Source organism: Ciconia boyciana, chromosome 22, assembly GCF_034638445.1.
Source record: "Ciconia boyciana chromosome 22, ASM3463844v1, whole genome shotgun sequence".
In the NCBI taxonomy this organism is placed as follows: domain Eukaryota; kingdom Metazoa; phylum Chordata; class Aves; order Ciconiiformes; family Ciconiidae; genus Ciconia; species Ciconia boyciana.
Genome location: NC_132955.1, coordinates 4,470,927 through 5,593,484, shown reverse-complemented (window position 1 = coordinate 5,593,484; position 1,122,558 = coordinate 4,470,927). Strand labels below are relative to the sequence as shown.

Here is a 1,122,558-nt window from a genome sequence, read left to right as displayed (position 1 = left end):
ATCACGGGGGAACTTCTATCGTAGGGGATACCTTAATTTTGGGGGAACCTCCATCGTGAGAGAACCTCCATCGTGGGGAAAACCTTCATCTTGGGGGAACCTCTGTCAGGGAAACCTCCATTGTGGGGGGGACTTTCATGATGGGGGAAACCTCCATCATGAGGAAGCCTTAACTTTGAGGGAACCTCCATCATGGGGAAATCATCCATCATGGTGGGAACCTTCCGCCATGGGGAACCTCCATCATGGGGGAAACCTTCATTGTGGGGCAACCTCTATTGTGGGAGAAACCTGCATTGTAGGGATAACCTTCATTTTGGGAGAACCTCCACCATGGGAAAACCTTCATTGTGGGGGAAACCCCGTCATGGGAGAAACCTCTATCATGGGGGGATCCTCCATTATGGGGGATACGTTCATTTTGAGGGAACCTTCATCATGGGGAAACCCTCCGTCATGGAGAAACCTCCATGGTGGGGCAAACCTCCACTTCGGGGGAACCTCCGTTGTGGGGGAACCCTTCATTGTGGGGGACCCTCCATCACGGTGGGAATCTTCATTTTGGGGGAACCTCCATCATGGGGAAACCTTCATCATGGGGGGGAGCTCCAGGGGGTGTGTGTGTGTGTGTGTGTGCGCGCTTACTTGTGCATACGTGCATACGTGCGTGCGTCCGTGCTCGTGCGTGCTTGTCCATGCACGTGCCTGTGTGTGTGTCCCCATCCCTGCGTGCCCAGACGTGTTCAGGCAGGCGGGTGCGCACCGACACGCAGGCGTCTGCATGCAGCACGGCGCCCACACGTCTGTGCGTGTGCACGCCCCTGCGTGCACACGCGTGTGTGCATGGCTACTCCCTTCACCCCCACACACACCGGGCCCCTGCTTGCCGGGTGTCCCCTGTCCCCGTGGCCCCCCCGGCCCTCCCCCGGCTCGGCAGCGGCCCGCATTTGCTATAAATGGTTCGGCAGCGCCGTGCGGCACAGCCGGCAGCAGCTGGGCCGCATCAGAGCCGGGGGCCCGCGGGGGTGCTGCCGCCCGGGGGGGCTGAGGACGGGCCAGCTCATTACACTGCCCGGGGGCTGGTGGGCGGTGACGCTGACTGGCACACGCGTGTGCGCATGTGTGTGCGTCCCTGCGGGGGGGCTCCGGGGGCACGGCGAGCTCCAGGCACCCCACGCGTGGCCTTGCACACACGTGGCCATCCCATGTGCAGCCCATGTTGTATGGGCTCAACCCCCCCACGCCCCCGGGGTCTTCCCTGCCGCACACACCCATTTGCACATCCGCTCACAAGCACGTCCGTGGCGTGTGTGCCCGCTTCTCGCACGCGTGTGCACACACCCGCACGTTTCTCGTCAAGGGCATATGCTCCCCTCACACGCTTACACACACTCACACACCCCACGCACACACACCCCTTGCACACCCACCCCGCTGCATGCTCACGCGTGCTCCCTTGCACGTGCACCGGCGTGTTCCCCTTTCACACACACTTGCTCTTCATTGCATACAGCTCCCCTTACACACACGGGGTCCCCCTTGCACACACACTGCCCTCTGCACTCCCTTTGCACACACACTCACACTTTCATTCACCCCTCTCGCACACTCAAGTGCCTCCCCCTTGCACGCACGCTCCTGTTGCACACCCCCTTGCACACACGCTCCCCTCGCATGCCCTCTCCTTTGCACACCCCATCTGTGCACACGCGTGTACTCCTCTTGCACCCCCTCCTTGCACAGACGCTCTCCCCCTTGCACCCCCCCTTCGCAGACCCCCACGCACCCTCACTCCCCTTTGCACACCTCCCGCGGGCACACACCCACTCACACCCCTTGCGCACAGACACGCTCCCTTGGGCACGCACCCGCCTTGCACACCTCTCCCTTGCACAAACACACCCTCCCCCTTCCACACCCCCTGTGCACATCCCCCTTGCGCACACACTCCCGCTTCAACACCCCCATTCCACGCCCCCTTGTGCACACCCCCTCCTTGCACCTGCCGTTGCGCACACCCCCGCACACACATGCACTCCCCTTGCACACACTCCCCTCCTTGCACCCCCTTGCACACCCTTGCGCACCCCCTTTGCACACACCCCCTCCTTGCACACCCCTTTCACACACACGCACTCCCTTTGCACACACACTCCCCTCCTTGCACCCTCCCTTGCACACACCCCTTGCACCCCCACCCCCATTACACCCCCTTGCACACACACCCCTCGCACCCCCTTGCACACCCCCTCCCTGCACCCCCTTGCACCCCTCTTGCACACACTCCCCCTTGCACCCCCCTCCTTGCACCCCCCCTTGCACCCCTCTTGCACGCACTCCCCCTCCTTGCACCCCCTCGCACCCCCTCCTTGCACCCCCTTGCACACCCCCTCCCTGCACCCCCTTGCACCCCTCTTGCACACTCCCCCTTGCACCCCTCCCTGCACCCCCCTTGCACCCCCTTGCACACCCCCTCCTTGCACCCCCTTGCACACCCCCTCCCTGCACCCCCTTGCACCCCCTTGCACCCCCTCCTTGCACCCCCTTGCACACCCCCTCCCTGCACCCCCCTTGCACCCCTCTTGCACGCACTCCCCCTCCTTGCACCCCTTTGCACCCCTCTTGCACACACTCCCTCCTTGCACGCCCCTTGCACCCCCTCCTTGCACCCCTTTGCACCCCTCTTGCACGCACTCCCCTCCTTGCACCCCCCGCCCCCCTTGCACCCCCCGCCCCGGGCCGCCCTGCCCCAGCCGGCGCCGCCCGCCCCTAATGGGCTCCAGCTGCACAAACATTCCCCGCGCTCAGCGGCGACGCCGCCTCCGGAGCCGCCCCCCGGATTCCTCCCCCGGCCCCCCCGGCCCCCCCGGCCGGATTCCTCCCCCGGCCCCCCCGGCCGGGCCAGCTGCGCCGGAACCGCGTGGCCGTGGGGCAGCCCCACGGCAGGGCCCCGCGGGGGCGGGGCGGGGCGGGGGCTGCTGGGGGTGGGGGCGGGATGGGGCAGCTCGGGGGGGGGGGGGCTGGGGCGGGAACCGCCTCCACCCGTCCCCTGTTCTCCGGGAGGGATCCTGGGGGGAGGTGGGGCCCCCCGCCCCCCCATCCCGCGGGCTCCAGGCGGCCCTCCGGGATGGCAACGGGGTACCGTGCTCACCCATCCCGTCCATCCGTCCATCCGTCCATCCCACGTGCTCCAGGAGGAATACTGGGGCGGAGGTGGGGTACCGTGCCCACCCATCCCACTTCCATCCATCCCCCGTCATCCAGGAGGGACACCAGGATGGAGAGGGGTCCCATGCTCGCCCATCCCGTGTCCATCCATCCCATGTTCTCCAGGAGGTACGCTAGGATGGAGAGGGCTACCGTGCTCCCCCATCCCGCTCCCACCCTTCCCCAGTTCTCCAGGAGGATGCTGGGATGGAGACGGGGTACTACATCTGCATGTCCCGTGTTCTCAAGGAAGGACGCTGGGAATGAGACAGGGCATCACATCTACTCGTCCCAAGTTCTCCAGGAGGGACGTGGGGATGGCGATGGGGCACCATGCCCGCTCATCCCGTGTCCATCCACCCCCCATTCTCCAGGAGGGTGCTGGCATGGAGAGCCGGCCCCACGTCCTCCACTCCCACACCCTTCAGGCGTGACCCCTGCACGGAGACGGGGTCCCACGTCGCTCAGGCAGGGCGGTGGGACGGAGACGAGTCCCACATCCACCCATCCCACATCATCAGGGCAGGGCGGTGGGATGCAGACAGGATCCTCCATCTGCCTCGGGAAACCCAGCCCTCGTTAGGGACATCCCTAATTGCCCGGCGGGCGCATCCTGCTTTCTGGCAGCTTCGTCTCCTTTAAGAGCGGCGCAGTGAGGAGCCTTATTTAGCCAGCACGGCCGCCTGTCCTCGCTGGCGTCCGGCCAGGGCTCTGCCGGCCTCAGCGAGATCCCGCTCCAGCGCCTGCGGCCAGGGGGGACAACGGGGCTGGGAGCACCCAGGGGGCCCACTCTGTCCACGTCACCCATGGGTGCTGGTCCCCGTGGCCTCGGGTCCCTGCTGGCTTTGTCCTCGTGGAGGTTAAGGCACGTGGAGCTGCGAGCGGGCAGCTGCCTGAGAGTTGGGGACAGCCAACGACGTCCCCAACAAGGCCCTGGGACCTGTCACGCCGTTAAGGCTGACAGAAATGATTGGTGGGGATGTGTGATGCGTCACCACAAGCTGTCCCTTGTCACCTCCCTGCTCCCTGCCACCTCCCTGGCCCTCTGCCACCCCCCCGCATCGCTGCTGGGGACCCCACTGCCCTGAGGGAATTGTCACCCAGAGCTGAGCTGGTGGGACGGGTCCCCATGGAGCAAAGTGGGGGAGCCCCTGGGGGACTCCCAGGGGATGGGACAGCCTGGGGGACAGGGGAGCCTGAGGGCCATGGGGACAGGACTGCCCATGGGACAGTGTCCCCAGGGGACAGGAGAGCCCATGGATATGGGGACAGGAGAGCTTGTGGCCAGGGGATGGGGAGGCCATGGTCCAGGGGACAGGACAGTCAGTGGCCAGGGGAGAGGAGTGACCGTGGCCTGGGGGACAGGAGCACTGGGACAGCCAGTGCTGGGGACATCCCGTGACCTGTCCTTCTCCCAGTGAGACCAGTTCCTTCCTCCAGCACCCCCTCCCCTGCACTGGTTTTGTCCCCAGGGCTGTCTCCTTGCCGGGACAGAGCACAGTGCTATCACCCTATGGCTGACCTAACCATGGCTGCTCCTCCTGGGAATGTCCCTGTCCCCGTCCCCCTCCCCACCAGCGCAAGCCCTGTGAGCCTCCCTGGACACTGGTGTGATGAGTTGTGGGTGCTCTGGGGCAGGACAGGGCAGGGCGGGCGTTTGCCAGGGCGGGAGGGGCCGGGGTGCACTTTAATTGACTTCTGCTGCGTTGGGCAGCTGTGAAAACAGAGCGGGGCTCATTAGGGGACATCAAAGGACCCCCACCACGGCTGGGCGGGGTGACACGGCGGGACCCGTCACCGGCGTTTGCTCCCTCTTCGCTTGGCTTAAAAGAGGAAGAGGAGGATGGGAGTCACCAGCCTGGGAGGGCTGGGGCTCAGCCGTGTGCAGGGAGGAGGTCCCTGTCCCCTGTCCCCTGTCCCCTGTCCCTGGGGTTAGCTGGACCTGGGGAGACCCATTCTCTGGGTTAGCCAGACCGGGGGTGCTCTGTCCCCAAGGTTACCTGGACAGGGGGTGACCCATCCCTGGGGTTAATTGGATTTGGGGTGAACTGTCCCCAGTGTTAGTTGGACCCGGGGTGACCTGTCCCCAGGATGACCCAGACCTGGGGTGACCCGTCCCAAGGGTGACCTGGACCTGTCACCAAGGTTAGCTGGACCAGGGGTGATTCATCCCCAGGGAGATCCATCCTTGGGGTGACCTGTCCCCAGGGTTAGCCTGACCCAGGGTGTCCCATCCCTGGGGTGACAGTCCAGGGGACAGAGGGGGGGCACAGTGACCGTTGCTGGCAGACACCCTCCAGCTCCTTCCCCACTTGGGCTGCAAACGGCCCCGGGAGCCAAAAACCTCCAAAAACCTCCACCCCCCCAAAAAAAGTCCTCTGAAAGGCCCTGGGCTGAGCCACACGGCCACTGCCGGGGCAGGATCCGGCCCAACTCCTCCACTTCCAGCTCCAAATCTCCCCAGACATCGCAGGAGCCCGTGGGGCTGGGGTGGGGGGGACGGACACAGACCCCCAGGTGGGTCCCAGCAGCACCCGTGGGGTGCTCAGCACCCACCGAGCTCAGCTGCTGGGCGCAGCCTCTGTAACCCCGGCTCTGTTTTCCAAAGCCAGGACACCGAAGCCTTTAAAAAAAAATCATCTCCCAGCTCCTGCATTCCTGGGTGGAGAGTTTACATTCCCCCGTCCCCCGGCGATCCGCGCTTCGCCTCCAGAAAACAAAGTGGCCTTGGGTGGGATCTGCCTTTTGGGGAGCGGGACCCTCCGACCGGATAACGAGAACCCGCCGATGGGCAGCACCCCAGGCCAAAGCACCCAGTGCCAGGGCTGGATACGGCCCTGGGATCCCCTATGGAAAGGGTGAACCCACCCATGCGATGGCACCTTTGGGTGCATGGAGTTGAGGGGTGCGGGGGGGGTCCCCCCGTCCCCTTGGCCGAGGCTCATCCTGCCAATGTCACCACCAGCACGGGCTTTCCCCCGGGAGGGAGGCAAAGACATCGGCAGCGATAAAATCAACCCCATTTTAATTCCCGTTTCGAGAGCCACCGAAGGCGGGAGGGGGGTCCCGGGGGGGGTCCTGGCCAGCCCAGCCCGTCCCTCAAACTGCTTCTCCAAACCACGGAGGGGGGGAAAAAACCCTGGATACGTTTCCCCCCTCTTCTCTCCCCCCTTCCAAGTCATCGCTGGAAAATTAAACCGGATCCAAAGAGTTTTTCCTTTCCAAAATGTGCTGGAGAGGCGCTGCCTTAACCCTTTCGGCTCCCGCTTTTCCCTTCCACAGAGTACTGGGATTTTTAAGGGGGTTTTGGGATCATCCCAGGGCTTTGCCGGGGAAAGGGGAACAGCTCAATCTCCCTGCAAACACCCTTTGCTCTCAGAGGATCCAAAAATCCCCTGAAATGATGGAGACGAGAAGTGCTGAGGCATCCCAGGGCCGGCTTTGGGGCGCCCGTGGGGTCAGCGCTTCCCCGGCCAGGTCTCCCTCTCCATTTTGGGAAGAGTGTTTTTTTTAATTTCAATTAAATCCAGCTGATTAAATCCATCCTTCCCCTTCCCCAGCTCCGCGCCAGCCCCCCTCCAGCTGAAACTCCCTGCATCCCATCTCCAGCATCGCCCAAATCCCGACAAGCCAAACCGGAGCCGGGACCCGCTTCTCTCTGGAGACTCGGGATTGGGGGGCCCACGCACAGCCAAAAAACCCGAATCCTATAGAAAATGTGAGCTATTTCCTCCGGGGGGGCACAGGAGAGGCACCCCCCCTCCCACTGCAGATTGAAAAATCCTTATTTGGGGGGTTAAATAGCTATTTTTTCCCCTGCAAAGTGCTTTGTTCCAGCTGGAGGGAGATGCTGGCTCGTCCCCATGGAAGCGGGGGGTCCTGCTCCCGGCCACCCCAGCAGCACCCATGGGGACCCCCCCATTTAATTCTTGATTTTTTGGGGAAAAAAAAGCCCTCAGGAATAAGTTAGCGCTTTGCTTTACTCGTTTGTATTTGCAAAGGACTGCTTAAAAAGTAATTTGGGAGGAAAAGTCTGCAGCCAAGCGGGGAGCGGTGCGGGCAGGGGGCAGGCAGAGCCCCCGGCCCCGGGTGGCCGGGGGGGGGGACACAGCCCCGCCACGGCCCCTTTTGGGAGCGAGCAAAGGGGGGGGATAAAAAAACAACTTTCTTGGGGAGTTTCCGAAAGGAGAGCAAGAAAAATGGGATTTTTATTGGGTTTTTTTTTCGTTTTGCCCCTTTTTTCCAGGGGCGGGCAGGGAGCGGCAAGGAGCGGGCAGGGCTCGGGCAGGGAGCGGCAAGGAGCGGGCAGGGCTCGGGCAGGGAGCGGGCAGGGAGCGGGCAGGGCTCGGGCAGGGAGCGGGCAGGGCTCGGGCAGGGAGCTGGCAGGGCTCGGGCAGGGAGCTGGCAGGGCTCGGGCAGGGAGCGGGCAGGGCTCGGGCCGTTCCCGGAGCCCGGCCGGGGCCCCTCGGCCAACGCCAACGGCCCCGGCGGCTCCGCGGGGAGGGGGAAACCCAACCCGGGCAGCGGAGAGGGAGGGAGGGAGGGAGGGAGGGAGAGAACCCTCTCCCCGTCTCGGCAGGGCTTTTCCCCTTTTCTTCCTTCCTTTTTCTTCTCTTTTTTCTCCTTTTTTCCTCCTTTTTCTCCCTTTCCCCCCTCCTTTTTTTCTCCCCTCTCCTTTTCTCTTTTTTTCCCGCTACTTTTTCTCCTTTTTTTCCCTCTCCTTTTTCTCCTTTTCCTCTCCTTTTTCTTGCTCTCCTTTCTCTTCTTTTTTTTCCCTCTCCTTTTTCCTTTCCTTTTTCTCCTTTTTTTTCCCTCTCCTTTTTCCTTTCCTTTTTCTCCTTTTTTTTCCCTCTTTTTTGTGTTTTAAATAGAAATATATAATTAAATTTACAAATGCTATTTACAGGTTTAATTACAAAAAAAAAAATCAAAGAGAAAGAGAGACACCCCTTTAGACGTTAATAAATCTAAAAATAAAAATATATATAATAAACCCCCCCAAAAAAATTCAAGCCGAAGGGCGGCGGCAGCCGGGCTCGGGGCGGGGGTCACACCGTTGTCTCGCCCTGCTTGCTGTTGGTGAGTCGCGTGTAGAACTTCCTCCACGAGTGCAGGGTTTTACCCGACCATATCCAAAAGCCGGAGGTGATGCCCACGATGAGAGTCATGAGATACTTGATCATGTAGACGGTGAAATCGGGGGTCATGCGGGGGGTGAAGTGGAGCGGGCAGGGGATGGCCAAGCTCTTGCAGTTCTGGCTGATCCAGCTGCGCTCCCAGTGCTCACGGAAAGCCTGCTCGTAGAAATAGCAAGCGATGACGATGGTGGCCGGGACAGTGTAGAGGACGCTGAAGACCCCGATGCGAACCATCAACCGCTCCAGCTTCTCCGTTTTGGTCCCTCCGTGTTTCATGATGGTGCGGATGCGGAAGAGGGAGACGAAGCCGGCCAGAAGGAAGGAGGTACCGATAAAGAGGTAGACGAAGAGCGGGGCCAACACGAAGCCCCGGAGAGGGTCGATGTTGTTGAGGCCCACGAAGCAGACGCCGCTCAGCAGATCCCCGTCAATCTGCCCCATGGCCAGGATGGTGATGGTCTTGACAGCCGGCACGGCCCAGGCGGCCAAGTGGAAGTACTGGGAGTTGGCCTCGATGGCCTCATGGCCCCACTTCATGCCGGCGGCCAAGAACCAGGTGAGGGAGAGGATGACCCACCAGATCGAGCTGGCCATGCTGAAGAAGTAGAGCATCATGAAGAGGATGGTGCAACCTTCCTTCTTGGTGCCCTGTACCACCGTGCGGTAGCCATCCTCCTGGAAACGCTCATTGCAGACCACCCTCTCCTCCAGCATGAAGCCAGCGATGTAGGCCACCGACACCATGGTGTAGCACCCCGAGAGGAAGATGATGGGTCGCTCGGGGTAGCGGAAACGCTGCATGTCCACCAGGTAGGTGGTGACAGTGAAGAAAGTGGAGGCACAACACAAGACGGACCAGATGAGGATCCAGATACGGGCGAAACGGATCTCGTCCTCGTTGAAGAACATGTGGCCGTCAGGACGGGTGGGCTCGCAGGGCGCCGCGCAGTCCTTCTCACCCAAGAACTTGTAGTTGAGGTAGCTGGGCACCTTCAGCGCCCGTGGGCAGTGGAAGGGGTGGTCGAGGGTGGCGTAACGAGGGGCGCCCGGGGTGCCGTGGCCGGCCAACGGCGTGGCACTGGTGAGCAACGCCGGCGAACCGCCGTCTTCCGAATGGTTCTGCCCCACGCAGATCTGCTCGGCACCGTGCCGGGGGAAATTCTCGCAACGCAATCGCTCCGGCCATTGGAAACCGAATTTATTCATGAGGGCTTCGCAGCCCTGGCGCGCCCGCTCGCAGATGGAGCGGCACGGCGGGATGGCCTGCTCCAGCACCGTGCAGACCGGCGCGTACATGGAGCAGAGGAAGAACTTGAGCTCCAACGAGCATTGGACCTTCACCAAGGGGTAGAACTGGTGGACCTCCAACCCCGCGTCCTCCTGGTTGGTGTGACCCAGCAGGTTGGGCATGATGGTCTGGTTGTAGGCGATGTCGGTGCAGAGCGGGATGGAGATGGGTTGGCAGAAGCCGTGGTCGGGGATGGAGATGCCCTTCTCGCCGTGCAGCTGGCTCCGGCACGGCGCCGGCACGCTCAGCCCCACCAGCAGCCAGGCCAGGGCGGGCAGCGCGCTGGGGGGGCCCATGGTGCCCCGAGCTGCTGCGCCCGGATTTACCGTGTCCGGTGCCCAGCCGGCCGGCCGGTCCTCCTGTCTGGATCTGCCGTGCCTGGTGCTGCCTGGGTGGCTCCCGGTGACCGGATTTGCTGTGCCCCGTGCTGGCTGGACGGCTCCCGGTGGCTGGGTACGCTCAGGTCCCGCCCGGAAGGCTCCCGGGGCCCGGAGCGCGTGTGCCCGCTGCCTGGCTGGACGGCTCCCGGTGTCCCCGTCTACCGCGCGCGGCGGGACGGCTCCCGGTGCTCGGACGTGGCGCTGCCGGTGCCCGGACCAGACGCTCCCGCTGCTCCGCAGCGCTGCTCCCGCTGCCCGGACTTGGCGGTCCCGGTGCTCCCGCTGCCCCGACCCGGTGCTCCGCGGCGCAGCTCCCGGTCCCGGTCCCGGAGCCCCGGGCGGGCGGTGGCGCTGGCGGGGTGCCGGGGGTGGGACGCCGGGGGGGGGGAAGCCGGGGGTACCGGGGGCGCCGGGGGAGCGGAGCGGCCGCACCGGCCGCTCCCGCCGCCTTTGTGCGGGGCGGCGCCGCGTCCCCGCCGGGCGGAGCGGCCCCCCCGCGCCCCGCCCCCGCCGGGCCCCGCCCCCCCCGCGCCGCCAATCACATTCAAACGGCGCGGCCGCCCCGCCCCCGCCGCCCCGGGCCCCGCCCCCCGCGCCCTCCCCCGCCCCCGGGGGTCACCGGGCCGGGGAGCGGGGCAGCGTGGGGCCCCCGCCCCTAACTTCTTCCGCGCCGTGCAAACTCCCCCGCGGCGTGGGGTCGGGACGGGGCCACGGCGAAAGCCCTCCCCGCGTCCCCGGCCCCCGGTGTCCCCTGCCCCCGTGTCCCCGGCACCCCCGTGTCCTCTGCACCCCCGGTGTCCCTTTCCCCCCGTGTCCTCTGCACCCCCTCATGTCCCCTGCCCCCAGCCCGTGCCCGCCCACCCGTGGGGCTGCTCCCCTCACCCCCCAGCCTAGGACCCACACCCCCCGCTGACACGCTGCAGCGGGTCCCCCGCTGTCCCCGGGTCCTTTTTAGGGTGCACCGGGGCGGGGTTAGTCCTCGTGGCCCCCTGGCACCCACGCGGGTCCCGGCCACCCCCCGGGAACAGGGACGCCTCGGCCCCGACACCCCTCGGTCCCCGGGTGTCACCCAGGCGATGTCACCGCCCCGTGGGGTGCCCATGGCCACCCTGGGTGCTGCTGAAGCCGGCACCCGCGGCCCCACAAGGCCACGGCACAGCCAGGGGTGTCCCCGACGTCCCCAGATCAGCCGGGGGTGGCGGGGGACATCCCGCGTCCTGTCCCCCACCATGGCCCCACACCTCCCACCCCAACCGTGGCGAAGGGCACCTCTGTCCCCAAAACCGGGGCAGCGGGAGGGAGCCGGGGGGCTGGGACACACCGGGGGGGACACTGGGACACACCGGGGGATCCGGGACACGGCGGGGGGAGTGGTACACATCGAGGGGGGGACCGGGACACACCGGGGGGATCCGGGGCACGCTGGGAGGGGACTGGGACACACCGGGGGGGAACCGGGACACACCGGGGAGGACTGGGACACACCAGGGGGGACAGGGACACACCGGAGACCCTCATCAGGGAAAGAAACTGCGGGCAATCACCCCACATTTTGGCAGCGGGATGGGGGGGGGCTGCCCTTCCCAAAGCAGCATCCCAAGGCAGGGGCAGACGGGGGGGACCCGGCGGGCAGCCCGCCGCCCCCGTCCCGCTCCGTTCTGGGGGGGCGAGGGGCTTTCTGCTGGCTGCTCCTTCCCCTCGCCGCCCTCCCTCCCTTTCTCTCCCTTTCCTGTAACTTAAGCTTTTGTTGTGAGCAGGAGAAACCCGGGCTGCCGTGAAAAGAGGGCCCCACCGCCTTTCAGAGCGTAATTGAAACCATTGCGCGGCTCCTGGCCGAGGGGGAAGGGCAGGGGGGGCTCCAGAAATCAAAGCCCGGGAGGGGGAGGACGGGACACACGATGCGCACCCGCTCCCGCCCCCCCCCGCCCCCCCCGTCAGCTTTCCCGGACGTGCCGGTTGTCACCGCGGCGTTTGGCGGGATGCTGGGGGCTCCCCGCTCCTGCAAAGGGGTCGGGGAGGGGAGGGAGGGGTCCCCGCGGCCCCGGACGAGGCCGGGACCGTGGTCCTGTGGAGCGAACCGGGGTGGGACGGGTGCCAGCGGCCGGGCACCCACCCGTACCCCGGCTGGGCCACCCAGGGATGCGCCCTTTGGGGACCGCGCCGAGCCCTCGGCCGCCATGTGCCGGGGAGGGCGGCTCGGCTCGGCCCGGCCCGGCTCGGCTCGGCTCGGCTCGGCTCGGCTCGGCCCGGCCCGGCCCGGCCCGGCTCGGCTCGGCTCGGTCGGCTTGGCGGCCGCCCAGCGGGTCCCCGGCCGGAGGCGGCCGGCGAAGGCCCTGGCAGGGCGCCGGGCTGCGGGGGCCGGAGCCGAGGCCGGATCCTGGCGAGCGGCTGCCTCCCGGCCCGCTCCCGGCTCCCCGTTTGCAGGCGTGATGCGGGGTGGCCCCTCCGGCCGCGGCTCCCCTCGGCCCCGTGGGTGCAGGGTCTGGCTGGGGTGACCCCCCCCGGTGTCCCCCGCCTCGGTGGCCTTCGCCCCAGCCCCGCCAGCCGGGGCCGGGGACAGAGGGGCTGCAGGGGTGTCTGCACAGCCACGTGGATCTTGGCTTCCTAAAAGCTTCGGATTTTGGCTTCTTTCCGGGGAGGGGCGTGGGGGGAATGTCACTTCCAGAGGGGGTGGCAGGGGCTGTCCCCATGCTCCCCATCCTCCTGGGTGCTGCGGGGTGCTGGTGGCTCAAGACACGGGGTCCCCAGGACCTCTGGGCACCAGGGACACACAGGGACATGGTCCCACCCAGAGCGGGTGCTGAGCCCTCCTGGGGAGGGGGAAACCTGGAGCAGACCTGCCAGCCGGCCCCGCGAGGGACCTCTGGGTGGGCTGGGGGTGTTGGGGACACCCCAGGGAGGCAGCCGGTGGGGTCCCGCCTGCTCAGGGGTGTCCCCTCACAGGGACATGCAGGGTGGCTGGGGCATCCCTTTGGTCCCCTTCGTCCCCGTCACCAGGATCCCACCCCAGGCGCTGCCAGGGGCCTGCTGAGTGGGAGAGAGTCCTGCCCCCTCCCCAGAAACTTCCCTGTGGGGGTCTGGGGTTGGCATCCTGGGCAGAGGGGACTCTGCGAGGACAGGGACCAATCCTGGCACCCAGTGGGAGAGGGTGGGTGCTGCCAGCAGGCCAGGGTGGGCATTACTGGGAGTACGGGGCCAAGCCCAGCTCCCCCCAGGGCTCCCCCTTGTAGCCCCCCAGGAGCTGCTAGGGTGGGGGGACCCAGGAGTCCCGATCCCCCCACTGCTCCGCTCTCACTTCATCCCAGTACAGCACTGGGGGATGCTGGTGGGCACCCGGGGCTGCCAGTCCCCTGCCCGCAGCACCCCGGTGTCCCCAGGTCATCGCCTGCCAGGGGATGGCCCATGGGTGCCACCGCCTCCGGAGAGGCTGATGGCTCCGATGTCCCTGTTGGAGCAGGGCGTGGTCCCCCTGCAGCCCCTCTCCCCGGGACCCCTCCAGTGCCACGGGGTGCCAGGAGGGCCAGGGCCAGGGGACACAGCTGGAAACCCCCCAGGTCCTGCCCCTGGACCCCCGGCAGCACCCCGAGCGGTGCCCACCAGCAGAAGGGGCAGCTCTGGCCCCTCTCTGAGCCACCTCCCCGGGGACAGGAGCCCCGGTGCACACCCGTGGGTGACGCTGGGGCTGGCACTGGCCCTGCACACCGCCCCACGCTTGGGCTGGTGGCCAGCACTGCTCGGGAGGGCAATATTTTGGGGGGGCGGGGGGGGGCTCTGGGAGCACCAGCTCCCACCACCCCCATCCTTTGGGGATGGGCAGGGAGAAGGGCGAAGCAGAAATCGGGGGACGGAGCGGCTGCGCCAGGCGATGCCAGGCAGGACGGGGACCCCCGGGTGTCCCCCGGGAGCTCAGAGGAAGGGCCCCCCCGGCCCCTGCCCTCGGCTTTGTTTCACACTTAAGAGCCTCTAATTAAAACCAGCCACAAAAGCCCTGGCTGGCGGCAGGCTCAAGGTGCCAGCGGAGGACGGGGTCCGTCACCAAGGGAACAGAGAGGGATGCGGGGCCCCTGGCGCGGGCACCGTGGGGCCCCCCCGCACCCCCGTGCGTGAGCAGGCACACGCGTGCACGCACACGTGCGCGCACATGCACACACAGCGCCCGCAGGAGAGGCGAGCGTGGGGACGTGGGAGCAGGGCTGGGGGGTCGGGGGGTGCTGGGGGGTGCCAGCATTGGGGGGTGCTTGTGTGAAAGGTCTGCTGGCACGTGTGTGTGTGTGCGTTCGCACGCCTGTGCCCGGCTGTGTTGCACACACGCTATCCTGTGGGTTAGGGAGGGCAGGAACCAGTGCCTGCTGTTCTCAGGCCTGGTTTGTACTGGTCTAAACTGGTCTAATGGTCTGCAATGGCTCCATGGGGTGGGAGGGGTCCGTGAGCAGCACTGGCCAGGTGGGCTGGGGGGTGAGGCGAGCCCTGGGGTACCCGTGGGGTGAGCCGTGGCATGAGCTGAGCTGTGGGGTGAGCCGTGGGGTGAGGCGAGCCCTGGGGTACCCGTGGGGTGAGCCGTGGGGTGCCTCAGCACCAGGGGCAGCCCTTGCTGCTGGCGTGGCTGCAGCGGGCACCCACGAGGCGCCGGCAGGCACCGGGCACAGCATGTTAGCCAAACCCCGGCACCTGGAGGGTCCCCGGGACGGGACCAGAGGGCTGATGGGCGACCCCGAGAGCGGCTGCGAGGAGCCAGGGGGAACAAGCCCCCACCGAGATGAGGGTCCGGCTGCCCAGACACCCCCCGGGGGCGGTGAAACCCCGATGCCACGGTGCATCCCCAACCTCCACCCAGAGCCGGTGGGGACAAAACCCACCCCGAGCCGGGCTGGCAGGACGCTGGCCCGCGCCGGCTGGGGCGGCGTGCGGGGGAAGCTGGCCTAAGCACACCTTGACCTTCCTGGCAGGGGAGGGATCCCTTCAGCTTGTCCGACATATCTCCTGCCAGCGCCCGGCATTGAAACTGCGGCGAGCTCGCGCGCGGAGGAGCCGGCATGAAAAGGCAGCTTAGGCATCTCCTGCTGCGAGAGATGGATTAGGGGCTTCGGGGAGGGCTGGGGGGACAGCGAGCGGCACAGCCGCCGCGGTGTGCCGGGGCCAGGCTCCGTGCCGGTGGCCGCTGGGCAAGAGCAGGCACGGCTGGGCACGGTGCCGCAGCCACCGTCTCGCTGCATCCCGGTGGGAGAAGGGGGCAGGGGGCCGGGCCCGGCGGGATGCGGGGGGCTCCCCGAAGCGGAGCATGGGAAGCGAGAGGGGCCGTCTCGGCTTGGAGGGGGACGGGCGGGCAGGGGGCTGGGGCACCCAGGGCTGGCAGCCCCGCTCCTCCGCAGGGCCCCGGCCCCCCCCGCGGGTCCCCAAGGCATCCGCCACCCGGGGCTCAGCTGTCGCTGTCAGGAGGACGCGGTATTTTTAGAGCTGCCCGGGGACTGGCAGGTCGAGTGGTGACAATTTTTGCCCGTGGAAGCGGGCGGTGCGAGGCGGGGGTGGCGGGAGGCCTTGCAACCCCGCCAACCCCCCCGGAGTTTCCCCTTTTGCTCTGATTTGGGGTGGGAAAAGTCCCGTTTGTCCCCAGGGGAAGCCCCCGGCGCTGGCAACGGGTCCCCGTGGGGTGTGGGGGGGTCCGGCCATCACGGCTCTGTCCCAGGGCCCCATGCCAGGTCGGGGTCTGCGTTCCCGAGGCGGTGACAGCGATGCCCTGCGTGGGCAGACTGGACTCCTGGGTCCCCTCCTCTGGGACTGGCCCTGGTGTATGGGGTGGGGGCCGATGGCCCCGGTGGCCCCCGTGGTGGGGGTGCCCCGCTGCATGGCTGGCGGGAGGGGATGGGGTGTCCCTGTGGCCATCCCTCCCCGTCCCGGGAACAGCTGTGCCCCCAGCCGATGGCAGGGGGACCCTGCCAGCACGGGCATGTGACAGGAGGTGACAGAGCTGGCTGCTATTTATACCCAGCCCTTGTCAGCGCTGGGTGTGGGGATGCAGGCGAGCCCATGCCATGGGCCCAGGGTGGCCCTCAGGGTCCCCTGGGTGCCTGCCTGTCCCCCAGCACCACCCAAATCCCCCCTGCAGGCTGGGGGGGCTGCAGCGGGGCCGTGAGGCCTGTTCCTGCCTCCACAGTGTCTCACGGCCACTCCAACTGTCCCCAGCCCACCAGGGACACTGAGCTGTCCCTGTAGGACAATGAGCCACCCCTGTGCCCAAAGTTGGCACAGCCCATGCCCAGTAGGGACGTTGAGCTGTCCCTGTGCCCAGGGGGGACACAGAGCTGTCCCTGATGGGGACACTGAACTGTCCCTATGCCTGACGGGGATACTGAACTGTCCCCATGCCTGACGGGGATACTGAGCTGCCCCTGTGCCCAAGGGTGGCATTGAACTGTCCCTGTGCCTGATGGTGGCATTAAGTTGTGCCCAACAAGGACACTGAGCTGTCCCCATGGTCCATGGGGGCACAGAGCTTTGCCCAATGGGGTCATTGAGCTGTCCCCATGCCCGATGGGGACACTGAGCCACCCCTGTGCCCAAAGGGGGCACAGAGCTGTGCCTGACAGGGACACTGAGCTGTCCCTATGCCTAATGGGGACGTTGAGCTGTCCCTGTGCCCAATGGGGACACAGAGCTGTCCCTGATGGGTACATTAAACTGTCCCCATGCCCGATGTGGCTACCGAGCTGCCCCTGTGCCCAAGGCTGGCACTGAACCGTCCCCGTGCCCGACAGTGGTATGAAGTTGTGCCCAACAAGGACACTGAGCACTAAGCTGTCCCCTTGCCCCTCGGGGACACTGAGCTGTCCCCATGCCCAGCCCCTCCAGGCTATGTCCCCCCCACCCCCCAGCCTGGGGACACAGAGCAGGGCAGGTTTGTCCCCCAGCAGGCACAGGTCCCTGTCAGGCATGGGCCCTCGCTGTGGGGAGAAGCCAAAGGGGGCTGTTCCTTCTGGCCCCCCACCAGCTCCCTCCTCCGCGGCAAGCGGCGGAGGCCGGGGGGCTGCAGCCCCCGCACAAAGCTGCTTTACATGAGAAGAGGGGCCCAGGCAGCCGCAGCGCCGGCCTCTGCCTCCCGGCCCCTGGCCCGCAGAAAGGGGCCTCCTTCACTCCCGGTTCCCGGCCTCCCCCTGCTCGCACACGCACTCACACTCGCACCCGTAGGTGCACGTCGCACACGTACACACTCGGGGTCGGGGGTCCCCCGGTCTGGAGACACCGTTCCCCTCGAGCAGCTCGGGCGGAGAAGCCCGAGCCCTCCCAGGGCTGGCCCCCCAAAGCAGGCTCAGTGCCTGCCCCAGCTCCCCGCTGCCACAGCCAGGCTCCGCTCACCCCTGTAGCACCGAGGGAAACTGAGGCAGGAGGTGAGGGGCCTCGGGCAGCACCGAGGAGGTCACCCAGCCCCTGGGTGTGTGTGGGGGCACCCCTCTTTCCCGGCTCAACACCCCTAGGGTGCCAGATCCCCCTTGCCCCAAAATCCAAGCAGGCAGGGCTGGGTGCCCCCCACCCATCAGTGACGATGAGCACTGGTTTTGGGCACCCAGCGGGGCAGGGGTGGGGGGCCATGTCGAGAAGGGGCGTAAGCCACCAGCACACCTGGGCCCTGCTGGGGGAGCTGCCACCCTCCTGGGGAGTGCCGGGTACCCACGCTCCCTGCCCTGGGGCTCATCCGACCCGGCTCGAAACAGCTGCATCTCCCCGCGGGGACACGTCCGGCTCAGCCCCCCCATGGTGGGTGGGGGTCCCACGGTGTGGGTGGGGGTCCCACTGCCCACCTGGGTGGAGCAGGAGCTCCCTCTCGTGGGCACGGCCCTGGTGCTGAGCAGGGCCCAGGGTGCCCACCCGGGACCCACGGGTGGTGTGGCTGCAGGATGCGCGTGTCCCTTTGACTGAGCTGCCCACAGGGCCGCTCCACGCAGCATGGTCAGGCTCCCCGGGCAGGGATCCTGGCTCCACCCTGCCCGCCTGGACCCCTCTGGGTGCTTCAGGTGGACAAGGGGGGGGCAGTCCCCTCCAGAAACACAGCGGTGACTCCTGGAAGGAGAAAGGCTGCTCCCCTCCCTGCCTGTTTCTCCACCCTCCACGAGGCTAAGCTGCAGGGCAGTCCTCAGGGCACAAGGAGCTGCAGGGATGTCAGCAGGGAGAGAGACCACGGCCTGTGGAGCAGAGGCAGAGGCCTGGCAGCTCCGAACTGGCAGCCGCCCCTCACCCAGGCAGGTGGGACCACGGACCTGACGCAGGATGAGACGCGTGACCCCCAGTGCTGAGGTTTTTGCGGCGAGCAGACAGGCATGGTATCAACAGGACTTTCTTAGGGCAACGAGGAGCAAATTTGAGCATGTTCCTGCCCAGCAAAAGCTCTCACACCCACCCTGTGATGCAGAGGTCCCAGCCCTCAACCATGAGGGCCTTCCCAGCACACAGGGCTGACCAGTCCGGGAGAGAGCCAAGATTAGGGGGATTTCCCAAGGGGATTTCTGCAAGGCTGCTGAGGTGGGGCAGCAGGATGAGAGCAGCATCCCTCCTAGCAAGTTAGAGGCAGATGCGTGAGGGACCTCCGCGCGGGAGTTCTGGCAGCGCAACCCCAGCCTGGCACACTGCAGTAACAGATCAAGTCAGCTCTGCTATGAGCTACACCACCTAGAACAAAGCACAACCACCGCTTCGGCCTCCCCTGCATCCGACCCACAGCCTCATTGCGCAGGGCTCGCCGACACAGGCATTCACCTCACCGACAGGTTCGGTGGTGCACACGGAGGCACGGTCTGGTGAACACGCTTCAGACAGGCCCGCTTCCGAACTCCTCTCCTCACCCTGCCTCGACAAGGCGGCAGAGGGCAGCACGCAAGCAGGATCCAGGCAGTGAGGCATCTGGTGAGAGAAAGAAAAGGAATGGAGAGACAGATGGAATCTGGTTTTCCTGCTGTCAGGGATGGCGTAGAGACGGCAACACATGCCGCCATGCTCAGAGACAGCTGGTAACAGCTGTGGTGGTGGATGGAAAAGCAGGGCCTCATCTGCCATGGCCCCTGCACTCAAAGGCCTGTCGGTTGCTGCAAGATGGAGACTGCAGGCATCGCATGGCGCGTGCAGGCCTGGCGCAATGCTCCTTTGCCACCACATACGGGGACCTGGCTACGCTTCTGCAAGCCAGGCACACACCTCCCTGCTCAGGGGTGAAGCAAGGCCCCTGCGGCCTCGCTGAAGGCCTGGCGTGGGAGCAGGGCTACAGGCATGGCTCCGCCTGAACCTGGGCACTACGCTTCACCTCAGGGTTGGCTCCGAGCACGGTGATCTAGCTCAGGCTTTGCGCTGGGCACCATGGCCTACCTCAGGGCTGGCCCTGGGCACCATGGCCTACCTCAGCACTGGCCCCGGGCACCATCACCTGCCTCAGGGCTGGCCCCAGGCCCCCAGGCTAGCTGGGCCGGGGGCCCTTCCCCTACGCCCCTTCCCAGCGCCCCTCAGCCGCCGCTCCGCCCCGGCCCCTCTGAGGAGAGTCTGCGCACGCGCTCCCTCAGCAGCCAGCGTGACCCGCGGCGCACGCCAGGGGGCGGTGGCGACTCCGTGCTACTAATTGGTTCGCACCGCCATCACTCAAGAGGCTGGGGCAGTCTCATTGGTTCGGGCCGGGAGGGCGGGAAGGCTGAAACGGGGCTCGCGCCGGCTCGAGTCCTTGCCGCCTGACGACTCCGCGCATGCGCACTACGGGCCGGGCGGAGGGGAGCCGCCTCCTGCTACAGCGGCTCGCGCCCTCGTCGGTTACCAGGGTGCGCGCGCAGACGGGGAGTGGCGCATGCGTAGTGCGCGCTCCGTTCCAAACGGCAGCGGGTCTCGGGAGCGGACACGACCCGTCGCGGCGGAGGCTTAACGGTGCGGCCGGCGGCGCCTGCCGCCCTCCGCTGCCCCGGCAGCCGCCCGGCCCTGTCAGCGGGCCGACTCTGGCACTGACGCCCCGCCCGGCCCCTGGCAGCGAGCCGCTCCCTCCCCGCGCTGCGCCGCGCCCCGCCCCGCCGCTCCGCTCCGCCCCGCCCGCTGGCGCCGCCGTGAGGGCGTCCCTGCGCCGCGCACGTGACCTGCCCTGCCGCGCATGCGCGGAGCGGCCCGGCGCGGCGGGGGCGGGGCGGGCGCGCTGCCGCGGCGCGGGCGGCGCTGAGAGGAGGCGGCCGGAGCGCGGGGCCGAGCCGGGCCGGGCCGGGCCGAGCCGAGCCGAGCCGAGCGAGGCGGTGGCGGCGGCGCAAAATGGCGGACAGGTTCTCCCGCTTCAACGAGGACAGGGACTTCCAGGTAACGGCTGCGCCGCGGGGGCGGGCGGGCCCCCACTCTGCGCCCGGCGGCCGCGGCCCCCTCAGGCCGGGGCGGGCCGCCCCCCCGCCGGGGCTTTGTGCGCGGGCCCGGCGCTCCGCGGCGGCGGGTAACGACACAAAGGCGCGAGCGCGGGGGGCCGGGGCGGGCTGTCAAGGTGACCCGCGGGAGGGGGCCGGCCCGGGGAGGGAGGCACCGGCCGGCGGTGTCGTAACGGCGGCGGGGGGGAGCGGGCCGGCGGGGCTCCCTCCGCTGAGGTAGCCCTCGCCCGCAGGAGCGCGGGTTTTGGTGGTTTTCCGGTCGCTTTTACGGTCTGTTAGGCCGGAGGCTGGGCGGGAGCGGCAGCCCGGCGGGATGCGGGTCGGGCCGCCGCCTCGCCGCGGGGCTCACCTGCCTGCCGCTGCCCCCCGCTCCCCGGCCGGGCTGCCCCCAGCCGAGCCCCGCACCCCGGCGCAGGCGTCCCCGTCTCTGCGGCTGCCCCCAGCCTGGGCCAGCGACCCCCTTTGTGGGAAACGTGCTTTCTTGGGGGGACAGCAGAAGGAAAGCGCTAATATTTCGACGTAATTAACGCCACTGCTGCTGTTTTAAAGGGGATTTAAATAAACAATGGTGAAATTAACGTTGACTCATTAAGCCTAGACAATGACATTTTGTTTTCTGACTTCAGCCCGAGAGAGTCTCGAGGTTAGAAAGAAAAACAAAAGGAGTGAGAATAAACGCAGCTCGAGAAGAGCCACTGATGAGCTTCTGTGTGTCATTCTTGTTTCGGGAACCCGAAGTTGTAACAGTGCTTTTCACCTAAACTCCTGCCTTTCGTCTAAAGATCTGGGAGGTGTTTTTTATAGTCGCGGAGCTTGTGTAATTCTACTTAATGTAGCATTAAGGTGCAATCTTGAAAACGTTCAGGACATCCAGTAGTAATTCATTTATGTTGTTCCTTCTGGATGTTTTAGGGGCTGCGCGCTTCATAAGTCGTTTTTAAACTCTGTTAGAAACGCACAAGAAAATACATATCGGCGTGGTTGACTGCACCGTTTGCGTTACCTTCTCTGTGGATTGTAGGTATGGCTTCCTAACACAGCCCTAAACACGGGGGCTGGTTTGCATCGTTCATTTCCTTAAATGAAGAAATGAGTCGTAATTAATATTGAAATGGTCTGATTAGGTTTTGAAGTTCCTGTTTCAGGAAGCAGAGCGAGCCTGATCTCGGGTTTGAAAATACATTTCTCATAAGAGTTTGCTTTGGGAGGGGAGGGGAGAGATGGGAAACCCAAAACAAGTCGGGTACTGCAGGATATACCCAAGAAATGGGTAAGCTCTTCAGCCGGGTATTGCACAACTTGTTCACATGTGTGTTTTGCTTGGTGTCCTTGTTCTTGTCCCTTTGTGGGACAAAAAAATAATTGTAGCAGCAAAACCTGTTACTGTGTCACTGCTCTGGTCATGCAGGGAGAATGCGTAGTGATGTCAGGGAGGAAACAGGGCTCCATTACCCGATGCCGAAATCTTAAAAGCTGCCGAGCATGCTCGGAAACAATAACCCAGTCGCAACCCTGTTTTCCCTTGACTTTAAGGAAGGGCACTATTTTTAATTAGGACTGAATCCATGCCAAATATCAGGCTTTCATTGTCTTCCCCACAGACTAGAGTGAAAAATAAAAAGGTAGGGTTTGTTTTTGTAGTAGGGTAACTTCTCTGTTCTTTTCTCCCTGAAAATTTGCCAGTGAGAAGACATTTTATTTTCTGTGTTAAAGCTTCCTTCGAGGGAAAAGGGGAATCGGTCCCCTGGGAAGAACAGTTTGGAGTTGGTTAAGGCTTGCAGAGGACTGAACGTGAAAACGATGAGCTATGAAGGAGCTGATTAGAGGGAGACTGGGCCCAAGTATCTTGGCCAAGGTTGCACTGAATTGGTGGGAACTCAAACGCCTGTGCACGTACCCCTGACAGTTGGTCAGTATAACAATTTTTCTGAAGTATATTGGTGGAAGAAGGCTTTTTGAACCTTATTTTTCCTTCTTCTTCATCAAAATCACTTTCAGAGAAGATTTTTGACTTTTTTCTCTGTATTTAGACAGAGGTCACTTGAGATATAACACTGGTGTGGAATAAAGGAAGTGGCTCGCTATGCTGAGTGTTGCAGGTCCGCTGTGAAAGCTGCGCTGACTGTTGCTAAGCATAGGTAAAAATGCGCCTGCCTTTAGCGTGCAGCTTTTGATCATCTCTATAAAATACTGGTCTCAAAACTACAGCAAAAATAAGACACTCTGTTAGTGTGAAGCCACAAATTTGTATGTAGGCGCCCTTTGTAGGAGTGTTTCTGTTGGTGTTAAGAATTTCGTTTCCATGCAATTTCTAGCAGTTTTAATTTTAAGCTTCAGCAGGTGAAATTTCTGTCCTTTGACAGAGTATGACTACAAATGTGACCCTGTGTTACTGCTAGTCTGTTGAGACCCAAGTAGGCATGACAAAAGGGAGATGGTGCTCTAAAATTACATGGCTTGAAGCAGGGATGGATGCGGCATGGCGAGGGGGAGGGAGGCTGTGGAGATCCCTCGGATTTCATTCTTGAGTGATCTACTTGTGATCTTCTTGATGAAGTAAAAAGACTGTGTAACCGTCTCGAGAGAGGAAGAGAAACAAAAGGTCAGGAGCAAAGTGTATGGGTCAAAGGAACCTTTTAGCTGTTTGGAAGAAAGGCAAATGCCTTGGGATTAGTGATGTGACTCATGGAAGAGAGCCACTGGATGAAAAAAAAGCATTTGAGAGTTCTCTACGGTATCAGCCTTCTTTCTGGAAAGAAACTGGAAAGATTCTGGGTTTGGGAGGATTAGTTTGGCAAGAGTGTGAGTCAAGCATCGATGTGGGCAGGGGAGAGTTGAGGTTAGCAATGCAGGATTAGCACAGGTGATGTTCAGGTTTCTGAGCTTCTGAGGTGCTGGAGAGAAGTGGATTAAAGGTGAGAGCTGCTGAGGGCTGTTCTTCCCTCCCCTGTCCCTGACTAAGGGAAGCTCAGTGCAATCAGGGAAGGCAGGAATGGAAACATACAGCACTGGAGGGGAATGGGTTCGGCAAGGAAAGGACCTAAACCAGCCAAGAAAAAGAAGGTATGAATGGTCTGAAGTGCATAAAAAGGTGATGAGGGGAGAATGATTGAGCAGAGGGATCAACTGAGGATTGGAGAAAAAAGAGGGAGCGGGGGGACCGTCCCATAACTGCAGCCAAACAAATGTGATGGGTACAAAGAAAGCTGCAGAGGGAATGGAGACACGATCATGGGGTTATAAGTAACCCTGTGGAAAAGAGTAGCTAGTATAAGGGTAAGAAAGTCAGATATCCTTAAGGAGAAAGATCGTGGTATGGAGCGGGGGGAGAAAGATTATGTACTTGGAAATTATTCTGAGTCTTCTCTATGGTAGGGTGCAAGGAATCTCAAAGCTAAGGATGGTTTGAAAGTTGAAATTGCCAAAGAAGCAGAAAATAGCATTGGAGGATATCGCCGCAATGAGGTGATGAAGCAGCTTTTTTTTTTTTTATTAGGATTGTCTTGGTTTTGCTGTGCTGTGTAGCTTTAGAAGCTGCACAAAGGGTGTAGACCCTCCTCTCTCTTTGCTGTATGCTCCCAAACTTTAGAAAAGCTCAAGGGAAAGCCCCTGGTTTTGACTGTATTTTGCAGGTGCTGAACTTGAGGGCAGCTCCAGTGAAAGGCGCTGAGCTTTGCTCTGTCCAGTAATACTTGATCTTTCCCTGACCAGGGCAGCACAGCAGTTTGTTCGAGAGACTTTAGGCAGTGAAATGAGTTACTGAAGGAGGAAGGATGTTACTGACCTTCCTTCTCTTTCCTCTCTCTAGGCTCTGAAATGGTAAGTTAAGTCTGCTGGATGGCTTACCCAAATATATCCCAACCTTTTTCCCTTTTCCATTGCTGGAGGGGTTATCTGTGAGTGGGGCCGCTGACAAGTTTAGTCCTTTGGCTAAAAGATCATACTACTTACCTGTCGCAGGGATGTCTGTCACTTGTCTGCCTCTGCCGTCTCCTTGATTGACTGGCTTCCCCACGGCTGAGACAAGCTTGTGAACCATTGTAACTTCAAGTAATCATGAACAATAGCTGTCGACTATGCTAACGGAGTATTTTAAAAGCATTACTGAAAGCTGTGTGAATACATGAGACTGCTGCAATAAGTAAATATATTTTTTAGTGTTATGTTTGTAATTGCAATAATTTTATTCTTTAGATTAACTATACTGAACTCAAAGAATGAATGCTGTGGATGTCTCCATATCGCTGAAACCCAGTGGAGCTCCCAGTTACTCGCAGATGTTAAGAAAATGTTTTCTTGCTATATCTTTCTCCTTTTCATTGTTGAAGCAGAAATATTACGAGCCATATGTGCATATGTGTACAATAATTTCCTCTTCCTATGTACATTGCACTTACTTGCATCATTAGCCAGACGGAACACAAACTGTTCTGTCTCTTGTTTTTTCAGTTTGTTGTATAGTCCGTATGATTGAATAACGCTTCCACCAAGCAGAAATGCCTGGTTTTCTAAATGGGGTTGAAAAATGGCCAGTCTGAACCTCAGTTCTGGTATTCTTGCTTATGCTAAGATGGGCGGGGTTTTCCTCCCCCCAAAGGATTCAAAGAGCTAACCGAGCACATCGCTGTTACTGGCTGGTCTGTGCTTCTAGTCCTGCTGCTTCCAGCAAGTTGAGCTGAGCGCTGATGGCATGGGGATTTTATGCTTTTTAATTGGCAGAATGTCAGGGATAAGTTTTGTTCCCAAGCAGCTTAGGCAGTCCGGCTTACCGGACATCTGGGCCGACAGCGCAGAGTTTTAAAATCTGTACTTCTAATGAGTGCGTGTTGTCAGTGGCTTCAACTTCAATTCATCTCTCAGGTGCTGCCTAAGGCAAACGTATTTGATTTTTATATCCTTCAGCAGGCCATGACTGCTCGTGGGTTGTGTGGCAAAGTAAGTTGGTGGCTTTTCTCTGTGCTGCAAGGAAATGAATAGTATCATTTTCTTTTGCCTAGTTTTACTAATTGGGAGAAGAAAAAATTAATGTGGGGGAATGAGGGAAAGAACAGGATTGGCGTCTCTGCGAAATATGTTATTCTGAGCTTCCAACTGATGCAAGATCCTGGTGTGTGAATTTGCCTTTGACAGGTGTAGTTGAGAGCCGTCCAGCAGGTAGCCCTTCCCATGGCATGTTTTCTTACTTAATCATTAATCTTAGATTTTCTAAAATCTATTAGTATTGTTTGGAGATCCTCATTTATCATTATATTAGGGTTAAATTTCTGGTATAGGCACAGCACAGGAAGGCACTGCTCTTACCTCCTTGGCGAGACATGCTGACCTCTCAGTTGAGCAAAGCAGGAACATCAGAACTGTGACTGATTTTTGCTTGCCTAGGTGAGCAAGGAAGGGAGGAGAAGACTAGGGGAAAACGCATTAAAAAGTAGATGGAATAGTATTGGTTCCATTTTTAGAAGATCACAGGAGAATCTGAACTTCAGTGTGAATTTTCGGAACTCATGTGGTAAGTTAATTTTACATAGACCTTCTTTCCTGTCGTGGTTGTACCTTTCCCAACTCTGTGTTTTGTCAGTTCTCCTCTCTTCTCTTGTGCAGTGATGTTCTCTGTTGCCGTGGTTAACTGGATAGGAAAGGAAGCACTTTATTCTGCAGTCCCACAAACCATGCCTAGGCTATCTCAGCTCCTTCCGAGTCACCCCCTCCAAAACAAAACCAAACCCTCCTAACCAGTCTCCTAACACCCACTACGTGGGGATGTAGAGCTTTAGGAGTTCATCTGATCAAAAAGCACTATTGCAGTACTTGGCCAACATTTCCTCAGTTGACATATGCTTTTTTCCTACCGTACAGTTCTAAACCCATAGTAATTCTTGGTACTTTCTACCTTCAAGCAGTTCTCTGAGCAATTAATTCATTTGAGACTTTAGCCATCCACAGTTTTAAAGCCAGAAGTTGATATTAGGATGTCTGCTTTAAATATCCAGGCATCACCCTTCAATTTCCGTCATTTGACCCAGTTTTGAGTCCAGGAATTAGTGTTTGGCTACAGCCTCTCTTTCTCTTGAAGGCGGCTGGTGATGGTGAACGTTTTCCTTTGTAGATTGTTCTGGTAGTTTGACCACTGAAAGGTGTATTTTCCTTTGTTTTTCTTCTAGATTTTTCTATTTTCAGCTTTTAGCTGTTGTTTCTTGTTATGTCTTTCTTTACTATGGCAAAGCACACATCAGTACACTGCCTCTTCTTATGTGAGGGCATATATAACATTTCTGTCTTAGTCCTAACCTCTTTTGAGAGCCTTAACAGTCTGATCTCTGAATTCTCTTATTGTAGGGCATTTTGCCATTCCTGTTGTGTTGTTATGGCTTTCTGCGTCTTAAATTTTTCCCCATTTGTGACCAGAAGACTTGCATAGAGGATTCTAGAATAGGCTCCATCTGTATAATGTACAGAGAAAAACATCTTTTTTACTACTTTATTCTTATTTGCTGTTCCTTTGTTACACACCCGTGGACTGTATTTTTATCCTTTTTGCTACTGTATTGTGTGAAGAGGTTTTAACTCGGATTTCTCCTGCCTGCTTGCGTGCAGCCGCGTGCTGCGGGTGTGTTTGTACAGGGCTCTGTGAAAACAGACTTCGTGTTAGTGAGTTCAGGCCCCTGTTACACGGGTCAGATTGCTCTGTACAAACACGCTGTCCACACTGTTGCTTACCGTTTGTTGGGCTTCGTGATCTGCAAACTGGGTTGGCAGTTGCTCTACTTCCCCTCTGGTCATTGATAAAAATGTTGAATAGTACAGAGTCTCGTGGAATGAGTTATGAGTTTGAATCCAGTTAACGTGCTCCTGAGTGAGGTTTTCTGCGACATTTTGGTTTAGAAACAATCCTTTATCAAGTCAAACACCGTATTAAGAAAAAAAAAAAAGAAAAAAGGCCATACTACGAAAGCTTGGAAGTTTGTAGTGGTAAGTAAATGATACCCTAGATATTAAATGATTAGCACCCTATCCCATCAGGGTGTTTTCTCTGTCTCTCTTGTTTGAAAGTCCTTGTTAGTCATGAAGACACGGGCGGTGGAAGCTGCAGCATCTTCTGCATTGAGGTATGTTAAGAAATGGCTGAGTGAAAATTGGGTGAGCGAGGCCAATGCTAATACTCTTTGGTACAGTTGCTGGAAGTGTTGAAGAACTCAACAGCATCCCTCGTGTGCTGGAACAGATTTATAGCTGGCGTTGGTAGCAGCAGAAGGAATCTGAAAGACATTAAATTGTTCTTGTTTGGTGCCAAAGTATGCAAAGCATAGCGAAGCAGGGACCTGCCTCTGGCTTCCACTCCTTTTTGTACAAGCTGTTTATCTCTGAACTGTAGAACATGTTTTTAATTGGGCAGCTCTAACTAGGTATTCATATGCACATTTTCCTGTTTTAAAACTCTTGACCTATGAGTAGTCTTGAATGTGTTCAGGCGGGTGTTTTTTCAGTGTTTTTGGACTTAAGAGGTAAAATTTTGCCATCAGAATTAACTTCTACTTTGGTAAACAAAAGGTGCCATCAACTTCTCAACGTGTAATTACAAGGTGGTGCTTTCAAAAGTTGCCAATTTAAATTTGTATCCAAATCTTAAGTGATTGCTTTTGTTGTATTGACTTGAGAGGATTTTCGTCTTAAGTACTCTCAAAATAATTGATGTGTGTATTTGCGCAAAATGAGGTTTCACTGCAGCTTTCACAAGATGTTGACTGTAAATATTAAGCTATTTTGGAGGGTGTGAAGATGTGCAGTGTCTGTACTTACCCGCTTGTATTGCTTATTTACAGGGAAGGGGATGGGAAACTGATTTATAAGGTGCGGAATGCTAGGAAAATGCTGGCTGTTGTTTGTGAGTGCTTTACCTCTGTGTTGCTAGGAAAGGCTAACTGAATATTTTTGCGTCTTTACAGTCAGTACAGGGAACAACAGGAAAAAGGATGATTTTGTTCTGGGAAGCATTAACAAAGGCTTTCTAGGTACCAGTACAAAGTTGCTTTTGTATAGCTTTTTATAGTTTTGAGAAACCACGTGGCCTTTAAAATTATCCAAGAAAGCTTCCAGTGCGAGCAGGGTTGGATGGAGTCATCTTCTAGGTGTGTGTTGGTCTTAAAAATGTGTCTTCTGGGTGGTGCATAATGAATGTTCAAGAAACACTCCTAAGCTACGCTTTCCTGGAGTTGTTTTTGAATTCTCTGGATGGATTTCTAAACATCAACACTGTTGTCTGCACCAGTTCTGTTTTGGAGATCTTCCATCGTATAGAGTCATCAGGTCCTGCTTGGCTTAAAAGGGCAGCATAAATTACTGCCTGAGATTTGTAGTCAGTGTACCTAGGATCTTGTATGGATCTTGCAGAGAAATTATAAACCCGTTAGGTTTTGATTGTGTGTAATAACCACTTGATCAGTTATGGTGAGCTGGATCTGGTTTTAACACTTTCCCTTTCCCACCTGTGTTGGCTGAAGTTTACTGGTGAGGTTAGCAGATGATGTAGTTGATAGAGCCCCACAAATAAACAAAATGAGAGGTAGTACTAGCAGACCTTGTCACTTGTATCTGTTATATTTGATCCTTGCCTGGAGTCGGTTTTTCTCCTCCTGTCTCTGCCCGTGTGTAACCCTATAGCTGTGCTCGGTGGTATGTATCGCCTTCAGGCGGTGTGAGGAGAGGTGGGTCAGTCCAGCTTGGGGCTGCGCAAAACTGGCAGGTTTGGTAACAGCTGACCAAGCCGGAAAGACTTTTAAAAAGAGAACTAGATGCAAAATGCAACACAAAATTAGATGATTGTTGACTGTGGTTTGCTGAAATTCCTAGTCTTTGGGTTGGCAAGAGTCTTGTGCTCTGTCAGGTCCTTGCAGAGTGATTCCTATGTCTGTCTCTCTTGGCCACAGCACTGGTGCTGGACTAGCAACGTTCGTGCAGGTGTCCTGGGTGTGGAGTGCTTGCAAGAGTTGCGCTAGGAGCCATCTTTGGGAAGAGCCGATGGACGTTAAGGTGCCTTGTCCTCCTAAAGGTCTCATAACTGCTCGATCTCCTCCTTTTAAAAAAAAGAAAATTTTAAATTTAATAGGGTATTTGCTTCTGGTATCACTGAGTCTTTTTTTTTTTCCTTGATCCATGAAGGTGCCATATGCGTGCAGGCAGCAAGGATTTTGGAGAGGTGGCATTTGCTCACTTGTGTTCAGATACCGCTTCAGTTTCCTGCGCTCAACTGTTGAGACCTTGCATTTGTGCTGACCCCTCCTGGGACGGCTGCAGGAAATGTCAGCTGTGCTTCCCAGCTGTGGGAGCAGAGACAGGAGGGCACTGGAAAATATTCCGTGATTTGTAGCTAACGCAGTCTGCCGTGGCTTTATTTACACTAGAAAATGGCCTTTTCTGTGGATACTTATTTCTCTTTTTAGATATTCCTAGTGTCTCAGTTGCTGGTTTACAGCCTAATGCCTTCAGAGCTTTCCGGAATGGGGAGTGGGCTTGGTTAAATGTTTTAAAGTGGCACTTGTGGGTAAGAATCCTGAATTTTATGGCTTGACTTAATATTTTGGGGAGTTTTAGGTTTATTGATTTAATTGATGGAGAAGTAGAATATGCACAAGTGGTGTTGATTTGCTTTAGTGTTTTAAAATTCTATTTTCTAAAGTAAATGCAATATAAGGGGTTTTTTGAGTCTTTTCCTGATATTCTATCAGTGTAAAACTAATTTTTGAGTATCTAAGGAGCACACTGTGCTCTTTTCAAGTGCAGTTAAGCAATCATGATCATGCTGTGCTCTTTTTCAGTGCATTTAAGAAATAATGACGGTGAGTATAGTGAGGCTTTTCTGCAAAATTGCTTTCTTTAGGTTGTTATCTGCACGGTCATGGGAACGTGTGTTTCTGTGCACCTTCCTAAGCTGGCCCTGAAGTTCAGTATGGACACAAATAGATTGTTTCTGCTTTGACATCTCAGCAACTGCGTTCTGCATGTTCCCTCCTCAGTCATCACTGGTTTTAGTGCTCCTAGGCATAGGCGTGGGGTTTTATGCTGGAATCTTTTCTTATTTTACTCCGTTCATGCTGTTTAAGGTGTCGTCCCTGTGACTTGTGGAGCAGGCAGCGTTTTCCCCAGGTATTCTTATTCTAGGCTCTTTGTGTCCGACTTCTGTTGGTTTTTGTAACTTACATCATCTTCTTTCATATTAATAACAACGTTCGTGCAACTGAGCTCTCATGTTGAGCAGTAACTGAAAGGACAGCTGAATGAAGATGTTCTGAAAGAAAACCATTGCTTTCACGTCTCCGTTATACCACTCCTTTGTTGTAGTTTTCTCCTGTCTCCGCCTGAGAGCCGTGTTTCAAGGTTTGGCCTAGCTACTGAAATGTAGGCTGCCACATTTACTTTCCTTTTGAAATAATACGTGGATCACTTAGGGCTTAAAAGAAACCACTAGTTCCTGTCAGGAATGTGCACTGTATGGAATGTATTCTGCATGCTGACATCTTAATATCCTCTGTGCTTGGACAGATTGGAAAGAGCAGTCCAGTAATTAATATCCAGGGAGGTCTAATAGCCTTGAAGCAGTTGAAGTGACTCATCATTCTTTCCTCCCTGTTGATGATGCTGTAGGTGACAGAAAATGCAACGCTCAGAAGCTGTTTTTGGATACACCCTTTTGGGGAAGCGAGAGGGAGGGAGAGAGCATATGTTTCTTCTGCCTTGTAGTTGTGAAGATGCTTTGAAAAGAAGGGTGTTGTCCCCCCATCCGTCCGTCCCCAGTAATATCTGTGTGTCCTTAGATGCTTTGTGAGGCATCTTCATGACAAGGTGCCTTGTGTAGGGGAGAGAACTAGTTCTGTGATACTAAACTTACTCTGATACATGGGCTTAAATCAACAATTCATTTCACTTGCATGGAGTCATTTATTGGCAACAGTTCTTGCCACTAAAGATTTTGGGATGCAAGTGTGATTAAGTTCTTACATTTTTTTTTTTAAATTATACTGACTGGGTCTCACTCCTACAATGTTTGGGACCTTACAAGTAAGAAAGAAACAGCAGTACTCTTTCCCCTTAGCTATTTAACTTGACTTGTTTCAGAAAATGCAGTGACTCTGCTATGTCTAATCTTGGACAAAATGGCATTTGTTGGGCCAGAGCTCTGAAGTATTTACAATCCAAATAAGGGAGAATAAGGGTCTAAAATCCTGCATGGAGGCAGCTTTTGTTAGCTGATTTTTCAAATGCCATATTCATAACTCAGTGGTTAAGTGCGTGAGGGCTCCAAGATGTAAGGTTTGGCGAAGAGCTTCGTGCAAAGATCAAACAATGGGAAAGTGGAGGAGAGAGGAGAGGACATGTGACTGTGAGTAACCAAAATGGGTAGTTCGCCAAAGTTCAGATGATCTTACACAAAAAATTACAGGACACAAACATATTGGCTCCTGGAGATGAATGCAACAAGGAGACTAAATGGCGTGCGTGGTGTATAATAAGGAATGTTTAGATGTTGAAGGCTTGTCCTTGCTTCTCATCTAAGTAGTAAATCTATTGAATTTCAGTATGCTTGTAGAGAAGCACCTAGTGTCGGAGCACTTGCTGTAGCACGAAGTAAGAGCAATAAATGATGCTTAAGTGCAAGCCTCTCATCTTACTTGCTCTGCTATTTTAGGATGGAGGTAGCATCTGTAAGAAAGTGATATAAGCAGTGCAACACATCTTGTTTTACAAAGCAGAAGTGAGAGAGCCTGATACAGGCAGCTTTAAAATGGAGGGGCAGAGGATAAGAGGGAGAAGGGCACTGCATTCAGCCCTGAAATCCTTGTCCATGGGAGTAGGTGGAAACTTTGTCATTAGCTAGCAGGGCCAGGATTTTACTGTATCTCTATAATAGTCACACAGGGAAGAAGGTTTGGGAATAGGTTTTGAATAGTGCTGGTTTTAATGCAGCTGTTATTTTATGGCCTGGTATCCATTTTGTAGGGATTGAATTCTTTTCACTTAAAGGTTTCCTCTGAAGAGGGAAGCATCCCTCAAGTCTGCAGAAGACACAGATCAAAATCATATTAAAATGTGGTCTGTGCTTATGGTTCATGTTTGCCAGAAATGTAGTTTATTCTCAACAGATTCAACATTTAGGGTTTAATTAATTGTTAGATTTAAATGTTAAAGTATTTTGTCTTCCTCTGATTCATTGTCTTAAGATACAGCAAAACAGAAATGTTACATGGATCCATTCAATGTGCCAGGTTGAAAGATTGGAAAAGAAGGAAAACAGATGGAATTATCCCCAACTTGTTCCTTAGCCAGCTCCAGGGATGAGGAAGCAAAGGGACAGACTGTGCTGCTTCCAGCCCCACAGAGTCCCGGCTCCAAAAGGCCTGTGATCACCACGATGGCAGACAACATCGCTTTAACAAGCTGTTTGTCATGGCCCTAGAAGTGAGAACCACTTTTCTCCTTGCTAATTAGGCACTGTCGGGCTGAACACGCTCATAAATTTGACCTCAGTATGACTGTTGGATTATTATCTTCCTGCTTTTTTCCAGGGTGAGTTACTTTATGGTGGAAGGAAACTGTTTCCTTTATAATTGGTTTTAAGTATTGATAAATAAAGAACAGTCTCTGTGATGAGCATTGATTTAAGTTCAGTTTGGACACTTTGGTATTCTGATGCCTTAAATTACCAAGCCTGTAGCAGTCAGCTTCCTAACAGAGCGAGCAGTTTGTCAGCATCCCGCCAGGCTCGTTCCCGTGTGCTCGGGTGCCATTTGCATGCCCAGGAGTTCAAGGTGATGGGAACCACCCTGTCTGTTTTGAAAGCTCTAGTATTAGCATTGCGGTTATTTGTAAAAACAAGCAACCCTCCCCACTCCCATTACCAGTAACAGTAAACCCAAAGTAGATACCAGTAACAATAAACCCAAAGTAGATACCAGTAACAATAAACCCAAAGTAGATACCAGTAACAATAAACCCAAAGTAGATACCAGTAACAATAAACCCAAAGTAGATAATAAGCCCCACAATATATAAAGTGGATAATAGTGGGATGACTAGAACTTAGTGATATAAATGGCTTTATCTGCTTTCTGACGTCTTTGTGTTTGTCTGTGACATGGTGAGCATTCAGTCTTTTGCATAGTTTCTGGGAGGAGACATTGTTTTTAAGCACAGAAAAATCACACCGTAAAGCCTCAAACCAGCAAGGCGTGCTTTCAAACTGGAATTGACCCTTGCCTTTGTAAAAACAATTTTAAATGTCTTGGCAGGCAGTGTGCTGAAGGAGATGGTGAGTAGGCAGAAATATTTTGCCAGCTCCAGGTAATTTAGTTGGCGTATTCTGAGCAGGCAGCAAATCACGTTGTGAAATTAGGCAGGGGGAAGTATGTCTTTGTTTTTGCTGAGAGTGTTTCAGGTGTTTATCTAAATGTTATGTGGATTTAATTTTTTATGTATGAAGTTTTAAGTGTTTTTGCTAGCATTCAGCAGTCAACAGTGCAAATTCATGAACAGCATGTGCACTCTTGACTGCTTTTGTTCTCTTGGGCACTGCTTTTTGGGAGGCTGGGCCGTGTCTGCCATTGAGGCAGGTTTTATGTTGTCTTCTCCCTGCTGGGCTCCCTGCCTTCACAGCACACACATGTACAGTCTGTACATCTACACTGTGCCTGTCTCCAAGAATTACTAGCCTTTTTAAGCAGCTCAATGACTGCATGTACATGGTAAGTTTGCCTTCAGCTTGTTCCTTGAAGGCTGTCCAAAAAAAATGGATGGGAGCGGATTGCTGCCTGCAGATTAAGCCCCAAATTTGCTCTGGAGAGGCCGTGGGAAAAAAGACTACTGGGAGCAGAGTGTGGCCTGGGTGAATTATCGCTGTGGACAGCAGATGATGTATAGGCTGGCAGTTGGGGCACCAGCATCAAAGCATGTTCTCTTGGCAACAGGTTTTTGTCAAGATGGTCTCTTGCAGATTTGCATCACTGGGTACGAACACTCGTTCCAGAGGATTTTTGGAGGCTGGTGCCTGGCTTGTAAAATTCCAACAGGCAGTCCGTTACAACTATAATTTGCTCTTTCGCATGCTGGCTTTCATGAAAATTCTTGCAGAAGGAAAAGTTGGTGTTGGTAGAAAGGAGGAGGGTGACAACATGTTTCTCTTGGCAGTGGTGGTAGGTGTTCCTGCTCAAAGTAATTGCGGAGCTGGGATGCAAATAAAAACTGCCAGGTGTTTGGTGTTTGCTGGGCAGCCAGAAGGATTTCAGTGCACTGTGGGGCCTGGGAGAGGACGAGGGGGTGACAGCCGAGGCCGTAGCACCTCCTGGGGTTTTACAGGGCTGTGACGCTGAGCACTGCGCAGGGAATGTAGGAGAGACGGCTGAAACTACCCTCTTCAGTGGCTTTTGTGCTGATCTCAGCTGCAGGCATCTCTCCTGTTTGATTTTGTGTTTGCACCTAGAAAGTCAGATTTTTTCCTTTCCAGGTCTGTGCTAGCGATGGTGGATGTTAGTGCTGCACCATGGACCTATTGAATAGCCAAAAATGGTTCACCATGTTTGCAGTTTCAGGAATTTGAGGTTTCAGAAACCTCTGAAATTACAACAGAGATTTCCCCCTCCCCCCCTCCCCCCTGAAATGGCCATTCACACTGATGGTGTTCCAGCACCAACGGTTATTCTGGAGGACAGAGACTGCCACTTGCCTTCCTAGCTCACAAGCCCTGTATGCTTAATGTCTTGGCAAAAGCATAGAAAGATTGAATTTTGCCATAGCAGATGCTGTAGGAGGGTTGCTGGGCTCTAGTCTCTACTCCAGTGGCTGTCGTTGGTGCGTTGCGCTGTGCTTACGAGGCACGGCTGGATAGGGGAGAGGTTGCCCTGTTCAGAAATCAGCAATCTGGAGGTGTGTATGGTGTACGTTGGTGGAAGCTGGGCACAGTACACCATAATGACAATCCTATTTAATTTTCCCATCTACTTTAATTATTATATGTTGCCAGTATGTGGGACTAAAGATGTTTCATAGGGTTGCTCTGAGAGTGTAAGGAAGCGAGGTGCTTGGGTTTATCATTCTTTGTAGTGTGTTCTTTGCTGTGTGAGTATCTGCAGACTTTATTAGTGCACTTCCCTGTGTATCTCTTGGTCCGTCTCTCCTTCCTCAGATGTGTTCCTCAGCCCTGTAATTTTTTGTGTAGCAGTTTTAGGTACTGTGCTCACAAATGCTTTAAGCTGGTATGTTAGGAATAAGCAGTTCTGTGTGTGCATCCCGGCATTCTTTGTGCCACCATATGTGCTTGTGTGGCTGCATGGTCAGCTGGCTTGGGGGACTGCTCGGGGTTGAAACTAACGGCTTTTTTGCGTGTTGGAGGATCACTTCCACTAATGGTTCACTGTGCAGCTGCCTAGATTCAAGGAAAGGGCTGCTTCAGACCATGAACAAGTACGGTGGGCACAGGGAGAGGTTTCATTTGGTACCACTGAGGGTTTTTGTTGACTTAAGGTGTGTGAAATTACATGTATGCCTCAAACAATTTGGATTTCCTGCTGCAAGGAAAGCCTTACTCTTCTTTAAAAGACAAAAGACAACAAAACAACCCCTTTGTAGTGGTGGTGGGGTCAATTCCTTCTGCTTCTTGTCCTGTGTGGTTTTGAGGCCAGCACTGGTGCTTATGGTCAGCGTTTTCATAGACTTTATAAAGAAAAAAACGAAAGTATTGTTGTCATAAATGTTTGATGTTTTGCCAACTTCCATGGTTTATGATTATCATCAGATTGGCTTAGTTTTTAGAATAATTTTTTTTGTTCTTATAGCCTTTATACTGAATTAAGCCTGTGTTTTATAAGTTTGTTTGTTCTGCTAGCAAAATTATATAAAATATAGTACTGTGTACAAACCTGAATCTTGAAACTAGACTGTTGGAAATGTGTTTTCTGCCGTAGAGCTAACGGTCATCTTCTTTTACAGGGCAATCACTTTGATCAATATGAAGAAGGGCACCTGGAGATAGAGCAAGCGTCTCTAGACAAGCCTATAGAATCGGTAAGATACATACTTATCAGCATCATCAACCCACCAAGAATTAGGCTGTGATCGGATGGTACTTGATGTGAATGCAGTCAAATTTGATAGGAGTGGGCATCTCTGTCAGTACAGGGTTAATTTTTTGTGGTAAATTGCATGCTGAGATTAAGTGGGTCTGGGATTTAATCTTTAAGTAGTTCTCCTAAAACTATAGGCAACTTTAAATTTTAGTTCAATGTGATATTTCAGAAATTATTTAAAACAATACATTCATTCATAGCTATTTATTTTGTTAAGTTTTTATACTTTTGGTTGAAGAATCAGTTTAATTCATATGCGAACCTGATGGAATAGTGTAGTAGAATGTATTTTGGTCCTTTTTTAGTTTATATTTTTGCGAAACTACTGGTGTGTTCAAGAAAAGTTTTAGAATGACATCTGGCATTACGGAAACATGGACGCATTACAGTATTAGTATCGCAGTCCTTCCCCATGAATCTGAAACTGCGCTGTGAATTTCTTTAAAGTATTGCTTTACTTTGCATTAGGTGTGGAGAGTACAGCCATAAGATGGGGAAAACTTAAGTTTTGTTTAGTTTTACCTTTTTAAGCTTGTTGGAGCTTTTAAATTTTTCTCTTTTGCAAAGCATCTTCTGCTAGTCTTAGGCACAATAGCTTGTTCAGCCTAAACTGGACCTAAGTTTGGCACTTAGATTTAGCGAAGTTTCATTTGCAGTTTCAGTACAAGAACAAGAAAACTTGTAGTGAATAATCGAGGGTCACTTAGTGGTGTTCTGATTAAGACTAGATTTTTGTTAAGAACGTGCTTCTCAAGTATTTCTTTTCCCTATTAATAATTTAAGTTCTCTGTCAAAGTTTCTTCACATTAGTCTGCACTTAGAAGAAACTTAGTCTTAGCAAAGGATCAATATATATTTTTCATTCATGTGTAGGTTGGTGTTGTGTGTGTTTGTGTGCGTGTTAGATGTTTACAAAAAATTTACACAACTTGGGGTGTTCGACATTTTTCTTCCGCAGCAGTTGGCCCATATTAGCTAAGCAGCCATGATCTGGTTTGTATTGCACGGTCTGCCTTTTTTAATTTCTTCTCTAGGGTTTCCTTTCCCCCTTCTTATTTCTGTTCTTCTGGTCCAGTGAACACTGCATATAGTACCTACTGTCTTAATGTGCTGGCATGATGCTAGATTTAGGCATGGCAGTAATTGATGACGCATGAGATAATGCTGCAGAGATGGGAATTTGTATTCAATGTTCTCCTGAATACTTCAAACTTACGTTGTGTTATGGGATTTTAATTAAAATGACAAGCTTGTTTCCTTATGTAAATATAATGAGAAAGACTGGTAGCCTACTCCGTGCCACGCTGGAAATCAGCATTTCAAAATAATTCGAATACTACTTACAGACTAGACTGGTTATCTGATTTCTAAAAGTGTTTTCCCAAACAGAAGAATAGAAGTGGTCACAGATTACATCTCTTTGGTGTTCTGAAGGGAGTGATGCCTACAGAAGTATGTAAAATGTGAACAAGTGCACTGGACCTAGCAACATGGGTGCACAGACCCACAGTGCAGCTTGGATCATCTGCAGATGTAATACTTCGTTGCAGTTTGATTAATGTTGAACTGCAACAGAAACATTAAATTCAATTACAGCTTTAATATTTTATTTATTTATATATAACCATCCAAATATCAGGACATTATTAATCTTTACAACTTTTTGGTAGGTGTTAATATGTACAGTTCAGCCTTATGGTTAAATTTGAAAACAGTTTGATGGAGAGGACAAGAGAATGGCTTACCTCTTTGGGAGGAGGAAGAGTTAAAACCGCCAATTGTTCTTACAATTATTCTTTAAAACCCAGTTTGCTTCACTCTTCTTTTGTCTGTAATAAGAACAACAAGCATTTGAGGTGTAAGACCCTTAGCTTGGGACATTAAACTCTTGGAAGGAGGCACAGAACTGAGTAAATGTATGTTCTGCATCATCCCATCAGCTGCGGTCTGTGTTGGAGCACACTTGAGCTGGCTTCATGTGCTAGTCCCAGAATGTAAAAGCTACAGCTGCTGCATGGGGTGTTTTTTTGGTCTCATGAACAAGCCTGGTGTCAGAAACAAACTGGTCACTTTTAAGGTTAATCTTCATATCATCTTCATTAGGTACATTGTTGATTCTTAAAAGAAAATCTGTAGCTGGGAAGCATAAATAATTTTTTCAAGTTTCCTGACACCTGTGAAAATGATTTTGCTTCCACACTATGTGCTGGTTTTGTTTCCACACCTGTGTGCTTTTTAAATTGGCAAATTACACACATTAAAAGAAGGAATGGTTTTCTTGTCAGAGTTTAGTCATGTACCTCTCCTGCAAGATTTTTCACTAGGAAAGAGGTGTTCTGCCTTCTTGTATTTTATGCTGGTTGCTCACCTGGAAGTGGGTAACATCCTTGAACTGAAATTGAGAGGATATATAACTTCCAAATACCACACATCTGAATATTTGCAATATTAACATTTATTCACAAATTGTTTTATAATCCTTAACCAGTTCTCTGTTAGCAATTCAAGTGACCTTTAAAAAGGAATCTGCTCAGAGTAATGAGTAAGAGCCTATGCTTCACATTATGGAAATAGTTTGGATGACAAATGTCTTTGTGTGAGGAAGGGTGTTTGTAACAACAGCAGGTCAAAGCGCTTTCCAGTTAAAAGTTTAAAGTTTGGTTATTCTACAGACTGAAGAGTGGATTAAGTATATTCTCTTAAATATGCTGCTTGCAGCTTCTCACATCTTAGTAATGTGAAAACGCTCTAAAGACTAAAGGTAGCTTGCATTTGGAAATCCCAGGGGGCAGAGGGTTTCGCTTGAAGTATATGTTTGACAATCACCGCTGAAGTGAGATCCATCTCTGCAGCATTATCTGTTGAGAGGTGCTGACTGTACTGCTACAGCATGCAACTCAAAGGTGGCTGGAAAAATAGGTTTGGGAGTCTACAGATCATTACAATGTTGAAACGTGTCCTCAATTAGCGTACTAGTATTTTTGTTCCTGTGGAAATCCTGCTTTGTACAGCTTGTTTAGGCCAAAGATGTCTGGACTGAAACATGCGACTATAACCGAAGTACATTTATGGAGAACAGAGCTGCCACGAGCTAGTGGATGTACGTAGCCTAAACGAGAAGCCAGCTATTTTCCATTACTAAATTGAAGAAAATATTTCATATCAATGGACTCTTCATAGCTGCAAATACTGATATTCCCCACCCCCACGTAACACTTCTTTTTTTGTTGCTCTGGTTTGAAAGATGCTGCACTTACACTGGCTGCTCACGTCAGTGGAACCACTGGTGTCTGCTGTCCTTGAAAAATCAGAGCACTTAACCCTTTTTTAAATTCAAGAAGCTGCATGCATTTGTTTTAAAATATTTTAAGTGCACTGAGTTCAGTTACTCGAATGGGAAGTCACAAAGTATTGCAGCTTTAATAGAATCCAGATTTTCTTCATGTTAATTCCTTATTTCTACTTGTTTACTGAATCTTGTTGCTGTGAATTTATGGTTTTCTTTGTCCCAGCAGTACAGATTGAGTAGGGGATAGCAATATACCCTTAGAGCCTACACGAGACAGCAGCCCTTTCCCCATGCAGGCAGTATGCAGAGTGTCAGGGAGTCGAACCAAGCTGTCGCTGTTGCAGGTTGGAGGCGAGACTGCGTATCACCCACTTATTCTGGAGCTTGTTAGTTTGTCCTTGTCATAACTAACAAATGTCCTTTTCCCCCCCTCTCTCTAATTCTGCTCAGTTACACAAGGAGGTCCTTGAACTACACAAGGTTTCAGGCTTCAGTTGGTAGTTGTTTGACGATCACAGGCTCTTGTAGACGACTGTGCGAGCTGAAGCTGGGTTTTGTCGCACCATATATCTGTACAGATCTGTGGACTCCACTAGTTCCAAAGTGTAATTTGATGAGGCTGCTGATTTGACATTTAGCAGTAGCCATATGTGGACAGCGCTATAAATAATGTGCTTCTTGAAGCTGAATGGTGTAGCATTACTATTTGGCTTTTCTCTCTAGTCTTCATTGTGTCATCTGTAGTGAGCTATAGGTTTTGTTTTGGGAATCTTTTCAACCTCTTGTTTGCATGGGTTCACCCGGTAGCATCCGATCCTTGCTTATAGATTCCTCAATACACAGTCAGCACAGCTTACAATCCACTCAAGAGACGTATGGTTCCTGCCGATGCCGAGAGATGAATGATGTGAACACGACACATGTGGTGGCGTGGGGATCTTACGGAAAACCTGTGTTAGGCAAAACTAGTGTTTTGGTTTATCCGTAATGCAGCTCAATCCACCAACTGCGGATTATATCCCACGTACAACATCATCAAAACCTTTCAGTTCTTGCACACATCTTTTCATTGTATGCATTTTTTTTCTATTGGCCAGGACCTTTGTCAGAAATTTGTGCTGGGGGTATCCTGATATCAGGAATCACTGATACCCGTGGAAAGCATTCAAGGGCATCTTGTCAGGGCACAGGATGGGGAATTGGGGAGGCCAATTTGAGCTGTTGGAGAAGGTCACATTGGATGAGATTTTCCAAAGTAGCTTAGCCAACTCCCATGATGGTTTGGTGAGGTCAAGACCTTTACATTTCCTACACGCTTGTGGAAAAGTTATGCTTAATCTGTGATGCAAAGTTCCCCGTCTGTAAATAGAAACGATCACTGCTGAACAGCTCCGAAGTGGTGAGAGTAATGCCAGGAGGTGTAAATTGTTCCATCAAGAGCCTGCCGAGCTACTTTGTCCTGCACCAAGCATCCCGCAGTCTGGTGTCCAGCGTTCTCTCCATGACCGTTTGCCCAGACAGATAGCGCTGCTGTTGTGAGTAGTTTGGATGGTAAATGAGAGCTCATTTGCTCACTCACACACCTACTGGGAGGCTTATTTTGGCTGCCTCAATAATTTTTATTGTGGCTGTAACACAAGGAGCTCCAAAACGATAGTGTAAGAAAGTGAGGAGGCTTGTGCCAGCTCTCCACTGAGAAACAGGGGGATTTCCTCGTTGGGCTGTTGGTGTTTTTTGTAGATCACTGCAACTATTCCTGTAGGAAAACTGCTACAACATGAGGATAGTTTATTCAAAAGGAACGACAGCTCTTGACATTGACAGGAAGTTTGGTGTAGAAAAAGACGTCTTTTCTATGTGAAAGAGCCCATGCTTTTGCAGAACTTTCACTTAAAAATGCAATTTTAAAAAAAGCTACCAGCTGTTGCAACATTTGCTGCCCCATGTCAAATTTTGGTCCTAATATCCCTGGCTACTCCCCAGGCTGCCAGGCTTTGCAGGATGGCTCTCGTGTGGGAGCCTAGCAAGCCTGGCCTTCCATAATTTAATTTTTAGGGCAGCTTTTATGCTGAAGAGCAGTTCTGCCTGTCTGCTTCTGTGAGAGGTCTGCGATAGTGATTTGAAATGGAGGAAGAAGGTAGAATGTGGCTAGAAATCGTCGTGAGGAGACTAATGACTAGGTCCCAACTCCAATGTTTATATTAAACTCTTAGGGTTGTTTTCCCTGTTCAGTGAAACAGAAGCAGCTCCCTTTCAATTAACTCAGTAATATTTAAAATTAGGAAGTAGTTTCACTGCTTAAGCAAACGAATGGAAATGATCGGGGGGGGGGGAACACCCCCTTCCTGGGAACCAAGGCAGGATAATGTTCAGGCGTAATTCCAATTTATGTCAAACAACTTGCGACCATCCTCTTGAGTGGTTTTGTAAAAGTGGTGCTAATGTGTATAACCCTTCTAAATTTTTCTTTTTTCCCTTTAACATTTGTTTACCCCTTCACTGTGTCAGTCACAACACACCGCTCTTGAATCTCCCAGCTGGTCTTGACTTGTTGAATTTATTTTATGCTTTCACTCTTCTTTAATAAATACATTACTTGCAAGCAGTGAATTGAAAACAAAGCAAAAGAAAAACTACCATTAGTGATTGGACAGTTTCTTACTTTGTGTTACATTTAACTGTTCTTTTGACAGCCCAGTTTTTAAAGCCAGGTTCGTATGGAAATGCTTTCACTCCACTTGCACTGCTTTTGGAAATAGCATACTGCTTCATCTGTCTGTTTATTTTAGTGCATTCATAACACAACACAGTCAGCACAATGTCTCATCTCCACTTAGCAAAAGATTGCAAAGTACTCCTTGTCCTTTTTTTGAAAATGCAGCCATTTTTGTCAGCACCGGCTTTTCAAATCGGATTCAATAATCCCTTGTCAGATACAGTTGCAGTGCTAATGGTAGAACAATTAGTGCGTTATCCACAAAACCTTTGAACTTCGGGCCCCTTTTGCATGAAGGACTGTGCAGTTGTTGTGGCCGTTAGAGAAACGGTCTGCAGCAGATATGTTTGCAGGTAAGTTTTCCTATGCTTCTGAACCGATAGTCTTCTCCATGGTGTTTGTGGTTGGAATCCATATTTGTTCATTTTTCCTTTTTTTTGCATATACTGATTTAAGCTTTTATAACCAGACATTTCCTTACTTCTCCTTTTTTTCTTTTTTTTTTTTTTTAAATGTAGCCCTAATTATGTCCTGGGGGAGAGCCAGTAGTGTGGGAAAGACGTACACTGTTGCCTTGAAAAATATGGCGAGACAAAATGTCTTGCTTTACTGGTATATCAGGAAAAAAAAAATTATACTTGATAGAATGTTTTTGAGGAAAAATGTGTCCATGCAGCCAATATCTTTGGGAAGATTGTGTCTTTCAAGCTGATTCACCAAAGTTCTGCAAACCGTGTGGTCATTTTCTTCAATGTGGAGTGAGTGAAAAAAACACTGCTATTCTGATTTCTGTTGATGACTTAGTTATTTAATTAAAGAAACCTGCAGCATATATATCTTTCTTTTTTTAAGATTCCACGTACCACTCAATGGTACAGATTCACGGCCTGTTATAATTCAGCATATTTGTGATATCTTGAATTGTGGTTTGCCTTATGACAATTAATAATCAACAAACATACCTGATTTTTATTTTTTTATGATTAGAAGGTGAACATGTTCCTAACCAAGAGTCCTTCTTTGAGGAGTTGACAGCTGGTCACTGCTAGTAAACTGGTCAATAAGGGATAAGCTGTCAGCTTTAGGTGGTTACAGGGGTGCTGTTAGCACTCTTGTTCTTTGTTTGGGGGAAGAAATGTTGCATATAAACATAATGAACTCCATGCAGAGCCCTGCTCAGCCCGATTTTCAAAAGCTGACACTTAATTGCTGCGTCAGTACTTTTCCACTTATTCCGAAATAGCTTTTTTTTTTTTTAGGAAGATGAGACATTATGCTTATTGTTTCCCCTACATGCACTAATGGTTCCTTGCTGTTAACTTATTGCTAGGCCTGTTTCATTCTAACATCTTAGTATTTTTGTTAGTTTACATGTGAAATGCATCACCCAGTCTGTGCTTGAGCTCATTTTATTTAATTGATTTTTTTTTTACTAACATCACCGTTTTTTCAGTTTAATATTGGCTGCATGCTAGTTTATATATATATATATACATATATAAAAAAAACCCAATCAAGTCTAGCCTGGATTTTGCTATGATTGTGTTTTGGTTTCTAGTGGTGGGGCAGTCTTGCACTTACAACTTACTCAGTATTATAAAAGCCTGACACACAAACAAAATGACTAAACACATTGTAGATTTTCTTTACAAAAAATCTTAAGTGGTGCTGTCTAGGTGATGGATATGATTGTATAAATAGCTTGATTTTATGCTTTTTACTGTCAATTTTTATTGGTACACTTTATTTTCTCCCACATTGCCTTTTTTTTTTATTATTTTATTTTAAACGTGATGCACAAAAGTTGCCCAGCACACCATCAGAAAGTGACCGTCCCTGATACCCTGTCCCCCTGGAAAAATTCTAGCCAGCAATTTTTGACATTTGTCTTTCCCTTTTATTAGGCATATATTGCCTTTTCAGTAGCATTTTTTTGCATGCATATATATGTAGAAAATCTCTTGCTCATCACATGTTTAAATGTCAGCGGGAAGGGAAGAATATATTATTGGAATATTTTTGGTTTGTTTTCTCTGTTCTGTCTGTCAGGATAATATTGGACACCGCTTACTCCAGAAACATGGGTGGAAGCTGGGCCAGGGATTGGGAAAGTCACTGCAGGGTAAGTCCAGTAGCTTGTGTCTGAAACATTCAACACCAGCTTCAGTCTTTAACAAAATTATTTCTGCTTTTTGTTCCTAGATTAGATTTTCTTTCCATTATTAATATATCCAAACAAATGCACTGTTGAGTTTCATATTTAGCAATTTGCAAGTGGAAGCTGCTGCCTCACTTATTGGTACAGGTTAGACATGATGTGTGTGTGTCGTGTACGTGTAAGAATCACCGTGTTTGGCCTTTTTGGAGGGAGGTGAATTAACTGCCTACTTACTAACAGGTAGTTGTGCAGCTTCTAAAACTATAATGATATTCTGCTGGCTGGATGCTTTGATATTAAAAGAATTAAAAACACAAGCTAGTTACGATGATCTGTGTGCATGTTTCACAGTGGTGTCAGAAGCCATTAGAAGGCGAGTAAAAGGGCCCACTGAAGACTGAAAGTGGTGGCAGAGGTTCTCATGGATGGGAGAGGCTCACCTCTAGTTTCTCCAGAGGGCTTTCACGGGTTTGACTTATTTCTGTTCCCCAGCAGTCTATTTGTCAGGGATTTAGCGAATCTCCTTGAGACGCTGTAGTGCTAGTTGAACCAATGCACCTAGACCTCATGCTGTCTCGAGCCTAAATTCTTCCCATCACACTAAATCCTGTGATTTCAGTTGAGCCAATGCTGCCCAGCGCATGTGGGTGGCTTTAGCCATTCCCCTGACCAGTAGTTCCTGTTCTGCAGAGGTCCTAGCCAAGGTGAAAGCACACAGCCATGTTACATTGAGAAAAACTGAAGGTGGTGCTTCCTATCAGTTACTCCTTATGAACTGCCTGTGTACACGGTGTCTGCCCGTGATACTGGGAGCGAGGTGCTCAGTATTTACAGCAGGCACGAGACTGTGTGCCCAGGCAGTTTCTGTAGAAACCTCTTCAAGTGTTTGAAACTCAAGCACACCCTGAGTTCCTCCGAGTAACTTACTCGTGTTCCCGTACCCTTAGTCTGAAGACCTGGGAGCTTGTAATTGGACTTCCATGGCCCTACAGTGAGCCCATTAGAGAGATAAGTATTTCTGTGCTGTGGAGGACTGTCGAGAGGTAACGAGTTCTCTGAACTCTGGGAATGCATATTAATCTCTTGGACTAAGGCACTCTAACTTCTCAGACAGGACTGCATTGGTGGTTAATGCTTCTTGCTTCCTCTAACATGGTTTCATCTGAAATCCTCTGGTTAATGCATGGCACTCTTACAGTCCTCTCGTGTCCCGTGCTGGTGCCAAAGCTCAGGACGTGGTTGTAGTTGTCACCTCTTGGGCTTCTGCTTTGGCATGGCGTTCACTGGATGTGTAATTTGGTCTGTTTTCTCTTTTGGGTGCCCCATATTGCTCTGTGCGTCACCAATGTGGAAACATGGAGACTTGAAAAAAGCTAAAGCCCTCTCCCAGCCCCAGCCGGATTCAAAAGCACAGCCCTGAGGGGCCCTGTGTCGTGTGGTGTTGCAGGCACTGACGTGATGGAATGAACAGCAGATGACTGTACAGTCTTGAGTTTGAGGCAAGAGGGTGGTTTCACTGTGTCCTGAGGGCAAGAGAACTAGGGCTGCCCGTGGGGTTGATCAGGCATTTGGATTTGGATACTTGTCCAGATTTAGATTTTCTGCATTTCGAAGTATTGAGTCTGTACCATCTCTCTCACGTATTATTGAAGCTCTGGTGGTTTGAACTGTCTGGAAGCTACAGACAAATCGTGGGTATGGGCTGTGAGGGTTTTCCTGTGTCTCCTGCATTTTAATAGAAATGCAGGAGTAAAAATAGCCTGTCTGGTTTAACCCAGGTAGGTGCTGGAACCTCCTAATGTAGGCTTTGGAGAGCGTGCAGGAATTGTATAGTGCCTTTCACCTTCTAGAAGGAAAGCAGCGCCCTGTCCACCTGACAGACAGACAAACAGCCTCTCTGGCCGAGGCGCCGGGGAGGCAGAGGATGTGGAGGAGTGCTGCTGCTCCAGTTCTGCTCAACATAAAGACATCAAGGGTGCTCCCTCTCAGTTACAAGCAGCTAGAGCCTGTGCCTATTGCCTGTGGCACTGATGATGTTCATGTTGGGAGCGTTTAATTCATTATCCAGTGACCTTTTTACATGAATCTTAGATCATCCCAAAATCCAAATATAAACTGCCAGGAAGGAAACATTTGCATCCAATTTTAATCTTATTCTCAGAGTCTAAAGAGTGAAGTCACTTGATGTGCACTGAGAATGGAAGAGCAAAACAAAAAAGTTCTTCCCCTCTTCCACATTCTCTTCTTGCTCAGAAAAGACCAGGAGAGATTTCAAAAGAGATGTAAGAATAGCAAATGCAGAGCATCTCTGTTGTTAACTCTACTTGCTTCATGCTGTGCTTGAGCCTAAAATCTTAAACAGCCTACAGTTAAGAGATACAGCAGAAGTAGAACCACTTCAAGTAGTCTTTAGCTGTGGATATGGTATCTGACCTCCTGCAGAAGGCCTTTGCAACAAACCCTCAAAAACCTAAATTTTGGTTTACATATATGGAATTGGTATTGCATTAATCTTTTTTTCCATTCAGTTGACTTTAATTTAAAAGGAAGTTAATGAGTTCAGTGTGCTTATTTTTATGTAGCTTTTAATTCTAAATGTTAATCTGAACTGGGGCTCCCTCCTTAGTTTTGGTGAATCTAAAAGTTACGCTACATTATACTTGCCAATCATAAATGCTAATTTCTTCTAGTAAGGCCGTTACGTTGTTGTTCAGGAAGAACTTCACGCTGCAGGACCGTACCGTTGTGATGGCTTCCTTCGCGTTAACTACCCACTGTGGATATAATCCAGCGGTGAGAGTGCTGAACTGTTTCTCTGGATGGTAGCTGGAATAGCCTAAAATTCACCCTTGCCAATTGCTGGTGGTAAAAATCTGCTGTTGTAGTACAAAGGCACCCAGTAGACTGGCTCATTCTCTGCAAAATTTCAGAAGCAGAGTAGTTGTACCTACCGGGGCTGCTGCCATGTGGTGTAATTCTTGTTAACCATCGTAGCCGGTGGAAGAGCTGAGCCATTTGGATAAGAAAGCAAGTAATCCATGTCCTTACTGACATAGCTGTCATAAGAGAGCTGTATTCTGCCTGTAACACATCTGCATCTTTTGTTTTATTTTAGATGTGTATTGAGTGGAGTATCAGATAGGGATAGTGCTGTCGTCTCTGACCATGTAAGCGCTAGAATGGTTCGGAGAAGCTCATAATGAATTCAGCAGAGTCATTCCTCTGCTCATCTCTTCTCCTGATGTTTTTCACATTTTTTTCCACAAACAACTTGTGTTATATTTGGAAATGATGCTTCAACTTGTGAACAGCCAATGAATATGAAAAGGAGAAGAGGAGGTTGCCAGTTGACAGGGATCTTTTTTAGTCTGGAAAGTATGGTTTGGGGAACCACTTTTCTATAGCAATTGTGTGATGGTTGTGCTCTAACACATGAGAAAATGGTGATGGTAGACTGTTTTCTTTTTGGAGGGGAACACATGTAATTAATAATCTAGAATTTTGTGGTCTACTGAAAAAGTAAAACTAGCAAAAGATGTGGTTAAAAACGCTGTCTGACCTTCATGTGGAGTCCTGTGCTAAATGAGACTGAGGATTGAGGATAAATCAGAGGAGTTACATAAGAGTCATAAGGGGAAAGAGAGGGCTGAGTGAAATCTTGACTTCAAATACTCTAATGATTTCTCTTGGAATAAGTATTTTATATTAAGTTAAGGTATTATTATGAAAAGCATTGAGAGATTGACATGCAGAAGTGGTATAACTTTAATCATATATTTGAAAACATTTTTATAAGCTCTTCACGTTTTGCCTGTGTTGTCAATTTTTTGACAAGTCTTGTTTAAAAAAAAAAAATTGTGCTGAAAACTTCTGTTTTCTCTTTTGGACTTGTGTGTTTAATATGAGGTAATAGTACTCTAGAGGTATAGGTGCAAGACAAATGCCAGTAGTTTAATCTCATTTAATTAGATCAGGGAAAACTGAACAGAGTAGGTGAATGCTATCCTTAGGAAAGACAAAGGCTATTAACTTGCTTTGCCAGAAAACACAGGAATATGTGACTTCATTTGGTGCACTCAGAAAGAAGATAACATATAGGGGACACAGTGAAACGACCTAGCATTTCAGACTGGCTGATGTTTTAATTTGGCTCTCTTGAATCGGTCATCTAGCTCATTTGAGGAGTCACAGCCAAAGAATTGGATGGCTCCCTGGGATGAGGTCAGGACTACAGCGTGTGTGTGGTGGGGAATGTCTGATAAATCTGGGCAGGGTAGACTTGATAGCTAAAAGCAAGCAGGCGGGCTTTAAGGGGTAGTTAAAGCCCCCATCTCTGATATCGCTGAGCTAATTCACAACCATCCTCCTGTTCTCATGGTTATCCCACTGCTTCCTCTGTTGTGGCAGGGGCTGTGGAGGGAAGGAGGGTGGGCAGCCCTGAAGGGATGGTTTGCTGCAAATAGAGGCCGTTCGGAGAGGGCAGACTGGTCAGTTAGGAAGGTTTGTCTGGTGTTCACTGGTCATACAGAAGGGACTCGCAGGAAGGATTGACCAGCTTTGGTGGAGGACAGGTAGAACTCATACTTGGCTAGTCACCCTGTGAGTAGTGGGTAGTAGCTGTAATTATTTAACACGCTTATCCGGATTTGCCTTTTTAAAGTCCTCTCTTACGGAAATGTGTTTGACTGCAGCCTTGACACTTTAAAAATTGCTCCAACACCTGTACAGAAAGCAGTTAAGTTTCCCTATACCACCAGCCATCTCCCTTCACACGCAGTCTGTAGTGTGTAATTAATTTGATGTTTAAAAGCATTGATTTAATTCATGTTCCCACAGTATTCCCAAGACTGGGATTATCCTGGTCTTTTGTGGTATCTCCAAGAAGTGAATCAGAATCTAGTATTTTGCTATGGCAACAGACAACATGTTTTTGTCACAGCATAGCTACTCTTAAGTATTTATGTTGTTGAATCAAATAGTTTAGATAATACAGAGTTTTCATGTAGAACTGGAATTGAGCCTTGAAACTTTATGTAAGTTTGCTCCTCTGTTGTCTGTAGGGGTCTAAGGCAGCCCTTTCATCACTTGATTATTGTAGTGATGAAAGTGTTACTCAGTGTGAAACAAAGTTAAGTTTCAAGGTAGATGGAAACGCTTTGTGGGGTACTTGTTTGTACTAGTACCTGGGTTATCTCAGTTTTTCAGAAAACAGAAGCAGCAAGTGGCTGTGTTTAGGAACGGGAGGTCCCTTTTGGGGCAGTTACTTGAAGTAGCAGTGGCTTTACTTTGGTCCAAAAGAAATGCCTTCTGTTCCCTGATTCCTATTCCTAGTTAGTATTAACTTCCTTTTTGTTTGCTTATGTTTTTAGCAAAGTTTTGGCATCATTTCAGCATGACTGTTCTGAAAGGCTGGTTGACTCTTCCTGGAGAGCAGCAATACTAATGTGATGCTGCTGTGGAGGAGGCAGGCTGCCTGCAGTCAGAGCCACGCTCAGTGTCATGGGAGCTCTTGGCAGTGCCATGTAAAGCTGAGAACTCCTTCCTGGATGCTGCTTCTCTTCCACTCAGGCTAAAAACAATAAACCCTTTACAAATTGTCAAGACAGTGCTGTTCCTGTTGATCAAGGTGTGCTGCAAACTCACGGTATAAATTGTACTGGTGACACATAGACAGCAGCAGTTACAAGTGTGTATAACAGAACTTTGATTTTATTCTTATCCTTTCACGAGTGTATAAATTATCTAACAAGGTAGCAAAGACAGGTATATCAAATTTGTTAGAAAAATGCTAGAATTCAGTTCCTCTATCTAACTGTATTTTTGCTGCATGATTTTCAATTAAAGCACAAGTGGATTTCTGCTCTGACTTGCAAATTCTGTTATGATAAATATAGTCATCACCCCCCCCCTTCAGTTATACTATGACACAGTTCTTATTTGGCATGTTCTTCACTAAATCTGTTCAGACAAGCTCTGGTTTTCCCTCTTGGTATAAAGGCTGAGTAGAGTGAAAGAACAGAACCATCTGAAAGAAATGCTAGAAGATGTGCAGAGAAGAGGAGAGCCTGCAAGTGAAGAAGTGATCCTGTGGCTATGGCAGGAAATATCCACTCTCTGGCAGCCTCTGTGATAATTTTCATTTCTGAGATCAAGCTCAGTAAGAGTCAGTGTTCCAAGACTGTGTCAGGTGGTCGCAGGTGATGCACACTATGTTTTCTGGATGCCGGTTTCGTTAGACCTGTGGGGAGTAATAAGCGGAGCTTTGACCACTTGAGCAACTGAGATCAGTCGCAAATGTGATCACTTGGCAGCTGCGGCTTGGAGAAATAAGCTCAGGGTTTGAATTGCAGAGGTCTTGAATCCTGGCTCTGTCACCAGTTTGCCAAATGGCTTACAGCTAATATATTAATATATTTTTCCATTTGTTAAATCCTCTGATCTCACAAAGGCAGGCAGAGTAGATGTTTGTCAGGCCTTGAGAACATGGAACATTGAGCATCTGAGAAAAACACCATGAGGAAATGAGGAATATTCTTTCTGGGTTTTGAGGCTTTCTAATAAATACAAGAAAATATGGAAGAGAACGATAAAAATGTTTAACAGTGCCTTTATTCATGAAGTATGGAATGATTTGGCAGTCTTACCCAAGAAATAGATGTGAACACAATCTTATCGTCTTGTATCTTAACATGTCCTCATGGGAACCTGAATTCTGGCATAGACTAACGTTTCCACACTTGTGTTTGCATCATAAATCATTGCAATAGTTTTAAGACTAATATTTTCATGTGAAGTTAGCTTTGAAAAACCTGGGTAATGCGGCTTTGAAAGTTGGCTATCATCACACCAATCTTCGCTACCGTGTCGAAATCCACAAGGCCGCAGACCTAAAGGAAGGGTTTACTTAATGCCTCAGTCTCCTTTGGGGAAAGCAGTTGCCCCCTTGTTCGCTTTCGAATGCGCAAGATCCTTCCTTCGATTACGGGTGATAAGTTTATGGGTTACTTGAGTGTGTGTAGTCAATGAACTCATTATTCTTTCAGTGACACATGTTTATTGTGACAGAGACGTCCTTCTCTTGGCTTAGTATCAGGCTTTATTGCCCTTTGTGTCCTATAATGTTAGAGCAGTTTTATTAAACTGTGAAAGATGTGTGTGTGGGAAGCAAGTAGTCATGGCCATGCACAACCTGCCCCACTCCTGCAGTGTAGCCTTAAATCAGACATGGCTTTTTAGCCCTCTCCACTTACCGAGGTGAAGAAAGACAGCGACTCTTATCTCTGATTTCTGTTCTAGATCAGCCAAGATTTATGTTCTTGCTCGTAACATCTTCCATGTTGTTCTTTAATACCGATCATCATTTGGGTTAGGGAAGTTTTTTGACCCAGATTCCGCTATGTGCCTTCCCTTGCAAGAAGTTCAGGGAGCTCTGCTTGGTTTTCTGCAAGTGTCACCCTTGGCTTGTGTGTCTAAGAAGTTTTGAGCTCCTGTTTGAAGTTTTCCATGGAGCTGGGGTGTTTGCAACTTGTCTTTTGCTTGTCATTTCTCTCCTGTTTAGTAAGGATTAAGTTCACAGTGCAGTTCTTGTGTACTTGGAAAGCAGTTTCTCCTGACTGGGACGTGATGCTTGTCGCTGAGGATGATAGACATTTCAGACTTCGTTTGAATCTCTTGATTGTTTGTGACCCCTTCCAGAAATCTGACATAAACAGGATGAGCTTGCAAATCTAAGTCCCAAAGGAGAGCGGGAGAAAAGGTTGCCCTTGTTTGTTTGTTCGCTTCTTGCAGCAGTCAGAACAAGCGTGATAATGTACCTTCATTTTTAGCCAGCAAGGAGCACCGCAGAGCATGCCAAGGCTTGTTCACCAGTAAAAATTACTGGATTTCCTCATCTCTCCCCTTTTGATGTACTGAATGAGGAGTCTGAATTTTCAGTGTGACAGCTGTTGGGCTAGCAAAACATGCAATAGACCCAGGAAAGTTTTGAGAGCTTGCAAAATCCTAATCTTTGAAAATGAAACTCATCCATGACCACAGTGACTCCTCCCTCTCTCGCATCTGCGCAGAGACAGTGCAGCTGAATGGCGATCAGGTCCTGTATCTGTGATGCATTGCTGTGGGTGTTGATACCTGGCTCCAGGCACCTATTACCTGTCACAGCCTGCAGAGGGGTTTGTACCGCAGGTGGCTAAACAAACTGACCCTTCCCCACCACAGCAAATCCAGTGACATGATCATGAAACTCCCCAGTGCTGCCTTCACACGGCCGTGTTTCTAATCTCTGCAGCAGTCCCTTTGCAAGAGCAATTAAAACCTCCTAGAAGGTTGTCTCTTACTGTGGTTTTGTTCTTGGCTGTAGCATAAAGATAGTGAATAAGTAAAAATCCTCTGTGCTCAATGAGATCACGTCCCATTGTTTGTATCCTCCTGAGACGCTTAGTTCATGAAATTCTCTTCTGATGAAGAGTGTGATATCAATCAGTCCTCTAGGATTATATCCCACAAAGCTTGTACCTGGGAGGAATTTCTATTAAGATGTCAACACAGTGAGCAGGATTAAGACTGTTCTGTTACCTCTCTGGTGCTTACATGCTGTGCATAAGTGATGCACTGAAATATATTTGATTGAATTATGTTAACACATAATTGTGGGGGTACATCTTTTTTTCAATGGGAGCATCCTGTTCTTTCTCTGTCGTTAAACAGACCTTCAGAAACGTCTCTTGTATCTGTTGCAGTGCATGATGCTGCTGGAGGGAGGAGTTCTTCTGAATCTGCTAATTATTGATGAAAACTGTTTTCTGTTTTGACTGTTTAAAAAAAAAGATAAAATGTGCACTAGTGTTGACAACACCAGCGTTTCTAGACGGGCTCAGATGGCAGGTCCATCTGGTGCAGTGTCCCGTTCCGAAGAGCAGAGCAGCGTCTACCCGCTGTGTCCAGAGACGGAGCACGCACCCTGCAGCTGGCAGCCGTGGAACGATAATCCTCCATGTGCAGCATGACTTGGTGTCTGATACTAAAGCCCTGAAGCGTTAGGATTAACTGTTTTCCCAAGATTTGTTAATTTACAGCACTGCTGGCAAAGTATTTGCTCATATCCAATAACTTTGTGCAATTAAAAAGGGGTGAATTTGGAGAAGGCTGCCTGGCCAGTTGCTGCCTGCAGTCTGCCTGCAGTCTGCCTGCAGTCTGCCTCCTCCCACCGCCGGCAGATCTCTGAGCCGGCGCGGGGCTCTGGGAAGGGGGGCGTCTGTCAGGGTGTATTTGGGGGTGAGCAGTTTTTCACAAGGTGGGAGAAAGGTTTCCCCATTTCTTTAGGAAGAGGAAAGCAAAATAAGTATATCCGCTCAGTTTTGAAATCTCATTTCGTCTCTGAATTAAGGAAATAATTACAAACTTAATTCACTTTATGAGATTGGATTTTCTAAGGTGCAACTTGTGTAAGCTGTTTGTTTTTACCATCCTGCTGGAAGTTTATGCTTCGTCCTCTCCATGGAGGTTTTCCCCTTGCATGGAAGTGTTTTATCCAATAACCCTCTCTGCTTTGGGGTTTGTAGCCTGTGTAATGTCACCAGTCTGTAAAGGAAAGAGTTTGTGACCTGGTTCAGAAAGAAAATAAATTTTCTGGGGTGTAGGGGGACAGGGCATGGACACAGCTTTGTGTGTTCTGCATGATTTACTGTATGGGGGGGGTTAGCTATCGATGTGGCAGTGCTTGCAACCCTGCATAGTGGCATGGAGTGTGGGAATTCTTGCCCTTTCTTGAAAGCTCAGTTTCTCCCTTTGAAGTGTGTCAGTGTACCCGAAAAGGGGCAGCAGGAACCCTAAACATGGGAGTCCTGCAATGTCTGAGAACCTCGTTTACATGCTAGTAAAGGTCCTGTTGTCATGCACAGTGGCTCTGGAATAAATTTTCTTGAGGAAGTTCTTTAGAAGGAGAACTTAAAGAGCTTAACTTAAAAAGTCCCATTTTCCCCTTTGGCTGTTCTCCATCTTCCGCCCAGCCTGCTTGGCAGTCAGTGGGGTGAGAGGTGGCCCTCTGGCAACACAGACCCCGCTCCTTTCCCTCAGCTGTAGTGGCTTTCCATGGACATGGAGCGAGGCTCCCACCGCCCAGCGCTTTGCCCGGCAGCGGGTCCTGCTGCCCTGGACAGAGCCGTGGTTTCGGTGGCAGGGATGGGCACTGCTGCCTGTAGCCGTGTTACGTGCTCAGAGTGCTCAGGCTTGGCACTTGTCGGCTGGATGTCACGCTGGGCGGCTGCGCTGGCCGGCTGCTGTGGTATTTCATTCGTAATGAAATAATGATTAAGTTTAAAACAAAGGCATCGCTTTTCGCATTGAATATGCTCCTCTTACCTGAAAACAGAGCTCCTTTTGACCCAAAATATTTGTAATTGCCTTAAGATCCTGATTTGTTTCCTTTTTAAACTGTCTGCTTAAATGTGCCTCAGTGCCTCTTTTAAATTGGGCCGTCACCAGGAGCTCAACCTCTTCCAACACCCAAAAATTTCAGGTTTCAAGCGCAGCTCTGAAAACAAAAAACAACTGCGCAAAGTCTACCCGCTCCCTGATTCCACAGGGCAAAGCATGGTGATGGGGTGGAGGGGTGAGGAAGAAGCCTCATATTATTATTATTTTTTTTAACCCATCCTACCTGCCTACTACAAACGGCCTATTTTCTGCCCCTAATGGTTTCTGCCTAACAAATGGTGTTTCTTTTTTACAGCGTTATGATCCTGGACTTGTTGTGGTGATGGTAAACTTAGCAGTGGTAATTTTTTATTTTCAGACTGAATTACTCCTTTTGTCATCAGTGCACCAATATGTTAGGCTTACTTTCTCTGTTGTAGCCATCATCCTTCTGCTTGGTCTTTCATTTTCCTTTCCTTTCCTTTCTTTATGCACACTTGTCTGATCCTTGTTCATTAAAGGGTATTGCTAAGAAGGGATGTTTCTGTTTGTGTTAGAACTGCCAAAATCAGTTTAAACATAAATTTCTAATACTGTCCAAACTTGATTTTTCCCGAACATGATGGGCACTAGCACTTGCTACTGCAATTTCCAAATAGATTTTGAAAAAAAAAAAAAAACCAAACCAAAAAAAACCCAACCAACAAACTTTGACTGCCTTAGAAGGCAAAAGTACTGATGCATTGTTTGTACACAGGGGTTTACCAGGGCAATGAGGCTGCATCGAAAGATCTCGATTGCTGGAGAAACAAACAAACAAACAAAAACCAAACCAAAAAAAACAAACCCAAAAACCAAACCAAAAAGAAAAAAGCTTGAAAAAAAAGAATATAAATTGCTGGCGGTTGCTGCCAGCCATTCCATTTGGGTTCACCACTTACCAGTAAATCCCTGGCTGAGACGTTATGAAAGTGATATTGCACTTAGGAAGTCATTTTTATAACCTGTCTTTAATTTGGTCCTTTTGCTAAAAATTGCAGTCACTGCTTACTTTATTATACCATTGGGCGTAAGAGAAACATTTTCAAACAGAGAACACTTAAAACACCCAAACGAAAGCTCAATTCAAAATACTATTTTGGATCGGCGTGCTAACTATTTTTGGACTTGGTGGCTATATGCCTGTCAAATTTATGGGCGTATAAACAAAACCATAAAGCGATTAATTAAATTGACTTGTTTCTGAAAGAAAAACACATGCCTCTGTACCTGAGGAGTTAAAAAGACACAAGTCTGACCAGAGTAGGTTCCCTTTGAGGACTCTGTGGAGTCTGAGATCTGCGGACTGTCGCTTTTGCAGAAGTTGGAGAAAGCTGATATTGGAGAAGAGAGAAGCTGATGCCTGTACAGGTTTTCTGAGGCAGTTTTAAAGACTTTAGCCTTTTGCGCATGTGGATGGCAATGGAATATTTTTGGCATGATTAAAACCTGTAGATCTTTTAGCCCAAAGGTATAATATATGTGTATGTGTGTATAACAAAACAGTTGTTTACACCAAAACAAGAGCAATAATAAGGGAAGTAAACATTCTGTTTTTTTACTCAAGGTATGCACCGGATAAGGTAAGTACTTTTTCAGTGGGCTTACATCACAACGAACAGCGCGAGTTGTGATGTAAAAATAAAAATAATAATAATTAAAAAAAAAAGCTGTGGTAGTAAAGTGCTTGTCTGCCCCATTTTGCTTTGTTTGGCTGGTTATGAGTGGATTAAAGATATGTTTTAAAAAAAAAAAAATCTCCAGCATAGTTTGATTAGTTCAAAGTCAATTTTCTTCGCAACTAGTCCTTTTCACAGCTTGCAGATGACACAGCGAGTGCTAGAGCATCTCCGCGGGAGCTGGGGAAGCAGGTGCTTGACCACCTGGCCTGGACCCGGCGGTCGTTTTGGATGAAAGAAGTTTGGCTTCTGTGCCACGCTTCTCGGTCAGCTTTCCTTACTCTTGGGAAGGGACAAAAGTTGGGGGGAGGGAGGCTTCCACATCTTTTACAGGAAAGTCCTAATCAATTATTGATGTGGTAGAGCAGTAAAATGTATTTAATAGCTTTTTCACTTGCATCAGAAGATGAGGAAAATGTATTGCCTGATGTGGAAGCATTGAGGAGAAGGTTCATTTCTCAAGTCCTGTTAACAGCCCTGCCCTAGGACTTGTCATGGTTGAACATTAACCACGAGTATGTTTTACGTGACCAGTTAATGTTCAGAAAATACCATTTATACCACTCAGGGTGCATTTAACTGTAACCGGTTTGGAGCTGAGAAGCAGGTTTGGCTGTAAGCTGTGAGAATGGCTTGTGTTTGGTTCACTGTAGCTTTCTGGTCTCTGCACTCCAAGGCAAGATCTCTAACCACCCAAACCCAATGTGTAAAGCGAGCTGTGGCGACAGAGCGGCTGCTGACTGCCTGTGTGTGTTCCTCTTACAGGGAGGACAGATCCCATCCCTATCGTCGTCAAGTACGATGTCATGGGCATGGGGCGGATGGAAATGGAGGTAAGCTTGCCCACCTCTGGCTCCTGCCCTGCACCCTGTTACTCCTTGCGTGGCTCTCGGGGAGTTGATAGGGAAGAAATTTAAAAGTGAGAATTCGCGCATCAAAGGTAAAGAAAAACTTGCTCTTAAATCAACACAGCAAGAAAACACCTCTCCTCAAAATACATACTCGGTTTACCCATGGATACCTGAGTTCTGAGGCCTGGATGCTATCCAAAATTCCTGGGCTTTGCAATTTCACTTCCGCAAAGCTGAGGCTGCTGCCCGCAGTGGACGGGCCTACTGGGAGCCTCCATGTCGGAAGGATTAATGAACTGTTTTGCCTGTGGGTTACACTGTGGGATGACAAAAGAGGGAAAGTGAAGTACAACATGCAAAGATTCTGTTTCAAACCTCATCTTTTTAAAATTACACATTCTGGCAGTCTCAGTAGTGCAAAGTATTTATGGGACAAATTGCATCTCTCTTCCCCCCCCCCCCCCCTTTTTTTTTTTTTAAATAAAAAAGCTCGACTACGCCGAAGATGCCACTGAGCGGAGGCGTGTACTGGAGGTGGAGAAAGAAGACACTGAGGAGCTGAGGCAGAAATACAAGGTACTGAAATGGGGGCATTAACATCAAAGTTCCCGTGGGCTGAATGGGAGAGGATTTGTTCTGATGGGACAGAGCTCTTCTCGTTGGGCTGCGGTAATGGTAGTAGGAATTAAGTGTTCTTGGTTTTTTGTCATTGTTGAGATTATTTATATTTTAATGAACTGGTTATTCGCTTCCTGGAATTAACCTTGATGTTTGTTTAGCTGCTTAAGAGCTACAGGATAGCAGCAGGGCTTTCTCTGTGTGCTTTGCTCCTGTTCTGGAAAGAACAGTCCTAGGATAAGCAGAACATTTCCTTCCCTAGACCCAGGGCTGCCAAATTTTTCTAGTGAACCTGCCACGTTGTCAATGCAAAATCTGCAGATGCAAATGTTAGATGGGCAGTTATCAGCTGGAAGTGGAGTAGATCTTCTGTTGTTACTGAGCAAGCAGTAAGTAGTGCGTTATGTATTGTCGCATAAATCCTGCTTTCTTTGGAAAGGTACGAATGGTTCCAGTTTTGAGAAATGGATGGGCTGTATCTCTTTGGAAGAATTTCTTAGGCAGCATTAAAAAAAAATATACATATATTCTGTATTTCCATAGGGTTTACAAAACCTGTGGGGTTTTTTGTAAGCCAAAGACTGTTATCTTTTTTAATGATAAAAATGGGCCATCGTGTTGGCATTGAGCATGACATGTTGGAGCATACTTGGATTAGCTGTAACTGAGTTCTCTGTGGAGACATGGTCTTTGCTAGTCCTTTAATCCACTCTTCTGCTTACCAGCCTGTAAAGTACATCAAGTCTTAGGAAAGCCTGCTTGTTTAATTGTCCTGAGATTTGAGAAGTACCGGGGTTGAAGAGGAGCCCTAGACATTAGAATAAAGTGCCATTTTTGCATAAATTTTAATTCTTTGAGGAATAATGGAAAAGTAGTTTCAGTTCCATTAAAATTAAACATAACCATGGCGAATCTGAAATTCCATTTCACCGGTACAACAGTTAATACTGCAGGTGGTTTATTCGGCTACAAAAAATTATAGCCTCCTTTCCTGATTTTTTTTTTCTTAAGTTGGGACCTTGACTTGCTTGGCAAGTGAATTGCTGGTATATTTGTTCATTTAAAAATAAAAGCCATTGTAATTACTTTTAAAGCTAATTATTACTTTGGAGCTGCGCGCAGTTAATGATCTCTTCGGGCACACTTTAAAGTACAAGTGTGCTCTTAAATGGGCTTATGCAGCCGGTGCTGAACAGTTCCTCTATGTCCAGGTGCACCTTCTCCTTGAAGATGTTTCTCCTTTTTGTTGTTTTTAATGTCCTGCTGGGTGGCGTGCTGCTCACCCGCTACAAAGGGAAGGTTTGGCCATGACGTTGGCCGTTCTCGGGCAGCGTGTGGCCGAAAGCCTGGATCCCTTTCTGCAGCAAACCCCCAGCTGCCATGCTGGGCATCTTCAGACAGCAGCTGTCGAGTACAAAGTATTTCTTCGTTTCATAGTGGTTGGTAGGAGCTCTTGTGTGAATTGCATGTAATGATGTTTTGTCTCAGGTCCGCAGTGCGATTTATGGTCAAGTTCGTGGGTTTTGCAATTGTCTTTTCAAATGCAGTTGAATGTGCGCTGCTCTCAGACTGTTTTGTCTTGCTGCCACTATTCAGCACAGACTTTTTTTTTTCAGGAACTCTATGGAGCGGTAGCAGTCTCTCCCAACTCAGATGTGTTTTTATTAGCATGCTTTTATCGCTAGGCTCTTGCATTTCTGTATTAATCTGTGAAAATCTCTGCAAGCCTAATTTTTTTCATTGCTCTGCAGGAGTCCATTATGTAATTGCCAACTGTGGCTGCATCCTGATTAGCCATTCAGTGAGTCTCAAAGGAATTTCAGATAACTCTGCAACCAAGAAGCAAGCAAGAAATGTTCTTTAATTCCCTTCTTTTGTATAGATTCTGATCACTCAAATGGCTGTGTTTTCATTGTTTAGCCACAGGATGCTTTCTGGAAAAAAAAACTACACGCGGCACAGGAAGCTTGTTCAGGGTTTCAGAGGAACCTTAAATGTCATTGTTCTGTGGATCTCACGCTGCTCTGTTTTCCTTTCTTGTCTTCCTGGGGACCTGCTTCAGGCTTAAAGCTCTAGATAGTTTTGCTGATTTTTTTTCTTCTTAACAAGGGCCTCCGGTAATAGATGGAAGCAGGAACTTGAAATAGATTTTATTATTATTATTTAGAAGGTGAACAGTGCTTTAAATTGAAAAAAAAAACCAACAACCTTTTAGCAATAGAATTTTTCAGACACCTCCCCCCCCCCCGCCCCCCCGTGTTGAAATTTTTTACATGAATTTTGCATTATGGAAAAACATGCTCAGCAATATTATTTTAATGTAATTTTGATGTGATAACTGGGAGATAAACCATATTGCCTTGAACAAGATCTTAAATAAAAAGAAAAAAGCTTTCATAGTGTATCTTTTTTAAATGTTTGCTAGCTCCTCTTGCCAATGCAAGGAAATTTCCCATAAGAAGCTTGTATTGAAGACAGAAACTCTTAAACTCTTTAAGTGTGTTTTTCTCAAATGTTAGGCTGTTTTTTCTTATATAATTTCTCTTTATTCCAGTTGAAATGCATATGGTAAATAGCTATATGGGGTATGCTGATGTTAGTACAGCATACTTCTTAATACATTTATAGCTTTTTTTTTTTAGTATGTATCAGCATAAGTGCTTCCATCTTGTTAAAGTAAACCTTCCCCAGCTTGCTTGTAAAGAGTGGCGATGTTTTATTAATTTTGCTGGTGGGATTGCAATTGAAACGACCTGGCTAGAGGAAGAAGTTGCTTAGCCCTGAGATTAGTGTGTCTTGGCATCAGTGTTTCAGAGCCCCCTGCCCCCGGCTGCTGAGCCCTCCCGGGTCTGCATCGACTGTGGCCCTGCCAGGGCTCGCGGAGCAGCGCAGCACTTCCAGGCACTGGGACTTCAAGCCATTAGAGCCACCTGAGGGACTGGGATTTCCACCGAGTCCCGGAGCTTTTTGCCACTGCCAATCCAAAAGCTGCTACTTTTCCATACAGCAAAAGTGGGGAGGACATGACCGTTGCCAATGTAGACACCTCACCTTTTGCTTGGAGGTTGGTTTTGCACCTATACAAATGTTGAATTATGTAAGGAAAAAAAATACTGTCTGCAACCTCTAAGGCGATCTCTCTCCCCCTCTTTTATTAAATGGGAACTACCTGTACCCACTCCCAGTGTAATCACTGTATTTGAGCTCAGCTTAATGGACAGCATTGCTCCTGGGAAGATTTCACTGACTGTAAAATTACAGAGAAGTGAAATAGGCTCAACGGTGTCTGAACTGTGCTTTCCCAGCCGCGGATCTGTGTGCCTCCCTATTGAATTGCAGGCAAACTGAGATCAAGCAGACATCTGTTAGCACTCAAAATGGAGGAAGTATCAGCATTTAAAGTTCTAAGATTCTGTTCCAAAAGCAGTGATCTTCCTTGGTTTGATGCATATTTCGTGCATCTTATGCGAGCAGGCAGCTGCCAGTTTGTTTGTGTTAGCTTGAGGCTTTGAACCTCTCTTTTTATCTCAGACGATCCAGCAGGCTCTCCCCTCGCAGCCGCAACTGCCTTCCTGCCATCAGCACTACATTTTTTTTTTTTTAAGCAGTCTCCTTTTACTGATACCTGTGCTAATGACGAGTTTATGTTCTATGTTAGGAAACTGGGTCAAGGCTAGGTTGGTAGTATTGCAAAGTTATCCTTCAGACCTTTTAATTTGCAAAGACAGGTCAGCTTAATAAATACAATAATCAGTGTATGCTAAGGTTTTCTTAAGGGCTGTTTTTCCTTAAAGGACTAGTTCATCATCTTCCAGTTTGTTTTACAGAAAGTTTAACAGAAGCATTTTTTTGTTAATTTTGCAGGATTATGTTGATAAAGAAAAGGCAATTGCCAAGGCTTTGGAAGACCTCAGAGCAAACTTCTACTGTGAACTCTGTGACAAGCAGTATCAAAAGCATCAAGAGTTTGACAACCACATCAACTCTTATGATCATGCTCACAAGCAGGTAAACAGGTGTTGATAGCACAATTCATCACTTTTATATTCATTGCAGCAGTCTTATTTGTGGTCAATACTTTGAATTTCCCCAGTGTATCTATTTTCCTTATAGGTGTTAGGTATAGGTTTCCTTATAGGGATAGGTGTTTTATGTCACCGATTAAGATTCTTATGCCCACCGTACATTTAAAAAACCCAAAAGAACAAACGAAAAACCCAACTCATCAAGGAGTTCAAGAAGGCACCAAGGGAGCCCAGTTTTGAATGACCCACAGGCAGGAATGGGCTGCTGCTAAACTGGGAACAAGTACAGATGGATATGGATGGCTCCTAGTTTGCATCAGCTTTTAACGTAGTACAACTTTGGAGACTGATGACACGCCACGTGTGCGCATCTTAATACTTTAGTCTGTGTTCTGTCAAGTTATTGAAAACAGACTAGGAAATAATGGGCTATGTAATTGTAAAAAAAAAAGGAGCACTTTCCAAATTCCAGATTCCGAATCTGTGTGGAACTGGCTTCGGTCCCAAGGTAGGGATGTACCTACGTGATACTTCATACTGCACAGTAAATAATAAAAGTTCGTGTGTTAGCCTGATCTATTTCACCATTTGAAGCTGCTAAATGAGATGTAAATGTACAGCAGATAGCAGTGTTGTGCTCATCTAGAGATTAAATTGCTCAAAGGAGGTTTTTTGATATTCCTAGTCATAAATTCTAACAGTACAAACATTAAAATACTGATAACTTCTGGAGGATGTGCTGTAGACTACTAGATCTTGCAAAATAGCAGTGAAGCAACAGCTTAAAAACAAGAATATGGCACTACAGAGTATGATTTTTTTTGTGTATTAAGTATAGGATATGATAGTTCAAAGTAAATTCACTAAGGGAGTCTTAACAGGAAATCTCGCGGCAGGGCAGTTTCTGTTTGAGTACTGTGGTGAATTGTGGTTTAATAGAATTAAGAGCAGAAATTCATTCATTTACTTTGTATTGGGAAAACAGGCTGCTTTGACCGAGCTGGTGGCACAGTTGTGATACCTGATAGCAGTGTACTTCATCTGAAGTTTTCCATCAACTTGGTTGAAACTTGAGTGCAATTACATGCATCTATTTAGGAGGTGGAAGGGCCTGTTTGTGTCGCACTCTTACAGTCTGGTGATGCAGTATGATTATGTCAACTCCTGTTTAAAACCCTTGGGTGATTAATAGGGGGACTGACATGAGGTTGGCAAGGCTGAGAGTTTTTCTAGCATCTAGAGATGCTGTGGAAGAAGAAACAAACCTGTGGAAAGCAACCACCCCTCCTTGATACAGAAGGAGTCATCAGTAAGGGTGCAAGAAGAGTCACCTGAAAGAAAAATGTCTTGGGAACACACAGGGTGGCGTAAGCTTCTCATCGGTAGAAAGAATTCAGGGGTTGCTTGGTATTGCTGATTATTTTTAAAGGAATTGATGTTCTTGGATAATTTGCATCCATTGCAGTAACTTCAGGCAGGCTTTGGAGAAAATGAGCCTTCAAACTCTCGCTGCGTCACCCAGCATTAATTTCCAGTTGCACAGGGATTTAAACAAAGAAGCATCATGCTTTGCTTAAGGAAAAAATTGCTTGTCCAGCGTTATGTCGTGCTGAAATGTGTGTCACCCTGTTGGGTCAGTGTTCAGTAAGTGAACTTGAAACTACCTAGAAATGATGAAGGTAAATTTGCATAAGCAACACTATCTCACTTCTGATGTTCATTATCGCTCAAGATAGGCTCATTTCTAAGTCTATTCTAAATTTTAAGGAAGTTAAAAAAAACAACCAAACAATGCTGTGCTTTTCATAATAGGTTGCACATCGATGTTTCATATTTTGGCTCTTTGGACAAGAAAGCAAGGTTACATAAAGGCTAACAAAATTTTTAGGAAAAACATACAGTTTTCTTAAAAGTAGGCTAATCAGTAGGCTTTCTTGGAAAGAGGAGACATTACGGTATCCTAGATAATTACAGCAAACTGGCTTGGCATATATTATCTGCAGTGTTTTGTCTTCTCAGTGGTAATTCTTGAGGCAACAGTGCTTCATTTTTGCCTTTTTCTTAGCTTGTTGAACAGATTTCCACGGGATCATTTTTGCTTTTAAGTATTTTTAGTTACACATACCCACAACATTGAAGTGTTTGCTTATTCCTTCTGTGGCTCAGTGAGCATTAGGCTGTCCCTGTAAATAGATGTTCCATGCTCAGATCCCTTTCCGCTCCCGAGTTAAAGACACTGTCTTGTATTCCAGGAAGGAACTCAGGATTATTGCGAAACAGGGACGATAGGTAAGTGTATTGATCCCTACCGGATAAATTTTGGACCCACCAACTTGTCAACACCAAACAATTAAAGGGGAGGTTTTATTATTTCCTGACTATACTGGTTTCATACAGCATTCGGATATGTCTGTACCTCAACACCAAGTTTCTAGCCAAAAGGCAGTATTTCTAGATTACCTTAACTGGGAAAATAATCTTCAATTTATTATCACAAACCATTGGCCTGTTTAAGTCATATTTTAAACATTGTTGGAGGTGTGCAATGTTGTTCTCTAGATTTTTTTTAATTAGGTTGATACTTGAAATGGAAAGTACAGATGTTTTAAAGAACAGTAACCCTATCTATTCACCAAATGGTCAGTCCCTCTCAGGGGAAGCTAGAGGACTAAAAGCAACTTGGGTTCATACAGATGGTACTGCAAGAGGAAAAATAAACTCAGTTCCCTTAAAGATCCTTCAGTGAGCAACTGAAAAAGGCTGTAACCATAGATGTCATAACTTTTTGTACCCTGGAAAGCTACTAATATCCTTAATGGCTTTTTTTTTTTAGCTGTGAGATCTTGAGCCTAGCAACTAGAAGGACTGGTAGCTTACGAAGGACTCCCGCCTCTGATGTTGCACAGTCCTGACTATCAACAGAGTAGTAATAATTAACAGACAAATGCAAAAGAAGGCAAATGTAGAAAGGAAACTTCTCCTGCAGCTAGTGAGAAACTTGGGTAGTGAGGCATTTTTGTGCTCTGCTTTCCTGCAGATACGTGATGTCCAGATGCTTGAGAGCTCCCACAGTCCTTGCATACTCTGGACTCAGTGGGAATGTATCCTTAGGGCATTACATCTGGGTGGGCCCTTAATTCGGTTTTGGGTTTTGACATCAAGATAGAATACTTCATGTTAGGTTTGCATGAAGGTGAATGTGGGTCACCTTATCTGGGGTAGTACCCAGTTTGTGTATTCTTATCAAATAAACCTGATCTGTATTGCCCATCACTTAGAGCAGCTTGCAGAAATTGTTACGGTTGGAATTATCTTACGTGTAAGTAATGAGCGTTTACAGTCAGCTTTTACTGTGGGTTTTGGGTTTTTTTATTTCATCCAAGAACTTACTTAGAGAATCTCATATACGGTCACCTCTTTCCTGTTAGCATGCCTGATGAGGGGTTGAGCTCTTTACTGAGTCACTGACCCAACAGAATAAAAACATTCACCTTCTGTATTCAGTGTGAAAAACAAACATGTTCCTGTGTGAACTTTTGCCAGGTTAACTGTGAGAACGCTAACCGGTATTGAAATGCAGTCTTTTATGTGGCTTTAATTTTATTTATTTCTAAATGTGTGGCATTTTGGAGATGTAGATGATTAATTCTGCATAGATTCTCTTTATAAAAGGACAAAGGGAATGTATTTTCCATAAAGAAGTTCTTTGGGAAAGAGGGTGGAACTAAGAGCTGCAACTATAGATCTGCAGTTCTCTTCATGCCCTAATTATCTGGATCTTTTCTTCTAATGCCGACAGGGAGGGATCTGTTAAAGCACAATAAAATTACCAATACAGCCACTGCTGTGGTTGATGAGTACTCTAAATCCAAACCCTGAACTTTCTGGTTTGGGGAGAATTGGACTTGTGCTTTCCAAAAACTTGTATCTTCAAGCACAGCTTGAATGCAGAAGGCTGAAGAGAGAATCTCCAAGATACTTGGTGTTACATGGGAGGCTTTTCTACTCTAGAAATGCTTTACCCTCAAAAAACACCCAGTTTTAGTTGTTCAGCTGCTTGTTTGCTGATGGCAAACACATTTGGAGAAGACCAGTTATACATGGAGAGTGTTCAGTAAATAAGTTTTCAGTGTGCAGGGCCTGGACATTGTGATTACAGGCAATGCTAGCCTCCTGAAGGGCAGGGAGACTTGTGTCGTTGGGTTATCTGTGTTGCGTTAATGCGTGGTATGTTTTCCTAAGTTGAAAATGAGGTGTCAGGGAAGAAATTAAGATGAAATAAAACTGCAGTTGCATGCCATTTCCCCTCTGCTCTTTTCACTTCATTTACGAGCGTGCAAAGAATGCTGATTACCAAAACTAAGCAGGGCTTGTGTTCTCACTTATATAAAATTATAAAGGTTGCCATCCTTTGAGCTCATATTTAGCTAATGGTGTAGTTCAATCCTAGAAGCTTTTGTGGCAAAGAATCGAGCATATGTCACAAGTTCAGAAAGCCAGAAATCTGCTGGCATGTAATGAAAAGTACATTATTATTTTATTTAATAGGGATTGGCAGACAGACTTGAGAACAATAGCAGGGGAGGAGTAGGCTCTAATGGGATTGTGCTGTCACATGAGCTGCCTCCTGTCTCAAGCCAATGCAGAAATCTCGCTGTACGTGGATCCAGTCTATCCCTCTCTCCTGAATATACAGTTTGTGATGAAAGTCTTAGATCTTCAGGTCTCGTAAAGCAGTGTAGCGGAGTGCTTTTTTTTATTCTGAGAATAACATGATCTCTTTCTGCTCTGCAGTTTTAGGCAAAGAATGCCTCTTGAATGGGCCTCGGTTCAGTGAAATTGCGTGGCTTTGTCACCTCAAATTGAGAAAATCCATTTACCGCTGGTCCTGAACCTGAAAAGCAATGCACTCCAGTTTGGTGCTGGGGAGGTCTTACCTCCATACCATCTCACCAGCAAAATCTCATGCATGATTGCCACAGCGTGTGCTGGGTTTTTTCCTCTTACAACAGTTTCTGAATCCTGATCGTCCCCCTTTTATTTAACCACCTTCATGTGTCTGTGATGGGCTCTCTCTAGAGCTTTTAAATGATGCTGGAGTGCAGCTTATTTAAGCTGATTTGAAGAGAATTGTAAGGTAATGGCGTTGTATGCCAATTTGGCCCCTCCTGAGCTATGCAGTGATCGGGAGATAATCCATTACTGTAGCCTCTTTGTGCTGGAGTACTGAGGTAGCTGCAGATTTTATAGGAAACCTGTTCTTTAAGAGCTCGATTTGCACTGCCATTGAAATTTAGAGACTTCTTAGTAATTTTGTTAGAAACAAGGCTGAAAACTTAAAATACTATTCTTTGTTACAAAGCTGAGGTGGGTGGCAGCTATTAATAAAACACAATACCAAGCTGAAGGAAGGCTTGAGGTAGTGAAGTACTGCTTCTAGCATGCAGAAATTTGGACAAACTTTACTTAAGTGCTAGTGATTTGTGTCCTTATTTGCTGGTCACTGGACTTCCTGATGTGGCCCTTCTTACAGCTAAAGTAACAAACTAGCAGAATAATATTCTTGGCTTCATGGTCACTATCATCCTACAGTTTGTAAATGTGTTGCTGCTTAGATAAACCTTCTGCTTCCTCAGAAAACACACTCCCTATGAAGAAAAAATGCTTCCTAATTTTTAAATTCTACAGTAGCATGAAGCTATACGTTTGACTTAATACAGGTTGGTAGCTCTGATCATGTTGAAGAAATTATAGTCTTGCTGAGCACCATGGGAAGACTTAAAAAAGGCTGGTTTCACCCCAAGAAGATGGGTTCCCAGGGCTCCTTTTCCTTAGTTGGTGGAGAGAAGCTCCCTGAGGATGACTGAGTGGCTACGTTAAATTCTTGTTTAAATGTCTTTGCTGTGTTGGGGGGGAAGGGGCAGCTGTGCGACGCCTCCTGCGGCTGTCCAGCCTCTGTGAACACCCACACATATGGTGTGGTCCAAAAAGTAATTTAGATATTAAATTGTTGGGGGATTAGAATAATGAACGCTTGCCTAAGGATTAGAAATTTCTTTAATGTAAGCCTAGCTTAAATATCGATTTAGTTCAAATAGCTTTCTGGGAAGGCTGAGACCTGGAGTATGCTGAAAAGCATTTCATTGCTTCAATACACTCCTTTTACTACTGTGAAATTGTACTTCAGGCTTTTAATTGCTTCACCCCAATTAAGTTTGGGGGAGGAGGGTAGGCATAGCTGTAGTTAACTGGTTATCCACTGTTCTTTGCGTGGATAAATGACTGGATTCAATTATGCACTTGAAACAATGAGCGAGGTAACAGTTACTCTGACAGGATATTTTAAAGAGTTCTGGCTATTTTAAAAGTTCAGTGCTAATCGGCTGCCTGTGAACGTAGCCTTCTGCATCTGTTCCTGTAGTAATTTGTTTTTACAGATGAGCAGTCTGGTCTTCTGTCGTCCCTCCTTCCCCTACCCCAGGTTGCATTTATGTAAGATAATGCAGTCCAGCCAGGTTTCTTGGAACTTGGCTTCTTGTAAACTTGAGAAGTCATTTCTGATGATAGGTGCATCATTTTAGGTCAGTCAAAGATTCTGGGCTATGTTATGTCCCATATTTTACATTCCGAAGGAGATGGCATGGTGCAGCTGTGGAGCTTTTCTATCCTATACTTACCCAGCAAGACCCTTCTTCCTTGTGGCCCCTGTGCAATAAAAAGAAACTCAGCCTTGAGATCTCTCAGTCCTTTGTAAAGTCAGCTTTGTAAAATCAGACCAACTTTTCCCCGATTTGGGGCGTAATAAATTCTCAGCAGTCTTGAAACCATGGTTAGTGGTTTATCATCTTGAAAGGCACAGATATCAGTGTAGCTGGGTGCTGCTGTGTATTGCATATTCTGGAGTTGCAGTGCATCGGGATAGTTCGTTTGCTTCATCACTTCTAATTTGTAAGTGTTGAGAGTGGGAGGTTTGGGGGAGCAGAGACATGCAAAGGTCAGCATTTAAGGAAATGGGCATTTAATTCTGTTTTCATTAGAATTGTCTGTTGTAATGAAGGCAGGATTGCATTGTGGGCAGCTGCATCATTATCAACTGACTTTGAACCCGTTTTATTTCATGGGGAGATGTTTAAGGCCATCTCTGGGGGTGTGGAGGTGGGTTTCTGAGTGCACCATTGCACCTTCCTTTTTAGAGTAAAAGGTCACAGTTCATTTCTGTTGTAAATAGCTGGGTCATATTTTTTTCCAAATGGATGAGTGATCTAGAGACTTGGCATCAAACCCCAGTTAAATAGTTTTGTCAGCTGTTGGTGACTTTAACTTCCTGGAGCATTTTAGATACGCTTTTCAAATCAGCATGAAAAAGCTGATAGCATTGCTTAGTCCGTTATTTTTTTTTCCTCCCTCTTGGAAAAAAATTTACTATTTAACATACACCACAAAACCCTTGAGCCCTTTACTTGTCCTGGTGAAAGTAGCTCTGTTATTCCAGGTGGGATCATTGCTGTGTCTGTGCGTGTATGTGTCTGTGTGTTCCCCCCTTCTGCTCCAGACTCCCTAAGCTTGGTCCCGTAGCTTTGCTGGCTCGCTCAGCTCCTTCTCCATAGAATAGCTTGCAGACACACCGAGAGCCTGTGTAGTAATGCTTGCCTTTTTTTTTCTCTCTTCCACTCTTGTTATATTTTTACTTTCTTTTTTTCTTTGTGATGTGACGTTTTCAGCTGATGTATTGAAAGCAAACCCTTCTAATTTTGGAGTCCAGATCACAAGAGTGAGTTTCTTTCTACTAGTGTCTATAGCTGTATTTTTTTTTGTGTCCTCCCCTCTGATTTTGGTAATGCTCAACCACATTTAGTAAATACGATTAGGTAAGAGAATCCTCTGTCTTGTCAAATCTTCCCCTTTTTCACAAAGCAATGTTCTCTTTACATTGGGCATACCTAATTCCTCTAATTTGAACTTCAGGTTAGTGTTCAGATCCACTGTTTCTGTGTGTACCAGTCTGACTCTGCTCCATTGAAGAGGCAGAGTCAGCCAGCCAGAAGGTGTATTTAGAATTCACCAGTGATTTGTACATCTTGTACAAGGCTTTTTCTGAAGTGACTGCTGCTTTGAGTACCGGTAGTCTTTCAGGCCCTTCATGAAACGCCTGAAAAACATGAAACTTTTTCAAAAGCTGGGTACATGATGCTTTCTGGAATTGGGCCTTTTGAAAGGGTTTCAAATTGTGCACCAAAAAAGAAAAATTAATCCCTTAGGATGGTAGAGGTTTGTCTTTGCTGCTTTCTGTTACTTAAACTTCTGTATAGCACTCTAAAAAAATGCCTTGTGAATTTTCACATGTATTCCAAGGAAAAACAGCACCTCTTTTCCTAGTGCTTTGAGACAGGGACTTTCAAAAATTTTCTGAAGTCTTGGATATTAGATTTCTATTAGAATTGGGTATCTAGATTTCCTTAGCGATTGCTAGGATGTTTAAAGTTCCTTGGGTTTGGGTTTGCTTCCTCACATGATAAGATTTCTGGGGAACTTAGTGTTTCTGCCCTCTAAAATATTAAACCCCAAAAGATCCCACTGCATTTTAGAGCATTTTGTTTCTTGAGAGACCACTTAGAACTACTGTCAGGAAAAAAGTAACTATTTGTGGTGTATGTTGTATTATTTATTTGCTTACTGGAATCATCTGCATGGGATTTTTGGCACCTTCTCCAATGTAATTTGTACATTGCTTTTGTAAGATATAATACCTGGGTAACTCTCTTGCACCAGCTAATCCCTTTCTGTTCTTTGGCCCATGCTATTAAGACTTCTGTCACGCACTGTTTGTCAAGTACATTTGCACCCTGCAAGAGCAGCAAACAGTCTTCCCCCCCCCCCCCCCCTTTTCCTTCCAAAATTTGCTTGTTGCTTTGAAATCAGCTTTATTGTACATGCTAAAGAAAACCAGTAATGTTGACTGGAAATGTATATACAGAGACTTGAAGTCATAGCCAAAAGTGATCAACAGTTGTCTTTTCATTTAGCTACTGGGAGGATGGCAACGTGCTCCATTTTGTTTGTTGAGCTAAGATGCTGTTGCTCCATCCTAGCTCAATAAATGTTACTGGGGAGGGGCTTTACAGCATACTTTCCAGTGCTACAGCAAAGAGATGCTTTCGGACACTTAACCACAAACTGCTTTTATCTAATCCGTTCCTGCTTTCTTTTGCCTCAGAGGTTGAAAGATCTCAAGCAGAGGGAATTTGCTCGCAATGTCTCTTCAAGATCACGTAAAGATGAAAGGAAGCAAGAGAAAGCCCTCCGGCGTCTACACGAACTGGCTGAACAGAGGAGACAGCCTGAATGGTGAGTACAGGTGATCCCTGAGCACCCTTGGAGCGTGTGTGCAAGAGTCCTGCGTGGGACTGTGGCCCTTTGCTGCACTGGCGTTCTTGCTCCAGTAATCCTGCACAAGTTTTGAGGGCAAAGCTTCACGCTTAAGTTTGGCCTCATGTTGTGGTTTTGGTAGGAGTGAACTCACTAAAATAGTAGTCTGGGGCACCCCCAAATTGCTTTATGCAGCAATACTAGTTTTCTTCCGTTGTTTAATATTAAAAAAAATCAAATGGCTGTATAATGCTATTTTAATGCATATTTCTGGATACAAGAGTACTTGAAACAGGTAAAAGATTGTTTGAGATCAAGCATGAAACCAACTGCAGAGGTATACAAATGGCAGTCAGCTGTTTCTTCTATTTTAACTTGTTCATACAGTGCTCCTGGAAGTGGACCCATGTTCAGAACCACCACGGTGGCTGTGGATGAGGAAGGTGGAGATGATGACGATTCTGCAGCCAACAGCAGTTCTTTCATCCAGACGAGTTCTGGCCACGCTACAGAGATGACTATGGACAGAGGTTTCCTAAACACTGGACAAGTCGGTGGCACTGTTATGCCAAGCCAAACGCCCATCCAGACAGCGCAAGCAATTAGCTTTGGCATTAAGAGTACTTCGGGAACTCCACTGCAGAAGATAGGCGTGTCGTTTTCATTTGCCAAGAAGACTCCGGTAAAGCTTGAGACCATAGCTTCTGTTTTCAAGGACCACGTGGAAGAATCAAGTTCTGCAGATGGAGCAAAAGGTGATGAGAGAGGGTCTTCAGATGCAGGGAGCCTGCAGAAATCTGGTGAGGGCGAAAGCACAAATAATTCTGACGGCAAGGCGGAGGAAGATGACCAACATGACAAAGATAGTGGGTCTCTAGCCACTACATTATCTAAACTAAAAAAGATGAGACGAGAAGACGGACCAATGGCAGTTGAACCAGAATACTACCACTATATTCCCCCAGCCCATTGTAAAGTAAAGCCTAATTTTCAATTCCTGCTTTTCATGAAGTCCACCGAACAAATGGAAGCTGAAAATGTGAACAAAAAAACCACGCATGAAGTTAAAAAGGGTAGTTCTCCAAAACCCAAACCCAGCAAGCACACAGAAAAGGCTGCTGAGAGCACGGGGCAGCAGAAGGAGCAGAGTACTACTGAAACTGCAGCTCAGCAGAGCAAAACAGAACTAAAAGAAGTCCCAGAAAATGCAAGTATGCAGGAGAGTAAGCATCTTACAGAGAGCAATCTCCCTGAGCCAGACACTACTAAAGAAGTCGCTCAGCCTGTCCTAGGCTGTAAAGATGTCACTGAAGGACCAAAGCATCCAACAGGACCTTTTTTCCCCGTTTTGAGTAAAGATGAGAGCACGACTCTCCAGTGGCCTTCAGAGCTTCTCATATTTACCAAAGCAGAACCATCTGTTTCGTACAGTTGTAACCCCCTGTATTTTGATTTCAAGCTCTCTCGCAACAAAGATGCTAAAGGTAAAGGAGCAGAGAAATCTAAGGATCCAGGGGGTCTTTGTAAAGAAAACATTCAGAGTACAGACTCTGGTGAGATAAGCAAACCCAAGGAGGCAGAAAGCGCAGCTAACAGTTCTGCTCTAAAAATGGAAAGCAAATCTCTGTCCACCTGTGGCTCCCAGAACAAGCAGGAGTCCAGTTTGACAAGCCTTAGTAAGGGAGAGGGAGAGGACAGTAGTAAAAGCATAACTGGTAAGAATAAATCTGGGAGATCCCATAAACACAAAAAGAAAAAGAAGCACAAAAAGTCCAGCAAACACAAACGTAAACACAAGGAGGAAGCTGATGAGAAGGGCCGAAAAACTGACCTGGGGGAAGAGAAGCCGAAGAAACGGAAAAGACACAGACACAAAAAAGGCAAATCCTCTCTTTCTACTGAATCAGAACGAGCGCTAAAAACCGAACTGTCTGAAGAGTGCAGCCATTTCCAGAAGAAAAAGCGGTTCTCTCAGGAGTCCCAGAGGAAGTCTCTGTCTGCTGAAGAGGGAAGCAGCAGTAAAAAAGAGGATGGTGGTAACTCCTGCCAAGAGCACGGCAGCAAAAAGCACAAGGCTGAGCTGCAGCAGTTACCTGCTTTGAGGAGACAGTGTTCGGCTCCTTCCCTGGCCAGGACCAGCCGCAGGAGCCGGCAGAGCAGCGGGGACTACGACAGCGACGAGGGCTCTCACAGGAAGCACTGCCGGCAGAAATCCCCGTCACAGTACAGCGACGACTATGACTCCGGCAGTGACCACTCCAGGAGCCGCTCCAGGTCGGGGCGGAGGCACTCCTCTCACAGGTCCTATTCGACCAGCTCTGACGCCTCCTCGGACCACAGCCGGTACAGCCGTCGGAGAAGTTACTCGGATGATAGCTACAGCGATTACAGTGACCGGTCAAGGTGCCATTCAAAGCGGTCTCATGACTCGGAGGATGACTCTGACTACAACAGCTCAAATCACAGATCAAAGCGGCGCAAGTACTCCTCTTCTGAAGATGACTACAGCTCGAGTAGGAGCAGGTCGAGGAGTCGAAGCAGGAGCCGAACCCACCCTCGAGGCAGGTCAAGAACAAGGAGCCGGGGCAGAACACACAGTAGCAGCTGCAGCCGCAGTCGAAGCAAGAGGAGAAGCCGAAGCGTAACGGGTCGCAGTTGGAAACGGAGCCGCAGCTATAGCAGGGATCGCAGCCGCAGTACAAGAAGCCACTCGCAGAGGTCTCTCTCGCGAAAGGGCTCTCGAGGCCACGAGAGCCCTGAAGAGAGGAGGTCTGGGAGAAGAGACTTTATCAGGTCCAAAATCTATCGCTCACAGTCTCCTCACTATTTCCAGAGAGGCCGAAGTGAAGGATCGTCACTGAAGAAAGAGGATGGCAAAGGAGAGGATCTGAAAGGATCTGGCTCGCTCTCCCAGAACAGCAGCGGCTCTGGCACAGGGAGGGCCTCGGAAGGTGACTGCAGTCCAGAAGAGAGAAACTCTGTCACTGCAAAACTTCTCCTGGAAAAGATTCAATCCAGGAAGGTTGAGAAGAAGCCCTGCATCACCGACGAGATGCTGGCAGGAGCAAACAAGGTGGGCATAAAGCTCAAAGATCCTCCCCAGGGCTACTTTGGCCCAAAACTTCCTCCTTCCTTAGGCAACAAACCGGTTCTCCCCTTAATTGGGAAACTGCCAACTGTTCGAAAACCAAACGCCAAAAGATATGAAGAGTCTGGCTTGGAGAGGGGCGAGGAGCAAGAACTGTCGGATTCTGAGGATGTTTCCCAAGGCATGGAGGAGGCTCAGTTGGCTGGCCTGGAAGAAGTGGTGATGGTAATTCAGGACAAACCTCTGGATGAGCAGAAACGTGACGAACCTGCTGTGGAAATGCCGTCCATTCCTCTCGAAGCACCGGCACTCCCCGAGTGCTTTGGTTCTGGAGATCTGGTCATGCCGCACAACTTCCTCTCGGATCCGAGCGATGGTGATGGGCTAGAACCTATGGACGGGGGCAACCAGCCTGTCCCAGTAGAAACCAGTATGATGCCCTTAGTTCCAGATGTTGAGCACTTTTCTGGCTACGTGCCTCAGAGCGGGGAGCCGAGCATCGAAGGAGACCGGGAAGGAGGAGAAGACTCCTCTCTAGCACCGCTCGAGAGCCAGCCGATCACTTTTACACCTGAAGAAATGGAGAAATACAGTAAGCTGCAGCAAGCTGCTCAGCAGCACATTCAGCAGCAGCTTCTGGCAAAGCAGGTCAAGGCCTTTCCTGCCTCGGCAGCCCTGGCGCCGGCAGCGCCTGCCCTGCAGCCCATCCACATTCAGCAGCCGGCGGCCGCATCCGCGACCTCCATCACCACTGTGCAGCATGCCATCCTGCAGCACCACGCCGCCGCGGCCGCCGCCGCCATCGGGATTCACCCTCACCCCCATCCCCAGCCTCTCGCTCAGGTTCATCATATACCCCAGCCCCACTTGACGCCTATTTCATTATCCCACTTGACCCACTCGATTATTCCAGGGCACCCTGCTACGTTTCTAGCCAGCCACCCCATCCACATTATTCCGGCGTCAGCTATCCATCCGGGCCCCTTTACTTTTCATCCGGTTCCTCACGCTCTTTATCCAACCCTTCTTGCCCCGAGACCCGCTGCCGCTGCGGCCGCTACAGCGTTACATCTTCACCCTTTGCTGCACCCCATTTTCTCAGGACAGGACTTGCAGCATCCGCCCAGTCACGGCACATGAAGGACAAAATGAAGTAACCTTGGAGGAAGGAGAATATTTTGCATTTTGGGAAGGGGTTGAAGTTGATCCAGCTGGCAGGTGGGGCCTGAGAATTTCCTTTCACTCTTTAGCAGCCAAAGAAGCCAAAGGCTTGAGGGCTGGGCAGCAGCAGGCGGCGGGTCAGTTCGTAAGTGTTGTGTATATCTGCTACCAGGGACTGTCTCGCGTCCCCAACACTTCCGTACACGTAGCAGCACTGTATCCTAGAAGAATCATTTCACATGTAGACCAGCGAGACACTTGGAAAGGCTTTTTTTTCCCTGGATTCTTACACTTGGTCATCTTCCTTCGGCCGCCTTGTATATGATAAATGAGATTTCACACACACTAATAGGTCTCTCAAAATCCTTTTAATGAGGTCATCTAATTAAAATAGTCAGCATGATTGAATCTGGCTTGTAATCAGCGATAAAACATTCAGTAACTGACAGCTGTGGATCCTGGCGAGGAGACCGGTGGAAGGGCAGTGCCACTCTAGTTTTGGCTGGGCCAGTACTAGTTTTCAGGCGTTACAGGAGATTTCTTGGCACCTGATTGCTGCATACTTGGGTTCTTTTTTCTCGGTGTGGGCAGCAAAGGTGGAAGTAAGATCTTATTTTAAAGCCGAAGAGAGGAGCTGCGTGTGTGCTCAGAGCTCCGACCCTTCTCCATCCTGCATTAGCATTCTCCTGCGCGAGGACTGCACCTTGACGCCTTCTGGATATCCTGGACTGGAGAGAGGTCCTCGGTTTGGCTGGTGATTTCAATCTGGGCTTTGACCACTCTTCGCCTGGGGGGGAATATTACTCTGACTTCCATCTTCTGCGGTGTTGGGAAAGAGGCACTCGATTGAGAGAGAGAGAAGAAAAATCCCTTTAGGAATTGAAGCAATACAGAGGACTGGGGAGAGTGGCCGGGGTATGTAAAGTGTATTCTTTCCTCTGTAATACTGATGGTTTCCTTATTAATTTATAGGGTATTTTTTTTTAATGTAAAGAATTGCACTGAACTCTGTAAACAAAGATGCTGCTTTTTGTAGCTCATATAAAAAGGTTACATTTGTAGTATACCGCAATAATATTTTTTACAGCCAGTTCTTTTAGTGGTACTTGTTCTGGTGGCTTTTGTGTAAATATGTTTGCTGTAGGTGAAATAAGACACTTGTAAAGGTTCAACTTTATAGTTTCAGCTAGATGCAAAATGACTAAGCATGTATATTTTATCAAGCTCATGTATTTTTGAAGTTTTTATGTACTATAAAATGTAAAAAAAAAAAATCTTCATTTAGCATTTTGCAGAAGAAAAATGTGAGACTTGGACTAGGTGAGGTGCATGGACGACACCAGTGACTCTAACAGCTAATGAACGGCATCGCGTTGGAGGGCGGCGGTGGCTGCCGCCTTTGCGGAGGGAAGCAGCCCGGGCATGCTGCGCGCTCCTCGTCTTTGCTAAGCAGCTGCTTATAGGAATCGACACTGGAGGCAGTCTCAGGAGTGTCAGGAATTTGGGTTGTCTCCCAGAGTATAAAATACCCCCCCCCCTTTTTTTTTCTTTTTTTTCTCCTGGGTTTGAACCGGTGATTTGCAGGTGCCAGCCCTGCTGTGCAGCGCAGTACAGTCTTCTGGTGAAGGAAGAGCCTTTTAACCGTAACCGTTTGCCATCTTACACGCAGGGAGAGGTGGTTTAGGACTAATCCGTTGAGGCTGTGCCTGCCTGTGATGTTCCATAAGGGGTTGCTCTGTTCTTTCCGGCATTGTCCGCTGGCTGCGGATAGCACTAACTGTGGGAGGCTTCTCCATCCACGAGCTCTTCCCACCGCACCAGGACGAGTTGCTGCTGTCCCCGCTGACCTGGGTATTTCAGGTTCAGGTCCTCTCGTGTTAGAGCGGTTCGGGGGCACCTTGCAGTGCTTTGTAGGGCCTGATTTCAGGGCAGGCAGGCAGACCCGCTCCTGCCTGCCAAACCCGGCAGGAGCAGGCAGCGAGGGGACGCGGAGCACGTGCCGGCTGCCTGGTGTCCCCTTCCCCGTCCTCTCCGAAGCGCAGCACCGAGACCCGGGGGGGTGGAGACTCAAAGGATCGCAAACTGGAGCTTCCTCACTCTTTAAACGAGAAACTTTGCGTTTGAGCAGGTCGGACTGAAACACAACGGTCAAAAAAAGGGACTCAATTTCTCTGTAAATAATTAACAGGATACAGTATTAATGTCTCAATGCTGAGCTTCATTAGCTTCTAGATTCAATATGCGTGTTCTGGCACCCTTCACGCTGCAGTCAGGGGTTTTTTTGACTTCCAGGATAGTGCTAAAAATAATTAACCTATCATTACTTAACAAGCATAAACAGACTGTATTTAACTTTGTCACATAAGATATATATATAAATATATATATATATGCTGTAAAATGAGGGGAAAAAACCTTTCTAATAAACCAATGATTTGTGGAAAAAATGTGTGGTTGGGTGAGATGACTTGGAGCTGCTGCATCTGATCACGATGTAGCCCAGGGCTGTCTTTTTTCCTAAAATAACAGTACTAGATGCCTGGTTCATCAAGTAAAACAACTTTTAATTGGAATACTTTGCTCAGAAGATATTGAGCTGGATACAGAGAAAATGTACTCTTAATTTTTTTTTTAAAGGTGTTATTTTGGGTAGGAGCCCTCAACGCACTGAGCGAGTCCCACAAACTTCTCTCCTGGCACGGTCAACCCACCTGGGCAAACTGTTATTAAAGGTGAAACCAGGCAAGAAACGGTGCTTGTCGGTACTGTGGTGGTTGGATGGGCAGCGTGCCCCGGTGCTGAGCATCTCGGCCGCCCCATCTTTCCGCGCCGCGCTCTCCCTTGTGCCGTTCCTGCAGCCAGCCACAGCAGTTGGGTGTCGGGGCGCTGCATCCAGCCTCCCTGCCCGCCTCCCTGCTGCGCTCGGGGCAGCGGTGGCAGAGCGAGCGCGTGTGCCGCGGCTGTTGCTGGATGCCAGGTCGGCGTGGTTCTGTAGTGTCTCAGACCGAAGGCCCATCCACCCCCCGGGCCCTTCTCTAACAGCAGCTGGTAGCCGAGGGGTGGAGGAGAAGTACCAGCCCCTGCGAGTGGGGATGGTGCCGCCTCTCCGCGCTCTGCCAGCCGCAGCAGTTCATGATGTCGGCTCTTTCAGCCCTCCTGGTGTTTTTTAATTCTCCATCTCCCTCATCAGCAGCTCCTGACCTGGGCTGCAGCGTTGTCCCTCCGCTTGCTTCTGCTGGGAGGTGGCACTAACCCCCAGCAGAAGGCAGAGCGGGCAGCTGGGGCGGGCCTGCTTCTGCCACCACCGTGGTCACCTCTGAAGCTGGTGGTTGAGCAGCTTCTGGCTTGTCTGGGTCTCTGGCCTCGGGGACTGCCCGCCATGCCCCTCTCCATCCCCGGGGCTGCTGCGGCTGCTTTGGTGGTCGCACCCGGCCTTTGCAAGCCTGAATGAGTGTCAGAGGAGGCGATTGCTCGTGGTGAGGAGCACCAGCCTCTGCTTTCTTAACTAAAGGTCCTGATTTGGTTAAAGGAGAAAAATTCAAAGCCCTGAATGTTGCCAGGGTTGGGGTACAGGATGCAACCTGCCTTTGCCTGGGCTGTCCTCTTTTATAGAATCATTAAGGTTGGAAAAGACCTCTAGGATCATCTAGTCCAACCGTCAACCCAACACCCCATGCCCGCTAAACCATGTCCCAAAGCGCCATGTTTACACGTTTTTTGAACTCCTCCAGGGATGGTGCCTCCACCACCTCCCTGGGCAGCCTGTTCCAACGCTTGACCACCCTTCCAGTAAAGAAATTTTTCCTAATATCCAGTCTAAACCTCCCCTGGCGCAACTTGAGGCCATTTCCTCTCGTCCTATCACTTGTGACCTGGGAGAAGAGACCGACCCCACCTCTCCACACCCTCCTGTCAGGCAGCTGTGGAGAGCGATGAGGTCTCCCCTCAGCCTCCTTTTCTCCAGGCTGAACAACCCCAGGTCCCTCAGCCGCTCCCCATCAGCCTTGTGCTCCAGACCCTTCCCCAGCTCCGTTGCCCTTCTCTGGACACGCTCCAGCCCCTCCATGTCTCTCTTGGAGTGAGGGGCCCAACACTGAACACAGCATTCGAGGTGCGGCCTCACCAGTGCCCAGTACCGGGGCATGATCACTGCCCTGGTCCTGCTGGCCACGCTATTGCTGATACAAGCCAGGATGCCGTTGGCTTTCTTGGCCACCTGGGCACACTGCTGGCTCATGTTCAGCCGGCTGCCAACCAGCACCCCCAGGTCCTTCTCTGCTGGGCAGCTTTCCAGCCACTCTTCCCCAACCTGCAGCGTTGCATGGGGTTGCTGTGGCCCAAGTGCAGGACTTTCGGGTGACCCTGGAACTGGTTGGCTGGATGAATGACAACGTGGAAGTGTTGCAAGAAACAGGAAATTAAGTAATTTGATGGAGGAAAGACATATATTTGCATAAAGCGTTCTGGTGTGGGTTTCAGCTGGGTTTGGATGCTCGCTGCTGCCAGCCTGGGAAGAGACCTCCCAAAGAGCAGCAGCTGCCCCTCAGTGCAGACCCCTGTGCGCAGCAAGTTCTGCCAGGGGCATGGAGCTGGGCCCGGCTCAGCTAAACCCCCCCCAGTCTTCAGAGCCCCGGCTCAGCCCCAGCTTTGGGCAAATCCCACCGGTTTCCGATCGCAGCCACTCCACGGCAGCCAAGAGCCCGGAGCTGCCTCCCAGCTGCTCCGAAGGGCGGGTGCAGACCCTGCGCCGGGGGCCGCCTCCCCCTCGGGGGCCGAGGTGCCCCTTGGGCGCTGCTGGGACCACCCCGTGCCCCCCGGGGAGCCCAGACCCCCGTGGCCCCTGCCTCGCTTCCCACCCGCAGCCTCAGCGTGGATTAAAAGGATGAAAACCCCGTTTCCACATGGGGGGCTGGCTCACGGCGAGATGCTCCGGTGCCTCTCCCTGCCGCCGGCTCCGGGTGGGCAAAAGGAGCCCCCGGCAGCTTGAGTGGCCTTAATTAAGCGCGTTTAAATTAACTCCGCAAGTGGGTTAAGCCGAAAGGGACACGTGGCTTCGGCCAAGCAGCTCCCGCGGCCGTCGCCGCAGGGCTGGGCCCCAGCAGCCACCGGAGACCCGACTCGGCGTGCCGGGGCACCTTCTGCTCCGCCGAGGACAAGGAGCCCCCTTGTTCGCTTGGCCGCGGGCTGTGCCCCCGCGCTGGCGCCCGTCCCCTCGCCGGAGCCGTGTCCCTGCAAAGCGCTGGTGCTCGGCAGCTGGGCTGCCCCGGCCCCGCTCCCTCCCCAGGGAGGGTTTTGGGGTGTCCTGGCCCCGGGGAACGGGAGACAGATTGGTGGCCATGTCCAGTACTGGCGGGGCGACAGCGGGGAGCCAGGCGTCCCCCACCCCCTGTCTGCTCCGTCTGGCTGCGGAGGGGACTTTGGGGGGCGACGGATGGGGCCGCCGTGCCCCGCGGCCGTCCCCCCTCCCCGCCGCGTTTCCGCTGGCGGGGCTGCGGCTGCCTGCACCCCGAGATAGGCACCCCGCGGTGCGAGCGGAGGGCTGGCCTCAGCCCCGGCCTCCGGCGGACGGAGGGTGGTGGGCGCAGGCTGTTGGGCCACTTCCCGCCGCGGCAGTGTCCCCCCCAGCCCCTCACCGTGGCCCCCGGGGGCACTGCCGCCTCCCGCCCTGCTCCGCCAGCCGGGCCGGGCACCTCCATCCCCCGGCCGAAAGCAGCGCGCCCCCCCCCCGCACCCCTGTACCCCTTTGGCTCCCTGGCAGGAGCGGCTGTGCGTGCGGGGGGGCCCTTCCGGCGTCCCCCGTCCCCGCCGCGCCGTCCCCAGCTGCGTCCCCCGAGATAAGCAGGGGGAGCGCCAGGACGGGCTGTGCCGGGGCTGCCGGCCGCGTTTCGGGGAGGCGATGGGGGCCACCGCCGGTGCTGCTGCCCTGCTCCGGGCCCTGCTGCTCCTCGGGGGGCTGCGCTCGGCCCCCGCCCTGGGGCTCCTCCAGGACCCCCCCACCGTGTACGAGGGACCCCCCGGCAGCTATTTCGGCTTCGCACTGGATTTCCACACGGCCGAGGGCAGGTAGGCAGACACCAGGGTGCCGGGGCCGGGCACGGCACCCATTCCCCCCACCCCGACGCTGTCTCTGCCCACCCCAGGCCCAGCGTGGTGGTGGGGGCACCCCATGCCAACACCTCCCAGCCCGGCGTGGCTCAGCCTGGCGCCATCTTCCTCTGCTCCTGGCCCCCCGGAGAGACCCCCTGCCACCCCCTCCCCATCGACACTGCGGGTGCGTGGGTGCCATGGGATGATGGGTGGGCGTGGGGGGGCCGCTGGCCCGGCACGCTCCCCCTCTCCCGCTCCCCCAGGGGATGAGACCGAGACCCAAAACACCTTGAAGTTCTACACCTACAAGTCGCACCAGTGGCTGGGGGCGTCCATCACCAGCTGGGACGGCAAACTGGTGGTGGGTGCACCGGGCGGCCGCGTGGGCACCCTGGGGTGGCGGCGAGGTGGGCACCCACCCTGTCCCCGTTCCCGTTCCCGTCCCCGTCCCCAGGCCTGCGCCCCACTGCAGCACTGGAACGTGATGGACATGCAGCACGAGGCTTTCCGCACCCCAACGGGCACCTGCTTTGTGGCTGCCCCCGGACTGCGTCGCGTCGCCTGGTACTCGCCCTGCCGCGATCAGCTCATGGCCAGCGCCTACCACGAGAGCAACTACGGTGAGGGCAGGTGGGTGGGTGGGGGTGGTGGGTGCCCCCCACCCCTGGTGGGTCTGACCCTGCCCTGTGCCCGCAGCCTACGACAAGCGCTACTGCGAGATTGGCTTCAGCGCAGCCGTCACCCCGGTGAGATGGGTGCTTGGGGTGCTTGGGGCTGGCGTGCCCGGGGTGCCCCCGGGGATGCCCGTGGGGATGCCGCTGGGGATGCAGAGTGTGGCCGGGACGGTACCTGGGTGTGGGTGTTGGGTTGGTGATGCCGGGATGGGGATGCCGGGATGGGGATGCTCGGGTGGGGATGCCGGGGTGGGGATGCTGGGGTGGGGGATGTCAGGGTGGGAGATGCCAGGGAGGGGGTGCCCCAGGGCGGATGCTGACGCCAGCTCGTCCCGCAGGATGGCACGCTGGTGCTGGGTGCCCCCGGCGGGTACTACTTCATGGGTGAGTCCTGCCGCCGGGCACTGCCACTCGGGCTGGCCAGTGCTGGGGTCCTCACCTTTGGGTGAGCGCGGCAGGAGGAGGGCACCCGGGATGCGGCACCCCCGTAGGTGCCACCCGCGGCAGCACTGGCAGCCCGGGGCGGGTGCCGGCGGGTGCCTTGTCAGCACTGGCGCCCGCCCCGGTGTCCCGTAGGGCTCCTGTACTCAGTGGAGGTGGACGCCATCCTCACCCGCTTCCACGGCAAGTCCCTGCTGTGGCCGGAGCGCCCGGGGCGTCCCACGGAGGACTCGGTGTCCAGGGACTATGAGGACGCATACCTGGGTGAGCAGTGGGTGTGGGGCAGCCCAGCCCCATAGCCGGCTCGTGCCAGGGCATGGCAGGGGTCACCGGTGCCCGTCTCCCTGCAGGGTACTCGGTGGCTGTGGGCGAGTTCGATGACGATCCCAAAACCAAAGGTACGGCCGGGCGGGTCTGGAGTCAGGGCCACCTGCGGGGGGGGGGGACACAGGCCCTGGGCACCCCTGGGCTCCAGGGTGCCCTCCCCTCCCAAGGGCTCTGGGGCACGGGTTGTGCCAGCTCCGGAGTCCTGTCCATCTCCGTGCCCCCGTGCCCACCGCAGTGCCGGGGGTATCCCCGTGCCCCCGTGCCCACCCCAATGCCACGGCGGGGGCACTCAGGGCTCTCGTCCCCCGCAGAGTACGTGGTGGGGGCCCCCAACAAGAGCAACACGAGGGGCGAGGTGAGTGGTGTCGGGTGCCCGCTGCCCGGCTGTGTGGGGATGCCCGGTGGTGGGGACACCGCTGTGGCCGGGCACCCGGGCACCTTGGGGTGGCACCCCGGGATGGGGATAGGGCTGGGGCCTGACGCTGCTCTGGGCAGGTGGAGATTTTCAGTTTCGGGGTGACCATGCGCCAGCTGCAGGGCATCGCCAGTGAGCAGGTACCCCCCCGCCCTGTGCCGGCACCCACAGCACCCTGCCCCACTGCCCTGACACCCCACAGCACCCTTCCCCTGTGTGCCAGCACCCCCCAGCACCCACAGCACCCTGCCCCACCACCCCATCACCCCCAGTGCCTGTTCCACTGCTCCCCCTTACCCCGCTGCCCCCTTCCAGCACCCCAGGGCTCCCCGGTGCCCACTGCCACCCTGCCCATCGCCCGTCACCCCACAGTACCCAGCTGCACCCCTGGTGCTCCACAGCACCCCTGCGCCCCACCCCATAGCTCCCCAGCACCCCCATCACCCCATCCCAGCACCCAACTGCCCCCCCCCCGACCCCACCACCCCCAGCACCCAGCGCACCCCACGGTGCCCCTGGCACAGCCCCCACCCTCCCCTCACCCTGCCCCTTTCCAGGTGGCATCGTACTTCGGGCACACGGTGGCCGTGGCTGACGTCGATGGGGACGGGTGAGAGCCGGGACTGTCCCCCACCCCCAGCCCCCATGGGGGCACCCTAGGGTGCTGCCCCCTGCGTGACACACCCCTGGGTGCCACCAGTCCCCAAACCTGGGGGCCCTGACCCTGACCCCCGTGCCGGGCGCAGGCGGGACGACGTGCTGGTGGGCGCCCCCCTGTACATGGCCCGGCGCCCCGATGGCCAGCGCAGTGAGGTGGGGCGCCTCTACCTCTACCTCGGGGGGGGGCAGCGGCCCCTTGCCCGGCCCCCCCAGACCCTGACGGGCACCCACCCCTACGGCCGCTTCGCCGCCGCCATCGCCAGCCTCGGGGACCTGGACAAGGACGGCTACGGCGGTAACACCGGCATGGCACGGGGGTGGTGGGGAGGGGGGGCTCTGCCAGGGGACCTGCCACCCCCAACGGCGCCCAACGATCTAAACCATTGGGGAAACCGAGGCAGGAGCACCCGGGCGGGTGGCTGTGCCGGGATGGGGCACCTGGTGGGTGCTTACGTCCCCTGTGTCCCCAGACGTGGCCGTGGGTGCCCCGTTGGGGGGTGACGGTGGCAGCGGGCAGGTCTTCATCTTCCGCGGGCAGAGTGAGGGTTTGATGCCGGTGCCCACCCAGCGCCTCGACAGCCCCTTCCCCGGCCCGGCCGCCTTCGGCTTCGCCCTGCGTGGTGCCACCGACCTGGATGGCAACGGCTACCCGGGTACGGCCCCGCCACATGGCCACCACCGTGCCACCCTAATGCCACCCTGGTGCCACCCACCCCGTCACCGACCCCCTGCTTGTCCCCGCAGATCTGCTGGTGGGGGCTTACGGGGCAGCCAAGGTGGCCGTGTACCGGTGAGTGCCCGTCCCGCCGGCTCTGGTGGCAGCACGGACCGGGGGCTCCCAGCCCGGGTCCCCTGGCACCTCAGCTCTGTCCCCATGTCCCAGGGGACAGCCCGTGGTGGTGGCCCGGACCCAGCTGAGTGTCCCCGATGGGCTGAACCCTGAGCTCCTGGACTGTGTCCTGCCTGGCTCCGGCACCCGTGTCAGCTGGTGAGCCATGTGGTGGGGACACTGCCATGGGGACACTGCCGTGGGGACACCACCAGTGTGGGGACATCACCCCGGGGACAGCAGCAGGTCCCTGAGCACCCCTGGGTGCTGTCCCCCTCGCAGCTTCCCCGTGGTGCTGTGTGTCAGCGTGACGGGCCAGCACATCCCCCAGAGCATCCGTGAGTGCCGGCGTCACCCAGGGGGGACAAGGGGCACCGCCAGGGTGTCACCAGGGGTGTCACCAGTGCCATGCCCCCCTGCCCGCTGTGCCCTGCCAGGCCTCGACGCTGAGCTGCAGCTGGACCGGCTGAAGCCCAAGCTGTCCCGGAGGGTCCTGCTGCTGCAGGGCCACCAGTCGTCCTGGCACGAGGCGCTGACGCTGGCCCCGGGGACACCCCCCCTGTGCCGCAACCTCACCGCCTACCTGCGGGTACGGGACGGTGCCAGCGCGGGCTGGCATGGGTGGGGACAGTGGCATCCCCAGCCCAGGAGACTGGGGGATGGGGACAGTGGCATCTCCAGCCGGCATGGGGACAGGGATGGGGACAGCATCGTCCCCAGCCTGGGAGGCTGGGGGACAGGGATGGGGACAGTGGCATCTCCAGCTGGGATGGGGACAGGGATGGGGACAGCATCGTCCCCAGCCTGGGAGGCTGGGGGACAGGGATGGGGACAGTGGCATCTCCAGCTGGGATGGGGACAGGGATGGGGACAGCATCGTCCCCAGCCCGGGAGGCTGGGGGACAGGGATGGGGACAGTGGCGTCCCCAGCCCGGGTGGGTGGGGGCCCTGGGGCGCGGTGGGTGCGGGGTGCCCACCGGGGTGCTCTGCCCACGGGTGCCCCAGGACGAGGCCGACTTCAAGGACAAGCTGAGCCCGGTCGCCCTGAGCCTGAGCCTGGCGCTGCCCGGGGGGGCCCCGGGGCTGGTGCTCTACGGGGACACCCTGGTGCAGGCGCAGGTAGGAGGGGGACGTGGCTGAGCCGGGGACGTCGTTGCGGTGCCCCGGGGTGGGCACGTCCCATGGCTGGGCCAGGGCACCTGTGGGTGCCCCCACCCCAGGGCACCCGCTGCCACTGCGGTGCTCGGTCCCACAGTCCCCAACCCGTCCCCAGTGTCCCCAACCCCTCCCTGGGACATAGCCCCTTGCCCTCCCTGCTGTCCCCAGTGTCTCTGCAGGCTGTCCCTCCTGCCTGCCCCCCTGTCCCCAGTCAGTCCTCAGGCTGTCCCTCCAGTCCCCCCCACTGTCCCCAGTACCCCTCTGAGATGTGTCCCCTACCCTCCCTCCTGTCCCCAGTTGCTCCCTGCCCCGTTGCTCCCAGTTGCTCCCGTGTTCCCCCTCCTCTGTGCCCACCCTGCTGTCCCCAATCCCTCCCCGGGATGTCCCCCCTGCTCTCCCTGCTCCCTCCTTGGGGTGTCCTCCCAGTACCCCCCACTGTCCCCAATCCCTTCCTTGGATGTCCCCCAGTACCCCACACTGTCCCCAGTCCCTTCCTTGGATGTCCCCCCAGTACCCCACACTGTCCCCAGTCCCTCCCTTGGATGTGCCCCCAGTATGCCCCACTGTCCCCAGTCTCTCCCTGGGTTGTCCCCTTTGTACCCCCGACTGTCCCCAGTCTCCCCCTGGGATCTGCCCCTACCCTCCCTGCTGTCCCCAATACCTCCCCGGAATGTCCCCTCTGTACCTCCCGTTGTCCCCAATGACTCCCCATCCCGCACCCCCACTGTCCCCCTGTCCCCCCCGTCCTCCTCCCCCCAGACCCACATCATACTGGAGGACTGCGGCGAGGACAACCTCTGCGTCCCCGACCTCCACCTGGCCGCTGACACGTGAGCACCCGAGTGGGCGAGGGTGGGTGCCCGGTGTCACCCCGTGGTGCTCAGCCCTGTCCCCGTGTTCCCCCCCAAGGCCCAGCAGGCGCCTGCTCATCGGGGCCGAGGCCGTGCTGCGCCTGCGCGCTGACGCCAGCAACGCGGGCGAAGGCGCCTTCGAGGCCGAGCTGTGGGTGCAGCTGCCCCCCGGCACCCACTACCAGGCGGCCCGCAGCAGCATCCTGGTGGGTGCCTGGCGTGGGGGGGCTCAAACCCTGCCCTTGGTGGCCATCACCCTTCGTGTGGGTCCCCAGGGTGGTTGGTGCATGGGGGGGGGTCCAGGATGTGTCACCCCCCCCGTGTCCCCACCCCGTAGGGGCAGGAGAAGCTGAGCTGCAACCCCAGGAAGGAGAACGGGAGCCACGTGGTGCTCTGCGAGTTGGGCAACCCCATGAAAGCGGGCGCCCGGGTAAGGGGATGTGGGGTGTCCCCCGCTGAGCCCATCACCCTGGCGTCGGGGCTGGGCACGGCCGGTGGTGGTAGGTCACCCGCGCTCCCTCCCACTGCCCCCCCAGATCACCGTGGACATGGAGCTGAGCGTGTCCGGGCTGGAGGACATGGGTGATGCCATCACCTTCCAGCTCCAGCTGCGGAGGTGACACCGTGTCATCCCCCTGTCCCCCGTCCCCTGCCCACTGTTGGGACCCGGGCACCTGGGACTTGGTGGCCTCAGTGTGTCCCCAGACTTACCCCACCGTGTCCCTGCAGCAAGAACAGCCCCAGCCCCACCAACGCGTCGGTGACGGTGACGGTGCCCGTGGAGGCGCAGGCGGCGATGGAGCTGCGAGGGTGAGGGTCTGGGGGGGCACGGGGGGACACTGACGGGAGGACCGGGGGGGCCACAGGGGGACACTGACCCCCGTCTCCTGCCAGCAACTCCCTGCCTGCCACCACGGTGCTGCCCGCGAGCTGGCACACGGTGGAGGGCAGCCGGCGGCTTGAGGACCACGGCATCAAGGTGGAGCACGTCTACCAGGTAGGGTGCTGCACCCATGGGTGCCCAGGGCACTGTCCTCCCCTGTCCCCTCCCCGGTGTCACCTCACTGTCCTCCCGCAGCTCCACAACAAGGGTCCCAGCACCGTCAGCGGGGTCACCCTGCGCCTCGCCATCCCCAGCCAGCTGGGCGGCCGCGTCCTGCTCTACCTGCTGGAGCTGGGCACCGAGGGGGGCATGAGCTGCACCAACCCGCCCGGCCTCAACGCCGAGCAGGTAGGGTGCTGCCTGGGGACCGGCACCCACCCGCTGGGTGCTGCGTGGGTGCCAAGGTGGTGCCCCCCCCCCTTATCTCCTTCCAGCTGGAGATCCCCCGGCCCACGGGCGCAGCACTCCGAAATGGCACCCACCAGCGGGACCGCAGGGAGGTGGAGGAGCCGCCAGGTGCCGGGCTGGAGGAGCCCATCCCCGTGGTGAGCGGGTGCTCCCCAGGGACCTGCAGCCCACGATGGGTGTGGGGGCTGGGGCCGTGCCCACCGGGGCGCCGGGGTGGGTGTCAGGGTGACGCTCGCCGTGTCCCCCCGGGGCGCTGGGGTGGGTGTCAGGGTGACGCCCGCCGTGTCCCGCAGGACTGCAGCAACGCCACGTGCGTGGGCGTCGCCTGCTGGGTGCCCAGCCTGGCCAAGGACCAGCGGGCGCTGGTGAGCGTCCGTGCCCTGCTCTGGATGGACACCCTGCAGCAGGTATTGTCCCCTGTTGGGGACAGGGTGGCACTGTGTCCCCAGGGTGTCCCCCTCATCTCCCCTCCTGCACGGTGGTCCCCAGGGACCTGCAGAGAGCGGCCCTGGGGACGCCCAGTGTGGGGTCATGGGTGCCCCATTGGCTGCCAGCGCCCCTGACGCCGTGTCCCTATGTGTCCCTCATGTGTCCCCACGTGTCCCCATGTCCGTCCCCAGCGGGAGCACCTCCTGAAGCAGTTCCTCATTCAGTCGCGAGCCTGGTTCAACACCTCGGCCATGCCCTACCGCGTCCGGCCCCACGTCCTGCCCGCCGGGGAGGCCACGGTAGGGCTGGCACAGGTGGGGGGATGGACACGGGGACAGGCTGTGATGGCGGCGGTGTCACCCACCTGTCCCTCCGCAGGCTGTCACCGAGGTGGTGCGTGCCAGCCCCGGGGGTGAGGGGGCCGTGCCGGTGTGGTGGGTGGTGCTGGGGGTCCTCGCCGGGCTCCTGCTCCTCACCCTCCTCATCCTCCTCATGTGGAAGGTGAGTGGGCGGGGGGGACACAGGGACACTGGGGACACCGGTGACACCCCCCCATGGTGGTGGGACCCTGATGGCACTGGAGGGACCCATGAAGTGGGAGACCCAGCCCTGGGGGTGAGGGCACAGGGTGGGGGGCAGCACCTGGGGTGATGCCGTGGGGTCCCCTGGGGGTGATGCCGTGGGGTCCCCCGGGGCCGGGCTGTCACCGTGTCCCTCTTCCAGGTGGGTTTCTTTAAAAGGACGCGGCCGCCCACCGAGGAGGACATGCAGGAGCTGGCACCCAACCAGGAGCCGGGGGGTGCCCAGGGCTAGCGGGGTGCCCCGGGGTCTCCCTGCGCTCCCGGCCCATGGCACGTCCCCCATCCCAGCCCCCATGTCCCCTGCACCCTCGGGTGCCAGTGGGGCGCAGCACCCCCATCCCAGCCCCCATGTCCCCAGCACCCCTGGGTGCCCATGGTACACAGCACCCACGTCCCAACTCCCATGGCCCCAGCACCCCTGGGTGCCTGTGGGGTCCAGCACCCCACTGCTGCCCCTGGGCAATAAATCTCTGCCTGGCACCGTGGTGGTTCCCGTGGGGTGACGTGGGGGTGTCCCCTCAGGACCTGTGCCATGGGGGGGCCTGGGGAGGGGACAGGACACATGTGGGGGCGAAGAGGGACAGGAGGTGCCTTTTGGGGACCTCTGGGTGCCTCTTGGGGTGCCCCAGGGGCCTGTGTGCCTCTGCACAGGCCTGGCGGGTGGGTGCTGGGGGCGGAAGGGGCCGGGGGGCAGGGGTGCTGGGGGCAGGAAATGGGGGTCGGGGGTCGGGGGAGGGGCAGGTACCGGGGGGTGCCGGGATGGGGGGAGGTGGGTGTGGAGGCGGTGTTGGGGTGCCAGTGCCGGGGGTCAGTCCCGGGGGCCGGTGCCGGTACCGGGGTCAGTCCCGGGGGCGGGTGCAGTGCTGGGGGTCGGTACCGGGGTGGTTGGTGCCGGGGGGCTCAGTGTCGGGGTGCTGGTGTGGTACTGGGGGTCAGATCCGGGGTGCCGGTGGGGGGCGTTAGGGCCGGGATGCTGCTGTGGTACCGGGGGCCGGTGCCAGAGCCGGGGGGGTTGGTGCCGATGCTGGGTGTCGGTGCTGGTACCGGGGTCAGCCCCGGGGTGCCGGTACCGGTAGTGAGGGTCAGTCCGGGGATGCCGGTGCCGTACCGGGGTCAGTGCTGGTACCGGGGTCAGTCCCGGGATGCCGATGCGGTACCGGGGGTGGGTCCCGGGACGCCGGTGCCGGTACCGAGTTCCGGCCCCGCGGCTCGGGGCGGTCCCGGGGGTGGGTCCGGGGGTCCGGGGCGGTGCCGGGGGTGGGGGCCGGGCCGGGGCGGGGCGGGCGGCCGTGCCCGGCGGCTCCGGCAGGTGGAGCCCGGTCCCCGCGGCGGCGGCGGCGGCGGCGGCGGGGTAACGGAGCGGGCCGGGCCGGGCGGGCCGGGCATGGCGGGGTAACGGCGCGGAGCGACCATGCGGCCCCGCCGCCTCCTGCCGCCGCTGCCGGTGCTGCTGCTGCTGGTGGCCGCGGGCGGGCGGCGGGCGCGGGGCGCGGCGGAGCCGGGAGCGCACGGTGAGAGCGGCCTTTGTGTGGGGGCGGCGGGCGGCGGGGGAGGCGCCCGCCCCCGCCCCGACCCCCGCCCCGACCCCCGCCGGCCCCTCCAGCCCCCCATCCCCGCCGGCCTGACCCCCCTCCCGCCGGGGACGGGCCCCCGTGCCCGCCCCCGGCTGGCCGGCCGTCTGTCCCCGCCCCGGCTGGCCGGCCGGCCGGCGGTCCCCGGCTGTCTGTCTGTCTGTCTGCCCCCCACCCCCTCCCGCGTCTGACCGTCCGTCTCCCCCCTCCCCGGGCGGTTCTGGGCACCGGCGGGCATAGGGTGCTGGGTGGGGGTCCTGGGGAGGGCCTGGGGGCGCAGGAGGGTGGGGGGGGGTCGTGGGCAGTGCCCGGGAGGGCGGCCGGGTGGGTGGGGGTCGTGGACAGAGCTTGGGAGTGCAGGAGGGTGGGGGAGGTCTCAGGCCACGGGGTGCCGGAGGGTGGGTGGGGGTCCTGGGCAGCGCCAGCGGGTGCAACATGATGGGTGGGGGTCGCAGGCCAGGGGGTGAAGGAAGGTGGGTGGGGGCAGAGCTTGAGGGTGCAGGAGGTTGGGTGGGGGTCCCAGGCCTTGGGGTGCAGGAGGGTGGGTGGGGGTCGTGGACACAGCTTGGCGGTGCAGGATGGTGGGTGGGGGTCCTGGGCAGCACCAGGGGATGCAGCACGGTGGGTGGGGGTCCCAGGCCGGGGAGTACAAGAGGGAGGGTGGGTGGGTGGGGGTCCTGAGCGGCACCCGGGGGTGCGGGATGGTGGGGGGCATCCTGGGCGCGGTGCGGCTGTCACCCCATTGCAGGCACCTCTGCCCGCTCCTGGCAGGCAGGGTGGGCCTTGGGGTGCAGCGCTCCACTTCGGGGTCCCCGTGGCTCCCCGTGACCCCCCGCCCACACCCCAAACCCTCCTGGCAGTGCCCCTGTGCCGGGGAAGGCGTGCCCGGGGGTGAGATGGGGGCAGTGGGGTGAGGGGGGTCCCCGACCCTGGCATGGCCGCGGCCCCATCCTGCCCGTGCTGGCTCAGCTATCCAGATGGCGTCACCCGTGCCCGTCCCCGTGGGGTGGCAGCGGTGACGAGGCACAGGGCCGGACGCCTGGGTCCCGCTCCCACCCCAGGGCCTGGCACCCTCCGCCCACCCATCATGGAGCCGTGGGGTCATACTGGGAGGAACTGGGAAGCTGGGGGGCTGCCAGCATGCCCCGTGGTGGCTGTGCCACCGGCTGTGGACCCCTTGGCGATGGTGGGGGGCTTGTGCCCGCGGGGGCAGGGAGTGGGGGGGAGGGGGCCGTACTGCCCGTGCTGGGGGTGGCACCTTGGCCCCCCCCTTCAGAGGACACCAGGGGGTGGCCGTTGGTGCCAGCTGTCCCCCGGCAGCTGTGGGTGGCCGGCATGTGGCCACGGGGACATTCCTGCCCCCCGGGTGCCGGCTGTCCCCGGTATGTGGGGGGACGCCCCCCGTCTCCCCCTCCTGCCCGACCCCCCTGCGCATCGCCAAAGCAGCTGCTGCAAATTCCTCCCCTCGCCCATTGCCACATCTGGGCAACATCTGGGGGGGGGGAGGTTGGGTTGCCCAGTGGCGCGGGGGCTTTTGGGGGGCAGGATGCTGCAAGGGGGGGGACACAGGGTCCCGAAAGCGCCCGGGGCCGCGGGATGAAGGAGGTCGTTGCCAGGGTGACAGCGCCTGAGCCGGGCCTGCTGCCAAGGGCTGCGGGCTCATGCGCAGGATGGTGCCGGCACGGGGAGGGCCGGGGGCACGGGGGGTGTGGGGTCCCCCCCAGCCATCCCCATCCCTGCCCCGCATCGGGGACTGGGGTGGGGACCCGTCCCTGGGCTGCCAGTGAGACCCACTGGGGTGGAGACCCCCTGAACTCGTGACATGTGTGAGCTGCACCCTGAGGGGGAATGGCCCTGCCTGGCCCCTTGCAGGGGATTTTGGGAGGGACACGACTGGGTGCACCCACCCGTGGGGGGACAGCACCCTGGAGCAATAACTCCCCCGGCCACCCGCTTCAGGGGGGCACAGGGTGGGCACAGAGAGGGGCACAGGGATGACGCCCACGCTCCCCAGCACGGTGCCCGCTGTCCCGCTGGGGTGGTGCCCACAGCCCTGCCAGCAAGGTGCCTGCTGCCCCGGGACGGTACCTGTGACCTTGCTGGGGTGGTGCCCGTGAGCCACCAGGGTGGTGGCCACGATCCACCGGGATGGGTCCCACCACCCTGCTGAGATGGGTCCCACCACCCTGCCAGGACGGTGCCCCCCACCCCATCCGCAGGGCATGCTGGGGGCTACCCATCGGCTTGTGGGGTGCCCCGTGCCTGCACCCACACGTCACCCATGTCCCCGCAGAGGTGCTGCTGAAGGTGCAGGTGTACGAGAGCGGGACGCTGGCCCCGCTGGCCCAGGCCACCCTGGAGGTCTTCGGCAACCGCAGCTCGCTGGCAGCCGGCACCACCGACCACGAGGGCACCGGCGTCCTGCCCGTCCCCTACCGCCTGGGCACCTGGGTCCTCGTCACCGCCACCCGCCGCGGCTACGTCACCGCCTCCGTCCCCTGGCGTGTCAACAAGCTGCCACGTGAGTGACCGGGACCCCCGGCCCTTATGGGGGACCCCAATCCCTTACTCGGGGACCCCGAGCCCTTATGGGGTGGCCCAATCCCTTACTGGGGGGCTTTGACTCCTTATGGGGAACCCCAATGCCTTAATGGGGGCTCTGAGCCTTTACTGGGGACCCCAAGCCCTTACTGAGGGTTCTGAATCCTTATGGGGGGCAGAATCCCTCACTGGGGGGGCTCTGAACACTTATGGGGGGCCCTAACCCCTTACTGGGGGCTCTGCGCCCTCATGGGGGACCCCACCCGCTTACGGGGGGGCTCTGAGCCCTTATGGGGTGGCCCAATCCCTTACTGGGGGACTTTGACCCCTTATGGCAGACCCCAGTGCCTTAATGGGGGGGGCTCTGAGCCCTTATTGGGGACTCCAACCCGTTACTGGGGGGGCTCTGAACACTTATGGGGGCCCCAAGCCCTCACCAGGTGGCTCTGAATCCCTATGGGAGACCCCAGTCCCTTACTGGGGGGCTCTGAGACCTCACAGGGGGCCCCAACCCCTTACTGGGGGGCTTTGAGCCCTTATGGGGGGCTCCAATCCCTTACTGGGGGGCTCTGCACCCTCATGGGGGACCCCAACTCTTTACTGGGGGGCTCTGAGCCCTTATGGGGGGCCCTGAGTCTTCACTGTGGGAGTTGGTTCCTTATGGGGGACCCTGATCTCTTACAGGGGCCCTGACCCCTTACTGGGGGAACTGGTCCCTTACTGGGGGCCCCAATCCCTAACAGAGGGGCCCAAGCCCTTAATGGGGTCCCTCATTCCTCCCTTACTTGGGGGGGGCAGGGCTCCAATCTCTTACTGGGGGCCCTTGATCCTTTCCTGGGGACCCCAGTCCTTTCCTGGGACCCCAGTCCCTTATTGGGGACCCCCAGTCCCTTACTGGGACCCCAGCCCCTCCCTGGGGACGCCAAAGGGCTTTTGGGGAGGGGGTCCCTTACAGAGGGGTCTTTGGGGGGAGTCTGGGTCCTTCAGGAGTGGATGGCCATGTCCTGGTGACCCCGAAGTACCCCCATCCCGGCATGGGGGGGAGCCGGGGGGGCACCCTGGGCTGGGCGCCAGCCCTCGTCCCTGGGGCCATTGCGGGGCGGGGTGGGAGCGCGGGGCGGCGTCGATGGGGTCACCTTGCTGGGGGAGTGGGACACGTGGGAGTGCTCAGAGGGGGGGCGTGCAAGCTTGGGGGTGCAGGGATGGGGGTGCGCAGGGACTGGGGGTGCGGGGTGGGTGTGCAAGGATCAGGGCGCAGGGGGGTGTGCAAAGGTAGGAGTGCAGGGGGTGTGCAAGGATCAGGGTGTGCAAGGATCGGGGTGTGCGGGGTTGTGCACGAACTGGGGTGTGCGGGGTTGTGCAAGGACTGGGGTGCATGGGGTGTGCAAGGACTGGGGGTGTGCAAGGGCACGGCGGCACACGGGTTGGGAGGTGGGGGGGTGCAAGGATTGGGGCATGTGGGGTGTGCAAGGATCAGGGTGTGCAAAGATGGGGTGCAGGGGGTGTGCAAGGATCAGGGTGTGCAAGGATGGGGTGGTGCAGGGGGTGTGCAAGGATCGGGGTGCGTAAAGATTAGGGTGCTCGGGCTGCGCAAGGATGGGGTTGTGCAAGGGCTGGGGAGGTGCACGGGCACGCCAGACCTGGGCTGTGCGCAAGGATGGGGGTGTGCAGGGGTGCCCCCACCCTGCCCGCTGCCTGCCACCCCTTGTCCCTCCCCGTCCCCATCCCTGTCCCCATGTCCATCCCCCCCCCTTGCTGCCCTATTCTCCCCCTCCCACCTGCCTCTGATACTGGGCTCTGCTGGGCCCATCACCCCCCTCTCCCCATCAGCACCCACCCTCCCCCTCCTCCCCAGCCCCCCCAACTCGGGGGGCTGGGCAGGTATTGTTGGGGTTCCCCATCACCCCCCCTCCTTGCAGTCTACGCCTCCATCAGCCTCTACCTGCTCCCCGAGCGCCCCGCCACCCTCATCCTCTACGAGGACCTGGTCCAAATCCTCCTGGGATCCCCAGGTGAGCGATGGGGATGGAGAGAGGGGTGACACCACCCCCTCTGGGTGCTGCCACCCACCTCGTCCCCCCCCAGGTGCCCGGGGACAGCCGTGGGCGCAGTTCCCGCGACGGGCAGCCCGCCTGCCCCGCAGCTCCACGTACAGCCAGCTCTCTGCGTCCCTCACCGCCGCCACCGGCCCCAGCCTGGCCCGCGCCTTCCCCGCCTTCCTCGGGGCCGAGCAGGACGGCAGTGGTACGGGGACACCGGGGGGACTTGGGGGACACCCGCCATGAGGTCACCCCTATGCATGTCCCCGTCACTTGTCCCCGCAGCCAATGCCACCTGGCTGGAGCTGGCACCCGTGGCGGCTCTCAGCGTCCATCTCTTCACCGGGAACGGGACGGAGGTGCCGCTGGCCGGCCCCGTCCATCTGTCCGTCCCTTTGGCCCCCGACGCCGGGCCCGTTGTGGCCACCAGTGTGCCGGCCTGGAGGTTTGACCCCAAGAGCGGTGAGTGCTGGTTGGGGGGTGGCGGGGGGGGTGGGCTCCTGCTGGGGATGGTGGTGGCAGGGGTGATGAGTTTGGGGGGTCTCAGCCCGCCTGGGGGGGACGGATGTGTCTCCCTGCAGGGCTGTGGGTGCGTAACGGGACGGGGCTGATCCGTAAGGAAGGCCGGCAGCTCTACTGGACCTTCGTCTCCTCCCAACTGGGATACTGGGCAGCGGCTCTGCCCTCTCCCAGCACAGGTAGGGTGACACCCATGGGCGCCCCCAGCCTGGATCCCCCTGTCCCTGTGGCTCTGGGGACGGGCTGTCCTGGGGGCTGGCAGCACCCCAGGGTGAATGGGGGGACGGGTGGGAGGGGGTGAAGGACACCCATCCCATGGGGTGCTGGTGGGTGCAGCCCCTGGGTGCCCTCGCTGGTGGGGGGGTGCCCGTGCCCTCTCTGACCCCACTGTCCCCCAGGGCTGGTGGCGATGGCGGCGGGCGTGACGGACATCACCACGTACCACACCATCTTCCTGCTCACCATCCTGGGCGCGTTGGCCCTGCTCGTCCTCATCCTCCTCTGCCTCCTCATCTACTACTGCAGGTCAGCACCCCCCGCCCCCCACCCTCGGGGTCCCGACCACGGCTTGGAGGGGGGACAGCGCCTGCCTGGCACCCTTGGGCACCCTGCAGCTGGGTATGGGGGGGGGCAGCACCCGCCTGGCACCTCCTGGCATCCTATAGCTGGGGACACTGCCTGCCGGAACCCTTGGGCGCCCTATAGCTGGCTATGGGGGGGGGCGGAACCAGCATTCCCTGGCACCCCTGGGTACCCTATACCCTGTATAGGACACCCAGGGGTGCCAAGGGGTGGTGGCTATGGGGGGGAGCCAGCACCCCTTGGCACCCCTGGATGTCCTATAGCTGGCTATGGGGTGGATACTGTCTGCCTGGCACCCCCCCAACCATCCTATAGCTCCCTAATGGGGAGAGCCACCACCCCCTGGGACCCCCAGGTGCCCTATAGCTGGCTGGGGGGGGGTGCCACCCTTCTGGCACCCCTGGGCATCCTATAGCCGGCTTTCGGGGGGGGGGTATGCGCCACCTCCCAGCACCCCTGAGCGCCCTATAGCTGCTTTGGCAAGGGGGGGGGCCACCACTCCCCAGCACCCCCAGGTGCCCTATAGCTGGCTTTGCGGGGGGGGCACCACCCCGTGGCACCCACAGGCGCCATGCAGCTGGCTTGGGGGCGGGAGGGGCACCGGTGCCCAGCCCCCCTGGGTGCCCTAGGGCTGGCTTTGGAGGTTGTCCCCCCCCTTCCCCCCCCGCGCCCTGTAGCTGGCTGGAGCCCCCTCCTCCAGCGCCCTGCAGCAGGTGGGGGAGGTGGGTGGGGTGGGGGGGGGCGGGGACCCCCGCCCCCCGTGGGGTGACCCCGCCGTCCCCCGCAGGCGGCGGTGCCTGAAGCCGCGGGCGCAGCACCGCAAGCTGCCGCTGCCGGGGCCGCTGGACGCCGCCCGGCGGGACCAGGCCACCTCGGTGTCCCAGCTGGACCTCCTCTGCGGCGGCAGCCACCTGGAGACGGCGTCCTCGGGGGGGGCCACCGACCCCCCCACCCCCGGGTTGCCCCCCCCCGCCCGTGACCTCCCCGCCGCCCGCCCGGACTTCTTCCAGCCGCCGGCCCCCGCCCAGCTCCGTGCCGGCCCCCGCACCCCCGCCGGCACCCTGGGCCCCCGCCGCCGCCAGCCCCCCGCGCCGGAGGACTACGGGCGCCCCGGGGAAGCCTTCGGCCTCCGGGCCGCCCGCTCGGTGGACGGGCTGCAGCCGCCGGACGAGCATCCCCGGGGGACCCCCGCCTTCCCCCCGGCCCCCTCGCCCCCGCGTTTTCCCGATACGGGCGCAGCCCACCGAGCACCCGCTGCCCGAGCCCCCCCGCCCGCCCTCGCTGGCCCCCCCGGGGCCCCTCCTGCTCTGCGGGCCCCTGGACCGGGGCGGGGGGCCGGAGGATGTCTACCGGGGGGTGATGCCCACCCTCCTCATCCCCGCCCGGTACATGCGCCTGGCCCCCGGCGAGCCGGAGGGCCCCCCCGAAACCGACGGGGGGCCCGGCTCGGCAGCGGCGACGGCCGCCCCCCCGCCCCCCCCGTCCGCCGGGCCGCCATTTGAGGAAGGGGAAAACTGGGGGGGGGCTCGCGCCCCCCAACCGGTCAGCGGCTCGGTGGCCATCCCGGTGCTGCTGGACGGGTCGGCGGTGGCCCAGCTCAACGGGGAGCTGCAGGCGCTGGCGGGGCAGCAGTTACTAGAACTGGGGGGGCCCCCCCCCCCCAGAGCCTGGTTCGTCTCCTTGGACGGCCGCTCCTCCCAGGTCCGGCATTCCTACATCGACCTGCAGGGCGGCGAGAGGGGGCCCGGCCCCGCGCCCCCCCCCCGCCTCCCGCGGGGAGTGGGCGGCGGCGGGGAGGACGGGGGGGCCCGGCCCCCCCTTCCCGCCGCCTCCCCCGAGGACAGCTCGCTGGCCCCCTTGCTGGAGGCGGGGAGCGGGGGGCGGCGGGGGGGGGGCAGCGGCCGCAGCAGCGCCAGCGAAGCCCCCCGCGACTCCCTGACCAGCCCCGAGGAAGAGGCGCTGGCCGAGGCGGGCGAGGGGGGGGACGAGGGGGGCGACCGTAAGAGCCCCTGGCAGAAGCGGGAGGAGCGGCCGCTGATGGTCTTCAACGTCAAGTGAGTGGGGGGGCTTCTGGCCCGGGGGGCGGAGGGGAGCTGCGGGACCCGGGGGGGGGGGCACTGCCACTGCCATCCTGTCCTGCCGCCGTCCCAGCCCACCCCCATCCAGCCACCATCTCATCCCACTGCTGTCATCCAGCCCCCCACCATCCCAACCCATCACCACACCATCCTGTCACCATCCCGTCTGGTCGCTGTCCCAGCCCACCACCATCCCAGCCCACCACCGTCCCGCCCTGCCCCATCCCTCTCCCGTCCCACCACTGTCCCATCCAGCCACCATCCCGTCCCACCACTGTCGTCCTGTCCTGCCACCATCCCGTCCCACCACTGTCGTCCTGTCCTGCCACCATCCCGTCCCACCACTGTCCCCACGCCACCACCCCCTGCCACCCCCCCCCCCCCGTGCCCTGCCAGGGGAGGGGGCAGAGGGACAAGCCCCAGGTCACCTGTGTCCCTGTGTGCTTGGGACCCCCCGGGTACCCTGTGTGTCCCCCGCCCCGCCACCGGGCTCTGCCGCATGGATCCTGCTGCCCTGTCTGTCCCCCCCCGCCATGACATTGCCATTCACCTCCCTGTCTTTCGGGGGGGGGGGGGGGGTGAGAACTGCGTGTCCCCCCCCAGGCCCCGGGGCATGTCCCCGCTTGTGTCCCTGCAGGGTGGGGGGGGCCGGCAGTGCCCCCCGGGCCAGTGGTGCCTCCAAGCTGCCGTAGGAGCCGGGGGGGCTCTGTCCCCCCGCCCAGCCTCATCCCCCCCTTGGCTTTGGATTTTAATCGTGTTTCTAAACGTTTTCTACGTGGCGAGGAAGAAGAGGGGCCAGCGGGGGCTGGGCCGGCGGTGGGGGGGACATGGGGACCCCCCCGGCACCGCCTGCCCCCGGCCGGGCTGGGCAGGGAGCCGCTGCCTGCGCCTGCCTGCGCGTCCCTGCCTGTTCGTTAGATGGCATTAATATATTAAAAAAAAAACAAAAAAAAAAGAACCCCCCGCCTCTGCTTCCTGCCTCAGTTCCCCCCCCCCCCCCAGGAGCCAGGGGTGGGGGCTTGTCCTAGAAACCTTTTATTGGGGTGGCGGCACCCGGGGAGGTTCCTGCGACATCAGAGCAGCACCCTGCGGGGCGCGGGCAGGTCCCAGCGCTGGGGGCTGCACCCCCGGCCCCCCCCGCTGCAGCGGGACCCCCTGGGGCAGCAGTGGCGGCCGTCGGAGCAGCAGGAGCCCTGCGGAGAGATGAGGGGTGAGGAGGAGGTGATGCCACCCAGACCCCCCCCCGGTACCCCCCCCCCACTAACCTGGGCGAAGGGGCAGCACCCCCAGGAGCCCCCCCGGCTCCGGCAGCACCGCTGCCCGCCGCGGCAGGAGCGGGCAGCATCGCAGGGCACGCTGGCACCGGGCTGGGTGCTGGCACCGCGCTGGGTGCCGGCAGCTCGCAGCGGGGCGGGAGGGGGGGTGGGTGCCCGGGGGGGGGGTGCGGGTGCCGGCAGCAGGCGGGGGGGTGCCAGCAGCTTCTCGCAGCTCTGGGCGGCCTCGTTGCAGGTGTAGCCCCAGGGGCAGCAGTGCTGGTCGTCCCTGCAGCAGACGGCCTGGGGGGCGACGCTGGGCTCAACGGGGGACCCAGGCGCCCGGGTGCCATCCTGACACCCCTCCCCCAGGTACCCCCCCCCCAGCCCCGCTCACGCCCAGCAGCAGCCCCAGGGACTGTGCTGGACCCTGTGCCCAAGGTGCCCACAGAGCCCCCGTGGAGGGGGGCAGTGATGGAGCTGGGGGCGTCCATGTCCCTGCGTCCCCCCATGTCCCTGTGTCCCCCAGTCCTGCTTGTCCTCAAACACCCCACAGCCCCGCTCTGCCCCAAAGCCCCCCTCCCATCCCCAACCCCTTGTGCCCTGGAACAGCCCCCCCATGCCCCCTCCAAAGGACCCCCAGACCTGCTCCAGCGGGCAGCACCCCCAGCCGCCCGAGCTCAGCGGGCAGCACGTGCTCCCGTCAGGACAGCTCGTCTTGTTGTCACACTTCACGTCCCCCCCACGGGCCAGCGCCGGGGTCTTCTGCAGCCAGGGCCGGCGGCCCCCCCCCTCCTGCAGGCAGCTGCCCGCAGCCGGGTCGCAGGTGTAGCCCTGGGGACAGCAGTGCACGTGGTCGTCGCAGCAGACGGCCTGGGGGGCGAGAAGGGGGGTCTGAGCCTGGCCCGGCCCTCTGGGGACCCCCAGATCCATGTTGGGGGACCCCCAGGGGACAAACCGTGCCCCCTCCTGCCTGTTCCTGCCCTCCCTTGTCCCCTGTACCCCCCATCCCAGCCTGGCTCTATCCATGCTTGGGGGGGGATACGGGGACCCCTCCATCACTCTTGTCCCCTCACAGTGGGACACACAGAGGTTCCCAAGCATCTTGGTGGCCTCGTGTCCCTTCATCACCTCCCACCCCTGGATCCCCAAACTGGTCCCAGTTAGCAGAGGGGGTCTGGCAGGTGCCCAGCAAAGGGGCTCGGTGTCACCCCCATCCCCATGGGACATCAGGGGCGTGGGAGCCCTGGGCTGGCCACATCCCTCCTGGGGCACATGGGACATTGGCCCTTATCCCTCCCAGGGCACAGGGGACATCTGCCCCATCCTGCAGGGCAGGGGACAGGAGGTGGCAGCGCCCGGCTGAATGTCCCCATGTCCCGCGCTCCAGCCGCTCAGGGTCCCTCAAGCTGTGTCCCCCCACAAGGACACCTCGGGCCCCCCAGGTCTCAGCCCAGCCCAGGCACCCCTGCTCCCCGGGGTGCACCGCCCTGGTCCCCCACCCCGCTGGGGACCCCAGCATGTTCTTGTCCCCATATGGGGACCCCCTGTCCCTGTGGCCAGGGCCCCCCCAAACCTGCTCCAGCGGGCAGCACCCCCAGACCCCCAAGGTCAGCGGGCAGCACGTGCTCCCGTCAGGACAGCTCGTCTCCTCGTCACACTGCACGTCTCCCCCCCGGGCCAGCGCCGGGGTCTTCTGCAGCCAGGGCCGGCGGCCCCCCGCCTCCTGCAGGCAGCTGCCCCCAGCCGGGTCGCAGGTGTAGCCCTGGGGACAGCAGTGCACGTGGTCGTCGCAGCAGACGGCCTGGGGGGCGAGAAGGGGGGTCTGAGCCTGGCCCGGCCCCCCGGGGACCCCCAGATCCACACTGAGGGACCCCCAGGGGACAAACCGTGCCCCCTCCTGCCTGTTCCTGCCCTCCCTTGTCCCCTGCCCTCCCCCACACTGGCCTGGCTCCATCCCATACAGGTGAGGGGGGGGGCATATGGGGACTCCCACCACCCTTGTCATCCCCCAGCCAGACACCCTGACATCCCAGAGCATCCCAGTGGCCTCGCACCCCTTCACCACCTCCCAGCACTGGAGCCCCAAACTGGTCCCAGTTAGCAGAGGGGATCTGAATGGGGGACCAGCAAATGAGCCCAGTGTCACCCTCCCCATCCCATGGCCTATCAGGAGCCCTGGGCCTGGCCTTGTCCCTCCTGGGGGACAGGGGACATCGGTCCTCATTGCACCCAGGGCACAGGGGACATCTGCCCCATCCTGCGGGGCAGGAGACAGGAGGTGGCAGCGCCCGGCTGAATGTCCCCATGTCCTGCGCTCCAGCCGCTCAGGGTCCCTCAAGCTGTGTCCCCCCACAAGGACACCTCGGGCCCCCCAGGTCTCAGCCCAGCCCAGGCACCCCTGCTCCCCGGGGTGCACCGCCCTGGTCCCCCACCCCGCTGGGGACCCCAGCATGTTCTTGTCCCCATATGGGGACCCCCTGTCCCTGTGGCCAGGCCCCCCCAAACCTGCTCCAGCGGGCAGCACCCCCAGCCGCCCGAGCTCAGCGGGCAGCACGTGCTCCCGTCAGGACAGCTCGTCTTGTTGTCACACTTCACGTCCCCCCCACGGGCCAGCGCCGGGGTCTTCTGCAGCCAGGGCCGGCGGCCCCCCCCCTCCTGCAGGCAGCTGCCCGCAGCCGGGTCGCAGGTGTAGCCCTGGGGACAGCAGTGCACGTGGTCGTCGCAGCAGACGGCCTGGGGGGCGAGAAGGGGGGTCTGAGCCTGGCCCGGCCCCCCGGGGACCCCCAGATCCATGTTGGGGGACCCCCAGGGGACAAACCGTGCCCCCTCCTGCCTGTTCCTGCCCTCCCTTGTCCCCTGTACCCCCCATCCCAGCCTGGCTCTATCCATGCTTGGGGGGGGGGGGAGGGATACGGGGACCCCTCCATCACTCTTGTCCCCTCACAGTGGGACACACAGAGGTTCCCAAGCATCTTGGTGGCCTCGTGTCCCTTCATCACCTCCCACCCCTGGATCCCCAAACTGGTCCCAGTTAGCAGAGGGGGTCTGGCAGGTGCCCAGCAAAGGGGCTCGGTGTCACGCCCATCCCCGTGGGACATCAGGGGCGTGGGAGCCCTCCCTGTCCCTCCTGGGGGATGGGGGACACCTGCCCTCATTCCAACCAGGGCACAGGGGGACATCTGCCTGTCCCAGGAGGCAGAGGGGACCCCCGCCCTTGTCCCTCCCAGGGGACAAACCCCCCTGCACCCCCATACCTCCTCCAGCGGGCAGCACCCCCAGGCCCCCGAGCTGAGCCGGCAGCACGTGCTCCCATCGGGGCAGCTCGTCTCCTCGTCACACTTCACATCATGAGCTGGGGACAAGGGGACAGTCAGGAGGCGGCGTCCCCTCCCCGGGCCAGGACAGGGGGGGTGGCCGTCCCCCGGGGGGGGTCCTCACCTTTGGGCAGGGATGCCAGGGGCCGTGCCCAGCCCCATGACGAGGTGCAGGTCGAGCGCTCCAGGTCGCAGGCAGTGCCCTGCGGGCAGCAGTGCTGCCCATCGCTGCAGCACACCGCCTGCCCGGGGGAGAGCCCGCCGTCGGTGCCTGCCGGACCCCAGCCCACCCTGCCCGCCCGGGGGGTCCCAGCGGTGCCACGGACAGGGCGGGCTGCCGGCATGGGGTGCCTGGCACAGGGCGCCTGGCACGGGGTGCTCAGTGCGGGGTGCCTGGGACAGGGTGCCCAGCATGGGGTGCTCGGTATGGCGTGTGGGGATGGGGTGCCCAGCGCAGGGTGCCCAGCATGGGGTGCTTGGAACAGGGTGCCCGGCATGAGGTGCTCAGCATGGGCTGCCCGTACAGGGTGCCCGGTATGGGGCGCATGGCTCGGGGCGCCTGGCATAGAGTGCCCGGCATGGGGTGCTCAGCTCAGGGTACCCAATGTGGGGTGCTCGGGACAGGGTGCCTGGGACGGGGTGCCCAGCATGGGGTACTCAGTATGGGCAGCCAGTACCGGGGGCCCGGTACGGGACAGCTGGCACGGGGTGGCCAGTACGAGGTGCTTGGGACACAGTGCCTGGTACAGGGTGCCCGGTGTGGGCTGCTCGGTGCGGGGTGCCCAGCATGGGGTGCCCAGCGTGGGGTGCTCGGTATGGGCTGCCTGGCATGGGGTGCCCGGTGCGGGGGTCTGGTATGGGACGCCTGGTATGGGTTGGTGGGCGTGGGGTGCCTGACGTAGGGAGCCTGGTACAGGCTGCCCGGCGTGGGGTGCCCGGCGCAGGGTGGCTGGCGTGGGGTGCTTGGTATGAGGTCCCTGGCATGAGGTGCCCGGTGCGGGGTGTCCAGCGCGGGGCCGGCACTCACGTTTTGCAGGGGACAGCAGCCGTACTGCGCCGAGGGCAGCTGGCAGCAGGTAGCACCGTCGGGACACGCCGAGCGGCCGTCGGGGCACAGCACCTGGTGCGGCGTGACTGCGGGAGGACACACACACACACAGCGTCACCGTGCCCCCTCCCCAGCTCCGTGTCCCCTCCGTGGGGACAGCGAGGACACCCCACCACCCAGAGTGGGACACCCCTCACCTGCTGCCGGGGGCTGGCGCTTCCAGGCGGGGAACTTGGTGGCCAGGGGGACATCACCGGCAGGTGACAGGCAGCGCCCGTGGGCCAGGTCGCAGACGGTGGCGTGGGGACAGCAGTGCACCTTGTCGGCACAGCACGAGGCCTGCGGGCGCCGGACCCGCTCGTCACAGCGGTGGCCGCGTGATGACCCCCACCAATGTCCCTATGTCCCCCCCCTGTACCTGGGGCATGGGGCAGCACCCCCAGGCGCCGCTGGCCGTCATGCAGCAGGTGGCATTGTCGGGACACTCAGACTGTCCGTCAGGACAGGGGACAGCACGGGGGCCTGCGGAGAGTGCGGATGGGGTGAGAGACCCCCATGCCCCCCACCCAGGCCCACCCATGTCCCCCCACCCACATGTGACCCCCCCCGTACCTGGGGACGCGATGCAGGATTCACCGTCGGCGCTGCAGTGGGACCCTCGGGGACAGCAGCGGTGGCCGCCAGCACAGAGGACTCCCTGGGGGGAGAGAAGATGGGGGTGGGGGGACTGCGGGGGGGGGGGGGGAACTCCCAAAATGGTGGAGAGAGGGAGGAAACTGAGGCACGGCGGGCAGACTCACCTCTGGCAGAGGGCAGCTGGCTCCGGCGGGGCACGACGAGCCATCCCGGCATGCTGCCGTGCTGCTGGCAGGCAGGACCTGGGGAGGGGGGTACGGGGGGGTTACCCACTGGTGGGGGCACGCCCCCGTGCCCACCCCCCCGACCCTGGGCACTCACTGGGGTGGCAGGGCACGGCTGCCCGTCGGGGCATCGCAGCCAGGCACCGGCTCCGGCCAGGGCCAGCCACAGCGGCAGGAGGGTCCTCATGGCGCTGGGGACACCTGCGGGCAGCGGAGCCCCCCCAGCACCGCCGAGCCTCAGTTTCCCCACTCACCAAGGGGGAGGCAGGCCTCTGCCGCGGCACCGCCCCCCGGCTCTCGCTTCCCCTTTCAGCCGGGTGCCGGGAAGCCCCGGTCCCCCCCTCCTCCCCCTGGGCCCCCCCACCCCAGGATGCCTGGGGGGGCCACCCCAGGGTGCTGGGGGGGCCGCTGTGGTGTCTGGCACCCCAACCGCTGCCCGCAGCACCCCGATAACATCTCCCCGCAGCACAGGAAGCCAGCGCCGCTGTCGGGGGGGGGGCAGCTCCCCCGGCCAGCACCCATGGGTGCTAAGGGCTGCCCCACACCCCCTGCCGACTCCATCGCCCCCCGCACGCCCTGCCGTCCCCACCACCCGCTTCCACAATCACTTTCACTTCCCTTTCCCCACGTGGCGTGACCACACCACCCCCCCCCCGCATCTGTGAGTGTGCGGCCACGTCCCGCGGGTGTGGGACCCACGGGTGTGCTGCCCCCCCCCAGCTCCCACCCGGGGGCGAAACTGAGGCAGGCCCAGGCCCCACAGCCCCCCGGGCAGCCGGGACGTGCCGTGGGGGGGGGTCACCGCCCCCCGGGACCCGATGTGGGAGGGACCCTGTGCTGGGGGCAGGGGGTGGCCCTGACCCCTCGGTGTCACCGCACTGTCCCGCCCCCCACCCCCGGGGTCCCCAGGGCAGGGCTGGGCCCTCCCCACAGCCTCCGCAGGGACACTGACGGCCCGGACCCAGGGCTCCCAGTGCCTCCCAGTGCCCCCAGAACCCCCCATGACTACCAGTGCCTCCCAGTGCCCACCAGTGCCTCCCACCGCGCCCAGAGCGCCCTGTGACTCCCAGTGCCCCCTAGTACGTCCCAGTGCTCCGAGGGACTCCCAGTGCCTCCCAGAACCTCCCAGTGACTCCCAGTGCCTCCCAGTACCTCCCAGTGACTCCCAGTGCGTCCCAGGACCTCCCAGTGCCCCCAGTGACTCCCAGTGCCCCCAGTACCTCCCAGTGCCCCCAGAGCCCCCCGTGACTCCCCGTGCCCCCAGGACCTCCCAGGGAATCCCAGGACCTCCCAGTGCCCCCAGGGAATCCCAGTATTCCCAGTGCCCCCTGTGCCTCCCAGCACCTCCCGGTGCCCCCCGCCCCGGCCCGTACCCGCTCCCGCTCCCGGTACCTGCCCCGCTCCCAGACCCGCCGCCCGGGTCGCGGTACCGGCCCGCCGCAAGCCCCACCCCCAGCCCCCCATTGGCCCCCCGCCCCACTCGCCCCGCTCCCATTGGCCAACTCGGGGAAAGGGGGCGGGGAGCACCGCCCCTCACCCTCACCACTTTCCCCGCCCTCCCGTCACGTGACGCGGGGCCACATGACCGCAGCCCCCCGAGCGTGGGTGCGCTGAGCCGGCCCGGCCTCGGCCCGGTGGCCCCGGGGCCACCCGGAGCGGTGGCACCTCCGCGGCGGGACCCGGAGCCCCTGGCCGGGCACGGGGCCTCGCACCGCGCTGTGCTGAGCCCTGCGGCCCCCGCAGGGCCTCGCTTCTGGGGCGGGCAGACCCCCAACCGCCCCCAAATCCTCCCCAGGCCGCTCCGACCCCCTCCCAATACCTGCCGGCCCCTCCCCACCAAACCCCCCAAGCCCCTGCAACTCCCCCAACCCCTAACCCCCCGAACTCCCAATCCCTCCCAAGCCCATCCAACCCCCTCAAGCCCCTTCAAAGTCCCCCAACCCCTCCAAAGCCCCCAACCTTCCCCACCCCAGGGACCCCGCCAAACCCCCAAGCCCCCCAGTCCCTCCCAACTCCCCTGAGAGCCCCAACCTTCCCACAACCCCCAAACTCCCAGCCCCCAAGCCACCTCCAATCCCCTCACCCCTCCCAAATCCCTGCAACCCCCTTCAGCCCTCCCCAACCCCCCAATGTCCCTGCCAAACCCCAAACCCCCTTCAAACCCCCTCAACCCCCTAAACTCCCACCCCCAGCCCCTCCTAACCCCCCAATGTCCCCCAAGTCCCCCAACCTCCCCAAACCTCCCCTGCCCCCTGCCAAACCCCAAGCCCCCCAAATCCCCTCCAAACCCCCTAAACACCCGTCCAACCCGCCCTTAACTCCCAACCTCCCCCCCCAAGCCCCTCCAAACCCCTCATCCCCCCCCGGGCCCCCCCAAACTCCCCTCTGGAGCCAGAAACCACAGGGCCAGGCCAGACCCAGGGACCCCTATGATGGGAGGGGACATCCCAGGGGTTTATTGGCAACGAGGGGTGCTGGGGTGGGGGGGGTCTCAGATGGCCGACTGCTCCTGCCGGAAGGCCTCGGTGGCCGGTGGCCGGTCGGTCTCGGTGGCCATGGCGGCCTGGCGCAGCACTGCCATGTGCTCCTCGGCGGCCGCCAGCGACCGCTCGACCCAGTGGCGGGCAGCGGGCTGGCAGCAGGCGCTGCGGGTCACCAGCACCAGGTGGCTGACCGACAGCAGCAGCGCAGCCGCCCTGCGGGGACACGGTGGCCTTGTCACCTCCCGCCCTGTGCCGGACAGGGATGGTGGCTTTGCTGCTGGGAGCGTGGCTTGTGCCTCAGTTTCTCCATCTGCAGCACGGGGTGTGGAGGTCATCCCCCATCCTGCTGGGTCACCCCGCAGTGGTTGTCCCCAGCTACATGGCACGGGGCAGCACTGGTGTCCCCCCTGCCCACCCATGGGTGTGCCCCCACCCAGGGAGTGTCCCCGTCCCTCCCGCCGGCGTCACCTCGCATCCAGCAGTTTGGGGTCCAGCGGCGGGTACATGGATCTCACCACGTCGTCCACCCTGCCGGCGGGGATGGCGTTAGCGCTAGGGGACACCGCGGTGACACCCTCCATCACACCCCCAAGAGCCCCAGGACCCCCCCTGTCACCTGGGGCTGATGCGTTTGGCCACCACGATGATGTCACCCAGGCTGGCGGGGGACTTCACGCGGGCACCCGAGCCCATGGTCATGGCCACCAGCTTCTCTGTCAGCGTGTGGCAGATCTGCAGGGGGGGACGGAGACAACGGGAGCGGGGCCAGGGTGGGCGCTTGGTGCCACCATTGCCACCAGTGCCACCGGTACCACCATTGCCACCAGTGCCACTCCCTGGACTCACCTTCAGGATGGCGATGCAGTGGGACACCAGACCCCTGCGGAGAGGGAGGAGAGTGTGAATCCGGGCGGACCCCCCTCCCGCTCGCCCCCCCGCATCCCCCCCACCTGCCTGCCCACACCCCGTGTCCCCCAGACCGCTGGGGACATTCCCACCCAGAGACCAGCTTGAGGACCACCCCTTCTTGGGACTGGCCATGGCTTGGTGACCCCCAAATCTCTGCTACCGGCATCCCATGATGGGGTTGGCACTGCATGGGGGTCCCCAGCAGTGGTGTGGGGGACACAGGGCACGCTGGGGGGACACCACACACTTACGAGGCGTCCTCGACCCAGTCCTCGTTCTCCAGGATGGCCTCGATGTGGGGGTTGGTGATGACCACGTCGTCCAGCTCCAGCTCCGAGGGCTCTGACGGAGTCTCGGTGGTCCCCATCAGGTCCACAATGGGTCTGTTGGGGACATGGGGGACATCCCTGGAGACAGGGCCACCTCCTTGGGCTCCCCCACCCCCCCAACACCCTGACGATGCTGACATGTCCCCAGCATCGTCCCCCTGATGATGGTGGACAGGTCCCCAGCATTGTCCCCAGCATCGTCCCCCTGATGATGGTGGACACGTCCCCAGCATTGTCCCCAGCATCGTCCCCCTGATGATGGTGGACACGTCCCCAGCATTGTCCCCAGCCCATGTGGTTTGGGGTCCCTCCCCGATCCCCCTCCCCCGGTGGGGACGGGGATGATGCCACCCCCGTGGGATCACTCACTTGGTGTCGTAGTGGTGCCGGAGGTCTTTGGGGTGGCAGTACCGCTGCCGGCAGACCACCACCAGCGCCACGAAGGACGCCAGGAAGATGGTGGCCAGCACCCCGATGGCCACGATGACGACCGTCTCCATGGCTGGTCCCCACCGGGGGGGATGGCTCAGGTGTCCGGCGCCATCTCGGCACAGCGGGGTCTGTGGTGATGGGGGGACCGGGGAGGGGTTGGGACCCCCACGGATGCTCCTCCCATTCCCCTCCTGCACCCCAAAATGCCCGGCCAGGACCCCGGGGGTCCTGCTGGAAGCAGTGTCACCCGGGGGGGACCGGGGGAAGGGGTGATGCTGGGGGCGGGGTGGAGCAGGATTCGGCCACGGTATGTGGGGGGCTGCCCCCACCCCACCACCACGGCCACAGTGACAGGGGCAGGAGCTGGGAGCAGGAAAGCGAGGTCTGGGCCGTATGGGGCCGTGGGGACCCCCAGAGCCCTGTCCCTGTGGGGCCATGGGGTTCCCCAGAGCTGGCCAGGACCCCCATGCCACCGTGTGGGACAGACAGGGGGTCCCCAGTGGTGCCCACCCTGGGGTGGGGAGAGGGCCCCATCCCGCCGGGGTGGGGGACACCCAGCTCTGCCCTCCCTACCTGCTGCCAGCCGGGAGCCACTGCCGGGGAGGGACACGGGGACGGTGCCACTTCCGCACCGCCCGTGCAAACACCGCCGGCTCCCGACCTTTACACCCTGACTCATGCCCGGACCCCCCACCGGGGGGGGGTGCCAGACGTGACCCCCAAACCCTCCAGCCCCACTCCCTGGTGCATCCCCCCTCCAACCTTTTATTTCCCCTAAATCCCATTGAGTTTTAAGCCAGGTTTAGTAATTTGGTTTAAATTTCCAGGCCGGGTGCACTTGTCCCCACCCCCCCCACCCCCCCGCAGGGCTGGGGACAGCATGGGACACACACCCACCCACACCCCCACCCCCCACCCCCACCCGGTGGCCCTGTCCCCCTCCCACCCCGTTCCCACCGCGATTAACGCCTTAAGAGGGATTTTGGCCACCAAAGCCGGTTCTGCGCCGTAACCCCTCGGTGCCTGGTCCTGGGGGAGTGGGGGGTGACAGCCCTGGGGGTCCCCACCCCCGGCCCTGGGGGTCCCTGCCCCCGGCTGGGTTGGGGTCGGGTCCTGCCTGTGCAGCGCCGAGCACTGGGGGGTCCTGTGGCAGCAAGGGGAAGGGGGGTCTGGGGGTCCTGCGGGGGGATCGCTGCTGGGGGGTCCAGGAGGGCCCTGTGAGGATCTGGGGGGGTTGCTGCTGGGGGCTCTGGGGGTCCCTGTGAGGCTCGGGGAGGTTGCTGCTGGGGGGTGTCCGGGGGCCCTGAGAGGGGTCGCTGCTGGCGGCTCGACGCGGTCCCTGCTCCTGCACAGCCCCGGTGGCGGGAGGGGGCACGGGACTGACGGGGGTCCCGCAAGGCCCTCGGGGGGTCGCTCCGGGGCCCCAAGGGGAGGGGTCTCTCTGGGGTCCTGCACGGCTCTATGGGGGCATCTGTCCCACGGGTCCCCTACAGCCGCGAGGGGTGGGGGGCGGGCGCTCCCGGGGTCCCAAGGGGCCGGGGGGGATCGCCCCGGGGTCCCCTCCCGCCCCGCCCCGCGGGTCGCGCCCCCCCGCGGCGGGTCCCGGGCGGAGCGGCCCCCGGCCCCCGGCCCCCGGCCCCCGCACCTGGAGCCGCTCCGCGGCGGCCGCGCACAAGATGGAGCCGGGCGGGGGGCGCGGAGCGGGGCCGGCAGCGGGGCCCTGCCCGGCTCTGCCCCGCCCGCCCCGGGCCGGGCCCGCCCCGCGCCGCCCCCGGCCCCCGGCCCGGCCCCGCCCGCCGCCCCGCCCCGGAGGGGCCCGAAGTTTCCCCTTCGTGTCGCAGAGCGGCCCCTCGCGTCCCAAAGTGTCCCCGCGGTGTCCCCTCGTGTCCCAAACTACCACCCCTGCACCCCTGAAGCATCCCCTCGTGTCCCCAAGTACCTCCTTGTGCCCCAACGTCTCCCCACTGCATCCCGAAGGCTCTCCATCGTGACCCCTCGTGTCCCCCTCTGTCCCGAAGTGTCCCCATTACATCCCAAAGTGTCCCCACCGCACCCCAAAGTGCCCTTCCTGTGTCCCCAAGTGTCTCCGCCGCATCCCAAAGTGTCCCTTCTATACCCCAGCCATCCCCCCCGTGTCCTAAACCCCTGTCATACGCTGACCTGCCCCTCTTGTGTCCCAAAGCGTCACCACCGTGTCCCAAGGCATCCTCCTCGTGTCCCTGCCATGCCCTTTAGTGTCCCCATTATGTCCCAAAGCATTTCAGTTGCGTCCCTTACTGTCCCTTTTGCATCCCGTACTCTCCTGGTTGTGTCCCAAATTGTCTCCATCATGCCCAAAGTGACAGGAGCTCACGTCCCACTGGCACCCGCTCCCCACCACATCGCTCTCAGCACCCGTCCCCACTGTCTGCGGTGACACTCGGGGTGACGTGGGGTTTGGCGATGCCAGCCAGGAAAGGTGTCCCAAAGCCCAGGGGACACGGTCACCATGGTGGCCTGCAGTTTCGCCCCTCTGGGGATGCCGAGGTCCCCTCCTCCTCGTGGGGTACAAGGGGCACATCTTGTCCCCAAGGGCCACCAGGAGCCAAGGGGCACTGAGCCCCTGCTGTGCTCCCGGTGTCCCTGGGGATGTCCCCGTGCCCTGCCAGCAACGCCTCGTCCTTGCAGCTGAACGGGCTCTTTATTCGGGAATATGTCGGCAGGCTCGTGCCAGACGCCGGCTCCGGCTGTGGCACAGCCTGGCTTCTCCCTGCCCACCCCGCCGGTGGCACTGTCCCCGCGGGCACCGCCCGGCCACGCACCTCCATCCTCTTACCCAGGGATGCCGGGTCTGTGCCACCGGCGAGCTGGGGACTGCAGGGCTCCACCGTCCCCTCTTGACTGATGGGGACCCCCCCAACCCCCACGCACTCCCTGGGGCTCAACCTCCGCAGATCCGGCCCCAGAGGGAGCGGGTGGCAGAGGAGGATGGGGTGCTCGGGGTGCCCCCAGCTCTGGCACCCGCCCCTTGAGCCGCATCCTGAGAGAGCCGGGCCACCGCGCTGCCCTTCATCAAGCCCACGATTGCCACCACCCACAGTCCAAGGTGACATGTGGCCGAGTCCTTCCCCTGAGACACTGCTTCTTCATGTCCCCCACCGCTGGGCTTGTCCCCATATGTGTCCCCAGGGGGTTTTAGCCGTCGGGGAAGATGTAGCTGTACTGGTTGAGGATGTGCTCCACCACCTGGTTCTGGAAGACCATGTGCATGGCCATGTTCCCCTCCTCGCTCGCAGGCCGCAGCAGCGTGGGGCCGAAGACGATGGCGATGCTCTGCACCGACATGCGGTTCTCCTCCTTGTACTCGATAACCCTGCGGGGACGAGGGATGGCGTCACCTGGAATGTCCCCAAACCCAGGTCTTGTCCCCCTCCCTGCCACCGGGTTGGGTTTGGGGGGAGTGAGACGGGTGTCACCTGCAGAGGTGGCGGAAGAGGACCTTCATGGTGTCGTGGTGGGCGGGCGGGAGGGAGAACACCAGGTCACGGATGCACCGGCCCCGCCTGGTCGGGTCCTGCATCTCTGCAAGGGGGGGGAAGACACGGTGGGGTGCTGGCTCCAGCAGCCAGAGCATCCGTCCCCATCCCCATCCCCGTCCCTGTCCCCGTCCCCATCCCACCCCTATCCCCGTCCCCGTCCCCATCCCCATTCCTGTCCCTATCCCTGTCCCCGTGCCCATCCCCATCCAGTCCCCATCCCCATCCCATCCTATCCCCATCCCCATCCCGTCCCTGTCCCCGTCCCCATCCCTATCCAGTCCCCATCACTGTCCCCATCCCCATCCCATCCCTGTCCCCATCCCCATCCCCATCCCCGTCCCCATCCCCATCCCCGTCCCTGTCCCTGGGCCTCACTGATGGCAGCGATGAACTTGTCGAAGTGGCTGAAGGGGACGAGCGGCTCCGGCAGCTCCCGGAAGAAGAGCTTCAGCGCCCCGGTGACAACATGGATGTCCTCCCAGCGCCCGTCATCCAGGTCCAGGTGCTCATCTGTGGGGCCGGGGCAGCAACTCAGGCAGGTCCCAGAGCCCCGGGGACGCACCAGGGTCCCTGTCCCCTCCCTCCCTGGCCGGAGCCCTCTCACCCTGCCCTTGGCGGGCCATTATATCCCATTTGTCCCCCATTGTCACTGCGGGTGACCTTACCATGCTCCACTTTGTAGCGCAGCTTCTGGATGGTGGCCAGGTTGCCGCTGACCCGGTACAGCCCATCGATGTCGAGACCTGGCAGAGGACGGTGGAGATGGGCGAAAAGCTCCCAGTTAACCACAGCCCACCCTGGGATGTGACACCAGCCACCATCGAGGGAGCTCCAGGTACCCACGTGTCCCCACTGTCCTCTGGGAGATGCCTGCAGCTGGGTGGCACATGGTGACAGCGACCAGCATGGCTTTGCAGGGACGCAGCAGCCAGCTTCCAGGGAAAACCCAACCATCACATTTAGGCTTTACTCAGAGCCGTCCCCACCCCGGTGCCCCTGGGTTGTCCCTGTCCCCAGGCCCCGGGGCGGTACCTCTCCTCTCCACGGTCTGGATGCACTGCAGGACGAAGCGGGGCACTGTCCCCCGCTCCCGCTCGCACAGCGCCGGCAGGGAGCAGCCGAAAACCTGGTCTGGAAAAACCAATGGAGGCTTGAGCATGGCGGGGTGACACTGAAAGGATGCCCGGTGGCAGGTCCGGGGTGGGGGACAGGGCTGGGGACATCGCAGGAGGGCCCATTCCTGTAAGGGGGAGCTGGGGGTGATGGCACATACCCAAGCCCATCACCGTGACACTGGGTCAGGGCTGGGCTTGGTCCCCCAACCCGCTGTCCCAGCTCCATCCCTGGCTGTCCCCACCCACCTCCCAGCCTGGGGACACCCCGAGGGGCTCAGCCCCATCTGGCACCCACCCTTGATGTAGCCCCTCTCGCGCAGGGACTGCAGCGTCGGCCGCCTCTGCAGGAACTTGCGGAGTTTGTTCCGGACTTTGCTGGAGTCGCTCTCGCTGCCGGCGCTGCCCGGTGCCTGCCCGGCCGCTGGTGGGGACGGGGCACAGGTCACCATCGTCCCAAGGGACCGGGGTGCTCCCGCCATGTCCCCCCACCATGGGGAGCTGGGGACTCCATGCAGTGGGCCTCTCCACCCTGCCTGGTGGATGGTTTTGCCGGTGACACCCCGGTGCCCGTCCCTGTGCCAGGATGCCCGAGCTCACCTGCCCTCTTCTCGCCGCTCCCCAGCTTTTCCTGGGAGCTGAATTCAGCCCCGGTCTCGGCATCCTCCTCGCCGGGGAGGTCGGTGCCCTAGGGAAGGGGCAGCGTGAGACCCCTGTGCCCATCCCCAGGGTGGCAGGGCGGGGGGCGGTGGGCAGCAGGCGCCTGCTCACCAGCCTGCCGATGCTGTCGGCGATCGCCTTCTGCCAGGCGGTGATGATCTGCTCCGAGTCGTGCTGGATGAGGAACTCTGAGCCCTCCCGTGTCTTCAGCTGTGGGAGCAGCGGGCGGCGGTCAGGGCAGGGCCCTGGGGCTGCCCGCATTTTGGCCGCGACCACCCGGCTTTGGGGGCCAGGTTATGGCTGAGAACGGCACTCAACTCATTACACCAATGACCCCAATTGTTGCCGTTTGCCGGCAAGCCGGGGTGGCCGGAAACCTCCTCCCTGTGCAAAGCCTGAGTGGAAAAACCCCTCTGGAAGCCAGGATGTCCCGTGGTGACATCTCCGTGCCCATAGGAAAAGGACAGTGGCCGGCAGCACAGTGTGTCCCTTTGCTCCCAGCCTGGGGATGTCCCCCAGTGTCCCCACCACCACCAACCCCAGCACATCCCCTTCACCACTGATGGGATGAACCAGGCAGGTGCTGGCATCGTCACCGCCCTGCGGGCCACGTGTGGACCCTGATGAGTGACCGATGTCCCCCCCACTGTCACCCGGCTCACCTCCAGGACGTGCTTCTTGCTGGACTTGTCCTTGCCGGCCCAGGCGAGGGTGGCCCCGCGCAGCTCCACCGTGTGCTCGGGGGTGGTCAGGGTGCTGGGGTGCCGCTGCGGGAGAAAGGGGACGAGGGTGACACCGCTGGCACCCCCCCGGAGGGGACAGGGACACCGGAGTCCTGCTCTGCAGGGGGGCTGCGGGCTTTCCTCCTCCAGAAAGGCAGGAGTGGCAAATGTCCCCTGTGGGACATCTCTGTCCCCTCCCATGGCATCGGGGTCTCCCTGCAGGACCAGGACATGGTGCTGCTGCCATGGGGGGGGTTTCGTGGCCACCAGCTTGGGGACAGCTGGGGCCTACAGCCACCGTCACCTCGTGGGACATCCCCAGCCCTGCCCGGGGACCCCGGGGGGTCTTCGGCTTTAGGGTCCGTCCTGGCGACAGCACCGTGCCGGAGCGGCGTCACACGGGGAAAGGAGTCCCTTGCAGGCTGCCGGTGGCTGTTCCCGGGGAGGGGACGGTCCCCTGGGGTCTTCACAGGGGAAGAACATCAGACCCTCTTGCTCTCCCCATGCTCTGGGGTTCGGGGCTCTGGGGTTCCCCCTCCATCCAGCCCCTCTCCCCCCCTGCTTTCCAGAAGGGTCCCTCCAGACAGAGCCCTGCACCCCCGTCCAGCAGTGGGGCCAGCACCAGGCTGAGGGTGTGGGTCCGTGCCCTCTCCTTCCCCTGCCACCCTCACTGCAGGGTGTTGCAAGACCCACGGCAGCTTCTGCATCCGGCGGCGGGCGCTGGGCGCTGGGTGCTGGGGGGGGCTGGGTCAGGCGCTGCTTCCTCCCCGCTCGCCCCGACGAGCTCTGTGAGCGCGTCAGGATGCCCCGACACCGGCCCCGGCCCAGCTCCCGCACGGGGGGAGCGCGTGTGTGCGCAGGGAGGTGTGAGCGCACGCGCGCTGGCGTGCAGCGACCCAGCCCGGTGCTGGGAGGGGCCCTTGTGCAGGGTGCTGGGCCTGTCCCATGGGTGCTGGCCCTGTCCTGTGGGTCGTGGCTCCATCCCATGGGTGCTGGCCCCATCCCACAGGTGCTGACCCTGTCCCATGGTTGCTGGCTTCATTCCATGGGTGCTGGCTCCGTCCCACGGCTGCTGGTCCCGTCCCATGGGTGCTTGCCCCATCCTACAGCTGCTGGCCCCACGTCACAGGTGCTGGCCCCATCCTACAGCTGCTGACGCTATCCCATGGGTGCTGGCCCCATCTCATGGGCGCTGGCCCCATCTCATGGGCGCTGGCCCCGTCCCATGGGTGCTGGCCCCATCCTACAGCTGCTGGCCCCATCCTACAGCTTCTGGCCCCATCCCATGGGTGCTGGCCCCATCTCACGGGTGCTGGCCCCGTCCTGTGGGTGCTGGCCCCATCCTACAGCTGCTGGCCCCATCCTACAGCTTCTGGCCCCATCCCATGGGTGCTGGCCCCATCTCACGGGTGCTGGCCCCATCCCATGGGTGCTGGCCCCATCGAGGCCGTTGGGGCTCTTACCAAGGCACCGGCAGCCGAGTGCTTGGAGTCCTTGAAGAAGGTGAGGATCCCCCCCTCCAGCACCGTCCAGGAGGAGCTCCAGTTCTTCCTGGGGAGCAGAGGGGGGGGTCACGCAGGGGGACGGCACAGCCCCTGTTGCCTCCGCCCCCCCGGTGCTCCCTTCTCTGGTGGCGGGGGACACCGGGATGTGCTTACCGGAGCCGCTTCCCTCTGTCCACCGTCTTGGTCCGGTTGAGCACCCCGGCTTTTTCAAGGCTTCTAAACTGGAAGGCAAAGCGCATGTGGGGGTCACGTTTGCCCCCTGCCCTCCCTCGTGCCGGGGTGGGGAAGGGCTGGCTGCCCCTCCCTAGGGTGCTCACCTTCTCCTCCTTAAGCCCCAGCACCGGCGGCACGGTGCTGTGCCAGGCAAAGAGCCCGCTGTCCTGGCTGGAGCCGCTGCTGGCCCGGTCTTGGCGGCCGCCTGCCAGCACCTGGAGGGGAGCGAGTGGGTGATGCCCGAGGTGCCCGTGCCAGACGGGTGCTGGGCTTCGCACCCACTGCACCCCAGAGCCCCTGACCCCTGCTTTTGTGGCCTGTGAGGATGCTCATCCCCTGGCAGACGCCCCTGTCCCCATCTTTGTCCCTATCCCTGTCCCTGTCCTTGTCCCTGTCCGTATCCCATTCCTGTCCCCATCCCTGTCCCTATCCCCATTCCTATCCCTATTCCCATCCCTGTCCCTGTCCCCATCCTCATCCCCGTCCCCATCCCTGTCCCCATCCCCGTCCCCGTACCATGTCAGAGGCAAAGTGCTCGGAGCAGAACACGGCTCCCTCGGGGTGACTGTGCCCATACCAGCCCGGGGGTGAGCCCAGCTCCTCGGGGCACCTCGGAGACAGACAGAGAGGGGCCCCTTGATCATAGGAGCCCATGGGCGAGTAGTCCTCCTCGGGATAACCCTCCAGCTCATCTGGAGACAGGTCGGGATAGTCCGTTTCCGGAGTGGGTGGCTGGAGAGAAGAAGCAGGTCAAGATCTTGTGCTGCACCAAGAGCATCCGCATCCCCAAGCCGTGGTCAGCCCAGGTGGGGGCTGCCCCATCTCCATCATCTCCATCCCCATCTCCATCTCCATCTCCGTCTCCATCTCCATCTCTATCTCCATCTCCATCTCCATCTCCATCCCCATCTCCATCCCCATCTCCATCTCCATCTCCATCCCCATCTCCATCCCCATCTCCATCCCCATCTCCGTCTCCATCTCCATCCCCATCTCCATCTCCATCTCCGTCTCCATCTCCATCTCCATCTCCACCTCCATCTCCATCATCTCCACCTCCATCTCCATTCCTGTCTCCATCTCCACCTCCATCCCTGTCTCCATCCCCGTCTCCATCCCCATCTCCATCTCCACCTCCACCTCCATCTCCATCTCCATCTCCATCTCCATCTCCATCTCCATCTCCGTCTCCGTCTCCATCTCCGTCTCTGTCTCTGTCTCATCTCCATCCCCACCTCCACCTCCATCCCCATCCCTGTCTCCATCTCCATCCCCATCCCCATCCCTGTCTTCATCTTCATCTCCGTCTCCATCTCCATCTCCGTCTCCCACTCATCTCCATCTCCATCCCCATCCTCATCATCCCCGCGCCTCGCTGGGTGCTCACCCTCTGCTCCATGGGACCATACCGCGTCACCCCAGGGTACATATCCCGGGAGCTGCCTCCGTCTCCCACGTGGGGGGGGTCCCACGACGTCTCACCTGTTACCGAATTATAGAAAAAAGCCTGTCCGCTGGCTTCATCCACGTACTGTTCCCACTCGGGAAACTCCGGGCTGTGGGCGAGCGAGGAGGCGGGAGAGGCGACAGGACTCACTCCATCTTCTGCCTGCCCAAAGGGACAATCCCACGTGGTCTCACCCGTCACCGGGTTATAATAAAACAAATGTCCACTGTCCGTATCTGTGTGGGTTTCCCAGTCCGACACGGAGCCGCCGGGCTCCTCCGGGGCCGGGCCGGCAGCTGCAGCTTCTTCCTGCAGCTCCTGGACGTTGAGGTAGATGGGGGCAGGCGGCTCCTCCGGCTCCTTGCGCGCCTGGGGGGGACACGGATGGGTCACTCGGGTGCCGTGGCTGGCGATGGGTGCGGCGAGCCATGGGGCAGGGATGCTGGGGATGGAGCTCCTGGGATGTCCCCGCCATGGTCCCTGGGCTGGCAGATGGGTGAGGGGGCCGAGGAGCCGGAGCCTGCCCTGCCCCAGCTGCTGGGGCATCCCTCCTGCCCGGGCACCCGGCCGGCGCTGCCCTGAGACACCCTCTTGTGCGGGGCAGGAGCTGAGAGCGATGGCCGGGTGGTGGAGGAGGGCACCCACAGCACCCACACACACAGAATCACAGAATCGTTTAGGTTGGAAAAGACCTTTAAGATCATCGAGTCCAACCGTAAACCTAACGCTACCAAGCCCACCACCACACCATGGCCCTAAGCGCCTCATCCAAACGGCTTTTAAATACCTCCAGGGATGGTGCCTCCACCACCTCCCTGGGCAGCCTGTGCCAACGCTTGACCACCCTTCCAGTAAAGAAATTTTTCCTAATATCCAGTCTAAACCTCCCCTGGCGCAACTTGAGGCCATTTCCTCTCGTCTTATCACTTGTGACCTGGGAGAAGAGACCGACCCCACCTCTCCACACCCTCCTGTCAGGCAGCTGTGGAGAGCGATGAGGTCTCCCCTCAGCCTCCTTTTCTCCAGACTAAACAACCCCAGTTCCTCAGCCGCTCCCCATCAGACTTGTGCTCCAGACCCTTCCCCAGCTCCGTTGCCCTTCTCTGGACACGCTCCAGCCCCTCCATGTCTCTCTTGGAGTGAGGGGCCCAACACTGCACACAGCATTCGAGGTGCGGCCTCACCAGTGCCCAGTACCGGGGCATGATCACTGCCCTGGTCCTGCTGGCCACGCTATTGCTGATACAAGCCAGGATGCCGTTGGCTTTCTTGGCCACCTGGGCACACTGCTGGCTCATGTTCAGCCGGCTGCCAACCAGCACCCCCAGGTCCTTCTCTGCTGGGCAGCTTTCCAGCCACTCTTCCCCACCCTGCAGCGTTGTGTGGGGTTGCTGTGGCCCAAGTGCAGGACCTTGCACTTGGCCTTGTTGAACCTCACACACTTGGCCCCAGCCCATCGATCCAGCCTGTCCAGGTCCCTCTGCAGAGCCTTCCTCCCCTCCAGCAGATCAACACTCCCGCACAACTTGGTGTCATCTGCAAAGTGACTGAGGGTCACTCGATCCCCTCGTCCAGATCATTGATAAAGACATTAAACAGGAGTGGCCCCAGCACAGAGCCCCGGGGGACACCGCTTGTGACCAAAAGGACACATTGGGGCAGGGAGCACCCACCTGGCAGTGGGGATAAGAGTCCGGCCTGGGCACACGGAGAGAGTTTGGGCTTGGGGCATCGTGGCCCCCAGCATCAGCACCCGCATCTCCGGTACCCACGTCACCTGCTGTGCCTGCACCCCCGGGACCTGCACCCGGGGCATCGGCATCAGCACCCCAGCACTTGCGCCCACATCGTCAGCACCCACGTCGTCTGCACCCCCACCATTGGCATCAGCACCCCGGCACTTGCACCCACACCACCTGCACCCACACATCAGCACCCTCAGCATCAGCACCCTGCGACATCAACACCCACATCACCTGCACCCCCAGCCTCTGCCCTCATGTTGCCAGCACCCAGACCATCTGCACCTGCACCGCCAGCACCCACGTCACTGGCACCTGCACCCACATCACCAGCACCCAGACCACCAGCACCCGCACCACCAGCACCCACAGCCCCTCCCACCCGCCCCAGCACCCTGACCCACCGGTGAGCAGAGCCGGGCGCTGAGACTGACAGCCCCATCGCCACATCCCAAAATAAGGCCCCGAGCACCCCCGGCGTGGCTGCCTGGCTGCCCCCCGCTGGCCCCGGGGCTGCTGGGGGGACGCACGCGTCCCCTTGGGACCCGGTGGCCCCGGGCGGGTGGCTGCTGGCGGGGAATCCCCTCCTGGCACCCTTTGATCTCCCCAGCTTTACAGCCCCTGAGCCTCCCTCCAACCTCCAACGGCCGCGGGGACAAAGTTTCCCAACGCCGGCCCTGCCCGCCATCCCGGGGTGGGGGGGACAGTGGGTGGAGTGTCCCTGGGGACACCTTGGAGCGGAGGGGGACAGCGGACTGAGTGTCCCAGGGACACCCCATCACCCTCCCCACCACCACCCCCTGACCCCCCCAGCCATGGCGAGTGGGGCCAGAAACCCGGCACGAGAGGCCACCATCACCTCAGGGACAAGGGACATGGGGGTGACGATGGGGGAGCCCCGCCACGGGCCCCCCCCCCAGCACCTCCTTCCCTCCCATGGGTGCATCCCAGGGGTTTCTCTCCCCCCGGGGGGGGCTGGGTGCCCCTCGCCGCTTTGGGACAGGCACCTTGGCACCCGCCAGTGCCCGGTGCCACCTCCGCAGTGCAAACACCCGGGGGACGTTCGGGAGGCAGCTTGGAGGGAGGAGGTGACCCCACAACACCCCCCCACCCCCACCCTGCCTGGGTGCACCCATGGGTGCTGCCTACCTTCCCCAAGTGCAGCAGCCGTGACACCCTGCTACGGGACCGCTGCAGAACACCCGACGCCCGGTCACCCATCTCGGTACGCACTGGGAAGCGGGGGCAGGCGGTGGGGGCACCGGGAGGTTCCGGTAACACCGACGGCGCCCTGTGCCGGGCCCTGCACCGACCGCGCTTCCTGCTGGGGTTCGGGGAGCGGAAGAGCTGCCTCTGAGCCCGGCGCTTGGCCTCAAGGCGGAATTGGCTTTTTTGGGGGTTGTTGTCACCCCGTCAGCTGCCACCCGTCACCCACTCCGGCAAAGCCAAGGCCAACCGAGCAGGAATTGCACCGGGACGATGCCGTGCTGGGGATACAGCTGGCGCTAACTGCGAAAACTCCCCCCAGATTTAGGTTGGCCCATCCGGCATCGTGCCGCTCCACCGGCAACGGCATGGGGACGAGCTTGGGGGGCTGCGTCCCCCCAGCACTGGGTCAGCCCATCCCGGCAGCCAAGGCGGTAGATGCACATGGTGGCTGGGCCAAGGCCGCCACAGCCCCGCTGGTGCCGACGCCGGTTGGTTTTGGCGCGGGTTGGGTTTAGGCAGGGGAAGGGGAAAGCTCCGGCAATGGCCCCGGGGTCGGGGACCACGCTGGGTCTCTCCCGGAGTGGGATCGGTGGCTTTGGGTGGGCAAAGAGCACCGGGAGGTCAATCCGGCACGGCTGGGGTTGCAGGGTGTAAAATGGGGTGTAAAATGGGGTGTAAAACCCAGCCCCCTGCTACCGAGACCCGTTCTCCTCCAGAACCGCCCCCCCCCAGAGAGGGGGACATGAGGGCTCGGGGTGATGCGGGTGCCTGGGGTTAGCCCAAAGAGAAGTTCTGGGTTGGGAGGGGCAACAAGGATGCAGGACCCCCCCCACCATTGCCCTCTCGTCCCACTGCACCCCAGTCAGTGTCGGTGGCAGGTGAGTGGCCGGGGGGCACCCCCCACCCTTGGGTGCCCCCCAACAAGAGGGGTGCAGCAGGGAGCCCCGGGGGGGTGGCTGGGAGGGGCCCCTCACTACTTACTGGCGTGGGGCGAGCGTGGGTTTTGGGGTGGCGGGGCACCTGCCTCAGCCGGGGTGCACCCAGCACCCACCTCCGGCACTGGGTGCTGCGCCCAGGTGAGACACCCGCCCCGGCAGGGAGGAGTTGCTGCGCTTCCCTGTTAACCCCTTTCTGCCTCATCTCAGCCCGGGAACACCGCCGGGATGGGGTGTGGGACCCCCCAAGGACCCCTGGGTGGCACCGAGCCCCCCCAGGGACCGCGGGCATTGCTGGGCTCTGCACCCCCGCGGGACACTGCTGCGGGGGCAGAGCGGGGGGGCTGGGAGAGACCAGGGGTGCCCATGTGGGTGGGGAAACTGAGGCACGGTGCAGGGGGCTGAGCACAGAAGGTTCTCGGGGTGGGTGCCCGGTGGGGGTCGCTCACCCCCCCCGAGGTGGAATTCTTGGCAAACCTGGGGGGGGGGGGTGGCCCACAGGTTTGGGGTCAGCTCGGTGGGGTGAGGCGGGGGGTCCCAGCGGTGGCAGCAGTGCCAGGGAGCCCCTGGGTGTCACCCCACGCCGTGCCGGGGGACGCGGGGTTGTGCCGGGGGGGGACATGGGGCACTGAATCAGCTGGGGGACCCAGGCGTCCTGCCCCCCGCAACATGCTCACCCCCACCCCCCCCACCCCGCGCTGCCTTTGGGGACGGCACCGGGGATGTCACCGTGGATGTCACCGTACCTGAGCCGCGTGGCCGGACCCCAGCCACCTCCTGGCCGCATCCCTGTCCTTGCTGGGGGCGTAGAGGGTCTCGGAGCGGCTCTTGCCGAGCGGGTGAGTGTGTCCTGGGGGGTCCCTGCGCGACCCCGCGGCGGTGGCACCGTGTGGCGCTGGCGTCACCCGTGCCAGGTCATCTAGGGAGTGCGAGGGTCGCACAGGCTCGGCGGGGTGGGGGCTCAGCCCCGGGGGGGCCCGAAAAGAGCTGAGCGCTGGCGGTGAGTCCCTCTGCGGCACCGAGTCCCTCCTGGGCACCGAGTCCCTCCGGGGCACCGAGCATCCTCCGGCCGGTTCCTCCGCCTGGGCAGCACCGACGAACCGATACTCGTAGGCTGGCGGCTGCTGCAGGGTGAGCGTGGCTGGATCCGTCCCGGTGCGCCCCGGCGGCGGGGGGTCAAGCGGGGCTGGGGTGGCGATGGGGGGCAGCTCCTTCACGTACTGGGCAGGGATGTAGAAGGGCCGGGTGTCCCCGCTCCTCTTGACGTGCCACCAGTGGTGGTTGGTTCGTTTCAGCAGGACGTAGCGCTCGTTCGGCTTGATGGAGACCAAGGTCCCGTCCTTGGCTCGGTACTCGAAGCCGTACTCCACCAGCACCAACGCCTCCTCCGCCGGCACTGCCGCCTCCATGGCCGCCCTGGTGCCTCCGCCTGCGGGAGACGGGACGGCGAAGGGGTGACGGCAGCTCCCAACCCCTCTCGGGGTGCGCAGTGATCCCGGGAGAGCCGAGCTGGGGGGTCCCTGCTGAGCCCCAACCCCACGCCGACATCGACCAAACCACCCAAACCTGCCTGAAAGAGCCCCGGGGTCGCCGCCACCGTCCTCGCCCACCGTCCCCGAGCCCCCAAAGCCACCAAGCCCCAAGCCCCTGAGCTCCCAAAGACACCGTGCCCCCAGATCTCACCTCCAGCGGGGCTGGGGTGCAGGCGGGGGCGGTGGGGCGCGCAGCGGGTCCCGCTCGTGCCCGTGCTGGGCTGGTCCCGACTCGCCCCAGTTTCCTGCCAGCGCCTCGTCGAAAGACGGGGTTGGGCTCCACGCCGGCGCTGGGTGCCCGGCCCCCCGGCCAGAGGAGAGGGGCGGTGGGGGCCCGGCCTGTTTCCTCCCCTCGGGGTGGGAGGGAAGGGACTATGGCCGAGGGGACCCACTGCCGCCCGGCCGAGGAAACGGCTCCTCGGGAGGTTCCTGCCGCAGGAAGGGCCCTGCCCCTCGGCTGAGCCGGGATCTGCGCCGCTGCCGGATCCGGCACGGCCTCCCCGGGCAGGGGGATGGGACCCCCACGTAGGGGGGGTCCTGTGGGAGCTGCCCTGGCTTCCCCCCCCCGACCAGGGAGTCCCACTGGGGTCCCAGTGCTGGTGGCTGCACCCCAAACCCTCCTGGGTACCGGGAGTGGGGCGGCGGGGAAAGGGGGGGGGAAAGGAACAACGGGAGATGCTGACAGTGGTGGGGAGCAGATGGGAAGGAAAATGGGGCAGGGAAAATGGGGCAAGGTCCCCCAAACCTGGGGGGACGGAGGACAGGCAGCATCCCGGTCCCCAACCCTCCTCCCACGGAGACACAGCAGCGGGTCGGATGCGGGATTCGGTGCCTGCTGCCGAGAAGCAAACCCTGAAGACGTCTTCACTCATTAAATAAACTTTAATTATTTTTGCATGGGGAGGGGTGAAAGGAAAATAAAATTTATTCTGAGGATTAAAAGCAGCAGGCGGGGAGGAGCAGCCCGGCTCTTCTCTCCCCTCTCTTCCCGGAGGCCACGGTGATGGGTGGGCTCTCCGAGCGGGAGATGCTCGGCGGTCCTGGCGCCCGTGGTCCCCCCGGGGCACGCAAGGTCCCTAAAGGCACATGTGTCACTTTGCTTCCCTCCCTGCGTGGCTGCCGTCACCTCCCCGGAGCAGGCCAGCTTGTGCAAAACCCCCGTGTAAAAAAATACCATTTTTTCAGTATCGAACATCCTAAAAAACTAGAGCTTTAATCGATGTCAGTTATCCACACCCTTGATTGGAAATCCTGATTTACACCCTGGAAAGCCGCTGGGTTTCCACCCAGAGGGCGACTGGGAGCACCCCCAGCAGCACCGGGTTAGTGCCAGGGGACACACACCCCTCCAGTCCCCCTTGCTCAGCCCTGGGTGGGCAGAGGGTCCCTCCGTGGGGCAGAGCACCCACGCCGCATCGCCCAGCACCGCCGGCTCCCTGTGCCCGGGGAAGGGCCGGGCGCGGGATCAGCTCCCGGGCAGGGGGGTCTCTTCTCTGCACTTCCCACCGGCTCCTTCCCCTCGGCGCTAGTCTGGCTGGCCGAGAAGCCAAGGGCAGCGTCGAGGTCAGTCCCCAGGTGCTAAAGGCTTGGCTCCACGCTGGCCTCCGCCTCCAGCTTTCGCTGGTACCTCTGCCGGCGCTCGCAGCGGGGGCACGACTTGGCGCGGGCTTGGCAGTCCCGGTGGAAGACGGTTTTGCATTCGCTGCACCTAGGAGAAACCAAGGGGGAAAAAAACTGAAATACCCCACCCTGTGGGTAACATCAGAGCAAAGACAGAACTTCTCCCCACCAAACCAGACCTGCGGACGCTACCTCGTCTCCGTTTCCTCCAAGCGCTTGCTGAGCAAAGAGCCCCGGCCCCAGCGAGAGCCAGCTCTAGCTCAGGACGAACCCTGCTAGCGGGAGCAGTAACTACTCGAGCAAAAGATCTACCTCCAGCAAGCTCAGAGCAAAAGCAGCAGCTCGCCCGGAAAGAGTATTGCGGGCAGCTGCCAGCACGCTGCTGGGTTTTTGCAGATGAAAGAGGGAGATGTTGAGTGAGGTCTGCACCTCGCTTTCCGAGCGCTGACAGCACAAGAGCAACAAGGCTGAGACACCAAACCCTGCAACGGTGCAGGGCAGCGAGAACCCGGCTGGGGACGCATCGCCGGTGGGGACGCGACGCAGCTCAGTGCCAGAGCGCGGACCCTCTGCTCGCCGGGGCCGGGGTGCAGCCAGGAGACCCCCAGCCCTGACTGCGGGACCCGCACGTGGCAGGGACGCAGCTTGGGGACATCGGAGCCACAGGGAAGGGGATGGGCAGCCAGGATGGCGTTGCCTTTGAGCCGGCCGGCTCCGGGGAGGTCTCGCCAGCGCCCGTCCGGGACCTCCCTGCTCTGGCTCAGCGCCTCGGCAGGAATGTAAACAGCCACAAATGATACCTTGTGCGGGGGCCGGCGGGGAGGAGACACCCGGCTCTGCGAGAGGCGTTCACTACTTATCTTGAGTCAACAGAAGAAAAGTCTGTGCTACGAAGGCTGAGCTCACTTCTTCCCCGGTCGCGATCCCCTGCCTTACCAGTAGCAGCAAAATGCAGCCCATCCACATGCCAGCGGGTCAGCTAGAGTATTTTTTAAATGCCCTCAAGCGCAAATACCTGGTGCACAATCGATGTGTACATACCACCGAATACCTTAATTTCTCAAAGGGCGAGTGGAGAGGGGAGCGGAGAAGCGCACCAGGCGAGGGACCGTGACATATCGCAGCCTGGGCCAAATCCTGCTCCTGACAAGCGGCTGCAAACCCCGAGTTACTCAGGATACGGAAAAGGCTCGAGCACGGATGGACGGGGTGGGGGGTGCTGCCTGGCGCCGTATATTTTCCCACTGGAATATATTTTCACGCGGCTTCTCTGGATTAGCAGCAGTGGCAGCTCCTCCCCGAGCGCGGGGGGATTTGCAAAGCCGGGGGTTGGGTTTTACCCTGCGTGTTTCTGAGCGAGCAGCAGCCGAAAGGCGGCATCTCCCGCCTCCACCTGCCAGAGCAACGGCTGCAGGAAGCGGCCGCCGCTGCTGCGAAAAGAACGTCAAGCGCCCGGCTGGGTTTATTGTTAGGAGGCGTTTCAGACGCATCCTGCAGCGAGTGATGGCGTGACCCCGGCAGCTGGCTGTCCCCGGGGTGGGCAGTGGGGCAGGAAGCCGGGTTGAGCTTGGCGAGGATGTTGGTCGAGCTGCTTTCCTGCTGCACGACCTCCTCCGCCAGGAAAAAAAAAAAAAAAAGAGGTCAACAAACTTCAGAGCCCGGCTTTACAGGACATGAGACCTCCGGGCAGCTGCCAGCGGAGCTCAGCCCCGTGCGCCTGCTCTTTCCAGAGCCTGTACGCTCTTTTTCGAGGGAAAATCAGTCCCCTGGGGATGTTGTCCTCAATAAGAAGCACAATGCTGTCCCTGTGGCAAGGAGGGAGAGTGAGCAATCCTGCTCAGCTGCCCTGGAAATATTTGCAACCACGTAATGCACGGGGTACCCAAGGACCCTGGTCTTGCTGGTGTTTTCTGCAGCTTCTGGATGTTGCTGCTCGCTTTTGGGGACTGCCAGGCAAAGCAGTGCCATGCAGACCATCAGCCTGTTAAACGTCTCCACCACGACTGTAACCAATTCTGAGTTGACCATTACCAAATAACCATTGAGATGTGGATCTCTCTCCACCTACGATGGACCAGGCTCCTGGGCTGGAGGGGTTTGATAGTGATTTCTTTAGAAAACCCTGATGGTGGGGATAAAGACACTCCTTCTAACACATCCATCCGATTTCAACCTCTGAACCACGTGCAGCAGTTGACCCCACTGCTGCGAGCTCTGCAGGCAGGAGCAAAACCCAGATGAAGCCAGTGTCCCCCCCGTCCTGCTGGGAACGTCCCCAGCCTCTCCCCAGCACACCCGGCAGGGCTGCCCACCATTTATCCCCAGATCCTTGTCCGTGTGTCCTTCCTCCCCTCCTTGGTTGCAGAGCGGCGTATGAACAGTCCCACTGCTCCTTTTCCTTCCCTCCTGCAACCCCTGGGAAGGGGCCGCAGTGAATGTGAACGGGAGATGTCTCGGCCAGGTGAGCGAGGCAGGGGCACACAGCACCTTCATCCTCCTCCTCCTGCCCCCGGCCCCTCTGCTGCCCCGGGACCCAGCACCCAGCGACGTTTTTGCAGGCTGACAGCAAGGTGCTGGGTGGCTCTGCATGTTCAATCCGCAAAGCCACGGCGCTTGGTGACATCTCGGCTCTGCGAGAATGGTCCTCTCCCGCCCCAAACAGCCCAGTTTTGGTAGGAAACGCCTTGGAGCTGATGGGTACTGCGAGGACGCATAAACAGCTCAGAGCTCTTTCCAGGCCACCCCGGGGCCGTGCGCCTAGAAAGCAGAGAGCCCCAGAGAGGGACCCAGGGGATGGTCCAGGCTCCTAGGAAAAGCCAGGCCATAAGCTTGGGTGGCCTCGCAGCAGCGGGACGTGACCAAGACGTTGCTCACCTGGTGGTAGTGTCAAACTCGAAGGGAAAAATGATGTCGCTGCTGTTGCAGATCTGGCAGATGAAGCCTCGCTGGGTGCACAGGTCGCAGTTGTAGACGTGATGGGAAGCAAACTGGAGCAGAGACTGCAGGAAGGTCTCAAAGACGCCGTCGGCTATCTGCGGGGCAGAGATACGTCAGGCAGACGTGGAGCCCATCTCCCGTCGGGTTTGCACTGTGCAAAATCCACATTATACCCGTGCTTTGTGCTGCCACGTGAAGACAAAGCTGTCCTCCAAAAACAACCCACGCCCCACGTGCCTGGGTCGCAACAGGACCCCTGAGAGCACCGGCAGCAGCACCCACAACCTGCCAGGACGGGCTCCCGGCTCTGGAGTCGATGCGAAATCCAGCTGCCCGTCACCTCCCACATTACTTGCAACAGACACGAGCTTGCATGGAGGTGCAGTAGCAGCAACGCTGGCTTATAGAGGTGAACACTGATCTTGCATGATCTCCACGGTTCTTGGAGGATACAGGCCTGTGCCAATTATTTTGGCAAATTAAAATAAAGGCAATTATTTGCCTTTAAGCTGATGTGTAAGCTTGCAGAGTGCACGCGATGGATGAGAGCAAGGCAAAAGGAAAATGAAGCTATTTGAAACCTTCTGCTGCTGCTGATGAAGTGCCACGCTCGACAGAAACCCGGATGTTTTCACCAGCAAAACCCCTACGACCACGCAAAGCTCTCACCTGCCTCAGATCAGCGACGCTGTACTTGTGGGGACACTCCAAGAGGTAGTGCCTGTGATCAAGCCTGCAAAGAAGCACAGAGAGGAAGGTGGTAGATGGTTTCCACCACATCTCCAATAGCTTTGGAGCGAGGAGGAGCCTGGGTGATGCAGACTCTTGAAGAAAATCACCGCAAACTTGATTTTTGCATTGTGCCACACATCCCAAATCCTGCCAGTGGAAATCATGTGAGAGCATTTCAAAGGGGGGAAAAAAAAATAAATATCTATTTTCCCAGGTGTTTCCTGTCCAGCCAGAAGCTCCTCAGTCAGGAAGGTGTTTCCTGAGTCACATCTCAACAGCCAACAGAAGGATAACTCCTTACAGCAGATGACGTGGCGCTAAAAACCAGCCCGTGCCTTGGCAGCATCGCTCCCCGCTTCAACGGCGAGTGATGAGGAGGACCAGGAGACCATCGGGGTGCAAAGAGGAGGATGCAGGGGTAACGGCACCCAGAGAGGGACCTCACCGCTTGCTCAGCTCCTTCAGGGCCCCGCTGCGGCACATGATGAGATAATCTCCCAGCAGCTTCAGCTGTTCCCTGCTCCGGTGGATCCGTCCCATCCTCTCCACGTGGTCGTAGAGGCTCTCGTTGACCAGCTTCAGGTCGATCAGCGGCTGGTTACAGATCTGGGTGAGGAACTTCAAAGCCTGCCGGCAAACCTGGGGCAGAGAGAGGCAAGAGGTGGGCAGGCACCGAGGAGCAGCCCAGGAGGCTCGGAGGGAGGTCTAGGGTGGACATCTCCACCTCTGCTGATGGTGGAAATGTTCACGTGGACCTTCAGGAAGCGTGGGCAGATGCAGGAGCGTTTTCCTGCTCCCTGCACCGACCGGGCCCGGACTTACCCCTCGTTTCGTCAGATCCCAGTTGTGGATGAGGCGTGAGGGAATCACCGTCTCCTCGTCCCGGTGGCAGCTGTCGCAGTAGTAGAGACCGGAGAAGGCGCAGAGCTTGGGCTTCGCGAAGGAGAAGCCGATCTGTCTGGAGCAGCCTGCAGGGAGCAGGGACGAGGCAATGAGAGGGAACCTGCGCTGCCCCAAGAGCCCGTTCCCATCGCCACCAGGATGCGGGGGGAAACTTTTGGGAGTGGGGAATGGAGCAAGGAAGGCTTTGGAAGGGTTGGAGATCAGCTAAGGCACTTGTAGGACGTGCAGTGAGAGGTCCTCAGCCCCTTCCCCGTGGATTTAAGACCACGATGGTCCAACAGGAGCTGCTTCACTTTTTCCTCCACAAAAAAGGAGTCTGGACTATCCCTGAACCCACTTTTATCCATCAAGTGCCTCAACTGTTTCGGGTTTTTTTTAGGAAAAGTGAATTCTGGAAACATCCCAGTGGTTTAGGGAAGAACCTAAATCCACCCGCCTGCCCCATCACCTCCTCCCATAGCTTTGCCCCATTTTGCCTTCACTCAGCCCTTCTCTCTCCCGCTGCCGCCGCAGGGTACCAAAACCACGTCTGCAAGGGATGAGGTCGGGGTGGATTAAGCCAAAAAAAGCCTTTATTATAGCAGTGGGTAACCCAGGAGGAACCCAGCTCAGGTCTCGGGGGAAATCTGCAGGGTTTTTATAGTGACTTGAAAAGGGAGCACATCTCATTTGGAGTGGGAAGGCAGGAAAACCCTTCGTGCTATTTTTAATGGGTTCAGTTCTCTAAAATAACTGACGAAGCATAAGCAAGCCTCTGCCATCCTCGGGGAAGGCTTTGCCACCCCATCCTTCACACTTCGGGGTAGCTGGAGCGCATCCCAAAAAAAAAAAATTCATGGAGGTCAGATGTTGCTCTCTGAATTAATTAAAAAAAAAAAGTTTTTATCACTCATTACACCCTGACAGGTAAGGAAACCGCTCCTGTGCCAGGCTCGGGTGTCAGGCTGGGAGGGAGGTGAAAGCAGGGCTGGCAGCCCCCTAAGAGGACCTACGCATAAAAACTGGGAATTTGTCTTTTCAGCTTGCTGCTTCCATCTGTTGGTAGATGGAAGATGCAGAACAGAGCCTGGAGGGGAAGGTAGAGACCAAATAGAATGGAAAAAAAAAATATATATATATAAAAAAAAAGAAGTGAGATTAAAAGAAAAAAAAAAACCTGCTGGAGGGTACAAGAAATAGAATTGAAGCAGGAGAGAAATCTGAAGTTTAATTAACTTACCAAGGTAAAGAGCAAATTATACCTCCCGTGGAGGTCAGCGAGTGTTATCCTATTAAACCAGCATCGCCTCGCGTGCTCAGAGGCGTTAGGGGAAGGTTAAATGAATGTTTTGCAAAATCAGCTTGTCACACCCATCGCAGTATTCGCTCCTGTGCTGCATTACCGGAAAAACAGCATTTGGCCTTGACTATACTTTCCCTGCAAGCTGGGGCCACGAAATGCCCAGGAAGAGAGCCCTGGGCCTCTCGGTCCATCTAAGGTTGCCCTCAAGCCAAGACCCACCACTGTCTAGACCACAAGCATCTTAAACAGGAGCCCAGTAGCAGCCCAGTTGGACCTGTGCTGGGCTGGGCTGGGGATTCAGCGCGGGGGGACTCACGCTGTGCACACAGAGCACCAAAGGTGCCCCTGGTTTGGGACGTGAAACCCCACCGAGGGGCTTTGGCGCTGCCTGGGGTTTGGATGGGGAAACCAGCAGCTGGCCTGCGACAGGCTGGCAGGACGCAGGGCATCTCTAACTTGATGTCACCTCATTAACACAACATCGTCCTCCAAGAGGGAGCTGGGTTTCTTGTTTTTGGACAACCCAACGTATACCTGCACAGATGAAGCTCTGTGAGTCCAGGCCCTTCTCCACGGGGATGGCCACTAGGTATTGCAAGAGGAAGCCGTTTTCCTTCACGATGTTCTTCAGGATGACCTGGGAGTGCCCGTCCAAGCTGCCGCCCAGCGTCAGCGCCTCCTCCGCGCTCTCCAGGCAGGACATGAGCACCCCTCGGACCAGCTCCCTCCACGAGGCCGCTTCTTCTGCGTTCTCAGCCTGCAGCTTCAGGACAGCTTTGGAGGTGATCACCTTGAAGAATGCAGGTCCCCCAAGGCTCGTGTCTGGAAGGATGTCCTGGATCGTCTCTATACCATAACTGTTGCTTAAAATTTTATCGTTGTTTCTGACTTTAAAGCACTTTAAAGTTTCTGGAGACAGGGAAAAAATAAAGGGGACCCAGGTTTTGTCTACCTCCGCGTACAGAACAGCCTCTTTTATTGCATCCAGCTCTGGTTCGTGAGCTGGAGTCCAGTCAAAGCTGTTCCCAGGCACGTCGCCGTACTGGAGGAGAGCAGCGGAGTCGCTCTGGACGGGTTGGCCTTCGCCACCGTCTTCTGGATACTCCAGCGTCTCCCACTCCTCCTCCTCCAGCTGAGGCCGGCATTTCTGCAGCGCCTCGCGGATCCTGTCCAACCAGTCCTCGGCCTCGTCTCGAGAAGGAGCTCGTAGGTAGAGTTTTTTCCCCAGGAAAACCAGCTCGAAACGGCCGTCCGAGTGCGTCAGCGCCAGCGACTCGCACCGCAGCAGGGAATAGCTCTCGACGCAGATGCGGTCCTCATGGTCCAGGAACAGCCGGAGCTCCAGCGGCGACAGCTCGCAGGAAAACTCCTTCCATATCCCCATGGCTCCTCTCCGCTCCAGGCTGCCCAGCTTCAGGAGCCCTCGGAAAGGGTTGGAAAGACCTGGGGCAAAAGCAGATGTCTCAGTTTAACGGAAAAAGGGGAAGCTGGTGGAGAGAGAAGAGCCAATGGGTGGCTCACAGCGAGCAACCAGAGGCATCGCAGCTTTGAGAGCTGGTCCTCGTGGACCGTGGGATGGGGCAGGAGTTTACAGCACCTCGGTCTCCATAATCTGTCTGCATGTGTTTGCGTTTTGAGGCTGAGAACGAGTGGGACAGCATAAAGGAAACGTGTCACGCAGAGTGGGCAGAGACACGGGGACAGAGACACCCACGTACCTCTTCTCCTCCTAAAACGCTTCCCTGCAGAGCTATCGTGGGCTCAGCAATGCCAAGGGAAGCTGCCCCACAGTCTTCTGGAGCTTTTAGCGCTGCCATCAGCTCAGCAGTGGCAAACTGGGCTTCCCAAGCTGCCCATCACCCGAAACAGCCCCCAGTCCCTGAGCACTGCCCAGCGTAGACACCCGACGGAAGCAGGAGAGGGGAGGGCGGCACATACCCATCTGCCTGCGATGCACAACGCTGAAGCCCTTGTGTTCCCGTTCGGGTGACATTTTGGGCTTCCCGCTCTCTGAGGACGGCACCGACAGCCTTTCCAAGTCAAGAGCACTAATGAGCCCCGGGGCCGGACCCTCGCCAGCCCCCTCTGGCCCAAAGCCGTTGGTGTCAGCCGTGCTTTCGCTGCTCTCTCCTGGAGAAGGCCTGTAGAAATCATCTTCTGAGATCCAGCTTTTTCTTTTCTGTTAAAAAAAATATATATATATATAAATTATCAAACTTATTGAACACCCTGTGCTCCTCAAAAGTGATCCCTCCACGAGGGTTGCTCCCGCACAGACTGAAACCCCAGCAGCGATGCTGGCCATGCCCACGTGGATGGCTCCCCTGCTCTCTCTGATCGGGGAATGCTCCATGGGACCGTGTCAGTACCTGACAAATATCGGGATTATATACTGGTGGGATTATAAAGTCCAAAATTGACTGGTTCTCTCCCCCTAAAATCATCGAGGGGCTCAGAGGGAGAGCACATTCCCTGCAGTAACCCCATACAAGATATCTGGTCCTGGAAATATTCCTGATAGAGGGTGAGAAACCAGCCCTGCTGTGGAAGGGTATGAGCTTGCCTGGAGCAGCGGCACCATCCTTGTTCCAGGAAGAACAGAGATGGGGCAAGGTACAGAGATGTCTAGAATGAAATAGAGACCCTCGACTTACAAGCAGATGCTACGAACACCAGGCCTGATCAGTACAGGCAAAAAGTAAGGCAGGGAAGGCAGAGGAAACCTTTGTCTCCGGAAGTCAGGAGGGGATCAGACCCACAAGCAGAAGAAAGCTCGTTAAGCTGAAACAAAACATGGCTGTAACTTCTCCAGGAGTTTTTCTGGCTACGAGAATGGAGCGAGGTTCTGGGACAAGGTCACCGAACACCAGGAGCAAAACGCACCCCGGCTCAGTGCTCCGGCAAAAGGGAGCAGCTTCCCTAGACCCAGCGCATCCCTTCCGGCGCCGCGTCCCACCAGGAACAACCTCTCGACTACCCTGCCCTGCTTTCCAAGAGCCTTTTATTCTGAACAACGAACTAAATGACAGCAGAAGAGCCATCAGCACCCTGCAGCGAGGATCACGGGTAGCTTGTGGTGCAGCTCTCACCATACAGGCAGGCTCGGCTTACTCCCGGACCAGGAGCGCAGGTTGCTCTGTGAGTCATGCGAAAGCAGGGGGGAATTTCCTGTTGACACCGTATGTTATACATAGATTAGGTCAAACTGGCCCAATGCCACGAGGAAGCAGCGGAAACGGGATAACTGGGAGGGAGCTGAAAGGAGCAGGGACCAAAAAGAGAAACTGTTTAGGGGGGTATGAAGTATATCCTAACCTCACCAGGATGGAAACGATGGGAACCAGGATGGAAAAGTCAGTAACAAATTAGACAGAGGACAGGGCTGTTTAAAGAGTTTCCTAAAAGCAAAAGCAAGTGGATCAACTCCTCGGCGGCAGCAGGGGAAATCCACCACTGTTTAAGCTAGCCTAAGCGCCAGGGAATGCCATCCTGCTCTGGGAACAGATGTGTTGTGTGAATATTTTTCCACTGGAAAACCGCGGTTGGTTTCCTGTCCAGTCAAGCCTTTTCCCTCCTCTTATGTGGACTATAAGTGAAGAAAAGTCCCCATGAGAAGCTTGACTCTCAGGTTGTTTTATCAGCTTGCACACAGCCTACGGCCAGATTTGTGCAAGAGATCATCACTCTTCAGATATCGTTAACAAAACCAAAAGCTTCCTGTTGCTGCCGCTCTCGGCAAGGAACGACTGGCAGGCCAGGCAGGGTTTCAAAAGCTCTGGTGCCTCTTTTACCAGGGAGTATCGACTTTGACCCAATTTATCCCAGGGCGGCTGCACGGACACAGCTCCACAGGGTCCAGGAAGGTGCTCATGGAGCGGGGAGCATCGCTCACACCAAACTCGCTGTCGGGAGACTGGAAGCAGCACGGACGATAAGAGTTTGGAGAAACTGGTGCCGACTCAGAAGCTGTCACCAGTTTTATTTTCCTTTTCCACGAGATGTGCTGGTCAGGAAGCATAAAAACAAGGAGATTGATAGCAAGCGAGCTGTAACACCTACCGGACAACCCAGCAGCGGAGAAAGGAGGTATTGGGCCGTCGGGCTGTGGACAGCCTGGCTTGCCTCGCTGCTGCTGACCGTGCCGCTTCTGCTTGTCTCTCCTCCACTCGGACCACCACGCCCCGTGGCCGAGACACCGGCTGGGCCGCTGGCTTGCAGTGCTGCATCGCTGTCCCCATCACTGGTGGCCACTGCGCCGCCCGTCCGCGTGGAGCGTGGGCAGTCGGCGTGGGGAGGTGGTTGCCGGCGGGCTCTGCGGGACGGTGCCGAGGGGACAGGCGATGCGGCGCGGGGGCAGGCAGGCGGCTGCGGGGAGCAGCCCAGCGTGCTGGGGACCAGCCCTCCCTCCGGGGCTTCCAGGCTTGGCTTGGCTTTGCTGAACTCGGACAACACCCTGGAAACAGAAAAGTGACCGCAGCTACGTTAACCAGAACCTATAAAAAACCCTAGTTATTGCAACTTATAACCACCCAAAAAAGGGCTCAGCATCACTGCTCGTCTCCTGCAGGCTGGCAGCACTGTACAGCTGCAAAAAATCCCCGTGGCACCCATCCCGCTAACAGAAAAATGTGTGGTTCGTGCCCTACGGAGCAGCAGTCAACCCCGCTGCAGGCAAGGACCCTGCCTGCGAAGGATGCATTTCCTAACCGCGTCCGTTAACGGGGTTTAATTTCCTTCTGACGGACACCTCGTAAGGGAGGGAGAGCGCCGGGCGCTCCCCACAGCCCCAGCCCCACATACAGCTCCCGGACACAGATCCAGCCACGGACCGTGTGCCAAATTTCAAATGTTTTCATAACTGTTAATGAGTAATTATTAGTGGAGCCTGGCCAGACGAGATGCTGTTCCCATGCCCCTGCTTCGCCACCAGTTAGGTTGAATTAAACCAACCCAAGATTAAAATTCAAAACGACGTCTTTCCATCACGAGTTTATTCCAATCAACGCAGGTTCTTCCAGGATCATCTTAAGATGCAAAATCCCAGAAGCAGGTAATGACGCCATTATCGATGGGGAAGAACAGACTGCAGCTCTAAACCCTCTCCAAGACCCTTATCGGGAAGAGGGTGCCTTCGCCAACCAGCACCCCGAGGCCAGGCTCATCACAGCCAGGTTTAAAAGGTGGCAGGGAAAATATTTACTGATTACTCAGAGCTTACGTAACCCGCTGGAAATCTTTGTGCTGGGTGTTTGGCAGAAATAAATCACGAGGATGACAAACTAACAACCTCCCTCCTCTAAATTATCTGCCAAAGATGCAAATTATAACCCTTTCCTGCGACCAAACTCATTTCTTTCCCCCGCAGAAAGCCCCGGAGCATCCCCCAGCGTACGCCAGGGAGATCTGATGTTCCTGAAACAGGGGAGCGGCATTTTTCTGATGTTTCTGCCCCAATAAAGAGGACAGACACACACTTCAGTGGCCAGAAGCTCATTTGCCACGGCAGCAGGGTCCCTGCGAGCCATGCGGAGCGTTTCTTTTTATCTTTCAGGCTCTTTCCAGGAGGAAAAGAACAGCTTGTTAAAGAAAAACAGGGGAGAAAGCCTTCCTGCCTATGGAGAGAAAATAAATGAGAGCCCAGGAGAGGGTTAAAAATCCCTTTGAAGAGGAGATCTGGGAAAAGACTCACTCTTGCAGCGACCTGTCCAGGTCCTCGGCGGTGGCCGTCCCCAGGTCGGAGTCGCAGGAGAGCGGCTCCTCGCCGCGCTCGGGACTGCGGGCGCAGTGAGCCGGGAGGATGCTGTCGGAGCCCAGGCTGGAGGAGAGCTGGGACGAGCTCGTGGTGTTAAGGCTCAGCGAGGACGATGTGAGCTTGATTTTGCTGCTGGCTTTGCTGATGGGTAGGACGGAGGGTTGAATCTCGATCTCGTCCGACCCCGATGACTGGGAGATCGAACCCAGCGATGCTTTTCTGCGGGGTTCAGATGTCGAGGATGTGAGGGGCTCCAGCAGCTCTGAAACAGGACACAGACCCGACAGGGACAGAGGGGTGACAGTCCACTCATTCAAAACCGCCGATTTATAGGAGAGCTCAAAGGTTAAGGACGTTAAGCCCTGCAAGTAGCTAAGGAGAAACTCGCACTCTTCGGCATCCAAGAGCAGAGCAGTCGCCTGGTAGTATTCAGGCAGCCGGGACTTCTCCCGCAGCAGCAGCTTCAAGTAACACTCCACGAGGCCATCGTTCAAAGCCAGCCTCAGCCAGGCTCGGCAGCGGCCGACGTCCGTATTGATAAAAATGAGTTGTTCCAGCTCTGAGACAATATTTCTGGGGAAAGGGAGAAAAAGAACAGAATAGGACGTGAGTGGCTCTGCTTTCAGTCCATCGCAGGGTGCGGGAGGGGCAGATTCTCCATCAGGAACTGCCCGACCTGCTCTGCTGGGGGGAGTTTAGGAGTTGGGTCAAAAAAGGCTGTGGAAAATCTCTTTCCCCCGTGGAAAACATGGTTTCCCATGGAAAAAAAATTGCTCCTGAACTCCCCAAAGCTAAATATATTGGTAGTAACCCCAGGCATCCCTGGGGTGCCTCTGGGCGCTCCTCCTCTCTTGGCTGGAGGCATCTCCCATCGCCTGCCCTGGACCAAGGATGCAGAGGGGGAAATTCCCACTGTCCCCGCATGCTGGTGGGGCTTGCTCTGGCTGGATACTCCTTGGTGACATCTGCATGTCTAAATCCTAGCTTCAAATTTAAAATCAGCCAAAACACAGTGAAAACTGCTGTGGCAGCCCAAAAAAGAGACCAGGTCAGGCTGAGCTCCTCAAGCAATTTCAGCCTCCTCGCTTCAACCATTCTCCCCCAAAATCCAACAGTGACACCACGCTCCCTAATCCTCCCGGGCCCCAGCTCACGTCAGCGCTGCAGATGCTACAAAAAACAGAGCAAAAGTTTTGTAAGCCTTTTTTTTTTTAATCTGTCTCTCAAGAAAGAAGGCAAAAACCTTCAAAGGTCACAAAAATATCCCCTGTAGCACGTGGAAGAGTTATTTTCATCCGCTCTTTCATAATTTAAGAGTCGGTGATGGAGTTGGATGAAGCTTTCAAAACTATTTGCGTGTGGGCTGTTATTTAGTGGGGGAGGACTCCGCTTAGGGAGTGGCTCAGAAACCCCCCAGCAAATAACGACAGTTTCCCAGGCGAGACCTCCTCAAAGGCCGGATGGGACACGGGGAAACGGAGGCCAACCATCCCCAGCAGATCCAGGTCAGAAGAGAGACCAGACCCCTGCGCTGTGACCACAACCCGCTGCTGCCGTACGCCAGCGTGGTCACTGGGGTCCCCCTGGGGACGCGGGGTCCCCACATACAGCCTGGCACCCAGAAATAAATAAGAAAGGAGCGTGCCCTAAGCTGGCAGCAGCGTTTCATTCCTTAACTGCTTGGGGACATCGGCTCACGCCTAAATGGCACTTGACCCCTGCACACGCCGAGAGGGGCCGTGCTGACAGCACCGGGTGCCCAGCCCGGCATCGCTGGGCATCGCAGGGGCTCTGCTCCCCTCTTTGCATCTCCCAGAGGTCCCGGGCAGCCCCAGACCCCCAGACACCCTGTGAGAGCAGGTCTCCCTCCAACTGAAGGGACTGAGCACGTGGGATGGGGTAGAGACGTATGTTTCCATCGAGCCATCCTCCTGTTCACCATTCCCCGAATTTCGTGGCTTTTGCACCAAAGAGAGGGGATAACCCTGAGCGTGCCAACACCTTTCGGCAGGGCCGGGCACTCACCGATGGGTGATGCTCTTCAGCAGACCCCAGAAGACGGGCTGGGGAAGCGGTCCCCGACCCCCTGTTTTCTTCCCTTTCCCCCCACTCTCTGCCTTTATGTGCTTCGCCTTCAGCCCGTGCACGAAGACAGCTTCCAGGGCGCTGCAGAGGGTGTTCGCGTTCCCGTCATCGCTGGTTACAACGGCATCCGAGGTCACGTACTGCTTCTGCAACGCCTTGATGGCATTCACCAGTTGCTTCTTGATCAGCTGCAAGACAGGAGGTACACGCTTGCATTATGAAAAAATAAGTATTAGGAAAGATTTCCTATAAAAGGGCTCAAAAACTGCAAGGCTCATGCAGAGCAAAGCACCACGCGACTCCTGCTTCATCCACGTGCTTTGCGGTGGCTGTTAGGGAGCACCACGGCTGAACCAGCCAAGCTGCGGACTCACGCTCTTGGCATCACAGTTCATCTGGCTTTTTTTTTTTTTTTTAAAATGAGTAATTTATGCAATCTTAGCTGGTGTTTCGGGGCCCACTGGGTTTCTGGGGTTGCCTTTAGAGCGTGCGGCGCTTCCTCTGCAGACACCAAATTGCTTAAGAGGAAGGAGAAAAAAAGAAATCAGCTCTTTCCAGGCGCTTGCTCGGGGGAAACACATGGATTAAATAAGCATGGGTGATAAACGAGAAACTCGAAGGAGGTAGCCCGTAATAAGGGCTGCAATACCACTTGAACTCGTGCAGATCAGCCCAAGCAGCACGTGACACGCTAACGAGTCCCGCCAGCAGAAATCAAAGCCATCGATCTCACTCTCGGCAGCTCGTCTGTGTTGATTAACCCACGGGCACTGCTGGGGACGGGCCCCCCCAAAAAAGGTGCTTTTGGAAGGACGGCTGGGGTTCAGCTGCTGCCTTCAGAGAGCCTCGGTGGGCTTTGAAGCGGGAACACGGGAATTTTACCTTCCAGCAGCTTTGCTCCCCTCTTTCTCACACCAGTCAAAAAGAAGCAACTTCAGTGAATTTAACAGTTCTGCGCTGGTGGAGAGGATTTTTTTTATTTTTTATTTCCTAACACAGCTGAGCCCAGATGTCTCAATCAACCTTATTTAAAATGAAAGTTGCACTTCCCAGCAGGCGTTTGGCAAACACTGCAAATTCAGCTGGGACTCCATCAAACAATTCACGTTTCGGCATCAATCACGCAGCATTCAAGGCGAACGCTGAATGGCACCAGCCGCTGCGACTGGAGCAGGGAAGATTTTGACTCGAGCCTGGGTTGGCTGCAGAAACCCATATTAGATTTCCAGCGCAGGATATTTTTTTCAGCATCTAAATAAGGTTTCCAGCAGCTGTAGTTCAAGGACAACAGCCGGGGGGAACAGGCACCTTCTCCCTGCCCATATCAGGGGACGCCTCTTGCATCAGGAGCTGCTTCCCAGCTGCCCTGCAGATCTGCCGGCACAAGGAACCCACCTGCAAGCAGCAACCGTGGGCTAACAGGATTAAAGACTGCAAATGATTTTATCTGTCATGCATGAATTAATTCTGCTGTGGGATGAATTAAACGCCCGGTTTTAACCGCTGGGTTTGAACTTTGCTCATTAAACGTGTTTAGACTCCCAAAGCTGGGTAAAGAAGCCCCACATATCCAGAGCGGCAATGCTCCTTCACCCAGGTATCAGGGCTGAGCACCTTCCCCCGCCCCGCGCTGGGTCTTGCCACGAGGGACAAAGCCCAAGGTAGAGTCTGGTGTGATTTAACTCATGGCCACCCTCTTTGCTTTAACCCCCCCACCAGCCAAACCATCAGGGATCCTCTCTGCTGGAAAGCATGAGCCACCCCTCACCTGTATAAACCATCCCCATCCCAGCTAGCAGCACCAACAAGTCCTACCACGTCCCCGCCGGTAACTGGAGTTGCACGGGGATTAACAGGAGCTATCTGGGGAGGCTCAGGGCGTCTGGCTCACCTGTATGGCTTCCTTGGGGTCATCAGTGTGGCTCGAATGCATCTCAGCTGCTGCCGCTCCCCACGCCGGGCGCTGCCTTCACATGTCACCTTTGGGACAAGGAGGAGGAGGAGCACGTCTGAGCACCCATTTGGTTTACATCTAACTCACCTGTCACGCGAAGAGCACCCGGCGTCACGCAAGAGGCATGGATCACGCAGCGAGGCATTTTGCAAGCGCTCACGGCCAGACCGCTGCTGGGCTCAAGCTGGGACCGACCCACAACTGCACCGAAACACGCCACGCTTCCCAGGGGCCAGGAGAGTTTCAGGCAAAACAGAGCTTGGCCAAGAGACTGAGAGAGAGAGTAATTAACCCTTGCAAGAGGGAGTAATTAACCCTAGCAAGCTGCCCACAGGCAGCCCTAAACCTGGGTGAGACACCGGGCCGGTCAAGCCAGCAGCGATGCACGCAGGGCCAGGGACTGCTTCCCCTCTGTTTCTACATCATCTGCGACACCCAGGTGCCAGTAAGGGCATCAAAACAGGCATTTAGCAAGTGAGCCGGGATGACGGCACCCAAAAACCATGTGAATGGCGTTAAGGTGGCCCAGACAGAGGGGTGTCACCCCCTAGAAGACCCTGGGCAGAAGTGACAGCAGCTCATCCCTCCGGTACTTGCCGGAGGAGCGATGCTGCTGCCTAACGCAGCCGGGACAGACCCTCTCAGAGGCGCTCAGGTGCTCGTCCCGATGGCACAGAGCTGTCTGGGAAGCCGGGAAGGAAGGATGGTGGCTCTCCATCAGGTTTACAGTCGCTCTGTTCAGAGGCAGACGTTGGACCGCCCAGGATCTCCCTGCTCCTGGGGGTTGCATACGGCAGGGCTGCTCTGCTGCAGCTGGCTTTGGTGGGAGAGAGAAAAATCAGTGCCCTCCCGCCACGGGAAACCCTGGCAAAACCAGAGCCAAGCAGGCAGCAGCAGCCTCGCTGGGGTCATCCGCAACTGCAGGGTGTCTGCAGACAACAAGGGACCTTTGACTTCTGACTTTTGGCCTCCTGCCCCGTTCTTCAGAGCCGTCTGCCGAAACCGAGCTGTGCCGGGAGGCTCCGTGAGTGAAGCACGCGGCTGTCAGCGAGAGGCCTGCCGCACGGCTGCATCCCCGCTCAAACACAGCATGTCCTGGTGCTGCAAAGGGTCTGAGACATGCTCCAGCACCAGCTACTGCTGTAAAGCTTTCTAAGGATGCGAGAGGTTGGAGAAGAAATGTATTCCCTTGAGTTGCAAGCACTTGCCATCCAGGTAGAGAAGGACAGAGCCCAGCAGTTGACAGCAGGGTCTGGGCATGCCCACGGCAGACAACGGGCTTGGTATGGCATCGATACTTCAGATTTTATTTCTAAGCCAACACAAAAACCCCACAGCTTTTCCCCAAGCGGAGCTGATGGCCTCAACCTGCCCCTCTCCCTGCACTGTGAGCCGTCAGACCAGGGTAGAAGCATGGGTTGCAGACCAGCTCTTACACGGCCACGGCTGGTCCTGAAGGCAGCAGTGGCCCAAATCCAGAGCAGCCCAAATCTGGAGCAGCCTAAACCCGGAGCATCCCAGACCCGGAGCATCCGGTGCCCATACCACACCAGCCAGTCCTGCTCAGAGCAGCAGGTCGAGAGCTCTTTGGGGACAAACCCTGGGTCAATCCTCAGCATTTCCAGAGTTCACAGGCAATTTCATAGAAAAGGAAACTTTTTGCCATGACTTGTCATAAGATTTCCTCTCTTTGGGTTGCAACACAGAAATGGGGGAGCGCAGTGATTACAGGAACGTTAACCTCTGGCTCAGAGGCTCGAGGCACTGCTGCGGGTTTCTGGAGGGAGTGAGGGGACACCTAAGTGACAGCAGCGGTTGATGAGGACCACAGAGAGCCGTCCCCATCTCTGCGCTCCGCGCGGGAGGTTCAGGCAGCACCAGGCTCCTTGAGGCCGGGCAGCCTCTGCCCCTTTCCCCGCCACCTCCTGCATACGCCCTGCCAACAAGCACCGCGTCCCACCCAAGACAAATTCAAGCTGCAAGAGCTGAGGACAGAGACCCAAGGGTGGGAGAAGCAAGCTGTGGGCAGGGGGTGGCATTTCTCATGCCCGGAGAGGCAGCGTAGGTGTTTCAGCTCCAGGACTGCACCCGCTGTCTGTGCTCTTGGTGTCGGCCACCCTGGTGTCCCCAGCCGGTCACAGGGGAGGGGCTGACAGCGGTGTTTTTGCAAAGACCTCATCCAGACTTTACTAAGTCAGTGGTATTCCCCCAAAACATGCGCTCCTTTGCTGGCATCACCTCTCCCAGCGTCTACAGGAGGCGGGACGCGGAGGAGGACACCCGCTGCCTTCACCACGGGCCTCTCCACTCCCACCACAACCAGTCCAACCAGTTTGTTCCAACGCCACTTCTGACGGGACAGCATTTTCCTGAATAACGAGTGCAATGAACCAGCTCCGAGGCGGATTTCACCTAACGCAAATCTTCAGTGAAACATGGGGAAATCGGACCGACAGCCCTGGCGCTGGGCTAGCCGGCTCTAGACTCTAGAAGGAACCGGAGGACACCGAAGCACTTCCAGGCAGATCCTGGAAAGCCACGGCTGTTCCTTGTGATCTTGAAAGGATAAGAGAGGGGACAGATGTGCAAACGCAGAGACAAGCACATCTACAGCAGAAAAAAACCCACATTGTTTCCCAGCAGTCACCACCCCGGAGGCTACGCAGGCAGAGCACGACAGCTCGAGTAAAACAAAGAAAATAAAACAAGTGAGAAACAAAAACAGCCAGCAAGCTGGTGCGGTTAAACCTACCGAGGAAGAGAGTCACCGGCGTGAGAGCAGAGCTGTTTATTTACCAAACTGCTGCAAAACAGCCAAATTCTTTGGGAACAGCTTGTTCCAATCAAGCCTTGTGCCAGGAGAAGCAGAGACCCCGTCCCAGAGCTCGGCTCTTCAGTCTCCCAACAAGCGACGCTCTCCGAATTATAAATAAACAGCAGGTCACCGCTCACACATTGCAAATGGAAAACAACAGCCCACGACGACGGCGTGAACCGGTGACTCAAGGCCTGGACGCAGAGCCAGTCATTTTCCAAGCACGAGTGCTGCGCCAGTCACCCTCTGCCCCAGGGAAATGAGGGCTTTGACGGGACCGTGGGTCCAAGGGCTGGTGTCGGGACAGCCCTCTCCTCCTACACAGCTTCTGCCTTCCACCCAGGGCCCGCGCACACCCAGCCACACTTAAAATACAAGCCGACCCCAAGCAGAGGCAGCTCGGGAGCAGGAAAGTCAGCTGGCACAGCCAGGGGCTTGGGTTGTTGCAGGATAAAACCCCTCGGAAAGAATTCGGCAAGGGTTAGGGCAGGGTTAGAGCCCGGCCCCGGCTCGCAGCAGCAGCAGGACCCTCACGGTCCGACTCCAGCTCCTTCTCCGCGCCCAGCCTGGCACTATTCAGCACCGTCGCGGTTCCCACAGGCATCGCATAAGGGACGGGGACCGACACGCCACCCTCTTCCCCACAGAAACGTCCTCCTTGCAGCTGACAAACCCGACGGGGTCGGAGGAGAGTGGCCACTGACGAACCCCTCCGAATTCCGTCCCCGCGGCACTAGGCAGGACGCCCAGGAGCAGCTGGGGAGGCAAAGCAGCCGCTGAGCTCCCAGCGCTGCCCTCGATGGCGAGACCCTGTTTCTCAAACACTCCAAAAGGAGAATTTCTTTTAGCCCGTTGTCCACTCCTGAACCAGGCTACAATTTGCTGGAGCCGCAGGTAAAGCCGGGGCTGATTTTCCCCAGCGTCACGAAGCGAGTTGTGAAACCCCCAGCGCGTTGCAGCAAGGTGTTCCCGTATTTATACTCCCAATTTTTGAGTCGCTTCGGATTCCCAGTGCCGGAGTTTCCCCGTTGATTCGGTGGCCGGCTGACAGGGCGGGCAGCTCGCATCCCTGGCGGGGGGGACCGGGGGTCGCTGGAAGGAAGGCAACAAGAAACGGGCTCTTTAAACTCTCCATTTTCTGCTGGACACAGGAACTGCCCTCAGCTCATTCGCAACCACGCATTTTAAGTGAGAAAACGTCATTTGTAGAGAACGTAGCGCGCAATCAATGCGGGAGCGCTGTAAGGATCCCGCGCGCGCCGGGATCTCGCAGGGGTGCAGCCTCTCCGGCCGCCGTGGGGGCTGCGGGGACGGACGGGCCGGGAGGGCCGGGGTGTCAGCGCTGGCGGGAGCGGATCGGGGAGCAGACACCGGCAGCCCCCCCGGGGGACCCCGCGGACACCAGCATCGGACCCACGGCGCGGCTGGGGGGGGCACAGGTTCCCCCCCCCCCCGCGCCGCGGGGGAGGCTCCGCGCAGGGCCGAGGCCGCCGGCCGGGCAGCGCAGCCCACGCGTGGGGGCCCTGGCACGGGTCGGCCTGGGGGCCGCGGTGCCAGGCTGCCGGGGGGCTCGCAGCTGCGGGGGGGGGGCGCACGAGTGGATCGGGGCCCTGCCCACCCTCCCTGCCTGGGGAAGGGCCGGCAGCCGCGGGCTGCGGGGGCACCCCTTGCTTGCACCACGCTGCAACCCCTCTCTGCCACCGCCGGCGCCCCGCACCCCGCGTCTGCACCCCCCACCCCGACCCCCAGCGCCCCGCACCCCGTGACACCCCCTCCCCGCTCACCGGCTCCGCGCCTCCGGCCGGGGAACCCGGAAGTGCCGGCCTTGCCGGGAGCGCGCACGCCCCGCCCCTCCTGACGCCAGCGCGCGGCGGGGCGGTGCCGGGGGCGCCGGGCCACGCCCACCCCGGGCACGGGGCGGGGCTGCAGGCGCGCGCAGCCCCGCGCTTACGCGCACGGGCGGGCACGCGCACACAAACACGTGCGCTACGTGTGCCGGCGCACGTGCGCGCACACGGGCACGCGCGCACACGGGCACGCGCACACATATGCACACGCACAGATATGCACGAGCACACATGCACACGCGCGCGCGCATACGTGCAAACGCAGGGCAGGCAGGCGCGCACGGACGCGCACGGGCAGGAGCACAGGCGGCGCACCCGCGGGCGCGCACCCTCAGGGTGGAGCACGCACCCCCAGGGGCGGCTCCGCAGGGGCTGGGGCTCACCCCGGGCTCACCCCGCGGCAGAGCCGCGTCCCCCCCTCGGCTGGTGGCCCTGCCGTTGCCACAACGCGTGCGTGTGCAGGCGTGCACGGGCCCAGACGCGCGCGTGCACGGGCCCAGACGCGCGTGCACGCTTCCCTCCGCTGGCAGGACGCGCTGGCTGAACACCCTGCAAGTTTTAATGGGGGTGGCGGAAGCCCTTCGCCGCCGTCGAACAAACGCGACAACTTTAGACCACCCCCGGGGCGCGCAGCGGCAGCCGGCACCCTCGGCAGCCCCTCGCTCGCTTCCTGCAGGGAAGAGCAGCCCCCGGCCCGCGTGTGCCCCCGTGGGGACGTCCCCTCCCGAGGGGAGCGTGTCCCACGCCTGGAGGGAGGCTGCACGGCTGCGGGCCTCGGCACCCGGTGCTGCGCCCAGCCTGGCCCGCTGCTGCCGGAGCCCTATGAGGGCTCCCCGTCCCTCGCAGCCCTCCTGTTCCCGTCCCGCTGGGATGAGCTTTGGGGTATCCCGAGCACACGGCCGCCCGAAGCATCCTCCTCCATGGAGAGGGACCATTGCTCCGGCTCTTGGTGTGCAGTGGAGCTACCAGGCAGAGGCATCGGGTCTCCGGGTAATTGCATTTCCCTGCCGTCGCAGCTTTTCTGGGGTGCTGTGGGCATCCAGCTGAAATAGCAGCAAGGAAATAGCAGCAAGGAAATAGCAGCAAGGAAATAGCAGCAAGGAAATAGCAGCAAGGAAAGCCTCAGCAGTTCCTACATCAGAACAAGAGGTGAAAAGTAAGCACAGGCATCATCGCCATCCCACTTACTTTAACTCAGACTGGAAAATCTCCTCCTCGTCCGACGTCTCTCCATCGTACAGCTCAGCCATGGATTTTTTATGCTGGGAATCGAGGGGTCGGTACAGGTCTCTAAGCCACTGCGGTTTGGTTTTGCTGAGATCCGAGCCCTGGAAAGCGCCAGGGAAGGGAAGGTTTTGGAGAGGGTGAGAAACAGCCAGCAGTGCAGTTTGCAGGCAGAGGGGAGACCTGGCACGTGCTCTCTGCCCTTACCTGCTCTCTAATGTCGTACTTGTTCGTGCTCCATCCCCGTGGCAGGAGTTTTTGAAAGAACCTGGAAAAAAAAATGAAAAGAAGGATAAAAAGTGGAGGCAGCTGGTGACGGCAGTGATTGGCAGGAAGGTTGCCTGCACCCTGCCCTGCTGGGGAAGCAGCTACTGTAGGTTCAGGCAAGTGGCATTCACAGCGCTGCAAAACATCTGGATTTAGCAGGTTAAAGGGGGAGAAAAAAGGCTTTCGTGCGTCATCACCCCAGAATTCACCGTTCCCAGTCCATAGCAGGGAGGCTTGGCCAGGGAGGGCTGCAGCGGGTGCCAGCACCCTGCCAGGGCTGAAGTCTCTACCTGCTCGGGGCGATGTTTCAGCTGACCCTAAGGAAGATGAGGAGCCCCAGAAGGAAGGGACGGTGCTGGCTGATGTGGCTGGAATGAGTCCTGCTTTAGCCGGGATGTGAAAGGCATCTGGGGAGGACAGGAGCAAACTCTTCAACAGCCTCTGGGGAGCAGGGCAGGGAGAAATAGGGCAGAGCTGTCACCAGAGGAGAGTTTTGCTGGGAACCAGAGCAGACAGGTATTTCCTTGTGGCCGGGCAGCATGGTCGCAGGGATGTGGGACCACATAGGAGCCCAGGGCCAACACATTCACCACATCCAGGCTGTAGCATCACCGGCACGGAAAAGGGCTGCCTGGGTGGCTGGTTGAGATGTGAGCTTACAGCCGTGCCAGTCACTCACACTTTGGGGTCCCTTTTCTGGGCCTCTTAAAAAAGCTACGTGTTTTAATCATAGACTGGTGAGTCTTCGGCAGCCGGCACCCGCGTGGCTGGGGGGCTCGGGGATTAGGTGCTATTCAGAGTACAGACTGTTCGTGGCACAGCAGTGGCATGGTGCAGGGAGTAATTACCATCTCGGGCGTGATTTACCGGTGCTTTGGGGTTGGGAAGCGGCTGCAGGTTTTTGGGAGCAAACCTGGGGAAGGAGAGAGAGAGACTTGTAACATCAGGATTTTCTTGTCATACTCTGTAAAACAAGGGAGGCCAAAAGGTTCTTCCTCCAAGCGAGCCCATTATATACACGTGCAAGTCTGTGCCAGCAGCCACGTTTTTAGAAAGAGCCCATCCTCCCTTCCCAACTCCCCGCTTTTCCCTGCCTCCGGAATGACCTGAACTCCCAGAGCTCTCCTAATCTCAGCAATGTTTATGTCTGCCTTTCTTATCTGCAGTGCTTTGCAGGGTACTCCCCTCCTGTTTTATCCCAGTCTGAAACATGCAGGTAGGCTTTTAAAGAAATAAAAGCTTTGTTTTCTGAGGAGAAGGGCCCCAAAGGGAGGCTGAAACTCTGCGGGCATGCTGGGTCCTCTCCCTGCCTGCCTCTGGCACTGCCCTGACCCACGCGGAGCTGTGGCACCTTGCAGAAGGGCTTGATCTTGGCAAGAGGGAAGGTATCAGGGGAATCGCCGCATGGCTGAAAGCAGTCGGTGCTGGCAGGAGAGCAGAACAGAGTCAGGAGAAGAGCCTAGGAGGTGACTCCATAGGGCTAGGGATTGCGGGATAAAACTCGGGGAAGGGCTGATGGGAGAGGCTGTGATGAGAGGAAGCTGTTAGGAAGGCTGCAAAGCAGAGCTGTGGACAGGTCGTGACAGATGCCAGGACAGGCTCCCCCCCAGCAGGCTGGAACCCATGCTGAGCTGTATGGCGTGGATGCCGCAACAAGCTCCAAGGTTGGAAAAACATCTCCTGTGCTACCCAGCATGTCCACGGGCATCCGCAGCGGCATCCCGGGGCTCATAAACTGTGCGGGGAGGCACCGCCCTGCCCCGTGCACTCCAGCTACAAGGCTTGACTGACAGCTGTCTGTCAAACGAGTTATTGGCTTACCTCGATGAGACAAATCACCATGAGATTAATCATGATGATGACAGACACTGATACCGCTAACAGGAGCCTGTTGCCAGAGGTGTACTCTGGTTTCCACTGGGCGAAAAGGAGAGAAAATCAGGAGGGGAGAGAGGGTTGCTCCTTCCATCCCCCACTGTCCAGAAGGACACATCCAGCCATGCCCAGTATCTCTCCTACCTTCCCTGGGGGTTTCCTGCCCGCCTCCCTGGCCGGTGACATGGCATTGGAAACATTCCTTTCCAGGAGACACTGGCCTGTGAGAGCAGAGGCTCCCTGGTCACCTTGCCTCTCGCCGAGCAGCTTTATGAGCAGCCCCGTCTTCGAGACCATCTTTGCACAGGCCAGCTGGAGCTCGGGCAGGCTGCAGTCCCTCCTCAGGGCTCGCGCCACGTGGGCCATGAACGTCCGCAGGGCTTCGTCTGGGACGAGCAAGCGCAGGTGATGATGGACCTTGGTTTCAAAGAGGTCTCCTTGAACCGATGCGCCATCTGGGCTGTCGGAGCTACCTGGTTTATTGAGGAAACTGGATCCTTCCTTTCGTTGCTTCCAGTGTGTTTCTGCGGTTCGAGGGACGGCTGGTAAATGCCCATGCAGAGAGGAACCCTCTTCTTCAGCCGTGTCCTCTAGCGTGCTGCTTGCAGCGGGGGGGCTGTTGTTAACCAACAGGTCATAGAAAAAATGCTGGTTTGTGTTTAGCCTCTGCTCTGCTTTACTTTCTCTTGGTGTCGGCTCTTCCTCTGGATTCACATTGCCAAATGTCTTGTAGAAAAGCTGATTACTTTCATTCAGATACGGGCTGTCCCCCTGCTTGTGCTTTTTGTAAGTCCAAACATAGTCCTGCCTTGGAGATGGTGCTTCCTCTGCATCTTCTACATCCTCCACATCCTCCATCCCATGAGTTTTCTTGGTCTCTTCCACAGCATCGGAATAATTCTGAATCTTAGAAGTCCCGGACAACTGAGGGGCCTCTGCTGGGGAGCGCGAAAGGGAATGTTTTGAGAGAGGTGTGGATATTTTGTGATGTCTGAGGATGGAGACGTTGTCAGTGGGGTTTAACCTGCCAGCTGCTTCCCAGGGGTTTAATGCTGCCTGGTTCAAACCTGAGGCACGCTGCTTTTGCACCCAGCCTGTGGTTGTCTCTCCCTCCACTGCTGGGACCTCCTGCACCTCGTGCTTCTGCATGGCAGGCGCTGGCAGGGGTGAGATGGTGTTTTTCACAGTCACGATGCTTTTAGCCTTGTGCAGCTGCTTCTTCAGCTCGGCCGCTAGCGCCTTTGCTAGAAAATAGAGTTTCCGTATATCAGTTTCACTGGTCCAGCCCATGTGCTGAATGCCGTGCAGCATCAGCATCAGCTCATTACTGGTTTTGCCTTCCTGCCTAGATAGGTGCTGAGGAGAATATGAATTTGTTCTGGAAATGTGATCATTCGGGTTACTGAGGTCACCATCAGCGCCACTCAGGCTCAGGACAACCGCAAGCGTTACGGTTTCACGGTCTCCGAGCGAAGGCTCCTTGGGCTTGAGGTTCAACACCGTGCTGGCATTCAGTTTTCTGGATTGCACCGGTTCCGTTATTTCTCCTTGCTTCTCTTCCAGAGGATCTGTGCGAGCTGTAAAACACCAAGAGAACAGGTCAGTGACTTGCACATCACGAGAAGCTTTCTGCCAAAATACAGGGTCAAAGGTTTACCCTGAGCAGCAGGCGCTCATTTTTAAGACAAGGGAGTGTGTGAACTGAATGGTGGATGTGTTACAGATGGAAAAAACTTGTTAAATCAATCAGATTATCTCATCGGGGCAGAACAGAGAGATGTTTCTTTTCTGGTGTCTCCCAGGGCTCTGTTTGGATCGGTGGGAAACATCCCAGGGGAATGGGTTTGCTGTCAGAGAGCTTCCCACAGCTCGATACAAGCCAGTGTTGAGTTGCTAAATCACCATAAAGCTTTTAAACTAGGACTGAGCTTGGAAAGCAGAATACCCAAAGATGCGGCGTTTGTCCCTGATCAGTTATCCCAACTAGCCCTTCAGTCAGGAAAACCTGGGATGTTTCACATTAAAATGCCTCTGGGTTGTAGTCTGCAACAATCTGCAGTCAGAGCGAGCCCCCGATAACGGAGAGCTGTTTCTCTGCTGATGGATGCAGCTCCCGTCACCAGGCCTAGAAGAAGTGGAAGAGTGGGGATTTGAGCCAGAGCGATGCTAACCCCAGGAGGGCTCCGCCCCGGCGCGCAGAGGGCACACGCTGAGTCTGCAGAGCTAGGATAAGTCTTCAAGAGTCCTGCACCAAGGCTGCAAACACAACCTTATCTCTACTCCTGCTTTGCACGTAGCTTAATGCCAGAGGCAGGGTGACATGGTCAAGAATATTTACAGATTACAAAGGTATTTAGGCCTTTTTTTCCTGTTAAAATGATAGGAAATTGGACACATAAATACTTTAGAGGTATCTAGCCCTAAATGGCTTACCAGCCTGTTTTCCCTAGACCTGTGGCGAGGTTAGGTTCACTTGTCCACATCCAGTTTGAAAATGAGTTACTTGGGGACATGGAAACCTTACTGTATCTATTTGCAGAAGTCCAGCTTGTCTCTGCTTTGAATGGGATGATATTTACTCTGTGCAAAGATTGAGGAGGACAGTGCATTGCTCACGCTGCACAGGCTAACAAGGGAATAACGATGCTTGGTGTTCACCTAATGCCCTGCAAAGGAGATCGGGGTTACTGTCCTCTCTCCTACACATGGGGAACAGGGCGGCAGAGAGACCAGGCAATTTTCCAAGGTCACTCGGGCAATTTTTGGAACCTGTATATCCCAGACCCCCTCCAATACATCGTGCATTACAGGAGGTTTCTGCAGAGCCTGCCTAGGGGCATCCACGCTTGGTTACGGGTCTTGGTGTTTCCCGTGTGGGTGGCAGGTTTGAGGTGCAGCTCAGCACATGCCACCTTGCCAGAGCAATGCGAACATTGCCAGATCCTTTGGCCGGGTCTATGCTGCGCTAGGGACCCCTCTCGCCACTGAACTGCGACCAGCCAAGGTACGGTGGCAGTGGGAAAGCTCGGGAGGTTGTCAGGGGAAATCTGGGGGGCTTCCGAGCAGACGGTGCCTTCCAGCGCTTGGGAACGGTACTGGGCATGCATGATTTCCTTGGCTAGATGCGCTGTGTGGATTGGAAGCTCATGTGTTTGTTTAGCCCAGCAAGCTATTTCTTCTCAAGATAGTATTTGACACAGAAGATATGTGTAATCACTAGTAACTTTTCAACCCTTGTTTTTTCCAAGTCATGTGCTTGAGGGGGAACTTTTTGTGCCTGTGGCTCAGGGAGCAGAGTCAGAGGCCTCCCAGGTCTCACCTGAGCTGCCTGCACTGGCCTTTGGGCTGATTAAAGGCCTCACATGGATGAAGCTCTTCTAGCTGCGCTCAGCGAGCAGCGTGGAGTCTGCCTAGGTTTAGTGTCCCTGGGACTGGCCAGGGGCCACCGGGCTGAGCTGATGCCATCAAGGTGGCCAGCGCTGCCTGGGAACCCACACAAAATGGGGCCATGCTACAGCATCTCCTAAAGCTAGAGGAAACCGGGCAGATTTGAGGAGTCTACATCATCGAGAAGCTTACTGCACTGGGGAGTGCTGGTGGTGCACAGGTTCTCGCAGTGGAACTTGATGGTCCTGCACGGGGTTTCAGTGGTGTGTTTCTCCTGGCAGAGGCAGCAGGCCATATCACTGGGCAGTTTGCTAAAGATAAGAGGTTACTGGAGAAAAACCCAGCATCTCAATCCATGTCTCCGAGTCCAGCTCAGGTAACACACAGATAACACATCATGGTTTTGCTTGGATTTCTTCTACAGCTCTGGAAAACTTCCCACCCCCCAGTTCCAATGGACAAATATGTTATCCAAATTTGTAAGAGAGGTTTCAGATAGGAGATAGACTTCTCCAGTGGCATCAAAATGTTGATTTTACCTTTGAAAATGGAACCAATCCCAAAATGCAGTTTGAAACAGAAATGCACCCCACCTTGATTTAAGGCTTCCCTTTGAAAAACCTGGAAAATGTCATCTAAAAGGTGAAATTCTGCTTCTTAGCAGGTGGGTTTGGGAGGTTCTCAAAAGTAAATCGCAAACTTTAGGCTTACTGGCGTTATTCTGATTTAGTGGTGAGCTGGTTTGTTTCCCAAGCAGACACCTTGTTTCAGCAATTACGATCCGCTGGCGTCTGGGACCGAGCCCCTGCATACTCACAGCGTTTCCAAGCAGACTGTTGTCAGGAGGAGTGTGAGCAATGTCTGCTGAGTAACTTGTGTTGCACCCAGGTCTCTGAAAGGATTTGAAAAACCATATTAAATTTTCAGGCGGCATTACCAGAACTCTGCTCTGAGAACAAGACCAGATCCCTGATGATTGTGGTGGTGTTTGCAGAAGGATCCACTTCTGCCTAATCAAACAGAAATGATTCAAAACCCTGTCGTCTTCCTGCTTTGACCTGTTCCTAACCACGGGGTCTGAATCAGGAGGGGATCCTGCAGATCTCGTGGGAGACAAATGCAAACAGAAAGGATTCCCTGGCTCCAAACCCTCCTCCTGCTCTCCTGAGATGGCAGCTCCAGTCCTTGAAGGGAGACACTTCTTGCCCAAGAGGATGAATTCACTGTGACCTTGGAAAGAGAGATTATACCAGTGAAAAGAGAAAATTTGCTGAGCAGAAAGCAAAGGGTAGCTGTGGGATAGCGGGGCTGCGAGCAGGACCTCTGCAAAAAGCCTGGACGTCTTCCTCCCTGAGGAGTCACACAGATGTGAGCAGGAGCCATAGGATGCTGTGAATCGTGATCAACACAGGGCACCATCTGCCCTGAGCTGCGTCAAGGCAGCGGGGTGGGATGTGGGGTGTGCAGGAGCCCAGGACTGCTGGCACGAGCGCCCCAAAGACCAGGATCCCACCTTCTCAGCGCTGAAGCAGGAGCGGGGGGCATTCCCAGACCCTTCAGGCCACTCCACAGCCCCAGACCTTGACGTCTTTTGTGTCCCAGCTCCTTAGTTGCTGTGCAGCTGGGGACACACTAGAACTGCTTGGCATTTGCCTTGCTCTGCTGGTGCCAGGGTTATTTGTGCCTCTAGGCTGGAAGAAGAGTGAGATTTGCTACTGGATCTCTGCTTTCCTGACAACATGGCACTTGAGAGAGACAAAGATCTATATTAATCTGGTAAAAATGAGTCAATACTTACAGATATTTGACTGAAGGCAGCTTGAAGAACGATGTGTCACCAATAACGGACAGGGGGTTGTGGCTTAGGATCCTGAAAAAAACAACACACCACTGTGAGTGGGCGATGGGAAGGACATGATCTGTGTGGGTAGGGGCACGTGGGGGTGGCCTGTCCACATGTCCTCTTACGTACATAGACCCATGAGTCTGGAAAGCCAAGATCAGCTGGCCCTATGCAGCAGGCACTGGAGAAATGGGAGATGGTTAAAAGACTTAATGTAGAGTAAAAAAACCCAGGGGTTCCTGAACTGTACGAACACAGCTAAATCAAAGTGAATTTCCACTAGATCATTGCAACGTATTCCTGTGATCAAGGAGTTTTTCCTCTTTGCCAGTCTTCACATTTCTACCCTTTGAATATCAGAGAGGCCCAAAGAGAGTTGTGCCTGTTGGATATGATGCGGAATTACACTGAAATCCCCTCTCCAGGCTCCTCTCCGCTGTGTGAGTGGTGTAAAGAGGTTTATGGTGGGTAAGGATCCAGCACTTTTATGGATGGCAGATGTGGATTTGGCTGAACAATTTTTACTCAAACCTTCCCAAAGAATTTCCTTTCAAGTGGAGAACAAACATAGGAAATTTCAGCCTGAAGATAAAGAATTGGCTCAGTGCTACATGTGTGAGGAAGGGCCTGGGATGAAGGCTAGAGGCAGGAACAGATGCTGATGGGCTGATTCACAAAATATATCAGGTCCTGATTATCTCCAGCTAAAAGAGCAAAAGCCCAGAAGTGCTTCTTCTGGGAAACACAACATCTCTTTCTTTCCTCCTCAGTTCACACCTTCTCTTTGGTTCCCTTGACCAGGACTTTGATGTTATTTTGGAGTGTAACTTTCCATATTTTCTTACATTTCCACTGTCCATAAACCTTTACTCTATTACTGCATCCAGCCAAGCAAAGCCGTGGCCTAGTCCTACGGGAAATGTCGTTCATAATTTACTCTGCCACCTTATTTGGTGTATCACGTGAGAAGTACTGCACTTTTCAGGAGAGCAGGGAGACTGTGGCCTTTTCCTTATGTATATGAACCCTTGGTGGGCAACGCGCCCTGGCTTCCCACTTACTTCAGGTCCAGATGGAAACGGTGATCCTATCCCTGGAAGGGCTTCTTGACAGAACCAACTATGGATTAAGTCACATTTTCTCAAGACACCAAAAGAACAAAGTTTCCTTTTTGTGGATGTTTTTGAGACCCTTTACTTTTAAATGCAAATACGCAAAGTGAAATTTCTGGCTAGAAATCGGGGTCACATCCCATACCCCACATCACCCTGCCTCTTGTCCCCTCCTGCAGCATTTCTTTCTTATCTGTCCCCCTGGGTTCCCACCGCTGCTGTTTGAACTTGATGCTGGTTCAGGGAAGCCACGGAGAAGATAAGCAGGCCAGGAGAAAGTGGCTTTCAAGCTGCAGACTCCTGGTGGACCCTGGATGACATCTATAGCAGGATTCAGTACTTTACAGAGAGCAAATCTGCTCTTCCCCACTGTTAGTCTGGAATCCTGTTCTCATCTACCTCGAGACCTTGCTACACTTACAGCTTCTGTAAAAACTGCATCCCATGCCATGCCTGGAAAGTGCCGTTCCGGATCTGCGTGATGAGATTTCCACCAAGGTTTCTGGGAAAAAAGAAGATCACAGAAATGAATCAGGTCTGTCCTAGAGGAAGCTGGAGTGAAGCAGTATTGATTTGTGGGAAATATGCAAATCCAAGGTAGAATAGGAAGGAAACTGCCGTTTTCTCATTTTTTTTTTAACCTGTCAAGGAGAGGAAATGAAGTGCACATGTGCTTAATCTATTTCTGTTCCAGGATACAGCAAGCCTTCAAGAAATGGCTTCTATTATGGCTGCGCTTGGACAACCATGCTATGATCTCTCATCCTGTTGTGGGTCACCCAGCCATCTGCATTGATCTCTTTAGCTCAGTTGGTCTTTTAGCAGGAGAAATTTAGTCATTGTTCTAAAAATAACAGGAACATTTTCTATCACCAAAAGGGTTATAAATGCAAACAGACTTCATTAAATACACTAGAAAGAAACTTTTATAACTCACATAAGCTGCAAAAAAGGAAGTGGCTCAAAAGCATGTTCCTCAATCGACAGGATTTTATTGCAAGATAAATCCCTGTTAAAATTAGAACACAAAATGTTAATTACATTTGCACTGTCATGTTTACTTTCATTTGCTTTGACACTGGCAGCGTATATGTTACACGGCTCTGATTTCACGCGGTGTTTATATCTGATATTAGCTTGCAGTGGTGTGTAACCTGTGATAACCCTCCTGACCGAGGTGGCTTTCATCTCGGTGATTTTTTTTCTAGCTCTGATCCCACCAGAATTATTTTAGGGCTTGATTTTCCTCTCTGATAACGGAAAAGATTCTTTACACAGGCACAGTTTAGCAGCCAAGGAAGCGTTTGCATGGACCGCACCGATTTGTGACCCTCTGGATGTGCCACAGAGATGCAGCCTGCCTTCCCCTGGTGCCATCGGTGCTTTGCTTGCTGAAGTCAGCCAGAAAAGCCTGAACAGCACATCCTGTTTGAGGGCTCAGGGGTGGGATAACCACATGTGTGACGATAATGGTATTATTCTCCTAATGCCTCCCTCCTACACTATATTTGGTGAAAAAGTTATGTTAAAGGGGCCCTCTTAAAGATGCAAAATCAAGATCATGGAAGTCTGGAAAGGGCACAATGAAGGGGTAACCCAAACTCCACTTTCCTGTACAGCTCTGCTGAGAGATGTGTGTAGACACTCAGCCGCTGTGGGATTCACCTGGCCTAGCTTTAGAAATCAAAAGGTTCATTGTCTCAGCCTGAATCAGCTGCCCGGGCTTGTTCTGCAGCAGAGTGAGAGAGAAATATTTCTGAGGAGTGATTCATCCCCTCCTCAGACAGGTTCCCAAGATCATTTGGGTGAATGGGAAGTGCCTGTTCCTCTTCATGGAAAATAAGAGAGCCTGAACAATTAGCTTAATCCTAGGCAATTATTAGGCATCTAAAATTAGAGGAGATGAATGCACAAGGTTTCCTCTGTGGGAGATGGTCTCTCTCGGAGGATGTTCAGGGAGAGTGTCCGGGAGCGATTGCAGCTCTCGCCTGCGGGGTCTGGACCTCCCAGGGAGGCAGCCGGGCGGTGGGAGGAAGGCCTTTGCACGTGCGATCTCGGAAGTGCTTTGGAGAGTTCAGTTTTCAGCTTTGTGGAGGGGGAGTGTGGCTGGAAGCCTGTTTCTTCCCACCCTGACTCATTTAGCCTGCAACCTCTGCAACATTCTGTAGAACATGCTTTCTGCTTTTAAGTTCTTGGATCCTTCTTTTCTACGATGTAGGGCACACGTACTTACGAAAAAGACACGGGGAGGGGGAACTAGTGTGGGCAGTGGGCCCCAGCACTGGCACTACCTTGTTTTCCACCGTTCCCCAGTGCTGAGACAAGGCTTAGATGCAGCCCGAGGGCTGGCTCACCACAGGAGCAGCTCCAGAAGGGCCAAGACCACCCTGGACTTGGCTCCTTCCACGCCAACGTGCATACTAGAAAATACAAAGCCTCCCTTTTTGTGGGAAAAATACAAGCACGTAAGGGTCACACTCAATAAACGACACTACAAATGCAAATGGTGATGGAGCTGAGATACTTGCAATGATCTACAAATACGAGCAACAGAGATTTTGGGACACTTCTCTGTGTCCTCATTTCAGCTACTCTAATAACAGAGGAGCGGGACCCAAAACATGACCCTATGAGCCAACTCCAAGCCAGGGCTTCCCTTGCTGTCAGCTTTTTCACACAAGTAGTATTTTTATCTTTGACATGAGGTTTGTGTTGAGAAATGAGTGTACCCATGTCTCCTCCGAGGCTCAGGAAATCTGGACTCTGGGCACTAAAGCTCTGAGCCTCCACAGGGGGATTTATTTCTGCCTCTTAGCCTTTAGAATAAGAAAAGAGAGCGTGACAGAGGCCAAGCAGAGGACAGAGAACAGGGCAAGACTTTGCCGTTCTTGTTTCAGACTTCGTTTGCCTGCACTGCACAGGAAACGCCAAAATATGTAAAAAACTGAACTTCAAGGAGACAAAACCCTAACGCTCCTCTGCTCCCTTCCAGACAGTATTAGAGACAGCGAGCTTGTTGCAATTTCATATGACATTGTGTGGACATAGGTGCACATTGGTTTCTCCTCCAAGAAGAGGGGGGACTCAGCTGGATATGGCCCTGAGCAACCTCATTGATTTTTTCATAGAAAAAACCTGTGCTAGCTTTGAGGTTAGCCCTGCTGGGAGCAGGAGGTTGAAGCAGAGATCTTCCAACCTCAGTCCATCTGGGATTTCAGCAGAGGAAGGGGTAGTGCAGGCTTCTCTCCTTCTGCCTGGGATAGCCACCGGGGAGGCTATCCCAAGAGTGACCAGCCATCTAGGGCTCTGCCTTCACCGCAACGGTGGTCTTTCCACCCAAACCCTAGCAAGGCACGCGTGAGTTTTGCCTTGTTCTAGATGGTTCTCACCCCCAAAATGTCGGTCCTCAGATAAATGGAGCCAGAGGCAATCTCCCAGGGTGTGGGAGGTCACTGTTAGCTTGGGGTTGGCTAAAAGTCATCCAATATGTATGTGTGGGAAACGGCAGCAGCCTCCTCCTCTTGGTTAGATTTGGGGAAATGAAAGCTGTAGCGTGCCTCTGTGGGAATCCTCCCACCAGGCACTGCTGCAGCACCAAGACACCCTGCTCTGCTCTGGCTGTAGCCTGAAACCGAGGAGGAATGAAGCACGCTTGCATGGGGTGGGTCGAGCAGCAGGTGTCCAAGGGAGGGTGAGGCAGTAGCCCACTGCGGTGGGCAGGGGACGGTACCTACAGGTGCTTCAGCAGGAGCAGACCCTCCAGCGAACGCCTCTTCACTGCCCGCAGATCGTTGTTCTGGAGGACTCTGGAATGAGACAAATGGACATTGACTGTTACACCAGCTGCTCGCCAGGAGGAAGTGGGATTTTCAGGGGAAAATATCCTGCAGTAGCTTTACTAAAACATCTCTTTGAGTCACTCCAGGGATCATCACCACTCATCGCAGGAGCAGGTACTTGCTCCTGGCCTGGTGAAGCTAACTGTAGCCTGATCATTGATTAAATAGGCACAGGGATGGTTCCCTAGGATGGGAGGGACACAGCTCATGGCGCTCGCCATCCTAGGAAGCCCTGGGGATTCACAGCCCTCCTTGCTGAGCAGCTCAGCTTTGAATTCAGATGGAACCAGTTTGTGCGGGTGCTTGTGCTCATCATACCCTTGGCTCAAAAAACAGATGAAAGGATTGAAAATACCTGAACTCCTGACATTTTAAGTGCTAGAGGATACTTACAAGTACTCGGCCCATGGGTATTCCCTCCATGCTTGTTTTTCGATGGAAGAAATCGAGTTGCCAGTGAAATCTCTGCAAAGAAATGATTGACACTATCACACTCAGGAAAAACCCTTCCCCTGCAAATTTGGCTGCTGAGGTGGAAGCAGAGTTTGCCTGGAGAGGCAACAGCATGGCCACCCTGGCTTCACCCCTTGGCGCTGCAGCATGAGCCCCCCGAAATCAAGATGTCTCCTGCCGGCGACTCTCTCCTAGGTGTCCTGGGAGGGGTTACCAGGAATAAGAAGCTGAGGAGGGGAAGATGGAGGGGGTCTGGCGGGGCAGACCGCCACTGGTACTCACAGGACGGAGAGGGCCCAGTGGCGGGCAGCCGGCGGCACGCCGGCCAGGGCGGCATGGCTGCAGTCCAGCAGCCGCCGTCGGCAGCGGCAGGGGACCGGGCAGACCCCCCCGGGCCACCCTGGGCCAGGGGCTGCCGCCAGCAGCAGGGCCAGCAGGAGGAGCGGGTGGCCGGGCCGGGGCAGGCCCATGGCAGAGCAGGCCTGGCCGGGGTCACCGGGCAACGGGGGGCCGCAGGCCTGGGGCCGGGCGCAGGCCTCGCCGCCGGGCATGGCCGCGGCCCCTCGCCTCACGGCTCGGAGCGGGATCTGGGGCTGCAGGCGTCTCTACCATCAGGAGAACATATACTACAATATAAATACAATCTCTGAGAGATCACCATGGTAGGGGATGTACCGCATCCCACGGCAGGCCCTTCCCTCCCTTCAGTATCCCCCCTTGTGAAATGCTGCATCTTGCTTCCCATTTGGATCTCTCTAAAGTCAGTGTCCAGCCACTGGATCTTGTTTCACCTTCACCTTCCCGGTTGAAAAGCTCACCTGGTATCAGCTGTCTTCTGGATCAAATCACCCCTTTCCTCTCTTTTTTGTTAAATGAAACAGGCCACGCTCCTCTCATTTCACAAGGGATCTCGAATCATTCCTCTGGCTCTTCCCTGAGCGCTCCCATTTTTCAATCATCTTTTTTTCCACAGACAGAGGTCAAAAAATCTGAGCAGGGGTCTGATATCAAATAAGCCTTCCCCCCCCACCACACAGCCTCGTGATTTGGGGAGCTTGATGCCCCTTCCCGTCGCTTGTGCTGCCTCTGAGGTTCATTCATCACACAGAGTTACAAAATTTTACTTAATTTAATGAAAAACCTGTTCAAAATTAGAAAGAATCTTTGCTTTACATCGTGATAATGTCCCAACTACAAGTAGTTGGGGCTCAACCCATGTGGCACAACACATTATTACAAGACTTAGGCTTATTTCTTTAAAAGAAATTTAACTTAGAGAAATACTTTTTTCTGTGCCTGTGCAGACGCGTGTAAGCACCACAGCTACTCCTGCTGGTGAGATGTCTCCTTCTGCCGTCTCCGGCTTTCTCCTGCGCATCAGAGCGAACCTGAGCTGTAGGCTCTTGCAGGGAGGGCTCATTCCTTTTATTTTTCTATAAGTGCTATGCACATCTGTCATGCTGTCTAAATAATAATCATGCAGCTAAGCTGGCTTCCATATATAGCTGACCTGGATAAGTTGACAGGAAAACACTTCTTCTCCAAAAACAGCATACGTTTTTGGGCTTAATTTTAGTAACACTAGGTTTATTGCCCATTTCTTTTGCTGTTACGTATTTGGAGAAAAAGAAAACATTGGATATGACGCACGTGTCATTTCACAGCGTTAGACTTTCATTCCTCATCAAACACTGCAGAACGTTTGGAAACGATGTGAAGACAGAGCTGCACTAATTAGATGGCATCTCCCAGCTAGGGAGCTCATCATCAAAACTGAGATCAGACAAAACTTCATCTTCTTTGAGGTCAAACTGTTCCAAGGACAATTCACTGACCTGGGAAGAGAAATAAAGAGTAAATTTATTTCTCTACAACATATTTTAGCTTCATCCCTCTGCACCTGGAAACAATATATTTTTACCACGTACAAGAGACAGCCTCCCCACAATTTACCAACTCAGGAACATTTCTGTTTTGGAAAGACTGACAGACATCACAAGGCAATGAACCAAAAGGACACCCAGCAGCTCTCCTCCCAAGCAAGTCCTTCCGAATTCCTGTCTGTTCCTCTTCCTATCAGGCTGGAAGGTGCCTTGTGGAGAGAGAGTGCCAAATTACCTCCCACAGACCACCACAAGGGAAGTCAGATGGCAGGGGAGGTGAGGGATGACTCTTCTGGTAAACCAGGGGTTTGAGAAGCAGCAGGCTTTCTGTTTGACTTTACTGCTCACTTCTCTTACGGTCACTGCATGTTAGGTCAGTTCTCTGTGGGTTTAAAAGAAGCCAGATAGAAGGGGCAGTACAGAGGAAAATGCAGAGAAAGAAGACACCAGCAGAAATTTCATCTTCTCAACTGATAAAAAAAAAATCTGGTGGACGTTAGTTACTTCACACACCAAAATACCTATTTTACTGCTGCTTTTCAGTAAGAAAGGCAGATAGTTTTGCCCATGGACACTAGGTGACTCAGTGTCATCAAATGGAATAACGTGTCACAAGGTTCGTTACACGCTTCCTCCAGGCAGACCGCAGGAGGAGTTAGACACTGCGCAGCAAGGTGCTGATGCATCATGTGAGAGCGATGCTTGCTTTCAAAAGACTGCTGTATCCGTGATCTCCCCTGGTAAGTAGCAGTGTTTTCAAACTAAGCGAGATGAAAATCCTCTGCTCGTGACTGTCTGCGTGCAAAGGCTGGCACGCAGAACTCGTCTCACTGAGCACGATGACAGAAGTTTTACCGTTGTACCCGAGGTATTTTTGTTTGATGCATGCTAACAGGTCCCACAATTACCTGCAGGGATTTCACAAAAACTTTTATTTCACCAAAGCTTTTAACAATCATTCCCTCTGGGTAAGGATAAATTTATGAAGTGCATTTCTAGATGGGAAGTTTGATTTATTTAAGAACTTATTAAAAAATAATTTGATTTAACCTACTGTGGCTTCACCAGGATTTTCACTCTCACAGATTTTATGAGAGCAGTCCTGGACACTGTCACATGTGAGACTTGTCAAGCTGTACCATAACCGTCCTGTACCCTAACAGCTCACTTTCCTGTGCCATCTAAAATATACATGCATTTCTGTACAAAGATACCCAAAAAAGTAAGATTTTTAAAAACCTTAGTGTGCTGTACAATTCCAAGACATGATTACTCCCTGGGATTTAAGTCGAGGTAATTGCTGCATAAAAGGAGGATGTCAGAGGCTGTAACAGTTAACAGCTGTATCTCCGATCTCTAGGTGTAACATACAGGTCTTGTGGAAAAGCTGAATATCCACTGGTTTTACCTGAACAAGCCCCTTCAGTTCCTCTTCTGTTAAGGAGTCTGTGAGCTCCTCTTGGGTGGAATTGTACTCCACGGCCACTTTCCCGTTCTCTGAAACAAGTACACAGAATAAATAGCCAGAGACACGGTTAGTTACTACTGTGCGTAATGACAATAAACCTAAACTCCAAATGGGACAATTCTGCTTCGTAATGGCTTTCAGAGCGAGTGGCTGGTTGGTCTGAATGAGCGTGCTTCTTTCTCTGGCCTACCTGCCTGTCTTCTCTGCAGAAAACCAAATGGCTCTTAGTAAATGGAATGGAAACTGAAATTGAGGAAGCAGAAGTCTATGGAGAGGATGGAGCATGTTAATTGCTGGTCTCTGTGTATGTGATGGATCAGAAGGCAGGAAGCACTGCAAAACATCTGACTCCAGAAACCCACCTTTTGAAAGAACACCTTAAACAACCCAGGGGAGGAATCTGGCAGATGAAAGGCCCCTGTCTGTAAAATGAGGATAGCGACACTGACCTGATTCGATCAGGGTCTGTCCTGATAAGCGTAAAAGACTAAAGTACTCAGATACCACATAAACAGGAGTTACCTAAAAGCTCAGAGAGCACAAGACCTGGAACGCAGAGAAGGCAGATCTAGCAGTTCCTGGATAGGCACAGAGCCAGCTTCTGTGATTAAAAAGCCAAAGGAGATAGTAGCCGCAAAGATGCAACACTGAACGCAACAGTGGGGCACGGACCTTTGATGGCACCTGGTTGGCTTGGAACCAGGACAGGAACGTGCAAAGTGCTGCAATTCAGTTCATGTTACCCCTGGAACCAGAACTTCCCCACATCCCTATTCGGCATGCAAATGTAACCTTAAAAAGCTCTCCCTGACAGGGTTTACACTCTTGGAATTTGGAGTTTCAATGACTTATTTATCATAAAAAAATCTGACCTCCTGTCGGATTTTCCTTTCACTCACATAGCTCATAGGGTGGAACCACTCTGTTAAATCATTACAGACCACAACACAAGTTTAATTTTGCCCGAGACCCCCCAGGCCTCAATGAAACGCAAGAAAGGTTCAGAGAAAAAGAATTTGTATCAATTATCATGAAAGTTATAATATCATTAGCCCAAACACCCCAGTGTTTAATACCAAAATAGGCCTTACCTAAGACTACGAGGAGTATCTTCTGAAAGGCGCTAGACAAAGCCTTCCCGACTGCGAGTTTCTGAACTCTTCTTGAGGCTGTGACAAACCGGAGAGGATCTGAACACAACAAGCAGCATGTTACCGATACTAAGATGACACTCTGCATAGGAAGCACACGAGCTGCGTTGTGCTAGGAAACGTAACCAACACAGCTCTATGGATCCGATAAGAAAGCTGCTTATGTTTCAGGAGTCGCCGGCAGCACGGCAGCACCCTCACAGGGGCTTCGTGCGCCAACCCACAGCAGCGCACGATCCTCAGCCCTGTGTCAGGACCCTGCCCAGGGCAGCGGACAGTGCAAAGACCCGCTGGCACCTGAGCTGTGCCACAGACACAGTATGAAGAATCACACGGCATGTTCACACCAGAAGTGGCTGTGATGCAGAATGAATAACGCTGCAGGCAAGAGGGAGAGAACAGAGGGTAGGAAAGCGATACTGGTGTGAAGCAGGGAGGGAAGAGGCATGCTCAGGATCCTTTGCTGCATAGCACAGCAGCTCACAAGGCCCTGCACAGATCCTTGCCTCCAGCTAAACTCAGATACTTTGTCAGACCCACAAACTTTGCAAAAGCAAGATGGACCAGTGTCTGCGACAGCTGCTAAGAGAGACTTCCAGCTGCATCCAAAACGTACCTTCACTGTTTTCTACATCTGCCTCACTGAGGGCAACTCCCCTGGTGCGTACCCCATGGTCGGGCAGCGTCACCTCTACAGCACACAGATATTTCACGGATCGCTTCTCTAATGTCTTCCCCAGGTCCTCATTTTCACCATCAAAGCCAGATACATTCTGCAGCTGTTGGGAAGACCACAGATAATTAATTTTGATTAAATAGGAAGGGGATGTTATGACCACTTGGGCCTGCACAGTGTGTGACTCCAAGGCGTGTGACTCCACGTGGTGGAGGCAGAGCAGGGATGTTTACTGTTTTGACCCTCTTTTAGAAATACCTCATAGTCCCCATCCTCTTGGAGTCTCAGTCATCTCAGACACTTTCAGCACATGAAGACTACTGTCAGGCCCTGGCACTGCTTTAATCACAGCTGTCCCCATTTTTATTAACAGAAGCCAAGCCAGTGCCCTCACTCATAGCAATCTTCTCTGCCCAGGCTTTCAGAACACCCCCATGTGTGGTCCAAAACGCAGCTCCTGTAGCTGTCTGTTATTTGCTGATTTGAGGACAACTCTTCTCATTCCACCAACTGCTCTAATTAAGAATGAGGTTAATTAAGGATGAGGGGAAGGATGATGGATGAATTTAAAGGGTCCCTTACTGTGATGATGCGACTGGACCAGCCGTTAAAGCCAAGGTAGTGGTTGGCCAACTCCTGGCACTTGTTGCTGTTGAGAGCAAGGACTTGTTGCTGAAACCCTTTCTGCCTGGTGCAAACGCAAACCTGTCCAGGAAAGAAGAACCCTGGTTAGCCAGGCTTTGCTTGCAAGATTCCCACTACAGATGCACCATTGATGGCTCTGTGAGAATCATCCGAAGGTAACCTACTCCCTGACCACATGTGTGCTTCTGAGATGTGTTAAATATTTTTTACCCAGGAACGGGCCCTGCAAATTATTCCAGAGGAGGGATGCTGCCATTTTACTGCTTAAAAGCTACCTGGGAGCCAGCGGTGCGGGATGTCACCGCAGTGGTAGCGTCCAGCCAAAAGTTAGTAAACTTTTTGCTCAGGGAGCATCACGGAGATCAACAAGTATTTCATGTGATTCTACCCTGCTGCTGGAGGTCATGGTGCTGAGTCCTGCAAGTTTCACACCTGTGGCTGTTCTGCTTACCTTCAAGGGAGATTTCTGGAACAGCCTTTGCCCATTGCACGTGCGCTGGGCTCTGCTGGCATCTCCACCTGAAAAAAACTTGATGACGGCGTAACAGCCAGGCCCTGCCACAGCAGCACTTCTGTGCACTCGCACCGAGTAGAGTGGCCCAAATTTGGAAAACGCTGAAAACAGGGAATGCTGAGGAAAAACAACAGAAAAAAGGGTCTTTTGAAATATCTATGGGTGCTTTAGGGGCTGAGCAACAGCGACAGAGAGAAGATTACTCACAAGACCTAATTACCTAGAAAACAAGGAAAGTTTTTAGTACTGTTTAATGGCAATAAGCCCTGGAATAAGCAGTGAGACTGAAGATGAGTCTCTCTCCATAAAAATAAGCTCAACCTGGCTGGTCCTCTGGCCCTGACGACGCCTCATCTCCCTTATCAGCCAGCCTCTGCATCAGGAGGAGAGCACGGACAGACATGGGATCTTCTGTCCCCACTGTCATCCTCATCCCAGACTCTCTGCCTTCCTGCTTGTGTGGGCACGCTGTTTTGCCGAAGCTTTCAGGGAAACATTAGCACGACATTTTGCAGGCAGACTAACGGGGTTTTGTTCCAGCTCTTCCACCTTGCGCTGGGCTCCTAGTAGTTTTGCTGCTCAGACCACAAAACCAGCCGTGGCACGGGGGCAGGAATCACCCTGGGGTGGCCCGACAGCCCCTCGGGGTTGCCCTGCACCCAGCATGCCTCAAGGAGACAAGGAAACTAAAAAATGATTAAAAACAAACACACAAAAAAATAAACGGGAGGGATTTAAAAATATATTATTAGCACACAGGTGAAGCCATCAGTACAGATGGGGGGAACTGGGGCCTCAGCTCCAAGGGGGGAGAGGGACCCTGGGGGGATCCCAGGCCCCGCTCCTCGGCCCCGGGGGGGGTCCCGGGCCCCGCTCCCCAGCTCCTGAGGGGGGTCCCGGGCCCCGCTCCTCAGGCCCGGTCCGAGCTCTCGCCTCACCTCCAGGCCCGGCTCCGGCTCCAGCCCCCAGACCAGCAGCGTCTGGGCGCTCCCCGCGGGCACCCGGAACTCCACCACCTCCGCCATGCCGCAGCACCCCGGCTTCCCGCCCCGCCATCGCCCGGCCCCCTGCCCGCCCTCCCGCCTCAGCCGGGCCGCGGCCCTCAGCCCGTCCTGCCCCCGGGTGCAGCCCCGGCCTTCGGTGTGAGGGAAAAGCCCCCCCAGATCCGCCCCCCAGCCCCACACCCGCCCTGCCCCGGCGGCGGCCTGTCCCTCCCGGCCCCCCATGGCGGCCTGTCCCCGCAGCCCCCCCGGGAAGCTAGAGACGTGTCGGCAGGTAGCGGGTTTATTCTCCGATTTTCTTTACAAGGAGCAGGGCAGCCGTGGCCGGCGAGGGGCCAGAGCGGATGGGGAGCCGTCCCCAGCATCAAACGGTGCAGTTTCCCTCTCCGAAGCGCCGGCACTTCATCACCTTCAGGTAGGTCTCCACCTTGTGCAGGTCCTTCTTGAAGCAGGAGAGCAAGCTGTAGTTCTTCAGCAGGGCGTCCTCGTTGCGCAGGTGGATGTTGAATTTGTCGTAGGTGGGTTTGAGGATCTGGGGACCCCGCGGGCTCCGGTCTTCCAGCTCCTGCGAGAGGATGGAGAGGTGCTGGGGGAGGCGGCGGGGGCCTGGGGATGAGCATCCTCCAAGGGGCCCATTGCCATGGGCCCATCTAGCTTGGAGGTTGGGGCTTTTTCCCCCCACCTTAATCATATTTCAAACATACTTTTGGGTTTATGTGCTTACAGGAAGGGTAGTTACACAGGGGTGATGCTACACAAATTGCTGCCAGCAAGAAGGGAGCTGGGCACAAGGCGGCAGGGAGGTAGCAGTGTATCTTTTGGGGTCTTAAAATAAGGGGAAAGTTGCAGGGGCTCTTTGTAGCTACTCTAGCCAAGGAGAGGGAGAACCGGGCAAATAATTATCTTTTCTCCCACTTTCCCAGTGAACAAAGCTCTAACCCAGACCCAAGCCACGTGCATCTGGAGCTGAGATCTGCAGTCTGCCACTCCTCCTGCCCTGCATTGCTCACCAGCTGGCACAGTAAACAGGACAGTTTTGGTTAAGTAAACAGTATCATAAATGGATGAAATGTGATTATTTGTCTAGTTCCTGTGTACCGCTTCCCATTGTCCAAGCACATATCAACTGGAGAGCAAAATCTGGAGATGGTGCCGATACATACACCTACTTACTCCAGCTGAAGTGCCAGGACAGAAGATCTCTGTTTACTCTCAGGGCCTGACTTTGGGTTATTTAGATGCTAGAAGATGTAAATAATTGTCCAGACTCATTTCTCACAGATACAGGTCTCGGAGCTCTATCTACATGGTGAGGCTGGCAGATAAACTCAGTTATAGAGTAAGCATAACTGAAAAGGTGTCCTGGCAGATAATAAGCAGTTTTGTTTAAAATAACAAAGCAAAAATTAAGAGTGACCCTTGAAGAAGATTACTCTCCAGTTCTCAGCTCTCTGGGTGCTGTATTAATGTAAGAGAGAAACACAAGAGCATAGGCTTCCATCTGTACACAGACATATACGGGTTGTTTTTATAAAGTGTTGTGAGTCCTTAAAGCCAGGTTGCAAACCTCACAGAATTTACTCCGCTTTAAAGTATTTTGCATGGAGATGTAGCAGACATTATGTTGCTGTTTGTACAGCAGATTTAAGCAACTGAGTATTCTTTGGTGCTGGGTTTGGACAGACTTTGGGTCTGGCCTGTTGTGATCTTCCTGGTCTGTGCTGCTATCTAAGTGGTTATGGCAGTGCTGTTAACATTTGTTGTGTGTTTTCTTATACTCCCCAGGAATGAAACGTGCAATGGGGTGTCACGATCTCATTGTCTTAAGGTAGGCAAAGTCCGAAGGGTGCCGCTGGTCTTCAGAATGAAAGGTGGGGAGATTTCCCATGGTCTTTGGATCCCATGGAAGACCCTGAGAGCTGAGTTCCCTGTGTCTAGGAGAGCTCTGCTATTCTGTAATCATGCTGCATGCTCCAGCTTACCCTCATCAGAGCTTGGATCCCTTCTTCCAGGTCCTTTAGTTTTTCATACACTCTGTCTGAGGTGCCGAAAACCAGATTGTTTGTGAACACCTTGCTTAGGTATTGCACCGGGGTCAACCAGGACTGGATGAGAACCAGTGAAAACCGAAGCAGCTCCATGTCCTGAAATAAAAAAAAAACAAAACAAAAAACAAGGGTCAAAGCTGTGCAGGTGAGGTATTTGGTAGAGTTACCTGCTCCCTCTGAAGCAGCCTGGAGGTGACCCAGAGATGTGCCACTGCTCCTGCAGCTTCAGCAGGTACAGACAAGTTTGCAAGCTGAGGAGCACCACCCCACCATGTGTCCTGTGCAGACAATAGTCTTTCTCCTCCTTGGGGTGGGAATATGACTTATAGTGTAACCCAGAAGAGTCTTTCTTTCTTCATGCAGGGTTTAAGTAGTAAAAAAGGGAGAGGAGGCGTGATACCTCAGGAAGCACTGAAGTGCTCACAGATGGAAACCCTCTGTTCCCGTAATGAAGCACAGCTGGGCTCTTCAAACAGGTCTGTGCTTGCCCCGGGGAGAGAACTTACCGATTTCTGCTGGGCATCATCCTTCCCTGTGGGAGCAGGGATGGTTTCTGAGTAACAAAATGCTGCCTGGGAATTTTTGTTGGCGTGTCTTTGGTCCTCTGGAATATAGGTGCGTTCCTGTGGAGACATCCCAAATACACTCAGATCTGTTGCCTGTGTACTGGGAGAAGACCACAGACACTTTCCCAAGCTGTCCTAATGGTTACTCTTTGCAAGAAATAAATGTGAGACGTGAGGTGTCTCTGTACAGGGTTGGCAGGTAGGAAGCAGGAGTTCGTATGTTGGCACAGTAGCTACCGGACCTAAAGGTCTTCCTCTCACTAAGCCAAGGTGCTAAATGTGAATGTGAAACACACTTGGACCGGGTTCTCCCAAGGAGTAGATGACCCCCAAGGACAGCTCTTGCCAAAGTGACAGCTCATGCCAGCTCCTGGCAACAGCACTCAGAATCACCGGGGGCCAAAGGTGACCAACACAGGAAAGTCTGGCAAAGTATCTGTGCCATCTCCCACTGCTTTCAGAGCCAGGTTTCTCTTTGAGACAGCTGACCCTGTGCAGTAGGTTTGGATGTGGGCAGCAATGGCCCTGAGGAAGGGACTGTGCAGGATCAGAGGTGGGGGCAGAGACCTGAGAGGAGGAGATGGGGTCCAGGCTGATGGAACATAACCTGTCCTGTCCTATTAAGACCCTTTTGCCTCATCAAGACCTGACAGAGAAGACACCAATAGTTGAAAAGTCTCTGTTTCTAGGAAGTTACACGGTCCTGAAACCATCAAGCTAATGCGGAGGAGATGCCCAGAGACCACGACACTTACGAACTCTTTGTATGTCTCAGCAGCCAGGAGGTGAAGGTGCTGAGCCCTCAGCACAGCATTGGCAAACAGGTTGGAAAGGGGCATGGCCGGGAAGGTGGCAGCTTCCTGCGGCCACTGCAGTCCCAGAGTGATCACAGCAATGAAGAGAGGAGAAAACCATGACCCTGCAGCAAAGCGGAGAGGAAAGGTGTTAGCAGTCCTTTAGTGACTGTGCTGAGGAGCGGGGTGGCACCTGGGAATTAATGCCCAGCCTCTTCTGTCCGTGCTGGCTGAGGGCTCACCTTCCTTGATGTCTTGTTGGACTCTGTGGGTGAGCTTAGCCCTCCCCAAAATCAAATGAAACCCTGTCCCCCTTCACTAGATGTGCCCTTGGGGCTTGCACTGCTCCCAGTGTTATAAGCAGTGTCTTCCTGGCTGAAGAGTCATTGTTGCTCCATGAAAACTAGAATGTGTCCCTATGTTTTTTCCTAACATGCTCATGTTTTTCCGTAGGCCTTGCCCTCATGAGAAGAGCACAGTGCACTCTTCGTTGTGTGAGCAGGCAGGGGATGGTGAGTACCAGGTGAGGGCCTGGGATTACCTCACTTTAGCCTTGGTTTACGTCATGCCGCTGACGTGAAACTGGCAGTCTGCCTTCACTAGGACGAGAGCTGATGACATTACCTGTGCTGTGACCAGCTGCTTTTGCTCTCGGGGACATACCTGTAGAATTTGGTGATCTTTGTCAAGCCTAAAGGTTTTCAGCCCGTGACATCTAACTCACACGAGTGTCTGTCTGTGCTTACAGAGACTACAAAGTTAATCTCAGACAAACACCCTTCAGTGGAGGAATGCCCTGGAGCCTGTAGGACTTGGACATATGCACTAGACATCATCCTGATCCCCGTCTTAAGCTTTGAATATGAGTTTTAATATCCCTGCCAACATTTTTGTTAACAATAACTATTATAACTGTGGCTTGACCTTGTTCATGTTCTCCTTCCTCTCCTTGCCCAGTTTAGGCTAATGACTACCTAAGTTAATGCACGGTTTAAAGTCATACTGTAGGGAAAAGTATTCTTTTTCATTGATTTATAGGTTGCCACATTTTGGTTTAAGGCTGGCGCTGAGTGTGTACAGCCCACCACAGTACCACCCCATCATCATCTCCCGTCACCCTAAGCACGCAGCAGCACTGGCAATCCTTTAAAACTGAAATAAAGAAAAGTACCTGGAGCCATTTCTGCCCGGTGAGTTGCTCAGGTGTTGCTTGACAGTGAATGTTTCCTCCTTTCATCTAGGCTGGTAAAGGTAACTGTTGAGCCACCCCTTATATAGGAGGGGGTCTGTTTAAAATGTATACATGTGTTCATGATCACAACAACATCTCTGTATCTTCGCTGTGCATAAATGCACAAGTGTTCACAATGGTGCTACCTAATTGCAGTCATTTATACATAGATGTAAAGGTTGGGGAGGTTGTTTGCCTAGGGATGAAATCAGTGCTGAATGATTTCGCCATATTCTGTTGTTTATTGCAAATAAAGGTTTTATCATCATTGGAAGACCCATCCCAAATCAGATCAGTGCTTTTACGCAGTGGAATTTGCTGCAGGGGGTCGAAAATCCACCTGATTCTCCTGCCTGCCTCTGTAGCCTTGGGCCACAGTTAGTGGGGCTGACTTAAAGTTTGCGAGACTTTAAGTATCCCCAAATGTCATTATCCCCAAATGACAGGGTGTGACAGCTCGCTCTCAGTTTGGAAGACTTCTGACTTAAAGCAAGTGGGATGTTTTCCCGTTTATTGTTAGCAGGCATAGAGCTGGATGGATGCTGTCAGATGAATCCTATTTCTTCCACTTAATTTCTTTCATGCTACCAAAATTTCAAAAGTTCGGTGAATAGTTTTGGTGAGCTGGTTTGGCATAGGTGTGACGAAGAGCTGTCATACCCAGGGGCTTGTTCCGGTACCAGCCTGCCCACTGCAAATCCAGATGCCAGTGCTCTGGGAGGTTTCTCGCATCCTCAGCTGGACCAGGCTGTGAGAAGATCTGATTATGAGCTGCTGCTTGCTCTTGCCTGAGATGCAAATGTGAAATATCTCTGGGTTAAGCAGAGGGCTGGTGTGGAAAGGAGGGAGAGGAGATGGGGAAGAGGAGAGGTCACAGCACATCTATCCCTGCTTTTGAGCAAAACAAGACAGAACCTGGGATGGGCAACTCTAGGGGGGCTTAAAGGCCTTTTACTCCCCATAAGGCACCAGTTGCCTCAAACCACCCTGTTTTGGTCTTTTGTCCGGGGTTCAGGGACTGCTCCCTGGGCAGGGGTGGTGATTTGGCTTCCCCGGGCCCTGGGTTTGCTGTGCCCCCCCTGTTGTGGCTCTGGTTTCTGAGAGGCAGCATCATCACCAGGGCGGCTGGAGCAGAGGGTGCGAGAGCTGGTTAATAAACATGCCGGGGAGGGCGCGATCTGTTCCGAGAAGCCCCCGGGTGTTTGCTCGCTGGAGACATGGTGATGTTGCAGAGTAAATGTCAGTCCCTAGAGAAGAGGGAACAGTGGGTCCTGCAGCTATCAGGTATCCTGTCACCCAATAGCCAGCAACATCTGGGCGTGTTTTTTTACTCTGGATTGTGTTTAAATATGTCAGTATTTGTCAGAGATGAGCAGAGCAGCAGGCACCCTAGCCCAGCACAGGCTCTGCTGCCTGTTAATGATGATGCTCTACCGCTGCAGCTAGATTGGTACAGCACCTTGCACCCAAGTCCTGCCCATCACTTGCTGCCTCTCTAGCTCTGTTAGTAAAAGCATGGTGCTAAATCAACATTTTTTGTGTTGCAGCCAAGCACGGAGATGCCAGGGTGGTCCAGACTGTGCAGTGCCCCTGCGACTTGGTTTGTCCCCGATCATCTCTGGGCATTAAATGAGGCAGAAGCGTTGTGGAGAAGGCAGTGCGTGACTGTGAAATGCTGGGCTGGGCAAACACATGCCACTGGCAGAATTACAGTTGCATAAGCAGCTCTCAAATATCAGCTTGGCATTTTTCTAGCTTTCAAATTCCTGCATTTGCGCCCCAAAGTAGCGTCTCATAAAGCAGCGTGACACTCTGTAATTTCTAAGTTCCTTTTCTTTTTTGAAAGAGAAAAAAACCCTCAGTTCTCTTCAGGGTGGTCCTGTGTCCACCCGCCTTACCCTGAGCATCACCAGCAGCATCTAAACAAGTGAAGCAACTCTCCTTGCAGGCGCCTGCGCTCCTTGGGTCCCCCTGACCCCCCAGCCTGGGGTGGTTGTGTGGAGAGGACCTTCCCAGGCTGATGGGTGAGCTGCAGCCAGTGAATCCTGACCGAGGAGCCAGCTGCTGGCCCACAGCCCAGGCTCTGCACTTCGGTGGGCAACGACATGGCTGAGAGAGGTTTTAAGTGACGGTTGACTACCTCTGCTAGCTCACTGCTCGGAAGGTAAATATTCCTTTTCAGATCGAATTGAGGGGTTTTATTTACTGGAGCTAGAACTGCGCAGTTTCACTGAACCCCTTTCTGAAGATGAGGCTGATGAGGTCCAGGACTGCACCCCAGTCTGCCTGACCCTCCTGCTGGTGGCAGGGATACAAATCGGGACAAAATACAGAGCCTGGGCTGCATCTACTGAAATATATTTATTTACATTAAATGCATTTTAAATACAAACCTATCTCAGTATAAAATTACAACAAACCCCATCTCTAGGCTCTCTAGAAACTAGTCTAAGCATTTAAAATAAAACACTAACGCTACAGAAATATTTATTTGCTTCTGGCATTTTAAAGGAAGCCAAAGCCCTGGGCTAAGAGTGTAGCCAAGTGCAGAGCAGAACTGGGGTTGCCGAAACTGCTTTTGACATCGGTGGCTTCCTCTCCAGGTGCAAACAGCAGATTCTCCTTATTTTCGTATTATTTGGTTAAGTCAGTTGAGTGAGTTGTTTACACAGAGCTGAGAAAGCGGTTGGGAACTGGGAAGGACGGAAAACTTGCCTTCCTCTTCCATTTCGTAACTGAAAACAAGGGATGGAGGAATGAGCTCTGCTAGTCCTAAAATCTTGGCAAAAGTGGAAGCCGGGAACAGCCAGTTCTCTCACTATGAATACTCCTTTCTTTAATTAATCAATTTTATAACTAAAACATGTTTAAGTAACATTTAGATACATGTCCATGCAACTAATTTGGGGTAGTTTTATTTAACTGGTAAAAATCGACCTTAAAAAGCTGGGTTTTGTGCTATTTAGATTGAATACCAGTTTTCCACGAAGGTGGTTTACTACTAAACAAGAACCATCCTGTTCCGTGCTGAAAAGCCCTGTCTGCTCACGATTTTACCCCCCCTTTTCTGCCGGCTGTTTTGGGAAGCAGAGCGGTCCTGTCTTCTTGGGGCCCAAAATGTCACGAGCCACAGGGGCGCAGGGCACAGGCTCTCCAAGGGAGGACAGACTTTCAGCCCTGCAGTCCTTGTCACCCCCTTGTCCTGCTTGTCCAGCCAAGCCCAAACCCACCGCGCTGTGCTAGCCGTGCCTCTCCGGACCCCGAGCCCTGGTGTTGGGTGCCCAGCCAGCTCCAAGCCCCATCACGCACACAGCTGCTGCTGCCATGCCAAAACAGTTTCTATTAACAAAACCAATTAGCGCCGCTCTGCTCCTCTCCAGATGTTTTTTAGCTACTCTTGTGAGACCAGATGTAGCCGGGAGCGGAGCTCCTGGCCCTGGGCCCTGTTCTCCTGCTTCGGTTCCTGGCGATGGCCTTTGTCTCCCATCCCAAGGCGGCGTCTTGCGACCATGGATGTCCCCCCGTGCATACTCAACGAGAGCTTCCAGGAGAGCCCCACAGCTGCTCTTGGCTTCACATCCCTGCCTGCACTCGGGGCCCTGATGGGGTGAAGTTTGATTTCTAGCTAAGCTGGACCCATGACAAGCTGCTCCTTACTCCCAGGGCATCCCACCGACACTGGCACCAGGGTTATGGGACGCTCCCGGACCAGGCACGGCAGGACAGAGCAGGATGCAAATTTACCCATTACGTTTATTAGGACTTCAAAAAGCAGTTGGACATTTGTGTCCCACGATTTACATCTTTCCCATAGGTTCTGAGGTCGCACGTGTCCCTCACCAAGGGGACGTCCTTGTGACACAGGCCAGCTCTTGCCTGGAGAGGAGCAAGCCTTGTGCAAGACCCTCTGTGCGAGAGCTGTCTCTCCAACTTTTCCTGTAGTCTTTGGGGAGAAAGAGGTGCTTTTGGAGGATCCTCCGTCTCAGACAACTGCCAGCTTGGCCTGCTGGACACGGCCACGGCTTGAGAGCTAAACAGTGGCCCAAAATCCGCTTCTTGTAACACCCACATGGTGCTGCTCACCTCGGCTCCTCCGCCAGTGCTGCAGCGGGGTCTCACAGCCCGGGAGAGTCCTTGCAGCATGGAGAGTGATCGTAACCGGTCCTCTCCTTCCCAGGTGGGGCTGGAGGAGACCCACGACCCACCCTGGTACTTCCATTGCATTAACCATGCAGGAGCTCAGCGCCGTGGCGTGGGGCTGCCCGGGGTTTGGGGCCAGTTTGCTAGTGGGGGGACTGCAGTTGACTCCTAATTTCTACACAGGCTTTAGGGGTTCATCAGCGGGGCAGTAAGAGTGACGGCCGGGGCAGGGCAGCCTTGGTGGGCACAGCCCGGACACGGCAAAGCGAGCACCCAAGGGCAGCAGGACCCGAGCTCCGCGCAGGGCTGCTGGAGGTGGCTTGCAGTCTGGGATCGCAGCCCGGGATCCAGGCGCCTGACAGAGCCATGGTCCAGGGCAGGAGCCGGGGACCCGTCCCCATGGGTGCCGGCAGGGTGCTGGCAGGGAGCCGTGCTGCCGGTGCCGGCCTGGCGGTGGGCACTGGACCCCTCACTCTTCACCCGGGTGCTCCCCAACTGTCCACTTGGCCTTCACGTCCCGGAAAGGAGTGATGTCCTCGTAGGTGGCCATCTGCTCCACCTCCAGGCCCTGCACCAAGAAGAAGGAGGTTGAGACACAGGAGGGGGACCATGGTTCCATCCACAGCACATCCCCTCTTGGGACCCCCGAGTGGGGATCTGTCTCCAGGCTAATCCCCCAGAGATCGGGGCAGCTTCTGAGAGGGGAGAAGATGGAGATAGATGGCCGGATGTGCTCAGAGCTTGGCTTGGTTTTACGAGCAGCTCTTTATGGCTGATGTGCAACAGGCACTTGGGAGGAAGATGTCCTGATGCGCCCTGCAAGGGCTGGTGGTGCCTAGCAGACACCAGCGAGGGCACAACCGGCTATTTCAAGGCTCAGGTTGGTATTGCAGAGGTGCTTCAAAATTAATGCAGCATTACCTCGTAGGTGTGGTCCTCCTCCGGGCTTTCCTTGCCCTCACCCTATGGAAAGCAGAGTCACAGGTTGGGTGTCAGCACCCACCGGGATCCCCATCCCCTGTCCCCATCCCTGTCCCCCGAGGCCAGGTCCCACCGCTTCGGCAGGCAAATCCACGCAGCCCCACACACCGTTTCAGGTGCTTATTTTCCCACTTCAGGTGGCCACGCTCCCGTGCAACAACCCCAAGCCCAGTGCCTGCTCGTCCCCGTCCCTAGCAGAGTCCAGCCTGGGATGCAGGACACCGCTGTGAGCACCACAGCGGCAAAGCTGGGGACATCCTCGCTGCTGGAGATGCCGTCACTTACTTTATCTAGGAAGAGGAGCATGGGGACGCTGATGAAGATGACAAGCAGGATGGACTGGATGATGATGATGGCATCTTTCAGGGTGTTCCTGCTCTGGATCTGCTGGATGTTACTGTGACCTGGGAGCAGCAGCAGAGGGAAAGCCCCAAGTCCCACCTCCGTGCCAGGCTCCCAGGGAACGGGGACGAGCTCCGCATGGCCACAGGTTCGTGTGTCAGCAAGAGCGGATGGGGGACCAGGTGACATACCCTCCCCCTTGGGAGAGACCAGAGCATTGCAAACTGCCCCTGGGGTTGGCATCAGGGACCAGCTCTGGGATGAGACACTTTGGGCAGGACCCACCACTAGCCAGGACAAGGAAAAATCTGATTTATTAGGGGAATGCAGTCCCTGGGATGTGTTTGTGCAGGATGGACATGCCAGGGCAAACCAGGGGAGGTTGTCCTGCTGCGTGGTGGCTGGCGACAAGCAACGAAACCTCTGTGGTGCCATGGAGCATCTACAGCTGTATCTGAAGGGGTCCCACCAGCATGGGGAAGGTGGGTGCGTAGGAGCGTGATGTGGGGTTCACATGGAGGAGGAAAGGGTGAGAGAAGGAGAAAGAGCATCTCCTGGGCTGCACGGAGGATGGGGAGCTCCCACTCACCCATGACTCTGAGCTCTGTCCCACACAAGTGTGGCCGCTTCTTCTCCAGCGTGAGGTTCTTGCTGTCACACACGTAGATGCCGTTGTCCTCGTAGGTGATCCTGAAGATAGTGAAGTTGATGAAGCTGTCTTTCCTCTCGATGCTGTAGTGGGAGGTGTTGCGATCCAGCTCGTAGAGATCATCACTGTCCTCCGCCGTTTTGTACCACTGCACGCTGTGGGGCTCCTGGGAGTAGCAGATGAAGTGGACGGGCATGTTCTTCTTGGCCGCCACGTAGCGTGGGTGCTGCTGCACCGTGGGGCACCTGCTGCCTGCCAGGGGACAAGGGTGGTCATGGCGAGCGAGGACCCGGCACCTGGGGAGCATCAGAAAAAAAGCCGCTCCCACAAGACCCCCCCCACATCTCCCAAATCGAGAGCTTTCCATTTTCACGGATCACACTGCATTTGAGCATGCAGCTTTGTTTTGGTGAATCATCATTGTCTGGGGGTAGAAATCAGAGACTTTTGGTGAAAACATGCTTTTAGTGGAAACGCCAGTTTTCTGTGGGAATGGCTTCACGCGAATACTTTTTTTGCTGCTCCCACCCCTCTCTGTGTACGTCTTGTTAGTCCCAGCTCCAAAATTACAGCTTATGCTGGCACGCACCACGGAGCCTTTGCTAGGACAGGCCCATCTCCCCAGCTGGCTTCTCTCATGCTTCCACATTGTTTGCATTTTGCTGTATTTTGTATTTTTGCCCATGTTTTGGTCCCAGAGCTGGTGAGTTTGAGGGCTTGTTTGGGTTGCAGAGTTCATGCTTAGTATCCCGTGGGTGGGAATGGCACAAGCGCTGTGTGCATGAGCCCAGTGTGTGGTCCCAAGGCACGGCTCGTTCACGCAATACGCTCTGCAAACGCAGAGAAAAAATGTGCGTGCTTAGGAAAGACAAAACGGGTCTGGCTTTGCAGAGGGAGAGCAAGGTGCAGGGGGGGGAAATGCCATGGAGGAGGTCAGAGTCTGGAATCGCCTTTGTGATGGAGAGGGCCTGTGGGCGATGGGACATCTCCAGCTCTGCAGGGAACCGGCACCTTCGTGGCATAGCCAGTGGGGACAGGAGGGACCGTGGGGACACACGTAGGGAAAGAGCCCAGTGGGTCTGAGAGGTTACCTGTGCTGTTCCTGGTGCTGTTCTTGTCTGCTGACATCCCACCTGCAAGACAGGAGAAGGGCCCTGAGATAGTGGCCAAGAGCCCGTGTAGGACAAGCCCATGTAGGACGGCCCACGTGGGATGGCACGTACCGTGGGTCCTTCGTGCCCACTCCATAGGGGATGGAGTGCTTGGGAGCATCAACCAGAACCCCTCTCAGAGGACACGGGGCAGCGCAGATTTGGATACAAACCCTTCTATTTCCATCCCATCTCCTGAATCCTCTCTAAGTTGCTTTCTGGTTGACATCCCAGTAAAACCTGCCTTTGCTATTAACGTCCCCCTAGGCTGGCACCTCTCAGAAAGGCTCCAGACAGACTCACGCCTCTTTATTTACACTCTCCATTTTCTGAATCAACCAGAAACACTTTCCCTGCTGGGGCTTCCCTGGGCCTGGAGCCCCGTGATGGCCAGGGGGGTTCTCAGACCCTGGGACCCCGTGCAGCCCCCCGGGACCGGGGGGGGGATGGAGCTGGGGGACCTGCGATGCAGTGCAGGAAGCGGGATGAGGCGGGAACCCCCCAGCACCCATGGGTGCCCTTGCCCGCAGCTCCAGTGCCCCTGTGCCTCGGTTCCTCTTGCTGCAGCTGGGCAGGAAGCACCAGCCCTGTTTATCGCACCGCTTCAGTGCTCAGCTCTGTCCGCTTGATGAATATTTGCCAGACCCCGCCGTGGGGAAGCTGGCACGGAGGCGGGGGCTGCACAGCCTCCCAGCACGTTGGGGCAGCTGCAAAACTCCCCCCAGAAGAAGAAGAAGGAAGGTTCAATTCCCTAGCCTGAGCTTTGCCCCGAGCCTTGCCACCCTGCTGCAGACCTTCCCGCCCCGAACAGCAGCCTGGCAGGGACCTCCTGGCTCAGCCATGGGCTCCCTTCCCTGCCCCAGAGCCTCTTCCAGGGCCGTGCTGCCCTGTTCACCTCCAGCACCTACAACTCTGCAGGCAAACTCTCGTCTCCAGCCCATTTCTTTTTTTTCTGAGATGGGGAGATGTGCCTTGTCCGGGCTGTGCGCTGGGTACGTGTCCCTGCCACCTGCAGTCCTGCCAGCCAGCCGGGACACAGGGCTTTACTTTCCATGTTTTGTTGGTGTTTCTAAACAAAGACCAGGCTGGTCCCTCACCCTGAAAGCCCTCGCACCCCTCAAAGCCAAGATCTCCATTGCAACCACAGGTGGGCTGAGCTTCCCCTGTCCTCCCTTGAAGCCACCACGAGAGCCAGGATGAAACCCTGCGACCTTGAATCCATGCTGGATTTGGGTGGCCACCCAACAGAAACCCTTTAAATGCCCTTTCTCCTGAGGGCACAAGTTTCCCCAGCTGAGGGTGGGATCTGCTGCAGGTTTTTGTGGGTGTCCCTGCACCAAGCAAGAGGGGTTGGAAGGGACAGGAGCTGTGTCCTGGGTTTAGCTGCTGCTTCTCCATGGGGATGCAAAGGGGAACAGCACAGGCATGTTCACACAGAGCCCACAAATCACCCCCCAAAACCTTTTACCTCTCATTTCTCCTCTGCTCCTGGGCACTGAACCCCACAGAGCAAAGGGATGTGGCTTGGCCGTGGCCTCAGCAATGTGCCGGCCCCATCCTCAGGCCACCAAGAGCAATAAATGGTAAAAAAACCCCAACAACAACAACAACCCTTCTTTCCTGCCACCTGCAACCACAGCCAGGCAAGCTCTGCACCCGCTCAGCACCGGGCTCCTGCCAAAGCCAGCTGGCCGCATGAGAAAGTGTCCCATCTCTGCACCCCTCCCTGCACCCCAATGGGAAGCAAAACCTGAAACCCGAGGCAGGCGTCGAGCCCCGAGCCCCCGCGGGTCCTCCCTGGTGCGCCCGGGGCTGGCTTCTGCACAAAGCAGGACTTAAAGTGGCGAATGCAAAGTTTAAAACGAATGCATTTAAAGCCAGACCTGGGTGAAGTTCCTCGTTGCACGAAGCAAGGGACGCATGCCGGCGCATCACCTGGGTGCACGTTTCTTTGCTCTGAAATGCAAAGCCCGTGTTTTATGCCTACCTGTGACCAGAGCCATCAGCCAGAGGTTCACCTGGAGCACCCAGAGCCTCGTCCAAAGGTCAGCCATCTTTCACTGCAAATGGCAGGGAAACATCCAGTCACCGGCCCTTGCTTCTGCAAAACACAGCGGCCACTCCGACCGGCTCGGCCTCTGTACCTAAAAATGGCAAAGCTGCCGCTACATGAGACGGCCCCTTTCCTGCTCATGTAAATCCTCCTCAACAGGGACTTTCCCCCCGGGGCCGGTTTTGAATGCGGCGCAGACGCTGGGGCGGCTGGTGCCTGCGCCCTGGGCACCGTCCAGCCTCGTGTCTCTGGGCTGTGCTCACCATGGTGGCATTATTTGATGGAGGCGGCCACGACTGGTGTGGGTCTGCAGCAGGACTGGAGATGAGCCCATCTGCAGAGCACTCGGCGATACAAAACCTGGGTTGAGCACAGGGGATGTGCCCAGGGAGCGGACGTGAGCGCTGGCACTGCCCATCCCTGGGGCGTAAAGGGTGGGGGTTACCCCCAGGGTTGCACCCCAGCTCCGCAGCAGCGTGGGCAGATGCACCCCAGTTTAGATCTGCAGGTGAAGGGCAGGGGTTGATGCTGGCCTAGTTGCAAGAGTTGGAGCGGGAACGGGGTGGGAAGAGGGGATGTTTGTGGGGTTTCTCCTCTCTGCTTGTTGTGGGGTGCAGTGGGATCGGTCCCCCAGCTCCCATCCCCTGCATGCCAGAGAGTCCCCGCAGCCGCCTTTCCAGGGAAAGGTGAAATCTAGAAGAGGAGAGAGATGGCCAAAAGGAGGTGTCACCTCCCTGGGTGCCACCGTGCCCGCTCTTTCTCCACACCCTGTCTGCCATGACGGAGACCCTTCTCCGTGAGTGCTTTGGTGACAGCCGCTCCCTGGGGAAGCCCAACATGGCACCCCAAGGTCAGCTCTGTCCCCCTTTGCTCTGACGCAGAAATACGGTTTCCCTCCATGCCGTGCCCTCCGGCTGCTGCGTGTTACCGGCTGCGGGTGAGCACTGAACTGTAACTCCATGTGAAAAACACCTTTGGGTACTTTTGCCAACCGTGTTGGTCCCCAGAGCCCGGGTGTCTCTGCCTGGGGCCTCCACAAACCTTCACCTTCTGCAGGTTTGGTGGGGTTTTTTTTGCCAGTTCTGAGCATCCGGTGGCTGCTGGGAACCAGCCCGAGCCTCACCTTGTATGGAAGGGGACATGGAGCAAGAAAGAGGAGAAATAAAGGTTTCCAGAGAAAGACTGGCCCCAGGAGGGAAAGAGGGATGATGGGAGAGATGCCTTCTCCTGGTAGAGCGATCAGGTCGTGCCATGCACGGCGCTGTACATTAGGGCTGCGCTGCTGAGTCCCTGCTGCCATCTCCCCCGCTCTTGCTGGAAAACACGGCCTGGCCGTGACATCCCAGCGAGGCAAAAGCAACAGGGGATGCCCCTGTGCTCAGCAGGCACCGGAGGGATTTTTATCAAGCCCTGGGGCTGGGGATGGGAGCTGTGGTGAGTGAGGCAGGGATGCTGGACGTGCCTAGGAAAGCCCCATAAGGCAAAACCAGGAGCGGGGCGCACACTAAAGAGGGTTTGCAGTGATGGTGCCACATTTCCCCGCTGCGCTGCCTGAGGCTCCTTGGCACCCTCGAACAGGCACAGACCTGGTCCAGAGGGGCTCAGCCTCCCCTTGAAGTCCCCTGTGCGTGCAGTACCCAGTGGCATTGGGTAGGGAGACCCGATGGTCTCACAGGGAGGGTCCCGTGTCCCCATGTCTCTTCCTCTGGGCCACCCCGGCTCCCCAGCCCACAGGACGTAGCCTGTGGGCAGAGCAGAGCCGCTGCACCCTTCCCCAGCCCATCCCTATTCATCGGGGTTTGGGTTTCACCACTGCCCTTTCCCCCGCCGCGGGAGGACAGGGACGGTGGGTTGTGTCACCTCCTCCCTCCAGCCCCCTGCCTGCACGGTGCCACGATGCTCTCAACTTGAATTACTCCAGCCCTGGGATGAGCCCTTCCAGCGAGAGCGAACACACAGTGGCGAGGCCATGCCGTGGCCCTCGGGGACGTCAGCGGGTCCCGGAGGCGGCTCCTCCTCCAGCCACGCATCGACGCAGAAACCTCCTTCGCCCACCGCTGCCTTCTCCCCACGATGCTGAACTGCTCCTGCGTGACCGGTGGGGCAGGTTTGGCCCCACAGAGCCTGGGGCAGCTTGGGGAGTCTGCACCTCCTCCAAGCCCACCTCTCCTTGGATGAACCCCCAGCAGCATCTCCTATAGCTCCTAGAGCCAGGGCTCGTGGCTGCGAGGCACCAAGGGCTCCAGGGCGCTCGTTCATGAGCAGAGCAGAAGCTCTGAGCTCTGGGCTGTGGTGGAGGTGCCAGGGGGAGGCCAGGGGGTTTCTTGTGGATGGGGCCACCAGGTCCTGCTGAGGATGTCAGGTCCAGCCAAGGCCATGCACAGGAGCTCCCCATATCTGCCCTGGAGCAAAGGGAGGGGGCATTTACCTCTCCCAGGGGCAGGAAAAACACTTTTTCCCCTCTAACACACACCAGCGCATTTGGTATCATAATAATAGACCATTTACAGTTGTTTATTTTAAGAAATGTACAAAGAAAAATGGCTTTAGCTCACACAAATCCTGCTCTTTGGCATTTTCCCCATCACCGACGACACATACGTACAAGCAGCATTGATTGTGAACCACAATCCGGGCTGGAAACCACCGTGCCATGGATGCTTCCCACGCAAACGCCATTTAAAGCAGCTCAGGCTCCTGTTCCAGGGAGCAACACCCTATGCAACATGGAAATGAAAGCACAACGCTACGGGATGAGCTGAGCGGCCCCGGCTCTGCCGCCTGGCCGACAGCACATGGATGCAAGCAAGCTCAGCACCGCTCCTGGCCAGCCTGAACATGGGGCATCCATAATGGCTCAGTGCCAAAATCAGCCCAAGAAAAAAAAATTAATAATAATAATAATAATAATAATAATAATAATACAAAAAGACAGACCCTTTGGCTTCAAGAAGCAGCCCTTGTTTTAACTGGAAGAGGTTTTGGTGCATGTTTGTTTTGATCTCAAGAGGTTATTTTTCCCCTTTTGAAGGCAGAAGGCAGTCCAGAGGTGAGCTCAGGGCCTTTTGCACATTTTTCTTGATTTACTTTCCTTTTGCCCACCTGTGTAAAGAGCAGCAAAACCCTTCCCCCCTGGGAAAACGCTCCTCTGCTGAGAGGTTTCCTGGCTCTGCAGAGACCCCGGCACGTGCCACCGGGCCATCTCCAGAGCCCCAGCCAAGGGAAGGATGCTCTGCCTGAGTATGTTGGGATTTACACCCGGTGGGAGCATTCATTGCCCTAAGGCCCCCGGTGCTCAGTGGCCGATGGGATTTAAGGGACCCTGCTGAAGCGGCTCATTGCAAGGACCATTCAAACACCTGCTCCGATCCCCGGGGATGCGTCTCGTTAATTAACGCTAACCAAGAGTGCCCCAGCGGGATGTTTCCTCTTGCTATGGGATTGAAGAAACCCCAGAGGGTTTTGTTATGGGACTGGGGATTCTTGGAGGAGGTTTTCCAAACCCTACTTTTGTCCATTGCTTTGCTGCCACAAAATCTGGATGAAACGGGAAAACAGAGAAGAAGCATGACTATAAATACTGTTTACATTTGTACCGTAGAGACCTGAATGATTTATGATTTCAATGCATATTCAGAGACCTTTAAAACCTGATATTTAACCCTGAGAACATATCTGCAGATGCTTTGTTTTGGCTATGCAAACAAATCTTTAAGACATAATTGCACTTTCTCTGTATATAACAAAAAAAAATCCATAAAGCTTATTCAAATATTCAAAAGAAAGGTGCTACTTTAAGACATTGGAGATTTTTGTTCACAAAACTTTGTCTTTTCTGTAATTATTCTTAATATTATTTCACTTGGCTCATCTTTCACTGGCTCCTGGGCTGCACTCTGGAAGAGTAATATACAAGAAAATCTCTTAATTGTGAAATAACATTAATAAATAATTACTTTAAGTAAAATGACAGCCATTCTTATTTGTTAATGTCTGAAAAACATCGTTACCATGATGACATCATTTCAGAACTAAAATGTTTCTCTTTCACTAACAATAGATTTCACATTCAATTCTCATAAGAAAAGTATTACTCTCTGCAAGTGCAGTGAGCTGTAAAAACCAGGACCAGTAAGAGATCCTGCTTCGAAAGTTAAGGTGGCTACTTGAAATATCTGAAATTAGCTCAACATCTAAGATCTATTGATCTGTATATGGAAGAGCTCTTGAAAAGGAGATACAAATGAAGTCTTTTCAGGCTGGGCGAGAGATGGAAGCCTCTTTCTGTTATACCAGCGACTCTTTCACAACGCGTTCCTTATCCCATGCTTTTGCTTCGCCACGAGCTTGTCGAGTCTCTGCGCTGGGAACGGGTGCAAGACTAAAGGCAGGGGCTGTCTCCACATCTGTCCCACTGTTCCCATACATCTCGTGCATTTTGGTGGCGATCAGACCTTCCTTCTCGGGAGCGTCCTCTCTCAGGGCATCCTCGTCCTTACTGTGCCTGTACATGTAGGATGCCTGCTTCACCGAGCGCCTCAGGAGGTACCTCCGGAAAGCCCTCTGGATTTTTGTAGCACAGACTTCCTCATGTTTCCTTTTCAGAGTGGTGGTGATGGGTTCATAGGAAACTTTTGAGGGGTTTGCAGCCATGAACTTCTCCTCCATGGTGGCCTTCAAGGCATCCATCTCTCCCGAGTCTCCCAGCACTTCCTTAGTCAGGGCAAAGAGGATATCCAGACAGTGGATTTTGTCCCCAGCAACCATTGGTAGATCCATGGTGATTAGCTTGATCTTGTTTGGCTTGGGAATTTTGAGTGGCTCCTGTAAGGTGTCTACAAAATCAGACAAGGTGCTGTACGCAATGAACTGGGTGGCATCCGGGTCAAACTTCTCCCAAGTTTCATAAAACATTTCAAAATCATCTTCACAGAGGGGTTCACTGCTCTCCTCCGTGGCCACGTTGAAGTTCTCCAGGATGATGGCAATGTACATGTTCACCACGATGAGAAAGGAAATGATGATGTAGCTGCAGAAGAAGAAGATGCCGATGGATGGATTGCCACAGTCCCCTTTTACCGAACTGCCAGGGTTTTCCAGGTCAGGGTCACAGTCGGGGGGGCCGCTGTTCAGGATTGGGCTGAGGAGGCCATCCCATCCAGCCGACGTGGTGATCTGGAAGAGGCAGATGATGCTGTTCCCAAAAGTTTCAAAGTTGAAGATGTCATCGATGCCTGCCTCCTTCTTTACATAGGCGAAGTTGGACATCCCAAAGATGGAGTAGATGAACATGACAAGGAAAAGCAGGAGGCCGATGTTGAACAGGGCAGGCAGGGACATCATCAGAGCAAACAGGAGAGTCCGGATGCCTTTTGCCCCTCGGATCAGCCGGAGGACACGGCCAATCCTTGCCAGCCTGATGACCCTGAAGAGGGTGGGCGATACGAAGTACTTCTCTATGATGTCCGAGAGGACGATACCTGTGAAGGGGTGAAAAAGAGGCGAGTTTGCCATGCTCTACAGCCAACATAGGGAGGTGAGGTGGAGCTACTCCACTTCATCTGCTAGGGTTGGGGAGATAGAGGCAGATGAGGCCACCCCCAATGGCACACAGCGCTCTGATCCGCTGGTGGCAAAGGGAATGTATTCCAAAATATCTCTGAGCACAGACCCAAAGGTTAAATGCTGGCTGCTCTGTTTCAGCAGTGCAGCCATGCAACATGGAGACAAGGGGAACCCAACACCGAGGAGGAGTGGGACAGAATCCCAGCCCCTCACCCTGCCTGCTGGCCTCACATCTGTCTTGTCCTGTTGGCTTGGCCCTGCTCACAGGGTGGGTGTAGGGGGGTGGCCAGTGACAGCTTGCTGGCTGTGGACCAGCCAGACCATTTCCACTGTTTGTCATCCAGTGGGACCCCTGAGGACTCACCTAAGATGGAGAGGATGACCACCACAAAGTCAAAGATGTTCCAGCCAATAGTGAAGTAGTAGTAGCGCAAGGCAAACATTTTGAGCACACACTCTCCGGTGAAGATGACAATGAAGATCAGGTTGATCTTGTAGAGGACAGATGTTTTGAGTTCGCTTTGATCATCTGTTTCAACCATCATGGTCACCATGTTAAGACAAATCAGGATCATGATGGTTATGTCAAACACTTGCTTGGTAACAAAATCAAACACCATCCCTTGAAACTTGTTCTGCCATAAGGGCCATGTGGGTGATGATGGAGAACCAAAGGTGAGGTGGGAACACGGGACAGACACACACAAAACAAAGACACAACAGAAAAAGAAGAAGGAACCATATTTAAAAGAGTGCAGGAAACCTCACGTTTGTGGCCAGTATACAGGTCTCACGGCCCCAAAAGCTATGGGAGGAGGATACCCAGCACCTTGCAGGATGAAACCCACCCGGTAACACCATGGCCCAGAGGTGTGGGCACGGGAGACAGTTGCTTTCTAATTATATCCACAGCTAATGCATCAGGGCAAAAATAAACACACGGGAAAAGGTCTTGCGTGGGTTGGGCTATCAAAACCAAACCCAAGTCACAACTGCGTATGCATTGGCAATGTCCCTTCTAAGAGTGCTGAAAACTGAGCTTTCCCTGAGTAACTCCCTTCGAGAGAGGAGCTGGGAGCTGAGCTAGGAGAAAACCTAAGCCTCGCGAAAGAGATCCCCCCCTTGCTCTTGCCAGCAGACCCAGGGCTGAAGAGCAGATCCAAAGGAGGTTGCCTGATGCGAACCTCTTCTGAAGCCCCAGCTCTTCGCAAGGTCCTGTCTGAAAAGTAGCAACGGGGAGCCAGGATTTAGCAAATGCTCTTCCCTAGACCCTTCTCATTCACTTTGGGACAGTTGGTGGCTTGAAGTGCTCCCTCCCCGTTGCACTCCAGGGTGATTAACCCAACATACCGATGGCCTGGGGATGGGCTTCTGGGGTTTCTTGGAGCCGAGCTTTTTCATGGCATTATAGTATTTCTTCTGCTCTTCCGTCATGAAGATGTCTTTGCCTCCAAAGTATAAAGGGAATCACCACTGTTAGTCTTGGGAACTCGCCTCTTCCTACCAAGCATCTCCATCCATGCTCCTTCCCACCAAGCATCTCCAGCCAAGCTCCTACCAGGCATTGCTTGCTGCACTGACTCAGTGAAACCTGGCTCCTCCCTGCTTGCTCTTTTCTGTGCTGCTTCCCCCAGTTCACAGCACCCACAGGTGCTAACCCCAGCACTGTGGTTTCCTCCTGCAGAGGTTAGATGCTGTCTCCTCTGCAGCGAGTGGGGCACCCCATGCCCTGCTGAGGCTCACCCCCTCCTTGCTGGCCAGATCCTGCTGGGACTGAGGCATCATCTCGGTGTGCTTCAGACCTCGCTCGGCACAAACAATGTGTTACCCACCTTCCACCCTCTCCCCCCTCCGGCAGCCCAGGGGTATTAGTCCTGTGCTGCTCGCCTGAAAGCAGAAGTTGAGTCTCTCCTTGATGCGTGGAAAAATGATGAGAAAGGGTCTCAGGGTGGGAAAAGAAAATAAAAGCGACGGCACAGGTGTACAGCCATGCCTGCCACGGCACAGGCAAGAGAAAACACAGCCTCACTTGCCTCTTCCCTCTGCACCCATAAATGAAATCCTCTATAAATGCTATGGCCAGGACACAAAGCGCTGTTTGTCAGGCTCTCCTTACTTGTTCACTCTGCGGGAAGCCACTGATGGATAACAGCAGTTTGGATTGCAGAGGAACCCTGGAGTCCATCCGAACACTGGGCATGGTGGCCCTGGTCCCCTCGCCCCACAACCATGCTGGTCCCCTCCATCCTGGACCAGCACCCCAGGAGACAACAGTGGCTGCAGGATCCAAAAATACTTATCTTTTTCTTCTGCTGGTTGAAGTTGTCAATGATGACGCCGATGAAGAGGTTTAGGGTGAAGAAGGCACCGAAGATGATGAAGATGACGAAGTAGATGTACATATAGAGGTTGATCTCGTACACTGGCTGCTCTTCAACCTGACCAGGAGAGATGGGAAATGTGAGACTAACCCTCTCCGGAAAGTGTGTCCCCAAGCCCCCAGACGAGGGATCACCGTATCCGGACAGAGCCGTGGGGTGGCTGCTCCAAAGCTTTTGGCAGATGCTGCGCAGGTTGAGAGGTCCCCATGGGAGCAGCCACGGGAAGGGACATCCACGTGACGCCGGCTGGGGGACAAGGATGTGCTGACCCCTGGTCCCACAGCATGGGCTGGGGAATAGGAAAGGATGCCCAGGTGCAGCGATATCAATGAGCAAACGAGTTTCTTCCCCATAATCAGCTTTCCAAGGGCTGAAATATAGCCAGGAGGGCAAAGGAAAAGTGGTTTAATTTGCGCCATGCCAGCACACCGGGGTGGCACAGCCTGTCAGCCTTGGAGAACGCTCATCTCAAGGGGCGTCACTTAGTTCTGCTCTATATTTGACTGGAGACGTCCCAAGGTGTCACAACGTGCTTCCCCCATTTCAAGGGAGGCTCTTGGCGGAAGAGAGTGGATTTGCTCCCAAAACAGCTGTGCCCTGGGTGTTCGGGGAGGCAGGAGCCCGAGCCATTTTCAGAGGGAGCTGGAAGTGGCTCCTCTGCTGAGCGCTGGCAGCTGCAGCCGGGGCGAGCAGAGCAGCTGTTTCTGATGCTAAAAAAAGGCAACGAAAACAATACGTTCAGGCCCATGGGGGGTGTGTGGGGCTGACCCCCCCGGCGGGGCACTGGCAAGTTTGCTCACTTAGAGAAAGGTAGGAAGTCCCTCCTGCTGCGTCAGCTCACGGCAGCGCGTACGCACATGGTCTGGCGTGGGGACGCTTTTTGGGATGGATCACAGTAGAAACAGCCTCTGCATGAAACTCTTCCAAAGGCTTTTTTTTTTTTTTTTTAATAATCCATTTAACCCAAAGGTTAAATGCTGACTGCTCTGTTTTAATAACCCGTTTATTGCTCAAGCCAGGCACTTTCTCTGGGACGGGATAAGCAATCCCAGATGGAAGGGTACATGGAGGGCATCGTCTCATAGCAGGGTGAAGGACGAGGCCTCCGGTGCAGAGCTGCGGAGGCAGAACAGGGATTTCAGACCACGAAGCTGAAGTCGAGGGGAGCGGACTTGGCCTCAGCTGTACCCCGGGTGGGGTGGGAGCCCAGTGTGGGGGCCATGGTGTGGCTGGTGACAATGACATGGGTGGCACAGGGACACAACTGGCTGCCTTTTTGAGGCTGTGCACCTCAGCAGGGGGGACGTTTTGTGGGTTTCTCCACTCTTTTGCCCATGTCCTAGCTGAAGCCATGGGTGGGATGCTGGCAGCCCCCTGGAACAAATGGGCAGAGCCAGAGGGGATGCTGCGGCCGAGGGGTCCATCCCCAGACCGCGCTGAGCTGCACCTCGGCCCCAGGACTCTACTCCCACTCTGCCAGGGGGAACCGACCCGGTGGGATGAGCAATGCTTGGTGCCAGTTGTGAGACATCCCTGCTTGTCCCCTCACCTCGCGCGAGTCCACGGCGGCATACATGATGTCCATCCAGCCTTTGAAGGTCGCCTGCGGGGACAGTGGAGAAGAACAGATTTGCTGGGAGGTATTTGGGGCTAGGGAGGGAGGGGAGGGCGATGGGTGCGTGTTTGGGGTTTAGCTCTGAGCACGCCTGCTCAGCCCAGAGTTACAGCTTCTCCAGGGGAATGGCAGGAGAGGGACCGTAAGTTGAATCCACAAGGAAAATGGCCCAATGCAGACAAGCTCTGTTCTGTGGCTGCGGTTACCAGGGAATTCCCAAAACACTGATGCAAACCAGGCTGGGAAAAGAAGCAATTGACTCTTTTTTTTCCCCGCAAAACAAAGTGCATTTTCCCAACGGCAGAGCTGTGCCAGGCCTGGCTGCTCCTCCCGCTCCCAACCTGTGCCATGTCCGTAGCCCTGACTTCTGTATCGCTGCCTCTGCTCTCTGCTGGATCCCGATCCTGCTGGAGTCGGGGCATACACTGCATCTTTTACAGGCTTTTGCTGCTGATTTGTTAAACAAAAAGCCTGAACATCTTGTTTCCTGAATCTGATGGAACAACAAACCTGAAGAGGAAGCTGAATTTAAAGCTGATTAATCAATTTGGGTTATGCTCTGATTCTGCAACTACCAGTTCCCCTGGATCTGATAGGAGTAACCCCAGCCCACCCAATAATGGAGCCCACACCTATATTTTTATTAAAATTGCGGTGAGCAGTTCCCCTTCTGCTTGCCTGGCTCAGCTGTGGTGGGTTCAGTGGAAGCACGGCTGCGTTCGCCCACTGCCCTGCAGCAGACACACACTGTTTTTCCAATCGTCATCTTCCCCACGCAAAACTCTTGCAGCCTACGACTACAGCAGACTGAACGTTTCAAATGGGTGGGGAGAAAAGAGAGTGCCTCCCCTCCTCACTCCTGCATCCTGTGCTGTGCAGAGGACTTCTCGCAGCTCCAGGCTCGGTGCCACCTATACTCACCTGCAGTGGGTCCCTGGTGACGTTTACCTTCCCCTCCCATCTACCCTATCCCTTTCCTCCTTGGCTCTGCAGGGTTTTTTGTGTTAAATACCAATTTTGGAGCTCAGAAGCAGCCAGGAAGCCCCATCTAGGCATCAGGGCAGCATCTTGCTTCAGCCCTGATGCTATTCACGCTGCCCTGCTACGGCAGTGCACGTCTTGGAGGGATGGCAGCTGTTTTCATTACGTACCACCTGCAGCAAGGAGAGGTATCCCAAGCCCACGTTGTCGAAGTTGACCTTGACGTTGACCCATCTGACCTCGTTGGTGTAGAGGAGGGCCATGCAGTCACTCTTGTTGTTCACCACGCTGATGTCGAAGAGCTCCCCTGAGGTGGTGTTGATGCATCGGTAGTACTTCCCCGCAAAGAGGTTCACCCCCATAATGCTGAATATCAGCCAGAAGATGAGGCAGACCAGCAGGACGTTCATGATGGAGGGGATGGCACCCAGCAAGGCGTTCACCACCACCTGCAAGGGGAAAAAAAAGACCTTGGAGGACCTGGCTAGGGAACCAGGCTAGCAATGATGTAGACCTTCATGTCCCTGTGCCCCAGCCTTACCCTCCTCTGCAGCACCAAGTGGACTCAAACTGGACCAAAGGTACCTTAGCATCAATCCCACTGATCTGGAGGCCCCTAAAAACCAACTGGGATGGGTCCCTGATGTAGGTGACTGCCGAACGGTGCCGCTTGCACGGCCGTGTCAGCGCCAGCAGCACACAGGGGAGGCACCTACCCTCATGCCTTCAAATCTGGACAGGGCACGCAGTGGTCTCAGAGCCCTCAGCGTCCGCAGGGACTTGATGGCTCCTAGCTCGGAGTATCCCAGCCAGTTCGCTGTCAGGCTGATAATGGAAACCTGGAAGGAGCAGCCCAAGGGATTAGCAGCATCTCAGGTGGAAACAATGGAAAGGAAGTGAGCCACATCCCTGCAGCTCCTGCCCATCCCTCTGTCCCCAGCACTCCCTCAGGCCAGTGGCCATCGTCTTGTCTCGGGACAAAGGGACTGGCATCGAGTCCTTGGGTCCCTGGTGACCAGCCGCCTGGAGGATGTCCCTGCCTCTTGGGTATGAGGGTGAGGGTGATGAGGGACTCAGAAATACTGCACAGGTGGAATGGCCTGCTGCGTTACGGAGCACTTGGGACACCCTGCGTCCCTTCACATCTCTGCTGGGGTCTGGTAGAACAGCATGGGCTTGTTCTTGGCTTGAGCATAAAACAGAAAGGGTTTGAAAGGGCTTGTGCAACCAGGGAAAGAAGTGGCCCTTCCTGTGGAGGACCATTATTTTAAGCAATGGTCTGAGTCCTCATTCCACAGCCACCCCATTGTCTTTTAAAATACAACATGGGCTCATTTCCAACAGCCTACTACAATCCCTTAATGCTCCTAAATCCCTTGGCTAATTATGGCTCTAGAGGTGCTCGTCAGACAACACTTACATCGACGATGAGGAAATCCAGCCAGCACCACGCGTTGGTGAAGTACACCTTGAAGCCATAGGCCACCCACTTGAGCAACATCTCAATGACGAAGACGTAGGAGAAGACCTTGTCGGCGTACTCCAGGATGGTTCGTATCACCCTTCGTTGTTCAATGTAGATGTCCTCAAAAGCCTGGAAGAGGCGTGGAGCTACGTGACAGTCATTCTTCCATTAGACCCGCTGCACGGCTCAGTGCAGCCACATCCACGCCTGCATTGTCCCTGCTTTCCTAGGGCTTGGGGCAGCTTGAAAAGTTGAGAGCCTAACTGCAGGTGGCATTTACTGATGCACCTGATCAACATGGGGTCTAACTCTTGTTTGCAAGTTCTTGTTGGCTATGTAGAGCGGTGTTTGTCCTGAAGCAAAGCTTCACTGAAGCAAATCCAGCTGCATCAAATTCCCACCAGTCTGAGCACAAGTCAAAAGCCAAGACACCAACCTGCACCTTTGGATGCCTCGGTAGTTTTGAAAATGCTCTTAGGAGTTTAGGTTACTGCTCTGTCCGTATGGCATGTAAAACATAAACAGTCAGAAGTACGGGCATGGTGACCAGGTGTTGCACAGCTGTTTTAGCACAGCTTTCGATTCCGGCACTAGCTACAGCCTCAGACATCCTCAAACTGCACTTCAGAGTGTGATGCAGACACATATGGTATGTCTGAAAACCAGTTCAGTCCCTCTGTCCTCCTTCCCTCTCTCTTTACCTTCAAACTTGCAGAGAAGTTGGTCTCCCCATTAGCTCTGTGTATTTACAGATGCAGCTGAGCTGCATCCAGCCCAAATACTCAGAGAGGACCAACAAGCTGACACAGAGCTTTTCAATGAGGTTGATTTAAATGGATGCCCAGGTTCTGGGATGGTGCACCAGTCAGCGGCTGGAAGTGCTGAACAGCGAAATAATAACCATGAATTATTCATAAAGCATCTCCTGACAGCCAGTTATGGAGGCAGTGAAATGAGGAACCATCCACATAAAGCTAAATGGATGGTGCAGATAGTTCACGGTTGACATTAAGAGGAGAGGAGGCTGCAGGTGGTTACATCCCATTGAGCCCATGGACCACAGCCCATGATGGATGCTGGGGAGGGCTGTACAGAGGTGACTGTACCGATGCAGGGCTCTTGGAGAGCAAGGGGAGGGTTAGATCCCCTTGCAAAGCTGTACATTGGGCAGACCTGAGCCAAATGGGGTTTTAAATCAAACATCTGCCCAGAGCTGTGTTATTTTGCACAGGGGACAACCAGGTGATGCCCAGAGCCTCCGGCGCTGCTGCCTGGTCCCTGCCCGCGTTCCTGGGCTCCCCCCAAGCTGTGGAGCTGCTGCAGAGCAAATGGGACATGGCGAAAGGTGGGACCTACCAGTGCCCCACTGCTGAGGAGGATCATGAAGACAATGAAGGTCTCGAACCAGTCGTGCTCCACGATGCGGAAGCAGGTTTTCCGGATGTTCCACCATACCTTCCCTCTGTCGCTGGTGATGTCCACATAGAGGCAGGGAAACCTCTTCACACAGGCTGGGGATGGGACAAAGAGCTGTGGGTTACCTCCTGGCCAGGTCGTTTCCACCAACACGACACTATTCATGCTTTTTTTGTCTTTTCAAACCCTCCTAGGTGGAGGCTGGAGCAGATTCCTGCTGGGTTTGAGGGTGTACACGCAAGAGGGGAGCCCCATGGGGACCATGTCCTTGGTAGTACAGGAAGATTTGGAGCTTGGGCTGAGCTAAGTGAGCCTGGGGGTTGTTATGCTGCAAGAATTGGTTGGCAATGGCCCCTCCATACCCACCTCCCCTTCTCCCAAGGTTCCCCTGCCCTGCTCGGTCCCTCACCTTCGGTGAAGCACTCGTCGGGCTCGTTGCTGGCCTCAGCCTCTTCTGCCACCTCCTCCTCCACCGGCAGCGGGGGCTTGTAATCCACGGTGCTGCACAGGGACGACGCATTGTCACTGGAGAGGGGATTCTGCAAAGGGAGAGGAGGATTCAGGCTGGGCTGCCCTGCAGAAGGGATGCTCGTGGGCTACGGCTGCCTCCAGCCATCCTCTGGCTCCTCCTGCCCCCACCAAGGCAGCCAGCTGGTGGGACCCCCTTGCTTGAAGGCTGCTCCGAGTCCCCTTCCTATGAAAACACAGCCCAGAGTGAAGTTGTTCAATTGTCCAGGGCTGCAGACCTTGGAGGATCATTGGTACATGAGCTTGCACAAGCTTTGCTTTTCATCCAGGTTCACAGGAGCAGAAGGTCCCCTGACCCCAGCCTTGGTCCCAGCACAGCAAGTCCATCTCCCATCCACTTGTACCATCACCTCAGGCTGTTTTTCTCTCACCTCCTCCTCTGCATGCCCCCATCCAAGAAACGCTCTGCCAAACACCCTTTGGTACAATTAGACCTGCAGAAACCTGGGCAGCCACCATGGCACTTCTCTCAAATCCTGCTGGCTCGGCTTGTGCCGAAGGGCTTTTAGATTGAGGTTCACCCAAGTTCAAAACCTGCATCCCAAATATCTCTCGCCACCTCCATCCCACGCCACAGCTCAGCTTGGCTGGCTTCCCAGACACCACTCAGCAAGGCCCGGAGGGGCTGATAACAAGAGAAAACCTTGGCAAGCCCCTGGGATTTTTTTCCTCCCTTTTTTTTTTTTGCTTTCTGAGAAGACCTTCTGCAGCACTTGAGGAAAGAGAAAATCCCCAGACCTGCCTGTCCTACCTGGGAGCAGATGATCTTGGAGGGGCATCTCCAATGCAGGATGGCGTTGGCTTGCATGGGAAGGAGATAATCCTTCCCCACGTTTGCTAGTGCTTTCAGTAGTGAATAAGTAGCTACTCCGTCCTCCAACAAGCCAGGGAAGACCCCCTGGGGTAATCTGAGGCACCATCATTGCCTGCAGCTTCAGGGGCCACAGCCACATCAGTAGGAGAAGACATTGCTTTGGGGGACCCTTACAGCCTGGCTACTGTGTGCTGGGGACACGCAGGGCATTGCCTTGAGGAGCAGGACACAGCAGTAGTGGTGGCAGGAGCTGTTGGCTCGTGGCTCTGCAGGAGCAGTGGGGCCACCCTCCGCTGGGGCTGGGGGGAGGACAGGAGGGGCGGGGGGATTAGGAGGCCTCGGCATGGAGCCAGGCAAGTTGCGACCCCAGGGAAGGACACACGGAAACCATCTGCCTTCAGGACAAGTCTTGCAAAGGCACGAGGTGGGGACGAACCAGCGCAGCCACCCCAGAGACTGAGGGAAACGTGCCCAAGAGGCGCTTGGTAGGCTCGTGTGACCGAGGTACTCTGTGTGCTGGTGCTCAGGGCAGGTCCTGTTGGATGGGGACAGGGATAACTGTGCTGGCCCCACTGCACGGTCCCCAAACCCCAGCCCTGGGGGCTCCTGAGCCCCCGCACTCCTGCGACCAGCAGGTTTGCAGGGCAATTTCCATCACACACCTGGTTCGGCACCTCCAGCCTGGCTGGGTGTTTCCACCCAAAGCCAGGGCTTTCCCCATCCTTGCCATTCGGGTGCTGCACACCCAGACTCACGCTGTGACCCCCATAGTTCACAGCCCTTGACGATACTCCTGTGATGCACCACAGCCCAGAGCATCTCAGGAGACATCACCCTGCCCGGCAGGATGGGAGTCCAAGGCAAAAAGCGCCCAGGAAGAGCCCTGAGCCACAGCACTAACTCTTTGCACAGCCACACACCAACACTGCTGCTCCTGTCACCTCCTCGCTGCTTTGCGGTGCAAAAGATAAATCAACCGTAAGATGCAAAAGTGTTTGAGAAGATCAGCCACGCTGCTGCCATCATCCTGCTGCTATCATTTCACCCTGAAAAATTTCTTTGCCTCAGAAAGGAGCTGCTCTGGAAGGGGGAGAGCATTTATCAGCGTTTTCTGAGCAGCCCATCTGGAGAAATCCCCCCAGTCTGCAATCATCACCAGCGGCCTGTCTCCCCAGCGCGAGGCGGTGTGCCGGGCTCTGGCTCCATCTGGAGCTAACCGACGGCATGTGAACACACCAAGCTAGCAGCAATCTTCCCCGAGGACCAGCTCAGGGCTCCCACCGATTAGCACCCGATTTCTAACTACTAGGCAGTCATTTCATGTGATGACCACCAGCCCGTTGCCCACGCTGCCTGTTCAAGCAGGGGCAGGGTCGTTAATGCACCCCCCTGGCTTGCACCTTGGTCAACGTTCGACTGAATTTAGCCACCAAAACCATCAGTGATGATGGGGTGAACTGGCATTTTTAGTGGCCGAGAGATGCTGTTTGCCACCCGCACATGCCGAGTGGCCAGGGATGGCTCTCAAAACCCAAGCTCCGTGCAGGGCGTTGGAGCAGGTGCCATTAGATGTCAGCTGAACACAGCCCCAGAACGCCGGAGCCACGCTGGGACACGTCCATAATTGCACACGGAGGTTTTCCGCCGTCTGCCAGGAAGCCTATCGTGGTGGCAGGGGACTGAGGTCCGTGGGGACCCCGCAGACCAGGCTGGATCTGTCCCCCTGCGGCGGCTGGGTTGGCATTAGCATCGCCTCCGTGCAGCGCGACCGCACGCCCAGCGTGCTATGGTACGGCCTGAGTGTACTGGGGATTAGTGCTACTGGACTGGTCTCATAGTAGGAAAAATTTGGGGGAAAATGCCAACTCTCAGCCCTCCTGCTGGCAACACTAAGGGGAACGACAACAGCAATTCCCCTCGGCCATTCCCTTGACCAAGGTGCTCCAGGCGAGTTTGTCCCTTCTGAGCACAGCTTAGCAGCGTGTTTGCAGTGGGTCACAGCCAGCCACCACCTTTCCTGCCATCTTCCTCCTGCAGCCCCAACTGCTGAAAACACCCTGTTTTCCCAGCTAAAAAAATCAGGGTTGTCCCCTTTTCTTGCACCGTGTCCCAAGCGAAGCCAGGTCCCTGTCACTGCGTGGAGCTGCAAGGAGCCTGCAGATGGGGAGGGAGGCGGATGGCTCAGGGGTTTTGGGAGTCCTGGTTCATTTTCCAGCCCTGCATTGGGCTCCCTGTGCAATCACAGCCAGGCCCTCAGCAGCAGTTGTGATTGCACCCAAACTGCACCACTGCCTTCTGCCCCAGCACACCACCCCGAGCAGGACTAGCTGGGACAGAGCTTCCCAGAGGCTCCTCAGCTCCTGGGCAGGCACATTTGCCATTGATAGTCATGATAAACCCCAGGTCAGAGCTGTTCTATTATTCCTACAAAACCCCTTTCCAGATTGATGCAGTTGCTCCTCTCCACCGCAGCATCCCCAACTGCCCTGCGTTTCCCCAGGACCTCAACGCGACCCCACTGCGAGCAGTAATTTCCCACCAGATTATCACCCTCCTTTCTGTGTCCACTTGGGTCTTCCCAAGTTTCTTGTCTCGCATCTCCTGGTCGTCCTCCCAGAGCACCAAGGCGATCAGTGTCCCACGAGCCCCGACAGTCCTCTCCGCACCTCGACACAGCAATGCTGACATCAGCTGTCTCGTCAGCTTTGGATCCAAAATGCATCGCTTCATGTTCACTTGTGCTAAGCACCTCCATCTGGTTTCATACCCTCCCCGATGATGCTTTCTGAGGCATTAGCAGTGGATCCAATGTTAGTGCCATCAGCAGATTTCCTGGCATCAAATTCCTCTGGAACATCTTTAACCCCAAACTGAGCGCTGTGACCCTTGCGCCAACCCTGTGGTGCAGTGGGTCCCCCTCGTGTTAGCAATAACCCCATAGCCTGACCGAAAACAGGCCAAACCCCTGCTTGGACCCCCCCATCTCCATCTTACACTGGGAAATGCCAGGTTGAAAAACCCCAAGTTTGGCCCATGCCACACATTGTGGAAAAGCTAGAAGTAACCAAAACCAGCATAATTCTTTGGGCAGCACAGCAAGAATGGGTGAATCCCAGTTTTTGGGTTGAAACCCTTTCACCCACCTTTCTTACCTTGGCATCTTCAGTGTCCGACTGGGTGCTCGTCTCCTCGTAGAGGTCAGACTCCTCCGAGGCAATGGGGACTTGCACCGTCAGGTTGGGGTTGTTAATGAAATTCATGTGATCCAGTTCATCCATGAAAAAATGCTCTTTGCCAGTGACTCTGTCCAGGTACTCCGACTTGGGGTCCTGGCCAGTGTCCACGTGGTTTAGCACAGAGTTGTCCCTCTTACTGTGCTCTTGCTCTTCCTCCGGGGCCACCTTCTTCCCCTTCCACAGCCTGCGGAGCAGCATGAGGACAGAGGTCTTTACAAAGTCAATCCCCTTGGTGATCCTGGCAATAGCGATCTGCAAATTGTTCATCTCTCCATCGTCGTCAGACGCTGCCAGGCTATCAGCGCTGAAGGAGCTCAGCAGCAAAGCTAAGAACAGGTTCAGCACCTGGAGGGGACAAAAGCAAATACCAGCGCTGACGTCCGGCACCAACATCGTCCCCGCAGGCTGGAGCGGCAGGGACCAGTCATAGCCGTGGAGAAGACCCTTATGTTAGGCATGTCATGGGACTCCCTCCTCCCATCGCCCAACGCGGGGGACTGCGGAGATGCCAACCCCTTCTCCTGGAGGACATGGACATGGTCCTCCTCACTCCTCCCTGGGCTGCGATGCCCTCAGTGTCACCCCCAGCTGCTTGAGTCCTGCTGATCCATTTGCAAGCGATGCCAGTCATCACTTCAGCCCCCTCAAACCACCTGCCCTGTGGGTCCATCAACATGTCCCTCCCTTCGCTCGCTTGGAGCTCTTGGCCTGGCTGGTCCTCACATGGGACTCCCCAAAGCCTACGGTGCTTCTCCCCACCACCCATAGGGATGCAACACAGCTCCGTCCCTTCTCTTCCCAGGGAGAAAGCTCTGCTTATTGTCCTCCCAGCTGCAAGTCTTCCCCTCCTCTTTGCTGGCTCTGGTAGCTCAGATGTCCAGCGACCTCCTGAGGGTCTCCAACACCCTGGAGCCACGTAGAAGCCTGAGCCACAGCCAAAACCTCATCCCTTTCTACCAGAGACCGCTGTGCTCCACAGAGAGCAGCATTTCATCTCAGCACAAGTCAGTTCATGGGATGCAAATGCAATGCTCTCTAAAGCTCCAAGCATGGGCTCTCTCCTGCTTCCATCAGATCTCTCCTACCATGCCCAAAACATGACTGGACCCCACTGCAGCCTCGCCTGGCATGGGTGGACTCGCTGCGTGCCAGAAACTCAGAGCAGCTCACGAGAAGAGGAGCGGGACAGGCTCTCCCCGGGGTGCGGGAGCATTGGCAGCACCCAGACACGAACTCGCTGCGCAGAGCAGCCGATGGGCGAAGCCCACAGCTGTTGATGTTTGTGTCTTTTTGTGCCAGCAGCGTATCTGAGAAGGGAATTAGCTGCTATTCAAGGTCACTGCTGTTTTCACATGGCTCATACCATATGACTTAAATCGCATCTTTAAATAAATCCCTACTATCCCATCAGTTTAGTAGTTACGTTAAGCACCAATTACAGTTAATAGTTGCTGTTGGCTCTGGTTTTTTTGGACAGGAGTCCGTTACCTTGTCACCCAACTGACTTCCTCCCTTTTCCCTTAATAACCCCAAAGGAAATGCTCAAAGTGTCATTAACAGTAAAGGACGACCGACCGTCGCCTTACTCCTCTGCAGGGGAAGTGGGGAGAAACACACACCTTCCTGCAGTCGGGATGCTTGGGAGGCTGCTCAGAACAGGCTCCAGGACTCGGAAATACCTGAGACATGGCCAGGAGAGCCTGGCAAAGACGATGAAGAGGGCAGAGATGGCTTTGTAGGTGGTTGTGCGCTGTGTTTCTCTACTTAGCTTTAAATGAACCCTGTGCAGCAGCGCAGAGCACAGCGGGAGCTGCAAAGCTTGCCTGGAAAGCTGGGGTGCAGTCTCAGGGAGGGCTACACCTCTGGGAGGGCTGCCTCTGACCCCACCAGCTGAAAATCATGCTGCCCCTGTATCATCTCCAGGAAAGTCTCCTGGAGAGGTGGCTGGGCTGTCCTGCCCCAAAAATTGGCTCCAGAAGAGGAAAGGTTTCCAGAGCCCCTTTTGGGGAGGGTCTCCAGGGAGCCCGAGCTGCGATTCCCGGTCTCTAAGCTCCTGCACTCTCTGCAGACTGTTCTGGAGGTGCTCTTGCTGCCTACCGGTGATTTTCAGCCTGATTCAGCATTGCAATTCAAATGAACGGGTTCCCTCTTGAAAGGTAGTGTTACAAACTGTTGCCGACTGCTGGGTGATGGGCAGCCCGGGGGGACATGGGGCTGCTCCCCACCACGAGGCGATGCCTGCACGTCTGCCCAGCATCACCCAGCACAGACCCCAGGACACCCCAGGGTGAGGTCTGCAGCCAACACGGCTCTCCATGCTGCTGTGGGGCCCAGTTCCAAGCCCCAAATAACCTGGCACGAGCCAGGGAAGCCAAGCAGCGCTCAAATCCCAACTTTCTGCCCTCGAAGTGGGACACTCCAGCTGCCCTACCCCTGACCCGACCCATGGGGTGGTCTGGGTTTCTCCCCGGGGCTGCTCGCACCCCTCTGGAGGGCTGTGCCAGCCCGGGGCTGGAGCAGCCACCCGTGGTGGGGAGGGAGGCGTCAGCAGCTCCCTGGGCAGATAGTTTTTCAAAGCAGATTCCAAAGGGCTTACACAACCCCGGCAAGTAATAGGAGCGATTCGGCAAGCCGCCGCGCTTCCCTCCCCTGCCTTGCTCCTTAAGAAGGGAGAGCAGGGCCCACGCAGCCTGGAAAACAAGCTTCAAAGCCGCCAGCAAGAGGGTTACCAAGTTTAGAAAGGATTTCATGCTCGCCTGGAACTTGCAGACCTGCAGCGCAGGCAGCGAGCAGTTCGGGTTAGCAGGGAGGGCAATGGGCAGGGCAACGGGCAGGGAGGGAGAGTGATGGGGACCCGGGTTCACCAGGACCCAGGGGAAGGACCCCTGTGCTGCAGGGGGGTCGTGCATCCCCGGGATGCCACCGGGACCGCGGTGAGGATGGGGGATGCTGGGGATCTGCAAAAGTCTTCCAGGGGGGTCTGCTCCCAAAGGCACCTGGGAGCAAAGGGCCAGCCCTGGGGTGAGGTGGATATAACACTGCCTCCGTCCCTCATCGCAGGAGGGTGGGAAATGGGGGAGGAAAGCCTGAAAAGGCACGTGGAGAAGAAAGGGCAGCTTGAAGATGAGCCCTCTTTTGTCCCAGAGTTGCTCCTGCATGTGCCTAAAGTTGTTAAATTTTCCATGCCTCGGTTTCCCCTTCTGTTCCTGATCTAGTTTCAGCTGAAGGTCCCTCAGAAATTGCTTTTTACCCTGCTTTAGAGCTGACCACACAGCACATCCCTACCGGGTCAACAGGAGGGAGGTCAAGCCCTTTGCCTGTGCTCCTGTATGGCTCCAACAAGACCATGCCTACAGGCATAGCCCTGTAGAGGAGCTGAGCTGGATGGTATTGGCCAGAGAGCAAGGGGCAGAGGTGTCCCCACCCCACAACACCCTCCGACTTGCCCCCCACTTTTCATTGAGGGTCCACCCCAGCTCTGAGACTCACCACGAGGTTCCCGATGACCATGACCATCATGAAGACAATGAGGCACATGGTCTGGCCAGCCACCTCCATGCAGTCCCACATGGTCTCAATCCACTCCCCACAGAGGATGCGGAAGACGATGAGGAAGGAGTGGAAGAAGTCATTCATGTGCCAGCGGGGCAGCGTGCAGTCGAGGGAGATCTTGCACACGCACTCTATGTAGCTCTTCCCAAAGAGCTGCATCCCCACCACGGCGAAGATGAAGACGATGATGGCCAGCACCAGCGTGAGGTTCCCCAGGGCACCCACCGAGTTACCAATGATCTTGATGAGCATGTTGAGGGTGGGCCAGGACTTGGCGAGCTTGAAAACCCTCAGCTACAAGGAGCAAGGAGACAAGACGTTGATTTGCCTGGGGCCTTCATTGCCACAAGGTGTCAGCAAGGCTGCGAAGCTGGGATTAGACCTTCATGTGGCAGTTTTATTAAGGCAGGAGGGATTAAACACCCAACTGCTTTGCAGAGCGCAGACTCTGACTTTCCTAAATATTTAGCTCGACTGTCAGTGTTATCTTTAACAGGGGACAAGTTGGTGACCACCATAAAGGAGATCAAACAAGCCATTCTCCACCTTGGTGGCAATTGCATCCGAAACCCCCCGGCACAGCTCGTCCCCGGCACGTACCAAGCGGAAGGAGCGGAGCACGGAGAGCCCTTGCACGTTGGCCAGGCCCAGCTCCACCAGGCTCAGGGTGACAATGATGCTGTCAAAGATATTCCAGCCCTGCTGGAAATACTCGTAGGGGTCCAAAGCAATGAGCTTCAGGACCATCTCCGCCGTGAAGATCCCTGTAAAGACCTGTGGGAAACAGCACCCTGTCAGCTTGCTTGAAAGCCAGTGCTTGGCATGGGGTGGGTAGCACCTCTCCTTTTTGGGGTATTCCCAAGGTGTTTCATCCCTCTGGGTTCAGCGCTGGTTGAGAACAAGCTCCCCAGCTGCTGCCCAGTGTGGCTTGTGGATCCAGGCTGGGAATACTGGGGACCGATTGCTACTGGAGAGACTTGGTAAAGGTGCATGTTGGCAGGTGGAAATTAAAAATAAAAGTCTCACTGGCAAAGGGACCCCCTTCAAATGACTGCTGAATCAGAGAGAGTCCCAGCGCTGGGAACTGGGGTGCTACTGGGATGCCCCTGCCCCTACCCGAGCCCTGCGAAAGCTGATCTGGCCTTTACACATTACTTTCTTCCTGGGACTACATCGGTGCTGTGCATTATCACATTACTCTGAGTGGGATCAGCAATGTGACAATTAGCATCCTTGATGCAATTTCATGACACGGCATGTGCAGAGGGGGCCCGGTGACAAATATTGCCCTGGATGTGGATCATGTTGGGATGCACAGGTCCTTGCCCCCACTTTGCAGGGAGACTTCTGCACTGGCATCCCAGGGGATGCTCTCCGACATGCCCCTTTGCATGCCAGCCCACGAACGTCCCCTTTCCTGCTCTTGCCAGCTGATCCCTGCTCTCTTCGCTTACAGCCTGGTTGTCTGTCGGCCTGCAGCAAGATGGGCAGCAGGTGCTGCTGCTTTCATCTCGGGCATAGGCAGGTGATGTGGGGGGAGACTGTGGCTCAGTGGGAGCTGCTTCTCCTGCTCCCATCCCCACCTGGCCCTTCTCCAGCAAATCCCACTGGCCCTGCCGTCTCCCTGCATTGGGGTGTACATGCAGCCAGAAACTGCCACTGGCCCGAAGGAAAAGCTGGACCTGTCTTTGCAGCGTGACCGTGCTTCGAGCAACAGCCAATTAATCCCCTTGTATTTCCTGAATGAAACCAGAGACAAAGCAGCTATGCGCTGAGCGTCATCCTGCCCACCCACGGCTCGGGCACCGGCATGTGTCACTCCAGTGCCTGTGCACAGAGAGGCCCCGGCAGGTGCTGGAGCAGGGCAAGGTGGCGGGAGAGGAGACGGCCAGCTCTTCCATCCCTTAGCTGCATTTCCCAGAGCTACCAGGGCCCTCCTTGACTTGTTCCATGAGCAGATTGCATCCTAGCTGAAAGCCATTTACCCCGAGCTCCTTCAGGAGCAGCCGCAGCTGGTCGCTAAATACACCCATAAAATCAGGACAGCCCAGATTTGCAGTGATTTCACTGTGAAAAGTCCTGATGATGATGATGATGATGATTATTATTATTTAATGCTGCTAGCACTGTTGCCTCGTGGTCCGTGGGTACCTCTTTGCTTCCAGCACCTGAATTGGCCCCTGATCTGCCACGTGGCCACTCAGCATCGCAAGGACGCTGTGGTGTCAGCCAGGGCTGGCAGCAGCTCGTGCCTGGGCTGCATTGCAAAGTAGAAGATGGCTCAGGACAGCTCTGCAAGGCCATGGAGACATTGGCATCGCTGAGACGCACCAAACAAGACAGGAGCTGCAGCAGAAGGAGAGCAGGGGATGATGGATCCCACCCCCATATCACTTCCCTTGATCTGAGCCATCCTGGAGTCCAGCCTATCACAGGGATGCTGTGCTCAGACCCTTGCAGCACTTTCTCAGCAGCTGGGACGTGTTTTCAGGCATGCATGCATGCTGTTCAGGTGACACAATGGCAGCAGAGGGGATCTGCCCACCAGGGTGGATGGTGTGGCTTCTGTGTCTCTAAATGGGGAAGGATGGGACCCCCTACCAGGGTAGCTGCCTACCAGGTTCCCCACGGTCAGCACGTTCTCAAACTGCTCCGTCATGGGGTAATGCTCCATCGCCATGAAGACTGTGTTGAGCACAATGCAGATGGTGATGCCCAGGTCCACGAAGGGATCCATCACCACCAGCTTGACAAACTCCTTCAGCTTCAGCCACAGAGGACAGCAGTTCCAGACCAGGAACATGTGGGCAAATTTGTACCACCAGGACGGGCACTTCTGGTGAGCTTCCTCCAGCTCTGAGGGCAGGAAAGGAAAATGTCATCAGTGTAGGCTTATGCTGTCCTCCCCTGGGTGGGGCAAGTGCTAACCCCCTAGAAGAGACCTCTCCTGAGGTCCTGAACCAGCCCCTAGACCATCTACGAGTTTAATATGGGAGCTAAAAGGAGGAGTCTTCCCACGGCCAGGCACAGTGATATTGCAGACCTTACCCTCCAAACCAGGGATGGAAAGGCAGATCCGTCAGGGGACTGTGGGTCCAAACCTGCTCTCAGCACCTGGGCAGGATCTGAGGTTTCCCTGCCATGCTGAGATTGCAGGGACATCCAAGGGAACTGCTCTGGGGTGGCCAGAGGTTTGGTGCCCATTCTCAGGGAGGACAGGGCTGAGAAACCTGTTATTGCTGAGTCTATGGTACTTTTCGCTGAAGTCGAGACAGCAGCTCTTGGGAAGCCACTCAACAGCTCTCAGTTGACTCTGCAGAGTGCTGTAATCAATTGCAAACCCATTCATTTGCAAGAGATATTGTATTATTGCCTCCAGGCATCATCCTAGCGAGCTGGGATGAAAAGCCTTGCTTGAGCCTCGCTGCGGTGCACTGACCCTGTACAGAGACCCCAGGTCCAGAATCATCCCTTGCATGGGGCTGGAGATTTGGGACAGCTCCTATCACTGATGTGTGCCCAGCACCCCAAGCCCACCAAAGCACAACAGCTGGGCAAAACCAGCTGGCACACACAACCCTCACCCAGGCTGGGGAAGGACATACCTTCCACAGCGTTGGAGATGACACTGATGGCACTCCCCACTCTCTTCTCGAGGCCTGGCCCATCTTGGTTGCCCACAGTGAGGTGGTTGTGGTCTGATTTCTCCGGCTCATTGGTTGGGTTGAACTAGAAGGAGAGGAGGCCGCAGGGGATGAATGCAGAGCACTGCAGGCTATTTAACGCACTTAAAGATAGGGCAGGCAAAAGAAAGGGCATGGTCTGGAGAGACCTGGGGGTGCAACATGGAAACTATAGGTGGGCTGCAGAAAGGCCCGTAGGACCCAACCCACAACGAGCTGGGCACAAGCCTGTCCCTCCACTGGGGTTTATTGGGGTGAGCACCCTCAAGGGACGGCAGAGACAGAGCCGAGCACGTACACCAATCACTGTAGCGGACCGCTCCAGCACGACCTTGGGAACCACTTGCCCGTTGCAGTCCTTTGCCTTGTCCTGGTCGCTGTTCAGGTCCGAGTCGCGCTCCTTCTTGGCCACGCTGCTGGGCAGGGAACCGCTGCTGGACCGCCGGTCCTGCAACTGCAGCAACCCACATCCCCATCACTCGCCTGTCCACAGCCATCGGGAGCTTCCTGCAATCACTGCAGGGCACCAGGCTACGGAGAGGAGCGAATTGAGCCCCAGGACCGTCCTGGGTAGGACTTTGTGACTCCAAAGTCTGCTGCTGCAGGACCTGAGCAGCAAACTCAGATCCTCACGAGCAACAGTGAGGGATAACAATTTGCAGAAGCTAAACAGAAGTTGCAAGCCTTTCCTTTTCACCTGGACATCCCGCTGTACTAAGCTCTGCACAGCAGTATTAGATCTGTTCAAATCTGGTCAGGATGAATAATTCATAAGGACAAAACCATGCAAACCTTCTGATTTCTGTCTTGCAGGAAACTTCTATCTTTGAAACAGGCTTTCATCCCAAATGGGAAAGAAGCAAAATCTTCAAGGCTCTTGCTGAAATGCAATGTCCAGAATTTTTGGACTTGCAGTGAATTTGTGAATGTTTGGGTCAAAATTTAAAATTCTTTTCCAAATGTTGTTTTATTAGGTTTTAATTCGCATATGCAATCGGTTTCTTGGTTTTTTTGTTTGTTTCCGACAGTGGTATTAATATTTGAAGTTTACTACACCCTCTGGTAGCACTAAGGATGCCACAGCGGAGTGGGAACCTCTCTGTTCCCACTGCACATCGCTGAGATGCAACACGGTTTCCACACTCGGTCGCTGGATATTAAATGGATCCGAGTGCCCATTTCTTGTAGGCGCTTTGCCCTCACTGTCAGCCTTATTCTGTCTTCTGCATTTCTCTAGGTGACAATATAGGAGTATCATCCCTTATTTATGCCTTTGGGCAGCTCACTGGTTAATTTGCTCAGGGAACTGGCCACAGCACCAGCTTTACGCCCAGCCCTGGAGTCCCTATCCCTCGGGCAGGGCTTGCTTAGACCCATCCTGCAAACAGCAGCAGCCAGATAAGAGCAAGCCACTTCCTCAGAGGATGTTGTGGCTCAGCACAGATAAGCAATGAGAGATAGAGGCTCTAGAGAGAGGAAAACACTGTTTTGTGTCTCTGTCTACATGCAAGGAAGCTGGTCTTTTGCCCAGACTAACAGTTCATTTTGCAGGGATGTCCCCTGCGGACATTGCTGACATAGACCAAAATGATGATTAGAGATGGAAAATGGCTGGGCTGCAGTATCAGACATCACAGAAGCTTTTGCCAATGTTTTTATAGGCATATTGTGCTGAAAAGAGACTCCCAAGTCCCTAAGGTAACAACCCAGGACTGCCGTGGGGCAAATGTCTCTTGTCTAGGCCGTGCTTTTGCCAAGAAAGGTTGGACTAGGTGATCCTTGAGGTCTCTTCCAACCTTGTATTCATAGAATCATAGAATGCTTTGGGTTGGAAGGGACCTTTACAGGTCATCCAGTCCAACCCCCCTGCAGGAGCAGGGACATCTTCAACCTGATCAGGGTGCTCAGAGCCCCGTCCAACCTGAACTTGAGTGCTTCCAGGGATGGGGCATCCACCACCTCTCTGGGCAACCTGGGCCAGTGCTTCACCACCCTCATTGTAAAAAATTTATTCCTTATATCTAGTCTAAATCTACCCTCTTTTAGTTTAAAACCATTGCTCCTTGTCCTCTCACAACAGGCTGTGCTAAAAAGTCTGTCCCCATCTTTCCTATAGCCCCCCTTTAAGTACTGGAAGGCCACAGTAAGGTCTCCCCGCAGCCTTCTCTTCTCCAGGCTGAACAACCCCAGCTCTCTCAGCCTGTCCTCGCAGCAGAGGTGCTCCAGCCCTCGGGTCATTTCCATGGCCTCCTCTGGACCCGCTCCAACAGCTCCATGTCCTTGTGCTGAGGGCCCCAGAGCTGGACGCAGCACTGCAGGGGGGTCTCACCAGAGCAGAGCAGAGGGGCAGAATCCCCTCCCTCGACTGCTGGCCACGCTGCGGGTGATGCAGCCCAGGATACAGTTGTTGGCTTTTTGGCCAACTTTGTTGGCTCATGTCCAGCTTTTCATCCACCGGTACCCGCGAGTCCTTCTCTGCAGGGCCGCTCTCGATCCCGTCATCCCCCAGCCTGTATTGATATTGGGGATTGCCCCAGCCCAGGTGCAGGACCCTGCACTTGGCCTTGTTGAACCTCATGAGGTTCACATGGCCCCGCTCTTCCAGCCTGTCCGGGTCCCTCTGGATGGCATCCCATCCTTCTGGCGTGTCAGCCGCACCACTCATCCTGGTGTCATCTGCAAACTTGCTGAGGGTCTTCTATGATTCTATGAAATGGGTGGAAATCAGGCAGCTTCAGAGACCACCCGTTTTGACACCAGCTCGTGCGACTGCAAACTCTCTGCAGCATCAGGCATGCATATCTGCCTGTGTGCTGGGGGACAGCAGTGAGGCCGGGCCCTGAGAGCTGTGCCTCGGCTCCTGCAAGGACACCAGGGCTTCCCCAGGTGAGTGCAGGGTCTCTCGAGCCCTCTCTTCTGTTTCCAGTTTTGGCCAAAAGCAACTGGTTTGCTAATGCATTTAGCTTTGCTGCAACTGCCCTGTCTTCCTTGAGTGCTTCTTTTGTACCCTGATCATAATCTGCCCGTGCAGGCTCTCTGCCAGCTTTCCTGCTCTTGATGTGCTGCAGGAAGAGATATTGTTAGTTCTGGTGCCTTTTATGCCTTGTTTCTCACCTCCTCCTTTCAAGCAATACCGCACCGCTGTGCTGCACCTCTCTGCTGCCTCCCAGTGCTCCCTGTGCTGGATTTGGGATGTAGAAATTAAATATTTTCAGCCTTTTTTTTTTCCCCACCCAGGATAGTATCTCAACTTTTTGATTCTGCTGTGACCCCCAAAATAGTTCCTCAATTATTATCTTTGCTTACTGTGGACCAAACGGGGCTTACTCTTGGATTTTACATAAATAGAGGCACCACCACGCTTGTTGCTACCTCCCCTTTTCTCCCCCTGTTCCTAAGGTCCCTCATTTTGGCCTCCACACATTCCACCAACCATCTTCTCTTGCTCCTCCTGATGCTTCTTCAGCTGCTCCATGAGCCGCTGAAATTCCTCTTCCTTCTGCTGTTCCTCCAGCATCGTGGCGTCATTTTGTTCTGCGTAAGCCATGGCCACCACTGCGAGGATGAGGTTGATGAGGTAGAAGGAACCAAGAAATATAACCACCACGAAGAAGATCATGTACGTTTTCCCTGCTGCACGCAGTGTCTGTGGAAAGAGGAGGCATGGGCTGTCACACCACCTCGGCACAATATCGGTTTGGTGACGCTTCCCACGAAAGGTCTTGCACCAGGGCACCCTCCCATTTGTGGTAGGAGTACAATATTTTGCTCCCATCTTCCCAAGGGCTGCTCATTGCCCAGCTGACCTTCCTGCAGTCCATGCACTGGGGTAGGACTTGTGTGAAAGAGCCAGAAGTCGCGGCAAACCCAGCCACGCTGCTCCGTGCTATCTGGTAGCCCAAGGGCTGTAGGGAGACAGGACCAATATTGCTGTGACAGGGGCTGATGTCTCTCAGTCCTCAGCTTCTCAGGTCTCACCCTTGGGCCAAGAGTGGTCCCTTTTCTAACTCTGGATCTGGGCATAATAATTTCCAGAGGACAAGCGTAACCTTTAGACATAGGCTTGCTTTTATCTAAACAGTCTCTGGACCCAGGGTCAGCTGGGATTTTATGGTGTCTGCAACTTCTCCCTAGAGGATGACTCAATGCAGAGGACAAGTGACCTAGCTTTTCCCCCTCACCCTCTCCCTGAGCTCAAGCCAGAGATGTACTACTCTTATAAATCCCTGATTTCCATGATACAGCTGACAGCACTGCTGAAGCACACCTGGACTTTGCCCTGGAAAATACATTGCACTGCTCGGGTTGGGGAACTGGATGGGACCATGCCCCATCTCTGCTGATCCTGGTTAGATCCATAAACCACAGGACGAGGTCCCACAAGTTTCCAGTCAAGTAACTTTTTACCTATCGAGACCAGGGGCAGCATCGAAACAAGAGAAGCATTTGCACAAGGATAAAAATTTGGTGCCTACCAGCTGGAAGAGGTTCTCCCAGAAGTCCTGCGTCATGAGGCGGAAAAGGGCCAGGAAAGCCCAGCTGAAGGTGTCGTAGCTGGTGTAGCCGTAGTTTGGGTTCCTCCCCGCCTTCATGCACTGGTACCCTTCAGGGCACTTCCTACCAAAGGAGCCGTGGGGGCAGCTGGCGTGAGCCCAGGGCGCTGCCCCTCCTGTACCCGCAGCCAAGCGCTCCATCCCTGGAGGTGCTGAGATGCTTCAGCAGACACCCACCCCTCACGCCGACACAGTCGGGATGCCCGGACTGATACCACCTTCCCCAAAGCTGATACAGTCAGGATGCCCGGACTGGTACCCCCCTCCAAGCTGATACAGTCAGGTTTCCCAGACCATTCACCTGCAGAGCCACGTTCCCAGCCCCGATTGTGTCCCATCCCAAGCATCAGTGGGAATGTCCCCTTGTCCCCTCCCGGGGAGCCAGAGGGGACCTCAGCCGCCAGCGTCAGCTGCACTCACCCAGCATCGCTGCTGTTTCCGCAGAGCAGGGCGTCAAGTGCTCCCTCCAGAAAGTAGAAATTGGCTTTGCAGTTGGGGAAAGAGCAAGACATAAGAAAAAATAAATACAAACATTGATTTTCAAATTCTTGGCAGCTCCTCGCTGTCAGGGAAATTCCCTGAACCCCAGCGTCGGGCACTGGGTTATCTGCTCTCTGCTGACTTTGCTATTTGCATTGAACTACTTGGCACTAGCTCAGAGAGCTCATGGCGTTGTTTCACCGACCCAACTAGATGGCTCCCAAGCCCATAAAGAGCTCTGGAAACAGCCAGGTTGGCCAGGGTCAGGCCTCCTGGGAAGGTGGGTTAACACATGGTCAAAGCACCAGGGCTGGTCTGTTTTGCTGGGAAAATGTACAAAATAGCAGGGCATTCCCAGGGAGCACTGAGCACGGGGAACTGCAGGGGTCCCAAAAAAGCCTGGGGAAACTGTCTGTTACTGCTTCACGGCTATCGCCTTCCTCCTGCTGCTCCCATCCCAACCAGCCCCTACCTGGTGGGGAAAGCCACCCTGCTCACAGACCAGGGGTCCTTAAAGCTCCTCCTTAGAGCCTGAGCACAGACCCAGAGCCACAGGAGCTGCCAAGCAGTGCCACCACAGGTCACCTACCCCCAGGGACACATAGGTGAGCACCTGGAGACACCCACCCCAGGACATGGCAGAGCGCAGCTGGACCCCATCCTGGGCATCACCTAGCGCAGCCCTTCCAGGAGCCACACAGGGATTTCTGGAGCTTCCTCAAAGCATCCCCAGCTCTGCTTGGCTTCTTGCCACCAGGCTTTTATTTAATGTACGTGGGCTCATCGAGGAGATGTCCCGCTTGTGAAACTCCAGGCGATATGTTTTTGGCCCGGCCCCAATAGCTGTTAACCTGAATGCATGGCCGCAGGGCCCTGTTGCTATTTGCACTGCACTCATTAGATCCGATATATTGAATTTGCACCCCTACCAAGAAGCCTTCCTGTAATTAATGCCAGAGCTACTTGTACAGTTGGGCAAAGCAACTCAGCCGAGATGTAACCCAACCTTCTGCTGAGCTCTGCCGAGTGCCCTAAATGAGAGGTGAAACATCCCTGTGGAGCATCCTGCCACCGTGCAGCTCTGCCAGGCAGATTTTCTGAGAATTTTACATTTTCATGGAGTTTAAAAACCCAAAACCAAAAAACAAACAAACAACCCACTGCACTTTTTTGGGCCAGACTTGTTTCAAAGAAGTTGTAGGAAAGTAGCAAACTTGGAGACCTGTCCAAGGACCTGTGCTTGATCCCACCTCTCCCTTCTTCCCCTCCTGTTGGCTGTTGCGGTGTTGCATGCTTGCCTGCAATGCTCACTGGATGCAGCGGTACTTGGAGAAGGACCCAGCTATGATGCAGCAGTGAAAGTGGGTAAGAAATGTCATTCCTGCATCCTTCCTTCTGGTTTTCCACCCAAAGTCCCATCTGCTCCTGGAGGGTTTGGTGTCTCTGCTGTGACCAGCCAAATGGAGCAGCTGTTCACCAGTGCCCACCCCGATGGAGAGATTGTGCCCTCACTAGCAAGTGGAAGAGATGGAGACACTGGTTTGTCCAGGCCTTCCCACGGTGAAACCTTTCTGGAGGAGTTTAGCTTGCCCAGGTGGACTGCATTTTCCCTGGCAAGGAGGATTTGATCCCATCTGTCCATCCTATGAGTATGCACAACCCCTGTTTCACCCACCGGCCGCATCTCCCTGCAAAGCACCTTGGCAGGAAGATCCATGCGAGCAAACCATCTTGGTCTGACATGGAGGAAGAGCAAGGAAACTGAGGAGCAAACCAGGGTGATGGGTCAACAGAGAAAGGGATGCACGAGCATTTACCTTCATCGTTGATGTAGGCCTCGAAATCAAAGGTGCTGTTGCTGGTGAAGTTGCTGGTGAAGTTGCCGTAGAGCGTTGCGTTGGCCAATGTGTCATTGTCCAGCCCCAAGTCCCCCAGCAGGGTGTCGTTGAGGGGGGGCCACCGCACGCACTTCTGCCGGAGGTTCCCCATGAAGAGCTGGAGACCAACTAGGGCGAACACGCTCAGGCAGAAGACGGTGAGGATCATGACGTCCGAGAGCTTCTTCACCGACTGGATCAGAGCCCCAACGATCGTCTTCAGCCCTAGGGGGGAGGCGTGACTACTGAGCTAATCGCTCGTTTGCTAATTGTGGAGAACGTGCTATGGCGTTCCCAAAAGGTGCTGGATCTGGTGGGGACATGTGGTATCACCAAGTTCACCCCATGTGTTCAGACCCCCAGCTCTGTGCCCCATGTTGCATCCGAGCTGCCCCTCTGTCCTCACACATTGCTGGGCAGCATAAACCCTTCCCCCAAAACTGTCACCCTTGGACCCGTGCCAGCCAAGCCTCCCCATGGCAACCTTAACCTGGGTATCACAAGCCAAAGCCCACCCCAGCCTGGCAGCCATCAATTCCTTTTGGCTTTATGTTTTCCCCCAATGCCACAATCTGGCCTTTTTTGGCCCAAACCACTAGAGTAGACCACTTTGCTGTGGCACATGGAAAAGCTATTTGCCAGCCCAGCTGGAAGATGCTGAGCACTGCTCTCAGCTCCAGAAAAGCCTCTCTGGTCCAACACCCCCATGTGCTGCTGTCCCAGAGCCCAGCCGGTCCCTGCAGCCTGATGTCTTCAAGCTGGAGAAACCCCAACGTGTCCGAGTGAAGGTGACCAAGCGAGATCTGCATTAAGCATCAGGATTAACTCATCTCTCCCCCCAGCATCGCTGTTTTCTCCACAGAGGAGGCTCTCCCACAGATCCTCGGTGGGCTTTTGACATGGAGGATGTTGTTCCTGTCACCCAAGGTCTACAGGGATGATGGGTGATGCTGGGACATCCTGATGTTGATCTTAAAAGCAGCTCTGAACACAGAGCTTTCTCACGTGGAGGCAATTCTCCGAAGATGCATGATTTTTAACCCTGTCATCATGCCAGTTCCCCCCCTCCCCAAACTATTTAGGTAAAACCCTGTTCTCCAAGGGCTTGTCTATGTTGGGAAACTGCTGAGAACAGCCGTTCTAAACGTGTTTATTTTTGCAACTGCTATTTCTGCAGAGCCTCTTGGGGGGACGTCATTCCAGAAAGAAGCAGCAGCTTACTTTTTGCTAAATGCCATTTTTAGCCTGTTTTACGGAGGCAAAAAACATTCAAATACGAACCCTAAAGATCTGGAAACTGCAGGGACACAAAAATTTATTCACCCCAAGAAATTATCATTTGCAGTTCAATCTGACGCTTCTTCAGGGGGTCTGACCTATCATTTCTGTGAGCTTGCACTAGGTGGTACCAAAGCAGGGTATTGAAATGGCATCAGATTTGGGAAACAGCCATCAGAGGTATTTGATAACGTGCTCCTAACACTGCAGGCTGGATGTTTGGGGTGATGTTAAACACTCGCCATGTGGCTTTTGCACTAATACCCATTAAATATCTCAGCCTTAGAACCTGAGCAGTCTGGGGACAAAACCGTGTTTATGGCTCCGAGGACCAAGCAAAGCGTATCAGTTAATCGAGCCCATAAGCACAACGTGAGCACAAGCCCACTTAAGGCATCTCCAAGGAGCCCTAAAAACACCACATCCATCTCGTCAGGTGCTTTCCCTGGCCAAACAACCGAGTGACCTGACCCAAAAGCTGAATTATGTGGAAAATTATTTATAAGTATCAAATACCTTATTTCTTCTGTTTTCTCTTAGAGCTGTCAAAAGAACAAGGAATTGCTGTGAACTGTGGGAAAACCTGAGCTCAAGGAAGGGGAAGATATGAAGAGAAGACCCCTTCTTTAAGTCCCACCTGGTATCACGGTGATGGTTTTCAAGGCGCGGAGGACGCGGAAGGTCCTGAGAGCAGAGATGTTCCCCAGGTCCACGAACTCGGTAATGTAGCTGCAGGACAGGAGAGGAAAGGACTTCAAGGGATCTGCCAGGCACCCACCCCCCTGTTTCTCAGCCCTCCTCCCCAGGGTCCCCCCCTGGTTGCAGTGTCCAGACCTCCTGTCCTCCCCCATCCCACCAAACTCACGCCATGGAGATGACCATGAAGTCCAGCCAATTCCACGGGTCACGCAGGAATGTGAAGCTGTCGATGCAGAAGCCTCTCGACAGTATCTTGATGAGGGACTCGAAGGTGTATATCCCAGTGAAGGTGTATCTGAAACAGGAACAGTGACTCAGGGGATGCTCACCATGGTCCAAGGGCCAGCTCAGGATGAGGTTTTGTCCACCTCTGCCAGTGGGACCATCTTGGGGAGCTGAGTTTGGGGGCTCATGGTCATGGGCTGCTGGGTTCTTGGGGTGCTTCGGCACTGGGGGAGGATTTTACCTTACCTCGTAAGGCAAGTTGGGATATCTTGAGGTACCAATCCCTTTGGTGACTATTCTGCAACACCTCTGATCCCTGCTGATGTCCCACCACCACTACGCTCTCTGTAAAACCCTGCTGAGACCTGATTGTGCAGAACCACTGCAGAAAATGCTGGATTTTCCCCTTCTCACCTGGGGCTGGTTGTCCATGCTCCTCGGACTGGTGGATCTGCTCAGCCTCTCCAGACTATTGTTATCCCACTGCTGACCCAACCTGACCCAACCTGCTCTGCAATGGTCTCCTGTCACAGGGACCCCACCAGATTTTGGGCAGCTCTGAAACACTCCCACTCTTTGCAATACCTAATGCAGAGCGCGGACATCCCTTCTGAGATCAAGAGGGCCATCAGCACCTCCCAAAGACACCTCTGCTCCTCTGAAGGGTGCCTGGATCCCAACACATCCCTCTCTCAGCCTTGGTCCTGTCCCTCCTGAGGATGGCCCCTATGGCTGGGGGAGGTCATGGGAGGCAGGGACTTACTCCACGTTCTTGGACCATGCTGGGGGGTTGCTCAGCGTCATAAACACGCAGTTAGTTAAAATTGTGATCATGATGAACATGCTGAATAATTTAAAACCTGGTCAAGGAGAAATGCTGTGGCTGTTGCCTGAATTCCCCCCTTCACACGGTTATAAAGCCAAGCACCCCTACTCCTCTTGTCCTGGCTCCCACCTTGGTCCCATGCCCTCACCTGCTCCTCCTGAAGCTCTCTCCCAGCTCCGTCCCGTGCTCACACTTTCCCCTTAGTCCCCCTGTTCCCATGCACGGTCCTGGCCCCTGCCCTCCCTTTCTGTTCCCCTCCCCATCTCCGCGGTGCTGGTTCTGCCTCCCTTCTTGTCCCCTCTGCTCCTTCCTCTCCATCACCCCAGGATACAGCTTTCCCCACTTGTCTGATCCCTCTGCCACAAGCATCCCCTCTTTTTCCTCCTACCTCCTGGCCACCAACCCCTGCTGCCACCAGAGCTCTGCTGGGATCACTTCCCACCCATCCTAGTGCCCCTCTTGCTCTTGGGGTCCTTTCCTGTCTTTCCATCTCTGCTTGTCTCACACCAAAAGCCCCAGCACTGCCCAAGTTGCCTCCTTCCCCGTACCCCAATGTCCTGGTTCCTCTGCCTTCCCTCTCGCAAAGCATCCTTTGAGCTCCCCAATTCACCCACTTCCCAGATGGGACAGGATCCCCTGATGTGTAAACATTTTCCTTTCTTTCCAAGTCTCTCCAGACCTTAGAGACCTTGAACCTCTTCCTAGGGAGCTCCACCACTCAGGTTTCTTCCCTTCTCCAACCAAACTGATTCCTCCCTTCTCCAACCAAGACTGAGCTCTGGGTGCCACCAAGGTGCCCAAGGCCTTCAAGCACCCACTCCTTGGGAAGGGCAAAGCACTGAGATGGCTGGGCAGTGGGTCCTGGCCATGATGGCGGCCAGCCCAGGAGATTTGCTCACCACACCATCATGCAACACTTCTCTCAGCCCTCTCCCAGGGCTGCTTGCACTCTGAGCATCAGGGTTTGACCTGGCAATGGAGCAGCATCACGGAGGGCAAGGATATGAATGGATAAGCACTTTGATGGCTCCTCTGCGGATGGGGTGGAAGGGGCCCAGCAGGTAGAGGGCAGGGGTCGCCGAGAAGCGGAAGATGGACTTCCCTTTGTTGAGGACTATGAATGTCTGTGGAGAAAAGAGAGGAAGGAGATGGGTTAGCCCTTCTGCACACCCCCGAAACACCCACGGATCAAGTGCTGCCATTAGAGGTGAGACCTCTGTGCGTGCTTTGGATCTCCAAAAGCTCAGGACTTTGCCAAGGAACAGATGCTCTGCTTTGGAGGAGAAGCAACCACAGCAGTCTGGGGCTGTGGATCACCACGATGGGCTCAGCTGAGACCCTGGGGCATGGTGGAAAGAGGAGGAGGTCCGTGCTTTGGTCTTTTTCTTGGGACTTACATCTAATGCCAAGTCTACCCGTGGCCTAAGCTCTGCCCTCACCTTCTTATCCTTGTAGAAAGGGTCCAGGTCCTCCAGGGGGGTCCCGATGAGCTCCAGCGGTGGGTCACCATAGATGAGGGGCAGGTTCTTGCCAGCTTCTAGGTCGCTGCTGGGCTTGATCTCCTCTTCCTCGGGCAGCTCCACTTGCTGCCGCTTTACCTTGAGCGCCTCTGCCTCGGCGATGCGCTGCTCAATGGCAGCCAGCGAGGCGGGGGTGAAGGGGCGGAGGTTCTCAGGGCCCGGGATGTGCGGCAGGCCAGCCATCCTCTCATTCTGCTCCCAGGACGCCTGCGCCCAGCCTGCTGGGGAGAGCGGGACTGAGAAGGCAATGCCAGCTGGTGCCGTTTTGGGGCAGTTCTGCTCAGCCCTTGAAACCAGATGATGGCAGCATCTCGGTGGGTTTTTGCAAATGGGTTTATTGCAGAAATACTGAACTTGCAAGAAAGATTATTATGCATGGATTGCTTGCAGATGGAGCACCCTGCGTGCTCCTTCTCCTCCCAGACCCCCGTTCAGCCTCTGATCAAAAAGCACCATCAGGGTGAGCACAATACGGGCTGAGCAGTTGGTGTCCCTGGCACCAGCTGGCTGTCGTCAGACACGCAATTTCACAACCTAGACAGGGTTGTTCAACAAAACAAAACAAAACAAAACAAAACAAAACAAAACACCTTCAGCATCAGTGACACCGCTCCAGCTGTATCCCCTTTGTAATACGCTGCAAGGTTTCGGCAGCTTTCCTCTAAGCGTGGTGCTCAAAGCAAGAGGTTCCTCAGCCAGAGGAGCTCAGTCCTGCGGAGTCAGTGGCCATTTCACAGCACCCGTCCATAGGAAACACGAGTAACCTGCAGTGCCAGATGGCTCTGCTCCCAAGAGGAAGGGGTTAAAATCTTATCTTGAGCTAAAAAGCAAGGCAATAATGGCACTTTCTAATGTTACAGAGATCAGGATGACTCCCCAGACAGGAATAGGATGGGCCATTTGGGAGAGATAAGGGTGGCTCCACTGAGCAGCAGAACAACAAAAAGGGTTGGAGAGAGCAAAATGAGGAGGAGACGGGTGGTTGCACCCAGAGGAACAGGCTGTGGTGCCCTGAGCGAGGCCAAAACGCCTGGCAAAGGCTTCCTAGACACGAGAAAGGTTCTTGCTTTGAGTTACCTTGCCTCAGCTTTGCCTCGGTATATGTTCGACCCATAAACACCAGCTTATGTCAGAGATGAGCCCAATATACCATAACACTTGATCCTGCTTTGCAGGGTTGCTGGGATAGATGCACCTCTGTGCCTCACCCTCCCCAAAATGAGCGTCCCACTGGCACGCTCCAGTGGCACGCCCCACTGGCACGCTCCAAGTGGCAACTCCTCCATGCACCAAAACTTTACATGATGCCGTTGAGCACCTGCCCCCCGAAAAAGCTCAAGGATCAATACTCCTTATAGCCCCAGCCCTGCCATGCTGAGAGCTGGAAACCTTCAGCCCTTTGTAATTAAGGGGAACTGGACATTTATAGCCCTGATGGGAAGAGAGACTCTGGGTGCATAATGGCATCGACACGTTCCTATGGTGATTATAAAACCAAATGGTAAAAGCAACGGCAAAGGGAGGTATTGATTTCAAGCAGCGCAGGGTAACTGCATTTTAGGAACCACTCTATTGCTACTGAATTGAATCTCGGTGTGCAAAATGGATTTTCTTCTGCCAAGGGCAGGCGATCCCCACAGTAGCAGAGTGTGGTAGGGGTATTACTGCTCAGCCCCCATCGCATCCAGCCCCAGGGATGAAGCAGGGACTGGCCCCTGGCTGCAACATCTCTTGGGCAGAGACCACCTTCATCACAGTGTTTGAACAGCCCCTTCGTGGCTCCAGCACCAGGGCTTTGATGCACGTTCAAAATGCAGCTGTTAGAGGGATGGCAGCAGCTTGCTGCGTTTTGGAGCAGGGCAACCTTTAAAAAAAAAATCAAGTGGCAAGAGCACCAATTTTTGTATTTAAACCTGTTTTAGAAGAGGGAGAGTTTTGTCCTTGCTGAATGGGGTTATCTAATAGGATAAACCGAGTCACATCACTGCAAAGTGGAGTCCAGCACTGCCTACAACCCAGCTTATGGCCCACACTGCTGCAAAACAGAGCGCCTGGAGCAGCCACCCCAGAGGGGCACAGCCCCATCTCACCCCAGGCCTGCTGGACCCCAAAGGTGGGACCTCATCAAAGCAAACAAAAAGGGAATTTTTGCCACCACACATCTGTGTGAGGGAACAGTGCCCACGGCAGCGGGTCAGCAGGGTACTACCATTGCTGCTTCTCATCCAGAGTTATTCTGGATTTACAGCCATTTCATGCTCTACTTCAGCAGCTCTGGAAACTTGCCCTTTGCATTCCTTTGATACCAGTGGCCTCAAAGCTCAAGCCAAAAGCACAGGGCTGTGTTTGGCTCTATCACCCCGGGTCCCACCGGGGCTGCACTGATGCACACTCAAGCAGGACCCACAGCACCCATGGGGGGACCAACCCACCGCCTCTCCTGGGAACGCCGAGGACTCACAGCTCGTTGGTCTAGGCAGCCCCAATTTCCCTGGAAATAGGGTTTTGCAAAGCTGTTAGGGCAAGCCTGTGTTATGGGCCATGCCAGCGCTCTGTAGGGCTCCAGCCCCTTCAGCAGCACGCTGCTCTCCAAGGCTTCGGTGCACGGGGCGCTGCATGGCCCACATCTTCCCTGGAGCCTCCCGCTGGGTGCTGCCCCTCCAAACCCCCAGCAATGCCCCGTCCCCGCTCCCTACGCCCAGCCTGCAGTCCCAGCGGAGGTGGCTGTGCCTCCAGCTGCCACCAGCGATCACCGCAGGAGTCAGGTTTCTGCAGCCCCATGACTCTGCTCATTCCTCCCCCAGCAGGAGCGAGCACAGGAGGGAAGCTCAAGCAAGCAGCACCAGCTTTGCTTGCGGCCCGTGCCTCCTCTTCCTCTCCCTGGGCTGAGGCCGTTGTGCCGTGCCACGCCGACCCGGCTGCCGAGGGAGCAGCCCCCGGCAGCCCCAGGCCCGGGGCTTGCAGCACAGGGGGAGATGCTGGGGGTTGGCAGCACTGCCCAAGGCTAAGCAGGGGGTCTTCAAAGGGGATGTTCCCCTGGGCATGGAAATGCTCTGTGGCTTTTTGGGGTCTTTTGCAGCATCTGGTCCTGCTCTGACCCCTTTGCGGCCATCCAGAGATAGTGGGGATGACCCCAGGGAAGAGGATCAGGACTTAAGCCTGTGTCCAGCTCCCACACACTGCAGCCCAGCAGCCATCAGCATCTCTGGTTGATAGCTGCTTCCCAGAAGAGAAGGAGCCAAGAGCCAAACACAGGCTCTGCGGGGGGCTCGGCTCAGCACCCCTCTCTCCCCCAGTGATCCCAGTTCCCACACCAGTGTGTGTGGGATAGACAGCCAGGTCCCACCACCCCGAGTGAAGTGGCTCGCCCTGGGACCAGCCACCCCCAGGCACTGGGACGGGGCGAGCAGCCCCTCTGCTCCCGGCCTGGCACATCCTGGCACATTTATAGCAGCTGCTATAAATAACCAAGATCAAACTCTTTGCGCCTCTGATAGGTAAAAGCATTTTGGGCGCAGCAACAGGTGCTGCCCTGGGCACAGAGCTCCCTCCTGGTCCCACGGCGCTCAGCCCCAGCTCTCCCCACAACCTGGGTCCCCCCAGAGTCCCTTGAAGGCAGACTCTTGCCCCATCAGCTTTCCTGCTAAGAAATCAGTCACTTAAAATGTCTCTACAAAGCTCTGATCTGCTATTTATTGCCTTCTTAAATTTTGGACTCCCAGCTAAGCTGGATAACTCCTTTTTACTGTGACACATTTGAGCTGTTGCTTTTGGACACACTGCCCGTGTCCAACACCTTGGCACGCCATGGATGAGCTTCTCAACCCCCAGTTCAGCATCAGCAATTACCAGCAGGGAACTGGAAGCAGCTCCCTGCTCAGGAGTGCAATGGCCTTCACTTTGACAGAAATTCAGCTTCCTCTCATATTTTTGCTACTCTGAGGCCACACAAATGAATCAGCCTCCAAAATAACAGGAGTGGCTTGGAAGCTACCAGAGATGCTGCGTAATAGGTTCTGTATAATCAGGACAGACAGAAGGGTCCTGTCTGAGACTGCTTGGAGAGCCACCCATCCAGAATTGGCACTTCATCCCTGCACAGAAAATAACCTCCTGCAGGCTGAGGAAGAGGGGGAAGGACTTTCCTGGCTGCTGTGTGCAGACATGTGGCTGTGAGGACACAGGGCGGCTGGGTGTCACCCCCCATCCTGCTGACCCACGCGGGTGCTGGGCTCAGCCCATCACCCACACTGCAGGGCTCTGCTCCTCCCTTCCCAGGGCATTGCTCTGGGAGAGCATCTACAAAGCCAGAGTCCCCCAGCCTGGTAAGCCCAGAGAGATGCACTTGTTCCCCCACCATACTCAGGGCTGGGTTAACAAAGACAGGTATGACTGGGGTGTCTCCGGTGAAGACATGCTGCTCCTGAGAGATCTCAGCGCTACAGATACCTGGGAGGAGACAGCAGTGGGACCCCTGAGTATCTGCAGTGTTGCAGCAAGACCATCAAATATATCTTGAGGAGCTGCCCTTACCCATCTGCAAACCTGCCCTCAAGATTCATCCTCTTAAGAGGAGACACTCTGGGAAGACCCCAGAAGAGGCTCATAGGAACACAAGTCCAAGGCAGAAAACAACCTGAATTGTCATCAGCAAGTGTAAATCAGCTTCACTCACCAAGAAACAGCAGAGCCAGGTGATGCTCAGCCAAGCGATGGCAGTGCACAGCACAGGGGGGATTCCCTGCAGCGGGGATTAGCGTGGAACAAGGAGCTTACGCACCAAAGCCAACAAGCAGCCAGCACCAGGAGAGCTGGTGCCAGGGAGCCCAGAGCTGGCCCACATGCTTGTAGCTACGAGAAGTTAATGCCAGGGGAGATAAGCCAGCACCTCAAGAGCTCTGGAAACCAGACCCTGTTATGCACACAACCCAAACCCATCACAGCACACAGAAAGCACAGTCCTGCAGCACCCCCTTCTTGCTACCTGCACCCCAAATCCTCCTGGGACACACCACTTCCAACCCAACCAGCACCCAGGGGCTGATTGCACACAGGACAGCCCAGCCCTCTCCATCCCTCGCTTATTTATCCCCATAAGGACACGCAGGGTGGGGCAGGATGGTGCAACGAGGACCAGCTGGGACCGAAGGGTTTGGGGATGAGTCACAGCTCAGTGATGGGCTCTCCGTCTCATGCATTCCAAGGGCTGCTGCAAGCACCATCCATCCTCCACGCTGCTGATCCCCGTGGCGGCCGTCTCGCTCGCTCAGGAGGGCCCCGGGGCTGCGCCATGGGTCTCGCTCTCCCAACCCCGCTGCATGTCCCATGAAGCTCCCCATAGCAGGTGCCCTCTGAACCCCTGCACGCGTTAAATAGGTTTTTAAGAAACAAAACCACGTGGGCTAGGAGATCTGCTGCCAGGAGAACATGTATTCGGTTCAAACCCAGCCCAAGGGCACGGACACTCGGTGCGGTCAGGACAGCATTTATATGTCCGTGGAGGACAGGGAGCTTTATGGGGATGATTAAGTACCAGAGTCCTTATCCCCTCTGCATTTCCCACCTCTACACACCCAGCGGTGGGACCGTGGGGGAAAGGAGAAGGAGCAGGGCCAAATCCTGCCACGGCGCCTGGCAGGGCAGGGGGACCCCAAACAGCTCCGAACCCCACTGGGTGCAGGCTGCGACGCAGGAGGCGATGTCGGCCCTGCGCTGCGGCGGCCGTGCCATTCGCTGCTGTGGGTTTCGTTTGAGCTTCAGGATATTTGTGCTTTTTTTTTGGTGATGCTTGAGTGCATGGGGTGACGCGGTGCTTTGTTGTAAAGTCTGATGGTTGTAGAAAAAAAACCTTCCGGCATGGTCCTAGGGACGTCACGGCTTGAAAAAGTCCTAGGGGGTGTTTATTTCCTACCGTATTTTCCCCAAGTTTTGAAAAAAAAAAAGTGGGGAAATTGAAAATATCTAATGTGAAATGTTTTTTTTCTGCCCACAAATAGCATGGGGGGGGAGAGATTGGCTTTAAGTCAGGCACATCGGTGATTTAATGGCATGTCAAGCAGGGCCTGGAGCTGCATTAGCGTTTACGAGATTATATGAGTTTCTAGCAGTTACTAGGATAAACACCCTTCAGTTGCGCCAGACAAAATTAGCCATTTTATAAACAAGTTTATGTCCCTTTCTGTAACATGATAATGTGCTATTTAGGAGTCTGATGTTTCCTATCCCCAGATATATTGTCGTCCCTTAATGCTCTGCTGTAACTACATTACCAAGACTATCTGGAAAGATATGCGGAGTCTCCAAAATTTTCTTCTGCAAACAAATGCCTCCTCCAACGCTGCTGTGGGATGCCGGATCCCCACCACCGCGGCGGTTCTGAGCCCACCGTAAACTCGCTGTGTTTTTAAGCTGCCCTTTTTTAAAGGGAGCTGGTGCTAAGTTTTCAGGAAAAGTAAATAACACCATTAAAAAATTGAGAGAGTCACCCCAATCCTTTTCCCCGCTCTATTTTCAAATAGCAGTGGGCTCAGAAGACTTAGAAAGCGAGAAAAAAATTAATTCTTCATTTTCCAGCATTATCCTTTGAATTGCTGAGTTTCTTAAGTGCTCGGCTGGGAAATCCCATGGGCTGCGTGGCTCAAACACCAGCCTCTCCCCTGCCAAGCCCAGTGAGCACCAGTGGCTCCGTTAATGACACATCCCCCGTGTCGACTCCTGTCACCACTGTGGTTTTTTACCCTCCTCTCGGTGTATTTTGTTCCTTTGCCTGAAGCGTGGCCCAAGCCAACTGCCGCAGCAGGAACGCGGGATGCTTCCAAGCAGCACCTGCCACCCCGGGATCCTGCCTGCAATTGCTGCCTGCACTTTGCCCGATGCCAAGCAAAAGGGATGGTCTGTTGAAAGCCCTTGGAAAACAATGCCAGAGCAAGCCCAGCGCTGGTGGATGCCTTCGCCCAGCCAGACCAAGGGGACTGAGATGCTGCTGCAGCAAGTTCATGTTCTTCACGTGCCATCATGGTCCCCCAGGTTGGTCCAGGCCAGCCAAGGTCACTCTAAAGCAGCAAGAGCAGTGCCGGTATAGCTGCATGGGCCAAATATAAAAGCGTATACTTGATTTTAAGCACCAGTTGAGGTCTTTGCTGAATGAGATCAATGCTGTGGGAATGATGCTGCTCCACTGCTTTCTGCCTGTTGGACACTGCCATTCTCGGGCAGACCAAGGGGAGGTCTCCGAACGCTCTCCAGCACCTTTCCTGGCAGCAGCCAACCCAGCCCCTGCCTTGCGATGCACTTTGGGACAAGGACACCTGCGAGCTGAGGGCTGTGCCGGTGCTCGGGGGATTTACATGGAGGAGGAGAAGGATGTGATGCACAATCCCGTGTTTTACGGCACATTGCAGCAGCACCTTCAGCGGGGCCCCAGCCACGATGGGTGCTCTGCATCTGCCAAAGAAGGTGCTGTTCCCTTCCCCAGCTCCTTGCAAAGATGCGGCCGAGCCCGTGCCACCGCTGGCTTCCTTTGGAGAGCCAAATCCTTAATGCTGGACATGCTGAGGGGGCACCAGCCTCCCCCTGGGACATAAACCACTAACCCCCCAAAACCACGTGCCCTGCAGGGGTGCCTCCACTCCTGCAACTGGCATCATAAGTGGCATGGAAATTAATTTCATACAATTCACTGATTGTTATTGACCTGAATTTACTCGAATGCCAGCACTGCAATGCCCGTTTGCCCGCAGCCCTACCAAGGGTACCTTGATGTGCTTGAAGGAGGGGGTGGCATACATAGGTTGGAAGCTGTGAAGTCCTCAGATACTCTCCTGGGCCACAGATGGAAATAGGAGGTTGCAACACCCTGCAGCAACGCGCTAACCCCCTCCTGCCAGGAGCCGGGGGATGCAGCGGGGGGAACCACCCCGTCCCTGCTGCCTTTCCGTCCCGCTGTCCCTACTGACCCCCGGGAGGGGATCGCTGGAAGGGGACATCGGGCGGATCACTGCTTGGGTTTATTTTGGGGGGGGTTTGGCTGCGGTGGAGGCTCGGGCAGGTGGGGAAGGGTTAAAGCAGGGACCCTGCGCTCGCCCACTGCCCACTGCCTGCACTCGGGTGTCATCCAACGCTCCAGCTCCTCCCTGCCAGCAGCTCTCATGTCAGGCTTGGAAAAGATCTGAGCGGTGCTGCGAAGGCAGCGAGGGGACAACGTGGGGGAAGGGAGGGCGGCGTGGGGCCGTAACGACCTGCTACCCCCCACGGGGTCCCCCAGACTCGGGGGGTCATGGGGGGCAGCGATGCAGCCACCTCCAGGGGATGCCAGGAGAGACACGGCCCCACCGGCTCCCATAGCGATCACCAGTGAGCAGCGCTGGGAGCAGGTCCCAGACCTGATGCTCCCATGGGATTTGCAATATCGTGGTCCCTGCAGCGTCCTGGGGCTGGAGGATGCCCATTTTCCCAGGCTCTGTACCCCGATACCCCGTACCAGACCCCGTGCAAACCAGGACCAACACGGAACACCTGCGGCCATCACAGACCTCCCCATGCCCAGCTCCGGGCACTGAGCCCCACACCTCAGCTCTTGCCCTCCACCTCTCAAGGGATCTCATTCAAATCCACTCAGATCTGGATAACGGCGACTCGAAGATGAGATGTTTGCAAGGGCTGTATAAATAACCAAGGAGGGAGGCAGCTGGACAGACAGACAGGCACAGAGGCTGAGCGCCCTTCCCGGCATCTCCGGAGCTATAGCTGGGATCTTTGCCCTCATAACTCCCCAGAGCATCCACCACATTCTCCCCCTTCCTCCCCTCCATATAAATGACCTTATTAGTCCAACCTGCTGAACACAGAAACGATGCTGACGGCTCGCCATTACCTGCTGCCGCTCGCTCTCCTGCCCCCAAATCCAGCAAGTTTCCCTGAGTGAAGACGGAGCTGCCCGAGCAGCTCCATGGGGCCCTTTTGCCCTGAATGATGCTCACCCTTATGCACACACCAGAAAATAGAAAATGCTATTTACATATTAGCAGAGCCAATTCAAGGCAGGACTCTGTGTTCTTTAACCAGTTCCCATAAATGTGCCCTTTTCCCCCCCGAACCGTTATAACCTCAGGCACTTTCTTAGCAAGGACTAGAGGAGGCAGCTCCAGCGCTCACAGCGTCAATCCATCAGCTACATGTGCAGGATCTCTCCCGTGTAAGGGGACCGATGGGGGTGTCCCGCTGTCCCCAGGGTTTTATGGACTCGTTGCCCCTCGTTGATACCTGCTGTTAAATCTTTCGCAGTGCATTTGCTTGCTGCATGCCCAGGCTGATCCCTTGCACCTCTATCAGCAGCGGTGTGGGCAGGGGAGGAAATGCTTGCGCCTATCTGCAAACTTCACTCTGCAACTCAGCACCGGCTCTGGGGAGCGAGAGAGCAGCAGTGCAGGATCTGGCCAAGAGGGCTGGCTGCTGTTGCCAGGGATGGGGGGACCAGGGCAGCCGATTGTCTCTGGAGAGACCCCGAAATGGCACTGGGGGTGCACAGCGGTCCCTGCACGTGCAGCAAGTGATGGGAGCTTTGCACAGCCCCGTGCACCCACTGCAGGCAGGGTCCCGTGGCCAGGTCAGAGCTGGAGGGGGGGGATTCAGCACACAAAAAATGAACCAAATCCCACCCTGGCACTGCCTGTTTCTCTGCTGCCCATGGGGGGATCCAAGCCCTCAACCCCACATTGGGCTCACCCTGCCGCCCCAGCGCCCCGAAGCCGTTGGCTGTGTGCGCGCACCCCGCAGCCCCCGTGTGCGGAGGGGGGAATGACGGCCTCCCACCTCCGTCCCCCCCGTCACCGCTGTTTCGGCACGGCAGAGGGGTCCCACCTCCTCCCCACCCCCCCGTGGGGGTCCCTCCCCGCTCCCTGCGAGGGACAGGGGCTCTGCGGGGACAGGCGCCTTCCCGAAAGGAGACACTGCGAAGCACCCTGCAGACCTTTCCTGCAACCTTGGCTTGGCCAAGCCGAGGTTTATATTTAGATCTCCAGGAGGAGAAGCCAGGAGAAAGGCGACTTGTGACTTTTAAGCCCTGCCTGTAGCTCCCTTCCTCCGGGCAGGAAGGTGGCTCAGAAACCGGTTGCCCGTCACATCCCCTGCTGTCCCCTCTCATCCTGGTGGCAGGTCCGTGGCCACCGAGGGTCTGGTGGCTGCTGGCACCCTCGCCCCCACGCCCTGCCTGTGCCTTTGTGGGGACTTTCACCCCCTGCCCCGGGCTTTTTTCCATGCAGGGGGGTCTAGCAGGTGCCTGCAGCCTTAAACACCACCCCAGCGACCGCGGGGGCCGTCCTGCTCCCATCGACCTCTGGTGCTCGGACAGTGAAGCCGCTGGCATTGCTTGCACTGCTCTGGGCACAGTGAGAATGACAAACCTGGGGACATCCAAGACCCCGTAGACCCTGCCCGGTGGCCTGGCATCAGCCCAGGGCTGAACCCAGTACTTACTGTTTGGTGGAGAGAGTAAAATCCCAAGGAGAGACCTTTTAGGGCCAGAATTTCCCTCTCCTTCGACTCCTGGAGGCTTTGGCTCAGCGAGTGCCTGTTGGCAGAGCAGCTGCTGCTGCTGTCAGATGGTCATGAGTGAAACCTGAGGACATGCGGGGTCCTTCAGGTAGCCTCGGCCCCGTCTCAGCTGTGGCATTCGTCCCCCGCCGCGCCAATCATGGGGCTGGCGGCGCCTGCAGCCCCCGCGGCCGCATCTCCCAGCGCTCCCGGGGTCCTGCGTGCGCGGACCCCCCCTGCACCGCCGCCACCCTGGCCATGCCCGGAGCCGGGGACACCGGCCACCCGGGGCGGTCACAGTGGCGGAGCAGGGTGTCCCAGAGGTTGAGGTGGCTTCGGGCCGGCTTTGGCACCAAATGGGACGTGGGGAGGTGGAGGGGAGGTGGGAAGGGACCCTGGCCAGCACCTCCCTGTCTACCTCTCCCAGAAGTGACATGCAATTGGAAAGAGCAGCGGGACAACTGCGAGGGTGGTGGTGGGGAGTCGGTGCCAACCCCGCTGCCAACGTTGTCTCCGAGCCGGTGGCTCTTTGGGAGTGTTATTCCCGTCGTGCAGCACCCAGCACCGGCCACGGCTCCTCCTCTTGCTTGCAAGTGAGGGGCGGCTGTCATTTCTGCTTCATTCCCCCCATGCCCATCCTCTGCTGCTGCCTAATTTTGCACCAGCACCGTGTTTCTTTGCATGCCAGGAGCATCCGATGGCCGGGACGGTCAGCAGCCGTGCGGGGTCACCCCACTTCGACACCAGCACGCCTCGCCCTGTGTCCCTTGCCACACACCCTGCCCGAGGGGACCCCAGTTGGTCTGAGCCAGACCAGGGTGGCATGGGATGGTGCAAAAGGGAGGCTTGCCATGTGGTTGTCTCCCCTCTTGTCCTTCCTGACGGAGCCTTTGGGTGCTCTTTGCATGCCCAGGTAGTTGCAGGGTGCATAGGGTGCACAGAGAGCACCCGGCGTTGGGAAGAGAGCGCGGAGAGGTGCCCAGCTTGCAGGGCTCACCCCTTTTGGGGTGCATAGGGCTGCGCTGGGGGTGGACCAACCACCCCAGCACCCAGCCTGGTCAGAGGGGACTCATCATGTCTCCAACACAGCCGGCTCTGTGCAACTCTTCTGCTGCTCGTCTGGTCCCAAAATACCCTGTAGCAACTTTCCCATGCTGGCATGGGCTTTATTCGAGCTAAAGCACCTGCCCCCAGCCTGGCATCCCTTGCTGGCGTGTTCCATGACAATTCGCCTTTCCCTGCCTCCAGCCCCTCACCCGTGGGGCTCCTTATGCTCACTGGCATCCCATGCAATCAATAAAAACAGGGCCAAGACTGTAGACCTGAGCACCCAGGGAGCTGGGAAGTGAAGTTCTTTGGTTCGATTCTGCTTTTCACTCAATAATTTTCCTTTTCTGTTCAAGACGGTGTAAATATGGCAGCCCAGGAGACCGGGATCAGCTCTGGAGGGAGAGGTTGTGCAGTGTGGGACAGAGGATTAGCTCCGCGCGGGAGATGCCGAAAGTGGGCTTTGGGAAGCATAAATTTGATTTCTTCAATTAAAAACCAGCCCCAGGGCTCTTTCTGCTGACTTGGAGCCCAGGCTGGGCTCAGAGCGGCTAAAGCCAAGGGAAGGAGGGAGTGAAGAGCCCCACGTTAGCTCCCAGGGGATTGCTACAACCAGGACAGGGAGTGCCGGGAGCCCATCAGGAGCTCAACAGCAAAGCAACATCCCGTACCCGCGGGCAAAGAGCATCCCCCATGCATCCAACCGTCAGTGGTTTTGGCTGGCGAGGAGGGCAGGGACAGGGACGTCCTCCCACTGTGGCTGTGGGAACTTTCCACTTGCTCTGTTGGCCACAGCAGGAAATTCAGGGGATGCTCGGCAGGTCCCATCAGCTGCCAGCTGCCCCAAACCCAGCCTTGTCAGAGCCAGGAAGTCTGTACAAGCTGCACTGGTCTTTTTTTGCTTTGCATATGGCCTAGAGCAAACCTGGGGTGAGGCACATGAGGGTGGAAACCCCAGGATGTGGCTCCTGCCCTTCTGGAAGCCGGGGGCACCCCGGGGTGCCCAGCTGGGCACTGGGCAGGCACAAGGGCACAGCTCTGCCTGCAAAACCAGCTAAATCCCAACCGGAATGGGAGCTTGGGGTACCCAGGGGTACTCGTAACACTCATTTGTGAGCAAAACCCATGCCCTTGGGGTGACAGGGTGGGATAAGGGCAATGCTTGGCACAGCCTGTGGGACCCTGGGGTGTTTGAGGTGCCTTGGCTTGCACCTTCCCCCGAACCTGCTGGTGCTGGGTGCACCCTTACCCTTGCCCCGCCGTGGGGCTGGCTGCATCCGTGGGGGCTCTGTGGGGCCAAGCGCAGGCAGGAGCTGGGCAGAGTCAGAGCTGCCTGTGCTGGGCAGGGTGGAAACAAGCTGCACCAGCGAGCCGGGGCGCGGGGAAGGGGCATTCGCAGGGTGAACTCACCGAGCCGCAGAGCCGGGCACATCCTGGAGCAGGGGTGAGGGAGCGGGTGCAGGCACTGGCATTGGGGGCACCCTCGGCACCCAAGCAGGGTGGCCTGGCGGCCCCGGAGGAGCAGGGCATGCAGGCAGGGAAACAAGCAACAGGCAAAGGCACAGCTCTCCCAGCCCTGAGCCTTATTCCCATCCCCATCGCTGATTAACCCTCACCTGGCCAGGACTGCCGAGCGGGACCCTGGGGGGTCCCAGCTCTCGCTGACGCCTTGGGACACGTGTGGGGCTGGGCGCACGCTCCCCCACAGCGGCATGGCCCCTTACCTTACTCCCTGGGTGCTCTCAGGGCCCTGGGCAGAGTCATTGGGTGCTGGCACCCAGGGCCAGCAGCCGGCAGCCCCCGGGCCATGCTGGGGTCCCTCCACGCCGGCTGAGCCTGTGTCCAGGGCGGTCTGTGCAGGGACGCTGTGCGCTCCAGGGCTGACACCCCAGGGCTGACACCCCGGCTCTGATGTCAGTGCCTGCGGCGGTGCTGCGGGGCCGCAGTGCCACCCACCGGCTCCGGGCAAAACACCCCCCTTCTCCCGGACACCCCTCTGCCCCAGGGCAGGACAAGGGACCCCCAGAGCGAGGTGAGCGATGGGGACGCCAGGCTACTGTGGCACCCCGGGCCATGCCGGAGGGGAGATGGGGAGGAGACCGGGCCCTGCTGTGCCTGGGCTCAGCTGTCCCGAATACGCAGCTGTAGGGCATGGTCCATGCTAGAGATAGAGCTAACTCTTTGGGAAACCTTTCCTCCAGACTGAAAGCAACGCAAAGCCCCCGCGGCGGTGGCACATCAGCCCTCCTGCACCCATGGTGGGCTCCTGGCTTTGCGGGCTCTGACATGCACCGGGGAGACCACAGGGTCGATGCCCAGCAAACCCCAGTGGGCCATTTGGGGTGCAGGTTTAGCACCCAGAAAGGCCCATTTGCAGCTGAAAATACATGCAAAACCCAGTGGTTTTCAAAGCTTTATGGCAACCGTGATATTCCCACTGAGCATCCCCAGCCCTGGTCCATTCTGCTGCTGCTTCTCACATCCCTGCCAAAACAGCATCTTCCTCGCTAATGATGGAGAGAGCTGTTTATTCACCTGTGGTCTCTTTGCGGCTGCAGGCAGGCATTTATTTGACAGCTGCCATGCTCCTCTGGAGGTTCCTGGCTGGCAACGCAGGATGTTGCTGGTCCAAGGGGTTGTTTAACGGAACATCTTCCATCTCACCTCAAATCAAGTCTGGGGCTCTGTTTCCCTCTCAGTGCCTCTTTGTGAGACCAGACGGGATCTCTGGAAATCCTGCAGTCTGGAAAGGGGCCAACAAGAGGGTTTTATGTAAGGAAGGACATGTGGCTACATGGAGAAACTACAACCCAGGAAGTGTGAGAAGCTCTGCTGAGATCGAGCGGCTCGGGTCTTGGGAACACGGTGCAGCCAGGAGGTTTGGGGAAAGGGCATTCGAGGCCTTTCTTGGTCCTGGAGAAAGCGTTTGCCAAGGCAGGAGCTCAGCCCAGGGAGGGTGAAGGATGGGCGAACGGGGCCAGGCTGCGGCATGGTGGTGGCAGCTCCATCCCGGAGGGGACATGGCACCCCAGCACCTCTGGGACAGCCCGTGATGCACCCACCTTGCGCTCTTCCTCACCTTCCTCCTCCATCTCATCTCCGTGGCCGTGCTCAGAGCCTGGCTGCTTCACCATGCAGGGAAAAAGATATTTCTCCCCCAGGGAATATTTCCAGGCATTACAGACATTGGCAGGGTTTGCACCCTCTAGCAAGCCTGGTACCAACTTATCTGGCTTTGTAGAGCAAACCAAGCCTCTGAAAAGCAATGCTGGATTTCAGAACAAGATTTTATTGGCAAAAACCTCACTAGTTCCAGGCAAATGAGTCCCCAGTAAAGACGGGTGAGCCCCACTGCTTGCAAACCATCCTGTCCCTCCTGTGCAAAGCCCCTGGGAGAGCTGCAGAGCCCCTCCAAGCTGGCATGGCAAGGGTGATGGACCGTCTTCCCCGGCACCAAGAGCAGCTGAAGCAACAGGCACGGGAGAAGGGGAAACATTTTGGAAATCGGGAGGATCTGAGTCATGAGACCATCGGGGGGCTCACGTAGAGAGCTCTGGGTTTTTGTCTGTCTCTGTATTTGCTTCTTCCACTCCCAGAATGGCTCCTGGGGGCTGTGTCTAGGGATCTTCCCATAAGGGAAACAATTTTGCAAACCAAGAAAGGAGGGAAAAATAGCCAGCAGTAAATTCCTTCAGCATTGGGGCCACTTCAGTTTTCAGTCCAGTGCCAAACGAAAAATGCCAGATGTCCTTTGTGAAATGATATTTGTGTTTCCTACCCAGTCCCGGGGCAGAAAAGGTGGAGAAGCTCTCTTGCCTTTGCCTAAAACACTGACCGAACTGTGAAGAGAGCTTTGGGCAGGCAAGACACCATCACAGGGATCCATGAGAGGCACCAGCACCTGAGCAGGCAGAGCCTTTCCCAACGGCCATTCACACCACCCTCTGAGGATGCCAGACCCAGAACCTACAAAATCCTTTTTATTTTGTTTCTGGGAGTGTAGCCATGGAGCTGCACCTCCACCACCATCCTTGAGGAGGTATTTCTCCCCACATGCTGTCCTTGTCATGCCGTGAAGTCTTGGGTCACCAGGTTGAAGACATTGCTCTCCATGGACAACTGCCACTTGCCCCAGTTCCTCTTGATCTCAGCCTGGACCTGAACCGACACCATGGACCGGCGCTGGCACCCAGGGGCACCCGCCAGCACCCGCCAGCACCCGGTGGAGGGGCAGGAGCTGCACCTGGGGCCCGACAAGGGATTTGGGGTGCAAGGGGGTGGGGACCCCATGCGTGTCTGCATGCCCACGTGTGCACACATGCATGGTTGTGTGCGTGCAGGGCTCATTGGGGTGCACCCTGCGGGGTGTCTGTATGACCACGTTTGTGGCTGTGGTGCCCAGGGGATTGGTGTGGGGGGGACACTCACCTCCCCATTCAGGAAGCAGTAGAGCAGAGCCACCAGGAACCCCTGGAAAGGACAGAAAGGGCAAATTTCACCTGAGGAAAGGGGCTGGACCCCTCTGTGTTCATCTGCTGCCTGCATGTAGCACCCTCCCACACCTCTGATCCCATCCCACAGGCAGCAGGTGTAGGGGATCAGTGCAGATTCACAAGACCACAATCCTTGTGCTTTGCCCCTGGTGTTTGAGGGGTGGCTGGGACATCGTCCTCTCCCAAAAGAGTGCAAAGCCCCAGCAGCACATCCCAGGGTCGCCTGGTGTGATCTTGGGATGGGACAGGATGGGTGCATGGGGATTTTGCCTGCCCATCTCTGCCAGTCTGTACCTGGTAGGAGCCGAGGACCAGCTCGAAGTACAGCCGGGCGTCCACGCCAATGTGCTCAGGGAAGAGCGCGAACACCACATAGTGTACTCCGAAGAGAGGGATGAGGAGCAGCGTGGACTTCGTCAGCCTCCTGCGGAGAGTGGTGGCATGAGCAGGGGCCTGGGTGCAGGCGATGGTCCTGCTGCCCTGCGAGACAATCCCTTCCCAAGAGCTTGGTCTTAACCCAAAATAGGTTTTCCATGAAAGGCAGGTCTTGGAGGCTCCAAGGATGGTCCTCCTCTGTGCTCAGCCAGGGAAGGGTCCCTGCTGCCCTGGGACCCCCAGAAACCAGGGTGAGGGGAGCTCCCCCTTGCCCGAGCTAGACCTTACATGTACTGCTGCTTGTAGTTTTTGCTGATGTCTGGGGACCGGATCTTCTGCGCTAACATCCTGGTGACATTGAGGAAGATTAGGAAGTTCACCTGCCACAGGAAACCATGTCTCAGGCTCTGCACAGACCCCTGGTTGGGTCCCCCTGCCCATTATGGGACCCCCGGCTCTGGGGCCGGGATGCTCAGGGGACATACATACTCACAAATATGGCCAGGAGGATGGGAGCCTTGATCACCCACCAGTAGAGACTGGTGTGGTCGTCCCAGCACCTATGGGAGAGGAGAAATGGCTCTACCACCCACTTGCACCCTTTTAGCCCAAGTGTTGCCCCGCCCCCCCCCCCGCGGCCCCCTGCCCCATTTGCACAGCACCTCTTGCAATGGGGCCCCACCGTAGCATGGGCCCCACCAGAAGATAGAAATAGCTGTAAAATAAAGTGCTGCCCCACTTCTCCCCTCCTGAGACTCCCATGCAAGAGGTTCATCTCCCACAGCTTGCATGGGGGACGTGTGGCTGAGCTGGCCTGGAGAAAGAAGGGGGGTGGCTGCTCTTACCCATGGTTGTCATACTGCAGCCTGGTGACCACCCAGACGCAGACTGTCAGCATGGGGACACCTGCAAGGACAGGACCCAGGCAGGGATGCGGAGTCGCCCCAGGAGTCTGGGGAGCCCCTGTACCTCCCCTCCATCCCTTGTCCCCCAAAACAGGAGTTTAGGCCAGGTCTGGGGCCCTGGAGGTGGCAGGAAGGTGACAGCCTTTCCCCCTTCTCCAGGTTTTAAAAGGAGATGGTGCCCACTGATGGTGATGTGTCTGTCTGTGTGTCACCTCCTGGCCACCCTCCTGCCCCCCGTGTGCTCTTACATCTAACCTGGGCACCCAGGACAGGCGTTTCCAGCCCCAGATGGATGTGGGAAGAGGGAAGGACCTCTCTCTGTCCCATCCTGACCACGTTCAGGATGGGTCGGCAGCAGATGCTGCTGCAAAGGCTCTTTGGTGATTTTGCACACATGCCACGAGGCCGTGCTGCCCAACCAGTTCCAGGGGCTGGCAGGAGCTGGTGGGTGCCCCACCGAGCACGAGGCCATGCAGAGAGGTGCTGGGGTGGGGGGACATGCCGAGAGCAGCCATGTGGACCATCGTGCCTGTGGACCTCTGGCCAGGTGGGTCTCAGGGCAGGCAATGCCCGAAAGCGGTGCCTACCCCTGGTCTCTGTCAATGGGACCTTGCTGGAGGGGCTGATGTGCCGGGGGACCCCGCACTCACCCCAGCCAATGAGGATGTACCACCAGATGTACCTCTTGTCGGAGGTGAAGGTGAGCAGCAGCAGGGTCTGCAGGTACATGCCCTCTACCAGCAGCCAGTAGAAGTTGGCCAGGACCGAGTACTGGAAGAAGGCGATGGCTGCTTTGCAGTTCACCTGCGAGGATGAGGAGGGGGAAGGCTCAGGAGTGCTGGTTGGCATCAGACCCTGTCCTGGGGGCACAGGGGATGGTCAGCCTCCCCATCCTTCCACTCGAGGAGACCTGTGATGGCCTTTCAGTGCAGCCCCAGGGATGCTGCACTGGTTCCGCACGTCACCTGTGGCATTTTCTGCTCTGCCTGCGCAACATGGGCAGATGACCGCAGGCTGTTATTGTAGGACCTTTAGAAACCTGTGTCTGTGGTGTCCACAGTGTTGTATCTGGGCTGCACGTAGGGGTTTCTGTTTCTATTGACAACCCCAAATCTGCGCATCCAGCAGTGCAAGGTCTGTTTGCGTGTACGTGGTGCTGCTGGGGTTGTGCAGAGCTTTAGCCCTGCTGGGAGACTGTCTGAGACCAGGGAGAGCTTTGAGGGCAGGACACGTTCTCTGCAGACAGGGCCCATACAGAGATGCTGTCGTGAACCTCCCGAAGTCCATCCAAGCCAGCCTTTCCTCCCCAGGTTCACAGCCTCTCTCTCTTCTTTGCAGTGCTAAATCCACTGCAAATCCGCCTAGACCCCTCCAGATCAGCACATGGTGCCCTCTCCTGCACCATGCCCGGTTTGGGACTTGGCGCCTTACCGTTGACATTGTGCAGTGGTCGATGGACTCGTCTGAGAAGAGGACAGTGTCCTTGATGATCACAGCAGCCCCGCGCAGTATGAAGGAGGTGAAGAAGTGGATGTGGATAGAGTTCCTGGTGCAATGCAGCTTCCTACGGGAGGAAGAGATGTGCTGTGCCCGGGGAGGAGCAGAGAGAGCAGACGGGCAGAGAAGCTTCTCCTTCAGGAGACACTTCCCTGGCTGGACCCCAGCCCAGGGACCCTGTGTTGGCGGTGGTCAAGCACAAAGCCCTGGAGAAGGTTTTCCTGCTCTGAAATCGTGAAGGACAGGGTTGTGCTGTGCTCGAGCCTGCTGCCCGGGGACAAGGTCTGCTGGGGAACATCCTCCAGCCACCTCCAGAGAGCATAATTCTGCAGCACAGCGAGGTCTGAAAAAAACAAAGCTTGAAAGGGCAACCTGAGGGTTTAAAGTCTGTGTGTCAGCAGGAAAGGACAATGCTGCAGTTCATCTCATGCCTCCCTGGTTATCTGTGTTGGCAGGGATGGAGCCCGGCTGCTCTGGGAGGGGAGAGACTGAGAGCAGCCATCCCCTGCTGATGATTTACCCTGCTTTTCCTCCTTAGTGCCGAGCCCTACCTGAAGCAGGAGAAGATGCCGATGGCCAAGAACAGGGCTGCCAGGGACGTGGAGTAGCCGCAGGTATAAAGTACCTTCATGGTGACAAAATAGCCTTTCTGGAAGGGAAAGCACCAGCGGAGTGAGACAGCATGGGCTGGGAGGTGCTGGTCTGCGATGGGCAGGGAGGTTGCAGGGTGATGCCCCAGCCCTTGCCCAGGCTGGGCTTGTGCCCGGCCAAGCTCAGATCCCTCCAGGCAGCCCAGCAGCAAGGATGAGGCCAACGAGCTATCCCTGAGAGCATCTTCAAAGGCATGGGTCAATGTGGGGTAGGGTGATGGTAGGGAGGGTGCCCCACGGCCCCCGGGGGACCCACTTGCCTTGGCCTCGGTGTCGTTATTACTGCCAATGGCCTCCAGCTCGCAGGCGTTGTAGTAGGGAGGGCTGGGGAAGCTCCATCCCGCCTCGGTGCAGTTCCTCTGGATCAGTGCTGCAGCGACAAGAAGGGACCTCACGAGAGCCAGGGGCATCGCCTCTGCATCAGCACCCCCAAAATGTCTAGCCTGGGGATCGCACCCTGCTCTCTGGGATGGAGGCTAAATCCCAGCACCAGCATCCTGGCTGTGACAGCAGCATGGTACCCGAATGGCCTGGCTGCCCCATCCCTCCCATCCGGATCACATCTCTGCCCTCCGGTGCTGTGCCTGGAGGTGCCAGGGCATCTTAGGGCAGGATGTGAAAGCAAGCATGAATGCCCATGCTGGGAGGGAATTAAGGCTAAAAAGGGGCTTTTTCATCCTGTGAGGGATCCATCAAGCCTCTCCTGAGCTGTTTCTGCCCTAAAGCAAGCATTTACCAACCCTCCATCGCCTTTTCAATTATGCCATGCCGAGGAAGTGCTTGGATGCCGTGAGGGCCGGTCGGGTGCTCTGCTTCACACTCTGCTGCCTCCAAGATGGATGGAGGCAGCGGCTCCCCCAGCAGCGGTGCCTGCACCGGGAGAGCCCCTGGCCTTGAAATAATCATGATCTTACACTGCATTTTTCACCTCTGTGGCTTGGAGTGGTATCGAGTAGGTCAGGAGCATTAGGCTGGCGTGTGGATGGGGAAAGGAGGGCACCAAGCAGCTAGGGGACTGTTCTGGTGTCACCCACTTGAAGGATGAGGTCCCCAGGTGCTCTACCCAGAGGGGATGCTTGGTACTGGGTGATGAAAAGGTCTGGGGACTCTCCTAGCATGGCAGCACCCTGCATCTCTGCTTTTGCCTGTCCCCTGCTTGAATTGCAATATACGCCAAACTTTTGAGTGGGGCAGGAGCTGTGGGACCAGAGGGGAAGGGTGGGGTGGCCCAAGGATCCCAGGCAGGCAGGGGTGGGTGCAGCTCAGCCCTTGGTCCCAGGGAATCAGCGGTCTGGGCCGGATTCAGAGCACTGCACCTTTCGACTTCTTGAAGATGTGGAGGATGTTGGGGCAGGCAACGGCTCGGGACTGGCCGACGGGCACGGCGGACCAGCAGCTCACTCCATCCCACTCAGTCAGGCAGCCTGGGGAGGGACAGGACGGTTAGTGCTGCCGGGAAGGGACATGCTGTGGGGACACACACAGCCCCCTGCTCTCCAGGCACAGCCTGCAGCAGGCACGGCCGTGCGGCTGTAACGGGAGAGCGGAGAGCGGCCAGCCGTCACCCGATCTACAGGGCCATGCTGTACCCCCTCAGGAATTAGGAACATCCCGGCTCCAGTTCTGGGAACGACCTCCCCTGGCGCTGAGATCTCCTTTTAGCCCTGTGGCGAGACAGGACCTGGTATTTCCTGGGGCTACATCAGACCCAGAGCTCCTGTGGGGAGACCCCGGGGCACGAGGGTGCGGGAAAGGCTGGGACTTTCCTGGTGGCATCTAAAATAGTGCAGGTTTATGCTGGATTTCTGCACCCAGCTGGCTCAGCTCGGGATGTCTGTCCAGCCCGAAGGAGGAGGACACGACAAAGCACCACAAGACTTGTTGGAGAACAATTAGCTTAAACATGTTTTGCTTCTCTCTCTAGCACTAAGTTCATTTTTAAATGACTCTCCAATTGCCTTGGAAACAAGCATGGCCGAGCAGACACGGCGCCTTGAAGAATTAGCACTGCAGCACACTGGGATGAGACATAGACATCACACTTCCAGGACAGCTCTCCTCCTTGCACATGTACATTATTAACCTTGTAGATATACATTATTAACCTGGAGCCACATCTATTCCCAGCCAGGGAATGTGGACTCAGACAAGTCTAATTAGTTTTCTCTGATTTCAGCAAAGCGGTCTGTAGGTATCTGGCCAGGCTTGGCGGGATTTGCAGGGCTGTCATTACAATGCCAAGGTACGTCTTAATTTTTGTTCTGGAGGACAGGTGAACTGAGCACAGCTATGGGGACCAGTGCTGAGAGCGGTTCCTTCGTTTCTTGGGGTCTGAGCAAAATATCTGGATGTCTCTATATGGCAGAGCTGTCCTGCTGTATAAATGCATCTCTTGCTGTATGGACAAGCTCTTCCAGCATGGTGAATGCTGTGGGACCACCCGGCCGGGAGCCAGAGGAGCAGCCTATGGCACAGGGATTGAGCTGGGATTCACGCAGCTCTGCAGTGCAGTCCCAGGGAATAAAGTCATCCCTCCATTCGGATGGGGAGAAAAGGTTTAAGTCCAAGTCCCCTTCCCACTCTGTTTCCCTTTCCTGGGCTGCTGCAGCATCTAAAAAAATGACATTTCTTAGAGCTGTGCAGAATTGGAAGAACTCTCCCATGGAGAAGAGGTGATGGAGGCAACTTCTGGGGGGGACATGAGCAAAGGAACTGGCAACGTGTCTCATTGCCCACCTCACAGGCATTGCCCACCTTGAAGGCATACATACGCCTTCGGTGTCCCCGCACTGTTAGTCCCCAGGGGCCACCACGTCCTCTCACTGTCCCCTCTCCCTGGGCTCCCAGCTGGTGTAGCCCAGCAGCCTGAGGTGTTTGGTTTGGATTGACCCAAAGCAATATGTTTTATTCCAATTTTCCCAGCAAAGGGCTGAAACATCCCTGAGATCAACATTATCCTCGTGACGTTGTCCTTGACATGGCCGAAAAGAGCATTTTTTCCATCAAAATGCAGTTTGATGGGAAGTTCCTGCTCAGCATTTCTACTGGTTAATTATACTCAGACCTTCCAGGGCTGCCTCCCTATTTCTTGCTGCTCTAACTGGTATCTGGAGACCTCCAAAATAGATCATTTGAGCCTCACCAGCAGGTTATTTCTTCCCAGCTATTTCAGAGCAGTAAATGCTGCGAGCGCCAGAGCAGACTTTGAAGTGAAAGCACTGCAAACACGATCTCTAACCAGTTTTCGGGCCCCACGGTGGGCTCCCCAGCAGGATGCTGAAGCGTGAAGTCACTGTCCTGTTCCTTCACGCTTATATTGCCACCACGTCCAGGGCATCTGAGCCTTCCTCTCCATCATCACTTACTGCAGGACACTCCCCATGCTGGCACAAGCAAGTAAGGGGGAAGGGATAAATTCAGTTCAGGTGGGCAGTGGAGGCAGCAGTCAAGCAGGAAACCTGGGATTAAATACTGATTTTAATTACGCATTCATGCTTCTTGGTTATTTTCCTATAGTGAGATTCCTTCCCCCTGGCTGGCATGATCTGGGTTGCAAAATGGATCTTTTCCAATCAACTTGGCTTTCCTCTGCTAAGCTGGATGATATATCTCTGCACAGTTACTTAAGCAATTATGCACCTTAACATGCATTTATTGAGATGCTTCATTTTTACATTTGTATTAGATGAAACCCATTGAATGACGCATTTCTTATTCACTAGGTGATAATTTTTCCCCAGAATTTGAGCCAAGCTGCTTTTGGATGGAAATTGAAATGCAAGTTAAAAAAAATGTACAAAAGCAGCACTTTAAAACTGTTTTTCACTTAGTTAATTGGTTTAAAAGTCCCAGATATGTAAAAATTAAGTTGCTCAAAACATGTTTAGCATTAAAACTAACTGAATTAGGAAGGCAAGAAGGCATGAAGTGGTGACACGCACTGTGCGACACTCGTGTTGATGGCCAGGGCTCTGTATCACCCATGCCCGCAGCCCTGCCTGGCCCTGGAGCATCGGTGCAGGGAGGATGGGAGTGGGGCAGGAGGCTCTGCTTGGGGCATGGACATCATTGCCAGATGCCATCAATCTGGGGGGACTCAGCCTCTGCGGTTGTTCCCTGGCTGCACCCTCGTACCCCCTGGCTGCACTCTCAGCCCCCCTCTCTCCCTGCAGCAGCATTTTTCGGGGCTCTCCAGGGATGCTCCTTAGCCTTTGCCTCGGCGCTGCTCTCCATTTTCCTGAAAATACCTGCTTTTCTGCATCCATGTGCGCTCTGCAACCCCCACACCATGGATCATCCTCCAAAGACCCCTTAGCAAATCCCGCCCTCCTCCCGAGGGCAATGAGCCCTGGGCACGGCTTGCTCTCACCTTGCTGCCCAGGCGGTCCAGGGGGGGCTGGTGTTTGGCTTTCACTCCTGATAATCTCCAGACATTCAGCTTCTTGCTCTTGGAAATAGAGGACAACGGAACAGTCGGGATGTGTCGCTTGCACCTTGGGAGGGGGGAAAGGGCAGACAGTAGGATGCCAGGCATTAAAAGACCTGAGCAGGCAGGGTACCAGCCAATATTCACTATTTCTGCTGCAGCCAGCCCCAGGAGAGCCTATCTACGTAACCGTGCTTTTGGACCCTGACATTTCCTTAGCTTTCTACTGTTTGCCTTGTAAACACCATAAAGAACCACCGCAATTATTTCTAATTCCCTCCGAAAGCGTGTGATGCTTAAGGGCACCACTCCGCCAAGACTCAAGCGCCACGCAGAGGAGCTGAGCTTAGAGACGGAGACGCGGACCCCATCAGCAGGGCAGAGGCGAGCACGTTCAAAGCCTGAGCCATGTACAAAACCACGTACTTAGAGATTTAAAACACCACCTATTCGGGCATGTCTAATCCTTCCCTTGCTGGCTGGGTTTTGCTCGCGTGGGTTTTGCTCACGTTCAGGCTGGTGTATTTTAATCAGAGGCATCGGCAATGGCCGTTGGAGTTCACCCTTCTCCTGTTCCCTGGCTCTGTGGGGAGATGCTGTAAAACGGGCACGCTGACCTCCTTAAAACTTTTGGGTTTACTAGCAGAAGTGCTGAAACACCAAGGAGTATGCCCTGATCCCGCAGCTCCCAAAAATGCGAGGGATGTGGTGGCTCAGTGCCCTGGAATAGGGCTGCCTGGGAATCCCTGCTTTTGGGGTTTGCGCCCATGGCTTCTAGCTGGAGAGCTGGGAGATTGAGGCTGAACTGAGAGCAGGCCATGAATTTTGCGTACCCATTCCCAAGCATCCATGCCCGTTCCCATCATCCGTGCCCACGGGGGGATGCGGTGGGGGCTGCAGCATCCAGGTACAGGACATGTCTGGGGCAGGGGTTTGGGCTGAGATATGGGACTGGGTTGCTGCTGGTTTTAGGTGTGTGGACAGAGATATAAAAGCTGGAGAAATAGAGGGATGAGGGTGGGCAAGTGGACCCAAGGACTGGAGAGAAGTGTGGGGCGTTAAAGCATCGCTTGGCTGAGTCCTGTCCTTCCCTGCCCTTTCCTGGCACTCCTCTGGGGTCCCTTCACCTCCCCCAGGAGACTTCGTTTCCTTTTCCTGCTGAACACAAGATTTACAAGAAAATTCCTGGTCTGCAAAATGCATTTTGGTGATGGCTGCTGGGCACTGCACCAGGGAAGCACACTACTTCATTGTAAAGATGAAGGGCCTGGACCGGGCAGAAGGTGCCGCAGCCCCTTTTAGCTGCAAAGCTGCTGGTTTTTATTATTTATGGCAACACAGCCTGGCTGCTGGAGCAGTGGAGCAGGTAATGTGCAGTGCTCCCTTCAGAGCTTGCTTCAGGGCGGCCAACTCCTTGCCATGCCTCAGTTTCCCCACCTGAAGGGGAAAGGGAAGGGGCCTGATGCCATCACTCTCCTTATAAAGCCCTCAAAGCCTCTGGCGCTCCCCTGGCCCTGCTTGCTTTCCCTGCTCTTCCCCCTTTTCCTTTCCTTTCCTTTTTCCTTTCCTCTTTCCTTTCCTTTCCTTTCCTTTCCTTTCCTTTCCTTTCCTTTCCTTTCCTTTCCTTTCCTTTCCTTTCCTTTCCTTTCCTTTCCTTTCCTTTCCTTTCCTTTCCTTTCCTTTCCTTTTCCTTTCCTTTCCTTTCCTTTCCTTTCCTTTCCTTTCCTTTCCTTTCCTTTCCTTTCCTTTCCTTTCCTTTCCTTTCCTTTCCTTTCCTTTCCTTTCCTTTCCTTTCCTTTCCTTTCCTTTCCTTTCCTTTCCTTTCCTTTCCTTTCCTCTCCAGTTTATTCCCTTCCCTTCCCTTGCCTTCCCTTCCCTTCCCTTCCCTTCCCTTCCCTTCCCTTCCCTTCCCTTCCCTTCCCTTCCTTCCCTTCCCTTCCCTTCCTTCCCTTCCCTTCCCTTCCCCTTTTTTCCCCCTTTTTCCCTTTTTGTTTTCTTTTTGTTTTCTTTTTTCTTTCTTTTTTCTTTCTTTTTCCTTCCCCTTTTCGTTTTCTTTTTTCCCTTTCTTTTTCCTTTCCTTTTCCCCTTCTTTTTCCTCCGTTCCCTTTCTTTTCATTTTCTTTTCCTTTCCGTTATTCAAAGCCTCCACGTTAGCTAAAGAACTTGCAGCACCGGGAGAAATCCTGAAGTTTTTGCAGAGAAACGCTGAGCCAAAGCCCTCTCCCGCCGGAGCCCTCCACCCTCGGCGTCTGCTGCTGAAGCAATATGGCAAGTTCAGGACGGGTTTGCTGGCCTGGCTGCCAGACTCACGGCGCGTTGCCCCGCAGCACAACCGCTCCGTGTCCCCCCCCGTTTCAGCGGGGGCTCGGTGCCAGCCATCCCCACGGCTCTGCTGATGGGGAGCCCTCCACGCATGGTCCTTGCCCCCCGCACGCTCCAGCCATCCCAACCTTCACGCCTGTGGGTGCTCCCCCGGGCCCTTGGGGTTCGGGGCTCCTTCGAGGCGGGTAGGGCGACGTGAGCAAAGCCCCCGCCGGGACCCTTGGGAGGATGGAGGGGACGGTCCCCGAGGCAGGGCAGAGCGGGGTCACCCTCCCTGGGGATGCCCTGGAGCAGCCCCCGGAGCTGAACCCCGCGGGAGCTTTGCCGGCTGCCCTGGCCGGACCCTGAGCGCTGTCCCAGCCCCGGGGAGTGCAAGGGGGCCCCCGCATCGCCCACCTCCCTCCCTGCCCGTCCCTGCGCTGCGTGTCAGCAAATCCTCCCCCAGAAGGCACCTGAGTGGGTGCCGCGGTGCCGGCAGCTCGCAGGGCTGCGGCTTGGCGTCACCCGTGGGTCAGGCAGCACGAGGGATGGGGACGGGGATGGGGACGTGCTGGGGGAGACCTGACCCCTGGCCAGGACTGCAGGCGTGCTGCTCCCCAGGGCTGGCCAGACCCTGAAGTGGCTGTCACAGGCGGGGGACGCTGTGCTCACTGCCCACCCTCTGCCCCCCACGCTCCCGTCCTCCCCGGGGACACTTACCCGAAGCATGGGGAGTGCGAGCAGCAGGACCAGCAGCGTGCCGGGGGGCTGCCACGGGCCCCCCATAGCTGGAACCAACCCTGTGCTGCCCCGTCCTCCACGGCTGTCCTGGATCAGTCCCCGAGGGGCTGGGGACAGCCCAGCTCCTCCTGCATGGCCCTGCGGGTGGGGGGCCGCATGAGGACCCCGGCTCCAAGGGGCGACCCAGCACCCTCCTCCCCCTAACCCCGCTTCGCTGCTCCTTCCCAGCCCTGTCCTGCTCCTGGCTCCCTCCGGGACCCCTTCCCGCAGCGGGTGCTCAGTCCCACTTGCGTGGCCCTGACCCACTCCCCGTGCCCACCCGGCTCTGGCCGTTCCCCCCTGCCTCGCTGTCCCTGCCCAGTGCCAATGGGCTCTGTCTCTCTGCGAGACTGAATGCCAGGGCTCCTGGGTCTGGTAATATGGCAGGCTCCACCCTCCGCTCCCCCTCCCCACGCAGAGGCTGGATGCGAGGAGCAGCACGGGGGGGACACTCCAGCCTGGCACTGCCCAGCCCGGCCACCGCCTGGCTCCCGGCACCCCCTTACCTGCTGCCCTCAGGGACCTGGGGCCCCCCAGCTGGGCCCGGGGGGATGCGCGGGGGGGGCGTGGAGCCCTCTTGCCTGCTCCTTGGATGCTGCTGAGCTGGAAAATTGCTGGCTAAAGGCTGTGGGAAGTGGGGGTGCAGCCAGGATGGGATGCAGGGGGCATGCTGAGGGTCACCACACTCTCCGGCTGGCTCCACACGGGACCTGGGACTAGAGGAAGGTAGAGAGCTCGGAGAAGATGTCGTGATGCTGGGATCGTGCACGCACACGTGTGCAAACACATGCCCTGACACGTGTGTGCATGCCTGGACACATGCATGCCCATGGGGTGGGGGCAGCGATGCTCCTGCACGCCCTGCCTGCACAGGAGGCTCTGCCAGCCCCAGCGCGGCCGGCAGCGCTGCCCATCCCCATCCTCAGCTGCATCCTGCCTGCTCACCTCCTGCCTCTCCTGTCTGGGACACCCCAGACCCCCTTTCCAAAATGCACCCCCTGCCCAGAAAGACCCAGGATGGGCACTGGGTGTCTGGCAGGCAGCATGCGGCTCTGCAAAGTAACCTTAACTCTGTCGCAGCTGAGGTTTTTGGTCTTGGCTGAGCTCGTGATTTTGGTGGTTTGGTGCTACCAGGACGCCGGGTGCTGTAACCTCGGTACCAAACCAGAGCAGAGCAGAGGGTGTGCTGGTGGATCCCGGGAGCAGGAACAACCCACGATGGACACACACCTCCCTGAGCACAAAACACCCAGCACAACATCCCTCCCGGCCATGCCCAGGGATGGAGCTGCCCTCGGGGCCAGCTACGGACCCCCAGACCCTCACCTGGGGTCTTCTCCTTATAGTAATATATAATTCTCCATGCTAGAAAGCCCCAGCCCCTTTAGCAAGGGGAGTTTTGACCCAAACTTCACCATTTAAATACTTTTAGTGATGAAGCAGAGAGGGCAGGAGGGGAGAAGGAAGAGGAAACCCAGGAGTGCAGGGAAGGCAGCCATGATCATCTCTTGGGGTTAAGGATCTAGCCTTGCACCCCTGGACCACCCAAAATCCTCCTCACCAAAACAACTCAGGTGTGGGTGATGGTGAAAGGAGGGACTGAAAATGGCCCCAAAGGCCCTTGCTGAAGGGTAGGGAGCTGGGGGGCTGCACTGCACTTTGTACTGGGGTGGGAGGAGGGTGAACCATTATGTTGCTAATTTTAGTAATCCTACGTCATTACCATTCCTTAACGAGGCAGGGATCACATTATCTGCTCCTTCCATAACTTTTCAGAATGCGATACCTGCTGCCGTTGCTCTGCCATTCAAAGACCTCAATAAGAATTGCTACGTAAATTAAATGCCCCTAAAAAATGCAAATAAAAGAACTAGGTCCTTAATATTTAAAAGCTTTTGTTTGATGTTATTACGAGTGACCGACGCTGCTCTTGGAGGCGCAGACTGGCAAAGGCTGAGCCCGTGGTTATGCTGACACAAAAGGCTGCCGAGACCCGGCCAGATTCATTACCATCTAATAGTTTCCACTGAAATGCAAACACCCAATCTTAATCATTGAATTTTCCAACAGCACATAAACACGCAGTAGGAGGGTGCCCTATCAGACGCTGCTAAAACCAAATAAAACAATACCCGATGCAAATAGCCCTGTGCCCGGGCCGGCTGCATCGCCCCACGGGCAGCGCAGGCAGCTCCCGGCTGCTGCGGGCCGAGGTGGGGGGCAGAGGAACGGGGTGATGGGGGATGTGGTCTGGTTTGGGGGTGGCAGTGGCCCTAAGCCACCCAACGTGTCCCCGCAAGGCTGGTTTATTTGGTGCCATCTGGTGGCAAATTGCCCGGAGGGTCCCGTCCCCACCTGGTTGCTGGAGGGGAGCAGTCCAGTTTCGGAGGTGGCCGGGTATGGTCCCACAGTGGGGAAGGCCAGATGAGGTTTGCAAAGCATTCCATCGCTGGAGGATGCGTATTGCTCTTCCCTTCCCCAGCAAGCACCCCATGTGACGGGGGGTGCGATGGGGAGCCGTGGGGACCCCTCAGGTGCTGCCCAACCACCTCCACCTTCCCGAGCTGGCCCTGCCTTTCCTCCGCTCAGGATGAGCTGGGACAGACGATGGTGGCTCGACCTCCTCCTGCCTGGCGCTGGGTGACCTGCCCAGCCCTGCCGGCATCAGGGCCATTGCTCTCTTTTGCAGCAGCAAGTGGAAAATAAACGAGGTCAAACTCACTGCATTGCAAATCCTGGCCAGCCTGGGACCCTCCAGCCCCCTCTGGGCTCCCCTCCTGCACCAGCATACGGGCAGGCAATGGTGACAGCGATGGGGACGGCGGTGGCTGACCGGAGGGGACAGGACGGGAGGATTTGCCTCAGACACATCGCTTTGGTGTGGCAGTACGAGCTTGCATGGCCGTAGGTGGCAGGGAATAGTGACCGTGGGGCTCCGTGTCCGTGCCGAAGCCCCGGGGGAGCTCCCTGGAGGCTGCCCTCCAGCCACAGGCACTCCCATTAATCCAACGCCAGCGCTGGGATTGCTGCTGGTGCGTGTCGGTAATTACAAATGACTCAGCCGTTTCCAAAGCAAATGAAGTCATTCGCAGTAATCTTTTTGCAAGTGGCAAATGCTCCTTCACCGAGGGTTGGAAATTACTAATTGTGTTACCTCCACCCCAACTTACAGCAAAGAAATGGGGTGTCCCCAGCCCTCGCCAACAACCTCTTGCTTAATTTTAGGCTCTGTGGAAGGAAGCGGTCTGGGAAGGGCGATTCAGAGTAAGAGGAGACCACGGTGGCTGGATGATGGCTTGGGGAAGATGGGGCTCAAAGCACCAGAAGCATGAGACCTCCTGGAAGGGGAAAGTGGTATTTTTTTGTAATTAGCTTTCTCGAAATGAGATGGATGGTTTTCTTTCACCCACTCGTGCTCCTGGACCCACAGAGCATCCCTGAGAGGTATGTGCCCGTGTGGCTGTGTGTGACAGCATGATGCAGAGCACAGGGGACAGTGGCTGCCAAGCTGCCGCTCCATATCTGGGGTTTGTCTTCCTGTGCAATGACAAACTGGTTTTTGGACTGTTTTTTTATACTCCTTAGGAGCCAGCAGTGATTATGGGGGGATGTATTGCCTCAGTCGTGCTTACTTCATCTTCCACGAGTCTTAGGCAAGGTTGCTGCCTCCTGCCTGTGTTTCCTCATTTTGGGAATCTCTGTGGCTCCAATTTGTCTCTAGGGAAGGGGGATGGCACAAGGGATGTGCTGTCACCTCGCTGCTGTCCCCCAGTTATCAGAGGGCAGCTCGGTGAGTCATTGCTGCTGGGCCATATCAGAGCACAGCTCATCTGGGCTTGATGCACAACGTTCTGGTGTTCCTGGTCTGACGGCTGGCCATCACGCCCCGGGTGCCCCTGCTTGGCGGCTCAGCTAATTTGCCAAAGGTTGTTGATGCTGAGCGTTCATTGCTTGCATTGCAAGCAGAGAGAGCATCGCGTGCCTCTGAGGGGCTGGATCACATTGTTCCTGTTCCAGATGCCTGGTGCAGCATCAGGCCCTGCTCCCGGCCCGTGCTCTGGCGTCTGCTTGCACCTACATGGTGCAGATGTTGGGTTCATGTCCAAGGTGGTGGCAGAGAGTGCCTGTCCCTCCTGGTCCCCAGGGGACTGACCCTGTTTCAGGACCACTGCCTTGGTCCTGACCATGGCCCAAAGCAAAGCTTCTGGTGGAGCCCACCCTCTGCCTAACCAGAGGATGGGGCTGAGTTCCTGGCCTTGGGTTTGATTTAGGGTGAAGACTTAGGTGAGGGTTTCCAGAACAAGAAATCCCAGACTTACAGTAAGAGAGGTGAGGGCTGCTAGTAAAATTATCTGCTGAGCATCCTCAGGGTGTCTCTTGGCAAGCATCTTGGTCTAGGGTTGGGTTTGGCAAGGTGGCTCTTACTGGGAACAGCGGGGTCCATCACCACCAGAACTTTATAACCCTCTGATCCCTCCTGAGCCTTGGTTTTCTATGATGCACGTGTGGATGGCTTATGTGCCATCACCAAACATGCCAAGATGGGGAGCATAAACTGGTCCTGGGCTGTCACCTCTCCCGAGTGTAGGTGCGTCAGCTGATGGGGGTCCTCACCCCACCTCCTTGGGGAGAAGAGGTGGTATCTCCAGCTGGAGGGTCATTTCTATGTGTGAAAGGTGTCTCTGGGCAATGTCCTGGGGACACCACAGCCGCGGCTGCCTTTGTCCCCATCCCACGTGCCTTGACACTTGCGTTTCCCTGTGCCCAGACTGTGCTTTCCTGGTGCCACTCAGCATCCATCCATCACCTGCCGGTCGATCCTCCTGCTCAGCCACACAGCCATGAGTGCTCCTGCCCAAGGGGGCCTGGGCAGAGATCGCCCAGCTCTGGTATCTGCAGCCCTAGTTCAATGACGCTGTGATTTAAAGAAGGCTGAGAGCCAGGCTGACGTGCACGGGTGGGTGCATGGTGCCCGTGTCTCCTGCTCCCTCTCTCCCACTGATGCTCAGACCTTCTGAGTGACAGACGTGCTGGGGGACTTAAAAAGGGACATGCCACGGTGACAGGCTGCAGCCAAGCACAGCCCTGCCCATAGCTTAGCTGATCCCCCAGCCTGTGCCCCGTCCTGCAACGCTGCGTGAGATGCATCGGGGCTGTGGGTGGCACTGGAGGGCAGCTAATAACCCCCCCAAAGGGGCCCAGGCTGCCGTGGGGGGCCTGAGGACATTCAGAGCAGGTCCCCTGTCTCCCCTTGTGGTCCCACTGCTGGCAGAAGGTTTCCTTACGCTGCTCAGCCCTTTGCCCTGGCACATGAATCCTTCTTACAGACGAGGACAATATTAGCACCAGCGAGACGGATACCCGGGCTCTGTTCAGAGCAAGCCAGGCTCTGCCAGAAGCAGGGGGTAATCAGCACAGTAATTAAATGTGCAAATAATGGGAATTTGGGAGTTATAACAAAAGGCAGAGAAATAATCTGGAGGGGCTTGGAGAAATTAGGAACACAGAGCAAAATCTAATCAAGCAGAAAATAGCCTGACTGGAGCCAACGCTGGGGGCTAAGGCAGCCGGCCTCAGAGTGCTCCTCCCTTGGCATCTGGGGGTGTCTCCAGTGCCATTTTGGGACAGAACAAGAGTTTTTGGAGACATCTGTTCCCGCTTAGTGAACAGGGCTGGCTGCAGGCTGGGTTCCTGGGAAAAGTTCCCAGATCTGCGCTATCGGTGGACGGTGGATTTTGGATGTAATATTGATGCAAATAATCACCCAGAAGAGCAGTCTGGGGAAATGCAGCTGATGAAGGTGGAGGAAAGATACCTGAAGCCAGTGGGAAGTTGGGCTGTTTTGGGGGAGGAAGTGGTTTTTCATTGCAATGGGTTTGCTTGGGCAAACCATCTTTTGTGCAGACATACCATTCCCAGCTGTAGTGTTTCCCTGGGATGAGCTTGGACACGCAGAGCTCTCTGTCCAGGGGGACATAAACGGAAAATGTGAGCTGATTTTGGTCTGCTGGACACAAATCCCCTTGTGAGCATCCTGGGAGGGACTTGTGGTGGGGATGAGCAGCAGGCTGGAGCCAGGCTCTGGTGCAATTGATTCATGTTCATGCTAAGCCTTGCCTGGGTTTCCACGGGGGGATGCCGTGGCTGGTCATGGCATCCCCGGGGAAGTGGTCCACAAGGCTGGGAGACAGACCCAGGGGACCCGGTGCTGTGCCATGGGCACCCTGGGGACCAGACCTCAGGTGGCACCAGCAGGGCTGAGCAACAGCCCCGGCCACTGTGCCTTGGTCACGCGTGTGGGGATGTTGTCTCTGAGGACCTGCAAAGGGGCATCCCATGGGGTGGAAGAACCTTCTCTCTCCACCGAGACCCCAGTGGTGCACAGGCAGGGATGCCTCCATCCGACGGCAGGTACCGCAGAGCCTTGTAGAGCTGATCCCAGCCTGACATCCAAAGCTATCCCAGACCCATCTCCCAGCGCTCCCTGCAAAGGCACCTCGCCAGGTTTGCTCTGACATCCCAGAACCCCCAGGCACGGGTGACACGGCTCAGCCCTGCAGGGACGTGCTGCAGCTGCCTCCTGGCCTCTCCAGGTGCTTTCTGCCAGTGCCTGAAAGGACCTTTCGCTAAGTCCCCATCAAAGAGGCTGCGTGGTGAGGACTGAGCCACTCTGATGGGAAAGCACATCCCACCAGGCCCCCCCCGCTTCTTGTTTTCCCATTTCTCTGCCTCCCGCCCCAGGGAGGTGACCTGGCAGTGGGCTCGAAGCCAATGCAAGGCAATGGACCTTAAACTGGAAAGAAAAGGCTGTTAAAGACGGGACCGCCTCTGGCTTGGGGTGTCCCAGGGCCCCAGATTGCCAAAGCTCAGGAGAAGGTAGCAGGGACCTGTCATCACAGGTTTTCCCTCTTATCCCCCGGCGGAGCGACCTTTGCTCTGTCCCGGGGTGGCTGTGTTTGGGCTCGGTATCCCCAGATATCTCCCAGCTCAGAAATGCAGCCCCCAACGCTGGGAAACAGAGGCACCGAGAGCACAAGCCACAGGGCAGGAGCAGACCCGTCTCCCACTGGCTGCGATGGATGGGAGCTGTGGAGACCACAGGATGGCGGGACCTGGGATTTTAGGAAAGCTCCCAAAGCCACAACCTGTGAAATGCCAGTGGGGCTGAGCAGCTGCAGCACTGGGACCAGATCTCCCCTGCCACTGGGACCAGTAGCAGGGCTTGGAAAAACCTGCAGCCCCCTGCTCCCAGCTAACTTCCCTGCAGGGAAGGTTGTCCTGCAGGCTCAGAAATGCCATCAGAGGGGCACAAGCCATCCCTGCCCCACAGCCTTTTGCAGTGGGGCGGTTCTGCTGGGGATACACTGCAGGGAAGACCAGCCCAGGGACGCTCCTCTGCTGGCCAGACCTCCGGGGAGGGTTTGTTTAGCCCCAGCAGCTATAGCAACAAGCCCTGCTGCCTGCAGCAGCTCTGCTCACCCCACCGCCCTTGTGCCTGCCCGAGCCATGGAGGTGGGGTCAGTGGGGGACCCCCAAGGGGCCTGGGGACACACCCCAGCAGGGACGTATGTCATCCCGCACGGGGTAAGCCCTGGAGAGCAGCTCTGTCTCTGGGTTTATGGGATAATCAGGGCTCACGGGGGTAGGGTGGGGAACATGGGATGGGGTGGGAGGAGAGAGGGGATGGGGTCGGGGTTTTGGGTGGGCACTGGGGTCTGGGACAAAATGCAAAATTGCAAAATGCCTCCCTGCTCCCTGCAGACCCCGGGGCCCCGGGGAAGGCCACTTCTGCATGGGGACATGTCCCCAGGGGTTGGGACTTGCCGGGTGTGCAATTCATCCAGGCTTGCACGGCTGCACCCCTGGAAAGAAGGGGGCCAGTGCAAGCCACCCCTTCCTCTGAGGCTCTCATCCCTGCTCCCCCCGGGACCAGTGTTGCTCTCCTCCCTGCCACTAGCTCCTCTCCCCTCTCCTCCCCAGCTGCCACAGGGGACTAAAATATAATATTAATAAAATATAAATAAAATATACAATAACAGGGCACTAAATTAAAGCAAGAGTGGGAGATCCCTGAGGTTTTCCTTCCCCTCCTGCCTTTCAGCTCCTACCTGGGAGATCTGGTGGGGCCGTGCCGGTGCCCCAGCAGCCAGCGATGATCCTCCAGCAGCTCCCCAGGACCGTGGCTGCCCTGGCTCCCTCCGCCGGACCCTCGCACGTCCGGGGAGGTGCGTGACGGTAGACATCGTAGAGGTCAGAGTTGAAACCAGCTTAACTTCATCCTCTTCTTTTTCTTCCAGCCTTTTCAGTATGAGAGGCAGGCAGGGGGGCTGCACCCGGCTCCGCAGCCTCACAGGGCTGGCCACACCATGCTTTGACAGCTGCTTTGCCCCATGAGATGCAATTTTTGGTGATTTTACCAACCTTGAAGCCTGGGCTGGCTTTGTCCACACCAGGATGCTCCCAGGGAATGGTTTTGGACTATTTTTGAAAGCCACCTCTCTTTGTTCTCCAAAACCCCATTTCACATGGGTGTAGGGAGCCTCACCAGGGAAAGCCAGGGTGATATGTGCTCCTTGGCCATGCTAGGTGGGACCGGAGGGAGACACGCGCCAGCCCCAGAGCCCATGGGATGCAGCAGGCAGGAGCAAAGACCAACCGTCTACAGGGGCTTCACCCAACCTTGTGCAACCCAGGATCCAGCAATCTGGGCTGGGGGAGCAGACAGCAGAGGCAGGGGGGGGCTTGTGGTCCCCAGGACACGCTGTGGGTGAAGCCGTGCAGCCTTGTGGGGAGGGGGGAATGTTGAGCTGCCTTAAAAATACACAGAGGAAAGGGCACATCAAAATTGGTGTGGGAAGAAAACGGAGACCCCAACCCGGCCCCTCACAGCCCTGCAGTGGGGGCTGGCTGCCTTTCCAGTGGGACGGGTGGGATCCATTAAGAGCCGCCAGCCCTTCGCGTGCTTTCTCCTCCCAGTTCAATGCCTGGCTGCTGGCCCGCTCCCTCCTTGCGGCTCTGGCTCCGGCCACCTCCCGGGTTGTGCTGTAATGCTCCTCGCTGGAGGGTCGGCTGCCTCATGGGTGCCCTGGGACTCTGTCCTTGCAGCTGTGAAAGCATTTTGGGATCTGGCATGTGGGACACGGGGATGCCCAAACCGCTTTTTACCCATGGCTCCAGCTAACGGGAGCTCACGGGTCTCATGCACAAAGCCAGCGGGATCTTGCAGGCAGCCCCTCCGGCAGGTTTACAGGCATTTTGCAGGGGAACTTCACGCCTGCGGCAAATGGGGATGTTTTAATGGGGATGCAGAGCCAAACGCTGTGCTTCCCCTGCAGCCGGATTGCCCTCAGCAGCCGCTCCGCAGCTTGGGCATCCAGCCAAGGGACTGGGACGCTAACCTGTATGTGCATGGCTGCTCTGGGTCCCAGCTCCTCATGCGGAGCCAGGCAGGGGCTGGGGAGGAACCAAGCATCCCCAGCCTGCTCCTCTCCTGGACCCAGCTCCATAGGTGCTTGCTCCTGGGACTGGAGATGGGATCAGCCCCCATGGTCCGGCCCCAGCTCCTGCCTCCTTGGGGGGTTTCTGAGCTCCCCCGTGCGTGACGTGGTGCAAAGTGGAGCTGACCCTGGCGTGCTCGCCATGTGGTGCCACCCCCAGGACGCTGGCTCTGCCGCCTGGTGCCAAGGCAGAGGCTTGCCAAGCCGCTGAGCGCTGCCAGGACTGGAGCAATTCTCCTCCGAATGGGCGGAAAGTCTGATGCCTCCAGCACCACTAATCACCTTTTGTGAGCAGCCTTCAGCAAGCCAGACCAGATGTTTAATTACATTTGCAAATAAGAAAAGGCTGAAATATGGCTATTTTAAAGCTTTATCCAAGCAAAATAATTTTTAAGTGCCACATGGGCATTCCAAACTGGGGTGGGGGGAGTTTGGCTTAGCTCCCACCACTTGGGCACAGGGACAAGCCTTGGTGCCGCCCCATCCCAGGCACTCATCCCATGGCCATATTTCTCATGCCCTTGCTCTGATCTCTCTCTGACACGGAATCCCTTACTCTCCGGCAGATTTAATCGAGTTGATGATGATTCAAAACTCCCAAATGCACCAGGTGGTGATGAACAGCCTGGCTGTGTCGGCACTGACGTCCTTCGGGTTCGGGCCGTCCCCAGCTGCTGCCCAGGTAGGGGTCAGGGGTGCTGGATGGGCAAAGGGACCATAGGACCAAAGAGGACCAAAGGACCAAAAGGACCAAAGAGGTGGGCAAAGGGACCTTTCCAGAGCTGCTCCGGAGAGCAGGATGCCTGTGTCCTGCTTCGGCACAGCATGGGACCCCTCCGAGCGCAGAAGCTGGGTGGTCTCAGCCCTTCTCAGTCCAGGCTCTACAGCCCCTTGGGGTTTTGGGGCTCTTTGTGCTTGTTTGACCCCCAGCTCTGCCAGCACAGATCACATCCAGGCTGCCCGGAGGCGATTTAGCCCAGCTGGGAAGAGTCAGGACCCTCCCTGTGTGCTGCGGCGCAGGCACGGTGCAGCGCTGGGCTGCGGCGGCCGAGCAGCGAGGCTGAACACTATTCATTAGGCAGGATGGCTCTGCAAGGGCTTTAATTTAAAAGTCCATCTCGAACCAAAATCATATTAAACATTTCATCTCCGTGGGGGGAAACAAATGCTGGTTTCTCAGCGGGGGTGAGAGCTGGGCTGCGGGCAGCTGCCTTGCTCGCTGCCAGCTGGCATCTCTAGACACGCACCCTCCTGCGCCGCCCGCCCAGTGCCCACCAGTTCACCACGCTGGCCACGACTGGACCCTGCCTGTCGCATCTCAGCGGCCAGATCAAACGGTCTCTTCCCAGCAGCGTTTTGAGGCCCCATCTGTGGGGCTGCCACCTCCCCATGTCCCCAGCAGCGGGGTTCCCACACTGGCCGACCGCAGGACTTTGTGTGGGATCGAGCCCACCCAGCCGGACCCTGGGAGAGCCGTGGCATCGCAGCCAAGCGCGGCTCTGTGGGAGCTCTCTCGCTGGTGCTTTGGGGAGCAGTGCCCCAGGGAGATGACTGCCAAAAGGGGCCCGGCACAGCCCTGCCTTTTGTTCCTACCCGCAGGCGATGGCGGTGCCTTTGCAGACCGGAGAGGAAGAGGAGGCTGTGGTCTTCCACCATCACTACGTCCCCTACCCCGGTCCTGCTCCTATCCTGGCGTGGCTGGTCCCGGTGCAGGATCAGGGGCCGGCGGCCGTGCGGTACCTGGGCACAGGCTCACTAGCTGAGGACGGGGATGTGTGAGTGAGGGCACTGCTTTGTGCCACCCGGCGCAGGGCTGTGTCCCTGCAGCCCCTGGTGTAACAGGACTTCCAGCCCAAGCTGGGACACAATGCTAGGCCAGCACTTACTCCTGTCCTTGCTCCTCTCCAGCAGCGCGGTGCCCCCTCCTCCACCCCCCAGCGCCACGGGGACTGTGGGAGCCAACGTCCCACCGGCATCGGGTAAGGACACGTTCTCCCCATGTCCCTCCATGAGGGACATCTTGCCCTCAGGTGTGCATCAACCGGGCAGCCCCCGGTCAAAGGCTGAGCCCTCCCTGTTCCCTCCGTCCATTGGATCCTGGGGTAGCCCTTGCTCATCCTCCAGGTCCCCTTTTCTCTCCGCAGAGTACTACGATGTGGTGGAGGAGAGGAGCTCCATGCTTCCCAAGTTGGTTTCTCCTGCACGTCCCAGCCCTCGACCCCAGAAGATCCTGCAGGTGCTGAGCATGGGTGCTCCATGATACCCAGTTTCGGGGTGGGTCGTGGGGAGGAAGCCAACGTGCCCAGCAAAATGCATTTTGCTGGGCACATTGGCTTCCTCCCCATGAGCCACCCGGAGGCAGGGGGTGTCATGAAGCCTGTCACCAAACCCAGGTGACAGCGTGACCCCAAACAGGGGCAGGCTTTGCCTCCATGCTCTGCAGAGGGCTTGTCCCCAGCAGGTTAGTAGTGACATCCCAGTCCTGGCTGGACAACGTGTCTCTGCCAAGCCGTGAGGACTCTGTGGCATGAGCTGTGCTGTGTCCCTGTGGGTGGGGGGGTGGGTGATACCAGCCCAGGTGGTCCTGGTCTTCATTAGTCCCTTCAGATCTCAATACAGCACATTGTCTGTAATTAATTTGCTTTGTTAAGGAAGTGCCCTGCTGTCACTAATTAAGCATCTGTAATTATCCAGACTGCTGGCTTCGTGCCTGAGTGCAGGGCTCTCTCCAAGTTGGGGGGGGGGGGGGGGGAGGGTGTGTGTGTGTGAGCCTCTTGCACCCGGTGGGGGGGGTATATTGGTGCCTGATGTGGGTGCTGGGGCAATATAGGGAGTTGCTGATGGTTGATGCTGGGAAGCAGGGTGGGATGCTCCTGGCTGAGCACAGCATGGGGAGAGCTGGATCTGGCCTGCAGCTTGTTCCTGATGTGGATGCGGTCAGGGCAGCAGCCTGATGAAGAGGATGCAGCATGGGTGAGCATGGGGTTCCCCAGGACTCAGTGTCCCCTCTGCTCACCAGGAATAAAGGGGCAGATGCATTTTGGGTGCTGGAAGCTGTCCTCTGCCTCTGCTGCCTCCCCAGCCCCACTTGGGGGTGACAGCCCTGCTCTGACCCCAGTGGGTTACAGGCCAGTTATCAGGAGGCTTTGCCTTGAGAGCAGAGCTCCTAGCACGAGACTTCAGGGCTGGTGGTCATCTGGAGCTCAGAGCATGCAGAAAGATGGTGCCCAGGCAGTTGCACCTTAAATCCCCTCCTTCTGCCCCCATCGGGCACGAGGACTGCCCTGTCTCTCCTCCGGGGTCCCTATGGAAAGGAGGGGTCATCCTCCCCGAGCCCAGGACTAAGCTGTGCTCTGGCACAGGCAGCTCTTCCCCTGCAGCAAAGCTCACCCCGGCTCCTGCTGAAGCTGGAGAAGCAGCTCCTCAATGTGGAGCAAAAGAGCCACGTTGGGTTGCGGCATGAAGGCACATCTCCATCTGGGAGCACCCTGAGAGGCTGCAACGCTAGCTGGGCAGAGCAGCAGGAGCAGAAGTGAAGGAGACCATCCACAAGCTGAGCTGAGTTTGATGGGAAACCAGGCTGGTGCACAAAGGTTTCCATATCTGTGTAGACAGAAAGGGAAGAAGGAGGAGAGGCGTCACCTAGGGATGGGATGGACAGGCAGGGTGGGCTCAAGCTATGGCTCAATCTTAGCTTGAATATGAGAATAAGGAGAGGAATAGGAGGATGAAGCAATGGGGATTGCAACATCCATGGTGGAAGCAACCCTTGGAGCCCTCTCTGGGTCATGCTGGTTGAACAGGAGCACCCTTTGGCTGGCAGCATGGAGAGCATTGCACAGCCGGGAGCCCAAAGCCATCTGCTTGCACCCACATCAGCAGGGACAGGGAGAAGGTGTGGGTGGAAAGAGCAGCCATGGGCATGGAGGGGAATGGAGCAGGGGAGATGCGGAGTGGTTTTGCTGAAGGTAGGCTGTGTCAGACGAGGGGCAGGGCTGCTGGGTTTGACCCAGGTGGTGTGATGCCTCTCCCCAGCACAGTATAATGGGACTGCCTGCCCCAGAGCCCTGGTGGGGCTGTTATGGGAAGGCATGAGTGGACCTCTCTGCTCGCAGGCTCCCGTCCCAAGGGTCAGAGACGACCCGATGGGTCTGAGCAGCAGCATGCGGATGCCCCTGGCAGGGCTTGGGCCATGGAAACAGCTGGGCTGGGAGATGCTGCTGGTGGCTGAGACCAGGCCAGAGTTATCTCTGCAATGACAAGCGCTTGCTTTTTAAAAGCAAGACCAGAGTTTCCGCAGGACAACGCAGAGTTGGCCTGGAGCCTGTGTGTCCAGTGCGAAAGCAACAGAGCGGGAAGAGAGGCTAATTACAGCCCTGTGCATACTAATTGCACCTATGTAAACACCTAATGCAATGCAGCCCCTGGCTGCCAACTGGGGCGAGGGCTGGCATCTCCTTCGGGCCAGGGTAGGAGCAGGGAAGCGGTGGCAGGGCTCAGACCCCTGTGGCATTGCTTGGACCTTGGTGACAGATGCTGGGCCCTGGGAGGGGAAGGGCAGAGGGGCTCCTGCAGCCCAAGCTGGAGGGGAGCAGAGAAATGGGGAGCACTGGCACCACATGCCTGCTGCAGACCCAGGCAGGGAGATCTTCTCCCATAACCTGACACTCTGTAAGGTGAGGTTTGGGGATTGGCCACGATGCCAACAGGCATCTGTGACAAGCCTTGCCGGCATGAAGGGCATGGACCAGAACTAGATCCTGCTGTCCCGACCAGCTGAGATTCCCCCTTTCCCAGGGTTGAGGTCCCTGTGGCCAGGAGAGGTCCCAGAGCATGGACACTTTGTGGGCAACAGATCTGATCACATGAAGTCGGAGGCACTGCAATGGCTTTTAGCAGCCCAGGAGGGCACTTACCAGCAGTGACGCCTTGGGTGACCCAGGGTCCCTGGCATTGACTCACCACCACTCTCCACCCTTGGTGGGGTAGCCTGCCTCCTGTCTGAGCCAGTCCATCCTCAAGCCTCTGTACAGGATGAGATACACGCAGCACCTTCCCCTGGACCAGCCCCAAACGCCCACACGCTGCTTTGCTGATACACCTGATTCACCTGCCACGCTCCTTGGCATCCCCTGCTCCACTCGCCCTGCTCCCGCAGACGCGGGCTGAGGTCCCCAGCACCCTCCTGCTGGGGCAGCATGATGGAGGTGGTCCTGCTCCATGGGCTGCTGCTCCTCCTCCCCTTGGCAGCCCTGCTGCTTTACCGGTACAATGGGACCTTCCAGTACTTCTGCAAGATGGCCTTCTTCAACTGCTGGATCGTGGCCATGGCCACCCTCCTGTCCCCCTTTGTGGCTCTTCGGGGACGCTCCGTGGAGAACATGAAGTGAGTACGGCCTGGGGATGTGCTTCTGATGTGGAGATGGCTGGGGCTTGGCTGCGATGGAGGAGCTTATGTGGTCTTGTGGACACATGCTCTCTCCTGCTCTGAGCATACCCACAGCTGTGTTACGGACGGTGGTTGAGCCCTGGGGCCACAGCGAGGGCTGTGGTCATGTCCATGTGGCAATGAAGGGCGCATCCGCATCTTGCGGTGTGGTGAAGAGGTGATGGCCATGCCCAGGGAGGGTTATGCCATGATGGAGGTGGCCAGCTGGGTCGGGACTAGGGTTCCTTGGAGGATGAAGTAGCGTAAAAGGATCATTCTTGGTCATCACAACGTTGGGGTCGTCAGTTGGGTGGGTGATGGGGAGGTTTGGCAAAGGCTGGAGATACAATCATTAGCAGGATGCAAATGCAGACACATTGCCGGCTCCCTGGCAGTGCAGCCAGGTCTCGCTCAGCGGGAGCCCCCGGGACCGCGCTTTGGCAGAGGGATTTTGGGATGTCTCAGTGTCATCAGCTGTCGGGCATGGCGCAGTCATGTCCCGGCGAGTCGTGCGCTGGTGCTGTCAGCTGTGCTCAAGGGTGGTGGCAGCCGAGATAACATCGCTGTGCAACATGAGAGGAAGGTCTGGTTGCTTTCAAGGATGTTGCAATCTTGTTACTGGATTCCTGGGCATGATAGCATACCAGAAGGGATATAATTATGTCAGAGTGAAAAATGTCTGAGCTTGCGGTATTTGCTGAGCTCAAGCCATCATGTGTTTGTGCTGATGGATTCTGGGCCCTCAGCAGGAGTGTGGTCAGAGGTTTGATGTTATCAGTCCATTGTGTAGCCTCTCTCCCTCGTCCTTTCTGTGCAGAAATGCTGTGCACACACGCACGCATCCGGAGGTGCTCCAAGCCCTGGCGCAAACGCTTCCGGCTTAGTGGAAATACCTGGTGTGACGTGGCGGTGACTCATGCTGCCTTATCTTGTCCCACCAACACCTTGCAGCCATCCTCTGCTGCATCCGTTTCCTCCTCAGCCTCCAAATCCCAAAGCCTCCAGCTTGGAGCATGTTCCTGTCATTAGTCCTGGCTTTGGGGCATTGCCACAAGTGTTTTGCTTCTCTGCAGACACAGGGATCTATGAGTCTGCGTCTCCCAAGGGATGGGTGGTCTTCTGATACAATGGACCCTCTAAGCATCGTGCCTCCTTCTCCCTCTGTGCCTGCCTCTACTCTCTCCTCCCAAACTTCTTCTCATCCCTACCTGGTGCTGAGCTCTTGCTGAAAGCCCTGTCCCCTGCCCTGTCCCCTGTGGGCTCCCTGGGACCAATTGCTGCCAGATGTGTGGACCCTGGCACGGGTACTCTTCATGCTGTGGGTTGCAGAGTGCCCCATTTCAACACCGAGAGCGTACTGGCTTTTTACCTCCACTATGGGTGCCGCAATCCCCATTGCTCCATCCTCCCTCCATTCCTCTCGTTATTCTCATACTGAGCGTCACCATTCATCAGCACTGCCATCCTGATGTTTCCCTTCCTGTCCAACCCTCCCTGGATGGTGACACCACTCTTCCTTGTTCTCCCTTCCATCTGCACAGATGAAACCTCCATCTCTTTCCAACACTGCAGGTCCAGTGAAGCTATTTTTTGTGATTTCCTCTAATGAATGAAGCTGAGTTGGTTTTCCCTTCCCTGCTCTCTTCCCTGTCCACCTGCAACACCAAGCTTGGTGCCTGCAGCACTGCCCTTTGGCTGCTCTGCAGGGACAGTCCCTGGAGACATCCGCAACCCTGTAGACCTGCCTGTCTCAAGACTGTTCCTCTGCACGTCCATCTTCAGTGTTCATCCATCTACCGCTCAGCACCTCTCGGCTGTGATCCAGCTCCTCTGACTTTAGGTATCTGCAGCGCAGGCTGCGAGCCTGGTGTCCGGGTTTCCAGCCCGCGCACACAGATCCAGCTGTGCACACGGGGGAGCCTCAGGGTGAGGCTCACCTGGACGGAGGCAGTTGTCCTCACTGGGATGTGATGATTTGCACCTTGGCTGCAGGCAGGCATCCCATCCCTTCCCTTCTTGCTTTCCCATCATCCCTGGACATCAAAAAGCCTGTTTTTTTTTTTTCTCCCACCAGCTTGTGCTGGCTGCTCTTCATCAGCAGCTCCAATGCAGACTTTGTACTACTGAGACAGCAGCTGGTCTCATCTTGCGGGTGGTTACAAGGTTAGCTCTGAGCTATGCAGGCTACAAATGCACTTAGAAAAGCAAAGCATCACTGAAACTGAACACAGGTCCACCTCAGGACACGCTATTTGCTCATGTAGACCAGATATAGCCTGGCCCATCTTGCACCTCGCTCCCTGAGTGATTGTGAAGGGCTGGGAAAAATCGAGCAGCCCCACTCTGTGTCGATGCGCTCCCCACATGTGTTCCTCTGCCCTAGGCTCCTGCGTGCTGCGATGCTGCCCCTCAAACACTTCTGTGGCATCAAGATGCAGGTGTGGGGCTCCGAGCATCTGAACATCAAGGAGCCCTATGTGATAGTTTGCAACCACCAAGCTTGCCTTGACCTCATGGGTACGTGCAAGGGAGCGGGGGGGAGGGGGGCTCATCACTGCACAGGCAGCCTTTGGGGTTCTGCAGGAGTGGACCAGGCTCACCCTGGGGGTCCCAGTGCAGCCAGCACCAGGATTTGTTCAGGACAGTGTGGCAGGCGTAGGCCAGAAGAGCTGGTGGGACAGGAGCTCAGGGCTATGGGTGTGCTGCAGAGAGAGGGTTGGGACAATGGAAGATGATGCCAGGCCACTGCAGCCACAGGGCTGATTGGTTCTGGGTGCCATTGGGCAGGGATGGATCCTTTCCTCTCCTATCCATCCTCCAGGCATGGTGGAGGTCATTCCTGACCGCTGCGTGCCCATCGCCAAGAAGGAGCTCATGTACATGGGCACCGTGGGGTGGGCCTGCTGGCTAAGTGGCATGATCTTCATCGACCGTCACAAAAGAGAAGATGCGATCGATGTCATCTCCCAGACAGCCAGGACCATGCAGCGTGAAAATGTGAGGGGGAGCTGGCAGCAGGGGGGAGTTGGGGAGCAAACACCGATGGGGAAGGGGGATGCGGGGAGGACTGACATAGCGGGTCCCAGGGTGCTCTGGTCGGGGTCCGTGCTCACATCTCTTCCTGTCCCGTGCAGCTCCGAGTGTTGATTTTCCCTGAAGGCACCAGGAACCAGAACAAATCCATGCTGCCCTTCAAGCGTGGGGCTTTCCACTTGGCCGTGCAGGCTCAGGTAAGGCCGTCCTCCCCCTCCACTTGCCCTTGACAGAGTAGGGTGGGCGTGCACCCTGGGGCAGCGGGATGGGGGACATTAGGGTCTTTTGGGGTCTGCAGTCCCCAGGGACAGGCACTCTGCTGTGCAGGACCCAAGGAAGGGATGGAGACCTGCTGAAGCCTGGGGCACGGCAGGAGCTGGAGTCCCACCTGGGGAGGAAGTCTGTATGGAGGACACCCCTGGCCTTCCATCTCCTACAGGTTCCCATTTTCCCCATTGTGATCTCCCCATACTGGGACTTCTTCAGCTCCAAGGATAAGAAATTCACCTCTGGTAAGTGATAGACAAGAAGCCCCATTGCCAAAAGGCAGGGCTGGCTGTGGGGATGAGGCACGTGGGGCTTGGAGGTCTCTTAGTGGGGTGTTGAGGCGTGGGGAGGCAGCTAGTGGTGGTGGATGCTGGTGGGAAGACCTGGTTCCTGGTGGGTTCATCTAACAACATCCCTGGCCTTTCCCTTCTCTCTCCAGGGACGTGCACCATCCGAATCCTCCCCAAGGTAGAAACCCAGGGCCTGAGCCCAAAGGATGTCCCCGAACTGACAGAGTCTGTCCGCCAGGCCATGGCTGACGTCCTCAACGAGATGTCTGCAAATCGCTGTGGGGACCAGCGCGCTGAGCAGCCTCTGCTCCCGCGCTGTGCTGGGGCCGGTGCTGTCAGGGGGCCGGGCAGCCCGCAGCGCGAGGAGGACGCAACCAGGACCAGCAATTAGGCAGAGGGACCGAGCCCCTTGGGGACGTAAGGCAGGTGGCACGGCCAGAGGCTGGTCCACGTTGTCCCCTGCGGGTGTGTCCACCAGACCTGCCACCGCCCTGGCAGCCTGCAAGAGCCCGACGGTGCCTTGGTGCAAGGGGAAGCAGAGCAGTGCACGATGGGGTCCAGGCAGCACCCCAAAAACAGCGCAAGGTGCCCCCAGAACCCCTTGCTATGACTGTGCATCCCCTCCCCAGGGCCTTGCCTGTCTCCCCCAGACCCAGTGCTGTGTCTGGCCCTGGGTAGCAAGCCCTGTCTGCCTGGATGGCTCCTGCCTGCACACTGGGTAGGGGGGAGAGATGTGCCAGGCAGGGCTGGGGGGTCACTGCACCATTTTCCACCCCTGACAGAGTGACTTGCAGTGGGGTTCACCTGTGGGTTTGCTGGGTTGCTTCTTCCAGAGACTGCTGCAAGCTGGCAATGCTGTTGAGATGCAGCCAGCTCTGGGGAGGGGTCCAGAGTGCAGCGTCTGGCTTGTGGGGGGCAGGAGGTCCAGGGGATATTACCACGTGGGAAGAGTATCCTTGATGCCGAACTATGAGACAAGGGTGCAAGATTAAACAGTCCGTACCTGGTGGTGTGTGTGCACAGTGTCCTGCCTGCGCGTGGGGCGCTGAGGGGAGCGTGGGGAGGGGGATCCGTCTCCTTACGGCCAAGCAGGGAGCCTGCGTCACTGCACGCACAGCGTCCCTGCGGACACCGCAGCTTCTCCATGGGGTGCAGCGCTGGATGGTGCGAGGAGCACGTGGCAGGGTGAGCGTTATGCTGGTGGGGTAGGTCTGCCCCCGAGGTAGACCTCTCCCTGCCTTAGGGACAAGCAGTAAGTGCACAGGAAGAGCATCCCTTAAAGCCCAAAACCCTCAGGGGGCAGAGGTGCCTGGATTGTGCCCACCTGGAGCAGGAAGGACCTCCCCGTGGCCTCTGGACCATGGCACAACCAGACCCATCCACCAGCTACCATCTCCCCCGGCCTGTTCCCTGCAGCCAGGCAGGGCTTTGGGCATCTGCTGGCTCCCTTCCACCTGAGCAGCTCCTGTCCCAGCCACCCCAGGGTGACAGCAGGGCAGGGTGAAACGCGATGCATGGCTGTCCCCCGTGCTGGGAGCAGGGTGGGCAGGCATCACCTCCCATCTTCAAATAAGATGTGCAAACCGTGGCCAAACAAGGGTGCCGCGCTCCAGTTTGGCATTGTTCCCGCTCTCGGGAGTGGCTGGCTTGTTATGGAGGAAATTCTGCAAAACTGTGGCAATCATCTGCCCAGACAGATACTGCTAGGCAAATATATTAGCAACAGAAAAGAGGCTTCCCATGAGTAACAACTCACTGGATCAGGAGCTGTCACATGGAGGTGGTCAAGGGCAGCATGCACATGAAGGACCTCATTTCCCAGAAAGCCCCTTTATTCCCTTCCTTCCTGCCAGGGCTCTCTAGGTGCAGCTTGGTCTGTCAGCCCTGAGCTGGCTCAGCAGTCCCGCCACGTGCCCACCACCATGGGTGTGGTTTGGCTGCCCAGGGCCTTGAACCCAGCAACGCTTGGGTCTGGTGGTTAAACATTGTCCTAGCTGGACGGCTGGGTCCCAGCCAGAGACCTCGCTGGCTTTTGCTTGTTGCCAGGGGGGAGGTGAAAGCTTGAGGTAAGGAAGAAAACTCAGCACGGGGGCTCTGGGACCACCTTGCTTCCACTGGTCCTCCAAGCATGGGGTCTGCAGCCGCCCTGCCCTGCCTGCTGCTTTGCATCTTATACCTCGCATCCGGAGCGTCTGCAAAGCCGTAAGTCCTCTCTGTGTCTGCCTGTCCATGCCTGGTGGGATGGTGCTTGGTCTCAGTGGTGTGACAATCCTTGCCATGACTGTGGTCGCTGGTCGAAGTGGAAATGCTCGGGGTGGTGGTCATCCCCATAGAGAACTTGCACCTGGGGTTGGTGTCTCTGGGCTGCTTTGGTGTAGGTGCAACCTCACACAAAAGCCAGTGGGTGAGCAGAGCCTTTCCTCCCTCTGCAGATTGACCCCTCTGCTCTTTTCAAGGGTGTTCAGGCAAACTGGGCTTTGCTCTGGTCTGTGCGCTGGCTGGGAAGGCTGGGTGGCATAGCCGCAGGGAGCATCCGGGGCTGGAAAAAAAGTGCCCTCCATCTTGAGAGTCTGGAGTGGAGGGGAGCACTGGGATTTGGTGGGGGTCCCTGCTCTCCTCCACTACCAAGGTGTCCCCTCCCCAGGCGCTACCTGGTGCTCTTCCCCCCCGTGCTCTACTACCCGTACACGGGCAAAGTGCACATCCACCTCGTGGACCTGGACGAGCCCGTGCGGGTGACCCTCCACCTAGCGAGCAGCCACGGCATCCCCAACGTCACCCTGGAGGAGCAGGGCAGTGATATCCTCCAGCTGAACTGGCCCTACTTCCCCAACGTGAGTCACGGCCCCGCGGCAGGGCTGAGGTATCCAGCCCCTACCCACTGCTGGAGCCGGGCTGGGGGAACTGGGAGGGGACCTCGTGGGCTTTGGGGGCTGTATCTGTGTCATCTTCCCATGCACACCAGTTCCCTGGTGCCTTCATGGGACAACGGGGTGGTGATGATGGGGGACGTGTATGATGTCTCACTGGCATCCAACATAAAGGCTTTGTAACCATTTCTGCTGTTTCCCCGGGGGCAGATTTCTGCCTCTCCTGCAGGGATCTACGAGGTTGCACATCTTCACGTCTCCATCCAGGGAGGTTCCCTGCAGGTCTCTGAGCAGAAGAAAGTACTGGTGAAAGCCCTGGAGCCAGGGACCTTGGTGCAGACAGACAAGCATGTCTACAAGCCTGGACAAACTGGTGAGGGGCAGGAGCTGCTGGAAGAGCTCGCAGGTTCTTGGGATGGGATCCCCAGGTTTGGCTCCCAGGCCCTAGCACTCACTCCTGCTCCTGCCTTTGCTCTCTCCAGTGAAGTTTCGAATTGTCCGTTTGGATCAAAACTTCATTCCAAGCAACAGGGAGGTGAGATGGGGTCGGTGGACAGGGTGGGGGGGGGCAGAGAGGCAATAGGATCCCCACGTGCCCACGACAATCGGTCTCAGCAGCAGTGGCACAGCATTCAGTGTCCCCACGAGCATGGGGTACGGGGAGAGAATCCCCCAAACAGCGAAGGGATGTGGGGTGTGAGGGGGACACAGCTCTTCCCAGCGCTCCCTGCCTGATTGCCCAGGGTACAGCCCCTTGCTTTTGGCTCTGGCACAGGAGATGACTTACTCCCTTTACAGCACCCCTTTGCCTGTCTTCTCTCGTGTGTAGCTTTTATGCACCATTATAACGCCTGCTGGTTTTAGACTCCTGGTGTCAGGCAGTGCTGGCAGACCCAATTGCACAGCTAATGCTGTTTGCACAACGCAGCCTCGCTGCTCGCTTCCCACTGCTCGGAAAAGGCAGCGCAACGGCTGTGGACATGGCAGCGGGAGCCAGGCAATGATGGCGGCTCCGAGCCCTGCCGAGCCCCCAGCCCAGCAACCAGCTCTGTAGGGGCCAACCCCCATCCCACAGGCTCAGCCCTCGGCTCAGCCACAAGCTCAGCCCTCTGTGCTTTGATCACGCTAAATGCTTCTTCTCTCTTTCTTTGCAGCTTCCCTTGGTGGCCGTGCAGGTGAGTTGTCACCCTGTGCCAGCCTGTCAGCTCCCCTGGGAGGAGCAAAGGGCTCCAGCACATGTGTGATGCTGGGGACAAGGAGCAGGGGCAGGGACATCCCCGCTGCTGGTGCTGAGAGAAGTTACAAGGAGGGGGGAGAAGGGCTTGGGTTCCTCGTCCACATTTCCAGCCCACTCAGGGTCAGCTTGCTGTCTGCCTGCAAGACAGGGGCTCCTCTGGGGAGATGCTGCTAAGGGACAGGTGAAGACGGCAGTGGCTATTGCCACAGAGACTTTGACCCAATCTGGAGAACCCCCTGAGCTCCCAGCCCAGGCTGGAGCATCCCCCTGCCAGCTCCGGCTGCTGTAGCCAGGCTGGAGCTCAGCTAATACAGCCCCTGGGGGAAAATTTTCCTTCTGGAGAGGTGGTCCCTCAGGGCCGCTCTGAGAGCGATGGCAGGGCAAAACCTCTGCTTCTTGCGAGGATACGCAGGGTGACGTGAGTCCTTGAGGTTGTCAACCCACCACCACCTCCGCGCACCCCATCTTCAGCCCGGTGAGCGAGGGCTGATGCCGCGTGTCCCTGTGTGCAGGGTCCCAGCGGGAACCATGTGGCGGAGTGGCGGGAGGTGAGCCCGCGGCAGGGCATCGTGGACCTGTCCTTCCCACTGGCTGCAGAGCCGGCCATGGGCACGTACACCATCAAGGTGGAGGGGAAGAGACACTCCTTCAGCGTGGAGGACTACAGTACGTGAGGACGAAGGCTGGGCTCCACACAGGGTGTTTGGGAGCCATCGCATGGGATGGCAAGAAACTCCCGAAGGAAGAAATGGGCACAATCCCATTCCCTGCTGGTCTCCCCCCAGGGCTGCCCCCGTTTGAAGTGCTGATCCGGCTGCCCCGCGTTGTGACGGTGAAGGACAAGAAGATCCCGCTGGACGTCTGTGGGCGGTGAGCCAGAGAGCAGTCCCAGCAGCAAGGCTGGCTGCTCCCAGGGTGATGCTCCCCTGGCAGCCTCCCCATCCACTCCCCTTCCTGCTCCCTTCTGACAGGTACCGGTCTGGGAAAACTTTCCGGGGAAGAGCTGAGGCCAGGCTGTGCCAGACCCACAAATATATTTTTGTCCTGAAGGGATCTACGAGGACCTGTGTTGAGTTTAGGGGCCAGGTGAGGGCAGCAGGAGAGGGAGAAGGCACATGGGTGGTGGTCCTGGAATGTTTCCCCATCTTGGGGTGCTTGGGCTGATGATGGCCGGGTGCATCATTCGGGCATCACCAGGTGATCCAGCTCTCATGTGAAAGTGCTGCAAACCCAGAGTCATCCCAAAGAGGGCAGAGGAGCTGAGCAGGAACTCCTGGGGTGGTCCTCGGGCCAGGATGGGCAGGAATGGAACAGCCAGCTGCACGGCTGAGCGCGGTACCAGCCCTGGGGGGCAAGTTTGCAGGACCCAAGGGTTGCAGGACAGGATGGAGGGAGGCAGCAGCAGCGGGGAGAGCGGCAGCGGGGAGCCCAAGGATGACAGCAGATGACACTCAAGGGCCCAGCCATAGGGCTGCTGCTAACATGGGTGACTGTCTCCTTCAGACGCAGAGGAACGGCTGCTTCTCCACTGAGGTGCCAGTAGCTTCCTTCAACCTGACCAGCTTCCGCTACAGGGATTGGCTCTATGCCAATGCATCGCTGCTGGAGGAGGGGACCGGTGAGCACAGCCATGCTGGCAGCCGCTCGGTGATGTCCCGGGGTGGTGGCACCCGGAGGACGTGGCACAACTGCTCTGCTCGGGTGTCCCCAGGGTCTCTGTCCTTCCCATCCACAAGCATCAGCTGCTCTGTGCCCTTACTTGCTTTGGTGTCATTTTTCCTCTACTCCCGACTGCTGGAGCAATCCCTTAGGTCCTGAAGGCTAATCAGGAGTTTCTTCCCTTTCCAACATCCCACCCCCCGATATCCCTCCATTGTCCACCTCTCCTTCCCCACTCTCTGCCTCCCTAAGACTAGTTAGTGTGCTTGATTAGTGCCTGGAGAGCTAATTATTTTTCTTATCGGGTCTTTCTGACTTTGAATCTAGTTATAAATAGTCACTATCTGCCTGGGAGGGCTTGTTAGGCACATCCTTAGGGTCAAGTAAAAAAGCCCAATTTCAGCACAGCGCAGCTGTGAGTGGCCTCTTCTATTTGCTTGCAGCCATTAAGAGGGGCATTTTGGGGTAAAGCTTGGTATTTTGGTAGCATGCAGATCTTGGCTGAGCGTGGTCCTGCTCACGCTACAGCTCCCATCACGCCTGAGGACCATTTTTTGCGTTTGTTGCCCAACAAGTGTGGTTTTGCACTGTGCAAACTTGCCCCTAACCATTGCCTGCAAGAGGACGGATTTGTTTCACGTGGCCACTCACCAAGACAGCAGTAGGGAGCAAACGTGTAACGCTGCATGTTTGAGACTCTCTGACCCATCTTTCCTGGGGGGAATCACCACGACAAATTGCTGAGTGCCTCTCTCATCTCTCCCCCGCTCCGCAGGGATGTGGCATACAGTGACCAAAAGCTGTATGATTGTGCGTGAAAAGGTCACAATCACCTTTGAAAACACTGATAAATTCTACAAGCCTGGGATTCCCTACACTGGGACGGTAATGGGGGGGGGCTCTGCACCCCACAGGGCTCCCCTGCACCCTGCTGCACCCAATCCTGCTCCCTCTGACCCCCAACCCTGCTATTCCACCCTGCCCTCTACCCCATGGCTGCAGCCCAGCCCAGGACATCTCCCCTTCCCTCCTGGTGCAGATGCTGCTGAAGGGAACCAACAGCTCTGCCCTGAAGGAGAAGAAGTTACTGCTTGTGGTTAACACTAGGAGAGGAACACAAAGAAAAACCCTGCTCATGGATGGATCGGGGAGAGCCTCCTTTGAGCTGGACACCTCTGGCTGGAATTACAAGGTCTCCCTGCATGTAAGTGACCCGTGTCCCACACCCCTCAGGCATCCTGGATTTAGTAAAGATCACAGAGGTTTTCTTACACAAAATATTCGAGCCTCCTCTTGACCCCATTTGATCTTTTTGCACCCACAGCATCCTATAGTAAAGAGCTCCACGTGTTTATTAGCCCTGTTTAATACCTTGATTGCCTGTCGGACCCTACAGACCCCAGCACGCTTCCTGCTCCTCCTGCATTGGGAAAAGGGGCTGCTCTCACTTTTTATGCATTCTGCAAGTTCTTCCTCTAATTCCTTCTCTCTGCCTTACTGTTTTCACACTTCACTGCCGAATTTCAGGATCCTTTCTACCTTCACCATCTGGATGCAAGATCAGGTAGTTGTGGGATGCTTTTTCAGTTCCTACCATCTGCCCACATGTGCTGCTTAGCCATGCCTGCCTCCTCTTGCCATCTGCTGGCTACCCCTTTGAGTGTCCTTTGGACAAGCCCCGTGATGGCACGCAGCTCTCTTTTTTGGTGTTGAGCACAGCTGGATTGCATTTCTTGGCATGCTCCTGCAGGGATGTCACAGCAAAGTGCGTGGCAGTCGTAGCTGCAGAGTAGCTTTCCACCCCTACCACGCTCTGCTGCCAAGCTGATCTTTGCCGTTGAGACCCTCGATTTCCACCCCTCAGGGTGGCCTCAAGGATAACCCTCCAGCCTTGGAGCATGAAGGCAAGGAGTATCTCAACTACCAAAGCATCGCTCTCTACCTGTATCCCTTCTCTTCGGACAGCAAAAGTTTCCTGAGGATCCGCAGGGTGGAAAAGAAGCTGCCCTGCGGCCAGCCCCACCGGCTCAGGGTGGATTACTTGATTGATGAGAAGGCCACGGGGATCAAGCTGCAGAGCCTGGATGTGGTCTTCCTGGTGAGCCTTCACCTGGGGAGAGAAGGGAGACTGCATGAAGGGCAGAGCTCAGGGGAGGAGAATGAGGCTTTCCGGGGTGTGGGGTTAAGCCTTCCCTTCCAGCAGAAGCCATTTCCAGCCAGCCCTGGGCAGTTTCTCTTGGGTTCAGGACTCAGGGATGGACCCTGGATCTGTCAGGTCTTGGGGCACCATTTCCATCCCTCCTGCAGGACGCGGCTCTAATAGTCTCTCCCTGAGAGTCCTCCACGGCCTCCCCTCATCTGCTTGTGCTGGTTCCCCGCTCAGCATTGGTTTCGTTGTTCCCATCTCCTCCTCTGTAGGTCCTGGCCAAGGGGACCATTGCCTCCGTCCTCAGGAAAGAGCTGCCTGCAGAGGCTGGTAGGTCCTGAGGCAGGGATGGGCTGTGCAGGGCTCTGCTTTCCATGCCTGGTCCTCATCTCCCCTCCTTTCCCATGGCCCAGGGCTGAGAGGCTCCTTCTCCCTGGAGCTGCCCATCGGCCCTGAGCTGGCACCCACGGCCAAGGTGCTGGGCTACGCGGTGCTGCCCGATGGCGAGATGGTGTCTGACAGCACTAAGCTCAAGGTGGCCAAGTGCTTCCCCAACAAGGTGAGCGGAGGCTGCTAGAGTCGGGGTAGTTGCTGCTGGGCTCGGTGTGGAGATGTGGGCACTGAGGCTTGCTCTTGAGCAGAGCCTTTCCTCATCGCCTGCAACTGGCTGGTCCCAGACTCTCCTCTTAGGGAGGGTTTTCCTTCGTCTCCTGTTCCTGTTGCTGCTGCAAACCATCTCCTGGCTTTGATCAGCCTTCACTCTCCATCCTCTGCTGGCGTTTGGGGTCAGGCTGTGGCATGGAGGTCCTTCCTGGGACCAGCTCCCCTCTCCCCTATCCCAAAGGCTTCCCCTCTCTCCAGGTGAATCTGTCCTCCTCGGAGCAGAGGGCTGTGGTGGGCTCACAGCTCCTCCTGAAGGTGCAGGCTGCCCCGGGGTCACTGTGTGCTCTCTACACCGTGGATCAACGCACGCAGTCCTCCGGTCCCAAGGGCAAGCTCAACCCCAGCACGGTGAGTCTGGAGTAACCTCAGTGCTGAGCTGGTCCCGGGCTGGACTGGGCTCGCTGCTGGAGCATGGGGACAGCAGTTTCTTTCCACTGCCACCCGTTTTAGGGGAGGATGGTAGGGACTTTGGGGGAGCTGCCCCTGCAGGATGAATGCCAGGTGCCCGTGAGCCCCCAGCGAGCCCCTGCACCACCCACGGACGTCGGGGCTTTGCAGGGGAGACTGTGCTTTGCTGACTGGGGGGCTGAGCCGCAGAATTGCTCTGCGGTGTCTCCTGGGGTGGAAATCTTGAAAACAGGGTGCGGGCAGTGGGAAGCATTCCCTGCTCTTGGGGAGAGGAGATATGGGGCAGTGACGGGTCCCAGCGGAGGGGCCGGGGCTGGTGGCAGGGCAGCATCACTGTGATGCCTGGGGAGGTGCAGAAGCTACGGGGTGATGCCAGGGGCAAAACGGGTTGGAGCTGGGCCAGGAGCGTTTCATGTCTTTCTCACCCAAAGTTCACATGTTCGGTTTAGGTCTATAATTTATTCCCAATGTTTTCTGAAGACGGCTATCCTTCTGAAGTTGAAGAATCTGATTTACCTCCCTGTTGGATAAACAATTCCGGGATACTGGCCCTTCCAGCCACTAACTGTTTTGATGCGCCACGGAATAGCTGGGAACATTGCCACAGAAGCCTGCAGCGCAGGGAGGTACCAGTGTCTGATGTGAAGCTTGAACCAGGCTTCTACAGCCTGGCTAAGGTACGACCCCTCCCGCCCTACCTCACACTTCTCTTTCTCCCAGGAAGGATTACTCAGGGTGCTGGGGACACCCAGTCCCTCATCCAGCCCATGTCTGCACTCATGAACCATACTCTCACATTGCCCAAATAACATGCCATGCCCCTCGCTTTGCCAGCCTGGGACAGACATGTGAAATGCATCTGGCAGTCCAGGCACAACGACTTTTCACAGGGATGGGGCTAAACTCTGCTCTACCCATCACAAATCTGAGCTTGGAGTAAACAGCATAGATTGGCCTGGCATTCCCCTGCTTTTTTGGGGCGGTGCGTGTCTCCCACTGGCAGCAAACCCAGGGGTCGGGGCTGTTTGGGAATGGAGCGGGCAGAGCAGATCCACCAGATCTTTCCCAACTGTTGCTGGTGCAACAGCTTCTCCTGGCACAGATATTACTCTCCTGCACTCCTGTTGCAGCGTGGCGGGGGGTCCTGATCTTCAGGAGCTCTGTTCTGGCATGGGGCTTTAAATGCCTGTCAATCCCTTGTTTCAGAGAGGGCTGGAAAAGTGTTTCGGTACCTCTGGGCTTCAGCCCAGAACCACATGGTGCTATTCTCTGTCATGTGTCATGTTTCAGGATGCAGGTTTGAAAGCTGTCACCAATGCTCAGCTGGGCTGTGCACCAGACATCAGTTTTCAAAGCTACCAAAGCCATTTATACCTCCAAGGTGAGTGGAGAGAATCTGTAACAGCCTCCATGCTGGCTGCAGAAGGGTGGGGACATCCTGCCTTTTTGCGTCCTTTCTGGCAGCACGTTCAAGTCATGCCCCTGTTTGCAGGAGCAAGACTGGTGGAGGATGAGCAGGCAGGTGTCATGCAGGACACAGGGATGCAGATGGATTTCTTGGGGACATGGCTGTGGGAGCTGGTCCCTGTGGGGTGAGTAAGGACCCCAGCAGACCTCAAGCCAGGGGACTGCCCTCATGGCATTTGTTTCACCTCTGGGTGCAGCACCCAGACCTCTGGTTCAGTGTCCATGTATGCAGGAGTGACACTGAGACATGTCCAGCCCATTCCCTTGGATGTCAGCACTGATCCCGGGATCCCCTGTCAGGTCTGGGGGATCCTGGCAGATCCAGGGCGCTCTGTCCTGTGGGCAGGGGATGCCATAAGAATAAGAGCACAGATGGTACCTCTGCCCATCTCCAAGCATGTGATGGCCACCAACGGTCGCCAGGACCTAGAGGAAGGGGGTTGGCATGTTCCTTCTACTGGCTCTGCCCATCAGACCCAGCCTGAAAGGTCTGTCCATCTTCTACTGCCCTGCAGAGAGGGGGGCTCTGCAGAGGTGACGGTGACGGTGCCTGATGCCATCACCGAGTGGGAAGCCGGGATGTTCTGCATGGCCCCGCAGGGCTTGGGGCTGGCCCCTGCCACCACCCTCACAGCCTTCAAGCCCTTCTTCGTGGAGCTGACGCTGCCCTACGCTGTGGTCCGCCATGAAGCCTTCACCCTCGTGGCCACCGTCTTCAACTACCTGCGGCAGTGCCTGCGGGTGAGCAGGGCTGGGGAGGGGGCCCTGGGTCTGGGGTCTGGCAGGGGCTGATGGAGCCGTGGCCGTGGTCCGGCAGGTTCAGGTGATGCTGGCGGAGTCGGCGGAGCTGGAGGTGTTGGCAGGCATGAACAGAGGCTGTGTCTGCGCGGACGAAGAGAGGACCTTCCAGTGGAGTGTGCGAGCTACCAGCCTGGGTATGGAGGGGAGGAGGAGGAGGGCCCAGCAGTGAGACTCCTTGCAAAACTCCTCTTCGTCACTGCTTTCCTGATCCTTTCCTCCCGCTCCCAGCTCCCTCTCCCCTCTCTCCCCTTTCCCTTTTCCACTCTCCAGCCTCTTCCCTCCATATCCCGGTCCCATTGCACCCATTGCACCCTCCTCCTTCCCTGGCTCCCTGGGATGGCTCTGAGCTGGAGCCAGCCCCTGAGGCAGTGTCACAGCGACGTCCCCCATCTGCCTCCTCAGGGGAGGTGAACGTCACCATCATCGCCAAGGCCCTGCACTCTGAGAAGCTCTGCGGCACTGAGATGCCCGTGGTGCCAGCCCAGGGGCACACGGACACCGAGACAAAACTCCTGATGGTGCAGGTGAGCGGAGTGAGGCGGTGGGCTCGCACTGTCCTCTCGCCGGCAGCAGAGCTGCACCCAAAGCCCTCAACCCTGGAGCGGAGCAGAGCATCTCCCCATCCCTCGGCCAGGCTGGACGGTGCCTGTGGGCGCTGCAAGGTGCGGGGAGAGCACCAGCACCCAGAGCAAGGGGCGAGTCTGTGCCCATGCTTAGGTACCATCAGTGGTATGGTGCCTTCCCTTCCTTTTTGGGGTGAGACTTGTAGATTTGAGGCCGCTGGCTGCGTGATGCTCGGTTTGCTCCCCTCATCACACCGTGCACGGGGCTGCTCCGAGGACAGCCTGGCTTGGCCTGGGTGGCCCTGAGCTCTCCTGGCCCATCAGAGCCGATGGGCTGCTGGTGGGGACGGGTTCCAGGCAGGGCGTTTGTTGGAGGAGGGGAGGCATTTCTGCGACAGAGAAGGGCAGGCTGACTCTGATCCCGATCTCATACGTGCTGTATTCCTGGTTTTAAAGCCTCCAAGACCGATGTGAAGGAAAATTGCAGCTGCCTGGCTGTCCCTCTGCTCCTGACCCCATCGCACCCCACCAGACAGCCATGGTCTTGAGGGCTGGCAGCCTTTTCCCATCCCTTCGTCCCCTTCGCCTGACCCAGCAGGAGCCTGCAGCAACACGGTTGAGACAAGGACTCTGAAACCCAGCCCCACTCTAGATGGCTAGATGGCTGCTAGCCCTGCCATCTCGTGGGGGTCGGGGGCTGTCTGGGGAGCAGCCGCTTTGCTGCCCACCATGGAGTCGTGGTTTCCCTTGAGCTGATGCCAGTGCAGTCCCTCAGAGAGGGGACCAGGGCAGGTGAGCTGACCCTGGGCTAACAAAGGGACATCAGTGCAAGCCTGATGGCTGGGCAGGGAGAGGATGCTCAGGGCTGCCCTGAGTGCAGCCCTGTCCCCATCCCCGCTCAGCCAGGCTGAAAAATGAAGAAAAATGCAAGTGGGATAAGGGAAGCGGAAGCAGCACAATGTTTTTATTGCAAGAAAGCTCCCTTTCTTCAGGCTCTTTCCCACCAACCCTGGCCAAAGTCAGCCCCGTGTCCCAAAACACACTTTGTGTTAGGGGCTCAGTGCTCCTGTCCACCTTAACGATGTGTAAGAAGGGCTGTACCTTCACTTTGCTTTGCTGAATAAAAAGCTGAGACCAAACCAGAGAGAGCATTCATTGCACGGGCAACAAGGCAGCAGAAGAAACAGCACAACTTGGGGTCAGTGGTGCCTGTTCAGCAGGGGCTGGGGGACAACACACTCTGGCTCCTGCTCCGAAGTCACCAGCAGCACCCAATGACAAATTCTGTGTGCAATATTTGCCCTCAGCAGCCCCACAGGAACTGATCAGAGAGGCAGAGGTCGCCCCTGCTCCCGAATCGATGTCCCCTTGGCCACGCTGCTCATGGTCCCCACTGCATCCTGTCCCGTGCCGTGAAGGGCTCGGTGTGCCAATGGCCCCGAGCTCCTTGTCACGTTGAACTGTCCCCGGGATGCCTGCTGGGGCACTGACCCATGCCCATATCCTGGGGCGGCAGGATGGGTTTGGAGCCATGCTCCTGCCTTGTCTCCATAGGGGTGGTGGGGACCAGCCTGTTCCGGACACCAGCACTCTGTGGGGCTGCTCCCGAAGGGCAGAGAGGTGAGCACAGGGCTGTATCCAGCAATACTCAAGCAGGGCAGACGTGTGGACAGCAGCCGTGGTCATCCAAGAGCCCACGGGAAAGAGGTCAGCCCCATCCACGGCTTCCCGCAGCATTGCCTCTGCCTCTCCCCACGTCCGCAAAGGGAAGGGGACTACAAAACCCTGGCGCAAGGGATGCACTCAAGACACCATGTGGCTGTCGTGGAGCTGCCTCAACTTTCCTAAATTCCCACGAGGACACAAAGAGGCAGCTCAGCCCGTGCCCTGGCTGGTGCCTGGCTCCCAGGCGCAGTGCACAGGGGAATGAGAGTGGGTGGAGCTGGCACGACAGCCTGACGCCATCCTGCTCCTGTGCCCATAACTGATTTGATGAAATTGGAGGAAACTGGGCAAAAAGACAGCCTGAGACCTGCAATCAGCCCAAATAGCTACTATTTGGCTAAATTTGAAATACCTGGAAACAAGCCCTTCTGAGAAATCGCCACCAACTCACAGACTGTTCTCATGATGTGCTGCCTACTTTCATTTGGGCAACTTGTTCCTGTTCCCTCCTGCCATCATTTCCCAGCAAACCAGTGTGTAGGTGGGTCCTGCCCCCACATTTTGAATGTCTATAGCCTATAGGAACCTTTCCTCAAATTGCAAAAATCCATCAGAGCCTTGAACCCAGGAGGCCATGGGCAGATGGTAAACATTGCCTTGGCTATATCTGCAGGTCCACGCTGGATCCCTCTGCCAACCCTTGTTTGCTCACTGAATGGAAAGCAAAGATCTCATTTCAGAGCCTGCAGCAGAGTAGACACAGGTCTACAGCAATCCAGCACCTGGAGAAGGAGGCTGTGGCCATCCCCCACGTCCGCTTTCAGCTGGAGACATGAGGTCCCCAGCTGCCCTGCCCGTCCTGCTGCTCCTCATCCTGCACCTCACAGCTGGGGCATCCGCAGCACTGTAAGCCCTCTCTTTGTCTGTCTGTCTGTGCCTGGTCAGAGGGAATTTAGTCTTGGCTCCTTGGCAGTACGTAGTAGGAGCTAATCCTTCCCGTGCATGTGATTGTTGGCCAGGGTGGAAATGCTCGGGCTGGTGGGTTGTCCCTGCCCATGAGCACTGAGGACTTGGCACCCAGGGACTGCTGGGGCTGGTGGCTCTGGGATGGTTTATTGTAGGTGCTGCCTCACTTGCAGCCAATGTGTGAGCAGAGCTTTTGCTTTGCTGAGCTGAGAAGTCAACAGGAGCCCAGAAGCAGAGTGGGGGGGCTGGGGGAGGTGGCCCTGCACTCCAGCACACGTTTCTGTGGGCCCAGGAGCTCTTCAAGACCTCTGTGGGGTCTGTACCGGGACGTGTGTCATCCCCACGCCTCTCATGTCAGCACTTCTCCTCGCCAGGATTTATGTGGTCACGTCCCCAGCTGTGACCTACCACCCCCACACGGCGATGCTGTGGGTTCATCTCAGTGGCCTACACAAGCCCGTCCAGGTGACCATCCAGCTGCAGAGAGCAGACAGAACCCATAACATCACCCTACTGGAGAGGAAGGTCCAGGAGCCTCATCTGTACATGAACATCACCTTCCCCGTGAGTGTCACCCCATGCACAGCCATAAGCGTGGAGGGGGATGCCCTGGACAACCCACTCTCTCCAGGCAGAGCAGTTTCCACCAGCTCCCCTGAGCATGGGGCTGTGGTCCCACATGGGGCTGGGAGCAGGCATGACTTCCCCATCTTTTGGTAGGGTCTCATCCCCCACGCAGGCAAAACAACTCTAGGTTCAGCCCAGTTATTCGGTGGCTGAAATAATCCCCCGGTAGCAGACCCTGCAGCCTAGGGCAGGGTGTTGGGGGGACATTTCTTCCCAGCCCCTGGCTTGGGAAAGGTGTCCCTGAGGGTTAGGAGTGCTCTGGGCCACTCGGAGTGAGCAGAACATCCTGGCCATGGCATATCCCTTGTCCTCACCTGGTGCCTGGTGTTTCCCCTGGCAGGCTCCAGCCCCTGCCGAAGGGAAGGAGGAAATCGTAGACCTGCACATCTCAATCCAGGGAGATTCCCTGGATGTCTCCAAGAATAAGAAGGTGATGCTGAGAGCCCTGGAGCCTGGGATATTCATACAGACGGACAAGGCTGTCTACAAGCCTGGACAGCAAGGTGAGGGGGGCAGGATGGACCACCTTGCTCTGGGCTGAAGGACCTGGGAGAGGGGTGCAGGAGGCTCAGCCTTGCTCCTACACTGCATGGAAAGAGGAGGGCTCATCCTGAGACGCACTGGGACCCCCAGCACTGGCCCAGGGCAATGCCAGGACACGCTGGCAGCACTGGAGGCTGTGCTGCTTGGGGGGCAGTGCCCCACTGCAGGGTTCAGGGTGGATTTCCATCCACCTTCCCCATGGGGAACCCTCCTCCCTGTGGATGCACCCACCACTCACTCCTGCATCCCTGTTTGCTCTTTCCAGTGAAGTTTCGAATCGTCTCTTTGGATAAAGACTTCACTCCCAGCAATAAGAAGGTGAGAGCAGGGCTGGGGAAGGGGGGAGGTGACAGGCCTCCTCTGCACTGCCCTCTTACAGTCTCTGCAAGCCACGAGAGAGGTGTGGGAGTCAGCCAGCGCCTTTCCCCTTGGGAATCCTGCCCCAGCCAGCTCTGCCTGGGTGGCTGGGCTCCCCAGGCGCAGGGATGCCCTGTGTTGTTCATGCAGGCTTCAGCAGGCTAAGGAAGGAGAAAGCAGAATTGCACGTGTAACATGGGAACGTACCCACTGAAACTTTCAGTTAGGGGTGTAGCGATGGCGAGTGGGAAGCAGGGAAAGTGCTATTGATATCCATCAAGTCATCAGACGCCAGGATTATAGGCAAGTTCAGTCTCTGGCACCCCGGAGCAATTATCTGGGTCTCTGGAAGTGCAGAAGGTTCCCAGATGAAATTGTTGCTGGCTTCTTGTGAAGGCACTAGGAGATGCCACCTCTCCATGCCATGCTGGCAGTGCCCTCGGCTCATCCCAGCTAGAGCTGCCCACAGGCTCAAAATCAATCCCAAAGCAAACTGAAGGGCTGGAAGTTCAGAGCATCCCCCAAATAACCCTCACTCTACTCCATCCACGGCTCCATAGATGTCCCCACCCTGGTGAGACCCCAAGGAAGGCTTTGAATTTCTCCTCTAACCATCTTCTCTTTGCCTTGCAGCTGCCCCTTGTGTTCCTGAAGGTCAGTCTGAGAGATGGAGGGAGGCTCCTGGGTGGTGTGGGCTTGGGAAGGCAGTGGGCTGGGAGAGGAGAAGCATAACGCAGCCATAGGCTGTTTTATCGCAGGGCGCTGGGGTCCCTGGCGTACCGATGCCGCATGTCCCTGTGTGCAGGATCCCAGCGGGAACCGCATCGCGCAGTGGCGGGAGGTGAGCCCGCGGCAGGGCATCGTGGACCTGTCCCTCCCGCTGGCTGCAGAGCCGGCCCTGGGCACGTACACCATCGAGGTGGAGGGGAAGAGACACTCCTTCAGCGTGGAGGAATATGGTATGTGGGGACCGGGAGGTGCACGGGGGGTGGGAGCCCCACCTTGGCGTGTCCCTGTGGGCGGCATGTCTTTACCCCCTGGCCACCCAGGCACCATTGTCCTTGTCCTGGGAGCGACAACCCTCTCGCCTTTTGCTTCTCCATCAGTGCTGCCCAAGTTTGAGATGACCATTGACCTCCCTGCCGTGGTGCTGGAGAAGGACAAGAAGTTCCAGATGGAGATTTGTGGACGGTGAGCCTGAAACAGGCTGCGCTGGGAAGAGAGGGGGATCCGACACGATGTGGCCCATCAGGCGCACCCTTACCACCCTCCACCCAACAGGTACACCTATGGGAAGCCCGTCCAGGGGAAGGTCCAGGCCACCTTGTGCCAGCCCTTCAGGCACATCAGGATCCTGTACGGACTTCACAGTGCCACCCAGAAAGAGATGAACTGCATCAAGGTTGGCGGGCAGGTGAGCACTGCGGGGAGCGTGGGTGCCACTGGGACAGCCGCTTCCTGGGACTGCTGCTCATGGGGTTGGCTCTGTCACTCCAGACCGAGAAGAATGGCTGCTTTTCAACAGAGGTTTTGTTGACGGCCTTCAACCTGACCAGCTCCATGTATCAGAAGCAATTCCAAGTCCAGGCATCGCTGGTGGAGGATGGGACAGGTAGGGACGGTGGTGTTCTCCTGCTTGGGAACGGGCATTGCTGCTGGTGCACGGTTTTGCATTCATCCCTGCGTGCACACAAATGCACGTGGCAGGGCGTACTGGTCTTCTCCGGGGAAGCCCAAAAGCAACGCTGTGATTTAGAGGTGCACGTGTGCAGGGACCGGGTCCAGGCAGGGATGTGAGCCAGGACAGCCAGGCAATACTTCTAATTCTGAGCAGAGAAATGGTCGGGAGGCAAAAACGCCTTTCCAAGATCAAACAACTCTCCCGATGCTATAGCTAGCAGCAAATCGAGTCCTTGCGACACAAAGCAGTGGTTTCACCCAGTCCGGTGGTGTGGCTTCGTTCTTCGAGATAATCCACCTCGCCCACCACCTTGGTCCCACCAGAAATGACTGCCAGTGGCTTGGCTTCAGAAAAAAAGAAGACCAGGGGTTGTCCCAGGCCCACCAGCACCGAGGTGGCCCTGCATCATGGTGGTTTGCTGAAGCACCTTTTGTGAAGTCTCTGCAGCCAGCTGCGCCTTGGCTTTAGGTCTAAAACATGCTGTAGAGGTTTTGCTCCTCTTGCAGGAGGTGTGAACTGCGCTCGAAGCTGCTGGCTGCAGAGGGAAAGCCTAAAATGTCCAGGGACCTTTTCTGCACTGTGATGGGGGAGCTGGCAGCAGCTAACCTGTGCCCTGTGTCCCTGCAACACCCTCAGCTCCCCACTCCCTCTCCACAGGGCTGGAGCTGAAAAACACCAAGAGCTGCAAGATTTTACCGGAAATCCTCACCGTCACCTTCGAAAACACTGATGATTTCTACAAGCCCGGCATCCCCTACACTGGGACGGTAATGGGGGGTCCCTGCACCCTGCAGGCTCTCCTGCACCCTGCTGTGCCCAATCCGGGTCCCACTGACCCCAACCCCGCTCTCCCACCCCTGCCCTCTGCCCCGTGCCTGCAGCCCAGCCTGGGGCATCTCCCCTTCCCTCCCGGTGCAGATGCTGCTGAAGGGAGCCGACGGTGCTGTGCTGCCGCAGAAGCAGCTCTTGCTCGTTGTTAGCCAGCAAGGAAAAGACACAAGACAGACCTTCCTGACAGACAGACTGGGGAGAGCCTCCTTCGAGCTGGAGACCTCTGGTTGGAGTGGCAGGGTCTCCCTGCGTGTAAGTGACCTGTCTCCCACCCTGCAGGGGTCCCTGTGCTGCTTTCTCCAGTAGTACAACGCTGGGCACCTCTCCAAGCCAAGAACCTGCATCAATGGTGCCCAGTGATGGGACCAGCACCTCGTGGATTCTGGATGGCTTCACCACCTTGATTTCTACCTCCATTGCTCAGGGTCAAGTCAATGAGGCAGCTGACACCCAGAACGATGGCTCGACACTCATCTACCAAAATGCCTATGTGAACCTCAGACCCTTCTTTTCAACAAGCAGGAGCTTCCTGCAGATCCGCCGGCTGGAGAGCGAGCTGCCCTGTGGCCAGCCCCAGAAATTCTGGGTGGATTACATCTTCAGCAAGGAGGCCTTGGGGACTCAGCTGGAGAGCCTGGATGTGGTCTTCCTGGTGAGCCCTGGCCTGGGGAGGGAGGGCAGCAAGCATTAGGGCAGTTGTGTGCAAAGGTCCACATCTACACACACGTTCATGGTTGCGTCCCTGAGGACAAGACAATGAGCAATCTCTCCTGGCTAGTCCGAGGGACCTACGCCTGTCTGCTGGCACTGTTGGACCTGCATGCCAACGGGAGATGTGACATTCTTGCCCTTGGGTCCATCCTCCATCAGGGCATTTCGGTTCCCCACTCAGCATCAGTTTCGTTGTTCCCATCTCCTCCTCTGTAGGTCCTGGCCAAGGGGACCATTGCCTCCGTCCTCAGGAAAGAGCTGCCTGCAGAGGCTGGTAGGTCCTGAGGCAGGGACGGGCTGTGCAGGGCTCTGCTTTCCATGCCTGGTCCTCATCTCCCCTCCTTTCCCACGGCCCAGGGCTGAGAGGCTCCTTCTCCCTGGAGCTGCCCATCGGCCCTGAGCTGGCACCCACGGCCAAGGTGCTGGGCTATGCGGTGCTGCCCAATGGCGAGATGGTGGCTGACAGCACCGAGCTCAAGGTGGCCAAGTGCTTCCCCAACAAGGTGAGCGGAGGCTGCTGGAGATGGGGGAATCGCTCCATGGCTTGTCCATAGCTGCATGCCCTGAGGTCCATCCTGCTCCAGATGTATTGCAGCATTACAGTCTCTTTAACCCATGCCCCGATCCCCAAACCCTGGAGCCTGATTTTCTCCTTGTCTAGAAGAGACCTCCATGTCCGTGGCCTGGTCCTGCTCCTCCATGGGAGGTGGGTTCCCCTCCTGCCCTTGCCCCCTGATGTCCCTGTCCCTCCCCAGGTGAAGATGGCTTTTTCGGAGGACAGGGCTCTGCCTGGTTCGGCGCTGCGGCTGGAGCTGGAGGCTGCCCCAGGGTCCCTGTGCGCCATCCGTGCCGTGGACCGCAGCGTGCTGCTCTTGAAGCCCGAGGCTGAGCTCAACACAGAGGCGGTGAGTGGTGGCACTGCCCAGGGCCCCTTCTGCAGCCCCAGGGACCAGCCGGGGATGGGGGTGGGAAAGAGATGGCTCTGGCTGGGACCTCCCCTACAGGGACTCGGTGCCATGGTGGCTCCTGGGCAGTCCTGCTCCTGGGCGGGGGGTAGGTGCCTGGCTGGTTTTGTACGTAGCACGTGTTTATTCCCAGGTCTACAAAGTACTCCCTGAATTTGACTACCCTGGAAGCATTCAGGACCCACCACCCTGTTCAGCATTCTCCTGGGACTATCCCCCCGACTTTGACATTCCCATCATCCCATTTGCACTAAGACAGCGAGACTTCTTTCCTTCTCCAAGGAGGCATCGCTTACCCTTCCCTCTTTGGAGTAATTCCCAGATGGACACCTACCAGTTATTTCAGGTAAAGGCCCTGCCCACCTGTGCCTCCTGGTTCCTCTTCATCCAGGAGCCGGCTGTGGTTTGCTCAGGGTGCCGAGAAACCACAGCAGCGTCCGTTGAAAGCCACACTCGTGGTAAAGGTCTTTCCCTTTCCCGCGGATGCCAGGCTCCAGTCCTCCACTTTTCTTCTGCAGCCCTGTGACTATTTACTGCTGGGATGGGGATATTCCTCCTGCTGGGTTTCAGAGATGGACAACCTCTTTTCTTTTTCACAGAACGCAGCACTGAAACTTTTCACCAATGCCAAGACCAGTGATGTTTGCAAAGAGAGGTTCAGCTTACCTGCGGTGGCGGGTTCCTCAGGTCCCAGAGGTCAGCACAGCCCTCTGCTTGCTCACTTTGCTGAACCCTCTCGGGAGAAAAGAGCAAAGAGCTGGTGCCCAGTCCTGGCTCCTGTGTCCTCAGGGGGACTCAGAGCCATCCTGAAAATACACTCGGCATCAAAGGGATTGAAGAGGATTGAAAAGGATTTTGGCCACCTTTGGGCTGCCTGCAGGCGAGGTCCAGCTGAGATGCAGAGACCTGTGGACCCTAATTTCTGCTCTGCCTTTTTCAGGTGGCTTTGATTCCTTTGTCACCTATTTGCGGAAAGAAACTGATGTCCCAGAAGTAATGAACCCTGGTGTCCCAGAAGTAATGAGCCGTCATATCCCAGTCGTTGATGTCCAGGAAGAGCCACCGGCACCCCGGACGTATTTCCCAGAGACGTGGCTGTGGGACCTGGTCCCCGTGGGGTGAGTGAGGATGGTCCCCATGTGTCTGGTCCTCTCCCCAACTCCCCTGCTGCACGGAGGGGGGTTGGGGACCTCAGAACCCTTCTCCCATAGGGAGAGAGCCAGCCCAGCTGGGGATGACACCAGCTGTGGGTGAACGTGGTGGGATGGCCTCATGATGTTCTCCATCCCGCAGAGAGGGGGGCTCTGCAGAGGTGACGGTGACGGTGCCTGATGCCATCACCGAGTGGGAAGCCGGGATGTTCTGCACGGCCCCGCAGGGCTTGGGGCTGGCCCCTGCCACCACCCTCACAGCCTTCAAGCCCTTCTTCGTGGAGCTGGCGCTGCCCTACGCTGTGGTCCGCCATGAAGCCTTCACCCTCGTGGCCACCGTCTTCAACTACCTGCGGCAGTGCCTGCGGGTGAGCGGGGCTGGGGAGGGGGCCCTGGGTCTGGGGTCTGGCGGGGGCTGATGGAGCCGTGGCCGTGGTCCGGCAGGTTCAGGTGACGCTGGCGGAGTCGGCGGAGCTGGAGGTGTCAGCAAGCACAGACGAGGTGTACGGTGGTTGCATCTGTGCAGACGAAGCGAGGACCTTCCGATGGGGCGTGCGAGCCACCGGCCTGGGTACGGGGCACCAGGGCCATGGCAGGACGCCCCTGCCCTGCTGCTTGGGGACCCCCTCAGAGGATGGTCGGGCAGGGAGGATGGGAGCAAATGCAATGCCACCTGGGAAGCTCTCCTCCACTCAACTCACCCTCCCCGTTGCCTCCCAGCACTGCTCCTCAACCTGGTGACCCCCATCCCAATCCAGCCAGCCCCACACATAGCCCCGGGGCTGATGCAAGCCCATGGGGCTGCAGTGCGGGCTGGGGGGCTCCGTGGGGACTGAGTGCCCCACTTACATCTGCAGGGGAGGTGAACATCACCATCAGCACTGAGGCCCTCAGCTCCAAGGAGCTCTGCGGCAACGAGATGCCCGTGGTGCCAGCCCAGGGGCGCGTGGACACTGTGATAAAGCCCTTGCTGGTGCAGGTCAGACGGGTTATGGAGGAGGAAAGTGGGCTGGGTTTGGGGACAGGGTCCGAGCAGCCCGCGGGGTGCAGCGGGAGGACCAGGAGCAGGACAGCACCTGGCCCCGAGCCCAGGCTGCAAGCGTGACCCTGTGGGACATGGCTGGTCCCTTCTCCTGACCGACTCTGATGCTGCTTCCCCACAGCCCGGGGGGATCCTGGTGGAGAAGGCGCACAACTCCCTGCTCTGCCAGGAAGGTAGGACTGGCTGGGGGTGTCCAGCAGTGCCATGGGGACGTGGGGCAGGGATGCTTGGCCACTGGTAGCAAGGGCCACCAGGCCAGAGGAACCGAGGGCCAGGGTCCATAGACGCTTTCGTCTGAGATGCCCCAACCCAGCCTTGAGCCCACGGAGGGTCAGAGCAGGAAGGGGTTGGGCGAGGGTGCCATGGGCTGGGCCGGGACGAGCTGGGCATCCTGACTGTCGTTGCCCTCCATCCCCACAGTCGCTGAAGAAATCTCCCTGGAGGTTCCTGCAAATGTCTTGGAGGGCTCCCAGCGAGCCCATGTCACAGTGATGGGTAAGGGACAGGCAGGGGATGGGGGACCACCTGGGGCAGGGAGGGTGCAGAGCTCCGTGGCCCAAGCTCAGCAGGAGGTGGGCTGCTGAGATGGGAGGGGACACAGGGTGCTGGTGGCAGGTGGCCACAGCCAGTGACGGTGCTCCCCATGTCCCCCTGGGACAGGTGACATCATGGGCAACGCTCTGCAGAACCTGGACCGCCTCCTGGCCATGCCCTACGGCTGCGGGGAGCAGAACATGGTCCGCTTCGCCCCCAACATCTACATCCAGCAGTACCTGGAGAAGAGCGGGCAGCTGCACCCCGACATCCGTGCCAAGGCGCAGGGCTTCCTGCAGAGCGGCGAGTATCCTCGGTCCCCTCCTCTCCCTGTCCCACCCTGCCTTGCTGCAGGGGGACACCACTCGCCCCATATCCCCCCTCCCCATTTTCTACCTGTGCCTCGGGGAGGATCTGCTCTCCAGGCTGCCTCTGGGGTCCCCCAGGGCTGTAAAGACTCGTCCCCATCTCCTCTCTGCAGGGTACCAGCGAGAGCTGCTCTACAAACACGACGATGGCTCTTACAGCGCCTTCGGGAAGAGTGATCCCACAGGCAATACCTGGTGAGGCACTGCACGGGGCTCAGGCAGGCTGGGCAGCGGCATCCCTCCGGGGACCGGCCGTCCTGGGGCTCCTCCTGCCACCAAGCGTACCCCAGCCCCAGTCTCCCATCCCGCCGACACCTCTCTGGCTCGCAGGCTGACAGCGTTTGTCCTCAAGTCCTTCGGGCAAGCCAGAGCCTATGTGGCCATCGAGGAGCGGCACATCACGGACGCACTGAGCTGGCTGCAGGAGAAACAGCGGAAGACGGGCTGCTTCCGCAGCGTGGGGAAGCTCTTCAACAACGCCCTGCAGGTGGGTTGGTGGGGTAGAGTGGGACATGGGGACGTGCGGCCAGGGCCGGGTTGGCCCCAGCACGTCCCTGGTGTGTGGTCTAGGCAGTGGGGGAGTCCCTGTGCCGGTGGCACGGCATGGCTGGACCCATCTCCCGCTGTCCCCTTTGCAGGGTGGTGTCTCGGATGAGCTCTCGCTGTCAGCTTATGTCACGGCTGCAATGCTGGAGCTGGGGCTGTCCCCAACAGTGAGGATGACTCCATCTTCCCCGGAGGGGCTGGTGGGGTGGGGACGGGTGCTGGGGCAGGGAGTCCGGCTGTTCCAGGCCACCTCCTAGCCTGACGCGGGCGCAACTGGTCTCACTGGGCAGAACTGGGGTCTCAGCGATGCCCACGCCTGCGGGCTGGCTCCTGACTCCGCTCCCGTGCCAGGACCCGAAGGTGAGCTCAGCCCTGCAGTGCCTGGAGGCTTCGGCCACGGACGACCCCTACACGCAGGCACTGCTCGCCTATGTCTTCGGGCTGGCGGGGCGTGCGGAGCAGCAGCAAACCCAGCTGCAGAGCCTGGCCCAGCACAGCGTCAGCGCAGGTACCCCTCGGCACAGGCAGTGGCACCTCCGGGCAGTGCCACCCTCTGCCTGGGTCACCCCATCCCACCTCCAGTTCCCCGGGACCCCCGGAGCAGGGGGCTGAGCTCCCACCCCCTTCTCTCCCAGAGGGGCAGCTCCACTGGCAGAGGAAGGGGAAGACTCCGTCCCCCTCGCAGCCCTCCTGGGCCGCCGCCGCGCCGGCGGAGGTGGAGATGACTGCCTACGTCCTCCTGGCCTACCTCTCCCAGCCCCAAGTGTCCTCTGCCGACCTGTGGACTGCTTCCCAAATCGTCCGCTGGCTCAGCAAGCAGCAAAACCCCTATGGGGGCTTCGCCTCCACACAGGTACTGGCACCGGGGTGCGTGGGGCTGCTCCAAAGCGTCCCCTCCCTGTATCTGCAGTTAGGGGTGATCCTGGCTCAGTGCTTTCTCCATGCCCAGGACACCGTGGTGGCCCTGCAAGCCCTGGCCAAGTACGCCGCCCTGACGTACGGCAGCAATGGGGACTTCACGGTGACGGTGACGTCCCCAACGGGCGCTGCGCAGGACTTTGTGCTGCACAACAGCAACCGGCTGGTGCTGCAGTGGGCGGCTCTGCACGAGCTGCCGGGCACGTACGGGGTGCGAGCCCGCGGGCAGGGCTGCGTCCTGGTGCAGGTGGGTACGGCCCGGGGTCCCCGTCCCCATGCGGTGCCCGCTCAGTGGCTCTAACCCTCCTGCGTCACCCCAGGTGACCCTGCGCTACAACGTGCCACCGCCTCCGAGCACGGGGATGTTCAACCTCCGCGTGGAGACGGAGCCCAGGGAGTGTACAGGGGCCGCCAGCACCCGCTTCCGCCTCCTCCTCCGGGCACGGTAGGGGCGGGGGCTGCCCCCCGGGTTTGGGGGGGCCAGGAGAAGCCAAGGAGGGAGGGCAGACCCCCAACCCCTCCCCGGGGGCTCTGCCCTTGCAGGTACAGCGGGGAGCGTCCCGCCACCAACATGGTTGTCATCGAGGCCAAGCTGCCGTCTGGCTACATCCCGGACAAGAGCTCCATGGTGGAGGTGAGAAGCCCCCGCTGCCCCTGGGACCCCCTCTGCCCCACTGGGGCACCCACCCTGCCACTGAGTCCCTGCCCCTCGGGGGCAGTGGGACATGGAGGGGCACCCACCCGGGGTGCTGGCCCTGGCTGGGGCACCCGCCAAGCAGCTGTTGCCCATCCTGAGCTGTGTCCCTCCAGCTGAAGAGGCAGAAGCTGGTGAAGAAGGTGGAGGTGCAGCCTGACCAGGTGACGATTTACCTGGACCAGGTGAGATGGGGCATGGGGACAGGAGCAGGACCCCGCATGCCGGGGCGTGGGGATGCTTCCCCATCGTGGACAGTTGCACCTCACCCTTGGGCCGTCTCCGCAGCTGACGACAGAGGAGGAGACCTTCGCCTTCGCTGCCACACAGGACTTCCCGGTGAGGAACCTCCAGCCAGCCACCGTGACGCTGTACGACTACTACGAGACGGGTGAGCCCCACGGGGGAACATGGCCCCGGGGTGCCTGGCCCCACTGCCACCCCTTGCAACCCCAATGGCTCAGAGGGGGTCTGGCTGAGTTTTCAGTTCCCATCGATGAGCTTTGGCTCGTTAACGGGAGCAGCTCACCCTGAGCCCATTGGTCACGATCCTTCCCGTTGCAGATGACCGCACGGACGCCGCCTACAGCGCACCTTGCAGCTCAGGTAGGGGCCGAGCCTGACAAGGCAGAGGGGTCACCCCACCCTCGGGACCCTGACGGGGACCTGCCGACCCTGAAGGGCCAACCTGGGCTGTGAAGGAGAGCAGTGAGTGGGGATGGAGGAGCCCAGCCAGGAGCCCCAGACCCATCAGTGAGGACTTGCTAGCCAGAGTGTGGGGGGCTAGCGGTCAGGAAGGACCCAGGCATCCAGGTTGTGGGGTGCAGAGAGGAGCTGTGCCTCTTTGAAGGGGCTCAGATCCCCATCAGCCCTGGCCTTCCTCCTGTGCCCCCTGTGGAGCTCCCATCCACGGGTTTGGGGTCACACAGCAGATGAGACACTGAGCTCCAGGGATGGAGCTCAGCTGGAGGGACAGGGGCAGCCAAGGGTGGCTGGGGGCAGAGGGGCTCTCCTCTCACAGCACACCCGTATTTGATTTTGAAGAGGCTGATGGTCAGGACCAGGAAAACTTCTAGCACAGCCTGAAGCCCGGCAGCTGGTCCCCTCCGCTCGCCCCAACTCAGCCACCGAGGACCAGGACAGCCGACGGTCTCTCCTCCCACCCTGGCCACCACCCCAACCCTCCACAGGGGCAGAACATGGCCCAGAGACACTCGCAGCACCGGCAGCACCCAGCGCAGCACAGCTTGCTCTGGCCTCAGCCACTTCTCCCTGCAGCAGAGCTCCCACCCCACCAGGACCCAACAGAGCCAGGGCCGAGGGGCTGACGCAGACCCACGGGCAGAGACCTCTTGCTGCTCTGCAAGCTCCCGCCAGAAATGTTTGACTTTAGTTGAGCGGCCAAGTGGTGGCTTTACAGGGACACCCCAGTGCATCTCCCCCCTACCACCCCGAGGGAGCTCTGGCCTCTCCACTCCCCACAGCACTTGAACGGGACCAAGACCTCCTCCCTCCTGTCAGAGCACCTGTCCTTTCCCCAGCAGGTCCCCACCACCACTCACCCCGTCTTGCTCTCCCTGGGAGCCATGGTGCTACCCCAGCCCCCTCCCTGGCACTAACACGGTGCCACTGGCACCAAGAGGGACCTGGAGACCCCTCCACAATCCCATCAAAGCAGATTCAGGCACGCATTGACAGAGAGAAGTCACAGTCCCCCCAGCCCCTGCCCTGGGTCTAAATAAAGACGTTTGCTCAAGCGCATATTTTCTCTTGGTCTTTCTTTTCTTAAACTTGCAGGGTCCCACCCCTGGAGGGGGTGCGGATGGAGGGGCGGAGGGGAGCGGGTGGCTGCTGCGGTTGGGGCGGGGAGGGTGGATGTCAGGCAAGTCAGCTGCAGTTCAGCTGCTTTGCCAGAGATAAAGCAAGGCAGGCCGAGGCAGGTGGGCTCCCCAAGGCGTTAGCAGAGGTGCACGGACCCCATCCGCCCTCCGCTCCTCTCCCTACCAAACAGCGCACAAAGGGACATGGCGGCTCGCAGCACAGGCCCCTCACCTCGCCAAGATGCAGGACACATCCTGGTGCAGCCTCAGACCGGGATTTAATTCTGCTGTAACCAAGGAGCTGCTCTGTGCAGACCCCCAACACCCGCCTGCTTCAGGGCTCAGCAGCCACCGTCCTGCGACCTCAGTGACAAATATGGCCCAGGGAGCTGCCCCCCTGACCCACAACCTCTCTGGGGACAGCTGGTGTCACCGATTGCCATCCCAGCAGGGCAAGAGTCTCGCAGCAGAGCCAGCAACGGTGAGAAACCTGGCTACGTGGCCACACAGTGAGCATGGGAAGGGGGTCAATGCTACAGCGCTGAGGCCAAATAAACCCTCCCTACCCCGCTGGAGGGCAGGAGGCAATGTCACATCAAGGCACGGACTAACAGCAACGTGTGGCTAAGTCACAGCCCCGTCCCCTCAATGGGGGAGAGCGGCAGGGTGCACCTGAGGCCGCGGTGGGAGGACAGGAGCCAGCCCTGCCCCGTGCCCCAAGCCGAGTCCCTCGCCAAGGACGGAGCCGGTCCCACATCACTTATGGCGTTTTTTCTTCTGTTCTTTGCGCTTCTGAGCTCTCACGTCCTTCTTCAGGCGGCTGTCGACGACCTTGAACTGGCCCTTGACGCCAGGAGGACGGCGCACCCGGGGTCCTACACCTTTCTTAGCCACCAAGTAGGTGACCTGCCGCTTCTCCTTGGCCAGCCCAGCCTTCTTGTAGATGCTGTGGGAGAATGGCAAACGATGAGACTGGGACCCCAGCACCCCGGCCAAGCTCCAGCAGTTTGGCTTTGGGATGTATCTGAAGACCAATATTGGGTCCCACCACTCTGCTGGGCCTTTGTGCCCCAAGATGGGGCTCCCTTGATCGCTCTCCCACCCCTCAGCCTACACCCGGACCCAGCCCAGCCCTTTCCAGCCCTGCTGGGTTACGTGCGGGAGCTGTCCCTGCAATTGAGCCCAGCACGACACGAAGGATCTGGATTCCAGCTTCACCACTCACCGCCGCAGCTGGGCCACCTTCTCCCTCTCTGAGATATCCACCGTGCTCACCACAGCCTCTGCTTTCTTCTTCATCTGCTCCATCTTCTTCAGCATCTGCGGGGACAGCGAGGGTGAGGGACAAGGGGCATCGGAGGAGAGACGGAGCACCTGGGAGGGGGAACAGAGCACCCGTCCAGGACCACAGCCCCACTCACCCGCCGCTTCTTGCGGGCCTTGGCCTCTGCCACCTTCTTGATGGGGCGGGCATTGATTTCACGCCAGCGCTGCCGATACGCCTCAACCGTCTGCCGGTCCACGGGTATCTGCTTACGCCGGTGCTGCTTTTCCTCCTCTGTGAACCACTCTGGCAGCTCTCCCTCATCCTCATTGAAGGAATACCTGGAGCGGGGGGACCTTGGGTGAGTTGTGAGCGGGACACGGGGTCCCCAAACCAATACATCTGCCACCCCCATGGCCTGTCTCCTGTTGGGAGACCAAATGCCGCTCCCCCTCCAGCACCCACAGCTGCAAGTACCTGTTGAAGGAGTCATCAATCAGGTCCCGCCTGGCCTTTTTGGAGGTGGCAATGACAGAGCCGAGCGCCAGGCCCTCTGCGTCCAGGACACGGGCTCTTTTCACTGCAGCATATGAACAGATTAAAGCTTGGCCTATCTGCAAGCAGCCCTGCTAGCCCAGATAAGCACGGTCTGACCCTGCCTCCTGTCCCTAAAGAGGGACTCACATGGTATCACCAGTGCACACAGGTCCAGACAGCACCGCCCACTCACCTGGGTTCTCAATGGGCACCACCTCGAAGCCACACGGCTCGACACGGCCCCGCTTACTCCCCACCGGTGCCGGTGGCCTGCGGAGAGGAGAGTGGTCAGGGCTGGGGTCACCTCGCTGCTCTCCAGGACTGTGGAGCTGGGGGAGAACATCCAGACCATCCCCCTCTCAGCCCTCACCTCTCCTCATCACTGCTGCTGTCATCATCACTGCTCTGCTCATCCTGCACTTTACCAGCATCGGGCCCCGCGTCGGCGGCAGGTGGGGGCTCAGCTGGAGCTTCTTCCTGGGGTACCTCCTTCTTCTGCCCCTTCCTTGTTGCTTTGTCTGGGGAACAGGAACCACTGGGTGAGAAAGGGATGGGGCAGACCCCACTGCGGATCGTTCCTCTAAAGACCCAGCTCGTTAGCGCTACACTAATGCCAGCTCATTAACTGTGTAATGATACAGGCTGGAAGCAACCTCTGGAGATCTCCGGTCCTGCTCAGAGCAGCATCCACACCATGGTTTGATCCAGCGCCCCAGACCGGGCTGTGGGGCTGTCCCTCTGTGCCCCCCACCAGTGACGCAGCCCCCCTCTAACCTCTCTGAGACTCGCGCTGTCTCTCAGCCAACATCTGCGACTGCCCCAGCTCCAGGTCCTCGTCCGCATCGTCCTCAATGCCGGCAAAGGCATCCTGGGGATGGGGAGCAGCGGGTCAGGGGACACAGGGCAGACCTGGGGAGCTGCTGGGCCCGAGGCTGCCCTGTCACTTCTGGCCCAGTAGGACTCACCTTCCCGAACCACATGCTGGTCTGCCGTTCCTCCAGCACCGACTTCTCCTCCAGGGGCACCAGCAGGGGATTCTCCTCTTCCTCCCCTTCCTCCTCCTCCTCCTTCTGCTTAAACTTCACCCTGTCATGGACAGCAGCAGAATCAGTGCTCCCCAGCCAGGACGGGGTGTGCCCACTGACAGACTCCGGAGCTGCTCCAAAGGAAGCCCCTACCCCAGGGAGGCCCCTCGTGGCTCTCACCTCTTTGCACCCTGCTCTCGCCTTTCCCGCTCCAGCCGGCGCTGACGGGCCTCTATCTCAACCAGCTCCTCTGGGTCTAGATCGCTGGCCAGGGACACATCATCCTCTTCCTCATTATCTGAGACATAAACGTCATCGTCCCCCGGTCCTATCTCCAGGAGGGCATCTGCCGATGCCATGTCCCCCCGGGTCATCTCATTCAGCAGCTGCAACGCAAGTGAGACTGGAGTCACAAGCTACAGTCTGTCAGCCATGTGCCTGCCACTGTCCCGGCCCCGATGGCTCTGGGAGCCTGGCCTCCCCCTGCCCCACACACCGGGGTCCTGTGGATAGTCCGGAGGGAGAACATGCTGGTGTCACCATCATCGGCGATGGAGACACCAGGGAGGTCCATCTTCAGCTCCACACGCTCACGCTGCTTCCGCTGTTCCTTCAGGATTTTCTTCTTCTTTCTAGAGAAGGAGGCAAAGGAATGAGACCAGACTGCCTCCCTCCCCACACACACACATCCCAGTGGTCGGTGCCAGATCTCCCCCAGCACTGGGGACCCAGCAGCACCATCATCCCCCGTGAGGGGTTCCTAACCCTGAGGCAAAGGGGACCCACGCCAGCTTGGGTGGGTCCTTTGCTGCTTCACCTGCTTGGTGGTCCCCTTTGCTGCTTCACCTGCTTGGAGGAGCAGATGACCCTGGGGACCCCAGACCCACAAACCCCATCCGCTGTCCACAGAGGGACAGGCTCTGACACAACCACTCTCTGTTCCTATGGCTGGAGCCCCCCTGTGCTCTGCTGGCCCGGTGCTCCCCCATCTCTGAGAAGAGACGCTTTTACCTCTTTAACTCCGCTAGCTCCTTGGCCTTCATCTCCGCCAACGCCAGCTCTACCTCCTCTTCTTCCTCTTTCACCCCCTCGTCAGCTGTGGCTCTTGGTGACGTCTTGTTCTCCTTCTTCTCCTCCTCTTTACCTTCCTCTTCTTCACCAGAGCTCAGGCTGCCAAAAGGAAGGAGCTCAGACTGTCTCTCCTGGTGGCAGGCCCATCCCGCCACGTTGGCGCTCTGGGGCAGCCCTGTTTGTTCCTACTTGATATCCAGCTCCTTTGCCTGCTCTTTCAGCTTTTTGGCCAAAAACCGCCGCAACTTCGTCCTCCAGTTCAGCAGGGCTCTGTGCGGGGAGGCAGACTGTTAGAGACACCCACCGGGCCCAGCATAAAGCCCTGTCCCAGTCCCCCCCAGTACCTGAGCTCTTTGCGTCCCAGCACACGGATGTCCTTGCAGCACTGACGCAGCTCCTCCGTGGTGGAACTGTGATTCTCCAGCTCACTGTCCCCCAGCGTGATCTGGGCAGAGCGGAGGGAAAGGGCTGTTACGCCTGAGCCCCAGCTCCTGCCCTGCCTCCCCTCTGCAAGAACAGGAGTGGGGCCATTGCTGGGGCACCTGGCTCCCTCTTTTCATCGCTCTCCGCTCCTGGGGACGTCTCAGGGGCCACCAAGGTCCCCCTCACTTCAGGCACTCACCTCGTTGGCCTTGGAGAGGAAGTCCACGGGGTTGGGAGCCTTTAGGAAGTCCATCAGGGTGAAGCGGTGGTAGAGGGTCACGTCGCCATCTGCGTAGCCTTCTGCCTATGGGAGGAAGGAGCTGTATGAGCCGTAGCAGGGCACATACAAACAGCTTCAACCACTCCTAAAGGATGAACGATGTCACATAACTCATGTTTTGCTGCAGTGACCACCTAAACATGCCCACACGACTTAGGAATGAGGGCAAGTTACCAGCCCCAACCTGCCGGGTCCATGGTGTCTCCCAGTCCCACCTCAAACTCAGAGAGGACACAGTGACAGACTTGTGTCAGCTCCATGCCCAGCTGAGGCCTCTTGACATGGCCTTTACTGTCCTGTGTCCTAAAAACACCTCACAGAGACACAAACCCAGCTGTCAACCATTGTAGGGAGGATTTTACCGATCCATCCTCAGCCTCACAACTCGTTCACTGCTTCCCCATCGCTACACCGCCTTCTAAGGCTGGAAACCTCCCCAAAACTGGCTCTTCCACCACCTTGCATCCCCAGACCTTTCATCTTCCTGAGCAGCTTTGTGTATTACAATCTCTTTGGCCCCAGTCCTCAGGCCCTTTAGCGTGCGTTTGGCCTTGCTGCCCAGAGAAGCAAGCTCATACCTTTGGCTTCTTTTTGCTGACCAGCTCGCTAACAGACTTAGTCTGAACCTCCACCTCCTTGAAGGCGTATTTTGGGTCAAAGAACTTGCTGTCGATTTTGTCTGGAGCCTGGTAACCTGGGATGAAGAAATCGGCGACATCAGCAGGTTCTTCCCAGCCCCATCCCAGTGGCTGCAGTTCCCCCCGGCCACTCACCCTGGCACACCACAAAGATCTCAGCGGACTCATTGCGGGAGGCTTGGGGCTTGGTGGCCTGGACCTTGTGGAAGAACTGCTGGAAGATCCAGAGAAGCGGCTGGTAGTCCCGGGAACGAAAAACCTTGGTGATGAACCAGCCACCTTTGCAGAGGAATTCGCAGGCCAGTTTCAGGGCCATGAGGGTCAGGTTGGCTGGAGGGGGGAAGAAGAGCAGTCAGCAGTCGTCACCGTCCCCACCGCCCGGCTCCCTGTCCCACAGCGCACACCACTGCCACCCTGCCCTGCTGGGGTGTGAGATGTGCCAGCCCGCACCAGGCCCCACGCCAGCCCCAACGCAGGCCCCACCTTGGGAGTAGGCATCATGCACCCAGCTGGCTCCCACGTTGGGTGCTCCGTCGTTCAGCACCACGTCCACCTTCCACGTCTGCAGCTCCTTGCGCAGGGCCTGAGGGATGGGGACACACGTTTGTCCCACCAACCCCTCTGCAAGAACCAACAGGCAGCATCCCCATCCATATCAGCTCAGCTCAGCTCAGCCCCCTGCTACGGCTCTACCGGCGCGTGATGCCTGGGGCAGGGGAGACGGGTTCTTACCTGGCGGCACTTCTCAGTGGTGATGTCTTCCTGCAGCGTCACTACGTTGGGAATGGGCTTGATGGGGACCAAGTCCACCCCTGGCATAAGGAAGAGATGTGAACACCGCAACCTCTCAAAACCAGGCTCCAGCCCATCCCACATGGCTTCCCCACCTGCCCTCTCCTCCCACCAGGATCCCCAGATCCAGGATTCCCTTCCTTTGGCCTCATCCAGGGACTGCGGTGGAGGTCCCTGCCCCCAGCCCACCCCTCACCTATCACTCACCAACGATCAAGCTGGAAACCGGCATGAATTTGGAAGCCACCTGCAGCCTGGAAACAACAGAAAGGATCAAAGCTACAGCAGGATGCCGGGAGAGCCCTCAGCCTTGAACTGTGCTGCCCGGGCGTTTGGGATCAGCTTTGGCATCGGGGACAGACTGAGATGAGCCACCACAACAGAAAACACAAAAGCCGCTTCACAATGCGGTGCCAGGGCAGCCGGCGGCACCGGGCTGTGACCTGGGGCCCTGACACCACTCACCACCCGCCGGGGGCTGCACACAGGTCCAGCAATGCCCGGGCCTTCTGCAGGAACTGGAACTTCCTATTGAGCTGGAGAAGCTTGAAGGAGGAGCGTGAGCGAAAGCCTGTGGGAGGGAGAGACGTGGGTTACAGATTACCGGTGTTACGGGCAGCCCCCCCCGTCCCGCAGCGAGCGGGCAGGCCCCTCACCCGTCTCCTTGGCCAGGTGGTAAAACTTGTCCCTCCGGCTCTTGCCCAGTTTGCTTTTCTTGCCCATGGTGGCGGCGGGTGGGGCCCTCCGCGGGCTCGGGACCTGCTGTCAGCCGCCGGCACGGACCTGCGGGAAGCGGAGCGGGTGAGCTCGGGGCGAAGGGGAGGGACGGCCCCGTGTCCCCCTGCGACCTCCCCAGGCTCCCCTCAGTGCTCCCCCGCTGCGCCCAGCCTACCCCGGCCCCGCGTCCCCCCGAGGCGCATCCCGGCCCCGCAGCCCGCCGAAGCCTTCCGGCCTACCCCGGCCCGGGGTCCCCGCACCGCCCCGGGATCTCCTCAGCCCTGACACCGCGGTCCTGCCTTGCCCTTGCCCCCGCCCAGGCCGCAGCCGGTACCGCTGCCCAGCACAGACACAGACAGACAGACAGACAGACAGACAGACAGACACACAGAGACACACACACACACACACACACACACACACTCCCGCTCCCGATCCCGATGCCGCCGCGTGCCCGCGCCGTCTTCCCGGCGTGCCTCGCGTGAGCCACTCGACTTCCGCTTTCCGCTCGCCCTCGGCGCCATCTTGGGAGTGGCGCGTCCCTGCCGCCGGGTCGAGGCGGGCTGCCGCGGGCGGAAGAAGGGGGAACGATAACGAGTCCCCTCGGCGGCGCGCCTGCGGCCTGCGCTTGCACCTCTGGTGCTTCGCGATACGGAGAAATCACCTTTGACCGTGCCAACATGGCGGCAAGGCCCCGACCCGAGCGAGCCCCTGCCGCACATGCGCACTTGACCCCCGCCGGCGCCGCATTGCGCATGCGCCCTCCGCGGCTAGGGGCGAGAGCGTGCTCGGCGCCTGTGTCGCGGCGGGGAGAGGAAGTGACGCCATCACGCCCGGCACGGGGGGCGGGCAGCGGAAGGAGGGCGGCGGCCATCTTTAGTGCCGGCAGGAGTGGTACCGGCGTCCCGATGCCGGCGGAGAAGATGGCGGTGGACGGGCCCGAGCAGGTGCGGGCGGGCCGGGCCGGGCCGGAGCGGGGTGCGGCCGCCCCCCGGGGGGTTGCTGGGGTCGCGCCGTGCCGCCGCGGGGCTCTGCTGGGACCGGATCTGGTCGGGGCCTGGCGGGCGCCGTGACTCGGCGGGTCTCGCCTCAGCGTCCCCGAGGGGGTGGGGGCCGACCGGGGCCTGGGGCAGGCCTTGGGGGTGCGGGGGGGGTAGGGCGGAGGGGGAAGGGGCGTGCGGGTGGGAACGGTGAGACCCGGGGGGAACAGGCGCTTTGGGGCCGTTGTCGGGCCCCGGCCCGGGGAGACGGAAGGTGGGTGGGACGGAGAGCGGGGACCCAGGGCCTGACCCCAGGCCCAGGAGGTCGGAGGAGGAAAGAGTGACCAGAGGGTCAGCACAGAGACTGACCGGGAGTAGAGATGGTTTTTGAGGCCCTGGGTGGAATGGGAGGCCCTTGGGGCTAAGGCCGGTGCTGCTGAGCTCTGCTCTCTTGCAGATGGAGATGGACGATGGGAAAGGTGGCACGGGGCTCCGGCAGTACTACCTGTCCAAGATCGAGGAGCTGCAGGTGAGCCAGTCCTGGCTGCACAGGAGACGCCCAGCCGGCCTGCCCCAGGACGGCATCGCTGTGGTTCTAGCCGGGACTGCGTGGCCGTGTCCCTGAGCCTGTGCTTGCCTCGAGAGCGCCCACAGCCTTTTCTGTGCTGCGGGTGTCCTGTTCTGATGTGCGAGGAGGAAGCAGCGCCCCAGGGTGGTGTCTACAAGCAGGACCCAAATTTTGAGTGGTGCGGGTGTACGAGATGAGTCTCAGTCCTATGAGCCGACAGCACTGCTGTGTGTGTGCGAGGTGTTGCCCAGCCCTTGGCAGTGGGGTTTGGCTGGCCATGTCCTGCTGGGAAGGGCTGTGCCCCTCCAGGTGCCTGTCCCGACACAGAGGCCGTTGTGCTGGTGCCCACGCTTGCTTGATGTGAGCGCTGCATGGGACGTGGAGGACTCAGCAAAACTTTTCTCCAAACAGCTCATCGTGAACGAGAAGAGCCAGAATCTGCGGCGCCTGCAAGCACAGAGAAATGAGTTGAATGCTAAAGGTATAGCTCAGCTCCTCTCATCTTCCTCGCCCGGGGCTCTGTGGCTGCTCCTACCTGCAGGGCTGGCGACTCCTGGCCGGCTGCTGGCCACCGTGGCGAGTGCTGCCCCTCCGTCACGGGCAGGGGGTTGGGGCGTGGGTGCTGGTGGCTGGTGCTGACGTCTCCTTCTCTGCAGTGCGCCTGCTGCGGGAGGAGCTGCAGCTGCTGCAGGAGCAGGGCTCCTATGTGGGAGAAGTGGTGAGAGCCATGGACAAGAAGAAAGTGCTCGTCAAGGTACGAGGCTGAGCTGTCCCGAGGGTGACCGGGGCTGGGGCAGAGCAGGGGTGAGTGGGGTGGGGTCAGACAGACCCTCCCTTTGACCCCGCAGGGTTTGGGGCAAGTGTGAGCACGAGCTCTGGAGGGATGTAACAACTAAAAGACGTGAAGTGAGAGCTTTTTCTCCAGAGGAGCGTGTTGCAGCCGCTTTCCTGGGCCCAAACCTTCCCCAGGCAGGTGGCAGGCACCTGGCTTAGGGCTTCCTGGGGGCAGGAGGGGCTGCAGGGTGTTTGGCGGTGGCCGAGCTCTCTAGCTCCTTCCTCCTGCTCCGAGCAGCCGGTGTGGATATCGGGCACACGACAAGGGACTTCTCAGAGAAATAACTCTCACCATGGCAACTGCTGCCTTCCAGGTGCACCCGGAGGGGAAGTTTGTGGTGGACGTGGACAAGAACATCGACATTAACGACGTGAGTGTCCTGGGGCTGTGGGAGGGGACGCGACCGCTTCCTCCAGGCAGCATGGCACTGCCTGCCCCTGCCTGCCCGCTTCCATGCCGCAGGGATGCTGAGCTCCCCTCTGCTCTCGCTGCAGGTGACCCCGAACTGCCGTGTGGCCTTGCGCAACGACAGCTACACGCTGCATAAGATCCTGCCCAACAAAGTGGATCCTCTCGTGTCATTGATGATGGTGGAGAAGGTTCCGGATTCCACTTACGAGATGATCGGGGGCTTGGACAAGCAGATAAAGGAAATCAAGGAAGTGATCGAGCTGCCGGTCAAGCACCCTGAGCTTTTTGAGGCGCTGGGGATTGCCCAGCCCAAGGCAAGTGTTGCTGCTGTGGGCCTGGGGTGGGGGTCAGTGTTCGGGGGTGCTGCGGTGCCACTGTGATGCTGCCTGCGTCACCCCTGGGGTGGTCCCTGTGTCTCCTGTCCGCCTCGGGGGTAGGAGTGAAGCTGCCAGCAGCTATCCTGGGGTGTGGCTGCCTGTGTGGGCATGGATGGGGGTGCTGAGCCCGGCCCGGCAGCGGTGCTGAGGTCTCCACGTGGCCATTGCAGGGTGTGCTGCTCTACGGACCCCCCGGCACTGGCAAGACCTTGCTGGCCAGGGCTGTGGCCCACCACACCGACTGCACCTTCATCCGTGTCTCGGGCTCTGAGCTGGTGCAGAAGTTCATCGGTGAAGGTAAAAGGGCGTGGGGGAGGTGGCTGCTTGTGCTGGAGCCCCAGCGAGGGCTCTCGTGGTGCTGGGTGGCCTCGGGACAGGGCTCTCGCGTGGTGTCCAGGGCAGATGGAAGCCCTGTGGCTGTGCTGAGCTGTGCGTGGTGCCGGGGCTCAGCCCTCTCTGCTCCCCGCAGGTGCCCGCATGGTGCGGGAGCTGTTTGTGATGGCCCGGGAGCATGCTCCCTCCATCATCTTCATGGACGAGATCGACTCCATCGGCTCCTCCCGCCTGGAGGGGGGCTCTGGTGGGGACAGCGAGGTGCAGCGCACGATGCTGGAGCTTCTCAACCAGCTCGATGGCTTTGAGGCCACCAAAAACATCAAGGTAGGAGGGTGCCGTCCCTGCCTGGGGACGGGTCGGTGTCCTGCTGGCCCTGTGGTGGCAGCGGGATGCCCACAACAGTGACAGTTGTTCTCCCTGCGCAGGTGATCATGGCCACGAACCGGATTGATATCCTGGACTCGGCTCTGCTGCGCCCTGGCCGCATCGACAGGAAGATCGAGTTCCCCCCTCCCAACGAGGAGGTAGGTGGGGTGCCCCACAGCGGGCCCCAGCTCTCCCTCAGTCCCCTGCTGTCCTGGTCCTCCCTGAGGGAAGCGCGTTGTCCCCAGCCCTCTCCAGGAGCGATTCCTGTGGCTCCAACCCTCGTTTTGCCGCTGCTCTCCTCCAGGCCCGCCTGGACATCCTCAAGATCCACTCCCGGAAAATGAACCTGACACGGGGCATCAACCTGCGGAAGATCGCGGAGCTGATGCCAGGGGCGTCGGGCGCGGAAGTGAAGGTGAGCTGGGGGCACTGCGGTGGCACCGGGGCTGGCGGAGGGGGAGCGGTGGGTGACATCTCTGTCCCTCGCAGGGGGTGTGCACAGAAGCTGGCATGTACGCGCTGAGGGAGAGGCGGGTGCATGTCACACAGGAAGACTTTGAAATGGCTGTTGCCAAGGTAAGTGCTGTGGGGGAGGCAAAGGGGGGGGCTGCTGGCGGGTTCCTCTCAGAACGGGGAGCTGTCGGTGGGGCACAAGCTGTCCTGGGTAGCATCTGCAGGGAGCTGTGAAGTTTGAAGGAGATCAGCTCTGGGGCCAAACAACAGCATTAAGGTGGTTGTCCCCAAGTGCTTAAGCTGTCAGTGACACGGAAGAGGCTGGGGAGGTGGTGGAGACCTTTCCTGGGGCTGTGGTGCACAGCCAGAGCCTGGATGGAGATGGAGCCTGCAGCGCCTTCCCTGTGTGGGGCTGAAGCCCCTTCCCTGTGTGGGGGTGGTTTTTGGGGTTATTAGCACCCACATGGGGGGAGCAGGAGGGGGCCTGCATGCTGAGAACAAACTGTCCCCTCCTCCCTGTGCAGGTGATGCAGAAGGACAGTGAGAAGAACATGTCCATCAAGAAGCTGTGGAAGTAACGGTGAGGCTGGGGCTGCTCCTTGGCTGCGCTGTCTCTAATAAAGTGCTGCTATGGCTACGCCTGTGCCCCGATGTGGGGAAAGGGGGGGGCTGTAGGACTCCAGCATGCACACACACAGAGCTGCTGCTAACTGGTTTTATTAGAAAATATCCAAAATAGACAAAAAATGGTTACACAAGAGGCAGAGCAGGCACCCCTGAGCCGAACACCCTGGGAATATGTAAACGCCCCCCTCCCCTCTGCCTGCGACTGCCTGCACCACTAGGAGTGTGCAGGCAGGGGGCCAGCGGGGTTAAGGCACTTCAGGGGGTCTGGCGGGTGGGGGCACAGTCCCCTCAGCCCAGCACTGTGGTCCCCTCGCTCCCCCGCATCTCCAGTTCTCTCAGTGCCCTGCTGCCTGGTGCGGCACGCTCAGAGCCCCGGTGACCCCGCTGCCCCCAGGCTCCTGGGGGCAGAGCTACCCCCTCTGCCCCTTTGAGACCCCCTATCGCTCACAAGACAAGTCGCTAATTATGTAAAACAGCAGGGGGGGGTGGAGTAATCAACTGATTGTCAAAAACTTAACGCTAAAAAACTTGGTTATGTATAAAAAGAACAGCTTGGGCCGAGCCAGCCCTCTGAGAACACCACGAACCACTGCATAGATTGAGGCAATGAGTGCAGTAAGAGGAACTCAATATATTAATCAAATACAAACCCACTGTACAAAACGCTTCCTTTTTTATAAAACCTGTTCACAAAAATAGTGCAAAACGTCGGGCACCAGCGGCAGGGGGGCTGGCATTTGGAATGACAAAACTTTGGTTGAAGAGAGGCAGGGCCAGGCCTGCCTTCGCGGCGGCTGGGCTCAGGGAGGGCTGGCAGGGCAGGCAGCGGCTGGCAGGGCCTCCCAGTCGGCTCGGGCAGCTTTTTCCCTGCTGGGCAGCAACTCCAGGAGGGCTTTTGGCCAGAGGAGGGGAGCAAGCAGGAGGGCTGCGTTCAGTGCTACGGGGAAGAGGCGAACGGCATGATGCAAAAGCAGGACGCGTTAATGCGGCAGAAGGGCTGCAGCAGGGCTTTGGGGGGAACCGGGGGACCCTCCGCTGTGCTCTCCCTGTGGCTAGAGCTTCCTGGCCGAGGGGAGCCCAGGGGTGCTAGTGGCTCCGAATCCCTCCAGGCACGTAGGGTTTGTGCAAGTGCTGTATTTGATTCCAGTAAGAAGTACCGTCAGGCTCAGGCAGCAGGGAGAGGAGAAGCAGCTCCCGAGCCCCCGCCAGCCCCTTAGGTGAGGCGGATCCCGAGCACTTGTTCCAGTTCCTGCCGACGCTGCTGGACCTGGAGGAGACGAGGGCAGTCAGGCAGGGAGAGCGAGCTGCCCCAGGGCCCCCCCGCTGCCACCCACCCGCTGCAGCGCCCCACCGGCACGGCATGCAGCCCACCTTGGCGAAGATGTGTCTGCCCACAGCCTCCTGCGCCCAGGGCTGCTGGTAGAACTCGGCTCGCCGCTCTTCCTCAGGGTTCCCAATCACGTCTGTTATGATCTGAGCAAAACACGGGGGGGGACGGGGACACAGGGTGAGCGCCAGGGCCGGACCCCACCCTCCCCCAGCCCCTCACCCTGCCCAGCCCCAGGGCTTTACCTTGAGGTCCCTCCTCTGGGATTTGATCCATTCCTGGATGAAATCCTGCGGGTTATTGCTGAAGCTCAGCATGAAATCGCGTTGCGTCTTCAGCTGGTTGATGGATTCGATGGTCTCGTGTATCTAGGGAGATGTCAAGGGGTGAGAGGCAGCTGTGTCCCCCCCTCCCCAGAACAGGGCACCAAGCTCCCCCCAGCTCTGGTGCAGCCTTGAAGTGTCACCCTGGCTGAGCCCCCGCTGGGTCCCCGCACCTTGGCATCCAGGGAGGCGATCTCCTGCTGGTTGGTGGTGGAAGCCAGGAAGTTGCTCATCTGAGCTTTCAGGGGATCATCCACCTCCACATCGATGTCGTAGCAGGCCGTCTTCTTCTGGTCATTGGGGTCCACGCTGGGAGGAAACCGGGTGTTAAGGGGGACTTCCTCAGCCTCCACCCTGCCGTCGGGGTGGATCGACTCCCCTGACAGCAACACGAGTACCCCACTGACTGCCCCAAGAAGCCCCCAAATTTGTTTGGCTGATTCTTCCCCTCCCAAGTGACTTGTGCTCACCTCTGCTTTGGGCTGGAGGCCTCGTAGCCCCTGCAGGTACTGCCCTCCCCTCCTGCACCCTGCTGGGGAGGTACCCTGCCCCTCCACCCCCCAGAGCCCACCAGCCCCCAGGGAATGCTGCCCAGCACACCCTCCACCCCTACCTGATGGTGTGGTTGATGATGATGGGATCTGGGTGCTGCAGGAGCCCCGCCAGCTTCATGGGGATCTCAGAGAAGCGCATGCGGATGCAGTTAAAGATCTGGAGGGGCAAAGCAGAGCGTTTGCTGTCCATGGCAGGGGCTCCTTCCACCCACCATGGAAAGGGCCAGGCAGAAGGAGGGGACTTGCCCAGCTCTGGTTTGTGCATGGCAAGCTGATGGATGCAAGCCCCTGGGGAAAGGGCATAAATTGACACCAGGCAGTCTGGAGTGTCTGTTTTGAGCCAGAAAAGATGCTTTTTCTGGCCTTACTGGAGATGGGAAGGATGCTCTCCTCCCAGCAAAGCGTGCTGGTGCCGTAGGGCGAGGGCTGACCTGGCGGAAGTAGCGGTTGCAGTTGATGTACTCCTTCTCGTGACTGTCCTGGAGCTTGTTGTGCTTGATGTAGAGCCAGAGCGCCTGCATGATGCTGGCGCGGGTCTGGGTGTGCACCCCAAGCAGGCGAGCCAGGCGAGGGTCCAGTTTGTACTGTGGTGGCTGCAGGGACAGGCAGGATGAAGGGGGTCTGGCACTTGGAAGGGCCCCTCCTGTGGGCACGCTGCCCCACACAGCCCTTGCGTCCCACACTGGTGTCGCTGCAGGCTGCAAGGTCTGTGCCTGGAGCAGTCTGTGCTCCTTTCCATCCCCACAGCCCCCCAACAGCTTCATATTAGGCTCTGCCCCAGCCCAGGCCCATTTGCCCCTGCGGGACCTCCCCGCACAGATGAGCCATGCTGGAGGAAGGGCAGCAGGGCATGGCCAGCACCCGCAAAGCCTCAGGGGCCCTACCTGGTGATCCAGCATGAGCAGCAGAGTGCATTTCACATTGACATCGCCAGGACGCTTCACTTGGAAGCCATCAGTCTCCTGGGTTGTGGGCAGCCGGTGCCACTAGGAGAGACCAAGGGGACACCGGTCAACTCCAGGACAATGACAAGCCACCCGCTAACAGGCTTTGTGTCGGCAGCCAGGAGCAGAGAGTGCCAGTGCTCAGGCTCTGCGCATGGGTCTAGCAGAGGCAGACAGCCTGGATCCCACCCCTGGCAGTCCCTGGGAGTCTGACCCCAGTGAGCTTCAGCCGAGAGCCCATCTGGTCCAACGGATACAGCTTGATGTGCTCCAGCCCAGAGGTGGATGGGAGTTTGGATGGGCTGGGGGAGTTACAGCCCTAAGCACTCGATGTCAAGGGCTCAAACAGCTCCTGGAGTCAATGCAGGATCAATCCTGCCTCAGCCACCACAGGGGATGCGCAGAGCTGCTCTCACAAACCACCCCATGCATGAAGGGGATTCACCCCCACCACAGCAGGCACCACCACAGAAATAAGCATTTCCCGGGGGGAAAAGCGTGAGCTGGGTGCAGGGAAAGCTGCTCCAGGCAGGAGAACCCAAAAAAGGCCTGATCCCACTCACAGGCAGTGCTTAATCTCCCCAAGGACCTTGCAGCCAGACAGTGGGCTAGGAGGCAACAGCGCAGACTCTTCCCACCTGGTGCTGGGACGTACAGATGAGCCTTTCTGTGGCACCACCATCTGTGTTGGGCCTCACTTTTGCAAATCTGTGGGACCCAGCGCTGCCCAAGCCACCTCTCAGAGCCACAACCTCACTGCAGCCCCACACCTCTCGGCTCTAGCCACGTACTTGGGGGCACGAGGGGGGTTAAGAGCCGAGTGGGCAGCAGTTGCTGCCAGGAGCTGTCACGCCAGCCACCAGCCAGTACCAGGGAAGAAAACGCAGCTGTGAACTTGAGCCTGGAAAGCACAGCAGCGTGGTCCCTGGGGAGGGCTCAGCACTGCTCCCTGGCATCCAAAAGCACTTGCTCAAACCCTTTTTCCAGTGAGACAGGCGTGGGGCCGGGGAGCTGAGCACCCACAGGGTACGTGGCAGGACCACCTCCCATCGCCCGCTGGGGATAACAGCTCTCCCCACCCTGCCTGGGGTGCGGAGCCAGCCCCGCAGCATGGCCAGGAGCCTCCCATCTCACCTCCACCAGATGGTTGTCTGGCCCGTACAGCTCTTTGTCCAACTCGATGACGAGGCTCTTGAAAAAGGAGGAGAACTTCCTCTTCTGCTTGCTTGGCTGCAAAACAGAGCAGGAGAGGCTTGGCCTGACACCAGTGGCCATGGAGAGCCCCAGCCCAAACACCACCTCCAGCACCCAGCGAGCAGAGGGCCATATCCACCCCAGCCCAGCTCTTAGCAGAGCACCAGCGCTCCTCCCACAACCAGTTCATCCCTGCCCGTGTCCTTACGTCCTCCAGCAGTTTGCCCTCCACACGTAGCTCCCAGGAGGCCACACGATCACCACCCTCCCCTTCTTCTTTGGCTGGGGTGAAAGTGTTGGAGATGTAAATCCTCAGCTTCCGCTTTTGCTGTGGAATAGGAAACCGGAGAGGGGGGATGCTTGGAGCGAGAGGGTGTCTGGCAGCACCCACTCGTATGCCCCCACCCCACCCAGCTGCTCGCACTCCGGCCAGCCAGGGCTGCCACGCACCGTCAGTGGTTTCTTAATGGCCTCCTGAATCTCCATCCTCTTCCGAGCAATGGTTTGGTCCAACTTGCGCTCAAAGGCAAGGAGGTCCATGTAGGCCTGGGATTCTGGGACCAGTTCCCGGATCTGTCAAACAGAAACCATCAGTCCCTTGCGTGCTGGGATGGGATTGTGTCCCCCCACACCAGCCCCAGCAATGCTACCGGTGCTGGGCTGACACGCCAAGGAGTCACCAAGTGACGAGTCCAGCACGACAGCACCAACTTGTCATTTTAAATGAGGACTACAGCCCTGAAAAGCTCTCCCCAAATCACAGAGCTGTACTGCAGACCTCAGTTTGGAGCCTGCCACTGTGCCCAGCAGCCTGCCCAGTGTCACAGCCAGGTAATGTAACCCTGGACTGTCAAGAGGGAGCCCCAGGAGAGGCTTAGGGTCCTCCTGGGGTCTCCACCCCATGCCATTGCTGCTCCTTGCTTGCTCAAAGTCCTGCTTGTCTGATTTATCCACACCCCAAACCTCTCCTGCCACCCCAGAGGAAGAGACAGAAGTCTTCCACGTTGGTTTGGGACCAAGCAGAAGTGCCCAGCAGGCAGTAGGCAGCTCAGTAAGATCCTCCTCCTTGTGGGGACCTCATCACCCTGGCTGCCCTGGGAAGGCAGCATGGAGGCACCACCTCCCTCCAGCTCAGCTCCTTCCCCACGCACCAAGGTGGCACTCACCCTCTGTGGCAGGACCTTGTCAGCCATCTTCCTCCTTTTCACCCTGCAAAAAGCACAGACAGACAAAAAACCCAACAAAACATTACACTGGAAGCTCTTGCAGGACACCTTGTTGCCTGCCCGGTGGGAAGCTGCTGCATGTCCCATGCTTGGGCAGCAGTGGGTCTCCAGGGACAACACCAAGATCTGCTCGTACGCCAGGAGCCCAGTGGCTCTTCTGGCCCTATCCAGGCCACGAATGGGGCCAGGCTCCGGGGAGGGGAGTCACAGTGGCAGTGCCAGCTACGTGCCACGTGGATGGCTCAGTCTGAGCCAGGTGTTGAGGCTCCCGCTGCAGTGAACAGGTCTGGGGGAGCAGGCCTCTTTCAGGGCTGCTCTGTGTGACAGGGACTTTGGACTTGCAGGAGGGGAGCAAAGAAAGGCTGTAAGAGCATCTAGAGCTCAAGCCCTTGGATTAATGCTGGAAAGCAAATGAGTAAGAAATTATAACCCTGTGGGCAAGCCAAGATGACTCCAGGGGGGAAGGCGGTGGATGTCTAGAGCCCACCACCAGGGAAGGAAATCCAGTCCCTGGTTTCAGTTTGCTTTGCTGCTGCTGCTTGCTAAAGGTGCTGCGTGGCAGGAGCAAGGAGAAGGTGCTATAAGGCAAAGCTGTGGCTGCAGGCACGCTCCCATCTACAGGACAGCGTTCCTGAGTTTTCTCTCTGGAAATGGCTGTCCCACTCTCCCGATGCTACAAACCAAAAGCCCAGTTCCAGGAGCTTGCTTAAAAACAGCTTAAAACAAATCAGCTTTGTCACAGCAGGGCAGAAATCATCGTGGGCAGAGGAAGCAGAGTGGCCTCTAGAGCCACAGCACGGCTGCAGCCTTGCTCAGAGCCATTTTGGCTCTCTCAAAGCTTGTAGTACCCTGTCAGACCACAGGGCCCTGGGCTCTCCTCCCCTCCCACATCCTGCAGGCTCCCAGCCCCCATCAGCCTGAGCCCACCCCGATACCCCGTCAAATTCACGCTCAGCGCCTGGATACACAGGGAAATGCTCTCCTGCCATTCTGCTGCACTTGTGACTAAGAGATGGGGCAGAGTCCAGCAGGCAAAGGGAAGTCTCTTTCCCTTGGCAGCATGTGAAGCAGCAGGGCAGCAAACGTGGGCGTTCGTGCTGCCATCACGAGGTGTCCAAGGTACACTGGCTGCCCCACGGCTGCTTGTGCAGGAGGACACGTCGGGAGGGCAGCCCCAGCTAAGAGAGGGGTCCAAGCACTTCTTTGAGCTCTTCTTGCTGCATGAAATGCTTCCTGCCCTGCAGGGTTTGGCCACCCCATAAGCAGCTGGCAGGTCCTGATCCCCTGATCCACAGCTGGTCAGGAGCGAGGATGCTCGACCAGCTGAGCATGGCTGATCCCACGCACCCAGCCCCCGGGAACGGAGCCGCAGCCTCATCTGGCCGCTGACGTCCTTGTCCTTAATCCCCGGCTTGCTCTGGAGCACCGAAGGGATGCGCAGCCGCTCTGCAGAGCCTGCGACTCCCTGCGGAGGGAATCACAGAGCCAACCATGCTGTCGGCCACCAGCCCTGCCACACAGCCAGGGCAGGGAATGGGACCTGAGTATCCATTAGGACCAAGGGACCCTGCTGTGAGAAACAGTCTCTAGTAATCAAGAAGCCCTCACGGAAAACAGAAATGGAGCAAAGGGATTAGCAGCATTGTAAACAAGTGAGGAGCTGCTGGCAGAGCCTCGCCTGTGGCTTGCTGAGACCAGCCCAAATGAACAGTCCTACCGAGACCACAGCTCCGGGGAGCGTCTCTGCAACCTGCCACCCCCATCCCCTGTTTCCACCCATGTCTGTGCCTGCTAGAGCCAGCACGAACCCCTGCGAGAAGGGGAAAGACCCCGAGGAGCTGGTGCTGGGGCCTCTGGCGAGCACAAACACATGCAGCAAGGCTTTTCGGTTACTGGCGTGGAGATCAGAGCACAGGGAAGCTGCAAGCTGAGTGATCTCTACCCTTCTGTCATTGCAAAACATGCCAGCCCCGAGCTCTGGCAGGTGTCCCACTGCTGGCGGTGCCAGCCGGGGGGTGTCTGCAGACAAGCCGTGCCAGCTCCCGCCCCACTGCGGGCAGCTCGCCCCTCTGCAGCAGGGCAGGGAGCTGCGGGTTTGTGCAGTGAAGTGCAACTGGGACCCAGCAGGTCAAACCAACCCCCTTCAGCCTGCTGCAGGTGTCTGTCCCGGCACAGGAGGGTGCCAACCCCTTACCCTCTCCTCTGGGTGGCCAGTGGCGGCTGTGCCTGGGGAGTCAGCAGGCGCTTCCTGAAGGGGTCCATCATCGACTGTGGCAGGCCTGGTCTCATTGGGGAGGCTGCTCCGTAGGGGGGGGCTCCCGGTGGTCCCACCTGCAGCCCTGCCATGGGCATCCGGCTGCCCGGTGGCATCCCAGGACGCTAGCGGGGAAGAGAGGAAGAGTGTGCATTAAACTCTGCCCTGTGAGGGGGCCTGACATTTGCCGGGGACCAGCGGATGCCATCCGCCCTCTCGCTTCTTCCCCCAGAGAGATTTCTGAGGCTGTTCCCTGCTCCGAGGTGTGGGCGAGGGACAGGGCAGGGAGGAGGGAAGGACATCGGAAGCTGCAGCCTTCTTTACAGGAAGAGTGACGGGAAAGCAGAACCAGGACGAGCAGAAGCCACTGACCGCAGGGGAAGCCCGGCCTGCCAGCCGGCACAGAGCCGAAGCTGTGCATGGCCCTGAGCCACTGCCACGCAGCAGGAGACATCAGACCTGGAGCTGTGCGAGACCGCATCACGAGGGTCGTTGCCTGCAAAGCCTTCACCCTGGGGACATCAGGGGCTGTGGCATGGGTTGTGCCATGGGTTGGTTCCTCTGGGGAAAGCGCCAGTGCTGGCAGATGCAATGCCCAGGAGGGGAGCGGGGCAATCCCACTTCCTAACGGCACTGGTCATGAGGCCGGCAGGCAGGCAGTCAAGCTCCTGTGCGCAGGAGATGGAGGCAAGAGCTCACCCCCTACCAGCACGCCAGCTCCCGCCGCTGTCCTTCCCCCTCCAGGGACCCAGAAAGGGCATTTACGAGCCACGACGTGATACCTAACCATTCCTGCAAGGGATCCCGACCCAGGGCAGCACTCACAGCCTCTCCCCATCCCCTGGAGCAGAGCAGCTTGGCAAGCCAGCACCTGCACTGCCGACTTGCAGGTGCCACCAGGTCTATACCCCCCACATCGCCCCGGGGCCCTCAACAAACGGTCACAGCACCCCACAACCCGCCGGCCGTCCCTACATGCTCCAGCCTGCTTCACCGGCAGTCTGAGCCAACAGCCTCCCAGGATCCTTTGATTTTTGAGCTCCCCACTGCCAAGATGCAAGGCTGGGAGAGCCACCAAGCCAGCAGAGCAATATTTCTCTCCTCCTGCAGGCTCCTCAATGTGCCAGGACATCCCCCATGGCTCCCCTCCCACCGCCCTGCCGGGGCACACAGCCGTGCCATGGAAGAGAGCTAACGAAGCCACCTCATTATCCCAAAGGAGCCCTGCAAGGCAACACCGCGAGCTGATGAGTTTAATCTGCATACAGGCATTAATTTCAGTGCAAACCCTGGGTGCAGGAGGGCTGGGAGCACAAGACCACCGCCGGCAGCCTGCCTGTCCTCCGCAGCTTTTATGGGCAGGCTCAGAGCTGCAGCGGGGAGGTGGCTGGAGTCAAAACCCAATCACCTCCTCCCCAAAGAGCTGGTAAACACAAAACCAAGAGCTCAAGTTGCGCCTGCTTCGGAGCCCGAGGCCACGGGCCATGGGCGTCTCTGCAAGCAGGAGATCCCGAAAAGATACCAACCGCTGCATTGAGAAGTGTATTGCAGCTGGGACGTCAAGCAGCAGCAGGCCACGGGATTAGTGCCACACATGGAAGTTCAAAAACACGCACATGAAGCGTGGGCAGAGCCCGTTACACAACCAAATGCTGCCTCCACCTTTGCTCAGCCTTCCTTTGAAGCAGCAGCTCCAGAGCCTGGGCTCACTAACCTGCCCTTGCTACAAGGCAGAAGCCTGTTTCTTCCTCCTAACAGTCCCCAGATGTTTCTCTCCTTTTGATCGGCCACATTTGCACAACTCCTTGTAACAAGTGGGACTGCACCGGCATTGCTAAGAGCCGACCGTGGCCAGCAGCACCTCCTCTTTTGCCAAAAATCACAAGGCAAGAACCCAGTTTCTCCATTTTTATCGAGAAATCCTCCATGGCAGGACCAGGAGGAGAGGCAGCCCTGAGATCCACACCCTTTGCAAAATTAAAAAACACAGGCAGTGGGTAAATACTGTTTGCCGGTGCAGTGTGGCTACAGGAGGCCTCTGTTCCCATAACCATGCTGACTCACCTGCGAGGGCTTCTGGAGAACAGGTAAGCCATGAGAAGAGGCTGTGAAACTTTTCATCATAAATTTGGGAGCCCCAACAAAGTTGCATAGTGCCGAGGCTGCACGCAGTCACCTGTATCTCCCTAGAGCCACCAGAAGCATGGAGAAGACAGACAGCTTTCGAGGAAAACCTTGCCCCTGGGTGTTTCTCAAGCCCACGCAAGAGACCATGTTCAGTGCCATGGGGAAACCGGTCTGAGGTCAGGCAGGTTCCCTATGTGACAACATACAACAACACAACCCCTTCCCAAAGCACGTGGACAGGGGAATGCTATCAGCGGCTTGCTTGGACTAAGAGGCAACGTGGCCACAACCAGCTCCTGTCCTTCGGTCAGGGCAGCTCTCACCACCACCATGCCCCGAGGTCTCTCCTACCTCCCTCTGCCACTCCATGGGCCACATTTCTGATCTATCGCTGAAATCAGAAATTTGGAGGCTGGCTGACTTGGTTGAGAGGGTCTTTCACAGCTCCACATGAACGATAGCATCTTGTGCAAGGTCTGCTGTGTGTCCATCTGCTCTTCGAAGGGCCACAGACTGCTCGATTACAAGAAGAGGAGACACCTCTGTCAGCAGGGAGAGATCCAGTGCAAGGATGAACGGATCTGTCATACTTAAGGCTTTAATGTCACCTCCACAAACATCTGAGAACGATCAGCCACAGTTAAGCTGCTGGGGGAGCGAGCTCCAGCCCACCAGGGACCTGCATTTGATCGCTTGGATGAGCAAAAAAAGGGAATGCAGAATCCTCCACGCGGATGTTTTTTTCCTCTCAGTTTACCATCAAGATTTGCAAATTGCTAACGGAGAAGCCTCTTGGCAAAGCAGGAGAAGCCTCTGCCTTGTGTTCAATCAGTGACCGCATCCCTGTCCGGGGGAGCCTCAGCTTCCCGAAGGCTGCAGGCTCCTAAGACTCAACTCATGCAAGCATGGCACAGCCTTCAATCTCCGGCTAAGCCACGAAGCAGCATTACAGCCCCAGCGGGATGAAGCCAGCCACCAGCCCCCTTCGGAAGCCCTGGCAATTAGCAGGATGCAAGGGGGCTTAAATTCAGGAAATTTTATTAGACTGGCTCAAACGAAGGAGACCTTCCTTAGCTCCTTCCTGGCTAAGAGAACCCCTTGTCCCTCTGTCCACCCCTCTTCACCCAGGGCAGCGCTGCTGCCCCATCCCCTCCGGGTAGTGCCTCGTCCTCCCCTCCCTGCCCCACTGCCCCTGCCAGTGGGGCGGACAAAGGGCAAACCTCGCAAGCTCAGCTCCGAGGAACGAGCTGGACCACATCCAGACTTCCCTGCGGAGAGCGAGCAGAGCTGTTTGGAAACGGGACAGAAAACAGCTTGTTTCTGTTCCCTGCCAAAGCCGAAGGAACGAATGGGGCTGGCTGCGGTTTAGCGGTTCATCCCAGGTCAATGCACAGGCCGCTTGCGTTTGGGGAGCTCTGTTGAGAGTCAGCTTCAGTTGAATCCAATGGGAGGCTGGAATGCTTCCTGATGGACGTTCGCTGGCATGACAGGAGCCTCCCCGCCTGCCAAAGGCCCCTTCTTGAGGAAGGACAGGCCAGAAATTGGAGGCTGGTAGCAGAAAGGAGAAACAAGGAGAGCAAGAAATCGCAGGATGGATCTGCAAGAAGCTGCCAGGCTGGAGAGCGAGCTTGAAGAAAAGCATTTCAGAAAACAGCTTGAGCGCCTCTTCATCTTCCTTCCAAGACCGCAGCTCTTTTCCTGCAGCTCCCAATGAGGGGGGAAAGGCTCTTCCCGACACACGTCCCATTTTGCTCTGTCCAGAAAAGCACGATCCAACTTTGTACATACTAACAGTCAGGGAGCGAGAGCCCACATGCATCCTCGCCTGGGGCTTTGGGAGCAGAGCCCTGGACAGATGCCAGGCGACGACAGCTCTTCCTGCAAGTTCCTCCCCACAAGCCTGGACGGCAGCACTTCCCATTAGGACAGATGCAAAAGCAAACCCTGTTCAAATGGGATTTGAGCTCCACACCAGGCTGGTCTCAAAGAGAGCTCAGCTGCCTAAAGCCACCACTCAACCCGGGGCTTCGCATGGATCGGGACCAACCGAGTCACCCCCAGCACACCCCAAAACAGTGCTTTTCCCCTCTTTGTTTGTTCTTGTCTGCGAGCACATCCCTCTTGGGAGGGTGCCAGCAAGAGCCTGGGTTCGTGCTGGCAGAGATCTTCATCCGGGAGGTGGTGTTGTTATCAAGATGCCATTGCATGCTGCAAGCTCTTGGGCAGCACCTTGCTCCCAGCAAGCCCCCAAACTACCACAAGCAGTTTCACGCTCGGAAGACCTGCCGTGTTTTGATACAGGAGGAGCTCCAGGAGTCAGATCGCTTCTCAGCTAAAAACCATAGACGAGGAAGTAGTAAATTAAAGGGAGAAGGGCAAAGCAACAGGCAAAGACACCGAGCAGATTTAGGATACGTGCTGGCAACGTTTCAAGCAACAGCAGAGATGTTTGGGTCCAGACAAACCTACCTGCCTGCCTGCAGCCTCCCATCTGAAGCTGCAGATGTTACAGGTCAGAGAAAGGAAAGGTCACAGGGATTCAAATCATAACACAGGTGTTAATGCAAGCAGGAACAAGGAACAAAGGTGTTGGGTTCCTGCTTGAAAGAGAAAATCTGGCAGCCTCTAACACAGAGCGGAGGTACACACAATAAGAGCGGAGATAAGTGCCTGGTATAAAACACTGCCTTTGGTGCTGCTGAAGTGCTAAACTGCCCAGAGAATGGCTCTGAGAGCTCCTGAGAAGGTCCTGTGGAGGAAGATGGAGTGAGGGCCTTCAACAGCAAGGTCTGGAGATGTTTTCCACCTAGCAGAACTTCATTGTCACGTTTCCCCAGGAGAAACAAAGGGTGCCACGGTCTCCATTGTTGCCTTCCTCCCTCTTGCTCCAAGAGGACAGTGTTCATCTGCTTTGTATCATCACTTAAACTAACTCGAGACTCAGTCTGTGATGAAACCTGCCTTAGAAACCATCTCCCTTAGGAAGGGTGGGGTCCCCCAACCCAAGCAGCATCACAGCTTTCTGTGCAGCTTTCTGGTACAGCTCCAGCACTGGCTGTTGTCCCCAGGCCCCCTTCAAGCCAACCCCAGTCACCCGATGAGCAGAAACACTGTTTTCCTCTGCTCCCAAGATTAGGTGGATCTCTCCCGTGCCGCACTATACCCTCTCCGGCATGTCCAGGCCACCCTATCTTTCGCCTGGCTCCAATACCAGCAACCCACACTTCTCTGGCTTCTCCATCCCGGCTGCCTGCACGGGTTTCTCCGCGAAGCACGACTCTGCTTTACTTCACGCTGCTGCCTGTCCAGGGACGGGATCACTGAGCCGCAGATGCTTTCAGGGTTAGGAGCTGCTTGGACTGCAGCAGCCCTCCTGTCCCGCAGGAACCAGGCTCCTTCTCGCCAGCAAGTGCCAAGGAAAGCCTTTTAATGGGGACCTAACGAACACTGCTTTTTGCCACCTCTCTGCACCAGCAAAGCATCAGCATGGGGTAACTTCGAGGCTGGAGCATTGCTTTGCACAGTCCCATGTCCACCACACAGAGCCAAGCCCGGTCCCTGCCACAGCGTCAATCCAGTCACTCAGGAAAAACTTCTCCTAAGCCCAAAACTAGCACCTGAATAAACAGAAGAAAGGCTCCTTCTCGCTAAATTTCACCGGCCAGCACAACCTGGATGCTGGGGGCTGGGACTCAGCCTCGGCATCCATGCTGCCACCAGCACAGGGACAGGGACCGGGATGGGGGCTCTGCCTGCAGACCCACCACCAAGCAGCCGGACAGCTCAGCTCATCATACTCCTCCTGGAAAAAACCCTCTCCTTCCTGCTCCGGGCATGGCACCAGTGCCTGGCTGCTCTGGAAACATCAGCTCCCAAAAGGGTCCCAAATTGGTCCCAAAAGGGACTCCCAAAGGGAGTCGTCTTCTTGAATTCCCTGCTTGAGCCACCAGTAAATAACCAGCAGGCATGCAAGGATGTCAAAAGGATGAGCATACGTTTAATAATCCAGTGATTAAAGAGCCCCTAAGCACTCGCTGGCATGGATGAGGGCTGTTGTGTCTCCTAGCGCCCAAATAATGAAGTCCTTCATTAAGCCAGGGCATAACAGAGCAGAGAAGTCCTCGGGGTACAGCAGGGATGGCCACTGGGAGGCGAGGGGCTGCTTCCCTCAGCCTGGGAATTGCAAAACAAAGGCCAGACCCTCTGGATCATACCCGCTCTCCCCCCCCCCACGCAGGCAGCCCTGCCAGCGAGCTGCCAGCCAGATGCAGCTCATGGCCAGATGCGAGGCACGGCACTCGCCGCCAGCCCTGGGGCTCAACTGGCCCCGCCGACCCAGCCGACTCCTGCACTGGCTTGCCGGTGCCAGATACCGCGGTGACGTACACTCGGTGTACATCACCCTACGCCAGCCGTGCGCTCCCAACACCTGCTACCATCACAGCGTTATGGCCAGCAACGGGGGGAAAAAGCAAGCATATGTTAGCCTGTTTACCCGCAGCGGTGAGTGGTTCCCGGCTGCTCCTGCAAGGCTCCAGCTTCCTGGCTGGATTTTGCAACCTGCCGCACAGAAGGTCAGGGCAAACGATTGAGTGCCCGCTCGGCCCAAAACACCTCTGAGTCGAGTTACCGTCGATTCATGCTCAGACTGGCCTTGGCTGCGCCATCTCACTTTTCAGTGCTGGACTTTTTGGTGTTTTTAAGGCTACAGGGGGAAGCTGTTTTCTCATCTTGTAATAATAAAGCTTACAAGCTGGAAATTCCCTTGGCTTGATTTATTTCTCAAGTTTTAATTCATGCAAATAAGGCGGCAGCTCTGGAGGAGGTGATCAGCGGCGGATAAGAACATGTTGCACAACTGGGTTCCTCCATTTCAAGCCTGCCTAGAAGATCGTGCTTTACACCAGAAACTTAATAACCAAAATAATCACCGTGCGCCTAAGAGCGAACCGACAAGCTGCGGGTGAATGGGGGAAGCGGCAACCTGAGCGTATGTCAGAATATACTTCTTATAAGAGATGTTCAGGCTGGAAAATGAGTGATTTCTTTTGCTTTTTGAGGGCTGCTCCCTGCTCAGATTTACTTTCCTCAATATTAGCAAGCGCCTGCTCTCCTCGTCCACCACTTCACCATCTCCCAAGCTTCTTCTTGAAGATATCCACCCACGACGCCCAACGGTTACCTCCACCTCTGCCGAAGACGCAGATAAACAGGTTTCAAGGCAGCTCCGTGCTATGGGAAATGGCTGCGGAGCCGGACACGGCTCACGCTTCCTCCGCTCCGGTCCCCGGCAGGATCCCAGCGGATAACGGGGTCAGGCACGCCGGCTCCTGCCGGCCGGGCACCGACCGCGGCTGCTGTGGCGGAGGGGGTGTGCTCGGCGACACTGCCGTAACTTTTACCGGGGGCTTTGGAGGGTGGAAAGCGAGAGCACGGGAAGACAGAGCGCGTGGAGGCATCCTAACTAAAAATGGCAGGAAAATACAATTATCCGGGATTTAGGCCGGGGGTACTGGTGGAGGCCGGGCTCCTGGGTGAGGGACACCCCGGGGTGATTTCGGGAGCTGGCGGAGGCCCGGCAGCCGCTGCCCCGGCCCGCCGCGGGCCCTGAGGCGCGGGGAAGGCCCCAACGGCCGGCCCAGCGCCCTCCGCCCCCGGGCGGCTCCGGGCCGGACGGCGGGGCCCTGAGGGGGCCTCCGCGCCGCCCCCTCCCCTCCCAACCGCCCCTCACGCCGTCGTTCCGCCCCCCCATCCCGAGGCCGCCTCACCTGGTACTGCGCGGCGGCCGGGCCCATGGGGCGGTAGCCCGGGGCGGCGGCGGCGGCGGGAGCCGGGCTGGGGCCCCGCAGGATGGCGGGGCCGGGCCCCGGGGGCGGCGGGGCGGCGGCAGGGGGCAGCGGGCTGAGCGGGAAGGCGCCGCGACCGGCCATGGCAGGGGGCGGCGCGGGGCAGCCCCGCGCGCTGTTTACTCGGAAGCGGCGGCGGCGGCGCCCGGAGACGGAGTCAGCGCGCGGCGCCTCCGGCCCCTCCCCCGGCACGCTCCGCCCCCCGCGCAGCGATCCCGCCCCCGGCAGAGCCCCGCCTCCCGCGCAGAGGCTCCGCCCCCGGAAAAGCCCCGCCTCCCGCGCAGAGGCTCCGCCCCCGGTAAAGGCCCGCCTCCCGCGCAGAGGCTCCGCCCCCGGAAAAGCCCCGCCTCCCCGAGGCGCGCGCGCGCACTAGGTGCCCGGGCCGGTGGGTGCGCAAGCGGGCGTGCAAGGGGGCGTGCTTGCGTGTGCAGCGGGCCCGTGGGGGCGGAGGTGCGTGCGTGGGGCTGTGCGGGCGTGCCGACGGGTGTGAGAAGGCGCTTATGGGGGCGTGCGGGTGCGCACGCGCGTGGGTTCAGTGCGCGTGCATTTGTGTGTGCGGGCGTGCAGGCACGAGGGTGGGTGTGTCCGCCTGTCTGTGCGGGCATGCAGGTGCGCACGCCCACGGGTCTGAATGCACGTGTGCGTGGGTGTGCAGGCGTGGGGGTGTGAAGGTGTGCCTGCGGGTGCAGATGCGTGTGTGACAGCACACGGGGTTACCGACGTGAGTGTGAAAGCACGTGCGTGTGCACGTGAGGTGTCTGCGTTTGCAGGCACGGAGGCCTGCACGTTTGCACGAGCAGCACGTGCGTGGGCAGGCGTGGGTGTGAAAGCACACACGTGCACAGGTACACACTTGCACAGGAACGCAGATGTTAGGGCACGCGCGTTCGCACGTGAAGGGTGTGCATGCACGCGCGTGTGCGGGTGGGTGGGTGCGAGGGCCTGGGCGGGTCCGTGTTCGCGGGGGGCGCTGGCACACGCGTGTGCAGGCGAGAGCACACGTGGGGCGGCGGGTGGGAGGCAGGACCCGGGGGAGCCCCGCGGGGGCAGCGCTGGCTCCGCGGCGCGGCCGCCAGGGGGCGCCGCAGGGCCGGGCCCGGCCGCTCGCTCCGCCCGGCGCCGGCGGCGCCTCCTGAGGCGGCGGAGCCGGGGGGACCCCGGGGGACCCCGAGGGACCCGGCCCAGCCCGCCCCGCCCGGTGCGGCAGCGGCAGAGGCCGCGCCCGGCGGGGGCGAGCGGCCGGCACATCACAGCAGGGCCGGCCCCGGGGCGGGGAGGCCCTGGGGGCGGTGCCGGGACCGCCCGGACCCTGCCCGCAGCGAGCCGGGGCGGGGCGGGTGGGGCAGGACGCGGCCTGGGGCAGGGGCAGGGCCTGGTGTGGGGAAGGGCATGAGCAGGGCCCAGTGTAGAGCCTGGTGTGGGTCAGGGTGGAGCAGCCCGCTGCGGGGTGCACCAGTTTGAACCACGATCGCTTCCCTTGCAGGTGCAGGGAGGCTGGGAGCGGGGCCCCGCACGCCCCACAGCGCGATGCAGGACAGCTACGAGTCCGTCACCTCCCTGGGTAAGGACCCGACGGTGGTGGCACCGGCCGGGCTTTGGCCCCACAGCCCTGCCCGTCCAGTTGGAGCTCCTTGAGCAAAGGGCCCTGTTGTGCCTCTGTGCTTTCAGACCATGGCAGTGACTGTCACATCCCTTCTTGAGGCTTTGGGCAAGGCTGGGGTATAAACCCCGCTCCTTGTCACCGCGACTCCCAGTCCTGCAGGACCAGGTCAGCCCAGCCACCGCAACCGTGTCCCAGCTCCGTCCTACCAAGGAGAGCGACCGGGGCCAGCCTCAGCGCAGTGTCACAGGTAGGCATCACCTTTGGGGAGCCAGGACGAGATGCTCAGAGAAGTGTACCCATAGCTGGGGATCGTCTCGGGGTTTTGTGGGGAATGCTGCCAGCTTGAGGCGGGGGCTGATCTCACACTGAAGCAGAGGAGGCTCCCATGGAGGGTTTATCTTTCATCTCCTGCTTCCTTTCATGGGGGTGTAGCTGGGGAGTATAAACATCTGTAACTTGTGTGTTTCTAATCCCCGCTCTGTTTTCTGCTAGCGGAAGAGATTGCCATTGGCTGGCCTCGGATAGCTGCCCTGGCTGAGCCCCCCAGGCGCTGAAGCTTGCTGCACAGCGAGTTGGCTGGCAGAAGGGATGTGGTGGCAGTTATTATCCCTGTTTTGTGCCTGTTCTCGGCCTCTCATGGGCATTTCAGAGGACAGTACTGCCATTTTCACAGCCCACAGCACGCCTGGGTGTCTTACAGGACCTCTGGCTCCCACACAGAGCTGGGGCAAGTTAATAAATCTCTGCCAAAACTCATCTCTGTTGTGCCCAGAAGAGATGTGTTATACCACGCTCAGGGAACAACAGTGTCTGCCCCGTCCTGAGCTGCCTCTGAGCTCCTGGGGCTCATGGTGGAGATAAGCAAGGAAAAATATTTCTCTGTTTGCTGTCACGTGTTGTCTTGTGGCCGTACCACAGTCCTGTTGTCACCAGCATGCTCTGAGCCTGGTGATCTTAGAGCTGCTGGTGGCTGGGGACAGGGAGGTGACAGCCCTGTGGAGGGATGACCCACCTGGGGAGCAGCAGGAGCTCTGTTAGCATCTCTCTCCCAGCATCATCGCCTCTGTAGCTTTGCAGATGCAGACACAGAGCCTCCCTGGGGGCAGCTGGAGCTGCCGCAGGGTCTGGCAACGACCCCCTTGTACCTGGGGCCGTCTCTGCCTGGTTTCTGGAAGCAGCTGAAGGCCATCCTGCAAACCATCGGCTGGAGCCAGGTGAAGATGCTGCGGGAGCTGGTGAAGGAGCGGAAGCAGGAAGGGAGAGTCCGGCGGTGCCGGAGGGCTGCAGAGGGCCCCAGAGGCAGAGGTAAGGGCTGGCAGAGCAGGGACGCCCTGGAGCAGCCGGCATGGCAGCAGGCTGCCGTGGATTTCCTCTTGTCCCTCCTTTCCCCTGAGCCATGTGTTTCTCGCTGTTGCAGCGGGCAGCGGGACTGGGACGGTGACGGAAGAGATGCCTCCTCGGGACGGCAGTGCAGCGATGGCAGGTGTGTGGGGCATCTTCTCGGGGGTGCCCGAGGGGAGCGTCCCCCAGAGTTCGGAGCAGCACCCAGCCTGACACGCCAGCAGGACCCCGATGGGGCACTGGAGAGCCCTTCAGCAGCCCCCCGGCACACCGGCTCATGGGGAAGCCGTGAGAACAGCCAGAGACATCCCAGCCCCTGTGAAACCCTGGATGGAGGAGCCGGGCTGAGGCCTCCGGGCTGGGTGCAAGGCAGGCTGCAGTGGGCAGGACGATGCCCCCCCAAGAGCCGTCGGGGTCCTGGAGGAGACACCCCACAGCTGCCCAGACAGCGAAGAGCTCTCTGCCTTGCCGCGCACCACCCTGCTTGGCGTGGAGGCTGCCAGACATCTCCTGCCGTGGGCAGAGCTGGCCCTCCAGTCCCGGCCCATGGGGAGCCTGTGTGAGTGCCCGGCTTGTGGGAGGCGCGCGGGGCCGGTGTTCCCCATCCTCCCCCAGCACAGAGCCCCCTGCGAGTGCCCGGCCCGTGGGTGGCCATGTCCACCTTGGCGCTGGCCTGGCCAGGCACCAGTGTGCCCCGGTGAGCACCAAGGGTGCCCGGCCCCAGGGCTCCTGTGTGGCTTGCAGACGGCATGGCGGCTGCCAGGGCCGCCCGGCTGAGGTGCCCATGGGCTGGGCAAGCAGGCCAGTGGCTGTGGTTTCCCCTCCACCAGCTGGGAGCTGCCAGTGCTACCCGTGCGCCGAGTGCGGCAAAGGCTTCACGCAGCCCTCGGCCCTGACCAAGCACTGGCGCATCCACTCGGGCGAGCGGCCGCACCGGTGTGGGGACTGCGGCAAGGGGTTCCTGCAACGCTCCGACCTCACCATCCACCGGCGCTTTTGCGGCTGCCCTGAGTGCGGGCACCGCTTCAGCGTCAGCTCCAACCTGGCCAAGCATCGCTGAGCCCACCTGGGCCAGCGTCCCTTCCCCTGCCCCACCGCGGCAAAGCCTTCATCCAACGCTCCGAGTTGGTCATCCACCAGTGCCTGCACACGGACGAGCGGCCCTACTGCTGCCCGCTCTGCCCCAAGGGCTTCAGCCGCTGCTCACACCTCACCTGCCACCAGCGCACCCATGGACCTCCGCCCCCTGCCACCCCCACCCTGACCGGGGGCACGGACCGGAGCTGGGTGGCACGGCCCTGGCCCTGTCGCGGTCCCCGTCCCCCCTGCCTGGGGCTGTCCCCCAGCCCTTGCAGCCTTGAGTACCACCACTAAGCCCCAGGGGCTTTCTCTGCTCCTACCTGGGCAGGTAGAGCCCACCTAAGGTGGGATGAGGTTTGCCCCCCCTCTGGGGCTCGGCTCAGCCCGTATCTTTTCCTTTCACCCCAGCACTGGCTCCGAGACCCTCAGCTGCAGCTGACCCACTCCATTTTGTTGCTCTTTGCATCCTTTTTCTCTCCTTTTTTCCCCTCTCCTCCCTTGCTGCTCCATTTCCATCACCAGAATAGTCATCTTGTGGCCACTGACCCTCTTGTCCATGCAGATGCATCCCCCCTTCCCTCTTTGCCACCACCGCTCTTTGGCCAGGCAGGACACAAGTGCTCAGCCCTGGGGTGGCAGGATGCCTGCCTGTGCCCAACTTGACCGGTCTGGCTGCACATGTGGGGACCAGGACAACAGCAGAACTCTGCCTGCAGTCCCCTGGCAAGCTGCTGGCAGAAAATATGTGGTGCTGTGGGGTGCTCCTGTCCCCCCCCCTGTATGTTGGGTGCCAGCCAGGGGCCGGACCATGGAGCATCCCTGCATCTTGCCATCTGAGTTCATTTTCTGGGAGCAAGAAGCAGCGGAGGATGTGCTGTGATGGGGAAGGTGATGCCCCTGCCATCTGGCAGACAGGGATGCAAAGGAGGCTTTTTATCTTCTAGCATTCCATTAGGAGTAATAAAGTAGAAGTTTCGCAGCTCTTCGGCTGAAGTTGCAAGTGAAAATGGGCACCCCAAGGGGGACGGGGTCTTCCTGCCGCTCCCAGCCCCACTGTGGTGTGGAGGACCCCATGGCTGATCACGGGGTGGCCTAAAAATCCCGCAGCCCCTTGGTGTGGGGGGACTGGATCCATGGGAGATCAGACCCAATGAGCAGGGGTAGGGGCAGAGCTACCTGGGGCATCCCCGGGCATGGGGATGTGGGTGCTGGCTCTGAACTGGGGTGCACGGAGCTGTCTGGAGGAGCCTGCTGCATCCCCAAACCGCCCTGTGTCTTGCTGGCTTGCCCCCTGTGGCTGCTGCTCCCCCCTGCTGAGGATGTAGCGCTGGACTGACATGTCTGGGCTTATTTTTGGTTTATTATTCATCCCGTGGGGCTGGGAGCAGGGTCATTCCTCCCCAGAGGCTGGGACAAGCCAGGGCTGCTCCCCACAGGGAGCAGGGGGCACAGTGCTGGGGGAGAAGGTCTATGGGACAAGGTGGCTTCCCTGGGGGCACGTTCCCAAAAGGGCTCCCAAAGGTACCACTGACACCTGCGTCCCCTTCAAGCCTCACTCCATGGGCACTAGATGGAGCAAGGCACCAAAAAAGCAAATTTTCCTGTTAAATTGCATCTCCTGCGTCCCTGTTGTTTGACTCGGTCCCGGTGGTGTCCCATCAGCCTGGATGAAATGGGGATGAAATGCAGTTTTGGGACAATTGGTGCTGGGGATTGCCCTCACCTGGGTTTCCAAACCATCTGTTTCTCCCTCCCCGCCTGTGTACTTCCACCGCAGCCCTAAACCATCATTTAAACACATATCTTCCCTTCAGAAGCACTGATGCTTCATTAAGCAGAACACGAAACCCTGCTCTGGTGGCTGTTACAGAGCCGCTAATAACCCTTAATGAAATCCCATGAAAGGCTGAACTACTGCTCCAGCACGGGAGTTTCTTGGTGGTGGCACAGGGCAGCGAGCAATGCTCGGGGACCGTGCTCTGTGCCTGGGAGTTATTCACCTGATGAGTCGATTTCTGGGCTGGTATCATAACCTTGCTGCAGATTTTGTTGCTGTCTGCCATCCCAGCAAGTCTGCCAGTGGTTTTGGGGAGGTTTCTAGGATTTTGGGGGCAATCTGGGTACTGTGTAGTCCCTGTCCAGTGAAGGCATCAGGATGGGCAGTAAAAGTGTTGATGTCTTTCCCCTCCAGCAGCTTCACCGGAGTGTCCCGGGCACCGGGCACAGGCAAAACCCGTCTCAAGGTGATGGTGAAGCCCCTTTGCATCACGGTTGTCACTGAAGACCTTCCCCTGAGCAGACTTCTTACATATAAATGGATCAGAAAAGGCTCCTTTCAGCCCGTTCCCTCTTACAGGGCTTAAGTCCTCGGTGGGACTTTGTCCCAGTCTCATTCCTGGTGGCTTCTCAGCTCAATGGGACGGCAACGACGATGGGTGTTCATTCCCGTGGAGGACATACGTGGCTCTGCCGTTCATCTGTGCAATTGCTGAGATGATTTTCCTGCTTTGTTTCAGACTGGGCTGCGCTGGTTTCCTGTAGGAAAACCACTCTCCAGGGTGCAGAGCTGCTTTTCCTACTCATAGATAGGAAAGAAATCTAAACCAGAGAATCCTCACCTCTTGTTTTTTTTTCTTTTGCTGAAATGTAAGAGATGCTCCTAAACCCAAATAAACTTCTGGAAATAAAGTAGATAAACAAAAGACTTAAGATGAAGAAATGCCAGCACAACAGCAGTTTAATTTGCCTGCCTGTGTGCTCCGCAATGCAGTCGGTAGGTACAAGGCTTCCTGCTGCGATGCCGCAGGGCCCTTGCAGAAGCGATGGGCTTTCGGGGAAAGAAGGCAAGGATTGTGAGGATTAGGGCTTTATTGCTTTTCCAGCTCCGTTTTCGTTCCTGTTGTCTTACTGTGAGCGCACGGAAATCCCCAGGGCTTGGGGACAAGCATGGGCCAACAGCCCAGGATGCCGGGTCCTCCTCCTGTCCCTGGTTTGCTGAATGACCTTCAGCAAGTTGCTCCTTTTCCCTTCTCCCCAGTTTCCCCACCCCTACTGCAGGGGAAATGCTCCATCCCAACCCGCCTGGCCCCGCTGCTGCCGGCAGGAGATTTCCCTGCACAGGGCAGAGGTTGCCAATAAATCCCGGCACCGGTTTCCCAGCAGGAAAGCAGAGCCAGGCTGTGCGGGAACATCTCCCGCACAGTGTTTCCAGTCCCTAGTGGGTGCATCTTTGCAATCGTTTTGTTGGCTGAGAGCTTTGGCAGCTTTAGCAGTACCTCTCTGTTTCAGTCTATCTCCAGGTGTCAGCAGGCGCTTGGGAAAAATCCCACTTTCCTTTTTCCCTTAATGCAGAAAGTCTGGAGCTCCCAGGAATGCTAGGCACCATACCATCTTCTCCACTTACTTGGATGCTGTTTTCAATCTCCTCTTGTTGTCACCTGTTTTTGGTGGTGTGGAGACCCCATCGATTACTTTACTGGAGTTCCTCTTAAAATGTTGAACTTTCCCAGCATCCCACCAGGTGCCAGGTCATTAGCATGGGGGTCAAAGTCCAGAGGATGCTGATTAAAGGACCTTCTCTTTGTCAGCTAGGAGCAAACGTGATTACTCTGGCTTCTTTTCCTATTATGTGGCACAGGCTGATGCCTAATTAAGGAGACCCTGTTTGTCAGCGTAGGTGAGGCTCGGTGCTTCTCTGGAAGGGCTGCCTGTTCTCAGCTGTTTGCACAGACCAGGGGGAACTTCCTTTCTGGATGAAAAGTCAGGAGCATCCTTTGCATATTTTTCAATTAAACCTCCCTTTCTGGAGGTCAGCACAGTCCCTGGAGGCAGATATAATTAACATATAAATTGCAAATCCATGCCAGTGGCCGATTCATACTTTGGGGATGGAAGGGAGGTATTTAGCTTATCACAGTAACACTCCTGGGAGATGGAAAAATATCCCAGATGGACAGTCACGGGTGGTGGAGGAAGGCAGCAGGGACCAATATTGTTTGATGAGCAGCCTTGACCGTGTCAAGGAAGGGCATAGAGTCCCCAGGCCAAGATGGCTCCAGAGATGTCCAAAAAAAAGCTGTGCTCCTGAGGAAGGACCAAGGGGTACCACTAGAGAACCACCAACCAAAATCTGGATTTTGCAAATTCCACCATTGTTAGGTTTTATTTCTTGGGGGATTGAAGTAGTTGGTCTGGTGCAAGCTGTGGATGTGCTCTCCATGTGTTAAACTCCTTCCCAGGCACCAGCAGCTACCAAGAGCCCAGGAGAGTGTTAAAGCAACAAGTTATTGGAGATATTGGGATGGAGATGGCTTTGGTTCATGACTGGTGCAGAAGCCTGAGTGGTAGGGACATTTCACAGCAGAGAGCTCGATATATCAAGCCCACTCCCACCATGCACGGGACTGCACCAGCACCAGATAGGACCTTGCAGTGCTTCATCCCACCAACAGCCTCTGGCTGTGACCACGTTGCATCTTGCAGATGTGTTGGATGTGAGCCCCCTCTGCCTCTCGGCCATCCATCACCCCGTTGCTTCTAGGACAGCTGCAGCCTCAGCCCACGAATCCATGGACAGCCCCTGGTTTTCCCTTGCTGGCAGGGTGATGTCGCTAGGCATGATTTCTCACCCCAGCTGTAGGACCACTGGCTTCGTGGTGCCCCTCAACATCTCAAGGCTCCACAGCTTGAGCTGATTGCTGGTGGAACTCTCCCAGCGGCGTGGACGCTGGTCCTGGGGCGAGCTGATGCCAAGTTCAGAGGACATCACTCCCTTCACCTGAGCAGATGTGTTTCTCATTTTGGAAGGACAGTCACTACTTTTTATGTGATCTTTAGACTGCTGCAAAATCTTCATCCAACCACGAGTCTTTGCAAGCCCCCGCCTACCCCAGTCCATCCCAACTCCATCTGGGCCCAACCCATGACACAGCTCTGCCTGACACCTCACATAAGGCACACAATTAAGCTTTGAGTTATCAGCCAGATAACTCAGGTTTTAAATTATTTACCTGTGCAGGGAAGGTTTCCCTGTCAGGAGGAGTTAAAGCGATGCTGGGAAGACAGTTGCTGTTTAACCTTCTCTGAGCTATAATGAGATTCAGTTTGTCATCTCACCGCACCGTTGTCGTTCAGCGGCTGTAAGATTTCAGGCTGACTCTGGAGCCTGTCAAACTCAATCCACTGCCAAAAAGTTGTGTGAGGGCTTGGGATGGGTTGTGTTGCCTGGAGGCTGGTGACAACCCCTCTTGGTCCCCTCCATCCCCATGGGTCAGGTGGCAAAGGCTGGGCTCAGAGGGCGGGTGACTCGTGTGGCATTTGGTACCGTGGGACAGCGCTGAGACAAATACCGTGTTTTACAGCTGAGCCAAGATGCTTTGAGGGGGAAGGGAGCAGTGGAAGAATCACCTTAAGACAGCCTGTTAATGCCGAAAATCCCGGATACACCATGCCAGGAAGCTGCGCCCACGCTGGCAGGTGAGCCGTCTCTGCCGGCAGATTCCCAGCATCATTTCCAGCCCCATCGCTTCCTCCCGTGCCTCTCCGGCAGTGATGGGCTGCCCCGTTGTGTTGTCTTCACAGGAGTGACCCCGAGTCCCCCCTGCCTTCCCGGCTATGGGCGACCTCCCTCGCGATTCAAGGCACCTGGTATTTAAAAGCATTAAGCCTAATTTTTGTGTGGTTTTATCTCTTCATGGGTTTCAGGCATTAGGTCAGGCTCATGCTAAGGGGGTTGATCCCGGGGGAAAACCTTTTTCCCTCTTCCCAGAACCACTGAGGAGACCGTCGGATCAGCATCTCTCCAGGTTCAGCCCCTCCATAAACCCTCTGTGCTTGGGCACAAGAGGGCACTGAAACACCATCGCGATCGGACGGTTCCTGAGCGGAGACAGAGCTGCTGGAGCCATAAAGTCCCTTCTGCACCTTCCCCCTGGCCCGGCAGGGTCCCTGTACACGGAGGGGCGAGCAGACACACCCGGAGGATGCTCCTGCCCTACACCGTGGCGTGCATGTCCATGCTGTGCCCTTCCCATTGAATTCCATCACCTTAAATGAGGGGAGCAAGAGCCAAGCGGAGCCACCACCTCCTCCTGCGTGAGCAGACCTGTGATTTCTGGGGCTGGGACCAGCAAGAGCAACAAAATCCCTTGAGTTTTGCACTTGTTGGGGTCAAACACCTGCTTGCTGCCTGCAAAACACACGGCCCCTTCACCTGCTCGGGTTAAAGCAGGTGGAAATCACTAGTCGGCTGCGCTCTGCAAACCTGGGAGCGCTTAATTGATATTAATCTCATCAATGCAAATCATATTAGCTCTCCTAGAAACACTGAGCCTTTACCAATAGCAACGCTGACTATTCCATATAAATCAAATTTACCAGCCTATAAACATTAGTACATCCCACAGACATATTCACCCTCATAAAAAACATCAATTGCTGCCTGACTATATTAGTGGAAATAAATTACAGGACTTTATCTCTCTGCCATGATTATGGGCAAAACCACATAAAAGAGACACTTGGAAGACACTTTTGTGTCGATTGTTACAGAAGTTGCCGATGCTGTTCGGCTTCTTCAAACTGCTATGAATTGCATATAATTAAGGGATTTGAAAACCTTCAATGACTAAATGATAATAATGTCCCTTTTGCAAGCCCTGAAACACCTATGTGAGCAATTTTTGTGCAGGTGAGGTGAACAAAATCAACTTATTAAGCGTTGCACTTTGGGAGGGGGTGCAGGATAGGTCCTTTCACAGTTTTTTTCAGTGATGGGTGAACAGGAGAAAGTGTCTGATAGGGGAAAAAAGAGTTTGTGCTATTCAAGTCCTCAAAAACAAGACTGTGAAGTGGCTTTAATGAGTGTGAGCATCTTTGGAAGAGCAAAGTATCCAGTGGAATAAAGGTACAAGAGGGAAGCGGTGGCTGGGAGGGAACTGGATGAGAAATGAAGCTTGTGCCTCAAGCAGGCAGGGTGATTAACTGTGTGAGCAAACCTCTTAGGGAGGAGGTGGGTTTTCCTGCAGAGACTGTAAGGTTTGAGAGATGCCTCATTCTCACGTGAGTTATTGGGGAACTGGGGGAGATGAAGTGGCCTGTGGTGCTGAGAAGGTTGGTCTTGATGACTGAACATTGGATGTGCCTGTGAATTTGTGGCAGGAGGAATGAGGAGTAAGGTGAGGAATAGGAGACTTCAAAGCCATGGGATGTGTCTGCAGGTTTCCCCATGCCAGGGACAAGCCTTGTCTTCCCCAGACCCTCCAGGTACCCATGGGTCTCAAACCTTCCTTCCCTCACCATGCCATTGCATTATCCTTCTTCCCTGCCCTGGACATGATGCCCAGGCTAGTTTAATGTGCTCTGCAGTAGATGAGCTTAGGGACATCATCTCCTTAAGTGTTGGCCAACCTGTTGGCTTTCCTGCTGGTTTTCCACCCAGTGAAGTCATACTAGTCTTCTGCAGGTGGTCCTGTGTCTGTCTGTCCGTCCCTCCTGAGCAGGGAGAAGGCTCCCAGCAGAGCTGATCTGCCTCTCCCATCTCATCTGCTTTATCTCTTCTTGAGTGTCCTCACTCATCAGCCTGGGTGATGGCATGGTGCCTGCTCCCAGCTGGCAAGGGTTAGAGTAAGTCTCCCGTTCCTCTGCACCTCTGTGCTCTTTTTATTGAGGCCTTCTCCTCCATGTCTGTCTCAGGTACGTGGTACTCCTGTTACCATAGTAATGTGTCTCACCATCTCACAGTCTTCAGCGTACTTATCCTTGTAATGTCCCTGTGCAGGAGAGGAGCACTATTGTCCCCCCGATACTCGCAGTGGAGGGAGGCACTAGGATGAGGAGCTCAAGTGAGGTGGGGACCAAAAAGCCCCTGAAAGCTTCAAAGGGTTGGTGTGGTCACCCAGGTGGTGGACAAATGTCCAGGGCAGAGCTGACCATCGCTGGTTGCTCATCTTCACCCTTGCTCAGCCCCATAGCAGGAAACCCTGCTGTGGTGCTTACAACCTCATCCCTTCTCTCTGTGCTTGGTGACAAGAAGTGATTAAGGGGTTTAATAATTTGGATTTATTCTTTGCTTCTGTCTGAGGCTGTTCAAAGAACAATAAAGTGACTCCAGCGTGATTATGGCTTAGTACAAGCGCCCAGGGATGCTTCCCTTGGCAGCGCATCTGTCGGTGTGATAATATCTGCGAGGGCAGGACACCTCCCCAGGGGACATCTTTAGGTACCCAGGATGGGCTGGCTCATCTTGGGCATGTGTAAAACCTGCATGGTGGTTTGCAGTGAATTTTGGATTTTCCTTTGGGCGAAGTCAAATGCAAAAGAGATGCATGTGCCTGACAGCTGGGCTGTGGAGCCTTTCGTACCTCGTAGGTTATTCACTGACAGGGTTTGTGTTTAATGCGGGAGCCTGGCTCCAGCTCAGCCTTTTGGGGCCTCCTGTGATGTCTTAATGCTGTGTCTGCCCTTTGGCAAGGAAAGTGTGGAAAGAAAAGTGTGGAAACCTGCACTGCTGCAGAGCAGAGCATGCGGAGGGGCAGGGAGGCTGGGGGGGGCAGGGGGCTGGAGGGCAGCGGCCTTCCTTCTGGGGTGATGGGGGCTCAGCTTCCCAGCAAAAATGAGAATCCGGCACTCGTAAGCCAGGGGGAAAACCCCTCCGTGGCAATGGGGTACGAAGGCACCTCCATGATACTGCAGAGGAGCCGAGATCACAGCTCAGGGAAGGGTCTTGAAGCGGTGTGAGCACCGTGTTCCGGTGCCACAGTGCACCTTCCGTCAGCCCAGATTTCCCTGGATCTGCACCCAAGTGCATTGTCAGCCTGCAAAAGCTGGCTTTTCTCGCAGCTGAATCCACCTTTTTCCAGGATGAGATAAATCCTCCCCTAAAGTGTAGCTGGGGCAAACGCTGGCGTAGATGTGCTCTGGCAGCGTGCCCTGGGCCCCTGCCTATGCATGGTCCACCAGCTCCACCCTCTCAGTAAGTCGATGGAAATGGGATGCTGCTGGGTCCTTTATCCCTGTGCCAACGCTCCCCTGGAGCACCCAGGGCCCTGCCACATGCTTTAGTCTAGTACTAACTAATTACCGGAGCGGTTGCCAGCTTGGGTAGCTGGACACCACCTAAATCCTTCTGTTGAATCTGGACTTTATGGGCAGATTGGAAAAAGCAGGAGGTAGCCACCATCAAGGGGTCCAACCCGCCTGTCAGCTCCCCTCTGTGGACAGGCAGTGGTTTTAATATCACATCAACTCTAATTGACTTATTGCTGATCTTTGCAAATTGCCCTCTTAATGATAGTTACAACTACAGTGTGTGCAAATTACCCTGCTAATGACACTTACAGATGTACTAAATGCCTTTGCTTATTCATATAGCCAGGCAGGAAATAATTTAAAGCCGAAAGGTCAGGAGTGAGAGCAGGATGGGAGAGCATCATCTCCTTGGCAACTGCTCGGCTGGCCCCCTTCTCTGAGGGGCTGCCCCCTGCATCCCACCAGCTGCTGCTCCGTCCTGCTGCACCTCCTCGCTGGGCTCGGATGCAGGACGTGTGCTGCTCATGGAGAGGGAGCAAAGCATGGACTTTCCTCCCGGGGAGTCCCGGCACAGGGATGCTCCTTGGAGCAACACGTGGAGGGGACGAGCCCGTTTCCTGCTGTGTGATAATTGTAAAGCTGCAATAGAAACCAAGGAGAGGGAATTTGATCTCTACCAATTTAATATTTTGCCAGGAAGGGGCTGTGGTAGGGAAGGATGCTTTCTGAGCCGTCTGCATTTCTGGTGGAGCTGAGACCCTTTGCATCCTCTCCCAGCCCCGTTGCAGCAGCCAGCGCCCCGCACCACCTCCTGCCCACCAGCAATGCAGTGGCTGCCCGTGGAGCTCCTGGGCTGGGGGACGTAAATGGCTTTCATGCTCCAGAAAATGCTAATGACTGTTTAATTGGATCCCTCCATGTTACCTGCATGTTAGCGGCTGGTTTGGCTCGTGACCAGAAGCAAGGCCAACCTGGGCTCATCAAAGCTGCTATTTCCATGTGAGGTCTGAGTGAAAGCACTTTTCTGGCTGACTCTGGTGCTTTTATGACTTGGGTTTATCACCTACCAAAATGAATCACCTTTTAGAGCTGCAGCGGGTGATGTGATAAGTAAATAATAACTCGGTCATGGCACCTTAAAAAAGCACCATCTTTGCCGGCATGCCAGCATTTTGGCAGCCCTTGGGACATGGGGGCACAAGGACAGCAGTGTCTCATCTCTGTCCACAGTACGGTCTGAGGGCTGATGGAGATCCTACAGCTTTTGTGGAGATCATTGGTTGAATAGAGAAGAGGGACCCAAATTAATGCCTTGTCCAAGAGGAAGGCGAGCAGCACTTCGCCATTAGATGGTGAGTTTGGAAGTAGCCGGTTGGCCAGCCAGCGAGGTGGTGGTCTCCTCTTCCTCTGGAGGACCTGGGGAGAAGGTGATATTACTGTGGGATGCACATTTAAGGATGCACATTTAACTGAGCACGCTAGTGCATGAGAAATCAGGATCTCCTATTTCCACTGTTCACAGAATATCTTGGTTCTCTTTTTTTTCTTTGATATAACTCTGGATTTTCTTATTATCTGCATAAAATGGTGATCCCTTTTTAAATGCTGCCAGGTGATATATGATGGCAATGAGTTTCAGAGGCCAAGTGTGTCATGCCGTTATGAGTTTCTCTAGTGAATTTTATTCAGCCATTTCAATCCCTCGCTCCTGCCATGGAGCTTCAGAAGAGCACGATCCTTCCTACAGTGTGGGAAGAAATGCAGTGATGGGCCTACTTGTCAGGAAGTCATGCTCAAGGTGGTCTCGAGCACTTCTTCATCCATTGACATGTCTTCAGCTACATCCAGCCTCAGCTTTAAAACTTCCATAATTAATGCCTCCGCTAAAGACAAACAGTGTTCAGGAAGATTTATCATTTTTTCTCTCGTAATTACCTGTCAAAATTAAAATAATGGCCTTTTAGAAGGAACGGAGGGTTTTTTCTTTAATTAATTAAGTATGCAGCTTGTCATGCAAAATCAAGGTCATCAAGATTGAGATGAAGATGACTGCCCCACTAGCGCTGCTCTTCTCACAGCCCAGCACGTACCCTTGGGGGAAGAGTGGGGGGAGATATTTGAGGAGAGTGGAGAGGGTTTATTCAAGCATATAGCTCATAGTGGACCTTAATGAGCTGCAACTATATTTTATATATACATTATTCCCTGTGCTGGAGGCCCATCAGCCTGTGCACCCTGGACAAGGATGCTTAGAGGAATCTGTCATGGACCGGTCTGTGCAAACACAGACCAAGACAAGGTTTTCTACCCCCAAAATGTGGCTGAGACCTGCTGGCTTTGGAGCTCCTCTCCTGCCAGTCTGCAAGAAATGTTGTGAGACCTGGTGTCACCATCCAGCAGGCAATTCATCCCTTATAGGTGAGGACCATTGACCTTCTGCCAGGAAGAGGCAATGAGGCAGTCTCACATTTCAGATGTCCTAAGTGTCCCAGGAACCACTTGGCACTGTGTCCTAGTTCAACTGGTCTGAACATCCCTTGTGCCTCCTGCACGACGGCTAGTTCCCCCTGGGGAAATGGGCAGAAAGCTCTGGATAAAACTGGGGTGTCACGGAGGCATGAAACAATCTCCAGATGCAGATACTCCCAACTGAGCCCCATGGGGCACAAGGGAAGAGGCACGATGCTGTTAGCATGGGAAGGATGGGGATCTTGCCCCATTTTCCTCCATCTCCACTCCTGCACCTGGTGGGAGGTGGACATCCCTGCTCCTCCTCCCAGTCCCATCTTTGCTTTTTGAGTGTATCCCAAAAGCAGGTCTCCGTTTTTAGCAGCCTGTTGCTTTTTGATCAAGACCTCTGGATCCCTGTGCTTTAAGATGCTCTGCTCTGGGGAGCTGGGGAGCTGGCTCTGCAGGCTTATTTCCCTCTGATAACAGACTCTATTAGCATGAAGTATTGCTTTCAGTGCTCCAGTGAAAAATGTTAGCTTTCTTTGTGAGAGGTATCTATTGGGTTAGGATTACACTGCCCATAAATAACGGAGACAGGCTCAATTCCAGGCGCTTTCCCAGCCCATAATTGGAACACCATCATAAATTGTAAACATCTACTTTGTGCTATAAATGCACCTTTAAATGCATCAGAGTGGGGAATGGCACGAAGTGGCTGCCAGGAGGAGAGCAGAGAGCAGAAAGTCCTCTGTCACCGGCTCCAGGTGATGGGGAGGGGGCTGCGGACCGGCTCTATGGAGGTTTTTGGGGCAGATCATCAAAATGTGTGAATTGTGCTCTTTTCACAGAGAAGCTCAAAGAGATGGATGCTCTTGTTTTTTGATGCAGAGAAGTAATCCTGCTCCTCCATCTTGACCTTGAAGCTTGCCTCTGGGCTTTGCCCCTTGCTCAGCTGCAACTGGAGTCACCTCTAGGCTTGGTCTCAGCATCCCCTTCCCCATCCCAGGCTGGGCATGTCTGAAGCTTCTAGCAAGCACCAGGCTGGACATGGAGGGTGTCTGCAGAAAACGTGGAGTTTTAACAGGAAAAGAAAATAAAAGAACTTCTGAGAAAGCAAGACCTTCTGTAATTTGTTGTTGGATTTTTTTTTTTTCTTTGCTTTGCGTGTTTTCATCCTGCTGCAATGCCAACTTTCCATCAAAAAAAAAAAGCCGTTTCATTTAAATTTTCCAGCCATCCCTGCCTTCTTTTAAACTCTTCTCTGGAGGTATTTAAAGGGTGTGATAAGAGTCATGCAGAGGTGATGGGGGCAAACAGCTTGTTTCATCTCCCCTCACAATATGCAGTGACCTAAGACTGACATGTATTTTAATGTATTATTAAGCTAATGATTTGTATAGACAAGAGCCTTTTAGCCATCAATGTGTTTGATTTCTCCAGAAAGACATCTCTAAAGGAGTCAGTGACCTTCCGCTGGCTGCTGCAGCTCCAAAGATGCTCAAGGAGACTTTTTTCGCATGGCAGCAGATGGAGGGAGCCTACGTTACGGGCATGCAATGGTGCAGAAGACCCAGGAGCCCAGGGTATGGGATCACGGCCCCGTATAGGATATGGGACAGAAAACAGATGCACATCCATAGGAAACAAGCTTCCATGGTGCACTTCCTAAAAGTGCTGGGGCAAAGGCTGTTTGGTGTCCCAAAAAAAGAGGACCTGAAATAATTTCATTGCTGTGCCTAATTACCTTCATAGGCAACACACAAGCATTAAGGGGTGAGAAGAGCAGGGCAAGCAATGCTCATGGTGTCAACAAGAGGTGCTACCTCAGAGCAGGAGATGGGGAGGAGGAGGCTACCAGATGTGATGGTGTGGAGGTAGCCGGTGGCTTGGGAAGTCCCCAAATCACTGACAGCCACAGGATGACAGATGGAGTCAGGAGGAAGATTGCTGGGGACATCCTCCCTCTTCTCCTCTCCCCCAGGTAATGTCTGCTGCCACAGACCAAGGGGACATGGGGGCTTAGGTCCGAGGCACGAAAGCAGCTCTGATGACCTCTGACTCTTCATCCCTTCTTGGCCTGAGGATCATGTCGGAACCTCCTTTCCGACATCCGCATGGCTGCGCTGGGGAGCTGATGCCTGCTCCCGCGGAGGGGAGAGGTGGCAGAATTAATTAGCTATCAAAGCCTGAGCTCTGGGCACTGCTCATTTGCTTCTACTTGTGCATTAGTATTGTTTATTAATTAGATAATACATACAAGTTTATATGAATCTCATTTCAAATCCCAGAAAATTTTCTGGGCAAATATTAATAGCTGTAAACACCAAGAGGATAACAGAACTGTGAGCAGCTCAGGTTTATTAAGAACAAATCATGCTAGACAAACTTAATTACATTTTTGATAGAATTGCTAAATTAGGGGATGAAGCAAAGGCTGTAGACATTCATATATCTTGATTTTTAGTAAAGCATTCAACTTGGCCAAGTGCGAATCGCTAGAAAATGTCATAGGGAGTTGACTGTTGTCATGGGAAGAGTGGGATCACTGCAGGACCAACGCTGATGAAAGGGGATGGGTGCATTGCCGCCCACTGGCAGTTGCCTCTTTGTCCTGGTGCTGAGATGCCTTGGTGAGATGGGCTGTCCCATGCAGTGGTGGCTTCTCCTTCGACCCACAAGTGGGTCGCAAGCCCCAGCTGTGGTATACCAGTCAGTGTGGGGCTGGTTGCATGGAGGAGGGGATGCTGGGTACGGTGATGCTGGAGTGGGGCAGAGCTGGAGGAAGGCAGAGCCATCCCAGCAGCTCCATCATCTGCCACCCTAATTTGTCCTAAAACTGCAGAGCCTGAACATGGGGTCCTGTCCCTAAGCGGGCCACGAGCTAGCTAAAAATGTAAGGGCTGTATTGCAGCTTGGTGGATTGATGGCTGCAATGCTTGGCACCTCCTGGACCCGCTGCAGCTCTCTGGAGTTTCTGTTCCTCAAGGACCATTGGTTGCAAGCAGGGGAAGATCTGGGTGGATATTAATAAGGATGCAGTGCCTTCTTGGCAGCAGGCTTGTTTTTCTCCTCACCCCATGCATGGGAAGCTCGCTGCAGTCGGAGATCAGCACGTGGTCAAGCTCCGCCATCAGCAGGAGAGTTTTTTCACTTAATACAGCCACTGGGACTGCTAATGCTGCTATGGGGGATAATGCTGTAATGCTAATATCGGTGTAATTCCGTAAGAGCTCCACCAGCACAACTGTTACAAAGAGAATAAGAGATACCACAATAAGCACTCGCCCTTATTAAGACCGTAATCCCAGCTCTGTTTTTTTTTCTTTCTCCCCAGTAATCAGTTTGAACGTTGACAGAATAAATCATCAGCTTTCTATGTTGATTTTCCACTGCTTCAAGCTCATCTCAGGTCACTTACATCAGAGCAAAGCAGAAAACAGGACACTGGGAGGGCTCATGGCGGTGGGGTTGCATAGGCAATTTGGGATAATATCAGAGGGGGTCCTTCTCAATTAGGTGGTAAAATTTGGGGTCTCCCATCTCCTGCCCACCTCCTTTACCTCTTCCTACCTACATCGAAGCATCCCTGTACTTGCTTCAGTGTTGTACACCCAGGTGGGTGGAGAACCAGATGGGGACAAGCCACCAAACCTGCACCATGGGGGCAAGAATCTTTCCACAGCACCATGCTTTTGGGATATTTCCATGCCAGCAAAAGTCTTGCAAAAGATATCATCGCTTTGCATGGCCTGGATCGGATAAAAATGGAAAAAGCTGTTTCCCTGCAGTTGGACCGTACTTTGGGAAGAAGAACGTTGCCACCATCTTCACCAGGAGCATGGTAACAGCAACATCCCTTCCTTAGTTCAGCAGCTACCCCAAGATGCTGCAAGCTTGGGAACCATCCTTGGGGCTTGTTGAACGCTCCTTGATGTGCCCTCGCTGTTTTGTCGTAGGCACATCAGCTTCATTAGAAAGCTGCCATCTGCACTTGTCTTGTTCAGTGTGATTTGCTTTGTTCCCGGCCAGGAGACACATTTGATCACCTGGAGTGGTGGTTCCCTGGGTCCAACAGACGTGTGTGCTTTAGCAGTGCTTTCCTTAAAAAGTCAGATGGGTTTGAAAGGGAATGAAAGCTTTGCATGCTGCATGGGGAGGCTTTTCCTGGGATTTGCGTGTTTACGCTGTATTACTGAGGCCATGAGCTGGGCGCCTTTGAAAAAATGTTCAATTCCCAGGAATGGAAATGCAGTCATTGATTTTTTTTTTTTCCTTGTATGCCGAGAGAGGGGAATAGCGTTAGTGCTTGGGAACAAGCGTAGCCCCCATCCACCGTGGGCTGCAGGACCAGCTCCATCCTGGCTCTCTCAGGGTTACTCCACTCCCACAGTCCCTGAGTCCATGGCCACGCAGAGATCAGGAGCTCAGACCCCCGGATCAGGCCATGTACTTGAAAAGCATGAGATTTTCAAAAGGGGATGTCAGGTCTCTTTTATTCCTTCATTAGATCTAAGCCGTTGAGTGCTGTTTCAAGGTTTTTTTTCTCTGACTCCAGGAAAGCTGGGAACTTGCTTAAAGTAAAAATGAGTGCTGATGTTCCCATGAAATGATGAGATCCTGGGAACTGGGCTTGCAAGAAACAGCCTTGCTTCCTGAGACTGGTGTCAAAGCTGTGAACCAGCAGCCCCGTGGGAGGGATGGGTTCAGCTCCAGTGCCAGGCCAGGTGTTCGGTGGGGTCTCCTCTCCTTAGTGGCACAATTAAATAGAATTACTACCATGGGACTTTCCAAAACAGGTCACTGCTCTCCTCCTATTATCACCAGGATCCCAAGAAAGTACTGGGTGCCCTGGAAATGGGGCAAAATCACAAGCTTTTGGTGCAACCTCCTATAGGCTTTTCCCTCCCTTTCTTCTCCAGAATACCTTAGTTTTGTCCATTGTTACGATGCTTTTGGCCATCCTCAAACACGGTCATGCTTAAACATCTTCATCTCACCTCTGCTCTTGCCCTTTATATCTTAGGATACATGAATCGGTTTATTTCTGATTTACCTTTGGGTGTTATTAGTTTTCTGCTGTTCACAGGGTCGAACTCTGGGTTAAGGGACAGGTCAAACAGATGCAAAAGGCACAGGCTCTTCCAGCTCAGCGTGCTCTGGCCAAAGCCACCAACACCTCTCCTGCTGTCCTGGAAGAAGAAATCTCACCTTGCATGGCTGGATTTACACTAGCAACCAGTGCTATACCAAAGAGGGAAAACCTCTTTGTAAAACAGGGGTTTAAGCCTCTAAACAGCTGAGAGCAGCTGCTTGCAGAATAAAAATGGGTATAAAGCAGGTCGTGAGATACCTGCATGTTTGAGGGGAGAAAAGCATTTATGGTGAGGGGCTTTGCAATGTGATGGCAGAGAGCTGGGTAGATCTGTGCCACCTGCCCATGCAGCAGTTAGGTTTGGCTCTGCTACTCCTTTTTTGTAGCTGAATGTAACCCAGGTAAAATTGATTCACTGCCTGGAGCTTTATAACGAAAATTAATGTCTTTGGTGCATAGCTGTTGTCTTCAGGGTGCATGCAAACAAACAACCAAAAAAATGTAGTGTGGTGTAAAATCAGGGTTATATATGCTTTGAATGCTAATGTTTTTTAAATTGTCTTGATTTATGAAGTGTTTCTTTACTGAATTTCCTTGATATTCATCATGATTACTGCAACTTTGCTGGAAATCGGGATGAAGTTAATCCAAAAAATGAGACATATAGCTGGGCATCACTTTTTTGCGTACCGAGATATTGTGGGTCAGTCACAGCATAGCTTTGCAGAGATGGAATCACAGAGATGGGATCACAGCTCTGTCTTCTGGTGGTTTCACACATGTCCTTCAGGGATGGACATTTCTGTCCCCAGGGATATAAGAAGGAAATTTTATTACATTATCTAACAGCTTTTGGATCTACCACCTGATCAGGGGGCAGGTGAAGACCATAACCTCTATGTCTTGAGTAGCATCAGCCAGAACATCACATGTGGCCACAGCTGGAGTCAGCACATCACAGTTCAGATATTCCCATTGAGAAAACACCATCCACACCGAGAACCACAGCGGTGGCAGGAAGGAAAGCTGAAGGCACCATCGGAGATGCCTCTATGACTGTCAGAGCATCCCCTGGGTGTACAGTGCCTTCAGAATAGCTCAGTCAAACAGCAGTTTGATTGCTTTGGGCCACCAACTAAGGAAAGGAGTTTGCAAAGTGCTTTATGACCATTTGGGCTCGAAAGGCATTATATACATGAAAATGAATTGCTAATCCCCTGAAGGCCTCCAAAGGGCTCTCATAAGTGCTGGCAGATTTGTATAGATCCATCTGGAGAAGTTTAACCTCAGGAGTCAGTTTATGCAGCACAACTGATTAATTTCTCAGCAAAACCAGTTAATTGCATGAAAAGTCCCCAGTGACTGTTTGAGTTTCCATCCACAATAAACCCTATTTGATAAAGTGCATAATAATGAAACTAATCTGTGACCCGAGTCAGCTCTTTTGAAGAATTCGTGCCTCACATGAGGATGTGAAGATACTCACTGGGATGAAAAAACAATAAAAAATGAACTGACCTTTAGCAGAGAGGGCTGGTAGGTAGGTCATAACTGAAAAGTAACAATTTCTTTTGGAAGACAACAAAAAAGAATTAAATTTTGGATTTACTAGAACACAAAGCTACTCCTTTTAAGCCAGCAGGAAGTTGCCATAGGAGAAGGATTTGTCCTCAAACTGCACATCTCCAGGACCATTGCTGCCCTTCAAAGGTTTCCCTGGGGAAACCTGGGTTTACCTGCTCCCTGTTGCAGCAGGTTAAGAGCCTGGGCTTGGTTTTCTCTTCCTTTTCCTCTTGTCTCTGTGCTGAGGTGCAATCCATGGCTAAAACCTGTCCATGAACGAGGACAGTCTCTTATGGTGACCGGTCCCTAGAGGTGGCCATTATCTGGCTCTTCAAGAGGGAACACAACGAGCAATAACAGCCAAGACTTTGCTATTGCTCTGGATTTCCCAATAGCCTTATTGAACAGGCTTTCCAGAGGACCAAACCTGCCCATTGTGGTGAATTTATCACTACAGGGGTGGAGACATGCCTAATTCCCCTTGGGGTACCAAACAGCATGCAGGGGGTGATGCATCTGCCCCTGGGCTTCCTGCTGATGGTGCTGCCTGTGCTGTCTCTAAACCACTTGTGGGGTTACAGGGTGTGGATGTTTTGGGGCTGGTTGGGGCAGACAGAGCAGAAGGAGAGGAGAAAAAGCTGGTCCTGGTCCAGGGAAGAGCAGGGGATAGCGTGTGATCTGAGGCTGGGAGGAGACCGTGGTCTTGATTCATGAGAGAAGGGCTTGCACAATCCTGTGGGGAGTACCAGGACTCAGCAGGCTTCACTCTAGAGGTAATCATCATTAGCTCTGGCAATTATTTGTTAATCGGTGGGGGCTAGAGGAAGAAAACCTATGAAACAGCCCTTCACATACCCATGCTGAACCAGGCATGGACCAGCTCAGCCTTCAAAGCCAGAAGGGATCCAGTCTGCAAGCTGGGCAGACTGGGTGGGGGGAGGTTTGAGCATTTATTTCTCTACGTTTATTATAATCAGTTTGGAACACATTTCACAGGGTCTTTCCTGTCCTTCACGCTTCCTCAGCCGAGTCCCTTTAAAGCTAACAAGCTCCCCACCACGGCAGCAAGGTGAAAACAGCAGGGAGACGGGGAGGTTGAGCACATCAATATTATTCCTCCATCCCTGCCACGAAGGTCGGGATGGGAGCGATGGGGATGCCAGCGGAGGGTTTGTCAGTACACGGGAACCAGCTGCTCTCCTCCTCTTGCTTATGAGTGTCCTAACCTCACTGGAGAGGACCAGCGCCCTGCAGGAAAGGACAGCCGAAACATCAGTCACAGCCTGCTGGGAGCAGGGCAGGATTGTGCCCTCTCCTGTCTCCGCTGCTGGAGATAGAGACAGTGGAGAGCTGCCATGAGCATCCTTACGGCAGGGGAGGGAAGGCTGTGTTGATGGTGCAAGGGCATCAGGCTGCTGAGAGGCGGCACAGACGCGGTCAGCTGGGCTGCAATTGCAAGATGTTTGCACTGAGTAAAGTGCTCCGAAGAAACATTTCTCCTTTATCACATGCATGCACACATGTGCACATATTTCTTTCTACTTTCCCTACGTTGGCCAGCCCTGCATGCTGCAGGTGAGGTTCGTCTAACCCACCTTTTGGCCCCTACGATGCTGATTTGGGGGCTGAGCTCATGCCAAGCTAAGTTGGTCTAGCAAAACTTTAGGACCCTGGTGGCCTCTTGGAGACGTTTCTGTGTCCGTGAGGACAGACCGAGTGCAGGAGCATGCAGAGACAGGGAACAAGGCATAGTCCTCTCTTTTCCTCGTTCTGCCTTTCTAAATCCCATCACAGTGAGCTACCGAGGCATCTCTGGCTCCCACCCATGTCCTCATTGCTTGAAAAGTCTTGGCTCCTTGCTGCTCTCACTTTACCACTGACATTATGAACTCTCCAATGATTTTTTTTCTGTGTTCCTGACCACAAAAGTGCCGTCATTCCTGCTGCTGAGGCATCACGTAAATTGCACTGGAAATAGTCCTTAATATTTCCCTTGGCTAGGTGTATCTTGCAGATGATCCTTATTAAATATAATGGAAGTTTTTTAGACACCCTTTTCTTGAGTTTTTGCCATTACAAATAGTTCCAGGTGACTGGGCGGATGTTCTCAGAGGTTTGAGGGAGGCAGGCTGAGCAGAGGCAATGCCTTGTGGGGGCTAAGTGCGGTGGGAGAAGGACAGGGCTCACTCTACCCAGACACTGCAGGTGCAGAAGGACCCCACAGACCCCTCCAGATCCAAGCTGCCCTTTCCCCCTGCAATACCCAACCGCTCACTCAGCCCGATTTGCTCCTTTTTAAAGACTTAAGTAACTAAGAGACTTGTTCAAATGCCTCTGTGCAATTCATCAGCACAGAGCCACGAGTGTGGCACTTTCTACAGGAGGGCCTGAGGAAGCAGAAACTTCCCTTCCAAGTTCCCATTTCCCTTCTCCCTGGGGATCCTGATGGGATGGATCCACCTACACTTACACTGTGCATCCAAGTAGCTGCTTGAAGATTTTATTACAGTGGTTTGAGGAGCTTTACCAGTCCATTGAACATCTCTGTACAACCAAGTCCCAGCTTCCCAGCTTGGTCATGCCCAGCCCCTTCAGGTGAACTTTGTGAAGAAGATCACTGAGGCTTTCAGCTTACCATGCCAACAGCAAAATATGGCCAAGGAGATCTCTAGGAAAGGTTGGTCCACCTCCCTGTGGACAATGCTCCCGTGCAGCCCAGCTCTGGCAATTGCCACCTCTTCCAGGGAAGGATGGTGGTGGTCACCCTGGCTGGCTGGCAGTGTTTTTCTTGGTATCAGGCTGCATCTGTTGCCTCCTTCTGGCTCTGCACTTTGTGAGTATGAAGCTATAGGTGGGATTATCCCAGGGCCCATCAGGAGCCTCTGTTCCTATGTAAGTCCCAGTATCTCTGCTGGGCCCCTCCCAAACTTTTTGGACAATTCCACAAGTACAGATGTCTTCTCTTTATTACATCCTTTAAGGTTTCCTGAGAACCATAAACTCTTGCAAATGAGGGAATTAACCAAAATTTCAAGTCTTTTCACATGCTAACAGCTCTCTTAAAAATGAGAGCCTTAAGACACAGACCTTCATAGCAAAGTCTGATGTGTTATCTGCTGCACTGTGTCAGCCCTGTGGGCAGGTGAGATGAGAGCTTCATGGAGAACTCACTGCTTGTATTTTCCTATACTCCTTTCTTTCTGTTAAAGTGCCAAATCGTTTGTGCCATGCTAATGAAATCCATTCTCTTCATCTGAACTGTCCCCTAGTTGGTTGATAAATCACTTGATAGAGGAGTAAATGAACCTGGCCAGCGATCAATTGATATCCAGCATCAATGCAGCCGGTCAGCAGCACTTCTCTTCCCCGGGTTTACAGGCTGAGATGAACAGAGCTGCCTCCACTTCTGCTCGCTCCTAAAATCCCCCCAAAAGCAGGAAACAAAGGAGTCTGTGAGGCTGAGCATCCCTCATGGGACGAGGGTCTCGTGCTTGGTCTCCGAATGTGGATGAGTGGTGTCTGCAGGGATATACGTGCTGCTTTCCACCTGGGAGCATGCTTTGGGAGCAAAAATGCTGGCTGGCAACATGCAGAGCGTGCCTGGGAGGGTGGGAGATGGCCGCTGGGCTGGTCTGATGGGTGCTTTATGCACAGCAGAGTAGCAGGATCCTCCCCATCACACGAGGAGGAGAGTATAAGTTGTTACTCTCAAAAAAGGGTCCAATAGTTTCGCTGTTTTAATGGAGCAACAGAGGGTTGGATAGACATGAAAAATGCCCGAATCAAGCTTAAATATTACAGTGTGAGTCTGAAGCAGCCCCCAAGACCTCTGCTGGACCATGCATTAGGTGACTTCTACCTATTTAGATATGAAAGACTTTGTCTTCTCCTATTGTGCGCTTGGCTTCCTGGTGATGGAGATCAGTATCAAGGTCTGCACTTCCCAAAGGACTTCAGAGCACAAGTAAAACACTGCTAATTAAAAAGAAACCTATAACAAACCCAATCCTTACCTTATTCTGGAGATTGCTTTAAGAAAGCATGATATATCTACATTGCTCCTCCATTTCTTGCGGACAGACAGCAATCCCTGCATTTCCACATCAGTGACAGTGACTCTCCATATCAATAATGGGATAAATCTGTGGATTGTTTTTATCCTGCTTGTCTGTTCTCCCTTTGCTCATCTCTCCAGGCTCTCAGGTACCTTGAAGGGAGTCTTACACTCTGTTCACCAGGTTTTTCTCCCACCTGTGCCCTGAAATGCATTTCTGCATCCCAGTTCTTGGTGGAGCTGACTTGTGTCATAGATGATGAAATAAAAATCTTGGACTTTCTAGTCCATTGGACCTTCTAGTCCCTTGAAGGGAGAGCTGGTCTCCCTTTCTATGCTCTTTGGGAGGCAAAGTCACGTACCCCCAGAAGGTGCTCATCTCTCTCCTGTGAGTTCAGAGAGGGTTTAAGCTTGTTGAGCTTCTTGAGCACACCAAGCTGCCCAGCTCCTCTGCCTGCTGTCTGGGGACAACGTCCCATCCAGCCATGGCTGTGTGGTTGACAAGGCTGAATGGCTCCTAGAGGAAACCTGTCCTGCGTGTGTGGCTAAACCTGATTTTTCACTTCATTCTGTGGCCACAAACACTTGTGTTCCCACTTCCCTTGCTCCTTGGTATTCATGCCCATCCTCCTACCACTTTTCTGCATGCTTCTCATCACTCCCTGGTTACCCGAGGCTCAGTGGTACCAGACAGACCACATCTAAGCCATCAGGGTGCATTTTGGTTACACAATCTCTGCAGCTTCCATAAAGCCATTCCTGAATTGAGAAACAGCTCTTCCACACCACTCAAAGAAACCTTTCCGGCTCTTAATATAAGTGCTGTCAGCTTTTCCTCACAACGCTTGGCATTATGAGAGCTTCTGAATATTCGTCTGAAAGCTGGGCACCTGCTGACTTGATGCTGTCTGCTGCCATCCTGCAACACTTTTATTTCTGTCACCCTCCCGCCCCTTGCTCCTTTAGCTCTGCCGCTCCCCCTCGCCGGCTCGACAGGGTTGGAATCCATAAACAATTACATTGTTCTGCAAGAACAATTGCTTTTCTAACTAAAATATCTGGGAAAAATCTCTGGTTGAATCCGAATGAGGATACATTTGTTTATTTTTCCCTCGCTGAAATGAATTAATTATTTTGGGCAGAAGAGAAACTTTTCAGTTGCCATTTGGGAGTCAGGAGACGCAAGGCCCTGCAGGAGATCTGAGTTCAAGCACAGTCGTGGCACAGCCGGAGCGAAGGATTTGCATGAAACTTTCCCACTGCCTTTGGGCTACGTGGCCTCGAGTTGGGAGATGCTCTCAGGCTGCGTAAGGACCGGCGCTGATCAATCCCATGTGTTTCCGATGAGCCCAGTCCTTTTTGGTCACTCCCCAAAGGGTATATAAGCCTTGGGCTGGGTGGTCTTTGCTTGGAGGGTTGGTCTTTGGGTTTTGCTGGATGGAGGTTTTTTTAACTGGATCGCCTTGGTCCAATGTGGATGAGAGGGGTGAGAAATGGTGTATGTGTTTGTGGGGGTGAGGAAGCTCCTTGGGGAGCCCGGGGAAGGATTGCTCTCTGTTCAAGTGGATGTGTAAATGCGTTCTGCAAAGTAGAGCAGCAGCAGAGGAAAGAGAACATGTGTCCTGCCACCCCTGAAATACCCTCTCCAGAGAAAAGCCCCATGGGCTCGACCCCTGCCTGGTGGAGGAAGAGGTCCCATGCCGATGTTGGAGGTAGGTGCCTGGATGAAGCAGGCTGTGGTGTGGGGGTGTCCAGGGCTGCCCCAGACTCTGCCCTGGGTTTCCTTTTCAGGGCATAGGCAACTGCAGGTGCCCAGTGTCTGAATTCACAGCTGGGCATGGATGAACCAAGACTCTGCTTCTTTTCAGCTCATAAACTGTCCCTGGGTCTTTCTCTGAGGCTTTTATTTGTCTTTCTGGGATTTTTAGCCCTCGGCATATACACATTACTTTTCCTGGCACCATAATCAGCTCCCCAAGAAACTACTTGAAGGCTGTGTGGGTTTTTTTACTGCTACATCTTAAGGCATTCTGGTCTTTAATAAAGAGTCTTGTAAAATCTGTATTCACAGGTCTGGCTCTCTTTTAAATATTTTACAAACTCCTTTTCTGTTTCTCCCTCACTCTGTTCTCCTCCATCACAAGTAAAACTTCGGGAACTATCCTCAAATACTTTCATTATTTCTCCAGATCTTTCTTCCCCTCCCCAGAAGCTTTGGATGTACCCATTGCACTTGTGCCTGTCCCTGCAAAGAGCAGAGCAATCATTGCATTGTCCTGTTCCCGAGCTCCTGGCGTTCATCCATCACGGACTGCCACGCAAACCCTTCTTCTGGGCTGCTGGGGGATTTATCTGCAGCTGCACTGGTTTCTCCCAGTCATTTAACGTTACAGCTCCCAGTAAGTTCTCCAGTGCTCTGTACCTCTGACTTCAGCAACTGTTAAGCAAGATTGATTGCAAGAGAAGCCTCTTATTAAGAGCTGAATCAGAGGGTGAAAGTAAGGTAAAACATTTCCCAAGGTTCAGCTGCATCCCATGAACACAGACTGCCCTTTGGTCCTTTCTTTTATTCTTCTGCACTGAAAACACGCAGCGGCCTCAAGCAGACCATGTACTGAGGAGTAAATAGGGAGCGGCTGAATTTCCTGGAATAATTTGCTTTGTAGCACGTGTTGGAGGCATACCTTTGGGTCTTGGAGCACTCTGACAGTCTGGGCATGGGATTAGTAGTGGAGGTGTAAATGTTGCTTGCCCTGTGTTGTAGGATCTTTGAATGAAGCAGATGCTTTTTTCTTCATTCTCATAAAAAAAGACAAAATGGAGCAGATGATTGTTTAAAACAACCCTGTTCTGTTTGAGTTTTTCTGTTTGGGCACTCTGCGTACATCACTCCAATCTCTGCACTTCTTGTTCAACCTATGATTTAAAAAAAACAAAACCTGCTTTTGTCATGTTAATCTTCCATTTGTCTTGGACAAATTTATCCTGACTAAACCCAAGGCAGGCTGCTGGTAGGTCTTCTAGCTCTTGGGGTTAGCTTGATTAAAAAAGTAATGATACAAATGCATAGACTGAATGTCTTATTGAATATCAAATAATACAACTCAGCTGTCTATTTTTTCCTACCACGCAAATAAAAAGAAGGAAAATAAAGGGATAGAAATATTATGAAAGGAGCCTTTTCTGAGTTCCTGGAGGTAAGTAAAAATTCATCAGGTGTTTACAGAGCTTTCACCTAATGGTTGAAATAACCTCCTTTGTGGAGGAGGCAGTAATGAAATGTGTGTTGGTATGGTATTACAGATACAAGTCTCACAGTGAATCTTTTCAAAAGGAATAATTTGCCTAGGCATGGGGTTTCAGTTGAAACTCGTGTTAACCGATTGCCAGTTAAAGCAGGCAGAAATTCCACTGAACATTTCTTAATGAAAAGCCCAAATTTTCCATTAAATATTTTTTTTTCCCCCTAGAAAGTATCTGTTTGATGTTTTGCTGGAAAATTGAAAAGTCCCAGACTACTTAAACATCAGAAGCTGGTTCTTTAGATGACCTGTCATAACTGGAATTGTAAATCCAGGTGCTTCTCTTTATATTGAAATTGAGGGGCAGTAAATTTACCCAGTATCGTCAATTCAGCTGTAGCACCTCAGTAACTTTTTCCAAGGCTTTCTGAATAATGCAGATGTTTCCAGCAAGGCCAGCTCACTGATGCATTTTGTTTCTAGGCTTTTGAGGATAAACCTTGGACTTCAGGACATTCATTTGTTGCAGGATGCTGACTTTATGAAAATCCAATATTTACTTGTGCAGTAGATGATGAAAGATGGACCAGAAAATTCAAGAGAACCAAAAAAACCAAGGAGATGGTAACACCTTTCTGAAAAAGGTTGATGTTTTATGCAGCTATTGATTATTGGTCATGGCAGCAATAGGTTAGGCAGGATGATATCTCATCTGGCTCAGGAAAGACTCGGTTTATTTGGCACTTGGAGTAGAGAAAACCAACAAGAGCTTGGGGTCAGGGCTGTGTGGAGGTCCTGATCTTTTTTCCTGGAAAACCTGTCTTTCTGCAGCAGATCTTGACTTTTTGAGTTAAAAAAGTGCACGTAAAACCTTCTACCTGAATTTTCCTGATTATCTTTCCAATTAATAAAAAGGTGCAGAACCATGACAACATCCCAGGAATGGGCACCTTCCAGGGCTGATGGGCTTTCATGGGAAGAAGTATTTCCCAAGGGGTTTAGGTGCTACTCCAAGCTCTTAGCAAGGAAATATTTAATGCTGATTTGTAGCTCAGACATGGTGCCCTAGCTGGGCAGGGGACAGCAGTCATGATGCTCTCCCAGAGCAATTCCTCAGGGCTGGAGGAGGGTTTCTGAGCATTGGCGTGAAGGACATGGACCTAGGTGTGCTTGCAGTGTCCTGCTGTTTCTTGCTTGCGTGGAGGTGCATCTGTTTGCACCTGCAAGCACAGAGCTCTAAGCACTTAACCCACGGGTTCCCATCAAACAACAGATGGGAGAGTGATACAGAGCAAATGAAATATGTATATTTGTCAATAAACAGATGAAGATTAATCCAAGGCAGGGGGTGCATGCTCCAGGCAGGGCTGGCTCTGCATCAGGGTAACAGTGTAGCTGCAAATGAGATAAGAGGCTTTATTTGTGTTGCCATAAAGCGAAGAAACATCTCGGATAACAATAACAATAGGCACAGCGCCGCTGCCTTAGGGTCTTGCTTCAGTAGACTTAAAGTTTGGGCTGAAGTTTGCAAGCAGGAGGTGAAAAATGCAATAGATCTATAAATCCAGGCACGGTGCAGGTGAGGCTTGGAGAAAAGCGGGATGTTAAGGGGGGATGGTTATGTAGGGAGGGGGTGATGAGGTGGGTGACCATCGCTGTTTGGGTGGGGGGTGGAGGTGGCCTGAATGAATGGACCAGGGCCCTCAGGGCAAAGTGAGGGGGAGCTGGGGCAGTGACTTGGGTGGGATTTCTAATGGGGAAGGGATTTTGGTGATGGGAGCAGCTGCTTTGGTCATGCATGCAAGCAGAGGAAGGTGGTCCCAGGGTTGAGCCTCCAAACCCCCAGGGAGCTGTTCCTCGGCAGCAACAATTTTTTTCTTTTCTCCCTTCCCTGGCAAAGAGCAGTTTTCCCCAGAGTGCTGTATGCTGCTGGCCCAATGTTTGGGAATAAACACAACCCTGGTTGTAGCTGCCGGCTTGCAAAAGCTTGCCTGCCTTTGGAGTGTACCCTGCATTGCTTTGGCTGCTGCTGGGATTTTTTTGTAGCTAGCCCCAGGTGGCATGTGGCATCTGTGCAGTAATTAGGGCTGTTTGCTAATGGCTCTCTGCAGACAGCAGTACACCTGCAAGATCATTAGATGAAATGTGGCGTGAGAAAGATGGTCCCACCACAAGGATGAGGCTGAGCCAACCTGTAGTGGTGTAAATGGCCATAAAGGCAAAGAGGGGGAGCCCAAGTGAAGGGTTTTGGGGTCTTGGTGGGTCAGAGTGGATTTGCATAGTGTATGTTGCAACCTGGGAACCAGGTCATGGCCATGGGGAGCAAAACCCCATTTCCCCTGGATGTTGCCAGCAAGAAAATGCTGGAGTTGTGGCTCCTGGGACAGAGGGTTTGTTTCCTGCCCATCCTCAGCTTGGTGCAACCCAGCCCTGCTCATGACCACCCATGGCCTGAGTGTTTGAGACCTCTTCCATCAAACTGGAGTGGTTTTTGAGTGAGTTTCTGATTAAACCTTCCCCTGACTCCAGCAGAGGTAGGGTGCAGGTGAGCTCCTGCAGAAATTCCTGAAGCTTCTGGTTGATTCATATCAACCTGTTTCAGTGGAGAAAAGTTTTCCCTGAAGGTGCTTCTCCAGCATTTTACTGGCATCACATAAGTGAAGGTGAGAGAAATGTTTAAGGTAGTAAAAAAGAAAGTGGAAAAAGGGTTGTTAAGCAGATCAGAGCTGAAGATGAGGCTTCATTTAAGCAAGAACACAGGTGAAATGAAATTTAAGCTGTGTTTTATGGGAAAAGCAGCAGCAAATAAACTCTGCAGATCATCTTATTTCATTTACTGCTTCCCCTGTAAATTGTGCTGACTGTCAATGTGTCGGGCAGAAGTGGGAAACCTGCAGGATTTTATAACTTCAGGAAAACCGATGGATTTTTAGTGGGTTTTAGTCCTCAGAAGAGCAGCTCCTCTCCCCTTTGGGGCACAGGGAAACCTCTTGGTTTTCACTAGCTCTTTGCAGCATCACCTCTTCTGGCTGGGAGTCCACAGCAAAGACTTTCCAGCCTAGTAGAAAGAACTTCATTAACATACTGAGCTAACTGTATTTATAAACAAGAGCCATGGATTTCTATTACTGTGGAAACACCGGCTTTTGAATTCAGCACAACCCCTGGAGTCAGTGTGACACAAGGGGACCCTGAGGAGGGAGGTGACACAGCCGGGGGGCAAAGGCTACTTGCCCATGCTTCCCTATTGCTGAATTGCCGGCAGCGGAGGCAGATTGCATTTCAAGTGTGAAGTACAACAATGCTGCTGGCAGAATTACGCTGATCCATTAGCTCCTGAGCTGCTTTGTGCTTCCTCCATCACATGTGGGTCATGGCGAGCAAGTGCTGCTGCATGCTAATGCAACCTGCCATCATTGCCAGTTGATAAAGTTTGTCCATTATTGGCTTGTTCTGCATTAGCGTCTTTGAACACGGAGTCATTTTGCAGCTTGTGCTGTTGGACTGTTTGGGGACAGGAGATTCATATCTGTTTGTGTGGGAAACAAAGCGCTCTGCCCTTAATCAGATGAAAATAGAAGCAAGTAGCAGCTTTTTCCATCGTTTGAGAAGCGTGTGTATGGGTCCCCCCCCTTATTTGTTTCTTTGGCTGCTTTTCAGCGCAGGGCAGAGGGTTGCACGTGGAATGGAGTGTAGATTTGTAAAGTGCCATTGGACCCACTTGGGTGTGACACAGCACATAAATGTGAGACCATTATAAGAACTGATTGCTTGGAGGTAGAGGGGAATAAACAAACATCCAACGTGCTTCTCAAAGAAATGAGTTCACTAAAAATTCTAGGTAATAAGTTATGCTATAGAAAGAAAAAACAATCCAAGCCTATACAACATTTAGAGCATCGTACTCCAGTCACTTGGAGAGAAGTGATGGCTTTTTCCTTTTTAAAATTGTGCTCTGTCATTAGTCCTGGGGGAGGAGGAGGTCGGTAACTTCGCTGTAGCAGCAGGCAAAGTCAGTGCATTTGTGCTGCCTGGAATAAGTGGATTTCTTAGCAGTTTCTTGGGAGCGTGTCTTGTCTCTCAAGGCTTCCTGAAATACCAGTTTGCCAAAAATCTAGTCTGCTGTGTGCGTGTGGTGTTTCACGCCGGGCTTGGCAGCCCCTTGCAAGCTCCTAATGAAGTGGTCCATCGGGAGAGCAGTGCCCTGCACTGGGCTGGATCCGTGCGTGGGCCAGAGCAGTCACCTGTGCTCACAACCTGATGTGCGTGCCCCAGGATTTGGGGGCCAGAGCTCGTGGGTCCACATGGCGCAGCCCACGTGGGCAGGCTCAGCACCCTGCCATGGCCATGCGTGGGCCATATCCAGGTCTCACTGGGCCAAGTTCAGGGGTTTTAGGTGCTTTTGCATCATGCTGCATGCAAGTCCTGGTCTGGGTTATGGGCGCCAAGCAGCACAGTGGGGTCCCTAACATCACCTATTACTAAAAAATTAGAGACCGGGGTGTCTTATTATTCTTTCTGGTTTTAATTTCTCTTCCTCCCTGGACCCAGTTGCCCACGCTGACCCTCCTTGGGATCATAACTGCATTTGAGGTGCCCTTTAGCAGAGCAGCCACCTTTTGAGCTGTTTGTCGTGACAGCTCCACTCCCCTTGGCATTAGATCTTCTGTTTAAATGGCACTTCCAAATGTTGATATTCTTTTACTTTTAGCAAATTACCATATAGCCACTAATATGATATGAAGCAGCATAAACATTTTTATGGCCAGCGATAGTCATGGATAACAACTTCATATTTAAACTTCCCAGCCCATTAGACCTTCTTAAATATTTCATGTTATATCATCATTTAAGCCTGTGTGGCATAGCTTTGAGGTGATTATGGTCTGTAACAAACCTTCACTGGGAGTGGTAATGTTAACACAAGTTACTGGTTTAAAATAGGTGATTGCAAATGCTGTGATGCTGCCTTGGGGTTAGGAGGGGTGAAGTTTATTATCCATGGCTGGGTTCTGTAGTAGGGGTCTGATCAAGCCAAGATGCTGTGCTGGGATGGATGAGGAGGTGATGTGGGGCTGGAGGGGGGAGCTGAGGCCACTTGTGCCTGGCTTGGCAGAGCTGTGCCCATGCCATCGGTGCCACTGATGACATTGGATGCAGAGACTGTGGGCTGAGATGCTCTTTCCTATTAGATGTTTGCAGAAGGACTTTTTCTTGCCCCATTGCAGATCTGTGATGCATGCAGCCAGCACAGAGCAGCCTCCCTGGCCCCAGGAGCAGGGCTGGGATCCCAGACAGGCACAATCTCGCAGAGGGAAGGTGATTGCAGTGTATCCCAACTGTCCATCTGCTCTGGGGCCCATGGGGCTCCTAAGCAAAGCTCAGGAGGGTTTTTTGGTCCCAGATGGTCCAACAAACCAGCTCCACCAAGCGATGGAGGCTGATTGTCTACATGGTGCCTCTCTCTCCTCCCTGATGCTCTTGGTTGGCATCGGCATTAGTTTTCCTTCGCAGCCCTCTCCCGGTCTGCCCTCATGTTTAATGGATGAAAGCCTTTCCCTCCTCCCCTGCCACAGATGGCAAATGGAGAGCTCTGCTCTGACAGTAAATTCCTCCCAAGGCAGATGGAAATCTTGTTGGAGTCATAAAGTTGTCTTGGTGGTGTCAAGTTGGCCATAGAAAACTAAAATATTGACCTGTTCTTCCCCACGAAACATGACTAATTAGCTACACTGAGTGCAACAATAGAGGGTGGCTGATGTTTCCATAAGGTCTCATCTAGCTGCCAGAAAGGCACTTACTTTGCTGGTGAGAATTTCTTTGGGTTGTCAGGGTGGAAGATGGTTTTAGGAGCTAGCAAAGCTGCTCAAGGCTGGATGTTCCCATGTTGGGTCCTCAACTCATTCACCTCAGAGCTGAGCCCTTGAAAACATGATGCTTGTGCTCTTTGGAAACCTGGTTTCCTGAAGTGCCCTGTTTTAATATGGTTTTACCTCAGTTTCCTAAATTGCTATCTCTGTTTAGAGAGCTCCAGGATGGCTTTGGCCATGGTAGATGAAATTGGGACTCAAGGCATGTAGAAATCTGCTTATTTGTCCTTAACCTGAGTGGTAATAAAACTAATGCCCCATGCTCAAGAGGGACCTTGGCTCTTTCTATCCTGATGATCACCCATGGGAGGAGTCCACAGCCACTCTTCCCCTCCCTGGAGAGGCACAGCAGGATTCAAAGCCTCATCCTGAGCCCAAGCCTGCTCCACCAGCCGCAGCATCCCAGGCAAATAACCAAGATGGCCGATCCATTTGCCCGGGTGGAGGGAGGTTTGCCTCTCTGAAGCAGTACATATTGCAGCAAGGTATGTACAGTTAACACCCACGCACCTCCAACAGCAGTTCAAGTGTGAGTCACAGCTCCATTTCATTCATTTCAGGTAGAGGCACCCACATGAAAGCTCCATGACAGTCCCCATCTGCACCTAGGTTTCCTTGGGAGCTGTCAATTTTGCTTCCCCTTCTGTAGTTTCCTGAGTTAGTTTGGTCAGTGAACAGTAATGGGAAAAATAGATTTTTTTTAATGAACTTTGGGGGTTTTGTGTTATTTTTAAAGTTTCAGGTAAAACAAGCAATTGGGGAGCTCTGCCATGCCTGGCGTCAGGCAGCAGGTTCCCCAGATGGCTGCTGCTGTGGCCAAGCTGTTCCTCTGCCCATGCTGCACCTCCCATGGTATCATTACCATCCACCACCCTGTGATGGATATAGCCTTGTCTGACCCAAGGAAGGACTTCAGCTTGCACAAGACCTGCTGTCGACACTTCTTACACAAAGCTTTGTGCCGAGGGCTTGCCATGTGGTTATATCTCTTACAGCAAAAATCAATACCTCCCACGGGGAGCAGAAACCTCTGTGTGTGAAACAAGTCTCTGGATCAAAACACTTTTTTTTCCTAGGGAAGGTTTTCAGCATGTGACTTCAGAGTTTTTGTGAAATTTGGGCTGTGAGGCATTTCACCGGGGATTTCCCAAAGGGACTAGAGCTGATCCCAGCAAGCAGCTTTGCTGCATGGGGAGACCAAGGTTTTGGGTGCTTTCACCTGGGTGACCAGCTCCAGATACCTCGTACATGTCCTGGCTGATGACAAGTCTCCCCATCACCCAGGAATTTGGGCAAATCACCCTAAACCCCTTCCAGTCCTTGGAGCAGCATGTGCGACTGGCATTGCTGCTGTCCATTGGAAGGAGGTTGAGCAAAGTTTTTGGACACCAGAGTCTGCCCCAGAGACTGAGCTCCTGAGCTGTCCCGAGAGCTTTGCAATTCAATTTTGCTTTGCTGCAGGGCTCAGAGCCCTGTACCCGTGCAAAGGAGGGGAAGAGCTAAACTGATTAAAAGATTTTGCAAGATGCTCTCTCCAGGACCAAATCTCTCATACAGCAAACCACAAGGATGTGTGGTCCACCCTCACCCTTCCCATGCTGTAACTTTTTCTCTTCTTCCTGACTCATCAGTGACCTGGAATATGAGTCCAAAGCTTGAGCTGAGAAATCAGATTTAATTCTAGAGTTTCCCCTCTGCCCATGCACAAATCCCCCCATGCAGGGCTGTTTTGCTTTATACCATCCCTGGTGTTTTCCTGAGCTCTGACAAGGGTGGCTTTTGAGGGGCTCCACCAAACACGTGCTTTATAATAAGCTGCGTATCAACTTTCAGTTCAGCATTTGCCCTGAGCCCTGTGGCAGTGCCTGAGTGGCTCTGCACTGCATTGGGAGTTAGATGGACGCCTGCAGAGATGGGGTGTGATGTGTTAAACCTGTTTATTTTTATTGCACAGGAGTGCTGTTTGAGGAAGCCTGGGTCTGCAGCTGGGCTTGTCTGATGAACAATGAAGGCAGAGTCTTGCCAAGACTGGGCTGGCAATTCTCAAAGGTCAGTGTGTGATGGCAGCAAGTTTTGTGCCGCTGATGATGGTTGTAGCAATGCTTTCCTCCCTGGCCCTTTCCTTGGAGGCTTGTAGCTCAGATGGAGCAGCCTGGCTGTGGATGCTCGGGGCTGTCTGCAGTGGGAAGCAGCAGGATTTAGTTTTCCACCCAATCTTCAGCTCTACGTGGGCTCCCAGAGGGGCATGGAGATGTGGGGAGAGAAGCACTAGACAAAAGCTGCAGTTCCTTGTCCTGAGTGTCTTTGCTGTATGACTGAAGCTGTTCAAATGGAGGATCTATGGTGAAGGCATGTATTTTGGCCTTCAGGTGAGGATGGGGCTGGGGACCAGGAGCCAGTGCCCTGGGTCTGGAGGACTGGGACCAAGAGCCCACAACCCCTCTGCTCCAAGTACCCATCCACCATGTCCCTTCAGCTGGTCCCACCAGCCAAGGACATGCTCTTGTCCCATCACAGTCCTGGCTGTTGGTCACCCTGCAAGTATCTAGGGTAGCTCTGCAGCAGGGTTATGTCCTCTTTAAAAAAAAAAAAAAGTCTGGGGGCAGAAGTAAGGTGGTACCTGAGCAATATCCGCAATCTGGGGGTAGAAGTAAGGTGGTACCTGAGCAATATCCGCACGGAGAAGCGGAGGAGCCCTCGTGGCATGTTTCTGCAGCATCCCGAGCTCTTCCCCGGCGGGGACCTGCCACAACTCGCTCACCTGCGTTCATCCCCTGGGCCGTGAGTCCCTGGGCACGGTGGGGATGTCGGATCCTGCGAGGAGAATCTCTCTAACCCAACGGAGGGGATTGTACGTCCAGGGTTTAGTCACTAGAGGGAGGGATGCCCGCATGCACTGGTGGCTTTCCAGGCAGAGCCGGCAGCATTTTGGGGGTACCTTTTTTTACTCGCCAGTAATATGCTTCACACCCTTTTTGTAACAAAGCTTAAAACTTTATTTTTCCCCGCAAGTGACAGGTCATATGTGTGACAGTTGGTCTCTGGGAGAATAGCAGCGAAGCTGAAAATGCAGAAATAGCTTCTTAAATTGGGGCTAAACAAGGTATTGCCAAGTGAGAAGGCAAAGGCTGCTGGCATTTCTTACCTCACTGAAAAACAAAGGACCGGTGGTACTCCCCATGCCAAAACTGCCAAGGAGCCTTCTCCATCCTCAAACCAGACATGAACACAGGTCTGTGGGGGAGCAGATCTTGGTAATATTTAGGGGTTAAACAGTTTAATCGGTTGTGCTGGGTACCTGAATAATAGTGGTGGTATCTAAGGTCTCTTAATGATTTGAGTCCAGGCCAGTTACAGGTTTTATCCTCTATCTCTGCCCAGTTTAACCAGTAAGACAGAGCAGAAAGCTGTGTTTGGTGCCTTACACAAGCACTGTGACCTGCAAGAACAGGATTGCACAGAAACAGCCAATTCCTGCTTGCATGAAGTTTTATTGAATTGGAAAATTTTGCAGCATGTTCTTGATCTTCCTCTGCTGTGGTTGCATTAACCAATGACCTGTTCACACCCCAGCATCTACGAGTACCGTCAACACCGTCCAGCAAGGAAAGGGAGAGGACGGAAAGCCTGAGGTGAAAAGTAACAATCTCCCAGGCACCAGAAAGGTCTGAAAATCATGAAAACTTCTGATCTTGCAGATTTAGCAAAACATAAATTCTTCCAAATCATTTTATTCGCATGCAATTGGAAAACAGCAAGATGAAGGGGAAAGTAGCTTTGCTGCTTGGAGGACTTTGCTTCTCCTGGGCTTGGCTGTATCAGCAAGAAAGGATGTAGAGTTGAGGTAGAAAAAGTGTAAGTGAGGAGGAGAAGCAGGAGAGTGCTTCAAATTTCTTCTGAGGTAAGTCCCAGGAGCTGCGAAATAGCCGGTATAGCGCACAATCCTTGTTATTGCAGACAAATGGGGAGAATTTTCCCCCAATTTTCCTCTGGAAATGGAGCATAATTTTTGCAATTTGGCCAACTTTTTCCCAATTTTCCATTGACCCGGGATGCTGCCTTGTGATCCTCTATCAGCCTGATAGCAGTGTGTACATCTGCAGTTAATGATTTCAAATTGCACGGTGTGAGGCAGCCGCCATCCATTTACTCAGCTAAAAATGTCTTCAGAAAGCAAACAGCCCCGTCCACGCCGCGATGCTGATGGCCAAGCCCAAGCACGTCCAAACAAGCCTTGACAGATAAATCGCTCAGGATTACTCCAAATGTCATCGCTAACAGCTCCTGGGCCTGGGGTATTTATTTACTAATCAAAATAAGAGAAGAGAAAATGCACTCTGGCTGGTTTTAAAAGCAAGCCAAACTTTAAATAAAGCTTTAATGGTGTAATTGCTAATTGATGATGAGCAGGGAGGACTGGAAAAGCCAGACTTCTGACCACTCAAAATGTGCTGCTCCACATTGGAGAAAATGGGGATTTTTTTTCCCAAGGTTTTATTTATTTTAGACTTTTGTCATAAAGGAGAGAAATAACATGGGAATATGGAGCTTGTTGGCATCCTTGGGGTGAAGTCTCACCCCTGGGCACTGGCGACCATCCATGCTTACTCAGCTGGCAGTGTCTCTTCATGCTTGATCCTTATAAAAAAGAAAAATCACTGGAAGAAGATTTTGGACCCTTCCTTTCCAGCTGTGGGCTGCAACCACAGGGCTGGCAGCTTTTGGGGAGCTTCATCTCCGGCTCTGACTTGCAGCTCAACATCAGCTCCCAGGTCTTTTTCCTGAATTGAGATTTCTGTGCCCTTGCAAAAAGCTTGTTTTCAAGAGGGTGACCTTTTCTATAAATTTTTCAGACAACAAAGCCTTTCCCTTGAAGCCCCTGGACTTCAGCAGACATTGCTGGGGGAACTGATGGGCACCTGAAGCCAGGGGACTGCAGGGCCATGCTTTGCCCACCATGCTGTCTCCACCTCCTCCATCCAGCTCCATGGGAGACCTACATGGTGCAGGGGCTCTGGGTGCCCCTGCCATGCACAGGGACCTCAGTGCAGCCCCAGGGTCCACCAGGAGGACGTCAGCCCGGGGTGCGGGTGAGTAACACCGGGCTGCTGGCACCTTGGTGGCCCCCAGACAGGGAGCGGTCTGTTCTCGGTGCTGGGAGCAGGTCCCTGTGCCAGGGAGTCTATAGCTGGACTTGTGGACTTGCATGGTGGACATGGATTAACATACTTGTCTGTCTTCAGCTCCAGGGGAGCAGAGATAGGTGCAGGTTAAATCCTGGATTAAATGAAGGTACATAATGATGGTATTTAACTGAGGAGCTGAGCTGCTACAGGTCCCCTTGGATGGATGGATGGAGGGATGCAGGCACTTCCCAAGGGCAAGATGGGTGCTTGCAGGAGCTGCATTGCGCTTGCTGATGGCTGGAGCAAATGCTGGCTGAGAAGTGAAGGAGCGTGTGGGTTGTCTGCTGATGGCTGCAAGTATTTTCAGGCTTTGGGAGAGCTGCAGCTTGGGGCAACGTGGTGCTGAAAGTGGAGACCTCTTGGTGCTACCAGTGCCTTGCATGACCCAGCGCAAAGCTGTGTTCAAGCAGTCATGATGCTCCTTTCATTTTAGCACAGCAAAGGCTTACTGCTGGGCTCACTCCGGCAAAGCCAGTCACCCCGGGGCCTGGAGCTGCAAAGTGTGATGGTAAAGGGGAAAAAATCCTCCTCTAGCTACCGTGAAGAGCTGGGCAGTGGGTCAGCTTGCTTGGAAGCCATTGCTGCTGGGAGAGGGGTGCTGGGAGGAGAGGTAAAGGGCAGAGCCGGGCTTGCCACGTGCTCTCTTTACAAGAAGGTTTCTCTCACTGGTGCTGTTGGGTGCCCAGGAAGCATTCCAAGAAGTTAATTAATTTTCTCTCATCAGCAGCCACAGCGCCAGCAAACACAGTCTGGAGGAGAGAGGAGAGCATTGCCATTTTGCAGTGGCAGCTCCCCCCTAAGTTACAGTGATAGTTACTTTGTCTTAGCAAAAATGAAATGTCAAGTGGCGACAGAGAAAAATATTCTTTTAATGCTGAGCAGTAACTGAGTTTCCAAAGTGCTGGGCTCTGGAGGTAATGGGGAAAGCTGGGACTGAGGCAGCTGGGACCACATAAGATTAATTTGGACTCCAAATGAGGCTTCATACATGATGTGTTGCACCATACATCACTGTCATGCAGACAGCAGTAGATTCGGCTCAGAGCTCACTTGTTTGATCCTGGACCTGCTTCATCCCAGCATGCGCTGCCAGACACAGTGGTGGGGTGTCATGGACGTCTGCTGCCCACCCTTGCTGTATTTTGGGTAGGAAACTTAGGAGGTGAAAGATACAGGGAGCAAAGTGCAGAGCAGAAGCAAATTCTGCCCAAATGGACCGAGAACAGCGTGGCTTAGCGGGAGATAACCCTGAGGGGGACCACAGCCACTGTGTATTGCCCCGTATTGTCCTATCTGAGGACAGCACATCATGATACACAAAGCCTGGTGTAGTAAATACTCACAGATAACCTGCCTCTTCCCAGAAGCTGGGTCTGGGCTCATGAGTAATTTTCAGATAAATAAGGACTCTGCTTCCTAGATGACTTATTTGCAAGGGATAATTCAGACAGCCGTGGCCTTGCCGTTTTTTTCCCTTTTGAATCGTCAGGCTGGCATTGTAAGTGCCATACTTTCATTAAAGTTTAATTTCCCTGAAGAGTGAAATATTAATGAGAATAGGCTTAATACTGTCAATAGGAAACAGACCCAAACAGATAATTTGCTAATATAATGACTTGGGATTTTATCTATTTCAAGCTTCAGGATTGCTCTTCTGCTATGATCTTGTGCAGGTAATAACCATTGTTGCCTCTGTTCAATGAGAAAACTTAATGAGTTTAGAGCTAAATCACAATTTTGCACATTCACATCCTGGCGTACCCATGCTAATTCCACAGCCCCTGCTCCCCTGCCCTCTGTGTGCTTCATCTTGCACCCTTGGGTGGTGGTGGGACACCAGCTCTGCTCTTACTCAGGTTGGAGAGAAGCTGAAACAAATTTGGGGCTGAGATCCACTCAAGAGATCCTCCTCAATGACTTACCTGTGACCAGGATCCCCAAATACACTTGAGGCTCCACACCCTGGAGACTCCCACCTTTGTGGTCATGGTTGGGTGCTGTGCAGACCTCTGGGACCCTAAAATCCTCTCCCTTTCCCCAGCCCCATGGAGCATCTGCTCCATCATGCTCCACCATTTGCTTTTAACCCAAATGTCACATTTAAAGAGCTGCCCTCTTTAATCTCAGCTGGTTAAGGAAACAAAAGGCAGTGAATTACCTGGAGCAGTTCCTCAGTTCCTTGGCAAGTAGGATGTGCTGTTAACTGAGAGGTGCTACAAGAAGGTACGTGAGAAAGTGGATGAGGCAAGGCGCTGGGACGTGACCTAGGGACAGCCGGACCTGTTCAGTCCAAATGGACATCTGGACCAGCGTGGGCATCTTCCCAGCATTTTGAGAAGCGTATAAGAATTGGAGAGCAAGCTGTGACGCTCTCCCAAAACACTTTCCCAGCCCCACCAGTTTGTAGCACAGGTCCTTTCCAGGACAGACTTGTTCACTTTGCATTTGATTTTTTCAAAAAATGTTTTTTCTCTTGAATTTTTTCATCACTTTTGAAGTTGCATATCTTGCAGCAAGGGGCACCACAGGCATGGTATGAAAACTACCTTGTCTGCAGCAAGCCTGGCTTTTGCTAGTTCCCTTATTTCCCACATTTTTGCCTTGGAACAGACAGTGAACAATTATTTTCTGCTCCCTTTTTCTATGCCATCCAGGGTTTGATGTACCATATCTTCTTTTTGGTAATCTTTTCATTTTGGATTGGCTTTGTCTGCTTGACTGCTCCTCATCCAGAAGCTGTGCCAAGCCTTTGCTCGCCCCCATTACCACATGCCGAACCTTTTCCAGTCCTGCTGTACTCCAAGGTGGGAGACCCAAGCCACACTCAGCATTCAAAATAGGCACATGGATTTATACAGTGATTGGAGCTGTTTTGGAGACAGATTTTATTCCTGTGGAGGTGAGTCCCCTCATTTCTCAGTGCAATCCTGCTGTGTCCAGGAAGAGCATCATGAATAGACTCCGTGCCCAAGAGCTGCTTGTTTTCTCAAGCTCCATCAGCAGGTCTTGTAGAGGATGCTCTCCCTCCCTGCAAACCTGGCTCTCCCTCTCTCTTGTTTCTCTTATCAGCTAAAAGGAAGACTATCATCTGGTGCACCACTTTCATTCCTGGTGTGTTTGCCAGCACCTGGGGCATCCAGCCACTCCAGTAATAATACTAATAGTAGCAGTAACAGAGTAATTTCCAGACCACGTTTCTTCTTGGAGGCCAGGATGGGTATTTACACCCATCTCCAACAGGTCCATGCCTTCAAAGCATTGAAATTTCCCTGTTATGGAGCTTTTCTGAGTAGCTTCACCCAGCTGTCCCTAGTAAATAAAACACTGTTTTGGTGTTTGGAAATGAATGCAGATCTAGCTGGTTTCAGAGCTGAGCATATGGGTTGTGTTTGAGTGCTGGGAATGTGTTTGCTTGTGATTTAATAATACTGTGAGTCGTGACTACCTTCCTCCCAATTACTACCCTTGCATCTCTTTGTTGTTGAGTGGATGTTCTGGAAACTCTGTTTTCCTTGTAAAATCAATTATGTTCCACCCTTTATTATCTGCCAGGTCTCATGCCGTCCCTGCTTGCCAAGAAAACCTCCACAACAGCTCGGGTGTGAACCGTGGCAGTGATGCTGAAGGCAGCCCAGCCAGGAGGTGGGTCCTAGGGCTAGGCTTGGGCTGGGAGCTCCAGGGTCTTGCAAAACTCATTCCCTACCCCATGTTGCTTGGCAGGAGCAATCCCTGGAGTAAGGGATGCTCCACAGCTCGATTTCTGCACAACTCTCTGACCCAGAGGACTGGCAAACCCGGTTTGCACATAAACTATATTAGCTACAGATTTTTCACTACAGCAGAACATGATTCTTTCTGAAATGAAGTCAGATCCTCTGAGACTTCAATAAACCTTTAAAAGCATTTAATTAAAAAAGCATAAAGCCTGGGAGGATCAATCTAGTGTTAATGACCCGCAATGGTGCTGTGTGTAGCTTGTTCTTATTGACCTGCAAGGCAGCAAGGAACAATTGTGCAGCCTGAGGTCTCTAAATCAGCCTTGCTGGGGCTATCCCAGCCCACAGGAGAAATGGGAGCTGCCTGCTTTTAATTGCATCCAGACAGCTCCTGATTAAAATTCAGGTAGCACTTGAAAATGGTTGGTTTTGGAGACCACAAGAGGTGTGGGGCTGTCAGCAAGTGGCCAGCTGGCTTCCCTCCAGCAATGGGGCCGTAGTGGTGTATCTGGGTGGAGAACCTGGAAAACTGGAGGTTGCGTGTGAGAAAGGGCTCCTCTTGCTTTGGAAAAATCAACTGAGTGCAGGAAAGCATAAAAACAAATTTTAGGACAGGGGAGTTTCTTTCATTTTAAAATTAAAAGTTTGATGCAAGAAAAACAAAGCAAAATAGTTCAAAAACTTGCAGCTACAGGATGCAGAATGGCTGGAGAAGGAGATAGCTGCTGTCACCAAACATCTCTGCAAATAGCCATGACACCCTTCTTGGAGGAATGTATTTTAAAAGACAAGAAAGTGCAGAAGAAACAGTTCCTTTTATTTCCCTCCAAGTCCATCCTTTGGTCTTGAGTTAGTAGAAAACATATTTTTGTGCCCAGAAAGATGTGAGAAACATTTGTGGATGTGTGTGTCGGAAGAAAAACCCTTCATCCCCTCCAGCAGGAAGAAAAAGGAAACTGGTATGAATCCGGACCTTGAAGAGACAGAGGGAGATGTGGGCAAGGGCAGAGCTGCCGTTTTAGACTGAGTCCTTCAACAAAATGGAAAGGAAGGACATTTTCTACCTGGAACAGCAGAAGGGGAAATGGGAATGTTTTTCTCAGTGAGTGATCAAATGTGTCAGAGAAAAGCAGATGTTTTGGGCAGACATTTATTTGCATGTAATCAAATCCTCCATTTTTTGATTGAAAAAATGGGCAGTGGCAAATTTCCAGCCAACACTCTGCAATCAAAGAAGAAAAAAGCTTGTCAATTAAAAGAGTGGATAAAAGAGTCTGGGAGAAACCTGGCCGTGTCTCCCCACACCGACTTGCATCAGGCTCATTAACCTGGGCCTTCCCAAGCTGGGCTTTGGGGTGCATTTGCACACCTCATATTTGTGGTCATGGTCCCTCAAGACCTCGGTGATGGTGTGTACCCTGTTCCTCCAGCAGCTATGCAAGGCCACGCTGCCCATGGCAAGGCTCATGCAAAATGTCCTTAGGATGTGGGGAGCCAGTGTGTGACCCAGAAAATGTCTTTTTAAAGCAGCATGGTGCATCTTTTTGGTGCTGAGGGTGGGTGTCTCTGCATGCCCGACCTGCCCCTTTCACCTTGCGCGCTCTCGGGGAACGGCATTGCACAGGGACTGGTGGGTTCCCAGGGAGATGGGGGTCTGGGGGCTGGGTGGGGACAGAGGGGGTTTTCTGCGTCTCTCCGGGGGAGCTCATTTTGCACCACAGGGACATTTTGCTCCACAGCCCGGCTCAGGGATCACACTGCTTTTGGCTCACGTATGCTCTGTTTTATTGGACTTGCAGCAGCCTCCAAGCCAGAGATAAAACACGTCCTTCCTGTCTGTAAGAGGGTAAATTATTGACATACTTAATAAGCATAACTTATCATTAGCCATAATTCGTGCTGGTGACAGAGGTACAGCTGTTCCTGGAAAGCAGAGTGGCTCTGAATTTCAGATTTCTGTGGGCCAGGCTCCCGCTGCAGCTCTGGAGCAGAGACAAAGATGTCACCACACACCATCCCTCGCCCGGTGACTGACGTCCCAGGGCTTTGCACGACGCTCAAGCTCTGTCTGTGCTGGGAGGAAGGGGAGGTTGGACACCATGTACCTCTCCCCACATCCAGGGATTGGTAATGCAATTAAATGAGTAGTTCTTGCAGAGCTGGCAGGGAACAGAATGTCCCTGGAGGCATCCAGCTTGCAGCCACGTGGGGCCAAAAAGCCCTGGTCGAGGACAAGGTCTCTTGCTTCTCCCTGCATGTCCAGCTGCAGCCCATGCTGCTCCTGCTGGCAGTGCCCAAATCCTGGCAGGGTGGCTGCAGCCAGTACAACCTTTTTCTCCTTTAACTTCTCTCCTGTGTTCACCCTGGTTCCTAATGTGATAGGAGTGGGGAGGGGATGTTCCTACAATCTACAGTGCCTGCAAATGAAGAGCAGCTAATCATTTGTAGGGATGGAGAAAGCCCTGGGCCACTTGCCAGAAGTTTTCGGGGCACTTGTGGAAGAAGAGGAGAGACCGAAGCCTCCCACGCTGGGGACAGTGCATGGGGTCTGGGGCTCTTACAACTAGTGGGTGAAGTTTGATCACTGGGGATGGGAAACCGTGCAGGGTGGCTGTGTCATCGATGGGGCAGGCAAGTAAGATGGGGTCTGGGGGTCTGGTGTTCACTGCTGTCTGGTGGATGGGTCTAAGTCGATCTCCATTTCCCTGTCCAGACAGGGTGCTCCAGCTTCCTTTCTGCCCCTGGCAGAAGGAGAGGAGATTCCTGGTCCTCGTTTCCCACGTGGGACCTAAGGAGGCTGCTTAATGTAGGTGCACACCAGGGAGGATCTGGGGGTTTATTTCCCACACTCATTCAACCCTTCTTCCAAGCTGCTTGCAAAACTTAGAGCTCTGGTCTGGGCCCTAGAGAGTGACGCACCCCCACGTGGGAGCTCGTCCCTCACCGGTCTGGTGCACGGAGACAAACAGGTGAAGGAGGTGTGCAAGGGTGGACAGCAGGAGAGACTGCGTGTGAACCTGTGTACACCGCAAAGTGACAACGCACCCTCTGAATAACCAGCAAATTCCCAAAGCTTCAAGGTGCCTTTCAGTGAAAGTATTCTCTGCTCTCTGCACCTGGGAACTCAGCCCTGGGTGTCAGCCTGGCTTTTGGAAACCTCTCCTAAGGATCTTGGCACATTGGACGTCTGCAGTGAAGTGTTTGTGAACACCTGAGCATCAGCGCCGACTGATTCCAGATAAAGAATCAGCTGGGGAAATATCACTTTTTTTTCCAGGCAATTTGCAAGAAGTGAAGGCAGTGGAAATCCATCAAGCGACGCCTGCCACGTTGTACATTCGATTTGCTCGATGGCTTCAAGACATCAGCATGTTTTACAGTGACACTGATTTTCAAACCATCCCTCTGGCTCAGTGGCTGTAGGAGCAGGTAAGGCAGACACGGGGCTGTCTGAGCATGCCTCGCATGCCTCGCAGCATGTATTTCCTCACTGCTCCAGGAAGACACATGAATTGCACGCTCCCACGACCAAGGATGCTTGCTCAAGGCCCGTGGTTGCTTTAATGGAGGCAGCAGTCAATGCAGGACATTTCTCCTTCTCCTCTCGTCTCCCTTTCTCACTGGTGCAAGTGTTGCTTGCTGTCAGCTCTCCCAGCGAGGAGGGGCTCCTGCTGGATCTCAGAAGATGTTGGCTGTTTTAAAACAGTTTACAAAACAACTTTTTCCTGGAGGAGTTAGCCCTGTAGCAGCTGGGGGAGCCAGGTACCCATGGCTGTGGCCTTACAGAGGGATAGGGAGACAAGCGAAAGGGCTTGGGCAGCCCATGCTCTGCCCATTGTGCCCAGCGTGTCCTTGGCCACGCAGGGACCTGTGTGCCTGTGCACAGCCTGGACCGAGCCCTGACGGACAGGCAGGCCATGTCTGACTCTGCTTTTACGAACAGCTCACTTGAGCAGAGGACGGGCTGGTAGCCCCTGTTCTCCATCATCCCATGGTCCTGCCATGCCGAAACCTGCCTCAAAGGTGGCCGCATCTACACGGACTGCACCAGCCCTAGGGGCTCTTCCTAAGGGCTCTGTGGAGGATGTCCCACAGCGAGTTCACATGTGCTCTGCAGCAACCAGCGCTCGAGCAGTCTTGTGCTTTCAGGGGGAAATGGAGATGGGCCAACACAAGCTGGAAAGCTCTGGAGGTGGTGAGCTGCTTGCATGGGTGTGGGGGAGGAGGAAGGTGGGGGTCCGTCTTGGTCCATGGCTCAGGCTGAGAGTCCCCCTCACCAGCAACGTGAGGCTAGGAGCAGCTCTTCTCCAAGTGCATGAAACATCACTTTCTTCGGGGGGAAAAAATTAGAGAGCCACTTACAGCATCTCCAATCTGCATGGCTGGTGAAGTGCTGCTGCTTGAGCTCGGCAAGGGGGTATTAGTCACGCCTTATTGCCTTCAAATCCTACAGTAGCAGAAGCGCCTTCCATTTGCTATTTTAAATAAGAATCAGCCTGATGGAGTGTTCCCAGCACAGTCTATCGGCTTCCCTGTTACCCAGGCAGCCTTTAAAGGATTAAGCTTTCATCTTGCCTCTTTCCCTGCAGTTTGTAAAGAGCAGCTCTGTCTCCTGTGTCCCCTGTTTTATAAAGTGCTGTTTGCATGAAGGATCCCCTGCAGTAGCTGAACAGGTGAGAGCAAGGCCAGGCTTCCCCCTCCCTGTGTCCCCTCTTCCTCCTGCACACACAAGGAAGGCTCTGAGGATGGTGCAGCCTTGGTGCCATGCCTGGAGATCTTGCACCAGGGTTTGGTCTGCAGTCCCTCCTCTGTCCTCTCAGTTGCGCGTGGGCTGGGTGATGCACAGGCAAGGGATGGGGCTGGTGGGAGGAAGATCTCTGATCCCTGGCTCTGGAAGGAAAGGGGGAAAAGAAAATAGGAAATGGTGGCAGAGCAGAATGACCAGATACTGCCAGGACGGTTTCAGCTGCCTCTTGTGCAGAAAAAGCCTTTGGCCTCCGGGCCTGCCCCATCCTCTTAATTGGGACTGGGATGTGGTGGCATCCAGCGCTGTGACCCCCCGAGCATCTTCCCAGATTGTAGGCTTCCCAGCACCAAGGAAACGTTCACTTTGGCCTTTCTGTGTTTTTCAGCCTTGTCTTGGCATTGAGTCTAGTGGGGCTTTTGCATGCTCAAATGCAGTGCTGTCATTCCTCTTTCCCTACTTAAATTATTGATGGACATCTACAACCTTTGTTCCAGCTTAACAACTCCTTTTTGCTGGGGTTTATTACCAGGATCAATCAAATCAAACCCTGATGGCTTAAAAATGTGCTTCCTTCTCCCTCTCATTGTTGTTTGCTTGTTTATTATTAGGAAAGACAAGTTTTGGCTCCGGGAGATTTTGCTGGCAGTAAACAATGTCATTAAAAACAAATCAGAAGTCCCCGCTTTGCATGTAGCCGACCTCTGCAGAGCACCCTGGGCTCGGGTCCCTGCCTGCCACCGACGCAGTGGCCAGGGCATGGGGATGGGTTCAGGGCTAGGCACATCCAGATGTTGTCCTACAGTTACTCCCCTGTGGATTCACAGGTTTTTGCCCAGTTTTGTGTCTCTGATTCCCATCCTTGCTGCCGTAGGGGGGGCTCTTCCCCCCGGATGTGGGGTGCTGCAGGGTCAGGAGGTGGCTCATGATTTGGGGAGGTCACTGTCACCCAGGTCTTTTGGAGGCTTTTGGACCCATCCTCCTCCTGCTTGCAGAGGGACTGAGCTCCCCACATTTTGGGGATCTGGGCTCTCACCTCAGGGCTCATTCCTCCCTTCCCACAAGGCGCAATAGCAGGGCTGACCTCGGGAGGTGGTGGGACATCGCTCATTTGTGTTTATAGGGGGGTTTGTGGTGATTTCAGGACTAAAGGGGCTGAGGGTGGGTGTGAGGTGTTGCAAGTTGGAAAACACCATCTCTTTACTCCCAGGGTCCTTCCCAAACAGCTGGTCTGCCCTGTGCTGTGCACTCCTCATCCCACTGTCACCACCCTGCTCCCTGCCCTTTCCCTGGGTCCAGCCCCATGGGGGAGCAGAGCTGGCCATTTCCTCTGCTGAGCATCATCTGAGGGAGCTTCATCTCTCTCTAGATCAGACTTGAGCTTTGCAGCACTCTGGCTGCACAAACACACACCCCCCAAAAAACCACCAAAGCCCAGGTGAAGCGGGCCAGGAGGAGATCTGCCTGCCAGGGGCATGTGGCTGCCTCTTCCTGAACCTGGGCCACTGTGGTGGACGGGGTTTTGCATGGCCAAGGTGCTGGGAGAACTGTGGTGCTCTTCGTAAACGCCAGCCCAGCCCACAATAAACAAATTGAAGAGTGATGGGGAAGATAAATTGCTTGTTGTTTTTTTAATGCATGCAGTGAAGGAGTTTATTTTTAAACCCGTCTGTGAGTGATGCCTGGTTTGATCTTCTAAATGAAACTGATTTATTCTATTTGCACTGGGGCTTGGGAGAAGAGGGACTGAGCTGGATTTAATTTACGCGTTTAACTTTGCCTTGGCAGGACCGTGACAACAGCAGACAAATCGAAGCTGAGAAGCTCCCTCCGGTGATCCCAACAATGCAAATGATTTCCCTGGTTTTATCAAATGATCTCGAGTCGCTGATCCCAGGTTGCCATTTGGGGCAGATATGAATTGCGTGGCCCTTGGGGATGCTGGCAGAACGAGGGCTGGGCCACCTCACAGAGGGCTTGGGGACTCCTGAAGCAGATTTCCACATCTGACCTAGAAATCTGGTCTCGTCTTCTTCGTGGACCTGATTTCCCAGCTGACTGGTCTTGCTTTCATCAGCTCTGCCTTGCAGCGTGTGCCTCTAGATGGGTCAGGATAGGACACAAGGACTGGGTCTACGACTTCATTGGGAGTTCAATGCACGGAGGGATTCACAGCCTTATGAGCTTTTGCCACGTTTCTCTCCCCTGTGGATATCGGGGAGAGCTTCTGGGCTTGGCCCTGAGGCAAACAAAGGTGACAAATGACTTTTGAAGTAGATTGATGTCCTTCAGTCCTCCGTGGGCTTCCTCAGCTCTTTGTGGGATTGTTAGCGAAACCCTGCCAAGCAGATCTCAGCGGCGATGGAGGCTGGGGTGGAGCACCGCTGCAATCCATGCTGAATGGAGGCCATAAAAGTCTGAATTACTCTCCCCAAAGCCTCCCTTAAAAAGGATGTGAGCGTAAAAGCGAGTCTTAAACCAGGCGAAATGATGAAGTCACTGGCATGGAGGGAAACAATCATTCAACACCACTAAGCCGTGCATCACTTGCGATAATTATCAATTATTATAACCAGAGCAACTCCCCTCCGGAAGCTAATGAAATTTCACATGGAGCATGCTCTGGGAGATGGATCGTATCAGCCTGGACAAGATTCATCTTCTCTAATGTGCTGCTTGTTCCTGTTTATGCATCTTAAAACTCCACGTGCAAAGCACCTTCCTGCTGGGAGCGATGAGGAGCCTGGGATGTTCTCACCTGCAGGCGGCTGCACTGACCGCACCGCTCGGTTTCTGATGCGTCAGACCCCAGGTGGGTATTGGTAGCACTGGGGAAAGGATCCCTTCCCCCTTCCCTCTTCCTAATTCCTGCCTTTCGTGGCTCTCTGCCTCTCCAGCCTTTGGGGATCTGTTTGGCACGTGGGGCTCTGGACCACCTTCCATGGTGCCTGGTCCTTCTCCCCTTCCCCTCTGGGTCCCCACAAACACTTCCCCCCTCCTGAGCACCGCCAGCCCTTATAACCATTTTGCAGTCCCACGTGGGAATGCTCTACCACAAGCCATCAAACACAAATGGGAAATAATATTTTATGTACAGTTTAGCTACAAACTGGGAGCCTATTCTGGGTTTTTAATGTTTTTCCCAGGTCCTGACACAGTGTTTGCAAACCTGTGTGTGAGGGGGAAGGCCAAGAATCCTATCCAGGCAAAAAGGCACTTACTTTGCTTCTAAATATTTCATCTGCGACCCATATGACAAACTGCTGCTTGTAAATACAACTATTATGCCTTATTTTGTCATACATAATTGAAATGCTGGATCCTGTACTCGGCAAACAAACACGTCGTTTACAAGGATGCTTGCCTCTGGAACCTTCCAGTCCCTGTAGCAGCTTCTCTCCCCCTCAGGGCTGGTGGTGGATAGCGGTGGGGTCCCTGTTGGGGAAGATCTTTCCATCTCCGCAGCTGGAGGAGTCCCTGTTGGAGATGGCTGGAGGTGTTCCTCAGGCTCTGCCCTTCTCCCAGCGTCCTGCTCCCACCCCTCCTGGTTTCTGCCTCCAACACCTACTTACCGGGGCCTGGGGCTGCTCTTGTACTTTTATTTTTTTGCAAATGAGCATGACTGCACCGAGAATAGACCCAGCTCGTAGTTCTGCCGCTGAGTTTGCAACCAAGGCAACCCCACTGCCCGTGGCACGCTGAGCATCGGGCTGCTGCCGCATCCCCTATCCGCTGCTTTACTGTGGAAATGGGCTCCAGCGCTCCTCACACCGAGTCTGCAAATGAGCCCTTGGCACTCTTGGTGCTCACCGAGGTCCATAATCACCTTTGATCCTGCTTCGCCTGCTGGTAGCTTGGTGCCTCATTTATGAATGAGCTGGAGGTGGGTGAGCAGGAAGGTGGCAAACTTTGCAGTTCCTATCACTTATTTAGATGAGTCATGACCAAAAAAGGCTCCGGGGACCTTGGGAAGCACCTTGCCAAGACAGGTGGATGGAAAAGGTGATGGAAAATTAAGTTCATGCTTGTTAAGTGAAAATAATGTCTGTTGGAACGAACACTTTTAATTACAGTTACAGGTTATCAGGGTCTAGATTAAAAGTAGCTTCTCAGCAGCTTCCTGGGCAGTATGCTCAGCTGGGGACATCAACTATGACTGGAGTCCCACTGCCCCGGGGGGCTCAGAGGCTGGTCCTGGGGGATGTAGAGATTTGGGAGAGGGTGACAACCATAGGTGTGCAGTTTAGAGGAGAGCTTAAGAGCAGAGTGATGCAATGAAGTCAGTGGTCCCTGGGGGCAAACTGGGCACCTCTCCCTAGTCTTGCCCAGGGACACTCGAGAGCACTACATCCCTGCTCCAAGCTGTGAACCAGCAGAAGATGCTGCCATGGGGGTCACAGATCAGCTATAACCGAGTAGGACTAAGAAGAAACATCCTATGCAGTTCATTTCAATACTGATTTATTGCAACGTTTTGTGAAGTAGCCAGCGGTGCACATTGTGGGAGGCAGAGTAATAAGCTGAAAGGGCTGCATGTCTCCCAGCGACCTGCACTCATTCGTAGCCCCGGTGTTAGCCAGGACCCCAGGGTGCATCATGACTTTGCTCCATTCACTTTTGTCTGGAAAGTTGTGGAAACCTATGGGGCAACCCTGAGCTTGGCTCAGCTCTCCAGGAGAATCAAAGTCCCTTGGGTGGACCACACCACCCTGTCTTTCATTACACCTTTATTTTGAGGCCAGATTGTTGTGGTCTTTGCTTGTAGCTGCTGCCCTCTCTTCTGGACGCATCCATGCCAAACCCCAAGCTGTGCGTGTGCGTGACGGGGGTATTCTTGTAGGACAGCAGATTCTGCTGATGGACACAGCCCAGGATGTGGGCCTGAGAGCAATGATCTAGGGTTGGATGGTGAAACTCCCAGCTGGGCATTCAGGCATTGCAGCGCTGCCGTTAATAACCCTAATGAATAAAATCCACCAGGGACCAACAAGAGAGACTCAGAAAAGCCCGCAGGAGCCTTTTGGTGCCCAATGTCCTCCACAGACTGTGGCAGCATCAGGGCAAACCTGCATCTGACAAGTCCCAGCCCTGCAAATGGTCTAGAGACAGTGTCCGAGAAGAGCCAAAGGTGAGATCTCCCCATCTCTCCCCATCTCCAAACCTTCCTCGTGGCCGGCTCAGCTTTTCTCTGCTGCACAGCCTGTGTCTCATGAAAGCTGTTTTGTTCTTGCAGCCCAGACCCTGCCTCTACCCGTCTCTCGGGTTTGGCTTATTTGTTTGGTCAGCTCAGATCTTGCAGCAAATCTCTCCCTGGCACAATATGTTCCACGTCCCTCGCTTTAATTGGCATGGGTTTGGTGCCTTGCATCGGGCTCTCTGCCGGCCGCCCTGCGTGAGCCCATCACATCCGAGCGCATCAAACCTCACGCTTGACAGATAGACTGACAGTTTCCAGCCAGGGAGGCTGCTGCAACAGATTGACCGGCTCTGCCAAGGGCTGAGAGCTGGGTCCTGTGCCGTGGTGGGCTGCCAGGTGCGGGGGCTGCGAACGCCGGCTGGGGCTGGCGGGCACCCGTGTGCCTTTGCACACTGGTCGTGTTCCACTTTGCTCTTCTCCTGCCACTTTTTGCTGGGGCACCTTGGTAGGAAAAGGGGATTTCTGCTCCTGCAAAGCTTCTCTGCTTTGGCTGTGTTTTCCCTGCTCTTTGCCAAGTCCCTGGGGTGACCGTAGCCACCGGCACTGGGAGTCTCCAAGCAAGGACACGGGCCCTGCAGGGGACCCAGTGGGGGTTGCAACCAGACCGAGAAAAAGAGACGATACAGCACACAGTGGAAAAAGACATGAGCTGCTGCACGTCCATCTCGGCCGTCTGCCAAACTTCTTATCCCTCAGCAGAGCCATCCCTGCCCTTCCCCTGGGGACACCACCACAGTTGCATGCAGGAGCACAAGCTGAACAGTCCCTGTTGGTGTTTGCAGTGGGAAAATGGAGGAGCAGCCTGGACTGCATGAAAATAGAGGAGCAGCCTGTCTCCCTGCAGGGACTGTGGCATGCGATGGCCATGGCTGGGTGTTCCTTTGCTGGGACACATGGCACCATCAGGGCCTGGGGAAGCCCCTGGCCCAGCCACCCTGGATGTATCACAGAGAGCCCAGCAGGCACAAAGCATCTTCAGCACGTTTGGGCAAAACGGTGTCAAGCCGCAGCTGCCAAGGGCCCTGGAAGACCAGAGGGAGAGATGGAGAAAATTCTTTAGAGTGACTGACATGGCAAAGCAGTTTTGCAGCAGGCAGAGAGTGAGCCTGGGGACCTGCTGCCCTGGGGAAGCCAAAATCAGGGACAGGCTGCAGGAGTGACATAAAATTAAGGAAACAAAAGTACTTGGAGGGCTAGAGAGGGCAAAAATGCAAGTCGTGATCAGGAAGTCCTCAAACCAGTGTCCTGAGAGAGGTCCTCTTCCCTGTCCTACACCACTGACTGCAGGACCCACCTCTCATCCCAGAGCTCCACCAAGGCAAACAGGGAGATGTGGCTGAGGGCTTCAATGCTATGATCCTTTAGGGGCTGCAGGTGGGGTTAGCCTGATCCTCCCCATGCCAAAACCCCTCCGCAGTGTTTCCCAGATGAAATGCAGTGATGCTGGCTTGTTCTGGTCCATGGCCAACGCAGCGTGTGTGCTCTGAGCGTACCGGTGGCAAGTTGCTGCTTCTTGGCTCGGGGAAGAGCAGGAACCCTGCAGAGTGTCAATATTATTTTTTTAAGGAGGCTGAGAAGTATTTCTATATCTGGAATAACAATGCAGAGGCAGGGAAACACACAGAGGAGGGAAGGAAAAATAGCAGCTTCTGATAGTGTAAACCTCAAGTCAAACATGAAATGCATTAATATTTATGCACTTAGATACAGCCAAAAAAACAACAATGCCTGCAGCTCTCCAGAAATGCTCCGAGCTCTTGGACTGCCATCAACAACTGTGGGGTGGAGAAGGCAATGAAACCTTCAGAAACCACCAAGCTGTGGGAGAAGCATTGTAACAAGCAATTCCCATAGGGCTGGGATTAGGATTTGGCTCTCTCTGTCCAAATGAACATGTAACAAGGACAATCTTTCTTCTAAAAACACAAGTCTAATTGCTTCTAATTGATCTCCTTGCTGGCACTCTCTGGAGGGAGGCGCATGTTGAATGGACCATGGAAATGTGCTTTACAGTTTGTGATTATCAGGGGAGATAAAGCATTGGTCCTCAGAGCATCCGATGGAATAGAGGAACTTTGTGCATGCTGGAAACGAAGCTGGGATAGGGGAGAGGTGGGTTTCTCTCCACCCTGGTCTATGTGGTTGGGTGACCTTGAGCAAGTGGCCATGAAATGGAGGTAACAGTGACCCTTCTTCCACTGGGGACACTGGCCTTGGACTGCTGACATGCGGTACCGCTGGAAGACAGGAAGGGTCTCCAAGAATATTTGCTGGATATTTTTCTGGTCCTTGTGGAAACTGCTCAGGAGGCAAAACAGCCGTGATGGCTGGTCAGGGCTATGCTGGCTGTGCTATAAATACAGGGGGTGTGCTCTGGCCTGGAAACCAAGCATCTCAATGCAAAGCTGAGCTCTCTTATGCTCCAAAAATGCAGCTGCAGTTTAGAAACTGCCTACTGGGGCTAGATCTGGTCCTGCTTTTTCTCCTTAGGCATTTCTGGGCTTCCCAGGGGCTTCCCATGGGATATTGCTCATTGGCCCAGGCCTGGGACCTTGCCGCACAGCACAGACGGTCCAGTGCCCCATGCCTTTGCCCCGTATAGCTACAAGAGGGGCCGTCCCCTTGGATGCCAATTCTGGCTTTGCTTTATGAGCCTGTGTGGTGAGGATGACTTTACTGAGCTCCTGCTAGGCCAACCCCCTTGTCAGTCCTACTGAACTTCCCCAGCTCTTGCATGGGAGTTTCATCTCCCATGATGACTCTTGATGCAAGGAGCCTGTCATTTTTGACATCAGGATCTCGGGTGTCTCAGAAACAGATGGTTTGCAGAGCTGCTTGGCAGGGCATGGCTGGTGTCTCCGCTTTGCTCTCCCCAGGGCGTCTCAGATGTAGCCTTGCAAACTAGAAAAAATTGCAGATGCAAGCTTAGCATTGAGTTTATGAGCAAAACCTGTCACCTTCTGAAAGCTTCTTTTTGAGTGGGAATCGGAGAAGCAGCTCCTCATTTGAAAAGCAGAGCACAGAGTCTGGGTAATTTATCAAGGACACCGATAGACATGGGATAGCCTTTGAGCTAAAGTGCTTGTTGCTGTTCCTCCTCCTCTCCCACAACTTCTCCTGTCCCCTCAGCCATACAGCTTGGAGGGAAAAACAAAAAGCCCCGATGCTGATTCACCTGATCTGTTGAAAAAGACCTATGTAAGGGCCAGGCTCTGCAACCCTGTGCAGAAGGGGCTGCAGAAAACTGATTGTCGTGGTTTAGCCCCAGCTGGCAACTAAGCACCACGCAGCCGCTCGCTCACTCCCCCCCGGTGGGATGGGGGAGAGAATCGGAAGAGCAAAAGTAAGAAAACTCGAGGGTTGAGATAAAGACAGTTTAATAGGTAAAGCAAAAGCTGCGCACGCAAGCAAAGCAAAGCAAGGAATTAATTCACTCCTTCCCATGGGCAGGCAGGTGTTCAGCCATCTCCAGGAAAGCAGGGCTCCATCACGCGTAGTGGTTACTTGGGAAGACAAACACCATCACTCCTAATGTCCCCCCTTCCTTCTTCTTCCCCATCTTTATATACTGAGCATGACGTCATGTGGTATGGAATAGCCCTTGGGCCAGTTTGGATCAACCATCCTGGCTGTGTCCCCTCCCAGCTTCTTGGGCACCTGGCAGAGCACGGGAAGCTGAAAAGGCCTTGACTAGTGCAACAACAACGAAAACATCTCTGTATTATCAACACTGTTCTCAGCACAAATCCAAAACACAGCCCCATACCAGCCACTATAAAGAAAATTAACTCTATCTCAGCTGAAACCAGGACACTGATTAATGCAGTGTTGAAGGATGAAAGTCCATGCCTCATCCTTCATTTTGATTGATGGACTCTCATTTTGCATGGAGTGGCTTGCTGCTCCTCGCTGTGAGTGTTGTCTTCATCACCCATCAGTGCCCTCATCATCAGGGTCCCAGCCTTGAGGAGTCTCCTTTTGTTGGGATGAAACCAGGCTCAGGGCCCAGAGTGGGAGACAGCGATACTGGCCACCATGCTAGCAGATGTGGGGCTCACAGGATGGTGTTTGCAGCCCTTGCTCACACTGTCCCTGGCCCTGCTGGAGGCATCAGCCTTTGGGTAACCCCTCAACCTCCTTGGTGATGGGGTTACCAGAGCTGAGGTCCTACCAGAGCTACCCCCAGCTCACCATCAGGCCAGAACAGGACACGGTGTTCAGTCAGCAGTGTTTGGTTTCTGAGTTTGCCTTCATTCAGCATCACCAAATGCTCACAAACGTCTTTGAAAAATTCACAGTTGTATGTGGTTGAGCAGCACCCCAACCTTGGCTGGGAGAGGGACCATCTTTCTCCACCAAGTCTGGTAGAGGAAGACATTCAGCCTTAGTCTCCTCCTCCAGCACTCTGCCGCTGTAGTCAAGCTACGTCTTGCTCTCCACCACATTGCAGAAAGAGCATTTCTGGAGCTTCAGCTTCAAAGTTACTGCACTGAAAAAATGTTTTTTACCAAAATTTCACCTATGCAAAAAGTGTCTGAGCAGCTCTCCTGGCAGTCCGTCTGCACGTTTCCCACTGCCTTCTACTGCTGGAAGCGTGGAAACTCTGACCTGTCCTCTTCACTGAGACCTCCCAGAGACCTGGATCCCTCTGCAGTAGATCTAATTCAGGCATTACAACTTCACAATGAACTCAGCTGGGACAAGGATGAAATGGCTCATCGGAGAGGCTCATCTGTAACGCTCAGCACTTGTCGCCACTTGGATGACATGTTCACACTCAAGTCTCCTGCTGGTTTGACTGGCATCGCTGCATGTTGGCTCTGCCGGGCACTCATGTTGGGGTGAACTGCCAGGACCTCTTCTCTGGCAAGATGGTTTCTCCTCAACATTGTTGCTACAGAAGGTTCAATTACCTCTGCGTTTTGCGAGCTTTGGCAGAAACAGTTGCATCAGCCACAGCTAAGCCCTGAGCAGACATGGAGCTGGCTAAATGCCATGTACTGAGCTCCACGCAGGTCAGAGCAGGTCAGGTGTGAGACGGTGGATCTCCCTGTGGTGCTCTCTCTATCCTCCATTTGGTTCTGGCTGTTGGCTCAGAAACAGAGAGAATTTAGAATTTTTATCTTCAGGGCAAGCCAAGAAATTTCCAGCAGTAATTACACCTGGTACAAGCCAATAATTTCATTTTCAGCTCAGGTCTTCCAGAGATGCCATCCCACCTGGCTTATGAAGAGCAAGTGGTGGGGAATGCAGCACTTCCAATAGTCAGTTGGTCCAATAGCTAATTAAACGCCTTGTTAGAAAAATGTTAGAAAATATTACTACTATGACTTTATCTGGCTACAGCTTGATCTTGTTTCATCTTTATTAGCTATAGCCTTGTCTACAATCTCTTCTTGTGTAACATGCATGTCTTCCTTTAGCTATAGCCTTGTCTACAATCTCTTCTTGTGTAACATGCATGTCTTCCTTGGACTCCCTCTGAAAAGTTCAATACTGTCAATTGGTTGCTTGCTTGCTGTTAGCAGCTACGATATGCATGTGGTCACCAAATGGGCCAATTTGAGCTCAGCAAAGACTTATTCTTCACAGAGATATTTCTAGATCTTGGAAAAAGATTAAAAACTTCCATGGTGAAGGACTTCCCATTGCAGATGGGGCAGAGGATGAACTTTCTTTTAGAGGTGCCCTTCCTTCCACTGGTGGGAAATGCCTCATGACCCTCAGACTGGAGGCTGCACTTCCAGACAACAGGAATTAGGTGCAATGAAGGTCCCATCTTCGCTCAGAGTGCTGAGACCTTGGGTGACAAGCATCAGCTTCAGCCAGCTGCAACCACCACCGGTGGCCCCTCAAACTGAAAACAGCCTAGGAGAGGCTTCACTGGGATATCAGGAGATCTGAACACACGTTAAAACAATCTGAGCGAACACAGGGATGCAATTTTCACCTCTGTAATTAATTGCCTCCATGGGCCTGGGGTGCGAAGCTGTGAAGAGGAGGACTGGGATCATTCAGGAAACAATTAGAGACTCTCCTCAGGGAAAAATGACATGGAAATTGACATGTGTTGATGGGACAAGTGGCCATTTCTAATTCCCAGTATCCATATATTTATTTAATGTGTGAGTAAACACCATGGTTATGGGGTATAGCATGTGTTGGAGCTGCTGTCTGTGACATTAACATGCCAATAACAGTGCTTTATGGTAGGCACGTGGCTGCATATCATTAGAAAATTGAGCCTGGATGGTGTAAACTGCTCACGTGCAGCGACACTTGTGCCAGCAAAGTGTCAGTACCTGGCAGAACTTGGTCTGAATGTGGGTGAGACGACCCAGACGGATCTGGGCACGTGCCACCCCCCTGCCTGCAACCTGCCATCTGTGCAAGCACCAACCACCAGACGTTGCTCTGAGCCCAAGCGCTGCCTGCGCCTGCTTCGCTGGCGTGACTTCACCACCAAATGTCATCTGCTGGTCCTCCCCACCGGACTTGCAGGATCTGCACCAGGAAACTTTTATTCACTGAGCAGGATGATCGGGCATGGCCCGGAGCTGTGCGTGCCGGCTCTGCTCACAGCTGGTGCGTACACGGCCACGGCGGTGTGTGCAGGCATGCATAGAGTCATAAAATGGTTTGGGTTGGAAGGGACCTTTACAGGTCATCCAGTCCAACCCCCCTGCAAGAGCAGGGACATCTTCAACTAGATCAGGTTGCTCAGAGCCCCGTCCAACCTGACTTTGAATGTTTCCAGGGATGGGGCATCCACCACCTCTCTGGGCAACCTGTGACAGTGTTTCACAAAAGGGGCATCGTGCCCCTTCACCCATGTCTTTACCCACGACCCTGTCCACATGCTGGAAAACCCAGCTGGGTCTCCATTCGTTTGGACCTTGGGGTTTGGGTGCTGCGAGCGCTCGGACCAGCTCCTCTCCCTTGCTCAGCCGGCTGCCCCACTGGTCTCTTTGGCTCTCTAACATACAGATAGCAAAATTTCAGAGTGCCTCGCGCCTCAGGAAGAAAATACACCACATAAAAAACCCTCACCAGGGAAAACATGAGATGCACATTTAGCATCGCGGGCTTCCGAGGAGATGGCAGTCGCCTGTCAGCCCCCACACCGAGCAGCTTGCTTGCGGTATTTGAAGTTAATACCTCCCGACGCAGAGATGAGAAGACCTCTGAAAGCACAAATTAATAAAAGTGACATGCCAAGAGGAAGCGTGAGCGTGGTGGTGACAAGAGGCTCTTTGATGTTATCAGAGCAGGAGAGAAGGCAACAGAGGAGGATATTAAAAAGATGAGAGAAGAGCTGAATTTGACTTGGATGGGTACGATCAGGATCAAAATGAATTAAGATTTTTTACAAGGAAAACCATACGAGAAATAAGTTTCAGCAGCTGAAATTAACAGGAGGAAAACTTCAGCTTCCTGTAGACAAGCTGGCTGTATGATGTACAGAGAGAATTTATGCCTCCTGGAAAATCTCTAAGTTTTGGCGGGTGTTTAAAAAGCAGTGCTGACAGAGGGAAGAAATTGGAGCATCTAGAAAGCTGGCTGTTGGGAGGAGCTGGATAAAACTATCTCCCAAGGTTTTGTTGTAGCTGCTGGAAAAAGCTTCTCTGATGAAAAGAAAATGCTCAGTTTGAAGGGGTTCCTCCTGAGAAAGGCTGGCTTAGAAACTGGAAAGAAAAAAAAGGGGCAGTTGGGATGGCTGGTCTTACCAAACCACAAGGAGAGTGTTTCATCTCAAAGAGGCATTTTATCTGGAGCTGAGGTTTGTATTATTGGGTGCATAAAACAGGCTAAAATCAAACAGGCTGGTTTAGTTTTACTGAACTCAACTCTTTTGAATGGCCCCAACAGCAGACAGCAGGAGGAAAAAGCAGTGTTTCATGCTCCTTCCCCTCCATTGCAGAATGACAAACACCACAAATTTTATGGCTTTGGAAAGGAGACTCCAAGACTGAACCCATTTTGCTTGGATGCACCCAGAAAATGCTGCAGGGCCTGCTGGTGCTGCCATGAGTCAGAGGAGGGAAAATCAACAGGGAGTCACCAGCCTGAGCACACTGCCAGCATTGTCCCTCCGTTCTCGTATGTGTTTTGAGTCAGACGTGGTGTGATAGCAGTGCTGGCACTTAGAGCTGGCATTCGGGCATCCTGGAAAACGATCCAGACCAGGGTGTCATCACTTTACTATTTTGAGCTCTCACTTGCATACAAACACTGAGGGAAAGATGTGACAGACACACGTGTGCGCATGTGCTTTTTAATTTTTCAAGACTTGTCAGCTTGAAAGGGAAGGTTGGGAGATGTAACAGCTTTGTCATGTTCCCTTATCAAACCCACAACAGTGACCTTCTCTGCTTTTCTATCAATTACATCAGCTGAACAGCACATCTCCATCATGTGCTGCATCCCAAGAGGGGCTTATTTTGCCTTAATGCTGCAGAGGTCACTGGGAAGGTTGAGAGTTAGCCGATGAGCTGGCTGGAGGAGGAGGGATGGTCCCCCTGGGAGATGCACCGGTGACGAGAACAGAAGCCTGTGTACAAGAGACAGTGCTGGGGGTGGCAGGAGGATGGCAAAGCTGCAACTCGAAGCTGAGACCCGTCAGACAAGCTGGCATGCCAGCATCTTACCGCAGGACCATGCCAGCAAAGTGCTTCAGAGACTTTCTGGTAGGCTACTAGTGCATTGCAGGGATATTGTATATCTGGAGGAGTATCTCAGCATGCTCCACAAAATCCAGAGGCCATGTGCAGTAATTAGGCCACTTGACAGCCATGCACAACCACCTCTGGCTGCCACAGGCAGCCTCTTCGGCTGCATTAAGTGCTTTTGAGAGAGTGGCATTGCTCTCTTGGGGTGCAGGGAAGTAGGCAGCTGGGGCATCCCGTTGATGTTTTATTCATGCTGCCTTGCAAGTCGGAAGTGGCTCAGCTCCAGCAGTCTCATCTCTTTCTCTATTTGTTTATGCCCGAATTTGCGAGAGGATGCCTATCTGGCTGCCGGGCAGGAGGCAGTGCCCAGCCTGTACCCTTGCTAGCCCAGGGAGTTGAACCCAACGCCAAGGCAAGACAGTCCCGTGGGCCAATAGACCACAGTGGTGCTGAGCCCACTGATCTGCACGTTCAAGATCATGATGGATCCAGGGCGTGTTGTCTCAGCTGGGTATCTTTGCACTGCCTTTGTGGTGGCAAATGGGCCATACACTTCCCAAAACATCAGCATGGGGAACACAGGTCAGCAGGGCGATGCACTTTTATCCAGCTCTTCCAGGGGCTGGAGGGGAATCCATGCAGGGAAGGGATGTCCATGTTTTTCACAGGAGAGCTGCAGCACCAGGACTGAATCAGCTTCTCCCACACTTATAAATGGGAATGGGAAATCTCCTCATGCCCTAGTATTTTCTGCATATTTGCTGATCTTGTCTGGGTGCCAAGTGGGGAAGCTGGCCACGGGCAGCCACTTTACAGTGCCATTCCCCAGCTCATTTTCTGTCCTAATCTGTGGTTTTTTCAGTATTTCTTTGTCTGCTATTCCCAATCCTCCCAGAGCCATGGGGAGCTACAGCAGCATCCCTGCTGCCAGCAAACAGCAGGAACTCCAGCTCCCAAGGTGCTGCAGGCATTGGAGACAGGACACAGCATCGTGGGGTGCAGGTCTCAGATATGAGGATGGAGCATGTGGAGACCTGCAGTTATTTCTCCTGTTCCTAATGGGAAAGGACAGATGTTGGATGGGAGACAGAGCTGGCCACATACTCAGAAGCTGCAGGAGACAACCTGGATAGATGGCCAGGCGCTTCCAGATATCTCAAAGGACTCCCCAGGCATGGTTTGGAGGCATCTTCATCTGGATAAGAAATGTATACATGTGGCTGAAAGGCAGAAGCAGGAGGAGGAAGCTTTCTGAATGCAGGATCAATTGAATGGACAGCATTGGCCAAGAAAAGGGAAGTATTTGATAAAGCATGAACAAAAGATTATTACTTATTCTGACATTTTCAGTCAGTACTCTTTTTCCGTCAGTTTGCAACTGGCTGATTTTAAAAAGAGGAGGGAGAGGGTTAAAAAATCCATCACAAAGAAATGTGCTTTGGGCCACCTGAACAGAGGGGTTTTTTAAGTTCCTGTTTGCATTAATGCAGGAATTGTGCAAAAAGTAGTAAATTCTCTGATATGAGGCAAATCATCCCCCCATCCCACACCCCCCTGCCTTGCTCTAAAGCCCTTAGAAATGTTGTCAGAGCAATAGTGTCGGATTCATATTTTTTTAGAACTGCTTTCCCCAGGAGCTCTTGTTGCAGCTCCAAAATTTCTTGCCGATCCTCTCTGCTGGCTCAAGCCTTGTTTATTGCTGCCTGTGCTCTTCAAACCCTCTTTTATTTCTCTTAGCCCTGCCCTGCTGGTGGGCTGAGCTCTGCTTGAGTCGTGGGCGTGCAGGACCCCAGTGCCCCTGTGCCGTCTCCAACACCAGCACTCATCATTTATAACCCGGGCCAAGCCAGCCACGGGATGCGACCGAGTAGAAAGCTATTTTTGCTTTTGAATTCATACCCACTGAGTGCTTCTTCCGTCGATTCCAGTCCCTGGGCATCTCTCACTAACAAACTCCTCCCAGCAAGCACTGAGGCTACCTGCAGGCTCTGCTTCATACCTTTGTTTCTGCCTTTGTAAACCAAGAAGAAAGGTCTGTCTTTGCTTTGTGGAAACCAGCCCTTGTACGAGTAGCTGGATGAGCGAAGCTTGGCTCTTCTGGGCTGGATCCTCTGGTGTCTGCCCCGGGTGCAAGCTCTGATTGCCCCAGCTGGGGCATGTGAGACATCTCTGTCTTATTTTTTGTGCTTATTGACCTCTCTGCATCCTTTCTCTCAATGTGGGAATAATGAGGGTTTCTCATCACTGTGTTGTCCCGAATTTCATAATTCTGCAGCCAGGGCACCCAGTAAAGGATTGCACGGGGACCACACTCATGTCAACTCCCTTGGAACCCAGGGGCACGTACCAAACCCTGACCCATGTGACCGTACAGGTTTCCCAAAAGCCTTAAATTATCTTCTCACTGCTCAGCCCTGTCCAGAAGGAGCTGGACAAACACTTTTGGGGAACAACTCCCGTTTCCCTGGCTCTGGACACCACTAGGAGCTAAACTGTCTCAAGCTTGGTAGGAAATGTGCCACCTCCAAGCGTGTGCTGCTCCGAAAATCAAGCCGTGAGTATCTGTAAGATGTAGACAAGGCTCGTCCACACTGCAGAGATAACTGGGACTGGGCTTTTGGCAGAAATCTCTCCCTGCAGGAAGCAAGAAACCTGCCAGAATTTTTTTTTTAAATTTTTTATACCTACTGGGCTTTGCCCACTCACTGAAAAGGCTGGGATACTGGTTGGAAAAATACCTCCCATCAAAATAATTTTTTTTTTTAAAGTGTTGTTTATTTGTTTTTTTAACTCAGGATGTGGAAACATCTTTATTCTTCTTCAAAAGCCGAACCTTTCATATCCAGAATTTTGGGCTGGGAAATGTTTTTGCTGTTTCCAGATTTCAGAGCATAGTGTCCGTTTTCAGCTACCGAGAGCAGGAAGTCGGTCCCTCTTTTCCTTTCATTTGCTTTTCCCCCAAAGCACTTTCATTTTCAAGCAAAAGCCTTTGCAGAGACTGAACCTGGAGATGCAATGATCTTTTCCCCGAAGCTGAAGGGATTTGCCCTCAGCCCATGGCCAGGAGGCTGCTCCCATGCCCTGGGCTTTTCTGGGATCTGGGCTCCAGCTGGAACCAAGCAACTTCCAGCCCCTTCTATCTTTTAAATACAGGAGCCTTTGACTTCCCAAGCATTTAAAGTGATTTATTGGTCTAATGACTCTAACCATGTGGCCCAGAGTGTCCATCTATCTTCCACAAGTTTGCCCATGGAGCCTCGTGAGCTTTTAATGCTTTTCTTGGCAAAGTGGCCTCTTCTCCTGCAGCTTCAGCTCCTGGACTTCTGGCATGGCCATCCCCATCCCTCCCACATGTTTCGGCTGAAGTTCATTCACGATTTCTATTTTTAGCCACTCTCTTGTGTTCATCTCCTCTGACTTCTCAGACATTTCAGCTTTTGTATGTTTTACCCCATGGAAGCTTCAGCCTGTGATATCTCATTTTGGTGCCCTTGGGAGTGTGTTATTCGTTAGTGTTGAGTGTCTGCTTTGTGCACCGAAAAACCTGCTCTTTACCTGTCCTCCAGGAGACACCAGAAGATCCTTCTGAGCTGAAATCCACCTGAAGGGTGATCAAACAAAGCCCAAACCAGCCCCATCTCACGCTGCAGTACCTGGTTGGTGGGGCCAGACTTGGTCCAGAAGATGCAGCCCATACAAAACTTTAGGGAGCAGCAGCCACAGCAACCAGCATCTCATCCCGCGGTGGAGAAGGGAGCTTTGTGAGATGTTGTAAGTCCCCCAGATGCCTTCAAGGTGGTTTTCAGAGAGTCTTTTGCAAGAGCTGATGGAGCATCTTGCAAAGTCTACACTCAAGCCTTTGGGGCCATCTGAGCCCTTGCCCAAAGCAATCCTGACTCCTCCTGCTTTGTCTGCTCACAGCTGCTGCACCTGGATCTGCCAGTGGCTAAGAGCAAAGAGGATGATGTCTCCAGGAAGGAGGCAGGAGACATTAAACCCCAGCTTGCTCTTTAGCAGCTGCTGGTGGCACAGCGTGGGGCCATCTCAGCTTGTTAGCATCTAGCAGGCTGAGATGTAGGCTGCTTGAGTATTAACAACACACAAACCTCCATCTTCCTTTTAATGTTTTCTTTTTTTAATGCATGAGAAAAAAACCCACTTTGCTGCATCGTAAGGTGGTCCCTACGGAGGTTGGGTATGGTCTAAATTTCCACACTCTTGTGTCTTCCAGAGATGTGTGACTGCCCAGCCTTCAGCTGGCTGCAGTTTCTGCTCTTCCATGAAACATCCAACAGATGAGATGCTTCAATAAAAATCGTGCTGATGGAATCAGCTCAGGAAGAAGCGGAGCCAGAAAATGTTTCTAAATCCCCATGCTCTTAAAACCAAAAACTTACCCAGGAAAACTTTTACTGGGTCCAGGCAGCAGGAGGCTGGTGCCCACAGACTTTCCCAGCAGAGGCTTTCTATGCTGTAGCAAATATTAATAAATAATCAGGAAAGTTGTTTTTCAGGGAAAGGGCGCGATTGCCAAAAAAGATGCAGCCACCTGAGATAGAAATCTGCAGAAGGATCGTATGCCGGCAGCGCAGACCTGGACGACCTTCTTTTCCAGCAGGGGAAAACAAGCCGCTGCAGTACGAGCATCACCTCTGGTCCCCTTCTTCAGACAGCTCAGCAGGCTGAATGCAAAGCGTCTTGCACTGCACAGATATATCACAACAATAAATAGACAGGAATAGGGTAGCGGGGATGTGCCGTGCCATGTCTTTTACATTCCTTTCTCCCTTTGTTGAAATGCGCTCTAAGCCAGCACGGGACTAATTTGCAGCAAATTCTTTATCAAGTGCTTAGAGCTGCCCTTTTTGCTTGGTAGATCTCACACTTCAGCATAGCCATTGTCTGTGCTTGCTCAGCAGGTTGGGTTTGGCTGTTTCTTTTTTTTTTTTCTGAGACCCCCAATAATCCTCGCTGCTTTTCTTGATCTTTAATCACCACCTTTTTTTTTCCTGAAAAAGGGGCTATTAGTCCCAACAGGCAATGGGGTTTTGCATTGGCAGTGCAGTCTCCTTCCATCCTACCTTCTCTACCGGGGCTGCAGGTCCCTTTTCCAGGGACATCCTCAAACCCTCAGCTGCCTTCATTGAGTTGGTTTTATGAAAGTTTTAAGGTGTCTCCCACCACTGAAGAAGTGGCAGAGCTGCCACTTGGTCTCTGGACCCAGGAACAAAGCCGCTGCCAACATACTTATTAAAGGGGAGGGCTTGAGTGGATGCACTTGAATGTCACTTTATTTTCTTGTTACTCTTTTGAGACAGTTAAAGTTGATCGGTAAAGGAAAAGGTGTAATCAGCTGCCAGCGTAGCAATGCTCCAAAACTCGCAGGCCCTGCCGTGTGGAGTTTCACAGAGCTGCTCTCTCTGGCTGCTAAAATCTATTGCTTGCTGGAAAGTAATTGCTCCTTGAGCAGCAGCATGAAAGAAAATCTGATTTCTTATGGCTTCGTGCCCTTTATCCCCTCCCAGTCCCCTTTGCTTCCAGCGATGTGTGTGCATCTCCCGCTTCCTAGGACAACGCTTCCAGGAGAAGGCAGCAGCTGCTGGGAGCAGCTCGGAGCCATGCACATGGTCCATCAGCCCTGCTGCTGCTTGGGCTGTGCCTGTCTTCATCCCAGCAGAGCTGCCAACTTGGTTTCCCCTCTTCTACTCAACCAGCGGTACTCATGTAACGCGCAGGACCTGAATTATTTCTGAGAACCCACTGCCAAATTTTCTTGGAACTGGCTCGTGGATTTGAAAGCTGCCGGGAGTGATGAATGAGCAGACAAATGGGCTGACAACAAGCTCCCATAAGGCGTTTCCTCTGGAGATGGGGTCAAAGTCATGATTTTCTATTGCATCCTTAAAAAAAAAAATAGCACAGCTACAATTCCTGGCTTCTTCATGACTCCATCCACACGCAGCACATCTGCGCCTGTCGAACTTGCTTGCAGATTTTTGACTCTTGGTGAGGACAAGAGCTAGAGGAGAGCCAGGAGGCTGGTTATTGGGTTGAGGGAAATCCTCCAGCATGCCATGCCATGGGCTTTTGAAGTGGTGGGACCGTGCTACCAACCCTTGTGAGCGTACCCTGAGTCTCACCAGCTCCTTGCCATGCGGGTGGGTGGAAGCAGAGGATTTGCGTGAGAATTGCAGTTTTCTTTGCACATTTCCAGGCTTCCTCCTGAGCGTTCGAAACTGTGAAGCGAATGTCACCTTTCTCGCTTGGGAGGTGGGAGGAACAGGAAGAGAAAACAACACCCAATTTGGATTTTTTTTTTTCAGAGAAAATTCTCCTGATTGTTTAAGGCAATCTCGTGATTTTGGGGAGGTTTGCTGCTGGGTGTTGCTCTGGGGATACAGTGCAGGGGTGAGCATGGAAAAATGCCCAGCTGTTGAATAGCTTCCAGAGGTGTTGAAGAGCTCCCATCTGGTGAGCACAGCACCAAAGTGTCTAAGCCTTCATGGGACGATGCACCTTCTCATGAAGTTTCTCCCACCTCACTTGATTCAGAGCTCCAAGATCTGAATACTTGATCACTGGGATGCTAGGAGAGGGGATGTGAGAGCATCAGGAAGTGGGTGAGAACATCAGGAGACTGGTGAGAGAATCAGGAGATTGAAGTGGGGTTTTTTGTTTGGGTTTTTTTTTCCTGTTTTGTTTTTGTGTTGTTTTTTTTCCCCCCCAGCAACTGTGAAACAAAACACATTTCATAGTCTGCAGAATTTGAGCCTCGCTTATTTTTTGACATCTTGAAGGGAAAAACACCATGAGGTTTCTGTGCGAGGGGGTTTTGTGACTATGGACAGCTGTAAGACACGGTACAGCGCTGGATGAGAGCAGAGAAGGATTGCAAAGAACTTTTTAAGACCAAGGATGGGACTTTTCTCCCAGACCTGGGGTCTGCAGCTCCTACAAGTGTGGTGGCACTGGGAGAGGTGATGGAAGATTTGTCACCTGGGGCAGAAGCAGGGAAGCAGCAGGACGTGAATCTCTGCTGCCTGCTAAGGAGAACCCAGAGGAACGAACCAGCTCCTTCACTTCCCAGCACCCGTGGGCACATGGTGGACTGGGCATTAGACCAGGAGAAAAACAGGTAAAAATGGGAAAAACTGATCTGGACAGACAGGAGGAGGATGGGGAGAGCGAAGCGAGGGCACAGAGTACTTCCAGCATGACACCGCTCTCAGGCTGAGGTTTTAAGGCAAGTGTTTTAAGTTAATTTTTCCTTTGGCCAGCTCGGGAGTTTACATTTCAAGGGCCATACCTAAGCCCTGTGGGTCCTGTGTCACCATCTGGAGGCAGCTCTCCTTCTGGAGGCTTCATGGCAGCTTCAACCCCTGTTTTACAGCCAGGATGAGAGCTGTGGGTCAATGTGCATTGCTTATCTCCTCAACCACTCCATGTGGTCTCTTGCAGCAGCATCAGCCTTTAAGCTCAGCCCAGCATCACCCCCTGATGCCCTCCTGCCTGCTGCCATTGAGATGCCACTGAGCACAACAGCCCCTAAAAGCTGAGCTGTTTATTAGTGCTTATATTAGTGTAGAGAGTGGGCAGGCACGTGCTTGGCCACCCCCAGGACGTGGTATAATGTTCCCTTTCTTCCAGTATGGCTTTGCAGCTGATAGATAAGACAGCCGGAGTCAACACCATGTGTGTTGCCTCTAATCAATTGACATGCTACATCCTTGACAGAAAAATACTTTGTACCCAGTAGTAATTATTTGTTCCCTGCCAGTCTTGGAGATCACACTGCTTTCAGTGTGATAAATGATTGAAATATGGACTTTTTTTTAAAGCACCCCTCCGAGGCTGAAAGTCAAAGACATCAAACACAGAAATAGCCAGGAGCGGAGGAGTGACTCCGGTGCAAAGACCCGTCCAAGCTCTTGTTGTGAATTCCTTGGGAAGAGAAAGGCTTGTGGATGTCTAACGGGGAGAATTTGGTACACGTCCAGCTTGCTAAGGGTTTGGGTGAACTCAGACACCAACAGGCTCAAATGCAGAGTTTTGGGGTCTTCACTTCTAAAACCTTTACTACCATCTGCAAGGGCTTCTCCATAAGCCAGCCCAGAGAGTGCTGCAGGGATGGGGACCTGCTCCCGCACATCTGTTGGAAAAGGATGTCCTATCTTGATTTAAAGACTTCAGGGGCTGTGGGACCATCCATGGTCCCAGGCAGGCTCTTTCATTTGAATGCATTTAGCTTCCCCCAGTCATGACCCCCTCTCCCTCCCCGTTCTGGCTTTGTCTGCCAGATTAAAGAACCCTTTATTAGAAATCTCTCCACAGAGGAATTTATGGACTGATGGAGCCACCTTTTCACCTTTCCTTTGTTAAACTAAATGACTTGAACTTTCGTCTCACTGGCAGGCAGCTTGCCAAGCCTCGTGTCCGCCCTTGCAGCTCTCGGTTGAACCCTTTGCCATGCACCAGCATCCCTCCCAAGAGCTGCTTCCTGAATGAGGCTCCGCATTGCGTGGGAGGGAGGGTGGCAGTGGGATGGCTGTGGTCCGCAAGGATGTGACCTGCCCTAGCACAGCGTGAGGCTCTTAAATTTAGGATACGTTATACTGACCACCGGCAAGAGATGCTGTGTTTTGACCTCTCCAGTCCCTCCTTCCTCCACCACCCATCCCCTCTGCTCCCCAAATATAGGCTCTTCAGGAAGGAGAGGGCAAGCAGCTGAAGGGAAGAGGGCTCTTGAATCAGCACCTGTGCCGAGAGCCTGTCTGAGAGCTGAGGCGGCTCCAATCAGCGCTACCTCTCTGGGCTCAACAGGCACATCAGGAGCCTTCGAGCCGCGGGCTTGCAGAGAGCCGGGCAGCATGGCTCGTCAGCATCGCTGCTGGAGAAACCTCAAGGGCAGATCCCATGGTAGGAGGTGGGAATGGGGGAGGCCTTCTAGCAAGCATAAATCCACCAGTGTTGAAGCTGACAGACCCACTGTGAGTGCCCCAGTGTGACCCACCTTACGTGGAGGGATGGAAGACGTCATGGCTAAAAGTTCACCTTTTTCCACCTTCTGCTGCCCTCCTGCTCAAACAGCCGGTGCTCCAGGGCACTTGGGGCCAGCACGGACCCAGAGCAGTGTGTTTGCAGTTACAGCAGCCTCCTAAAAGCATGATAACACCCCAACGCTGGATGTGGGATGGCTCTCCACCACAGGGGCTGAGGCATGTTGAATTCGCAGGGCAAAGGACACAAGGCAGTCAGTAGCTTTGCAAGTGGGTTTCTGGGTCAGCTTGCTTTCAGTGTGGGGCAGCGTCTGTCCTTCAGTCTACCCACTGCGCTGCTGCTGCTCTCCCAGCCATGTTGATGTAATGCAGTTTGGTGGTGATCCCTAAGGTGCCTGTGGGGCTTTTTTTTGGGTTGACACACAGGCTCATATTCAAATACCTCCTTTAGTAAAGGGCTGCCCCATGAATTTAGCAAAGTAGCCCAGGAGCTGAGATTTCTAAATTTGCCCAGTTTGGTAGTACCAGCTACCAATGGTACCAGCTTATCTGCTAGGGATGGGCATTACCAGCAGTGTCTCACTGCTCACCCCCCATCCCCTCCTGATACCCACACTCTGTCAGTGAGTTGCTTTTGCATTTGGGGGGCTGGATCCTGTAAAGTCCCAAGTTCACCCTTGGACTCCAACCCAAACAAAGGTGGAGACAGTCCTGCTCCTTCAAGCATAAAGAAATACAGTACAAAGGGTCACCATGGATATAGGGACAACCCCCTTCCCAGCCATTAATGAGCATAAGGGGTAGAAAGACCAGTTTGTATGAGGAGTCCAGACCAGGCTGGGCTTTGACAGCTGGTGCAACCCAACGGACATGGCTAAGAGCCTGGAGATGTTGCACTTTGAGCCAGGCCTGGCACAAATTCCCTCCACTGGTCCAGAAGGGACAACAGGGACCAGGCTGGCACAGGGGTTTGGCAACAGCAGACAGAGCTTGGCAGCTCCGCAGCTTTGTGGCCAGGCTGTTGATGAGCACTTGTTACCAGCTGCCGGCTGCTGGGCATCCTGTGGATAACGAACGTGTGGCCAGCGTCCAGGTCTCAGGAGATAATGAAAACTGATAACACAAAATGAGCTCTTCAGCAAGTCCCTTGAAGAGTGTGCTCTTCAGGAGCAATCACAGATGCCAGCCCTGTGCCAGCCTCCCCGTTCAAGTGGCTTTCCTCTATAGGTGGTATTAGCAAAATTCTTCACAGCACCTCTGGGCATCCCCGTGGTGTCCCACCTCACCAAACTTCAGCAAAGCCTTCCAATGACTCTACCAAAAACCTCCTAATGGAGATTTAATAAATTGAAAAGTGGGGAAATTTATATTCATGGAAATGACTCTTGGAGTCACTGCCACCCTTAACCCTTTGGAGGGCACACATCTGAGCACACACCCTCTAAGCGCTTTTCTGCCAGCCTGGAAAGGATCGTATTGAAACCTGTCTGCTGCTCCTCAATGTCTGAAAGGACTCTGCCTGCCTCCTTGCTTGGTGAAGTTTTTTTGGGGGGTGTTCAAGCCCACAAGCCAGGTATTTTGTTGGGAGCCTTACTGGCTTTATTTTTGTCTAAGGGAGAAAAATGTTGAGGGGCTGTAGACTACCTTCTGCTGTAGAGCAAGGCAAGGAGGAGGAGATTGCAGCTAAATAGCCCGTGGGCTGTGCTCATGTGGCTCCTTGGTGCCACAGCTCGTGTTTCCTTGAAGGAGGACCCCGCTGACCAGGGAACAGCTTTGCAGCAGGCAGTGAAGACCCCCACTCAGCTGCTGGAGGAAAAGCCAAGAAGAACCATGTCCTATGGGCTTGGGGAAGCCATGAGCGCTGCCTGGGAGGCTGAGCTTGGTATGGGCTCCAGCCTTTGGTGCTGGGACAGCTCCACAGGGCTGCGTTACAACACATTGCACTGCTGATCATAGCTTGGGCTGCTGTGATGGCTGCACGGGCAATGCTGGATGGCTCATGCCGTGTCTGTACAGGTGGGACACCCTCAAAGCAGCTGCTCGGGCTCAGTGAGCAAGGGCAGGAGAAGGGAAGAGAAGGGCTTCAGCCTGCCCTTGGTGGACAGTGAGCATGGCGGAAGGCTGGGCTGCAATCCTGGCCCTTGTTCTTGCCTCAGCAAGGCTCGCTTAACATGCAGTCAGCCAAAGCCACACCGAAAGCCGGCGGAGGAGCCAAAACGGTTCCAACCGGGGAAGGACGCAGGGCAGCTCCAAGGAACAGAGCTTACTGCACCGAAAGAGCCCATTGCTGTGGCTGCCCTGCCAACATGCTGCTCCGCAGAGGTTATTTTGGGCAGCTGCAGTGGATGTGGCTGCACTGGGATGTGGGAGCATTGCTCCAAGGCTCTGCTGTTGGCGTGGCGGGGAGGGCAGTGGGGCTCAGGCTGGTGGCATGGGATGGGGGGGACATGATTTGGGCTTTGCAGAGACAGGACTTGCCTTTCCCCGAGACACTGCAGTGCACTGAGGTTGTCTGTGTGGCTGCTCAGCTGGGACTTCTGTCCAAGCACAGGGAAGCTCTTGTTGTCTTAGGTGGCCCAGGACATAGACCTACCCTGAGCACCCTTGGCTGGCTGCTTGCTTGACATTGCTCTTGGGGGACAGTCTACTCCAGAACAAGTGATGGACTGGAAGCCCTTTGCACCATGCTCTGGGCAGCAGAAGGATTTGTCCCAAAGGAAAGTGGTTTTGTGCATGAACGCGAGACAGGCTTGGAGGATGGATTTGCACCTTCTCCAGGGCAAACGGATGTCCTCAGTCCCTCAGGTGGCTGCAGACCCCAACACACCTCCTGTCTGCAGCATCCCCTGTGGGTAAATCTGGGCTGACCTCCACTCCCCGTGGCTGGTTTAAAACCCTCCCAAGGTTAGGTACGCCCAGCTCTCCCAAAACAGCTTTTCACAGTCTAGCTGTGAGTCTCCCTGCTGTGGCCACCACATTGGTCACGATCACTGGCCATTCAGCAGCACCTAGCCATGAGCCAGCAGAGGTGCAAACACACCCACACATCGCATCCTGCTCCCATTCCTCCAGGCTACAAAACCAGCAGGGTTTGGAGCTCCAGGAAACTCGCCTTCTCTCTTTATTGGGGTAAAGCAGCATCATTTTGACACAGTTCTATTTAAAATCCTGGTCGCTAATAAATGAGATTCCAAGAGACAACCACAATGCACAACATCAGAGCTGGCCCCACCATCACGGAGCAGACAGGGATGCAGCTGAGCACGAGAGGCTAAGCGTGGCCATGGCATCATGGCCCATGGCCCCATCAGGAGGTGTGTGAGGACGCAGTGGAAGGGGTAAAGGGGGGGCGAGGGGTGAGGAACGGCCCCAGGCAGCCCCCAGGACGGGCTTGTCCTGGCGCCTGCCCCTCACCCTGTGCTGAGGCTGCACCGGGGGCTCCAGCTTGGGGTGGGGGGCAAGGCAGAAATGACACAGCCTGGCCATTTCCACAAGACCAGCTTTAATATCAGTCATGAGAACGAGGAGAAAGCACAGAATCCATTAATGGGGGGAAAAAAAGAAAAAAAAAAAAAAAAAAAAAAAGAAACCCACCGCCCCATGCCCACCCGCCGCAGACGGACTATCCAGGCAGTGCAGATGGAGGAGCACAACACAGCAGCTGGGGGGGGACGATCCACCGAGAGCCACCCGGTCCGGCCCCTCTCCAGGGATGCTCACCTTGGGGTGACTGGTAGCGCTGAGGAGCCCCGGCGGTGGCCCGGCCTCGGGGGACCCGGCTTAGCTTAAGATTCATCACAGACTGACACGAAGGACAAGAACGTAAGAAGAATCCAAGAGCTGCGACTTTTTGTTTCTTTATTCTAATTCAGCCTACGACGTTAGTAATGGTGATTTCAGGGGATGGCTGGGCCCGCGAGTTCCTTCTTGTAGTGAAAATCAGAGACTGTAAAGAGGAACAGAGCTTATAAAGACAGATAGGAATATATTGCCATAAAAAGAACTGGCATGCAAGTGCTTTATACATTTGGCAGTATGTGAAATGGCGGGGCTTCGGTTTTGTTTTTGGTGGTGGTGGTGGTCTCTTTGTTTTGTACAGTTCAAAAATGAGCTGCTGCCTTCACATCTTGAAGACAACCCCCCCACAGGAAAGGACAACACAAGTCAAGTCCAAGGCGCCTCTCGCTTGGTTTTGGCAGAGTATATATATTATATATATATATTTATTTTTTTTTAATGCATAGCGATTTTCTTCCTTTTTTTTTTTTTTTTTTTTCCCCCGTTGCAAACCTGAGCTTGGTCCCTGCTTTCCTGTGCAGTTTTCCTTCCTTAGGTGTTGGCACTGTGGAGCGGTCGGACGGTGTCAGCAGGCGATCTCCTCCAGCGTTCCCAGGGTGGCCTGCAGTGGCACGTTCACAGTGTGGCTGATGGTTTCCGAATGATTTGGCATGGGGTCGCAAGTGCTCTGCAGACAGAGAGCAGGGGACAGGGTTACCTTGGAGCTGCTGGATGTTCCCTGTCCCTCCCCAGCTGCTATCTCCTTTCTTTGGCCAAGCCATAGCATCAATCCTTTGGAAATAACCCAAGCCAGGGCTGAATGCTGCATCTGTATCGAGCGTCTCTGCCTGCCTACGGAGCCGACCGCAAGGAAATTTCCTCCTCTCTCCCAATGGGGCTCCTTACCACATTTTCATCATGGCTCCCTTCCTCTTCGTCCTTTCCAAGTAGGTCTAATAATTTCTCCTTGATCAGCTGCAAAAGATGGAGGTTGGGTTAAGGTGGGCAGGAACAGGCAAGCACATCTGCCCTGCCTGCATGGGCATCCACGAGGCACGGGGCAGCCTCACCCAATGGCGCTGGGTCCACAGCCCCAGGGCATGCGCTAGGTTTGGAGGACACCCTCCAAAGGGTATGGAGAAGGAGAAAATCTTTCCAAGAAAACCACCCCATGTGTCAAAACTGAACTCTTCACATGGGAAAAAACCCCCAAAGCCTCAATTTTTTAAATATGTTTGGGGGTTTATTGAAAAATGTCAGCTATGTGAGCACCATTTCCCTTCACAGCCACATTACTTCCCTGGCAGCTGCTGCTGCTGAAGAATGTATTTTCAAGGGAAATCCCAGAAAGGTTGAAAAGTGAGTGTTTTTCTGAAAAAATTCCACTGGGGGAAAAGAAAGAAAAAGAAGAAAGCTAAAAACGTGAAAAATTGGGTCAGTTCCTAAGGAAGTGAGGTGGATGCTGGCTGGCATGCAGGGATGCGCGGTGGGGACTTGGGACCCCAATGAGCCCAGAAGCACAACTCTGTCCTGGGGCAGGACTAAGAGGAGGATTGCGCTTAGCGAACGATGCAAAAAACCCATCTCTAGGGTCAATACTTCATCCGATTTTGGCTAACCCACTGGAAAAGAATAGTTGTATCCATTTGCTGGCAATCTCAAAGAGTTTACAAATGCTTTGGTTGAAAAAGCAATGAGTTTTAGGTGTGCTGAACCCCACCTTGATGAAACGCTGAGCAGATTAGATCAACCATGTCGATTAGGCATCGTTTAAGACATTTTATTCCTTTTCTCCCTGTCTGGTGTGGGTTAAGTATCTGTCACGGGTGGCCATGAAGATGCCCCCCATAGGGCATAGCTGGGTGAACCTGCTGGTGCATCCCCAGGTGTGCACGGGGAGCCTCTCCAAGGAGACAGGATGCTCTCCTAAGCCATGTTTGCCCAAAAAGAAGAAGAAAACAGGAAAAAAAACCAGCAAGAAACTATTTGCCAAGTTTTCTAAGCAGATGTCAAACAAAGGAGTAAAACAGAAAAGAAAAATCCAAACTTTGAGAGGTTTATTACCTTCTTATGAAAGAACCCCAAGAAAGCTGGGAATAGGCGATTTTAATGAAATACTGTGTGCATTCAGCCTGAGATATAAACTGAGGCGCAGGTTTTGTTTGCACTCCGAAGCCATTATGAGCTTTATGCTTGTAATTTTCAATATATTTTATTGCAGAATAATGCCACCAAGTGCTAACAGCTGCCCAGAAGGGACTGTGATGGGGAGTGACTGTCTTAAAACATAAAGCCAGCATCCCAACTTTAATAACGTTAAGAGGTTTTTCAGGATGCCCCAGTGAGCTCAGACAAGAGACTGTGGTTGCCTGACACCGCTGTGCACCCACCTGGCCTGGCACACATTAATGCAAGAGCCACGAACGAGCCCTGACTGCAATATCCCATGGGATTAAAAATCCCTGGTCCCATCATGATACAGGGCTATGAGAGTGCTGGACTATGCAGGTCTAAGATATTGCCTATTTGGGTGCAGGGGACCCAAAGCGACTGCATTAAAATCACCAGGCAATGGATGGATGAGCTGAATTAGCAGGAGGCACCTTCCCAGGGACAAGGGCAAAGGACCTTGGGCTGGGATGTGCCAAATGTGCTGGGAACTGCCTGTCTCCGTAGATGTTTGCATCCTTCTTGAAACCACGCCAAGCCATGAACTCATTCTTTCCTGCTATAAAACAAGACACATACTTGCATGTTTGGGTCCCTGGGGTCATCTTGGTGCAAACTGAGAGCTGCTCCTCAGCAGCGTGCATCCAGCTGCAGCCCCTCTCCCTGCCTCAGTTTCCCCTTTTATAAACAACAATCATGAGCTTGACCCCCAGCATGAAGCCTTCTGCGATGTGGCGATGAAGACTGGGAAGGAAAATCAACGACTGGCGGGGAGGATGCTCCAGGGCAGGTTATTTTGGACTGTGGCCCATTTAGTTGAAAACATGGGGTGGAAAAAGTCCAAATGGCAGGAGGGTGCAGAGAGCAGCTGAAATCTGCCTCTGCACTCGCAGGGGCAGCGGCAGAGGATGCTGGAGGGACGATGCCCGCCGGCAGGCTGTGACAGCATGGGACCACTGAGGCCTGTATTGGCACCGCGACATAGAAGAGCCGAAAGCCCCTGGGAGATGCTGAGCTGTGCTGCTGGGCTGAGACATCAGTATTCACTGGGGGAACTTGCTTGGGCAAAAAGAGATTAAAAATACACAAGGGTCGTAACTCTGCTGCTGCTAGAAGGCAGGAGGAGGGGGGGCTGCCAGAAAGCAACGTCCCCTCCGGACTGCTTATTGCAATAATTCCCATTAAAAAGGGCTTGCACTTTTCTCCGGAGCAGCTGCTCTCAGCCACCGCAGAGCCACGGGACCACACTCAAGCTCGTCTCGGTGCTTCCTAGAAAGCTCCTTGCTCCAGGGCTGCTGGCAGAGCTGCAGACAGCAGATAACAAGGAGTAGGGTTTTTCCACCCCCCCAGCAGCGGTACAAGGTCTGGCCTTACTGCTTCACTCACCTTACGGCTGGACTGGGGCTCAGGCATTAATTAAAGGTGTTTTTATGAGAAGACGTTAACAGCATGCTGCTGGGAGAAGCCCAACTGGGCACGGGGAGAGGAGGGTGCAGCAGCAGGTCCCCAACCAACACCCCAGGCAGTGCAAGCTTCAGGGTGGGAAGCAGCACAGCCACATGAAGGTGGTGCTTAATTAGCCCAAGCGAGAAGCAAACCTCGTTAGCAGAGGCAGGGTGCCAAGCGAACCTGGCTATGCCATGCCACGGCTGCATGCCAGCTCCCCCCACATGCAGAGCCCTCGCTGATGCAGGGACCTCCCCACCACGCTACATAGCCATGACCAACTATATAGCACTGTTGTAGAGCATTAATTATACAGTATCGTTAATTAAAATTAATAATCCACGTGGGCACATTGGGCATGGTGGCCCATCACCACCCCAGCCTGGCATCAAGGCTGGCAAACCCACACCCTGCCAGAGGAATAAGGCCAAGGGCAAGGGTCTTACCTCGTATATATAATCGAAGAGCTCTAGTATAGTGAGGATGCTAGCACCGATAAATAGCCCCATCTGGCCTCCAATGTCACCTAGGAGAGAGAACAACATGCACATGGCTTTTACCCCTGGAGTAAATGCTCTTAGAGGCACCCGTGCAACCACGGTGCAGCTGCCCTGGGTGCTGCTGTCCCCAAAGAGTGGGGAAATGCATCACCCCCAGAAACACCAACAGCTCTCATGGCATGAAAAGCATCCCAGGAAGGACGTTGCTGGCCACCAAAGCATTTCTCCTGCTAAGGAGGCCATCAGCTGGAAGCCTAATGGGGAGGCAATACCTCTGTAACACACACACTGGCATCCGAGGAAGCCATCTGGCAGAGTTAGACAGCAGGTTTCATCCCAGGAATCCCACAGCCCAATTCCCAAACTGGGCGGGGGAAGTAGAAAGATGCTGGAGAAGAATTAGGCAACGTCCCCTGGAGCTGAGAAAAAACCCAAACCTGCCAAAGAGAGGAAAGGGAGAGGGAAGACGGCCTGCTCTTTTGAGGGAGCATCTGAAGGCTGTCTCTGCTTGAGTCCTGCGATGCCCCAGGGCCGGGGAAGGGCACCTGGGGGAGAGGAGACTTCCAGGGATCTGCTGGGAAGATAACTCCTGATGTGAGGTGCTGTGCTATGCCAAACTGTGTGCTTCAGGGAAGACAAACCTCATGAATTTTGCTGCAAAATGCCCATGTTTCAACTGTGTCGCTGCTCAGAGAAAGGCACCCGCGGGTGGAGGGGCTACGCGACCTTTGCTGTGGGTGTCCATGAGACAGAGACAGAAGAAAAAGAGGAAAAAAGGTGCCTGGGGGCAAAGTGCTGGTTCAAAAGGGGATGAGGACTGGGGGAAGATGAGACTCTGCCCAAAGCCCGCAGTGCCCTGGGAAGGAGGGTCATGCAAGGTCGTGCAAATAAGGAGGCTTATGTCAAAGAGGCTTCATCACCACCCTCCTCTTCCTCACTGTAGCCCTCTTGGGGAACCCCCAGCAAGTGCAGAAGGGCTCACGGCATGTATGTTTTGCAGAGCTACCACTGCGGGGTGACGTGGGGGCACCCCATAGGACATGGGGTGCTCTGCTCGCCGCAGTGTCCCCCGTCGCGGGACAGGCTCGCAGCATCCAGCCCCGCGGGATGGCCTGGCTCCAGCTTTCAAACAAAGGTACCGATCGCTCCTTGCGTCCCAGGAGGGATTTGGGGATTCAGGGTGGCACATGGGGGAGCTGCAAGGCTGAGCATGGGCACAGAGCATGCTTGCTTCTCCTGACCGAACACCTCCACCCCGAAGACCCAATGGGTCCCAAGCACCCAAATCTGTAGCCAGCGCCCATAAAGCTTGACCCAATTTGAGCCTGAGCAACCCAACAACTCCTCCACCTTCTCCATCAAGCTGCGGGGCACCACCCAAAGGGTCAGGGTCCTGGCTGGCCTCCCTGGAAAGGAGGATAGATTTGGAGCTTGTAAGAGGTGATGGGTAGATGGTTTTAAGAGCTGTCCTCCTCCACACACTACCCTTCCAGCATGGGGGGCACCACAGAGAGCATCCGTCACCTGCTCGGCCCTGGGATTTCCAAATAATAGGGCCCTGGTAGCAAGCTGAGATGGAGCAGCTCACATACATTAACTTTTCATGGGTGACACGCGGACTAGCTGTGCTCCCTGGGAGATCCCTGGGATGGCTTGGTGTTGGAAGGAAAATGAGGGATGGCGTTGAAAGCGTGCTGGCCAGGAAGGTGGCTGGACCTTGCTGGGATTTTCAAGGCAATGCACATAAGCTCTGCACCCACTCGTGGCATCTGTCTGTCCCATAAACACACACGGACTTGAGCAAAGGCTCACAGAGACTCCAAAACGCACTCCCGATCCCTCCTTACCAAGTAGGGCTGCCACTTCATAGGCTTTCTTCTGCTCAATTGTCTCATAGTTGAGTGCTTCAAAAAATATGTCCAGCACAAGAATATTCTCTCTGTAGAAAGAGGACAACAGCATCAGCCCTTCAGCCACCAGCGGCCTCATGTGCTTTTGGACAAGAAAAAAAAAGGGACTTTGGGGCTTTATTCCCCTCTCTGTCCTGACTTTTCTCTTTCTGGGGTCCTCAGCAACCCACAGACACGTGGACCTCCTGGAGACCAAGACCATAGGGCACCGTTAGGATTCTGGCAGCCTTAGCAGAAGCTGGAAAATGTTTCCCCAAGATCTCTCAGGATCTGAGCTCTGGATCTCACTTTGATGATAACGGCAAGAGTCCAAAGGATGCTTCATATGGAATAACTCTCGCTGCCTCCACAAGGCAATAATGTGGCCAGGGCTGGGAGAGGTCCAAGACAGCAGCTGCCTGAGGTCCACAGCCCAGACTTAGGTAGAGAGGCCAGCAAGACTGGGCTTCCCTGTCAAAAGAGGAGTTTTTGCACTTTTTTTGGTGGGTATGGAGTATGCTTATGAAGACAAGGCCAGGGAAGGGACATACAGTTGTCTGGAAACATGTCTACTGAGAAGAAAGCAACCTACACCTCATCTCTTCAAGGCTTTCACCCTATCCCTCCCTGGAGGACATAACTCTGTTTGGTGATGGAGGCATTGGCAAGGTCTGGTCTTAGCACAGGCTGGTTTAAACAGGCAATGGGACTTTACAGACACTTTCCCCCCCATAAAGCAAAGGAGATCTGTTTTCTGCAACACTCACGAGATATATTTTTCTGACTTGTTGAACTTCTTCTCCAGGTACTTGGCCGAGGTCTTGCTGGGGATCTTGACCATGGAGAGTTCTTTGTTGTATCTGGTCAGGTTACAGGGTGTCCTGCAGATGCAGTAATTGCTGTCCTTTTCAGCAAGCAAACCTGGAGAAGGTCACAGAGTTAGATCTCATGGAGTCAGGGACACACAACAGATGTGGGAGCAGAAGTCATGCCACCCAGAGAGGGGCCAAGGAATCACATCTCAGAAGAGCTGCAAGAAACCCAGTCCTGACTATTTCTCTCCCATTTCATTCCATGGCCATCCCCACCATCTTGAAGAGAGGCCTTTTGCTGGAGGCTGCACTCTGTTACCAGCATCTGGTTGGGGAACACGTGGTGACTGAGTCTCCTCCATCTAGACCTCGAACGGGTCCCTCCATCCCAAACCCAGACCCAAACTCAGACCAAGAGGTGCTTGCCTCCTACGTATCCTGGGGGGTTATCATTATCCCAAGGGTTTCTGCGCTGACGGAGCCCCATGTCCCATGTAGAATCAGAAGAAACTTTATCCCATGGTGCACCCAGCCCTTCCCAACAAGTTGGGTCTCATCAAAACCCATCGCCAGGTTGCAGCTGCTCTAGATCACCCCAGTCCTGCCAGCCAGGAGGACACAGGCTGCTGGAAGTCCCTCCAGCTTGGGACACCCGGGGTACCCAGGGATATCTCTTGGTACTCACCAAGCGCAGGCTCTGCACATTCCTTATACTGCTCCGGGGTACAGAAGGGAGCATCCCCTGCACGGAAAGGACACATCCATCAGTGGGCATCAGCCACTGCTGCAAGGGAGCTGGGGACCGCTGGGCTCTCTGCGGGGACCACACGGCCCTCCCTTTAGCGAAGTGAACCCAGGCTGGGGATGGGCAGCAGAGGTATTGCAGCATCTGCCTCACCTCTGCCTGCCGTGGGGGCCTTTTCTTGCAAACCGAGGAGGGGGCTGCTGGAAATACCACCCACGGGTGTTAACTGGGGCTAAATAAGGGCAAAGCAGCCCCATGTCCCTCTGCCACGTCTTGCCCCTATTTCAGGGCATTTTGCAAAGGATATTAGCATCCTTCTTTCCTTAGGAAAAAGTATTCCCAGCTCCTTTAATCCCTGGTCCCTTTCCAGCTCGTTAACCCTTAATGACCCAGGCTGGGTGGAGGGAGGGGGTCCCTGTCCCCCCGGCACACTCACCTGGCATGTGAACCATTTTGCAGTTGCAGTTTTCCACAATATACCGGGTCTCGCAGTCGATCCTGCAAGCCGTGATACTGTAAACGGGAAAGAAGTCTAAGCCCATATCCGACGAGCGACATTCACCCCACGGCGGAGGCAGGTACGTCAGCTGCAAGAGAGGGAGGAGCGGGGTGTCAGGGGACGCTGGGGACCGGCAGCGAGGAGTGGGGCGCAGCATCTCCCTCCTCTTGCCACAGAGGAGCCTCCAGAGCACAATTTTAATGATGTTTTTAAGAAGGAGACCAAGCAGTGCTGTTGCAAGGAAAGGTCACAGCATGATTTTTGCCAAGTGAGAGCCTTTAGCAAGCTCTTCTGCTCCAGAGCTGCTCTCCTACGTCCCTCCAGCCCAGCATCTCCAGGAGCAGAGCCACAGCAGGATGGTGCATTGGAGACGTGCAGCACCAGAGGTTCTCCAAGACCAGCTCTGTGGTCTTTCTTGCACCACTGGAAAAATCCTGCCCATGCAGGGACTGAAGGGGAGGCTCTGACCTGCAAATCATCTCCGACTTTGGTGAGAGCAAACATGGGGTCATTGGCACCGGTGTGTCGACAGTTCCCATCTCCGGCTTACTCTAATCTCCAGGCTGTGCTACTACGTGCCACTCATGGGGACAATGCAGACAGCACTGGTGACATTGAGGAGCAGAAAGGGGTGGCAGTGAGATCCTGGCAATGGCTGTGATTGCGCCGGTGTGAGCAAAGCTGCCACATTTGCACCGTTCCCTTCTTCAGGCACTTTTCTTGTTGATAAAAAATGCAGCAGATCACAACCCTCAGAGAAGGCCAGGGACTTGGGAAGCACATGGAAAGGACCAAGAACAGTTCAGCAACTAGACATTGCTGCAGAAGGTGAAAAATACCAAGGAAAGGGCGTACCAGTGCCACAAGGATCCTCCAAACCTTCATGCCCCCATGGAGGGACAGCTCTACTCAGAGAAGTGCTACCATGGGAGATGGTGCCGGGCTGCAGAGCAGTACCTCGCTGCAGCCTCGGAGAAGGCAGACAAGTCAATCATGTCCTTTTCCGAACACCCATGCTCAGGGAGAGCCCTGTGGAGCTAGATACACGTTATCCACTCTCCTGGCACCCCATGATGATGAGGAACCTGTCGTCTTCTCCCCCGTTTGCACACCACCTCGCGTGAGGCTCATAAGTTGCTCTGCTTGGTGCTAGTGCAATGCAAACTCTTCTGCTGTTACCACTTTATTTAACACAAATGCAAAGATAAGATAAGTAGGGCTCCACAATCCACCACGGTAACCTTAATTCAGAGCCCAGAACATGCTGGAGGAAAAACAGTGACTCTCTGGCCCCCACGGCCAAATCTACCTTGTTCCTCTTCTGTCTGCAGCTTGGCAGCCTTCCCTGTTTATCTTTGCTAAATGCTCGGCACTACTCTTTGCTAGAGAGCAGAAAATAGCATTCCCCTAACCCCTCCTTCTTTGTGTTTTAAAGCAGCATCCAATTTGCTGTGCTTTGCTCCAAACACAGAACATTTTGTGCTGGCAAAGCACGTTGGCTTAACAAAAACATTCCTTTAAAAACTGTAGTAACATTAATCACATCCTAAAATAAATATGTAAACATACGTTGACGGACTATGAGCCTAGGACCTAGTGGCAAGGCTCTATGGTGCTTGTTTTGGGTCTCTTCTGGAGATGTGTGGGAAAGGGAGGAGAAAAGAGATGACCCACAAAGTGCAGATGACCCACATTGCAGATGCTGTTGTATGAATAATGACCCCATGAATCCTTCAGGCATGGATCTGGGGTAACTACAACAAAACTACCATGGCGTGAAGCGTCTGGAGCCCGTGGTCTGCTCTAGGTCTTCCCCAGGAGATCTCCTGCAAGAGCAGAGCTCCAGCTCTCCAATGCATCCTGTGAGAAGATGTTCACCTCGTGCACCAGCTTGCAATGCTGGCGTGCTCGTAAATCTCCCCATGGCTTTGACTTATGAACCACTCAGTAGTTAAAAACCCATAATGGGCTTAAATTGCAGCCAAGGAAGAGAAAGATGAGGTGTTGGGATGAACGTGTCTTGTGGTGAGGACAGTTGGGTATGGGAACAGTCTGCCTTGGAGGGGCATGGAACCTGGCAGCTAAGGGAGAGTTTGGGGAGGATGCCAGGCTTCACAGAGGGTGATCCTGCCCTCTGGGGCTGGACAAGCTCTCAACTCAGCCAAGCCAAAGTAATTCCTTCTCTAGGAAAAATTTTGCCAGGAACAGTTCCCATCCAGGAATCCAGAGGTGCTTTGTTTACTCCAGCACTCTGCTTGCTGCATTTATGGGCACTATACTGGTTCCCAGTAACTTCTGTCTCTAACAGGCCGATGGAGGTTTTATGGGACCAGCTGGAACCATGGACATGGCAGCCCTGTGGCATAGCCATCTCCTCGATGAGCCACAGGTCCTCCCCATGATGAGATGGCAGTTCAAGGTCTTCCCTTGCATGACCCCAAGGACAGACCTGAGAAAAGCTCAGACCCTGCCTGCACAAGGGTGAAGGGGGTCTCCATGTAACGGTGAACCCTTTTTTGGCTCTGGATCCTCCACCAGCCGGGGAAGCAGGGAATCACCGACTCCCTTCCCCTGCTCCTGGGAGCATCATCCCTCGTCTCAAGTGCCAACAAGACAGAAAACTTTGCAGTGATGTTCAGCCACGGCAGATCTGCGTGGTCTGCTCAGCGCCTCTGCGTCCTGGTGTGCACGTGCAAAGAAACGGGATGCTAGCTATGCATGCTGGAGCCTGCATCGCCCATGGGTGCTGGGCTGCTCGCTGAGGGACATGAGCTCTGGCATTCCCAAAATCTGCCTCAATCCATGCTGCTGCTCAAGCTGCTTTGAAAAGCAACAGCAGCGAGAGCTATTCAGCTGCTCGGAGCGACACGCACCGATCTCTGTGCTCAGTGGGTCCGATCTGAAAAGCAGACAATATCCACAACGGGTGCGGAGATGCCGCGGGTGATGGAGGGATCCCATCTGTGGGGACCAGCTGAGGCATTAGGGGAAAAAAACCCAGTTCCCAGCAATCTCGGCATCTTCCAAGAAACAGGCCTGGCTCTGAATGGGATGGTTTTGAAAGTCAGCAAAGCAGCACCTTGGAATGAAAATATCAAGAGCGTCTTTGTGACAATAGCAAAGTGCTGTTTGAAGGGGATCTTTTCTCATTTGCTTTACACTTGCAATATAATAGAGTACCAGATGCCATCATTTAGTCATCCGTGGTGGAGAAAGGGGCCCATATGTTGCACGTTGTAAGATAAAGGAGAATAAATAATCGCGGTCTCAGATGGAATCAGCTGTCGTCCAAGCACAGCTACACACAAATCTTTTAAGCCCTTTAAATTTTATTCTGAATGTAGGTGACGGGATCAGAGAATGATGGAGTCACGATCAGATATTTAGCTTACACACTTTTTTGCTCAGCCAGCATTGGATTTGGGCCACGGTGCTCGTGAACTGGCACCACGTCTGCCGGAGGTGCACGGCTGAATGATGAATTAAACCCTAATCAATGCAACTTCATTAACGGAGTTACAGCCTGTTTTGTAGCTGGGACCATGAGCACTGACTACCCCCACACTGCGAAGCAAAGCTGGTTTGCATCTCCCCAAAAGCATGGCGTTCCTCGGAGATCTGTTGCCTTGCCACACACACAGCCCCACGCACACACCTGCACACGCACAAGTGTGCAAGTGCAAGTGTGTAAGTGCAATTCACTTTTCTTTGGCTTCCTAAGAACGCAGGCATAGGTGCACAACATCTCCCCTGCCACATGCCAAGACTTTTGCTCTCCCCACCACTCTCTGAATCGCTGATACTTAAGAGCAGAAAAAGCCTCTTGGTACATTTAACACCCGTGGAGGTTTTTTTGCTCTGCAGTATAAAGGCCTTCCCTGTTCTGCAGAAAAGCACGTCGTGTCTGGGACTGACAGGGGACTCTAGGGAAGCTCCAATTTTTACTTTTTAAAGGAAATTTCCCCATTGAAACTCCTGGCCATGGAGCAGAGCCCTGTGAGGTGCAAACACAGGCACCTCGGTGCTGCCTTGTTTTATATTAATCCCTACCTCTTATGTCTCTGTAACACAGGGCGGGATTTCTTGCTGCTGGCCATACCTCCGAGCAGAGCCCCGAGATGCAGCGGCTGCAACCAAAGCATCTCCCACACCCGAGGGACCGGCACTGGGAATCCATGCGCTTCCCCTCCATCGCCAGCTCAGTGGGAAGCAGCGCTACAGCAAGGGTTCATTTGAAGTTTGACAGGCAAATCTGTGCTTCTTCCTTACGGGCAAGATTTGAGAGACAAATCTCCCTGGGATGGCAGGTTGGACCCTCCCTCCCTTGAGCAAGTCAATGAACTCTTCTCTCTCCAAGGGGCTCATCAAGGACTATTACCTGGAGCCTCCATGGTAATTACAGCTTGAAAGACTCCTTGCTTCCCTTGTGCTCTGTAATTTGTAATCAGAAGCAAACTCTCAACTGATCAGCAGCCAGATATGGATGCGGGACCTCTCTGGAGGGAGAAGGCACGTCATTAGGGACCGGGCTCTGTAGAGAATAGGGGAGCCACGTTTCCCAGATCCTGCCTCAACATCCAAAGGTAATTTGGTCCCAGGAAAGCTCCCTTCGCCTTTCCCAGGTGGTTTTGGTGAGCAGGCACCAATGTACCAAGTCTCTGATGTAGTCAACTCTTATCCTGACCTTTTATTTCCAATTATCTCTGAAGGCAGCTGCTCTGTTACCGTCTGGGCTTGGAGCCACTGCAGCATCGCTCGCAGGTACAAGGTGACTGCCAGGACCGCTGGGTTGCATCCTCTGAAATGCTCCCCGTTATTCTTCAAAGAGGAGACTATCCAGCCCCAGAGCCAGGTATGGTTTTACCCATCAAATAGCGCACTTTGCAGTGAAAGACTTAAACCAAGGGGCCAAACACTTTGCAGCCCACGGCAGGTTTCTTGCCCTGAAGTGCAATGGAGCAGGATCCCGAGGTTCTTTCCTCCAGCCCCCGTGGCTTCTCCTCCTGTAGAACAGCTCCATGCCTGCTCCCATTGCCTGCTCCTGCTCCATGCACAGGAGTCCCAATGCCCTGCAAGCCCTGGGGTTAATGCAATGGTGAACCCATCCATAAGAGCATCCCTCCTTAATCCCCTCCTCGCCAAAACGTGTGCTTTCTTGGGGCTGCAACCTCAAGCAAAGCCTTTACATCCAAAGCGCTCAGCCCCCACGAGCTGCCCAAGCAACTCATTTTAGACATTTGACATTTGAATTTCCTGCCCACGATGCTAACAAGGCCGCTGCGTCACCTGGAAGAGCACACCGGGCAGCCAAGCCCGCCTCGCTAGCCAGCAAACAGGAGCGCGCTTGATGGAGCAATCCTGCAGACCGCGGCCACGTAAACAACGTAAATGGGAGAGATGCTAATTGGATTTGATTCCTCTGCCCTGCAGCCCCTCCTCGGCGGCGTGCAGCCATGCAGACATCTCCTCCTCTTGAGAGAATCGCTTTCCCCTCTTCCAGATGATGCTAATTTGGGGTTGGTGGGAGGGCTCTGGTGCTGGACCGGCGGAGGCTGCCCAAGGACGCTGAGCTGCTCCACTCCAACCTGCTCTCCTACCACCAAAGACAAGCTACTTCTCTTTGAAGCTGGAGGGGAAAAAAACCATAACAGCAAAAGGAAAAGCAGGGGTAAAGGCAGCAGGGACAGTTTCTGCCCTCGGTTCCTGCAGGAGAGTAACGCTGAGCTCTAATTTTGCTCCTCTGCCGTGGCAGCTTTCCAAGGGCTGCCTGCACATACCCCTCCCCGACACTGCGCGGTCTCACACTTACAAAAATTCAGCTTCAGCCTCTAATTGAGGTTGACAAACTCACGTATTTGCGCTTTCACAATCATTAATACTTAATTAATTAATGAAATGCTTTTTAAATTCTCTTGATCCCAGCTATTAGGGATTACGACAATCAGTTACGAACTGGCAGGCGCCGAAAGGAAAAGGAACAAATTGACTTGTCTCCTTAAAAGCAGGATGGATCTTGCTTGCCCAAAACGCAAGGAAAGGAAAGGCTGCTCTCAGCAAACGTGGGGGGAAGCGGGTCGCAGCGGCGGGGACTGTTCAGCACAGCCTCCTCCCGGCCACAGCCCTGTTTCCTGGCCACGCTCCTGCCCTTTGCACACCACTCTTGGCACTGAGCCCCCCAGTAACTGCCAACATCTGTCTGCAGCTGGAGAGGTCTTTTTTTAAATTTATTTTAAGTGGTATCTCTGTTTTTCTGCATGTTTAATTTTATGTAATAGGGAAGATGTGGAAATGTGGCAAAGATGTTTCCAGCACAAGGCTGGGGCAGTTTCAGCCCAGTTTGCAGCTGGGCTCTGTGATGAAGCCGGCTTTGGGGACGCACCATGCATTGACTCGGCTCCTGGCTACAGCTCAGCCCCTTTCCTGCCTCCTTGACATGTGATGTCCCCATGTGTCCCCACCTGATCCTGTGTCCCTACCTGATGCCGCCAAACTTCGGGCAGCGATCATCAAGGAGGCATGCAAACCTCTCCCTGAACATCGCAAAAATCTAGATGGGGTGTGTTTGCATTTGCTCCAAATGAAATCATAACCAGAAACCTCTGTTCTTTCATGAGACATCAAACAGCATCAACTTAATAGAATTTCAATCCCAGGCAACTTTAGCACTTGTAAAACGCTTAAAAAGCTCGGTGTACACACAGCTTGTTGGCACCATCTCCCAGTTAATGATGCTGGAAGTTGTCTATTTGCTATCTACCTTTGCCATGGCGGGTGCAATATGGCTGTTCCTTCTCATTTGCTCCCTTCACGCAAGCACCAAAAAAGTTGTCTTTAAGGACAAGAGCTTAACCCTTCCAGCACCTGGAAGGTCCCCCTGAGCAGAGCTCGGGGAAGTTATACAGCCCATGAGTCCCCAGGTGCTGGAGGCGAGTGGGCACCAGAAGAAAAATGTGATTTTGGAGCTCCAGGCTCCTCCAGATCCCCATTTCCTTGGAAATAATTTTGCAAATCAAATAACAGTATTGAAACCTGTGGCTCCCCAAAAAGTCGAGAGCAGCCCCTTCTGAGCCTCGTCCTGGCTTTGTTCCCAGGACCTGTTGGATGGCTGCTCCTGGCATTTGCTGCGCCGACCATCTACAAATCGCTTCTAGCACCCTGCTAAATGAGCTGGACCCTTTGCTCACAAGCAAGCTCTGTCTTAAATTGCAATAAACTCTACCCTCTCTCTCCTGGTCACCTCCTTGGCATATCGATAGCCAGCAAAAATATTCCCCCCTCATTCTGCCGGATGCCATTGGCTGTATTTGTTGGGACTACGTTGGCCAAGCTCTCACACAGGTGCCCAAGTTGGGGGGTGCGCAGTGAGAGCTGGGCTCTCTGAAGCTCTCCTGTCCTCAGCGAGCAGCTTTCCATCTTTTTAAAAAAATCCTCTTATCCATGTAATACAGGGAAGGGTTAGCAGAAGCACCCAGACTGTTACCTCATCTACACCCCTGATGTTTCCTCGTACTGACCTGCTTCCCAAGTGAGCCTTTCCAATCTCTCCCCATTCAGACACACCATTCCTGGCCCTGACTCATGTCCATCACTTGCCTCCAAACCCATCCTTTTACAAACGGGCTGATTCACCCCTAATGCTGTTTTCCAAGCAAAACCATTCTGCTGCCCTACAAAAACAGCCATGCAATCGTTTTCTTATGTCTCCGGCTTTGAACCGCTCCTGTGCAATGAAGTTTTCTATGCGGCTGGCCTCCTCTGCCTGCCAGTGTGCTTCTTGCTGTTGAATTAATTCAGAGACTGATGATATACTGGAGGAAATCAACTGGGAGAGTGTGTGGGATTGAGGGAAACAGAAAGAAATCAGAGAGTGAATATTTTTCCAGGAGGAGGTGTAAGACTGTAGGTAGGAGAAGATGCTCTGAGCGAGGGTTAGGAAACATGGGAAATGCTATGTAATTGCTCCCAATTTTCAAATGCCACTGCCTACACCCTGTTTGGAAACACGGGCTTCAGAGTGATCACTGCCAGACCCCGAGTCCTGTTTTCCTGCCTCTGTAATTACACTTCTTGATACTGCAGTTGTTGATAGCTGATGCTCTCTGTCCCATGCAAGCGTTACAAGGGGATGAGTCTCCAAGGCACACTAGAGCCCTATTAAACAATATTGCTCCATCTTCGAACCTGTTGCTTAATTGAAGCCTCTTAAATTTTTATTGCCAAGTTGGCAGAAATTGCCATTTTTAGTGCGCTTTTCATCTTCTCTAACGCGCTGTGCCGATGGCGTAGCAGGGAGCAGCCAAGCTGGGGAAGTAACATTATCTGATCCCATCCGTTATGGGAGAGGCTCGGGTGATGCTGCCGAGATGCGGCGACGATGCTGTAAAATCCATCTGGAAAAAGGGGATTAAAAGGAGCAAAATCCAGGAGGAATTTGTCTTTCTCCAGGGGATCAGCCCTTTGAAATATCATTTCCAGTGTGTCTGCCCATGCCTTGGTGCCATGGTCCGGTGCAGGGGTATGGGGGCATATTGCAGGCTCCCCAAGGCCATGCACACCACGAGGTCCGGAGAGGCTTGTTACAGCACCAGGCTCACCCAAAACAGCCAGGAAAAGGGAAAAACTGAGGTGAATCCCTCCAAACCCAGGAGCAGCAGGAGCTGAAGGGCACTGCCCTACTCGGGGTGGTCCTGCCCTCCCTTGGGACCCGCCTGGAGGGTGACAGCACGGCGTGCCCCGAGCCAGCTCCTGCACAGCTCAGGGTTTTGCCCATTCATGAGAAAACAAACCTTATTCATTAGACTCAGCAATTGCCATGGAAACCGCTCCCCCGCGAGGCTGGAGCATCTCTCGCTGCAAGGCACAACGGGGACTGCGTCCGGTTCTCCCCGTGTAAAACGGTGTGAAAACCCCAGCAAACAGCAGCTATGGCCTTGCATGTCCACGTAAGCCACTCTAGCTCCTTTCACGTTGCATTCAGACACAGCCACTGCCATGGCGTACGGAAGGTCACCCAGAGAGGATGTTTTCCACCAACCTCCATCGAGACACTCTTGTTTTAATTGCAACTGTCCATCCTGTGCTGCCTTCTGCTGCACCGCCTCCTGAGTTGCCTTAGGGAGCTCAGTCCCAGCTCCCCTTGAACTTCAGGGGACCGCTTCGGTCCGAGATTTCAGACAGAAAGCATCTCCCTTGAGGCACGAGTCCGCAGCAAAGAACCAGCTTGGCCTACATAACCAAACAATCACGTTTTATGGAGGAAACCGCCTGCTGGCATTGCCTTTGCAGGATTGCTTTTGCTGACTCAGCATGCACAACCGATACACTTGCAAAGTCCCTCTTATATGCTACTAGTGCAAACCAGCACGACATTGTTACTGCATTAACGATGCAGTTCCCAAACTAGTAAATGTATCTTAAAAGTGTCACTCTGCAGGCATCAGACGGCTCAGCCACTACGGGAGGAGGAGAAAAACTGATTTTGTTCCTTTTTTTTACACTGACAGCTAATTTTAAAGGGAGATTTAATGAGATCACGCACCATCACGGAGCCAGAGTTTGCTTTCGACGAGGGGCTTTTGGAAAGCTCTCGGAATAAAGATCCAGGATTTATCACCCCGGCACCAAGACGCAAGTCCTCGCTTGCGCTAAGCAGCTGCATACCTGGAAAGGCAGGAAATCAGTAAGTAAAGCCCAGTAAATACTCTTATTTCCAGACTGGGATGGGGGGACGAAGGGATAGATTTGAGCGTGGCCACAGGGAACAGTAACAGAGCCACAAATAAAGCCATGAGCCTCTAACCCAGCCACGAATAAATCCCCTTCACCCCAAAGCCTGTCTCAAAGACACTGCACAGCTCCCACCGTCACGCCAAGGTAAGTCTGCCCAATTCCACACCTCTTTTTTTTATTGCTGGGAAAAGTGCTTATAACTAACAGAGAGGCTGCTCTGAGCTGGGAGACATGAAACAACCTTCTCTTTATCTTTATTTCTATTCTTCTGCAGCTGGAGGGTCGTTTCATTTATGTTTCATGGTGTAAAACACATGGTTTAGGACCCCAATAACTGGCCGGACTCAGTCCTCCGGGTGATATTCATGGGCTTTTCCACCTTTTGCTCTGACTTATTGAAGAAGCAGCACGTGCCTGCCCCAGATGTAGAGATTTAGTAGAAAAGACTAAATCAGGGGTCTGCATAAAAGATGTGCATTCAGGGCTTGAGAAGGCGGGTGATGCCCAGTCCCTGCGGGGTAATTCGAGGAGGCAGTAGCATGTGTATGCTGTAATGGTTGTAATTAGGTTAAAAAATGACTTGATGGAGAGGAGGGAACGGGGTGGGCAGCATCGCCCGAGGAGCCTGAATGCTGCTCCAGGCAGGCGGCCTGAAGAGCCCTCCGGGTCTCCTGGGTAAAGGCGTCGCAGCCCACAGGATAATTTTAAACCAGTTACAGAACCCCTGGCCCCGAGCAGAAACCTGCCCTTCCCTCTCCCAGCACCAAAACTCTGGCAAAACCTGCAGAAGAGGGGATGCACTCGAGCTAAGAGTCCCCCCAGATCTGTTTTTCTTGTCATCTTCTACATCTTCCCTGCCTGGAAGGAGGGATTTGGGGAGGGATGGGTTTTTTCCCTCTCTCTCTCAGCTGGCCGTCTTCCTGATACGAAATCTAATTTTTTAATAGAAATAATGAAATAGTTAATGCTGGCAATGGGATGGGGAAGATTTACAGCAGCTGTCTTAAAAGTCTCCAGCATTTATGTTATTTCTATCTTAAAGTCCTTGAGATCCTTGCTACAGGCTCTAGCTCCCAGCCACGCTCCCAAATCTTGCTGAAGCTGGGATGTTTAAGGAAGACAAATCTTTCCAATTACCGCTTGCGCTGCCGGGCAAGTTCAATTCGAGGAGGTGTTGCCAAACTCTTTCAGCATCAGGGGGCTGCACCGCACAACACGATACCCTGCCCAGCGCTGCCTGCCTGCCTGCCTGCTAACGGGGCATGCAAAGTGCCATGTAAACGGCTGGTGATGCCCTTCTCGATGACCAGCCTCAGCATCTCTGCGGTTAGCTTTTCTCCGGAGCTAATGTGGTCTCACTAAGGGGGTGCTGATTCTGCCAGAGGTATTTTTCACAGCTGACAATTTGCTAAACAAAAATCCTGCTCTTTGCTGCTGAGAAAAGAGGAGAGGGCTTTGCTCAAAGGCATGTGGGGATGGAAATGCAAAACCCCAACATGGGACCCTCTGCTCCGACACAGAATCATAGAATAGTTTGGCTTGGAAGGGACCTTTAAAGGTCACCTAGTCCAACCCCCCTGCAATGAGCAGGGACATCTTCAGCTAGACCAGGTTGCTCAGAGCCCTGTCCAACCTGACCTTGAATGTTTCTAGGCATGGGGCATCTACCACCTCTCTGGGCAACCTGGGCCAGTTTCACCACCCTCAGCGTAAAAAATTTCTTCCTTCTATCTAGTCTGACATGGGAACCTCTGCTCTGACACTGACTTCCTCCATGGCCTTTGGCAAGTCACTTGTCCTCCCTGGGGTAACCCAGCATCTGCGAGCCGCCTGCCAGGTGCTGGCATGGGAAGGGCTCCTGTGTGCAGCCGTTGTGGGGGATAACCAGCTGCTGGCTCTAACCCCAGGGCCGTATCCAGACCCCACTGCTCTGCGCTGCATCTGCCAATGGCAGCTACAGGCATAGGGCTGAAGCCAGTGCCACCACCTCGGTGTGTGGAGACTCCCAGACTGCTTCAGGAGATGCCCCCGGGAGAGAGGGTGGATAAGGCATTCAGTGCCCAGTAATTACTGCCAACAGTAATCAGTCAGTTTTCCATCCTTCCAGATTCTCTGCCTCGCAGCACGCCCCATGTGAGCATTGCCGAACGCTGCTAGGTCCCCTAGGGCAGCAGAAAGCAGCTGTGGAGGGAGGTGAGGACATTGGGGATGCGTGGAAGGGCTTGTGGCAAGGGAACGGGCATTTTGTGTCAAGAGAACGGGTGAGAAAAATGCCCACGATGGGTTTCCAAGCCTGTTTCTGCTTTGGACTTCAGCAGCTGCTGCCTCAGCCCCCGAAGAGCCCTTTGCCTTCGCTGTTACGAAGGTGTTACGCTCCAAACGAGAGCCCTGCGCACTAATAAAGCTGCTCATTTTCTCCAGCCCACCGGACTTCCCACAAGGTAAGAACCGACAACAGCGAAACATTTCTCTGCTTTAATTGAGAAGCTTCCACCTGGCGCTCGCCCACCGGGAGCCCACACCGTTCGTTATCTCCTGGATGATTACACACAAGTGCGCTGTAATGAAGGAGAGAAGATCTGCATCCAGGCTCGCTGAAATGCAGCATCTTCAGGTGTATTTTGGTACCCGGAGGCCATGGAGAGGCCTTAACGATATATTTGGTGGTGAATTCCTCGCGTTGCTCTGACCTGAGGTAACAACTGTGGCTCTGATCCCCATGGAGGTTTAATCAGAGCAAAGCCTCCAACAGCTCGTGTTCGCTTTCCTCAACTTGATTTATGTCTCATTTGAGGGTGGATGCAAGAGCAGGGAGGAAAATGAGAGAGGCAATGAAGCAGGAGGGCTAGGAATGAAAGCACCGGGGCCAAGCTGGGGGAAAAAATTATTCCGCTGGCCAGCTTTCCAAATGCCTAATCAGGATTTGGCTCTAATGACGCTACGTCACATCGCATCCATCTGCACCATGATGATGTGCCACCATCAGAACTCAGGGAGGGTGATGCATCCCGAGCTATGAGCATTCCACCACCAGTTATAATAAATAACGTGACTATTTCTGTGTTACCTGAAAGGACTCACACTGATTTTCATAATGAAACACTCTCCTCTTGTCTCTTTTTATGTCCTTGGAGTGCGAGAGCCTTTTGGCAAAAAGCATCGTTTCTTGGCGGGTTGGAAGGTACCCGACACATTGAGCGACTGCCGCAACTGAACCATAACCATGGAACAGCGAGGCAGGGAAACTACTTGGGATGAAGGATGAAGTCCCTTCTGTGGCCAAAATGACAAGGATTGTGGGCAATGCATAGGAAGCAATGCTGAAACAGCTGCCCTCATCCCAACCAATTTGAAGCAAGGCATAAAAATAGCTGTTAATGATGAAGATGCCTCTCAAGGGGCATTGGTACGTAGAAGCAACCTCTCATACGGACCCACTGGAGGGATCTTGGTGCGTAAATGACATTTAGGACTTACCCTTTGCTCTTGGGTGGCCACGAAGGTCTGGAATCCAGGAGCCACCCCAAACCCCAGCTCCTGGACGAAAGGCGGCTCAGACTGGCTGTGGATCTGGACTTTGACTCCAGCCTCGAACGTTGTCTCCTCTGGAAGAAGAAGGGGGGAGGTTAGCGGGCTGTGTTGCGTAGGATGGTGTCCACCAGCGTGGGCATGTTTGTCCCTCTGTGGAAAATTATATCTGGTCAATCTCTGCTGCTCAAAAGCAGGAGATAAGCAGTTGGGAGCGCTCCACCTGGATGATCAGACTTCTGGGCATCAAGGAAGGAAACCCAGCAGCAGCATTTGCCGTGAGCAGAGCACACCCGGGACTCAGCCCAAATCACCACTGCTGCCCATCGGGACTAAGAGCATCTCCAAGCTCCTGGTCCTTACACTGCTGCCCATCCCAAGGGCTCACTCTCCCTGGAACGCAGAGATGCACGATTTCGCCAGCTTGGCCCGTACTTCCAAGCTATGGAAACCAGGAGGTGACATCTACTTTCTAGCTGATATTTAGTTACAGAATTTTAAATGCATTCCCATACTACTAAAACAAATAAACTCCTCCTTCCCTACTATCTGTAAGGTCTCCAATGCCAAAAGCAAGGGTGCACCCCACGTCCGCTGCCCCACCTCTGATGCAGCCTGAGGCCACTTGGGAGACAACGTAGACAATTAAATAATGATAAAAGTGTGTTAAATTCAAAGGAGCTCATGTTTTTGGCAGCTGAAGTGGCTCCAAGCCGGACAAAGGTATTTTGCAGTGCATGGGCTCAGACATCTCCAAGTTATGGGTGATGTGAGGTTTCCACACCCAAATCTGTGCTGAATACCAAGTAACTCGAGGTCAGTCCCCCTCTTCCACTAGAAGCTAAAACCAGCTCGAAAGAGACTTTCTGAAGCAGAATTAATGGGATGCAAATCAGACCCGAGTGTGATAAATGAGCGCTTTGGGCTCCTCTATCACACAGGCATCTTCATGCAGCTGGGGTACATAACCTTTCTCTCTTTAGCGTTGCTGCTACGTCTCACATCCCAACAAACTAGAGGGAGCATATGGGACTAAGGGGTGGAGGGCTGATTTGCAAAGTTAGTTGTTAACTATGCATAATTTGGCCTAAAAACTGAGTTACCCGCTGATATGAATCCATGCCTGTGGCCAGCAATGCCATCTACATCCAAAGAGCTTCTGTTTAAAGATGAGTCACTCTTTATTTTCTTTGCTTACTATTCCTTGGTATTTTTCTACTATTTTATGATGCATTTCAATTTTTAACAGCACTGTATTCAATCCGAAGCATCGGAAACTCAGCACCAAGGAATCACAGCCGCAGAGCTGTTACTCCAGGGGCTGCAGCAGGAGACAACAGCAGAAGACACCAGACCATGGAGTGATATGGACAGAGGAGAAGGGCAAGGGAAGAATAAGGTGATACTGGATGACATGAGGTTTACAGATCTCAGAAACACATCGCTTAAGAGGATGCAACTCTGCTGACTCCATCAGGCAGCAAAGGGATCAGCCTTCCTCTCCCAAGAGGACTTGGGACTCGGTAGTTCCCAAGGCAAACGAAGCCACAGACTGCACGGGTGGGAATGGGCTTATGCATGGATTTGTCAGGCTCAACGAGAGCATCCATAGTGCTCAGATCTACCTCCTTTACAGCTCACCACCCTCTGAGGCTTCAACACTCAGTCACGGCCAAGCCGATCAAGTGTTGGTCCAAGACAGTTGGACCAGAGACCTCCAGAAACCCTGGGACAGACATGTTGCTGTCACCTTCATCCCCTTCTGAGCAAACAAACCCTCCCCACCAACCACAAACCGACACACACATTTCATTCAGCTTTTGGGAACAAACAACATTTAAAAAGCTCCACTCTGGCAGCGAGGCTGCTTTACGTGTTGGCTACGTGAAACTTCATGCTCTGCACCTGCAGTGATGTGTCCACCAGCAGCATCCCCACATTTCAAGCATTTTATCTCCGCAGCCTTTGCAGACTGAGCAGCTGGAGCAGGCTATTAATATTTAACCTTTTAAAGCCCAGCTTTTCTATCTAAGGCACAGGAAAACAATTTGGAGATAAACAGGATTTATTAAAACAGTTACCTCGCCAGGCCTTGCGTACTTCTGCGAAATTTGGGGCAGGGGGGCGAGCTCTCCACGTGCTTGGTCGGGGCTCAGCTCCAGCCAGCTGGAGTTGGACTTTTAACCAGTCAGAGATGTACTGATCTGCAAGGCTCCCTCTTGAACACACACTCCCATTGACTGATGCCTCTTGGGCCCACGCTAATCTGCCTGCCTGTGCATTGGCTCTGCAATGCTCCACGCAAGGTAATTATATATTTTTGCCTCCTTGTGACAAAAGTGGTTTTGGTATATAAATAATGGCATGCTTTAGGGCATGCAGCATTGCTAATTGTGTGGGGTGGCACACAGTGGATGCAAAGCATGGGTGCATCTCCTCTGAGATCTGCATCTTCTCTATGGGACACCAGCACAGAGAGTGCGAGTTCATTTTGGCTTTTCCCTACGCTGAAGCCTCCTGGAGCAAGGCTGGCATTGGCCATCCTAGCCCTTGGCCTCCACTTCTGCTCAAGACCCAACAACCGTGACCTGAATCACTCCCCACCACCCTCCCGTGATGCGGGTTATGGCAAGGAACGCAACCCTATTACTGGGACCCGCCATGACAAAAACCTGCCTTGCCTTTGCCTTGCTCAGCCGTAACTGGGCTCCTCTCCCTCCAAGCGATGTCAGATGGATGTCGACAAGTCCCAGCTCTCTCGCTGTCTGCTCAAGCCCTGCATCTGCCCACCCACGGGGGTCCCATTTGAGGGTCTCCTCCCTGCCAGCACCTCCCCAGCATTGACCCTCCAAAACACCCCAGCGCTGAGGGTGAAGCCAGCTTTCCCTGAAAGCTTTGGCAATGCAGAGCATCCCCATCCAACCTCATCGCTGCTCAACAGCACCGCAGCAGCCCTCGGCTCCGCAACCGATTCAGCACCACCAGAACGGGTTCAAACCCTCTCCCGAGCACCCACCAACTCCTCCAATTTCAATCCCAATCCTGTTATCCCCCCGTGACGCCCACTCCTACCAATCCCACCCGGCTCCATCGCTTTGCCTGGTGTTGATCCCCTTCCAGCACTTCAGAGGAGATACCATATGCTTCCTTCAGTAATTACCTGACAAGTTGGAGGAGAAAGCTTCTATTTAGTCTAACTTGTTGGGCAACGGGAACTGTTTTGTCGAAACATTTTCCATCCGAAATTATTCTGCCCAATTCTGCACCTGCCCTGGGTCTGTTCAGCTCTGACTTAATTCCACGAATTTCCCACAGTTGGGTGCTGTGCCCTGTCTGCAGATAAACCCCTGTACATCCATATCAAGCAAATAAGATATAGCCTGCAAGTATCCATAAGAGACTAAAAAGCAACAGGGTCTGTCATTTTAAACAGAAAATCCTGGCATGTAGCCAGTTGTAATCACGGATGGGGAGGAGAAGGCATTTTCTACGCTGTAAAGAAACTTTGCTTTTAAAACCCACAGTTATTAATTTTCATCATTGATAATAACAAGAAGAGCAAAATAAACAGCATTTTTTTAGAAAAGCTGCCAAAAGCCAGGCAGCATTCATTGTTTTTCCTGCAAGAAACACATGCGAGGATGAAACTATAAACATGAAACTGGCTTTGAAAAACGGCCACTTCTCCTAAAAATTCACTTTCTACAAAATAGCTGTTTTCCACTAAGAGAGGAAAATTAAAAGCCCAGCTACGAAACCATTTGATAGAACATGCCTGGACCAGTCCTCATTAGCTGCACCTTAAACGTTTCCAAGCTCCGTGCTGGGGCTGAGAAGCATTAGTGTGGGTTAAGTATTTGCTACAGGCATAAGGAAAAGGAAGGTCTCATAGGACCCAGAAGCACAAGATTATCTCGTTTTGGGTGGATTTAGCTTGCTAAAATGAATGGCCCTGGGCAGAGCAAACCCAAAAAGGCTCTGTGGCAAACCCTGTCTGTCACCCTGAGACCAGAGAGGTGCAACCAGGGGTGTGAACATCCAGGCAGACACGTCCTGGCCATGGTTGTGCCAGTTTTTGCCGTTTCAGCATCATTTTGAATGGCTGCTTCTAGCGGTACCCACCCGGAGGCATGGGGCTGAGCACCGGTCCAGGCTGCCGCTGCTATTTCGTTAAGCCTGTTTCTTGTAATCACCCATCAACAGGGTGAAAAATGACCCTGAAAACCCTTTGATTGGCTGAGATGCCAGAAAAACTTTAAAAATAAATTCCAGTGCCTTGGGGTTTGGTTCGTACCTTACGGTTTTTAAACTAATTTTGTGATGTTGGGAAGCCCAGCCACAGACCTTCGTTCCATCTCCAATCCCACTTTTCAGAGGACAGTGCCTGTAAACTCATTTCTTAGTGCATCCCAGGTTGGGAATAGAGCAAAACCTCCTTGATGATTGCATTTTTAAATACATTAATATACATTACTGTACACAGGACAGTGTTTCCAAACAAATCCTGAGCTGCTCTTTTCACTGAAGGATTAGAGTAGCGTTAATTAAATTGGGGATTAATTCAGCATGTGCTTCAAGCTGGCTGCAGAGTATTATATGTTGCAGATTGCACAGCTTTCTATTTCTGGCGTTGGCTTTCCATGACTTTGTTGGGGCTTTCTGCTTAGAGCATCGCTCAAAAAATCTTAATAAAGCTCCAGCTGACTGTATGCCTGCGTGCAGGCTACAAAGCTCATCCCTGTGAATATGCAAGAAGCTGCAATTAAAATAAGAAATGCTGCCAAAGGCACGGAGCTACCCTTCTCCCCCTGCCTTATTATGTCCAAACTGATCCACTTCTCTCTGGCAATTAACATCTGAAGCTGTGCTCGACCCTAATTTATTGGGAATTGAAGATACAGCCTGAGTCATGGGTCGTTTCTAGCTGGAGCCGTCACCTGCCAGCTCTGCCGGTGGCACCGGCAGCTCCGTGGAAGACACTCCTGCTTAGAGAAAACCAAAACAGATCCCATGTGGCTCAATCTGAGCAAAGTAGATGGTATTTTCTTGGCTGGTTCACATCATGACTCTATTAGAAGGTGGCCTGAAGGTTTATTTTGGGTAATAAGCCTTCTCCTGCGCTGTGCAGAAGTAAGCACAGAGCTGGGAGGTTTCGGTTCTCCCCAGAGTCCCATTGTCCTTTGCCTCAGTTTCCCAATCTGTAAAATGGGAGCAAGGTTGCTGCTTAATTCATTGGGCTGGAAGAGGCACCCATGCGTCTTCTACGCTCTGCAAAGCACAATTCAACACCGAAGTGTATCACGGGGGCACAAAGACGGGGACTATCTCATGGGGACAGTATCCTTAAGGGGTATGGGCAGCACCAAGCACAGCATCTGGGAGGAGGCACAGATGTTCATTCTGTGAAGGGTACGTTGAGACCACGGTTTTTTGTCTCCCTCGGGGAGGAAGGCTCTCCAGGAGCAGGAGGGTTGCCGCGGCAGCACACACATGCCCAGAAGATGCTGCGAGACGTCGAGGTTCATCTCTAGTTTTTATGGCATCCTCTGCTCAGTATCTCCATGGAAACGACGCACATCAGAGCAAGCGCTCCTCCACCTCCCGCGTCGGCCCCCGGGTGGGTTGGCATCCCCGACGCCGGGGCCAAGCACCCCCAGTTGCTCTGGGTGTGCAAAATAGCAGAGCCACGTCCCCGTTCCTGCCAACCCAGTGACCCCCTCAATGCCTCCCGCAGGCCTCCCCTTTAGCTCAGCAGCACGGGGGACCTGGCTGCGTGTCCTCAGATTACCCGCCGGGGTCTGTGCCTGCAGCTCAGCACCTCCTGAGCACGTCGGGCTCATCACACCGGTGGGGCAGCTGGGACCCACAGCGACCCAGCAGACGTGCCTTGTGGTCCCGGACTCAGGGAAGTCAACTGCCGCTTCAACCAGACTATATCTGTGCAGAAATCTTAAACAAATGTGTAACATTCACATTTTTCCTAGACAAACATTTATAGATGGAAAAAAAAACCCCAAACCCTAAATCTCCATGGAAACAACTATAAGAAAGCAGGACCGGCAAGCCTACCACAAAAAAAACGTGGAATTATAAAGAAACTGGTTTCGTTGCCCTGTGCGTGCTCTCATTTCTGTGGAAGCGTTGTGTTTTGCTTCGCTTAAAGTTGCTTGGTAACAGGATTAAGTGAAGCTGAAATAAAAGTATTCGCAACAGGGTTCGGAGAGGTTTGATAGCATCCGTTTGACAGGTGACCGAGTCAGTGCAACTTTCCCCACTAAAAACCAGTCGCTTGAAATTTGTCCTGTGTATTTTGCTATTGCGGGCTGTGCTTTGGCTGCTGTTTTGGGAGCAATCAGGGACTACAAATTTCCCCATGGATGAAAATGAGATGTCCAGCAACAGCTCTGGCAGCTGCTGGGAAAAAATACCATGCATCCCGCTCAGATATGCGGCAGGAGCGAGAGTCCCCACGGGGCTGTGCAGAGCGGGCGTGAACCCAGCCCGGCTGCTCACCGGCATTTAAGGGGGACAAATTAAATGTACAGAAGCCACCGTGCGAGGGTGGCCAGGGGACTGGGGAGCCCGTCGTGGTCTCGGCCATCCGGCCAAACTTCAGAGGGGTCCAGTTGCTCCTGAGCATGTGGTAGGGCCAGCACTGGCCCAAGGGAATGGGGATAAGTTGATGCTGGAGAAGACAAAAATGTCCCCAAAGCAGCTGGAGAAGAGCCCCTGTTGTAGAAGAGGGGAAAACCTCACTAACTGCTTTCCAGAAGGGGTATATTGCATTTAGGGTGGGGCTGATAGGATGGAAAGTCCAATAATCAACAGGTTACAGTCCTATACAGAGGACTGACGGAGACCACCCAGCTCTTTATTCTTAAGGACAGGTCCCTCAACCTGGTCCCCTTTCTGCTGGGAGCCCAAAAGGCAGGACATCACCTCCAAGGCCGTTCCCCTTCGCAACCTTTTGAGCGCACCAAGGAACGCTGCCTTTTCTCTCCAATGTGAGCTCCTTGCCATGGTCCATGCCGGGGTCTTGTGGATGCTGCAGTGACACCCTGGGGTCCCTGCTGCTGCTGGAGGACTCGCTGCTGCTGCCAGCACCAACACAAGCTCCAGGCAAGCCCTGTGCCCAGCTCTGGACACTTAAATCTATTTTCAGGCTGCTCCTGTCACCAAAGGAGCGAGGCAGGCAGCTCCAGAGTGATTCATCCCGTCCCAGGGAGATGTCTACAGCAGGATGAGTCACGTCCAAGGTGTTGCAACTTCCCTCCACGGAGCCAAGGCAACTCCTTAATCTCCATAAGCAGCTACGATAGAATCAGATAAGCACAACCGAGCCCCAACGGGAAATTCAGGCGTTCCCTTTTCAGAGCTAAGGAACCAATAAAGGTAACCAGCTTCTCTCTCTACAAACCCTTCCCTGTAGCTATGAAATCAAACCTTGCTGCTTCAAAGCGCTGCTGACAACCTGCAACAGAGACTTCATGTTCCCCTGGTCCTCTCGAATAATCAGTGTTGGGATGAAACAGGGGGAAAAGGATTGTTTCCTGGTGGACCAACTCCTTTTCTCTCACAGAGGTGGGAAGTGATCTGAGACCCCCCAAACACCACCCAGGAACCGGACAACCCAGGTAGACGTGCCTCCAGCACATCAGTGACGATCTCAAGGCTACTGGAGGCTTTGATGGTGATGGCGAGCAGATGAAGAGCAGCACAGAAGCACCGTTTGACAAGCTCTGCTATAGCAAGTCATCAGGTACTTTGTGTGCGAGGTTAAAGATTTATTCTGGGAAAACAAAACCAAAAGCCCTGCACCTGAAAGAGCTACCAGGATGAAAGGCCACCAGCTTGTGTTAAAGGCAAGCGAGGTAATGATATTAGCTGCAAAGGTAAATCAATTCTTCTTCTTTATCTCTTGGGATACAGTCAGAGTATTTCAGAGGATGGGGTTTTTTTCCCTTTTTCTTTTAATAAAAGAATACTTTGAAAAACCTCATCTCCTTGCATCTGAAAGGTGCAGACAGCCCGGCTCTCAGGGCTGCGACAGGAGCACGGAGGGCTGCTTCCCAGCCTCGACTGCTCCGCGAAGGGGATGGGAGCGCTGCTGTCGCCCAACTGTCACCATGAAGTGACACCTCTTGTTCGGTGTTTCTCTTTGCTTTGGCGAGAAACAATGGCAAGAAGGGATTTGCAGGAAGAGAAGCGGAAGAGAAGAGGAGAACCTTCTGCCTGCAACGCCTGCAAGAGGAAGGCTGAAAGGGAGATTTGGGAAGGGCAGGAGACGGACCTTGCGTCCTTCTCTCTCTTCCCGTGGCCCAAAGGCTGGAAAAGCAGCAGCGAAGCCTCTGCCATATAATCCCAAGGGATGAGGGCACAGAGCCAATGCTTTCACCTGGCACTGCTGGGATTTAACCACTGTGCGATTCCTGCAGTGGAAACTGGGATAATATATATGGGATATAAACCCTGAAACACAAGCTAACCCTCCAGGATGTAAGTCAACAACTACACCTAGCTGGGACCCAAAGCTTTCCTACCAGCAATCCATTACTTAATCCCCCACTAAGCATTTATTTGGGTATCTTCTACTTAATTATCTGGTCACAGTGCTGGAAGAGGCAGGAGACGGGACATGATCGAGCTCCTTCACTACAAAAGGCAAGCCCGTAGCGGAGATTTTTGCCTGCTCGCTCCATTCCCAGCTCTCTGTAAAGCGCAGCCGCGATTCATTACTCACCAAGTAACAGAAGGTGTTATAACAAACTACATTAAGCATATCCGCTATTTTTAGTTAAGCATATTGCATTTGCATACTAAATCTGAGGGGCCATATGTCTCAACGTATATTATTAAAAAGCTTCTTACATAATATACGGGGCAGGAGAAACCGGCAGGTCTCCAGCAAGCTGAGCCCCGAGCTGTTAAAGCGGTTTTGCTGGACGGCGAGGAGCCAGCAAATGAATATTTCAGTTCCTTGCCTCTCTCCTATTAAGCTTAAGCTTTAATCGTTAAAGTGGGGAAACAAGTGTCTCATAACCTGCTTTACTGGCGGGGTCATGCCAGGGCAGGGAGGGTTGCTCCTGCCAGGTTTTGCTGCTTATACAATCGCTTCTTGGTGGGGAAGGAAAACCAATTCCCTTCCCACCTCAGCATCCTTTGGGAATCACGTGTGGCAGCGAAGGGCGACCGTGGGAGGGAGGATAGCCAAAAAACCAGGGGGGTGGTCAGAGCCACATCTCCTCCATCCCTGGGAGCTGCTGCCAGAAATAGAGTGCGGAAGGGAGAGATATTCCCTCCTGAGGGGAGAAATATTCCCCGCATCCAGAGCTGGGGGTGAGGGCCCCCCAGGCCCCCCATCTGCCAGCTTTCGCTTCGGCAAGCTGCTGCCACCGCAGGGACAGGAATGATTAAAAAAAAAAAAAAAAAAGAGGAAAAGACATGTTTTAAAGGCGCAGAAGCGCTTCTCGCACATCCCTCCCCATCTCCAGGAGCCTCGCCGCTTCCCCGAGAACACCCTGAAATATTAAATGGTGAAAGAGCTGCTGCTGATTTTGGCTGGTAGCGGAGCCAGATGGAAGCCGATTTCCCAGTGCCGAGGCTGGGTCCTGGCTCTGCTGCTGCCCCTTTTGGGGCAGGAGATGGACAGAGGGGACCGGGACACCTTGGAGGCTGAGAGCAGGGGTCCAGCCAGCTTTTGGCATTGGCGAAAGGGAGATGTCACCTCCATGTACTTGGTAGAGGAGTCAGCAGGAGGTGGTCTCTCAAACTGGAGGTCCAAAGAGGTGCCAGGGAGATCTTCCAGCTCTGAGCATCACTGGCCCCCAGGAATCCCCTCTGCATCCCAACACCTCTCTTGGAATGTGGGTCCCACAGAAAGGCATGATAGTCCCAAAGTGGGACAGAAGACGACTGGGGTGGGTCACCACCCCAAGATGGTGATCCCATCACCATCACCACCTTGACCTGCAGCGAGAGCCCCTGTGGGACTGCAAGGTCCATGCAGGTCATCAGAACGAGCTGTGCCAGGTCCAGCTCCTCCACAGGATCTGTGCTTAATTTTCCAGCCTGGAGGATGCTGTAGAGCTCTCACTGGTCAAGCACGACTGGCAGATAACCAGGATCTGCTCCCGCCGGGCCTTTATCCTGCAAGGACAAGACTTCCCTCTCGAGCCAAGCTCGTGTCTCCCCATCACCTGCCTGCTCTTCTCATTCTGCAGCCTCTCCAATGAGTAATAACCTCTTACAACTACTTATTTTCTCCTGGTCCCTCTCCAGGACACATTGCTGGAGGCTGAAGCACAGAAGTCCCCGCAAGCAGGAGCACTCTGCTGCCAGAGCCCAGCTCTGGAGCTGGTCCCATTTGCTTTTGCGTCCTTTTGGAGAAAAGCAATTTCTCTCTTAACGCAAAGCTGGGCTGGATGGAAAAGCTTTGGAGTTAGCGTGCAATTAAATAAAATCACTGCTGGTACAAGGACGTTTGAAGACAGGCAGCGGGCAGAGAGGTTGTCACCATTTCAAGAAACCTTGACTCCGTGCCCTGCCTGAATTGCACTGACAGCTGTGGTTATGTCTATTTAATTTGCATCGCCTATAAATGTCAGTGTTTTGAGTGATGTAATTTCAAAGCACTTTGGTGAACTCAGCAACTAAGTAAACACTTATTTTAATGGAAAAGGATGCGCCTCAGACACAGTTTATGATTACAAAATGCCAGGAAAGAGCTAGTTTACCAGAGTGGGGATAAACACCCAAGTATTTTAGCTACATCGGCGAGGGAAATGCTTCTCCTGCTCATGCATTTGTTTGAGATTCCAAAGTGTTGTCCAGTAAGGACCAAGACAGACCTGAAGTCAATAGCTGACTTTTCTGGAGGTGGGGGGAAAAAAAGGGAAGAAAAGATAAAAAGAAACCCCAACCACCTGCTCTAACTCAGAGATACAAGGGTGTAAATCTTGGTCTCGCATCCAAAGCAATGCTTCAACAACTGGGATGCAGGATATTTTAGAGAGATTTAGGTTTTTCCATGCATTTCCACAAGAAGTGTCAGTTCCTCCATGTTTCTTTAGAAAACTCCCCACGTAGTAATTTTTACCCCTAGCAGCCAAATGGATTTTAGACCTTAATAGAAGAAAAACTAAAAGTCTGAGGGCCTGGGGAGTGGAGAATTTCATATTGCCTATTTGTTAGCTTATTTATAATATCCTATTTTATAGCGATTTTCCAGGATTAGGGTTACCAACGTGGAGAGAACGGGTGGCCGCAGGAGGTTATGCTCCCCCAGGGTCCCTTCTGCGCCTCCAATCTCAGCTTCCCACTCGCAGACCTTCTAGGGTGCCTTCACCACTCCCATCATCCGCACACCAAAACCGAACCCTTTTTGCACCAGGGAAGGATTTTCCCTCTCTATGTATGTCCCAACTTCAGCAAAGCATCACTGCTTCCTCGCAGCATCTCCACCTCCCTCCCTTTGCCCCCCCAAAGCCCCTGGTGTTCCCCCCTCCAGCCCCCTCTCCTCCCGCTGTCCCCCAAAGCCACATATGGAGGATGCTATATATAAAAATATTTGCATTGTGTTGTAGTGCACTGCCCACAGTAAGGCCAGCGGGGCACAGACAGATCTCATATGGCAGCAGGCAGTCTAATATTTTCCTCTGGTAAAAATAACCTGTGAAAATTACATCTAGCACGGCCTGCAGTACTGCAAGGAATTTTGCTGGAGGGGGAAAAAAAGAAAAAAAAAATCAATCAGTGCTAACCTGGAGATTTAAGCAGAAAATGGTGTTGCTGATACCATTGCTTCTGAGTTTTTGCAAGGCATGGGGAGAAAACGGCAGCATGAGAGACCAGGCAGGAGGCGAAATACAGTGACAGGACAGAGCACAAGGCACAGCTGGACCCTGCCGAGATTTTGGGGAGATGAGGTGGATTTTGCAAGAGAGGCAAAGCAAGGGGAGTGCTTGGCTCCTTGTGTTTTGGCCATCTCAGAGTTGACCATCAAGGCTCAGCTGGTCGCTAGGGTCCCTCCACAGCCCACGGGGAGGGATGGGGGATTATCCACCCCATCCTGTGAGGGCTGCTTGGCTTGTTTAGATGAGAAACCTCTTTTCAGTGGATAATGGAGGGTGGGATGGCTCCACTCCAGCTTTCAGAGCTCGGTCACCCTGTTCATCACCCAAATCCACCTCCTCAAGTGCCAACACACAGAAAGAAATGATGCCTGCAAGCCAGGAGACTCCAAGAGTCTCAGTAGTGAAACCTCACCTGAAATACTGTCATTGGTTCTGGTCACCAGAGCCCGATTGATGGAGACGGGGAAAGGAGCACACCAAAGCTGCTGGGATGGGAAGAGGAGCGGGAAATCCGGCATTTGGGAGGAGTCCAACACAGCTTGGGTTGTGTATCGTCTGGCAAGATGAAGGCTATGAATCCTCTCTATAAATACATCAAAGGCAAACACCAGAAGGGAGCAGAGCGTTTCCACCAACAGGAAAATATTTGTAAAAAAAAAAAAAAAATCCAAACTAGGATAAGCTGCCGGTGAATAAGTCTAACCTGGAAATCAAAAGGTCTAGGGCCAACAATACCCAGCCGCGGAGAAAGCGTATTGCTAGCACAGACAGCTTAAATACCACATTGCGGCACTGGGGCCAGGGTATGATGATCTGTCCTTCGAGGAGAAGCATTGGCCTTTCGAAGCCCAAGGGAATCTGGGCTGCAAAGGCTCATGGACAGCCCCACAGCTCACTTCCAGGCTGTACGGTTCGTGGTGAAAGGCTGAGGTCCTCATCGTCCCGGTGCGCACCATGCATGGCTGCGCCCGCTCCTGAACCCAGAGAGCAAAACCACTGCGGAGCTGGGCAGGGGAACAGGCCGTCGGGGTTGTGAGGATACAAAGGCTGCCTCCCGCATCTCCCCACTCCCACCTGGCCCCAAAGACCTGCATCGTTACATTTTATGGACCCCAGCTCCAACCCCAAGGAACGATTTCGCCTCTGGAAACCTCAATTCTCGCCGCATGCCGGGGCACAGCGAGAGGGTCCCCGCGCCCATGGGACCCACTCCGCACCCTTATGGCAACAGCCCTGGGCTCACACAGGCTCCTGCGTGTCAACATCCCAGCAAAATGACCAAGTCCAGCCCCCAAAGCCTTGGTCCACTCCTGTCCAAAGCCCAGCCCTGCTCCCTTGGCCGCAGCGGCGTGGGATGGAGCTAACAGCCAGAGATGCAAGTGTTCTTGCTTTTATGACTTTTCAGCTTTCACGAGTTCAATACTAACTTGTATCACAGCAATAATGCTTCGTTATTGTTTTTATTATTGAAATATTTATGGAAGCCCATGCAACTTTATACAAACAACCTCGCAGGGCCATTAATACCATTCTAGAAATAAATATCTGCACTGAAGGGCATTATGATGAGACACTGAAGATAAATTGCTCCTGGCTCCCGGGATGGAGTATAACAAACTGCTGTGTAACGTTAAAATGTGTCAATTTTTCCCTTGGGAACACGCTCAGATGAGAGCTCGAAGCGTGAGAAACGCATCTCAATCAGGACATCACTGAAATAAACAGGAATTTTTGCCATTTTTTCCCCCAGAATCAGCTCTGACATTCCTTGTGCTGTGGCTACACCACAAAGCTGCTTCAGCCCTAGCCTGGAATTAGATGGGAGTCAAACCTCCATGACCTGGATGTCTTGGAGGAACAGGTCAGCAAAGTGATGGAGAGAGGCCACCAGTGAAAAAGCCTGGACCATGGAGGAGCAAACTGGGGGGACCTTCTGCTCCCTCACTGGGACCAGCAGCCTGGACCAGATTCTGACTTTGTGGCAGGTGTTGAAATGTTGCAAAATAAATTAGTTTGGGGAGGATGCTGGAGGCCTAAAATGCCATCACCTGGTGCACAACTCCATGGTGCTCAGAACTGGTGGAAAAAGGGTTTCTTGCCTGAAAGTGAGCCTTCAAAAACAGCGTCCCTGAGAGCTGATGGTCTCTTGCCCTGGACCAAAGGTGCCCAGATCACAAGGAAAAGCAGAGCTGGCTCAGAGCCCTTTTTCTCCAGGCTCCTGCATGAATCCTTTGCTATCTTTGGCCTTTCCCTGTAAGAAGAAGGACTTCTGCCTCCAGCTGCCCAGCACATTTTGGGATGTAAACAGGGCTGCTGAAGAGCAGAAACCTCTTTCACATCCCCATTTCCAAAGACACCTATTTTGCTTTTCTCATGCTGACCTTCCACTGGAAGAAAAGATACTTTTCCTTTTGTACATCTATATTTGAGTGAAGGCAATGGCAATCACTTCCCTTCTCCGCTGTTCACAGTCTCCAAAATATTTGAGCTAACGGCATCATGTAGTATAATTTGTCACTTGGCCAAACTCTGCAGATGGCATTTCCCTCTCTTAATCTCTATAAGCTTCTCCTTAAATAGTAGTAGTGGAAGTAATAACCACAACAAAAATATTAACACTGATAAACAAAACACAGTCGCAGTCCTCTTTTCTAAAGCTCCCCAGTTTCGCAGGGTGTTTGGTAGCAAAGCATACATCGGTGGTGGCAGTGTGCCAAAACCAACCCTAGATAGCCCCAAAATGCTGGGGTTCTTTTTCCCAGGTAGTGGTGCCTCTAAAGCTCTAAAAGAGCTCTAAACCAGCTCATTTTTTATTGCTCCGTGGCTTTGCGACCTCACTCTGCTGTCACTAAGCAGGAAAGTCATCCAGCCCCATCAACAGTCACGACATGGCACACCTCACTTTGCCAAAAAATGAAAGCAGCCATCAAAGCATTAGAAACGTGTGCTGAAAAAGCAGAAGAAAGATGCCAATGCACCAGCAGACCAGGTCACCAGTAACATCACCCACGCATTGCCCTGCAGGGCAGGCAGGGCCAGCTCCTGCCGGGTCCCCACGGGCACTGAGTGACCTGTCTCAACAGCCAGGGCTGGAAGAGGTTGGGTGACACCACCAAACCCAAGGCTCCTGCCCCAGGGCTGCATCACGGCAGTCCTGGCCTCCTCCGATGGACCGTCATCTAACCTGTCCCTAAAGCCTCCAGTGAAGATGGGTTTCCCTCACTCCATTATGGGCACAAGGAGGAGACAACAGGAGGAGAAGACATCTTTCCACGGCTTCACCCCATGTCTTGCCTACCACCTAAGTCCATTCATCCTTCACCTACCCACCACAGCTTGTCCTTCCCTTTCTCTCCAGCCTAGTCTTTCCCATACCTGCAGACTTACTGGTGTTTCCCCCTTCGTCCTCTCTAAACTAGACAGTGTCAACTCCTTCTCCATTTCAACCACCTCAAGCGAAGCCCAGCGCTGCTGCAGCTAAGTCTGAGCAGCAGAAGACCTCACATGGCAGCAGGTGCCACCACTGTATCATTGCAAGGGCTGGAGCTCCAGCAGCACAGACACAGCAGAGCTGATAAAGACCTTGCAACACTCAAGCTTTTTGCTCCCTTTTCATGTTTCCTCCACACGTCTGACCATCATGGATCTAGTAAACACAGCGGCAGAAATGCACTGCTCGCAGGCTGATGAGAGAGGAGCTTTGACTCTTTCCTGCCCTCCTTTTAACCTCCATAAAAGCTGAATAATTAATCACAACTCTTATTTTTCCCCTCTGCTCTTCTGTTCTGCTGAGATAGTCTTTACCTGCTCTCCAGCCATCCAGAAGCGTGCTCTAGATGCTCTTTGCCATCTGTGATTCCTTCAAGCGCTTTGTATTACTGCAACGAGACATGGTACAACCAAAGACAGCTGTGCTCTTCGACAGAGAGGCTCAACGTGGACCGTTGGCTATTTTGTCTTGTAAACAAGCAAGGAGAGAGCTGTAACTGAAAGGACAATGAAAATTTGGTGATGCTGCCTGATGATGGAATGAGATGAGGTAAGGAGCAGCCACCAAGGGTTGCAGGAAACCCTCACGGAGCGCTCCTACACGGTGTGTGGGCACTGGGGCTCCTCAATTTCTTTCACAAAGTCCTGCATTATCTCAGGAGAGACATATTTTATTTGCTCCATATCTCAGGAAAGACAGATTATTTGCTCCTTCAGAGCTGGCTGAAGCAATGATGTTTTTAAGAGAAGACTGTCTGTCTCTCCTCATGTTGCTCAGTACAAGTGAAACGCTTCCAGAGCATCTACAGGCGGGGAAAACCCTTCCACTGTCATCCTCAGCACAGATTTACACCGCGCGGGGACTACAGCAATTTGCCTTAGGAAGCACCTGGGAGGTCTCAAACGTCAGCTGGAGCCCGTGTCGCTACGTGCTGGACAAAGTTGGAGCAAAACGATGATCCCTGCACCAAAGAGATTAACACAATTAAATTTAATTAGCACTTGCAAAAGACTTTTATCTTCAAAGCGCTTTCTAGCCACAAAATCTCCTGGTACCTCCATGAGATTGATTAGTATGTGCTGAGCTCTTCATCTTCCAGGAGGGAAACGAAGACACCTGGGGAAGGGTCAAGACCAGAGAGGGGGGCAATGACCTGGATTACCCTCACATAAAGCCGGTGCACCCAGAGAGCACCCCAAAACCTCACCAGAGTCACCGATACCTCACTCCCAGCGCTCAGAAAAAACAGCAATAAAAATCAGATGTTTGCAGGCACCTTTGCAGCTCCTGGGACAGCAAAGGCTGAGGCTGCAGACAGCAGTCCCCAAACCTTGTCACCTCAGTGCAAGCCACCCGGGCACCGGCCGATAGCTGCAACATTGGCCATGCCAGGCTTTTTCTCATGTCTCCTTGCTACCCCATGAATTCTTGCTATTTTGAGCTCTCATATTTTGGCTATGGACATTTAACTTTACACACCAGACACAAAGACTCGAATGAAAGCTGCAGCATGAAATGCATATTTAATTTTAATGCTGCATGGCATTGCTTTGTAACGTGTATCCGTTGATTTTAGGTGCCTTATCACTGCTTTACCAGATTTCCCAAAGCCAGCTTCTAGTTTTTATTCCTTTAGTTTTGCCTTAAATTAACATTTCCTGACTTTGGGGCTTTTTTTTTTTTTTTTTTTTTTTAAGAAAACCTTTTGAAGCATCTACATCCCTTAAAGGATTTTCTCATTCAGTCATTGATACGTATTTACAGCCTTCAGTTTAACAACATTATGTGACTGGGGACACCTGACTGTGCTTGCTAATACCAGTCCTACTGGTATTACTACTGGATAAAGCCTACTGGATAAAGCCTTGCTGTCAGTAGCTCACACACCTTCTCAAGCAGGAGCACAGGAATAGGAGCAGCTTTCCCAGCCACGTCTTAACTGCTCTGCACATACATGTCTGTATAGAGGACTGGGTGCTCAGAAAGGAGATGATGAGATACCCACAGCTGACAAGCACTGTGATTTTTTTTTTTTTTTTAAATTCTGGGTGTCTAACTGCCAAACCAGCACAAATTGGACCTAGAGGACCTCACATGATGTGCTGATTGCACTAGGATGGGCTGAAATGCACTCCTCAGATGAACTCATGGGCCAGGATCTCAGCATCAAGCTCATCTTGGGGACCAGAGGGGGTGACGGACAAAACACTGGGAGGCTACTGACTCGCCTGTGCTGCCCGGTGAGGAAATCCCTTGCAAAAAGCCCACGGGTTTCAGGCTTGTGTTCGCTTACCAACTGTACAAGCTATTAAGATGTTCTTCTTGATGGCAAAAAAAAAAAGCACCTGTTTTGGGCTCAGAAATCCAAAAGCTTAAAGACTAGCTACAAATGAACATTTACCCCTACTTACTAAAAACAAACAACCATTCGATTTTAATACCAAGTTGAAATCCTCCCCGCCCCGCCGCCCCAAGTCCTTTCATTCCACAAGCAGTGCTGGATGGCCAACGTCAATCCTCGGGGCAATCCAAGCTTGGATCAGCCCCTGACAATTTCCTGGGCGCATGGAAACAGCAGTGCCTGCTACATCGCAAAAGAGAAAAAACAGCTTTTTCGACAAGTGCATTGGCTCTCTCCAGCTCTGTGATAACATTGAGAGGCCCCGGAGAGCAATTCACCACGAACGGGAGTATATCGGTTATGTGACAACCTTAATGACACAGCCCAGACACAAAAACCCGAGTAACCTTTGAGCTGCCTCTCCACTCCAGCGCTATTGATGAGTGTGCTCAGGCAAACATAATTAATTTTTAGTGGCAGCCTAATTTTGTGGATGCTCTGGTTGTCAGGGGGCTGGTGGAAGGTGGAAATAACATTGACCTTTTCTCCCAGGAAACCTGGCTACTTGAATGAATTCTTGCTCTCATTAGGAAAGGGTCCAAGATGCAGCACATTTTACGCCTCCCTTTAGGTGACACCAACCAGCCTCCTAAAGGTCAAGCTGCCTTTGATGAGTTGATCCAAGATCAGAGTTTCCTATTGCAAAAAAAGCAATGAGTTCTTCTGGCCTGAACCCCTTGGTGGTATTTATGCTCAAGGCCACTGCTGCTTTATAGGTACCATTGATCTCTTTGGACATTCAAGTCTTCAGAAGGATGAATCAACCCTGTGTCATTGGGGTTTCGGGTGTTTTTCTATTGCCTTGGCTAATTATTGCTGCCTGGTAATGCCAAACCTTCTCATCATTTCAAATAAAGCAGCGTTCTCGCTTCGCAGCACTGACTGTGTGGTTCAGCAGATAGTTCAGTTTCATGATAGCATTTAATAGCTTATATTTAAGCAAGAGGAGATTTATGCACGGGAAGCTCTACTTCATTTTGTAGAAAGGGACGTAAGCAGCGAGGATAATTTGACTCTCTAAGGATGAGTTTGATGTCACGCAACAAATTACTATCCTAGCTCAATCTTCTTCATCACTTTTATGGGCTCTCACTGCAGATAGTAATCTAAAACATTTCTGGCACAGAGGTGTCTGTGCAGGGCTCTGAACACACCGATTACCACCAGTCAACCTCGCAGTTTCATAAAGAGCCGATACACGAGGCTCGCCTTTGGTGAAGGGGGATATCAGGTTTATGGCTTTGTGGCTGTCTTACTCAGATTTCAATTTTGTGCCTTTCTGGGGCCCTACGCTCTTGCAAAAATTGAAATCCAGCCAAGATTCATTTCTCTGCTCTGGCTTGCTGGGAGACAAAGTATTGGGTGGGAGAGGTGCCGGGGAGGGATGTCCACCACCGCTGCCCCAGCGTGACATTACCAACCCTGTGCATTGCCGTGCAAACAGAGCACGACAGCTAGTGAAGCCCCACGCACAACTGAGAGCAAGGTAGCGCGCTGCCACATCCCCTAAAGACCACGAATAAAGCTGCAGTGAAGATGCTGGTGTGTCTTATCTGGCATTCCTTAATAAAAGATTAGCTGAAGCTAATCAGGAGGGAAAGTTGTCAATTCAGGATCCCAGGATGCTTCTTTTGTAGTAACAGAGGGCATTAACCCAAGCGCCCCGGTTAAATGCCAAGCAAAGCCATCTCCCTCTGGCTCCTCAAGTCCCCGCTGCAGTTTCCAGATGAATTCAGTATCATTTTCTCCATCTTAAACCATCATGTATTCTTACTGTGAATAATAAAAGCCTTTTTGGTCTTTCCTCCTTCCAGAGAGAGCAGCATTTCATCTGCCTGCACTGTTACATGTACACACACAGTTTATTAATCAGCTGGTGAAAACGCTCTGGGCTGAAAAGTGCTGGAGAAGACACGTTACCCTTACACACACCTTGCCCTGCCTTTCTTCTTTTTTTTTTTTCCCTTTCCTTTTTTAATTGATAAATGAAATTCAGAACCAACCCTTCCAAGGCAAACAGGAGTTTCATGTGCAAAAAAGCTGCCCAAAAGGCAGCTGCGGCTGCACACAGGAGGCAACTGCTCGCAACATCCCCGTAATGGAAAAGAAATTGCAAAAGCTCTGAGAAGCCCTGGAGTCAGCACTAACACACGGACTTTTAAGAAGCAGTTTCCCATTTTAAAATGTGCTCAGGGTTTTGCATGAACTTGTGTACGGGATATCCCTGTGCAAGCCATCACCAATCACTGCTGTAGCCCACCATCCTACCATGGCGCATACTGGCTGCTACCCATCGCTTCTCACACTCCAAGGTCATTTCCTACTTATTTTATATTTACAGATGAGTTTTCTGTTAATTATAATTATTACACTTTGAACTCCACAAGCTGTGAACGAAGCAGATGCACAAACCAGTGCCTTTTTTCCTTTTTCCCAAACTCTGCAGTTAAAACCAGCGGCTCAAAGCCTGAAGACAATTCCCCATGGTGTAACTCCAAAACAGCCCCTTGGACCATGCCAGGAGCCCGGCGGGTTTGCAGCCGTGACCTGGGGGAGCCCAGGCTGCCTCCTCCACCACCTGAATCCAGCTCTTTTGTAAGCAAAAGGAGGCCTGGATTTATGAAGAACCGCCACTAATCATATTAATATGCAGAAGTAAATGACAGCAAGTGCTTTGTGCCTCTCCCCAGCTGGCAAATCAAATGCTCCAGGGCTTGGGCTTATTAATGCGCCGTGCACAGAGCTGCACAGCTGGAGACCAAGTGCTGGGGGTGGGGAGGCTTTGGGGGAGTGGGGGGGACATCTGTCTAAATCAATTGTCCCTCCTTGATGTCAAAATCCGTGCAATAAGATGCCATAGTGCAGCAGGAACAACGCTCTGCAGACCCACCTCAGCAGCACGGAGATGCTGTTTAAATCTGTTTTGCCTGGCACGAAATCCTGGGGGGGGGGGGGTTGTGGAATCAAAGAAACCATGGAAATGCTCTCAATTTGTGCCCACATCAGTAAACTTTTGCGAGATGAATATTCAGGGTTGGCAGCATTGGCCTCCAGCCACCCGCACCTGCCCAGGATCACCCTCGCCCCCCCAAGTCCTCTCCGCAGTGGCTTGGCTGCAGGATCCCAAAAGTTATCAGGGCTTTTGTGAGCAATGAGGAGGAACAGCCCTGTCTCGAGCCAAAAGCATCCCCGTGGTGCTGGTTGCACGGAGCAAATGTGGATGATTTGTGTTGCAAATCCCTTTGAACTGATGCCTGGAGCATCCCAAACTTCTGGCAGGTCCTGGACATGCTCCACTACAGATCCCAAAACCCAAAGCAGGGAGTAGATCCCTCAACACAGCTGTGATAACCTATCCTTCACCAGAAAAAAGCCACCAGAGAGACACCTTCTCTAAAATATGACCTACCCCAAGCTGTGTATGAAGTGAGGCAGCGAGGCTCATGCCGGTGTTGGCATGATGTCCCAGGGCACGTCTCTGCTCCGCAAGCATCCCACTGTGAGCTGGTCCCCAGGCACGTGCAGCTGGAGGAAGGTCAGGGCTGGCTGAGAAGCGCTGCTCGTCACACCATGGATGGCACCACCGGCACTTTTCCCCTCTTTAGAGACTCAAGGAGGACCCAAACAGCCCTTCCCAGAACAGCCAGCAGCCGCAAACAAATCCGAGCTAACCTCTACAGCATCAGAGCTCGCGTGAAGACCCTGGTTCAAAATTAAAGCCACGATAATTCAATTTATCTAAATTCAATTTGGAAATGGAAAGAGAGCAGCGGAATTAAGGCGGCTTTAATGAGGAAGAAAAGCAGCGGCATGGAAATTCAATGCCACTGAAACCACCTGCACCTCGGGCTAATTTGGATTAATGCTACAGACATGCCTCAGCTCCTCGCCCTCAGCCCGGAGGGAGGGCGAGCATCCAGCACCTCGGGCACGGCAGAGGTTGGTCCCCGAGCTCCCACCACAGACCGTCGGCTTCTCCTTTTCCCAAACCACAAGCCCCTGGAGAAGGGCTTTCTCTAGCCACCAACAGATGGTTTTCCACTACATCCACCAGCTGATGGCAGGGTTGGTACCCACCAGTCCATAACAGCATGGAAAAACCCTGCTGGGAAGCAAAAAATAAACTGCAATCAAAATGGGTTGGGTGTGAAGGAAACAGGCTCTCTGCGCGACCTAGATCAAAAGTCTTGCTCGTAGCCCGTGTTTTTTATCAAGTTAAATAATAGCAGCCTGTAATACTATGTGATAGTCTCCTAAGTAGATTGAAGCCTCAAGCTTTATAGATTTCATGCTTCTTCTCAGTGCAATTTTATAGCACGTTTCTCATCCCCTTTTTTTTATTCAGCGTGTTACTTGATTAATTGGTATGAAATGTTCATCTTTATCCAACAATTCCTGAAACACAAATGCAGAACTCTCTGATTGTATTTCTTATTTACAGCCCTGTAGCCTGAGTGATTTTCAATTTACTGTGCTGCTGTATTAGGTCAATATATAACACCTTGGGCCACTCCAGAAAGATTAACCAGAAGTGGATTCCCTTTCCAATCAAATAGTCACCGCTATAAATTAGTTTCTTTTACTATATTTGATTGCATTTCTGCCACTTTCCCTATCAAGTGCAATAAAACAAACACCCTCCGCAGCCCCGCCGCTCCCCGGCACCTCATCTTGTGAGACAAAGATGTGTAACCGCAGAATTTGGGAGACTCCGTGCCATATGTACGGCTGGCTGCAGCTTCCACCTACGCTACTGAGAGTCTGTGGTTTGCTGTTTCCCCCTCGGTTACTGGAAAGAGTTTTCCCCGATCTAAATTTTTTCCATCTTGCATTTTACCTCCATGCAGGATTGCTAGGGTTTTTTGTTTGTTTGCATCGTGATTCTCATCGGGATTATTTAAGGCTTTCTTGAAAGCACAAAGGTGATGTGAAGACTTCAGCCACAAATTATTTTCCCACTCTTTTCATGTCTAGTATGCTCATGGTTAAAGTAAAATGCCGGAAAATATAAAGTCTAGAAGTGCAAAATTCAAAAGATGGAGGTTTCCAGTTCTTTTTCTTTTTATCGTCATTTTTTTTTCCACACACCTCATGATTTTGACAGTCCTGACACAATATTTTTGCACACCCAAAGCTGGCAAGGCTGCCTGATGCCATGACACCCCGACACAGTCAAAATACCTTTTTCTTTGCACTTGAAAATCAAGACTGAAGCAGTCTGTGTACGCTCGCTATTCCAAAATTAGACTGCACATAAATTTAACATGTTCAAATAACGGTCTTGCATATGCAGTCAAGCAAAAGGTGTATTTTTCTATTACAAGCAACTTGTTAGACAAGATATTTCAGCTTCCCAAGATATTAATGGATACTCAGTAAAGGTCTTTTTAGAATGACAATACATTTCACTTTGTTTGCCGAGTCAGTAAAAATTAAATCACTTTTTGTATTACAAAGCATATCCCAGTGTGACATGGTCACAGCAGCTCCTGGAGCAGCCCTGTCCCAAGCTACAAACCAGTATTTTCCTTCTTTGCTTCTCATTTGAATTGCAAAGAACAGTTTAAAAAAGAAAGCAGAGATCCTGAGGCATGCAGCCAGTAGCAAAATGAGAATTTTTGAGTCCACGCACCAACTATTTTCATGCGGGGCTGTGAAGGAGAACGTGGTTTTATGGCATCTCCAAGTCTGGAGCAAAAAGCAAAGCAGCTACAGGACTACATACAGAACAGGATGCCACCGTTTGAACTTGGCATTGATAAAAATCAGCCCTGCATCCCATAGAACCACAACTGGCCTGTGCCAACGAGGGTCTGCGGGTCCCGGGGTGCAGGAGGAAAGGTCCCACAGGGTGTCCCGGCCATGGCTGGGATGGAGAGGCACCGAATTGGGGCCTGGAGGGTTCTTTGGGTGGCTGTTTTCTATGGGGCAGACCCCTGCAGGAAACATGAGCCAAGGCCACCACGATGGGCCAGAGCAATGCATTCTTTTTCCCTGTGAAGAGCTCTCTGTGGTGATGGAGGTTGGTCCACCTTCAGCATCTGTGAAGCCCTAATGGGGTGCAAACACCATGTCTGAGACAGCAGCTCGGTGGGGACAGCTCCAGATAGCTCTAGGAAAACTTGGATTAACATGGGACAACCAGCTGGGAAAGGAAATGGTTTGAGCAGCCATGTTTGAGGGACGCTGCGGAAGTTGGAAACTGGAGAAAAAGGTCAAGTAACTCAATCACACAAAACCATGGCCTAAGAGGCAACTAAAGAGCAGCTGCTGAGTACAAGATGGCTACTGGGAAAATGGAGCAGCAAAACCAGTCTGTAGAAGTGTCTAAAAAGTTAAAGATATGGAGAGAATGGAACAGCTCAGGTTAGAACGGAGATATGAACTCACTGGGAAGAAAAACTCAACTCCTTCCATCCTGGAGGTATCCCCACGGCTGGACCTCCCCGTGCCTACACGTGGCTTTGGTGCTGCAACACGAAGTTCTCACCCCATGTCCGCCCCCATCCCTCTCCACAGCAAGGGCTGAAGTTCACTACTAAGAGCTGCGTGCCCTTGACAAAGGTTTTCATTGGAGAGCCAAGTTTGTGCAGTCCCAGTGGTAGCAGCTGAGGAGATTTAATTCCAAACACATTTACATTATTACGCAAATATTTGGAAATCATCAACTCCTTCACTTACCTACTAAGAGCTGAGTTAAGTGTTTCCATGGGAACAGCAACTATTAACCACTATAGTTAATATTTTTATTCTGGTAGTGTCCAGAGAGCTCAATGAAGATTGAAGACAGCTTGTACAAGGCGCTGTATGAATGTAGAGGATGAAAAAGTCTCTTGTTGAAAGGCAAAGATTAATGTTTTATGAGCTTCAAAGTCAAATACCAGTTCTACCTGGACCTGTAAGAACATGGCCAAATTTGCTTGCAATGAGTCCAGGAGCCTCTCCTACACCATTTAACCAAATCAAGAGCCCTATTTAAATAGTTTTGCCTTGAATCTTATAGCATTTCCCAGTCCGATAGAGATCTTAATAAGTATCCCAGCACAATCCAGCCCCATAGTATCAACCCAGTTCTAGGGATGTGAGAATCCTCCCTATGCCTCTAATCTTTAGCTGAGTACAAATTTAAGTTAAATACGTGTGACAGTAGCAGTGGTGAGGTCCTGGGGGAGCAGGACATCATCAGGGGCATCTTGAAAATCAAAGGCGTACATTGCTCCCTTCCACATGTGGTCAAAAGTCAAGTCTAGACTCAAAAGACTCTAAAAGCCACAAGATTTAAAAAAAAAAAAAAAAGCACTTGGGGTTGTTTTTTTCCCCCCTCAGGTTTCCAGTCCACAGCCATAGCCAGGTTTCAAGCACCCTTGCCACATGCAGGGCTTGAAAGTTGTCTGAAGAGAGTGACCAGAGCAGAAACTGCTGTCCCACCTAACCTCTGGATGACAGTGATGCTCACAGATGTGGAGGTACCAGACTGGAAACCTCCTCCCCACTGCCACAGGCTCTCCTGCCCAGCTTCCCTGCCAGACGGCAAGAACAAGACCTGGTTGATCCTCCTCCCTCATCTTTTGTCTGCCCAATTGGTTTCTCCACTTGCTGCTTTCTTTTTTTTTGCCTCCTGTGTAATGAGAGTCTGGTTTACCCAGCCGAGACTGATCCACCTTTCCCAGCATCGCAGCGATAGAAAAGCGCAGCTCTAAAGGCAGCGCATTTCTGGATGGGTTCCTCCTGAAGATTCTCCAAAAGGCAGCTCCAAAAAGCAAGCCTAAAGTGAGACCGGTGTGACACAAGGTCTGCGTCTCCATGGGGAACCTCAGAGGGGTCCAAAACCCAACGAAGTTGAACATACAGAGTTTGCGGTGGGGTTGTCCAAGCCTGCTATATCTCCAAGCCATCAATGCGGTGATTTCCTGCCCCCACGGGCTCCCCAAGGCAGTCTGTAAGCGATAAAGCATCAGAGGTAGAAGATGCACTTCATCTGCCCACTCTGTATTGTGAACCTGTTTTGCCTTTAAAAGGACAAGACTTCAAACAAATGCAACAAGTCAGAAATTATTATTTCAGATCACCGCCTCCTCCCCCTCACCTGGGCCAGATCAGGCTGACTTTGAGTACGAGATAAAAACTGGAAGGCAAAGCTCTTGATATAAAAGCCTGTGCAATTTTAAATGATTGATGGGACCGTGGGAATCTGTTTAAATCGTAAGAATCAAACACCACACAAATAAAATTTAAGTTTTGAATGAATTCAACCAACTCTCCTCTTTGCTACTGAGCAGATGTTTGAAAGGTGCTCGAAGGGGCTCATTTGCACAGGATGACGGAGCGACAGCGACACAAAACCTTAAGTGGTATTTGCTCCTCTCCCTTTCCTGATACCCAAAAATAAACACAACCTCATCCTGAAAAACTCCAACCACAATGCTCTGCCTTGCAACTGCCAGAGAAACAGAGAGGCTGGCAATTTTTCCAACATTTGTTTGGATGTTTTGTTTAAAATGTCAACGTGGGTTCATGAAAATTGCAGCCACCACTGCCGAAGAACTGATAAGGCTTGCTCTAAATGGCTGGCTTTGGTGGCACATGTCATTCCCCATGCTGTCCCCTGCCCATGCCACCCCTCTTGCACAGCCCAGCCTCCTACCCGCTATTTTTGGGGCAGCGTTCATTAAAGAAACTGGCACCAGCGTTGCCAGCAACTTCCACCATGGAGCTCGGTCGGGATGACGGGAGCTGCTGAGCTGCCCTTGCAGGAGGCAGCGTTTCCACGTCCACTCCGAGTGCTGCCGTCCCAACCCGTGAGACCTGCCAGGCAGCACAGAGCCCCAGCCTTTCTGGTCAGAACCTTCTGCCCTTCTCTGTGCCAGGAGTAGAGGGCTGCAGTGCACTGGCTCTTCAGAAGATGCCCGACCCAGCTGGGTTTGTCAGGGGACAGATGCCATCCATCCCAAATGGTTCGAGTGCAATGAGCCGAGCCCTCGGTCCACCCAGGCAGCACTAACCCAAGCAAAGACAACAATTAGCGCAACAAATGCCCCCAAATTTGAAGGAAGAGGAAAACACAGACAGCAGCTGGAGGTCCACCTTGAACACGGCCTCCCAAAAATGCCTTTCTAGGGAAGAGGGATGTGCTGGAGCATCTGAAGGAGACACCACACCTCTTGTCACCCACGAGTGCCCACCCTTGTCCCAGGACAGGCGATGACACTCCTGTTTGGCATCCCAAACTTTGGTGCCGAGACACCCAAGTCCAGAACTCACTGATGAGCTGAGCTATAGAAATGCTGGTCCCAACTGGCAGCCGCAGACACCGAGAAGAAAAGCAACTCGTTTCTGTACAGACTGAGCTCCTCTTGCTTTCAAGAGCTATTAAGTTTAGACATTGGTTGGGGAGGATGAGATGGGATGGTCTTTCCAAAAAAATCACCAGTACATGCACGTTTGCAGGAGGAAAAAGAAGGTCTTACCTGTTTCTCCCCATATTGGCAAATATTCATCCTGCTGTATGTCTAGCATGATTTCCAGTCCATTGCCTGTCCCACCCTTAACCGTGGTAAGAAGAGGCCGTCCTTCTTCTCCTGAGTTAAACATGTAGCATTTCCCATATTTTGTAAACACCTGCGAGGAGAGAAGAGAGAAATAATATAATATTTCCCATATAATCAATGCCTCTTCCCACCCGAACACAGGCAGAGGGATGAGAAACGGCCACATGCTGCAGCTTGAAGGGAAATGTCTGCAGATAAATCTAATCCAGTTTAATCATTTAGCGTATTGTGTTCTCCTTACAGAAAATAAAAGATGGAAGAGAGGCAGGGAAAGCCGTTTTACAGCAGCGAACAAATGTCTTCAGCAGCTCGCCAGAGTCATATCATGTTAAGTCTCCGAGAAACACAAGTACACGCTGTGTTTGAGCTTGTACTAAACTATAATACAATTCCTTGGTTTCGTGCGAGGCACTTCAGTCTTGGCAAATAATAAGAGTTAAAAACACTTGGGCAAATGAGGAAAGATTTCCTCCATCGCTTTTGCTCTTTCTTTAGTCTCATTTTGGCCCAGCTCTTGAAAGAAACTCTGGGCAAAGCCCAGGTGGGGGCTGCCAAGCCACCAGCAGCTCTGCAAAGTGGGGTGGACATGGGTTTCCATGTGAGGTGGACATGGGTTTCCAAGTGAGGTGGACATGGGTTTCCACGTGAGGTGGACATCGGTTTCCACGTGAGGTGAACATGGGTTTCCAAGTGAGGTGGACATGGGTTTCCAAGTGAGGTGGACATGGGTTTCCATGTGAGGTGGACATGGGTTTCCACGTGAGGCAGCTCTTGGTGGGGCAGCAGAGATGTGACTTATTTGATTGCAGTGGCATTGATGGTGTCAGGCATTGACAAGTCCTGTGCTCAGCCTTCCCCTGAACTGGGAGAACGTATGGAAAACCAAAGATTAAAACACAAGTCCCTCCTATGCCTTGCACTGGCAGACCAGGGGACGTGCAGATGTGCAGAACTTCCTCCTATACTAAAAGAGGATAAAATGTCTCAGAGCCATTTAGAAATCCCCTAACCATCGCATGTGGTGACTCCTGACAAGCACCAGCATGAAGCAGGGAGCATAAGTCATCTCTGAGTCACTCTGCTGCTTCACAGCTCTGGAAAGTCCAGGTTTTGCATCAGTAAGCAACTGGCAAACACCGGTAATGAATATTCAGAACGAAGGGAGCCCAACACCAAGCGGCACGCTGGCTGCAGTCCCATCAGAAATCAAAGTTGCTAACGCAGTTGCTGAGATCATACGACCCCAAAATGATTTATAAAACTAAACAGAAGCTGGAGTCATCAGCAATTTATTCCCCTCAAATATTGACATATGCCTTATAATCACAGCATCAGGGAAGCAGGTGAAAAAAGAGAAATATGAAATCATATTCAAGTTAAAAACCTCCAATTGGAGCAAAAGGGATGCAGACAATATGAAGCATTTGCAGGAAAAAAAATATGCCCTTTATAAAAGATTTTATATCCAAGTGAAATTCCCATTTTAATACTTGACTGACCTATTAAACCATTCAAGCTGGAAAGATAAGCTGAACAACAGCCTGTGTAAGCCTGTGTTAGCAGCCAGTGCCCATAGATGGGTTTTCCCAGATAGGCTTTGAAGGCAGAAGTCAAAAATATCTAATTAGGATAGTTTAAAATACAGCAAGAAGAAAACTTGCATTAGTGAAAATCACGGGACAAGCAAGCTTATATTGAGAGCAACAGCACAACGTAAATGCTGAATAACGATTTAGATGCTGATGTACCCAGTGCAGTCTTTAGCCAAATAAATCCAGGCAATTTTATGGGGCTTTTTATACGGCCCTTTTTAGCTGTAAAATTTTAAGTGTAAAACCTCCAGTTAGGGCACGTTTATCCAACAAACAAGATCTAAAGTGACAGGGGCCTGAGGCTCACTTCAGCTGCATGTCTGGGACCCCAATCCCAGAAAAAGAAATCAAACGGGGACTTGAAAAGGAAGGGATGTTCCTCCATCCCCTCTGCTCCACCCTCAGCAAGCAACCATCAAAGCCCATGAAAGGCTGCTGGCCATGGCCAAGAGCTCATCTGCCATGAGCTTGGCAGATGTTTCTCTTGCACAGCAGGAGAAGATGGGAAACCTGTCCAGTCATACACAACCTGGGATGTGTTGACCCAGGTATGGGAGAAATGCAACTGCTTCCCGGCCCCACATCTGCTCCTGAGCAATGGCAAGGCCAGGGGACTATCTGAGACACAGCTTACATCCAGGTGTTGCCGGCATCATCTACATCGCTCCTAGGACTCTGCAAGGAAACATTTCCAAGGAAGCCTGGTGATTTTCTGCTGCTCTTTAGGACCACCAGCAAGCACAGATCCTCATTAAGGCTCCTGGTGCGTATCTACCCTTTCACCTCTGCAAATCAGGCAGTTCCTTACGGCTTTGTATAGCCAAATACCACACTGGAGCCATGACTGTCATATGATGGAGAATATGAACACTCGTCCTAACAAGACATCAGGCACCTTTGCTGAAGTACCCAGAGCTAGCAAACAGCATGAAAATTTTAGGGTAAGATCACCACCAGGCTTAGTCGCTAAGCAAAGAACTGGTGCTCAAGAGAAGACCAACAAGGGATACGGCAGCAAACAGCAGGGACCAGGAGAAGACCTATAGAGCGAAACAGCTGGGGAGGAGGACCAAATGCTAGACTTGATTCAGGGCTTTTTATTCCTTCGGACCAGCTCGAGCCCAGTTTCATGCATGGGATGCCCATTTGGGCTGGAGCACATCTTTCCACTAAGTTTCACCCACAAGGAGTTGAGCCCAAGTGCTCCAAGGCGGCTCCTCAATGCAAACCAAAGCACGGTGAGTGGGGACAGCTGGGAGATTCACTCCCAAAGCACACTTCTGATCCAACTAAACCCCATGTAGATGCCTCCCCTTGTGCTTTGAGCTGGCTGCACGCTGCTCCCACTGCTCACCTCCAGCAGCCCTCACTGGGCCAGCACCACCAGGGCTGAAAGCACAGAGAACTGAAAATCAAAGAGAATAAACTGAGGAGGAAGAAATGAGAGCCTTTCCCTGCAGGACAAGGTTGCTTGCAGGGACCCTATGGGAAAGGCAGCCGTGAGCCATGAGCAGTGTTAATGCTCAAGCAGTGACCGGAGGTGCCTTCAGGCAATCTTCTGCTAGGCTTAGCCCTGCTCCCAGGCAGAAAGGAGTCACAAATACATCAAACAAACAAACAAACAAGACAGGCAAAAAAAAAAAAAAAAAAGGGAAAGGAAGAAGGAAAGGAAGGGAAGAAAGTGACCCTGCTCACTGCAGCTACAGACCTCCCTAGAGGCCCCTGAAGAAGCCCCCTAGGAGACCTCTTGCTAGCTCCTGCACTACAGTCCCAGCAGTCACCGTGCTACTGTATACATCATGCCACACGTAACAGCAGCTTCACCTCTACGTACAACCTCTCCACATCCCAGAAAACACATCCCATCCGACCTGCTCTCCACCGACGCTGCATGGAGCAAGCACCTTTCTGAGCACGGACATGGTGTTTAACCTCAGCTTGAAAACACCAGCGGCCGTTTCACAGTGATGAAGCCTTTGAGGCCAACAGCCTTGCTTAGGAGGCAGTTGCGGAGAGACAGCAGGCAGTAAAGAAAGCCCTGCAGGGTTCGTTTTTCCTCCACGGCACAGCTCCCATGGGATGTCCATGCCCCACTGCCAGCTAGCTTCTCCCTCAAACCCTTCCACCTCCTCTGCTGGGAGAAACCCCGAGCAGTGCGTGCCTATATGGACAGTCTCCTACCAAACCATACATAAATACCATATATATATGGCATCCCCATATAGAAAACTTCCCTGCACACAGCCGAGCCGTGAACAGCAGGGCTTAGCCACGGTGCTCAACACCCAACCGCGGCGGCAGACTACGGCACGGGGCAACCACGAGTAACTCTCTCTCGAGCCTCAACCACAAAGTTTTCCATCTCTCCCTAAGAAGCTATAAAAGACTATTTATAACAGCACTTAAAAAGACATTGCCAAGTTCAAAAATCCATATGCATTCATTTCAACTCACATTAAACGGGGCTGTGCTGTTCCTCACCTTCTCACCTTTGCCATGAACGATTATTTGGGAAGATATAACTCTTTTTCAGGGGATCCTCTTGGTTTCAGGCTCTTTGGGCTCCCTGATAACAGGGAAGGATTCAGAGCATTATCAGATCATCAGGATAAAAGGACAGGGCTGTTTGGAAAGGGCAACATCAGTATATACTAACTGCCGTGATACACCTGAGACAGTAAACATGAGGCAAACCAGAATGATTTAACCTCAGTTTATTTGTCTTAGGGGAAAACAGCACTCCTTGCTGTTAGTAATGTTTTAACTTGCAATAAAAAGAAGGTCCAGCACAAGCTAGAAACAAAAATACAAACATGTACCTTGAGAATAGTCTATAAAAATACCAATTTTTTTTTCCTTTGATGGATCACTTGTTACTTTTGACAGCTCCTCTGAAAATCCCCATTTAAGTACAAAGGCAAACATGTTCAAAACCTGCGAAATAGTATTTGAGTGACACAATGAGCCCTTCTTCAGCACGTAAAGGGAAAAATGTGTATCCTGTGAAATTAAAGAGCAGAGCATGGGCATCTCAAACACACTCCATGTACAAAACAGAAGTCACCACCATCAAAAGCTCCGAGACACCAATGTATATCCTGCTATGTGTAAAACCAATAGGGCAAAAAAGACTGATATTTGAAATGCAAGCAAGCCTGACCAGAGTAATAGAGAAAAAGGTATTTCACAGTTTATAACTAGCGTACACAGGACAAGCGTATCTGCTGATAAATTATCCTTTCAGTATGGAGCAAAATGATGGTAAAAGCAAGTAATTTGAAGTCTGTAAATTACTTTTCTAAATCCAAAGACGCAGGCTAGAGCTCACTGACAAGGCAAGACATTAGTTGTCAGATTAAGGGACTAACCATTGAAAAGAGAAAATTAGCATCCTTCGCAATCATTTTCTCCACAATTGTGGTACACAAAGGTTCAGACATGTATCCTATCAAGCCACATCCAACAGCATCATGGACAACAGAGCAAAAACGAAAACCAAGGGACTTTCCCGACAGGTCCAGGAGAAGGGGAACACGAAGCTGAAAGGGCCTGGGGAGAACGGAGATGGGTTTGGGCAGGAAGGCACATGAGATGATGGGAAAAAGATCCTGTTTAGGAGGAAAGAAGACTTTATTTCTGAGTTTTTGGCACAGCGATACATTCCCATAGCTACCAGCTCTCCCGTGGCACCTGCTGAGCTGACGGTGGCATCGAGCCATGTCATTATTTCACTCGAGGTGCGAGGAACAGCACGGTCCGGTTGGCTCCATGCAAGCGCATCACGATGGTCCATTTGCTCACACCCTGGCAGGAGGTAGCGGTACATTATTTAAAATGAAATTATGTCCGCGAAGAGCAAATCGCAATGGATGCCTACAATAAACAGGTTTCTGAAGCGTCAAATCCCAAGAGGATCTCTTTCCAAAGGAGAACAGGACTGCAATGACAGCTTGGTAAGGAGGGAATTCACACCTAACGGGCAGAAAGGACTTCATCTCCCGTCCAAACTGAAGTGCAGAAGGAAAGAAGGAATCAAGTCCCTATCCCACGCAGAGGGGGATGCAAGCCTAACCAGGGCACCCTCTTCGCTGGAGAGGATTATGTATCTCAGTCCTACAAAAACACTGGGGGAATACAAAAAACTCACAGATCCATATTTTCAAAAGGTAACTTGGTTGGTCAGCCTCAAGGGACCGTAAGGCAAGGCACGGCTCTTTCAAACATCAACATAAACCAGGAGGGAAAACGCATATAGATGACATACTTTGGTATTTTCTCCCCCATAACGGGTAGCCATGGATTTCTCTTTAATTCATGTTTGTTTTGTATTATTAGAAACCTGGCATAGGAGCATGTCAGACAAGCAAAACATTATCCATCCTTCATGGTGTCAGGTTTAATCTCGCAACGGAGAAGAGTAATGGGGATGGAGCTCTGGAAAGCAGAGCCATAAAAGTTGTCAGAGATGTGTTTACAAGGACAGGGTTTTCCTTTCGGCCTCCAAGACTGAGATATCCCAGTGGGGCTTGTCAAGCAACTCGGCAAGGCAAGGCAGGGAGATGCTTCGCTGAAATCAGTTCGATGTCTGCCCGCACCCCTCTGGGCACCGCTGTCGCACAACTGTATGGGAACAGCAGGGATGTCAGCTCTGGTTTTATACAAGTCTCCTGTTTTTTAAAAAGAAGTTATTGAGGTCCTGGGTACCGCCTGAGGCTAAGATAGTCTTGTGCTGGCATTAATGTTATTTCTTGTACAAACTAGCAGGGGCCAGCATCCCAAACGTAATAGTCTGCCATTGCCAACAAGCTGCTACATAACGCATAATGCTCCTAATACATTGATCTCCACCTTCAAAACCAGTTTTTGCCACTGGACAGGACCAACTCTGTCTTTAATTTGTTTATTTTATAGGATGGCATTAAACATTGCCCAGTGGATCACAATTCATACCCCTATATTCTACCCTTCAAGAACAGTTAAACTCTATCAGCACTAACGCAGAGGCACGACAGGCTAGCACATTTAATTCACTAAGAGATATTGCCATTTTCTTCTTATTTGTGCAATCAGCCACTCCCTGTAATGGCATATTGGTGCAAGCATTTGTTTGAACAGTGAGTACTTATGGAGGGTCCTTATAGCTGGCATAAATCACCTCCACAGCAATCACTGCAATTTAGCACTGGTTGAGTGGGTATTTAAAAAGAAATATAGCACTAATATTCTGGCAGCAAATGAATAAACTATAATGGTGAAGCTCCAAATATTTGAGAATTATGTCGGTCCATAAACTAAGAAAACTGCTACCCTCTCTCTGATCCCCATCAAGCCCTAATTACTTCCACACATAACAAACTGATGCAGAACGATGCGACAGGAGCTCTGTTCCACCAGACTGTAATTTATTAGTCGTAGGAAACAATATCTGCATGCTCCCACAAAGGTTCCTCTCCCACATGAACACAAATTAACCCATGAACATCTCTTAATTTCCCAGGACTTGGTTTGCAGAACACCATCCACCAGTCCTTCAGTAACCCAATGCAGAATGCCATCCTCCGCTTTGCCCAGTTTTGGGGGTTTTTGGGGGGGGAGAGGGTGGGGTTTTTTAACAAAAAGTTTCTCATCTTATGAAAATCAATGCCCTAGCACAAGTGTGAGGCCACTTGGCATGTACGAACATGCATTGTACAAGGGTGAAATGAGGTCAATGGCCCGAGACACGCCAGACTGGGACCGTGATATCACCAGACTCAGGTTGAACGAGGTCAGACAAGACAACAACCTGGACGATGCCCTCAGGAAGCAGCAGATGGTGTGGGAAGAGGAGAAAGGCAGGCGATGGTGTACTGCATTCCTCCTTCGTGACCACCAAGGCTGTCCCTCCACCAGCAGCAATCCGTGGACAAGCTCTGTGCATCCCGGCAGTAGGAGCCCCGGAGCCTTTTAACAGGTGCCAGCATACGGCTTGAAGGCCAGGATTCATTTGGATAATAATTACAATCTGTCTTCCTAACCTCTCCCCACTGATTCATTTAATGAATTGTTCTTCATTACCCTTGCTGAACTCCCTACCGAGTAGCAGCACAGCTCTGCCTCCAGCCCAGCAGCAGCTGCAGCTCTGGGACTGACAACGGCAATATCGCTGCATGGCCCTGCCAAAAATAACTCGAGAGCATGCCGCAGGAGCCCACGGGTCCCCCCAGCACTCATCCACATGAAGATACTCATGCAGGTGCCATGGAGTCTTAGCAAAGAGGGTGGACAAAACATCTGGACTTGAAATGTCAGTGTCAAACCCAAACCCCTCCAGCTAAGGAAGGATATCACGTACCAGATGAGTTCTCCAGAAAATGCTGATTGACCATCTTCAGAACTCCCATTAAAACCATCAAGCAGCACCCCAAAGCCAAAGGAGGGATGGGAAAATGCTCGTGAGCTGGTCCGTCCTGGTCACCCAGGGTGAGACTGGCTGGAGACTCCTCAGCCATGGCCTTCAGCCCCTCCACAACCCTCCTGAGATACTGAGCATCTGCATGAGGGTTCCTCCCCAGCCAATGCCAGAAGCGTTTGCTCCTCGCTATAAAATTGTTGTCATGTCTGGGGTTTTTTAGGCCATTCCCTGCCTAGAAAGCCCAGCCTTTCTGCAGAGCCGGCACAGGAGGGAGGTGTCAGCCTCATGAAAAGGACAAACAGCTCCAAATACTCCCAGTGAGACAACTTCATCTCACGCCTTTTCCGAAGGAAAAGCAGCAACTGCTCCCTCGTCCTTACGCAGAGGAGGTAAGTACTAAACGTCGTACTGAAAACAGCATTTCTCTGTAGCCAGCGAAGCTTAAAACCCTGGGAGGCTTTTACTACTTACAGCCCTGAGTGTTACAACTTCTGCCTGAAGTGAAATATTTGGGGCACAAGAAAAAGCAAAGCCTGTCCCCACCCAGCACAGGGCTTGGGGTGGAGCTCAGGACCAGCCTGGCCACCATGGCCAGTGTGAATGGCCACGGCCATATGGTCCGGTGATGGTTTTACGCCTTTTGCACACCAAGAGATTTGCACTGCAGGTTTTCACCGGCATATAATCAAGCCATAATTCAGAGCACCACCATTTAGGCTCTTAAGTCCTCTCTACAGTCAATTGAGAAAAATATTTCTCATATTCATAATGCACTTCCAGGCACTTTAGTCAGAGATGCTCAAAAGTTAGCACAAAGCAGTCTTTTCGACTTTCTTGTGATGGCTACATCATTTGGAAGAGCGAATGTTGGGGTGGCTGTATGCATGGTGTCTTTCTTCTTGCACCCGTTGGCTGCACACAGACCTCCCAGCAACACCCCAGTGCTCTCCGGTGCAGAAAATCCCAGCAAGCAAAGCTCTTCTCCACTGCTCATGCGCGCAAAGCAATTCCCCATCTCTCGTGCATGCACAACCGTGCCCCATCGCTCGTGCATGGGCCATCAGCGTGGTGGTGAGTCTCATCTCAAGGACTCCCTTTGGGTGCGTGGAGCAGGCAGGAGAGGCAGCTGTCATGTTTCTCACCTCCTGTGGGGAAAATGCAGCCTGTGGATAGGTAAAATAGGGATATCGGCAGTGCCTGACTCCGCAGGAGCATGTGAGGACACCTGCATTCACACCTGCGAGGTGCTCGGAAATTACGGTACTACACGGAGGGCAGACATCGTAGCCATATTTATACCAGCCCGCACCAAATGCAGACAGTGGGAGTTCGCTACAGATGGGAGTGAGCTGAATCAGGCCTCTAATTAGGTAAAACACTATCACTTTTCGACACACCATCTATGCGACCGCTACCTCGTAGAGCAAGACAACCTCCAAGCATCGGCTCAGAGGAGGTGGCTGCTGCGCTTATGGGGCAACCGGTGGACCAGAGCCATCTCCGTGCTTGCTCCCGGGACTGAGCGCATCTGATCCCGTCATACTTCGCCCCTCTGCTCCCTACCACGCGGACGCGTTACAGTAATGCGGTATTTCATCATCCGGAGATACGACAAATGAAGCAGTGTTACCTGGAGTAAGATGTCGGCAGGTCTATCCCCAGCTGGAACTAAACTATTCCCAATGAGAGCTGCAAAACAAATGGTCCCCTTACGGCAGGGAAAATATGAAAATAAGAGCTAAAGTGGATTTTATCCCACTTAAATTCAGGCCTCTACAGTAAAACGTGGACCCAAACCCCACTACCAAAACTCCTGCGTTCAGTGGAGAAAGACAAAGCAGGGAGGGAAGTACCTATGGAGGTACGTGTATAGGTACAGATAGACGTAAACTGAGATGAAGTTTGTTTTAAGCCTAAGGCTGATGATGGGCAGGATTTGTTGCACACATTTGTGCACAGTATTTCCCCAGGACGGATCCATCCATTTAAACCACACGGGACGAGAGGCACAGCTCTCTGCAGCCACTGGTTTATAGCAAGGTATAAAAAATCCTGTGCTTGAAATTTAGAGTGAATTTATTGCAAAAAGAGAGTAGGTAACCATAGCCCTTCTTGCTCACTTGACTCTCTATAGGAAGTCAAATCTTTTTGCTCTTTTCCCCCACTTTTAGCTGGACAGAGCCAGCACAGCGGGGGGCAGCAGCAGCCCCGTGTTTCAGCCACAAACACTCACCCAGGGATGCAACTGCAGTTTTATATCATCATCACTGCCGAGGACACGACAAACTTAACTTTCTGATTCCAGGGTAAATTGGTACCGGTTGGCAAGGAAAAAAAAAAATTCATGCTTGTAAAGGGGGCAGATTGGATCTCAAATTCACTGAGTGGCAGTAAACCAGGCATGATATGTTGGTATTTTTACAGTCACTTTTTAGAGCAGAGCAGCGCTGGACGAGAGCATGGGATGCGGCATCGCAGCCCAGCGTGGGCTGCACCCCAGCATCGCGGTCCCCGCTGAAGGCCGTGCGCAGCGAGATCTCCAGCCACGACAGCAGCGGGGCAAAGACGATGCTCTCGGCAAATCCACTTGACTCCCGCTGGGTTAATATAAATAATTCCTGATAACTTTCTATGTGGGATTGAATCAGATTTGGACTACGGAGTGTGTATACTGATATAATCAGGCAAGCAGCAACGGCCAGGCTCTGCTGTTCACAACAAACATACATGTAGCATGTTCAATGCAGGACAGCGTTTTGGAGACAGCCTTACAAAGACTGTATGAAAAGGACTGGAATATTTTCCAGGGGAAATTAAAAGAAAAAAAAATAATACAGCAATGAAATTATTTTCTACTTTGTATTCCCAAACTTCACACAAGTACCTGGATCCACAGCCTCTGCAGCCAGGCCAGCGCAGACACTCTGCAAGCATCCTTTGGCTAAAGGATTAACCTCAGTTAGCCTTTTAATTTAAATTACTGCTGAAGTAGCCGATTCAGTGAGAGATTTTATAGCCGCTATTTATTATTTGTACAGCCACAGCTCCAAGCAGCCCCTTGCCGTTCCAGAAAGGCAGTGGGACACAGAACCCTGCGGCGCAGAGCCGGTGCTTTGAATCGCACAGGGGATTTTAGGAACTACCTCCGAACGACCCGATCGAAGCCCCAGGACCAGACACACGCAGCGAAACCCCGGCTCTTGCCACGAGCTGGGCTGTGTTAAAGGATTTGCTGTACGCATCCCTCAGCTGAGCAGCAGCAACGCGGTATTTAGTGCAAACCATGAAGCGCTGGCCAGGCATGAGCATCTCCTCCGGGGCTGCATCCCTCCTCCAGGGCTGGGGCAATCCTGCTCCATCACTGATGACGGATGAAAGCCCAATTAGTCCAAAGGCAAGATTTTTTTTTATCCCTTCACTCTTTACTTGACTCAAGACCTTCCCAAGAGATACATGTGAAATTTCAGGTTAATTATAATGACACTCGTGATCCCGCAGGCAGCGGCGTTGCCCGAGGACATCCCCACACCCCGGGACAGGGACAGTTTGCTTTGTAAATGCAAGTGCGAAACGCAGCAAGGCAGGAGAAAGAAAGGGAGATCCCTTCGTTACAGCAACTACACGGTGTAACAGGACCCAAGGGAGCTGGGCAGCTCGTCTGCATCCCTCCTTAAAACCAACACTCAGCTATTTTTGGCAGAGACCTCCAAAGGGTCTATTTATGGTCTACTATGGTCTAAAGTCTATTTACTCACTACCAAAGGGCTTAGGTATCCGCCAGCTCCTTTTTTACATTTTTACAGCACGTTTCACACTCGAGGGGGACACAAAGCTCTTTACAGGCAAACGTAGTTTCCTAGATCATCCCAGATGGTTTTCTTTTTTTCTTTAAAAAATATACAGACACAGATATATTCCAACTATGCACCGCCTGCTACTTGGTGCAGATGAGACACAGACCTGACAGCCTGAACTAGAGACAGACCCCAAGCTGTAGGAGGTAAGAAAAAGTGCAATTAAACTTTTGCTTGATACACACCACCCCTCAACTTTCTGGAGCATCCTCGAGCCAGAGATCTGGTACCTGGAGCTGAGCACATGTGAAAGCGAAGCCAACGTGGCCCATTTCATTGCTTTTAGTTGCTTCTACCTCGATATGACCTCAGAAGATATCCCAGGCAAGGAAGTGAGTTTGTTCAGCGCACACAGCATGGTTTTAAAGTAGAAAAATATCCTTTTAATTAGCTTGCCAAGTGTGTGTGTGTGTGTATATATCTATATATATCTCTCTCTCTCTCCCCACCAGAACCTGCCAGCCCCTGAAACACGCTGCCTCTTCCAGCTTCGAGGCTGAGATGAGGGTTTTACCCGCACCGCAAAGACCCTTTTGGCACCAAGTGCCAAATCCTTGGTCCAATTACCCGTCCCCCATCCAAACTACGTGGTTTGGTATCAAGCACCTATAGAGAGACTTCTCTTTCTAATATAAGGACAGAAGCACGTTGCCTCTGGCCAACCTTGTGCTGGGAGGGAACGGCATTTGTTGGACAAAACCCATCACCCTGCTGTAAAAGCCATTGGCTGCTGCTGCAGGAGATTGTAATAATGCAACATTTTGAGAACCTGCACTCAAAACAAATATATATTTTTATTTTCAGGCACTCCCTGGGATGCTGCTTGACAGCATCACTTTGCCCTCACTCCCATTTACTGCAGTGTAAGTTCACAGTGCGGCAATCAAAAGTTGCTCCAAAGAAGCCCAGATGCCACCAGTGGTGGGAACATCTTCTGATCCAAATGTAAATGACCCTAAAAGCACAGTACAAAGGCTTCCAAAAGCAACTACATAAAATGTCTTTATACCTGTCCTCTTTTTACCTTTTATTTTACATTTTATGCAAGCAGTATGCATTGGTTCCTGCCCTCCTAACTAATAAAAGCACCAGAAGAAACTTTCTCAAGGAGAAAATGCCCACTATAAAAAAACCCAGGACCAAAATCCCTGAATCCTCAGCATGTGCACTCCAGTCAGGCCCTGAAGTTACAGATATCATGACTCCCTTAACAACTTTCCCCGGTCTTATTTTACGGTTCGCTTTTCAGGAGTAAGCCTACAGTAATCACGAACAAAATTCAACTCTAAAACGTAAAAACCAGCTGTTCAGAAATGTAAAGGCTTTATTTTGTAATTAATTTGACACTAGCTCCTAAAAGGCTTGGCTCTTTAGCACTCCGTTTGAGTGGCTCACTGAATAAAGATTTTCCTTCTCTCCATTTCAAGGAATTTATTTGATGCAATTTCCATTCCCGATGATATCCCGCACATCCAGCACATAAACGCACGCAGCTCTATTTGCTTAGCGGCACCAATAAGAAAGACTATTTCATAAATTCCTTCAAGTGGACTTTAGAGAGATTTTGACACCAAACCTACTTATAAAAAGGGGATTTTACATTGAGCCGTGCAATTCCTGTGCAGGAATACCAAGAGTCGGTGCACGGCAGCACCCTGCAGGCAGGCGAGGGGCTGGGAGCTGCACGGAGCCGCGCTGCGTGGGTGCTGTGCAGGGCTGGCGATGTTGCTGAGGGTCGGGATGCTGCAGGGATTGCGGTGGCCGGCACGCCGGGGATGCAAAGCTGCCGCAGCAAGGGACCCGCCTGCAGAAGGATGCAAACGGGGAGTGATGCTCGGCTGCAGCAGAAACTCTTTCTGCAGCCAAAGCAGGCTGTGTTTGAAACAAGAGCTCCAAGGGATGTTGCACTTGGAAGTAAAGAGCTACTGCATGACCCAAATGCCAGACTGATTAAACAAATGACATCGATGGAGAATTATCTCTGGGTAAACAATAGGAAAGTTGTAAAATGCAACTTCAAGAGAAAAGCTTTTATGAACATCCTGCTATTGGCAAAGTAAATCCAAGCAAGTGTTTGGGGGCGTGTGGTCTGTCGCAACAGGCCATGAAAAACAGGAGGAAAGAAAAAAAAAATTAGCATCACCGAAGTGGCTAAACCCAGGAGCCGCCAGCCCCAAAACCTTCCCTTGGGTGCTTTGGCAGAGGAGGGATGGAGCATTTCTCTCTGGAGCAGATTCTACCACAAATGACTTTCCTTTTTTCCTTCCAAAACCATCCTTTGGTATAACTCCATATATTCACAGTTATCTGCAGAGCCTCCTTACACCTCATCAAAGTTTTAGCCATGCCAGGGAAGTACGTGACAGCTTCATCAGGGCTCTGCATTTTTAATACAGTCAATTTTCCTTTTTTTCCCCTGAATTTGCTACCCTGCAGCTGCCCTGAGCAGTCCCTCGGCCACGGGCGAGCGGACACGGTCTCGCCACCACCATCCTTCGCAATGAAATAAGAAATACAGAAGAATTTGTGGAAGCTCTCTGCACTTTCATGTCTCCCTGGTGACTTCTTAAAAGCATCGCCAGATCCTGGAAAGCCTCATAGGCTCTGTCAAGGGCTTTTGCAGCTACTAGTTCCCAACCAAGTCAGCTATACAGAGTCAGCCTTGGAGATATGATTTGTCTGAACTAACTTAGCCTGAGCTGGTGCATTTTGGATCACGGCAGCTTTCACAGCTGACCAGTCCGAGATGCCAAGTCAATACAGAAAGTAGTGAAGGGAGTCAATGGAGGAAGAAAATAGCTAATCGGGGAGAGCAGGGAGGGTTTCTTTGCGCAGAGATGGTCCTGCATCAATGGAAAAGGGTCTTTTTCCTTTCTTAGCTTTGGCTGCCAGAAGGCAAAACGGCAGCTCATCCTGGAAGACCATTTTGTGATGTTTTCCCCGTGACTGCTTGCCCTGCTTCTGCCTTCACCCTTATTGAGGGTAATCCCTTTCTCCACGCTTAGATCTACACCAATAAGAAATAAAGGCTCATACTGACCCTGCTATGAGACTGATGCTCCAACGTGAGCTAGATGCACACTCCCGGGGCAGGGACCATCCCCATGCACCTACTGCTCCAGTGGTCCAAGGCTGGGCCTGAAGCCATGGTTTCATGAAGCAAAATCATCAAGTCCTGTAGCCCCAGGCCTGGCTACTGCTGTGGTTTCCATCATGGATAAAGCCCATTTCCCAGCTTTTTGGGTTTCAACAAGAAGGAACATACCAAGCATCCTCTGAGCTGTGCGATGCAGCATGGCATCGCAAACAGCCAAGCACGTTGGGGAAACACGAGCTCCTCACTCCCCTTGGTCTTCCTGGATCTCAACAGCTTAGCGGGTCTTGGCCAACCTGCCTCATACCCTCTGAGAAGGGGCTTAGCTCCTACACCAGTTAGGTGCCTTTAGGAGATAAACTGCTCCATAGACGATATAGGTGTACAGATATATACCTCAAACACAACACAGTTATGGGAACCATTTACCAAGAAAGTCTGAAATAACAATGAGGAGGGAAAGGACCAGCTCCAGGGACAGGAAAACAAGTGTTTCCTTCATCTACAGCAATATTAGCCAAAAGCAACTCAATAGAGATGGATTATCAGAAATGAAACCAAAACGGGACCTGCCCTGACTATTCAACCAGCAAGGAAATGCCCCGTGTCCTTACCAACAGCCATCTTCAGGGACTAGCAATTATTAGTCAATTAAAAGCAAAGCAGCATTAGGTTAGAGCAACCACAGCTGTCTGAAATGCTAAAAGCTTCTGTAATGCAACGTAATAACTCGGGTCATTATTCCCTCCACACCTTCTAATTTTGTTAGTCATCGCATTGGGTTATTTCCCTTTGCTCCTGGGCTACTTGGCTGCCCTGCAAAGATGTGTTATTCGCAACGTATTTTATTATCAGCAAAGCAGGGGCTGACAGCTTGAAAGTTTATTGTTGTTAACGGAATAACAGACCTGGCATAGAAGCAAATTACAAATTGCAAAGGCAACCGGCCAACCCCACACAAGCAAACCTGAACTGGAAAACGAGCAGAACTAAACAAATCCCTCCAACCTTCTCCTTCTGACACGCGCTGGGATGAGCTGTGGCCAAATCCACAAAGAGCTGAAATTGCAATGGAAGCAGGGAAGTGAAGCACGGATTTCTCTCCTGAAGTTGAAGGCTCCACGTTGGGGTTATTCCGTTATTATTTGCCGATCTGCAGGACCTGGCAGGGTGGAGATGAATTTTGTTAAGGCTTCTCTGCCTGGAGAGATGTTAAAGGCTGAGCCTAGAGATGGTCCTGACGCGAGATGCGGTGGCAGGTTGTGCCATAGTGGGATGCTGTTGGGTTTCATCCCAGAAAGCCATGCAAGAAAAGAAGTTTGGGCACCTCAGGAGTCGGGTGTGTTAAGGTGAGTATCCAGGGAAGAAAAAAATTGAGGATAGTGGGGACATCTCAGGTTTTACTAGAAGTCATGGAGGAAGAAAGGCTCAAAAAGCAAATGCAAACTTATTTTCAATTTCTACGTCACCAAAAGCAACAGAGTCAGCAATACCACTGTGGGCAAGTCCAGACTTCAGGGACATGATGCACATCAACTTCAAACCCATCTCAATTAAGCAGGCAAACTGACCTACGCTTGGAAATTACATACGCCATTTAATTGAACACAGGACACAACACAGACCTGGCTCAAACAATGTTTGCTTCTCCATAATTTCTTTTGCTTTTTTTTTAAAAAAACAAAACACCTGTTTTTGACTAAAAAAAAGGGAAAACAAAATGAAGGAGAACTCCAGTCTACCATATAGAGACCTTAGCTCCAAAGGACTCAGACTGCCAGTTTCTGCCACAATGCAATAAAGTAAAAGCAAAACACAAGCAGACAACAACAGCCTGGAGTTGAACTTGGAGTGAATAAATCAGACACCAACGATGAGCGTTTGCAGAGCAGAAGGTGATGTCAGAGGGGACATCAGACGCCGGCCTCTCCGGTGCAGACGTGGAGAGGGCGGCAGCTTGCAGAGCAGCGAGCTGTTAGCGTGAGATGGGGCATGCAGAAAATTGCAATATGCCATAAAAGCAATATGTTTTCTGAAGTCTTTTATTTCAGTAGCCTGTAGGGTCGTGTGTTCTGGTCCCCAGGAATGGTCTTGAGCTGTATTTGACACCTCTGCCTTGTCAGCTGTGGGATCAGGGATGGTTTGGGGGCTCTATAAAACGCTCCTGTCCCGATCGCTGGAGTTATTGCCGGGCCATGAGGGCTCATCGGCGGTCTGTGACCGTCTGCTGTCGAGGAGATCCCAGGACGAAGCACGGCACTGGCTGAGACGCACCACCTGAGACTGGCACGTCCCTGCCCGGTGTCTCGGTGACGCTGGGACAGAGGCACTTTGAAAAGCTGCTCTGCCCATGAACACAGCAACCCCAGACAATCCCCCAGCATGAATCCACTCCATACTTGGAGATTTAAAAAAAGGTTATTACTTTGAAGACTTTCTGTCCAGAACGTTTTATTTCAGATTCCGTTTTAATACCTCGAGCTCTCAGTGCCAGCCAGCGCTCGCTGCCAAAGGCCTGCGGCAGTGGCACCTCCGCCTCCCCGACCGGGATGCCTTCGCTGCGCCGCTCCCTTTTACGTCGCTATCGCATCACCCGTCATTTCATGACATTTATGTTCTCGGACAGATCCCATTAGCTAATCAGTGTTAACGGCTACCTGGTCTATCTTATCCAGGTGAATGAATTTTGAGGAAAGCAGATTGACATTTAAAGACCTCCAGGTCTAATAAGTCTTTTAATAATCCTCAGATGCATGTAGTGGATATGCATGCACTGGATCAAATAATTCATTTTGTTATGACCAAGCACCGCAACCAGCTGCCTTTGGGGTCTATCTCCCTGAGTCTCCACTTGGCCTCACGGCGCTCAGGTCCCTGGTGGCTTCCGCTCTCCCCTGCAGCCAGCAGCCATATGAAATGACTCTTTTTATCCAGAAGCAAGGACTAGAAGCAAGAAAAACACGGTAAGCCCACGATGATAAGGCATCTAGGTGCTTTATACATCTTGAAGAGCGACGGGGGTTAGACAGCAAGAACACAATTAATCTCACTTAATGTTTTCTATCAGCAACATGCCAGGTACAACAACAGATGCTGCAAGGACACAAGGCACCCGTTCCCTTCCACGGGCAGGATAAGCTGAATTATGCCCGTGTGGTTCTAACTCTCTTTGCTAACTACGAGGGAAACCTGTGGCTCAGATATTCTCTCCCTGTGTGTTGCTAACACTGCAGGAGCATCGCTTTGCTTTTAGCAGATTTTTCAGATTTTATTAAAAAAAAAAAGAAAAAAAATCAAAAATCTCTTGCAGACGTTAAAATCTTCCCCTTGCAGACGTTAAAATCTTCCCCGAGGAAGCAGCAGGCATTTGGGGCTCCCGCTGTGACGATGCCTTTGGTGCACAGCGATGCTCCACACCCCTTTCCACTGCCCTGCACCTAAATCAACCCCCGGCACTGTGCTGTGGGTGGGTACGACAGAGCCGGATCCTCTGCCCATCTTTTCTCCGCCAACATGTTTTCGGTGAGCACTAGGAATGAGTCACCTGCTTCATAACTTGTTGCTCAAATTTCAACTCCTGCGCTAACCCCGGCCACCTGCTGCCCACGCATTAAACACAATCAAGTTAATTCAGGACGATAATGTCCCCGGCTCCCCAGCCTTGCAGATGCATTGATGGTTATTTACTTCGGCAGTGATTTTTGCAAATCATGACCGTGCGAGGACCACAGCAGCAATACCGAGGCATGGAAAAAGTGGCCAGGTTGCTTTTGCTTCAGAGCACAGGGAATTAATTTATCGTCTGTGCAAGGACATACCATAGCTGGGGTGCAACCATGATCCTAAAGGGGGTATCTGAGATGCAGAAAAGCCTTGCTGGCACCCCAACAAACCACGTATTATAGGTCTATTATATATATTATAGCTCGTAAAAAATATACATGAAGCAATATCTTAAACAGCAATCGCTTCTGCGTTGCACCCATCCTCTTGCCTCCCACAAGCTCCTGGTGGGGCTGCTCCATGCCCTGTCCCGCACCGCTGCCGCCCTGCCGGGAGCCGCAGCCCTCCCCAAAGGGCTCTGAAGCCGATTTCCCCACAGGTCTCCAGAGCGACTCCGAGGTAAAGCTCTCGTATTCTCCATGGCAAGCTGCCATCCCGCAGGTGAGCACACGAGCCCTCTCGCCCCGTGCCGCTGCTGAACCGAGGGATAAATGGATCCTTCTGGTACGGCTGTGATTAATGCCCGAGATGACCAGTGTTCTCACTTTTCCCCATTTCTCATCTGAGATTTTTCTAACCAAGGTGACAGGCAACACCGCTGACGCTTAATACACCTGCTTGCTGTAAAACACTTCCAAAATGAAGTCTTAAACTCAGGAACAGAGCAGCCTCCTCACTGCCTCCACTGTCCCCACACAAGCAGGAGCTTTGCAAGGGCCTTCCAGTCCAAACCTTTGAAGGCAGGTCTGCTTGGATACTTCCTTTGCCAAATTTCAGGGCACTCGTTTCAGCACTTCAAAACCAGACTCCAGTCCTGCGTATCTTTCCTACTAGGCAAAAAAAAAAAAAAATTGTTTTGCTTCTTTTTAAATTTTTCCCCTCCTTCAACAGCCCATTGCAGCTTCCACTTGGGGCAGTGGCCAAGAAGGGAATTTCAGCCCATGAAAAGAAACCTTGGAAGTTGAACCCAACTGACACAAAGACCCTTTACACCACCCCGATCTATCTGAGCACAAGCCTAAAAGCCACGAAACTGCCATCCATCTCCATGCTCTGCCAGACTCCCCACGTGACCTCAGTCATGTCTCTTGTCTTACGTGGTCCCCACTACACCAGTGGACCCCCGAGAGCACCCACGCGCCTGCTGCTCTCACGCTGTAACTCAGCACATCCTATTCCCATCTGCTATCGCCTGGACGCCTGCAGAACAAAGCTCTAATCCCAAATCCCTTTTCAATGTGTGCTATAAATAAATCAACGATACACGCTGACCAAATCTGTTTCTACACATCAGTCATGCTTGCTGTAGCGTGAGTGATGCTCTCTGCGGTACAGCTGCTATTCAGCCCTTTGCATCGCACCCTACCAGAAGCTGGGGAGGTATCATCCCACAACAGCCAGGAAAGCTTTGTAGATGATAAATCCATCCCTCTCCTCCCTGAAGGAAAGGGACTGCGTGGCAGTGGGTGAAAAAAATTGGATGGGACCAAATGCAGCTTGCAAGGATGCAGGGCTCATGGCTGCACTCCAGCAAGGTCCTTCTGCAGGTGTTTAAAAGGAAACGGGTTCTTGGCTCAAGTTTGGGGTTGGTAGGCGCTACATGAACAATAAGGAAAAGCTCCAGCTCCCTAAGGCCAAAATTGAGCTGGAAATAACCAGAAAATGAGAAGTGACAGAGATCATGATGTTACCTGGGGACGGGGAGTTAGGCTTTACAGAGATTGTAGGATGGACTCAGGTACAGGGTGGCTAAGCTCCCCCAACCAACTTTTAATCCCGCCCCAGGATTAGCAGCCAGTGACAGCGTCAGATCTGGGAAAAAATACTTTTTATGCTCAACTCTTTGCCAAAACCTACCAAAATCTGCATTAACCACCCTGGCCCACGGTGGCTTTCAGAAGCAGCGTGCTTGCTTTGTCCTGAGACTCGGCACAGACTTGCCTGGATGAGCACACTGCATCAGCCGGCAAAACAGCGAAGGGAATTTAAAGTGGACTGATAAAGTGCATTAACCTCGGAGTGAACCATCCCTTCCAGTCCTGCCATGGCCAGACTTGGCTTTGAATTTTAACTAAACAAGGTTAAAGCCTCTAATTCCGGAGAACCATCTCACAGAGAGCTTTAATGTGCTCTAATGAGCTTCTCTGAATCCTAACATAATTTTCCACTTGCGGCATAAACTAAAACATTGAAATCATAATAAAGCATGAAATTAGCCTGTGGATGGGGAGAGAATATGGTGCAAAAATGAGGCTTATTATTATTATCTTGAGTTGTCAACAGTCCCTGCAAAATACCCACTACAAGAGGCCGATGCACGCACCCAGCTCTGGGCACGCATCCCAGGTCTCCTCCTCTAACCAGGTCAGTGCAATGTACAGGCTCTGCGACATCTCTGCATTTAATCTCCACTTTAAAAACAGTAACAGGGAAAGCGCAGAGCAATGTAGTTACTCAGTCAAGAGACGTGAACCCACGAAGGCAGCAAGGAGAAACGTCCTGGGCTAGCATCCCCCAGCTTCGCCACAGACCTGCTCCGCTCCGCCTGGGAGATGGATGGGGAAACCACTGCTGGGGAAAGCGGATGCTCTAATAGCTTTTCCAGCAGGAAAACAAGCTGGCCAAGCATCCAGGGCTATAAAGTTAGATATAATGTTTAATCAAGCCCAACTACTACATAGGTTTCAGTATGAGGCTTTCTATACGCCCTTCTTCATGCACCGTATGGACAGAGTCACGTTGCAAGCCAACCCGCAGGTAAATCCAGCCAAATGCGATCCCAATTAAACACAGCTCAAAAAGCGCTCACACAAATGAATTGCAGGCAGAGGGCTGTTTACCAGGGGGCAGCAGGCTTTTCATTACCCGCTCGCTGCAGGAAAGCCTGTAACCGGAGCTGGAAGGCGACGTATTAACAAGGAGGACGATGGTGTGACAGGCACACGTGCTTTGCTCTTAGTCACCCCGAACCAAGGACACAGGCTATAAATTGGGTAACAAATTGGCTAACGGGATGGAGGTGGGAGGTCACCCCGAGCAGACGTGGGTCAGCGAGGCCCCGTTAGCTGTTGGCTTTGCTTATTAATGACCGGGCTAAGTCTGTCGAGTGGAAATATTAATACTGCCGGTGCCACAGATTGTCTTCGGCATGACTGAAAGCCACACGACAGGCAGGCGTGGGAAAAAAAAAGGCAACAGATTTTTGCATGAGTAAATCAAGAAAGATGCATTGGAGGGGGCATAAAAACAACAACCAAAACACACCAAGCAAGGAACAGCCTCCCCCGCGAGCGGGTAGCGAGTGGAGAAGGGAGGACTGGGAGCGCTTGGGGATAAGTGATTTTTCTCCTCGGGATTGCAGCCATCATGGCGAGCTGGAGGAGAAAACCACTGGACACACATCAGGTCACCTCTGGCTAAAGGAAAGGACTAGTTTTCCTCCTATTTTCTCATTCTACAAAAACACCTGGACCTTACAGCCCTTATAGGACAGGGAGGTTGCCCACGTCCCCATTTCAGAGCTGTCTCTGGCAACAAGACTGAGAAGCGACACTGAACATCAGTGATTTTCCATGACTGTTTGCTCTCCTTTGAGGAGAGGAACAGGGAAGGACCTTCAGAGTGGTCCCTGCTACCTGCCACCATCCCCCCAGCAGCTGGCACCCCTGTTTGGATCGGGCCACGGAGGTCGCTCCCCGCTCAATCCGTGGGATGCAAAGAGCTCCTGAATTCCTCCTTGAAGCCAAACCCACCTCCCAAGGCAAGGATGGGCCAAGGAACATCACATCAACCCAAAGCCTCCTGCTCCCATCCATGGACGGACACGAACTGCCTGCGCCTGGTCGGCAGAGGATGCGGCTTTATTTAAAGAGCAGAGGACCAACACCAGCGACAGCTGATCCCTCCTGAATTCACACCATTTCTTCTGACATTGATAAAATCAGCCAAGACTGACTATGGGCAGCTGCAGCATCATGCTGGCTGCAACGCTGCTGTCTAGACAGAGCCTAGAGTGGTGGCTGTCCCCTTCTTGTCACTAACGTGTCTAGATAGTCACCAAAACAAGCATCCACTGCATCTGATCCACAGGTCTTGGGACTCCAGCTCCCTTTCCTAGTTCCTTTGCAATTTAATCTACTTTCTGGAAGCTTGGTTTTAAAAAGCAGTGCAAGGAGATACCTAAAAATGTTAATTTAGAGACAGCACATTTCCAGTTCCTTTGAACAGAAGAATTAAAGCAAGTAGAAGCCAGGGACAAGCCAGTCCCACTCAGAAGCAACGATCAGGGTGCCTTAAAAGAAGAGCAACTCTAAGACTCCAATAAGGATTTTGCATGAGAAAAGAAAAAAGAAAAACAAAGATGTACGAGACTTATTTTGCTTTGCTTCACGATCGCTATAAAGCGCCGAGAACCACGCAACCTGCCACTGAAACAACGTTTTGTAAAGAGGTGAAGAAAATCCAAATGAAGTTGAACTTCTCCCTCGTCCATCCTGGAGTCGTGTTTGTTGGATCCACGCTCCAGCTCCAGCTCCAACCCCGTGCAAGCCTCAGGAGAGCCATCCTGCCCAGCAACGCACTTGAGCAACAACGGAAAAGCAGAAGGGAAACCATTTCTCACCTCCACAAGCCCTGGCAGACGGCTCGGTCTTCCCCTGCAGAACAGCATCTCCAGCTGCACAGCAAAGATTGCATTGTACAGCAACCTGGGGAGCATCCTCCTTGATTTGAAATTAAAGTCTCCAAACAGGTTTTTTCTCAAATTCCACACTTTTTTCCAACTGTTTGGACAAAATTCAAAGAGGTGGTGACTCAAGAAGCAAGGAACAGGCGTTTTTTCGTGGTACCACTCCATGCAAGCGAGAACTCCCTTGGGCAACGGCGGTGGCTGAGGTGAAAACCCAACCAGACCATCCGGGCAGGGAAAGAGCTGAGCCAGAGCCGCTCAGCTGGGGACCGTCACCGCACATAAGGGCTGAGCACGGGCAAGCGTGACGCACCGGCCGGACGCAATGACGGGGGGACCTTTGTTCTGCCGAGGCGAAGTGCAAGGTGGAGCAGCCCATGGGGGATAAGAGGCTGGAAACTGGGAGCAGAACGGCCACCCATCAGGAGTTATTTAGACTCACAGCAAGAGAAATGGGACGCTGAGCGTGTTTTAGAGCCTCAAGCAAAGCAGCGCATGCCGGGCTTTCGCTGTGCTGGATTCTTGCAGGGGTAAATGTAAATCCAATGTCCCCAGGACTGATGCTGTCCAGAGGCAGCGCTAAACTCCCTGGAGGTGGTTTAGGGCTGCAGGAGGGTCTAAGGCAGCTGGACTACAGAATTTGAGGCCAAAGAACGAGCTGTCACATCACATTTGAAATTAAAACTGAACCCCAACAGGGCTTGCGCCTTGCCTTAGCACAGACACCCGGTACAGAGTCATCCACCTCTCCAAGGCTTACTCTGCCTTCCTCCTGGAAACCCCAGGTACCCAGCAGCATCTCAAATAATGAGGTTTAAATACGAAAATCTTGTTGTAATTACCATGTCTAAGGAGCTGCTGGGACGCACAGCTACACAAACTGAGACCAGTAGGACAGATCTCCCCTCCGGAGCTTCCTGGCAGTATAATTTGCCATCTGAAACAGCTTATTCAGTGTCTCTTTTAATGAATAAATGCTGATGCTTTGTGCTGGCAGGCTGTTCACATGGCTTTGCAAGGGTCTTTCTCATTTCAGAGACCGTATCTGCCTTGTACATTTTGCATTTTATTCAAAATACATATATCCTGCCAGTGACATTTATGGATAAACTACAGCTCCTGTAACATCAGAGCACAGTAAAATCTTTGAGGCCGATGCACTTCTCTTTGCTTTCCAAGCTAAGCTAGAAATCCTGGTACAGCTAAAGGTAAATAACACGCTTTGACGTGTTTTGTGGGCAAACAAACAAATCATCTGATGAAACATCACTTCTGTTTCTGGGCTCCAGTCCTGGGGAACCGTTTTCCTCCCTGCAGGCTCCAAGGGGCGAGCATCTCCAGCGCTCTCATTAATCAACTTTTAATTGAAAGCAGACAAAAAAACCTCATACCTAATGAGGAGGTGAGGGAGCCTGGGAGAGATGCACACTTCTGGTTATCCCTTGGCAATAGGAAGGGCGGATTTCATTTTGAGAAGCAACCAGAATGCCCTGTTAGCTCAATATTATAGATATACTCTGCTGCTGTCATTGGCACAGAGTTAAGCACAAATGCCCTCGGGGTTTGCATCGCAAAGGATTCGCCTGCGTAGCATTCATACTTCGGGCTTTCGTGACCATCCCTACTCGGACGACACTGTGCACATCACGGAGCGACCAAAGGCAGGAAGCCAGGCAGATAACCATATATATTTGCAACGTTTTCAGGCCATGAAACAAAACGCATACAGAGAAAAAGTTTTCTGCAGCTCCACAAAGCCTTATATTGCCTTGGGCTGGATATATACGTGCCAACATAGAGCCCCTTTGAGTCCCGGGTGCTGGCAATGCCCCAAGGGATTTGTTTTACAGACCCTTTACGTATCTGCAAAGCTATTCCAGGCAGGCAGATGACTTTAGGTGCGCTGCCTTTAAATGCTGGTGGTGTTTTGGATGGAGCCAGGTCTGCCTCTGTGCCATACAGGACAGCATCTCCTCATTGTGGAGCATTATGGTAATTTCTGCAGCAAAACCTCATATAACTCATGCAAGCACAAGCAACACCTCTGCCCAAGCAGCTCAAATTCCCGCTTTTTCATGGTAATAATGTCTCTGGTTTTGACGAGTCTCCCATACTTTGAAGTAGAGTCTCTTTTTTCTGCCACAACCCCCTTTTTTTCTGGAAAATGGGGGTGTAGGGGGGGTGGGGGTGGTGTGTCTAAGTGAGCTGCAGAAGAAGGAGAAAGAGCAATCGAGCACAGACTTCACCTTCCTTCCCAAAACTTGCTGCTGTACACACTTAAAAACAGCCCAGACACACAGACATATACAGACATGTTATCAAGGTTAATTAATTAAAAAGCATAATGAAGTTAGGGTGAGAGCCCAAGCATCAGCATGAAACACTCGTGCAGTCTTTGGGGTGTATCAGAGCCAGCATTTGCTAGGAAAGTGCATTTTTTTTTTTAGGGAAAAAAAGGGAAGAAAACAACAATTTGCACATCACTTGTCTCTAATGGCAGCATCTTTAATTAAAACATCCTCAGATCTGGCAACACTGATCGTAGCTCTCAAGGTTTTAATGCTGTTACAGCACAAAGCCCTCTAAGATGTGGATGGCTTTCGGCAAAATGCTTAATATTCGCAGTTTCAACTCTGGTCCGTGCAGGTCCGTGCAGATGCTGGGTATTTAATCTGATTGGTCTCACCATCAAACAATAAAATGAAATAATAAAACCTGGCAGCAAAGGGAAGCACCTTCTCCTCGGCTTGAAGAATAAAACCAAAATGTTTCGGCACCGTGAGGTTTTTTGGGGGGAAGGCTGGGATTTTTCTTTCTCTCTTCTCTTTCTCTTTGCAAAAGAATTTTAAAAGACATCATCACGATGCTAATTTCCTGATTCTCTGCTCCCAAAATCACCAGGCTCAAGTGCCAAGAGCTGCAGCAGGTGGGAGGAAATGCACAAAACTCATCATACAGCAGGAGCGGTTTCAGGTTGGGTATTTTAGCAGTGGCCCATCTCCAGAAAAGAGACGAATTGCAGGTTTCCAGAGGACAGAAAAATCATTCCGAAAGTTTAAGTCCAGCATTCAACAAGCGTAAAACATCAAGCCCTTACATTCAAGATCAGCCACTGGCATCAGCCCAAATTAAAGCATGTGGCTGCAAAGGGAGAGGAGACACATCCTGCGGCACAGAAACGCATTGGGAGGTCACCCAGAGACATCCCCATGCTGTTCAAAACATAACTTTGGAATAAAAGCCTGAAAGTGGTCAAAAAACCAGCAACTCTTTACAAAGAGGTATTTATTTTAACTCCTGGTTGCCCACGTGCAGCATCTCCCCTGGGCTGGGCCTAGGGCTGGGGAAGTGAGTGACGTTTCCTCTCCTTCAATGCAAAAACACTTTTGGTTAATCGCAAAACTTTCAGTGACCCCAAAATGCAACACTTAAGTTTGCCATGAAGGTTTTCATGCTGAAGAAAGTTTTGCTTTTTGTTCTCATTTAACCCCAATGCAAAGGATAAACAAACTTGAACAGCTCTTGCATTGCAAAGAGCAAACGTTGACGTCTGCAGCTCAAAACCCAAGCTGTCCTCTGCTCCATGCCCAAATGGCTTGAGTTTTAACTCAAAACAGGCACCCTCTCCACACCACTCTGAAAAACTCAATAAAATGAGTATATCCTTTTTTTAGCCCTGAGATGGGAAGAAAACACATCTGTCATGAGCACTGCTGGTTTCCCATGCTGGCTGGGACCCCATGGAGCTGTTCGGCAAAGGACGAGCCTCACGGTGCCGTTCCCAACCTGCTCAGCTTAAGCATCTCCCGCCTCCGAGTCAGTAGGTGACGCCAGCTTAGGACATGTACAAAGAAAAGAGCCCCAAGGGTTCAAAACCCAACACAGTGTGACAATGCTCGAGTGAGGTGTGGATCCACGACCCCCTTCCCTCTCTCCTGAGACGGAAGCATCCCTGGACGTGAGCGATATAAGGTACCAGTCACCTCCTCACCCCAGAGGAGCCCGGTGAAACGCCAAGATCAGATGCTGGACCAGAGCTGTGCTGCAAATCAACTCCCTGTAATAACTCACACCCGCCAAGCAGCAAAAAACTACGGTGTGAAGGTATCTTAAAGCCAGCTCTTGCACCGCTCCATAAAGCCATCTTCTATGGCAAAGTTACAGTCTAGTATTTCTAAGGTGTAGCGATGCTACATGATGCATGTGAGACAGAACAAAGGTTGGTGCTGGGATGGTTAATGAAGCCTCGGTTATGATCTCCACCACTGAAAATGCTTGAGAGTGTTATTTTTGTTTAGGGAACTCTTTAAGGCTGTATCTTCCGAACAACACTTAGCAGCTTTAACTGTAATTTAATTAACCCGGTAGAAATACGAAGCTGATATTATGTAGACTCACAAGTCATATTAGCGTAGTTATGCGATCCAGCCCAATCATCCTATTCAAAAAGTCTCCACCTGAAAATTGCCTCTAAATATATACATTATTTAACGTAGGAAGGTGAAGAAAGCCTTGTTGGTAAACCACAGCTAGAGAGGCTGGACGGGAAACCCGTGATTAATTGAATCACTTAGCCATGTCCGTGCTTTCGTTTTGTAAGTGCTCGTGATTATATGATACACAAGAAAATGAAAATTAATAAGTATATCTTAACCCACACAAACTCTCTGAAAAAAAGATGTGCTGCAGCACAGCCTGTCTGCTGTGACAAAGTTCCTGAAATATAAAATGAGAGCTGTTTTTTTTTTTAATTGTTGTTCAACATGATAAAGTAGGAAATTATACTCTCAAAGCAAACGCAGCTCAACACGCCGATGCTGGCACATGGTGCTTGCTGTCCCCCGACCCAGCACCCGTCCGCTCCGAGCCGGCGCCTGCTCCCATCAGCTCCGCTCGCCATCGCTCCACGCTCCCAAAAAGCAAATTGGTTCATTCGGGAGGTTATTGCAGCCGATCACGGCTGGAAACCTGCGGCAGCCCAAAGCCCCGAGCTGCGGGGAGGCAGCGCGGGATTCCCAAAATGGCCTCGCATTTCAGGTAACGCACTGATGGAGCTGAGCCCAGCCGGGAGCTTTGCTCTCCCTGCTCCAATGGAGCCCAAGGTTTTACCATGAAACTTCTGGGCTGCGTGAGGACAAGTCCGTGACATCCACGTGGCTACATCCCCAGCAGCACCTCAGCTCTGCTATCGAAAAAAAAGGCTTCTATGTTCCCCTCTGGACCTGTAACCCCAACAGGACATTAATCCCTGCAGCACAATCCCTCCCCTGCCATGCCCAGACCCTCTCAAGAGCCCCAAATTTCCCATCTCTGTGCCCCACTGATGCCTTTAACAGTCTACAATGAAAAAATCCCTGCCTATGCTTACACTGCAATTTTTCTCTGCTTCACTTTTTCCCCCCCTCTTTTTTTTTTTGGTGCAGAAATGCGAAATCCCTTCCACGTTCACCCCAGGGGATTTACATCCCGCCTCTCCTGGGCTTAATGCACCAGCCCAAAAGCCGAGCGCTCCATTGCTCTTGTTCCAGGCACTGAGAGCATCTTAGCATCCCTACAACAATACCCGAAAATGGAAATTACTTTCCAGAAAAGCCAGAAATTACAGGAATTAATTTGCTTCTAATCTTTCAGCACGCTTTTTATTTTGTACGGCAATGCCGATTTACAGTCTCCTCAGGCACCCACCTGGCAGGTTTAAATTAACTCACTAAACAGGCAGAAAAGAAACGCAACGGAAAACGTTCAACCTTTCCAAAAGGCAGCTAAGACCTTCTGAACCAAAGCGCAATGGCAGGTGGAGGAGATGAAACTGGGACTCACTCAAAGAAGAGAAAAAACACCAAATAACTGGAGGAATTTCTTCCTTTGTCACTGTGGCTCATCATTAAATAGCAAGTTCGGGCCCCAGCTGCCTACAATGCAGCCATGACTTATTAGAGATTTTTAGGCATCTGTGGGACTGATAAAGAGTGGAGGGTTATTATCACTGTTTTTACTTTAACAGTAGCCAAAATAATTTAAGGGCAGGATGCAAAGCCCTTTCAAGAGCCGGGGTGTCAGGTACACCCTTCTTCTGTCCATGGATACTTCATCACAGAATCGTTTAGGTTGGAAAAGACATTTAAGATCACCGAGTCCAACCGTTAACCTAACACTGCCAAGCCCACCACTACACCATGGCCCTAAGCACCACGTCTACACGTCTCTTAAATACCCCCAGGGATGGCGACTCCACCACTTCCCTGGGCAGCCTGTTCCAATGCTGGACAACCCTTGCGGTGAAGAAACTTTTCCTAATATCCAGTCTAAACCTCCCCTGGTGCAACTTGAGGCCATTTCCTCTTGTCCTGTGGCTTGATACTTGGCAGAAGAGACCGACCCCACCTCTCCACACCCTCCTTTCAGGGAGTTGTAGAGAGCAATGAGGTCTCCCCTCAGCCTCCTTTTCTCCAGGCTGAACAACCCCAGGTCCCTCAGCCGCTCCCCATCAGCCTTGTGCCCCAGACAGTGCTTCAACTGAAGCTCCTTGCAAACCAAAGCTCGTGGCACAGCGGTGCTGGCAATAGGCACCGGCAGCACCCAGACCCAACCACAGGCTTTCCTCTCCCATAAAAAACCCACATTTTTTTCTTTTCTCAAGTATTTCTCTCTGGAATATTTATCCGTTTTGTCATACAATAAATAGTAAAGTTTGGATCTTGTCTAGCCGCTGCCTTCGGTCCTCCCAGCCTGACTCCTCACCGCCCCACACTCCGGCACTGAGCGTGAAAGTGCTCAGCCCTGTGCTGCAGCCATCGCGAGCCTAAAAACTAAAAAAATCCCCAACCTCTGCTGCAACCAAAAAGCTGCTTTGAGTGACCTTCAGGGAACAACTGCCTCTGACCCGTCCCCAGCACATGCCTGCAAATCCCATTAGTATTAGCTGGGCTTAACCAAGGCGCTGCAAGGAGAAGGGTCCTGATGGCTTCATGCTGCAGCAGAGCTTGTATCGACCAGCGCATCGTATCAATGAGAAGAAGAAATCTTCCACCATGCAGTGAGACTATTAATTACAGCCCCAGGGCTCACACAGAGCCATTCTCGGCGAAATAACCTGCTTTAAACTCGGTGCCTGCTGCTACACAGGGGCAGCAGCCAGATCTTATCTTAGACCTACAGATGCCAGCGGGGCATTTGCAGCCCCACGGGCTGGTGGCATCAGACAGGGAGGACTTGCGGAGTTATCTCCAGCTGGGAGAAACCAGGGTGAGAGCTAAGGGTGGATCTTTTCCACTTTGACAGCGAGGAAGCAATGATCTCAGCCTTCCCGTCAGGCAGGGGCGAGCCACGAGCTCCCTGCCATGATGCTGCATTTCCCTGCCGACTTAGCAGGGGCTCGAAGCTGGCAGCACGGACAAACGGCTGCCCGGGTAGAGCTGGCATTAAAGCCTGGTATAAAGCAGCTGGTCAGGTTGGTATTTCTGACTCAGAAATGCACTTGCTGCTGTGCTTTTTAATCAGCCAAATAAATTGCAGCGAGACCTTAAAGTACATGGCAGTAGGAAATGAGAAATTCTGCTGCGGGTGTCAGGAGAGGTCGGCAGGCGATGCTTTATTTGTCCCTTCCCTGCACCCTTGTGCCGCCCATTCAACCAGCCCCTTTTCTGCCCATCAGCCCAGAGCTGCTGCTTCCTTCTCCCTCCCGGGCAAATCCAGGACAGCAGCTTGTCGTTACCATAAATTCACATGGAGGTGCATAAAAGCAAGGCACCTCCATCCCATCAGCAAGGGCAAGGAAAGGCTTTCGTTCAGAGACTTGAAGCAGCGTTTCAACTTGCCCTGTTATATTAAATAGGTATGACTCCCCAAGCTTCCCTCCTCCTGCTGTCCACGCCACAGGCTGAACTCACCAAGGCATAAAATAACTGCACAGGTGAGCTATTAGCAAACGTGTCAAAACCTTCCTTCCAAATCTATTACTCTGGTAACTCATAAAAAAGTACCATTACATCTGGGGCTTATCACAAACACACACAAAAAAATAGGTCAAGAGAAAACGTGCCTGAACAGCATAAACGGGCAGTGGACGTTGGAAGGGCTGCAGCAAAACTCGGTCCGTTGTAGTTCAATGTCTTGCACCCTCGCTCTGCAAAAGACTGAAATAATGCCACTATTTATAAATGGCCCTTTAAAAATAGAAATGTCACTCTTCCTTGCTAGGAAATTGCCTGGTTTTTTTCTTGAATACAGGTGAGAGGGAAGGGGGGGGGGAGTTATGCATTATACATGGCAAGATTAATGTTTTATTAGACTTTTTGCAGCTACATCATCGCAGAGTAACGAAGTAATGGTGCAACATCTCTCGAGCGAGCAGCCTCCTGCAAACCCCGCAGCTTGGGGTCCCTCCCGCAGCACAGCAGCCCCACATGCACGCGACGGAGAGCTGGAGCCGTCATCCCCAGCATCAATCACAGCCGCTGTACCGGTGTCAAACGCAGAGCAGCGATTTACACGTCACCAACTCGACACAGGCACTGGCTGGCCAAGTCTCCACAATGTCTTTATGTCCTTATGCCACTAGTCTCTGCCTTCGCTTGCAGCAGACGGCGGGTTTATAGATGCCAGACCCGAAACGGGGAGCGATCCGTACCCAGCACGGTGTACGCACCCGAGCAGCGGGCAGGGCCGCAGCCGGGCTGCTGCTGCCTTCCCCTCCACTTCCAAGCCAGGTAGCGTAAAACCCGGCAGAGCTGCCTATAGCACGTCACAGCCCCGTAGGCAGAGCAGTACCGTGTCTAACCCCTGCAATCGCTGCTGCTTCCACCCTTCGTTTGACCATTTTGAGGGTTTACCGAGGCCGTGCAAGAGGAGCCTTGAGGAGCTAATTAGGGGCTTCGGCACTTGGCATCAGCAATCGCTGATGTGAGAGATGACGCGCGTAGCATTTTGTTTCGAAACACAGAAAGTCATGTAAGCTTTGTGTTAACAGGGAAATAGGGACTGACCTTATTGCAATTGGGGAACAGACAGAAAAGGTATGATGGGTTATTTGATTGCTTCTAGACTAAATCCCACATCCCTTTGGTACGAGGCAGTCAGATGAGGTGTCTGCCAGGCCGGGTTATAACACCATCCCAACAGAGCAGAAGAGTAAATATGCAAACCAGAGGGATAATATAAGGGATTGAAGGAAAGGAATGTGTAAAGTAGATTAATAAGCAGATAAAATGACACGTTTAACTAGAAGAGCCTTGGAGCTGTCTTCCCAGAGATGGTATTTTCTGCTCCCGTTCGTTAGTCATCGGGTACAGAAGGGGCAGCAGCCAACGACTGGCTTTTCTGCTGTGAGGCTTCGCTTTGATTGTAGCAGCCCAGAGAAATCACTCACGCTTTGTTTGGGGTAAGCATATGCATTCCTATACTAAGAACACCTCTGTGGCCGTAAATAGGGAAGCCAGCAACCTTGCTTTTCCTTTTAGCCAAAAGACCTTCCAGCTTTTAGCCAAAAGACCAGAAGTTTTCATCAGCACCAGCCACTCATCTACATCAGCAGCACCTCTGCGCACATACACACACACGTGAACACATGCACAGCATCAGTGCTCCCCGGCGCACGGCTGCAGGCAAACTTTAACCCTCATTAACCCCCCGCTGCAGCTCACGAAGAGCAGAGCCCCTGGGAAAACACTTCTCTGGTCCAAATACACAACTTTGGTTATGCATGTCATGAGCAAATCTCAGTGGGTTCCTTTATTTATTGCTAAATAAATAGAGTAAGTCCTCCTTTGCATGCAGACTTGCTTGTCAATACAAGCCTTCAGCTTCATTTAATGCTTATTAACTTCCTATGTCTGATAGCCACATGAGCCAGGAAAGAAAACAGCAATTCCTCACTGCAAATGGTGACGATGGCAAAGAAGCCGGCCACGCACGTGCGTGGCATCCGCAAAGCCTCAGTGAACTCTGCCAGGCCCCTCGCAGACACATCTGCAGAGCAGGAGGGCCACAGTCGTTAAGGTTAATAAGCTTCATTTATTTCTTGATTTGTTCTTTCCTCAGGATGTTCCCAAAAGCCAAATTTTAAATTTTTAAAAAATTTTTTTTCCCTCCACTTGTGAGCCTTTCCAAGGATTAATTTGCTTGGAGTACTTGAGTCATTATGGTTTGGTGATTTTTGGAAAGGAAGATGAATGAAACACAAAAGGGGGAGAGAGCAACAGAAACTCTGTGCAAAAGCAACACCCCCAGCTCCATTTTCCTTTTCTTTTTTAATAAAAGAGTTTAGAAAGGCTCCTGGGGCAGAACAGCTCAGCTTTGAAACGTGCAGTTCGGTCCAGCAAGAGGTTATTTAAACCCAGATGCCCAACTTTGCTCAGGAAGAAATTGGGTCTGCTTTTGCCAAGTTGTGGGGGTTCAAACCTTGGAGCAATCTGCAGCAGAGCTCACTGCTCATTGCCCTGCGAGGCACAGCTGAGTCCCGTGTCAACACGGGGAAGAGCTAAATGAACCGAGCCCTAAACCAGCCCTGGGGCAGCCCAAGTGTGTGGACTCAGGCGCAGTGATTTTCCCCTCCACTGCTTGCCACCCAGCCACCCCAAAGCCAGGGGAGGGCACACATGGGGCTTGCAGCCATCAGATCTGCTCCGCATGGGCTTGTTTTCCCCCGCCAGCATCTGTTTTAACACTTTCATAACCAAGCCTCACAGACAGATATCCTTCAAGATACCCTCCAAATGTCCGAGTCCAAGGTTTGTCCAAGTCCTGGCCCCGCAGCTCAGGTTTATTAATCCAGCAAGAAAAAAAATGGGGCAGGAACCCACAGCTCTGGGATGCCACCCGGGGCCAGCACCCAACTGCCAGGAAAAGCTCAGCAACAGAGATTGCTGCACAATGCCTTCAAAAATATAAATAAAAATGCACGGCAAGTATTCTGCAAGTTTGAAAATCAGATGCACGAACTCCAAGATCCTAGGTCAGCCCTTCAACGTGTACGCAATTCAACGGCTTAGACCCTATCCCGGATTCATTTCCACCCGGTAAGGCTGGCAAAAATCCATGCTCTGAACAACCGGGACAAGCACCATGGTGTAAAAACCTTCCTTTTCCCCCAGAAAGCATCTTAATCTCTGCCAGTCCAAACTGGCACTTGAAGCCCCTACACATCTCGTTCTCCCTAAGACGTGCTGTGCCATCCATGTTTCCTTGCAGATGTGGGTAAGGCTGGGTTAGAAAAAGACTTTAGAGAGACTTAAGTTCTCCAATGAATTAATTGCCCAGCCTGCCTATTAGGAGAGAAGGGAAAATTTCCAGGCTAAAAGTGTTAAAAAAAAAAATATCACCAAATTTTATATATCGATAGATATAAAAATCCCCAAATTATACCTATAAAGCATAATCCCAAACTTAGCCAAACTATCCACAAAAGGAGAAGGAAATAGAGTCACTTGCACTGATGCGTCCTGCCCATCAGTCTTGAAACCATTTATTTCAACCCCTCTGCACCCAGTTCCCATTAAAAATCAACTTTTCAGACACTGAGCTCATTGCGTTACCGCTCCACACCACAGCAGCCTGTTCCAATAGCAACTAATTGCTAACAAGCTCATTACAAGACGAAAGCAGCAGGATTGTAATGCTGGAATATTTTTTTTTTGCCTGTCTGCAAAGTGAACAGCTGGCCACCAAACCTAGAGGACTAATCTAATTAAACAGTAACAAAAATACCTACATCAATGGCAAAAAAACCCCTTTCACTGAGATATAAATGTTCCCTTCTCAAAGTTCATCAGAACTTTGTCAATTCTGAGACTGTTTCCAACTGTCGCACTCGCAGGGAGACCAAAGATTCATGATCTGAGCCCAGCTGGGTGCTGGGAGGGAAAAAAAAAATAAATAATAACGTGAGGAGGAAAAGCAGATGTTGGCAAGGTAACCTTGCTGTAAGAACAAGGAGTCGGGGGGGAGTGGTGTAAGGCTGCTGCTTTGGAGCCACGTTGTCCGAACGAGGCTCACTCCAGAGCTACACCAGTTTTGCCAGAAAATTGAGGAATTGCATCATCTGATCTGGTGTTTGATACATAGATCTTTCTTTTTGCAAATTCTCTTACTCAGCCATTGCTGTTTGTTTTGCTCTGTGTCATGCTGGACATCAGGGGTCCTACCTACCCTGAACACCCTCTGCCACGGACAACAGCAGAGAAGCAGGAGGGATGTGGGAGAGCACCCATCCAAGCACAGCTGGGTCTATCCACGTTTGGGTAAGTGTGTCCTTGAGTGCAGGGTAAGGACATTAGAGCAGTTTTCCACCCACCGTCCCTGCAGCTTGTCACTCTGCTGCAACGTGGTCCCCGGGGAGTTTGACTTTGAGTCCATGCTCACAATGCAGGATGCACGTAGAGCAAGATGGAACCCAAGACCATCCCCTCCGTCTCAAGGCATAACAGAAAATCAGGGCAGAGATAACGGAAGAAAGTTATGAACAAATCTACAACCAATCACCCCAAGCCCGGGCTGAAGCCCTTGTGCCAATGCCTGCAATCCCACTGCCTGCTCCACCATGAGAGAGACTCTGAAGCTCTCACTGATCCATCATTAAAGTTCATGAGCAGCTAAATATTCACCTGCTTTATCACATCATGAGCAATTTGTTTTGCGAAGTTTATGAGTCTTCCCTCAAGGGCCCAGGTTTTACAGCATTTGTTTAACCAGGATTTTGCAGGCCTGCAACAGCACCAGCTTGCTGCATGGTTTGAGCTGGGTTTTGATCAGCTTTTGAACCAAGTCCTCCAACCATCAGCGCCTCAATGCCCTGCCACTCCATGCAACAAGGACAGCAAAACATCCTCCTTCAAGGCATTCCACGTTGGTGTTGGTACAACACTAAATAAAGCAATTTTTAAAGCACAAAAGATGCACCAATTCCTGCATCACGGACACCCAGAGCTTCCAAACAACTTACTTAAGAGGCAGAGCATAAACTAACCCACGGCATATCCCAGCCCACTGCTGATCTTCTTCCAAAGCAGCAGCACGTCTTCATCACGATGAGCTTCAGCCTTATTATACACCAGCTTTTCTTCCACCCATTATTCAGTTGCTGCTGCATTTTATATTCAAAAGATAAGGAAGTAAGAATTAGCAAGTGAGCTCTGTGCATAATGCAATCAGCTTGCTACAGGCGGGCTGTATCCCCCCGCTCCGGCTGGGATCCCCAAATCAGCAGACGGGAGCCTGTTTTCTTGATGTCTAACACAAAGAGGGCATTGCCTTTCTGAACCCAGAGGAGAGCAAGATGAAAACTGAGTAAGTGTCAGACTAATGCTAACAAGCAGTGATGTCTAAGGAACAACTCCTAAAACAGTTTGCCAGATATCAAGTATTTTGTCCGGGTTTTTCTCGCTCCTGTTTAGTTGCTGGGAAACCACCTCTTTTGAGGCATCTCAGACCCTTCTGCACTTGTTCCTTGTTTCCCGAAGTCAAAACTCTCGGTGTGAGTCCATCCAACGTCAGTGGAGAGGTGAGAAAAGACTGTGATCCTTCGGATGGGAAAATTAGAGGTGAAGACCCGATCACGGCACTGCTGCCCCTCTCGGCGCTGGGCTTTTTAAGACCAAAAAGTCAGCGATCCTGCTAATAACCTGTCTGAACACAGCAGAAGGGCTCACACAGTTGGCACTGATGGTTCGGTCTTCCCTTCATCTCCACTGGAGCTCATCTTTAATAAGGCAGGCAGGAAACAGAGGCCAAAGAAGCAAAACCACTTCAAAAAAGTGGAGGGAAACCAAAACAGAATGCAGTATTTTCCGTGGGAAGTTGCTTGGGCTCGTGTGCCCGGCTGTATGGAAGGAGATTGCACTGTCTTGGTGCTGCTCGAGAAGGCTGGTTTCTCCAGAGTCACCCAGTGAGGACATCTATGTATTAATTTTTTTCCACGTATTCATTTAACCCATTTGGTAGCTCCAGCCACGCTCCTGGAGAGCACCCCCATTCACCCCTCACTGCGGAGCATCCCTCACGGTAGCACTGCAGCCAGGCTTGCTGCCCTTAATAACATATTTAAAAGAAAGAATAGCTGTTCTAGCACTTTTATTTCACTTTCTTAAAATTCTCCTCTTAGAAATGAGGCATTTAAATGTTTTGGGTTAGTAAGCCACAAAAACCTCTGAGCATTGTGATGACCATACGGATGAAAACCCTCTTGAGCTCCTTTCCTCTCCCCTTGCACAAGCCGCCCAGAGTCACTCAGGGCACCTCCATGTTTCAAAGTTGCTCCCATGCTTTATTTCTCTCATTCTTCCCCTTATATGCTTATTTTCCCAAATCCATCCTTCTTTCACATCATCCTGGGAGAGGCAGCTCAGGGCTGAAATCTCCATCAGCTGCAGGAGGTGAACATGGACAAGATGAGGTGAACATTGGACTAGATGATCGTTGTAGGTCCCTTCCAACTGAACTATTCTATTCTAACATCTAAAAGCAGCCAGCGGGGCGCCCAATTCTGACCTTCTCCCTACCAAGCAGGATAATTACTGAATCAAACATTTCCATCAACCCTACGCAACCGCCAGCTCCACACCCAGCTCCAGAAGCCCATATAAATGCCCACCTCCCCGCACTGCATATTCTGGATTGCCACAGGAACCACCTATGCCAACCTGTAGTTTCAAGCAACGAGCTGAAACAGGGAGGGGAAGGGAAAAAGAGACAAAAGGAGACAAGTGGGAAAGGATGGGGCTCACGAGAGCTCAGCCAAGATGTAATTGCCATCACAGAGATGAGGGCAAGGAAGAGCCCCAGGCCCCTTTCGGAGGTTAGAGAGGACCCCCAGCTCCCCTCATCCTAGCATGTATTTTAGGATGGGATGCCAGACTTTCTGTAGGGACCGCTCTCTGTTTTTTTCCTTATCACACAAAGTTTAATTTTCTCTTTGAAGCTGAGGGTTGTTTTCGATTTCCCTTACATATATGCTAACAGTTATAATTCTGTAGGGTGCTGTAAAGGAAAATCCTCCCCTTTTCTGAGTCTCCTCTCCATCACTCGCTCCGGGAGCGCACTCAGCAGCACGGGGACTCGGGCACATCCCATCAGCACCTTCCCCGAGAGGCAATCACCACCCAAGACAGGATGACAAGCCAACAAGGAAGATCCCCAAAACAGCAACGCCCACAACACTAATAAAAAGGTAGACCGATGACTCAGCCAGGCTAAGAAATGCAGAGAGGAGTGCATCATGCACTATTTTTAATGTTTGGATAGCACAAATCCCTCCACCCACCTACCACAAACTCAAAGCTCTTCCCCAGCACTTGGCATCTTTCTGCCTGTCTTGTCTGATTGTCTGCAAACCTCTCCAGATGTTTCCAGCACCGGGAGGGTTGTTGTAACAGATCAGAGCAGCTTATCAAATGTACACTGCTTTTCTTTGTGCAAGGCAAAAAATAAAAGAAATCACCTTGGCAGATCCTATTAGGATGTTAAAAAGAATCAAATATTTCCTACTAAATCCCACATTTCTCATCTCCAGCCCTGAAGCCGGTAACTTTTTTTAGGTGACCACATCATTAACAACATGCACAGACATCACAAAATTACCCCGGGCTTTTGTTGCACCCAGCCAAACCCCTGGACTGTGTAATCCCGCAATACTTGATGTTTAAAGGCCAGCTCTAAAGACACCCATGAAACCCCCTATTTTGGGGTGGATGTTTTTTAAATCTAAGTGCCTAATCCTTACAATTGTAAAGGAAAGCTTGGAAATCTCATCTCCAGCAATGCCCAAGCCAGAAGGCAAAACACAAATACCTAAGAAAATCTTTAACCCTCTTACATTTTTATTAACCTTCAGCCAAGTATCAGGATTTGTTCCTGCTAAACCATTTGGTGCATCTTCACGTACAACAGCATCCTCTCCTGTGCTGATACACAGGAACTGCAATGGAGTTGCTTCTACCCAGCGTAGCCTGTGTAAAGCTACTAAACCTGCAATTTATGTTGACGGATCTTATTCCCATGTACATATTATCTTTCCCAAGAGGTGACAGATCTCAAATCCAGAAGTCACTCTAAATATAACCTCCCCAGCCTTGGGAAGATGAGATGTGGTAGGGAAAAGGGACCTGTAATTTCACCGTATCGCCAATGCTACAGCCAATTACTTGATAATGATGGTTTAATTAAGTGGGAGTAGCAGGGTACTGGATCAAATTCTGTTGAAAAGAAATACCCTCTTGTACAAAGTCGAAGTTGAACAGTTGGACTTCGTGAGTGAAAAGGTCTTTTGAAAAGGAGGAGATATTTATGCAAATACAAAAACATGGGGGTTACAAAACACTTGCACATCCCGCAGCTATAAATTCCCAGCAGCCAACACAGAGAAACACCAGAAGTTGAGATGAAGCTTGTCCAAGCAGCAAGTCATGCTGTCACAGGACACTAATGAATTTATTGCACTTCCCTACCCAGCCAAGAACGTTATTTATACCTGCCTCCTCCAACGGTTTTGCAACGCAAGTGCCTTGGACACTTTGGCACGTGCAATTAATTTAGCACAATTAATTTAGCACAAAAAAAGTTAAGCCAGGAGAATCGACACAAGCAGTAGAGTGATGGTGAACTGTCCATTATTTGGAAAAAATCAAAGGTAGAGGACGTTCTAGAGCACGGTAGAGCTCAGTCAAAAGGTTTGTGTTCAGTATTATGTGGAAAATACCGCTCAACCGACACAGGAACGTAGGTTGGACTCAGGCAACCAAGCAGCAGCATAGCCGATGCTCAAGAGCCAACCGGCAGCCAAAAACTGGGGATGGCAACGGGAACAGGGTGATGGGAAACGCAGCAAGAGCAGCAGGGAGGTGATGGAAAGGAGAGGGAGGACCAGGGAAAGTTACCCAGAGCGATGCAGAACACCAAGGAAGAAGCCTTCTCCAAAGGCTGTGCCAACTCAGGGGCACGCACGGGGCTCGGGAGCAGCTGGGAGCTTGCAGGCGGGAGGAAAAAAAAAACAAACCAGCCAACACAGGAGCATCCATCTGTCCTGTCTCTCTCCTCGCTCCGCTTGCCTGGCAATAAAGCCACGACGAAGCCTCTGCCCTCCAGCATCATGAAAACATATGATCTCAGAGTCAGGAAGATCATACTTTTAATGCCTGGAAACTGCATTTTAATTATTTAATGAGAGAGCAGCGAGCAAAAACTGTGACACGGAAATAGCCTCCTACAACCACAAACCCACCCCTGTAAAGCAAGGGGCTATTATCTCGTCAAAAGGGTGGGGACTTTTGTGTCCCCAACCCCAGCACGGAGGGTGAATAGGGGGGGTCCTGAAAGCAGAGAGGGCAGGAAGGACTGAGGATTAATGCTTCCAACCGCATCTGGAGACTGATAAACCTGGATGGAGGGAAAGGATGAGGGAAATCGGAGCTATGTTCAACGCAGGGACAGAGAAGAGGAGGCAAAGTTTACAAAGATAAAAAGCAAATGCACTTTTAGAAGAAAACCACCAGCCAGCTTTGCATGCATCCTTGGCTGGTTGCTCAATTGAAATATGTTGGTGGATGCACGAGAGCGAGTGTCGATAACTGCTAACAAAATACACAGCGCAGAATCCAGCCGCAACCCTAGGTGCAATAAGTCATCCAAGACTCGTAGGAGGTTTCTACAGAGAGACTATATGGATGCAGACATTATTAGAAACAGAATGATTGATGTGTTTGATATTACGGAGCGTGTTGATTTTATGATGGTGTAGGTAGCTGGGATTATGTGCATGCAACGTCTGGATTTGTCACCTTATGCAGTAAATATTTTACGTATTGTTTCGCAGGGAATAACTCAAGGCAAGGTGATACCTTAGGTTGAAAACACGCTCTCTGGAAGGAATGCATTTTTGCATTCAGCTGCCTGTAAACTGGTTTAGAGACCAGGAGATGCTTAATTATCATCCAGTGCAGGGAATTAGCTGGTTATCTGAACTGGTACACTGCAACCTGCTGCTCCAGCCACACAGAGGTAGCCCCAACCGTGAACAGCACACACACTTCCATGCATTGTGCCAGGAGGTGGTAGCACAAGGGGAAGAAAATAGAGGGTAAAGACTATTAAACCCTTAGAGAATCCATTGCTATTGCAAAATATTTGTTATAAAGTTACAGGCATCTGGGGGAACTGTATGATACATATTGGGGTGTTTTAGAGAACCTTTCAGGCTGCTTTCCTGCTGTAGTACAGCAAAAAACTTGCCTGATTTCCACTACTTTTAGAGGCATTTGGTAGTTTCTACTAAATTTAGCAAGGAAAGGGCGGAGAAAGATGAAGTCCCACAACACAAGCCGCAGGGGAGCAGGCTGGTGACACGACAGCGGGTGTCCCTGCGCTCTCCCATGGGGCTGCGCAGGGAGAAGCAGCCCCAAGGGCTCGTTCCTGTTCTCCGCGGTGCCACGGAGGTGTGCGAGCACATCCGCAGCTTGCCTTGGGACCTAGCACCACCCTCAGCATCCATCCCCCCTCAGCTGCCCATCTGCAGAAAGGGGAAACCCTCTCCCCTAGCTCTTGAAGGTGATGGGGGGCAATTCCCAAGACAAGGTACATACCAAGACAGGCACAGGGCCGGAGAGCAGGCGGGGAGGAGAAAGCAGCAAGGAGGGAAAGGCATTCTTTCTAACACTCAGCAAGGCCCCAGCTTCAAAAAAAATAAAATACAACAGTGAAAACACACTCGCAAGCCACTTTGCCTTCTAGACTGCAACAGGAAAGGACCATTAGACCTTCTCACTGGCCACCTCCATAACACAGCCCATTAAATCTCTGCATAAGGGGTTACTTCCCTCCCAGCACCTTGAGAAAGGGCTGGTGAGAGAAGCCCACTTAAATTTCACTTGCCGTTTTGCAAGTGCTTTCAGACCTGTCTTCCTGGGTATTTTGGCCACCGTGTTTGCCCTCGGGCAGAGCTGGAGATAACTTCATCCCTTCCCACCGCCTGGTTAAAGACAGCAAGGAAAGAGAGGGGTTTTCCTCTCTCACAAGCACACGCAGAAGGAAGTTTTCAAACAGCCCATTCAAAAATGAGAGGCACAAACCACTTAGGATCTACACAAAGTATCTCTCATTGACATTGCCACCTGGATGGAGAAACGCTAAGAATCCTGGTTGGAATTACGAGGCTTTAAGGAGCACAAGTCCAGGTCAGAGCCCAAAGGGCCTCATGCACCAGCTCCATATGATTTTGGATGAACCCTGAAGCATCCTCCCACAGTTTAGGCTCCACAGCCCCAAGCAGCAAGTCCTCTAAGAGACCACAAAAATCAAACACCGCCCCGAGCAGACCGACAGCACTGCACACGGAGATGTTTCCAGCAAGCCCTCAAACAAGAGGGAGATGCTACTCAGCTTCACCGTTTCTCCAACTGCTTGCAAAAAATTCGACATCTCTGCAATCTACGCTGTTTTTCCAGTGGTTTGTAGCTAAAGGAATACAGCTCTAAGGTCAAGTTGCTGATGCTTTTGCTCCTGCCCACTGCTCAGACAGATCGGGGTCCTTCCGCAAGAGTGAGCTGGGAAGCACTGATGCATTAAGCCTAATAAAGCTACGGGACGAGGTTATTTATTTTTGTCAGTAACATATGTTGGGAGCCTATAAAGATTTACATGCCCACAATGAGACACTTTCGATCATTACATAAACTTGTTACAACATATGGAGTGAACTCCCTGTCACAGGTTTTCCTTCGGTCCAGCTGCTGAAGTGTTTTTAAAAGGCAAAAAGGAAAGAAAAACCCTCAAACCACACAGGTTTCAGTCTCTTCCAATCGTATTATGCAACTTTGCCCCCACACTGGCGACAGTAATTCCTGCTTGTGAATCACAGCTAATTGTATTATAATAGGCCATTCTTCTTGATTTAATATACCATATGAAAATCAGTACGTGAGTGGGTGTGGTCATAAGATTAGTAACAGCTCTAGTTCTTAATTTATGTTCACACTTTATTATTGAAAAATTTAAAGCTCAAGGATGTTGAGGAGGATGTTTTGCTGGAGTTTGTTTTATTCCAGAAGTAAATTACAAAACTGGGGGAGAGGGGAGTGGAACAATCAAAAACAAATTACAAATACCTGCTCCCACTGCATGAAATTACAGCACTTGGGGTGAGGAAAAAAAAAAAAACCAAACAGAGGAAGAATTCCCAGAACTGCTGGAGAGCAAAATGAATCAGCTGCATTATCACGGAGGTTTGCAACAACAGGGTTCCCCATTTTCAGAAGGAGAGAAGGAAAATGTAGAGAAGACCATACTCCAAAACAGATGAAGACTCATGGGTGACTTCTGGCTGGGTTACAGAGTAGCAGAGAGGGGGGACTGGGAAAAGGAAAGGAAATTAGGGAAGGATGAAAGAAATGGCAAAAACTGCAAAGAAGGTGAGAAGAGCAGAAATGCGGGGAAAAAAAGAGAATTGTAATCAAGCGAAAGGGCGGAGGAAAGCAAAGGAAGAAGAAATAGCCCCATTGCTAAACCCTGGCCAAGCCTGCCTACGTGCTTTTAAGCCTTTTGGGGCCAACATGTGTCTTTTGAATTTGTTTTTTTAAAGCCTGGGCAATCCATTGCAGGCAGGATTTCCCCAGCCAGCTTCAGGCCCCATGTGTGCACACTGCAATGGCTGTCCGGCGATAGGAGCTAAGGGCATCGCACCATCCCTGCCCGGCAGCCAGCATCCGCACTCGGGGACCGCTGCTACCCCCCGGTCGGGGCCAGCTCCAGGTTGGCCTCCGCCTGCACGGTCAGGGAATGGAAAACGTGGCCTTGGATGGCATCAAGATGCAAAACTTACGGACAAGCAACAGTCCCGCACGCAGGCTTAGCCCTAACCAGGGATAAATACATTTGCAATAACACCCCGCAATCTGACTCGAGCAGATCTCCTCCATCCTGGCTCAGGAGGTGGCAAGCCCACAGCCACGACGGAAAAAGCAAGCCCAAAAGAAAAAAAGCTCATCCCATCTCCAATTTCAGCCATACCGCTGGGAACAGTGACGGTTACGCAGCCAGCCCGGGCTGCTGCAAAGCCCTTACGGCACCATGTAACGCTCCAGCTGGGAACAAGCTCCGGCAGCCCAGGGATTTCAGGATGAATGCCATTACCCTGAGCGATACCCGGAGTAAAGGCAAACCCCAGCAGCCTCCGGGGGCAACAGGCTCCCCACGGCCATTTTCATTACACGAACTCTCCGCAGCATCTCACAAGTGCGGGGGGAAGCAGGGAGCCCAAGTCTGACTTATTCCCATCCTGCAGAAGACCTGGATTTCTGCTGCGTTTATTTAACCTCCCCACACCAGCTTCCTTTGCTACCTACATAACACTAAGAGAATTATTATTCTTTGTGTTCGGTACCTATTAGTAGATGGTCAGCGGATCCTGAAGCAATTTGCACATATTAATTAAGCCTCAGCAGAATCCCCGAGTGGTAGGTAACTGTAATTATGTCCCTAATTATATTAATTCTGCTGTAGGGCAGCAAATAATTATTTGGAAACTATTATATAACTAAAACAAACCTATGTTAATGTTTACATGTTTAGCATGCGACTAATGAGTATTTCATTTCCTGACTGATGGCTTCGGCATAAATGAAAGAGAAAAAAAAAAAGCAGAAAAAAATGCACACGAAAGTCCTGCTAAAAATCCCTCCTCTGTTTCTGCAGGCTGATTCCCCTCTCCCAAACACACTTGGCCCTCCTCTTGACTCTGCACATCCCTACTCAAGCAAAGGGGTTTGGTCCTGTGCTCCAACCCAGGGAGAAAATAGGACCAGAAACTGGGAGAAGCCCGGAAGTTTCATGGTGGTAGTGGGAAAACCTTAGCTGAACCGTTTCCCCACTGAACAGATTTTTTTCTTTCCTGCCTGACATAACAGTCCCCATAGTTTTCACCCCAAATACTTGCCCAGATTTTGTTAAAACCTATCAGTGCACAAAGTTTAAACGCTTGCATTTGGACCCAGGTCAAGTGGGCTGCAAAGCGTGGGCTGCAAAGGATTCAGGAGCACGTATCAAGACAAGCACAAGCCAGCCCTGTTCTTTCCAAATTCCGTGAGCCAAGAGGTTACAATCCTACCTCCCTTTACAGCCACACAATCCATAGCACATCCATTCTCCACCAGTCCAGCAAGAAGCCCTAATGCAAGGTCTCCTCCTGCTGCAGACCAGAGTTTCTGGCTAAATCCAGAGGAAAAATGACCCAAGTGCAGCCTCCCACACCAGAAAGACATTTAGTCTTCAAAGATATCCTCCACACCAAGCACTCGCAGTGCAGCACTACCCAGAAATAAAGACCAAGGGGCTGTAAAACCATAAAATGTAAAGAACCTTCCATTTTTTTTTCCCTAAATTAGCAAGGCAGAGCAGGTCTCCCTGAACACCCTGATCCTACACAGCCTGAAGAGTTCATGGCAAGAACCCGGGCAGCACATCTCCGCGTCAGCTTGAAAAATTTCACCGTGGCCTTCCCGGCGCGGTGTATTGATGGAGCTCGGAGACATTAGTGCTGACCCAGCAGCGAGGCACATTCCTCAGATCAGTTTTATGCCAGCCTTTAAAACCCAATGTCATTTTTCAAATTAAAAAAAAAAAAACGTAGAGGCGAAAGTCAGAGAAGCTTTGCTGGACCAAATTGATTATCCACAAGACAGTAAAGGATTGTTCCCCACAGCCTGTTCTCAATAGCCTGTCTCCAGTAGACGACCAATTAGGCAAGTTTCTACCCACCCTCACCCTTGAATCCCCTCAGTCTGTATCTCTCTGCTCCATCCCAAACACATCCTCATTAGAGACTACCTCCTCAAAGACGCACATCCAGCTCTCACAGCCACCCTTGGCGTGGACAACCTACACAGCTCCTTTGGTCCTGCCTCATAAATCAATCCCTACAGTTGTAGCTCTTTTATTGCCGGTATCCTGCACGCTCTCCTCAATTTGTCAATATTTTTTTCTTTCAAGGAGATGCTCCAAAGATAGAGAGTGGAAAAATACAGTTTTGTTGCAATTGCATATTATCTTTCTCGTGTCTGGAAGGATACTGGTTTGCACAGTGTGAAAGGTACCAGTAAATGTCTCTACCTAAAATATGTTCGAGTAAGAATTAGCTAAAAATGTTCCAACAGAAGAGTTTTCAAAGCATCTCCATTTTCCAACGGAAAATTATTAAAGGGTTCTGCTTCAATTACATGGTCTACACTTAAGGAGAAGATGAAAAGTCAGGAAGATGACACCAAACCAAAACGTTTTCACACAGTTTTACATCATGAGAAGTTCTAATATCATACCTATTAAAAAAAAAAATTCAAACTAAGAGCCCTAGGAGATGGGAGGTCTGAATATCAACCAGACCTAATCCACCTCCTGAAAGCCAGGACTGGGAGGGAGAACCAGCCCTTTCCAAAACAAAACGTACACCTTCTCCACGCCAGATGCCAAGAAGTGCAAAGCGCTTTGGCAGACGGCCACGCTGATGAAGATTAGCACGTCAAAGGGCTAATTCCAACTCCAAGGAACCATAAATAGCGATGAAAATGGCAACCCCTTCGCACCAATTCATGTCACTGCCAAGCCAAGCTCCCCGCACCAATGAGTTGATCATTTTAATTCCCTCCCAGTCCCTGGACTGTCCTTCTGCTCCCAGCACCATACCCACCTCCTCTCTCAGCTAACCCCTTGCCATCCCTCCACTCAAACATCACGGCAAACAGCCCCTACAAATTCAGCACCAGCATCGAGGCGACGCTGGTCCGCTGGTGCTCTGCTGATGTGGTCTATCAGTCCCATGAGACAAGACAAATTAGGCTATCTGCTGCAAAAAAAATAATAATAAAAAGGACTTAGGTACCCACATTCCAGCCACATCCTATTTCAGACTCCTAAATCAAAAAGATGCGATAATAAAAAGCCCTGCAGAGCTGCTGGCTAACGCCGAAGGAGCCTGTTCTCCCCAAGCATTAAGCTCCCAAATTAAATAAGATGAGAGAAGAAGCCCACAACCCCAGATCATGCACGCTGCCAAGCTCTTCTTGCTCCATGGATTCATTTGGGATCTCAGACTCCCCAGAGCAAGCCTGCTCTGGAACAGCTAGTGCAGCACCAGCCAGGAGATGCTCCTTGGTCCTATCCCTACCCCTCTTCAGCAGCTTGGACAACCTACACAAGAGGTCCTACCCCTCTTCAGCATCTCACGCCCAGGATCCAGAAATTAGGTGCCAATCTCCAAGCCAGCTCATCTCAGTGTTTATTCCCCAGCCTAATTGCAGTCACAATCACCTCAACAACCAAGTTTGCAGGAAAACAAGAATATCTAACTTCAGTGCAGGGACCAATGGACCCAAACACACGCTAAATCACCCCAAACCCCTCTCTGGAGCCAGCCCATCTTTCACAGCGAGCATCATCAATCACTGTGCTTGGGCAGCACTTTGCACAGTTCAGTCCTAATTTCTCCTTGGATTCTTTGATGCTAACTAACACAAAATTAGTAATATTACTTAATGCCGTTGCAGTCTGGTGAAGAGAGCACGGACTTGGCACTGCTGCTTTAATGAGCAAGACTGAATCCAACTGGCTCCACTCGTGGTTCCCTTAAATGGCAGTTGTACAAATCAGGAGCATATTTAAAGCTTCAGCCCCACATCAGCATAATTAAACGCAACCCACTTCCCTTCCAAAAGCAATAGTAACAGCAAGCCAGATTTAAGTTACATTTGGAACTGGTGCTAAAAAAAAAAATTAAATAAAAATATAACAGAATAGGGGTCTAAAAAGGAATTGGGTAAAACTGTTTGTTTGTAGTAGAGTGAGCAAAATCCCCAAACAAACAAAACCACACACACACTGACATTACTCTGCAATTAGTTATGGTGGTGCTAAATATGGAGCTTCCAGCTACTCTGAGCCTCGGTCCATCCGAGCTGGCAGCACAGCGCTTACCGTCTGCAGTCACAACGAAAGCCGATGCGAACCCAGTGCTGGAAATGTCTCATTAATTTAGTTTGATGAGTATCAGCTTCACATTGGACACAGCTTATTATCTGGTGGGGAAACAGCAAAATAATCCCCCCCACCCTGGCATTCAGGAATATTTTTAAAAATGCACTTTCCTGCAGCAAAGCAGCATCCAGGTCTCTATGCAACTGCTACTCCTTAAAGTGCCTGTTCTGGGAATAAATACAAATGTTTTAAAAAAAATAAATGGTTAGCAAATAAAAACAGTAACAGGTATTGACTGCAGAGCCTTTGAAGCAGCCCCATAAATCACAGCCTTCACCAGGGCTTGTTTCACCGAGGCGCAATCAGGACGGAGACTGAAACCTGCCGTCCCTGCCTGCAAAGCCCGTCTCTCCCCTTGCAACGGGCAGGTCGCGAGCTACAGTTTCCCAGGCAGAGCCACAGGTGACAAGTTTTATTTGGGAAGTTATTAAATCAGGATGAGGTAATTAGCCCATAAATCCCAACCGTGGGATGTATTAATAACTTTCTCAGGAAAAAAATGAAAAAGAAATCAATAAGCACCGGACAGGACAACCAAGATAAATATTTTGGAAACAAAGAGAGCTCAGTGAGAATAAATCAACACCCAAATTCAAGCGATGCAGAGCAAAGCAATTGTCCACTTAATCCTGATACTCAGTTACAGATAGATGGGGCCATTCCTGCAGGGAAAGCAAATGCCATCCTTAATCATTAAACTGCCCAGTTCTGACAGGTTTATATTAGAAATTGGAAGAAGTTTCTGAAGGACACCAACTGCTGAACAGATGCTTCCCTTAAAGTCTCTGAGTCAAGGCGACAGCTGAGCACGTGCGTAACCATCACCTCGTGCAACGGCCAAGCTCTTAGGCCCAGCCTACGGAAATAGGTAAACCCACGTATATTGACTGAGGGGTATGAGACTCCATCTCGCCCACATACAACCGTCTTCATCCAGCTGGAAAATGCTGTACACAGCCAACAAAGCCTACCTTGCACAGACAAGAGACTAAGTCAAAACTGAGCGCCCAATTGAATCATTTTAGTTCTGCAGCACTGAGTTCCACAAATCAGTGCAAACCCCCTATATTTACATGTATTGGGGAATAAAAACGCTATGCTACCTACACATGCTGGTTTCGCTGTGCTTATTCTCAAGTAGCCCTTTGCTTTTCCACATTACAGAAGTGCAATTGCCACCGTACCCCAATGGTATAAACAAAGCGAGGTTGAAAGGAGAGGCAATCTCTTGTATGAGATGCACTAACAGAGTTGGAAAGAATAACAGGAGACCAGCTCTCTCACCCAGAGCCTTTTCTTCGGCTTCAGATCTAAGGAAGGACTTGTTTGCTCAAAAACATGTCTGATTTGGTCTTTTGGGCTTTTTTACCCAATGAAAGATATAACCCTGCAAGCATTACCTCACTCTTGCCTTTTGAGACAGAAAATGCTCTTTGAGCATCCGAGCAGGTATAAAAACCGCAAAATACTCTTTACACTCTCATTTATTCAGCTTGCATTTGATCTTTTTCACCCGCTTTGCTTCGTATGTCTGTGCCCAGTTCAAGCTGCACCATTTTCTTGCCCCTCCTTGGTGTTATTTCCTCCCAACTCAGAAGAAAAGCAGAAGCTTCAAGTAACCCAGACCCAAAGGGATATCTGGGACTGCCCAACTCTCAACCCTCACAGCAAACCCCAAGCCCTGAGTTTGGTACCTCAATCCCAGACCACGGGCCCCAGGGAGCAAGGTCCCCCCGCAGTGAGCTCTCCGGACACAGGCCAGACCCCAGAGCAATTGTTTCCAGCATCTCCCCAAGAAACATCTCTCTTTACCAGGGATTCACAGGTGGAAAAGCTCCTCAGCCTTTACTCAAGGACAACGCAGAGGTCACTCTCTTTTGCTTTAAAACAGAGAGGAGGAAGGACGTGCCGTGACGGAAGGAGTTGTCACTAACCCCCTCCCCACCCTGCTTCACGCAGCAACTTGGTGCAGGGAAGGCAGATCACTTGCTGCCCCTGGTACAGAGGGCTCCCACCTCCCTCCAGCCCAGTGTCCCCCCCTGGGGCCACACACCCTTTGGGATGGGAAGAAGGGCAAAAATTCCCCCTGTATTTTTCCTGTTTCCCCAGCTGAGCAATTCCACGCGACGGCACAGGTCTGACAGGAGAGCTGGGGAGTGCTCCCCTGCGCGCCAGGCCAGGTCTCGGCATGCTGCAAGCTCCCAGCAAGACTCTCAGGGCTGCCACGCACCCGTCTCCTTCCCTCCCACCCTCAAGGGGCAGCTTTTCAGATCTGTGCAGGATGGTTGGAGAAGACCACGTTCATTAGCCTTCCTCGGTGGTATAAAACAGCTGCTGCAGAGAATTTAGTAACCAGTTACAACAAACAGAGTCTGCCCTTAACTCCTGCATCACTCCCCACAGCATCCTTTGCCTGTGTCAAGCCAAAACAGCGCTCCAGGCTTTACGTTTCTTGGGACAACGTGAATCATGTTGCCTTGCTCGCTGCAACTTGGAACAAGAGTTCATTAAAACCTGCAGTCAGGCCCTACTGACAACTAGCAAACATCATCACTCTGGTAAACTGGGGAGAGGGAAGAGGGAGGCAGCTTTTCACAGCCCAGAAGCTGAGTGCCTGTTTCTGCCTATTATTCCCAAATTTCCTTATGCCACTGTACTGGCTTGCAGACTTGCCCTCCTAGAAAGGGCCTGTCTCAATATGATTTTTTTTTTTTCTTTAAAGTGTGCCATTTCTGCTCATTTTTGCAGCAGCATATGCTAACTCAACAGTCCTGGGCAGCTCACTTCATCCCGCAGGAATTTTCTCTCTCCTCCCTTTTGCAATGTAGCAGCCAGCTAGGCTGATGTGACAAGTCCAAAGAGACAGTTTCTTTCGATTTTAGGTATGCATCTCAGGCAGCGCTCACAGAACAGGGAATTCAACTCCTCTCCTGCGTGCGGAGCAGCAACAGCTCAAACTAGTTATCTCTCCCTACAGACACCAGCACCACTAACAGCAGCAAGAGTCTTTAATCACAGCGTATACCTCTCTCTCCTGGATACCCGCAGAGCTTAGAAGAGCAGAATATTCCAGCACAATAAACATCCAACTACCATCAATGAAGTACGAAAGGGTGATTCAAAAGAGTCCAGTTTCAGCTCCCCTTTAGAGCTATTGCGACTCAAGCATCTCCTCTTACTACACCGCGGCTTGCAAGCAGTCCCACAGGATTTTCTTCAAGCAGAGATACTCTTGGTGGTTTGCGAAACAGTGCCCTAAGTTTAGGGGTGCGATCCCATTGCAGAGTCCACAGGCAAACTCCTGCCTGGTGCATCAGCACTCCCGCAAAGGGGGCCCTTTGCCGGGGGCCTTCTAGAAGGTAAAGGCGGCAGCTCCAATTAGCAGAGCTCATCATTTGCAAACCAAATCACGCCGCACAACACCACACAGCTGCGCAGGGTGCAGCTCCACGAACCCACGAGGATTCACTGGGCAGCAAAAGGAGCGGGCAGCAGAGCCGGTGCCCCACGCCGGCCCCTGGCAGGCGGCCCGGGAGGGGCCCAGCTGCCAGCCCCCACCTCCCGACGTGACGGAGCAGAGCTAAGCCTAAGCCTAAGCCTAAGCCTGCATCTGCAGCCAGAGTTCACCCGAGGAAACTTTGCCTCCCGGCTGGAGATGGAAAAAAGTCGAGATGCAACTATGCTGAGAGCAACAGGGAAAGTGTGGCAGAAGTAGCGGGGATGGCTGCAGCATTTTATTATTTTTTTATTAAAAAATAAGGGGGCAGCGAGCCCTTCACCACCCACTGCCGATGCCCAGAGTTACCCTTAAAACAGAAAGCATCAGCTTTGGTCCAGAGGAGAAATAAGCATTCAGGCACACAGCTCCGTGGGCACAGACCTGCCGGGGAGCTTCCGAGAGGCGGCTGCAATGAGAACTTCGCAGCGGCTGGGGCCATTCGCTGCCCTGCCCTGCCCTGCCCTGCCCAGCGACGCTGCTCCCCGGCCCCCCGCGCAAGGACCCGCCACCGGCCCCAAACGCGCCGAGGAGCGGCACGACCGCGGCCGCGGGAGAAACGCGCGCCCAGCGGCGGGGAGAGCCCGGGCCGGCGCGAGGGGAGGGGAGGAAAGGGGCGTCCGGGGGGGCCCGGGCCGCGGGGGGGAAGCCGGGGCTTCACCGGGCGCACTCACCGCGGAGAAGTTGTGGGGCCCGCAGAGCTCGCCGCGGTACTTGCAGGAGAGCAGCATGTCCTCCAGCTGGTGGCCCAGGCGGTCCATGAAGTCGGCGCTGATGCCCTCGTAGTGCCGGGGGGGCAAAAAGAGGCGAAAATCGGCCAGTTTGGCGAACCACCGGAGCCGCGCCTCGTCGCCGCGCAGCAGCTCGGTGAGCAGCGGGCGGGCGGTGCGGTTGGGCAGCAGCAGCCCCAGCCAGTGACCCGCGTAGTAGAGATCCCCCTTGGAGAGGCGGGGGAAGCGGAGCGGGTTGTTGTTGCAGAGGGTGACGGCGGGGAAGGGCAGCTGGCGGCTCCACTCGGTGCGCACCTGGGTGTGCGAGGGGAAGGAGAGCCAGTGCAGCAGGCGGTTGGAGGACCAGGAGAGCAGCAAGCCCAGCGCGGTGCAGAAGGCCAGCACCCACAGCGCCCGCCGCGGCAGCGCCGCCCGCCGCGAGCACATGTGCCGCAGCCCGTGCAGCCGCGTGCGCAGCGGCGGCGCCCGGCGCCCCCGCGCCATGGGCGCTCCCCGCCGCCGCCGCCGCCGCCGCCCCGGGCTCAGTGCGAGCAGCGCCGCGCCATGCCGGGCCCCGCCGGTACCCGCGCCGCGGCCGGCAGCGGCCCCGAGCGGCGGGGGGAGCCGCCGCGGGCAGCCCGCCGCGCCGGCACCGAGCTCTCCGCCGGGCAGCAATTCCGGCAGCGCGGCATGCCGGGCCCCGCTGCCGCCGCCGCCGCCGCCGCCGCCTCCCCCCCGCGCCGCGGGGCGGCCGCACCCCGCGGGGGGCAGCGGGGCGGCCCTGCCCGCGAGCCGCCGGCCGAGCCTCCCGCCTGGCCGGCCGCGCCGCTCACATGCTGCGGCGCCGCTCCCGCTTCCCGCCCCCCCGCCGGCACCGGGCGCCGCCCGCGGGAGCGGAGGGCTCGGCGCGCCCCGCGCACCGCCGGGCTCCCCCGCAACCCCGCGGGCTTCCCCCGCCCGGGCGCGCACCGACCGCCCCGCTACCGCCGGGCTCGCCCCCGGGACCGGCGGCGCTCCCCGGCACCAACCGCCTGCCGAGCCGCGGCGGCCGCTGCGGGACCCCCCGGCGCCGCTCCGCGGGGCGAGCGCTGCGGGACGGCCGCCCCGGGCGGCCGCCTAGCCCCGACCCGCGCCCGCCGGCCCCGGCCGGGATGCCGCTGCCCTCCGCTCCCCCGGGGAAAGCCGTCCGCGGGCGAAGAGGAGGAGAAGGAGGAGGAGGAGGAGGAGGAGGAGGAGGAGGAAGAGCGGGGCGAAGCTTTCCCGAGGTGCGAGTCCCGGCTGCGGCGGCGAGCCCCGCCGCTCGGCGCCAGCCGCGCTCGGGAGGCGGAGGGAGGGATGCTCGGCCGCGATCGCGCCGTCGCTTCACTGGAGTAGCCCCCTCCTCCCCGCTATTTATCCCGCGGCAGAGCCGGGGCGAGCGCGGCGCTGCTCGCAGCTCCCGGGACCGCCGGTGCCGCCGGCCCTGGCCGGGCGCTGGGGGGCCCTGGCGCCCGCCCTCCCCCAGCCGGAGTTTGTTTTTCTGCTTTTCAGCATCCTCGGGGACACGAGCAAAGCCTCGAGAAATGCAGGGAAGGTTTGCAGCCCGCTGTTGTAGCGGTGCTTTTCTGGGGAAAGTGGTTCGTTGTTGGGGGGGGGGGGGTGCTTTTTTGCTTTCCGTAGCAAAGGTGCTCCACGGTCCTCCGCTTCCAGGGAAGACGAGTGGAAGCAGGGAGAAACGCATTCACCGAAGCATCACCCCCCTCCCCGACCCTTGCCCATTCGCCTGTGCCATGCCGAAGCCCAGAGAGCCCTTTGGGGGCCAGAGGGCTCATTTTGCCCTGCGTTGGACACACACAAAAAGGCCCTTTTCCCCAACACCTTGACGAGACGGCAATAACTTGCGATATATGTTGGCATCTCATCAGGTTTGCTTAGCTCTGATCGCTGAAAAGCAGCTCGCTGTTCCCTTCATTTTGATTTCGAATAGTACCAAGAAGCATTCCTATAATTGCGTCCAATTAAGCTGTAAGTGGCGATAACTGCTTTGAATCCCCTCTGATATTTTTTTTTTCCTGTGAATTCATGTTCCATGTGCGTTTCGATCCGTTGTGTGTTTTTACCCAATAGATGGAGCCGTTACAGCCTGGTTACCTCCAGCCTCTGTCGGAGAGTTTCTTTTTACTGTGGCAAAGCTGCAAACGTGCAGCAAACCCCAACTTGGTGGGGAGCCATCCCCAAAATCCCACTCCTGGCCCTGGGGCCACAGGGAAAAATGTTTGAGGGGCCCTGAGCTTGTGCCCCCGTCCCCTGCGCTGGAGTTGGTGGCAGCAGTGATTTGTCCAAACACGTCGATGTGGGCTCAGCTTTACTCCCTCAAATAACTTTGATGATTTGCAGTGCCCCTGCTCGCGGCGTACTTGTGTCCACGCTCTGCAGGAGTTTTACCATTTTTTAGCACTGCTCATAAGTGTCAAATCCTTTTCAAACCCAGAAAGATGGCCATGACCTTTCTTAAACCGAATGGGAAAAGGCCAAAAGTTACTACGTTCTTTATAACGTGATATCTAGTAGCTCCCATTGAGCCTCTCGGCTTGGTTTCAAAGCAGACCTCAGCTTTTTTCCTGCTGCCTGTTGCAATCAGTGGGAGTTTTTCCCCTTGGCTCACTCACGGGGTAATAAACATCCAAACCACTTCGCCATGAGGTGGTCTGAGATTGTTATACCCATGATATATTGACATAAATCTGAGGAAATAAAAGCTGCCTGACTATAAACATCCTCAAATATTCCCTCCCGCACAAACCTCATCGCTACCTTGCAGCAAAGACAGTCTTGGACGGTGCCAGGTTCTCTGGCAGTGCCTGGGCTGTGGGTTGTGCCTGGCTGGAGAAACAGCACAGCCCTGGCCTTTCTCCACTCGCTTATTTTCAACCTCTTCCCCTTCTCTAAAGGGTTTTTCACTTGTTTTTTCAGGTGGGGGTAGCTTGGCAAAAGGGGACTGTAAAGGAAAGTTCACGTGGAAAGCTGCTTTTTTCCCTTAAATGCGCCCACTCCAAATTATCTGCTCAAATCTTCAGCCTGATTTACCATAGGGAAGTAACTTTTCTTAATTTAAAAAAAAAAAAGAAAAGCTGATGGTAAATAGGAGTAAGACCAGCTTCATCCTGAGCTGAAATTCAAAAGCTTCCCCATGAAAAGTTTATGAAGACAAACCAGACAAAACCTGACCACAACATTCGAAGCCTGCATCAGCTGGTGTAACATCTCGCCCTGCCGGGCCACCCACCCTTTGTAAACCCATTTCCACTTTTGAAGTTATTTGAGAAACCAGGTCCCGTTACCCACTCACCCTGTGCACTTGCTTAATCAGAGGCCTGGTTAATTCTTTACGCAGCCAGAGCAGCTTAAAAGCTTATTGGGCTTAATGCACGGAAGGAATAATAGAGCTGGAATCAATAAATATTGCTTATTAGTCAAGAAGTCACTTTTAAAATTATCCCTTGGGGTGGGTGAGTTTGCTACTTCTGTTGGAGAACAGAGTTTGGATGGAAAGAAAAGGATATGGCAGAAATTCAGTGAATCATTTCAGGTGAATCCTGCCATTCTCCCCCCCAAGACGTAACCTGCGTGCTCCCGAAAGGTATAGAAAAGACAAATATTCTGAAGTTTTTCTAAAACAAAAGCATTGCCTTCTTTTGAAACTTCATTTTTACTTCAAACATCGACTCAGGTTAAGACAAAAAGGATTAAATAAAAGCTTTTAAACGCCTGGAAAGTAAATCGTAATACTTTGTTCCAGCTGGACCCTTTTATTGTTATTATTTAATTCATCCCATAAGGGAGCAAAAGGAGTGAAAGCTCAACCCCAAACGCTTTTCCCTCCGGACTCGCAGTGTGACTGGCAAGCTGAAAAACCCACAAACCCCCCTGTTCGCCAAAGCCCTGCAACCCCCCGGGAGAGCGAGATGCTGAGTTAAAAGCTCAGGTCCATCAGTGTGAATTTGGTGAGTTTCCGAGGTTTCTGGGCTTGGCTCGCAGGGCTGCGGCGTCACTCCACCCTGTGAACGGGAGTTAGTGCGTCCCCGGGGATTTATGGGATTTATTCTGTTGCTCCGTTCTGCAGAGCAATTCCTGGTGGGTCAGTGGGCAGCGGATTTATGCCCGGTTCGGCCCCACAACGAGTTACGGGTTGGTAGTAACAGTCTGAGCGCACCCAGGACGTGGGTCAGCTTCACAAAAGCTGCGATATCATCTGGTTTATAGCTGGTTTAGTCCCTAAAAGCAGGAGGCGAGATTGCAGGGATGGGATCATAGGGTGCAGGACTCTGATCAGCACCTCGCAGCGTTGGTTTTTGTGCTGTCAAAGCCCCTGAAAAACGAAGGGCTTGATTTTAGCTCTTGGGAGCTCAAGCCAAGGAGAACAGGGGTCAGATCCTGAAAGGCCGGTTCTCCCCAGGCAGGAGGTTCAAGTCACCGTTGGTCGGGAAAGGGACACCCTTTCCCTGCACGGAAGCATCCCCCGGTGCCATTGGAGACGGTGCTGCAGAATGCGAAGGCTGAGCACAGCTGGGCACCGCTGGCTGGCAGGGCAGCCCGCAAAGCTGCCGCCTTTGCTGGGATATGATTCGGGCACCGATCCACAACGAGCCGCCCTGGTGGGGCAGATCTGATGTTGCAGCCCAGCAGGTCGGTGTATCTTACAGAAAAATGAGCGTGCTCCTCTGTTGCGTTCTGCAAACACCAGTCTTTCCGGAATAATTCTCTGCTTTGCCTAACTGCTGCAAAAACAGTTCCTGCTGAAGACACCATGTTATGAGAAAGTCATAAAATAACTTGGAAATAGGGGTTTCCATGGAAGCTACCATCTCAGCCTTAATTCTATTACCGCTGCCTCAAATCCCATCGTATGCGACAAACCCGCCCCAGTGCGATCCGAGACCAGCGCAGCTCTGGGGAGCCTGCAGGGTGCTGCCACCCCATAAACAACGCCTTTATTCCACAGGGGGTTTGTTTTCTTTGACTTTGTTTTATTTTCCTTGAAAGTAAATTATTGAGCTTCCAGCTGTGAAATTCTCCGAATTAACTGGGGATTCTCAGAGCAGAACCCTCCTAGGTACAGCCCTGCACTACCTCTGTTATAGGGATTTTTCTGGGTCTGCAGTGTTTCAGGGCTGTGTGTTTTTAGTGTAGGGAGGTGAAATCCTTGATCCATAATAAAATATTGAAGGCACATAAATAATATGTCAGTAGCCTATTTCTTAATCTGCTGCATGCGTTCTAGCATCAGCGGAGTAGTGAAACGGTTTGCATTTTACAACTCTGCTTTCAGATCCAGAAATAGGGAAACTTTTGATACCTCATTTTCCATGCCTCGTGTGTGTATAGAAAAAAAAACCAACCCGAGAGACATCAAACAAATGCCCAAGCGATTAAAGATGCTGCTGCTCTTTTGGGGATTACGCTGGGACTTGCGGTGTGTGAAAAGCAAATAAAAGTGGCATTTTCTAGAGTTACGCAGAGGCTGCTAGGGATTAATGAGAAAGTCTTTAGGAGGAGCCACATCTCAGCTGGGGTGGGGACCCGGCTGTGCCTCCCCTGCGGAGCTGTCACATTTGCCTTTACAGCAGCTGGGACGCACATTCGGGGAGTCCCCCGTCCCTGCACATTTGAAAGGATTTACTCCTCCTTCATCCCAGTTTTTTGGAGGGGACACTGAGGCACGTGGCTGGAAAGGGCTGGTCCCTGGGCTTCAAATACATTTGGAAACCAACGGTAGATTTTCAAAGGTCCTATGCAATGCCACACATGACAGGGCTGTCCCATGTCCTCTAATTAGCAGAGTCTAGTTAAATGGGCATTTCCTGACGTAACCATTATTCACTAACTTCCCTTAAAGGAGCAAAATGGTAATATATACATATATATATATATGCCTGTATATATATATGTATATATATCTTTCTTCTGCAGGTAGAAAAGAGGAATGATTTTAATCTATTTTAAACTTCTCAGCTGGCATCCTCCCAACTATCTCCCCTTTTTTTTTTTCCCCCGTTTTCCATTTCATCACTGAAGAAAAGAGGAGGGGGAGTGAAACAAATGAAAATACCTCTGGATTTCTTAAGAACTAATTTTAATGTGAATTCTTTTGAGCAAATTAAAAAGCAAAGTTCTCACAGCCTCTTAATATCAGTAAGCTCCTTTTCTGTTGCACTCAATAAATCTGACATTGAGCATGGGGCATCTTGTACCTACTGGTACCGTGGTCACAGGGGAAAGACGGGGACAACCCACCTCCTGCTGCAATGCTCTCCACGCATTTTGGTGGCCCTGTGGCCACCATCCTGCTGGCCAGAGCTGTCACGGCTAACCAAGAGCCTCCCCTCCATCCCTGGGTAGCCCCAGCGCTTGGCCCAGCTGCAGAGTTTTAGCTCAGCCATGGTGAAACATCGCGCAGTCGTGCTGGGCAGGAGAGAGTCAGGCAGCACCCTGCAAGCTGGAGCAAATCACTGCTTCTCTGTCTAGGGGACTGCGAGAAAACGGAGAGAGCCAGCCAGAAGAGGAGGCTGGTACCCGATACCCAAGCTTTTGGTATACTTCTTCCACGTTAACTGGCCCTGCCGGAGTTATCCTGGATCCATCCAGCCCAACACAAAGCACAGATATGAGAAAAGAGAAGGCAACGCCTTAAAAAGGAGCCCTGCAAGACTGCAGGAAAGGAGGGGATGCATGAGGCACGGCCAGAGGCTGGAGAAATTATTGCATCTTCAGGAGGACAAAAAAGAAAATTGAACATTATCTCCTTTTTGGAGAGAGAGCCTGCATCTCTGAACTTCAGAGCCTTGGGGCGGCTCTTCACAGAGCGGTGCTGCAGCCAGGTTTTTGTGTTGTCATTTCTTTTTCTTCCCCCCCCAGTATATGAAGGGCTGAAGTTCACTTGGAGTCGCCTGGCATTTTGCTGGATGAGCTCCTGCTATTTTAGCTCACGTCTTTATTTCTGATGGGCTGTGCAGTGCAGGAGCAGGAGCGATGTTGTCGCTGCTTCACTTGGGTGTTTAATCACACCCCAAAGCTTTTTACTGCTTTGTATACACTGCCACAGGAGATGTTCTGGCTTAATTATAAAAGAATCTAGGGAAAGAAAAAAAACCCTTTAAGCTGGCTTTACTATTCAAATCTGTGTAATTCAGTGCTTTGGTCCTGGGCTGTGTGGCCGTGAGCTGACCCATATGGGGATTAGACATCACCTACACCTTCATATGTGGTAGTGGGATGCAGTAGTGGGAAGCGTGGGAGGGAGATCCCAGCTCCCCTGTCCTGGGGGGATAATTCTGGATACTACATGGGCATAAGCCTGGAGTGTGAAAGTGGGTCTGGAGGCTCTTCTGGACCTCACCTGGCCTCCACTGTCACATCCCAAGGAGCAACAGCACCTGGAAAATGGGAGCCTGGAGCTTCCCGGTGGACATTTGGGGCTGAGCGTGGCACCAGCACACCAGCCCCTGCGGACGTGCCGAGGTCAGGAGGAGTCCTGGTGAATATTTCATGTCACCTCCTCTGTCTGGAGAGAAAATTCGCTCGCTGTCTTAATTCCACTCTTCCTGCCTCTGCTGAACCCTTTTTTCTCAGGTTAAATTTACTGGACCTAGCAAATACAGAGGAAAGGTGCTCTGTGTTTAGATGCTGAAGGGGACTGAAAATTATATCTCTCCCAGGGAGTTTTGCTTCTAAATCAAGTTAAGGAAGCAATTTCTTAGGTTAATATTTATTCTTTGTCTTTCCTAGGTATTTGAAGACTCTTCTGGGAGCCAGGTGGGAAATAGCCCTGTCTCCTCTTAAACCTGTTGCTATTATTTCAAATACAAGTGAAGGCAAAGAGGCTGCCACAGCCCCGTTCTTTATAGCAGCAGGGAGGGAAGCAGGAAAAATCATGCTTCAAATACTGAAATACGAGCACAGCTTGCTCGGGATAAAAGGGGACGGTCACCTCTTGCGTGAAGCAACATCAGACTTTCATCCTGCAGCACTGGGGCTACGTTTGGAGGCTGCTTTATTTGCTGCATGAGGGTCATCTGCTGGAAAGCAAATATTTAACTCTCTGGACCAGTTTGGGGTCTCCCCACAGAGGCTTTTGTCAGAGTTTTAAGGATTAAGCAGCCTTGGAGCAGTCCCACAGCCAGGATCTGACCTAAAAGCTGCCAGTGAAACCTTCCCATCCTCAAATCTATTTGCTGCTGGGAATGATTTGTGGCACAGAGAATTGCACAATAATTTGCTGCTGCAAAAATTCTAGTTTAGGGTTTTTTTCTTTGTTTGTGAGCAATTGGTTCTGCATGGAGAGCAGGCATCAGAGGTCCGCAGCATGAACAGTCACCCAGGGATAGATGTCTTGAGCACTGGGAGAGAGGCGTGTGCATGGGTTGGTGTTTGGGAAGGGTACGGCTCACGTACGCATGCACACCCTCACGCTCGCTCGCAGACCCGTGTGCTCTAGCTGAACGCAGAGGTCACATTGGAAGAAATCAATGAATGCAATTATTATAAAAATTGCCGGTGTACCTGAGGGATGTGGTTGGGAGCACACAAGGGCAAGTCTCCAGCAGATTCAGCTTTGACCTAACTCTGCTCCCGGCGTGTTCACCCTGCGGCGCGGCAGAGAGAAGGCGCGGAGACTCCCAGGGTGACAGCGGCTGTTTGCAGATATCGGAGGATTTTCAGTGATATTTCCCAAGGGAAACAAGCCCTTTCTGCACAAGGAAAAGACTCCCCCTCTTCGTCAAAACAAACTGAATTCCTGTCAAAAACTATTTCAAAGGAAAAATTTTGACAGCCCCGAAGTTGCTCCAGTTCCTTTCAAACTCAATGGGAATATTGCCAGATACCAGCACGGGTTCACTGAGGCGATTCCCAGCCATGCAAATCTCAGGTCACTGCAAACTCTCCCAACACCAGCGGCTGCTGCAGAAGGAGAATTTGGGGGCTTTTACCTTCTTACTGTGATTTGGCCAGGACTAGAGGACACTGGCTCGGTGTTAAAAGGCTGACCCCACTAATATTCCCTCTGTCCTCGGCACGGGTAAAGCGTATGCGCAGGGATGCCGGGCGGGGTGCGAGCGGGGCTGGCTGGCGGGGCAGGTAAGTGCTACCTGCTGAGCTGCCAAACAGAAAGGATCCGTCTAACGTTTCTTTGGCAGGCTAATGGGTGACAGCAGTTGTGTGGGAAGACTAATGGAGAAAAGGTTTGATGAAATAGAAGCACCATCCCTAAGTTTTTCTGATGCTTTTTTGCAGTTATGTAACTTTAAAATGACATTGATTTAAAAAAAAAAACCCACAACACTGGGAAACTTTGAACACTTAGGGCTGGATTCTGCTCTCGCTGTCAGCAGAGAAAGTTTGGGTCCCTCCCTGTGAACTTCAGGGGAGTTTCAGCACAGTTTCCCAGGAGCGGGAGTGAGAAACAGGATTTGGCCCCCCACCCTCAATAGCCCCTAAATGCCACTGGTGCTGTACGGGGAAGAGAAAAGGGGCTGAGCCGTCACACTCCGGGAAGTGTCTGCAGTTTGCAGCTAGCCAGTATTCCCTGTGCACGTCGTTACTATGCCGACTAGCATCAATGCAGACCAGGGCGCGCGAGGGGTTTGCACCTCGCAGGGATGCAGCACCGTCGTCCCCGCTGTGGGGTCAGTTTGTGGATACTGCCCTGGCATCACGCAGACCCTTGCAGGTGCCTCTTGCAAAGCCACCTCTGCAGCTGCTGAGGAGCTTTGGAGGATGCCTAGCTCCCACTCACCCTGCTGGATCCAGCCTCGGGGCTGGCTTGTAAGGGAGCGTTGGTGGCAGAGGTTAAAAACAAGGGTGACGGCACGTGAAGGAGCAGCAAGCGCTTGGATGGCCAGCAGAGTCGCGAGCTGAGCCTGAGACCCACATCCCTGGTGCACCATGGCCTGGGTGTGCTCAGGGCTGGGTGGCAACTGGTGGAAAGCTGGGAGAGCACCCCCGAAACCCCGCTGGGCTCATGGGGCTCTGCTGCAACCCTTCGTTGGGCTGCAAGCTGCCCCCGGGGCACAGGGAAAGGAGGAAAGGACACTGGGGGTGTCACGCCTGCTCTGAGTTGTGAAGCTGGACGCCTTTCTCTGTGCCTCGGTTTCCCTGCCCGGCTCTCCTGTACAGACCAGCAGGTTTCCAGGCACAGGCTGGTACAGCATGAAGGACAATGGGACCTAGCACAGATCAAGCCTGGCCTCTCTCCTGGCCAGGATCCAGCCCCTGGCAAGCTGTCCCCTCTCCCATCCTAGCTAGTTGGGACTTTTTTATTAATGCTTCCCTGTAGGCTCCAGCATTTGGCTCATCTGATGGCTGACGACTTTCTTTTTTATTAAAAATACCTGCTTTCTTCTCTAATATAATCCCATGGGAAGCCAAAATGAAGGGAGCTCTTAGATGGAAAAAACCCCAAAGAAATGAAACTGCAGCAGAAAGAAGGTTCCTCCAGGAGGGACGTATGGACTGGCTCTGCCTTGACGCAAAGAAAGATGTCAGAATTAGTTTCCCTGAAGAAATGTCCTCAGTGCTTTTTTAGGAAGGTTTGAATTGATTCTCTTACCCCTCTGAGAGAAGCGGTTTTGCTCCAGATATATAATAAGGCACAAAGGTGAAGTTTCCTGGTCTTTTTTATTTTCCTCTATAGCAGTCCCCATAAATATTGCATACATTTATATTCATAATTCTTCTCTCCCACTCTTAAAGTCGTTGGATGTGGCTGGGTGAGCGCGAGGCAGGTGCACGTGGTGCTTTGGTGCTTCTCTGAGCAATGGTTAATGGGCTGGATGATTCTCCGAGATGGCATGTCAATGTTTTGCTCTTGTCAAGGCTTTTTTGTCTCTGAGTTGATATTTTAAAACAATACACCTGAAGGTGTAAAACCTCCACGGAGAATTGAGAAAGGTTGATTGGAAATGCACCTGCCAAACACTTTCTGATCTCCTCTGCACCCTCCTTTTGAGCAGTCCCCTCCGCTTTCTCCTTTATATCTGCAAGAATATGAGTTGTCTTAACAACATCACATGAGGTTTTTTTAATTTTGCCATTAATCTTGTAAACGAGATGCTCCAAGGAAGCAATTGCTCTTGTGCCAATGTACCAGGCTTTAAAATCTGGGGAACGAACACGTCCTCATCTTCCTTCCTCGTTTTGCCAGGATCAATTCCTTGGTGCCATGAAAGGTGATGGCACCATGGGTCTTCAAATAAGGGGAGTCAGCAGCTGGAAATCTGCCAGTTTGCATATTGCACTCCAAAAAGCCTCCTCAAACCTTCCACGAAATAGAGGAAAAGCAGGACTGTTTATTTTCCTTCCAGCTACTCCTAAATATTAGTGCAGCATCCTCCCACGTGCCCCACTTAGCCCCTGGAGACAGTGACACATCAAGTTTATCGCATCCCTGAGATGGACAGAAAGGGACTGAGATGAGACATTTCCATGTGGACACTAAAAACCCCTGAATATGTTCCTCACACTGGGTGTTTTCATGACAATAGGTTTGGGGGTTTTTTTCTCACATTCATTGACATCACATTATGCAGTAAGTCCCCAGGGAACTGTTCCCAGAATAATTGCACAAGACAAATAATCAGTATTTCCAATTTATTTTCTTCTGCTCTTCCGGATGAAGTAATGTGGCGCTTCTTTGTGATAATTGGAAACACCTGATGCTGACCTTAGAAAAAGAAGGAAGAATTCAAAATATCTTAGAGCCAACTTAAAGGGAAAGCTGGCATCTTGTGCTTGGAACGCTTAGCCTGGGACAGCTTGCATTGTTCTCCACAAGCTCTTGTGCAAAGACGCAGCTTTTGGGCAGCAAATCGGTGCTGGGGTGCAATCTAGTTCTTGGCCATCAGACTGGCCACCACCTTGGCTGTGAGTCTGGGGGTGACAAGTCTCCCTGCCAGTCCTGCTCCGTTAATCCCCACCTTTGCTTCTCCAGGGAAGTTTACTGTGATATTGTGTTGCTGCTTCTCGGTGCTCAGCAAAAGGTTGGTTTGGATACCAGTATCACCAGTGCTAGGATCGGGGAGGCATCATCCTCTCTGGCCGATACAAACTAGCATCCCTTCTGAGAGCACCCGGAGTCTGGAGAGCACCCAGAAATGTCAAATAAAATTAGCAGGTAGGGTTCAAAACAAGCAGAATAGTGTACTGCTCCACATCCCGCGTGGTGAAAAAGCAGTTGAGGGCTGTTAATAGAAAGATACACCTCTGGCTTCGATAGCCTGACCACAGGCTGATAGAGATTAGCAGAGTATTTGGGGGGAACTGTGTTACACGCTGTCCTTATTCTTATCCTCTTCTCTAGGTATATGGTTTTATCAGAGACAGGATATTGGAGAAGACGGACTCTCAATCTGATTTAATACAGGTACTCACATAGTCTTACGTTACGCTCCTCACAATCTCCAGACTTTGCAAAGCGGGACATGCCTGAATCCAACAGCTTCCCATTAGGCTGCTGGAAAGCAAATGGATTTCAGCTCAATGACAGCTCGGTAAAAACAAAATGAACCGGCGTTTCTCTGCCCTGCAAACTACGTGCGTGGGGACCTTCTCTGCACTTCTAAAAATGAGACCCACGGCGTTTGCCAAAGGCTGCTCTTTAGCTTGCAGCAGAGCACACAGGAGCTTGCATCGCTCAGGCACCTCTTGGGAAGGAGCAGAGGGCGAGCACAGCTCCTGACGCGCCTGCAACACCGCTTGCAGCAAGAACTGTCCTGCACTTTACACAGAGTGGAAAGGGATTCATGGGCGCAGTTGTGGATGAAGAGTTTATGAATAACCCAGTATCAATCACACTGTTCAAGCATTATAAAGATTTGTGTACTTTTCAATTGATAGCATATAAAGATATAAAATAATGAATTTTTTGAAAAATGCCAAGTATCAGCTGCTTGTTATCTGCTTGTAACTCAGCCAGTACCCAGAGCAATCACCCACCACAGCCCAGTGAAAGCTTTCTGCTTTACTGGATTTACTGGACTAAGGAGCTGGAGGAAGGATGCTGCTCTGCACAGCGCGCACCAGGCAGAGCACAGAGCTTGTGCCGCACAGGGAACACCAGAGCAGGGAGTCAGAAATTGCTGTTCGGAGCAAAAGCTGTGCTCACCCAAACTTCCCAGCGCGATCGGTGCCGGGGACAGACAGGATCGCGGCTGCCGCACTGCCAGGGAGTCTGTCCTGGGACTCCTCGAGGATTTGCATCCACTCAACCTTCAGGATGCAGCAGCTCCTAAATGAAACACAGATGCTATGCTCTGCCTAGTCTAATACGGCTGGATCCCCTCACATAGGTCCCTTTAGACTTCTCTGGCAGTATAAAAGAGACTTCAAAGGTAATACGCGGCTAAAGCTATGTGAAGTGGCCTCAGTGCGACCCAGCATCATCTCATCTCCAACAGGTTTCTTTAGATGTGGACCAGATTCCCTTCTTGCTGGTGTAAACCGAATGCACCCACACGAGCTTGGTGGTGAAATTCAGATGAGCACATGGCCCAGAGCTACTATCATGAGTAACAGCTTCACGCATCTTAAAAGGGACTGAATCAGCTACCAGAATAACTCTGGGCTTCCATATCCAGGCAGCGGCATATCCGCCCCAGATTCATCCACGCTTCCTGAGAGTTAGGTTTGTGTATACACGCTGCGCTTGCTTTTATAATTATAATCTCTCCGTTGTCTTACAAACAGTAGTCGCCTTAAGGGTGATAGTCTGAGCAAATTCCCCTGTTTATTAAGAAAACAATACGGGCCTGATTATGAGCTGAGATCTACCTATTGCTAAGCCGGATAAATGTGCTGAATTCAGGAGCGTTATACACATGCTCAACTGGTGGGGAGAGCACTCAGAAGAAAGATTGGGCAGTGAAGATTTAGCTTTAAGCATAACCTTTCAAAAAGGAGATGTAGTTTCTAGAGAACTACTCGTTGCTCCCCATTGTGCTGCGCTGGAGGGCTGGGGAAAGCCATGCAGTGTTGCAAAAGCGTCGTCAAATGCAGATGGGCTGAGCAAAGCAGGGCAGAAACGGTGATTTTCCCACCGTTCCTGCAGTGGGTGCAACCTGGAACTGCTTTCCCAGAGAACCAAAGCCCTGAAACACGAAGGGAAGACCTCAGTGAACCGCGGGGCAGGTGTTTAAATAATTCAAAATTAACCCTCTTTTTTTCAGTCGCACGGTGCTGGGAGGATTGCCAGCTCACTCCTTTGGAGGAGTGTTAAGGATTACACCGTGGCCTTGCTGAGTCACCGGTGAAACTCCCTTTTGCTTTCCTGGTATCAGGGTTTCACCCTATTAAAAGGTAGACACTAAACCACAGCTCAGCACAGCCCTAAGCACCCCAAGACCATTTGGCTTCAGGAAGTAATTTGGTGGCTCAGCCTTTCCGAAATCAGGAGTTATATCCTCACGTTAAGATGCTTTACAAGGAGGTTTGGCATCGCCAAGGATGGAGAAGAGCAGGCAGGGCTGGATGGGAAATCACTGTCCCATGCTGTGAATATAGCACCTACTTTAAAAATACTTCTCGTTTGGGATAAGTGTGTTTGTGTGCACCTATGGAGGGACACACGCGCTGCTTCTTGCTTTTGTGGAGCCCGGGTTTGGGAGACTGGCACACCTTCATGTGGCTGCATCTGTGTGTTTGTGTGCCACGATAACGCAGGCTATAGCTGTTGCTGCTTCTCTAACCTGCTCCTGCTCCTGCCCTGCGTGACCCTTTGCAACGCAGACCCACTGCAATGCCCGGTCCCTGTCGCTGCAGGGGTTGCTGCAGCCCCTGCACGGGAAGGGCTCTCCATCACTGATTTCTTGATTGCCCAAGAGAGCAGCTCTTAATTACGCCTTGCCTTGCATTGCACAAGCATCCATACGTAGCAGCTGGGGGAAACCCATTGCTTTTTCCCAGCCCATCCACAGAGGAGAACCAACAGCTCCGGGGAAGGAGGTGGCGTGTGGGGCTGGCATTCAGGATCAGTCCCTTTGGCAGGGCTCCCGGGAGCGGGGCATCTCCCTGAGCCCCTTCTCGCACTGATAGACGTGTGCCGTCAGTGCAGTGGCTTTCGGGAGCAGTTTGCTGCTTAGCCCCAGGAGGCTGGAGGTGGAAATGAGATGGATCGAAATCAAAGATTTCCTTTGCTTTCGGACTCTTTGTCATTTTCTTGTTTGCCTGATGTTTTCTCTGTGTTTGGTTAGAGCCCCTCAGCCCTTGAAGAAGGTGTGACACGTGGTCATAAATAATCATTAACTCCTCAAGTACTTTCTAGTTTAAACATTTAAAATAAATAGATGTAAGTCTCCTGAAATGCAAACTTTCATATACCTGTATTACATTTGCATGCATGCTGCTTTCAATGAGAAACCCCTGCTGAGAAACAGGACTGGCATGGGCTAGGTTGGTATTTCCCGATCCACAACGGGAAGAGAGACTGTGCTGTCACCGGGAAATAAAACGGCAAGATCAAATACCAGAATATTTCATCTTGCTTGAAAGTGAGCCGCTTCACACCATGCACTGATTTTTCTGCTAATAAAAGTGGCTGCAGACTCCCAGGGTCGCATAACATTAGACAAGGTGGTGCTGTCAAAGAAATATGAACTGGTTTTGGCAGTGGGACTGAACAGGGAGGGGGGTGCAGAGATCAGACCTCTCTGAAATGCTCGGTGGGATGCCCTGCCCTCCGTGGGAGCAGACAGAGCTCCCTGGAAAAGGGGATAAGCCATAGAGGGTAAAACTGGTAGTTAATTTTAAGAGTCCAACTGGGAGCTGGTTGTGATATTAGCAGCCAGCTCTACTGAACTAGACGGAAACACCCCCAGCAATGCCCTGATTTGAGAGGCATGCCAGCTGATGGAGTTTTCTACGGGATTTGACTTGCTGAGTCACTTCCATAGACAGCATCATTTCTCTCCTCCTGTGATGAGCATTTTTAACCTGCCTCCTTATCATGAGGAAGTCTATGTGCCATTGGCGGCACCAACATTTGCATTCATTGAGGTCAAGTTTTCGAGACTGGGGCACTGAAGAAAAGCCAGGGGTGAGAGATGGCTTTTGCTTTGGGCATGGCCCAAGCAGGACCAGCTTGCAGCTTTGCTGGTGTTGGCAAAGTGGGAGCTGAGTTGAAATTGTAGCTGGGAAAGCTGAGTTTCCTGGGCTTGGTCCTGCTGTGACAGTGGGGACTGGCCAGGCCAGAGCATGGACCGCTGATGCCTTTGCTAAAAGGCAGGGAGCATGCTGCTAACCCAATTACATCGGGGTGAGAAGCTCGGGGGTGCCGAGGCCAAATTGTTCACACCGTGCACAGCGAAGTGCCGCAGCTGCCTTCCTCTGCAGCACGGCCGAGCAGGAGCCCGGTGTTACGTCAGAGCAGGCACAATTAGCCAAGAGAAGCGTGTGCAATTAGCAGGGCGCTGCTGGGTCGTTCTGGTTGAGCTGTTTAACAACCGCAGCAAAGCCTTCTGTCGAGGCAGCAAGGTTAAGCCCAGTGAAAAAAGGATGCTCACCTGGCACATAGGAAAAGTCACAACGAACCAGAAAATGCTGATGAAGGAAACTGGGTAGTGGTGATGCAACGGACTACACCACACCAGCGACGGGCAAAAACAGGGCTGTGGAAAGGAGGCAGAGCCCAGACTGTGCACGCTGGGCTCCCAGATGCCGCCCGTGTCTCTGAACCTCTTCTTTGCTATCAGCTTCTCCAGGCACCAGCAAAGAGCAGGAGCCAGGGGGATGCAGGCAGAGTATCAGCCCTCTGCATGCGTGCCCGAGGCCATCACACCTCTTAGGAGGTGGAGCAGGTGGGGTCAGCTGAGGGTAGTAGATGAGTGTCTGCTAGCACTTGGGAAAGTGTGACTAGGGAACTCTAGGAAGAAAAATAACAGTTGCAATAAAAACATGAAGCTAAGAGCTGCCCTGCAATGGTGTGCCCATAGCTGGCCTCTGCCCTACATGGCAAAAACCAGTTTGGCTGCAAAGTGAGCCAGATGTCACTGAAAAAAGTGACAGGGAGGCTCAGAAAGAGGAGTTTCTCTACAAACCCCATGTTTTATCAGCATGACCAGGGCTTTTAGAGTAGCTCAGAGAAACAGCCCTTTATTTCAGCCACCGTCACTGCAGGGCTTGATGGACTCCCAGAGCAAAGCAGTGGAGATGGCACCAACGAAGTCCGCATTGGCACAATAAAAATGTCGGTGGCCTAAAGAAAGACAGTGACAAAGCAATCTCTGCAGGAGACGGAGCGTAGTCTCTCAGCCACTTTGGTAAAGGCTTGTTTAATTTAGTGCACAATGGTTGAATTAAATATTTCTTGGCCTTATTAAAATAAGGATTTACTCCCCATTCTATTATTCATGGGGCTGTACAATAGGTACCAGCCAGTCGGAGCGTAATTAGCAAGGAATTATTTACAGAGATGAGAAACTGTTACTAAAACCAAGCAAAAAGAGTCTCCGTGCTCTCCCGGAGTGGCCTGGCAGCAGGACGGCTGCACGACACGACCCATCTGGGCAGCACCTCTGCAAGCAAGAGTAATGATGCCTTCAGAGGCAGGCATGGGAGTAACTCATAGAAACAGCAAACATGCAAACTGTCAGCGTGATTCACTGAGTAATTATAGAATAATACAGTGTAAACTATTAGGAGATAATAACAATAAGTCAAGATTGACTCGTCTCCTTTAAAACTTCAGGCTGCCTCCCAGTTATTTGTTATCTCAAAGCCTGCTGCACGCATGAGAGGAGAGCTGAAGGGTGCTGCTGCCTGGCAGCCTGCGCAGGCACCTTCTTCTGTAGGCTTTGACAGCAGCAAACTTCTGGAGGTGGAGCCCATAAATCACCTGGGCTGACGCCTTTGCCAAAGGTAGATGTCTGCTGGAGGCATCTGGAGAAATGGTTGTGGAAAGGACGGCACTGGGGCACATCTGGTAGGACAGGGAGTGATAGGGGTTATCGGTTCTCGTGCTTCAGGGCAGATGAAGCTGTGGGTCAGGGCGGAGTTTCATCTGACCTTTTTCACAAAGGCACCTCTAATGTTCCCTGGAGGCAGTATTTGCTGACGTTCGCCCAAGCTGAACTGTTTTTAATAAAACTGAACCCAGAAACCAGCTAAGGAGGCAGCTGAACTCAGCTCCCGTCAATCCCACCGCTACATTTTGATAACATTGATGTGCCGGGTTTCAATTTTGAAATTTAACCTTTTTTCCTTTCCAAATAGCATTGGGTTCATTTAAATAAAATTTAAAAATAAAAAAAGCACTTCAGACTGCAACTTTCTACTCTGAAAATGGCAAATGGAGCATTGAAATAACTGTGAGCTCCGTTGCTGCCTCTCTTCTCTCTGCACCAGCTGTCTTCGGGGTGGGATAGTTGTCAGCTCCAGCTCTTCGCTACAAGCCACTTTAGTTAGATGAATGACACTTTTAGTGAAAAAACTTAATCCAAATAGCCTCAGTTGGCAGGTCTTGGTATTGCATTGCCGAATCTCGCCTACTATGGAAAATCCTGTGTTCCAGAAACATTTTTACAGTGCCTAAATAGCCTGTTACCTTTAAAGTGTGGGTGTCATGTGAGGCTTCTGGGGAGCAGTCACTCTGCTCATAAGAGGGGGTTGAGGATTAGACATGAATGTGGGGTGCAGACACACATGCATGCGCACACACGTGTGCACAGCCACGTGCTTCTGCAGGGTGTAAGGGCAGGCGGCCTGGGGGCCCCGAGGATCCCGCAGCTCATTCCGCCTGCCCAGCACCAGCAGAAATGCTCATCCATGGAATATGGTGACAGGTCTCTGGAACGGGACGGCGTGTTTAATTCTGTTGCAAGGAATGACCACAATGTTACATTTTTTGGTAAATCAGGCCACAAAAAGCCACTTGTTTGGGTCTGTCGAGCAAAAATTTAGCAGGCAGTTTAGGGAGATCCCCTGAAACATGTCTCCAAAGCCATGCCAGCAGGGCAAGGGTGGTGACCATGACCAACATTTTGTTGGCCAATGCTTGGCAGGTGGGGCATGGACATTTTGGGTACCATACATCCCCTCTGGGACAGGCTCAGCCGGCAAAAGACTTGTTGCAAGAATGCTCGCTCCTGCCAGCAGCACAGTATTGCTGTGTTGGAGAGCCCTGTGTCAACACTCCATCCATTACTCACGGTTCTTTATTAGGGCAGGAGAGCAAGCGGCAGGCGTAACCGTGCTTCGCCGTTGATCAGAAGACAACACAGCAGGAACAGCTGTCCATCAGCTTGAAACTCAATTATCCAAGCTACAGCTCTCCTCTGTATAGGTGTAATCAGCTCCTTATACATTATATCATGCATTCACCTACTGGTTATCATCCTCTGTCATGCACTTTCTAGACAGTTCATTACTTAAGCATACACTAAGCAGATATTCTTCTCCTTGGTGGGACCTGCATTGCTCCTGATGGATGCCAAACCCTTTTCCCGTGTTGAAGGGCACCCTATGGACAGGGGAGCAGCTGGTGGGGCTGCTTGCAAGGACCTGGCAAGAAGGTGGCGGCATGGACCTAGGAGAAACCCTACAGCCCTTGCAACCTTTGGTTATAAAAGACCCCTGTGGGGGTCTGTGATCGAGACCCGGAGGCTCCGCTCTGCACTTAACAGTGGTTCTAAAACAGGGAAAAAGTAGGCATGGCCTGTTCATTTTTTTCACTCCGCCGTGATATTTCCAGGAATATGACTCCAGGCAAGTTTGCAGCTTGTATTCACAGTTGAATTCTTTGGTGGCAAGAGCAATGAGCAATGATTTTTGTTCTCTGGGCTTCAATACTCATAACATTTCCATTTTTATGGCATTTGATTATGTATTAGACATTTAAGATGCATTTATAATATTAACCTCTCAAAAGAGGCCACTCCTAAACCAGCTCTGTTTGCCTAGTTAAAATGCGACTCTCGCTGTTGTCTGTACCTCAAGTGGTCTGAGTCGATGAATCAAAGATCTGAAATGCTAAAACAAAATATATATATATATAAAACCCACGGGGGGGAAAAGCCTTCTTTCCTAACAAATGACCTGTGCTGTAACATCAGCCACTTACTCATTTGTCAAAGCGGCGCGGTTCTGCTCAGCTGCACCGAAAGTTGTAATTTGCAAATCTGAATCCAATTTGATGCTTTGTCATCTTGTGACACCGCAGGGGGGAGAAGGTGACTCAATACGGCTCACGCCTCGTGGCTCCTGGGAGCCGTGCTGCCCTTCCCTGCTGTCCCACAGTCAGGATGGGGCTGTGCAGGGGTGAGGCACCAGCACCCCGGTTTGTGGGGCTTTTTGGAGGTCTGGCAAGAAGAGGAAAGCACCGAGCAGGTTGTTCTGCAACTGGAAAGAGCCAAAAGAGGTCAAGGCGTTGCTCAAGACCCTAGCGTGAGTCCAGCTAAACACAGAGCTGGAGCAGCACCAGAGTTCCCTCATCCCCGGGCAGCGGGTGAGCCATTTGATCATGCTGACCCTCCCCTGCCCTCCAAGCTGGTTTGGACCTTCATTAATTGCTCAGTCTCTCTCTGTAAGTTATTATTTTGTTTGTGTTGTAGAAGCAGCTCAAGATCCTACCGGAGGACACAGACCTCTGGGTGCTGGGTGCTGCCCACACATCTAACTACAAAAGAGTTGTGACAGCGCAAGGATTAACCAGACTGCAGAAGTCAGATGGCTGTGACAGACGCAGGGGAGAGTGAATATCCGTCATGCAATATAACACAGAACGGTCCCAAAATCAAGAATTAAGAATCTCAGATTGCTCGGAACCGCTGCCTGCCTCCTTCTCTCATCTCCCATTATCCGTTACAGGGATACGGATGTCAGCTCCTCACACAGTATTTCCTCATGTTTGTGAAATGTTTGACACAATCACGGTGAGAACTGTAGGAAAAACTTGGGAGATAACAATAACTGTCTTTTTTTGTTGTTGTTCTCATAAGCACATAAGGCCTGAGAACCAACACTGAGCATAGTGACAGAGCCAAGGTAGTAAATCCGCTCTCTTTAAATGAGCTCTGTCCATCCTTGCCTGGTACAGGCAGGGGTCTTCCTGAAAGCAGTGTGAAATCATGGAAATAAAGACAGTATCATAACTCACATGAGAGGTGAAGAGTGGAAATGATGAATGAAGAGTGCAAAGCATATCTTCTGTTCCTCATATCCGAAGCATTTCACTTTGCAGCTTTAATGAAATTCTTCTTTTTTATTTTCAGCTTTGTACTACGTATGCGTACCGTACTCAGGTTTATATTTAACAGTACAAATAGTAACCAAGATCAGATGCACAAGCCATACGACTCCAGCAGCGATGCTAGAGGAACCTCTAGCTTGTTCATACCCCGCTGTTTGTGCTGTTACACGCAGGTTGAAGGCAGTGTAGTTATCTCAATACACATGTGTTATTTTGCTAGGCAGTGCGGGATCTTAATGTATGTACACTATAATTACTTTTAGTTGCTCCCTTCTCTTTTATTGTAATTTGCTTGCTAATTATCGTTACAGAATCTTAACTCAGTTGTTCCCATTAATCTTAAATTAATTATAAGGTAGTCCATACTAATTTAACACCAGGGTTGTTTTTTTTCTTTTAATCACATGTTTTTAGGCTTGTTGCTGATGTGCTGGAAACAGTCATATTGGAAGAGCGGCTCTGTCCTGAAAAGGGATGTTGCACAAAACACGACTGCAACCCGGGGTGTCCTCTTCTGTTGCAAGGATTCAGGACTAAACAGGCTTCATCCGACATGAGAAGAGACCTGCTTTCCTGTCTGCTCCCCGGTCCATGCAGAGATCACATTCATTTCTTTAATTTTCAGGTGCCGTGAGTGTTTGACACAAGCCTTTCGGATGACCAGCCTCAGGAGGTAAGGACTAAACCCCACAAGAGTTGGGCTCCCACCTCCCAGAGGTTCCCTTCCAAATCTCCATCTCACTTAAGCATGGTATTAACGGTGCAGGAACTTAAGAGGACTCATCAGCCTGCCGGCCTTGAGGCACTAATGGGAGAAAAAAGCCATCCTCTAATGGATCTACACCCCGGGGGACAGAGTATTTACCAAGCCGCCAGTGAGAAGCATTTCTATTCCTGGTTAGCTGTCAGGGGGCCAGTATTTCTGGATGAAGGATTTATAGGAATGCCTGGTTTTGATAACACTGAAGGTTTAAAGCTGTATTATATCTATTATATCTCAGCTGGGTAACAAGCTTTGGCTGAGACTTTCTTTGGTAAAGATGGTGACTCGGTGATACCAAGATTTTTACTGAATTCATGTCAGCCAGTAGTTTTTCTCCAAAAAAAAAATATCCTCAGACCCTCCCCTGAGTCAAAGCACTTTTCTTGAGGTATCGTCAGAGGAGGTGGCTCCGTGTGACCCCACTGCTCTTGTCTCCCAGCCAGACATCAATGGATCAGTGGGCTTTAGGGTAGGACACGCATCCTCCCTCCACAGCCAGTACAGCTCCAGCCCATACTCCAGGGGAGATTAGGAAGCCACGGTGACTCGCCCACATGCAACTGCATACCCCAAATGACATGTCTAAATTTTTATGATGAAGTATTTTGGCCTTTTCATCTCAAGACATGCTCAAACATGAGCTACAGCCATCACAAAATCATTTGCCCTAAATTTTTTTCAGAATTGTGTATGAGTTGGACAAAATACTGTATTTTTCCAGAGTTCCAGTCCTGCTTCGTGTCGCCCTCAGGTGTTTCAGTGCATTTGGAATAAAGCACTGTGTAAAGTTTCCTGAAAATGCTGATGAAATCAGTAAGGTCCTGCAAAACATTTCTATTTCAGAGCACCCACGTTTGTCTTTGCAATACGATTGTGTCAGATAAATTTTGACAAATTTTGCTATCCCTCACGTCATGGCTAGTTTTTATGTACCTGGACTCTGCCCCAAGCATTTGCTGGGTACTACGGAAATGCCAAGTAACAGACAGTGCCGGAGCTGAGAGCCCACGTGTCCTACAAGGACAGAGGAGCTCCAGCGCTAGGTCAGACACCGCAGCACGAGATGCTCTGTAAATACGTAGAAATGGGACAGTCCTCTGTCCAGCGGTGTACCGTGACCATCAGACAGACAATAACAGCTACCTATAGCCAGCTAAAGAGAGAAGCTACTAAAGAAACAGTGAAGCAGCTCTGATCTATAATATATAGAAAACCATGGGATGCCTAAGGCTTAAATAATATTGACCTATTTATAGACTAAGCAGGAACATGAAAGGATTAGGGGGAGGATGAGGCTTTGGCAATGGGATTAAATTAGATGTTTTCTAATGCCATTATGAATTTTGTTTTGTTTTGTTTTTTCTCCTAATTTTGGAGAGCTGCTGCTCTCACACAACCCCTGGTTAGGCTAAGCACAGGATCAGGACAGCGGCTTGCCAAGGAGTTCCATGCCCCAGGAACATCTCTTATCCGAGAGCTGACACTTTGATTGCAGCCACATATTGCAGTTCTGTGTCTCATGGAAGAAAATCACTTTGGTTTTTGGAGGGGAATGCCAAGGACCACCTGCCCAGCAATGTCCCTGACCCCAGAAGCCGGGCACGTGGCACATCAGGCACCGTTGGTGGCTCGCAGCAGCACAGAGGCAGGCAAGCAGCAGGGTTGGAGGAGCTCACTTTGCTGACAGCTGGGGAACTGAGCCGTGGCCACTCGATTGCAGCATATTATGAAGTCTGAGTACTTCCCTCTTTAAATCTCTGCTGGCTCCAGTGAAATGTTTTATTATGAAGACACCCCAGTAACAAATTCAGAGGGCAATTGTGTTTCCTCCGGAGTTTTTCCGAGAGATGTAAATATATCAGAGGAAACACCAGATATATATTATCTACAATATTTTTCTCCTTTTCCCTGAAGTCCTCAGTGTGCCTCCGTACCTTTGGGGCCATGGAGGACTTGCCGTTGCCAATAATTTCTCAGCATCCTCCTCTGAAGGTTGCAATGGGACACGAGGGAGTTAGACACAAAGCTCAGCTTTTAAAAATACTCATCTAGACCCTGTTGGGGAATGGCCTTGCTCTGTGTAAATGTTTGGTTATAAGTGCAGGGATACTCACCCCTCTCCTTAGCAGAGCCAGCTGGGATCTACCCAGCACTTCATTTAGAAGAAATGGGGGGTTGCGGCAATACCGCTTGCAAGGTGTGCGCAGGACCATGAGCCCCAGCGAAGGCAGACTGCGGCGATGCCGGGGCTGGAGGGTTAATAAACACTACGAGCAGCTCATAAAATCCCCCTTGCTTTCCCTGGCTGCCAATGCACAGAATGCAAATCAACCCACCTGTTAATGTTGCAGCATAAATAGAGGCTGAAGGATATTCATGCTGCTTGCCGCTAGCTAAAATGTCCCTCAGGAAGCTCTCAATTAGCCTCCTGTCTCCGAGCCTTCGCTTGATATAGTCCTTGTTAAAAGATACTGCCAGAGCATTGTGATTTTGGATGCTTAGAAAGAAATAAAGGGTAAATAAAAAAATAGGCCTGCTTGCTAAACTGAGCTGGTGGAGGGAAGGAGAGAGGCTGAGCAGGCAGGGGAGAGAGCTGGGCTCCTGTTTGACATGTGCTCCTCACTCCAGCATCCCCAGGATGTTGCCACCTTTGCATTTCTTTCCATCAATTTTCCTCTGGGCTAAAAGTTCATTTCAGAGCTGATCAGTACAGCAGATGACATGGCACCGGGGAGCTGTGTCCAAGGGAAGCCCATCCCCTGCCTGCCAGGGGGATGCCAGGTCAGGGTGGCACCTGATGGGCAAGGGTGTTTCTTTGGCCAAGCCAGGGCTGGAGAAACCCTCCATGAACAGCAGCATCTGGATGAGTGGATCCAGGTGAGGCACTTCTAGTGCATGTACGAAAAAACAGACTTTGCCTCCCTTCTGTTTTCCGCATCACTTTTCTAAGCACTTACCTTGCTTGGGGTCTGCATTAGGCACCAGTGTAGGTCCCACGACCTTTGCATTAAAACCCAGGGTGAGGTTAGGTGGCAAGTGAGCACAAGCTTTCGGGGTCATGGTTTTAAGCTCAGATTCCATCCCCCAAACAACCATTTCAAAGCCCGTTTTAGTACTTTCTCTTCATTTCCACTATTACCTGTGTTTATTTTTTAGCCACTAAAAGCACTCTCCATGTGTTTGCATCTCTGTGTTGTGCTGTGGTGTGCGGGGGTGTATTTGACTCAGGCAGTGTCTCTGGATACTATTCTAAAGCAAGCAATAATAAATAAGTCTACACCACACTGTGCTAATTAGGGAGCACGGCTGACAGCATATTGGACGTCCTCATTTCAAGGCAGCCTGAGATGAGGGCCTTCCACAGCTCGTGTCTATAATGGAAATCCACCAGGCCATGAGTCTGGGCTAAAAATAGCCATCATAATTAAAAACAGAATTCAAGGCACAAGCAGAGGTATCACAGGCAGATGTATCTCCTTGTAAATACAGTATTTAAACACCTAATAAGCATTCGGCATATCACCAAGAAAGAAGAAGTTAGGAGAAGGTCAGTCCTCCTTCTGTTAGTCATGCGGAGAAACAGAATGTATTTGATTTGTTCAATATATGTCAGATCTTTAATGGGACTTTCATTTACCTGTAATATTTATTATAAACTGCTTGGCAAGAGAAAGGCTGGCTGGAGAGCAGTATATCTGCAGCAGAAATGTCTTTGTGCCCTCTTTGCTCAGATTTTCTCTTTGAGATGTTCCTCGGAGGTGCTCTGCCAGGAGGAGAGCAATGAGGTTTGAGGCCAATCATGCCCTGACCAAGAGAAGGGACTAAAGACTCTCTGTAAACGGGTGGTCATAAATGCGAATGCTCAAGCCAGCAGGGAAGAGCGTCACTATTTGCAACTGTCTGCTGTCGGGTAGAGATGTACATCGTGGCCTCAGTCCTACCCAGGCTGTGCTAAATAAGAAGTCACTTTTATTGAGCATTTCTCTGAGACTGAAGTTTTAGCTGCTGCACAAAGCCCTCCCTGTAGGGACACTCCGCAAAGCTTTTGGGGACAGAAATCACCTTTTTCTCCTGTTGATCTCTTGTCTTTGAGGAATCTGAGCTGCCTGGATCTAAGTCAGTGCTTTTCTCACCCTCAGGCACACAGACATTCCAGAATTTGCCCCTGTGTGCAGTTAGCAATCCCCCACGGAGCTAAACTGCTCCACTGTCATTGTCCAGACAGCGCTAAGGACCATGGGCTACCTTCAGCCCAGGGTGGCAGATTTGGCACCATGTACTTGGAGATTGCTTTGCGCCGTGTTGGACTTTCTAGCCAGTAAATTCAGCCCAACAGGACCCTGTGCTCTTTGCAGTGGCTTCTCTCTGTCCCAGAATTGCATGAACCTGGGCTGCGGGCAGCAAAGCGGCACTGCTGCCTTTATAGCCACGACCCCAGGAGCAAGGGAAACATTTTGAGGTTCTCCTATGAGCTCATCCGGGGCAGGACAATCTGCTAAAAAGCCAACGTGTTGGGTTTTTTTCTTACTGCATCCCTGCTGTGTCAGGGTCACTCTCTGCTTCTTTAATTGGAGACTAGGAAAAAATGAAGACTCCAAATCCAAAACGTACATCCTCCTCACTGCCTGCCCAGAGCCCTGCAGATATGAAGCCAGCTTGTTCGCAGGGCAGCCTGGTGCATAGTGATTAGACCACAGCACAAACGAGTCTGGAAATGATGAGTATTGACTTGGGAGAAGTCCAGGAGCAGAGAGACTTCTAGTAAATATTACCCTGAACCTCAGGACTTGGCTCCATTTTCATGTCTTGTCCTTGGTGTACAAGCCTGAGGCAGCGTGCCTGGTGGATGCACTGGATCGATGCTATTTCCAGGCTGTAACTCTTTCATCACTTGGAGAAGCGGGCTGCATGCAGAATTGGGGTGCAACGGCTGAAGGCAGGGAAAGGGGATGCTTTGCTTTCCAGCTTACCCCTATTACTTGGCTGATGCTCTCAGTCTGAGTTCCCCAGCTCTCTTACTACTCATTAACAATTTGCTCTGGGTGGATTTAGGACTCATTTAAAGCCAATGAGAAAGGGGAGATCCACTGAAGTTGGTGGCGTTACACTGCGAAGAGCACAGCAGAGATGCTGGTCCTGGCCCTCTGTGCCCATGGTTACAAGTCTTCATCAAAGTGACATTTCTCGCTGCTCGCAGAGGGAACAGCTATTATCTCACTGTCTGCTGCTAATGAACTTCACCGCAGTGAGCAAAGTCCTTTGGTGGGCATGACTGGCGCTGCTCATTCCAATTAAAAATGCACAATTAACGTCTCGCGCCATCCTCTCCAGCAGAACGACTGTAGGAAAATGTCCGTGATCCTTTCTGTCATGGGATGGCCCTCATGCTGTCACTTGTCCCCGTGCCTGGCATGCTGTTAAATACCTGGGGGTTAGCACCAGGTGGCTCGGCCACCCCCCTCCTCACAGGCTGGGTGACGCACCCGTCACACGCCACAAAGCACAGGGAAGTCGGAGTGGGAGATGTTTCGGCTGCGAGTAGAGATGGCTTCCAAAAACCATAATGAGGAATTATTGGGAGTCACTGCTGAGATGAACAGCAGTGGGTCAGAGGGACACCGTACGTGCTTAGTAGATCTTGTAATCGGCATTGTTCAGAGATGGTTTCATCCTCAGAGGATTTGAACTTTCTCTCTTTTTTGTTCCCCTCTGGAAATAAGAATTGATATTCCGTCATTTTGTCTGGATGTTTTCACATCCTGACAAGGGATGGGAAGGCTCAGGAAAGAAATAACAATTTTTTTTTCTCCAACTGGGCTGAGCTCTGTCCTTGCTTGAGCAGGAGTGGGTCTGTGTGTATGTCTATGTGTGTATGAGCAGATGTCTGTCTACGGGCCTGTAGATGGACAGGGTGGGCTTCAGCTGCTCAAACATGGTACCTCGCAATGTTCAGTATGCCCCAAGGCATCCCAGGCAGGCATGGGACTGCCTGATCACACACAGGACCTACAGATGCTGGAGGCCAGGAGGGATCTGAAACGGACCCTGGATGTCCGCAATGGCATCAAAACACCTATGCGAGAGCTACTGAATCCCACCTAGCTGACTAAGGAGCACTAAAACTCCTAAGGGTGATACAGGAGAAGGAAATCTCCACTAGACTCACAGGAAGAATTACTACTTTCCCTTGAATCTCTCTCTCATCCATAAAGAAATGCAACTACCAAAGCACTCGCAAAAAGCAAAGCCTGCAGAGAGGGTGGTGACACTGCCCCAGGAGGAGGAGAAGGAGGAAGGGAGCTGCTAAGGGATGCTGTCAGCCTGTTACTGCTAACTCTGAGAATTAAAGAACCTGCAAAGAATCGGACCCAGAATGGCAGACGAATTAATAATATATAGAGATAAAGTGGAAGTGGGGTCTCTGATGCAGAGAGAACACACACACATAACCCACATACACAAGGAAGAGGGAACAAAGGTTCAGAGTCCTTGAGAAATGTATTTTCTCTGTAAAACCAGGCATGGGAGACTGCTGCTGCTGTTTCACTCTCTATATAACCTGAAATAAAATGTCTCCTTAAATAAAAATCAACTGTAGATGCATGTGTGTTTCTGCGTGTCCGGAGAAGCAGAACAAGAACATTATCCTCACCGGGGTGGAGAGAAGGCGGCAATGAATTTTCTGCAAATGTTCATTCATCTTTTCAAATGAATTTGCTTTGTCTGGGCGAGGGTCCATTTTGGATGTCCATTCGCTAGCTGTTCTAACAAAGGCATTTTAACAGCCCAAAACCTGTTGCCACTGCTTTTATCCAGCAGGCAGGATCTCCACGGTTCATGCTGGACCGTTTCTAGCCTGGAGTTGAGTACAGAGTTGGTCAGATGAGAAGCCAATTTGTTGAGCCTGAAATACTTAATTTGAAATATCTTAGCTAAGACTCCCTCTAAACCTATTCAAAGCAAGTCACTACCAATAGCATTTGGCTGATCTGACTTATATTGAGGGACGGGCAATTTGAAAGACACACGGTCCCCTGACTTTTTTCTGCAGGTCCGATACACTGCCATTTTAAAGCCCTGCAAAAACATGGAAATCTTTGAAATTGGTGAAATTCCCAAACTCAAGAGCAACTGCATGATCAGTGCTTATGAAGCACTAGACACAGGAGCTAGGCACGGCCCTTGAAGCTGGTGGAGATAAAGTCAGGGAGGATTAAGCTACTGGTAATCATGAGGGAACTGGGGTTGTTTAGGAGCTTCAGGTTTGCAAGGAGCTTCAGATGAAGCACTGTCTGGGGCACAAGTCTGAAGAGGAGCGGCTGAGGGACCTGGGGTTGTTTAGCCCGGAGAAAAGGAGGCTGAGGGGAGACCTCATCGCTCTCTACAACTCCCTGAAAAGAGGTTGTAGTGAGGTGGGTGTTGGTCTCTTCTTCCAAGTAACAAGCCACAGGACAAGAGGAAATGGCCTCAAGTTGTGCCAGGGGAGGTTTAGATTGGGTATTAGGAAAAATTTATTCACTGAAAGGGTTGTCAAGCACTGGAACAGGCTGCCCAGGGAAGTGGTGGAGTCACCATCCCTGGAGAGGCTGTTCCGTTGGAGACGTGTAGATGTGGCACTTGGGGACACGGTGTAGTGGTGGACTTGGCAGTGTTAGGTTAACGGTTGGACTCCATGATCTTAAAGGTCTTTTCCAACCTAAATGATTTTATGATGCAGCCAGAGCAAGCCCTGACTCTGCATGCGGGCGAAGAGATCACCCTTAGATTTCCTGCTAGAAACCTCAAGATGCAGCTGTAGATACAACCCTTCTCCTCTGATGTCTGAAGGCAGACTTTTTAAGCTTAAAGGGAGAAAAAGAGGTAAAAAGAATATTTCTTTGGGAGTTACTGTCTATTATCATGTACCGTTTCCTGAGGGCTGAAAACAGAAGGTATCACTTCATCAGTAAAGCCAAAGATATTCCCTGTGCTGCCTTTATTTCTTCACACTGAAGCACAGTGAGTGCCACAAGGAAGGAGTTTCCTTCTCCATTGATTCACCCCTCGCTCACCCAGGTATACACACACATATGCATGCACACACAGCTCTTTCTTCCATCTCTCATCCATAGTCCATGATTTATTCATTCATAGATACTCATGTGGGATGTTTATGGGACAGGTTTAGTTCAGTGCTTTGGCAGCTTTAGCAGAAAGATGAATTTATTTAGGCTGATAAGCTGCAACTAAACATTCACCCTGTGCTCTAGGTCCCTTGACATAACTTAATGTCTTTAGGAAAATGGTGCTGAGGAAGCCCATAAGAGGCTGCTCCTCTTGAGTGAAGTTACTTGGCTCAGCGTCAGGCAAGCGTTGCACCAGCACATCGGGTACATGCTGTCCACCCATTGGGGAGACAACTGAGCTCCTTATAACAACGGAACAGCCTCCAACCACCTCCAAAGGTGTAGGACCGAGGGCTTTCCGGGTGCAGTGGAAATGTGATAGTGAATGCCAACTTACATTGGTACATAGAATCATAGAATAATAGAATCACGTAGGTTGGAAAAGACCTTTAAGATCATTCAGTCCAACAGCATGGCTCTGTGTACACCACTGGAGACCTTCAGACACCAATGTTATGGACCTCTCTACACCCAAGGACAGCGATGCCTTGAAATGCACTGCTGGATCTCATTGCTGTCAAGCTGCCATCCCTGGGGGGGGAGGGAAATAGAGAATCACATTCATAGGATGTCTCCAAATCACACCCAGCTCTTTTCCGACGGGACAGGATTCACTTGCCGTTCTTTACTCCTACCAAGAGGTGGCAATAGGCAATTCTGTATTGGCCTCAGCAAGTAAGAAACCCTGAATTTTAATTTCCACCAGTCAGTGACACACGTAGTCTCTCCACTGGGTATAGTGTGAGCGAAGTTCCTGGACTGGAAGGGGGAAAGGGAGGGGTGCTGCAATAAAAGCAAAAAAAGGACACTTGCAAAGCAAAAATGACATTGATTTTAAAGAGCAAGAGCAAAACTGCCATTTGCAAAGGGCAAAGCATCTCCAGGGAAAACTGGAGAACATTATCAATAGATGGATAGTTTGGAAGGAGCACAAAATTAGAAGATTGTTTAATAATGAGGCAAGGAATGCTCAATTAGCACATGCTAAAAAAACCTCCCATAAGCAACTGCAGATGATCCAGACATGGTAAAGCCCAACACAAGACTTAGAAGATGGTAAGTCAGCTCCCTTTCCCCCTGGGTAGTGATACTGGCCAAACATTACAATACTATCATCAGATGTGCATATATATGCACAAACATTCATTTCTTTTTCACTTGGCTTCTGAACCTTGGAGGATGCTTGCAGGTCACATTTGCACAATACAGAGGGTGAAAAGCTTAATACAGAAGAAAAAGAAAAAGCAAGAGGTCCTCTCCCACCACCTGGCTCCAGCAGGCAGGGATGGATAAAGCTAACAAACTCTGCGAGAGATGCAGTGACATGGAGAGGGGTGAGCAGGGAGCAGTGGAGGTCTTGGGGGATGCCTCCATCGCTTGCCTACTCAGTCACTGCTCTCTGCAGCCAGCTGGGACTGTTTCTGTTTTGTGTCATGGATATTATCAAAGCTGACGTCTGTATTGCTGCAGTTCCTGGAGCATCGCCTCCCCGCAGAAAGCCTACGGAGTCTACGAGGGCAGTGGGTGACCCCTACTTGGGTGCGTGGGTCTGAGTGCTCCAGTGAAGACACTGCAATCCTGCCTCTGTCTCTGTCTTTGTGCTCACCGTCAGCCTAGGAGGTGTGTGGGAGGAGAGGGGTCTTGCCCTTTCCACTTACTGACCCTTCACTCTGCAGCTTCGTATTATGAAAAAGACCCCCGTTCTCCGGGAGATGATGCTGACGTACCAGGAGGCTTTATGAGACTGGTAATCAATTCCCCATCCCTCTGCAGAAACAGCTTTCACATTGTGGACTCTACCTGGCAATTACACTCCTGTGCTGACCTTTAAATCACATCTGCTTTCCCTGGAGAGCACTGAGCTGAGAGGTCACAACCACACCTTGTGTATGCACTGAGGTGCCTGACATTTTGGGAGGAAACATTAGGGCGATTTCAATCTTCTTGTAGCTCCAAGGTGCTATTGAAATAATGCGACATGAAATAACATCTCTTCAAGGCCCAGCTGCAGCTGCTTGGTAATGGAAGTGTGGGAGAGAGATTGTTCCAAGGGATGGCCCAAGACCTTAGGTCAAAGGCTCGTGTGCTGGTTTTGGCTGAGACAGAGTTAATTTTCTTCACAGTAGCTCGTATGGGGCTGTGTTTTGGATCTGAGCTGGAAACAGTGTTGATAACACAGGGATGTTATTGCTGTTACTGCTGAGCAGGGCTCACACACAGTCAAGGCCTTTTCTGCCTCTCACCCCACCCCACCAGCGAGGGGGCTGGGGGGGCACAAGAAGCTGGGAGGGGACACGGCCGGGACAGCTGACCCCAACTGACCCAAGGGCTATTCCACACCGTATGGCGTCCTGCCCAGCATACAAACCTGGGGAAGGAGAAGGACCGGGGAGGGACATTCGGAGTGATGGCATTACCTTCCCAAGTCACCGTTATGCGTGATGGAGCCCTGCTGTCCTGGAGACGGCTGAACACCTGCCTGCCCATGGGAAGGAGTGAATAAATTCCTTGTTTTGCTTTGCCTGCATGTGCGGCTTTTGCTTTCCCTATTAAACTGTCTTTATCTCAACCCACGAGTGTTCTCACTTTTACTCTTCCGATTCTCTCCCCCATCCCACCGGGGGGAGTGAGCAAGTGGCTGGGGGGGGCTTAGTTGCCGGCTGGGGTTAAACCACGACAGCTTGTTAAGTTCAGTCTTAACGAGTTTGTCCCCTTGGGCAGAGCCCTTTCTTGCCTGCAGACAGCAGAGACCTGGGATGGATGCAGGATGCTGCAGCTGGTGGCATGGGCTGTCTGCTCACCAAACAGGGCCAATAGGTGAGCCCAGCATTGGAGGAGACAATCCAGGACAGCCCTGTCCTCTGGCAAGGTCAGGACAGGGCTGATCTGTCCCAAGAAAGCTCCACTCAAAGTGACATCTGGACAAAGTGCTGAATCTATTTTGAGTGGGTTTTTGGTACAGCCAGAGCCCATGGTTGGGGTTCAGCCACCAGTGCTTGGCTGTGGGGCTCAGCAAGGTCAGCCCGCTCTCCCTGCACAGGCCGGCACCTCCAAGGAGTCATTCAACCCATCCAAAAGCAGCCACGCGGGAAGGGCGAGCTGAAACTGCCGTGGGAGGGCTAATTCCTCAGTTTAGCTGCTTAACTGCCATCACGTACTGACATCTCAGGTGATTAAAGTTCTGGAGAGGGACCTCCCTTCCAGTTTGAGGTGTTCATGCAGCATACAGCATCCCAGCTGCAGATGTGGCTGGCTTTGGAGAAACCCACGTTTCCAAGCTGTGTTTGCACAGGGGAAATCACAGGTATGAGCTGTGTGCCTAAGAACTAAGTCAAAACCACCTCGGGGACATGGTGTTGTAAAGCAAAGCTTGTATCAGTTGTGAGACTACAGAGATCTTGGTCTCTCTTTAACGAAAGATGTTGTTTCTGCCTAGAATCCTAAATTTCCTCCTTTCCTACTTACATTCACCATGCTGAAAACCCCTCAAGCATTCATAAGCAAGGAGCTAGCCAAACACAAATGCAGATTAGGAAAGCAAAGAGGATTTGTTGGGCTCTGAGGCTACAGGTGTCCTCACTGGGCAACTGCCTGTTCCTCATTGCTTGTGGCTGGAGGTCATTTGAGAGAAACAGCTTTAGCTGTTCGTTGTAGCACATGAAACCTGCCGGTTGTGGACTCCCTTGGCAATCAGTGGAGATCCGCTTCGAACTAGCAATGGACTTGGGGTGTGATTCCCCTGAGGGAGTTGATGACCCTTCCTCAGATGAATCCCAGCTCCATAGCTGGGAGAGATACCTCCACCCAAGGTGCCCTACCCAAGTGGGATCTTTTTGGTGTGTCAGTGCCTTAAGTATCTGTGTAGACATCTAAGAGAGAATAAGGGCATATATATTTGTGTTCTGAACTGAAATGATATAAAAAATTACTGCCCTAGGTTGCTTTTTACTCCTCTCAGTTATGGGAAACCACAAGTGCCGCTGAACAAGATGTGTGCATTTTCCTGAGGCGTTTCAGTGCAGAATCAAGCAGATTAATTAAACCTCTGCTGAAGGTGATCAAAACTGCTCTACCTTATTTTGCAATGACCTCCGCAACCTCCATAACCTTTGGCTCAGAAGGTCTTTGAGCCGCATATGCCTAGGGAGGGAGATATTAGCATTTTCATACATCTGACCTGCACTTACACACTTCCCTTAAGCATCCTCTACAAGCCATTATCAGAGGTGGGATCCAGGTTTTTGATACATGAAGTTTATTACAGTTCTGACTGAATCTGACTTACTATACTTATTTGTATGTGAATGGAAAACTGAGGGCAGCTACAGGACCACAAGTAGGGGATGGTGACTTCCAGATGGTGACCACAAGTAGGGGATGGTGACTTAACAGCTGCAGCTTCTAGCTTCTTCAGCCCCACCAGCACGATTCACATCATACACACTTTGCAGCAGGGTTTGGCATTCCCTGGCAGTATCTAGTCCAGCAAATCGTTAATCGCACAATTTACGTAGGTACATCCTAGGTAGAACAGTGTAAATAATTGATTTTTTGCTTCACTGGCAATTTCACACAAACAAATAAGCAAAGAAAAAATTGCTTTGGGTCAACTTGAAATTCAAATCCTTGAAATTTTTTTGGTAAATAAGAAAGTTGGCAAAAATAAACTTTGGGTTAAGTGGAACATTTTGTTTGCCCTAATATGTTGCCCAAAATGTTCCATTTTGAAGCCAAGGATTTTCTTTAATCACAGCATAAATATAACTTAAGGAGGTTTCTAACCAAAGACTGTTTTATTTGCTACATTTTTACTTTTTCTGATGCTTTGTTTGTGTGTGTCATAGGCAATTCTGCAAGGCTGAAATTCATCCAGGGAACAGTTTGCTGCTGCTGAATCTCTGTTCTTTTTGACACAAAAAGATTTGGCAAATTATTTCACCCAGGTGAAGCTGTAGCTCTTTAAGAACCTTTTCTCTTATGTTCTCAAATCACCTTTTACCCAGTAGGCATGGGACATATTAAAATGTCTGGTTTACCTGTGAGCAAAGTAGGTGAGACCTACCCTGGGCAGAAAGCCAGCACAGGAGCTATTTGTGGATAAGCTGGGACAGAAGTAATGGGAAGCCTCATTTTCCTCTTGCAGGAAAGGCCTTAGAGTGCAATACGGAGATTTTGTGCAGTTTCAGCTTCACAAAAAGGATTCCTGAAGGACCTGAATTGACTGATTTACTTCGACAGTGCTGTAAAACCGAAGATAATACCCAGATCCTTATGATCTGTCTGGTCTCCGTAATCTCGGTAACTCAGTTTTTGGGGTAGAAAGCGTGCCTTATGCAGTGATCGTGCTGATCTTTCCACTCATTCCCCAACCTTATGACGCCAAGATAACATACTTGGGCTGGTCTTGTTGAAGGTCATGCAAAGAGCCACTGGTGGAGTTGATAACTGAACCCAAGAGACCTGCCTGGTTGCATGTTTCTTAGAAATAACGTTTACTGTGATATCTGAGTGCCATTACATCAGCCCTTGTTTCTAAGCACTAGATATAAATCTTCCCCACAGGGACAAACAGCAGAGATTAGAAGAAACAGAAAATTCAGATGTAAGAGAGCAGCTGACAGTTTAAAATGAACTAAATCCTCATTCTTTTTGTGTTTGTATCATTCCAAACAGAGTCTATGTAAGCATGAAATGAGAAGATCCTATCAAAGCATTTGGAGATATCTCATCCAACGCTACGTGAACAGCAGTCACCACCCAACAAAATCACTTTTGAACTCTGTGCGGCAGCAGCCTGACTAATTGCATTTCAGATTAATGAGTCTTTCACTAAAGTCCTAATTGCATAATGAGAACCTTATAGTTCACTTTTAACTACTGAACTGTTTCCGAATTAACCAGGCAACGCACACGCACCCAGTGCAACCTGTAGTTGGGCTGATTTGCATGCGATAATTACAAGTGTTTCGCTATATAAGTGGCTCTCTGCTTTCTCCTACAGAGCGTTTGTTTCTGCTCCAGCAAATTGTGTTCTTGGACATGCGTATTATGGTTGAATCGTGAGCGGCGAAAAGACTGTTAGTGTCATTTTGAACTACCTTCAAGCTAGAGCACACAGCTATAATCGCGCTGTAATTGTTCCCTGCCAGCTGTCTGTGTGGGATGAGACCATGCTCTCTTCTTGCGTATTTAAAGGCAGCAAGTCCCATTGTCCAAGCTGGAAAAGCTTCCCATTAGATTCCATTAGATTCCCCAAAGGTTTAGTGATTATGCCCCGTCCTGCTAGTCCAGGTCTTATCAAGGGTCTTGGATTGATTGGGGGAGGAGGGCTGAGCATGAACTGGGATCGGCGAAACGCTGCTTGGCAGGGGAAGGGATGTGGGATGGGGCCGTGGGGTTGGATGGGAAAACAACTGGGGGGTTATACATCTCGTTGATCCTTTTTTCATGTGTGATAGTGAGGGAAAGAGAAACCAAGAGAAAGATGAAGAGGATGTGGCACCTCTCTCCTCACCCTCATCTTGCCCGGCCACCTCTCTTCCCAGTTCAGTGGGAAAAGCAGAGGGCATAAGGTATTCGTGTTCTGAGTACAGCAAAATGAGCATTTCAGTTTGAAACTTTTTTTTTCCCAAAAAATCTGTTTGATTTTGTTTGTTTTCAACAGTAAACAATGCATTGGTAAAACTTGTGTTATGACAACAGCATCTTCCCTAGAAGAAAACCTGTCCTTTCAAGGCTGGAAAAGCCCTTTATTCTCAAGCGTAATATTCCAAGATTTCTACATTTTTCTATAATAATGGTCATTTACAGAGAACATTGCCCAGCTTCTTCACCCTCCCTAAACCGGACAGCATGTTACAAACCCCAGACGCTGTCTGCCAGCCCTTCTGCAAAGTGGGCCATGCACTGAGGTCCACCATGAGACCCTGAACTTCTCTACCACAGCTGGCAGAGCAACTAATTTCTCTATACCACTGCACTTATTCTTGCTTCATTCACTAGAAAGTCCTGAGGGGAAAGAAATATGCAACCTTTTTCCAAGGGCCATTGAGGTATCTGTTACTGCGTCTGCATTGCCTCCACGGGCATTACTTGGATGTCAAGCAAAGCTGAACCATCGCAGTCCCTTTGCTTTCCCCAGATCTCAGCCCAGCTGGCAGCAGAGCAAATTTCTCTCTCTCTTGTCCTTCAATATCACAGGCCTTTTCCTCATTCCAGAATAATTATTTTGGCTTGTCTCAGCTGCTCCTGCCCATTGCCTGGTGCTATGGCTGATTGATTGCTGTTTTCCTCTTGGTCTGTCTTGTCAATACAGGGAAGTCATTTTATGTCATAGATAAAGAGCTCAGGTTTGCTCCCTACACTGTTGTCTAGGCTGTAACGTGAAGGACTCCCTGCTTGAAAAAGAAACAAATTATGAATCTTTTTAGAGACATTGCAACTGCAGATGGCCTTGCAGGTGACCGCTCCAGCTCCTTGCTGTGCAGCCTCAGCTCCTCCTTCTGCACCGGGGTCTCATTGTGCTCCTACGATAGTTTCTCATCTTTAACACCACATTTTTCTACCTGCCTCCATCTGCACTAAAGCTCAGCCTGAACGGGCTCTCCTGAACCCTCTTTGTTCCTTATCCCACTTCTTTCACTTTTCCTTCTCAGCCCCATTGCCAGCCCAGTTTGCAGAGTGAGTGTCATTGTGTCCTGGCTATATTAAGCCAACCTAGAGCAGTCCTATGTCCCATCCGACAGCAGCTCTTACGCTGTGCTTGGCCCAGCAAAGCCTCGCTGCTAACGGCAGAATGAGCCAGACGACCCCATCACACCGAGCTCCTGCCTCACCATCCATTTAGCATCGCTTGGGAGAATGCACCCCCCTTAAACCAGAAGGACAACGTCTTTGTGCCACACCGCCCCATGTCCTGACTTGTCCGATGGGGAAGAGAGAGGTACAAAGTGTCCCATTCAGTCTCCTTTTGGAAAAGACTACGAGTTTTTGAGGATACAACTTTTCCTGAGATACAAAGGGACATCTGCCAGCACAATAACAAAGGGACCTTTCATAACATACTCGTAACAACAATAATAAAAATAACAAGAATGATGTTTGAATACAAGGAACAATGGTAGAGAAAGGTGGATTTTATTATCAATAACTTTACAGTTGAAGAGTGGCATTCCCGGATAATAGTGTATTATAGTACAGTTCTTCCTGGCTGGGAAGCAGATTGCCTTCCACATCCATGTTGTACAGACAGGACAAAGGCTCTTGTTTCTATTCAGTACAAAGAAAATAGAATCTGTTTCCTGCGGCCAGACAGACATCTAATTGAGCTCGCTTGCTGCTGTTTGGGGTTGCAGGAATTCTTTGTTTCTCATTAGTGTTAAATGTTGCCCGCACAGCATATGACACAAGCGCACACTCACAATCATCGGCGCACGCAGCAGACTGTGCTGCTTCAGAGGTTAAAAAAATAAATCTCACAAATGCTGCAAATAAGAAGCCCATTTCCAATGTTCAGGGTTTGTTTTGTATTCAGTAATGCTGGGCTTTGAATTATGTGGGGGTTCTTTGTCCTCTTCTTTCCTTGACAAAACAATGATGGTAAATAATCTCACACCCAGTATGTGAAGCACATTTTTGCAAGGGGACAGAAGAATTACTTGATTAGACCCAGGTGGTTTTTTCCTTCCTCTCATGGTACAGGAGCCATATTCCTCCTCCACCATTAGGAATGATGACAGATTGTATAGTAGCAAAGAGAAAGAAACTTAAATCAGTTTACCCTCTTTCCAAGTTGGGGCATATCTTGATATATATATGCACACATACATATACTTTCATATGTATTAAATAAATATATATATATATACATATTCGGATGCATGTATTTGTGCATGGTGCATGATCACCATCGTGGGTGCTCAGAGGACTCTCGTTAGATTTTACAGCTCAGCCTAACTAAGATGAATCTCCCCTCGCTGAGCAGGGGCCGGTGAAGAGGAAAAAGGGAAAAGCTACTCAGGTAACTCAGAGCTTCGAGGTGACCAAATACCTCAGGGGACTTATTGCTGCCTCAACACTGCAAAATATTCCTTTCTTTACCCCTCAGGGGGCTGTCCCTTCCCTTGGAGATGTGGTGGGTGCTGGTGATGCTCTCTTCCTCCTGCCTGCTTTAGTATAGCTGCTGTGGGTTTAAAGGAAGAGTCTGGTTTGCAATTGGGGTCAAATTGCTCAGCCTTTGCAGAGAGAGTTTGGCATGCAGGAATCCAAACACAGCTCTGCAAGTGGGTTTTTTTTAACTTCTCTAGCCATCTGTCTCTCACTTTGCCCCAAAGGGGGATTTCCCCTCCTTCTAAGCAAGCTCCAGCAAGATTATGAAGAATAAAACCTCTCATTTATTCTTTACAGACACAGCTTGGCACTCCTAGCCCATGGGAGGCGTATTTGGCTTTGTATACCTCAAGACAAAATTCAAACACCTTTGGATTTCAGTCAGCTGCAAATCTGTATTTTGTTTGCTTTGTAAGAATAACTATCAGGATAAAATTCATCTCCATTCAAGAAGGACTTTATAGCACTAAAGTCTTTCTAGCAAAGAGTACATTTACTCTGTAGAGAGCATTTAAGCCTACAAACCCCAGAGCCATCAAACACTCACGAGTTCGCTTTTGCAGTCCAATCTAATAGCAGCGTTTCCCAGTAGGCTGGGGAAACTGAGTCACAGCACCGCAGAGGGATGTAGCCAAGCAGAAAGGATTGATGTGCCGGGGGAGAAGCTCGGCTGGACAGCCCGATCGAGGGACAGCAGCGGGGCACACGCTGTTCAGACACCAGCCCTTACAAGGCAGCAAGGCGCCTTTTTGAAGGAATTATTTTACCCATCTGCAACATTTCAGGTTTGGCTATTTTGCCCCAAATCCTTCAAAGTATAGTTTTGCAACGATTTTTAGGAAAAAGTCCTGGGTTTTCCTAGTTTTAATGTCATGTTTTACCTTTTAAGCCTGAGCAGCCTTTGTTGCAGTTGAAGGAAAACAGCTGCCAGGTGAAAGAATAAAACACTGATTTCCACAAGAGCGAGCACAGTGTGTCTGTCGCGCTAAAATGACAGCTGCCCTTTGGACACAAAAAGGGCTTTGGAAATGTAATACAAGAACGGTCGCAAAATCTGAAGCAAGTTTCATATCTGTCTACATTATGGAGCCTTGGATGATTTTTATGGGGACTTTGCTCTACCTCTTTGACAATTCCTTTCTTCAAAACAGTTGCTTCTTTGGGAATGATTAACTCAAACATCACACCCTGCCTTACATCTCCCCACCTTGGGATGGCACCTGGGTTTTATTTGGGGCTTGTGGCATTTCCATGTGGGTGCCCTGGACACAGCCACCACAGAAAAGAGTTTTCCAGAGAAAACGAAATGCTGTGCAGAGCTAGCAAGGAAACCAGAGGCACTGAGTCACATCAAATCAACCACAACGTGGCCAGAGAAACTCTTTTTTTCAAGTGAGTCCTCACCCGAAGCTGAATTTTGGGTACAACAAGACGGTCCTGGAGGGCTCTCCAGCTACTGATACAGCCCTGGTAATGCTGGTGCCAGCCTGTCCCCTCGCTGCGCTGTTTGTCTCCTCCTGTCCCCAGTTCCACTGCAGGGCTCGTGTCACGTGCACTCACCAGCCGGCTCCGAATGGACTTGACAAGCTGGCTAAGCCACAGCCCTGCACCCTGGCCTCTCTCGGACCCCGTGGCAACGCTACACAGCACAGCAGCTTTCCAAGGAAAGAGGAGCAGCTCTCTGGGAGGTGTCTTCCCATGTATCTCATTACCGCTGTATTTATTTATCTTGCTGGGGCCAGGCTGAGCTGGTCCAACAGTGCCTTGACAAATACATCAGGCACTCCTGAAATTCCCAGCGACAACACATGCTGTGGCAATTCTCTTTTATGCCAGCAAAAGTCTGTGGAAGGGAAAAGCTGTCTCTGCAGCAGCAGGATGAGATTCCTGAATCCGTCTCCCATGCACGGCTGCAACCTGTGAGTCTGCGCTTACACACGCATTTTTATTCTCTTGCTCGGCACTACAACGCTTTCTTTCATTGCCAATTCTCCCCGACTTGTGCAGCACTGATAAAAGTGGATCCGCTTCTCAGAAATCTCTTTGTCACGTTTTCAAATGCTCCTCAGGCATTTCTGAAGTGTTGCCTTATGCATCACGTTATCCTTTGTGTCTCAGTCTAGCCAGTTTGCTAGCGTAGTTAATTTTCCCCAAATTGAATTGTGTTACTTTTTGTCCACGGTTTACAATTAGAAGCCTTGAAAATACACGAGCATATAGTGCTTTGCTTTCTACTGGTACCTTTTGCATTCAAAGATATCTAAGTAGATAACTGACTACACAAATGACTTTCTAGCAAGAGTTGGAACTGTATGAGCATTTGGGGATTCTCAGGACAACCTTTAAACCAGCTCACAGGTGAATTTTCCTGCAAAAGTTGGAACACCTCTAGTTTGCTATACATGCCTATAAGTCATGTTTGATAAGTGATATTTGCTTTACACGCACAAATCCCAGCACTTACAGCCCCATGTGAAGCTGTCCTTCACACGGCGATGTGCACACAGCCCATGTTGTTAGCCATCAGGAGCCAAGGCAAGGAATTTAGAACAAAGATTTGGGGAAGAAAATCTGGCTGTGTGTAGACAATAGTAACATACTTCTAATAAGCGCAGCAATGAGGAAAACAAACACTTTCATTAATAATAATAATAAGTTTGCAATCAGCGTGTCAGCATGTATCTAATGGTCTGTTCCTCTTAAACTGAGATGAATTGGTGGTATGTGATTTAAATATGGTTTAGGCTTTGCTTTGTAGATGCATGGCTGCTGTAGAGCATCTCAGAGGAGCACAGAATCAGCATGTGGGATTGCTTAGTGCTGCATCCCACGTCTGAAGTTGCATGAAAAGTTGCTGTCGACTTAGTGGAATTGAAGAAACTAACATTTCTCTGGCTGTTTCCAGCCTGCTTGGCAGAAAACACAATGCAAGATTTCCTTGCGGGAGGAGGATGCTTTATCAGCAGCTGTTGAAGTCAGAAGTGTTACTTCCAACACAATCAGTCTCATTTTTAATAGCCATAGGTGATGGCATTTTTATAGCATATCGGAGCCCAGTCATGGACTAAGATCTTACTGTAAAAGTTACTATGCCAGCGCCAAGCAAAAGACAACCTCCGCTACAAGAAAGATGAAGTCCTGTAATTAATCCGTGCTCAAATCAAGCCATTATTCAGTGCTAAGTGATCAAGCACTCCTTTAAATGACTCTTGGGGGCTTGGGGTTCTTTTCTTTTCATTGAATTTCAGAAGTCCTCAGATCAGAGGAGACAGGCCAGGGTAATCTCTCTAATCCACATATCGATTAGTCATTCAGTGGAGATTGGAAGCAAAACGCAGTTCAAAGATGCCTTGTCCCTGCAGCAGCTCAGTGTGTGTGATCCGCCTGGGACGGAGCCCAGGGACAGCTGCCACGCGGGTCCTTGCTCTGCTTCAGCTTCATCCCAAGCTGGTCTCTACATGAGTTACTCTGGATGTTGGCAAACTGGTGTAAATCTATGCTGGCTGTAAACTCCCCGGATAGATCAATGCTGGAATCAGGATCTCTGAGCAAAACATAGCAGCATGAGCTGAAAAGCCTGAGCTACCTAATGCACATGTCCCTAGGGCAGCAGGTAGCTTGGTGACCTACCACTGAGCACAGCCTTGCATCAGCGAAGGGCGTTTATCCTGAACATCAGGGCTCAGAGCAGTTAAAACCCTCGCGCAGGTCCAGCCTGGGGCACGGCTTTTCTCTCAGTATGAAAAGTTGACATTTGCATTTCCCTTTCAGAAAGCAGTTACCTAAAAGAGAAGTGTCTCCGTTGAAAAGCCATCCCTTCCTCCAGAAATGTGAAATGGGATGCTTTGGCTATTTGGAGACTTCTTCTCAAGAAGCTTTATTTCCAGAGATCCAAAAAGTTCACACTAAGTTTCTACAAGAAAAAATTTCTGGCCAGAAAAAATTTAGCTGGAGATTATCCAGCTCTCTAGTAAATAAGAGACATGCTAAATGTGTAGCAGGTCACTAACAACTTGCTGCATTTGATTGCCTGACATGTCCACATATTCACATGACTCTGGGAAATGGGGATTTAAAGTGGAAGAAAACATACTGTGATACAATCCAGTGCTAAGAAACAATGAAATCATGGGTAATGCGGCGTGTATTTTATAGCTTCTGGACAGCTAAAAAGAACTGAAAACAATGTCACTCTTTTTCCCTACTCACCCACTTCTCCCATATGGTGCTTTCCCTCCTCCACACTTCCTGCTCTCGGCTTGGCACCATCTGTCCTGCCCGTGCCTTCCCTGCAAACACCCTCCTGTCCTCCTTTGCCTGGCACCCTTCCTGCCATCGCCTTCAACCAGGTTTCCTCGGGCAGAAGATCCTTCCCTAGGGTCTGGTCTGGTTTTGCTCCTTCTCTGCTGGCATTTGTGTCACTTGAGCTGGGACTGAAGGGGGACATCCCCTCCCTGCATATCTGGTCGCCTCCTTGCTGCTTTGCAAGACATCAGGAAGGAAATAGGAGGCAAGAATAGCTGGATTTATTCATTTTTTCATGTGGGGTTTGATGTGGGGCTCAATCCGTAGCCGGCCTCAGCAAGCGTGCCGTGCAGAACGGGCTGATGTGCTGTGCGCCCTGCAAGGTTCAGGATTTATGCCCTTGCTGGCATCCTTGGCAGAGGCTGGAAAAGTCTCAGCAAAATGCACTACAGCATCCTGCAGGTTCCTGCTGGCCCTGGGACCTCGCTGACCTCCAAATGCAGAGCCTGCTCAAGTTGGTGAAAACTCAGCTGTGGATTACCTCCTCGGAGATCCTCAACAAGTCAACACCTTGCAATAATCTTGAGGAGGAAAAATTAGACTAAAATTCTTGTAATTTCCTCCAAGTATTACTGATGTTCCCTCCCTGACCCCTCTCCTCACCCAGGCTTCCAGGAGTGTTCAAAGCATGTTCATGCCCAGAGCAGCTTTCCACTGCACTAGGCAGCAGGGGAATAGGAAAAGGAATCAAATCTCTGCCATGGAAAAATGATTTCTTTATATTCACTCACTCTTTACCTCGACAGGAGCTTCAGCTTACAAAATCAGAAGAGGGTATGGAAATAGACATCTTCTTTAATGCATTTTTTTAATGTAGCCCATCTCTTCTCCCTCTAAGAGAAAAGCCTGGAGATAAAATCCATGGGGAGGCAAGCAGGACCTGGGGACAGAGCCCAGGGGTGCCTGCTGGCCACACTGCCGCCTTCCCTCTTCATCAGGCACTTTCTTTTTTTTCCCCTCTTTGCTAATAAAACTTGTCTCTCTCCTCCCTTTAATATAGCCATGGAGGGCACTCGAGAAAGCAAACAGCTCTGTTGTGTAGCTGGAGTCCATCCCTGTGATTTCTCTGCATGTAATTACTGCCCCGAGGCACGGCGGGCTGTTTGGCTGCCGGTGGCTGACTGAGGCGCGGCACAGCTCTCTGGTGGCACCATGGCTAATGCTTTCCACACTCTCAAACCGGTATGTGATCCTAACCCTCGTCCACAGGGTGGATGCTGAAAGGCACTGAAAATCAATGGTCCCTTTGGAAAAAGGCAGTAGCTCCTTTCGATGGTCAGAGTACATCAAGTGAAGAAAAGATTGGGACTACAGATGTTTTCAACCATATTAGATGTTTCATTGGAAAATTTGAGAATTTTGTGCTGGAAGGTATTTTATTTTCCTTTTCATGCTGTTTGCATATCATTTTGTGATGCCAAGAGCAGTCACACAGAGGTAGTGTATAACCACGACACAGCCTAACAAAACGCCTCCAGCCAAGGCCATAATACGGCAGGGGGCTGTGGCTGAAAGGTTGCAACGTCTCATTCCTCCTCAGAGCCAGTGCTTGTCGGCATCCTCCCCGTGGCGTTCACTCCTGCAAGCTGCTGCCTGTAATTCTGCAAACGCCGTGTCTGCGTCTCACCATCCCTTCGCAGCAAAGCAAAGGCTGAGTGGTGTAAAATGTATGTGGGCCACAGACACGCAGCGATAGGGTTCACGGGGATGGGGCTGAGCCCGTGCCGTAGCTCTGCAGGATCCTGACCCTGGTTCCCATCAGCAGCCAAAGGATGCTCAGCACACAGCAACACTTGTCTGAGGGATCCTAATGGGAGGAGGCTCTGATTGCATTAATCATCATTTTCTAAGAGGACATGATTCCCCAGTACAGCACACACTCTGCTATATTAGGAATATCGTTTATTCAGATGATAAACTTCCATCAGCATCAGCAGCATTAGTGGGTTTAAACAGCCAAGAGCTGAAAGAGTTTCATCAAAAGAAAAGGACAAGGGCAAACTTATACACCACCCTTAACACCTAGACATTGTGGGCTTTGGCTTAAGGGGGAAAAGGAACATTTTTAAGATTGGTGGTGTTATCTGCAAACCCTGAATTCAGAGTGTTACTCTAAATGCAACCGCACGGTGGGTTGAACTGTGGTATACCCAGCACAAGCCCTAACCACACAGAAAACTTCTGGTTTGAGATTTTCTCTCCAATTCGCATGCAGGACTTGAGGATATTTTTTAGAAAAACCAACAAATTCCCAGCTGAAAAGAAAAAGAAAGTCAAAGTCCTGCATTTGGTGAATCAGCATTTCCTGATTACGAAAATATTGTCCAAATCCCCCGTGGGCAGGACCTGCCAGGGCACCAGTCCCCATCGCTGGGACCACAAACGTGTGTTCAACACAGCGCGGCTCGCTTGGTATCGGCTCATTCTCAGCACCTCAAGTAATGGAGTTTCTACGGTTTCCTGTGAGAAATTAATTTATGGAAATACAGTTCACTGTCAAGCAATTCTCCCTGGCGTTCGGCGTAGACGCTCCCTTTCTTAGCATTATTGCATTATCCCTAGTTAGAGCTCCTTGAATGAGCTTTCCTTTCCCTCCTTGCAGCGTACATACCTTGCATACTTATTAAAAAATTAGTATTGTAATTTAGTCGTAACTGAACGTGTCCCTTAAGCATCAGACTCCATTTCTCTGTTGTTTTTTTTCAGTTAATCAACACTTATTGTGGTTTCTAGGACTGCAAACACCAGGTTAGGTGGAGCCTCACTGATACTGCAAACAGTATTACCGCAGGGATCTTCTGGAGGTTGATTCTAATCATTTCTGTTGCCCTGGCTTGATATCATGTAAACCTGAAAGACGAGGGATTGCCCAACCAGTTTGGTTTTACTGGTGATGAGGTTACCTTCCACCCGTCACAGCCCTGGCACCGTCAGCGCCAGCATCACTTCTCATATAACCTTCTTTAAAGTCTCCTCTCTTCCAAAAATAAATAGCTGAAACTGTCATTGTGCTACTGTCACTTAAAAATAATATAAAATCTAATCCGATGCCAATATATTCCTACTTAAAGAAAAGAGTCAGTAATTACTACGACTCTGAGCTTTTTAAGGCTGAAAATATGTCACATTTCAGAGCTGTTACCCATTCGAACCCTCAGAAATGTTGGAAACGCCCTGAGGGGAACCCAGTCTGTTGTGCACATACTATTCAAATATATTTTTATAAGAGCAGATTGTGGTTTTGTTTATTTAGAGCTTTTTCTCCCTGCATATGCTTTACTATTTTGGGTTAGTCGATGAAATATTACTGCCTCTAGACTTTGGCTACTGTATTGTTGTTACCTACACTAAACGTACGTGTTTCAGGAGCATTGTGAAATAGGAGCTAATCTAATTTAGTGGGAGAAGAGGTGGTAGTCACATTTTTCAGAATCAGAGCCACAGAGGAACAGCATACTGGGAAGGACTAGCAGCATCCCCAGGTCTAATTTCTTCTATTTCAGGCACAGGTGAGAGAGACATTTAGCCTGGCAAGTCTATCAGCCACAAACACTTCTTGGTCCTTTATAACAAACTTAAAACCTTTAGTGGAAGACCAAAAGCCAGACATAAAATCCCACTGTAGGAGACAGATGAGTTATATTGCATTTGAAGCAAGCTGTTTACTAGTGGACGGGGTGCTAATTAGAAGGGGTTTTCCCAACCAGTTCAGGACATTAATGGAATGGGGTGGCTCATATCCGAGTGGGTGACTGTTTGTTCAGGAGGATCACAGCAAGGAAAGGTTTCTGAGGCTGGAGAATTATCGTGGGCGAACACCATAGTGTGAACCGCATGGGGCACTACTCAAGGAGAGCTTTGTTAGAACAAGAAAGACATCTTAGCTGGAAAAAAAATGGTCTGGGGCAGCTGGATCAGAGCTGGTTTCTGGGACAAGGTCTGGAAACTCATCTATGTCAAGCCCACAGAGGAACAGCAGTGGGGCGGGTCAGGACGGGAAGGTTTGGAAAACCTGTCTTGTTAGGCATGGAGGTACCTGGGTATTTCTGACCTTGGCTCCGGACACGTCCTTCTAAAAGCAATTGCTCTGCTACCTAGGCAGCCTGCTCCTCCTCTCAGTAGTCGCTCAGGGGCTTTCAGGAATCTCTACCTCCTGTGCGCAGCTTTTCATTGCAAAGGAGCCTAATTCTGATCTGGCTTACTTGGATCAAAGATAACTCCACAGAAGGAAATGAAATGACTCAGGTACTAAACTGGTGATAAAAAGTAGTCAGTCTCCAGGGACTCTTTAGAACAGATATTCCCAATAAAACAATGAATTGTTTTATAGAAGGATGGAAGACAATTAATTAAAGGAAGAAAGCAAGTTTAAAAATAAATACAGGATGTTGCTTGGCTCCAGAACTTTGCTAAAGTAAATCCTAATTAAATCCTAGTTAAATCAGTTTTGTGGATGTGCCCGTATCTAAACCAAAACTCTTTCTGTTACGCAGCTATCTATCTAATGAATAATGTTATAAAAGCCTTTGCTCGCACAACACTTGAAAAGACTCCTTGGGAAATTGAGAACTGATTCAAAGCAAACAACAAAACCTGCCGAGCGAGTCCGTCCCCAGCACGTGACAATAATCATTCCCACTCTGTAACAAAGCACTTGTCTCTGAATGATCAACACGAGCTGCTGCTGGTAACTTGTCTAATTACCACTTTCAAAAATGATATATTATTTTTAATGAGAATGCATTTCTCCCTTCTTTCCTGCTTATTTGCAAAAGGTCAGAAGGACACTTTCATGTTCCGGCTGCTTCAACCTAGAGAAGCTGGTGCTGCCTTAAAAAATGCCAAAATAGCCTCCTTAGAAATTGCTTCAGAAATTCATGGGACTTAGAAACAGCATTCTCAGAGTTATTCCTCAAGGTTTCTTAGATGTAGCTGTCATTGAGTTTCACGGAGAGGAATTATTAAAATCAACTTTTTTTTTTAATAGCGAATTTGGATTTGGAGACTAATCCTCCCTCCTCAGTCCTGCTGTGCAACGGGTGTCAGCACACCCACCGTACAGGAGCCTTTCTTCTGCTGTGGGTGAGGGAGTCAAACCCTTTCCGGAGAGCTTTTCAGCTCTTATTAAAAATGTGGGGATTTTTAGCTGCAGATGTCTGCCTTGCTTCATGTTTTTAATCTCATGTTCAGGGTGGGTTTTTAAGAGTCTGTTCAGTCATTTCTTCGTATAAAGATTTTTTTTCCCAGGGAAATATTCTTTTGAAAGGGAAACACCCACAAATAGTTTCCTGCTTTTCTTCATTTCTGTTCATTTTTATGACTTATTTCTCCACCACAGATGGAGATTCATAGCCAAGAAGCATCTTCCCACTTCTCTGTCCTAAAGCCAGATGACAAAAGATGTGAAGGGCCACCTCAAGAGTCTGCAGTGATGTCCCTGACGACAGTGATCCCGTTCCTGATTTTTTCCCCCAACAAAATATACTCAAATAAGGAATCAGTACTCTGCCTTGGAGCTCAGAGTGCACAGAGGGTGGTCTCTACCCACAAGGGAAGCATGCCTTTGGGTGGGCTCAGTGCCTGCTTGAGGAGCACCTGCAGCTGAGGCAGGAACACGGGCACGTGGCATCAGCAAACACAGCTCCTCACATTAAAGCCTGGAAGAGAAGAGATTTGCTGCTAAGAGAGGATTAATTTTATGAGTCATCAAAATCTCAATTGAGATGCAGGGAAAAGGATTGAAGAGAGAACATTGCAGTGAATGAGATTATAAAACGAGCAAATCTATCACAAACTCCCTCAAAGGTAGGGAGCACATTCTTAATTCTTATTTAATGGCACCATTCCTTGTGTCAATAGCTCAGCTGAAGATTAACTAGAGGCCTTGTCCATCTGCATACTGAAAAAGAAGCTGGAAATGCTCTTTAGGGTAACTCACAGAGACAAAAAATAAACAATTGCTTGTTTAATTTCACCTGCAACAATTTTAGAAAAAGAAACCATGTCCTACTTTTTGGAAAACTCTGCAGGTAACTAGTCCCAGCAAAATAATCCATCCCAACTTCTGGGAACAGGGAAAATCTTCTAAAGTAGAAGTTTTGCTTTCTCCAAAGCACAAAAAGCCTCAGACATACAGAAAAAAACAGCCCCCATGTCACACCAGGCTTGAATCACAATAAGTGCTCCCATTTTTCAAGTCAAATGCCCTTGGAAGTGTTAAATTTCCTGACAAATGAAGCTCAGGGTCTCTCAGCATGAACTTCAGAACTGCTTGATTTAAGCTTTGCCAGAGCAGACTACTTGTGAAAGACACTTCATCACTGTGTCCTGAAGCTGGGTTTCCAATATGCCTACACTGAAGTCTTCACTTGTGTTTCTACATATGTTTTACCATTTCCCTTCTCTCTCTGCCAATTCCACTTATTCAAAGCCCTCCAGTACTAGACTGTTTTACTTTGAACCTGTGCCTGTCTGTAAGCTTAGGGACGTGGAAGGAAACCCAAGTAAAAAACCCACCTATTCCAGAGGCAGGTCACCTCAGGGTCCTTCCCATGATACCTTCTGAAGCCTTGATGCCATCTCTCAGTTGATACCATCAGGAAAGGACCCCGGAGCATCCCATCACATGGAAGCAAAGAGCTTTGTGGACACATCTGGCAGCACAGAGCTTCAGCTCAGGGCTCCAACTCCCAGGCAACTGTCCAGTGTGGGCAAACCTGGGTGCAAAGTTTTGCCAGATGATAGAAACCTAAATGTTACAGGTGGAAAAGACCTGAAAGACCAGTCTGCACTCCCCCATATGTTAACAAGTTCTATTCTCCCATCTGATTTTAATCTTTTTCAAGCCCCCAGGCTTCTGCCCAGCCCTTCTGGGAGATGCCTCCACAGTCTGGGAGCTTTTTCTGCTGGATGGAGGGCTCCCAGCTTGGTGCAACACTATAAGATCCCACCTGGGATTTTACAGCTTGATTATTGCAAGTTGAGAGGATCCAAATTCTGTCGCTGAAGTCACTGGATGCTCAAAAGCTCTGAAAACAGTTACTTTTCTGAGTGGCATTTCAGGAGATCCTAATGGCAGTGGAAGTTCAGAGCAAAAAGTTGAGTGATCTGTTCCAGAAACACTTTCACACCCCTCGGACACTCACATCCTTCCAGGCAATAGAGCCAAGACCATCTCTGCGTGCCCAGGCTGGACGCAGTTATGCTCTGGAGGGTGAGGTTGTGCGGCTGAGACCCCTTCACGTGACAAAAACACTCCGTGTCTGATGATACGGTGGAGATGTCACCTCCTTAGTGCTTGTGATAAATCCATCCCCAGAACTAGCTAAATACTGGAACTAGGTAAGAAACATGCAGGCTGAGTGTTTATATGTTGAAAACTGTATTTCACTGAAATGCTTTGGGGAAAGGTATCATTATATACTAAATGTTGGGGGGTTTTTAAGAGGGAAGGCAAAGCATTTTGATGATGTCGAAACATTATGACAATATCATAATGGAACAGTTCAGTTTCTCATTTTGGAATACTCTTATTTTGCTATGCCATTTTACAAATATATACCAGTAAAAGAATATGATTAACAGTAAATATCGGCATCAGCAGGAAATTTTTAGATTTTATAAGAATGAACTGTTCAGATCAATCCTACTATGACACTGTCTTCAAAACAAGTATTTTCTTAAAATTGTCTTTGTTTTGCAATTTCTCTAAATCTGGATATTATTCATGGTGGGTTTTTTCACATGTTTTTTCATGAAATGAAACTGTCTTGGCCTTGTCCTGCCCTGAGTGTTTTGACACACCCAGTCCTCCCCTGTCCTGACTCTTAAGTTTCAAATCCCCCCCTCCCGCAGGCTCACCGTGAGCTGTTTGGCTGTTCACACAATCTGGATGCAGTAGCTGAGGGCATTACCGCGTGCATCCCTGCCCAGCTGTGCTTCGTGGCGACTCTTTGCCTTCAGACGGCTAAGTGAGTCTCACCAGGACTCATGAGCCTCTTCATTTGTCATCAACTGCCTGTCCGAGCCCTGGCAATATAAAGTCTCTGCAGAATTCATAACTGTTAGCCAGCAGCTGGAAATGAGCAGTAATTTTCTTAATATTGGCTATGTGGAGGACAATGAGAATGAACACTTCCCCTGATTGCTGTGAATGCCCAGCTAAATTTGCTCATCCTTCTGGCCCTCCCATTCCCCAGCCCTTCGCCACCTGCAAAGCCACGGCTGGGGTCACGATCACTGAAGCCAGCAGTGGTCTTTTAGCACAACAATTTATAGAAGAGCAGCTATGAGCCAACAGCATTTTGCAGCGGTGTTTATCACCTACATGTGAATGACTAGCAGGGCCATGACTGTGCTATGTTCATTTTGAATGCAGAGACCCAGCTAGGAATGTAATTTTGGACACAAGATGTCTGGATACACCAAACTCAACAGTGTGAAGTTAGGGGGAAACTGCAGCTTTGGGATACATTTGGCTGTGGAAATGAGGCCAGGTCAAAGAGTTGCTGCCCATTCCCATTCTAATTCCCATTCCCACTCAAGCCACTCATTCGTCTACACACTCCAGGACACCAACCTCCTCAACATGTTGGGATACCTGTTTGTGCAGCCGTGGTGTAAAACACACTAAACTTCTCTGTGCTAACACAACCCTCCCGTCAATGCATCGCATCAATGTCTATCCATAGCACTCATGTCTCCTAACACAGTGAGAGTATTCAGCTCATAAAATGCAGAAGGTGCACCTCCGAGATCCAGAAATTAGGAGCCACCAGCATGAAGTCAGCAGGGCAACTTCCTTGTTGTTTTCTTGTGCATGTCTGGTTTTGTACAACTGGATATTAATGGTTTCGCAAAAGCCTTGTCTCAGTCAGTGCCCAAGATGGAGCTCTTTTAGAGAAGCAATTGTAGCTGCATAGAGAACAGGGGTTTCTGAAGCCCTGGAGGGAATGAGAAGGTCTTGCTCTGCTGGGACACCCAGGTACAAGTGCAGCCCTTTATTTCTTTGCCATGAGATAGGGAACCTGTATAAAGTGACAGTTTCTTCTCATGCATTCCTCCTGGAGCCTGCCTTCAGAGCAGTCCCGACTTCCTGCAAGAAGCCAGTTATATGGCTGGTTTGTGCTGTGCCTTATTTTTACACTCATAGGGTCCTGATTTCTGAAATGATCTCATCACAAGCTCTTGATTAAAGGGTATCTAAAATGCAAGTAACATTCTGATGAGCAGAGATCACTAGACTGCATGTAGACATCGAGGGCACTTCTTACTGCAGCAAAATCACTGAAGTGAACATTTTAGATACTTGTACATCTCACGTGCTGCTATTCTCAGAGATTTAATCTCGTGCTTGTCACAAGAATTGCTCGTTTGTCCCTCTGCAGCAGCGTCAGAGTCACTCATAGACCATGCTCTGTTCTCCACTTGATGGATGGGAAATATAAACCCCAAAACTTTCTTAATACAAGAGCTAAGCACTTGTGGATTTCTACCTAGGGATGCATTTACACATTTCAGTATTGGGTTTTGTCCCAAATGGTGGGAAGGGGAATTGAAACGGTAATGTTCTATTTTCCTTTGTGGAACAGACTATCAAAACGATTTCAATTTGGAAATGTCAAATGTCACTTACCAGGTGAAATATTTTGTCACTTCTGAGGCTGATGAGAAGGCATCTTTGGTTTCCAGCCACTACGGCTTGTGTAATTTAACTGATGATACATTCCTTGGGAAAGAGGGGCTGGTCCCTGGAGCAGGGCCCAGCACGTAGGATGCTGTGCACAAATGCACATCAGGACGGTCAGGCCCCTGTGCGTGCTGGCCCCAGAAATCTTGCATTTCTTCTGCACAGTAATGCCCACACTGCCCGGAGCAGTGGGGAAGGGCAGAGAGCCACGCTGCTGAGCCCTCTCAGGTAGAGGCAGGCATCAGGCAGCTACGGGCAGGAGCGGCCCTGGAGATGCTTTAGCTCAGGCCAAGTAGAAGAGCTCTAGGTATGCGAGTGGGATCTCTGGCACGTCGTGCCTCACAGAGAAGACCTCCAGGTGCTTCTAAGGCACTGACTACCCCAAAGCAGCTTTCTTCTCTCTATTTTCTGTTCATCAAAGTACCTGAGATAGATAGAAAACTACAGAGAAAGATGCAATGTCTTTTCCAGTTGCAGTTGCAACTGCAGTCTGCCATTGCTCTGCTTGCTGAAGATCTTCCCCCCCTTCTCCAACTACACATTCCCAGGTGATGGCATGTCTGCAGTGAGTTGGTTTGGTCTTGGGATCTTTGAGAAGCTCATGTAACGCCCAGTATAAAACCATCACAGCAATATACCTTCCCTGGCAATGTCCTGTCCTTGGGAGTGCTCCCTCCCCTTGCAAGCTGGACGCTTAATGCTAATAGACCAAGAAGATAATTCTGTGCTAGTGGGGGCCTGGACTTGCAGACTCTTCTGGTTATCTGATAAAATAACTCAGGCACACAGAGAAGGCTTCTAAGCAACAGGACTGATAACTCTTTCTATTGTGTTCAGGAGCATCTGAATCTCACTTGTGTTATCTAGAAGGGAATTATAATGACAACGATTGTGTCTGAGACCAGGGAAACACAAAGTGATCTTAAAGCACTATTAGTAGCAGGACACTTAGAGGAAAATGTCAATAATTTTACTTCCCCTTTCTAATGTGTTTTTTCACCAAAAGCTCTCACAGCTCTTTTTAGTCATTAGCTAAGCAAATCTCACAACCCTCCTGCAAGAAAGGCATTAAACTATTTTATTTTTTAGTAATGTGAAAGGAGAGGCCAATGAGAATGGGGATTGGCAACCCTGAGCTTAAAGACAAGGTCACCGTGAAATGACCATGGAATATGTGTAAGGAAATGCAGTCCTGCTGTTTTCCTCCATGAACACATCTAGTAATTTTTCACTGGATCTTAGACATATCCTTTCTCTAATGATGGCTTGACTGGAGTTCAGCCTTTCTTATGCCAAAATTATCTCTGTGGAGTAACCTATTACTTCTCAGAGCCCTTGTGGTGGCTGTCTTAGCTGTGATGCTTACTGGTAATTTGCAGGCTGAACATTTTTACCTGCCAGAAGTGTGTCCTGGGGGCCCCCCACAAAGGACATTCAGAGAGTGACAATGGCAGTGGCCAGAACATCACAGCCACCTCCTGCGTGCCAGCATCATGCTGAGATGTTCTCCAGATGCTCATGACCTACGGCATCTTTGGCAGGCAGTAGAGTCCTGGAGCATCTGGCTATGTATATCTGATCTTAGCTCATCTGCTGGGCAACTTCCAGCCTGTTCTCAGCTGCTTAAAGGTTCCCAGAGAGAAGGAAGACAAAAAGAGAGGGTTGAGGAGGGCAAAAAGGGAAGATAAGGAATCAGGCAGGAAGAGAGATACTACACGAAGAACAGTCTTGCTGTCCCTTGCAAATGAATTCATCGCAATGTTAGTCTCCGGTTTTCCAGAGATTTAGTCCTGACTGAAGCTGTTCCAACAGCTAAAATTTGCCTTTGTAAACAACCCTGTTCTCATCTCAGGTGCTGAGATTCTCCATGTGCCCACGCACATACCTGCTGCCGTGGGTGGCTGACAACTCCGGCCACAACCTGAGTGTATTTGTACAAAAAAAATGTGTAGAAGCAAACCCAAATTCTACAGAAAAATCCAGCTTTGCAATTTTCTTCCCACCCTCATTAAGCTTACTGATTTATACCTTGTAATTTGCACAAATGGGCAAGAATCCCTGAATCTTAATAATTCTAAGTATGCCAGAAGTAAATTTTTAAATCCTAAGCGAAAATTAAATGACCATAAAATGTGTGTCCGCCTCCCAAGAGACAGTTCTGTTTCAACATGACAGCTTAATTAAAAGCTCAGTAAATTGGTCACAACATTTTTTAATAAACAGTCTTTGTAGACAGTATGTAGGAGAGAGATGGTGCTTGTAATGCAGCAGAAGTAATTGAAGTGACCAGAGGTCCCCGTTCCTTTGATGACCCCTGCAGTAGCTAAAATACACTTGAACCACTGCTAGGGGGAAGCTGAGGCAGGTGAAGAGCTGGAAACCACATTTATGTTCCACAATATCCACTCGATGCAAGTTAACATGGCCCAGATTTAACTACATGGGAACACATTTAAAAGTTTTAAGGTGTCGTCGTGTCTTTGAAGCTTCAGTGCTGGCTGTGTGACCTGTTCCAGATGTTCATGTGAGGCTCTGATTTGTCATGCTGGGAAATATTTGCACTATGTCCCATTGGTTAGAGTACCTGGAGACTTGGAGATGCACATTCCTTGCTCCCAGGGTAGCTCCCTCGTCCCTAAGGAGTGTGTAACTACCCGGCTGTCGGTGAGCTTGGACAGTTGGGACCTCGGGTCAGGAATGCCTTTTGTAAGGGATTGCCACACATCCAGGAGCCTCCTGGTCATTCTCACTAACCTGGAGTCCCTTTTCAACTTCAGGATGCAAAAAAAAAAGAAATTTGGTTTCAAAATCACCTTCTGTTTTATCTATTTTGAAACACAAAATACCCCTCAGCCACTCAAATGAAATGTTTCATTTCAGGAAAAATGCAACACTTCCTTCAACCTGAAATGACTTTTTCTTTCCCATCCAGAAGAGCCAGCGAACCAAAAAATTGGTTATTCCCTCACCTCTACTTGTTCGCCACCTCCTAAGCCAGACGGTCCTTTTGTAATTTCATCTGAAAAAACACATCCTGGGTCCCTTTCTTATCTTTCTTATGCATTTAAGTCTACACGGTCACCTGCGCAGTCAGCTCATGCTCTGATCACATCACATGAGCCACTTGGCATTCAATCTCTGCCACAGCATTGAACCTTCTTTCAATTATTTATTTATCTGATGTTTCCTTTCCCTTAGTTTAGGGTTGCAGGAGGAGGTCAGGTAGTTCAGAGCTGTGAAGAGAAAGAGCGAGAGCTGCCTCTGGGATGCTCCTTCCCTGCAGCATTACGGGACTCGCTGCAACCCTGGAGGCTGAGTCCTTCCCCCAAGTCCTTTGCTCATCTCCAGACTCAAAACTACGCGAGTCGAGGGCTAGGACAGTGCCCTGTGAAGCACGGCTGTCCCCTCTCTCACACATATGAGATGTGATGGGAAACCCCGCTAAGATATTTGCTGTGAGCTGACTTCCACATGTTGCAGAGTCACTCACCTTTGATCTGTCTCTCTTCTCCACTTCTTTTTTTTTCCTGAGAGCAACACTCAGATCACAAGTCTTCAAAAAATGAAAGACAAAACTTTTTAAAAATTTATTCTATAGTGTCACTCTTCCTAACGCTCTGGCAAGAAATCAAACTAAGAAGCTGGTTGCTTCCAAACCTCTTGACTTTTTTTTGCAAAAGTTATGGAAATTAACTTTTCCATCCAGGCCAATTTCATTTGGACTGAAATTTGTGAAGTTTTTGCATTTCCCAACTATTTTCATCTTAGTCTCATGAAAACCTGTGTTAGTGGTCGCACTGGATATAAAACAAGCCACCACGCTGTTCCGTATCTGATGTCTTTACCCATCTGATGTCTTCATGCATGTGAGAATCCATCTTTAGGACTAATTCACAAAGACATCAAAAAATCACTGATGAGAAAAATTCAAATAGAACATCCCCAAAGATACCTCAGTTTTTGGAAAACATTACACAATTAATTATGAAATCTTTCTGAATACCCTCCAAAACACTCCACAACCTGTTTAAAAACATCTTGCTACCCCTTGCACCTCCCCCTGCTCTTACGATTCACATGCAATCGGTGATGTACAAGTGAAAAGAATTCACCCATAACACTGTGTTTAACTAAGTCAGAGAATATTTTCTTAATATTCTATTGAGGACCAATGCTGTGGACCAGCATATGTTTCTGAATTCACATACTGAAAGGCTAACACGCTTACCACTGGATCTTCAGTACAGCCGCCCATATACTTCAAGTTAGAGAATTTTTTCCTCTATTGAGTCTATCAATCTGTAAATATGAAGATGAAGTTTCTTTCAAAAGCTGACTATCTGGAAAGAAGCTATTCGGCTAAGATTTATGAATCATATACAATGCCATCAGGATTGGCTTGCAAATGATTTACCAAACAAAAATGTGGCTGAGTTCATAATGGATGTTACTCAAAACAAGAAATTTGACTGGTGCTATAAATTTCATCTATTGGACATAAAATGCATTTGCTGTAATAAAGTGAAGATATAAATGTTAAATATATTCTTTTTTTCTTTTTCCCCACATGTAGATTTGTGCTCAAGATTTCTTCTCGGCTGCTGGAACTGTGATTGATAACAGCCTTGCTGAAAGCTTCGCTAACACCAGTTCAGTGTTGGGCAAATTTGCTTTGGAGTATACTTGCCTCGAACAAATATACTTTGGAGTCCATTAAAACTGTTTGCGAATTTGGGTTTGAAGCCTTCAGCAATTTCAGCAGCCCCAGAGCTTTCAGGAAGATGGATTGTAGCATCTGCTGGTTCATAGCTCCTAAACCACCGATTGCTGGGAGCTGGGAGGGGATAACTGGGAAAAGGACTTTAGCCTGCTCGTGGCCACTGCTGGAGATGGGGTGCTGAGTTTGAATAGCTGGTCCTACAGCTTATTTCCCAGACTTAAGAGATTAGACTTTGCCTGTGCAGAATTCAAAGACATCCTATAAAAATGGCGATAGCAACTTGTCTTCCTCTCTTCCCCAGCACAGACATCCCAGGGGCACTGCACAAATTCAACCCCACCCTGAAATCCACTTCTGACAAAAGCTGGTGAGATATTGCCATGATTTCTGCTGAAAGTCTTCAATTAGGCTGTTCTGCCCACTGCCACGGACGCTGTGCCCTTTCAGGACACAGTTTCACAGCCATGCTAAGTCCACAGAGGTGCCAGCTCCTGACACAACAGCGGTCCCGACCTTCCCAGTGGCTGGCACACGTTTCTCTTCCATCCTTGTGTCACTCATAACCCTCATGGGCATATCAGAAATCATCCTGTTGTTGTTGTTTTAAATATTTTGTTAGACAGTGGATTGTTTTTGCAGTCATCTCCACATTTCTGATGGTCTCAGCCTCTTGAGGGAGAATATGAAAAGGAATCCAGTGCCTTTGATGCTGTGGACACAGCTGCATTATTCATCACCTTGGTACAAACAGGACTGTACCAGCAACGCTACCTGCCGCATAAATGACACCTGAAATGGCCGTACACCCAGATGGACCCACTCCAGCTGCCTCGGAGGCTGTCTGGACAATGTCTTCCAGCCGTCTTGCTGGGGTATTTTGGTTTACACATGCTAGAACTGGAATAGGTCCAGGGATAAGATTTCTACCCCGTGAGGGACAATCCTGTGCAGCCTGTGGACCACAGCCCATCAGAAGGAACAGGACCTGCAAGCATCTCTCCACACTACACTGTAGTAGCTCATATAGTCCCTGTTTAACCTCGCAATGCATTATTTCATGGGGGTTTTCAGGATGGCTTCCAGCCAGCCAGGGGTCTGGAACCGATCAGAGCTGAATCTGAGCGCATGGGCTCAGACATACCCTACATTTATTTTAATCACAACAGAACATCAGATTCTTCTTCTTCAAAGAAAATTCTTTAATGTTTCCCTTTTGTGGGATTCAGAAGGCTTCTCTTAAAATTTCTGTATTTCCAATAGGACAGAAATGATAAGTTTTGTCCAGCTTGTTGGAGAAAATAACTCCTACAGGCCCCACACCCTCGAGGCACACCCCTACCAGCGTGCCTCCCACGGGAGATGCAGGATTGCCTTGTACCCGAGGGGCTGTGCAATGCTCGCAGAGGAAGCCTGCTCAGAAATCCCTGATCCGACCGGCTTAAGTCCTGATGCTATTTCACTAAAGGAAGCAATGTTTTCAAAGACCACGCACGATATCACATCTGAGGTTTGGCCCCAGACCTCTGGCATCAAAAAACAAGGCTGTGCTGCATGAGAATGAGATACTAATTAGCTAATAATCTCTAATGGCCAAAGGAAAATGAATATGACTAGCTGTCATTAAGTTGGTTTTGAAAGCCTTTCTTTAGTGTATAAAGCACATTAAAAATGAATTCATGATCCATCATGCCGTATGGTTTCTATGGCATAAAAGAGGAATTATCGGCAATCATAAAGCATACAATCACCATCATTTAGCCTTGTCGTTAACTGCAGCAGTGAGTGAATCAAACTGTGGCTGCAAATAAAGAACAACTTGCTTTTATTTTTAGTCCCCAGCGGTTTGCTTTGTCCAGCCTGCGGGACCACATTTCACAGCAACCTCTTCTCACGCGTGACAGCTAAATGGGACTCCTTCCATGATCTAAGGACTGCCTTTTCAGTCCTTGCAGGGACCGCTGCAAAGCGGCCCAAGGCAGTTGTATTCGGGCCGGAGTCTGCTGCCCATCCTTACAAGAGGAGGGCTGCACCGCTAGATCAAACCTAAATGTTCACAAGTGCCTTCTGCCAAGCGACAGCTGGCTTCTTCCTTGCAAGTGAAGAAATGGGTGTCCTTCGGTTTAGCCTCACGCTGTCTCCAGCCTCTCTCAGCGCTGTTCCTGCCAGACAGCTACAACACAGGTTACCCGACTCCAGTTTGCATCCAAGTTCACAAAGGAATTGATAGCATGCCAGGCTTTGGAGCCTACTGTCTTTGATAACTCGGGGCCAAGAACCATCAATGAATGTGTTTCATTTTAGACTGTGAATACCAAAAATGTCTCAATGGGCAAGGAACAAAGGAAAAAAACAAGAAAGAAAAAAGAAAAAAGAAAGGTCAACGTTTCCTGCAAAAATCCTTCAGGTGACACTGGTCCCCTCTGCTTTCTGGCACCAGCTGTAAACTGACATTCAGAAGGCTCCAAACAGCATGAGAAGAGCCCTCTGCAAAGAGCGGTCAGTTTAAATAAATCACGCCTTTCCCTGAATCAGGGCAGCTGCATGTGTAAACAGCCACAGAGAGCAACCCTGCTTTCTGCTGACAGCAAAGTACCCAAACACAAATGATTTGGCGGGCTCTGACAGCTGCTTTTGCAGCTGAAGCAAGTTAGAAATACATCCTATTAACTCAAGGGTTTGGTCTAAAGAGACTTGTTATTCTTCCTACAGTATAGGCAAAGGGATAACACCAATTGTTGGTGTAGCTGTTAGCTCTTCTAGATTGATGAATGATAAATATTGCTCAGGTCTCAACGGCAGCACAGCCACAGCGACCCTGGGAAGTAACTCCACCGGGGTTTTAGCAGCATGGCTTCGAGGAGCGGCCTCCAGAAGGAGCCGCCCAGCCCCACGTGGTGGCCACCTCTTGCAATGGTGGCTATAAATCACCTCTACAGCCCCATCCCTGGTGTTAGGCAGGCCAGGCTGAGGGCAGCTCTTCTGCCGGCTGTCCCCCCCTCCGGCTTACGCTGGGAGGGGAAGGCTGGCTCCCACAGCAATACTGGCTGCAGCCACAAAACTACTTTAGTTATCCAGGGATTTCCCTGGATAAGAGACTCCTTAGAAATGCAGCCAGGATAGATAACAGATGCACTGCATAAGTCCTTGCTCAGACTGTCACCTTCCAGAGTCTGATTTAGTGCTAAATCTTGAAGTGAGAGATAAATCCTCATCAGCATGGAAAAACCCGTAGACTGGTCCAGCCAACCCTCCACTAAACTTAAACAGCTGACAGACCTAAGAAGAGTACTGCAAATATCTCAAGGTCAGAAATGCTTTTCTGCAGCCTTATTTTCTTTTATTAGGTCTTTTAGCCCTATTAAAATGTATTAGAGAGGCTTTTATGCAGGAACTAGCAAAACTTTAAGTCCAGTCTTTTTCTATTACTACAACTCTAATGACTTCTTTGGAGTTATCACTAAGTGGAAAGCAGGTTAGTCTGCTGCTCTGTTACAAACAAAACAAACCCCAAAGACATCATTATGCAAATCAAAGAGGAAAAGAACAATTTAGCTACATTAAAGAGAGGACAGTCTTGCAGAATAAGTCTTGGAAGAAGAGTCAGGAGCTTGAAAAAGAGCACCTCGCCCTGCCAGCAGTCAGCTCTGCAATGCTTCCGATGCCATTACAGAGGGAGGGATTGCGGCCGGGGCAGTCATGGGGACGGTGGCTCAGGCGCAGATCGTGGCTCGCAGAGGAGGAGGCAGATACGTAACACCCGAGCTACAGCTCCCAGGTGGTACTGGGGCACCTCGGGTGGGCTTCATACCACACCGCTGTCAAAGAAACTTGTGGTTTGGCTCTTGCAGTTGCAACATTCAAGCATTTCTACAGATCAGTTAAAAAGTCTGGCAAAATGTTTCTCTACCTCATCCCTCTTTTCTCCCCAAGCCCCTAAACACAAAGAAATCCCCCCACCCCGCTGAAACACTGTTTCTCTGCATTAACAGTTTAGATGATAACAATTTCTTCAGCACAGGGCCCAACATTGCGCTGTACTGGGCTGCTCATGGTAGATTTTGGGAGCCTGTGGGGTGGCTTGAAATGAAACCTCTGCTGATGTGCAGCAGTTTGTGTTTCCAGGAGAATATTTCTCTCCTGGCAGGAGAGGACAACTGCAGCTGAATCCGGGCCCACGGGTGGAAGGGGCTGGGGTACCCAGCTGCAGAGGTGAGTATAAGCAGGAGGCAGAGGAAGGATTCACTTCAGTGCTTGTGCCCAAGCCCATGTGCGCAATTGCACAACCACTTCAGCTGCAATAAAGATTAAAGAAGTGAGATTTGCACCTGCTTTGGTGTCTGCTGGGGGTCCTCTTTTTTTCCTTTTGCATTCTTTCTGGAGGATACATCTCCCTTCCCAAACCTTAAAGACCAGACTTTCAAAGATGTTCTGGCTCTGGAATGACTTTGAAGATCTGGCCCAAAGCCTTCAATCAGGGGATACTGGAGGCAAGAGAGGAAAATACATTCTTTCTGCAGAGGACGAAAAAAAAATCACCTTGTGTTCGCTCCGCTCTTCTGAGCAAATGAAGTGTTGTCTCTTGAAGCAGAAGTGTGGAAGGAGGCAGGGCTGGGCTGGGCACAGGGGTGGAAAGGGAGTAGCGGGATGTCAAGGGAAGGTTACAGATCTGATAGCTCTGGCAGCATGCCCCCAGCCCAGCTCTGACACATGAAAGGATTTCATCCAGCTTGAACACATTGCCTGCAGCCTCAGTGCAGATCACACGGATTAATGGCTTGAAATTAAACCTCTGCTCATGCAAAAGAGCAGTATGAGTTTCCAGCAGAACATTTCTCTCCTGGCAGGAGAAAGCAACTGCCGTGTGGCATTTGCACAGGGGGCTGCTGGTGGGCAGGCACCTACAGAAGAGCAACTAAATCATTCCTTTCCCAACTGCAGTAATATTTCTCCCCACTGTATGTTACAGCTGAGCTCCTCTGACTCCCACTACAACGGCTGAAACTCAATGAAGACAAACAAATCAAGAAGTGCCTGCTCCGTGCTGTCACCCGGATGCCAGATCAGGTCTACCCAAACCAGGATTAGACAAGATGAATCTTCAAAGTCCAGTTCTATGTACCAAGATGTTCAAGAGCTTCACCTTTCTGCTCTGCTAATGCTAATGCCTCCTGGAGCACTAAGACCACAGGAGAAAGAGTAATTGCTCTATACAACATAAAATGATGATTGGTCTTGAGTTGGAGAAACCCAGTTGTGTCCTCCTGCTTATACATATCAGCTTTTTTTCCCCAGTATCTGCAGCAAAAAATGCCTACAGCTCTCTGGATGCATCAAAGGTTGGTAGGGTGATGTCTCAGCAAACACTGCCTAAACAAGTCAAAAGGGCGCTTGTCTACCACAGCTACAGGTCCAGGGAAGAGTGAGTTTGCAGTAGTAACACCCGTCTATGCCATAACTCACCTCTGTCCTGCTCTGCAGCACCCAGGGCAGAGAAGCAACCAAGAGATACGGAGGAAGGGAGGGCGAGACTTGTCTTTCCCAGCACAGAGAGAGACAAGGTGAAGGATCTACCTGGAAATACAGTTTCATGCTTATTGAACCCTGAAAGGGTCTCCAGGCACCAAAGACTGTAATACAAAGCTCTTCTCAGCTATTTTGTGGTTGAAATAGATAGTAAGGAGTATCAGAGATAGGAGAAGGTGCAAACCCAACCCACTGAAGCAGTTGCATGGACCTTTCCACACACTAATGATCCCAGAGAGGCTGCCTCCAGCAAGAGAAGAATCTTACAGTGTTTCTTAGCTCATCTAAAGTAGCTCTAAAACCCAGCAATAAGCATAAACTGCCATGCAGTTTATGAGCAGTGTAAGCAGGAGCCTGATTTCTCTTTCACTTACACTAAGATTCAAAACCACTCCCCAGAAGCCCATGGTGGGAAGCCAGATGCAGACCTGTGCATCTCCTCAGCTACTCCTGCCACCAACTAAGCCTGGCTGGGGTATTTAAAACTAACTGCAGGATATTTAAAAACAACTTTCAGTTAATAAATTGTGAGGTGGAAGTGCCTGTGACCAGCATTTGTTGCAGAACAAGCAAGAAGCTCTTGCTCTTCAAAAGCTGAATCCCAAAGGCAAAAAGCAACTGCAGGCTCTGTTTACCAGGAAGAAATCTCTAATAAGGAAGAATGTGCATGATCATTTGGGCGCGGTTAAAAGTGTTTTAACAGCTTTCCCCAAAACATGATTTTTGCCCAAGGCTGACAGATTTTCTCTTTGTCAGACACAGGAACAACAAAGTAGCCCGAGAGAGAGGAGACTCCAACTCCATGAACCTGCAGACATGACTCTCCTCTGGCTTACGCCAGCAAAAACCGGGAGTAACTCTGCTTTTTCAGACCCGGTGATTACGCTTCTGTGTTACAGTAAAACTGCAAATGTGTTTTTGCCTTTTCATGGAAGAAGAATAACCATATTTCTGCCTAATATCTTACGTTTTCTGTTGGCATATACCATCCTAGGTGCCTGTCAAGAAGAGCACCACGCGGTCAGCACAGCTCTGTAAACAACAGCACAGGGTTCTTCTCCACTCCCTCCTCCTCTCCACTGGCTGGGATGCAGTCAGATACATTTTTGTTATGATTACTTTAATTTTGCTTTCATCAAAAACAGATGAAAACCCTTCCCCAGAGGCTATTGGCAAGGATAGAAACGGGAAATGCAGACAAGTGGTATCTACTAATAATTACATTGCATTTCCCAGCTAGTGGTTCCCAGTTGCACCGTGGAGCCACACAGCCAACAAGATTCGTTCTCAGGACGATGCCTGGGCTGGGCAGTTGCTGTTTAACGCCTGGCTCGCTCCTCTCTGCTGGCAGTGGTTTGTTTGGTTTTTTGATTATTCACTGGTTTCGAACTCCAGGGATGAGCTGGGGATCTTTTGTTTGTTTGTTTGTTTGTGCTAGGGGGGTTGTTTGAGGGGTTTTTTTACAGATTTCATCTCTGGGATTTAGTGTTTTCCCCAATGACAGGCCTCTTTTACATCGAAAGAGATTTTTCTGCCACTCTGAATTTATATACTCTGAATCTATTGACGCAGAATAGCTGGACTAAGGAGGTAATCCTAAATATTTTTCACCTTTTCCTCTTGCAGAGGGAGAATGAAACAGCAATCAAATATTTATTTTAGATCCCAGCGATCTAACACAGACACCTCGGGTTTACCAGGGGCTTTCAAAGCCCTTCTAAATAAACTCCCAGATATTTTCTTTTTTTTGCCCTTGTTGTATTTGGAAAAACACAGGCGTATGCAGTCCTTTTACTGTGGCACTTCCCAAGCTGTTTCTAACTGTTTACTCTCCCTGTAAAGTTTCTTAGCAATGAGGGCATTATAAAACCTCCCTCCATCACCTCCCCCCCTTCCGTTCCTCCTCCCCTCATCCCACCTTCCCTTCACTTGCAGAGGCCTCAGAGCAAACTGTATATCATGCGTTTAGCGGCCCTGGGCCATTAAAACCCAGATCTGGTATTAGTGCTGTGGAAATGGAGAGCTTTCATCACCACTCCAGAATGGTTTTTTATGGGTAATTGATGGGAAGCCACAGACGACTGTTGACAGCGCAGAGAGATTAAGCAGTTTACTGTGCAGGGGAAGCCTGGCCAGTCCATCCGCCCTGCTTCAGTGGCCAATCTCTAAAGGAATAAATGATGCTCATAAAGACATCATTTTTCTCCAAATCATTATACACTTCCTCGCTACAGCGTGGTCTGCAGGCAGGGCCTGATCCAACACCCACGAACCCCATGGGACTCGTTCCTGCCAATCTGGCACAGATGCACAAACCATTTAGAGTCAGAATTACTGAGGAGCGGAGGTACCCAGGGAGGAGCTCGGTGAAATTTAGACCCTCAAATGCAAAATTGCAATTAGAAAATGCCAGGTGTTCAGCTTAATTCTCAATGTGCTGGACCATGATGTTCCCTGGACATCTGAAGTTGTATCTCTGTGCTCCCATTCCTAGTTTTGAGCTCACTTCAGCCGCTTCTCGGTACTGATAGGAAAACAAAGCTGGAGGGACAGTTATCTTCTTTTTCCAGGGTACCCTACTGCTACAAACACCTGCAGAACCAAAACCAAGATCATGTCCTGTTCAGTGAAATTCATACTGCATTTCCTACCAGAAATACAGAGGATGTTTTCCCACCTCCCCTTTTGCTAAAGTCCTGCCATTGTGCAGAAAAGCTTTTAACATAATCAGACTGGAGGAAGAGGGAGCAGAAGAAGAGGCAGGACTCCAGTGCTGGGTAATTGGGTGTTGTGGTTTAGCCCCAGTCGGTAATTACGCACCACCCAGCCGCTCGCTCACCCTCCCTCAACCCCCGGTGGGATGGGGGAGAGAAGCGGAAGAGCAAAAGTAGGAAAACTCGTGAGTTGAGATAAGAACAGTTTAATAATTGGAACATAATAATAATAATAACAACAACAATGATAAATTGCAATGAGAAGGAAAACAACAAGAGAGTGAGAGAGGAACAAAACCCAAGGGAAGAAAAAAATAGTGATGCAACCGTTCACCACCCATCGACCGATGCCCAGCCAGGCCCCGAGCAGCGATCGCTGCCCCCCGGCCAACTCCCCCAGTCTCTATACTGGGCATGACACCCTATGGTATGGAATAGCCCTTGGGCCAGTTTGGATCAGCTGTCCTGGCTGTGCCCCCTCCCAGCTTCTTGTGCGCCTGGCAGAGCATGGGAAGCTGAAAAGGCCTCGACCAGTGTAAACACCACTCAGCAACAGCCAAAACATCAGCGTGTTATCACTATTATTCTCATAGTAAAATCCAAAACACAGCACTGTACCAGCTACTAGGAAGAAAATTAACTCTATCCCAGCTGAAACCAGGTCATTGGGGCATGCAGGAAAGCAGCCCTGTTCTCCTCAGCTTCACTATATTGGCTTTACTGCTGCTGCTCATTTAAAGTCATGTCAGAAACCAAAATAATAATAAGAAAAAAATAACAGTTACAGATGAAAATTCTCAAGTGCCAGAGCAGATTTGATGGGACGCTGGATCATAACAGCTCTACAGCATTTGGTGCCTGACTTACCTGTGCAGGACAGGGTTCTCTGGGGACTTCTAGAAGTTAGGACCTGGTAGAGGTTTAATGAAAAAAGGAGACAAATTCAGTCTCTACAATCCTTTTTTTGTCCTCTGATAAATATTGCCCTTGAATTTCATGCTATGCACCCGGCCAGAAAAAAGCTAATGATCCAAGATGTAAACATTTTATTTCCTGTCTCCAAAGCTGAACACAACTTTCACCCTTGCCCAGCAAGCATCAGCAGCTGTCAAGAAAGCTTTCATGGACTTAAAGGGCAAGATCCTGGCCCTGCTGAAGTCAGTGGGACTTTTGTCATTGCCTTGGGGCATTTTGGGAAAAAAGGAATGAGGAAACCACCAAGGACAGAAACATAATTGTTATTAGATACCGCCCCACACAGTAGATGCAGGCTGGCTGCAAGCAGAGACCCTGCAAGTCAGGATGCCCGAGACCTGCAGTTACATGGAGACATGACATCCAGACTGGAATAACTGATTTATCAGGCATTTTGTCCTCCAAAAGTGGGCAATCTAAGAGGAAGCAGATGCTTTGGATGGAACTGGGAGGATGTTTAGAGGGGAGATGCCTTGCCTGAGCAAGGCTTCTTTTAAGGTCAGTGGAAATCAATTCAAAGTCAATACTGTTAACGGGGTCTGGTGCAATTCGTCTCAGCCTAAAGTAGATGCCTTCAGCTGACCAGATGATTCCCACCCTAAATTCCACCGGCTATAAAGGCAGCTTAGGGTAACTAGCTGAAATAGCCTTATACGTCTGTAATGGAGGAATTTTGATGTGAGATAAATCTGACCCTTTGGGGAGGGGGGAATTAAACCCAATGTTCAATAGAGAAATTATGACCACTTTAATTTGTCACTCCCTTTTTTCTCTGTAACCACCTGTGGACCACCTATGGATGAAGGGGCTGTGCCAGTGATCATGCAACCAGCCACTTGGAAAAACATTCTTTGGGCTTGGCCAGAAGCCACAGCACTTAGTTTAACCCTGGATACAGGATATGTATGTAATGCTGTTGCTTTCACCCCTTCCTAGGCTTTCGAGGATTTTCAGCACATTGGAGGTTCCAGCAGCTTGCGTGTGTACTCATTATGGCCATCTTCCCTCCGTCTGCTGTTCTATTCTCAGACACGTCTGAGAGCACGAAGGATGAAAAATGAGCAGCTAAGCCATTTAATTCAGTCCCAATCATCATTAATAGAAGAAGGGGGGGAAAAAAATACCCTTGTGTGATTTAAGCAACTGTTTGCTTAATGTTTCTGGTCATGACATGAAAGCATACAGTTGATTATTCTTGGTAGGTGCAGGATTATTTTTGACCTGAAGGATTCCTTGCTTATTGTGCAACCTCTGTCTCAAGCACTGAGTCCTTCTCTGCCTGTCTTATCCAGATTCCTTTAAGAGACACAGCCCAAGTCAAGACTGAGCAGCAATTTGTTTTTGTTTACTTGGCCAATTAGGGTCAAGTTAATGAAGCATTGGGTGGAAAACAGCATCTCTTGTTATGTTGCCACAGCAGCAATTACCGTTCTCTTGAAAGAAGGTTAAGGAATTAATTGCAGTGCTTCTTTAGATATAAAAAATAAGCAGAGGTTCTGTCTTAGCTGGTTTGAGGGACTCAAAACCCGTCTGGTTTTGTGGGCAACATTTATTGACAGCAGAGTGGAATAAGTTCATTCTTTATTCAGACCTTGCTGGTGTTTGAGGGAGGACATATGTTGGAAAAGCAGGCAGCAGCCCCCAGAAAGACAAGTTCTGGTAAAGTGATGGATGTGCTTTCTGGAGCTGCTGGCCCTTGGCTGCCCAAGTCTCAACAAGACTGATGGACTGCTGAGTAAGAAATGCCTCAAGAACAGGCTGAACGATTTAGAGAGCAAACCCAGGATGATCATGTCCTGGCCCCTCAGTGGTGGTCGACTGACCAAGGGGAGCAAACAGGTAGAGCAACTCGGAGAGCTCTGCTCCATCCTCTCTCTAATCTCCTCTAGAAACCTGGGCTGCTTCAGCTACACCACTGGAATGAAATCAGTGCAATCTTTACCCTCCCCACTCCGGGTGCATTTTAACTCTGATGCGGGTGGCTGATGGAGGCAGTGTCAATGCTTGGTCAATGACTGCTGCTCAGCTGCTGATGACAAGAGCAGACTGCTCTTATTTTACGGCCTGAATAAAATGTTCTTTTAAACTGCAAGTTTAAAACTGCAAGTTGAGCTAAGAGTTCATGTCAGGGGCTTCCAGGTGACCCAATCTTATGGGATCATTCTAATTAGTGAAAAAATGAGACATCCTGGAAACCCAAGAAATTAAAATGGAAAAGAAAAGGCATCATCTGCAGAGGTGGAAGTAACTGAGGTGCCAGGCCAAGGGACAAGGGCAGGAGTCTGGCACACTGGGTTGTGATGCCTTGAGGAAAGAGACCAGCTGTATCATGGGAGATTCCCTAAATGTTGTTGAAAGTACCAGAATTATGCAGTGCAAGTTTATCCTCTACCCATAGAACTTATCCGTTTGTCTGCTCATTTGGCTTTTGGTGCCAGATTTGAAGGACAGGACATGGGAGCGGGTGAGCCTCTCTAACCTGGGGAGTTTTTACAGCCAGCAATGAAAAATCTTCAGGAGAATCCCCCAAATGCTGAGCGAGACAGTGAGAGGATCAAGCTATCTCATTTTAAACATTAAAAGTACATTGCCTAATCTGGAACATTTGCAAAACTCTTTGTAGAGATTGGCACCAGAAAATTTTACCCTGCAGGTAGCTTTAGAATAGATGAAAAAGCTACACTGTCAGCCCTAAATTATGTTTTTCTTCTTCCGTCAGCGAAGTCACACCACAGCAGTCTTCCAGGATCACTTAAAGCACGCTGGACGTTTTCTTCACAGAGAAAACTTAACAAAACTGGCTTGGTTTGATTTTGGATTTCTCTGCTCTGGATGATTCTAACTCAAGAAAGATGGAAAGAGGTATTTAGAAAGCACTAAGGATTCACCACCTTAAAAGTAGGCTTTTTCAAAGTATTTTTAGGTAGATGCCCCAAATTGCTAAATCGCTAGCTACTTGATAAAATAACAGCATTGTTGCTAATGCTGAGCTTCAGTCCAAAGCCCTTGAACTTTCTGTCCTAGCCCCCACAGCTACAGAGACGAGATTATCCCTTGGCTCTTTGCTGTAGCCTTTGTAATATTTAAGGACTGTTAGAAAGTCCCTCCTGAGTCTTCTCTTCCTGGGGCTAAACAGCCCCGCTTTGGGGAGGGTAAGAAAGGAAGCGGAGACAGTCTGTATTTCCACCCATCACAAAATAGTGCATCAAACAAAACAGGCTCAGAGAAGCAAACGAGCAAGTGAAGTGCCATTGGGCCCCGTGACTTCATCCAAGGCCCTTTGTACCTATTCCCGAAGACAGTCATTAATTATATCATCATACACTATTTTTCCCTCATGGTCTCTGACTCACTGCACAAGATGAACCTGCCCTGGGCAGTGACAGAGGCTGTTGCCTGCAGGATTCTCTTGCATTAAAAAAAACAAAAAAACAAAAAAAAAACCCCAAAAAGCAAGAAAAGAAATTAAAAGGCATGTTTGAAATGGAGGAGATATTTTTGAGCAACTGCAGACAACCTTCTCCCCTGCTTCCTCCTGCCACTCAATGCATTATAAATGCGCTTTCTCTGCCGAATGGATGGGGAAAGCAGCCTAAGTCCTGCTGAAATTAATGGCCTGTGTGGTTTACTTTTATCTGGCAGGTTTTGTTTTTCAGAGATGGGTAGAAAGCAATTCATTTTTAAATTAAATAGATAAAAAGGCATTTCTGAGTTGGGATCAAAAGCTGTGAAAAAGAAGATTTGCACAACGTGGACACAGAGATGACCTTCGTCATTTCTTATGTCCACTCCATTTGTGGCTTATCTGACTCTGTAGCGTGTTAAACATCCGTAGGTATCTCCGCAGTGACCTTCATGGCCTAAGCTGTATCAGTCATCTGCAACAGGGACTAATGTTTGCAAGCTACGGAGGTGAATCCTCACTTTCAGCTTTCCTCCTCTCTCCCCAAGGAATAAACCTTCTGGGTAATTTTCATAATCATTATATTCTGCCGGAAAATGGTATGTAAATAAAATTTCAACATGCTTCACAAAACGTTTATTAATGTTGATGAATTTCTTGGGAAGTGTAATATTTCTTAAACCAAATATTGATTTTTTGTTTCTGTTGTTCATTTTCATTCTGATACCAAAGGAGAACCTTCCTCAGGACGGAAACTCTAAGCTTAGGCCAGCTCCATGTGCAGTCCCTGCTCCCCTCTCTGAATCTCCCCTTCTCCCATGAAAGCATCCCTCAACAACCAGCCTCCTCGTCTCTCTGGGGTCCAACTTCACTGGCTCCACCTGAATCCCTCCCAGACCATGGCCTGACCCCACAACTGGTCCACTCTCACCTCACTCCTACTCTACATCCTCATTTTTACTATAGAAAATCCCATTGCTCCAAATTGCCTCCTGCCACTTGGCTCATGCCAGCACCATTGAGAGCCTCTTGGTCAGTTTGAAACACATCGGATGTCTCCTTCCAGAGCGCTCTGAGCAACTTTGAAATAAGATGTCTCCCCTGCTGGATTTTATTTCTTTGTCAGAAATCAGTCCTCTTTTCTTTCCCTCACTGTTCTTAACAGAGCTTGAAATTAATGCGCTTCTCTGCCGTCTGTCGGCTTTCTCCTCCCTGCTCCGTGCTGTGCCGCAGCTGCGGAGGGACCAGAGCTCCTCCTGGTTCCTCGGGGTGCCCAGCACAGAGCTCTCCGTGCACTGCGGTTGTCTCAGCTCCTGGGGGACACCTCACCCTGCCCGTGGGATGGGCGATCCTATGACTTGGAGCTTCCAGACCAGCTGAGATGTGTCCTGAAGATACCTTCTTTGCCCTAAAAGCCCTTGAGAACAGCAAGGCTGCTTCCTTGCCAACAAACAGCATGCTCCTGGGTCTCTTTTATGGCCTCAAGGTGCTCTTTCTATCCAGAGGGAGAAATGGCTTTGGAGGCTGCCAGAAAGAGTCACCCCTAGTAGCTCCCACTTTAGCACACAGGGAGCACGTGGTCCAGCGAAGGGACCGTGACCGGGATGCACCTTGTCTCAGCCACTGAACCTGCCCGGGGAAACACACTAGCCCCAAGCTTTTACTGAGAACCCAGATGAGCGGGGATCCCTGAGGGGGGATAAACTAAATGCAGAAGAGCGAAGGGCAGTGATAGAAGGAGAATATTTGAGTAAAACTCCCCAGGAGCTGCTGGAGCAGATCAGAATAATACCAAAAAAAGCAATTTTCCCTGCAGGAATGACTCCCCATACAGTCCACAGGAGCATTTCTGTGCCAAAATACACCCTGGTGCATAGTTTACTCTGCAGTAGTCTTCAAGAGAAAGCACTAGCGTCTGTCCAAATCGCAGAGCGCGGGAACATACTAGCTTCCTTTGGCCTTCCCAAAAAATTGTATAATAAGAGGGAAGAAAAATCATTTTCTTTCTTATGACAGAGAGCATTTCACAGTGACTTCCCTTCCTATAAGCCAGGTCTCCCCAGCTGGGCTGCAAGTCCCATGATGTGGTCTGGCCATGCTCCCCGTTATTCACTGCCGTGGGGCTGGCTATGGAGCAATTGCCCTTTTGGCTCAGGGTGGTGGTTTTAATTCTATTTTGAAAGAATGAAAAGCCATCTCAACCAAACAGTGCTCTTACCCATTTTTAAAACCAAGATAAAAACAGGAATAAATTGGCTGGCAATACAAAGTAGAAATTTTCAATTTTCAGGGAAAAAATGTTCAATCTTTTGTTTTAAAAATACCTTGGAAATTGAAACACTTAGCTGAAAACACAAAAAGGAGGCCACAAGATTGTTTTTCAATCTTTTTTTCTTTTTTTTTTTTCAACAGAACAAATTCAAATGCAAAGAATTCTGGGACAGTCCCTGAAAATACTGAGTTTGCAGAGCTCATACACCAATTAGGACCAGAATGTTATTTAGAAAATAGGAAAACATGAAAAATTTCCCTCTGAAATGCTTCTCATTGCCTTCCCTAGACCCGAACATTGCTGTTTTGTTTCTTTTCACACCCTTTGCTGTCTGGTTGGGTTGGCAACCTCCTTTGGGAGAAATCATCATCCGATAAGGTCACATCCGCTCCTGCCTCTGCCCCTGGCCGGGCAGGTGGCTGAGCGGTGCACGGTGTGCGGGGACGGCACAGCGTGCCCGGGCACTCTGGAGCTGCAACTAGAGGGAGGGCTGCAGCCTCGCAGGAGATGAGGTCCACTGAATGGAAATAAGAAACAACCCCAACCCACCTCCTCTACGACACGGCAGCACACTAAGCATGCTCAGATTAGTGAAAGTAAACGTTTCAGTTCAGGGTTTGGTGTCCTAGGACTCGCACAGCGTTCCGCAGCCTGGGGAGCAGGAGGCATGTTGGCACGGAGCATCCTTCCCTTCGTCCTTCACTCTTGGAGGGCGTTTGGCTCGCTTGCCATACTCCCATGCCTCTTGCCCTGCCACTAGCAGGAACGCTTGTCACAGGCTTGTGATGGACAAGCTCCTTCCTACCTCTCCCCGTTTCCTTTTTCCCCTTCACAATCTATTTTTCTTTGCTAGGCTGCAGCCAAGAATTTAATGCACTGCAATTTTTCTGTTTGTTTGAGTTTACTGTTCCAATCTGTTTACACTTCTCATTGAACATAATGGCTTGAGAGATTAGGAGAGGAGTTAATCAGACCTCGGTCCCCAAAAAATCTGCTGAAATGCTCCAGTGAGTTCGTTGAGTTTGAAGTATGGATTTGAAAGGACCACGCCAAGCTGTTTGCTTGAAATGTGTTTGTGATGCTGAGTTCACTTCAAAGCAAGCACGTCTGAAATTGCTGGATGCACTCAGCGGGGGACACGTGAAACCAGTGGGGAACTGATGATCAACAGAGCCTACCTCAGAAATATCTGCAGGCTAGATGGACAGGTTCAAACATCTTCATCAAAATACAGAACAGATTTAAGGGCGTAAAAGCAGGCATAGAGGCAGCTGGGATCTGAGGAAAGCGGAGAGGTTACAAATGTAACTGCTTCATGTTACCCAGGATGCGTAACAGACTGCACAGTATTAATTTGAAGGATGAATGGAAAAGCAACAAAATCCTTAAAATTCCTCCCCTATACCCCCCAAATTAGTCCATACCTGAAAAACACTGACTTTCACAATCTACTCTGATATAAGTGGCTTCTATGAGGAGACAGACCACCACTTGGACACTTACATCACGCCACGCAAGTTCCCCCTCCTTTGCTTTATCTAAAAAAGATTGTTTGTTTTAGATACTTTTTATGCAGACTTTTTTCTTGGCTTCAAGAAGTGTGCTATAGCAGCAAGTTGAAAAGCAAGCATTCACAAACTCATCACGTCCTTGAGCAGAGAGACACTAGCTGGAGATGGCCAAAAAGCAAATTTGTAAGAAATTCTTTTTTTTTTCCTTTCACTTGTTGATTTTGGTCCAAATTGAACTGAAACCAATACTATTTTTTTAAATTTATCACAGAGTAGAAACTCCCACAGTTTTGCAGCTGCTCCTGTTAAACTACCATTCCCGTCAGCTTCACTGAGGACAGAAATGAGAAAGGCTGTGAATGGCACTGAAATGCTGGTGGGGAAGATCCTGCACACCCCCAAAATCCCTGGCCCTGCCACAGACCTGCCTGGCTCGATGGCTACCAGCCCGCAGCTCCCTGTTCTCCTGGCCCTTGAGCTAACTGGAAAGAAATTTCACAGAACCTGGCCTTGGGCTTGGCCAAACAACTTTGAAGCTCAGAACTATTAAATGAGATAATTGGTGCTGCATGAAATGGTGTTTTTCATGAGGATACTTGGTTTCGCTGGAGAGTTTTTGACTGTCTCGAACGTGAGCCCTGCCATTGCAAGCTGGGATGAGACTAAACTGGGCTTTTACAAGCAGCTCAAAGCACCTCGTTATGAGAAAGCTTGAAGTGAGATCAGAAAAATGGGAAGGAAAAAATAATTAGAGCATTGGTGGGCTTGAGATAGGAAGGAAGATTAAAAGAGTGGAATACCTATAGCGTGGCTAACCAGCAAGTAGTTTGGAAAGGTGAGAAGAGAAAAATCTGTGCGTTTGAAGGCTGCGAGTACGCAGAAGGGAAGATTGATTTGGCGCATGCTTCAGATCCTGCGGGTATCCAGGGAGAGGAAGGGCATCTAGAAAAGAGGGGCAGAGGGTCAACTACTAAGCAGCTCTGGAAAGAATGGACACCATCTCCAGGCAGCACCTCTTCCTCTTGATGCACCTTGGGAGATGCAGCAGCGTCCGTCTCCAGCGCCAGGCTGGGCGGGTGCCAGAGAAAGGACTGCTACCCCAACAGCTCTTTCTCATGGCTTCAAAATTAAAGATTTATGGAGAGATTCATTAACTGGTCTGGTTTACATCTGCTTGAATACCTGGACTTGCAGTTCCCTGTGCTGCAGGGATTTTGCAACAGCATAATTCACCCACTAGCTGCACCCTGTCTGCTGCAGAAAACCTGGTCCCCATCTGTCTTCCCAGGCCCACCTTAAGGCTCCACCACCTCCCACTTGTCCATAATAATTTTCTGATATTTCCTAGTTAAACATCAAGCTTGACTTTCAGTGTGACAGTATGTTTCCTTCAGGTCACTTGTACCTTAACTGAGTCACCCACAGCCAGCATAAGCCTCCCTTTAGACAAGGCGTGCTGGAGAAGCCACGTGCCCTGCTCATCCTCCCAACAGGGCTGCAAGTCCTTTGCTCAGTAAACTGCAATAGATCCGAACACAAAGAGAGTGTGTGCATCATTAGAGCTAAATATGTTTTCTTCTTTGGTTTTGTTTTCTAAGGGATATGTTTGGGGACTTGCATAATGAGGAGCTCGTTGGCAGGGCAGTTAGAGAGCGAAAGGCAATGAGGCAAAGAGATATAAAAAGAGAACGGATCAACAAGCAACATCCTTGCTGTACAGGAGTGCGGTGATGTCCCCTCACGCCTGTACACATAGCGACGACAGTCACAAGAGGTCACAGCAATCCGTCTTGCTTAACCGGCCCATTACCATGGAGCCTGAGCAGCTCCTCATCCTTCATGTACTCACACGCGGTCCTGTCCTGGGGAAGGGCAGTGCTAGTAACTTGAGCCAAAGGAGAAACTGAGCTTTGTCCCAGGAAGATCTCTGTAGCAGTGAAACATTTTTCTGTCTTGAGCTGTGGCAAAAATGGTTGTGAATTAAATAAACCCAATGCAATTCTTCCTCCTGTGGTGCAGGGGGAGGGATGCAAGCAAGGATCAATCAAAATGCTGTGGTTTGTTTTGGTTTCAGCTTCTTAATTTCTTTTTCCTAGTCTAAATAAACTACATTTTTTTACCAGAAAGCCCCTGATTCAATGCCCAGAGACTCCTTATTTAAAAACTGAAATGTTTGGACTACGGCAGCACTTTTCTCAAAACAAGTTTCAAGTCAAGCAAGGCTTCAAATCTGCCTCTTATGGGTGTAACAAACTGGCATTTTTCGGTGTTGACAAAAACAGCAAAGGAAAACTCACTGAAAAATTCCTGGTGGCCACAGCCTTCATTTCCAGTCTGTGACAGGTTGACTATATCACAGTCATGCAGAAAGTGGGTTGCAGTACAAACGTAGAAGCCCTGGTGTTTAAATGATTAAAGAAATGCTAAACGTAGATTAAAAAGCATCCTAAACACTGCCATATCTTCCCCTTTTCTCCCAGTGTCCTGCTTCGTGCCGGGGTGCTGCTAGACACCTTTGGTCATTTGTAGCTAAGACACATTTCTAGAAAGACAGAAGCTGGTGTGTGACAATCTGGAGCAATGTCAGCAGTTCCCACGAGCCGAAGTTAACACCATGTGCAAGTGGAAGTCTGCAGAACAAGCAGTGGTAACAAAAAATTGGATTGAGGCATCACACTGTAAAACTTAATCTCCCATAGAGACTTAGTCTACCATAAAAGAAACAGTGCTGGAGGATGTAAGAAAACACAAGACCCTAGGGATGATTTAATGTCCTAAAGACATAAAGACATAAGCCACAGCAATGCATAAATGAGCTCAGTAACATAGAGGCTATTACATTTCAATTGGTTATGTGTACTCTACATAAAACACAATCAAAACACTTGTTTTTAAAGGATGTAAATGCCTTTCTCAGGCTGAGAAGAAGCAGTATCACTGATCTGGAATCTTAAATATCATTTTAGGCTTTAAACTTGAGTGATGCTACCTCCATTCAGCCAAACTGCCCACTGAATCTGGAAAGGATGTTGCAAACTTTGTTTCGGCAGTGTTAATGCGAGACCTGGCAGCTAAGTCAGGAAAACCAGGTTCATTTTCTGTTATAAACTTTGCGCGTAGATTGAAAAAAAGCTATTTAATCCCTGGCTACACGTTTATGGGCTTTGCTGGCTGGGCTCTGAGTAACTCCTGGCTGTCCTGCTTGCAGGCAGGTCCTGTGCAGATTATCCCACCCATTTGGAAGGTTTCTCCGGGCGTTGAGATGAGCAGCCCCAGGACTGTCTTTCTAAAATGAGCAAGTTGCTCATTCAGCAACTTTGAACCCCCCAGCCTGTCACCTTTTCAGGGCAGAGTTTGCAAAATTTGCCCCTTTACTGTGTTTTGGTGCACCCCTTTAAACAGCGGTCCCTGGTCTTCTGGTTTTTTCGGTGGGGAGGGTGTCCTCAAGAAAGACAGGTTATGGAGTCTCCATGGAGGGCCTCCAGGCAAGGAGTTTAGACTTAGAAAGTCTAAAAGGTAGTTGTTGAAGTTAGGAAAGAGTAACGCCTCTCCCCTCTTCTCCTCCTTTCCTTGATCACCCCATATCTAAAATTATAAAAACAAATCTCCCATCCTAGGTGAACATTTATGAAACCTCTTGCTGGGAGCACTGGGAACGGTACCTATTGCTACAACCTGGGAGGGATGTGTAATGAAACAGTATTTCAGGAAAAAAGCTGCCTTTTTCCAAAATGGGAAGATCTAATGAGAATGAGTCACCCTTGGAAATGGAAATAATCTGTAGTCAAAATGGGGCACTTAATTTCCAGTTTCTTGTTTGATTTAACTCTGATTTTATGCTATTGTTTTAATGTAACACAGTGAGGTGTAATAAGAATTTAAATAATATAGAATGTGATAAATATTTTATAGGTGTTTAATATTTATATATTACATTTGCTTTTTCAAATCATCCTGCTTCAGTATTACAGAATGAAGCATTTCCAGAAGGGGGTTCTGACATTTCCAAAATGAAATTTCCGCTTGGTGAAATATTTCGAAATTTCCCCTTTCATTCTGCTGTGAAGTGAAAATGAATTTCAAAACGTTGAACCTCCCCAAAGACAAGGGGTTTTTATTTTGTCTCTCACTTGGTAACACTGCCCTTTTCCAGCAGGCTTTGAGAGAGGCCGTTCTCTGTACGGCCAAGGCTTCAAGAACACCTTTGGAGGGCTAAGCCAGAGCCACGAGAGATGTTTAGTTATTTAATTGCCATAGATTTCAGCGGGAGGGGGCTGCCTGCGCACCTCTGCGGCTCCAGCAGTATGAAAGTACTGATCCCTCCCTTTCTACCTTCTCGTGAGGCATCGGGTTTACATTTTAGCTCCTCTACCTTCCTACGGGACCAGGCTGGCTCGAAGACCATGAAGCCAGCAACATTTTGGGCCATGTTAGCACAGGGCAAAAAGGCCAGCACCGGCTGCGCTGCCCTGCGGCCCGCAGGGCTCCTGCTCCTGCGGCTGCTGGGGAGCAGGGGGGGTTTGCAACCGCCGGCTGCTCAGCGCGGAGCTCTGCCACCCTCTGCTGGGGACCAGGTCATCTCTGGGCCCTGGCCACCCTGGGGCCAGTAGCCCTTTGAGCACAGCAGTGCACCTTCCCCTCCCACCCCAGCTGCAGGTGAGCTGGTGTGGTTCAGACCCGCGCCAGGCTAAATCCTCCCCCTGTGCTGCCTTTTCCTTAGCCACTGCGGCTCTGCATGTCCAGGCGTGGTCTTGCCTTGCCAGACTGGCATGAGTTTTGGTTTTGGAGCTGGTTTGTACCTCAGCTGTATGGAGGAAGGGCGCTCCCGCACCACGAATAGCTGTGCCAAAAGCAGCTGAACTGCCACGGCTTTGGGGCTTACGGCTCAGGGAGACGGCAGTCATGCTCAGTGCAGGAGGTGCAACCCCACACCCTTGAGCAAGCAGGTACGTGAGGATGTCAGGCCACAGAGCACACGCATACCCTTAACTCTGCCCCACAGACCGTTTCCCTTGCACTTCCTTTGCTTTGCTGCCCTTTCCAAGTAGCCCCCCCACCTTCTTTCCCTGCACTCGCCACCCAGAGCCAGTGCTGTTACTAGTCACTGAGACATATTTATTTCATCCTCTGGAGCTGGCTTTAGTCAGAAGAGAATAGTAATAGGTGGGCTTGGGGGGCTGAGCGGCACTGTGTGTCCCTCAATTATTGCTCAGTCCCTAGTTTTAAAATAGCCTCAGCATCCACCTCTATCTGCTGCTCCCAAACACATGGGAAAGAGCGAAAACATTGAGCAAGGAGGAAATCTGGGAGAAAAGAATGATTAACCCCCACAGGGAGCCAGGGAGATTGGCCTGTACCCCACAGATCCAAAGGGTCAGCAGAGAACCCAGGGAGCAGATGGGGCAGGAAGAGCAGGCAGCGAATCTGAGCCCTGGTCTTGGCAAAAATTGTTCCTGAATAATTAAACAGCTAGGAAACTCCTTCACAGTCAGAGGAATGACCCAAACCTTGTCATGACTGACTGCCTTTTTTAACATAACCCCATCCCAAACTTGGCAACCCCTTCAGACACAGCATGCATCATTCATCCATCAGCAGCACTACAGATGGGGACAGGAACCAGCTGTCTGCCCCGGCCACGCCATCGAAGCTCTGCACATGTGGAGCAGGCAGTGATTCACTTCTGACGAGGGTAAAAACCTGCCGCTGCAGATTTCTGCCTGGGGAGAACTTCTTCCCTTCAGATTTTTGCCTTCTGGAGGATTTTGTTTTCGAATCAAAATGCAATAAGCTTAAGCTGAGCCAGGCTCTGGCTCAAATGAGAGGGGATTGGTGACACTCTGGGAAGTTCATGGAGGTTAAAGTCGCAGCAAACTTCCTACTTCTGACTGCTCTGGGACCAGGCTTTTGCTCCCAGTTTGTCACATCCATTACACATCTTGTTCTCCATCAATTTTTATCATTAGGACCTTCTGTACAAAGAACAGTTCCTGGATGCTTGTTCTGAAGAGACCACAGTCTCTAGGGAGGTCAAGATCCTCCCCACCCATGGCCTCAAAGGATTCCCCCAGCCACTAGCCAAACGGGATTTATTTATGCGGAAAGAACAAAAATTAACAGGAATTAGCTGCGTCCGGGGTCCAGCGATGGAGGTGTCTGGGCTGTAGCAGAGGATGCTCTTAGATGCTTTACAATCCTTCCTGGAGAGATGGGTTATCCGAATTACAGGTTATTTCCATGACTGAAATTACACATCTGTTTGCAGGAACTGTTCGCTCCGTTCCGCAATACCCAGCTCATGATTTCCGGAAGGAAACGCTTTTTGTAAATCGCTCCTTTATCCTGATTTACGTCAGGCAAATATTTGATTTCCTTCTTTTCAGAAGTAACAAAATGCATTAGCGCATGTGGGAGGAGAAGATACGGGACGACTACAATGGAGCAGTAAATAGATGTGCAGCGCTCAGAGAATGGGAATGACAAAACTGCATTTAGGAGCTAATACAGATCCCAGTTGCACTGGAAGAGAGCTCATTTGTGTTTATCTATTTTCTGGATGTTTTGTGGGATTTTGGAGAGTTTTATATTCATGGATTTCCCTTTGTATTCCAAAATTTGGCAAGCAAATGAGAAACATGAAGAAAGGGAGAATAGTAAGTCAACCATGAATTTGGGATTTCAGCTTTTCATACTCCTAAGAAAAGTGCAGAAAGCAGAAACCAATCCTTCTCTTTTCAAGCCTGAGGGCAGTCTCTGCTTGAGGATATTTTCTACAGTTTTTCTTGATAGAAAAAGGGACATTTCATCATTTCTGAGCCCAAGAATCTGCTGCTGCATATTGTCAGCTCATGGCTGCCTGTCTGCCTACAACTAGCCACAATCTGTACCCAGATTTTCTTAGAGCTGCAAAATCTTTTCATTCCTGTGCTTTGACTTATTTTTTGCCAGAGGATAGCAACAAAAGGAATTTGTTATCTTGTTATTAATCATGTTTATTACAAGAATGCCTAAGGATCAACCAGGATTAAGTCCCTGCTTTGTTCAGTACTGTACAAGCACAGAGCTGTAGGAAAAGGTATTGCACAAAGAGCTCCTCTTCCTGGGTTTGCGTTGATGAAGCAATACATTATGCAGCCCCTGTGGCCCATCCTGTATAAATGAGCTTTGAGGTAGGACAAGGAGCAGTTGGCTTAATTTCTAACAAGGGAGATTTTGGTTAGACATTAGGGAAAACTTTTTTGCAATGAGGCCAATTAAATACTGAAATAAATTGCCTGGCAAAGGTGTAGCAATGCCATTACTGGAGTTGTGCAGAACGGATTAGACATGCCTCTCTCAAGAAGGAGCAACCTGGGTGCTCCTTTCTTTGGCAAGGCAAACACCACCTGAGGTCCAACCAAGATTTCCTATGATTTTAATGACTGTTACGATCAACCAATGTTTATGCCCTTTATCCTTCATCTTACCCCTGACTTCCCAACATCGTGAAACGGTCCTGGCTGAGCCAGGCTTAGCAAAGCCATCTCCAACCTTCTCTGTGCGTTTCCCCATGGAGCAACACACCACAAAGCTCACACTTTTGCTCTGTCTATGCAATCTATTAAGCAGATCTTGGTCTGTACCCATGTCCTGCTTCCTTATGCCCAGGCTCCAGGACATATGGGAGAGAAAGCTTAGCCCCAACCCCTGGCCCTCCTCACTGGATGTTTATAGGCTACCTGGCAGCACAACACACATCTCCACATTTTTGTTAAAATAATCTGTTTTGGCACCTCTCATTTCTGTTCCTGTACAGGGATGCTCCATTATTTGCACCACAGTCACAGGAAGGGTATCCATCCTCCACAACGGCCATAAGGATCAGCGTGGCTTTCAAGTGCCTGTTTCTGATCTTGGGTCAAAGAAATAAGGCTGTAGAAGAAATTACCAGGTCAGAATTTATTACAGTTAATGGGCTGATGAATTTGCAGGATTGCTGAACATCTGGATTCACCAACCGCCTCATGGCAAGCAAGTAAAAATGATCCCCAAGGAATATGAACCTGCAGATCACAATGTCAGCATGGCCATTTGAAGAGACTGACCTTGCTTTTTTAGTAGCATAGAAGAGAACAGTTTCTGTGCCAGCGTCTGTGCAAAAAAGCATAGAAAGAACATGCAGGGATTCTATGTGCGAACACAACGGGTCACGCTTTGAGCTAATACTTTGGGCCAAGCCAGCGTGTCTTGCAGACATCCACAGGAGTTGTGCACACCAGATAGGCTTGGCAGTTTGCAGCATTTTGTTCGAAGCAATAAGCAGGTGGAAAATACATCTCTGCCAAAGCTGCTGTTCTGCTCCCAAGAGGCCGTTACTGAAATTCAGAAGACAAAATCTTTATTTCAGCCCTGAGATGCAAAATGTTGAAAACTAAGTGGCCTCCAGTGGCTAAGCTCTCAAAATCTCATCTCTGCTATCCTGACTACAGCAAATGCTGGTGGTTTGTTATTCCAAAGCCTGATGCTGTCTAAGAGTTTAACCTCACCCTCCTGTCTCCGTGCAGGAAGCAAAGCACTAAACACTTTGAGAGGCTGATCTGGAAAACCAGAAGGTGCAATCAAACAGAGCTTGGTCCAAGAGGGAAAAGCAATTCCCCCAGGAAAGAGGCATCCAGCTTTGCACTGATTCAAAAGGCCTCTGATCTTGTATATATCAATGTATGGATCTCTGTCCATCCCAGCACTGAAGCATGACTGGTCTGGCCTTTGAGGACATGGAGTAACACTTTATCCAGAAGGCCAAAAAAGTCACTTTCAAAGTCACTTAATCAAAGGTAACCGTCTATTTTAGGATGAGATGACTTGTGCATCTGAAGTATGTAAATCGTGCTGATAAACGAAGGGACAGCAGTGGATCAAGGACAAAAAGTCATAGTAGAAATCAGCTGGAGATATGATGTGACCATAAATTTAAAGATTTTTTTTTTTAATTAAAATAAAGGAAGAAAACAATGATAGGTAGGAACAGAGCATACCCCCCTTCCACACCTTACCGAGAAATAGCTAATTAGCACTTCCTACCTCCACTGCAAGAAGCGTGCATTCAAACTCTGCTTTTACTTAGATCCTGACTGCACATCTGTATTAGCAGAGTTCAAACATTTCCAGGGACTGCCAAACTATCTAAACAGTCCTTTGCAAGCTTTAGGCCCATGGCCATTGGCACTCTCCCAAGAAATGCGCAGGCACAGATCAGCAGATGGGACAGCTCGGTGATGATGCTCACAGGGCAGTTTGCATTCAGCCTCCCTGATATGAGGGCTGTGAAGTCTCCCGGCATACTGACCACGTAACGACCTGTCTCAATGCTGGAGAACATTCCCGGCACATCAAATGTACCGACATAGGCAGAGCCTGTATGTGCCCAATGGAAAGCAAAGCCTCTAACCACCACGCTAGTTCAGCTCTTTTCTTTTTGGATCCAGAAATGCCAGTCTGGCTATGAGGAGTGGTTACTTAAAATTATGCATAAAAAGAAAAAAGTGTTTTCAAAGAGTTAGCATTTTTGGATGGAAAAACTTTTTCTTCTTTCAAAAATGCCCAACTTACTCTCCTGTGCTTGTCAGCTGCTCCAAAGGGTGCCCTCCAGACAGCAAGGTAAGATGTAGCTTTCAGAAAGATGTCCTCTTCTCATGGAGAAATTTCAGGAGAGTGTTTTGCAGTTCAAGCTAAGCTTTCGAGCTGGCTGAGAGCAAGCAGAAGAACGGTGTCTGCCGCAGATGTGTCTGCTGCTCTCTGGGCAAGCCTCGAGCGTGATGTTTGCTGAGCACAGCTCTTGTACAAGCAAGAAATCAGGTTGACTTGGGTTGGATTACTTGTGTACACATGAAGATTTGTATCGGGAGAGAGGAGAAAACTGCTTTCTCCTCCGCTGGGTGATGTTATTTTTTTTTTCTCCTACTCCCCAAATTAAAAATCCACTGATTCTAGGTAGTTCAATTACTTCTCTTTCTAGCATCTCAGGTACGGAAATACACATGTCCAAACGACTGCCAGTCATGGAAAAATCGGCTAACTAGTTATTGTCTTTTAATATTTCCCCTGCCTTGTCAATGTGGTGATACATCGCACCACTGAGACAGCGTTTCTGTACTAAACCTTTGTTGTCAGTTGCTTAAAACAGTCACATCAGAAATACCTTTATTAGTTTGACATTTCTCAGATGTTTTCTGCATTTGAGAAGAACTTAATCAGCTCTTCTCGAGTTATGTGATCATAAAAAATATCTACAGCCCTTAATTTTTTTCACATCCTTTTTGTGATCAAGTAGCTAAAAAACCTCTTTGTTTTGAATAGAGCTGCTTGTAAAATGTTCCCTCCTACCTCTTCTTTCACTGTAGAATTTTGCCTTTTTGTTAAGAGTTATTTGGGTTTTGACGTCGGGGTTTTCTGGTGAATATTGAAGAATATAAGAGAAGCAGGTGCTTTTTCCAGAAATATACAGGAAAATCCAAAACCTGATTTTCCATTTCAAAAGTTTCAGGTTCAGTTGCGGTTTTTTTGGTCTGTCTTGGGTTTGAACTCAAATTCACTTTAGAGATAAGTATCATGTCAGAGTCTTAAGCTATAAATCATTTCTAAATGCCTGTTTCTTCCCCACAAACTGAATCAAAGCCTCCCCCTTAGATAGCCCATTTGCATGCAGAGATATTTGAAACTAGACCTTTGTATGTGGGATATTGTACAAATGGACCAATAGCCCCCAAATCAAGTAGACTTTCTACAAGGATGACCATCTGCTGAAGAGTACATGTTCTTGTCCCACTAAAGACGGTGCCAAACTACCAAAGACTGCCATGTCGTGACACTTAATTTTATGGGATGTCAGCATGGTGCACCCTCTGCACCAGCCAGGAACAGACCAAGTCTCCTTCTCACTCCAGAGAGCTCATTACCAAATCGATGCTGCTAAATTCCCTCATGCAAACTGCCTGTTGCCAGCAAAGCTTGACTCATGCTAAATCTCCGCAGTGCCCAGGACTTGGGGAGGGTGCCATGCCAGGGAGCACACTAACGACGTCACTGTGAGGACAAGCACGTTTCGGTACCCAAAAACGTTCCCTGGCACGGTGTTATTTACTGATATAGATTTAGCCAAAGAAACGGTGCGGTGCCTATAAATTCCCCTAGTTTCTATGGCTACAAGGATGTTATAAGTACATATAACATGAGGGAGAGATTCGATTGCCCCAGTAGAAAACCTACAAGACAATCACCGTGATTCTTGCTGGCTTTAAAATCAATTAATCTGTTGTAGCAGGAGGTCTGTAGGGCAGACCTTAGCAAGCTGCCTGGAGGCATGAGACTGAAGCAAATGGCTCCACGTGCAGCCCCGGCAGATGAGCTGACTCTAGCTCGTAGGTCAGACTCTCCCACAGCAGCGCAGGCTCCACAGGTCTCCTCGGAGACAGTAATACGTGACCTGCTCTTGCTGTTGAAATCGAGGAGCTTTGATTCGGCTGTAGCCACCAGGAGAAGTGAGGGGACCGCGCTAGGGAGGACGGGGACTGAGCAGAGCAGCTGGCTGGTGGCCGCTCCATAGTGAAGCCCTACTTCACCCGCAGCCTGTCACTAAATGTCAGTCGAGTACCATCACAGTGGACATGAAAAATAGTTCTCTTTACAAGAGGAAAAAAGAAAAATAACAAGCAAAGAAAGTGCTCAGGATCCCCTGCCAGTAGCTGCAGAGCAGTCATATGCTCTTTTGGAGACTTTTATGATCAAAGAGTCCTTCCCAGCCTCTTTCTTCTGCCATCACAAAGTCAGGCCCTTTTACAAGACTAACAATATGCAGACATTAAAACTGTGATACACAGGAAACAGCAAGGATTATGCATTTGATTAATCTTTACACTATAAACCTAAAGGGTAGGATATGCTGTTTCTCCCCGCCTGGAAAGCCCTGGCTACTGTGGGCTCTGAAAACTACAGATTTTTTCCACTCATTAAATTTCCGTTAATAAGAAAGTACAATAGACTCCGCAAACATTGCTGCTTTTCCATGCTCTCAATCTCCCTGTGTGACTGCTTTGAAATCCCCTGATCTTGGTAGTGCTACTTGAGGCGTTGTCTGTACCAAATGGAAGACCAAGATCAGACCAAGAAAGAGACTGCCAGGTTTCTGATGACCTTTTATTATCTTTAATGCAAATATGCTGGTCATGTAAAACCAGCTTTCTGGCAAACAAGAACTGCATATAAAATAACCCTGGGTCCAGTTTCTCGTTCCAAGACTCCTCAGCACAGAAGTCTCCCTGCATGACAGCTACAGATGATAAATGTACTGACTCAGACAAAGCTGAGCTGTACTGAAACAGTCTGGTCTTGTTTAGTCCTCTCCTATTAGGACAAGTTAAATTCAAGCTTAAAACTAAACTGAAGAAAAGATCTTAGCAATCTAAACATGAACCACACCTCTCAAATAACTGATCTCAAAGTCAGCAGAAATAGGCTCAGCTTTTTTGCTGATTTAGCAAGAAAGTCCAGTTTTATTTTAAGGGCTCTTTCAGGGTAGAGTTTGAAAAATGAGACCCTGTCTACCTTGCCAGCACCTTGGGAAAGCTGTGTGGCCAGTTTATATGAGCAAGCAGAGTTTTATTTCCCCTGTTCTGTCCAAACTCCCATTTGGTGTCCCTCAAGCAATATTCGCAGGCATGGTAATTCCACCCAAGAAGCAGTTGCATCTCAGGTTCAGCATCTGAGCTCTGCAGAATTTCATAGTCAGGATCCTCATATTTGAGCCCATAGAAATAGCGAGTATTAATACAACAGTCTTGACTTTTTCAAGCAACCATCCTGAACCTTCACCAGGACGCCAGAGATTGCTTTGGAGGTTTGAGCGAGGGTCCACCTCAGGAATTGGCAGCACCGCTGGTGATTCTACCAAGGCTCCACTCCAAGGTTAAGCCAGAACATCTGTCTGTCTCCAAATAAGACAGGACTGGTCCTACCTCCCCTTTATTCTCTTGCTTTTTTTATTACTGGGTTATTTTTGTGCCCATTCAGTGAGCTGAGTCAAGGAATACCCCAGGAATAAGAGCTTGAAGGAACAGGACCACTTCTTTGTGCAACAAGATGGTAGATTTTTTCAGCCTAGCTCAGGGAATCTCACATTTTAGTTTTTCTGTACTGGAGCTAGTCAAATAATACTCAAGACCCAACCCGTATTTTCCCTATTATGACCTTAACTGTATTGATCTATGGAAATAAATTGGGGGGGCTGCAGAAAAAATCACAGGATGTCCAACAAAATCTTTGCAAATAATGGTTCCTGTCTTTGTCTCATCTGTCATCTGCCCCTCCCATGGTCCATTCATGATTCTATATCTTAAATTTTTAAGGAGGCAAGAAATAAAAAAGAAAAGGCATTTCCAGTTCTTCTCCAAATATAAAACCTACATACAACAAAAACTCAGCTGCATTTATTTATATCGATCGGGAAGGTATTTACTTCAAGCACTGAACAAATGTCTCTGCAAACATCAATATTGGTATTAGACTCATAAATGTCATCTATATTTCATAATGCAAGAAGCAATGACTTTTGGAAATGCTCAGGCCCTTCATTCATTCCATCTTCTTATTTATTTTTTTCCTCCCTTCTCTGGAAGGAGGCTGCAGGACGGAGATATATTTAGTCCCATACTTCTGAGTTTGCTGCCACGGCTGCCAGTGAATATAGATTTAGCCAGTTGGCTCAACCCTGAGCAGAGTCTGTTTCAGGAAATGGATGGTGATTTTAAAGGTTTCAGTGCAGTTTCACTTGGCATTAGGTACATAGTCCAGGAAGAAAATCTAATAGTCATGATACTGGGTTCTTCCTAACTTTCACCTTTGGGGTGATGCCTGGGTATCTTTGCTCCAGCATCATAAAGCAAGGGACATACAAGAGCTCATGCATTATTTCCAGTCCACGAAGGAAATGGAGGCTCTCAAATTTAAGCAGCTAAATTTGTGGTCAAGAAATTAAATAGGCACTTCAGTAGCCACACCAGCTCCAAGAGTTTCTATCTTCAGACCCGTTTCTCTCCAAGATCCCATTACCTTTTCCCCCATTCCTGCCTAATTTACTAAATCACTCCTTGTCTTACAGCATCAGCTCTGAAGAAATACTGACACAGTTGAGGTGAGGCCGGGACAGAGAGCTTAAGCAGAAGGAACAAACACTGTCATCCTCAAAGCTGTCCTGGGAGGCTTTGTCTGTCGGGGGTGCCCCAAGCTTTCCTGGCCCACCTGGTTGAGACAGACTCTTTGCCACCACTCTTCTTCAGACATTTGAGAAAAGCAGACAGAGTACCATCCCTCTTTTAGAAATAACTCCCAATCTGTTGCTTTAAGAGCTGGATAAATCTGCTCCTCCTAAATGCCCACCTCTAAAGCTGCCACTGCCTTTGTCCCAGCCTTATTTTCAAGTTAAACTGCCCAAAGCAGCTTGGGGAAATGCATGGGACCACAGTGCAAGAGTCCTGCCTCAGCCTGTGCTTCGGTGCCAGTCAGGCATCTGTTATCTAAGTGCTGGAGCTGAAAGGAAGAGCTCCCCTGCACACTTCAGAAGCTGTCAGCCACAAATGAAGGACTATATTATATTTTTTTGGGCACAAACCCATCTTCTAGGCCATGAAAGGAAACAAATATGTTAAATTAAAAAAAAAGAGGGGGGAGGAGGACGACTCTGGTTTATTTCTTGCATTGCCTCGAGAGAGAAATGCCATCTTTCATCTTCTTTCTCTCTTTCTTTTCTTCGTATTTCCTTGCCCTCCTTTCCTCTGAGTTTCTGAAGAATTAGGAACAGCCATGCAAGTATCAGCCTGGCTGTGATGTGTCCCAGGGGAACACAGATGACACGTGGCCATCCAGGCCTGAGTTGAAAAGGCCACATCAGGCCACAAGCAGGGCTAATCTAGTCTGTGTCTGTGTCAGAAGATACTCGAGATGACAACCATGGCTGCCTTTACGCTTCGCCCAGGCATTGAGAATCCATGCAATGGCTTGTCCAGGCTCATAAGGGGTTCAGCTTACTACCGATAGTCAAAAAACATGGGCAAGATCCAGTTTCAATCTCTGAGAGGCAAGAGAGGGAGACTAGAGAGGCTTTTCCCCACCAGAAGGTCCTGCAGAGCTCAAGATGCCATGGGATGTAGTTCAAGTCAGCCCATTGCCTTACCATGGGAGAAAGCAAAAGCCTGCCTCTGCTTAGCTGAGATTATCCTCTTGAGCAGTCATGCTCACCAACTGCAGAGTGGGCTGGTAAGGTGCGTTTGATGTCTGCAAAGTGCTTTGAAATCCTCAGATGAAAGGAGCAAAGCATTTTTTAACGAGGTGTTTCAACAACTAGCACCAAGCACGCAAATTGGACGGGCCATGCTCCGGCAACACTGCACACATGAACGCATCCAGTGCTGCAGCTCAGTCTGCTTTCTGACTGGTGCCCAAGGATTTTCGTACAGCGTCTGGGGACTCTGGGATGTCTGTGTCCATGGAAGAGAGAGGAAGGCCATGGAGAAACACGGGAAGCCATGTGCCACATTTTCCCTACAGTAAAATGAAAATGATACCATCTTCCCTTGTAATCTACTTTATACTCCAGCCAAGAATTTTTTAAGCGCTATGACTGCCCTCACCTCCTCTCATCTCTTCAATTGTCCATATGAGCATATCAGGACACTGAGCTTATTACATATTCCTCATACTCAGAGCTGGAGAATGACAGCTTTCCAAGACTATATTACAGTCCTTATACTCCTTAAATTCCCTATAAAAGAAGTGGATTAAATGACCAACAAACAAAACTGAAATCTCAATATTATTAAGTAGGATTGTCCCTGGTATCCAGAGAAACTTGAAGCTGGCAGAAAAAATAACATTTAAGAATTTAGGAGAAGGCTTCCTGAGCTGATTCACGTAGTCAGAGATCACCTCTCCAAGTTTCATCGGCAGTTGTGGAGTAGCTGTGGTTTTATTAAAGTTTCAGGACTCAAAGGCATGTGATGAGATTCAGCTTTCAGTTCAGTAACTTCCAGCGCTGCTGATAGAAACCAGCAACTTAAAAATAACACCTCCCCTCCAGCTTCAAATCTCACAAAATAAGTTAAAAAATGAGAATCTGAGAAATTTTCCATTTAAAAAGTCACACGCTTCAAAAGACAACCTTCAGATTTTTTAGAAAGTTACTTCTGAAGTTTTGGAGGTTGCAATACTTTGCAGGTGGTTCTCGGATGAGTGATTTCAGGCTCTGCTTCCCTGAGCAGAGGCCAGCACAGAGGCAAAGTGCTTTTAGGAATCCAGGGTGCTGTAAGGCGATGCTCCTGGGAAATAGTTGTGTGATGTAGGTGGAGCTGAATGAGGAGTTCTGGATGTTTGGGCTTGATAATACTGAAGAAAAAGCAATGTTATTACATCATCGCGTCCTTCAACTTGGGCATGCCTTCTCCCACTCCCTGGTGTTTCAACAGCTCTCCTGCTCCCCATCGCTGAAGAATGGAGACAGTCAAACTCCTCAGATCATAAGAAGGACCCCTGTCCTGGTTTCAGCTGGGATAGAGTTAATTTTCTTTCCAGCAGCTGGTACAGTGCTGTGTTTTGGATTTAGTATGAGAATAATGTTGATAACACACTGATGTTTTAGTTGTTGCTAAGTAGTGCTTACCCTAGTCAAGGACTTTTCAGCTTCCCAAGCTCTGCCAGGCGCACAAGAAGCTGGGAGGGGGCCCAGCCAAACTGGCCCAAGGGCTATTCCATACCATACGGCGTCATGCCCAGTATAGAAACTGGGGGAATTGGCTGGGGAGCAGCGATTGCTGCTCGGGGATGGGCTGGGCATCAGTCAGCGGGTGGTGAGCAGTTGCATCACTTGGGTTTTTTTCCTTGGGTTTTGTTCCCCCCTCTGTCTCTGTTTTCCTGTTCATTACAATATTATTATTATTGTTGTTGTTGTTGTTATTAAATTATTAAGCTGTTCTTATCTCAACCCACAAGTTTTCTTACTTTTGCTCTTCAGATTCTCACCCCCATCTCACTGGGGAGGTGGGGGGGGAGGGTGAGCAAGCGGCTGGGTGGTGCTTAGTTGCTGACTGGGGCTAAACCATGACAGTCCTTTTACTGGACTAGCTACTGGAAAGAAAATTAACTCTATCCCAGCTGAAACCAGGACAATACCTAAGAAGATTTCAGGTCCCCCTCTGGATCTCCAATACATCAGAAAGCAGGGGAGGTTCCTGGAGGAAATAGCTCCTCCAGCTATGCAGGGTAGCTTGGAGAAAGGGATGTTCTAGTTTCTCAGCCCCATGAAAACACAAGCCTTCAATACCTCGCTTGGAAGCATACGCTGTAGTAGCCCTCGTAAACAACAGCCCCTCGTGCTTACCCCTGCTGTGGGATATGAGTTTCCTGGCCAGGGAGGTTTGCTGGTCTGTGGGTTTGCACCTATCCTATGGGTTCTCCTTCTCATGCTCCCGACATGTCCAGAGCCTGCACCTGAACACAGGCGTATGTTCAAGGGCAGGGAGAAGTATCTGCATGTTGCCATTATATGAGCAGATATTGGTATTGCAGCTTGTAGAGGACAAAGGGACGAACCAGAACTCCTCTCTCTTGAGACAGGAGCATGCTTTGTCCTGAGCAGAGATGAGAAATGCTCAGCACTTAGCTAATAAAATAAAATGGAATGGAAAACCTACAGCCCTGCACATCATTAGGCTGCGATTCAAAACCCAAACACAAATAAAACAATTTCCCTGTTAAGTGAAGCTTGCAGAATGAGAATTCTGGACAGGTTTGTGTATGCTGTGGCTTCAGATGAAAAAGAGAAGAAAAAAACCCCTCCTTCTAAATGGGTGAAGTAATTTTTCTTTGTAATTTCTGTAATTTACATAGTGACAGAATGCGCGGCAAGGTTGGCATAAACTGCAGTATAAAGAGCCAGGCTGGTTACATCAAGGCATCTCATGGCCCAAAAGATGATTGTTAGCCTTGCACACCTCCCGAAGAGCCCGGTCTAGTCAGACTGTGTCCCCTGCGCGGAGGCGATGGCAGGGACACTGCTCAGAGGACGCTCGAGGAGATGCCCCCAGCGAGCGGCTGCCTGGTCCTGCCAGAGCTGCAGCCAAGAGGCTCGGCTGGGGCGAGACTGAGCCGGGACGGCAGCGAATCTCCAGCAAACACTGCTGGCACCAGGGCTGGGGGAGGGTCCTGCCCCCCCCAACCTGCAGAATTAATTAATCAGAGGAACTACAGATAGACAAGTTTTTGGTGTCAAGAGCCCACTCCAACGACCACAATATTTGGCCCTGTTTTATAAAGAAAAAGGACAATAATTATAATCTAAAGATTACTCCTATAATTATGAATAACTGCAAATGTCCAACCTTTTATCTAAATAAAATAACAATAATATTAATATCTGATTGTTATAGCTAATGACAAATATATGCGCAACACAATAACAAGCAATTAACAATCTGTAGGTTATTAATGTCTCTTGTTTTCACTGATGTTATTATTGTGTGAAGAACATTTCAGGAACATTCGTTTTTCAGAATGACCCAGGACCTCTTTTAGGGAATTTTGTGTGTTTTAAGCTGAAAACAAATTACAATTTGCACTTTCAGCACTCACTTCTGGCTTTCTGAGATGGGCAAAACTCTTAGGGTTTTTCAGGCTCTGACTTTGCACGGAGATAGAGTCTCGGCAGCTTTTGAGGGCAGCTGGGACAGCTCTGCATGATGCAGGAGAAATCTCAACTGTTGGACCTCTTGGTCTGCTGAAAAATCCATTTGTTCTGACTGGAAAGCAAAATATGGCAATCAATGTGATTTGGTGAAACTGGTCAGGTTTAACAAAACCTGTTTATTAAAATGAAATCCTCCCCGACTGATTGTAGCAGCGAGGGAGGCTGGAAAACGCCAGCTGTGAGAGAAGCATGCCCATGACGCACGGCTCGAGGAGGGCAGGGGAAGGGGCACGGCTGGGGCACGTTTTTCTCCAGCATTATCTGAAGGGGATGGCCTGAACCAGCTGCTCCATTAGCTCCGACCCGGAGCAGCCCTCGGGCCTCTGCACTGGAAAGCTCCGGTCCTGGCAGTCGCTGGATGTGAGGATGAGGCTGAGCTCTGCTTCCTCCGTGCTTCGGGCAACGCTGCCACGGAGGCTCTGAACCTGGCTGCTCGGTGGCAGGGCAGCCCGGTGAGTCCTCAAGGGACTGAACGAAGACAGCACCCAAAATTTGTCACATGGCTACACTCACAGCCCGGTGACCCTTTCCAGATGAAGTACCTGCACCCTCATTCCCATTCAAGGAACAGGGCTGCTCTCCTTTTACTACCTGGCCACATCCTTTTACCAAAAGGTCTGTGAATGTGATTGTCATTGGAGAAAAAAGGATATGACACGTGCTCCAAACGATTAATCCACCTTGTTTCTGATCGTATAACTTGTTCTTTCTCCCCAGTGGGAAAAAAAAAGAGCTGATTATGCACAGTCTATCTGTGCAAACATAAGACATCAACTGGAGTACATCAACTAGGCATGAAGGAGAAACAAATTCCTGGGCACTGGAAGGCTTTCAATCAATGTAACAGAGGAGACGGAGGAGGAAGCTGCTAGATAAATTGTCAACGGCAAGTAGTTGGTGCAACTGTGCTCCTTGTTGCAGTACATATTCTTCTCCATTTCCATTCACACTTGCAGCTTAAAAATAGCAGAGTCTCTGTCCCTGGCAAAGAGGTGTCACCCTCAGGTGCTAGATTCACTCAGATAATGCAGCCTCTTCCTGTGGAAAAAGTCCTCTCTGGGTGTTTGGAAGTTATGAGCTCTCCCAGGGAGTCTATCTGAACTAGAGGATCCTCGAGAGAGGCTCAAAGCCCACTGCCTGGCCCCAGAGATCCCTCAGGAACCTGATTCCTCCATCCTTGCTCAACTCCACGCCTCTGCTCTCTGCTACCATGCCTGCTTTCTCAGAGGTAGGATGAAAGGGACCTCAATCTGTCCATAACAGGGGAGATTCACCTGCGGATTCAGCGTTTGAGCTCTTGCTCTGCTTTCCGTAGGAAGCTGAAATGCCGCTGGCTGACTGAGGCAGCTCTGCGTGTTTGCAAGAGTCCCTCCTTGTTGCTGGCATCAGCGTTCCTGTCCTGCGGGTCTGCGTGCTCCTTTCTGTCACCGTCCCACATGGCACTGCCCTGCAAAAGAGCCTGGGCTGGTTTGGCCCTGAAGGCACCTTTCTGGCAGCATCAGCGGCTGGGTTGGCAGTTCCGCAAGACAGGACAGCAGCAGGCTGGGAGGCAGAGAGCTCCTGCCAGATGCAAGTGCATTGTAATGAAAAATGAAGCACGAAGCTAGCTGGGAGGGGTGTTGGCTTCTGGCACTCCCGTCCAGTGCCAGATCTGCCGGCAGAGGATGAGGAAGGCAGAAAAGCACCTGAAGGTGTCACACAATGAGCAGCTCGGTACCCAGACTAAAGGAGAGCTTGACTGGCTGTAAGAAGAAAATTAGACAGGAAGAATGAAAAAAAGACATCAGGTTTTGCTGCAGGTTAATTAACTTGGGAGGTCATCAGTACCTTGGCTGAGCTGTCTTCAACAGCTCATTAAGAGGTTTTTGACAAATTGATTCCTTCTTTGTCCTCTCTTTCTTAGAATGGGAGAAGCCGGCTCCTGTCCAGAGGCTGAGATGTGCCCCGGGGTCTGGCCAGCCCCTGGCCCTGCCCGGTGCTGCCCAACGGGCCCAGAAGGGAGATCGGGGGGGCTGTGCACAGCAAGCATGCCTCAGCAGCAGCAACGGGAAGAAAGCACTCCACTTAGATGAAAGCAAATGGGCTCTTCATTAACAGCTCTAGTTCTTGATGAAGAGCTGAGGGAGGGACTCCTGTCAGCTAAAGGCACATCGACCGCCCCGTGTCTCTCCCAGCCTCTTCTTGCAACTTTTCCTCCACGCTCCAGCTCTCAAGCCGGCTGCACTAGGAGGAACCGGGCGCTGCGATCGGCCTGAGCTTGGCTCATCGCTCTCCTCACCTCAGGGCTTGACTGTCCCCTCTCTTTGCTTTCTATTGACTGCTGAAGCTCTAGTTGATACCACGGTCTCCCTCATCAGAAGGGATCCTGACTTTGGCATTCCCTGTTCATGTTTGCTGGTGCAGCCCTACTCAGATGGCTTCCCAGGCACAATGCCAGTTTGCTTATTTTGTGTATCATTTGATGAGCGGCTATGAGGTTTTTTTCCTTTAATCTCTGTAATTAAAGCCCCCAGCTGCCACAGCTATAGAAGCGATACAAGTAACAGCAATCTAATAATACTCCATAATTCACGCCCCGCCACTTTCTTCCTCTCTCCCTGCCTCTCTCTCTTTGTTGATGCTCTCAGGTGCGACACTCCATCTGGGTGGTGGGACTTGTGAGGGAAACAACAGACCTTTTGCTGGTCGAGCCCAATTCCAGGAAAGTCACTGATACAGTGGAGACACCCACTGAGCCCAGAGAGAGAAGATCTAAAGGCAGAGTAATTTCATTTGTGTGTCTGATGAGTTCATTTGTGCCAGGATGTATCATATCTCCAGCAGTAAAAACCCCTTCTTTCCCAAACCTCATCAACAGCCACAGATCAAGCAATACGGTAAAGAAAAGTGATGAAGAACCAGAGCTGAAATTATACTGACACAGGAGACAGCAATTTAATGAAATTGGTTCCTATGGCTTTGGAGCCCTTCAAATTCTGCTGGTCCAAATGAGATCACTCACTCTCATGTCCTTTCACTTTACTTCTTCTTAATGAACTCAGTGCTAATCAACGGAATGATGTGAGTGGAGTATTACTTCTCCATGGTTCAAGTAATACAGCGTGTTCGCTCTGTTCAGAAGTTACCTGATGGCCAGGTCTCTGGCTCAGAAAATACGAAGAAACCTAAACTCTTCACAGGAATGCAGTGGGGCCAAAGGCACACAATAATTTCACTGTAATTTTATGATGAAGCTGTTCCTTCGTACTCTGTCAGCACAGAGGAACATGCCATTCATCTTCCAGGCAGTGGAACACCAAGCAGAGATTGAACCCATGTCTCTCATGGCCCAGATAACGCGGGAATGGAGAGGGCTGCAGGGAACAGGAGCGTGTGATGCTACGGCACGGTCCGGAGGGACAGCAAGGTTATTAGAGAACATCGCTCAGAGGTGTCAGCACTATCCTGCAACAGGCACTGCTGCGCTGCTGGGGCTGCCTGCTTCAGGCTGGTCCCAGGACAAGCAGCACTTTGCAGAGCCACACGATGTGGCTCTTACTGCAGGGCTGCAGTCCGACAAAATCCTAGTTCTTTCCCCCAACTTAAGTTCATAACCTTCCTGCCTTAATGCAGCCTGTGGTTCCCTGAAGGCTTCTTCCCTTTCCCTCTGCTGTGAGATCTGACATTTACCTCCTGTCTCTCTCATAAGGAGGAAAGGATCAGAAAATCTTCCTAGCTGGAGCGGGAGTCCCGCAGGGGCTGGGCTATGCAATGCCCAGCAGCAGAGGAAAATCTGGGGCCTTTCCTTGTGTACTGTCATAGACTTTACTTCTTTTAAAAGTTTAAAGGATTATTTCTCCTCTAATCCTCTGGGTGAAGAGCTGAGTATGGAGCTGGGAATGCTGATAAGGATCCAGCTCTTCCCGGTGTTCCCACACAAGCAGCTCGCGAGTGGTTTCTGCCCCTCAGAAGCATTTCACACAGTCCGGATGGTTTTCTGTTCAGCCTCCACAGCTCAGTGAGCAGAAAGTACTGCGGTCTCAGAGGTCCAGCTGGATGAGTTTGAACATCTTTTTAAAAATGTCCTGCTAACACGGACTGGGAGACACGGTACAGCATCACCCTCAGCTGAGCTGCTCCTGCCACTGCCATTAAACAATGGAGAGGACAAGGATGAACGTAAGTGTGTATGATAGAGAAATATGTCCGGAGATAAGGCTTTAATAGGGTTTTATAGCACTATTAAAAAGCCCGAACATTGCCTATATTATAATCCTTCTTTCACTACCCAAAATAAGATTTCTCTAGAACTGAATTATAGGGGTGAAGTTTTACTAGAGCAGATCTTTATATCTTCAGAGAGAAATGGGTCCCAGGGCGAATGTATCAAGGAGGAGAGCTCCTCTCCCAGGAAAGCACTGTCTGAGCAGGGGGTGATCCTCAGTCTTAGTTTAGACTATCAGTGGGAGCCCAGGAGCCCCCATCATCGCCAAGAACCCCAAAGGATCAACTTTTTTTTGTGATAAATACAGCCAAACCAAACCAAGTCATCTCCATTTTCAGACGCACCTTTTCTGTTTTCTGTTTTACATATTTTTAAGAAAAGCACACAATTTCAGCAAAGGAGAAAGTTGTTCTGGCAAACACCTAACTCACCCCCCCCCCCCAATTGGCCTTGAATCAGCCTTAAAACTCTTAAACATTCTGAATATTTCCTCCTCCCTATCAGCTCCAAACCTTTCTGCTAATGTCCACTTTGGTTGAAACCACCAACACCTAGAGGAGTTCCTCCTCTTGTGTCATTTACCATCTCTGCTTATTGTTTTGGCTTTCTTTCCATCTTTTTATTACATGTACGGCTCTGCAGATTACAGGGGGACATGCTAGGAAATGTGTCACAAGGGAGACAAACGTTTTTGTTTCATCCCAGAGCAGCTCAGCTAGCAGAAAGTGGATGATCGTATCGGCTGCTGGGAGAAACTTTAGTGGTTTTCCTTCCTGGAGAGAGGCATCGTTGCAAATATCACTAGGTTTGATATAAATACACTATGTCACATGTGTGACTGGCTGAAGTCCTACAGCTTTATTCACAGAAATGATCTTACTTCAAGCTCAGGGTTTCCTTTGGGGGAGGAAAATAAAAAAAAATGAAATGTTTCTATTTTTTAGCAACAACAACCACCAAATAAATTAACAAATAAGTAAATCACAGAGTTTTCATTCCGACCTCCAAAAAAATCCTGAACGTTGGAATTCTGCTTCAAACCTCTTAAAGTATTTCTTGACTCTGCGCTGGCTTAAGCTTCTTCCTTTTTGGCACAATAATTTTGCATTTCTAAATCCAATCATCTTCATAAAGGCAGCCACATCCTGCTCTCTCTGGGAGTGTTTTTTTATTTAAGTAGCATAATTTCAAACTGATTTAATTGAATGTGTAATGAGCAAAGTAATTGTGCCAAACTATGCATGCTAGTGATAAGCTATACATGCGTCATATGACATTTCCAAATATTTCTTGAGTTCTTTAAAAGCATCAGCAGCCACCAGCATCGAGACATGCATGTTTGCTTTATCCAGCTTGGACCTGTCAAGACAAAGCTAATGACTTTGGAGCAGTCGTTGCATGAAATCCGCGGGCTTGTTAACCACCTGGCCTTAATAACCACGGAGCCACAGAAAGAGGCAGGTCTGTCCTTGGCTGCCACCCATTTCTGAAAGCCTCCGCCCTGTGGATGAGCTGTCCTGACACCGAGCATGGCCCTGGCGTGGACGGGGACAGGATGCAGCCACAGGGCAGGTCAGTGGATTCAGTGTCGGCGGCCAGAAGAGAGCTGAAAAATGCATCAGACAATACAACAGTGGTTGCTGGCATGGCAAAAGCTTCCCTGGACTCTGGACCCCTCCATAGCTGAACAGATGAAGGCACCTCCTCTCTTCTCCTCAGCCTTAACATACATGACCTGTTATCCATTGCCAGCTGCAAATTTGGCTTCCTCCACTCTTATTTCTCCACTGGTTTCCCCTTTCTCTCCACTCCAGTCATCCTTCCTGAACTACTCCTTCCACCCCAAACTCCAGCTCTCCGATAGGCACCTGCACCTACCCAAACCACAGAGAAGGAATAATAGCAATAATTCAGCCTCCATACAGGGCATAGAAACTCCCAAAAAGAGCCAGGATACATGTAAAGGGCATCCAAGAAAGCCGGTGCTTCCCTCAGTGGATCAAGGCTTCCAATTATTTTTCAGTAAAGGTTTCTATAAGCTGCAAAGAGCTTTACATGCAAGAATGTCTTTACAACATCAAAAACTAGTTAAATGCTGGGAGAAAAAAACCCCCTCACCCAGACAGAGCCTTCTATAACTCAGTGCTGACTTTATGCCTATAATCCTTACATATATACACGTATCTTAATTTACTGCCACTAAAAGCCTTTTAGGAAAAAGAAAAGTCATTCCAGTCTCTTTGTCTGTTTTGATAACTGCATGAGCATATACATTAGCAAAATTACCCCCCAAAAAAAGAAGCGTTTTAAAATTATTTTAATTAAAATGTGATTGTACAATTGTTTAAAGAGATAAAAATATTTCTCATTCATTTTAATTAGTCTTCATTTTTGCATGCCTGGAGCGTCTTCTGCTATGCTGGGGCCCTTGAACGATCCTCGAACTCCTCCTGCCTCTCCCGTCCCCACAGCTCCTTCTCGCTGCCCCTTCACAAGAGGCAAGAATGGGAATTTGGGGCATGGGCAATACAGGCAGCACAAAAAGAGAGAAGAATTTCTCTGCCATTGAGAGTAAAACTGCTCAGTCTATTTGCCACACATATAACTGCAGAAAGATGCTTGCAGGTGCGTGTGCTGCAACAAAGAAAAGAAGAAAATGGGAGCTCCACATCTGGACATGAAGGATTGTGTTGCTCCTGTGAGACAGCAAAGGAGCTGAGCAAATCCAAGGGATCTGTAGGATGGCACTTTGGGTTTTGACAAAATGGTTTTATTTGGAAAACAATGCTTTGTAGGAACTGTGCCTTTACCCACAGCCTCTGTGAGGCAGGGCTCGGGATCTCTCTTTACTGGGAATAAGGTGTCTGGAAAGAAGGGCCGTAGCCTCAGGGTGCAAGTGGGTACCAGAGGGCAGCAAACTGTGCAGCTCTGGTGGGGTTCGGAGAATGCCCTGCCATGACAGAGGCCGAAGGTTCCAGTCTGCCTCCGTACCCTCCATGGGTGCCCAAGCCATTCTTCCAGCTTCATGGCTGTCCCCGCTGTGCTGGGCAATAAGGATTTGAGGGTTGGGGGCGCGGGGGGACCTGTCTGAGGAGCCTGTCCCTAAACAGTCAAGGTCCAAGCATGTCACATTCAAAGACTTTGACCCACTTAGTTCCAAGGCAAAATTCACTGTTACAAACCATCATCTTTGATTAAAGACACAAAAGAACAGAAACATGCACAAGCATGAAAAAGCAGAGCATTAAGGCTTCATTATGAACAATAGCCCTTAATGCCTCTCCCTTTCACGACAGAATTTTTAAGATAAGAAAGCATTCAGGTTTGTCAGTCTGTTAGCTGAGATGAGCAATTACTGCTCTTTTTACTGGACAAAACTAGAGAGCTGAGACAGATAGCTGTCAGGTCTGCTGTCTGTTGTTATTACAATCTGCTCCTGCTTCACAGAAAACATATCGGGGAGAAGAAAGAATTTGCCAAACTGGACAACACAGCCAGGCAGCAGGACAGGAGTAACTGGGAACGTCTCAATAGTCTGCGTGCAGCGCTGCCGCAACGCACTGGTGCAGGTACTGAAAAGGAGTAGGGCACGTACTGCACGGGGGCCGTTCCAGAGCAGCCTGTCAATAGGACTCTTATGATATCTATGATGTTGCATTATTTTTTCATGGCACAGCACTGTTCAAGGAAGAGACAAAAATGCAGTTCTCTGTGGCTGCCCAAGAGAGATGCTCCACAGTCTGGAATTCGCCATCCTTCTGTCACCGCCTTTCACACCTCCTCGGACGGCTTTGTTCGGCGCTGTGCACGGAGCTAGCGGCACTGGGATCTGCACGTACCTCAGGCGATTTAGGAAGTTGCCAAGTGCATTATGCAGTAGCCACATGATGGGTCCACTTCACTGATGAACTTAGTGCCAGGAGGATATTGCTGTTGCTGGGATTGAAACTGGAGAGTAGGTGCACTGAGAATGATAGAAAAAGCGATGCCCAAACAGCACAACCCTCCCGCAGCTGCATCTGGGGAGCCTAGGCTGGGACTTCAGTCTAAAAAATCCTCTAACCATTTCTAACTAGGAATTACATACTTGCTGTCAGGTGGTGAGGACTGTAGCAGTGGAGGGTCTTAGGTCTAAATACTCCCACTATAAACAAGGACTCTGTCATGGCGTAACCCCAGCTGGCAACCAAGCCCCACACAACCGCTCACTCACCCTCCCCCCTGGTGGGATGGGGGAGAGAATCTGAAGACCAAAAGTAAGAAAACTCATGGGTTGAGATAAGAACAGCTTAATAATTGAAATAAAATCTAATAATAATAATAAAATGTAATGAAAAGGAAAACAACAAGAGAGAGACAGAGAGAGAAACAAAACCCAGGAGAAAAAAAACAAGTGATGCAACCGCTCACCACCCACTGACCAACGCCCAGCCCATCCCCGAGCTGCGATCGCTGCCCCCCAGCCGACTCCCCCAGTTTCTATACTGGGCATGACGCCCTATGGTATGGAATAGCCCTTGGGCCAGTTTGGGTCAGCTGTCCTGGCTGTGCCCCCTCCCAGCTTCTTGTGCGCCTGGCAGAGCACGGGAAGCTGAAAAGGCCTTGACTTAGTATAAGCACTGCTTAGCAACAACTAAAACATCAGTGTGTTATCGTGTTATTCTCATACTAAATCCAAAACACAGCACTATATCAGCCACTAGAAAGAAAATTAACTCTATTCCAGCTGAAACCAGGACAGACTTCTAGACCGTAAGGTGCCAGTGCCACAAAAGCTATTGCAAACCAGGCATCTTGTTGAAAGTTCCTGTGTCTGAGCAATGCCTCCCTGGGCTGGAAGGCTCCCTGCAGCATCCATGCCTGCAGGGAGATGGCTGGCAGCAGCGGCCGCAGCATCACTGGAGTGGGATGGACAAGCCAAGACCATCTCTCCCAACAAATCACTCCAACGTTTAACTCAACTTGGACATAGAGATAATAATGCCCCCCCGTTCCTGGTTATGATGGCTGATTTTGTAGCTCATATTCCCCTTTCCCAGTGGGCACGTTAGAAGCGTTGTAGGAGACGATGAAGCAATAATTTTTTCTCCAGGTGCTGTCCTCCTGTGGCATTCTCATTTCTTTCCTGTTCAGAGCACCGCTCCCCACAACCGACACAAAATACTGATGGGCTTTGCTAATATCAGTAAAATGGCAGTACTGCAGACTCCCCCTCCCACTGTGATTTAATTTCTCAATTCATTCTCCCCATTGCAAATATTTTCTGCTTAGTAACAGCTGAGGTTTGAAAACAATGCTATGTGCACAGATATAACATCTTTCTCTTGTTTGCTTCTGTTCCACTGAGAAAATAGAACTGATTCATTTATTCATTGCATATAAATTAATCAATTGTTTGACTGTTCTTTTTTTAATTATTGTGTCGCAAAACAACCCACAGTTTGATTTTTACAAGTTTACTCATTACTCATACTTGTTAACCAGGATACATGAACACTAAGGTGCTATTCATTTCTTTACTAATCGTTAATCTTCACTCCAATTTCTCATCCATTTCTTGTGGCATTATTTCCACTTCTCAATTTGATGTCTCAAATTTTTCTTTAACAGGAGAAGGACAGATCATTAGTGGTAAATAATAAACAATTAAAGATAATTGTCCTTGTTTTCAAAAGTAACTTTGTTCTTTAGCCAGAGCCTTTATGTTGCTTTTCTTGACGTGAAGAACAGCCACTCCCTTGATATACAGACATACCAGTTTTTATTCTCTGCGCAGGGTGGTGGGGTGACCCTCCCCATGTTACTCGAGATGACTGCCTTGAACCACTGTCCCATCGGTAGCTATCCCACTCACCTCACACCATTTCCCATCAGATCCCTCCCACTCCCCTTTCTTTCAAAAGCTACAAGCCTGCGCTCGCTGTAAATCACTCCCTATCATGATCCCAACAAAGCGATTCCCCCTGCGGCCCTGCCCGCCCATGGTGGCTTGGGCAGGGGGGCGGCGCGGCGGAGGTGGCTCGGGCACACAGAAGCACAGCTCTGCTCCTCTGTCCAGGGACCCCTCCGATCCACCGCAGCGGGGAGCGGCTGGGAAACAAGAATTGCCTTTTGCAAAGAATTGTGAGGACTTACACTTTCATTTTCACTCCCCGCTGATGTGAAAACAGGACCCTTCAAAACTTCGATCAAAAAGCTCCAAAGAAAGCAGCTGCCCACCTGCCTGAGGAGAGCCCAGCAGTCAGATCGTTTCACCAGGACACAGAAGAGTCTCGATTCAGGTTCATACCCTGCCTCTGCGGCAGCACATCTCTAAACAAATACCCCGGGCGGCTGCTCACACTGTCTCCTGATCGTTGCAAAGTAAGTCCATAGCTATCTACCCACAAGTTCAATCCAAATCCCAAAAGCTTCACTGAAAGAGACTTATTTCTATTTTTTTAAAAAATGGTCACACTCATCAAAGCACCATTTATTGCTGTTTTTAAAAAAAAGGGTTGGCTGAAAAGTTGCCAACAAGCTCTATGAGGGATTGCTTAGAAAGTCTCTGCCAGGATGGTCTGGCAAGGAATACGTTTTCTTGGGGATGCTCACTAAACCGCAACAGCCACTGACTCAACCAGCGAGCAGGGAATAGTTTGCCTGGACCGTGACGGAGCAGAGGGGTGATCAGCCTCATGGTAGAGCAGGGCACATCACCAGGGTTAGGTGTGAAAATAGTCTCAGCCTTTAAACCAAATGGGCTGGAACAGCAGTCAACCCTACGGTGGAAAACCAGCGTAGCACTGGGAAGCCAGCAGTGACTGTAACTATTGGGCCTGGGTTGTGTAGCACGGAGCGTGTCCTCCTGGACAACTGCTCCAGCAGGAGCAAGAGATGGATTTCTGGAGGCAAATGAGGAGTAGAAGTGTCTCTTCTGTTTTTCCATAGCCCTTGTGCATCCAAAGTGAGTGGGGCACCTCTTACTCATGTAAGAAGTGCCCCACTCACTCACTCACTCACTCGGCATGGGGCACCTCTGCCTGCTGCACAGGCAGCAGGGAGTGGGTGGAAGTGCTTTACCGATCAGACGGTACAGGATCTGGGGACATTTGCAACGTAGTTTGGTTAGCTAAGCCAAAAGCAGAGATTCCCCTCGCCTCCTATCATGGACCTCATCACAATCCTTTTCTACCCATGCTTTGCAAGTCAGGGATCAGCTCAAGTCTCTTGCACAAGGTAACACTGTGAGTTCATCATTGAACAAGGAAAATAACCCTTGAGCTCTGCATCACTGCTCAGAGCTGCACACCCAAACCCTTCCTCATACAGGGCTGTTGGCAATCACTTATTTTTCCTTTCTCATTCAGAAGTCGCTAATATCCACACAGAAGCGAAGAATTGCTATTTCACCGAGAAACCTCATGTGTTTTATGAGATGACAGTTCTCTCTTCCTCAGCAGCAAGGAGCATTCAGAAACACCCCAGGGTTGTAATTTCCCAGATGACCCCGCATTTAAGCGTCTCCATTGCTCACTGTCCTCAAGCACAATTATCACCACCCATCCGCAGTCACCGGAGGCACTTCTGGTTATAGGTTTTCATCATTGCATTGAAATCAGAGAAAGATCAGCACTGCTGTCATCCTCTGCGTCGAAGTGATGAGAAGGAAGAGACATCTCTGGGTGCCTCCCTGCCGTGCTGGGATCATTAGTGGGCCCTTCCTTGCTAGCTAGACCATCACATTAACCTTTCTTAAAAGCACAAATGCATTACTGTGGCATATTCAGGAAAATAAGTGACTCACTGATGGCTATTACACTGATTATTCCAGAATGTTTTGAAGTTCCCATTTCTATGGGAACAATGGCTGTGACCAGCCTCACCTCCCACAGCAGCCAGGAAACCCTGAAAATCTCCCAGGAGCCCCATAAAATCTCCCAGGAGCGATGCATTAAGCACAAGGCAAGGAAAAGGCCCATCCGCACTTTTTGCGTTGCGGTATGCAGCTGTCGGTAGTACCGGGAGCCAGTTCTGGCTTTTATCCGTGAGGCAGGGATCGGTGTTGGATTTGCACAGGACGAGGTTTTCACGCATGAGGGTTTTGCTGCCCGATTCCCACTGAGACAGGGACTTTAGTGGGAGTCAGGAACTGCTTAGTGAAATTGTAGCCAGGTCTGGGACCCTTTGTATAACAGGAACTCGCTCACCACGCTCGGTCTGGTGAGCCCCACCTTCAGCCCCACGGACTATCAACCATGAAGGCGACCCTGCCATCGAGGTACAGCGTAGATGTTTCCATTGCACACACAGGCGACACGAAAGCTTGCAGTGCTCGCACGGTACAGGGGTACCTCCATGGGGCTGGGAAAATGTGGTAACTAGGGTAAGTAGGGCACCCCACTTCAGAGATTTGGCGAGGAGGAATTCAATAGATTATAATGCATCCAAGTATTGTAGAGCGAGCCAGAGAGAGCCTTGCAACAGCACATTTTCTGATTACATTAATGAGAGCGTGTGAAGCAAGAACTAGTCTCACATCACGAAGCTAATGTTCGTTTTCACTACATTTGCTATAGAAGGCGACGTCTGAAAGACATGAAGGTCTTGTGTCCCATCACACTCCCTTCCCCCTCATCTGCCATGGAGACAGAGTTAGATCATGTCTCTCCCGGACGCGTGAGCTTTGTGACTCCTCCCAGAGCAGACCCAGACGCTTCCTCACAGCACTGGAGGGGCTCGTGCTGCTCATTTTCACCAATGCATCATTTCTGTTTCTTTGCCAGGCAGCCCACAGCAGCTGGACCGGCACAGGGGGAAAGTGCAACCTGGTGGATGGGGCAAGACTGCAGAGACCCCAATATGCCAGGAAAAGGGAATAAGGTTTGCTCTGAACTCAGACCAGCTTAGGGCAAGATGGGTGGGATGCAAATGAATGGCTCAGGGGAAAACAGAAGGTAGAATTAAGTAATTTCTTTTTTATTTTTGTTTCACTGCATCCCTTGGTGAATACTGCCTTTGCCCCCCACCTGAGAAAGGCAGCCGCTGTGGGCCTGAAGAGCCTGGATTGGCATTGGCAAGAAATTTCAGTTGAAGAAGAAAAAAAAAAAGAAATCAGAAAGGGAAACTCATTCTGCTGGGGAGTTAACGAAACTCTCCAGGGTTTGTTTTGAAATGACCCAACATGAAGCTCAAGCATCCAAACAGAATATAAGTTATAATGCCTCTGTTCAAGGGACATTTTAATTCTGTGCCTACCATAGTGCTTCCAAGGATTAATGAGTAAAGGGAACAAGGCAGGAAAGAAACCTGCCTGAAGCAGAGGACCCAGAGTGTCATGTGAAAAAGGAACTGAAGAGCCTTCATCTCAGTTACCTGGTTTGTGCCATTAGATTTATAGGGATGGGGCAGGACAACTGCTGAGAACTGGTGGAAGGTACAGGGGGACTGGGCTACAGGCGCTGCAGGCTGGCTGGCCTCTGCCATCTGCACACACACGCAAACGGGTTAAATATAACGCTGTGGGTTACTTGCTGGAAGAAATGAGAGAAGAGCAGAACAACAAGGAGGGCTGAGGACAGAGAGTGGACAGTTCACCTCTTTTCCTGAGTTCCCATTGTGTGTCATGAAGTCCTATGAAAACAAGTTCCCAGGGAAATGTCTATCTTGTCCAAAGATTTTCAAAAGGGAAAAAATATTCAAAGGCAGATTTCCAGCCAGTTTTGTTACTGGATAATGAGACTGTCTCAATAACAGGATGTAAGGGCAGGATTTCTTTGGAGGCTGTGTATCAGGAAGCCCTTTTCTTTTCTGCTTGGATCAAAAGAAACCTGTGTATCAGGGCAGGAGCAGCTCTTTCCTTCCCCAGTTCCCAGTGCAGGCTGTGTACATGCACATTGCATGCACACAGGATGGCTCTGCCTCGCTGGAAAACTCCAGCTTGCCATCAAATGGAAAAATCGATAATGACAGAGAGGAAGGGGAGGAGGAGATGGGGCAGAGGATTTCTGCAAATATGATTAAATCACTGTGGGGCTGGGAAAATCTTTCCCAGTCTGGGCAGACTGCAGGGCTCCAGCAGATAAGAAGCCAGCCCTGGTATTTTGTACGTATGTAGTGAATGCATTCTGGAAGGTGGTTTGGACACGGGTAGTGTCCTCCACTGCTCGGCTAATCATTTAGTAAAGGGGCAAACTGAGGCACAGCGTGAGTCCGAGGTGTACCCTGACTTACAGGGAGTCACAGCCAGTCCCTCATCGCAAACTCTGCAGGGACTATAAGAACACAGTCAGGTGCTCCCCGCCCCATGCCGACCTTAAGCGATGTTGTTAAACCCAGGGGGTTTAGCCCCAGCCGTACCCTGGCCATGGCCAGCGTGGAGGTGTACATCACGTTTTGCGAGGGCCCCCACATCCCCTCGGGCTCATTGGTGTGCACTGTTGCCATCTCTTTTGGAAAGTTTCTTAGCAGGGAAGTAACACAGAAATGCCAATCACCTCCCCTGTTGGAACACATATTGAAATGTTTTTCCAATCTGTCAAATTATTCAGTGCTTGTTAATTATACATATCAGAATCTGCTCTCCATCACATGCTCAGGCCACTGAGCTGAGAAGACCAGCCCTGCCAGGGTCTGGACTAATGAAGCCTTAAAAATCCTGTCTGCCTACATCTTTTGTCAGAAAATAATTCACCTTCATATTTTGACTAATGATGGGAGTTCAGAACGGCTGGGCTGGCTCAGATCCAAGGCGTGACTGCAAAGGAAATCCCCTCTCCAGCTCTAGGCAGTAACTGAGACTTCGGAGAAGGGACTCAACCCCGCTTGGCATCAAGTTGCCTTGGGGCAAGACCCTCAGAGGGGAGAACATCTTTGGGGTTGATGCTGTGTCCCTGATACCAGGCAGATGGAGCATCTTCAAGGCCCAGAATCCAAACACAAATAAATTAATCACATAAAACTTTAGGGAATGGGCTCAACCTCATCTAATTTCCAGGCTCTCCACATTCAATGTCTACCTGGGAATGGGGTTGAACGTGGCTTAGAAGCTCTCATGTCTCTCCCAGCGCCTGTCAAGGGGTCCCAGCCACGCTGCTGAGAGGGAGATCCACAACACGCACAGCCATGGCTGGGAGATGGCACTCACAGCTTTGAAGGGGGGGACTGAAATCAGGACAAGGTTCTGTAAAATTTATGAGTCCAAGGCATCAGCTGGTCACTTCAGTGACGCAAGCAGCACTCCCTATGTAAAATATTAGCATGTAGGTAGCCAGAGTCTCTTAGCAGGGAAATGTACTTGTTTCTTTAACTGCCTTCTCAACTCTTTCTAGGATTTATGATCTCACAGAAAATATACTTGCACACTAGCAATTTTCAACTAAAAAAGTGAAAATAAAGAACAGGCAGCTTGTAAATAAACATCTACCTTAAATTTAAAAATTACTTAAATAGAGAAAATCGTGACTCAAGTGAAGATTATTATTTTTTCCTAGCTCAGTAGCTGGCCTATTCAGCTTCACAGTCTATATACTTTTCTATAGGAGCATGCCAGTCACCAAGGAGAAACAATATCATATTGACTGAAGAGATCAATCACACTGTGAGAACAGCGGAGAGATGAACAGGGAGAACTGGAAGCCTCAGGAAAGAAGTTGTGAGCAAATCTACAGCCTGAAATACATTCCCATCAGCCACACTTCAAAATAACAGAAACTTGTGAGCACGTCAGTGAAAAGGAGAAGTCATTTGCCATGATCAGAGAAAGCGGCAGAAAGGACTCAGTAAGTGCTTTGCTTCAGAGAGCTCATCTCACTCTATTAAAGAGAGAAAACAATTTATAGTATCGGTCTCTGTCCTCAGCCTCCTGTTTCAGCAGGGAGAGGCAGCCTGCCTGGCCAGAGCAAAGCTGACTTCTGTTGTCCTATGTGCAAGACCCTCATACACAACTGAGCACTGATCCATGCAGTCCTGCTTGGACCAGTCTCTGTATCAGACATCCACAACTACCTCTGACTGCTGCAAAGCCTCCCCAAGAGCTAAAGGCAAATTCAAACCCACATCCCAACCCAGGGCTTCTGCTGCAGCACACAGATAGAAGGTTTTGAGCAATTACTGAATCTTAATGAGTTACCACCTCCAGCTGAACTGCTGTGAGTGTTTGGACTCATGCGAATGGCTTCACTGCGAACGCAAGTGAAACCTTCAGCCAGCCTGAAGGGATGCAAGCTGATGGCTTCCACCGGGCAAGCAAGTTGTCGTGAATCCTAGTCCAGGAATCTGACCCTTCTGCAGCTGAGTCTTTTGAGATTTAGGCATCAAACCCAGCCATGAGCATTTTGATCGGTTAAATGGTGCAGAAGGTTGAGCTGGGCATCGGGGAAATGAGCACCAGTCTCTCAAACCCCACTCTAGCTACTACCTTCCATGTTGGCCTTATTAGCTGCCAGTTCCAATCAAATACGTTTCCCATTTTAAGCACAAAAGGACCAGCAAGATGAGCTACCCAGCTCACGGATGCATGTTTGATGAATCCTGCAAGCCTGGCTTAGCGTTCAGGAGAAGTGAAGAGCAACAAGTGCCTCTATGCTGCTGGACGGCTTTTCTATTTCCCTGGCAAAGGGTGCCTGGGAAGATGCTGCAGGCCCATGTACACTTCTCACCTCTGACATCCCTGGGTAATTTAGGCTCTGATTGACAGCGGCGGGGGCATGGGGACCTCTGCCGGGATGTGCCCACACAGCGTAGCCCCCTTAGCCTTGCAGGAGCCAGGCAGGAGGGAGGAAGAGTGCTTTGTTTAGCAAAGAGCCATGATAAATGATCCTGTCTCTGCAGCTTGATTATCCTAGTGACAATGATTTGTCACCGCAGGATCCAGGCTGGAATCTCTGCGTTGAAAAATGAAAGCTTTCACGCCTCTGATGGGGTGGTGGGGGCAGATCTCGCTTCTCCCTTCCCTCACCCAGGCCTAGTTCTGCCATTACCTAAGGATACGTATCTTAGTGGGTGGCAAGGAGATGCTGCCTTCTTTCATGAAAAGCTAATTTTACAACTGGAAAAAAAGAGAAAAAAAAAAAGCCTTCATAAAGCCTTTTCTCGTGATTGCTGTGGTGGTTCAAAGCAGAGGAAAGGCCTTCAGGGCCTCAGTTTCTCAGCTTCAAAGGCTGTGTCTTCGGGCTGGCGGGAGGCAGGAAAGCGAGAGCCTTCTGCTCCCGGAGACTCACAAGCGGGTGCTTGTGGGACCCCAGCGAGGAGGCAGGGCAGCCTCACGCATAGCACATCAGGGTAATGTTAGTGATTCTGCTAGCCCCAGTTCTCCATAAATCTGGATTTCCAGCACATCACTCCGTGCCTCAGTTTCCCCATCTATAAACCAAGGCTTGGTGACATTTCATTCCTCCCAGGCTTACTCTGGCCAGTCCTTCAGAGGGCACCTCCCCCTCCTTCCCAGGGAAGGGAGGAACGAAATGAAAAGAGCATTCTGGTAAGGTTTGCCCCAAAGTGGAGCTGCTCTTGCTTTGGTTGGGGGCTGAAATTTTTAGCTGAAGGAGCTGGTTCTGCTGGAAATCAGCATGTGCGAACGATGCATTGCAAATTTTTGCAGGCAAATATTCACTCTGGAAATGGATAATGTGCACTGCCAGCCACGGATCAGAAATGATACCTCGGGCTTATCAGAGCAATCATAGCTCAGCAGCAGAGCTCAGGTTTTGAATACTGCAGACTACAAACATGATTCAAACACAAGGAAGGAATGAACTGGAAGAAATTGCAGTCCAGAGCAAATTTCAGCTACCAGAGAAATTATTGTTGTGAATTATGCACCATCCCTGGGGCTGACAGATCGACAAAGCCCTGAGTGGTCTGTGCTGGCTAGGAAGAAAGTACCCAACCAGTATTTCTCCTCTGCATTTGGAACATTTGGCTTTCCCTTCCTGTTTTTGTCACCTGCCGGCTGAATTATTGCAAGAAAGGGTTTTAGTGTTTTAGATGAGGGCCACAGACCCCTGGAAATACATGGACCAGCAATGCAGAGGCAAACATCTGTACCCTCATAGCCCTGGAGCACACACAGCTGCAATCCCTCCTTGTCACTCTGGCAAATCCTCCCCTACCTTGCCCCTCAAGCCTGTACAGAGTTCAGCTGCCACTTCAATAAGAAACATGTTTTAGCATGACACAGGGAGAGCTTCTCAGCAGATTGGGTGGGTTTTTTTCTGATGGCATTAAAGAAAAAAAACAAATAAGTTTTGACAGAATGTGTTAGTCTTCCTCCAGACCAGTGGGAATTTCTTTCTGTTGGAAAATTGACTTCTCCACTCCCACAGCTCATCAAAATCATTCATTTTCAACCCAACACATACCTGGGTTGGTTTTTTTGTAGTTTTTAGAAAAGACTGGGTTTCAACAAAAATTCAGCTGCAAACGTCCAAGGAAATAGGATGAAGGGGAGAGTGGGGAAGTGTTTTGGGGCTTGTTTTCCACAGAGGCAACAAAAAATTCCAGCCTTTTGTAATACTTTGGTACATTCAAATCTTCTCTGGCTCTCAAGCTGCTCCCTAATGCAATTCAAAGTGCTAGCATCCACCTCGGCACCAAGTGTAGGGGACTGGCCCCAATTCAACAAGTTCTCAGCCACATGTGCCATCATCATATTGATTTTCCTGGCTTGACAGCATAGGTTAAATTCTCTGCTGAACCAAGGTCTCTGTACTTTGTCCACTTATTTAGTCTCAGGCAAGTCCCTTCCTCTCACAGTCTCAAGATTAACACTCCGCTGGGAAATTTTACTTGAATAAAGACTTTGGGTTTTGAGTCTGTAGTACCTTGGAGCATTCATTACCTCTGCAGGTCTCTAGAAAGGCCATCACTCCACCCTGCACACCATTGAGCCTCTCTGCATTTCTTTCTGAAGATAAGGAGCCCCGAAGAAACCCAGGGAGGGTAACTAGCAGCGAGCAAGCTGGGCAGAGGTAGGAGCAATGGAGAATTTGCAGAGACCTGGCTCGAAGGCACAGCAGGGATTATCAAGAAGGGACAGGAGAGGAGGAAGGAGAGGTGGGGTGGACTGTATGTCAATATTTTGGGGATCACTGTTGAATACGGGCAGCCACCAGGCAGAGGTTACATTTTCTGCAGGCAATGGGCAGAGCGGTGGTAAAACATTTTGCAATAAGCTTTTTCTGGTGCCTCCCTCCATCACCTGAGGACTGTTCCCTTCCCCAGCTCCTTCATCTTCCTCACATTGACACTGCCCCCCTTGCACACCTCGTATGGCTATTGCTTTCTGTGCAACACATCTCTAATGTCTGCATACAGCCAGCCTGAGCTTTCCTGAATTTCAGCAGCTTCTTAGCAAATTGTCAGCAGGACCAGCCATATTCTCTCATCTGCAAACAATATATCTATGTGGATGTTTCCCTGTCTCTTTATCAATAGCTCCAAAATACATCATTAATGAGATCCAGAAGAATAAACCTGAAACATATGTCAATAATTATCTTATCTTTCCAGCCATACATTGCCTCATCCCCTTTTTGCCTCCATAAGGGTGACATGCAAGACACCGCACATTGTGTCCTACTAGATGAAAGGCATGTCAGACTTAACCTGGTGCACTTTAAAAATTGTACTGAATTAATTTCCTGTAGGTTGGCTCGGTGCAGTACGAGCCTGTCTGGAATGCAAAGCAGCCCCGAGTTTGCGTGGAGAACGAAGAAGTCTGGGCAGAAAGTGATGATCAATTGAATTTCCTCTTAAATCAGATTGAAAAAATTTTATGCACCGCAGAGTGATCATTAGCTTGAGTGATCAGGGAGAGCAGTGCAAGGAGCCAGTTTTCCATGCCCAAGCCTCACTGTTTTGTTAAGCATTCCCTGGGAAAGAAGTGGGTATAGCGAATATATCAAGGAGGGATTGATACTAAAGTCAAAGACTGTAGTTTGGCTCCTGTTCCAGCGCCCAAGCTGCCTACTTTCTAATCCCAGATGCTTTATATGTTGCTATAGAAATAATACAAAGCTCTGCTTGAGCCTTGCACTATACACCTCCCCCTGCGCTCAGACCTTTTGGGGTACAGTGTGATGAAGTGGCATCTCACGACGGCCTTGCCAGCCCCTGCCCTCCCCTCCGCCGGCACTGCCTGGCCGCTGGCAGCCCCTCAGCAGCCTTCAGACAATTTTCCTCTGCTTTTCCTCAAATAAGCCACAAAAAATCCTGCCTTCCTCACCCCTGGAGGAAACTCTCCAGGAGCACTGGTCTGCAATATATGATAGGCATTATTCAGCCCTGCTTAGCGACATATTTAAGGTCCTATTATTATTATTTATTATTGGATCTTGCAAATATTCCCCATGCGGAGCCAGTGCTTTATGTGCCTGGGATCGGGGGTGAGTACTCCCTTTCCAATGGTGCATGCAATCTACGTCCAAATCTTGCAGAATATGAGATATTGGACATGAAAATTGCATTATAATGTGACAGCAACTTCAGATCACTGTTAATTCCCAGCATTTATCACTCCCAATTTTTTCTCTCCTCTCCAGACCCACAGAGTTGCACTCAGCTCTGGGAACCCTTGCTTCGCTTGCGGGAAGGAAAAAAGTAGTCCTATTAAAAAGAGTAAGCCCCAAACTCCCAACAACCCTAAAACATCTGATGCATTTCTGTGGTGGGTTGACCCTGGCTGGACACCAGGTGCCCACCAAAGCCGCTCTATCACTCCCCTCCTCAGCTGGACAGGGGAGAGAAAATATAACGAAAAGCTCCTGGGTCGAGATAAGGGCAGGGAGAGATCACTCACCCATTGTCATCGCGGGCAAAACAGACTCGACTTGGGGAAATTAGTTTAATTTATTACCAACCAAATCAGAGTAAGGTAATGAGAAAATACAAACTAAATCTTAAAACACCTTCCCCCCACCCCTCCCTTCTTCCCAGGCTTAACTTCACTCCCGATTTCTCTACCTCCTCCCCCCAGCAGCGCAGGGGGATGGGGAATGGGGGTTGTGGTCAGTTCATCACAGGTTGTCTCTGCCGCTCCTTCCTCCGCAGGGCCAGGACTACTCACACTCTTCCCCTCCTCCAACATGAGTCCTTGAGTCCTTCCCACAGGCTGCAGTTCTTCACAAACTGCTCCAGTGTGGGTCCCTTCCACGGGGTGCAGTCCTTCAGGAACAGACTGCTCCAGCGTGGGTCCCCTGTGGGGTCACAAGTCCTGCCAGCAAACCTGCTCCAGCGTGGGCTTCCCACAGGGTCACCGCCTCCTTTGGGCATCTACCTGCTCTGGCGTGGGGTCCTCCATGGGCTGCAGGTGGATATCTGCTCCACCGTGGACCTCCATGGGCCGCAGTGGATATCTGCTCCACCGTGGACCTCCATGGGCTGCAGGGGGACAGCCTGCCTCACCATGGTCTTCACCATGGGCTGCAGGGGAATCTCTGCTCCGGTGCCTGGAGCACCTCCTCCCCATCCTTCTTCACTGACCTTGGTGTCTGCAGGGTTGTTCCTCTCACATATTCTCATTCCTCTCTCTTGCTGCAGTTGCGCAGGTTTTTTCCCCCTTCTTAAATACATTATCCCAGAGGTGCTACCACCATCACTGATGGGCTCGGCCTTGGCCAGCGGCGGGTCTGTCTTGGACATGGCTCTGTCGGACATGGGGGAAGCTTCTAGCAGCTTCTCACAGAAGCCACCCCTGTAGCCCCCCCGCTACCCAAATCTTGCCACGCAAACCCAATACAATTTCCTACATCACTTGAGGAGAATATGTAATGTAAATAAGTTATGAGCCGGGGAGAGTTTATTATCCCTGACTGGGAAATTATTTTTAGTAAGCATTACTGTGGCTTTAGCTATTGCAAGGAGGAAGGGATCCCAAACTCAGGTGAATGAGCCATCCCAGCCATGACTGCCGTGTGTGTCCTGTGAGCACATGTCCGTGCCCTGAGGAACGTGCAACGTGGATTTGGCAGTGGACCGCATTGCCTTGGGAAGTTGGATGAAGCCAGAGAGGGACTGATCTTTACATGAACAGTGAGAATAACCAGGATTGTAATAGTTAATGATAAACAAGATACCAGAAGTCACAGTAACTCCACATGTCAAATCAGTTGTTGGTTATAAAGGATTAAGAAAGTGGAAAACAGATTATTTCCCATTCGTTTGTTGATAATGAAGCGTAGCCTCTCTGAGATGCAGTAATGATCTAGATGGATCTTAGGTCTAATCTAATTTGACAGTTCTTATGTTCTGAAGTGAAATCTCCAGAAAGTTTGGAAAAATATCCTCTTACACCTTGTGAATTTTTCCACTGTATCATTCTCTGGTTGGGAAGGTTGCTGCCTCCCTTAGATCCTGGGCAGTTGCTTGGAGTCACAGCTAACAAATATTCAATATGACTTTACCATCCACTTTGACTCTCATTATATTATAATGGAAGTTCTTCATCTGTGCTTTGCCCTCAAGTGAGTGGGTCACTAAGCAGTTAATAAGCTTCTCCAAAACTTAATTAATGGTCAGCTTAGATGATCCTTTCTTGTCCTTTGTTTTTTCCCTTGCTGGAACCAGAAGAAACACTTGCTCATGTGATTTTTTAAAATAGTTGCTCCTACTACAGCTTCACCTTCTGTTTTATAAAACAGTATCTCATGCAGGCAGGAACACATGCATTATTAAAATGAACTATTCATTAGAACCACATTTAAAAGCTTTGCATTCAACACATGAATTATGTGAGCATTTGATGTAGAAGAGAGAGAGTGTGATCCCCATGGCCATGTGTCAGCTTGAGACTTCAAGAAATCTCTCTGGAGTCCCTGCTCTAGCTGGAGGAATCTGGGTGACGTGTGCTCGGTGCCTTGGTTTCCCCATTTGTAATCCTAAACTTATAAGAACATTAACATTCCCTTAATTCTAAACTTACAAGAGTAGGTTTATAATTAGGACCTTTACTAAATCCCATGAAAAGCAACTTGGAGTTGTTGAACTGTGGCTTGGAGCAGTACAAAGAACTGCAATGTAACACAGTGATTTCTTTTGTTATGAAGAACAAAATCGATCTAGACTCAGAAAGAAGTGGTAGCTAAACACTGAATGATTGAGCAATAGGAAAGGAACGCTGTGTGCAAAATGAGCGTAATGACTGGATAGGAAACAGTATGTTGTTTATTAAAACACAGTATTGTTACCAGTTCTGCACCTGAGAAGAGGGGACAAGAGGATTTGATGCTGGGATTTCAAAAAAGAATCGACAAAGTATTACTTCAAACAATTCATTTTCTTCTGTTATGAATAAGTCAGTGGCTTAATGTGCAACTTAATTTCCCCAGAGAGAAAGGAAAAAAAGTCTTAGAAACAATTCTGTTCTTTTTAAGCTTTAAAATAAAAATCTGATCCTGTTCAAACTGCTCTTTGTTTTATGGTTTCCCATCATAGTCAAAAACCACCTGTGCAGTCTCCAGTTATATCACTTGCTCCTGCCTCTAGTTAAAGCCTGCCCTTCAGAAAACCAGCATCCATATTACATGTCTGTGTTTGCTGTAACTCTCCACTGCACAATTTAAAAACTGATTAACGGACTTTCTTCCAATGGGATCTATTGAATGCTCTAATTAAAAAAGAAACTGCTATCTCAGGAGCTCCTACTCAATCAATTGCCCTTGGTAATGTTGGTTACTATTGCTCTGGCCAAAATAAAAGAAAAAGAGACCAAGGGGCAAAAAAATCTAATTATTGAAGATAAATACAGGCAAATGCAAAAAGTTCAGCAGAACTTTTGTAAGAAGACATTAAAAGAGCTAGAAGTGCGTGATGTAGTGAGAGAAATGTCTTACGGCTGCCTGATGTGAGAACCATACATCTTCCTCCAAAACATCTGTCTGCTTTTGGGGCATCTCAGCTTCATGTGGGTCTGGGTCCATACTAAAATGTAGATAAACCCTCAGGCACAACATTTATGTGCTGACGTAGCTCAAACCCTTGGGTCAGATGTGTGATTCCCCTGGTCTATGGTTTAGGCACCCAAAAATTATTCTCCACTCACTCTAATGGGTGCCCAGCTCACACCTGGATGTCTGCACGCCTTCAGCTGGGACAGAATATCCTTGAGGCTTCAGATCTCCGGTGTTGTGTGGATGGACTTATGGAAGGCTGGATGCTACCGCCTCAAATATAGCCAGAGTTTAGCTCTTAGCATAGAGCAGATGCCGAGTGTGATGTCCAGCCAGCATGGACAGACAACAGAGTGGCCCAAAGGCACCTGGGTTTGGACTTAATGGACTTATTTCCCCTCTGGGCCTGCAATAGATTTAATTACAGTGGCAATATATGGTGATGTCCTTTCACCCCATCTATCAAGCCCTGCATTCCTACAGTGGCAAAATGAGAGCAGGTCACCAGAGGACACAAGCAACAGCTCAGGGGAGGGAGCCTGTGCTGGCACAGGGCTTAGGTGATGCACCGGAACCAGGCACTTCCTCGCTTATTAGAGTTTCTTTGAAGGGTGTCACGCTTATCCTGCTATAATCCTTTGCAAAGAACTTCTTTGCTTTGGGATTTTGGCTGAAATCTGTTAACCTATGCTTCCGTGTGCTTTCCTGTGGTCAGGTCTATTTGGAAATGCCAAGAGGGGGAGAAGGTACTTTGCGAAAAGGGAGGCAGACTGGTTAGCATTTGTATTTAGCAGCTACACCTGAGAGCATCAGCTGCTTTGCCAGCTTACAGCACAGCCCTTCCCAAGCCACGCGTGGATGGAGAGATAGTCTTTGTGCTCCTCTGAGAGATGAAACCGCACAATCACGGAGACAAAGCCCGCTAGGAAATGGGGTCTCTACTCATAACTTTGATAACCTCGTAATACAACCCACCCAGCAGAGTTACTCGGGACCAAGGTGGGCATAACTAAGAGGAGAACCTGTGCTTCAGTGCTAGCTTCACCACCACCACCAGAGGGTTTTTTTAATAAGGTCGTGACACATATTATGTCCAGGACTTTGCAAGACAGCTTGTTGGACGAGACAGGCCACTGAATCCATGCTCTTTCTCTACAGGTGCAGTGTGTATACAGTTTTTTATTTGAATCAAGCTGAGACACTCACGTGAAGATGCACTGTAAGATATGGCATCAGCCCCAGGCCTGTGGCACTAAGGTCCTGATTCCTTTCCCCATGTAGTCTCAGTGACTTCAGTGCTGTCACTACAGATTTACACCATTGTGAACTGAAAAAGATTCAGGCTCAAGACTCAATAAATATTCATGTCTCTGGAAAGACTGGGGACCAATTAACTCTTGAAAGGAAAATAATTTTTGGAAATGAACCTAACAGCTTCTAGCCTTGAGAGGAATAGGTTTTAGAAAGGATCTCTTTCTTAATTTTTGCTCAAGCATCCAGGGAATCAGACAGAGCTTCCAATAAAACACTCTCCGGAGTATTCGGCCCATCAATCGATTCAATATTCACCATTCTAAGTGCTATTTAGACTTAATTAAATTGTGCTGGTTTCTGAATAAGAGAGAATTGACTGTTCAATGTGCTTCCCTGATTCATTTATTTCTATAGTAATCAGGCAACAAATATATAGAGTGCTCACACGTTCCTTCTTCATTAGCAGAGTTACTGGGAATCTCCCTGTAACCCCCTGGGTCTTTCAGCAGTGGTAGTTAAGAAGCTATAAGCAAATGCAGAAGTTCCTACCTGCGAGGCTCAAGGATGATTCTGGGACCAGTCTGCATTCCTCATTAGCAAGCATTTGTCAAGCAAGACTTTTCCAGAGTGCTGTTTCTGAATAAATAACACAGCTTACTGGGAACTATGCAAACCAGGAGCACCTCTGCTTCCATTGAGACCTTCTTAGTTATAATCATGCAGTGCCTTGTGTCACTGAGAGAAGACACAGAGAATCACATGCAGTGGGCTTTTGACTGAAATCCTTTTTTGTTAAAAAGGAAACAAAGGAAAAGGCTTTGATCCAGCCCAGTAATAGAAAAGACTTTGAGCACATCTGCTGAATCCGGGGTAGCCACACACCATTCACCAGCACTCTCAAACCTCCCTCTAGTCAGGCCAAAACCTACAGGACACCCTCAAGAAAACCCCATGTCCCCAGCGTCACAAAATAGCCCCTTATCCCATACTGTCCTGCAATGCTAAGGCCTTCAGCAAAAAGACCAAAACTCTTAAAAACTCCAGTATCCCAATGGCAGAGAAAAAGCCACAGAAGCCGGTCACTAGAGTGCGGAGGACTTGGCGAGGTGGAAATGCTCAGATGGAGAAATGTTTCTAAGCTCTCAACTGCATGGGGGAAATGAGAGCAGCTCAGGGATCCAGGTCCAGCTCTACTGGTAAGGACCGCTGTCTGCTTACACACACTGCACAAATAAGATATTTGTCCTTTTTTCCCTTCAGCGGAACTAGAGTGAAAATGAAGGTTGCATTCACAGCTTCACCTCTAACAAAAAGCTATAGCGAGTAAACAGGACATAAGGCCTTTGGGGAAATTTCCTCTTATCTTACACTCTTCTTGCCCTTGGAAACTGTACCTTTCTCAGGCCCATGTTGAAGTCAAAAGAAGTCAAAGCCAACTGCAACAGCTCTTGTTTTTTTCCCCTCCCCTTCATTGTGGGAAAACTTGTTTACTCGTGGAGTACACCCCTTCCACAATCAGGCCAACGGTGCAGGATGGGGCAAGAATTTTCCACTGGATGATTTTGCTAGTGGAAAGTGCCCATTTCAGGCAATCAACATTTTCCATGGACATTTCTTGGAGGAGTTTTCAAGGAGCTGTGACTCTGGGGAAAGTTTCTGGAAAACAGGAGAAAATTGTTTCCAAGCTGGGAGGAGAAAAAATAGACAAAACCCCAGCATTTCAAAGTGGCTTAAGTTTTAATGATCTCCTTCCTCAAGGACACATTAATGAATTTTCTTCATGTGTTACAGAAACATGCTGAGTAAAACTCACAGTCCAGCCCAGTTTCCAAGACAAAATAAGAGGAGACACAAAGACAGGTAAAAGGTTTGATTTGAAAAAAGGTCCAAATTTAGCTGTACCTGCTTGGTTCCAACTGCGAGACTGCAATGAAAAGAAGAAAAAAGTCCCAAGCCAGGCCAGATCCATGCTCCTTGTCTGAAGCTTCGGCAGAAGCTCATCCCCCAGGAGTCTTGTCGCTCCACAGACAGAGGAGATATATTAGCCCCTTCAGAAATCAATTCCTCCTCCTTCATATAGCCACTTCCAGCCAGACTCTGCCCTTTGACTGTGAATCAGGTTTTAATGCCTGCACAAGGACACTAGATACAAAGCTGATAATTCTTACTGTATAACAAGGTTTTGTCGTGTGGTATTTCACTATTCTGCTGAAGATTTTCCTTTGGCACCTTTTTGTTTGCTCGTCCTTGCAAAATCAAAAAAAGCCATTCAAATCAGAAGATTCTCCTGCCTTTCTGCGCATGGGGAAATTCAGGATTAGCCACACACACGCACACACACACAAACGCTCAAACCATAAAACTGACACTGGGCACATGTTCTTTTGCAAAACAAGCAATGTGTTGATGGCATTTCTAGGCTGCAAATGGACATCAGCTGATGGAGTATTTTTAACTACATGTTGAAACACCAAGGAAGCCAGTGCTGCAACTTGGAATCCAGGCACACAGCAAATTGGACCATGGATTAAATTTGAATCTTGCTTTACTGATCTGAGCAGCATATTGCTGTTCTATCACACACTCATTGTAGGCTTGTTATGTAAAGAGTCAAGCCCTGTGAAAACAGACTGCCCAGAACCTCCGAAAGGAAAAGTTAAGAAACATATTTCCCCATTAAATAAAATAATTCAAAAACAACTTCAAAACTGAACCAAAAATGAGAAAAATCTCTGCTTGTTGAAAGTTTCCTACTGTTGAAAAAGTTGTGAAAAACAGAAATAAAGGTCCTTTGATGCACGCTGTCTGAGAACTGCCTTTTCCCCACATTCAAATTAGCATGTGGTTCTTTGGATGCCAAACAAAAAAGAAAATGTTGAGTCCCAGGAAAAGTGGTATTTTGGACCAGCTGCTGTTGTCGGTGAAACATTCCTGATTCTGGGTTACTTTATGGGGACAGTTTGAACCCAAAAGCACAGAAGTTGCTCGGGAACCGGCCACAGCAGGCACGCCGCACATCCCGCTCTCCGAGGGCATGGGAAGGCTCACGGGTAAACTTTTAATTCTTTCACCGGTACTGTGCAGATTGCGATTGCGATTACGATTACTGTGGGAAAACTTTCATAGTGATGGAGTGTGTTGGGCTGAAAAGAAATCTTCCAAGGACAGGTGTGGGGGGCAAAAAAAACCCCCTTCAGTTATTTAGACAATTACATATAAACCTGGCTTTAAATTTTTGTTTAGACTCGTGTTATTGGGATTCAGGGATAGCAATAGTAAGGTTTCAGTTAAAGCAGGAATTAGAACTGGCCGAACCTCCCTGCTGCCCTGAAATCACACAAGGAAAGTGTGATTTTCCTTGTAAGCTTTTAGGAGTAGAGACATCTCTTAATGCTGCATTTCTAATAGGTCTGCACAATGGGTAGTAAGTTTGATTAGTGCTTCTTTAGTAGAATTGATTATGATTATTAACCATATTTCATAGTGACATTTTCCTTACTATTATGTCACTTAACGATATTTACTTTGCTTAGAGAAAATTTATGGCGTATGAGATCTTGACAACAGAGTAAGACCTACATATTTCAAACCGCTTCCAGGTACAGAACATGTCGTAGTCTTTTTGTGACCCATCTCCCCTCCCAGCAATACAGTTGCCTTGTTCTAGGAAGAGAGGTCATATAATTTCCCTGAGACAGCTTCAGCAGTGACTTACAAAATCTAGATTAAACTCTTCTAGGTTCTTTTAATGACTTGAAGTAATGGGAGCCATACCATGTGTCCAGAGAAAGGCTTGCAACAGTTGCTCAAAACCTCTAGATTCACTCTCAAGATGCTTTGATAGCGTGGGGAAGACAGTTTTAGACACATCCGACATATTTCTCCTGGTCCAAAGATGCTCTGTTGCTGAGGTCAAGAGGAAAAGATGTTGTCTGGTTGAGGGAGCTACTTTACCATGGTATAAGTCTCCCATAATATGGCTATCAGTGGTGCCACATCTCCTAACACAGTCTTCAGGCTACCTGTTGTTGACATACGTGGTAGTATTTGTTTGCCAACATTCCACTACATGATTCACAAGAAGGATGAAATATCATTCCTGACAGTGTCCAAAGGGCTAGAATGAGGAGTCTTTGATCCAAAGCCTATGCTGGTGGGAGAAGAAACTTTAGGACCTGACATTATGCAAAAGTTGTACTAGTGAAATGTCTCACAGAAAGCACCGACTCCTGCTCTATTCTCCCGGCACAAATTCTGCACTATCCCGCTACACCTATGTTGTCAAGCCACCCTCATTGCTGAGTCCAAGCACTCCCACACTGCTGCCTTCGGCAACACAACTAACATCTGTCTGCAAATGAACTGACATGTGGCCTTGAAGAGCTCTGCTTTGGTGAATACCAAATATCTCCGACTCTTGCCAGTTGGGAATGAAGAAAAAAAAGGAGTTGAGTTTAACATGGGGTCTAAGTTCTTTAAAACTGTGAAAATCTGGTAAAGCGATGATATGAATGTGACTAATGGGTTGGAGAGGAGTTTGCTGCATTCATGCTATGGAAAGCATACCCTAAGGGGCTTTCCACCTCCGGGGTGAAAGAACAGCCCTGACTCATCTCAGTTCACACACAGTGCAGTGGGCTGGCTGGCTCTGCGTACGTAAAGCAGCTGCAGCAACATTTACTCAGCTGGAAATGATGAAGTTTCCCAGTGCTGTGCATCCCCCACCACCCTGGGGGTCTTTGGGAGCTCCGTAAATAGGACCTGCCGACACTGCAGCAGGGACGAGAGCAGGCAGCTAGCTAGCGGCAGCATGGAAATTCAGCTGGCACTGCCAGCCCTAATTGAATATTTTCTAATGACATTTTTTTTGGCATAAAGTTGGGCTTATGATTAAATATTGGTTTGGGGGTGCAGTCTCTCCAGAAAATACAGAGTTTATTGTTTGTTGCAGAACAGCGCAATGCCAGCAATCAAAGCTATTTCAGTGGACACCAGAGCGATTCAGTTTGGAAAGACCTGGCAGGATTGTATAGAAGCTGCAGCCTGGGTGTCCCTTGACCCCAGTCTTTGCTGCGGGGAGGTTCCCAGCCCGCATCGTGTTTGTCATCATGCAGCAAGATGAGGAAATCCCACGATCCCCTTCCGCTTTCCAAGGCAGGGGGCGGTGGTGTATCATGGGAGATGCAAGATGCAAAGGCAAAGGAGTGAATGTGGCATCATAACTATAATTCTTTTGTGGACTGAGGAAATAGATTTAAGCAAATATTAAATAAATATTTCAGCAAATCTGTCTTGTCCCTGCAAGAGGACAGGAAAGAGGCCATTACTGCATGCCAGGATAAACCTGGGCCCTCGATAACTTACTGCCCATCCAGGTCCAGATGGACCTTTGCTCTTTTTCTATATCATTCAGACACGGGTCTCTGTCCTCTGGCAGACTCCAACGCCACCCTTCCCAAGTACCAGTGCTGCTCGTGCCAGCCAAACCAGCCGACTTTCTTCCAAATCCCCAGACAAAAGCTTGAGAAGTGACCAATTACGCTAATGGAGGGCGTGATAATTAGCACAGAGGTGGAATAAGCTAGCAGGCTGTCTGCAGCAAAATGGCAAAAAAGCCTATGCCCGCAGAGAGACTTGGTGATTGATACTGTGACTGACGATAGCACCGTCATGAAGGCGAAGACTGTGAAATGACTGATGCTGCTTCATACCGTAAATCTCCCAGATATATTTTACCCAGAGCCAGGCCTGCTTTTGCCAGCATAACCAGTAGCAATTTCCCTGACAGATAGCAAGGCCGTCCAGTGAACATCTAAAATCCATCCGACAAAGAGACGAATGCTAATTAATGCTGCTTCTCAAGAGCTCAGGCAGCCCAGGCCTGGAGGTAACCTTGTGCAAGGAGCACTCTCAGCCACAGATGGGAGACAGGACTTATCAGAGGCTGCAATGCCAGGGAAAACACTGGGATTTATTTGAGTGCCCACGATGCAGAAACCACACTGTGGAGAGATCTTTAAGTAGGGAGTCAACCTGCTACAGGACATTTTAACAAATGTAATTAAAAGGGACTATTTTTGCAGAAGACAGTCTCTGAAAGGCTAATTAAAATATTGCTGGCCCCTGCTTAACTTGCTCAGCTTTCTTTTAAAGAGCTAATGAAATGCAAAGTATTGCTCCCTGTTTTCATCTGTAAGAGAGTTCATTAATGTGCCTTTCTGCACTGGATTAAGCCAAGTGCTCAGAAAGAAAATAAATTGAATCTCAGTAATTGAAGACCAACATTTTTTGTCTGCAATCCAATATTAGAAATGAAATCCTAAAAAATTGGAAAAAAAAATAGGAGGCCCATGGGTAAAAAGAAATGTTGTGGCTTTGGTTCCATGAAGAAAAACTGAGTGTTTTGGGGGCAAGTAGACACTTCCCTCAAATTTTATCTGAAAAACTAAGAAAATTTCATGAAAAAATGTTTGTCCGGTCCTTTAACAGGCACTTTGGGTGGAGAAATCTCCTGAGAAAAGATTTTCTTTGTTTCTTATTTTTCAGCTTTAGTCCTGAGGATACATAATATCGCACTGCAGGAGTGGATGCTCACTGAGCAGAACAGTTAATTCTTAAGCTAAAAATATAACCTATTAATATAAGCAGGTAATTTTTTTTGCTGTGCCAGTGGTTTCTAGGAAGCTGCTATACTCTTCAAGCCTTGCACTGCAGTTCAGATTTGAAAGTGGGTCTTGCTTTGGATTAGAAAGCAAGTAGTTCCTAGAACAGCAGAATAAAGCCTGGTTTTCAAAGCTGTTTCTTGTGTGGACTCTTTGGTGTCTACAAGGAGGTAAGCTGAGGGTATTTTTTCTTCCATGACTGCATAAACTAGCCCATCTTCTTGAATGTTGTTTCCATTAAACCATAATAGCTCTGAAGCCTTAACCACGAGGTCAAATTTTACAGAAATTGGCCAATGTGTTCAGAAGTGAATGAGGAGGACTAAGAGCCACCCATGCACATACATCTGTACCGCCGCTACACAAACCGTGTTCCTTTGGAAACCAGGCTACAGGCAAAACGACGCCCCACCAAAATCCAGCTACATTCAAAAAGTGGAGAAACTTTCTGAAACTGGTAAAAGATTCAAAAAAAGCTCCCGATATTCAAGCTGCCATCTGTAAAAGCCTAGGTCTCTCATGTTTGGTGAAAGTTGTATGTGTTAATATATGCACAGGCGGTATACATGTCCACGCCTCTGCTGTGCCACTTCTTGGCACAAACAAAGAGACTTTGCTCTTATTAGCAGCATCTTATATCACATTCTGAGCTTCTGTTGCAGCTTTATCTGGAATTGTTTTCTTCATTATTTTCTCTATAAGGCCACAATCTGCAACTGATAGCACAGATTTTTGCAACGATTCCAATTAATGACAAATAAAACCAGCCAAACAGATCACAACCAGCTCTGGAGTCTGTATATTAAGCCTTTTTCCTTGGAAATAAGTGTCCGTGAAAAAAAAGATAAAATTTCTAAATTTGTTGCTCAAAACCAGTGTTGCTCAACAAATATTTCTGTTTAAGTATAACTCTTGAACTGGGCACCGTGAGTTCTCTATATTCATGAGACAGTATGTCTCCGTAGTCATCTGCTGCTATTTTTCTCTCTTATTGTGTGGTCTTGCCAGACTTCAAAATATATGGAAATATGAATGTGATTGCACTAAAGGAACAAATATGGAAAGTCTAGAGACTGTCACATTTGTAAGGGCAGAAATAAGGTTGCAGGAGGTCTTAAATTTTATTTCCAAACTCTCAGACTGTTAGCTTTCTTGTAAATCTAACGAAACTCTGAATTTCCTCGAGTATTAAATGTTAGCTCAAATCATTCCTGCAGCATTCTCCCCAAACATTTTTTGACTATGCTATTGCATTTTGCATTCAACCTTACCTCCAATCAATAATTTTATTCTTGTTTTGGATGGGGATTTCGAAAGATTGTCAACCTAATTTTACTTCCAGCGAAAATAAATCTCATCTTGTGATTAAATGAAGCTTGTCTCACAGGGCATAGGTCACATCCTGCAAAAACCACCAACCAGAAAAAAACATCCGCTGCTGCCAATGTTTCTGCAAAAGTGAATGAAAAGATCCTGCAAAGGCAGCTAAGCAAAATGTAGCCCAGGAGTCACTAAGGTATTTACAAATCATTTTTCTCATTGTGCTGGAAATGTTAACTTGGATAAATAATTCGTGCAGTGAGTTTGATGTTCAGATCACTCCTGTAAGCTTAACTAATTACCCCCTTAGCATTTGTCTGCATTCAGCTTTCCTTACCACTTAATGAACTAGGAAACTGAGGCACGGCTGTCAGGAGAGTACACTAGGTTGGAGTTGAAGAGCTTCTTGATCTTTGGAGAGCCTTTTAGAAAACAATTCCTAGTTAATGGTACTTATTAGTTTCTTTTTGACATGCAACAGGTTGGATGGCACTTGATCTTAGGCATGCTGTATGGCATGCGAACAGGCTTCCTGTTCCTTCTGCCCTTTGTGTGCATTGATAACGAGCTCTTCTGGACAGAAGAGGCAATGGCAGTTGCTGGCACCTTTTGACTTAGAGAGAAGGAGAAAACATTTTTGGTGCCAGGAGGGGTCAGGGAGCAAAAGATCTGTTTGCCTCTTCCTTCCGGAGGTGATGCTGCTGGATATTCACAGCCTTATTCAGGCTGGAGGGGCAGTATTAGGTTTTCTCATAAATCATATGTGACACTCCTGATTTCCTCTGGCGTGCCTCAGTTTATGCACATCTCAACTTCAGAGTTAGGGGAAATTCTGAAGATAGATAATTTACATGCCCAAAAATACCGGTGGAAGTCAAAACAGACTGGAAGTAGCTGCATATTTGTGCTTACTCCAGGAAAACATTACAGAAAACCAGGAAAAGGCAAGAAAGAGGAAAGCTTTGGGGCTGGAAGAGGGAATGGAACTGGGAGAGAGTCTTTCAGCCCTTGGTGGGCTGCCTTGCTCCCCTGGTGACTACATGAAGACAAACACAATATGAGGGGACTCAGGCTGGGGACTGTCATTTTGCACGTAGGGTCAGGATGAGGCGAGAGGAGAGCAGCAAGGAACAATGCAGATGAAGCCTTGAAATTCGTAGGGCCCTACAGCGAAAAGCCTACAAAGCGCTGTCTCCCTGCTCACCAGCTGAAAGCCTGTCATGTGGAAGATGCATCGTCACTTCCTCGGAGACAGAAGAAGCCCCTGTCAGCTATAAAACACCCCTCAACCTTCAGCAACAGCCTAAGTCACTCAGCGTTATGCAGAGCTGTGGTTTCAGCTCATGACTTATGTCTCCCCAGCCGAGGGTTAAGGTCCATAATGGGGTCAAGACCAATTGTCTCATCCCTCAGTTCTTTGTGGAGGGCCACTGATGGGATTCAGTTGCCAGAGGAAGGGAGGGGACAGGCATATCCAAAGACTAAATGCTCCTGGGAGGTGATTAACCCTCTGCAGCAGTGTGATGCAAGGAAGCAAAACTCCTAGCAGAATTCCCTGCAAGGTCTTGGCCAAAGGATGCCCCTCAACCTGGTGCCTGGGGCTTAGCAAAGATGTTGCGAAAGGCCTAATGTGGGTGGAAGTGAATCTGATTTGGCACTTGTGGGCACTGCCATTTGGGAAACCAGTCAGTTTTTCACCAAAGCCTCTGTCGCTTGCTAGGATGGAAAACAGGTTGCAACAGCCTGTGGTGAGCTGCAAACATGATCCATGCAGCTGGGGCTGGCTCACCAGCACTCGCGTCGCCCCAGCTCTTTCTCATCTCACAGTGAGTTGGCATGAGCCAGTGAATTACAAACAAGGGCAATTAGTCAGACAGGCTGCCATTTACTCTGTGTCCCCGTTCTCTTGTATGCATATCTCTCTGCCAAGCACAGCCGGGCTCATGAAAGCAAATGAAAAGGAAGATGAGACAAAGTTCCTCTGATGGATTCTTCTCCCTTTCTCCAAATGCTACCCAAGTCATTTTTCAGCCATTGGAAGGATCGTGATGACAATGTCTCCTTTAAATCACCAGTACTAATGATTTCTAGCTTGAATGGGAAACTTGTAGTTGTCGGCAAGGTCAGATAGATAGCAGGGAACAAACTCTACTGAGAATTGTCCCAGCACAGGTCTCCGAAATGTCTTGCTTTTGGTGGAGTGCAGTAGTCATCAAAGCCTTTCAATGTAACTTTGTAGTTCAACTTTCCTTGCCTGACTGAGCAGGAAACTACTAAGCACGTTAAGTGCTTTAGAGCCAGAAACAAGGCTCCTGCCTACCTGCCTGCCTGCCTTTTTGTTAGCATCCAGTATTCAGAGAGAGTGAAAGAGGAGCTGTTTCAACATCTGCCAGTGGTCTTCAATGTACTTGGGGAGCTTTAATGCTGGCAGAGGTCTGTTGTTCTCCTTGGGTTATTTTCTGAGGTCCAATTTATTCCTTCAGCCATATGGTGATCAAGTATCTCTCAGCGCCTGCAGTGCTTTCAAGAGCTTGGCTTTGTTCTGCGACTGGTTCTGGCCAGCTTTGCCTAAAAAGTTCTCCACGGCTGCTCAGCTGGATGCCTGCGGATGGTGTGACACTGTCTGGCTCATGAAGCCGCGTCGCATAACCAGCTCCTGTGCCTGGGCCTGGCACATGGCCCCGGCACTGGCCTCTCGGAGCCCGTCCTGCTACCACATTCACAGAACATACCTCCTCCCTGGTGACTTTCTGCCTCAGTGCTGTGTCGGTACAGAAAGACATCGATTTCTAACGCTGAATATGACTTTGCTTCATCTTTCCTTGCCTCTAAGGTATTTCCAAGCTTTTATCCTCAGCTCTGATTATTTCTCTAGCAGTTCCCATTTCCGAAGATGTTCACTCTTGCTCCTGCTCTTCAGCTCAGCTGTCATCGCTGTCAGCCCATCTCCAATCTACTTGCTTTTGCTTGTAGCGGAAACAACACTTTGGAATCACACGGTGAACAAGAACCCATTTTCCCCTGGGAGACCTCACTGGCAGGAACCGCAGAACATCAGTCACGCGCCACCAAGCCGGGAGGAGGAGAGGGGAGGGCTCTGCCTGTTACCACTGGCTGCTTTCCCTCTATTTTTGGTGAAGGGCTCTGGTCACTGAGGGACAGTGTGGGACAGTGCCCAGCGAGGCAGAGGGCAGGGTCCTTGGTCATATTTCCCTTGCATGCTGTCTGCTTCTGTCAAAGGGACTGCTGAAATGCAACCTGGCTCCCAAGCAACGCAGCATCCACTCCTAAGGACTAGGAGAGATCGTTGATCTCCAGTACATCAGAGGCCCTTGTGCTCCTCTCCTGACCATCTCCCCTTCACAGCTTTCTTGCTCTGTGACCCGACATCCACAGGCACGTCTATCCCACACCAGAAGTGTGCCCCGTCGCTTGATGGGAGCTGTGTGCAGTTCTTGTCGTAAGACAGCTATACTCCTGGTCAGAGGATAAAGCAGGGAGGGAGCTAAACAGCCCTGGAAAGAGGATGAGAGAAAATGGCTAACAGGTCAGGCATGATGTTCTGCTTACCCAGGGGTGGTTTGTAAGGTGCAGGTTGAGCACCCTCGCTCCAAATTGTTGTTGCTGCCCACTCTTGGAGACAGCATCCTGAATCAGCCAGCTTATTGCTCTGATCTGCTGTTTCCTCTGGTCCACAACTCTGACAACATCAGAGTAAATCTCTGCACCTCAGCCTCTGTGCAATATGGACCTGCTAAATTACTAAACACTGGCAAAGTACAGTGGAAATAGAGGGCTATAATACACCACTGGGGCTTGCTGGCTCTCAGCCTGCTCCTGAAATCATTCTAGAGGTCCTTTTATTCATGTGTATATATACGCACTTAAGTGTGTCTGGGGGTGCAAATCCGTGTGTATGGGATGGGAAACAGACAAGTGTAGTGAATAATGCATGAGAGAAATGGCAGATTACAATGTGTTTTCTAAAATAACTAATAGCAGCAATAAAGCAAATGCCTGAAAGGGCTGTCATCCCATTTGTCAGGCTTGAGACAGATTTTTCAGGCCTGTACCCGAAGCTCCCTCATTGCAGCCCACAAATAAATCACTGCCTCACCTCATCCCCCCTCCCCACTTCTGCCTGTTCTGCCTGCTTGTGCTTTGCTGTCCTGCACCCTGTAGCTGCCTCTTCTGCTTCAGCCAGCTGGGTCCTGTGTTTAAGAGCAGGATTTCTGTCCACATCTCCACTGTGAAAGGGGAGGTCTGATACAGCACAGCTTTCTCATGCAGTGAGCTCGCTCTCCTGCGCTCAGTGCACCAAAAACCCACGCTCTGCTCAGAGACCTACTTACAAATATGGATCAGCAGCTAGATCTCATGCAAATGGATGGGAGTGGTCAGAAAACCGAGGTGGGGAGTTAAAACACACTGTTAGAAGAAAAAGAAAATCAATTTCTTTAATGTGCCAAAATACAGACACACACATGGAGAGATTCTGTAACCAGCCAGTGTAAACAGGAGAGCTGGAAAGACAAGGACCAGAGAGGGATAAAAGGTGGGTTCAAGAGATGGTTCAGACAAAACAGAAATCCCTCCAAATTTAGAAAATTCAACCTAATAAGTGGCCACGTAAACTCTTATGCTGGTCTTACATGTGTTAGCCCTCCCCAGCCTGGAAGACTGGGTCCTTTGGGGACCACACTCCAGCACGCCTGCACAGTTTGAAAGGCCCCCAAAGGCCTCCAAAGCAGAACGGGAAGACCCGGTGGCTCTCAAGCCATACATGCAAAGCTAATAGGGCACACCAGTAGATGGAGGGATGGGAATTGGTCCAGTGTATAAATTAGGATTCTACTCATGCACATTTTATAAAAAATTAATTACTGATTAATGGATAAAGCTGCAGTCACAGAAATTTAGGAGGAAATGTGTCAGTAATGCATTAGTGTCAACAGATGGAGCCTGGGAGAGCGAGAAGAAAATGTGCTCCAGTGTGCAGATGGCACTCACATGCACATCAGTGCCCCAGGTCCCCACATCAGCTAGGGAAATGGATGGGGAGCACCATACAATTAGGAGAGTTTAGTGACCTATTGATAAGAGGTAACAATTTAAATGGCATTAACCCAGTGCTTCCTGCCCAGACTGACGGAGGATTCATAGCAGAGGCCACACTCCCGTACTCTTCGGTCACCTGCCCTTACTATTATTCTGTCCAACAAATCAGCCACATGTGGTTGTTCCTAAAACTCCTGGTCTAGCTTCCTCGCTAGCAAAATGTCTCTTCCCCAGACAATGCCAGTTTGTTGAAGCCAAAAATATCTGCGAGAAAGGATCAATTTGATGAATCTCCTGCTGGAGGGAAAAAAATGTTGAAAAACTATTGAAAGCCTATTTTGTCATTTTCAACAAAAACAGTATTTTTTCTTTGGAATAACTTCTAGCTTAGAAATGTAACTTAGTTTGCACTACAAATGTTTTTTAAAGGTCAAACGGAAATAAACAGCTTGAAAACCTGACGTTTTGACTGGTTCAAGTATTTCCTTCCTCAGTTAGTGATAAAAAATTGAGATTTTTGATTCTTTCTTCCAGTTCAAAACAGGAAAATTATTTAAAGATTTTTTCAAGATGAAAAGACCATTCCCATGCAGCACAAATTCCACCTGAATTTTGGTTTAGGGCAAAGCAAAGCACAAATAAGAAAGGATGACAATCATTCAGAGGTGGGCCACTGAGAAACATGGTGTTGCAGGCTTCCTTTCAAGAGACCTGCCTCATCAGAAGGACCAAATCCTTCGTTTCAAAATATCTGTGTCTCTGCAGAAAGTTTTCCAGAGATTTCAGTGTTACCGAAGAAGGAAAAGAAACAAAGCTAAACACATGCTCTCAACCAGTCTGCTAGAAGCCATGAGCCCACACAAATCATCTAGACAAGTCCGGCCCGTGCCTGTGCCACCCTGATCACCCATACTGTGTGGCTCACGCAGGTGGTGTGATCCCACAGTCCACATCCACAGAGGGGTGGAGCAGTTTCACCTCATGCTGGAGGTGCCTACAGCACAGGGGTCCATATGAATGACTCCTTTGTGGAATACGTATGTGTACTCATTTGAATGGGTACAAGTCTCTCATACAGTATGGCCTTGGGGACCACCAGGAATTAAAAACCTTTTCCCTGGGAATATCTGTTTCTGTGTGAAGTGGCATTTGCCTGTTTGGTAGAAGAAGCGGTGGGAATGTCAACAGGGGGATGAGCACAATAGCATCTCTAGGGAAAGCGCATGCCCTGGGAATTGTACTCTGCTTCCTCTAAGTCCTCATCTGACTGTGTGCACGTATGTGTTTTATACATGTATGTATGTGTTTCACATGTATATAAGGTCCTTTTACTATCTTCAGGTCAGGATTTTCCTCCTCGATGTTTTCCATAAGCCACAGGAGACGCAAGAGTGAGCGGTGGACAGGGAGGACTTGGGGGAGTCAGTGTCTCAATAATGTTTTCTCAGTGCCCAGGGTCAGCGCTGCCGCCCCTTTCTCATGCTCTGAACTTCTTTGTTCTAAGTAAGGCACGGGCTTCTCCCCTCCAAAGAGCATTGCCTGGGAGACATCATTTTTACAAAACTTGTTTGCCTTTTCCAAAGAGCATTACTACGGAGACGCAGCCTTTCCAGAGGAATATGTCAAGCAGTATTGTCTGGAGAAGAAGTCTCTCCTATCTGTGGGGTGGGCAAGAGGCAGGTGGGACATTTCCCAAGCCTTCTTACAAACTGCAGTTTCCTCTCTGCAGCCCACGTACATGTATCCTGAATAGGCAGCTGAAAGACTGGGGGAAAAACACCTACCATGACTGTATTTCCAAGGCTTCCAAGTTTCTGCTCAGTTCACCGTGGCAGTAGGAACAAGACACACAGCCACAGCCCAATGTTAGTCCCTTGCCCATTTTGCCTGGAGCCTTCAGCGGTGGAGGCATTGTGCTTAACACAGTGACATCTTCCTAAACAACATCTTTTGTTTCCTTTTTTCCCTTTCAATCAGCCATTCTTCTGCAGGTCTGCCACACAGGCAATTATTTCTCCTCTCAAAGAAGGGAGAATTCAGCCTGATCTCTGAGAGCAGAGTGCCTTTATGATGGCAAAAAGCCATGCAGAGAATAGAAGATACTTTAAATATCAACGACAAGAAAACAAATGGAGATTCATTAAACAATGTCACTATCACAGCGAAGCCCTGGCTACAAAGCTCTGCAATAATTGGCTGTCCGGAGACGGAATACAGTTGTATTAGGATTCATCCTAATCACTTATAGACCACTTCTCTTTCAGACGTCTGCCAAGCTTAGCTTCCTAGATTTGGGGGATTTTTCTCACTTGTCCTGAAATGAAAGACTCTTGGTGGGTAACGCTTCACCCCGAGCAAGTTGCTGAGCTTGGCGAGTCAGTGAGTTGTTTGCTCCTAGCAGGACAGGCAGCTCTCAGTGTTGGGTTCCCTGATGTGACCCCTCCACCTTGGCCTCTCATGCCTGCAGCTCAAGGACTGGCCATCCCACTGCTACTACTGCCACCTTGAATCGTGTATATATGTGTATGTATTTTAGAATAAAATAGAAATAGTATAAGAGTTATTAGTAGCTAAGAAGGGATCACAGTTAGGAATAGAAACTAGCACATGAGAAGATGAGAATTGAAGAATCTTCAAGGTAATAGATAATGCCTAAGCTAGATAAGAGGGTACGGGCACTGCATATTTTACTAACAAGCATATGTTTCTCCTAAAAGAATGCAAAGCTGTAACACTTCAAAGACCAATAACGGGAACATCCTCTTACCGGGAGCGCTGTAAAGATAAAGGGACGCCACAACAACCATGAGAACAACGCACTCACAGTAACCAGGGGAAAGGCAAAGATGGCAGGGGGAGATCGTGACCACCGACCCAACTGGGGGACGAAAGGACTGCCCCCCACTCCTTGGGAGCATGCGCAGTGAACTGAAATCACACCGTAGCTTTAAATCGAAGCGGAGAAAATACGGACCAACGGAAGAAGAGGATGATTAGTTAGTCTAATGATTATGTATTAGATAGGAGTGGTGTGTTAACTTGCATGTATAAATACTGAAGAGACTTACAATAAGTGTGCTTGATTCGTAGAAATACTCCACCTTGCACCCTGTGCAGAATAAAGCAAAGTCTCCTCTCTAAACATACTTTGTGTGTTTCGGGAGTTATTTTACACCGAGGCAACACTACCATATCCTCTTCCTACTTTTTTTGTTGCATTTTTCCTAGTTTATAACTTGCTAAAGGAAATACAGGAGGTTTGTGCAGATCTTCCAGGGGCAGCTGTGCTCACCCCTGCAAAGCCTCTCAGTCACTCTTGTATTCTGTAAAGTTACTGCTTTGTTTTAGCTGCAAGAGGCTTTTATTACCCACAACCCTAAGCAGTAAATAACCCAGAGGAATTTGCTTCCACCCTGCCTGGAACAGAAGAAGATGCTTTACTGGCTTGGCATGTTGTTGCATCTTTCCTTTTGGGAAAATGAAAGTCTTTACCAGGCTGCTTATAAAAGCCAAAAAGGCAGTGGGAAGGAGCCTGCTTCCCTTGAGGGAGTTTGGCAGCTTAATCCACACTGAGAAGGAACTCGTTGAATGGTCGATGAGAATTCACAGGGGTACCACCAAAGCCCATGTCTCTAAAATGTCATTTTATGATTTTGCTATTTAGGAATAAGGTTTTTTGACATTTGGTGGACGGCAAAGTATTTTTTGATAACCGACAATGGAAAAAGTGCAGGGAAAGATCAAACTGCAGAGGTTCAGTTGTAGTTGTTTGAAACCTACTCTTTTGCCTGGGTAAGAAAGGAAATTTTTTTTGTCCCAGATTTCAGTGGGAATAATTTCGTCAGAAAACAGCTGCACAGAAAATTCTGCTTTCTCTTGAAAGGTCTTCACTAGTGGAGAAAAAATGAACTTCACTGTGATGAAAGACAAGCCATGGGCATGTTATAAGGGAGTCACAGGCTGTGAGCTTTACAGCATGAGGTTGGTGAGGGATCCCAGGACCTCCCACCCTTCATGACACTAGTATTTGGATCGGGATTTCTCTTCCAGATCAGCCTAGACTTTAGTTCTGCCTCGCTCAGTAGAACTGGGAGGTTGTGGCTGCTGTAGCCATTTCAGTTCACTTTCTAGACAGTTGGTGGGAAGAAAGCACTGTGGTTCAGGGTTATCTTGCCTTTTGCTGGAGGAAATGTTGGAGCTGATAAAAATTGCCCCAAAGTATCTTGCCTGGGAGTCACTAACCACATTGTGGCAGCCAGCTGCTGTGTTTGTGGGGAGCATCTTAGGTGTGCTGGTATGTTAACCTGTCCCTTCTCCAATGCTCACGTGAGCAAAGAGAAGGACTTGTTATCTGGTCACACCAAGCTGTTTTTCCTTCCTTCATATTTGCTGCCTTCTGCCCATGATCATACTGAACGTAAGTGTTGTGTCAGGACTGAGCTGCGCATCACATGCACACATCTCCTGAATGTCCGGTATCAGTTGGTCATTTTCTGCTTCACTGATCTGGAGCAAAAATGGCCCAAGACTCCTTTGTCCACTGAGCAAAAAAACCTTCCACATGTGCGATGTAGGTTGAGGTGGAGTGTCTGTACCGGTGCTGGAGGAATGCATCTCCCTCCACCCTCCTTGTGCCTCAGTTTCCCAACTTGGGAAACTTCCAGACTCCAGTCTGAGAGTGAGCCCATGGTGTGAAAACAGTAAGTGACTGGGAACTTTGGGTTTGAACAAGACCTTCAAGCTTTGGGCATGGTAAAACAGGCACCCCAGGAGAGGAGCTTTCCTTCGTAAAACCTGTGTCACTCCTGTGACTAATGAACATACCTTTCAGCAGCCTCAATGAAAAGAATACAAATACAAGATGAAAATATAGGCCACTATTTCCAAAACCAATCCAGGACTTTTGTTTTTTAAATAAGCACAAAAGATTCACAGGTTTGTTTGCTTGCTACAAAACAACACAGAAGGATTTTTGCCCAGATATACTCTATTTGCTGCTGGGCTCTGCTATTTTGATAGAGAATCTAATTCATTTGTTTGCCTGGAGAGAAATTCAATAGAGAAGAGACTTGTGATCAATACCTGAGCGGGTGTTGGACCAGCACGCTGCAGACAGTCTATGCTCAAAAAGAATGAGGCCCAAAGCAGTGGGACTCTGAGCTTCCAGAGAGCCAGGAAAAACAGCTTGTAGCTTGTGGCTGTAGTTATTATAGTTACTAGTTATTTATATGATCAAGGTCTGTGAGTCTACGACACAATTGTGCCAGGTGCGGTACAAAACACAGAAGAAGGATGAAAAGATGGAAAGGCTTTGCACCAGGCCAACAGCTGGCTACAGCGAGAGGAGAACAGCGAGAGAGCAATGCGGCAGAGCCATTCAGCACGGCAGTGATTGCTCTCTGCTGATAGTAACTGCTGTCAAGTTATTTCACAGATGCCAGGAAAAGGATTTCAGGAAAGGAGGGGAAGACTCTGAAGGCTCTTGGGGTACTGAGCTTGTCTGTGTAGAGTTCCCATCATGTGTAAGGATGTGTAAGGATGCCTCCTATCATGGGAGGCAACACAAACACCTCTGGCTAAAAATCTAACGGATGGGTGATGGGGCATTTTGGACAGGTCTCCAGAGGGCACTGAAGTTGTCTAAAGGGAATAAGAGATGATGGTAAAGATGCCGAGGTAGGTCTTGTAGGCGTATAAAGCCAAGACACATAACTTATGCTTGACACAAGAGAGGAGGAGCCAGCACATACATGTGCAGAGACTGGGGAGAAAAGCATCCAGGACAGCGCAGCCCTGTGAAGCGGAGGCAAAACACCCATTTACTTCACTGCAGGCCCTCATTAGCCATGACAAGCATTGCCTCCCTGATTACATGAGAGACCATCCTCAGTTACAATAAAGTCAATTGTTTCTTCCTTAGTCTAGCACAGATTAGATTGGGTTTTGCGTTTATGTACCCAGCTCTCAAATGTGTTTGCAATGACAAAGCAACCACAGACACAAGCTGTTGGTGTAAAGCCAGCTGTCTCCACTCTGAGCCTCGGACAAACAAACAGACACCTCTGCCTGAAATGATCCCCTGCAGAATACAGCTCTAGCACCAAAAGAAGCTTGCAGGAAAGTCTGCTTGAAGAAAGGAGTTAAGACATGATAACCTTGTTTAGAAGGGAATGGCTGGATAAACCTGGAGACCAGTTTTCCTGAAAGTCTGCAGCAAAAAAAAAAGGGCTAGAATAGAACAGGACACTCCATCTTCTTTTTATACCCACTCTCCTACTTGTCTTTCTTCTGCTGCCTTTGTTTGTAGATTATTTTATTCAACTAGAGCTGAAAACCTATGGGGATGTCTGTCTTTCAGTACAAATTTATTAATACGTAAATATCTCCAGCAATTTCTTTTTAAAAATCTAAGAAAACGCTTGCTCTCTCCCTCCCTCCCAAAGCCTTCAAGTTCAGTACAGACAAAAAAACAGAGCACAAGAGAAAATCTATACAGCCTTCAAAGAAATCATTTTGCAGATAGACAGAGCAGAAGGCAATAAATAAATAAATTCTAAGCATCCATAAGCAGATTTCATAGAAATACTAGGAGCAAAATTTCAAGATTAACAAACAACCTGGCAATACTTGTGAATGCATGGCAGTGCAGTTGTGAGTATGTGTCAGAAACTACCTTGGGGCAAGACAAGTTTGTGGGGTGTGTGAGTGTATGGAAATATATATTTCTGTGAGAGAAGTAAGTTGCACTTATGGTGAAATTCTTCATGTCCTAAGGTCAGTGTTTATACAGAACTGGAATGCAGATATCTGGTTTGTAGATATCTGAGGTCAGAAGGGATGAATCACACTCTGGCCACCTGTGGTCTTGCCTAAAGGCCTCCTCCCTCCTGTTTTTCTGGCATCTTCATCAGAAGACACTGGATTTGGGGGTTCCCTATGCATCCCTACTTCTAGCAAGTCCTGGTGAGCCGGGCTATGGGAAGGCAGCACTGCCTGGGGCTTGGCCAAGAGCAGCCCAGTTACTGCTGCCCAGGATGGAAGTGCACTGGTGTGTGCAAAATCAAAAATGAGAAGAACACTCACACCTCGCACACACCTTAGGCCGGTAACTGGAGCGGTGACTGGAGAAAGCTGCATGCTTTCTCCAAGGCTCTTGATTTGTTATCATTCTTTTGCTTTCTCTTGCTTCCAGGAGAATTCACTCACACTCTTCGGAAAGGGAAGGAGGGAGATGACTTGCATCGTCACATGGAAATTCTATCTGTGCTGCCTTTAATATTTATCTGAAACATCAGAATAGCTGAATCTATAAATTGCTTTCTGCAGCAATTTGCAAGACACTGGAAAGACTTCGCAGGGGACAGGAACCTTTCCTGAGATGAGGAGAGTAAGCAGAGTTTGTAGGCAAGGAGAAGAGGTGGCTTCGCTCCCCGTAGTATCCATGTATGCCCGTTTTCCTTGGGCTGCATTCAACGCCACTGTTCCGTGAAAGGTGGAGAAGCCCAGCTGTATTGCCATCTCAGCTGTCTGCTATCACCTTTGAACTTCCCTCTGTTTAGTGTAATGCTAATTTCATTTATAATACTTCCAAAGCAAAAACTTGGGAATTTTAGAGCACATTAAAAATTGAGCTCAATGCATGCTCCCTAAAGGAGTCTTTACAAAAACCAGTAAACACACTCAAAAACAGTCTTCAGAAAATGCCCTTGCCCTTACTCCATGTGCACTTTCTCTACCGCTATTCTGCCGTATTACCAGACCTGATCTGAAACAGTAAACAAGCTTCTCTGGACACAGCATTTTACAGCTCTGTGCTTCAGTTCCTGCATTTGTGTAACTGGGTATAAAACCACAGACACATCCACCTTCTGTCTTTCTTTTCTTACTTTCCCTAACACTAAATACCAATCAAGATCCTGCAGAGAGCTTTGGGCAATATTGCACTGATAGGTATTCACCTATTCCTTCTATTGCTCTTCCTCCTGATTGCTGTTCTTCTTGCTAGCCATATTTGCATGAAAATAAGGTCTTTATCGCTTATGTCCCTGGCGTACTATTGCATTTAGAGCTACAAAGATTATAAAAACTGCAGGTGATGAATAAGCCACTGGAACAGATGTCCATAGTAATTAAAAATATGGGAATATTTTCATCTATTAAATATAGTGCAATGGACAGTATTGTTTCTAAGCAGAACCTTTCCTGTGAGCTGCTCACAGAGATCATATGCCTCATAAGGCTGTAGTTTCTCATGGAAGTAAAACCTGACTGACTTTAAAGTGGCAGAGATGGATCCTGTAATTTCAGATCCCTCTGCCCCATGTCAGCTTCTCTGGAGCTCGGTCGCCATTTCTGAGTAAGCAGCTTCAGCACAGCGAGTGCTGTACGTGAGACTCTCTTTTTTAAGCACCACGAACTTGGTCCAGCTCCAGCTCCTACATTCTGCCTCCCTCGCTCTGCTCACCACCAGCCTCCTACTTCACCCCTCTATTCTCATGGCAAGAGCCTCCGCTGCAGCTCCCTGTGCATGCTCTTTTCATGTTGGCTTATTGTACCATTTTGCCAAGCTTCAGGCTGGAAGGCCTCAGCTGTTAAATCCTAATGCCTAAAATCAAGAGGCTTGTGATCCTGCCTGTAAAACACGTACTTGGAATGTAAATTGTTTAGGAAGTAGTGTGTCTTTCTGCATATGAATACTGTGCCTAGGTAGTACAAGAACGTGATTGACTGAGCCCCTAGGCAGAGCCGTAGCGTGATTAATGACACTTTCCTCATTTCCTTTCTCTGCTTGTGATAAGCATATTGCAAATGCCTTGATCAATATAGATTATAGGGATCAAGTCTTCATCTCCTTTCAAATCTGGTCTATAATGTGTTTCCTCTACTTTTGTTGAGCCTTTAAATGCCTGCCTTTTTCCTTCTGCTTTAATTATTTATCTCACTAACATCATTAGCTCCCAAGTATGTTTTGGATGGCATTTGTTTGTGTTGCAAGACACAGACAAAACTAGCATTGATTTTGAATGCCACTTCTTGACTTGGAAGTAACTGTGGACAAGTGATACAGTCTAAAAGATACAGAATTTGACTCTGATCTTCTCTACATAGACACAGCTCTTCTGCTCTTCATTATTGGTGGTTTTGGTGGAAAGGGAATTGGCCTACGAAACTTTTGTCCCACTTCTCCACTTGAGGCTTTTTATATGCTCTACTTTTGTGACAAATCTGAGAGAGGCATTGGGTACAGGACTTATTAGCACTAATTGCCTCCCAGGGTAAAATCAAACATTCAGATCACTAAAATGTCCTGCTCTGTTTTCATAATAGCCATTTAATTCAATGGGCAGAAGTGCAGGGAACTTTCCCAAGGAAAGGTAATACATGTAAATTGAAAATGTAATGGGATATTGGGACACATTATACCCAGCAGGTCTGCCAGATGTGATTAAACTCAGTTCCTTTACAAAAGGATAATAATGCTCATTGTAGATCACAAAATAAAATCCTCAGTTGTTCTTATGTTAACACTAAACCAACCCTATATGATGGTACTTTCCAAATCAAAATTAACTTTTCCATCGCTTGTTTCTAGTGCAGGAAGATCCAAGGCAATACAATGGGATTACTCTTGGTTTCTAATGACCCATCCTGATTGAAAGTTCTATTTTTGTTTGCTTTTGTTTTATTCCTGATATCTGATAACCATCATCTGAAATTAGTTACACTGGCTCTACCCACTCAGAAAACATCTGGGCAAGTGCTGGATTGGGGTTACACTGGTTCTGGACCATTGTATAGCTAGAAAATGCTAATAAACTCTATGAAGAGCGAGGGTAATTTGTTTTATTCTTCTCTGTGTCAGCTTCTTCTGAAAGCCTGAGCTTTCAGTATATCAGATATCACAGTTCGATATCTTGCCCCAGTGAACAATTTAGTGGCAATGCCAACTGAGGCACAAGAGCAAAATTAAAACATACCCACTGCTTAAAATGGGGCATGGTAACCTGAAAGTTTCTTTCTCCTCAAGGATGTCAGTCTGGACCTTATCTTAGAGGTCCCTGCAGGAAGCTGCCTTGGAAACAAATCACAGAGCCAGAAGACAGAGCAAGGATGGAGCCCAGAATATGGCAAACTCGTGTTGCAGAGGAATTGCCTTCAGAGGATGTCCAAGGCTGGTCTGGCACAGCAGAAAGCTGCAGCCTGGGGTAGGAAACACCAGCACTGCAACTGAGGAGCCAGATCAGGAAGGGAGGAGTGGGGAGGGCAGAGAGCAGGAAGGAATAGCCAGGAATCCAGGCTGAGCAGAGGCAAAATGCACACCAGGAGGCTGCTGCGGAGAGAGGCTGAAGTTTGCCAAAGGAGGTGTTCAAATACCAGCAGAAGCACAGTATTCATGGGAACACAGAGCTGTCACAAGGTGTAGTGCCTCCTTGGGAGAACATTCACAGTACCTCGAGGGAGTGGGGAAGGAACTGATTAGCTTTTCCTTACATCTCCCCCTATTCCCTAGTAACTCTAGTTCAGTGTTATCAAATTTTATACTATGGACACGTGTATTCAATGCTGCTGGATCCAGTCCTGCTGCTGAAACCAATGTTTCCCACTTGCCTGCTTTTAAACCTTCCACTAAGCACAACATACAAATAATAAAACCAGGAACATCACTAGAAGAATCTCAGTGCCCCTGTGGGCCACTTTCCTCCTGGTTTGTTTCCTTTGCACAGTCTGGTTAGGGTAATCAAACAATCTAGGCCTTGCTAATGACCCAGCCTAATCCCTCCTACCAATGCTGCAGGCATAAAACATCATGTTCTCCTAAATCAGGCTAAATCTCCTTAGTTTCTTGGCTTTATCCTCCATCTTCCAGGCTGGATGCAAAGCCAGTGGCAGGGGCAGCAGAACATCAGTTTGAGATTCTGAACACTTTATTTCTGTATCTTTGCATCTTTGGCTCTATGTATTCACCCCAGACAAAGAGCATAGAGATACAGAGGCCTTAGGAAAGGTATCAGACTGCTCGTCCCATTAACATGTTAAGGGAAACAGAAGAGGAAAGGACTATGTTGATAAGAAGACAAGAAATATTGACATCTATTTACAGCAGAAAACTCAGCACAGGTATCCAGCTTTGCAGGTTCTCACTATTTTATAAGGGATACAGCAATATTAAAGCCTCAGTTCTTCAGCCCTGTGAAATTCTCAGGTAGCATTAAACAAACAAGAAGTCTAAATCTTGCAGCTTCCAAGGAAAGCTCTTAAATATAGCCTAAATGAGCCATCAGGGCCCATAAAGCTGGAAGCCAAAGACAAAAGAAACCCTAAAATAGAATTAAAAACAAAAATCTCATTATTCTTTCAAGGCTTGATTCATATTTTCAAATTTGGGCCAGGACAGGAGTAATTCTCTCCCTTTGGTGCTCTGCAGCAGGTTTGCAATAGTTTTGAAAAACGTAGCTCCAAAGGATGCCTCATCCCTCTTGATACCCTGATTTTGTTTCTGGGAAAACATCACTGAAAGTCACCTCTCAGGCCTGAGATCTCCGATTCCCTGCACCAGCCTTCCGCCCTGCAGCGGCATCTCTCTCCTCCAAGCACACAGCAATTGGCATCGTGTCTGGCACTGCTGTTTTGGGGGTGTCACTCTTCAGGCCTTAATATAAAAGAGGTGCCATCTCTGCTGTTTTCTGAGTTGTGTCTCACCCTATGCAAGGTTGCTACATGTTTCAGTTCCGTGGAGAAAACAAAGCTCTCAGCCAAACAATTGCCTGCCCTGCATGGAGGAAAACATCACTGATCCAGAGTCATCATTCAAGAGAGTTCTGAATTGGGCAGGTATCATTCCTGTGGATATTTATGGGATGATATCTTCAATTGCAGACACTTTGGGAGGGACCAGGAGAGAGTTGTTTCGCCCCCAGATATGGGGCAATTTAATAAAGGTAAGATTACTGCCTCCTATTTTACATCAAGAGACCTTTTATGTTTACAGAATGGGCAAATTCTTCTCTTAACAGGTCCTGAGAAAGTCCGTATCTCCAAACACTTTTCATGTGGACACCAAGCAGTGTTAAGCTGCATTTTGTATTCAGTCCAGGGGAAGTGGCTGCTGAAGGGAACTTTGTGATCGAAGCAGCAATGCTGGCTCTGAAGGTGATAATGACATGTGAAATTCAGAGCCCTGCAAGGTGCCAGCCCGTCAGATAACAAATTCTAGGCTGGAGAATTACTTCAGGTACAAATGTGGTAATTTGGGGTTTTGCAAAAACTCCCTTGCACTCAGGGCGGGCTGGTGCTGGTATGTGTGGCAGGTGCAGCCTTGAATTTCCAGCTGCAGAACTAGGTAACATACCCCTTCCCAGGTAAAACCAGAATAGGTAACAAGGCTTTCCCCCGTCGGAACAGGTCAGGCACTGAGACAAATTCCCTGGAAACAAATTCCTTGAGACAAATTCCCTGGAAACAAGTGGCCAGTCTGTTTGACTTGGTCAAAACCTGCCACCTGCAAACTGCATCCAAGGATGGATGAAGCTCCAAAGGCATGAAGCTCCAAGGATGAAGCTTCAGAGGCAAGGGGTGCATTAGGCTTGTTTTGGTCCACAGTGAGTTTGACAGTACCTGTGGATGGGGTCAGAGGTGCCTTTTTATAAAGCATACAGTTCAAATAATTTCTAGTATGTAAAGAACGGGCATGATGAGAAACTCTTTTGTAATTGTCTCTATGGGAGATGGGGAACTCGTCAATGCAGTCAAATGAAGGCTGAGATGCTATTTATCTCATCCTAAATTGTCTGCGTGATCTGAAATGCCTACCAGCCTGTGAATATGAGAAACTGAGAAAACATGCCAAGAGAAGGCAACTGATCTGACCCTTTTTTAACACCGTTTTCCAGCTTCAGCCCAGATTTCCCAAACAGATTCCCAGAACACTATCATCTGAGGCAAGGCCAGGAGATGAAGGAAGAATCATCATGACCAAGAGGTCAGCTCATTCCTCATACTGCATGCAAGATGCAGCTGGTGGAGGCAATGACTGGGGGAATTGCAGTGTTGGTAACATGGGTATGGGTTTGAGAACTCTTGAACATCAGACTGATGAAACTGAGCAGCTGTTGGAAGAAAAAGCCATAAGTGCATTTAAAGATGCAGTGAAAACCCATGGCAGAGCAGGGCATTAGATCCAGACCTCCTGATTCTTAACAGCTTTCAACTGGAAGCTCCAGCTGGACAACGCCTGAAAGAGATTAAACCTGGAAGATGGTCTAAAAACCACATTCAGCACATGCGTAAAAGAAGCACAAGCTGCTCTACAAAGGCTCTATGCTTTCCTCATCACTGCAGGATCCCAGCATCTCTCAGCAGTGTATTAAACAGTGTGATTACCATTTATCATGTGACATTTTTCCTGTAGCTGGAAAGAAAAGCAGTATCTGGCAGAAAATGCCCTTTTGTTAAGTGGTATTTTTCTTCTCAATATATAGCAGCATCCCTTGCACTTTGAACAGTAGAGCTTACAATGGTCCTTAGCTGCTTGAGGCCAAGGGTATATTGATTGCTTATAAGGAGGGAACTTGGGAGCAGCTGTGAGCACAGCATGTTCCCCGATGTGTCCATCTCCTGTTCACGCGAGCGCCTGGCAGACACCCTGCAGAGTGCTGGCACAACGTCTGAGGACAGCCTGGCCAGCAGTGTCTGGCAGCTGAACGTCACTGCAGAACAGCAGTTTGCTGCTGGGGAGCGGGTGGACGCCCTGAGTGCCACATGCTCCTGATGGTGTCCCCAGCTGTGTCGCTACCCACGCTTGCAGCTGTAACCTGGGCAGCCAGACAATCGCTGCTTGCACCATGGGAAGCTTGGAAAAAAACACCTAAAATATATTGATGGACGTAATGGCCAGTCCATGTTTCTGAGCATCGTGCTCAGGACTGGGGCTTCACAGGCCAGGCTTCCTAGAGCAGTAGAAGCAGAGGGGTTTTTTGGGAAACCTTTTATTTGTTGCTCACTCAAGGATGACAGCAGGCAACCAGGGAGAAGTGTACGTGTTTTCAGTGCCCTAAAGCTATCGCTTTGTTACTCCAGGCAGAGAAAAAGTTCTCAGAAGGGAACAGTGACTAGAGGTTGAAGTTCACCTTCAGGCTACGTTGGTTTGTCGTTCTCTTTTCAAAGGAAGGCTCCTGGGGAGAGCTAATATCCTTTATTAGACCAACAACCCTCTTTTCAGCCCTTCCTTGGACAATGGGACTGATGTTGTACTACTGTAAAGCAGCCTCATGCAAACCAGACTCCAAAACCAGCAAAACAGCTTCCCCCCTCTGCGTCGGACTTCTTTCTAGTGTGGCTTCAAGAGCAAAAATGCCTGAACACAGAAGAAAAGAGGAAACAAGATAAACTGTATAATCCCACTTCAAAGGCTCTTTTAGCTGAGTTGCACTGGATGGGAACAGCAGCCTGGAGAGATGCATTTTAAGTGTTTGTAGGGTGTGTTGCACCCTGTCTGCGTGCCGTGGGCCAGGCAGCCAGGGTGGAGGGGGCAGGGCTGCAGCGTGTCCTTACTTCCAAAGTTTTTTTGTGAAGTGGCCGTGCTCGTTGAACTCTTTCTTTTTTTTTGACTGCATGTTAATGATACAATCTTTAGTCCGCTGCCGACAGCAGCATCCTCTCTCTGGCCTATAACCTGTAAGTTGATGTGGGTCTAACCAAAAAATCACGTGTAACACCATAGCTGGCAGCTTTCTAGAGGATGACTGTCACACTCCCAGGGAAGGTGTGAGATAGGGCAAGACAGGGACCTGGGCCTGGAGATGACTCATGTCTACCATGGCCTTTAGTTTAATTTCCCCAGTTCTCAGTTTCTTTATCTATAAAATGGGAATAGTGTTACATTTCATTCTGGGAGATACAAGTGGAGAAAGCTAGGTAGGAATTAACAGCTTTTCCAAATATGATATTGCTAAAAGCTTTTGAAGAGACATAGAAAAAGATTTATATTTCAGTGTCTGACAAACAGAAGAAAGGATGTGTCTGCTAGCACTGTGCTTCCACCATGTTTTCATTTAAGCTGTAAGAAAAATAAATGGTGCTTTCCAAAGATCTCAGAGAAAAAAAAATAGCCAAAAGAGGAGGTTAGGCACTACGAGCTTGACGTTCCCAATGCGACTGGTCAAAGATTATCCATCAAAATGATTTTTTTGTGTACAAGTGGGGCTTTTTATGATTTAAAAAAAGTTCACAACATGTGAGTTGTACCCAAGCAAAGGTTTTTCCTGAGAATGAAAAGCCATTTCTTGGCCGAAAACTGGTGTTTTGGGGCCAAAAAGCTGTTGAATTTTTGATGAGGAATCAACATTTCCAGTGAATAAACCATAACACACACAAAAAAAGCAAACAACAAAAAAACTCCAAATCCCCATCAGAGCAAAGGTGTGATGTAGAAAGAACAGGTGGGGAAAAAACCCCCAAAACCACACAAATATCCTCAAATTCTAGATAATTTATTTCCACAAGGAACTAATTTACCAGAAAGCAGCGATATAAACCAATCTGGAAAAAAGGCAGGAATACAGCCTTCACTCCCCTCTCACCCACTCTGCACTAACTAACTAACCTCTGCACTCCCGCCTTCTCTTGGTGACTATAGTGATCTCTGCTGCTTTTGCACAACTTGCAGACCACCTACATCAGAAGGATATCCCCCCTTTCCACCACATTCTCTTCACAGGGATGTAGATGCCAAGACAAATGGCTTTCACCTTGCCTTGGCTAGGTCCGGAATCCAGATCCTCACCTCCCCAGTTTCCCAACAAAGATGAGTTCTGCAGCGGAGGCAGGGGTCTGGCATTGGGTGTCATGTCATGGTGAGCGGGACTATCACCAGGGGCTATTTTGCATCGTCTTTCATTGCTATCTTAAGCAAAGCTGTGCTGAGATATGTCTGATGTGTCACAGTTTTGCCTCTATGATGCAAAGCCAAAATGGCCTAAAGTAAATTTTGCTGAGCATTATGGAAATTAATTCTCCAGCCTAGCTGATCAGGACTGCACTGACAACAACCAGGAACCATGATACAGAAGGTAAATTACTAACTAATAAATGGCAGCTGAACAGGTATCAGGGAGGCAGTCAAGGCTGCTTGCTATTATTTATCATTTGTATTGCAGCACCACCTACATGTTCCTGACACAGAGCACAACTCTGTGGCATCAGGCCCTGAAGAACCACAAAATACAAAGGGTGTTTGGGGTGTGTTGCAGTTCAAGATTAAAACACTTAAATGCAAATGTATACGTGTGAGCTAGGGGCTTGGCTGAATTGCTGAACCTGAGCATCATGGCCTGTATCACTCTTGATTTCCAACATCCACGCAGGTCTCCCCTAGGTCTTAGGTCACGACTGACAGCCTTGTGCAGATATCTCGATGTCAGGTGGCACTGTTTGGGCAACTCAATCAAGCCCTAGGTTTTCTTTGGCTGTGGTGTTAGCTTAGGCACCAGATATGCCTGTTGACTCTTACATGTGGTCAACATATGTTTAGGTCCCCTCTTTGGGGACTGAACCCATCTGTTCTGCCCCAACAAGTTTCTAAAAGGAAATACAAATGCAGATACATGAAAGTTCAATTCTTCTCATCCAGATTTGGGGATGGGGATCATCTGAATAAATGTCCAACAGACACACACACAGAGGAGTGCATTCCATCTCTTTCTAAAAATGACACCTATATCTAGACAGATGGATTGTGTTCTGTAGTCCATTCCCTGAATTCAGTGACCACCAGGGAACTCAGGACAACTCGCTCATTTGGAGACATGCTGTAGATATACTCAGTCCCTGAGATGAATCCCATCCCTTGTGAATTCAGACAGAGGGATGGAAAGGATCAAAACCACAATGGAATCATACTTGTCAGCTCAGTATAAGCAGTCTTAGCCTTCCACATTTCTTTTCATTCAGATTTTCTAACTGCCTTGGGGAAGACAAGTTTTTTTTAGAAAGGAACTGGACAAATATATCAACTTAAAAGATCTGGATCAATCTGTTAAAAAAAGAAAAAGAGTCTGTTCAGTCAGTTCTCCATAAAGAAGAAGATGAAAATTTGAAAGTTAAGTATTGGCCCAATCATGATGTTCTTCTAAGCCTTATGCTGGAGATACTATTAATTGTAATTCAATTGCTCTAGTGCTGGGTAGCAGCCAATGCTGTAATGGATTTTAAAGACAAAGTAGCTGCTATTTTGTGTAAGCGATGCTGGCGATGCAAATTGTCCTAATGGCATAGTGGTTAACCAGGACACTGGAAAGCTCAAAGAATGATTTTACCCTTACAGGGAGTTTTAACATTAAAGAAGCTGTTTAGAAGGTAGCAGCAGTGGAAAGAAGGTGCCTCAACTGAGGCAGCTTTGAAAAGTCAGCAGGAAAGCAAAGGTACTCATGAGAGAAGAAGGGAGAAGGACAGAGGAAGGTTGTTTAACAGCATGAATATCAAGGCAGAAAAGCAAAGATGCCTCTAAGTACATGGAGAATTGTTTGGACAGAGTTCTTCCAGCTCACCAGTTTTCCCATTCAGGAAAAGAAGTAGCATAACCATCTTCCATGGTCAACCTGCTTCTGGTGTGTCAGAGAGAGCAGGGGAGCACTGGAAGCACTGCCTCCTCTGAACAGCCCTTAGAACTCAGCTGGGGAATGGCCTGGAGGCATTGCACAGAGGGATGCATCTTCAGCCCCATCTCCAGGTGTCCAAGGCTGGGAGAGGTCAAAGAACACCCTGAAAGTTGAACACAGTGAGAGATGTGCCAGCATTAGGGAGGAGAAACGTGCAGTCAAGAGTATGGAGAAAACATTGATCCTGTTCCACTCAAATAAAAAACGTATTTGGATGTGGATAAGCATCTAGCATTGTTTCATAGCAACCATTCTTCTATTCTTTGGAAAAGAAAGACCTTAAAGGGCAACAATGGAACAAACTGTGCTCCAAGGGCAAGTAATATTAAATATGAGCCAGACCATGGCTCAAACTAGAAGTCTCTACCCATGCCTAGGAAACATCCAGCTTTAGCTAATGAGCTGTTTGCAAGACACCCGAAACAAAGGCAAACAAATGTAAACAATGGCCTCAAGCTACAGCTTGTAGTGAGACTTTTTGTATCTGCACTCCCAGACTATGAAAGATAGATCTAAGGTTATAAGCAGATCGCTATAAACTTAAAGCATTAGTCCCAAAGTTAAGTTTTCTCTTCTCTGCATACAGCCTGCCAGTTTAAAGCTTTTTTACAGCTTCTGCTTCATCTGTGCTTCAGTTGTGCTCTCTGAGTTTTTTTGTTACTTGGGATTACTTTTAAATTCTTTGTGTGAGCACAATTCCAACTGGAACTGAACTGTGATTCTCTGACTGCAGGGTATTGTGCTTGGTTATAAACTGTAAAAGGAGGCACATTGAATAAATGGCTGCGATTCTGAAATTCTAAGCATGGGAAGGAGGAACTTGGGGCAGAGCAGACCTATGAGATGTGATGATTTTTTTCTCAAGGTTTTTGCAATAGCTCCGTGAATAGAGCATAGGATTAGGACATGAAAGCCCTAAAGCAAATCGCTGCTCTGTCCTGGGAAAAACAGGGACTTGAACTAAACTCTGCCATTGCAGGTGAAAGATAAAACATTGAAAAGTTCTCTCACTGCTCTGAATCACTAGGCAGGTGCTTCTCTAAGCAAAAGTCCATCTGGACCCATTAAATATGAGACTCCAAGGCCACTGGTCTTAAATCTGGCATCATGCTCCCATACAGCCATTATGACTCTAATTCGAAACCTCCTCCCAGATTTCCCACTACTGATTTTATTGCCAATTTGACCATGACCAAAGAACATATTTTTTTAATTGAGTGTATTCTAGCCTACAGTGCTGTTTCCTCCATATAGTCCAGAGGAGCTGATTTCTCCCTGTTGTCTCTGGCACAAGGTAGGGAGGAACTGATCTGACCTGGTGAAGTCCCTATAGCTAATCATTAACCACAGGAGCACAGTAAGGTCACAGATGATTAGAACCAGCGAAGGAAGGAGCAGTCCCCAGAGCCCAAATGGAGAGGACAGGGCAGATGCTACAATGGGCAGAAAGGTCACCTAAGTCCACGCACGTGTTGTTGAGAAGGATCATAGGACTGGGCCCGACCTCATCACCTCTGTTTTTCACAGTCGCTGGGTTTTGATTAGAAACTGTTATAAAGCAGATGGAAAATTGTAGGCATGTAGGCATCTCCACTGGAGCCAATCTTCTTAAAATTGCCCAGGCTCCTCAAATGCCATCTATTTTCACAGGATTAATCTAAATATACAGCATGAGGGGAAACAGGATTCGCCCCACTAACACTGCTACTCGGGCTTGTGTGTGAGATGTGATGGAAATCAATAATCCCCCTGGACTCCAAAATCTCCAAACTAACTGAGCATCTCACCTCTACAAAGGACATTCGCCGTGTTCCATAATGGTGGCTTTCCTCCCTCCATGTAATGGATAGCTGCCTGAAGTAAACAAGGTGTCCGTAGTCCTGTCACTAGGACACTAGTAGAGTCAGCATGGGAGGCTCCCACGGGTTCTGAAGTGACCAGGGAAGTCTTACTTTCTTTGAGAGGATAGAAGAGGTAAATATCTATATATTAATATATAGATATAAATAACAAATGAAGCATGCAAACATAGGAATTTGTTCATCACGAAGCAGAAAGGAATACACATTTCATGCAAACAGTTGCAATTTTTCTGCCTTCTTTTTTTTTTTAATTTGATTATCTCTGCTGATTAGCCTTTTCCGTGGGAGTCAGAGAATGACTGGGCTTGAAGGCTGAACTCCTGTTCATCTCAGCAGAAGCACTGCATCAACTCAGCCTGGGCAAGAGGCAGGAAACTGGTCTTGTCCTTACTTGACCTATTTTGTAAGCAGAAGACATAAACCTGCAGAGCTCTTCTTGGTATTCATAATTACCCTGAAGGATTCCAGATTAGAAAGAGAGGGGTTGGTTTATTTTGCCCTGCTGAAAAATCCTCCTTCCTGTAGTATTTTATAATCAGTTTGCTCCTAGAAGTGCTTTGGCCCAAAGTCAGGCCCAGAAGACACAAGGTAGAGGAATAAGCTGTAATCATAGTGGTGGCTAAGACATCACTTGAGGGAGACCTTCACTGCAAACAGCTGAACTGAGAGATGTGAAATTCTTCCTCAACTTTTATGTTTGTAATCTAAAATTATGTTGCTGAAGAGAGTCTGATTTATGTGTCTAGAAGGGAACATGATTATTATTTTCCAGTGCCTTTCAGAAGCACCTGAGATGAAGCAAGGACCAAACAACACTGCTACATCAGAAGAATTAAATTGTCTCTTTATTTTAAAGCTTCACAGTAAAATTAGCAGGCTTTGAAATTTCACTGCTGCAAAGAGATTGGTTTCTTTCTTTAAATCTCCCCAAAGATAATCTGGATAATACATTTTTTAGGGATACAAAGTCATCTAGTTTCATTTCCTACTCACTGGGGGGAAAAAATATGTTTTTAAATGGAAAATTATCCATTTTGAATGGAATCTGAATATAAAGGCCAGTTAAGCCCCTTCAGAAATAATCAAACCCATGTTATTGTCAACTCCTTTAAAGAGACACATTTCTACAATAATTTCTGGGTTATATTCTTGATCCCTTTCTTGTTGCAAAGCCTTTCTTTCTATTGCTAAAAACCATGAGTTTTGTGAGTTATGACGGTTCTTTGCTGGGTGTTTTATGAGGTAAATACATAGTCCTGTGCACACTGCAACATTTTAGTTGAATCATTTCTGTACAGGCAGCACATTCAGCATTGTTTAATGTCTTTCAAACCAACCCCATACTGATGAAGCTGTCATAAATGACGGTTTGGGCTATTACCCAGGTTCCGTTTATAAGGTAGTTCAACTACTCCATATGACACAGAGCCTCCAAAATAACCTTAGCTCTTCCTCCCTGCTTTCCAAGGTACTCCCCTTCCCATAGCAGTATACAATAGACAGAAGTGGAGACATCTTCGCTTCTTGTGGATTTGGGATGCTCGAGGAACAAGGCTAAGAGGAGAGAAGGCCAATTTTGTGAATAGGAGAGAATTAAAGCTGTGGTAGGTCTCTCTGCTGGGGCTGGTAATGGATCCAGAAATCTAGACCGGACCCAGAAAACTCAGCTGCTTGGCAAACCATTAATGACTTCCATGACAGAAAGGAAGAGTCCTGCATAAACCTCCTCAGCTTTCCCCATCCTCCTTAAATCTCCCTCCTCCTATAATGCCTGCGAGGCTCAGCAGTTGCTCAGTGCTAAGGAGCATGCAGGAAGTCCCAGTCATTAGTATCTGGGCTCTGACTGAGCAGGATAGCAAAAACTGAGTCTCCAGATGACAAAATGATTGATTCCAAGTGCCCCTAATACCTCTTAAAGGCCTAGTTCCTTACATCACCTTCTCCCGCACAGAAATAGCAACTGTCAATCAGCTTTAACATGATACTCACCATCAAGAAAAAACAGTCTAGTAAATGAGTAAGTTACCCATCTCCGAGGTGCTCTGAGCTGTCATACAGAAGGACAGGTCTTTGGTGCGACAGCAGCACTATTATTGCTAGACAAAGCTAAACCCAGTAATTCTGACTGGGACATACTCTGGGAATCAGCGGTTCAGCTGCTGTTATTGCAATCTTGTGGAGACTTCGTCAGGAGGAATGAGCCGTTTCATTTTGGTCTCCTCACCCCCTTTGTCAGAGTTGGAGAGAAGGTTCCCTTCTTCCCTGGAGGAACTGCCTCTAAGGTACCTGTCTCATCTTACTGGAGCAGCTTGTCTTGCAAAATCCCTGCCGTTTGCAACCACTCTTTCCCATAAAAGGGATTCTCATCTGTATTTTTCTGAAGTGCAGGGTAACTCTCAGACCCCCAAATCTTCCTGATATATTTGTTTTCCCACATGTCTCCTTATACATCTGCAGGCCTCTAGCATCGGTTTACAGGGACTGTCATACCAGAGAATGTCAGACCTTCTTGTTTACAGGTTTCTGCTAAATAAAAAGCCATCAGGTAGCAACTAATGTGTCAGTGATGATGCCCTCAAATGTATTAATACAAAATCCAGTTTAGAGACTGATTCAATATATTTTGCTCTTGATAGGGAGCAGGTGTTATGTTAAGCGGAGGTAAATTCACTTGGACTACTCTTTATCTTGGACAAAATGAGGAGTCATCCATCTAAGGGTAGATGTCTACAGTATAGGCATCTCCCCTGGAGCCAACCTTGCTAAAATCACCACATACTCATTGGAGGTCTAGTCAATATGGTCAGCTGTACCTACAGAAATGAAGTCAGATAACTCCATGCACTGTGCTCTCTACGAGGAACTCAGGCCCTTAAAATTGCAAGGCTGGCTCTTCAGCTTCATAGATTTGTGACTTTTGTTCCCCATTTTCCCCTATCTTTTTTCACTCAGTCTGAGCCATGCGCTTCATTCTACCTAGAGTGCAAAATTCCTCAAATTTCTTCACTGCAGTTTCTCTATTAATTCTCCTTCTCGAGACAGCAGAAAGCTATTGCAAACAGAAAGTGCTTCAAAATGATCTGATGTCAGAAGAAAAAGCTTTCTCTTACCATCTTCCTTCCCCAGAGAGCCTAAGTACAGCAGGTCTTTTGAAGGCTGAGGAAGGGATCTCACCCTCCACATAGTCAATGCATAGATGGTGACTGAGGGAAGACAGACTCAACTAGCAAATCACCAGCTCCTAGGATCATCCCCCGCAATTGCGGTGGTGTATGCTGGGGCAGCACCCCAGGCATCCCCTTACGCCATACTGGGGCACAACTGACCTTCTGCCACTCCATTGAGTTACACTGACTGCCACGTAGCATGGGCTTTACTGGGCCAAGGAATGGGAAGAAAGAAGGCAATTTTGCTCTGCTTCCTGAATTGACACAATTACAGCCTGATCTGGTTGCCTTTATTCTGTGTTAAATATACCCTGAGGCACTGCTGAGTTGAGAGTAATGCCTTCCACAGGGCATATACCACCTGAATGGGGAAAGAGCCAAGATGGTTTCTAATCAGTGACCATTACATTGGCTTGATTACCTATGAGTAAACCCTCTTCAGTCCCTGGCCTCCAAGCTGAAAGAAAAGGCAGAGATGACCTTTAAAAGCTGAGCTGAGATTACAGTAATTGGGCAATAATATGAAACAGCAAATACGAGTCAAAATGATCCCTTTGACTTCAGTGAGAGGAGTAGCTAATGCATTTGGGAGTGTTCTCATTATTTCCACTTGGCATCGAGATTTTAACTACATCTGCTCACACGTTAGGCTGTTAAGTGGATCACTCTTTCATACAAGGGAGTAACATCACCTGTGAACAAGAGCGAATCAGTGTGATTGAGGCAACCAGATGTCTGGAGTTCTGTGATTAGAGCTGCATAGATAACTGATGTTTCAGTTCACTGACCAAAACCCCCCAAATGGGAAAAAAATGTCTATTTTTTCTTTGTTTCTTTTTTCCTGGTATGATAAGCTTTTCACCAAAATTTCTTTCAGGTCAAATGAAATATTCTGTATTGTCTGCAATGAATTATTTCATTTGGCTTTCAAATTGCAGCTTCATTGCTTGCTTTTTGTTTTCTCATGTATGAATGGGAGGACCTTGGACACCACCCACTCAAAATATTGTTTAGAAAAGGCTGAAATGGGAAGTTTCAACTTTTAAGTTTCTTTTTCACTGAAATAGTCAAATGAATTTAACACAAATGTGCAAATACATTTAATCATTCCAATTCCTGAATTGTTACCAAACAAAACACTTGAGCTATGCATTTCTTCTTGTTCTTTGCCTTCATTTTTGTCTGATCTCTGTTAAATTTCCAAATTATTTATATTTTTAGATGAAGGGTTTCACCTCAGGACATATTGCCATGCTGAACATCCTGAAGAAGTGATACAAACCAGATAAGCATCAGGTCCCCATCGCATGGTGCCTGGAATCCAGACCTCTCTGCTTTGTCTCTGCTTGTCCTACAGCTTAATCCTACTGAAAGAGCCTCAGTATTAAGATCCTCCAACACTAACCCACCTACCCCTTGCCACTGGCAGGCATCTGGAACAGATCGACTACCAACTCTTAAAGCATTTCTTCAACTCCAGATCTTACTAGAGTCTCTTCCATGCAGAGGCATGATGGCACCGGCAATAACATTTTCAGGCCCAATCTCAGTGAGGTGCATTCAGGGTTGTGGCATCTACATGTGCGCAGCACTTCTATGTGTTTGCTTGAAATATTGATAGGCTTCACGCGTGCTTGATCCTATTTATTCTTGCCCTTTGAAAGTAGAGGGACCCTTTGTTTTGTTTCTTGTCCACCAAACCATTTAGAGGGAGAATTTTGAATGACTGACTGCAATGCCAAATGAGTGTGGCTTTTTAATGACAATGCAGTCATTACTGAGGTCATTTCTCTTGATGTCTTAAGGGTAATCCATCAAGATTTATGACCCTGTATGTGTAAATACATAATCTAATCATCACATACCTTTAGTCTCCAGCAAATGCATCTCTTCGGTTCTGAGCAGACAGACAGGTAACCGAAAGTGTTGCAAATTTTGCCTTGTAGGACTGAAATGATATTCTTCCAGTCAAGGACCACTGTGTTTTATTACCATGAAAGCCCCTGGTTCATTGGGTGACCTTAAACAAATCATTTAACTTCTTATGTGTTTGTGAACCCAGCTGGAAAACTTCACACAAAACCATCCAGCAGGCAACTTACAGCAAGCCACATGCCGTGCTTGCATTTGAGCTTTCCTCAGGGAAATAAAGCACAAATGAAAATTGCAAACCATAATCAACCCATAATAAATGTTTAAAACACATGCTGGGGTCCAGAGAAAAGATTGAAATTTAAACATGAAGCAAGCCCGACTGTCAGTTACTTTTTTTTTTTTTGTCTGTAATTTAGCCCCGCTTAATTCTTCTTGAGTCTCAGTTTCTGCACGCATGCTTGGTACTTTTTATATTATGACCATATGGGTTGGATGAACTAATTAATGAGCTGACAGCAAGTTGCACCATGTTCCCCATCTTAATGATTTACCTTGATATATCTGTCACCTTGAGGCTTAACCAAAACAACTCAGTCCTTCTTTTACTGAAACAGGAGAGAAGTGCACACATCTCAGCACACTCGCTGACCTGCACCCAGCCCTGGCACTGCTGTCTTGGCACAGCACTGGCATGGGCCCAGCAGGCTGGGTAGAGAGTCAGGATATATCAGCTTTATTCGGCTTGATGTTTTAGTTGGCTCCATGGGTCACATCCGCCTGGAATATACAACACGGATGTGACCATAAGATGGCAGATGTTCCCAAAATGCTAATACTTTGAAGAGACATCAGGATAGCCAGTCCTGTCTGATTACACTTAATTTTTAGCATTTCATTATATGGCAGAACTAGAGACAATAGAATAGGCAGCAGAATCGATTTCACAGGGAGAGGCAAGACCAAAGGACCACATAAGGCTGGGTAAGAACCATATGATAGTATTGAAATGCCAAAGAGCTGGAAGTTAGCCCAGTAGTGGACATCTGGCATTCCCCCTCAATTCCTTAAGTGGGGACTTGATGCACGTGTTACTTGCATGCTGGTGTCTGACCCAGAAGATTCACAATCAAGCTACAGCTTAGTGCAAGTTTGGGAGGAAAAAAAAAAAGATGTAGAAGAAGAAAAAAAGCCTTTAAGATCAGAGATGAAGTTAAATACCAGAAATAGTCTGAAAATACATGTTAAAGGATGTCAAGCTGGGGAAAGTGCTCTTAAGGTAATAGAAGAATGAGTACAAAATGCAAACTAATAATGAGACATTTTCCCCAGAACCCACCCTGATGAAGAGCTGGTGAAGTGGAGTTGTACTTTGCCTTCCAGGGATAAACTCAGAATCAGATTTTGGGTTCAGGACAGATCAAGAGGTAATGCAGAGAAGAATTCATCAGGGAGCTCAGCTCCCAGGGAGGTAGATTATCTGCTGAAGCGGCAATGGAAGAGAAATCAGGGAACAAAAGGTGAGGCAGCTTGCTAAAAATCAGGGACAAAATGATGAATAAGAAAACATTAGCAAAATACATGCTATTCTTATTATGTGCCAGGCAGGAGGGAAGCCAGTAACCTAGGAGTCACTTTTAATTTAGCACAAGATACTAAATTGTGCTAAAAAATGCATCAGAATTCTTTGATTTTTCACAGCAGATCCAGAAGCTTTGTGCAAAAAATAAGAAAGAAAGCCCAATCTGAAGCAAATAGCTAATGGCCAGTAAATGTTGGGCCTTATTCAAACAAAAATTCTTTTAGATGCAAGAGGCTTGCTTCAAATGCACATGGGGTTCTTCCCTCATTATTACTCATAGGAGTCAGTGGATTTGAGCTGATAAATTGAAGGAAAGGGATTGGAAATGTACCCAAAGCAGTGCTTGTCTCAGATGTGAGAGTCTACGGAAACACATCACCCAACCATCATGAGTGCAGTAGCATGTGTGAATGCTAACCTAGCAGGTCTTGCTGAAGAGTTCAGACTGAATCTTTTTTTTTAAATTGAAAACTGGATTTTTGGTGATCTGTGTGTAAAATACCTCTTCTCCCTATAAAGAAAAACTTCCTGCATAATTCATAAAATGGCAAACACAAATAAGTGTGGTTTTTTTCTTACTGGGGAATATTAACAACAATCATTGTGTGGTAGTTTGAACAGAACATTTGGGAATTCTTATGAAACATTTTGGAGGAATCAAGGATATGTCACTCTTTCTACAGGCAGTCCATCATTTCCTGCTCAGTTCTGTGGTACACGTTCCCAAAATAAGCACTGCTGAAACACAGGCAGTGGGAAGGGTATTGTCTTCACTGGCAAGCTGATAAACGAAGAGGCGAGGTTGTGAAACTGTGCATGGATAAAACAGTATTTAAGGCAGCATGAAGACAGCGGTGAAATTGTTTCCTGCAAAGCAGCACCATGAAATAAAACAGGACTCCAGTATGTGAATTACCCAGTGATACATAGTGCAGAAATTGGGTTTCCCCTTTCTCCAAAGCATTTGAAGAACGGGAAATCAAGTTTCCAGCCCCTACCAGCAGCAGGAAATCTGACTAAACATGGATCAAATGGAAAAATTGTTTTGCAGCAAGCCAATCGTCACCCATAACATTTCTGTGCTACACAGGCTATAAGCTAACTATCTCCATTTTTCTCCTAGGAGATAAGCATGCTATCACATCTCTCCCTACAACCAACATCCGCTCTACTGCATACGTACCACCTACCTTTTCTTTCAAAGATGAACTAACTGATACATCTCTAATTAAACTCTGAGCAATCATCCTCAACTTGTATTTAGCTTTCAAATCTCATGCTTCTATTCCAGACCTGAATAATGGCAAGTGTGCCTGTAAGCTTCTCTGCTTTTTCCAACTATACTTGATCTAATACAAGATAATACTTCTACCTAAAAGCCTGGTCTCACTGTAAAAAATCAAACCCCTCATAAAACGCATTATAGTTGTCCCTGTGGTTTTAGTTAGCATGCTTGTACCTATTAAAATCCATATGGCAATGGGACAGTAGCTGTATGGCCACTGAAGACATAAACAGGGGGACCAATGTTTCATGCTCTGCGGTCTAAGGAGTTAACAGAGGCTTTGTTCCTCCAGGGGATTTTATCAAAGTCATCAGACCTCAAGAAAGACCTCAGACCAAAGATCAGCTCAGGTTAGACAAAGCTAATCTGTTCTTGGCCATGCGTGTACTCTCAGGTACTGCCACTTCCCACTGTCCAATGATGGACCAGGCTCTGCCGTATTTGGCTCGGTAAATCCTGGAGACAGATGCCTGAAAGCTGGTCAGAGCTGTTTGGCTTTCTAACCTTGTCCAGCGTGAAGCAGTCTAGCAACTGCCCTAAGCAGAAGCTGACAGGAGTTTTCAAGGGGCCCTATATCAGATGGCTAATTTAGAGGCTTCTGTGCATCAGTACACATCCCTCTCTGCCATACAACGCCTGAGAAGGGGCATTTGTAAGCAGGTTAGAGCCAGCAGAGTGGCAGGTACTGCTCACATGCCTGGTGCTGTCTGAGCTCCAGCCAAAGGGGTACAGATCTAAAATGGAGAACTGACCACAGAAACAGCGATAGGGGAAATAATCAAAGTCAGGAAAGTCTTGGGGGAAAGCTCTCAGCAAAGGGAGACAGAGGACTTCAAACTGCCCCATTGTCCCTGGGAGCCTTTGCTTCCCAAGTGGGGGGAAATGTCCTTGTGACAAAGGCAAACCCCAGTCTTGGTGCTGCGGAAGGTGTAGAAGAGCAGAAACAGGCTGGGAAGACCCGATTTAGGAAGCTCGTGCCCCTATTCTCACCCTCTGGTGCACTTAAAGCTCTCAGTACACTGTACCTCCTCAGGGTCCACAATCACTCTGGTGAACGGAGGCTGCTCCAAAGACAAGGGGCCCCCAGAAGACCAGAAGTCTGCTTGCCTTGATGACATTATCATTAAGTCTGCCACAAAGTGAACTAGCCCCTACTGACCCTGAGCACGGCCAGCATTCAACTGCACCCACCCCTGACACCCTGTCATAACTACTATGATGGATTCCATGCCTGGGCACTGCAACAATGGAATGCATTTTGTAAATGAACTCAATTAATGTGCTGCTGATCAGGGCTGCATCTCACTAGGCTGTTGGCCAAAAGGGCTTTCTCTGCTGCCTCCTCTGTAGGAATGGCAGGAAAGACAGCCTTTGCACCGACTGCTGCAGGATTGTTTCACAAGGCTTGTTCTCCAGAGCTCCAAGTCCAATGTGGAGCAATACAGTTCCTGCATTTTCTCTGTTAGACTAACACACAGTGTAATTGCTCTCCCAGTGAAGTTATTTTCCTTGCAATTATAATCCGCAAAGTTTCTCCTGTTAGTCTTTCTTGTCTCACTTCAATCAGTGACTCCTCCACCCCTCTGTACTCAGTGCATCACCCTTTGAATATAAGGGATGCCCTGTGAAACATAATGAGACTGTTATTCCCACGCACTCCATAGCAGGGCTATCAGTTTCATTCAAACTCTATTAGCCACTTACAATTGCTCTCAGAAGCTTTTCTGTAATGAATTCACCCACCTATTGAGAAAGATTCTACAGAACTCAATTTCCTTCCGCATACCTTTCTGTCAGCCTATGAATTCCTCTCCCTGCCCGTTTCTGCGTTGCCTCATTCATTTCTGCAGGAGGGCAATCGGGAACCCTGCAACCAAACTCCCGTTAAGCACACGGACTAAAGGATTCTCAGCTTTTTCTGGTGCTCAGCTTACTAATGAAGGATTCCCATTGACTCCAGTGAGCCCTGGATCTCTGCTGCCGAATGCCTGTTCAGTAATATCCCATGCACTCAGCACTCAGCGCCCTGCGCTGACAGGCAATCGTTGGGAGAGCACAGCTCCCAGCACAGCGTCGGTGGCCAGCGGCTCCTCTAGAAACCTGTCCAAGCACTGCCAGGGCACGCGGGAGCTGGCAGACACGGAAGAGGAGTTTGCTCTCCAGGGTTAATCATTCCTTGTTGTCTCTGCTGTGCCTCTTAACAAGGCCTAGTGTGGGGGCTGCTTCTTTGATTCAGCTCATCAGGAACTACGATAGGGCCACTGCTCTCTCCAGCTGGGTCCCCAGAGCAGGCATCAGATAGAAATAACTAACAGCCATTTATCACAGCAAGTCACCTTCAAACCAGTGAGCTGAAGAAAAGCCCTCCCCTACCAATACCCTTGCTTTGAGCCTTCCAGGCTCTGCTGATTGTATTAATTTCCTTTAGAAATACAGTAATGTCACCTGACATCTCTTAGGGCAAACAGTGGGAAACAATTTGAAGTTTCACTCCTAATGAGAAGCAAATTGCTGTCTCCAGCCTGTGTTCTGGACTAATGATAGAATCACATCAGGCACAATTCATAACTCGGGGGAGGAACAGCCAGCCAGCTAGAGGAAGAGCCACTGAGAAGCCAAGTGTGGTGAACTGTACATCACTGCACCCATTACGGGGTGAAACCGGAGTTAGTGAGTGTAAATCACAATGTCAGCTTTTTCTGACAGATGAAGAACGCAATTATCCCTTCACTAAACTGATACAATTTATTCAGCGTGGGTTTACCTCCCTTTTTTCAATTTAGAACTAATTTGTTTGAATGGATTTGATTACGGGCACAAAGATTAGGGCAGAGCTGTAGAGAAGCAGCTGCTCCAGGTGAATACTTCCTTCCACGCAAGAAGGGGAATTCAGATCTCATAATGCCAGGCCCCACCATTGCTCCAGGGCCCAGCGATGTTTGACAGGCTTCCCAGGAAGCAAATCCTAACCCTTTATAATCCCTTACTAATGAGCACTGGCTCTTGCCAACCCTCAGCTCCTGATGCTTTTTTCAAGCCGAGTGGGTAGTCCTGTCTCCTTTCATAAGAGTGGGAAATTCAGGCATACAGCAGGGGAAAGACTTGCCTGTGGCCAGACAGGATCAGTGATGGACTAGGAACAGAAGCCAGGTCTCCTGAACTTAACTATTGAAATTGCTTTCTTGTTACTAACATTTCTGATTAATTATATGGTGCCACATAAGAGGGAGAAGGGGTTCATTGCAGGTGCCTGCAGTAGTTTATGGATCGAAGCATGAGATTTGATTGTCTTTAGCTCAGCTACCAATTCTAATAATGAGAAAATCCAAGGGCTATATTTAACACACTGCTTCTGGTGAAACTTGTCACAGTTTCTTCCTTTTTGCTGCATTCTCTGTTCTTTCGCTCAGCATTGCTCAACAAAATATTCTTTGGATTTGGTCTTTTTGTTTCCATGATGCCTCTGTTCTCTGCCTGCCCTCACCCTGCTCCTGTTCCAGCTGAAGCAGATATACTTCAGGTATACTGTATCTTTATTTGAAGGGCTCACCTTCTGGATCATACTGCCCTGGCGCAACAAGTGATCATGAATCAGCACAGAGCTGCTACAGTGTGCACTCAGCCGGCAGGATCTTAGGGTTACAGGAAGTTGAACTTCACCATGATCACTCTGAAATAAATGTACCTGTGAAAAATGGTGTGCTTGGAGAGAGAGGATGCTGAACTAATTAAGAAAAAGCAGTTTCCTTAATGTGTTGCAAGGAAAATTCAGAATCAACCTGAACTTTGGGAATATTCCAAGCAAACATTTCATGAGAAATTTTGCATATTGGGGGTTTGAAAGAGTAGAAGCTGCTCTATGTGAGGTTAGGATCATCCTTATTTTATACAGTCATGCCCCCACAGAGCAGCAGACCTGTTTCCTTGGAAGATGAGGTCTCAGGAGAGAAAGGCATCTCGAGCCCATCTAGTTCCTCTTTATGAAGACAGTTATTTTATGACTGTTTCCAGATGTTTCCTGCTGTATCACTACTGCCAGTGATGAAGCTTTGGACAGACCCCGTGGGAAAACATTACATTCCTCTAATGCCACTTTACTGCTATGGTAAAGACACACTAGACATACACTAGACACTAGACATCCATCCATCCCTACTCCAAACCAGCCCTGTAAGTGAACATTGAGGGCGTGGGCTGTAGAAGAGCATACAGGCAGGGGTGGAAGGAAAGGAAGACCAGCTGCACTGCCAACATCCACATCATTCATCCCGAAACCACGCTGGCCTCGGAGCTGCTCTCTTGCCGCAAAGAGCAGCATCAGAAAAAAGGTGGCTTGGTGGCAGCTACAAGCGCATCCCTTCCTAGAACAAACAGCCCTGATCTTAGGGCCTGTGGGCACTGTGGAAATGAAAAAGAACTCCCTTAAAATTAGACCACTGGCTGTTCTGAGATACAGGGGATGGTTCCTCTCCAGCAGCTCACAGTCTTCTCTGTTTTCTCTACCTTAGCTTATTTATTTTGTTTCAGCCACAGCCGCTAAGTAAACCACTAAACCAACCAGAGCTGAACAAGCAATTAAAAATGGCTGCTCCAGGCCACAAGCAGCTTTTCAATTATTCGTTTGTTTATACCCCTCCCCCCCCACCCTCTGGTATTGCTTTATAATGGATAATTTGTTGAAAACAGCCTCCCAGACTTCAAATCCTTAACAGCAAGTCGGCTGGAAAAGCAGAACTTCCCACAGCAGCTGGTGCATCTATAGCTGCTGTGAGCCCTGTGCAGGTGAAGATTTGAGGACTCTCTTGTAAAGCTCAAGGACCTGGAGAGCAGGTGGGGGTCATTCCTTGAAAGAAATATTTGGTTTGTTTCTGTTTAATGAGTGTTGTTGCAACCAGTATCCCTGCTTCATCTTCTGGTTCACCGGGACCATTCACATAGGATGTCTAGCATATTGTTTTGGTTGCCATACAGCCCATGATGGGTACCCATCTAAAGGATGATACCCTCAGCACGCAGAAGGTGGCTGACAGTCTGTCACAAGGAAAAGGCTTCTCCATTTCCACATTTGGATCAAGTCAATAGTATTTGCTTTCAGTCTTATCTTATTAGTAAGGCCAAAAAGTTAAGGGTCCACCTCTCAGTGGTGGATATTGGATAAAATTCCAGCAGCTGCAGTCCAAGAAAATCTCAGAGCTCCGTCAAGCCATGGTTTTAGGGAAGAGGTGGCATATGGGCCACTTCAGAGGTGTCATGAAGCCCCATGCAAAGTGTGTGGATATCACATCAGTGATGAGATATCCCAGATTATGGCAGCTCCTCAAAAATCACACCAGATAGCCAGAGTCAGGACCCAACAAGAGGTAAGAGGGAAACCACTTGTCAAGCCCCATGCACCTCCAGTTACACCAGGGGTAAATGCTTGTGGGGCTGTGCTGTAACCCAAGGCTGGGAACGGACCTAACTTTCAACCAAAGATACAACTGGGGATCTGGTGCACTAAAGCTTAGGGAGAGACCAAGCAAGTAGAGGAGGCACAGATGAGGAAAGAGCAGAAATACGTTGCTGCATGTTGTGAGCATGCAGCCATGGCTTTTATAGACATAGAAAGTCCAGGAGAGCCAATGCACAGCTGCAAATTCACTGACTGCCCAGAGCCCAGTATGATCAGTCATTCAGGGAATTAGAGGAAGAAGCTGTCTAAGTTTGAAATACAATTTAAATTACTATCAGCTTAAATGTTACCCTGTTGAGGGCTCACTGACAGCAAAATGTGACCGTGCATTCTGGGTACTATAATCAATTGGCCAATACTTCCATTTTTAAATCATTTGTTCTGTTAAGCTAATATAGAGCCAACATTTTTATGAACCAGTGGTTGGCAGGGAAGCTCTCCTGTGAGCAAAGCCGGGACTCCAAACTTAGCTCTGTGACAGTTCAAGTGCCACAAAACCCGCTTTTTTTTCTTTTTTCTTTTGACATTTTATGTGCGTGTTCAAACAAAAAGTTTGAACTGATGCTATCTGAAGTGATTGGAGGTCCATAGACTTAAGCTCCTTTTCATAATATCTCAAGATTCTTCTACCAATTTGGAGTTGTAACAAGCTAATTATTGCCAGGGACTTTGGCAGGAATGTCCAGTTCAGGTTTCAGGAGCTTCTGTGATTCCATTAATGGCTTTCTTTTATGGGACATTAACTAATTTGGAACATAGTACAAGAAAAAAAAAGCAGCAGCATCATTTCAACTTCTGCATCATAAGTTAATTTGATCATTATTTCTTTTTAAAGTTATAGCCCAAGCACTTTGGAAATTACTCATGAAATACCATTTCTCACTTCTATTTCTAGATTCTCTGCTGATGTAACCCCATTGACTTCAAAGCACTTCACACTAACAGTGAATTTGGCCATGCAATGAACTGAAGAAGAAAACCCATACCCTGATATGGACATTTTGCTCTATTATTTGAGCCCTGGGGATCATGTCCCTTGCGTATAGCATGCCTTTGGTGCTGCAAAACCCTGAACGAGAACATTTTCCCAGAATTAATTTCTGAAATGCCTTCCCAGATGTCATAAGCAAGCTATAGAAAATGTAGAACAAACCAAGGTAGAGGGGTGAAAACATGATTAGACTCATACTTAAGATAGAGTTTTCAATGAATAGCCATCAAAATGAAAGGATGCATTGACTGTGTTTCCACGTGGGTCTGTGCGGGCACCATATTTAGCATTTGTCACATAACCAGGTGACAGAGCAGAGGAGAGGCTTGTGCAAGCTGAGAAACAAAAGGAGATGGTTCCTCATACAACAGGTAATACACCTCTGAAGCTTCTTGCCAAAGGTGTAGACACAGGTCACGAAGGCTCAGGAGAGACTCAAGCAGCCAGGGGCTGGGAAGGCACCTATGGAAAGTGTCACACACACTTACCCTTTTCTCACACCCCCCAGTGTGTGGCCACTTTTGGAGGCAGGATACTGGGCTGGAGTGACGCACAGTCAGAAGCAGAAGAGCATTCCTGCTATTTTCGGGGAATACAGGCACTCTAGAAGGATGTTTTTGAAAAACTGGGTAAATTAACTTAAAAAAATCAGGATGACATTCAATAAGAAGTTGTCCTAGGTATTATTTATCCTTAGACTGGAACATCAACTGCATAAATATGTGCTAGATAAAACTTGTCAGGCAGCAGTTCTGCACAAATTGATCTGAATGGTTTAGTGCATCCCTAGGGGAACATAAACGAGGAATGCGATGCTGTTGTAGCAAAGGCGAAAACCCTCCTGGGATGCACCAACAGGAGAACAAGGCAAAGAGAAATCTGTCTGTCCTTCTGCTGTGCTGCATCAGCACCAAATAGGTCCGAGCTAGAGGCCTAGGTGTGGTACTGGGCTCTACCCTCAGGAAAGCTGTGGACTGGCTGAGGATCCAGAAGAGAATTGCATGAATTTTCAGGACCCTACAAACCAGCCTACAATAAAAACATGGAATGAGATTCTTTAACATAATAAAAAGAGAAGGGCAGAGATAATAACAGTCTGCAAATATATAGGGAGCTGCCGCAGAGAGGACAGGAACAAGCTGTTCTATGTGGCCAGTGAACAGGACAAAAAGTTGCAGCTAGAAATATTAGGTTAAACGTTAGGAAAGCATTAAATAATTTTACCAGTAAGCACTGGAGTAGATTGCCTGGGGAGATGGTTAGAGTCTCCAGCATCAGAGGCATAAGCATAGACTAGACAAACACATAATGATTCAGTACAGTCAATCCTGCCTTGAGTAAGAACTAGAAAAGAACTACACAACCTCTATGGGTTCCCTGCAAACCTTTGAACGCTCACAATTTTCCAAAGCCTTGTGCTGACCCTTTCTGTAAACGCTCTCTATGCACTACAACCTGCCATTTTCATGGGTAGGTATCTTATAACCCGCCATTTTCATGGGTAGGCATCTCGGCATAAAATGCTTGATACAGTCAACTCACAATTAGTTCCAGTAATGAGGGGGTGGGTTAAAACACCCAAAGCAAAATACTTATGATATGCAAAACATATGTAAATTAGGTTGCAGCAACAGATTGAGCACATTCACCTTTGAAAAACTTCTGAAGACATTAACATGGCAAGTGGGAACAGCTTTAAACACCAGCAGACCAAGAGCTGGAGTAAATTAAATGTGCTCTACATCACAGCTGCTTTGAAGCTAACCTGTAACCATGAGTGCTGGAGGAAAACAGGGCACAAAGAAACCACCACATGGACACTCCACCTAAGGATGAAGGCTATTTTGATCTAGATGCATCCTGCAGAGTATTAGATCCTTAACTGAAGTGTTTAAATTAGGAGCCCTGTTTACATTTGGTGTCTGAGCTCTGCCCATAGACAGTAGAGAGAGTGAGGTCCTTCCGGAGGGATTTCAGTCTAGACAGAGCGAGCCACCCTCTGTCCCTGGGTTGTACAGTGATCCGTTGCTCCTTATTTTTACCAGGTTTCTCACTTAGGTGCTTCAGTTACAAGCATTAAGCTAGGTAGGATGTGTCTAGACCTTTGTGACTTCTCCTTGGCTCAGAGCCTAGAGTTTTCAAGACGACATTATTCTAGCACAATAAAAAATAATAACTAAACCACCTGTTCTAGGGACCATCTGTCTCAGGGGAGTAGTACAAAATATGATTAATGTAGGACTGGAAAGGACATTCCAGCCGACTGCACCCCAAGAACACCATTTTATGAGTCTACCAAAATTAATTTTTCAATTATATGTATTTCTTAATCTCTGCTACTTTGGTCAGGTAGCTGTTCCACAAGCTCCTTCTCATTTTCTAGTCTATTCGGGTTTTTTGTGCAAAGTCTGTCCTATAGGAGTTCCTCTGCCACCCTGGGGCCTGCCCTGCAGTGTATTTATGGAGTTGATCTTATCTTCCTCAGCGGGCAACAGCTGGACTCACTCTTGCTAAGAGTTTTAAGAGAGAAGCCAGATGCTGGAAAGGCTGTGGGTCTTTATCTCTTGGTCTCAGTTGTGCCACCTTGCAGACAAATAGTGGTGAGATCTGGAGGTGACACTTTCATGGCACCCAATGTTCAGCAGCTAGTAGTCCTGCCTTGCCTGCTGCCGATCTCCACCCCACAGTAGATACATGGGCTGGTCCGTGAGCTGCATCAGGCAACTAAACTGACATAAACAAAAAATGAACATAAAAACAAGAGAACTGTTTCACCGGCTGGTCTGCAATGGCTGGGGCCGTGTGTGCAGCATGGCACGGGGGGGTGAATGAGGGCTGAACAGGCAAGAAAGCTGAGTGCCGGGGGGAATTATCTGATCTGGCATTGAGTTGAATTCTTCATAGAGTTAAACCACAGCCTGAGATGTGTTAGTGGCTCCATTACCCAGACACTACCACAGTTTACGTATCTCAATCCACCCAGCAGGAGCCAAAGTGAGTGTAATAGAAAGCAAATTACGGACAGACCAGCAAAGAGGTTAAAGTTAAAGATCATTGTTATATATTGATCCAGCTAATGCCTTGGAAATAGAAGTTTAGAGACACATGAACAGTTTTCTGCACAAAACCAGTGTTGAATTTAATAGTTGAATCCTATAGATGACATGTGGTCCTTAGCAGGCAGGCCTTTCTGCTGGGGAGCTAACTGCTGGTGACAGCAAGGAGCGCTCTGAGCCTGCCCTGGGCTTCACAGGTGACACAGTCACTACAGGATCATTACAGCTGTTCCCCAGTTTGCTCCCAAAGCTGGTTCTGGGCCTGATCTAGACCTTACACTGGGACTGAGGCCATGCTCTGGCAGTGTCTCATAGTTTGGCTGTTCCTGCCTCTCCTGCAGCCTTTCTGGAACGAGGAGCTGGCTCTGCAGGGGTGGGGACCGCACTCAGTCCTGGGATGAACTATAAGTGAAGAGTGGGAGATAACTAAAGGAAGGAAACCACAGAGGTGAAGGCTTGAGCTGATGTGCCTGTTCCCATCCAAAGCTTTTCTGGGTTCATGTTGTAGTGGCACAGGAGGGAGAGCTGAGGTGCTCTGCCTTGGCTATCGAGCCAGTGGGGCTCCTCCCAGGCCTGTGTGCCGAGTGACGGACAGTTACGGTAACCCCAGCGGCTGTCCCTTTGAGGCTGACTGAAGTTCTCCCCGCTGTGAAGAAACTCCAAGCTAGTTCTGATCAAAAGGAGTGGATTTGGGCTGAGCTGCCTCAGTCCCCTGAAGCAGGAGCAGAGCTCTGCGGCTGACTGTAGGACAGAGATGACTGATTCAGCGTCAGCATCCACGCATGCTGTAACCTGCATCTTGGACTCTCTCCTAACGAGAAGAGCTGAAATCAGTTCCCTGGCTCCCTCTCGCAAGTCCAATGTCACGGGCTCTCCTCTGCTCTCTTGTGCTTCTGTCATCAGAGGGTTAATTCACTAAACCTGAATTTCCAGCTGGTAGAAAAATTCACAGTTTCTGTCTGTTCACTGAGTTTGTCATCGTGTGGTATAAGCTTAATATTGAAAAGCAGTCTTGGAGCCAGGCAGCACTGGTAAAGCAGCACAAGGCTCTGACTTCTGGTGGAGAGTGTTGGGCTCATCAGGATCATGTGGTATCCTGCAGCACTGAGCCTCCATCACCCATGTTATTTTGTCTCTACCAAAAGAGCCTCTATGAAATGCAAGTCAGCCAGTGAAAGGCCACACCATACAGCAAAGGCTTTTTTTTCTTGGTTGGTCTTTTTCTAACCTGCAGTTAATTGATAGCCAATTAACTTGCAAAGCTGGTCACTCCCTGCACATTAATAGTAGAATATAAATGCGTGCACTCTGCCCTACAGAGGCACGAATGTTCCTTGCCTGGAACAAAAGTTAGGGGGAGGACTGCGCTCAAAGTAACCTTTACAAATGTGTTATTAACCATCTTGAGTTAATTGGTTACAAATTAACTCAAGGTCAAAACCCTGCACCTGAGGGCCTTAAGACAAATTTTTTGAACGTTATTCGCAACTGCCTGGGGGTGAAGAAAGATAAAATACAATGTCACCAGTATGGCTGCTCTGGCACTGGGACAAGCAAGGAAATGCATCTTCTATCCAGCAAACAACAGGATCCTGCTCCCTGATTTTCTCTTTGTACCCAAATGCCTGTGCCCTCTTTTGCCATGTCCCTCAACATGTGTGGTTGACACATGCAATAGGCAGGTGCACACCCAGGGTACTGGGCAGACATCAAGGAAACGCAAGAAAATCAATGGGCTTACCTTGCAGAATCGCCAGATAGAACGAGCAGCTTCTTCAGGTGGGAGAGTGGGTGTGCTGCGAGTTTTTCTCTTCTCACAGTGAAAATGGTGTGAAGAAATTATGTGGGCAAAGGTAGGAGGGCAATAATGATAGCACTACTATGCCTGCTGGGCCTGCCTAGTTTTATACATACATATGCACCACACTTTGTAGTTTTGGCTTGTTTCTGAATCCTGGACTACAGTAAACACCACTGGAGAGTCCATAAACTTTTTAAGAAACCATGTGTTAGTAAGCATGTGATACATTTATTTCCACAGACAAACAAAACCTAACTTAGGAAGGCCTCTTCAAGATGTCTCTAGAAGAGTGCCCTGCAATATTTTAGGCCATGTTTGCCCTCAACATGGCCTTGAGGACTGCTGGGTATCCCCTTCAGAATACCTTCGCTGAAAAATTCAACGTGGTTCTGCGAACCACTTACTTACAACAATTTCTCAAACTACTCATTGGAGGACTATGGTTTAGGAACCACTACTTTGGAGACATCTTCAGCCTTCCCTAACCCATAGTGACAGCACTACTGAGCAGGACTGGAGGAAGCAGAAGAATGAATGTCTTGCCACCTTCCCCATAGAGCCTGAGAGCTGGCCAGAAGTCCTCCTTGTACTGTCTATAAAACTATGTCTCTTCCAAACAAGGATGTTAAGGTAAATAGTATATAAAAGTGAACTTTCAGAGCTTTTTGGGGAAAACTTTCTTCAGACCAGCCTCTAAATGATGTTATTCATGAAGGACTCTCTACAACGAAAAAGGAGCTGTTCTCAAGTGTGTGGGAGCCTGGCTTAGTTAGTGCCCGGTTTTCTCAGGTCACTCCAGTCCCTGTAGTCCTTAGGGAGAGGAACCAGGAGGGTTTTTAGAAGTCAGTATATTGGACCACTTGTACTTCACATATTGTGGAACTATTTATCTGTTCTTGAGATCGATTTGCCTGCATTGCCAAGTCGATAATAACCAGTGAGACACAAGAGTTAAAAAAGTTTCCTTCCATCACCAGCAACATCACAGGTGGAGGAATGAGAAAAGAACAGATTTGCGAGTAACACATTTGGCAAGCAACAGATACATGCCTTGGCTGAGCTAAACGGTGGCTGTTATTTGACCACTGGTAGGGTTGAAAACAACTTTAACGTTACTGTGTTTGAACAAAAATGTCCAAATAGTTCCAATTATACATCTAAGAGATAAAAGAAATGGGGCCAAGTCTTCTCAGGAGAGATGACAGTGCTCTGCAGAAAACTAAATCGGATAAAATTAGCTGTGAACATAATGGTAAACAAACTCCAGCTCAGCTTTCCTGTTGCTTAATACTGTTATAATTTCTGTCTAGGAGCACCGCAGCTGGACCAGAATCCCACTGCACTAGATGAACCACTTTCATCCCTAGCCAAAGAGTTTTGAATCAAAAAGACAACCGACCCCAAGAAAGCAGATAGCAATACTGGTCAGCAAAGCACATTGCAACCCGGTTCCCTGGGGTTACAACTGCACACCTTTTAAATCTGCGCCACCAGGGAGACCTATTACACGGAGGCAGTCACTCTTTGAGATAATCATTGCCATGGGAATGATCAGGTCCCCTCCACCTTATACCTAATGGCTCCCCAGAGCTATAATTTCCCTGCTGCTCACTCCCAGGTTGTACCCTCCCACTGCTATAATCAGGCTTCTAGAGCGAACGGAGGAAACTTGATACAATATGCTGCTCAGTCATGATGGCTTGTATTTGCTGACAGCTTGCAGGTGATACAGGGCTTCCAGTGGGAATGAGGAGGGTGTGGAAGAAAGGAGGCTCAGAAGAAGGAATGCATATCTGCACAACCCCTAATTGTTTTGTTGATGGCTTCTTCAATGAGAAGAACTATTCTTGGAGAGGGATTGTTTAATTTGCAGATGCAACACATTTTGAAGAACCTATTGGGTCAAGATTTTTTTAACAAAGCTAGATTAACACCTGTTTTGTTTCACGTTGGGTTTTTTTCCACAAGAAAATCAGACATAAAATTGTTGGTCGTGGGCGGGGGTACACAACTTACAATGGAAACTATTTTCAGAAGTTTCTCAGATATCCAGTATAGAAAAGAAAAAAACCAACGGCATGAAAACACAAAAGAGAAGCATTCAATTTCACATTTTCCGAAATGAAATGTTTCATTTCGGGTTTCAGCTTTTCAATACTTTTTTCTTTTTTTACAAATTCAGAGACTATTTTGAACAGATTCAGAGACTATTTTGAACAGAAATAAAAAAATCGAAGCTTTCTGTTTTGCAAATGTCAACAGAAAATATTGTAACTTCTTCAATTTTTTTTATTTCATTCTTGGGGTTTTTTTAACCAGATGATCCATTAGTGACTTTTTAGTTGACAGTATTATTTAAAATGCTTTGCTCAACCTAAATATGAGGCTTCCAGGGGAAAAAAAAAGTGAATCTAAAAATATCATCTACCTCTAAAAATAAAGTCATGTCTCATTCTTTCCCCTGCAAAATGTGTTTCAGTCTCCTACAACCTGTCTTTGGGCACTGTGTCCAGTCACAGTCCAGGTCCATGTGGACACACAGCAGAGTCCACCCCTCCATTTCCGGGATGTTGGGAATCCAACCTCCCCACCTCTGCGTGAGGAGCGGTTGTGTTGGTGGGGCTCCAGTCACTTCACATTCAGTATTTACAGAGCAGATGTCCTTGGTTGTCACTCTCAACTCCTTTCATGCCCAGGAGAAAGAAACAGGCAGGATTCATCTAAGTGAGTTTAGAGGTCTACTTAAGGAGGAACTAAACATGCCCTGAAAGTGCTTGCATCTCTCCACTGACCATGAAGGGTGGCTGGCACAGGAGAGCCCTGTGCGTCCCAGGTCTCTTTGCCCACTCATCAAGCTGGCCAAACACAAGCCAGCTCCCATACAGAAGCACGTTATATACATTATCACAGCAAGCTGATAAAGCCTGGTGCAGTATAGTTCTAGTACCCTGAGCACTGCACTCTGCTGGTACCGCCACACGACTTTCACATCAGAGCATCCAGCATCTCAGATGAACAAGCTTATATCTGTCTGACCACCTTGATGTGGCACAGATCCACCTGAAAACCTAGTGGCACAATGTGTTATGTGGAGGAAAAGGTCCATATCACTTAAATAAATTAAATAAAAAATTTAAAAATCTTTAAAACTCCAGCTCCCACCTCTTTCTCCTTCTCCTTCACATACTTGACATAATGAATTGCCATTTCCAGAGGATGTGGAGTTAAAGATCTTGGAGAACAGTGATTTTGGTATATAGTGAATGTTAATCTATTCCTTTCCTAACACATCAGTGTCTGTGAATTTTAAATGAACTGTATTAAATATTGATTTCCTATAGCTCTAACTGTGCCTGAAGGTGGATATGTCCTGAGGTGATTCACAAATGTGACAGCATGTTCCTCAGACACCCCTTCCCCACACTCACGGTGCCTTCTCTCCATCAGGTGTAGGGAGGAGAACATGCTACAGCAGTGAGAGGGTCTCCCAGGGAATTCAAGGTGTCCTGGCTTCTAACCCATAATTGCCACCACCTTAAGCAGTTCAGCTCACTCATCTGTTCCACAAACTTATTTCCATCTGTAGAATGGGAATACAAATAATGAATTAGACATAACTTCTGTTTGCAGAGTCGCTAGCCCCAACAGCAAAGGGTAGTTAATATTATTCCAGGATATTCTACATTGTGAGCAGAATAATTTTTCTAGAATAAAGTCCTGAACAGTCTATAAATAGGCACAGCATTTATTGCAGGACATCCTCTGCCAGACCCATGCTGGTCAAATGCTCCATACAATGAGAATGCAGTACACTCCAGGCTGTCTATAAACAAGCAGCGTACATGTTATCTCCTGAGAAGTTAGTCTCAAAGTGTATCTAATCTAATGAAAGTGAAGGCAGGATGGGACATTGCACTTTATTTATTGACTAATTTCAGCCTCTTTCTGTGATCATTACCAAAACTGTTCCTTCCTTTAAATCAATTGAAATTGCGCTCTCGTTGCAAACTGGAACCAATGCAATTCACTTTTCCTATTTATCTAGCTTTCAAGATCGCAAAAAAAAAAAAAAAATCTGGGAAAAAATGGTAAGGGTTTTATTTGTGCACATATAGGAAATAATCTACCTTTGGTTTAACCCCTGACAGTCACCATGCTGTCTGCAGAGAAGCAGCTGTTTAGCTCATGCAACAGCTCATGCAAGCAGAGAGCGTTGCAAGCAGTACACTTCCAGGGTAGGGACCTTTCCACATGCCTGTGTGCAACATGGTTGGGAGAGCTGCTCTAGCTGGAAAGTCACTTCCCACTTGTTCTTCCCTGCATGAAAATTATGTCTGAGGATGAGGTTCTGCTGCTGAAAGGTTAGTGTTACCTTCAAAGGGAGAAGGGAGGAACCGAAGAATGTGACACTTCTCTGGCTCAGGGTATGAGTCTTTCTATTCTGACAATACAGCACAAGTTCTAGAAGTCTCATATCATCAAAGAAATTAGAAATGGAATTTGTTGGCTGGGAATGAAAGCAGGATTATTCCTAAAGGCCTGTTCTCCAGGCCTTTAGGCTTCTCCAGGAGAAGCCGCCTTCTCCAGGAGAAGACTCCTAAGCTGGATTCTTCTATACTCCAGCTTAATGCAAAGCAAGAAACAGAACTTCCCTACCTACTGTCTGTGTACAGAATTCACCGGGACCTTTGGTCACCATGAAAGGTTACTACCACCAGAGCTGGGACCGAGAAAATTAGTTTTTCATTTCCTTTCCTTCTGCAACCTGATGGGCCAACCCTGCTTGTTTCCCACTGCGGGCATCCACTAGGATTTTGGGATGTATGGAAGCCTCTGGTGAAACGCCTAACTTTTTTGCCGACCATCACTTTGCATCACCTAAAGGTACATCTAGAAATTTGCAGTTTTACTTGGCAGTTTCATGCTGCTCTTGAGTTTCTCCTTCCCGCAGGATTTCAAGTCCTGCTGAATTGCTCAGTCAGCTCCTAGGACAGGGACCAAGATCACTGACTTCTGTTAGTATTGGTGTCTGATATTCATGGCAAGAGAAAGGAGCTGCCATAAAGCATACATATAACTTTGTCAGGTAGCTTTTGCCAGATTTACAGCAGTGTGGACTCTGCTTTCCTTGGGCACTCAGCACAGAGTGCCTCCCTTCAGAGAGCTTGTCATATATCAGTGCAGAAAACACCTTCGTTGTAAGAGCAAGGGGAAAACATTTAAGCACATGGACATAGTGAAATGCAGTATAATTTCCCACCCCTTCTTCCAGGCATCAACACAGGGCATGACGTAGCTCCTAGAAAATTTCATTCAAAATGTTCTGAAGTGCAAATGCTCACATGTAAGCTTTATATTATCAGGCTTCACAGCAGATAAGATACTGTCCATCCTTCTGCAGTCGCTTGTGCCTAACAATGCACAAGCAGAGCTGAGCTCCTCTGTACTTTAGCACATGCAGTCTGTAGCCACCGGCAGAACCCACAATCCATCGCACAGCTGGACAGCAGGGAAGCCTCTCACTTTAGCCCAGACCACAACACTGGTTTTTGAACAAATTCACTATGCAGAGCTTCATCCAGCTCTTTCCAGTTTTTCCATCAATTAGCTCAAATTCTCATACAAAGTTGGGAAAAAACATTTTCATACATAATTTTCTCACTGTTAGAACCACAGACAGAGGCAGAGTTGGAACTGATGCATCAAAGATTGTGTCGGCTTCCCATTCACTCAGTATGGCATAAATTAGAAACAATTAATTTCTTCAATTTTCTTTAAAAAATAACCCTGTTAAAGTGGATTATTCTGAATTTTTATTTAAAAAAACCTGATTTTAGGTTGTCTCTAAAGCAAATCATGTGCTTGTTCCTGGCAGACTGCCAGGGCTAAATTAACTTGATACATTTAATGCAACTGCAAGCTAATAGGCAGTCTGGTCTTCTGTCGAACCTATGCAATCTTTTAAATGTTTAATCAAGAAGCAAAATTAGAACTTAAAAATCCATTGCTTCCAGCATTGTTTTTCTTCTAAGTAAGCAAGTAAAAATTTAAAAACCTGTCTGCCAGGGCAGCACTTTCTGTGATGCTGAAGGCATCTTTCTTTGGTCAACAGGATATGGTACTGGAGAATCAAATGCACTGAGACAGAGGGGCAAAACTATGCTGACTGCTGCGGGTGTGAAATTCTCCTTCCCAAGCCAGCAGATCAGAGCTTGTGCTAAGAACAGACCCAGGATCCGTACTGGGGACGAAGGATCCAGGAGAAGACGGCAGCAAAGAACCTGTTATGTGTCTGTCTAAATCTACATGAGCACGCACACACGCACACACACTCATACATGCGGCTCTGTACACCCTGCAGCCTCCTGATATGCCAGACTCAGCCCAAACCTGCTACATCCCTGGGGGTCAAGCCCTGGCATTCCCGCATCCTGCCCTGGTAACAACATTCACTCCCAGCTGTGAGCTCCCCCCTGCACTGTTAAAATGTTGGGGTTCCACAAACATGCTGCAGTGATTATATACCTCCAACACTACCGCAGGATTAAAATGATATGAGATCTCAGAGCCTATATGCATTGCCATGCCTTTACTTGCTGGACCTGGGTCTCTCTATAATGTAGCCTGAGCAGGGATTTCTCTTGGCTAAGAGGTATCATTACAGTATTCTCTTTTCCCTCTCACACATGACAAGTCCTGCCTCCTCCAGCAGCAACATAACAAAGCAATAACATGGCTAATATTATACTCCCAGTCCTCCTCTAACTCATTACAAATGTTTGCTGAAGCCCAAGGGAAGCTTTGTCTTTTTAGAAAACATATTAACTACATGTGACTCTCAGTACATCCCATGTGGAACCCCAAGAGAGCAGCATAAATGTTTCTCAGTCGTCTTTCAAAGAGAAAACACAGTAATATCTCCTAGTAAAAACAGAAACACAGGAACAGTATATATCCAATAAACTGCATTTGGACTACTGTGGATAATGTTTGAGTAAGAGTTAGCAGGCAAGAAGTCTGCAGGGGTCTCTCAGGCTGTCTTCCCTGCTTTGTTGTTGTAACAGCCAGATCTCAGGCTTCAACGTGAAAGCCGCACCACGAAGCTTTAGCATACACCTACAAACCAACTTCTTTCTGCTCTTCATTCAGGGGTGGGATGTCCATCTTTGCAACATGCTGTGCAGACTCTCTTACCTGAAGTTCTCAGAACATCAGAGGACAAGCAGCATCTTCACCCTTTACAATGCTTTGGTAACCTGCCGGCAAACAGGCTGGGCTCCCACAGCCTGGAGGTTAATAACTCGGTAGTCCTCGGCTGCAGCTGAAAAAGCACTCTTCAGTTTGGAGCCGGTGCTTTCAAGTTCACATGGCTATGGGCAGAGATGGTAAACACAGGATAAAAACCACCCCAACCACTAAGCAGCAAAGAAATGTGGTTTTCACTGTGCTGGAACGTCATTCTCTCCCATCGTCATGCTCCCTAAGCAGAGAGCTGCTGCATGGCTCTTTCTTTAACCCGGGGATCTTCCTCCCTCTTTAAACTTACAACATGCTCACAAGATCGTATCATGGGGAGACATGAGACTGTGCCAGAACATGCCCTTGGGAAGGATTCACCAGAGCTTTATTGAGAACGAGTTCTGGGAGGCACTTACAGAGAAGGATGTTATCTCCTGAGATCTATTACAAATAGGATGCCAGGCAGACTTCAGGAGGCAGATGCTCTCTCTTCCCTTTTCACAATGTGTAAAAAATCCCCAAATCCTGCCTTGTCACACCTAAAAGTTTCCTCTGGCATGCTGCTAAATTAAAGTGGTATTACTTTTCTGGGAAGGTGCTGGAGATGGATTGTTCATGCTGCAGATCTGGATCTGACAAGCAATGGTAGTATATGGACTGGGCACAGAGCTCTGCCATGGATAGGGATGGGAAAGATGCACAGAGCTTCCCTCTCTAGGACTAAGCACAAAGTTTTCCATTTGGAAAATACCTTGGGCCCTCATTTTGCAAGAAGTCAATTCTGAACAAGCAGTGGGAAGTAAACTCTGAAATTTCCGATGATGACTTAGTTCAAGAGAAGACTGAATTCAGGCCAAATAGGTAAAGAAAGTTATCCATTAAAAAAAAAATGGATTCTTTCACCTTCCCTTACCACTTGGGGGTGGGTGGAATTTGGTACCCAAAGCTGATTTGATAGGACCATCTCCCCTGGCTAATATGATACTGGCAAAAGGGGATTCCTCATGGTTAATTTGTGGGTTTTTTATCATGGAAACTGAAATGAAATGTGTCAATACAAACCTGCTATCATTAGCAGGAATAATGTCGTAAAGAGCAGACACTCTGACAATCTACGGCAAATCCTTTTTACCCCAGAGCAGACTTGAGTGTTACGTATCGTCCCAACAGCATCTGCAGAAGTTGTATTATGGCTATGATTTCAGAGAAAATACAACTAACAGTCAAAGGAATTGTTTCATGCCAGAAGGCAAATAGATTTTCTAAGTCTCCCAGCAAACATCCATGGTTCTGAGTAGCTTGTGTTAGAAAACAACCTCAGTCGAAGCATAAGTCATAGAGGCCCTGTCTGCCTTTGCTTTATTCAAGTTTTCTCTGATTTCACTTAGGCATTGGATATTTCCAAGAGCTTCCTGAGCTAAATGCAATCCCTGCCTCACCACTTACGGTTTCCACTGACTGCAAGGAAATTTCTCCTCCTTAAAGTGGGAGAAGAGCTGGTTCACTGGGTCTCAAAATGCTGTGTTTGACACTGGGGCAGATGGAGGATGGTACAGAGACAGGACAGGATAGAGGGGATTTACTCCAAACCCTTGGAGCTTCTAAGTTCCCCCTTGAAGTAAAAAACTCATCTGAAAGCCATGGCTCAGTCCATGCTTCCAAATAATCATCGTACAAGCCATGCAGGTTTTAAAGAGTTTTCATGATAAATTGAGACAAGAGTTTATTCATGCCTTTTTGGAGACAATATGCAGAGACTCAAAGGGTGGGATTCACTTCACTTAACAAGAGACACCTAATTGTTAAATGTCTCCATCTATGCAAGTCACCTGTCCACCACACAAACACCCTTTTAAGCCTGTAGAGAGATGTGGGAGCACCGGAGGGCAGTTCATCTCCAGGTGTCTCAGATGTCTGTCTTGCAATGGGCTGTACCACCCCTGAGGCATGCTTGTCTCTCTTGACTAGAGAGGAGCTGAAATTATTGTCTTAGACTTCTGCTCAGCATCTAGATCTAAGGTGACTCCAGCCTGGAGTAACTTGCTCCTGGGCTTATCACAGGCCAATGCAACAGCCAAGGTTTGAACTATTTCTCCAGCATACTGTGCCTTAAACATGACAGCATCCTTCCTCCACAGGCAGTGAGATCAACCCATTCACTGCTGGGTCGCTGTGACTCAGCAGTAGGGGATGTGCCAAACTATCTTTAAAGGTCAGTAAGTTCCTCTGCCGAGGCTGAAAACAGCAGCTTGGCCCTTTCATCTGTCAGGTCTGTTTTATATCATCTGTCAGTTGCTGGCACCCCATCCTAAAATAACTCACTTCACCTCTGTTTCCAGCCTCGCAGCCCATCAGGCTGTTCCTACCCTGTCACCTCCTATTCCCCTGTGTCACATCATGGGCTTGGTATGACATGACAGGCTGAGACACACTGAGCCAGGGAAGCCATAATCATGGTTCAACAGAGAGAAAGAGAGAGGACAGGATGGGTCAGAAGTGCAATTAAACAGACCACATTTGATCAGCACTCTAAGCCCACAATAGATGTGTTTCCTTTCAGCCTTGGGCAAAGTATTTTACAATACTTTATCCCTGAATCATGCTAGTTTCTTACAACTCCCAAAGGCATCTTGTTCTACTCTTGCATTGATCATCAAAAGTCAAAGAGAACAGATTCCCTCGGCTAGTCTGTGTGGACAGAGCTGCAAGGAACAGGATCCCTCTCAGCCCTCTAGAATGTTTGTATCACCAGAGACTTCAAGAATGAATAAATAATTTTATTCTGTAAGGACTTTTTTGTGCCCAATTGGAATGACAGAGCAAATTGGAAAGCCACTTTGGCATCACAAGAAAACACTTGTAACAGTGAAGGCATATTAGAGCATTGCCTTCACCCCTTCCCTAAAAAGCCACTGGGGTAGGAGTACAAAGAGGTGGTGAAACTCCTGAACACATATACCCTGCTTTACTGCAGGCTGAAAGGGGCAGTTTACATGTCTTGCGCTGATCAAGAGACCTCAAGATTGTTGCTAAATAACAGTGTGGATGGACCCAAAAGCTACAGAACCTCTTTCCTTCCCTCCAGAGACACACCATTAGCCTTCAATACAGGGTGTTATTAATAATTAGTAGCTATGGCAATATTATATGCGTGTAGAAGTCCAATAGCTCATAAATCTTGCGAGGAACTTTAAACTGGTAGATGAGGTTCTTGCATACGCTTGTACAGTAACATTTACACTGATGCAGAGAGCTTGAAAGAGAAATGTCTGTTACTCGCTTTGCAGACATGTCACACAGGGATGGATTTATGCAATGGCCACAAGGCAGATACTCAGCTGATGCAAGGAGACAGCTACCTGAAAGCCAGGTGATCATCTGCCCTTCGAGGTCCAAAGGAAGACTGTATCGTGCCCTTCATTTGGAAATGCCAGATGTAGAGGAGAAAGGAGTGGAAAAACGTGTGTATCGCTACAGTTTCTGTGAGGACAGATGGCTTTGCATGCTCCTGAAAGAATGATCCTCTTCCTTATCTTCCCAATCTTACTTTTTAAAATATCTCGTCTTTGGCAACAGGTCAGACTCACTGGGCTAAGAGAGGAAGCATGGTGCTGCAGTGTGGTGCTTCCTTCACGGGGTGGCCACTGGGAGAGGGACCCCCTGCACGGTACATGATATCCCCTTGTAGAGCACAGCCTTCCTTAGGCAGGTGGTAGCCAGGATATAGGCACGTTGGCATGGGCAAGAACTGACCCTCAGTTAAGGATGTCACCTCAATCTTCAGCTTTCTGCCCTGCAATAGACTTCTGTTAGGGTGGAGCTCCCCATCACAAAGTGGCACATTAGGGGTTTTCCCACCTCTCCTGTTTCAGCTACGGGCTCTGCTCTATGCCATGGTGCACTTCTCCTTCTGTCGTATTGTGAGCTTGTACATTCAGCCACAGCAGGGAGAAAAGGTTAATTTGCTTCATTTGCCTGCTGTGATGTGAGACTGGCAGCACTGTTCAGCTTCACAGAGTTGTTGTGAGTACCAGCATCACAGAGATTAAATTGATGGAGGCCTTACACGGATTGCAGATAGGCAGAGGTGCTCTCCTTCAAGGCTGTTGCTACTGTTGTTGCTGTTGCAGTCTAGTGCTATGGAACGATGTCTCCCTTCTGTGTGACTAGAGTTTGCAACCAGGAGATGTCTGTGTCTCGTCATCTGCTCTGATAGGCTTTAGCAGGAAGAGAACATCAATCTGTTTCAATGGCTTTGTCTGTTCTATCTTATCAGGTGTCTTCTACCACCTTCTCCTTGAATGGATGATAGATTTCCAGGCAGTGCTCGCATGTTAATAAGACCAGAGACTGAATGAAAGCGTGTACGCCCCTGCGTGCAGCCCCCTGCCCCTGCAGGCATTGAGCCCTATCATCCCATTTTTATTGATCCCTAGCTTAAATGTTTCATTTCTAAATGCTCTCACTTTGGGCCAAGAGCCACACCGTGAAGTCAATCAGAGGACACTTTGAGTCATTTTTGAAAGGACATTAATTTCAGAGCTGTGGCTGCCTATGAACCACAACAGTCCTACACCAAGCCTTGCTGGTGGAAGGTGTCTTGCTAAAGGTGGCTGAGCTCTGCTCTCACAACCCTGATGGCAATGGACACAGCACTCACCAGCCAGGTGAGCTCATGAAATGAATAAGCTCAATCAATCAACAAATCAAACAGATGCAAGCCCTCACCTCAGGCCCAAGTCAGCCTCCCAACTTCTGCATGGGCCAAACACACCAAGAGCATGCTGGAGTTATTCCAGTGTAAATCCAGTGCAGTTTGCTGGAGTCACTGGAGTTACACCGGCCTGTGAGAGCACAGTCCATAAAGACAATGAGATACCTCCAAATTCCTCTTTTAGTGTTTCTGGAGCCCTGTACATGCAGGCTTTATGTTTGAGGTCAAGTGCTCCTTACAAGTGTAGTTCCTTGCCCACAGCTGCTACTGGCTTACTCTGGATATGAATAACACTGTACACTAATTAACAGGCCTATGGCCTGGATGAGAAGTACAGCTGGTGGCTCAGAGCCATGTCCAGCTGGCTTCTGAGTGTCACCATGGATGGAGACTCTACAACCTGTCTGGACAGCCTGGGCCAGTGTTCAGCCACCCTCACAACAGAAAAAGGTTTTTTTATGTTTAAATGGAATTTCTTGTGTTTTAATTTCTGCCTGTTGCCTCTTCTCCTTTCACTGGGCACTACTGAGAAGCATCTGGCTCTGTCTTCTTTACTCCCTCCCATCAAGCATTTATACCGATTGACAGATCCCCTGAGCCATCTCTTCTCCACACTGAACAATCCCAGCGCTCAGCCCCTCCTTGTATTTCAAATGCTCCAGTCCCTTAAACATCTTTGTGGCCCTTTGCTGGACTCGCTCCAGTATGTCCATGTCTCTTGTACTAGTGAGCCCAGGCCTGGATGCAGCACTCCAGATGTGTCTCACTGGTGCTGGAGAGAGGGGAAGGATGACCTCCTTTGACCTGCTGGCAATGCTCTTCGTAATGCAGCCCAGGAGGCTGTTGGCCTTCTTTGCTGCAAGGACAGATGCTGGTTCATCTTTAGCTTGTTGTCCACCAGGACTGCAGAAGTCTTCCCACTGAGCACTTGGACAAATGCACCTATACTGATGTCTCAGAAATGCAACTTTGAGGTAACTTCCACATTTACACTTCAAAAAACACAAGCTCAGCACAGTACAAAAGGCTGTAATTACCATTTCAGAAAAAAATAAATGTTAATTTGACGTGTGTTATGGCTCTGACAGCTCCCAGGCTCTTGTGAAATCAGTGTCAAAGAGACATTACGAACAAATACAGAAGTGTTTGTTTTTCCTCTTCCTATACTGAAGAGAAGGATAGGGGCCAAGCTGAAGCAATGAGTGGAAAAATCGACTGTTAAAGGAGGAGGCAAAGTCATTACAAAGCAGTTTGTGATTTTCAGAGCAGGCAAGCGTGGGGATAGTTCTTGTTTTGCAGGCAAATGGGAGCTAAAGCCCTTGCAGAACAGAAGTGATCATGCATACACAGAGATGACTCCCACTGGCAGGAGCTGAGTGCCTCACTTGTTCCTTAAAACCCTCTCATATGAACAACCAAAGCCTGCCCTCAGAAACAACTCTCCTCTCCTTCTTTCTCCCATCAGTTTGATGGGAGCAGCATGTGCTCAGTATCTGCAGAACAGCATTAGAAGGAAAATGTAGGAGAGACTCTTGGAGTATCCTATTCAAAGGGGTATTCTTTGTGTCTATTTACAAGAGAAAATTATTGTTAAGGCTGGGCTAAATGTTTCCCTTTAAACTTTTCCTCTCAATCAGAATATTGTTTTCAGAAAAAAATTGAAGGTGGTTTTCTTTCTTTCTTTCTTTCCCCAGGAACTGCATGCTTTCCATGAACACACAGTGCAATCCCCACCACTGGAGGGTTTGGTGAAGGAGCCAGGCCAGCACTGTCAGGAGTGGTGCACGTGGAGCTGATTTCTCCTTAAGAGACAGTCCAAGGGTCCTTCTGACCCTCAAGCCTATGATTTTTGTTTATTAATTTTTTGTCATAAAAACTCCTTAAACTTTTTTTTTTCTTCTTCTTTTATTGCTCTAGGCTCCCTCTAAGAAAACAAAATGATTTAGAGTTCGGGATTTTCAGCAAAATGATGAAAAATGTCCAAAGGGGAATGCTTGGGTTTTCCCAACCTGATCTTCTTCCTAGGGAAGAATGTGTGTGGCACAAAAAGCAAACACATTTGTTTTGCTGCTGAGAGCACACTGACTTGAGCCTAAACATTTCAGACTGAATCAGTTCCAATGGGTCCAGTACTAGACAGGATGGAAAATCAGCCTTGCAACACAGAACAAGCAGAAGTAGTCAATAAATATTTCAGTTCTGTATTTGGAAATAATTTGGATTATGTATTCATATCCTACAAGGATGAAATACTTCACTTTCCAATGGCCCTAAGCAATGTTTGATTGCACAGAAAGAATTAAATATAATTAAAAAGGATGTTAAACAACAGCTATTCAAGTCAAACATTTTAAAACCTGCAGCTCCAGATCATTTACATGTAGGAGTATTAAGAGAAGCATTTCAGGAACATTCCAGAACTTGTTACAATTTTTGAGAAATTGTATATGCAGGATATCTGATTTAGGCATAAGGTGGCTTTAAACCTGGATTTTTAGTCTCCTAAGGGAATGCTGTAATCAGCAGATGCTTGGCTCTCCTAGCGCGGTGCTGACTCAGTCTTTCTGCCCGATATCACTCTTTTTCTGTCTCTCCCCTCCTTCCCTCCATCACCCAAGCAGATTTCTAAAGGACCGGACTCTTTCTCAGACAGAAAAGACATCAGTTATCAAAACCTGCCCCTCTTTTCTTCATTGGTCAAGTCCTTGCACCAACCAGGCATCCTTAGAGGGAAGAGCCAGGGATGCTGCAGACAGATGCAGCACATCTCAGCCAAAGAGCGAGAGTGGGAGAAAACCTGCACAAGCAGGACTGGGGTGAGCTGCGTCTTCCCATCTCGTACCAGGAGGAGGCACTGGCTGGAAGGGCTGAATGTACAACACATCTAGGTCCAGTAGCTGAACCATGCCACGAAAGCCACAGACACGCTATTGCTGGAGGGAGGCACATCCAGACGGGGATTCACTTGAAGCCTAGACCACGACCCCAGCACTGACTTTTCCGTTCCTAGCAGGGAAGGCAGGGTCTCTTCCTCCAGTTCTGACAAGGCCTACCTCAATGAATATCCAGAGACATTCACAATGTGCTTACTCTTCCCTACGCGAGGGCTGGTCTCATGAGCTAGGCTGAGCCCTCTCTATCCTTCTCCAGACACTCCTGCCCTATATCTGATCTCCAGAGTCCCCGCCATTCAGCCCCACGGAGACCCCCAGCTCTCTCATGTCTTCCTGACCACTTGTTTCCTACTGCATAGAATTTTTTCTTGCTTGGACAACAGTCCGTCACCAGCACGTTTAAATAATCTCCTACCTCTGTACAATTCAGCCCCTTGGTAAGTAATTTACTAAACAACTGAGAGACAGTTCAGGTGACCTAGATGAACTTTATTAACATAGTACAAATAATTCAAGATTTCTAACAAGAGAAACGGGCCTTGGAAACACTCATTTTGTTTCATAACCAGCTTTGGTGTAGCTGCCACATGGGGTCACGCAATGACCTTTTCAGAGGAGTTGTAGGCCAGCCAGGGCAGAGATGTCCCAGATTTCTTCTGAGGCCGACGCTGAAAGGATATAAACCTGACTGATGAGGCCAGGATGGCTGTGGGGTCACTGCTCCTGAACTGCTTGTCACTCAGCTGCTGAACAGAGGCACAGCACAGGCGGTGGTAATTCACTATAAAACACCGCGCTCTAAAGTACACCCGCTCAGGACACAACTGACAAGCAGCTCAGGCATCTCGGCAGAGGAGAAAGGCAAGGCAGGGGGCTTTGCCACCTCCTCAGGTCTAAAATAATAATCAGTGAGAGCCCCAAATCTCACAGTTATTGGTTCCTGAAGGGGAGCTTTCCTTTTTCATCCTTAGGGCACAGACTGCCTGGATGCAGGACGGTCAAAAGATGTAACATTTCTACATGGAGGGGAAAGCTTCCCAGGCCCAATGTGGTTAAGCAAGACTGAATGGGAAGTCAGACCCTTATGCCCACATCAAGGTCAGAGCAGGGTGTTCAGGGAGTTTAGTGTTGAAGTTTGATTTACACATGCGTCTAATAAAGCAAGGCTTTACATAAAGCAGGATTATCCCAGGCTGCATCCACTGAATGAGCCCCTTGAGCACTAGGAAACCTAATTAAGTAGGTAGAGAAATACTAATAATTTTGTTGGGAGCTACTGCCTTACTCCTGGGGGAAGAACCTCAAGTAGATCGTGGTGCAGAGCAGCTGACAAGCCAGTGTCAGCTATACAGCCCAGAGATAAGGAACAAAGGAGCCCGCGCATTACAGATGGCTGCTGTCACCGACGAGTGAGCCTGCGATGACAGAGGGACGTTGATGTTCGAATGCACCAGCAGCCAATCAATAAGTAATTAGAATGATTCAGTGAATTTACTACATAGAGCAATTGATAAAATGAATTTTTAAATGAATATATAAAGTCTATAGGACAAGATAACCCTTGTTGGCTCCCATACTCCAACTCCCACTGCCTGATGTTTCACACATTTATAGATTTTTAAGGTCCCTATAGCATCTAGCAGGAACTTCTGCTCCACTCGGGCTCTGAATGCAGCTACTAACTCCAGCATTGAGCCTGATACCGTGAGGCCAAAGACTAAAGCATTTCTTCTAGTCCTCATGCAAAAAATTATATAAGATGAGGAAGGTGGCACTTAAAGTAAGATTTTTTTTTTAATTCCAGGGAAAAAATCAAGATTAAAAAGAAAAAAAAATCCTTCTTCAAAACAGAAAGGAAAACTGAAGAACTCATAGATTAATAGGGGAAACTATAAAATATCCCTCCCAAATATACTAATATTACGCAGGCATAAATTAAATATTTTATACCAAAGATTTTGAAGAGCTTAATTCCACTTTTGAACATTCTGAAAAGCTTTTGCCTATTTTTGTAACATACATGCCAAAGGATAAAGTTCTTTTGAATGGAAAACCTGAACTTTTTTTTGAGAACACTGTAGATTTTTTTTTTTACTTTTCTCTCTCACAAGAGAGAAAAATGACCTTTTACTGTGAAAAGCGATAATTGTGATGCATTTTTACTTTCAGTGCACAAAGTTCTAATTGAGAAACTTCAGGGCACCCTAACTACATCTACCTTGTTAGTTTGTTCCAGCTAGGTTAATCAGCCTGACTTTTAGAAATGTGTGATTTAATTCTGTTAGGACTTTGTCTGGCTCTCAGTAACAGGGCTAATGAGAATATCACACTGCAAGCTGCATAAGAGAAAGGTTATCTTCTCTGACATATCAAATCCAGGACATGTAATAACACATTCTCTATTCCACTGATCTGGAGGTTCAGCACTGCAAAAGCCTGAAAAAAATAATAATATTGGGTATGGCTAGGAGCGGTCGCTGGAAAAAGCATGATCTGGGTAGGCCTCGGTGGAACAATGGGTGTTTTTAGCAATGACTATCAGAACATCTTCTCTGATCTGGAACGGCAGTAAATGGCTTCAAAAGCTACATCTGAGCTTTGTTAGGTACATTATTACCTGCCAGGTCTAAGTCAGTGTGAACAGCTTGTCTCTTTTCCAAGCAGCTGTCCACCAGCAACACGTTTGGCCTGGCTTTCTGTGAAGCAGGAGTTTTGGCTTGGGTTTTTTTCCCCAGAGACAAACTTCAGTGGTAATCTGAAAGGAGGATATTTGAACATTTATTTCAGAGACTATTCAATTCCCCTTGCAATCAAAACCTCTGTTTTAATTCCCTTTGCTGTGAGGTTTTGTCTGTACTTCTCGAAGAGGATGCTATTCATATTATATGGATTATTAAGGATTATATATCCTTTTAACATTTTGGAAAACTAACCTAAGTTTCCAAAATGATACACGTGACCATCTTTACTGACTCCAAGTCCATCATTCTCTACTTCTTTAAGTCAGGTACTACTTATAAGTATTTGTGGAATTCAGAGCTATGGAAACAGGTATCAACTATTACTTCTGTTAGAGTCATGTTAATGATTTGCTAAGCATTGTAGCTATCAGAATTCCTTTTGATACACTTTTAAAATAGATCTTTTAGAGAAGCCATTATGGAGAAATTGAATTTTCCACAGACTTTTTTTCTAGGAGAAAGTTTCTCACGCACCATGTGGATTTCTTGGTTAAAATTCAAACACAGCCTTGAACTGACAATAAAAAAGTTCATCCTGTTCACACCAGGGATGATTGTCCCTGGCAGATGTGTGTTAATCTGTTCTTAAAATTCTCCTGATCATTTGAGGTTTATAGAAAGGGGTGGGATACAGCTCTCCAGGATGGTGCAAGACTAGTTAATCCCTCCACCCAAGCAGGTCATCCAGACTTTCTGCTTTTATGCTTTCAGCAACCTTGGGTGTCTCTCAGCTCTGAGGAGCTCTTTGGCTAAAAGACTATCAGCACTCGCAGACTTGCAGGTTGAAGCTCTTCCGCAGTCCACTATTTAGAGCACCAAGTTCAAGGTGTACATGCCATTTCCCATGCGAGTGCCTTAAATCCTCAGAAGATCAGGTGCCTCTGTCTCTGTTCTTACTGCACTTTGTATAAGGCATTAACTATTCCTTGGGGTAGAACGTGTAACTTTGTCAGGCTGTGAAAACCACTTCTCACCCAATTCCTGTGAAGTCTTCCTCCAGAGATCACACAATGTGACTCTAAAGACAGTATACAATAACAATCCCGAAGCTTAGGCTCAGACTAACCAGAAAGGTGAAGGTCTCCATCCTTTTTTGAAAGGACTGTGTCTCAAATGCAGAGGCTCTGCATTGTCTTTAACTCCAAGCAAAAACTTGGTATCTTGTAAACTATACTAATTAATTAATTAATTCCCCATAACATTTCCTTTCGCAGGAAGGCTGGAATATAATCAGAAATATGTTAATGTGCCATTTGCTAATTTCACTCTTATTCCATCTGGGGACAGTAAGATCTTCTCCTCTGATATGTTTTCAATGTACTTGTCAGAATTATTAGATCTTGAAGAAGAAATACAGTTTCCTGCTTTTTGCAAGTATTTTTTCATTCTTATCCCTGAGTCCTCACATGAGGGAAATCAAGATAAACTGGGGTTTTTTTCCCAATTAAGCCAAGACCATTTCAGCTGCTGCTCATGCTCTATCTTCTGTAGATATCTGGAGTGAATTTGTATTGTTATTTTTCTTTCAAGATCTTTTCTTGATCATAATTGTATTCTAAAATTAGCCTGAGAGAGGGACAAATTCAATTTTGTGACTTTAAAGATTGGTCTTTCTAACCATAGGTTGCATTACTGCTGCTTATAGAAATAGTATCAGACCATTACCTAACAAGAAAGAAATTAAGGGGTAAAAGATACTACTCTATGACCATTCAGTCCCTTCTACTGCTCACATACAGAGAAACAAATTCTAGCCTAAGACAAATTCAGGTCTTTCAGCCTGCCAAGCCTACACAAGCACAAAGCTTCTACCCGGAAAACAATCACCTTGGTCTCCTGGAGAGCTGCTACTTATCCTCTCTGAAACCATGGCAGACTGCTCACACCATCTGCCATGGCTAATACAAGCGGTTAATTTTCCCTGATTCCTCCTACAGTCACTAATGAGAGACTGGCTGCCCGCGATGAAGATTCAGAGCACCTGAATTAGGCTCCCACTCTAAACCACATCCAGGGAGGCTGCTTATCTCCGCTGGCTACAGACAGAGACAGCGAGTGAAGTCAGCTGGCAAAGCATCTACAGCCTCCCACACTTCTTCAGTAGCAGCTAGTATTCAACTAATACTCACAATGAGATTGTCCAAGTCCCAAAATTTGGGCTGTATGTCTGTCACAATGTTTTCAGAGATTTACATATGCCTCTGGCTCCTGTCCTCCAGGCAACCAAATTACTCTGATAAATTCATACGTATTAATTCATAGCCCAGACCATGCTTCCCTTTTCAAGCAAGATGGAGTAGCTAATTAAATGCTCTTCTAAATCATTGGAGATCTCCCTGGCTGCAGAGAAGGAGACAATGGAGAGATGCTCCTGATTATAATTTTTCCCTTTCTCTCTGACAATTACCTATGTGGAGGCCTGCCCCCTGCTTCTGACCTGCTTTGTTAAATTCTCCAGGAGTTTGTAAGTGACGTGTGTGCTACATGCAGGCACTATTGCCTAGGGACTGGAATAGTGGATGCAGATTCAACAGGCAGCTCAGCCACTGACTTTCTACGTGCCTTTGGGAAAGCCATGATGCTTTTCTGTTCCCCATCTCTAAAATAGGGATAATGCTACTGGTCTCCTTTCAAAGTGCCTGTGAGCTATGAAAGCAAGACTTCAATGTTCTTCCTATTTTCATACTTCAGCATTTATTTATTTTTCTATTTTTGTTCTGTTCACTATACATTTTCGAGCTTGCTATCAGCAGAGATATACAACACAGGCTTTAATATTAGAGGGAATTGATACTGATGAGAGCCCTGTTACAATTTGTTAGGTTTTTATGTTCCATGTAAAAAAAAAATTGATGTGCTTAGAATTGGTGAAGTTATTTTTCAGGGTTTTAGTGGAGTTTAAATTATGCTTTGGCCTTGTTCTTCTCAGGGGTGGATTTCACCTGGGGTGAAACAGAATGGCTTGGTTAGTGAGGATATAGATTTCAAATAGTAACTCCTACTGTTTAATGATCACTTAAACTTGTGCTATCACGATACATAACGGCTATTTCCCTTGAAGGTTTCCAGCACAGAATTCAGGTTACCTATTACAAAATTGGGAGGGAGCATAGACACTGAGGGTGCTTAAAGGTAGAAAGGAAATGGAAGCTCATATTGCATATTACAACATATGAACAACCCTCATACACCCCCATGTTACCCTCAGATATTAGCAGTTGCTTTGACTGTGAAATTACATGGGGAGCATGTCCAACTGCGCGTCACTATTGTGTTGATTTTTGCCTTGACAGAAGCTCTAATTAGAGCCATGGGCTTTGCTTTGTCCGATGTCATTCTTTTGCGTAGACAAAAGAGATTTCTCTCACCAACTTACAGAATCAGAATCAGCTGGGAGGAAAAGACTGATTTTTCAACATGAGACTTTGAAGGAGGTGAAATTTTGCCTCCCTTCTCCCTCCAAATCACAGGAACGTCGATTTCAAACTTTTTAATGAACTGAAATTTGATCACTTGTCCACTCATTGAACTCCTCATTCTTTTACATCTTTTTGTGATCCACTGTATTTCTTAGAGGAGGGAAGGGGGGACAAAAATAAATAAATAAAGCCAGAATAAAGAGAAGAGTGTTGCTTTGACAGAAATCAAAACATGATTTTTCATTTTGATGACCCAATCAATAATCATGAGCGATGTGAAATCTCTTCAAAGAAACTTTTGCTGGCAGACAGTTCTTGCCCACCTCCCTTCCCACCGCTGCAGTGGGGGAAGGCAGCTTTCCTGGAAGGGAGGCTGACAGACAAGCTGATTTCTATTTGTCTTTCTATCCTTTCTGTTGCTTTCTTTGTCTCCATCAGATTTAACGGAGTTAACTCACTCGTGCAGCTATCAATCTCCCGAAGTGACTGCAGAGAGCTGGCTTATCTGGCACACTGTGCTGCAGGGGCTCACAGTTTCCCACTGAGGAAGTGGAGTACTCGGGACAGACCATGTATGCTCAAGTGAGAAGAATTTTTGGCTAAATTCTGTCTGTAAGAGTCCAGTAAGCATCCTTCACCACTAACAGCGACTGGTGACAACAACCAGCCTCCTCTGCAGGAGGCTTCAACCAGGAGGCCAGAGATAATAGGACAAATTTCCTTTGGAGAAGTGGGGTCAAGGGACTTACCACCGAGGAGGCTGGAAAACACCGCTACGGAATTTGGGGGGGGTTGTACGTGGTACAGCCCCCAGAGCCGTTCATCTGGAGTAGTGATTTCTGATTGCTTTAGATTCAAATAATGAAGGACATGTATCTGGGGACTAGGAAATTCTCCCTTTTGTTTTTAAAGCAGTTCTATTTTTTCCCAACTGATTTTTGAGTGTGCCTGGAACTACTTGCTTGGAAGTGTTTAAAGACAATCTTTACAAAAAGTGTCTGCTTCCCACATACATTTTTGATATTTTTCTTCCTCCTGCCCTTTGCTGCCAAAAAGCAATCCTCAACGCAGATATGTATCCTATGAAAAAAAAATGAAATAATTGAAGAGTAAAATGGAATACTTCTTGTCACAATGCATGGTGTTGCCACAAGGAAGCTGTACCTTGGATGTGAGATGCTGCCTTGTTTTTTGACTGGAGACTCTGGCCAAATATCTGTCCTCTGATGCTAGACCCGAGGACCTTTCTGTTGTATGTCTACCTTCCCATCAGAGAGGAGGCAGCTGCTTATCACAGCAAGCGTTGGCCCAAGGCCCAGCTCATTTTTGTTTAAAGTTTTCTTTGAAGACCAGCTCCTGTTGTCAAAGCAGCTCCAGCTATTTGAGCAGTGTAATCCAGCACTGCCTGCTTGCAGCAGCCCGCCCCACACCATGGGTGACACCCCGAGCAGGACATCAGAGCCACCAGTGACGTAGTCCGCAGTGAAGCTGTGCCCTGCAACAGTGCCTTGGTTCTCAGCATCAGTTTCTGCAGTGTATTTGATGTTTTGAATTTGTTGGTAAACTCCCCATTCCAATCAGTCCAAAGGCATCTGAAGAGCCAGGCAGCCTGCTGAGACTTGGAGGTAATGCCATTTGGATGGGAGGAGAAGGACAATTTCCACCTTGTGTGCATCTCTGCAAGGTGTCCTGATGGCCATGGGAGAAAGAGGAGGGAAAAGATGCCAATGCCGCTTCATTCTCCTCCAGGACTGAAAGCATCAATAAAAAGCATTGAGGATGAAAGAATTAGAGGGGAGGGAAGCCAAGAGGAAAAGGTAAGAGACTCATTTTGATTCTTTATCTGAATAAATGGCACACCTGGCTGCTCCCACATGCTTCAAACAAAATGCTCTACATTTCTTACTCTGTTTCCTCAGAATACAAGGAAACCTTTGAATGAAACCACACTTATATTAAATCATCATTTGCTTTGACTTTCAGCCTCAAACGTGAGGGCAGACCACTGGCAGAGACATGAGGTCCGTGCTTGATGCTTCCACCTCAGCAAGAAGTACGACCAGGTGAGTCCATTTCTCTTTCGCTCACTGGTCAAACCAAGACTCACTGTGCCACAAAGAGCATGAGGGGCTGTGTACCTGCACAGCGCTGTACGGTGCTGCTGGGAGAGCAACCAAGAAGAACCAAATCTCTTTCCTTCTGTGGATGCTATAGATGAGTAATGCTGGGCCAGGCGGCAGCACACCTAATGGCACAACATTTCAACGCTGAATTGTTTGCTCCACAAATGTGAGTCAGAGCCCAGCCATTACACTGAGACCTGGACTTTGAGTAATTTACAGCATCACCCCCAGGAAAGGACTTCCGCCCGCCCAAGATTATGGGGGTGACAACTCAGCAGCTTTTGTCAATATTTGTGTTTGCTTGGCTATTACTTCTTTTAAAGGAAGTAACATTTCCTGAGACATTTTTTTCTGCTCAGTCTTGCTCCTTTCTCCTTCCTCCCAAAGCTCGAGTTAAATTAAACATCTAATTTTCAGCTACTTAAAATCTTTAAAAATCACTATGGAAAGCTAAATTTCTAGACAAAACACTTTCAACAAGAGAATTCAAAATGATTCACTGCAGAAACATCAAAATAAAATAATTTCAGCTTCACAAAAAGAAATCCCACTCCCACTCCTGTATATATTTATAGTGGTCAGAAATATTTACCAAATTTGAGATGAATTCTTCACTGAGTCAAAACAAATGCACAGGCAGATTTATTTGCTTCTAAATGGGAAATCTGGCAAATAAACTGTTCTGTCCAACTGTAGTTACAGGTCACTCAAGCCCTGCGGAGACTTGAGGGCTGATACGTGGCTGAGCGGGCAAAGAGCCCTACCTGTGCTCCATCCCCAGCTGGATGGAGGGCTGCGTGCTGTGCTGGTGGATACAGGCCCAGCCATGGTTTGCAACTCTCAACTCCAGGGCTGCTCATTTCAGTCCTCAATACCCAGGAAGGAAAGCCACATGCTCTGAAAGGTTGTATAATAAGGAGGAAAAGACATAGGGAATATCCATCCCCACGAAAACTAAATCAAACTCAGGATCTTCAACACAAGGAGTTTAACCACCACACAATAGTCTAAAGAGGAAGAAGAGCAATCACATAATTTTAATGCAAGAATTTGTGCAAGAAGAAGTAAGGAACCACTGCCCACATTGCCCACAGTTACTCTCACATCTCAGCTATTCAGCCTGAATTTGTCACATCCTGAAACAAAAGGGTATTGCAGCACTCCTGGCTGAAAGCACACTCAACTGGCAATGCTGCTTCCCCTGCCAGTGGAAACAGTTTAGTTTATTACTTTTGCCTCTAACAGACAGATGCTCAGATACTGTAGCAGTGAAGTGTGTAAGTGTAAATAAGACAGATAGATATATAGAACAAAAGAAACAGATAGATAGATAGATAGATAAATGCTAAGTGATAAAATAAAACAAGATGTAGAGTTATATTCAACACAGAGAAGAGATAAAGGCAGGTTTTTCCAAAGCCAGCGACAGTGAGCCTCTGATACGGAGCTACAAGGTCAAGTTCATTGATAGACGAGCAGAGGAGGAAGATGAGATTAAAAGAAACCAGGCTTTTTCAGATTACCAGATCGCGCTCTCAGAAGGAGTGTGGGTGACTCTAAAAATGTCCCCTGCTAGCCCTGAGTTACATGCAGCCAGGTACTGGTAGGAACATGTCACACTGTCTTAGTCACCTTGTCTTTGCAGGAGGTTTCTGTGGCTGACCCATCACTGTTGCTGATGAAAGACTGGAGGAAGGCAGTGAGGCCTCTTACTTTTTGCTCTACTTATATATATTTTTTTCCCTATTAAAAAAATCCTACTTAGGTAATAGGCTCCAGAAAGGGGAAAAATGTCCCATTAATGAGGAACCAATAGAGACTTTTCAAAGCACCTGACAGGGCTAAAGCCATAAATTCTCTGAATTAACTAGAGTAGAGTTATGGATGCAAGTAGGAACTCAGCCAGGAATGAATTAAAAGAATTCAGCCTCAAATTCATCAATGTCCTGGTTAATATTTTAGCCTCTCAGTGGTCCAGAAATGATGAGGGAGAGAACAGAATTGACAGTAATAACAAGGCTGTTGAACACTCTTTGTGAGTCTTATTGGCAAGGAGATTGGTGAGAGGTGTAATAGCTCAAAGTGCCGTTACTCCTCCCGGGAGCCTGTGATCACTGCCTGCAAGCAAGCGTCTGCCCTCCAGCAAGGGCTGCTCTCTGTCATGACTCCATCTTTGATGGAAGAGAAGAGTCTTGGGGCTGTTTTGTTCAGAGCCCGTGGGAGAAATACAAGAGCCAAGGAAAATATGCATGTGTTGGACTGCCCAAAAGGCTGTTCTTCTAATGTTTGTTTTTATCCACAATGAGAACAGGAGAAGACAGAGGTAAAACAGTAACAAAGATGTTCCAAAATGGTCTATTAAGAGAAAGGAAAACACTTTGCTGTGAAAGTTGGAAGCTTTTTGTTTACAGCCCAAGCAGGTCAATCACAGAATCACAGAATCGTATAGGTTGGAAAAGACCTTTAAGATCATCGAGTCCAACCATAAACCTAACGCTACCAAGACCACCACTACACCGTGTCCCTAAGCACCTCATCCAAACATCTTTTAAATATTTCCAGGGATGGCGACTCAACCACTTCCCTGGGCAGCCTGTTCCGATGCTTGGTAACCCTTTCAGTGAAGTAAAATATTCTAATATCCAATCTAAACCTCCCCTGGCGCAACTTGAGGCCATTTCCTCTCGTCCTATCACTTGTTACTTGGGAGAAGAGACCAACCCCACCTCTCCACACCCTCCTTTCAGGCAGTTGTAGAGAGCGATGAGGTCTCCCCTCAGCCTCCTTTTCTCCAGGCTGAACAACCCCAGGTCCCTCAGCCGCTCCCCATCAGCCTTGTGCTCCAGACCCTTCCCCAGCTCCGTTGCCCTTCTCTGGACACGCTGCAGCCCCTCAATGTCTCTCTTGTGGTGAGGGGCCCAAAACTGAACACAGCATTCGAGGTGCGGCCTCACCAGTGCTGAGTACAGGGGACGATCACTGCCCTGCTCCTGCTGGCCACGCTATTGCTGATACAAGCCAGGATGCCATTGGCTTTCTTGGCCACCTGGGCACACTGCCAGCTCATATTCAGCTGGCTGTCAACCAACACCCCCGGGTCCTTTTCTGCTGGGCAGCTTTCCAGCCACTCTTCGCCAAGTCTGTAGGGTTGCATGGGGTTGCTGTGACCCAAGTGCAGGACCTGGCACAGAGCCTTGTTGAACCTCATACAAGTGGCCTCGGCCCATTGATCCAGCCTGTCTAGGTCCCTCTGTAGAGCCTTCCTACCCTCCAGCAGATCAACACTCCCGCACAACTCAGTGTTGTCTGCAAACTTACTGAGGGTGCACTTGATCCCTTCGTCCAGATCATTGATAAAGATATTAAACAGGACTGGCCCCAACACAGAGCCCTGGGGAACACCACTTGTGACCGGCCACCAACTGGCCATCCAGCCAGTTCTTTACCCAGCAAAGCATACACCCATCCAAGCCATGAGCAGCCAATTTCTCCAGGAGAATGCTGTGGGAAATGGTGTCAAAGGCTTTACTAAAGTCTAGATAGACAACATCCACAGCCTTTCCCTCACCCACTAAGCAGGTCACCTTGTCGTAGAAGGAGATCAGGTTGGTCAAGCAGGACCTGCCTTTCCTAAACCCATGCTGGCTGGGCTTGATCCCTTGGTTATCCTCTACATGCCGTGTGATGGCACTCAGGATGATCTGCTCCATCAGCTTCCCCAGTACCGAGGTCAGGCTGACAGGCCTGTAGTTCCGCAGGTCCTCCTTCCAGCCCTTCTTGAAGATGGGCATCACATTTGCTAATCTCCAGTCAACTGGGACCTCCCCAGTTAGCCAGGACTGCTAGTAAATGATGGAAAGGGGTTTGGTGAGCACTTATGCCAGTTCCTTTAGTATTATTGGGTGGATCTCATCAGGTCCCATAGACTTGTGAGTGTCTAAGTGGTGCAGCAGGTCACTAACCATTTCCCCCTGGATTATGGGGTCTCCATTCTGGTCCCTATCCCTATCTTCTGACTTGGGGGGCTGGGTACCCAGAGAACAATTGGCCCTGCTATTAAAGGCTGAGACAAAGAAGGCATTAACTACCTCAGCCTTTTCCTCATCCTTGGTCACTGTGTTCCCTCCCCCGTCTACTAGGGGCTGGAGATTCTCCTTAGCTCTCCTTTTGCTGCAAATGTATTTGAAGAAGTATTTTTTGTTGTCTTTTATGGCAGTAGCCAGATTGAGCTCTAGCTCAGCTTTGCCCCTTCTAATTTTCTCCCTGCACAACCTCACTACACCTTTGTAGTCCTCTTGACTTGCCTGCCCCTTCTTCCAGAGGTTGTAGGCTCTCTTCTTTTTCCTGAGTTCCAGCCAAAGCTCTCTATTCAGCCAGGCTGGTCTTCTTCCCCGCTGGCTCGTCTTTCGGCACCTGGGGACAGCCTGCTCCTGTGCCTTTAGGACTTCCTCCTTAAAGAATGTCCAGCCTTCCTGGACTCCTTTGCCCTTTAGGGCTGCCTCCCAAGAGACTCTGTCGACCAGTCTCCTAAACAGGCTAAAGTCTGCCCTCCGGAAGTCTAAGGTGGCAGTTCTGCTGACCACCCTCGTCACTTCTCCAAGTATCAAAAACTCTATCATTTCATGATCACTCTGCCCAAGGCGGCCTCCAACCATCACATGGCTCACAAGTCCTTCTCTGTTCGTGAACAAGAGGTCCAGCAGGGCACCCTCCCTAGTTGGCTCACTCACCAGCTGTGTCAGGAAGTTCTCTGCCACGCACTCCAGGAACCTCCTAGACTGTTTCCTCTCTGCTGTATGTATTTCCAGCAGACATCCAGTAGGTTGAAGTCCCCCACAAGAACAAGGGCTAGCGATCATGAGGCTTCTCCCAGCTGCTTATAGAATAGTTCATCTGTCTCCTCATCCTGGTTGGTGGTCTGTAACAGACTCCCACCACAATATCTGCTTTGTTGGCCTTCCCCTGATTCTTACCCATAGACACTCAACCCTATTGTCATCATCATTAAGCTTTAAACTACCTAAACACTCCCTAACATACAGGGCTACCCCACCGCCTCTCCTGCCTTGCCTACCCCTCCTGAAGGGTTCATAGCTATCCATCGCCGCACTCCAGTTGTGCGAGTCATCTCACCATGTTTCCGTGATGGCAACCATATCCTAGTTTTCCTGGTGTACAATGGCTTCCAGCTCCTCCTGCTTGTTGCCCATGCTGCGTGCATTGGTGTAGAGGCACTTCAGCTGGGCTGCCGTCCATGCCTCCTTCATAGAGGAACACCCCTTGTGTGCTTTGAGGTGTTTCACTGGCGTTTCCCTCTTGGCTCCTATTGCCTCCGTATCCCCTAGCTCAACTCTGCACAACTTCAGCTGTGCCCTGGTGTACCCCGCACATCTCAGAGACACAGGCTGAGTGCCCACGCTGGCACCCGCTCTCTCTAACCGTGGCACGTTGTCCCTCAGCTTCTCTCGGGCAAGCCTGATATTATCCCCCTCCCCCTTCAAGTCTAGTTTAAAGCTCTGTCGATGAGCCCTGCAACCTCCTGAGCAATCATCCCAGTGTAGAATTGTTTGACTTCATTGTGAAATAGTGCTTTGGCCAGGTGGACTGAAATGTTTCATTTCAATTTTTCATCATGATAAATGACTCTCCATCATTGTTCCCTACGTTTAATTTAAATGCAGGCCCATGGTTACACATCCAGGTTTCAACAATATATTAACGCGTCTGTGTTAAAAATGTATGATATATTTTATATATTTATTCATGTAACTTAGGAAAAAAATGACAAACCACTTATGAAAAAATCAAGATTAGGGAATTTTCTTACAGCCAGTTCAAGTGGGATCCTTCACTCATTGGTGTGGTGGCTCAAAAATGTAAATGTTCCCTTCTGAACTAATTATCTGTAGTCTCTTGAAGAGACAGGCAGCTCTAAAGCATGATTTACTTCACGCATTTCAATACTGACCCCAAGAGAAGAAAGAAAATGTGCCTATTTCTTTCAGCTTTCAAATAAGTCCAGACAATTGGTGCAGACTGAACTCCTACACTACAGACAACTAAACTTAGATTCAATGACACCCCTCTCTTGAGACTGTTGCAAATCTTTACAGGTCACAGGGCTCCAGGCACAGAAAAAAAGCAAACTCATTGCTTTTTATTCACACAAATATTCTCAGCTATGTCACCAGACAATTCAACCAGCTCTAATGAATACCTGCCTTTTTTTCTCAAAGAAAGCATGCTGGGATGTAATATGCAGCTCAGTAAATTCACTCAAAGCTTTTGAGAGAAAATAATTTAGGTTTTTTTCAAAGTGTTAATAACAGGCTCATCTACTCTGAAAGCACAACTGACATTAAGGGTAGCAGGAGTGGAGGTTGAGGGTGGGAGATCAGCTACAACCCTTACTTTTTTACAAAGAAATCACTGTCTTAATTAAAGAAGTACCTGCCCGGTCTCCCATCAACAATCTGCTTGTGTCTTACTGATTCCTGGCCACAGTGGAGCAATCCACCCATCACCTGCCATTGCTGTTCCCTAATATCAGAAGTCAGAAGGCTAGAAGGAGCATCTGCATGCTCCCACAAGGCTTTACAGCCTGGGCTCTGCGCAGTTTCCAGGTTTTCATCTGCACTACAAACACCAACATTTGTCAGATGAACCTCACTTTTCAAGAGGTTAAATAGCTATTGAAAATTCTAATTTCCCTTCCAATTCTACATTTCACCCAGCATGCAGAACTGGAGCCACAGTAAACACATCCTGAGTATCTTTAAGAGACTTAGGTACCAAGAACAGCAGGATGGACTTCAGCCCTGCCTGAATGAGCCCAGATAGCACTGTGCAGAGACACTTGTAGACAATGCTTGTCAAAGTTTGGGTTTATTCTACTTTTTGTAGACTTTGTGTCACTTTACATCTAATTTCCATCAGTAAAGAATTCTTGGTGCCTTACCATGGGATTTAAAACAGACACATGTGCACGCTCCTGCCACTGGAGATGGAGTCAGAGTAGCCAGCGCCTTGCAGGCTTGGCTCACCTCACCAAATTTAGCTGTGTCGTTATGGCTGAGCAACCTGTGTCTCATCATCTTTGCTCTCCCGTGGTTGTGAAGGGAATCTAGACTTTGGCATGGACACTTACATTGCAGACAGCAGAAGTGTGGTGAGATGAATCAAATGCCTTTGTCTCCCAGCTTCTTTGCCTACCAAAATGGTGCCTCCCTCTCCCATTACCCTGCCTGGCCTGTTCTCACTGAAAGCTGCCTGAGCTATTTTAGGTGGATGTGAATGCCTTGGGCATCCTGAGGGATTACATTCACCCTTGCATAAGGAGAAGCCCAGGCTTGAAAAGGGGGATGCATCCTTGCCTGTGAATTCAGCTTATTACCAAGAGATCCAGGCTCTGGCGTATGATGGGACCCACCCAGATTTCCACAGCACACAATTCTGCTTCTACTGTAGCTGTCATGCAAACATATCTGCACACAAATTTCACTCCACTCATTCCCACAGGCCATCGCTCAGGCTGGCGCAAAAGTTTCTGTTTGGATATAATTCTCTTCTTTTTTTCCCTATTCTAATCAATCCTTCAGATTTTGTACTCAGGACCCTCGAGCTGATGGCTCTCTGGTAGGTCTAACACCGTAAAGATAAGGTAATGTTAATGTCAGTAATGATGTATAATGTTGGCTCTTCTGCTTTAGGATCCAGCTTTATCTACCTGCTTCCCTGCTTCAAAGAATTATCTATCTAACATCCTCAAATGTGTTTTGTTTTTTGTCTGCTTTTGATAATGCTGACAATGACAGACAATGTAATTTCTTCCACAGGCTTCAGATACAGACTTACCAGAGCTGGCACCAGGCATCTGCCCAAGCATATGACTTGTCAGAGCTTCACTGCAGGAACAACAAATTGTTTCTCATTGATTTCAGCTCCTTCCTCAGCTGGGGATTTAAAATTGGAGGAGGATATAGCTAAAAAACATGTTCCTCAGACTCTAAAGGGCAATTACCACTTGGTGGCCAGATCCTGAGGAGCAAATACACACTCAGATATTTCAGAGGTAAATAAGAGATAAGTACCTAAAGACACAGGCTAGATTATGTTAGAAACAGTTGTTGTGGTTGGGTTTGTTTAAGAACCAGTAGTGTCAAGCTTAAACACACAGAATCATATGCCAAGTCACTAGCCCCTGTCCAGCAATCAGGATACTGCCTGGAAAATCATGAGGGCTTAGGGGATTTTTAATAATACATTTTAGGCTCCACTCACTTGGAATCTGGTTTCTGGCCATTTGGAGGGTATATATTTCATGTTGTCAACATTTTCTCCACTAGCATTTAGAAATGTATAGAAGGGGAGAGTCTCTCTGAATCCTGGAATTAAAAGATATGGACTTTAAAACAAACAAACAAGCAAACAAACAAACCATTCCATATTATAAGATTGATAAAAATAATAAAATTGTAACTGGCAACTGTGAAGAACTGGTCTAAACCTATTCCATGAAATTTAAATTCAGTGAAGTCTAATATAAATTTAGTGTAAATAATACCCTTTATCTGGAGAAAATAAATACTAAAAATGTGTCTGTTGATTTCTTCCCTAATGTGAATCAAGGACACTTTGAAAGTTTAAGTTGGTCCTTGCAAGTTTTGGGACTCCTGTTAGCTACTTTATCTGTCCTTAGTCAAAACAACATCAAGGTGAGTACTGCTGCCACCAGTGAGGACAATGTAACAACAGTGAATCACGCAAGCCCTCAAGATAAGGTACAATAATAACAAAAATTATTACAAAATTTCCATTAATTTTGGGGAGGAAGAGGAGAGAGAAGGAGGAAGTTCGGGATCAAAATCCATATTTAAGTAGGTATGTTATTAATTGTCCAGATACAGATTTTAGTCATTTGATGTCAGTCTTCCAAGTCTGAAAATATGGCCCTGTAGCATTTTATTTTATGTTTAAGCCAGCTCAATGGGAATTCATTTTCACATACACAGAGGCACTGGGTGTCTCAGGCAGAGATGGATTTTTCATTCCCTTCTTTTTTTCTTTCCTTTTTTTTTTAAGATAACTACATCAGTGCCTCAAAGCTAAAGGAATGTCAAGGGCCATTAAAAAAATGTTATTTAAACTCCGCCTGCTTCTCCAGGGAATATGTCTAATCCTGTCTCTGTGACCTCCCTATGCACAGTACCAAGAGAAACGGTGCCAGCTTACTCTTCTAAGTTTTCATTTCATAATAAGCTTGCACAAAGCATCAAAGAGAGAGCACCCCAGATAGACAGAAAAGCCAACAGTCAGAGGAAAATTGATACAGTACAGTTCTCTGTCCTGCACTGAAACCCTGAAAAAAAATCCTTTTTATTAGATTTTTTTTCCACTAAGCATCTTCTTGGTGATTGATGTTGCTGGCAGCCCTGGGGACAAGAGCTCCCTCTTCTCTTGCAGCAAAAACAACAAGATGATGTATTTCACTCTCTTTTTTGGAGGTAAGGCTCTTCTGTGACTAGGTAAAACAGTTGCTTTATTTTACTGGGAATAAAGGACTCAGGCAGAGAGGAGTGGACAGCCCAGGCGAGCAGGCATCTTTCCCTGAGCAAACTCCCTCCAGTTCTGAATTCTACATCTGTTGAGGACTTTGGCCCTGCAGGAACAAAAGGTGCCAGCCTGCTGGGTGGCTTCCGTGTTGCTTACAGCATGGCTCAAGAGACTAGATCCTGAAGTTTTAGAAGGGGAGCAATAATTCCCTTGAGCTGTTTGGAAAATGCCACTGAACCTAACAGCATTGCTTCCTCTGGATGACAAGGGGGGCCAAAACACTTTGGGATGCAGTAGTATCATCCCCTGAATGTATTGGATGTGCCTTGTGCACAGAATGAGGAAAACAGGAGACATTGTTAAACCTCAGGGGGACTCTAAGCCTGCGTTTCCACACCAGCAACAGCCAAACAGATCCTACTGCCTCTCTCTCCTCCCCTTCCAACCCAAAACTTACATACATACATATATGTATATGTATACACATGCCATACCAGGGCCGCAGCCCAGCTCTGCTAGCAAAAGCACATTCTGTGCATCCTTGAGCCACGACACAAAGCCATATGCCGATGCTGAAGAATCAAGTGCCCACCTGTCTGTCCATTCCCACTGCCCTTCCTCTGCCAGCACCAGAAGATCGGCGGGAAACCTACAGTGCAGGGACCTGGGAACTGATTCAGCTTAATCAATAATTTCTTTTTTCACTGCGTTAGTTTTAACCTGGATTGGTTCCCTGTGCATCCTCACCAGTTGGCACCAAGGAGAGGGCTGTGCCTGTGGCAGGAACCTCTGTCGTGGGAACGGGGGGGTAAGAAGGAGCTTTTGGAGCTGGTGTGAATCTGCATCTATCAGTGGCAGAATTATAGCTGTAAGAATGCCCTGAGTCTAAATAAACAGAACCTAAGCACCACACAGCTCAGTTGGAGAGCTGTACTTAAAATCTTGAATTGCTCATCTCTATCACGGTACGAAGCATAGCTCCAGATTTAAATTACACTAGAAAGCCTTTTTTCATACACGTACACTCTCGCCCAGAGTAAGATACACTGTCTGTTTGTCATACACGTACATGCTAACACCCATGTACACACACACTCGTGCAGACTCTGTCTTTCATGTTCCCTCCTTTCCTTACCTTTTCAGGTTAAGGCACTAATTTTCTGTAACTAATATGGATGCTTACAGAGTGAAAAGACAGGCTGTCTCTCTCTTACAGATTATGAAGAAACTAATAATGTATGTTTGTATGTTTAGAGGTGTGGTGGGTTTGGAGATAGGGGGTTTTTGCCACCTTGCTGGTTTGCTGGTGAAGTGTAACATTTCTGTGTATGTCTGTTTTACACGCTGTCACACAGGCAGTGATCTCTTTTCACAGCCATTTACCTCTGTGCCATGCCTGTCCATCATGGAACCTCCTTCTTAATTAAAACGACGTCTCTCATTGCTTTCTAAACACAGAAACTCGAGCTTAGCTCATTGGAACATGCTTTGGGAGGCTTGGCAGAGGAGGGGGGGAGTTGCAGAGATGACTTGATTTTCTCCTTTACCAGTCTTGTAGGATGAGACTGCAGGCTGCCCAGATCTCAAAAAAATTGCTGAGGCACAGGAAAATCCTGACAGTACATTCTTGAGTTCTGTTACCCTGGATGTGGCTATCCGTCAGTCTGAATCATCCAGGCAGCACAAAGCAGCTGAAATCACAACCCTGACCTTAGGAATCTTTAACTTCTCCTAAATCAATGGCCATGGTAACTCCTCCATGGCTCATCTGTGGATCCAACAGCAGGACTCTGGGAAACATTTATTTAGACCATCTAACAAGTTCCAAGGGAAAAGCATGACAAATTTTGCTGGGCTGTCTAATCTCCAGGAGATGGAAGGTTTTCCCAGCCAAGAGATTTGTCTGAAAGTAGCTTTTGTCCTCCAGACCTCATTAGAGACATGGTAGCCAAGCCAACATGGTGAAGTATCACAAAGACAACACAGCTTTGTGTGAAAAGAGAGAGCTTCTCCAGTGAGTGCCTGACATTTCTGGCCTCGAAGCTCTCTCTAATTATATAGAGAAAGGGGACTGACGGCCCCACCTGTCAGTCTGGGATCCTGTGCCTGAGATTAGTGCTTAGTCACTGACTCTGCTCCCAGCCTGCCTCATGGTTGTTGCACAATACTATGAAAGAGTCCAGCTTCCTAAGGCATTTTCCTCTCTAAAGGGTAAAAAGGTGCTTTGCAAGAGCCTCCAGAAGAAGGCTTTCAGGGGAGGATGAGGAGGGCTTGAAGGAGCGAAAGGCTCTTTCAGTGCAACTGAAATCTCTGTGCAAGGAGAGTTTTCCTGAAAGATCTAAGAGCACAGCGCCTTTTTGCCTCCTGCGGGTCTCCTGCGAATGCCCACCCCAGCATGCCTGCAGAGCGAGGAGCTGTGCAGGGCGTCTGGCAGAGGAGGAGGAAGGGAAGATGGGTGCCTCTGTGCTGTCTCAGGATTTGTGGCCTTCCTCCCAGCCAGAGCGGAGGCTATGAAGGTGATCACCACATTAGCTTTTGCCTGGTAAGTGGGACACAATCTGCCTGCTAGCAGCAATGGACTGGGGTATTTTCCAGTGCAACAGCCAGCCAGGTGTCTGGCCAGGAGTCCAGAATGAGCTGTAGGCTATGGACCAGCTTAATCACCAGATGGCCAAGGCCCTTGGTAGATGTTATAAATTACTGTCTTCACAAGCAATTTGCACTCATCATCAGGTACTGAATGTAGCACAAGAATGTACTGTGTATTTGACACAAGAGATGTGAAGCAGCATGTTATCTCTACCCCAGAGACTAGCACTGGGAACATTTTCAATGGAAAGAAATGAAATTATCTCACTTCATATTTCCTTTTGCTGTTTTAGTATTTTACAATTAAACACTTCATTTTAAAGTATCTCTCTTTTTCTTTTCTTCATTTTCTCTCCTTTGAACTGCCCCTGCCTCCACCTTGTATTTCCACTTTCTCCTCTTTTCTTAAGGGGAAAAAGAATGAGTGAGAGAAACTGGGGCTGATAGATGGTCCCACACTTTCCACTGTGAGTCAGAGGAAGTCCTTTCTTTTTCTCCTTCCTCAGATCACTTGTTTTTTATTTTCCTCTTTTCTGGATCTGTCTCCAGTGTGATTAGCTCAGAATCATTTTCTTCTCCCACCCTTCTTCTTTCAAGGAAACCTTGCTGTACCGGGGCAGGGAGGGTGGGGGGGCAGCTGTTGCAAAAAAATCCCAAAACAACCCAACCTGTTTGATCATTTGTTCTTTGAAGATTTTGTTCAAGTTTGTTCTACCAGATCTCTCCCAGGCCTAAGGAGTGGAGAGAGAACTGACACTTCTCAGTCTCTAAATCTGGGGCTTCAGAGAAAGAGGAGCTCTTTTGGGTGACTTCTAGGGAAAGGAGCTCATCTGTTTTCCAGCTGTTCTCTTCGTTCTGTCCCCCTGTGACTAAAGACCTTGTGAAAAATGAGCACCCACTTTTCTCCAGAGACGTGAAAGAGAATTTCCTATACCCTCAGCAGAAATCTGGTACCCACCAAAGCACCAGGTGTTCCCAGTGTATCTGATGCCTGCTAGCTTACAAGTGAAACTCAACTTCTGCCTTTCTTCCACAAACTTCTTAACTAGCTAACTGTGCAATTAGGTACTCAATAGCTGCCTTCTAACATGGCCTAGAGATGTAGTGTGTCCCCAGCAGCTGACACTTTTGCCAAGTATTCATCTTCTCTGCCAGAGTGATGAATCAAATGAGGAAACTTCTGCACTCCCCCCAACTGACCTGATGTGCTTTGGAGGTGAAATGAGTGAAAGAGAAAGGCAACCTGCTGGGAATGGCCCACGCATTTCCATGGGGAATTAAAATAAGCTCGTTTTGTTCTTTATGTGAGGGATAGCAGAATGAAAAGCTTTTCCTTGCGGAGCTCAGAGCCAGCCGGATGTACAGGAGTCCTGGCTCCTCATTGAGCCAAAGGCATTTAATGTAAAGAGCAGATAACTGATTTTCCAAGGGACTTAAAACTGAGGGTAAAACTCACATTTGCACTGAGATCACCCTCTGGGGCTGGGCATTCCTGGAGTCCATCAAACACCCTCTACATTACAAAAGGGTACCACTTTGGTGAACACTACAGGACCAATAAGTGTCTTGACTTGCACTGAGCCAACACATAGTCTTATTTCTGCCATCCTTAGCTCCTTAGCAATTATTCAGATATTTCAGGGGTTTGAGGGTTGGTGGGTTTTCTGAGAGTGAATTTTCTTTCCATTTTTGGAGTGAATTTTCTTTCCAGTCCCTTCATACCATCTAGTGGGGGATTTGGGTAAAACACATCAGCAAAAGATGAATGCTTAGAAAATACCAGGTGGTGTTAGACCGCCTGCTATTAACGTTTCTGCACCTCTAATTAAATGCAATGGTGATGAAAGTGATAAGTAAAAAGCCCTCAGGTCATACAAACCGATAATCACCTTGGTCTGGAGATGGAAACTGAGGAGAAACCCAAAATGTCTGGGGTTTATTCTTGATTTGCAGAAGGAAAAGCAGAAACATGTGAAATGTAAAATGAATAAAGATTAGAAACAAAACATGAGGGTGAAAAGTGATTTTTGGAAGTGAGTGGATGTGTTTGATCTGGAAACCATGTGAAAAAACACTGTCTCAAAGGGTTTTTTAGTCCTAAGATTGAGCTTCATTTTTACTCCCTGTGCAGTCGGGAATATTGTTGCTTAAACTGTATAAATACACTGTGAGAGATGATCCATATCTTCAGAAATCTTCACCATAGATGGCGGAGCCACCACCAAAATGGTCCTGACTTAAAGGCAGGGATGAAAGTTGAGGCCCAAACAAAAATAACTAGTAAGTTTCAACTCATGCAGAAATCAATCCAAGGCCAGAACATGGAACTTCCAGCTGCTACTTTTACCATCAAATTCCATTTTCCTTTTATTTTCTGCTCTTTGAATGGCTTGCAAAGCATCAAATCTGGAATTTGCATGGCTACATCCAAAAACCATGGCTCTGTCCAGGACTGCCAGAGGAGCCAGACCCTTTCTCAAGGCTTTTGTGAGCTTGTGTTTTGGTGGTTTGAATGAGGCTTTCCATGGAAGGCTGCATAGCTATGAACAACATGGGGAAAACTGTAGATCTGATGGAAATCTTTTGACAAGTTTCCATGACAAAACACAGAATATTGTCAAAACGGCTATTTCCTATAAGAAGACACTAAACTAAAGCTTCTGAATCAACATTTTGAAATTTCAATCTGTCAAAAATGACATTTCTTTAAAACTAGGTATTTATTTTGCTCAAAACAGACAACGATTTTCAGGTTGCTGTTTCCGAACCAACATTTTCCTGAATAAGTTTAAAGCCACTAAAATGTTAGTATTTTGGCTTTTGATCCAGTGAGCAGACAAAAATGAATGCCAAAATAATGGAACTCATAGATAGAGAAAATTTCTTTTTTTGTTGTTGTTCTAGAGAGTGAAGGAGCTGCCAGTCTGAGGACAGACTTTGCCTTGGGTGGTCTTACCAGCTGCTGGGCTGGAGAACTAAACAAAAATGAAACATTGCATTACAGAAAATTATGTTGGAAATTGTGTTGTCTGAAAGTGGTGGAGAAAAGCTAGCTTTCTGCCTTTAGAGGCAATTCAGTCCCTGGCTAATGACAGTTTTACTTTAGATTAAAGGAATTCAAACAAAAAGGCAAGGGAGAGGCTCGTGTCTTGGAGGGAATGTACCTCCCACAGTTGCACCTCATGCTGTGAGAGGTGCTATGCTGTTTTCATCAGAAATCCAGAACATAGCACCATACAAGCTACTGTGAAGAAAATTAACTCTATCCCAGCCAAAACCACTACAGATGCTAACCTCTGCTGAGACTTCATAAGAGAAATGTCAAAGGCTATAGACAGAAGCAAAAGGGGACTCAGATCCATCATTACACATTGTCCACCCACCAATCTCAGAAGATAATTTGACAGTTCCTTTCTCTGTGCTTGGGGACCCAGTGAAGAGATTGGGAGCTTACAGCATAGCCACTGTCTTGGTAAACACATGAGTTTGAAGGCAGAGACCTCCACAAAGAAACGCGTGCAGAGCAGATCATCTGTTGCATTCTTAATTTCTGAAACCCCATTACTTTTTTTGGGTCCCTAAGAACTTTATAAAAGCAATCATTAGTCCCATTTCTCACTTGCACACCAGGAGCCCTGTTCAGACCAAGCGAGCTGCCCAACTTGTCATCGCAACTGCTCTCCGTCCTCTGCACAAAAAGTGTGCTGGCAGCCTGGACAAAGCAGCACTATGAATCCTTTATTGATCTCATGACCTCAGATGTCATGAGTACTCATGCCAGCAGGGTTTGGTTCCTAGAAAAGATGGTCAGTCTGACTCTCAGGTGACTGTGCTCTGGCTAATAAGCTCTGGCAGCAATGGCTACAGCCGTTCAAGTCTTTTCTCTCCCATCCCACAGCAGAGCTGACAGCAGGGAATACGTATGTGCACTACAGGCCTTGCTGTTCTCAACCCAATGTGTTAGCTTAAACTGCTGAAGAAAGTGAGTTTACGCAAATATTTCAGACAGAGCTAAAGCAATGTAATTTCTGCCAGTTCTGTGATGAAGATAAGGAGAGAGCAATAATTTCTGACTCAGAGTTGGAATAGACAGTGAGGGAAAAGGAAAATCTTAAAAACACCTCAGCTGATTGCTTCAGTGCATGTGAATCAGACACAAAACCTGAAGCTATTAAGTGAGATTCTCAAGCGTCCAAGTCACCCTGAAAATGCATCTTAGACTCCCAAGTCACTGTTGGGGATTTTACTCCACACCTCAAACCTTTCAGCATGTTCCAAACTGACACAATTTCTTCATGAATGTACTCTAGACACATCACCGGAGCATGATGTCCTGTGGCCACTTTCCCATCAGATACTGTGAGACTAATCCAATATAGTGGCAAGCATCAGTAAGTATGGAAATAGGGACACACCAGAGCCACTGAGCATTTTGTTGGCTGGTTTGGCGCCCAGAGCAGTGAAGCCATATGCTGACCCACTTCTTTGGTGACTGAGAAAGTTAACTGAAGAGAAACTGTAACTAATGGATAAATGATTGTATATTGTTGACCCCTTTCTAAGACAAACCAAAGATCAAGAGCAATCACAGTTTTATAAAACAGCTTTTAGCAAGGTCTCTAGCAAGAAAAGTTCTTTTTAAATCTTAACTCACCTAGCCCACATGGGCATGCTAGAGGCCTTGCTATACTGGGAACAGCAGAAATTCTCTTTAGAGGAAAAAATCTTTCTTCCAAATTCTTACACTAAAATGTTCTCAGGGGCCCTTCTTCAGATCAGATACAGGACCAGACATTTTCCAGACAAAATCCTACCGTATATTGCCATGACAGGGTAATTTCAGCAGAATCAAAGATTATTTTGCTCTTTATGCCAAATTACCCCCTCAGAAACTCACAGCAATCCATTTAGTTCAGATCAACCCAAATGAAAATACTTTATTTTGGGTGTCTGAATACCAGTTTGCCCAGTACCTCAGGGACAATTAACTTGGTCATCCCTCAGCCACCCTTTGCACAACCTGGTTTCATGTTAAGGTAGTTCCTTTCCAAGAATAAAACTATATGGGAGAAGTCACCACTGAAGCTGTGATTTCAGATGCAAGGGAAGAGGCCAATCCACCTACATTCCTGCAACCCTTTCTAGACACAAGGGAGTTAGAATGGGATCTAGACGTGAACAAGGCTGCCTTGTTCCTCCACAGAGACAGCAACTACTCCTGCACAAAGCCCCCAGCCAAAGAGAAAATCAGTCCCCAGCAGCCCTCAACACCCTTTAAGGAGCTGGGCACCTAAACGTTTTTAAAGGCACTTACTTGCTGAAATGTTAGGGGCACAGGCAAGGAGAAATAATAGGGAGAGAAGGGAATAAGTAAGGCAGATGGCTAGAGAGCGCAGCGGGAAGGCTGGAGATGTGTACAGGCACACGTGTAAACTATGGGATAGATATGTCTCTTCAGAAGAACAGCCAATTGGTACTTCTATATCATCTGTGAATGTGCTGTCCCAAAGGATTTCTGTAACACTGTGGTAGTTAAAAGCAATGTTCAGGTGAGCTGATCAAAACCAGACATGAGTATGGCGCACCTTAAGGTTTCTGGGAGCATCCTTGGGCTTTGATATGTGGAATCAGTCCTACGTCATGGTTTCTGAAATGCATCCTGACGCTTATGTATGGTATCCTGAAAATGAATGGGTTTTATTCAGTGTCTTAAGAAGCGTAACATTGGGGCTGCATTCTAATATGGCTTTCTATATGACAAGCACACAGCTCTTGAATCAGCATTCAGCTCTCATGCATTTCCAGGCTAGGAGAAAAGTGTGTTTTTCAACATAATAAATGCAGGGGACTGTTCTGGCTCATAGCAGGAAAATACAGGGCACTGGGGCACTTGGTGTCACTGGGGAGGGCACAATTTGCTGCATGAACAGAGATGCTTATTCTTGTATCTACAGGATACAAGAGTAAGCATTTCTATAGCAGCAGATCACACAGACACACACAAGCTTGCTGTAAAACAGACAGCTTGGTAATACCATGCACAACTTTATTAGCTATCAGGGGTTTTTTTGCTCAGGCAGTGCCACAGAACAAAGCCAGTCAGAAAATTACCATGCAAACTGTTTTTCATTAGGAACAAGAGTTTTTAACTGAAGAAATCTTTTGGCCAAAAGTTTCAAAGATCCTTTGGAACTTGTAAACAAAACAACTCCCCAGATGTCAGAAAGCAGAAAGAAAATTCACTACTAGCTTAAATACCGTGATTTTAAGATGCAGCCATGTTCCCTCAGAGGAATTACAGCTGTCTCCATCACTTCTCCATTTCTTCTTCACAGTCCCAGCACAAAGAAATAGCCACAATGTACAGCGTCCCTCAGTGAAATGCTAGTGAGTGGTTAGATGTAGCCCAGATGCATATGAAAGATGGAGCACAAGCCAACCAAATTACTCCTTATTTCCATTTGAACTTCAATCCCTGCTTGACCTGTTCCTTGTCAGACCAGATCAGACCTTTGTATTACCTAGCCTAAAATGCCATAATGCCATCTCTAGCCATGGTCAGGACCAGACACTTCAAAAAAATGCAAGGAATTTCTTCTGAGAGAATTTTCACTTTAATAAAAAAATCAAAACACATCATATCCAATTGTATTTTTTTATCTGCTATTTCACTTATGTGTTTAAAGACTCCTATGTGATCAGAAGGACTTGTTTTCCATTGCAACTTTACTCCTATTATATCCTGTTTCCTTTATGTGATTCAAAAGTTAGTTTTAAGTAGAATTTCCAACATTCACACACACATCTCTAAGTTTTGTTTTTAATTTCCTGAATTTAATCTTAATTTATTGAATAATTGCTTATTTGGCTAGCAGCTCAGGCACTTGAATCTTGAGATCCATCAGTATTATTGTTCACTGATCCAGTATCTGACAGAGTTAATGGAAGTCTTTCCACTGGAGACTTAGTGACATATTCAAAGGTCTAGTTAGCATCTCTATTTCTCTCTAGATCACTAAAAATACAGCTGAGCTTTGATGTGAGTACAGCAGTGGGTTACTCAGCTTTGATGACCTACATCGCCCTAGTACCTGCACTTTTACTGGTGCCTTTCACCACAGGTGGCACAGGAGGTTTTTCTGGTTTCGTTCTGTTCTATTTCTTCACCAGAAAATTTCCATTTATTGAAACCAAAGCTTTTCTTCAGTGAGGTTCCTTGGATCCAAAGGGAATTTCTCACCAACAGTAGGAAACAGAGAGAGAATGAATCAGCAGTTACAGGCTGTGTTTCTGGTCAGACCATTTCCCTCTTGAGATTTCTCAGTTCCTGGTATTGTCACTGGCCACGGACTGTCATGGGAAATGAGTCTAGTTAAGGAGCCAGCAGCACAGAAGGGTGGGATTATTATACAGACACCAGGTCACATAAACTCAGTAAGTGATACACACGTCAATTTTAAGGTGTGCAGTGTTCAAATGAAAAATACATATTTTTAAAATTCTATGGCAAACAGACACTTGCGAATTTAACCAGCATCTCCATTTTATGTCAAAAAGCAGTTGAAGAGGGAGAATATTTACCCAGCTTTAGTATAAAATAGGTGACATAGAGACATGAATGGCTCTTGGCATAGGCACTACTTACAGCTGCCTAAAGATTTGGGTAAATGAGCCTCTGGGCGTACCGTTAGCCATTTCTCCAAGCAAACGCAGATAACCACTTAAGACATCTGCATCGTGGCAAAACACCTAGGAAGGCGTTATACAGAGATTGTTCTCCTAAGGCACAAACAAGGCAAACACGGGACTGCAGAGGAGCTGAATCCCCCATTTTCAGTTCTCTGCTGCAAGCGAAATAAAACGCAGGGCGGGAACCGGCCGGGCCCTGCTCGGGTTCAGGGGAGCAGCTCCCTGCGGGGAGATCTGCAGCCGCAGATGGACGGGAGCCGCGATGGCCCCTGGATGGAGCTGTTGTTTCACAGCTGGGTTTGCTGCCGGGAGAGCAGCTTAGAATTTGCTCTCGCAGAGTTTTGTTGTGAAAAAAATGAAAAGAGCCAGAAAAGCATCAGAGGAGGCGAGGCTGTAAGATAGCAAGGGAACAATCTGTCTTGGTGCTGAGATTTATGGATCAGGCAGCTCAGCACCTGAAATTTGTGATTTCTCACCTTGGGGATTTCAGACTGCTAGAAATAGGAATTGCTGGGTCACTAGGTAGGATGAGCTAACAGCTGAGAGTCAAAGACTTTAAGTGCCATATTGCTGGGACTGCCACCCTTGCCTGTCAAAAAGTGGTTATCCAAACTAGAGGCTTGGGGGACTGCAGGAAGGTCTTTTCTCACTTTTGTAAGCAAGGAAGAAGCAGTAAGTGGAACTGGGCAGGAAACGGAGTTCTCACTCCAGTAAAAAAATGTTAAAGAACAAAACAGAATCCTCCCAGAAAACTCAATCACACATCAGAGCAAAACAGAGACTTGGAGACATTTTCACACAAAAGAAAATAAAAGCCAGCAAACAGCAGAAAACAGGAGTTTCATAAACACGAGTAGTCAGACCACTTCCCTGAGAGGTGATCACCTGGCTTCAAATATGGCCTAATTCAGGAAAATAGGAAATTAAGCTTATACACTGTAAACTCATCCACAGTTAAATTCAGGTATTGCCTAACAGCTACCCTGGATAAGCCATTTCCGGCTTCCCTTTGAAGCTGTTGTGCTTTGTAGGCACCATCAAGTGAGAGGAAGATGAGGTTATTGGATAAGTGACCAGGGCACTGGAAACATGCTTTATATATATAGTTTTTATAAATACATATACTTATAAATTTTATATATAATTTATGATTTAAATCCATGAAGGAGTAAAGCAACTGTTTCACTGGTAGAAAGTCAGGTAGCCACCACGTGCCCGATCTCTTTGCAATAGAGCAAATTGTGCACTTGGCACATTTCCTTCTCCTTTACAGGACACGAAGCCTCACCTGCACCCTGAATTCCTTCTTTGGCTACGTACCCCACAGGCAGGAGGCTGTGGGGAGAGAGCCCTGGCACACAGGCTGGCTACAGCAGCCTCTAAGCCTGCAACATCTTTGAAATTCAGCTAAGGCAGCTGCTTGGAAACAGTCTTCAAAGAAACTTCTGTTCACCATTCTTCACCCCAAAAGGAAAGGGAAAGGGAGAGAGGAAAAAGACCATTTCAAACCCATCCCATTGCTTGGCTAATATCTGTCAATTCTACCTGGCCAAAGGTTTGTAGCGCCTTGTGGGATGGATGTTTTAATGCAAATTATGTAATAAGGTAATTTTCCTTGCTGCAAATAACCTGCATTCAAATCTGTCTTTACAAAGAGGGAAGAAACAGGTTATGGATAAAAGACTTCTGCTGATGAAAGGAGTCTGGTGTATGCACAGAGAAGCAGACAGAAGGGGAGGTTGCTCTCTGCCCTGCATCCTGCAATGCCACTGTCTGCTATGACGGCAGGTCTCTGCCCAGAGCTGACTTAGGCTGTCTCCCTGACCAAAGTGCCCCTTCACCTTTCTCCTAAGTTTAATCAGTCTTTCAAAGCTCATGGAAAATCACGAAACAGGAAATAGAGACAAGCTAAACTCATTTCATGGAAGAGATTCAGCATATCCATTAAAGGCTGTCAAGCTCACATTTTGCTAGCTAATGAATGGGGGGATTTATTGTCCAGTCTGGAGCATCTCCAGATGCCACCCCAGTTTCATGCTCACATTACAGAACAGCAGAGTGGCTGCAACACCAGGCTTCCCCAAACTGAAGCGTCTTTTCCTAGACTCCTTTGAGGGTGATGTCTCCTGGGGAGAGTCCTGTTACAGGGCACGCACAGTGGACACAGTAACCTGGGAGGCTGATTAGGCATATGTGAGATGAGGGTTTCCTGGGCCAAAAAGCCAGCGTTTTAGCCCCACACAGGATGCACAGCCAGAAACAACATTCTTCATCGGTAGCTTGACAAAGAGATATGTGCAACACAGGGCGATTTCTATTAGCAGAACCACAAAGCTCTTTTCTGCTTCTGCTCTGTATTAAAGGTCATGTACCTGCTGCACAGAAATAGATAAATTACTGGAACCCCCAAGGGCTGCTGGAAGAGTAAACACTGTTCAGAAAGCGTCACGCTGTGCAGGTGCTGGGCAATGCTGCTTGTCGGGATTGATAGGTCATTTTGTGCAAAACAGCTTGTTGGGCTCTACAACTCCAGTGGGAGAAGCAGTCTTTGACTCAGGAGCCTCCGGGTTTATTTTGAACTCAGAGACTGTGGCCTTTCCTGGCTCCTCATTACCAAAACTGAGAGAACAGTTTTCGCCACACAACACAAAAGACACTGGGACAGTCTTTGACCAAGGGAGACTGCTATCTCCAGGTGACAACTACAGATGGTCACACAGGGTTCATTTGCTTCTCCATGTTTCCTATGGGAGATGCTGACTCTGAACTCCAAACCCACAGAACTGATATTTTCCATTTTTCATCACAAAATACCAAGTTTACAAGCAGAATGGCATTTCCTCATTGTGTGAAAAAATCACCTTTTCAGTGCAAAATATTTCGTTGGAAAAATGTCATGCAGTGCAGCCTGGTTTCCATTGCCGTATGGTCCTTTGAGTTTGGTATCAAACAGGAGTGAGTTATGATTGATGCTTTCTCTCCCCTGTTCACTGTACCGGATAAGGGCTAGACTCTGTGTTCTCTTGTAGGAAACAAGCACAGAACAGTTCTTCCCACAACTGCACCATATACAAGGTCTCTGTCTCCTGCTCAGCCACTTACTTCTACAGTTGCAGGAACATAATCATCTTTACGCCTCTATTCTGCAATCATATTCACCTGGAATTAGGCAATTTGCTGCAAAAGTGGCAAAGAGGAGACAGCGCAAGTAAAAGTGGAAAAAAAGAAAAACAAATATCCTTGAAATGCAGCCCTGCCTGTACATCTACCTTCCTGCTGCTGAACAGCCCAGAGGTTGTTGCATGCGCGCCCTGGGATCTCCGAAGCACTGACAGTCCAGCTCCCGGTTTGATCAATTACCGCAGCCCTCTTGTGATTAGTGCCTGCACGTCAAATGCTAATCAGTTGTCAGCAGTTATGCACAGCAGGAGAGAAAGATAGGTGTGTGCTGTTGAGCTTATTAAACTCTTAGATCACAGCTGATTAACTTGGGTGTGGGGGTCTTCTTTCCAATACAGTGAATAATTTACACAAGATTGAAAGGAAAGAATCGAGACCTGGAACGCTCATAATTTTTTCAAACTAACTGTGGGGTTCTTTAATTCATTACTGCTCCTGTGTGTTCAGCAGCTGACCAGAGTATTAAAGACAGCAAAGTATTAAAGGCAGCAAAGACACTTGAGTGTGTTTTGCATTCCTCTCCCTTTCTCCATCCAGCCATCCATCCATCTTCCCAAGGAGGCTGGCAGCCCTGTTCTTGTAACGGAGGGGCAGCTGAAGAGACATCTCCAAGCTGGGGACATCTCCAAGCTAAGCACAACCCAGAGGATGCTTTAAAAATTACTTTGAGAGCTCTGCAAGAAATGGGCCACTGCCTTGCTTTTCTGTGGCATTTTGACAGGGAACAGCATAAGTGAGATCACATGGATTCAAAGTAATGATCCTCCTAGCACAGCCAAGGACAAACATATCCTAGTTAGCTGGTTCATTCCCTTTTCCCAGCTGCTTCACAGGTTTTGGGTTTATTTTATTGGTGTTCTGGTCCATTGCCCCTCTGCATAGATTTATCTGGAAATTCACATGACAGATGTTGAAGGAATTCGGCTCCACTAGATCCAGCTCCGTTCTTGATTATAGTGGTTTTCTACCAATTCCATTTTGTTAGGTTTAACAAAATGGTCTGCTACATTTAAGTGTTACAAGCAATAGGAAAGTGAGAAGACAGTGGACTGGATTCATCTCACCTGACTCGATCTGAGAGATACAAGCACTGCAGGTATTTAGAGTCAGTCAAAGTCTAATCTCAGAATCAATGGAGGGAGACAGACAGATAAATTGCTTAATGCAGACATTTTGGTACGAAGCAAATCCTGTCATAGAAGTGCCTATTTCTCTCTGCTGCCCATGAAAAGGCTGAAAGGTTTCATCACTCCCTTTCCTCTCCCACAGAAGAAACTTTTTTTGTAGTTGTGCTGGTTTTGGCTGGGATAGAGTTAATTTTCTTCCTAGTAGCTGGTACAGTGCTGTGTTTTAGATTTTAGTATGAGAATAATAGTGATAACACGCTGATGTTTTGGTTGTTGCTGAGTGGTGTTTACACTGGTCAAGGCCTTTTCAGCTTCCCGTGCTCTGCCAGGCGCACAAGAAGCTGGGAGGGGGCCCAGCCAGGACAGTTGATCCAAACTGGCCCAAGGGCTATTCCATACCATAGGGCGTCATGCCCAGTATAGAAACTGGGGAAGAGGAAGGAAGGGGGGACGTTCAGAGTGATGGCATTTGTCTTCCCAAGTAACCATTACGTGTGATGGAGCCCTGCTGTCCTGGAGACGGCTGAACCCCTGCCTGCCCATGGGAAGGGGTGAATGAATTCCTTGTTTTGCTTTGCCTGCATGCGCAGCTTTTGCTTTCCCTATTAAACTGTCTTTATCTCAACCCACGAGTGTTCTCACTTTTACTGATTTTTTTCCAATTCTCTCCTCCATCCCACTGGGGGGGGAGTGAGCGAGCGGCTGGGGGGGGCTTAGTTGCCGGCTGCGGTTAAACCACAACAGTAGTTCAAACACTGAGGCAGGAAGAGCTGAATTAAGCCGGGACGGTGAACACAGGAGAACAACCTCTCACCCCAGAGATCTCCATCACTTCAGGGATGCTCAAATGGTTCCTCAGTTGGAAATCCAATATATTACTGGTCAGTGCATGCACTACAAGGAGATACAGATTTAAATCCTTGCTTTAAAAAACGTTTCATCAGCTAGATGTGCGAGTGGGAAAGCAGGTATTGATCCCAGAGCAGAGCAGAGCACCCAGAAACCTGCAGGAGCCAACCACTGGCCCCTTCTCCAAGGACATGGTGCAGCCCTGACTGAGACAGCAACAGGGATCTAGGAGGTGCAGCTTCTTAGTTCCTAACAGAGTGACACAATGGTCTTGGAAAAAAAAGGAAAGAAAAAGAAACATGCAGGCTGAAGTGGTATGTCTTGCTTTGTGTCTGAACCTTCTCCTACGGAGTTCAACCCTGTGACCTCAGTGCACTTGGTGCCTTTGGCTCCCATTTCCCTCTGGCTCAAACTGGGGAAGGACGGGGTGTATCTCAGCAAGAGTTGGTGTCTGCCAGCTCAGCTTAGATCAGTTCCCATCAACCTTGCCTGCAGATCAAAGCAGCCTGCCAGCATGACAGGAGATGCTCCAACTGGAGATTCTGCTGATTAAACAAAAAATCTCATTCAAACACAAACACCAGGAAGAACAAGCGTTCTCACCAAGCACCTGCAGATTCATTCCCTGCCTCTTGCTGCAGTGTATAAGGGAAAGAGGAATAATGCACACACAAGGGATGAGGGCCTGTCACAGATGAGTGGAAAAACTGACTATGCTCTCAGTAGGAGATGCTCAGTTTTGCATCACGTGCCTGGCAGTGCATGTGCGAGTAGAGGGCTTTGCTGATGTGGGTGCCTCAGGAGCGCCGTGGATTAGAAAGCCTAAAGGGCAAGGAGAAACTGCAGGGGCAAGTAAGGGAATGCTGCGCATGTATACGTAATTGGTTTAGTTATTGCAGAGATCAGGCATAGCCCTGTGATCAGTTAAACCTGACGCTGGTTCACAGTTTGCCCCGGCATTCATAGCTACTTGGCCTTGAATCTCCAGGTGCAAATGTCTTCCTTAAACTTCAGTCCTTCAGTTTCCAGCATTTTTTTCTCCAGGCAGGTTTCTTGCATCTCCTTTCCTTTTGTCTCCTCCAAAATCAGTTGTAGAGGAATATAGTTCTGCAGTTCTCTTGCTAACCCTAGATGGTGCAATTTAGTTAGAAAACATCAAGAGACGAAACACTGATTATTAGAATTAGAAAGGTTTCTTTGCAAGTCAGGTAGGACATGTGAAGAGGTGATGGCAAGAACACATTGGACAACCCGCACCAGGTGCATGAAGTCATGGTATAGTCAGTAGATGGGCCAGTATGTCCATTGCTTCACTGCCGTACATATACCATGCCTGCTGTCCCTCCTGTGTCAGCGTGGAATGTGGAAGTACAGCTCCATTTGTAGAGTTAGTAGCAACTGTTGTTGCTATACTGTTGTTGGCATAGCAGCTGGGGATCTGACCCTCGATGCTAGGGAACAATCTGTACAGCTCAGCACTTTCCCTCTGACTTGCTACGGGATGGAAATCCCCATGCTAGCCAAGGTCTAAACTTAAGGACTGACTGGACCTCCAAGCTTCAAAAGATATTGCTCATTAGGAGTTTATGTTGTGCCAGTAGGAATTCTTAAATACATAAATAAAAACCACCAGAGTAAATGCACAGTCTAAGCATAGCAAAGAGACATAAGAACGTGAGCATTATAAGAAGCCAAAACTACCTGTCCAAGAAGCTTTTCATCTTCCTCAGTGTGGCTCTAAAGCCCTAGCTCAGGGACCTCTCTTATGTTTATTGTGCTTATTTTGTGACTACAAAACACAAAGAGATGGAAACAAAACAAATTCATTCCCCTTCCCAGCGGAAATAGAGCTGGAAAGTCAAACTCCTACTCTAGCTCACCTTGTGTGGATTCCTTGGGGGATACGTTTTCAGCGTGTCATCAGGGAACTGATGCTAATGCCATCACCCACCTGATAACAGAGACAACTATTGAGACTTGATTTTAAGATCTTTTAAATGACTGGATATCAATTAATATCCTTTGCTGCTGCTATAAATCCTTTCATGGGAAATGTGCATGCTTATCTTTCACCTTTATCCAACCCCCAAAGAAAAACCACAGCAAGAGAACAGGTGCTGAAGGGTTGTGGCTCTGCTGATGGCTGCTCAGACCCTCCTAGCAAGCACCAAACTCTACGCTTGTGCCAGCTACTAATAGGACTCAAATTCCTCAATCTCAAAGTGACAAGAGCACAGCTTTGAAAACGGTTTGCAGGATCTCTGGTGCTCCCTTCCCAAGAGTCTGCAAAGGCTGACCAAGGTCTTGCATAAGGAGGTTTAGCTTAAACACTGAATCAAACCTTCAATCTAATGCTAAGGATAGGAAGCACCAGCATGCGTTGCTTGGGGAGGCTGTGGAATCACTACCACTGGAGTTTAACAATATAGACATGCTTTGGGTAGAGATAACGTGAATTTAGAGCAAAGTAAATTAGATTAAATGACCTCTAGAGACCTCTTCCAGGCCTATCTTCTTTCAAGTTTTGCAAAATCCACCTTACTATCTGAATTTAATCCATGGGTTTAAACCTGCTTTGGACCTACCAGAAACAGAATCCGACGGAAGGTTTGGAAATGTCATCATTTTTAGGTCTTACTGAAAAAAGAACACCCCATCACCTCAGGGTTTCATGGCAGCCAACAGCATGGCTAGGCAAGGATCTGTGACCACAATCAATAGATTTCATCCTAAACAAAGGCAACAGATGCTAACAAGAAGCAAAGGAAGAATATGAACTGCCAGCACAGAGAATGCCCAGTCCTTCTTCTCTAATAGATTCTGTCTTAGCACAGCCACAGCATACAATATAAAGAATAACCAACCATAAGAACAGTGGGCAGGCTCTGCGATACAAAAGCATTTAACGCTTCCAATAATATACCATTGTAAATAATTTAATAATAATAAATAAATAGTTAATTACAAGAGCTATTTAAAATCAGTTTTCCTAAGATGAGATATGACATTTTATACAGACATGAATACATCATTTTAAATGCTTATTAAAAACCCATTTCAAGCTACTTGTAAAATGGAGTGCATAACATTAGTTTTATGTACTTCTATAAACATTTTGCCTTTTTTAGTCATTCATACATTCAAATTGCTGTCGTATCCAAAGTCACTAAAATTAATATTAAAGCACAACTCTACATTATTATTAGCATAACTGCTCCACTATACAAACAATAGACCCTCTTAGCCTGAATGGCTTTTTCAAAAAGAGATGGAAACAAGTACCAAAAGTAGTCTCCAGTGGAGAGAGCAATGTATGTTTACAACTTCTGACAGCCTGCACTAAACCGAACTGGAAGCCAGCTGCCTGTCTGCAGAAAGGCATTAAGGGCAAAACCAATTTGCCATTTTAACGATGAGAAAATTCGTCAAGTAATCCATTTCAGTGCACCATTACTCATAGCATTAGAAAGATTTCACTAGCGTCTAAGCTGAATCTTGCTGCAATTTTGTTCCGCTACAGGTTGTCCTATGTAGCAGGGGCATGGAGAAGATATTTTTTCCATTGAAGACCACAAGAAGACTATAAAAATCTTTTTAGATTAGTTAGGCTATGATATACACCAAGAATTACATGTAAGGAAGGTAGAATAAAGAAGGTGATTTATGCAAGAAATTGTTGGAAACTGAACTTTTGACACAGAGCAGTTTGATCTCCATTAACTACAGGATACACAATTAGGTGGTGAGAAGGCAGTGAAACTGGTGCGTGGCATGGTAGTGAAGTTGATGCATTGCTTGCTAAACTGGCATTTCTGTAGCTGTAATCAGCAGTCAAATTACATTAGTCTCTGCCCAGAGATGCTGTTCCTCTGACACAGACTTTCTCTTGATATCGGGGTCTCTACCCAGAGGTGTAGGAAGACTCTTGCATGCTTGTAACTTAAGCCATATAAGATTAAGATATAACCCCAGCAGTTGCCTTAATTGTTGGCATTGCCTAGAAATGCTAGGTGTTAACATTCCTCTCTTCCCATTAGGTGTACAGCTATTGGACCGTGCACATGCACAGTGTTCCCACTGCAGTATTCATTATTTGCTGTATTCTTGTTTAAGATTTTTTGCAAGGTCTTTTCAGCTTGCACCTCTGAAATGGTCAGTTCTGTTGGGGTTCCTTGAACTCCTCTCAATTTTGAAATGAACCTTTGGTGGTGTGGAAAACCCCTTTGAACCAGTTTTTCATATGCCTGAAGGACTGTCATACATCCCTCCTGAGCTTTTCTTTAATATCTGTTGTAAACTCAGCTGCTCCCCCATCTTATCCCAAGTCTGTATTCCTAAATACACCTTTGTGCACCTGATGAGTGCTGGCTATTTTGCCTAGCAGTAGTTGCTGTATATTTGTATTCTCATGAAATCATTCCACAGCATGCTATTTGTCAAGATCATACACACAGTGTTCTTCCCAGCCTTCTGAAAATGTAGTAAATGCATCCACTATCACATGGTTCAGATAGTTAATGGAAGTACTGCGCAGAACTGGACAAAGGACAACTCCTAATGAAACCTGACTCAATTAATTCTTCAAACCTCCTCTGGCCCACCCTACTGTAGTTTTATCTAGACTAGCTTTCTCTAACATGCTTATGAAAATGTCATATTTCTTGCACTTAAGTACATTGCCTCCCATGACATCTGCTTTTCTACTATCCAAAAGGCTTTTCTCTATTTTAGGACTAAATTAAATTTATTTGACATGATTTATGTTTTTCTAATCCAGGTTGGCTGAAACTCATCTTCTTGCTATCTTTCACATGCTCAACAAACAGTTCAGGTTATTTATTCAGTATTTTCCAGATATTGAGGTCAAGCTGAAACCCCTGTCTCCTCCTTCAAAAAGAAAGCCGTTTAAGAAAGGACCCCAAGTTCAGCTAACTTCTCCTTCTACTAACTGCTCACTTCTGCTTCTCTGTCCCCATCAAACGTTGTTCTCTAGCCTTTTGCACCACACAGCTTGCCCCTGTAAACTGGGTAAATGAAAAGGTTTTGGATTTAATAAAAAATTGGCAGAATTTCAGTGCCAACCAGTGTTATCAGGACAGTGGAACAAAGAAAGAATCTCAGTGTGGAAGTACAGATGCAAGGCCAGGGCGGGGGGCTCTTAAACTGGTTGTTGCCCATGCAGGAAAACTGGTGTCAGGCTGCATGGGTCCCTTTGAGTTCTCCAGCACATCTTCATCCTGCAGAAATTAACCCTCTCCTCCTCATCTCCTGATGAATTTCCTTGGGAGCAACTGGTTTGACCTAAATGGTTTCTTCTCTGATCTCTCCTTGGTCTGGGCTTTGTTGCCATGTGAGTTACACCAACCACTTCCTCACAGAAAGCATTTTAGTGAGCGCCTCTTCAGCATTGTGGGGCTCATCTGTGAAAGGTTTTTCCATGGCCTCTCATAGTACTCATTGTATGATTTCATTTAACCTGGGATTTCTCTCACCTCCTGTGTCTTATTTACTGCTGCCTGTTCTGATTGCGTCCCTCCGCACATTGACTATTCTTAAAGTCCAGCTTTTCTCATCTAACCTACTTTCTAATTTCTGCAAACACAGTAAGGAAAGAAGAAATCAATGGAAAGCTTATATTTTGTCGAGCTGCCTTTTATTGAACCTTCAATTCTTCCTCTAAATTGAGATGATTTGTGTTCATAGTCCTGCTATCAAATGAAAAATACCTAGCCCTCTTCTTAGTTTCTTTCCCCCTGGATGTGCTTCCCATGAGATCTCATTCTCCTGTTTCTGAGTTCATTTAAAGTTATTATTATTCCATTGTTCTTCCTTCTCCCCCTTATAAGAATCACGCTCACTCTCACCCCAGCTGTCCTCCATCTTCACCCTCACCAGTTCCTTCTTCTGTGGGTGAGAATCCAGCTTTCTCTTGGCTTGCTTCTGCCTCTCTGTGTCCCAAAGCATTTCCACTCGTGTGTTCCAGGAACTTGTTCTTGCACCAGTTTTCTGCTCTTTTCCTTTCCTAAAAGTTTGTCTATATAAAAATCTCATTCCTATCCTCCTTACCCATCCTCTCCTTTCCATTAGGGGTAAAGGACAGTAGGAGGGGAAATCAGAAGGAATGAGGGCAAGAATGGCCTCTGTACTCCTTAGGGTAGTGACATTAATTGAACACTTCTGCACACCAGATCGAGGACTGAAGGTCGCTGCCACTCTACATAAGCAATGTACAATCCAGCCTGCTGCAGTGCCACACTTTATTGTTATGGTTCATAGAAAGGTGAGTGCACATTCGTTTTTCAAGCTAACCCAAATATTTCAAATAAATGCCACTTCCATTTTCTATTCAGTACTTTCCTTCTTCAGTTTCAGTAAACACTTCCAAAGAAGAAAAGTATCACTAGCACCAAGAAAACCAGAAACCAGCTGATCAGATGAGACAAATACAACTGGATCAGACATAAGGGTCTGAAATTAAGGGTAGTGAAGGGAACACCGAACAGTATTGCTCCTTCCCAATGGCACACAGGCTCTGTGCATGCTGCCCAGAAGGCTCTTGTGCAGCGTACAAACAACTGTAGCGAACTGGACCAAGCTGGGGAAGCCGCCAGAGCAGTCCTGGAGGTTTGTTTTCCATGTAAGCAGCCATGCTCAGGTGTCTCAATCTGCAGGCTCAATCCCTCCCTTGCACAGCCTTTGCCTTTTCCTTCCTGAACATCTCTTATGGGACTGACAGGTAACAACGAGGATGGTCTTGGGAAGCGTGCACTTATATGTCATGCAGCAACATTTCTGTTCACAAATTGTCTTTAGATTTTTTATGTGCATGCCTGTTATCTTCCAGCCATGAGTTTAAATATGCTATAGCAAACTGCTCTCCAATGTATCAATGCACTCTATAATCTAATCTTTTAATTAAACTACCTAGGAAGAAACTCTCAATGGGGTTGTTTCATCCTGGGCAGCAGATTTATTCCCATTTTCAACTCTCATATCAGGGTTAGTTAAAAACTTATCCAGTCCCAGCTCTATTTTGGAGCTTAAAACAAGCTCGAAGTCAGAACTGAAATATAAGCTTCTTGTTCTCTTATCTGAAGGAAAATTAAGATTTCCTTGGCATGGGTAAGGAAGACATTGAAATGCTTACATATAAGAAAATAACATTTATCAGCACTGAGGTGTTGGTGAAAAGCATGATTTATGTCAACTTTTTAACTGGAAATTGAACTTTTTCCAGGTTACCAAGATAGTCTTTTCAATACTTTAGGTCAAATATTTCCTATCAGATTTCTCTTATTTTCAGAAGCAGCATAAAGACTTGAGTCCACTGGATTATTTCATTTACATTCTTTGGGAAATTCTGACCTTTAGAATAATTTAATTTCAAGTAAAAGACCAGCAATCCAGTTTTAGAAGTTTTACAGAATCAACTTTCCCAAACAGGCAAATATCAATATATTCCGTGATAAAGTGAAGTGTTTTCATTTCGGTGAAAGAACATATTATTAAAACTGATAGCTTGAGTCCCCCAGTCTGAAAACTTATGATCAAAACATGCCAAGTCAGTCATATCTATATTTCCAGGCTCTGAAAAACATTGGGACAGAGCTTGTTGTGTCATAAAATGCATTCAGTTTGTGATTTGCAAGGTCTTATAAAGCCAATAAAATTTTTTGTTATAGGATGGAGTCATAAAGCTATTTCAATTTACTTCCTAAGCAGAAGGATAAATCTAAAGAGGGAAATACCCGTATTGAAGGATATTTTTGTATTGACGTGAATCACTTCCAGGCAAATTAGCATTGTTTTATGTGCATTCTCACAGACAAGGAGAGGTCAAAGCAACCATGCAATAAGTCTTCCTTAAGCAGCAGAGAAGGAGGGAAGGTTGTCCTACAGAAGCGCTTTGAATATCCATTTGCATGCAGCAGCATTTAGATAACCTCCAGGTATAACTGGAGTGGCCAGCAGGCAAAAATGAGGCAGTAAAAGAAGATGTTGCTCAAGAGGTAAAGTGCTGCTGAGCAAGTTCCTTCAAGATTTCCACCCTTGAAAGGGGTGAGAGGAACACTTGGTAAGGACCTGGGAGAGACTGCAGGTAGGTTATACCCAAGTTTATACAACTTATGTTTCCTTTGCAACTTAGTAATGAAGACTATAACCCTGAATTTTGCTAGAAGAGACTTTTTGCTTAATTTTATTTTCAAATAAGCTCCAAAATCTGGTGTACTCAGAGGTCTGCAGAAGTAACAAATTGCTTTACTTGCAACTGCTAGCAAGCAACTTGGGTTAGGAAGTACGTGTCACCAAGTTTCAAACCCCAAATCTTGGCAGGAAATTTCCCAATAGCTAAGTGTATTTTGTCAGGGAAACATCTGTTTTAAATATTAAAGCAAACACATAGGAGCAGTCAAATTAATGTAGTACAGTGTAAGAAGTATTAAGAAATATGATAGCTGTTTATACTTCTTACAGCAAGTAAAAACTTGTGTTACTGCAAATGTTGCAAATTGTATTTCCTGACCAAAAACTGTTTATGAGATAAATCCAGCTGGGTTCAATAAGGACAAAAAACAAGAGCTAAGGCAGCCACTTGGGCTGAGCTGCAGTGCTCCAGCAAACTGGCAACATTCACATTTTTGGGTTAGGGTGAACTCAAACTCGGACATACCTTCATGGACATACCCCAAAGGAACGGACATACCAAACCTCAAAAAAAGGCACTCAGCATCCGCAGCTCTACATTTGGGGAAGGAATGCAAATGGTTTGGGGTAGACAAAACATCAATAAGCTAAAATGAAAGAGCTTTCATTATCAGTCCCCCCTTTATACGCAACAGATTCTGATCCCAGAGTCTGCCAAAGTGACCCATCACACAAGCAATGAAATGCCAACTTTTGAGCAAGAAGACAAATTGATCACTGGAACAAGCTAATGCAGTTTGGCTTGCAGTTAAAGTGAAATCTATGGGGTCACTTCCTCTGGTTCAGCTGATAAGCAGGAGTAATTTAATCAATTGCCACTGCATATCTGTACTCAGAGTCTGATTAAAAGCTCAAAACTTGTGGTTGAAACCTAAACATCTTCTGATAGGACTGTCTGCACAATCTACATTCATGTAGTGACAAGTCTACAGCAAGCTAGGAACGAGACTTACATTTACCTAGCACTTTTCATCCCAAAGATGCACCAGGTACGTTACAACAAGGACGTTACGTACTGCAGCCTTATTATACAACTGCTCCTGGAGTGTGAATAAGCAGCCAGGGCACAGCAGTGCATAGCCAGAAAGAAGGTGCTTAGCTCTACACATGCAGAGATCCTGATACTTGGCACTCAGGCAGCTGTGTGCATGGCTGGGCTGAACAGTTGCAGAGACCAATCCAGTCTTTGCTTCCTATGGTCTCTTTGGAAAAATGACTGATCCTTCTCAGCAAATAATTCGGCCAGTTTTGGAGGCTGAGATCCTTCCTCTCACACTAGCTTGGAGTAATGAAATTTACTGCTCTCGGAACTGAACAGCACAGCCCTCTGCCACCATGCTAAAGCAAGTACTTTGCCAGTAGCAGTTCCATTCCACAACTGTGCCTAGCAGAGAGCATTCATACTACCCACTTTTCAATACCATGCTCCCTGCTTGAGGGAACTGCTGTTTGCTGCCATCCCTACTGCCCTGCTGCTGAAGGAGAGACGCTGATGACGGAAGCAGGCAGAGCTCTATCCCAGACCTCCCCCATTTAGCATGGAAAGGAGTAGAGAGAAGGACAGTTAGCCAACAGCTCAGAGAAATGCTCTTCCTTATCTCACTGCATCCTCTGGGCAAAATGGGTAGCTATCTGCTGTCCCTCTTCCTCTTCCTCCTGGCATTGCCTGGCCTGGGAACGGGGCTGAGGCTCTTCTGTAATGCAATTTACCATGTGTCTTCCTCCTATATCTTTGCAAGGTCTACAGGTTTAAGAAGGACCTCATCTACACATCTGTGAAGAGAATAACACTGATGTTGGAGTTAGAAGTTCAGTAGAGACAGGATTAATTTGGAGGCTGCTGCTGCTCTCTCCCATTGCCTTCAGGTAACTACAGTTAAAAGAGATGAATTCCACCCAAAGTAGCAGATTTTTCTCCCAATGAAAGCAAGATCATTCCAACAAAAGAAAAGACAAATTGAGTTAAAAGATATATGACTGCAATGGGGTGGGAGAGAAAGGAAGAGGAAAATGAGAGATTAAATAGAAATAACCCCAAAACTCTTGGCTCTAAATTATTCAAGCTTCTCTCAGCTAAAACCTGAGCAGAGACAAAGCAAGCTTTGCAGTAAAGCCACCAAAATGAATAATTGCTCAGTGAGTTAAATCTCTCAAGAAAAACAGCCTCCTTTTTCTCACTGCAACTGCAGGATGGGGGTTTTGCTGTATGCACCAGTGCCAAAGAGCTACTTTCCTGCCCAGGCTGCAGTGGCTGGTTATTAAGCAGCATGAGGATATGGGCAGCTGTGTTCATGGGCCCTGATTGCATTAAAGCTGACAACCATCACACAAGGCCTGTTCAGGGCTGAACTCTTAGGCCTCTTTCAGCACAGCTGATCTGCACAGAGCAGGGCCGGGCAGTGTTTGTTTCTCAAGTATAACAGAGAATCACCAGGAAGCTCCTTGCTGAGCTCTCACTCCCTTTCACAGCCTCAGATTTAGGCAGCAGGATTCCAGGTACTGTCCAGCCCTCCTGATTACAGAGAGCGTCTCAGAGGTGCCAGGGATAAAAACCACCTTTGCCCTCATCGGGATCCTCGAGGCTTCAGTAAAGAATAGTCACTGTCACACATCACTGCTATAAAGCCAGAGCATAGGAGCTCCCAAGGAAATGCTCTCATTATGAGACACCTCTTTCTGCCTGCTGAGGCTTAAATACCCTTCAAAGTAGGACAAGGCTGATGGGACTGGTCAGGAACATGGACAGCTGTCTACGTCCTTTCCTTTCTAGACAGCACCAGTGTCCTGGCTTCTCTCCCTGTCTCAGGTTTTTCTCTAGGCTTGCTGCCATCTCTCTCTTCCTCCCCCATGCTGAGCTTCTCCATGCAATTCTGTTAGTCCTGGCCCATAGCAGGAGAAAAAAAGCTACACAGCACCTTTTCTGGGTCTCTCGTGCACTATGTCTCTCTAAATCTCCTCTTGCTCCCTCACCTTGCTGCTTCTTGTCATTTGCTGTAATTCAACAGCTGCAGAGACACCAGGGTGGAGTGCACAGACATGTGAATAAAGGCTGTTCCTTAGATAAAGGAAGCTCCTGTGTTCAGGGGGAAAATGAAGTGTACGGAGCAAGGGACATGCTTCCCTCTCCAGGAGGCAGCTGCTGCTGTTTACCAAGAGGTGAAAGTTTTGAGTACTAAGAGCTTGCTCAGCTCCTGAGCAAATGAACACTGTGCATGAGATATATTTACCAGCCAGCCAACGCAAAATGGCCTCCTAATACGCTTCAGAAACCCTACCCAGTTCTACTAAGTCTCCCCTGATGAAGAACTGTCAACATCATATATCTATTTCTTGACTTCTAAAAGCATCTTTCTTGTAGAGTTCACAAGTAGGGCAAGTGTGTAGCCAGCCTTTTCAGAAATCTCCTCTTTCCCCAGCTGGAAATTTTATACAAGTGGATTCTGTGGGTGTTGTGCATTTGGCTGAGATGGAATGGGTTGAAATGGCCCCTCAAAACCTAGTAATGGGTGTGGATTTTTCTGCACTGATCAGCAGATTCCAGGGGTCATAACAGGAGTCAAGTGGACAATAAAACAGCCAAGAGTGTTGTGATGATGGAGAATGCTTGATAAAGTCTGTGGGCCTGAGCCAAGATAGAAGCACAGCACGATTCATGCCATGGTTCTTGCACTTGAAGGACCTCACCAGTCTTGCATGACGTACAAACTAGCACAAAACTATATACTGGTTCCTTGCAACTACAGAAATGTGCACACCCCAGGATATTTATGCAGTTTTACACTGGTTATACGTTGCTCTTCAATATGCAATTAGGTCTACCCTGCTAATTACTTCCAAAGGTTTGCCCATTGCAGTTTGACCTGGGTTAGCTCAGCATTGGTTGAACTACACACTGCTTGCGTGCTACAGGCTGTGTGATGGCTACCCTTGAAAGAGTTAAATGGGAGATCTCCAGAACTGAAAACATGTGCAACTTGCATAAAAAAAGCTTAAAACCCCATGTCTGCGGTTACTAACTGGTATCCCGGTGGGTTGGCTTCTAACACAGACACGTTGGTGGGAGCCGTAAGCCCTGCCAAAAGCTGGTTACACAGACTACTAAAAGTGACATGATCCTATTCTTAGGCACCATGAGCCTCCTGACAGGTTTTCTCATGGTGGGTTGCAGACACTTGCAGAGTCTGGGAAATCCCCAGGAATTTTACTTTGTTGGCATCTTACCTTTTACCCCTGAACCCCTCAGAGAAATCCCTGATCCCTCTGCTCTGCTACAAACCTACTCAGTAACAAGTCATTACCACAGCAGGTTTCTTCCCCTGCTCAGAGCCTCCCGGCGCTCCAGCCCCTGGACAGCAGGTGCTCCGCTGCTCACCACCTCGGCACTCCCGGCTAGCTTTATTTAGGCAGGTCTGCCAGCATATTTCATGCTGCCAGGGAGCATCAGAAAGTAGCCAGACAGCAGAAAGCATTGAGCATGCCTCTCCTGCAACCTGCAGGCTGCCTCAGGGCTACTGTCTGGCTGGGTCGCTTGTGCAAAAGAAACAGCAAGGGCTCAAACGTAGAGAATCAGACATTATAACAATATGAGAGTTGGAGAGAACTTGTCGGCATGAGGATAGGGAGTAGAGAAACCCCAGGCTTACAGATTCCTGCCTTGCCTCCACAGCCACTGCCCTCTTGTGCTTTCTGTTCTCACCAAAGGCTTTTCTCTGTTCAACCTCTCTGTCTAGCTCAGAAGACCTTTCCCTTACGTGCAGATGAAGAGGGCACATCAGAATGGAGCTGCGTGAGCAATGGCAATTTTAGTTCATTAGCCATATCAAAATGGATAGACAGAGACAGAAGGAGAGAGAAAAGAACGCTGTTTCTTCTGCTCAACCTGAAAATAAGCATTTGGGGTTTTTTTTGTTTAATGCAAACTGAAAATAGAAATAAATCCTTTTCAGATTCAACAAAAACTTTGAATTCCCTTAAGAAAAATTTTTTTTAGCCTATTATTTCCTGATTAAACTGGAACAATTTTTAGAGTGAAAAGCTCTTTTGAATGGAAATAATGAGAAACCCCAGTTCATGAATACCTAAATGAAACATTCTCATGTTTCAGAATTGCTCAGTCTCACTTTCATCCCACATTTCAGAGTTAACCTCTTGGTCACAGTCCCCTTCTCACAGAGTGGGACTGCAAGGACCTGTAAAGATTTTCTACTGTTTGTGTCCTATACTAATGGATTTATCTCCAACAGTTTACCTCCACTAAAACGTCTCTGACTACTTTTGGGACAGGATCTGAGGCCAGAGGAGGTTTGGTGGGTTTCAGTGCAGTACGCAGGTCCTTGGGAAGGTCTGTCTCTGTACAATCCTCTTTGACTCCACCAGTCCAGACCTGGTTCCCTTGGACTACTGCCAAACAAGCAGCTGGATAGAGGTGGTAGATGTCTCTGCTTTCCCAACCTGACTCTTTATAAATTAGAGGTTTTGTTCTTTGCTTCAAACCTTTCAAGCAAAACAGATGGGAAACTGTCTCCCCCCACCAATAAAATACCATTTCCTCCATTTCCCTCACCCCCTTTTCTTGTGCCAATTAAAAATTCAAATAACATGCAGCTACAAACCCACAGCTAAATCCCTGGGAACACATTATAATAATTACCTTAAGCAGTATTTCTCTTTCTCTACATCATTCATTCATATTAAAAGACATCATGGGAGCATTTAAGCCAAGCAGTATGAGCACACAGGTAGCAGTCCTGCCCAGCCACGTGAGGTTTCTTTCCACAAAGGTAAATTCTGCAGTGCAGTCCAGCAGCCTAGGGAACTACAGTTCCTGGAAAGAGCCTGAAAACCATGTCTGGAGTATATACATGGGTATTTTTTTTCCCCTTCATCCATTCCAGTAGCAAAGAGCTGTCACAGATGCAGCAATTTGCCCTGTCACTGCTATTTCTACATATCAGCAATTGGTAGGGGGAAAAAAAATGAAGATAAGAGAGGAAAAAAAACAATGTGTTATCTCATTTCAGTAGCATCTAGATACTGCCCATTTAATAGCTGTTATTTATCCAAGCATTTAATCATGCTGTAAATATAGTGAGTCATTCAAGCCACAAAACACTTGAGTTAATGAGATTAAAGAAGGATTTACAATTCAGCTCTGCCTTTTCATTCTCTCTCCTGGGCTGTGCCCCAGGTTTTCAGAGTAAATGTTAGCCTCTGTTTTGGGCGAAGTTCTGAAACCAGCATCCTATCCCCCAAAATCACTATGACTGAATACAGGAATAAAGATGTTTAATACTTGCCATTTTGCATTGCAACTATCTAGTCTCTCTTAGGGAGAGGCTGGGAAGAGGAAAGGAAGAGGTGTTTAAGGCAAGACAGTGCCTGAGAAGTAATAGGACAACACCTACAGCATCCCAAAAGGCAGGGAGGATCTTCAGATATTGCTGCAAGCAGTTGGTGGTACTGCCCTGCCGTGGTGATGGGGAAACTGCCACAAACCCATTGAAAACCACAAGGATGACATAGAAAATGGACAAATTCTGCTCCTGGTTGTTGGAAATGCATCTAGAATTGTGCTTAAAACCCTCAGAGCTTTTCCCTGCTTATCCCAATGGCACTGAGTGAACAGGTTTTGGCCGCAGGACTGCGAGGCTGGCACTTTATCCAGCACTTTTGCTTCCTATGGATAGAACTGCAGCCGTAACAACACCTTAGCCTCCAGCAGATTTAATCTGTGTTTACACCAGTCTAGGAAGGATGAACCCTGCACATATCCTGATCATATCTGCTGACATGATGATCCATTTTTACCCCTGTCAGCACCATAAAAGCAACACAGCTCTAAAGCCACAGTACCCTCTGCCTCAGGCACCCTCAGCACAAATGTGTCAGCAAGTTTCCAATCTTGGAGCATTTATTACTAGAGATGGGGCAGGAGAAGCAGCACAGCTTGATTCATTAGCTAATGTTTGTTCAGCGCTCTGACGGCTCCAAAGTGCTGTATAAGGACTAAGAGTTACTATTATTATTTTTCTGATCTCAGGATGAGTTTACCTTGCTGGTGGTTAGAAATATTTTGCCATGTAAATTGAACTAATCTGACTGGGAATAGCAAAGATGCTCAGAGGAGGGACGTGCTGGCAAACATCCTCTGATGTGCTTATACTCCCAAGACTGCAGGCAGTTACAAAGCCTGCCTGTAAGCAGTTTCTCCCTCCCTAAATCTGTGCTAACCCAGGGATCCCTTTCCTCTCTGTGCATTCCTGGTGGCCTTTCCCCCACCACAGTCCCATGCCGGAGTCTAAATCTAGGTGCCAACTCCTTAAACAAATGCCTGGAGCAGAACTACATATCAAAGCACTCTCAAGGGACAAGTCTGTATAGTCACAGCTTTGCCTCCCCAAGCTGTCAGTCATTTTGATACCTGGTGGCTGAACTGACATGTTGTTGCTTCTCATCTTTTGTATCACACAGCCTGGTACAGAAAAATTGCAAAGGTCCTTCCCAGAGGACACATTACCATGCAGATCCATACTGCTGATAGCAATACACCAATACCACGGTGACAGCACAGGTCTAAATGTGACCTAGTGTAAATGACATCCCAATGAGTAGGCACCGATACCACTGCTGTGGCAGTGTGGCATCACTATGAGCTGCAGTGGTGAGTGAGGGCTCCCAGGACAGAATGCAGCATCCTACCAAGCAGCATCGAGGTGAAGAACAGGCTAGAGAGGAGAAAAGGATCTTTGCCTCCCTATTCGCCAGCTCTGAGGGGCTCCACAACTCTTTTGTCCAAAAGATTAAACAGAATTGAAAAACCTGGTGGCACCATCAAAATTTAAGCAGCTGTGACTCAGACGTGCAGAGCTCGGAGTCCACATGCTGCTCTGACTTCCCAGAGCCGGTAGGAAGGGCCAGTGGCAATCTTGGGCACAGTGTCACTGTTTCATGTCTGCCTCCTTCAATCAATGTCCTGCCCGCAGAGTTCAGAGGCAGGCCTGCACACCCCGATGCTCTGTAGGGACTTGGGCTTCCTTTAGGTTTCCTTTTCTTCACACAAAGGTCTCTTCTGAGGCTCAGAATTGGACTGTGAATCTCAGGGGCAGCCACCAGCTTTTACTGGTTAATGGTAAAGCCAGAGATATTTTTTTTCTAGCTTTCTTGATGCTCTAGTCTGCTGAATTATGATTCAGTCCTTGAATTTATATGAAATTAAGATGAGGATAGCCAAGTGCACTTGTGTGCTAAAATGCTTCAAGTTAATTTGATCAGACTTTGGGGTATAGAGTCCCAATAGACCAGCACAGATTGACTGGAGCTCATTTATATTCCCGTACTTCAGATGGAAGTGAACAGAAAATAATAGTTAGGTCCAGTCAAAAGTACTTTTGAGATCTCTTTGCGGGAGCCAACAAAACTATAATATTTGAAATAGTTCCCATATCTCCTTAATAGCCTGCTGAGCCCTTGATTGACTATAACAGGGCTCTAGGCTGCTGACAACAGGTTGGTTATAAGCTTGCTGCTGGTCTAGAAAGTTGTTTATACAAAGATGGGAGGTTTCAGTCTTCGCATAGCTGTTACTCATTTACTTTCACCTGCCACAAACCAACTTTTGGCAGCTAAAGCTGAAAAAGCTTTTGTGAATCTTGGCAGGAATTTTTCCTTTGTTGGAAAAGATACTGTGAATCTTCTCCAGCTTTATCGTGCTCCATAGGGTCAACCAATAGGCAGAGTTTGCCCATTTGTTAATAGCTCCTTTTCTTGCTGTTTTATTCTGACAAGCTGGTTCTGCATTACACTCAGTCTCCTCTTAAATTTATTTTTTTAAAAGGACCTGGCTTTAACACCCAACATTTGTATTACTGCTTTGCTTTAGTGGCTAATTGCCAAGTGATGTTTTCTAGGGAGACATCAACGGCCTCTAAAAAGAACCCCACAAATGACAAAGCATTTGTTCCTTTGCAGGAAGCATATGGCTGGAGAGGAGTAGCCCTGGCATTGCACAGGATTACATCCCCTCTTGCATTTGCATTGTGCTGTCTTGGAGGTTTTCAAGATCCAGCTGGAGCCAGCCCTAAGCAACCTGGTCTGAATTCAATGTTGAGCCTGCTTTGGGCAGGAGATGGACTAGATTATTTCCTGTGGTCCCTGCCACCTTTCCCTCCCACCTGTGCCACTCCACAGATTTCACAGTCCCAGGAGACGCTAATAAGCCGGTGCAGAGTTTTTATCTGGATTTGCTTTCCAGTGATTTATGGAGAGCTACCCTGTCAAACTTTGCAGTAGCCCTTAATGGTCTTCACATCTGAGACAGAATTTGTCAGTTTGACAGGGAACATCTGAGCTGGCTGTCTTTCTGATGGTTGAAGTTTTAGTTCCACAAATAATCTTTTTCTTTTCCTTCTCACACTAGCAGTCCATTAGCACAATGAAGGCAATCTATGCAGAGATGTAACTTGCTCATCCTGCTTACTGTGAGTCAGTAGTGGCACTGGTCATCATTCTCACAGAAAATAGTAAAGAAAAGAAAAGAATAAAAAAATAGCATAAGATGTTTTGCCTTGAGTTGCCATGAAAAGTAGCTGGGAGTTTTCTTGGCAGAATTTCCAGTGTTAAAAGACATAAATGAAATGTTTGGTTTTCAGGAGTTCAAGTTTTCAATATGAAAAAGAAAAGATTTTTTGTGGAAAACAGCCACTTTTTCTCAAAGGCGTCTGCTCAGCCACAAATCCAGCACACTGTCAAAAAGCCATTTCAGTGAAGTAGTTTCAACTAGTCCTCCTTACTCGCCTATTCCAGTAATTGATTGCACACCTCTGCAAAGCAGCTTCTTTTCTACTCTACAAGCATTTATATTTTTGCTGTCAGTGCCCACAACTCAGACACTACTTACATTTCTCTCCAGATCACTGCTCTGTTTCTTGAGTCTGTTTTTGCCTGCCTTTCCTGTCTGATGCAGATCATCTATCATATTTTAGGTTCTCAGGTTTGGGGCTGTTTATTTCTCTGCTTTTTGTAACAGTAGCTACTAACAGCATGACCAAGATCCACCTTTCAGTCCGTGCCACTGTTGTTCACCTAACACTGATTATTTTTGAGGACGTTTGTATCTGAATCTCACTATCAACACATTGGTTAGGGCCAATAGCCCCAGCGAGTACCAGAGAGTACAGTACCTTCCCTAGCTGGAGAGGGGACATGTGTACACTGATGGATTTCAGTGTCCAGGCACCTGTTTACAACGCCTGCACTATCACATCTCTAAAAAGCTAGTCTCAGTGATGTCTGCATACAGCCTAGCTACGTATGGGTCTGTGATTTCTAGGTTGTTTGATGAGATGTAGCCAACATTGAATTCCCATGTATTATGTTTCTTTTTAATTTTTTTTTCCTGAAACATCTGAGATTTTACAGAGTACTCTGTTCTCCTTCTCACGACACTTTCAGGCCATCTTCTAACTCTGCTGTCCCTAATCTGGCCCTATCTTCCCATTTATTCTGGTCCTTGTATCCTGCCCTATCAGTTACATCTTCACTTGCCCTCCACAAGTAACTCCGAGTGAGACCACTCACTTGATGTAGCACTTTTTAGGGAGAGACTGAAGGCCTCCCATTACAGCGTACGTTTTCAGTGCCACAAGAGCCCTCCTACAATCTCATCCCTCCTTCACATTAAGAGAAAATCTCCTTCTAATGGTTCCAACTGCAAGTACATTAAGAATCAGTCAATCTGTCCATCCACCATCAACATGCTCTGATGCAGACACAGTTCCAAGGAGGATTTTCTTCATGCACTGATATTATAACAGATAGGATTAAAAATGGCTCAACAATGTCGTACACCGGTCAGTGCTGCTCAGACACAGCACAGCTGAGAAGCAGGGAAGAAACAGCCCAGAACCCATCTATGTGCATAAGACTTCCCATTATTATACTGTGAAAATCAGCTCTGCTTGAAGAGACAGGACTCATTTTTCCCCAGAAACAGACTTCGTTGTTCCAAAATTTTCACTCTGTAACTTAGCAACATTTTTCCTCAGACAAGGACCTGTTCTCAAATATATTCTGAAATGCAAAAGTCCTTGAATTTTGAGCAGTTTTATGTTTCCTTGCATACAGAAATGCATGGCAGACAGACAGATGCATCACTGCTATAGACGATTATGGCTTCTTCCTCCAAGATTCAAGAGAGGCCAATTACTTCCAAGCCATTTTGCCTTTTCCGGTCTGCCACTGTTGCTTAATCGATGGTCTCTGTTTAATGAGGCAGAAAAACAGCAGAGAGAATAGCAAAGGCTTCATTCAATAGAGGAATATTTCACATTTATCTATGTCTCAGAGGGAAGAAGATGAATTTGCCCTGGCGCTGGGACTGTGAAAGTCCTCAGACCATACAGCACCCAAGGTAGACCCAGGCGCTCTCTGGTAAATGTAAGCCAGGACTCCACGTTAGTCTAAAGGAACTCTAAATGGGGAAAACTTCTAGGAAATTTAAAAAAAAAAGAAAAATAATAATCAATCACTGCTTCTCCCTGTTCTAGCCCACACACAGCTCTTTCTCCATCAGTGAGAGGTGTCAGGGCAGTAGTGGTAGGCTTGGGTCTTGGGCATCGAGTGCTGCTGGTGAGCACAACTCTGAGTGGACTGCAGCGTGTACATGGAGTTACACAGCAACAAAAAGGCCATGATACGGCATTTCAGGGTATGGAGAGAACATGAAAAGGGAAGGAAATAACTGAGATTTGTCTAGTCTTGTAGCATAACAAAGAGGGTGTGAAGGTACTAGAAAAGCCTGGAGAATCCCTCTGCACAACAAGGGGCACAGGACCCAACCACCCTATTTCCTGTTCTTCCTAGGAAGGGACTCAGGATCCCTCCCGCTGCTTTCTTCCATCAACTTCCAGCAAGTAACCCAGGACTCCTCTTTGCTGGAATTTGAGGAAAGGCTTTCAGGGGAAACAGAAGAAAACTGGGAGAGAGTCATGCCCAGTCCACAGAAGCAGCCATAACTTCCCAGCTCTCCAATGCTCCCACAACTGAATTTTAATTTTACAGGAATGCCAGGGGACCTTGAGCCAATTCTGTTGGGAAGTTCCCATTGATCTCTGCCTTCCCAGCACTTCAGGGAAATCCCAGCACTTCAGTGTTGCCGAGAATCCCACGAACAACATGATGTCTAGACCAGTGGAAAAGCACCATGCTCCAATTATCTTGCACCTAAATAAAATAAAAAGAAATAAAATATATCATAAGAATTGTGACACCTGGGCTAGTCCTGGGTCCAGTTGGTAATTCACAGGCTGTAGCTCAGCAGCTGCCATTGCCTCCAGTAAATATGCAGGGATAGCAATCAGCTGGTATTTAATTAAACCACAATTACTGTCTCATTAGCTCTAAACAGAATTCTTATTATGGAGCCTTCTTTTGATCACTGGCACATACCTCCCCAGGAGGCTTTGTTTTATTTTGGATTGGGTGGAGGGGGGGCATAGATGAATCGGAGGCTGTGCTGATGGAAATGCCCCCTGGCAGTGCCCAGATGCCAAGACCACACCAATGTTTGTGGCATCAATGAGAGATATTCTGAATACTTTTACAGATCATGGTTTGTGTGCAATCAGTAGAAACATCTGAAGTATGCTCAGAGTCGCCAGCCCTTTGTTTTTTGAGGGGGAAGGGGGGCCGAGGTGTTTTGATTGGGTTTTTTCTAACTGCTGTTGTCATGCAGTTGTCCTAAATACTCCATCCCTAGAAAGGCAAAGACAAGGGGATTTGTATTAAACCAAGTACACTGATAAGGTTGTTTCTCTTACACACAAGATAACTAATTGGTGTCAGTCAACTGACAATTCTTTAGCCACTAGCTTTTCTTTTGGGGTTTTTTTTTTTCCTTTAAAGCTCTATCATATAAATTAAATTACTTTGTGTTTGTAATTTACTTTTTTTTCCCCCTTCTTTTTCCTCTACAGCAAAAATAATACCAACAGCCTTCATAAATCACACAAGAAGGTAAAAAAAAATCCAACATCTGCCTATGGAAGTGAAAGGGTGGGGAACCTAACCCAAAAAAAGAGGAAGGTTCAATTCACCTATAAAATCATTTGGCTAGCTCATAATTCTCAGTACAAAGCTAGAGAGAACCCATGAGCCTACTGACTGGGGTAATGACTGCTGACAGGAACGAGCCACGGGTAAATTCTACCACTAATTGGAGTGGATTTATGTCAGCAGGCAAGAAGTGGAAATCATTGTAAAGGAAGCAGCATAAGAGTTGTCAAACTACTATGTTCCTGGATGTTTACTTTCCACATCGCAGAGAAACATCCTCTATCTTGGGCTCACTGAGTGTCTTTCACCATTAAGAGAAAAAGAAATTAAAAGACTCAGGTTCATCCCAACATAGAACAAGGTAACTTTTGAGCTCGCAAAATTCCTGCAGAATGGGAAAGCTATTTCCTTCTCTGTTACAGGGCCAGGGGACACTAGTGCATGCTTATAGCAAGATTGAGTATTTTGTAACAGCACAGGCATCTCGAGAACTTAGAACTGAATCATGCTGTCATGGCTACTATTAGTTTTGGGAAGCCTAGATGCACTTGAGACCATGCCGCTCCACCTACAAATTACATACATCATCTCTATCCCCGTGAGATACTTGGTCCTTTCTACAGCAGACTACAAGCCAACTTGTCAAATCTCTGGTTCCCTCTCCAAGATGGATGGGAAACACATTCATATGTAGGCAGAAACAGAGTTACGTGTGCTCTGATATTTTGGCCATATTTAAAGTTTCCCTATGGATTCCTTATTTTGCTCACTGAAACCTGCCCCAAAGATATTTCTGAGGTTCAACAGTCTGAGTGGTTGGCAAGTTTGGTCTCAATACCCTTATCTAAAATATAGCTTAGATGTAGTCAAACATTCTCCCTGACTTAGAGGTAACCACTTCTCTTAATTGACAATCTTTCACTGAAACTGGTATGCTTCTGGGAAAAGCTGATTTTCTGACAACTCAAGATTTCACTGAAAAGTCCTAAAACTCTCTGGAGATGGGACCTGGACAAAATTCCCTCTATTGAGAATCACAGTTTGTGTTTTTCTTAATACCTTGGCTCCTAGAGATATGAAATTAAATGAAGTCTTCTGCATTTCATTTTAAATGCTTAATTTTTATACCTGATGATTTTGAAAGAAACTCAACCCTTAACCAAATAGAAAGAAAGATTCCAACAGTTTATCTTTTAAAATATTTCTTGATTGTCCAATCCATGTCATGAATGGTAGGGGAACGTAGACTCGTGATTTCTGAGTGACTGAGTCTGGCAAATCTCAAACAACACATGAAGAAAACATTCCCAAGACAATGCCAAAGCTGCAATTTGTTATTTCAGAAGCTGTTCTATAAAGAACAAAGGCCCCAGTTCAGCACATTACATATGGTTGTATCTATCTTTAAAGATATGTGTAGTAAATCCCCTTGAAATCACTGGAACTACTCATATGCTAAAAATCAGGCACATGCTTAGGTGTCTTGCTGAGCTGATGCCTAAGGATCATGATAAGCTTAATAAGCATTCATCCTAAACACTGGGAAAATATAAGCTGTGAAATTCTCATCAAAAATAAGAGGCCTCAAGACATCCAGAGATGAATCATGAAAAACAAATTGGCAAGCCTCTTATTAAAGCAAGAGAAAACACAACATCATGCAATCAGAGCAATAAAGAATCTACAGCTCCACATCGGGTGGAATAATCAAATCAAAGCAACATAAAAGAAATAATGGCAGACAATCAAAACCAAAGGAGCGCAGCACCTAATGACTCCTCCTTGGAATAGTGTGCATCTGTTTTGGAAACAAATTCTTGCCCAACTCATCAGAAAAACTTGTCCTGGTTTCAGCTGGGATAGAGTTACTTTTCTTCCTAGTAGCTGGTATAGTGCTGTGTTTTGGATTTCGTATGAAAATAATGTGATTACACACTGATGTTTTACTTGTGGCTAAGCAGTGCTTACACTAGGCAAGGACTTTTCAGCTTCCCACTCTCTGCCAGCGAGAAGCTGGGAGGGAGCACAGCCGGGACAGCTGATCCAAACTGCCCAAAGGGCTATTCCATACCATATGGCCTCATGCTCAGTACAGAAACTGGGGGAGTTGGCCGGGGGGCAGCAATCGCTGCTCAGGGATGGGATGGGCATCGGTCAGCAGGTGGTGAGCAATTGCATTGTGCATTGCTTGTTTTGTACATTCTTTTATCATTATTATTATTTGTATTATTTCCCTTCCTTTTCTGTCCTATTAAACTGTCTTTATCTCAACCCACAAATTTGGCTTTTTTTTTCCCCCCCGATTCTCTCCCCCATTCCACTGGGGGGAGGAGGGAGTGAAGGGCTGTGTGGTGTTTAGCTGCCTACCAGGTTAAACCACAACAAACTAAAAACTGCTCAGTGTAATCCATGAATGACAATATCTGAAGGAGCTGTACAGCTTGAAACCATGCAGGGCTGACTGGTGGCCCTCCCAAGCAGGGCAGGGCTCCATGCCCGCGAGTAGTAAATCTCTAGACTTTGATCCAGAATATGCATGAGCAAGAGGGTTGCATATCTCCGAATTAGCCAAAGCATGCAGAATTTCCATGAGCAAAATCAATTATCCATGGGTTTCTAGCTTGTGTTCCTAGGCTGGAGTGTTGCTTGGGGGAGGTTGTGTATTTCTGATGGAATCAAGACGATCTGAATAATACCAAAGAAATTTGTGAAGTTTCCCATTATGGGCTTTACTGACTAGTTCAAAGTAAGAAAACATAGTTTTCCTTCAAAAAGGGTCTGTCTGCATGAAAACTCCATACCAGATGAAAACTCTGCATACTCCAGCTTTACCTGAAATGGGAGAGGTAGAGATTAAGAGTTAAACTCCAAAATGAAGCAAAACAAACAAACAAAAAAGTCACAGCTCTGGAGGAGTGGCTGATAATGCAGTAGTGGAGGATTAAAAAGTAGAGAGCCTTGGCTAAGAAGGGTACATTGCAGCAGCGCTTATTGAATGACGAGTGTACTTCATGAAAGGGAATCGATCAGCTTAGCACTTCTTTGCAAGATCATGCGGTGAGGTTCAGTAGCTCCTATAATACAATTACTCTCTCGAAAAGACCAATTCAGAAAGCAATTACACACTATCAGCAATGTATTTCCAAAGGCCTCAGCTCACCCAAGAGAGCCACCAAACAGCTTGACTAAGCTACTGTTCTGTGCCATTTATACCTGTTGTTCCTGAGTCAGGAAGATACTACTGAGAGCTCAGCTCTCATGCTTTTACACAGAGAGCTTCAGGTGATTAGAAAATGCAATAAAATCAAGAGGGACAAGGCTGGACAGGGAAACCCCAGCAGTTTAAATATATCACTTAGAGACCTTTGCAAGGCCATTTTTAAGGTTTTAAGGAGAGGATTTTTAGGTGTTAGCTCTAACTTCCCTCACAGATGAGCTCTGCTACCACAATTTTCCACACTAGTTACGTTTATTAAGCATCAGTTTTAAACAGAATTAAAACTTTTTTAAAAAGACATTTGAAATATGGGAGTTAACACGTGGCTGGTCCAAAATAGCAGACCAAGAATGGCTTTACCTGTAGACAAGCCCTTTGCAGCTGAAAACATAAGTACAGTTAGCTAACCACATATTAGCCTCCACCCAGATGCCTTGGCTAGTGTCGGCAATGAAGACACAGCAGCATGGTTTTCATCATGGATTGCATAGTTCTCATGGGAAATACAAAGGATCCTGGGGCAAGCTTATGCTATCCACACCCAAAGCTACACTTGGCACATGCTATGATTGCCCATCTCAGTATGCAAAAGCCAGCAAGTCTGTGTCCCTCCCTAATACAATCGCTTCTCTTGCAGCCACTCAGTTATACCTGCAGAAGCAGCTCACACCTCCAACTCAGGTTCACTGGCAAATTTAACTGGGATAGTGGAACCCTGTACTCGCTCCAGCAATGTCCCCCTACCCATATGTGAGAGATTTCTGTCCCACACAGGAGTGAAGGTTCAGTGACACTGTCCACTGCAGAGCTCCACAATTCATAACTCAGGGCATTCGTGTAAATTCCCGCTGATTCCTATTAAAGGTTTGTTAAACTTAATTTGAGATAAAAAGTACCTTTCACCTCTTCTACCCTTTACCACACATAATCATATAGACTGAATAACAATACATATATTTACATTCAATTCAATTTTTCCTGATTGCTTTCAGACCTCTGAACTGTAAGAAAATGACAGGATGGTTAAACACCTGATCTTTATTAGATTCGTTCTTCATTGGAGTTATATGGAGATTATGAAAGTTACTATAAGAAATATTATACATTTCCATGGTTCAAAACGTCAAAATACATAGTTTATACCCCTCGGTAATGTTCACAACAGAAGTTTCTCATCCAAGCCATGCACTTAGCAGTTTGTATACTCAATAGTTTTCTCTCTGACTTGACAGAAACAGTTTAAAGGATGTGTCAAAGATCTCATCTTAGCAGAATGTTTCTCCTGTCTCTAGCTACTCTGCTTGTATCCCCAGACCATGGGAATTTATATATGCATCGGTAAACTCTACTTGTTACGTACTTCACAGTATTTCTCATATATCTTCCTCTGTTGGTTACACTTACACTTGCATTATAATATCACTAGAGGAACCCACTGTAAAGATTAACTTAGCAGACATTTGGAATACACAGCCTGACTTCGTTAATGTCTTACAAGGACACTCACTGGACACCAAACCGTCTCTACCTCCTACATTACAAACAAACTGCATGCAGAAGTGGCTCTCAAAGTCAAGTGCTTTGTTAGCCAGACCCACCTGACCTCTGTTACAGCAAACTCTTACAGGTTTACTATACTTACTTATCCAAATGTCCAAATTCTCATTTCCTTTGCAGAATTTATACAAGCTGCAAGGGAGGGATCTCAGCAGGCTTACAGTTTTTCTCTTTCTAGGTCTATTACAGCAAAGCATAAAATATCTTGCTGTCTTTAGCAAAGTGCTGCCAAATGGTAGCATAATGAGGACATTTATCCTTCAGTGTAATGCTAGTTATGCATGGCTTCTTCGCAAACCACCTTCTGAGAAAACCTCTCCTCAGAAGATCTCAAATAAAATCCAGCAGGCTGATAGCACAAAAAGTTTCTAGAGGAGCTTTCTGTGGCTCAGCTAGCGAGAACCCAGTGCCAATTCAGAAAATGCTGAAAAGCAGGAAAACACACCACCTCCTTTAATAAACTCACCTAATAAGCAAGAAGTAAAAGAACAGCACTTGTCCAGAGCCTATGGACCTTTCTGCTATTTTTAATGCTTTGCTCTGCCTTGTTCAGAGGTATATGGCTTTAAAAGCATTTGGGAGCCAGGGTATTGACTCATAGGAGGTGGTAGATTCACCTGGGATGCTGACACTGTTAAATTTTTGTCTTCTCAAAGAAGACATACTGCTCCTCCTCACAAAGATAATTAAGATAACGTAACAGCAGGGAGGAGATAGGAATCCTACCTTCCAGAGCTCCCTGCCCACGAGCCTTATATAACTCCAGGCCTAGATGGGATGTACCTCTAAAACTGTTTCCCAGATTATCCTCCTCCACATCCTGCTTTCTACTGAACTCTGCCATTTGTGTTAACCCCCTCCTCACAGCCAAAATTAGCCTTTTTGGGGGGGAAGTAAACTCTCCCTGTGTCTTCCCAGCCTTCACTTCAAGTCTTCTGATATTCCCCTGAACCCTGTGGCAATGTGATCTCCCTTCTTCATGTTCCCTTTAATTTTGACAACGTTTATTAAAGAATAATTAAGAAAACCTTTTGCCACCATGAAGATGAGACTCTTAAGGGCACCAAGTTCCCTGTCTGTCATAAAATCCATAAAGAAATAAAAAGCCCAAATGGCAGAGCATTAAGGATTTGACTATTTGAACCTTAGCAAGGTGCTCCCTGGTTTATGAGCCCACCCACCCATGCTATTACGTGTCAGAGAAATACTAAAACGCTTTGCCGATACACTTGCAGAAGTAACACAAATCTGGTTTTGGTACAAAAATAAACACAGCGACACAACCTTCTAAATAATTTGTGGTTCCCAGATGAGTTTTCTGCACCAAGAAGGCAGGAGATCATTCAGGGAGAAACGAAATTATAAACCCAATCTCCTTCTGTTGAAGAGAGGCTGATACTTCAATTATTTATGCGGGCTTTAAATATTTAGCTTGGCACTTATACCCTTAAGGAAACTATAGTTACCACTTCATCATTACAAGGAGCCCATCATTTATTCATGGAATCAATAGGAACACAAAGCAGCAGTAATGCTTCACTCCTGTGTGTGCACCATAGGGGTCAGGGCATACAGAGTCTCTGTCCTTCTGCAGAGAGCAACCTGATTTTTGTGGTCAGCACAGTTACTCATAAGACAGGTACACTGCCTTGAAGCTGTCTGGTATTGAAAAAGGTAAGTCCAAGAAACAGGCAGCAATCCAAAGAGGAGGCTGAGTACCACACAGGTATCTCAGTGTGCTCAAGTGCATGTGTGATTGTAGAATGGAGAAAAAGCCACATACCTGCACTGCATGTACTAACTGAAGTCACTGAAGATTTTTCGTGGACTACTGTGCTTTTACTGACAGGTGATGCTAGAGATGCTGACTGTGACCAGATTTCTAGCAGGAGGAACTGAACCTGGGACCTTGTAACCTGAAATCAGAAATATTTATTGCTTCCCTAAGAATCTTGTTTTTAGCAAAGCCTAAAGCAGGCCTATAGAGAGGTATATAGAAATGATTTTGCTTTGCCCTGCGTAACCTCATTTCATGGTAGGGTAGGAAAGTCTAGTTTCCACTGGCATCCTCTGGGGAAGTTACCAACAGGCAGATGCTGCTCAAGTCATTCCATTTAAATAAAAAATGAATAAAATTGGAGAAATGTGCCTGCTTCCCTGGACTATTAACTCATTTTCAACAACCAGAGTGGGAAGCATCCTTCCAAAGCATGGTAGTAAAATTCAATGTTAACCTATTTTTATTATCCTTAAAGCCCTTTATGTCTCTTAAATTTTCTTTATAAACAATGGATAAAGTTGGCATAGAATTAATTCAATGCAATCAATCTTGTTTCAGGTTTAACTGAAGGGACAACAGCCAAGCAAAGGTGTAGACTCAGCTTTTTATACTGTTCATAACTGTGACCCAGAAGCCTGACATGTCCCCTTTCTCTTAAGAAACCTATACCACCATCCTGTTGGCCTACAGACATACCTACAAAAGAGCTTGTACTACTAATGTTTTTAGAATGAGCCAATATATTGATTATCCCTTCCCCAACATGCAGATGGCTATCCCCACTCCTGAGTTGCATTGACCGAAACGTCTCTAAGTCCGCGCCTCTCCTAGCTCTGCCACCAGCACCTGCAGTATTTGCAGCTCCTTGGTTCCTGGTCTTTTTGCCTTGGAGATCATTGACAATACCTCTGTTGCAAATGTTTGGGCATCTTTATTTTCTACCTTCATTTATCACAGCCGCTTCTTCTGGCAGCCATACAAATATAATTTGACGTGCTGCAACATCTGCGTTGCATTTAATTTGTATTATTTTATTTTGAAACATTACCTGCTCCAGGACTTATATTGCTCTGTGCCCCATTATAAACTAGAAATATAATGAGAATTAATCGTACTTAGGATGGGTCTCAGCAGATGCTAGGACACTATCAATGGAGCTCTTATGGGGAAATAGCGCTCTTGTGACAAGAAAGGGCAGCTGGATTCATACCTTGAATAATAATTGCATTAATACTCATCATTAAGAACTCCCTTGTTTCTGTAGTGTGAATGGGAGTGGTGATTTTTGTAAGCCCACTACTTGTCAGCCACCTAAAGGCCTGTTGACTGGTACCCTGCATCTTAAAAAAGAAAGATATTTCCTATTCAATACAGCTGTGAAATATATGTATTTTTACATGTGTCTGGCACCTAGGTACCCAGTGAGTCTTCTATTGGATTTACTTTTAATGTCCCCTTTGAAAAGGGAAGTCATTGATTGTAATTTATTTATTTTTAGGTGCCATGTTAACAAATCCACTCTTGCTGTAGCTGCACTCTCACTCCTGAAATGTAGATTCACGGAGGCAATGCAAATCACCAAAGAAATCCCTGATGGAAGAATTGCAGTCCCACAGACCAACTGGAAATAACAAAAAACATCAAGAGACAGAAGAGCTTGCTGGAGCCGAGGTTCCCTCACTCCTGCTCTTTCCTTAATTAGATTATAGAGCTGTGCAGTGACGGACGTGAGAGTGCACCCAGACGGGTCACAGCCCAGACAGCCACATGCTGCACAAGCCAAACGATTCAAAATAGATGAACCTTACAGACCTTTGGGCTTTAACAAGCCAAAATCTTGAATATTTCCGATCCCCCCTGCATCCCACACTCCCTCACCCCTTGGTTTTGTCAAACATTAGTAAATAGTTCTATCACTGACTCAGAGGAAAATCTCAAATAATTGCTAATTCAGCAACAAATACTGCAGTCTATGAAATGGTAAATATTGATGAGGTCAAGGTTCCGATACAGGGCAACATGGAACACTTGGTGAATGAAGACTAATTGAACTTCATTCCTTTTAAAGAAGAAAGAAAGTTCGTATATCAAAGAATAAAGGCAGAAATAATATACCTAATGCTTCCTGAGATGATCAGAAACTGTTGTTATTGAATCAGATTTTACAATCTGAGACTGAATTCTCAAGAAAGGAAAAATCAATTGGGGTCACATCCATTTAAGCTTTGGTTCTCTGTGCAAATTCTGGATATACAAGCTGGACAGTTAGTGGCATAGAGAATTATTCCCACCTTTTCTTCTTTGCTTGTTACTGTATCCCATGTGTGGCAGATAACATAAGAAAATTTGATGTTCAGACTTCCCAGTATAAATGGAGAAAAACAAACACTTTCCATGAACGTTTTCAAACAGTCAAGGAAGTCCTTATTCCATTTTCTGTCAAAGAAGTTCTTACTGAAGAATTTTGCCTCTGCCATCTCTGTATGTACTTATTCTCACATTTATAAAGAAATCTGTCTGTAAAGAGGCTCCAGAAAGATAAATATCAGTGACTAGGGCCTACTGACTGAAGCTAATATTTATCCTGGTCCTGTTGCCCTTTGCGCTAGGCAGCAGTAACTGTCTCACTTTCCTCCCCCTGAAGCTCTCAGGAAAATCTCACTTGTTTTCTGTGACTGCAGTACCATCAGCATCGTTGTGTTTACTCCACCAGGAAGTGGGAAAGTTTGAACAAACCAATATGAAAGCAGCTGTAAACTGAGATGCAAAATTCCCTTCCTGTGGAAAGAACAGTGGTATTTTAACATTTTAAAATGCAAAAACTCCTGGCATGATGAGAAGCTCAGAATGAGAATTTCTGTTCAGGGATGTTGGTGCATATTGGCTTTAATGTCTCTTCCTCTTTCCTTGCCAAACACAGCAGCAGAACCACTTATAGTTTGTATTATTCATCACGATGCTTTCTGGTGACTAAATTGCATCATGGACATCTCATGACCACAGTGTAGGACAGAAGATTGCTTTTGGCAGAGGAGTTCTACCCAAAATGCAGGTTTAAAAAAAATAAAAAATAAAAAAAAAAAATCAGGAGGCACACAATCAAGAACCCTACAACTTCCATGTGCTACTGAGACAATTCAGGTCCAGGCTGATGCCTTAATCAACACAATACAATTTGTTGGATTGTTTCCCAGCAGGAAAATCAAAGCTGGTTTAGTTTGTCAGCTTTGGATGTATTGATATTTTCCCACATCAAAGTTTCGTTTTGCAAGAACCAACTCTCCTGCACAGAAATGCTGACTGAGCAGAGGAGCTACCTTCAGCCCCACTGCTCAGCTGAATCCATGCCCCTGCATAGAGGGCTCCAATATCCCTCTTTGCCAAAGAGGTTGGAAGGTGAACTAAGACAGAAGATGGAGGGAGGGGGAAATAGGCAGTTCCAATGTTTTCCGCTTCAGCTTCTTCCTTTTGCTCAAAGATTATGTAGGAATTAATTTCCTCAAATCCTAGTATTTAAGGTATATCCCTAAAAGTTTGGTTCATTCCTCCAAATTTCTTTCTCAAATCTGAACCACTCTGTCAGTGAAAGGAAAACCAAGGGAACATGACAGCCAGCAGGCAGCATAAACAAAATCTATAAAACCAGCAGTGGCTACAGAGCTGGTTACACCCCTCCTTTCCTCCAAAGGAAATCTCTGCTTGTTGCATTATAGTATTGTATTCTTGCAAGGGGATAATTACATCAATATTCCTTGGTAATACAAGCCTGCTGTCACTGTAAATTTGACACAGATTAATATTAAACCGGATTTAAGATGCTGTTTTAACATTACGGGCTTGTAATTACTGGCTAATAGCAATGACTGTGATAGAACAGTATTGTTGGTTACTCAAGAAAAATTAAAATCAAATCCCAGTTCCACATTCACTGGGAGCTTGTCTAAGAAATTCAGTTGAGTTCACGCTAAGGATTTGCTTTCTGTTGCCACTGAAAGCACAAACAGTTCTTGTCTTCAGCTACCAATCTGCAACACCAGCGTGGATGAGCCTGAATAACATCCACATAACCTTTTAGTGCCACAGAGCGGCTGACTGCTGACCCCAGGGCCGGACTGGGCCTTCCCCACAGCAGTAACGATGAGGCATTGTCAGGAATAACAACCCACGATGAGCAGAAAGGGACAGAAGATTCTACGGGAAAACTGTCTCGGTGGAGCTCTGTCTCATCCAAAAGGGAAACTGAGACAACGCCAGAAACAAGAGCAGCGCTTGGAGGAAAAGAGTCTAAATCTGACTTGTAAACCACTTGTAACAATTATGTTATTCCTGACTACAGTCAGAAATAAGAAATGAGGCTCAAATTGTTTCTCAGGTTTCCAGGAGTCACTGGTAGCTTTTTATACTTATAGCTTGTCTTAAAAAAAAAAATATATATATATATACACACACACAAACACATACACAAAACAAACTTTCCTCTGTATTGAAGCACAGTACCATCAACTGCTACAAAATTAGCTTGCAATATCGTCACCACCGCTGTTTACTTCTTTAGCATGTCACTCGTAACTTTCTATACTCAACCATCAAATTATCCCTTCACATAAAGAGAAGAAAAGAGAATTACAGTCATCAGCAGAGAACACAAATAGAAAGGAAGGTTGTAATTCAAAGAAAGCTTCCAAAACTCCAAAGTCATTAGCTCTCCTTTCTAGAAAGCTCCAAGAAAAGTTCATCACCCTCTTGTTAGTGTGACAGCAAGGCTGGGGTAGCAGCTTAGATGCCAGTTTCCTGGTGTCTCCTATCTTGGCCTGGCTACGTGACTCATACTAAGTGTCTGGTGACTAAATCCTCTCAGGGTCTTCACTCTCAACCTCCAGCAACACAACCCTGAGCTCAGTGTAGGTAATCTGCCCACCTGCCTTCTCCCCGTAGCATGCACGCACCACACACACATGTCCAGGGAAGGCAGATGGCATTTGAATCCTTCACAATAACCACAGCAAACCCCAAATCTCAGATCCTTCAGCTTTTCAGCTTAGTAATGGTGGTCTTTTGGAACTGGGCGTATCCTTTGCCTTCCCCACCTCATCTGCTCAGCAATGCTCAATAGCTAGAATAAGACTATTAGAAAGCCTAGGTGACAAATAATTGGTTTTAGAGCAAAAGAAAGCACACAGAGTATTTGGTCCATGCTATATTCCTACTTGATTTAGGATTTGACCCTTAGTTAAGGAAGAATATTTGTTTCTTAGTTAAAAAAAAAAAAAAAAAGTATCTGCCAGCTTGCTAGATTACACCTCAAACTTTAAATGGTAAAAAAGAATTCATATTTATTTTCTTTTTTTGTTGCACTGTAGCCATTCTTGCTTCAGTTGAACCTTTGAAGTTAGATGCCCTGTATTTAACATCTTTATTGCAATACCTATTACTGATATTACAGAGAGATCACTAAAAACCAAAACACAAACACAAGAGCTGAGTACTAGACCCCAGGCTGAGCCATAGCATTAATGATTCAGTGGAACTGCAGCGGTGTAGAACAGGATTGACTCCATAGCAGACATGAGAGTGCAATCTGAAGCTCAGTCCAACTGTATCCTAGAGCTTCCTTCAGTGAAAAAAAGAGTGTTAGAGATTCAATATGACACAACAGCAATATTCCGCAGCAAAAGCCAGTGGTGATCTATCCACATGCACTCAGATCTGTCCTTCTTCCTCAACTATTCACACACCAACTGACAGAAATTTCTAGCCCTGATTATACCCCAGTAACCATGTAACTCGGCATTGCTGCTAAATGCAGTGGCTCTGCCTTACCTCTGTGCTCCTATCACATCCATAAAGATTTTATAAGTTCCTTGTTTCACCTTAGGCTATAGAAACTGCTGGATTTTTACTTTTACATATCGGATTTAGCAGGGATGTCAAACACAGAGTTGGAAGACCAGATTTAAGAACCACAGCTTTCTCTGTCCAACAACCAGTAGTATCCTTCCTTCTACTGACTGTATCAGCAGTCATTGGCCTACACAGATATCAATATGTACACTGTGATAAGAGAGAAATTTTTATAGAACACAGATAAGCCAAAGGGCCAAACTCATCTGTTTCAGTGCACTTGTATGTCAGGCCACTGTTTAACTGAGAAATAAAAGATTATCAAGCTGCAGTGTCATGAGGTCAAGGACAGAATTTTTTCTCCAATGTCCAATCATACAAATAACAATGCAAGGCCAGTAGCCTTGTGTAGTATCAGAATACTCTATAGTATCAGAAACGGTTTCCTTAAAGCATTATACTTTGAAGAATCAGCTGGTTCCAGCAGATGAAAGAATCTAAGGTTTTCCATTAGCGCACTTACTACCATAGTATTTAGAAAGGTGTACAGTCTTTGAGAGAATGAATTTACTTTCTCAGAAGTATAATATCTGCCACCAGCTGTGGCTGATACCTGAGATTTGCTAAGCCAGGTCACCAGTTGAGAAAAGCGATCAGATTCTGTATTCTTGCACAAAACTGAAATGTAAGTACCTAGCTGGGGCCAGCCATAAGCACTGCACTTCCTTTTCCAGAAACCGTATTCATAATGGTTTGGATATTCAAATCCTAATTGTGATTTAATGGCTTGCACTGTAATTAGCCTCCAGGGAAAAGTACTTTCAATTAACCAATGTAAACATACCATCTAGTTACACCATTACATGTTCTGCTAAATTTCCCGATTAAGAGCTGGAAGTCATATAGCATGGGGCCAGAACTCATGGCACAGAGGAAAAGCACGGCTGTGACTTGAAATCATCCCTTTTCTCCTCTCCATGCGACTGCCTGGTAGTCCTTAACGTCTCCTGCTACCATGGCTAGGAAGGAAGTGGCGTGGTTCATGAGTTTGTTGGTTGGTACCAAGCCACTAAACTCCGGCCTACCAAGACACGGTTCTCTGATGAATAACCTTGCTCTTATGCCTAGATCCCAGCAAGCATACAGCACAAAGTAGATCTGCATATGCTCACACGTGGGGTATGCAAGAGGAGTACTAGGGCCATGAAGCACAGGAAGATTTCACTGCTTTATATTCTTACTCTGTTTGTCCTCACCAGCTGACAGAGCAAAATAATTAGGACGGGTCTCTTTCCCCCAGTGCCAGGTGAATGTACATAGCATCGTTCTTCCTAGAAGCAATTTTAAAAAAAACAAACAAAACAACAGAGTGAACATAGCGCAGGTGTAAGCTACTTCTGAAATTTAACCAAAGGCCAACAGAAATTGAATCAGAGCTATTGACTCCAGCAGTCTCTGGATGTGGAAGCAGGAGCCCCTGTGGTGTCTGGGAGCTGGTCTAAGACAGATCAGATTTCTAGCAGGGTGCATTTACTATTTTGGCCCTCACCTGAGTTGTGTCGGTTCAGCACTTTTGTAAACTGCTTTTCCAGCATTTCACACAGGCAGTTCGCAAGGGGAAAAAGACTGAGGGGGGCTGGAAGAGGGACTGTCTGAGGACTGAGTTCATATGGCGGGGGGGAGGTACATACCCCCAACATGCCTGTAAATGCTCTTGTCTGGGAGAGGGAGGCAAGATTTGCCCCTTAAGCAACAGGCAAGGCTTACTGCGGGATGTTACTTAATTCTGCCCTTGGTTTATTCCAAGTTATGCCTTTTTATAAAGCTTAGTTTAGGAGCCAAGGAAGAGGAGCAGAAGTCCAGCATACACTCCTCTTCGCACCCGCTTCACTCCAAGACAGGTATGTGTCTTCTGCTCAGGACAATCAGGACTGCAGAGAGGAAAGGCCAATTCTGTGACATTTTCCCCAGGCAATTCCTTTCTAGTTCTGCACATAAGCCGAAAAGCCAGACTCAACAGTTTCCTGGAGCTACAGGAAAGTGCAAGACATCCCACTTGGGATTCTAATGTACCTTTCTCCAAGATATTCAGCAACAGGTACAATTTACACACAGCGATAACGGCCCGAAGTCACTGAATAAATTGCTGATTTTGAAATAGCGAATGACACGTTAGCAACAATGCACACTGAACAACATGCAAGAATAAAAGAATAGGTTTCATAGCTCTTTTTATCCTCTCATCATGTATATTTGTGGGGGAATTCTTGCTGCCAGAGAGCTAGCATGTCTAAAAGCATCTTGAAGAGTCTCTGACAAGCAGTTCCAGTTTATAAATAGAAGGTTTTGATGGCTTTTTTTCTTTTACCATTTCCACAAAATATGGAATTTACATTTTCTACATTTCTACCCATCTTTGATCTCCTCCCTCTAGCAAAAGTAAAAGTCTAAAAAAGAGTAAAAAGTAAAAGACCAGGACTAAAAACCAGCACATGTTCAGGGTCCTATCCAGTAACAATTTTTTCAGGAATGTTTTTACAGAACGAACCTGAAGTTGTTTAAAAACAAACAACCCACCCACCCACAAAACACAACAAAAAACCCCACACAAACACACACACCTCACTGGGGAAAAATCTGCATGCAGAAAAAAAGGGTTCATGTTCTGCACAGTGAACTGTCTGAAAATGACTGATTCCCTCTTGAAAGCCCTCACTTTTCATCAAAATATTTAAGTACTACTTTAATGAAGGTTTTGTGGAAATCTGACTGTACTTCTCTACTCCAAGTTATTATTAGCCCAGCACTGGTGGTTGCAACTGGCACTCAACACAGCTGACTCTTCACTCCTATCTCCCCACTCCGCTGCTGTTCTGTTGCACCAACTGCCTGGAAGACCAATGTCCACGATGCACAACACTGCCATGTTGTTAGTGTTTGTTACCTGGGCTGCTGTTCCAAGCAACAATTTTAAAGTGAGGAGATACAGTTGGCCAAGATCATCCTTCAGCAAAGCTTTCTTCCTAAATCTGAATGCCTCCAACTTCACCCTTCCTGAGCCTCAGCTACTTCTGAGCAAAATCTGACATTTTAAATTGCTGATGAAGCCATCTTGAAGGTGAAATTCTGGACTATGCATTGAAGATGTCGAGTGCAGGTGCATATTCATTCCTGCCAAGCCTATCAGAAGAATGCTACATCAGCCAAAGGAGAGGACAGAGATCTAAAGGCTTCTCAAAGACCAGACCTGGATTAGACTGTTCAAAAGCATTTACGTGTCAGTGAACCTCTGCAAAAAAAGATTCTGGGCCTGTCTGTACCAGCAGCAAAACAAGTGACCTCTGGTTTTTGTTCACATTTTGTGCCACGTGTCAGATCACCACGATGAGCTTTTGCCTTTCTCAAAGGAGGCTGACAAGCCCAGGGAAATTTCCATCCTTTATGAGAAATTTCCAACAAACTGTCAAGAGACTAAAATATAGATTTTTTTTTTTTTTTTTTTAAAACAAAGTAGTGCAATAATTTTTCTCCTAAAGAGAGGAATCCTACTGAAAACAGTAAGCTCAGTATATCCATTTGCTATCCAACTGCATCCTACTTCTCCTACAAGATTCTATTTCACCTTGAATATGGACTATTTAATAAATGAAATGTTAATGCTAGGTTTCCTTCCAAGAGACTCAAGATAGTGCTTCTTTCAAGAATGCTTTCTTGTGCCAAGTAGAAATAAAAGAGGAAAAAAATTACAAAATAAGAAGAGGGCCTCAAATAAATTTTTGTTCCAAAAGAAATGAAGAAAAAACTGAGGCCTTCAAAAACTTGTCAAAAGACAGTTCCCCCCCACTGCCCTTGTATCCTCTGCCCTCACTTTTCACCTACTCCCTCTGGTCACCTGTATTCCAGGAATTAGGGAACACACTTGCAAGACATTTATTGACCAGGATTTAATTGCAGGGCCTCCTGCTCGACATTATTGCTCTGCCAGATAATTGCATTTTGTAAACTTCACACTCCAAACTAGGGGAAAAGAACCCACACATCTCACATCAAGGGACCTCCAAGCTTGTGTCTGCTCTGATCAGGCAGCTGGAGATGGATCTTGAACTTGCATCTCCCAGACCCCCCCAGGTCTGTTGGGCGTCCACAGCCCCAGTCAGCAGGGCTGATTTTACCCCGCTGACTCCAGGCCCTGCACACAACACTGCTGTGCATGGGCAGATCACTGCTGGAAGTAGCAATCTTGCACTTCATGACCTAGTTATGGATTTCTTGGATGTTCTTGTCTGACTTGACTTAAAAATAGAAATTTATCTGCAGACTTTAGAAACAGCCTCCCCCTCCCTGCAAACAAACAAAAAATTCCCAAAGACAACACTTTGGTTTTTGCCCTCATCCTTTAACCTCCTCTTCTGTTGTTTTGCATTTGGTGAATTACAATTCTATAATTTAAAGATTTTTAACTAGAAAAAACTTTTCAACTCCAGTATTTACTAATCTTTTGACCTTCAGAATTCGTTTTCAGTGATGGAAATCAGAATAAAGGATTTGTTTGTATCCATCTTGCTTGCTTGACACAAAGAAGACAACCTCTGCCTTTTTTAAAAAAAAAAAAAAACAAAAAATTAAGGTGACTACATTATGTTCATAGTTGCACCATCCGCCAGTACTCTCTATGCCAAGGCCAATTTAGGATGAGGCATAAACTATCAGTACCAAGAGTTTAAAGGATTTAATTTCTCACTCTCTATACAACATTGCAGGAGAGGATATTTACAATAAGAACTCAGTGACTTACACTTGAGATTAAATATTCAGTTCTACTTCTCATAGAAGCTTTGTAGCTTAAAATAGTCTGATCTACTGAGAGAACTATCCCCAAATAGTATATTCACTTCAAATATCAGATAACATGGACAAAGTGTAGACAGCTAATGTGAAGATGATACTGTCAAAGGAACTGCTTGATGTGACAAAGATAAAGGGCAAGTAACAGGGACACCAGTTACAAAGTTTAAAGATCAGAGCTCGTTCTGATTTTCATTCAGAAATCAACCTCATCATATGTGAGGTTTCACTGACCATTTTCTGCAAGCATGACATTTGCTCCTGAAGCCCACCCCACAATACACACTTCCCCATGCAAGACAGCCCCCTACCAAAATTGCAGGGCCATCCACCATGCAGAAGCAGCCACAAAAGTCCAAATAAATCAATTATCCAGCTGTGATTTACATCCTTTTTGTGTGACAGGGCTTCATTGCTTCAAGTCAGTCTCCTCTCAGCAGGTATTAGTCGGTCCTGTCTGACTGTTCATTCATCTTTGAATCTAATGCATGTTCCCAAAAGCTTTCGTTTGCTGGGTACACTTTGCAAGCATCAACATTCAAAGCAGCAATCCTAATGTCTTCCTTTCAAAGGAAGCAAATGGCCCTGTTGGAGAAATCAGTCAATTCTAGTGAAGCATCCAACCACCTATTTTTCATTTCTTTGAAACATACTTACTTGACAGGTTGGTCTCAGTTATCAGTGCAGTTCCCCAGACCTATTTTATCCCAGTTACAGACAATGGAAACGTTCTTTGTCTCCCATTCTTGCCTGCCCCTACTGACCTGCTCCTTGAATCTGTCTCCCTACACAGAGGATGGGAAATTAATTTCCTAGATTTGTGATCTGTTTGAAGTGTGTGCTGTGGGAGATCTAGCCGTATCACTAATGGGCCATCTGGTAAGTGGCATTATCAAAGGAGTTAGTTTCCTAGTCATGTTCTGCTCTTGCTTGAATATAGAGACATGAATACAAAAGACAGACCCTTTCCTGTCCCCTTCCAGCATAAATATGAACCTAAACAATTTGCATGAAGCATTACATCTCCTCCACTGAACTCCTTGTTTGAATTCCTAGAATGTGCTCTCTTCTCTTCCATTTATTACCTAGTAACCTATTCTGCTCAGGCATTGCCTTCATTTCATTTCTCCTAGAGCCAAGTAAATTTTTGGCACTTAAAACAATAATAAATATTTTCTGCTCATTTTGACATTTTCATAGCACACACAAATCAATTGTCTGGCATCCAGCAGCAGCAAAAATACCACGAGAAAAACAGAATTGACCTCAGGAGTGAACTTGCCACACCAAGGAGGGATGAATGGACACCAATTTGTTTCAGTGGTTCATAAAACATGGCTTAAGTTCCTGCCCATCAACAAGATAAAAATAGTCCTTCAGGAAGTAGGAGCTTCCTGAACAAGGCATCTGCTTTTGCTGAACATTTGTCTTCCGAGTAATTCTAGCACCAGCTGAGCAGTTAGAAACCCAAAGAGTTCAATGTAAAAATAATTTGTGAAGAGCATGGCAAGTGCTTCCTAGAATCTACACAGGTGCAACACATACATATGTTTTCAAGTGACCATGAATTTCATGACAACTTTTGGAATTCAGAGTAAGACATTTCACAATTATTTTTTTTTGGGTGCTTCCACTTGAGTAGAAGAGAAGCAACACATGACTTCAGCAACACAGTACAAGGATGTCCATCTAGAAAGAAGCTGGTCATCTAGGTTGTATGGATACGACGAACTAAAAAGACCTAGATATATAGCTTGTACTTCCTCGTTAGGCAAAAGAAGATGTCAAATTAATAATACATATCATCCATACTGAGCTGTTGGAGCTATATCACACATCTTTCCATTGGGAATGGAAGAGATGCTTTTCTGGGTGAGGCTTCCAGATGGTTTGCTCGCCTGCTGGATACAAATGAACCAGTTTATGAGCAACCCTTCTTTGAGCTTCACAGGATTGCTTATGCTTCACAACATATGGTCCTTGAGCTAACTTGCTTAAGTTTTAACAGCCTCCAAATGAAGCTGGGTATGTTAAATTCATGGCCAAGGATCATGATTTCCTTTCCCCTTTCTGTTTGCACACCGTTCAGCACAAAGAGGAGCCTAGTCTCTGCAGAAAGACTCTTGGCATCACAGAGCAGGTAATGAGCTGCGCAGACCTATGTCAGCAGATCCAGTACAGGTTCAGTATCACAGTTTTAAATCTCATCTTTCAGCAGTTCCACGCTCTTCGCTGCTAACTCTGTCCTCACACACATTTCAAAACATCATTCTTCTTAACTATAACTCCCTGATGCCGAAGACAGTCAGCAGTTGGTGAAGACAGACGACAGACTAGAGCATGAGATAAAAACAAACTCTGCTGTCCAAGAATAAGGAAGAATTATGAAGCAAGCTGCCAATTCCTTCAGTCATGACCAAAGGGTCCTTTGAGCCCATTTGCACGACAGAATCAGCAGCGCTCATCAATGCTTTCTATGCTGCCTCCCTTTGCACCTTTCAAATGCAATCTCTCCCTCAGTCACCCAGGGCACCTCAGAAACCTAAGACATCACCACTGTTTTGGCAGTATTTTTTATTTCAAAGAGAATATTTATTGTCTTTCCTGGGCAGACAACATAGTTAATACAGTGGAATGGTGTGAAGGAAGCAATACAGAAATTAGGGTAGCGGATTATCTATTCTCATAATTCTTTACTTCCCTGAGGAGGTGTAGAAATACAGATGTCTTCCTTTTGTGAGATTTCATTCACGACTGTTCCATTTAACTTGGTGTTCCTGTGATCATCTTAATTTCTATACAAAAAAACATACCCCTGGCAAGATTCTGGTCTTTAATAACTGCATTGTAATTCTGATATCTACATCTATTACTCTTTATTTCCACTGTTTGCATCTCTTCAGAGGCAGAAAGAAACAAGGTCCCAAAGGATGAGATTTTCCACACATCTTTTCTAATGATATCAGTGGAGTCACTCAGCAGCGAGCAGAATTAGAGCGATGGTTATAAATTGCTCCTGGGAATGGGAGAGAACATGCAAGATGTCAGGTAATGATTGCTTGCTACCCTTAGGGCAGGGGTGATCTCACTTAATTTTATGCATCCACAATGATCCTTAGTCACTGAATAGAAATGCACTTGTAAGGCGCAGCTCAGCTCATGCTGCAGTGGGTCACATGAGCTGCAAACTAACATACCTATTCCCTCCATGGCAATTAAGAGATTCTGAGATTGTGTGAAAGGAAATGCCCAGATGACAACTCAGACATCTAAACTTGGGGGAATTTCTCTCCTATTTGTGTCCAGTGAAGCAGATTGAGACCTTATGTAAATTTGTCAGTTCCCAGTCTTGCTGGACAGCAAGTCCAGCATGGCAGAACTTATGGAAGCAAAGCACCATTACCTAGATTTGGTTTCCTAACCCTAACCTTATTACAGTTTGATGTCTGTTAGAGATTTCAAATTTAAGGGAACCACCCATTCTGCACACAGAGACATAGGTCATCTATACTCCCCAGCGAATGATATGCCAAGGATTCAGGTCTTTAGAGAAGAGCCAGATGCTAAGGCCTTACAGCACAACAAGCACCAGTAGACAGCAGAAGGGCGCAGCTGGTACAAGGATGCTGAGCATTGTCACTGTTCTCAAAAGATAAGTCTATTCAGATTCTTTCCATATTGTGGGGAACTTCCTGCCAAGCCCCCACTTGCTGGAAAATATATCCAGGAAAGTTTGCCCAGTTTGTGCTATTCCAACAGAGCCCCAGTAGGAAAGAGAGAACAATCAATTGTCTACCTAATGGGTTTTAAAATAATGGAAACATCTGTTAGTATGAGGATGACAGCTTGTTGGCAGCTTCCAACCAACTAAATCCACTATCATAGCAGGGTATCAGGTCTGCCAAGCAAACGCACCACACAATACATGCAGAGAGCACAGTGGAAGCTGGCTATGGCATCCATGGGTATGAAATAACCCAGCACTGGGAAGACAAGCCTGGAGGAGCATCGCACTCCTGTTCCCAGCTACCTACAACCATCACGAGCCTCTATGTCCTTGTGAAACTCTGAGGTTGGCCGTAAGACTAAGCCAGGCCCCGCTTCATCCTGAACAGTGCATCCAGAACATCCTGAACAGTAGGAGTCTTAATGGGGACAACAGGTCAAATTCCTGTCCCAAAGACAACTGTTAGGATTTAAGTCTAAGCTAGACACAGAGGCCCCATCTGCAGTCAGTGAAGAGAAACAAGTATTCCTGAGGTGTCCAGGGTAGATATGACACAGTGCTCGCCAAAGAGGCTATTTCTCTTCATTGCCTATAGGAAGGGCATCAGTCTCAGACATCCAATAATTAGACCACCAAAATCAGGTGAAATATCAGGAGGAAGTGGTAAGCTGATACAGGAAGCCATTGCCATGATGGTTACCTCACATCACTATTGCAGCTACATGTTTGCATGCCTCTGTCGCAGTCCCAACGCCCCGTTCCTCAACAAAAACAGCAGAAATTATTCCTATTTGTAGGGCAACACCAGAAAGAACTAAAGAACCAATTTCCTGTTAATAGCAAATATATGGTACTTATCTAAAGCTTTACGTCACCTGAACAAACAGTGGGACGTTCCCCTCTGTATAATGAGGATTACAGGCTCAGTGACTTGTTCACTGTCGGACCAAAAGGTATTGCACAGTGAGGACCTGAGCCCAGCCTCTTGAACTACATTCACTTGACCTCTTCCTCTCCTACTGCTATAATCTGTTACTTTCAAATTCCTGCATAAACGAAATGAAGCTCTGGCACTTTAATGAAGGCCAGCATTTACCCTAGGAATCTCCTCTCTTAGTCTCTACAGCTTTTGCAGATCCTCTGTATAAGAAGCACATGGAGTGCTGGAATTAAGAGGATGTAAAAATAATCCATACAGAACAGCACAGCAAGAAACACGCTGAGAATCTATCAGTCTGAAATGCATCTGGATACCCTCAGCATGGATGGCAAAGAAAGATGGAATTCAACAGAGCAATACTTAAAATTCAGTTTTCATCCAAAGAGCAAAGCACTTAACAAATTAATTGAGCTTAGCATCCATGTTGAGAGCTCAGCACTGTTACAATCATCACAGGAGAAAGTCTATTTTATGACTGGCTGAAAGAAGCACAACAAGACCTGAACAGACTAATCACTACCCCTTAGAGGCCAGTAAGATAGAAAAATGGTAGCCCTTGCAATTTTGGTACAGCATAACTCTGGCCTTCTGCTTTTTACCCAAACATTGAACCCAACACTGTCCAAGTTCTGTCCCCAAGAAGCAACACATCTTACCTAGTCACGTATGTGACACAGTCTCTACTATTGCCTTATTTTTCCCCGGTTGCTTATAACAATATAATATCCTGGGCACCACTGGCCTTTTAAAAGGATTTTTTTGTTTCTAGCTGCACATCCCAATTGGCTACCACAAGCTGAGAAGCTCAGTAGCTCTCCTCCCTCACAGTCTACATCTCTTCTTCTTTCCCCTCCCCTGCCAGATGCTGGTGGGAATGTGTGCGGTTAGATAGAAATCCCCCCCCGGCCCCACGCACTGTTTGAATTAAGTAACACCAAGTAGATGGAACAATAGGGTTCTGTTCCAATGAACAAGATTTATCATCCCTTTAAAGAGATACTGACTTTGCCTTTGCTCAGTCAATAACTGTTTGCAGTCACCCATAACTCCCCTTACAACCTGCAATCCACCACTTACCTTCCTACCTCCAGTCCCAGAGGAGCTGAGCTGTTAATCATTTTTTCTGGATCATGGAAAGCATAAAATATCCTTCCCCAAAAACAATCATCACAGAAGGTATAAGAACACCAGGTTGTGAAAAACCCTAAAGTATGTGCCCAGTTAGTGATACTTGGGCAAGTTTTCCCACTTTGTTGTGGTAACTATTACACTGTATGCATCTAGCCATAGCGTATTTTTTGATGTGTTCTGCAAAGCATTCCGTATACAAAGATAATTCCATACTAAACAGTACATTAAAGAAACATTAATATTCCAAAACAGCATGCTGAAAGTTGATAAATGCTAGCAGTAAGGTCACTGTGGCCGCCCTTTCCTCTCCAGCTACCTAATGATATATTTTCTCCATGTCTCATTCTCAGAAATGAATGAAACTCTTCAAAATAGCTCAGATGGAAGCAGGCACATACACAATTTTAACCCAAAAGTGTTTGGCAGAGTGATAACTGGAACTCCAATAAGTGTAAATCAAGTGTCATCGTGTAGTACAACCTACCTCAAATATCCACCAATTCCACCTACAGTAAGTAATTACTGCAGGGGTCACTGACTCTCCGTTTGTAAAATGAAGCACTGAGCATTTCAGCAATTTTCCCATGGTGACACAGATGGCAAAGGGAGAGCACGGTAATCCCAATTCTCAGTCCTCCACAAACGTGCTGAGTCTACCTTCCTTCTACACACGTCTTGGAAAGGCAAGTTCCTAAAATCTGAAAGGGATTCTGTGGAGCAATCAGAACAAGAAAGGAAAAAAATACCAGCTATTAGGAAAATTAGGCTCCATTTCCCAGAAGGAAAGTCACTGGTATACTCCTGAAGCCACAGTATTCAAGTGCTGCTTTCACAGCAAAGTGGAAGAACACAACAGCAAACAAGGAGTTAAGAGGGTAGTTCACATCAGACTAAACTTTCAAGCCCAAAGTGTTTTTCTTTTCTGCTTCCTCAAATTCCTGAAACCAGGTGGGCCACAACACATTTGCTGTGTTTTACCCTGTATGCAAGATCTGAAGCTGTTTATTTTCCACATCACTGCTGAAAAAGCCAATTGCATACAAGCGATAACAAGCAGTGTTTTCAGGATGTCTGGAGATGCTTATCATAAACACCATCAAGTCCATTCTGGTTTGATAGAAGACAGCAGCTCGTTTCTGAGCCAGGATTTCAGGCAGTTGCAGAAGATTCAGAAAGAGTTACGCAGCAAACGTGTAATCTCCCACGATAAGAAATACCAACTGTCTGGAGCAGGATTTCTCTGTGTAAATTGAAATCAGGTCTGCGTAAAGCTGAATTAAACCTTTGTCACGAAACTGCAGACATGTCAGTTATATTCTTCCAGGTTAAGCTGGCAGCATCCATTGAGAACACAGTCTTTGAACAGTACTTTTACTGCAATAGTTGCTTTTAGAATAACAGCAACAATAAGATGATCTGTTCTTCAAAATCCTTAAACGATATTGATTTACAGCACAAAATAATGAACTGCACCATGCTCTGCTTAGATAACTGTTTTACAAGCAATACTGATTTTCTGCAATAAAGCCGCTTTATTTCCATAATTGTCCCTCTTGAGAAATTTTGTTAATTGTTCCTCCCTCTTCCCCCAGCTTTAATTCCAGTTTTCCCTCGCCAGCCTAAGGGAATAAAACTAAACAGTTTTCATCTAGAGTTTGGAAAGCTGGTCACCTTTCATTATGGCCTCAGTCACTCTTAATCAGCTGCCCCCCCAAAAAAAATTGAAAATAATTAACTGAGCTTCTCCTGGGCTTTCGGGTTCAACAGAAAGGTGATCAACTGAAGACAGACAAAAGGACAACACTCCTATCAATGTCTAGACACTTTCCAAGATCTGAGACAAGGATCTAACACCAAGCTTCAAAATTTCTGTCCATAGCAGTTAAGAACCTATGTAAAAAGTCTTGCAAGATTTGTATGTGATTTACAAGTGTAGCTTATGCTGCTGGTTCCTCTGGCTTTGTCCTGGGTATTACTTCTCTAAGAGCATGGGTAAATCAGTCAAGTGCTCCTGCATAGAGACATAAGCTAATTTTCCAATCTCCCCAGCGCACACTGCAATCATTTACCTGTACTGCAGGAAACTGATAGTCCAGGGCTGAGGTGTTTGAAATGAAATCTGAGGCCTATGATAGCTATTCCACATGGAACAACGCACAGAAGAGATAAGAGAGAAGAGCTCCAGAAGCAGCAGAAGAGTCACAGTTTCTAAGAGCAGCACGGGAAAATACAGCATTGCAGTACTTCGCTTAAAGGTTTTGAAAGCTTCAGCTTCACCAGGTGGCATGAGCTGATCTAACAGCTCCTAACAGCAGTCTCTGCTTCCCCTTCTCCCTTTGCTCCCAGATCTCTCATCTCTCCCGTACCTCAAACCAGCTCCAAGCCTAGGGCAGTCCTTCCCCGAGCAGATTCATCTCACTAACCCAACAACAAGCTTGTTTTCAGCTGGCTGAATTGACCCATCAGACAGTTAATGAGCACCACCAGAACTAGCACAAAGGAAGGGTGACTATCCCATTCAATAGGAATGAGTCATGAGCTCAGCCCAGATGCTTGTGAACCAGGCTCCTCCTGTGCAAGGTGCTGCAGAGACAGTAGGTGATGATGGGGTAAGCAACTGAAAGAAAGCCAAGAGACAGATCACCCGTGGAAGCTATGAGGCTACTGTCCAATATCATCAATGTTATTCCTCAAAATTTGGTTTTATGCTTAAGGAGGACAGGACTTAATCATCACTTCCACCTCTGTACTGCAGATAAGAGATGGTTACGATAAGCCTTTTGTTATTCAGAAGTAATGTCCTCCGGCTGCAGGGTCTTTGTAGCTGTGGTGTGAGAAAGGCAGGGACCAGCAGGACTGCCATTACCCGCGGGAGCTGATGGTGCTTGTAGCTAAAGGCTAGTGCTATTTTTCTTGCTAGCTAAAGATGTTCAGAGAGCCAGTCATGGGGGGAATACCCGTAGAAAAAGGAAGCAGCCCCGTGGCATGTTTGTATGGTGTTATTATCTGAGGGGAACTGTAATAGCAAACTCCTATAAAATGGTCTTCACAAAGGGGGAAATGTGGGCAAGGTAGGTCAGATCCCCCAGCAGAATTTAAATTAGTACTAACTCTACCAAGGCTCTTCCCATCACCCACCCATTACACAGTCCTTGATCACCCAGTGTAAATTTGCTCACCGAATTCCTTTGCAGCATAAATACTTAAAAGAATCCCTATTCCCTCTTAGGTTTCTGCCTTTTTCACCATGAAATCCGTTATCACAGTGAAGAAAGATCACTCAGAAGCTCTTGGCTGTTGCAGTGCAGGAACAAGAAGGTCCAGAGGCAAATGGGATACTGGGGGCATCTTCATTGCATTGTCAGCCAGAATTGCCTCCCCAGAGCAAAGCACCCCGATGGCAGGAGGGGAACAGCTCTGTTCCAGCTGCCTGTCGCCTTCCCTCGAAGCAGGTTAAATGCATATGCAGAAAACCTTACCTCGATAGACTGTGCAGCTGGCTTACCAGCAATTAAACTGCAGATCAAAAGAAACATAAATGTGGATGTTGCTTTGCTTATTAGTATCAGCTCTGTCTTTGATTGCCTGAAGGCCTTTCCAACAACGTTGACTTTAATTACTTTAATGAGAGAGAAAATGATCTGAGGAGTGTGAGCTCAATGGGGCAAGGTCCCTATGAAAATGCTAGGACTAGGATCATTAGTTTAGCAGTTAATAGTACATTATCTTATGTTATTGGAGCTAAATGTAAACAGCTACTGAGCCCAACTGCTGTCGGGATCGAAGCTGGGGAAACAAATTAGAAACAGCTTTGAAATAAGGTTGTATTGGTTCTGCTACCCACTTTCAACAGTCTGCTCTTTGTTGATCCATTGTAGAAAAAAAATTCTAGAGAGAAAAAAAAAAGCAAATTTAATATGCTGTGGGCTTGTCTTCAACAAAACACTTATGACAATTATTTAAAATGAACTTTTTGAAGTGACTGAGTTTATCTAAAGCAAATTAAGATAAAGCAAATCAAGGCCACTTCAGTTCTTAAGGGAAGCCCAAGCTGCTAAGCAAGAGACAATGCATCTGCTCAGCAGCGTTAGCAGTTCTGTGTGCCTCCTCTCAAGCCACCGGAAAGGCAAGATGGAGCAATTTAGCTTCATTTGCAATGAAAAGGGATTAAATTGCATTGTATGACCTGGTATCTGCTGCAGATGAAAAACGTTCACACCTACCACAACTCAGCTGACACACAATTCATTTTAAGCAGGGGTAATGTGATTATGATGCTGAGCTATGAGCATTTGATACAACGATATAACATGGTTAAATTAATCCCATTTCATTTTTTAGTAGACTTGGTGGTGCCTGCACTTGTAAGTACAGCCATTCCTTGTGTTCCCATTGTGGAGGATTAGAATTGCTGGTTGTTTCAGCTTGGAATTAGAAAGGGAATTGCATGAAAATAGATGAAACTATGAATTTTACTTCCCAAGGAAAAATCCCTTCCTGAACTTTCCTCTGATGGCATAGTCCTATGCATAAGCCAGGCACAACCAAAGCCATCCTTGGAGATTCCAGCTCATCAGACACGCAGACTCCTGTTTCAGGCTTCATTTTTTCTCTGTCTTAGGAATAATTTGGGGGTTTTGTACAAGTCCTTTGAAGAACCTTACTGGTTTGTGGCTTGTGGAAGCAAGCTGCATCTTTTAAATAACCCTGGAGTCCCCTCTATTGTGAAAGCCCCCTTAGAAAGCAGCCCTCAAATACATAAGTAATGTCTAAGAAGCACAGCCAAGTGGGTCATTACCGAAAATGAAGACTCTTCGGTCTTCGGCATGTAAATTAATTCATTCAGCACTTTAGAGGCCAGGGCTATCATGGTCTTTCCCAAAATAAGGAAGTTCAGTCTTGAAGGACTGAGGTGAAAAGCTAAGCTCTGGGTCTAGTATTCCATGTTTTTCTTTAAACAGGGATTGTAATGGCTATTTAGCAGATAGTAGAAACAAGAACAAGTTGCCAAGGAGGAAGTTAAGTAGTGACCTGCTGACTGCAGAGAGGTAACTCTTCCAGTTCTTGCTTTGAAAATGACTGATAATTGGTTCTCTGGCCTGCTCCAATCTCTGGTGCAGGTTCACAGGGACAACAATAGCACTTCAGGCTTAGCTGCCTCTTCCCTGTCTGGGTCTCCATAAATAGTTGTCTGCCCTTAAGATATAAGGCTTGTCCAGGTCTACCTGCTAATCCAGACAGCACTTTTCTACAGTTTTACATGCTTTTACATTTACTAAAAGGAGTGGCAGTATTTAATATTTGTTTGGCAGTCGTGAAGAGGAGCAGGCCCAGGTGTGGAAGGTCTGACAGAAAACATGTGCATCTGAATACATGACAGAGTATGAGAGCAGAGTGCTGGCTGCATTACCCCTGTGGGACAATTATAAATGAGTTATACAGGCTGCCCCCATGGCTGTCATGCTGTTGCCGTGAAAAGCCGAAATCAGGACTCAATAGTCGGGATGACTATTAAGCAGGTATTCTTTATTGCAGCGGTGGGCAGCACTGGGGATCGTTCCGCCACAAGTGCTCTGCCAGGTTAGCACAACACATCAGTTCATATACAGAAAAATCATACATATTAATCAGATTTCCTGAAAAGGGCAGTTGTATGGTGATGAGTTCCCGGAATTCATTTACATAGCCCAAGCATGCGCAGTAAAATTAGGGTTAGGGTCTTTTCACCCCCCCGGTGGTCTTCCATAGTCTTCCTCACGTTGTCCATGAGTTGAACTTTGGGCTTCCTTTGTCCATATATAGTCATTGAATTAGCTCATCAGTCCTTCGGCCTTGGAATGTTACAAGGGGGTCGATTTAAGCTAGTTCTTTGGTGCTTATCTTCGGCACAAACGTCCTGAGTTCCTGTTATCAGTGATTTAATTAGGAAGCCTAACGAGCTTGCTCAAGGCCTGTTTAGTCTATCAGGTAAGAAGTTACAGGAAATATCCTATCATCAACTCTGCTCAGCAGGTAACTAAAACTATCTTTGCAGGGGAAGAAAACAAAAGAGAACAAGGATGCAAGTGAAACTAAAAAAATGCAAGTCTATGTATCTTAGTCAGGGATTGTCAGGGATTTAACCCTTTCAATGCAGAAAGGTGTCTTGTCTGCCTCACACTGGAACCAGCAGAGACCAAAGAAGCTGCTGCAGCCTGGACTAATAGGGCCAGGCTTTAAAGCTCACACAATAGACACCAATTCTTCCAGCTCTGGATGCTGTAAGGTTTGTACTCCTGTTGCTGCAGAGCTGCCCCAAAGCCCAGAGCTGCCCATGCCTTGCTTCCACATGGTACTGTAGATGCTCTGTGTGGCAGGTACAGCACTCCAGAAAAAGGGCATTTTGAAAATCTATTGGCTCTCTGAAATTACACTGTCAAGATTATTTTTATTTTTTGCCATTCCTATCCATCTATAAATCCAAGAGCCTGAATTATCACCAAGAAAACTACACCAGGTTTACAAGGAGCTATAAAAACCTCTTCAAATGACATAGTGCAGCTTTGCTGATTGGAACAATGGTATGATTTTACAGCTGGATAGCTCAAGACACTCCAGGAAAGGAAGCAAGTGGCCATGCACCTCATTAGGAAGCCAGTAATTGGCTCATTTCAGTGAGCTTAAATACCTGTTACCATCTCCATATATCAGTGAGATATGAGCCTTCTGTCCCAGCTACGTACTGCCTGTGTTGAGCTTCAGGATGAAGCCAGGACAACGAAGGACTAGGCAGAAATGAGGGAAGGAAACTTCTGCAGATTGATCACTGAAATAAAAGTGGCTGTTGGAAGTTTCTGAGTGGTTTTGGAAGGGGGACAGTGCCAGAGGAGATAGATGAGCAGGCAGAGTGCTGGTGACCAGGTCAAAGGACACTAAATATAAACAACTTGTCTAGACCACTGACCCATTTGTATTGTAGCTCAGTTTTAAAGGTGTAATACAAGAGATAAGACAATTTCCATGGTGTAAAAGCCGTATCTTTTTGTGGTATTTTGCCCACTAGGTTGTCTCTCAAGGCTGGCTCTGGTCCTCTGGTTTTTATAGGTACTCTGCTTCATACTAGCATGTATGTTACCTGAGAGGATCACAGGAAGCTCCATGTTGAGACTACAGGGTGGAAAGGACTCGTATGTGCTTCCAGCAATGTTAATGAGGAAATAACATGTGGTTGTAGAAAGATACTCTGAGAAGGACACACAGGTGCTTCTGGGGATTTCTGAGCTTAAGAGAATGGGAGAGGAAAGGAGGAACAGACTGCAGACCTGAGCCCAAAGGATGTTTCTTTGCAGAGCCAGGGTAGCAGCACTGGTGAGCGGAGCCTGACCTAGAGTTTAACTGTGATTCCAGCCAACTTGAACCACCTTTGGTGGTTCTTATCCATAATTCTTAGGGATGCTTTAGGATCCCTCTGTGCTGATTGTCACCACAGGGTGCTGTGTGCCATGTAATACTCCCCTCATGCAGGTGAAATAAAGAAGACACAGAACATGGCACTAGCTCTCCCACACCTAGCATAGCAAGTGGAAGGCAAAAGAGTGGAGCTAGGGAACATGCAGGTATACCATGGCCTGTAGCTTTTGGTACAAAAGCAATTTTAATGAAGGAGCTCAGACACTTTCCAGCCTGTCCCTTTAAGACCAAGCTTGCCAGGGGAAAGACAAACATATTGTTAACCAGAAACAACAGAAACTGAAACCCTGTGATCTGAAACATGACCCTGATTCAACAGCCAGGAAATCGTGGGAAACCTCCAGAGGCAGCATAAAATCCCTTCCCTTGGGGTGGAGGAGAAGGAAACAACCAACATATTTATGCAGACTCAGAAAGGATCAGCCATTTACAGAAAACAAGCAGAGCATGTGCAATGACAGGAGTTAGGATCATAATTACTAGGGCACCCAATTTTTCCACTTCAAGGCATAAGCTGATCAGCAGATGGCATCCAAAGGAGCTCTCCCGTTCCGGTGGCATACACAGCATAATTAGCCAGGGCGTGGAAAGTCTCTGACACAGTCACAACAGCCTGAGAGACAACAAGCAACATTTTCTGATGCTGAAAACCTGACTGCAAGAGAAAACTGTACAAATGCAACCATGCCTTGAATGTGGAGCAAGGGATTGATGACCCAGACATTTATTCCTGCCTGTGTGGACTGGAAAAAAACATCAAATGATAAATGTGTTGGACTGATCCACTTAAAAGTAATCCACTTTACCCATAGCAAAATGGGAGTTCATGAGTTGACACTATACCAGAATATCAGACAGAAGAAATCGTGGGGCTTATTGGTGGAAGCAAGACTATAGAGAAAAGTTAATTTTTGAGAGGCTGTAATTGCACGGTGTTGCCCACTTCAGTGGTAGTTGATTTTTTTCTTGGAAATCTCAGATAATAAAATTGAATGGGATAAGAAATGTGTGGGTTTTTTTTCTTTAATTCAAGTCCTTACATAGATCTGAATGCAAATGCTGCTGTGCTTACCACTGGAATTGCTGTATATGCCAAGGAGCACTCTGCAGGACAGTGCAAGGATTCCAGATGCCTGAAAGTTGCTTTATAGTGGATATGTCACTGCCTCTTTCCTTTTAGATCAGGGACAGAGACTAGCCCTTTCTAAAGTGTCCAGAGATCTGAAATGCTTTATGTCCAAGAAGTGCTGAGCAGCCTCATGTTCTCTTGACTTCTCATCAAGTTCTCTGGGCCTCAGAGACAGCCCTAGACTTTCCCCTCTCAAGCTACATCTTTAAACTCATCAGAAACCAAATTTCTGTTTTGCAGGACATGCCAGTCCTTTAAACCCCACTTACATCTCAAACCCAAGGGAAAACTAGCATTTTCTAATGAAGAAAATAAATGGCTTGTTTTCTTCCATGTGCAGTCATCAAGCCATTTCATATGGATGGTGCTGGCAGTTTCATGCACATACTGCAGCACCATTTTAATCTGAATGCACTACACAGATCGTATCATATCCATTTTGTTGGGATCAAACAAAATACAGGATTACTCAACCACTATTGACGTGTTCTCCTGAACAGCTTTTATTTCAACAAAATGGCAGCTTCTGATGAAAAAAACTACTATTGACAGTTTTCCTTCTGGTTCCTCTGTCATTTTCTGTAGGTGTGCTCGCTCTGTGTTTGGATCAGCATTCGAGCTAATGAATGGGAAAAAGCTGTACCAACTTAACCTCTCTGCAGTCCCAGTATCTTGGTTCACTCTTATGTTCACCATTATGTTTTCCCCTACCATTTATCAACTACATTTAGTAGAGTCCTGATTGGCATGCCGGGGCTGTACATGCTTAGGCTTCTGCGGTGTGCTTTAGGGCAAGCAGAACATCCTTGACAAAAGTTATTCCCTTGTATTTATGCCTTAGGCGTTGTCTGGTTCCAGCAATAACTGCAAGTTCTGCCATTTTATTACTTAAGAACTTTTGCTGCACTACGTTCAGGACATGAACCACAGGGATTTCTCATCTCAGGAGTTTAATTCCCTCTTTGATTGAAGTAAATGTTGTATCAAGTGGACAGAGGGAGGTCATGGTTGGAATGATTTCCTCATATACAGATGAGAAGCACAGCCTCCTATATCTAGCATTGGCTTCTAATGAGGAATTTCAGATTCACCAGTCTCAAAGTAATCTCAAACATACAGATGAACAGTGCCAGCAGAGGAGATTCTGCTTCTTTGTTGCTCTGAATTTTGCCACCATGCCTCTTTTTTCTCTCCTTTTTTAGCTGTTTGAAATTGTCTGTATTCCTTGTGCTCCAGAAACTCTGCATCAGAGACTTTGGGAGCAGCAGCTGGACAATGAAAGTGATTAAACAAGCCAAAGGAGTTGGATTCTCTCTGCTTGGGCTTGGACGAGGCAAACAAACGTGGCACAGCTTCATAGAGGAAGGCTTATTAACAGCTCCACAGGGGAGGAGAAACATCTTGTTGAAATTATTTATTTAGTGTCCCACCTTCCCAGCCCTGCTACATTCCTCATAACACCAAATCCAGCCTTACCTGAGCAAAGGGTGAGTGGAGAGAAAATACACTAAGAAACGTTGCAGCAAAATAAAGGGAAGAAATGCAACTTCACAAGTTCATTGAATGAAAAGTTTCAATGCAAATCTCTGGTAGTCTTGGTGGATCAGGCCAAGGGCTGGAGACTGGGAAACCAGGTCTTAGTCCACTGCCCAAACCTGAAGTTTTAGAACATGTAGCTTAGCAGCCCTGGGGGCAGACATCCTAGTAGATAACGGTCTTGAGCTCCAACATAGGCGCAAATTCATGCTGAGCACTGTACCTGCTTACAAAGTTCCCTTCAAGAACATATATCTTAAACATCAGAGAGGAAGGTTGTTCAGCAACAAAACTTGCCCCTTGGTTCTCATCTTTAAACTTCTTGAACCAGGTCCTTCAGAGCTATAAAACTTACTGCAGAAAATTCAACCCTTGAGTGCCTCAGGCTGGGAATCTAATAACTGAAGGCACTTAAAAAGTGCCTAAAAGTAGGAATTTAATAACTGAAGTCTGGTTTTGATCATAACTCTGGAGTGTGGGTACCTTCCAGATCAAATTGTTCAATAAGAGACATCTTAGAGGATGGTGTATTTCTCTTTCAGAAGTTTCCTCAAGTATTTAATGAACCAGAAATCCCCTCCACAAATAATACCCAAATTTCCTCCGTTCCCACTCTGACATATTGCAGCAGGCTTTCACCTGTGATGCATCAGTGCTTCTCAAGAGTAAAAAGCTAATTCCACTGACCTTTTAGGAAGAATTCAGCTCTTCCAAGTGGATGTTTTGTCCTACATCCAGCTCTTCCCTTGTGATTGCGCTTCTCCTGTCAGGCTAATTTTCTAAGCAGAAAAGCACAGCTGAACAAAGGCACTTCAACTCAGACTTTTAATGTCCTCCACAGAGAATGTGGGTCTCCTTTCAGCTTTAAAGCCACTGCACATCTCCATGCCACTGGGTATGCCCCTTCCTTTCTCCGTATTATTCTGTCTGTGTGGACAGGGCCAGAGACATCCTGTCTGCCCCAAGAGGGCAAACACAGGAGACATATCCTGCACAAAGACAAGTTATAGCAAAGCAGGTTGTGATGATGTCAGAGCTCCAACCCCAGCACAAAGCAGGCCTGAATTCTCCCAGATGGCTCTTTCTCCCCCATCAACCTGCTCTCCCTCCAAACACAGCTCCCCAGCAGTCTTCCTCAAGGAGGATGTCAGCTAGGGCCTAACACATCTGCTTATCTCCGTGCCATATTTGCTTGAAAGAGGACCGGTTGCCATCAGAGACACAGACAGATAGTACACTCTGTGGGCTGTTGTCATATATGCTGTTCTGGGTTCAGCTGAGGTAGGTTAAGAGCTTACCAGCCTCTGACATCAGCTGGCATAATTGATCATATAGTTGCTGTCTAACCTGGTTCTGTCAAAATGGGTTTAAAAAATTCAACAAACAAAAACCTACTATTAGCAATGTTTTAAGCTAATCCAGATCATTTTGATAGAATTGGGCTAGTGAACAATTCTAGCTGGCAGATCAGAAGAAGTGCTAACCTCTGGCAAGGGACACAGCAGTGAACAGGTGGAGAAGGGCAGAGATCTGTAACTTCTCACTCAGCAGCTCTGAAGAGCACGCAGAAGGACTAGGCTGCTCACACAGCCTGTTTTCAAACCCTGGGCTGCCCAGTTTGCTGCAAAGCATATTCCGCAGACAGGTTCAAGCCGAGACTGCATCTAAATTAAGTGTAGAATGGGACAGATGGATCTGATGGAATCAGTACAGGTCATACACCTTGCTTTGTTCCTCAAGCCAGTGCCGAAGTGTCCTCAGCCAGCCAGGAATCATGGCTGTTACAGAAATCTGCCCTGGTCGGTGCAGGAGCAAGTACAAAGGAATGCATCTGTGGTTGTGACAAGGCAATGAACCATGCCACAAACACTATTCTATCACAGAGATTGTAAGATATTATCAGGGTGCCAGCAGCATTCTGGTTATGATTAACCCTTGGCCCATGGGGCTGAATAATTCAGTATTTCAATGATACCACACAAGAGTTCAAGCAGATCACTGCATACCGCCTAGGACTGAAACAGCGGACACGCAGCTCCCCAGCCCTGCTGTGGGACCTGTGTCCAGGTGACGTTTCTTGAGAAGCCCAGCCTTTCCCACCACAGTGACTAATAAAGAATTTGGCTACAACGAGAGGACATCCTTGACCCACTTAACGATGTAGGTAAGAGAAAATGTGTAGGGAATATTTCCCTATTTGCAGATGGGCACGGAAGCACAGAGACTTTAAGGAGCAGATTTCTAGCTGTGCATTAATCAGAAGTGGGGACAGATTTTTTTTTTAAGTGACAAGTTCCCAGCAGCTAAGCTTACATCAGTTGTGGAGAGATTTCCAGTCAGTTGTCATGTCAGTGCAGGACTCTATCCATATATCCTCAAGTGACTCCTAACTAATAGCAACCTCCATTCAGACCGGCTGTTGAACAATCTCCAGTTAGCCATGTCTGATCATCTGTACACAGCAGTGACCTTGCTGTGATATTGCTAGGACTTGGATACATTCCTTTTGGCTCTGACTGGAGAGTGGTTGTGCCAGTGCAGACACTGACCTCACAGACAGTCGTAGATGAGCACAAGGAATATCTGTGCTCCACAAGATGACTCCTTCAGAATTCTCCTTCAGTCCCTCCGTTGACCCCATTTTAGTCCAGCGCTACTCTCACCAGGAGTTATAGGCTTTTCAGTGGAGAGTTTGCTGTGAAGCTGAGCTCCATGGAAAGCAGATCTCTGCAGCTGCCTGGGAATAGCAGATGTGTTCCCAAAGCTCTCTACTTTAATAGCTACTTCAGCATTTTCAAAGAGAGTGGACTGGGGGTCTTTACACAAGATCCTTCACAGATTTCTTACATGCAAACAGGCCTCCTGTGTTTTGTTTATACCTTGCAAACACAAACACATCCAGCAAATATTGGCCTTCTTGACCTGAGTAACTGATTTGATGTCATAGGCAACTGTCATGCACCATGGTACCATCTGCCACATTCACATGACTATAATTTGCAAGACACTGGGCATCACCTCCCTGTTTAAAATAATCCTTTCCTCTGAACAAAGACTGTCTTTAACATATACACAGTACATCTAAAGGAAAGGAAGAATATGTAATGACTATTTACCATTATCCACAGCAATACATTATTCATGCTTACCTCTGCTAGCAAAATCTTTCCTTCCCTAATATTAAAGTGGTACATATTGAAGTAGAATGGCAGACCCTCTGGGATTCCAGATGACTTTGCACTGGTCTCATTAGCATAGGCTCTCAGATGAATCAGTATATTCGCTATATAGCAACTTCACTACAAGGACTTATTTGGGAACACGTGCCGTGCTGTTTCACCTCGAGTGAGAGCATAACACCAGTATCAGCTTTTATGGCAATCGCAGAATGAACTGGCAGCATATGCCACTGATTGAGATAACCAAGTTAGCGGCACACCAATTTCCAGGTAGGGTGCTGAGGGGCTTGGCACTTTAGAGAGTGGTGGTAGTTACTCAAATCAGGAACAGTTTCAGGAGGCAATGAGATGCTGGAAATGTCCTTCATATGAGATGCTATGCAGGTCTTGTCTGCTCGGGATTATTTAAAGGGAACTTAATTTACAGGAAGTTAAATCCTTGTCCTGCTGTCTTGGCAAAATCTTGGCTTCCTTCCTCAGTTCCTGATTTATGGCATACCATATTCTTCACAAATATGAATATTCTTCATATTCGTCCCAAAATGTTGCTATGACGTACCTCTGCCATGTTTTGCTTTAGAGCTGTGTGAACATGGGGCAGGATTTGATTGTATGGACTCCTGCCCAGGTTGTGGTTTTGAGAAAAAAGAAAAGCATATACCCTTGGGCATCCTGCAAAGCCTCTGGAAACACACATGGCCCGTGAGCCAAGCTGTGAGTCAGGTATGCCAGAAACCCAATTCATCTAAAATGATCCCAGACTGGATCTGGACAGTACCAGCTATTGGCTGCGGGATGGCAGGTGTGGCCGGGGAGTGGCTGGGTCACAACAGGGTTTCAGGAGTTGCTCCCACTATCAAACCAGATCGCTGATTCTGATCTTGCATTTAAGTTGGCAACATGCCTGATACACGTGGTGGTGAGAGGCCAAGATGACTTATCCAGAGCAAACCTCTGAGGGCAGAAGTCCTCAGCACATGAGCCAGCGAGACCGTCCTATATTCCATAAAGCCATCACAGCATCACTAAGTGGACAGAAATAGCCAAATGTGGCTTTGCTCAAACACATCTTTGCCCAAGAACATTGCTACTAACACTACATTTAGTAGCACTATGCTACTAAAATAATACATTGTTATTTTACTTGCTGGTACACCAGAAATTGAGGTGTGTGTCGCAGAGACATTTCAGGGATGTTCAGTGGTGGCTATGGAGTGGGACCTGGTGCAGTGGAGTTAAGTGAGAGTCTGGATGTTGGCACCTCATGGATTTCTCATCTAGAGGGGACTGCTTGCTCTGCAACCAACACAGCACCGCTCACTGATGGCTACAACCCCAATGGCTGCCAGGCGATGTGGACTCATTGGCTCCTGTAGCTCATTAACCCATCCAGACTGTTGGTTCTCCAGCAGCCCAAGCAGTGATCCCTGCCTGTGATTATCTGAGCACAGCCTTGGGCTGCTCAGGCTGTCTGCCTCCTGATCTTGAAAAACCAGCACTGCACTGGCAGTTTTGGGCCCCCCCAGCTCAAACACCAATACATGACATACTTCCAGCTGTATCCAAAGCCATCGCTGAGCAGAAATGTGGCAACTGTAGTAGGGTCAAGAGGTGCTCCCTGGTGCCTTAATTTTGGCCTTTCATCCATAGACATTAGGTGACAAAGATGTCATTTATTAGCATTGTAATAGTGAGCTCTCGTAGCAGTGTTGCAGCTGTGATGATCTTAGGATATTAAAGAGACAAGGTTTTCAGGGAGAGGTAATACTTTTTATTTGAACAACTGATGGATTTGGCAGGGGGGGAATAAGACAAACTTTCAGGTACACAAACATTCAAGGATTTGTTTGTTTTCTTCCAGCTGTATCAGTAGAACTAATAAAAGATATTACCTCTCACACAAACTTCAAGGGTTGCATGCCTGAAAGCCTGTCAGTCTTTTTCCTGTATCTATCAGTTACCGTCACTGCAAACCTCACCTCTTACAGCTTTGGTTTGCACTTTCCCTCCAGACCTCTCAAAGACCATGGTGAAACATCATTATTTTCATTTAGCAGCCAGGGAAACATATGCCCAGAGCAGTGATGTGACTTGCAGCAAGGGCAAGAATACACTGTGAATCCCAGGGCATGCCCTATCCGTTGCAATATGCTCTTGCAGCTTGGACTTGGGGACTGAAGTTGCTTCTCTGCTCCACGTCATGGCTGTGGGGTTGTCCCATGAGTGTGCATGTTCTGACCATCTCTGGGCACTGCTGCAGTCCGTCGGAGGGCTGAAAGGGGGCTGCATTACTGTCCACAATACCCAGAGTGCAGCAGTTTCCCTTTCTCACACATACACTACAAATATGTCCTCATTTTGTAACTGCTGACATGTACAACACTCAAGTAACTTCTAGCCTTGTCTCCCCACTTCATATAATTTCACAGTTAGTGAGACAGTTTCCAGTGATGTTAGTACTTTCCATGTTTTTGACTCAACCACTAAAGGTCCATTGCTATAACATTTGAATTTAAATTCCTAAAGCGGACTTTGAGTATCAGTGCATGAAAATGTCTGAGTCTTCCCTCAAAGCTCACTATCTAGACCACAGTTCACAGCAAAGATAATATTAGCTCTGACATGAAACAGCAAATGTTTCTCAGCAGATAGTATTTATCTGCCTTAAAGGAGCAGCCAAACAGTAGAAAACAATTATTTGTGAATAATTTATTTTAAAAGTGATGGGAAAGCTTTGTTCCAGGTCTTTTTCTCTTATTACCCAAAGAGCTCCTGAGCGATTCAATGTGAGTTCTTGACATTCCATGATCTCCTGCTCTTCATATGTGCAGAGAGACAATGTAGTACACACACAGGCAATATTGAGCTATCTACAAAGGATTTTGTATCAGCTAATCCACTCATAAAAAATGCAGTCACCTCCAGGAAGTGTGACGTTCTCCTTTATTTCATCCTCCCTCCTTTCAGTTCCTCTGGGACCATGCATTTTTATAGAGAAGCTATTTTAAAATTGTTTTTGGTAACAATGTTGCTAATAACATGACAAGGTCTTCATCTCTTTCAACTTATGAAAAACAGCCTTAGGCAAAAATGCTAGGGAGGTGCGGAGAAGGGGGGAGTTCTTGGTGAACTAGCACGGGTCTCACAGGGACTTCTTCTATGACCGGACTTTTACAATTTATCACCACGCGCCCCTCTGCATTTAGGTCCATATCTCACACTCCAGTATCAAGGCTTCTCTCTTTTGTTCAAGGAGCACACATGCCAGACACAAGTCATACCGCTGAGATATGATTCACCAACCCACTAGGTCAAAGCCTGCAAGGTCCCTGAGCAGTGAACAGCCATGGAACAGCACTCCACTAAGTGCAATAAGAAAGTGGCAGGCCAGGCGCAAGAAAAACAAATAAAAGCAGTCAGAGAGCTGGAAAGCGGATTCCTTAAGGCAAGCACTGTGTCTGTCAAGGCTATTATACCTATGAAAAAGAGATTAAACAGTGGTCATGTGAGATCACTTGCACAAAGACACAATACTGGGTCCATAAGAACTCTTGTCTGGAAATGAAAGACCCACTGAATCAAGATGAAAGCCAGAAAATTGTGAGGTGAAAGAACACCCATATATTAATGACAAACTGGAAAGAAGAACTGATCAAGGGAACTGGTGCATTCCAGTTTTTGTGATGCCTCCAGTTAAGGAGGAGCAGGCTTCCCAGTTGAGATGTTTCAGCCCAGTACCCTTTCCCTGAGGAGCCAGATGGATTTCTACACTTTCCATTTCAGGAACCAGGGTGGGAGGGATGATGGAGGATGGCGTGCTCCTCTTCTAACTACCATGCTTCAGTGACTTCTCTATAAAATCTTAAATGGCTTCTTCATAAAACAGAAGGTCAAGGACTTAAAGTATAATAACTGTGACCTTTCACAGCCAAACAAATTCCCCAGCCAAATGAAAACTTCCAGCACCTCCTGGATCCTAGAAGCTTTCTAGGTTTACAGCCTTATCCCTAGAAATAAGTCACAGTGCAGTTTTTTTCTGCATATGTATTTTTGCAAATAGCAAAGACAGTTGTTTGCAGTATGACAAAAATCCACCATCTTTAACCAATTTCTAGAAAAGACGGTTTAGGAGGCAGTGTTCAGACAGAATGACCAAAGCTACAGTGACAAAGGCTGGTGCCTCCAGCTGCTACAACATTCAGATCACAAATCTAAATCCAGGAAAATCAGAAACGAAGAAAAGTGCAAATTGGTCTTATCCCTCCTGCCAAGCCTCGCTCAGCTGCTTCTGAGGCAAGTACAAAGGAAGAATTGCAAAGGTTTCAAAGCAATCTAGCACATACAAAAGGGATCTTCTTTAGAAGTGAATGGTAGAGGTGAAACAGAATTGCAGCCAGTTGGAAAATAGTGTCTACACCCCTCCTGGCCCCTTTCTGTCTCCATTCTGTCACTAGAAAATTTCTGATCTTATAATGAAACTAAGAAAACTTGTAAACTTGAAAGCTTCTATATATTAAAAAGCAAAACTGTAACTTTTTTGCTAAAACGATTCAGTTGGGAATTTCTGCCAAAAAAATAATACAGCACAAGGAGAGAGAGAGAAGGCACTCTGTTTTTAAACATTCAGCTTGTTCTAATCTAAGTCCCCTTAGATGGTTCTGAAAACCTCAATCCAGGTTGTTCCAAATTCTACCTTTTAAACACACAATTTATTGAAGCTTTATTAAATACAATCTAGTATGCCTGCTCAGATCTGCAAACCTTTTACAAGTTGCAAATGATCTTTTATTGATTTTTCTCTTTATACGGTTGTTATTATTTACTTTTTTTTTTCCCCAGGAAAGCCTTTACCCGGGAGCTAAAGCCCTGCTGGGGAGAAGGTTCATTTCACTGCAATTTGGACAAAAATAACTCCAGCAGTAACTGCTTAATTGTTTTGAATTATTATTGTTAATTGGAATTGTGTCTTTGATTTGCTGAAAGGCAATGATCAACGATTTAACTTGCACTGCAGCTAATTAGTAGCATTTATGATTACTGTGAGCTTCAAGTGGCACTAACCATTTGCAAACAGATTCTCCAGTGATTATTTTGCCAAACATCGTGGGAGGAGACAACGGCAAAGCTGTCATCAGGGAAAAGTAGAAGGACATCCAATTGATGGAGAAAGATACTCAGAGAGTAGCTGAGCTCTACAGACAGAAAAATCATCACAACCAGGAGTATGTGAGCTGCTGATTGTGTAGGAAAGGAGGAAGAACTGTGAGCTGTAGTGCAGGTATGGAGGTAAAGTTTAGTCCTTTATATGCGCCATGCCATTATGTTTGGGAGTGGAGATATTCTTCCTTGTTGCAACATTCATGTTTAAATTTCTGTGCATTTGAACGGGAACACTCCCATAATCTGAGTGAAAGGCTTTGGCTCCATTTTGAGGAGATCTAGCATTGCTGGAAGTGGAGATGTGGTGTGTAGGAGGTTTGAAATCCAGACAGAAACAGGATGGAACGAGGCCAGCTCTACCCTGCAAGGAAATCAGCACAAGAACCACTAGGAAGAAAAAAGACATATATCCTTTTTTTAAGATCCTGTATTTCCTCTCCACTAACAGCAGCTGCTGCCTCCATGTGTGCTTTTAAAATACCTGATCAAGAATTCTCAGTGCTTGCTCCTGTCATATACAGCATGAGTCAGCTGTGCATCCAGAGCCACAGCAGGGCCTTGGGGTTGCGCTCAGCACTGGAAAACTTTTACAATTCATGAGTGGTTCCAGGGTGCTTCTATTAATGCTCCAGCTCCTGGGGTCACACAAAGCAAATGAGAATCGAACTTTGAAAAATAGATGTAAAAATGACTGGAAGTAGGTGTCTCAGTTCCTCATCAATGACTTGAAGAATGCATTTCAGATGTCTCAGAGCTATTGCTTCAGGCTGTCTGCAGATTCAGGAAGAGAGCTCTGCACTGCTTCCAGTCAGGTGACAAACTGGGATGGGAGAAGAGAGCAAACATTTGAACTGAAGATTTACTATCTTTTACAAATGTTTAATTAAGTTTTTGGAATTGAGACAGAAGATGACAAATCCCCATTCTGATGAGTTAGCTGAGAAGGGAGAGGACATCTTTTCTTCTTTTGTATTGAGGGGGTCTGAATTTCATCTCTGTGTGCTCCAGATTAGCCAAGAGTGGGGAGCAAAGTCACTGCTGAGAGTTCTCCATGTGCTGAACTTTCCACAGACAATCCCTCTGGTTGCAGAGGAGCTCTGTGCTTCCCAAGTGCTGTGCCAGGCCCATGGGAAGGGGCAGCTTCCACCACAGGGCCCAGTTCACAAAAGGTGGCAAATCAGAAGGAGCTCTGGATGGATTAGCGCTGTAATTTTTTTCACACTCTTGCTTTTGCCTCCAATCCAAAAGACTGCCTTTTATTACAACCAGGATTCAACATCCTTTAAAGTACTAAAACAAGAAGCAAAGAAAAAGAAGCATGACAAATACTAACTCCTAAATCATTACCAGGCAGGATGGGGAGTACAAAGCAGAGCCACTGTGCTCAGTCCTTCATTGATGTTTCAGTGGAAACTCTTGTTCAGGGAAGACAAGCTGCCTTTGGAGCCTGATTTTTCATCTATCGTGAGGACACTGTTTTTTTCCATATGAGCTGACAAGATCTCAGCTTCATTCTACCCTGAAGTTGTTGGCTTTGTTGCCAATTAGAGATCGGAAACAATTTTTGGTGGGTGGGAGGGAAAAAAGGAGACCGAGGGAGCACTGGAAAGCTAAAAGGAAAAAAAAAGATACTGAAAGCTGTTGCCAGGTTAAAAACATCATCCTGGCAGGATGGTTGACCATTTTTTTCAGTAAATCCCAAAGATCTACAAGAAGGAGGGATAAGGTAGTCCAAATGACTGAGGTATATTAAACATAAAATAGTTACTTTAGAGAGTAAAAAGGCAAGTCTGAGAAATAGTTTGTCCCCAAGATAAGACCTCTAACATTTCTCTATCCTCTTCTTCTGCTAGGTTAAGTAGGTTCAGGATGCAAGAAGGGTGAAGGGCCAGACAAGCTTTCCTTTGTTAAATTGTTTTCTTAAATCTAGTGAGAAAAGATAGTGATTTGGCTTTGTAACTTATGCTTAATCAAAACTGGGACTGTGATAATGTGAACATGATTCACTTTAAAAGACAACAAGCTGCTCTGAAGCAAAGGCAAGCTGCATTAATTGGCCCCTGCCCATTTTCAGTCCAATCTGACAGTCAGCTCTTCACAAGTTTCCTATTTTCTGTAATGCCTTGAGTCCAGTCAGTCAGTGCAGGCACAGAAGGAATGAACAGCCAAGGCACTGGGTGTTACATGACGCACAGACGTACAATGCCCAGCTGTAAGTAGGAGTGTGCTGTAGGTGTGGGACTCGGGATTTCTTCATCTGATGCTACAGTGCAGCTCTGCGGCCTTTTCTGTAGGCTGCACCCAATGCAACAGTCAGAGAACCACAAATCTGTCTGATATTGTGCTCAGAGAGAGTAAGAGAAGCCACAGAGCTGTTTTCAGTGCATGAGCTCTAACTACAACTATGCAGAGAGTTCAGTGGACTGCTGTTCAGTAAGTGGAACTTGACAAATCTCTTTGTATTGCAGTAACATCACCACTTCCTTAGCGTTCCTCAGAACAGCACTGTGCTAGGCACTGCACATACAGCTCCCAGTCCAGTACCCCCCAGAAGACAAGCAGCCTTAATTGCACTGATTTTAAAACACCAGAAAGTAATTTTCTTTGCAATATAAGTTGTTTTATAATTCACTAGCTAGCACTGCTGTGTTTAAGCTGCATCTCAGATGACTATAAAAGAAGGAAGCCACAGAGCAAAAGGCCAAATGTGTCACAAGGAATGTCCTCAGGGTTGTAGTATTTGGAACAGGAGTTGCCTGGCTCCTATCACTGAAAATCTCTTATGGGAAAGAAAACATAATCACTGCAGTATTGAATTTCACTAAAAGATTTATCATCTAATTTAAAGGTATAGGGATTTATTTGTTAATTGTAATAAACAGCAAGTTCATTACACTCCAGCTTCCAAAGAAATAGCATATTGTAGACAGGGGATAAAATATTACTTTCATTCACTTGCAGGGCAGAAGTTAACCAGAGAGATGCCAAGAACTGAGAACAAAAACACTACTACTCTGTCAGTAAATTGTCTTTCAATACGAACCAAACACACACGAAAAGATGCTCTTCCATTGAGTGAAAGAAATACCTGATTCCTAGATAGCACTTTCATCTTGAAGCACCATGCAATGGAGATGATAGCTATTGTTCTCTCCTTTGTACAGACACAGAGAGAGAGGCACAAACAAGGTGAATCAGGCTAAAATCAGGATCTTCTGGGACTTCACACAGAGTTTGAGATACCAGACTATAATGGTCTAGCTGGAAGGTTGAGCAGGGTGTCCAGTCCGGAGGACAGCATTTTACCTGGCCGACATCATCTTCTACCATAGCATCATATCTCCCAAAGCCTCTGAACTTATCCACGGGATCAATGCTACATGCTGCCATTTTGCCAGTTTAGGAGGAGTGTTTGTGATGGCTCTGTGTGATTGATGTTACCTCAAAACAGAAGAGAAGCCCACAGCATAGACAGCCCTGAGCCACACCTTTACCTGAACTCACCAAGGAGCGGTTCAAGTTGCCAGTGGGGAAGGACTAGGTCTAGACTTGAGCATTCCAAGCAAATTTTTGTGTGTGAATATGACCAAACTTTTGTAAGGAAACGGATACACGTTTCCCTACATGGTATTCCTCTGAAAAACATAACTTTTTGCAGAGGAATAGCACCCTGAGACGCCTTCCCAGTTAACTCAGCCACTTTGGTGTTGCAGCGTACTATTGCCTTTCTCAGCACTCAAACCATTTTGAATATATTTATATATGTGAACTTCAGCTCTTCCTTGCAATGCAGAGTTAGCCTTGATGATGAAATACTTTTATTTACCTGCTTTTATTCATACACCTTTTGATGTTGCCTGTTAACAGCACATTTTCCTCTGACCGTGAATATTAATTGGAAAATGGCATTGGCCTCTTACTTCAGTCTGAATGCAAAGATTTATGAGCCGGTTCATTCAAGAGCTCACTTGCCTCAGCATCTGGGTGCTTGGCAATGATTCATTATGAAGGGGACCTGCAATTTGTCATGGGCTTTTGTTGTTGACTTGTGCAATTAGCTCATTATATCTGCAAATCACAATTTAAAGTTTAATCTGATCAAGGGGATGGGCTCCATATGACACACTGTGGTGAAAATCAAGGAAGCCTTTGAAGTAATTCAGTGAACAACAAAAAAAATAAATAAAAAGAAAAGATATCAGTCAGATGCTAAAAAAATGAAACCTCTCTTAAAAGTTGAAATACTGCTTATCGGAATTAATTCAGTTCCCATAGGAAACAGTAGAACATTGTGCCTGGAACATAGGTAGTCAGAATTACTGCTGGGTTGAAGATCGAGGGTGTTATTATTTTTTTCCCTCTGGAGTTCTTGCAAGGAAATTATAATTTGAATTTTCCCACTGGGAAATAATATCCCACTTGAAATGTCAAACTAGGAAAGAACAGAGAAAGAATACACCCTTCCCACATATTTTTCTGGTCTTCTTCACAGTTTTTTGGCTGTCTGAAACACAGCACTGAATGGTAACAAGTGGTTCCTTAACTTGCTTTCAGGCCACCACACCACTTTTAGCTGGGTTTCCACTAGGTAAAACCTGGAGATATATCGGCAAGAGAGAGGAGTGTACATTTGACAACTTGGATGCTTTTCAATTCTTCAGACAGATGTGGACTTGCCAGCAGCGCTTGGGGCCCCTTGTCTCCCCATCCCCTCCTTCTCCTGTCTCCCACTCTTGCCACAGAGCTGGCACCATTCCCAGGACCCATGAACAATGTCAGTTGCATGGAATGACAACAAGCAATAGGCTAAGTGGCGACGGTAGAAGCCTTTCCTTTCTCTGCAGCAAGGGAGAAGGATTCATTTCTCTCTCCCTTCACTAGTCACATCAAGTTTGCATCTGCCCTGAGCTGGAAAACACTCAACAGTCACTGCAAGTGTTATTTCTCACACTTTCACCACTCAATACCAGTCAGATTCTGCAGTTTAGGAAGTGAAAGTATTGTTCCTAAAAATGAAAGCAACATCCTACATCTCCTTCAAAAACAAGTTTACCACACACAGCTTTCCTAAGAAATTAAGATGAAAAACGCTTTCTTTCTTTGGGAGATACAACTGCTGTCCTTCTTCCCAGTATTTTTACTTGATTCCAAATTTTTTTAAAAATTCCAAATATTTTTATTCTATTTTCAGTAAAACTCTATTTTTTAATTAGCACAAATTCACTGTAAGAGAAACAGGCTCTCACTACTCAATATGGAGGGTGGATCCACCCTCTGGACAAAAGACCTGGTATCCACAGAAAATAGAAGCAAAATAATCTGGTATCATCATTCTTCAAAGTATCATTATTTTTCTTTTGCAACTTTACAACTTACTTAGCAGAGATTTCTGACTAGACGGAGGGAGGTTTGATGTTGCAAATTCAGGTACTATTCAACTCTGCACAGGGTTTTTAACAGGCATCCATAGGAGGACCATGGACTACACACTGAAGTGAGAGCTTCGCTTTAAAAGACAGAGTTTGGTTTTGCACAGATGTGCACAACGATGCTTAGGGCTCACTGAGCCAGTCCCTTGCTTGTCTATAGGAAACTGCTTTGACTGTATTACTGTGCTACATCTAATTGTATCGCAAGTCCAAAGAAGCCAGGTCAGGCAATACTTGGAATGAGGTTTAAATGCATTAAACCTCTGCCTCCGTGGGATTCGTTTTCCAGCACATTTTCTACCTTTACTCAAAGCATTTTCAGCTCTCTGAAACTGTATTAAGTAGGACCAAGTCTGATGTGGCTGTGATTGGGAAGACCATTCTAGCTGCCACAGAATGTGCTTACAAGAGTGTGGAAATATATATTCTTTTATCTGGATCGAAACTGGATCAATGCTATGACATGGAGCTAGAAGGTGCTGTGCTATTACAGAAGCTGTAGCTCAGGCAAGATATAAAAGCAAGGTCTGCTTTGTTTTCATTTGTTATGGCCTGTGGCAGCACCTGTATGAACTCTGGTATTAAACCTGCCCAAACTCTGTCACAGCTAATCAGATTATGTTTATTAATCTGTCTATCACAACAGAGGAAAGACAGGATGTAACAATAATAAATGCAAAGGTAGGAGGTTACAGAGGCTGCTGGACTGAGACTCATCCTATGGTTCTGCCAGGTTTTCTAGCTGTCTGAGTATCACTGCCATAAAGCACTGTTTCCTCAAATCCTCAACCATATTAGATGGGGAAGAAGATACTGAATAAGACAGCCATCATTTTAATTGAACATATTGATGATTAAGTGGAAGTGGCTGAGAAGGTACTTACACACCATAATCAAGTCACCTCTTTTAACACAAATCCCAAGTAAACAGTTCAGACTCGCAACTGAGAAGAGTAAATCAGAAAAATCGTTTCATAAGAAAAGCCAAAATACAAAAATATCTACAAGTTTTTGACTTCTGCTTTTGGATCAAAAACATCTTAAATAAAGCCTGTAGGAAAAAATCTGCTTTTGGAGATTTCCAAAATCTGCTCCAAATCTTCTCTGGAGAGAAGAAAACTAAGTCCACCAAAAAACAAATTAGAAAACTAACTAATAATATTCTATAAAGCACTTCTCCAGACCATAAAGTCAATCAAAATTGTGTTGGCAAATCCTGCTTCAACCTGTCTACTCACATGGCCGTTCTGTGACATTCCCTCTCTGATGCAGCAGTGCTGGTCACGCAAAGAAAATAACCTGAGACTGCCCAGAGTTCCTGGTGGGTGAGCAGCAGTTGGCCAAAGCAGCAGTTGGCCAAAGCACAGTTGTCTATGGAACTTCGCACAACCTTTAAAATATTAACCTGCTCCAGAGATCTGCTTAACTTGCTCTGTATCCATGATTGCTCCACCTGCAAAAGGAGTTTGTGAAGAGTTTGCTAAATGGGTTAAGAGGCCACTTCATATTTCACTGTGCCTCCCATATGCAACACTCACTGTCCCTTCTGCTGAACAGCTGTTTCATAACCTTTAAGAGTTCACTGCACCACAAGACTGCTTCAGTCAGCCTCACTGTCTAGCTGTCTAGGAATCTACAGAAAGGTTAGTATAGAGCTATATGGAGATAATCCAACAGCAAAGGAGGAGAGTTCACAAGTACCTGAAGGCTGCATACAAAGGGCAGGAGCTGGCCCTCCAGGACAGGATATTTTCAGGTGCCTGAGGAGGATCAAACCACTCATAATGTCAAAAGAAAAAGCTAAGAGGAACACTACACCAGGACTGTCCCTACCTCCAAGGTAACAGGCAGAGGTAAGAGCCAGTCAAGAGGAGAATTCCCTCTAGAAAGGGTGTTGTGATGGAGAAAATCCTTAAAGAATCAAAGCTTGCATGCGGGAGAGGGAAAGACATTACATGCTTGAGAAGGTTTTTTTCCAGCGCTAAGGTAGAGTACATAAAAATGACTGAGGACCTTAGATGGTTTCTGGGACCTTTGTGCATGTACATCTTACACAAGTCGTATATTGTATTTCTGCAGAAGGGTTAGCAAATCACAAAGCTACTTATGATTAATGATTATTACTAGAGCTGATGGGGACTCTGCAACCATGGCAGATGCTTTATTCCTTTTTACAAGGGCACGTAGAGATAGGACAAGGGGTAATGGCTTTAAACTGAAAGACAGTAGATTTAGATTAGATATAAGGAAGAAATTCTTCACTATGAGGGTGGTGAGGCACTGGAACAGGTTGCCCAGAGAAGTGGTGGATGCCCCATCCCTGGAATTGTTCAAGGCCTGGTTTGATGGGGCTTTGAGCAACCTGGTCTAGTGGAAGGTGTCCCTGCCCATGGCAGGGGGGTTGGAACTAGATGATCTTTAAGATCCTTTCCAATCCAAACCATTCTATGATTCTACGATTCCTGCCTCAGAGGGCCCACAGCTTAATTTTGAGGGAAAAAAGACTAGTAGGGTGCAGGGAAGGAGAAAGCTGCAGCAGTCTTGCATCCTTTATGTGTATGAGTGCACAACTCAAAAAAAGTAAGAGCGTGGTGGTGGGTAACAGAGACTCATTTGATATGAAACACTTCTCATTCAGTTAGGAGGACATCATAATTCCTACCATATGTAGCAAATCCTAGTTCTGTCTTCATTTTCCTCAGTGTAAGCCAGAAGCGTTTGTTGAAATGATGAAGGTGATACAAGTATAAAACTAGTTCATATATTGAAGCACAGCACAGGGTTCACTGGGGCTGTTGGCATTGCTGCCACACAAGGAAAAGAGCTGTAACTGCAGCCAAAACCCCTTCTAGCAGGTAGCACATGGGAAATGAGTGCAGCCATTTGTCAGAATATTTTTAGAATTTATACCTGATTAAAAACAGCCCAGAGAAGCTGTGGTAACAGCTGTCTAAAGCCAAATGTACTGCTCCAAGTGGCCAGGCCACCCTGCTTTGAAAAACCACACCTGAACACAGTACTTGCAACCTATAGGATCAGAGATTATCTAAAATACAGATCAGAATTAGGCCCTAATTTGGGGAACAATTTCTCCTCTCCTACAGTGCAATAAAAGCAACCATTCTCTGGATACATACTGTCAGGTTATTCAAATCTCTTTTGGAAGCAACCAGCCCAGGATTGCCCTCTGCTCTTGTAGAGGCAGAGATGTTTGCTGTTTCCTTTCCTCTCTTCCCAGACTTCAAGAAAGCCTCAGAGCAAGTATATCAGTTTTTTGGTTGTTTTTTTTTTTTTAACTGATCACTATCAGACTTCAGGTCAGAGCTGATGGATAGATACTTTCCAGACTTTCTTGGGAAACCAGGTGGAAAATGTCACTGAGCATAACATCATCTGTACTACAGCTGACCTAGCAGAGGAGAAAGGTAGTTCAATGAGACATACCTGGAAGCAGAATGTAATTCAGATTTTTCATTTGGCCACTGGGTAGAGGGGAGCCAAGGTCAGTAATTCCTCAGATCAGAATTTCATTATCAGGCTAAAGCCCTCTGCTGTGATTATGAACTGATGTGAAAGTCTGAATATCTGAATTCAGGATAAAAGGGTTACAGAGTTTCCAGACAAGATTTTCTGCTGCTCTGAGTCACAGAGAAAACAGGACACTTCCCTTGTTTAATTCTGGGCAATGAGATGGGCTGTGCATTGCTTTCTTTGAAATTGCTCACCCCATCAGTTTGCTGCTTTATCTGTAAAGTATGTTTGCCTAGTTTCCAGCCTTCCCCATTCTCTCAGCCCTTGCTTTGAGTATACAGCTCCTCATGGTTTCCAGCTGATAACAACCACCCTGAAGACAGCAGCAGGCAAAGGTCAAGCCTGTCCTGAAAATCTACCAAGCACAAGTTAATGCATAAAGAAACAATGAAACCCTTCTTTTCTATCCTGTGGTTTTCTTAGAAACAAGAGACTTACTGAAGCCAGAGGGGCTTCAAGAGAGTCATTCAGCAAAAAAATTCCATGATAAATCACTGCCTTGGGACCATCTACTTTTTCTGTCATGAAAAACACCAAATAATATTTGAGAACATCCACAGATCATTCAGCGTTAGGAGGTGGGCAGAACCAGTGGCTACAAAAACTTTGGAAAGAGCCACATCCTTATTCCTGGGGTGAATATTTGCTGACGCATAGAATTAATTTTCTTAAGCCCGTCAGCATCCAAACAAAGGCATGATCTACGTGGAACCAAGAGGTCTCCTTAGCTAGAGGGTTCAGATCCTTCAGATGAGATTTTTTGTTTTCAAAGAGAAATAGTCAAAAAATAAATTAACATATCCTCCCCTCCTTCCCCCACATACATCATTGTATTTTACTTGTAGACTTTGTGGATTTTGCTTTGCAAGAATGGAAAACGACAGATCTCTGTGGATAGTGAAGGATGGCAAAGTTTGTGTATTTCAAAAAGAGGTGCTTTGATCTGAGCACAAATTGGTTGCCTGTCTCTCTGGACAGTTGGTAAAGATTGATAGGAGTTCTCTAGGTAATTACACCAAGCTTGGCCCATATGTTTAATTGCACAGTCCAAATTCACATGCTCAAGTGCTTATGGACCCTTCGCTCCTTCTCCACCTGGACTGCTCAAGGTCTCTCTCATCTCTTCTTTCTTGCCAGCTGTGCCTGCCCAGCACTCTGCTCCTCACTTCTTTGCACTTGAGGCAACCAGCAATTATTCCTCCTGAGGCTCTTGACTGGACAGGGCAGTTTTGCTACTCTCAGAACTGGTACCCAGTAGCTGCTGAGACACATATTGGCAGGAAAAGCCCCCTTCAGCACTTGGGTGCTGGGGTACCCCAGGCTCCTTCTATGCATGAGGCTGGCACTTCACACAGTCTCGTCACCAACCTCGAAGCTGTCATGTTATAGGAAAACTGCAAACATGATCTTAAAAAAAGGAAACGATGATGTAACTTCCATAGCAGACACTAATCCCTCCTCAGATCTGCCAGATTCAACTCTTCATAGCTGATTTAATTGCAACTTTTTTTTTTTTTTTTTGTAATTTAAAAAGACACACATAAAATTACCTATAATTCAGGAGTTTCACTGGTGTTTTTTAAAACTTTAATCCTTTCTCTTGCCTCTACTCTGCCACTCCTTTCTCCTTCTCCACCTTTAAGTAGCACCACACTAGCACATCTTCAAAAGTCTAATCATATTTTCGTGGGTTAAGTTGTCTGGTTGCTTTTTGTATTTTAGCCAGCTCAGATGAGAAAGCAGACAAACCATCTTTCATTCTGTCTATACAGTCTGTTTCACCACAGCATCCTCAGTTTCTTAACAGCTTTATTTTACCTGGCTTTCACAGAAGCAAATAAGTCTTTACATATTTTATGTGCATTTTTCTTGAGAATCATACAATCACTAAATTTTCAAGTCTTGATGCTTTGATTAGCAAAACTGAACAAATACCAAATAGAAAGGCATCATTTTATCCAGGGGGTCTTGAACCTTTCAATGTTTACTTTTTGATTTTGGTTTGACTTTTTTTTTTAATTTTCAGAAAACCAAAACCTTCTGTTTAAGTGTAAATTAATTGGCAGGACTCCTTTCAACATTCTCCAACTCTTCATGTAGCTCTCAGCTGGTAATGTATGTTCTACATCCTTTAGACTTCTATACTACCTTTCATCTAAAAATCTCAAAGTGCTTTGCAAAGGACTAATTAATAAGTTTCAGCATAGCTCTCCACGGCAGGTAAACCTGACAAGTAAAAGTGCTAACATTCTTGCAAGAATCAACACAGATAAATTCCCTAGACATCTTGGGCAATTGTTAGACCCACAAAAGTTTTCATGCTCTTTGGTTTAACGCGGTATGTTTGACCTTGCTCCGTGGAATGCAGCACGAGGGCAGCCTGTCTCAACACAGAGGTCTTTGCAGCTGTTTTAGTCTCTGTTTGAAATGTCTGCATTAAGCTATGTATTGAGCGATTCCCAAGGAGCCAGACACTCTAACTGAACAAGCACACAAAATAGATCATTCTCTCAAGCCAAATAAAAAATTTCCAGCTATCTGAAAAATGTGAAGATTGACCCCAGCAGATTTTCCTGGACTTTTGCAGAACTTCCAGCCAAGAGCCTCACACACTCTTCTTTTTTATTCATAAGTCTTTTCCCTACTGCACATTATTTTACTTCATGTAATACTGGATGTAGGAAACTCAAAATACCAAAAGGAAAAATTTCAACATGCTTTGTTCAAATACTGTTGACATTTGAATTTGATCAGTAAGGTGGGATTCATCAAACAAGGTTGTTCTGCAACGTGACTCACTGAATGCAGACATCTACTCTATGAGAACACAATTCTTACTCTGAGCTGCACTCACTACCCATTGGCTAGTCACTCAAAATCCCCCATAGCACATGCCAAATTAGAGTAAAGCTATTTTTTATTCAAAATCTCAATACAAACACCATTGTTTCAAGTGTCAGGAAGGAGATGAACAGGCACTAGCAAGAAAACATCTGATATCTGTGCATTACAAGTGCATGTCCAAGAGACTTCTCGCCCTCCTCATTACCCTGCTGACAGCTGTTTGGACATTTATCTTACCTTGCAGTTACCATTCCAGTTCTGGTACAAGTTCACATCCTTGGGCGGCATTCCCAGAGGAGGACCTAAGCTTAGGGGAATACACTTGTTTTTATATCCAGCCTTTTTCTTGTGGAAATGTTCTCCAGAAGTAACGTTGCCCATGATCAGAGCACATGGGCCCATTCTACAACCAAGATAAAAAGGCTACACCTCCCATCACAGGGATGTATCTTCCCTATTTCACAACCCAAAGATATGAGATAGGCCCCTTTTATACAACCCTACACTTGGCATAGGTTCCCTTTTACATGACCCTGTGCCTAGCCCACCTTCTTTTTCTCCAAAAGGCAAACTGGTCAGTTTATTTAAGTCCACATCTGGAAATGTGCTTGCACGTAATACAGACAGTGGGAGAATCTGGACACGTGGTCTCAGAAGCCCAAGCAACTTGAGTGCAGATAGATGCTCTAGGATGATTACTGCCTTAAAACAGGAGGCCCCAGCTTACAGCTGCTGAAACCCATTAGCAAGTGTACTACAGTGGGTGTGTGCCTTGTGGCAGCAAACGGCCCTTCATCAGAGATGAAGGAGAGCACAACAATCTCTTGGTACTCTTTCACCAGCAGAACTTCCAGTCAGCATCCCAATACTATAACCATCATCCTCAGCTCCAAGTGAGTTAGCTCTATGTCCTGGTCCAGCAATCCACCCTGTTTTTGGCTTACAAGCCTCCTTCATCCCCTTCACACCTCTGGAGTCTTTTCAGAATCAAACCTCACTTCCACTGTGCCCTTTGCACTGGTTGCAGTTTATGTGTTCTCACTGAAATCAGTTCATCAGAGCCCTCACTGGTTTAAGCCAAATGGGGAGTGACAGCTCCGAGTCTGTTGAGGAACCGGGGTTGTCATCTCCAAGCAGTTCGGCTTGCTGACAATGCCGTGGGCTAGAAGACGCTCCTGTCACTTTGAATTACCATCATCCATGCTCCACAGATGCAGAAGCTGTTCACAAGAGATGACCCTTAAAGCCCTGCTGTGGCAGGAGACGTTTCTCCAGTTGTTGAATGCATAAAGTCACTTTTGAGAAGCGACATGGCAAAGTGCAAAATAGCTTCACAGATGCACGCCCAGTCCCCCATACACACCCTCCTGCGTCCTCAGACATGAAGAGGAATTGCAGCTACTCATGCTCTGTCTGAACAGCCACCTGCCTCACTGCTTGCTGCTTCCACTTTAAGAATGCAGATCCTTCCCATGACGGTTAGTTATAATTCACATTAATGTCTCCATCCTGGAGGGACTGCAAATGAAGAGTACATGCTATACCCATCGTTCAAAGAATAGCTGTTGTGTTTATAGGTTGATCCAATGCTCTTACATATGGCTTGACATTCACGCTTGTGGTGGATGGAGATCTGTAGCATCACATTGTATAATCCATTCCTGAGCGTCTCTGTTCATAGTTGGATAAGAACCAGTGTCTGTTTCCTGGTACCCCACAGCCAGAATGGCAGAACTGGGGTTTTGAAAGTAAACCTCCTGAAAAGGTGGGATTCCTATTCTGAAATTTAAAGCTTTCCACATTTACTTTAATCCCAGTGTAGGAGAGGTTCTGTGCAAATATTCTAAATTATGCTTGGCTTGCTTCCTCCTATACAGAGAATGCAGACGCTATATGATAAAGCCAAAACATGTTCTCATGATTTCCCAAAGAAGCTGATGAATGTCAACATCATGCCATGAAACACAGAGCTGGTGTTTCTCTTACAGAAAATTGCTCCAATGGAATATTTTTGGCACACCTTTTTAAATACCTCTGCTTCTGCTAGGCAACCTGAGAAAAGTGAGGTTTGCTGTCTCTGGACCTGCAATGTCTGCCCTGAATGAGCAGTGGTATTGAAACCAAGAGAACTCCTACTATGAGCAGAATCCCCTGAATGAGCTGGAGGCTGGCAAGACTAGGCTTTGTGTTTTTCACACAACAAAAAGGAATTAAGCTTTTTCTCGTTTGTATTTGTAGGAGTGGGATAACTAAATCTCATGCTGGGCTTCGGATCTGAAGCTGTGCTTTGGAACAATGGATGATTTTTGCTGAGATGTGCTAGAAGATGGTACCAGGTATCCCTGCCCACAGCAGGGGGGTTGCAACTAAATTATCTTTCAAGATCCCTTCCAACCCAAACCATTCTATGATCTATGAAACTGGAAGCAAAGAGGGTGTCTTAATTTAGAAGCACCTGAACATTTATTACTTCAGAGGTCTAAAACCTTTCATAGGATGTACCAAGACTTGCAAATTTATATTTTAATTTTGTCACCTTCTCCTTAATTATACATCCACAGAAGGCTAGAAGAATTATTGGATTTGGAAGTGCCTGTTTCGACTAGTTCTGAAAACAGCATCATTCTGAGGTAGATGCCTTGCTGCTGGCATCTGAAGTGAGATGAGTTGAATCCCTTCCCCACATTTAAATTCCAGCATGAAACCATTTCACAAGCAAAGGAACAATGTAAGACTGATTCCCTATGGATGGGCATCCTACAAGTGGAGCCTCCTGGCAATCACAGAGCATACCTTCATGCAACCTTTTTCCCCTTAAGAATCCTCTTATGACTAAAAACTGAATTCATGTCATTGCCATCTCCTTGTGGAGACACTTATGGGATCTCTTGCCTTTATCTAGCTTCTGATTTTCACAAAATTCATAGGACCTTTATTATCTTTGAGACCTCTAATTCCTCACCAAATTCACTTGAACTTGACTGATGGGTTCAAAACACACTAATGGAAAGAAACAGACATGTGCACAGGCAGCCCAAACACATCAGCCTCATTTTCTTAGAAAACTAGGCTAGAGAATCTGAAAAGAGTCTTATGAAGTTCAGAATTCCTATTTCACCAGAAATTAACATTTGAGAATTCATTTTCAAGATATAATACTTCATTAAACAGAAATTCTGTAAGATATCAGCTTTCTAAAAATATTCCCTAGTTTCAGAAAAGGAATTATGTTCCAGTTTATATTAGTTTTATTATTTCCCCATTATTTCATGAAACACACTGCTCCCGCTGGCATAGATAATATGACATCATGTAAGAGTTAATGTAGTCTGGGTTTTAGGCTTTTTTCACATCATTAAGTGCTGCTGCTATTCAGCACTGATTGAAATGTCTCATCTCTTTCTAGATGAAAATGTCTGCAGCTTGGTGTAATCAAACAGTTTGACACTTTACAGTATAAACAGGAGATACTTGGATGTAGAAAAGATGAGATTTTTTCAATCAGTGCTAGTAACTGCTGCACTTATCTGAAGTATTATACACTTTTTAAATAGTTGTATTGCATATTCATTAATAGTAGCATCTGTTAAGGTCTACTATTGACAAACAATGAAATACAAAATAATATAAACAGGAAAAGTGCACAATATAAATGCTGGAAAAGGGAAACAATGTCAGAATGTGCTTATATGAACATATACGTTTATTAAATATTTTCTTATAGGAATTTTTCATCCAAATCAAAATAGGCTTTTACATTGGGAAAAAGCATTCAGCTAGCTATAGCTGCATGAAACACAGTATTGTGCCCTGAACTGGACAACTGTTTCAGAGAAACTGGTCAACTACTTGACCTCATTTCTTCCTCACTTGTGGGAGCCTCCAAACATGTCCGGAGCTTGGGCTCCACTGACTATAGAGGAAGCTGACAGAAACAAAAGATCAAGGAGATAATTAAAGCAGACATTTAAAACAGGAATGTCCCCCAGAGACAGTAACCATCAGCGTAACACCTCTAATTCAGTGCTGGTTCATTAGTCAGTACCTGTTCTGCTATTAAAGAAACTACCCATGTGTTAGGTTCATTTGTGCCCAATTAATGTAAGGAGCCTTACAAGGAAACCTGCAAAGAATCTGAAGAAATATGAGCTGTGTAAATAAATACAGGTTCACCTAGGCCCATTCTTATAGCTCCTGAAGCTGTCACAGCAAGCACTGATGCAACAACCCTTCTGCTGGCAGAAGACATCCAGACATCTCTTTGACGTCTATCCCTTTGCAGCTCTTCTTAACGCTTTCCTCAAACACCCATCACCTCCCATATTTCAGGGATCTTAAAGTCAGCACTGTGAAAACAGAGGTGAAATAATCGGCTCCTGTTATTTATTTTTTATTCCCCCCCCCCCCCGAAGAAAATCCTTTCTTGAAAACCACATCTCTGTCAACATGCTGTCCCCCGAATTCGTGATAGCCAGATCCTTAGAGTCACAAAACACTGGCCAGGAAGAGGGGCATTTTGTTCAGGGAGGGAGGGATTTTTGAAGGGAGAGAGGCATTTACAAAGACACCTTAATCACTTGCAGCATGGAGAGCAGTCAATACAAAGGCAGCTCTAGGCCACTGGCAAAGGCAAGAGGAAGTGTTGGAAGGGAACTGTTGGTCACCCAAAAAGGACAGGAGCATCTTGGCATACACACAAGGGTGAGAAGAACCAGGTATGCATAGAAGGAGCCTTCTTACAGGGTTGAGGAACATGTTGGCAAGGGTCCTGTATCACTCAGAAGGATGAGGCTGCGCGTATGGGGGAGTTCCTGGGTCAAACATTTGGGGAAGAGCAAGGTGCAGGTCTGGTGCTCACTGAGAAAGGAAAGGCTTGTTCTGGAAAATCACAACTGTCTGGGAAGAATCAGAATGATTGGGCAAATCTTACAAGAACGGAACACAGCAACCTGCAGGTCTTCTGCCTTTGTTCAGAGTCACTATGGAAACCAGCAGGCTAGGCCTGCCGAGAAGATGAATATTCAGGGTGCTAAATCCCTCAAGGCTTCCCCTATGTGTCTAAGCACACCAGTCATATCTGCACATTGTCAAGCACACACGTCACCTGGAAGCAGGGATATATGGGTCAAGAATGAGACATGAAGTGTGCCTATGAATGCTCTACAGACTGCTCTTTCAGACAGGCATCGATTACAGATGGATCTTACTTTTGTTGCCTCCTGTAGTCGAAGAGCAGCTTGTCCTGGGCCCTTCTTGCAAGGAAACCCAGCATTGCAGGACTGTTCATTCAGATGTGACCAGCGATCAGCATGCTGCTATCAGGTCCTCTCTCCCTGTGACACTACCCTACAGGTCTTCTACAAACACAGCCCTTCATACATCCCGAGGAAGAAAAAGCACCTCACCTTTCAGTGCTTCAACAGAGGATGCAAACTTAATGCAGTAAGTAAAGAAGAGAAAAATTACTGGCAGTTTTTACAACAGAAAAGCACTGTTCCCATATGAAACAAAAGCAAAACTTTTCAGTACTTCAGAAATAAATTTAAAAAATAGGTCAAATGAAAAGTTTAAATTTTGTATGGTTTGTTCTTTTACAAACTTGCAAATTTTTCCTCCACTTCAGCATCTCTTTAAATAAGGATTTAGAAAGATTAAACTCAAAAGTTTTGGAATGAAAATGCCCGTTAAAATATCAAAACATTTGGATTAAAGATTTTATTGTTCAGTATTTCAGTTTACAGGTGCACATGCACTCCTCCCCTCCAAATGTATTTCAAGTGAAAAGCAAAAAGCTGCCCCATAAAAGGGTAAGTTTACATTAATGAAAAGAGATTGCCATTTCTCACTGTTAGCAAAATCAGCATCTTTGCCTGAAGTGATTCACATTCATGAGTTAGCAGTTTCTGGCTGAAGTTTCCAATCCACTTTAGGCACAGTTTGTAATATAGAGCTTTGCTGCAGTTGCGACAGGGCGCACGGAACCTGGGAAGGCTGTGATGCAATGAGTCTCCCTTTGAATTGCTTTTTAGAGGCCGAAGAGCAACACATACTCTGCCTGTGGAGTTATGGGTCGTCTGTTTAAATGTATCTCACAGTGAGAGAGCACGTTACCCATGATGAATATGGAATAGTCAGGAGCACTCACTAGAAGAAAGGCTTCTTTGAGGAAGCAAAGTTCACCATTCATTTGCTTTGCCAATAATGCACCTACTGTGTATATAATTGGAGTAAGAGGGTTAACGTATTTTCTGACTGGTGTATTAGGCATTTCATAAAAGTAAGTGCAAGCTGAACTCCAACAATGGCAGGTTCAAGATGGCACAGAGCGTTTAGCAAAAAACCTGCTTATTGTGGAACATGTGTTGATACAGAGTGAAACCCTCGTTGATGATGAGGTAATCTAGTTAGAAGAGCTGCTCCCTGAATCTCATAACAAGCCAAAGACTTATGGATTACCTCTGCTGAGTTTGTGGGAATATGTTTGGTTGAATTCAAAAATATACAGATTGACATCATTCAAAACCTAAAGGCAAAAGGGAAGAGTTTATGGCTGAAAACGCTGCCATAGGTGAGGGAACAGTTCATTTAGAGCTAGAAAAAATAAAATAAAAAGTATCTACTCAGTCAAAAACTCAGAAACTGAAGATTTGTTTTAGTCTCAGAACTGGGGTATAACACTGTTTTGTGTGTATACATATATCTACAGACTGAAACAGACTTTTCAAGCTTGCCTGCTTTAAGTGTCATGGTCTGATTTGTATTATCTTCCTGAAAGAGTTATTGCTTATGGGAGACTGTTCAAAAGCCAGGTGCCCTGATTTTTGCGAATTGGACATTTTCTTCTCACTGGACTAAAGTCCTAAATGCACAGACTGCATGATAAACTCCAAAAGGGGCTTTCAGAAGAAAGCCCATAGAAAACAGTTTCCCTACATAGCCAGCCAATCTGAATAGGAGAGAAATAACAATTCAAACTACAAATCTCATAGGTAACAGCTGGCAAGGAAACACATTTCAAGTTCTGTCAAAGCAAGTCATAGACTTCAGGGCAAAAAGGGATCACAATGAACATGCTGCATAATACAAGTCATTGGTTTTGCCTGAATTATTTGGTATTTCAACTGGAAAATATCTTTCTGGGAAAAAAAAGCGATTTTTTTACTTTAAAATTGCTAGTGGTTGAGAATCCAACACTGCCCTTAGTGAATTGTTCCAAAGCTTGATTAACCTCTGTTACACATTTACGTTTTACTTGTAGTCTAAATTTGTCTGGTTTAACTTCCACGTGCTTGGTCTCCTTATAACTTTGCCTGGTAGGCTGAGGAGTCCATCATAAAAGTTTTATTCCCCACACACTTTAAATTTAAATGTAAACATTTGAAGTATCTGAGTCTTATAGCCCTGGCTCCTCTTGTTCCTTGGTTTGCATGAATGAGACCTGATTTCCAAGGCTTTTAACATTTCATTTTGCAAGAGGTGTTTTGTTTTGGGTTTTTGGAGGGGGGGGAACGGGGATGACAGGTCCCCACCCTTTAATAGACTCAGAGTCTAACTTTGGGAGACATTGAGAACAGTTCCTTTGATGCTCCCTTTCCAAAGATCACACTTCTTTACTGCAAACATTCACAAGCTCCCAGGAGACAAAGAAATGGTGAACGTGAACTATTCTTACAAGTAATTTTCTTGAAGTGACAATGCAACACTCTTAGCTAACATCAACTAGTCCCATTCCATAATGCTAAGCCAGGCATGACTGCAGTCCCCTGTGCCTAAGTTACTGACTACTCAAGCAAAATGCAGGCCTCTATAAAGCAGAGTCCTCCATACCCAAATATATTCCTTTGTTTAATTCTCCACGGTTGGCCTACTCTAGCTGGTGAACAGAGGGATAGATCCAGCCTAGGCACACTGTCCATTTTGTGCTTGCATCACTTAACACCTCTTAATGATTTTTTTCACTTTTGGTTTTAAGGTTCCCTTCTGCCATAACGATACTCTCATGTGCTAAAGTTGTTCCTTCTGCATCTAGGCTGTTAAGGAGTACCTGCACCCCTTATCCAGCTGGAAAGCTGTGGGACTACATCCATGTGCAACTGGTCTTAGGGAACAGCTTAATTAGCTTGTGATAACCCTTAACAGCCTGACCAGTGCTGAGCAGTACCCCAGTGAGGACTATCTGGCTGTGTCAAGCAAGGAAGTTTCTATATTCCTCTGATACCACTTAAGGTATTAGCATTACCCAAGAATCCCACAACTATACAAACAACAGAAGCTGCAAACACCAGATAACTGAGCTTTGACTAAGCTGCAGTTTTAATAGAATTTACTAGAAAGGACTAAAGCTATTGACCCGGAGATCAATAAATACAAATAATTTTTTTCTTGGGCAGGTGTCGAATCAGGAAGGAAGGCGGAGCAAATAGGTTTGTTTTAAAGTTACCAAGGTGCCGTGTCTTCCTGCACTGGGAGCAAAAGCCCAATCCCCTACCTTTGTTTCTCAGGAAAGACAATACATAGAGCAAATAATTCCCTATATTCAATTACATCAGGAGCAATTAAGACAGTGCTCTAAAACCAAGCTATTTCCATCATATAAACTCCCAGAGTGTAGTTACCAATCTCTCTTCTTAATTACAGGGCACCAGTAAACCAAAATAACGACCCTACTTAGATAGCGTAAAGCTTAGTCTGATCTCAGAAAGCTGAAGTCAGTATTAAGTAGTGCCATCAAAAACATTTTTGAGACTTCAATCAAATTTCACTGGCTCTGCATCACAAAGTAATTATAAACCAGTCAATCACTTTGGGAAAAAATAAAATAAAATCAAGCTATATCACATTAGTATAAAAAAGAATAAAATAATCTGTGCTCTTATAAATTATTTGAATGGTCTTTATAAGACACCTAAGCACAGTTTAGGCTCGTTACTCCAGTTCTGCTCCAAAGGTTTGAGTAAGAGCACAATTAAACACAACCAGCGCAAACTTTCCCATGGCCATTTCTCTTTGATTGTATGCACCAACAAGTTTCTCAAAGGCTGCACCAACACAAACCTGCATGCAGCTGTGTGACAAGTGTGCATATGTATGCGTGTATGTATATATATACACATTCTATATGGTTTAATATATATATTTATACACACACGAGAGACCAGGGCCAAAGGCAACATGGCCATATATAAATTGACTGGAAGGATATTAGCACTTTTGCTTGTGTCTTATTACCAGAGTCAGTTGGGCCACCTGGAGTGTATTCCAGCACTGATAATTTCATGTTTTAACTGCTACAGAGGTAGTTCATTTCTTCCAGCTTGGCCACCAGCGGAGGAAGAGCTGACTCTCCAGGGCATGATAGCTGTATAGCTCATGTAACACCAAAGGGAAGTTGAAACTGTTGATCATTTTCATCGGCTGAAAAGCCAAGAAAATACTGATTTGGTTCAGTCTAAATATTGAATTTTGATAATTTAGAAATGTTGCATTTCATATTCAACTATTTTTCATGTAGCAAAAAATTAAATTCAAACACTAGCTTCAAAAAGGAAAAATCAGGCCTGGCCAGTAAAAAACATACACATTTTAACAATTTCAGCCTCCCCCTCCATCTTTTTTTCTGTGTTGAGAAGGAAGTTAATTAGACTACTAGACTAATTAACTATTTGGTTAGACTGAAACCATATTGGTTTCAATGAATTCACTTTATTAAAGTGGAAGTTGGCACACCAAAAAATTACCAGCCACATCCAGTAGTGTTGTCTTTTTCTAAACTCTTTGAAATCATATAAAATCTACCAGAAAGGCATGTATTATGATCAAGAATGGGATTATCTCTTTTCAGCCAAGCTTTGTATCTTATTTTTAAATTATATCTTAAAGTCAGAAATTTTAATTTACTTCAAATCTTGGTCAAAAATCTCCAAAAGAACTCTAAAAATTAAAAATACAAAATAAGGAGTCTTACCAAAAGAAAAAAGAAGGAAGAAAATAAGAGGAAAGAAACCACAGAGAAAGTTGAGACATTAACTTTGAAACGTAATAAAGTTATAGTTCATAAAATGTTAACGTATTGTCCATCAGCTACTTCTGTGAACAATTAGTTGTGATTAAAAGAGATGTATTATTAAGTGATCTGTAGGAGGATCGTGCAGAAATTTCTTTTGCTGCACAGAAGCTCCATCCCTGAATCTCAGAAGGATGCTTTGAAAATGCATCCTCCTAAATGTCTCAGAGTCTGCTTCTGATTTAACAAGACCCTAATTGCCTGATTATTGATTATCTCTTTGAAGTACAGTAATCATGATATTGCAGCAAATTTGCCATCTGCCTGTCTTGTTAACAACCCGTCTATTTTCACCACAAGCTGTCTTACCAAAGGAAAACACATATGGTTTCATTGCAGTGCATGTCCTTAAAAGGGTTGCAAACACAGATGGCTTTGGAGAGGAACACAATGGGGTGACAGCTCGAGTTTGCCACTCCTCTGGAACTGCTGTGATCATCTGCCTCATATCAGTGGGTCTCTGTCCTCCTCTTGTGGTGCCTGGGACACCTACGGAGGTTGCTAAACTTCCAGTCTTGGTCACCAAGAATAGGGGACTGTGGCTTCAACTGTAATTCTCATAGATTACATATAAATATCTAGAGACCCCTTCTGAGCCAAGCAATTGACTTAGAAGGATTAGGCAGAATCCAGGCCTACCACCTATTTCAGACCTATGAAACTGAATTTCTTTTGGTACCCTAATTACACTCAGAAGAGCAACGATTTCCCTAGGATCACCATCTTTGGCATGGGAGCTACCACCCTAGTTTGTCAAGAATTATTTCAATAGAAAGGGCATATTTCTAGTAAATCTTATTCCTACATCCCAGCAGCTCCTCCAGTTGAAAAGGCTTTTGTACCAATACAGTTGTCTTCATGCTGAGGCTGGGATTTCTCTCCATTAAGATTAGATGCCTATAATATAGCCATCTATGTCAGGGTCCGGTAATTCCTGGACACAGCTTATCTCATTCTAAGGTAGATATCAAAGCTAAGCTCAGTTCTCAGTGCCTAGATGTCCAAAATAGCTCTGGAAATACCCAGATAACTCACCAAGGTATTCCCAGCCCCAGAAAGACAAAGTCCACCACCAGTGCTTTTGCTGCTACTGCCAAAGTGATATACCTTGCACATGTAGACAAGCTTTCAAAGAGATTACAGAAGCAATAGGCTGATGATGATGAGCAACTAATAATCATCAGAGTAATTAGAGAAGGCAGTGTGAGGAAAGAACTTGCTGGCTATGCTCCATATGACCCTGAATGGTAAGGACCCTAGAACACAATTAAGGTAAAATGAAAAAAGAAAGCAGAAGTGATCCTTGTGCAAAGCAGAACAGAAATACTCCCAACTAGCAGAGTGGTTTCCCAACACCAACAGCAGAGCTGGAGCTGTGTATGCTGTTTTGGGCCCACCACCAGTCTCCCCAAGACAGCATTTGGGGAGAGGTAGTAGACATTTAATCTTCATCTAAAACATTTCTCCTCCTATTAGCAAGAATTACTTTGTACCTCCATGTTCATTCAAGGTCCACTACAAAGCTTACTGAGGAGGGATCTGTTCAAGACACTGTTTTTTCAATTACTCTGTGCTTCCTGCAGCTTTCCACTTTTCCAAGAAGAAAGTCTTTGGAAGGATTAGTTCCACCACTGGCTTACTGTTCAGAGCTAGGTGGTTCCAAAATGTGTGTAAAAGAGATTAACTTGCTCCGGGACTGAGGACTCTACTGGGAGATTCAAGTAGCTGCCCCCGACCTTATGTGATGCCTAGGAACAAGCAAAAGATGCCAAAATGAGGATTTTGTTTTTATTACAGTGTGGTGGGTTGACCCTGGCTGGACACCAGGTGCCCACCAAAGCCGCTCTATCACTCCCCTCCTCAGCTGGACAGGGGAGAGAAAATATAACGAAAAGCTCCTGGGTCGAGATAAGGGCAGGGAGAGATCACTCACCCATTGTCATCGCGGGCAAAACAGACTCGACTTGGGGAAATTAGTTTAATTTATTACCAACCAAATCAGAGTAAGGTAATGAGAAAATACAAACTAAATCTTAAAACACCTTCCCCCCACCCCTCCCTTCTTCCCAGGCTTAACTTCACTCCCGATTTCTCTACCTCCTCCCCCCAGCAGCGCAGGGGGATGGGGAATGGGGGTTGTGGTCAGTTCATCACAGGTTGTCTCTGCCGCTCCTTCCTCCGCAGGGGGAGGACTACTCACACTCTTCCCCTCCTCCAACATGAGTCCTTGAGTCCTTCCCACAGGCTGCAGTTCTTCACAAACTGCTCCAGCGTGGGTCCCTTCCACGGGGTGCAGTCCTTCAGGAACAGACTGCTCCAGCGTGGGTCCCCTGTGGGGTCACAAGTCCTGCCAGCAAACCTGCTCCAGCGTGGGCTTCCCACAGGGTCACCGCCTCCTTTGGGCATCTACCTGCTCTGGCGTGGGGTCCTCCATGGGCTGCAGGTGGATATCTGCTCCACCGTGGACCTCCATGGGCCGCAGTGGATATCTGCTCCACCGTGGACCTCCATGGGCTGCAGGGGGACAGCCTGCCTCACCATGGTCTTCACCATGGGCTGCAGGGGAATCTCTGCTCCGGTGCCTGGAGCACCTCCTCCCCGTCCGTCTTCACTGACCTTGGTGTCTGCAGGGTTGTTCCTCTCACATATTCTCATTCCTCTCTCTTGCTGCAGTTGCGCAGGTTTTTTCCCCCTTCTTAAATACATTATCCCAGAGGCGCTACCACCATCACTGATGGGCTCGGCCTTGGCCAGCGGCGGGTCCATCTTGGAGCCGGCTGGCATTGGCTCTGTCAGACATGGGGGAAGCTTCTAGCAGCTTCTCACAGAAGCCACCCCTGTAGGCCCCCGCTTACCCAAACCTTGTCACGCAAACCCAATACATACAGTTTTATCCAAATGTCAAATAAAACCTGGTAAACTTAAGAGCTCTGAAATGCGAGCTGCCAGGAAGTAAGTATGTAAAAGCAGAAACTGGTGGTCAGTGAGGTCGTCAGGGCTTGTTACGGCCATCTGCAGAGCGTGAGCTCAATGACTGTACATGAGGAATCTCTCCATAACCAGAGCATGACTTTAGGAAGAAAGAGTACCTAAAGTTGAGAACCATGCCTATAATAGCAGTGTTTTCCAAAGTAGGCATCAAACCTGTGCGCAACCAGATGATGCAGCTGGGAAGCTGTTTTCATGGAGATCCTTAAGATTCACAGCTGAACATCAGGCTATTCCCTTCTTAGATAAAATTTCTACCCTCAGAGTAGAAACATTACACATACCCTACATTGTTCACTAGGCTGATTAAATCAGTCCCACTACATCTCAGTTCATTTTTTCCTTATCTGCAAAGTCAAAGAAAAAAGGCACCCTTGAATGTTCCTTAGAGAGCCCTGGCTGGATTCTTGTTCTACTCGTAGCAACAGGAATTTGGAGCTTATGACAATAACATATTGCTGTTAGCCACATCAGGAGAGATTAGAAACCTTCCCAGAATATGTACTTTTTAGATTGCATTTTGGAAACATCTGACTCTCTCCATTGACCATATGGGAAGAGGGGATACACTATTTCAGCTCTTTGGGTATAACTAATTTGGCAGAGACCTCAGGCACTTGGGATCCTAAGCCATTTATCAAAGGTCACACAAACTGTTCACAGACACACACTGCAACCAAATCACCAAGCCCATGAGTGCTTCAATCTCAAGAGACTGTTCTCCTTTCAACAAACCTCCTTCCCACCCCTTAGTTACCCAGCTTGCATATCTGGTACTTTCTACCAGTACTTATGGTTACAGGGGAAAATGAAGCTGTCAGACTACAAATGGACTTTCATTGTCTGAATGGATTTGCCAAAGCAGCTGTGCTGTTTGGAAAACTCTCATAAAGGTTTAACATAATTGCCTTGTTCAATAACAATTTCTCAAGCCCCAAACTGAATCTCCAATGTGATAGCCTAGATGTAGGCATAAATTGGAAAAGCGCAATCCCCCAACACCAGTGCTTGCAAACTATACACAGGGGAAAGGTTTACACCAGAAAAGCTCCATACCCAGGACTGTTACCTTGCTCCACCCTCCTCTACCTTTTCACTCACTCCACACACTGAATACTAACCAGTAATGCAGCCGTCCTCCTCTGTCAGCTTCAAGCCCTTGCATGAATAGCCAGTGGCTGGATGAATATACGTTACAGCCTGCAGCTTTAACTGGTCCTGAGGCGCCTTCTGCAGCTGGTAGCCTTCAAAACTATGTTTCCTGCTCTTTACATGAAATGATGCACTCTGGATCAGACTTGAAACACCAGCATATTGCACTGTTTAGCCTTCAGAGAGATGTGTCAAGTAATTGCTGCCCTCTTAAATCATTGCTGAGCACTTTAAATATACAGGAGATTAGCTTACGCATTTGAGACATGGGTTTTAGAAAATGTTGTGGAAATTGTCCATAATACAATTTGCCTCATTAAACAGACACAGTTCTTCAGGCAAGAGAATCCAAAGACCCTGACTCTTGGAAGAGACACTACGGAGAATGTAGCCCCAGTGCTCCAAGTGAGTTACTCCAGCCTTGAGCCTGCAAACAACTCTGTGTGGGAGGAAGCCTGTTTTTCTGCAGAGCTCTGTGTATCCAGGGCACATCTCCAATGCAGACTGCAGTGGGGATACCCAAGCAAGCTTTCCATTTGTTTGCTGTAATTTTGTACCAGTTATAGCATGTAATGGCTTATTCTGGGGTCTTCTATGCGTTCACATTCAGTCTGGAAGCTGCACATTATCAGAGCTCCAGCCTGGGGCTTGCTCCGTCTTGCTATAGCTAGCCTGCTCCCATTCCTTGAGGCTTTTACGTTAAAACTGTCCCTCATACATTTCTGCAACATCAAGTCTCCAGCATGATTGCACAGCTCACTTGAAACAGAGAAACCAATACGTTTAGGCCTTCAAACACCCTCTGATCTAAACACATCTTATCTAAGGTTCCCTACGATTTCTGGCCACCATGCCATGAGTGATAAATTAAACATATTAGAAAATAAGTCTGACCAAAGTTCATTACAACTTCTCATTACCTCTAGGGGAGAGCTGCAGTGAAAGATGCGATGCCAGTGTACTTCAAACATTGGCATCTCCTTCCCATGTGGCCTCTTGATCTGCTATTAGCCAGCTGCTTCTCTGCATAGCTGGTAGCAGAGTTGCAGATTTGCTTCTGCTCAGAGATCTCTGATACTTGCTGGAGGTTGTCAGCACTTACACAGATCAGCAATGAGTAGTGTGAACTGTCTGTCCATTGTTAAGCTGGAAGGGGAAAGAGAATCAAACTTTTCAAGAGAGATCATTTGGCAGCAGGGAGGTGATGCTGAGAAAAGACAAATGTCCTTCTGGTTATGCCAATTAACTGAAAAATCCTCTTTTAAGGGTGACAGGAGCACCTCACAGGAGTCAGGCAAAGCTGAGGAGAACTTCCATCCATAGGTGTTTTACAGCGGCTAAGAAAGCACTTGCTGGTCCTTGAGAAACATTTTACAACTCTAACGCCAGACTCAGCCTGGAGTTGCACTTTCATTCAACAACAACAAAAAAAGGGCACAGAGAGAAAAGCCCAATAGAGGGATTTCACGCGAGGAAACTTTCCACGTTCTCCATGAGGGCAGCGTGGACAGCAACATCAGCGACGCCAAGGAGAGCCGTGACCGAGCTCGTAGGTTCTCAGGCGCTGAGGCAGCAGGGCCGAGCGCGGGGCCCGGCCTCGTCCCGGCGCGGCTGGCTCCGGGCGCGGCTCCGCTGGCTGAGGCGGCGCTCCTCAGGGGCCGCCGCGGCCCGGAGTGCCGGGACCCGGACCGAGCGACCGGCCGGCAGCCGGGCGGCTCAAACGAGCGAGCGACCGTTAGAGGCGCTTCAGGCAGGCGCGCGGCGGTGGGCGGCGCCTCTGTTGGCGGGCTGTCAGTGCACGCGGCGGCTGCGGGCTCTGCTCTCAGTTCTCCTCAGGGCCCTGGGGGCGCGGGCGCTGCTGGGCAGGGTGCAGCACGCACCAGGAGACAGGGGTGTAGCTGCTGTCACGGCGGGGTTGGGCTGGCCTTCTGCCCGGGGCTGGGCAGGGCTGCTTGGAAGTTGTTCCGCTGTCACCTCCTTTCCTAGTTTAAGCGGGTGATAGCACACTGAGGGGAGCGATCCATGGTGAAACAGGCTGAGCAGAACCTCATGGAGTTCAACAAGAGCAAGTGCGCGATCAGGGGAGGAATAACATCGTGCAGCTGTACAGGCTGGCGGCTGACTGTGCAGGAAGCAGCTCCTCAGGAAGGGATTTGGGCTCTCGGTGAACAAAAAAACCAGAAAAAGAACTAAAAAACCCCCTTAAGCTGTAAACACACCATCAATGTGAGAAGAAGTGCTCATGGGAGAGGAGATTCCCTCAGACTCTACATTGTTTCTGAAAGCACCCTGAAAAGGAGCTGGTGTGGTCGCTGCCAGAGTTAGGTGAGACATAGATGGAGTGGCTGCTGAGCTCTGCACCAGTGGGAGTGCCTGGAAGAGCTCCATGCACACAGGAGCTCTCACTCAAACCACAGTCGTTACACATCCGATAAGGGTGACAAGGTTTCAGACACACTATTAATCTTGAAGAGCTGGGGTTATTTATGTTTCCAGGCATGGTGCTATTCATTTGCATAAAAGATTTGATGTAGTGAGAGCATAGTTGCATGCAAAAAGTGTAATTATGGAACTGCTGAATTGTTATTCCTGACCTTAACATGGCGGCAGAATGAAGTCAGTGTTATCACAGGTTGCAGGTTAATTGTCAGCATCCCTGCACTGAGTCATTACTGAGGAACTGCTGGGATATTTAATTGCCTAAGCAATTAATTACTGGGCAAAAATGGAGAGATTTATGTTCCCATGGGTGACTCCCTGCAAGCGTTAAAAGTTACAACACCTAACTGCAAAATGAACCATCGATGTGAGCAGCCACCATCAGTTATTACACAGTGATACTGAGCAGGGAGTTCACAGGAGAGTTTGGAGAGAACTAGCAGGAGTTGCAGTGTGGAGAAAGTCTCTTCTAGGCCCTCCTCAAGGAGGAGAGACTAACGTTTGCTGCTCTACCTCCTGCAGCTTGGACAAGAAAGACTGAAGCTGATGGCACAAGTTCCGATATTCACAGGGAACACGAAGGAGACCTTTCCAAGACCCTGCAAGCAGTGTTGGCTACTACTGGGAATGCTGCCTCCACATACTCCCCAACACCAAGGTCAGACAGAAACCAAAAATAGCCTGGGCCCTTTTCATTTAGTCTGAAGTGGTTACAGCTCCAGTGAGTCACTCTACAGCCTAGAAAAGCCAAGTTATGGGGCTGTGCACTCGCACCCTCTGACATGAGTGTGCTGCTTTGGATAGACACCATTCCTGTGGGTGGATTTGCAGAGGGTGAAATTCATAATGAGCTTGCTGCCTTGTGCTGCTCTAGCAGCTGCAGAGGAAACCAGAGGCCAAATTCTCCATGGCCTCCGAGCAAGCTCTGCTAAAGCTGGATAATCCACTCATGAGGAACATGCTGCACGGCTGTAAATAGCAGTGAATGCTCCAAGATCAGAACAGCCTCGGGAAGTAGATAATGGCTAGTGTACAACAGAGATCCTCTCTGGCATAACTACACTGTCAGACTCTCCTCACATAGACTCAGTGTATGGCAGTTGCCAGCTTCATTATACAATGCCCCCAAGTGCCATGAGTTGAGCTGACAAAAGTGGTCTGTTGCCAGTATAGCACTGTCCATGCTGGGACTTTTGCTGGCATCAGCAGGTTAATTTTTTTTTAACATTTCTTAGCTAATGTAGTTACGCCAGCCAAATTGTGCTGCGTAATCAATTCCTTGAATTCAGAATCACATCTAAAGTATCTAATCCTCTCCTCCCTGCAAACGCAACTCTCAGGGGTTCATCCATACTTCATGCTCTTCCACTTATCAGCAACACACTGTCAGGGGACCAGGCATAAACACCACAGAAGGAAACTGGGCATTTCAGAGCCACTAGGCTTCAGTTTCAGAAACAAAACTTGGTGATGGTCTTTCCTCATTTATTCCCGAATGCAGTGATCACAGATTCATAAGCTAGTATTAAACTAAATTAATATACTGGTGACAGTTATCCTAGCAGTCACCAGTAACATCAAGGAAATCTGGCTGTTAGTAAAAAATGGCACCGTATATGCCTATTGTGAAGGAAGAGCTGAACGCTGAATCCAAGTGTGTCTGGGTCAGACCCAAGTGCTAGTCCCCCACCCCTAGGACTTGCTCAGAGTTGATGTAAAGAGCTGCAAAGAAGTCATTTGTAGTAGGGAAAAAAAAAAAAAAGAGGAGGATGTTTTCGGTTCTTTTAAAGCCTCAAGAACAGTTGTGTTATTTAAATACCATTTTCTAGCACCTTAGCTATTCCTATTTAAACAAAGAGAGGCAGAAAAACTCTGGTAACTTGGCTCAGCTCAATCAATTGATTTGTGTTTCTTGGCAATCTGAAAATAAAGACTGAACAATACACTTTTTGAAGTTTCTCTTCTGGTCATCCCTCTTCTATGTGCTGTGCAGGGGGAAAAAAAAAAGAGAAAAAAGAAGAGCGAGCACACACAAGAACCCAGGTGTTGTATTTTACTTCAGTGAGAAGAGAAAAGGGGGGACAGCTTGTGAATGCAATTAAATCAGCTAGCAAAAAGCTGAAAATCAGCATGTGTGAAAAGAATTTGAAACAGTGAGTGTGGTTTTATATTTAGTGGAAAGTTTCCTTTTTCCTTTGCAGCTTTTGCATAAAGCCCAAAGGCATAAAGAGAATAGATCTGTCTATAGCAATCTGTAGCCCAAAGTGTCAGAAGTCTACCGTAAATATGTAATGCCACCAAAGGAGGCTTTTAAAAGATGAATGCCCCAAAGCCTCTGAATTCAAAGAAATGAAATCTTTGTAGTGCACAATACCACATCTGTACAACTAAGGGTAACGTTGCCTAAAATAAATCTGTGTATATGACTCACTAACTCCCTCCTACTTACACTAATGGGTTACCGATGCATATGCTGCAGGAGCCCCATCTCCGTAGATAATCAGATATTCCAGGAGCACACAGCATAAGCTCAAATTCAGAAGCAGACACTTGCTTTAATCCTGGGTAATTTCTTTTGCTGGTCGAGGACACAATCCCAAGACCGCTGTAACATTCTTAATAGATGGTTATTGTAACAATTTTCTTATGTACAGCTTTGTGTTAAATCATTTTCTGAGGAAACTGCACCAAAAGAGTCTCTTGTCTATTTTAGGCAATATATCAGATTAGCTTATTATCTGGTCAAAAATAATTGTCCCACTGATTAATGATATTTTTTGTAAACAGGAATTTATGAGAGAAACAGGAAATCAGATTACAAGAATGTTTCTGTCATTCTTACTAAAAGATTGTCAGACACAGGCCATGCCATGTTTGTTTGATTGGGCAGCTGTTACTCAAGGTCCAGGAGCTCACTCTGTCATGTATCCTTTCAGCCTTGCAGCAGAGCAATGCTATATTACCCCCACTTTATGGGAAGATGGACAATCATAAGGAAATCTGCTACAATGGTGGTAATGATCTTGCTTGATTTTGGCTAGGAGTCTAGGTTAATCTAAGCTAGCCAGATATGCTACTTGGGAGAGAAAGATCCAGAGGGTATTTCATCACACCCTAAATGTCTAACCTAAGTGAGGTGTAAGAGGTCGGAAAAGAGAGAGGTTATATAGTGCCTTCCTGTACCAGGATATTCCAAGTACTCTGAGCCTACAAGGAGGAAGGCCCATGGGCGTATACACACTGCCCTTGAATAGCCAGACCTAAGGTCCCTTCCTGGATCCCCGTCTGCTAGAGTCTGCTTTGAGATTTGCTGTGAAAGTGACTGGGGACCTGTCACCTTGTGAGGTGCAATGTGGTGGCAATGCAGCACCCCATGAAAATGTGTCGTGGGGATTTATACAGTAATCAGACCCAAATTCAAAGCCTACCCTATGATTGACCTTCAGTGCACCCCCAAACATGAAAGCAGTAAGGGAGGGCAGCAAATTCAGTTGGTAGGTGTGGGTTTGCAGCTGTGGACACAGGGCAAATGCTTTTATGGGCATCTTTTGAGGAACTCTGCCTGAGCTGTGTTTGAACCAGGGATCCTAGAGGGATTGGCCTGGTCACAGTAATACTCCTGAAAACCATTTAGATCCCACCCTAAAGAAGGTCTTTGAGCATGTGTATCTCTGGGAACAGACTGGCATTCTTCCTCTCACTCTGCAGCTTTAAATGGCTCTGGCCTGCCCTGAAAGTTTGCTTAGTAGCTAGTCTCACACCTCTGATCTGGCAGGACTCAGGGAAGCTGTGAGCACCATCGATGACTGCCAGACATTGCAGGGCTTCATTTAAAATACAATTAACAGGCTCTGCAGCTCTCCATAGAGGAGAGAGAAAAGGCTGCATTTAATTCCGCAGACCTGGTGAGTGAAGAAGTTATGAGTCAAAGTGAGTGCCGGTAGAAAAAATTCTTTCAACTAAACTGCCTCCAGTTGGAGGAAGAGGGAGAATAACAAAAGCGACTTTTATCAAATCCTGTTCTTTCAATGAGAAATTCATAGGTAAGCTTTGTTTGGATACAGTGGGATTGATCCTTGGAGCCGGAAACAGAAAGCATTTCAGGAAAAGGAGAACATGGAAGGATGGTAGGATCAGTGTGACAAGGCACAAGCACCTCTTCCAGAGCCAAAAGAAAAAAGGCACGGCTTTATTGCAAACTTGCTGTTTGCTATTACAAACTTTAGCTATTCCACTCATTAGAAGATGACTCACATTACCCAGCTCTGTCAGGTTTATTCTTTCTTTTCTTGGAGGAATAGGGAGAGGAAGCTAAAACAACTGCACACTGGACAACACTAGCCAGGCGAACTGCAGCATCAGTCTCCCAACTGCTTCATCAGCTGCAAGGACGACATGAGCAATGGGCTCTGTTCAATCCTTTTACTGCGTTATTACTTATTTACTCACATGCAACTCCCAGAAGACCCCAGTTCAGTAAGTACCATTAAAGAAAAGAAGAAAATTTGGAAAGAAAGCTCCTTCCCTACTTCTCATCAGCTCCCACTTCAGTCCAAGTTTTCTCCTTTTAGTTCTTGAAATCAGACCCAAGTTTGTAGCATGGATAATATTTGCCTGGTCACACAGTCCCAAATTATTACAGTGACAAAATAGGATTAGTTGCATGGGGGACTTTCAAATGAGCTTCTAAGGCAGAGTTCATAGCACAGTTTTAACCAGCAGTTTTCATCCTCCTGAGACTATCTGAATGTTGTGTGCGTCTTCAAAAAGATAAAGGTCCCTTGTCCTTCCTATGTTTTTAGGAACTGTGGCTGTCATCTGATCTGAAAGAGCCTCTGCATTGAGCAGTGTGGGTATCGGCAGGCTGCTGCCACTTGGAAAACAGCTTGAGAAACACAGTAGGAATTGAAAAAGAGGGGAAGAGGAAAGGGGACTTGGGCAGAGAAAACGGGATGGAGGAGGCAAAAAGAATCCAGAAGGGAAAGAGGAAAAGTGATGGATGTCCTTGGCTTTTGAAGTGCTGAAGGATCTGAATTCCAGCACCTCGTCCCAGGAAAGAGAGAGGCTGCTTCAAGTGTCATAGCCCCCAACTCCCAGAGGCTTTGGGTTGACTTCTCACAGCAGAAGTTCCTGGACAGCTGACCCATAGCACCCCCAGGGCTGGCACAGGGCAGCCGGGGCTGACAGATTCTGCAGCTACGTGAGCAGAGAGGGAGCCAAGTAGCCCAGCAGGCAGATTAGGAAAACAAACAGGAGCTCATCTCTCAATTCCAACTCCCTTGCTGGAAGGGGAATGTGTTTGCTCATACCTGCCAGCAGAGCTGCTCTGGTGCCATCTCTGCCTGCCTGCAGAAAATGTGTATTGTCATTTTGTAGAAGCTGAAAAACACCTTAATGCTACATCACCCTGCATTCAAGTCTGGTACGTAGCTCTGTTCATCCTCCATGCTCTGGTTTTGGGTTATCTGTCATTTCCAGACCAGCAGCCTAAAACATCCCTTCTTGCAGGAACTCTGCTTGCAAATCTAAGGGATTAAGTATTACCAGTGAGAGAAAGAGGAATTTAGAGCTACACCTGCTGCATTTCTGGTGCTTGCCAGTGAGCAGGGCTGCCTAGCCAGAGTCTGCAACTGTACCCTCCTAAGAGCAAACAAAAGTCTCCCAAGAGCCACTTTTTCAGAAAGCTCCAGATTTTGGAGTCACGTGGCCATGGAAAACTTGAGAATGTGCTGTTGAAATAACAAATAACCTAACAACAAAATAATTTTGCTGCAAAATTAATCTAAAGTTAAAGTAATTGTATACAGGGTGAAAGTAAAATCAAAACCTATACAAATGAGGTGAAATAATTCTACTCTGTTTAAACAGAACACTTCTTTACGGATTACTGTTAAAACAGAACACTGTTAAACGAATACTGTAAAGTCAAAGATAAAAGTTGGAATAATTTGTACTGATTTTTCCTTTAACAAATGGTTATGAAAAAACTAATGTGTTCTGATGAAATGATTTGATTTAAATGAATCTGTATTTTCGAACAGGAAGACATTCTGTCAATGTGTTTTCCAGGCACCTCTCACAACAATAATTAAAGCACTGTTGAAGAGAGGGATCTTATGACTGAGCCATACTGAGGGCTCATCTTTAGTGTATAGAATAAATGGTATATATGTATAGAATAAAAAGGTACACTGTCTTTACATTGCTTCAACTTCCGTTGTGCTTACAAACTCTCAGAAGGAGAGTATGTGACCAGGCTGTGACCACCACAAAACGATAGTCTCTACTTTCTACTTCTATGAGTACTTCATTGCAGCCCATCAACAGGGACAAGTAGTATCAGTGGCAAGTTTTAACCTACTGTAAAATCACAGCAGTGACGCTTCTGTCCTGCTGCCACCCAAAACATTGCTTGAAAATCCAGGGCCAGATCTCCAAGCTCAACACCAAGCCTTTCAACCTGTAATCAAACCCTCACAGTGCTAGTGCTAGATCCTCAAAGGAGCAACTGATGATCCCCAAAAGGGCTGAACTGTACGTTTAAGAGTACTTTTGCTAAAGCCCTCGTAACATTAGTAAAGTGATATAGGCTGGAGCCCATTTTCGAGGTGCTACAAGTTTTATGCATGGTGAATGATGCAGATAAAATCAAACGTGACCATATATAACTGTAATTGTTGCCCAGACATGTAAGAAGTATTAGAAATAACAATGCTGATAATTTTAACTGAGGAATAGCGTGAACGGTTTGTTCACAGTCACGATATAAAAAGTCGCTTACTTTCTCTGCAAGGAAGATTTGTCAGACCAACAAGAGACTTGTAGCATAAACATGGTCCTTGTACAACTGCATAAAGCCAATGGAGATTTCTTTTCCTGCCTCTTGTAACTACCTGTGCATCACAGCAGACCACCTCTTGATGTCCCTCCCTGTTCTCTTCTCTATGATTCATACAATTTCTTCCAGCAATGCTTTCCTGAATTTATGCTCTAAATGCATTTGCATTTTCTTGCTAGGCATGAAAGAGTGTGGCCCAGTCAACAGCTTGTGGCCCAGTCAACAGCTTGTGGCCCAAAGGGTTCAAACACTAATGGATGTGGTCCTGCTCTGTTTTCATTCTTTTTTTACTTAGGAAATCCTGGCCCCACAAGCCCTGCCCTCCAGAGGGATCAAGTTTGATCTTATTACACACCAAAGAACAGCTTGGGGAGGGAAGGACAGCATCACTGAAGCTCAGAGGGTTGGTATAAACACCACTGAGCGGAGGGGACTGGATTTTCAGTTATGAATCATCATTTTATTGGGCTCAAGGAAGAACACAAAACCACATTTGACTATTCCCTTCATCTCTGAGAGAGTATTGTATTATCAGCAGTGCAGGGAACTGGGCTGTCGTTAAATCCTCTTGAAATGTTCTGAAATACAGGAGCATGAGTGACTCTTTCAGGGAACCTGGGGCTGCTTTGTTGTGGGGAATGGAGTGGGAATTCACGTCATTGCATACTGCATGCCAGCCTTTTCACTGAATTTAAACACACCGGACTCCTACATCTTTGCCTAGCCTTGACATCTGGATCCATTAGGAATTTGCAATTCTAATTTGAATCAGCCACACTAATTGTGCTTTTTTTTAATTGGCTGCACTATTGATTTTACAAGTTACGTGATGCTCTTCCACCTGTGTGCAAGGCTCCTGCTGGGAGCTGCTAATGGAAAAAACCACCTCAATTAGCAAGAATTCCCTCTGAAATCCTTGAAAATCCAATATTGCTGATTAGTTTGTTAAAAAATCTTATTAAGAAATGCTTGGTGACTTCCCTAATATTATAAAGAAGCAGATCTTCATGCTGGGCTCCCTAGAAGTCTAATCTCTCCCTCTCCTTTTTCCTTCCCTGCCTCCAGCAAGGTTCAGAATTTGCAGCATGCAGGAATTAATTTCCCAGCCCCTCCCTAGTGAACCACGGAGGAGGAGAACTATGCTTCCTTTTTTAGCCCCATGCGGGAAATGTAGCTGTGTAAAAAAATTAATGATGTTAATCCAGATTCAAGGAGAGTGGTAGAAAGTAACAGAAAAAAAGTCCCTTTCATCCCTTTAGTGCTTCATCAGGCAAATTAGCTGTATCCCTTGCTTATCCCTTTCCTATTTCAGTCTTGAATTCATATTAGCTTAGTCGAGTATCTCCTCCTGGAAAATGGAAAAGGTGTGTTCTTCGTGCGTCTTCCCTTGCCCATCACCTTAACACAAGAGGTGGCAGAACCCGGAGATAACAAGGCAATTTGTGTTTGGGACACAAGCTAGTGTTCACTCAAATCTTAATGATCTCTCTCCCACAGGCATAAGTCTGGTTTCCTTTGCTTTAACTTGTGCCCATAGTATCAAGTAACAAGCAAATTAATACAGTGCAGAATTAAGGCAGTATATGCATCTGCACACGGTTTAGCCTATTCCTTTATTTTCAGATAATCATTGCAATTTCTGTGAGCCAGCGAGACTTTTAGCTTTCTTAGAAAAAGGACTTTTTCCTCTCTTTTTATTTACTTTGGCCGTACCAGCATTAGAGACATACTTGGAGAAATGGAGGCATCACAAGTAGAGCCTTCCCCTTTGCATGTAACTGCAACCAGAGGTCTGCAAGAGAGGTTTGGCTTCACCATGGTGCTCTCTACGGCTCCCTAATGTGGTTTGAACAAGCCTGTGCCCACACAGGGGCACCACAAAGTTGGTGCCCCTGTCAAGACAGTGGAGATAGAAGCTCTATTTCCAGAAGCATTGCTAGGTGAAGGAGAGCTCAAGCAAACGAGCACAAACAGTCCTTCCCTTCTTCCTCATCTTAATTAACATATCAACAGCTTACAGACGTTCCTGTCATGCTGAAGACACATTCAAGTGCAAAGAGATCTGAAGCAGTGCCTCCTATCAAAAAGGCTATGCATTAGTCTAAGTGCATTGCTCATTTCCTTAGCCATGGAGTTTGGCTGAAACATTTCCACAAAGTTTCTGCAAAATTACATTTTGTACAAACAATAAGCCACCCAGAGTTTTAGGAAGGACTCCCTGACCAGCTCTAAAGTTTACAAAATACCATGCCTCTTCCAGCTGTGAGTTGTTTTGTTCATTTTGTTTTAAACGCAATATAGGCATGGTGAAAATGAAAATGGTAAGTCAACAGCTGGTTAGGAAGCAGTGAGACTGAACACCGAGGAGCCTTCCCACCTTGGTGGTACCCAGGAGCTCCGGAAATGAGTGTGGGAACCTTCATCTTTTCTTAACTTTAAAGCCTACCCTTTGTTGAGGAGACACTGCTGCCCCCATCAGTTTAATGGGGAAGGAGGACACTGCCACAAGGCAGTTCAGAGCAGGAGCCAACTTTTGATCTTTCTCTTCTCATGTTACCCCTCCTGAAAAAGTGCCAGCTCTGGCAAAGATCGTCCATATGGTGGAGTAACTGCCCTGCAGAGGGCAGGTAGGAGCAGCCACAGTGAGGAGACTATTTCCCTTCCTCAGACTTTCTTTTCCTTTCTCCTTCTGAGCCTCTGGACTGTAGCTAGGGCCATCCAGCGTTCTCATTCAGCACATGCTAATTTTGACATTTCCATAATGTCTGCTTGTCATCACCAACTCTTAATTTAACCTCACTGCAGAAATGCCTCCTGCATTTCAACCAGACAGGCTGGAGTTTAATTACACAGTCAGGCAGCTGGACTGTGTTGCAGTATATTCAGCCAGTCTCTGGTTTCATGTGTATAATTGCTGAAATACTTCATTTTCCACCCTCCTCCCCCCCCCCCCCAATCTACTTTTTCATTTAGCAACCACAGTCACTTGAAAATATTTTGCTAGCAAAACAAATTGCTGCTGAGTTCAAGCAGGGCTTTTTTTCCCTCCTTGGATTTCTGTATCAGCCTGTTGACATGAAGAGGATGCTGCAGGAGTCATTGAGTTAATGGGGCCCAGAATCCTGTTTTTCCTCATACCCAGCTGATGCCACGCCTCAGCACTGAGCACTGTTAGTCTCTCACATCTCTTACTCCTTGACACAGCACAGCGCAATCCTGAATTCCTCCTTTTGAGATGAGTGGGCACTTGTGCTGCTACAGGCTTTTTTAAAATTCTGCAAAGACTCCCCTGCCTCTTGAGAGCTTCATCTGTCTTTGAATCCCTGGCTCTGGGTGCCCCAAAGACACAACAGACTGCAGAACTGGGCAGCCCCAGGAAGACAGGCTGCTGAACAGAGGTAAGCACAAACCACAGGAGTGCTGCCAGAGCTCAGAGTTACCCAAGGACTTCAGCCAAATCAAACCCTTCTGTGTGATGCATTTTCCCTTTGCCACATTAGGAAGTCACAAAACCCCACTGCTGTTCTAGGGGGAAAAAAAAAAAATCTTACTAGCTTCATCCAGTCTAAAAAAAAAAAAAAAAAATCTTGCTAGCTTTATCCCTTGCTTTAGCAGAACAAACACCTAGCTCTTACTGAAAAGCAGTAGGAGTCTAGCTCCAGTCGTTGCAAATACCACCACCCCAGACACCTACTTACATCTTTCAGTGGACTAAATCCATTCATAATTCTGGCTCCCACTTCATAGCTAGTCTGTCTAAACAACAATCCAGAACATTAAAAAAAAAAAGAACCTGAGTACTGAGCTGAACATTGTGGGGTTCAGTGCCTGTCTCACAAGATGAACAGCCATTGCAACAAGGGTGGAAATCTTGAAGGGAAGTGAAGGGCTAAACTGACAGCAGGATCATATTTCTCTTAATTAATGCATCAAAACCCAGACTGAGGACCTACTAAGTACTTAGTGATGCTAAGTGATGCTTAGTGATGCACCTGACCTTATCCATGTGCAGGAGTTATATCAGTCACCTATGAGCCAAAGTCACTGCTGGCACAGGGCATAGGAGAAAGCATATCAGAGGGATGCTTGAACATGAAAGGACAAGCAAATAGTGAAATACTGTATCCAAATACAAATTATCAACTGTGCCCAACTGACCTGGTGTGTGGAAGTAATTACTCTTACACTCACGCTGTACCTCCCATCTCAGATCACCGCTGTGTGACTCAGTACAGCCAGCTGCAGCCATCAGGAGGCTCTAACAAAGTGAAGGCAAAGAATAGGCCTATCTATTGTAAATAGGAGATTTCTCTATTATTATTCAAATCAGCCTCAATCAGCTACTGCCATTCCTTTGATCTACTCTGCTAAACAACAGCTAATGTCGTTAAGGAACATTTAGACTCCTTAGGATCCACAGCTAAAAGTACTAACACCTCTGAGTGGCAGCTGGAATCAACTGCTTAGGCAAAGAGGAGGAGGAAGAAAAGACAGTAAATGGAAAAATGCAGTTCTCCAAGCAAGCTGTACCGTTGAAATACCTGACCTCCCACTGCTCTGCCAGGCAGCAGAGAGGAACTGAAAAGAGAATTAAGCTGTCTCCTGTCATAATCTTAACTTGTGCTTTTGCATAATAAGCTGGAGTGATTATGTCTCTACTTTAACATTTTACTATGTTTAATCCCAAAATTTGACTCATTCCCTCTCACTGCCAGGGATGAGAACGCCCCTTAGCGATGCATTTGCTTAGGGCTTTACTTATTATAAAGATGTCCATATTTCCAGGAGACTCCTGTGAACCTCCAAAGAGAGCCTTAGAAATTTATTAAGGACAGCAAGCCTTTTGTCAAGTTATATGGGAAGTTGTACTGCTGTGTGGACCCATAGGCATTGTCCCATGCAAAGGAATTTCTTTAATTAATTCCTGTTTAAACTAGAGCACTGATTTTCAGAGCCAGTCTCAGCCAGTCCCTCTTGGCCTTATAGCCTGTTACTGTATAAAGTCTTGAAATCAAGATTAAATGTCTTTCTAAAAGCTCTGTGGCCTAGAAGAGGAGAGCAATGGAATGGCATTTGCTGACCTGTGTTATTCAGCATTCCTCTAATGTTCATTTCTAGCTTTAAAATATGTAATTCTCTAAAACTGACTCACTCCACATTCCACAGTTAGGAGGTTCATAAAGAAAAGATGGCTTTGCCCCAAGCACTCTGCACCTTTATCTACTGAGATGTCTGCTTTCACTTGCATGTTTGTAGGAGTGCTCAGTAAAATCCCTGAAGACCTCAGTGCAGGAAGCCTGTTCTAGAGGGAAATAATAGTGCTTGTAATTGTTCTGCAGAATCCTGGAAAACGTTTTGTTTCCATTTTTCTTTGCTAGTATTAAATTTTAATGCAGGAGTGTCCCTTGATATTCATTATTCATCTGCCCTTGAATTTTTAACCAACATGTGCTCAAGATTATTTCAGAATTTCTGTATTTATAGAGAGCTGGGATTGAACAGCTATTCAGCTGAGCTGATAACTGCTGTCCCACTTCAGTATCCATTTTCAGCAAAAATAGGTGGCTGATAACCATAATCGAAAAAATTGTTAAATTTCACGAATGAAAGGATGCCAGGAGTCATCTGCTCAGTAAGAGTGAAATTCATCTCTTCTGGGGATCTGTCTCAAGAGCTGTGTGATCTCCAACACCCTCAGTGTGAAGACTCTGTGATACATAGGCCTTGTGTTGGCTCTCAGCATGATGATGAATTTCACTTCCTAAGAACCAAGTTACACCATTTGTTACAGAGATTTATTTTTTTTTCCCCTCAAATATAGCTTATTTCTTCATTATTTTCCTCAGGAGTAATCCAAGTGCAAACTGCACCTTTCTTTAAAAGCATTTGGAATTCAGCTTTATTTTCTGTTTTCTTTTTTCACTCTATAAATAGTTTGCAAATCAGTATTCACATTTCAGTTGTGTTGACTTGATGTCTCTAGCACTCTTCACTTATTAAATAAGAATCATGACGTTTAGAGCGGGTTTTTTTTCAGCCACAGCTCTTGGAATCACATAACTGTGTGAGAATCTCAGTTTGCACTTAGAAGGGTATTTGTAGCTTTGTATTGCAAAGGAAGTGGGAAAATATCACACAAACGTGCTGAGAAGGACTGACAACTGGAAAGCAAATAGAATAACTTTACATTTATTCTCCAAAGAAGATCTGCACAACTTCTCCCCTCCCCCTGCCTTTTTCTCCTTTATTTATAGTTGTTGTGGGAGAAGGAAATAGCAAATACATCTCTCCTGAAAGCACCTAAGATAGGTGGGATTAATTTTCTTCTGGAGCTGCCTGTTGCCTTCCCCTGACTATGCAGAAAGGTTAAACGATGGGATTCAACCTACACAGCCTTGGGGGACCAGCCCAGGTGCAGAAGCCTTTCTATAGGCACTGGAGATCTAGTAAATGGGGTTTGGGTGTTGTGCATTTCACCAAATGTAGATGTTTGGTGACACAAATCTGCTCCCCATTGTAGTCAGCAGGGCATTAATGAACACAAAGTAACCTGGAGGCACCTGTGCTGGGGCAGACTGGTGGACTGGGTTACCTACTTCAGTTGACTGAGTGGGTAACACCCAGAGCTTGCAGGTGACAATTATTTGATCTCTAGGAGAGCAGAGCCATGGTAGAGATTAGAAGGAAGCTGACAGGTAAAGTTGAGTCTCTGTTCTTACCTCAAGCAAAAACGCTGGATAAGATGATTTCTAATACTTCAACTTCTGATACTTCAGCACACTTTCCCATCCTATTCCTACAGTTCAAGGAGTAGATTTTAGACTGGGGCACAAGCCACCAGGTTACCCTGCTTACAAACAACATTGCATTCCCTGAGTCCATCCAGCTTTAGTTCTTGCTAGAGACCCTTCTGAGAGGGTCGCTATGAAAATGCAGGAAAGCAGAATGCCTTGCCCCAAAAAAGGAACTGAGTGAATTCTTCACTTAGAGAGGTTTACCATAGCAGTCTGGCATGCTGAACTGTGTACAGAGAAAATGAAAGAGAGAAACGGTGCAAAGATGCAGATTCCACCTGCAAGGCAACAGAATTTAAGACATACAGACAAAAAATTTGAATGGACAATTTGAACAAATATTTACAAAGCTCTTATTTCAGAATTTGTAGCATTATGTCCGTTTTCTTCTGAAAATTCTGCCTTCTCTTTGATAAAACCATTTGGTTGCTGCCGTGGGTCAATGAATAATAAAAACACAAAGATGTGGGCATGAGTTTCTTGGGATGCTCTGTGAAGTCTACAGGCCAAGAATCTACTGTAGGATAAAGAGGAAACAGTCACTTTTGTGATTCAAAATGGAGACATCTGTTTAGTTTCAAGTATTCCCGGGAGCCATCTGGTGAATAAGAGCAGATAAAATGAATTACCCTAAACTCAGATGCCAGAAGTCTGCTATGGCTAGGATTTAGACAGTACTAAAGGCAATCTGAATTTCAATCTCCATCTAAAGAGATACCCTATTTACAAGGGAAATATGTTTGCCTGTGAAATAGATAGCAACAATGGAAACTAGAGCTCTTAATAGACAAAACAGTGCAAGTGCATGTCTCCAGACGCTTGTCTCATGCCTGTTGGTATTCACCAAAAGAACTATCCTTTCTCTGCCTGGCCAGTCTGAGACACTCACTCCACGTGCAGAAGCTAGCATAGCTTGGACCCAGGGCACTTTAGCAAGGCACTGATTTGCAGAGGCTCTAAAAGCCAGGCTGTTTGCGAAGTTTTTATGTATTGATCGGTCCTTGTCAACACATACAGTGTGCCAGGCTCAAGGATCAAAGAAAGCACTCTGCCTGAGTTAGAAATTCTCCGCAGCAGCAAGGAGGATTCTGCTCAGGGATGTACACACGATGCGTTTGTAGAGCTTGGTGGCCAGGCACTGTCCCCTGTGCTTTCACTAAAAGGCAGGCTGCTGTGCCTCCCCTACAAGCTTGATGATTCCAGCCCTGACATGGCTGCAGTCAAGTGGGAGAGAAAGGACGGGAGTAAACATGATCAATAGCCATTTCATAACAACTCCGTTGCACTTCACTGCCCCCCCATCAGGCGCTGGTCTTCTCTTCCCAAGTACACTCCATCTCCCTTCACCTCTGAGGGGGTTCTTGGCCAGGCCAGTGATTTCCACTCACAGCTAGTGCCCTGCTACACCATCATTTTATGACTCCTGAAGTAGTTTTGAGACAGCATTGCTGCCACAAAAAGCTGCCCAGACCTCTCCATACGGCTGGGTGTTTGCTCCCACCTGTCCCTGCCCTGTGCTGGGGCTCATGTGGATGCAGGATGGAGAGAGTCTGGGAATGTGCGGCTGGGAACCAAGGGGACAGACTTCCATTCCAGCGGTGGTATTGGACACTGTCAGTGCCGTGACCAATGCTCACTGTAACGCTGGCTCTGCAGGACGGTGACTCACAAGCACTGCAGATCTCCCCAGGCTGACGTTGGGGGTTACTACCACAGCAGCCTGAGACCCCTCCTTATTCTGGCTCATTTTCTACCAGGGCATAGCACATCAGGCAGCAGGCTGGAGAAACAGAGTCCGTAACTATGATCCCAACTCTAATCATCAGAGCCTGTGGGCCAGACCCCCACCCTTGCATGGAAAGCCCTCTGCAGCCAGCAGACACTGGCCATCCTAATCATATCCCCACCACAGCTTCCTCCTCTTCCCAGGAACAACTGCAGTATTGGGGTTGGTTTATATAGCACCTTGCACAGCAGGTACCATATTCATGATGGGTTTTTCTCAGCATGTTATAAACTACTGTCACCCCCTCAGCCTCTCTCCTTCCAGATCCTCTTTTCCAGCTACTTCAGACTAATTCCAGCACATATTGATTTCATCTTCCTGCTGTCCTGGAATTCCAGTCCCTTTTTGACTGCAGCAGCAGTTACAGAGCTTAGGTATATGCAGTGAGCATGGGTGACTTTCCCACACATTCCTGGCTTTTTAATATATTGCTTATCCCAAGAAATATCAGGCAGGATTCTGTTGTAATGAACTCAGAGGTGACCCTTTCTCAAGGCCCAAATACTCAGGCGTAGTTCCAAAGAAGAATTTATGTAAGTCATGCTAAAAATCAATGACAATTATGCATTTAAATGCTTTGCAGAGTTGGTCTTCTGTGATGACAGCTATTGAGAAATATTTGGTTTTTAATGAAAATCTAAGTTTTCCATAACCATGGCAATAAAAAGATGGATTGCAGCTAAAGTTTTCAGTTTTCTTTTTTTCATTATTCTTATTTCCCTGTGGTCAGAAACAGAAACAAAGTTCTGAGTAAGGAGAGCCTTTTCCGGGAAAAGTTACAGATATTTAAGCTGTGTGGAGAATGGAAGAGCCATTCACAAAGGATTGTGAATCTCTGGGAAGTGACTGTATCATTTCTGACCAGAATGAAACCAGTTTCAAAAATGTGATCTGAATATAGAGTACACATGTTGCGTATATTTATTAGCATGTGGTATATATTTTAGATCAACATTTCATTCTGAGAATTTCTAATTTTTATTGTTTCATACAATAATACAAGGCACTCGGTTTGCAGTGAACTTTAATCCATAGATGCCTGAGTATTTCACAAGATAAATGTGATCCAGCAGAAGTTCATTTTGTATTGGCCTTCATAGAGTATTTTCTAACATTGCCTAAACACATTATTTTATGTTTCTCAATGGAAAAATACCATACAGATCTTGCTGAAAGAAAAGAAAAAACATGAGGTAGACATATAGCATGAAGAATCTTTGCTGAAATGTAGAATTAGACACATTCCCAAGCAGCTGAAGGCTGGGTACTATAATGAAGAGCATTAGGACATATCAATATCATTACCAGAAGAGCACGCAAGAGAAAGAAAGCATCAGTTAACATGGAACAAATTTGTTCCAGAGACTGTTCCATGAGTTTAGGAACAATCAGTCTTACTCCTATGAGTCTCTTGAATTTACTGGTATAGATACAGCCTTATTTTCTCAGATGGTAGCTTTTATTGCCCCTTGAAACGTCACTCTAAAATGGCTCCTGCTATTCACCTTGAAATTATAGTGGTTTGTAAATTCATTTGAAAAGCACAATGATTCCCATTTCCCTGACTTTCAGACTTGCATGTTAAACAGGACAGATTGTCTTCCCAGGCCTTAGGGAACATCCATGTGTTCAACAGCAACGTGGGACCACAGTGACACAGGAGAACCAAAGTAAGAAGATAGCATTTTTCAACAGCTCACAGCTACTTCAAACATGAAGTTGTTTTCTTTGGACCAGCAAAACTGACTTTCTTGATGCCTGAATTATGTTAGAAGTGACAACTAAGTATCAAGATCCTTTTTCAAAGCTGTCTGAGATCTTCAAAACCAGTCAGAAAAATGGACACTGGAAAGATTTATATGTTGGACTCCTGCTGATCTTTGAAGAGTTTTAACACCTCCACAGCTGATAACAAGCATTTAAAGCTGGCCTTTAGGAAAAGTCTATGCTAAACCTGTAAAAAAATCTATTACATATGCCTCTTATAGGTACTCATGTGTAAGAGTTCTCTGTTCCTAATTGTGCTGTCTTTGAAACAGTCCAAACCAACATCAACTCATCCTTAATACATTATTTTCTGAGCTTGGCTAAATAAGCAAAAGATAAATCTACTGGTAATGCAATTAAGTCATAATTATACAGAAATACATATGCAATTACTTTCCCATCGTCATTAAAGTTGAATGAATGTTTAGGGGTTTAACTACCTTTTAACTACAGAGCAAAAGGAAGTTAATTAGATAGTTGCGAAATTTTACGTTTTAACTTTTCCTAGTAAAAGTGTGACAATAACTGCCTTTGAAAAAAGTTGCTCTAGTTCTTGGAGAGAAAAATACAACTAAACATTTCGTGCAACGAAATTAAGAATGCAAGTAAAGTGTATTAATAAAAATTCAATTATACACTTATTGCATGTGCAATTTTCAACTAATTGCATTGCGGCAAGATTTCTCTCTTGGATAGGCACTACATTTCCACCAGAAAAAGCAGCTTGAGATGATATCTAATGAAGCTTTGTTAAAAGAGTGCGACAAAGGAGATTAAGTCTTGTTAAGGGCATGCCAAATGAGGAGTTTCTGAGTGTCATGTGAGAAAGGTCCCTGAAGAACAGAAGCTTGTATATGTGGAAGCAAGTGCTTACTGAGTTATATTCACCCGTGCAGACACAGGGGGCTCACACAAGTGCCACTAACATGGCTGTGACCAGCTTGCTTGTCCAGAAGCATGGAGGGGTCCTCCTGCCAGGCATGTGGGAACAAGGATAAATTCTAGTAACACCCCCAAATTATACCCTACATTTAGGGTTTTCTCTTGATCCACAATTCTAAATTTGTAGGTTTGGGGTGCCCATCCCCTACATACAGGTGGTAACGATCAGGATGGTACATTGTGCTCCGAGTAAGAATTTTACAGGAATTAAATTACATCTTCTTAAATCCTGTGTTAGAACAGCAGGAGCTAAAGGGCCTGCAGCAGGGAAGTTGGGCTTCTCAACTCATTGCTGTTCTTTGGGCTGTCAATCTGCTGAGCTAAAGCCAAGGAAAATTAGCTCCAGTGATCACCAGTCCAAAGGCCCTTGATGATAGGAAACGCCGGACTCGGTGTGAGAGACACCTCTCACTTGGCAGGAGAGCCAGTTAAGTACCTGGTAAAGACTGGCATGGTGGACAGGGAGAGGAAGAAGAGACTAATTTGAAGCACCTGGCAAGGCTGGCCACCACAGGAGTCTTCCCCAGAGGGAACGCTGTAATTAACATATCTTAGAGACGTGGTTTGTCACAGTATTGTCTTTCCCTCAGACAGAAAAATGCAGTACTTCATTGTTCTTTCTCCCCTCCCCAGCTGGTTAGTTGGCTGATGAAATTACATGATCAATATGTCACACACAGTCTAATCAAAGTCTGGCTAGACAAAAGCAGTTAGCATGCAATTACCTTTGGTGTATTAGGGGTAACGCACTTCAGCAGGCCTTGCCTATGTTTTAAAACCAGGCTAACAGTATAGTGTCACCTTTGCTTTCTGTCTGTTACCATCCTGTGCAGTGGTGAGGACCCAGCTCCCCTCTAAGCCCACCTGAGATGCAGAGAGCAGGCACTTCTCTGCTGCTCTCTCACATGCAAGCTGTTTCGCTCACTGGGAGTGCGGTCTCAGCACTGCTAGAGCAGCAGCTTTCAGTCCACTTGACTTGCTTTCTGAGAAATGTATTGCACATCCTTTGACACTTCAGGAACAACGATAGATTTGTAATGGTGCAACTGGGATAAGTATCTGGTCCTTAGGTCCTGTTCTTTCTCTCCTCCACTGTCAGGTTCTCAGTCATCACCCCAGTCATCCAAGGTGCAGGTTTGCAGTTGCCGGCACCATCAGTGTGTTCATTTTGCCATGTCCTTTACCAGGAGAAGATAACTTTCAAGTAAATCCAGAGAGGCAAGAAAAAAATCACAGCTCTTTGGAGAGGCTCTGCTGAAAGAAGCAGTAAGCAAACTGGGAGTTCCCTGTGTTAAATGTATACCCTCTGTGCCTTGACCTGGTGACCGTGTCTGCACACAGGCGTGAGCAGCAAGCTGTCAAGCTGTTTTACTGCGATGACAGATGAGTCAGCCAAGCAGAGATGTACGTTCCCTTATGGCATCTGAAGTGTGGGTTTTTCCAGAGCAAAGAAGCAAGCAACCTCCTTTCTTCCCTCCTGCACCCCTGCCACTATCCCTGGCTAAAAGGCATCAGGCAGCCCAGGTCCCAGCAAGCCTGGCATCAGTAGACAGCCTGCTGAGCAATTCCAGGTTGGAGCAGGATGTAGCTGTGATGGTGACAGAGGGCAGATAGGCTCACACAGGTACAACATCCTTATGCCCGGCCCTCCTCACCCCCAGAATCTTGGGCTTATCCTCAGAGGAAAGAAGATAATTGGCCAAGAACACCAATCACTTTTGGTGACACTGAAAATAAGCCCAGAGGTATCCATGTTGCTCTGTAGGGTCTAAGTCTTAATTTAAGACATAGAGAGGAAAAGCAGGGAAAGGCATTGAGTTACCATAGGGGTAAGGACAGTCAGCAGCATACTGTGAGTCCATCTGTCCTCATGGGGCCTCCAAGGCCACGATATGTGAGCTGTTCCCTGGTCACAACTGCAGGAAAAGAGTAAAACATTAGCTTTGGCAGCCAGGTGCTGTGACGATTGGCATTCCTGGGAGAAAGAGCTTCATAAATAGATAGCAATAAGTCAGACAGACAGACAGATTGTCAGCTAGGGGTGTCCAGTAGACACACATGTACAATCTCTCTCAGACTCCGTTTCACTTCTAGTATGTTGCAGCCACAAAGTCATGACCAAAGCAAGTTTCCATCCTGGAGATAGCTGCCAACCAGGAAGAAAGTTCATAATGACAGTCTGAATGTTGGCCATGAGAAAAATGCACTTTATCAGCTGTTCATTCCCATCACTGGGAATTTATGGCTGAGAAATCATTCAAGGCAAAGCTTTCCAAAAGGTTTCAGGGAGGTGCTGATCATGGTAAGACCACAACTTTGGTGCAACGGCAGTAACGGTAGGGACGAAAAAATGGGGTAGGTGTATGAGTGTATTAAAATGGTGGACTGAGAAATATCTGGTGTATATGAAGCTTTTATATCACCAGACAGAGTGGGATTTAAGTGGAAGCACAAGAATGGATATCCCTATAAAAGTACCAGGGCCTGCCTGTGTATGTCTGGATGATCTCCAGAGTCAGGTAGATATTAATCCTTTTTGTTCTGCTGGGTTTTCTCTATTTTTTCACTTTTTGCCCTTAAACACCTCAACCCTCAGAACAAAAGGTAACTAAAAGGTACTTGCCTAACACATTTTTGAATCTCCTAGTGATCCTTCGGGCGGAGTGCCTTCCTACTCCATCTGGCAGCACAAAGGATAAATAGGAAAGGCCAATCTAACTTCTTTACACTGGCATTATTTCATGCACTCCTTTATTTTGTTTTCTCCTGAAGCTCACAATTTCAGCCTTTCAGGCTTCTGTCATTTCTACTGCCTGCCTTCAGCCAGAGTGACTTGACCTTGGACCAGAACAGCCTGGCAGAGTGAAATTAGTGTTTTGTTGGAGACAAAGAGCTAAACTGATTTCAGGAAAGGTAAGTGACAGAAGCTAGTTCAGGAGATGTTTCTCTTGATTTTCTGTGGAAGTAGCTTAGATGTTATGATGGGTAGTGGTAAAAGTCCTCAATGACAGGTATTTTAATGTGCATCTTTCATTAGTCCCTTGTATCACTGAAAGCCACAATATTGCTATACTTTTATTAAAGTGAATGAAAGCAAACAGAAGGAATAAATATTTTACTCTAACTCTTATCCACTCTCTGATCTGCCAGGAAATGGTTATTGCCTTTCAGAAGGTTTTCTGAGGCCAGCTGCAGTCAGTTCAGAGGCTAAGAGCAAACCAGCTGCTGGGCCACAGATAGATCTGAGTCACATGCAGTGTTAAACCATCAGCCTTGCTACTAACTGAATTTAATATATTGTCAAAAGCCACTTCCTACTTGCCCTCCTACTTCTCACATGCAAGTAGACATTTATCAGCGGTCACTGATAGCTGTGAGCTTCAGTGGCCCATGCTAAAATGGCTCACACTGCTAAATGGCTTGTTTTATTCTAATAAAATAGCACTTTACTGAGCTGCTGCAAGGGTTTTGTCAACACCAACCTGCTCCCAGCAGCTTGTATTCCTACCACCACTTACTAGTGGCACTTAACTGGTGCCACTGCCTGGGCTCATACAACTAACCAGTAACAAGGGCGGTCCCTGTGCACATTCATTGAGGTCTCAAGGATAGAGAAGTTTATTCCTACATTATTTGGGTCCGGTAATATAACCCTTTTATAGGAAGCCAAGGGATTGGTATACACATCTTCACTCAAGCTGTTAACCACTCCACGCCCACCCCCAAAAGTAGTGTTACCTGGTTATCCTCTCGTTAGCATGCTCAGCAAGATTGTGGACAAATTCATATAACCACGTGTCTCCAGTACAGGCATCTGCAGCCCTGCTAAGTCACCTGAGACTCCTGTTATAGCCAGTGTATAAGACGGCTTTCTCAAGTGAAGGGCCTGAAGTGATATGGAGGGCTTTTTTCCTCTCCCATGGCCATTAATGCTCTGCTTAAAAACAGAGGGACTTGTTTTCCAGAGCTCTCAATCCTGTACTTGGAAGTGGATGGGGATTGTGTGTCAAGATGGATTTGCATTTCAGGAGAAAAAAAGCTGACAGAAAATGTGGCTTTGCTCTGTTTTCAATGTTTCAACATTTTTCCAGGGGAAATGCTGAATTTTCCATTTTTGGTTGGGGAAGTTGAAGCCAAACAATTTAGAGGTGGGGCACTGGGGCTGATCCTGAGTCCATCAGATACCTCACATGAGTTTCAGCATGGATACCATGTGCTTCTCTTTTCAGACGTAATGCACCATGGCAGTACAGGACTGATGCATCAAGTCCAAAGAAGACCATGAGTTCAAGGCAGGAATGAGTGGGAATAAGGTGCAGAGTATCAATTCTAGAAGGAAACACTCACAAACAATTGAACTGACGAGTATGGAAAGAGTTGTGTGTGGTAGTGTCAAAAAGGTCTTTTTAATGCAAGTCCTTTGACATTTTCCATTTTTATCCTTCGCTCAAGTACAAACAAGGGAGAAAATATTGGTGCTTCCTGTGGCAGGAAAATTCTGATTTTCAGTCAGCTGCTTCTGCTGCCTTTTACTCGTGCTCTGAGAGATGCCTGGGTTGCTGCTTTCCCTTGCAGATCGAACAAGGGATGAGATGCTTTGATCTTTCACATTCTAATGGATTAATTTGTTGCCTTCGTCTGAACTGCAATGAATAATTTGAATTACAATTAGCGAATCTCTCTGCAGAGTCAGCACCTGGCAAAGAACAATACTAGGAAAATAAAGGACCTTCTAGTGAGACATGATGAAAATATTATAAAGAGAAGGAGCAGCTGGGCACTCGGCACACTTCCCAAGGGATGCGGTGAAGGCATCATCACCACAAGGTGTTGTGACAAGCAAGCTAACATGCTAGTGTGATTGAGATCAGAGCTATAAATCCTGTATGTCATAACTCAAGATTGACACACATTTCTACTGAAGCCACTCAGTTTGTCCATCTCCCCACTCATCTGGAGTATAGTCACTTCTAAGTGTCTATTAATGTGAGCAATGCTATGAAACTTGTTCCATTTCTGGGACAAATTGAGGAGGATGACTAGGATTTCACAAGGCAGCCTACCGTTGAACGTTCATTAGCCTCATGGTTTCTCTCGCTGCACAGCCCATGTAGCAGCTCTGGCAGCTGACTGTAAAACCAGCTGTCATTTATTTCTCCCTCCAGCAGCCTGGAGCTGTGAGGAACAGAATTAGCCCAGTTAGTGACCCTGGCCTTGGATAAACAAGCAGAAGGAATGACAGTGAGACTTGCTTTTCAGCCAAGAGACCTCCCTTTCTTCCCTCTGCTGTTAATCCAAAGCCTTTCCCTGGGGATTCTCCAGCGGATCCTTGCTATGCAGTGATGTCTGCAGAAGCGTACCATGTTCACTATCAGTTTGGATACTGTCACTAAGAAAGCTGGGCCAAGAATATGCCCAGGCACGTAGCTACTACCAGATGGGATGCTCTGAGACCAGACTGGTAGTTAAACTTGCCAGAAGACCATGGGGCCTGGAGGAAGAGGAGTTGTATTCCCCTTTAGGTGTTTATCATCTGTGTATATCAGGGGTATATAAAGAGGTCACAACTGGGGCAGCTGCAGGATCTCCTTTCCTGGAAATGCTGTACTCCAGAGTTTTCCTTTTCTTAATACACTGTATCTAAATCAGATTTAAAAAGCTAAATTTCATTTAAAATAATATTTTCAAGCAAGTGGATAATGAGTTAGCAGAGACCATAATGTTCTTTTCCTGTGCCACTCCTCATATGAAACTGTGATACGATTCCTGAGAAAGCAACCTCCACAAGCACCCTACATAAATCTCTCATTCAGGGCAGCTCTTGAACCTGTGAATGAACTCTAAAAGGACTACGCAACTCCCCAACACAAGCAGATTCTCTAGCACAGGGTTGAATCAGAAACTCTTTTTTTTTCTTAAAAGGGTCTGGTTTCAGCCTTAAATTCTGGGTCTGTTGCACAACAAAGAAGTCACTGAATCAGACACAGAAAATGAATTCTGTCATTATTTGGGGACAGAATTTCACACATTTTCATGCATAAGCATTCAAAAAAGTTACTGCAAGTGTTAAATTCAATTCAGTGTCCTGCAAGAGATGTGTATGTATGACTGCCTAATTATAATTAGAACCACAGAGTTTAAAAAAAAAATCTCTTCATTCTAAGAATGTAATTGTCTGTTAATTGCTGTGAAGTTGCAGATCTTTCTCTTAGCTCTGGCCTCAATGCTCGTCTTTGATTTTAAATAGAGGCATTGTACTCCAGAAGCTTTGTTTAAATGATGTGGGTTTTGTACAGCATTTTTAATACTTTTCACAGTGACTACACATGAAAAAAATATAGATGTCAAGGTTATCAAGCATGCAAAATAGCAACATTACTGGGAGTTTTCTGTACTGTGATGCTGTGCCTGATGAGAGGTGTAGTTTGGAGGCCAAATTCCCCGTTTTCCTGTAGGCATGGGGCACCAAGCAATTCCCCTAATAAGCAAACTTGACTGCAGTCCAGAACGCTAGAGATGGATTCAACTCATGTGGCCTTTGGTCAAGGAACATGAGCACATACATCTGAGTGCTGATTTCAAAGCAAACCTATCAAAGCTATATAGGCTATAGCATAAGGACCTCAACAGAACACAAATAAGCTCTTATCCATTCTTAAAGGCTTTGTGAGATGCTTCAAATGTACACCTAGGGATTCTAATCATCTAAATCCTATTTATTTAGCTTAGTACTTCAACATAAAATAGGACAGAGGACACCTAGAAATAAATTCAACCCAAATTGGAAAAAAAGAAAATTCTCTACACAGAAAAGGAGAGTAGACCTGGTGTGTCCTGCCACTGCCATGCAGAAAACCTTCAATTTAAAGCAGCATTTAACACAAAACTGTGCCAAAGGCAACCTGAAGATGTTCTGTCATATCTCATTTATGCTCTGGTGCCACAATAAAAAGGAAGAATTCCCTGTCAGCACAGCAGTCGTTCTCTTTCAAAGGCTAACAAAAATCACTGAGGAATTGAAGTCACTGATGAAGGCTATATGTGAAATATCCTTCTTTCTGACCCTGTGGAAAATGCCTTTCTTCAGACAGCAGAAAAATAATAACAGAAATTGTCGGGTTTTGCCACAGATATTGGTGACTTTCATGCCTAGGAAATGGCTAGCTTGCTAATTTGCTTTCAGTTAGCAGGTTGGAGGGACACTGGCTCATGAGTACTGACAAATTAAGCTCAACATATGGTTGCACCTCCCCACTGTATGCTTGCACCACTCTCAGGCATTGCTGGAGCAGCAGAGGTGCACAGGGAGCTACTCCTGGACCTCCATTTTATAGCTCATAATATTAAACCTATGATACAAGGGGAGACTGTCAACTACTGGAGTTCAGCAACACTTTGAGAAGGAATCACCACCTGGAGAAGGAATGAGCCATTCTCCAAGGTCCAGCTACCATTTCCCTCCCAAATACCACATATAACTATTTTCTTCTTACCACCGAGGAAAGTTGTGGTGTACTTGTCTCTAAATATTTCAGTGGAAAGGAAGTACTACTTAGCTTCTGTTCACTTCATTTCCATCAGACCACCAGCTAGGATTTGGTTGAAAAATTGAACACAGTGAATATGGGACAATGCAAATGCTAAGCCGAGCTACACTCTGCTGTGTTTGAATAGTTGGGGCACCTGCCATGAATGTTAGATGGAACAATTATGTTAGTCCGCTAGAAAATATTTTGTATTGAAGATTATTCAAATGCTGTTGTGTTATCCATCAGGAACAAATCTGTGCCAACAATATCAATTTCTCCTACATCCCGAATCTTGCTGTTTGATGCATTGAGAAAACATGTGTATGTGCATTAAGCTGCCAAGAGTACTTGTGGTAAATGAGCAAGAAGAGTTAGTGTTTCATCACCGTGTCTGTTGGCTGTCAGGGGAAAAGTCCTTTGAAAGGCTTTGGGAACAAAGAATTGGAGAACCTGCTGACATTTTTAGGATGAGAGAGGAAAGATTGTTGAAGACAAGGCCTGAATAAACAGTCTGGATTTATACTCAGATACATTTTTCTATGAAAACTCAACCATATCTTTTCTTGTCACTGCACTGATTAATTAGCCTGCCTTTTTTATGTCAAAACTGAGACTCTTTCAGAACAGTTTTGCTGATAATTTGGACCCTTCATTCCTTTGTAACAGTTAAGAACTGATGACAAGGATTATGACAAATATCCCAAAGCAATCTCTTCTATGTTAGCTTCACGAGAGGAGACAGTTAGGAGATTTTAAGGCAACAAAGGATGGTTTGGCTCATTCTACATAACCTTAAAATTTTTCTGACACTGACAATGTCTCTTAGAATTTTGTGCTGGAAACACTGATAGGGAAAATTCATCGTGGCCCTGAATGTAAATTCAATAACTATGACTTAGAATCTGGAAATTTGTCCCCTAAACTGTCTCCTCAGATGCTTGATCTCTGCCTGTGAGCAGGAATGGACCAAACGGGTTTGAGCAGTCTTCTCCTCTAGGCTTAGTTGTACACGAATACTTCCAATATCCTCAGTTCCCTTCTCCATTCCTCACTTCTAATGGTGTCAAAATCAGGTTTGCATGATGTCATGGCTAAAAAGGACATCCAGAAATCCCACTAGACTGCAATCAAAACATCCTGATTACAGCCAGATTTATTCTGCATTAATTATAATATAGTGCAAGCTAACTTCCTACTCACTGCTTTAGTTCTTTTTAAAAAATAATCATCATAACATCCAGCAATAACAATGCAACAATCATACAGCAGTTCAAGGGCCATTTCAGAGTCTGCCTGAGAGGCAGAATGACCACCATCATTTTAATATATGCATTATATTGCTGAAGAACAGATCTGAAAATCCCCTAAAATTAAAGTAAATGGGAAAAAATATTTTTCAATATGATTAAATGACCAAAATGTCTACATCAGAATTGGAGCTAACAGCGTTAATAACGACTTGAAATCCTAGCACAACTGTCTAACTGTAAATAGCCATTCTGTCTGCCACACTTTTTAACAATGTGGTAAGGAGCACTAGCAAGTTATTAAAACAGCATACTAGGCAAAATGAAATACTTTGGGTTGCTCTGTCTTGGGAGCCTGTCAGGCTGCAAACTTTATACCCTGGTTCTCTAAGTGGCCAGTTATCTCACAGGGTCTTGGCAAACAGTTGTGGTGCCTTGTGTTCCCTCCCTCTCCCCTGCTACTGCCCTTGTTACCCATTTCTCCCCTTCTCACAGCAACAGTGCCCTGCAGTAAGATTGGCGGAGCGAATGTGTAACAGCGTCTTAGTCATTTCAGGAAAAAAAATCACCTCCATGAGCACAGGGCTCTACTCAAGCTGGTAGTCACCTCAGGGAGGGTGTGAGAAGAAGAAGGGCGTAAACCATTGTTTGCACATGGAGAGGAGACCTCATTCGGAATTGGAAAACAGACAGTTACTTTCCTAACAAGCTCAAACAAAGCACCTTTTTTTTTTCTTTTCTTTTTTTCTCCTTTTTCTAAGTTCAAGGAGGTCCATTCTCATCCTGGAAGTTTCTGAAAAGGAACTGACCTATTACAACAAAAGTGCTTGTCTTGCTCTTCTCCTGGACAATAAATCCTCTCAATGTGTTGCTCTCATGAGATTTCCTAGAAGGGAATCTTGGAGAACTGATCTAAAACCTGATCTCTACCTTAGGAATCAGCTCCTGCCCCACCACTCAAACCTGACATATTGAGAGAGCATCAGACTGTACCTGCAGACTTAATCACATTGATGAAGAAACCCCTTGAAGTTCCCCTGTCTTTCATGACAAGATAAGCCCTTTTAATCTTTCAGATCCTGCCTCCGCTCAATCACATCTCATGCCACAGGAAAGCACATTCTGGGACACTTTTCTTGAACATTAAAGAGACAGATCTCAATGTGACACAGATAATGTATGATTTTAAAAAATTAAGACCATTTAAATATTCTGAGAGAAGCAGAAACACATTAAAGTGTGTTTGCAAAGTACCTATTTATGCCTGGCATAAATACAATCAAAAATTGCATTAGCTGGTGAATTACTTGCATTCCTTTTCTCCTACTACAGTTCCTCTAAGCAGTAAACTTGGGTCTATTGAAGTTGTCCTTTCCATTTGACTACTTCGACACTCTGACTAATGTAATCAGATATATTCAGAGAACTACAGAATGTAAAGGCACTGCCATTACAGCCAAGCCTGTGGATGTATTCTTGCAAATTATATAGCAAAACCAAGCAGTAAATCAGTGTCTGATTAGCTCTGGGATTTGAGGAGGTTCTGATTTGAAAACTGATGAGAAAATTCCCCTCTGGAATGATAAATGCGCTAACTTGTAAGATCTTTGTTAGTTTTTGGGAGAGCAGACTGTGTTAAGTATCTTCCCGAATCACAGCTGTCGCATGGCAGTGGTTAGGGGCCAGAAGACCTTGTCATGTGTTTTAACTCCCAGGGGACATCGGGGCTGTGTTACACTGCAGCAAATACTGCAAGCATGGACTAGACAAGGCAGGACCTAAAGCAGCAACCTTCCCCTATCACTACAGGTCGGTACCTAACTTGACACCGCTCCCAGGGTCTGTGGATGTGCCCTTGCCTGAGCTTTGACTTTGGCGCTGAATGCATCAGGGCTCAGCAGTCTGGCGTCTCAGATATGCTGGGTCTCAGCTCAGTCTTTCCAGCTCCTTGAGTTCCTGCCTGGTACTTAGACAGCAAACTCACAGGACGTGACACCTTCTTTGTTTTCTGTTTATCCAGCATCTAAACGCACTGGGATGCTGCTCCAGTACTGTGACACTGCTATTAATAATAATGAAAGATGCAAATTACCCCTTGGATTTCCCCAAAGCCAAAGCTTCCCTGCAGTCAGAGATCGCCTCACCTCACACAACTAAGAGATGATTCACCGCTCTCCTTTAAAGATCACATGCCAGTTTAGTTTTCAGTCACTGACATTTTACCCTATCGATATTTTCTGATTAGTCCTCCCTGTTTTGGTGTCCATGGCGACAACTGCTTTTCTTCTGCAGCCAGAATCCCTGTGCCAGCGTGGGAGTGCTGATGAGATCCCTCCGACTTAGCAGTCACTCACACTTACTAACAGGAGCTGATCTTCCCCGGTGCTCAGCACCTGGGGAACCATGCAAGATCAAGGGAAGCAAGGAGGAGGCACCCCCAGCTAGCTGGGCTTATTCATTTAACAAGCCAAGTTCAGCATTAACACTTCAGAGCACATTCAACAGCCTCGAGCATGTTTTGGAAAAACAGTAGAGACGAACGGTGTGTGTTCACTTTTACCTGCTGTCTCCTGTTAAATAGTTGATGGAAAGGAAGAAGGAGGGAGAAGAAATCAAATATGAGCATTTTATGGTGCCTGCTTTAGTTAATTGGACTGACAAAATTTCCACTTACACTAGAATTTAATTAATGACAGTGCATGAGTTAATATAACTTTGCAACTGTCTTTTCTGTATTTTGTTTAGTTATTTCAGTGCACCTCAGATGCTCACTGCTCAGAACAAACGCACTTTGAAAACACTAACACCTCCTGCAATGAAAAAACAGTAAGAAGTGTTGATCAGAGTTGATCTGATCAACTCTGCAGGATCTCAGCCGGCCAGTCAGATGCTAAAGAAAAACATCAGCATCATTTCTAGCTGTGCAAGGCTCCATAACCAAAGTATTTCAGTGTCTTGTCAGGAATATTGATGTTCAGATGGGTAAACTGAGGCATCAAGAACTTGAAATGAATTATTAAGTGAAAAACAGGACCCCGAAGGTGCGGTTCCCAGTGTCATGCTGTTTCACTAGACTGTTTTCCTGTTTAGCCAGGCATTCTTAGAGGATTTCTGAGATGTCAAGTATAGAGCAGCCATCACATTAATATAAAAGATTTAAAGTATGTCTGCAGTAATGACTGTGATTATAAAACACTGTTCTGTACATGTGCTCTATGAGCTGGAGATATGACTCTAGAAAATGTGTGACCATTCTACAAAGACTTGTTAGAATGTCAGTACACATTAAATGGAAAAAACCTGGTAGAGAGTACATGAGCCATACCCAAGTCACTCTCAGCCCACCATTCAGCCATTCCTCATGGATTCCCCTGCAGAAGGGGAAAGCAAGCAGGCAGTTCCATTTGTAAGGCAATAATACTTGTCCTCCTACCTGGAACTGCTAGCAATATTTAGAATGTCTGAAAAGAATTGCTACTAAGCATTCAAGGAGAATGAAAATATGAAGAGACATTTGTAAGAACAGAGGCAAGGGGAGTAAATAGTTTCTTTCCTCCCCCTGACATGCTCTTCAAATGAATTTTGGATTTGAGGAATGAGTTTACAACTGCAACAGACAGCAGCCGGACTGGGGCAAAACTCAATTGCAGAGTTGGTACAATGTGTAGCTACCCATCTCCAGTGTCTGAACAGGGGTGCACGCAGCACGGGAAATGCACAGGAAGAACTGGAAGGTTGTACCAAGCTGCAGAGCTACAACCCGGCTGGGGTCACCAAGAGGTGCTTGCACGGAAGGAGAGGCTGTAGTGCATGGTTACGCCTCCCTTCATCCAGCTGATAAATCTCCTAATCTTGGATGAAGCAACATTTCTTGGAAGAAATGAGAATGGCCCAAAATCCAGGGAGGGGAAGGAATAGCAAAGTCAAGACCCGTGAAACAATTCAGGAAGGTGAATTCCACTGAAATCTTTTGTGAATCAGGGTCCCTGCCTCCTGTTCTTCCTCTTGGCTTTATAACACATGATGCCATTTTCAAGTTGATTTGATTTACCAGAGCATGTACAGTACTTCATACCTCTGCAAATGCTTTAATTCCAGAGCAAATACTGTGAGTGCTATAATCGCTCATCTGACTAGGTAATTATACTTACAGGAGATAAAACAACAGTTTTTGTATTTATATGTCATGCCCAACACAAGCAAAGCCTTTCATCGGCTTCCAAATCCTCATCCGTTACTGAACCAGGGACTTCGTGCAATTGTTTCAGTCTTCGAAGAGCTAAATGAGGCAATCAATTAGCTCAGTTCTGCCAATTGCAGAGTCCTCATATACCCTGCTGTGAAAATCAAGAGAGTTATGGTGCTACTGGAAATCTGAGAAACCAGCAAGTCATCAGAGTTTGGGTAGCACCAGGCAATCGACACAAAATGAACAAAAGGGAAACCAGGTGCAGAACAGCATGATAAAACATGGAAAAGCTTGTTATTTAAGGGAAGATAACAAGGATGGCCAGAATCAATAATATTTTCAGGGGTAATTGATATTTGTTGCAACTTGGGATGAAAACAAGCTTTGAAAAGTCAATATTTCTCATTTCCTGTGGAACGGGTGTGAACTACGTAAATATTTGTGTTTCATTTCAAACTTTGTTTAAATAGGAAAGTTTTATGGCAGTATTTACATACCACAATATTGTTTTACATTATAAATGCTCACAGTGACTATGCAATATTCATCATCAGTAGTAACATTCAGGTTTTAGCAGGATGCAAGTCGTTTTAGCAAAAGTCTAAATAAAGCCTTTCAGCTTGTTGCAGTGAACCAGCAGCAAGAGGAAACCAAAAGGTTAGAGTGCACTCTTCAGTATGCTGCAAACAGTCAAAATCTAAACATCCCCACAAAACGTTAATTTATTTATAGTTTTAATGGAAATCAATTGGAGGGATTTGAAAGGGAAAACCAAAACAAAACAGAAGAACACAGAATGTTCCATTAGAAATACCAGACACCTGGTGAGCTGAAATTATCCCAAATCTTCCAGTGCTCGTCTGAACCAGTGAACACAAAGCAGCTGAGAGCTGTCAGTCTTCTAGAGGGATATAAGGAGCACACTGAAATCTTAACTCTTATCTATATCCATTATTTTCCGTAGCTGACATATTTCAGGAGAGTCAGACCCCACACTCATGCCAGGTCTTGCAAACCTCTGCTCTCCTCTATGGGAGTCACTGTTCAGGACTTTTAAGTCAGGTTTGAAATGTGGCACTTAAAAGTTCCCCCAAAGCCATGCTGTGTCCTCAACAGCAGCAATATTAGGAAGCCGCAGAAAGCAATAAATAAGCATTAATGCCAGCCCATCACATTCTGCTATTACAACTAATTCGGTCCTTTGATGTTTATATTGTTGCTGAAATTAACTTAATGAGTGTTCACTTCACTAGAGGCGTAATCAAATATTAACAGCTGAATGGGATGAAACTCCCTGCCAGGGCTCACCGTAGAGAAAGAAATGGGTCTGTAAGCAAGAAAGATCAGATGAACATCAGCGGGTGGGCAGAGATGACTAACGGAGGCAGCGAGGAGCCTGCATGAACTGGGGCTGGTGGCAGCAGGAAAGCCTTACCCAAGGGAAGCTTTTTGCTGCTTATCCTCACGGTGCAGCCTGGTGCCTTCATTCCCTGTGTTGTTTTGAGGCAATGGGGATGTTCCCCAAGCAGCTGGCTAGTGAAATCTGAGGGATAGGAGGAGGAGGCAGTGGTGTTTCTCCTCCACTCGCGTGGCTGCCCAGTGAGCCTGGTGTTCCTGGCAGAGAGAGATGACTGAGTAGAGACCGGCTGAAAAAGTCCTCACCCCTTTTCAGCATAAGACTGTGTTTGCCAGACCTGACACCCACCTTTGCTTCTGTTTCTAACTTGTCTTGCTGATTTTCTGAAACTCACCTGCAAAGAAGGTGGGAACTTTTGCTTCATCTGGAGTAATTCCTTTTAATTATTGTCCTGGTTTCAGCTGGGATAGACTTAATTTTCTTCCTAGTAGCTGGTACAGTGCTGTATTTTGGATTTAGTGTGAGAATAACATTATAACACACTGATGTTTTAGTTTTTGCTAAGTAGTGCTTATACTAAGTCAAGGCCTTTTCAGCTTCCCGTGCTCTGCCAGGCGCACAAGAAGCTGGGAGGGGGCACAGCCAGGACAGTTGATCCAAACTGGCCCAAGGGCTATTCCATACCATAGGGCATCATGCCCAGTATAGAAACTGGGGGAGTCGGCTGGGGGGCAGCGATCGCTGCTTGGGGATGGGCTGGGCATCAGTCAGTGGGTGGTGAGCAGTTGCATCACTTGTTTTGTTTTTCCCCTGGGTTTTGTTCCTCTCTCTCTCTTTTGTTGTTTTCCTTTTCATTACAATTTATTATTATTATTATTGTTGTTGTTGTTGTTGTTGTTATCCCGCCCCCCTCCCCCCCCCGCTTTTCCCGATTATTAAACTGTTCTTATCTCAACCCACGAGTTTTCTTACTTTTACCCTTCCGATTCTCTCCGCCATCCCACTGCGGGGGGAGGGTGAGCGAGCGGCTGGGTGGGGCTTAGTTGCCGACTGAAACTAAACCATGACAATTATTTTTACCTACTGGGAATAAAACATGATCTGCTGAAGGCAATGTGGTTTAATACAAAAAAGAGAAAAACTAATTAAGTAAACAAAGGTGCATATCAACTTTTGCTGAAAGGACAGAGCGTGCAAAACAAGCAGGACCATTTACTGGCTGTGCAGGTTAAATAGGGGTGCCTGCTCTTGCATTACAGAAATACAACCGCTTTAAAAAAAGAAACTTTTATTTCAGTCTGGGCATCCCTTCCTCATCTGGGAATGAAATAGCTATAGTGTACCAGCATCCTTCTGTTTCTTAGTAACCATGGAGCCAGGCTAATGCATTTAATTTCTGTTATGTCCACATGTTTCTACTCCTGTTAGACAAAGACCATATCTCCATTAGTAACTCAAACACACATGCAGCATGTAATTTCCACAAGGATGGTTTGTCTGGTCTTGTAACAATGGCAAACATGAAAGAATCTCTTTGCTCCTGGAACAGTTTGTTAACTGGATGTACATGTGAGCCTTTCATAAAGCAGAACGGATTGGCAGGGACTGAACATTGTGCCCAACTGTCCCTTCCTGAATTAGTAAGCCACATCCGGCAGCCCTTCAAGAACAGGGTTGCAAAAACCATGAGACTGCTGAAAATCAGGAAACAGACATCACAGCCGACATCCTTAAGCATCACAAGATGAAGGTTTATCCACCAGAAACTGGGCAGGCAGGATCTAACCAGCAGCAGCAGCATGGACTTGGTCAGAGGCACAGTCTTTGCACTACCTCTCATTTATCCATGGAGAGTGTGGAGTAAGACAGGAGACTTATAGATCCAAAGTAAGCAAGAAGCAAACCCCTAGTAAGAAACCCAGCTATCCCACTGAAGAGATTAATGACACACTCCAAGAATCTGGCATGGCTGGAAAAGATGAATTGTGAAACTATTTGAGGTTTGCACATTTGTTTTCATTTTGCACCGGAACAGTCAGAAGCTTTTGAAAAGTTTCATTAAAAACAGGAAAAGACCAATCCATCCTAGAGTGATGAACAGCCTGAGCCCTGGAGCGCTCAGCTGGGGTATGGGAGACTCCACTTTGAGCCCTTGCTCTAGAAGCATTGAGAAAACACAGTCCTTGCAGTACTGAGTGTTTTGAACATGGTGCCATCCCCCCCCGGCTTCAGGCCCCAGATGCTGCAATATTAGTTATACAGATGTGGGAATCTTTGATCACTTTGACCGAAGACTTCTTCCAAGGATAGGTTTAGTGGAAAGAAATGATGCAAAGAAGTTTTTTATTTCAATTAACAGAGCTTCCTCTATAGAACGCACAAGATCCAGGCTTTTAGTTAATTTATCTCTTTTCAGCTTACATTTGCCTTTGTATCCATCCCCACACAGTCGTCTCTTTGCTTGCTGCAAAGAAATCTCAATTTTATGATGCTTATATAAATATGAAACCTGTGCTGAACTGAGTCCTATTTTTAAAAACAAAACAAGAACCCCACAATTTTTACAAAGGTTTTTCATGTCACAAGATCTTCAAGATATCTGGATTTTTATCTGATAGTTCTTCAGAGAATACTAACAGAGAATTTAGAGATAACCTTAAACTGCATTGCGAAATCTAAATTACATGAGTGAATGAGACTCTTGTGTGCATTTTCCTACTGATCTGTGGCCAAAAATTGAAAATTCTGTGAATAGCATGAGAGGAGTAATTCACATCTGAGCGATTCAGGCCAGGCTTCATCTGTGCAAGTGAGATACCCGAGGCCCTAGGATTCCTAAACGCCCATTTTTAAGGCTAGGGCTTGATCTGACCTTAGGCAAAGTAGGCAGCTGCCTGGAGTGGCAAAGGGGCCCCCCAGGACCCCATTCCTTGCTTTACTTATGCCCAAAGAAGTGGTGGCCAAATCTTCATAAAGAATAACTGGTTTATGTGTTTCATATCGGAACGGGGCACAGACATGCAGCTCTCTGATGACAGCTGCCACCAAGGCAAAGACGGGGTCCAAGGCATGGAGGTGTGATGTTTTTCCCAGCAGCTCCACTTCTGCTTCTCTGCTGGCAGAAAACCCAGTTCTCCACAGCTCATCCCACCTTGTTATCCTAGAGGACTTTTGTCTTCCTCCGTGCAGATCCAAAATTTATTCTGCCTGCAGAGCCAAAAGTCCTTTCACCAGCTTTCTCCAAGCACAGGCTTTGTGTTTCATAAGGTTATAAAATGCAAAATCAGGCCCTTGTATGGGCTTTCAGGCTTCCCAAGCTTTCAATTTGTCATCAGATTGCTAAGGCTCATTTAGATGTCCTGACCTCTCGCCTCCCATCCTGTTAAAACCAGTGACTGATGAACCTCCAAGGAGCTTTTGGGTATATGGGGAGGGCAAGGCATGGCTCTGCCAGCTAAATAACATTTCAATTAAAATGTAACATAGGATGCTGACCTCCTTGCATGTAAATCTTCTTGATTTATAAAGATTAAAAGGCAAAACAAACTTTCTATGAACAAATGAAATACTTCAACTGCTACAAACCACATCAGCTTCTTGGACCTCATGCATTGGTGAGGGGAATGTCACACACCTCGTCGGTTTTGAATCACTGATGCAAAGAAATAAAGAAATCAAGCACTGAGGGGTGGCAGCTGGCTGCTTCCCCTATTTTAAGAACTATTTCAGTCTTCTCACCTTTTGCAAACTACAGAACAGGGAGGAGGTCAGAGAACAGCCTGACTGTCACCTCTATTTCTTTTTTTTTATATTATCCCAGTGCTTTTTATCCTGAGAAGCACTACAGTTGTTATCACTAGCAGCTCCAGAGCCAAGAGTCTGTGAGGCAGATTAGAGCATCCTGCAAGAAGCTACTTCCATGACAGTTACCCAGGCAGACGTAGCCAGTGTTAAATGGTTAATGAATGCAGGTCTTTCCTTCTGAGATGGTCATCCTGGGCTCTGTTGAGGGTTAGTGAAAAGAAATAGATAGTTCAGCTTATTTTACCAGGGATTATCCAGACCTTGGGGAATTTGCCCAGGACTATGAAGGAAGCATGGACTGCTAGCCCAAATGGGAGGGTTGCTGCTGGTGGTATGGGCCAAAGCCCAGGAAGAGCCATAGTTCTGTACTAAAGAATATGAAAGGCACTGGGTAAGATAAGGCTGAAATAGGTGACCAGGTTTCACTTGCTCTGCATGAAATGGCTTGTACCATAGGAAAAGTAGGTGGCAAGGTAGCCATTCCCATGATACAATAGAAAATGAGGCATAAATAGTAAGATGGACTTTAGAATTTCTGAAAAGTCAATTATTGGTGACCTATAGCAATAAGAGGTTCCAGCAGAACACAGTAAAAAAAAATAATAAATCTCTATTGCGATTTATCTTCCTCCTACCAGTCAGAAAGAAGCCACAAAATAAATGCATGTGAAGACAGAAGTCTCCCCCAGGGCAAAGCTCTTTGGTTCAGGTAGAAGAGCCTTTGTCAAGAACATGACTATGGCAAGAGCTTTTGCCGGTGTGTAAGCCCTGCTTTGCATCCTGCTTTCAGCAGGGAGTTAGACTAGATGGATCTCCAAAGTGGCCTTCCAACCTAAATCTTTGTTTGATTTTAAGTTAATTGCAGGTAAAGAAACAACAGATGGCACTCTAGAATATATCATAAAGCTTCTGGGTTTTAGGACCACTAAAGCAGGCAGCCCTCTACAGTCTTTTTCTATTACTTCTTAACAAGACTTCAGCCAAAAAGGGCCCTACAGACTGTCCATGAAACAAACTCAAGGCTGAGCCAAACTCTCCAGGGCATCAGTCTAGAATTATTCAGCCACACCAAAACACACAATAAAATAATAAGAAAAAAGATTTTAAATAAATGATTACGTGAAATGCAAGTGGAATTGTACTCTTCCCTTCTGTGGCATTAATGGGTATTGAAATCTATGGATTAACAATGCTGTATAATGGCTTGATATTACTATATTACCAATACCCTAAACCACCTTCTGTCTCCTTTTAGACAGAAATACTGACTCAATTCTATATGGAGTCAGAAAAACATAAATTCTAAGTGGAAATTAAGTGGAACATAAACTAAGTGGAGAATGAGGCCCATTTTCTTTCAAACACAGTATCTTGCATGTACTTTCGTATCACCTTCTTTGCCAAAGTCTAAGCACGTGAAACAAGACCATGTTGACTTCACCCATTATGGTTACAAGTGATGTTCAACTGGGGCTACATGCTACTCTCTTTCATAACAGCCTAGAATTATTTGGTTATTTAAGTCATTAAACATTCAAATATTTTTGCCGGGGGTCAGACTGCCTGCTTCAGATTCCTGCCAGATGGAGATTGTTGCTAAGGTAACAGCCAACATCAGCTCCCTCTGTATCCTCGGTGTCCCCCCAGCAGCTTACTCAGAGGCTTATTTCTTTCTGAGTGAGCTATTTGCATGTTTAGAGATATGGATGCCTGATGTGAGTGATCTGTTTGCTGCTAAACTGTTGTGACAGGACATCAGAGTCAAAAGGGCATTGGATTTTGGTCTTCTGAGGAAATTCAGTCGTCCAGTTCAGAAGGACCAGACTCTGGTGATATTTTTTCCCTAAACCATCAGTAGCAGAGCAGAGCCAGACAAGCTGCTGAGAAATGATGATGTGTGACCCTACACTTGGGCTCAGCCATTGCTCTGCAACTGTGTGAGGCACTTCAGTTAAATCCCGCTCTGAGTCATCTGCAAAATATGTATTGACATCTCAGCTAGCCACGTTGACTCCTTTTATAGCCAAAGGATAGATTAGTCATCCTCTCTTTCAAACATCCGAGAATGACTTGTCTCTGTTGAGGAAGAAAAAAGTCTAGATGCCTTGGGTCAGCTGTTGACATCCACTCTCTGGACACCTAAAGCGTGATGAGATGAATCTCACTCCTCAGACACTCTGGACTGATATTCTTTGTCCAAATGTATATGTCCTCAGTGTTGACATCTCCATCAGAACAAGTGATCTGGACTCCCTTGACAGTTAATGGAGAAAAACAGGCACCCACAGGACACAATTCATCACATTGCAAGGCAGATATGTAAAAATAGGTTAGACAAAGCAGGCAAGAAATGCCTAGTCTTGTATAGGAGATAAAGACAGGAGAATGATAGAAACCAAAACCATCTGCTGTTGGCGTTCTTCTCTTGTCACCCATTATAGTTCGGAGGGGAAATTTAGCAAATTGGAGGAAGGATTGGAGAAAGAGGGTTAGATTTCCAGAAAAACCTAGTTAGCAGTGGTATGAGCCATAGGCAGGGAGGCTAATAGTCAACCTGTATGGGAAGAGACACATTCCCCTCTGTTACAGCAGCTCCGAGACGTTCAAGGACCCTTCCTACAACTCTGGGTGACCAATTATTAAAGGTAATCCAGCGAAATAGTAAAGGCCTCTACCAACTCACTTTTCATTCCTTCTTGGTTTGGTCTCCATCTGCAGGAGGTGCCAGTTGAAGACATAGAATAAACAGCCAAAGTCCATTGGAGTTGGTTGTATCAGATTTTTCAGTGATGTTCCTGCCAGAATGTGTTTCCTTGGGCAGTGAAAGAAGATCAAATTGTTTTGCACAAAGAAGAGGTTCTTCCGAAGTTTTTAAAACTTGAGTGGGAGGCAATCAGAAGGTCTTCTGCCAGCAAAGGCTGCTGGAAATGGAAATGAAAATGTGAGCAAGGTTTATGTGGTGGCACTTGGCCAGAGCTGGACTGAATTAACTCAGCCAGGATAACACTAAACATGATGTACTAATAGGCTCTCAGAGTATATTTCAGACAGATGAAAGCAATTGTCCCTTGACCTTATGCACCACAATTCACCTATGGCATTTACAATAGCCCAATAATATGCGTTTTGGAGGAAGATTATTGCTACCTTGGCAAAACTATTTCATTCTATCCAGAGCTCTTTATAAACTCCACAACACAATGGAATTCTCTTGGTAAACCCTGGATGAAGCTTCTCTGTGCCGAAGACATCACACCCCATGTGAGCCATCTAAACATCATCCTGCTAACTCATTAGGCTCTTTCCACAGTCTGTGGAGGAAGATGAGATGAATTCTGCACCTCTGTCTGTTCTGTCCCCTAAAGGTTAACTGCTGGACACAACACAGAAGAAATGCAACAAGAGGAGAGGAAAGTCTTGGGTTGTTTTTCTATTTGTGCAAATCCCCGACCTACCCTTCAAGGCTTGTGGCCAGTAACATGTTTCAGCTGTGCAGTATTTTATTGGCTGCTCACAGCTCAATGCCATTTCTCCATTGTTCCCTAGGGAACTATCAGTGATTTCCAGGTCTTCCCTGGTGATGAAAGCCCTCTGCAGAATCGCTCAGGGGGACGCAAGACAGAACCTCTTTGAAGCACGCATGAACCTGTGGCCTCCATTTATTTACTTCCTCTTGTGATGGTTGTTACTTTGACATTATCTGTTGGAACATATTTATAGCTAATATTAACGGAGTGGATTTGGAGTGGACTCAAAAGTGGTAATGGGCATGATATATTTTTACAGTGAAGACTTTAAGAAACTCAAAGACAGTCTGCAAGAACTGCGTGTTTGGAAAATATGTTGTTCTGCTCATTTATCGTAACAATGAAGCAGCCATCACATGTGCAGATTCACAGTCAGTTTCCGGCTCAATTACAGAACTTTCCTCAGGAGACGCTCCATGAGCTCGGGAATCACTCCGACCAGGACATAGGGTTGTGAGTCTTTCTCAGCACAGTCACTCCCTGGATTTTAGCCTTCTACAGATTCATTAACATTTGGCAAACTTGACCAACATGGACTGAGGCCAGTGAGAAAAACAGCTGTGAAAGTCTATCACTGTAAGCAATTTCTGCGAGCCCGGAAGGTACCTGCGAACTCAGTGCTGGGACAGTGCAGAAAGGTGAAGGCCCTCAGGTACTGCCCTGAGCTAACATGTAATTGCAGAAGTCTCTTCTGGCTCATCATAACAGCTCCTCACCAGGATCAGAATTGGAGCTACTGGCTCAATTAAATTGAGACAAACTTACTGCTGCCTTCTAGCCTCCAATGGCCAGCACAGCCCTGGGAGAGGGACCTCACTGGAAGTTCAGGGGTGTTGGAAGCAATGCCACAAGAGAGACTTGACGTTTGAAAGACCAGTTAAACAAAAGCAGAACCAATGGGATACTGCAGGTACTGGGGCTCTTGCGCTGCCTGGTCTATAATCCTGTCACAGCACAGAACTCCTGCATTTCCCACAAAGTCTCCTAAATGCATCATTGGTCTCTGTACCTTTTGTGGTTTTCCTTGAAAAATATTACAGCATGCAAGTCTCTGTGAGAAAATAAGCCCAGAGGGGTATAATGGCAGTTGGCATTTCTCATTAGCTCCTGCTGGCCTGGAAATTGATTTCATGACGGCAAAGTTAGGAATAAAAATAAGAACTCTAATAATCAGGTATTCTGTAAAACTCTTTGGTTGAATGGACCTATCTAGCTGATATATTCAAGAAGCAGAAAAAAAAAAGGCAAAATTGCACAAGTCTTACAAAAACAGCCATGGACAAACCTTGCCCAGTTCAGGCATTATGCAGGTCTGGCAAAGGGCTCAGGCGTCATTTAATTTCTAGGTCCCAGAAAATATAGGTTAGTATATCCAAAGCGCTGTGAGAAAGTGTACATCAGAGACCTCGTGCCAATGCATTAACTGGGCAACTCATGCCAACAGGGCACCTTGAGATGTTTCTCCACTGTGGGAAAGACTCAGCAAAATTTGTGTGTTGTGTATGGCTTTAGCATCTCCCTGCGCACCCCAGACCCAGCAGGGAACATGCACGTGCCCTGCTTTGAATATGCAGGAGATTTACCTTGTGCTAGGTGGACCTCGGCTATTCTGCAAGGGTAGAGTCTGCTGAAATCCTTCAGAGTACAGATCAGCCAACAAAGAAGTTTATAGGTATTTGTTTTGCTAGGACAGCTTTTCTTGGTTCTGCTTTCAGATGGTTTGAATCCTGGGAGCAGGGAGCTAACAGACTCCCAACCTAATCTATGCCTGAACAAGAACAGCAATTCCCATGTAACACTTTTCATGGCTACGTCTCCCAGAAAGTTATAGAGGAACATAGCACTTATCTCCATTTCACAGATGGAGCAATTGAGACATCAGATCAAGCCATTCGGCTTGGCACATGGCAGATTTAGGAACAGAAGCCGCCTCAGTGGCTGCTCGGCCTGTCTTACTTCATGCAGCAGCAGATGACAAACTCTCACAAAGCAATTACTCAGCTGATGGGAAGCACAGAGAAAAACAACTTTCTGTGCAGATCTGGCAGGATGACCCAGCCACATACTGGCTCAGTCTTTGAGCACGATGCAGTACTCCGTCACACAGCCATCACCCTGCAGTGGCCCGTGGCTGCGCTGACACTAGCAAAGCAGTCATGTCCCACAGACTGTCCTCTGGCACTGATGGCAGATGATGGGGAACAGCCCAGGTCACTACAATTTAACTCTTACTGTCCACAGCATGGTGGGAATTGGTCCTTGAACTGCACTGGGGATTTCTATGAGAAAAACCCATTGGGACTGGTCCAAAACCAAGCTGGGGACCAGGTCTAAATCTGCCACTGGGTATACTTGAGTCCTTATGCCCAGGATGGTTCCTTGACATTGTAACTCAGTAGTTCAGATGTTGAAAGTGTCACAGAAAAGTGCAAGAAAGCCCTCATGTGGGTAATCAGAGCAGGAGTCCTTCCTGCCAGCTTGCCCTTTTCACCAGCACTGGGCAGATGATGAAGAATGAGGAATTTATAGCCCAGATTCATTTTACAACCTCCTATCCAGGAGGAGTTTATTATTCTGCTGGATTGACTTTTTCAGCCTCCTCCTTTTCCTGACTTCTCTCTCCTGGGTGATGTCTCCCAGCACTGCTCATCAAAGTCGGGGCATCTGCAGTTAATTAACGGAGTGTGTATTTGTTTGCTTTTGAGAGGACAGGAAAGGTGAGAGGCTAGAGTTCTCTGGCTTTGCAGTTGGTGCTGGCTGTGTCTGCTCTGCAGCTCCCACGCTGAGGGCAGCTCAAGGCTAAAGCACCAATTAAATTCCACTTAATCCTTCTAATAATACTAAGAAAAAAAAAAGTAGCTTCACCCTTGCACCATGCACCACGTTGGGGGGATTTAACCCCGTCCTTCATGCTCTGCAGCTATCTATCACTTTTAGCCTCCCACACCCACCTCCTAGCTGCTGCATAAAAGCCAACTCCACCTCTGCTCATGTTGTTTGGCTGGACTAGCCCTCTCAATTAAGAAATGAAGATGCTGGAGCAACCACTCTGCCGTCCTCATGGCTCAGGCTGAGCCCAGCCGCACAATGAGCCTCTTCTGCCTGGTGGGCAAGCCCTTCCACGGACTGCTGCCAACGATAGAGCATCTTTCCCTCTCCAGAAGAGGGAAAATAACTCTGGGGCTTAGAATGGGGGAAAAAAAGAGACACAAGTCAGAACAAAATGAGTCGAGAGCTGGCACTTGCACACAGGCTGTACAGCACCTGCTTCCACCCACAGCTGCAGACGTACTATTGCGTGTGCAGCACTTGAATTTCCATAATGGTGTGATCTTACAGGCAAGGATGCATTGAACAGATGTAAATGGACGCTGAAACAAGTGGGGAACAGCCAAAACCAAACCCCAGTGTCGATGCAAAGACATATAAACCCCCATGCATCCAAATATTTAGGCTTTATATTTATATTGGGTTGTTTTGATACATGGAATTGTTCTTCACCCTTCAAGATCCTCTATATAAAGCCCAGACCATCAGATAAGGTGTTGTCCCTCGTGTTACTCCAGCAGCTGCTGAATCTGCCTGTGTAAGTTGGCAGTGGATTTATGCAAGAGTCATTATACGCAGATTGAGCAAAACATGCTTTTTCTCCTACTGCAAAAATATTTGGGGAAAGATATTTTGTGCAGGACATTCTGGAAGTTTAATGCATGTGAACACCGACACAATTTTCACTTAGGTATTATTTCTATACAAACATTCATCAGCTGTCCATTAATAAAATCTCAAGCTGCTTTCCTGGAAAGAAATATGTTTTATATATGTGTAGAATGTTTTTCCCATATACATTTGAATTTCCATGAAATGGCCCATAAACTGCCCTGCGTTTTGCCCGGTGCACATGAAAGGGCACTAACCCGCCCCATGAGAGAAGCTGCACCAGCTCGAGTCCTCCCTGATGAGTACACCCTGACCAGCACAAAACTGCTGAAATGTGTGAAAGCTTTGACCTTCCCGAGGAATTCTGGCAAGTCAGGCCCTGGCACTTGGATCACTTGGAAAAAACCAGCCCTCGTTTTGTCAAAGTGCTGTCTTTCCCCTGCAGAGAGCAGTAATCATATTTCTCATCTGAATTTCCCCTAAACAGGAGTTATTGCCCATACATTTGATTTGTGAGGCAATTAAGCAGGTTGGGATTCTCTCCTCATACTTTTCCCATTTTCAGGCTCGACTGCTGACTCCGGTAGACACAGCTTATTTGTTCTTGCAGATAATGTCATTTATACTGCTAAAAAAATAATTTCTGAGCACATGGATTCAATGGCCCATAAGCTCTGACTGTATTTTCACGGATGCATTTTTTTAAGGCCGGAAGGAAATATTATCATCACTGTCTAGCCTGACCTCCAGCATAACATGGGACGTAAGAAATTCACCCCGTAATTTCTGTGCTGCGCCTTGTAATTTCTGCTTCAGCTAGAGACGTGAAGAAACATCCATCCTTCCCTTCATTTTTTGCAGTAAGAACGTACCATGTCACTAAGCAAGGTAATTCAACCACTTTGATATTGAAAGAATTTGATTGACGTGTGTGTGTATATTTATATCAGATATATTACCTCAAACTTTCTGTGACATATATGGTGATTTTCTGTGACTGATGAAGATTCGGTGTAATTTTTTTTTCCTCCAGCAAATTTATTAGTCTTGAAATTACTAAGTGAGAGCTGGTCAGAAAATAGTTGCATTTGTTTTGCAGGCATGATGACTTGTTGTGCTGCTTGTTACTGAAAAAAGTCTTTGTTCATGAAATCAAGTTCAACATTTTTCATTTCTCCTGCTGGAACTTTCCAATCAATATGAAATGAGAAATTTTATGTAACAAGGATTTTTCTTCTGGTGTGACATTTTGATTTGTAATTGCCAACACCTGAACATGTTTATTCTCACCTTTAAGAAAGGGAGCAGAAGGAAGTTTACACCAACAAGAGACGTTTCCCTCTGTCTCTGACCAGGACCAGCGAGCCCGACAGATGTGCTTAGGAGGGTCAGTGTTTCTGGCAAAAGAGGCTGTTGAACATTTTGCTTTAAGGTAAAAAGGTGTAGTGATTCAGAAGACTGCAGATGGCAATATGCTAATATACACAGGATTTAAGTTTGGTAGGATTATTTTCTTTTCCTACACAATATTTTAATTACACTGTAGCTATAATTACTTGAGTTAAAATGGGATTTATAATGCATTTAAAAGGTCTTTTCCTGCCTTCTCACATTAACCTAGACTTCTCAGGTGCTTGAAAAGAAAAGCAAAAATCAAGATAACTTAGTACATGTGTACACTTAATGAAGGCAGCACAGTCCCACAAGCAGTGGGGCGTCTGGATCCATTGCATCTAAGCTGCAGAGTAACATGCAGTTAGAAAAAAGATTCAGAGGAGCCAGTTAAAACACTGCCGTACAAGGCATTTTATTGTTCTTACATGGATTCCAATTCATCTCAGCCTGAAAAGCTCTTGAGTCTGTATCAGAGGTGAACAAGGGAGCTTTTTAAATTAACAGCAGCTTAAAGACTGAAAGTCAATGAGAGAATATATGACATGCCAGGGCAGAAAAGACCACAGTCATAATACTGTATCCAGCTAGCATGATTACATCATGTAATCAGTGTCCCTTTCTTGCAGATAAATTGCATGGGATTGTTTATCTCAAGTACTTTTCCACCTCTAGCTACTATAAGCTTTCAAACATTTGATCTCTGATGTATTTATTTCAGAGCATCATCTGTCTTCTGAAAGCGCAAACATACACCCAAGCTCGCCAAGACTTGAGTCCATCTTGCTTTTAGCATGGACAGCTCCCACAGCCCTAAATCTTTCCTCTGTTGTAGCATATTGCCCAGCATTGCCTCTTAAAAGAGTCACTGCCCTGAAAACTAGAGGAGCCCAAGCATGCCCCAGCATCAGACATCCCAAAGCCACATGCCAGGCAGACACCTGAACGTGGCATAGTCGAGAGCCATGGGGTAACTGAAACAGAGAGGTGGATCTTTGGGAGGATGATGGAGACCATCTGTCCCTGTGAAACACAGGCAAGTTGAAAGAGGAAAACTGGTACTATGTTCAAGTAATGGCTAAAAAAGTCTTATGAGACTTAGGGTCCCAATCCTAGACTGGCTCAAGTCTGTGTGAAATGCAAGTTCTTTGGAGCTCTTCAACTGAATTTCTAAATGTCCCTTTTGTGACCAAGGCTCCCAGATCACCTTCTGACAAATGTACCTTCCGTACCTCTTCATGCTTCAGTTATCCAACTTCAAATAGGGCTAAGGCCCTTTCCTTTCCTTTCCACCCTCCCTAGGGTGGCATGAAGAGCCCTAAACCTTACAATGACAAGGTGCAGGCAAAACCCTTGCAACTGAGTTGAAAACAAAAAACTTTTCAGACAACAGGACAATGCCTCTCACTGATTTATGGAACTTTTTCAACAGCCTTTGATCTTCATTGTTTTGGAGCAAATGGTGGAGATTTTAACTGCTGCTGCAATGGCAATTATAACAATGATGTGTCACTTTTAGATTTACTGGTTAAAATCATGCTAGCTGACACTGGCAATTTCTTGTGCGATAAATTCTAAAAAAGCATCTAAAACAAGCTTCTAATTATGTACAGATCCTGCTTTGGTGTTGATTATAATTCCCAGTCCTGCAGAGCAGGGTGTAATTATTATTTTCTCATATGTTGACAGGGGAATAAAATATTAGAAATGTTGAATACATCCCTGTTTATCAGAAAGGAAAAATAGTGCAACTCTTCTGTGCCAAGAATGTGAGCCCATGGCCACGGCTGCAGCATACTGAGATTTACAATGATGGACCTCATTTAAGATGATGCTTCCAGGAGGCAACAGCTGGGACAGCCCGATTGCATGGATGGCCATAGGTACTGAGACCTGAGACCCAGAAAATGGTTGCTGTAAAGAAGGAGAAATGAAACTGATGTTTTGAGAAGTTGAAATGGACCCTGGAGAATCTGATCTACAGTTTATCCGAAAGACTGTAGAAAGGAATGGAAATAACAAAAGCAGCAAACTTGGTTTTCATTAAAAGTCTTAGTTTCTTGCCAGAACTGTGTGATGTCGTTAAAAGAAATCTGTGGCCTTGAGGATTTTTATTTGTCTGGAGAAAATAATACAATCAGGGAAGTCAGGCTCATCCCATGAACATCTCTGCCTCATTAAAACTCCTGGTTTTCTCTTGAGAAACTTCATTCTGCTTTGAGTAATGCCGATTTGAAGTGCTTCTTAGAATCAGGTCTCCATCTAGTAAATCAACTTTGGGCAACAACTTTGGCCACCAGACCATCCAGAACCTGAATCCAGAACATCAGCTGCATTAGTAGCACTAAATGGTGTTTCTGACAAGGTTTCCCAATGAAATAATCCTCAGTCTGTCCTGAATTTTTAAACTGAAAAACAGGTCAGAAATGTCCAGCCCTGGCATAGCCCAACTGAAACACTTTCATCAGTGATGCATATTTTCTTTTTCAGAACCATGTTTGGCACAAAAGTGTGGATAGTCCTAACTGAAAAGAAAGCTCTTCTTATCTCTAGCTCTGAAAGAATCAAAAGATTTTCTCCCCCCAGCCAAGCAAAATCACGAAATCCACAGATCTTTGCATTATTCAATGTTTTCCGTCTTGAAACTGCAATCACTTACCTCTGCTACTTTAACAAGCATTAAAGAGCCCTCATCCACTGGAGTGGAAAGCTGAAATATTAAGCTATGCATGAAGAAAATTTATTGACCTAAAATATCTAGCAAGGTTACCAGGTTTAGATTTCACTCATTTATTCTTTTGCTTGCTACTTCAAAGAGAAAATTAAGACAAATTATTATTTGTAAAACCAGTAAACTAGGTCATTGCAAATGTCATAGAGGAAGCATTACAGCAAAATGTCCACCATTAAGCTGCCAGAAGGAATTATTTAGGATAACTTTAGACTTAAGTGGAGTGGAGTGTACTTTTAAACTGGACCTCCGGGAATTCATTTGTACATCTTTAGCCCTTTTACTCAATGTCATGCATAGCATTGGGGCTTTTTTTGGTTAATTACACAGGTGGGGGCATTCATCTGCTCTGACTGGGCCAAAAAAACCCCCACCTAGGTCTGAGTGGCCGCCTTTGTAGTTAACAGAGAGAAGGAGGCAGCCCTGAAGGACAAGAGCTGCCTCTCTTGGGAAGTGGATGTAGGATAGGGAAGATGAATGGCCCTCTAGGAGCATCTCTCTCCTCAATAAGTACAAAGCAAGCCCAGAATGACTACTTTAGACTTACACATCTGCATCTAGATGAGATGAAACCTGTACTCAAGAAAAGAAAGTCTGTGAGAGTCAGGGCAAGGCAGGATCAAAGCAGGAAGGCAAAAGCTCAACTGCATAGTCTGCTTCTAAAATACTAGTGACTGTGAGCTAGTGCAGAAGAAGAAAACACTGGCAAAGGGGGTATGCTGTGATATTTTTGAGTAGTGCAAGCTGGCCTTGCTTCTTAGAAGTGTTTTTTGGTTGGGATAAAAGTGATGTTCTCACTCAGCAAACAGTGTACATATTGAAGAGACAAAACCTGAACACCTATCGGCTTTGAAGCTCCTCCAGGCATGAACAAGGTTGTTTGGGGAGGAGGGGAGGAGACCTGCAAAATCCAGAGCAGCAAAAGAGCTCTAACAGGATTAAACAGAGCATGGGCTCAGGAGGGACAGGGGGTTTGTAATGAAGCTGACAGACAAAACAACATGATAACAAGGATTCTAGCTTGCAAGCAGTTTTGAAGTTGATTATTTTTCTTACTATTAGGAACTGTATATCTCTATAAGCACAAGAGGTAAAGCCTGCATTCCTACCCTTCTATCTCCTGGGCAGGAGACATCAACATGTACTATGATATGTTCCTGCTTTTTGGCCAACTGGCAAACAGAATGGATAACCATTAACTTTGTGCCAAAGCTTTTGTTTTTCCCAGCAGAGAAAAGGTCTCTCCTAAAAACCTAGGTGGGTAGCTACATAGGAAAGACAGATATACAGAGAATATTGCAAAAGATTTCTGAAAAAAAACAGCCACCCTAATCTAAGAAAACTCAAATAAAATTAATTCAAATATCAATATTTTGGAGCAATTTTTCAGCAGTTTCACTGTCCTCCTTTATAGCCTGGCTGATTACAGCAGATCTAGCTTGGCTGGACCAGGGGGGCTCAGACACAAAACCCATCATTGTGCAAAGGCACATGAAGATCAAGCTTGCTCCTTTCAGCTGAAAGGTAACAAGGGATGGAGCTTGACCACACCATGGATGGAAAGACAGAGTCAGAATAAAATTGTTTTGGACACTGTAGAAATAGAAAAATAGATCTGCCCTTTGTGGATGGGTAGACTGAGGGACAGAGAGTTAAATGGACAGAGAGTTGAGTTACAAGCAGAGAGCCTGCAGGACAGATCTTTAGCACTCATGACATTTATTACCAGCCACGACGGCAAGTGGTGATGACACTAATTGAAAAAAGACCCAGCTGTAGTGGGGGAAGCTGTCACCTGTCACACCCAAGGGCAACCTGTGTCAGGCTCAATGTGACAGTTGGTAGAGTCTTAAAGCAAGCGATCTACCACAGCACTTTCTTGGCAGTCACTGAAAGAGGGTGTCAAACCTGAAGAACTCTTTGCAAGCAACAGCTTGAGAACATCCTTTGATTTCATTATGCCCCACCAGCCTTGCTGCCCTCAGCTCTACTTCCCTCCCAGTAAATCCTCTTGTGAGAGCTATTTTTTCCCTTTAATCTACAGATGATTCAGGAGTCTTTTCTGATAACCAAAAAACTCCAATTGTAACTTTTATTCATGAAAATAGAGACTTAACCTTCAGGTGCCTGCATTGTCTTGACAAAGTTCCAGTCATAAAAATCTCTCGTGCAACTTGGGTGCTGATGGATCGGAAGCCATAAATCTTGCTGTTATTAGAGCCACAGTTCTCCACGCTCATTGCAACAAGTACTCACCAGCCATAAATCCTTGTCTCCTTTTCTTAAAGAGCCCATTTTTAATGCTTCAGTGAGATCCGGATTATTCTTTAGCTATTTGGGTGCTTCTTAAAAAAGACATTAGAGGCAGTCTCAGATAGAAAACGAGTCTCCCGGTGAAGCTTTCAAAGGAATCCCAACATTAACACAAACACCATTCCTGAAGCCACAAGGGAAGCAGGTGAGGAATTTTCTTCCTTAAAATATCTGCCTTGTTCTCTAAACACCAATTGAACAGATCTGGAGACCAGACACTTAGAGATTCATTGCTTATTTTCAAATGGAGTCACCCAGAAATAACAAACAAACAAACAAACAAATAAATAATTTTGACCAGATGTAGAGTGACGTTTAGATGTAGAGATGAAAATGTGAGACTTTCTTCAGATCAGGGTAGAAATATACTCCTGAAGTGATTTTCAAACCCCAAAGCATTCTGTGAAAAAAACCTTTAAAGCAGCATTTCCTTATCTTTTGTAGACAGTACCAGAATGATAACCAATCGCTCTGTAAAGCAGATAGGGCAAGTTATTTTTTCCAGTAGTAGTATCAAAAAAGGGTTAATTCAGTTTATGAATTGAGAAATGCATTGATCAGTTTTGAATTCTGGCTTGTTGCACTGAGTAAAAAAACATTTTTAAACCTTTACAGAGCCTGAATGATGCTTGCTTCCAACTCCGTGTCCCTGAAGAGATACAGCACATCCCACGATGTTCCCAAGGCCAGAGCTCTGAAAAAACTGTGCGCATAAACTCTTCAAGACAGACGGCAGAGGTGGAAGGAACGAGCAGCAGTAGCACTGACATGGAGCTGCCTGTTCAGGTATCCTCCTTAAAGATTTCAATCACACCTTCAATGAAACCCAGGAGCACTCTGCCTAGTGATGGAAGACCTCCATCTCCTGTGTGTATTCATAAAGCTTTGCATGTATGAACGTTTATGAACACACATCTACTCACACCTGTGCAAGTTTACGTAGGTATATTCACACACAATACACTCTGAAACATCAGAAAACTCAGTGCCAGAGTCCAAGGCTCAACCTCACCAAAATGAAGCTTCTCATTTGAAAGGTGTTTCATTGGGACCAAAACCAGGAAAGAAAAGAGACTCAGTGTCATCTGCTTCCCAAGGTAAGGGTCCCTTGTGCAGAAGAAAGAAGAATCCAGCCCTAAGTCAAGGCAAGCGCTTGGATGACTCAGCTGAAAAAAATACGGGAATTTTTGTTGCACTGTCAACACATTGCTTTGTTAAATGGCAGCTGAGGGCTTTTGCCAGTTCTGGGATGTGTTTGGATCTTTGCCAAGTAATTCTGGGATGTCAGCTCTGATGGACACATGTCCATATTGCAGATACAAGTAGGGTGATCTCTAATATCTTCAGTAAGAGGCTCACTGGAGACACCAAGAGCAAAGTTATGGTGTGCCCCAGCAGGTCAGGGTTGGTGCATGGCAATAAGGTCAGGAGAAGGACAGCAACCAGGGAACCACCCTACCTCTGCCACAAGGACGCAAGTACAGGGAAGGAAACCACCCCCCCAGAAAATGTCAAGTGAAATTTAATAGGAAACATTAATGTCTCTAAGCTCAAAGTTCTTTCAGACAAACAGACACACACCCCCAAAATAGCCATTACAAGTATTTTCCTCCTACTCAGCAGGAAAAGGCACCAGGGATAATTTAATGGCTTGAGTCATTAGTTGCATATTGATGACAGGGGATGACGCCAAATCCCGAAGCTTGGCGAGGAGATGGAGATCCCATTATAGTTTCTGTTACACTTGCAAGACCAGGGTGTGAAAGCTCCTTACTATAGCATTAAAAAACGTTTCTTTTTCCCCAGAGAAAGCTCTTGCTGACCAAAATAACATCTTCAGCTAGTGTATTCATTTTTCTTTAGAGAAGGGAGAGCAATGTATATGCAACCTCCTGGTGCAAGTCACATAGAAAACCTAATGATCCCCTTGCACTGAGCAATCGGCAGCTCAGCCCCTGCCCTTTGCACCAAGAGCGGTCAGCAGATCTCTTTCTCGTTCCCAAGGCTCTGGGCCATAGGGTGAAGAGACAGTCAGGGCATGGCCCTACAGCAAGCAACAGTCGTGTCCCCAGAACACAAGACTGTTGAATAAGTGTTGGTTTCTTTTACTCGTTTTCTGGTGCTTGAACTTTCAGGTCATTCTTGGGTCTCAGTTTCAAGCTTCCCCCGGCAACCAAGTCAGTGGAAAACTCACTGTTGAATAAAAAGCAGCATTTCTCACTGATTCACAAAAGCATTCAGAAAAATCACCAATTATCACAAGGCAATAAAACCATGAGAGCCAGCAAGGGAAGGATTGCCATAGGATATTGCCTGGAACCCATCACTGGGGACTGTTTTCAATGACCATGATTTTTCCCCTGCATGAAAAGCAAGACCGTCACCTAAGCCATGTCGGTTTGATACCCACGACTCAAATCAAGCCCTTATTCATTGATAAACACAGATCACCAAGCAGGTGGTATCTCAGGAAGAAAATTCTCTGTTGATAGCATATGTGGAACTGCCTGCGACCCCAGCCATATCGAGAAGGAAGCAGATTTTCTCTCCAGATGGCAAGCTTTACTTACTCTAATTACAGATATGTCCCCAAACACCTGAACACTCTCCATATACACACTGAAACATCACTTTACAGGCTGGTGATTTGAAGTAAAATTTATTTAGTTATTTAGCAATTTTTAAAAATCAAAATTTCAGCTCTCTTTGCTGCCTGCTGCTCCAAACAGCCTTTTGCAGGCAGCATGCTGTACAGGTCTCCTTGGCCACAGTGTAGGGCATCTCTGGAATAAAAACTTTCAGAAAGAGGTAAATAAGCTTTAAAATTAATCCTGGGATTAATTAGGAGGGAGATAGAAGCATAGAGTTCCAAACTGCCTTACTTCCTAATTAAAGACTGCTCACTTCACAGCCTCATGATCCCGAAGCAGTAAAGATAGGGCCAGGTATTTAGCAGTACAAGTCGATATATCCCCATTGACTTTGCAAAGTCAATTTATGCCTCTTCTACCCAACCTGACATACTCAGAAATCAGTGATGAAATGCACAATGACTTCCATGACACTTTGGATCAGGCCAATAAAAATTATACATACTTATTAATTCTTACAGTGTTTGGCTGGTCATTAGGAGGTTTTCCCCCTTGCCTCCCCCGCTTCCCTATTCAAAGTCCACAGAGGCAAATCCTACTTTTTCTCAGCACTGGGCTGTTTAAAGGAAATAGTGTGGCCAGCAGGACCAGGGCAGTGATCGTCCCCTGTACTCGGCACTGGTGAGGCTGCACCTCGAATGCTGTGTTCAGTTTTGGGCCCCTCACCACAAGAGAGACATTGAGGGGCTGCAGCGTGTCCAGAGAAGGGCAACGGAGCTGGGGAAGGGTCTGGGGCACAAGGCTGATGGGGAGCGGCTGAGGGAACTGGGGTTGTTCAGCCCGGAGAAAAGGAGGCTGAGGGGAGACCTCATCGCTCTCTGCAACTCCCTGAAAGGAGGGTGTAGAGACGTGGGGGTCGGTCTCTTCTGCCAAGTATCAAGCCACAGGACAAGAGGAAATGGCCTCAAGTTGCACCAGGGGAGGTTTAGATTGTGTATTAGGAAAAGTTTCTTCGCTGAAAGGGTTGTCCAGCATTGGAACAGGCTGCCCAGGAAAGTGGCTGAGTCCCCATCCCTGGAAGTGTTTAAAAGACGTGTAGACGTGGCACTTGGAGACATGGTGTAGTGGTGGGCTTGGCAGTGTTAGGTTAACAGTTGGACTTGATGATCTTAAAGGTCTTTTCCAACCTAAACGATTCTATGATTCTATGATTCTATGTTTCATTTTAATTCATCCCACTGTTTGACAGGATGAGCCAATATAAAGCCTTATTTCTCTGTCAAATAACTGCTTTACTCAATTCACAGGAAAAGTCCAAGGTTTGGTGGAAAAAAAAGAGTTATCATCTCAGGCTGCATGGTATCTGATAGAGATGTACAGAGAAGAAGGAAATGCCTTCCCTGTTCAAAAGGATGCTCGAGATGTCACAGTAGGTCTTTTTTTTCCCTTTTTACAAAGTAACAACTAAAATTTGAAATCTTAAAAATTGTTGCAAATCCGGTCAACCCAAATATTTTCCTGGACATGGTGCCTCAGGCTGTGATTTCAAACTGTGTAAAATGTAAGTTTTGCATAAATTAGTGGCTGTGAGTTTAAACTGAGGTGATTTTTTTTTTGATCAGGACAATGATGATTTCATTACAACGCTAAAGGTGCTCTCTGTTGCGTTTTCCAGAGGTGGAGACAAGTGGAATTCATCAGCCACAGTTCCTAACCACTCTGACAGCTCTGAAGATGATAGACACAAAAAGCCAATACCCGAAGTGTATCCAAATGAGATAAAAATCAAGGATTTTTTGTTATAACCCAATGCATGCACATACCCCTCTGCATGTCTAATGCCACGCATTACTTTGTGGTGACTTGAAATCCAGCAGCAGTTTTTATTGACTGAACATATGCCAGAAAATCATTTCGCAAACGTCAATGGGCTTGAAAGAGAAAATGAAAAATTCATATAGGAAAAGAGACAAATGAGCTTAACTCATTTCTTCTCCCAGAGTTAACAAGTGTTTAAGGGATTTTATTCACCATTGCCAGTGTTAAATCTGTGCAATGTGCTGTAATGCAAATGTACCTTCCTTGTAAAGCCATTTTACAATTATGGGACCTGTCCAGGAGTTCAATGAAATACTTGGTCAGAAAGTGGTCACGGAAGAACTCAAAATTACTTTCATGCATGAAGCCGTTAGGGTGAAAACAAAGTGGGGATGCAGAAAGTGCTGAAATGGAATATTTGCAACATTCCTTTTAAATCAAAATGTTTCATTTCAGACTTAAAAGGACTTTTCTGTGAAGCATTTTGGAAATGAAATATAATTTCAAACCCAGATCAAGGTGCTCTCGGTGTCTAGGTATGTGAACCAAATCCTTCCATCTTCCTCTTCATTTCAAGTTGAAAGTGAAAGCTTCACAGTGATTTAAGCAAAAAGTTTCATTGTGGATGAAAAGAAATTTAATTTCATGAAGAATGTTGATTTTCTTGTTTTCTTATCTGCTCTGAATGGGAAAAGTATTTGATCTCTCTAGCAAAAACTGTTTCTACATCCAGCAAGGGTCTTGGGTGCAAACGATTTATGTTCTATAATTAGTCATGTAGGGCCAACAAGTTTTACCTTTTTAGGGCAGTTCCACTTTATGTATCTAGTCCTGGCCTCCCAGACCAAAGGTAGCTTGACTATAATGAGTTTTTCAAAATATGGCTCTTGTGCTTCACTAAGGCAGAAAACTGAATTATTAGGGTCAAGTAAAGTGCAGTTCATTATCCATCCCTGCCCTGTATGGCCTTCATGATGCTAAAGAGTGACAGCAAAAATGGATTGGCCTCGCGACAAATTTAAAGCGATAATGGTGCTGCTGATTTTAGGGCTGATGACATTTTGCACTTGAGCCTGGAAGGATTGTCTGGCCTGATTGGAAAGCAGCACTATTAGCTATGGCCCACAAACAGCAGAAGCATGAGATCATCTGATTCTAGAAGAAATATGATTTTTCCATACTGTCACCAGCTAGGTTTGTCTACAGGCGAGTTATTCACTATCTCTGAGCTTCAGCTGAAGCGTTTCTAGGAGGTTGGGAATTATTTAACCTTGACAAACACTGCTAGTCCAATCCCTCATCTCTGATCCTGGCACATATCTGTTCTTCAGAAGGCTGAAAACACAGTAGCATGCACATCTGGGGTTTTTTTGTGTCTCTTTTTAATTTTCAGGAAGTCCCCTTGTTCTTATGGTCTGACCAAGGCAGACATTTGCAGAGCCATAAAGGAGCTATATTCACATTTAGCAACTCTATGGGGTCTTAAAAGTGTTGGTTAGCTAATGGATATGAAAGGTTTCGAGGCGCCCAGGATAGTGGTTTGTTATTTTTGAGCTCCATGGAGCTAATGAAGGTGCAAAGACTTATAAAAGCACAAGGATACCCCATGGTAACCTCATCTCTTAAACACAGGAGAAACACCAAGATGTAATGGCTCCTGGCAATTCTCAGGTTATTGCTCTGGCCACGGAGAGCCAAATATTTCTACCACTCCTGCTATGAGCAAAACTTTTACCATCAGGAAAAATATATTTTTGTGTAATCAAAGTTTTCTTAGGAAGCTTCTCAGTTTGGATAACAGGGGAAAAGGACTACAGCCAACTGTAGTTTGTTATAACCCTTCAAAGCTTCAAGTTTACCAAAACTGGAATGTTCTTTTATTCTTATGTCACAAAAGGCAGAAAAAACCCCTGAAACAGTATATTTCCATAACATTTTCATGACTCTTATACTTAGGTTGAGTGTTGTGATTTTTAACTTTGGAATCACAGGATTGCTGAAACTTCTTCCAATCCCTTTTGCCAAAGCTAGCCTGAACAAGTTGTGCCTGGAGGGTATAGCACCAGTGGGCAAAGATCTAAAAGCAATTGTCTGTAAATACCCTCTGCATCTACCTCATTTGGCAGCCAAAGTTTAAGACCTCATCTCCCTCCCACGTGGGGAGTGGTGAAGCTCCCCAGGTGTTTTTGGAGGTCAGCTCCCCGCCATGCAGCTGGGGTTGGTGGAAAACACTGAGCTTCCCTCTCTATAATTACTGGCTCTCAGCCTGACTGAGTGAATGCTTTGATTCCCGTTCCTGGATGTCCTATGCATCAAATTCTTCTGGTAATCACAGTTTAAAATGCTTAGAGTTGGAGATTAAAGAAGAGCGTGCTCTCTCACAAAGGGACTTTGAGTCCTGGAAAGGTTGTGGTCATGCTCATTGAGGCCCGGGGCTGGCTGTCAGTGAAGGAGGTGAGCTTCAGAAAAAAAACCTAAGAAGTAATGGGAGTGCAATATGATAAAACTCATAAACTAGATATGACTAAGGCACCTGTTTCCCAAATGCAACATCAGAGGGGCCAGGGAATGGCCCCAGAGTCCTTTCTAAGAAAGTGGCAACCCTTTCATCCAGTACATAATCAAGCTGCAGCACTCATTGACACAGGATTTGAAGGGTCCAAAGTTGTCTCAGGAGGGGATTAGATAGGCTCAGAGGCTCCTGGATGGAATTGAGCAATAGTCCAGTGACAGCTCCAGCAAATCTGTCTGAGCTGGGGTACTGGGGGGATGAGAGACCCCCTACTCCTTGTGTTCTACCCCAAAAAACTCATGGCTTGCAAGTGTACAAGTCCTGCCCATGCTGGTGACCTAACAAAACCAGGATGGATCCAGATAACTACAGGTGGCAACACCTGGAAAAAGGAAGACATGTATGGAAATGAAGGGGTCAAAGCACAGAGGGGAGGACCAGCAGTTGTCATTGATGACTGATCTAGATAGTGCCAAGATCTGAACCTGCGTAGACATCCTTGTGTGCTCGGGGGCAAGTGAGGAGTGGTTCTCCTTGAGGATGGGGCAGATCTTCGTGAGCTAATGAGCCTGGAAACTTCCATCTAAACGCAGCAGCTATAGGATGTTTCTTGGTCCTAACCCACCACCCAGTTCAGAGGATGAGCAGAGAAGGCTGGCGTCAGTTCGCTACATAGACTGAGCTTGCTTCTGCCTGCAAAATAGCACATGGACACCATGCAAGGTACAACATCGCCTGGAGCATGTTGCATGGAGGAAAACCCTTCAGCTCTACCTACCCCCTCCACTGTCAAAGCTCCCTTGCAGTCTGCTTTCTCCCTCCCAGTCCCGGCTTTCCCATCCTCTCGGCCAGGTGAGCTCGCAGCTCAGCTCACTCGTTACAGTTACAATGGATTAAACTGATGCCCAAATATGCAGATGAGCGGGAGATGAAGCACTGTCTAACCCAACCTGGGCTGCATGCTGGAGTCTCACGTGCAGATGGGCTCCGTTTCACCAGGCACGGCAGAGCATTTGGGGGTTATTTGCTTTTGGGAAGGGAACTGGGCAATGGAAAGCATCTAAAACTGTCAAAGAAAAATGCAGCAACTTGAATGCAGCTGTAAAAGCATTAATAAGGGACAAGCAACTTCCCCTCCCAGCCCAGCTGTGGGACAGGGGGTTTTGCATCACCTTCAGCATTTAACTTCTTGGCAGCTGTTTGGACTGATTAAAAAAACACCCTTCCCCCATATGAAGACAGGACCCTTTCCTGGGGTTTCTATGGAAACCCAGCTGCTTTTAAAAATATCTGCTCCTTCCTCCAGTGGCAGACTCAAACAGCTAATTTCCTCCTGACCAGTTCTCCCCTTTGGATGGGCTGTTGGCTCATTGGCCCACCAGGTCAAGGGCTCTCCCTCGCTCTGGCTTGCCAGTTGCTTTGCTACAGGTTAAAGCAGCAGCTAAATTCAAAAAGCCATCACAGGGCACAGGCACTGGAAACCTGGACCATGAAGAGCCCCCAGCTCCCAGGAGGCAAAAACCAGGAGCTACTCCCGTAGTTCTCCGGTACTTGGTGAGGCCATGGGCTGAAGATCCCTGGTCCTGGCCAGTCCTGCACCCACGTGGCAGCTCAGCTTTGTTCCCCATTCAGTCCAGTCACTGGGCAAAGTCTGAAGGACTTTGGGGTCTGGCCCAAGTGCGTCTTTGCACCTCTTTTGCATGAAAGCCTGCCAGAAAATACCCCGATGTGTCCACGCCTGGTGCACCGGCACTGGGTGCAGACCAGGCCACGCGCAGCCTCTGACCCTGCTGAATTCGGCATCGGGAAGGAAACCGCCCCCAAGCCCGCTGGCTTCCCGACACTCATTACTTCTGACAGGCACCGCTGCCTGCCCGTGTTTGCCATAACAACCGTTTCCAGGCAGTCGTGCATCCTGGAAGTACAAGTCCCAGTGCTTTAAATCAGTCTAAACAGTTTCACAGACAAAACATCTTGTCAGCATCTACACAATCTCTCCTGATTGAACCAGTGATGGATGTGACACATCAAAACCACAGTGCTTATACTTTTTCTCTGCTTGCTAAAGCTCCCTCAGAGGGGCCGGGGAAGCGGCTTAGGGAAGTGCAGGGCAGGGGACCCTTGCTTTGCTGACATACAAAGCACATTCAGAAGACATCCTGTGATTACTAGCTTGCATTAAAGCACAAATTGTTACTTATCCTCCCATCTTCTCATGCAGCCTTCACAGTTTCTCTAAATAGCACCATAGATTTAGAGAGGGCTGCAGTGCTTGGCAGAGGTTGGGGGTAGTGGGTTTTGCAGGTGTTTGTATGATATTTTGCCAAATATTTGCTCTGTCTGGCTCTCCAAATTTCTGGGACAGACTGGAAAGAGGACCCCGGGACAACAAGATCTCTAGGGATGAACATCGGGTTTTGCATCATTTGCAGGTTAGGACATCTGGAGCCAGAAATGTTGCAATGAGGATTTTGCTCAGAGAACTGATCTCAGCACTGCAGAGACTCGGCGAGCTGCTTGCAGGGAGTGGAGGGGTGAGCAGCTCTCAAGCGAGGGCTTGAGGACCAGCAGAGGATTTGGCATGCTATAAGGGTTTTGTGGGCAAGCAGCATACTAGCCCTACCCCTCTCTCCTGCTAATAGCTCAATATGCTCACGCATTTGCAGGTACATGTGTACATACGTATGTCTGTGTTTCTCTGGGTAGGTACTGAGCTCTCTGCCCCTCCAGAAGCCCTGCTTTAACCGAGCTAGCTAGTTATCCACAAAATAATGAGATTTTGCTTTAAGGTAAGGAGATTTAAATGAAAGAACATGAGTACCTTTCATTTACTGGCTGGCTTTTCAGCCTTTTCAGTCACACTTGCAACCTTTCCTCTGCAACTCAGAGCCCAGAGCCGTGCTTTGTAATGACATCGGTGCGCAAGTTCACATTTCATCAGAAGAGCTGAAGCTTTAAGGAAAACATTAAGTTTTGCAAGATTCATAATAAAATCCCTAGAGCTGGCAGCCATGTAATCTGGTGTACACTTCCAGCCCTTTTCCCTGGCAAAGACAGCTGTCAAGCTGATAACTCACTGCCAAAGCTAAAGTTTGTCCAGATTATTTAGCAAATACACACAAGTACTTCAGGAGAGAATCCACAAACAAGTCACTAATCCAAAAAAGCTGAATTCGGAAGGATGACTGCAAGTTTGCTATTCCTGGCATGCTTAGAGCATAGAGATACGAGTAATTCTGGTGGCAGGACTAAACACAATTTATGCTTTCAATCATGTGATAGAAAGCATATTAGGTCTGTGAGAAAAGCAACATGACTGAGGGTTTTTTTCCATTTTAATAGCGTGGGACTTTCACCTAATGTTTTATCCTGACTCTTTCAGTATAGGACAGCCTTCCTGCCAACCCCTTGTACCACAGGAACATTGCATATACCCAAATGGGGGAGAAAAAGGTTATTTGCATAATAGGACAAGACGCAGTTGTAAATAACTCCTGATGAGCTGAATCACAGGGGAGCCCAGGGAGTGGGGCCGAAGTGTAGTACCTGTTGCATGGCCCATTATATATTGCTTTAATATGTCATTAATATGCACCTCCCAAGGCATTCCTGTATTTTCTCATGAAAGATTAAAGAGAAGGCAATTTCTACTCATGACACAATTTTTCTAGATTGCTCTCTCACATTTTGCTAAAGGGAAAAGAGAGGACTGCCTCTTCCCTCTCCAAACATCACGGGGATGGGGTTTATTTCCCAGTGAAATCATCCCGCAGCAAGGCATTCCCGTGATGCACCAAGGGAGCGACCCAGCTGCCTCTGGGACGGCAGATGTGTGCCGCCACGGTCTGCGGGCAGCCCCTCTCCTCCTGCCTGCTTTTCTAAATCTTTCCACTTCAGAGCCCCCCCCAGGCAGCGTGTTTAGGATGGAAAATCCTCCTTCAGCCTGTTAATACGGCACTGAGCCTTCCCGTCATAGCTCTCAGCTCTTGTTGAGGTTACTCAAGGCTTCTTATTGGGAGGAATAAAGGCAGCGAAGCCCCTTTTTTGGCTATTAGCCTGTTAAAAGCTGGTTCATGGCCTACATGAAATGATACCTGAGGAGAGGGACCCCAAAGTATGTGGGTGTGACCAGCTCTGGGTGCGAGCATCCTTGGGGCCGAGAGCGCTTCCTGCAGAGGTGGCTCCGGCTGTGAGCGCAGGGGCTTTGCCTGACCGCTTGGCAGCAATTTGCTGACTCCTGTCAACCATCTCCCCCCTGCAACGGGGCAAAGCTGGGCAGGGGAAGGATAATGGCCAGCACTCCTTGTGCCTCGGTCTCCTTCTCCTGCCATGTGTAAAACAAATTCACAAGGAGTGACAAGGACTCGCTGAAGGTGAGTAAAATACAGTGCAATTCTTTTGACAACAAGTTTTTTCCGATTAAAAAAATGTCAAGTCCTAAAACCAAGCTTTTTTACATCACAAGGACAGCTTCTGGTGCACAAGGGAGGATTTCTTTTAAATTGAAGCAAACAATTTTTTTCAAGCTCTATAAACAAGAAACATATCCTTTTTTCCTTTTGAATCAGAATAACTTTTTATTTAGCCTAAGTGAATTATTACATCAAAGATGTAATGACGGCACCTGCAATCCCAATCCAGCCAACTCCAGGCCTCTCAAGTCCATACCCCAAGACCATCTGTCCCTGCAACACCATGCTCAGGACCAGGATCAGTCTTTTCTGCTGCATTGCTTGGTAGACACAAACTCCCCAGACAAGGAGGTTTTTGCACGATTCCTCTTTCTGCAACAAGCTCTCAGCAGGAGGTGCTTCTGCTTCAGCCTCGAGAGCCCTGCCTCGTTCAGCGTGCAGCCCAAGGGGGAAAGCCCTTATCTTCAGTGAGCACCATCCCCTAAGGATCCAGACAGAAAATCAATAAGAGTGCAGAGATTTGTTGGCTCTGAAGTGCTAAGGAGATAGGAGCCCATCATGCACGATTAGACGTGCTGATTATCTGCAGATTTTTAGCAGAGGGATTCCCTTAGCAGCTGCCTCTGGCTCCTCTATCCCTCATCTGTCCTTCTCTGCCTCTGCTGTCACCTTTCTTGGGTCAGTACCAGGTGTGGTTCCCTGTTTTCACCCACCCCTGAGCTCTGGGACCTTGTGCAAAGGCCTGCTTGTGTTTTAAGAGAGAGGGAGGGAGCACAGAGGAGGGGTGGGTGCTCCTGAAAAGGTCCCATTTTGTTTTCCCTCCTGGGATGCCACCTCTTACTTCAAATTTTGTACCCATGTCAAAATTCAACAGTAAAGGCAAACTGAACCAGTCCATTTTAAACTGTTCAGGATTCTTGCTCCTTGCTATTTGGGATGCTCTACCACGTTTCACCGTACTGCAGTTTCAGCCGCTCCTCAGAGTTAGTATTTAGTATTTCCCTGAGTCAAGATCACAAAGTTGCCTCAGGGGCTGCAAGTTACGGCCATGATAAAGCAAACAAAGATTCCCCTTGCAGGACAGGTTTTTCTAGTGACCAAAGCAACAGCAATATTGACAGCAGCATGGAGCTCCATAGCTGGTTGATGCAAGTAGTCCTCTACTTCCTAAATGGAAATTATTAGCATATGTGCAAGTTCATTTGCATATGTAAACACTATCTCTACATCGGCTCTGCAATCAGTTGGATGCTGCTACTGTGCAAAGTGGACAGATTTTCAGTTTCTACAAGTTGAGTAAGATGCCTGGAACAGTATGATCCACACCTAGAAAGACTGCAGTCACATTTTCAGGAGCTTATCATGCTTCCAACCAGGCAAAGCTCCAAGGTCTTCCAGAGGATCTGCAAAGGAGGAAAAGTGTCTGCTGGCGTAGAGTTGCTCATTACCTTTCCAGCCTTTATCTCATCCTGAGACAGTTCCTGATTCTATACAGTCTTTAGAGAAGAGGAATGGTAAATGCTCTGAAGAGGAAAAGAGGGAATTACAAAAATTATGTATCTTAACAGCTAAAAACAACATGATTTCAATTGTCTTTAAGCTTAATCAATTCCCTCTCTTGACATGCTGGAGACACTGGAAAGAATATGGCATCAAGTGATTAGACAGAGCAATCCACTTAAGCCTTCCAGCTGGGCTCTCCTCTTGGCTGTGTCACGGACTCACGGTACAGCCTCGCAGCTTGTCTGAACACCACTTGTTTCCATTCTCCTTCTGCAGCGCGTGGTTGGTAGCAATTAATCAATCCCCATCTTTTTCTTGCCTTCTCTACTTAGGCTGCAAGATACTGGGCAAGAGGCTGCTGTGTCCATATTTAGTACAGCTGTGTTCTGCCCTTCAACAGCGCTTCCAAACATTTTAATGCAAATATCAGGGAATCTATAATTAGATCTGCAATCATTCCTAATAGTGGCTCATAAAGGCTATTTTGTGTTTCCATCACTTCTGTTGCAGTGGTTAGCACTGGACTAAAAGCAGTGGGTATGGTAGATAGCAAAGCATTTCACTGCCAGTCAGAGGTGAGAAAGAAGAGGAAAACAGTGATTTCTGCTTTTATTTCTTCTGCAGTCCATCTACTCTTAAATATTAGTATGAGCAGGTACAATCTGGGTACAGTACTACAACGCTTTTGTCTTTATGATGTTTACAGCTGTAAACCAGCCAAGTATGACATGCAATTTCCCTAAAGAGCTTAAACACTTGCAAGCCTAGTCACATCCACATGAGCCTCAGCTCTTTTCAGAATAAGGCAATTGCACTGGAACATTTCTGCTGAACTCCAAAACCATTGCCCAGGACCGACCTCTGGAAGAAGCAGGAGACTCATTGCAGGAGGAACAGAAAGTGCATGCCCTCAGCTGAGCTGTAAATCCTGGCTCTGCTTTTTTAGGCTAAAGGAAATGACTTTTTTTTTTTTTTTTTTTTTTGCATTCTGGAAAGGCAGGAGTGCTATGTGGCTCGCAGTACTTACGAGATTAGACAGCAGAGGTCCCTACTTCAGTATCCATCTCCTTTACCACCGTCGTAGCCCTTAAATAGAAGTAGGCACTGCCTAGCAGTTTAGGTGAGAAGGAAGCTCAGAAGGAATAGTTACAGGTACCTACAATGAGTATCTTAAATAGAGATAGCTAGCACTAGAAATATTGAAGTTCACCCTAAGGAAGAGCTTAGATATAAGCATCTATAGCTGGATTCACGGATATAAGAAAGAGCAGAGGAATCAGAGCCTGCAGCTGAAACCCTGAGCCCCAGGAGGGAAGGGGTCCTGCCAGCACCCCCCCTGCCAACCCTGAGCCCCCACAAACTCCATCCACTGCCTCAAAAGAATGAAACTTGCCCCTGTTCAAGTCTAATGTACCCTGGGAGTATCGGTGTGCCTCAGTGGGAAAATACTGAAAGGAAAGTAGGAAGGACTAAGAGGTCTCATTAGCAGTTTAATTGCATAAAGAAAGTCCCTAGGATTACTAAAAGAACTTTTGCCTAGTGAATAGCTTTTCTTTTCAATTATGGGGGAAATATCTACCTGCTCAGATAAGGTGCGTGCCAGTGGGATGCTCATTAACCTAGATGTATTTGCTTTGTTGGACTTGGCTGATAATTAAAGTCTTTCCTTTTGCTTCCCTTGGGAATGAAAGGGTCTTACTGTCTCTGCATAGCTCTGTCGTGAATAATCCTTGAGGCAACAGGCTTGTCTGGGAGACTGTATCTGTAACAGGCAAATTGCCTTTCTGTGGAAGAGCCTAAGCTGGGACCTGCCCTGGGCAGTGCTCCTCGAAGCTGAGCCTGGATGAGAGCCGAAAGAGGTTGGAAGGAGAGTCTTCCCTAGCTTGTGTTAGCAGGGGCTTTAGGATCTCTGTCCTGGCTCTAGATGCTCTGCACAAAGAGGTGTCATCCTTCTGCTCAGGGACACCAGGAAGGGGGAGGTTAGAGGCTTTGACTTGATAAGCCAGGCTTGCAGGTCCCTCTTGCAAGAGCTGCAGAGTGGTGGTTGGTTTATGAGGGCTCGTGGTGCAGCCCTTGGTGTGATGGTGGAGGAGGTACAGATCAGCTGAAGGACTGGAGCAGGTTCCTCCAGCATCCCCACCTTGCAGACAGGCACAGCCGGGCTGTCGGAGCCACACGCACGGGGTTGTCACTCCCTGGGCCAAAGTGCCCAGCCTGGCTGAGCCTTCCCCATCCTACTGCAGCCGTGGGACAAGGTATAAGGGCTCTTCCCTTGCTGCACCCCCTTTCTGCCATCAAGGGAGTACGGTCAGCATCCTGCTAGAGCAACCTGGTCTTCAGAAAGGAGAAAACACCCCCTATTCCTCCTCCCCTTTCTCAAAACGGATGGAACTCCCTCCTTTCTTTTTGCCTGTTTCCTGGCTCTGGTAGGTCCAATGCTTATTTGTCCTGACAGTTATTAGCCAAAATCTCTAGCATAAACCACCCTCCCCAAGACAGGGAATGAAAGGCTGCCAAAGAAAACAGCTGCTATTCCACCCTGGGAGTGTGAGTGGGCTCCCACACTGTGGGGTAGGCAGCAAGCAGGGAGCTTGAGTGTTCCCTGTGTCCTTTAAACCTCAGACTATGCAGAAAGAACTGATTCAACAGAGTCTCTGGGAGAGGAAGACTCCTGTTTCCATCCAAAGCAAAAGGCCTTCGCCTGCATTCAGACGCCCTCATGCTACATCGTCATAGGATCACTGCTCACAGCCCCATAAATTCATAAGCCTTCAGGGTAGTGCCGGTGCATTCACCAGTTCAGTAACCTCTCGATTAAAAACTTTCCTGCTACACTTGGGCCCCACTGAGACACAACTCTCTATTTATGGGTGAGACTGTTCTGCTTTTAACACAGTGCTGGTAGCTGCAGTTGGGCTTTGCTGCAGCAGCTCAGCACCTTCCTGCCAGCTAAGGGTGGCTGCATTGCTCATGCAATGATTAATGAAGCTTAAGTGGACCTGGGATGGGAGTGAGGGCCCATAAGTTCAGCCAAGCTCTCTTGGGTCTGATTACCCCAGCTGTAAAGTGGGGGTGTCAGCACTCTGCTGCCATGGGGAGGAGGCGCTAACGGGGTTAAATCTATTAAAAGCTGCAGATGGCTCCAGCCCTGCCGTGGGTTGGTGGCTCACACAGGTGCAGAGGTGAGCTTGAGGATGGGGCTAGAGGCAGTCTCTCCTGCATCCCTGGAGGCATCTGCCTGTGTTGTTTTTTTTGGTAGGTATTTTAAAGACTGTATTCTCTGAGTACTTCTTTACCTGGCAGACCCCTCATACCAGGATGACTGAGCAAATTCATCAAAGACCAGAATCCCATAACTCTGAGATACCAGGTTTTTCATTTCCTTGAATGGTCCTTCCTCTTTCAAGCTTTCCAGAGGCACCAAACTGGGGAGTCCAGCACTGCCTCTGCCTGTTCTTGCTGCAATGAGAAAGAGGGATCAGGGCCAGAGAGATTTCCTGTGTGTTTGCTCAAAACTGGGACTCCTGCCTCTGCACTGCTTTCCAGCTCAAGGACTAATGCTGAGAAAGGCACTTTGAGCACAAAGTTAGCTAGATAGCTTTCGTGCCAAACTTGTGACTTATACGCGAGATTAATCCTTACCTCCCAAATCTTTTTCATGTTAAGGAGGAAAAGAAATGTTCTGTCAATGTCCAATAAATGATTCCACAGAGGAGCTTTCCACTGGAGGGAAACAGAAATAAAATACAGCAGCCTGGGATTTCAGTATCAAACATTTAACTCCTTCAAAGCTGGATGGCTCAACAGCCATCAGAGGCATCGCTTGCTTACACCCGGAGTAGCTCAGCACCTCCTGGTCACAGCTGCAATCTGGGTGACAGCACAGACCCCTTGGCAGGGCAGAGCAGCTCCTATTAACCTCCAGAGGTGGAAACATCTCCATCAGTTGATAAACAAGCTGCTTCTAGCTGATGAGCACCTTCAGCCAGATGCTGAAGTTTGGCGCAGCCAGCTCTGAGCTCTCCAGAAAGCCTCGCTCACATGGGGATGTGTGTTACCATACAGATGCGCCCTTTGTAACGCCCAGGGGCATGCAGAGGGGGTGGGTGCTGGTGCAGGATCTGTGCTCTGTGTGTGTGTTTGCTCTGGCTGAAATTGTACGGAAAAGGTAGCTGGATGTTTTTGCACAGGTACCTACATGCTGCAGCCTCTGCTACGCAGTGGGTTAACCCTTCCTCTCCTCCTCCGCTTGCTCGTCAGGAGCAAGACACCTTTTTGCTCTGGATTTTAACCCATTCCTCATGCAAAGCTAGGGAAAAGGTTAATAGGCATCCACACATGCACACACCTACTTGTCTGAGCTTTGCTGGAGCCCACGCCCTGGGCTGAACCAGGGGAGCCCAAGAGTTACCAGAAATTTGTAGCTGTAGCGAAAAACCCGTCTCTGCCCTCTCCCTTGTCTCTTCCCTCTCCTGTTGGGATTCAGTGCTGGTGAAACTTGGATTAAAGTGACATTTTGCTCAGCTCCTTGTAAATGCCAGGGCAGGCACTGCTGCTGGGCAAGGAGGTGAGCAAGCCCGAGGTGAGCAGCCCCTAGGGCTACTTCCCTGCTTTTCCCCCATCAAGGTGTAGGGTTCAAAGCCCAGCCTCCTTGCTGCCCTCCCAGCACTGCCAGAGCACTGCGGGGCTGTGCAGGGTCCAGCTGGCAAATGCTCCTCAGCATTTCACTCCTTCCCTGCCGTGCCTTACTCTCTTTGAGGGCATCTCTGAGCCATCAGGTCAGACCAGGGAGCGCTGTATGCCCACGTCTGTGCTGATCCTAGCTTCTGGGCCGTTTTGTTTCTCAGACAACTGCTGTTTCTGAAGGGATTTAATGTCAAAATCCCCAGGAATTGAGAGGAACTCAGACTTCAAAAGCTTTGAAAAAATGATCTCCAGGCAAGCATGAACTCAGAGTGATAGGGCATGGCTACACAAATTATAAACTGCTCCGTGCTCAGGCTGTGAGTACATTTTGCATGCATCTCACTGAGGTCCCACATGTGCTGACTCCAGTTTTGCTCAGTTCCTCTCTATCGCTCTCCTTCTCTTGACACAATGCCTTCAGAGCAGGAATGAGGGAGCATCTGCAGTTCCTCTGCACTGCCACTTATTTCTAAGCCTTTAAGTGGTTTTTGGTAAAAGAGTGGGAAAAGGCATAGGAAGAGGGAGGTGAACCATCATCCCCAGCTATTTCAAAGCAAGACTTGGCTGAAGGCACTTACCAAATGCCTGTTACCAAGTCCCTCAGTCTTTCATATAAAAACGTGAAAGCAGAGCCCGTAGGAGTCACGAGGTCACCTAGGCAATCTCACCTCCCAGCAGGCTCAGCTCTCCCCAAAACCACTCCAGATCTTTCTCTAACATATTGTTTGAAAACCTGAAGTGATGGAGACACCACTTCCCAGGCAACCTATCGCAAAGTTTCATTTTCCTTTCCATTAGGAAGCTTTTCTTAATGTCTAACCTAAATCTTTCTTCCTACAACTTAAACCCATTATTTCTCATGTTATCCCCCATGGACAAGGAGAACTCGTTATCACCTTCCTCTTTGCAGTTCTCTCATGCACTTGAAGGCTATATTTATCTTTACAACATCTCTGGAAAATAGAGCATTGCCATTATCTCTAGCAAACAGATGGGAGCAGAGGAGCTAAGGGTGGGGTTTCTTGCTTAGTTTTAGATATCCAGAAGTATAGAAGTCTAAACTAGTTGTGTGATGCTTGCTGTTGTATCTAGCACTGACTTCTCCAGCTGGGACTAGCCTGAAAGCGCTTCCCCATGCCACCCCTCAATCCCACCACTTTAGTGCTGTGATCTTTAGCTTCCCCATCACAAAAATTTTTGTGTTTTAGGATAGGATGAGGGGAATGCAGGGAATCTCAATTTCTGTAGCCCTAAAGCACCCATCGCCACTAACGAGGGTGGAGAAAGGCATCTATTGAGGGGGTGCAAGCACAGAAGTGTTGTGGCAGCGAGTGCCATGTGTGCTGCACAGCATCTGGGAGAGACATCCTTAGGTGAAATATAGATTTTGAGGCATGTGTCTGGAAAAAAGATTATTTTCAAGTTTACTTATAATGCTGTCTTCCATGTGCAAAGCAACTGTCTCACTTCATCGGAGCAAACAGCATATATTGGTTGCTCCTTCTTTTTGATTGCTTTTTAACACTAAGTTTGTGTTATGTTTGAATTTTGGCAGGAGCATAAGACTGTAACAAGTAGGAGGTAAAGCTCGGTTAGTTTGGAGAAAGGGAGATAGATGTAATAATTTTTTCCAGTTTAAAAAGAAAATTAGTTTGATAATAATACATGTTGTAAATTCAAGCTGTTAATTGGAAAAAATGAGAACATAAACATTTCAGTCTTTTTAGTGTTTGTGTCAATCTGGCACTTTGAGAAAAAACAAGCTTTGATTAGTTTTCATTTGAAGTCACGTTTCATTTCAAAACTTCCTTCAACTGGACTTTTTATTAACTGAAAATCACTCAAGAAATGCTAGAATGGTAAGAGATATATTCAGTTAATTTCTGAAGTATTTTTAAAATTATTTTTTCAATTCACTAATACTTTGAAGGTCAGGTTTTTTCCCCTCTTCCTCTAGAATCACCAGCCTACCATCCAATTCCTTCTTTACTCAGCTCAACGCAGGTGTGGGTTGAAAGGGAATTTCATCCCCTGGCAAAGGCGGGAGCAGGAGAGCCAGGGCTGGGCAGGGCTGATTTGCTGCCTGAGCTTGCAGAGAGCTGCTGCGTTTTGGCTTATAAAACCTTACCACCCTCTCTCTGAAGAAGCCTAGCATTTTGCCAGTTGCTCTTTGCCAAGCTTGAACAAAGTAAAACCAAACCCAAAGTAAAAAAGAAAAAAAAAATGGGGAGAGGGGGAGAAAGAATTCTTTGAGATGCAATATTTTGTTTTGAGATGCTTTATTCTGAGTAGCGGCTTCTTAAAATAAAAAGGAGGTTTAAAAAAAAGGAAAAAGCTCACTTAACCTCTTGGTAAACTAAAACCGTCAAGGTTTTGCTGTACCAATGGCAAATAGAATATTCCTACTCTTAAACTTATTTTCTAAAGAAGACTTTTCTCAAACAACAACACATTGCAGTTTAGCCCCAAATCCCAATAAAACAGACCAAAACTAATTGAGCTGGAAAAATCCAAGCCAGCTCCGCCTGTGAACTGGAGGACCTTTGCCAGTGAAAGCTGTGCAGGATGACGGCTCCCGAGCCCAATAGCTCATATGGTTTTCTCTATTGGCACATGATAATCTCTGAATCCCAGGACCGCTAGCTTTTGCTGTGCAACGTTAACATGGTCTGGTCTGAGAGCGGTGGTATATCCCTTCCCCAGAGCCTTGCTAGGACTGCCCGTCCCAAGTTGTCTCTGGCAAACTGCCCCAGGAGGAGAGGGGCATGCGTTTGTTGGTGCCGTAGGATGTTAACACTTGCCTCCATCTGCTAACGTGACCCTCTGCCTCCCTCCAAGTCTCCTGCCTGTTGCACGCAAAGCTTTGCAATGCTTCAAGTATCAAACAAATCTGGTTTAGCAGGGCAGCTTGAAAACCCACTTAATGGGCCCTTGTTACCCAGCCGACCTGCTTCCCTGGGAAGTTTGCCAAGGAACTGAGATCAGGGTAGTGCATTTCAATGACTGAGTGACAGCTCAGCATCCCACCAAGCATAACAATTTGTGGTGTTCACATCTCCTGACTGTGCTAGCTGTGAGTACTGTGGAACCAGGACTTGGTAGCAAGAGTTTATGGCTCTTTTTGGCTCAATTCCCAGATCCGGTCCAGCTAATGCAAAGACCACTGCCATGGCAGGACATCTTCTTTGATACGAGCTCTATGTAGTTACTAAAATAATTGGGATGTAATGCAGAACAGTATCTTTCTCTTCCAGCACCAGCACAGAGTGCTTGGATGATGCCTCTCTTTCTCTGGAACATGAAATCTCTGCAGCACCTTCTAGCAAGTGTAGTCCTTGGCCTGGGTCCATGCGAAGATTGGCCTGGCTGGTTGGATCCATATGAAGTAACTCTAGAAGCAAAACAGCCCCCTGAGATCTGTATCTTCTGGGGTGGATTGCGATGAGCTTCAGAGCCTGCATCGTCTCCTCTAATGACAAATAGGAGGGTTGGGAAATGTCTGTCCTCTGCAGCAGAATCCCTCCAGATGATCATGGGACAAGAGAACCATGCTCCTGATTTCCACAGCTTCCTAAAATATTAGGTGGTAATGACAAATATCCTCGGGTTTTCCCCATCCTGGTATCAAAGATCTGTCCTCCTTTGGTTCTGTGTCTGGCAGTTGGAGGGATGTTCCCAAAGACTCATGAAGGGCAGACTTCTGGATCTGAAGAGGCACCATGCTCCCTGTTTCCAGGCAGTGCTGCAAATGACAACAGACTGTGGGAACCAATTCATTGCTCACAATGAAAAAGCAGCTTATGTGTGGTAGGGAGAAACACAAGCATCATCCAGGAGAGAGAATTTTTAGTGAAGTTGTCTGCGGTTGTCATCAGTGTTCATTCACAGCAAGTATCATTTGCAAAAGACCTAGATAAATATTCTCTGTTTCCAGCCCATTCTGTACTGAAGCAGGAGAAACTAAATTGCTCCCTTTTAGCACATACCGCAGGTGTCTGAGCAGAAATGAAAGCAGGTTGCGCCCTAACATCTCTAAAGAGGAGTCTCAGCCACCTTTACTAGCTAATTCTGCAGGCCACATGCTCAACCCAGACACGAACATGGTGCTACAGAGTAAGAGGACAGTCTGAACTGGAGAACCTGAACAAGAACCAGGTATGCCTGCACCCATCGGTCAAATCTTGCAGCCATCAGTCAAATATCACCACCTAGAAGCAACACAGGAGATGTCTCATGGGAGACCAGTTTCTCCTATGCACATAGCACCTGAAGCACACACGCTATGACATCGTCAACCCAATGTACAATAACAATGCAAGAGATCCTACCACAACCATTGAAATGAGGAACAGAGGGATGCATTCAGGAGTATTTCAGTGTCTGCAATTTGGAGGCCATGTGGGCCAGAAAAAATGATACTGAGGAGCTGTGTTTGGGAAAAGCTTTCAAATGACGATTTAAGTCTGTCATGCAGCATCTGGGTCTTCTGGAAGCTGGTGGAGGAGGTCTTGCTTTTGACATTGTATTATTTTAGGTATTTCTTAACATAGAGGTGACAACTGTTTCAGGGAGTAGGGAAAGATGACATCCAAAGGCTGTCTGAAATCCAAAATTGGGTCTAACCTTCTGTCCTTAAAACACAGACTGTGAAATGATTCTTCACAAGACCGTGAGGTATTCAGTGTTGTGGGTGCTCTCTTCCTCATGCAGTCACTCCTGAACCACTGTCCTCTTCTTATGGGCAAAGACTGAGTAGGTGGCACCTCCTGGGCAATGCCTATGGTAGAGATACCCATAGTGACATCCCTCTTTGGGATGGCTGGTCCAAGCTTGGGATGGTGACAAATATCAGGTTCAAAGCTTCTCCTTCTCCCTGCATGGCCACACCACATAGCTGTGGTGTTTGGTGATTCATGTTACTCCCATCCAGTGGCAGCTGTGGAGAAAGGAAACACATGACACTGACATAATCCTTGCTCCTCCCATGCCAACATCCCGTTCTGCCTGGCTTGGTGGGTATCCATAGTTAAAGGGTCATGATCTCCTTTCCCTTTGGTATAAAGAGCTTTAGCACTCTTCCCTTCCATCTCTTCTACCTCACCGCCCCCTTTCCCTCCAGAGCAAACAACATTCAAAAGATTCAAGCTGATCTTATTAGTGCTTTGACACTACCACAGCGTTCTGGTCTAACACATCAAGGACAGACTGCAACTGCGTCCCTGAGACGCGTCATTGAGGGAACGTCAAACACATCAAGACTTAACTCCTCCTAGGATATACATTACCGCATGCACTCTGCCTTTCACCTCCTCAGTGGGCGTCAGGACCTCACTTATGGACCTCAAGCTGCAGAATAGCTGAACCTTCAGAAGGAAGTGGAGAGGTTGGCTGCCTACTGGCTCTAGCATTTGCTGAGGGGGTGTTTGGCTGTTCCTGCCAGAAGCAAAAGCTGCTCTGCATGGACCTGTTAAAAAAGAGTAAGTCTGGCTGTAAATAGGCATTTCACCATGATCGCACTGCTTACAAATGTAATTGAGGAGAGGTGACTTCTCACCAAAACACATGCAGAAAGGAGAGAACTATCCTAATGTAAACCCAAAAGGGATAAAACTTATTCCCAATCAATTATTTGCCCCAAACGAACACAACAAGATAGTGAAGCTGTAACAGTGTGTACTACATCAAGAACAATCCAAACCAGTGTTACTTCAATGAGAAGGTCCTACCAACAAAGCTCAGAGTAGAGCCTGCCGGCCATCTCTGAGGCAGTGGGTTACATCCTCCACTGTTGCAGTTACTTCAGAAAGGCTGAGAAAGACCTGTTGTGACACCCCTTGAAAGGTTCCCACTGCCTGTGCTTGTGGTCACTGTGATATCAGAGAGGAGGAGAGCAGTATGAACTCTCTTGGATCATAAGCCATGATCAGTGTTTGTGGCCAATTGAAACAAGGCTGAAAAGGTGTCGTCATTTTTCTATAGCTCATTAGCTTCAGAGGATGTGAAGCTGCCTTCCTGTGCTTCCTGGCAGGCTGCTGACATCATCCAGTTTGTCGTTATGTGGCAGAGGTCCCAAAGAGGCTGAAAGACTCCCAAATGTGCCCAGAGCCCTGAGGCATCCTTCTCTGCTGGGGATCAAGTAATCCAGATGTTGATATGGCTGTGGACAGTGAGATGGAGGAGGTGGGAAGGCAGTCAAAATATCAGTAGCTATCATTGCTGAGAGCAGAGTCTTGTCTCGAGAACATAATGGCCCATCCATCACCTCACCTGGAAACGTGACATTGGTGGCAAGTCAGATGGGTCCCAGGCTAAAGTGTTGGAAGTGGGTGAATTGACCCAGCAGAATGAATTGGTCATGGAATAAGGTATAAAAAGTTGGCTTAAGTGTGGCGTGTTTGTCACCTTCCCTTCCCTTTAGTAATCATGATAGGCATGAATCCCTTTGCCCTCCCCAGCCAACCTTTCTTTGGGCAGGCTTCTCAGGTACTTACCCTAAACCAGCACCTGGTCATAGCTAGTGACATAGGTGAGTGTTTTTCGTACCTTCTCGTGCTCATTCTACAGACAGCAGTCTCAACAACTGGTTACCAGAACTGACACAAGATGGCTATGGCCCACCCAGCTGCACCAACTGTAGCCACCATGAAGCTCCCCAACCTGGGACACTACAGGGACCCTGTCTCAGATTTTAACCCCAATCAAAATCACGTGACATAGCTCTTCTGTCCGGGCACCTCATGTCACTCAGGTGAATCGGAAGGGATGGAGGTAGTAGCTAAAGTGTTTCTTTCCCCATGGGGCGCAGAGGCCATGTGCTTCCTGCCTAACATTATGCTCCCAACAGGAGCACCTCTGAGGTTCAATTTGTCCTCTCAGATCTTGCATGCAATATCTGTAGGCTCTGGGCCAACTCTGTTCTTCAAGATGCTCCAAAGTAGCTGATGCTGCTCATTGCTTCTGTCATTGATGCCAGTTGGTCATGTACAACTAACCAAACAAGAGATTTTCCCATGAAACTTCGTAATGTCCCCACTCCCCAGACTCAGATTCTTCCTGCATGCCAACTGTGAAAGAAATGTTTCTATTTTTAGCATTTGAGGTGTTGGCAAGAAATGCAGTGTATGGATCTGCATTACAAACAGTCAGGTAATAGCACAGCCCCTAATCCTGGGCCTCCATTTCATTCTGCCTATACCAAGGATTGCAAACCTTGGTGCTTAATCTAGTGCCCTAATCGCCCGTCAGCCACTCTCCCAAATGCCAACAAGATGGAACAATAGGTAAGGTTTTTCATAAGAAAGTGCATGAGGGATTGAGAAAGCTTTATGTAGGCTGTGTTCAGTAATGTCTGTGTTTAAAGTCTGGAGTGCTTATTCTATCAATTTTCTCCTTTCTCCCCTTCTGAATTTTATTTTCAAACAGGGAAAAATCTTTTTCAAGGTCACAGAGAGGTTATGTTTTAAGATGTTTGCAGTGCATAGCTTCAGGCTAGGTTAAAATTCCCTTAATGATCGTAGCTCGTCTTGACTGGGATTCATTTCTTCTGCTATCTTTATCTTATACCTTCCTGAATCCTGTTAGAGCTATGATGCTGCTAACATGGCACGACACCAAGGACAGACTTTTCTCCTCTTTTTTTTTTAAACGTACAACAGTGGTTTGTTGTCTCTTTTTGTCTTCCTCCTTCTGCTTTCTCATGGCTTCTAGTTGACAGAAATGAGCTGCTTAGCTCTGCGGTCAGGATACTGACAAAAATGCAGCAATTCTCTTTATTCTAAAGGAAACTGAGTACTTTACCTGTGTGTTAGAAAACCCATTCCTTTTTTCCAGTATAACAGATTCCTTTGCACTGGCTCACTACGTGCTACCTGTGTCATCTTTCAAGTTATAGCCCCAAAATGGGGCAAAAGCACCACACCACCTCTTTTGTGGGTTGCAAACCCAAAGACTTGACTATATTCAGGAATTAAAGGCCTGGGGCATTGTGCTGTGGGAAAATTAACTGTAAATGTGGAGGAAACACATTGAGCCTTCCTCCATGGTGCCTGCAGCTCCAACCCGAACTTCATCTCCCATCACAAACTGCTTTGATTACAGAGCCACAGTCTGTCTAGCTGGTGAAATGCCTTTGGAGAGGAGAAAGATGCTGCACACTAATAAATAATGATAAGTGATGATCCTGTCTGGGGGCTAGCAGGGAGGCAGAGCTACAAATTCAATGAACAGGTGCAATTTGCATCCCCAGAGCCAAGTACAAGAAACAGCCTACAACTAAATTAATTACTACTGAAAGGCCAGGGCCTCTCGTGGACAACCAGGGATACACTTTGGCTTCTATCTGGACTTAAGGCCTTGACTGAAGACCTTGTCTCCATTCTCATGCTTATACCAGGGGCAAATGACCCTATATTTGCAAGGACAGAACATAGCACAGATAAATTGCTCTTATATTGGCTAAGGCCTTGAAGCAAAATCACTGGATAATAGGCTGTCATGGCCGTTCATTGCATGGGACAGCTGCCAGGGCCCTGCTCAAGGTCCCTTAAGCACTGTCACTTGTTGGTCTGCATTAGGTGCCATCCATCAGCTGAGCTCCCACCCAGCATGGAGCAGCCCCAGCCAGAAATGACTTGTGAGCACCACTGAGAGCTCCTCAAACAGGCTCTTGCTGCTCCCACAACAACACCAAATGCTTTGTCCATCTTCCCTCTCTGCCCATGCTTAAATTAATCTTCTGCTGGGATTACTGTCTTCTTGGACTTCGGATCCCTTCCAAACTGTGGTGAACATCAGGGGCATCTGTCTAACATGTTTCTTTAGCAGCTGTCCCAGCTTTCATCCCACTAGCTTTGTTTGGACATAGTTACACAGTTGGAAGTGATTTATATGCTCAAGGGCTCTCCTAACTTTCCTATTTAAGATTATGCTTCCCTCCCACCACCTTGCCCAGTTTGTCCCAGCAGCAACAAGCTGTGTGCAGAGGAGCTTCTAGGTCAATAATTATCCATTCATGGGCAAACAACCCCTACCAGGAAAATGGTCATTTTGCTCACTGGTCTTGTGTTGCCATTGCTAAAGATTTACTGCTACTGCCAGGACAGTGTATTCTGGGTGTTGCCAGACGAACAGGCAACCTAAGGAAGGTCAAGGGAAATCCATTTCTTCTATGATTCTTGTTTGTGTGACCAGAATTTCTCCATGTACAAGTGCATTAATATTCTTCTATCCCTGTTTGAAATGCTTTGCCTTGGTCTGTCTTTGCCTTTATCCTCGCTCAATCACAAGTGGTGTCCTACACTTGTCCCTAGGCCAGTGATAATCGCTGTTTCTTCCTCCTCTCTTTTCTAACTGGTGTTCTCACCACAGAGCAGAAATAACATAAACATAAGCACAGTCATAAAAAACAAATGAAGAGGATAATGCGATTTCTGAATTCAGTGATAGTCATCAAGACTATATTGGTAATATTATAGTGTTCTATATCTCAATTGTTATGCAGCTACCATTACCTCTGGTGTTGAATATTATCCCACTCCTGTAGTACAGGAGGGAATTTATACCTAGACCTGTGCTACCACATCAATTTCCAGCGTGTACATAGCCTGCCCTGCAGTTACTTGCACTCTGCATCCTCTAGTAAATTCAGCGAGTGAATAAAAAACACAGGAGAACCAAGGTACCTGATTCCCCTACATGATGCATCTATGCTGTGCTCCAAAATAAAAGCAGAAAGTAGCCTTGTTAAGATTAATTTTTCTGGAACTCAGTACAATGTCTCTATCTTGAGCACTTTCTCTCCCGTGAGCAAAAAAACCCCTATTAACGGATTCCTTGTTCTTTGACATGCTTATACTTCTGTTATGCTCCTTATGCCCTGCCGAGACTAGAAGCAAAACAGTAACCAGCTCATGCTGGGTCAATGACAGCAGTACCACCAACAAGGGAACATCAGGACAATGACGAAGAGCAGAGCAAGCATCAGTAAATTTTGAGATGGGCCGTTACGCAATGTCTGTAGGAGCTGGCATACGTAACTTCCCAGGGTGAAGGAGAGGACTGTATCTGCACTGCAAAGTAGCTGTATTATAACCTGTTAACTGCAGGACAGCATCCAAATTATGTCAAGACAATGATATTAGCTAGTTAAATGCCAGTATCAGCAGTAGAGATTGCATGAGGATACAGAAAGAGCCAAACAAATAAATCCCGCTGAAACAGTGTTAACAATTACAGAGCCCTAGGGCTGATGGGACCTGGGTGTATTTTAAACAAACAGTGTAGTGTGGGCAACACAGATCACCACTTGGTAGCTGACTAACCTCAATACAAGGCTAACTGTTCTCAATACAAGTAAGAATTGTGTCTCAGATACTGGGGGTCATCTGCAGCTTATCCTCCTCTCTGCTTTGATGCAGAAGTGGCTTAAAAGAGTTACAGGTCACAGCAGAAGTAGACTGTATTCTCCAGGTTTCCCAGCTTTGAGAACAGTGAACTTAAACAGGACTGAGACACATACACAAACGTGCTCCCTGAACCTTCTCCCTGGGACGTGGTCACCATGGGTGCACAAGAGAGAAAGAAAATTTAAATCTTAGACCTATATGGAGAAGGGAGAAACAGCCCCATTTGTGCAAAAGTAAATTGGGAAACAATTACATGGTGCAGGGGAAAAGTTACAGCGGTAGCCAGTAAGGAAGACTTCTCTTAATGATCCCGTATTAGCTCAGTGAATCAGAAAATCGTGGCAAGTCTGCCAGAGAATATACTGCCCAAACCTCGTATCAACTGCCGAGCTACATAATATTTAGCTGCTTGGACAGGAAAATGCATTGCTTCCCATAAAGCATGCCTCCCGGAGAATTACAATCTCTTATTTGTCATGCCAAGGTGGGTGTGTGTGGGGAGAGGATTGGACATAAATGCTACAAACACTCTCTGTTGCGAGTAGGGAGTTACTTTATCTCTTCAGCCCAGAACATAAACTCCACAGCTGTGAGTGGAAACAAGGGTTATTTACAGTGCATCTTTTTTGATGAAAGCCTCCTAGAAGGGGTGAGGAAGGTGTTTCTTCTTCATCCCAAGTCCGACCCTTGCCTTGTGTGGATATGGGAGGAATAAAAAGTGTGAGATCCTTGAAGGGAGAGGAAAAATAGTGTTTTCCTATGAGATGTCTTCCCAGGGCCATGCTGACAAATCTGCAGTGCTTTTCATTATGGTGCCATTGGAGCCCTTAACGAATGCACCCAGGAAAATTAATTCCTGCACGGCTCCAAAGCCACAGGGGTACCTGTGGTTGAGAAGCCACCAGCAGTTCAGGAGAGGAGCCTTCCAGGTGCTTGGACTGAGCTCTGACACCTAACTGCTCCCCTCATATATGCCAGTATACCCAGGTGTTTATCTCTGCATTGGAAGCCGCAGTGGTTTCTTTGGTTGTACACGCCCATGGTAGCTCATAACCAGGGGCTTTTGCAGCAGTTAAACCATCAGGCTGGGATTCAGAGGACAGTTTGCTCTATCACAGATGGGTTGCAAAGCCAAAAGAAATCTCTTCTCTCTTTCATACTTTCCCCACTGATAAAAAAAGAGAAATCATCCCTTGGGGAGGAGGGAGGTTTATGGTCCACTGTTTAAGAACCCACGTTCACATTAATCCTATTTTAATAATGACAGTAAAGATTCAGAGTTTCCCCTTCTGTTTGGGGAACCTCCACATTAAGGTGGGGAGCTCAGAAATCAAGCACGTCCTTGAAGCAATCTCAGACCTGCTGGCCCAAAATTGCTTCTCATGCTGGCTTGTCTGCTTTCACAAATACTTGTCACTAGAGGAGCCAAGAGTGGAGCCTGGATGTATGCGACACCTCGTCGCATGTAACCACCAGATGAACCCAACTGTGAGAACTGGTCTGTGGGCAGGATGAACAGTGCTGGTGTACAAGAAAAAGGAAGCTTTTGGCAATTGCTCTTGACTTTGTGGGTGTTCTTGCTTGGGCTTTCTGCCTGCGCACCTTCAAGAGCGTTCACAGTTCCTCCTTGCACCATGTGTGTATGTGATTGCAGAGAACCGCTGCCCAACTAATTGACGTATGAGAGGTCCGAGGCACTAAAAGGCTGCCAAGCCTTGCCACCCCTCAATAGTGCCCTCCGTCCAGGAGCATACTCACCCAGCCTGCATGCACATGCAGCTGGGATTAGGATCTGTTCAGCTGAAAACTGCACTTTGGAAAAAAGAGCCCATTTCCTGCATAGGGATATGACCTGAAAGAGAATCAAGCTCACACGCATCTGTTTTATAGGAAAGCAATTCACTGTGTCTTTGCATCTGTGAGCTGGGAAACACGATGCTATATCTCATGGCCAGTTACTCTTTAAAACTAGCTGAAGCATATTAAAAAAAAAAAAATTTTTTTTTTTTTTTTTTAGTATGCAAGATTGTAAGAGAGAAACTATTTGATATTTAACTTTGTGAGAGCTAAAAGAATGGCTTTAGCAATGCTTAGCTGGCTCCTCTCATGAGAGCGACTCAGGTCCTAAAAAAGGTCTAAAAATCTTTTCTAGAAAACACCTGCCTTTAAAGAACAACTTCAGAAATGCTATTCTTGAATGTAAAGAGCTGAGCTTTGTGGATAGTAATGGACTTGTAAGGGTAGATCACAAAGCTGGTGAAAGAGTGAGATTTGGGGAATATGCACAAAGGTGTCAACACTCCACAGGCTTTGGATGGAGCTGGCTATTTTTGCACATTGCCCCCACCAGCCTGGTAATAAGCAGCAATAAATTGTAGCAGGAGAACCTGGAGATCCCCAGTCATTTCAACACAAGACTTAAGCTTCTTCCTGCTCCCAGGCTGTGGCACAGAGCAGGGGAGGAGAAGGGGAAAGTTGTCCACCTTGGAACCAGCTCGCGGCTTCTTTCTGTGCTAATTTACCAGCTCAGGGAACAGTTTACAGAGTGGGTTTGATGTTAATGGGTGTTTGCATCCTGTTACTCTCCGGGAAACTTCTCTTTTCTGCAGCCCACACTGCATTCTCAGAGCTGCTTAGGGCAAATGAAAAGAGGGGGAGAATGCAGGATGTCCCCTCCTCCGTGCAAGGGAGGGGATGAGAAGAGGTGATGCTAACCCACCACAGCTGCTGATGCTTTCAGCTGCTTTTACAGCACAGATGCACCTGCGTGAGTGTGAGACTCAGACCCCAGAGCTGCTTCGCTCCCCTCTCACTCCTCCTGTCGCTTTGGCCATCTCTCCTGTTTAGGCTGTGAAACTTCAGGACCTGAGCCCAGAGCATGGATGCCGGAAGAGAAAAGAGCCCCAGGCACTGCCTGCTCCCCACCAGGGCCTGGGAGAGCAGGGATCTGTGGGCAGGCATGAGTCCCTGCTGCAGCCCACATGATGCTGCAGCCCACTGATGAACTCAGCACAATTTCTAGCCCAGGAGGTGGGCACCAGGAGCAAACAAACTGGGGAGTTTTGCAGGGCCATTTTACTGCATCCCTTGAAGGATGTATCTGGGAGATCTGCTGGGCTGTCTGAACCCAAACATGTCATGATCTGGCTAGGAAAGTCTTCATGGTTCCCCAAACAACCCTCCTCATCCTCCTGGTGGAAGCCATCACAGCACAGAGAGGTGCTTGCTGCCTCTCAACACTTCACAATCCTTGCTTTGTTGCTAATTTTTCCTTAGGCTTCCCCCGGGACCGTGTCTTGCCCAATAAACAGAGACATCAGCAGCAATCCTGCAGACACCAGGGACAGCAGAGCAGATTGCACAGGGTTTTCCACACAGCTCTTGCCTTCAGCTGGCAGAGGCAGCCCTCACCGCTGTGGCGTTTGCGGCCACATCTCAACCCAAAGCTGCTTCAGAGAGTTTTGCTAAGCTGAATCAGGCCAGATGAGCCTCATGGAGGTTTTTCCAGGGAGGCAAAATAGCTGCCTGCCTCCCCGAGTTTCTCTCTGCTCCATTTACTCAGGCTCTCTGAAGTTCAGCAAAATCCCTTGGCTCTTCTGAAATCAAACATCCAGAGACAAAGCTAAGCAAAATAAATTCCTCCTGTCCCAGTCTGTCACTCTGAGTGGTTTATACCAACAAAAAAGGCATTAGTCACTAATACCACAGGGTCTATATGTATGTTTGCATATTTTATGGCATGTTTTTCCACTGTGTGTGCCCATGGTGGCTGTGTATCAGGAGGCTCAGGTGGCTACCAGCTAATGGTGGGTCTTCTGGGACATGGGTACTCATGGGGAGCCCTTCTCTACCTACGTGTGCATCCACGAATGCACACACATGCACACTCACACACAGCCCCTGCTGCTCTCCAGCTGCTGCCTGGGGAATGCCGATAGCATGGAAAGCCCAAGAGATAAGACCACGCTAGAGGAGACAGAGGAATAATCCCACACCTGGCTGTTTTCCCAAGGTGCTGAACATTTTCCTCCGCAAGCACTCAAAAACCCTGCTGTGGTGGCTCCAACTTTCCCACCAGCCTCCCAGAGCCCACGTGGCCATGGCTTGAAGGCTGCTCACTCCCAAGGCTGGGATGGGGCAGGCGCTGAGTGGAGAAATGATCAGAAAACACTTGAGAAGAAAGCGTGGTCTCATCTCATTTCTAACATTTCACAGAAAAGTGTCAATCTGACTCAGGGAAATCCACTTCAGGGCAAAAGTCTAAATGAATCACTTGGACTTTCCTGTTTAGTTTCAGAAATGCTGAAGCATTTTATTTTAGGTAGGGAAAACAGACAGTTCCAACTTATCACTTTAATCCCTTTTATTTTTAACATGTTGCTGTACTGAAATATTGATGGCATTTTAAAATAACAAACCCACCTAATTTATACTAAATATCCACTTAATATGTGCATAGAAACTTATTTAATATCATATTTAATATAAACTCTTTATAATATATGAAGCCTAGTATAACACAATATAAAAACCTATCATGTTATAATATCATTTCATATTTTATGGTAATAAAGAAGTAAAATGCAAACAAGCCCATATCAGCGTTACCTTCGTGTTGCTCTGACTTTTATTCTGATTTATTTTACATGCATCATGGAGCAAAACAACATTAATTGGCCCCAGCACACTTTGAAAAGCAGGTTTGACTGGGCTCCAGTCCAGCAGGACAAGAACCCATCACAAAGCAGCAGCATTTCCAAGGGAAGCCATCAGGCGAGGCTGCGAAACGAACCTACCCCAGCTGGAAGATCTCGACTCAGAAGCACCATTTCCAAGGTCTGTCTAGACAGGGAGAATACAGGGCTAATTGCTGCCTGGCTCAGCAGAGCTCTGCTGGCTCAAATCGAGCTGGTGAGGGCACCAACAGCAGACCCTGCCCGGGGAAGACGTGCTCTCCAGGGTAGTGGGTCCACGTCCCACGCATGGCTGGTCTGGCAAATCCTTCTGGCTGCTCTCACTTGGGGAGATGAAGGGAATGCAGCTATGCCTTCATGTCCTACAGTCTCAGCTCAGTGGAGGAAAGAGGGATTGGGGTTTAAACTGTCTGTTAAGAGCATTTCTCTGAACAAGAAAACTTGCTCAACCAGTGGGGGATAGCATACAGCACAAAAAGCCGTAAATAATACATAGATCCCTCACATGGAGTTTGCTTCAGCCTTGCATTCCTCAGAGAGTCAGCAAATATTATTTTTCTATTCTCTTTTGTGTTTCTGTTGAATGTGGGCAGCTCTGGGAGAAGGGAAAGTTGCTCAGAGGTGCTGTGCTGATCTGCTTTTACATCTTCCTCCTCCTCTCCGCTCGTCTTCACTGCCTTACCAAAAAGTCCGCGTACCCAAGCGCTGCCGGCGAGCGGTGTCAGTTCGGCAGCACTGCCAAGCTCCCCTGGAGGGTTGTAGTTGCAGCTGGGTTTGGGAAACAGATTGGCTTAATGTGTTAAACTAAACGCAGATTTTAGAGCACATAGCAAACAGGGCAAACTGCAGCGCAGCAGTCACAGTGCCTGGGACTGCTGCCTCCAAGGAAAATGAAGCAGAAGGATTTGGCTGCTGGGCCATGACAGGAGACAAAATGTGAATTTCTCTCCAGACTAATGGAAACGCTTCCCTGAAAACAGATTTGAAACTCCCTAGGACTGCTAACAGGGGGGATCCAAAATTCACAGCTGCTGAGCAGGTGCCTGAAATCGTAATTCATTGGTGTCGCCTTTCTGATTCCCAAAACACTAACAAGCTGTTCAGAACCCTAAACTGCTAATTATGTGTCTGAGACCTAAAAGGAGTGTCCAGGATATCTTCATGCTATTAAAATAGTCCAGACTGAATTGCTGACAGACCATCAAAAAAATCTGGGATTACTTAATGAGACACTAGAGTCTGAGTGGATAACTAGGTTTTTGGGACCCCAAATCTGCTAAAAAGGTGCTCAGGACCCTGGTGCTTCTCCAAGTCCATTTTTCTGGAAGCAGCTTGAGAATTTGAACCTCCATTCCCATGTTTCTTTTGCGCTGTCCTCATCTCTGCTTGAGTCCGTCCCTTCAGGTGGATTTGTGACCCATGGGTTGTCCCAGCTGGATGCAGCATTTCTTCTGTGTTACAGCCACTGTCTGAATTACATGGATCAGTAAATAGAGACCAACTCTATTAAAAGCCACTGTAGGGAGTGGTGTCACACTGACATGTATTTCTTCTTCTACAGAGCATCCTGGGATGACTTCAGTTCTACAGAGTCTGACCTACTTTAAAGCCAGGCTGATTTTGTCCAAGCAGCAGCTGCATTTGAGGGCAAAGAGATAGGAGTAAAAGCTTCTGAAATGCGAGTCCAGTGCCCTGGTCACAGGCTCACATCCCCAGCAAGATTCAGAGCTGCTCGACTTTGACGTCCGCTCTTCTGTCCGCTCCTTGGCTTTCCTGACACATCCTTCCCAAGCACGTGCTGTAGCCTTGGCTTTCACAGCAAAGAAGAAAGGAAAGCAGTCTCTATTAGTCATTGCATCATTTGCACAGCCATCAAATGGGAGAAGTAATTAACTCGAACATGTTTATCTACAGTAATTATGAATTTGCATTGCACTCTATCAACAAAGTGGATTGGGCTCCCAACACTCTCTGAAGTATTCACATAGCCCGTGCATTCCCTTTTTTGCATGAGTCCTGGATCTTTACAAGAATCACGTTCAGTCCTGGCTCTGTCTAGGTCCTTTCTGTCTGTCAATACCCTCCTGAAGATCTGGGGCTCCTGGGATGTTTCTCAAAGGCCACTCATCACCATGCAATCCATAGACCCTGGTTTGCTTCCATTCTCCATCTGGATGATGGGAATAGCAACGCAGATAACAAACCTTGTGGTGGGAACAGAAGACGGTGAGGTGCTTCTGTGTGGCAGTGACCGAAACTTTATTTGGATTTTAAGGGAATTTCAGCAGAGCCATGATTATCCCTGGGATTTTCCACTGCATTGGCAAGAAGTATTCAATCTGCATGGCTGCTAGGACTTTCTTGCAAGACTCCCATTCACAGAGTCCCCCTCCGTCTCACACCACAGGAGGCGCGTGTCACATAATATATTCTTGATTTGTTTCCGAGCTTGATTCCTCGCCTTAGATTGTGTTGGAGGCTGCTGGGATGTGGGCTGGCTCTGCGCACCACACAGACTCCCTGGAAAATGCTCCAGTGAACAAACATTCATTAAAAAAAAGCAAATGTGAATTATAACTGACTGCGTAAAGGTGCTGGTGAATTGACAACATATGCACACAGTCAAAGCAAATGATCTGGAACACAACAGCGAGAGATGGAAAACTCTCTCACATCCCAGTCTGACACGTATCTCAGGGGTGATGCTGAGCTGCTGGCTAGGGCAGATCCTTCACGCTTCTGTCCTGCTGCATTCTCACCAGCATGAACCTTTTACTGCTGACCAGGAGAGGCGATTTCAATGTCCAAGGGAGCTCTGGCAAAGCCACCCCCACCCATTCAAATAGCTTTATTGTACTTCATACCAAGCAACCAGTATGGAGTTACTTTTTAGTCTCTCTCCTTGCTGGCTGCATTGGTTAAGGAGAGCGTCCCTCCTTTTGCAGTGGGACCAGCTAAGATCTAGCCGGCCTGATCTGTAGTTCTCCTTTACGTCAGGGTAATCCCTCTGGAGACGGGTCGTAGGTGAATGTAGCACAGCACCAAAGGGTTTCAATAGTACTCGCTCTGACTGCAGCACAAACTGGTGTTAGCAGGGTCATTGCTGTCCTCGCTTTGAGTGAAGCTTTCAAGCACAAAATTTAGGATTCAGAAGGAGACAAAATGGACTCAGAGCAAAATCCCAGTGCTGGCACTAAAATCAAGAAGAAAGGAGGTTGAACTGCACTTTCAGCACAAAGCTGGGATGCCAGTCCCAGATTTGTTAGATAATATCCCCTAAGCCAACAGAAAGTGAGTCTTAATTAGTCCGCATCTGGACCTTGGTTTGTCCTAAATGCATTCCCACGTCACTTGATGCCAGATCTCTAGCTCACTCACTCCCTTCAGGCATCACAGTGCATCTTTCAAGGGAGTTGATTTGCAATTTAAGCCTGTAACACAACCCTGCAAGGCATGTTTGACATGGCTCCAGGTTTGCCTGTGAATGTTTCCATACAGCTCTAATTAATAGCAACAACAATCACTTTTTAGCCATGGGAGGGAAACCCCGGTGGGCAGAGCGAATATTTCTCGAACTGCTACCACAGCCTTGTCTCTCTAGGAAACCTGAGGGCAAACTTCCAAATTTCTTTCCTCTTCTGCAGTATATTCCAGTGCGTGCGGCAGCCCTGCAGGGGAGCCATGCTTTGTAATGAAAACACAGTGCATTTGCTCTCGCTTATTTATGGGATAATAGACCAGGTGCTCTGTTTCATGAGACAATAATCAGAGTTCCCAGGTGGATAAAATCAAGACCAACTAACTCATTTCTGCAGAGGGAGTGTATTATTGTCTTTTCAAATAAGGTTTGCATTTCTCTCTCTGTTGTATTACGAGTACCGGAAAGCTATTGGTCAGAATCAGTCTAGCTGATGCTTTCCCCTCTTTTTCTCCCTTGCTGCTCAGAGAGCCCTTAAATCAGAGAGACCATTATATTATCTTTAAGCAATAGAGAGGACAGACCATCTTTCTGATCCATTTTTGTACAACGTCTAATACAACAGCGTTCCAGGAGCTCACAAATGCTATATCTATACAGATGATAAACAAAAATCCCACCACATCTAGTGCCTTGATTTCAGTCAGACTGGCCACTCCCAGGACGTTCTTACCACCCCTTGAAGGTGAAAACATTGAATAACACTCAGGGATGTCCTCAACTTGACATTAACATATAAGTTTGAGAGATTGTCAGACCAGAGATCGTCTGCGGTTCAGGTGTCTTGCACTCATGTTTTGGGTAGTTGCTCGGTAGCAAGCAACATGAACACCCTCAACCACAGAATTTGCTTCAGCCTCCACATGGGATCTTGACACAGCACTGGACAGGGTTAAGCACCCAAAGGACTTGCACCCTGATGGACTAAATATTAATATCTCCATCCAGACATAGACAGTGTCCGAGTTAATCAAATTTCCAGATCTGACAAGCTGTGTATTAAAATCTTCCCATGACCAAGAAACACAGAATTCATATTATGTGTCTCCAAGAACTAAGGTGAAAGAGCTTTCCAGGACATGACTATGTTTTTCCAAGTTTTCCAGGCACCCCACCACCTTGCTGAACCCAGATCGGATATGCCTAACACCCACAATCCAGGCGTACACCAAATCCATTCCTTCAGGAAAGGAAAATTTTGGTTTGCATCAAATTGGAGAGGTCCTTGAACAGAGCCTTCTGTTACTGGCAACCACATCATATAATCCTATCCGCAAGGGATGATCCTGTTTTAAAACCTGCTAGGCTTTTTATCTCCATTATTTCCACCAAGCAGTTACTTCCGGATTTCATTCCTTCAAGCATTAAAAAAACCCCTTTCTAACTTCCAGCATAAAGTTATCTATGACCAATTTATACCATTTGCTCCAGAGCCAGCATCATAATTTAGCTGCAATAGCTCCATTTCCCTCTCAGTGCTTATCCCCTTGACGTATTTTCTACAGAGTAATCACAGCCCTTCACACAGCCTTTGCCTTGCTAGCTTAAACAAGCTAAATTCTCATAATCTTCCCTCCTAGAACAGGTGCCTCTTCTCCTTAATCCTCCTCATAGTCTTTCTCTGTACCTGTTCCAGTTTGGATTCAGCTGCTTTTGAACACATAAAACTAACCGTTCACTCTGCACTAGCATTTACCACTTCTTTCTCCAGTGGCATTAACATATCCTGACCTCCATAAGAAATAGTTTGGTAAAGATCCTTGGCAAGGTACATACAGTTAAAGCAGCCACTTAATTAAAAAAAAACTAGTCAGGACCTCTGCCTTATCATTCTGGTAGTTTACATATCTGCACAAAAATTCTCAGGTACGGACTACTCTGAGCCACTGCATGTATCAGCTGGGATCAAGGTGTGCAGAACAAACAGGCAAGGATGGAGCACTAAGAAGGTCTTTTCTCGGTGATGTTTGAGATCTGTGATCTTCAAAATATTTTTTTAATGCTCCATGATGGTGCAATCTTTCCCTATATTGCAGAGCCCACAACCCCTGCTGAAGGTTTATCCAACCCGCAGGGAGGACAAAGCTTTGGCAGGATCGATGAGGAGAAAAGCACCAGGTGGCTTAAGGGCAGAGGATGCTTTCATGAAGGCAGGTCTGGCAATGCCAGCTGGCAATAGCAGCTCCCTGCTATCAGCTGCAAAATGCTGTTGTAGACGTAACTCCACAAACCAACAGAAACCTCCTCTCTGGACCTGAGCCTGAGCTGCTCCACGTGGCTTATGCAGGGGAATTTGATTTCTGAAGAGGAAATCTTCTACATTGCACTCTGAGGTCTTAAATATTATTGTTCCTCGTTGAATGTGGGTTAAGGGAGGAAAATAGTGGTACTTTTCTCTTTAGCTTTTTTGCAGCTCTCATAAAGGCATATAAAAACAATAATGAGCCACTCCACCACTTTAAGCAGTCAGGCAATGATGAATGAGACCCACTAAAACACTTCTGTCTTTGCCAAGGGCACTCTGGATTATGCTTGAACCTGTTTTAACCTGAGCACTTAACCTCCTTTTCCACAAAGTTGCCATTGCATGGCAACAACCATGATGGAGCTCAAAATAACACGGCAAAGGAATGGTTCCCTGAGAGGAAAGGAATATTTTCGTCACAGTTGGGGCTGGGTTTTTAAGAAGTGTAATTTATCTACTTGCTAAACCTCAGAATGTTAAAGAAACAGGAAGATAATTCTGTGTTACTAGTGAAGAAGGGAGGAAAGGTATGAAATTCAGCATGGAAGTATGCTTTTTATGACAGTCTGGCATGAAAAATACAGGGAAAGAATAGAGCTAAGCATTATTTCCAGCAATGGAGGCTCAGACAAATGTCCCTCACTCCCTTGAATTCAAATCTTTCTTGGAGTCAAGATCACACAGGCAGCAGAGCAGGCATTTGACCTCAGGGTTGAGAGAATATCAGCTGTAACCATTAGACATGCTTCTGCTCGTGCTTTTCCATGGCCATCTGTGCTGCACAAAGTGATACAGTTTGCAGAGGCCACAAAATGAACTGGCATCGAAGAGCAGACCCTGGGTTCCCAAAGGTGCGTTCATGTGATGCTGCACTTGGGGACCCCTTCCTGCATCTCTAGAAAATGTGGTAACTTGAGCAAAAGTTTGATGTTGATCCTACTACGCTGTGTCTTGCTTCTCCTGTGTGGAGCAGAGGAACACACATTTCCTCTTCATCCTTGGACTCAGCCAAAGACCTGCACATTGCTTCCACCAGTAGAAAGTCTCCACAGCTCACAGCCACCAGCGTGCTCTTCATACCCAGTGCAAGTTGGTCCAAAGGACCAAAGGCACATCTGACAGCTCCCTGGTGCCTGCAAAAAAGGAGCCCCTTTGCCTACCTACAGCAGAGGCAGCAGCCTCCCCGATCCCCACCAGCCTGGGCACTACTCCAAACAGCGGGCTCCCCTTCCCCTGATCTTTCCTTCCTCTCCCTGCTTGCTCTGGGTGGATAAAAATTATCAGCCTGGAGTTATTGGAAACTGTCTCTCAACTCAGGAGCAAGATGCAAAGACCTCCTGTGCGGGGCTGCCCCGATGGATATCTCAGGAACATGGGTTTCCCCACAAGTAGCAAGCATCATATGCATAAAACTGGGGTTTGGTGCATCACTGCTGAAATAAGTGATAAAAAAATCATCATCTGCATCACTGAATCATCTCCATCCTTAACAATCCAGTGAGACAGGAGCCAACACCTTGACTGAAAGATATCATATTGATGTGGCCTGAGGGGGACCCCTGGTCGCAGACCCAATGGCTGGAAAATGTCAAGCCTGGATGTGCCTGGACAGAAAACAAAGAGAAACTATTCCAAGTGGGACCATGAAGCACCACAGGGAGATGGAGCTGCTTGGGCATACAGCTTAGAGGAGGGGCAGACCAGAGCAAAGAAGCTGCATGCTGTTTTCTGGTTTTATTGTGTTTAATGGAAGAGTGTGTGTCTTTTTTGAAAAACAAGTGTGATTACAAGAACATACCTGACTCACACATTTATTTCTCCTCCTGATAGAAAAAAGCATGGAAGGAATACACAAGCTAAAAGGGCTAACAATAACAGTGTTAACAATTCACTTACACCTCTTCCCCAGCTTCCGAGATTAATTTGCAAATGGGGACTGTGTATGTACCTACCTGATTTGCAACAAAATAAATGCACAACACATTTCCCTATCCCTGGTGACTAAATTGTCCTTGCTTGATCTCTAGAAATAGTTTGCCACATGAATTTACCTGTGGTAGCTGCGCTTTACTTTAACCCCCTGCAAGGGGTACCATTACAGATTGTTTTGAAACATGGGAGGAAAATATTCTGCAATTAATTGTACCAACAAGCAGCCAACACCACATGAAATCTGCAATTAATTGTACCAACAAACAGCCAACACCACACGAAATGGAGAAGTAATCTTAGGCTTAGAAACACCCTTCCACATCGAACAGCATTCCAAAGTGGAACGGAGGCAGACGTTTTACTTAGGGATGCTGTTTAGCCTGCAGGCTCTTGCAGAGGCTATCTGGGGTTTGCAGAGCTGGAATAGCTATGGCCGCTCAGGTACACTGTGTACCTGACTTGCAAATATAGTAAGTAAGGCTATCAAAATGTTTTTTGAGTGAAGACATTCATAGAAAAATCTGTTTGGTTTTAATTCCTTCCAAACAGGAATGATGGATATTCTTGTCTCTGCACAAAATCACAACCCACATCATTCTCTGAGGCAGGCTAAAACAAATCCCCTCTCTTATTTAATTTTTAATCAATTTTAAAACTAAAAGTTTAATAATAAACATAAAGCAGGAAGACAGTCCTTGCCCCAAGGAGCTGACAATTTTGTCATCAATCCGAACGGAGGCGTGCAAACGCTGTACCGACGCGTAATTATTACCGATGACGTAATACCGCTTACGGAGGCTCAGAGCTGGGCGGGCGGCTCTTCCTACTCATGCCCCGAGGAGCGTGATGCAAAGCTGCGGTCAGCTCATGCACCCCGAGTCCTGCAGCGCAGGTTCACAGCAGCACCGTGGGCCCGCTCCCACTGCCGGGAATTAGGCAGACTCAGAGCTAGTTGGTTGGAGGTGGAAAGCTGTTACCCATGGAGTTAAGCTGGGAGTGGCTCCTGCTGAGACAAAGCAGCATCACCCCATATGGGGTTTGGGGTCTTCTCCTAGTTCTCCTCAGTGTGGCCACACATACGTCGTCTTTGGTGATGAACGTCCTGGAGAGTGGTCTGGTCCCTGGGAGGAGGCGTGCAGGGCAGCTCCCACCCACGCCATCTGTCCTGTGCATGCCATGGGGCAAGATATCAGCGCCCCTGATTTCAACCCAAGGAAATTAGCTGCTGGCTCACTTCAGGTTGGAGACCAAGAGCTAATCCCCGTGGATGTAATGGGACCAAATGGATAATCTGGCTGGATAACCAGGCTGTTGAAGTGAAATGGCAGTATTTCTGCTCACAGTGTCCTGTTCGTGGGGTGGAGCAGAGGGCACAGCAGGAGCAAGGCTGGAGGGCTCCATACAGGAGCTCTTTGCCTTTTCCCACCTCTTTTGGAGAGCTATGAGCCGTAAGTGCAAAAGAAGTTACACCAGGATGGTTGGGGACTATTCAGAATGGCAGAGCACAGCAAGAGGTGTTAAAATTATTTAAACTCATACTTTTCATGCCCTTTCCCAAGCTCAGGAGGGAAGAATCAGATTCATACCATTTTTTCTGGGCCTTAGCTTAAAAACAAAAGGATGTCTCCACTCTCCCAGTCCCTCTTCCACATTCCAACTTTCTTTCTGAGAGATGGGGTGTGGACATTTACTGCATAAACCACCTAGCACCATGAGGCTCTGGTTCCCCCAAAATCCTCTCTGTCTGTGTAGCCCATATTGTATATACAGCACTGTATTCCAAAACCATGCCTTAATAATAAACCAGCATGAGCATCTCTGACTTTTTGGACAACATGTTGGTTAAAAAATCAGGATGCAACACTCGTGCTCCCAACAGGAACTGCAGTGACAGCCCAGGAGGTCGATTCATGCAGATATAGGTAGACACACGCATGTGCATGTTCAATGACCCACACATTCAGCAGAAGAGAACCTCTTTGGCGAATGCAAGGGGGAAATCAATGCTTTACATAATCTGTGAAAACCCAAATCCACTATAAAACAAGTTGTTCTTGAAACAGAAGAATTAATGAAGCTTGTTTTCCTAAGGATGAGGATATTTTGTCTTCTAACCACTCCCTGCTCTGTCCCAGGTCCCTTAGGATTCCCACCAGGCAAAAGCAGAATAAACCAGGAGCAGCTAACATCCACATCCGTGTACCTTCACACGCACACAGATATACCTCTGGGTTGTTTCTCTACGTCCCATGGGTAGCACAGCCCTATGCATACTGATTTTTTCTTCATTGTGCTGTCTGTACTGTCAGAAAAGTGTAAGCTGTCTTCTTATTGCCAGGCTGCTTTTGGAGAAAGTGGGGCACATATGTTTGCTGGACAGCTGGTCGCTGTCAGATAAAATGTATAATACCATCGTTGACCCTTCTTTTCCTTGGTGGACTTGAGTTTGATTCTCTCCCAGCTGCCAGTTTTCATGAAACTTGTAGAAACCAAATGCTTTTGAGACTTCTCCTGCTCTTTCAAATGGACGCAAAATTGCTGAAACCTTCTATTATCAGGAAATAAGGCTAAAACTGAACCATCTCCACAAAGCTCAGAGGACGGTCTATCAGAAAACATCTTGCTCTGAAACCTGCCCTTTGAAAGAGGCGACTCATTTGAAAGCAGAGCATGAAATCCCCCTTTTCAGGGAAAGCCAGATATGAGTATGTAACTCAGGGTTCACCCTTACTAACATCAGGTGATACCAGGTTTTGCCCCAAAACCCATGTAAAATAGAGCCTGGGGTGCGCCTGGCCTACAAGTGCAAGATGTAGAGACTCCACGTGGTGGAAGGTTCCCCAGCTCCAGGTGACTTTTTCCATTATTTACTTCGGAACTAGCTGAAAATCAGAGCATCCACTTAATGAGATATCCCAGGGTTTCAAGATTTTATTTTGCTCCCTGATTTTCTTTTTTAATTAATTTCATGGAAAATAGAAATGCTTTAAGACAAAAATCTTTCATTTTTCTCATGGGAAATCTCATTCCAGTCAGTGTAACTTTAGGAAAGCAATTTTTTTGCATTCAGAAAAACTTTTCTGATGGAAATTTTTCAATGGAAACATTCAGACCAATTCCAGGCTCATCAATTTGTGTTTCAAAAACCCATGCTTGCTTCTGATCTGAATTTGTTTTTCTTTCAGCCAACCTCAGGCCTCTGCTTCCTCATGCCATAAACAGTTTTCTCCCATTTCTGTCTCACCTTCCCGCTTCCTCTATTGCTCTCCCCTATTCCTTTTTCCCACCTCATTTAACCTGCCACTTCACACCCTGCACAGCACCTCAAGATACACAACACAGATTGAGGACAAGGAGCTGGGAGCCACGGCTCAACCTGACACGACGCGCCAACAGAAGCAGAGATGTAACACAAGTTTGTGAACACTAACGTACCCAGCAGAGAAGCAGTTTTTAGAAACTTTAGAGTCCTATAGGCACTATAGGAGACCCTTGCACATTTTTGTAGTATCATGCATGAACACCATAGAAAAATCCTTTCCCTCTTGATCTGTTTTTCCCTGGAGAGATGCAGATGTACAGAGACCTCATCATAGGACTGACCTCTAAGGGTCTTTTCATACTACCAAGTGATAATGAGAAGAGAATGATTTTTCCAGGGATGGATGCAATTGCGGGGGCTAACAGCATGATCTCACTCTCATTAATGTCTTTAGGAGGTAAATTCCACTGAGGTTCAATAGAAATAGGATTGGTTTGTCAGCCTGGGACTTGCTTTTTCCCACAGCTCATCCTTAACAGCCATCTATACCATTGCATCTTCACACTCACGGCATCCCTCCGCTGTCATTTGTGTCCCTGTAATTACACGCACCCTACAAGGAACTCGTTGGTGGTGTAGAGGTGGTGTAGAGCAGCAAACGGCACTCATGTTAATTCAACTGCAATCCGTTGTCATTGTCTTGACAGAAACAAATTCACTTGTTATTCATGTGAATGTCACATGTATTTCAGGAGATGCTCCATCATAATTTAGCATTAGTTAATGGCCACTTAGAGTGTTCCTGGAGCATCTGTAGAGGGATGGTGGCTGTGGGATTCATCACCAGGGCGGAGTACAAAAAATGCAGTTCAACCAACAAGTATGAAGCTTAACATCTGGCACAGCAACTCCTTCTCTTAATGAGGGCATGATATCCACACCCTGTCTGGTCATGCTACTCATGAAAACTGGTTCAATTTTTTACATGAAGATTGGTTTAGATAGGAATGTTGTTTGAGAATCTAGCACAGCAGCAGTTTTCACAAAGCCTTTTGGGAAAACATTTTGTTTCTTTTCATTAAAAAAAGGAAGAATCCCCAAACATTAAATGCTTCAAAGAAAAAAAATTAGTACATCAGGACTGTGTGACTGCTGTAACCAGCCATCACCTCCCTAGCAAAGGAGGAGACACCATGTTACGTTATGGGAGATGTAATTCAACCAGTGTGTCCAGAGAAAAATGGGAGTGTGATGAACTGAAACTGCAGTTCCTAGCAGACTTCACAGTAACATTTCTGGTTCATATTTTCAGCGAAAAAACAAGAAACTTGGTGGCAAAAATTCTATTCTAATCCAAGACCCTGCCTCAAATAAATCATCACTTTCCAGGTGGCTTAGGGTCCCTCCCATCTCCCAAAATGTAATGCTATCACACATTTGAGGTCAAGCCGAAGCATCTCTGATATCCTTGTTCAGCTCTCACAGGTTTCTCCATCACTGGAAAACTCCTGATGAGTTAACAGTGCTACTGACGCTGCCGTTTCGTGCATGGTCGGCAAAGACAGATCACACGTGCTGCTCTTCCAAAGCGTAGCAGGTGGCAGTGGAAGAAATACAGAGGCTCTAATGGATGTCTCTACATATACCATCCATTTTAGTGCCAGGGAGCAGTGGATTGTGGTGTTGAAACTTTAGCTAATTAAGGGTTAAGCTCACATTAATTCCTCCCACTGGTCATTAACTCTCCTCTGCAATTAATTTAGTCCTTTATTGTCCCGCCTATGGCATACTGCGGTGATGTTTTCTTGCCTGCCATTGGGCAATCCCACATGACAATTACTCTCCTCTCTCTGCTGTACCAGGGCTTCAGCTGATCATTTTCTACTTGAACTGGGGGAAGTAAGTCACTTGTCACAGTGGCAGAGATTTGAGCCCTTAAATTATCCTGCTCACAGTACATGCAGTTAAGTCACCTGGCCTAAGATTAATTTCCCTCAAACATTCAGGTGAACAAAGAGTTTGAATCCCTGTTATGGGATTCAGCCTCATAAAGTAAGTGAAGTCCTTGCATGACTGTCCTCCACTGCATGAGCATGGGATTTCAGAAAGCTTGGAAACAACGTGGATGAAACATGAAACAAGAAAATGTCTAAATGGGTTGGTTTGACTTTCTTCCTCCAATAATGTCAAAACCTTTAAAAAGGCAAACAGTTTTAATTCTTTTAATTCCATGCCATCTTTATATTACATTCATTTATATATCAGTCTTCAACATTGTTGAAACAGCATCATGAAGATTCAGATTTATAAAGCAGCTGAAACTTCATCCCACTAAAATTGTTGGCTCTCAACCTGTTTGGGTTTGGGTTTTTTTCCAGATACGGAAGGAGGACAGATTCAGAACTATTGGTTGCCCTCACAACAAACTCCATTTCCCAGCAAACTCACACTGGAAGTGAGATCTGAACAAACTTCGTACTGACTGAAAGGGAAGCCCAAAGGTTTGGCATGAAGCTCCCACCACTTGGGCAGAGCCTGGAATCACCTTCTCATGCAAAGTCAAACTGACCTGAAGAAGCACCTGATGAGTACATTGAATTTGGCTCAGTCTTTCTCACTTCTGATTTTCTTTTCAAATTCCAGTCTCTGAGGAAATCACCGCGCAGAACTGGCTCATCTGACAGGAGCAGAGAACTGAGCAACTTCTATTGCACGTGAAAAAGCCCTGATGGCCCAGGTTCCCCTGTGATGGGTTCCTCTCTGGAAATCTAACCAAGTGCAGATTAAACCTCCTTTCATCTGTCTCACCCTGAGCAAATATATGTGCATTTTCCATTACCGTTCACTTCTTCACGCTCCCTGACTTAACACGCAGGCTAAATCCTTTCTTCAACAGCAACAACAACAAATGATCAAAACAATTCAGTTTTCCTTCAAATAATGGAATGTGCTTCAGTTGTAAGTATTCATGGCTGGATGGAAATTGTTTCTTGATGGGCCCTGAGCATACTGATGTCAATCTGTTTAAATGACTCACAGTCTCTTTTACCTCCAAGGGGCAATTTTGTTTTTCTGGTACTGGTCTCACAGATAATCCATGGCAGATGGGAGTCAGACATGTCCACCTCATCTAGCTCATTTTCCATCTTAGCTTGTTGAGCTTGTGATCCCTAGGAGATTTCCTCACAGCTATTCGTGGGTCTGGAAATACTGACAAGCTTTTAGAAGACCACTCAGGTTATGCTCATCCCTCAGTAAAGGGAATACATTTAAGGCTTTTTTTTTTAACCTGTCAGCAAATTCAGGTGGCAAAATAGCTGCTGACTTTTGCAACCTGCAAATATAGCCACAGTTCATGTTTTCCTCCCCCTGGAAGACCTGTGTTCTCCCCCCCAGCTCTCTCATAGCTGTGCTTGTCTTGTAGGCAAGAAACTTTTCACGGATCTGTTTTTCCAAAGAGCTCTTCCTATGGAAACCTGCATGAAGGGTCACATCAGCCCAGTAGGCAAAATACTTTCTGTATCTTTTGAGTACTATATACAGTTGGTATAGCTGTGGCAGCAACACATCCATCTGGCACCTTGCTCGGACCTACCTTATCAAGGTATCAGAGCAATATATTGCCTTTTATTGCCTGCAGCCTGATGATGCGTCCCCCCTGACAGGCAATTAATGCGTAATTCTGCTGCACAGGCTAAGCCGAGTCTGGCTGCCACTCCAGGTATAAATTCCTTTAACAAATGCTTTTGTGAAGGCATAGGAGGGACTCACAGACGCTGGGCTCTGCCAGAGGAGATGGAGATGCCTCAGACGACCTCGCTGTCCCTGCTGCCGTGCAGCCGGCTGCGCTCCTCAGGAGCTGTGCGGCACAATTTCTCAGTCAAGAGGAGCTGAATGATGGATTTCAGGGTTTTTTTCAGGGAATCTCCACTGACTCCTCCTAAAGCGAACGGCAGTGGTTCCAGGAGATGGAAAAGGCCAGGGGCTTCCTCAGAGAACCCGTGACAGGTTCATTATGGAATCAGACCTGTGAATGCCTCGGATGCTCAGTGCAGAAGACAGAGTTGTCAACAACTGTGTGTTTTAGGCCAATTTATTTCCTTAGGTCAGTAACGCGAACCTGAACTTGTACGTAAGGCTCACAGAGGGGAAGGTAACCATCTTCCAAAATTGGCTTTCATTTTTCATGCTCTCATTGAAGATTGAGAGTGAATTGAGCATGAAAAAATGAGACTCCCAAAAAATAGCAAAAGGGGATAAGACCCGGCAGGTATACACCAGCTTTTTATTACAGAATCATAATTTGTGTTGGAAGGGACCTCAAGAGGCCACCCAGGCCATCACTGAAGTCAGACCTGTTTTCTCCTTTAATCAAGTGAGAATTCCTCCTGTTTCACTTTCTGACCACTGGTTTCGATTTGTGCCCGTTGCCTGCCATGGGGATCATGGACACTGAACTGTAGTGGTCAGGAGTGTTGCAAGGAGTGTTTAGAATAAACCCACAGAGTGGTTTACAGCAGTCACATCATGTTTTTTCACATGGCATCACTGCACTTGGTCAGATAAGCACAAAGATTCTGCAAGAGGGTACATCTGGGAGGTTATTTATTATTTGTCATGAAATCTCCAAAGGGTACTTGCATGAGGTGTATGGAAGAAGGTCAGGACAAGCTATATCGTTCCAATTTACCTCTCCAGATGGACAACATGGTAGTTTTTTTACAAGTTCTGGTCTTTCCTGGCCTTCACTTACCGTTGTGATCATGACTAGATTTAAGTCTAGTTCATGTAGAAAGAGCACAAGTACATTTGAATGCTTCCCATGGTTTCACCCTTCATCCACTGCAGACAGCAAGCTGTACCCAGGAGACCTTTGTCCAAGACCAGTTGTCAGGGAGACGCTGTGAGATGAAATGTGTTAGTCGCAGAGAGCCACGGGCTAAGGAAACACCAGGACATGGTGGCTGAAAGACATTTATCATCCTTGTTCTCTGTTTTTTACGACCTTGCCTCTCCACAGCTTTCCAGCACTTTAGTTCTCAGTGTCTCTCTGGGAGAAAGGCTATTTCCCCCCATTTTGCAGGTAGGAGAGATGAAGTGCAAGAAGCTGGACTCAGAGGTATTTCCAGTGCAAAGGAAAGCCTCATGCAATTCCCAGGAAAATTCTGACAAAGTCTTGCAGCCCTCAAATATCTCCTTTGTCCTTGCAACTCTAATGACATTCTTCTTGCTCAGCATTTCTTCCTCATCTCAAGGGCGGTGTTTGCATTTTGCTTCAGCTCCAGATGCTGTTTTGAGTGCAAATCCCTCAGCAGGTGTTGTACGGATGGGGGTCAGAGGAGCTCTCACTTGGCCTCCTGATGAATAACTGTGATGAATGGGAATCACTTAGAAGACAAGAGTGCTTCTTGCTCTCCCTCAAATGAAGCAGCCAGGTGCACGGCGTAAGCCGAGGCCACAGGCAAGGGAAGGCTGAGTCCACAGCTGGCTCTTACGCACAGAAGTGCTTTGTCTTTCCTCCTCCAGGCCCCAACCCCGCCGTGCCTCATCTCCCCTTGCACTCACAACACTCTGATCTCCAGCTGCCTCTGATACTTTGGCCGCACTCATTTCTGAGATATCTCAAATCTTTAGATGATTTCCCATCTCAAACCCCTAGTGAGGGAGGGGAGTGTGCCGGGTCAAGACATAGCTCAAACCAGAACAAAACACAGACCTTTTAAAAGAAAATTATGGATGAGTTTATCCCTGTGCTGCTCAGGTCTTGAATCAGACCAATGTCTCAAACATGGATCACCCACGTCCCAGGTAAATGACCTACAGCCACATTTCTGAATTTTCTGTCCTATGGAAGTTGTTTCACCCATAGAATCACAGAACCATTTAGGTTGGAAAAGACCCTTAAGATCATCGAGTCCAACCAGTGTGAATACTTTCAGTATTAAAGGACTTAAAATTGGGTTTGCCATGAAAAGACTCCACTGAGGTTCTACAGCCTTCTCTTAATTAGATTTTAACTCCAGTAACAATTCAAGACCCAGGAAGCTTTCTTCATGAACAGAGGTTCATCACAACTGTTGATGAATGTTCTGGTGAACTTTAAAGCATTATCCTACCATTTTGTAACAAATAAAGGAAATACAAACCTCATCAGCTCCATGGGGAAGCGCTACCACACTCACTTTACAGCTAAATGCTTAAGGGACAAAGAAACTTAGTCCAGGCAAACGTTGGGTAGAATGGGGGTCTGCGTTTCTCAAGGGCATGGTTTGCACATCAGCTAGATACGTGACCCAGGAGCAATCCGCCTCATTTTAGACACCCAACTGAGACACCAACAACAGCAACATGATAACCTTGCACTCCCTCCTGTGCCTATGCCCATGCACCAAAACTCAACAGCATGTGCAAACTCAAGATGTTATAATGCAGACTGGGAAGGCTGCACAAAGATTTGGTCTCCTAGTGCAAGAACTATCTGTTTGTGTAAAAGATATCACAGAATTGCAGATCTCATTATAGCATCTCAGATTCTGGAGCAAACTTTGGAAAAAGTCATGATTTTCCAGAAGAATTGTTAAATAGAAAGAAGTAATGTTTTTCTGAATCAAGCAGCCACCATCCTGATTTTTTTTCTTGAGGAAAGCGGAAGTTGTATAATAGGAGATGAGAATGGACTAATTAGTCTAAAAAGCAAAAGCTGTTTACTAAATACTGGCCTCATGGGCGCAGTAGAAAGAACGGGAGAAAAAACATGCATGGAGAAAGACAGATAGATTGACAGAAACTTGTGTCTCAAAATAGAAATATTCACATGAGATACTCTCCATTATGCGGACACTGTCTGTCAGTAAGAATGTGTATTGAAAATAAATGAGTTATATCCTTCAATTGTCATGGCCACTGAAAATAAATAGACATCCAGCAACAAAGGCATAGCAGGCACAAGCTAAGTTATTGTGTTACTTCTGAAATGAATTGGATGTGCAAGGAAGCAGACGCTACACATTCCATTTAGCAAATGACCCAACTGAAATACATGCTCACACACCAGAACGCACACCCACTGCCATCGTCTGAATATGTCTGGCAGGGCTTGGCTGCTGGGGCTAATTTTCTCATCAAGGTGGGACTGAGATAGCCCGTTCGCCCTGCTGCTCGTGTTCTCGCTATCTACACCCAGGTCATCCCATCAGTCATTCTGCATTTACCCCATGGGCTGAAAGAGTTTTCACAGACTTTTCTCCCCTGTCGCCCCATGCATTTGCTGTGCCACACACAAAAATCTCCTGCAAGGCTCCCCTGCCATTGCTCAGTTCATCCCATGCTGGAACAGCAAAGGACCACGAGCCACACCAACAGGCCCAGGAAAGAGGCTTTGCTCCAGCACACCCACAGAGATACTCAAAAAATCACAGTGGTGTGTCTAGGGCTGATGAGCCGCAGCTTTACCACGCTCAGCAGCAGTAGGATGGGAAGACCTTAATGTCATGTCGAGCAGCATGAGCACAGCTCCTCCAGAAAAATGCCATCTGCGAGGTCATTTTCAACTGAGACCTCCTGGGAGGAGCAATGCAGAAAAAAAGGAGGGGATTTCCTCAGCTGCTGCTGTTATCAGGCTTCCCTCCTCCAAGTACTCTAAGGGAAAGGGTTTGCTAAAGGATGTTCTGCCAATTTTCTATTCTTCATTGCTTTGCCTACAGCAGAGGTCTGCATTATCTTATCTGCTGCTCAGTGCATTGCAATGCCAGCTCAGGAATCAGCACATAGGCTGCTAAGACCTTGCTGTTCTTGTTGGATGTATCTCTGCAGAAAAGCTTAGGGGACTCACTCCTCTGAGCAGACCATAATACGGGGAAACGTTGTCTGAGAGGCATTAGATATTATCCTGGGGAGAAGGAACAGAGGGTGTAAGGAAAGCACAGCTCAAATCCTGTTAATAAAGCAGTGACAGAGAATTGAAAAAGGGAAGTGGAGGAGGAAGGAGGGTAAAGTCATGTTTTCAAAGTGCCAGGACACTGCCATTCCAGCTTCTGCTTTGCCTTCCCATGCAGCAAAAGCAAGGTGTGCTTTATTCAGGGGACACACTGTACACACCACACACACGTATGCATCAAAAGGGACAGCTGACCAGCTGGAAACACTGCACTAACTTCTTTAGCAGTACCTTATTGCAGAGTTAACTGCTTTGATGCAGCCTCCTACTGCAAAACTCCTGCCTCTTCTGCTCCCAGATGCATGAATTTGGGGAGTATAGAAAAAGAGCCCGAGTTCTTCACCATGATGATGTATTACAAAACTGCTCTGGGATTTACACCCTCTGTTTCCTGACAGGAAAGAAATCAGGCTTCAGTGATGATGCTTCTCCTCTTTTTCCAGCTGGTAATGCAGCAGAATGGATGGGCTGTCACAGAGTCTATATGCAGTTGCAACAGGTCGTTGGTGATTAAATGCAAAATTCATCCAGGACATGAGGTTCTGATTCAGCCTGGAGGCAGTTCAAAGACCTTTACAGCATGCTCCCTGTGGAAAGACCTACTCAGCTTTCAAGCAGACACTTTTTGCTGCCTTTTATCTGAGAGGTAAAGTCTGGAAGGAAAACAGGGTTGTTGTGTCCCTTTTGAGTGCTTCTCCCTCAATTTTCATAACCGAAGGGATTACCTGAAGCCAGTGAGACTGAAACACCTGCTTCGGTTAGAAAGGCACAGCAGGCAATGCTGGGAAGATGTTGTCTTCTGGAGCATCTAGGAGCTGCTTTGCAGAATGGACTGAAGTATTTCACTGCCCTGTTTCTGAATCTCTACAGTCCTTTGACAAGGACAAGCACTGTCAGTCTGTAATATCCGATCTGTTTCTAGCTAGCCCTAACCAGTTTTAGCAGAGCAAGGATTTATTCAGCAGACAGGGAATGTTTAGTCTTTCTGGAAACTACTGTATCTCCCATGGAAAAAAAAAATCATTGTTTCAGAAGCAGCTACCTTGAAAAGCTAAATGGCCAGGGAGATGACACCCCACCGTGTCCCAGGGAGGCTGCCAAAAGCTCCAGTCTGAGGACAAGACCTGCTTTTTTAAGTCCTGCAGATGTTTTGAATGTGCTGTTTGCTTGCTGGCTTTGAGGCTTTTGATTTTGGCTGGTGTTTACTGTGTTATTGGAAAGCCCACGGGCAGAATACCTTCCTCTCTCCACACCCTCACGATGGACAGGTCTGTCCATCCTGCTGGGATCTGTCCTCACTCCCCAACTCTTCTGTCCCTTGGACTTTTGCATCTGTTTCTCCTTTCTATCCCATTTTCCAGACTTAGTCACACATGGTCTTTCCTTAGCAAGCTCTTGTCCTAGTGACTTTCTTGATACCTTCCTACAACCCACATGGCTCAACCTCTGCCCAAGGAACAGAAGCAAAGGAGCAGTTTGCCTGGATATCCAGTTTGAAATGGGCAAGGCATAAGGGTTATGCACAGGCAATAACTGAGGCATAAAATTGTATGTTCCTGCTCAGATGGTTAAAGAGAGCACAGTCCAGGTGATAGCAATGACTTTGTAGCATGAGTCAGTTGGACTCATTTGCTGGGAGATCCAAAAGCAGCAGAGACAGAAAATATTCCCTTCTCCTAAAACCAGACAAAAATCCTGCTGACAAACCAGACCATCACAAAACCCGTTATGGCACCTGCCTATCTGCAGGACAGTAAGTAGTGAGCAGAGCAAGCAGCATCGTTCCCAGAGAAACAACCAGCTGAAAGCTGTAGCGTTACTGACTCCAGGATTACCGAACCCTCTAACTGGCTGAATGGGTGTGAAGGGACTGGCCACCGTGGCCTGAGAGTGAAGTACGACTTAGCCCAGTCCCAGCCCTCACGCCCACATCTCTGCCAGGACATGATTCAAACCACCAGCCTGGGGGGAGCAGACCCCTCTGCAGCCCCTTGCCCAGTCCCGCACCCTCTCCTGCCCCAGCCGCACACTGGGGCCACCACTTCTTCCAGGCAACCTACTTCTTATTTTTATTTTAAGCTGATACTTTTTGCCAGCCGAACTACCCAGGCCAGCCTGCACTGCCATCAGGGTGTCATCCAGAAGCTGTAAACTGAGCAGCGTCTGCTTCCTTCAGGACCCTCAGGCTACCCAGCTCGCTCCACCTCCCCGCCAGCCTAAGAGCAGTCTGGGCTCAGAGCAGAGCCTGATTTCTTTTTCTCTTCTTTCCCCCCCCCGCCCCCTTTTCTCTAACGCAGCACCAGGAAGGGACGCAGCTGCTGCCCACACTGTGCAGTAAACTAGGACTTATGAGCCATGACCACCAAAACAAGCAGAAAAATTTCCCCTTCCAAGATTTCAGCAAGGCTACAAACACCCAGGGAAATACAACTAGCTAATGGACATCACTCAGACCGTCCCTGAACGCCTGCCTTTCTTGCTGGCCTCTTTCCAGCCCTCTCTACTTTCTTCAGCTGACTAACATGCACTGGCCATAGCAAGAGACCCCCAAGCCCCCTCAGATGCTCGGCAGCAGGACCCGTCTGATGCCCTGGTCTGACACCAAGCAGCCGCCTGGGAGCCATGGGCCTTATGCAGGATGGAGGCTGGATCTGCTGCAAGCCCCTTGCAGGGCTGGCCCCATGTAAACCCACGTTAGGACTCCAGCAAACAAACTTCAACTCAACAGGCTGCCTCCTCCTCCTCTGCTGTGCCAGAGCCCAGCAGACACCATTCACTCATCATACCATGCCCACACAGGTTGGCCAGTGACCTCCAATTCTGTCCTGGTCCTGCAACACCACCACCGTCTGCACACCCAGAGAAGAGAAAAGCAGAGTGTCTGCTCATACTCACAGTTTTGAAGTCCTCATGGCTGCACTCTTGGCCTTTGAATTTGCAGTACAGCATCATATCCTTCAGGTCGTGGCCAACCCGCGCCAGGAACTCCTGCATGTTGAAAACTTTTGGTTTATACTGCTTAAAGTTGGCCTTTTCTTGGAGGATGGCTAAGACGGCTGGGTCAGCCAGGTGAGGGTTGGGGATCTGCAGGTTAACGTCAAGCAGAGCCAGGAGCTCCCCAGCATGGTACAGGTCGTTGGTGGTGAGCCGGGAAAAGCGGAACTCGTTGAGGTTACAGATGGTGACAGCAGGGAAGACCAGGCTGTTTGCCACAACCTCATCTACTTTGGTCACATGCTGGTAGGAGAAGTAGAAAGCCACCCTGTCTGAACTCTCAACCAGGAGGAGACCCAGCGAGCCCACAAAGGCCAAGGTCCAGAGCAGGCGACGGATGGTCACTGGCCCATAGACAAAGACGTGACGGATCCCGTGGAGCGTGGAGGTGTTGGCAAAAATCTGGATGCTGGAAGGCTGCAGGCTGCCCATGCTGCCCTCGCTGGTGCTGTCCTTCAGATCCATCAGGGATAGTTAGTTAAATCCTGGCACTGCTTTTTGGGTCAGTCTATAGCTGGAACTGGGATCCGGATCTCTCCCCTCCCCTGCGGAAAGTAATTAAACCCTTTTAGGGGTGGGAGAGGGAAGGAGAGTCTCAGGCCAGCTGCTGCGAGTTTATCCCACAAGCTCAGCAGTAGCTTCGTAGGGGTAAATATTTATATAAAATCCATTCAAACTCTCGCTCTTGATTTCCTCGGTGCGATAAGAAGGGCTGGTTTTATTTAGGGAGACACCAAGGTGATGTGGAAGAGATGTGGGTGGGCAGTGAAAGCTGAGCCAATGGAAATAAAGTCCTCCCCCTACACACACACACATGCACACACACACGCGCCGAACGGAGATGAGATTAAGCGAGAAAGCGAGCTTAAAACAAGTCGAGGCAGCTCGCAGCCTGTTAACTAGTGCGTAAAGCCCGAGGATGCCGCTTCCCAGAGCTGATGTCTTGCAGAGCAGTGGGGCTTTCAGACTGATCGGGAGATGTTCCCTGTGCTCCAGGGATGCGAGCTGCTGGATTCAGGCATCTCTTCTCCTCTCCACCCCTCCATTTTGGGCAGGGCTCCAAGAAATACCACCCCAAAAACCCACCCTGTGCTGCCAGTGTTATTTCCGAGGGCTTCTCTCAGGGAAAGGTGGGCAGCTAATTCAGCAGGAGAACTATGAGAAGAAAAGGGGGAGGGAAAAGGAAAGGCTAAAAAAAAAAGAAAAGGGGTTGGAAAACTGCTGCTCAGCTCCGTGCACACACACACACGCACACTGAGCAGGGAAGAAAGCAACAGCACGAAGCCTCTCCTCTGTCACACAGCAGCTCAGAGCAAAAAATCAGACAGGGCAGGACTCGGTGGGGAGAGGCAGCAGGGCTGCAGCATCTCTCATCTCTTCTTTCTCTGTCTCAGAGCTTCCCTTCACATCAGGACTCTCGACAGCGTGAAGCGCTGAGAGCCGTGAGTCATGCATCGATCCGGAGCCCCATGGCAGGGCGAGAGCCCAGGGGAGGGCAGGGAGAGGGGCTGCAATCAGAGACCCCCGGCTCCTGCCTGGAGGGTGAGTCCGTAAGCAGCCGTGCCTCGGTGGGGCCCGGGGGGGCTGTGCCGAGCAGCTCCTGTAGCCCCCAGGCTCAGCCCTCAGAGGACTCAGAAGACTTTTGGCCAGCAGGATCTCCAGATGTTTTGTTTGCTGCTGAAAGGCAGCTGTGATGGATGTGTTTGGGGAAGATGCTCCCAGATGTGCGTTCAGCCGTGAGGTTTGGGGGGGGCGGGGAGGCAAACGGGGAAAGGTTTCCTACCTAAGAGATACTGCAAAATCCTGTAATGATACCTCCATACATGAGAGCATCCTTAGTGCACGCTGCAGGAGATGGGAATGAGCGGGGTTCAGCCCGGAGATGAAAGGTGCTGGGGTCTGAGCAGGGTCTGGGGTAACTCCCCTCCATATTGTCTCAGTGCACAGCAGTATTTTTGCCTGCTTTTGTTCGGATCCAGAAGAACAAAACAGTTTCTGTCTCTGTACAGCACCCAGCACTATGGTAGGTGAGGGTCCCAGGGGCCATGGTAGCACCCAGGAGGTGACTTTCCCAGTTTGGATACGGTGGGAGCAGAGGGTCAAAGCACAGACAGAGCCTGTCACAGTCTGCGGGGCGATGCCCAGTGACTCTCAGCCACTCATGAAGTTACCTTAAGGACAACCCCAAAGATTACCTGGGACAAAATAAGCCCAGTTTTTTAATTTATAACCCCAAGTGTTGTTTTCGTGAGACCAGACCCTGAAAGAGCCTTTGCACTTTGCAGCATTTGGCCCCTTCAGCACTTCAGGTGCTTCCCCCCCACTGATGGACCCGAGTCTCCTCGGGAACACCAGCTGGCCTGGCCATGAGCCACCTTGTCCTCCCCTGACACTTTTCACCCTGCGATGGGGCAATTTCAGCTTTTGCTACCTCCGAAGCCACATTTGGCCCTGGCAGCCAAAGGCAACCCCAGCTGTGGCATCCCCCAGCATAGAGCGTCCTATGGGAGCATCTCTCAAGCTGAGCTACTCATCCCAGCATGGCTACATGGCAGTGCAACACTACTCTCTCCATTTTACACCAGGGAAACTGAGGCAAAGAGAGGCCAAAGGACTTAAGAGCGGTCACCCAGGAAGCTTGCAGCATAGCCATGAGTTGAATTTACCAGTAGGTCTTTCAGCGTACCAGGTTGCTGCCCTAAAGCTGAACTCTCCTTCCATAGCCAGAAGGCTCCAGGACTGTGCGGAGACCACGGCCGGTCCTTATGGACACCTGGGGGGCAGGGGGAGCAGGAGCTGCCACCAGAGGCTGGTTTCCTCTTTGTACAAATCCACATCAGCCCTGAAATGCAAAAAATGGTCCCTCCTCCTGCATCTCTGCTCGACTGAAAGCCAGGCTCTCAATGCAAGCCCATTTGTGGCTAAACAAGCTGTGCCCCTTCTTTATTAAGCAGAAATGCAGCCAAGGTGAGGCGTTGCACACCTCCCGCATCTTGTCATGCCCTTTCCAGGAGGGGTGGAGAAGACAGCACTGAGCAGACCCAAACAACGTGTGAACCAGAATTAAAGCAGCTGAGGACAGAGTAGCCACAGCACCCTTGTTCCTGGGCTCCAGACCTCGCTGCCTGTCTACCGTTGGGCTCACCATCTCCCCACGGCTGGGGACAAGACCATTCCATTCCCTCACTGAAAATTTCCTGGCAGGAATGGGCCTTTTCCATTCCCTTTTCCACCCATGACCAATCCATTGGCAAATCTCCCTCCTCTCCCCCCGTCTGCATTATTTGGCCTGGTGCGTTAATGCTTTCATTTGTTCACCATGCACGCTGCCTTTACAATCCTGTTTTCTGTAATTCATACCATATACCATCTGCTGCCTTTTATTATTTAACTATATAGAGTGCTTTGGCTGCAGCCTGGAGGAAAAAGTGCCGTGCCCAGCAGTGCTGCCTAGCACTGGCGCCAGCTCACCAGGCTCCGCTCCACTGCTCATGGGGTTGGGGACAAACCAGGGGGACAAATGCTCTACGGTGAGTGCCTGCGGCTCAGGTTGTGCCTAAGAGTTGACATTGGCCACGGTGTCCTGAGAGCCAAGGAAAGCAGCTCTGGTTGTGCCTGGGCTGCACTATGGGATGACACCAGCAAGGATGGGGTAGATGGGTTGCAAAGGATGGTAAGGGGTGTTGGCACCTCTCGCCACCCATATAAACGGCCTCTCTGCAGGTGGATGTGCATGGTAAGGACAAAGCAGCCTGGCCAGTCCCATAAAAGCCCCCGGGATGGCAGAGCCCAGCTAAGGAAACCTGCACTCCCCTTCCTTGGGGACACCCAGGGAATGGCAGTGCATCCCTGGGGTGTGAAGTAGCTGCTCTGGGAGCTTGTAGCCCAACCTCAGCCCCTGAATATTCCTCGCAGACCTCGCTGCTTCAAATCTCCTTCAGAAAGAAGGACAGAGGAGCCAGGCAGGGCCAGAAGACATGTCACTCAGGAAAAATCCCGGGTTTTTTTCCCCCTTACAGGGATGTGGTGGTGGTGGTGGGCAGCAGGGCCAGGGTGGCTGAGGGACACAGGGAGCAGACCTGGAGCCCTCTCTCGTTTGCACAGCCTGTGCCTGCCCTCTTGTGTCTCAAGCCCATGCTGCACTGCTCCGGGTGAGGGATCCCAGCCCTGAAACACGTGGGAAATGGGTTTATTCGGGGAGGGACAAGAGATGGAGCGGGGTCCCCCACCTGTGTGAGCCCCTCTGCTCCCACAGCCCCACCTGAGCTCTCCCAGAGGCATGTCCCAGGCAAAGGATTTGCACTGGGAAACTCAGGATTGGCCTTACAGGCAGAGCAATGGGTTGTTTTAAAAAGAAAAGGTGATTCTTTGGCCCCCTGTGTGGTTCAGCACACAGTCCCCACTGCCCTGGGCCAGAGCCCTCTCCTTAGTACTGGAGATTGCTGCATTTTCTGCCAATTTGTTGTTTTTACGTTTCCCTCTGGGCTTGACTCAGAAACAGAAAAAAGAAGAAAAGAAAAAGCAATGATATTTGCAGTCCGGGAGAGTGGTTCGTCTTCCCTGGCCCAGCTGCAGATCATTTCTGTGGTTGCATTGAGCACCAGGAAAATGTCCCCATCGGTGTCCCACTGTGTTTTCAGTTTCACAGGACGCTGCATTTGCTGCATCTCCATGGGCTTTGCAAAAAAGAAGGACAACAGGCATTTGGAGGGGAAGCCAGGGAGCACTTGGCCCATGACGATGACACCTGGAAAAAGAAGGACTTGGCTCAAGATGATCATGGTCCTACAAGTCTCCCTCCATTTCTCAGCCTTTCCCTGACCTTTTTGGACCCTCTTGTCACCTAACTGCATATTGCCAGTATCTTCAAACTGTTGGGGACCCAGAGCTCCGCTTAGCAGAGAGAGCTCGGCTACTTACTCATTAGTCTGCCTTTCCAAATGGGAACATAATGTTGAATGCTGATGTTTCCCCTGAAATTAAAACCCATCCCTTCCAAAGTAGCTTTGGCTCCGTTAAATGGCTTTTTAATATATATAGAAAATTGAAATTTTGATTTGATTTCAATGTATTTAATATTATGCTTGGATTTATAATGGGGTATAAAATGAAAGCAATTAAAGCAATTAAAGAGAAAAAAAGTCTCCTTGAAAGACGACCAAAAATATTCAAATGGCTGCATATTGGGAAACACCTTCTAAAGGAAGGTGTTGGATTTTGATACCCCTGCCCCCCAAGAAAGCTGCTGATAAAAACATCATATTGACAGAGAGTTGAATCAGCATTTTCCAGTGGAAGAACTATTTTGGGGGGAAGATTTCTCCACCAGCTGTGCTTGGCATCCCCCAGCAGCAGAGAGGATGCTCTGGGATGCCTTCCTCCTCCTCCTCCTCCTCTGCCTGCAGAAACATTATAGCACATTAATAGCTCAGTGGTGGCAGAGCTGAGCCTCCAGCCTCCAAATCTGGCTGGTGATCAGGGGAGAGGCGTCCCTGGGGCATAGAGATTACTCTCAGCCCAAATCAGCCCAGAGTCTGCAGACCGAGTTACATCTACAGATTTTATTACAGAAAGGGAATATTGGATTTGCAGTAGTGGTTTTCAGCAATTGGAGCCTGTCCTGCTCGCTCTGACATTCCCAGCTTCTCTGCAATAACTTAGATTTATCAGCCCTCTCTCTGGGGCCGTGTTTATCAGCCGAGGTTCGAAGATGTTTGCATTAGTGGTGACTCGCATGGCACCTGCTCGGCTTGCAAAGTGAGCTGGCGGAATTGCAGAGGCCTCCGGCTCCATCCTCGTGTGCTATTGCTTCGCTGCATGACCCTGAACAAGGCACAGTGTTTTTTCATGCTATGCAAAAATAAAGTAATGGTGCTTCTGTCCTGTATCTTGGGCTTAGAGATTTGGGGATGAAAAATGCAACAGAAGAATGACATTTTCCTTTGGCACCTCCCCATTTAAACAGCCCTTGAAATCATACTTGTTCTCCATTGAGCTTTACACGATTTTATTTTGACTTATATGCGTTAGTTCTGCCTGATACTCTTGTTCCTCAGAAAGTCTATGAAAGCACTTTGAATTACTCATGAATAATTCAAGCTTAGGACCCATTCCAGGCCCTTGTTTCTGGATAATGCCAGGCATTCGTTCTTGTCAGTACATGAAACAGGCCAGGAAAATTCACCAAAACATATATTTTTTCATTCTTTTGCCCAAAAATGTCTTCATCAACTTTTCTTTCTTTTTAACTTCTCCTTCAGTGCCAGTGCAGCTCCCAACTGAAATTCTCCAAAGAAGGCAGTTTTATGGGATTACATGGGATTACAATTCTCGGAATAATTAAGAGAAAGAATCCCACAAATTAAGAAGTCATCCTTTCATTGCTATGGCAACCCTGATTGTCCTTCCTCAAGTGGCTGAACTGAGAAAATCAGAAAAAAACAATCTAAAAGACAATTGCTATCCTGCTGCCAAAGGAGCAAAACTGGGAGGTGAGATGGGCCAGACGATCCTCGGTGCTCCCCAGGGGGAACCTCTCTGTGCCATTTCCATTTGACCTCAGCATGGTGCAAGGCATTTCTTTTAGCTCTTACAAGCAAGGGGCAAAACCCTGGTGGCAAGGATCTGCTTCAGGATGAGCTGAGTTGCCCTCTGGGCTCCCCAGGTTGGGTTGACCCAATCCCCAGTGACAGCTGAGGGAGTGGAGACACCCAGCACTTGGGGACATCATCATGTTTGGGGTATCCTGATGAGGACATCCCCCATGCGGACATCCCCCATGCTGATGGAACATTTGCTTAGGGAAGTGCTATCGATAGGAAACTCAAAACCTCTTGGGCACAATGAATGGGTCAGGCAAAGAGGGATTTACCCCACCGACATGCTCCTGCCAGAGGGAAGAGAAGATGCTGCTACCCTAATGGAAAAGCTGATCCTTACGAGATTTCTAGCCTGAAAGTGGGACAGTTTGAGCAGAGAGAGGGACTCAGCTCTGCTCCTGGCACACCACAGTCCCAAGCAGCTGTCAAATCCAACCCTAACCCCCCGCCAAGTGCTAGCAGGACACAGCAGGGTTTCCCAGCCCTGACTGACTTTGCAAAGCCAGCAGGTAGAAAACTTTTGTTTGCATTTGTATCAAGAGCAAATCCCAGCTTGAATTAATTAGAGTGCAATAATGAGGCTGCCCGGGGCTGTCGTCACAGAGGTGTCATCCTCACCGCTCTGTCACGTCACGGGGGCTGCACTCCCATCCGCTTCCCGTCACCCCGGGCCGTGACACTGGCAACGCCAATGGTGCGGCAGTGCTCAGTCCCAACCGACACACAAACAGGAGCTGAACCAATGTTATGGCACAAGTTGTGCTCGGCCTCTGCCCTTCCAGATGTCTCTGGAGCTTGGGTTAAGTTAGCTGGCGATGCACTGGAGGACATGTGTGAATCCAAGACCACACCAGCCCTGGGGTGTTTATTTTAAGCCTGTTTCAACTACATTTGACTAAAATCGTTTAATTCCATTTCCATAAATCAGCAGAGATCTCCTGAATTTCTCCTCCCCCCTCAGTTTTGGGGGACTGCAGCTGATATGGAGTGACTTGACTTAAAGAAGCCCTATAAAGCCTCCTAGAAACACTATATTTTGTAGGGACAGATTGATACACCAAGGCTGTGTCCCGTGACTTCGTTAGAGCTTTTGTTATGGAAATCAGAGCCGTGGATCAGGAAGAGGTGAAGTTTGCTGTAGGCCAGCACATGGTGTCTGGAAATACGTCATTTAATTTGTTTGTGCTCCCCAGTGTGCTGAATGGGCCTAATCCTTTTGCCTCCTCGGGGACATTGGATGGGTTAGTTCATGTTTATTCAATGGTCTGAGAAGCAGCAGGGACAGGCACTCGACCAGATTATGGTATTTACTCTTCAGTAAGATTATATCCACTCCAGAGAGGAGCTGTTCCTGCACTGATAGAACAAGCCTCATCTTAAATCCTTGCCCTTTCTGGGGAGGAAGTATATATGAAATTTCTGTATTCCTTTGGGATATAATTTAAGTTAGTGCTAAGCAACACAGTAATAACTGCACAGAATTTTTCCTTTGCAGAATTGAGCAGCACAGGCTTTGTTCCTCTGTGGAGCTGCCCAGGCTAAACAGAGCCCTTCAAATTGTCTAAGATGTGACAGAAGAGGCTTTTACCATGAGCTATTTGCTCCTGTGGAGAGACATCACAGGATCCCTGAGATGGTACCTGAGATGTTGGATGAAAAGAAAGGCCCAGAAAAGCTAGAGGAGAGTTTTGCCTGCTTTCGGTGAGAAAAAATGCAGACTGGGCTCAATAGAATTTTTTCCCAAGCTCATCTCTCTTTTCAAATACTGTGTGTCCAAATTTGCAAAACAAAAAACCTTTACAAATTAAATCCAAAGGAGAAGGACCCAAGACCCAAACTGAAATGCTCTGTTCCATCTGCAGTTGACCTTTCCTACTTGATATTCAGACTTCCCAAAGAAGCAAAACCTAACTCTATTTGGCATCAGTTATTAAAAACTCTCCTCGCGCAGTCTGGGCTTCATGACCCAGCAGTAAAAGGCTTTGAGAGTTTACTCTTACCTGACCAGATACCAATGCTCACCCTCGCCATGATGAGCCCATCGCTGGCATTACATTTTGACTATGTGCTGTGCTGATGATTCTCACATGTTCATCCTGACGGGATCCTCCCTCCCTTCTTCCCCAGACCCCAGGACCTGCAGGCACAACCTCCTGCCAAGCCCAGGGGGAAGCAGGGCTGAAGGAGCTGATCTCCTGTAGCATCTGAAGCTCCTGCCCTCCTCTCCCTTTTGTTGGTTTGCAAAAGGAAAGGCAGAGCCATTGGTGTATGCATGCATGAAGACATTCCCTGCAAGCACATCCTTGCTCATTCCCATCTGCAAATGCATCACCAGTTCTCTACCCTACTGTCTTTGGTGGTCTCCTGTCTATAGGAGGATAGAAAATTCATTCCAGAAGATGAAGGAGGGATCAGTTTTCCCTGGTTTAATGGCATCAGAGGGGAAAAAAACCAAACTGCTGAGCACTCTGTCTGTGGATGTGAGCTTTGCTGGCCTGGCTGGTGAAGCAGGCTGTTACCAGGTTTGTAGAGACATGAGTGACTCACTGCTCTCACTTGGCAGAGCATTTAAGATAAATTATCTGATCAGTGGAAAAGCATTTTCGGGTCAGCCAGAGCTATTTGTAGTGAAGCTGGTGAGTGATATCTGGGCAAAAAAAGGCTGCCAGAAGAATCAAGTGGAAAAACATAAACCTTGTGTGACGACAACAAAAAATCCAAACAAAAACAAAACATTGGGGGGGTGGGGGGTTGTGTTTTGAAACAAAGAATTAAAATTAGATCAGCCTAAACATAATAGAAGAAGATTAATATCGCCTTTCTCCCACCACCTTCCCTGCGGTCCTTCCAGCCATGACTCAGCAAGAGCAACATTTCTGGGTTAGGGTTTTATGGACAGAGAAAACCCACCTGAATGTGGGTTTCTGCAGTACAAATATCCACACCTAAGAAGTCCATCACTTGATTTATAGTTGGAGGAGATCTGGGCAGCACAGCAAGGCAAAGGCACAGCCCAATTACCTGTCCATTGCCTTCTCTCTGCTGGTCTGAATTACAGCAGGGCTGCCTCTGAGAAGGAGGGTCTCTGAGCCTTTTTCCTACATGACCCTGTTGTGGTGGCTTGTAACATTGCAAACGGTAAACTGGCAGGTTCAGGAAAATCCAGGTGCTTTATTAGCATTGCTGAGAGTGCTTGCATCCTCCATCAGAGACAAAAGAGGCCAATTCCCCGCTTTCATTTGCGAAGGTAACAGAGATGGCTCTGTAGGCAACCTGATTTAGAGTTTTAATAACAGCAAGCGAGGAACAGAGTCCCATCTTTGCTTTCTCGGTTATTCATGTTTTAATACAGCAACAAATCAACTTTTAATGGAAGAACAAAGCAAGCGCTGCTCATTTCACTGCCGTGGCTCTGTGTCTGGCCATGATTTTGGCCAGGCGGGATGTGATGGGAGGTTTGCTGCTAGCCTAAAATGAGCTGGGACTCAGATCCCATAAGCCGGCCAGGGTAGTGAGGAAGCAGCTCTCCAGGACAGGTGGGAAACTTCAGAAGCAAATCCCCAACTAGCTAAAAATTGGCCATCGCTCATCTTCACTTGGAAGCCAGACGTGACAGCAGTTATCGCCAGAGCAGCAGCTCATGCTTTTAAGAATGGAAGAATATCTCAAGGCTCTTGTCTCTAACAAAGTGGTCAGGAAAGCCCTCACCTACCCAGTGCTTAGTGAAGGTCAGCATGAGCAGAGCAGAGCCCAGCAAGTGGGCAGGATCCCCACTGCAGCTGCTGTAGCTGACCTGGAGAGAGCAGCAGAGATGGTGGCAGCACGGGAGGCTGAAGCATCTCCTGAAAGCATCTTCCTGAAAGCCTCTCCCGTGATGGCACCAGTCCAACCCTCCAGAGACCCACCCTTGCAATTATCATTTCTGCTGTGGCACCAACAGGGAACCCCCATCCCCAGGAGCCCGGCGGGGAAGGAGCTCTAAATACAAGAAAGACAAGTTTGCCAGCGGCAAAAGCCCTTAAACAGAAAACTGTGATTTGGTTGAGCGAACCTTGCCAAAAACCGCTTTGTTTCTTCCTCTCAGGAAAATTGCTGATAACTGCAGGATAGATGCAGGGCTGACACACATTAATCGAGACAGGACACAGCAATGCAACCCATCCTCTTCCAGAGCTCGACGTGTCAATTATTTACATTTACTAATCATTACATACAAATTTACAGCGCTCAGAGACTACCTGATATGGGGACAGTCCCAGGTGGTGGGGGAAGTCATCTTCAGCATGTCGTAATTTTTGGCTGACTTTCCACAGGAGGGCTGCTCCGTGGTGGTGTAACTCAGGTATTTAGGAAGCTGAAGCATTTCTATGTTCCATCCTCTGCCCAAGTTTTGTTCGAGCAGTGTAATCTGCTGTCTGGATGAATCTGTCCGAATGGCACATTTCCGTTTACCTTGTTTCAAACCAGTTCAAGATGAACTGACACAAAACCACTTGAAAGCAAAGTCAGAGTCCTTGCAAAACCCTCTGATGATGGTTCACATCTCCTCTGTTAAATCATTCTCATCCTGCAGACGCGAGGTGTAAAAGTCCTGATAGGGATTTCACTGGCGTTCCTGAGGCACAAAACCTTTAGGCGGTCATGTCGTTTTGTCACTCATTCACTCAAGGATTGCTTTTTATTTGACAAATATCAAATTCAGAAATCAATGAAGATCAGTACACAGAGTGTAAGTCTTTGCCAGGCAGCAGGGGATGCTCTTGGTATTCATTAGGCAGCACACCCTGTTGCCTCTATGCGCTTGTTCATGTTACAGAGACCAAATTTAAAGTGCATAGCAATTGCAGAATAACTCTGTGTGTGAGTACATTTATTCCAGACTATAAATGCCTTGCTCTGGGGAAGGTTAATTTGGTTTCAAAGGTTAAACCAGAATAAGACTCTTCGCTGCAGTTCAAGATCATCCAAACCGAGTTATTCGAAGACCATTTATTTTTCAGAAAGACATATTTGGGGCTGTTTGGTTGCAAAGTCAATGCCAGCAAAATGATAGAAGTCTTTGGTCTCTGATCAACACACCACCTTTTAGCAAACAGGGCTTTAGTCATATGCTGAATGGGAGGTTTAAAAAGAGAAGTCAAGTCCTTTCCGAGAGCCCTGTAGCTTTTTGCAGACTTGCTGAGTTCAGCTCAAAAGAAAATGGGTAGAAAGGCTCTGGAAAAGTCAAGACTCTTCATCCTGACACTTACAAAATGAAATGTCTTGATTTCTCATTGCAGTGCTTTCATCTCAAAGACTGCCACGATGCAATATTGGGAAAGCCAGAGAAAAACAGAATTTGAAGGCCTTTTAAAGTAAATAGAAACATTTATTTTTTGTTGAATGAAACTTTCTGTTTCACTTACCATTACTCCTATTTTTAAGGTGGGTAATAGTTTTACTCATTTTTTTTTTAGTTCACCTTTTAGGACAAAATGATGCATTTCAAGCAAAAGCAAAGCATAACAGTAATTCCTGAGCCTAGATCATAAATAAATGAATATTTTAGTGTTTTCATATGATTATTTTCCAGTGCATGTTCAGGAGGAGGAAACATTACTTTAGTTTTATTTGCAGGCAAAGGGTTAAAGTCCGTTAATTCAGTCCCTGCAAGAGATTTGAAGTCCTTCAAGCCTTTCATGTTCACTCCCCTCTCGTGCCAGTTCTTCCCCAGTTTTGAGAATAGATGGCTTCTAATTAAATCTGGCAGAAACCAATATATTTTCACTGAAACCGTGGAAAGACAATGTATTTTTCATGAAATCAGCTCTGCCTGCAATAATGTCATTTTATTTCCACTGCTTGAAAATTCTGCTTGACTGTGAGCAAACGGCAGGGATGGAGGGCTGCCCCAGATGGCTAAGGACCAACTCTGCAAACAGGCTTGGAGCAGTCTGCCCCACAGTTCACTCCCCCAAAGCATGTCAGCCCATCACTACCCCATGCTCAGGTCGTGACCATGGTGTGGGGAGAAACAGGGCACATGCCACCGCTTTAGATCATGCTTTACCAGGCAATTCTCCCCAATCTCTGGAGTTGGGGGCCTCTCTGTCTTCTTATTTGGGAAAATCAGCTTCCATTTGAAACCAGTGTTGGAGGATATCTCAGGGCAAGCAAAAATATAAACCTACTTAAGCTGTAGGTGAGTAACAGTCACATTGCTCCCTCTTTACCTAATTTTGGGGGAAGTGCCAGCACACTGGGAGGAAAAGCAGGTCCTCCAGCTTAGCCTGTAGACCTTGCAGGTATTAGATCTGAAAGTCCTTAGTTAAAGTCATGGCATGATCCACTCAAACGCTGAGACACTTCTCAGGAAAGGAATAGCCGGCCTGGCTCTAACGAACCTCTCCATTTGCACCTTCTAGTTTCACTTTCTACAACTGATCCAGCAGTGGGGCTCTAGGAGCAGAAGGAGTCAGTGGTGGCTCAGCAGCAGAGACCTCCTACACCACCATGCCAGTGTTGCATCCTTCTGTAACAATTCATATGAAAAAATGGGCCAGATGATTGTAGCAATATGGAGAGCTTTTAAGAGTAAATAGGTAGGGTACCAAGCATCAGAGGAGAGGGCTTGTCCAGGTGGAAGGTTCTGACTCAGTGCACCTCTCACCAGCTCTCTTGAGAAATGTCCACACCCTTGACCTGCTTGGTGTGTGGTTCACACACAAACCTCCCAAGAGGTGATGGTTTTCCCTTTCCCTCGCCCTTGCTTGCAGCTATCCTGCCTGCCTAAGTCATGTGGACAGGGATTGGGTCAACTTCAAAATCCAGAAAACACCGCTCCTTCAAGAGCAGCCAGGGTGATCACTTTGCAAATTCCCTTTTAGAGACAATTAATCCAGCAGTGACTTCTCCCATCAGCATGGTTGTAGAAATCATGCTCACTTTGAGAGCCGTTTGCAATGGTTAAGAAGAATAAACAACTCCACACAGTGGCTAATTTATTAAGCACCGATTATTCCACCAGCTCCAACAATCGATTGCAATTGCAGAATAAAATCCAAGGGGGAAACATGAAGTTCCAGTGCACTGCACTAGATGGTGGTGCCTGCAAAGAAAAAATCCCAAAGTGGCTCTCTCCAGGATGCTCAGCACTGGGCAACACATCTGTGCACCTCCAGGTCACTGCCCCAAATTTAGGGTGAGGTATGCAAGACAGACACATTCCCCCAGTGTGCAAGGGGACAGGATGTGGCCCCTTCTGGTCCTGTACTGCTATAGACAAAATTGCCAGCATCATTCAGAAAGCAAACAGCACTGTGCATCTAAGGAGAAGGCAAAAGAAACCTTCTAAGAAAGAAAATCTTCACCCTGCAAAGTAATGAACAAACAAGAAAGAATCATCCCTAGCTGAAAGTATGCACCTTTCAGCAGTAAACCTCTTAGGCCTCAAAGCACCCCAGCGGCATGAGCTTTGTTGTACAAATGAGGAAGGGAGATATACCGGGGTGGGGTGGGGGGATATCTTTCCCCAGATTACCTCCCTGGCAATGAAATTATGATCTCCTGTGTCCCAGGAGACATAGATGATGACAAAGCTTCAGATGGAAAAATTCAGGCGGTTTTAGTTAGTGGCACTCTCTGGGTTGTGCTGGTGTTTTTGCCAAACCCAATTACAGGAGACCCAGGTCCATCTATCCATCCTCTGCTGAAGACGCGGGGGTATCGGCACTGTCACACAGGCCGGCATGAACCCTGCGAACTTCTGTCACCGGCCATGATTCACAAAGGAAGAGAGCGGCTGGACTCAGGCAGCACAGGCTGAGATGGGAGTTAATGAAAGGAGAAATTCTCTTGTAAACTGTGAGCTTGTTTGCTGTGGAGTCACTGTCCAACAGCAAATATTGCTGCCTTTCAGCCTAAACCCGTCTGAGAGCTGTGGTATGGGGTGGGGGAAGAAACAGGAGTTATTGCAGTAATAGCCAATTCCCCAGGAATATCCCCTCCTATGTCGACATTAATAATTCACCTGGAGAACAGTATTTTACTGTCAGCTTTGCCACATGTTTCCCTACAAAGGGATCCCAGTCACCCCACGTTACCATCTTTTTTTCCTCTGAAGGCCAAAACTCGTTAAGAAAGTTTCTACTTCTTAACTCTGTGTCATCAGCTGTAGCCCTGGGGCCAGTGGTGAGGGCAGAAATGAAAGAAAAAATAACCAAACAGATCAATTTTCTTTGCAAGCTGCTCATTTAACCCTGACCTGCTGTACCCCAGTATGCTGCCCCACAAAGATGGGGTAGAAGAAGTGGGTGGGGCAATGGAGAGGGTTCACACCTGATGTTCCTGGCCCCCAGCAATGCACCTGGATGGATATCCTCACCCTGTTCTCCAAAACGGCCATCTGGGAAGGCCTGGAAAAGACGAGCACTTGTATTGGGCGGGAGTTTCCATGAGCAATAAATGGGTATTAACATGCTTTGGGGTCTAAGTATCTCATAAACAAACCAGCTGATGCGTTTAACCAGCTTGTTTCCCTTCTCTTTACCCAAATGACCCAAAAGCAATTGCTGGGATGCAGCAATTTGGAAGCATTTGGAAGAAATGGAGGAAAGTGCTCATGTTCGCTTCTGAGCAGGCCAGCAAACGGATCTACCAGAAATGCCCTTATAGCAAGCTATGGGCAATTCCCACGGTCATGATCAGAGCAGAAGGGTCTTCAGGTATGAAAATCTCAAATCTCTGCTCTGGCTTTTCACCCTCAATTGAAATTACATGTCTGGAATTTTTAAATTCCTGGCATTTGCCTCAGAAATATCACACTGTTTTGTTTTAATAATGTCTAAAGTTTTGGGTAAAGAAGAAAAAAAAGCAAAACATCCAGTGCTCTTAAACATCTGGGTATACTAAAAAGCACTTCAGTACATCCTACAACATGTATCAAAAATACCAGCATCAATATAACAGTGTAAAAATGTAAATGGAACAAGGAGGGCAAGGAGTTTCATTCTGTGGTAGTGAGTCTACACAATTTTTTTTAAACTTTTCCCCCTGTGCTATGTTATCCAAGCCAGTGTGTTACTATAAAACATTTCTAACAGATTTGCACTTGCAAATGGGGGCAACTCCAGTTAATTTTGCATCTACTGAGGACATGATACAGAATTTGGCATTTGTAGATAATCAACTGGGCAAAGTATGGGGAGCAAAGTCATATCTTTTATTAGAGTAGCTGGCATAGTTGGGATAAAAAAAAAGATTTGGGAGCAGCAACACAACTGTCACTTAAGAAATGACATTGCTCTCTTGCTCAATTTTATATGATTGAGCCAGTAAGTTCATTAAGTTCATACTTTCCTTCCTCTGCAAGAGTCTGTTTTTCATATTCAACTCCTACTCAAGGCTAGTTCATTGTGACTTCTCATCTGCTGAAAGTTAAACAGGAGAATTGCTCAAAAAAGGAATTTTTTTTCACTCCGGAAAAGTTCAACTGGGCGAAAACCAACCTGCTCAAGTTTCCTCAAATCACGACGGTTTCTAGACCAATCCGCAGCATTTTCAGACCAGAGCTATTGAAAAAATAGAACTGTCCTCAGAGAAAATGCTTTGATGTTCCCTCTTGGGGACTACATGGGGTGGAGAAGCATGTCGGTCTTGGTGTTTCCCACCATAGTGAAAGAAAGCATCGTGTTGAAAACCTCCTTTTCCACCAATTCTGATGGAAATATTCAAGATCCAGGTAGAAAGAATTCATGTCCTGCTCTAAGAAATCAAGACCCGTGAGTTACAGAGCCTGCGAACAATTCCGCTTGGTTTCCCCCTGCCTGTTTGACACCCAAGGGGTTGTCAGCAGGTCCACCCACTCAATACCACCAGTCCCAGGCAGCTCATCTCCCATCGCTGGTTCTGCCTGCAGCCAGCTGTGCTCAGGTGAGGGCTGTGCTGTTGAGGTCTTACTTAAGTCCTCCAAATGTAGGCAATCCAGTTCCGTTCCTTCACCAAGATGATGAAAGCCTTGTTACCTGTGTTGTTGGATGGCTGTGGCTTGGCATTCATTTTTCTCCCTTGACTTTAATTCCTGCAGGGAGCATCCTTTACAGCCTTGTAGCCAGGAACACAGTTGCTTGTATGGCTGTAAAGAGCCATATAACATTTATAGACCCGAAGATGAGGGGCGTGTGCCAAAAGCTTTTCCATTTTCTAACTACATCTGTCGGTCCAATAAAAGATATTATCCCTCTGAATGTACTCCACCTTTGTCACAACATTTATGGTCTCACCATGAAAGACTGCATATTCTATAGCATCAGGCATGAGCGCTGGCCTAGCAACCGTTCTGCAGAGATGCAATTCTCAGCGACACAAAGGCAATCTTACACAGCTCCTGCCTGGAAGCTAATATAAATTTGCACCCTCTTCAGTGCTCCCTAGCCTGACAAGTAATATAAAGCTATCTTGTTGTCAACAGGAATCAGGGCTAGACATTAAGTAAACCCCTGACCATGAAATCGGCTCTGGGATTAGGGATTTGTTGAGCCACAGGAAATGAAACTCAGCAGCTTGCGAGCAGAGGGACCAGGGAACTGGGAGGGATGGTGGGATGGTTTGTACTGTCACCAAGATGCAGCTTTTCCCACCATCAGAAGATCTGCCCCTTTTCTTCTATGCAGCATACATTTTCAAAGCCCTCAAGCGATTTTTCTCCAAATTTTCTTTTTTATCCTGCTTCAGCTGGAGGTGGATAGTCAAAAGTCCAAAATTTTTCACAAATGAAGAACCTGCATAAAAGTGCAGAAATTTGAGTGCTGTCAAGTGCTGTGTTCTCTCATCATTATTTTTTAATATTTTTAACTTCTGCTTTATATAAATTCCCAGATTGAAAGCAATTTTGAACCAAAATGGAAATTACTATTTTGATCATGTCAAAGCAAATAGTAGATAGTCTCAGAATTTCTTTTTTCCCAGCTTTTATTGTAAATATGACCTTTTCCCACAAGTAGCTGTAAATCCACAGAGGTGGCATTTGGGGAAAAGACTTTCATCAACAAATTCCCAGCCAGCTATTACTCCAGATTTGGAAGTAACATCACATCATGTCTGCAACTGCTCATTCAGCACTGCTATAAGAAATCACACAGCGCTGTGTGCCCCGTTTCCTGCATTAATCCAACAGCTTTTCCAATCTGTTGTAGTCCAGCATGAGTTACCGTAGCATTACATTTAACATCAGGTGATCACGATAAGGCTCAGACCTCGATAAGCAGAAGTATTGGCCAGGCCAAGACATGAATACCTTATTTTATTTCTGCACATAGCAATCTCCGGCTTTTTTTTTTTCTCCTTTTTCAGTAGCGAGACTGCAGTTTCAACAGCAAAGGGCGTGGGGATTTATTACAAGCAGAACAAAAACTGAGTAGTGAAGGGAAGATTAACAGCAGCTCGCTTGCTGAGTCCTGCTATCGGGGACCTTATAATTCACTGGCTTCTCTCAACTTTATGCCTTTAGTGGGATACACTGAAGCAGCTCGACAGAAACCAACCCTAGAGCGAGCATAATAGATGGGTTAGCTGCAAACAAGGATTGCAGAAATTGTGTAGTGGAGGTGGGAAGGTGCAAAAACTTCCTTCGTGTACCCTGTGGGGCATTGCTGGCCAGGTGCAGGACAGCAATGCCCCACAGGTTCATTTTCAGGTGGTGCCTGATGTGTCCTTGAGTTTTTCCTTGAAGATCAGGCACGCTGCAGAGCAAATCACACGTCCTTCTTGCAGGTCCCTTGGGAAGGCATCCTTGGTGTGGATTTTGGTGAGGGCCAAGGGGGTGCTTTGGCCATCAGACTGCTCCACCATAGGTTTGCATCACTGGAATAAGGAGCTGGGAGTGGAATGGACTGGTGGGACTGGCCACAGCTGGGGAGGGTTTCCAGCCAAGTTGCAAAGATGTTTGCCGAATGCAGACTCCTGGGATTTTCCTAGAGTGAAACTAACCTAAACTGACTTGAGCAGCCGGGCTGTTCCCAGTCCCGGCTTTATCTTTATCTTTTATTCAGCAGGCTAAAAGTTCTTGCCAGTGGCACATCTCATGTTGCAGCATTTGCTTGGCCACTCTGTGCATCATAAGCCCTTGTGATAAAAAAAAGAATAAGCAAAGCAGCCTTTCCTCCCAGTCTCTGGGCAATTTGCTATTCTGATTCAGCAGTTTGTTTGGGTTTAATTGCAATTATGTTCCTGTGTGTTTAATTAACCCGGTGCTTTTGTTGTTGCTGCCAGGTTAACAGCAGCACCGAGACACTGCAGAACCAAAGGTCTTCCTGGGGAGAAGATCTGGCAGGTGGGAAAGAAGGGCAGCTGGGCTGTGCCAGCCGCACAGAGATGCCAGTGGAGAAGTTTCTGCCTTGCTGTAGGCGCAGTCTCACCATGCTCTCTTCCCACAGCAACTCCAGCCTCTCTTGATTTCCAGATGTTCTGTGCTGGATCTCCACAGCCATGAAAGAGCTATGCCTCCCTCCTGCCTTTCTCTAGAACAGCAGAGGGACCAATGCAGGCAGCACTGACGGAGGGGGTAGAGGAGCAAAGGGCAAAGGGCTCCCAACAGCAATACATCCCTTGGGCTCATTTGCACCCAGGATGGTTTCATAGAGTTGTGATCAGCCAAGTTCCCAACAGATCCACAAATGGGGTTTCCACCCTTTTCTACAAGTAACAAGTCTGGGGCCATGAGTACATGGACAGGGATAAGAGAGAAAGCACTATGGATGCAGAAGAAAGTGGGGACAAGGAAAGGGTAGACAGCATCATCTTGTGATGAACCTTCAGGTGTGGGCATGTGGCACCCAGCACCAGCCATCAAAGCTCTGCTCACCCAAAGTCTGTCCGCTGCATTTTCTGATGCTCTCCGGCTCACAAGTCCAGTAACACGTCTTGTACTCTTCCAGCACTGAGAACAAGTTGAAATTTCTCACTAAACAAAGCCTCTGAAAAGTGTGACGACTATTGACGAACCTTGAAATGCCTCATTTCGATGTGGTCAGCTGGGTCCGTTCCAGCAGCAGCCATTTGGTTCTCCACCTGAATTTTATAAAAGGGAAAGGAAAGGCTTCAATTCCCACTTCAGTCTTTTTCTTGACAAAATCAGCCCATTCAGGGACACATTCTAGTTTCTTTAAATCCTTATTTTCAGCTGAAAAACTGAACCTGTGGGGGACTTCTAGCCAGTGGTGCAAATTAGAAGAAACTCCTTTGGAAAGCAGAGGAAAGCTGCCTTTTGTGTACCCGGCAAGTTCAGAAATGTCGCACATGACAAAAACGTGCAGGTTTCACAGTTCCCTGCCTGGTTCACAGCAATGCTCAGGTCTAACATTTGTGTATTTTGCCCCATTTTTTTCCCAAGGACATTGATTTTCAGTTGTCCCTAAACCGTCTTTTGGTCTGGCCAAGGGAAAAATTGCATGTTCTTTTTTTTTTCTCTTCCTTTTTTTGGTCTATAACTTTTGGTCTTTAATACTTTTATTTCCAGTGTTCACGCATGTGTTTAGCTTCTTGAGACAGCTTTCCCAAGAAATTCACCAAGTTGCAACAGTTCAATGTGTGTCTGGTGGTTCCATCCCTTTGTGTATATGCTAATAGAAATGCAGTTGCCCAGCCACAAGCTTTAAATCAAATCAAAGAAATAAGTAGCTAAAGACTATTAGCCTGGTAATGATGCACAAAGTCCATGGAAATTAATCACAGGGAGCAAGAGTTCTCAGAGGTGGAGACCCTTGATGGGAGGGTTGTTGGTGTTTTCAAAAGCTTTGGTCAAACACAAGGACGTGAGAATCTGGCAGTGAACAAACACTCACATGAACCTTTTCTTCATGCCACTAGAAAGCTTTGAGTTTCTACTTCCTCGTCTGTCCAGCTATTAAAAAAAAAAAAGCTTCATATTAATCACACTCTGAGTTATTAATTTCTCCAGTTTTCTTCTGGCTTGTACTTTAATAAATTAAAGACTTTTAAAATATACCCCTGCCTGTTTCTGCTTCTAGATAACATTTCTTGGTTTAAAGAGTATATTCAAGAGCTGAAATAATCAGCTGGCAAGAAGGGATTGGCTTTTCCACTGAAGCTGAAGCAAAACTGTATCAGGAACTTTTTTGCATGGTCGTATGGGCATGACCTGCTGTGCTTGTTTCCCCACTGCTTAAAAAAGGCAATGGGAGGAAAAGGCTATTTCCTACATCTGAGACAAATTGTGACCATTAATACATTGACATTTATGGGCAGGCAGATAAGAGAGCAATTCAGAATGTAGAAAAGTCTTTTAATTACGTTTAATATTCAAATTGGGACTTAACATGGCTTTCTCTAGCTGTACTTAGAATAATTGCTGTGAAAATAATGGATCTTTCTTTTCAGGGATCAAATAAAAAAGATGAGGAAAGAATAAATAACCTTTGGGAAGGTCCAGTGCCAAATCCTTGTACAATTCACACACAAAAAAAAAAAAGAAAACTGTTTACTTTGCGTTGATTAAAGCATTTTTCTCAAGCTGATGTGAAATGTTTTCTCCTCATTTTCAGGCTCACCTTTTGTTTTAATTTATCCAGAGAAAGGATAAATTGATTTCTGAGTCAATATTTTGTTCCAAAAATAACAAAATAAAACGCTCCAACTGCTTCCATGCAAATCCAGAGAGAGGCTGCAGATACACGTGCATGCACGCCTTGTTTTCCTCCCTCGTTATTAACAAAAGTAATTTTACTTCAAGGGTCACAGCTAAGACTGTAGGTGTGACTTTCTCATTCCTGACTGCAGTGTTTACCTACTGTATCTTCCTAACGAGCCGGTATCATCATTATTGCTTGCACTGATAACACAGATCCTTTATACAAGGAACCGAGCAGGCACACAACAAGAAAATGAATCTTCAGCCTGTTCTGCCTTTCCCTTGTCTGCCTTTCCCATGCATTTATTGCTATATTTTTCTCTCCCTCTTCTCCTGCAACACTCTTTGGCATAATTAGTAGCATTCAAATAGCTGTAAACACTTTTTATTTGGTTTCTTTTATCTTCTCTCATTAAGCCAATGAGCTTATTGCATTCATAGATTGTGCAGCGAGGAAGAATCATTCTCCTCTGCCTCGCACTTTTTGCACAAAACACAAGCTTGGGTCAAACAGTGACTTTCAAGAAGGTGCTTTAACTTCCACAAACTGTTTTCTAACAGGGAAATAGTGGAAACCTTTTAAAGATGCCAGGGAACAAAATCTTTCCTCCCCACCCCCCAATTAAACAATAATTTTCCAAGTGAAAATGGCATTTTCTTTGGAACATTCTTCTTTTATCAGAAACCAGCGGGGAAAAGACTAGAAGGTATGCCAGAAGAATTGTCTGAGCTGAGGTCCAAAAAACACTTGTTCAAGCCAAAGTAAAGTCTCATTACACTCCGGATCAACAAGTACATTTTAAGTAATCCTTCTAGGCAAAATACAAACAAAAATAAAGATGATGACAGTGGTGTCAGAACTGTCACTCAAGTGAGGCCACTGGTTTTGACCCAGCCCTATTCCTGCCCCAGTACCAGTAGCCTTGTGCTATGTTTTCATCCATCTAAGTGATTTTCCTGCTCTGTAGTTCTTGCTGGCCCTGTTACCGACTGCTGGCTCTTCATTGCTTTGAAAAGCTCAACAAGGGATCCATTCTGCTATGGGTTCTCAAGAAACCCATTGAGATGAGGCCATCACTGCCCTGCAGCAAGGCTGTGTGTCCAAAGCCTGTCTTTTCCAGCTCCATCGAGGCCTTTAATAAGAGCAATACCCTCGTCCCATTGCCATTGTCTCAGTTGGACCTGGCGCCCAACGTTTTGACGACTACATTTCATTGAGTTTAATTCCATTTCAGTGACTTAGACTGCAAGAGACTTATGTACTTTTAAATGCATGAATAATTCCATACAAAATACTTTAAAATTAGCCACTTTGCAAATCCCAAGCACTCAATGATTAGGGGATAGCAGACTTCACTGTTCATTAAATATTAATCTGCCCGGCTCATGCATATCCATTCTGATACAGCCTCTCATTATACCAACGCACTCTACTTTTTCCAGAGTCCCTGCCTGGAATTGCTATTCCCAAAGAACAGCCCTGAAAGACATTAGGGCTGGCAAGAAACTGGTCATGATATTTCATTTTCATACAAAATGTATTGTAATACCCCTTCCTAATCCAGCACTTTAAATCTGTCTTGACAATAACATGGCTTGTTTTACAGAAAATAAATCTTGCTGTGCCCTTAATAATAATGACAATAAAAAAAAATAATAATCCTAGGAGAGAGGAGAAAAAAGCTGCAGCAGCAGTTTTGTCAGCTAACTTGCATATATGGAAAATGGTGGGGAATAAAAGAAATGTGGGTGTGAGCTTGTCTGCTCCACAAAAAGCTTTTCTGAGTGCATCTCCACGATGGAGGAAGCAGCCCCAATGTACCTTCTGCCTTTCTCCTGTACTGCTCTCTGTTTTGATGACAGTAATTGAGAAAGGCTTCAGGTAGAAAGCAGTCCTTGAGACTCTTAAGGTTCCTTGGCAATATGTGCAACACCAGCTTGTGTCTCATAAAAGTGCACTGCAGAAAGGCTTGGTATTTTGATCCATTTGCAGTTTGAAAACAAAAAGGGCGGGGGGGGGGAAGTATAATTCAGTTTTAACTTCAAATACCTAAGTTCTCTGAAGGCCTTCTTGGACACTGAGAACCGTGTTTGTCTTTCTCAAGCTTCCCACATAATCACATGGCTGTGGTTCATAAGCCCTGTCCTAGTTTTAGGTCTAATATCCAGCTGCAACCATGATACTGGAGCAGATGACAAGAAGTATTCCCAAGGCAGAACTAAAGACGCCACCCTATTTCACAGTGACCAGCATGGTCTATGCGGCCTGTGCCTCAGCAGGGAGCTCAGCCCCCGGCCGTGCCCCAGCCTCTCCTGCAGGCACCATAGTCTTCAGCCTCAGTCTGATGATGCAGAGTCACAGGACAGAAAGCATCGCGGATATTTAGCGCCCGTAAAATGATTTAGCAATTTTGCCGTTCTGCACAGAAGCATCTACATGCAGATCTCCAGGACCCCCAGCAAGTGCCCTATGGGCCATATCCTGCAAGCCAGAAACCCACCTGGACAGGCGTGAATAGCTCTCCTCCAAGTTGCAGCTATGAGCTGCATGGCCACAGCCCTTTTCCAGGATTCCAAAAGGAATTGCTTTTCCAAAAGGGGCAAACCAAGCTAGCCTGGCAGCCAGAACGAAGCTGGCTAATTCAACATCCCTATCAGAAATGGCTCTGTCTTTTTCTAAGTAGGCGAGAAAGAGTTAATCTGCCTCCACCACGAAGGGTTGTGGGGAGCAAGAGACAAAACTTTCCAGTATCAGGCAAAGAAGCTCATTTCAAGGGGCTCTAGCCCAAGAATTCAATTCACAGGTGCCAAACCACTTCCTCTGTAACCTCGGCTAGAGATAATTAGAGAGCATTTAAAGCAGAGCCTCTGACTTCCCTGAGCTCACGTGGTGCTCTGACCCAGGACAGCAATTCTGCAATTTCCATAGGTAGATATTTGCTTGGAGGCTAACGAAGTCAAGGCAGCATTATTGAAACCACAGGGCATTAGTTACAGGGCTAAGGAAACAAATCTCACAGCATAATCCTGAGGTGCCTTTCATGTTCTAATTAAACCTATATATAGAAGCTGCAGGCAAGGAAAAATTGTGTGAAAAGTTTCTCATCTGCTGAGTATTTTTCCATCCTTTGCCCCCCTACCCCCACTTCCCTTAACCCAGAAAGGGGCTGGAAAAGATCCTTCACATTGATTTTGATGGAGAAAGAGAGAGAGAAATGCCAGGCAGATAGAGATCAGCAGCATTTCCATTCCCTGAGCCCTGTCTGAAAGGCACAGCCCTGCCGACACTCGCCGATAAGACCGACTTCTGCCCTGATAAGGCAAGGCCAGCCCAAGCCACTCACAAGGGGTCAAGCACAGCATTGTGGGCATCAGTTTTTTCTCCTTCTCTAATTGCAAGGCGAGGCTGGAGATGGAACAATAAACCTGAGGACCTGGGGAAATCATGAAGGCTGTCTGGGAGAATTAGTGTTCAGTAAAGGATGGGAGGGGGACAGGGCGAACCTCACTGCCTTTCAATTTAGGAAGGGTCACAGGAGACAGATGAAGAAGGAGGGCAAAAGCCTGCTGTATCTTTTGCCACTTAGCAGAGCCATTGAAGTGATGGATGACGAGTTTGGGAGGTAGGAGACACTTTGCATCGGCAGAGGCTATTTCATTGGGGTGAGAGCTGCTGGGACAGCAAGGCCACCCTGGCATCCTGGTGTCTGCAAGGGCTTGGTGTTGCTCAAGATGTTAAACTTTTACATCTTGCACAAATGGTCCTTTTTCATGTAACTTACCATCTGTGTTTTGAGCTTTTCTCCACAATGCAGATACACATAGGGTCTCATGGAAGGAGCATAGGGACATTCAGTGAGATTGCATTTCCAGGTTCATGCAACGTGGGGAGGCTGAAGTTAGTTTAAACTGCAAATCCTGAAGAAAAGAATCATAGCGCTAGCTGAAACCTCTTCTAGTCATGCCAAACATTATCCAAAACCAGTTTTTTGTCACTTGTAAGAAATGTATCTGCTTTAGCAGAGCTTTCACTAATAGTTACAACCCAGTTTGGAGTCTAGCTTCATGTGGGAGCTCCCTGGGTTATCCATGCTGTGACAGACATGGCAGTGAGATCCTATTTTGTCATCCCAGGGCTCTGAGACCACTTACTTCTTTTTTTTTATTTCCTTTCACAGGGTCCACTTCAGAGCTAACAGCCAGGGGTATCTTTATCCCTAAGGCAGCAGAATGAAGGGCTGAGCCTGCTGACAAGGAGGCGGACTGAGATGTTCATTACCACCCTCTCCATGCCAAAGGAGCCCCTCCCACAGCAGGAATTATTCTATAATTAGCTTAGAGAATAAAGCACTTTTAATTAAGGACTGAAATTCAGCAGGCCATCTGCCTGGTTTTATTTGCAAGCAATAGGCACCTTCTGCTGGCAGCAACATTTTTCCCAGTTCTGCTCTCTAACCCTCCAAGGCTCTCTCTTGGGCTGAGACCAGGACTGAGCATGTGGGCTGGAGCCAAGACATCACATCCACACTGCCCAAGACAGTGCACTGCAATTTGTTGGTTATTACATTGCAAAGATGCTCTGAGAGACAGGCATGGCAGCAGGGAGGGCATCTTGCTCTTCTTACTGTCTTGCTGCCGCCGCTTCTGAGCTCCGTGACAGCGCCTGCTGCAAGAAACCCACCCAGAAAATCTCAGCAGATGATCTTGCCATTAGTTCCTGGATGAGCCCTTTAGTCTGCTCTGCAAATATTCAGTGAGCTTCAGAAAGGCCAGAAGCACAACTCCTGAAACTTGTCTGTCTTGCACAGTTGTGGGACGTAAAGCAAGTTGGATATCTGCTGATTTGGAGGCCACCTTTACCAACCTGCAAAAAGATGCAGGAGCCAAAGGGACTCCAACAACTACACATCACCTTTAGCCCCTCATAGCATTCCCCCATATACTCCATGGGACTTCTGAATCACATGGAATAAGGCATTTCTCTTTTTTAGTACCCTTTCTGTACCTGCCGTCTCGTACTTCTTACTCACTTGAGCAGAGGTGAAACAGCATTTCATGGTCTTGCAATGAACACAAAAGAGACATTTCCATTTTGACAATGCTGAAATCTTTCATGTCAATCAAAAACTGTTAAAATATTTTGACATTTCCAAAATTACTATTTTTTTTCCAGTCCCTCAGAATTTCCCTTTATCGTGCTTGTAGAAATAAAGCATATTCAGCTTGGCTGTGCAGGAAAGAGAAGAGAGAAATGCTACAGTAAATCCTCAGTTTGAGGTTTGGATCCCACAGGAATGCCCATGGGCACCTTATAGCCAGGAAAGACCTCACTAACAGATGCTTTCCTGGTCCTGCCACATCCACCTTGACACAACTTCAGTCCCTGCAACACAACAGCCAACACTGTAATATTTTGGGGGAGTAAAAAAGAAAATTGCAGACTATCTCCTCTCCCCATACTGTCGCTCTCTGCCTTTTGGTTCCTTCTCCAAGAGGAGAAGGACTCAGAGTGGGGCAGGGGAATAATCATTAGCCGAGGCTGCATTAGGTTGAATTAGGATGTTACCAGCCATCAGCTGAGCCGTAGTGCCTGATCACATGCAAACATGAAAATGGGTTAAATGGACCTACTATATTTCTTACGCGGGCTGATTAAGAAGGGTCAACAGTTGATTTCTGTGTCTTAATAAAAGGAGAAAAGCTGCTAATTTGATAAACCGAGACTCTGACTATTCCCAGAATAAAAACCGGCTCATTTTGTAGCAGACATTGGATCAAGTCCACACACAAGCTGTTAACCAGGGCATCCAAAACATCTCTGATATTTGTTCATTCTATTCAAGTGAATTTATCCAGATCCATTCAGCAGCTACAGTCACCTACACAAGGAGCAGTCCCTTGACAAGAAATCTGCATCGTGTCATACTGCCAAGACCCACCACTCAGCCTCATCCCTCCTCTTTGCCCTGCTCCTCACGTCTTATATCTAAACTCCGTCACTCTGGTGGAGATTTCTCCTGGGGATGAAGTGAAGCATCCCAGATCTGAACCTACTCTGAAACTCTTTGTAATATCTGTCATCTGGACTTAGAGGCATCAAGCAGCTTTTCAGTGCCAAAAAGATAAAAATAAGAATTAGTCTGCCAGTGATGCCTGAACTGAAATTCAGGCATCTGAAATAGGTTCATAAACATATTCAACCAATTTCAGATGGCTAACTAATGCACAGGAAACACACTGTTCTTATTGTGTGAAGACACAGGTATGGAGCAAATCCATCTGATGAATTATCTCCACAGACCACTCAAACAGCTCACAAAAACATCTGTCTCACCAGGCAGGCTTTCAGGCAGACACTAGTTATTTTGTGTGTTTTAGTAGCACAGCTGTTAATATTTATTCATTTATTTATTTTCTTTACAAAGAAGAACAATTAATTTTTAATCAGCCCATTATTAGCTTTCAGCACCTAATCCTTCGATCGAAAACTGCTTCCAGAGTAATATGAGGGAAGAATTATAAAACACACAATAATGAAAACATCAGATAGTCAGTGACTTAGTCAGGCTTGAAACAAATGATCCCCCTCCTGAATTGAAGAACTGGTACCGAAAAGACAGTGAAGGTATGAAAATAAAAATTAAACAAAAAATTAAAAGGCAGCTGAAAGCTCTCCCTGTTGAGAAGGGTGTTTGCAGAGCACTTTCCACTGTCTGTCACAGTGACAGCTTCAAGAATCAATAGGAGAAAGGAGAAAATAACATGTCAAGATATTTTTGGAGACTGGTAAGGCTTACAGGGAAATTCCTTTGCAAGCAAAGAACAAATATTTATTGCCCTTGCTTTATTTCTTCTGCCCACTCCAACACAGAAAGGGCTCTTGCTCAGATCTCAATAAACAAGAGCTGACATACATCCTCTGATCTTTTACCCAGGTTTAGATCCATCCTGAAAGCCACCAGGAGCATAAAAATTATTCTGATTTTAATTTGGGGGACATTGGAGGAAAATACCATCATTAGAATCCAGGGAAAAATTTAATTGGGTTTGGGTCTTGTCACAAAGTTTGATGAGATTCTCAACCAGGAATATTGAATGCCAAAGATGCAAATGCTGGTCCATCCTGAACTAATCGTCCAGCCTGAGAATCTGCTCCAAACCAAGACATGGAGAGATGCTGTGCAGATCTGGTCCAGTCTGAAGGTTGCTGTTCTAACAACCCAACAATTTGTTCTCCTCTTATAATGGAAAACTCAGCAAAATTCAATGGCCAAATTGAGTTTTACTTGCATTTAAGTCCACAGGCATAGTGTGAAGCCAGAGATCCATAGGAGCTGACATGAAAAGGAGATCTCGCTTGTGTTCATATGGCCCTTGGAAGGGCAGAAGATGAGTTGGTCTCACACTGGAAGACCATGGATCACTCTGTCCCTAATCCAACCCTGCCCAGCTCGCTCCACACATGCCAGACACACAACCAGACCCAGCAGCAGATCCATCAGTTGGGTTTCTCTGTCAGGTAGCAAATAGCAAGTGTAACCTTCTTCTGCCATCAGCTGATAACAGCAGGGCAGTGTAAGCTATCCAATAACATAAATGTAACCTGCATCTTCCCTTTGTGTACATTAAACCTGTCCCTCAGACATACTACCAAGCTGGTTATCTCTGTGATGTATCCGTTTAATAATCTGTATATCAAATGCACAAGCAATACGGCTTGCATTGAATTCATGCTAGCTCTCCTTAAAAGCTACATTTGGACATTTCACAGTGACCACATCCTTCTCCACACGATAGCACATGGTCTTTCAGAGACCTGTGTTATTTCTTTTGACAGTCTACAGTCTTGTTGTTTGCTAATCTAGTATCTAATTGCTTATTACTCACTCTCAGCACCCTTGTTATTCCAGTCGCACAGCTACAGCCAGCATTTCTCAGACCATTGCACAGCTTTGCCAAATGGAGCCAGGGTGTTTCTTCCAGTCACAGGAACTGGAAGAAAGCCCATGAAGTTGCTGGGGAGGGATGAAGACACCTTTGAAGACCTTAGGGACATAGCACCAGGAGCAGAGACACAACCCAGAGGGCAACCCACCGAGCTCTCCCCCAGAGAGCTTTGAAGAAGGGATCATGCTTGTTCATCCCTGGATGAACTGGTGTCTCACACCATGGTTCACTTGGAGAGTGTTAGGGACAAGGCCTGGAAACCAGAAGCTTTTTCTCCCCACAAACCATAGCTGCTGAGTTCCTGCTCTGTTCAGGTGAGATCTGTAGGCAGGAGCTCAGCCTTGTGGCAGCTGCTCTTTGAACTTCTTGATAACGTGCAAATCCTGAGTACCACCCAGGCGCACACTTGTAACTTGGCTGCTCGGTATGGGCAAGTCTATCCATGCTTGAAACGTTTATGGTTTCCTCCTTTTGCTTCTGTCCAGCATGACCCCCGTTCCTGATTGCTCCTCACAGCCGTGTCTGATAAGCTTTTCTTCCTTCTTCCTGCCAGGTCCCCTCAACACTCCTTTGTTTCTCTTTGCAGCCACATTCATTTTGCAGGGACATTCATGGGCACTGGAAAGCACAAGTTTCTTTTTGTTGTGGTTGATTTCCCAAGGGGAGGGAAATCTCTGGAGCATCAAGGAGGGGCTGGACAGGTCACATCTCAGTGGGTTCCTTTCACAAATGTAGAGGTGTAACAACATAATGACGTGCCAAATGCATTGAACAAGTCCTCCCGTTTGCTGAACCCCTCGTCCTTATGAGAAGCAGGAAAATACTTACCTCTTTCCACCCTTTGTCTGTCTAATTTGGAATATGCTCTCTTTTATCAGCTTCCTATATCTGCTTTGACCCCTCGTCATAGCTACAACATGATCTCTCCCAAGATGAGGTGGATGAAGTAGGGAGAGAAGCATTTCTGCATTGGGACTGCAGCCTTGTGTTGTGTGGAGTGGGGCTTTGGTTCAGGAGAACAAGTATGTTTGATGAGAAGATGTCTTAGTTTGCTAAGCAGGATGTCTTTTCAGCTTCTTTCACCTGTAGATGACTGATTTAGGGGAGAAGATGAGGCAGCAGGGGTTTTCTTGCAGTGGGGAGTAGCATTGTCAAATGCTTGGAGCTCATCAGGTGAAGAGCACTATCTGTTCTCCAAGCAGAGAGTACCTCAGCCCTTTGTTCCAGACCTCAATTTCAGGTGCAGTTCTACCAGAACAACACTTTTCTCTTTTGCACCTTGCTAATTTGCATGATTACTGGCACCTCCCCTAGCTGCCAGACCGCCACCACTGCCACAGCTCAAACAATGTATCAGTGGCAGAAAGGACCCCCCATCCCAATTAGGCTGGAGAAGACCTGTGACGGCCCTGATGAGAAACTGCTATTGGAGTACTATTTATTCCACTGCAAAACCCACCCTCGCTTTCATGGTGCATTCAGCAGCACAGCTTTCAGCAGCTCCACAGCATTCAGAGTTGCCTCCACGTACTGGAATAAATAGGAGAAGTGCACTTAGGAACAGGACCTGCATCCCACCGTGTTTTGCTGCATTTGCTCATGTCACAAATTCAGGCACTTGAAAGCTGGGAGGGCTGAGTCATCCTTCTCGTCTTGGCTGCCAAACACAAGCCAAGGTATTTTGTCCATTTGTTTCTCCTATAAACTCCTGGTGATTTTTTTCCTCTGGCAGCTTACTTCAGAGGATGTGTTAATCGCAGGTTCAACGCTGGTAGCTGGCGCGAGGTGCCCACATGTGTGTCAGCACATGGGGCTGGTGTCTAAGCTTCAGCTGCAGAAAGGCAGTGAATAGAGCAAGAGGAGTGAGGCAGCTCACCAGCTACGCGGGCTTCTCGTGGTTGCCTAGATGGAGGTCTCTAGCTCCATGTTAGATGCAACAAGGTACTCCTCAGCCTCTGGCTATCTCTCTAGAAGGGTGTAATATTTCCACTGGTCCTATATCGTATTTTCCAGCCCCAGGGACTTCACAGATAGCTTGCAGCACCTCAGACAGCAAAGCCACCCATGTTCAGGCAACCGAGCTCAATGTGTCTACTTTAGGCAACCTCTATTGAAGCCATGTGGCACCGAGGAAGCATTCCTGACCCAAAACAATTGGAGGTTTTGCTGAAATACTTCCATTTTCTGCCAGATACTCTAATTCTACATCAGCACCCTCCCAATCTCAAAATGTGGCATGGGAAAACACCCTGTTGCCCTGGCTCCAGGTGTGTGTCCCCACTTTCCAGTCATCCTCTGGCCTCGCTGTGCCTCAGATGAAGCCACGGGAGGAAGGTGATGGCAGATGGGACAGTTGCCTTTTTGGTTTGCTCTCCACGGCTTCTGAGCTGCTGAACTTTGTGGTTGTCATGCGAGGAACATCATCGTGCTCAATGGCTGGTGGGTGGCTGTCTGCAAGCAGAGTGGAAGTTGTTTGTGGAATATGTAATGAGGATTATGTATGTATGCAGCTCACCCGGAGATTGGCTGAGCTTGGCATCTCGTGAAGATGCAACCTCCTTCTTGTCTCATTTTGGTTTTCTTAAACACAGGAGGGCCCCTCCCCCACCAAACTGAGAAATCAGGATTCTTCCTTCCCTTCTCCACCCTCTCCATCAAATTGAGGTGACTGATTCAAGTCACAATATTTTAGAAATTATAATCGACTCTGGGTGTCTTTTCAAGTTGCTTCTTGATTTTCTGAGCCGGGAAAAGTAAAGATTTCAAACTAAACTGCAAGCACAAATTATAACCCCCCCTGCTTCAAACCGTACTGGATTTCCAGCACCATCCCCAACTGGTTTTTGATGGGACCATCGAGATTCATGAAAGGAAGCAACACAGATTTCATTTTATTGTCTGTTCTCAGTGCTGCAGTCTGACATGTCAGAGCAGCCTTACAAGAAAGACAGCAATGGCAGAGACACGTGAGGCTTGGCGCTCCCGGCTCCAGGCTAGCAGGGTTAAGGCATGCCTGCGCCCATCACCCAGGGTTTCTAAAGAGCACTTTGCTTCCCATAACTATATTTGCAGGTAGTTGGCAGGATGAGGAAAGTAATTTTTTCCTCAAATCTGGAAATCAGTCTAAACTTGCAGAGCTGGACTGGGACACCTGAGCCATCCTGCCCCTAAACTTCAGAATGCACATTTTTGGGCAAATTTCCATTTTATTTTGGAGCTGTTTTATTCCTATGTCTCTGTGTGTGTATTTGTTATTAGGAAGGGGCACAATACCTGCTCTACTCCCTTCCTTACAGCCCGGACAGCGCTTAACCCCCACCCTCACTCGATGTACCTGAACCCATGCTCTGTTCAAGGACCCCTGCTCCCTGCTGTCTCCCATCCCGCTTTGCAAATCCTTCATCCCTCCTTCTTTGAACTGGGCTTCTAGGCAAGTGCTTGCTACAGAAGTGTTGGCTCAGGATGGAGAGGTGGGGAGGGCGAGGAGGGTGAGCCTTCACTGGGGAGGACATGGGGATGGGGTGTCAGCAAGGGGGTGGAGGGGAGAGAAAAGCAGTAGAAGGGCAAGAAAGGAAGGATGTATTTGTACTTTCTCCTGCAAGTTTCTGTTTTGTTGACCATGAAGACCCTGTCAATAGAAAAATACAAGAATAAGTTTTTGCCGGTAAATCAGCTGCATATCCACTACAGCACAGGAGTCCAAGTTCCCATTCACACGGCTCTCCTGACCCTCAGCAAAGCAGTTCCACCAACAGACACTGAGATGTCCAGGAGAACCAGAAATGTAGCCATACTCACACCCTTAGCCTTTAAATCTGACTCTAGTCAGCAACAGAGGCAGAGAAGAAACTTCGGAGGTGTCTGGGGAAGCTCAGATTCGTATTTCAAACAACCTTTCTGGCTGAAAGGTGTTTCAGAGATGAAGCAAGTCTCACTATCCAAGGCACAGGAATTACTTTGGCAGCCTCGGGTATGAGGAACACTCACCCCTTCCACCACTTCAGCTGCTTGCTGGGGAGGGAGGGCAGCTGGTAGGTGTCTGAGATGTGCAATGTCCCCCAACAGAAACGAGTGAACAGTGGAATAGTTACTCCATCACTTCTGTTTCCTTCTTCCTTTTCATTTAGCTTTTCCTGGAGGCTTCGGTTTCTCACATCATGTGCTATAAATGATCACTTGGGGCTTTAATGTGCTCTGTGTAATTGTATTATTTCCAGAACAAGAGTCAGAGGTTGCCTTTGGTTTTTCTTTTAAAGTCTTTTAAGAAATAGCTTCCTCTCTCACAAAAACAGTGGTCATTTTTTCCCCCTAAGAACATTAACTGGGTTATTTCCAGACTCATCCTTTGATGAAGTTTCATTCCTCTGTACATCTCCGAGGAACAGATACTGGCAGACTTGAAAAGATCTCCAATAATATTTATTTTTTATATTTGTGAAGGAGCAGAAAAACATGCATGTATGACATGAGAAATAAAATACTTTTCAGTCCATTAGGAACTAAGGCAGTTGTTAAGCAACACCTGATAGGAACAAAACTATATTTATATAATTTCAAATTGATAATCTGAGATAATTTTCGTTCAGGAGTCTTCAAAAAGCTGGTCAAGGAGTTCTCCAGCACACTAATATTAAATGCTAATGAGTGAGAAACCCTTCTTATGGGGAACTTGCAGAAGTTGATGGAGCACTGCACAGAGAAGACAAGCAGGATGTCCCAGACCACAACATTCACTAAACAGGTGTTGGTCAAGGGCAAAATAATGGGCAAGTTGATAATGGGATTCAGTTAATTGGGAACTAAAGGCTGGGAATGTCTTGCCATGGATTGATTGAAGCTGTCTCTGTCAAGTGGATTTTCAGTCTCACACTTATGGTTGATAAAAGTACCTGCTCTGATACAGTAGATTTTGATTTCTGAAAGGCCTTTGGCTTAGTACTGATTAGACAATTAGCACTAAGCCTGAAAATGACTTTGTCTGCCCAACCGGACTGCGAAAAGATGTTACCTCTCCCAGCAAAGCCTGGCTTGCCAGTGTTAATGAAGCAGATTAATAAAGAGCCGCCAGGAGGAAATCACCTTTGGGTGGGATGTTTCTGGTGGAGTGCTGCAGAGCCGCAACCAGACACTTCCCTCCCATTTCATCACCACCATTGAAGCAGACAGAAAATCACATGCAATAAAGGCACGTGCAAAGCTTGATAAATTGGTGAATAGCAAAGAAGGGAAGACAGGCCAGTGATTACAAGTCCCCCATACAATAAGCCTGTTATAATCCATCTGTTTATACCTCTTCCTTGCCTTCATCTCTCCCCAGAAACAAAGCTCTGCATCAAAGGACAAGCCAGGCTTATCTAGGGGGGGGTCTGTATCCTGGAATTTGACAGCTCAGAAAATGAACCAGGCTACATAAGCACCAAACACCAGCCTTGCTGAAAGGGCTGGAGGCAATATGTATCTGCGTTAGAGCCAGAAATGCCCAACTAATAAATATGCACTTCTCTGGCTCTGCCTACATGGACAGCTCAGGTGTTGCCAGCATTTGTGGTCTTTAAGAGAAGGTGAAAAATGAGAAGGGACTGAGAGCAGGGACTAGCCGTGATTGGAGACCTAGAGAAAATGCCATACCATGGGAGATTTAAAGAGCTCAATCTGGTTAGCTGATCAAAAAGGAAAAAAAAAAAAGCCAGATTGAGAGGTGATTTGATCACAGTGAGTAAGTGTCTCCCCGCAGAGCAAATACAAGGTACTCAAGTGCTCTTGAACGTAGAGGAGAAGGAATCAGTGGTGAGGATCTGAACCCCAGCAGCTTCGCATTGGAAATGAGGCACAAGGTTTTTTTCCACAACAAGCATGACTAATCCACGCAACAAGGCACTAGCCTTCCTTCTGTTGTTTCCAGAGCAAAGTTGGATGCCTTTCTAGCAAACAGGCTGTGTCCAGCAGAAATGATCAGGCTCAAGAGCTTAGTGATGTGAAAACTGAATAGTGACTTTGCAATCCTATCTGTGTTTAACGGGCTCCAGTGGGACTGGAAATTGTGGGCTCAGCTATGAGAATGAGCCTGTGGCTAGAGCAGCCCGGAGCTGGAGTTTGTCCAGCAGAAAGGCAGGGTCATCAACACATGCTCTTTATCCAAATTTAGGCTTTCTGCAGAAAATGGAAAAAAAATTAAACACAAAAAGGTTGTGCGTTTTTTTCCTCCAGGCGAGCAGGAGTGTTGTATTAGGCCATTAACCTGTGCTGCAGTGGTCCAGGTACAGGGAACTGGACGTAGATGTGTGCCCCTACTCCAGAAACTCTGCAGAGAGCAGAAGGAGCCCAGTTCCTGCCTTTAGCTTCCTCCTCTCAGAAACATGGGGTTATTCCCAGATTTATACTCAAATAATACACACACCAGGTTAACTCCTGCTGAGCAATTGCCATCCTGGTGGGGAATATACTGCAGCCGGGCGGCTGTGAGTGACTCAGCCTGAGTAGGAGAATGTGCTGAGTAAATGGCATTGGGGGGGATGACTCACAGCGCAGGAACGGGGAGGGGGGGCTGTGTTTGCAGGTCCAAAGGCAGCAAAGGAATAGGCTATCCCCGGCACTGGTGGATGATATGGCTCAGGCACAACTTTACCTTTTTCATCCATTAATGAAAAGTAGAAGTGGGCCAGGTTTGAAATACCTGGAAATTGAAGCCCTGCTTGAGCAGGGCTGACTCAAACGCTGATTTAGCTCATCACAGCTGTTGCAGCTGTGTTCTTTGCTGCTTCCGAGGGTATTTCCCTCCACCTCTTTGGAAGTGGCATCTATGACGAGGGAGAAATTCCTGCAGCCTCTACCGAGGACAGCTGCCAGACAGCATCAGCCTCCTGCCATTTCGAGGAAAAACATTGCTTCTCTCCACACATTGCTTCCCCGGCACTGCCCGCTGCACACCGGGGACCGCCTGACAGCCGCTCCTAGCCCTGAGGACTCCTGATGTGGTTAAAAAAAGATGCGTGCCACTCCTGCAGTGAAAGCAAGTTCATCAGATACATGCTAGAAACAGCATAAAACTTCACAAAGGAGCTAATATACCCCCTTCCGGAGTGCCGTGCAGCTTAAATGAAATCTTGCCGACTAATTAAAATCCCTTCATCCATCTCATAAACATCCTGGAATCGTTTTTCTCCCTGACTGAATTATTTAAGAGTTCATTCCCTCAGGATTCAAAATGATTGTTTTAGTGTTGCATTACTGCAAGTTCAGTGCGGTGAAAACCCTTTGGCCTCTAAGGAACTTTGTTTGTATGATAAATCAACAAAGAGACGCTGTTGCTCTGCATTCAGACAACTTCCTTTGGTGAAACCTGCCACTGGCCCTGGAAACCAATAAGGCAGAGCCTTTAGGGACACCTCTGCTGCACTTATGCTGGCAGAAGTACGTGAAAGAAAATGAGAGAAGGGGGCAACTCAAAGCTTCAGTCCATTCCCCCATCCACTTGACTAAGCAAACCCAGAAATTGCACCTCCAGCACAACTGAGAGCCTCATATGGGACTGGGAGCAAGGAATGGGGTGAGGAGGAGGCAGGAGCTGCTTAATTAGGCACTGCCACCACGGAAAATAACGCCGGCATCACGACCGAATGGGTCACCAGAGATGGCTCAGGGGACTTGCAGGAGGCGAGCAGCTCTGGTGCCAAGCAGCTCTGGTGCCAAGCAGCGGAGCGCAGCTCGCACAACAGCAGCTGACGAGACCTGGGTGGGGCCAGGAGCAACGGCAGCCAAGCCCCCCTCACGTGTAAGAGAGACCCTCAGGGAGCACTGCGAGCAGGACCACTGCCAACAGGGCGGGCACACAGGGCGTGGAGCGGCAGCAAGGGCACGGCGTGGCAGTTTGCGTGGAAGGGCGCGCAGGAAGGGCGCTGAAGCTCTGCCGGCTTGACCAGGGAGCAATGGTATCCACCTGGCAGAAAGCCATGGCCTCTCTCAGCTCTGCACCCACCACGACTGACGCAGCTGCCCAGACAGAGCTCCGGTGGGAACATGCTGCTGCCCAGGTGCCAGGCCCCAGGGTGTGCCCTGCTCTTATGCCACTACGGGACGGCAGCAGCGAGCACGCCTGCGGGAGGTGTGCCCAGTTGGGGAACTCCTCTGCTTAGTGACCGAGCTCCGGGAGGAGGTGAGTAGGTTGAGGAGTATCAGGGAGTGTGAGAGACAGAGAAACTACTGGAATCGCACCCTGCCTTCCCTCAGACAGGCCCAACAGGCAGACAGGACACATGACACGGAGGATTCCCTATCCTCACTCCGCCTGGCTGAACACAGTGACTTAAGGGACAGGGGGCAATGGTGACGAGTTCCTGCCTGGCGTAGCAAGCGTGTCTCCCGTGTGACTACCCCAGCATCCCAGCTGCCCTTGTATAATAGGTATGAGGCTCTGCAAGTGGAACGGAACAATGACGAAGACGATGGTTCATTTAGCTTGGAGGTGTCGCCAAGGTAAGTCGGCCTACGCCCTGCGTCAAAACTGCTTCCATAAAGTAAAAAAACATGGGTCATTCTCATAGGAGACTCCCTTCTGAAGGGAACAGAAGGCCCAATATGCAGACTGGACCCACTTCTTAGGGAAGCCCGCTGCCTCCCTGGGGCCCAAGTAAAAGATGTGAAGAGAAAAATTCCTACCCTGGTACAGCCCTCACATTATTATCCATTATTGATTGTTCAGGTAGGCAGCGAGGAAGCTGCAACTAGAAGTCCGAGGGCAATCACGAGAGACTTCAGGGCCTTGGGACGACTGGTTAAGGGATCAGGAGCACAAGTAGTGTTCTCCTCTATCCTTCTAGTTGCAGGGAATGATGAGGGAAGAAACAGGAAGAGCCAGCAGATCAATACCTGGCTCCGAGCCTGGTGTCAACGGCAGAATTCTGGGTTTTTTGATCATGGATCAGTCTACACGACACCAGGCCTGCTGGTGACAGACAGGGTACACCTGTCTCAAAGGGGGAAAAGGATTTTCGCACAGGAGTTAGCAGGGCTCATTGGAAGAGGTTTAAACTAGATTTGAAGGGGAAAGGGATAAAACCAGGCTCGCTAGAGATAAGCCTGAGGGCGGCACGCCAATGTTTGAGGGACAGTATGCTAGTGAGGTCCTTTGGTCTGCTCTCTCAGTTGAGGTAGGGGATGGAGATCCATGCAGCAGCAAAGATGCAAGGGTCATGGATGTGTTAGAAACCACGGAAGCGCCTGAGAATGGTCATGCAGGAATTAGGGCTTCTCCCCCCAAAAAGGTGACAGGATCAATAGACCAACTGAAGTGCATCTACACCAATGCACGCAGCATGGGCAACAAACAGGAGGAGCTGGCAGCCATTGTGCAGCAGGAAAACTATGATATAATTGCCATCACGGAAACATGGTGGGATGACTCACACAACTGGAGTGCTGCAATGGATAGCTATAAATTCTTCAGAAGGGATAGGCAAGGCAGGAGAGGCAGTGGGGTAGCCCTGTATGTTAGGGAGTGTTTTGATTGTCTAGAGCTTAATGATGGTGATGATAGGGTTGAGCGTCTATGGGTAAGAATCAGGGGGAAGGCCAACAAGGCAGATATCATGGTGGGAGTCTGTTATAGACCACCCAACCAGGATGAAGAGGCAGGTGAAATATTCTACAAGCAGCTGGGAGAAGTCTCAGAAGCCTTTGCTCTCATGGGGGACTTCAACTTACCAGAGGTCTGCTGGAAATACAATACAGCAGAGAGGAAACAGTCTAGGAGGTTCCTGGAGTGTGTGGCAGAGAACTTCCTGACACAGTCGGTGAGTGAGCCAACTAGGGAAGGCACCCGCTGGACCTGTTGTTTGTGAAGAGAGAAGGACTTGTGGGTGATGTGACGGTCAGAGGCTGTCTTGGGCATAGTGATCACAAAATGATAGAGTTTTTGATTGTTGGAGAAGTAAGGACGGGGGTCAGCAGAACTGCTACCTTGGACTTCTGGAGGGCAGACTTTGGCCTGTTGTTGTGGTTTAGCCCCAGTCGGTAATTAAGTACCCCCCAGCCGCTCGCTCACCCTCCTCCCAACCCCCGGTGGGATGGGGGAGAGAATCGGAAGAGCAAAAGTAAGAAAACTTGTGGGTTGAGATAAGAACAGTTTAATAATTGAAACAAACAAACAAAATAATAATAAATTTCAATGAGAAGGAAAACAACAAAGGAACGAGAGAGGAACAAAAACCCAGGGGAAAAAAACAGTGATACAACCACTCACCACCCGCTGACTGACGCCCAGCCAGGCCCCGAGCAGCGATCGCTACCCCCTGGCCAACTCCACCAGTTTCTATACTGGGCATGACGCCCTATGGTATGGAATAGCCCTTTGGGCAGTTTGGATCAACTGTCCTGGCTGTGCCCCCTCCCAGCTTCTTGTGCGCCTGGCAGAGCATGGGAAGCTGAAAAGGCCTTGATCAGTGTAAACACCACTCAGCAACAACCAAAACATCAGCGTGTTATCACTATTATTCTCATACTAAAATCCAAAACACAGCACTGTACCAGCTACTAGGAAGAAAATTAACTCTATCCCAGCTGAAACCAGGACACCTGTTTAGGAGACTGGTTGACAGAGTCCATTGGGAAGCAGTCCAGAAGGGCAAAGGCATCCAGGAAGGCTGCACATTCTTCAAGAAGGAAGCCTTAAAGGCACAGGAGCAGGCTGTCCCCATGTGCCAAAAGACGAGCTGGCGGGGAAGAAGACCAGCCTGGCTGAACAGAGAGCTTTGGCTGGAACTCAGGAAAAAAAGGAGAGTTTATGACCTTTGGAAGAAGGGGCAGGCAACTCAGGAGGACTACAAAGATGTCGTGAGGTTATGCAGGGAGAAAATTAGAAGAGCCAAAGCCCAGCTAGAACTTAGTCTGGCTACTGCCATAAAAGACAATAAAAAATGTTTCTATAAATACATTAGCAAGAAAAGGAGGGCTAAGGAGAATCTTCATCCTTTATTGGACGTGGGGGGAACATAGTGCCAAAGGATGAGGAAAAGGCTAAGGTATTTAATGCCTTCTTTGCCTCAGTCTTTAATAGTAAGAGCAGTTGTTCTCCAGGTACCCAGCCCCCTGAGCTGAAAGACAGGGACGAGGAGCAGAATAAAGTGCCCGTAATCCAAGGGGAAATGGTTAGCAACCTGCTACAACACTTAGACACACACGAGTCTATGGGGCTGGATGGGATCCACCCAAGAATACTGAGGGAGCTGGGGGAAGTGCTCACCAAGCTGCTTTCCATCCTTTATCAGCAGTCCTGGCTCACCGGGGAGGTCCCAGTTGACTGGAGGTTAGAAAATGTGACGCCCATCTACACGAAGGGCCGGAATGAGGATCCAGGGAACTACAGGCCTGTCAGTCTGACCTCGGTGCCGGGGAAGGTTATGGAGCAGATTGTCTTGAGTGCCATCACGCGGCACGTACAGGACAACCAGGTGATCGGGCCCAGTCAGCATGGGTTTAGGAAAGGCAGGTCCTGCTTGACTAACCTGATCTCCTTTTATGACAAGGTGACCTGCTTAGTGGGTGAGGGAAAGGCTGTGGATGTTGTCTATCTAGACTTTAGTAAAGCCTTTGACACCATTTCCCATAGCATTCTCCTGGAGAAATTGGCTGCTCATGGCTTGGATGGGTGTACGCTTCGCTGGGTGAAAAAACTGGCTGGATGGCCGGGCCCAAAGAGTGGTGGTGAATGGAATTTACTCCAGTTGGCAGCCGGTCACAAGCGGTGTCCCCAAGGCTCAGTATTGGGGCCAGTCCTGTTTAATATCTTTATCAATGATCTGGACGAAGGGATCAAGTGCACCCTCAGTAAGTTTGCAGATGACACCAAGTTGTGCGGGAGCGTTGATCTGCTTGAGGGGAGGAAGGCTCCACAGAGGGACCTGGACAGGCTGGATCGATGGGCCGAGGCCACTTGTATGAGGTTCAACAAGGCTCTGTGCCGGGTCCTGCACTTGGGTCACAACAACCCCATGCAACCCTACAGACTTGCGGAAGAGCAGCTGGAAAGCTGCCCAGCAGAAAAGGACCTGGGAGTGTTGGTCAACAGCTGGCTGAATATGAGCTGGCAGTGTGCCCAAGTGGCCAAGAAGGCCAATGGCATCCTGGCTTGCATCAGAAGTAGTGTGGCCAGCAGGACTAGGGCAGTGATCGTCCCCCTGTACTCAGCACTGCACCTCGAATACTGTGTTCAGTTTTGGGCCCCCTACTACAAGAGAGACATTGAGGTGCTGGAGCGTGTCCAGAGAAGGGCAACAAAGCTGGTGAAGGGTCTGGAGCACAAGGCTGATGGGGAGCGGCTGAGGGACCTGGGCTTGTTTAGCCTGGAGAAGCAGAGGCTGTGGGGAGACCTTATCGTTCTCTACAACTACCTGAAAAGAGGTTGCAGTGAGGTGGGGTCGGTCTCTTCTGCCAAGTAACAAGCCATAGGACAAGAGGAAATGGCCTCAAGTTGTGCCAGGGGAGGTTTAGATTGGATATTAGGAAAAATTTATTCAGCGAAAGGGCTATCAAGCATTGGAACAGGCTGCCCAGAGAGGTGGTGGAGTCACCATGCCTGGAGGTATTTAAAAGACGTGTAGATGTGGTGCTTAGGGACAAGGTTTAGTGGTGGACTTGGCAGTGCTAGGTTAACGGTTGGACTTGATGATCTTAAACGTCTTTTCCAACGTAAACAATTCTATGATTCTATGGTTCTGTATAACTGCACAGTCGAACAGGAGAGCCTCTGCTAAACTGCCCCAAGGGACTCCCAGGTTGGTCTCTTCTGCAACTCCAGTTGAATTTCAACCATTTAGAAGGTGGCAGCTGGACACAGTAGGACACTGAGGACTGTCAGGGCTGGCTGAAGCCCCCAGCAAGGCTATTTTGGAGGTCTGGAGTCCAACCACACCTGCTGGTATGTAATGGTACCATTGGTACTATGCAGCCTGCTCACGGGATGCCTCCCTCTCCTGGGCAGAGCCGTCACGGAGGTCTTTTCACCCTGCTGGTGCAGACCCATCCATAGGGAAAGAAACTTCTACACATATGGCTTAAACTGTATCTTTACCTGTGGGTAAACTTCTTGCTAGCCCAGTCTTTCAAAATCTGTTTCAAAATCCTCCCCTATTCCTTTTTGTGACCCCTTTAGTAGGTCTTGACTGATCAGCAGACAGACCAAGGCTTTCAATTCAGGCAAAGCTCCACACCCACAGCAAGAGATGGGCTTAATTCATATAAAAGAGCAAAGCACTTCCCATCCGCTTAGCTTTTTGGCCCATGAATGATGTCTTCAGAGCACACATTTCCTGGGTCAGGCAAGTCTGTGCCAGTGGCAAGGAATGATGCTTCCAAATGACCTTAATAATGTGGAGAAGTGATTGAACAAGGCATTTCACGTGAGCACTATCACTTTGCCTGTCTCACATTCACTCTGGAATTGCTAATCATGGTATATCAAATGCAATTTAATTTCAATTACAATCTCTCTGATAAAGCTTATGGCTTCTTTCCCCATCCCCCTTCGCACACCCTCATACACTCCTGCTCCCACACACACAACACAGCACAGAGAAGATCCAATATATTCCTGTTGCATTAACAAAGCCTTTGTGCTGGCATTATCTCCCCTCTATGCATATATGGCATATTGAGAAAGTAGGAACATTATTAACCGAACATTGCTCATAACATTAGGAGTTAATAAATTCCCATGGGACGGAGACACAGTTCTGACTTCAGTCTGGCACTTGAGAGGAATCAGAAGGAAGAACATTCCTTTATTTGACTGGCACTCAGCTTGGAAAGCTGCAGAAGATTGTATTGATTTCACTGAGGCTGTAGAATCATTGCGAAGGCTCTGGCTAGAACACATAATAGGTATTTATCTATTCTGCAAATGACATCTGCAAGCCTTCATATGTTCAGCAGAAGCTGGGAGAGTCAAGGAAAGAAAGAAGTGTTAGGCATCTGCACAGCTCTGTGTCAGCCAGGAGCTGGAAGCCCAGGGAGCTGTAAGCACAAGGGGGGTACATGGTGAGCAAGGGCAGATAAAGGGTGGAGAACTGAGGGAGACAAATCCAGCCTGGGAACTACCCTCAGAACTGAGTCACTGGAGAAAGCCTGGAAAAGACCACAGGGGACAAGGCCATGGCGAGTGGCAACAAGATGCCATTTTTTTCTTGGCCTTGGTGTGCACAGCCTACTTTTTTTATGGTCAAACTTCCAGATGATGGATCTCACTCTGCAATCCCCTTCTCCTCTGTCCTAGGCCTGACACATGTACCACATATATGTGTGAATTTTATAATTAATTCCTACATTTAGCCCAGTGGAGCTTTGACTCGAGCACTTTCACTTTTCCTTTTTTTTCATTTCAGTTTTGCAGCTGCTCCTGTCTGCTCTAGAAACCTAGTTCACTTTGGAATAGAAAATGAAATGTGGAGAAGACAAAAGCAGCAATTAGCCACACAGCCCTGCACACAGTCATTAGACCATGGGAGATCAGAGCCTCCCTCCAAAGAGCAAATTACAGTTGGTGGCTTCATTGGGACAGAGACTCAGGCAGCTTCCAAGGAATGTCACATTCGGGGTTCTTTTTTTTCAGTTCCTTTTCAATTTATTGCAATTGACCCTGCTTTGGAAGATGCTGTTTAAAAGAATAATATATGGGAAGCCCTAAGTTTGCAGTCAGTGCAAGGGAAATAGTAATAACTAAGTCTCCAGGGCTGGAGGCAAGCTCAGATAGCTCAGGGCTGTGTGCTTATGGGCTACCTGAACCCAACAGGTTGAACAGCCAGACCACCACCAAGAATAGCCTTCACCCTTCTCCACTGCACAGGGGCAGGGGAGTGCGGGCTGCACCCTGGCTGGATCCCCCCCAGTGTGAAAGAATGGATTTTTGAAGAGGTTACTGGCTATTTTATTGCATGCTAGCAGAGCACTAAAGCCTTGAGACTCTCTAAAAACACCCCAAGCTCTCCAGAGGTGACGGCTAGGAGGACAACCTTATAATTTGTCACTCTTCCCTCCTGTAAAAGAGAGATTTGCATTTCTCTTGCAAGGGCTTGAAGGGAAGAGAGGGATTGCAGCGCAGTGCTTTCTCTCTCACTCCTGCATCTATCTCTTTTTCACCCTGGCTTGTTCATTTTCTCTCTATTCGCCCTCCCCAACACACCTTTTTCCTTCTTCTCCCCCCTAACACACGTGCTCCCAGCTTTCCGGACTTGACCCTAACTGGTTACAGCCCTTTGGCACTTCTCCCTGAAATAAGACTTTTTTATTTCATATGCAAATACTTTTCAAATAGCAGCAAAGCCAGGAATCTGCCTCCAATTGAAAGAGCTTTTCAGAAATGTGTCTTAAGCTGAAGTGTGAGCCTCACCGGAGCTCAGTACCTGCTGCAAGTGAAAATGGAAGTTGTCAGGAGACAATGAGATTAAATCTTCCCGAAGTGTGAATAGCAAATGACCAGGCTGCTATGAAAAAGAGAGAGTTGAAGATACAAATTGCTTCTAAATGCCATGTCTATAGATTTTTAAGATGAGCTATAATGTAAAAAAGAAATTAAAAGAAAAAGAAAAAGAAGAAGAAGAAGAAGAATGAAAAGAAGAAGAAGAAGAAGAAAAAGAAGAAGAAGAAAAAGAAGGAAAAGAAAAAGAAGAAAAAGAAGAAGAAAAAGAAGAAGAAAAAGAAGAAGAAAAAAAAGAAAAAGGAAAAGAAAAAGAAAAAGAAGAAAAAGAAAAAGAAAAAGAAAAAGAAAAAGAAAAAGAAAAAGAAAAAGAAAAAGAAAAAGAAAAAGAAAAAGAAAAAGAAAAAGAAAAAGAAAAAGAAAAAGAAAAAGAAAAAGAAAAAGAAAAAGAAAAAGAAGAAAAGAAAAGCAAGGGTGGTAGGAGAAGTATTGACCCTTTGGATGGAGAAGACAGCCTAGCTGTCTCCAGGCAGTTGCAGGCAGGGTGGCTCTCTCACAGAGGACATTGGGGTCACCCTCCTTGCTCAGGTCCCCAATGGCACGATGTGCATGGAGCTGGCAAACCCTAACTCACCTGTGTCTGAGCTGTGGAGGGGATGGCATGGGTGTCCCCAGACACTGTCCTCAGTGCAGAGATGTGAGCTCTCCTAGGGACATCCCTCAGCCTGTCTCAGGATCCAGCCCTAGGACAAGATGAAACATGACCCAGAAGTCCCGCAGACATCCCTTCTGACTTAAATTACTCTCTGATTCCCCTTGCTTAATGCTTTTAGCCAAATTCTTACAGCAGAGACTTTCTTATTCAGCAGCTGAGTGTTTTACCAGCTCACCCTTGTCCAGAAGTGAGTGGACTGGTGCTGGAAGAGGACTTGAGTAGGAACAAATCCTGACCTGTGGGTTTGTGGGGGTCTGTTGTGAATGAAACCAAAGCTTTCCACTCCTCCTGTAATGAGAGCTGGGTTATGAACCTGCTCATTGGCTTCCACAAGTCCCCCTTTTTTCAGCAAAGAGCACCTTAAATCAGGGCAGTGATGCTTGAACTGTCTGTGGGGTGGTGGTGCCAGCAGGGTGCAGTGAACGGGACCCTGCTGCTCTCTCCACATGCTTGAACGAATTGGTCAGCTCTGGCACCGAGCTATCCCACACATCCTTTTCAAGAAGCTAAAGGAGAGCATTGGAAAGAGAGCACGTGGGAACTGACTGGTCATGCATATAGGGACATCGGAAATTACTTGGCTGGAAATGCCCACAGCAAGGTCTGGGGCAGCCGCAGTGGCCAGGGCGAGGGCGATGGCACTTTCTCTGCTACTCCTGGGACTGTCTCATGTCCTCCAGCGTGGTGTGCTTTTGTCAAGTCAATTAGGTGCAGAAATGCTCCGCTTTCTAGTCCAGCAAAGGTCCCCCCAGGCGGTTCCCTGTGGAGCAGAGCAGTTATCACAGCTGGTCCCACGCTGAAGACAGGCAGGGCTCTTCTCGATCTGCCTCCCCCAGGCACTGTCGCTGGACCCGGGCGCTCTGCCTGCCCGTCTGGCACTGCTCGGTGTTTTCCATCTGATCCTTTAGATTTGCTTTTTGCCTCCAGCAATTCCCTCTGCAGCGGCTGCTGTGCTGTCAGCCTGGCTGAGACGAACAGGTCTCCGCGCTGTTTGCAAGGCAGCTGCAGCTGCCTGGAAAAGTCCCTCCATCCCGGCCGCTCTTGGGGGTCAGCCCTGTACGGTGAAGCCCAGCCTGACACTGTCCCATCACCATCGGGGTAACATTTGGCATCCAGTAATGTGTGCTGGTTTGCAGTGAGAACACGCAACGCCCACTGCGTGTAGGGTACAAGTGGGGTCCAGCCCTTGGCAATGCCAGCTTTAGATGCTGAGAACAGCATTGCGAGCCTGTCCCATCCTCACCCCCTCCACCAGCAACACTGCTGGGGGCGTAGAAGGGGACAAACTCAGCCTTGTCCACCTCTGGTTTCAGAGGTGGGTTGGACTCTGCCTTGCAGATAATCTCTGTGATGAGTAGAGCTGCGTTCAGTTGTTCCTTGGGCCCTCCGAGTCATTCCCTATGTCTTCATTTCATCTGAATCCAGTCAACCCAGGTGGATGAAGGATGTCCCCTCCTTGGTCTGTTGGCTCCAATGACGTGCTGGTTGCGAGGCATCTTCCTTATGAACACATGGTGCCCCTCTAAACCCCCACAAACACAAACAGCAAACCTCTGCAAATCATAGTGGAATGAAAGTCGGCTTTTTTTCCAGCTCACATATCACGCTGTGCGATGTGAGAGCCTTTTTTCTCCTGCTGGTACCAACTCTTACATCCCTAGGGAAAAGCTGTTATTGAAATAGTGGAGCTGGGGAAATAAGTTCATACATACCGAGATACATACAGGCAGAGAGAGAGAGACATCTAATTACTTTTTTAGGACCAGCTTTTTTGCTGGTAGGATCTGGCTAAGATTTTTTGGCTTCCAGGTTATACCAAAGAGCCCAACGATGTGCTGTAGCTCACCAGCATCCCCATGACCAGGGTTTGATCCTGCTTGGCTGGTTTCCTTCACCTCCAATATTCATGAAGCATCAAAGCTGGAAACCCACCACCCCCACCCACCCCCCAGTTTCAGGGCAAATTATGATCCAAAGTATTTACTGACACAGCCAGGCTATCTCCTGCCATGGGTCAGTGCCAGTGACTCTGGTTGTCTTTTTTGCCCTCTCTGAGGTGTCTCGGTGTCATGGCTGAGCACAGGGAACGTCTCTCTAGCTCTCACTCATTCATGCTCTCTCTGTGCTGCTGCATTTAAGTGGGGACCTAATGCATTGCAGCAGAGAGCTTGTCACAACATATTAGCAGGGTATCTCTGGATAATTCCCTTCCATCAGCTCAACTACATCTCATTTTCCAGGAAGATTTTAGGAAATTTTTGTATGTGTTATAGAAGGCTCAGCAAATGTCTCTGACTTGCTCTGCAGAGCTTTCACACAGCCTGGCCGGTCTTTCACTCGATGCTTTTGATGCATTCCTTGAGGTGATTTTTTTTTCCCCCTGTGTCTGATGACTTTCTTCCCTCTTCTAGCTTTACCTTGCTGAGGGCTTGAGTCATCTGACCTAACGCAGACGTCTTGTTTGGGGTGGGAAGAAGGGAGTTTAAGGTGACCGGCCCCAGTGTGGAGACCTCCACGGTGACCGATGATGACCTTCCCCACCAAGCAATATAGAAGTTAAAACAAAATGAGCTGAAAGAACAAAGATGAAAGATGTGGTTTTACTTTACAAAGTATTTCAGTGCCTTAAAAAAACTCTCCCAAGCTCAATATCGGGATGCCCTTAGGCCTTTTCCCCAATGAACCCATCATGATCGACTTTTCCCACTGAATGGCGTTTCCCAGCCCCTGAATCATTTTGTGTTAAATAATCCCAGTCTCCATTACAGGGCTGGCTAAATGGCAGGCAAACATCCATAGATCAGTCTGTCTCGTCCTTACAGCACGGTGATTACATGGAAGATGTATCAGCTGGGTAATATCCGCAGAGCAGCCATTAAGCTGACTGGGGGCTGATCCAGGTCCTTTGGCTGGAATAACGAGGTTAATCACACAAACTCGTTTCACAACTATTACTTTTGCAGCTCAAGCTCCCCATGCACCTTTATCACAGCAGCATAAGCACAGTAGAGAAGCCACTGGGCATGGCGTGGAGGAGATCCAGGCTCTGGGCTCGTCCCCCCTGTTGGGAAACAGGGGATGACTTCAGCTTCCAGACACCAGATTTAGGGACAGAAATCTGGCTGAGCCATTGCCATAGTCCCAGCATCCCACAGCCAAACCCTGGTCTGCATCAGCAGGGTTTCCCTTCCTGACCCCTGACAGGAGTTGCAGCCCTATAAAACTCATGTTAGAATAAAACCTAAGGCACAGTCAAGCTGCTACAGAGATTCATATGAAATAAAAGCAGCTTGAAGGGACCAGAGCAACCCCAGGATCTGATGGGATCACAGAGAAGAAGGGCTGATCTCAAATAAGATGCACAGGCTCCTTCTCCCCACCAAGCTAAGCCAACTGCTTCTGGTCCCTGGCTAACTGAGCATGCTAAATGATGATAACAGAGTGAGAATAGGAAAAAAACCACATTGAAGACTGGAAGAAAAACCACAGCTCATCAAGGTATCTCTGGTCCAGGCAATGCTTAAAATCCAGGTAGAGTTTGACAATATTAACATTTTTCTGGGCACCTGAGGGCCCTGGCAGAGGTCAAACCAGAGCTTTTTGGTTTGTGGTGGTGGACCTCTGCTCTGAGAACAAACCTCCACTCTCGGGTGTCTGTCACTGAGAAGCAATTTGCCTCTGCAACCCCTTGAGCTTGTAAAAGCTGACAAAGGTCCTGGATTGCCTCAGGTTAGACAGGATTGTATCAACAATGATATCTCATTGCAGCATAAACATAATGGCTGTGTGCATTAGTTATATTCCTGCATGTTTGTCTTCTTCCCTTGCTAAAAAATTATGTGTGCAGAGATCAGCGTCATGTCTCAGCAGCCAGGAGGTTATTCACTCATCTGTCTTTTGGTACTCCTTTGCCTCCCAAAGGTGGCAGGACGTCCCCATCAGGGCAGTGTGTGCCATTCCTGCACACCACAGTAAAACCTAAGCCCAGATGAAACCTGCTCAGCAGCAGGTATAGCCTGAAATACAGAAAATTCATCAAAAGACTCATGGACTAGCAACGAGCTCTTGGCCAGCTGAGCACCAGCTTGCTGGCATGTAAAAACCAGCAGTTGTCTCTGGTCCCCCCTGTTTTGGGCCTTCTGTGATTTTTTTCTGCAAACAAGAAGGCAGTGGAGAGAGGTCTTGCGTGTGTCCCCTAGATGGCATGTACAGGCTGTGCAGTGACCGTCCCCCCCGCTGTCCCCGCCGCGGTGGCAGCCCTGGGACACAGCTCCACACCCAGCAGCAGCGCGGTGCCTCCCGAAACCCCCTAGCCAGGCACAAACAGCATTTCCTTGGGGATACCCTTTTTCTTAAACGCAGCACGACTCTTCCTCCTGGGCTTGAAGCCAGGTGCTCGTGTTTGTGGTAAGAGACCCTGTGAAGTTCCTGCACACACATCGCATTAGGATCCTGCTCTGTAATTCACCCTGTTGAAAGCATTGATACACTCTGCTTTGCCTCTATAACATCCTTTACAAGCTGGGCTTTAAGCTTAGTTGCAATATGGGAAATGAAAGCACAGAGGAGCCCCTGGTTTGCCCAAGCAGAGAGCTCACAGGGCTGAAAAACATTGGAAAAGGGCCTGATTTCCCAAACTGCTGCTGCTCTCCAGCAGGTGCAGGCAGAGGAAGTTGCACGGGGTGATGCTGGTCCAGGTCCGTTCTCACGATGGAGGGGTTGGCCTTTGGGATTCCAGTTTGTTTTAGCCCAATTTTCAAAAGGTTCCCATCTGCCTGCAGTCTGCTCTTCCAGCCTTGTCAGTCTGCTGTTGTCACCGCTTCCCTCCTTCCCAGCACCCTCCGCTGTTTCGTCAGCCCTCCTACTCCTCCTTCTCCTCCTGCTCCCTTTATGCCTCCTCGGAGCCAGTCCCCATCAGCCAGCACCTCCCAGGGACCCCTGCATCCTCCCAGCCAGGCTGGTAGCAGCTGCCCCTGTTTGCTCTGCCCAAACTGGGAAGGGGAAAGGGGAACCTCTGGGAAATCCCAGCTCTTGAAGGCAGGAGCTGAGGAAAAGCCAGGCAAGTGCAGGCCCCTGCAAGCAAACATCCGATGGATTAAGCACACCAATGTCACATTGCAGGACCCTAGAAATAATCCTGGACTTTGTCCTCTACCCTGCTAGAGGGGGTCAAAGGGATGGAGGTGCCTCAGAGAAGCAGCTCTGTGACCTACCTCACTTCACTGGAGAGCGGGATGTTGTCTCCAGCGTGCTGCCTGTGGAGCACGTGTGTGAATTTGCCTGGGAGGCAGTTCACCCCCTGGGAAGGGCCAGGGTGCAGCAGGCTCCAGCGCTGGCTCAGCACCTTGGCAGTGTGACATAAATCACCGCTGCTCTCCCTGCCCATGCTGCTTTGTCTGCTGAGAGTGCAGGACGCGCATTCCCTATAGGTGCACCAGGCAGGATAATAAATGTCCAGTCTCTGCCCGGAGGCAGTGACAGATCAGCGATTCATTTAGCTCTGACCTCCTTGCACATGGCACCACTCCGGAGCTGGGGATTCAGCCCCAGTGGAAGCTGTTCAGACACAACTCAGCCAAGGACAAGGACACATCCCTCCTCTTTCAAAAAATTTTACCTTGCTCAGGCATTTCTTGGACCCTTGTTACTAGGCATATAAGGACACCAAGACCTTAGAGCATCCCTCTGAGGCTGGACCAGGCTCCCATCCTCTTTCAGAGCCTCAGCTGTAAATGCCCAGCAGCTCAGTGTGCTCATCTAAAACCCCAGAAGCCCAGAGAGGCTTTTACGCTGGTCCCTGCAACCGTGGCTCAGTCCATAGGAGCAAAATGAATCTGTGGAGGACACCCTGACCTGAGCTGCTTGTACATGGGGAGGAAAAGAGACCTCTTGGCAAACCCACCACTTACTAAATTACTGAACCTGCAACCAAGCCAAGCTTGAGGAGACAGGGCAGGTGAGGCTAAAAGAGCTGGTGCCCTTCTGGGCTGGGATTAGCTGTCAGAAAGATTAACCAGCACTAGAAATCCCAAGAATGGAGGAGAACCACAAATGATGTTACTGGAGACCCGGGTGAGCAACTCGAGCAGCCGCTGCACTCACGGTCTGACCTGCTTCCCCCTGCCCGCTCCCCTGCCTGCTGCTCCACAGCTAATTTTAGGTTAAAGGCCTTTTATCGGCTGCCAAGCCTCCAGCACGCTCCAGGCGCTCTGTAAGAACCGAGTCTCCTCCCCGTGGCTTTACAAAGGGAAATATTCGTTAGGTTTTGAAGGCGGCAGAAGTGACAGCTTCCCACGAAGCAGCCGTAGCTCCTGTGATCTGTCCTTAGAAGTGCCCAGAAAAATATCTCCTGGTCCAGAACTTCTTGAAGGGCATTTCTGTGCCTCACTCGACCTGTTTTGGCACCTCCAGTTTCAGGGGAGCCTCTCACCTGATGCTGAAGGAGTCACCCCCACTGACTGGAAGGCCCCAGTTACTAAAAAGCCTAAATTTCCAGGTAGTTTATAAAAAAAAAAAGATCCACTTTGGGGTTCTTACCCTCCTAGATTGGGTGCCTTTGGGTCACATTTTCTAGCCTTCATTTCCTAATTTTCCTGTTTGAATGGAAGGTGACCGTTCCTGTAGGTTCAGGAGCTGGAACCTGAACACAGACCAATATTTTGGGTCTCACAGTAAACCAGAGCAGCACAAACACCTCTAGTTTGCCTAAAGAGCAAACAGAGCCAGTTCCTTCCCATGGGGAAGGAATTCATGGACAGGGCGATGACTTCCTTAGCAGCCAGAAAGCTTTCAAAGTGCAGAGTGCTTTCAAAGGCAGCGGCTCACTCAGCCTTAAACAGGGCAGATTTTGCATTGTGCATCTTGCTGAGCACACCTTCCAGCTGCAGGTAGCTTTGAGCAGACCAGTGCGCTGAAGTGCCAAGCTGGAGCCAAACCTTGCAAAATTAGTTAATTTAGATGCTTATGCTCAAGTTACTGGGAATGTGGAGGCTTTAGCTGTGTTCAGTCATCCTGTGTAGCAACAAAACCCAAGTAGAAAAAGACCCATGAGACCACGTCCCTGCTCCAGAGTGGATGTGATTGCCTTCTGTAAAGCTCACGAGCCGGGACGACGGACTGTGCCTGGCAGAGCTGAGCGTGGGTTTCATCTGCTCGCAGGTAAGAGCGCTGCCAAGGCACCTTCTGCTGGCACGCGAACAAAGAGGCGGCTCCAGCTGCTGCCCGTTTCCTTCCTGTGCTTAAGATGTAAACCTGCAGTTATCTGCGCTGCCATCGCGACTGGTTTCTGAGCTGCTTCTCTGGATAACTGGCAAAACACAAGCAGCAAGATTGATTGTAGAATTGAATTAGATGCTGAGGCTGCTAGCTGCATGTCCTGGCCCTGCTCCGGGGTCCCAGCGCCCTGGAGGCTGTCATCTCTGCAGCAGGCAGGAAAAAGCAGACATCTGTCAGTGCATCCATGAGTCTCTGCTGCTGGATTCAGTCCCACTGAATTGCAGTGCTGAGAGATTTGGGGATGGTGCCCTGTCTTGCGGTTCAGCACACCCAGTGCTGAGTGGCTGGGATATGGGGATTGCCCTTTCCTGGTGCACATCTGAACCACGACGTGGACTGGTGACCTCGCACAGTCTGGGGCTGACCATGGTGCATTGGGAGATTAGGCTTTTCTGCAGCCCAGCCTCAGTGCAGACGGAGCCTGACCCAGGCTGCTGTTTCACTAGTGAGCGTCATTCCTGCCAGCAGGCATTCCCTGGTAGCCTGAGGCCAAAAACTCCCCATGCAGAAGCCTGGATGTGAAAGATGCCTCTAGCTTCAGACCTGGCTCCATCCCAAATAGCCTAGGACATGCACAGGGGAGGTGGAGGAGTCGGGCTGCAAGGAAAAGAGATCTGCAAGTGGGATATGCTGCTTTGCAGGGAGGTGAGAAAGGAGGAAAAGCAGTTTTTTTCTTCTCTTCTCTCTTCTCTTCCCTTCCTTTCCCTTCCTTTCCCTTCCCTTCCCTTCCCTTCCCTTCCCTTCCCTTCCCTTCCCTTCCCTTCCCTTCCTTTCCCTTCCCTTCCTTTCTCTTCCCTTCCCTTCCCTTCCCTTCCCTTCCCTTCCCTTCCCTTCCCTTCCCTTCCCTTCCCTTCCCTTCCCTTCCCTTCCCTTCCCTTCCCTTCCCTTCCCTTCCTTTCTCTTCCCTTCCCTTCCTTTCTCTTCCCTTCTCTTCTCTTCCCTTCTCTTCTCTTCTCTTCTCTTCTCTTCTCTTCTCTTCTCTTCTCTTCTCTTCTCTTCTCTTCTCTTCTCTTCTCTTCTCTTCTCCTCTCTTCTCTTCTCCTCTCTTCTCCTCTCTTCTCTTCTCTTCTCTTCTCTCTCTTCTCTTCTCCTCTCTCTTCTTCATCCAGCAAAGGGAATGCACTGCTCCAAAGGCAGCTCTGCCCTGTTATTAACTGCTCTGCAGAAGCAATTATTGCAGTTGCCACAGCAATGCTCCATGTGTGTGGAGGGAGGCACGGGCTGCCATGCACGACACTCCCATTCACACATGATGCCCACCACAAAGACATTCAAGAGCATATGCTGAAGAGGGAAATACATCCCTGTCCAAACTGGATCCCTTCCTGCAGACCAGCTTTGTGATTTCCTCTTTCCCCCTGTAATAAATTGCAGTCCTTTGGTTGACCCTCACCCAGCAGTTAATTATTCCTAATGAAGGAAAAATCCTGGTCGAGCAATGATGGAGTAAAACATGCACGAGAAACAACAGTTAGCAAACTGCCAAGGACCTTAAACCCTATGGACTGAAGCATTATAGGTATATTAATAATCTCTGTGCTTCTCATGGGCCGAGGGACTTTATAAAACAATAGAACAGACTAAAAGAAATGCCCAATAAATGACTGTCCTTTTTTATAGTTCCCCAGCTGAAGCAGAGGACCTACAGGATCATAGTTAAGATGTGCCTGGAGAAAAACATTTGGTAGAAAGAGGATTTGTACCTATGTGGCCAAATTATTTTATCACTGCAACTAGTAGGCAAGCTAGCTTTTCCCATCACTTCCCACAATAACCACCTCATCTATACACAGGCCACAGCTGGAGAAACAGAGAAGGTGGAAAGTTTTTCAACTCATCAAATATCAGGAGATTGTCTGTGAGATTACTGTAAGGAAAAGATGCGCCAACATCCTCAAACATGCAAAGAAAATGGGCTGAGAGGATACAAAAACAGGACAACACTTTGCCAGGCTTTTTTTGGCTACATGTGCAAACCATTTTGTACTAGCACATCCACAGTAGCCATGAAAGTTTTCCAAGAGCCATGTTCTTGGGCTTAGAAAGATGGAAAAGCATGGCTTTGGGGGACATAGTCATGCAGAACACCTCAAACAACAGCCGAGTCCATTTTCAGGTTGCATTCCCCTGAAAGCAGATGGAGAAGGGGCCTTGTACCACCCTTGAGCTTTGAAGGGAGACATCCCCATATCAAAGCTCTTTCCCCGCGAGACTGCCAGTCGCCGTCATGCCAAACGGCAGGGTTGCTACGAGTAACAGCCGGCACCACCTCCGACACATCCACCGTCTGGCTTCCTCCCATCTCCGAGCGCAGTGGCCCAAGCTGGCTGGTGTCTTGGCACAAACCCACCCTCTAATTAAGGCATAAGAGGAGGAAGGGGAAACCTTCAAAGAAATCCCACCAACAGCCCTTACAGGAAAGCTTAAGATTTGCCCAAGCAATTGCCTGATCCAAGTCCTGTTCATACCTTTCCCAGGATGGTCTTGCTCAGCCTCCCAAGCCCATCTGCCCTGAGGGCACTGGGTCACTGTCTCTGCCCTTCGTGCCACCACAGAGATGCCTGTTATAGAATTTTAAATTATGTTTGGATTTTTATTTTATTTTTATTTTGTTGCTTTTTGCTTTGTTTGCATCGAGGCCCTGTGCGTCATTCATTCTGGGTTTTATTTGATTGCCTTTTGGAGATGAGGAGATTAACATTTCATCAAATGTATGGGGAATAAATAACCAGATTTGAAAGACATCCAGAATCTCTCCTGCCTTGACTGGCATTTACAGACCTGATGAGTGGGGAGGTATTTTTGCCACAAGCCATTTCTGAGGAAGTCACAATGCTTGCCATGATCTCTGCAGGACATTTCTATCACCTATGACACGTCCATGCCCATGATGTGGTGGTCACGCCCAAAGGAAGGGTGTATCAGTTGCAATGTGTGCAACACTGTGGATGTGGCCATACCACTGGCAGGGCCCCAGAGGCACAGGCAAATCCCTGCATCAGCAGAGCTGCACCCGCCACCATCCATGCAACAGCATCATGTACACCCATGCAACTCATACACCCATGCAACAGCACCTTGCAAGGGAGGATGGGTCCCCATGCTGCTAACGGAGACACAGCCACGAACGGGACGGCTCGATGCTGGCAGGGTCCTGCATCTCTCTGTCACACGATGCATGAAAGCAGAGCACTTTCGGCTGGTGGATTGATGGGATCGGTCTCCAGAGTAAAACCGTGGAGTTTTTCCCAACCACAAACTGCAGCATTTTGTTTGATCAGAAATGCCAATCTGATGATTGGCAAATTTCAGTTGACTTAGCTAAAAGCATTTTGATTGAGGAAAATAATAATTATGACTATTATTATGATTAGTTTAGCATTCTGCCTTGAGGTTTAATTAGCTGTAAAACAAAAGCTTTTGTGTTTCTGTTCTATTAAAAATTGACACTTCCTCCCAAAAGAAATTTGAAAAATATAAGCTATTTTAAGAAACTCAGAAATCAAATGAGACGTTCAGTTAGATCCCAGGTCTTTGCGGGTTTCCCACCTTCCTTGAGTTTGCTTGGTTTTATTTGCACTTTCAGTGTTTTTGTTAACATGGTATCTCCTATTGACACACACAATCTGGGGAGTGGAGAAGAAAGGGCAGGAGGGAATTATCCATGTACTGAAGGAATCAGTCATTTGCTGCATGGAGCAATGAGTCAGAGCAAAACCCAGCCCAAGGTGTTTTAGTTGGGTTTTCCTTCTCCCAGGAGGACACTGGTTTCTCTCCCTGCATGACTGCATGGACAACTTCTGCATCTCCGGCAGAGTTTGATGGGATGAACAGGGGTCTGAAGCATCCAGAGGCCACTCAAGCCTTTTGCAAGGTCTTCAGGACCAAGAAACCTTTCTGCCAGCCCAGCTCTAAGGTAATAACCATTAAAGGAGGTTGTTGATTGAGTAACAAGCCTTTGGCTTCCCTCCCTGTAATATATTCAGTGGGTCTGTAGTTTAAGATTTCCTGCTCTTCCTTCCAGAGCAGCCGTAAGGCTTTCAGGGACGAGGCAAGCTATATGGAGTGGTCAAATACAACAGGGCAACCCGAATTTGGGGACAGTTATGTGATGCAGTGACCTAGAATGAGGGAAACCTGGTCCCAGCAACCCCTTTCTTTTGTCAGGCAGAATTTGAGAGCATGCTCTTCCCCTCGCTGCAGGTCTAGGAGGAGGGAAAAGGGTCAGACACAGGACAGAAAGCCTGAAACTGCATTTTAAAACCAGGGCAAAAAGCAAGTTCCCCAGGAGAAACTTGATGTGTTGTGTTGGGTTTTTTTCTCATCCTGCAGTTGAGCAGCTCCACAAAGCACTGCACTGAAAAGCATCCTCTGCTTCACTCGATTTATGCAGGAAAGAAACAGTCCCAACCCACTGGTAAGGAAACTGAGGCAAGTTGCTGATCTCAGCCTCGGTTTCAGCTGAGAAGCCTAACTCCACTCGTCCACCAACCTGATCTATATGGCCATGACACCGAGGATTGTTTTTTCCCTACAGACGTCCCACTTGGAAACAAAGCCTCATGGCCCACACTTCTACCAATGCCCCGTGCGGGAAGCAGGGACACGTGTGCCAGGTTCCCCCGTTCAGGGACCGATCCCAGTCTCGTCCCCATAGTGCAGGACGGACACATGCAGCAGCATGTTTCTCCCAAGCAAGGGGAGGGGATGGCTGCAGGGGACAACGTAGGAGCACCGCGGTAGTGTAAGTCACACAGACAGCCCCATAGAGCAGCCGTCATGGAGCTGCTCAGAAACAGGAGTGTCAAACCATATGCAGTTACATAAAATAATAATAATAATAAACCAAAGGCAGATAAAGTCAAGCTAAATCGCTCCTCTCCCTCCTTCCTGGAGATCCGATATTTCTCTTCATTCTCCCCATCCCTAATACCCGTCTCCCACATTTGTCTCTGTGCCGCACCAAGGAGTTTGAGATTAACCATGACGAATGGACTGATTTCCTTGTCTCAGGGACTGTTTTATTTTTCCTTTGCCACATCTGACAAGTTGCATTTTACTATAAATCCCCTCAATTAGGCCTTTCAAATAGCACTGCAGCCATTTCCCTGATATATGGGGAAGGAATTATCTTCATGTCCCTGGCAACCAATTCCTTGACTAAAAATAGTTGATGTTCACTTTTGCTTTCCTCCCATCACCCCACACTTTAGGCACCTGAGAAGAGTGTGGCCATTGCACATCTCACTCAGTGGCCATGGGCAGGCTGAGATGGCCAAGGACAAGCCCCAGGGGCTCGGCGTGGAAATGGGGTCCCCAGTGCTCCAAGCTGCAAGGTGCCTTCTGTGCCCTGGGGTGCACAAAGCCCTGAGCAGCCCCCAAAACCAGAGCGTGGAGCTGTGTCCTAGACCCACAATGCACGCAGTGAACAGGCTGAATCCAGGCTGCTTGAGGGTGTGGGAGCTTTCTCAAGCCTCTTTTAGGAAATGTTGCATTTTCAGTTGGGCTTATTGAAGTGAAAGGTGACGCAGAAGTGGCTCTGGAGTGTGTCTCATCCCGTCACTTGTCAGGGGTAGGGATGTTAGGAGACCAAAGAAACAAAGAGTTTCCTGAATTTACCAGAGCTTTACATATTTTCAAACTTCTTTGCCAAAGCAATGACACAGTTGATTAAATCCAGCTAATGCCAGAAGATTTATGTCTGCATTGTTTATTTCCTTTAATTACTGGGCCAGGGGCATTTACCCTTTGGGGCCTGGGATGGGCCATTGGTTGCACCTGCATGCTGGGATGCCGCCCTGGCTGGCCACTCTTGCCTTGGTCCAGCAGGTACAGGAAGGACCTTGTTCACTTCCTGCCCTCTCCCATGCTTCCATGACAGAAAGCAGCTCACTGAAGATGGATGGAGGCTTCGGCTGTGAATCCATCAAAGGACACTGCCCTCCTATTGATCTGTCTGTGATACACCATGGTCTGCAGCCATTCCCAGAGGCAGAGGCTGTGGTTGGACAAAGCACGGTCCAGCACCCCATGAGAGGCTGTTGGTGGATGCACCAGCATCAGGTAGGGGAAACATCTTTGGTCCCCCCAGGATGGTGACCCCAATGGCAATGTCTTCCATCATCCCCTTCGCAGCAGCACACCTTGGCTCTCCTTATTTCCTCAAGGGAAGAGGAAACCATAACTTTCTGCCTGGCTTTCTGCTGCCAGGTCACCATGGGCAGGTGGAACCTGGCTCACTTCCCAAGGTGCGCACAGCAGCCACGGCTGGTGATGACCCCCCAGGCCCCAGGCAGGTGCAGAAGGGACGCCCTAAAACTACCCTGGCATGGGGGAGCAGGTTTCACCCAGAGAGAGATTCATCTAGCTCAGAGATGGACCCAAACCTGGCCATGGCATCCCCAAGAGACAGGGGATGTGGGGCACCCCACCCCAGGAGCCCAGGGTGGAGGCTGCCAGGGGATGGAAGGAGGTGAGATGAAGAGGCACGACAGAGAGCCCTTAACGTCGGAGGCGGGTGGGGGGTTGTTAGCCAAGACCCCAGGAGCATCATCCAGGCTCCCCTGCACCACCCACTCCTGCTCCCACCCTCCCCCAAATACATGTCCCCCAAACCAGTGCCCCTCTCCTCTGTCAGTTCAAGCCCCACTGCTCCTGCCCCATCGCCTCTGTCCCTTCCACCACCCATCCTAAGAGAAAAACCACCCTCCCAGCAGCAGCCCCACCTCCTCCGTGACTCAGTTTCCCCTGTGATGATCAAGTGCCCCCAGCACAGCCCCAGAAGGACACACGCCCCACATCCCCTCCTTGTCTCAGGAGCATCTCCCTCACAAGGAGGGTCTGAAGCCCGTTGCGCCCCATTCCTATGGGAAGGGGAAAGGGGCTCTCACCTCCCTCTGCCTTCACCACCCAGTTTGCAAAGGGGCTGCAAAGGGTGGCGGCAGGAGGGGAAGCCTCCCCTTCCCCCAGTCCCTCTGCCAGAGCCCTGGAGCCCCATCCCCGAACACATAAACCCTCCCGCAAATCGCAGCCCCAATGCCTTTGCGTACACAGACGGGAGCCCACAGCCTCCGCAGCAGAGCCCGCAGCAGCGGCTGCAAAATGGGAGTGCGGGGGGCAGAGAGGGGAGAACCCGGCCCAGGGGGAGCCGGGGCGGGGGGGGACACACAGGTGGGGATCCCTGGGCCGGTGGGAAGTTTTTGCTGCTAAAGATGCTGAGGAAGGGAAGGAGAAAGGAAAAAAAAAAATAAAATAGAGTTGGAAGGCACTAGGGAGGTGGAGGAAGGAAAAGGGGAGGAGGAAGAGGAGGAGGGAGAGAGGGGGGGAGTGGGAGGCTGGTGAGGGGGATGTAGCCCATCGCCAGGCGAGCTGGAAGGTGGGAAGCCGGAGGACTGGCTCCGAGGGAGGTTATAAAAGGCAGGAGCGGGTCGCTGAGCAAAGGGGAGGGTGGAAGGTACCTGCCCGCCTCCGTGCAGCCCCTCCGGGACCCGGACCCGCTCCTTTGCACGAAGCCCAGAGGATTCTATCCCCGACGGCAGAAGGAGCCCAGCAGGAGCGGGGACCGCTGCCAACCATGCCCCGGAGAGCTGGGCGCAGCGGGGGTTAAGGATGGTGCCCAGCCTACGTCCTGCCCTCCTCCTCCTCCTGCAGGTAAGACGCTTTTAAGTCCTCTTCTCCCAGAAGGGCCCTTCTGCCTTCCTCCCCATCACCCCTCCGCACCCTGCACCGCTTGCTTTCTCCGCAATGACTTTTCCATTTCTTAGAAGGAAGGGAAAAGTAAAAGGAGAAACCGCTACACAAAGGGCCCTCGGAGGATTCCTCCAGTAGAGGCACGGGGGCTTGGCAAGAGCTCACGATGCCCAAAAACTAGCGGGGAGGGGGCTGGAGTCAGGGAAAGGATCATTAAAGGGGGGAGACTTGCAGCCAGGTCCTCCCGAGCGCAGCCCAGCTCTCCCAGCAGCTCCCCACCTCGCACCTCCCAGTGAAACCAGCTGCCACCAGTTTCCCTTAGGCTGCTGGAAGGAGGCGGCCGCTCTGGGGGTGTGATGGATGGGGACAACACAAATGCAATGCCTAATTGTACCCCCCTTAACTGATTTTCTAAAGAAACCTCTCCTTTTCCCCCACCTGCAAAGCACAAGACTTTTCTCTCTAAATTGCTTGCTGTGGAACTGTAGCCACTGCTAATTTTGCAGCTCTGCACAAAATGCAAATGCTTTGTCAGAAGCAATATTCCTCCTCCCTGAGGGCTCATCAAGAAAGGAAATGTTCCCAGCCCAAATAATGTTTAAATCCCAAACCCTGGGCAAATGAGGAGACGAAAAGGTTTCCAGTGAAATCTTGAACGTTATTTGAACAAACCTATGTAGGCAGTTAAACAAAATGATCAGGTTTTTGATTAAACCTCTATGTCAAGAGGGTTAAAAGAAAAAAAATGCCTGGCTCTCTGCAAAATGCTCAGTGGCCCAGGTGTGACTGCAGAGTTAAAACAGCAGAAAAAGGAGAGGGTCAGCCCTCCCCATTAGCACCGTTGCAGTTCATACCCCATGGGCTGGTTTCTCACCATGCATCACTGGCGGTAAGAGCAGGAGTATTTAGCTGCACCTTTGGGATAGGAAAGTTCTCACCTAAGCGATGAGAAGAGCTGATATGTGCCAGGCGACCTCCTTGCCAAGTTGGTGTTGCTTTTAAAAGCTCCTCTTCTGAGCAGCTGCTTTCTCCTATAACTGCACGCCCCTAATCCTGTTTTATAGGAGCTCTTTTGCAGTTATATTCCCTGGTTCAGGTTTTGTTTGGTTCCAATGTAAGAAATGAAGATGAGACAGGGTAGGATCTCTTCCCCCCAGCCCAGGTCCTCCTTGGCCAATATGTGGGGACAAGCATTGGCAAAGCCGCAGACCCAGTGCAATAGGGGCAGGGTCTGAGATGGGGACAGCCAAGCGAGCATGACAGCTCCCAATAGGTACTGTGTGAGCAAAATGTGGTGCGAAAAAAAGCCCAAAGGTGCTGAGACACAGCTGTCATCCTCTGCTAAAGCTCCTCGGGCTCGGGGGTTTCCCTAGCCATCCCTAGGTGTTCCCCAAGGATGGTCTTCTTGTGAAGATGGGGGGCAAAGTCCTCAAAAAGCTTCCAGAGTTTGAGAGCAAAACCACCCCTATGCTGGGGCTGGGACCAGGAGGGGGCCACGAAAACCAGCCCAAGCAAAGAGAAGTCTCTCCCAGCCAGCTCCAAGAAGAAACACCCAATCTACAAAACACTCCTTTTGCAGTCAAACTATCTATTTTTTCTTACAAATATATGCATTCAAAATTCAGACCCTTTTCCAGCACAATCCCAGCCCTGTCCTGGGGACAGCATGGGCTAAAGGTCCATGAAACTCCAGCCTTAAGTGAGCGCATCCCTGCAGCCAGGTGTACCCACAGCAGCATCCAGCCTGCACGTGCAGAGATCTGCAGCAGTCCAGCTCCAACAGAGAGCTCAGGAGGTGCAAATCTCCCTTGCTTGGGCAAATTTTGCAGCCTGCAGATGCCTGGGCTGGCACAGCTAAGGTGTGCCCCATGTATCTGGCCAGCAGCTCCAGTTTAGCATCAATTTGTCCACCTTGCCTTGCTGGGTAGACATCCCTCAGAGGGTTGGACAGACAGACCAGGAGACAGGCAGCCAAACTTACTGCAAAATGCTCTCTGGCACCCTGCAAGTCATTTAAACAAACTAAACAAGTGGTTAAAAAGGAACAGTTCACCTGCAGCTTTGACAGGAACTGATGACATTTCTGGGGCTGATACAACTGTTTGCAAAAGCATTTTATGAAAAAACAGAGTTTGATGCTGGGGGTGGGGTAGTTTCCCCTCTCCCTCGATCAGCTCCAGCAGCAGTAAGCCCAAAAACCAGCCCCTTAGCCCTTCACTGCTCAAATCCTTGCGTAAGACGCGGAGCTGCAGTAGCAGGACACGCTGACCCTGGGGATCTCTTCCCGTCCTCGCTTTCCTTAAAAGCCGGAGTTGATTCAGTGTGCATGAAATCATCCCCGTGGTTTCGCATCTCCAGTGAAGAAGTGAATGGAAATGGCACAGCCTGTTCCCAGAATAGCTGCTCTATCGCCATAGGATGAATATATAGAAATACGATGAGAATAGCCTGCACAGCCGGCTCAACCCTGCCCTGAAATACAGCTCTGCTCCCCAGAAATTCGGCACAGGGCTGGCCCAGAAGTTTGTTATGAGCGACAAGCTCAAGCTGAGGTCCGAGTCTGCAGCATTTAGAGAGGCTGCATGCGTGGTTTTATCTTGGAGAACAGTATTTGGACCAAAGGAAAGCACAAATCATTAGCATGGGGTTCCCTCAACAAACAGAGCCCAGGAGCTGTTGTCCAGTGCTTGAGAGCTGTCTGTCACTCATGAGCGGGTGGCTCTTTCTGAAGATGGTACAACATACCCAGAGGCCCATCTGTTGTTTTTCCTTTTTTCCCTAACTGTATTTTGAGCTAATAGAAGAGACCCTCCTTCTCTGCAGAGTGTCCTGCTTTATCAATGAGTCACCCACCCAGAAGCAATGGTCTCCATTCAGATGGCAGAGGGCAAAGGGTGTTGACCTTTTACTGATCATAGTCCCTCCTCCACCCTGAAATCCTGTACTATTCACCCTGGAAAGGCAATGGCAGATGCAGCTTTGGCGTGGCCAAGCTTTCCCTAGCTGTGAATGCAGATAAACTGGAGGAAAATGATAGGTGAATTAAATGGTGGATGTTCAGGGTGTGACACTAAAAAGGTGATGGGTGAAGGAGGAGGCTTGGGGCAGCTGAGATGTAGGTCTTGGGAGGCAGCTGGGGAAAACAAATCTCCAAGCCTAAAATGAAAATATCTGTAAATGCACACAGGTCCCACATGTACAATCTGCAGGAGAGTTTAACACAACCGCCCTAGAAAAACAGCCCTCCCCTGTGCTCGTGTCCATCGCTCCAACTCTGCTTTAGCAGCCTTTGCTCTGGCAATTCCGGATGCCATAGGAGCCGCTTTGATTCACGCAGTGTCCCCTTCCCCAGCCTGTTTGTGCCTTCAGCTTCCATTATCCGAATGCCATTATTCTTTTTTTCACCTGTCCCCAAAAATCCATGCCCCTTTTGATAGATAAATGAAGTCAGAATTATTTATGGCAAGTGAAAGAGACCAGAGCTTAATCCAGGAAAATCTTTAATTGCTCATAAATCAGGTTTTACAGGGCATTCATTTAGCCCTGATTGATATTCTTTTGTTAGGGTCTGCATCCAGCATGCTCAGAGAGAGACTCCAAACAGAATAAATACTCACACCAAAGCCTCTCTCCACAATGATGGGGGCTGGCCCTCTAATATGGCTAAATTAATAAATTCACAGATTTTAATGCCAGATGGAGGAATTCTTGCTGCCTGCTCTTCCCCCCAAGTAACATCAGCCACAGAAAATCCCTCTGTGGTTCTTGCTTTGAGCCTCAGTCTGCTGCCTGTGCTTTGCCCTGATGCCTTGATGCTAGCAGGGCTTCTGATGTGGCTTTGCACAAAAGTAAGTGAAGGAGCACCAGGGTGCTTCTTAATAAAGTGGGGGTCTCGGAGAAACCTTGAACTCAGGGGGTGGGAAAGCAGGTCCCTGTCAGGGCTAAGGCAAGGGGTTGGAGAGGGGGTCTTTCATGGGCCAGATGCTCCCTGGGGGTTTCATTCATGGCTTGGACTGGGGATGGGGTTTTCCAAGTGAAAGCCCTCGAGGTGGAGATGGTAAGAAGCTCAGCAGCTGCAGAAGACGGTGCCTGGAAGTCAGAGGAGACAAGGGTAAAGAGGTCCCCCACAGCAGAGTGAAGGCAGGGGACAGGGAGGGCTGGGCAGCAGGGGCTGGAGGCACCGTGGCCACCTCCAAGAACATTTGAGGGGGCAGCTCTTTCGGTCAGGCTTTTCAAGGCCACCCCCAGCCTATGGCTGCAGTGTTGGCAAGATGCGCTGCTTCGTCCCTTCCCGCGCCACTGATGTTGCTCTGCCATCTGAGGTTGGCATCCAGCTCCTTTAACTCTCACTGTATTTAACACCCAAAGTCTGGCACCTTTTCCTGCAGGCTCGGTGCCAAGAGCAGGCTCAATCCCAGCCTGATACCCTGGGGAACTTCAGCAAAGGTCCAGGGCAGAGAGACTGTGCTCAGCCCTTCCGCTGCCCCTGTGTCCCAGGAGGTCTGTCTTCTTCCACGTCAAGTGTATCGGGGGCAGCAAGCCCAGCCAAGCCCAAGCTGGGGAGCAGGACCAAGGGGTGAGAAAGGTGCCTGTAGTAACGATGACTCCAGGGTGGCTGGTGTTGACCATACCTCCCAGGGGAAGTCTCAGTGGCCATCACCATCCATCAGTCCTGCTGACCTCTCCAGCTTTGTGCAAAGCCACTGGCTCACACTGCTTCATCCTGCTAATCGCTCCGCTCTCCAATTACAGCCCTGTAGGCAGTCGAAAACCCAAGCCTCATCTTAGATTGCTAATTAGGCTATGAGCCATCTATCTCGCTGCTCAGAGCTGTCAGCCCTTCCTGCCATGCGGATCCGATCTTGTTTGAGGCAATAAGATATCAAGGGGGGACAAGCCTGTCTCTGGGTAGTACGGGGCGGGGGGGTTGATGTTTGACTCGGATGTGAATATATTAATTAATATCTGTGGATTGCTTTGGAGAGGGAAAGCACTGCAGGGGGACATTAATTCCTAATTGTTATTAATTGAATTTTGCTGCTAGGTCAGTGGCAGGTCAGAGAGATTGATGCTCTGTGTGTGTGTGTAATTTTGCTGCTCACACCCATACCAGCACTGAGACCCAAAGCCTCCTCGTGCCAAAGAGCTGACACTATCTCAGCCCGCCGCGCTGCATCTCCTGGACCAGGGGACCGGCCACCCCGTGCCCCTTGTGGGCTCCAAAAAACCCATCAGATCATGGCATCACATCAGGGCACAGCTGGTGGGCCCGGATAGGAGCAACCTGCCCCACGTGGTGCAGCACAGCCTGAGTGACCTTAGGCAAGTGGTACTCAGTGCCTCAGTTTCCCTTCTGGGACAGCCTTGACTCAGTGGGTGGTGGGACACCGACTGCAGCTGGTGTTTGCCGTGTGTGAGATGCAGTAAACACTGGAGCAGCGTCAGGTTTTGGTGCCTGAGCCGTGCAGTGAGGACTGGTGGGGGCTGGCTGATCCCACTGCAGGAAACGTGGGGGCGAAAGGAAGGAGCGTGCCGCTCCATGAGGTCCGAGGTTAACCCAGCACCGTCGGCATCTGCTGCGATGCCTCCCCGTGCGTAAAATGAAGACATTAGCAGAGCCTGGAAGGGAGCTGGGTGGATGCTGAGGCAACAGCAGTGGAGCCATTGGTGGCTCCTGATGGAGGAGAAGCTGCTGCCAGTGTGGGGCCTCATGGGGCCCGTGCAGCTCCCAGCAGAACCATCATCCCTATGGGAGCAACTCCCCGGGCTGACCGGGACCTCTGTGCAAAGCGGCTGCTTCTAGAAAAGCAGATTGCTTGCCTTTCCCCATGCATCTGAATGCTTAGCTGAAGCTCTCCAGGATTTTGGCAGCCTGAGAGAGGTCGCAGAGGTGTTCTTCACTGCAGAGCGTGATTTGCCGTAGCCTATGTCAAAGCAGGGCTGGAAGGGCAGAGGGACACGGCCCCTCTCTGGCCTGAGCACGACCCACCACTGTTTCGGGGCTGTTGAGGCATGCTTGGCTCCAGCCCGGCCAGGCTGAGACCTGCTGGGCACCATGTGGCATCTTACGGCAGCAATGCTCTGGCAGGCAAAGCTCTTCAAGGACGGAGCTTTGACCTAGTCTCTCTGCAAAGCCTGGGGAGGGGTTAAAGTAACCGGCGCAGGACAAAACATAGAAGAGAGCCCAACCATCAGGGTACCAGATCAGGATGCTTTCGGCTTGTGCAAATCCACCTGGAGCTGCCACCTTCCCCAGCTTGTCCCCCTCGAGCTGGGGCTGACGGGAGTGGGAAAAACCCTCTGCCTCTGTTGAGAGCATTGGCCGCTTTGCAGCGAGGCAAGATTCAGAGCCTGGTAAAAAAGCTGCTAGGGTTTGTGGTATTTTGGGGAACCTTTTTTTTTCCTTCTTTCTTCCTTCTGTAGCGGTTTCAGCTCATTTACAAAGCCTGCAAAGAGCCAGACACTGCACTACATTCATACCCCCCTCTAGCCGTAGCTTGGTCCATGTTGCTGCTTAGTGCCAAGACCTCTCCCTGTGTCTGGAAGGGGAACTGGCACTGCCAGGCTGGAGCAGGCTGCGATTAGGAGAAACACATCCAATTAACACCTGAGAGCCTGTTCAGGTAGGCAAACCATCCCAGCCCCTTTTGGGAGGAACTCTTTTGTCCCAGCTGCCCAGGCAAAGAGCCACCAGGTCTGGCAGGCACCAGGGGCGGGCAACAACGCAGAGGGGAGCTGACCCTGCAACACCCCACTTACCCCATGTCTGGAGTTTGGGTGGTCTCAGCCTTTGGCAAAGAGACCCAGGAGGCACCCAGCTCCTGCAGGACCAGAACAACAGGAGCCCCACACAGCACCCGCTCTCGGGGCAGGGTTTAGCTGCCAGGTCCCCTGTGCCATCTGGAGCAGTCATAACAAGGAAGCTATTCTCAGCTCCATTTATACGTCTGCCTGACATCTCTCTTGCTGTCAAAACCAGCTTCCCAAGGCAGTAAATAGTTGTTTGGAAAAGAGCAAGTGGGTGCTGAGCTTGTCTCCATGTCTGAATAAATCCTGCTAATGCTTTGGTAAGGCGCAGGGGATTGCTGGGTGTGCCAGCAAGAGCAGCCAGTGTTTATGTGGCTAAAGGGCAAGAGGAGGACCGTCTCCTCCCAACCCAGAGCAGTTTTGAAGGTAAATGGCACTCAGGAAGGAAGATCGGGCCCTAGGGACCAGCCTGGCTGGTGGGGAAGGCAGAGGTTGGTGTTCATTCTATTGGCTCAGCGCAGGACGGTGTCTGAGCCCACCGCCCTGGGGAGCTGGGAGCTTGCACGCAAGCAGAGGAGGCTGCAGTCTTTCCTGCCTCCAGGCTCAGGTTTGAGTTCCCAAGGGATCTGCATGTGCTCCTATTTCAGGGCACGGCTCTGCTGTTCAATCAGTCAGCAGTGAGCTTTTCTCCAAGGGGTTTGGCCAGTCCTTGCAGGGCAGGCTTGGGGTGAGAGAAGTGGAGTTCAGCCTCATCCACCATTGGCATCTGTCCCCTGAGCAGACGGCATCAGCCTGTGTCACCATGTCACACCTCTCCAAGCTAGAGAAGAAAATGGGCAGGTAGAAACCTGTGTGTTCTGCAAGACAGCAGGCCCTCTCCTTCCCCCATCTGCCTCCCTGGTGAGCCTTGGATCTAACAGCACCGTCCTTCTGCCATCTTTGACTAGCAATTGCCTTCCTCGGTTTTAGTGTCCCCAAACTCCTGCAAAGACACCATAATTCAGAAGTAGCTTTTCCAAAATAGCTCCCCATGTAGATGGAGTCAATGTTTTTCACTTCCAGTGGAGCTGCAGAGCCACCCGGGAGCTGCTCTGGAGAAGGGATGGAATAGATCCTGGTAAATGCTTCCCAGTGCAATGGGAATGGCATTGCTTGCAGACAAGCCCTTCTCCTGAAAAAAGCCTTTAGCCAGACCTGGTTGACTGTGGATCAGATCTCCTTAAGGATGTGTATTAACATCTTCCCACTGACAGCTTACAAGGCTGTGATTTTAATAAGGTATTGAAAATCTGAGCGTGGTGTCAGGCTCATCGTGTTTCACCTGTCTGCTCTCAGGATGCAAAGATGCTAAAACTAAAAGTGTTGATTAAATTGCTAAATAGCAGAAGCTCCATGGCCTGGCAGGGGCTGTGCAGGGCTGCAGTATGGTTTACTGAGGAGGATATTTGGGGCAAGAGGGGATCGGTGGGTGGGAAACAGAGCAGACAGCGTCAGTCTCACAGACCTAGGCTGGATAAGCCCAGCTCCTCCAGGCTGGGAAACCTGTCCTGCAAATGGGTACGTTGGAAATGAAAATGGAAACCTGTCCATCGTGCAGCTTTGGGGGTGGCATCCACCGAGACATGGACAAGCTCAGATATGACCCACCTGCTGCCATGTCCAAGGAGGGATCGGGGGCCAGGGAAGCAGCATATTGCACATATAACCCTGCCTGCGGTCTGCTCTCTCCCCATGTAGGCGTTTCTCCTCTGGGATAGCCCAGTTGCAGCCTCCATCCAAGAGCAGTACTGCGAGAGCCTGCCGCCTGTCACAAACCACACGGGTGAGTGCCCTGCATCCCCAGCCCACCCTCGCCATCCCCAGGGGACCTCGGTAGCAGGGATGGCTGGAAGAGGGGGTAGTGGGGTGTCTCCGGGCTGACCTGCAGCTGCCTGGCTCCTTTTCAGGGGGAGGTGGGATGTGCTGAGGCAGCGTTGCAGCCCCGTGCTGGCTGCTGCGGCAGCCTCTTTGGAGGGTGACAGTTGAGGCAGGTTGAAGATGCAGAGCTCAGGAGAGCTAAAAATAGAGAAAATAAATGTCTGTTGGGCTGGGCTCAAGGGGGAGGTGGGCAAAGAGACATCTGCCCTGCCCCTGCTCCCACGCTGCCCGTTCTCTGCCATGTCCAGGACACCAGCACCTTTGTCCCCTATGTCCACCCCCCTCTGCCATCCCCCTGCCCAGGGGTGACAACTGGAGATTGTGACTTTCTGCAGAGACCACGTCACCAGTGCAGTGTGGCCACCATGTGCTCAGGGCTCAGCCACCCTCCGTACCCCAGCTATTGTGTGCCATTGAGCACTTTGGGAGGCCACCAGCCACGAGGAGCTTCTGGGAACACGGCCATGGCCAGGGCTGGCTCAGCCAAGCTGGGTGAGACCAGCAGGGTCATGGGCAGCTCGCTCCTACTCAACACCCATACATGGGTTTGCATCCAACTGGGTCAGGCCCAAGATGTGTTTGTGCCAAAGCTGGTTTTTAGCTCATATTCAAGACATGACTTGGATGTCACCTCAGCAGTGACAGGTCTGGTTCAGTGACAGGTTTTGGGGAAGGAAAGGTGGCTGAGGGAGAGGAAAGGAGCTCACAGGGACAAGGAAAAAAGTCCTCCCGAGCTCAGGGATGCTGCAGAGTTCATTTTCCCACGACTGAATGAAGACCAGAGCAGGCGCCGAGCAATTGCCCGGCTTGCCCTGGTCCCTGCTGCTCAGAGCAGCTCTCTCCATTAGGGTGACGGATGACTGCGGAGGCCTGGCGCTGACGGATGGCTGCCCGCCACCCGGCTCCCATTAGCAGCAGCCTTAAAAACTCCTTTTTAAAAAATTACAGCTTGGCACCAGCTGATTCAGTGCCTGGCAGAGCCCAGGGCACCACAGCCCTGCAGGGAGCATCCCCAGAGCATCCCCAGCCCAAGAAACGGAGACAGAAAGCCGAGGGAGAGCAAGGCTGCCAGTGGGAATGGAAACACCCATGTGCGTCTGGCCTGGGCACTGTGCAGACAAGAAACCTGGTCATCACTCATGAGCTTTGCTCCCTGAAGGTTTCATCACTCTGCTTGGCAAGGTGTTTGTCCTTGGCCATGTTAGGCTGTGATAAATGGCATTTGTTTTCTTCTTACTCATCTTCCCTGGTGTAACGTGTCCATCTCCGTGGGCTCTGACCCACAGAAGCACCAGCCAAGCACCGCAGGGCCCTCTTGCAATGCACGGACCAGCTGGTGGCACAACCCAGGGCAGCAGGCAGGTCCCAGAGCCTCCTCGTGCCCAGCTCATGGCCTTTGCCACCCACCACTGAAACCTCCTGAGCTCAGGGGAGAGGGCAGAGGGAGGAACATTTCTGCCCAGGGCTTTGCTGATAGATGTGCTCTGCAATTGCCGCCACCCTCAAGCAGTGGGTGCTGCTTTCTGGAAGGATTGGGCTTTGCTCCATAGGGATTTATTAGCATGAATCCAAGCAGGATTTAGTGCACCTCAGTGCCCATCACCCCGGGGTAGGGGAGTACAACATGTCATGCTTCAGATTTGCAAAATCTCCAGCGTCTCCGCGCATCCGACCTGTCATCCCTGAGCAACTCATTAATTTGGGATGGGGCCGGTGCATGTGAGAGCCGCTTCCAGCTCGAGGAGGGGGCTTAGAACAAGAGGTAGAGATGAAACCAATTGTCTTATGTCTGCTGCTTGGTAAGTGGAGCTTAGCGCCAGCCCTCATCCTTGGGGTCCATTTAAGCCCTGCCTGATTCAGGCAGCGATTTCTAGGGAGGAATATTTACAAAACTGGAAACTTTGTTTCGAGGCTATTTAACATGAAGAGTTGTTAGGATGACGCTAATGAGAATTGCAGTGAGGCCGTGAGATTTAATTTGTTAATGTCTGCATAACCCTTGGGAAATGGCACATGCCGATAACACGAGCCCAGCGGTCCTCCAGCACGCGGCTCGGCAGGACATCAGCTGGATGCACAGAGGGGCCCTGCCTCGTGCCCATGTGCAGCATCCTTCCTCCGAAAAATAGCTCAGCATGGGCTCTCCTCCTCTCTCGGGTCCCCTGTCCCTTCCTTATTTAATCTCACACTTTTTAAGGAGGATGTATGGCTGGACAGTGATATCACCAGGGTGCCAGCACTCTCTGAGGCACATGAACTGAGCTGGAAAGGTCTCTGCTCACAGCAGTGTGGTGGAGACAGGCCCGGGGTTATGCTCACCAGGCTCATGGGGCGCAGGCGTTGCAAGCAAACCCTCATCCCAGGAAGTGGAGCAGCCGAGCCTCACAGAGCTCCCTTGTCCTGCCCTCTTAGCAGCATTGATTTACCCGTCTTCCTCTAAGCATACTATCCCCAGTGCAGGGCAATGTCCCTTGGCATTCAGGCTCCCTGCACTGGCATGATGGTCCAACCTGGTATTTTAGGTGTGCATCAAAAATACCTCTCGGTGAGCCCCTGATTCTGGCCAGTGCTGCGACACATGGGCATCCACACACAATTGGCCACTCCATCAGAAAGGCTGCTTTCCTCAGTAGCAGTGAATATTTTCTCCTCCAGGCAGAAATCATACCTGGCTGGACTTGAGGTGAATGTGGTGTATTAGGAACGTCGGGTCAGCTGCACCCCCAAACATCTGGAAGCCAAGAAATTCCCAGATTAGGCTTGAAAAGGAATCCAGCAAGGATCAGCATCCCTTGTGCCAGGCGGATAGGTGCCTGTCCCAAGGGCTCCCAGCCTACAGATTGCCTCAGGCTGGGAATTTGTCTTCCTGATGATTTCAGCTCCCCAGGGTCTGTGTGCAGCTGCTTCTCACCTTGCCCTGCCTTGAAGCCCATCAGGGAGGGACAAGGTCATTTCACCCATCAGGGCAAAGCATCCCCCTGCAGCTGCAGGACCGCTTCCCATCGTGGCCCTTCCCTGGGGAGGGAAGGGGGAATCTGAGCAGATGGGAAAGTCTCTTCCTAATTAATAGATGAGGCTTTTCCGAAGCAGCCCAGCAGAAAGCACTCGAGCGGAGCGAGCTCCGAGCGCTCACGGGGTTGTTTTGCCGTTCGTAGTATTCAGGCTTGGATCAGCCCAAGGAGTTGGCACCCAATTGCTAATAGCCCCGCCTGGTCCTGGCTGCATGATTCACTCCTTTAAGCTGTTAAACTGTTATCACAATAAATTGTTACCCTCAATCCCGTGTGTGTGCTCAGGAGAGAGAGGGGAGCACAGCTGATTTCTTCCCAGGAAAGAAATGTTTCCTGCCACTGCAAGTTCACCTAAAGCAAAGGAATATGACACCAAAGCTAGGCAGAACTGAATAGAAATGTCTTTTTTTTTTTTTTTTTTTTAACTGGAGGTTTTTTCAAGGGGGAGAAGGGAGCATAGCTTTGCATTTAAATAAAGCAAATCAAGTTGGTCCAGATATAGCAAAAGCCTGTGGCTGAAAAGCACAGGAGAGCAGCGAGTGATGAGAGCATTTCCTTTGCGGGCATTTTATCAGACAGGTTTGGAAACATGTTTCACAGCGGGTGACAGTTTGACCAAGACACTTTCCACTCGCTCCAGCTCAGCTCCCCGAACCGCTGACACTGCTCCAGCAGTCCCTTCTCGTGCTGCTGCTTCATCCACTCGCTGACTCCCCTGGGAAGAGACTCGAATTTAAATTCATAAAGGTCAAATTAACAACATCAGCACCTCTTTTCCCTTCAGCCTTGTTGGCATCTCTCGCACCAAGGCAGAAATACTAATCAAGGAGCTGAGCAGGGGCTAAAGAGGCAGCAATGAGTCCTGGTAGGGACTTGGCACCGAGGGAGAGCAGTAATACTGGGGCAGGTTTGGCAACCAAAAATGTGAACTCACCTATATGGAAAATCATAGTGTTTTAAGTGTATACTAGTATCGATAAAGCCATTCTGCGCCATCATCTAGGAAACAGGGATGTCAATAGAAACTTGCTTATATTAATAGATTTTATTGTAGTGGAGGAGGGAAGAAGGTGATGAGGTTTTCTGGTAGGAAACAGTGTCCTGGCACATCTCAGCGTGAGCGGCAGCTACAGCAGTTAAACTGTACTTTGGACTGGATGCAGTAAAATCGTTGCCAGCTACTCTGTTCAGTTGTAGCCAAACTAGAAATCTTTGCTAGGAAATCTCTGCCAGCGAGGGATTATGCTTCTTTGCTCACCCACCAGCAAAGCCCAGCCAATACCAGGAAATAAACCACTTGCTGCTACCCTTGGTAATAACACAACTCCAACCACTCTACGGGTCATATCAGGAGAACAAGATATGCCCCAAACCCAATCCGCTACATTATATATTCAATAAATATATATGCTCCACAGAAGCTGTACATGGATCAGTCTTAAGTGACGACATTGAGCAGATGCATCAAATATCAATGGCAGAAGCTAGGTTTGATGCCTCCTATTTATTCTTCTCCAGAATAGCAGCAAAGACCCAAGGGGACAGTCAATGATGGTGAATAGCAACAAGCGGAAAATTCATTACAAAGCCACTTTGTTATCATAATGCTTAATTAGCCTGTGTAATTATTTTACATTGAGGATCATGGAACTTGAATACTTGGCTGGGGATTTTTTTAAGGACTGGACTCTTACAAAGATAAATAGAAACACTCAATGCCACCAAAAGCAGTGCTGGAGGTAGGGTGTGAGCAAGGATCGAAGTATTTTGAGACAACCACAGTTGCTTCCAGCCATAGTGAGTACCCAACCCTGACTCAGAGGGAAGGCAAGCAGCTCCACCACCCCAATTTCAACCCCATGTTAACATAAATTGTCCCCCAGTGCCATTTCCCTCAATGCCTCAGTGTTAGTCAAGCATTTAGCACCTGAGTGGCCCTGCAGCTGGGATCGAACCACCCCTCCTTGGCACATCAGTGCCTTGAAATAAGAGCATCCCCTGAAAGGCCCTTGCTTTGGGGCAATAAGGTGTGAAATGGCTCCTTCTGCTCCACCAGGGTGGTGGAGCTGCCTGGGAGGGGACAAATGACCTTTTGCGCGCTGGCTGCAGCGAGTATGTTTTGATTAGATGCGGAGATGAAGCCCTGATTACCGAATGCAAATGCTGCAGCAGGAACACCCTCAAGGAGCCAGAGGCTTCAGCCTGCTCAAGAAGCAGCAGCAGCAATGCAGTCATCGAGGACATCGGGGATGGACAGAGATAATCGTGGTTGAGTAAGAGTTCAGGACAGGTAGAGATATGAACTAACACCTTTCAGCTATTACTCAGCCTCCTGAGACACCTTAGATAAATAACCCCATCACTCCCAACCATGGGAATGAGCCTGCGATTCAGATTTCCATTATCTCTCCTGGACCCTTTGCATTGCACAAAGAGAGAGAGGCTTTGCCCTTCGAGCAGCTGTAGTGTCGCTGAGGGCACAGCAGCAAGCTAGGGCTGCTCTGGTGCATAGCTTTGCCCAGTGTGAGATGAGGACATGTTTACCAGCATGGTTATATCAGTACAACCTTTGCTTTAGTCCTCTTCGTGCCATCCTGGCAATGGTTTGATGCGATGATAACACTTCAGACCTCCTGGCATCAGCTCAAGAGCACCGTGGCCACACGTCTGGTGGTGCTGGCCCAGGATAAACATGCTCCATCCTCTTTAAATTTGCTCAAAATCTTTTGGCAGATTAGCTGGGACTGGAGAGCTTTACCCTGCTGGGTTTCACACGGCTGTGTGGCTTTAGCCCGGAGCCATCTCAGGGGCCTCTGCGAGTGGTGGAAGCAGGCTGGAGAAGGATGTTTTATATAAATGGGAGGGATATTGCTATAGTTATCCTGAGACAGTTATTGTGATATAGTTGTCTCAGTGTAAGTCCCTGGTCAGGCACTTTTCTCCTTCAGAAGAAAGGAAATGCTTTATATTGCTTCAGAGCAGCACAGCCTAAAGGAAATAGGGTGAGAATGGATTTCAGTGACTTCCCCCATGCCACATTCCCCCTCTCAAAGCAGGACCAGCTCCTTCCTACCCCAAATGCCATGTTTCTGTGTGGGAGGGAACCAAATCAGGGGGATTGGGTGCAGGTAGGAAATTCACTGACCTTTCTTGCTGTAAAGCTGCAAAGACCAAAACTATCTGTGCAGCCAACGGTGCTGAGAAAGCTGGAGCAAACATCTGCAGAACCCGGGAGAATAATCCCCCTGCAAATACGAATGGGCCGCAAAGCAGATATGAAAGCATTTAGCACTGATACATATAATTTCCATGCTAAACAGTGCTCTAAACGCTGGGAGCTGCGTGCCACTGGGGAGCAGCTGGAGCAGACGGTCCTGCTGGGCAAACACGATGTCGTAGCCCTCACCGCACTCTTTGCCTTCACTGTTTTACTTAACCCTTCCCCAGCAGGAGATTTTTTTTTCTTCCCTATATGCTGGAGAGAGCAGAAAGAGCAGCATCTGCTTTCTGCAGCTTTTCTTCATCAGTGTGAGGCCGGGAAAAATATTAAAGCTACCCACTAGATTAAAAACTGGTGGGACAGACCTCAAAATGCTGCCTACAGTGGTGCTGGAGCAAAGCCTGCTGTGCACAGGGTGAAGTCCCAGGAGCCTCCTGCAGCCTGGCAGAGCCTGACCTCTGCTCACCCAACTGCAGCCCCCAAGCCCAAATGTCACCCCACACTACAACCCCGACCCCTGGGACGAGGAGGGGGCCGAGCTCCTGGTGATGCTGCTCCACCTTCACCCCGCATCCCTGCCGTGGTGGGACTGCAAGACCCATCCACTCGGTTTGTCATCTGGTGGGTGTCCATAGCGCTTTAATGGGAGCGCCAAGCAGCATGAAATCAAGTGCCTTGGAGAAATGTGGAGATATTAAATCCAGACTTGAGCAAATGTATAACAGAACAATGCCACCTTTGTCTGACCACATCATTTCCATGAATCTGCCTTGGGTTTGGTTATTAATGGCATTGCCGTGGTTTTGTTTTACTGATGGAGAGTACTGTTGCTGCTGCTCTCTGGCTCTGCTGACTTTTAATTACTGAGTCTTCCTGCTTGTCCTCCCTGAGCAGTCTGCATCTGTGCCCCAGCACGGCCCCTGGGATGCAAGAGGGAAACTGAGGCATGAGGAGATGGGGAGAAAATGGAGTTTGTTCTCAGCCCCACCGGTCACAGGGAGGGTTTTCAACAACGGCATGAGTTGCTCTGGGCATTAGCACTGTGCAAGCCCCATTTTTCTGTGCTGGGTTATTCCAAGTGAAGCTTTTCCTATTCCAGATATTCAAGCAGCTTCTCACCTGGGTGGATTCCCAGGTGGCTAACAGGGAGAGCACTTGCAATTTAACTTTGTCCTTAGTTGAAGCAATTACTGGTTGTCTTTTCTCTACTTGGATTAATATTATCATAAAATTTTAAATAGGGACTTCATTTTCTGTGGCCCTCTATTTCTCTGTCAAATTTGGGTCAAAACAACTAAGGAGCTCAACAAATGCTAATGGATGCAGATAAGCACAGACACGCACACTACACGTGATTAAATGCACCTTGTTTCCTAAGAAATACAGGCTTAAAACAGTTAACTTAAAGTGAAGGTTGCCGCAGCAACCATACACATTAGCAAAGCTAAAAGCAAAGGTCATTGTTAAAATTAATTTCTCACTACAAGCTATGGAAGGCAGAAGGTAATGCTCACCATGCTCTGATGCTTCCCCGGCTCGCATACTTGGAAGTTGTTTTCTCTCGCAAAGATGTTTGACGAAAACCCTCCTTTTCTTTGCACTGAAAATTTGCTCTGAGAACATCCCAAGAAACCAACGAGCCAATTTTTCAGATAGTCAATGAAAACAAATATTCCCCCATGAAAATCTTTATCCTATTAATAACACAGTATTTTGCTTTTTTTGTTCGGTCACTCTTTAGCCAGCTCTATCCGTAGGAAGTTTTGGGAAAGGCATTCAAATAACAACCATCAAGTCCAGGTGGAGAGGAAATGCTGTGTTCTTGCACCCAGAGAGCTGTGAATTGGGGTGTTTTGTCTTAGGAAACAGCAATGCCTGTCTCTGCGCCGGCAGCACAAACGTCTCTGGTACCCAGGAGTGGTTTGCACTGAACCCTGCCCCTTCCAGGGTCTGCTGCCCATCCATCCGCTGCCTGTCAAGGATTGTATTATATGGATATTACAGCCGTTGTGCTTCCTACCTCACTTTGAGATGTAGCTAGGACATATTTAGCTATAGTACATGTTGTTCTAAATATACACAAATTATACATAAAAAAGCCTGCAATCTGGCCTACCTAATGCCTACGTTAGGCACACTTGTGTAGCTGGGAAAAGCACACAAGTCCTGCTTGAAATCTGAAATAGCAGCAGCAGACTTGGAGTTTTCTTCCCAGGAAAGGCTGGAAGAGACCAACGGGAACAGCCAGGAAGGAGATCTTGCAGCCAGGAGGTGCGAGAGGGTTGGAGGGGCTCTGAGGAGTGTTCTACCAGCACCAGGCTGGAGTCACCACTGGGAAAGAGAAAATCTGGCTTATTACTGGCTGTTGCAAGGCTGGATGCCAAAGTCATGGTTGAAGAAAGGAGCAGGGCTGGAAGACCAGAGCCAGGGAACCCCAAGCTGACTTGGGAAGCCAGGTCAGAAAACAAGGTTTGTGCCAGAACTGGACTTAACCCAGGTGCTCAGACAGGACCAAGGCAATCGTCATGGCCAGGATGGATCAACCAACCCTTGGGGAGTCTTGGCACAGACCCCGTTTGGTGTCTGCCATGAGGCTCTTCTGGGAGCTGAGCTTGCAGCGACTCATCAGCTCAGCCAGGACTGCAGCTCCAGCTCTTTGGGCAAACCTTGACCCTTCAACAGCCTGGAGGTGGCCCACAGACCTCCACTAACCCTCTACCCTTTTTCCCTGCAGGTCCCCAGTGCAACGCCTCGGTAGACCTGATCGGCACGTGTTGGCCCCGGAGTGCGGTGGGACAGCTAGTAGCTCGCCCCTGCCCCGAATATTTCTATGGCGTGCGGTACAACACCACAAGTAAGATGAGCAGCACTGGTGGGGACATGGTGGACAAGGCATGGGGGAGTTCAGAGGGACACATGCATCAGGGGCTGCAGGGGCATGAGTGACGATACATCTCTGGGTACAGAGCTCGTTGGGGGGCTCTGTGGGAGCCGTCCACCAAAAAAGAAAAAAGCCCTCATATCCCAGATTTCAGGGAGGGTGGTTTCGCAACAGCACCCTTGTAAGCAGGTCCTCCTGGACATGCCCCTGTGAAGGGGGAGAGGGCTGATGTCCCCATCTTGGGGACAGGGGAAGAGCAGTGAGCCTGCTCTGCTGTTGGAGGTGGCACAGAGGTCTGCAACCCCCAGCTGAGCAAGGACCGGGAGACCTTGAGGCTCATGCCCCCCCAGCACGGGTGACTGCGTTGTCACTGCTGATGACGTGCTGGGAGCAGGGGACAAAACGAACACACTTGAAAAGTGCCCAAAGCTATTCCTAGCACACGGTTGAGCTTCTGACCACCCAAGCACTGCTTTTGATGAAAGAAACATCTTGCTTCCCACAGAAAACATCAATTTTTCCTTCCCACACCTTTTGCTGCAGTGGAAGATCGCACACATACGGCTCCTGCTTTGTGGTGCCTCTCATGCTGTTGCAGGAGTCTCTTTGCATTAATCCATTCTTGTGCCTGCCTAAGAGCCATCTCTATCCCTGTCCCATCCCATCGCCCTGATGAGGCTCACGGTCTCTCCTGTTAATAGCAGAAGCCCAGCATCACCCCAGTGCTGGCATCACCCCGGTGCTGACGCTAATCAGAGACTGCTCTGGGGCTGTCGTGGCCGTTCCTTCCCAATTAGCCTTACCGCTTGCAGTCCTTGCTGGGAGGTGAAGAAAGATCCTAATGCAGGGAGAGAAGTGAAAACTTCACGCTGCCATTGCAAGAGGATGGCACGTGATCGCTCGAGCAAACAGCGCAGAGGAGGGGAAAAGGAGAGTCGACCTTGTGCTGCTCCCACTGCATCTCAGTGGTGGGAGGCGTCAGGGGCCCCCAGTGCCAAGGGGCAGAGCTGGTGCAGACCCAAAGTCCTTGAGTGGGTCTGAAATGTTCTGGGGATTTTGGTCCTGCAATTGCAACCAAGGCAGCATCTGAGCTGTCTTCAAAGCAAAAAATGCCACCGGCTTGATGCCAGTGACCCCTGCATTAGTGTCCTCAGGTCACATCTTTGTGCCCATCCCCATGCACCATTAACCCTTCAACGTGACCCTCTCTTTCAGATAATGGCTACAGGGAGTGCCTCGCTAACGGGAGCTGGGCAGCACGGGTCAACTATTCCCAGTGCCAGGAGATCCTCAGCGAAGAGGTAGGACCTCACTAGCCCCTCGGCCAGGCTCTTGGCAGGAGGGTGAGGGACAGACAATAGAGTTTTGAAGGGCAACAGCATCCAGGTCAGGAATGGCCCAAGGGAGCTGTGGGCTGGGTGTGCAGCAGCATCCCACATAGAAGGTTGCATGCAGCACATATGACCCCCTTCTTGATTTGCATTTTCATCCCCTGCCAAAAATAAAGCCACGCCTCTTTCCTTCCCTGCTAAAAATCCAAGAGGATTTGCAGTGTGATGTCTCCTGGCCCCAGGGCCGCTGGGTGCAGATCAGCATGCCCTCCAGCATGCCCTCCATGCTCCTCCAGCTCCCTCCTGACACAAGCATTCAGTGCAAACCCCATCCCTCCCCACTGGCAATGAAATGGAAAAGATGTTTAGGAAGCTGAAAGGGACAAAAAAATGGGCACCAAGAATTACAAGCCCCTGAGTAGGTCAAGCCACCCCTCAGAGCAGAGGAGAAGAGATAGAGGCTGTTCATTTGCAGTTGATAACCACCTCTGGTATTTAAGATGTTGACATCTCTTGCCAGGAATGGTTTTCTCACTCAGTTAATTGCTAATTCACAGGTTGGATGAGTGCTTAACAGCAGGAGCAATCAATTAATTTAATTATCACTCTCACCTTCCCGAGATCCCCTGCTCTCTCTGCCCAAATTCATCCCAGACTCTCAGCTGCCCCCAGGGCAACAGGGACTGAACTGAGACATCAGATGGCACGTTGCCAGCAAGCTCGGCTGAATTACAGCAGGATTTCCCCAGACGATGGGTTGGGGATGTCCCAGTGCTGAGCAGCGCTGATGTAGGGGCAGCAACCACGAGTTGCCCTGGCACGGGTAAGATGTGAAACGCCTGAACCCTTTGCCAGGCCAGGTTGGTGCCTCTCCTGTCCACATTAGCGCCACCCGACCAGCCGCGTCCCCTTCCAGCCCCATCTCTGCTGTCCTGTGCCAGGTGGGCTCCAGTTGCTTTCTGAAAAAGGGCCCAAAATTTGTGGTGCAGCTCTTGGAGGTTATGTGGGGGAGGAGGTGGGTTTGTGGTGGTATCTGGGGCTGCTGCTGACCCCCTCTCCACCTCTCCCCACCAGAAGAAGAGCAAGCTGCACTACCACATTGCTGTCATCATCAACTACCTGGGGCACTGTGTCTCGCTGGGGGCCCTCCTCGTGGCTTTCGTCCTCTTCATGCGCCTGCGGTGAGTGATCTGACCCGCTGCTGTGCTCCTGCCGGGGGGACAAGCCTAGGGGGGTTACCCCGCAGCCCTCGGGCTGGGACGTACCCAGCCCCTGTGTTTTGCCGTATCCTTCCCTGTGGCCATTGCTCTCCAGTCTGGAGGGATCATGCCTATCTCAGGCTTATTTTCCTCCTGCTGGTTTTTTAAAGCACTGGGTTATGGAGGCAGAAGGTCCTCCTTAGTGCCTTCCACCTCCTGGCCTTGGTCCTGCCCACCTCACACAGGGCATGGCCCCAGCAACTCACCCTTGGGGTCCCAACAAAGACATTCAGTTCCACAAACAGCCCTGTCCCCCAGCCCACACGTGGCTGGCCCCCAGACACCCACCACACTCTGATGGTCCCTTGTCCCCTCTTCTCCAGGAGCATCCGGTGCCTGAGGAACATCATCCACTGGAATTTGATCACAGCCTTCATCCTACGCAATGCCACGTGGTTTGTGGTGCAGCTCACGATGAACCCAGAGGTGCACGAGAGCAATGTGGTAGGTGCAGCTCTGCCAGGCAGCTGGCCTGAGTCCGGCCCTGAGTGGCCGGGGTGTGTGGGGAGCTTGAGGATCCTAGATATGAGGCCACAAAAGCAGCTTGAGGGCCCAAATAGGGCTGCCTGGTGGTTGGTGGACAACCCAGGCTTATAAGAAACATGGGTTCAATTGCTCTGCTGGGGTCTGTGTTGCTCTGTGCATCAGTTTCACCACTGTAACACAGAGCTCTGCTCTTCACCCTCCATATCTCCTTCTAACCCCCTCGGCAGGTCTGGTGCCGCTTGGTCACTGCTGCCTACAATTACTTCCACGTCACCAACTTTTTCTGGATGTTCGGCGAGGGCTGCTACCTGCACACGGCCATCGTACTCACCTACTCCACAGACAAGCTCCGCAAGTGGATGTTTATCTGCATCGGCTGGTGTAAGTACCAGGATTTCCCGTTCACCCACCGGCTACCCAGGGTTTTAGTGATGGGTGATGCCCACCTCCATCCTCTGCTCCAGCTCTTCTTGCACCCAAATAGCTGCAAAAAGCCTGCCAGGAGCAGGAGGACAGGATTTGCATGGCCATATCATCTCACCTGGTGGTTTGCCCTGTATGAGAAAATCCCTGTTACAGCATAATTTTGTGGCAACATTGCACCCCTGAGACTCATCTGTGTGTTCATCTGCAGGTATCCCCTTTCCCATCATCGTCGCCTGGGCCATCGGGAAGCTGTACTACGACAACGAGAAGTGAGCCTGATTGCTCTCATTCCCCATTCTCCTTTCTATCCCAATTCCCCGGAGATCAGTTGTGCCAGGGGCTGTGGCAGGCATGGATCCTGCCTGGAAGGGCTGACACAAAGCAGGGTACATGGAAAGGGTGGGAGGAAAAAAAGGTAATATTCTTCCATTCTTTCTTTTATCCCACCTTTAGGCTTCCTGCCACACGAGCCCTGCCTGCAGCTGCCTGCAGCTGCATTTTTCTCTTCAAAGGGCAAATGAGATTTTTTAAGGGGGAAAAGGCAAGATTAAGCTAGAGCTCCTACAATGTATTTGCTAAATGGAGCTGGGATTTAATCTACCAGCAGAGATATAAGCTACCACCACCTGAGCCATTTTCACAGAGACTTGCTAATCAAGGACTTAACAGGCACCTGAGAGTTCATCACGCAGACTGGGAAGTTAAAAGGAGCCCGTTCAGATGAACGGCAGCTTGTCTTGTTTTTCGGTGCCTGTTTTGCCCCCTGACTTCAGCAGCCCTGTGCTGCACATGCAGACACAGCACTGATTTAACAAAACCCAACAAGGTGCTCCCAGGACACTGATACACCTGTGTGAGCTCCTGCAGGGTTTGCTGGGGACAGAGCCAATCCAGGCCTGCGTGCGTGTAAGGTTGTCCTTGCTCGCCCTACGATAACCAGTTCCCACATCCATACAGGGCTCATAAACACCCCCACAAGCCCCCATGCACCTCCATATACCGGGTTCCTGGGGAAGCTATTCCATAGTGGCTACAGCAGTTGAAGTTGTAGTGCTTTCACCCTATGGACAGTGACTGACAGAGATTGTGCAAGGACAGGAGTAAATCCAGGTCACTCACACTGCAGACTTGTCCCCCACACCAGATGTCCCTGACACCGTTTGTCCTTGCCTTGCAGGTGCTGGTTTGGGAAGCGAGCGGGAGTTTACACCGACTACATTTACCAAGGCCCCATGATCCTGGTGCTTCTGGTAAGAGCAAGGCAACCTTGCTTGCTAAATATAGAGTCCTTCCCATCTGCACATGGGATAAGGCTGCTCCTGAAGAGGGTCTCACCCCCTCCTTCAGCATCGCCCTACTGCAGCTGGCTATGCCGCCCTACAGCAGCAATGCCGCTCACCCTGCAAGCCCAGCTCCCTGCACCCAAACCGCACCTTTAGCAAATTTGGACACCTAACCCACAATGAGAAATAGCACGCATGGATCCTGCTGGCTTGGGATGGGCTAGAAAGGGAGCCTGGAGACCTCACTCCAATAGAGATGCTCCCGTCGGCAGACTCCCACATGCATCAGTAAGTCCCTCCGTCCCTGCCCTGGCACTATTTGGGTGCAGGTGGGTGCTTTGCTGAGCATTCGCAGCAGCCTAGGGACCTCAATCCCATTCTCTGATCCACGTGACTTTGCTCCTGGCCCTTGGCTGAGCAGTGATGCTTGAACCAGGGGTCATATGGACATTAATTTGCTGCGGCATTGCCTTCTTGGGAAGGGACAAAGAGGGGCAGAGGTGGCAAGTCACGAGCGGCAGTGCCAGGGGGTGATCTGCGTTTGTAGGGGGAAAACTGTGCGCAGGGCACCACAGCTTCTCCTCCCTCTCTGGCTAAGAAAACCCGAGGGAGTACTGATCACTGGCACCAACTGGCCTTGCTGAATAATTGAGCCTGCTTCTCATTTCCCAGCCCATCAGGTAGCCAGGCCACTTCTAATTTCTGTCAATTGTCTTCAGCTCCCAGTGCTGCCTTCCCGTGCCCTCATTAGCCATTCAGCAGCCGGGAGAGCAGCCAAGCAGCTCCTTGCTGTGATGGGAGCCACTCTCCCAAAGTCCCTTTGGCTGCCTTATATTCCTCCTCCCACTCCAACTTTTTCACCTTCAGCCCTTTCTCTAACACTTGCCCTTCCTCACCAATCTCCTGGTGTGCCCTGCCGCCCTGCTCCCTTGAACAAACTCCAAAATCTTATTGCTAAAGTGCTTTAAAAACGATAAATGCAGATGTCCTGTTCCAGTGCATGGAAAGCAACAGATCAGGTTCAAGATGAAATGTTCCTAAATCCCCTGGCTCAGCCCATTGCCTCTGCTGAGGAAATGGGAGGAAACGCTGGGGGAGCAGGCACTAACCAGGTGCCCTCTTCCTTCCAGATCAACTTCATCTTTCTGTTCAACATCGTGCGAATCCTCATGACAAAGCTCCGAGCTTCAACCACGTCAGAGACAATCCAGTACAGGTAAGAGCATGAGCGACCCTGCAGAAAGCAGACTTAGAAACTGCATTAGCATGATTAGGGGGGATAGGAACAGCCCCATCAGCCAAGTATCAAGGGGATGGGAGCATGGAGAGACATCAAAGAGCACCTCCAATGCTTTTTGGAGACACGTGCCTGTTGGATCTGGGGTTGTTGAAAAATCCTGGCCAGTGAGAGCTTTGCGATGGAGAACGTGGATGGCTGGATCTGCCTTTGTAGGGAGCTGAGTCTCTCTGCAAAAGCCTGTTCTGGTGGGACCCAATCAGCTCACTGGCCTTGGACCTGCAAATCCTGGCACGGAGGTGAGAATTAAATCGCCGCTTGGCAGCAAAGCAAAGGGCAAGGAAGGAGTAATGAATCGATGCCACCCCAGACACCTCCTTATGAAGCTGCAAGGAGAAGACAATGCTCTCAGCAGCACACAGCAGGACAACTTAACCCTTCCCTGCTGCGGAACATTTTGCAGACCACTTGGGAGGTGCTCAGAGCAGCTCTCTGAAGTGCCTGGAACAGGAGAAGACACCTTGGTCTTTATCAATGCTTCTGTCTGGATCATTTTCTGGGCAGGAATCAGGGAATCTCACTGTGTGCTGGGTCAAGAGAAGCAGGTTTGGGGTGAAGGGTTACTTTTTCAGCTGAGAATGGAAAAATTCAGATGCTGTGTTGGGAAATGCTAGCTTTCCTCATCACAGAGTATTGAGCCGGGATGAACGATTCAACTTGGGGTGAGCAAAGGTGGTTATTGAAATAGGCTGGTTGGCCTCAGTTAGCAATTTCAAGAGACTTTGGGTTTTCCAGTATTTTTCTGATTTTGGCAGGGAAGGTTTTTCACCTTTGGGGAGAAGAACATTTTCATTTCCCAGAAACGTTTTGTGGGACAGGAAAACTTGGAGAGTTTGGCAGGTTATAAACTGTGCAGTCCTGCTTAAACCAGGCAAGGGGCAGCCCTGGAGGGCTCCTGCTCACCTTAGACAATGGCTTTTGGTAAAAAGCTGATGGATCCCCGACGACTATGGCTGTTCCCCTGGGGAAGCTACACCAGCGCATGTGCTTTCCCATGGTTTGCCAGCCTGAAGATGCTCATGTCCTCAGTCATTTCCAGCTCCTCCGTGCCATCTGCCAGTTTGTGTCACTGGCTGTGGCTCTCCTCCAGGTCAGGGATGCAGCACAGGTCCCCGGCCCCATCCCTGCCCAGCCCAGACCTGCCAGGGATGACTTTTCCTGTGTTCAGCTAATGTTGGAATCTGTCCATTAACAGGATTTTTAAGCAAAAAGTGTTGACTTGGCATTGCTCTTGTCCCCTAATCCAAACGAATGAGATGCCAAGCCCCAATCCTTCCTCTTGTATCAGCACTATTACTTTTCACAAACTGCACTTGTAATCTCACCAAGAAAAGATATTAAATTAATTAGATGAGATATGTTTTTCATAAACCCATGTTGAAGGACGTGAATTATTTTACCCTCCTTAATTCCTTTTTAATCGAGCCTTAGATCAGCCAAGCAATCATTTCACACCAGCTCAAGGTCAGGCCTCCACTATCCACTGCCCTTTTCCGGATGGAGAAACCACAGAAGGTGCCCAGTGCTCAAACCATCCCGGTCACTTGGGGATCACATTGGAAAACAGCTCAGCTCTGCTCCATCCTCCCCCAGTCACTGGTTTGCCCAGACCCAGCCAGACCAGTCCCAGCCATGCTGGTGCTGGCGGTGGGATGGGGAGAGTCCTTCTGCCCAGGGCTGCACTGCAGCAGCTCGGGTCCATGTTTTCTCCCCAGGAAAGCAGTCAAGGCCACTCTGGTGCTGCTGCCTTTGCTGGGAATCACCTACATGCTGTTCTTTGTCAACCCGGGGGAGGATGAGATCTCCAGGATCGTCTTCATCTACTTCAACTCCTTTCTGGAGTCCTTCCAGGTATGGTCCTCAGCACTAGCTTCCGTCCCAGCCCCCCCACCAAGGGACATGGAGGAGCCCGTCCTTGCTGATACCTTGCCCTGCTCCTGGCCCCTCCCAAAAACAGACATCCCCAAACCCCAGGGTTGCTCCAAAGCTCCTGAACCTGGGGGTGCCTGCTGGCCATAACTCTGTGGTGACTCTGCTGCTTGTCTCCTTTCAGGGCTTCTTCGTTTCTGTCTTCTACTGCTTCCTGAACAGTGAGGTGAGCACCGGGGCTCGGGGGTGCTCGGGGGGGTCTACACCCTTCCTTGCAAGCAGACGCACGCTCAGCCCAAGGTTCTGCCCCTGCACAGGGCTTGGAGGGTGCTGGCACCCAATTCCCCAGCTGAAGGTGTTTGCTGATCAGAGTTGGTGCTTTACCTCCAGCTCCAGGCACATCTGCAGCCACAGGTTGTGCCCAGATGGGAATGGCTACTGTCAGCCTCCTCCTTTGGAGGAAGAAAATCCACCCCTGAGAACAGATGCTCTGGGGGTGCACCTGTGTGATTTGGTGCAGCAGAAGAGCCGAGGGTCCCCCCGTACCTGGGAAATCCTTCCCCAGGGTGATCCCCATACACACCTGGGTACCCGGCACAGGGGTGAGGGCCCCTCCCGGGTTCTGACCCAAAACGCAGACAGCAGAAAGCAAAGGAGGTGAGAGTAGAGGCCAATCCTGGGGCCGATCATTCGGGCAGCTCTTTCCTCTGCCTCCTCCCAAATGCTCTTGCACCTTTGCTGGCTCAGGAGAGTTTGCCCCAGACAAGCTTGCTTTGTTACCAAATCATGTATAATTGATGCAGGAGGAAAAGGGACTGGACTAGTGCTAGCTGGTGACCTAGGAGCATATCACACCATGCAATTCATGGTCCTTCATCTCTCAATCCCAGCTGGGCTGGCTGAGGATTTCAGTGGTCACCCAACCGCACAGTCTCGGCCGCCTGCGTCCAGTGCCCACCTCCCCGGGCCATCCCATGCTGCAGTTGATGAAAAGGCATTTCTTCACTATTTACTTGCCACACAAAGCACTTGGGCTGTTGAAAGGTGGAATTAATGTTGAAGAAATGCCACTAGCATGAACCAGACAAGCCATAAAACCTCACCGACTGTCGCTCGCACCTCTCCCAGCCCCTTGCAGCATCTGATGCAGCGTGTAAGATGCTGGCTCTCCTGCAGAGCCCCCACTCGGGTTTATTTCTCCCTCTTGTTTCCATTTTGTGCTCAGAGGCACTGTCGGTTGGGTTCATCTCTCTTCACAGCTGCAGGGAGGTGACAGGGGCTCCCAGGACTCTCCCTGCCCCTGGGGAACTGAGCAGGGTTTTGGTAGCATTTTTGGTTGAAAGACCAAAATGGCTTTCAAAAATGGCACCAAGATGGCTGGTGCCTCTGAACAACTTCAGATAGCTGCATGGTGACTACATGTCCCCTCCTCTGTCTTGCATCCCCAGGTCCGATCAGCTGTACGGAAGCGGTGGCACCGATGGCAGGACAAGCATTCCATCCGCGCCCGTGTGGCTCGGGCCATGTCCATCCCCACCTCCCCGACCCGCGTCAGCTTCCACAGCATCAAGCAGTCCACGGCCGTCTGAGCCGGGAGTGAGCTGCGTATGGGATGGGGGAGCCGGCGTCCCCACTGCGTGGGACCCCTGACATGGCACAGCACAGCAGCCAGGTCCTGCCTGCACCCACCAGTCTCGCAGAGGGTGCACGAACTCACTGCAGCTATGGGAAACCCTGCAGAAGCTGCTGTCCCACTTGCTGGGACAGACCTGTAGGATAGGACAGCCGAGACGCTGCTTTGTCATCTCCCTGGCAGCGGTGTGACCTGCTCGAGTGGCAGAAGGGGCCAGAGGAGCCCAGAGAGGTTGCAGCAGCCTCCCTGCCTGCCTCCATCATCGGCACGATGCCCCATGTCCCATCGCTGCCACTCTCAAGTTTGTCACTGTTTTGAGGTGACAGGACACCAGGACATTGCTGGGACAGCTTATGGGGCCAATCCCTTGGGAAGCTGGGTCAGCCTTCCAGTGAGAGCATGCTGGGATGCTGCTGGGGGGGCAAACCCCTCTGGGTTGACGGGGGACGGATGGAGAGCCCTGGACTGATTGCAGACATTGCTTTATGTGGCTGCGTTTTTGTACCACTGGGGTTATTTGAGCCCTTCCCCTGCCCCTTGCTAGGTCCCTGGGACATCCTGTAACTGCTGCTTGGTCTGACCAGGTCATTTCTCATCTTGACACTGAGGATGTGAGGCAGAGCAATGGGGTGGAGAGGGGAGGGAACCATGCAGGGGACAGGGATGGGTCCCAGGGCCTCTAAACAGCCACACGGAGGGGGCTTGGTCTGAAGGGAGGCATGAGGTTTAGTTAATCCTGTGGTCCACCCCAGCCCAGATGGGTCTACAGGTCTTTGGCAAGTCCCTGGACCTCAGGCTGACTCTGTGCCCCTGCTCAGGGGGTGGAAAGGCAAGGGAGCACTGCAGTGAAGCAGTGGCTGAGCTCCCTGAAGGCAGCCACCGTGGAGACATGCTGTGGCTTTGCTCCCCTACTCCATGCCCTGCTTTTACCCGTGCAGACGGGCTCGGTGCCAAAGCTGCTCCTTGCTCTTACGCAGGGGATGGGGCCAAATCATTCCTGCGCTGGGGTTAAGTGCCTTGGAGGAGCGGCAGCCTCCCTCCCCATGCTGGGGACCTCAGATCATCTCCCGTGCAGCTGCCAAGTCCCTGATCCGCTCCCGATGCCCTGTTTCATGTGGTCACCAAAAGCAGCTGAGCAGAGAGGTCCATGCAAGGTGGAGAGTTTTGCCCTGACCTCCTCAGAACCATGTTTTCCCCTGTCCCATATGAGGTCTGGGGATGCTCAGGCAGGAGGAGGATGATGCCAGAGGGGTTACGGGCTGAGTGTGCTTTCTGCATCCCAGGGATCTTGCTACTGGGGCCCTGCAGGGTCTGGTATGAGTCCCTTCACACTTCCGTGCCTCAGTTTCCCCACTATAAAGAACAGGCATAAGTATTTCCTGCCCTGGGGAGATTTAAGCATCTTTGAAATTGTAGTACTCAGTGATTTCCTCAGAATATGCCACCAGAAAGGAATAAAATCTTCCTTTTTTTCTTTATAGGGAGGCATAGGAAAAAACCTCCAGGTTCTTTCTTTAAACATTTGAGAAGTTCAATAGTCTGAAGCAAATTCCTCCCATTTCCCTTCCATTGATATTTCCTACCTGCATGTCTACTGTGCAGCCAAAACCAGAAATAGCCCATTGCCTCCAATAACATGCTGGGAGCAGCGACAGCTCCCCGTATGACAGAGTGACCACAATGAGGACCACACCCTGCACAGGGGACAGGTTTTGGTCCTTGTAAAAGCTCATCCATCACCAACAGTCCCAGAAACTGCCTCTTATCCAATATATGGGTGAGAAGAAGTCCCCCAGAGTTATGTAATGGGAACACTGGCAGCTCCCAGCTTTACAGACGCTTTCTGCTGATGCCCTACAAGGAGTAGACTTGTGTGTCCCCGCCGTGGGTCAGTTTGATTTCTCTGCTGGGTGCTTTGGCAGGAGCTAATAAAGATCTGCCAGCTACGGAGAAGGGGAAATGCCCCAGGGAGCTTTTTTTCATCGTACATACAAGTGATGTTACCAAAAGTGATGTGCTACACATTCGATTTGGATTTTTCTAAAGCAGGGTCATTTTTGGTGGAAAAGAAGCTGGAAATTGAAAAACCAAAGAAAGAAACCCAAACAGAAGCAGCTGCATTCACATCACTGTTTTTTCCTTCTCCCCTTGGTGGTCTGCTCTGACTGACATGACTTTGCTTTCCGTAGCTGGAGAAATGTGTGTATTCTCAGCCTTGTTTGATTAAAATTACTTTGATTCCTCTCACAAGGACTTTTGGGACATGTTTCTGTTTTGGAAAAGACCACCCCAGCATGGCCCCTCCCCACTTTCCATGGGAGCATCCTCACGCTGCAGTGGGCTCAGCATCTCACTGGCCACAGAGGCACCTGGGGCAGCTGGTGGCTTTTTTGTCTCCTCTCTACCCCAAGTCCACATGCCCACAGCATGGAGGTGGGACACAGGCTCTCTGCGAAGGTATCAACACCATCTCATCTAAGAAGGGTGAGGAGCACCCCGTGTGGGTCTCCCGCACAAGTACCATCAGGGCTAGAGAAACTCCTCCAAGTTTTCAGTGATGCTCCCTCTCACCAGCTGAGCTAAGACAGAATAAAAATGTAATGTGCTTCGCAGCAGGAGGGAGGGCCAATTAAACTCAAATTTCATTTCATACATCAATGTTTACGAGTGAAATTCAGACACAAACATCTCTTTCTGGTCAAGCTCTTCCGTTGCAGAATTAATTTGTTCATCAAACAGAGCCTTAGAGAGCACTGTAATTTGGTAAGCACCATGCACATAAATAATAATTACAGGTTCCTGCTGATTACATGATTGTATTTAAAGTTATCAAGTAATTCCAAGATTAATGACCTGCCAATCCTGTGCTCTTGACGAGGTTGTAGCCTCTTGAGATAATCCTGCATTAACCCTTGATGTTATCCTGGCACCTCTTGGTGCTGGGAGAGGCAAAGCAGGACCCTGAGGTTGGGACCTCATGATGCTCTGGGACATCCCAGGCTGGGAGCAAGGCGGACTCACAGGAGCCTCTCCAGCTCACAGAGACAGAATTTAATTTAGCTTCTTCATTTGATTAACACGTGAAACCTACCCAGCCCTGGAGTTGCTCCCCAGCTTCAGCCCTACCACCTGGGGTCAAAGCTCAGGGGTCCTGACTGCCCTGTGCTACAGCCCCAGCACACAGAGAGCTGGCAAGGAGAAAACCTGCCATCCAGAGCCTGAACAGAGGGAGGGAGAGGAACGCTCACGATCCTGGCCCTCCATGAAGGACTTGGGCTTTCATCTCACTTTCCAGCCAGGCTTCCCTGGGCAAACAACCCCATTGCCAGAGCCAGGACCTCCCAATTCCTGCTCCACCACCATGGGCACGATGCATTGTCCATCTGTTGGAGGGTTTATAGCTTGTATTTAAAGGCAAGCTGGGACTATCATTCCTCTTCCTCCATGCTGGCTCAGACACTGCATTTCTGTCTGGTTGTCCACAGCTTTGGGCCATTCCTGGATGTTTAACCCTCTCTGTACCTTCCCAGCCTGGCAACGATCCTGGAAGGGACGGGAGGTGGTGAGGGAGAGGACATCTCATGGTGGTTTATAGCCCAGTGGGCTCATTTGTGGCTTTCGGCACTGTCCACCCCTCTCGCCTGTGATGTGTCATCCTTCCAGCGCTGCCAAACCCCCAAATAAATATTTCATCCTTTAATTCCGGTGCCCTCTCGCTCGCTGCTCTACCCCAGCGCGAGCCTCCTGCTGACATTTGTCACTGCAGTCACAGTTAAATGGCTTTCAAAAGCGTGTGGCGGTGAGAGACAGGCAGCTCTCTGCCACCCTCATGAAATTTGCAAAGGGCTGTATTTTTCCAGTTTGGAGGAAATCTAAAGATCAGACATGCAAGCGCGGCTCCCCCTGATGCCATCAGAGAGCCTCGTCTGTTCAGCCCTGGAGAAAAGGCTTTTCTGGCCATTCCTCGAGGAGCCCCAAGGCTGTGCCGAAGGCAGCAGAGGCGGGTGCATCACACATCATGCTGGAGATGGAGCAAGGAGCAGTGATGGGTCGGTCCCACGACCGAGTCACTCCCGCTTGTGGGTCTGGATCTACCCACGGTGGTCACCCACACCCAAGTCCGTCCTCCCAGCTGGAGCCCTCAGCAATGCTCCCATGAGGATATGCACCAAGGGTTGTCCAGGTTTTCCAGGTTTATTTGGAAATACCTTGGTCCCTTGCAGTCCCCATCAGCCTGCTCCCATCGCAGCACTAGCACAGCCCCTGCAAGCACCATGGCCGGGCTCCCCTGCCCTGCCCTCCTCCCTGCCGGGCAACAGTTCCCATGGGAAACTATTGGTTTTAGGCTGCTCAAATTTGTTGCTGAGCCTCCTGCTAGTAGGGGAAACTGAGGCATGGATTTGCACCGTGTTGCATAAGGAGATGCTGGGCTTTGCCTGCTGAGCACCATCCTGCCAGACACCTCTGCTGCAGAGCATCCTCCAGCCCCAGTCATCTAGGTCTGAGACCTACTTCAGGAGACTTCAGTGCGATGGGGGGCTCAGGACCCTCCTCAGCAGCCCACAGCCTCCTTCTGCCGTGGAGGAAACAGCTCCAGTGGGACGTACCCCATCCTGACCTGACCAGCAATCCCTCAAACACGATTGCTTTCTATTCCGACAGCAGCATCCATTTCCAGCCAACTTGCTGATATGAGAGCCTTTCCTGGCTCTCACGGCAGGACACCCTAATTTTGGGTGCAGCAGGGGAAGGGTCACAACTCCCCTCGCTCAGCACTGTGCCTATGGGGACCAATGCCCAGTGGGGTCCCCCAGCAGTGCTGGTGGCAAGTGCTTGAGGTCCAGAGGTCCATCTCCTGTCATGGTCCCTGGCTGCTTCATTTGCTGCCTCCCCATTTTTGCATTGAGGCAAATCACAAACGACTGGTCCTCACCTGCCCTTTCCAGCACATGGTGTTGGTGACATGGCCATCCTGGCTCAGACAGCACAAAGCCTTCGGGGTTTGTTGGCAGAGTGTGTCTGAGCTCTGATCACAAGGTGTCAGGGCTCGTGGCTGGGTCACAAAGGATCGTCTCCGACTGCCAGAGACTGTTAGCATCTCTGCTTCCAGAAGGGCTCCAGCTTTGCTTGGGATGAAACCAGCCTTCGGGAGAGCAGATGATCCAGCCGTGTTGCAACTAGGAGGGTCTCCTGTCCTGTGCTTGCAGCTCCAGGGGTGCCGGGTGAGGTCTTGGAGGCTGGATGAGGTCCTTCTTGCAGGAGCATGACTTCAGCAGGGTGGCTGGAAAGTCCCAAGGAGCTGGTGGCTCTGGAGAAGCCTGTGGGTATATGAAATATGGGACAAAAAGGGGAGCCCTGGCTTAAGCACTTGCAGCGTTCCCGATTGCAGAGGGGTTGTCGGCACAGCAGGAACCAGAGACCTGGAGGAACACAAACAAGGAAAACCACAGCCTGAGAAGCACATGTAAGTGAAATACGCTGCAAGCACAGAAGTAGGATCTCAGTACAAACCAGGAAAAAAGCAGTGTGAGTGTGCCTGCTGGTTCGAAAGGAAAATAAGATGAGATATTCAGGAAAAGCCTTGGATTATAGGCTAGAATGATTACATCCTTATTGAAGTTTGACTGGTGCTGCATCACTAACCCAAAGCCACGGTAATAGAAATGCTTATGATTCTGATGAAAAATATTAGGGTGGCTAATGGGAGATATATTTTAATGCATTAATATGGTTAAGATGTGCTTGGAGACCGGAGATAGATTGACTAAGCAGATAAAATAGCCCTTTTTTTGCTCAATGGGGAATGGCTCGTTCCATAGAGCTTTCCACACAGGGATCTTTCTGGCTGCTGCCTTAGTGCCAGGCGGTGCTAAGAGAAACTCATCCGATTACTAGCGATAAAAAAAATTGCAAGCTGAAACCAAGCAAGCTCACACACGGTGATAGGGAGATGAGATGAGCCACTGCAGCTTGTCACCTGCATGCCCTGGAAATTGCCCAGCCTGGTCGAGAGCAGCCCACAACCATGATTTCAGGGCAGTCTTCAACCCTTGTTGATGTGTCCTGTGCAGGTGCAGCCGTGCATTAGCTGCTGCCTCCCCTCCCTGCTGCACGGGTGCTGCTGGGACTGCTGGTCCCTCGCTGTGATAGCTGGGAGATGCCACCATGTGCTTTTGCCCGTTCACCCTCAGCATCTCCAGGGATGGCCGGGATCACCAGGCAGGTTCCGGCATTTCTCTGTTTCTGGTCCACCTCCCCAGGCCAGCTGATACCTGACACATGCTTTATAAACTGGATCCCAGTGCATTTCACCACCTCCTGGAGCAGCCCTGCTGCTTCCACACAGCATCAGGTGCTCCCAACAAGACTGAGTCCACCTGGGTACTTGTTCCCAGCTCCTTATGGAAACTCTCATTAGCTGCTGTGTTTCAGTGGCAGGAAGGCATTTAACCCCTTCCCTCTTTGGTGTTAGCCCTTGCACACAAACCCACTCTGAATATATGGGCAAAACCCACATATTTTAATTCAGATCAGTCTACAAATGCTTCATCCATCTCTTTTGACCCCAGGGGAAAGGTTTTTTTGCTTAAACACTAGATTCTGGTTAGTTGGTTATTTTTTTAAAGAAGGTGTGTTTCCTGCCCCTAAAATTTCCCATCCGTGTGTAATTCCCATGCTTTTCTATTATTTCTTTTTCCAAAAGCAATACCCCAATGCACTGTGTGATAGCAAGGAACAAAGCCTAGCCCAGCCCCCAGAGATCTTCTCCTATAAAAGCTGCATCTCAGGCACCTTCCACCTAAATTGCGTGGAGAGATTTGAAGGCCCCGACACAACCCGAAGCATTGCAAATCCCAGCCTGGCAAAACAAGACGCGAGTCAAGCACCCTGGAGTGGAGGAAGTGCGGATCCAATGCCATGGCAATCGAGGAAAATCTATGCAAAATGGGTAGCAATTAAATGAGAATTAACCGGGTTGCAAGAGGAGAAAATTGCTTCTTTCAAACCTTCTTGATTATAGAGCTGAAATGGTCCAGAGCTCCCATGGCTTATCACCGGCGTGAACAGATGAAGAGGCTGTTAATCAAGATTGTCAGAAGCTTTCCCAAAGCCAGACATCCTCGCTGGAGCGAGGGCTCGGTGGGGACCTTCGCTTTGCTGCAGCTTCATCTGCTCAGCTATTAACCACAGAAGTGCTGGCCAGAGAAGGCGGACGGCTTGTTGGTTTCTCCAGAAAAGGGCTGGGGATTTCACACTGGTGGTCGGGAAGGTGACACCTCTGGTGGGGTGGGATGGAAATGGACCCTCTGCAGCCCGTCCCCATGCCACGCAGACCTTCTCCTTCCCTGACATCCCTAAAGGCCAACCGTGTCAGCTGTCGGTGCTGTGGTGCAGCAGACAAACAGGGTGTTTTGTCAGACTGTCTCACCCAAAGCCAAGCCTTGACATGGGCTGATAACCTGCCAAGATGGGCTGGGGGGCAGGGATGGCTGGGGGTGGGCAGACGTGTGATTCCACTCTCTGTCCACCCTCACCCCCCTGGCACAGCGACCAGATAGATGGCCATCTCTGACATCCGCACAGCCCCGAGGAATAAAATGCTTTGGGAGAGGACCTGCATCCAGCCAAAGTCAGATCTGGTCCTCTGACCCTCTAAAAGGATAAACCCCAGCCCCCCCAGTCCCGCAGCTCTGGGAAGCAGCTGGGACACCTCTCACCAGATCCCCTAAACAGCTCTGGGATTTCGAAGCAAGGACAGAGGGTGGAAAATTGCTTTGCCTGGCAGCTGAAGAAAGCAGCGAGCACGTGTGGGTGCACAACCAGGGATTCACACAAAAACCAGACCATCCTGCGCTTGGAGAGGTGACCACCAGCCGCCCCTTCTCACTGTGCTCAGATAACCCCCAAAATAGGTGCCACTTGGCACTCAGCAGCTGAGCTGCAGCTGCCTTCTGTGCCAATTACATACTTACGCTAACGCCACAGTGCTGATTGCATTAATAGGAGACTAATCGCACACCTGATGGATGTAAACGGGAGCTAATTACCCAACAGCGACACCGTGCTCCACGCAGACCTGTCCATCTCGGCAAAGCGCGGTCGTTCCCGGGAGCATCCTGTTGACAGCCCCGGGGTGTCCGGGTGCCTGAGCCACAGCCCCGGGCGAGCGGTGGTGAATCACAGCGTGGCTCTTGGGACACATCTGCTGCTAAGCCCCAGCAGAAATAGCTCCCTCATGCCTCAGCTGATTCTTCCTGGGGCAAATTAAGCCTGTTGCGTTGGCTAGGAGGTGTATTTAGGTGGAGAGCACCTATAGGCAGAGGTCTCTGACATCGTATCCAGATCACCCGTGATGAAGGGTGCTGCCAGTGTCCATCAGGGTCTTGCCCTTGTGCCGGGCCACCAGCACCCTGGGTATGACCAGAGGCAGTGGGTCCACCCTGGTGGCACCCGGTATGCCTGGCAAGAGGGTAGGAAATGGGTTATTCCTGCCTGGAAGGAGGAAGCAGGAGCTGGGGAAGGCAGTGACCCCGCTGAGGGGCTGCTCAGGTGCTGCAAGGCCGGGTTTTGCACTGCGTTCCCATTCCTAACGTCCGGCCCCGCACTCGCCGTGCTTTGCAGCCACTCGCTAATACCCATCCCTCGGGCTCCTCCAGCTCCCTGCCTCCGGCACATGAAAACTGAGCCGGAAACTTCGCACACCCCCAACCACGGCTCCTCTTCCCGGGGAGCATCACAGCCCGGTGCTAAGCAGGCAGCAAGCAGGACAGTCATGCAGGCTCCTTCCCCGTGGGCTCTGTGCCCTTCTCCCCCTTGCTGGAGGGTAAATTAGGGCCTCTTGGCTTGATGGTGTGATAAACCAGCAGCAGCAGCAGCTCTCTGCAGCGGCACAGCAAGGGAGCGGAGGGGGAACGCTATTCCTTAGCTTTCTGCTTTAGCTATTATGGCCATGCGCTCATCTTGCCAATGAGAACTGCAGCCAGTACACAGCTTCCTGCTTTGAAGATGTCAGTAAAGCTATCCAGTGAGACTTCAATTAAAAAATAATTGAATAAATTAATCATATTTGAATACCACAAGTCATAGATGCAAAGCTTTTTTATTTCATTGGAAGGACTGCTATCTACTACTCACAGTGTTTATCGTTAGTTCAGCTCTCTGTGAGAAATTCCACAGGCCTGGACCTACATAAAAGAACATGCCAGGACAGCTAGACATTGCCTGCAGTGTCACCGTCATGAACACCTGGCTGGACACCTGGCTTTGAAATCCAGCCTCAAGCGATTGAGTCACCCTCTCGGGGTTTTGGATGAGTTTAAGCACGTTTACCCACCCATAACACCACGCTAACGAAGGGCAGGTCACTCGGGGGATGCTTGTCGCTTGTTTAGACACCATTATCAGCCCACCAAAGCAGTCCGGTCCTCCAAATTTCCTTAACTCTGCCCCTGTGATGCTGTGCAGGAACTAAAATGTTCGAGAAAGTAAAACATGTTTGGGAAGGAGGGAAAAAAACGGATTTAGAGGTAACATTTTCAGATAACTGTAGAGCCCGTTTAGCAGGTGGGCTAAAATCTACTGGAGACATTGGGCCAAGGCAAAGATGCATCGAGGAAGAGACTGAACAAGGCTCTTCCCAAGGCATATGGCATAATTAAGGTTGAGATGTACCCTAGCAAACCATGAGCAGGAGGAGCATAATCACCCGCGCCGTTACAAACAGAAAGGCGGTTTCTCCATCAGACATATATTGTTCTTTGCAATCTTCCCACAGCCGAGCCTGAGCAAGCAGCTCTGCACCAGTGCAAGCAGAGAGCACCGGTGCCGCTCGCCACAAGCGCTCCCATGCTGCAAAGCAATTGCAGAGAAAACCCCGGCTGGGCTCTCACCACGTTCGGAGAGGGCGATTGCACGGTGTGAGAGGAATCCTAATGGGACGGCGGGCAGCTGCGGCAGCATTTGTCATCTCAGCAGTCCCTCCCAGGCAGCACAGGACCGCGCTGGCACTGAAGGCATTCGGGGCACTGCAGCAAGGGCGCAGGCAGCACTCTCGGGGCATGGATGGTGCAGAGAGTCAGTGTCTTTTTTTCATTGCAATGCTCAGTGCATGAACAGTGTTATGGGCTCCTTAAAACGAGCAGGGAAGACGCTGGGTTCCCGGTTTTTGCTGCAAGAGGATAGTCCAGTGCCACCCCGCGTTGATCTGGCAAATTTGGCCACCCAAGCCACACTCTGGAGCTGCACACTTGCACAAGTTAAGAACACACCTGGGATTTAGAAGAGGGGTGGAAGTCAAGTAAAGCATTTTTTACCCCCTTCCCCAGCACTGACTTTCTTTTGGGGTTAGGAATTCCTCAGTGGATGAGAGCAGCCGTCCAAAAAAAAAAACCCAAAACACTAAAAAAAGGCTTTGGAAGCAAATTTCCACCCAAATCAGAATCCTGGGAGGGATCCACATCATATAATTTTGAAACATCACAGCAAAATATTTCGAGCTTGAAGGAGAAAAAAAATCATTCTGGATTTTAGGGGAGTCTGACAAATTCCACCAGAAGCCCTACACACCCTGGTGTGTGCCAGCACTGCTCATAACACAAAATACTTTTGTCTGAATTCATATTTCCAGCCTCAAACAGACATTTTCCAGCGGGTACAGACCTGGGCAGACCAGATGCATTTTCCTCTCAGAGGAACATTATTTATTTTCCCACCCAGTTAAAGCTTTGTGGCTATGCCGCGCTGCCGACCTCTCTCTAAAGAAGGGGCTGCATTTCATTAGCCAGGGGAAAGCACGCAGCTTGCAAAGGAAAATCAATACCTGTCATCTGTATATATGTATGAGCTTTTATTAATGTGGACTTTGGAGTTTGGCTGATGTTCTCTGTATCTGTCCCTAATACCCAGCTGCGCCTCGTGCTCTCCCCGCTCCAGTCAATAGCCATTCCTGTTTCCAAAGAGATGCACTTTAAAAAGCATCTGCGCTGCCTACTTTACCCAAAGGAGTGGGATTTTTTCAGCAGTTCAATAATATTCATGTACAATATAAATGAATACAATATCCTTTGATGCCCTGGCCAGGTTGATGGTGTTCCTCTCTTTTCTCCATCATCTCTTTCCTATAGTAAAGGGAAAAAATTAGTCAGGGCTCATCAAATACTCTCAGTCAATTTTTTTTTCCTTGAGAAGCATTTGGGGATTGATTACTGTTTTCTTCTTTAATAAAGTACCTATTTCTTTCTTGTTGTTCTTTCCCACTGGAAGATCAAAACCCCAGGCGTTACTTTATTGGCAAAGCTTTCAGCTTTCAGTTGCTGAAAACCTAAGATGTTTTGGCCTGGAAACAAAATCATTAAAGTCTTTCCAAGGAACATTTTAAAACCTCAAAACTCTTCTTAGTTTTGTAGGTTTTCAGTTAAGATTTATTTTTAACGAGTCCTGGAACAGATATAGTCTGGGAGGGGGTTGTGCATTCATCACCCCTGTCCACAGGTCACACCTTCCACCACGGTCACGGCTATGGCAAGACAAGAGCTGAGGATGCCCTGGCACATCCCATCCCATCCCAGTTCCTCCTGCACAGTCACTTCTGGGTTAATTCGGAGCTCTGAGCTGGTTTCACCTCCCCTAAGCCCAAGCAGGGATCCCAAGATGGGACATATTGGCAAGGTATCCATTTCGGGTAGCAGCAATGCACTAGTAGAGGCAGCTTTCTAACTTGGCATCTCTCCACAGCAGCAGCGAAAAATAATCCAAAAAAATGAAATGGGAAGAGAGAAATCCAGAGACTTTAGTGCCTTCTGCCTGTGGCTGAGCCGGACCTGCCTTTCCCCTGCAGCTCCTGAGGATGCTTTGAAGTCCCAGACCCTCCCTGCCACATCTGGGTCCTTTCTCTCTTCATCTCATTCACTGCCCAAGAGTGGATTTAACCTGCGGAGTTGCTGGTTTCCCTTTGAAGAATTATTTAAGCACCCTCATCCCTCGATCCTCCCCATCCCTCCAATCCTCCTCCTGTAAAAAGAAAGCGATAGCTGGCAATCACACAAGTAGCACTGCTGGCACTGGCCTTGGCATGCACAGCATGGCACGGAGCGATGGGCCACGGCAGTGCTGGGAAGCTTGATTGCCTTCAAATTGAAAACTAATGACTGAATATCGGTGTCTCGGTGCTGGAGAGGTTTTCCTCTTTACTCAAAAACAAAACAGAGAAGCAAGGTGAGCTTTGCTTGCACAGGTCCTTGATGAAACCAGAGAACAAGGGACTCCTCTTCACAGTGTCACATTCCATAAAAGGGTTTTTTTCAGCAAATATTGAATGCTGGAAAGGTTGTGTGGGTGTGACCCCATTCCCTTTTTTTCTATTAAATTGCTTTCACCTCCCAGTGCAATTCTTACAAAATGTTTTAATTTGCCTGGAAATCTCCCTTCTGCTCCTTTCACCTGAAGGGAAATTGCTGGTAAAGCCTCAGATCCGTGGAGGAAAGGCTGGGGGTAGACCCAAAGCGCCCCATGGGCTCCTCTGGGGTATTTGCATGCCATGCATCTCCACCTCTTGTTGCAAAGCGAGTTTCCTGAGCTGGTGGAGCAGCTCTTCTCCACTGGGACCTGCGCTGCTCTGCAGCAGCTCCTGGTGTGCAGGGGAAGGGTTCCACAGCTCCTGGCTGGTCCTTGAATGTCATCTGAAGTCAAAGCTCCCGTTGAAATAGCAGCAGCCAGAACAACACATGGATGATGTGTACCTTCACAGGCAACTGCTTGAGGATCCAGGACAGGAATAAATAGGATAAAACACTTTCCTGGTGCAAGCTGCACAACCTGGGTCGAAGTGCCCATGCTGCCAGGCTGTCCTGGCTGTGACAGCTCCAGGGAAATGGATCCACAGAAAAGCAACGGCACCACGACCCTTTTACCCCCAGGGCAGAGCCTCCGATGCCTGCTGAGACCCCCACACCTGGGGACCGGCTGGCTCTGAGAGCCACAAAACTGGTGGCTGGCTCAAAATGAAAAACGAGAGGTCGGACAGGGTGCTGACCCACAGGAGATGAAGATATGCTAATTTTTTAAAGCACTGGATGGATCGACACATCAGTGAGCTCAGACAGCTCCTCTCTCCATGTTTTGGGGAGAGAAGAGCAGAGGTGAAGTGGACTCCTGGCCCTGGAGGCTTTCCCCACACTGTAATTTCATCACGCAGACAGGACGAGCATTAATTGGTTGGAGGTGGACGCCTGGCATATTTATTGCTGTCTGAGCCAGATGCACTCTGCGCGGAGCATCTTTCCTCCCAGCGCAGCGCTCTCAAACGCCTGGCTGATTAACAGAGTAAACAGCTGAGCGAGGAGAGAGGCCTGGAGATGGGATCTAAACTTAGAAGGGGCGGCAGCAAATCTGAGAGGCGGTTGCAGATGACAGGAGCTGCATAGGAAAAGGAGCTGAAAAGGAGCCAAAAAAGAGACTTGTGGAGTGCTGGAGGTGGCATCAGATGGAAATTCCCCCTAGGATTGCAACCAGCCGTGATTTTATCCAGCTCCTGCTGCCTCCTCAGGTAACCCATTAACTCTGTGTGGAATAATCAGGTTTTCTAGTTTCATTAACATGCAAAGATTATCTCCATTAACTCACTCCTGCTCTGCAGAAAGCTCCTGGGGGAGCCGTGCTTGCACACCTGCGAAATTAAAGGCATCACATTAATTCAGCATCCCAAGTGCTGGGGAGGGGGGCATGTGGATGCTTGCACCCGCGTCCAGCCTAACGCAGCGTAAGAGCCTCGACATCGCACAGCAGCATCAATTCAGGCAACTTGGTTTGCTCTTACTGGTGGCCCTCTGAGGATGATGCCTCCGAGGAAGCCCAGCGTGGTCCCAAGTGGGATGGGGTGGGCAGTGCAGCCGGAGCCTTGCCACCCCAGCTACATGGCATGGCTGTCACCAGCAAAGGTATGAAGGTTATCTCAGAGCATCTCTGCCCATAAGAAAAGCAGGGCTTTGGCAGGTGGGTTTCTTGGTACTTCCAGGCTAAAGCTGCTGCAACAAATCTCCAAGCTGTGGGAAGGACCCTGCAATGCTTCCTCCTGGCTCAGACCGGCCACGTGTGCTGTGTTCAAACCTCTGCGTGTGAGCTTGCACCTCTCTGCCAAACCAGGTGGCTGCTGAACACTGCTGTGTCAAACGTGCAGGCACATGCAGAGCCATCCTTGTCCCCCTGCATTCCCAGGATGCTGGGGATGCTCTGGGATGCAGGGCTGTGAGCAGGCAGAGGGAGAGAGAAATTACCTTGTTGCTCTGCCAGTAAGGGGTTCAGCAGGGGAATCCGTGACAACTTTGCTGACAGCTGAGAAAAATTGCCGCTGCAGTCAGTTGTCCTGTTGTTTGCACGGGGACAACATAGTATTTATTGTCGGGCTGGTTTTTGTTGGCTTCTCCCCTTCCTTCAGGCAGGAGAATGCCAGTGATGCAAAGATGCCGCAGGGTCTTTAACAGCAGGTTAAATATAACAAATTGCAGGGATCTTCAAATCAAACCGTGCCATCGCTCGAAACCAAAACCTGTGAAAATCCATTCGGGAATTTATGTTATATGGGTGGAGAATTTCTTGGCCTGCATAGAGATATGGGTGAGTGTGACAGAGCATTAAAACACCTCTTAGACGGGTGACAAATAGGAGCTGGAGCAGAAAGCCAGACTCAGCACGCGTAGCGTGGTCCTAAGGACATGTTACTGCTACCTTTAGCTTCCTCTAGTAATTACTGAATTTATCAACTTATTATCCCTGCTCATTTTCAATTCCCCATTCTCCATTTCCTACAGATGAAGTTTATCTTTAAAACATCCTAAATGGGACCGTTCAGGCAGATGTTAATGCAGAAAGGAGAAGGAGCAGGAACACTGGCCATCACAGTGTGGCCAGAGGAATGCTCTTCCCGGGGCTGCTCCCCATTTTCTGCCTGGGATGCAAATGATTTAGACCCAAGCATGAACTTTTTTCTGACTTACACTCTTCCATGGGAGGTTTTTTTGCCCTGTGGTTCTTTGTTCACAGTTATAAACCCAGAAAAAAACTTCATCTGCTGCAACCCCCAAAAATGTGTTGAATGCAGTGCCTTTTTCAGCAGGTGATCAGCAGCAGCGCATTGCAGAGATTTCATTTGCATTTATCTACCTCTCTGTTATGACTGTGCTTCACTGGGTATACTTCGTGTGTTGATTACAATAACCGCTCCTACCTAATTTTTGCCCTATTATCTATTTTCCACTGGGGCTACAAAGAGACCACCAGCTGCTAACAAATTGGATTAAACTGGAATTGATCCCACAAGTGTAATCAGAAATATGAGAAACTCCCAAAGCTCTATCAAGGAATCTCACAGCAGTGAATACCCAGTAGTTCATAGTATGTGGGTACACATCCATGCTGATGGACCTGTGATGCTTCTTAGGTTAAGGTGTCCAGTACTGTACCACTTTAATCATCATTTTTGCACGCTCCAATTGTGCTACCAAATGGGGTTGCTGCTCTTCTGTGCCCATACTTGGGCCAGGTGTAACTTCAGAAAAAATTACATTTAAAATCCATACGGAAGCTGCGATGGGAAGGAGACAGGGATGCCTTTGCCACCAGGACAGCACTTGGGGTGTTGAACCCTTGTGCGATGGCACAGAGCCTCTCCCTGGTCCATGGGATGAGGCATCAGAGCGCAGCACCTGAACAGATGCGGGCTGAGCTTGCAGGGGCTTTTTTTAAACAATTGCTCCAATATACCTTCCTACAGACAAGCTACATTGGAAGAGTCACATGTGCAGGTGTTTGACTCCAGACAGCTGCCTTGGCTTATTTCCCATTATTCTGGGAATTTCAGTGGGAACTGATTTCAAAGCCATGGGATTTGCCTCTGAGAAGGGCTCCAGTTCCTGGCGCTCAGCTCCAAAATCAACTGAATGCTTCTGAAAACCTCCTGCCTTTCCCTATTCAGTAAGAACTCACTGTTTTGAGGTTGGATTATCTGCCAATCCTGGCAGTCACCTTCTTATCTGTCCCCCTGGGGCTTTCCAGTCCCCTGTTCCTCTGCATGGGGAACAGTTAGTCCACCCTGCTTAAGGCTTAATCTGTGGGCTCGACTCTCCTTTACCCAAAACAACATTAGCAGCAGCAAGCAGCATTGAAGGGAGCGCTGTCTTTGCTCAAAGGCCTCTCAAAACTGCCAGCCAAGTCCAAAAACCAGAGTCAGCCCTGGTTGGGCTCAGCCGGCCGGTGCTCCCACTCTGTGCTGGCTGCCTCCCGGCGATCACAGCCAGAGGGAATTTGCTGCAGGTCTGAATTAAGTATTTTGTTAACACGGCTAATCTTGGCTAAACCCCTGCCTAGCCCAGCTCCTACCTGATTTTATTGCCTCACAGGCTAATTGACAGGAGCCTGATGCTGTCTGCTTTAGCAAACGGATCCTGCTCAGCTGCTGCCAAGGGATGGGTGCAGAGAGCGGCCAGGAGGGACTGGGGTTTGCCTCGTTGCCTCTGATGGAAAACCAGACTTTTCCCAAATAGGAACGCTGGTGCCCCTGGGGCCAAAGCCAAGGCTTGCATAGAGGTTAAGCCCAGTCTTATCTAATAAAAGCTGTGTCATAGCTTGTGCAGTCTGTCAATGTGGGGGAGGTGAGGAAGGTACTTGGTGCCTCCAAGAGCTTGTGGCAAGGAGATCCAGCTACCTCTGCGGGAGTATAAGGGGGACAAGACAACCACGTGGAAGGGAAATTCAGGGAGTTATTACACAGAGAAATCACCTCTGTCTCACAAACTCCTTAAGCCACAAATAGCTGGAGGCTAGGAACACAGCCGGCAACTAAGCCCCCCCCAGCCGCTCGCTCACTCCCCTCCAGTGGGATGAGGGAGAGAATTGGAAGGGTAAAAGTGAGAACACTTGTGGGTTGAGATAAATACCCTAAAGAGATAGGGAAAGCAAAAGCCGTGCGCGCAGGCAAAGCAAAGCAAGGGATTCATTCACTCCTTCCCATGGGCAGGCAGGTGTTCAGCCATCTCCAGGAAAGCAGGGCTCCATCACACGTAACGGTGACTTGGGAAGACAAACGCCATCACTCCGAACGTCCCCCCCTTCCTGCTTCTTCCCCAGCTTTATATGCTGAGCATGACGCCGTCTGGTATGGAATAGCCCTTTGGCCAGTTTGGGTCAGCTGTCCCGGCCGTGTCCCGTCCCAGGTTCTTGTGCGCCTGCCAGAGCATGGGAAGCTGAGAAGTCCTTGATTTAGTATAAGCACTGCTTAGCAACAGCTAAAACATCTCTGTATTATCAACGCTGTTTTCAGCACAAATCCAGAACAGCCCCATACCAGCTACTAGGAAGAAAATTAACTCTATCCCAGCTGAAACCAGGACAGTGTCCTTCTCCTGCTCTTTCCCTAGCACTTGTTTTTGGCCACTGACTATGTGCTATGTGGTTAGAAGGACCTCTGCTGTGACCCACGAGGCTGCTCTTATGCTGGGCAGGAGCACAACTGCGACGTGGGGACCTGAGCTCATGGCTCAGCCATCGCTCAATCCCAGGGCCAAGCCTGAGCTGCCTGTGTGGCTGCGGGAGTCGCTGTAGCCTGTGTTTGCTGGAGGAAGGCGATGCAGGAGCATCTCTGATGGCAACGTAGAGGCTCGCAGATGACAGCAGCGTCCCCCTCCCCGTGTTAATAGGCCTTCAGGCATCAGGGTAATAACTCAGACAGACAGGATCCATCTTTCTTCTCTTGCTGGAAATGGTGAGGAGCAGGAACAGAAAGATCCTGAGCCTGCATTTGACATCAATCAAATATGCATGGAAATAGTTTGGTGGCAGTAACAAAGCAGCGGGGAGGAGGAGAGCAGGGAGGTGCTCATGAATCACAAGCCAAGCATGAGAGGGGAGTGGTTGGCCATGCGGCTGAAAGCAGCAGCCTGAAACCCACTCCCCACTCAGCCCTGGAGCCATGCGTGGGGCTGGGCTATTGCCCACAGAGGCCATGCATCCTGCCCATTGCTCTGCCAGCCTAAACCTGAGTGCTGCGCAGGCAGGGTGAGAAGCCTGGAGGTAGACAACGTGCTAATGGGAGGTAACGAGCACCTCCTCCCAGCTGCCTAACGGGTTGTGCCTGGGCTAAGAGGGAACTGCATCAGATGCCCCAAGGGAGTAAGCAGACGCTGTGGATGAGGTGAGCAAATGCACCTAATTTGATCCTGAAACTCTCTGGGCAGGCTCTGAACGAGGAGAGCTCGGCAGCACCATCCTCATCCTCAAGCTCTGCAGGGCCACTCTGCATGGGTGACTTCAGGAGCTGCCCCAGCACGACACCGGGAACTGAGACAGAAAAACAGCAGGTCAACCAAACCAGCCCAGCACGGACAAGTCTCCCTCCAGCCTCTCCCGCTCTGGCCCTATCGATCTCCAGCCATGCATAACCTCCATGCTCTCCCTGGCTTCTCTCACATTAGTTTCACACCATAGTTTCTCCCTCCAGCTCTGCCAGCACTTTGCACGTGGGTTGCAGTGTCGCTGCCTGTCCGTGTGCTTTCTGCTCTCTGCCTGCTCACATGTGCAGCTGCAGAGGAACTGCAGGACTGGGAGCTGGTGGAGAAGTCTTCACGACAGCATGCACCAGTGACAACTCCTTAATAAACCAAGTTGGTTAACGGGGATTTGAAATAAGAGCTTCTGTTGGTGGGAAGTGATTCTGGGTCCCTCCATCAGGCAAAACTGGCACCCACAGCCCTGAACTGACTCTGCTCCAGTTCATCTGCAGTCCTGCTGCTGGGACTCTACTCAAAATGAATGTTTTCCTTCTGATTAGCAAGAGAAAAAGCTGCAAAGGTTCACTGAAATCTTGCGGTTGCAAAATCTTCAACCTCCATCGAACAGTCATTTAGATGTAAACACCGTCCTGTGGATCCAGAGCTGCTTACAACAGTTGATGGAGATCGGCTCTTTATGGCATAAGGCTGTGTTTTATTTACCTGCCTTGGCAATAAAGTCTGGAGGTTGTTCAGCAGCAGTTTCTTGTTAAAACTGCCGCACTCACCTTTAATTTTATTTTTTTGTGTGCGTGCTTTCCTTCCCGCACTCCTGTAAAGCCACCAGGTTGGATGCAATAAATCAGAGTTTCCCAGGTGATGTCAATGGTGCAAGGCTGATTCACATCAGCTATGGATCTGTTCTGCCCCACGCATTTGGCTTCCCAGCACAAAACAGTAAGAGTTATAACTTCTGAAGGAAGCAGTTATCAAATGAGGGCAGAATTTGTTATGAAACAAGGGGATTTTTGTGATGCACATGAAGAATGACCTCTCTAACTTCCTCAGTGCAAGGACACTGCCAAGGTCACCAAATCAAACCCACAGCAGGGACCTCTCCTCTTTACGTTTGGTCGCAGAGGTCTCTGCAGCCATATGCAGCAAGGGAGCGTACATCTAACAGGAACATTTCAGTTCATTGCTTTCCATTAAGAAAAAGCACATACACAGAGAGTCGAAATACCTCTTCAGTAACAAATCCGCTGATGCAATCAAGTCCTCCTAAGTAATGTTGTGATCATAAACCTTCATCTAGATTTCACTGCTCCTGCGCCACCAGAAAACAATTAGGATGAGTGGCCAAACACCACCAGCGCAAAGAGCACAAAGAACCACCATGTGTGGCTTGATGCTCTCAAGATTCTGACGTTAACACACAGCACCTGCAGACCCGCGCACGTTAGAAATGCTGCAGCGAAAAGGAAAAGTTCGACACGACCCCGTGCAGCCATGGAGAGGGGTAAAGGGAGAGAGAGAGATGGAGAATTGCCCCCAGCCACCAGGTCTGCTCCCCAAGGAGGGATCAGGAACACAAAAACCACCACAACTGGGCAAGCTCCATATATGTGTAGGCACAAGGATGGATCGCTCATATGTGTGATGATGGTTTATTGGCTCTCTGTGTCCTCCAGTCCTCAGTTTCTCTCCTTCAGTGTTTGTGGGTATATTTTTCTCTCACTAATGGTTTGTTGAACCGTTTCCAGCTCCTGTGGATCAGGTCTGAGCATACAGCACCTGACACACGGGACATACCCTGGTACCCCCAGATAATCCCCGCTGGCCATCACCCTGTGCTGTGCAAGGCTAAATGCTGCAGTGGCTCTTTGCATACTGCCCAGGACCTTATTTAAAAGGGGACTGAGCTCCAACAAACTCATTTCACGCAGGTTAGAAGACATTTGCAGGCGGCAATAACTTTCTGTCACTGTTGGCCTTAGAAGGGGTTGAACCTGGACTCCCACCCCATTCCTCATGCCACAGCTTGGACTTGAAGCCAGAAATTGCCACCAATAAGAAGGCCAAAGACCCCATGTCCCTGTTTGAGGTGACTCAGAGGCTTGCAATGAGCAGACACTGGTCCCAGCCATCCATCCTTGTAATTCCCCATGTCTTCGTCTTTCATCCACCTCCAAAACAGATTTTAAGGCAGACCCTGCTCCGGCTATAATGTTCCAAAATTGGTGTTCTCGTGGATTTGGTGCTTTATGCAACAGCAGAGTGTGAATGCATATCTCTCCTCCCCACCACCGCTAAGATGACCCAGGATGCAGTCAGGTTTTTCAACAGTACAAGCAGGTTGCCTGAGGATAGCCTTTCCCTACCTCCCGAACTGAAGATGATTCAATTATTTACAGGAAGAGGTTACAAAAATGTACTGAAAATGACTTGAGATTAGGTGAGGCTCTCTTCAATAACAGGGGCTCTTTTTCTCTGCCTTTATTGATTCTGCAGTAAAAAAATAAACACAAAGTTTACAAAAAGTTTTCAGCTGTTTTTTTCTCAAGCTTCTGAAAACTTCAGCTCCAGGGAGGCAAGAGATGTGAGCCACAGCTTGAAAAGCAAATGGGACTGATGGGTATGGGTCTCGGCAAAGCTGCATAACGATGCCCCACGGTCCCACACGGCAACTCTTCGCCCTTCCAGCGACTGCTCAACCACAACCTGCCAGCGATGCGGGAGGTGTTGAACTGCCCTGACCACCCTTGGCAAGCAACAACTGCTTTGCTGGGCTAAACCAGGACAGTGGCTTGGACCACTCCTTATGGAGGGGGTGGTGTTGCTCTATAGCTCATCTCACCGACAACAAACATGAGAAGGAGGATTTTAGAGGTGGGGTTTTTTTCTGTACCGACTCCTGGCATTGGAGACTAGCTGGTTATTGGATTGGGAGCCCAGCAGAGAACCCAGGAGTCCTGCTGCTCCACCACCAGTGGTTGTAGCTTGGGGATGCGATTTTCAGTGCAAACTTGCAGCTGAAGGTTATTTAAACTTTTTTTTAGCAAACAAATACTCCAAGGAGAAGATTTTTTTTCTGCCATTGTTCTCCAGGGAGAAAATATCCCTGGGGGAGTTTGCCTCACCATCCCACGGAAAGCCAGCTCAGCTGCCAGTTTTGCCATCCTCTGGGTGTCTAGAAGCTAAAAATACCCTGTGTACGACCAACCCGCCACCCGTTAGCCCCCGGCGATGGGACTGACAGGTGATCACGAGCTGCAGCAATTTAAATGAGAGCTCTACAAACAAAAATGAGTGAGTTTTCAGATGTCTCGCTGTGCTGCACTGCGAAATTCCTCCAACGGTGGGCAGGGAAGGGCTTTCAAAGCACCTGGGAAGTTAATGCCAAGCAAACAAACTTCACGTAGAGTGGGGTGTGCTGGTAGACAGCTGGTGCTGGGCTCCTCTCCAGCGCAGGACTTGGATTTATTTGTGCTGCTTGACCCTGAGGGCTGGCTCTGCTCTGCGCGCAGGAGCCCATGGATGACTATGGTGAGCACAGCTTTTTGCATATAACACTTCTTGTAGCAAAATGAGGGTGATTCAGGGAGATACCATGTCCCTGATCCCCAAAGTTATCAGCACCGAGGGCAATTGCAGGGGCCCCACGTCCTGAGGATCCCTTTACAACAGGTCCATAGCACTTCTGTGCTCCTCTGACCTATTTTAGGTGGCTTTTGAGGTGGAGGTAAAATCTTGGGGGAATGAGAATGCTCCATTAACTGGATCTGCTCTGACAGCAGAGGGGTTTGGGGGCACCAGGTTGTCTGTGGCTGCCAGCATGGGTCAGCTGAATCCCATCCCACCCAGAATACCAGGAGTCACCCACTGGGATTTTTCCTTTTCCAGGAGAAAAAAAAGGAGTCTTTTAAATCCATGCTGCTGGACAGAGGAGCTGACTGCAGCAGCCAGCAAAAGCAATACTGCTCACTGCATAATGATGGCCTGGCACCAGTTTCCATGTCAGAGTCACTCCTTTTGTCACCCACTTAAAACAGTAACAACTACTGACAACAAGAGATGCTCAAAGTTCACAAAATACTGTATTTGCCTGGCTTTTACTTTATTAGCAGACAAGTGTCTTACAAACTGCCAGAATATCTGCAAACCCCCGAAGGTCCATCTGCCCCAACTCTTGCCAGCTCTGCCTGGGTTGGCAAACCTCCCAGACCCCAGTGAGGAGGGAGCCAAGCAAGATCATCAAACCAGGGCTCTGGAATAAGCTACAGATGAGACCCAGCACATCATGAATCTGTTGTCACGCAATTGTCCCTGTGAGAGCTCGTCAGGTATGGGAGAGCAATGGGTCTGTAAGTGGTGTTGTGAACAGAAGTGCTTTGGTTCCAGGCATTGTGATTTAGACAATTTAGTTGTCACAGGAGATAGAGAGGTGATTTGCATACAGTGGATGAGCATCTTCAAAGGTGAAAATACTGATTCTGAAAAGCTTTTTCATATGGTAGAGAAAAGGCATAGCAAGACGTCAAATGGCTGGAAGGTAGGCTGACATTAGAAACCAGGCATGAGTTTGAAGAGGTTACCATCAGGGGCTTTTCCAGGCCTGGCAGCGACCTGTAAAGAGACCTGCTGCCCTCCCGAGAGCCCCAGGGGCTTGGCCGGGGTCTGCAGGGGCCCAAACGGGGTCCCACTGCCCTCCAGGGACTCGTTAAGTGGAGCAGTGCTGGACTCATCCCTTTTTGCTGTCATCAGACAGAAGCCAGCAGTGGTCCTGGCAGCAATGGTTTCACGCGATACACCACCAGCTTGTATCACGGGACAAGCTGACATTCCCTGCTCTGTGTTCATCACAAGTCAATTAAAAGAACCGATGCTCCCTTGTAAGGTGTAACATGTAGGAGTACCTCTGTGGGTTGAACAGCTTTGGAGTTGGTCATCTGAAAACTCTTGCCAAAAATGAAAAGGTAACCTCTGCCAGAGAAAAGTCGCAACAGAAGCAACATGCCTGGCAGCTGCTGTGAGCTTACCCGGTTCCAAACGTCACAGCAGAGCATGTAAGAAAAGCCCCAAGGTCCAGACTGCCACCGTCACCTGCTTGTCCAGTTCTCAGCCCACCCTTTGAGATGGACATCACAGTCACTGAGATGAGTATGGAGAGGCTGGAAACCAAAACACTCTGGACTGGGTATCTTGGCTTGTTTTTCTTCTTTGCTGTGCTTTGACTCACTGAACAATCCCATCTGGCTTTTCTGCACAGCAGTGTTACTCACCTTGCACTTTATGCTTTCCTGGGGATCAGTAATAAACATCCCTTCAGTCGATAATGAAATAGCAAGGAAAATTAGCAGCACTTCTGCAACAAGCTCAGAGCCAGTAAATCCCAGAGAAATGCCATGGCACTCACACAGGGTTCAGGCGCCTGCTGGGACTGATCCCCACGTCTCCCTTCTTCATCTTTATCTCTTTACCTGTAGCTATTCTTCTTCCTGTGATGCTGAAGGTTGTCCCCGTTGTAATACTGGAGCCGCAGCAAAATCCTTCTCAAGTGGCCCAGCAGCAGCAGTTTGTGTCCGCAGCCCTCCCTGCCAGCATGGACATGATTCATTTCAGACCAGTGGCTCCACAGGAAATCTATTATTTCCTGTTCTTCCAAGGAGTGATGTTTCTCCCCCTAATTTGAAGCTTTTCACAGGAGCAGATGGCTCCTCCATGTATTTCTCACCTCAAGGAGACATTTGGCAAAGCTTTAAAATCAGCCAAGTATTTGGTTTCAGCTGCTTTGAGGTGAAAACCTAGTTTTCTGGTTCAAAAGATGTTTCAGCACTAATGGCTAATGATGGTAAAATAAAATAAATATTTAGATGCAAATGGTCCAAGGCAAAATGAGACCTCATGAATCACTGAACTGTTTGGCTTGATTTGATTTTCTTTTTTTTTTTCCCCCCAGTTTGAGAAAAGTTCTGCCTTCTCATCCTGATTTGGAGCATTAACACATTTTGAACATCCAAACTGGTCGACTATTTTCCATCCAGCCTTGGAATTAGTCCAGTGCTATAATGCGCCGTGGTTTCTACTACAGCTACAGTGTCTTACTCAACCGTTACGTAGAGGAGGAAGGAGTGTTAGTGTTAGGCTCCTCCATCCTGGGGGGCAATGAACGGACACCAGCAGCGCTGCTGCAGGACCGTGAGAGTTTCAGTCTCAGTTACTGACACAGTGGAGGGAGTTTAAAGCTTAAAACTGAGAACAGGGAAAATCTCTAGGAGGGAATCATGTCGAGCCACAGCGAGGCAGATCCAGCTGGCTTTGTGACGACTCAGCTTCAGGGAGATAATTGCAATCTCCAAATATCAAGGGATGGTGCTGCCAAGGAAGGAAAGGAAATATTTATGGTGGAAGAGAGTTCAAAGGCAGCATGGTTGAGCTGCTTGTGTGAAAACAGAGGTGGGATGATCCAGGCTGAGCTGTAAGGAAAAGTATTAGCCTGTGAAATTAGCCTCCTGAGTGTGGAGAGTTAGAAACTCCATCATTTGGGATGCTCAAAATTACACTGAACAAGATCTGAGTGAGTTCCCTCCAGGGAGCAATCATGCACCAGCTGAGACAGATCTCTCCTGCCTCCCAACCTCTGCATTTCACTACATTTTCTCATATAACTGCAGGTGTCAGTAAGGAAATTATTAAATCCATGTCCCCAGTGGTCCCATGATGCCTCCCCTCAATCAGAGCTACAAGTTCCTACACACTCCTGCCAAGAGGCTGTGAGATGGCCCTGCCAGACAGGTGGGATTTGTTTCCCCAGGGCTGTTTGACCTCTGCAAGAAGGGAAATTGGATGCACAGCCTCTGCATCCCTTGCCAGGCTCGCGGCATGCAGGCTGCCCCATGTCATGTCCCTGGGGCACAGTTATCACAACACTGCCAATGACTGCAACCAGCTCCAACACCAGCTGTCTGAGGACAAGTGAAGCAGTTTGGCACCACCCTTGCCCTGGTACCACCAGCCTCTGCATTGTGTTATCAGGGGAATGGATAAAAAATAGCAGAAAAGTAAAGGGAGAGCCAGAGATTCCCAGAGGAGCTTGGCAAGGTGCCTGTCAGGAGCCAGAAAATAAATCCAAAGGCTTTCCCTGACTTAAATAATCTGTCCTGGGGTGGGCAGCATGAAGGTTGGCAAAGGTTGGGCACTGCCAAATGTGAAAAATCTTTGTAGAGGAAAAGCCTCACCATCCAGAGAGAGGGAAATAAGAGCCTCAGCTCCTGATGTGTCTGCAGTGAGCAGCAGAGGAGAAGGTGCCCTTTGCTTTCGCTGCCAGCTTTCCACCAGAAGGAAGAAAGCTTCACTGCAACACTGCTGAGATGGACAGAGGTCAGACTGCTCCCAGATCTACCCAGCAGCTCCCTCCTATGAAAAGCAGAGACTGTTCCACACCCGGGCACTATAAAAGCCTGCTGCCACTTTGGTGTGACTCCTGCCCACCTCTAACTTGATGTCCCTGGGCTGCACCATGTTCTCTGCACCTTCCAGGTGCTCTCCTGCAGCTGGGATGGCTGCATCACCTCCCTGCTGTAGCTGGACCCAGTGTTTTGGGTGCTGCCAGGTGGGTGGTAACGTGGGAGGACACTCGACATTTTCTGTTTAGAGAACTGATCACATCAATGCCACAGCCATCTGCACCCATCTGGTCTCTTGGGGCCAAAGTCTTCCTCTCTCCACGCTCCCTAAGGGATTGCTACACAGTGTACTGGCGTCGAGGCCGGTATTTGGTACATGACTTTAGCAGAAGATAGGATCCTTATCCCCATCTTATAGAGGAGGGAACTGAGATGCAAGAGAAGTGACTTGACTGGACTCATCCAGACCATCTCAAGCAGAGCAGAGATGGAAAACCATGCTTTCCAGCTCTGAGCAAATAACCCAGGTCACAGATCCAACATCTCACCCTGTTTGCCAACCACTATATTGTTGTTTGCTCTCGCTTTCAGAGAGAGGCTAAATTACCCCTAACTGCAATTCAGATTGGAGGAACTATGGCTTCCGCAGCCATTAGCATGGGGAAAATCAGCTGGAAAGGAAAAGGTGCTATCAATCAGCTATGTCCAGGGATTCAGATTGATTTTCTCCCCGTGTTTCAGAATATTTTGACATCAGAGTGAGATGAAGTGGGGAGAAATTTTCATCCCAGAAGAGCAATTGTTTTCTTTAAAAAGGTATAAAGCTGCTGGAAAAGAGACTTACATTTGAAGTGACCATTTAGCCATAACTGCAACTTTGCCAGCAATTTGCTATAATGGGGAATGACTCAGAAATCCAAAACCAAGGGGACAATCTCTTCCTTTGTTCAAGGGAAAAAAGAGATGTATCCTTCTTTAAAACAGAACTGAAAGCTCTGCAATATTAGGTTGAATTCAGAGCAAAAACTGCAGAGAAAATACTCCTGAGTACCTGGTCCCAATCCGATCACTGTCTCCCTCTAACTGTTAATACTCAGTCCTGATATTCACAACAGAGGGGTGTAAAATGTGGTGTGTAAATCAGTAAAGAGCCAGATAAATTAAATCAACTCTGAAAATCACCTGCACACTGTTCTTTTCCTGCATCAAGTGATGTTTCAAGCTGCCACTTTTCCAGTCGGGCAGAAAGCACTGTATCCTATGGCCAGGGGAGTGTGTTTGGCTTGTGGGTTCCTGTGCAAGTAGGGCAGGATGGTAAGTCTCGAGCCTAAATGGGGAATATGGACCCTATAAGTCCAAAAATGCATCTCCTAGTTGCTCTCCAGTTTGTGACTTCTCTCCTGCTCTGTGTGCCTGACACACCAGCCCCGTGGCCATGGGCCAAAATTTAAGCAGAGCCTTGTAGTCATGCCAGCAGCGTGTAAGAGGTTTCCTCCCAAAGGCTCCTCTACCGTCTGTAACCCACTTACTGTGTTAAAGACTCGTCACAGCAATAAGCAATGGAGATCTCATTAAGTGCCACCTATGAACACTGAAGATACTGCTCTTGTACCTCTGCAAGAGCCTCTTTGGCAGACGACACGAGCCTGGAAACTGATTTCACCAAACTAAACATGCCTCAATGAGAAAGCTCCACCCCTTCATACTTGGCAGAGTCATCTACAGTTGTCATAAAAATAACTCAGCGAGGATTTAAAAGATTTTCTGTGAAGAGCAGGGAACAATCTTAACTCTGCCCTGGGATACCCCAGGTGCCACCACACCAGGACCGGCCGCTGCAGCTGTTCCCCCCAGCACCCAGGGCTCTGTGCCCTTCTCCACCACCTAAAAATCATAACTCCCCCCTCAGCCAGAGCCTGGGAATGGCCTGGCACACACAGCCCTGCTCGGCCAGCTTTCTCATGAAGAGGAATGATCTGTTTGATGTGATGACATGAGCCAGTAGCTGGGGCCATCTCCCAGCCGCTTTAAGGGCAAAGCAAAGCATTGAGCCTGACATGGATCGTCTGCATCTGCAGGGAAGGAGGGAGACAGATTGCCCAATAATTAGCCCTGGGGTGCTAATGACACTTAGAGCATTTACAGTCATCCCCCTGCCCAGTCTCCCGCGTTAAATGGGGAAGCCACAGCATGCAAAGGGCAGCAGGAGACCTTGACACGCCAGAGGTGAAGTCTCAGCAGGACCAGCTGTGCTGGTCTCCAGTGGCAAGATGGTGAGTGGGATGTAGGCACAGGGGATGGCTTTATGTCCTCCAATATAAGTGCAAAGTACTGCTGTGCTTCTGATTTGTACTTGGCTGGCTGTGTCTGTAAGCATGAAGGAAACCTGCTTCCCCTCTGAACCCGTGAGACCAGCCTTTGGAGGATACCCAGGGATGGGAACGGGGGATCTCCTTGCAATCCACAGGCACGATACCACAGCAGAGCTGGGCAAAGCTCAGACCTTAAAGGTTAGGAAGAATCTGCCCAAATAGCAAGCAAGATGCAGCGTTGCTACCTTTCCCGGGAAATGAAATCCCCACACAGAGAAGTTTCTTTTCATTTGGTAAAAACCGTCCACTCTGATTATAATCAAAGCATCGCATTCTGCCTTGCCTTCTCCCTGGTGGTGATGGGGTCACTAGGGATATCGCAGCAGGAAATTCCTAAAGGAAATGTCCTTCAAAACAAGCCTTTGCAGTAAGAACATAGCCATCTTATCAAAACGCCTCGTTCCCCATTTTATTTTTAAACAAAATCTGCCCAGATGTGCGCTGTGAATCTGTACCAGGCTGCATCACCCAGCCGTGCCTGTGGCTCACACCAGCCCTGCAAGGCCAGGAGAGGAATTCAGGCATTTGCTACCCTCTGCTGTCCTCCTCCTGCTATTTCACCTCCCTCTAGCAGAGGCCACGGCTATTTTCCCCTCTCCTTTATGTTCCTATGTCACTTGCCATAGAAGCATCATCATCCTTCACATCAGAAGACACTGAGCCTTTCTAGGTGCCTTTGGGCTAAGCCTGCTGCCCCTCTCAACCATCTGCTCCCTCAGACCACTCAGACCCATCTCCCAAATATTATCATCTCCATATGCAGAGTAGCTGTGCTTCCCTCCATCCCCAGCCTGCTTTTTCACACTGTCCTTTCTGCTTTCCAGACAGTCCCCCTGCCCCTATCCCTACCCTTGTGCCGCTCCTCCCTCTGCATTGCTCACAAATATGAAACAGCTCACGGGAGAGCTGGACTCTGACCTGCTGAGCACTGAAAGCCCTTCTGCAGGTCTCAGAGAACAGCCTGGCATCATCAGGGTTAATTCTGAGGTGCTATCAGTGCAGCTCCTGCCTTTATTAACAACCCTTGACCCTTCACAGAGGAAAACAAGCCAAGAGATAAACGCCAGCCTTGTTGCTTTGGTGCCTACATTGAATATTTATCACCACAAACATTATTTATCACAGGAAGAGAGATCAGGGCATAATTCCTTCCTAATGAGCCATGTTCAACTGACTCCTGATAGGATCTGAAGTGTGGAGTCCCTTCCTCTGGAATCGGTTGTTTACCGCAGCTGCGGAGCTGTGCCGTTCTCCCCCGGGAAGCCGCACGCCACTGCCTGTCCCAAGGGCTAGGGCTTTCACAGGGAGATAAATGTGACCCTGCGCTGCTAACGCAACTTGTTGATTTCTTATGATAACCAGTGTTGCTGTCTTTAGCAGAGAGTGCTCCTGGAGCAGAATATCGTCACCAAATCATCAGTCCCAGACTGAAACCAAGAGACCTAGCAGCTATGGTGACAATTCTAGGTGGTGCTCCTTGGAGCCAGTCTACGTGTTGCTCTGGAACAGTGGGAGCCCAAAGGATCTTTGGATGAGCCCAAAGGATCATCACAATCTCAAGAGATCCAGCTCTGGCTTCCATGGGCCCACAAGGGCTGCAGAAAGGGGCATGTTCCCTTTGTGCTAAACAGCATAGAGGGATCAGGACCTCATGGCTAGGAGCCAGCCACGGTCATAAAGCACTTGTTCCTCTTGTAGCCCTGCAGTATGTTCCTGGATGCCCCTGGGGAGTCCCCAGGGGACCGGGGCACCTTCTCATTCAGTGCTGAAGCTGGTGACTGTTTTGTTTGACAAGTTTAATCTCCACCAGAGATCAAATTTGGGCACCTCTGTCTCCTTGTGAATCTGGACTTAGATGTACCGCAGCCTTAACCAGATTTAACTTAATTTCTGGCAAGCCAGGTCTCCCCAGCCAAACAAAGCCAATTTTAGGGGACCGATGTGGGGACATACAGACTGTGAGATCCTGTGAGATCTGGCAGCAGGGGACAGGGAGGGACTGCAAGAACAGTGCCAGAGGCAGCAAGTGGGTCTGTGTTTGTACAGCACAATAGGATGCTCCTCCATCCCTGGGCACTGCTGCAGTTCATACAAGCCAAGGGAAAAGGAAACCTCCTTCATGCAAAACACCCACAAACCCAGTGTCCCTCCCTTCCAGCCACGCAGGGATGCAGAAACTACTGAGACGCTCCTGTATCAATTCTTATTTATAAATGGAGTTTGCATCTGAGTGTAACTCACATCGCTCTTTTGGAGGGAGAGAGGGAGGAAGGTTAATTCCCAGTCAGAACAATACAGGGAATGATCTTTCTATGTACTTACTGAAGCAGTGGTTGTGCTCTCTCCAAGATAAGCAAATGAATAACAAATGCTATAAGATGGTAAGAAAGTGAATCTGTATTCTTGGCATTTTACTATGGATGACCCAAGTTCAGCTTCATAAGTGAGCCTGAATTTTGCATTTCAAGCAGGGATCCAAGCTCTTTGCTATGTAAGAAGGGTATCCCTTCTCCTGACGCCGCAGCACATGTTCAGTGACTGCTAAACACATTTTCTGAGAACTCACAAATCCCTTAGTGAGCTGATGAGTTAAAATGAATGCAAAAATAGGAATTTTCAAAAATGTCACACCTGCCTCAGATCATATATATTTTTAGCCTGGTTCCCCCAGGAAATGAGATCCATGGAGTCATTCAGAGTCTGGCCTGGATGGCTGCCCTCTTCGTAATAACTTTTGAACATGAGTTGCACTCGAATTTGACAGAGTGGAGATCTCAAAGATACTATCAAGCTCCTACACATTTAGTAAAAAGAGGTGATCAGGAAGAAAAGCCACAGCTGTGCCATGACTCAGCCTGCACCAGGCAGGAGGCAATGCACAGCCCCATACCATAAATCGAAAGGAAACCTTCACTCGTTCTGCTGCTCGCACAAGTCTGTGTTTTTATCCCAAGCAATTTCAGGCCAGACTTGGTTTATTTATGCTAAAACTGTCAGAGAAACTTGAGAGCTGGGGTGTTGGGGGATTTTTTTTTTTTCTTTTTAAAGAAACACTAAGGATTCATTCATCCCATTATTCACCAGGGCGAAGCTTTCTCCATAGGCACAGCCTGAAAACAAACAGCCTCCAGAGACGCTTGCTCAGCCCTGCCCTTTCCTCCGGCTCTCGCCAGGATGGAGGGGTGAGGCAGCCCTCGCTGGATCTGGCCCCTACCCCTCCCAGCCACAGGGCTGGGAAGTGTAAGGTTTTTTACTGATTTTCTCATGATTTTGTCATTCTGGGAGGACAGGGAGTGAGGGCTGCCTTCGCTTGTCATGATTTTCCCCAAGAATAATTGCTGGTGATTCCTACTGTCTCCAAGTTGTTGTGTGCTCTGTATTTCTACTGTATCTTAAATGAAGGGGTGGGTGTTTTCTGATTTCTCTTGGTTTTTTTAACTTGTGCAGTTTTCTTGTGTATATATTTTTTTCACAAGCCAGTAGGATGATTTTAACATATTTACCCTAAAAGCACTTCTCCCTCCCCCTACACCTCGCCTCCAGAAATCCTGGTACAAGTGAGAAGGAGTTTTTAGCTTTACTCTTCTCAAATTTCTGGCTGTCTGTATATTTTAACTGCTTACTTTTAGTTCTCAATGGACAATCATAGGAACCTAAATCTCATTTCCAGGACAAACAGGAACATTAAGAAAACACACCCCTTTTTAAAAGATTCTGATCTGAACCAAGAGATTGCCTGAAGTGTCCCAGGCTTGAATCCAAACTTCCTGCTGGAAGCTGTGGGCTGACCTCTTGCTTAGGATGCACCCAAGCTGGCAGAAAGAAAGTCCCCCCTGGTACGTGGCCACATCTTGCTCTCCTGTGCTCAGCAACTTCTGTCATTTCTCCCTCGGAGACTTTTGGTGCATGTAAGTTCCCCTCAAAACCACAATTTCCTATTTTCTTCAACATGTTCTTATTTTTTCAGATATCCTCCCCAGGCAGTTCTAGGTACCCTCCATAGCTGGAGAACCTGGAGTCTCCCTCTTGAGTTATGGGGCAAACTCACCCTCAATCTAGCCTTTCTGGGTTTTTCCTGCCTCTTGATCTGCTAGGATTTCCACCAAAAAAACCTTGCATAGCACTCTCATCATCTCTCTCCTCCTCCTTCCCTCTGATCATCTCTCCTACCACGTCTCTTCCCCTAGGATGTCCCCAGCTATATTTCCTCTAGTGCATCCTGCCCAGATGGTCCCCAGAAGAAGGGCCATGTTTCTCACAAAGCCCAGACGTCGTGAGTGTGACCAAGGTGGGCAGGAGACATGACACTGCCCAGCCTGTGAGCCATCGCTAAGGTGACAGGGAGAAGCAGCAGATTCCTCATTGCCATGGTAACAAGATGTTCCACACTGCACAGCAGGGCAGGATGCTCTGTGCTCCATGTGTCTGGCCAGACCTTGGGGGACCCTGGGTCTTGGGGACCATGGGGATCCTGACTTTGGTGCTTTGTAGCTGCTCAGGTAAATGATCAGTGTGGAGGTGGATATATTCTGCTCTGACTCCTTGGGGGGCCAACGGGAGCCTTGGAAAGGAGACCAGAGTGAGGTGAGCAACCTCCAAGCTGAGCCTGAGCGCTGCCCTCCTGCTTTCCTCCTAGGACAGCCAGCATCCCCGCCTTGGGACCTGCCAGCCATCTCCAGCTGGGAACACCAAGGGGGTGAGATCTGCAAAGCTCTCCTGCTGGACCTCCCTGACCCATGCGTTCCTCTTTCCCGGGTGAAGTAGTCTCCCCATCCAGCCTGGGTCCAGGTGTTGGTGAGAGGACCCTCTCCTCACTGTCCGCTCTGGCAACAACCTGGGCAGAGGATGTGGCTTCCCAGTCACAGACAACATGAGCAGAGATGGCCCAGTCTGATTCTGTGGTCTCCACCAGCTCTGCTCACCACAGCCTTACTTCTTGCCACTTATTCCTACAGCTCCTGGCATTTTCTCTCCTCTAAGCACATAAACAACCTCAGGTCTCCCTGGAGGATGGTCCACAGTGGGGACATCCACACGCCACACAGGTTCCCAGCCCACTCCAGTGGCTCCCCAACCCTCCTCTCTCCTCAGCTCCAGGCCTGTTTTTTGCAATGCCCTGAAATTCCTCAAATGTGTCCCCAGCTTTTGTCTCTCTTTCTCTGGCCTAGGCCTTGTCTTCATCCACATGGAGAGCAGCCTGTATTCACTGCCCTGCAGCCCTATGGAGATGGAGGTGGCTGATCCCACCTACCGCTGGGCGCAGGACAGGGCAGGTAAGGTCCTGGCCTCTCTCAGCTGCACAGTCAGGAGCAAGCAGCTGCAATGGGCTCTGCTACCGTGAGGCAAGAGAGGGGCAGGAGGGGAAACAGCCACCCAGGGAAGGAGCAGGTCTGTGGAGCAGGTGAGGGGCACATGAAAACTGGGATCTCATGAGATCGCATGTGTTGGGGGGTGCTGAACCGCAAAAAGGCCATGAGGTTATGGGGTAATACTATATGAGGTAATACCTACCCCTTTTTCTGTCCTAATAAGGTCTGAAAAGTTTTGTTAAGAAAGTTTTCAGCCATTCGGATGGTTCTTTTGCAGATAGCGACATTTCTGGCAGAGGAGAGGGCACTGGGTTTCTTAATTTCTTCTTCCCTCTCCCTCATTAACTTATCAGAGAAGGAAGGGGAAGAGCAGCTTTGGGAGTCCTTGTAGAGTCTCAGCAGTGGTTTAAAAGGAGACCAAATCTGGGGCGGTCCAGGAGAGCATGACACAGCCACCCAGGAACTGGGCCAGCTTAGCACAGGACAGCCAGCTCCTGGTGATCACTGTCAACTTCTCTGTCTCCTGCACTAGCCCGCAAGTTGTTCTCAGTCACCAAAGAGGGACATCTCCTCTTCCAACACTTCCAAGCAGGTGACAGTGGGAAGTACTCCTGCACCATCTCCTACAGGAAGCACGGGGTCCCTGTGTCCCAAACGTTTCACTACAGCATCTTTGGTGAGTCCAGCACCATGCTAATAAGCCGGGGGCAACCCAACAAGGGCAGGAAGGGTGGAGAGGCCATGGGGTGAGAGGAGGGGTGGGACCATACTCAGCTCTCTGGATGAGGGAGCTCTTTCTTGGCAAGGGGGAAGAACCAGGCACCTTTCAGGGTTTTCTCCCACAGGCTACCATGTGCTCAGAGGCTTGGACACCGTGCTGCTCTTCCACAGCAAGCTCTGTGAGGATGGGTGGACCAAAAGGTTCCTGTGGGGTCTACAGGATAAGCTGAGACAGCTGGAGATCGAGCAGCACTGCAAACTCCAGCTCACTGCCTCCTTCTGCTTCCCCTCGCTCAACAACCCTTCGGATGAGTTCATCATCCGAGTACAGCTAGAAGGTAGAGCCCCAGGCAGAAGCACCACAGCAGAGTGCCCAGGGGACAATGGAGGCAGTGGGGTGGAGTGAGAGGAGTTCAGGCATCGCAGTTCGTGCTTGCAGGGGGAAGAGGGAGGCAGCACAGGGCTGAAGGGGGTGTAGTGAAATTAGGGGCTCTTGGAAGACAGTGGTGTCTAATGGCTAGATTTGTTCAGGGTTTTGCCCATCTCCTGCTGGAGCTGGGGCTGCCTGAGCTGCACCGATGACTCTCCGTGCTCTAGTGTCCCTCTTTGGGCCCCACTGGGACGAACGCTGCAACTCCCAGGACACGGAGACGGTCACAGACTGCTACCGCAAAACAGTCCAGCACAACCTCGGGCAGGTAAGCCCTGGGGCCAGCATACCAGCAAAGGAGGGAGCATGGCATGGGGGCTGCGTAGAACCAGGACACGCTCTCCAGGCCCAGGTATCTTCAGCAGTGCTGGAATTAAGAGGAGCACCCCTGAGGGTTTGCTCAGTCTCCCTGGGGCCCAGCGAGAGCTCCCGCTCAGGCTGGTGTGCAGTGCCTGTCCCCCTTGGCTCACACCCCACAGTTCCCACACTATGGCACTGGGAGGACATTTTCTGTGCAACAAGGTCTCCGCTTCCCTCTTGGACCCTAACATTGGCCTACTGATCTCTGCCTGCTCTGCCCTCCCCAGGTCCAGCTCGCCCTTACCAGGTTCTTCAAGGAGCACAAGTCCTTCCATGTCACTGGGGCTGATATTCCCAGCATCAACTTCACCAACGAGTTTGTTGGCTTCTTAAAGACCAAGCAGTGCAACGGGGGCTACGGGCAGACCAAGCAGCTGCAAAGATGTCTCGACTGCTGCAGTAAGCCAAGAGTGCACAGCCCTTTGGTTCCCCGTCTTCTTTCCCCCCGGTTGTCTCTTTTCCTCCCCATGCACAACTCCATGTTTCCAGGTCCTTGCTGTTCTCCCCATGCACACCCAGCCCAGGGAATGTAGTGGACAGGGTAATTCTGAGCCCTTAAGCATCAGGGCTCAGTTTCCCTGACTCTTTGTTGAACACAACTTTATCAAGCAGCCAGTGCCATTGCTCAGAAAGGCCTTTCTACATCTCCTTTCCTCAGCTGTATGCCCACCAGGGATGTTCAGCCCTCCTAAGAACAGCCAGTGCTCCCCGTGCCCTGTTGGGACCTACAGCCTGACCTACGGGGTGGCATTTTGCACTCCCTGCAAGGACGGCATGATCACCAGGGTGCCAGGTGCCAGCTACATGACAGACTGTGTCAAGAAGGAAAGGACCAAGCAGGGTACAGAGATCATCTGCTACTGAAGGAGGGCAGGGAGGGGACTGGGGGACTCTGAACTGAGGGCAGACACTACAGTGGGACCCCAGACCAGCTGCGCCAAATATGTTGGCCATGGGAACTTCTACAGCCCTTGGAGGTCCCTTTGGAAACCGGTAGCTCTTGTTTCTTCCATCACCATCCCTGAAGAGATCATAGCTCCCTCACTGCTCCTCACACCAGACCAATGCTGAACAATCTGATTTCTCTCTCTCCACCTTGGTGTCCCCAACTTGCCTTGAGCTCTGGCAACCTCACTGCTAGGAGTAATGTCGGTCCCAACATCCCTGCCTGTCTCTGGGGCTGGGGAGAATTAGCATCAGGATTATCTCCAGGGCCTTTAGCAAAGGGACTGACTCAAAGGGAGTCAGTGCCACCTATTTCTCTCCCCTCAGCTGTCTCCGTCGTGCACAGGATCCCAGTCCTCCTTCTTATCATCTTGCCAGCATTACTAGCCATCAATTTTCTCTTCATCCTCTAAGTCTGAGCTCCTTCTCCCAACATGGGATATTTTGGGGGCAGATATTTGGTGTTGAGTGCCCCAGCTCTACATTCCTCCTTGGAACAGGAGATAAAGGAAAACCTGAGCCCATCACTGTGACACCAGCAGGAGGTGGCATGCCAGAATAAGGGTGCAGTCACCAACAGCTGGGATAATCCTTGGCAATAGCTTACACAGCCATATAGGGCATGGTTGGGTATGGCCCTGGGGAATCCTGGCCCTGAGGGCTGGTGCCGGGTGGCTGCAGGGCTCTGGTGCTGGTTCCTGGCACTAAGTTCCCAGTTTTCACTACGGGCTTCTGTCTCTCCATAGCAGCTCTTGTTACTGGTTCTATCAAGAGTACCAGGTGTCATCTCCAAGGGCTTCCAAGATGACAGGAAGCACCATGAGGATGGAGACGGTGACCAGTTTCTTCAGGATCCCCAGGCAGGGCCCCAGGGCTGGCCCTGATGCTGGACCTGCCAGTGACACCAGTCATCTGGACACCAGCACATCTCAGGGGAGTGATGAGGAGCACACACAGGGAGCACTATCCCCTGCTGTGACCTCGAACCTTGCTACTGTGACTGATGAGACAACTCCTGTGCTGACACTGGCGGACAGAAAGGACACTTTTTGAGATTCCCTCCATGTTCACAACAACATTGAGGGACAGCATCCCTCCAGTCCATTTTGTTTGTGTCCCCAACCACCTCACACTGGCTGAAATATCCAGCAACGGAGAAGAGGGATACCCTTCTCTTCTCCTCTCTGAACTTTTCTTCCCAAATAGCTCTGACTACAACCAGTCCTTTTGCTAATAAAGATTGGTTTCTATTTGCGTCTCTCTGCAACAGTGGATGCTCCAGACACAGCAGGACTTGGGGGTTACAAGGAGGGGACCTATCATACAGGTTGAACCAAGTGTTTGTCTTTAGTTGTGGAAGGCATCACTCCCTGCCAGTCTTGCACTAAGGAATGACTCAGTTTCTTTCCTATACCACTTTTTTGTACACCCCTGAAAAAGCAGCCCCTGGGAAGAGCTTAAGCCAGAGCATTTGCTGGGGTCAAGGTTATATAGGACAGGGCAGGAGAAAGCTCAGCCTCAAATCTCTTCATTTTCAGAGCCAGGCCTTGCCATGCGAGGGACACAGGGCTTCGGGAAGGATTCCCACCTTCGTGGCCTCAAAGAAGAGATTAGCATCTGTAGCTGAAACTTTCCTGAGCCCAGCGGCTGTTGGAGAGTCCAGGAGAGGGCAGCAACGCAGTGCGGGAGCCACCGCTCCAGCGCAGAACAGTCTGGGCAGGGAGTGGGTGATTTTTAACAGAAATAGGTTCTGGATCCAAAATGCAGGCAAGAGAAGGGGCTTGCTCTGCTTCTTGGCGTAGAAGAAGCAAACTCAGAGCAGGGGCATTGGCCCAGCTCCAGGTCTTGTGTTCAGTATGGTAGTTTCAGGGGCACTAGCTATCCCAAGAAACTTAGCAGAAAGTGTGGGCTGGCAACAGTTGGCTGAGGCCCAGTGAAGGAAGAAATGGTGCAATTCATCCATTGCCTGCAGAGCAGTCAACCCAACAAATGCCAGTCCCCGGGCAGGAATGCCAGAAACTGCCTTGGAGATGAGAGGAAGGAGAAGAGCCAAGTGGAGCAGAGGCACAGTAGGGGACAGATGTATGGGATGTCTGAGGGGAGGGGGCTGAGTCTTCAGGTGGGAGGTGCAGGCAGGAGATTACAGGAGGGCCACTGGTTAGCTATAAAGCTCCATGGTTCTTCTGCTCTTCATAGCTCTTCTCCAGCTCACAAGGCTCTTCTGGGGGACTCCAGCAGGTGATTAAAAAACAGCTTTGGCATCAGCAAGCTGAAGGTAGGGAAAAAGCCAGAGATGGGAGTGCTGGCTTCCAGGGTCTCTGAAGCAGGGAGAGTGGAGACCTGGAGTAAAGCCAGAGGAAAGGAGATGGTGGGAACAGGAAGGTTGGTTCTGGGTCCATCACCTTAAAGTTGCTCTGCTAGGCTGGAGGTGAAGTCCCTGGGGGAAGATTGCACATAGCTTCCCGAGACACAGGAGCTGAGTATGGGGACTGGGGGGCACTGGGGCTCTCCCCCTCTGCTGTGGAGTCGATGTGCTCAACCTCCTCAGTCACTCTCAGCTTCTCCCCTCTGCAAAATCTTAAAGGAGGCTGCAAACCCCCTTCTGAATGAACCTGCATGCCAGCAGGGCTGCAGCCCAAACCACAACCATGCTAATGAGGCAAAGCTAATGCCCACCCACTGCCTTGAGGAGGTTGTGTACATGCCAGAGAGATCCAGCACTGTGTAATGAGACTGCTCGCTTGGCATAGGCTGGGATGAGGAGGCAGTGGCAGCTGCTGCCCAACTTAGCTCTGCAGCCCAGCTTGGAGGGAATAGATTCCTTCTGACTAATCTTGAGACAAGTGTAATTAGCAGGTCTGTGGCGGGAGCTGTGGGCGGACTCATGGTTGTCCCCTGTCCCTGACTGCGTGGGCTGTACTGTGAGTTGGTGGGGAACGGGTGGGGGGAGTTGGCTCTCAATACAGGCTGTTTTGCCCCTGCAATCAAGGGCTGAGCAAAAAGCCTGGCAGTGAAATTCCCCATACCCAAGTCAGTCTCCTCCAGGAGGGTTCAAAGAACTGGGCCATGGAAGGGGTTAGGGCAGAGCAGGGCTGGTAGTCTGGAGATAGGCAGGTGACGTCCAGCTGATGGCATGGCTGCAAACAAGCATGGGTCTAGCACACACATCCCAGAACGCTCTGTCACGGGGTTGGTCAAAAGCCTCTTTCAGTTCATCGTGTTTGTGGGTTCCTGGTTCTTTCCTACAACGTGTCAGAGTTTAATACCCCACTGCCTTCCTGGTGCTGCTGTTCCACATGAACATGGAAAAAAAAAGGTTGCTCCTGTTCTGGGTTTAACTCAAAAGTCTGTTAAGCACCCATGTTATTTTCAGCATCTGGGGATGTTTGTGTCGGCATGTGTTTAGGTGCTTCCCTGGACTGGGATCTAAGAGAAAGACCAAGGTCATAAGGTTTCTGGAAAACCAAAGGGATTTTTGGTGCGGGGTGATAAGGCAGTAAGTGGCAGCAACACAATCATTTGTAATCATCTGCCCACACTGCTATTTAACCAGACTGAGATAACTAATTGATGCTTATGTTTTCAAGCAATCATCTTGAAAATATTCTTATTTATGTTAGATTTCAGTCTTGCTGGATCCAAAAAGGTCTTCTGTTAAATCAGGGAAATTCTGTGCATGTATGTGCATGAATAGAACCTTTTCAGAAGTAACCCAGGAACCAAAGTTTCATCTTCCCAAGGTTCCTCAGTAACTGCCTTTTTTAAAAAAAATGTTCTGGACCAGAACTTATTTTATCCCTAAAATCCAACTAGAACACTGTGATCAATTCTATGGGGAAAAAAGCAATGGGAAATTTTGATTGGGCAGAAAGAAAAACAAAAAAGTATTGGATAAATAGAAACACTAATTTCAAACGGGAAATCCAAAACATTTCAGCATGAAATAATCAGACCTCTCAGTTTTATATTTGGGGAGATATTTTCCTCTGAAAATGAAAACATGGTGAAACTTGCCTGCATTTGTAAAACTTCTGGAGGTCACAAAGTCGGTCCTACACAGCCCAGGGGGGAAACACTGAGTAAAGCTGCTGCCCAGTTCCCTGCGGGGGCCTGAATCCAGCCCAGAAAGGTTTACTCTCCCCAGCAAATTCTGGGTTAGGGCCTTCTCCCCAAGCTGCCAAATACCTTTCCTTCCATGTACCTCTTCCCTCATCTTCCTTTCCACCATCAGCGACTGGGTAGCCCAAAATACATGCTGGCTTTGTGCATTTGGGAATATCCGTGCTGGCTTGAGAGGCTGGGGGCTCTGCACTCAAACCGTTGTCCCAGTTTTGCCTTCATGCAGACTTGTTTAAATTCAGACTCACCCCAGTGAAATGGGAGCTGGGAGGTACAGCTGGGTGAATAAGAGTTAGGAACCAAAGCCACATTCACAGCAGATTTTAATTCTCAATTGCCTTTACCCCCATGATATGAAATGGGGCCTCCACAGATCCCACACGACAGGGCAAGGAAGGACAGGAGGAGCAGAGCAGTACAGAATTGGGCCCCAATTAGTATCCATGACATATTAGTATCCATGACAACCTGTCATTTCTACTTGCTCACAGTAATTGCTGAAACTCTCCTCCTGCACCAGAGCACCCCTTGCTGGGATTGCACCCCCTTGCTGGGGGTCTAAAGGAGCCAAGGGACCGCAGGGTGTCTGTAGTGAATACACATGTGATGAGTTGGGGATGGCATTAGAGGTGCGATGCATACAAGGACAAGAACCTTTCCACATAGTGCCAAGGTTGCGAGCGTCACTCCCCTCAGCACTCTGGCATCAGTGCTGATGGACAGACGCTCCGGAGGGTGAGTTACTCCATCCCTGCATCTGCCCTGGGCTCCGGAGGCACCCCCAGTGCCCCTGAACCCCAAGTGCAGAGCAGCCAGCAGTCTCCCAGGTGAGCTTGCCCTCAGCAAGCAGCCGTGTCCCCCATGCATTGTAAATCATCAGCTCATAGCTGCCCTTGCAAGCACAGCACTACTGCACAGCGCAGCAGGAGCCACGCTGCTGTCGAACAGCATCAATCCCCCCAGTGAATCCCTCTCGGGAGGGCTGCCCTGTGCTGCAGTGCTAATGCTGTGCTGTTTTCCAGCCCCAAGGTCTGCAGATTCACAGGCCCACTGGTTTTAATGACATGGGGAAACTTCCTCTGCACAAAGGAAGCGAGTGGGGTCCTTTGAAGCCTGGCTCCCTTCCCCAGTCAACACCAGCAGACCACTGGGCTCATGTGATGTCTCATTAGGTAGCTCTCCTGGGCACAGGATGTGTCCTGGGGAGGCTGCACATCGGCTTCAATAATGAGGCAAATTGCAACCCAAACCCCTTTGAGGCAGCTGCTCGTGCCAGTAGGACCAAGCTTTCTGAGAAACATTAAAGACCCCCCATCTGGCTCACAGCCCTCCTTCCCTGGGATGGGGTCAATTTGAAGGCAGAAAACGAAGGTCTGGCTTTTGATTAGCATGTGGCGCTGCCTGAAAAAGCAAAAGCATGGTGGGTGGGTGTAGGAGTGAAGGGCAGTGTGTTTGGTGTGTCTGTAGCTGTCGGTGACAAGCTCACCGTTCTCTAGTTGCACAGAGGACCCCGAGAGAGGAAAGGGGTTTTTGCAGGATTGCAAGCAGAGCTTTTCTCAGCCTTTCTTGCAGGCTGCCAGGCTTGAGCAAGGGTTGCCACCAAACAGTAGAACGGCCAGGGAAAGGCCCGGAGCCAGCTGTGGGCTTCTCAGTGCCGCAAGCAGCACCAAATTTTGCCATCCTGTGAGGGATGACTGTGGCCAGATTCGTGTGATTTTTCAGCAGGAGGAGTTTGCTGTTCTTGCTGCTGGGGGTAGAGGAGATGGTAGTGCTGGGGTTGCTGCTCCCAGCCCCTTGCCACCCACACACCATCGCTTCTGGCAGCAATCAGCTGAGCTATCCTGAGCCTGGCACAGGCAGGGCAAGGGGCACCAACACTTCTGAACTGTGAACCCCATCCAGACATCCTCCTCCTGGCCCCCTAGTCCTCCCTGTCCTGGAGGATGGCCTCCTGCATGGCCTGCAGCACCAATTCAAGAGAGCAGCCTCCAAGTGTCCCCTCACTGAGGCTATCTGCATCTGAGATGCAGATATCTGCATCCCCCCAGACGCGTCTCAGGGAAAATGGGAGCCCCTCCAAGCTCCTGGGGTGGAAGGCTTGTGGCATGAGGCTGTCCCCTTCTCCGGCGAGGCTCTCTGTGCTGCAGGGGTCCACCTTCCTTTGCAAGCCAGGATGGATGCGGTAGAGGTGGAAGCAGGAGGAGGAATTTCCTCTGCTAAGGAAAAGCTCTGCCTCTTTTATGCTCATTTTCTCTCCTTCTCTTCCTCAGGCTTTGGTCCTGCTTTGCTCCTGGTGTCCCCTGAAACAGCAGCAGGGTAAGCCAGGTGAATGTGGCCCTGTGGGTCTGGCAGGTGCTGCAGGTGACAGACTGCACCTTCTTCCTGTGGATTCTGGGGTTGCTGAATAAAACCACATCCAAAACATATCTGATCACCAACTACTTGATACACAACTGGAGCTTTTTAATGAAAAAAACCCAAAATAATTATGAGCAAATACCATGATTGCTGTTGTTTGTGGCAGTTTATAATATACTTCCTATCTCAAGGTAACTGCAAGTTCAGTTTACAATTTGCAGTTCCAGTGCCTGCTTGTGTAACCATAGCCTTAAGCAAGACCTGCTTTGAGTTTCAGCATCTGGGATTGTTTCTTTCTTGTTAAAGCTGCCTAAGCCGATGGAGGTATAAACACCTTGATGACAGCCTTGTATTAATTCACTGCAGCTCCAGGAGTATCTTGGATCCCAACTATCCGCCGTACAGCAGTACCCCTGCACATGTGGCAAACAGCCTACAGACAGGGATCTAGCAGGAAAATCAAGTTGTTTCTTCTACTTATGTGGTGTGAGATGGACTTCATCACAACTCTCCAGGGACCTGGGGCTAGGAAAGAGCATGTCCCCATGCCTCACACAACATGTTCCACCCCGAACCATGAAAATACAGTATGCCCAGACCATTGCATCTCACCCAGTACCTACAGGGAGATGCATATTGATTAGCTTGGGTGCAGAGGGAGAACATGGGAGCCCCCAGGGAGCTGCACTGGGGGCTGGCTCATGCTGTTGTCTCGGAGATGAACTCCAAAGGCAGCAATAGCTCCAGGATCAGTGCTGGCAGCAGGCCCCTGCTGTCAGGTCTGTCTTCGGCAGCCTGTGCTCTCTTGCTTGGTTTCCCTTAAGAGTCCCCAGTCCAGCTGCAGGCAAGGACTCCTCCTGCCTGACCACAAACCAGTTGTGATCTCCAGGAAAAGGGCTGCCTAGTTGGCAATGCCGAGGATAAACTGTTGTGGTAGCACCTGCCATTGTGAGCAAGCTGGCTTTGGGCTGCAGGTCCTTGGTGATACAAGCATAGCACAGGCTCCCTGTTGCAGGCAGCTCCTGCCAAAAGGTACTAAGGAAGTGAGAAGCCCAGTCGTGAACCCTCCCCAGAGAGAACATCTCCCTGACAGTGCTTTGATCACTGAGCTGGAGACTGCACTCTTTGAAGAAATGAGATGTGGAGATTTTTCTCTGCAGACAATAAATCATGGAAGTAATTCACTTTGATCTTACCCAAAATATGAATAAATACAGAGCTGCTCCACCATCTCAGGTGGAGTACAGAGTTAACTAATTGTCTGAATTAGGGCAAAGGGCTGTCTTGCCAGCTGCTGCCAGTAGGCAGCAATTAATTAAAACTGTTCCTGTGTAATTTTGCATATCTTTTCTTTCAAGCCCAAAAAGACCACTATCCACTTGGTCTGCTTTTTCTCCTCCAAAGATGCATACTTACTATCATATGCAAGATGCAGGAGATAATTAGTGTGCTTTGCTCACTGCTGATGAGTCCTCAGCTGGAGACTGTCCACTTTTGAGCATCGTGCCTTAAAAGATGACAAATTAGAAAGGGCAGATGACACCTGGAAGGCCTGAACCACTCCCTCTACAGAACCGAGAGGTCAAGTGTATTCAGTTCAGGTCAGAGAAGGCTAAGGGGGCAGGAGCAGGCTACCGGTCCCTGAAATGGTGTTGAGAAATGGCTGTCCACATACACTGAAAGGCAAACAAGCAAATCAGCATAATTCGCAGACCAAAGGCTTTAGGCTGGAAATTAGACTATCAAGCAATGAGAATTAAGTTGTTAAAAGAATTAAGTTATTGAAAGAGGTACAGTTGCCTTCACTAGAAACCAAACAGCTATGTATTACCCCCAGACCCTCTTCCATTGCATCGGCTGGGGGAGAAGGGATCCAGGGGACAGCCCAGGCCAGAGCCCAGCCCAGCTGAGTCCAGTGCTGGGGAAGGGCCCTGGTACAGCAGCGATATGTCCTCCAGCAGGGCCACAGCTCAGAACCACAGAGGGGGTGTGGACCCTACCCAAGGCCATGATGCTCATCCCCAGAGCCCAGTGACCGCTTGTATGTCCTGCGGGCTCCAACCCATGCCATGGGAGCCACGAACACCCACTCACCACTGCAAAGCCCATTTTGCAGAAGGCACTTCACCTCCTGAGTGCCTCAGGCACCCACCCTCCCCCTCATAAGTCGCATTCAAGCATTTTCACCCCCGTCCTGGTGTTTCCAATTTTCCTCGAGTACCTCCACCCCCCTCAGGGAAACAATCTCCCTCTTATCATGCTGCAGCAGAGGCTCCCCCACACCCGCAGCCTCCGCGGGGCAGCAAGATCGGCCGCGGGCCCCTCTCACCGCTCCGCTCCCCCTCGAGCCCCTCGCCGCGCCCCCGGAGCCTCCCCTCAGGGAAGCGCGAGGCCGGGGCTGCGCGCTGACCAATCCAGCGCCGCTGCCGGGGCTCCTGGCCAATCCCCTTCGGCCGCGCCTCCCCGAGGCTATATAAGGCTCCTCCTGTCGCGTCAGGCCCATGGGTGCTGGCAGCCGTGAGGGAGCGTTTGGGGCCGGGGATTCTCTGAGCGGGGTTTAGCTGAGGGCCGTTGTCACCTGAAGGAGGTTTCTCTGAGGGGTTGCTGCGGGGTTAGGCTCTCTGAGAACCGCAGCAGTTTGTCTGAGCAGCTGATTTTAAGGGGAAACCGCCTGGAGCTCGAGTTGCCGACCCCACCAGCAAGTACCAAAGCGGGTCAATGGTTGGGAGTGTGTTCTGAGGCAGCTTTGCTGAGCGCTATAGTCGGCTGGGCAGGAAGGTGCTTGGTGTCTTTGCATGGCCACTTAGGGGCTGTAATTATTTTGGCACTGCATGGTTTGTTTTGCATTGCACAAAGCTTTGGGGGGTCAACCAGAAAGGGGGTCTGATGGGGCATGTAAGTTGGCTGGAGGAAGGAAAGGCCTTCCCGCTTTGCTGTTCTTTTGCGATTTCTCCAATTAGTGGTGAGCAGGAAAAGCAGTCACAATTAAAATAGTACCTACTCAAGATGAAATTATAATTACTGTGGGTTGTTTATGCAAATTTGGCAAAGCACATAGGAGCTGAACGGCCATGCTGAACCTCCTGGTCTGAAGGCTGTTCTCAACTATAGTTATGACTCAATGCAATACAATTTTCACCTTTCTGGTTTTCTTCTTTTTCATTTATTGCCTCTTTTCTGTTTTTTCTTGTTTTTAGGAAGAGTTGCATTCTGTTGAGCATGCTGTGAACTCTCTTACGGTGATTGCTCTGTAGGTGTTGAGAAAAACACTTCCAGCCAGTCGAGAGTGGCAGAGGGCACATAGCTGGACCTCCCTTGGCTTTAGTCGCTGGGCTGTCCTGCTCTTCGTGGTGCTCAGCTAGCAGGACGCGGACTCACGTGACCACAACTGGAAGGCGGTGCCAGCAGCAGGCGCTTTCTGAAGCACTCTTCAACCAGCTTTTGAGTTTCCTCTGGCACATTTGGCTCTGGCTATTGTCTAACCCCATTTGACACATTTCCTCTGGCTACTAACCCCACTGTTTTTTTCATGCTCTTGCCCTGAGCAAGTTGACGGTTTGATTGCTGCACTTCTTTCTGCGTTTGAAGAAGATGTTTCTGTGGTCACACAAGGCAATGGGCAGCCTGGCTGGAGGATGTTGCTACAAGCTAGAAAGCATCAACATCACATCAGTTTCTCATTTGCTTATTCTCACTTGACCTGACTGCTTGCTTGGCAACACCTTCCTCTTTGCAAGGCGTGTTGTGGGTCCCCCCAAGCTTGGTGGTCATGGTTGTGTGATTGAGAGACTTGATTTGCTTCAACAGAAGGGCAGCAGAGTTTTTCCAGCCTATGAAAAATGGGAAGTTTGATGGGATGAGTCATCCTGGCCTTGCTCTGCAGGTCAGGTGGAAGCAGGGTGGAGCAGTGGGAGAAGCCATGGTGAGGGTTACTCTCTGCTTTGAACTCTGAGGCATCCCCAACTAGACAAGGCTGTACATCCTCCCTGCCCCTTCCCTCTGCACTGAGAGATTCAGAGATGATGGGGAGACAGGCAAGGAGATGTTTACATTGAGAAAGCTGAAGGCCAATTTGACATAATTTCCCAGAAAGCCGTGAATCCCATCTGGTGAGCAGGAATGTTTGTCCTGTAGGGTAAGAAAGTGTAGATATGGATCTTACAGCAGAAGGTGCAGTTCCAGTCTCCCAGGAGCAGTCAGGGCGGTAGGGAATGTCTCATTCTGGCTGATGGAGACATAGGCTCAGTTTTAGCAGAGGCTCCCAAAGTATTCAGTTGGGAACCACTTTTAGTCTGTTAGTGTGGTTTGGCCCCCTGGGAAGCATCAAGTTGAAATGCAGCGCTATAATTAACAACTGACAGCTTAAATAATGTAAGGGAGCTGGGAGGCTGGAAACCTCTCTCCCAGCAGAGGCTGTGGGGGTGGGCAGGCAAGGCAAACATTGCCAGAAGGAATTAGTCCCTCAGATGGGGGCATGTCAAATAGCTTTTGGCACAGGTTCTGATCTGAGGCAGATGACTGTGGGGAGGAACATGGTCAGTTTGGCACAGAGGTCTCGTTACTGGTGTTTTCCCATTCCATGGAACAGTGTGTACTGGGATGAGGTGATACTTTTCTCCTTCTCTTTTGGGAAGGTAGAAAGGACTCTTACTGGATGCAGCTGAGCTGTGAGGAGTTTCCTGTTTGCTGACTGGTGACGTAATGTTTGACTCTACTTCCCCAGTGACAGGAAACCAACCAGCTGGGGTTGAGCTGCAGCCGGGCCACAGCAGTTCCACCAGGAGCAAATAAGGTTTGTGTTGGCCAGAGTCCTCTTGAGCTTCTCTTCCCCTTCACACCTAGGAGATAATTGGTAATGGGCAAGCCAGCTATCGTGGCCAGGGACTAGGACTGTGAGGAAGAATTGGTTTAACCCTGCAGGTGTTGTCATCACTGTTGATAGGCTTTTCCATGTGTGTCATGGTCAGGTTCATGTCCACAGCAATGTCTTTCATTCCTCCTCCTTCCCTTCACCGCTTCCATGACCACCAGCAGATGCATCTCTGTTTCCTTAGCCAATCCCATGAGGAAGGAGAGGAAGCTGTGGCTGAGCCAAATGGTTGTATTTCACTTGGAAATAAGCAGATGGAACAGACAGATGGGAGAACAAAGCTATATATATATTTTTATTGCACAGATCTCTAATAACCAATAAAATGGGTCTGGGACCACAAAAATCTCTGGCATGGTTGCCATGGCAATATGCACACAATTCCAGTGAGATGCAGGAAAGAAATCTTTTGTGTTGTTAGGGAGCTTTCTAAAATAAAAATAAATGAGATTTAAATGAGTGATTACGGCTGCCTCAAGGAGCACCTGCCAAAAACTCTGGGCCAGACCATCTACCAGAGTATGGTGTGTTTTGTTTTTTTAAAATTGCAACAGTGGCAGAGTGTCCTTTGGAGCCAAAGCTGGGGGGCAACAGGAGGACTTAGATTTTGGGAAATTTTACATATGAGGGGAGTTGGCCTGTGGAAGTCTTTGTCTTGTTAGGGTGGTAAAAGTTTATATGAAGTCAAAAAGAAACTAGGCAAATTCATGGAAGGAAAATCTATGGAGAATTACTCAATGAAACCACAGCCAGCTCAGGAAGTCTGAAAATACTTGGGAGAAGGGAGACAAGGAAAGTGTCGTTCTTGGCTATACAAGTATCTGCCTGTGGCCACTTTGAAAGACGGTACTCAAGCCAGAGAAGGTTAAAATGACAGGGATTAAATGACATAAAAATAACAGATTTATAGGGATACAGCCATTGTCTGCCCTGCTGTCAGTCTGACATTGAGCTGATTGCTACAAATGGGTGAAATGCTGAATTTGGTTCTCTATGAATTTTTCATAAATGAAGTCCTGGGAGGAGTCAGCGTGTTGGATGTTTCCGTTTGTGAGGTTTGAACATGGGGCTCGTTGGAGTTTCCGTGTATTGCCAACTACTCCTGCGAGAGGCTGAAATGGGATAGAAGTATTCACAATCATACCATCTAAGTCTGTTCCAGTGGTGGTAATATCACAGTCTGTCATCTTCTGTATCTGGGCTTGCTGGGCTCTCCATGTGTGCATTCCCCAAATGGCCAGTTCTCTCCTTTTCTCTGGATTTTCACTTCTCATGTTATCAATCCCCACAGAAGCAGTCCTTGATCTACTTCCTGAAAAACTTGTTCTGCATATTTCACAGTTGAAGTACTGTTAGCAACTCTCTGCTTACTTGAATGTGTCCTTTCAGAGTAGGATGGTGTTCCCTGTTCTGGATTAGCATGTTTCCTTCATTAATGAGCACTGGTCTGAGTCCTGAAAGCAGGTGAGATTCTGAACTTGCTCTTAGCTTATGGCTGTGGTTGCCTCAGATGTCTCAGGAGAGCGGTGGTTCACTGAGTCTCTCACCCTCGTGCTGTGTTGTACTGCTGGCAGGGCGCTTTCAGGAAAATTAGTTGTTTCTACTGTAGGAAGGACTGGATCAAAATCCACAGCAACCAAGGGCGTTTGGGCATTGCCAGCCCTCTTTGCATCAAGGAGCCAGAAAGGAGTTGGGACTCTTCTCCAGGGAGCCACAAACCTCTGCTGTCCTCAAAACAGGCATTTGCCCATGGCCTAACACCAGAGCGATTCTGAGAAGTGGGTTGGGATCTGCTTGGGACCAGATCACCAGGTTGGTCCTGACCACTGAACCCTCTGGTGTTACCACCTGGGAGCATCTGCCTCTGCTTGCCTTGGCTGGCAACAGAAACCAAGGAATGAAGGCCCTGGTGTAGCTTTTATCCCTACCTCTTCTTCCTGCCCTTAGTGGGAAGCAGGACACAGCTGCTTGAGACCAGCGTGGTATGGATTAGGCCTGCCACATCCTTCCTTGGGTGTGGGGGGAAGCAGGTACCCCTGGCTGCCTTTGGGGCAGGACCCATCTGCAGTGCAGCCTGGCTGTGGGGAGGCAGGCAGGGAAGCAGTGTTTGTTCAGAGCAAGGAAGCAAGCTGCTGGGTGAGCTCTGCGTGGGAAGGGAGCTGTGCAGTGTGACGCTTTGGGTGGATGAATTCTAGGCAGGCTTTCCTAGAATAGACCAAGTGGAGGTGAAGGGAAATGAATGCCGTGGAGATGCATTGGCCCTCCCCTCCAGGCTGAGCTGCCAGGGGTTGTGGTGTGCGTGATGCACACAAGTGCCTTGGTCTGGTCTCTTCCAGTGGGTTTCTTCCCCCACTTGCATGCCTTCACTGGTGGCCTCTCCATCACTCCTTTAGTTTGCAGACACTCGCATTCCCGCACAAAGCTACTACCAGTGCTTCAGTGAGTGAAGGGGTTGCCTGAGCTACATTGAACCTGGCTGCTGGGAAGTTTTGTGCTACGCTGTGACTGCTTCCGTGAGGAAGAGGGGGAAGTGTTTGCCTTTGTGAGCATGTGGGGATGGCTGCTGGATGAGAGCCCACCCTAATTCTTCAGTGGAAGCCACCCCTGGAGCCATTCCTTTCACTTTTCCAAAGCTGTAGAATGCCCTCATTGGCAGAAGAAGGAGGTTTTGTGTCACAGCACCCAGGACTCCTGTAGATTTCCAGGAAACAGGCAAAGAGAGAAATCTCTGTCCGAAAAAACACCAGACCTTTTTTGCAAGGAGTATGCTGCCTGGGCATTCCAGCTCCCTGAAGGAAGTAACAGATATGGCTAGAGAAAGTGAGCACCTTTTACCCTGGGAAGTAGGCTGGGAGCCTCCTAAAGCTGGCCAGAAATTGGTGAGCGCACTGCAGGAATCCTACAGCATCATGCAGAGCTGCGGGCCTTGCACCATAGCTTTTCCCAGTCCTTAACCAGACTTCTTCCCTGCACATGGAAAGGCATCGATACCAGGCCCTCCAGGACATCTCTGGGTCTGGGGCTCATGTGCTTGCAGGCTGTAGTGCTTTTTCACAAAATCTCATGTTACTGACTCATTAGGAAATCTGAAAGAATTGTTCTGAGAAAATCCTTTAAAAGCTGACATGCTCAAATGCATATCGGCTAGCAACAGTTTGAATCGCAGTGTTCCTTCATGCTCTTTGTTTCCCAGACCGCGTGGGCCAGTGTTTAATGCACAATCTGGATTTATCACTGGTTTATCTTAATGCAGGAAATTGTCAAAAAAAAAAAAAGATAGGGAGGAATGGGGGGGAGGGCTCATGACTGTTGGCAGCAAATTTTAATTTGGGTTTGGCAGATGAGGGGAGTTATTCATGGAAATCTTGTCCTGAAATAACACTGAGCCTGCCCTGCGTCAGCCAAGGCAGGCAGGCATGAGTGGAATTTGTCTCTTCTTCCCAGCCATGGGGCTGAGCAGCATGCAGAGGGTGAGAACAGGCATGCTGGGTCAGACCAAAGGGCATGTGGCTTGGTAGCTGCCTGCAGACAGTGCTGTTTCTTGAAGCAGGTAAGTAATAGGGTGGAGATAGACAGTCTGGCTCTGCTTGTACGTGTTCCCTCACCAAGAGCAGATTAGGGATTGTTTTACGGCTTAAAGTCCTGGTGAGGAGATTTCAGTGAGTGCATCTCACCCCACACCAAGCCTGTTGGTGGCTTTGGCTCCTGCAAACAAACATGAATCCTGCAGTGTGCAAAAGCACTGTCATATATTTCTTTTGCACCTGTTGATTTTTCATTTCTTTTGAGTTCCACCTTTCTACTTCTTGAATAGTGAAGAATGAGCAGTATTTGCTCCCCGGTCACTGTCTGAAGATCTTACAAACCTCAGCCATTTCTTTCCTGTCACTGAACTCTTCCAGGCTGAAGATTTCTAGGTTACTCCATCCTTGTAGAGGAGCTATTCCACACTTCTGATCTTTGATTCCTTTTAATTCTGTTAGAAGCTGCAACACAGACACCACATCAGTCCTCTGACCCTTCTTGCACTGCCATGGGAGAAAAAGGCTGAAACCATAACATTCCTCTGCCAGCAAAACATCTTTTATGGACCATGGGCCCCATCCATACTACAGGAAGGAGGAGGCAGCAGTAATCTTAAACAGGGATTACGACTGTGCTGCACATAGGCATCTAGGATGATGCACACACAGGAGGGTGGCTGCTTGTGCCCAACAAGACCTGTAATAGCCCAGAAGCATCAGATCTGTGCGCACAGATCGATATCCATTGTATGCTCTTGTTTTCCTGTGGGAAGTCCCAGTACATAGGGACCATCTTATGCCCTTCCTGCCTGTGCTCTGTTGCAAGGAGTCCTATGTTAATGGAGCTGCTGGCTGGCAGGTGGTGGCCCATTCACAGTGTTTTCATCCCAAATGCAGTTTGACAGACCTCTGGTACAAGTCTAACTTCTCAGGAGCCCCTTTTGCAGGGAAACAGGCAGCCCCTTCTTTGCCACGGGAAGAGGGCAGTGTGTATTGCTGCCACCAAAGATCCTGGCTTTTTGTTTCCTTGTAATGGTACAAACAGGAAGGAAGTCTGATAAGGTCCAGAGACTGATGAGGGGAATGGAGTAACAGCCAGGATCAGGCCCAGGTCTATAGTGCAGTAAACTGCATACTGCAGTGCTTCTGCAGAAGCTGAGCATCACTGGTGTTGTAGATGGGGAAACTAAGGCACACTGTCTGACTGAAACAATTTAGTTATCAAGCAGCCACATGGAAATGATCCTGAGCTCTTTCTGCCCTGGGCTGCCATATTGTTTAACCAGGCCTGTGCTCCAGCTGCCCCAGGAAAACATGAAAAAACCTTGCAATGATGGACACCTCCATTGCTTCAAAACATGACTTCCTTTTTACACAGTCTTTGCTCTTGTGTAACAAACTGGCTCTGTTTCATTCAAAACTGGCTCTGTTTCATTCAAGGTGTTGCAGGATCAGGCCCTGAGATGCTGACTTTGGCCAAGTGATTGGTAGTTCCTTTCCTGCGGAGGCTTGCACTCTTCATGTGCAAGGCGGCAGCTCTTTCAGAAAGGCCTGGGAGAGCTGGAAAATAGACAAATGCCTGACTGATCTTATTTGAGCCTCACTCCTGCTGGCCTGTAGCATCTGAATGAATGTGGATAGGGGATAGGATCAAGCAGGTCTAGCTCTCCTCGGGCAGCCAGGAGGTCACCCACTGGGAACCCTCCCAGCCAGCTCTGCTGAAACAGGAGGCAGCTGTGAGAAAGACTGTTTCCCTGCCATCATCTCAGCCCAGATGTGCTCCACCTGGCCAGCCACACCAGCTGTTGTGCTGAGCACACCCACTGCCTACCAGCCAGCCTCTGGCCATCTGGCCTGAGACAACCCAATTAGAGAACAACCCACAGGTCTCCAGGCTGAGAACCAGGCTAGCACTAGTATGAGCCATTTGGTTTGGTGTGAATGCTTGGGAGCACGTAGGAAGGGAAGAATAAGAGCAGGGAGATGGTGGGGCTGTGCCGTGTAGGGAACCAAATACCTGGCTGAAAAACCTCTTACTTCCCAGGTCTGTAGCTTCACAGCTTCTGTTGTTTTTTTCCGAAAGGACTTGTATGAGGCTGCTCTCGTGCTTTGCCCAGGGAGGTAATGCCGGTGTTAAGAGTCATTAGCTTCCTTCCTTCTTCTGCCTCCATCCTCCAGCCCTGTTTCTAGTGGGAAAGAGCAGAGAGGGAGTGACCTGGAGTAGCTGGAGGAGCTTTCTGCTTAATTGACTTCACAGTTGCTTTGCTGCCAGCCTCAGCCCCATCCTAGGGGACTGTTAACTCTTTCATCATCCAGTCTGCAGTGTGCCGCATCAAAGAGCCGTGATATGGAATTGCTATTCAGAATAGACCTGATGAAGGCAAAGAATGGGAAATATCAAGGACCTCTGCAGCTCAGAGCTCTGCAAGGTGGGCTTAATCCCACTATCCCACAGGCCACTAGAGTCATAGGCCAGCCCTCACAGACTTTCTCTGTGTCTTTACAGACCCTTTTCCAGGTCTGGGGCAGTTGTCCTTGGTGTGTGGCAGTGTGCAGAGAAATGAAGACCTGGGTGCTGTCCTGAAGCTCTGTGTCCCCACAGCCCTGCTCTCCAAGGACCCATCATCTGCTCTCTGCTGAGCACTGGGGGTACTTCCCTGTGACAGGCCTGACCTTGACATTGCTCCACACTCTGGGAAAGCGTGGGCCCAGGAGGCTGATCTCCAGGGCCCCACTGAGAGGTGGGAGGTCTCCACAACCACGAGCTGCTGCTCGGCAGCTCAGAGGGAGGGTGCTGGCTCCAGGCACAGCTCAGCCTCAGCTCTTGCTTGCTGGCAGCTGTCAGCAGACGCTGGCCCAGAGGAACTGGTGCCTGGCTTTTACAGCACTGAGTAATTCCCCTGGGGCCAGGCTGGTGCAGCCACAGCAGTGAGCAGCATGGGATCAAGTTTCTTTTCTGCTGCCAATGCTACCTCTGTGGGTAAATGAAGCCAGGTCATGGGCTGGCATTGCTTTTACGCACTCCCACGCCTGTGTCTCCCTGCATAGTGGAATAATGCTACAGAATAATGACCAAGGCCTTCTACAGAGGTCTGAAATACCTCCTGGCCTGTTCTGCCACCTGGAGGAAACCGTGGCTCTGCCCAGCCCCTGTGTCTCCCAGCTTGCCTTGTTCCCGAGCCCCTGGATGACTTTGGAGTGGCACAGGGAGATGGTGAGGGCTCCTGTTTAATCATGAGCATGCTGCTCCTCTTCACCGTTCCAGGCTTTGTGCTGTCCAGAGAGGATGAGGGAGTTGAGCCTGTTCCCACAGCATTCTTAAGCCTCACAGCATCCCTGTTCACCCCCACACACGTCTGTGGCACAGAGTGCCAGCATCCTTCCTGCTTCCCCCACGGAGCCAGACTGGGGCCCTCCCTGCCCCAGTCTGGCTCCGTGGGGGGAGCAGGAAGGATGCTAGTGCTGTAAATAGCAAGGCATTTCCATTTCAATGCTCCTGCTGCAGGGAAGGGCTGGGCCTGGGTGTGTGGGTGCAGACCAGCTCCTCTCTGCCTCTTCCTACCTTGTGCTGCTTTTCCGCAGAATTTTGCTGTCATCATATCTGCCCTGCTCCCTCGCCTTCATATCTGCCCACCACTATCTCTTTTGCTTTATTCTCCTGAACCATCTTTAGATGCGGCTTGAGTTACCCTTCCCAGGGCTTTGAGGTGGCAGCGAGCCAGAGAGCCCAGCGCAACACTAGCCCAAAGCAGAGTTGCAGCCAGCTGCTCATCCTTCATTTGCAGTCTCTTGGTCCTCAGGGCCGTGAGGCCGGAAGCTGCTGTGCAGAGCCCTTTGGGGCTCCCAGCTCACAATGGAAATCAGTCCAGTTCATAGCTCTGTCACCTAGTGTGACACTGATTTTTCACCAGCCTCTCTGAATTCAGTTTCCCTATCATAGGAAAAGAGGTTCTGGCTGCCTTAAACACCACTGATCCCCACTGCTCCACACCAGATCCTTGAATTCAGGAATCTGAATTCAGGGATCCTTGAATTCAGGGAGACTCTTCCTCCATCACAGGCAGGGAGAGACAGAAGAGCCATTGTGGAGCTGTTCTGAGTCCATATATCTTTCCACCCCTTCTCGTCTGTCTACCTGCTGCCAAGGCAGAGGAGTGTGAGATCTCCTAGTGGAAAAACAGAGAGAGAAGGGGGAGAATTGCCAAGTGCAACAAGGCAGAAGCAGGAGGCAGATAGACGCTGTGCCAAACAGAGATGTCAGTCACTCCTTCCGCACCAGGCAGGCTGCGAAAGGAGCTGGCATCCTGGCAGCCGAGCAGTGCGGCAGAAGCGGCTCTCTCCTGCCATGGAAACAGAGCCCGCGGCGTGGAGCAGCAGCCACCTGCACCAGCTGGTGTGGTTCATGCCTGTGTCCCTGCACAGAGCCATTCCTGCTTCCTCCAAGGTATAACCCAAGTGACAGCAGTTTACCGTCACCGGCTTCTCTGCACTCCCCTTCTCTTGCTGAAATGTGCTTCTCTCCCTGCTGAATTTGCACTGTACATCAGGGATCTAGGGCTCCATCTCTCGCTAGCCCAGCCCTCCTTGAACACTGCCATGATGTTTGGGCCTCGGGAGGGGAGGTGAGTGGTCCCTTGCCCAAAGATACTGAGTGACGTGCGCAAAGGCAGAGGACAGGCAGCGGCACATCAAGGAGTTTCAGAAACTGGCTTTTATCAAAGCTTTGGCTTGCCCAGGGTCCTGTATGTGCAGTTAGCGTTGGGTCTGTAAGAAGATGAGCCAATACTGGACACTAGCTGGCAGAAGGAGACCCTAGCCTAGTTTTCCTGGCCTATCTGGCTCTTCAGGGCAAAAGAAAACAGACTGGTCCAGCAGTCATTGCAGGCAGGTTGTGGGGCGAAGTATAGTGGCTCTGCAAAAAGAAACACTCCACCTCAAGCATCAGCCCACTTCCAAACCCCATCTTTGGCACAAATTCTTGTAGGAGAAGGCCTTGATGTAGGTCACAAAGCCTGAGAGAGCCGGGGGAGAAATGTGCACGAGGTGGCCAGCACCTTGCTCCAACCTTCTGCTGTCTCCTCAGCTCTGGTGCCAGCCGCATGCTGGCAGCACACACCATCTCCAAACACCGCCTCCAGCGCAGGAGACAGCAGAGGAGGAAACACGGAGGTGACATAAAAAACAGCATTTGCTTTCTTGGCCATCTGTCACAGTGTCGCAGTCGCCTTCCCAAACATATCCCAGCTCAGCGCTGGCTGGGAAAAACAGGGAGTTATTCTGGTTCATCAGCATCCAGCAGGAGCGGGACGATAGATCCCACGTAGCAAGCAGGCAGGCAGTGTTCAGCATCGGGACTGCTGGCTTCATTGCTGGGATAGGACACAGCACCCTGTGCACCCCAAGCCACCATGGGGTTCAGTCACCACAGGAGTGTCCACCAGCATCTTTGCTGCTCCGTGTTGTGTCTCCAGCTGCAGGGCTCCTCCCTCTGCCTCACTGACCGCCACGATGGAGAGTTGATTCGTCTGAAGATTCTGCTGTGATCTTGAGGCTGTGGTCAGGGAGATGCAGGTTACTGCCAGATGGAGGATCCCGTGTTCCCACTTGTCTCCCCTGTGATGGCACTGGCAGCAAATGGATCCTTGCTGTGTGTCAGGTCAGAGAGCTGATCCAGAGAACTGAGGACAAAAAGTCCCAATATTCTGCCAGATCAGCTCCCTGATCTGCCTCACTGATGGGCACAGGAGAAGGGATGGGAGGGAACACCCTTCTCTGGTGGCTGCCTGCTGCTCCACCGATGTGCGATCATGAAGTTGCGATTTCAGCTGGTGTAAGCGTGCAGTCAGTGCAGGACTTGATTTAGTTAAGCAGGCTTCACACAAGGAACTGTGCATACTCAGAGCCTGTTCTCAGTAGCTCAGCGGGTTTCTGGCTGCCTGCAGACAAAGCAGCGAGGTGCTTGGGGCCAGCTTCAACCCCGGCACAGCACAATGGGCTCCCTGTGTTCAGCTTGAATGTAGCAGCCATGCCAGAGCTCTCTGGCCTTCGGGAGATGTTTTCCTCAAGCCCTGCTCTGGGCACACTACCCCCACTATCTTCTCGTTTTCCTGATCACAAGGGAGAGGCCCCAGAGCAGACACAGTGAGGGCTGGTGGAGTTTTGACACATTTCATAAGGAGCATTAATAGTGCAAAACTAGAGGCTGTTCTGTTGGAGGGCTTCGGCTCCTTCCATATTCATTTCTCAGGCAATTCATTTCCCAGCTGAAATTATTCCTTGATTAAAAAGGCAGGTAATGCTTTTACATTGAGCTTGGGATTTCAGGAGGAAATAACTTGCAGGAGACCCACACAAAGCAAACCATGACAAGAACGGCTTAGAATTGGTTGCTCTAAGATATTTTTAAGTGAAAGCAGTTCCTTGGAGTAGCGTGGATTCACAGGGAGATTGTCCTAGCTGGGCAAAGGGAGCAAATTTGAAGGAAAATGGGGAAAAGAAATGGAGGAGGGGCAAGAATTGAAGGTTAGACATTTTGACATAGGCAAAGTGACAAGGGCCAATTTTGTAATAAGTTATTTTCTTGTCACATTGCAATAAATGGTGACTAAAAGAAGGAGAAAAAAGCCTGAGAAATGGAAACGACGTGTGGCAGCTGGACTAAGGCAAAGCAAGCCAAGTTTTATCACGAGATTTTAATGTTTTGTCTCTTTCTGTTTATTTCCCAATCTCCAAAATTACCCATCAGCAGGAAGCCAATGCCACATACACCCACCATCTCTGCATTGTGATCCAAATTCAAAGCAGGAGTAAAACTTCCCAGCTCCACTGCAGTGAACAGATCTGCACTGAAGACTTGACATTGAGTAAGGGAGCAACAGGTCCCATGTAAGTTGCTTTGGGCAAGGCATTTATTACTGTTGCAGATGGCAGACTCGGTGGCATGCTACCCATGTTTAGCGAAAATGCCTCATCACACCCAGAAAAGAAAAGCAAGGGAGAAACTGGAAAACAAGGCGCTTCTGCACAAGGACTGTTTGGTGGCTTGAACAAAGGAGACCAGGATGTGTAATACGTTTGCAGACACCCCACACTGGGAGGACAGGTGTGAGTAATGCAAGACAAGATGAGAGTTTGAAAGGAGCCCAGTAAAACAGAGAAATGGCGCTGAAATAGCCCTTGTGATGGGGTTCACTGAGAACAACTGCAGAGTTCTGCAAACCTGCATTGATCATCAGCTATGCAAACTGTGGGTGGGGGACAGTGAGTTAGGCAGCAGCTATACAGAATGGTCCTGGGTTTTTAGTGGATCCAAAGCTGAGGGACAACTCTTCTAAAGCTGGTTTTGGGGAGCTTAAGAAATACCTTTCACCATGTGACAGCCTTTCCCTCCTCTTTCCTGTAGCAGGACACAGTTCCTGTTAGTTGTGCCAGCAGTGTTGCCTGGGGGCTGCATGGTGAACCAGAGAATGAACTGACCAACATGGAAACATGTTTAGTGTTAGTTTACTATGTTTCTTTTTGAGGTTCCCTGATCTGGTTCACAGCATGACTCCCCTACGTGTGAAGTGGGGAGGCATGAGGAGACAGCAAGGATGCAAGGAGCTGGGGATGCTCTACGCTGTAGCTGCCACAACCTTTAGCGCATGAAAGCACAGTCCTAAATGATCCCCTCCTCCAGAAATGGCCGTAACTGCAAGGCTCAGCTGGGCATTTCCACCATAACAAAAGAGGGGAGTGCTGATGCTGAGCTTTGGCATTGCTGCTGTTCAATTTCTTCATCCCACAACCCCCTGCACACGAGGAGGGAGCTATAAAAAGGGACTTTGGCCCAGTGCATCCACATGGCCAGCTGTGCTTCTTTGTGTTTTGTTGCCAGGTGTTGTTCCCTCCTGTCTGTTAAAGGGTAACCTGGTATATACCTTGCAGAGAATAATGGAGCTATTAGTCATCCTAAAGCTCTGAAATAAGACACCTGCAGGCAGCAGGCCTGAGCCATTTAAAGTAACTGTGCATGTGGCAAATTCCTAAGCAGCCGAGGTTCTTGCTAACTTCTCTCTCCCATCAGCCTCTGCTACTGCACCTAGAGCCAAAGAGAAGGAGCTGGGTTTGTTGTGGCTCATCCAGCAGCGCTGGAGACTTCATCTCTAGTGCAAAGTGCTTTGAAATCAGCACCTCAAATACAAGAGGATGGGAGTGGGCAGAGCCATTCATACCATTCTGAAGTGTGGTCAGTGCAAAGGAGTACATTGGAATTGCTTTGCAGCCCAAGGGAAAAACAAGCTGTCAGGTCTTGACTTGAAACCGTAGCAACATCAGAGCACCCAGCCACCACAGAGCTGCCTTCTTTCTTTTTTCTTCCCATTCATTTGGGAAGCACATAAAGCTGGAAATGGTTTTAATCCCAAAACAAAAGGAATATCCCTAGTGATACAGCCCAGGCAGATAGAAGTGTGAAAAAAAGCTGCAAACTACAGGAATGGTGCAAATGTGATTAGTACCTCCCTTCTGCACCCCCTGCCTGCCCCAGTGATTATTACATTTCTGTACAACGAGATGACGAACAGTCAGCACTGAGTGAAATGTGTGTGTAATTTTTCATCCCCCCCATGCCTTGTTTCCCCAGGCACTTTATAAACTCAGTAATGAAATGCAGCCACCTGGCACACAGCACGCTGCCTAGCAGTGGGAGAGAAGGGAAACTTGAGCCAAGGATGCAGAATAAGTCCAGCATTTTTCTAAGCATGATCCTTCAAGCACTGCAATGAAAGGAACGGTCTGTTTGTTCCTACCTGTGCAACCTCTCTGAACCATCCCTGGCCACTGGGAAACTGTCGTCTGTACCAAATACCAAGTCTTTGCTCCATGAAACAGGAATGCGGAGTCTCACAAGGGACTTGCTAGAAAAATTGTGTGCACCTGGGCAAAGCAACCTATTTCCTGAAGCTCCTCAGCCAGAATGATTGCTTCACTTTGCCTTGTCACATTCATGGTGGAGATGTTCGGTTTCGTCCAGGTAGAAGGGAGCTCCAGTACAGCCAGAGGCTACTAAATCTACGGTTTTCTACCAGAAAGCACTGCCAAGGCAGATCTAGAAGTGTCACTGCCAACTCCAACTCATACCCTAGAGGTTTCCATCAGCCCAGAGCAGCCCTGATCATGAAACAGAGCTTCTGAAAACCCACCAGCTGAGACAGACTGAGCAGCAGAGCCAGGAGAAGGGGCAACCAGACAGTTGATTCAGCACTGACCATATGCAGCCAGTGTTTGAGGCCAGCCAGCTGCTTGCATGCTGTAATCATGATGGAGGCAAGTGGAGATTAAACCTATTGTCCTTTCCAGCTGTAATCCAGCTGTAATTTGCATGTAATTTCCAGCTGTAATTTGCATGCTGCAAATGGCTCAGGGTATGTCCCATCACACTAGGATTGCTGGCATGCTCCTGCCTGGGTGTGTGAGGTTTAGTGGCCCACGGGCTCCCTGGTTTGTGAAGTGTGGGATGAAGAACAATGAGCCTTGCTGTGTACATGGGTCACTAAACCACCCTCACTGCAGCCTGGGGGGTTTAGAGGTTTTAACATCTCTCTGGAGATGAGGAACTGGGCCCTGCAGAGTATTGCAGGTGAGTGGGTAGTAGCGTTCATTTTCCAGGCTGGTCCTTGTGCAGTGGTGTAGCAGCTGGCATAGCACACACCAAGCTGGATGGCTGTCTGTATTGGGAATTCATTGCAACCAATTAGTCCGATTTTCAATTATCTGAGAGAACGAACTTAGCTAATTAAAGCCTAATTACATTTTGCCTGCTTCTTCAGCTGTCTTGTCCTATTAAACCTGCATTTTGGGACTCAGTGAGGCAAGAGGGGAGTACTCACAGCTGCATAGAAACCTGTAAGATGTGAACACTTGTGAGGCCTGCCAGAAAGGATGGCTTTGGATTTAACCCCACATGCATGAAAGCTTGAGCCATGCCACGGCAGAGAGCCAGTATCCAGCAGCAGCCAGGCAGCTGACATGGAAAGGGAACGGTGCCCTGAGCTTGCTTTCAGGCACACCTTGTTTTCCTGGAAGGTGCAGTGTTCTGCACAAGCACCTGCATCCATCCTCACACCCACGCTTGTGTAGCAGCCTCGAACAATACCGACACACTAAGGTAACAAAGCCAGCTTTTTAATGAAGAAGCAGAGTTGTATAGTTCTGCAGTTCCAGCCCCTTTTCCAGAAAGGTCACTCTAGTTGCCTGCTGCCACAGGGTAGATGTTTCTCCTGCCTTTTGTTGATTATTGCCTTGATCATCTCCACTTCCAGTGTCACATCCACAGTTAGAATGAGGTGATAACTCATGTCCTCGAAGTATTGGACCCTTTCAGAAGAACTGGAGCATCACAGGAAGGATGGATCTTGTCTCCTTTCCCCCTAGAGTCACTCAGAGCAAAACCAAAAGTGGTGGTGTTCACAGAAGGCACATATCAGCAAGGCACAGCTGGTGCTGCATAAATCATAAACAGCCAGTGAGCCCACATGGAAAGAAAAGGCAGATCTGACAAGGGATGCTGGTGCTGTGTCCTCTAATCTCGCAGCTCTTTGCTAGGAGAGTAAATCTACCTGCAGAGGTGGTATCTTCAAAGGTTGTCACTGGGGCAGGAGAACCCCATTCATCTGAGAAGCAATGTTCAGACAGGCTTCATTAACTCAAAGAGGAAACTTGTTTGATTTAATAGCTGCTCCCTGACTGCACCCCAACAGAGAGCACTTTGCCATGGCCAGGACTCACGATCCTGACCAGCTGAATACCATAGGCTGACAAAGAGTGCCAAAACTGCTGCCTTCACCTTGAAGTCATCTGTGACCTGCAGCCAAGATTGCCACACAGACCCATCTCTCAGCTTCTTGCACTACTGTGCTAAAATCTTTGTCGTTAAAAAGACATTTTTGCTTTGTTGTTGATTAACCTGCCTTAAGTTAATGATGTGAAAATGTCATCCACACTAATGAGCTTCTGGGAAGGATGAGAGCTGCAAAGGCATCTCTGAAGCTAGACTTCTGTTATACTTACAACCTGAAATACATGTAGATGAGCAGCGTTTTTCAGATCAGAGACAGTCACTTTAGATACATGTTCATGTCTTTGAGCGTTGCCAGTGCCCCCCACCACTTTCCAGCACATTGACAGAGATATCTTCGGGGATGTGCCAAACCATCCTGATTGTTGGCAACACTCTGATTTTCTCTTAACTGAATTTTCCATAACCATGTGCTCATGGAACAAACAAGTCCAAGAAATTGCCTGTTTCTAAAATCAGAGGAGCGCAAACTTGACCAGACTGCTGGGGAATTGCTTGGCTAAGTCATCTTATTGGGTGAACTAGCGTGAACCCAAAGATGCATCCAACACCATGGAACAGGCAGTTGCGAAGGCTGTTGAGGATGTTTTGTGCTTCCCTGTGTTCACTGTTTTTCCAAAGATGTGTTCTCCAGGACTAAACCCAGGGGTTTCCAATCCCTCATTCATACTTGAGAAAACCAAGTTGGATTCAGAAAGCCAAACAACTGCTTTAAAGACATCTACGCTTGCATGTAAATCCATCAAATCTAATGAGATACTCACCCTGCACAGACAGCACAGTCCAAAGCAATGTCCTTGAATGCACTGTGGTCTTTTAACTCTGTCATTTGGCCACTTCCCAGGGACTGTTCGGGTCAGGTTGTTGGCACAGGTCTGAACCATACCAAGAACCATTCTCACAAGTTAACAGTATCATCAGTCAAGTTCCAGTGCTCAGGAACGTTCCTGGTGCTGTTCATTTTCCTAGTACAGATGGAGCTGTAAGATCCATGTTTTATACCGAGGACTCTAAATGCTCACACAATCCCATAACAGCTCTGATTTGGTGAAGAGCAAGAGGAACAGCCCACATCTATTTGGAAGTGAGGAGCTTTCTGTGCCCCAGGTTTTGTGGTGGGTGCCTGGTGCTCTGCACACCTCAGTAGGGAGCAAGCCCTGTGCCAGGCTAGCAACTCCAGGCAGGCTCAAGCATGGGGCTAGGGCAGGACGGGGGATCTGAGGAATTCCAGGCCAAAATGCCATCAGCAGCCACAGCAGCAAAGCAGCTGGGAAGACACAGAAACTGGGAAACATTTCCCTTTCAAACAGAGAAACTGGTAGGCAAAGTCTCTGAAGCTGTGAGGCAATGCTGGCTCTTGAATTCTGTCATCGTTTGGCCTCAGTTCTCCCTTGAGTACCTGACTCTTACGGCATCAACTTGTCCCTCTGTGGCAGAGCTAATGGACTACAGAGGCTTTATCTGGAGGCTAATGGCTTTCACACAGCCGATACAAGAGGACCATGCTGAGCTGCAGTGGCGATTTATGGAGCGATGTTCCTGAGTAATTGCACTGCATATTTCAAGCCATCTCTCTGCTAAGTGAACCCCTACATGCACTGCCTCAGCTTCCTTAATAGAAAACAGGCTCACAAAACTGCTGATTTAACCAGCACTAAATTAAAATTCAGTATGAGGATCAGCTGGACAAACCTGACACACTTGCTGGAGGGGATGGCTTGGGAGGGGAGATGGAAGTGGCTTTTTGTCCATTGATGAGAGGGCAGGAGGGGGACACAGGAGATTTCCATTCTTGCTTGATGGGTGCCCCTTCAGGGAGTACAGCAGCCTGGAGACCTTGCCAGAGCTCAGGAAACCTGTGTTTTCTTCTTAGGTCTGTCCTGTGGCTTTAGGAAAAGTGGTCTGTTACCTCGTTTCCAGCCCCCAAACTGCCTGCCTCATCTTGGAGACCAGCTTTGGGACCTTCATCACTTGGGATGCAGGTAACCGTAGGCAGGCTGTGAACTGGGATCACAGCATCCTTCTGTGGGCTCGGCTGGCATGAGGGCTTGTCCACTTGGAGAGACGCGTGTGTCCTTCCCATTAGCCAGCTGGGGACACGCCTGAATCCAGACCAGAGGTCTGGCAGGGAAACCAGGTGGTGACGGAGCATCCCAGACCTACCCATAAGAGGGGTCCAGCCCCTCAACCTCATCAGCACTCTGTTTCGGGCCTGCGGAGATCCACTCCAGCCATTCCTCAGGCTTTTCAGGGCAACGTGTGTCTGGAACAACCTGGTTCCCTCCACCTACCTACAGAACAAGCCCAGAACTGCCAGACGAGAGAGAGGAAACTGCTACTTATCTAATTTGATTTTATTTTACTTCTCTTTTATTTTTTGGGCTCTCAGAAGCATGTTCAGTCTGGATTGAGGTTACAACCTGGGTAATGCTTCCCTGCCTAAAAAAAAAGCTGTTACCATAACAACCTGACTCTATGCTTCATTACCATGGCAATTCTCAGGAATTATTAAATACTGTGTATGTTTGGTGCACGCGCTCCAGTACATCTGGTGCCAGGCTCAGGTTGGGATCCTCCCTCCCCCCTAATCTGTTTGTCTGTCTCATCTTGTTTAACTCTTTCATTGTCCTCAGCCAAGACTGCCAGGGCAGGGAGAAGGAGGTGGGTATTGTTTGGGACTTGATTTGGGTTTTTCCGCACCGCAGGCAGGACTGTATGACCAGGGTTGCTGGGTTTTCTCAGGTGGGTCAAGCACCTCCTTATTTCTCCAATTGTAAAATCAGTGATTACAGGGGTAGAGGATTTCTCTTTGCAGGCAGGCTGCTCAGCGGGGGGAAATGCTCTCACACTTGCCTTTCTCTGCTGTTTCCCTGCTCCTTGTCTAGAAATAAGAAATTCTAGCTGGAACAGAGTCACGGCAAGTGGCGACCAGCCCAGAGACAGAGAACTGTTCTTGAAGGAGGATTGTGAAGGTCCCGTGCAGGTTGCTCTTGCTGGGGGTCAAGAAGCAGTTCCCTATTAGTAGGATAACTTGACTGACCATGTGGTGCCTAAAATCATGATTGTTTTCAGAGAAGGGATGCAGACTAGATGGAGCAGTGGCTCAGACTAATGTGGCCAGTCCCACAGGATTGCATTGGTATCTTGTATTCCACTGCTAGGAGATTATTTTAAATGAGACTCAATGGCTGGTCCTCACTTTGCCACTGATGTGATGATCCACCTAAGCATGTCCCTTCTCTCCCTGTCTCTCTGCTGTACTTTAAAGCCAGCAGTGTCTCTCAGTCATATTTGTACAGCTCCTGGCACCCCAGTGACGTTCTGGAAGCTAACATGCTACAAGCAACAATTAAAAAAAATTAAAATAACATTAAACCAGGCTTGTTCAAAAAAAACCTGCTTAAATTTTCTTGGGAGCCAGTATCCGCTTGCGAGCTTAAGCTAAATGAGTAGGCGTGAGATGAAAAAACACAGCTATTTGTGGGGAAAGGCAGCAGAAAGAGCCATTATGGTCTGCTTTCCTTACGCAAGCCCTGGAGTAGCCACCTCATCCTCTGGCTGCAGAACTCATGCCTCTGGGGCAGGGCAGCTGGGTTTTCATGGTCTGAGTTGGCAGCTCTTCCCCTAAGATCTGGGGGGCATCATGGTGCCCTCAGCACCCTCCCTTCCACCAGGCATGACCTGCACTGGCATCTGCTCTGGGTGAACAGGATGGGGAAGGAATCAAGGCAGTTAAAACAGCTACCATGACTTCACCTCAAGAGGGTCTTTAGACCCCAGATCTCTAACCCAAGGTGTTCCCTCACCATGCCAGCCCTCCATTGCCTTCCTTTTGGTCTCCCCTCGCCATCTCAGTGCTGGCATCAATCCTTCAGAGATCTTCTTTTCACCAAATAATTTCTCCTCTCAGTGGGGTAATCAGCCTTTTATTTGGAATCTAACAGGATGGGGACTTGTATGCAAGTGTCTTAAACCCACTGCAAGCAAGACAGAAGCCCAGTAACCCCATGGGGACACAGGCCATGTAGTGTGGCAAATCTGGATGGTGCCCACCAACTGCTTCACTCTACAGATCCTCTTCTGTTGGTCCACATGACCTGGTAATGTAGACATAGCCCTTATGGTCAGGAAAGAGACACAGCACAAGTAGAGGATGAATAAGCCAATGTAAAGTTGGGCTCTTGCCCCAAGGGGCCATGTGGAAAGTCTTCCTTCTCCTAATTGACTCCTGAGCAAGTTCCATCTGTCTCAGCAGGTGCCCAGCTTTGCTTTCTGGGGCGTTACATTGCTCCTCCATCTCACGCATACATGACCCTACTGTGGTTGACTTTTCTCCTTTCCTCTGGAACACTCCGCAGCACAAAAGGGACGAAGACCCCCCAGGCCCCACTCCTGGATGTGGCCTCTAAGGACACTTGGCGAGTTGGTGGCTATGGGGGATTGCAGAGCCATGTTTCCCCACTGGGCTGCAGGACCCCTCAACACACACACACCAGCTCTCACGGCCGCTGGCAGAGCAAGGCAGGTAGGGACAGCTGAGGTAATTTGACCAGCTTCTTCACTCAGGGCATTGCTGCAGGTCAGAGTTAAGGTGATTTTGATACTTTCTTTGGATTACCAACTTTTCCTGTGCCTTGCTTGCACTGCTAACACTGAAAGGTTTCTTCTGTCACTTCTGAATTCTCCCTTGTGCTGGGGCCACAGCTGGTGGATGGATTGGCAAGAGGGACCAAATGCCAGCTTAAAGCAGAAGCTGGATGGGAGTTTAGTGAGTACATCTGGGCTGCCCTCTGATAACACAGCATCCTGAAGATGCAGTTGCACATTTAAGTTATACATGCAAGTACGCTCCTAAGTGTTTGCAGAGTTGGGTCATTGTATGCATTGGAGTTATTTGCATCTCACCTTGATGTCTTGACCAGGCTGTGCTCCCACAGCGGGAGCAGTTTGCACTCACATGCAAAGAGATCAATGGCCATAACACCCCCTCCAGCAGCAGGGACCAAAATCCCCTTCCACACTGCTGTGTGAAGCCACTTTGACATCTGCCGGCAGGGCAGCAAACCCTCTGTGCTGAGAAGGCTGCTCAGGTATGCAGACCTACAAGCTGCTCATAAAAACCAAGGCCCTGCCTGTTCAGCCATTTCACTGGCACCAACGGGACATTTCAGAGCTTTGAATCCCAAATTCTGATCCTGCTGCCATGTTGTCTTTGTGCTCTTAAGGCGTAACAGACAACAGGTTAGTGGGAGCAACCAGCGACAGTGCTGCACTAGTCCTGCTCTGCATTGGGTTTAGTCCACCGATACCCTGTGGGAACCTTGAAGAAGGTGCTCAGCAAATATTGATTAATTACAAAATGTACTCTAGTCTTGTTCTTCCTTCTGGGAAGGCAGAGAGCTATTCTTCTGGATTTACATCCAAGTAGATCAGATCATCAGCTCCTCCAGTATCCAGGATTGCTTTCCCACTACAGAAGCGGACCCAGCAGGAATATTGTTGGCGCAACAAAACTCAAATTATTTCCATCTCACACCCACAGACAGAGCTGTAATTCCATCACAGAACAAAGGTCAGGAGTCCTCCTCCTCTCACATAATTTAGTTTTGACAGCTCATCAGGATCAGAGGAGCTGGAGATTTTAACTCGGAGGCTGGAATCTTACTTTGCAAGAGGCGCTCAGTGCGTCTTTATGAATCTCTGCTTCACTACTGTGCAGGTATTTAACACAAGCCAGAAATACGTAGTTCCTGACAAATTTATTTGCTAGTAGTAACTTGATACTTGCCTGTGAAAAATGTATGGTAGTTTCTGCTTTAAAGAAATATCTCTAATTAGAGTTCAATTGGAAGATGAGATTATTATATCTGGAACTAGGATTGAAATACCTGAACTCTGCACACACAGAGAAAGAAAATGAAGACAACACAAAATTATTTTGAAATGGGTTCTTTTTTTCCTGAATGTTCACCAGTTTTCAAAAAACTACAAAAACCTCAAGGACTGTAACAATATAGCACTTGAAAAAAAGGCTGTTGTACAAAAACAAGCATGCTTTTGTTTTGGGGTTGGAGTGGTTTTTTTGTATTTCTCTGGGTTCTTTTCTTCCTTCAGCATAGTGTGAAAGAAAAAAGTACCAGTTTATTTAACAGGATAGCTCAGAAAAATAAGGAAGAACATGCTTTACCCGTTACAAAACTCTACCAGAAGATGCATGCTTGAGGTCCGAAATACAAACAGACTGACACATTTGGTAGCATGCAGACTTTGTCGTACGACCCACACGGCACTTCCCTTGCCCTGCCCCATGGTCAAAGTTGTGGTCTGTGCCATGCATTTTGCTTTCCCTTTAGTTTGTTTTTTTGTTTTCTTTTTGTAGTCAGTTATTTGCCTTTTTTTTTCCTTTTTTTTTTTTTTTTTTTAGCCCTAAATCCCAGGTAGCAGTATCCAAGGTAACAGCAGAAAAGAGTCCAGATCTGCACATTATCACTGTTTCTGCAAGTTTCATGCAAAACTTAAGCAATTTCTGCATGCAGCACAATGCTGGTCATTTATTGTGCTTCATACAACTCTGGGGAGATTTCCCCATTCACCATGACAGAGTTTGTTGACTGGGAAGCGCAGGTTTGCTTTCCCATGGACACAGACATATTAAGACCCGTCCCCCCCTTCCCACTCCCCCCCTAGCTGCCCCAAACACATGGGAATGTGCATCTCAGCACCAGGTCCAGACAGTTCACTTGCCTACAAAAGCCCGGTGGCTTCAGTAAAGTCCCATGATTGCAGCTCCCACATCCTTGGAAGGTCTTCGGTCCTTCACCAGAAAGTTAATCATGCTCTCCGACTTGATGAGCAAGTTGCAGCCCAAAAAGAAGATGCCGAACATCACAGTCAAGGAGAGGACACAGAGGACAGCGATCTGCACCACCCGCGTGATGTAAAGGCTCCTCTCATCGGGCGCCAGAACTGAGGAGCCGCCGTCGGTCGCCAGCACCGAGCCAGTCCCGTTGCAGCAGGCCATGAGCATCCCCAAGGTCTGGGTCCTGTTGGGGTAAGCTCCCTGCTCTAGCAGAGTCTGGTTGAGAAAGGATCCATTCATGGTCTATGCGTGATCCCAAATCTCTGGAGAAGGCAAAAGGAAAGCTTGCTGTCCCCCTGCCCACCCCTCACATGCCAGGGCTCGGCACCACGGGCGGGTGGGCTCCGAGTCACCTCCTTTCTTCTTCTCACAACACCTCAGATGGAGGGGAAACTTCCTCGAGGCTGCGAGCAGGTGGAAAGCCAATTTGTGCAGCCGAGGGATGGCTCGCTCCCGGATCCCTCCTGGCACAGGCAGCGTTAGCACAAGCCCCCAGACAAGCAAAAAGAGAGAGAGAGAAAAGGCGAAGGGGGCGCAGGGGAGAGGAAGACAGCCGAAGATCGCCCCATGCCTCCTGCCCTCGCCGTGGCCCCAAAGCTGCCACCCCGAAGCGCCAGGCAGCGGAGTGGCGCAGCCCCTTCCCCGGGGGCTCTCCCGCAGGAGAGAGAGCTGATTCCTGCCGGCTGGGAGCTCCACAAATGCAAGTTCCAAGCTAAAGTCTTCACCGTGTTCAAAGAAAAAACAGCAACTCCACCCCCTTCCAGCCTCCCCCCAGGACCGCCTTCCCCCCCCTCCACGCTCACCCAGGCTGCCCACCCCTTCCCCACGCGTGTGCACCCCCCTCTGCCCTGCCACGGGTGCCCGCACCCACCCCTGTGCCACCCCCAGGCGGGGGCTGACCCCTAAGGCCCTCCGGAGGGGCACCTAACTCATCCTTCCTCCCAGCCCCCCACCTGCTCCCGAAACCAGCCCGCAAGGTCGGTGTTGGCCCTGGACCACTGGCAGGTCCCTGTCCCCCCCCACGCAGGCCCCTGTGAGCCTCTGGTCAGTGCTGCTCTCGCCGATCCCCGGTTGCTGCTCTGTGCCACCCACTCCTTCTTAGCGCAGCACTGGCCCAATCCAGCCCGGTCCACCCCCAGCTCTGCTCAGTGATTCCTATCCTGTGCTGCCAGATGAGAGCTGGATCCATCACCCTCTCTGCATCCCTGTCTTCCTCGGGCTGGGGGTTTCCTCCCCGGGCACCTTTGTCTTCCTCTTCTCCCCCTCCTGCTCCTCTAGCCCCTTTGAAGGGGAGCATTGCAATGCTGCACCCTGATCTCTGCTCGATACCCCTTCCCTGCCCTGTCCTCAGCTCTGGGTCCTACAGCAGCATCCCTGCTGCGCCCAGGGCCGGAGCATCGCAGACCCTCTCCCTCGGGCCCCTCAGCCCCACCGAGGGAATCCCAGGGGAAGTTTCATCATTGCTCCCCTCTCCTTGTCTGCATAAGCTCCGAAAGCGAAAGCCCAAGTCGGGGTGTCCAGCCATGTCTGGCTTAGCGTGGACCCTGCTTGCCCCAGGGCTGTGCCCGCGGAACTGCCATGTCCTGGCTTTCCCAGCTTTGCCCATTGGTGCTTGCCTGGAAACGTGTCTGGATGGCATAGAACAGGAGATCACCCTCGAGCCACGATGTGGGGACCTTGTCCTGATTTATCTGTGTACATCTTGGCTTGCTTTCTTTGCCCAGCCCCCGAAGGGGATTTTAATAAACCTAAATGAGAATTGATAAATTGCAGCTAAAGGCAGGAGCGTGAGGCCGGCTGGCTGAGGATGGAGGGTGGCTTGGTATTGATTTTCCTTTTAGGTGGCTGGGACCTGTGTCCCTGTTCTGCTGCTGTGATTTTAGAGGTTCAAAAACTGTTCGGTTTGGGTTTTACTTGTTGCTTTTTCCTCCTTGTTTTGCACGTGGCATTTCTCTCCCTGAAGGGCTGCCCGGTCTGCGAGGGCAGTTTGCAGCAGGAGCGGGAGGAAGGTGGAAAGCCCTGACCGAACAAGAGCATCTGCTCGTGTTTAACCTGAGGGCCAGGAAAAGGACCCACGGGAAACCAGAGCACCCCCGGTGCCCCAGCCCGGGTAGGAGCTCCTCTCCCCGGCTCGCTCCCAGACTGAAGGAGTTTCTGCTCCCTCTGGTGGCTCCAGCTCCAGCCGCTCCTCTCCCCGCACGCCCGAGCACGGATTCGGCTGCTGCACCCACGGCTGCTGGGTCACAGCCTGTGGTGATGGGACAGCCAGGGCCCTGGGGCCGCTTGCCTCTCAAACACTCCTCTGCCCGCTCCTTGCCTTCAACCAAACAGGGACTTCAAAACCCAGAGCATCCCATGATCTATTACCCAGTGCCCAGAGTTAACATCACGGCGATGTTTTCAGGACAAGCAGCACCTTCTTGCAGCTGGCAGGGAAATTCAGTCCAAATGTGCTGAATTAAGTCCATGCCATCCTTGTCCTCAGGCAGAACGAGAGCTCAGGAGGGTGCAGGCAGGTCAAATACTTAATTTTGTGACTTGTTCCTTCTTTTTCAACATTTTTGCACCATGCTGGAAGCAAGGGCTGGAGTATCCCAGCTCATGCTGGGCAGGGAGTTTCAGGACACGCAGGGCTGTGTCCCTTTGGAGCCTGCAGCACTTTCTAGGTTGGGCAACCTAAGCAGGATGAGTCCCCCAGCGAAGAGGGCCTGCGAGATCAATGGCAGGTCAGATCTGTGGGGTGTGCAGAGCGGGGCTCCCACATTTCTCTCTAGAAACTTAAACAAATTCATCGTCCCTTCCATGAAGCATCAGACGTGCTCGCAGGGTGATAACAGTGCAGCGCATGTGCCGTGTGGCCAGAAAGCCCCACATGATGGGGAAGGGCCATATAAGCAGCATTTCCAGGCAGGACACGTGCAGGAAAAGCAGGAATTTGGATGCCCTAAAACTGGCTAATGGAGTCTGGAGTGAGAAATGGCTCTGGGATCTGGAGCAGGGTGAGCCCTGGAGCCCCCCAGAAAGCAGGTTTGGGGGTTGTTCTGGTATCCCAGCCAAGGTGCAGCCCTTTTTTGACACTGCATGAGAGTCAATGGCTTCTCCTTTGACTCCCCTTTACCAAATCCTCATTAACAGGGCTTGGGGAGGGAGTTGTATCCCAGGAGTTGACCCCCGGCTGAGCGGAGCCCACGCAGCCGCGGGAGGGCAGCAGCACCCGCAGGGACCGGGGGGCTGCGCGGGGAAGCAGAGAGGCATCAAAACTGCTTTTAAAGCCAAGAAAGTCCCCGATTCCTGAGGCTGGGTCCCCGTCTCCATCTCACCCTCGCAAACACCATCATCTCTCGTTGAGAGCCGCACGGCTCTGGCGCAGATGCCGTTATCGCCATCGCTGCCAGCGTGGGGCTGTGGGTCTCGTACAGCGCCTTGCACATCGCCCCGCGGCTTCCAGCACCGCCAGGCTGCGGCTGCAGCTCTCGGCACCCACATGAGCTCGTTTTCCGCTGTCTGGTGTTTCTGGGTGTTGGATCGTCCTGACCCAGGGTTGTGTCGTTACTGTCCCCAACCCCTGCCACCTGGTGGGAGGGAGCAGCCCAGGGCTCCAGGAGAACAGCCTTTCTCTCCCTTTTGCCCCCCCCAGCTCGTATTTTGAGTGCCTCAGTTTCCCCATCTCCAACAAGGACCTTGGTATCGCAGGGGAACAAGAGGTTTGTAAAACCCCTTCGGGAGGCACCCACAAGCAGCTCCGGGGGGGACAATTCTCGTGCAGATCTGACTCCCTGTGCTTGCTCAGCACAGAAGCAGTTTCTGAAGACACAGAAGGGAAAAACCAATACAAGTGAGAAGAAAATCAGGTCCAAATCATCTGACCCAAAGCTGAACTTCCCTCCCCTTGCAATGTCCAGGTTTATACCCAAACTGCTGATTTCACCAGGTCCAGTTCTTGGCTGGGTCTCACTCAGCTCCCAGCTCCATTTCAGCAGAGATATTCCCATTTGCACCAGTGCTCTGGGGAGGGGAGCTGAGAACCCACACTTTCGTATCTGTATGTATTTGCTCTATTTCCCCTTAAATCCTTGAGCTCAGAGGCAGCTCAGACTGGGTTTAAAACCCAGGCTGCCTTTCATGCAAGAGTTAATAAAAGGAGGGAGTGAGCAAGATTTTGCAAGGAATTAAACCCAGGTGAAAGAGCCTATGGGAAAGAGCCTGTTACCAGCCCCAGGGCTGTAGGTCACCAGTGCCGAGTACTTGCTGCCAGGGTTTATTAGGTCCTTGTCTGAGCTGAGAGAGCAAAAAAAGCATGAGAATCTGCAGGCAGAGCGGGCGGGGGCACTCCTTGACTCAAAACTGAGTGACGAGCCAGCACAGTTTCCTCCGTCCGGCCCCGTTCGCCATGTGTGTCATACACCCAGACTCATGATTCATCTCCTAGACTGCTCAAAACCTCCGGCTGCCCCAGAGCTGCTCTCCATCACTCACGGCGGGGCTGGTCCAAGCAGCCCCCCACACTCGGGGCTTGGAGGAGAAGATGGGAAAACTCTGCGTGGCTCTCGGGATCCTTGTGCTCTGCGCTGTTGGCAGCTGGGGTAGGTTTACAGCCCGTATCGCTGTCGCTTGCTTAAAGCCAGGTCATTTAGTGATTATATTGCCTGTTATTTCCCAAAATCCCAGGACATTCTGCATTCCCAGGGTCTGCAGTTTCCCAGGAAAATTGCTTGGAGGGGGAGCTGGCAGCCTGAAAGCTCGGCGTGGTTCCCAAATACAAGGCACTGCTCAAGCCAGTTCGGCTTCGGCTGGGTTGGGGTCAGGAGGGTTTCTCAAAGATGTTACAGGGTCAAGACATGGTTTGGTGGGTTATTCTCGCACTGGGTGCGGCAAGTTTATATTCTCTACCTACGCTGTGTTTGGCTCCGGGTACTGGTTTGTAATGGAAGGACTGGGGTGTGACTTGGGCTCCGTCCTTAATAAACAGAAAATATGCTGGGGGAGTTTGCAGGGCAGGTAGTTGCTGTATCCATGTCATTTTAAGGGCATGGAGTGTATTTAAGTCAGCATTGCTGTCTGGTGTTATTATTTCTCATGCTGTTTTGGTGCTTTTCTTTAAAAACTCTGATTTCTGGCATCAGGTGATTTCAGGACAAGTGTAGTTTATATTTTTTAAAAAATTTCCAATGTCTGAAGCATGGAGAAGCCTAGAAAAGCTTTATCTCCTCCCCAGGTGTGTTTCTGGGGCTCAAAGTAAATCCTGCAACTGCAAAATGGTGTGGTGTTTTCAGCTCCTGATTTATAAATCAGTCCCATTGTTTTCGAGGCCAGACTCGGCAGGGTTTGGGGCAACATTGTTCTGTCTAAAGAATTCCAGACTTTGGTGAATTCCCAGGAACAGCCTGAGGCTCCGATCTGCTGCCGGAGCGAGCTGTCATCAGTACAGGGCATAGGAGAACCCCTGGAAGAGTCTGAGTTTATAGAGCTGCGGTTTGGGGCTGTGCAGGTGATTTCTCTGGTCCTGCGCATCGGTCCCTGTAATCAGCTGAGCTCAGTGTGGGGCATCACCTCTCCTGGAAGATGCTGGCAGACAGGGAGAGGTTCAGGAAAAGGCACAGTCCCAGGATGGTGTGGGCAGATCAGCCAGAAAAGCCCAAATCCTTATCGCTGAGTCAAGCAGAAAGGCCAGAGAGGATGTAAGTATGGTTTGTGTCTTTATCGAGTTTTCTAAAATATCTTTATCAAGTTTTCTGTGTGCACATTCTTGCTCAAACTGGCAGAGGAGGAAAAAACAAAGTATGTGGCTGGCTCACGTGGTACGTAGAGGAGGTTATTTGGAGTGCAGACTGGGGACTGAGTAATTTTCTCCAGGCAGGGAAGGGTGATGCTCAGCCACAGGCGTCTGGGGTATTTCAAGTGCATCATTTCACCTCGCTCGGGACCTCAGCGCTGCCCAGTCCCAGGTGGGTGGTTCCCATGCTGCCCAGTTTATCTCCCGTTTCCCTGTATTTCATGTGCTAGGATTTCTCTTTTTTTAAAGCCTGAGTCTTTAGGATCAGATCGTTATGAGACCAGCTGCTTTCATAGTAAAAAAAAGAAGCTTTTGTACTTGAGTTTATTAGTTTTTATGGCTGGAAAAACAAGCCCCAAAAATGAAAGAAAAAAAAAAAGAACTAAAAACCACAGGATTTATTAGTTTAGGCTCTGCGGGGATCCTGTTAACCTGCTCACAGCCAGGCAGCGTCCTGAGCCTGGGAAGCACTGCTGGGCACTCACAGGGCCAAAACCTGAGGGGGCTCAAGCTGCAGCATCCTCCGCTCTCCTCTGCCCGTGCTTTTGCTCCTACATCACCGCAGGCTCCCCGCTCCCCGCCTGCCTCCCACAAAGCCCTCCTGACATCGCACCCTGTGTCCAGCCACGCAAGCAGTGCTGGAAATGCCAAAACAGAGACATTTCCCCGCAGTGAGGGGGGTGAGGCTACCTGCTCGCAGCAGGACGAGATGCATGTTTGGATGGTGATAACAGCCCTGTGTTAATCACCGCTGTCGCCCAGAGGAATTCGGCCCCTTCCCAGGGGGAAGGGATGGCCCTGCTCCATCCAGCCCTGGGTTGACTGCAGCCAAGAATGGCTCCGTATGGTGCTGGAGGTTGAGGAAGCGTCCTCCATCCCTGGGCACGTGTCTCAGTCATGGAGTGATGGAGACCACGGGGACCACAGGGCTGCGTGGGTCTGGGGCAGACCCCCCCCGGGCTGGGGCTTCAGGCAGCCCAAGGGGGCAGTTACCGACCTGCAGGGACCCCCTGGGCAAAGCCACCGCTGCCGGCAATGGCACGGTGGCACAATGTGACGGCAGACCCCAGGGCAGCCTTGGGCATGGCAGCATCCCTCCCGTGGGGACTCTCCATGCTGCAGCCCCATCTACACGCCTGTCATGGGGCCACTGCTCTGCCCAGGCAGGACAGCCCAGCTCATGGCCCTCGTGCCAAAATCAGCCAGAAAATTGGGTTTACATCTCCAGCATGATGTGGGGGGCAGATCAAAGCCTCCCTGGGCTGTGGGGTGGCAGCAGGAGGGGAGGAGAGGAAACCACCAGGGCCGAAAGGCTGCGCACAGGCAGGAGGTAATGAGTACCAAATGCTGGGGAGCAGATGAGCTCTCCAGCCCAGAGGGACAGTCCTGGGGCTCATTAGCCCCAGAGCTCAGGTTTCGTGGCACAGCCAGGCAAAGCAGAGGCAGGCAGGGGCTCTGCCGGCAGACACGAGCTTGGAAATCCTCCACGCCGTGTTTCAGTGCAGCTGGGTCTTGCCAGGGCCAGGGTTAATGCTGGTCCCCAGGGACCGGGTTTACCCCAGCGGTTGCACAGGCAGAGCTGGTGGCTCTGGGGTCTCTGCCCAAACTCAAAACAGCAGAAATGCTGGTCCCATCACACAGCACCACTCAGGTGGGTGCCATAGCCACACAGTGCTTGTTTCCCTGGAACCCCACGCTGCACAGGGGAAACTGAGGCAGGGAGCAGCTGAGGGACTTGGCTCAAGTCACAGGGGAAATCTGTTTGAGATAGGATCTGGACCAGTGCGTCTCACATCCCAGACGTCGGTGTGAGCCCTGGGTCCTGTCTTCAGGCTGGGAGCATGGCTGGGGCACCCATGGGTGGCAGGGGCCCTTGTCAGCTCTGCGCTTCCCCAGCAAGCTGGGTGCTGGGGCAGAGCCAGGTGACTAAACTATGCTATGGCGAGCTAAAACCCACCCCTGAGGGAACAAACCCCACGCTGGCATTCAATAGGAGTGGGGGCCAAGAGCACTGCTGGTGGTACTGGGTGCTATAACCCAGCCCCTGCCAGCACTGCAGCCACCGCGGCCGTGAGTCAGCAGCTGGAGGTGGTGGCTACGGTGAGGGACGTGAGAGTGGAAAGCAATGAAACTCCTGGCACGGGGCAGGAGGCTACCTGGCACCTCTCCGCCCGACCCCGACCGAGGGGCCGTGGCGCTGGTCCAGGTATCAAAGCATCAGGGCTCCCCAGGGACATGCAGTTTCAGAAGCTGTTCCTGTGTTCGGGCACGTGGCCCCGGGGTTAGCAGCTCTGAGAGTTTAATCCTGAGCACCTCGAGCTGCCAGGGCCATCCCCGTCCCCAAGGGCTGCCAGGGTAATGCCTCCCCTGCCGTTCCCGGAGGGCTGAGCCGCTGCCAGCCATGCCGGAACTGGCTCCCAGCTGCACGGCACAGCGCAAATCCAAGGCACGTGCCCCACGCTGGGCTGCAGCCACCGGCACTTGGCAAGGCAGGAGGGATTTCCACAGACATGGCAGGAGCAGGCATGAGAAGCGGGAGCCAGCGCTGTTGGTGCCGCTGCTGCTTTCTGAGAGCCCTTGGCCTTCTCCCCGCTCAGCCCCGGCTATCTGGACCCATCCACCCCAGGAGGCAATACTGCTGTAACACATTGCTAAGTGGCCTTGGGGCAGAAAGCACCAGAGATCAACGTGTTGTTCTTTTGGGCAATGCTAAACTTGAAGTCTTTCCCATCCTCACACACTGCAGCCGGGTATTTTGGTGTATGGCGAGAGCTCTGCGAGCGGATGCAACCCCAGAACTGGTGCTGAGCCAGGCAGTTGGGTTTTAGCCTTTAGTTTAGTCCCCTTGCGTGGGACGAGCAGGGGATGCGGGTGGCAGAGGTCCGATGGGGCATGCCAGCCCCAGTGCCCTGGGGCATGTCCCCGAGCAGCCGCTGGCCTTCAGGACAGCCACAGTGTGTCCAGCTCAGCCTGTGACACCACCCTCGTACAGACACACATCCACGACACGCTGCACACGCGGCCACTGTGCACACACACACCCCCCCACGCACACTCGTGCTCCCAGACTGCGTGCCAGCAGACACAAGCACATGGTGCCGTCGTCGTGGTTCTGACGACATAATTTCACCATTTCCACCTTCTGTTTCGTGTTGCATTTCCTGCAGCTATGGAAAATGCTGCTTTTTCTGCCTGCGGCTGCTGGGGAGAACCCTGGGCAGGGACGGGGGGACACGGGGCAAAGGGGAGACCCTAGCACCCGCTGCTCCATGCCAGCATTCCCCGGGCTCCCCAGGCTGCAGCGTTCCCCCAGCCAAGCAGGCACATGGCTGCAGTCTGCTCTGCCCAGGGAATCCTGAAACTCTGCTGAGATGCTTGTGCCCTGGGAGGGAGGAAGAGCCGAGGGTGATGCCACCACAGCCGTGCCCCCAGCCGCTCACCGCATCGGCTGTTGGCAGCGGGCACCGCAGAGCCGCACAGTCCTGCCGCTGCCGGAGGAGCTCCTCCTGCCCCGGCAGGCACTGGTGCTGCCCTGGGGCCCCTGCGGGCATTTTGGGGCCCTTTAATCCCCCACACGGACCTGCTGGCCTCTGACCTTCACGACTGGTGCCAGCCTGCATCTCCCAAAGTCCCCACTGCCGCTTCCACCGACAGAGCCCAACCTTTGCTCAGGGCATCGGTGCAAACCGCTGCCAGCACGTTTCTGGACTCATGCCCTTTCCCTCCCCTCCTTTCCCTGGGTTTGAACCCGAGCCAAAACCAGCTGCTGAGTTTAGGACTGCACAAGAAGGCACCAACCACCTTGGGGCGGCGGCAGTGGGAAGAGGCGTCAGTTCCCCGGGTGCTGGCCGGGCTGCAGGTCCCATGCTGTGCCCCTGGGAATTCACCCCTTCCCCCTCCCTGCTGCCCCAAAATGTCTGCAGGGAGGCACAAGGGGAGATGTGTTCCCCCGCCAGCGGCGGGGGCTTCACTCCAACACGTGTGTGGCATTGCAGGGATGGGGGGACCCTTTAAGGTGGGAGGTGGGAAGTGATGCTCAGTCCTGGGCAGGATGAAGCCCAGCTGGTGCTGGGCCGGGGAGGTGGTTATAAAAGGGGCTCTGGGGTTTGGGGCTGGGAAAGGGTTTAGAGCAGAGCCCTGGTGGGATGGGGGCTGTGTCTGCGTCTGCTCATGAAGCTGCTCGCTGAGCACTGAGACTTCAGCACACATGTGGATTTTGGGCTCTGCAGGGTGTAACGGCTCGCTGTTTTGTTGTTGCAGGGGGTAACATCTGCACCACCCGTGGGGTGAACTCCTGCAAGCAGTGCCTGGCCGTGAGCCCCCTCTGCGCCTGGTGCTCTGCAGAGGTAAGAGCTGGGCTGAAGCTCGTCCCTGAGCAGGATGGGGGTGCGTAGGAAGGGATGAGCCCTTGGGCTGTGGGATGGGTGCTGGGCTCTGTGTTACAGCCACAAGCTTGGTCTCCATCTGTTCCCACCGTGTCTAAACACATTCCTTGGTGGCATCTGGCTCTGACCACAGCTCAAGATGCACATCACGGGGCTGGGGCTGCCTGTTCCTGCCTTGCTCCAAAAATCTGCCCCTTATCTGGGTGCGTCAGCAGGAGCTACAGCAAGCTGGCTGGGAAATGCTGATGCTTCCACTGGGAATTTACTTTGTCTCTCAAAAAACATATATTTGAAAACCCAGTTTACTTTTGGTTTGGTTCTTGAAAACCCATTGTAAAGCTCTGGCTAAAGGAGTTTAATTACTGGAAGGGCTGGAAAGGGAAGGCGGCCTGCTAGGAGGAAGAAGAAATACTCATCAGAAGTTAGGGTTTGGGTTTAAAAGGCATTCTTTCATTGGCAAGAGGGGGAAAGGAAGACAAGGTGCATGGTTTTGGTTACTGAGCTAAAGAGGATGCGAGAGCTGAGCTGTGACTCTAAAATCACCCTGCTTGGGTGGGTGAAAGCCTGGAAGATCTGCCACGCTCCCCTCCAAAAATGCTGCCCTGGGGGTTAGTCCATGGGGCGGTAAGAGGAGGGAGTTTCCCAGCAGATGGGAGCAGCCCCAGGGCAGAGCCAGGGAGGCGAGGCTGGGGTGGGCAGAGGTGATGAAACCTCCTTCAGGGCTCTGCAGCCAGGAGCAGTTCCCCCTCTGGCAAGGCTTTTCTTGCTTTCTGCTTCTCCACCCGTGAAACCCTGCTTCCTCCAGCTGCGGCTGTGCCCATGGTGCCCACCAGGACTGGGAAAAGACCTGGGAAAAAATGATCCAAGCTGGAAAATGCTGTTGGACCTTGCCTGCATGGCCCGATGCTTTGGAGTCAGTGTGTATCTGGAGGGGATGCCTCCGCTTGCTGTGCCCATCAGGTACCGCCAGGATCTCGGCGTGAGGTGTGAATAAAGATGCTTGCGCCCCGTTTTATCCCCTGCAAGGAGCGGCTGAGCTTTGCAGCGCGATAAGGGGCCTTGCTCCCCTCTGCAGAGGGGGAACGGCTGGCGGGGCTGGACTCGCTCCTTCCCAGCTGCCTTCCTGAGCCAGGCTGGTGTCTTGACGCTGCAGCCAGGGCTGTGATGGGGTTGGGCTTTTTCTCCACATCAGCAAAAGTTTCCAAAAAAGGAAATATTTCCGATGCTGCTCAGGGCTGTGCTCATGGACAGACGTGACAAGCAGCGAGGGAGCCGTCCCGCTGCCAGCAACCGGCCCCCAGAGAGCCAGGCTGTGCAAACTCTGCTCAGCAACTCTGCTCCAACATCTGGACCACATTGTCTTAATTTAGCAAATGAGGGTTTTTTCTGTGGGTTTGTTTAATTTCTCTGGGGTGGGGGAGGTCTCCGATACTGCCCCCCCCTTTTTTTAAAGGGACAGTGCCCTTATTTGTGCTCCTTCTGCTCCCACTGCAGCCTGTTCCCACCCATGCTGCCTTCCCAAGGAGCCAGGCGTTATCAGTTACTCCTGCTCCATCCTGGCTTTGGACAGGAGAGGGATTTCATGGCAGTTTCTTGTGATCACCGACCCCACTGAGCGCTGATGCAGAGGAGAATTGAGTTTTCTTTATTTTTCAGAGACCTAGACCATTCTTACCAACAAGTAGACATGCCCATCCACTCACTTTTCCTTTTGGAAAGTCAGCCAAGCCTTAACGCTGAGACGGGGCTCTAAAATCACTTTGGAGATTATCGTGGCAGATCTTCCAGGGTCTCACCCACCCAAAATGTCACTCGCTCTGGTTCCCGTGGAGGCAAGGCTAGACCAGGGGTTGATTTAGGGAAACTGCTGGAAAGTTTTAGCTTAATCTGTGGAGGCATCTGTGCTTTGGGTCCTTCCAGGAGCTCTCCTGCAGAGAGACTGGTGCTGTATGTGGTTGCCTGCAAGATGAAAACGGAGATGCCCTGGGGATGTGTGACTTCCTGCAGCCTCCCCGCCCAGCAGCAAGGGAGCTCGGGTACAGAGCTGGCTCTGCCAGCACCCTGCCTGACCCTGCCCTCATCTACAGGGTTTGGAGGCAGCAACTGGGATAAAATCATCAGGTTTCCCATCTTGGAAGGAGCTTGAGCAGATGCTGAGCTGAAGCCTCCTTCCCTGCAGCAGGACAGAGGTGGTCAAAGGGGAGGTGGAGCTGGGGAGCATCTCAGCCAAGGGCTCGGGATGGCTTGTGATAGAGGAGGTGGGAACACGTACCACCCCCCCGCAGCATCTCCATGATGGGGAGCCGATGCCGTCAGGGCCACGCTGATGGGAAAGTGGGGTTTGCAGGGTGTGTCCCAGTGGGTGAAGTCCCTGTGCTGTGAGTTTGTCACCAGCAAGCCTGGGCTGCCTCTGGGTCGCTCCTACCTGGGGCTGCGTCCAAGTCGCTGAGCCTGCAAGTCTATGGAGACTGGGGGGAAAAAAATAGAGTAGGGGCTGGGGGCTGCGAGGGCCTCGTAGCCAAATGCCCCATCGATGGCACAGTAACTTTCCTTTGCCTTCTGCAGTAATTTTGTTGCTGGGGAGGCTCCCATGAGTCCTGAGTCAATCACGATGTTTAGGGCTCCAGGGAAAGGGGAAGGATGCAGCCCTGGGGTTAAAAAGCATCTCCATGGAAATCTCACAGTAGGAATGATGCCATTAATCCCATTAGGTGCTACATGTCCTTTGAGGGCCTGGGAGTCCCTCTGGATCTCCAGGTATCACCCAGTGCTGCAGTTAAAAACCTGTCTGCCCAGCCTGCTTTTCACCCACATATCTGTCCAGTGATTTCCCCACCCAGGACAGGAATGTACATGATGATCGATGGGATCTGAAATAAACCAGGCACCTCTTCCCGCAGCAGGGAGCCCCATGGGGTGAGCCTGTGGGGTGGGTGGGTACAAGGGAGCTAATTTAGAGGGGTGACTTGCCGTCTTCACTGACAGCATGCTGTCCAGGCGGTGAGGGTGGGAGTGGGAGGCCGCGGGGGAGGAACACGCCTGCTGATGTATTTTCTGGCTATCGCTTGGCCACTGTTTCCAGAGGGCCGTAGGCCAGCCAGGGCCCCCTGACAGCGTTTGCACTTTTCCACTTGTTTGCTTAAAATGCACAAATTCATTCCTGGTTTCAGCCAGCCTGAACGTGGGGGAGCTGATATCTGGGATGGGGAACCTCTTCAGTGCTGGAAGGCTGCAGTGTTGGGGTCCAGCTTCCCAGGAGCAGGGAGGGAGCTGAACCAGCTGCACCGGGACTTGTGTCACCCCCCTTTGCCGCAGGGAAAGGCTGTGCCAGTCTGCTGCAGGACTTTGAATGTAGAAAGATTTGGGCTGTAGGAGGGAGACGGAGAAACCCCTTGGAGGGGAGGGTGGCTGCTGCCTGGCCAGGAACACGTGGCAGCAGATCCTGGCAGTGTTGGGCTGGGAAATAAATTCTTCCCATATTTGTCTTCATGAGAAACCGAAGCGACGGAAGCCCTTCTGAATGCGCTGTGATAAGGGCAAGGAGCCCGGAGCTTTCTAGGAAAGGAGGGATGGGGCTGGGGCCCCACTGTGACTCCACACTTTGTGCTTCCTCACCCTGACGGGCACTTGATGGCTTTTCCTGCAACCCCATTGCCTTTTCACTCTTTCACTCCTTTTTTGGTTCCCCTTTCCCCCAGCCGACTCCATCTGGCAGGAAGCTGGGGAGCTGGAGATAAGCCTGAACCGTTCTCAGACAGGAACCGAGCGCCGCTTCATGCGATGGGCTCGCCCGCAGCAGGGCTGTTCGTTGCTCACAGTGGGATTTCTAAGGGCACATGTCAAGAAAATCAGGGAAAAAGGTGGCTCGTTTTTAGCCAAAGTTTAGAATATAATAAAAAAGTCCCAGACTCTGCCCCTCACGCCCAGCCTGCCATGTTTACATCCCACCTCGCCCTATTCTAGCCATCCCATGTAGACAGGCTTTCCTTCTAGCTTTGCCAAAAACCAAACCAAACCTGAGGCTCCAGCTGCTAGGAGTGAGGAGGGGGTTTGGCAGGGATAAATTATCCATTGCTCCTTGGCAGGGGCTGCTGAGCTCCCCTGCGGAGCACAGCAGACCCAAACCCGCTCTGAGCCCCAGCGGGACTTGCTCATCCTGGATCCCCTCTGTCTGCCACCGCCCTCGAGCAGAGACCATGTGCCCCAAAGAGCCTCTTATCCTGGTCTTTAGGTGTGATAAAGCAGGGGCTCTCCAGGGACAAGGGGGCCCTCTCTCTTCCTCCCAGCATAACCCCGGGGGCTCCCAGGGGAGCTGGCTCCTGACCACATCCCTCTCCCGCAGGTCTTGGCGCAGTCATCCCCTCGCTGCGACCTGCGCGCCAACCTCCTGCAAAATGGCTGCGGGCAGGACTACATCGAGTTCCCCACCAGCACCGTAACCATCCTGGAGGACCGACCCCTCAGCAACAAGGGCTCGGGGAGCTCCACCACCACCCAGATGAGCCCCCAGAAAATACAGCTGAACCTGCGGCCGGGTAAGAGCCCCCAGACTGCTGTGGGAAGGGGAGATGCAGTGGGAATAACCCAAAGGGCTCAAGCGATGAGTGAGCCATCACTCTGCCTTGCTAGCCAAGGCTGTCTCGTGTCCATTGGGGGCAAGGCCAGGCTGGGGGCTGCCCCGAACCCTCTGGGAACATCCCTGATGGGCAGCCGGGCTGTCTGCAAGTAGATTTCTGCTGTTCAGTCTCTTGGCTCAATCCTGCGGTACCCCAAGGGGCAGGACGGGATGCGACTTCAACAACGCACAGGCTTATTTTATAAAGCCATTGAGACCTTAGCCACTGGTGCTGCACTCTGAATGCTTTGGTGGAAGTCAGCTCGGGTCTAATGAGCCGTAGAGCAGCTGGCAGGGTTGGACTGCCAACAGGTCCCTGTAATTTCCCAGGCTGGTTTCAGCCAGGCAGGCTGGAGCCAATTAACTGTTATGGTCATTTGCCAGCATTGAGGAGTGCCAGGCAGGAGGCAAAACTAATGGGCGTCACTTGCCCAAGGTCACAAAACTGCTCTGGGGAACACAGAGCGAGTGGTGCCATCACCGTGCTCTGCCCCACGTGTAGCCCACCCCTGGCCATCCACTCATGGATGACTCTTCCAGTCTCAGCAGGAACAATTTTGATTCCTTAAAGCCCTGGGGCCAGATATCGGTGGCTGATAGCATATGGCATGCTGTGGACATCCCAGGGCCTGGCCAAAAGGAGTCTGACCCATCTGAATGACAGCAGTCTGAAGTGTCCCCACACAAAGGGGACATGTAGCTGCTAAGTGGCCCTTGCTCTATTTAGGTCTAAAGACATTTGGCAGGAGGCAGGTGGGTGTGCTGCTCTGGAGAGGAACAGAGGCAGCGTGCAGTGCCGTAAGTCCCTGTTCCTTGGAAGCAGTAGAAGAAAACCCCAGCTTGATACCATCTCTGCCCAACCAAGAAGGCTTGGCACAAGTCATCTGCCTTGACTCATGAATCAAGAGCAAATGCTGAAGGTTATAAGTAGGACAGGTCACAGCCCATGTCCCACAAGCCCAGAGTCCTCACGGTTTTAGCTCAACAAGGAGAAAGAGATGCTCTCTGAGCACAAGGTTGGGACCCCTGACTACACGGTGCTGCTCCGGCAATGCAGCTGGAGGGGGATGGAGCTCTTCGGGCTCTCATAGATTTTCAGACTTTCTCTATCCTGAAAGTCAGAATGTGACGTGCAGATTTAGAAGGAAATATGAAAACAATAACAATTTAGGCTCAACTAAAGCTTTTTTCCTCAACGTTTGAGGTGTTCTGAGAAGGCTGCAGCTGTGCCCCAGCTTACATTTCAAAGAACAGCAAGAAAGAGCCTTTGTCTCTTTTAAAAGGCAGAAAGAAAAGGTCAACCCGAAGCGTTTGCAGCTTTTTTTTTTTAAAGTGTAGAAGTCATTGGAACTGGCCTGTTCCCCAGAAGGTTCTGTCTAAGCAGTTTTTTGTTTCAATGGAAAATGTTTCACCAAAAATTTCCCAGAAGGGGCTGGGAGGAGCCAAGAGGAGAGGGAAGGAACAGGGACGAGGGAGGCCCTGGGAGATGCTCGGAGTCCTTGGGAGCTCAGAGAAGTCCGAAGCAGCCATGCAGCCCCCTGTAATCCCTGTAAGACCTGCTGCCCACACGCTGGGCATTTCACTCACTCCATCCAGCGTGTGTTGGTCACGCTGTTCATGCAGGACAGCTTGGGGGGGGTCAGCTCTGAGCAGGAGGATCTGCTCACATCCTGGTAACGAGAGGTTTGGAGAACAGGAGCCACATTTGCCACCTCCAAGGGGGGCACAGCATATCTCCTGTGCAAGCACCCTCCCCTAAGGGCTTTGCCCTTTTGTGTCTGTTTAACTGTGATGTTCTCCTGCCAGCAGCTTTAAACCATCTCCTCGGGTTCCTGCTGACCCCGTAGGGTGACTTTCTCCCTAGTCCTGTGATGAGCCCCCTTTGCTCCTCCCAGGAGAGGATCTCTCACTCCGCTGCCCTGTCACATTACAGATGACTCCCAGATCTTTCGCGTCCAAGTGCGTCAAGTGGAAGACTACCCCGTGGACATCTACTACCTGATGGACCTGTCCAACTCCATGAAGGATGATCTAAGGAACATCCAGAACCTGGGCACCAAGCTAGCCAGCGAGATGCGCAAGCTCACCAGCAACCTACGCATTGGCTTTGGGGCCTTTGTGGACAAGCCCATTTCCCCCTACATGTATATCTCCCCTCCGCAAGCCGTCACGAACCCTTGCTATGAGTAAGTCCCAGGCTGAGGGAGTCCTGTAAGGGCCAGAAGTTAATGGCACATCACTGGAACGTGGCTGGAAATCCATAGCAGTGGATTTCAGCAGGGAGTTGGGTGCCTGATTTTGGGCAGGGTTTAAACCTTGCTGCACGGCATGTTCTGCTGGCACCGGGAGGAGGAGCAAGTCTAAACTTTGAAGTATCATTGTCACTGAAAAGCTCTTAAGGAAACAATTTTCCACCATTTTTCAGGAGAGATGTTGAGGCTCAAAGAAAGTGACTCCTAAAAATCCCAGCAGGACAGAGGCTGGGAGCTGGCCTGAGCCCAGCATCACTAGAACATCTGACTGATTTTTTTTTTTAAAAAGGTCCTTTACCAGCCTCCGCCTGTGTCCTTGGGCTCTTGGGGTGGTTGGGTCCCTCCAGCACACCCCAGACAAGACCATGGGACGCGGGATGGCTGCAGGGTGGGATGGGAGCTGGAAGAGCCCTGCGAGCCTCGTGGCCTGACTGCTCTCCTCCCGCAGGATCGGGGAAACCTGCCTGCCCATGTTTGGCTACAAACATGTCCTGTCGCTCACGGATGAGGTGACCCGCTTCAACGAGGAGGTGCAGAAGCAGAGCGTCTCACGGAACCGCGATGCACCCGAGGGCGGCTTCGATGCCATCATCCAGGCCACCGTGTGCGACGTAAGGGGCAAGAAGGCCTGGCTGGGGCGGGGAGAGAGTCGTCAGGCTGGGCCTGGTGGGTTGGCAGGGACCACCCAATCCCACCAGGACAAAGCCGTAAGCTCTGTGGAGCTGCTGCAGGGCTGAGACCCGGACAGGGTGAATGTTCAACAAGGACATTTCTAGGCCAGTAGCCAAGGCAAGGGAAGAGCAGGACCCTTGCATGGTCCTGGGGGGAGAGAGGAGCAGAGCAGGTGCTTGGGGACTGATGGCGAGCGATCCCATGTCAGCCCTGCAGTAACCAGCCCAGAAGGGACGACATCTCCTGTGCCTGCACCTTGGTTTTGCTGGAGATGAGAGGGGTTGCATCCCTCAGCCATTAACCACCTTGATTAACACTCTAGTAAATTAAAACCTGTCTTTCACCTGCACAAGCAGCCCATGCCCTCCTGCCAGGCTCCACAGCCCCCCCCCCCGCAGCACTTCCCTGGGAGAGCGATTGCCCTCGGTTCCCTCTGCAGCATCAGGCTGGTCCCTATGGCCAAGCCGTGGCCCGGGGTGGCAGCGGAGGCCGCAGCGGGGTGCTGGCACACAGGGCTGCCCTCGGCACGTGCTGCCGCATGACTGGGAGCTGCCTTTCGCTGCAGGAGAAAATCGGCTGGAGGAACGACGCCTCCCACCTGCTCGTCTTCACTACGGATGCCAAGACCCACATCGCGCTGGATGGCAGGCTGGCTGGCATCGTGCAGCCCAACGATGCCCAGTGCCACATTGACAAGGATAATTTCTACTCGGCCTCCACCACGCTGGTAAACCCTGACCCACACGTGGGGTTGGGAAGCCTGGAGCTCCTGTTGAGGGTCCCCATGGGATGGGAAAGGTGGTCCAGCCCTGGTTGGAGAGCATGATGGGGACCAGGGTGGTTGGGGGTACATGTTCCCAGGGTATAGCCTCTCCCCTTCCCCAGGACTATCCATCTTTGGGCCTGATGACTGAGAAACTCTCACAAAAGAACATCAACTTGATCTTTGCTGTGACGGATACAGTCGTGGGCCTCTACCAGGTAACAGCTGCTACGCAAAGCCACCTTCATGTGGGGGGCTGGTGGGTCCCGAGGAGCACCCTTTGCAGTTGGCCATAGGTAGCCAGACATAGTCCAGTGGCCTCCTGTCCTATCAAAGCTCCTCGGGAAGCTTCCATGTGCCCAGACATGGTTTGGCCCAGCCGTGGCACATTTACCTGTCACAAGCAGACCATGCTTACGATATTTCTCCAGAACTACAGTGAGCTGATCCCAGGCACAACTGTGGGCACCTTGTCCAGAGACTCCAGCAACGTCCTGCAGCTCATAGTGGACTCCTACGGGGTGAGTGTGCAGTGTGAGGGCCCCACAACAGCTCTCTCCCTCCCAAAATAGCCACTGCTTCACACTGCAAGCAGCCCACACAGATTTGGCAGCTCCCCCAGCTCCGAGCATCCTCCCTGGACCAGCTGTGAGCATCTGCCTCCACCCACACATGTGGGGACCCCAGGGAAGGGAGATAACTGTGTTCGCCGCCAGCCCCTTCCCATCCTCAAAGGCATTTCCCCATGGGGAATGACATAGCAGAGTCCTGAGAGACTCGGGGCACTTGGCTCCTTTCCCATGCATGTGGGAGCATCGCTGCGGTGCTTGGGGGTCCCCTCCCCGGGACTGAGCCCTGCCCAGCCTGTGCTGTCGTCTTCATCGCTCCTCTCTCCTCCCCCAGAAAATCCGCTCCAAGGTGGAGCTGGAGGTGCGTGACCTCCCTGAAGAGCTGTCCCTGGCCTTCAATGCCACCTGCCTCAACGACGAGGTCATCCCCGGGCTGAAGTCTTGCATGGGGCTCAAGATTGGGGACACGGTGAGGATCATCCTGTTCATGGGCTTAGTTTTTCTCCCCCTCTATGCAGCAGCACTGCCAGCTTGTCTGATGCTCTCCACCAGCACTGTCTGCTTGCCCCACCACCTCCTGGGTGACACAGACCCTTGCAGGGCATGCTGTAAGCTCTTTGCAGTGGAGAGAGGGGTCCAGCTGGGTGGGTGCAAGGACGAAAATGCTTTTTTCAGTCTGCTGGATGCAGACTCTGTGGTCCTCTAGCTCAGCCTGGGCTGCTGGTCATAGCGCACGGGCTTTTGGACTGATTTAGACTGGTTACTGTGGCAGCCAGGTGCCCTGACCCAAACCGTGCTGGGACAGCTTTGAAAAGCCTGAAGACACCTGATGGGTCCCATTCCTGGGCTTCTTAAGTTTGGGCATGGATGAGGAGCTGAGCCCCGCCTGGAGCGGGTACCCTGATACCATGCCAGGGGTACTGACACCCAGACGCATCCCTCTGCCCTCCAGGTGAGCTTCAGCATTGAGGCCAAGGTACGGGGCTGCCCACGGGAGCAGCAGAAATCCTTCACCATCAAACCGGTGGGCTTCAAGGACAGCCTGACGGTGGTGGTGAACTTTGACTGTGACTGCTCCTGCGAGAGCCAAGCCGAGGCCAACAGCTCGTCCTGCAGCCAAGGCAACGGCACGCTGGAGTGCGGCGTGTGCCGCTGCAACCCCGGGCGCCTGGGCTCGCACTGCGAGTGCTCGGAGGAGGAGTACAACCCCTCGCAGCAGGACAACTGCAGCCCCCAGCCAGGCCAGCCCCTCTGCAGCCAGCGCGGCGAGTGCACCTGCGGGCAGTGCGTGTGCCACAGCAGCGACTTCGGGAAGGTGACGGGAAAGTACTGCGAGTGCGATGACTTCTCCTGTGTCCGCTTCAAGGGCCAAATGTGCTCGGGTGAGTGCTGGGCTTGGAGAGGAGGCAGATCAGGGCGTTTATGCTGTCCGAGCTTATGGACAAGGGAGATGCCAGCTATTTTGGGGCTTGTCCCACGCATTGCTCAGCCATGGCTCTCCCTGGACCAGCCCTGGGTCTGAAGCGATACCAGGGGGAATTATTCCCTTTTTGGCAGCTGGGAGCTGTCCCCAAGAGCCATGGCAGGATGATGGGCTCCAAAGGGACTGAGGTCTGTTTTTAAGCTGCTTAGACTCAGGAGTCCATCAGGGGGGCTGGTGGGCACCTAGGGAAGCAGCTCTGGGGTGCGCAGGGCAGGGACCTGCTCGAATCACAGCCCCCGACACATCAGAGATATTGCTCTGCAGGAGGAAACCCCAGGGTGGAGGGAGAGGGGTGGGGAGAGGCAATTTTTATCCTCCACCCAGTTCTTGAAGACTCCTTGTTGGCAAAAGAGGTGGGGAAGCAAATCCTCACCCCCTCAGTGATCTCACGGCATCGTCCCTCCTGAATATTCATCTCTTCCATGTGCCACCAGACTCTTCCACTCCAGCCCTGGCTGCTGCTGCTCTCAGTACTGGGGAGAGAGGGCCAGGTCCTTGGGTGCTCCTCCCACCCAGGGGCTGGGGAAGGAGCTCCTCTCTGCAAAACACCCGTCCCAAGTCCCAAGGGTGGTTTCACATGTCCTGGTGTGCCAGGGCCTCTTCCCCATCGGGAACCCCCATCTAGAGTTTCTCCCACCCATGTCTCCAGTAAGCGCTGGGGGTCTGAGCGAACCCCAGCGCTCTGCCCTATCTCCTGGTTTTTCAGGGGATGTGAGATGTGAGAGATCCCTTCCAGGAGCAGAGCACCCCAAAAGTGATTCAAGGGGGGAACAAGAGAGGGGTAGCCACCCCCTTTCCTATCCCCAGCCTCCCTCTGTGAGCCCAGGCGAGGCAGCTGCTAACACAGTGCCAAAAAAGCCACCGCTTTTCTGCTGCAAGCTCAAAAATCCTCAGGAAAACGTCGGTGGCCAAAGCTGATCCCACTCTGCTGGAGCCCAGCCTGGGTGAGATAAAACCTGCTGGCCAGATGACACTCAGTTCCTCCTCCCCACCGGACCCCGCCTGCCCCCCAGCCCAACTTCATGGCTCACGGCTGCCTCTGTGCTGCTGGGATTGATCCTTTATCTTAACAGCCTGCTGATAACGGAGGTGGAAACGCTGGGGTTTTCCCCCACCCTGAAGAGTCAGTGCCCTCGGGGAGCCGGGCGCCTGTCCCTGCTCCCACCGCCTGTTTGCACAACGGCCGCCCGATCTGGCGGGCGAAGGGCGATGATGAAGCACTGCCACCAGCCTGGGCGAGCTGTTAATTAACCCGATCTGTCTGACCCTCTTGGCATCCATCCCATCCCATTGAGCCACTTCTCTCCAGCCTCCCACGTCTGTTTCCATGCCTTGTCACCCAGCATGGCACTATTTTCCTGTGACTCAGTCCTAGTTCCTCATTAACAGGGTTACACATTTATTTCTCATGCCGGTGGCCCCAAGGCCATGGCGGGGATGTTGCCCAGCCGATCCTCGCCGGGAGCAGCATTCCCAATGTGCCCTGGGCTTGGGATGGGCCTGACGGGTCGGCGCGTGCTGGCTCCACGTCATTTCCACCGCACACAGTGTCTTGTCTTTGAGCTGAAATCAAACCGCAATCCAAATAGCTCCAGGCTTTGGCAGGATTTGAGCACGTCTGTCTGTCTGATTAAACCAGTCTTGGTGAGCGTGTGGAGCTTGTAGGGCTTTTCCCAGCAGTCGGCTTCCCCTGCCTGGTCCGGGGCTGGGAAACAAGTGGGATTTGGGGGGTTTGACCAGATGTCCTGACTCAATCTGAAATTAAAAGCCAAGCCAAAGCTTGACTAGCTCAGAGATGGATCTGATTGAGCATCTCCAACTGCTGCTGCCAACCTGCCAGAGCTGGGGCAGCTCAGCCTGAAATTTGGCAGTGTTTTCTTGTTTGGGTGGAATAAGGAGTGTTGGGGACACGGCGAAGATTGAGGTTTGATGTGAGCTGCCATGTGTCCCACTCCAAGGATGGTGGAAAGGGGTTGTCCTGGGCAGCTCGCCTGCCTTGCCATGCCCACAGAGGTGGAGCTGCGGCTCTGGGTACGTGGGCATCCTACTAACAATTTCTGTAGGGACATTTGAGGGTCCTGATGCCCTCTGGGTTGTCTCCAGGCCACGGGCAGTGCAGCTGCGGGGACTGTCTGTGCGACTCAGACTGGACCGGTGACTACTGCAACTGCACCACCCGCACCGACACGTGCATGTCCAGCAACGGGCTGGTGTGCAGCGGCCACGGCTCCTGCGTCTGCGGCAAGTGCGACTGCACCCAGCCTGGCTCCTACGGCGACACCTGCGAGAAGTGTCCCACGTGCCCGGACGCCTGCACCATCAAAAAGTGAGAAAGGGCAGAGAGGTGGGACGGGCCGTACCCCATCGGGGAGCCAGCAGCAGTGCTGACAGGAGCTCTCACCGGCTGCAGCCCGGTTGGGTTGGGATTGCAGTAATTTCTGCAGCCTGAGACCGAAAAGTGTGACGGTCCTCTGGGGAGAGTGTGGAGGAGCTCACAGTACCTCCCTCCTCTTCCTCAGGGAGTGTGTGGAGTGCAAGAAGTTTGAGCGGGGAGTACTAGTGGAGCAGCAGTCCTGCAGCCGCATGTGCCGCGATGAGATCGAGACGGTGCAGGAACTGGGTAAGAGAGGAGACCCAAACCCCTGCCCTAAAGCGTGGAAATCGGGGGGGGGGGTGCGTACGCTGTCCGCTTTCCCTCCACATGTGCATCGCCCCGGTACGGGGGGCTCTGAGCCTCTTGCTCTGGCAGGTGACAGGGGCAAGAATGCCGTGAACTGCACCTACAAGGACGAGGATGACTGCGTGGTGCGATTCCAGTACTATGAGGACTCCAGCGGCAAGTCCATCCTCTACGTTATCGAGGAGCCAGGTAAGACCTGGCTGCTGCAGTCAGGCTGGGGGGTGCAGAGCATGCTGGGCTGGGTTTCTGTGCTAAATGGGTGGATTTAGAGTCCCCTGCGTACCTCCCACCCCAGCCAGGCTCCACGGTCGGGGGCTGAGAGGAGTTAAACAGCTGCCTTGTTCCCTGCTCCGTGCCACCGGGGCCGTGATTTCCTGCCTCTGTCTCACATTTCCCCACTGTGTTGCTCAGTTATTTCACCCCCTGCATTGAGGCCAAGGATGGGGGCTCAACCTTCCCACTGCCCTGATCCTGTTTCTGACTCCATGGGTGTGATTTTTCTTGAGAAGCAGGTAAGAGCTGCCTCCCGTTAGCCAGGCAGGAGCAACGCTGCCTCTGTGCCCCAGGGCTGGGAGACGGCAGCCCACTGCGGAGCAGCCAGCATGCGGAGCAGCCCCAGGGTCTCCAGTGACCTCGTGGTCTGATTTCCAGCTGAGCCGGGGGCTGCGTGGCCACAGATCCTTTGACAGCAGGGCCAGGAAGGCGGCTGCCAGCTCTCACGACAGCTGTCTGCCATCGGCAGGGCTGCAGCCCACCCTCCGCGGCCGCCGCACCCGCATGGCAGAGGCAGGCGAGGGCCGGGGTGCTGCACAGCCCCGAGCAGCATGCGGGGGGAGCAGGGTGGCTGCTGAGGTTCGCACCAGATCTTGCCGCCCCGGTTTGCCGGTGCGGCGTTGATGGACAGTCAGAGGTGGTGCGGGGCGTCAGCCGGGCTGGTGGTTTGGGGATGAGCTTCTACCAGCCCAAGGACTTGGTCTCCAGTGTCATCCCCCACCATGGGTAGGACCTGTGACACCCCTGACCTGGACTGCTCCAGACTTGGGTGCAGACCCCCACCCCATAAACAGGAGCTCGAGGATCTCGGCATTAGCATCCCGTGGATGGGATCCTCCTTTATCAAGCCTGCTGTGCTCAAGGGTGGAGGCTCCTGCTTCCTAACAGGGGAAGATGAAGCCCTCCCGAGACCAGAGGAGCTCCATGTACCCATGGCCAGGCAGCCCAGAGCTGCTTTTAATTGCCCTGGGGGTGCTGAGCCCCCCCAACCCTGCCCTCCTCCCTCCTCCAGACTGCCCAAAGGGACCGGACATCCTGGTGGTCCTGCTCTCCGTGATGGGTGCCATCCTGCTCATCGGCCTTGCTGCCCTGCTCATCTGGAAGCTCCTCATCACCATCCACGACCGCCGGGAGTTCGCCCGCTTCGAGGAGGAGAAGGCCAGGGCCAAGTGGGACATGGTGAGGGCCAGTGGGTCGGGTGTGCTGGGCAGGAGTCCCTGAATCCTGCAGCCCCTGGGTTGAGTGGATCCAGATCCCAGTGCTCCCAGCACGAGAGCCCAGTTGCTGTCTGTAGTCCCAGGGCACGGTCCTTAGGGACCACCTTGCCCCATCCCTCTCTTGAAGCATGGCACAGTGTCACAGGCAGGACTCGGGGTGGCACTGCCAGCCTGGACACCCCTTCCCCGAGCCTGCTGTGGTCCCAGGGGCTGTGCACAGGTGATAGCAGACGTCCCGGATGATCTTCCCACCTCCAGCATATCCCAAGCACTTGTCACCAGCGTGACCCTCTTACTCACTGCCCACACCAGTGTTTCCATCCCGTGAGTGAGGCGGAAGGTCCCTCCTGCCACGGGATGCTGGAAGGGCTGAGGCACCTGGAGCACAAGGGAGGGGGCTGGGATGGCACCGGCTCCTGTCCCCCACCTCTCCTCCACCTCCGCAGAGGGAAGGGATAAGGTAGCTCTTTCAGGAGGCCTCTCTGCTCCTGAGCTCCTGCTGCTTTTCCTCTCCTCCACAGCAGCTTTTCCCTGCTCTCCCTCATGAAACCACGGGGAGCCGTTAAACTGCACAGCCGAAGCCTTGAGTGGAGACATGGATCCACCACTCAATGCTGAAATGATGCCTCAGTTTCCCCAGCTGTAAAGTGGAGCAAATGCTGATGCCAACCACAAAGCAATGATGCTCTTTTTCCCGCTGCTTCTTCTTCCAGGGCCACAACCCCTTATACAAAGAGGCTACATCTACCTTCACCAACATCACATATCGCGGGAACATGTAAGGATGCCGCATCCAGCGCTGGCCGTGGGATCAGCCGAGGATCTGTGGGATCTTCTGGAGTCTGGTTTACAGAAGAGCTTGTGTGTGTCTGCGTGTGTGAGTGTGTCTGCGTGTAATTTAACAATCCCTCGACTGCCTCCAAGGCCCTGTTGTCTGTCACCCCACTGTAACTGCAGGGACATGCTTTCCACACCAAACCTCTCATCCTTACCTCGGCGGGTCGCCTCGCGGGAGCCGGCGGCCCCTCTATACACTGAACACAGAGAAAGGGGACTTTCTCTGCCTGGCGAGTCTGTGAACTGTTAGTGAACTGAACTCATCAGGCCAAGAGGATTTCAGGAGCGGCTGCTCGAACTAAAGGCTGAGCTGTGCTCTCCTCCATGGCCCGTGCTGGTGAAGCTCTGCCTGCTCCGAGAGTCCCCTCGTGCACTGGACAGATGCAGTCCCCCTGGGTACAGGAGCTGTCTCCTCGGGGGACAGGGCAGCTACACTCGCTGCCAGCAGGCAGGAGCCATCGCTTGGCTTTGTGGGTTGAGGACACCACTTGAGCAACCCAGTGGCCCCCTGCTTCTTGCAGCCACAGGTTTCTGGCACTGCTGTGGCCCGAGATGGTGAAAAGCAGTGCCCCAGCGTCACGGTGCCCTTCCTCATTCCCTCTATGTGCACTCAGTTTACACCACCAGCCAACTCTATGTAGCATCAGCTGTGCTGGTCCCAGCTGCAGCCTGGCTCAGCCACTGGGATGGTGCTGAGCTCCCCATGTCCCCCTCCACTGTCCCCATGCCACAAAGCACATGGATGTGCAGGCAGCAGCCTGGGAAGGGTTGTGATGCCCATTATCCCTTGAGCCTGGCCCCTCTCTCCCTTTTCTGTGCTTTTTGGGCTGCGTAACTGCATCACACTTGGTTTTCTGTGTAGCTCAGGGTTCCAGAAGAGCAGGCAGCATTCAGGCCATGTCCTGCTGCCCGGGGCTGTGTATCACCTGTGGTTTGTCCCCTGTGGGAAAACAAAAAAATGTCCTTGTAGCAGAGTTTGGCTGTAACAGTGCTGCTGCCTGATCCATGCTCCAGCCAGAGCCTGGTGCCTCTGCTCCCCTCGATTGCACCAAAAAGCAACAGCTCTGTATGGAGCTGTGCCCCAGGGCCCCAGCAGTGTGTTGGCCAAGCTGGTGGTAGTTGTGTTCCCCCTGTTCCCTGGCTGGCCTGTCCCCAGCAGCGTGGGAGCAGGGGCAGTGGCAGGGGCTGGCTGCAGGCAGCAGTAGCTGATGCCGAGGGGGGAGCTGGGGCTGAGCCCCGGAGCTGGGGGTGGATGGGCAGCACCAGCGCGGCACCGATTCACTCCACAGAAATAAAAATAAATTAAATGAAAACCCTCAAACTACTAACGGTGTTGGTATGCACACCAGCGGTCTGTGCCCAGGCCTCCTGCCCCGTGGGCAGTCCTGGCACGCCAGCATGGCTCAGGGAGCTGAGCTGGGCTGAGGAATGGGGGAGCCAGGGCAAGCAGGGCTGTGGGCCCCCCAGGGGGTCTCTGCTGTGTTACTGGTGCCCTCCTGGGGGTGGGTAACACATTTGAGGGCACAGGGTGGGCCAGAGTCTGCTGCAGACTGTGGTGCTCCCGGCAGCTACCTCGCTTCATTGCAAGTGGGCCAACCCCATCGGCAGCCCCCCATCGTGCCCCACAGGTCCCTGTGAGCCCTCCGGTCTGCTGGAGAAGCTCCCAGAGGAGGGGAGCCGGGCTGGACCCCTGCACGACCATCCCAGGGACAGCTGGGCCCTGGGCTGGGGGTGAAGGTGCTAAACCTGGGGGCAGGGTCCTTCCTGTGCCCCCAGCTCTGAGCACCCACCCTGCGCACCTGCTCAGCACCACATTGCAGAGGGCTGCAGGGACACCCAGCAGCCACCCTTCAAAGCAGCATTTTGGGACCACAGAAGGTGCCGGAAAAGCTGTTTGCCCGGCTCTCCAACACCCCCACGCACCCACTGGGCCATGGGTGCCCCCAGCCCATGCACCTGGGGCAGCACTCAGTGCCCCCAGCTGCACTGGGCAGGGGCTCGAGGTGAGTGTTAACAGCACCCAAGTGGGCTCGGGGGTTAGTCTGGGTTGGGCTTAGCTGGGTTTGGCCCCAGGAGGAGCATTTCATCTGCAGGGTGGGCTGAGGGGAAGGCAAAGGGGTGCCCAAGGCAGAGCCTGGCTGCAACGCGAAGGAGCAGGATGAGACCCCCAAGCTGGCTGGGGCTGCCCCAGTGCCGAGTGAGCCGGAGAGGGAGTTTCGGGTGTGGGGGTTTCAGCTGAGCCTTCTGCGCTTGCCCTGAAGCAACGCTCGGTTTGGGCACCCGCTCCACAACGCTGAAGAGCCCGTGGTGCCACAGGGGTGCGGTGCCACCCCGGGGTTCAGGGCAGCCACCCACCCCAGGTCACCCAGCCTGGGAACCTGCCCCGCTCTCCCCGCTGAGCCCAGCTAGCCAGGGTCCTTCCCACAGGAGGCATCCAGCCTGCACAGGGGCTGATCCTGCTCAGCGCTACGGGCATGGCGCAGGGCCCAGCAAGCAGCAGCCGGAGCGATGGAGGCACAGTTATCCTCAAGCCCTGGGTGTTGTCCCTGTGCCACCTTGTGCCTTAGACACCCCATTGGACCCCATCGGACCCTGTCCCAGCTTGCTAGTGGCGGGGAGCTGAGCCTGGGAATGCCACCGGTGCCACCAGGTACTCTGTGACATCAGGCAGAATGGGGGCGGAGAGGTGACACCAGGCAGTGAGCCTGGGGACTGCCCTGTGCTGCCTGGGTGCACCCGAGGCCACCGGGGCAGTCGCTCAGAGGGTGAATCAGCTGCAGGGTCCCTGGAGCGGGGCAGGGGGACACAGGGTGCTGCAGGGGGACCCTGCTCTGCAGCACCCTCTTGCTGGACAGCCCCTGGCACTGAAGTCACCTCCTGCCCCGCCGCAGACACAGAGCCCCGGGTTGCACCTTTCCCAGCCGTGCCCTCGGCCGCAGCCTCGCTGGGTGTGAGAACCCCGGGTGCCCACGGGGCCCCGCGGGTCCCCTGTCTGCAGCAGGGCCGGGGCGAGGAGGGGATGGAGCCCTGCAAGCCACCGAAACCCTGCGGCCCCGCAGCCACTGAGGCTCAGCAACGGCCACCACGATGTAGCTCAGCAGAAAGTCAGGACACATCTGCCTGCTCCTGAGCCCCATCAGCTCCCAGGAGGGTGTCCTCATCCAGCAGGACCTCCACGTCCAGCAGGACCTTCATGTCCAGCAGGACCTCTAAATCCATCAGAAGTGCCAAGTCCAGCAAAAAATCCATATCCAGCAGGACCTCCAAGTGAGTGAGGGGGTGCCTCCCTGGATGGAGGGAGCCCACATTTGCCCATATTTTGGTCTCCTCATGTTCCCTGCTTGTCCTCAAGGCAAAAAAGCTGCAGGACGGGAAGGGGAGGGGGATGGAGGATGGTGCCAACATTGCAGGGGGGGCTGCCCCATAGTGCATGGTACTCATGGCCAAGACCATATCCACCCGGGCAGGCGGTGCGCAGGAAGGACATGTCGAAGGCAGATAAAGCAGCACAGGTGAGGGTGGGCAGCACTAGCCCCTGCACACATTCACACGAGTTCTTTCGGAAGCGTGCCCACGCCCCAGACCCATGTGCCCATCACCCACGCACACAACCCTCAGTCCCCGGGAATGCAGCTCGGTCATGCCAGGGGCTGCATGTCCGTATCTTCTCCTGGGAAGCTCAGGCAAGGATGTGGCCTGGAGATGGATTTGTTCGCTGCTGAGCACCCTGGTGTGGCCCAGCCTGTGGCAGACTACTGTGCAGGAGCTGGGGGACCTTCTAGAGATGGAGGACTGGACCCTCCCAGAGCCTCCCAGATGGGCGCTGCCAGGTCCCTCCCGTTCCCCTCCCTGGGCTCAGCGCATGCTTGGACAGTGTTTGATGGCATGGGTACTCCGGGCCCCAGACCCCTTCTTCCTTCAAGGTGCTACTGAAGGAATGGCAGCCACGGGGCAAGAAGAAGAAGAAAACCAAGTACACAAGCGACGGCCAGGATCAGCCGCAGCAGCAAGCCTCAAGGACCAGCAGTGCCACGGAAAGCTGTCCCCAGGCATTGCAGCACAGAGCCCCCAGCCCCCCGAGACAGCTGTCACACCCCAGGACAGGCAGCGCAAGGACCCAGGTGGTCCAGCCCCACCCCTGGGTGTCCCCCCAGGGTGATCTGGGCCCCCAAGGCAGAGGGACCGGTGCTGGGCAGGGATGTCTCACATGTGTCTGTCTGTTCCCTTGGTAGGAAGAGCACGTCCAGCCTGTGCATGAATCTGTACAACAAGGAGGGGGAAAAGCAGGAGGACGCTGTGCTGGAGCTGGAAGGTAACCCTGCTCCTCCCCATCCAGTTCAACTGTCTTCGCTCCATCATGCTCCTCTGAAATCCTCTGTCCCGCCTCGGTGACTCCAGCACGCTGGAGAAACCAGAGCAATGCCATGTGCGCAATTCGGGCAGATCTCCATTTCCCGTTGAGCTATGGGATGAGCCAAGACCCACATCTAGCTGAGCTCCCTGCCCCTTGATGCCAGCAGGCATGGCTGCTTGTAGGATCAGGCTCATGACCATGAGGATCAGCTGCTGGGAGTCTGGAGTGGCTTTTTCCAAAAAAAATCAGGGCTGTGTCGCTGTGCTGGCTGGCGTAAAGGAGTGTGAGCAGCCAGAGGTACCTCCTGGGGCTGGTGGTGGAGGTGGTGGTTGCTCTCAGCTCCCTGGGAGAAGCCATTTGCAAGTGGTAATAACTCCAGCCCTGCAGAACCTGCACATTTTGGGCTGCGTTGAGGCTGTTGGTGTTAGGGACCACTAGATGCTGATATCTGTACGTGCTCAGTCAGACGCTTTCCACCTTTCTGTGCTGCTTTCTGATCATCTTCCACTGCGGACAGGGATCCCCAGGGAAATTTCCCCCATGGAGGTTTCCAGAGAGTGGGGACACCCTGCAACCCATCCCACAGACACAGCTCCTGCAGCAGCACGTTGGGCCGGGGTTCTTTTTAATGCTACTTTTATTCCTGAAAGCACTGAAATGCTCCCTCTTCTTGAAGCCCATTAATACATCAAATCCTTTTGTAAACTGATGTCCATTAATAAATCCAAGAATGAGCAAAGTGCTTCCTGATGCAGCTAGGAGATGATTTAAGGTGCATTCTGTTCCACTCACAACCCAGAACTGTGTTTTCCAGGTCTCTAGGAAACTTTCTGAAATTAAACACATCTCCCCGTTGATTCTAGGGAAGCAAGTCAATGTTGGAGAGCTGAAGTCTCACCTAGCCCCAGTGGAAAACCACTTACCAGACCAGAATCACCAGGAGGCACTGGAGGACGTGGCTGTGGATAGTGAGTATATCAGCACTTTGGGATTGTTCAGGATCTGGAGCATCTGCTGGGCAAAAAGACTTGGGGAAGAAGAGGAGAAAGAGCTGGAATTAAAAAAAAAACAAAGTGTTGAGATTTCCCAGGGCACAAAATCACAGAATAATTCAAGTTGGAAGGGACCTCAGGAGGTCTCTAGTCCAGCCTCTTGCTCGAAGCTGGTTCAGCTGAGAGATCAGACTGGGTTGCTCTGGGATTTATGCATTACAGGGTCTCCAGGGCAGTAAAGGAGTCAGGGTTAGCCTGGGAGGAGAGAGTGCCATGCTCTGGGGAAAGCTTGGACCTCCAGCCTACATCTGGCCTAAAAGACCCTGGCTTGGGAAGCAGTTTTGGGGTGAGATTCTCTAAAATCACCAAATCCTTTGGAGATACAAGAGTTCTCAGTGTTGTAAACTGCCTTTTTGGTGAGACATTTAAAGCTGCAGCCAAGAGCCTCCCTGCAAACTCGTCTGTATTTTGGGCTCTCCTTCCTCAAACACATTTCCCCATTGACTAAGCTCCATCTTCTCCCATACCACAGGGAGACATCCATCAACCTGGATGTCAACATGGACCACCATGGAGGTCCCCTTAGCCAGTGAGGAGCTGCAGGAAGCACTAGGGCACACCAGAGGTGGGGACCGATATTTCCCTCCTTGCCCTCTGCTCCTACCTGGCCCCGGCAGCCAGCAACCCAGCGACAGGAGCCCAGGGAGGCTGCTGGTTCTCTGCAGCTTGTGCTTGGCCCACGGCTGGCATGGGATACGCTGCGCACTCAGCAGAGGTTAAATTTTCTCTATTTCTCCCTTCCCTTTAATCTTGTGCTGAATTTTTGCTTTGCATTATTTGGCACAGGGGGCATAGTGTGAACTCTGTGTGTCTCGGCAAGATATAAATGCCATTCCTCAGCGTATCAAAGGAGAAGGGGGTTGTGTCTAGAGCATGTTACACATGGTGCAGCATGGAGGGAGGTGATGGGTGATGAATGGCTGTGGAAAGGGAATTTAATCTTGGCCTCAGCATCCCACCCTGCCTGGGGGCGGGGGGGAGTTTCATTGCATTATTGTGGCTACAGCCTTTAGATCCTGAGATGGAAAGGGTAGGTGAAAGGCAAAGGAGTCTCTGTTATTATTATTAATAACCTTTTTTTGCCAAGTCTCTCTGCGCTGACTGCCAGCGTGCTGAGGAGGTTTCCAACACTTTGTTAGAGGACACAGCCTCTGTGGATAATCTGGGCTCTGACCTGGCCACAGTGGAGACCCGCTCGACCCCGGAGCTGCAGGAGGTGCCAAGTCTTGCTGCTGTGGATGGTGTCTCTCTGGCTGCCCTTTTGCTGTCCTTGCCAAGGCCTGAAATCTCCTTGGAGAGCCAGTCCCTGCTGCTGGTGAAATGCCCTGCTCCATTCAAAAACTGCCCAGGCCCTTCCTTAGGGCACAAAGGCGACACCCAGGACCTCGACTCCATCCTGGGCTCCATGGCCAGCGAGGTCCAGCTGACCAGCAAGGAGAAGCTGGAAGCCTTAGGACACATGGAAGGTAAGGGTGGGTATCTGAAGTCTTTTTCCTTGGAGGAAGCCTAGAAACCTCCAGAAACCAACAGATTAGTTAAAAGCCTTCTGCCTGCCTGTACTGGTGCTTGTCAGATGATGAGGATGTGATGTTAACACAGAAGCTATATGAGGTAATTGATCCCCTTAAAATAATGCTGTGGGTTCCCACTCATGTGGGGTAAACGTGGAGGAAAGTCTCTGGTGGCAAGGGACTCAGTTGCTCCTCTAGTAGTAAAATCCTCCTCCTCCATCTCGGCAGGGTCTCGTACATTAGTTTTTGTACCCCCAATTGGCACAGAGGCCTCATGCTATGAGCGGGGTGCGTGCCCAATGAAGTCAGTCTGAATTCCCGACAGTGTAGAGGAGCAAGCCCCAGCACTTTTGCTTTCAACTTTCCCTTTTTCCAATGCCTGACCCTGCCCAAGGACTCCATCCTGCCTTCATCCGGAGGGAAGAAAGCTCTAACCATCATCCTGGGGAAGCCCCTAACTTGTGCAGTAGCTGCCACTGGGTCCAGCATCAGCACCTCATCCCCTCTGTGCTCTGGTGTCTGTTATTTCCACTGACGCTGAGCGCTGCTCTCGTCCCACAGCTGACGGGAAGGTGAATCTGAGTGAATCCATGGAGGCGGTGAGGTCAGTTCAGCAACCACCCCTGGGGGAAGGTGAGCAAGATCTCCATAACCCAAGCTGCTGCTAGATGACAATAAACACGATTAGACAAGAGTCCTTCAGAAGAAAACTCTGGGGCCACCTCTCTTAATGAACTGCAAATCTGCTGGTAATGAAGCTGTGCAGGGAGAGCCAGAGACACACCAGCACTGCAGTAGGTTTCCAAAACTTCACTGCAGGGCTCACTACAGCCATGTACAGACTCACCGAAGTCAGACAGGCAACACAAATTCCCATATTCACTAGCCTTCCTTAACACGTGCGATTATATGTGGCAGTCCACAGCACTTGGGCAGAGCAGCCAAGCTCCCGAGTACAGCACGCCAAGAGAAACCGTGTTAAACTCCAACTTCTCATTGAGGATTCAAACATGCCGTCCCCAGGCCAACTTTCCAGCTGAACGCGTTTCCCACCAGAACCCCTAATATTGCTGAGGGCCATCAAAGATTAACACATCAAACCTGAAGCTGCTGGAAAAATCAAAGCATGATGGTGCTCTCAGCATGCTCCTTGCTCCGTGTCGTAACTCCTGGGCCACGAGGGTGGGAAATCACAGATGTAGGATGGGATGGGCTGCTTGAGACTGACAAAGATTTACTTGACATGCTCTGGCTTCTGTTTCCCCTCTTGTTTCAAGACCTGATTTGTCTGCAAGCCACCTCATCTTGCTCTGCTTCCTCCTCATCGCAGTGATGGCAAGGCTTTTCTCCTCCCTGTGTGCAGGAGAGATTAATTTCACTAATGTGCTGAAAAGATTTTAAATCCTCTGGAGGATGGAGCTGGAGAAAGGCAAAAGATGTTACTAACACTGCTCTTATTTTTATATAACCAATCTCCCTCCATGTCCTGGCTGTGCATAGAAGGTGGTAGCACCTTGCTGATGTGTTTAGCATGGTACTTAAAACACCCATGTTTAGAAGGAAAACAATGCTCAGAAGGGCTTTTTTATTTTCATACAGGACAAAGTTTATGTCAGTGGTGAGGGCTCCATCCTGGCCACCCCATGGATCCATTCAAACCCAGAGGAGCTGAAAGAAGCAAAAGTGCATGATGAGTGAACCATAGAGATATTGCTGGGAAGGAGCCTCTGGAGGCCTCCACACCAGCCTCCCATGTGGAGCCAATTATTGCCAGCACTAGGTCAGGTTGGTCAAGGTTTTGTCTAGCCAAGCCTCAGGCATCTCCTTTGGGACTTGAAAGTCTGGGCATGGCCCAAAGTACCTTGCCCAGTGTCTCACAGATTTTCTGGGGTGACAGCAGGAACTGAGCCGGGGTCTTTAGCCACCCGCACCATGGGACCTTCATGCTGGGTCACAGTGCTGCAGGGGTGACAGGCTGGCCATGCTGCAATCGCAGTTGTGTAGCCTCACATCCACCAGCTGAACCAGGTTCTGGATTAGCAGATGGAGGACAGTATCTGTAAGAGAGACCTTGGTGTGATGTTAATTCCCCCCTGTGACTAGTCAGGCTTTGGCTACCATGTGGCACCATGTTCAAGGAGTAGAGAAAGGAAAACCAGCTTGTCCATGAAGTGTCACCTCCATGGGTGGCAGTTTGCCTCAGAGCTACCTGCTGTCCCAGGCGCTGGCTACTCTGGAGGGAACGGCAGAGGAAGGGGAATAAACTACCCTCCACTTCCACTGCAGGTGGGATAGGCAGTCAGGGCTTAAGTGGCAAGAAGAGGAAATTTGAATTAGCCATAGGGAAGATGCTGTAGCAGAGAACAGGGAGTGCTGGGAGGGTGCAGGATTTCCACTGCTGGATAGCCTGCTGCCCACGAAGAGGATGACAGTGAGTTAATGCTGCGGTAGCACAAAACAGGGAGAGGTGTCACCGCAGGGTCCTTCCAGCTCTCCTCCTGGTGATGGCTACAGCTGTGAGTCCTGCCTGGAGGGAAGCCCATGAGACTCTGATCACTTGTCTTTCCACATCCAGAAAAAGTTGCTCCTTCTCCTGGCTGCGCTCCCAAAACCAGCCTGACACCAAAGCCTCAGCCAAAGAAGAGGGTGATAAAACCCCTCCCAAGGGAGACAACCAGGTAAGCATGAAGGTGGAAACTGGGTGTGTGGAACTGCTGCTCTCCCTGGCCTGTTATGAGATCACATGCAGGGATCCTGCCTTCACACCCATCCCTACAGTGCTGTGCATGTTGACATTATCAATCTAGAGAAGAAATGTGTGAGCCACGGGTGATGGATTGGGCCAGGCTCCTGAACACCAGCCCCAACAAGAGCTGTGCGTCACAGAGCTTGGTCCATCCAGTGTTGCAGCGTGGCCAAGGGAGGTTTCCAGGGCTGTTTCCTCCTGGCTGATGTTCCTGCTTCCCCGCACACACCAGGGCAGCCACAGTTGCCCTCTGTCCAAGCTGGCCTCAACGGGGGAAGACAGTGGAGATCCCCTTATCATTTCTGTGCAGCCTTGAGCAGCCAATGTGAGCTGCCACACAGTCGTTCACTTCACATCGTTGTGAGCGTGGAGCTGGGTGGCAAGCTCTTCTCTGGTAGTCCTTCCCATAGGCACTGGCCCGTAGGGCTGGGAGAAGGACTGGCACCTGCATTGCTTGCTCCAGCTCCATCAGCAGGAGCTGCGTATCCGTTGGTCTCTTGTCAGTGCGTGCCTCTCACTTGTCAGTCTGTCCATCTCTCTTTATGCCTCTGTGTGTGTGGCAGGGACGTTGCACACATCCCTCAGCAGAGAATTGAGTGCAAAGCAGCAAAGAACATGACAAGGAAACAACAGAAAGGTAATGTCACCTTGTTATGGGCTTCCCCCCCCAGAAGGCATGTTGCCAGCATGGCCAGGAGTGGTTTGACCTTTAGCTTGGTCCTGCTGCATTGCGTGATCCTCCTGAGACAATAACCAGGAGTACACAAAGGAAGGGACAATCCCCTGTCCTAACGATTTGGGGACCCAGTGATTGAAGGAAGCATCAATACCCTTTTTGTCGGATAACTGAAGCTCATGAGCGCAGAGCTAGAACTAAACCAACCACCTCACCCAGCACCTCGCGTTAAATACAGGCTCACCCTTCCTCTGCCCAGATTCCCCAACTCCCCTGCACCCTTGGTAGCTGTTTAGAGGTAGATGCTTTGCCCCTGGCAGTAAGGAACAACCTGCCCCAATCCCAGTCCCAAATCCCCAGTGGTTATAGTTCATAGTTTCCAAACAAATATAATATAGGCAGTGCCTCCCTCCGGCCCGTTTAACCTGCTGTCCTCTCCCTGCCTGCAGCATTCTCCGATCCTTCAACTTATTCCCCAAAGACGCAGACGGCAATATTAAACTCCACAGCCTGGAGATGACCGCTAAGCAGCTGGGGATTAGCTTAACCAGTCAAGAGGCGTACAATGAGCTGGTGTGTGCAGATGCCGATGGTGAGTGCACCAGACCATGCGTTACTCCCCTGTGGGTTGTTCCGAACCAATTTTTGGGTGTGCAAAGCAATCCTCCTCCATGTGCCTTCCCAGCCCAGGGCAATACTGTACCAAAATGTTTCCTGAGCCAGAGGCTGTACTTGGGCTGCTGCAGTTTAGCACTTACCAGCGGCTATCCTTCATGAATACGTCACGCTTTCTGGACCTCTTTACGCATGCTGAAGCTCCAAGTTCCACAGCCCAGTTACATGTGAAAGCTTTAACAGCATTTCTCCTACCCTTAGATTTTAGTAGCAAGGCTTTCTGCAGCGCCAGCTCTGAGCTGCTCACCCCAGCATTTCAATTACGGAAAAAAAATGCCTTGCTAACGGAGATGCCATTTGCCTGCAGGAGACGGGACAGTGGATTTCTCTGACTTTCTGGACATCATTACTGACAAGAAGTGTTTTGCCCAGACAATATGCAAGTAAGAGACATTCTACTTCAGCAAAAGCCTCACTTATCCAGAGATATCTGAATTTACCTGATTCTCAGACTAATCGGTACTGAGCAAGAAATCAGCATCTGGGACCCAAAGAAACAAGGCCACTCTACTCAGACAAGACAGCAATAGCTCAATGGGCCATGACAGGCCAGCTCAGGGGTAGCTCTGCCCCCAGGCCAAGAGGCAGAGAAAAGCAGCGGGGAAGGACCATCGTTGTGCTTGCCAGGCTCAGGGACAGGGGCAGGAATCCAGCATTTGCTCCACATTTTCTTGGCTACAAGAGCAAAGGCCAAACTCTTCTCTTACAAGATGGGACACAGAAGTAGTAGGAGACCTCACGTTCTCTGGCTAATGATAAGCTGCAGGGAATTGTCCTCCCCATTAGATACCTAACCAGCACTCAGAAGAAAATGGGGATGGATCCCCATGCCATAACTTGTCCAGATCTTCCTGGGGGCCGCTGGGATCTCTGCACCCTTTGAGCTCTGTGAAGGTAAGACAAGGCTCAGTCATGGCTGTGACCATTCTCCTCCTCTCCAGCCCCTGGGAAAAATGACTCGGGCAGCTTTGATTCTGTCAATGCCAGACGAATTCTCCTCTTCAAAGTCATTTTGAAGCTGGTGGAATTGGCAGCTCTGCCCGGAGAACTCTGTTTCAGATTATCAGGTGAGCTGCCTTAGCTCTGTGAGACAGAGAAGGGAGGTCCCCGTTTTACTGGGATATTTGTGCCTTATATAACAAAATACACAGAACACAGGGGCCCCAAGACTAGATTTCCAGAAATGTTTCATATCTTGCTGGACATCCAAAAGCACCTGCATAGTTCAGGCACCTGCTCTACAAAGACACTGCTGTAAATGCCACCATGTGTCTATCACACACCTTTGCAGTTTAAATATTGTCACGTACCCGGTCTTTCCAGATATGTGGGTGCACAGCAGCCAGTGCTGAGCGGGGCCTTGGGCTGTGTTTCATGGGACAATGACGCCCTCTTTTGTCTTCTAGTTACTACCAGCAGAAGCTTAGGGACTGCACTGGCCAAAAAGTCTGGATGGATGGTGACTTCCTCAAGTGTCACAGAAAGAAACACCACAAAATTCGGAAAGAGCCGGCTTACCCTATGCCTGCCTTTGTAAGCGCTGCCCATGTCTCAGCCATGAACAAAAGGGAGACAGCAGCTTACACGGAGCACCTCAAAGGTAAGGCTGGCACACTGTCACTCCCACTCTGTCCAAAAGGGAAGTCACTGGAGCTATGAGGGTGACAGCCCGACTGGGGCGTTTGCCACAGCTTCTTCTGTTCCCTCCTGGCACGTGGCCTTCTCAAAAGGTGGAGGATCGGTGCTTCTGGTATCGAGCAGCTAGGCTCAGGGTCAGCCCTGCATTCACAAACCTTTCCCAGGGTAATTCCCAAGAGGATCCAGAAAATGGAGCTGGAGCAGACCTCAGGAGTCCATCCAGCCCAAAACCTTCCCAGGGCAAGGAGCACAATCAAACAGTTGTAGTGGGTTCTGCTCCAGGGGATCTTAGGGGTGAAGGAACTGCTCTCCAGATGTGTCTGTGCAAGGTGGCTGCTGTAAACGCTTAAAAAGCGTCTAGTGGTGGGTGAGCTCCGGGTTACCCCAACACCTACAGGCACCTCTACGCCACGGATTGCTGCAGATTAAGCACTCGACACTGTAGCCAAAGGATCAGTGCCTTTGTGGATCTATGCCTGCTAACGTTGGGCATGCCAGATGGCAGCTCCTCTGACTTGTGGTTCAGAGCAGTGAGGAATTCAGGACCGATCGAGTCCTTCCCCAGTGAGAGGAGGCAAACCAAGAGGTAGGAGGCAGCTGGCTGTTGGCCGCACAGTCAGTGACTCTGGTTCCTATTTCCTTTTGCCCCGTTCAGGCAGCCCTTATGCTCAGGTACCTGTCTTCCCACTGATTTCTAAACAAGACGAGATGACACTGGGAAAGCCAAAAAAGGGCTTGCAGAAGGTGGTGAGGCAAAGGAATGAGCCAACCACTTCGTTTGAGAGCCACTTCTCCGTGAGAGAAACCGGGTGCAGGAGGTAAGAGACGAGCGATGCTTCAGCTGTATAACAGCATTGAAGGAGGCGTGGGGACAAGCCTGAAAACCCGTGCTTGGTTTATCAGGCAGCTGCTCTCAAGCCTCCTGCTCTCCGCAGAAAGTGGAGACACTCCCCTGACATCAACACCGAGCGCCCGAACACACCATGTCATCTGACAACAGACAGCCCGAGCACGACACAAGTGCAAAGGAGTGTGAAATGTAGAGGGAAGATGTTACCCTTCATCATACAGGGACTGCAATTAGAGCAGAACCAAGTGTGACTGGTCACTCACGTAACCTACACGTTAACTGTGTGGTGTATGCTTTAACTAGACACAGGTATTAAAGAGCAATTTTGTCATAGGTGCAACAAAAAATGAAACCAGAGGTATAATAATAGCTTAGTTATTACTGTTAACCGTCAGTATGAATTGGTTATAACCTGCCAGCACTGCATCATAACGTGTCACTGAAGTGCTTTTTGTCCTATACGTATGCACGTGGTACATGCTCCCACCTGGGCAAAGCTGTGTGATTTCCCCCCATGGTCCTCTGCCTCCTCTTTCAACCTCCCTCCCTCCTCCCAGAAGGTGCAGGCAGCCAAGCGGTACAGGCACAGCCTGGCCCTCCGCCAGCGCCACAGCCTGCTGAAGCTGTGGCAGAACATCGGCAGGGGCCAGATCAGCCTGCCGACGGGCAGCGAGCGCTTCCACCACACCTTCTGCACTTACTCCTGGTCGCGGAACGCCCGCCGTGAGCTGGTGACAGCTGCCCACCTCCACAGACTGGACCACCGGCTCTGCCGCAGGCGGCAGCCTGAGAGGCAAGGAATGGCGATGGACGCCAGGCGAAGACCGTGCCTGGACACCACCAGCGGCCGGTGAATGCTGGACAATGGTGGCTTGGGCCGGGCTTGCTCCCACCCCGGTGTACGAAATGCGAAATAAAAGCCAGGAAAAGCGTTTTTATCGCCGTGGTGGCCGTCTCCCGCCCAGCACGGGCGCCCCCGCCCGCCGCCGTTGCCGCCATTCCTCTGAGGCGGCGCTGAGGCAGCGGCCGCCCCTCCCACCTCGCCGCGCGCTTCCCGCCACCGCCCCCACGTGACGACGGCGTCCCTCACGTGATCGCCGCCGCCCGCCTAGTCCTCTTTCGGGTCGGACCGCGGGGCGGCGCTTCCGGTTCCGGTGGCGCTCGGCCCATCATGGCGGCGCCCAGGGAGGCGCCGGAGCGGCGGCCCTTCGGGAGGCGCTTCCTCACCGACCCCGCCCGCCTCTTCCAGCACAACGCCTGGTGAGGGCGGCCGCCGCCTCCTCCTCGCTCCGTCGGTGCCTGCTCCGGATCCCCGGCCCTTTGCTGCCCACCGCGGAGAGGCCCGGGGAGCCGGCCGAGGCGCTCCGGGGCGCTGCTGCCCTGTGGTGCCTCTCCGCGCCCGGCCGCGGGGGTTGCGGGGGGGAGCTCGTCCTTGCCGCCCCGGCTTGCCGGTAGTCTGTGGCGAGGCGCTGTGTAACGGGGCTCTCGGCGGCCGGGGCGGGTCCGCCCCGAGCTGCCCTGCTCCACTTCGCGGGGGCCTGGCTGCAGACAGTGACGCGCCCACCGGGGCGCGGAGCAGGCCGAGGGGGAGCTGTGGGTGTGGGGCTGGTGGTCAGGCAGAGAGGGGGCCTGGGGCGGGGGGCTGGCACCCCGGGCTGGGGTGCTGCCAGCGTGGCAGGCGGTGCCGTGAGGTGCGGGAGGGCTCTGCCCTGCTCGGCCAGTGCTTGGGGTGCTAATCCCCGGGGGGTCCTGAGCCTTCCTCGGCTCCTCCCGAAGCAGTCGGCATTCCTCAGGCTCACTTGATGTTTCAGGAGAATGTGTTGTGTTGCTTTGTAGCAATTAGTTCATTGCTGCAGTTAATAAAGTTAAATGATCCGCTCTCAGAAATCTATAACCCTTCTCCATCTGTATACATTAGTGACTAATGTATAAATTGAACAAAGATCCTTTCACCCATCTGCTGCCACACGATGCTGTAACAGTGTGAGATCATGCTAGGTGTTAACTTGGAACAGGAGGTCTTTGGTTGGAGAAAGCTGTTGGTTTAAGATGTGTTAAGCACCCAGATTCTCGAATTTGCTGGGAACTGAAGGGTATTTTTGAAGTAAATATGTCCGCTTTTGGTTTCTGGCTGCTATACCCTGTTAAGAATTGGGTATGTTTAATTTGTAATAAAGTAATATGTGCATGTATCAGCTTGTCATTCATTGTGGGACTATACTATATCAAAGGTATGTTACAAAAGCATATCCTCAATAGTATTTCCCTGCAGAAACTCCTAGTAATCTAGTTTTTCTTTGTTTTGTGAGTTAATATCAAAAGACTAATTCCTCCTGAGGCCAGAATAGTGCTTCTTGATCCTTGTAGTCTATTTTTCATTCACTTGTTATAATGAAAAAAGGTCAATTGAATCACTTTAATGACTGCACAACTGTCTATGCACATTTAAGTTATTAATAGCTTCTTAATGCTTTAAAGCTTCCTGCATATTTTTCTCATAAATAGATTTAATATTAATATAACACTTTACCTTCCAAATAACCCTACTGCCTTTTTTGTTTTAACTTGAGAAAGCTGTCTTAGAAAACTACATTTTCTAAATCAAGTGGCCCATGTTGATGACCTGCTTGAGTGAATGCACGCAAACGCCTACCCGTCCGTCACCTGTTTAGGAACAAGTGCTTTTCACTGCGTGAGAACGGCAGTTCCTCTCCAAGGAGGGCTGCTTTTCCTCAGTGCCCTCGTGGTTTTATAGTAAGGATTTATTTCCTCTAAACTTGGCTAAGCATCAAATAGGGAAAAGGATTAGGGGACAGATTTGGTGTCTCTGGGGATCCCTTCCAGTTACATCTTTTGTAATGCTACGAGTGCAGTTCATTCAGAACCAGGAACTGTACGTGCTGATAGCTGTTGTGCTGCTGCTGAACTAGAATTAGAGATCGTGGAAGAGCTCCAGAGCTGTCAATTTGGAGAGCTGTCTAGCTCTGTCTTTGCACTACCATTCTCAGCTGAGTAGTTCATCTTATTTTTTACAACAGGGATAATGTGGAGTGGTCAGAAGAGCAGGAAGCCAGTGCCAGGAGTAAAGTTCAAGAGAACAGCTCACAGCTATTGCCACAAGATAAACAAGGTACTTTTGGATACTATTGTAATGCTGAGTCTTAACTTGTTCATACAAGAGCGGAACAGTCTGGCCAGAGCTGCATATGCATCATCGTTTATTCCTCCCTTCCCTCCATCTCCCGAATCATTCAAAATACATTACCTAGTGGTTGAGAATGAAAAATGGAGAAGGAGGAATCTTTTGTTCTTAACTTACCTCTTTGTGGTACTACTTTTCCACCTTCTCCAGAGACTCATTCTACTGGAACAGAAATGATCTTGGCTGGGAGGAGTTATCTTGGGTTGAGCTTCTTTTTTCATGTTGTGTATGTTTAAATACTCGTTAGTGTTCCTTGTCACCAAACTTTCAGTGTAGAGCAACAACCTCATTTAGTCTTATTTTCTCTGCTTGCTTTTGCTAAAGCTTAACTTCTAACAGGCAATCTTTTGTTTGTTTGCATGCTGTGGAGCTATCCCTAATGCAAGTTTGTTTTTTCTCTTAAGAGGGTCTAATAAAGTAGTGTCCATATTCATCTCTACCAGGTTAACAAACAGCATGATAATGATTAAATCAGAAGCAAAGAAAAATTATTTTATCCCAACTGTGTTTATCATCAGGCAGAAAAGGGGATTCCAAAGTTTTTATTTCCTCAAACTTGGCTTAAAGGATATTTATATATCCAAAATGCAAAGCTTACCTGAATCTGAATCAAGGTAAAGGTGCACCGCTCTGTAGTCAAGTAATATGGTTGAAGCTGTTCTGAGTTGGTTGTTAATGCGTCTTTCCTCCACACCTGTTAGATATCATCCAGTCCCTTAAATGATGGTGAAATGGCTTCCCGTTCTTTGGTATGATAAGAAACTTTTTTGATGATGATCTTGTTATATCCTGCCGAGTTCTAGGATGGATCCGCTCCTTTTGTTCAAATTAAATTGAGTGTGTCATCTGTAAGGCGATGTTGAACACTATTGGAGCTATTGAGACACTTCCCATATAGCTTCCAGTTGTGTTCACAATAGCAAATTTAATTATACCAAAGAGCAACCCTCCTAATTTCTTGGATTCCCAGAAGTATCCAGCAGTTTCTATTGTGATACCCATTGTGCTGAGTTCATTTTAAAATCTGGTTAACATTAAAGGATGCTGTCTGTCATGCTTTGAGAACCTATATACAACTATGAAATTGTGGAGCAATTTACTGTTAGAGCAGTTTGTCAGGTCTTCATGATGTATTTCCCAGACTGAACAATGGAAGCCAGTCAAATTTTGATGGTTGCTATTCACTGGGAAGTATGTGGAGACAATGGGATGGCTGAAACGTAGGGAAGCTAGCCCAGCCAAATGTGCCTGAAGGGCCTAGTATTTTGAGAATCAGTAATGTCCAAGCGGGAGAACAAAGGCAGGCTATTGGTCATTATGGCTGTATTATTCTGTGGACTTCTTGGGGCTGTCGGAATTTGTTCTGAAGAAGGAGAGAAGTTCTATGTGGTATGTTGAAGATGTGTCTCCTGGCTGGGAACAAAGAAAGAAGTGGAAGAGTTTCTTGGTTTCCTTTTGAGGCTCCATAATTAGCCTCCATGCAAATCAGGGGGTCCCTGGTTCTCTTCCTGTCTTTTGTGAACAGTTACTTTTGTTTGCCTTTCTTCTGCAATGCAAAAGGGTGAGTATGGGCTTGGCTTTGGGGGTGTCCTTACAAAGAAAGACAAGCAGAAAAGTCAGGAGTCCTTATCAAGAAACTCTCTGGAGGAATCTGGCTCGCACGCCGATATCCCCGTGAGCTAATACCACAAAAAGGATCTTGAAGCAAGTATTACATGAACTTTTCTGGCATAAGTTGTGCAGGAAGTCAGGCTGAAAAATTAATATGGTCAGTTTTTTGTTTTAAATCTGTTTCTTGCATGATCTTTGTCAGCTGGCCCTTGATTTCTTGCATTTATATTGTTACTGATCCTTTATTCCAGTGCTTTGAAAACACTAGGCTCTGAGATAAATGAGCTTTAAATAAAGCTTCCACACATGCAGGTTGGAGTATAACAGCTGTTCAATAGCATCCAACGGAATTTCACAATAATTTAACACAGGAAGAGCACAATGTCTTGTTCAGCATTATACTGTGGCAACAATGTGGGTAATCCAAAATGGCTGGGCTGGAATTTTGCCCCAGCACCTCAGGTAAGCATTCCATTACAGTCAGGCTGTATCAGGACTTTATATTTTTATTAGGTGAAAGAGCATTTCCAGCCCCAGCAGTCTTGCATATCCCTACTAGTACATGGAAGAAGTGACAATTCAGGAAGGAGTGCGCCAGGGTATTAATCAATCACACTTCTTCCTCTGACAGTAGCAGTCATTGAGTTCTCCTATGCACATAGTAAACTGACTTGACCCTGCTTGCTTTCAGCTACGGTAAGATCATGGCACAAACTTACTGCTCTAGTCTAGTATCAGACATTAAAATTTCTTTCGGCTTGGCATCTAAGGACAAGGCTTCTTAAAAGGAGAAAATCCTTGTAGTTGAGGTAAAGAGATTATTTTTATATATATCTCTTTGTGCTTCGAGGATAGATCCTACTAAAAATATACATACGACTGACTTCTGGTTCTTTGTTAAAGCCATTTTTGTCTATATTTGGCTGAGGCTCCATATTTTTCCAGGTGTTCTGGTTCATTTTACTCTCTCCCTTCAGATATCTTGTAAACACTTGTATGCTTTTCAGAAAGACTAATAAATAAACTGCAGCTCAGATAGTAATACTAGTCTGTAATTTTAAGATGCCTGTTTTTTCTCTTAACCCTGCTCTTAGTAGATGTTGAAGAGAGGTTATCCATTCTCACATGCAGTCATCATCTTTAATTGTGGGAGAATCATTTGCATTCAGTAATGCACTTGTTGCTGTGCAAAGATGGCTAAGGAGTTGCATGTTATTGAAATGCAGTTGGGATCTCTGGGCATGGATGTTAATGCCTCTAGGTGATTACAAGCATAGGATGCTATAATTAGTTCTTATTTCCCAGGACAGAGAACTCATCACATTGACGAGAATTCAGGAAGGCAGTTGTATTCGTAACTTCCCATGGAAAAAACAGTTCCCCTAAAACTTAACTTGATCTGAAATCTGTGAAGGTCTATGGAAATAATTCTGTGGGTGACTCAAATTTCATTAGATCATGGCTTTGTAAGAGTTCTTCCAGCTTTCTGTAATACTCATCTTGCTACTGGAATGTATCCACTTGGTGTGAAAATTATAATGCTTGCTGCTAAAGTTAATTCTTATCATCTTTAGTCTATCCACCTTAGCTCTCCACTATTACTTTAATGACAGTGGACACATCTGTTGATTCCCCTCTTTTGTTTTAATTTCATAAATGCATGATGCTCTTAACATACACAGAACTATGGAAAACAAAGTGCTGTAGACTGGACTCTAGCAATACTTGTATAAAACATGCTGTCCTGTAATCTTGGAGTATTGCGCACATGCTAATTGAGCTTTCTGCCAAGCCTGTGTAGTTGACTAATTTTTCTGTTTCTCCATCTGAAAAAAGTGGTAGCGTGTTGGACAGGAGCTCTTGAGCTTCAGGCAGCTGTCATAGAATTCCTTAGGAGTTGTAAGTGCTTGACACTTAGTGTCATGAGGCTCCAAATGAATTGTTCCAGTGAACTGAACAAGTTAGTGTTAGAGATGGAAGTAAAACCTGGATTTCTTCATTCCAGTCTCCTTCAAAGAGGCCTTTTCTGTTGCCAGCTTCCTTTAAATCCTACCAGGAGACAGAGAGTTTCCTCTTCTATCTCTTTTCCCTTTTTTAGTCCTAACAAAGTCACTGTGAGAAGGCAGGCTGTGTTTATATGGAATGGCACAATTAAATAAAGGTGATTTTCAATCAATAACCTTACTATTAAAGCAGATTGCTGAATAGATGTATGCAGTGATCCCTCACTGTCTGAACTGATTAAACTCTGAGACCTTCTGATTTGACTGCTGGTGACGTTTTTGTTTGTGTTCACAGAGGAATATGAGGTGAATGCTAAGAGGTACTGGGATGACTTTTATAAAATCCACGAAAATGGCTTCTTCAAGGACAGGCACTGGCTGTTCACTGAATTTCCTGAGCTGGCACCTAACAGGAACCCAAGTCAAAATGGGGATTCTGTGCATGAATTTAGCAACAAAGAAGAATCCAAAAATGAAGGGCTGGGAAGCTGTGAAAATGGACATTGTTCATTGGAAACCAGGGAAGAGAATCAGTTAAACCTGATAAAAAGCACACCTAAGATCTGCACAGAGGAATTGGCTACACAGAAGTATAGTGAGCTGACTCAAAGTGATGGAGATTACCCAGGATCATCTGCATCTTACCGTATATTAGAGGTAATAGCTGTAAAACAGAGTCACACATCAAACAGTCCCTTGTATCAGTGTTAGTGTGACTGGGACATAAAAATAGCAAACAGCAAGTGAATGAGATGATTGCTTTAAGTCAGTAAAAAAACAGAGGGCAGCTTAGAACTGAATTAAATCTGTTGGGATTCTTTTGGTTCAGACTGTGAATTGGCAGAGCACAAGGACCCTAAGAAGTTTCCGAGTTTAAAAGGCAAACTATTACTGTCAGATGTTGAAACAAGCATTTTAAAGTCATCTTTTGAAAAAGCTGATTCTTTTACTTGTCTGTATAAAGCTTTCCCTTGTCATTTATGTTTTGCATGTTTGTGCTGACTCTTGTTTGCTTTGGGAGGTGTGAAACAAAACAATGAAACCAAGAATGTAAAGGTGCTGTTTGGTTTGTTCCTTATGGCTCATGTAATAATGGGGAATCTCAAACTGATACAGGGTTTGTCCCAGAAAAGTCTGTAGGACTTCTAAATATTAGACTCCTGATAGCTGCTAATGACCTTTTGCTCTGCCACCGCTAGTTTGTTCACTGTAGATATCGCTGGTTTTGTTAAATGCTTCTTGTTCTATGGAAGTTCCACCCTTCCATGGAGATTCGATATGAACTGTCCTTTTGGATTTTTTATTTAATCTGAGGCTTTGAGACTTCCTTAGACTGTGACATTCTTGAGTCATTGTGGCTTTCCTGTCTCACCTGAGTACTTTTAGTAATATCTGTCACTGCAAGCCATCAGTGGTGTTTTCTGCTCAGTCTATTTAAATTTTACTGATTCCTTAAACATTCAGAGGCAAATTCCCCAAACCCAGTTGTGTAAGCCATCTTCTCTTCAAATGGGAACAAGTAGAAGGAATAATAAGGCAGAATCATTGTAGGTCTAGTTGTAACTTGAGGAAGAGCCCTCTAGTGAAGGAAACTCTGAAACAGCAGGATGTAATTATAGTAAAGCAAACTTCTTTCTCCATTGCTCTGATTTTCTGTGGAAGTGAGTGCATCTAATCCGTGGCCTTTGCCAATGCTTCAGTGACTCATACTGGTTGTTATGCTTGGGATTCCAGCAATAACAGTTCTCAAAAAAGTAACAATATATAGCTTGTTAGTAAGATTTCTACGAGAACTGGCTTAGTGGTTTCCCACAAATGCTTATATGTAAGCCTGCTCCTCAGAGCTGAACTTCAGATCTTGCCATGAGATTTGCAAACAGTCACTGCTATGCTCAGTTGCTACTCATGAGTTGCTCTTTGTTCCATGGCTGTAGAGAGATGATTTGAAATTAGCTACATGGGACATGCTGAAGAAATTATTTTCACTATGTGTACATCTACTTTGTTTGTGCAGGTTGGCTGTGGTGCTGGAAATACAGTCTTCCCAATTTTACAAACCAACAAGTAAGTAGTTCTCAGTAAGTTTTTACCTGCATGATATACCAGCCTCTGAAAAACAATTGGAAGTGTTGCATGTGTTCTTAGTTTAGACAATCTCAGAGAAAGGCCAGATGCAAATGGTACCTTTGCCATCTGCAGCTTCAAATGATTGTGTTCTGAGCTTGGAAATCCTTGGTCTTAGAATGCAACCAACAAAACATGATGCGAGTTTACATGTCTCATTCTGAAAGCATTTTCATACAGGCCTTAGTGTCTCTCCTTTTCCAGAAGGAAAAGTAAGCAGTCAGTTCCATATGAGAATAACTGAGGAATAACAGATTTTGCACAAGGCATTATTGACAGAGATAGACTAAAGCCCAGGATTTCTGGCTCCCAGTTCTGTGCTCTGTGTGTTTGAGACACTTCTTAATTCCTGTGGAGCACCTTTATAAAAATGATGATAGTTTCTTTTATCTATTTCAGCGACCCAGGCCTTTTTGTTTATTGCTGTGATTTTTCTACAACAGCTGTGGATCTTGTCCAGGTAAACTCAATGGTGACTTTCGAAGGTAGGAAGTACATGGTGCCAATTGCACATTAACACAAATATATCACAGCTGCCACCGGCTGTCTAGCTGTGTTGGCAGCTTTCTTTTTTTAGCTAGCCCTGATGCTGACCCTTGTACTGGTAAATCAGGAAAACGAGCCATCAAAGATTGTAGAAATGAGGGAAGTTGGAGTTCTCAAAATGTCACACTGGCAGCAGACAAGTCAGCCAGATTTTCTTTCCCCTGTGGTTGGCAGTACTTTTCTAAATCCAGTGCTCTTTTAGTTGAGTAACTGCTGAACCTTGAAAACATTCAGGCTATTTTTTAACAGGAACTGAAGCTGGTTTTGGTTTGTGTGTGCATTACTGTCACTGCAGTTCTGGGAATGTGGTCTGATTGCTTCTGCACAGACAGCTAAGGAGGGATACTGTTGTCTGTGGAGCAGGAGGCTGGAATTTAGTCAAAGGACAAATACTGCTAACAAATGTCAGGTCAGAACAGACCTGAGAGTATATAAAGTATCAAATGTAATCAGTCACTTCATGAGATGAGATGGGGAGCACAGCAGCAGAGGCAGCATGCCATTTCATCCTCTTAAGCTGACACAAGCACTGTTTATAGAGGCTACTGCAATCTGTAGCAGCAGCTTTAGAAAAATATACAACTTCTTTCAGAAGTCCAAATGTGGTTTTTAAGAGCGTAACTTTAGGCAGCCAGGTTTGATGTTTGGGGTATAGGGAGTAGTCTGCTTGTAGTTGAAATGAGTATTGATTTCAGTGATGTAGAGAGGGGCCCTGACACTTTCACTTTTGTAAAGATTTCCCACTTAACAGTGTAAATCCCTCACTTCTTACCACTATTAGTGGAACATCTGACCTTAAAATTGCAATAATCCCTCAGTCCAGTTTTGGGTTTTTGACAGTGCTGATTGTCTGAATGTAACAAGTCCAAAGCTCTTTGTAAATCTCCCATGTGTACTTATTTTTCACATTTCACTCCTGTTCCTTGTCTGACCAGGGAACGTATCTGTCCCCATCCGCCTTAGTCCAGTGAAGCTGAAACAGATCTCTGGACACACCACTTCATTATGTGGAAGTTAAAATGCTCCCATGTCCACTTAATATTGAGATCAGTGTCTGCTGCTAATGCTTTAATTTCTCTCCCCTTAAATACAGAACAATGCAGAATACGATTCTTCTCGCTGCTTTGCATTTGTCCATGACCTGTGCAATGACCAAAGTCCTTTCCCAATGCCAGATGAGAGCCTTGACGTTGTTATTCTTATCTTTGTCCTCTCGGCGATTCTCCCAGAGAAGTAAGTTTTAATCATTCCTTCTGGTTGCAGAAGATAATGCATATAGAACTGGAGTTCTTTAATAGTAGGTCCCCTCATTTCAGGGAAAATTAAAGTTTGTTCTGTGTCTGGTCCAGTTTTCCATTAAGCCTCTGAAAATGTGTTTCTGTTGTAACAAATTCTGGTACAGGAGAGGTGTGATTTGGAAGTGCTAAGTGGCTATAGGTGACGTCTTGCTGCGCTCACAGTTGCTCACCTGTTCTGAACCCCAGCCACACTGAGCACTCAGCGCCCATTTGTGGAAAGTATGCTGCTAGATTTTAAGGCTCAAAGGCTAGATGAATTTCTCATACGGGAGGTGGCAAGAAGGGAGGGGACAGGTTCAGAAAACAGTTAAGAAAAGTGCCATGATCTTAGTGTTACAGTGTGTTACAACCTACACTAGTCTCTCTTTCTTGTTCCCTTTGATTTTATTTCATAGCATTTTTCAAGTTCACTTATTACTTTTTTACAGAAACCAGTGGAGATACTTTTGTAATTAGTAAGAGAGAGCAGCTAATCCCTGCTGTGGCAGGCTGTTATCGTTGTAGGGGAAAAAAAAGGCAAAATCAAGGAGTGTCAGAAATAAGGCAGCCAAATAAAATCAACCCGCCTAAGTCTAAGAGAGCTCAGAAAAGTGCTAGCTTTTGGTAGGTCTTTATATGAGTTGAAACATACATAAAACTTTATACCTTCTTTTTGGAAAGTAGGCTAAGGAAACAAGCATCATTTTGCAGAATGATGAATACTTCTGTTTTGTTCTTTCCTCAGGATGCAATGCATTGTTAACAGACTGAGTCGCCTTCTCAAACCAGGAGGAATGATTTTGTTACGAGATTATGGCCGTTACGATCTGGCCCAGCTTCGGTTTAAGAAAGGTATTTTCTTTTCCCCTGGGGAGTCTTGCCAGATCACTAATAGATTATGCTTCTCTGGAGTACTGTCTGCCCGGTTTAGGAGGCAGCTCATTAATTCCCCTTAAGCACAGCATGTGCTGGGAGAAGTGCCTCTTGTCTTTCTGTACAGTTGGATGGCAGTTGTTGATTTTTAAATGATAGCTGGTAACTGTTTAAATCCCTCTTGCCCTTAGGTCAATGTCTGTCTGATAACTTCTATGTGAGAGGTGATGGCACCAGAGTCTACTTCTTCACACAAGGTAGGAGGCTAGAAAACATCCCTCTAACTCTCCTCACCTCTTTTTGTTCCTGTGCCCTCAAGTTTTGCCACTAGCTCTTTCCAGCCTTTCTTGGAGCAATGTGAAATGTTAAGTGTCTCCCAATTGCATGGGTCCCTGGGCTTGTCACTTGCTGATGCAAGTACGGCATGGTGAATTCCTTAGTGGAAAGTCCTTTTAGAGAAAGACTAATGTGTTTGGTACACTGGGAGGAGTGGGATTGGAAGAGCTCTCCTTGAATCTTGTTGCCTGTGGAGGATGGAGTGAGACGGACACCACTTGAAGGAACTTCTCTTCACTTTACTGTTCTTCTACGAGGAAATAAGAAGGGCGTGGTTCAGTATAGAGCTGAGGCAGCCTCTCCAGTTCTGCTGCTGGTTGATGTTCAGCAGGGGTTGTATTCTCCCCGCTTACCACCAACTGCACCTCCAGTCACTTCCACCGTGGGCCCCTCTGCGTGATCAGTTTTAGAGCAGCAGCACAACTGCAACAAACTATTCCCTTCCCCACTGCACAAGTCTTGTTCATCACGACACAATTAATGTTTAATGCGTGTTTGGCAAATGCTTCACAATGGCAAGCATCTGATAAAAGAGCACAAGCTGGGACCTGTTAGCCCTTTTCTACAGAAACTCCATACAAATCACGTGCTCCCAGGCTGCAGTTGAACAAGCTCTCTGCTGCTCAGCAGGACTGGGTCTGGCTTTGCCCACGGCCACTGTGCTGGGGCACTATGATACTTATTTGCTTGGTCAGGAGTACCTGCCAGTGTAAGTGTTGCAGCCTCCAGGGCTCTTAGTGCTTTGATTGGGCCCCAGCAGGGTGTGGTTTTTTAAGTATTTTTTTTCCCAAACTTAACCTTAATGAATCCCGTTCCCCTCCAGCCTGTACAGCACAGATCTTACTGCCACCATTTAAAACCGTGGATCTGATCCCATTCTTTCCTCTTGCAGACTCTGAAATTCCTCTGGAGAGAGAGGGGGAGGGGGAAGGAATGGATCTGTCCCTACTTGCCAGAAGATGCTCCCTTAATTGGTTACTAGAGGCGATACCCATGTCTGAAACTGCTGCTGTTTTCTCTTTGTCGAGTCTCTGTAATTCTAGTTGTCCTCCAAATAATTCTTTCCTTCCTTGGTAGAATGTAAACTCAAAGGAAACTAGAGAAACTGTGATCTTAATCCCCCCATAGTACAGTAGTTAAGTCCTGTCTGATCTTTACGTTTCCCTGCCAGAGTGAGACCGTGAGTTTCCTCTGGCCCATCTTTCAACATAGTTTAGCCCTCAGTGTGAGCAGGTATCAGTTAAATGAAAGCTATGGCATCCTCAATCTCCTTCTCTCTGCTTCCAGATGAATTAGACGATCTCTTCACAACAGCTGGGCTGGAGAAAATCCAGAATCTGGTTGATCGGCGTTTGCAAGTGAACCGTGGGAAACAAATGACGATGTATCGAGTATGGATCCAGTGCAAATACCGCAAGCCTGCTGCTCCTCAACTGTGAGGAAACAGGGCATGTTTTTTAGGTTGGATCCTCTTCATGGCCCTGTGCAGTGTGCCCTCCTGGTGAGATGTGGTTTTACAGAGTTCAGCGCACATAGGACCTCAGTGCCTTTTACAGTGCCTAGCATCACTTCAAGTGAGTTTTGCTAAGGACGAATGCTCTAAGAAGAGACCAAGCAGTATTTTAGATGTCTTGCTACTGGTCTGAGTTTTTTAAATTATTTATGGTTTTAACAACTTAAGAAATGGTCAAGCTGTCTTACAGCAGCTGAGCAAGCTGAGTAGCAACTGACTCTGGATTTCCGCATGAAACAGAAGGAGAGCTTCGACCTTATCTCTGTGTTGTGTACTCTTGTCTTGGGAACAAAAACCATACAAAGGGTAAATCTGCTCTTCTTTGCAACTGGTCACTATGCCTAATATGGATCCCTTAGCCAACTTATCTCATGCAGCTCTCTTCTAGTCATTCAGGTTTGTGCGAATCCACAAGTTAGAATACATTGATCGAGGGCAGGAACTGAGCGCATGCTAGTTTCTCTGTGCCAGCTTCCCCATGGATGCCTCATGGTGTGCAGATAACCTGCAGAGAAAGCAGATTATGCTGCCTTGCCCTCACTGACCACAAGGATGTTCATCTAGGGAGCTAGCACACTATAGCTCAGGTGCTATAAATTCATATGAGGGAAGGTTCAGGCTTTCAAAGATTTGGGGCTGATTCCAGTTTTGGGGCACCTCCAGAGTATGGAGTATCACAAGCAGCTCATGGGACCAGGGTTTACACAGAATTACCTGCTTTTTCTGCTTGAACAGTGAGAAACTATTCTTGCTGGCTGCAGCCCCCAGGTCACGAACTGCACTGCCGTGTCACGGTGGTGTGCCAAACCCAAGTAGACAAGACACCTGTCTTTGATAAGAAATCTGAAGAATGTCTACCGCTCTTGTTTAATTTCTTAGAGGAAGCCAACATTGTGTCTTTCTGAAGGTATTTCCCTACCTTTGACAGCAAATATCTCTTATCTCAGCTTGTTTTCTTTTGTTATTTTTAGGGTGTGGTACAACAGGTATTAGGATAAATTTTGTGGTAATGCTTTTCAATGCTGGTTTGATTAATGTAAATCAGGCTTCCACAGAAACTCACATGCTTCTGTGCATCTGATCTGAAGGATTCGGGCCACCGTTAGGTAACTCCAGTTTTTTTCCTCGTCTGTTATTTTCCTCTTCTGTTATCATGAGTCTCACTAGTGCCTGCTCTCGTTTCTCAAGAAGGGAAAGCCTTGCCTCCTATCTCCTACCTTGTTTTAGTTCATGAAGCAACAAGGTGTATTGTGTGTGCACCACTGGCTGAAGAGCAGTTCATGCGACACAAAGCATGTATATTTTGTTAGCTAGACACTTGTATTTGTAGCTTACGGTTGCCTAAGAATAACTGTCAACTATAAAGACACGTAGGTTATGAAATAACTGCTGTCTTGAAACAGAGGAGAAAGGGTAAAGAAATGAGGAAATGTCGTTGCTATCTTTGGAGAGCCTGCAGGAGTCCTGGAGAGTCAAACCTGGAGCACTCTGATTTCTAAAGGGTTGGAAGGGGCTGTAGCAATACTCTTTGCTGGGCATGTGGCAGCATAATCAGTTCGTAACTTCCACGTCACTGTGTCACCCTGCAGGTATTAGTGTGTCTACTACCCGAAGGCTTCTGGGTCAGGACATTTCAGCCCTTCCTGTGGAAAGGTTACCCAGCAAATCCATTCACACCACAAAGGCAGGCTGCAGTGCTGGGGTGGGAATGGAAATGCAGCATTGCTTTTTCTTATGTATCTAGCTCTGTTAAATAATATTGAAAGAGAATCATATAACTGGGAAGAGAATTCTTGTGCAATTTGTTGTACTATATTTTCTAAAGGGCTAAGAGACTTTCCAGCGTCTGCAAATGAAATAGGAGGAGATAAGGCTTCTTTTTTTCTAAGCACATTTGGCTTCTGCTGGGCACAAGTCTGACCCAACCCAGAAGCTGTGCAGTCACTGCTATGTTTTCATGCTAAACCTACAAAGTCTGGTTCCCTGGCAAGGTTAGTACCTCAGGCAAAGCCTAGGCAAAACACAGCTCAAGGCCTCTGGGAGCTGAGCAAGCTCATGTCTCCTCATCTTATCCAGGCAGGGTCAGGCTTAGCAAAAGTAGTCCAGTGAGCGTTCGACGTGACGTGACTCATGTAACCAGCTCTGTCGCTTGCAGTGGAAGACCTCCCATGTGTTACTGGTGCCTTAGGCAGTTCCCTGGGGTCCTTTCCCTCTTGGTCCCCGAAGGGAGACATCCTCCTGGGATAGCTTTATCTCCCTGGAAGAAAAATTATTGACTGGGGTAAACAAGCAGCATAATTAGTGTGAATTAAAGTAATTTGAAAAATGCCTTATTAATCATCCAAAGGCTTGTAAGCAGCGCAGGAAAATATGTTTTTAATTATAAACATGATTTATTTAAAGTTCATGGACTCCCCTTTAAATTTAAACTCCTGAACAGGAGAAAATGAAGGCTAGTACTTTATTTGTTTCTACTTTCAAGGCTACATCCCAGTTGCCTGCCTGGTTTTGACTTGGGCTTCATGCAAAAACTTACAGCCCTGTGAGCCTGCAGCCATTGAAGTGGCTCATGGCCCTTCTTATTGCTCTTCATTCTGCTGGAGTATTTAAGCAATCGCTCAACATGAACCATGCTGGGCAGACATGCTTTTGTTTCCAGTCCTGTTGGTGATGTTCAGAAAGCAACAAGTTAATGGCCTTGAATTGAGCCAGGCCTCCTACAGATACTGTCTGAGCTTCCTTCATTAATCTCTGCCAGCTCCCATCCTCTCTGAAGCTGCTGCTCTCCTGCGACTCCAGGCCTTGCCTCCCACACAGCTCTGCTCAGGTACCTTGGTCCTGACTTGCAGCAGCTTCTGCCATTCCCACCTTGGGCCTGCTGAGCAGGCTGGGTTGCACAACGGCTTTCTAGCATGTTCAAAGGAAATCTCTGAATTCACTTTTACTGCATTGAAAAGCCAGGTTAAGTGCCTTTATTTTTTTCTTTTTTCCTTTTCCTTTTTAGCAGTGTAACATTAGCTTTAAAGCCATTCTGAACATATCTGCTCTGGTTTTGTTCCCAGCATTCCAGTCTTGTGGTCTGTGGCTGACAGGCAATGCCAACGTAGCTTGTCGAACCTCCCAAGCAGAAGAGATGATTTCATAGCTCTTCAGAGGCACTGCCCCTGCGATTCTGGAGCCAGACATTGTTACACTTCGGAAAGTCTGGTCCTAGCTCTTGCCAGAGGATGGTGGATTTCCTTGGAGGTTCGTAGATTGTTTTGGCTGGAAGGGAACTTTATCATCACCTATTCTGACCCTTTGCATAACCCTTTCATGTAGGGATTATGGCATCAAGCCTGTGACTTGGGCTGAGCCAGAACTATAGTCCTTCAGAAAGGCTTTTGATCCAGCCATGATGCTGAGGGCTCCAGTGAATGGCAAAGAACCCTTTGCCTCCCCAGGTACATTGTTCCTCTCGCAGCATCCTGATTTCACAGATGGGCTAGAAACTGGGAGGCAGGAAGGGAACAGGGGAGGTAAAGAGAACAAGAGGCTGGGGAGTATTTGTGATACCATCACTTCAAAAATAAATAAATTGTAAATTCCACTGAAAATTGGAGCTTTCTCAGATCTTCCTGACAGCACAGGAAAGTTGGGAAATGGCAATCATCCTTAGTGATTTTTATTGTTACAACAGTAATCATCAAATGCTTCTGACCAGAAGCCTGTGAGACCAGACACAGTTGTCTTCTCTACCAAATACTTCAGCTCCACCTTCTCAGAGTATGTCACCAGCATTTCTAATTCTGTAGTTAGTTGTAGAGCTCCAAGGTAAATGAGACCTGATTATTTTCAATAAAACAGAGGTGTGAGCAGAAGGAGCCTCCACGTATGCATGCCAGCGGCTTTTGGCATTGCATCTTAACTGAAGCTGAAAGAGCTTCCTTTTGTTGTTGGCATTGGGATGAGTCCCCAGTTGGATTCCCTACAGGAATCACAGACCCAAACTGAACTTAACTGTTTTTCCTGAGCACAAATGAAAGATGCACAGGTTTCAGTGCCTGGAAGTGAGGGCATGGATGAGGATGAGGCCACAGGGATCAAGTTATTAAGGGATTTGGGGAGCATCCTTCCATCTCTATAAAGACAGATGGAGGGAAACTGAGTCATGCAGTCTTCTTTGTTCTCCAGATCAGGCAACTGGATCTGATTTGTCAATCAGGGCAGTGCCACCGCTTTTGGTTTGGTGCCATATTGAGGAAAATTAGTCCAGAATGGAAGACGCATGATCAGGACCACTTTTGCTATTGTAGCTGTTCATCTACCTTGACAGGCGTGCGTGCTTGGCACGCATCTTTTTGTACAGTGTCCATAGGATTCTGATTCTAACAGTGTTGTCATGTATGTTTTCAGGGCAAGATAGAAATTACTAGAAAAGCGAGGAGGAGGGAGGAATTTTTTGGAGGACTCTCTGGCAAAGCGAGGTCCTCTAGAGGGAAAGCAGTTGTCAGCTCTATGCTTAATCAGCAAAGCTCTGGAGTCTGTGCTTAGCTCTTGCTGAAGGCAGTAAGTTCCTGTGTGTAAGTGCCTTGCTGAATGGGAGCTTGTGTTGCCGAGAAAGTGGGACACGGTGCAGGAAATTACCTATGTAGGCAACAGCGAGCACTAAGCTGAACTACATAGGATACAGCTACCTTTGTTATGGAGAGCACAAGCCAGACCTGGCAACTTTGCTGGAACACAGGCAGGGAGAAGCAAGAGAATCTTAGCCATGTATGCCTCTGCTTTTACCTCCTGCCCAAAGGCTGTATGGTATGACAGGAGGTGTCATGCCAGTGAAGGCTTTTACTCCTGAAAATAAAGTCTTTGACCCACAGTTGGATGAGTGGGAACTAGCTGTGGTTGGAAAGCATCGATGGCAAAGATCACGAGCAGGTCTAATCTGTCAGCACCTGCCTGGAGCTCCCAGCCTGTTGGTCCATGGCTGTTTCCGGGAAGGAGGAACATCCTGATGAGGTTTGGACCCTGCTGCTCTAAACTGTGCTCCCTGGTATTGAATAACCCCAAAGGGTGAAGACGGCAAGCGCCAACACAGCATGTGAACAGCAACTTGATTTTGG

The 1,122,558-nt window shown here is 49.9% G+C and overlaps 27 protein-coding genes and 4 long non-coding RNA genes across 52 annotated transcripts; 15 read left to right on the top strand and 16 right to left on the bottom strand.

Annotated features, from left to right (window-relative positions):
• Window positions 1-8,088: 8,088 nt before the first annotated feature.
• Window positions 8,089-10,395, bottom strand: FZD2 (frizzled class receptor 2). Its single transcript, XM_072885868.1, has one exon. The coding sequence runs from the start codon at window positions 9,927-9,929 to the stop codon at window positions 8,256-8,258; it is 1,674 nt and encodes a 557-aa protein (XP_072741969.1). The 5' UTR covers window positions 9,930-10,395; the 3' UTR covers window positions 8,089-8,255.
• Window positions 10,396-20,148: 9,753 nt separating this feature from the next.
• GPATCH8 (G-patch domain containing 8) lies at window positions 20,149-78,332 on the top strand. Of its 7 annotated transcripts, XM_072885530.1 has the most exons (10): window positions 20,255-20,318; window positions 36,347-36,421; window positions 42,466-42,483; window positions 44,538-44,610; window positions 55,376-55,420; window positions 57,543-57,610; window positions 58,118-58,204; window positions 62,111-62,254; window positions 71,486-71,616; window positions 72,025-78,332. In XM_072885530.1, the coding sequence occupies exons 6-10, from the start codon at window positions 57,584-57,586 to the stop codon at window positions 75,863-75,865; spliced, it is 4,230 nt and encodes a 1,409-aa protein (XP_072741631.1). In that variant the 5' UTR covers window positions 20,255-20,318; window positions 36,347-36,421; window positions 42,466-42,483; window positions 44,538-44,610; window positions 55,376-55,420; window positions 57,543-57,583; the 3' UTR covers window positions 75,866-78,332. The 7 variants fall into 7 exon arrangements, 6 of the variants coding, with proteins under 6 accessions (XP_072741628.1, XP_072741631.1, XP_072741629.1 ...); XR_012046051.1 differs by lacking the exons at window positions 42,466-42,483; window positions 55,376-55,420 and having other exon boundaries at window positions 20,149-20,318; window positions 72,025-76,801; window positions 77,172-78,332; XM_072885528.1 differs by lacking the exon at window positions 55,376-55,420.
• Window positions 78,333-81,631: 3,299 nt separating this feature from the next.
• Window positions 81,632-90,109, top strand: ITGA2B (integrin subunit alpha 2b). Its single transcript, XM_072885758.1, has 30 exons — window positions 81,632-81,949; window positions 82,027-82,157; window positions 82,237-82,334; window positions 82,428-82,593; window positions 82,670-82,719; window positions 82,986-83,031; window positions 83,224-83,352; window positions 83,439-83,486; window positions 83,727-83,770; window positions 83,911-83,970; window positions 84,388-84,440; window positions 84,577-84,785; window positions 84,961-85,143; window positions 85,235-85,280; window positions 85,374-85,478; window positions 85,602-85,657; window positions 85,757-85,908; window positions 86,325-86,438; window positions 87,237-87,307; window positions 87,387-87,534; window positions 87,666-87,758; window positions 87,865-87,944; window positions 88,058-88,138; window positions 88,223-88,325; window positions 88,407-88,559; window positions 88,646-88,756; window positions 88,913-89,026; window positions 89,240-89,347; window positions 89,427-89,549; window positions 89,772-90,109. Exons 1-30 carry the CDS (start codon window positions 81,783-81,785, stop codon window positions 89,859-89,861), a joined length of 3,132 nt encoding a protein of 1,043 aa, XP_072741859.1. The 5' UTR covers window positions 81,632-81,782; the 3' UTR covers window positions 89,862-90,109.
• Window positions 90,110-90,922: 813 nt separating this feature from the next.
• FAM171A2 (family with sequence similarity 171 member A2) lies at window positions 90,923-99,894 on the top strand. Its single transcript, XM_072886012.1, is given in 10 exon segments — window positions 90,923-91,140; window positions 93,494-93,721; window positions 95,661-95,753; window positions 95,827-95,985; window positions 96,066-96,242; window positions 96,362-96,478; window positions 96,698-96,824; window positions 97,669-98,011; window positions 98,013-98,935; window positions 99,597-99,894. Coding segments are annotated over 10 exon segments (2,322 nt in total). The 5' UTR covers window positions 90,923-91,040; the 3' UTR covers window positions 99,652-99,894.
• Window positions 99,895-99,984: 90 nt separating this feature from the next.
• Window positions 99,985-106,868, bottom strand: GRN (granulin precursor). 3 transcript variants are annotated; one of them, XM_072886093.1, is made up of 14 exons: window positions 106,830-106,868; window positions 105,535-105,638; window positions 105,378-105,455; window positions 105,190-105,274; window positions 104,996-105,099; window positions 104,775-104,916; window positions 104,557-104,663; window positions 103,654-103,771; window positions 103,470-103,567; window positions 102,721-102,948; window positions 101,789-102,016; window positions 100,858-101,085; window positions 100,225-100,515; window positions 99,985-100,152 (listed from the first exon to the last, which is right to left on the bottom strand). In XM_072886093.1, the coding sequence occupies exons 2-14, from the start codon at window positions 105,622-105,624 to the stop codon at window positions 100,033-100,035; spliced, it is 1,917 nt and encodes a 638-aa protein (XP_072742194.1). In that variant the 5' UTR covers window positions 105,625-105,638; window positions 106,830-106,868; the 3' UTR covers window positions 99,985-100,032. The 3 variants fall into 3 exon arrangements, with proteins under 3 accessions (XP_072742194.1, XP_072742193.1, XP_072742195.1); XM_072886092.1 differs by having other exon boundaries at window positions 106,811-106,860; XM_072886094.1 differs by lacking the exon at window positions 101,789-102,016 and having other exon boundaries at window positions 106,811-106,860.
• A 974-nt stretch (window positions 106,869-107,842) lies between these two features.
• On the bottom strand, window positions 107,843-111,330 carry TMEM98 (transmembrane protein 98). Of its 3 annotated transcripts, none has more exons than XM_072885815.1 (7): window positions 111,236-111,330; window positions 109,528-109,718; window positions 109,081-109,212; window positions 108,767-108,800; window positions 108,537-108,652; window positions 108,389-108,448; window positions 107,843-108,133 (listed from the first exon to the last, which is right to left on the bottom strand). In XM_072885815.1, exons 2-7 carry the CDS (start codon window positions 109,656-109,658, stop codon window positions 107,929-107,931), a joined length of 678 nt encoding a protein of 225 aa, XP_072741916.1. In that variant the 5' UTR covers window positions 109,659-109,718; window positions 111,236-111,330; the 3' UTR covers window positions 107,843-107,928. The 3 variants fall into 3 exon arrangements, with proteins under 3 accessions (XP_072741916.1, XP_072741917.1, XP_072741915.1); XM_072885816.1 differs by having other exon boundaries at window positions 109,528-109,818; window positions 111,236-111,315; XM_072885814.1 differs by lacking the exons at window positions 107,843-108,133; window positions 111,236-111,330 and adding an exon at window positions 108,136-108,230 and having other exon boundaries at window positions 109,528-110,295.
• A 1,194-nt stretch (window positions 111,331-112,524) lies between these two features.
• ARHGAP27 (Rho GTPase activating protein 27) lies at window positions 112,525-124,411 on the bottom strand. The gene is made up of 16 exons (XM_072885827.1): window positions 124,337-124,411; window positions 123,400-124,082; window positions 118,708-119,136; window positions 117,837-118,052; window positions 117,425-117,535; window positions 117,261-117,328; window positions 117,066-117,153; window positions 115,543-115,647; window positions 114,992-115,090; window positions 114,821-114,908; window positions 114,519-114,644; window positions 114,141-114,239; window positions 113,774-113,851; window positions 113,484-113,618; window positions 113,046-113,151; window positions 112,525-112,942 (listed from the first exon to the last, which is right to left on the bottom strand). Exons 2-16 carry the CDS (start codon window positions 124,060-124,062, stop codon window positions 112,765-112,767), a joined length of 2,589 nt encoding a protein of 862 aa, XP_072741928.1. The 5' UTR covers window positions 124,063-124,082; window positions 124,337-124,411; the 3' UTR covers window positions 112,525-112,764.
• Window positions 124,412-125,379: 968 nt separating this feature from the next.
• Window positions 125,380-146,158, bottom strand: PLEKHM1 (pleckstrin homology and RUN domain containing M1). 3 transcript variants are annotated; one of them, XM_072885794.1, is made up of 13 exons: window positions 146,050-146,158; window positions 144,203-145,357; window positions 141,388-141,476; window positions 139,437-139,684; window positions 137,349-137,984; window positions 135,719-136,112; window positions 133,598-133,838; window positions 132,194-133,102; window positions 130,297-130,442; window positions 129,920-130,113; window positions 129,412-129,475; window positions 128,680-128,837; window positions 125,380-125,893 (listed from the first exon to the last, which is right to left on the bottom strand). In XM_072885794.1, exons 3-13 carry the CDS (start codon window positions 141,427-141,429, stop codon window positions 125,764-125,766), a joined length of 3,162 nt encoding a protein of 1,053 aa, XP_072741895.1. In that variant the 5' UTR covers window positions 141,430-141,476; window positions 144,203-145,357; window positions 146,050-146,158; the 3' UTR covers window positions 125,380-125,763. The 3 variants fall into 3 exon arrangements, with proteins under 3 accessions (XP_072741895.1, XP_072741896.1, XP_072741897.1); XM_072885795.1 differs by having other exon boundaries at window positions 145,251-145,357; XM_072885796.1 differs by lacking the exons at window positions 144,203-145,357; window positions 146,050-146,158 and adding an exon at window positions 142,048-143,685.
• Window positions 146,159-147,351: 1,193 nt separating this feature from the next.
• LOC140662606 (uncharacterized) lies at window positions 147,352-148,486 on the bottom strand. Its single transcript, XR_012046130.1, has 3 exons — window positions 148,452-148,486; window positions 147,544-147,604; window positions 147,352-147,440 (listed from the first exon to the last, which is right to left on the bottom strand). It is a non-coding gene; the product is annotated as an uncharacterized lncRNA (long non-coding RNA).
• A 12,472-nt stretch (window positions 148,487-160,958) lies between these two features.
• On the bottom strand, window positions 160,959-167,493 carry RDM1 (RAD52 motif containing 1). Of its 3 annotated transcripts, none has more exons than XM_072885861.1 (7): window positions 167,388-167,493; window positions 166,387-166,566; window positions 165,873-165,995; window positions 165,231-165,393; window positions 164,555-164,653; window positions 163,404-163,492; window positions 160,959-161,071 (listed from the first exon to the last, which is right to left on the bottom strand). In XM_072885861.1, the coding sequence occupies exons 1-7, from the start codon at window positions 167,472-167,474 to the stop codon at window positions 161,006-161,008; spliced, it is 807 nt and encodes a 268-aa protein (XP_072741962.1). In that variant the 5' UTR covers window positions 167,475-167,493; the 3' UTR covers window positions 160,959-161,005. The 3 variants fall into 3 exon arrangements, with proteins under 3 accessions (XP_072741962.1, XP_072741960.1, XP_072741963.1); XM_072885859.1 differs by lacking the exon at window positions 160,959-161,071 and adding an exon at window positions 161,265-161,947; XM_072885862.1 differs by lacking the exons at window positions 160,959-161,071; window positions 167,388-167,493 and adding exons at window positions 161,265-161,947; window positions 166,771-166,862.
• A 28-nt stretch (window positions 167,494-167,521) lies between these two features.
• Window positions 167,522-169,306, top strand: LOC140662369 (uncharacterized). Of its 2 annotated transcripts, XR_012046064.1 has the most exons (4): window positions 167,522-167,591; window positions 167,758-167,865; window positions 168,374-168,489; window positions 169,236-169,306. It is a non-coding gene; the product is annotated as an uncharacterized lncRNA (long non-coding RNA). The 2 variants fall into 2 exon arrangements; XR_012046063.1 differs by lacking the exon at window positions 169,236-169,306 and having other exon boundaries at window positions 168,374-169,229.
• Window positions 167,815-170,903, bottom strand: LOC140662368 (somatotropin). Its single transcript, XM_072885755.1, has 4 exons — window positions 170,820-170,903; window positions 170,005-170,121; window positions 169,433-169,594; window positions 167,815-168,015 (listed from the first exon to the last, which is right to left on the bottom strand). Exons 1-4 carry the CDS (start codon window positions 170,901-170,903, stop codon window positions 167,815-167,817), a joined length of 564 nt encoding a protein of 187 aa, XP_072741856.1.
• Window positions 169,370-174,182, top strand: LOC140662370 (uncharacterized). 2 transcript variants are annotated; one of them, XR_012046066.1, is made up of 4 exons: window positions 169,370-169,974; window positions 171,312-171,370; window positions 171,897-172,048; window positions 173,637-174,182. It is a non-coding gene; the product is annotated as an uncharacterized lncRNA (long non-coding RNA). The 2 variants fall into 2 exon arrangements; XR_012046065.1 differs by having other exon boundaries at window positions 171,607-172,048.
• Window positions 174,183-176,698: 2,516 nt separating this feature from the next.
• Window positions 176,699-181,461, bottom strand: CD79B (CD79b molecule). Its single transcript, XM_072885997.1, has 6 exons — window positions 181,340-181,461; window positions 179,293-179,334; window positions 178,142-178,453; window positions 177,496-177,614; window positions 177,151-177,192; window positions 176,699-176,797 (listed from the first exon to the last, which is right to left on the bottom strand). The coding sequence occupies exons 1-6, from the start codon at window positions 181,404-181,406 to the stop codon at window positions 176,699-176,701; spliced, it is 681 nt and encodes a 226-aa protein (XP_072742098.1). The 5' UTR covers window positions 181,407-181,461.
• Window positions 181,462-185,692: 4,231 nt separating this feature from the next.
• Window positions 185,693-218,297, bottom strand: SCN4A (sodium voltage-gated channel alpha subunit 4). Its single transcript, XM_072885671.1, has 25 exons — window positions 218,019-218,297; window positions 217,585-217,703; window positions 216,517-216,606; window positions 215,695-215,823; window positions 215,467-215,558; window positions 213,492-213,776; window positions 211,615-211,678; window positions 211,117-211,258; window positions 210,075-210,287; window positions 206,940-207,095; window positions 206,564-206,687; window positions 205,576-205,814; window positions 203,559-203,732; window positions 202,896-203,252; window positions 199,323-199,751; window positions 195,238-195,367; window positions 194,769-194,923; window positions 193,368-193,541; window positions 192,664-192,786; window positions 192,118-192,396; window positions 190,901-190,954; window positions 189,271-189,408; window positions 188,321-188,425; window positions 187,335-187,605; window positions 185,693-186,885 (listed from the first exon to the last, which is right to left on the bottom strand). The coding sequence occupies exons 1-25, from the start codon at window positions 218,280-218,282 to the stop codon at window positions 185,693-185,695; spliced, it is 5,499 nt and encodes a 1,832-aa protein (XP_072741772.1). The 5' UTR covers window positions 218,283-218,297.
• Window positions 218,298-233,741: 15,444 nt separating this feature from the next.
• LOC140662455 (vasoactive intestinal polypeptide receptor 1-like) lies at window positions 233,742-245,130 on the bottom strand. Of its 2 annotated transcripts, none has more exons than XM_072885908.1 (13): window positions 245,044-245,130; window positions 241,966-242,089; window positions 238,913-239,020; window positions 237,857-237,966; window positions 237,498-237,595; window positions 236,881-237,013; window positions 236,100-236,253; window positions 235,390-235,450; window positions 235,038-235,104; window positions 234,833-234,924; window positions 234,464-234,593; window positions 234,015-234,146; window positions 233,742-233,858 (listed from the first exon to the last, which is right to left on the bottom strand). In XM_072885908.1, exons 1-13 carry the CDS (start codon window positions 245,107-245,109, stop codon window positions 233,742-233,744), a joined length of 1,392 nt encoding a protein of 463 aa, XP_072742009.1. In that variant the 5' UTR covers window positions 245,110-245,130. The 2 variants fall into 2 exon arrangements, with proteins under 2 accessions (XP_072742009.1, XP_072742011.1); XM_072885910.1 differs by having other exon boundaries at window positions 233,742-233,834; window positions 234,105-234,146.
• Window positions 245,131-252,609: 7,479 nt separating this feature from the next.
• PRR29 (proline rich 29) lies at window positions 252,610-256,860 on the top strand. Its single transcript, XM_072886201.1, has 6 exons — window positions 252,610-252,687; window positions 253,205-253,328; window positions 255,167-255,282; window positions 256,200-256,375; window positions 256,509-256,579; window positions 256,745-256,860. The coding sequence occupies exons 1-6, from the start codon at window positions 252,610-252,612 to the stop codon at window positions 256,858-256,860; spliced, it is 681 nt and encodes a 226-aa protein (XP_072742302.1).
• Window positions 256,861-259,629: 2,769 nt separating this feature from the next.
• On the top strand, window positions 259,630-264,128 carry LOC140662327 (1-acyl-sn-glycerol-3-phosphate acyltransferase alpha-like). The gene is made up of 6 exons (XM_072885668.1): window positions 259,630-259,986; window positions 262,412-262,545; window positions 262,850-263,025; window positions 263,163-263,258; window positions 263,501-263,573; window positions 263,768-264,128. The coding sequence occupies exons 1-6, from the start codon at window positions 259,799-259,801 to the stop codon at window positions 264,007-264,009; spliced, it is 909 nt and encodes a 302-aa protein (XP_072741769.1). The 5' UTR covers window positions 259,630-259,798; the 3' UTR covers window positions 264,010-264,128.
• Window positions 264,129-277,783: 13,655 nt separating this feature from the next.
• On the top strand, window positions 277,784-289,654 carry LOC140662632 (alpha-2-macroglobulin-like protein 1). Its single transcript, XM_072886200.1, has 35 exons — window positions 277,784-278,003; window positions 278,438-278,627; window positions 279,031-279,193; window positions 279,499-279,551; window positions 280,224-280,244; window positions 280,396-280,549; window positions 280,697-280,781; window positions 280,872-281,004; window positions 281,088-281,202; window positions 281,929-282,038; window positions 282,190-282,354; window positions 282,527-282,754; window positions 283,030-283,087; window positions 283,171-283,316; window positions 283,569-283,718; window positions 283,912-284,124; window positions 284,378-284,474; window positions 284,719-284,896; window positions 285,072-285,297; window positions 285,374-285,500; window positions 285,787-285,908; window positions 286,093-286,144; window positions 286,392-286,466; window positions 286,632-286,808; window positions 286,987-287,068; window positions 287,204-287,360; window positions 287,512-287,586; window positions 287,771-287,927; window positions 288,055-288,272; window positions 288,369-288,584; window positions 288,658-288,782; window positions 288,881-288,971; window positions 289,148-289,216; window positions 289,320-289,422; window positions 289,596-289,654. Exons 1-35 carry the CDS (start codon window positions 277,930-277,932, stop codon window positions 289,652-289,654), a joined length of 4,464 nt encoding a protein of 1,487 aa, XP_072742301.1. The 5' UTR covers window positions 277,784-277,929.
• A 1,144-nt stretch (window positions 289,655-290,798) lies between these two features.
• On the bottom strand, window positions 290,799-298,080 carry FTSJ3 (FtsJ RNA 2'-O-methyltransferase 3). Of its 2 annotated transcripts, none has more exons than XM_072885660.1 (22): window positions 298,020-298,080; window positions 297,538-297,664; window positions 297,347-297,452; window positions 297,089-297,135; window positions 296,822-296,901; window positions 296,573-296,672; window positions 296,225-296,419; window positions 296,030-296,145; window positions 295,371-295,475; window positions 295,093-295,193; window positions 294,938-295,018; window positions 294,689-294,847; window positions 294,174-294,309; window positions 293,858-294,063; window positions 293,618-293,738; window positions 293,427-293,520; window positions 293,023-293,170; window positions 292,846-292,922; window positions 292,593-292,695; window positions 292,273-292,456; window positions 292,077-292,171; window positions 290,799-291,797 (listed from the first exon to the last, which is right to left on the bottom strand). In XM_072885660.1, exons 2-22 carry the CDS (start codon window positions 297,602-297,604, stop codon window positions 291,608-291,610), a joined length of 2,511 nt encoding a protein of 836 aa, XP_072741761.1. In that variant the 5' UTR covers window positions 297,605-297,664; window positions 298,020-298,080; the 3' UTR covers window positions 290,799-291,607. The 2 variants fall into 2 exon arrangements, with proteins under 2 accessions (XP_072741761.1, XP_072741762.1); XM_072885661.1 differs by lacking the exon at window positions 298,020-298,080 and adding an exon at window positions 297,838-297,994.
• A 322-nt stretch (window positions 298,081-298,402) lies between these two features.
• On the top strand, window positions 298,403-303,247 carry PSMC5 (proteasome 26S subunit, ATPase 5). Of its 2 annotated transcripts, XM_072885664.1 has the most exons (12): window positions 298,403-298,545; window positions 299,036-299,107; window positions 299,558-299,627; window positions 299,803-299,900; window positions 300,295-300,351; window positions 300,476-300,706; window positions 300,940-301,066; window positions 301,239-301,429; window positions 301,531-301,629; window positions 301,776-301,886; window positions 301,961-302,047; window positions 302,449-303,247. In XM_072885664.1, the coding sequence occupies exons 1-12, from the start codon at window positions 298,507-298,509 to the stop codon at window positions 302,500-302,502; spliced, it is 1,236 nt and encodes a 411-aa protein (XP_072741765.1). In that variant the 5' UTR covers window positions 298,403-298,506; the 3' UTR covers window positions 302,503-303,247. The 2 variants fall into 2 exon arrangements, with proteins under 2 accessions (XP_072741765.1, XP_072741767.1); XM_072885666.1 differs by lacking the exon at window positions 301,961-302,047.
• Window positions 303,208-318,525, bottom strand: SMARCD2 (SWI/SNF related BAF chromatin remodeling complex subunit D2). Its single transcript, XM_072885663.1, has 13 exons — window positions 318,269-318,525; window positions 310,314-310,498; window positions 308,060-308,102; window positions 307,344-307,466; window positions 307,102-307,221; window positions 306,834-306,929; window positions 305,640-305,741; window positions 305,187-305,348; window positions 304,815-304,912; window positions 304,375-304,510; window positions 304,124-304,246; window positions 303,923-304,024; window positions 303,208-303,818 (listed from the first exon to the last, which is right to left on the bottom strand). Exons 1-13 carry the CDS (start codon window positions 318,428-318,430, stop codon window positions 303,765-303,767), a joined length of 1,506 nt encoding a protein of 501 aa, XP_072741764.1. The 5' UTR covers window positions 318,431-318,525; the 3' UTR covers window positions 303,208-303,764.
• Window positions 317,399-323,362, top strand: LOC140662326 (uncharacterized). The gene is made up of 5 exons (XM_072885667.1): window positions 317,399-317,490; window positions 319,830-319,907; window positions 320,048-320,196; window positions 321,019-321,254; window positions 321,367-323,362. The coding sequence occupies exons 2-5, from the start codon at window positions 319,874-319,876 to the stop codon at window positions 321,851-321,853; spliced, it is 906 nt and encodes a 301-aa protein (XP_072741768.1). The 5' UTR covers window positions 317,399-317,490; window positions 319,830-319,873; the 3' UTR covers window positions 321,854-323,362.
• Window positions 323,363-393,781: 70,419 nt separating this feature from the next.
• On the bottom strand, window positions 393,782-909,667 carry ASIC2 (acid sensing ion channel subunit 2). Of its 3 annotated transcripts, none has more exons than XR_012046055.1 (11): window positions 908,875-909,667; window positions 442,482-442,632; window positions 415,221-415,348; window positions 401,952-402,102; window positions 401,456-401,512; window positions 400,726-400,879; window positions 399,917-400,008; window positions 398,016-398,095; window positions 394,861-394,929; window positions 394,468-394,642; window positions 393,782-394,123 (listed from the first exon to the last, which is right to left on the bottom strand). XR_012046055.1 is itself a non-coding variant. In XM_072885662.1 (10 exons), the coding sequence occupies exons 1-10, from the start codon at window positions 909,436-909,438 to the stop codon at window positions 394,541-394,543; spliced, it is 1,548 nt and encodes a 515-aa protein (XP_072741763.1). In that variant the 5' UTR covers window positions 909,439-909,667; the 3' UTR covers window positions 394,419-394,540. The 3 variants fall into 3 exon arrangements, 1 of the variants encoding a protein (XP_072741763.1); XR_012046056.1 differs by lacking the exon at window positions 908,875-909,667 and adding an exon at window positions 495,079-495,297; XM_072885662.1 differs by lacking the exon at window positions 393,782-394,123 and having other exon boundaries at window positions 394,419-394,642.
• On the bottom strand, window positions 644,151-760,167 carry LOC140662328 (uncharacterized). Its single transcript, XR_012046057.1, has 5 exons — window positions 759,802-760,167; window positions 758,217-758,442; window positions 741,252-741,384; window positions 646,043-646,210; window positions 644,151-644,358 (listed from the first exon to the last, which is right to left on the bottom strand). It is a non-coding gene; the product is annotated as an uncharacterized lncRNA (long non-coding RNA).
• Window positions 909,668-969,143: 59,476 nt separating the features above from the next.
• On the top strand, window positions 969,144-996,540 carry CRHR1 (corticotropin releasing hormone receptor 1). Its single transcript, XM_072885867.1, has 13 exons — window positions 969,144-969,185; window positions 977,709-977,793; window positions 986,854-986,973; window positions 988,216-988,301; window positions 989,406-989,512; window positions 989,914-990,034; window positions 990,304-990,457; window positions 990,711-990,771; window positions 991,680-991,752; window positions 992,916-993,001; window positions 994,798-994,933; window positions 995,136-995,177; window positions 996,400-996,540. The coding sequence occupies exons 1-13, from the start codon at window positions 969,144-969,146 to the stop codon at window positions 996,538-996,540; spliced, it is 1,254 nt and encodes a 417-aa protein (XP_072741968.1).
• A 32,541-nt stretch (window positions 996,541-1,029,081) lies between these two features.
• LOC140662631 (zona pellucida-binding protein 2-like) lies at window positions 1,029,082-1,032,302 on the top strand. Its single transcript, XM_072886199.1, has 7 exons — window positions 1,029,082-1,029,118; window positions 1,029,788-1,029,892; window positions 1,030,461-1,030,604; window positions 1,030,774-1,030,986; window positions 1,031,246-1,031,346; window positions 1,031,666-1,031,837; window positions 1,032,112-1,032,302. The coding sequence occupies exons 1-7, from the start codon at window positions 1,029,082-1,029,084 to the stop codon at window positions 1,032,300-1,032,302; spliced, it is 963 nt and encodes a 320-aa protein (XP_072742300.1).
• A 32,552-nt stretch (window positions 1,032,303-1,064,854) lies between these two features.
• RPRML (reprimo like) lies at window positions 1,064,855-1,065,190 on the bottom strand. Its single transcript, XM_072886145.1, has one exon. It carries the CDS (start codon window positions 1,065,188-1,065,190, stop codon window positions 1,064,855-1,064,857), a length of 336 nt encoding a protein of 111 aa, XP_072742246.1.
• Window positions 1,065,191-1,069,298: 4,108 nt separating this feature from the next.
• ITGB3 (integrin subunit beta 3) lies at window positions 1,069,299-1,091,777 on the top strand. The gene is made up of 15 exons (XM_072885669.1): window positions 1,069,299-1,069,533; window positions 1,074,984-1,075,069; window positions 1,079,451-1,079,643; window positions 1,081,657-1,081,909; window positions 1,082,424-1,082,586; window positions 1,083,213-1,083,374; window positions 1,083,533-1,083,628; window positions 1,083,842-1,083,931; window positions 1,084,314-1,084,448; window positions 1,084,932-1,085,361; window positions 1,087,566-1,087,788; window positions 1,087,982-1,088,082; window positions 1,088,212-1,088,331; window positions 1,089,428-1,089,594; window positions 1,090,346-1,091,777. Exons 1-15 carry the CDS (start codon window positions 1,069,476-1,069,478, stop codon window positions 1,090,412-1,090,414), a joined length of 2,346 nt encoding a protein of 781 aa, XP_072741770.1. The 5' UTR covers window positions 1,069,299-1,069,475; the 3' UTR covers window positions 1,090,415-1,091,777.
• Window positions 1,091,778-1,099,996: 8,219 nt separating this feature from the next.
• On the top strand, window positions 1,099,997-1,104,825 carry EFCAB3 (EF-hand calcium binding domain 3). The gene is given in 10 exon segments (XM_072886198.1): window positions 1,099,997-1,100,064; window positions 1,100,696-1,100,769; window positions 1,101,258-1,101,400; window positions 1,101,791-1,101,866; window positions 1,102,471-1,102,523; window positions 1,102,526-1,102,550; window positions 1,102,890-1,103,083; window positions 1,103,777-1,103,939; window positions 1,104,057-1,104,216; window positions 1,104,529-1,104,825. Coding segments are annotated over 8 exon segments (1,044 nt in total). The 5' UTR covers window positions 1,099,997-1,100,064; window positions 1,100,696-1,100,769; window positions 1,101,258-1,101,324.
• A 277-nt stretch (window positions 1,104,826-1,105,102) lies between these two features.
• METTL2A (methyltransferase 2A, tRNA N3-cytidine) lies at window positions 1,105,103-1,122,314 on the top strand. The gene is made up of 9 exons (XM_072886162.1): window positions 1,105,103-1,105,231; window positions 1,107,010-1,107,101; window positions 1,111,083-1,111,444; window positions 1,112,802-1,112,851; window positions 1,113,311-1,113,371; window positions 1,114,551-1,114,690; window positions 1,115,480-1,115,586; window positions 1,115,799-1,115,864; window positions 1,117,231-1,122,314. The coding sequence occupies exons 1-9, from the start codon at window positions 1,105,143-1,105,145 to the stop codon at window positions 1,117,380-1,117,382; spliced, it is 1,119 nt and encodes a 372-aa protein (XP_072742263.1). The 5' UTR covers window positions 1,105,103-1,105,142; the 3' UTR covers window positions 1,117,383-1,122,314.
• The last annotated feature ends 244 nt before the right edge of the window (window positions 1,122,315-1,122,558 follow it).

What these genes read in the sequence shown, in the direction of transcription:
- FZD2 (XM_072885868.1), bottom strand. Translation starts at nt 9,929, where the DNA reads ATGGGCCCCCCCAGCGCGCTGCCCGCCCTGGCCTGGCTGCTGGTGGGG.
- GPATCH8 (XM_072885527.1), top strand. Translation starts at nt 20,274, where the DNA reads ATGGCGGACAGGTTCTCCCGCTTCAACGAGGACAGGGACTTCCAG. An exon ending in TGGGGCGGATGGAAATGGAG is followed by an intron (nt 57,611 to 58,117) that starts GTAAGCTTGCCC and finishes TAAATAAAAAAG; the next exon opens with CTCGACTACGCCGAAGATGC. An exon ending in CAGAGGAGACAGCCTGAATG is followed by an intron (nt 71,617 to 72,024) that starts GTGAGTACAGGT and finishes TTGTTCATACAG; the next exon opens with TGCTCCTGGAAGTGGACCCA.
- ITGA2B (XM_072885758.1), top strand. Translation starts at nt 81,783, where the DNA reads ATGGGGGCCACCGCCGGTGCTGCTGCCCTGCTCCGGGCCCTGCTGCTC. An exon ending in CTCCACCTGGCCGCTGACAC is followed by an intron (nt 87,308 to 87,386) that starts GTGAGCACCCGA and finishes TTCCCCCCCAAG; the next exon opens with GCCCAGCAGGCGCCTGCTCA. An exon ending in CCATGAAAGCGGGCGCCCGG is followed by an intron (nt 87,759 to 87,864) that starts GTAAGGGGATGT and finishes CTGCCCCCCCAG; the next exon opens with ATCACCGTGGACATGGAGCT.
- GRN (XM_072886093.1), bottom strand. Translation starts at nt 105,624, where the DNA reads ATGAGGACCCTCCTGCCGCTGTGGCTGGCCCTGGCCGGAGCCGGTGCC. An exon ending in GGTGCTGCCCGCTGGAGCAG is followed by an intron (nt 101,086 to 101,788) that starts GTTTGGGGGGGC and finishes CTCGCCCCCCAG; the next exon opens with GCCGTCTGCTGCGACGACCA. An exon ending in GGTGCTGCCCGCTGGAGCAG is followed by an intron (nt 100,516 to 100,857) that starts GTCTGGGGGTCC and finishes GTCGCCCCCCAG; the next exon opens with GCCGTCTGCTGCAGGGACGA.
- TMEM98 (XM_072885814.1), bottom strand. Translation starts at nt 110,027, where the DNA reads ATGGCCCCACAGGGACAGGGCTCTGGGGGTCCCCACGGCCCCATACGG. An exon ending in CGGCACCACTACGACACCAA is followed by an intron (nt 109,213 to 109,527) that starts GTGAGTGATCCC and finishes TGTCCCCAACAG; the next exon opens with ACCCATTGTGGACCTGATGG. An exon ending in GCCAAACGCATCAGCCCCAG is followed by an intron (nt 108,449 to 108,536) that starts GTGACAGGGGGG and finishes CCCCGCCGGCAG; the next exon opens with GGTGGACGACGTGGTGAGAT.
- ARHGAP27 (XM_072885827.1), bottom strand. Translation starts at nt 124,062, where the DNA reads ATGGAGGCGGCAGTGCCGGCGGAGGAGGCGTTGGTGCTGGTGGAGTAC. An exon ending in CCGACAGCATCGGCAGGCTG is followed by an intron (nt 114,909 to 114,991) that starts GTGAGCAGGCGC and finishes CCCCTTCCCTAG; the next exon opens with GGCACCGACCTCCCCGGCGA. An exon ending in GAGCGGCGAGAAGAGGGCAG is followed by an intron (nt 114,645 to 114,820) that starts GTGAGCTCGGGC and finishes CGTCCCCACCAG; the next exon opens with CGGCCGGGCAGGCACCGGGC.
- PLEKHM1 (XM_072885794.1), bottom strand. Translation starts at nt 141,429, where the DNA reads ATGCATTCGAGCCACACTGATGACCCCAAGGAAGCCATACAG. An exon ending in CTGGACAGGTCGCTGCAAGA is followed by an intron (nt 136,113 to 137,348) that starts GTGAGTCTTTTC and finishes TTCTGTTTCCAG; the next exon opens with GGTGTTGTCCGAGTTCAGCA. An exon ending in GCGTCGCTGATCTGAGGCAG is followed by an intron (nt 128,838 to 129,411) that starts GTGAGAGCTTTG and finishes TCTGCCCCGCAG; the next exon opens with ATAGCCGACGGCGTCTTTGA.
- RDM1 (XM_072885859.1), bottom strand. Translation starts at nt 167,474, where the DNA reads ATGGCGGAGGTGGTGGAGTTCCGGGTGCCCGCGGGGAGCGCCCAGACG. An exon ending in AGCCGGAGCCGGGCCTGGAG is followed by an intron (nt 166,567 to 167,387) that starts GTGAGGCGAGAG and finishes GTTTTTCCTCAG; the next exon opens with CATTCCCTGTTTTCAGCGTT. An exon ending in AACTGAAGGGGCTTGTTCAG is followed by an intron (nt 161,948 to 163,403) that starts GTAAAACCAGTG and finishes TTCTCTTCCCAG; the next exon opens with GTCAGTGAATTGTCCTTGGA.
- LOC140662368 (XM_072885755.1), bottom strand. Translation starts at nt 170,903, where the DNA reads ATGCCCCTTTCCAACCTGTTTGCCAATGCTGTGCTGAGGGCTCAGCAC. An exon ending in ATGATGCCCAGCAGAAATCG is followed by an intron (nt 169,595 to 170,004) that starts GTAAGTTCTCTC and finishes TTTTTATTTCAG; the next exon opens with GACATGGAGCTGCTTCGGTT. An exon ending in GGATCCAAGCTCTGATGAGG is followed by an intron (nt 168,016 to 169,432) that starts GTAAGCTGGAGC and finishes ATCCTCTCGCAG; the next exon opens with GAGCTGGAAGACCGGAGCCC.
- CD79B (XM_072885997.1), bottom strand. Translation starts at nt 181,406, where the DNA reads ATGGCTGACCTTTGGACGAGGCTCTGGGTGCTCCAGGTGAACCTCTGG. An exon ending in GCTGATGGCTCTGGTCACAG is followed by an intron (nt 179,335 to 181,339) that starts GTAGGCATAAAA and finishes CCTGTCTTGCAG; the next exon opens with GTGGGATGTCAGCAGACAAG. An exon ending in GACAGAGCTCAGAGTCATGG is followed by an intron (nt 177,615 to 178,141) that starts GTGAGTGGGAGC and finishes TGCTGCTCCCAG; the next exon opens with GTCACAGTAACATCCAGCAG.
- SCN4A (XM_072885671.1), bottom strand. Translation starts at nt 218,282, where the DNA reads ATGGCTGGCCTGCCGCACATCCCGGGCCCTGAGAACCTCCGCCCCTTC. An exon ending in CTTTCTACAAGGATAAGAAG is followed by an intron (nt 217,704 to 218,018) that starts GTGAGGGCAGAG and finishes TTTTCTCCACAG; the next exon opens with ACATTCATAGTCCTCAACAA. An exon ending in GGAAACAGCAGCGATGCTGG is followed by an intron (nt 211,259 to 211,614) that starts GTGAGTGCAGCT and finishes CTCCTTTGGTAG; the next exon opens with GAAGTGCCCTGAAGGGTACC.
- LOC140662455 (XM_072885908.1), bottom strand. Translation starts at nt 245,109, where the DNA reads ATGGGGGGCCCGTGGCAGCCCCCCGGCACGCTGCTGGTCCTGCTGCTC. An exon ending in TGGACCGCCTGGGCAGCAAG is followed by an intron (nt 239,021 to 241,965) that starts GTGAGAGCAAGC and finishes GTCCCTCCCCAG; the next exon opens with GCTGCCTGACTGAGTGGGAT. An exon ending in ACCACTGCACAATGTCAACG is followed by an intron (nt 236,254 to 236,880) that starts GTAAGGCGCCAA and finishes TCATCCTCGCAG; the next exon opens with GTGAACTGCAAAGCAGCCAT.
- PRR29 (XM_072886201.1), top strand. Translation starts at nt 252,610, where the DNA reads ATGGAGGTGGGGTCAGTGGGGGACCCCCAAGGGGCCTGGGGACACACC. An exon ending in CTAGCTGAGGACGGGGATGT is followed by an intron (nt 256,376 to 256,508) that starts GTGAGTGAGGGC and finishes GCTCCTCTCCAG; the next exon opens with CAGCGCGGTGCCCCCTCCTC. An exon ending in CAACGTCCCACCGGCATCGG is followed by an intron (nt 256,580 to 256,744) that starts GTAAGGACACGT and finishes TTCTCTCCGCAG; the next exon opens with AGTACTACGATGTGGTGGAG.
- LOC140662327 (XM_072885668.1), top strand. Translation starts at nt 259,799, where the DNA reads ATGATGGAGGTGGTCCTGCTCCATGGGCTGCTGCTCCTCCTCCCCTTG. An exon ending in ACTTGGCCGTGCAGGCTCAG is followed by an intron (nt 263,259 to 263,500) that starts GTAAGGCCGTCC and finishes CATCTCCTACAG; the next exon opens with GTTCCCATTTTCCCCATTGT. An exon ending in GGATAAGAAATTCACCTCTG is followed by an intron (nt 263,574 to 263,767) that starts GTAAGTGATAGA and finishes TTCTCTCTCCAG; the next exon opens with GGACGTGCACCATCCGAATC.
- LOC140662632 (XM_072886200.1), top strand. Translation starts at nt 277,930, where the DNA reads ATGAGGTCCCCAGCTGCCCTGCCCGTCCTGCTGCTCCTCATCCTGCAC. An exon ending in ACATGAACATCACCTTCCCC is followed by an intron (nt 278,628 to 279,030) that starts GTGAGTGTCACC and finishes TTCCCCTGGCAG; the next exon opens with GCTCCAGCCCCTGCCGAAGG. An exon ending in TGGGACCTGGTCCCCGTGGG is followed by an intron (nt 284,897 to 285,071) that starts GTGAGTGAGGAT and finishes TCCATCCCGCAG; the next exon opens with AGAGGGGGGCTCTGCAGAGG.
- FTSJ3 (XM_072885660.1), bottom strand. Translation starts at nt 297,604, where the DNA reads ATGGGCAAGAAAAGCAAACTGGGCAAGAGCCGGAGGGACAAGTTTTAC. An exon ending in GCATGATGCCTACTCCCAAG is followed by an intron (nt 296,420 to 296,572) that starts GTGGGGCCTGCG and finishes TCCCCCCTCCAG; the next exon opens with CCAACCTGACCCTCATGGCC. An exon ending in ATTGATGACTCCTTCAACAG is followed by an intron (nt 292,457 to 292,592) that starts GTACTTGCAGCT and finishes CCCCCGCTCCAG; the next exon opens with GTATTCCTTCAATGAGGATG.
- PSMC5 (XM_072885664.1), top strand. Translation starts at nt 298,507, where the DNA reads ATGCCGGCGGAGAAGATGGCGGTGGACGGGCCCGAGCAG. An exon ending in TGGGGATTGCCCAGCCCAAG is followed by an intron (nt 300,707 to 300,939) that starts GCAAGTGTTGCT and finishes TGGCCATTGCAG; the next exon opens with GGTGTGCTGCTCTACGGACC. An exon ending in TTGAAATGGCTGTTGCCAAG is followed by an intron (nt 302,048 to 302,448) that starts GTAAGTGCTGTG and finishes CTCCCTGTGCAG; the next exon opens with GTGATGCAGAAGGACAGTGA.
- SMARCD2 (XM_072885663.1), bottom strand. Translation starts at nt 318,430, where the DNA reads ATGGCCGGTCGCGGCGCCTTCCCGCTCAGCCCGCTGCCCCCTGCCGCC. An exon ending in ACAAGGTCCTGCCACAGAGG is followed by an intron (nt 307,467 to 308,059) that starts GTGAGTGCCACC and finishes TCTGTTTGACAG; the next exon opens with ATCCGGGAACTGGTCCCAGA. An exon ending in CCCAGAGGAGGGACCTCAAG is followed by an intron (nt 304,025 to 304,123) that starts GTAAAGCCCTGG and finishes TGTTTTGCTCAG; the next exon opens with ATCATAACAGACGTGATTGG.
- LOC140662326 (XM_072885667.1), top strand. Translation starts at nt 319,874, where the DNA reads ATGCAGGACAGCTACGAGTCCGTCACCTCCCTGG. An exon ending in CGAGTCCGTCACCTCCCTGG is followed by an intron (nt 319,908 to 320,047) that starts GTAAGGACCCGA and finishes TCCCTTCTTGAG; the next exon opens with GCTTTGGGCAAGGCTGGGGT. An exon ending in GCCTCAGCGCAGTGTCACAG is followed by an intron (nt 320,197 to 321,018) that starts GTAGGCATCACC and finishes TCGCCTCTGTAG; the next exon opens with CTTTGCAGATGCAGACACAG.
- ASIC2 (XM_072885662.1), bottom strand. Translation starts at nt 909,438, where the DNA reads ATGGATCTGAAGGACAGCACCAGCGAGGGCAGCATGGGCAGCCTGCAG. An exon ending in TGAAGTGGCAGCCCTACTTG is followed by an intron (nt 398,096 to 399,916) that starts GTAAGGAGGGAT and finishes TCTCTCTCCTAG; the next exon opens with GTGACATTGGAGGCCAGATG. An exon ending in TCTTCGATTATATATACGAG is followed by an intron (nt 394,930 to 398,015) that starts GTAAGACCCTTG and finishes CATCTTTTGCAG; the next exon opens with CTGATCAAGGAGAAATTATT.
- CRHR1 (XM_072885867.1), top strand. Translation starts at nt 969,144, where the DNA reads ATGGTGCCCAGCCTACGTCCTGCCCTCCTCCTCCTCCTGCAG. An exon ending in GTTTATCTGCATCGGCTGGT is followed by an intron (nt 990,458 to 990,710) that starts GTAAGTACCAGG and finishes GTTCATCTGCAG; the next exon opens with GTATCCCCTTTCCCATCATC. An exon ending in ACTGCTTCCTGAACAGTGAG is followed by an intron (nt 995,178 to 996,399) that starts GTGAGCACCGGG and finishes TTGCATCCCCAG; the next exon opens with GTCCGATCAGCTGTACGGAA.
- LOC140662631 (XM_072886199.1), top strand. Translation starts at nt 1,029,082, where the DNA reads ATGGGGATCCTGACTTTGGTGCTTTGTAGCTGCTCAG. An exon ending in CATCCGAGTACAGCTAGAAG is followed by an intron (nt 1,030,987 to 1,031,245) that starts GTAGAGCCCCAG and finishes TCCGTGCTCTAG; the next exon opens with TGTCCCTCTTTGGGCCCCAC. An exon ending in TCCAGCACAACCTCGGGCAG is followed by an intron (nt 1,031,347 to 1,031,665) that starts GTAAGCCCTGGG and finishes TGCCCTCCCCAG; the next exon opens with GTCCAGCTCGCCCTTACCAG.
- RPRML (XM_072886145.1), bottom strand. Translation starts at nt 1,065,190, where the DNA reads ATGAATGGATCCTTTCTCAACCAGACTCTGCTAGAGCAGGGAGCTTAC.
- ITGB3 (XM_072885669.1), top strand. Translation starts at nt 1,069,476, where the DNA reads ATGGGAAAACTCTGCGTGGCTCTCGGGATCCTTGTGCTCTGCGCTGTT. An exon ending in TCCAGGCCACCGTGTGCGAC is followed by an intron (nt 1,082,587 to 1,083,212) that starts GTAAGGGGCAAG and finishes CTTTCGCTGCAG; the next exon opens with GAGAAAATCGGCTGGAGGAA. An exon ending in CAGTCGTGGGCCTCTACCAG is followed by an intron (nt 1,083,629 to 1,083,841) that starts GTAACAGCTGCT and finishes ATATTTCTCCAG; the next exon opens with AACTACAGTGAGCTGATCCC.
- METTL2A (XM_072886162.1), top strand. Translation starts at nt 1,105,143, where the DNA reads ATGGCGGCGCCCAGGGAGGCGCCGGAGCGGCGGCCCTTCGGGAGGCGC. An exon ending in CATCTTACCGTATATTAGAG is followed by an intron (nt 1,111,445 to 1,112,801) that starts GTAATAGCTGTA and finishes TTGTTTGTGCAG; the next exon opens with GTTGGCTGTGGTGCTGGAAA. An exon ending in CCAGCTTCGGTTTAAGAAAG is followed by an intron (nt 1,115,587 to 1,115,798) that starts GTATTTTCTTTT and finishes TCTTGCCCTTAG; the next exon opens with GTCAATGTCTGTCTGATAAC.